The sequence below is a fragment of the Triturus cristatus genome, chromosome 6 (assembly GCF_964204655.1).
Source record: "Triturus cristatus chromosome 6, aTriCri1.1, whole genome shotgun sequence".
In the NCBI taxonomy this organism is placed as follows: Eukaryota; Metazoa; Chordata; class Amphibia; order Caudata; family Salamandridae; genus Triturus; species Triturus cristatus.
This window is the reverse complement of record NC_140589.1, coordinates 1,204,248,214-1,205,401,646: the sequence shown is the minus strand read 5'-3', so window position 1 is coordinate 1,205,401,646 and position 1,153,433 is coordinate 1,204,248,214.

The following is a 1,153,433-nucleotide window of genomic DNA, read 5'->3' as shown; positions in this document are numbered from 1 at the left end:
TCCAAAAAATCAATTTTCTGATGAAAAACGATGACCCGTGACCTGTCGAACTTTCTCCAGATGGTCAGAAATTGTAATTTTTTAATGTTACATTTTTTTACTGTAAATGACTATTGCATGTGAATTATCACTTTTGGAATTAAAATAAGTGAGTTTAGAGTCAGTTTAATGACAGAAATTGGTCAAAATAGAAGCTTCTGAGTAGCAGAAAAAGTCTGTAAAAATGGCAATTTTGGTCACATTGAGGCTTTAAAAAGTAGTTGTTCAACATGAGGCACAATCCAAATGACATTTTGAATCAATTTTTCTACAGTCCACAAAATCAATTTTCTGATGAAAAACGATGACCCGTGACCTGTCGAAATTTATCCAGATGGTCAGAAATGGTTATTTTTTAATGTTAGATTTGTGGACTGTAAATGACTATTGCATGTGAATTATCACTTTTGGAACTAAAATAAGTGTGTTTAGAGGCATTTTAATGCCTGAAATTGGTCGAAGTAGAAGCTTCTGCGTAGCAGTAAAAGTCTGTAAAAATTGCAATTTTGGTCACATTGAGGCTTTAAAAAGTAGTTATTCAACATGAGGCACAATCCAAATGACATTTTGAATCAATTTTTCTACAGTCCAAAAAATCTATTTTCTGATGAGAAACGATGCCCCGTGACCTGTCGAACTTTCTCCAGATGGTCAGAAATGGTCATTTTTTAATGTTTAATTTTTTTACTGTAAATGACTATTGCATGTGAATTTTCACTTATGGAACTAAAATAGGTGTGTTTAGGGCGGTTTAATGCCTGAAATTGGTCGAAATACAAGCTTCAGAGAAGGAGAAAAAGTCTGTAAAAGTGGCAATTTAGGTCACATTGAGGGTTTAAAAATTAGTTATTCAACATGAGGCACAATCCAAATGACATTTTGAATAAATTTTTCTACAGTCCAAAAAATCAATTTTCTGATGAAAAACGATGACCCGTGACCTGTCGAAATTTCTCCAGATGGTCAGAAATGGTACTTTTTTAATGTGTTGTCTTTTGACTGTAAAAGACTATTGCATGTGAATTAGAATTCTTGGAACTAAAATAAGTGTGTTTAGAGGCATTTTAATGCCTGAAATTGGTCGAAATAGAAGCTTCTGAGTAGCAGAAAAAGTCTGTAAAAATGGCAATTTTGGTCACATTGAGGCTTTAAAAAGTAGTTATTCAACATGAGGCACAATCCAAATGACATTTTGAATCTATTTTTCTACAGTCCAAAAAAATCAATTTTCTGATGAAAAACGATGACCCGTGACCTGTCGAACTTTCTCCAGATGGTCAGAAATTGTAATTTTATAATGTTACATTTTTTTACCCTAAATGACTATTGCATGTGAATTATCACTTTTGGAACTAAAATAAGTTTGTTTATAGTCATTTTCATGCCTAAAATTGGTCGAAATAGAAGCTTCTGAGTAGCAGAAAAAGTCTGTAAAAATGGCAATTTTGGTCACATTGAGGCTTTAAAAAGTAGTTATTCAACATGAGGCACAATCCAAATGACATTTTGAATCAATTTTTCTACAGTCCCAAAAAATCAATATTCTGATGAAAAACGATGACCTGTCGAACTTTCTCCAGATGGTCAGAAATTGTAATTTTTTTGATGTTACATTTTTTTACTGTAAATGACTATTGCATGTGAATTATCACTTTTGGAACTAAAATAGGTGTGTTTAAAGTCAGTTTAATGACAGAAATTGGTCAAAATAGAAGCTTCTGAGTAGCAGAAAAAGTCTGTAAAAATGGCAATTTTGGTCACATTGAGGCTTTAAAAAGTAGTTGTTCAACATGAGGCACAATCCAAATGACATTTTGAATCAATTTTTCTACAGTCCACAAAATCAATTTTCTGATGAAAAACGATGACCCGTGACCTGTCGAAATTTATCCAGATGGTCAGAAATGGTTATTTTTTAATGTTAGATTTGAGGACTGTAAATGACTATTGCATGTGAATTATCACTTTTGGAACTAAAATAAGTGTGTTTAGAGGCATTTTAATGCCTGAAATTGGTCGAAGTAGAAGCTTCTGCGTAGCAGTAAAAGTCTGTAAAAATTGCAATTTTGGTCACATTGAGGCTTTAAAAAGTAGTTATTCAACATGAGGCACAATCCAAATGACATTTTGAATCAATTTTTCTACAGTCCAAAAAATCTATTTTCTGATGAGAAACGATGCCCCGTGACCTGTCGAACTTTCTCCAGATGGTCAGAAATGGTCATTTTTTAATGTTTAATTTTTTTACTGTAAATGACTATTGCATGTGAATTTTCACTTATGGAACTAAAATAGGTGTGTTTAGGGCGGTTTAATGCCTGAAATTGGTCGAAATACAAGCTTCAGAGAAGGAGAAAAAGTCTGTAAAAGTGGCAATTTAGGTCACATTGAGGGTTTAAAAATTAGTTATTCAACATGAGGCACAATCCAAATGACATTTTGAATAAATTTTTCTACAGTCCAAAAAATCAATTTTCTGATGAAAAACGATGACCTGTCGAACTTTCTCCAGATGGTCAGAAATTGTAATTTTTTTGATGTTACATTTTTTTACTGTAAATGACTATTGCATGTGAATTATCACTTTTGGAACTAAAATAGGTGTGTTTAAAGTCAGTTTAATGCCTGAAATTGGTCAAAATAGAAGCTTCTGAGTAGCAGAAAAAGTCTGTAAAAATGGCAATTTTGGTCCCATTGAGGATTTAAGAAGTAGTTATTCAACATGAGGCACAATCCAAATGACATTTTGAATCAATTTTTCTACAGTCCAAAAAATGGATTTTTTGATGAACAACGATGACCCGTGACCTGTCGAACTTTCTCGAGATGGTCAGAGATGGTAAATTTTGAATGTTTAAGTTTTTTAACTGTAAATGACTATTGCATGTGAATTATCACTTTTGGAACTAAAATAAGTGTGTTTATAGTCATTTTATTGCCTAAAATTGGTTGAAATAGAAGCTTCTGAGTAGCAGAAAAAGTCTGTAAAAATGGCAATTTTGGTCACATTGAGGCTTTAAAAAGTAGTTGTTCAACATGAGACACAATCCAAATGACATTTTGAATCAATTTTTCTACAGTCCACAAAATCAATTTTCTGATGAAAAACGATGACCCGTGACCTGTCGAAATTTCTCCAGATGGTCAGAAATGGTTATTTTTTTAATGTTAGATTTGTGGACTGTAAATGACTATTGCATGTGAATTATCACTTTTGGAACTAAAATAAGTGTGTTTAGAGGCATTTTAATGCCTGAAATTGGTCGAAGTAGAAGCTTCTGCGTAGCAGTAAAAGTCTGTAAAAATTGCAATTTTGGTCACATTGAGGCTTTAAAAAGTAGTTATTCAACATGAGGCACAATCCAAATGACATTTTGAATCAATTTTTCTACAGTCCAAAAAATCTATTTTCTGATGAGAAACGATGCCCCGTGACCTGTCGAACTTTCTCCAGATGGTCAGAAATGGTCATTTATTAATGTTGAATTTTTTTACTGTAAATGACTATTGCATGTGAATTTTCACTTTTGGAATTAAAATAAGTGTGTTTAGGTCGGTTTAATGCCTGAAATTGGTCGAAATACAAGCTTCAGAGAAGGAGAAAAAGTCTGTAAAAGTGGCAATTTAGGTCACATTGAGGGTTTAAAAATTAGTTATTCAACATGAGGCACAATCCAAATGACATTTTGAATCAATTTTTCTACAGTCCAAAAAATCAATTTTCTGATGAAAAACGATGACCCGTGACCTGTCGAAATTTCTCCAGATGGTCAGAAATGGTACTTTTTTAATGTGTTGTCTTTTGACTGTAAAAGACTATTGCATGTGAATTAGAATTCTTGGAACTAAAATAAGTGTGTTTAGAGGCATTTTAATGCCTGAAATTGGTTGAAATAGAAGCTTCTGGGTAGCAGAAAATGTCTGTAAAAATGGCAATTTTGGTCACATTGAGGCTTTAAAAAGTAGTTATTCAACATGAGGCACAATCCAAATGACATTTTGAATCAATTTTTCTACAGTCCAAAAAAATCAATTTTCTGATGAAAAACGATGACCCGTGACCTGTCAAACTTTCTCCAGATGGTCAGAAACTGCAATTTTTTAATGTTACATTTTTTTACTGTAAATGACTATTGCATGTGAATTATCACTTTTGGAACTGAAATAAGTGTGTTTAGAGTCAGTTTAATGCCTGAAATTGGTCAAAATAGAAGCTTCTGAGTAGCAGAAAAAGTCTGTAAAAATGGCAATTTTGGTCACATTGAGGATTTAAGAAGTAGTTATTCAACATGAGGCACAATCCAAATGACATTTTGAATCAATTTTTCTACAGTCGAAAAAATCAATTTTTTGATGAAAAACGATGACTCGTGACCTGTTGAACTTTCTCCAGATGGTCAGAAATTGTCATTTTTTAATGTTTAATTTTTTGACTGTAAAATACTATTGCATGTGAATTATCACTTTTGGAACTAAAATAAGTGTGTTTATAGTCATTTTAATGCCTAAAATTGGTTGAAAGAAAAGCTTCAGAGTAGCAGAAAAAGTCTGTAAAAATGGCAATTTTGGTCACATTGAGGCTTTAAAAAGTAGTTATTCAATATTAGGCACAATCCAAATGACATTTTGAATCTATTTTTCTACAGTCCAAAAAATCAATTTTCTGATGAAAAACGATGACCCGTGACCTGTCGAACTTTCTCCAGATGGTCAGAAATTGTAATTTTTTAATGTTACATTTTTTTACTGTAAATGACTATTGCATGTGAATTATCACTTTTGGAATTAAAATAAGTGAGTTTAGAGTCAGTTTAATGACTGAAATTGGTCAAAATAGAAGCTTCTGAGTAGCAGAAAAAGTCTGTAAAAATGGCAATTTTGGTCACATTGAGGCTTTAAAAAGTAGTTGTTCAACATGAGGCACAATCCAAATGACATTTTGAATCAATTTTTCTACAGTCCACAAAATCAATTTTCTGATGAAAAACGATGACCCGTGACCTGTCGAAATTTATCCAGATGGTCAGAAATGGTTATTTTTTAATGTTAGATTTGTGGACTGTAAATGACTATTGCATGTGAATTATCACTTTTGGAACTAAAATAAGTGTGTTTAGAGGCATTTTAATGCCTGAAATTGGTCGAAGTAGAAGCTTCTGCGTAGCAGTAAAAGTCTGTAAAAATTGCAATTTTGGTCACATTGAGGCTTTAAAAAGTAGTTATTCAACATGAGGCACAATCCAAATGACATTTTGAATCAATTTTTCTACAGTCCAAAAAATCTATTTTCTGATGAGAAACGATGCCCCGTGACCTGTCGAACTTTCTCCAGATGGTCAGAAATGGTCATTTTTTAATGTTTAATTTTTTTACTGTAAATGACTATTGCATGTGAATTTTCACTTTTGGAACTAAAATAGGTGTGTTTAGGGCGGTTTAATGCCTGAAATTGGTCGAAATACAAGCTTCAGAGAAGGAGAAAAAGTCTGTAAAAGTGGCAATTTAGGTCACATTGAGGGTTTAAAAATTAGTTATTCAACATGAGGCACAATCCAAATGACATTTTGAATCAATTTTTCTACAGTCCAAAAAATCAATTTTCTGATGAAAAACGATGACCCGTGACCTGTCGAAATTTCTCCAGATGGTCAGAAATGGTACTTTTTTAATGTGTTGTCTTTTGACTGTAAAAGACTATTGCATGTGAATTAGAATTCTTGGAACTAAAATAAGTGTGTTTAGAGGCATTTTAATGCCTGAAATTGGTCGAAATAGAAGCTTCTGAGTAGCAGAAAAAGTCTGTAAAAATGGCAATTTTGGTCACATTGAGGCTTTAAAAAGTAGTTATTCAACATGAGGCACAATCCAAATGACATTTTGAATCTATTTTTCTACAGTCCAAAAAAATCAATTTTCTGATGAAAAACGATGACCCGTGACCTGTCGAACTTTCTCCAGATGGTCAGAAATTGTAATTTTATAATGTTACATTTTTTTACCCTAAATGACTATTGCATGTGAATTATCACTTTTGGAACTAAAATAAGTTTGTTTATAGTCATTTTCATGCCTAAAATTGGTCGAAATAGAAGCTTCTGAGTAGCAGAAAAAGTCTGTAAAAATGGCAATTTTGGTCACATTGAGGCTTTAAAAAGTAGTTATTCAACATGAGGCACAATCCAAATGACATTTTGAATCAATTTTTCTACAGTCCCAAAAAATCAATATTCTGATGAAAAACGATGACCTGTCGAACTTTCTCCAGATGGTCAGAAATTGTAATTTTTTTGATGTTACATTTTTTTACTGTAAATGACTATTGCATGTGAATTATCACTTTTGGAACTAAAATAAGTGTGTTTAAAGTCAGTTTAATGCCTGAAATTGGTCAAAATAGAAGCTTCTGAGTAGCAGAAAAAGTCTGTAAAAATGGCAATTTTGGTCCCATTGAGGATTTAAGAAGTAGTTATTCAACATGAGGCACAATCCAAATGACATTTTGAATCAATTTTTCTACAGTCCAAAAAATGGATTTTTTGATGAACAACGATGACCCGTGACCTGTCGAACTTTCTCGAGATGGTCAGAGATGGTAAATTTTGAATGTTTAAGTTTTTTAACTGTAAATGACTATTGCATGTGAATTATCACTTTTGGAACTAAAATAAGTGTGTTTATAGTCATTTTATTGCCTAAAATTGGTTGAAATAGAAGCTTCTGAGTAGCAGAAAAAGTCTGTAAAAATGGCAATTTTGGTCACATTGAGGCTTTAAAAAGTAGTTGTTCAACATGAGACACAATCCAAATGACATTTTGAATCAATTTTTCTACAGTCCACAAAATCAATTTTCTGATGAAAAACGATGACCCGTGACCTGTCGAAATTTCTCCAGATGGTCAGAAATGGTTATTTTTTAATGTTAGATTTGTGGACTGTAAATGACTATTGCATGTGAATTATCACTTTTGGAACTAAAATAAGTGTGTTTAGAGGCATTTTAATGCCTGAAATTGGTCGAAGTAGAAGCTTCTGCGTAGCAGTAAAAGTCTGTAAAAATTGCAATTTTGGTCACATTGAGGCTTTAAAAAGTAGTTATTCAACATGAGGCACAATCCAAATGACATTTTGAATCAATTTTTCTACAGTCCAAAAAATCTATTTTCTGATGAGAAACGATGCCCCGTGACCTGTCGAACTTTCTCCAGATGGTCAGAAATGGTCATTTTTTAATGTTTAATTTTTTTACTGTAAATGACTATTGCATCTGAATTTTCACTTATGGAACTAAAATAGGTGTGTTTAGGGCGGTTTAATGCCTGAAATTGGTCGAAATACAAGCTTCAGAGAAGGAGAAAAAGTCTGTAAAAGTGGCAATTTAGGTCACATTGAGGGTTTAAAAATTAGTTATTCAACATGAGGCACAATCCAAATGACATTTTGAATAAATTTTTCTACAGTCCAAAAAATCAATTTTCTGATGAAAAACGATGACCCGTGACCTGTCGAAATTTCTCCAGATGGTCAGAAATGGTACTTTTTTAATGTGTTGTCTTTTGACTGTAAAAGACTATTGCATGTGAATTAGAATTCTTGGAACTAAAATAAGTGTATTTAGAGGCATTTTAATGCCTGAAATTGGTCGAAATAGAAGCTTCTGAGTAGCAGAAAAAGTCTGTAAAAATGGCAATTTTGGTCACATTGAGGCTTTAAAAAGTAGTTATTCAACATGAGGCACAATCCAAATGACATTTTGAATCTATTTTTCTACAGTCCAAAAAAATCAATTTTCTGATGAAAAACGATGACCCGTGACCTGTCGAACTTTCTCCAGATGGTCAGAAATTGTAATTTTATAATGTTACATTTTTTTACCCTAAATGACTATTGCATGTGAATTATCACTTTTGGAACTAAAATAAGTTTGTTTATAGTCATTTTCATGCCTAAAATTGGTCGAAATAGAAGCTTCTGAGTAGCAGAAAAAGTCTGTAAAAATGGCAATTTTGGTCACATTGAGGCTTTAAAAAGTAGTTATTCAACATGAGGCACAATCCAAATGACATTTTGAATCAATTTTTCTACAGTCCCAAAAAATCAATATTCTGATGAAAAACGATGACCTGTCGAACTTTCTCCAGATGGTCAGAAATTGTAATTTTTTTGATGTTACATTTTTTTACTGTAAATGACTATTGCATGTGAATTATCACTTTTGGAACTAAAATAGGTGTGTTTAAAGTCAGTTTAATGACAGAAATTGGTCAAAATAGAAGCTTCTGAGTAGCAGAAAAAGTCTGTAAAAATGGCAATTTTGGTCACATTGAGGCTTTAAAAAGTAGTTGTTCAACATGAGGCACAATCCAAATGACATTTTGAATCAATTTTTCTACAGTCCACAAAATCAATTTTCTGATGAAAAACGATGACCCGTGACCTGTCGAAATTTATCCAGATGGTCAGAAATGGTTATTTTTTAATGTTAGATTTGAGGACTGTAAATGACTATTGCATGTGAATTATCACTTTTGGAACTAAAATAAGTGTGTTTAGAGGCATTTTAATGCCTGAAATTGGTCGAAGTAGAAGCTTCTGCGTAGCAGTAAAAGTCTGTAAAAATTGCAATTTTGGTCACATTGAGGCTTTAAAAAGTAGTTATTCAACATGAGGCACAATCCAAATGACATTTTGAATCAATTTTTCTACAGTCCAAAAAATCTATTTTCTGATGAGAAACGATGCCCCGTGACCTGTCGAACTTTCTCCAGATGGTCAGAAATGGTCATTTTTTAATGTTTAATTTTTTTAATGTAAATGACTATTGCATGTGAATTTTCACTTATGGAACTAAAATAGGTGTGTTTAGGGCGGTTTAATGCCTGAAATTGGTCGAAATACAAGCTTCAGAGAAGGAGAAAAAGTCTGTAAAAGTGGCAATTTAGGTCACATTGAGGGTTTAAAAATTAGTTATTCAACATGAGGCACAATCCAAATGACATTTTGAATAAATTTTTCTACAGTCCAAAAAATCAATTTTCTGATGAAAAACGATGACCTGTCGAACTTTCTCCAGATGGTCAGAAATTGTAATTTTTTTGATGTTACATTTTTTTACTGTAAATGACTATTGCATGTGAATTATCACTTTTGGAACTAAAATAGGTGTGTTTAAAGTCAGTTTAATGCCTGAAATTGGTCAAAATAGAAGCTTCTGAGTAGCAGAAAAAGTCTGTAAAAATGGCAATTTTGGTCCCATTGAGGATTTAAGAAGTAGTTATTCAACATGAGGCACAATCCAAATGACATTTTGAATCAATTTTTCTACAGTCCAAAAAATGGATTTTTTGATGAACAACGATGACCCGTGACCTGTCGAACTTTCTCGAGATGGTCAGAGATGGTAAATTTTGAATGTTTAAGTTTTTTAACTGTAAATGACTATTGCATGTGAATTATCACTTTTGGAACTAAAATAAGTGTGTTTATAGTCATTTTATTGCCTAAAATTGGTTGAAATAGAAGCTTCTGAGTAGCAGAAAAAGTCTGTAAAAATGGCAATTTTGGTCACATTGAGGCTTTAAAAAGTAGTTGTTCAACATGAGACACAATCCAAATGACATTTTGAATCAATTTTTCTACAGTCCACAAAATCAATTTTCTGATGAAAAACGATGACCCGTGACCTGTCGAAATTTCTCCAGATGGTCAGAAATGGTTATTTTTTAATGTTAGATTTGTGGACTGTAAATGACTATTGCATGTGAATTATCACTTTTGGAACTAAAATAAGTGTGTTTAGAGGCATTTTAATGCCTGAAATTGGTCGAAGTAGAAGCTTCTGCGTAGCAGTAAAAGTCTGTAAAAATTGCAATTTTGGTCACATTGAGGCTTTAAAAAGTAGTTATTCAACATGAGGCACAATCCAAATGACATTTTGAATCAATTTTTCTACAGTCCAAAAAATCTATTTTCTGATGAGAAACGATGCCCCGTGACCTGTCGAACTTTCTCCAGATGGTCAGAAATGGTCATTTTTTAATGTTTAATTTTTTTACTGTAAATGACTATTGCATGTGAATTTTCACTTTTGGAACTAAAATAGGTGTGTTTAGGTCGGTTTAATGCCTGAAATTGGTCGAAATACAAGCTTCAGAGAAGGAGAAAAAGTCTGTAAAAGTGGCAATTTAGGTCACATTGAGGGTTAAAAAATTAGTTATTCAACATGAGGCACAATCCAAATGACATTTTGAATCAATTTTTCTAAAGTCCAAAAAATCAATTTTCTGATGAAAAACGATGACCCGTGACCTGTCGAAATTTCTCCAGATGGTCAGAAATGGTACTTTTTTAATGTGTTGTCTTTTGACTGTAAAAGACTATTGCATGTGAATTAGAATTCTTGGAACTAAAATAAGTGTGTTTAGAGGCATTTTAATGCCTGAAATTGGTCGAAATAGAAGCTTCTGGGTAGCAGAAAATGTCTGTAAAAATGGCAATTTTGGTCACATTGAGGCTTTAAAAAGTAGTTATTCAACATGAGGCACAATCCAAATGACATTTTGAATCAATTTTTCTACAGTCCAAAAAAATAAATTTTCTGATGAAAAACGATGACCCGTGACCTGTCAAACTTTCTCCAGATGGTCAGAAACTGCAATTTTTTAATGTTACATTTTTTTACTGTAAATGACTATTGCATGTGAATTATCACTTTTGGAACTAAAATAAGTGTGTTTAAAGTCAGTTTAATGCCTGAAATTGGTCAAAATAGAAGCTTCTGAGTAGCGGAAAAAGTCTGTAAAAATGGCAATTTTGGTCCCATTGAGGATTTAAGAAGTAGTTATTCAACATGAGGCACAATCCAAATGACATTTTGAATCAATTTTTCTACAGTCCAAAAAATGGATTTTTTGATGAACAACGATGACCCGTGACCTGTCGAACTTTCTCGAGATGGTCAGAGATGGTAAATTTTGAATGTTTAAGTTTTTTAACTGTAAATGACTATTGCATGTGAATTATCACTTTTGGAACTAAAATAAGTGTGTTTAGAGGCATTTTAATGCCTGAAATTGGTCGAAATAGAAGCTTCTGAGTAGCAGAAAAAGTCTGTAAAAATGGCAATTTTGGTCACATTGAGGCTTTAAAAAGTAGTTATTCAACATGAGGCACAATCCAAATGACATTTTGAATCAATTTTTCTAAAGTCGAAAAAATCAATTTTTTGATGAAAAACGATGACTCGTGACCTGTCGAACTTTCTCCAGATGGTCAGAAATTGTCATTTTTTAATGTTTCATTTTTTGACTGTAAATTACTATTGCATGTGAATTATCACTTTTGGAACTAAAATAAGTGTGTTTATAGTCATTTTAATGCCTAAAATTGGTTGAAAGAAAAGCTTCAGAGTAGCAGAAAAAGTCTGTAAAAATGGCAATTTTGGTCACATTGAGGCTTTAAAAAGTAGTTATTCAATATTAGGCACAATCCAAATGACATTTTGAATCTATTTTTCTACAGTCCAAAAAATCAATTTTCTGATGAAAAACGATGACCCGTGACCTGTCGAACTTTCTCCAGATGGTCAGAAATTGTAATTTTTTAATGTTACATTTTTTTACTGTAAATGACTATTGCATGTGAATTATCACTTTTGGAATTAAAATAAGTGAGTTTAGAGTCAGTTTAATGACTGAAATTGGTCAAAATAGAAGCTTCTGAGTAGCAGAAAAAGTCTGTAAAAATGGCAATTTTGGTCACATTGAGGCTTTAAAAAGTAGTTGTTCAACATGAGGCACAATCCAAATGACATTTTGAATCAATTTTTCTACAGTCCACAAAATCAATTTTCTGATGAAAAACGATGACCCGTGACCTGTCGAAATTTATCCAGATGGTCAGAAATGGTTATTTTTTAATGTTAGATTTGTGGACTGTAAATGACTATTGCATGTGAATTATCACTTTTGGAACTAAAATAAGTGTGTTTAGAGGCATTTTAATGCCTGAAATTGGTCGAAGTAGAAGCTTCTGCGTAGCAGTAAAAGTCTGTAAAAATTGCAATTTTGGTCACATTGAGGCTTTAAAAAGTAGTTATTCAACATGAGGCACAATCCAAATGACATTTTGAATCAATTTTTCTACAGTCCAAAAAATCTATTTTCTGATGAGAAACGATGCCCCGTGACCTGTCGAACTTTCTCCAGATGGTCAGAAATGGTAATTTTTTAATGTTTAATTTTTTTACTGTAAATGACTATTGCATGTGAATTTTCACTTTTGGAACTAAAATAGGTGTGTTTAGGGCGGTTTAATGCCTGAAATTGGTCAAAATACAAGCTTCAGAGAAGGAGAAAAAGTCTGTAAAAGTGGCAATTTAGGTCACATTGAGGGTTTAAAAATTAGTTATTCAACATGAGGCACAATCCAAATGACATTTTGAATAAATTTTTCTACAGTCCAAAAAATCAATTTTCTGATGAAAAACGATGACCCGTGACCTGTCGAAATTTCTCCAGATGGTCAGAAATGGTACTTTTTTAATGTGTTGTCTTTTGACTGTAAAAGACTATTGCATGTGAATTAGAATTCTTGGAAGTAAAATAAGTGTGTTTAGAGGCATTTTAATGCCTGAAATTGGTCGAAATAGAAGCTTCTGAGTAGCAGAAAAAGTCTGTGAAAATGGCAATTTTGGTCACATTGAGGCTTTAAAAAGTAGTTATTCAACATGAGGCACAATCCAAATGACATTTTGAATCAATTTTTCTACAGTCCCAAAAAATCAATATTCTGATGAAAAACGATGACCTGTCGAACTTTCTCCAGATGGTCAGAAATTGTAATTTTTTTGATGTTACATTTTTTTACTGTAAATGACTATTGCATGTGAATTATCACTTTTGGAACTAAAATAAGTGTGTTTAAAGTCAGTTTAATGCCTGAAATTGGTCAAAATAGAAGCTTCTGAGTAGCAGAAAAAGTCTGTAAAAATGGCAATTTTGGTCCCATTGAGGATTTAAGAAGTAGTTATTCAACATGAGGCACAATCCAAATGACATTTTGAATCAATTTTTCTACAGTCCAAAAAATGGATTTTTTGATGAACAACGATGACCCGTGACCTGTCGAACTTTCTCGAGATGGTCAGAGATGGTAAATTTTGAATGTTTAAGTTTTTTAACTGTAAATGACTATTGCATGTGAATTATCACTTTTGGAACTAAAATAAGTGTGTTTATAGTCATTTTCATGCCTAAAATTGGTCGAAATAGAAGCTTCTGAGTAGCAGAAAAAGTCTGTAAAAATGGCAATTTTGGTCACATTGAGGCTTTAAAAAGTAGTTATTCAACATGAGGCACAATCCAAATGACATTTTGAATCAATTTTTCTACAGTCCAAAAATTCTATTTTCTGATGAAAAACGATGACCCGTGACCTGTCGAACTTTCTTCAGATGGTCAAAAATGGTAATTTTTTAATGTTTAATTTTTTTACTGTAAATGACTATTGCATGTGAATTTTCACTTTTGGAACTAAAATAAGTGTGTTTAGAGGCATTTTAATGCCTGAAATTGGTCGAAATAGAAGCTTCTGAGTAGCAGAAAAAGTCTGTAAAAATGGCAATTTTGGTCACATTGAGGCTTTAAAAAGTAGTTATTCAACATGAGGCACAATCCAAATGACATTTTGAATCAATTTTTCTAAAGTCGAAAAAATCAATTTTTTGATGAAAAACGATGACTCGTGACCTGTCGAACTTTCTCCAGATGGTCAGAAATTGTCATTTTTTAATGTTTCATTTTTTGACTGTAAATTACTATTGCATGTGAATTATCACTTTTGGAACTAAAATAAGTGTGTTTATAGTCATTTTAATGCCTAAAATTGGTTGAAAGAAAAGCTTCAGAGTAGCTGAAAAAGTCTGTAAAAATGGCAATTTTGGTCACATTGAGGCTTTAAAAAGTAGTTATTCAATATTAGGCACAATCCAAATGACATTTTGAATCTATTTTTCTACAGTCCAAAAAATCAATTTTCTGATGAAAAACGATGACCCGTGACCTGTCGAACTTTCTCCAGATGGTCAGAAATTGTAATTTTTTAATGTTACATTTTTTTACTGTAAATGACCATTGCATGTGAATTATCACTTTTGGAACTAAAATAAGTGTGTTTATAGTCATTTTCATGCCTAAAATTGGTCGAAATAGAAGCTTCTGAGTAGCAGAAAAAGTCTGTAAAAATGGCAATTTTGGTCACATTGAGGCTTTAAAAAGTAGTTATTCAACATGAGGCACAATCCAAATGACATTTTGAATCAATTTTTCTACAGTCCCAAAAAATCAATATTCTGATGAAAAACTATGACCTGTCGAACTTTCTCCAGATGGTCAGAAATTGTAATTTTTTTGATGTTACATTTTTTTACTGTAAATGACTATTGCATGTGAATTATCACTTTTGGAACTAAAATAAGTGTGTTTAAAGTCAGTTTAATGCCTGAAATTGGTCAAAATAGAAGCTTCTGAGTAGCAGAAAAAGTCTGTAAAAATGGCAATTTTGGTCCCATTGAGGATTTAAGAAGTAGTTATTCAACATGAGGCACAATCCAAATGACATTTTGAATCAGTTTTTGTACAGTCCAAAAAAATCAATTTTCTGATGAAAAACGATGACCCGTAACCTGTCGAACTTTCTCCAGATGTTCAGAAATTGTAATTTTTTAATGTTACATTTTTTACTGTAAATGACTATTGCATGTGAATTATCACTTTTGGAACTAAAATAAGTGTGTTTAGAGTCAGTTTAATGACTGAAATTGGTCAAAATAGAAGCTTCTGAGTAGCAGAAAAAGTCTGTAAAAATGGCAATTTGGTCACATTGAGGCTTTAAAAAGTAGTTATTCAACATGAGGCACAATCCAAATGACATTTTGAATCAATTTTTCTACAGTCCACAAAATCAATTTTCTGATGAAAAACGATGACCCGTGACCTGTCGAAATTTCTCCAGATGGTCAGAAATGGTATGTTTTTTAATGTGTTGTCTTTTGACTGTAAATGACTATTGCATGTGAATTAGAATTCTTGGAACTAAAATAAGTGTGTTTAGAGGCATTTTAATGCCTGAAATTGGTCGAAATAGAAGCTTCTGAGTAGCAGAAAAAGTCTGTAAAAATGGCAATTTTGGTCACATTGAGGCTTTAAAAAGTAGTTCTGCAACATGAGGCACAATCCAAATGACATTTTGAATCAATTTTTGTACAGTCCAAAAAATCCATTTTCTGATGAAAAACGATGACCCGTGACCTGTCGAAATTTCTCCAGATGGTCAGAAATGGTACGTTTTATAATGTGTTGTCTTTCGACTGTAAATGACTATTGCATGTGAATTATCACTTTTGGAACTAAAATAAGTGTGTTTAGAGTCATTTTAATGATTGAAATTGGCCGAAATAGAAGCTTCTGAGTAGGAGAAAAAGTCTGTAAAAATGGCAATTTTGGTCACATTGAGGCTTTAAAAAGTAGTTATTCAACATGAGGCACAATCCAAATGACATTTTGAATCAATTTTTCTACAGTCCAAAAAATCAATTTTCTGATGAAAAACGATGACCCGTGACCTGTCGAAATTTCTCCAGATGGTCAGAAACGGTAATTTTTTAATGTGTTGTCTTTTGACTGTAAATGACTATTGCATGTGAATTAGAACTCTTGGAACTAAAATAAGTGTGTTTAGAGGCATTTTAATGCCTGAAATTGGTCGAAATAGAAGCTTCTGTGTAGCAGAAAAAGTCTGTAAAAATGGCAATTTTGGTCACATTGAGGCTTTAAAAAGTAGTTATTCAACATGAGGCACAATCCAAATGACATTTTGAATCAATTTTTCTACAGTCCAAAAAATCAATTTTCTGATGAAAAACGATGACCCGTGACCTGTCGAAATTTCTCCAGATGGTCAGAAATGGTACGTTTTATAATGTGTTGTCTTTTGACTGTAAATGACTATTGCATGTGAATTATCACTTTTGGAACTAAAATAAGTGTGTTTAGAGTCATTTTAATGATTGAAATTGGTCGAAATAGAGGCTTCTGAGTAGGAGAAAAAGTCTGTAAAAATGCCAATTTTGGTCACATTGAGGCTTTAAAAAGTAGTTATTCAACATGAGGCACAATCAAAATGACATTTGGAATCAATTTTTCTACAGTCCAAAAATTCTATTTTCTGATGAAAAACGATGACCCGTGACCTGTCGAACTTTCTTCAGATGGTCAAAAATGGTAATTTTTTAATGTTGAATTTTTTGACTGTAAATGACTATTGCATGTGAATTTTCACTTTTGGAACTAAAATAAGTGTGTTTAGAGTCATTTTAATGCCTGAAATAGGTCGCAATACAAGCTTCAGAGAAGGAGAAAAAGTCTGTAAAAGTGGCAATTTGGGTCACATTGAGGGTTTAAAAAGTAGTTATTCAACATGAGGCACAATCCAAATGACATTTTGAATCAATTTTTCTACAGTCCAAAAAATCAATTTTCTGATGAAAAACTATGACCCGTGACCTGTCGAAATTTCTCCAGATGGTCAGAAATGGTAATTTTTGAATGTGTTGTCTTTTGACTGTAAATGACTATTGCATGTGAATTGGAACTCTTGGAACTAATATAAGTGTGTTTAGAGGCATTTCAATGCCTGAAATTGGTTGAAATAGAAGCTTCTGAGTAGCAGAAAAAGTCTGTAAAAATGGCAATTTTGGTCACATTGAGGCTTTAAAAAGTAGTTATTCAACATGAGGCACAATCCAAATGACATTTTGAATCAATTTTTCTACAGTCCAAAAATTCTATTTTCTGATGAAAAACAATGACCCGTGACCTGTCGAACTTTCTCCAAATGATCAGAGATGGTAAATTTTTAAAGTTAAATTTTTTGACTGTAAATGACTATTGCATGTGAATTATCACTTTTGGAACTAAAATAATTGTGTTTAGAGTCAGTTTAATGCCTGAAATTGGTCAAAATAGAAGCTTCTCAGTAGCAGAAAAAGTCTGTAAAAATGGCAATTTTGGTCACATTGAGGCTTTGAAAAGTAGTTATTCAACATGAGGCACAATCCAAATGACATTTTGAATCAATTTTTCTACAGTCCAAAAAATCAATTTTCTGATGAAAAACGATGACCCGTGACCTGTCGAAATTTCTCCAGATGGTCAGAAATGGTAATTTTTTAATGTGTTGTCTTTTGACTGTAAATGACTATTGCATGTGAATTGGAACTCTTGGAACTAATATAAGTGTGTTTAGAGGCATTTCAATGCCTGAAATTGGTTGAAATAGAAGCTTCTGAGTAGCAGAAAAAGTCTGTAAAAATGGCAATTTTGGTCACATTGAGGCTTTAAAAAGTAGTTATTCAACATGAGGCACAATCAAAATGACATTTGGAATCAATTTTTCTACAGTCCAAAAATTCTATTTTCTGATAAAAAACGATGACCCGTGACCTGTCGAACTTTCTTCAGATGGTCAAAAATGGTAATTTTTTAATGTTTAATTTTTTGACTGTAAATGACTATTGCATGTGAATTTTCACTTTTGGAACTAAAATAAGTGTGTTTAGAGGCATTTTAATGCCTGAAATTGGTCGAAATAGAAGCTTCTGAGTAGCAGAAAAAGTCTGTAAAAATGGCAATTTTGGTCACATTGAGGCTTTAAAAAGTAGTTATTCAACATGAGGCACAATCCAAATGACATTTTGAATCAATTTTTCTAAAGTCGAAAAAATCAATTTTTTGATGAAAAACGATGACTCGTGACCTGTCGAACTTTCTCCAGATGGTCAGAAATTGTCATTTTTTAATGTTTAATTTTTTGACTGTAAATTACTATTGCATGTGAATTATCACTTTTGGAACTAAAATAAGTGTGTTTATAGTCATTTTAATGCCTAAAATTGGTTGAAAGAAAAGCTTCAGAGTAGCAGAAAAAGTCTGTACAAATGGCAATTTTGGTCACATTGAGGCTTTAAAAAGTAGTTATTCAATATTAGGCACAATCCAAATGACATTTTGAATCTATTTTTCTACAGTCCAAAAAATCAATTTTCTGATGAAAAACGATGACCCGTGACCTGTCGAACTTTCTCCAGATGGTCAGAAATTTTTATTTTTTTATGTTACATTTTTTTACTGTAAATGACTATTGCATGTGAATTATCACTTTTGGAACTAAAATAAGTGTGTTTATAGTCATTTTCATGCCTAAAATTGGTCGAAATAGAAGCTTCTGAGTAGCAGAAAAAGTCTGTAAAAATGCCAATTTTGGTCACATTGAGGCTTTAAAAAGTAGTTATTCAACATGAGGCACAATCCAAATGACATTTTGAATCAATTTTTCTACAGTCCCAAAAACTCAATATTCTGATGAAAAACTATGACCTGTCGAACTTTCTCCAGATGGTCAGAAATTGTAATTTTTTTGATGTTACATTTTTTTACTGTAAATGACTATTGCATGAGAATTATCACTTTTGGAACTAAAATAAGTGTGTTTAAAGTCAGTTTAATGCCTGAAATTGGTCAAAATAGAAGCTTCTGAGTAGCAGAAAAAGTCTGTAAAAATGGCAATTTTGGTCCCATTGAGGATTTAAGAAGTAGTTATTCAACATGAGGCACAATCCAAATGACATTTTGAATCAATTTTTCTACAGTCTAAAAAATGGATTTTTTGATGAACAACGATGACCCGTGACCTGTCGAACTTTCTCCAGATGGTCAGAGATGGTAAATTTTGAATGTTTAAGTTTTTTAACTGTAAATGACTATTGCATGTGAATTATCACTTTTGGAACTAAAATAAGTGTGTTTATAGTCATTTTATTGCCTAAAATTGGTTGAAATAGAAGCTTCTGAGTAGCAGAAAAAGTCTGTAAAAATGGCAATTTTGGTCACATTGAGGCTTTAAAAAGTAGTTATTCAACATGAGGCACAATCCAAATGACATTTTGAATCAGTTTTTGTACAGTCCAAAAAAATCAATTTTCTGATGAAAAACGATGACCCGTAACCTGTCGAACTTTCTCCAGATGTTCAGAAATTGTAATTTTTTAATGTTACATTTTTTTACTGTAAATGACTATTGCATGTGAATTATCACTTTTGGAACTAAAAAAAGTGTGTTTATAGTCATTTTCATGCCTAAAATTGGTCGAAATAGAAGCTTCTGAGTAGCAGAAAAAGTCTGTAAAAATGGCAATTTTGGTCACATTGAGGCTTTAAAAAGTAGTTATTCAACATGAGGCACAATCCAAATGACATTTTGAATCAATTTTTCTACAGACCACAAAATCAATTTTCTGATGAAAAACGATGACCCGTGACCTGTCGAAATTTCTCCAGATGGTCAGAAATGGTATGTTTTTTAATGTGTTGTCTTTTGACTGTAAATGACTATTGCATGTGAATTAGAATTCTTGGAACTAAAATAAGTGTGTTTAGAGGCATTTTAATGCCTGAAATTGGTCGAAATAGAAGCTTCTGAGTAGCAGAAAAAGTCTGTAAAAATGGCAATTTTGGTCACATTGAGGCTTTAAAAAGTAGTTCTGCAACATGAGGCACAATCCAAATGACATTTTGAATCAATTTTTGTACAGTCCAAAAAATCCATTTTCTGATGAAAAACGATGACCCGTGACCTGTCGAAATTTCTCCAGATGGTCAGAAATGGTACGTTTTATAATGTGTTGTCTTTCGACTGTAAATGACTATTGCATGTGAATTATCACTTTTGGAACTAAAATAAGTGTGTTTAGAGTCATTTTAATGATTGAAATTGGCCGAAATAGAAGCTTCTGAGTAGGAGAAAAAGTCTGTAAAAATGGCAATTTTGGTCACATTGAGGCTTTAAAAAGTAGTTATTCAACATGAGGCACAATCCAAATGACATTTTGAATCAATTTTTCTACAGTCCAAAAAATCAATTTTCTGATGAAAAACGATGACCCGTGACCTGTCGAAATTTCTCCAGATGGTCAGAAACGGTAATTTTTTAATGTGTTGTCTTTTGACTGTAAATGACTATTGCATGTGAATTAGAACTCTTGGAACTAAAATAAGTGTGTTTAGAGGCATTTTAATGCCTGAAATTGGTCGAAATAGAAGCTTCTGTGTAGCAGAAAAAGTCTGTAAAAATGGCAATTTTGGTCACATTGAGGCTTTAAAAAGTAGTTATTCAACATGAGGCACAATCCAAATGACATTTTGAATCAATTTTTCTACAGTCCAAAAAATCAATTTTCTGATGAAAAACGATGACCCGTGACCTGTCGAAATTTCTCCAGATGGTCAGAAATGGTACGTTTTATAATGTGTTGTCTTTTGACTGTAAATGACTATTGCATGTGAATTATCACTTTTGGAACTAAAATAAGTGTGTTTATAGTCATTTTAATGATTGAAATTGGTCGAAATAGAAGCTTCTGAGTAGGAGAAAAAGTCTGTAAAAATGCCAATTTTGGTCACATTGAGGCTTTAAAAAGTAGTTATTCAACAAGAGGCACAATCAAAATGACATTTGGAATCAATTTTTCTACAGTCCAAAAATTCTATTTTCTGATGAAAAACGATGACCCGTGACCTGTCGAACTTTCTTCAGATGGTCAAAAATGGTAATTTTTTAATGTTGAATTTTTTGACTGTAAATGACTATTGCATGTGAATTTTCACTTTTGGAACTAAAATAAGTGTGTTTAGAGTCATTTTAATGCCTGAAATAGGTCGCAATACAAGCTTCAGAGAAGGAGAAAAAGTCTGTAAAAGTGGCAATTTGGGTCACATTGAGGGTTTAAAAAGTAGTTATTCAACATGAGGCACAATCCAAATGACATTTTGAATCAATTTTTCTACAGTCCAAAAAATCAATTTTCTGATGAAAAACTATGACCCGTGACCTGTCGAAATTCTCCAGATGGTCAGAAATGGTAATTTTTGAATGTGTTGTCTTTTGACTGTAAATGACTATTGCATGTGAATTGGAACTCTTGGAACTAATATAAGTGTGTTTAGAGGCATTTCAATGCCTGAAATTGGTTGAAATAGAAGCTTCTGAGTAGCAGAAAAAGTCTGTAAAAATGGCAATTTTGGTCACATTGAGGCTTTAAAAAGTAGTTATTCAACATGAGGCATAATCCAAATGACATTTTGAATCAATTTTTCTACAGTCCAAAAATTCTATTTTCTGATGAAAAACAATGACCCGTGACCTGTCGAACTTTCTCCAAATGATCAGAGATGGTAAATTTTTAAAGTTAAATTTTTTGACTGTAAATGACTATTGCATGTGAATTATCACTTTTGGAACTAAAATAATTGTGTTTAGAGTCAGTTTAATGCCTGAAATTGGTCAAAATAGAAGCTTCTCAGTAGCAGAAAAAGTCTGTAAAAATGGCAATTTTGGTCACATTGAGGCTTTGAAAAGTAGTTATTCAACATGAGGCACAATCCAAATGACATTTTGAATCAATTTTTCTACAGTCCAAAAAATCACTTTTCTGATGAAAAACGATGACCCGTGACCTGTCGAAATTTCTCCAGATGGTCAGAAATGGTAATTTTTTAATGTGTTGTCTTTTGACTGTAAATGACTATTGCATGTGAATTGGAACTCTTGGAACTAATATAAGTGTGTTTAGAGGCATTTCAATGCCTGAAATTGGTTGAAATAGAAGCTTCTGAGTAGCAGAAAAAGTCTGTAAAAATGGCAATTTTGGTCACATTGAGGCTTTAAAAAGTAGTTATTCAACATGAGGCACAATCAAAATGACATTTGGAATCAATTTTTCTACAGTCCAAAAATTCTATTTTCTGATAAAAAACGATGACCCGTGACCTGTCGAACTTTCTTCAGATGGTCAAAAATGGTAATTTTTTAATGTTTAATTTTTTGACTGTAAATGACTATTGCATGTGAATTTTCACTTTTGGAACTAAAATAAGTGTGTTTAGAGGCATTTTAATGCCTGAAATTGGTCGAAATAGAAGCTTCTGAGTAGCAGAAAAAGTCTGTAAAAATGGCAATTTTGGTCACATTGAGGCTTTAAAAAGTAGTTATTCAACATGAGGCACAATCCAAATGACATTTTGAATTAATTTTTCTAAAGTCGAAAAAATCAATTTTTTGATGAAAAACGATGACTCGTGACCTGTCGAACTTTCTCCAGATGGTCAGAAATTGTCATTTTTTAATGTTTAATTTTTTGACTGTAAATTACTATTGCATGTGAATTATCACTTTTGGAACTAAAATAAGTGTGTTTATAGTCATTTTAATGCCTAAAATTGGTTGAAAGAAAAGCTTCAGAGTAGCAGAAAAAGTCTGTACAAATGGCAATTTTGGTCACATTGAGGCTTTAAAAAGTAGTTATTCAATATTAGGCACAATCCAAATGACATTTTGAATCTATTTTTCTACAGTCCAAAAAATCAATTTTCTGATGAAAAACGATGACCCGTGACCTGTCGAACTTTCTCCAGATGGTCAGAAATTTTAATTTTTTTATGTTACATTATTTTACTGTAAATGACTATTGCATGTGAATTATCACTTTTGGAACTAAAATAAGTGTGTTTATAGTCATTTTCATGCCTAAAATTGGTCGAAATAGAAGCTTCTGAGTAGCAGAAAAAGTCTGTAAAAATGGCAATTTTGGTCACATTGAGGCTTTAAAAAGTAGTTATTCAACATGAGGCACAATCCAAATGACATTTTGAATCAATTTTTCTACAGTCCCAAAAAATCAATATTCTGATGAAAAACTATGACCTGTCGAACTTTCTCCAGATGGTCAGAAATTGTAATTTTTTTGATGTTACATTTTTTTACTGTAAATGACTATTGCATGAGAATTATCACTTTTGGAACTAAAATAAGTGTGTTTAAAGTCAGTTTAATGCCTGAAATTGGTCAAAATAGAAGCTTCTGAGTAGCAGAAAAAGTCTGTAAAAATGGCAATTTTGGTCCCATTGAGGATTTAAGAAGTAGTTATTCAACATGAGGCACAATCCAAATGACATTTTGAATCAATTTTTCTACAGTCTAAAAAATGGATTTTTTGATGAACAACGATGACCCGTGACCTGTCGAACTTTCTCCAGATGGTCAGAGATGGTAAATTTTGAATGTTTAAGTTTTTTAACTGTAAATGACTATTGCATGTGAATTATCACTTTTGGAACTAAAATAAGTGTGTTTATAGTCATTTTATTGCCTAAAATTGGTTGAAATAGAAGCTTCTGAGTAGCAGAAAAAGTCTGTAAAAATGGCAATTTTGGTCACATTGAGGCTTTAAAAAGTAGTTATTCAACATGAGGCACAATCCAAATGACATTTTGAATCAGTTTTTGTACAGTCCAAAAAAATCAATTTTCTGATGAAAAATGATGACCCGTAACCTGTCGAACTTTCTCCAGATGTTCAGAAATTGTAATTTTTTAATGTTACATTTTTTTACTGCAAATGACTATTGCATGTGAATTATCACTTTTGGAACTAAAATAAGTGTGTTTAGAGTCAGTTTAATGACTGAAATTGGTCAAAATAGAAGCTTCTGAGTAGCAGAAAAAGTCTGTAAAAATGGCAATTTTGGTCACATTGAGGCTTTAAAAAGTAGTTGTTCAACATGAGGCACAATCCAAATGACATTTTGAATCAATTTTTCTACAGTCCACAAAATCAATTTTCTGATGAAAAACGATGACCCGTGACCTGTCGAAATTTCTCCAGATGGTCAGAAATGGTATGTTTTTTAATGTGTTGTCTTTTGACTGTAAATGACTATTGCATGTGAATTAGAATTCTTGGAACTAAAATAAGTGTGTTTAGAGGCATTTTAATGCCTGAAATTGGTCGAAGTAGAAGCTTCTGCGTAGCAGAAAAAGTCTGTAAAAATTGCAATTTTGGTCACATTGAGGCTTTAAAAAGTAGTTATTCAACATGAGGCACAATCCAAATGACATTTTGAATCAATTTTTCTACAGTCCACAAAATCAATTTTCTGATGAAAAACGATGACCCGTGACCTGTCGAAATTTCTCCAGATGGTCAGAAATGGTATGTTTTTTAATGTGTTGTCTTTTGACTGTAAATGACTATTGCATGTGAATTGGAACTCTTGGAACTAATATAAGTGTGTTTAGAGGCATTTCAATGCCTGAAATTGGTTGAAATAGAAGCTTCTGAGTAGCAGAAAAAGTCTGTAAAAATGGCAATTTTGGTCACATTGAGGCTTTAAAAAGTAGTTATTCAACATGAGGCACAATCCAAATGACATTTTGAATCAATTTTTCTACAGTCCAAAAATTCTATTTTCTGATGAAAAACAATGACCCGTGACCTGTCGAACTTTCTCCAAATGATCAGAGATGGTAAATTTTTAAAGTTACATTTTTTGACTGTAAATGACTATTGCATGTGAATTATCACTTTTGGAACTAAAATAATTGTGTTTAGAGTCAGTTTAATGCCTGAAATTGGTCAAAATAGAAGCTTCTCAGTAGCAGAAAAAGTCTGTAAAAATGGCAATTTTGGTCACATTGAGGCTTTGAAAAGTAGTTATTCAACATGAGGCACAATCCAAATGACATTTTGAATCAATTTTTCTACAGTCCAAAAAATCAATTTTCTGATGAAAAACGATGACCCGTGACCTGTCGAAATTTCTCCAGATGGTCAGAAATGGTAATTTTTGAATGTGTTGTCTTTTGACTGTAAATGACTATTGCATGTGAATTGGAACTCTTGGAACTAATATAATTGTGTTTAGAGGCATTTCAATGCCTGAAATTGGTTGAAATAGAAGCTTCTGAGTAGCAGAAAAAGTCTGTAAAAATGGCAATTTTGGTCACATTGAGGCTTTAAAAAGTAGTTATTCAACATGAGGCACAATCCAAATGACATTTTGAATCAGTTTTTGTACAGTCCAAAAAAATCAATTTTCTGATGAAAAACGATGACCCGTAACCTGTCGAACTTTCTCCAGATGGTCAGAAATTGTAATTTTTTAATGTTACATTTTTTTACTGTAAATGACTATTGCATGTGAATTATCACTTTTGGAATTAAAATAAGTGTGTTTAGAGTCAGTTTAATGACTAAAATTGGTCAAAATAGAAGCTTCTGAGTAGCAGAAAAAGTCTGTAAAAATGGCAATTTTGGTCACATTGAGTCTTTAAAAAGTTGTTATTCAACATGAGGCACAATCAAAATGACATTTGGAATCAATTTTTCTACAGTCCAAAAATTCTATTTTCTGATAAAAAACGATGACCCGTGACCTGTCGAACTTTCTTCAGATGGTCAAAAATGGTAATTTTTTAATGTTTAATTTGTTGACTGTAAATGACTATTGCATGTGAATTTTCACTTTTGGAACTAAAATAAGTGTGTTTAGAGGCATTTTAATGCCTGAAATTGGTCGAAATAGAAGCTTCTGAGTAGCAGAAAAAGTCTGTAAAAATTGCAATTTTGGTCACATTGAGGCTTTAAAAAGTAGTTATTCAACATGAGGCACAATCCAAATGACATTTTGAATCAATTTTTCTACAGTCCAAAAAATCTATTTTCTGATGAGAAACGATGCCCCGTGACCTGTCGAACTTTCTCCAGATGGTCAGAAATGGTAATTTTTTAATGTTTAATTTTTTTACTGTAAATGACTATTGCATGTGAATTTTCACTTTTGGAACTAAAATAAGTGTGTTTAGGTCGGTTTAATGCCTGAAATTCGTCGAAATACAAGCTTCAGAGAAGGAGAAAAAGTCTGTAAAAGTGGCAATTTAGGTCACATTGAGGGTTTAAAAATTAGTTATTCAACATGAGGCACAATCCAAATGACATTTTGAATCAATTTTTCTACAGTCCAAAAAATCAATTTTCTGATGAAAAACGATGACCCGTGACCTGTCGAAATTTCTCCAGATGGTCAGAAATGGTACTTTTTTAATGTGTTGTCTTTTGACTGTAAAAGACTATTGCATGTGAATTAGAATTCTTAGAACTAAAATAAGTGTGTTTAGAGGCATTTTAATGCCTGAAATTGGTCGAAATAGAAGCTTCTGAGTAGCAGAAAAAGTCTGTAAAAATGGCAATTTTGGTCACATTGAGGCTTTAAAAAGTAGTTATTCAACATGAGGCACAATCCAAATGACATTTTGAATCAATTTTTCTACAGTCCAAAAAAATCAATTTTCTGATGAAAAACGATGACTCGTGACCTGTCGAACTTTCTCCAGATGGTCAGAAATTGTCATTTTTTAATGTTTAATTTTTTGACTGTAAAATACTATTGCATGTGAATTATCACTTTTGGAACTAAAATAAGTGTGTTTATAGTCATTTTAATGCCTAAAATTGGTTGAAAGAAAAGCTTCAGAGTAGCAGAAAAAGTCTGTAAAAATGGCAATTTTGGTCACATTGAGGCTTTAAAAAGTAGTTATTCAATATTAGGCACAATCAAAATGACATTTTGAATCTATTTTTCTACAGTCCAAAAAATCAATTTTCTGATGAAAAACGATGACCCGTGACCTGTCGAACTTTCTCCAGATGGTCAGAAATTGTAATTTTTTAATGTTACATTTTTTTACTGTAAATGACTATTGCATGTGAATTATCACTTTTGGAACTAAAATAAGTGTGTTTATAGTCATTTTCATGCCTAAAATTGGTCGAAATAGAAGCTTCTGAGTAGCAGAAAAAGTCTGTAAAAATGGCAATTTTGGTCACATTGAGGCTTTAAAAAGTAGTTATTCAACATGAGGCACAATCCAAATGACATTTTGAATCAATTTTTCTACAGTCCCAAAAAATCAATATTCTGATGAAAAACGATGACCTGTCGAACTTTCTCCAGATGGTCAGGAATTGTAATTTTTTTGATGTTACATTTTTTTACTGTAAATGACTATTGCATGTGAATTATCACTTTTGGAACTAAAATAAGTGTGTTTAAAGTCAGTTTAATGCCTGAAATTGGTCAAAATAGAAGCTTCTGAGTAGCAGAAAAAGTCTGTAAAAATGGCAATTTTGGTCCCATTGAGGATTTAAGAAGTAGTTATTCAACATGAGGCACAATCCAAATGACATTTTGAATCAATTTTTCTACAGTCCAAAAAATGGATTTTTTGATGAACAACGATGACCCGTGACCTGTCGAACTTTCTCGAGATGGTCAGAGATGGTAAATTTTGAATGTTTAAGTTTTTTAACTGTAAATGACTATTGCATGTGAATTATCACTTTTGGAACTAAAATAAGTGTGTTTATAGTCATTTTATTGCCTAAAATTGGTTGAAATAGAAGCTTCTGAGTAGCAGAAAAAGTCTGTAAAAATGGCAATTTTGGTCACATTGAGGCTTTAAAAAGTAGTTATTCAACATGAGGCACAATCCAAATGACATTTTGAATCAATTTTTCTACAGTCCAAAAATTCTATTTTCTGATGAAAAACGATGACCCGTGACCTGTCGAACTTTCTTCAGATGGTCAAAAATGGTAATTTTTTAATGTTTAATTTTTTGACTGTAAATGACTATTGCATGTGAATTTTCACTTTTGGAACTAAAATAAGTGTGTTTAGAGGCATTTTAATGCCTGAAATTGGTCGAAATAGAAGCTTCTGAGTAGCAGAAAAAGTCTGTAAAAATGGCAATTTTGGTCACATTGAGGCTTTAAAAAGTAGTTATTCAACATGAGGCACAATCCAAATGACATTTTGAATCAATTTTTCTAAAGTCGAAAAAATCAATTTTTTGATGAAAAACGATGACTCGTGACCTGTCGAACTTTCTCCAGATGGTCAGAAATTGTCATTTTTTAATGTTTAATTTTTTGACTGTAAATTACTATTGCATGTGAATTATCACTTTTGGAACTAAAATAAGTGTGTTTATAGTCATTTTAATGCCTAAAATTGGTTGAAAGAAAAGCTTCAGAGTAGCAGAAAAAGTCTGTAAAAATGGCAATTTTGGTCACATTGAGGCTTTAAAAAGTAGTTATTCAATATTAGGCACAATCCAAATGACATTTTGAATCAGTTTTTCTACAGTCCAAAAAATCAATTTTCTGATGAAAAACGATGACCCGTGACCTGTCGAACTTTCTTCAGATGGTCAAAAATGGTAATTTTTTAATGTTTAATTTGTTGACTGTAAATGACTATTGCATGTGAATTTTCACTTTTGGAACTAAAATAAGTGTGTTTAGAGGCATTTTAATGCCTGAAATTGGTCGAAATAGAAGCTTCTGAGTAGCAGAAAAAGTCTGTAAAAATTGCAATTTTGGTCACATTGAGGCTTTAAAAAGTAGTTATTCAACATGAGGCACAATCCAAATGACATTTTGAATCAATTTTTCTACAGTCCAAAAAATCTATTTTCTGATGAGAAACGATGCCCCGTGACCTGTCGAACTTTCTCCAGATGGTCAGAAATGGTCATTTTTTAATGTTTAATTTTTTTACTGTAAATGACTATTGCATGTGAATTTTCACTTTTGGAACTAAAATAAGTGTGTTTAGGTCGGTTTAATGCCTGAAATTCGTCGAAATACAAGCTTCAGAGAAGGAGAAAAAGTCTGTAAAAGTGGCAATTTAGGTCACATTGAGGGTTTAAAAATTAGTTATTCAACATGAGGCACAATCCAAATGACATTTTGAATCAATTTTTCTACAGTCCAAAAAATCAATTTTCTGATGAAAAACGATGACCTGTGACCTGTCGAAATTTCTCCAGATGGTCAGAAATGGTACTTTTTTAATGTGTTGTCTTTTGACTGTAAAAGACTATTGCATGTGAATTAGAATTCTTAGAACTAAAATAAGTGTGTTTATAGTAATTTTAATGCCTGAAATTGGTCGAAATAGAAGCTTCTGAGTAGCAGAAAAAGTCTGTAAAAATGGCAATTTTGGTCACATTGAGGCTTTAAAAAGTAGTTATTCAACATGAGGCACAATCCAAATGACATTTTGAATCAGTTTTTGTACAGTCCAAAAAAATCAATTTTCTGATGAAAAACGATGACCCGTAACCTGTCGAACTTTCTCCAGATGTTCAGAAATTGTAATTTTTTAATGTTACATTTTTTACTGTAAATGACTATTGCATGTGAATTATCACTTTTGGAACTAAAATAAGTGTGTTTAGAGTCAGTTTAATGACTGAAATTGGTCAAAATAGAAGCTTCTGAGTAGCAGAAAAAGTCTGTAAAAATGGCAATTTGGTCACATTGAGGCTTTAAAAAGTAGTTATTCAACATGAGGCACAATCCAAATGACATTTTGAATCAATTTTTCTACAGTCCACAAAATCAATTTTCTGATGAAAAACGATGACCCGTGACCTGTCGAAATTTCTCCAGATGGTCAGAAATGGTATGTTTTTTAATGTGTTGTCTTTTGACTGTAAATGACTATTGCATGTGAATTAGAATTCTTGGAACTAAAATAAGTGTGTTTAGAGGCATTTTAATGCCTGAAATTGGTCGAAATAGAAGCTTCTGAGTAGCAGAAAAAGTCTGTAAAAATGGCAATTTTGGTCACATTGAGGCTTTAAAAAGTAGTTCTGCAACATGAGGCACAATCCAAATGACATTTTGAATCAATTTTTGTACAGTCCAAAAAATCCATTTTCTGATGAAAAACGATGACCCGTGACCTGTCGAAATTTCTCCAGATGGTCAGAAATGGTACGTTTTATAATGTGTTGTCTTTCGACTGTAAATGACTATTGCATGTGAATTATCACTTTTGGAACTAAAATAAGTGTGTTTAGAGTCAGTTTAATGACTGAAATTGGTCAAAATAGAAGCTTCTGAGTAGCAGAAAAAGTCTGTAAAAATGGCAATTTTGGTCACATTGAGGCTTTAAAAAGTAGTTGTTCAACATGAGGCACAATCCAAATGACATTTTGAATCAATTTTTCTACAGTCCACAAAATCAATTTTCTGATGAAAAACGATGACCCGTGACCTGTCGAAATTTCTCCAGATGGTCAGAAATGGTATGTTTTTTAATGTGTTGTCTTTTGACTGTAAATGACTATTGCATGTGAATTGGAACTCTTGGAACTAATATAAGTGTGTTTAGAGGCATTTCAATGCCTGAAATTGGTTGAAATAGAAGCTTCTGAGTAGCAGAAAAAGTCTGTAAAAATGGCAATTTTGGTCACATTGAGGCTTTAAAAAGTAGTTATTCAACATGAGGCACAATCCAAATGACATTTTGAATCAATTTTTCTACAGTCCAAAAATTCTATTTTCTGATGAAAAACAATGACCCGTGACCTGTCGAACTTTCTCCAAATGATCAGAGATGGTAAATTTTTAAAGTTACATTTTTTGACTGTAAATGACTATTGCATGTGAATTATCACTTTTGGAACTAAAATAATTGTGTTTAGAGTCAGTTTAATGCCTGAAATTGGTCAAAATAGAAGCTTCTCAGTAGCAGAAAAAGTCTGTAAAAATGGCAATTTTGGTCACATTGAGGCTTTGAAAAGTAGTTATTCAACATGAGGCACAATCCAAATGACATTTTGAATCAATTTTTCTACAGTCCAAAAAATCAATTTTCTGATGAAAAACGATGACCCGTGACCTGTCGAAATTTCTCCAGATGGTCAGAAATGGTAATTTTTGAATGTGTTGTCTTTTGACTGTAAATGACTATTGCATGTGAATTGGAACTCTTGGAACTAATATAATTGTGTTTAGAGGCATTTCAATGCCTGAAATTGGTTGAAATAGAAGCTTCTGAGTAGCAGAAAAAGTCTGTAAAAATGGCAATTTTGGTCACATTGAGGCTTTAAAAAGTAGTTATTCAACATGAGGCACAATCCAAATGACATTTTGAATCAGTTTTTGTACAGTCCAAAAAAATCAATTTTCTGATGAAAAACGATGACCCGTAACCTGTCGAACTTTCTCCAGATGGTCAGAAATTGTAATTTTTTAATGTTACATTTTTTTACTGTAAATGACTATTGCATGTGAATTATCACTTTTGGAATTAAAATAAGTGTGTTTAGAGTCAGTTTAATGACTAAAATTGGTCAAAATAGAAGCTTCTGAGTAGCAGAAAAAGTCTGTAAAAATGGCAATTTTGGTCACATTGAGTCTTTAAAAAGTTGTTATTCAACATGAGGCACAATCAAAATGACATTTGGAATCAATTTTTCTACAGTCCAAAAATTCTATTTTCTGATAAAAAACGATGACCCGTGACCTGTCGAACTTTCTTCAGATGGTCAAAAATGGTAATTTTTTAATGTTTAATTTGTTGACTGTAAATGACTATTGCATGTGAATTTTCACTTTTGGAACTAAAATAAGTGTGTTTAGAGGCATTTTAATGCCTGAAATTGGTCGAAATAGAAGCTTCTGAGTAGCAGAAAAAGTCTGTAAAAATTGCAATTTTGGTCACATTGAGGCTTTAAAAAGTAGTTATTCAACATGAGGCACAATCCAAATGACATTTTGAATCAATTTTTCTACAGTCCAAAAAATCTATTTTCTGATGAGAAACGATGCCCCGTGACCTGTCGAACTTTCTCCAGATGGTCAGAAATGGTAATTTTTTAATGTTTAATTTTTTTACTGTAAATGACTATTGCATGTGAATTTTCACTTTTGGAACTAAAATAAGTGTGTTTAGGTCGGTTTAATGCCTGAAATTCGTCGAAATACAAGCTTCAGAGAAGGAGAAAAAGTCTGTAAAAGTGGCAATTTAGGTCACATTGAGGGTTTAAAAATTAGTTATTCAACATGAGGCACAATCCAAATGACATTTTGAATCAATTTTTCTACAGTCCAAAAAATCAATTTTCTGATGAAAAACGATGACCCGTGACCTGTCGAAATTTCTCCAGATGGTCAGAAATGGTACTTTTTTAATGTGTTGTCTTTTGACTGTAAAAGACTATTGCATGTGAATTAGAATTCTTAGAACTAAAATAAGTGTGTTTAGAGGCATTTTAATGCCTGAAATTGGTCGAAATAGAAGCTTCTGAGTAGCAGAAAAAGTCTGTAAAAATGGCAATTTTGGTCACATTGAGGCTTTAAAAAGTAGTTATTCAACATGAGGCACAATCCAAATGACATTTTGAATCAATTTTTCTACAGTCCAAAAAAATCAATTTTCTGATGAAAAACGATGACTCGTGACCTGTCGAACTTTCTCCAGATGGTCAGAAATTGTCATTTTTTAATGTTTAATTTTTTGACTGTAAAATACTATTGCATGTGAATTATCACTTTTGGAACTAAAATAAGTGTGTTTATAGTCATTTTAATGCCTAAAATTGGTTGAAAGAAAAGCTTCAGAGTAGCAGAAAAAGTCTGTAAAAATGGCAATTTTGGTCACATTGAGGCTTTAAAAAGTAGTTATTCAATATTAGGCACAATCCAAATGACATTTTGAATCTATTTTTCTACAGTCCAAAAAATCAATTTTCTGATGAAAAACGATGACCCGTGACCTGTCGAACTTTCTCCAGATGGTCAGAAATTGTAATTTTTTAATGTTACATTTTTTTACTGTAAATGACTATTGCATGTGAATTATCACTTTTGGAACTAAAATAAGTGTGTTTATAGTCATTTTCATGCCTAAAATTGGTCGAAATAGAAGCTTCTGAGTAGCAGAAAAAGTCTGTAAAAATGGCAATTTTGGTCACATTGAGGCTTTAAAAAGTAGTTATTCAACATGAGGCACAATCCAAATGACATTTTGAATCAATTTTTCTACAGTCCCAAAAAATCAATATTCTGATGAAAAACGATGACCTGTCGAACTTTCTCCAGATGGTCAGGAATTGTAATTTTTTTGATGTTACATTTTTTTACTGTAAATGACTATTGCATGTGAATTATCACTTTTGGAACTAAAATAAGTGTGTTTAAAGTCAGTTTAATGCCTGAAATTGGTCAAAATAGAAGCTTCTGAGTAGCAGAAAAAGTCTGTAAAAATGGCAATTTTGGTCCCATTGAGGATTTAAGAAGTAGTTATTCAACATGAGGCACAATCCAAATGACATTTTGAATCAATTTTTCTACAGTCCAAAAAATGGATTTTTTGATGAACAACGATGACCCGTGACCTGTCGAACTTTCTCGAGATGGTCAGAGATGGTAAATTTTGAATGTTTAAGTTTTTTAACTGTAAATGACTATTGCATGTGAATTATCACTTTTGGAACTAAAATAAGTGTGTTTATAGTCATTTTATTGCCTAAAATTGGTTGAAATAGAAGCTTCTGAGTAGCAGAAAAAGTCTGTAAAAATGGCAATTTTGGTCACATTGAGGCTTTAAAAAGTAGTTATTCAACATGAGGCACAATCCAAATGACATTTTGAATCAATTTTTCTACAGTCCAAAAATTCTATTTTCTGATGAAAAACGATGACCCGTGACCTGTCGAACTTTCTTCAGATGGTCAAAAATGGTAATTTTTTAATGTTTAATTTTTTGACTGTAAATGACTATTGCATGTGAATTTTCACTTTTGGAACTAAAATAAGTGTGTTTAGAGGCATTTTAATGCCTGAAATTGGTCGAAATAGAAGCTTCTGAGTAGCAGAAAAAGTCTGTAAAAATGGCAATTTTGGTCACATTGAGGCTTTAAAAAGTAGTTATTCAACATGAGGCACAATCCAAATGACATTTTGAATCAATTTTTCTAAAGTCGAAAAAATCAATTTTTTGATGAAAAACGATGACTCGTGACCTGTCGAACTTTCTCCAGATGGTCAGAAATTGTCATTTTTTAATGTTTAATTTTTTGACTGTAAATTACTATTGCATGTGAATTATCACTTTTGGAACTAAAATAAGTGTGTTTATAGTCATTTTAATGCCTAAAATTGGTTGAAAGAAAAGCTTCAGAGTAGCAGAAAAAGTCTGTAAAAATGGCAATTTTGGTCACATTGAGGCTTTAAAAAGTAGTTATTCAATATTAGGCACAATCCAAATGACATTTTGAATCTATTTTTCTACAGTCCAAAAAATCAATTTTCTGATGAAAAACGATGACCCGTGACCTGTCGAACTTTCTTCAGATGGTCAAAAATGGTAATTTTTTAATGTTTAATTTGTTGACTGTAAATGACTATTGCATGTGAATTTTCACTTTTGGAACTAAAATAAGTGTGTTTAGAGGCATTTTAATGCCTGAAATTGGTCGAAATAGAAGCTTCTGAGTAGCAGAAAAAGTCTGTAAAAATTGCAATTTTGGTCACATTGAGGCTTTAAAAAGTAGTTATTCAACATGAGGCACAATCCAAATGACATTTTGAATCAATTTTTCTACAGTCCAAAAAATCTATTTTCTGATGAGAAACGATGCCCCGTGACCTGTCGAACTTTCTCCAGATGGTCAGAAATGGTCATTTTTTAATGTTTAATTTTTTTACTGTAAATGACTATTGCATGTGAATTTTCACTTTTGGAACTAAAATAAGTGTGTTTAGGTCGGTTTAATGCCTGAAATTCGTCGAAATACAAGCTTCAGAGAAGGAGAAAAAGTCTGTAAAAGTGGCAATTTAGGTCACATTGAGGGTTTAAAAATTAGTTATTCAACATGAGGCACAATCCAAATGACATTTTGAATCAATTTTTCTACAGTCCAAAAAATCAATTTTCTGATGAAAAACGATGACCCGTGACCTGTCGAAATTTCTCCAGATGGTCAGAAATGGTACTTTTTTAATGTGTTGTCTTTTGACTGTAAAAGACTATTGCATGTGAATTAGAATTCTTAGAACTAAAATAAGTGTGTTTATAGTAATTTTAATGCCTGAAATTGGTCGAAATAGAAGCTTCTGAGTAGCAGAAAAAGTCTGTAAAAATGGCAATTTTGGTCACATTGAGGCTTTAAAAAGTAGTTATTCAACATGAGGCACAATCCAAATGACATTTTGAATCAGTTTTTGTACAGTCCAAAAAAATCAATTTTCTGATGAAAAACGATGACCCGTAACCTGTCGAACTTTCTCCAGATGTTCAGAAATTGTAATTTTTTAATGTTACATTTTTTACTGTAAATGACTATTGCATGTGAATTATCACTTTTGGAACTAAAATAAGTGTGTTTAGAGTCAGTTTAATGACTGAAATTGGTCAAAATAGAAGCTTCTGAGTAGCAGAAAAAGTCTGTAAAAATGGCAATTTTGGTCACATTGAGGCTTTAAAAAGTAGTTATTCAACATGAGGCACAATCCAAATGACATTTTGAATCAATTTTTCTACAGTCCACAAAATCAATTTTCTGATGAAAAACGATGACCCGTGACCTGTCGAAATTTCTCCAGATGGTCAGAAATGGTATGTTTTTTAATGTGTTGTCTTTTGACTGTAAATGACTATTGCATGTGAATTAGAATTCTTGGAACTAAAATAAGTGTGTTTAGAGGCATTTTAATGCCTGAAATTGGTCGAAATAGAAGCTTCTGAGTAGCAGAAAAAGTCTGTAAAAATGGCAATTTTGGTCACATTGAGGCTTTAAAAAGTAGTTCTGCAACATGAGGCACAATCCAAATGACATTTTGAATCAATTTTTGTACAGTCCAAAAAATCCATTTTCTGATGAAAAACGATGACCCGTGACCTGTCGAAATTTCTCCAGATGGTCAGAAATGGTACGTTTTATAATGTGTTGTCTTTCGACTGTAAATGACTATTGCATGTGAATTATCACTTTTGGAACTAAAATAAGTGTGTTTAGAGGCATTTTAATGATTGAAATTGGCCGAAATAGAAGCTTCTGAGTAGGAGAAAAAGTCTGTAAAAATGGCAATTTTGGTCACATTGAGGCTTTAAAAAGTAGTTATTCAACATGAGGCACAATCCAAATGACATTTTGAATCAATTTTTCTACAGTCCAAAAAATCAATTTTCTGATGAAAAACGATGACCCGTGACCTGTCGAAATTTCTCCAGATGGTCAGAAACGGTAATTTTTTAATGTGTTGTCTTTTGACTGTAAATGACTATTGCATGTGAATTAGAACTCTTGGAACTAAAATAAGTGTGTTTAGAGGCATTTTAATGCCTGAAATTGGTCGAAATAGAAGCTTCTGTGTAGCAGAAAAAGTCTGTAAAAATGGCAATTTTGGTCACATTGAGGCTTTAAAAAGTAGTTATTCAACATGAGGCACAATCCAAATGACATTTTGAATCAATTTTTCTACAGTCCAAAAAATCAATTTTCTGATGAAAAACGATGACCCGTGACCTGTCGAACTTTCTTCAGATGGTCAAAAATGGTAATTTTTTAATGTTGAATTTTTTGACTGTAAATGACTATTGCATGTGAATTTTCACTTTTGGAACTAAAATAAGTGTGTTTAGAGTCATTTTAATGCCTGAAATAGGTCGCAATACAAGCTTCAGAGAAGGAGAAAAAGTCTGTAAAAGTGGCAATTTGGGTCACATTGAGGGTTTAAAAAGTAGTTATTCAACATGAGGCACAATCCAAATGATATTTTGAATCAATTTTTCTACAGTCCAAAAAATCAATTTTCTGATGAAAAACGATGACCCGTGACCTGTCGAAATTTCTCCAGATGGTCAGAAATGGTAATTTTTGAATGTGTTGTCTTTTGACTGTAAATGACTATTGCATGTGAATTGGAACTCTTGGAACTAATATAAGTGTGTTTAGAGGCATTTCAATGCCTGAAATTGGTTGAAATAGAAGCTTCTGAGTAGCAGAAAAAGTCTGTAAAAATGGCAATTTTGGTCACATTGAGGCTTTAAAAAGTAGTTATTCAACATGAGGCACAATCCAAATGACATTTTGAATCAATTTTTCTACAGTCCAAAAATTCTATTTTCTGATGAAAAACAATGACCCGTGACCTGTCGAACTTTCTCCAAATGATCAGAGATGGTAAATTTTTAAAGTTACATTTTTTGACTGTAAATGACTATTGCATGTGAATTATCACTTTTGGAACTAAAATAATTGTGTTTAGAGTCAGTTTAATGCCTGAAATTGGTCAAAATAGAAGCTTCTCAGTAGCAGAAAAAGTCTGTAAAAATGGCAATTTTGGTCACATTGAGGCTTTGAAAAGTAGTTATTCAACATGAGGCACAATCCAAATGACATTTTGAATCAATTTTTCTACAGTCCAAAAAATCAATTTTCTGATGAAAAACGATGACCCGTGACCTGTCGAAATTTCTCCAGATGGTCAGAAATGGTAATTTTTTAATGTGTTGTCTTTTGACTGTAAATGACTATTGCATGTGAATTGGAACTCTTGGAAATAATATAAGTGTGTTTAGAGGCATTTCAATGCCTGAAATTGGTTGAAATAGAAGCTTCTGAGTAGCAGAAAAAGTCTGTAAAAATGGCAATTTTGGTCACATTGAGGCTTTAAAAAGTAGTTATTCAACATGAGGCACAATCAAAATGACATTTGGAATCAATTTTTCTACAGTCCAAAAATTCTATTTTCTGATAAAAAACGATGACCCGTGACCTGTCGAACTTTCTTCAGATGGTCAAAAATGGTAATTTTTTAATGTTTAATTTTTTGACTGTAAATGACTATTGCATGTGAATTTTCACTTTTGGAACTAAAATAAGTGTGTTTAGAGGCATTTTAATGCCTGAAATTGGTCGAAATAGAAGCTTCTGAGTAGCAGAAAAAGTCTGTAAAAATGGCAATTTTGGTCACATTGAGGCTTTAAAAAGTAGTTATTCAACATGAGGCACAATCCAAATGACATTTTGAATCAATTTTTCTACAGTCCCAAAAAATCAATATTCTGATGAAAAACTATGACCTGTCGAACTTTCTCCAGATGGTCAGAAATTGTAATTTTTTTGATGTTACATTTTTTTACTGTAAATGACTATTGCATGAGAATTATCACTTTTGGAACTAAAATAAGTGTGTTTAAAGTCAGTTTAATGCCTGAAATTGGTCAAAATAGAAGCTTCTGAGTAGCAGAAAAAGTCTGTAAAAATGGCAATTTTGGTCCCATTGAGGATTTAAGAAGTAGTTATTCAACATGAGGCACAATCCAAATGACATTTTGAATCAATTTTTCTACAGTCTAAAAAATGGATTTTTTGATGAACAACGATGACCCGTGACCTGTCGAACTTTCTCCAGATGGTCAGAGATGGTAAATTTTGAATGTTTAAGTTTTTTAACTGTAAATGACTATTGCATGTGAATTATCACTTTTGGAACTAAAATAAGTGTGTTTATAGTCATTTTATTGCCTAAAATTGGTTGAAATAGAAGCTTCTGAGTAGCAGAAAAAGTCTGTAAAAATGGCAATTTTGGTCACATTGAGGCTTTAAAAAGTAGTTATTCAACATGAGGCACAATCCAAATGACATTTTGAATCAGTTTTTGTACAGTCCAAAAAAATCAATTTTCTGATTAAAAACGATGACCCGTAACCTGTCGAACTTTCTCCAGATGTTCAGAAATTGTAATTTTTTAATGTTACATTTTTTTACTGTAAATGACTATTGCATGTGAATTATCACTTTTGGAACTAAAATAAGTGTGTTTAGAGTCAGTTTAATGACTGAAATTGGTCAAAATAGAAGCTTCTGAGTAGCAGAAAAAGTCTGTAAAAATGGCAATTTTGGTCACATTGAGGCTTTAAAAAGTAGTTGTTCAACATGAGGCACAATCCAAATGACATTATGAATCAATTTTTCTACAGTCCACAAAATCAATTTTCTGATGAAAAACGATGACCCGTGACCTGTCGAAATTTCTCCAGATGGTCAGAAATGGTATGTTTTTTAATGTGTTGTCTTTTGACTGTAAATGACTATTGCATGTGAATTAGAATTCTTGGAACTAAAATAAGTGTGTTTAGAGGCATTTTAGTGCCTGAAATTGGTCGAAGTAGAAGCTTCTGCGTAGCAGTAAAAGTCTGTAAAAATTGCAATTTTGGTCAGATTGAGGCTTTAAAAAGTAGTTATTCAACATGAGGCACAATCCAAATGACATTTTGAATCAATTTTTCTACAGTCCAAAAAATCAATTTTCTGATGAAAAACGATGACCCGTGACCTGTCGAAATTTCTCCAGATGGTCAGAAATGGTACTTTTTTAATGTGTTGTCTTTTGACTGTAAATGACTATTGCATGTGAATTTTCACTTTTGGAACTAAAATAAGTGTGTTTAGAGGCATTTTAATGCCTGAAATTGGTCGAAATAGAAGCTTCTGAGTAGCAGAAAAAGTCTATAAAAATGGCAATTTTGGACACATTGAGGCTTTAAAAAGTAGTTCTGCAACATGAGGCACAATCCAAATGACATTTTGAATCAATTTTTGTACAGTCCAAAAAATCCATTTTCTGATGAAAAACGATGACCCGTGACCTGTCGAAATTTCTCCAGATGGTCAGAAATGGTACGTTTTATAATGTGTTGTCTTTTGACTGTAAATGACTATTGCATGTTAATTATCACTTTTGGAACTAAAATAAGTGTGTTTAGAGACATTTTAATGATTGAAATTGGTCGAAATAGAAGCTTCTGAGTAGGAGAAAAAGTCTGTAAAAGTGGCAATTTGGGTCACATTGAGGGTTTAAAAAGTAGTTATTCAACATGAGGCACAATCCAAATGACATTTTGAATCAATTTTTCTACAGTCCAAAAAATCAATTTTCTGATGAAAAACTATGACCCGTGACCTGTCGAAATTTCTCCAGATGGTCAGAAATGGTAATTTTTGAATGTGTTGTCTTTTGACTGTAAATGACTATTGCATGTGAATTGGAACTCTTGGAACTAATATAAGTGTGTTTAGAGGCATTTCAATGCCTGAAATTGGTTGAAATAGAAGCTTCTGAGTAGCAGAAAAAGTCTGTAAAAATGGCAATTTTGGTCACATTGAGGCTTTAAAAAGTAGTTATTCAACATGAGGCACAATCCAAATGACATTTTGAATCAATTTTTCTACAGTCCAAAAAATCTATTTTCTGATGAGAAACGATGCCCCGTGACCTGTCGAACTTTCTCCAGATGGTCAGAAATGGTCATTTTTTAATGTTTAATTTTTTTACTGTAAATGACTATTGCATGTGAATTTTCACTTTTGGAACTAAAATAAGTGTGTTTAGGTCGGTTTAATGCCTGAAATTCGTCGAAATACAAGCTTCAGAGAAGGAGAAAAAGTCTGTAAAAGTGGCAATTTAGGTCACATTGAGGGTTTAAAAATTAGTTATTCAACATGAGGCACAATCCAAATGACATTTTGAATCAATTTTTCTACAGTCCAAAAAATCAATTTTCTGATGAAAAACGATGACCCGTGACCTGTCGAAATTTCTCCAGATGGTCAGAAATGGTACTTTTTTAATGTGTTGTCTTTTGACTGTAAAAGACTATTGCATGTGAATTAGAATTCTTAGAACTAAAATAAGTGTGTTTAGAGGCATTTTAATGCCTGAAATTGGTTGAAAGAAAAGCTTCAGAGTAGCAGAAAAAGTCTGTAAAAATGGCAATTTTGGTCACATTGAGGCTTTAAAAAGTAGTTATTCAATATTAGGCACAATCCAAATGACATTTTGAATCTATTTTTCTACAGTCCAAAAAATCAATTTTCTGATGAAAAACGATGACCCGTGACCTGTCGAACTTTCTCCAGATGGTCAGAAATTGTAATTTTTTAATGTTACATTTTTTTACTGTAAATGACTATTGCATGTGAATTATCACTTTTGGAACTAAAATAAGTGTGTTTATAGTCATTTTCATGCCTAAAATTGGTCGAAATAGAAGCTTCTGAGTTGCAGAAAAAGTCTGTAAAAATGGCAATTTTGGTCACATTGAGGCTTTAAAAAGTAGTTATTCAACATGAGGCACAATCCAAATGACATTTTGAATCAATTTTTCTACAGTCCCAAAAAATCAATATTCTGATGAAAAACGATGACCTGTCGAACTTTCTCCAGATGGTCAGGAATTGTAATTTTTTTGATGTTACATTTTTTTACTGTAAATGACTATTGCATGTGAATTATCACTTTTGGAACTAAAATAAGTGTGTTTAAAGTCAGTTTAATGCCTGAAATTGGTCAAAATAGAAGCTTCTGAGTAGCAGAAAAAGTCTGTAAAAATGGCAATTTTGGTCCCATTGAGGATTTAAGAAGTAGTTATTCAACATGAGGCACAATCCAAATGACATTTTGAATCAATTTTTCTACAGTCCAAAAAATGGATTTTTTGATGAACAACGATGACCCGTGACCTGTCGAACTTTCTCGAGATGGTCAGAGATGGTAAATTTTGAATGTTTAAGTTTTTTAACTGTAAATGACTATTGCATGTGAATTATCACTTTTGGAACTAAAATAAGTGTGTTTATAGTCATTTTATTGCCTAAAATTGGTTGAAATAGAAGCTTCTGAGTAGCAGAAAAAGTCTGTAAAAATGGCAATTTTGGTCACATTGAGGCTTTAAAAAGTAGTTATTCAACATGAGGCACAATCCAAATGACATTTTGAATCAATTTTTCTACAGTCCAAAAATTCTATTTTCTGATGAAAAACGATGACCCGTGACCTGTCGAACTTTCTTCAGATGGTCAAAAATGGTAATTTTTTAATGTTTAATTTTTTGACTGTAAATGACTATTGCATGTGAATTTTCACTTTTGGAACTAAAATAAGTGTGTTTAGAGGCATTTTAATGCCTGAAATTGGTCGAAATAGAAGCTTCTGAGTAGCAGAAAAAGTCTGTAAAAATGGCAATTTTGGTCACATTGAGGCTTTAAAAAATAGTTATTCAACATGAGGCACAATCCAAATGACATTTTGAATCAATTTTTCTAAAGTCGAAAAAATCAATTTTTTGATGAAAAACGATGACTCGTGACCTGTCGAACTTTCTCCAGATGGTCAGAAATTGTCATTTTTTAATGTTTAATTTTTTGACTGTAAATTACTATTGCATGTGAATTTTCACTTTTGGAACTAAAATAAGTGTGTTTATAGTCATTTTAATGCCTAAAATTGGTTGAAAGAAAAGCTTCAGAGTAGCAGAAAAAGTCTGTAAAAATGGCAATTTTGGTCACATTGAGGCTTTAAAAAGTAGTTATTCAATATTAGGCACAATCCAAATGACATTTTGAATCTATTTTTCTACAGTCCAAAAAATCAATTTTCTGATGAAAAACGATGACCCGTGACCTGTCGAACTTTCTCCAGATGGTCAGAAATTGTAATTTTTTAATGTTACATTTTTTTACTGTAAATGACTATTGCATGTGAATTATCACTTTTGGAACTAAAATAAGTGTGTTTATAGTCATTTTCATGCCTAAAATTGGTCGAAATAGAAGCTTCTGAGTAGCAGAAAAAGTCTGTAAAAATGGCAATTTTGGTCACATTGAGGCTTTAAAAAGTAGTTATTCAACATGAGGCACAATCCAAATGACATTTTGAATCAATTTTTCTACAGTCCCAAAAAATCAATATTCTGATGAAAAACTATGACCTGTCGAACTTTCTCCAGATGGTCAGAAATTGTAATTTTTTTGATGTTACATTTTTTTACTGTAAATGACTATTGCATGTGAATTATCACTTTTGGAACTAAAATAAGTGTGTTTAAAGTCAGTTTAATGCCTGAAATTGGTCAAAATAGAAGCTTCTGAGTAGCAGAAAAAGTCTGTAAAAATGGCTATTTTGGTCCCATTGAGGATTTAAGAAGTAGTTATTCAACATGAGGCACAATCCAAATGACATTTTGAATCAATTTTTCTACAGTCCAAAAAATGGATTTTTTGATGAACAACGATGACCCGTGACCTGTCGAACTTTCTCCAGATGGTCAGAGATGGTAAATTTTGAATGTTTAAGTTTTTTAACTGTAAATGACTATTGCATGTGAATTATCACTTTTGGAACTAAAATAAGTGTGTTTATAGTCATTTTATTGCCTAAAATTGGTTGAAATAGAAGCTTCTGAGTAGCAGAAAAAGTCTGTAAAAATGGCAATTTTGGTCACATTGAGGCTTTAAAAAGTAGTTATTCAACATGAGGCACAATCCAAATGACATTTTGAATCAGTTTTTGTACAGTCCAAAAAAATCAATTTTCTGATGAAAAACGATGACCCGTAACCTGTCGAACTTTCTCCAGATGTTCAGAAATTGTAATTTTTTAATGTTACATTTTTTACTGTAAATGACTATTGCATGTGAATTATCACTTTTGGAACTAAAATAAGTGTGTTTAGAGTCAGTTTAATGACTGAAATTGGTCAAAATAGAAGCTTCTGAGTAGCAGAAAAAGTCTGTAAAAATGGCAATTTGGTCACATTGAGGCTTTAAAAAGTAGTTATTCAACATGAGGCACAATCCAAATGACATTTTGAATCAATTTTTCTACAGTCCACAAAATCAATTTTCTGATGAAAAACGATGACCCGTGACCTGTCGAAATTTCTCCAGATGGTCAGAAATGGTATGTTTTTTAATGTGTTGTCTTTTGACTGTAAATGACTATTGCATGTGAATTAGAATTCTTGGAACTAAAATAAGTGTGTTTAGAGGCATTTTAATGCCTGAAATTGGTCGAAATAGAAGCTTCTGAGTAGCAGAAAAAGTCTGTAAAAATGGCAATTTTGGTCACATTGAGGCTTTAAAAAGTAGTTCTGCAACATGAGGCACAATCCAAATGACATTTTGAATCAATTTTTGTACAGTCCAAAAAATCCATTTTCTGATGAAAAACGATGACCCGTGACCTGTCGAAATTTCTCCAGATGGTCAGAAATGGTACGTTTTATAATGTGTTGTCTTTCGACTGTAAATGACTATTGCATGTGAATTATCACTTTTGGAACTAAAATAAGTGTGTTTAGAGTCATTTTAATGATTGAAATTGGCCGAAATAGAAGCTTCTGAGTAGGAGAAAAAGTCTGTAAAAATGGCAATTTTGGTCACATTGAGGCTTTAAAAAGTAGTTATTCAACATGAGGCACAATCCAAATGACATTTTGAATCAATTTTTCTACAGTCCAAAAAATCAATTTTCTGATGAAAAACGATGACCCGTGACCTGTCGAAATTTCTCCAGATGTTCAGAAACGGTAATTTTTTAATGTGTTGTCTTTTGACTGTAAATGACTATTGCATGTGAATTAGAACTCTTGGAACTAAAATAAGTGTGTTTAGAGGCATTTTAATGCCTGAAATTGGTCGAAATAGAAGCTTCTGTGTAGCAGAAAAAGTCTGTAAAAATGGCAATTTTGGTCACATTGAGGCTTTAAAAAGTAGTTATTCAACATGAGGCACAATCCAAATGACATTTTGAATCAATTTTTCTACAGTCCAAAAAATCAATTTTCTGATGAAAAACGATGACCCGTGACCTGTCGAAATTTCTCCAGATGGTCAGAAATGGTACGTTTTATAATGTGTTGTCTTTTGACTGTAAATGACTATTGCATGTGAATTATCACTTTTGGAACTAAAATAAGTGTGTTTAGAGTCATTTTAATGATTGAAATTGGTCGAAATAGAAGCTTCTGAGTAGGAGAAAAAGTCTGTAAAAATGCCAATTTTGGTCACATTGAGGCTTTAAAAAGTAGTTATTCAACATGAGGCACAATCAAAATGACATTTGGAATCAATTTTTCTACAGTCCAAAAATTCTATTTTCTGATGAAAAACGATGACCCGTGACCTGTCGAACTTTCTTCAGATGGTCAAAAATGGTAATTTTTTAATGTTGAATTTTTTGACTGTAAATGACTATTGCATGTGAATTTTCACTTTTGGAACTAAAATAAGTGTGTTTAGAGTCATTTTAATGCCTGAAATAGGTCGCAATACAAGCTTCAGAGAAGGAGAAAAAGTCTGTAAAAGTGGCAATTTGGGTCACATTGAGGGTTTAAAAAGTAGTTATTCAACATGAGGCACAATCCAAATGACATTTTGAATCAATTTTTCTACAGTCCAAAAAATCAATTTTCTGATGAAAAACTATGACCCGTGACCTGTCGAAATTTCTCCAGATGGTCAGAAATGGTAATTTTTGAATGTGTTGTCTTTTGACTGTAAATGACTATTGCATGTGAATTGGAACTCTTGGAACTAATATAAGTGTGTTTAGAGGCATTTCAATGCCTGAAATTGGTTGAAATAGAAGCTTCTGAGTAGCAGAAAAAGTCTGTAAAAATGGCAATTTTGGTCACATTGAGGCTTTAAAAAGTAGTTATTCAACATGAGGCACAATCCAAATGACATTTTGAATCAATTTTTCTACAGTCCAAAAATTCTATTTTCTGATGAAAAACAATGACCCGTGACCTGTCGAACTTTCTCCAAATGATCAGAGATGGTAAATTTTTAAAGTTAAATTTTTTGACTGTAAATGACTATTGCATGTGAATTATCACTTTTGGAACTAAAATAATTGTGTTTAGAGTCAGTTTAATGCCTGAAATTGGTCAAAATAGAAGCTTCTCAGTAGCAGAAAAAGTCTGTAAAAATGGCAATTTTGGTCACATTGAGGCTTTGAAAAGTAGTTATTCAACATGAGGCACAATCCAAATGACATTTTGAATCAATTTTTCTACAGTCCAAAAATTCTATTTTCTGATAAAAAACGATGACCCGTGACCTGTCGAACTTTCTTCAGATGGTCAAAAATGGTAATTTTTTAATGTTTAATTTTTTGACTGTAAATGACTATTGCATGTGAATTTTCACTTTTGGAACTAAAATAAGTGTGTTTAGAGGCATTTTAATGCCTGAAATTGGTCGAAATAGAAGCTTCTGAGTAGCAGAAAAAGTCTGTAAAAATGGCAATTTTGGTCACATTGAGGCTTTAAAAAGTAGTTATTCAACATGAGGCACAATCCAAATGACATTTTGAATCAATTTTTCTAAAGTCGAAAAAATCAATTTTTTGATGAAAAACGATGACTCGTGACCTGTCGAACTTTCTCCAGATGGTCAGAAATTGTCATTTTTTAATGTTTAATTTTTTGACTGTAAATTACTATTGCATGTGAATTATCACTTTTGGAACTAAAATAAGTGTGTTTATAGTCATTTTAATGCCTAAAATTGGTTGAAAGAAAAGCTTCAGAGTAGCAGAAAAAGTCTGTACAAATGGCAATTTTGGTCACATTGAGGCTTTAAAAAGTAGTTATTCAATATTAGGCACAATCCAAATGACATTTTGAATCTATTTTTCTACAGTCCAAAAAATCAATTTTCTGATGAAAAACGATGACCCGTGACCTGTCGAACTTTCTCCAGATGGTCAGAAATTGTAATTTTTTAATGTTACATTTTTTTACTGTAAATGACTATTGCATGTGAATTATCACTTTTGGAACTAAAATAAGTGTGTTTATAGTCATTTTCATGCCTAAAATTGGTCGAAATAGAAGCTTCTGAGTAGCAGAAAAAGTCTGTAAAAATGGCAATTTTGGTCACATTGAGGCTTTAAAAAGTAGTTATTCAACATGAGGCACAATCCAAATGACATTTTGAATCAATTTTTCTACAGTCCCAAAAAATCAATATTCTGATGAAAAACTATGACCTGTCGAACTTTCTCCAGATGGTCAGAAATTGTAATTTTTTTGATGTTACATTTTTTTACTGTAAATGACTATTGCATGAGAATTATCACTTTTGGAACTAAAATAAGTGTGTTTATAGTCATTTTATTGCCTAAAATTGGTTGAAATAGAAGCTTCTGAGTAACAGAAAAAGTCTGTAAAAATGGCAATTTTGGTCACATTGAGGCTTTAAAAAGTAGTTGTTCAACATGAGACACAATCCAAATGACATTTTGAATCAATTTTTCTACAGTCCACAAAATCAATTTTCTGATGAAAAACGATGACCCGTGACCTGTCGAAATTTCTCCAGATGGTCAGAAATGGTATGTTTTTTAATGTGTTGTCTTTTGACTGTAAATGACTATTGCATGTGAATTAGAATTCTTGGAACTAAAATAAGTGTGTTTAGAGGCATTTTAATGCCTGAAATTGGTCGAAATAGAAGCTTCTGAGTAGCAGAAAAAGTCTATAAAAATGGCAATTTTGGACACATTGAGGCTTTAAAAAGTAGTTCTGCAACATGAGGCACAATCCAAATGACATTTTGAATCAATTTTTGTACAGTCCAAAAAATCCATTTTCTGATGAAAAACGATGACCCGTGACCTGTCGAAATTTCTCCAGATGGTCAGAAATGGTACGTTTTATAATGTGTTGTCTTTTGACTGTAAATGACTATTGCATGTTAATTATCACTTTTGGAACTAAAATAAGTGTGTTTAGAGACATTTTAATGATTGAAATTGGTCGAAATAGAAGCTTCTGAGTAGGAGAAAAAGTCTGTAAAAATGGCAATTTTGGTCACATTGAGGCTTTAAAAAGTAGTTATTCAACATGAGGCACAATCCAAATGACATTTTGAATCAATTTTTCTACAGTCCAAAAAATCAATTTTCTGATGAAAAACGATGACCCGTGACCTGTCGAAATTTCTCCAGATGGTCAGAAATGGTAATTTTTTAATGTGTTGTCTTTTGACTGTAAATGACTATTGCATGTGAATTAGAACTCTTGGAACTAAAATAAGTGTGTTTAGAGGCATTTTAATGCCTGAAATTGGTCGAAATAGAAGCTTCTGTGTAGCAGAAAAAGTCTGTAAAAATGGCAATTTTGGTCACATTGAGGCTTTAAAAAGTAGTTATTCAACATGAGGCACAATCCAAATGACATTTTGAATCAATTTTTCTACAGTCCAAAAAATCAATTTTCTGATGAAAAACGATGACCCGTGACCTGTCGAAATTTCTCCAGATGGTCAGAAATGGTACGTTTTATAATGTATTGTCTTTTGACTGTAAATGACTATTGCATGTGAATTATCACTTTTGGAACTAAAATAAGTGTGTTTAGAGTCATTTTAATGATTGAAATTGGTCGAAATAGAAGCTTCTGAGTAGGAGAAAAAGTCTGTAAAAATGGCAATTTTGGTCACATTGAGGCTTTAAAAAGTAGTTATTCAACATGAGGCACAATCAAAATGACATTTGGAATCAATTTTTCTACAGTCCAAAAATTCTATTTTCTGATGAAAAACGATGACCCGTGACCTGTCGAACCTTCTTCAGATGATCAAAAATGGTAATTTTTTAATGTTTAATTTTTAGACTGTAAATGACTATTGCATGTGAATTTTCACTTTTGGAACTAAAATAAGTGTGTTTAGAGTCATTTTAATGCCTGAAATAGGTCGCAATACAAGCTTCAGAGAAGGAGAAAAAGTCTGTAAAAGTGGCAATTTGGGTCACATTGAGGGTTTAAAAAGTAGTTATTCAACATGAGGCACAATCCAAATGACATTTTGAATCAATTTTTCTACAGTCCAAAAAATCAATTTTCTGATGAAAAACTATGACCCGTGACCTGTCGAAATTTCTCCAGATGGTCAGAAATGGTAATTTTTGAATGTGTTGTCTTTTGACTGTAAATGACTATTGCATGTGAATTGGAACTCTTGGAACTAATATAAGTGTGTTTAGAGGCATTTCAATGCCTGAAATTGGTTGAAATAGAAGCTTCTGAGTAGCAGAAAAAGTCTGTAAAAATGGCAATTTTGGTCACATTGAGGCTTTAAAAAGTAGTTATTCAACATGAGGCACAATCCAAATGACATTTTGAATCAATTTTTCTACAGTCCAAAAAATCTATTTTCTGATGAGAAACGATGCCCCGTGACCTGTCGAACTTTCTCCAGATGGTCAGAAATGGTCATTTTTTAATGTTTCATTTTTTTACTGTAAATGACTATTGCATGTGAATTTTCACTTTTGGAACTAAAATAAGTGTGTTTAGGTCGGTTTAATGCCTGAAATTCGTCGAAATACAAGCTTCAGAGAAGGAGAAAAAGTCTGTAAAAGTGGCAATTTAGGTCACATTGAGGGTTTAAAAATTAGTTATTCAACATGAGGCACAATCCAAATGACATTTTGAATCAATTTTTCTACAGTCCAAAAAATCAATTTTCTGATGAAAAACGATGACCCGTGACCTGTCGAAATTTCTCCAGATGGTCAGAAATGGTACTTTTTTAATGTGTTGTCTTTTGACTGTAAAAGACTATTGCATGTGAATTAGAATTCTTAGAACTAAAATAAGTGTGTTTAGAGGCATTTTAATGCCTGAAATTGGTTGAAAGAAAAGCTTCAGAGTAGCAGAAAAAGTCTGTAAAAATGGCAATTTTGGTCACATTGAGGCTTTAAAAAGTAGTTATTCAATATTAGGCACAATCCAAATGACATTTTGAATCTATTTTTCTACAGTCCAAAAAATCAATTTTCTGATGAAAAACGATGACCCGTGACCTGTCGAACTTTCTCCAGATGGTCAGAAATTGTAATTTTTTAATGTTACATTTTTTTACTGTAAATGACTATTGCATGTGAATTATCACTTTTGGAACTAAAATAAGTGTGTTTATAGTCATTTTCATGCCTAAAATTGGTCGAAATAGAAGCTTCTGAGTTGCAGAAAAAGTCTGTAAAAATGGCAATTTTGGTCACATTGAGGCTTTAAAAAGTAGTTATTCAACATGAGGCACAATCCAAATGACATTTTGAATCAATTTTTCTACAGTCCCAAAAAATCAATATTCTGATGAAAAACGATGACCTGTCGAACTTTCTCCAGATGGTCAGGAATTGTAATTTTTTTGATGTTACATTTTTTTACTGTAAATGACTATTGCATGTGAATTATCACTTTTGGAACTAAAATAAGTGTGTTTAAAGTCAGTTTAATGCCTGAAATTGGTCAAAATAGAAGCTTCTGAGTAGCAGAAAAAGTCTGTAAAAATGGCAATTTTGGTCCCATTGAGGATTTAAGAAGTAGTTATTCAACATGAGGCACAATCCAAATGACATTTTGAATCAATTTTTCTACAGTCCAAAAAATGGATTTTTTGATGAACAACGATGACCCGTGACCTGTCGAACTTTCTCGAGATGGTCAGAGATGGTAAATTTTGAATGTTTAAGTTTTTTAACTGTAAATGACTATTGCATGTGAATTATCACTTTTGGAACTAAAATAAGTGTGTTTATAGTCATTTTATTGCCTAAAATTGGTTGAAATAGAAGCTTCTGAGTAGCAGAAAAAGTCTGTAAAAATGGCAATTTTGGTCACATTGAGGCTTTAAAAAGTAGTTATTCAACATGAGGCACAATCCAAATGACATTTTGAATCAATTTTTCTACAGTCCAAAAATTCTATTTTCTGATGAAAAACGATGACCCGTGACCTGTCGAACTTTCTTCAGATGGTCAAAAATGGTAATTTTTTAATGTTTAATTTTTTGACTGTAAATGACTATTGCATGTGAATTTTCACTTTTGGAACTAAAATAAGTGTGTTTAGAGGCATTTTAATGCCTGAAATTGGTCGAAATAGAAGCTTCTGAGTAGCAGAAAAAGTCTGTAAAAATGGCAATTTTGGTCACATTGAGGCTTTAAAAAATAGTTATTCAACATGAGGCACAATCCAAATGACATTTTGAATCAATTTTTCTAAAGTCGAAAAAATCAATTTTTTGATGAAAAACGATGACTCGTGACCTGTCGAACTTTCTCCAGATGGTCAGAAATTGTCATTTTTTAATGTTTAATTTTTTGACTGTAAATTACTATTGCATGTGAATTTTCACTTTTGGAACTAAAATAAGTGTGTTTATAGTCATTTTAATGCCTAAAATTGGTTGAAAGAAAAGCTTCAGAGTAGCAGAAAAAGTCTGTAAAAATGGCAATTTTGGTCACATTGAGGCTTTAAAAAGTAGTTATTCAATATTAGGCACAATCCAAATGACATTTTGAATCTATTTTTCTACAGTCCAAAAAATCAATTTTCTGATGAAAAACGATGACCCGTGACCTGTCGAACTTTCTCCAGATGGTCAGAAATTGTAATTTTTTAATGTTACATTTTTTTACTGTAAATGACTATTGCATGTGAATTATCACTTTTGGAACTAAAATAAGTGTGTTTATAGTCATTTTCATGCCTAAAATTGGTCGAAATAGAAGCTTCTGAGTAGCAGAAAAAGTCTGTAAAAATGGCAATTTTGGTCACATTGAGGCTTTAAAAAGTAGTTATTCAACATGAGGCACAATCCAAATGACATTTTGAATCAATTTTTCTACAGTCCCAAAAAATCAATATTCTGATGAAAAACTATGACCTGTCGAACTTTCTCCAGATGGTCAGAAATTGTAATTTTTTTGATGTTACATTTTTTTACTGTAAATGACTATTGCATGTGAATTATCACTTTTGGAACTAAAATAAGTGTGTTTAAAGTCAGTTTAATGCCTGAAATTGGTCAAAATAGAAGCTTCTGAGTAGCAGAAAAAGTCTGTAAAAATGGCTATTTTGGTCCCATTGAGGATTTAAGAAGTAGTTATTCAACATGAGGCACAATCCAAATGACATTTTGAATCAATTTTTCTACAGTCCAAAAAATGGATTTTTTGATGAACAACGATGACCCGTGACCTGTCGAACTTTCTCCAGATGGTCAGAGATGGTAAATTTTGAATGTTTAAGTTTTTTAACTGTAAATGACTATTGCATGTGAATTATCACTTTTGGAACTAAAATAAGTGTGTTTATAGTCATTTTATTGCCTAAAATTGGTTGAAATAGAAGCTTCTGAGTAGCAGAAAAAGTCTGTAAAAATGGCAATTTTGGTCACATTGAGGCTTTAAAAAGTAGTTATTCAACATGAGGCACAATCCAAATGACATTTTGAATCAGTTTTTGTACAGTCCAAAAAAATCAATTTTCTGATGAAAAACGATGACCCGTAACCTGTCGAACTTTCTCCAGATGTTCAGAAATTGTAATTTTTTAATGTTACATTTTTTACTGTAAATGACTATTGCATGTGAATTATCACTTTTGGAACTAAAATAAGTGTGTTTAGAGTCAGTTTAATGACTGAAATTGGTCAAAATAGAAGCTTCTGAGTAGCAGAAAAAGTCTGTAAAAATGGCAATTTGGTCACATTGAGGCTTTAAAAAGTAGTTATTCAACATGAGGCACAATCCAAATGACATTTTGAATCAATTTTTCTACAGTCCACAAAATCAATTTTCTGATGAAAAACGATGACCCGTGACCTGTCGAAATTTCTCCAGATGGTCAGAAATGGTATGTTTTTTAATGTGTTGTCTTTTGACTGTAAATGACTATTGCATGTGAATTAGAATTCTTGGAACTAAAATAAGTGTGTTTAGAGGCATTTTAATGCCTGAAATTGGTCGAAATAGAAGCTTCTGAGTAGCAGAAAAAGTCTGTAAAAATGGCAATTTTGGTCACATTGAGGCTTTAAAAAGTAGTTCTGCAACATGAGGCACAATCCAAATGACATTTTGAATCAATTTTTGTACAGTCCAAAAAATCCATTTTCTGATGAAAAACGATGACCCGTGACCTGTCGAAATTTCTCCAGATGGTCAGAAATGGTACGTTTTATAATGTGTTGTCTTTCGACTGTAAATGACTATTGCATGTGAATTATCACTTTTGGAACTAAAATAAGTGTGTTTAGAGTCATTTTAATGATTGAAATTGGCCGAAATAGAAGCTTCTGAGTAGGAGAAAAAGTCTGTAAAAATGGCAATTTTGGTCACATTGAGGCTTTAAAAAGTAGTTATTCAACATGAGGCACAATCCAAATGACATTTTGAATCAATTTTTCTACAGTCCAAAAAATCAATTTTCTGATGAAAAACGATGACCCGTGACCTGTCGAAATTTCTCCAGATGGTCAGAAACGGTAATTTTTTAATGTGTTGTCTTTTGACTGTAAATGACTATTGCATGTGAATTAGAACTCTTGGAACTAAAATAAGTGTGTTTAGAGGCATTTTAATGCCTGAAATTGGTCGAAATAGAAGCTTCTGTGTAGCAGAAAAAGTCTGTAAAAATGGCAATTTTGGTCACATTGAGGCTTTAAAAAGTAGTTATTCAACATGAGGCACAATCCAAATGACATTTTGAATCAATTTTTCTACAGTCCAAAAAATCAATTTTCTGATGAAAAACGATGACCCGTGACCTGTCGAAATTTCTCCAGATGGTCAGAAATGGTACGTTTTATAATGTGTTGTCTTTTGACTGTAAATGACTATTGCATGTGAATTATCACTTTTGGAACTAAAATAAGTGTGTTTAGAGTCATTTTAATGATTGAAATTGGTCGAAATAGAAGCTTCTGAGTAGGAGAAAAAGTCTGTAAAAATGCCAATTTTGGTCACATTGAGGCTTTAAAAAGTAGTTATTCAACATGAGGCACAATCCAAATGACATTTTGAATCAATTTTTCTACAGTCCAAAAAATCAATTTTCTGATGAAAAACTATGACCCGTGACCTGTCGAAATTTCTCCAGATGGTCAGAAATGGTAATTTTTGAATGTGTTGTCTTTTGACTGTAAATGACTATTGCATGTGAATTGGAACTCTTGGAACTAATATAAGTGTGTTTAGAGGCATTTCAATGCCTGAAATTGGTTGAAATAGAAGCTTCTGAGTAGCAGAAAAAGTCTGTAAAAATGGCAATTTTGGTCACATTGAGGCTTTAAAAAGTAGTTATTCAACATGAGGCACAATCCAAATGACATTTTGAATCAATTTTTCTACAGTCCAAAAATTCTATTTTCTGATGAAAAACAATGACCCGTGACCTGTCGAACTTTCTCCAAATGATCAGAGATGGTAAATTTTTAAAGTTAAATTTTTTGACTGTAAATGACTATTGCATGTGAATTATCACTTTTGGAACTAAAATAATTGTGTTTAGAGTCAGTTTAATGCCTGAAATTGGTCAAAATAGAAGCTTCTCAGTAGCAGAAAAAGTCTGTAAAAATGGCAATTTTGGTCACATTGAGGCTTTGAAAAGTAGTTATTCAACATGAGGCACAATCCAAATGACATTTTGAATCAATTTTTCTACAGTCCAAAAATTCTATTTTCTGATAAAAAACGATGACCCGTGACCTGTCGAACTTTCTTCAGATGGTCAAAAATGGTAATTTTTTAATGTTTAATTTTTTGACTGTAAATGACAATTGCATGTGAATTTTCACTTTTGGAACTAAAATAAGTGTGTTTAGAGGCATTTTAATGCCTGAAATTGGTCGAAATAGAAGCTTCTGAGTAGCAGCAAAAGTCTGTAAAAATGGCAATTTTGGTCACATTGAGGCTTTAAAAAGTAGTTATTCAACATGAGGCACAATCCAAATGACATTTTGAATCAATTTTTCTAAAGTCGAAAAAATCAATTTTTTGATGAAAAACGATGACTCGTGACCTGTCGAACTTTCTCCAGATGGTCAGAAATTGTCATTTTTTAATGTTTAATTTTTTGACTGTAAATTACTATTGCATGTGAATTATCACTTTTGGAACTAAAATAAGTGTGTTTATAGTCATTTTAATGCCTAAAATTGGTTGAAAGAAAAGCTTCAGAGTAGCAGAAAAAGTCTGTACAAATGGCAATTTTGGTCACATTGAGGCTTTAAAAAGTAGTTATTCAATATTAGGCACAATCCAAATGACATTTTGAATCTATTTTTCTACAGTCCAAAAAATCAATTTTCTGATGAAAAACGATGACCCGTGACCTGTCGAACTTTCTCCAGATGGTCAGAAATTGTAATTTTTTAATGTTACATTTTTTTACTGTAAATGACTATTGCATGTGAATTATCACTTTTGGAACTAAAATAAGTGTGTTTATAGTCATTTTCATGCCTAAAATTGGTCGAAATAGAAGCTTCTGAGTAGCAGAAAAAGTCTGTAAAAATGGCAATTTTGGTCACATTGAGGCTTTAAAAAGTAGTTATTCAACATGAGGCACAATCCAAATGACATTTTGAATCAATTTTTCTACAGTCCCAAAAAATCAATATTCTGATGAAAAACTATGACCTGTCGAACTTTCTCCAGATGGTCAGAAATTGTAATTTTTTTGATGTTACATTTTTTTACTGTAAATGACTATTGCATGAGAATTATCACTTTTGGAACTAAAATAAGTGTGTTTAAAGTCAGTTTAATGCCTGAAATTGGTCAAAATAGAAGCTTCTGAGTAGCAGAAAAAGTCTGTAAAAATGGCAATTTTGGTCCCATTGAGGATTTAAGAAGTAGTTATTCAACATGAGGCACAATCCAAATGACATTTTGAATCAATTTTTCTACAGTCTAAAAAATGGATTTTTTGATGAACAACGATGACCCGTAACCTGTCGAACTTTCTCCAGATGTTCAGAAATTGTAATTTTTTAATGTTACATTTTTTTACTGTAAATGACTATTGCATGTGAATTATCACTTTTGGAACTAAAATAAGTGTGTTTAGAGTCAGTTTAATGACTGAAATTGGTCAAAATAGAAGCTTCTGAGTAGCAGAAAAAGTCTGTAAAAATGGCAATTTTGGTCACATTGAGGCTTTAAAAAGTAGTTGTTCAACATGAGGCACAATCCAAATGACATTTTGAATCAATTTTTCTACAGTCCACAAAATCAATTTTCTGATGAAAAACGATGACCTGTGACCTGTCGAAATTTCTCCAGATGGTCAGAAATGGTATGTTTTTTAATGTGTTGTCTTTTGACTGTAAATGACTATTGCATGTGATTAGAATTCTTGGAACTAAAATAAGTGTGTTTAGAGGCATTTTAGTGCCTGAAATTGGTCGAAGTAGAAGCTTCTGCGTAGCAGTAAAAGTCTGTAAAAATTGCAATTTTGGTCAGATTGAGGCTTTAAAAAGTAGTTATTCAACATGAGGCACAATCCAAATGACATTTTGAATCAATTTTTCTACAGTCCAAAAAATCAATTTTCTGATGAAAAACGATGACCCGTGACCTGTCGAAATTTCTCCAGATGGTCAGAAATGGTACTTTTTTAATGTGTTGTCTTTTGACTGTAAATGACTATTGCATGTGAATTTTCACTTTTGGAACTAAAATAAGTGTGTTTAGAGGCATTTTAATGCCTGAAATTGGTCGAAATAGAAGCTTCTGAGTAGCAGAAAAAGTCTATAAAAATGGCAATTTTGGACACATTGAGGCTTTAAAAAGTAGTTCTGCAACATGAGGCACAATCCAAATGACATTTTGAATCAATTTTTGTACAGTCCAAAAAATCCATTTTCTGATGAAAAACGATGACCCGTGACCTGTCGAAATTTCTCCAGATGGTCAGAAATGGTACGTTTTATAATGTGTTGTCTTTTGACTGTAAATGACTATTGCATGTTAATTATCACTTTTGGAACTAAAATAAGTGTGTTTAGAGACATTTTAATGATTGAAATTGGTCGAAATAGAAGCTTCTGAGTAGGAGAAAAAGTCTGTAAAAATGGCAATTTTGGTCACATTGAGGCTTTAAAAAGTAGTTATTCAACATGAGGCACAATCCAAATGACATTTTGAATCAATTTTTCTACAGTCCAAAAAATCAATTTTCTGATGAAAAACGATGACCCGTGACCTGTCGAAATTTCTCCAGATGGTCAGAAATGGTAATTTTTTAATGTGTTGTCTTTTGACTGTAAATGACTATTGCATGTGAATTAGAACTCTTGGAACTAAAATAAGTGTGTTTAGAGGCATTTTAATGCCTGAAATTGGTCGAAATAGAAGCTTCTGTGTAGCAGAAAAAGTCTGTAAAAATGGCAATTTTGGTCACATTGAGGCTTTAAAAAGTAGTTATTCAACATGAGGCACAATCCAAATGACATTCTGAATCAATTTTTCTACAGTCCAAAAAATCAATTTTCTGATGAAAAACGATGACCCGTGACCTGTCGAAATTTCTCCAGATGGTCAGAAATGGTACGTTTTATAATGTATTGTCTTTTGACTGTAAATGACTATTGCATGTGAATTATCACTTTTGGAACTAAAATAAGTGTGTTTAGAGTCATTTTAATGATTGAAATTGGTCGAAATAGAAGCTTCTGAGTAGGAGAAAAAGTCTGTAAAAATGGCAATTTTGGTCACATTGAGGCTTTAAAAAGTAGTTCTGCAACATGAGGCACAATCCAAATGACATTTTGAATCAATTTTTGTACAGTCCACAAAATCAATTTTCTGATGAAAAACGATGACCCGTGACCTGTCGAAATTTCTCCAGATGGTCAGAAATGGTATGTTTTTTAATGTGTTGTCTTTTGACTGTAAATGACTATTGCATGTGAATTAGAATTCTTGGAACTAAAATAAGTGTGTTTAGAGGCATTTTAGTGCCTGAAATTGGTCGAAGTAGAAGCTTCTGCGTAGCAGTAAAAGTCTGTAAAAATTGCAATTTTGGTCAGATTGAGGCTTTAAAAAGTAGTTATTCAACATGAGGCACAATCCAAATGACATTTTGAATCAATTTTTCTACAGTCCAAAAAATCAATTTTCTGATGAAAAACGATGACCCGTGACCTGTCGAAATTTCTCCAGATGGTCAGAAATGGTACTTTTTTAATGTGTTGTCTTTTGAGTGTAAATAACTATTGCATGTGAATTTTCACTTTTGGAACTAAAATAAGTGTGTTTAGAGGCATTTTAATGCCTGAAATTGGTCGAAATAGAAGCTTCTGAGTAGCAGAAAAAGTCTATAAAAATGGCAATTTTGGACACATTGAGGCTTTAAAAAGTAGTTCTGCAACATGAGGCACAATCCAAATGACATTTTGAATCAATTTTTGTACAGTCCAAAAAATCCATTTTCTGATGAAAAACGATGACCCGTGACCTGTCGAAATTTCTCCAGATGGTCAGAAATGGTACGTTTTATAATGTGTTGTCTTTTGACTGTAAATGACTATTGCATGTTAATTATCACTTTTGGAACTAAAATAAGTGTGTTTAGAGACATTTTAATGATTGATATTGGTCGAAATAGAAGCTTCTGAGTAGGAGAAAAAGTCTGTAAAAATGGCAATTTTGGTCACATTGAGGCTTTAAAAAGTAGTTATTCAACATGAGGCACAATCCAAATGACATTTTGAATCAATTTTTCTACAGTCCAAAAAATCAATTTTCTGATGAAAAACGATGACCCGTGACCTGTCGAAATTTCTCCAGATGGTCAGAAATGGTAATTTTTTTATGTGTTGTCTTTTGACTGTAAATGACTATTGCATGTGAATTAGAACTCTTGGAACTAAAATAAGTGTGTTTAGAGGCATTTTAATGCCTGAAATTGGTCGAAATAGAAGCTTCTGTGTAGCAGAAAAAGTCTGTAAAAATGGCAATTTTGGTCACATTGAGGCTTTAAAAAGTAGTTATTCAACATGAGGCACAATCCAAATGACATTTTGAATCAATTTTTCTACAGTCCAAAAAATCAATTTTCTGATGAAAAACGATGACCCGTGACCTGTCGAAATTTCTCCAGATGGTCAGAAATGGTACGTTTTATAATGTATTGTCTTTTGACTGTAAATGACTATTGCATGTGAATTATCACTTTTGGAACTAAAATAAGTGTGTTTAGAGTCATTTTAATGATTGAAATTGGTCGAAATAGAAGCTTCTGAGTAGGAGAAAAAGTCTGTAAAAATGGCAATTTTGGTCACATTGAGGCTTTAAAAAGTAGTTATTCAACATGAGGCACAATCAAAATGACATTTGGAATCAATTTTTCTACAGTCCAAAAATTCTATTTTCTGATGAAAAACGATGACCCGTGACCTGTCCAACTTTCTTCAGATGGTCAAAAATGGTAATTTTTTAATGTTTAATTTTTTGACTGTAAATGACTATTGCATGTGAATTTTCACTTTTGGAACTAAAATAAGTGTGTTTAGAGTCATTTTAATGCCTATAATAGGTCGCAATACAAGCTTCAGAGAAGGAGAAAAAGTCTGTAAAAGTGGCAATTTGGGTCACATTGAGGGTTTAAAAAGTAGTTATTCAACATGAGGCACAATCCAAATGACATTTTGAATCAATTTTTCTACAGTCCAAAAAATCAATTTTCTGATGAAAAACGATGACCCGTGACCTGTCGAAATTTCTCCAGATGGTCAGAAATGGTACTTTTTTAATGTGTTGTCTTTTGACTGTAAATGACTATTGCATATGAATTAGAATTCTTGGAACTAAAATAAGTGTGTTTAGATGCATTTTAATGCCTGAAATTGGTCGAAATAGAAGCTTCTGAGTAGCAGAAAAAGTCTGTAAAAATGGCAATTTTGGTCACATTGAGGATTTAAGAAGTAGTTATTCAACATGAGGCACAATCCAAATGACATTTTGAATCAATTTTTCTACAGTCCAAAAATTCTATTTTCTGATGAAAAACAATGATCCGTGACCTGTCGAACTTTCTCCAAATGGTCAGAGATGGTAAATTTTTAAAGTTTAATTTTTTGACTGTAAATGACTATTGCATGTGAATTATCACTTTTGGAAGTAAAATAATTGTGTTTAGAGTCAGTTTAATGCCTGAAATTGGTCAAAATAGAAGCTTCTCAGTAGCAGAAAAAGTCTGTAAAAATGGCAATTTTGGTCACATTGAGGCTTTAAAAAGTAGTTATTCAACATGAGGCACAATCCAAATGACATTTTGAATCAATTTTTCTACAGTCCAAAAAATCAATTTTCTGATGAAAAACGCTGACCCGTGACCTGTCGAAATTTCTCCAGATGGTCAGAAATGGTAATTTTTGAATGTGTTGTCTTTTGACTGTAAATGACTATTGCATGTGAATTGGAACTCTTGGAACTAATATAAGTGTGTTTAGAGGCATTTCAATGCCTGAAATTGGTTGAAATAGAAGCTTCTGAGTAGCAGAAAAAGTCTGTAAAAATGGCAATTTTGGTCACATTGAGGCTTTAAAAAGTAGTTATTCAACATGAGGCACAATCCAAATGACATTTTGAATCAATTTTTCTACAGTCCAAAAATTCTATTTTCTGATGAAAAACAATGACCCGTGACCTTTCGAACTTTCTCCAAATGATCAGAGATGGTAAATTTTTAAAGTTAAATTTTTTGACTGTAAATTACTATTGCATGTGAATTATCACTTTTGGAACTAAAATAATTGTGTTTAGAGTCAGTTTAATGCCTGAAATTGGTCAAAATAGAAGCTTCTCAGTAGCAGAAAAAGTCTGTAAAAATGGCAATTTTGGTCACATTGAGGCTTTGAAAAGTAGTTATTCAACATGAGGCACAATCCAAATGACATTTTGAATCAATTTTTCTACAGTCCAAAAAATCAATTTTCTGATGAAAAACGATGACCCGTGACCTGTCGAAATTTCTCCAGATGGTCAGAAATGGTAATTTTTGAATGTGTTGTCTTTTGACTGTAAATGACTATTGCATGTGAATTGGAACTCTTGGAACTAATATAAGTGTGTTTACAGGCATTTCAATGCCTGAAATTGGTTGAAATAGAAGCTTCTGAGTAGCAGAAAAAGTCTGTAAAAATGGCAATTTTGGTCACATTGAGGCTTTAAAAAGTAGTTATTCAACATGAGGCACAATCCAAATGACATTTTGAATCAGTTTTTGTACAGTCCAAAAAAATCAATTTTCTGATGAAAAACGGTGACCCGTAACCTGTCGAACTTTCTCCAGATGGTCAGAAATTGTAATTTTTTAATGTTACATTTTTTTACTGTAAATGACTATTGCATGTGAATTATCACTTTTGGAACTAAAATAATTGTGTTTAGAGTCAGTTTAATGCCTGAAATTGGTCAAAATAGAAGCTTCTCAGTAGCAGAATAAGTCTGTAAAAATGGCAATTTTGGTCACATTGAGGCTTTGAAAAGTAGTTATTCAACATGAGGCACAATCCAAATGACATTTTGAATCAATTTTTCTACAGTCCAAAAAGTCAATTTTCTGATGAAAAACGATGACCCGTGACCTGTCGAAATTTCTCCAGATGGTCAGAAATGGTAATTTTTGAATGTGTTGTCTTTTGACTGTAAATGACTATTGCATGTGAATTGGAACTCTTGGAACTAATATAAGTGTGTTTAGAGGCATTTCAATGCCTGAAATTGGTTGAAATAGAAGCTTCTGAGTAGCAGAAAAAGTCTGTAAAAATGGCAATTTTGGTCACATTGAGGCTTTAAAAAGTAGTTATTCAACATGAGGCACAATCCAAATGACATTTTGAATCAGTTTTTGTACAGTCCAAAAAAATCAATTTTCTGATGAAAAACGATGACCCGTAACCTGTCGAACTTTCTCCAGATGGTCAGAAATTGTAATTTTTTAATGTTACATTTTTTTACTGTAAATGACTATTGCATGTGAATTATCACTTTTGGAATTAAAATAAGTGTGTTTAGAGTCAGTTTAATGACTGAAATTGGTCAAAATAGAAGCTTCTGAGTAGCAGAAAAAGTCTGTAAAAATGGCAATTTTGGTCACATTGAGGCTTCAAAAAGTAGTTGTTCGACATGAGGCACAATCCAAATGACATTTTGAATCAATTTTTCTACAGTCCACAAAATCAATTTTCTGATGAAAAACGATGACCCGTGACCTGTCGAAATTTCTCCAGATGGTCAGAAATGGTTATTTTTTAATGTTAGATTTGTGGACTGTAAATGACTATTGCATGTGAATTATCACTTTTGGAACTACAATAAGTGTGTTTAGAGGCATTTTAATGCCTGAAATTGGTCGAAGTAGAAGCTTCTGCGTAGCAGTAAAAGTCTGTAAAAATTGCAATTTTGGTCACATTGAGGCTTTAAAAAGTAGTTATTCAACATGAGGCACAATCCAAATGACATTTTGAATCAATTTTTCTACAGTCCAAAAAATCTATTTTCTGATGAGAAACGATGCCCCGTGACCTGTCAAACTTTCTCCAGATGGTCAGAAATGGTCATTTTTTAATGTTTAATTTTTTTACTGTAAATGACTATTGCATGTGAATTTTCACTTTTGGAACTAAAATAAGTGTGTTTAGGTCGGTTTAATGCCTGAAATTGGTAGAAATACAAGCTTCAGAGAAGGAGAAAAAGTCTGTAAAAGTGGCAATTTAGGTCACATTGAGGGTTTAAAAATTAGTTATTCAACATGAGGCACAATCCAAATGACATTTTGAATCAATTTTTCTACAGTCCAAAAAATCAATTTTCTGATGAAAAACGCTGACCCGTGACCTGTCGAAATTTCTCCAGATGGTCAGAAATGGTAATTTTTGAATGTGTTGTCTTTTGACTGTAAATGACTATTGCATGTGAATTATCACTTTTGGAACTAAAATAATTGTGTTTAGAGTCAGTTTAATGCCTGAAATTGGTTTAAATAGAAGCTTCTCAGTAGCAGAAAAAGTCTGTAAAAATGGCAATTTTGGTCACATTGAGGCTTTGAAAAGTAGTTATTCAACATGAGGCACAATCCAAATGAAATTTTGAATCAATTTTTCTACAGTCCAAAAAATCAATTTTCTGATGAAAAACGATGACCCGTGACCTGTCGAAATTTCTCCAGATGGTCAGAAATGGTAATTTTTGAATGTGTTGTCTTTTGACTGTAAATGACTATTGCATGTGAATTGGAACTCTTGGAACTAATATAAGTGTGTTTAGAGGCATTTCAATGCCTGAAATTGGTTGAAATAGAAGCTTCTGAGTAGCAGAAAAAGTCTGTAAAAATGGCAATTTTGGTCACATTGAGGCTTTAAAAAGTAGTTATTCAACATGAGGCACAATCCAAATGACATTTTGAATCAGTTTTTGTACAGTCCAAAAAAATCAATTTTCTGATGAAAAACGATGACCCGTAACCTGTCGAACTTTCTCCAGATGGTCAGAAATTGTAATTTTTTAATGTTACATTTTTTTACGTCGGTTTAATGCCTGAAATTGGTCGAAATTCAAGCTTCAGAGAAGGAGAAAAAGTCTGTAAAAGTGGCAATTTAGGTCACATTGAGGGTTTAAAAATTAGTTATTCAACATGAGGCACAATCCAAATGACATTTTGAATCAATTTTTCTACAGTCCAAAAAATCAATTTTCTGATGAAAAACGCTGACATGTGAATTGGAACTCTTGGAACTAATATAAGTGTGTTTTAAAGGCATTTCAATGCCTGAAATTGGTTGAAATAGAAGCTTCTGAGTAGCAGAAAAAGTCTGTAAAAATGGCAATTTTGGTGACATTGAGGCTTTAAAAAGTAGTTATTCAACATGAGGCACAATCCAAATGACATTTTGAATCAATTTTTCTACAGTCCAAAAATTCTATTTTCTGATGAAAAACAATGACCCGTGACCTGTCGAACTTTCTCCAAATGATCAGAGATGGTAAATTTTTAAAGTTAAATTTTTTGACTGTAAATGACTATTGCATGTGAATTATCACTTTTGGAACTAAAATAATTGTGTTTAGAGTCAGTTTAATGCCTGAAATTGGTCAAAATAGAAGCTTCTCAGTAGCAGAAAAAGTCTGTAAAAATGGCAATTTTGGTCACATTGAGGCTTTGAAAAGTAGTTATTCAACATGAGGCACAATCCAAATAACATTTTGAATCAATTTTTCTACAGTCCAAAAAGTCAATTTTCTGATGAAAAACGATGACCCGTGACCTGTCGAAATTTCTCCAGATGGTCAGAAATGGTAATTTTTTAATGTTACATTTTTTTACTGTAAATGACTATTGCATGTGAATTATCACTTTTGGAATTAAAATAAGTGTGTTTAGAGTCAGTTTAATGACTGAAATTGGTCAAAATAGAAGCTTCTGAGTAGCAGAAAAAGTCTGTAAAAATGGCAATTTTGGTCACATTGAGGCTTTAAAAAGTAGTTGTTCAACATGAGGCACAATCCAAATGACATTTTGAATCAATTTTTCTACAGTCCAAAAAATCAATTTTCTGATGAAAAACGATGACCCGTGACCTGTCGAAATTTCTCCAGATGGTCAGAAATGGTACTTTTTTAATGTGTTGTCTTTTGACTGTAAAAGACTATTGCATGTGAATTAGAATTCTTGGAACTAAAATAAGTGTGTTTAGAGGCATTTTAATGCCTGAAATTGGTCGAAATAGAAGCTTCTGAGTTGCAGAAAAAGTCTGTAAAAATGGCAATTTTGGTCACATTGAGGCTTTAAAAAGTAGTTATTCAACATGAGGCACAATCCAAATGACATTTTGAATCAATTTTTCTACAGTCCCAAAAAATCAATATTCTGATGAAAAACTATGACCTGTCGAACTTTCTCCAGATGGTCAGAAATTGTAATTTTTTTGATGTTACATTTTTTTACTGTAAATGACTATTGCATGTGAATTATCACTTTTGGAACTAAAATAAGTGTGTTTAAAGTAAGTTTAATGCCTGAAATTGGTCAAAATAGAAGCTTCTGAGTAGCAGAAAAAGTCTGTAAAAATGGCAATTTTGGTCCCATTGAGGATTTAAGAAGTAGTTATTCAACATGAGGCACAATCCAAATGACATTTTGAATCAATTTTTCTACAGTCCAAAAAATGGATTTTTTGATGAACAACGATGACCCGTGACCTGTCGAACTTTCTCCAGATGGTCAGAAATGGTATGTTTTTTAATGTGTTGTCTTTTGACTGTAAATGACTATTGCATGTGAATTTTCACTTTTGGAACTAAAATAAGTGTGTTTAGAGGCATTTTAATGCCTGAAATTGGTCGAAATAGAAGCTTCTGAGTAGCAGAAAAAGTCTGTAAAAATGGCAATTTTGGTCACATTGAGGCTTTAAAAAGTAGTTCTGCAACATGAGGCACAATCCAAATGGCATTTTGAATCAATTTTTCTACAGTCCAAAAAATCTATTTTCTGATGAGAAACGATGCCCCGTGACCTGTCAAACTTTCTCCAGATGGTCAGAAATGGTCATTTTTTAATGTTTAATTTTTTTACTGTAAATGACTATTGCATGTGAATTTTCACTTTTGGAACTAAAATAAGTGTGTTTAGGTCGGTTTAATGCCTGAAATTGGTCGAAATACAAGCTTCAGAGAAGGAGAAAAAGTCTGTAAAAGTGGCAATTTAGGTCACATTGAGGGTTTAAAAATTAGTTATTCAACATGAGGCACAATCCAAATGACATTTTGAATCAATTTTTCTACAGTCCAAAAAATCAATTTTCTGATGAAAAACAATGACCCGTGACCTGTCGAAATTTCTCCAGATGGTCAGAAATGGTACTTTTTTAATGTGTTGTCTTTTGACTGTAAAAGACTATTGCATGTGAATTAGAATTCTTGGAACTAAAATAAGTGTGTTTAGAGGCATTTTAATGCCTGAAATTGGTCGAAATAGAAGCTTCTGAGTTGCAGAAAAAGTCTGTAAAAATGGCAATTTTGGTCACATTGAGGCTTTAAAAAGTAGTTATTCAACATGAGGCACAATCCAAATGACATTTTGAATCAATTTTTCTACAGTCCCAAAAAATCAATATTCTGATGAAAAACTATGACCTGTCGAACTTTCTCCAGATGGTCAGAAATTGTAATTTTTTTGATGTTACATTTTTTTACTGTAAATGACTATTGCATGTGAATTATCACTTTTGGAACTAAAATAAGTGTGTTTGAAGTAAGTTTAATGCCTGAAATTGGTCAAAATAGAAGCTTCTGAGTAGCAGAAAAAGTCTGTAAAAATGGCAATTTTGGTCCCATTGAGGATTTAAGAAGTAGTTATTCAACATGAGGCACAATCCAAATGACATTTTGAATCAATTTTTCTACAGTCCAAAAAATGGATTTTTTGATGAACAACGATGACCCGTGACCTGTCGAACTTTCTCGAGATGGTCAGAGATGGTAAATTTTGAATGTTTAAGTTTTTTAACTGTAAATGACTATTGCATGTGAATTATCACTTTTGGACCTAAAATAAGTGTGTTTAGAGTCATTTTATTGCCTAAAATTGGTTGAAATAGAAGCTTCTGAGTAGCAGAAAAAGTCTGTAAAAATGGCAATTTTGGTCACATTGAGGCTTTAAAAAGTAGTTATTCAACATGAGGCACAATCCAAATGACATTTTGAATCAATTTTTCTACAGTCCAAAAATTCTATTTTCTGATGAAAAACGATGACCCGTGACCTGTCGAACTTTCTTCAGATGGTCAAAAATGGTAATTTTTTAATGTTTAATTTTTTGACTGTAAATGACTATTGCATGTGAATTTTCACTTTTGGAACTAAAATAAGTGTGTTTAGAGGCATTTTAATGCCTGAAATTGGTCGAAATAGAAGCTTCTGAGTAGCAGAAAAAGTCTGTAAAAATGGCAATTTTGGTCACATTGAGGCTTTAAAAAGTAGTTATTCAACATGAGGCACAATCCAAATGACATTTTGAATCAATTTTTCTAAAGTCGAAAAAATCAATTTTTTGATGAAAAACGATGACTCGTGACCTGTTGAACTTTCTCCAGATGGTCAGAAATTGTCATTTTTTAATGTTTAATTTTTTGACTGTAAATTACTATTGCATGTGAATTATCACTTTTGGAACTAAAATAAGTGTGTTTATAGTCATTTTAATGCCTAAAATTAGTTGAAAGAAAAGCTTCAGAGTAGCAGAAAAAGTCTGTAAAAATGGCAATTTTGGTCACATTGAGGCTTTAAAAAGTAGTTATTCAATATTAGGCCCAATCCAAATGACATTTTGAATCTATTTTTCTACAGTCCAAAAAATCAATTTTCTGATGAAAAACGATGACCCGTGACCTGTCGAACTTTCTCCAGATGGTCAGAAATTGTAATTTTTTAATGTTACATTTTTTTACTGTAAATGACTATTGCATGTGAATTATCACTTTTGGAACTAAAATAAGTGTGTTTATAGTCATTTTCATGCCTAAAATTGATCGAAATAGAAGCTTCTGAGTAGCAGAAAAAGTCTGTAAAAATGGCAATTTTGGTCACATTGAGGCTTTAAAAAGTAGTTATTCAACATGAGGCACAATCCAAATGACATTTTGAATCAATTTTTCTACAGTCCCAAAAAATCAATATTCTGATGAAAAACTATGACCTGTCGAACTTTCTCCAGATGGTCAGAAATTGTAATTTTTTTGATGTTACATTTTTTTACTGTAAATGACTATTGCATGTGAATTATCACTTTTGGAACTAAAATAAGTGTGTTTAAAGTCAGTTTAATGCCTGAAATTGGTCAAAATAGAAGCTTCTGAGTAGCAGAAAAAGTCTGTAAAAATGGCAATTTTGGTCCCATTGAGGATTTAAGAAGTAGTTATTCAACATGAGGCACAATCCAAATGACATTTTGAATCAATTTTTCTACAGTCCAAAAAATGGATTTTTTGATGAACAACGATGACCCGTGACCTGTCGAACTTTCTCCAGATGGTCAGAGATGGTAAATTTTGAATGTTTAAGTTTTTTAACTGTAAATGACTATTGCATGTGAATTATCACTTTTGGAACTAAAATAAGTGTGTTTATAGTCATTTTATTGCCTAAAATTGGTTGAAATTGAATCTTCTGAGTAGCAGAAAAAGTCTGTAAAAATGGCAATTTTGGTCACATTGAGGCTTTAAAAAGTAGTTATTCAACATGAGGCACAATCCAAATGACATTTTGAATCAGTTTTTGTACAGTCCAAAAAAATCAATTTTCTGATGAAAAACGATGACCCGTAACCTGTCGAACTTTCTCCAGATGTTCAGAAATTGTAATTTTTGAATGTTACATTTTTTACTGTAAATGACTATTGCATGTGAATTATCACTTTTGGAACTAAAATAAGTGTGTTTAGAGTCAGTTTAATGACTGAAATTGGTCAAAATAGAAGCTTCTGAGTAGCAGAAAAAGTCTGTTAAAATGGCAATTTGGTCACATTGAGGCTTTAAAAAGTAGTGATTCAACATGAGGCACAATCCAAATGACATTTTGAATCAATTTTACTACAGTCCACAAAATCAATATTCTGATGAAAAACGATGACCCGTGACCTGTCGAAATTTCTCCAGATGGTCAGAAATGGTATGTTTTTTAATGTGTTGTCTTTTGACTGTAAATGACTATTGCATGTGAATTAGAATTCTTGGAACTAAAATAAGTGTGTTTAGAGGCATTTTAATGCCTGAAATTGGTCGAAATAGAAGCTTCTGAGTTGCAGAAAAAGTCTGTAAAAATGGCAATTTTGGTCACATTGAGGCTTTAAAAAGTAGTTATTCAACATGAGGCACAATCCAAATGACATTTTGAATCAATTTTTCTACAGTCCCAAAAAATCAATATTCTGATGAAAAACTATGACCTGTCGAACTTTCTCCAGATGGTCAGAAATTGTAATTTTTTTGATGTTACATTTTTTTACTGTAAATGACTATTGCATGTGAATTATCACTTTTGGAACTAAAATAAGTGTGTTTAAAGTAAGTTTAATGCCTGAAATTGGTCAAAATAGAAGCTTCTGAGTAGCAGAAAAAGTCTGTAAAAATGGCAATTTTGGTCCCATTGAGGATTTAAGAAGTAGTTATTCAACATGAGGCACAATCCAAATGACATTTTGAATCAATTTTTCTACAGTCCAAAAAATGGATTTTTTGATGAACAACGATGACCCGTGACCTGTCGAACTTTCTCGAGATGGTCAGAGATGGTAAATTTTGAATGTTTAAGTTTTTTAACTGTAAATGACTATTGCATGTGAATTATCACTTTTGGACCTAAAATAAGTGTGTTTAGAGTCATTTTATTGCCTAAAATTGGTTGAAATAGAAGCTTCTGAGTAGCAGAAAAAGTCTGTAAAAATGGCAATTTTGGTCACATTGAGGCTTTAAAAAGTAGTTATTCAACATGAGGCACAATCCAAATGACATTTTGAATCAATTTTTCTACAGTCCAAAAATTCTATTTTCTGATGAAAAACGATGACCCGTGACCTGTCGAACTTTCTTCAGATGGTCAAAAATGGTAATTTTTTAATGTTTAATTTTTTGACTGTAAATGACTATTGCATGTGAATTTTCACTTTTGGAACTAAAATAAGTGTGTTTAGAGGCATTTTAATGCCTGAAATTGGTCGAAATAGAAGCTTCTGAGTAGCAGAAAAAGTCTGTAAAAATGGCAATTTTGGTCACATTGAGGCTTTAAAAAGTAGTTATTCAACATGAGGCACAATCCAAATGACATTTTGAATCAATTTTTCTAAAGTCGAAAAAATCAATTTTTTGATGAAAAACGATGACTCGTGACCTGTTGAACTTTCTCCAGATGGTCAGAAATTGTCATTTTTTAATGTTTAATTTTTTGACTGTAAATTACTATTGCATGTGAATTATCACTTTTGGAACTAAAATAAGTGTGTTTATAGTCATTTTAATGCCTAAAATTAGTTGAAAGAAAAGCTTCAGAGTAGCAGAAAAAGTCTGTAAAAATGGCAATTTTGGTCACATTGAGGCTTTAAAAAGTAGTTATTCAATATTAGGCCCAATCCAAATGACATTTTGAATCTATTTTTCTACAGTCCAAAAAATCAATTTTCTGATGAAAAACGATGACCCGTGACCTGTCGAACTTTCTCCAGATGGTCAGAAATTGTAATTTTTTAATGTTACATTTTTTTACTGTAAATGACTATTGCATGTGAATTATCACTTTTGGAACTAAAATAAGTGTGTTTATAGTCATTTTCATGCCTAAAATTGATCGAAATAGAAGCTTCTGAGTAGCAGAAAAAGTCTGTAAAAATGGCAATTTTGGTCACATTGAGGCTTTAAAAAGTAGTTATTCAACATGAGGCACAATCCAAATGACATTTTGAATCAATTTTTCTACAGTCCCAAAAAATCAATATTCTGATGAAAAACTATGACCTGTCGAACTTTCTCCAGATGGTCAGAAATTGTAATTTTTTTGATGTTACATTTTTTTACTGTAAATGACTATTGCATGTGAATTATCACTTTTGGAACTAAAATAAGTGTGTTTAAAGTCAGTTTAATGCCTGAAATTGGTCAAAATAGAAGCTTCTGAGTAGCAGAAAAAGTCTGTAAAAATGGCAATTTTGGTCCCATTGAGGATTTAAGAAGTAGTTATTCAACATGAGGCACAATCCAAATGACATTTTGAATCAATTTTTCTACAGTCCAAAAAATGGATTTTTTGATGAACAACGATGACCCGTGACCTGTCGAACTTTCTCCAGATGGTCAGAGATGGTAAATTTTGAATGTTTAAGTTTTTTAACTGTAAATGACTATTGCATGTGAATTATCACTTTTGGAACTAAAATAAGTGTGTTTATAGTCATTTTATTGCCTAAAATTGGTTGAAATTGAATCTTCTGAGTAGCAGAAAAAGTCTGTAAAAATGGCAATTTTGGTCACATTGAGGCTTTAAAAAGTAGTTATTCAACATGAGGCACAATCCAAATGACATTTTGAATCAGTTTTTGTACAGTCCAAAAAAATCAATTTTCTGATGAAAAACGATGACCCGTAACCTGTCGAACTTTCTCCAGATGTTCAGAAATTGTAATATTTGAATGTTACATTTTTTACTGTAAATGACTATTGCATGTGAATTATCACTTTTGGAACTAAAATAAGTGTGTTTAGAGTCAGTTTAATGACTGAAATTGGTCAAAATAGAAGCTTCTGAGTAGCAGAAAAAGTCTGTTAAAATGGCAATTTGGTCACATTGAGGCTTTAAAAAGTAGTGATTCAACATGAGGCACAATCCAAATGACATTTTGAATCAATTTTACTACAGTCCACAAAATCAATATTCTGATGAAAAACGATGACCCGTGACCTGTCGAAATTTCTCCAGATGGTCAGAAATGGTATGTTTTTTAATGTGTTGTCTTTTGACTGTAAATGACTATTGCATGTGAATTAGAATTCTTGGAACTAAAATAAGTGTGTTTAGAGGCATTTTAATGCCTGAAATTGGTCGAAGTAGAAGCTTCTGCGTAGCAGTAAAAGTCTGTAAAAATTGCAATTTTGGTCACATTGAGGCTTTAAAAAGTAGTTATTCAACATGAGGCACAATCCAAATGACATTTTGAATCAATTTTTCTACAGTCCAAAAAATCAATTTTCTGATGAAAAACGATGACCCGTGACCTGTCGAAATTTCTCCAGATGGTCAGAAATGGTACTTTTTTAATGTGTTGTCTTTGGACTGTAAATGACTATTGCATGTGAATTTTCACTTTTGGAACTAAAATAAGTGTGTTTAGAGTCATTTTAATGATTGAAATTGGCCGAAATAGAAGATTCTGAGTAGGAGAAAAAGTCTGTAAAAATGGCAATTTTGGTCACATTGAGGCTTTAAAAAGTAGTTATTCAACATGAGGCACAATCCAAATGACATTTTGAATCAATTTTTCTACAGTCCCAAAAAATCAATATTCTGATGAAAAACTATGACCTGTCGAACTTTCTCCAGATGGTCAGAAATTGTATTTTTTTTGATGTTACATTTTTTTACTGTAAATGACTATTGCATGTGAATTATCACTTTTGGAACTAAAATAAGTGTGTTTAAAGTCAGTTTAATGCCTGAAATTGGTCAAAATAGAAGCTTCTGAGTAGCAGAAAAAGTCTGTAAAAATGGCAATTTTGGTCCCATTGAGGATTTAAGAAGTAGTTATTCAACATGAGGCACAATCCAAATGACATTTTGAATCAATTTTTCTACAGTCCAAAAAATGGATTTTTTGATGAACAACGATGACCCGTGACCTGTCGAACTTTCTCCAGATGGTCAGAGATGGTAAATTTTGAATGTTTAAGTTTTTTAACTGTAAATGACTATTGCATGTGAATTATCACTTTTGGAACTAAAATAAGTGTGTTTATAGTCATTTTATTGCCTAAAATTGGTTGAAATTGAATCTTCTGAGTAGCAGAAAAAGTCTGTAAAAATGGCAATTTTGGTCACATTGAGGCTTTAAAAAGTAGTTATTCAACATGAGGCACAATCCAAATGACATTTTGAATCAGTTTTTGTACAGTCCAAAAAAATCAATTTTCTGATGAAAAACGATGACCCGTAACCTGTCGAACTTTCTCCAGATGTTCAGAAATTGTAATTTTTTAATGTTACATTTTTTACTGTAAATGACTATTGCATGTGAATTATCACTTTTGGAACTAAAATAAGTGTGTTTAGAGTCAGTTTAATGACTGAAATTGGTCAAAATAGAAGCTTCTGAGTAGCAGAAAAAGTCTGTTAAAATGGCAATTTGGTCACATTGAGGCTTTAAAAAGTAGTGATTCAACATGAGGCACAATCCAAATGACATTTTGAATCAATTTTACTACAGTCCACAAAATCAATATTCTGATGAAAAACGATGACCCGTGACCTGTCGAAATTTCTCCAGATGGTCAGAAATGGTATGTTTTTTAATGTGTTGTCTTTTGACTGTAAATGACTATTGCATGTGAATTAGAATTCTTGGAACTAAAATAAGTGTGTTTAGAGGCATTTTAATGCCTGAAATTGGTCGAAGTAGAAGCTTCTGCGTAGCAGTAAAAGTCTGTAAAAATTGCAATTTTGGTCACATTGAGGCTTTAAAAAGTAGTTATTCAACATGAGGCACAATCCAAATGACATTTTGAATCAATTTTTCTACAGTCCAAAAAATCAATTTTCTGATGAAAAACGATGACCCGTGACCTGTCGAAATTTCTCCAGATGGTCAGAAATGGTACTTTTTTAATGTGTTGTCTTTGGACTGTAAATGACTATTGCATGTGAATTTTCACTTTTGGAACTAAAATAAGTGTGTTTAGAGTCATTTTAATGATTGAAATTGGCCGAAATAGAAGATTCTGAGTAGGAGAAAAAGTCTGTAAAAATGGCAATTTTGGTCACATTGAGGCTTTAAAAAGTAGTTATTCAACATGAGGCACAATCCAAATGACATTTTGAATCAATTTTTCTACAGTCCAAAAAATCAATTTTCTGATGAAAAACGATGACCCATGACCTGTCGAAATTTCTCCAGATGGTCAGAAATGGTAATTTTTTAATGTGTTGTCTTTTGACTGTAAATGACTATTGCATGTGAATTAGAACTCTTGGAACTAAAATAAGTGTGTTTAGAGGCATTTTAATGCCTGAAATTGGTCGAAATAGAAGCTTCTGTGTAGCAGAAAAAGTCTGTAAAAATGGCAATTTTGGTCACATTGAGGCTTTAAAAAGTAGTTATTCAACATGAGGCACAATCCAAATGACATTTTGAATCAATTTTTCTACAGTCCAAAAAATCAATTTTCTGATGAAAAACGATGACCCGTGACCTGTCGAAATTTCTCCAGATGGTCAGAAATGGTACGTTTTATAATGTGTTGTCTTTTGACTGTAAATGACTATTGCATGTGAATTATCACTTTTGGAACTAAAATAAGTGTGTTTAGAGTCATTTTAATGATTGAAATTGGTCGAAATAGAAGCTTCTGAGTAGGAGAAAAAGTCTGTAAAAATGCCAATTTTGGTCACATTGAGGCTTTAAAAAGTAGTTATTCAACATGAGGCACAATCAAAATGACATTTGGAATCAATTTTTCTACAGTCCAAAAATTCTATTTTCTGATGAAAAACGATGACCCGTGACCTGTCGAACTTTCTTCAGATGGTCAAAAATGGTAATTTTTTAATGTTTAAGTTTTTTGACTGTAAATGACTATTGCATGTTAATTTTCACTTTTGGAACTAAAATAAGTGTGTTTAGAGTCATTTTAATGCCTGAAATAGGTCGCAATACAAGCTTCAGAGAAGGAGAAAAAGTCTGTAAAAGTGGCAATTTGGGTCACATTGAGGGTTTAAAAAGTAGTTATTCAACATGAGGCACAATCCAAATAACATTTTGAATCAATTTTTCTACAGTCCAAAAAATCAATTTTCTGATGAAAAACGATGACCCCGTGACCTGTCGAAATTTCTCCAGATGGTCAGAAATGGTAATTTTTGAATGTGTTGTCTTTTGACTGTAAATGACTATTGCATGTGAATTGGAACTCTTGGAACTAATATAAGTGTGTTTAGAGGCATTTCAATGCCTGAAATTGGTTGAAATAGAAGCTTCTGAGTAGCAGAAAAAGTCTGTAAAAATGGCAATTTTGGTCACATTGAGGCTTTAAAAAGTAGTTATTCAACATGAGGCACAATCCAAATGACATTTTGAATCAATTTTTCTACAGTCCAAAAATTCTATTTTCTGATGAAAAACAATGACCCGTGACCTGTCGAACTTTTTCCAAATGATCAGAGATGGTAAATTTTTAAAGTTAAATTTTTTGACTGTAAATGACTATTGCATGTGAATTATCACTTTTGGAACTAAAATAATTGTGTTTAGAGTCAGTTTAATGCCTGAAATTGGTCAAAATAGAAGCTTCTCAGTAGCAGAAAAAGTCTGTAAAAATGGCAATTTTGGTCACATTGAGGCTTTGAAAAGTAGTTATTCAACATGAGGCACAATCCAAATGACATTTTGAATCAATTTTTCTACAGTCCAAAAAATCAATTTTCTGATGAAAAACGATGACCCGTGACCTGTCGAAATTTCTCCAGATGGTCAGAAATGGTAATTTTTGAATGTGTTGTCTTTTGACTGTAAATGACTATTGCATGTGAATTGGAACTCTTGGAACTAATATAAGTGTGTTTAGAGGCATTTCAATGCCTGAAATTGGTTGAAATAGAAGCTTCTGAGTAGCAGAAAAAGTCTGTAAAAATGGCAATTTTGGTCACATTGAGGCTTTAAAAAGTAGTTATTCAACATGAGGCACAATCCAAATGACATTTTGAATCAGTTTTTGTACAGTCCAAAAAAATCAATTTTCTGATGAAAAACGATGACCCGTAACCTGTCGAACTTTCTCCAGATGGTCAGAAATTGTAATTTTTTAATGTTACATTTTTTTACTGTAAATGACTATTGCATGTGAATTATCACTTTTGGAATTAAAATAAGTGTGTTTAGAGTCAGTTTAATGACTGAAATTGGTCAAAATAGAAGCTTCTGAGTAGCAGAAAAAGTCTGTAAAAATGGCAATTTTGGTCACATTGAGGCTTTAAAAAGTAGTTATTCAACATGAGGCACAATCAAAATGACATTTGGAATCAATTTTTCTACAGTCCAAAAATTCTATTTTCTGATAAAAAACGATGACCCGTGACCTGTCGAACTTTCTTCAGATGGTCAAAAATGGTAATTTTTTAATGTTTAATTTGTTGACTGTAAATGACTATTGCATGTGAATTTTCACTTTTGGAACTAAAATAAGTGTGTTTAGAGGCATTTTAATGCCTGAAATTGGTCGAAATAGAAGCTTCTGAGTAGCAGAAAAAGTCTGTAAAAATTGCAATTTTGGTCACATTGAGGCTTTAAAAAGTAGTTATTCAACATGAGGCACAATCCAAATGACATTTTGAATCAATTTTTCTACAGTCCAAAAAATCTATTTTCTGATGAGAAACGATGCCCCGTGACCTGTCGAACTTTCTCCAGATGGTCAGAAATGGTCATTTTTTAATGTTTAAATTTTTTACTGTAAATGACTATTGCATGTGAATTTTCACTTTTGGAACTAAAATAAGTGTGTTTAGGTCGGTTTAATGCCTGAAATTGGTCGAAATACAAGCTTCAGAGAAGGAGAAAAAGTCTGTAAAAGTGGCAATTTAGGTCACATTGAGGGTTTAAAAATTAGTTATTCAATATGAGGCACAATCCAAATGACATTTTGAATCAATTTTTCTACAGTCCAAAAAATCAATTTTCTGATGAAAAACGATGACCCGTGACCTGTCGAAATTTCTCCAGATGGTCAGAAATGGTACTTTTTTAATGTGTTGTCTTTTGACTGTAAAAGACTATTGCATGTGAATTAGAATTCTTGGAACTAAAATAAGTGTGTTTAGAGGCATTTTAATGCCTGAAATTGGTCGAAATAGAAGCTTCTGAGTAGCAGAAAAAGTCTGTAAAAATGGCAATTTTGGTCACATTGAGGCTTTAAAAAGTAGTTATTCAACATGAGGCACAATCCAAATGACATTTTGAATCAATTTTTCTACAGTCCAAAAAAATCAATTTTCTGATGAAAAACGATGACTCGTGACCTGTCGAACTTTCTCCAGATGGTCAGAAATTGTCATTTTTTAATGTTTAATTTTTTGACTGTAAAATACTATTGCATGTGAATTATCACTTTTGGAACTAAAATAAGTGTGTTTATAGTCATTTTAATGCCTAAAATTGGTTGAAAGAAAAGCTTCAGAGTAGCAGAAAAAGTCTGTAAAAATGGCAATTTTGGTCACATTGAGGCTTTAAAAAGTAGTTATTCAATATTAGGCACAATCCAAATGACATTTTGAATCTATTTTTCTACAGTCCAAAAAATCAATTTTCTGATGAAAAACGATGACCCGTGACCTGTCGAACTTTCTCCAGATGGTCAGAAATTGTAATTTTTTAATGTTACATTTTTTTACTGTAAATGACTATTGCATGTGAATTATCACTTTTGGAATTAAAATAAGTGAGTTTAGAGTCAGTTTAATGACTGAAATTGGTCAAAATAGAAGCTTCTGAGTAGCAGAAAAAGTCTGTAAAAATGGCAATTTTGGTCACATTGAGGCTTTAAAAAGTAGTTGTTCAACATGAGGCACAATCCAAATGACATTTTGAATCAATTTTTCTACAGTCCACAAAATCAATTTTCTGATGAAAAACGATGACCCGTGACCTGTCGAAATTTATCCAGATGGTCAGAAATGGTTATTTTTTAATGTTAGATTTGTGGACTGTAAAAGACTATTGCATGTGAATTAGAATTCTTGGAACTAAAATAAGTGTGTTTAGAGGCATTTTAATGCCTGAAATTGGTCGAAATAGAAGCTTCTGAGTAGCAGAAAAAGTCTGTAAAAATGGCAATTTTGGTCACATTGAGGCTTTAAAAAGTAGTTATTCAACATGAGGCACAATCCAAATGACATTTTGAATCAATTTTTCTACAGTCCAAAAAAATCAATTTTCTGATGAAAAACGATGACTCGTGACCTGTCGAACTTTCTCCAGATGGTCAGAAATTGTCATTTTTTAATGTTACATTTTTTTACTGTAAATGACTATTGCATGTGAATTATCACTTTTGGAATTAAAATAAGTGAGTTTAGAGTCAGTTTAATGACTGAAATTGGTCAAAATAGAAGCTTCTGAGTAGCAGAAAAAGTCTGTAAAAATGGCAATTTTGGTCACATTGAGGCTTTAAAAAGTAGTTATTCAACATGAGGCACAATCCAAATGACATTTTGAATCAATTTTTCTACAGTCCAAAAAAATCAATTTTCTGATGAAAAACGATGACTCGTGACCTGTCGAACTTTCTCCAGATGGTCAGAAATTGTCATTTTTTAATGTTTAATTTTTTGACTGTAAAATACTATTGCATGTGAATTATCACTTTTGGAACTAAAATAAGTGTGTTTATAGTCATTTTAATGCCTAAAATTGGTTGAAAGAAAAGCTTCAGAGTAGCAGAAAAAGTCTGTAAAAATGGCAATTTTGGTCACATTGAGGCTTTAAAAAGTAGTTATTCAATATTAGGCACAATCCAAATGACATTTTGAATCTATTTTTCTACAGTCCAAAAAATCAATTTTCTGATGAAAAACGATGACCCGTGACCTGTCGAACTTTCTCCAGATGGTCAGAAATTGTAATTTTTTAATGTTACATTTTTTTACTGTAAATGACTATTGCATGTGAATTATCACTTTTGGAACTAAAATAAGTGTGTTTATAGTCATTTTCATGCCTAAAATTGGTCGAAATAGAAGCTTCTGAGAGCAGAAAAAGTCTGTAAAAATGGCAATTTTGGTCACATTGAGGCTTTAAAAAGTAGTTATTCAACATGAGGCACAATCCAAATGACATTTTGAATCAATTTTTCTACAGTCCCAAAAAATCAATATTCTGATGAAAAACGATGACCTGTCGAACTTTCTCCAGATGGTCAGGAATTGTAATTTTTTTGATGTTACATTTTTTTACTGTAAATGACTATTGCATGTGAATTATCACTTTTGGAACTAAAATAAGTGTGTTTAAAGTCAGTTTAATGCCTGAAATTGGTCAAAATAGAAGCTTCTGAGTAGCAGAAAAAGTCTGTAAAAATGGCAATTTTGGTCCCATTGAGGATTTAAGAAGTAGTTATTCAACATGAGGCACAATCCAAATGACATTTTGAATCAATTTTTCTACAGTCCAAAAAATGGATTTTTTGATGAACAACGATGACCCGTGACCTGTCGAACTTTCTCGAGATGGTCAGAGATGGTAAATTTTGAATGTTTAAGTTTTTTAACTGTAAATGACTATTGCATGTGAATTATCACTTTTGGAACTAAAATAAGTGTGTTTATAGTCATTTTATTGCCTAAAATTGGTTGAAATAGAAGCTTCTGAGTAGCAGAAAAAGTCTGTAAAAATGGCAATTTTGGTCACATTGAGGCTTTAAAAAGTAGTTATTCAACATGAGGCACAATCCAAATGACATTTTGAATCAATTTTTCTACAGTCCAAAAAATCTATTTTTTGATGAAAAACGATGACTCGTGACCTGTCGAACTTTCTCCAGATGGTCAGAAATTGTCATTTTTTAATGTTTAATTTTTTGACTGTAAATTACTATTGCATGTGAATTATCACTTTTGGAACTACAATAAGTGTGTTTATAGTCATTTTAATGCCTAAAATTGGTTGAAAGAAAAGCTTCAGAGTAGCAGAAAAAGTCTGTAAAAATGGCAATTTTGGTCACATTGAGGCTTTAAAAAGTAGTTATTCAATATTAGGCACAATCCAAATGACATTTTGAATCTATTTTTCTACAGTCCAAAAAATCAATTTTCTGATGAAAAACGATGACCCGTGACCTGTCGAACTTTCTCCAGATGGTCAGAAATTGTAATTTTTTAATGTTACATTTTTTTACTGTAAATGACTATTGCATGTGAATTATCACTTTTGGAACTAAAATAAGTGTGTTTGTAGTCATTTTCATGCCTAAAATTGGTCGAAATAGAAGCTTCTGAGTAGCAGAAAAAGTCTGTAAAAATGGCAATTTTGGTCACATTGAGGCTTTAAAAAGTAGTTATTCAACATGAGGCACAATCCAAATGACATTTTGAATCAATTTTTCTACAGTCCCAAAAAATCAATATTCTGATGAAAAACTATGACCTGTCGAACTTTCTCCAGATGGTCAGAAATTGTAATTTTTTTGATGTTACATTTTTTTACTGTAAATGACTATTGCATGTGAATTATCACTTTTGGAACTAAAATAAGTGTGTTTAAAGTCAGTTTAATGCCTGAAATTGGTCAAAATAGAAGCTTCTGAGTAGCAGAAACAGTCTGTAAAAATGGCAATTTTGGTCCCATTGAGGATTTAAGAAGTAGTTATTCAACATGAGGCACAATCCAAATGACATTTTGAATCAATTTTTCTACAGTCCAAAAAATTGATTTTTTGATGAACAACGATGACCCGTGACCTGTCGAACTTTCTCCAGATGGTCAGAGATGGTAAATTTTGAATGTTTAAGTTTTTTAACTGTAAATGACTATTGCATGTGAATTATCACTTTTGGAACTAAAATAAGTGTGTTTATTGTCATTTTATTGCCTAAAATTGGTTGAAATTGAATCTTCTGAGTAGCAGAAAAAGTCTGTAAAAATGGCAATTTTGGTCACATTGAGGCTTTAAAAAGTAGTTATTCAACATGAGGCACAATCCAAATGACATTTTGAATCAGTTTTTGTACAGTCCAAAAAAATCAATTTTCTGATGAAAAACGATGACCCGTAACCTGTCGAACTTTCTCCAGATGTTCAGAAATTGTAATTTTTTAATGTTACATTTTTTACTGTAAATGACTCTTGCATGTGAATTATCACTTTTGGAACTAAAATAAGTGTGTTTAGAGTCAGTTTAATGCCTGAAATTGGTCAAAATAGAAGCTTCTGAGTAGCAGACAAAGTCTGTAAAAATGGCAATTTTGGTCCCATTGAGGCTTTAAAAAGTAGTTATTCAACATGAGGCACAATCCAAATGACATTTTGAATCAATTTTTCTAAAGTCGAAAAAATCAATTTTTTGATGAAAAACGATGACTCGTGACCTGTCGAACTTTCTCCAGATGGTCAGAAATTGTCATTTTTTAATGTTTAATTTTTTGACTGTAAATTACTATTGCATGTGAATTATCACTTTTGGAACTAAAATAAGTGTGTTTATAGTCATTTTAATGCCTAAAATTGGTTGAAAGAAAAGCTTCAGAGTAGCAGAAAAAGTCTGTAAAAATGGCAATTTTGGTCACATTGAGGCTTTAAAAAGTAGTTATTCAATATTAGGCACAATCCAAATGACAATTTGAATCTATTTTTCTACAGTCCAAAAAATCTATTTTCTGATGAAAAACGATGACCCGTGACCTGTCGAACTGTCTCCAGATGGTCAGAAATTGTAATTTTTTAATGTTACATTTTTTTACTGTAAATGACTATTGCATGTGAATTATCACTTTTGGAACTAAAATAAGTGTGTTTATAGTCATTTTCATGCCTAAAATTGGTCGAAATAGAAGCTTCTGAGTAGCAGAAAAAGTCTGTAAAAATGGCAATTTTGGTCACATTGAGGCTTTAAAAAGTAGTTATTCAACATGAGGCACAATCCAAATGACATTTTGAATCAATTTTTCTACAGTCCCAAAAAATCAATATTCTGATGAAAAACTATGACCTGTCGAACTTTCTCCAGATGGTCAGAAATTGTAATTTTTTTGATGTTACATTTTTTTACTGTAAATGACTATTGCATGTGAATTATCACTTTTGGAACTAAAATAAGTGTGTTTAAAGTCAGTTTAATGCCTGAAATTGGTCAAAATAGAAGCTTCTGAGTAGCAGAAAAAGTCTGTAAAAATGGCAATTTTGGTCCCATTGAGGATTTAAGAAGTAGTTATTCAACATGAGGCATAATCCAAATGACATTTTGAATCAATTTTTCTACAGTCCAAAAAATTGATTTTTTGATGAACAACGATGACCCGTGACCTGTCGAACTTTCTCCAGATGGTCAGAGATGGTAAATTTTGAATGTTTAAGTTTTTTAACTGTAAATGACTATTGCATGTGAATTATCACTTTTGGAACTAAAATAAGTGTGTTTATAGTCATTTTATTGCCTAAAATTGGTTGAAATTGAATCTTCTGAGTAGCAGAAAAAGTCTGTAAAAATGGCAATTTTGGTCACATTGAGGCTTTAAAAAGTAGTTATTCAACATGAGGCACAATCCAAATGACATTTTGAATCAGTTGTTGTACAGTCCAAAAAAATCAATTTTCTGATGAAAAACGATGACCCGTAACCTGTCGAACTTTCTCCAGATGTTCAGAAATTGTAATTTTTTAATGTTACATTTTTTACTGTAAATGACTCTTGCATGTGAATTATCACTTTTGGAACTAAAATAAGTGTGTTTAGAGTCAGTTTAATGCCAGAAATTGGTCAAAATAGAAGCTTCTGAGTAGCAGACAAAGTCTGTAAAAATGGCAATTTTGGTCCCATTGAGGCTTTAAAAAGTAGTTATTCAACATGAGGCACAATCCAAATGACATTTTGAATCAATTTTTCTAAAGTCGAAAAAATCAATTTTTTGATGAAAAACGATGACTCGTGACCTGTCGAACTTTCTCCAGATGGTCAGAAATTGTCATTTTTTAATGTTTAATTTTTTGACTGTAAATTACTATTGCATGTGAATTATCACTTTTGGAACTAAAATAAGTGTGTTTATAGTCATTTTAATGCCTAAAATTGGTTGAAAGAAAAGCTTCAGAGTAGCAGAAAAAGTCTGTAAAAATGGCAATTTTGGTCACATTGAGGCTTTAAAAAGTAGTTATTCAATATTAGGCACAATCCAAATGACATTTTGAATCTATTTTTCTACAGTCCAAAAAATCAATTTTCTGATGAAAAACGATGACCCGTGACCTGTCGAACTTTCTCCAGATGGTCAGAAATTGTAATTTTTTAATGTTACATTTTTTTACTGTAAATGACTATTGCATGTGAATTATCACTTTTGGAACTAAAATAAGTGTGTTTATAGTCATTTTCATGCCTAAAATTGGTCGAAATAGAAGCTTCTGAGTAGCAGAAAAAGTCTGTAAAAATGGCAATTTTGGTCACATTGAGGCTTTAAAAAGTAGTTATTCAACATGAGGCACAATCCAAATGACATTTTGAATCAATTTTTCTACAGTCCCAAAAAATCAATATTCTGATGAAAAACTCTGACCTGTCGAACTTTCTCCAGATGGTCAGAAATTGTAATTTTTTTGATGTTACATTTTTTTACTGTAAATGACTATTGCATGTGAATTATCACTTTTGGAACTAAAATAAGTGTGTTTAAAGTCAGTTTAATGCCTGAAATTGGTCAAAATAGAAGCTTCTGAGTAGCAGAAAAAGTCTGTAAAAATGGCAATTTTGGTCCCATTGAGGATTTAAGAAGTAGTTATTCAACATGAGGCACAATCCAAATGACATTTTGAATCAATTTTTCTACAGTCCACAAAATCAATTTTCTGATGAAAAACGATGACCCGTGACCTGTCGAAATTTCTCCAGATGGTCAGAAATGGTATGTTTTTTAATGTGTTGTCTTTTGACTGTAAATGACTATTGCATGTGAATTAGAATTCTTGGAACTAAAATAAGTGTGTTTAGAGGCATTTTAATGCCTGAAATTGGTCGAAGTAGAAGCTTCTGCGTAGCAGTAAAAGTCTGTAAAAATTGCAATTTTGGTCACATTGAGGCTTTAAAAAGTAGTTATTCAACATGAGGCACAATCCAAATGACATTTTGAATCAATTTTTCTACAGTCCAAAAAATCAATTTTCTGATGAAAAACGATGACCCGTGACCTGTCGAAATTTCTCCAGATGGTCAGAAATGGTACTTTTTTAATGTGTTGTCTTTTGACTGTAAATGACTATTGCATGTGAATTTTCACTTTTGGAACTAAAATAAGTGTGTTTAGAGGCATTTTAATGCCTGAAATTGGTCGAAATAGAAGCTTCTGAGTAGCAGAAAAAGTCTGTAAAAATGGCAATTTTGGTCACATTGAGGCTTTAAAAAGTAGTTCTGCAACATGAGGCACAATCCAAATGACATTTTGAATCAATTTTTGTACAGTCCAAAAAATCCATTTTCTGATGAAAAACGATGACCCGTGACCTGTCGAAATTTCTCCAGATGGTCAGAAATGGTACGTTTTATAATGTGTTGTCTTTTGACTTTAAATGACTATTGCATGTGAATTATCACTTTTGGAACTAAAATAAGTGTGTTTAGAGTCATTTTAATGATTGAAATTGGCCGAAATAGAAGCTTCTGAGTAGGAGAAAAAGTCTGTAAAAATGGCAATTTTGGTCACATTGAGGCTTTAAAAAGTAGTTATTCAACATGAGGCACAATCCAAATGACATTTTGAATCAATTTTTCTACAGTCCAAAAAATCAATTTTCTGATGAAAAACGATGACCCGTGACCTGTCGAAATTTCTCCAGATGGTCAGAAATGGTAATTTTTTAATGTGTTGTCTTTTGACTGTAAATGACTATTGCATGTGAATTAGAACTCTTGGAACTAAAATAAGTGTGTTTAGAGGCATTTTAATGCCTGAAATTGGTCGAAATAGAAGCTTCTGTGTAGCAGAAAAAGTCTGTAAAAATGGCAATTTTGGTCACTTTGAGGCTTTAAAAAGTAGTTATTCAACATGAGGCACAATCCAAATGACATTTTGAATCAATTTTTCTACAGTCCAAAAAATCAATTTTCTGATGAAAAACGATGACCCGTGACCTGTCGAAATTTCTCCAGATGGTCAGAAATGGTACGTTTTATAATGTGTTGTCTTTTGACTGTAAATGACTATTGCATGTGAATTATCACTTTTGGAACTAAAATAAGTGTGTTTAGAGTCATTTTAATGATTGAAATTGGTCGAAATAGAAGCTTCTGAGTAGGAGAAAAAGTCTGTAAAAATGCCAATTTTGGTCACATTGAGGCTTTAAAAAGTAGTTATTCAACATGAGGCACAATCAAAATGACATTTGGAATCAATTTTTCTACAGTCCAAAAATTCTATTTTCTGATGAAAAACGATGACCCGTGACCTGTCGAACTTTCTTCAGATGGTCAAAAATGGTAATTTTTTAATGTTTAATTTTTTGACTGTAAATGACTTTTGCATGTTAATTTTCACTTTTGGAACTAAAATAAGTGTGTTTAGAGTCATTTTAATGCCAGAAATAGGTCGCAATACAAGCTTCAGAGAAGGAGAAAAAGTCTGTAAAAGTGGCAATTTGGGTCACATTGAGGGTTTAAAAAGTAGTTATTCAACATGAGGCACAATCCAAATGACATTTTGAATCAATTTTTCTACAGTCCAAAAAATCAATTTTCTGATGAAAAACGATGACCCGTGACCTGTAGAAATTTCTCCAGATGGTCAGAAATGGTAATTTTTGAATGTGTTGTCTTTTGACTGTAAATGACTATTGCATGTGAATTGGAACTCTTGGAACTAATATAAGTGTGTTTAGAGGCATTTCAATGCCTGAAATTGGTTGAAATAGAAGCTTCTGAGTAGCAGAAAAAGTCTGTAAAAATGGCAATTTTGGTCACATTGAGGCTTTAAAAAGTAGTTATTCAACATGAGGCACAATCCAAATGACATTTTGAATCAATTTTTCTACAGTCCAAAAATTCTATTTTCTGATGAAAAACAATGACCCGTGACCTGTCGAACTTTCTCCAAATGATCAGAGATGGTAAATTTTTAAAGTTACATTTTTTGACTGTAAATGACTATTGCATGTGAATTATCACTTTTGGAACTAAAATAATTGTGTTTAGAGTCAGTTTAATGCCTGAAATTGGTCAAAATAGAAGCTTCTCAGTAGCAGAAAAAGTCTGTAAAAATGGCAATTTTGGTCACATTGAGGCTTTGAAAAGTAGTTATTCAACATGAGGCACAATCCAAATGACATTTTGAATCAATTTTTCTACAGTCCAAAAAATCAATTTTCTGATGAAAAACGATGACTCGTGACCTGTCGAACTTTCTCCAGATGGTCAGAAATTGTCATTTTTTAATGTTTAATTTTTTGACTGTAAATTACTATTGCATGTGAATTATCACTTTTGGAACTAAAATAAGTGTGTTTATAGTCATTTTAATGCCTAAAATTGGTTGAAAGAAAAGCTTCAGAGTAGCAGAAAAAGTCTGTACAAATGGCAATTTTGGTCACATTGAGGCTTTAAAAAGTAGTTATTCAATATTAGGCACAATCCAAATGACATTTTGAATCTATTTTTCTACAGTCCAAAAAATCAATTTTCTGATGAAAAACGATGACCCGTGACCTGTCGAACTTTCTCCAGATGGTCAGAAATTGTAATTTTTTTATGTTACATTTTTTTACTGTAAATGACTATTGCATGTGAATTATCACTTTTGGAACTAAAATAAGTGTGTTTATAGTCATTTTCATGCCTAAAATTGGTCGAAATAGAAGCTTCTGAGTAGCAGAAAAAGTCTGTAAAAATGGCAATTTTGGTCACATTGAGGCTTTAAAAAGTAGTTATTCAACATAAGGCACAATCCAAATGACATTTTGAATCAATTTTTCTACAGTCCCAAAAAATCAATATTCTGATGAAAAACTATGACCTGTCGAACTTTCTCCAGATGGTCAGAAATTGTAATTTTTTTGATGTTACATTTTTTTACTGTAAATGACTATTGCATGTGAATTATCACTTTTGGAACTAAAATAAGTGTGTTTAAAGTCAGTTTAATGCCTGAAATTGGTCAAAATAGAAGCTTCTGAGTAGCAGAAAAAGTCTGTAAAAATGGCAATTTTGGTCCCATTGAGGATTTAAGAAGTAGTTATTCAACATGAGGCACAATCCAAATGACATTTTGAATCAATTTTTCTACAGTCCAAAAAATGGATTTTTTGATGAACAACGATGACCCGTGACCTGTCGAACTTTCTCCAGATGGTCAGAGATGGTAAATTTTGAATGTTTAAGTTTTTTAACTGTAAATGACTATTGCATGTGAATTATCACTTTTGGAACTAAAATAAGTGTGTTTATAGTTATTTTATTGCCTAAAATTGGTTGAAATAGAAGCTTCTGAGTAGCAGAAAAAGTCTGTAAAAATGGCAATTTTGGTCACATTGAGGCTTTAAAAAGTAGTTATTCAACATGAGGCACAATCCAAATGACATTTTGAATCAGTTTTTGTACAGTCCAAAAAAATCAATTTTCTGATGAAAAACGATGACCCGTAACCTGTCGAACTTTCTCCAGATGTTCAGAAATTGTAATTTTTTTATGTTACATTTTTTTACTGTAAATGACTATTGCATGTGAATTATCACTTTTGGAACTAAAATAAGTGTGTTTAGAGTCAGTTTAATGACTGAAATTGGTCAAAATAGAAGCTTCTGAGAAGCAGAAAAAGTCTGTAAAAATGGCAATTTTGGTCACATTGAGGCTTTAAAAAGTAGTTGTTCAACATGAGGCACAATCCAAATGACATTTTGAATCAATTTTTCTACAGTCCAAAAAATAAATTTTCTGATGAAAATCGATGACCCGTGACCTGTCGAAATTTCTCCAGATGGTCAGAACTGGTACTTTTTTAATGTGTTGTCTTTTGACTGTAAATGACTATTGCATGTGAATTAGAATTCTTGGAACTAAAATAAGTGTGTTTAGAGGCATTTTAATGCCTGAAATTGGTCAAAATAGAAGCTTCTGAGTAGCAGTAAAAGTCTGTAAAAATTGCAATTTTGGTCACATTGAGGCTTTAAAAGGTAGTTATTCAACATGAGGCACAATCCAAATGACATTTTGAATCAATTTTTCTACAGTCCCAAAAAATCAATATTCTGATGAAAAACGATGACCCGTGACCTGTCGAACTTTCTCCAGATGGTCAGAAATTGTAATTTTTTTATGTTACATTTTTTTACTGTAAATGACTATTGCATGTGAATTATCACTTTTGGAACTAAAATAAGTGTGTTTATAGTCATTTTCATGCCTAAAATTGGTCGAAATAGAAGCTTCTGAGTAGCAGAAAAAGTCTGTAAAAATGGCAATTTTGGTCACATTGAGGCTTTAAAAAGTAGTTATTCAACATGAGGCACAATCCAAATGACATTTTGAATCAATTTTTCTACAGTCCCAAAAAATCAATATTCTGATGAAAAACTATGACCTGTCGAACTTTCTCCAGATGGTCAGAAATTGTAATTTTTTTGATGTTACATTTTTTTACTGTAAATGACTATTGCATGTGAATTATCACTTTTGGAACTAAAATAAGTGTGTTTAAAGTCAGTTTAATGCCTGAAATTGGTCAAAATAGAAGCTTCTGAGTAGCAGAAAAAGTCTGTAAAAATGGCAATTTTGGTCCCATTGAGGATTTAAGAAGTAGTTATTCAACATGAGGCACAATCCAAATGACATTTTGAATCAATTTTTCTACAGTCCAAAAAATTGATTTTTTGATGAACAACGATGACCCGTGACCTGTCGAACTTTCTCCAGATGGTCAGAGATGGTAAATTTTGAATGTTTAAGTTTTTTAACTGTAAATGACTATTGCATGTGAATTATCACTTTTGGAACTAAAATAAGTGTGTTTATAGTCATTTTATTGCCTAAAATTGGTTGAAATTGAATCTTCTGAGTAGCAGAAAAAGTCTGTAAAAATGGCAATTTGGTCACATTGAGGCTTTAAAAAGTAGTTATTCAACATGAGGCACAATCCAAATGACATTTTGAATCAATTTTTCTACAGTCCACAAAATCAATTTTCTGATGAAAAACGATGACCCGTGACCTGTCGAAATTTCTCCAGATGGTCAGAAATGGTATGTTTTTTAATGTGTTGTCTTTTGACTGTAAATGACTATTGCATGTGAATTAGAATTCTTGGAACTAAAATAAGTGTGTTTAGAGGCATTTTAATGCCTGAAATTGGTCGAAGTAGAAGCTTCTGCGTAGCAGTAAAAGTCTGTAAAAATTGCAATTTTGGTCACATTGAGGCTTTAAAAAGTAGTTATTCAACATGAGGCACAATCCAAATGACATTTTGAATCAATTTTTCTACAGTCCAAAAAATCAATTTTCTGATGAAAAACGATGACCCGTGACCTGTCGAAATTTCTCCAGATGGTCAGAAATGGTACTTTTTTAATGTGTTGTCTTTTGACTTTAAATGACTATTGCATGTGAATTATCACTTTTGGAACTAAAATAAGTGTGTTTAGAGTCATTTTAATGATTGAAATTGGCCGAAATAGAAGCTTCTGAGTAGGAGAAAAAGTCTGTAAAAATGGCAATTTTGGTCACATTGAGGCTTTAAAAAGTAGTTATTCAACATGAGGCACAATCCAAATGACATTTTGAATCAATTTTTCTACAGTCCAAAAAATCAATTTTCTGATGAAAAACGATGACCCGTGACCTGTCGAAATTTCTCCAGATGGTCAGAAATGGTAATTTTTTAATGTGTTGTCTTTTGACTGTAAATGACTATTGCATGTGAATTAGAACTCTTGGAACTAAAATAAGTGTGTTTAGAGGCATTTTAATGCCTGAAATTGGTCGAAATAGAAGCTTCTGTGTAGCAGAAAAAGTCTGTAAAAATGGCAATTTTGGTCACTTTGAGGCTTTAAAAAGTAGTTATTCAACATGAGGCACAATCCAAATGACATTTTGAATCAATTTTTCTACAGTCCAAAAAATCAATTTTCTGATGAAAAACGATGACCCGTGACCTGTCGAAATTTCTCCAGATGGTCAGAAATGGTACGTTTTATAATGTGTTGTCTTTTGACTGTAAATGACTATTGCATGTGAATTATCACTTTTGGAACTAAAATAAGTGTGTTTAGAGTCATTTTAATGATTGAAATTGGTCGAAATAGAAGCTTCTGAGTAGGAGAAAAAGTCTGTAAAAATGCCAATTTTGGTCACATTGAGGCTTTAAAAAGTAGTTATTCAACATGAGGCACAATCAAAATGACATTTGGAATCAATTTTTCTACAGTCCAAAAATTCTATTTTCTGATGAAAAACGATGACCCGTGACCTGTCGAACTTTCTTCAGATGGTCAAAAATGGTAATTTTTAATGTTTAATTTTTTGACTGTAAATGACTTTTGCATGTTAATTTTCACTTTTGGAACTAAAATAAGTGTGTTTAGAGTCATTTTAATGCCAGAAATAGGTCGCAATACAAGCTTCAGAGAAGGAGAAAAAGTCTGTAAAAGTGGCAATTTGGGTCACATTGAGGGTTTAAAAAGTAGTTATTCAACATGAGGCACAATCCAAATGACATTTTGAATCAATTTTTCTACAGTCCAAAAAATCAATTTTCTGATGAAAAACGATGACCCGTGACCTGTAGAAATTTCTCCAGATGGTCAGAAATGGTAATTTTTGAATGTGTTGTCTTTTGACTGTAAATGACTATTGCATGTGAATTGGAACTCTTGGAACTAATATAAGTGTGTTTAGAGGCATTTCAATGCCTGAAATTGGTTGAAATAGAAGCTTCTGAGTAGCAGAAAAAGTCTGTAAAAATGGCAATTTTGGTCACATTGAGGCTTTAAAAAGTAGTTATTCAACATGAGGCACAATCCAAATGACATTTTGAATCAATTTTTCTACAGTCCAAAAATTCTATTTTCTGATGAAAAACAATGACCCGTGACCTGTCGAACTTTCTCCAAATGATCAGAGATGGTAAATTTTTAAAGTTAAATTTTTTGACTGTAAATGACTATTGCATGTGAATTATCACTTTTGGAACTAAAATAATTGTGTTTAGAGTCAGTTTAATGCCTGAAATTGGTCAAAATAGAAGCTTCTCAGTAGCAGAAAAAGTCTGTAAAAATGGCAATTTTGGTCACATTGAGGCTTTGAAAAGTAGTTATTCAACATGAGGCACAATCCAAATGACATTTTGAATCAATTTTTCTACAGTCCAAAAAATCAATTTTCTGATGAAAAACGATGACTCGTGACCTGTCGAACTTTCTCCAGATGGTCAGAAATTGTCATTTTTTAATGTTTAATTTTTTGACTGTAAATTACTATTGCATGTGAATTATCACTTTTGGAACTAAAATAAGTGTGTTTATAGTCATTTTAATGCCTAAAATTGGTTGAAAGAAAAGCTTCAGAGTAGCAGAAAAAGTCTGTACAAATGGCAATTTTGGTCACATTGAGGCTTTAAAAAGTAGTTATTCAATATTAGGCACAATCCAAATGACATTTTGAATCTATTTTTCTACAGTCCAAAAAATCAATTTTCTGATGAAAAACGATGACCCGTGACCTGTCGAACTTTCTCCAGATGGTCAGAAATTGTAATTTTTTTATGTTACATTTTTTTACTGTAAATGACTATTGCATGTGAATTATCACTTTTGGAACTAAAATAAGTGTGTTTATAGTCATTTTCATGCCTAAAATTGGTCGAAATAGAAGCTTCTGAGTAGCAGAAAAAGTCTGTAAAAATGGCAATTTTGGTCACATTGAGGCTTTAAAAAGTAGTTATTCAACATAAGGCACAATCCAAATGACATTTTGAATCAATTTTTCTACAGTCCCAAAAAATCAATATTCTGATGAAAAACTATGACCTGTCGAACTTTCTCCAGATGGTCAGAAATTGTAATTTTTTTGATGTTACATTTTTTTACTGTAAATGACTATTGCATGTGAATTATCACTTTTGGAACTAAAATAAGTGTGTTTAAAGTCAGTTTAATGCCTGAAATTGGTCAAAATAGAAGCTTCTGAGTAGCAGAAAAAGTCTGTAAAAATGGCAATTTTGGTCCCATTGAGGATTTAAGAAGTAGTTATTCAACATGAGGCACAATCCAAATGACATTTTGAATCAATTTTTCTACAGTCCAAAAAATGGATTTTTTGATGAACAACGATGACCCGTGACCTGTCGAACTTTCTCCAGATGGTCAGAGATGGTAAATTTTGAATGTTTAAGTTTTTTAACTGTAAATGACTATTGCATGTGAATTATCACTTTTGGAACTAAAATAAGTGTGTTTATAGTTATTTTATTGCCTAAAATTGGTTGAAATAGAAGCTTCTGAGTAGCAGAAAAAGTCTGTAAAAATGGCAATTTTGGTCACATTGAGGCTTTAAAAAGTAGTTATTCAACATGAGGCACAATCCAAATGACATTTTGAATCAGTTTTTGTACAGTCCAAAAAAATCAATTTTCTGATGAAAAACGATGACCCGTAACCTGTCGAACTTTCTCCAGATGTTCAGAAATTGTAATTTTTTTATGTTACATTTTTTTACTGTAAATGACTATTGCATGTGAATTATCACTTTTGGAACTAAAATAAGTGTGTTTAGAGTCAGTTTAATGACTGAAATTGGTCAAAATAGAAGCTTCTGAGTAGCAGAAAAAGTCTGTAAAAATGGCAATTTTGGTCACATTGAGGCTTTAAAAAGTAGTTGTTCAACATGAGGCACAATCCAAATGACATTTTGAATCAATTTTTCTACAGTCCACAAAATCAATTTTCTGATGAAAAACGATGACCCGTGACCTGTCGAAATTTCTCCAGATGGTCAGAAATGGTATGTTTTTTAATGTGTTGTCTTTTGACTGTAAATGACTATTGCATGTGAATTAGAATTCTTGGAACTAAAATAAGTGTGTTTAGAGGCATTTTAATGCCTGAAATTGGTCGAAGTAGAAGCTTCTGCGTAGCAGTAAAAGTCTGTAAAAATTGCAATTTTGGTCACATTGAGGCTTTAAAAGGTAGTTATTCAACATGAGGCACAATCCAAATGACATTTTGAATCAATTTTTCTACAGTCCCAAAAAATCAATATTCTGATGAAAAACGATGACCCGTGACCTGTCGAACTTTCTCCAGATGGTCAGAAATTGTAATTTTTTAATGTTACATTTTTTTACTGTAAATGACTATTGCATGTGAATTATCACTTTTGGAACTAAAATAAGTGTGTTTATAGTCATTTTCATGCCTAAAATTGGTCGAAATAGAAGCTTCTGAGTAGCAGAAAAAGTCTGTAAAAATGGCAATTTTTGTCACATTGAGGCTTTAAAAAGTAGTTATTCAACATGAGGCACAATCCAAATGACATTTTGAATCAATTTTTCTACAGTCCCAAAAAATCAATATTCTGATGAAAAACGATGACCTGTCGAACTTTCTCCAGATGGTCAGGAATTGTAATTTTTTTGATGTTACATTTTTTTACTGTAAATGACTATTGCATGTGAATTATCACTTTTGGAACTAAAATAAGTGTGTTTAAAGTCAGTTTAATGCCTGAAATTGGTCAAAATAGAAGCTTCTGAGTAGCAGAAAAAGTCTGTAAAAATGGCAATTTTGGTCCCATTGAGGATTTAAGAAGTAGTTATTCAACATGAGGCACAATCCAAATGACATTTTGAATCAATTTTTCTACAGTCCAAAAAATGGATTTTTTGATGAACAACGATGACCCGTGACCTGTCGAACTTTCTCGAGATGGTCAGAGATGGTAAATTTTGAATGTTTAAGTTTTTTAACTGTAAATGACTATTGCATGTGAATTTTCACTTTTGGAACTAAAATAAGTGTGTTTAGAGGCATTTTAATGCCTGAAATTGGTCGAAATAGAAGCTTCTGAGTAGCAGAAAAAGTCTGTAAAAATGGCAATTTTGGTCACATTGAGGCTTTAAAAAGTAGTTATTCAACATGAGGCACAATCCAAATGACATTTTGAATCAATTTTTCTAAAGTCGAAAAAATCAATTTTTTGATGAAAAACGATGACTCGTGACCTGTCGAACTTTCTCCAGATGGTCAGAAATTGTCATTTTTTAATGTTTAATTTTTTGACTGTAAATTACTATTGCATGTGAATTATCACTTTTGGAACTAAAATAAGTGTGTTTATAGTCATTTTAATGCCTAAAATTGGTTGAAAGAAAAGCTTCAGAGTAGCAGAAAAAGTCTGTAAAAATGGCAATTTTGGTCACATTGAGGCTTTAAAAAGTAGTTATTCAATATTAGGCACAATCCAAATGACATTTTGAATCTATTTTTCTACAGTCCAAAAAATCAATTTTCTGATGAAAAACGATGACCCGTGACCTGTCGAACTTTCTCCAGATGGTCAGAAATTGTAATTTTTTAATGTTACATTTTTTTACTGTAAATGACTATTGCATGTGAATTATCACTTTTGGAACTAAAATAAGTGTGTTTATAGTCATTTTCATGCCTAAAATTGGTCGAAATAGAAGCTTCTGAGTAGCAGAAAAAGTCTGTAAAAATGGCAATTTTGGTCACATTGAGGCTTTAAAAAGTAGTTATTCAACATGAGGCACAATCCAAATGACATTTTGAATCAATTTTTCTACAGTCCCAAAAAATCAATATTCTGATGAAAAACTATGACCTGTCGAACTTTCTCCAGATGGTCAGAAATTGTAATTTTTTTGATGTTACATTTTTTTACTGTAAATGACTATTGCATGTGAATTATCACTTTTGGAACTAAAATAAGTGTGTTTAAAGTCAGTTTAATGCCTGAAATTGGTCAAAATAGAAGCTTCTGAGTAGCAGAAAAAGTCTGTAAAAATGGCAATTTTGGTCCCATTGAGGATTTAAGAAGTAGTTATTCAACATGAGGCACAATCCAAATGACATTTTGAATCAATTTTTCTACAGTCCAAAAAATTGATTTTTTGATGAACAACGATGACCCGTGACCTGTCGAACTTTCTCCAGATGGTCAGAGATGGTAAATTTTGAATGTTTAAGTTTTTTAACTGTAAATGACTATTGCATGTGAATTATCACTTTTGGAACTAAAATAAGTGTGTTTATAGTCATTTTGTTGCCTAAAATTGGTTGAAATTGAATCTTCTGAGTAGCAGAAAAAGTCTGTAAAAATGGCAATTTTGGTCACATTGAGGCTTTAAAAAGTAGTTATTCAACATGAGGCACAATCCAAATGACATTTTGAATCAGTTTTTGTACAGTCCAAAAAAATCAATTTTCTGATGAAAAACGATGACCCGTAACCTGTCGAACTTTCTCCAGATGTTCAGAAATTGTAATTTTTTAATGTTACATTTTTTACTGTAAATGACTATTGCATGTGAATTATCACTTTTGGAACTAAAATAAGTGTGTTTAGAGTCAGTTTAATGACTGAAATTGGTCAAAATAGAAGCTTCTGAGTAGCAGAAAAAGTCTGTAAAAATGGCAATTTGGTCACATTGAGGCTTTAAAAAGTAGTTATTCAACATGAGGCACAATCCAAATGACATTTTGAATCAATTTTTCTACAGTCCACAAAATCAATTTTCTGATGAAAAACGATGACCCGTGACCTGTCGAAATTTCTCCAGATGGTCAGAAATGGTACGTTTTTTAATGTGTTGTCTTTTGACTGTAAATGACTATTGCATGTGAATTAGAATTCTTGGAACTAAAATAAGTGTGTTTAGAGGCATTTTAATGCCTGAAATTGGTCGAAGTAGAAGCTTCTGCGTAGCAGTAAAAGTCTGTAAAAATTGCAATTTTGGTCACATTGAGGCTTTAAAAAGTAGTTATTCAACATGAGGCACAATCCAAATGACATTTTGAATCAATTTTTCTACAGTCCAAAAAATCAATTTTCTGATGAAAAACGATGACCCGTGACCTGTCGAAATTTCTCCAGATGGTCAGAAATGGTACTTTTTTAATGTGTTGTCTTTTGACTGTAAATGACTATTGCATGTGAATTTTCACTTTTGGAACTAAAGTAAGTGTGTTTAGAGGCATTTTAATGCCTGAAATTGGTCGAAATAGAAGCTTCTGAGTAGCAGAAAAAGTCTGTAAAAATGGCAATTTTGGTCACATTGAGGCTTTAAAAAGTAGTTCTGCAACATGAGGCACAATCCAAATGACATTTTGAATCAATTTTTGTACAGTCCAAAAAATCCATTTTCTGATGAAAAACGATGACCCGTGACCTGTCGAAATTTCTCCAGATGGTCAGAAATGGTACGTTTTATAATGTGTTGTCTTTTGACTGTAAATGACTATTGCATGTGAATTATCACTTTTGGAACTAAAATAAGTGTGTTTAGAGTCATTTTAATGATTGAAATTGGCCGAAATAGAAGCTTCTGAGTAGGAGAAAAAGTCTGTAAAAATGGCAATTTTGGTCACATTGAGGCTTTAAAAAGTAGTTATTCAACATGAGGCACAATCCAAATGACATTTTGAATCAATTTTTCTACAGTCCAAAAAATCAATTTTCTGATGAAAAACGATGACCCGTGACCTGTCGAAATTTCTCCAGATGGTCAGAAATGGTAATTTTTTAATGTGTTGTCTTTTGACTGTAAATGACTATTGCATGTGAATTAGAACTCTTGGAACTAAAATAAGTGTGTTTAGAGGCATTTTAATGCCTGAAATTGGTCGAAATAGAAGCTTCTGTGTAGCAGAAAAAGTCTGTAAAAATGGCAATTTTGGTCACTTTGAGGCTTTAAAAAGTAGTTATTCAACATGAGGCACAATCCAAATGACATTTTGAATCAATTTTTCTACAGTCCAAAAAATCAATTTTCTGATGAAAAACGATGACCCGTGAACTGTCGAAATTTCTCCAGATGGTCAGAAATGGTACGTTTTATAATGTGTTGTCTTTTGACTGTAAATGACTATTGCATGTGAATTATCACTTTTGGAACTAAAATAAGTGTGTTTAGAGTCATTTTAATGATTGAAATTGGTCGAAATAGAAGCTTCTGAGTAGGAGAAAAAGTCTGTAAAAATGCCAATTTTGGTCACATTGAGGCTTTAAAAAGTAGTTATTCAACATGAGGCACAATCAAAATGACATTTGGAATCAATTTTTCTACAGTCCAAAAATTCTATTTTCTGATGAAAAACGATGACCCGTGACCTGTCGAACTTTCTTCAGATGGTCAAAAATTGTAATTTTTTAATGTTTAATTTTTTGACTGTAAATGACTATTGCATGTTAATTTTCACTTTTGGAACTAAAATAAGTGTGTTTAGAGTCATTTTAATGCCTGAAATAGGTCGCAATACAAGCTTCAGAGAAGGAGAAAAAGTCTGTAAAAGTGGCAATTTGGGTCACATTGAGGGTTTAAAAAGTAGTTATTCAACATGAGGCACAATCCAAATGACATTTTGAATCAATTTTTCTACAGTCCAAAAAATCAATTTTCTGATGAAAAACGATGACCCGTGACCTGTCGAAATTTCTCCAGATGGTCAGAAATGGTAATTTTTGAATGTGTTGTCTTTTGACTGTAAATGACTATTGCATGTGAATTGGAACTCTTGGAACTAATATAAGTGTGTTTAGAGGCATTTCAATGCCTGAAATTGGTTGAAATAGAAGCTTCTGAGTAGCAGAAAAAGTCTGTAAAAATGGCAATTTTGGTCACATTGAGGCTTTAAAAAGTAGTTATTCAACATGAGGCACAATCCAAATGACATTTTGAATCAATTTTTCTACAGTCCAAAAATTCTATTTTCTGATGAAAAACAATGACCCGTGACCTGTCGAACTTTCTCCAAATGATCAGAGATGGTAAATTTTTAAAGTTAAATTTTTTGACTGTAAATGACTATTGCATGTGAATTATCACTTTTGGAACTAAAATAATTGTGTTTAGAGTCAGTTTAATGCCTGAAATTGGTCAAAATAGAAGCTTCTCAGTAGCAGAAAAAGTCTGTAAAAATGGCAATTTTGGTCACATTGAGGCTTTGAAAAGTAGTTATTCAACATGAGGCACAATCCAAATGACATTTTGAATCTATTTTTCTACAGTCCAAAAAATCAATTTTCTGATGAAAAACGATGACCCGTGACCTGTCGAACTTTCTCCAGATGGTCAGAAATTGTAATTTTTTTATGTTACATTTTTTTACTGTAAATGACTATTGCATGTGAATTATCACTTTTGGAACTAAAATAAGTGTGTTTATAGTCATTTTCATGCCTAAAATTGGTCGAAATAGAAGCTTCTGAGTAGCAGAAAAAGTCTGTAAAAATGGCAATTTTGGTCACATTGAGGCTTTAAAAAGTAGTTATTCAACATGAGGCACAATCCAAATGACATTTTGAATCAATTTTTCTACAGTCCCAAAAAATCAATATTCTGATGAAAAACTATGACCTGTCGAACTTTCTCCAGATGGTCAGAAATTGTAATTTTTTTGATGTTACATTTTTTTACTGTAAATGACTATTGCATGTGAATTATCACTTTTGGAACTAAAATAAGTGTGTTTAAAGTCAGTTTAATGCCTGAAATTGGTCAAAATAGAAGCTTCTGAGTAGCAGAAAAAGTCTGTAAAAATGGCAATTTTGGTCCCATTGAGGATTTAAGAAGTAGTTATTCAACATGAGGCACAATCCAAATGACATTTTGAATCAATTTTTCTACAGTCCAAAAAATGGATTTTTTGATGAACAACGATGACCCGTGACCTGTCGAACTTTCTCCAGATGGTCAGAGATGGTAAATTTTGAATGTTTAAGTTTTTTAACTGTAAATGACTATTGCATGTGAATTATCACTTTTGGAACTAAAATAAGTGTGTTTATAGTTATTTTATTGCCTAAAATTGGTTGAAATAGAAGCTTCTGAGTAGCAGAAAAAGTCTGTAAAAATGGCAATTTTGGTCACATTGAGGCTTTAAAAAGTAGTTATTCAACATGAGGCACAATCCAAATGACATTTTGAATCAGTTTTTGTACAGTCCAAAAAAATAAATTTTCTGATGAAAAACGATGACCCGTCCCCTGTCGAACTTTCTCCAGATGTTCAGAAATTGTAATTTTTTTATGTTACATTTTTTTACTGTAAATGACTATTGCATGTGAATTATCACTTTTGGAACTAAAATAAGTGTGTTTAGAGTCATTAATGACTGAAATTGGTCAAAATAGAAGCTTCTGAGTAGCAGAAAAAGTCTGTAAAAATTGCAATTTTGGTCACATTGAGGCTTTAAAAAGTAGTTGTTCAACATGAGGCACAATCCAAATGACATTTTGAATCAATTTTTCTACAGTCCACAAAATCAATTTTCTGATGAAAAACGATGACCCGTGACCTGTCGAAATTTCTCCAGATGGTCAGAAATGGTATGTTTTTTAATGTGTTGTCTTTTGACTGTAAATGACTATTGCATGTGAATTAGAATTCTTGGAACTAAAATAAGTGTGTTTAGAGGCATTTTAATGCCTGAAATTGGTCGAAGTAGAAGCTTCTGCGTAGCAGTAAAAGTCTGTAAAAATTGCAATTTTGGTCACATTGAGGCTTTAAAAAGTAGTTATTCAACATGAGGCACAATCCAAATGACATTTTGAATCAATTTTTCTACAGTCCAAAAAATCAATTTTCTGATGAAAAACGATGACCCGTGACCTGTCGAAATTTCTCCAGATGGTCAGAAATGGTACTTTTTTAATGTGTTGTCTTTTGACTGTAAATGACTATTGCATGTGAATTTTCACTTTTGGAACTAAAATAAGTGTGTTTAGAGGCATTTTAATGCCTGAAATTGGTCGAAATAGAAGCTTCTGAGTAGCAGAAAAAGTCTATAAAAATGGCAATTTTGGACACATTGAGGCTTTAAAAAGTAGTTCTGCAACATGAGGCACAATCCAAATGACATTTTGAATCAATTTTTGTACAGTCCAAAAAATCCATTTTCTGATGAAAAACGATGACCCGTGACCTGTCGAAATTTCTCCAGATGGTCAGAAATGGTACGTTTTATAATGTGTTGTCTTTTGACTGTAAATGACTATTGCATGTTAATTATCACTTTTGGAACTAAAATAAGTGTGTTTAGAGACATTTTAATGATTGAAATTGGTCGAAATAGAAGCTTCTGAGTAGGAGAAAAAGTCTGTAAAAATGGCAATTTTGGTCACATTGAGGCTTTAAAAAGTAGTTATTCAACATGAGGCACAATCCAAATGACATTTTGAATCAATTTTTCTACAGTCCAAAAAATCAATTTTCTGATGAAAAACGATGACCCGTGACCTGTCGAAATTTCTCCAGATGGTCAGAAATGGTAATTTTTTAATGTGTTGTCTTTTGACTGTAAATGACTATTGCATGTGAATTAGAACTCTTGGAACTAAAATAAGTGTGTTTAGAGGCATTTTAATGCCTGAAATTGGTCGAAATAGAAGCTTCTGTGTAGCAGAAAAAGTCTGTAAAAATGGCAATTTTGGTCACATTGAGGCTTTAAAAAGTAGTTATTCAACATGAGGCACAATCCAAATGACATTTTGAATCAATTTTTCTACAGTCCAAAAAATCAATTTTCTGATGAAAAACGATGACCCGTGACCTGTCGAAATTTCTCCAGATGGTCAGAAATGGTACGTTTTATAATGTGTTGTCTTTTGACTGTAAATGACTATTGCATGTGAATTATCACTTTTGGAACTAAAATAAGTGTGTTTAGAGTCATTTTAATGATTGAAATTGGTCGAAATAGAAGCTTCTGAGTAGGAGAAAAAGTCTGTAAAAATGGCAATTTTGGTCACATTGAGGTTTAAAAAGTAGTTATTCAACATGAGGCACAATCAAAATGACATTTGGAATCAATTTTTCTACAGTCCAAAAATTCTATTTTCTGATGAAAAACGATGACCCGTGACCTGTCGAACTTTCTTCAGATGGTCAAAAATGGTAATTTTTTAATGTTTAATTTTTTGACTGTAAATGACTATTGCATGTGAATTTTCACTTTTGGAACTAAAATAAGTGTGTTTAGAGTCATTTTAATGCCTGAAATAGGTCGCAATACAAGCTTCAGAGAAGGAGAAAAAGTCTGTAAAAGTGGCAATTTGGGTCACATTGAGGGTTTAAAAAGTAGTTATTCAACATGAGGCACAATCCAAATGACATTTTGAATCAATTTTTCTACAGTCCAAAAAATCCATTTTCTGATGAAAAACGATGACCCGTGACCTGTCGAAATTTCTCCAGATGGTCAGAAATGGTACTTTTTTAATGTGTTGTCTTTTGACTGTAAATGACTATTGCATATGAATTAGAATTCTTGGAACTAAAATAAGTGTGTTTAGATGCATTTTAATGCCTGAAATTGGTCGAAATAGAAGCTTCTGAGTAGCAGAAAAAGTCTGTAAAAATGGCAATTTTGGTCACATTGAGGATTTAAGAAGTAGTTATTCAACATGAGGCACAATCCAAATGACATTTTGAATCAATTTTTCTACAGTCCAAAAATTCTATTTTCTGATGAAAAACAATGATCCGTGACCTGTCGAACTTTCTCCAAATGGTCAGAGATGGTAAATTTTTAAAGTTTAATTTTTTGACTGTAAATGACTATTGCATGTGAATTATCACTTTTGGAACTAAAATAATTGTGTTTAGAGTCAGTTTAATGCCTGAAATTGGTCAAAATAGAAGCTTCTCAGTAGCAGAAAAAGTCTGTAAAAATGGCAATTTTGGTCACATTGAGGCTTTAAAAAGTAGTTATTCAACATGAGGCACAATCCAAATGACATTTTGAATCAATTTTTCTACAGTCCAAAAAATCAATTTTCTGATGAAAAACGCTGACCCGTGACCTGTCGAAATTTCTCCAGATGGTCAGAAATGGTAATTTTTGAATGTGTTGTCTTTTGACTGTAAATGACTATTGCATGTGAATTGGAACTCTTGGAACTAATATAAGTGTGTTTAGAGGCATTTCAATGCCTGAAATTGGTTGAAATAGAAGCTTCTGAGTAGCAGAAAAAGTCTGTAAAAATGGCAATTTTGGTCACATTGAGGCTTTAAAAAGTAGTTATTCAACATGAGGCACAATCCAAATGACATTTTGAATCAATTTTTCTACAGTCCAAAAATTCTATTTTCTGATGAAAAACAATGACCCGTGACCTGTCGAACTTTCTCCAAATGATCAGAGATGGTAAATTTTTAAAGTTAAATTTTTTGACTGTAAATGACTATTGCATGTGAATTATCACTTTTGGAACTAACATAATTGTGTTTAGAGTCAGTTTAATGCCTGAAATTGGTCAAAATAGAAGCTTCTCAGTAGCAGAAAAAGTCTGTAAAAATGGCAATTTTGGTCACATTGAGGCTTTGAAAAGTAGTTATTCAACATGAGGCACAATCCAAATGACATTTTGAATCAATTTTTCTACAGTCCAAAAAATCAATTTTCTGATGAAAAACGATGACCCGTGACCTGTCGAAATTTCTCCAGATGGTCAGAAATGGTAATTTTTGAATGTGTTGTCTTTTGACTGTAAATGAATATTGCATGTGAATTGGAACTCTTGGAACTAATATAAGTGTGTTTAGAGGCATTTCAATGCCTGAAATTGGTTGAAATAGAAGCTTCTGAGTAGCAGAAAAAGTCTGTAAAAATGGCAATTTTGGTCACATTGAGGCTTTAAAAAGTAGTTATTCAACATGAGGCACAATCCAAATGACATTTTGAATCAATTTTTCTACAGTCCCAAAAAATCAATATTCTGATGAAAAACTATGACCTGTCGAACTTTCTCCAGATGGTCAGAAATTGTAATTTTTTTGATGTTACATTTTTTTACTGTAAATGACTATTGCATGTGAATTATCACTTTTGGAACTAAAATAAGTGTGTTTAAAGTCAGTTTAATGCCTGAAATTGGTCAAAATAGAAGCTTCTGAGTAGCAGAAAAAGTCTGTAAAAATGGCAATTTTGGTCCCATTGAGGATTTAAGAAGTAGTTATTCAACATGAGGCACAATCCAAATGACATTTTGAATCAATTTTTCTACAGTCCAAAAAATGGATTTTTTGATGAACAACGATGACCCGTGACCTGTCGAACTTTCTCCAGATGGTCAGAAATGGTATGTTTTTTAATGTGTTGTCTTTTGACTGTAAATGACTATTGCATGTGAATTAGAATTCTTGGAACTAAAATAAGTGTGTTTAGAGGCATTTTAATGCCTGAAATTGGTCGAAGTAGAAGCTTCTGCGTAGCAGTAAAAGTCTGTAAAAATTGCAATTTTGGTCACATTGAGGCTTTAAAAAGTAGTTATTCAACATGAGGCACAATCCAAATGATATTTTGAATCAATTTTTCTACAGTCCAAAAAATCAATTTTCTGATGAAAAACGATGACCCGTGACCTGTCGAAATTTCTCCAGATGGTCAGAAATGGTACTTTTTTAATGTGTTGTCTTTTGACTGTAAATGACTATTGCATGTGAATTTTCACTTTTGGAACTAAAATAAGTGTGTTTAGAGGCATTTTAATGCCTGAAATTGGTCGAAATAGAAGCTTCTGAGTAGCAGAAAAAGTCTGTAAAAATGGCAATTTTGGTCACATTGAGGCTTTAAAAAGTAGTTCTGCAACATGAGGCACAATCCAAATGGCATTTTGAATCAATTTTTGTACAGTCCAAAAAATCCATTTTCTGATGAAAAACGATGACCCGTGACCTGTCGAAATTTCTCCAGATGGTCAGAAATGGTACGTTTTATAATGTGTTGTCTTTTGACTGTAAATGACTATTGCATGTGAATTATCACTTTTGGAACTAAAATAAGTGTGTTTAGAGTCATTTTAATGATTGAAATTGGCCGAAATAGAAGCTTCTGAGTAGGAGAAAAAGTCTGTAAAAATGGCAATTTTGGTCACATTGAGGCTTTAAAAAGTAGTTATTCAACATGAGGCACAATCCAAATGACATTTTGAATCAATTTTTCTACAGTCCAAAAAATCAATTTTCTGATGAAAAACGATGACCCGTGACCTGTCGAAATTTCTCCAGATGGTCAGAAATGGTAATTTTTTAATGTGTTGTCTTTTGACTGTAAATGACTATTGCATGTGAATTAGAACTCTTGGAACTAAAATAAGTGTGTTTAGAGGCATTTTAATGCCTGAAATTGGTCGAAATAGAAGCTTCTGTGTAGCAGAAAAAGTCTGTAAAAATGGCAATTTTGGTCACTTTGAGGCTTTAAAAAGTAGTTATTCAACATGAGGCACAATCCAAATGACATTTTGAATCAATTTTTCTACAGTCCAAAAAATCAATTTTCTGATGAAAAACGATGACCCGTGAACTGTCGAAATTTCTCCAGATGGTCAGAAATGGTACGTTTTATAATGTGTTGTCTTTTGACTGTAAATGACTATTGCATGTGAATTATCACTTTTGGAACTAAAATAAGTGTGTTTAGAGTCATTTTAATGATTGAAATTGGTCGAAATAGAAGCTTCTGAGTAGGAGAAAAAGTCTGTAAAAATGCCAATTTTGGTCACATTGAGGCTTTAAAAAGTAGTTATTCAACATGAGGCACAATCAAAATGACATTTGGAATCAATTTTTCTACAGTCCAAAAATTCTATTTTCTGATGAAAAACGATGACCCGTGACCTGTCGAACTTTCTTCAGATGGTCAAAAATTGTAATTTTTTAATGTTTAATTTTTTGACTGTAAATGACTATTGCATGTTAATTTTCAATTTTGGAACTAAAATAAGTGTGTTTAGAGTCATTTTAATGCCTGAAATAGGTCGCAATACAAGCTTCAGAGAAGGAGAAAAAGTCTGTAAAAGTGGCAATTTGGGTCACATTGAGGGTTTAAAAAGTAGTTATTCAACATGAGGCACAATCCAAATGACATTTTGAATCAATTTTTCTACAGTCCAAAAAATCAATTTTCTGATGAAAAACGATGACCCGTGACCTGTCGAAATTTCTCCAGATGGTCAGAAATGGTAATTTTTGAATGTGTTGTCTTTTGACTGTAAATGACTATTGCATGTGAATTGGAACTCTTGGAACTAATATAAGTGTGTTTAGAGGCATTTCAATGCCTGAAATTGGTTGAAATAGAAGCTTCTGAGTAGCAGAAAAAGTCTGTAAAAATGGCAATTTTGGTCACATTGAGGCTTTAAAAAGTAGTTATTCAACATGAGGCACAATCCAAATGACATTTTGAATCAATTTTTCTACAGTCCAAAAATTCTATTTTCTGATGAAAAACAATGACCCGTGACCTGTCGAACTTTCTCCAAATGATCAGAGATGGTAAATTTTTAAAGTTAAATTTTTTGACTGTAAATGACTATTGCATGTGAATTATCACTTTTGGAACTAAAATAATTGTGTTTAGAGTCAGTTTAATGCCTGAAATTGGTCAAAATAGAAGCTTCTCAGTAGCAGAAAAAGTCTGTAAAAATGGCAATTTTGGTCACATTGAGGCTTTGAAAAGTAGTTATTCAACATGAGGCACAATCCAAATGACATTTTGAATCTATTTTTCTACAGTCCAAAAAATCAATTTTCTGATGAAAAACGATGACCCGTGACCTGTCGAACTTTCTCCAGATGGTCAGAAATTGTAATTTTTTTATGTTACATTTTTTTACTGTAAATGACTATTGCATGTGAATTATCACTTTTGGAACTAAAATAAGTGTGTTTATAGTCATTTTCATGCCTAAAATTGGTCGAAATAGAAGCTTCTGAGTAGCAGAAAAAGTCTGTAAAAATGGCAATTTTGGTCACATTGAGGCTTTAAAAAGTAGTTATTCAACATGAGGCACAATCCAAATGACATTTTGAATCAATTTTTCTACAGTCCCAAAAAATCAATATTCTGATGAAAAACTATGACCTGTCGAACTTTCTCCAGATGGTCAGAAATTGTAATTTTTTTGATGTTACATTTTTTTACTGTAAATGACTATTGCATGTGAATTATCACTTTTGGAACTAAAATAAGTGTGTTTAAAGTCAGTTTAATGCCTGAAATTGGTCAAAATAGAAGCTTCTGAGTAGCAGAAAAAGTCTGTAAAAATGGCAATTTTGGTCCCATTGAGGATTTAAGAAGTAGTTATTCAACATGAGGCACAATCCAAATGACATTTTGAATCAATTTTTCTACAGTCCAAAAAATGGATTTTTTGATGAACAACGATGACCCGTGACCTGTCGAACTTTCTCCAGATGGTCAGAGATGGTAAATTTTGAATGTTTAAGTTTTTTAACTGTAAATGACTATTGCATGTGAATTATCACTTTTGGAACTAAAATAAGTGTGTTTATAGTTATTTTATTGCCTAAAATTGGTTGAAATAGAAGCTTCTGAGTAGCAGAAAAAGTCTGTAAAAATGGCAATTTTGGTCACATTGAGGCTTTAAAAAGTAGTTATTCAACATGAGGCACAATCCAAATGACATTTTGAATCAGTTTTTGTACAGTCCAAAAAAATAAATTTTCTGATGAAAAACGATGACCCGTCCCCTGTCGAACTTTCTCCAGATGTTCAGAAATTGTAATTTTTTTATGTTACATTTTTTTACTGTAAATGACTATTGCATGTGAATTATCACTTTTGGAACTAAAATAAGTGTGTTTAGAGTCATTAATGACTGAAATTGGTCAAAATAGAAGCTTCTGAGTAGCAGAAAAAGTCTGTAAAAATTGCAATTTTGGTCACATTGAGGCTTTAAAAAGTAGTTGTTCAACATGAGGCACAATCCAAATGACATTTTGAATCAATTTTTCTACAGTCCACAAAATCAATTTTCTGATGAAAAACGATGACCCGTGACCTGTCGAAATTTCTCCAGATGGTCAGAAATGGTATGTTTTTTAATGTGTTGTCTTTTGACTGTAAATGACTATTGCATGTGAATTAGAATTCTTGGAACTAAAATAAGTGTGTTTAGAGGCATTTTAATGCCTGAAATTGGTCGAAGTAGAAGCTTCTGCGTAGCAGTAAAAGTCTGTAAAAATTGCAATTTTGGTCACATTGAGGCTTTAAAAAGTAGTTATTCAACATGAGGCACAATCCAAATGACATTTTGAATCAATTTTTCTACAGTCCAAAAAATCAATTTTCTGATGAAAAACGATGACCCGTGACCTGTCGAAATTTCTCCAGATGGTCAGAAATGGTACTTTTTTAATGTGTTGTCTTTTGACTGTAAATGACTATTGCATGTGAATTTTCACTTTTGGAACTAAAATAAGTGTGTTTAGAGGCATTTTAATGCCTGAAATTGGTCGAAATAGAAGCTTCTGAGTAGCAGAAAAAGTCTATAAAAATGGCAATTTTGGACACATTGAGGCTTTAAAAAGTAGTTCTGCAACATGAGGCACAATCCAAATGACATTTTGAATCAATTTTTGTACAGTCCAAAAAATCCATTTTCTGATGAAAAACGATGACCCGTGACCTGTCGAAATTTCTCCAGATGGTCAGAAATGGTACGTTTTATAATGTGTTGTCTTTTGACTGTAAATGACTATTGCATGTTAATTATCACTTTTGGAACTAAAATAAGTGTGTTTAGAGACATTTTAATGATTGAAATTGGTCGAAATAGAAGCTTCTGAGTAGGAGAAAAAGTCTGTAAAAATGGCAATTTTGGTCACATTGAGGCTTTAAAAAGTAGTTATTCAACATGAGGCACAATCCAAATGACATTTTGAATCAATTTTTCTACAGTCCAAAAAATCAATTTTCTGATGAAAAACGATGACCCGTGACCTGTCGAAATTTCTCCAGATGGTCAGAAATGGTAATTTTTTAATGTGTTGTCTTTTGACTGTAAATGACTATTGCATGTGAATTAGAACTCTTGGAACTAAAATAAGTGTGTTTAGAGGCATTTTAATGCCTGAAATTGGTCGAAATAGAAGCTTCTGTGTAGCAGAAAAAGTCTGTAAAAATGGCAATTTTGGTCACATTGAGGCTTTAAAAAGTAGTTATTCAACATGAGGCACAATCCAAATGACATTTTGAATCAATTTTTCTACAGTAAAAAAAATCAATTTTCTGATGAAAAACGATGACCCGTGACCTGTCGAAATTTCTCCAGATGGTCAGAAATGGTACGTTTTATAATGTGTTGTCTTTTGACTGTAAATGACTATTGCATGTGAATTATCACTTTTGGAACTAAAATAAGTGTGTTTAGAGTCATTTTAATGATTGAAATTGGTCGAAATAGAAGCTTCTGAGTAGGAGAAAAAGTCTGTAAAAATGGCAATTTTGGTCACATTGAGGTTTAAAAAGTAGTTATTCAACATGAGGCACAATCAAAATGACATTTGGAATCAATTTTTCTACAGTCCAAAAATTCTATTTTCTGATGAAAAACGATGACCCGTGACCTGTCGAACTTTCTTCAGATGGTCAAAAATGATAATTTTTTAATGTTTAATTTTTTGACTGTAAATGACTATTGCATGTGAATTTTCACTTTTGGAACTAAAATAAGTGTGTTTAGAGTCATTTTAATGCCTGAAATAGGTCGCAATACAAGCTTCAGAGAAGGAGAAAAAGTCTGTAAAAGTGGCAATTTGGGTCACATTGAGGGTTTAAAAAGTAGTTATTCAACATGAGGCACAATCCAAATGACATTTTGAATCAATTTTTCTACAGTCCAAAAAATCAATTTTCTGATGAAAAACGATGACCCGTGACCTGTCGAAATTTCTCCAGATGGTCAGAAATGGTACTTTTTTAATGTGTTGTCTTTTGACTGTAAATGACTATTGCATATGAATTAGAATTCTTGGAACTAAAATAAGTGTGTTTAGATGCATTTTAATGCCTGAAATTGGTCGAAATAGAAGCTTCTGAGTAGCAGAAAAAGTCTGTAAAAATGGCAATTTTGGTCACATTGAGGATTTAAGAAGTAGTTATTCAACATGAGGCACAATCCAAATGACATTTTGAATCAATTTTTCTACAGTCCAAAAATTCTATTTTCTGATGAAAAACAATGATCCGTGACCTGTCGAACTTTCTCCAAATGGTCAGAGATGGTAAATTTTTAAAGTTTAATTTTTTGACTGTAAATGACTATTGCATGTGAATTATCACTTTTGGAACTAAAATAATTGTGTTTAGAGTCAGTTTAATGCCTGAAATTGGTCAAAATAGAAGCTTCTCAGTAGCAGAAAAAGTCTGTAAAAATGGCAATTTTGGTCACATTGAGGCTTTAAAAAGTAGTTATTCAACATGAGGCACAATCCAAATGACATTTTGAATCAATTTTTCTACAGTCCAAAAAATCAATTTTCTGATGAAAAACGCTGACCCGTGACCTGTCGAAATTTCTCCAGATGGTCAGAAATGGTAATTTTTGAATGTGTTGTCTTTTGACTGTAAATGACTATTGCATGTGAATTGGAACTCTTGGAACTAATATAAGTGTGTTTAGAGGCATTTCAATGCCTGAAATTGGTTGAAATAGAAGCTTCTGAGTAGCAGAAAAAGTCTGTAAAAATGGCAATTTTGGTCACATTGAGGCTTTAAAAAGTAGTTATTCAACATGAGGCACAATCCAAATGACATTTTGAATCAATTTTTCTACAGTCCAAAAATTCTATTTTCTGATGAAAAACAATGACCCGTGACCTGTCGAACTTTCTCCAAATGATCAGAGATGGTAAATTTTTAAAGTTAAATTTTTTGACTGTAAATGACTATTGCATGTGAATTATCACTTTTGGAACTAACATAATTGTGTTTAGAGTCAGTTTAATGCCTGAAATTGGTCAAAATAGAAGCTTCTCAGTAGCAGAAAAAGTCTGTAAAAATGGCAATTTTGGTCACATTGAGGCTTTGAAAAGTAGTTATTCAACATGAGGCACAATCCAAATGACATTTTGAATCAATTTTTCTACAGTCCAAAAAATCAATTTTCTGATGAAAAACGATGACCCGTGACCTGTCGAAATTTCTCCAGATGGTCAGAAATGGTAATTTTTGAATGTGTTGTCTTTTGACTGTAAATGAATATTGCATGTGAATTGGAACTCTTGGAACTAATATAAGTGTGTTTAGAGGCATTTCAATGCCTGAAATTGGTTGAAATAGAAGCTTCTGAGTAGCAGAAAAAGTCTGTAAAAATGGCAATTTTGGTCACATTGAGGCTTTAAAAAGTAGTTATTCAACATGAGGCACAATCCAAATGACATTTTGAATCAATTTTTCTACAGTCCCAAAAAATCAATATTCTGATGAAAAACTATGACCTGTCGAACTTTCTCCAGATGGTCAGAAATTGTAATTTTTTTGATGTTACATTTTTTTACTGTAAATGACTATTGCATGTGAATTATCACTTTTGGAACTAAAATAAGTGTGTTTAAAGTCAGTTTAATGCCTGAAATTGGTCAAAATAGAAGCTTCTGAGTAGCAGAAAAAGTCTGTAAAAATGGCAATTTTGGTCCCATTGAGGATTTAAGAAGTAGTTATTCAACATGAGGCACAATCCAAATGACATTTTGAATCAATTTTTCTACAGTCCAAAAAATGGATTTTTTGATGAACAACGATGACCCGTGACCTGTCGAACTTTCTCCAGATGGTCAGAAATGGTATGTTTTTTAATGTGTTGTCTTTTGACTGTAAATGACTATTGCATGTGAATTAGAATTCTTGGAACTAAAATAAGTGTGTTTAGAGGCATTTTAATGCCTGAAATTGGTCGAAGTAGAAGCTTCTGCGTAGCAGTAAAAGTCTGTAAAAATTGCAATTTTGGTCACATTGAGGCTTTAAAAAGTAGTTATTCAACATGAGGCACAATCCAAATGATATTTTGAATCAATTTTTCTACAGTCCAAAAAATCAATTTTCTGATGAAAAACGATGACCCGTGACCTGTCGAAATTTCTCCAGATGGTCAGAAATGGTACTTTTTTAATGTGTTGTCTTTTGACTGTAAATGACTATTGCATGTGAATTTTCACTTTTGGAACTAAAATAAGTGTGTTTAGAGGCATTTTAATGCCTGAAATTGGTCGAAATAGAAGCTTCTGAGTAGCAGAAAAAGTCTGTAAAAATGGCAATTTTGGTCACATTGAGGCTTTAAAAAGTAGTTCTGCAACATGAGGCACAATCCAAATGGCATTTTGAATCAATTTTTGTACAGTCCAAAAAATCCATTTTCTGATGAAAAACGATGACCCGTGACCTGTCGAAATTTCTCCAGATGGTCAGAAATGGTACGTTTTATAATGTGTTGTCTTTTGACTGTCAATGACTATTGCATGTGAATTATCACTTTTAGAACTAAAATAAGTGTGTTTAGAGTCATTTTAATGATTGAAATTTGTCGAAATAGAAGCTTCTGAGTAGGAGAAAAAGTCTGTAAAAATGGCAATTTTGGTCACATTGAGGCTTTAAAAAGTAGTTATTCAACATGAGGCACAATCCAAATGACATTTTGAATCAATTTTTCTACAGTCCAAAAAATCAATTTTCTGATGAAAAACGATGACCCGTGACCTGTCGAAATTTCTCCAGTTGGTCAGAAATGGTAATTTTTTAATGTGTTGTCTTTTGACTGTAAATGACTATTGCATGTGAATTAGAACTCTTGGAACTAAAATAAGTGTGTTTAGAGGCATTTTAATGCCTGAAATTGGTCGAAATGGAAGCTTCTGTGTAGCAGAAAAAGTCTGTAAAAATGGCAATTTTGGTCACATTGAGGCTTTAAAAAGTAGTTATTCAACATGAGGCACAATCCAAATGACATTTTGAATCAATTTTTCTACAGTCCAAAAAATCAATTTTCTGATGAAAAACGATGACCCGTGACCTATCGAAATTTCTCCAGATGGTCAGAAATGGTACGTTTTATAATGTGTTGTCTTTTGACTGTAAATGACTATTGCATGTGAATTATCACTTTTGGAACTAAAATAAGTGTGTTTAGAGTCATTTTAATGATTGAAATTGGTCGAAATAGAAGCTTCTGAGTAGGAGAAAAAGTCTGTAAAAATGGCAATTTTGGTCACATTGAGGCTTTAAAAAGTAGTTATTCAACATGAGGCACAATCAAAATGACATTTGGAATCAATTTTTCTACAGTCCAAAAATTCTATTTTCTGATGAAAAACGATGACCCGTGACCTGTCGAAATTTCTCCAGATGGTCAGAAATGGTACTTTTTTAATGTGTTGTCTTTTGCCTGTAAATGACTATTGCATGTGAATTAGAATTCTTGGAACTAAAATAAGTGTGTTTAGATGCATTTTAATGCCTGAAATTGGTCGAAATAGAAGCTTCTGAGTAGCAGAAAAAGTCTGTAAAAATGGCAATTTTGGTCACATTGAGGATTTAAGAAGTAGTTATTCAACATGAGGCACAATCCAAATGACATTTTGATTCAATTTTTCTACAGTCCAAAAATTCTATTTTCTGATGAAAAACAATGATCCGTGACCTGTCGAACTTTCTCCAAATGGTCAGAGATGGTAAATTTTTAAAGTTTAATTTTTTGACTGTAAATGACTATTGCATGTGAATTATCACTTTTGGAACTAAAATAATTGTGTTTAGAGTCAGTTTAATGCCTGAAATTGGTCAAAATAGAAGCTTCTCAGTAGCAGAAAAAGTCTGTAAAAATGGCAATTTTGGTCACATTGAGGCTTTAAAAAGTAGTTATTCAACATGAGGCACAATCCAAATGACATTTTGAATCAATTTTTCTACAGTCCAAAAAATCAATTTTCTGATGAAAAACGATGACCCGTGACCTGTCGAAATTTCTCCAGATGGTCAGAAATGGTAATTTTTGAATGTGTTGTCTTTTGACTGTAAATGACTATTGCATGTGAATTGGAACTCTTGGAACTAATATAAGTGTGTTTAGAGGCATTTCAATGCCTGAAATTGGTTGAAATAGAAGCTTCTGAGTAGCAGAAAAAGTCTGTAAAAATGGCAATTTTGGTCACATTGAGGCTTTAAAAAGTAGTTATTCAACATGAGGCACAATCCAAATGACATTTTGAATCAATTTTTCTACAGTCCAAAAATTCTATTGTCTGATGAAAAACAATGACCCGTGACCTGTCGATCTTTCTCCAAATGATCAGAGATGGTAAATTTTTAAAGTTAAATTTTTTGACTGTAAATGACTATTGCATGTGAATTATCACTTTTGGAACTAAAATAATTGTGTTTAGAGTCAGTTTAATGCCTGAAATTGGTCAAAATAGAAGCTTCTCAGTAGCAGAAAAAGTCTGTAAAAATGGCAATTTTGGTCACATTGAGGCTTTGAAAAGTAGTTATTCAACATGAGGCACAATCCAAATGACATTTTGAATCAATTTTTCTACAGTCCAAAAAATCAATTTTCTGATGAAAAACGATGACCTGTGACCTGTCGAAATTTCTCCAGATGGTCAGAAATGGTAATTTTTGAATGTGTTGTCTTTTGACTGTAAATGACTATTGCATGTGAATTGGAACTCTTGGAACTAATATAAGTGTGTTTAGAGGCCTTTCAATGCCTGAAATTGGTTGAAATAGAAGCTTCTGAGTAGCAGAAAAAGTCTGTAAAAATGGCAATTTTGGTCACATTGAGGCTTTAAAAAGTAGTTATTCAACATGAGGCACAATCCAAATGACATTTTGAATCAGTTTTTGTACAGTCCAAAAAAATCAATTTTCTGATGAAAAACGATGACCCGTAACCTGTCGAACTTTCTCCAGATGGTCAGAAATTGTAATTTTTTAATGTTACATTTTTTTACTGTAAATGACTATTGCATGTGAATTATCACTTTTGGAATTAAAATAAGTGTGTTTAGAGTCAGTTTAATGACTGAAATTGGTCAAAATAGAAGCTTCTGAGTAGCAGAAAAAGTCTGTAAAAATGGCAATTTTGGTCACATTGAGGCTTTAAAAAGTAGTTGTTCAACATGAGGCACAATCCAAATGACATTTTGAATCAATTTTTCTACAGTCCACAAAATCAATTTTCTGATGAAAAACGATGACCCGTGACCTGTCGAAATTTCTCCAGATGGTCAGAAATGGTTATTTTTTAATGTTAGATTTGTGGACTGTAAATGACTATTGCATGTGAATTATCACTTTTGGAACTAAAATAAGTGTGTTTAGAGGCATTTTAATGCCTGAAATTGGTCGAAGTAGAAGCTTCTGCGTAGCAGTAAAAGTCTGTAAAAATTGCAATTTTGGTCACATTGAGGCTTTAAAAAGTAGTTATTCAACATGAGGCACAATCCAAATGACATTTTGAATCAATTTTTCTACAGTCCAAAAAATCTATTTTCTGATGAGAAACGATGCCCCGTGACCTGTCGAACTTTCTCCAGATGGTCAGAAATGGTCATTTTTTATTGTTTAATTTTTTTACTGTAAATGACTATTGCATGTGAATTTTCACTTTTGGAACTAAAATAAGTGTGTTTAGGTCGGTTTAATGCCTGAAATGGGTCGAAATACAAGCTTCAGAGAAGGAGAAAAAGTCTGTAAAAGTGGCAATTTAGGTCACATTGAGGGTTTAAAAATTAGTTATTCAACATGAGGCACAATCCAAATGACATTTTGAATCAATTTTTCTACAGTCCAAAAAATCAATTTTCTGATGAAAAACAATGACCCGTGACCTGTCGAAATTTCTCCAGATGGTCAGAAATGGTACTTTTTTAATGTGTTGTCTTTTGACTGTAAAAGACTATTGCATGTGAATTAGAATTCTTGGAACTAAAATAAGTGTGTTTAGAGGCATTTTAATGCCTGAAATTGGTCGAAATAGAAGCTTCTGAGTTGCAGAAAAAGTCTGTAAAAATGGCAATTTTGGTCACATTGAGGCTTTAAAAAGTAGTTATTCAACATGAGGCACAATCCAAATGACATTTTGAATCAATTTTTCTACAGTCCCAAAAAATCAATATTCTGATGAAAAACTATGACCTGTCGAACTGTCTCCAGATGGTCAGAAATTGTAATTTTTTTGATGTTACATTTTTTTACTGTAAATGACTATTGCATGTGAATTATCACTTTTGGAACTAAAATAAGTGTGTTTAAAGTCAGTTTAATGCCTGAAATTGGTCAAAATAGAAGCTTCTGAGTAGCAGAAAAAGTCTGTAAAAATGGCAATTTTGGTCCCATTGAGGATTTAAGAAGTAGTTATTCAACATGAGGCACAATCCAAATGACATTTTGAATCAATTTTTCTACAGTCCAAAAAATGGATTTTTTGATGAACAACGATGACCCGTGACCTGTCGAACTTTCTCCAGATGGTCAGAAATGGTATGTTTTTTAATGTGTTGTCTTTTGACTGTAAATGACTATTGCATGTGAATTAGAATTCTTGGAACTAAAATAAGTGTGTTTAGAGGCATTTTAATGCCTGAAATTGGTCGAAGTAGAAGCTTCTGCGTAGCAGTAAAAGTCTGTAAAAATTGCAATTTTGGTCACATTGAGGCTTTAAAAAGTAGTTATTCAACATGAGGCACAATCCAAATGATATTTTGAATCAATTTTTCTACAGTCCAAAAAATCAATTTTCTGATGAAAAACGATGACCCGTGACCTGTCGAAATTTCTCCAGATGGTCAGAAATGGTACTTTTTTAATGTGTTGTCTTTTGACTGTAAATGACTATTGCATGTGAATTTTCACTTTTGGAACTAAAATAAGTGTGTTTAGAGGCATTTTAATGCCTGAAATTGGTCGAAATAGAAGCTTCTGAGTAGCAGAAAAAGTCTGTAAAAATGGCAATTTTGGTCACATTGAGGCTTTAAAAAGTAGTTCTGCAACATGAGGCACAATCCAAATGGCATTTTGAATCAATTTTTGTACAGTCCAAAAAATCCATTTTCTGATGAAAAACGATGACCCGTGACCTGTCGAAATTTCTCCAGTTGGTCAGAAATGGTAATTTTTTAATGTGTTGTCTTTTGACTGTAAATGACTATTGCATGTGAATTAGAACTCTTGGAACTAAAATAAGTGTGTTTAGAGGCATTTTAATGCCTGAAATTGGTCGAAATAGAAGCTTCTGTGTAGCAGAAAAAGTCTGTAAAAATGGCAATTTTGGTCACATTGAGGCTTTAAAAAGTAGTTATTCAACATGAGGCACAATCCAAATGACATTTTGAATCAATTTTTCTACAGTCCAAAAAATCAATTTTCTGATGAAAAACGATGACCCGTGACCTATCGAAATTTCTCCAGATGGTCAGAAATGGTACGTTTTATAATGTGTTGTCTTTTGACTGTAAATGACTATTGCATGTGAATTATCACTTTTGGAACTAAAATAAGTGTGTTTAGAGTCATTTTAATGATTGAAATTGGTCGAAATAGAAGCTTCTGAGTAGGAGAAAAAGTCTGTAAAAATGGCAATTTTGGTCACATTGAGGCTTTAAAAAGTAGTTATTCAACATGAGGCACAATCAAAATGACATTTGGAATCAATTTTTCTACAGTCCAAAAATTCTATTTTCTGATGAAAAACGATGACCCGTGACCTGTCGAAATTTCTCCAGATGGTCAGAAATGGTACTTTTTTAATGTGTTGTCTTTTGCCTGTAAATGACTATTGCATGTGAATTAGAATTCTTGGAACTAAAATAAGTGTGTTTAGATGCATTTTAATGCCTGAAATTGGTCGAAATAGAAGCTTCTGAGTAGCAGAAAAAGTCTGTAAAAATGGCAATTTTGGTCACATTGAGGATTTAAGAAGTAGTTATTCAACATGAGGCACAATCCAAATGACATTTTGAATCAATTTTTCTACAGTCCAAAAATTCTATTTTCTGATGAAAAACAATGATCCGTGACCTGTCGAACTTTCTCCAAATGGTCAGAGATGGTAAATTTTTAAAGTTTAATTTTTTGACTGTAAATGACTATTGCATGTGAATTATCACTTTTGGAACTAAAATAATTGTGTTTAGAGTCAGTTTAATGCCTGAAATTGGTCAAAATAGAAGCTTCTCAGTAGCAGAAAAAGTCTGTAAAAATGGCAATTTTGGTCACATTGAGGCTTTAAAAAGTAGTTATTCAACATGAGGCACAATCCAAATGACATTTTGAATCAATTTTTCTACAGTCCAAAAAATCAATTTTCTGATGAAAAACGATGACCCGTGACCTGTCGAAATTTCTCCAGATGGTCAGAAATGGTAATTTTTGAATGTGTTGTCTTTTGACTGTAAATGACTATTGCATGTGAATTGGAACTCTTGGAACTAATATAAGTGTGTTTAGAGGCATTTCAATGCCTGAAATTGGTTGAAATAGAAGCTTCTGAGTAGCAGAAAAAGTCTGTAAAAATGGCAATTTTGGTCACATTGAGGCTTTAAAAAGTAGTTATTCAACATGAGGCACAATCCAAATGACATTTTGAATCAATTTTTCTACAGTCCAAAAATTCTATTGTCTGATGAAAAACAATGATCCGTGACCTGTCGAACTTTCTCCAAATGGTCAGAGATGGTAAATTTTTAAAGTTTAATTTTTTGACTGTAAATGACTATTGCATGTGAATTATCACTTTTGGAACTAAAATAATTGTGTTTAGAGTCAGTTTAATGCCTGAAATTGGTCAAAATAGAAGCTTCTCAGTAGCAGAAAAAGTCTGTAAAAATGGCAATTTTGGTCACATTGAGGCTTTAAAAAGTAGTTATTCAACATGAGGCACAATCCAAATGACATTTTGAATCAATTTTTCTACAGTCCAAAAAATCAATTTTCTGATGAAAAACGATGACCCGTGACCTGTCGAAATTTCTCCAGATGGTCAGAAATGGTAATTTTTGAATGTGTTGTCTTTTGACTGTAAATGACTATTGCATGTGAATTGGAACTCTTGGAACTAATATAAGTGTGTTTAGAGGCATTTCAATGCCTGAAATTGGTTGAAATAGAAGCTTCTGAGTAGCAGAAAAGTCTGTAAAAATGGCAATTTTGGTCACATTGAGGCTTTAAAAAGTAGTTATTCAACATGAGGCACAATCCAAATGACATTTTGAATCAATTTTTCTACAGTCCAAAAATTCTATTGTCTGATGAAAAACAATGACCCGTGACCTGTCGATCTTTCTCCAAATGATCAGAGATGGTAAATTTTTAAAGTTAAATTTTTTGACTGTAAATGACTATTGCATGTGAATTATCACTTTTGGAACTAAAATAATTGTGTTTAGAGTCAGTTTAATGCCTGAAATTGGTCAAAATAGAAGCTTCTCAGTAGCAGAAAAAGTCTGTAAAAATGGCAATTTTGGTCACATTGAGGCTTTGAAAAGTAGTTATTCAACATGAGGCACAATCCAAATGACATTTTGAATCAATTTTTCTACAGTCCAAAAAATCAATTTTCTGATGAAAAACGATGACCTGTGACCTGTTGAAATTTCTCCAGATGGTCAGAAATGGTAATTTTTGAATGTGTTGTCTTTTGACTGTAAATGACTATTGCATGTGAATTGGAACTCTTGGAACTAATATAAGTGTGTTTAGAGGCCTTTCAATGCCTGAAATTGGTTGAAATAGAAGCTTCTGAGTAGCAGAAAAAGTCTGTAAAAATGGCAATTTTGGTCACATTGAGGCTTTAAAAAGTAGTTATTCAACATGAGGCACAATCCAAATGACATTTTGAATCAGTTTTTGTACAGTCCAAAAAAATCAATTTTCTGATGAAAAACGATGACCCGTAACCTGTCGAACTTTCTCCAGATGGTCAGAAATTGTAATTTTTTAATGTTACATTTTTTTACTGTAAATGACTATTGCATGTGAATTATCACTTTTGGAATTAAAATAAGTGTGTTTAGAGTCAGTTTAATGACTGAAATTGGTCAAAATAGAAGCTTCTGAGTAGCAGAAAAAGTCTGTAAAAATGGCAATTTTGGTCACATTGAGGCTTTAAAAAGTAGTTGTTCAACATGAGGCACAATCCAAATGACATTTTGAATCAATTTTTCTACAGTCCACAAAATCAATTTTCTGATGAAAAACGATGACCCGTGACCTGTCGAAATTTCTCCAGATGGTCAGAAATGGTTATTTTTTAATGTTAGATTTGTGGACTGTAAATGACTATTGCATGTGAATTATCACTTTTGGAACTAAAATAAGTGTGTTTAGAGGCATTTTAATGCCTGAAATTGGTCGAAGTAGAAGCTTCTGCGTAGCAGTAAAAGTCTGTAAAAATTGCAATTTTGGTCACATTGAGGCTTTAAAAAGTAGTTATTCAACATGAGGCACAATCCAAATGACATTTTGAATCAATTTTTCTACAGTCCAAAAAATCTATTTTCTGATGAGAAACGATGCCCCGTGACCTGTCGAACTTTCTCCAGATGGTCAGAAATGGTCATTTTTTATTGTTTAATTTTTTTACTGTAAATGACTATTGCATGTGAATTTTCACTTTTGGAACTAAAATAAGTGTGTTTAGGTCGGTTTAATGCCTGAAATGGGTCGAAATACAAGCTTCAGAGAAGGAGAAAAAGTCTGTAAAAGTGGCAATTTAGGTCACATTGAGGGTTTAAAAATTAGTTATTCAACATGAGGCACAATCCAAATGACATTTTGAATCAATTTTTCTACAGTCCAAAAAATCAATTTTCTGATGAAAAACAATGACCCGTGACCTGTCGAAATTTCTCCAGATGGTCAGAAATGGTACTTTTTTAATGTGTTGTCTTTTGACTGTAAAAGACTATTGCATGTGAATTAGAATTCTTGGAACTAAAATAAGTGTGTTTAGAGGCATTTTAATGCCTGAAATTGGTCGAAATAGAAGCTTCTGAGTTGCAGAAAAAGTCTGTAAAAATGGCAATTTTGGTCACATTGAGGCTTTAAAAAGTAGTTATTCAACATGAGGCACAATCCAAATGACATTTTGAATCAATTTTTCTACAGTCCCAAAAAATCAATATTCTGATGAAAAACTATGACCTGTCGAACTTTCTCCAGATGGTCAGAAATTGTAATTTTTTTGATGTTACATTTTTTTACTGTAAATGACTATTGCATGTGAATTATCACTTTTGGAACTAAAATAATTGTGTTTAGAGTCAGTTTAATGCCTGAAATTGGTCAAAATAGAAGCTTCTCAGTAGCAGAAAAAGTCTGTAAAAATGGCAATTTTGGTCACAATGAGGCTTTGAAAAGTAGTTATTCAACATGAGGCACAATCCAAATGACATTTTGAATCAATTTTTCTACAGTCCAAAAAATCAATTTTCTGATGAAAAACGATGACCTGTGACCTGTCGAAATTTCTCCAGATGGTCAGAAATGGTAATTTTTGAATGTGTTGTCTTTTGACTGTAAATGACTATTGCATGTGAATTGGAACTCTTGGAACTAATATAAGTGTGTTTAGAGGCATTTCAATGCCTGAAATTGGTTGAAATAGAAGCTTCTGAGTAGCAGAAAAAGTCTGTAAAAATGGCAATTTTGGTCACATTAAGGCTTTAAAAAGTAGTTATTCAACATGAGGCACAATCCAAATGACATTTTGAATCAATTTTTCTACACTCCAAAAAAATCAATTTTCTGATGAAAAACGATGACCCGTGACCTGTCGAACTTTCTCCAGATGGTCAGAAACTGCAATTTTTTAATGTTACATTTTTTTACTGTAAATGACTATTGCATGTGAATTATCACTTTTGGAACTAAAATAAGTGTGTTTATAGTCAGTTTAATGCCTGAAATTGGTCAAAATAGAAGCTTCTGAGTAGCAGAAAAAGTCTGTAAAAATGGCAATTTTGGTCACATTGAGGCTTTAAAAAGTAGTTATTCAACATGAGGCACAATCCAAATGACATTTTGAATCAATTTTTCTACAGTCCCAAAAAATCAATATTCTGATGAAAAACGATGACCTATCGAACTTTCTCCAGATGGTCAGAAATTGTAATTTTTTTGATGTTACATTTTTTTACTGTAAATGACTATTGCATGTGAATTATCACTTTTGGAACTAAAATAAGTGTGTTTAAAGTCAGTTTAATGCCTGAAATTGGTCAAAATAGAAGCTTCTGAGTAGCAGAAAAAGTCTGTAAAAATGGCAATTTTGGTCCCATTGAGGATTTAAGAAGTAGTTATTCAACATGAGGCACAATCCAAATGACATTTTGAATCAATTTTTCTACAGTCCAAAAAATGGATTTTTTGATGAACAACGATGACCCGTGACCTGTCGAACTTTCTCGAGATGGTCAGAGATGGTAAATTTTGAATGTTTAAGTTTTTTAACTGTAAATGACTATTGCATGTGAATTATCACTTTTGGAACTAAAATAAGTGTGTTTATAGTCATTTTATTGCCTAAAATTGGTTGAAATAGAAGCTTCTGAGTAGCAGAAAAAGTCTGTAAAAATGGCAATTTTGGTCACATTGAGGCTTTAAAAAGTAGTTATTCAACATGAGGCACAATCCAAATGACATTTTGAATCAATTTTTCTACAGTCCAAAAAAATCAATTTTCTGATGAAAAACGATGACCCGTGACCTGTCAAACTTTCTCCAGATGGTCAGAAACTGCAATTTTTTAATTTTACATTTTTTTACTGTAAATGACTATTGCATGTGAATTATCACTTTTGGAACTGAAATAAGTGTGTTTAGAGTCAGTTTAATGCCTGAAATTGGTCAAAATAGAAGCTTCTGAGTAGCAGAAAAAGTCTGTAAAAATGGCAATTTTGGTCACATTGAGGATTTAAGAAGTAGTTATTCAACATGAGGCACAATCCAAATGACATTTTGAATCAATTTTTCTACAGTCGAAAAAATCAATTTTTTGATGAAAAACGATGACTCTTGACCTGTCGAACTTTCTCCAGATGGTCAGAAATTGTCATTTTTTAATGTTTAATTTTTTGACTGTAAATTACTATTGCATGTGAATTATCACTTTTGGAACTAAAATAAGTGTGTTTATAGTCATTTTAATGCCTAAAATTGGTTGAAAGAAAAGCTTCAGAGTAGCAGAAAAAGTCTGTAAAAATGGCAATTTTGGTCACATTGAGGCTTTAAAAAGTAGTTATTCAATATTAGGCACAATCCTAATGACATTTTGAATCTATTTTTCTATAGTCCAAAAAATCAATTTTCTGATGAAAAACGATGACCCGTGACCTGTCGAACTTTCTCCAGATGGTCAGAAATTGTAATTTTTTAATGTTACATTTTTTTACTGTAAATGACTATTGCATGTCAATTATCACTTTTGGAACTAAAATAAGTGTGTTTATAGTCATTTTCATGCCTAAAATTGGTCGAAATAGAAGCTTCTGAGTAGCAGAAAAAGTCTGTAAAAATTGCAATTTTGGTCACATTGAGGCTTTAAAAAGTAGTTATTCAACATGAGGCACAATCCAAATGACATTTTGAATCAATTTTTCTACAGTCCCAAAAAATCAATATTCTGATGAAAAACGATGACCTGTCGAACTTTCTCCAGATGGTCAGAAATTGTAATTTTTTTGATGTTACATTTTTTTACTGTAAATGACTATTGCATGTGAATTATCACTTTTGGAACTAAAATAAGTGTGTTTAAAGTCAGTTTAATGCCTGAAATTGGTCAAAATAGAAGCTTCTGAGTAGCAGAAAAAGTCTGTAAAAATGGCAATTTTGGTCCCATTGAGGATTTAAGAAGTAGTTATTCAACATGAGGCACAATCCAAATGACATTTTGAATCAATTTTTCTACAGTCCAAAAAATGGATTTTTTGATGAACAACGATGACCCGTGACCTGTCGAACTTTCTCGAGATGGTCAGAGATGGTAAATTTTGAATGTTTAAGTTTTTTAACTGTAAATGACTATTGCATGTGAATTATCACTTTTGGAACTAAAATAAGTGTGTTTATAGTCATTTTATTGCCTAAAATTGGTTGAAATAGAAGCTTCTGAGTAGCAGAAAAAGTCTGTAAAAATGGCAATTTTGGTCACATTGAGGCTTTAAAAAGTAGTTATTCAACATGAGGCACAATCCAAATGACATTTTGAATCAATTTTTCTACAGTCCAAAAAATCAATTTTCTGATGAAAAACGATGACCCGTGACCTGTCGAAATTTCTCCAGATGGTCAGAAATGGTACGTTTTATAATGTGTTGTCTTTTGACTGTAAATGACTATTGCATGTGAATTATCACTTTTGGAACTAAAATAAGTGTGTTTAGAGTCATTTTAATGATTGAAATTGGTCGAAATAGAAGCTTCTGAGTAGGAGAAAAAGTCTGTAAAAATGGCAATTTTGGTCACATTGAGGCTTTAAAAAGTAGTTATTCAACATGAGGCACAATCAAAATGACATTTGGAATCAATTTTTCTACAGTCCAAAAATTCTATTTTCTGATGAAAAACGATGACCCGTGACCTGTCGAACTTTCTTCAGATGGTCAAAAATGGTAATTTTTTAATGTTTAATTTTTTGACTGTAAATGACTATTGCATGTGAATTTTCACTTTTGGAACTAAAATAAGTGTGTTTAGAGGCATTTTAATGCCTGAAATTGGTCGAAATAGAAGCTTCTGAGTAGCAGAAAAAGTCTGTAAAAATGGCAATTTTGGTCACATTGAGGCTTTAAAAAGTAGTTATTCAACATGAGGCACAATCCAAATGACATTTTGAATCAATTTTTCTACAGTCCAAAAAAATCAATTTTCTGATGAAAAACGATGACCCGTGACCTGTCAAACTTTCTCCAGATGGTCAGAAACTGCAATTTTTTAATGTTACATTTTTTTACTGTAAATGACTATTGCATGTGAATTATCACTTTTGGAACTAAAATAAGTGTGTTTATAGTCATTTTAATGCCTAAAATTGGTTGAAAGAAAAGCTTCAGAGTAGCAGAAAAAGTCTGTAAAAATGGCAATTTTGGTCACATTGAGGCTTTAAAAAGTAGTTATTCAATATTAGGCACAATCCAAATGACATTTTGAATCTATTTTTCTACAGTCCAAAAAATCAATTTTCTGATGAAAAACGATGACCCGTGACCTGTCGAAATTTCTCCAGATGGTCAGAAATGGTAATTTTTGAATGTGTTGTCTTTTGACTGTAAAAGACTATTGCATGTGAATTAGAATTCTTGGAACTAAAATAAGTGTGTTTAGAGGCATTTTAATGCCTGAAATTGGTCGAAGTAGAAGCTTCTGCGTAGCAGTAAAAGTCTGTAAAAATTGCAATTTTGGTCACATTGAGGCTTTAAAAAGTAGTTATTCAACACGAGGCACAATCCAAATGACATTTTGAATCAATTTTTCTACAGTCCAAAAAATAAATTTTCTGATGAGAAACGATGCCCCGTGACCTGTCGAACTTTCTCCAGATGGTCAGAAATGGTCATTTTTTAATGTTTAATTTTTTTACTGTAAATGACTATTGCATGTGAATTTTCACTTTTCGAACTAAAATAAGTGTGTTTAGGTCGGTTTAATGCCTGAAATTGGTCGAAATACAAGCTTCAGAGAAGGAGAAAAAGTCTGTAAAAGTGGCAATTTTGGTCACATTGAGGGTTTAAAAATTAGTTATTCAACATGAGGCACAATCCAAATGACATTTTGAATCAATTTTTCTACAGTCCAAAAAATCAATTTTCTGATGAAAAACGATGACCCGTGACCTGTCGAAATTTCTCCAGATGGTCAGAAATGGTACTTTTTTAATGTGTTGTCTTTTGACTGTAAATGACTATTGCATGTGAATTTTCACTTTTGGAACTAAAATAAGTGTGTTTAGAGGCATTTTAATGCCTGAAATTGGTCGAAATAGAAGCTTCTGAGTAGCAGAAAAAGTCTGTAAAAATGGCAATTTTGGTCACATTGAGGCTTTAAAAAGTAGTTATTCAACATGAGGCACAATCCAAATGACATTTTGAATCAATTTTTCTACAGTCCAAAAAAATCAATTTTCTGATGAAAAACGATGACCCGTGACCTGTCAAACTTTCTCCAGATGGTCAGAAACTGCAATTTTTTAATGTTACATTTTTTTACTGTAAATGACTATTGCATGTGAATTATCACTTTTGGAACTAAAATAAGTGTGTTTATAGTCATCTTAATGCCTAAAATTGGTTGAAAGAAAAGCTTCAGAGTAGCAGAAAAAGTCTGTAAAAATGGCAATTTTGGTCACATTGAGGCTTTAAAAAGTAGTTATTCAATATTAGGCATAATCCAAATGACATTTTGAATCTATTTTTCTACAGTCCAAAAAATCAATTTTCTGATGAAAAACGATGACCCGTGACCTGTCGAACTTTCTCCAGAAGGTCAGAAATTGTAATTTTTTAATGTTACATTTTTTTACTGTAAATGACTATTGCATGTGAATTATCACTTTTGGAACTAAAATAAGTGTGTTTATAGTCATTTTCATGCCTAAAATTGGTCGAAATAGAAGCTTCTGAGTAGCAGAAAAAGTCTGTAAAAATGGCAATTTTGGTCACATTGAGGCTTTAAAAAGTAGTTATTCAACATGAGGCACAATCCAAATGACATTTTGAATCAATTTTTCTACAGTCCCAAAAAATCAATATTCTGATGAAAAACGATGACCTGTCGAACTTTCTCCAGATGGTCAGAAATTGTAATTTTTTTGATGTTACATTTTTTTACTGTAAATGACTATTGCATGTGAATTATCACTTTTGGAACTAAAATAAGTGTGTTTAAAGTCAGTTTAATGCCTGAAATTGGTCAAAATAGAAGCTTCTGAGTAGCAGAAAAAGTCTGTAAAAATGGCAATTTTGGTCCCATTGAGGATTTAAGAAGTAGTTATTCAACATGAGGCACAATCCAAATGACATTTTGAATCAATTTTTCTACAGTCCAAAAAATTGATTTTTTGATGAACAACGATGACCCGTGACCTGTCGAACTTTCTCGAGATGGTCAGAGATGGTCAATTTTGAATGTTTAAGTTTTTTAACTGTAAATGACTATTGCATGTGAATTATCACTTTTGGAACTAAAATAAGTGTGTTTATAGTCATTTTATTGCCTAAAATTGGTTGAAATAGAAGCTTCTGAGTAGCAGAAAAAGTCTGTAAAAATGGCAATTTTGGTCACATTGAGGCTTTAAAAAGTAGTTATTCTACATGAGGCACAATCCAAATGACATTTTGAATCAGTTTTTGTACAGTCGAAAAAAATCAATTTTCTGATGAAAAACGATGACCCGTAACCTGTCGAACTTTCTCCAGATGTTCAGAAATTGTAATTTTTTAATGTTACATTTTTTTACTGTAAATGACTATTGCATGTGAATTATCACTTTTGGAACTAAAATAAGTGTGTTTAGAGTCAGTTTAATGACTGAAATTGGTCAAAATAAAAGCTTCTGAGTAGCAGAAAAAGTCTGTAAAAATGGCAATTTTGGTCACATTGAGGCTTTAAAAAGTAGTTGTTCAACATGAGGCACAATCCAAATGACATTTTGAATCAATTTTTCTACAGTCCACAAAATCAATTTTCTGATGAAAAACGATGACCCGTGACCTGTCGAAATTTCTCCAGATGGTCAGAAATGGTATGTTTTTTAATGTGTTGTCTTTTGACTGTAAATGACTATTGCATGTGAATTAGAATTCTTGGAACTAAAATAAGTGTGTTTAGAGGCATTTCAATGCCTGAAATTGGTTGAGTAGAAGCTTCTGCGTAGCAGTAAAAGTCTGTAAAAATTGCAATTTTGGTCACATTGAGGCTTTAAAAAGTAGTTATTCAACATGAGGCACAATCCAAATGACATTTTGAATCAATTTTTCTACAGTCCAAAAAAATCAATTTTCTGATGAGAAACGATGCCCCGTGACCTGTCGAACTTTCTCCAGATGGTCAGAAATGGTCATTTTTTAATGTTTAATTTTTTTACTGTAAATGACTATTGCATGTGAATTTTCACTTTTGGAACTAAAATAAGTGTGTTTAGGTCGGTTTAATGCCTGAAATTGGTCGAAATACAAGCTTCAGAGAAGGAGAAAAAGTCTGTAAAAGTGGCAATTTTGGTCACATTGAGGGTTTAAAAATTAGTTATTCAACATGAGGCACAATCCAAATGACATTTTGAATCAATTTTTCTACAGTCCAAAAAATCAATTTTCTGATGAAAAACGATGACCCGTGACCTGTCGAAATTTCTCCAGATGGTCAGAAATGGTACTTTTTTAATGTGTTGTCTTTTGACTGTAAAAGACTATTGCATGTGAATTAGAATTCTTGGAACTAAAATAAGTGTGTTTAGAGGCATTTTAATGCCTGAAATTGGTCGAAATAGAAGCTTCTGAGTAGCAGAAAAAGTCTGTAAAAATGGCAATTTTGGTCACATTGAGGCTTTAAAAAGTAGTTATTCAACATGAGGCACACTCCAAATGACATTTTGAATCAATTTTTCTACAGTCCAAAAAAATCAATTTTCTGATGAAAAACGATGACCCGTGACCTGTCAAACTTTCTCCAGATGGTCAGAAACTGCAATTTTTTAATGTTACATTTTTTTACTGTAAATGACTATTGCATGTGAATTATCACTTTTGGAACTAAAATAAGTGTGTTTATAGTCAGTTTAATGCCTGAAATTGGTCAAAATAGAAGCTTCTGAGTAGCAGAAAAAGTCTGTAAAAATGGCAATTTTGGTCACATTGAGGCTTTAAAAAGTAGTTATTCAACATGAGGCACAATCCAAATGACATTTTGAATCAATTTTTCTACAGTCCCAAAAAATCTATATTCTGATGAAAAACGATGACCTATCGAACTTTCTCCAGATGGTCAGAAATTGTAATTTTTTTGATGTTACATTTTTTTACTGTAAATGACTATTGCATGTGAATTATCACTTTTGGAACTAAAATAAGTGTGTTTATAGTCATTTTATTGCCTAAAATTGGTTGAAATAGAAGCTTCTGAGTAGCAGAAAAAGTCTGTAAAAATGGCAATTTTGGTCCCATTGAGGATTTAAGAAGTAGTTATTCAACATGAGGCACAATCCAAATGACATTTTGAATCAATTTTTCTACAGTCCAAAAATGGATTTTTTGATGAACAACGATGACCCGTGACCTGTCGAACTTTCTCGAGATGGTCAGAGATGGTAAATTTTGAATGTTTAAGTTTTTTAACTGTAAATGACTATTGCATGTGAATTATCACTTTTGGAACTAAAATAAGTGTGTTTATAGTCATTTTATTGCCTAAAATTGGTTGAAATAGAAGCTTCTGAGTAGCAGAAAAAGTCTGTAAAAATGGCAATTTTGGTCACATTGAGGCTTTAAAAAGTAGTTATTCAACATGAGGCACAATCCAAATGACATTTTGAATCAATTTTTCTACAGTCCAAAAAAATCAATTTTCTGATGAAAAACGATGACCCGTGACCTGTCAAACTTTCTCCAGATGGTCAGAAATTGTCATTTTTTAATGTTTAATTTTTTGACTGTAAATTACTATTGCATGTGAATTATCACTTTTGGAACTAAAATAAGTGTGTTTATAGTCATTTTAATGCCTAAAATTGGATGAAAGAAAAGCTTCAGAGTAGCAGAAAAAGTCTGTAAAAATGGCAATTTTGGTCACATTGAGGCTTTAAAAAGTAGTTATTCAATATTAGGCACAATCCTAATGACATTTTGAATCTATTTTTCTATAGTCCAAAAAATCAATTTTCTGATGAAAAACGATGACCCGTGACCTGTCGAACTTTCTCCAGATGGTCAGAAATTGTAATTTTTTAATGTTACATTTTTTTACTGTAAATGACTATTGCATGTGAATTATCACTTTTGGAACTAAAATAAGTGTGTTTATAGTCATTTTCATGCCTAAAATTGGTCGAAATAGAAGCTTCTGAGTAGCAGAAAAAGTCTGTAAAAATGGCAATTTTGGTCACATTGAGGCTTTAAAAAGTAGTTATTCAACATGAGGCACAATCCAAATGACATTTTGAATCAATTTTTCTACAGTCCAAAAAATGGATTTTTTGATGAACAACGATGACCCGTGACCTGTCGAACTTTCTCGAGATGGTCAGAGATGGTAAATTTTGAATGTTTAAGTTTTTTAACTGTAAATGACTATTGCATGTGAATTATCACTTTTGGAACTAAAATAAGTGTGTTTATAGTCATTTTATTGCCTAAAATTGGTTGAAATAGAAGCTTCTGAGTAGCAGAAAAAGTCTGTAAAAATGGCAATTTTGGTCACATTGAGGCTTTAAAAAGTAGTTATTCAACATGAGGCACAATCCAAATGACATTTTGAATCAATTTTTCTACAGTCCAAAAAATCAATTTTCTGATGAAAAACGATGACCCGTGACCTGTCGAAATTTCTCCAGATGGTCAGAAATGGTACGTTTTATAATGTGTTGTCTTTTGACTGTAAATGACTATTGCATGTGAATTATCACTTTTGGAACTAAAATAAGTGTGTTTAGAGTCATTTTAATGGTTGAAATTGGTCGAAATAGAAGCTTCTGAGTAGGAGAAAAAGTCTGTAAAAATGGCAATTTTGGTCACATTGAGGCTTTAAAAAGTAGTTATTCAACATGAGGCACAATCCAAATGACATTTTGAATCAATTTTTCTACAGTCCAAAAAAATCAATTTTCTGATGAAAAACGATGACCCGTGACCTGTCAAACTTTCTCCAGATGGTCAGAAACTGCAATTTTTTAATGTTACATTTTTTTACTGTAAATGACTATTGCATGTGAATTATCACTTTTGGAACTAAAATAAGTGTGTTTATAGTCATTTTAATGCCTAAAATTGGTTGAAAGAAAAGCTTCAGAGTAGCAGAAAAAGTCTGTAAAAATGGCAATTTTGGTCACATTGAGGCTTTAAAAAGTAGTTATTCAATATTAGGCACAATCCAAATGACATTTTGAATCTATTTTTCTACAGTCCAAAAAATCAATTTTCTGATGAAAAACGATGACCCGTGACCTGTCAAACTTTCTCCAGATGGTCAGAAACTGCAATTTTATAATGTTAAATTATTTTTACTGTAAATGACTATTGCATGTGAATTATCACTTTTGGAACTGAAATAAGTGTGTTTAGAGTCAGTTTAATGCCTGAAATTGGTCAAAATAGAAGCTTCTGAGTAGCAGAAAAAGTCTGTAAAAATGGCAATTTTGGTCACATTGAGGCTTTAAAAAGTAGTTATTCAACATGAGGCACAATCCAAATGACATTTTGAATCAATTTTTCTACAGTCCAAAAAAATCAATTTTCTGATGAAAAACGATGCCCCGTGACCTGTCGAAATTTCTCCAGATGGTCAGAAATGGTACTTTTTTAATGTGTTGTCTTTTGACTGTAAATGACTATTGCATGTGAATTATCACTTTTGGAACTAAAATAAGTGTGTTTATAGTCATTTTAATGCCTAAAATTGGTTGAAAGAAAAGCTTCAGAGTAGCAGAAAAAGTCTGTAAAAATGGCAATTTTGGTCACATTGAGGCTTTAAAAAGTAGTTATTCAATATTAGGCACAATCCAAATGACATTTTGAATCTATTTTTCTACAGTCCAAAAAATCAATTTTCTGATGAAAAACGATGACCCGTGACCTGTCGAACTTTCTCCAGATGGTCAGAAATTGTAATTTTTTAATGTTACATTTTTTTACTGTAAATGACTATTGCATGTGAATTATCACTTTTGGAACTAAAATAAGTGTGTTTATAGTCATTTTCATGCCTACAATTGGTCGAAATAGAAGCTTCTGAGTAGCAGAAAAAGTCTGTAAAAATGGCAATTTTGGTCACATTGAGGCTTTAAAAAGTAGTTATTCAACATGAGGCACAATCCAAATGACATTTTGAATCAATTTTTCTACAATCCCAAAAAATCAATATTCTGATGAAAAACGATGACCTGTCGAACTTTCTCCAGATGGTCAGAAATTGTAATTTTTTTGATGTTACATTTTTTTACTGTAAATGACTATTGCATGTGAATTATCACTTTTGGAACTAAAATAAGTGTGTTTAAAGTCAGTTTAATGCCTGAAATTGGTCAAAATAGAAGCTTCTGAGTAGCAGAAAAAGTCTGTATAAATGGCAATTTTGGTCCCATTGAGGATTTAAGAAGTAGTTATTCAACATGAGGCACAATCCAAATGACATTTTGAATCAATTTTTCTACAGTCCAAAAAATGGATTTTTTGAAGAACAACGATGACCCGTGACCTGTCGAACTTTCTCGAGATGGTCAGAGATGGTAAATTTTGAATGTTTAAGTTTTTTAACTGTAAATGACTATTGCATGTGAATTATCACTTTTGGAACTAAAATAAGTGTGTTTATAGTCATTTTATTGCCTAAAATTGGTTGAAATAGAAGCTTCTGAGTAGCAGAAAAAGTCTGTAAAAATGGCAATTTTGGTCACATTGAGGCTTTAAAAAGTAGTTATTCTACATGAGGCACAATCCAAATGACATTTTGAATCAGTTTTTGTACAGTCGAAAAAAATCAATTTTCTGATGAAAAACGATGACCCGTAACCTGTCGAACTTTCTCCAGATGTTCAGAAATTGTAATTTTTTAATGTTACATTTTTTTACTGTAAATGACTATTGCATGTGAATTATCACTTTTGGAACTCAAATAAGTGTGTTTAGAGTCAGTTTAATGACTGAAATTGGTCAAAATAAAAGCTTCTGAGTAGCAGAAAAAGTCTGTAAAAATGGCAATTTTGGTCACATTGAGGCTTTAAAAAGTAGTTGTTCAACATGAGGCACAATCCAAATGACATTTTGAATCAATTTTTCTACAGTCCACAAAATCAATTTTCTGATGAAAAACGATGACCCGTGACCTGTCGAAATTTCTCCAGATGGTCAGAAATGGTATGTTTTTTAATGTGTTGTCTTTTGACTGTAAATGACTATTGCATGTGAATTAGAATTCTTGGAACTAAAATAAGTGTGTTTAGAGGCATTTTAATGCCTGAAATTGGTCGAAGTAGAAGCTTCTGCGTAGCAGTAAAAGTCTGTAAAAATTGCAATTTTGGTCACATTGAGGCTTTAAAAAGTAGTTATTCAACATGAGGCACAATCCAAATGACATTTTGAATCAATTTTTCTACAGTCCAAAAAATCAATTTTCTGATGAGAAACGATGCCCCGTGACCTTTCGAACTTTCTCCAGATGGTCAGAAATGGTCATTTTTTAATGTTTAATTTTTTTTACTGTAAATGACTATTGCATGTGAATTTTCACTTTTGGAACTAAAATAAGTGTGTTTAGGTCGGTTTAATGCCTGAAATTGGTCGAAATACAAGCTTCAGAGAAGGAGAAAAAGTCTGTAAAAGTGGCAATTTTGGTCACATTGAGGGTTTAAAAATTAGTTATTCAACATGAGGCACAATCCAAATGACATTTTGAATCAATTTTTCTGCAGTCCAAAAAATCAATTTTCTGATGAAAAACGATGACCCGTGACCTGTCGAAATTTCTCCAGATGGTCAGAAATGGTACTTTTTTAATGTGTTGTCTTTTGACTGTAAAAGACTATTGCATGTGAATTAGAATTCTTGGAACTAAAATAAGTGTGTTTAGAGGCATTTTAATGCCTGAAATTGGTCGAAATAGAAGCTTCTGAGTAGCAGAAAAAGTCTGTAAAAATGGCAATTTTGGTCACATTGAGGCTTTAAAAAGTAGTTATTCAACATGAGGCACACTCCAAATGACATTTTGAATCAATTTTTCTACAGTCCAAAAAAATCAATTTTCTGATGAAAAACGATGACCCGTGACCTGTCAAACTTTCTCCAGATGGTCAGAAACTGCAATTTTTTAATGTTACATTTTTTTACTGTAAATGACTATTGCATGTGAATTATCACTTTTGGAACTAAAATAAGTGTGTTTATAGTCAGTTTAATGCCTGAAATTGGTCAAAATAGAAGCTTCTGAGTAGCAGAAAAAGTCTGTAAAAATGGCAATTTTGGTCACATTGAGGCTTTAAAAAGTAGTTATTCAACATGAGGCACAATCCAAATGACATTTTGAATCAATTTTTCTACAGTCCCAAAAAATCAATATTCTGATGAAAAACGATGACCTATCGAACTTTCTCCAGATGGTCAGAAATTGTAATTTTTTTGATGTTACATTTTTTTACTGTAAATGACTATTGCATGTGAATTATCACTTTTGGAACTAAAACAAGTGTGTTTAAAGTCAGTTTAATGCCTGAAATTGGTCAAAATAGAAGCTTCTGAGTAGCAGAAAAAGTCTGTAAAAATGGCAATTTTGGTCCCATTGAGGATTTAAGAAGTAGTTATTCAACATGAGGCACAATCCAAATGACATTTTGAATCAATTTTTCTACAGTCCAAAAAATTGATTTTTTGATGAACAACGATGACCCGTGACCTGTCGAACTTTCTCGAGATGGTCAGGGATGGTAAATTTTGAATGTTTAAGTTTTTTAACTGTAAATGACTATTGCATGTGAATTATCACTTTTGGAACTAAAATAAGTGTGTTTATAGTCATTTTATTGCCTAAAATTGGTTGAAATAGAAGCTTCTCAGTAGCAGAAAAAGTCTGTAAAAATGGCAATTTTGGTCACATTGAGGCTATAAAAAGTAGTTATTCAACATGAGGCACAATCCAAATGACATTTTGAATCAGTTTTTGTACAGTCCAAAAAAATCAATTTTCTGATGAAAAACGATGACCCGTAACCTGTCGAACTTTCTCCAGATGTTCAGAAATTGTAATTTTTTATTGTTACATTTTTTTACTGTAAATGACTATTGCATGTGAATTATCACTTTTGGAACTAAAATAAGTGTGTTTAGAGTCAGTTTAATGACTGAAATTGGTCAAAATAGAAGCTTCTGAGTAGCAGAAAAAGTCTGTAAAAATGGCAATTTTGGTCACATTGAGGCTTTAAAAAGTAGTTGTTCAACATGAGGCACAATCCAAATGACATTTTGAATCAATTTTTCTACAGTCCACAAAATCAATTTTCTGATGAAAAACGATGACCCGTGACCTGTCGAAATTTCTCCAGATAGTCAGAAATGGTATGTTTTTTAATGTGTTGTCTTTTGACTGTAAATGACTATTGCATGTGAATTAGAATTCTTGGAACTAAAATAAGTGTGTTTAGAGGCATTTTAATGCCTGAAATTGGTCGAAGTAGAAGCTTCTGCGTAGCAGTAAAAGTCTGTAAAAATTGCAATTTTGGTCACATTGAGGCTTTAAAAAGTAGTTATTCAACACGAGGCACAATCCAAATGACATTTTGAATCAATTTTTCTACAGTCCAAAAAATCAATTTTCTGATGAGAAACGATGCCCCGTGACCTGTCGAACTTTCTCCAGATGGTCAGAAATGGTCATTTTTTAATGTTTAATTTTTTTACTGTAAATGACTATTGCATGTGAATTTTCACTTTTGGAACTAAAATAAGTGTGTTTAGGTCGGTTTAATGCCTGAAATTGGTGGAAATACAAGCTTCAGAGAAGGAGAAAAAGTCTGTAAAAGTGGCAATTTTGGTCACATTGAGGGTTGAAAAATTAGTTATTCAACATGAGGCACAATCCAAATGACATTTTGAATCAATTTTTCTACAGTCCAAAAAATCAATTTTCTGATGAAAAACGATGACCCGTGACCTGTCGAAATTTCTCCAGATGGTCAGAAATGGTACTTTTTTAATGTGTTGTCTTTTGACTGTAAATGACTATTGCATGTGAATTATCACTTTTGGAACTAAAATAAGTGTGTTTATAGTCATTTTCATGCCTAAAATTGGTCGAAATAGAAGCTTCTGAGTAGCAGAAAAAGTCTGTAAAAATGGCAATTTTGGTCACATTGAGGCTTTAAAAAGTAGTTATTCAACATGAGGCACAATCCAAATGACATTTTGAATCAATTTTTCTACAGTCCCAAAAAATCAATATTCTGATGAAAAACGATGACCTGTCGAACTTTCTCCAGATGGTCAGAAATTGTAATTTTTTTGATGTTACATTTTTTTACTGTAAATGACTATTGCATGTGAATTATCACTTTTGGAACTAAAATAAGTGTGTTTAAAGTCAGTTTAATGCCTGAAATTGGTCAAAATAGAAGCTTCTGAGTAGCAGAAAAAGTCTGTAAAAATGGCAATTTTGGTCCCATTGAGGATTTAAGAAGTAGTTATTCAACATGAGGCACAATCCAAATGACATTTTGAATCAATTTTTCTACAGTCCAAAAAATGGATTTTTTGATGAACAACGATGACCCGTGACCTGTCGAACTTTCTCGAGATGGTCAGAGATGGTAAATTTTGAATGTTTAAGTTTTTTAACTGTAAATGACTATTGCATGTGAATTATCACTTTTGGAACTAAAATAAGTGTGTTTATAGTCATTTTATTGCCTAAAATTGGTTGAAATAGAAGCTTCTGAGTAGCAGAAAAAGATTTTGAATCAATTTTTCTACAGTCGAAAAAATCAATTTTTTGATGAAAAACGATGACTCGTGACCTGTCGAACTTTCTCCAGATGTTCAGAGATGGTAAATTTTGAATGTTTAAGTTTTTTAACTGTAAATGACTATTGCATGTGAATTATCACTTTTGGAACTAAAATAAGTGTGTTTATAGTCATTTTATTGCCTAAAATTGGTTGAAATAGAAGCTTCTGAGTAGCAGAAAAAGTCTGTAAAAATGGCAATTTTGGTCACATTGAGGCTTTAAAAAGTAGTTATTCTACATGAGGCACAATCCAAATGACATTTTGAATCAGTTTTTGTACAGTCGAAAAAAATCATGAATGATTGAAAAACGATGACCCGTAACCTGTCGAACTTTCTCCAGATGTTCAGAAATTGTAATTTTTTAATGTTACATTTTTTTACTGTAAATGACTATTGCATGTGAATTATCACTTTTGGAACTAAAATAAGTGTGTTTAGAGTCAGTTTAATGACTGAAATTGGTCAAAATAAAAGCTTCTGAGTAGCAGAAAAAGTCTGTAAAAATGGCAATTTTGGTCACATTGAGGCTTTAAAAAGTAGTTGTTCAACATGAGGCACAATCCAAATGACATTTTGAATCAATTTTTCTACAGTCCACAAAATCAATTTTCTGATGAAAAACGATGACCCGTGACCTGTCGAAATTTCTCCAGATGGTCAGAAATGGTATGTTTTTTAATGTGTTGTCTTTTGACTGTAACTGACTATTGCATGTGAATTTGAATTCTTGGAACTAAAATAAGTGTGTTTAGAGGCATTTTAATGCCTGAAATTGGTCGAAGTAGAAGCTTCTGCGTAGCAGTAAAAGTCTGTAAAAATTGCAATTTTGGTCACATTGAGGCTTTAAAAAGTAGTTATTCAACATGAGGCACAATCCAAATGACATTTTGAATCAATTTTTCTACAGTCCAAAAAATCAATTTTCTGATGAGAAACGATGCCCCGTGACCTGTCGAACTTTCTCCAGATGGTCAGAAATGGTCATTTTTTAATGTTTAATTTTTTTACTGTAAATGACTATTGCATGTGAATTTTCACTTTTGGAACTAAAATAAGTGTGTTTAGGTCGGTTTAATGCCTGAAATTGGTCGAAATACAAGCTTCAGAGAAGGAGAAAAAGTCTGTAAAAGTGGCAATTTTGGTCACATTGAGGGTTTAAAAATTAGTTATTCAACATGAGGCACAATCCAAATGACATTTTGAATCAATTTTTCTACAGTCCAAAAAATCAATTTTCTGATGAAAAACGATGACCCGTGACCTGTCGAAATTTCTCCAGATGGTCAGAAATGGTACTTTTTTAATGTGTTGTCTTTTGACTGTAAAAGACTATTGCATGTGAATTAGAATTCTTGGAACTAAAATAAGTGTGTTTAGAGGCATTTTAATGCCTGAAATTGGTCGAAATAGAAGCTTCTGAGTAGCAGAAAAAGTCTGTAAAAATGGCAATTTTGGTCACATTGAGGCTTTAAAAAGTAGTTATTCAACATGAGGCACAATCCAAATGACATTTTGAATCAATTTTTCTACAGTCCAAAAAAATCAATTTTCTGATGAAAAACGATGACCCGTAACCTGTCGAACTTTCTCCAGATGGTCAGAAACTGCAATTTTTTAATGTTACATTTTTTTACTGTAAATGACTATTGCATGTGAATTATCACTTTTGGAACTAAAATAAGTGTGTTTAGAGTCAGTTTAATGCCTGAAATTGGTCAAAATAGAAGCTTTTGAGTAGCAGAAAAAGTCTGTAAAAATGGCAATTTTGGTCACATTGAGGATTTAAGAAGTAGTTATTCAACATGAGGCACAATCCAAATGACATTTTGAATCAATTTTTCTACAGTCGAAAAAATCAATTTTTTGATGAAAAACGATGACCTATCGAACTTTCTCCAGATGGTCAGAAATTGTAATTTTTTTGATGTTACATTTTTTTACTGTAAATGACTATTGCATGTGAATTATCACTTTTGGAACTAAAATAAGTGTGTTTAAAGTCAGTTTAATGCCTGAAATTGGTCAAAATAGAAGCTTCTGAGTAGCAGAAAAAGTCTGTAAAAATGGCAATTTTGGTCCCATTGAGGATTTAAGAAGTAGTTATTCAACATGAGGCACAATCCAAATGACATTTTGAATACATTTTTCTACAGTCCAAAAAATGGATTTTTTGATGAACAACGATGACCCGTGACCTGTCGAACTTTCTCGAGATGGTCAGAGATGGTAAATTTTGAATGTTTAAGTTTTTTAACTGTAAATGACTATTGCATGTGAATTATCACTTTTGGAACTAAAATAAGTGTGTTTATAGTCATTTTATTGCCTAAAATTGGTTGAAATAGAAGCTTCTGAGTAGCAGAAAAAGTCTGTAAAAATGGCAATTTTGGTCACATTGAGGCTTTAAAAAGTAGTTATTCAACATGAGGCACAATCCAAATGACATTTTGAATCAATTTTTCTACAGTCCAAAAAAATCAATTTTCTGATGAAAAACGATGACCCGTGACCTGTCAAACTTTCTCCAGATGGTCAGAAACTGCAATTTTTTAATGTTACATTTTTTTACTGTAAATGACTATTGCATGTGAATTATCACTTTTGGAACTAAAATAAGTGTGTTTATAGTCAGTTTAATGCCTGAAATTGGTCAAAATAGAAGCTTCTGAGTAGCAGAAAAAGTCTGTAAAAATGGCAATTTTGGTCACATTGAGGCTTTAAAAAGTAGTTATTCAACATGAGGCACAATCCAAATGACATTTTGAATCAATTTTTCTACAGTCCCAAAAAATCAATATTCTGATGAAAAACGATGACCTATCGAACTTTCTCCAGATGGTCAGAAATTGTAATTTTTTTGATGTTACATTTTTTTACTGTAAATGACTATTGCATGTGAATTATCACTTTTGGAACTAAAATAAGTGTGTTTAAAGTCAGTTTAATGCCTGAAATTGGTCAAAATAGAAGCTTCTGAGTAGCAGAAAAAGTCTGTAAAAATGGCAATTTTGGTCCCATTGAGGATTTAAGAAGTAGTTATTCAACATGAGGCACAATCCAAATGACATTTTGAATCAATTTTTCTACAGTCCAAAAAATGGATTTTTTGATGAACAACGATGACCCGTGACCTGTCGAACTTTCTCGAGATGGTCAGAGATGGTAAATTTTGAATGTTTAAGTTTTTTAACTGTAAATGACTATTGCATGTGAATTATCACTTTTGGAACTAAAATAAGTGTGTTTATAGTCATTTTATTGCCTAAAATTGGTTGAAATAGAAGCTTCTGAGTAGCAGAAAAAGTCTGTAAAAATGGCAATTTTGGTCACATTGAGGCTTTAAAAAGTAGTTATTCAACATGAGGCACAATCCAAATGACATTTTGAATCAATTTTTCTACAGTCCAAAAAAATCAATTTTCTGATGAAAAACGATGACCCGTGACCTGTCAAACTTTCTCCAGATGGTCAGAAACTGCAATTTTTTAATTTTACATTTTTTTACTGTAAATGACTATTGTATGTGAATTATCACTTTTGGAACTGAAATAAGTGTGTTTAGAGTCAGTTTAATGCCTGAAATTGGTCAAAATAGAAGCTTCTGAGTAGCAGAAAAAGTCTGTAAAAATGGCAATTTTGGTCACATTGAGGATTTAAGAAGTAGTTATTCAACATGAGGCACAATCCAAATGACATTTTGAATAAATTTTTCTACAGTCCAAAAAATGGATTTTTTGATGAACAACGATGACCCGTGACCTGTCGAACTTTCTCGAGATGGTCAGAGATGGTAAATTTTGAATGTTTAAGTTTTTTAACTGTAAATGACTATTGCATGTGAATTATCACTTTTGGAACTAAAATAAGTGTGTTTATAGTCATTTTATTGCCTAAAATTGGTTGAAATAGAAGCTTCTGAGTAGCAGAAAAAGTCTGTAAAAATGGCAATTTTGGTCACATTGAGGCTTTAAAAAGTAGTTGTTCAACATGAGGCACAATCCAAATGACATTTTGAATCAATTTTTCTACAGTCCACAAAATCAATTTTCTGATGAAAAACGATGACCCGTGACCTGTCGAAATTTCTCCAGATGGTCAGAAATGGTATGTTTTTTAATGTGTTGTCTTTTGACTGTAAATGACTATTGCATGTGAATTAGAATTCTTGGAACTAAAATAAGTGTGTTTAGAGGCATTTTAATGCCTGAAATTGGTCGAAGTAGAAGCTTCTGCGTAGCAGTAAAAGTCTGTAAAAATTGCAATTTTGGTCACATTGAGGCTTTAAAAAGTAGTTATTCAACATGAGGCACAATCCAAATGACATTTTGAATCAATTTTTCTACAGTCCAAAAAATCAATTTTCTGATGAGAAACGATGCCCCGTGACCTGTCGAACTTTCTCCAGATGGACAGAAATGGTCATTTTTTAATGTTTAATTTTTTTTACTGTAAATGACTATTGCATGTGAATTTTCACTTTTGGAACTAAAATAAGTGTGTTTAGGTCGGTTTAATGCCTGAAATTGGTCGAAATACAAGCTTCAGAGAAGGAGAAAAAGTCTGTAAAAGTGGCAATTTTGGTCACATTGAGGGTTGAAAAATTAGTTATTCAACATGAGGCACAATCCAAATGACATTTTGAATCAATTTTTCTACAGTCCAAAAAATCAATTTTCTGATGAAAAACGATGACCCGTGACCTGTCGAAATTTCTCCAGATGGTCAGAAATGGTACTTCTTTAATGTGTTGTCTTTTGACTGTAAAAGACTATTGCATGTGAATTAGAATTCTTGGAACTAAAATAAGTGTGTTTAGAGGCATTTTAATGCCTGAAATTGGTCGAAATAGAAGCTTCTGAGTAGCAGAAAAAGTCTGTAAAAATGGCAATTTTGGTCACATTGAGGCTTTAAAAAGTAGTTATTCAACATGAGGCACACTCCAAATGACATTTTGAATCAATTTTTCTACAGTCCAAAAAAATCAATTTACTGATGAAAAACGATGACCCGTGACCTGTCAAACTTTCTCCAGATGGTCAGAAACTGCAATTTTTTAATGTTACATTTGTTTACTGTAAATGACTATTGCATGTGAATTATCACTTTTGGAACTAAAATAAGTGTGTTTATAGTCAGTTTAATGCCTGAAATTGGTCAAAATAGAAGCTTCTGAGTAGCAGAAAAAGTCTGTAAAAATGGCAATTTTGGTCACATTGAGGCTTTAAAAAGTAGTTATTCAACATGAGGCACAATCCAAATGACATTTTGAATCAATTTTTCTACAGTCCCAAAAAATCAATATTCTGATGAAAAACGATGACCTATCGAACTTTCTCCAGATGGTCAGAAATTGTAATTTTTTTGATGTTACATTTTTTTACTGTAAATGACTATTGCATGTGAATTATCACTTTTGGAACTAAAATAAGTGTGTTTAAAGTCAGTTTAATGCCTGAAATTGGTCAAAATAGAAGCTTCTGAGTAGCAGAAAAAGTCTGTAAAAATGGCAATTTTGGTCCCATTGAGGATTTAAGAAGTAGTTATTCAACATGAGGCACAATCCAAATGACATTTTGAATCAATTTTTCTACAGTCCAAAAAATTGATTTTTTGATGAACAACGATGACCCGTGACCTGTCGAACTTTCTCGAGATGGTCAGGGATGGTCAATTTTGAATGTTTAAGTTTTTTAACTGTAAATGACTATTGCATGTGAATTATCACTTTTGGAACTAAAATAAGTGTGTTTATAGTCATTTTATTGCCTAAAATTGGTTGAAATAGAAGCTTCTCAGTAGCAGAAAAAGTCTGTAAAAATGGCAATTTTGGTCACATTGAGGCTATAAAAAGTAGTTATTCAACATGAGGCACAATCCAAATGACATTTTGAATCAGTTTTTGTACAGTCCAAAAAAATCAATTTTCTGATGAAAAACGATGACCCGTAACCTGTCGAACTTTCTCCAGATGTTCAGAAATTGTAACTTTTTAATGTTACATTTTTTTACTGTAAATGACTATTGCATGTGAATTATCACTTTTGGAACTAAAATAAGTGTGTTTAGAGTCAGTTTAATGACTGAAATTGGTCAAAATAGAAGCTTTTGAGTAGCAGAAAAAGTCTGTAAAAATGGCAATTTTGGTCACATTGAGGATTTAAGAAGTAGTTATTCAACATGAGGCACAATCCAAATGACATTTTGAATCAATTTTTCTACAGTCGAAAAAATCAATTTTTTGATGAAAAACGATGACCTATCGAACTTTCTCCAGATGGTCAGAAATTGTAATTTTTTTGATGTTACATTTTTTTACTGTAAATGACTATTGCATGTGAATTATCACTTTTGGAACTAAAATAAGTGTGTTTAAAGTCAGTTTAATGCCTGAAATTGGTCAAAATAGAAGCTTCTGAGTAGCAGAAAAAGTCTGTAAAAATGGCAATTTTGGTCCCATTGAGGATTTAAGAAGTAGTTATTCAACATGAGGCACAATCCAAATGACATTTTGAATAAATTTTTCTACAGTCCAAAAAATGGATTTTTTGATGAACAACGATGACCCGTGACCTGTCGAACTTTCTCGAGATGGTCAGAGATGGTAAATTTTGAATGTTTAAGTTTTTTAACTGTAAATGACTATTGCATGTGAATTATCACTTTTGGAACTAAAATAAGTGTGTTTATAGTCATTTTATTGCCTAAAATTGGTTGAAATAGAAGCTTCTGAGTAGCAGAAAAAGTCTGTAAAAATGGCAATTTTGGTCACATTGAGGCTTTAAAAAGTAGTTATTCAACATGAGGCACAATCCAAATGACATTTTGAATCAATTTTTCTACAGTCCAAAAAAATCAATTTTCTGATGAAAAACGATGACCCGTGACCTGTCAAACTTTCTCCAGATGGTCAGAAACTGCAATTTTTTAATGTTACATTTTTTTACTGTAAATGACTATTGCATGTGAATTATCACTTTTGGAACTAAAATAAGTGTGTTTATAGTCAGTTTAATGCCTGAAATTGGTCAAAATAGAAGCTTCTGAGTAGCAGAAAAAGTCTGTAAAAATGGCAATTTTGGTCACATTGAGGCTTTAAAAAGTAGTTATTCAACATGAGGCACAATCCAAATGACATTTTGAATCAATTTTTCTACAGTCCCAAAAAATCAATATTCTGATGAAAAACGATGACCTATCGAACTTTCTCCAGATGGTCAGAAATTGTAATTTTTTTGATGTTACATTTTTTTACTGTAAATGACTATTGCATGTGAATTATCACTTTTGGAACTAAAATAAGTGTGTTTAAAGTCAGTTTAATGCCTGAAATTGGTCAAAATAGAAGCTTCTGAGTAGCAGAAAAAGTCTGTAAAAATGGCAATTTTGGTCCCATTGAGGATTTAAGAAGTAGTTATTCAACATGAGGCACAATCCAAATGACATTTTGAATCAATTTTTCTACAGTCCAAAAAATGGATTTTTTGATGAACAACGATGACCCGTGACCTGTCGAACTTTCTCGAGATGGTCAGAGATGGTAAATTTTGAATGTTTAAGTTTTTTAACTGTAAATGACTATTGCATGTGAATTATCACTTTTGGAACTAAAATAAGTGTGTTTATAGTCATTTTATTGCCTAAAATTGGTTGAAATAGAAGCTTCTGAGTAGCAGAAAAAGTCTGTAAAAATGGCAATTTTGGTCACATTGAGGCTTTAAAAAGTAGTTATTCAACATGAGGCACAATCCAAATGACATTTTGAATCAATTTTTCTACAGTCCAAAAAAATCAATTTTCTGATGAAAAACGATGACCCGTGACCTGTCAAACTTTCTCCAGATGGTCAGAAACTGCAATTTTTTAATTTTACATTTTTTTACTGTAAATGACTATTGTATGTGAATTATCACTTTTGGAACTGAAATAAGTGTGTTTAGAGTCAGTTTAATGCCTGAAATTGGTCAAAATAGAAGCTTCTGAGTAGCAGAAAAAGTCTGTAAAAATGGCAATTTTGGTCACATTGAGGATTTAAGAAGTAGTTATTCAACATGAGGCACAATCCAAATGACATTTTGAATACATTTTTCTACAGTCCAAAAAATGGATTTTTTGATGAACAACGATGACCCGTGACCTGTCGAACTTTCTCGAGATGGTCAGAGATGGTAAATTTTGAATGTTTAAGTTTTTTAACTGTAAATGACTATTGCATGTGAATTATCACTTTTGGAACTAAAATAAGTGTGTTTATAGTCATTTTATTGCCTAAAATTGGTTGAAATAGAAGCTTCTGAGTAGCAGAAAAAGTCTGTAAAAATGGCAATTTTGGTCACATTGAGGCTTTAAAAAGTAGTTATTCTACATGAGGCACAATCCAAATGACATTTTGAATCAGTTTTTGTACAGTCGAAAAAAATCAATTTTCTGATGAAAAACGATGACCCGTAACCTGTCGAGCTTTCTCCAGATGTTCAGAAATTGTAATTTTTTAATGTTACATTTTTTTACTGTAAATGACTATTGCATGTGAATTATCACTTTTGGAACTCAAATAAGTGTGTTTAGAGTCATTTTATTGCCTAAAATTGGTCGAAGTAGAAGCTTCTGCGTAGCAGTAAAAGTCTGTAAAAATTGCAATTTTGGTCACATTGAGGCTTTAAAAAGTAGTTATTCAACATGAGGCACAATCCAAATGACATTTTGAATCAATTTTTCTACAGTCCAAAAAATCAATTTTCTGATGAGAAACGATGCCCCGTGACCTGTCGAACTTTCTCCAGATGGTCAGAAATGGTCATTTTTTAATGTTTAATTTTTTTTACTGTAAATGACTATTGCATGTGAATTTTCACTTTTGGAACTAAAATAAGTGTGTTTAGGTCGGTTTAATGCCTGAAATTGGTCGAAATACAAGCTTCAGAGAAGGAGAAAAAGTCTGTAAAAGTGGCAATTTTGGTCACATTGAGGGTTGAAAAATTAGTTATTCAACATGAGGCACAATCCAAATGACATTTTGAATCAATTTTTCTACAGTCCAAAAAATCAATTTTCTGATGAAAAACGATGACCCGTGACCTGTCGAAATTTCTCCAGATGGTCAGAAATGGTACTTTTTTAATGTGTTGTCTTTTGACTGTAAAAGACTATTGCATGTGAATTAGAATTCTTGGAACTAAAATAAGTGTGTTTAGAGGCATTTTAATGCCTGAAATTGGTCGAAATAGAAGCTTCTGAGTAGCAGAAAAAGTCTGTAAAAATGGCAATTTTGGTCACATTGAGGCTTTAAAAAGTAGTTATTCAACATGAGGCACACTCCAAATGACATTTTGAATCAATTTTTCTACAGTCCAAAAAAATCAATTTACTGATGAAAAACGATGACCCGTGACCTGTCAAACTTTCTCCAGATGGTCAGAAACTGCAATTTTTTAATGTTACATTTGTTTACTGTAAATGACTATTGCATGTGAATTATCACTTTTGGAACTAAAATAAGTGTGTTTATAGTCAGTTTAATGCCTGAAATTGGTCAAAATAGAAGCTTCTGAGTAGCAGAAAAAGTCTGTAAAAATGGCAATTTTGGTCACATTGAGGCTTTAAAAAGTAGTTATTCAACATGAGGCACAATCCAAATGACATTTTGAATCAATTTTTCTACAGTCCCAAAAAATCAATATTCTGATGAAAAACGATGACCTATCGAACTTTCTCCAGATGGTCAGAAATTGTAATTTTTTTGATGTTACATTTTTTTACTGTAAATGACTATTGCATGTGAATTATCACTTTTGGAACTAAAATAAGTGTGTTTAAAGTCAGTTTAATGCCTGAAATTGGTCAAAATAGAAGCTTCTGAGTAGCAGAAAAAGTCTGTAAAAATGGCAATTTTGGTCCCATTGAGGATTTAAGAAGTAGTTATTCAACATGAGGCACAATCCAAATGACATTTTGAATCAATTTTTCTACAGTCCAAAAAATTGATTTTTTGATGAACAACGATGACCCGTGACCTGTCGAACTTTCTCGAGATGGTCAGGGATGGTAAATTTTGAATGTTTAAGTTTTTTAACTGTAAATGACTATTGCATGTGAATTATCACTTTTCGAACTAAAATAAGTGTGTTTATAGTCATTTTATTGCCTAAAATTGGTTGAAATAGAAGCTTCTCAGTAGCAGAAAAAGTCTGTAAAAATGGCAATTTTGGTCACATTGAGGCTATAAAAAGTAGTTATTCAACATGAGGCACAATCCAAATGACATTTTGAATCAGTTTTTGTACAGTCCAAAAAAATCAATTTTCTGATGAAAAACGATGACCCGTAACCTGTCGAACTTTCTCCAGATGTTCAGAAATTGTAACTTTTTAATGTTACATTTTTTTACTGTAAATGACTATTGCATGTGAATTATCACTTTTGGAACTAAAATAAGTGTGTTTAGAGTCAGTTTAATGACTGAAATTGGTCAAAATAGAAGCTTCTGAGTAGCAGAAAAAGTCTGTAAAAATGGCAATTTTGGTCACATTGAGGCTTTAAAAAGTAGTTGTTCAACATGAGGCACAATCCAATTGACATTTTGAATCAATTTTTCTACAGTCCACAAAATCAATTTTCTGATGAAAAACGATGACCCGTGACCTGTCGAAATTTCTCCAGATAGTCAGAAATGGTATGTTTTTTAATGTGTTGTCTTTTGACTGTAAATGACTATTGCATGTGAATTAGAATTCTTGGAACTAAAATAAGTGTGTTTAGAGGCATTTTAATGCCTGAAATTGGTCGAAGTAGAAGCTTCTGCGTAGCAGTAAAAGTCTGTAAAAATTGCAATTTTGGTCACATTGAGGCTTTAAAAAGTAGTTATTCAACACGAGGCACAATCCAAATGACATTTTGAATCAATTTTTCTACAGTCCAAAAAATCAATTTTCTGATGAGAAACGATGCCCCGTGACCTGTCGAACTTTCTCCAGATGGTCAGAAATGGTCATTTTTTAATGTTTAATTTTTTTACTGTAAATGACTATTGCATGTGAATTATCACTTTTGGAACTAAAATAAGTGTGTTTATAGTCATTTTAATGCCTAAAATTGGTTGAAAGAAAAGCTTCAGAGTAGCAGAAAAAGTCTGTAAAAATGGCAATTTTGGTCACATTGAGGCTTTAAAAAGTAGTTATTCAATATTAGGCACAATCCAAATGACATTTTGAATCTATTTTTCTACAGTCCAAAAAATCAATTTTCTGATGAAAAACGATGACCCGTGACCTGTCGAACTTTCTCCAGATGGTCAGAAATTGTAATTTTTTAATGTTACATTTTTTTACTGTAAATGACTATTGCATGTGAATTATCACTTTTGGAACTAAAATAAGTGTGTTTATAGTCATTTTCATGCCTAAAATTGGTCGAAATAGAAGCTTCTGAGTAGCAGAAAAAGTCTGTAAAAATGGCAATTTTGGTCACATTGAGGCTTTAAAAAGTAGTTATTCAACATGAGGCACAATCCAAATGACATTTTGAATCAATTTTTCTACAGTCCCAAAAAATCAATATTCTGATGAAAAACGATGACCTGTCGAACTTTCTCCAGATGGTCAGAAATTGTAATTTTTTTGATGTTACATTTTTTTACTGTAAATGACTATTGCATGTGAATTATCACTTTTGGAACTAAAATAAGTGTGTTTAAAGTCAGTTTAATGCCTGAAATTGGTCAAAATAGAAGCTTCTGAGTAGCAGAAAAAGTCTGTAAAAATGGCAATTTTGGTCCCATTGAGGATTTAAGAAGTAGTTATTCAACATGAGGCACAATCCAAATGACATTTTGAATCAATTTTTCTACAGTCCAAAAAATGGATTTTTTGATGAACAACGATGACCCGTGACCTGTCGAACTTTCTCGAGATGGTCAGAGATGGTAAATTTTGAATGTTTAAGTTTTTTAACTGTAAATGACTATTGCATGTGAATTATCACTTTTGGAACTAAAATAAGTGTGTTTATAGTCATTTTATTGCCTAAAATTGGTTGAAATAGAAGCTTCTGAGTAGCAGAAAAAGATTTTGAATCAATTTTTCTACAGTCGAAAAAATCAATTTTTTGATGAAAAACGATGACTCGTGACCTGTCGAACTTTCTCCAGATGTTCAGAGATGGTAAATTTTGAATGTTTAAGTTTTTTAACTGTAAATGACTATTGCATGTGAATTATCACTTTTGGAACTAAAATAAGTGTGTTTATAGTCATTTTATTGCCTAAAATTGGTTGAAATAGAAGCTTCTGAGTAGCAGAAAAAGTCTGTAAAAATGGCAATTTTGGTCACATTGAGGCTTTAAAAAGTAGTTATTCTACATGAGGCACAATCCAAATGACATTTTGAATCAGTTTTTGTACAGTCGAAAAAAATCATGAATGATTGAAAAACGATGACCCGTAACCTGTCGAACTTTCTCCAGATGTTCAGAAATTGTAATTTTTTAATGTTACATTTTTTTACTGTAAATGACTATTGCATGTGAATTATCACTTTTGGAACTAAAATAAGTGTGTTTAGAGTCAGTTTAATGACTGAAATTGGTCAAAATAAAAGCTTCTGAGTAGCAGAAAAAGTCTGTAAAAATGGCAATTTTGGTCACATTGAGGCTTTAAAAAGTAGTTGTTCAACATGAGGCACAATCCAAATGACATTTTGAATCAATTTTTCTACAGTCCACAAAATCAATTTTCTGATGAAAAACGATGACCCGTGACCTGTCGAAATTTCTCCAGATGGTCAGAAATGGTATGTTTTTTAATGTGTTGTCTTTTGACTGTAAATGACTATTGCATGTGAATTAGAATTCTTGGAACTAAAATAAGTGTGTTTAGAGGCATTTTAATGCCTGAAATTGGTCGAAGTAGAAGCTTCTGCGTAGCAGTAAAAGTCTGTAAAAATTGCAATTTTGGTCACATTGAGGCTTTAAAAAGTAGTTATTCAACATGAGGCACAATCCAAATGACATTTTGAATCAATTTTTCTACAGTCCAAAAAATCAATTTTCTGATGAGAAACGATGCCCCGTGACCTGTCGAACTTTCTCCAGATGGTCAGAAATGGTCATTTTTTAATGTTTAATTTTTTTACTGTAAATGACTATTGCATGTGAATTTTCACTTTTGGAACTAAAATAAGTGTGTTTAGGTTGGTTTAATGCCTGAAATTGGTCGAAATACAAGCTTCAGAGAAGGAGAAAAAGTCTGTAAAAGTGGCAATTTTGGTCACATTGAGGGTTTAAAAATTAGTTATTCAACATGAGGCACAATCCAAATGACATTTTGAATCAATTTTTCTACAGTCCAAAAAATCAATTTTCTGATGAAAAACGATGACCCGTGACCTGTCGAAATTTCTCCAGATGGTCAGAAATGGTACTTTTTTAATGTGTTGTCTTTTGACTGTAAAAGACTATTGCATGTGAATTAGAATTCTTGGAACTAAAATAAGTGTGTTTAGAGGCATTTTAATGCCTGAAATTGGTCGAAATAGTAGCTTCTGAGTAGCAGAAAAAGTCTGTAAAAATGGCAATTTTGGTCACATTGAGGCTTTAAAAAGTAGTTATTCAACATGAGGCACACTCCAAATGACATTTTGAATCAATTTTTCTACAGTCCAAAAAAATCAATTTTCTGATGAAAAACGATGACCCGTGACCTGTCAAACTTTCTCCAGATGGTCAGAAACTGCAATTTTTTAATGTTACATTTGTTTACTGTAAATGACTATTGCATGTGAATTATCACTTTTGGAACTAAAATAAGTGTGTTTAAAGTCAGTTTAATGCCTGAAATTGGTCAAAATAGAAGCTTCTGAGTAGCAGAAAAAGTCTGTAAAAATGGCAATTTTGGTCCCATTGAGGATTTAAGAAGTAGTTATTCAACATGAGGCACAATCCAAATGACATTTTGAATCAATTTTTCTACAGTCCAAAAATGGATTTTTTGATGAACAACGATGACCCGTGACCTGTCGAACTTTCTCGAGATGGTCAGAGATGGTAAATTTTGAATGTTTAAGTTTTTTAACTGTAAATGACTATTGCATGTGAATTATCACTTTTGGAACTAAAATAAGTGTGTTTATAGTCATTTTATTGCCTAAAATTGGTTGAAATAGAAGCTTCTGAGTAGCAGAAAAAGTCTGTAAAAATGGCAATTTTGGTCACATTGAGGCTTTAAAAAGTAGTTATTCAACATGAGGCACAATCCAAATGACATTTTGAATCAATTTTTCTACAGTCCAAAAAAATCAATTTTCTGATGAAAAACGATGACCCGTGACCTGTCAAACTTTCTCCAGATGGTCAGAAATTGTCATTTTTTAATGTTTAATTTTTTGACTGTAAATTACTATTGCATGTGAATTATCACTTTTGGAACTAAAATAAGTGTGTTTATAGTCATTTTAATGCCTAAAATTGGTTGAAAGAAAAGCTTCAGAGTAGCAGAAAAAGTCTGTAAAAATGGCAATTTTGGTCACATTGAGGCTTTAAAAAGTAGTTATTCAATATTAGGCACAATCCTAATGACATTTTGAATCTATTTTTCTATAGTCCAAAAAATCAATTTTCTGATGAAAAACGATGACCCGTGACCTGTCGAACTTTCTCCAGATGGTCAGAAATTGTAATTTTTTAATGTTACATTTTTTTACTGTAAATGACTATTGCATGTGAATTATCACTTTTGGAACTAAAATAAGTGTGTTTATAGTCATTTTCATGCCTAAAATTGGTCGAAATAGAAGCTTCTGATTAGCAGAAAAAGTCTGTAAAAATGGCAATTTTGGTCACATTGAGGCTTTAAAAAGTAGTTATTCAACATGAGGCACAATCCAAATGACATTTTGAATCAATTTTTCTACAGTCCCAAAAAATCAATATTCTGATGAAAAACGATGACCTGTCGAACTTTCTCCAGATGGTCAGAAATTGTAATTTTTTTGATGTTACATTTTTTTACTGTAAATGACTATTGCATGTGAATTATCACTTTTGGAACTAAAATAAGTGTGTTTAAAGTCAGTTTAATGCCTGAAATTGGTCAAAATAGAAGCTTCTGAGTAGCAGAAAAAGTCTGTAAAAATGGCAATTTTGATCCCATTGAGGATTTAAGAAGTAGTTATTCAACATGAGGCACAATCCAAATGACATTTTGAATCAATTTTTCCACAGTCCAAAAAATGGATTTTTTGATGAACAACGATGACCCGTGACCTGTCGAACTTTCTCGAGATGGTCAGAGATGGTAAATTTTGAATGTTTAAGTTTTTTAACTGTAAATGACTATTGCATGTGAATTATCACTTTTGGAACTAAAATAAGTGTGTTTATAGTCATTTTATTGCCTAAAATTGGTTGAAATAGAAGCTTCTGAGTAGCAGAAAAAGTCTGTAAAAATGGCAATTTTGGTCACATTGAGGCTTTAAAAAGTAGTTATTCAACATGAGGCACAATCCAAATGACATTTTGAATCAATTTTTCTACAGTCCAAAAAATCAATTTTCTGATGAAAAACGATGACCCGTGACCTGTCGAAATTTCTCCAGATGGTCAGAAATGGTACGTTTTATAATGTGTTGTCTTTTGACTGTAAATGACTATTGCATGTGAATTATCACTTTTGGAACTAAAATAAGTGTGTTTAGAGTCATTTTAATGATTGAAATTGGTCGAAATAGAAGCTTCTGAGTAGGAGAAAAAGTCTGTAAAAATGGCAATTTTGGTCACATTGAGGCTTTAAAAAGTAGTTATTCTACATGAGGCACAATCCAAATGACATTTTGAATCAGTTTTTGTACAGTCGAAAAAAATCAATTTTCTGATGAAAAACGATGACCCGTAACCTGTCGAACTTTCTCCAGATGTTCAGAAATTGTAATTTTTTAATGTTACATTTTTTTACTGTAAATGACTATTGCATGTGAATTATCACTTTTGGAACTAAAATAAGTGTGTTTAGAGTCAGTTTAATGACTGAAATTGGTCAAAATAAAAGCTTCTGAGTAGCAGAAAAAGTCTGTAAAAATGGCAATTTTGGTCACATTGAGGCTTTAAAAAGTAGTTGTTCAACATGAGGCACAATCCAAATGACATTTTGAATCAATTTTTCTACAGTCCACAAAATCAATTTTCTGATGAAAAACGATGACCCGTGACCTGTCGAAATTTCTCCAGATGGTCAGAAATGGTATGTTTTTTAATGTGTTGTCTTTTGACTGTAAATGACTATTGCATGTGAATTAGAATTCTTGGAACTAAAATAAGTGTGTTTAGAGGCATTTTAATGCCTGAAATTGGTCGAAGTAGAAGCTTCTGCGTAGCAGTAAAAGTCTGTAAAAATGGCAATTTTGGTCACATTGAGGCTTTAAAAAGTAGTTATTCAACATGAGGCACAAACCAAATGACATTTTGAATCAATTTTTCTACAGTCCAAAAAATCAATTTTCTGATGAGAAACGATGCCCCGTGACCTGTCGAACTTTCTCCAGATGGTCAGAAATGGTCATTTTTTAATGTTTAATTTTTTTACTGTAAATGACTATTGCATGTGAATTTTCACTTTTGGAACTAAAATAAGTGTGTTTAGGTCGGTTTAATGCCTGAAATTGGTCGAAATACAAGCTTCAGAGAAGGAGAAAAAGTCTGTAAAAGTGGCAATTTTGGTCACATTGAGGGTTTAAAAATTAGTTATTCAACATGAGGCACAATCCAAATGACATTTTGAATCAATTTTTCTACAGTCCAAAAAATCAATTTTCTGATGAAAAACGATGACCCGTGACCTGTCGAAATTTCTCCAGATGGTCAGAAATGGTACTTTTTTAATGTGTTGTCTTTTGACTGTAAAAGACTATTGCATGTGAATTAGAATTCTTGGAACTAAAATAAGTGTGTTTAGAGGCATTTTAATGCCTGAAATTGGTCGAAATAGAAGCTTCTGAGTAGCAGAAAAAGTCTGTAAAAATGGCAATTTTGGTCACATTGAGGCTTTAAAAAGTAGTTATTCAACATGAGGCACACTCCAAATGACATTTTGAATCAATTTTTCTACAGTCCAAAAAAATCAATTTTCTGATGAAAAACGATGACCCGTGACCTGTCAAACTTTCTCCAGATGGTCAGAAATTGTCATTTTTTAATGTTTAATTTTTTGACTGTAAATTACTATTGCATGTGAATTATCACTTTTGGAACTAAAATAAGTGTGTTTATAGTCATTTTAATGCCTAAAATTGGTTGAAAGAAAAGCTTCAGAGTAGCAGAAAAAGTCAGTAAAAATGGCAATTTTGGTCGCATTGAGGATTTAAGAAGTAGTTATTCAACATGAGGCACAATCCAAATGACATTTTGAATCAATTTTTCTACAGTCGAAAAAATCAATTTTTTGATGAAAAACGATGACTCGTGACCTGTCGAACTTTCTCCAGATGGTCAGAAATTGTCATTTTTTAATGTTTAATTTTTTGACTGTAAATTACTATTGCATGTGAATTATCACTTTTGAAACTAAAATAAGTGTGTTTATAGTCATTTTAATGCCTAAAATTGGTTGAAAGAAAAGCTTCAGAGTAGCAGAAAAAGTCTGTAAAAATGGCAATTTTGGTCACATTGAGGCTTTAAAAAGTAGTTATTCAATATTAGGCACAATCCAAATGACATTTTGAATCTATTTTTCTACAGTCCAAAAAATCAATTTTCTGATGAAAAACGATGACCCGTGACCTGTCAAACTTTCTCCAGATGGTCAGAAATTGTAATTTTTTAATGTTACATTTTTTTACTGTAAATGACTATTGCATGTGAATTATCACTTTTGGAACTAAAATTAGTGTGTTAATAGTCATTTTCATGCCTAAAATTGGTCGAAATAGAAGCTTCTGAGTAGCAGAAAAAGTCTGTAAAAATGGCAATTTTGGTCACATTGAGGCTTTAAAAAGTAGTTATTCAACATGAGGCACAATCCAAATGACATTTTGAATCAATTTTTCTACAGTCCCAAAAAATCAATATTCTGATGAAAAACGATGACCTGTCGAACTTTCTCCAGATGGTCAGAAATTGTAATTTTTTTGATGTTACATTTTTTTACTGTAAATGACTATTGCATGTGAATTATCACTTTTGGAACTAAAATAAGTGTGTTTAGAGTCAGTTTAATGCCTGAAATTGGTCAAAATAGAAGCTTCTGAGTAGCAGAAAAAGTCTGTAAAAATGGCAATTTTGGTCACATTGAGGATTTAAGAAGTAGTTATTCAAAATGAGGCACAATCCAAATGACATTTAGAATCAATTTTTCTACAGTCGAAAAAATCAATTTTTTGAAGAAAAACGATGACTCGTGACCTGTCGAACTTTCTCCAGATGGTCAGAAATTGTCATTTTTTAATGTTTAATTTTTTGACTGTAAATTACTATTGCATGTGAATTATCACTTTTGGAACTAAAATAAGTGTGTTTATAGTCATTTTAATGCCTAAAATTGGTTGAAAGAAAAGCTTCAGAGTAGCAGAAAAAGTCAGTAAAAATGGCAATTTTGGTCGCATTGAGGATTTAAGAAGTAGTTATTCAACATGAGGCACAATCCAAATGACATTTTGAATCAATTTTTCTACAGTCGAAAAAATCAATTTTTTGATGAAAAACGATGACTCGTGACCTGTCGAACTTTCTCCAGATGGTCAGAAATTGTCATTTTTTAATGTTTAATTTTTTGACTGTAAATTACTATTGCATGTGAATTATCACTTTTGAAACTAAAATAAGTGTGTTTATAGTCATTTTAATGCCTAAAATTGGTTGAAAGAAAAGCTTCAGAGTAGCAGAAAAAGTCTGTAAAAATGGCAATTTTGGTCACATTGAGGCTTTAAAAAGTAGTTATTCAATATTAGGCACAATCCAAATGACATTTTGAATCTATTTTTCTACAGTCCAAAAAATCAATTTTCTGATGAAAAACGATGACCCGTGACCTGTCAAACTTTCTCCAGATGGTCAGAAATTGTAATTTTTTAATGTTACATTTTTTTACTGTAAATGACTATTGCATGTGAATTATCACTTTTGGAACTAAAATTAGTGTGTTAATAGTCATTTTCATGCCTAAAATTGGTCGAAATAGAAGCTTCTGAGTAGCAGAAAAAGTCTGTAAAAATGGCAATTTTGGTCACATTGAGGCTTTAAAAAGTAGTTATTCAACATGAGGCACAATCCAAATGACATTTTGAATCAATTTTTCTACAGTCCCAAAAAATCAATATTCTGATGAAAAACGATGACCTGTCGAACTTTCTCCAGATGGTCAGAAATTGTAATTTTTTTGATGTTACATTTTTTTACTGTAAATGACTATTGCATGTGAATTATCACTTTTGGAACTAAAATAAGTGTGTTTAAAGTCACTTTAATGCCTGAAATTGGTCAAAATAGAAGCTTCTGAGTAGCAGAAAAAGTCTGTAAAAATGGCAATTTTGGTCCCATTGAGGATTTAAGAAGTAGTTATTCAACATGAGGCACAATCCAAATGACATTTTGAATCAATTTTTCTACAGTCCAAAAAATGAATTTTTTGATGAACAACGATGACCCGTGACCTGTCGAACTTTCTCCAGATGTTCAGAGATGGTAAATTTTGAATGTTTAAGTTTTTTAACTGTAAATGACTATTGCATGTGAATTATCACTTTTGGAACTAAAAAAAGTGTGTTTATAGTCATTTTATTGCCTAAAATTGGTTGAAATAGAAGCTTCTGAGTAGCAGAAAAAGTCTGTAAAAATGGCAATTTTGGTCACAGTGAGGCTTTAAAAAGTAGTTATTCAACATGAGGCACAATCCAAATGACATTTTGAATCAATTTTTCTACAGTCCAAAAAATCAATTTTCTGATGAGAAACGATGCCCCGTGACCTGTCGAACTTTCTCCAGATGGTCAGAAATGGTCATTTTTTAATGTTTAAGTTTTTTTACTGTAAATGACTATTGTATGTGAATTTTCACTTTTGGAACTAAAATAAGTGTGTTTAGGTCGGTTTAATGCCTGAAATTGGTCGAAATACAAGCTTCAGAGAAGGAGAAAAAGTCTGTAAAAGTGGCAATTTTGGTCACATTGAGGGTTTAAAAATTAGTTATTCAACATGAGGCACAATCCAAATGACATTTTGAATCAATTTTTCTACAGTCCCAAAAATTAATTTTCTGATGAAAAACGATGACCCGTGACCTGTCGAAATTTCTCCAGATGGTCAGAAATGGTACTTTTTTAATGTGTTGTCTTTTGACTGTAAAAGACTATTGCATGTGAATTAGAATTCTTGGAACTAAAATAAGTGTGTTTAGAGGCATTTTAATGCCTGAAATTGGTCGAAATAGAAGCTTCTGAGTAGCAGAAAAAGTCTGTAAAAATGGCAATTTTGGTCACATTGAGGCTTTAAAAAGTAGTTATTCAACATGAGGCACACTCCAAATGACATTTTGAATCAATTTTTCTACAGTCCAAAAAAATCAATTTTCTGATGAAAAACGATGACCCGTGACCTGTCAAACTTTCTCCAGATGGTCAGAAACTGCAATTTTTTAATGTTACATTTTTTTACTGTAAATGACTATTGCATGTGAATTATCACTTTTGGAACTTAAATAAGTGTGTTTAGAGTCAGTTTAATGCCTGAAATTGGTTGAAAGAAAAGCTTCAGAGTAGCAGAAAAAGTCAGTAAAAATGGCAATTTTGGTCACATTGAGGCTTTAAAAAGTAGTTATTCAATATTAGGCACAATCCAAATGACATTTTGAATCTATTTTTCTACAGTCCAAAAAATCAATTTTCTGATGAAAAACGATGACCCGTGACCTGTCAAACTTTCTCCAGATGGTCAGAAATTGTAATTTTTTAATGTTACATTTTTTTACTGTAAATGACTATTGCATGTGAATTATCACTTTTGGAACTAAAATAAGTGTGTTTATAGTCATTTTCATGCCTAAAATTGGTCGAAATAGAAGCTTCTGAGTAGCAGAAAAAGTCTGTAAAAATGGCAATTTTGATCACATTGAGGCTTTAAAAAGTAGTTATTCAACATGAGGCACAATCCAAATGACATTTTGAATCAATTTTTCTACAGTCCCAAAAAATCAATATTCTGATGAAAAACGATGACCTGTCGAACTTTCTCCAGATGGTCAGAAATTGTAATTTTTTTGATGTTACATTTTTTTACTGTAAATGACTATTGCATGTGAATTATCACTTTTGGAACTAAAATAAGTGTGTTTAAAGTCAGTTTAATGCCTGAAATTGGTCAAAATAGAAGCTTCTGAGTAGCAGAAAAAGTCTGTAAAAATGGCAATTTTGGTCCCATTGAGGATTTAAGAAGTAGTTATTCAACATGAGGCACAATCCAAATGACATTTTGAATCAATTTTTCTACAGTCCAAAAAATGGATTTTTTGATGAACAACGATGACCCGTGACCTGTCGAACTTTCTCCAGATGTTCAGAGATGGTAAATTTTGAATGTTTAAGTTTTTTAACTGTAAATGACTATTGCATGTGAATTATCACTTTTGGAACTAAAAAAAGTGTGTTTATAATCATTTTATTGCCTAAAATTGGTTGAAATAGAAGCTTCTGAGTAGCAGAAAAAGTCTGTAAAAATGGCAATTTTGGTCACATTGAGGCTTTAAAAAGTAGTTATTCAACATGAGGCACAATCCAAATGACATTTTGAATCAATTTTTCTACAGACCAAAAAATCAATTTTCTGATGAGAAACGATGCCCCATGACCTGTCGAACTTTCTCCAGATGGTCAGAAATGGTCATTTTTTAATGTTTAATTTTTTTACTGTAAATGACTATTGCATGTGAATTTTCACTTTTGGAACTAAAATAAGTGTGTTTAGGTCGGTTTAATGCCTGAAATTGGTCGAAATACAAGCTTCAGAGAAGGAGAAAAAGTCTGTAAAAGTGGCAATTTTGGTCACATTGAGGGTTTAAAAATTAGTTATTCAACATGAGGCACAATCCAAATGACATTTTGAATCAATTTTTCTACAGTCCAAAAAATAAATTTTCTGATGAAAAACGATGACCCGTGACCTGTCGAAATTTCTCCAGATGGTCAGAAATGGTACTTTTTTAATGTGTTGTCTTTTGACTGTAAAAGACTATTGCATGTGAATTAGAATTCTTGGAACTAAAATAAGTGTGTTTAGAGGCATTTTAATGCCTGAAATTGGTCGAAATAGAAGCTTCTGAGTAGCAGAAAAAGTCTGTAAAAATGGCAATTTTGGTCACATTGAGGCTTTAAAAAGTAGTTATTCAACATGAGGCACACTCCAAATGACATTTTAAATCAATTTTTCTACAGTCCAAAAATTCTATTTTCTGATGAAAAACAATGACCCGTGACCTGTCGAACTTTCTCCAGATTGTCAGAGATGGTACATTTTTAATGTTTAATTTTTTTTACTGTAAATGACTATTGCATGTGAATTATCACTTTTGAAATTAAAACAAGTGTGTGTTTTAATGCCTGAAATAGGTCGCAATACAAGCTTCAGAGAAGGAGAAAAAGTCTGTAAAAGTGGCAATTTTGGTCACATTGAGGGTTTAAAAAGTAGTTATTCAACATGAGGCACAATCCAAATGACATTTTGAATCAATTTTTCTACAGTCCAAAAAATCAATTTTCTGATGAAAAACGATGACCCGTGACCTGTCGAAATTTCTCCAGATGGTCAGAAATGGTACTTTTTTAATGTGTTGTCTTTTGACTGTAAATGACAATTGCATGTGAATTAGAATTCTTGGAACTAAAATAAGTGTGTTTAGATGCATTTTAATGCCTGAAATTGGTCGAAATAGAAGCTTCTGAGTAGCAGAAAAAGTCTGTAAAAATGGCAATTTTGGTCACATTGAGGATTTAAGAAGTAGTTATTCAACATGAGGCACAATCCAAATGACATTTTGAATCAATTTTTCTACAGTCTAAAAATTCAATTTTCTGATGAGAAACGATGACCCGTGACATGTCGAAATTTCTCCAGATGATCAGAAATGGTAATTTTTTTATGTGTTGTCTTTTGACTGTAAATGACTATTGCATGTGAATAAGAACTCTTGGAACTAAAATAAGTGTGTTTAGAGGCATTTTAATGCCTGAAATTGGTCGAAATAGAAGCTTCTGAGTAGCAGAAAAAGTCTGTAAAAATGGCAATTTTGGTCACATTGAGGCTTTAAAAAGTAGTTATTCAACATGAGGCACAATCCAAATGACATTTTAAATCAATTTTTCTACAGTCCAAAAATTCTATTTTCTGATGAAAAACAATGACCCGTGACCTGTCGACCTTTCTCCAGATTGTCAGAGATGGTACATTTTTAATGTTTAATTTTTTTTACTGTAAATGACTATTGCATGTGAATTATCACTTTTGAAATTAAAACAAGTGTGTGTTTTAATGCCTGAAATATGTCGCAATACAAGCTTCAGAGAAGGAGAAAAAGTCTGTAAAAGTGGCAATTTTGGTCACATTGAGGGTTTAAAAAGTAGTTATTCAACATGAGGCACAATCCAAATGACATTTTGAATCAATTTTTCTACAGTCCAAAAAATCAATTTTCTGATGAAAAACGATGACCCGTGACCTGTCGAAATTTCTCCAGATGGTCAGAAATGGTACTTTTTTAATGTGTTGTCTTTTGACTGTAAATGACTATTGCATGTGAATTAGAATTCTTGGAACTAAAATAAGTGTGTTTAGATGCATTTTAATGCCTGAAATTGGTCGAAATAGAAGCTTCTGAGTAGCAGAAAAAGTCTGTAAAAATGGCAATTTTGGTCACATTGAGGATTTAAGAAGTAGTTATTCAACATGAGGCACAATCCAAATGACATTTTGAATCAATTTTTCTACAGTCCAAAAATTCTATTTTCTGATGAAAAACAATGACCCGTGACCTGTCGAACTTTCTCCAAATGGTCAGAGATGGTAAATTTTTAAAGTTTAATTTTTTTTACTGTAAATGACAATTGCATGTGAATTATCACTTTTGGAACTAAAATAATTGTGTTTAGAGTCAGTTTAATGCCTGAAATTGGTCAAAATAGAAGCTTCTCAGTAGCAGAAAAAGTCTGTAAAAAAGGCAATTTTGGTCACATTGAGGCTTTAAAAAGTAGTTATTCAACATGAGGCACAATCCAAATGACATTTTGAATCAATCTTTCTACAGTCCAAAAAATCAATTTTCTGATGAAAAACGATGACCTGTGACCTGTCGAAATTTCTCCAGATGGTCAGAAATGTTAATTTTTGAATGTGTTGTCTTTTGACTGTAAATGACTATTGCATGTGAATTGGAACTCTTGGAACTAATATAAGTGTGTTTAGAGGCATTTCAATGCCTGAAATTGGTTGAAATAGAAGCTTCTCAGTAGCAGAAAAAGTCTGTAAAAATGGCAATTTTGTTCACATTGAGGCTTTAAAAAGTAGTTATTCAACATGAGGCACAATCCAAATGACATTTTGAATCAGTTTTTGTACAGTCCAAAAAAATCAATTTTCTGATGAAAAATGATGACCCGTGACCTGTCAAACTTTCTCCAGATGGTCAGAAACTGCAATTTTTTAATGTTACATTTTTTTACTGTAAATGACTATTGCATGTGAATTATCACTTTTGGAACTGAAATAGGTGTGTTTAGAGTCAGTTTAATGCCTGAAATTGGTCAAAATAGAAGCTTCTGAGTAGCAGAAAAAGTCTGTAAAAATGGCAATTTTGGTCACATTGAGGATTTAAGAAGTAGTTATTCAACATGAGGCACAATCCAAATGACATTTTGAATCAATTTTTCTACAGTCGAAAAAATCAATTTTTTGATGAAAAACGATGACTCGTGACCTGTCGAACTTTCTCCAGATGGTAAGAAATTGTCATTTTTTAATGTTGAATTTTTTGACTGTAAATTACTATTGCATGTGAATTATCACTTTTGGAACTAAAATAAGTGTGTTTATAGTCATTTTAATGCCTAAAATTGGTTGAAAGAAAAGCTTCAGAGTAGCAGAAAAAGTCTGTAAAAATGGCAATTTTGGTCACATTGAGGCTTTAAAAAGTAGTTATTCAATATTAGGCACAATCCAAATGACATTTTGAATCTATTTTTCTACAGTCCAAAAAATCAATTTTCTGATGAAAAACGATGACCCCGTGACCTGTCGAACTTTCTCCAGATGGTCAGAAATTGTAATTTTTTAATGTTACATTTTTTTACTGTAAATGACTATTGCATGTGAATTATCACTTTTGGAACTAAAATAAGTGTGTTTAGAGTCAGTTTAATGCCTGAAATTGGTCAAAATAGAAGCTTCTGAGTAGCAGACAAAGTCTGTAAAAATGGCAATTTTGGTCCCATTGAGGCTTTAAAAAGTAGATATTCAACATGAGGCACAATCCAAATGACATTTTGAATCAATTTTTCTACAGTCGAAAAAATCAATTTTTTGATGAAAAACGATGACCCGTGACCTGTCGAACTTTCCCCGGATGGTCAGAAATGGTCATTTTTTAATGTTTAATTTTTTTACTGTAAATTACTATTGCATGTGAATTATCACTTTTGGAACTAAAATAAGTGTGTTTATAGTCATTTTAATGCCTAAAATTGGTTGAAAGAGAAGCTTCAGAGTAGCAGAAAAAGTCTGTAAAAATGGCAATTTTGGTCACATTGAGGCTTTAAAAAGTAGTTATTCAACATTAGGCACAATCCAAATGACATTTTGAATCAATTTTTCTACAGTCCAAAAAATCAATTTTCTGATGAAAAACGATGACCCGTGACCTGTCGAATTTTCTCCAGATGGTCAGAAATTGCAATTTCTTAATGTTACATTTTTTTACTGTAAATGACTATTGCATGTGAATTATCACTTCTGGAACTAAAATAAGCGTGTTTAGAGTCATTTTAATGCCTGAAATTGGTCAAAATAGAAGCTTCTGAGTAGCAGAAAAAGTCTGTAAAAATGGCAATTTTGGTCACATTGAGGCTTTAAAAAGTAGTTATTCAACATGAGGCACAATCCAAATGACATTTTGAATCAATTTTTCTACAGTCCAAAAAATCAATTTTCTGATGAAAAACGATGACCCGTGACCTGTCGAAATTTCTCCAGATGGTCAGAAATGGTACTTTTTTAATGTGTTGTCTTTTGACTGTAAATGACTATTGCATGTGAATTAGAATTCTTGGAAGTAAAGTAAGTGTGTTTAGAGGCATTTTAATGCCTGAAATTGGTCGAAATAGAAGCTTCTGAGTAGCAGAAAAAATCTGATATGTAAAAATGGCAATTTTGGTCACATTGAGGTTTTAAGAAGTAGTTATTCAACATGAGGCACAATCCAAATGACATTTTGAATCAATTTTTCTACAGTCCAAAAAAATCAATTTTCTGATGAGAAACGATGCCCCGTGACCTGTCGAACTTTCTCCAGATGGTCAGAAATTGTAATTTTTTAATGTTACATTTTTTTACTGTAAATGACTATTGCACGTGAATTATCACTTTTGGAACTAAAATAAGTGTGTTTAGAGTCAGTTTAATGCCTGAAATTGGTCAAAATAGAAGCTTCTGAGTAGCAGAAAACGTCTGTAAAAATGGCAGTTTTGGTCACATTGAGGATTTAAGAAGTAGTTATTCAACATGAGGCACAATCCAAATGACATTTTGAATCAATTTTTCTACAGTCCAAAAAAATCAATATTCTGATGAAAAACTATGACCCGTGACCTGTCGAACTTTCTCCAGATGGTCAGAAATTGTAATTTTTTAATGTTTCATGTTTTTTACTGTAAATGACTATTGCATGTGAATTATCACTTTTGGAACTAAAATAAGTGTGTTTAGAGTCAGTTTAATGCCTGAAATTGGTCAAAATAGAAGCTTCTGAGTAACAGAAAAAGTCTGTAAAAACGGCAATTTTGGTCACATTGAGGCTTTAAAAAGTAGTTATTCAACATGAGGCACAATCCAAATGACATTTTGAATCAATTTTTCTACAGTCCAAAAAATCAATTTTCTGATGAAAAACGATGACCCGTGACCTGTCGAAATTTCTCCAGATGGTCAGAAATGGTACTTTTTTAATGTGTTGTCTTTTGACTGTAAAAGACTATTGCATGCGAATTAGAATTCTTGGAACTAAAATAAGTGTGTTTAGAGGCATTTTAATGCCTGAAATTGGTCGAAATAGAAGCTTCTGAGTAGCAGAAAAAGTCTGTAAAAATGGCAATTTTGGTCACATTGAGGCTTTAAAAAGTAGTTATTCAACATGAGGCACACTCCAAATGACATTTTGAATCAATTTTTCTACAGTCCAAAAAAATCAATTTTCTGATGAAAAACGATGACCCGTGACCTGTCAAACTTTCTCCAGATGGTCAGAAACTGCAATTTTTTAATGTTACATTTTTTTACTGTAAATGACTATTGCATGTGAATTATCACTTTTGGAACTGAAATAAGTGTGTTTAGAGTCAGTTTAATGCCTGAAATTGGTCAAAATAGAAGCTTCTGAGTAGCAGAAAAAGTCTGTAAAAATGGCAATTTTGGTCACATTGAGGATTTAAGAAGTAGTTATTCAACATGAGGCACAATCCAAATGACATTTTGAATCGATTTTTCTACAGTCGAAAAAATCAATTTTTTGAAGAAAAACGATGACTCGTGACCTGTTGAACTTTCTCCAGATGGTCAGAAATTGTCATTTTTTAATGTTTAATTTTTTGACTGTAAATTACTATTGCATGTGAATTATCACTTTTGGAACTAAAATAAGTGTGTTTATAGTCATTTTAATGCCTAAAATTGGTTGAAAGAAAAGCTTCAGAGTAGCAGAAAAAGTCTGTAAAAATGGCAATTTTGGTCACATTGAGGCTTTAAAAAGTAGTTATTCAATATTAGGCACAATCCAAATGACCTTTTGAATCTATTTTTCTACAGTCCAAAAAATCAATTTTCTGATGAAAAACGATGACCCATGACCTGTCGAATTTTCTCCAGATGGTCATAAATTGTAATTTTTTAATGTTCCATTTTTTTACTGTAAATGACTATTGCATGTGAATTATCACTTTTGGAACTAAAATAAGTGTGTTTATAGTCATTTTCATGCCTAAAATTGATCGAAATAGAAGCTTCTGAGTAGCAGAAAAAGTCTGTAAAAATGGCAATTTTGGTCACATTGAGGCTTTAAAAAGTAGTTATTCAACATGAAGCACAATCCAAATGACATTTTGAATCAATTTTTCTACAGTCCCAAAAAATCAATATTCTGATGAAAAACGATGACCTGTCGAAATTTCTCCAGATGGTCAGAAATTGTAATTTTTTTGATGTTACATTTTTTTACTGTAAATGACTATTGCATGTGAATTATCACTTTTGGAACTAAAATAAGTGTGTTTAAAGTTAGTTTAATGCCTGAAATTGGTCAAAATAGAAGCTTCTGAGTAGCAGAAAAAGTCTGTAAAAATGGCAATTTTGGTCCCATTGAGGATTTAAGAAGTAGTTATTCAACATGAGGCACAATCCAAATGACATTTTGAATCAATTTTTCTACAGTCCAAAAAATTGATTTTTTGATGAACAACGATGACCCGTGACCTGTCGAACTTTCTCCAGATGGTCAGAGATGGTAAATTTTGAATGTTTAAGTTTTTTAACTGTAAATGACTATTGCATGTGAATTATCACTTTTGGAACTAAAATAAGTGTGTTTAGAGTCAGTTTAATGACTGAAATTGGTCAAAATAAAAGCTTCTGAGTAGCAGAAAAAGTCTGTAAAAATGGCAATTTTGGTCACATTGAGGCTTTAAAAAGTAGTTGTTCAACATGAGGCACAATCCAAATGACATTTTGAATCAATTTTTCTACAGTCCACAAAATCAATTTTCTGATGAAAAACGATGACCCGTGACCTGTCGAAATTTCTCCAGATGGTCAGAAATGGTATGTTTTTTAATGTGTTGTCTTTTGACTGTAAATGACTATTGCATGTGAATTAGAATTCTTGGAACTAAAATAAGTGTGTTTAGAGGCATTTTAATGCCTGAAATTGGTCGAAGTAGAAGCTTCTGCGTAGCAGTAAAAGTCTGTAAAAATGGCAATTTTGGTCACATTGAGGCTTTAAAAAGTAGTTATTCAACATGAGGCACAATCCAAATGACATTTTGAATCAATTTTTCTACAGTCCAAAAAATCAATTTTCTGATGAGAAACGATGCCCCGTGACCTGTCGAACTTTCTCCAGATGGTCAGAAATGGTCATTTTTTAATGTTTAATTTTTTTACTGTAAATGACTATTGCATGTGAATTTTCACTTTTGGAACTAAAAAAAGTGTGTTTAGGTCGGTTTAATGCCTGAAATTGGTCGAAATACAAGCTTCAGAGAAGGAGAAAAAGTCTGTAAAAGTGGCAATTTTGGTCACATTGAGGGTTTAAAAATTAGTTATTCAACATGAGGCACACTCCAAATGACATTTTGAATCAATTTTTCTACAGTCCAAAAAAATCAATTTTCTGATGAAAAACGATGACCCGTGACCTGTCAAACTTTCTCCAGATGGTCAGAAACTGCAATTTTTTAATGTTACATTTTTTTACTGTAAATGACTATTGCATGTGAATTATCACTTTTGGAACTGAAATAAGTGTGTTTAGAGTCAGTTTAATGCCTGAAATTGGTCAAAATAGAAGCTTCTGAGTAGCAGAAAAAGTCTGTAAAAATGGCAATTTTGGTCACATTGAGGATTTAAGAAGTAGTTATTCAACATGAGGCACAATCCAAATGACATTTTGAATCGATTTTTCTACAGTCGAAAAAATCAATTTTTTGAAGAAAAACGATGACTCGTGACCTGTTGAACTTTCTCCAGATGGTCAGAAATTGTCATTTTTTAATGTTTAATTTTTTGACTGTAAATTACTATTGCATGTGAATTATCACTTTTGGAACTAAAATAAGTGTGTTTATAGTCATTTTAATGCCTAAAATTGGTTGAAAGAAAAGCTTCAGAGTAGCAGAAAAAGTCTGTAAAAATGGCAATTTTGGTCACATTGAGGCTTTAAAAAGTAGTTATTCAATATTAGGCACAATCCAAATGACCTTTTGAATCTATTTTTCTACAGTCCAAAAAATCAATTTTCTGATGAAAAACGATGACCCATGACCTGTCGAATTTTCTCCAGATGGTCATAAATTGTAATTTTTTAATGTTCCATTTTTTTACTGTAAATGACTATTGCATGTGAATTATCACTTTTGGAACTAAAATAAGTGTGTTTATAGTCATTTTCATGCCTAAAATTGATCGAAATAGAAGCTTCTGAGTAGCAGAAAAAGTCTGTAAAAATGGCAATTTTGGTCACATTGAGGCTTTAAAAAGTAGTTATTCAACATGAAGCACAATCCAAATGACATTTTGAATCAATTTTTCTACAGTCCAAAAAAATCAATATTCTGATGAAAAACTATGACCCGTGACCTGTCGAACTTTCTCCAGATGGTCAGAAATTGTAATTTTTTAATGTTTCATGTTTTTTACTGTAAATGACTATTGCATGTGAATTATCACTTTTGGAACTAAAATAAGTGTGTTTAGAGTCAGTTTAATGCCTGAAATTGGTCAAAATAGAAGCTTCTGAGTAACAGAAAAAGTCTGTAAAAACGGCAATTTTGGTCACATTGAGGCTTTAAAAAGTAGTTATTCAACATGAGGCACAATCCAAATGACATTTTGAATCAATTTTTCTACAGTCCAAAAAATCAATTTTCTGATGAAAAACGATGACCCGTGACCTGTCGAAATTTCTCCAGATGGTCAGAAATGGTACTTTTTTAATGTGTTGTCTTTTGACTGTAAAAGACTATTGCATGCGAATTAGAATTCTTGGAACTAAAATAAGTGTGTTTAGAGGCATTTTAATGCCTGAAATTGGTCGAAATAGAAGCTTCTGAGTAGCAGAAAAAGTCTGTAAAAATGGCAATTTTGGTCACATTGAGGCTTTAAAAAGTAGTTATTCAACATGAGGCACACTCCAAATGACATTTTGAATCAATTTTTCTACAGTCCAAAAAAATCAATTTTCTGATGAAAAACGATGACCCGTGACCTGTCAAACTTTCTCCAGATGGTCAGAAACTGCAATTTTTTAATGTTACATTTTTTTACTGTAAATGACTATTGCATGTGAATTATCACTTTTGGAACTGAAATAAGTGTGTTTAGAGTCAGTTTAATGCCTGAAATTGGTCAAAATAGAAGCTTCTGAGTAGCAGAAAAAGTCTGTAAAAATGGCAATTTTGGTCACATTGAGGATTTAAGAAGTAGTTATTCAACATGAGGCACAATCCAAATGACATTTTGAATCGATTTTTCTACAGTCGAAAAAATCAATTTTTTGAAGAAAAACGATGACTCGTGACCTGTTGAACTTTCTCCAGATGGTCAGAAATTGTCATTTTTTAATGTTTAATTTTTTGACTGTAAATTACTATTGCATGTGAATTATCACTTTTGGAACTAAAATAAGTGTGTTTATAGTCATTTTAATGCCTAAAATTGGTTGAAAGAAAAGCTTCAGAGTAGCAGAAAAAGTCTGTAAAAATGGCAATTTTGGTCACATTGAGGCTTTAAAAAGTAGTTATTCAATATTAGGCACAATCCAAATGACCTTTTGAATCTATTTTTCTACAGTCCAAAAAATCAATTTTCTGATGAAAAACGATGACCCATGACCTGTCGAATTTTCTCCAGATGGTCATAAATTGTAATTTTTTAATGTTCCATTTTTTTACTGTAAATGACTATTGCATGTGAATTATCACTTTTGGAACTAAAATAAGTGTGTTTATAGTCATTTTCATGCCTAAAATTGATCGAAATAGAAGCTTCTGAGTAGCAGAAAAAGTCTGTAAAAATGGCAATTTTGGTCACATTGAGGCTTTAAAAAGTAGTTATTCAACATGAAGCACAATCCAAATGACATTTTGAATCAATTTTTCTACAGTCCCAAAAAATCAATATTCTGATGAAAAACGATGACCTGTCGAAATTTCTCCAGATGGTCAGAAATTGTAATTTTTTTGATGTTACATTTTTTTACTGTAAATGACTATTGCATGTGAATTATCACTTTTGGAACTAAAATAAGTGTGTTTAAAGTTAGTTTAATGCCTGAAATTGGTCAAAATAGAAGCTTCTGAGTAGCAGAAAAAGTCTGTAAAAATGGCAATTTTGGTCCCATTGAGGATTTAAGAAGTAGTTATTCAACATGAGGCACAATCCAAATGACATTTTGAATCAATTTTTCTACAGTCCAAAAAATTGATTTTTTGATGAACAACGATGACCCGTGACCTGTCGAACTTTCTCCAGATGGTCAGAGATGGTAAATTTTGAATGTTTAAGTTTTTTAACTGTAAATGACTATTGCATGTGAATTATCACTTTTGGAACTAAAATAAGTGTGTTTAGAGTCAGTTTAATGACTGAAATTGGTCAAAATAAAAGCTTCTGAGTAGCAGAAAAAGTCTGTAAAAATGGCAATTTTGGTCACATTGAGGCTTTAAAAAGTAGTTGTTCAACATGAGGCACAATCCAAATGACATTTTGAATCAATTTTTCTACAGTCCACAAAATCAATTTTCTGATGAAAAACGATGACCCGTGACCTGTCGAAATTTCTCCAGATGGTCAGAAATGGTATGTTTTTTAATGTGTTGTCTTTTGACTGTAAATGACTATTGCATGTGAATTAGAATTCTTGGAACTAAAATAAGTGTGTTTAGAGGCATTTTAATGCCTGAAATTGGTCGAAGTAGAAGCTTCTGCGTAGCAGTAAAAGTCTGTAAAAATGGCAATTTTGGTCACATTGAGGCTTTAAAAAGTAGTTATTCAACATGAGGCACAATCCAAATGACATTTTGAATCAATTTTTCTACAGTCCAAAAAATCAATTTTCTGATGAAAAACGATGACCCGTGACCTGTCGAAATTTCTCCAGATGGTCAGAAATGGTACTTTTTTAATGTGTTGTCTTTTGACTGTAAAAGACTATTGCATGTGAATTAGAATTCTTGGAACTAAAATAAGTGTGTTTAGAGGCATTTTAATGCCTGAAATTGGTCGAAATAGAAGCTTCTGAGTAGCAGAAAAAGTATGTAAAAATGGCAATTTTGGTCACATTGAGGCTTTAAAAAGTAGTTATTCAACATGAGGCACACTCCAAATGACATTTTGAATCAATTTTTCTACAGTCCAAAAAAATCAATTTTCTGATGAAAAACGATGACCCGTGACCTGTCAAACTTTCTCCAGATGGTCAGAAACTGCAATTTTTTAATGTTACATTTTTTTACTGTAAATGACTATTGCATGTGAATTATCACTTTTGGAACTGAAATAAGTGTGTTTAGAGTCAGTTTAATGCCTGAAATTGGTCAAAATAGAAGCTTCTGAGTAGCAGAAAAAGTCTGTAAAAATGGCAATTTTGGTCACATTGAGGATTTAAGAAGTAGTTATTCAAAATGAGGCACAATCCAAATGACATTTAGAATCAATTTTTCTACAGTCGAAAAAATCAATTTTTTGAAGAAAAACGATGACTCGTGACCTGTCGAACTTTCTCCAGATGGTCAGAAATTGTCATTTTTTAATGTTTAATTTTTTGACTGTAAATTACTATTGCATGTGAATTATCACTTTTGGAACTAAAATAAGTGTGTTTATAGTCATTTTAATGCCTAAAATTGGTTGAAAGAAAAGCTTCAGAGTAGCAGAAAAAGTCAGTAAAAATGGCAATTTTGGTCGCATTGAGGATTTAAGAAGTAGTTATTCAACATGAGGCACAATCCAAATGACATTTTGAATCAATTTTTCTACAGTCGAAAAAATCAATTTTTTGATGAAAAACGATGACTCGTGACCTGTCGAACTTTCTCCAGATGGTCAGAAATTGTCATTTTTTAATGTTTAATTTTTTGACTGTAAATTACTATTGCATGTGAATTATCACTTTTGAAACTAAAATAAGTGTGTTTATAGTCATTTTAATGCCTAAAATTGGTTGAAAGAAAAGCTTCAGAGTAGCAGAAAAAGTCTGTAAAAATGGCAATTTTGGTCACATTGAGGCTTTAAAAAGTAGTTATTCAATATTAGGCACAATCCAAATGACATTTTGAATCTATTTTTCTACAGTCCAAAAAATCAATTTTCTGATGAAAAACGATGACCCGTGACCTGTCAAACTTTCTCCAGATGGTCAGAAATTGTAATTTTTTAATGTTACATTTTTTTACTGTAAATGACTATTGCATGTGAATTATCACTTTTGGAACTAAAATTAGTGTGTTAATAGTCATTTTCATGCCTAAAATTGGTCGAAATAGAAGCTTCTGAGTAGCAGAAAAAGTCTGTAAAAATGGCAATTTTGGTCACATTGAGGCTTTAAAAAGTAGTTATTCAACATGAGGCACAATCCAAATGACATTTTGAATCAATTTTTCTACAGTCCCAAAAAATCAATATTCTGATGAAAAACGATGACCTGTCGAACTTTCTCCAGATGGTCAGAAATTGTAATTTTTTTGATGTTACATTTTTTTACTGTAAATGACTATTGCATGTGAATTATCACTTTTGGAACTAAAATAAGTGTGTTTAAAGTCACTTTAATGCCTGAAATTGGTCAAAATAGAAGCTTCTGAGTAGCAGAAAAAGTCTGTAAAAATGGCAATTTTGGTCCCATTGAGGATTTAAGAAGTAGTTATTCAACATGAGGCACAATCCAAATGACATTTTGAATCAATTTTTCTACAGTCCAAAAAATGGATTTTTTGATGAACAACGATGACCCGTGACCTGTCGAACTTTCTCCAGATGTTCAGAGATGGTAAATTTTGAATGTTTAAGTTTTTTAACTGTAAATGACTATTGCATGTGAATTATCACTTTTGGAACTAAAAAAAGTGTGTTTATAGTCATTTTATTGCCTAAAATTGGTTGAAATAGAAGCTTCTGAGTAGCAGAAAAAGTCTGTAAAAATGGCAATTTTGGTCACAGTGAGGCTTTAAAAAGTAGTTATTCAACATGAGGCACAATCCAAATGACATTTTGAATCAATTTTTCTACAGTCCAAAAAATCAATTTTCTGATGAGAAACGATGCCCCGTGACCTGTCGAACTTTCTCCAGATGGTCAGAAATGGTCATTTTTTAATGTTTAAGTTTTTTTACTGTAAATGACTATTGTATGTGAATTTTCACTTTTGGAACTAAAATAAGTGTGTTTAGGTCGGTTTAATGCCTGAAATTGGTCGAAATACAAGCTTCAGAGAAGGAGAAAAAGTCTGTAAAAGTGGCAATTTTGGTCACATTGAGGGTTTAAAAATTAGTTATTCAACATGAGGCACAATCCAAATGACATTTTGAATCAATTTTTCTACAGTCCCAAAAATTAATTTTCTGATGAAAAACGATGACCCGTGACCTGTCGAAATTTCTCCAGATGGTCAGAAATGGTACTTTTTTAATGTGTTGTCTTTTGACTGTAAAAGACTATTGCATGTGAATTAGAATTCTTGGAACTAAAATAAGTGTGTTTAGAGGCATTTTAATGCCTGAAATTGGTCGAAATAGAAGCTTCTGAGTAGCAGAAAAAGTCTGTAAAAATGGCAATTTTGGTCACATTGAGGCTTTAAAAAGTAGTTATTCAACATGAGGCACACTCCAAATGACATTTTGAATCAATTTTTCTACAGTCCAAAAAAATCAATTTTCTGATGAAAAACGATGACCCGTGACCTGTCAAACTTTCTCCAGATGGTCAGAAACTGCAATTTTTTAATGTTACATTTTTTTACTGTAAATGACTATTGCATGTGAATTATCACTTTTGGAACTGAAATAAGTGTGTTTAGAGTCAGTTTAATGCCTGAAATTGGTTGAAAGAAAAGCTTCAGAGTAGCAGAAAAAGTCAGTAAAAATGGCAATTTTGGTCACATTGAGGCTTTAAAAAGTAGTTATTCAATATTAGGCACAATCCAAATGACATTTTGAATCTATTTTTCTACAGTCCAAAAAATCAATTTTCTGATGAAAAACGATGACCCGTGACCTGTCAAACTTTCTCCAGATGGTCAGAAATTGTAATTTTTTAATGTTACATTTTTTTACTGTAAATGACTATTGCATGTGAATTATCACTTTTGGAACTAAAATAAGTGTGTTTATAGTCATTTTCATGCCTAAAATTGGTCGAAATAGAAGCTTCTGAGTAGCAGAAAAAGTCTGTAAAAATGGCAATTTTGATCACATTGAGGCTTTAAAAAGTAGTTATTCAACATGAGGCACAATCCAAATGACATTTTGAATCAATTTTTCTACAGTCCCAAAAAATCAATATTCTGATGAAAAACGATGACCTGTCGAACTTTCTCCAGATGGTCAGAAATTGTAATTTTTTTGATGTTACATTTTTTTACTGTAAATGACTATTGCATGTGAATTATCACTTTTGGAACTAAAATAAGTGTGTTTAAAGTCAGTTTAATGCCTGAAATTGGTCAAAATAGAAGCTTCTGAGTAGCAGAAAAAGTCTGTAAAAATGGCAATTTTGGTCCCATTGAGGATTTAAGAAGTAGTTATTCAACATGAGGCACAATCTAAATGACATTTTGAATCAATTTTTCTACAGTCCAAAAAATGGATTTTTTGATGAACAACGATGACCCGTGACCTGTCGAACTTTCTCCAGATGTTCAGAGATGGTAAATTTTGAATGTTTAAGTTTTTTAACTGTAAATGACTATTGCATGTGAATTATCACTTTTGGAACTAAAAAAAGTGTGTTTATAGTCATTTTATTGCCTAAAATTGGTTGAAATAGAAGCTTCTGAGTAGCAGAAAAAGTCTGTAAAAATGGCAATTTTGGTCACATTGAGGCTTTAAAAAGTAGTTATTCAACATGAGGCACAATCCAAATGACATTTTGAATCAATTTTTCTACAGACCAAAAAATCAATTTTCTGATGAGAAACGATGCCCCATGACCTGTCGAACTTTCTCCAGATGGTCAGAAATGGTCATTTTTTAATGTTTAATTTTTTTACTGTAAATGACTATTGCATGTGAATTTTCACTTTTGGAACTAAAATAAGTGTGTTTAGGTCGGTTTAATGCCTGAAATTGGTCGAAATACAAGCTTCAGAGAAGGAGAAAAAGTCTGTAAAAGTGGCAATTTTGGTCACATTGAGGGTTTAAAAATTAGTTATTCAACATGAGGCACAATCCAAATGACATTTTGAATCAATTTTTCTACAGTCCAAAAAATAAATTTTCTGATGAAAAACGATGACCCGTGACCTGTCGAAATTTCTCCAGATGGTCAGAAATGGTACTTTTTTAATGTGTTGTCTTTTGACTGTAAAAGACTATTGCATGTGAATTAGAATTCTTGGAACTAAAATAAGTGTGTTTAGAGGCATTTTAATGCCTGAAATTGGTCGAAATAGAAGCTTCTGAGTAGCAGAAAAAGTCTGTAAAAATGGCAATTTTGGTCACATTGAGGCTTTAAAAAGTAGTTATTCAACATGAGGCACACTCCAAATGACATTTTGAATCAATTTTTCTACAGTCCAAAAAAATCAATTTTCTGATGAAAAACGATGACCCGTGACCTGTCAAACTTTCTCCAGATGGTCAGAAACTGCAATTTTTTAATGTTACATTTTTTTACTGTAAATGACTATTGCATGTGAATTATCACTTTTGGATCTAAAATAAGTGTGTTTATAGTCATTTTCATGCCTAAAATTGGTCGAAATAGAAGCTTCTGAGTAGCAGAAAAAGTCTGTAAAAATGGCAATTTTGGTCACATTGAGGCTTTAAAAAGTAGTTATTCAACATGAGGCACAATCCAAATGACATTTTGAATCATTTTTTCTACAGTCCCAAAAAATCAATATTCTGATGAAAAAAGATGACCTGTCGAACTTTCTCCAGATGGTCAGAAATTGTAATTTTTTTGATGTTACATTTTTTTACTGTAAATGACTATTGCATGTGAATTATCACTTTTGGAACTAAAATAAGTATGTTTAAAGTCAGTTTAATGCCTGAAATTGGTCAAAATAGAAGCTTCTGAGTAGCAGAAAAAGTCTGTAAAAATGGCAATTTTGGTCCCATTGAGGATTTAAGAAGTAGTTATTCACCATGAGGCACAATCCAAATGACATTTTGAATCAATTTTTCTACAGTCCAAAAAATGGATTTTTTGATGAACAACGATGACCCGTGACCTGTCGAACTTTCTCCAGATGTTCAGAGATGGTAAATTTTGAATGTTTAAGTTTTTTAACTGTAAATGACTATTGCATGTGAATTATCACTTTTGGAACTAAAATAAGTGTGTTTATAGTCATTTTATTGCCTAAAATTGGTTGAAATAGAAGCTTCTGAGTAGCAGAAAAAGTCTGTAAAAATGGCAATTTTGGTCACATTGAGGCTTTAAAAAGAAGTTATTCAACATGAGGCACAATCCAAATGACATTTTGAATCAATTTTTCTACAGTCCAAAAAATCAATTTTCTGATGAAAAACGATGACCCGTGACCTGTCGAAATTTCTCCAGATGGTCGGAAATGGTACGTTTTATAATGTGTTGTCTTTTGACTGTAAATGACTATTGCATGTGAATTATCACTTTTGGAGCTAAAATAAGTGTGTTTAGAGTCATTTTAATGATTGAAAATGGTCGAAATAGAAGCTTCTGAGTAGGAGAAAAGTCTGTAAAAATGGCAATTTTGGTCACATTGAGGCTTTAAAAAGTAGTTATTCAACATGAGGCACAATCCAAATGACATTTTGAATCAATTTTTCTACAGTCTAAAAAATCAATTTTCTGATGAGAAACGATGACCCGTGACATGTCGAAATTTCTCCAGATGATCAGAAATGGTAATTTTTTTATGTGTTGTCTTTTGACTGTAAATGACTATTGCATGTGAATTAGAACTCTTGGAACTAAAATAAGTGTGTTTAGAGGCATTTTAATGCCTGAAATTGGTCGAAATAGAAGCTTCTGAGTAGCAGAAAAAGTCTGTAAAAATGGCGATTTTGGTCACATTGAGGCTTTAAAAAGTAGTTATTCAACATGAGGCACAATCCAAATGACATTTTAAATCAATTTTTCTACAGTCCAAAAATTCTATTTTCTGATGAAAAACAATGACCCGTGACCTGTCGAACTTTCTCCAGATTGTCAGAGATGGTACATTTTTAATGTTTAATTTTTTTTACTGTAAATGACTATTGCATGTGAATTATCACTTTTGAAATTAAAACAAGTGTGTGTTTTAATGCCTGAAATAGGTCGCAATACAAGCTTCAGAGAAGGAGAAAAAGTCTGTAAAAGTGGCAATTTTGGTCACATTGAGGGTTTAAAAAGTAGTTATTCAACATGAGGCACAATCCAAATGACATTTTGAATCAATTTTTCTACAGTCCAAAAAATCAATTTTCTGATGAAAAACGATGACCCGTGACCTGTCGAAATTTCTCCAGATGGTCAGAAATGGTACTTTTTTAATGTGTTGTCTTTTGACTGTAAATGACAATTGCATGTGAATTAGAATTCTTGGAACTAAAATAAGTGTGTTTAGATGCATTTTAATGCCTGAAATTGGTCGAAATAGAAGCTTCTGAGTAGCAGAAAAAGTCTGTAAAAATGGCAATTTTGGTCACATTGAGGATTTAAGAAGTAGTTATTCAACATGAGGCACAATCCAAATGACATTTTGAATCAATTTTTCTACAGTCTAAAAAATCAATTTTCTGATGAGAAACGATGACCCGTGACATGTCGAAATTTCTCCAGATGATCAGAAATGGTAATTTTTTTATGTGTTGTCTTTTGACTGTAAATGACTATTGCATGTGAATAAGAACTCTTGGAACTAAAATAAGTGTGTTTAGAGGCATTTTAATGCCTGAAATTGGTCGAAATAGAAGCTTCTGAGTAGCAGAAAAAGTCTGTAAAAATGGCAATTTTGGTCACATTGAGGCTTTAAAAAGTAGTTATTCAACATGAGGCACAATCCAAATGACATTTTAAATCAATTTTTCTACAGTCCAAAAATTCTATTTTCTGATGAAAAACAATGACCCGTGACCTGTCGACCTTTCTCCAGATTGTCAGAGATGGTACATTTTTAATGTTTAATTTTTTTTACTGTAAATGACTATTGCATGTGAATTATCACTTTTGAAATTAAAACAAGTGTGTGTTTTAATGCCTGAAATAGGTCGCAATACAAGCTTCAGAGAAGGAGAAAAAGTCTGTAAAAGTGGCAATTTTGGTCACATTGAGGGTTTAAAAAGTAGTTATTCAACATGAGGCACAATCCAAATGACATTTTGAATCAATTTTTCTACAGTCCAAAAAATCAATTTTCTGATGAAAAACGATGACCCGTGACCTGTCGAAATTTCTCCAGATGGTCAGAAATGGTACTTTTTTAATGTGTTGTCTTTTGACTGTAAATGACTATTGCATGTGAATTAGAATTCTTGGAACTAAAATAAGTGTGTTTAGATGCATTTTAATGCCTGAAATTGGTCGAAATAGAAGCTTCTGAGTAGCAGAAAAAGTCTGTAAAAATGGCAATTTTGGTCACATTGAGGATTTAAGAAGTAGTTATTCAACATGAGGCACAATCCAAATGACATTTTGAATCAATTTTTCTACAGTCCAAAAATTCTATTTTCTGATGAAAAACAATGACCCATGACCTGTCGAACTTTCTCCAAATGGTCAGAGATGGTAAATTTTTAAAGTTTAATTTTTTTTACTGTAAATGACAATTGCATGTGAATTATCACTTTTGGAACTAAAATAATTGTGTTTAGAGTCAGTTTAATGCCTGAAATTGGTCAAAATAGAAGCTTCTCAGTAGCAGAAAAAGTCTGTAAAAAAGGCAATTTTGGTCACATTGAGGCTTTAAAAAGTAGTTATTCAACATGAGGCACAATCCAAATGACATTTTGAATCAATATTTCTACAGTCCAAAAAATCAATTTTCTGATGAAAAACGATGACCTGTGACCTGTCGAAATTTCTCCAGATGGTCAGAAATGTTAATTTTTGAATGTGTTGTCTTTTGACTGTAAATGACTATTGCATGTGAATTGGAACTCTTGGAACTAATATAAGTGTGTTTAGAGGCATTTCAATGCCTGAAATTGGTCGAAATAGAAGCTTCTGAGTAGCAGAAAAAGTCTGTAAAAATGGCAATTTTGGTCACATTGAGGATTTAAGAAGTAGTTATTCAACATGAGGCACAATCCAAATGACATTTTGAATCAATTTTTCTACAGTCCAAAAATTCTATTTTCTGATGAAAAACAATGACCCGTGACCTGTCGAACTTTCTCCAAATGGTCAGAGATGGTAAATTTTTAAAGTTTAATTTTTTTTACTGTAAATGACAATTGCATGTGAATTATCACTTTTGGAACTAAAATAATTGTGTTTAGAGTCAGTTTAATGCCTGAAATTGGTCAAAATAGAAGCTTCTCAGTAGCAGAAAAAGTCTGTAAAAAAGGCAATTTTGGTCACATTGAGGCTTTAAAAAGTAGTTATTCAACATGAGGCACAATCCAAATGACATTTTGAATCAATCTTTCTACAGTCCAAAAAATCAATTTTCTGATGAAAAACGATGACCTGTGACCTGTCGAAATTTCTCCAGATGGTCAGAAATGTTAATTTTTGAATGTGTTGTCTTTTGACTGTAAATGACTATTGCATGTGAATTGGAACTCTTGGAACTAATATAAGTGTGTTTAGAGGCATTTCAATGCCTGAAATTGGTTGAAATAGAAGCTTCTCAGTAGCAGAAAAAGTCTGTAAAAATGGCAATTTTGTTCACATTGAGGCTTTAAAAAGTAGTTATTCAACATGAGGCACAATCCAAATGACATTTTGAATCAGTTTTTGTACAGTCCAAAAAAATCAATTTTCTGATGAAAAACGATGACCCGTGACCTGTCAAACTTTCTCCAGATGGTCAGAAACTGCAATTTTTTAATGTTACATTTTTTTACTGTAAATGACTATTGCATGTGAATTATCACTTTTGGAACTGAAATAGGTGTGTTTAGAGTCAGTTTAATGCCTGAAATTGGTCAAAATAGAAGCTTCTGAGTAGCAGAAAAAGTCTGTAAAAATGGCAATTTTGGTCACATTGAGGATTTAAGAAGTAGTTATTCAACATGAGGCACAATCCAAATGACATTTTGAATCAATTTTTCTACAGTCGAAAAAATCAATTTTTTGATGAAAAACGATGACTCGTGACCTGTCGAACTTTCTCCAGATGGTAAGAAATTGTCATTTTTTAATGTTGAATTTTTTGACTGTAAATTACTATTGCATGTGAATTATCACTTTTGGAACTAAAATAAGTGTGTTTATAGTCATTTTAATGCCTAAAATTGGTTGAAAGAAAAGCTTCAGAGTAGCAGAAAAAGTCTGTAAAAATGGCAATTTTGGTCACATTGAGGCTTTAAAAAGTAGTTATTCAATATTAGGCACAATCCAAATGACATTTTGAATCTATTTTTCTACAGTCCAAAAAATCAATTTTCTGATGAAAAACGATGACCCGTGACCTGTCGAACTTTCTCCAGATGGTCAGAAATTGTAATTTTTTAATGTTACATTTTTTTACTGTAAATGACTATTGCATGTGAATTATCACTTTTGGAACTAAAATAAGTGTGTTTAGAGTCAGTTTAATGCCTGAAATTGGTCAAAATAGAAGCTTCTGAGTAGCAGACAAAGTCTGTAAAAATGGCAATTTTGGTCCCATTGAGGCTTTAAAAAGTAGATATTCAACATGAGGCACAATCCAAATGACATTTTGAATCAATTTTTCTACAGTCGAAAAAATCAATTTTTTGATGAAAAACGATGACCCGTGACCTGTCGAACTTTCCCCGGATGGTCAGAAATGGTCATTTTTTAATGTTTAATTTTTTTACTGTAAATTACTATTGCATGTGAATTATCACTTTTGGAACTAAAATAAGTGTGTTTATAGTCATTTTAATGCCTAAAATTGGTTGAAAGAGAAGCTTCAGAGTAGCAGAAAAAGTCTGTAAAAATGGCAATTTTGGTCACATTGAGGCTTTAAAAAGTAGTTATTCAACATTAGGCACAATCCAAATGACATTTTGAATCAATTTTTCTACAGTCCAAAAAATCAATTTTCTGATGAAAAACGATGACCCGTGACCTGTCGAATTTTCTCCAGATGGTCAGAAATTGCAATTTCTTAATGTTACATTTTTTTACTGTAAATGACTATTGCATGTGAATTATCACTTCTGGAACTAAAATAAGCGTGTTTAGAGTCATTTTAATGCCTGAAATTGGTCAAAATAGAAGCTTCTGAGTAGCAGAAAAAGTCTGTAAAAATGGCAATTTTGGTCACATTGAGGCTTTAAAAAGTAGTTATTCAACATGAGGCACAATCCAAATGACATTTTGAATCAATTTTTCTACAGTCCAAAAAATCAATTTTCTGATGAAAAACGATGACCCGTGACCTGTCGAAATTTCTCCAGATGGTCAGAAATGGTACTTTTTTAATGTGTTGTCTTTTGACTGTAAATGACTATTGCATGTGAATTAGAATTCTTGGAAGTAAAGTAAGTGTGTTTAGAGGCATTTTAATGCCTGAAATTGGTCGAAATAGAAGCTTCTGAGTAGCAGAAAAAATCTGATATGTAAAAATGGCAATTTTGGTCACATTGAGGTTTTAAGAAGTAGTTATTCAACATGAGGCACAATCCAAATGACATTTTGAATCAATTTTTCTACAGTCCAAAAAAATCAATTTTCTGATGAGAAACGATGCCCCGTGACCTGTCGAACTTTCTCCAGATGGTCAGAAATTGTAATTTTTTAATGTTACATTTTTTTACTGTAAATGACTATTGCACGTGAATTATCACTTTTGGAACTAAAATAAGTGTGTTTAGAGTCAGTTTAATGCCTGAAATTGGTCAAAATAGAAGCTTCTGAGTAGCAGAAAACGTCTGTAAAAATGGCAGTTTTGGTCACATTGAGGATTTAAGAAGTAGTTATTCAACATGAGGCACAATCCAAATGACATTTTGAATCAATTTTTCTACAGTCCAAAAAAATCAATATTCTGATGAAAAACTATGACCCGTGACCTGTCGAACTTTCTCCAGATGGTCAGAAATTGTAATTTTTTAATGTTTCATGTTTTTTACTGTAAATGACTATTGCATGTGAATTATCACTTTTGGAACTAAAATAAGTGTGTTTAGAGTCAGTTTAATGCCTGAAATTGGTCAAAATAGAAGCTTCTGAGTAACAGAAAAAGTCTGTAAAAACGGCAATTTTGGTCACATTGAGGCTTTAAAAAGTAGTTATTCAACATGAGGCACAATCCAAATGACATTTTGAATCAATTTTTCTACAGTCCAAAAAATCAATTTTCTGATGAAAAACGATGACCCGTGACCTGTCGAAATTTCTCCAGATGGTCAGAAATGGTACTTTTTTAATGTGTTGTCTTTTGACTGTAAAAGACTATTGCATGCGAATTAGAATTCTTGGAACTAAAATAAGTGTGTTTAGAGGCATTTTAATGCCTGAAATTGGTCGAAATAGAAGCTTCTGAGTAGCAGAAAAAGTCTGTAAAAATGGCAATTTTGGTCACATTGAGGCTTTAAAAAGTAGTTATTCAACATGAGGCACACTCCAAATGACATTTTGAATCAATTTTTCTACAGTCCAAAAAAATCAATTTTCTGATGAAAAACGATGACCCGTGACCTGTCAAACTTTCTCCAGATGGTCAGAAACTGCAATTTTTTAATGTTACATTTTTTTACTGTAAATGACTATTGCATGTGAATTATCACTTTTGGAACTGAAATAAGTGTGTTTAGAGTCAGTTTAATGCCTGAAATTGGTCAAAATAGAAGCTTCTGAGTAGCAGAAAAAGTCTGTAAAAATGGCAATTTTGGTCACATTGAGGATTTAAGAAGTAGTTATTCAACATGAGGCACAATCCAAATGACATTTTGAATCGATTTTTCTACAGTCGAAAAAATCAATTTTTTGAAGAAAAACGATGACTCGTGACCTGTTGAACTTTCTCCAGATGGTCAGAAATTGTCATTTTTTAATGTTTAATTTTTTGACTGTAAATTACTATTGCATGTGAATTATCACTTTTGGAACTAAAATAAGTGTGTTTATAGTCATTTTAATGCCTAAAATTGGTTGAAAGAAAAGCTTCAGAGTAGCAGAAAAAGTCTGTAAAAATGGCAATTTTGGTCACATTGAGGCTTTAAAAAGTAGTTATTCAATATTAGGCACAATCCAAATGACATTTTGAATCTATTTTTCTACAGTCCAAAAAATCAATTTTCTGATGAAAAACGATGACCCATGACCTGTCGAATTTTCTCCAGATGGTCATAAATTGTAATTTTTTAATGTTCCATTTTTTTACTGTAAATGACTATTGCATGTGAATTATCACTTTTGGAACTAAAATAAGTGTGTTTATAGTCATTTTCATGCCTAAAATTGATCGAAATAGAAGCTTCTGAGTAGCAGAAAAAGTCTGTAAAAATGGCAATTTTGGTCACATTGAGGCTTTAAAAAGTAGTTATTCAACATGAAGCACAATCCAAATGACATTTTGAATCAATTTTTCTACAGTCCCAAACAATCAATATTCTGATGAAAAACGATGACCTGTCGAAATTTCTCCAGATGGTCAGAAATTGTAATTTTTTTGATGTTACATTTTTTTACTGTAAATGACTATTGCATGTGAATTATCACTTTTGGAACTAAAATAAGTGTGTTTAAAGTTAGTTTAATGCCTGAAATTGGTCAAAATAGAAGCTTCTGAGTAGCAGAAAAAGTCTGTAAAAATGGCAATTTTGGTCCCATTGAGGATTTAAGAAGTAGTTATTCAACATGAGGCACAATCCAAATGACATTTTGAATCAATTTTTCTACAGTCCAAAAAATTGATTTTTTGATGAACAACGATGACCCGTGACCTGTCGAACTTTCTCCAGATGGTCAGAGATGGTAAATTTTGAATGTTTAAGTTTTTTAACTGTAAATGACTATTGCATGTGAATTATCACTTTTGGAACTAAAATAAGTGTGTTTATAGTCATTTTATTGCCTAAAATTGGTTGAAATAGAAGCTTCTGAGTAGCAGAAAAAGTCTGTAAAAATGGCAATTTTGGTCACATTGAGGCTTTAAAAAGTAGTTATTCAACATGAGGCACAATCCAAATGACATTTTGAATCAATTTTTCTACAGTCCCAAAAATCAATTTTCTGATGAAAAACGATGACCCGTGAACTGTCGAAATTTCTCCAGATGGTCAGAAATGGTACGTTTTATAATGTGTTGTCTTTTGACTGTAAATGACTATTGCATGTGAATTATCACTTTTGGAGCTAAAATAAGTGTGTTTAGAGTCATTTTAATGATTGAAATTGGTCGAAATAGAAGCTTCTGAGTAGGAGAAAAAGTCTGTAAAAATGGCAATTTTGGTCACATTGAGGCTCTAAAAAGTAGTTATTCAACATGAGGCACAATCAAAATGACATTTGGAATCAATTTTTCTACAGTCCAAAAATTATATTTTCTGATGAAAAACGATGACCCATGACCTGTCGAACTTTCTTCAGATGGTCAAAAATGGAAATTTTTTAATGTTTAATTTTTTGACTGTAAATGACTATTGCATGTGAATTAGAACTCTTGGAACTAATATAAGTGTGTTTAGCATTTCAATGCCTGAAATTGGTTGAGATAGAAGCTTCTGAGTAGCAGAAAAAGTCTGTAAAAATGGCAATTTTGGTCACATTGAGGATTTAAGAAGTAGTTATTCAACATGAGGCACAATCCAAATGACATTTTGAATCAATTTTTCTACAGTCGAAAAAATCAATTTTTTGATGAAAAACGATGACTCGTGACCTGTCGAACTTTCTCCAGATGGTCAGAAATTGTCATTTTTTAATGTTTAATTTTTTGACTGTAAATTACTATTGCATGTGAATTATCACTTTTGGAACTAAATTAAGTGTGTTTATAGTCATTTTAATGCCTAAAATTGGTTGAAAGAAAAGCTTCAGAGTAGCAGAAAAGTCTGTAAAAATGGCAATTTTGGTCACATTGAGGCTTTAAAAAGTAGTTATTCAATATTAGGCACAATCCAAATGACATTTTGAATCTATTTTTCTACAGTCCAAAAAATCAATTTTCTGATGAAAAACGATGACCCGTGACCTGTCGAACTTTCTCCAGATGGTCAGAAATTGTAATTTTTTAATGTTACATTTTTTTACTGTAAATGACTATTGCATGTGAATTATCACTTTTGGAACTAAAATAAGTGTGTTTAGAGTCAGTTTAATGCCTGAAATTGGTCAAAATAGAAGCTTCTGAGTAGCAGACAAAGTCTGTAAAAATGGCAATTTTGGTCCCATTGAGGCTTTAAAAAGTAGATATTCAACATGAGGCACAATCCAAATGACATTTTGAATCAATTTTTCTACAGTCGAAAAAATCAATTTTTTGATGAAAAACGATGACCCGTGACCTGTCGAACTTTCCCCGGATGGTCAGAAATGGTCATTTTTTAATGTTTAATTTTTTTACTGTAAATTACTATTGCATGTGAATTATCACTTTTGGAACTAAAATAAGTGTGTTTATAGTCATTTTAATGCCTAAAATTGGTTGAAAGAGAAGCTTCAGAGTAGCAGAAAAAGTCTGTAAAAATGGCAATTTTGGTCACATTGAGGCTTTAAAAAGTAGTTATTCAACATTAGGCACAATCCAAATGACATTTTGAATCAATTTTTCTACAGTCCAAAAAATCAATTTTCTGATGAAAAACGATGACCCGTGACCTGTCGAATTTTCTCCAGATGGTCAGAAATTGCAATTTCTTAATGTTACATTTTTTTACTGTAAATGACTATTGCATGTGAATTATCACTTCTGGAACTAAAATAAGCGTGTTTAGAGTCATTTTAATGCCTGAAATTGGTCAAAATAGAAGCTTCTGAGTAGCAGAAAAAGTCTGTAAAAATGGCAATTTTGGTCACATTGAGGCTTTAAAAAGTAGTTATTCAACATGAGGCACAATCCAAATGACATTTTGAATCAATTTTTCTACAGTCCAAAAAATCAATTTTCTGATGAAAAACGATGACCCGTGACCTGTCGAAATTTCTCCAGATGGTCAGAAATGGTACTTTTTTAATGTGTTGTCTTTTGACTGTAAATGACTATTGCATGTGAATTAGAATTCTTGGAAGTAAAGTAAGTGTGTTTAGAGGCATTTTAATGCCTGAAATTGGTCGAAATAGAAGCTTCTGAGTAGCAGAAAAAATCTGATATGTAAAAATGGCAATTTTGGTCACATTGAGGTTTTAAGAAGTAGTTATTCAACATGAGGCACAATCCAAATGACATTTTGAATCAATTTTTCTACAGTCCAAAAAAATCAATTTTCTGATGAGAAACGATGCCCCGTGACCTGTCGAACTTTCTCCAGATGGTCAGAAATTGTAATTTTTTAATGTTACATTTTTTTACTGTAAATGACTATTGCACGTGAATTATCACTTTTGGAACTAAAATAAGTGTGTTTAGAGTCAGTTTAATGCCTGAAATTGGTCAAAATAGAAGCTTCTGAGTAGCAGAAAACGTCTGTAAAAATGGCAGTTTTGGTCACATTGAGGATTTAAGAAGTAGTTATTCAACATGAGGCACAATCCAAATGACATTTTGAATCAATTTTTCTACAGTCCAAAAAAATCAATATTCTGATGAAAAACTATGACCCGTGACCTGTCGAACTTTCTCCAGATGGTCAGAAATTGTAATTTTTTAATGTTTCATGTTTTTTACTGTAAATGACTATTGCATGTGAATTATCACTTTTGGAACTAAAATAAGTGTGTTTAGAGTCAGTTTAATGCCTGAAATTGGTCAAAATAGAAGCTTCTGAGTAACAGAAAAAGTCTGTAAAAACGGCAATTTTGGTCACATTGAGGCTTTAAAAAGTAGTTATTCAACATGAGGCACAATCCAAATGACATTTTGAATCAATTTTTCTACAGTCCAAAAAAATCTATTTTCTGATGAGAAACGATGCCCCGTGACCTGTCGAACTTTCTACAGATGGTCAGAAATGGTCATTTTTTAATGTTTAATTTTTTTACTGTAAATGACTATTGCATGTGAATTTTCACTTTTGGAACTAAAATAAGTGTGTTTAGGTCGGTTTAATGCCTGAAATTGGTCGAAATACAAGCTTCAGAGAAGGAGAAAAAGTCTGTAAAAGTGGCAATTTTGGTCACATTGAGGGTTTAAAAATTAGTTATTCAACATGAGGCACAATCCAAATGACATTTTGAATCAATTTTTCTACAGTCCAAAAAATCAATTTTCTGATGAAAAACGATGACCCGTGACCTGTCGAAATTTCTCCAGATGGTCAGAAATGGTACTTTTTTAATGTGTTGTCTTTTGACTGTAAAAGACTATTGCATGCGAATTAGAATTCTTGGAACTAAAATAAGTGTGTTTAGAGGCATTTTAATGCCTGAAATTGGTCGAAATAGAAGCTTCTGAGTAGCAGAAAAAGTCTGTAAAAATGGCAATTTTGGTCACATTGAGGATTTAAAAAGTAGTTATTCAACATGAGGCACACTCCAAATGACATTTTGAATCAATTTTTCTACAGTCCAAAAAAATCAATTTTCTGATGAAAAACGATGACCCGTGACCTGTCAAACTTTCTCCAGATGGTCAGAAACTGCAATTTTTTAATGTTACATTTTTTTACTGTAAATGACTATTGCATGTGAATTATCACTTTTGGAACTGAAATAAGTGTGTTTAGAGTCAGTTTAATGCCTGAAATTGGTCAAAATAGAAGCTTCTGAGTAGCAGAAAAAGTCTGTAAAAATGGCAATTTTGGTCACATTGAGGATTTAAGAAGTAGTTATTCAACATGAGGCACAATCCAAATGACATTTTGAATCGATTTTTCTACAGTCGAAAAAATCAATTTTTTGAAGAAAAACGATGACTCGTGACCTGTTGAACTTTCTCCAGATGGTCAGAAATTGCAATTTCTTAATGTTACATTTTTTTACTGTAAATGACTATTGCATGTGAATTATCACTTCTGGAACTAAAATAAGCGTGTTTAGAGTCATTTTAATGCCTGAAATTGGTCAAAATAGAAGCTTCTGAGTAGCAGAAAAAGTCTGTAAAAATGGCAATTTTGGTCACATTGAGGCTTTAAAAAGTAGTTATTCAACATGAGGCACAATCCAAATGACATTTTGAATCAATTTTTCTACAGTCCAAAAAATCAATTTTCTGATGAAAAACGATGACCCGTGACCTGTCGAAATTTCTCCAGATGGTCAGAAATGGTACTTTTTTAATGTGTTGTCTTTTGACTGTAAATGACTATTGCATGTGAATTAGAATTCTTGGAAGTAAAGTAAGTGTGTTTAGAGGCATTTTAATGCCTGAAATTGGTCGAAATAGAAGCTTCTGAGTAGCAGAAAAAATCTGATATGTAAAAATGGCAATTTTGGTCACATTGAGGTTTTAAGAAGTAGTTATTCAACATGAGGCACAATCCAAATGACATTTTGAATCAATTTTTCTACAGTCCAAAAAAATCAATTTTCTGATGAGAAACGATGCCCCGTGACCTGTCGAACTTTCTCCAGATGGTCAGAAATTGTAATTTTTTAATGTTACATTTTTTTACTGTAAATGACTATTGCACGTGAATTATCACTTTTGGAACTAAAATAAGTGTGTTTAGAGTCAGTTTAATGCCTGAAATTGGTCAAAATAGAAGCTTCTGAGTAGCAGAAAACGTCTGTAAAAATGGCAGTTTTGGTCACATTGAGGATTTAAGAAGTAGTTGTTCAACATGAGGCACAATCCAAATGACATTTTGAATCAATTTTTCTACAGTCCAAAAAAATCAATATTCTGATGAAAAACTATGACCCGTGACCTGTCGAACTTTCTCCAGATGGTCAGAAATTGTAATTTTTTAATGTTTCATGTTTTTTACTGTAAATGACTATTGCATGTGAATTATCACTTTTGGAACTAAAATAAGTGTGTTTAGAGTCAGTTTAATGCCTGAAATTGGTCAAAATAGAAGCTTCTGAGTAACAGAAAAAGTCTGTAAAAACGGCAATTTTGGTCACATTGAGGCTTTAAAAAGTAGTTATTCAACATGAGGCACAATCCAAATGACATTTTGAATCAATTTTTCTACAGTCCAAAAAAATCTATTTTCTGATGAGAAACAATGCCCCGTGACCTGTCGAACTTTCTACAGATGGTCAGAAATGGTCATTTTTTAATGTTTAATTTTTTTACTGTAAATGACTATTGCATGTGAATTTTCACTTTTGGAACTAAAATAAGTGTGTTTCGGTCGGTTTAATGCCTGAAATTGGTCGAAATACAAGCTTCAGAGAAGGAGAAAAAGTCTGTAAAAGTGGCAATTTTGGTCACATTGAGGGTTTAAAAATTAGTTATTCAACATGAGGCACAATCCAAATGACATTTTGAATCAATTTTTCTACAGTCCAAAAAATCAATTTTCTGATGAAAAACGATGACCCGTGACCTGTCGAAATATCTCCAGATGGTCAGAAATGGTACTTTTTTAATGTGTTGTCTTTTGACTGTAAAAGACTATTGCATGCGAATTAGAATTCTTGGAACTAAAATAAGTGTGTTTAGAGGCATTTTAATGCCTGAAATTGGTCGAAATAGAAGCTTCTGAGTAGCAGAAAAAGTCTGTAAAAATGGCAATTTTGGTCACATTGAGGCTTTAAAAAGTAGTTATTCAACATGAGGCACCCTCCAAATGACATTTTGAATCAATTTTTCTACAGTCCAAAAAAATCAATTTTCTGATGAAAAACGATGACCCGTGACCTGTCAAACTTTCTCCAGATGGTCAGAAACTGCAATTTTTTAATGTTACATTTTTTTACTGTAAATGACTATTGCATGTGAATTATCACTTTTGGAACTGAAATAAGTGTGTTTAGAGTCATTTTAATGCCTGAAATTGGTCAAAATAGAAGCTTCTGAGTAGCAGAAAAAGTCTGTAAAAATGGCAATTTTGGTCACATTGAGGATTTAAGAAGTAGTTATTCAACATGAGGCACAATCCAAATGACATTTTGAATCGATTTTTCTACAGTCGAAAAAATCAATTTTTTGAAGAAAAACGATGACTCGTGACCTGTTGAACTTTCTCCAGATGGTCAGAAATTGTCATTTTTTAATGTTTAATTTTTTGACTGTAAATTACTATTGCATGTGAATTATCACTTTTGGAACTAAAATAAGTGTGTTTATAGTCATTTTAATGCCTAAAATTGGTTGAAAGAAAAGCTTCAGAGTAGCAGAAAAAGTCTGTAAAAATGGCAATTTTGGTCACATTGAGGCTTTAAAAAGTAGTTATTCAATATTAGGCACAATCCAAATGACATTTTGAATCAATTTTTCTACAGTCCCAAAAAATCAATATTCTGATGAAAAACGATGACCTGTCGAAATTTCTCCAGATGGTCAGAAATTGTAATTTTTTTGATGTTACATTTTTTTACTGTAAATGACTATTGCATGTGAATTATCACTTTTGGAACTAAAATAAGTGTGTTTAAAGTTAGTTTAATGCCTGAAATTGGTCAAAATAGAAGCTTCTGAGTAGCAGAAAAAGTCTGTAAAAATGGCAATTTTGGTCCCATTGAGGATTTAAGAAGTAGTTATTCAACATGAGGCACAATCCAAATGACATTTTGAATCAATTTTTCTACAGTCCAAAAAATTGATTTTTTGATGAACAACGATGACCCGTGACCTGTCGAACTTTCTCCAGATGGTCAGAGATGGTAAATTTTGAATGTTTAAGTTTTTTAACTGTAAATGACTATTGCATGTGAATTATCACTTTTGGAACTAAAATAAGTGTGTTTATAGTCATTTTATTGCCTAAAATTGGTTGAAATAGAAGCTTCTGAGTAGCAGAAAAAGTCTGTAAAAATGGCAATTTTGGTCACATTGAGGCTTTAAAAAGTAGTTATTCAACATGAGACACAATCCAAATGACATTTTGAATCAATTTTTCTACAGTCCCAAAAATCAATTTTCTGATGAAAAACGATGACCCGTGAACTGTCGAAATTTCTCCAGATGGTCAGAAATGGTACGTTTTATAATGTGTTGTCTTTTGACTGTAAATGACTATTGCATGTGAATTATCACTTTTGGAGCTAAAATAAGTGTGTTTAGAGTCATTTTAATGATTGAAATTGGTCGAAATAGAAGCTTCTGAGTAGGAGAAAAAGTCTGTAAAAATGGCAATTTTGGTCACATTGAGGCTCTAAAAAGTAGTTATTCAACATGAGGCACAATCAAAATGACATTTGGAATCAATTTTTCTACAGTCCAAAAATTATATTTTCTGATGAAAAACGATGACCCGTGACCTGTCGAACTTTCTTCAGATGGTCAAAAATGGAAATTTTTTAATGTTTAATTTTTTGACTGTAAATGACCATTGCATGTGAATTAGAACTCTTGGAACTAATATAAGTGTGTTTAGAGGCATTTCAATGCCTGAAATTGGTTGAGATAGAAGCTTCTGAGTAGCAGAAAAAGTCTGTAAAAATGGCAATTTTGGTCACATTGAGGATTTAAGAAGTAGTTATTCAACATGAGGCACAATCCAAATGACATTTTGAATCAATTTTTCTACAGTCGAAAAAATCAATTTTTTGATGAAAAACGATGACTCGTGACCTGTCGAACTTTCTCCAGATGGTCAGAAATTGTCATTTTTTAATGTTTAATTTTTTGACTGTAAATTACTATTGCATGTGAATTATCACTTTTGGAACTAAAATAAGTGTGTTTATAGTCATTTTAATAACTAAAATTGGTTGAAAGAAAAGCTTCAGAGTAGCAGAAAAAGTCTGTAAAAATGGCAATTTTGGTCACATTGAGGCTTTAAAAAGTAGTTATTCAATATTAGGCACAATCCAAATGACATTTTGAATCTATTTTTCTACAGTCCAAAAAATCAATTTTCTGATGAAAAACGATGACCCGTGACCTGTCGAACTTTCTCCAGATGGTCAGAAATTGTAATTTTTTAATGTTACATTTTTTTACTGTAAATGACTATTGCATGTGAATTATCACTTTTGGAACTAAAATAAGTGTGTTTAGAGTCAGTTTAATGCCTGAAATTGGTCAAAATAGAAGCTTCTGAGTAGCAGACAAAGTCTGTAAAAATGGCAATTTTGGTCCCATTGAGGCTTTAAAAAGTAGATATTCAACATGAGGCACAATCCAAATGACATTTTGAATCAATTTTTCTACAGTCGAAAAAATCAATTTTTTGATGAAAAACGATGACCCGTGACCTGTCGAACTTTCCCCGGATGGTCAGAAATGGTCATTTTTTAATGTTTAATTTTTTTACTGTAAATTACTATTGCATGTGAATTATCACTTTTGGAACTAAAATAAGTGTGTTTATAGTCATTTTAATGCCTAAAATTGGTTGAAAGAGAAGCTTCAGAGTAGCAGAAAAAGTCTGTAAAAATGGCAATTTTGGTCACATTGAGGCTTTAAAAAGTAGTTATTCAACATTAGGCACAATCCAAATGACATTTTGAATCAATTTTTCTACAGTCCAAAAAATCAATTTTCTGATGAAAAACGATGACCCGTGACCTGTCGAATTTTCTCCAGATGGTCAGAAATTGCAATTTCTTAATGTTACATTTTTTTACTGTAAATGACTATTGCATGTGAATTATCACTTCTGGAACTAAAATAAGCGTGTTTAGAGTCATTTTAATGCCTGAAATTGGTCAAAATAGAAGCTTCTGAGTAGCAGAAAAAGTCTGTAAAAATGGCAATTTTGGTCACATTGAGGCTTTAAAAAGTAGTTATTCAACATGAGGCACAATCCAAATGACATTTTGAATCAATTTTTCTACAGTCCAAAAAATCAATTTTCTGATGAAAAACGATGACCCGTGACCTGTCGAAATTTCTCCAGATGGTCAGAAATGGTACTTTTTTAATGTGTTGTCTTTTGACTGTAAATGACTATTGCATGTGAATTAGAATTCTTGGAAGTAAAGTAAGTGTGTTTAGAGGCATTTTAATGCCTGAAATTGGTCGAAATAGAAGCTTCTGAGTAGCAGAAAAAATCTGATATGTAAAAATGGCAATTTTGGTCACATTGAGGTTTTAAGAAGTAGTTATTCAACATGAGGCACAATCCAAATGACATTTTGAATCAATTTTTCTACAGTCCAAAATTCAATTTTCTGATGAGAAACGATGCCCCGTGACCTGTCGAACTTTCTCCAGATGGTCAGAAATTGTAATTTTTTAATGTTACATTTTTTTACTGTAAATGACTATTGCACGTGAATTATCACTTTTGGAACTAAAATAAGTGTGTTTAGAGTCAGTTTAATGCCTGAAATTGGTCAAAATTGAAGCTTCTGAGTAGCAGAAAACGTCTGTAAAAATGGCAATTTTGGTCACATTGAGGATTTAAGAAGTAGTTATTCAACCTGAGGCACAATCCAAATGACATTTTGAATCAATGTTTCTACAGTCCAAAAAATTCAATTTTCTGATGAAAAACGATGACCCGTGACCTGTCGAGATTTCTCCAGATGGTCAGAAATGGTACTTTTTTAATGTGTTTTCTTTTGACTGTAAATGACTATTGCATGTGAATTAGAATTCTTGGAACTAAAATAAGTGTGTTTAGAGGCATTTTAATGCCTGAAATTGGTCAAAATAGAAGCTTCTGAGTAGCAGAAAACGTCTGTAAAAATGGCAGTTTTGGTCACATTGAGGATTCAAGAAGTAGTTATTCAACATGAGGCACAATCCAAATGACATTTTGAATCAATTTTTCTACAGTCCAAAAAAATCAATATTCTGATGAAAAACTATGACCCGTGACCTGTCGAACTTTCTCCAGATGGTCAGAAATTGTAATTTTTTAATGTTTCATGTTTTTTACTGTAAATGACTATTGCATGTGAATTATCACTTTTGGAACTAAAATAAGTGTGTTTAGAGTCAGTTTAATGCCTGAAATTGGTCAAACTAGAAGCTTCTGAGTAACAGAAAAAGTCTGTAAAAATGGCAATTTTGGTCACATTGAGGCTTTAAAAAGTAGTTATTCAACATGAGGCACAATCCAAATGACATTTTGAATCAATTTTTCTACAGTCCAAAAAAATCTATTTTCTGATGAGAAACGATGCCCCGTGACCTGTCGAACTTTCTACAGATGGTCAGAAATGGTCATTTTTTAATGTTTAATTTTTTTACTGTAAATGACTATTGCATGTGAATTTTCACTTTTGGAACTAAAATAAGTGTGTTTAGGTCGGTTTAATGCCTGAAATTGGTCGAAATACAAGCTTCAGAGAAGGAGAAAAAGTCTGTAAAAGTGGCAATTTTGGTCACATTGAGGGTTTAAAAATTAGTTATTCAACATGAGGCACAATCCAAATGACATTTTGAATCAATTTTTCTACAGTCCAAAAAATCAATTTTCTGATGAAAAACGATGACCCGTGACCTGTCGAAATTTCTCCAGATGGTCAGAAATGGTACTTTTTTAATGTGTTGTCTTTTGACTGTAAAAGACTATTGCATGCGAATTAGAATTCTTGGAACTAAAATAAGTGTGTTTAGAGGCATTTTAATGCCTGAAATTGGTCGAAATAGAAGCTTCTGAGTAGCAGAAAAAGTCTGTAAAAATGGCAATTTTGGTCACATTGAGGCTTTAAAAAGTAGTTATTCAACATGAGGCACACTCCAAATGACATTTTGAATCAATTTTTCTACAGTCCAAAAAAATCAAATTTCTGATGAAAAACGATGACCCGTGACCTGTCAAACTTTCTCCAGATGGTCAGAAACTGCAATTTTTTAATGTTACATTTTTTTACTGTAAATGACTATTGCATGTGAATTATCACTTTTGGAACTGAAATAAGTGTGTTTAGAGTCAGTTTAATGCCTGAAATTGGTCAAAATAGAAGCTTCTGAGTAGCAGAAAAAGTCTGTAAAAATGGCAATTTTGGTCACATTGAGGATTTAAGAAGTAGTTATTCAACATGAGGCACAATCCAAATGACATTTTGAATCAATTTTTCTACAGTCGAAAAAATCAATTTTTTGAAGAAAAACGATGACTCGTGACCTGTCGAACTTTCTCCAGATGGTCAGAAATTGACATTTTTTAATGTTTAATTTTTTGACTGTAAATTACTATTGCATGTGAATTATCACTTATGGAACTAAAATAAGTGTGTTTATAGTCATTTTAATGCCTAAAATTGGTTGAAAGAAAAGCTTCAGAGTAGCAGAAAAAGTCTGTAAAAATGGCAATTTTGGTCACATTGAGGCTTTAAAAAGTAGTTATTCAATATTAGGCACAATCCAAATGACATTTTGAATCTATTTTTCTACAGTCCAAAAAATCAATTTTCTGATGAAAAACGATGACCCGTGACCTGTCGAATTTTCTCCAGATGGTCATAAATTGTAATTTTTTAATGTTACATTTTTTTACTGTAAATGACTATTGCATGTGAATTATCACTTTTGGAACTAAAATAAGTGTGTTTATAGTCATTTTCATGCCTAAAATTGGTCGAAATAGAAGCTTCTGAGTAGCAGAAAAAGTCTGTAAAAATGGCAATTTTGGTCACATTGAGGCTTTAAAAAGTAGTTATTCAACATGAGGCACAATCCAAATGACATTTTGAATCAATTTTTCTACAGTCCCAAAAAATCAATATTCTGATGAAAAACGATGACCTGTCGAAATTCCTCCAGATGGTCAGAAATTGTAATTTTTTTGATGTTACATTTTTTTACTGTAAATTACTATTGCATGTGAATTATCACTTTTGGAACTAAAATAAGTGTGTTTAAAGTTAGTTTAATGCCTGAAATTGGTCAAAATAGAAGCTTATGAGTAGCAGAAAAAGTCTGTAAAAATGGCAATTTTGGTCACATTGAGGCTTTAAAAAGTAGTTATTCAACATGAGGCACAATCCAAATGACATTTTGAATCAATTTTTCTTCAGTCCAAAAAATCAATTTTCTGATGAAAAACGATGACCCGTGACCTGTCGAAATTTCTCCAGATGGTCAGAAATGGTACTTTTTTAATGTGTTGTCTTTTGACTGTAAATGACTATTGCATGTGAATTAGAATTCTTGGAAGTAAAGTAAGTGTGTTTAGAGGCATTTTAATGCCTGAAATTGGTCGAAATAGAAGCTTCTGAGTAGCAGAAAAAATCTGATATGTAAAAATGGCAATTTTGGTCACATTGAGGTTTTAAGAAGTAGTTATTCAACATGAGGCACAATCCAAATGACATTTTGAATCAATTTTTCTACAGTCCAAAAAAATCAATTTTCTGATGAGAAACGATGCCCCGTGACCTGTCGAACTTTCTCCAGATGGTCAGAAATTGTAATTTTTTAATGTTACATTTTTTTACTGTAAATGACTATTGCACGTGAATTATCACTTTTGGAACTAAAATAAGTGTGTTTAGAGTCAGTTTAATGCCTGAAATTGGTCAAAATAGAAGCTTCTGAGTAGCAGAAAACGTCTGTAAAAATGGCAATTTTGGTCACATTGAGGATTTAAGAAGTAGTTATTCAACCTGAGGCACAATCCAAATGACATTTTGAATCAATTTTTCTACAGTCCAAAAAATTCAATTTTCTGATGAAAAACGATGACCCGTGACCTGTCGAGATTTCTCCAGATGGTCAGAAATGGTACTTTTTTAATGTGTTTTCTTTTGACTGTAAATGACTATTGCATGTGAATTAGAATTCTTGGAACTAAAATAAGTGTGTTTAGAGGCATTTTAATGCCTGAAATTGGTCAAAATAGAAGCTTCTGAGTAGCAGAAAACGTCTGTAAAAATGGCAGTTTTGGTCACATTGAGGATTCAAGAAGTAGTTATTCAACATGAGGCACAATCCAAATGACATTTTGAATCAATTTTTCTACAGTCCAAAAAAATCAATATTCTGATGAAAAACTATGACCCGTGACCTGTCGAACTTTCTCCAGATGGTCAGAAATTGTAATTTTTTAATGTTTCATGTTTTTTACTGTAAATGACTATTGCATGTGAATTATCACTTTTGGAACTAAAATAAGTGTGTTTAGAGTCAGTTTAATGCCTGAAATTGGTCAAAATAGAAGCTTCTGAGTAACAGAAAAAGTCTGTAAAAATGGCAATTTTGGTCACATTGAGGCTTTAAAAAGTAGTTATTCAACATGAGGCACAATCCAAATGACATTTTGAATCAATTTTTCTACAGTCCAAAAAAATCTATTTTCTGATGAGCAACGATGCCCCGTGACCTGTCGAACTTTCTACAGATGGTCAGAAATGGTCATTTTTTAATGTTTAATTTTTTTACTGTAAATGACTATTGCATGTGAATTTTCACTTTTGGAACTAAAATAAGTGTGTTAGGTCGGTTTAATGCCTGAAATTGGTCGAAATACAAGCTTCAGAGAAGGAGAAAAAGTCTGTAAAAGTGGCAATTTTGGTCACATTGAGGGTTTAAAAATTAGTTATTCAACATGAGGCACAATCCAAATGACATTTTGAATCAATTTTTCTACAGTCCAAAAAAATCAATTTTCTGATGAGAAACGATGCCCCGTGACCTGTCGAACTTTCTCCAGATGGTCAGAAATTGTAATTTTTTAATGTTACATTTTTTTACTGTAAATGACTATTGCACGTGAATTATCACTTTTGGAACTAAAATAAGTGTGTTTAGAGTCAGTTTAATGCCTGAAATTGGTCAAAATAGAAGCTTCTGAGTAGCAGAAAACGTCTGTAAAAATGGCAATTTTGGTCACATTGAGGATTTAAGAAGTAGTTATTCAACCTGAGGCACAATCCAAATGACATTTTGAATCAATTTTTCTACAGTCCAAAAAATTCAATTTTCTGATGAAAAACGATGACCCGTGACCTGTCGAGATTTCTCCAGATGGTCAGAAATGGTACTTTTTTAATGTGTTTTCTTTTGACTGTAAATGACTATTGCATGTGAATTAGAATTCTTGGAACTAAAATAAGTGTGTTTAGAGGCATTTTAATGCCTGAAATTGGTCAAAATAGAAGCTTCTGAGTAGCAGAAAACGTCTGTAAAAATGGCAGTTTTGGTCACATTGAGGATTCAAGAAGTAGTTATTCAACATGAGGCACAATCCAAATGACATTTTGAATCAATTTTTCTACAGTCCAAAAAAATCAATATTCTGATGAAAAACTATGACCCGTGACCTGTCGAACTTTCTCCAGATGGTCAGAAATTGTAATTTTTTAATGTTTCATGTTTTTTACTGTAAATGACTAATGCATGTGAATTATCACTTTTGGAACTAAAATAAGTGTGTTTAGAGTCAGTTTAATGCCTGAAATTGGTCAAAATAGAAGCTTCTGAGTAACAGAAAAAGTCTGTAAAAATGGCAATTTTGGTCACATTGAGGCTTTAAAAAGTAGTTATTCAACATGAGGCACAATCCAAATGACATTTTGAATCAATTTTTCTACAGTCCAAAAAAATCTATTTTCTGATGAGCAACGATGCCCCGTGACCTGTCGAACTTTCTACAGATGGTCAGAAATGGTCATTTTTTAATGTTTAATTTTTTTACTGTAAATGACTATTGCATGTGAATTTTCACTTTTGGAACTAAAATAAGTGTGTTTAGGTCGGTTTAATGCCTGAAATTGGTCGAAATACAAGCTTCAGAGAAGGAGAAAAAGTCTGTAAAAGTGGCAATTTTGGTCACATTGAGGGTTTAAAAATTAGTTATTCAACATGAGGCACAATCCAAATGACATTTTGAATCAATTTTTCTACAGTCCAAAAAATCAATTTTCTGATGAAAAACGATGACCCGTGACCTGTCGAAATTTCTCCAGATGGTCAGAAATGGTACTTTTTTAATGTGTTGTCTTTTGACTGTAAAAGACTATTGCATGCGAATTAGAATTCTTGGAACTAAAATAAGTGTGTTTAGAGGCATTTTAATGCCTGAAATTGGTCGAAATAGAAGCTTCTGAGTAGCAGAAAAAGTCTGTAAAAATGGCAATTTTGGTCACATTGAGGCTTTAAAAAGTAGTTATTCAACATGAGGCACACTCCAAATGACATTTTGAATCAATTTTTCTACAGTCCAAAAAAATCAATTTTCTGATGAAAAACGATGACCCGTGACCTGTCAAACTTTCTCCAGATGGTCAGAAACTGCAATTTTTTAATGTTACATTTTTTTACTGTAAATGACTATTGCATGTGAATTATCACTTTTGGAACTGAAATAAGTGTGTTTAGAGTCAGTTTAATGCCTGAAATTGGTCAAAATAGAAGCTTCTGAGTAGCAGAAAAAGTCTGTACAAATGGCAATTTTGGTCACATTGAGGATTTAAGAAGTAGTTATTCAACATGAGGCACAATCCAAATGACATTTTGAATCAATTTTTCTACAGTCGAAAAAATCAATTTTTTGAAGAAAAACGATGACTCGTGACCTGTCGAACTTTCTCCAGATGGTCAGAAATTGACATTTTTTAATGTTTAATTTTTTGACTGTAAATTACTATTGCATGTGAATTATCACTTATGGAACTAAAATAAGTGTGTTTATAGTCATTTTAATGCCTAAAATTGGTTGAAAGAAAAGCTTCAGAGTAGCAGAAAAAGTCTGTAAAAATGGCAATTTTGGTCACATTGAGGCTTTAAAAAGTAGTTATTCAATATTAGGCACAATCCAAATGACATTTTGAATCTATTTTTCTACAGTCCAAAAAATCAATTTTCTGATGAAAAACGATGACCCGTGACCTGTCGAATTTTCTCCAGATGGTCATAAATTGTAATTTTTTAATGTTACATTTTTTTACTGTAAATGACTATTGCATGTGAATTATCACTTTTGGAACTAAAATAAGTGTGTTTATAGTCATTTTCATGCCTAAAATTGGTCGAAATAGAAGCTTCTGAGTAGCAGAAAAAGTCTGTAAAAATGGCAATTTTGGTCACATTGAGGCTTTAAAAAGTAGTTATTCAACATGAGGCACAATCCAAATGACATTTTGAATCAATTTTTCTACAGTCCCAAAAAATCAATATTCTGATGAAAAACGATGACCTGTCGAAATTCCTCCAGATGGTCAGAAATTGTAATTTTTTTGATGTTACATTTTTTTACTGTAAATGACTATTGCATGTGAATTATCACTTTTGGAACTAAAATAAGTGTGTTTAAAGTTAGTTTAATGCCTGAAATTGGTCAAAATAGAAGCTTCTGAGTAGCAGAAAAAGTCTGTAAAAATGGCAATTTTGGTCCCATTGAGGATTTAAGAAGTAGTTATTCAACATGAGGCACAATCCAAATGACATTTTGAATCAATTTTTCTACAGTCCAAAAAATCAATTTTCTGATGAAAAACGATGACCCGTGAACTGTCGAAATTTCTCCAGATGGTCAGAAATGGTACGTTTTATAATGTGTTGTCTTTTGACTGTAAATGACTATTGCATGTGAATTATCACTTTTGGAGCTAAAATAAGTGTGTTTAGAGTCATTTTAATGATTGAAATTGGTCGAAATAGAAGCTTCTGAGTAGGAGAAAAAGTCTGTAAAAATGGCAATTTTGGTCACATTGAGGCTTTAAAAAGTAGTTATTCAACATGAGGCACAATCAAAATGACATTTGGAATCAATTTTTCTACAGTCCAAAAATTCTATTTTCTGATGAAAAACGATGACCCGTGACCTGTCGAACTTTCTTCAGATGGTCAAAAATGGAAATTTTTTAATGTTTAATTTTTTGACTGTAAATGACTATTGCATGTGAATTAGAACTCTTGGAACTAATATAAGTGTGTTTAGAGGCATTTCAATGCCTGAAATTTGTTGAGATAGAAGCTTCTGAGTAGCAGAAAAAGTCTGTAAAAATGGCAATTTTGGTCACATTGAGGATTTAAGAAGTAGTTATTCAACATGAGGCACAATCCAAATGACATTTTGAATCAATTTTTCTACAGTCCAAAAAATCAATTTTCTGATGAAAAACGATGACCCGTGAACTGTCGAAATTTCTCCAGATGGTCAGAAATGGTACGTTTTATAATGTGTTGTCTTTTGACTGTAAATGACTATTGCATGTGAATTATCACTTTTGGAGCTAAAATAAGTGTGTTTAGAGTCATTTTAATGATTGAAATTGGTCGAAATAGAAGCTTCTGAGTAGGAGAAAAAGTCTGTAAAAATGGCAATTTTGGTCACATTGAGGCTTTAAAAAGTAGTTATTCAACATGAGGCACAATCAAAATGACATTTGGAATCAATTTTTCTACAGTCCAAAAATTCTATTTTCTGATGAAAAACGATGACCCGTGACCTGTCGAACTTTCTTCAGATGGTCAAAAATGGAAATTTTTTAATGTTTATTTTTTTGACTGTAAATGACTATTGCATGTGAATTAGAACTCTTGGAACTAATATAAGTGTGTTTAGAGGCATTTCAATGCCTGAAATTTGTTGAGATAGAAGCTTCTGAGTAGCAGAAAAAGTCTGTAAAAATGGCAATTTTGGTCACATTGAGGATTTAAGAAGTAGTTATTCAACATGAGGCACAATCCAAATGACATTTTGAATCAATTTTTCTACAGTCGAAAAAATCAATTTTTTGATGAAAAACGATGACTCGTGACCTGTCGAACTTTCTCCAGATGGTCAGAAATTGTCATTTTTTAATGTTTAATTTTTTGACTGTAAATTACTATTGCATGTGAATTATCACTTTTGGAACTAAAATAAGTGTGTTTATAGTCATTTTAATGCCTAAAATTGGTTGAAAGAAAAGCTTCAGAGTAGCAGAAAAAGTCTGTAAAAATGGCAATTTTGGTCACATTGAGGCTTTAAAAAGTAGTTATTCAATATTAGGCACAATCCAAATGACATTTTGAATCTATTTTTCTACAGTCCAAAAAATCAATTTTCTGATGAAAAACGATGACCCGTGACCTGTCGAATTTTCTCCAGATGGTCATAAATTGTAATTTTTTAATGTTACATTTTTTTACTGTAAATGACTATTGCATGTGAATTATCACTTTTGGAACTAAAATAAGTGTGTTTATAGTCATTTTCATGCCTAAAATTGGTCGAAATAGAAGCTTCTGAGTAGCAGAAAAAGTCTGTAAAAATGGCAATTTTGGTCACATTGAGGCTTTAAAAAGTAGTTATTCAACATGAGGCACAATCCAAATGACATTTTGAATCAATTTTTCTACAGTCCCAAAAAATCAATATTCTGATGAAAAACGATGACCTGTCGAAATTCCTCCAGATGGTCAGAAATTGTAATTTTTTTGATGTTACATTTTTTTACTGTAAATGACTATTGCATGTGAATTATCACTTTTGGAACTAAAATAAGTGTGTTTAAAGTTAGTTTAATGCCTGAAATTGGTCAAAATAGAAGCTTCTGAGTAGCAGAAAAAGTCTGTAAAAATGGCAATTTTGGTCACATTGAGGCTTTAAAAAGTAGTTATTCAACATGAGGCACAATCCAAATGACATTTTGAATCAATTTTTCTTCAGTCCAAAAAATCAATTTTCTGATGAAAAACGATGACCCGTGACCTGTCGAAATTTCTCCAGATGGTCAGAAATGGTACTTTTTTAATGTGTTGTCTTTTGACTGTAAATGACTATTGCATGTGAATTAGAATTCTTGGAAGTAAAGTAAGTGTGTTTAGAGGCATTTTAATGCCTGAAATTGGTCGAAATAGAAGCTTCTGAGTAGCAGAAAAAATCTGATATGTAAAAATGGCAATTTTGGTCACATTGAGGTTTTAAGAAGTAGTTATTCAACATGAGGCACAATCCAAATGACATTTTGAATCAATTTTTCTACAGTCCAAAAAAATCAATTTTCTGATGAGAAACGATGCCCCGTGACCTGTCGAACTTTCTCCAGATGGTCAGAAATTGTAATTTTTTAATGTTACATTTTTTTACTGTAAATGACTATTGCACGTGAATTATCACTTTTGGAACTAAAATAAGTGTGTTTAGAGTCAGTTTAATGCCTGAAATTGGTCAAAATAGAAGCTTCTGAGTTACAGAAAACGTCTGTAAAAATGGCAGTTTTGGTCACATTGAGGATTTAAGAAGTAGTTATTCAACATGAGGCACAATCCAAATGACATTTTGAATCGATTTTTTTACAGTCGAAAAAATCAATTTTTTGAAGAAAAACGATGACTCGTGACCTGTTGAACTTTCTCCAGATGGTCAGAAATTGTCATTTTTTAATGTTTAATTTTTTGACTGTAAATTACTATTGCATGTGAATTATCACTTTTGGAACTAAAATAAGTGTGTTTATAGTCATTTTAATGCCTAAAATTGGTTGAAAGAGAAGCTTCAGAGTAGCAGAAAAAGTCTGTAAAAATGGCAATTTTGGTCACATTGAGGCTTTAAAAAGTAGTTATTCAATATTAGGCACAATCCAAATGACATTTTGAATCTAGTTTTCTACAGTCCAAAAAATCAATTTTCTGATGAAAAACGATGACCCGTGACCTGTCGAACTTTCTCCAGATGGTCAGAAATTGTAATTTTTTAATGTTACATTTTTTTACTGTAAATGACTATTGCATGTGAATTATCACTTCTGGAACTAAAATAAGCGTGTTTAGAGTCATTTTAATGCCTGAAATTGGGCAAAATAGAAGCTTCTGAGTAGCAGAAAAAGTCTGTAAAAATGGCAATTTTGGTCACATTGAGGCTTTAAAAAGTAGTTATTCAACATGAGGCACAATCCAAATGACATTTTGAATCAATTTTGTTCCAGTGGTAAAAATCTATTTTTTGATGAAAAACGATGACCCGTGACCTGTCGAACTTTCCCCGGATGGTCAGAAATGGTCATTTTTTAATGTTTAATTTTTTTACTGTAAATTACTATTGCATGTGAATTATCACTTTTGGAACTAAAATAAGTGTGTTTATAGTCATTTTAATGCCTAAAATTGGTTGAAAGAGAAGCTTCAGAGTAGCAGAAAAAGTCTGTAAAAATGGCAATTTTGGTCACATTGAGGCTTTAAAAAGTAGTTATTCAACATTAGGCACAATCCAAATGACATTTTGAATCAATTTTTCTACAGTCCAAAAAATCAATTTTCTGATGAAAAACGATGACCCGTGACCTGTCGAATTTTCTCCAGATGGTCAGAAATTGCAATTTCTTAATGTTACATTTTTTTACTGTAAATGACTATTGCATGTGAATTATCACTTCTGGAACTAAAATAAGCGTGTTTAGAGTCATTTTAATGCCTGAAATTGGTCAAAATAGAAGCTTCTGAGTAGCAGAAAAAGTCTGTAAAAATGGCAATTTTGGTCACATTGAGGCTTTAAAAAGTAGTTATTCAACATGAGGCACAATCCAAATGACATTTTGAATCAATTTTTCTACAGTCCAAAAAATCAATTTTCTGATGAAAAACGATGACCCGTGACCTGTCGAAATTTCTCCAGATGGTCAGAAATGGTACTTTTTTAATGTGTTGTCTTTTGACTGTAAATGACTATTGCATGTGAATTAGAATTCTTGGAAGTAAAGTAAGTGTGTTTAGAGGCATTTTAATGCCTGAAATTGGTCGAAATAGAAGCTTCTGAGTAGCAGAAAAAATCTGATATGTAAAAATGGCAATTTTGGTCACATTGAGGTTTTAAGAAGTAGTTATTCAACATGAGGCACAATCCAAATGACATTTTGAATCAATTTTTCTACAGTCCAAAAAAATCAATTTTCTGATGAGAAACGATGCCCCGTGACCTGTCGAACTTTCTCCAGATGGTCAGAAATTGTAATTTTTTAATGTTACATTTTTTTACTGTAAATGACTATTGCACGTGAATTATCACTTTTGGAACTAAAATAAGTGTGTTTAGAGTCAGTTTAATGCCTGAAATTGGTCAAAATAGAAGCTTCTGAGTAGCAGAAAACGTCTGTAAAAATGGCAATTTTGGTCACATTGAGGATTTAAGAAGTAGTTATTCAACCTGAGGCACAATCCAAATGACATTTTGAATCAATTTTTCTACAGTCCAAAAAATTCAATTTTCTTATGAAAAACGATGACCCGTGACCTGTCGAGATTTCTCCAGATGGTCAGAAATGGTACTTTTTTAATGTGTTTTCTTGTGACTGTAAAAGACTATTGCATGTGAATTAGAATTCTTGGAACTAAAATAAGTGTGTTTAGAGGCATTTTAATGCCTGAAATTGGTGGAAATAGAAGCTTCTGAGTAGCAGAAAAAGTCTGTAAAAATGGCAATTTTGGTCACATTGAGGCTTTAAAAAGTAGTTATTCAACATGAGGCACACTCCAAATGACATTTTGAATCAATTTTTCTACAGTCCAAAAAAATCAATTTTCTGATGAAAAACGATGACCCGTGACCTGTCAAACTTTCTCCAGATGGTCAGAAACTGCAATTTTTTAATGTTACATTTTTTTACTGTAAATGACTATTGCATGTGAATTATCACTTTTGGAACTGAAATAAGTGTGTTTAGAGTCAGTTTAATGCCTGAAATTGGTCAAAATAGAAGCTTCTGAGTAGCAGAAAAAGTCTGTAAAAATGGCAATTTTGGTCACATTGAGGATTTAAGAAGTAGTTATTCAACATGAGGCACAATCCAAATGACATTTTGAATCGATTTTTCTACAGTCGAAAAAATCAATTTTTTGAAGAAAAACGATGACTCGTGACCTGTTGAACTTTCTCCAGATGGTCAGAAATTGTCATTTTTTAATGTTTAATTTTTTGACTGTAAATTACTATTGCATGTGAATTATCACTTTTGGAACTAAAATAAGTGTGTTTATAGTCATTTTAATGCCTAAAATTGGTTGAAAGAAAAGCTTCAGAGTAGCAGAAAAAGTCTGTAAAAATGGCAATTTTGGTCACATTGAGGCTTTAAAAAGTAGTTATTCAATATTAGGCACAATCCAAATGACATTTTGAATCTATTTTTCTACAGTCCAAAAAATCAATTTTCTGATGAAAAACGATGACCCATGACCTGTCGAATTTTCTCCAGATGGTCATAAATTGTAATTTTTTAATGTTCCATTTTTTTAATGTAAATGACTATTGCATGTGAATTATCACTTTTGGAACTAAAATAAGTGTGTTTATAGTCATTTTCATGCCTAAAATTGGTCGAAATAGAAGCTTCTGAGTAGCAGAAAAAGTCTGTAAAAATGGCAATTTTGGTCACATTGAGGCTTTAAAAAGTAGTTATTCAACATGAAGCACAATCCAAATGACATTTTGAATCAATTTTTCTACAGTCCAAAAAATCAATTTTCTGATGAAAAACGATGACCCGTGACCTGTCGAATTTTCTCCAGATGGTCAGAAATTGCAATTTCTTAATGTTACATTTTTTTACTGTAAATGACTATTGCATGTGAATTATCACTTCTGGAACTAAAATAAGCGTGTTTAGAGTCATTTTAATGCCTGAAATTGGTCAAAATAGAAGCTTCTGAGTAGCAGAAAAAGTCTGTAAAAATGGCAATTTTGGTCACATTGAGGCTTTAAAAAGTAGTTATTCAACATGAGGCACAATCCAAATGACATTTTGAATCAATTTTTCTACAGTCCAAAAAATCAATTTTCTGATGAAAAACGATGACCCGTGACCTGTCGAAATTTCTCCAGATGGTCAGAAATGGTACTTTTTTAATGTGTTGTCTTTTGACTGTAAATGACTATTGCATGTGAATTAGAATTCTTGGAAGTAAAGTAAGTGTGTTTAGAGGCATTTTAATGCCTGAAATTGGTCGAAATAGAAGCTTCTGAGTAGCAGAAAAAATCTGATATGTAAAAATGGCAATTTTGGTCACATTGAGGTTTTAAGAAGTAGTTATTCAACATGAGGCACAATCCAAATGACATTTTGAATCAATTTTTCTACAGTCCAAAAAAATCAATTTTCTGATGAGAAACGATGCCCCGTGACCTGTCGAACTTTCTCCAGATGGTCAGAAATTGTAATTTTTTAATGTTACATTTTTTTACTGTAAATGACTATTGCACGTGAATTATCACTTTTGGAACTAAAATAAGTGTGTTTAGAGTCAGTTTAATGCCTGAAATTGGTCAAAATAGAAGCTTCTGAGTAGCAGAAAACGTCTGTAAAAATGGCAATTTTGGTCACATTGAGGATTTAAGAAGTAGTTATTCAACCTGAGGCACAATCCAAATGACATTTTGAATCAATTTTTCTACAGTCCAAAAAATTCAATTTTCTTATGAAAAACGATGACCCGTGACCTGTCGAGATTTCTCCAGATGGTCAGAAATGGTACTTTTTTAATGTGTTTTCTTGTGACTGTAAAAGACTATTGCATGTGAATTAGAATTCTTGGAACTAAAATAAGTGTGTTTAGAGGCATTTTAATGCCTGAAATTGGTCGAAATAGAAGCTTCTGAGTAGCAGAAAAAGTCTGTAAAAATGGCAATTTTGGTCACATTGAGGCTTTAAAAAGTAGTTATTCAACATGAGGCACACTCCAAATGACATTTTGAATCAATTTTTCTACAGTCCAAAAAAATCAATTTTCTGATGAAAAACGATGACCTGTCAAACTTTCTCCAGATGGTCAGAAACTGCAATTTTTTAATGTTACATTTTTTTACTGTAAATGACTATTGCATGTGAATTATCACTTTTGGAACTGAAATAAGTGTGTTTAGAGTCAGTTTAATGCCTGAAATTGGTCAAAATAGAAGCTTCTGAGTAGCAGAAAAAGTCTGTAAAAATGGCAATTTTGGTCACATTGAGGATTTAAGAAGTAGTTATTCAACATGAGGCACAATCCAAATGACATTTTGAATCGATTTTTCTACAGTCGAAAAAATCAATTTTTTGAAGAAAAACGATGACTCGTGACCTGTTGAACTTTCTCCAGATGGTCAGAAATTGTCATTTTTTAATGTTTAATTTTTTGACTGTAAATTACTATTGCATGTGAATTATCACTTTTGGAACTAAAATAAGTGTGTTTATAGTCATTTTAATGCCTAAAATTGGTTGAAAGAAAAGCTTCAGAGTAGCAGAAAAAGTCTGTAAAAATGGCAATTTTGGTCACATTGAGGCTTTAAAAAGTAGTTATTCAATATTAGGCACAATCCAAATGACATTTTGAATCTATTTTTCTACAGTCCAAAAAATCAATTTTCTGATGAAAAACGATGACCCATGACCTGTCGAATTTTCTCCAGATGGTCATAAATTGTAATTTTTTAATGTTCCATTTTTTTAATGTAAATGACTATTGCATGTGAATTATCACTTTTGGAACTAAAATAAGTGTGTTTATAGTCATTTTCATGCCTAAAATTGGTCGAAATAGAAGCTTCTGAGTAGCAGAAAAAGTCTGTAAAAATGGCAATTTTGGTCACATTGAGGCTTTAAAAAGTAGTTATTCAACATGAAGCACAATCCAAATGACATTTTGAATCAATTTTTCTACAGTCCCAAAAAATCAATATTCTGATGTAAAACGATGACCTGTCGAAATTTCTCCAGATGGTCAGAAATTGTAATTTTTTAATGTGTTTTCTTTTGACTGTAAATGACTATTGCATGTGAATTAGAATTCTTGGAACTAAAATAAGTGTGTTTAGAGGCATTTTAATGCCTGAAATTGGTCAAAATAGAAGCTTCTGAGTAGCAGAAAACGTCTGTAAAAATGGCAGTTTTGGTCACATTGAGGATTCAAGAAGTAGTTATTCACCATGAGGCACAATCCAAATGACATTTTGAATCAATTTTTCTACAGTCCAAAAAAATCAATATTCTGATGAAAAACTATGACCCGTGACCTGTCGAACTTTCTCCAGATGGTCAGAAATTGTAATTTTTTAATGTTTCATGTTTTTTACTGTGAATGACTATTGCATGTGAATTATCACTTTTGGAACTAAAATAAGTGTGTTTAGAGTCAGTTTAATGCCTGAAATTGGTCAAAATAGAAGCTTCTGAGTAACAGAAAAAGTCTGTAAAAATGGCAATTTTGGTCACATTGAGGCTTTAAAAAGTAGTTATTCAACATGAGGCACAATCCAAATGACATTTTGAATCAATTTTTCTACAGTCCAAAAAAATCTATTTTCTGATGAGCAACGATGCCCCGTGACCTGTCGAACTTTCTACAGATGGTCAGAAATGGTCATTTTTTAATGTTTAATTTTTTTACTGTAAATGACTATTGCATGTGAATTTTCACTTTTGGAACTAAAATAAGTGTGTTTAGGTCGGTTTAATGCCTGAAATTGGTCGAAATACAAGCTTCAGAGAAGGAGAAAAAGTCTGTAAAAGTGGCAATTTTGGTCACATTGAGGGTTTAAAAATTAGTTATTCAACATGAGGCACAATCCAAATGACATTTTGAATCAATTTTTCTACAGTCCAAAAAATCAATTTTCTGATGAAAAACGATGACCCGTGACCTGTCGAAATTTCTCCAGATGGTCAGAAATGGTACTTTTTTAATGTGTTGTCTTTTGACTGTAAAAGACTATTGCATGCGAATTAGAATTCTTGGAACTAAAATAAGTGTGTTTAGAGGCATTTTAATGCCTGAAATTGGTCGAAATAGAAGCTTCTGAGTAGCAGAAAAAGTCTGTAAAAATGGCAATTTTGGTCACATTGAGGCTTTAAAAAGTAGTTATTCAACATGAGGCACACTCCAAATGACATTTTGAATCAATTTTTCTACAGTCCAAAAAAATCAAATTTCTGATGAAAAACGATGACCCGTGACCTGTCAAACTTTCTCCAGATGGTCAGAAACTGCAATTTTTTAATGTTACATTTTTTTACTGTAAATGACTATTGCATGTGAATTATCACTTTTGGAACTGAAATAAGTGTGTTTAGAGTCAGTTTAATGCCTGAAATTGGTCAAAATAGAAGCTTCTGAGTAGCAGAAAAAGTCTGTAAAAATGGCAATTTTGGTCACATTGAGGATTTAAGAAGTAGTTATTCAACATGAGGCACAATCCAAATGACATTTTGAATCAATTTTTCTACAGTCGAAAAAATCAATTTTTTGAAGAAAAACGATGACTCGTGACCTGTCGAACTTTCTCCAGATGGTCAGAAATTGACATTTTTTAATGTTTAATTTTTTGACTGTAAATTACTATTGCATGTGAATTATCACTTATGGAACTAAAATAAGTGTGTTTATAGTCATTTTAATGCCTAAAATTGGTTGAAAGAAAAGCTTCAGAGTAGCAGAAAAAGTCTGTAAAAATGGCAATTTTGGTCACATTGAGGCTTTAAAAAGTAGTTATTCAATATTAGGCACAATCCAAATGACATTTTGAATCTATTTTTCTACAGTCCAAAAAATCAATTTTCTGATGAAAAACGATGACCCGTGACCTGTCGAATTTTCTCCAGATGGTCATAAATTGTAATTTTTTAATGTTACATTTTTTTACTGTAAATGACTATTGCATGTGAATTATCACTTTTGGAACTAAAATAAGTGTGTTTATAGTCATTTTCATGCCTAAAATTGGTCGAAATAGAAGCTTCTGAGTAGCAGAAAAAGTCTGTAAAAATGGCAATTTTGGTCACATTGAGGCTTTAAAAAGTAGTTATTCAACATGAGGCACAATCCAAATGACATTTTGAATCAATTTTTCTACAGTCCCAAAAAATCAATATTCTGATGAAAAACGATGACCTGTCGAAATTCCTCCAGATGGTCAGAAATTGTAATTTTTTTGATGTTACATTTTTTTACTGTAAATGACTATTGCATGTGAATTATCACTTTTGGAACTAAAATAAGTGTGTTTAAAGTTAGTTTAATGCCTGAAATTGGTCAAAATAGAAGCTTATGAGTAGCAGAAAAAGTCTGTAAAAATGGCAATTTTGGTCACATTGAGGCTTTAAAAAGTAGTTATTCAACATGAGGCACAATCCAAATGACATTTTGAATCAATTTTTCTTCAGTCCAAAAAATCAATTTTCTGATGAAAAACGATGACCCGTGACCTGTCGAAATTTCTCCAGATGGTCAGAAATGGTACTTTTTTAATGTGTTGTCTTTTGACTGTAAATGACTATTGCATGTGAATTAGAATTCTTGGAAGTAAAGTAAGTGTGTTTAGAGGCATTTTAATGCCTGAAATTGGTCGAAATAGAAGCTTCTGAGTAGCAGAAAAAATCTGATATGTAAAAATGGCAATTTTGGTCACATTGAGGTTTTAAGAAGTAGTTATTCAACATGAGGCACAATCCAAATGACATTTTGAATCAATTTTTCTACAGTCCAAAAAAATCAATTTTCTGATGAGAAACGATGCCCCGTGACCTGTCGAACTTTCTCCAGATGGTCAGAAATTGTAATTTTTTAATGTTACATTTTTTTACTGTAAATGACTATTGCACGTGAATTATCACTTTTGGAACTAAAATAAGTGTGTTTAGAGTCAGTTTAATGCCTGAAATTGGTCAAAATAGAAGCTTCTGAGTAGCAGAAAACGTCTGTAAAAATGGCAATTTTGGTCACATTGAGGATTTAAGAAGTAGTTATTCAACCTGAGGCACAATCCAAATGACATTTTGAATCAATTTTTCTACAGTCCAAAAAATTCAATTTTCTGATGAAAAACGATGACCCGTGACCTGTCGAGATTTCTCCAGATGGTCAGAAATGGTACTTTTTTAATGTGTTTTCTTTTGACTGTAAATGACTATTGCATGTGAATTAGAATTCTTGGAACTAAAATAAGTGTGTTTAGAGGCATTTTAATGCCTGAAATTGGTCAAAATAGAAGCTTCTGAGTAGCAGAAAACGTCTGTAAAAATGGCAGTTTTGGTCACATTGAGGATTCAAGAAGTAGTTATTCAACATGAGGCACAATCCAAATGACATTTTGAATCAATTTTTCTACAGTCCAAAAAAATCAATATTCTGATGAAAAACTATGACCCGTGACCTGTCGAACTTTCTCCAGATGGTCAGAAATTGTAATTTTTTAATGTTTCATGTTTTTTACTGTAAATGACTATTGCATGTGAATTATCACTTTTGGAACTAAAATAAGTGTGTTTAGAGTCAGTTTAATGCCTGAAATTGGTCAAAATAGAAGCTTCTGAGTAACAGAAAAAGTCTGTAAAAATGGCAATTTTGGTCACATTGAGGCTTTAAAAAGTAGTTATTCAACATGAGGCACAATCCAAATGACATTTTGAATCAATTTTTCTACAGTCCAAAAAAATCTATTTTCTGATGAGCAACGATGCCCCGTGACCTGTCGAACTTTCTACAGATGGTCAGAAATGGTCATTTTTTAATGTTTAATTTTTTTACTGTAAATGACTATTGCATGTGAATTTTCACTTTTGGAACTAAAATAAGTGTGTTAGGTCGGTTTAATGCCTGAAATTGGTCGAAATACAAGCTTCAGAGAAGGAGAAAAAGTCTGTAAAAGTGGCAATTTTGGTCACATTGAGGGTTTAAAAATTAGTTATTCAACATGAGGCACAATCCAAATGACATTTTGAATCAATTTTTCTACAGTCCAAAAAAATCAATTTTCTGATGAGAAACGATGCCCCGTGACCTGTCGAACTTTCTCCAGATGGTCAGAAATTGTAATTTTTTAATGTTACATTTTTTTACTGTAAATGACTATTGCACGTGAATTATCACTTTTGGAACTAAAATAAGTGTGTTTAGAGTCAGTTTAATGCCTGAAATTGGTCAAAATAGAAGCTTCTGAGTAGCAGAAAACGTCTGTAAAAATGGCAATTTTGGTCACATTGAGGATTTAAGAAGTAGTTATTCAACCTGAGGCACAATCCAAATGACATTTTGAATCAATTTTTCTACAGTCCAAAAAATTCAATTTTCTGATGAAAAACGATGACCCGTGACCTGTCGAGATTTCTCCAGATGGTCAGAAATGGTACTTTTTTAATGTGTTTTCTTTTGACTGTAAATGACTATTGCATGTGAATTAGAATTCTTGGAACTAAAATAAGTGTGTTTAGAGGCATTTTAATGCCTGAAATTGGTCAAAATAGAAGCTTCTGAGTAGCAGAAAACGTCTGTAAAAATGGCAGTTTTGGTCACATTGAGGATTCAAGAAGTAGTTATTCAACATGAGGCACAATCCAAATGACATTTTGAATCAATTTTTCTACAGTCCAAAAAAATCAATATTCTGATGAAAAACTATGACCCGTGACCTGTCGAACTTTCTCCAGATGGTCAGAAATTGTAATTTTTTAATGTTTCATGTTTTTTACTGTAAATGACTAATGCATGTGAATTATCACTTTTGGAACTAAAATAAGTGTGTTTAGAGTCAGTTTAATGCCTGAAATTGGTCAAAATAGAAGCTTCTGAGTAACAGAAAAAGTCTGTAAAAATGGCAATTTTGGTCACATTGAGGCTTTAAAAAGTAGTTATTCAACATGAGGCACAATCCAAATGACATTTTGAATCAATTTTTCTACAGTCCAAAAAAATCTATTTTCTGATGAGCAACGATGCCCCGTGACCTGTCGAACTTTCTACAGATGGTCAGAAATGGTCATTTTTTAATGTTTAATTTTTTTACTGTAAATGACTATTGCATGTGAATTTTCACTTTTGGAACTAAAATAAGTGTGTTTAGGTCGGTTTAATGCCTGAAATTGGTCGAAATACAAGCTTCAGAGAAGGAGAAAAAGTCTGTAAAAGTGGCAATTTTGGTCACATTGAGGGTTTAAAAATTAGTTATTCAACATGAGGCACAATCCAAATGACATTTTGAATCAATTTTTCTACAGTCCAAAAAATCAATTTTCTGATGAAAAACGATGACCCGTGACCTGTCGAAATTTCTCCAGATGGTCAGAAATGGTACTTTTTTAATGTGTTGTCTTTTGACTGTAAAAGACTATTGCATGCGAATTAGAATTCTTGGAACTAAAATAAGTGTGTTTAGAGGCATTTTAATGCCTGAAATTGGTCGAAATAGAAGCTTCTGAGTAGCAGAAAAAGTCTGTAAAAATGGCAATTTTGGTCACATTGAGGCTTTAAAAAGTAGTTATTCAACATGAGGCACACTCCAAATGACATTTTGAATCAATTTTTCTACAGTCCAAAAAAATCAATTTTCTGATGAAAAACGATGACCCGTGACCTGTCAAACTTTCTCCAGATGGTCAGAAACTGCAATTTTTTAATGTTACATTTTTTTACTGTAAATGACTATTGCATGTGAATTATCACTTTTGGAACTGAAATAAGTGTGTTTAGAGTCAGTTTAATGCCTGAAATTGGTCAAAATAGAAGCTTCTGAGTAGCAGAAAAAGTCTGTACAAATGGCAATTTTGGTCACATTGAGGATTTAAGAAGTAGTTATTCAACATGAGGCACAATCCAAATGACATTTTGAATCAATTTTTCTACAGTCGAAAAAATCAATTTTTTGAAGAAAAACGATGACTCGTGACCTGTCGAACTTTCTCCAGATGGTCAGAAATTGACATTTTTTAATGTTTAATTTTTTGACTGTAAATTACTATTGCATGTGAATTATCACTTATGGAACTAAAATAAGTGTGTTTATAGTCATTTTAATGCCTAAAATTGGTTGAAAGAAAAGCTTCAGAGTAGCAGAAAAAGTCTGTAAAAATGGCAATTTTGGTCACATTGAGGCTTTAAAAAGTAGTTATTCAATATTAGGCACAATCCAAATGACATTTTGAATCTATTTTTCTACAGTCCAAAAAATCAATTTTCTGATGAAAAACGATGACCCGTGACCTGTCGAATTTTCTCCAGATGGTCATAAATTGTAATTTTTTAATGTTACATTTTTTTACTGTAAATGACTATTGCATGTGAATTATCACTTTTGGAACTAAAATAAGTGTGTTTATAGTCATTTTCATGCCTAAAATTGGTCGAAATAGAAGCTTCTGAGTAGCAGAAAAAGTCTGTAAAAATGGCAATTTTGGTCACATTGAGGCTTTAAAAAGTAGTTATTCAACATGAGGCACAATCCAAATGACATTTTGAATCAATTTTTCTACAGTCCCAAAAAATCAATATTCTGATGAAAAACGATGACCTGTCGAAATTCCTCCAGATGGTCAGAAATTGTAATTTTTTTGATGTTACATTTTTTTACTGTAAATGACTATTGCATGTGAATTATCACTTTTGGAACTAAAATAAGTGTGTTTAAAGTTAGTTTAATGCCTGAAATTGGTCAAAATAGAAGCTTCTGAGTAGCAGAAAAAGTCTGTAAAAATGGCAATTTTGGTCCCATTGAGGATTTAAGAAGTAGTTATTCAACATGAGGCACAATCCAAATGACATTTTGAATCAATTTTTCTACAGTCCAAAAAATCAATTTTCTGATGAAAAACGATGACCCGTGAACTGTCGAAATTTCTCCAGATGGTCAGAAATGGTACGTTTTATAATGTGTTGTCTTTTGACTGTAAATGACTATTGCATGTGAATTATCACTTTTGGAGCTAAAATAAGTGTGTTTAGAGTCATTTTAATGATTGAAATTGGTCGAAATAGAAGCTTCTGAGTAGGAGAAAAAGTCTGTAAAAATGGCAATTTTGGTCACATTGAGGCTTTAAAAAGTAGTTATTCAACATGAGGCACAATCAAAATGACATTTGGAATCAATTTTTCTACAGTCCAAAAATTCTATTTTCTGATGAAAAACGATGACCCGTGACCTGTCGAACTTTCTTCAGATGGTCAAAAATGGAAATTTTTTAATGTTTAATTTTTTGACTGTAAATGACTATTGCATGTGAATTAGAACTCTTGGAACTAATATAAGTGTGTTTAGAGGCATTTCAATGCCTGAAATTTGTTGAGATAGAAGCTTCTGAGTAGCAGAAAAAGTCTGTAAAAATGGCAATTTTGGTCACATTGAGGATTTAAGAAGTAGTTATTCAACATGAGGCACAATCCAAATGACATTTTGAATCAATTTTTCTACAGTCCAAAAAAATCAATTTTCTGATGAGAAACGATGCCCCGTGACCTGTCGAACTTTCTCCAGATGGTCAGAAATTGTAATTTTTTAATGTTACATTTTTTTACTGTAAATGACTATTGCACGTGAATTATCACTTTTGGAACTAAAATAAGTGTGTTTAGAGTCAGTTTAATGCCTGAAATTGGTCAAAATAGAAGCTTCTGAGTAGCAGAAAACGTCTGTAAAAATGGCAATTTTGGTCACATTGAGGATTTAAGAAGTAGTTATTCAACCTGAGGCACAATCCAAATGACATTTTGAATCAATTTTTCTACAGTCCAAAAAATTCAATTTTCTTATGAAAAACGATGACCCGTGACCTGTCGAGATTTCTCCAGATGGTCAGAAATGGTACTTTTTTAATGTGTTTTCTTGTGACTGTAAAAGACTATTGCATGTGAATTAGAATTCTTGGAACTAAAATAAGTGTGTTTAGAGGCATTTTAATGCCTGAAATTGGTCGAAATAGAAGCTTCTGAGTAGCAGAAAAAGTCTGTAAAAATGGCAATTTTGGTCACATTGAGGCTTTAAAAAGTAGTTATTCAACATGAGGCACACTCCAAATGACATTTTGAATCAATTTTTCTACAGTCCAAAAAAATCAATTTTCTGATGAAAAACGATGACCCGTGACCTGTCAAACTTTCTCCAGATGGTCAGAAACTGCAATTTTTTAATGTTACATTTTTTTACTGTAAATGACTATTGCATGTGAATTATCACTTTTGGAACTGAAATAAGTGTGTTTAGAGTCAGTTTAATGCCTGAAATTGGTCAAAATAGAAGCTTCTGAGTAGCAGAAAAAGTCTGTAAAAATGGCAATTTTGGTCACATTGAGGATTTAAGAAGTAGTTATTCAACATGAGGCACAATCCAAATGACATTTTGAATCGATTTTTCTACAGTCGAAAAAATCAATTTTTTGAAGAAAAACGATGACTCGTGACCTGTTGAACTTTCTCCAGATGGTCAGAAATTGTCATTTTTTAATGTTTAATTTTTTGACTGTAAATTACTATTGCATGTGAATTATCACTTTTGGAACTAAAATAAGTGTGTTTATAGTCATTTTAATGCCTAAAATTGGTTGAAAGAAAAGCTTCAGAGTAGCAGAAAAAGTCTGTAAAAATGGCAATTTTGGTCACATTGAGGCTTTAAAAAGTAGTTATTCAATATTAGGCACAATCCAAATGACATTTTGAATCTATTTTTCTACAGTCCAAAAAATCAATTTTCTGATGAAAAACGATGACCCATGACCTGTCGAATTTTCTCCAGATGGTCATAAATTGTAATTTTTTAATGTTCCATTTTTTTAATGTAAATGACTATTGCATGTGAATTATCACTTTTGGAACTAAAATAAGTGTGTTTATAGTCATTTTCATGCCTAAAATTGGTCGAAATAGAAGCTTCTGAGTAGCAGAAAAAGTCTGTAAAAATGGCAATTTTGGTCACATTGAGGCTTTAAAAAGTAGTTATTCAACATGAAGCACAATCCAAATGACATTTTGAATCAATTTTTCTACAGTCCCAAAAAATCAATATTCTGATGTAAAACGATGACCTGTCGAAATTTCTCCAGATGGTCAGAAATTGTAATTTTTTAATGTGTTTTCTTTTGACTGTAAATGACTATTGCATGTGAATTAGAATTCTTGGAACTAAAATAAGTGTGTTTAGAGGCATTTTAATGCCTGAAATTGGTCAAAATAGAAGCTTCTGAGTAGCAGAAAACGTCTGTAAAAATGGCAGTTTTGGTCACATTGAGGATTCAAGAAGTAGTTATTCACCATGAGGCACAATCCAAATGACATTTTGAATCAATTTTTCTACAGTCCAAAAAAATCAATATTCTGATGAAAAACTATGACCCGTGACCTGTCGAACTTTCTCCAGATGGTCAGAAATTGTAATTTTTTAATGTTTCATGTTTTTTACTGTGAATGACTATTGCATGTGAATTATCACTTTTGGAACTAAAATAAGTGTGTTTAGAGTCAGTTTAATGCCTGAAATTGGTCAAAATAGAAGCTTCTGAGTAACAGAAAAAGTCTGTAAAAATGGCAATTTTGGTCACATTGAGGCTTTAAAAAGTAGTTATTCAACATGAGGCACAATCCAAATGACATTTTGAATCAATTTTTCTACAGTCCAAAAAAATCTATTTTCTGATGAGCAACGATGCCCCGTGACCTGTCGAACTTTCTACAGATGGTCAGAAATGGTCATTTTTTAATGTTTAATTTTTTTACTGTAAATGACTATTGCATGTGAATTTTCACTTTTGGAACTAAAATAAGTGTGTTTAGGTCGGTTTAATGCCTGAAATTGGTCGAAATACAAGCTTCAGAGAAGGAGAAAAAGTCTGTAAAAGTGGCAATTTTGGTCACATTGAGGGTTTAAAAATTAGTTATTCAACATGAGGCACAATCCAAATGACATTTTGAATCAATTTTTCTACAGTCCAAAAAATCAATTTTCTGATGAAAAACGATGACCCGTGACCTGTCGAAATTTCTCCAGATGGTCAGAAATGGTACTTTTTTAATGTGTTGTCTTTTGACTGTAAAAGACTATTGCATGCGAATTAGAATTCTTGGAACTAAAATAAGTGTGTTTAGAGGCATTTTAATGCCTGAAATTGGTCGAAATAGAAGCTTCTGAGTAGCAGAAAAAGTCTGTAAAAATGGCAATTTTGGTCACATTGAGGCTTTAAAAAGTAGTTATTCAACATGAGGCACACTCCAAATGACATTTTGAATCAATTTTTCTACAGTCCAAAAAAATCAAATTTCTGATGAAAAACGATGACCCGTGACCTGTCAAACTTTCTCCAGATGGTCAGAAACTGCAATTTTTTAATGTTACATTTTTTTACTGTAAATGACTATTGCATGTGAATTATCACTTTTGGAACTGAAATAAGTGTGTTTAGAGTCAGTTTAATGCCTGAAATTGGTCAAAATAGAAGCTTCTGAGTAGCAGAAAAAGTCTGTACAAATGGCAATTTTGGTCACATTGAGGATTTAAGAAGTAGTTATTCAACATGAGGCACAATCCAAATGACATTTTGAATCAATTTTTCTACAGTCGAAAAAATCAATTTTTTGAAGAAAAACGATGACTCGTGACCTGTCGAACTTTCTCCAGATGGTCAGAAATTGACATTTTTTAATGTTTAATTTTTTGACTGTAAATTACTATTGCATGTGAATTATCACTTATGGAACTAAAATAAGTGTGTTTATAGTCATTTTAATGCCTAAAATTGGTTGAAAGAAAAGCTTCAGAGTAGCAGAAAAAGTCTGTAAAAATGGCAATTTTGGTCACATTGAGGCTTTAAAAAGTAGTTATTCAATATTAGGCACAATCCAAATGACATTTTGAATCTATTTTTCTACAGTCCAAAAAATCAATTTTCTGATGAAAAACGATGACCCGTGACCTGTCGAATTTTCTCCAGATGGTCATAAATTGTAATTTTTTAATGTTACATTTTTTTACTGTAAATGACTATTGCATGTGAATTATCACTTTTGGAACTAAAATAAGTGTGTTTATAGTCATTTTCATGCCTAAAATTGGTCGAAATAGAAGCTTCTGAGTAGCAGAAAAAGTCTGTAAAAATGGCAATTTTGGTCACATTGAGGCTTTAAAAAGTAGTTATTCAACATGAGGCACAATCCAAATGACATTTTGAATCAATTTTTCTACAGTCCCAAAAAATCAATATTCTGATGAAAAACGATGACCTGTCGAAATTCCTCCAGATGGTCAGAAATTGTAATTTTTTTGATGTTACATTTTTTTACTGTAAATGACTATTGCATGTGAATTATCACTTTTGGAACTAAAATAAGTGTGTTTAAAGTTAGTTTAATGCCTGAAATTGGTCAAAATAGAAGCTTATGAGTAGCAGAAAAAGTCTGTAAAAATGGCAATTTTGGTCACATTGAGGCTTTAAAAAGTAGTTATTCAACATGAGGCACAATCCAAATGACATTTTGAATCAATTTTTCTTCAGTCCAAAAAATCAATTTTCTGATGAAAAACGATGACCCGTGACCTGTCGAAATTTCTCCAGATGGTCAGAAATGGTACTTTTTTAATGTGTTGTCTTTTGACTGTAAATGACTATTGCATGTGAATTAGAATTCTTGGAAGTAAAGTAAGTGTGTTTAGAGGCATTTTAATGCCTGAAATTGGTCGAAATAGAAGCTTCTGAGTAGCAGAAAAAATCTGATATGTAAAAATGGCAATTTTGGTCACATTGAGGTTTTAAGAAGTAGTTATTCAACATGAGGCACAATCCAAATGACATTTTGAATCAATTTTTCTACAGTCCAAAAAAATCAATTTTCTGATGAGAAACGATGCCCCGTGACCTGTCGAACTTTCTCCAGATGGTCAGAAATTGTAATTTTTTAATGTTACATTTTTTTACTGTAAATGACTATTGCACGTGAATTATCACTTTTGGAACTAAAATAAGTGTGTTTAGAGTCAGTTTAATGCCTGAAATTGGTCAAAATAGAAGCTTCTGAGTAGCAGAAAACGTCTGTAAAAATGGCAATTTTGGTCACATTGAGGATTTAAGAAGTAGTTATTCAACCTGAGGCACAATCCAAATGACATTTTGAATCAATTTTTCTACAGTCCAAAAAATTCAATTTTCTGATGAAAAACGATGACCCGTGACCTGTCGAGATTTCTCCAGATGGTCAGAAATGGTACTTTTTTAATGTGTTTTCTTTTGACTGTAAATGACTATTGCATGTGAATTAGAATTCTTGGAACTAAAATAAGTGTGTTTAGAGGCATTTTAATGCCTGAAATTGGTCAAAATAGAAGCTTCTGAGTAGCAGAAAACGTCTGTAAAAATGGCAGTTTTGGTCACATTGAGGATTCAAGAAGTAGTTATTCAACATGAGGCACAATCCAAATGACATTTTGAATCAATTTTTCTACAGTCCAAAAAAATCAATATTCTGATGAAAAACTATGACCCGTGACCTGTCGAACTTTCTCCAGATGGTCAGAAATTGTAATTTTTTAATGTTTCATGTTTTTTACTGTAAATGACTATTGCATGTGAATTATCACTTTTGGAACTAAAATAAGTGTGTTTAGAGTCAGTTTAATGCCTGAAATTGGTCAAAATAGAAGCTTCTGAGTAACAGAAAAAGTCTGTAAAAATGGCAATTTTGGTCACATTGAGGCTTTAAAAAGTAGTTATTCAACATGAGGCACAATCCAAATGACATTTTGAATCAATTTTTCTACAGTCCAAAAAAATCTATTTTCTGATGAGCAACGATGCCCCGTGACCTGTCGAACTTTCTACAGATGGTCAGAAATGGTCATTTTTTAATGTTTAATTTTTTTACTGTAAATGACTATTGCATGTGAATTTTCACTTTTGGAACTAAAATAAGTGTGTTAGGTCGGTTTAATGCCTGAAATTGGTCGAAATACAAGCTTCAGAGAAGGAGAAAAAGTCTGTAAAAGTGGCAATTTTGGTCACATTGAGGGTTTAAAAATTAGTTATTCAACATGAGGCACAATCCAAATGACATTTTGAATCAATTTTTCTACAGTCCAAAAAAATCAATTTTCTGATGAGAAACGATGCCCCGTGACCTGTCGAACTTTCTCCAGATGGTCAGAAATTGTAATTTTTTAATGTTACATTTTTTTACTGTAAATGACTATTGCACGTGAATTATCACTTTTGGAACTAAAATAAGTGTGTTTAGAGTCAGTTTAATGCCTGAAATTGGTCAAAATAGAAGCTTCTGAGTAGCAGAAAACGTCTGTAAAAATGGCAATTTTGGTCACATTGAGGATTTAAGAAGTAGTTATTCAACCTGAGGCACAATCCAAATGACATTTTGAATCAATTTTTCTACAGTCCAAAAAATTCAATTTTCTGATGAAAAACGATGACCCGTGACCTGTCGAGATTTCTCCAGATGGTCAGAAATGGTACTTTTTTAATGTGTTTTCTTTTGACTGTAAATGACTATTGCATGTGAATTAGAATTCTTGGAACTAAAATAAGTGTGTTTAGAGGCATTTTAATGCCTGAAATTGGTCAAAATAGAAGCTTCTGAGTAGCAGAAAACGTCTGTAAAAATGGCAGTTTTGGTCACATTGAGGATTCAAGAAGTAGTTATTCAACATGAGGCACAATCCAAATGACATTTTGAATCAATTTTTCTACAGTCCAAAAAAATCAATATTCTGATGAAAAACTATGACCCGTGACCTGTCGAACTTTCTCCAGATGGTCAGAAATTGTAATTTTTTAATGTTTCATGTTTTTTACTGTAAATGACTAATGCATGTGAATTATCACTTTTGGAACTAAAATAAGTGTGTTTAGAGTCAGTTTAATGCCTGAAATTGGTCAAAATAGAAGCTTCTGAGTAACAGAAAAAGTCTGTAAAAATGGCAATTTTGGTCACATTGAGGCTTTAAAAAGTAGTTATTCAACATGAGGCACAATCCAAATGACATTTTGAATCAATTTTTCTACAGTCCAAAAAAATCTATTTTCTGATGAGCAACGATGCCCCGTGACCTGTCGAACTTTCTACAGATGGTCAGAAATGGTCATTTTTTAATGTTTAATTTTTTTACTGTAAATGACTATTGCATGTGAATTTTCACTTTTGGAACTAAAATAAGTGTGTTTAGGTCGGTTTAATGCCTGAAATTGGTCGAAATACAAGCTTCAGAGAAGGAGAAAAAGTCTGTAAAAGTGGCAATTTTGGTCACATTGAGGGTTTAAAAATTAGTTATTCAACATGAGGCACAATCCAAATGACATTTTGAATCAATTTTTCTACAGTCCAAAAAATCAATTTTCTGATGAAAAACGATGACCCGTGACCTGTCGAAATTTCTCCAGATGGTCAGAAATGGTACTTTTTTAATGTGTTGTCTTTTGACTGTAAAAGACTATTGCATGCGAATTAGAATTCTTGGAACTAAAATAAGTGTGTTTAGAGGCATTTTAATGCCTGAAATTGGTCGAAATAGAAGCTTCTGAGTAGCAGAAAAAGTCTGTAAAAATGGCAATTTTGGTCACATTGAGGCTTTAAAAAGTAGTTATTCAACATGAGGCACACTCCAAATGACATTTTGAATCAATTTTTCTACAGTCCAAAAAAATCAATTTTCTGATGAAAAACGATGACCCGTGACCTGTCAAACTTTCTCCAGATGGTCAGAAACTGCAATTTTTTAATGTTACATTTTTTTACTGTAAATGACTATTGCATGTGAATTATCACTTTTGGAACTGAAATAAGTGTGTTTAGAGTCAGTTTAATGCCTGAAATTGGTCAAAATAGAAGCTTCTGAGTAGCAGAAAAAGTCTGTACAAATGGCAATTTTGGTCACATTGAGGATTTAAGAAGTAGTTATTCAACATGAGGCACAATCCAAATGACATTTTGAATCAATTTTTCTACAGTCGAAAAAATCAATTTTTTGAAGAAAAACGATGACTCGTGACCTGTCGAACTTTCTCCAGATGGTCAGAAATTGACATTTTTTAATGTTTAATTTTTTGACTGTAAATTACTATTGCATGTGAATTATCACTTATGGAACTAAAATAAGTGTGTTTATAGTCATTTTAATGCCTAAAATTGGTTGAAAGAAAAGCTTCAGAGTAGCAGAAAAAGTCTGTAAAAATGGCAATTTTGGTCACATTGAGGCTTTAAAAAGTAGTTATTCAATATTAGGCACAATCCAAATGACATTTTGAATCTATTTTTCTACAGTCCAAAAAATCAATTTTCTGATGAAAAACGATGACCCGTGACCTGTCGAATTTTCTCCAGATGGTCATAAATTGTAATTTTTTAATGTTACATTTTTTTACTGTAAATGACTATTGCATGTGAATTATCACTTTTGGAACTAAAATAAGTGTGTTTATAGTCATTTTCATGCCTAAAATTGGTCGAAATAGAAGCTTCTGAGTAGCAGAAAAAGTCTGTAAAAATGGCAATTTTGGTCACATTGAGGCTTTAAAAAGTAGTTATTCAACATGAGGCACAATCCAAATGACATTTTGAATCAATTTTTCTACAGTCCCAAAAAATCAATATTCTGATGAAAAACGATGACCTGTCGAAATTCCTCCAGATGGTCAGAAATTGTAATTTTTTTGATGTTACATTTTTTTACTGTAAATGACTATTGCATGTGAATTATCACTTTTGGAACTAAAATAAGTGTGTTTAAAGTTAGTTTAATGCCTGAAATTGGTCAAAATAGAAGCTTCTGAGTAGCAGAAAAAGTCTGTAAAAATGGCAATTTTGGTCCCATTGAGGATTTAAGAAGTAGTTATTCAACATGAGGCACAATCCAAATGACATTTTGAATCAATTTTTCTACAGTCCAAAAAATCAATTTTCTGATGAAAAACGATGACCCGTGAACTGTCGAAATTTCTCCAGATGGTCAGAAATGGTACGTTTTATAATGTGTTGTCTTTTGACTGTAAATGACTATTGCATGTGAATTATCACTTTTGGAGCTAAAATAAGTGTGTTTAGAGTCATTTTAATGATTGAAATTGGTCGAAATAGAAGCTTCTGAGTAGGAGAAAAAGTCTGTAAAAATGGCAATTTTGGTCACATTGAGGCTTTAAAAAGTAGTTATTCAACATGAGGCACAATCAAAATGACATTTGGAATCAATTTTTCTACAGTCCAAAAATTCTATTTTCTGATGAAAAACGATGACCCGTGACCTGTCGAACTTTCTTCAGATGGTCAAAAATGGAAATTTTTTAATGTTTAATTTTTTGACTGTAAATGACTATTGCATGTGAATTAGAACTCTTGGAACTAATATAAGTGTGTTTAGAGGCATTTCAATGCCTGAAATTTGTTGAGATAGAAGCTTCTGAGTAGCAGAAAAAGTCTGTAAAAATGGCAATTTTGGTCACATTGAGGATTTAAGAAGTAGTTATTCAACATGAGGCACAATCCAAATGACATTTTGAATCAATTTTTCTACAGTCCAAAAAATCAATTTTCTGATGAAAAACGATGACCCGTGAACTGTCGAAATTTCTCCAGATGGTCAGAAATGGTACGTTTTATAATGTGTTGTCTTTTGACTGTAAATGACTATTGCATGTGAATTATCACTTTTGGAGCTAAAATAAGTGTGTTTAGAGTCATTTTAATGATTGAAATTGGTCGAAATAGAAGCTTCTGAGTAGGAGAAAAAGTCTGTAAAAATGGCAATTTTGGTCACATTGAGGCTTTAAAAAGTAGTTATTCAACATGAGGCACAATCAAAATGACATTTGGAATCAATTTTTCTACAGTCCAAAAATTCTATTTTCTGATGAAAAACGATGACCCGTGACCTGTCGAACTTTCTTCAGATGGTCAAAAATGGAAATTTTTTAATGTTTATTTTTTTGACTGTAAATGACTATTGCATGTGAATTAGAACTCTTGGAACTAATATAAGTGTGTTTAGAGGCATTTCAATGCCTGAAATTTGTTGAGATAGAAGCTTCTGAGTAGCAGAAAAAGTCTGTAAAAATGGCAATTTTGGTCACATTGAGGATTTAAGAAGTAGTTATTCAACATGAAGCACAATCCAAATGACATTTTGAATCAATTTTTCTACAGTCCAAAAAATCAATTTTCTGATGAAAAACGATGACCCGTGACCTGTCGAATTTTCTCCAGATGGTCAGAAATTGCAATTTCTTAATGTTACATTTTTTTACTGTAAATGACTATTGCATGTGAATTATCACTTCTGGAACTAAAATAAGCGTGTTTAGAGTCATTTTAATGCCTGAAATTGGTCAAAATAGAAGCTTCTGAGTAGCAGAAAAAGTCTGTAAAAATGGCAATTTTGGTCACATTGAGGCTTTAAAAAGTAGTTATTCAACATGAGGCACAATCCAAATGACATTTTGAATCAATTTTTCTACAGTCCAAAAAATCAATTTTCTGATGAAAAACGATGACCCGTGACCTGTCGAAATTTCTCCAGATGGTCAGAAATGGTACTTTTTTAATGTGTTGTCTTTTGACTGTAAATGACTATTGCATGTGAATTAGAATTCTTGGAAGTAAAGTAAGTGTGTTTAGAGGCATTTTAATGCCTGAAATTGGTCGAAATAGAAGCTTCTGAGTAGCAGAAAAAATCTGATATGTAAAAATGGCAATTTTGGTCACATTGAGGTTTTAAGAAGTAGTTATTCAACATGAGGCACAATCCAAATGACATTTTGAATCAATTTTTCTACAGTCCAAAAAAATCAATTTTCTGATGAGAAACGATGCCCCGTGACCTGTCGAACTTTCTCCAGATGGTCAGAAATTGTAATTTTTTAATGTTACATTTTTTTACTGTAAATGACTATTGCACGTGAATTATCACTTTTGGAACTAAAATAAGTGTGTTTAGAGTCAGTTTAATGCCTGAAATTGGTCAAAATAGAAGCTTCTGAGTAGCAGAAAACGTCTGTAAAAATGGCAATTTTGGTCACATTGAGGATTTAAGAAGTAGTTATTCAACCTGAGGCACAATCCAAATGACATTTTGAATCAATTTTTCTACAGTCCAAAAAATTCAATTTTCTTATGAAAAACGATGACCCGTGACCTGTCGAGATTTCTCCAGATGGTCAGAAATGGTACTTTTTTAATGTGTTTTCTTGTGACTGTAAAAGACTATTGCATGTGAATTAGAATTCTTGGAACTAAAATAAGTGTGTTTAGAGGCATTTTAATGCCTGAAATTGGTCGAAATAGAAGCTTCTGAGTAGCAGAAAAAGTCTGTAAAAATGGCAATTTTGGTCACATTGAGGCTTTAAAAAGTAGTTATTCAACATGAGGCACACTCCAAATGACATTTTGAATCAATTTTTCTACAGTCCAAAAAAATCAATTTTCTGATGAAAAACGATGACCCGTGACCTGTCAAACTTTCTCCAGATGGTCAGAAACTGCAATTTTTTAATGTTACATTTTTTTACTGTAAATGACTATTGCATGTGAATTATCACTTTTGGAACTGAAATAAGTGTGTTTAGAGTCAGTTTAATGCCTGAAATTGGTCAAAATAGAAGCTTCTGAGTAGCAGAAAAAGTCTGTAAAAATGGCAATTTTGGTCACATTGAGGATTTAAGAAGTAGTTATTCAACATGAGGCACAATCCAAATGACATTTTGAATCGATTTTTCTACAGTCGAAAAAATCAATTTTTTGAAGAAAAACGATGACTCGTGACCTGTTGAACTTTCTCCAGATGGTCAGAAATTGTCATTTTTTAATGTTTAATTTTTTGACTGTAAATTACTATTGCATGTGAATTATCACTTTTGGAACTAAAATAAGTGTGTTTATAGTCATTTTAATGCCTAAAATTGGTTGAAAGAAAAGCTTCAGAGTAGCAGAAAAAGTCTGTAAAAATGGCAATTTTGGTCACATTGAGGCTTTAAAAAGTAGTTATTCAATATTAGGCACAATCCAAATGACATTTTGAATCTATTTTTCTACAGTCCAAAAAATCAATTTTCTGATGAAAAACGATGACCCATGACCTGTCGAATTTTCTCCAGATGGTCATAAATTGTAATTTTTTAATGTTCCATTTTTTTAATGTAAATGACTATTGCATGTGAATTATCACTTTTGGAACTAAAATAAGTGTGTTTATAGTCATTTTCATGCCTAAAATTGGTCGAAATAGAAGCTTCTGAGTAGCAGAAAAAGTCTGTAAAAATGGCAATTTTGGTCACATTGAGGCTTTAAAAAGTAGTTATTCAACATGAAGCACAATCCAAATGACATTTTGAATCAATTTTTCTACAGTCCCAAAAAATCAATATTCTGATGTAAAACGATGACCTGTCGAAATTTCTCCAGATGGTCAGAAATTGTAATTTTTTAATGTGTTTTCTTTTGACTGTAAATGACTATTGCATGTGAATTAGAATTCTTGGAACTAAAATAAGTGTGTTTAGAGGCATTTTAATGCCTGAAATTGGTCAAAATAGAAGCTTCTGAGTAGCAGAAAACGTCTGTAAAAATGGCAGTTTTGGTCACATTGAGGATTCAAGAAGTAGTTATTCACCATGAGGCACAATCCAAATGACATTTTGAATCAATTTTTCTACAGTCCAAAAAAATCAATATTCTGATGAAAAACTATGACCCGTGACCTGTCGAACTTTCTCCAGATGGTCAGAAATTGTAATTTTTTAATGTTTCATGTTTTTTACTGTGAATGACTATTGCATGTGAATTATCACTTTTGGAACTAAAATAAGTGTGTTTAGAGTCAGTTTAATGCCTGAAATTGGTCAAAATAGAAGCTTCTGAGTAACAGAAAAAGTCTGTAAAAATGGCAATTTTGGTCACATTGAGGCTTTAAAAAGTAGTTATTCAACATGAGGCACAATCCAAATGACATTTTGAATCAATTTTTCTACAGTCCAAAAAAATCTATTTTCTGATGAGCAACGATGCCCCGTGACCTGTCGAACTTTCTACAGATGGTCAGAAATGGTCATTTTTTAATGTTTAATTTTTTTACTGTAAATGACTATTGCATGTGAATTTTCACTTTTGGAACTAAAATAAGTGTGTTTAGGTCGGTTTAATGCCTGAAATTGGTCGAAATACAAGCTTCAGAGAAGGAGAAAAAGTCTGTAAAAGTGGCAATTTTGGTCACATTGAGGGTTTAAAAATTAGTTATTCAACATGAGGCACAATCCAAATGACATTTTGAATCAATTTTTCTACAGTCCAAAAAATCAATTTTCTGATGAAAAACGATGACCCGTGACCTGTCGAAATTTCTCCAGATGGTCAGAAATGGTACTTTTTTAATGTGTTGTCTTTTGACTGTAAAAGACTATTGCATGCGAATTAGAATTCTTGGAACTAAAATAAGTGTGTTTAGAGGCATTTTAATGCCTGAAATTGGTCGAAATAGAAGCTTCTGAGTAGCAGAAAAAGTCTGTAAAAATGGCAATTTTGGTCACATTGAGGCTTTAAAAAGTAGTTATTCAACATGAGGCACACTCCAAATGACATTTTGAATCAATTTTTCTACAGTCCAAAAAAATCAAATTTCTGATGAAAAACGATGACCCGTGACCTGTCAAACTTTCTCCAGATGGTCAGAAACTGCAATTTTTTAATGTTACATTTTTTTACTGTAAATGACTATTGCATGTGAATTATCACTTTTGGAACTGAAATAAGTGTGTTTAGAGTCAGTTTAATGCCTGAAATTGGTCAAAATAGAAGCTTCTGAGTAGCAGAAAAAGTCTGTAAAAATGGCAATTTTGGTCACATTGAGGATTTAAGAAGTAGTTATTCAACATGAGGCACAATCCAAATGACATTTTGAATCAATTTTTCTACAGTCGAAAAAATCAATTTTTTGAAGAAAAACGATGACTCGTGACCTGTCGAACTTTCTCCAGATGGTCAGAAATTGACATTTTTTAATGTTTAATTTTTTGACTGTAAATTACTATTGCATGTGAATTATCACTTATGGAACTAAAATAAGTGTGTTTATAGTCATTTTAATGCCTAAAATTGGTTGAAAGAAAAGCTTCAGAGTAGCAGAAAAAGTCTGTAAAAATGGCAATTTTGGTCACATTGAGGCTTTAAAAAGTAGTTATTCAATATTAGGCACAATCCAAATGACATTTTGAATCTATTTTTCTACAGTCCAAAAAATCAATTTTCTGATGAAAAACGATGACCCGTGACCTGTCGAATTTTCTCCAGATGGTCATAAATTGTAATTTTTTAATGTTACATTTTTTTACTGTAAATGACTATTGCATGTGAATTATCACTTTTGGAACTAAAATAAGTGTGTTTATAGTCATTTTCATGCCTAAAATTGGTCGAAATAGAAGCTTCTGAGTAGCAGAAAAAGTCTGTAAAAATGGCAATTTTGGTCACATTGAGGCTTTAAAAAGTAGTTATTCAACATGAGGCACAATCCAAATGACATTTTGAATCAATTTTTCTACAGTCCCAAAAAATCAATATTCTGATGAAAAACGATGACCTGTCGAAATTCCTCCAGATGGTCAGAAATTGTAATTTTTTTGATGTTACATTTTTTTACTGTAAATGACTATTGCATGTGAATTATCACTTTTGGAACTAAAATAAGTGTGTTTAAAGTTAGTTTAATGCCTGAAATTGGTCAAAATAGAAGCTTATGAGTAGCAGAAAAAGTCTGTAAAAATGGCAATTTTGGTCACATTGAGGCTTTAAAAAGTAGTTATTCAACATGAGGCACAATCCAAATGACATTTTGAATCAATTTTTCTTCAGTCCAAAAAATCAATTTTCTGATGAAAAACGATGACCCGTGACCTGTCGAAATTTCTCCAGATGGTCAGAAATGGTACTTTTTTAATGTGTTGTCTTTTGACTGTAAATGACTATTGCATGTGAATTAGAATTCTTGGAAGTAAAGTAAGTGTGTTTAGAGGCATTTTAATGCCTGAAATTGGTCGAAATAGAAGCTTCTGAGTAGCAGAAAAAATCTGATATGTAAAAATGGCAATTTTGGTCACATTGAGGTTTTAAGAAGTAGTTATTCAACATGAGGCACAATCCAAATGACATTTTGAATCAATTTTTCTACAGTCCAAAAAAATCAATTTTCTGATGAGAAACGATGCCCCGTGACCTGTCGAACTTTCTCCAGATGGTCAGAAATTGTAATTTTTTAATGTTACATTTTTTTACTGTAAATGACTATTGCACGTGAATTATCACTTTTGGAACTAAAATAAGTGTGTTTAGAGTCAGTTTAATGCCTGAAATTGGTCAAAATAGAAGCTTCTGAGTAGCAGAAAACGTCTGTAAAAATGGCAATTTTGGTCACATTGAGGATTTAAGAAGTAGTTATTCAACCTGAGGCACAATCCAAATGACATTTTGAATCAATTTTTCTACAGTCCAAAAAATTCAATTTTCTGATGAAAAACGATGACCCGTGACCTGTCGAGATTTCTCCAGATGGTCAGAAATGGTACTTTTTTAATGTGTTTTCTTTTGACTGTAAATGACTATTGCATGTGAATTAGAATTCTTGGAACTAAAATAAGTGTGTTTAGAGGCATTTTAATGCCTGAAATTGGTCAAAATAGAAGCTTCTGAGTAGCAGAAAACGTCTGTAAAAATGGCAGTTTTGGTCACATTGAGGATTCAAGAAGTAGTTATTCAACATGAGGCACAATCCAAATGACATTTTGAATCAATTTTTCTACAGTCCAAAAAAATCAATATTCTGATGAAAAACTATGACCCGTGACCTGTCGAACTTTCTCCAGATGGTCAGAAATTGTAATTTTTTAATGTTTCATGTTTTTTACTGTAAATGACTATTGCATGTGAATTATCACTTTTGGAACTAAAATAAGTGTGTTTAGAGTCAGTTTAATGCCTGAAATTGGTCAAAATAGAAGCTTCTGAGTAACAGAAAAAGTCTGTAAAAATGGCAATTTTGGTCACATTGAGGCTTTAAAAAGTAGTTATTCAACATGAGGCACAATCCAAATGACATTTTGAATCAATTTTTCTACAGTCCAAAAAAATCTATTTTCTGATGAGCAACGATGCCCCGTGACCTGTCGAACTTTCTACAGATGGTCAGAAATGGTCATTTTTTAATGTTTAATTTTTTTACTGTAAATGACTATTGCATGTGAATTTTCACTTTTGGAACTAAAATAAGTGTGTTAGGTCGGTTTAATGCCTGAAATTGGTCGAAATACAAGCTTCAGAGAAGGAGAAAAAGTCTGTAAAAGTGGCAATTTTGGTCACATTGAGGGTTTAAAAATTAGTTATTCAACATGAGGCACAATCCAAATGACATTTTGAATCAATTTTTCTACAGTCCAAAAAAATCAATTTTCTGATGAGAAACGATGCCCCGTGACCTGTCGAACTTTCTCCAGATGGTCAGAAATTGTAATTTTTTAATGTTACATTTTTTTACTGTAAATGACTATTGCACGTGAATTATCACTTTTGGAACTAAAATAAGTGTGTTTAGAGTCAGTTTAATGCCTGAAATTGGTCAAAATAGAAGCTTCTGAGTAGCAGAAAACGTCTGTAAAAATGGCAATTTTGGTCACATTGAGGATTTAAGAAGTAGTTATTCAACCTGAGGCACAATCCAAATGACATTTTGAATCAATTTTTCTACAGTCCAAAAAATTCAATTTTCTGATGAAAAACGATGACCCGTGACCTGTCGAGATTTCTCCAGATGGTCAGAAATGGTACTTTTTTAATGTGTTTTCTTTTGACTGTAAATGACTATTGCATGTGAATTAGAATTCTTGGAACTAAAATAAGTGTGTTTAGAGGCATTTTAATGCCTGAAATTGGTCAAAATAGAAGCTTCTGAGTAGCAGAAAACGTCTGTAAAAATGGCAGTTTTGGTCACATTGAGGATTCAAGAAGTAGTTATTCAACATGAGGCACAATCCAAATGACATTTTGAATCAATTTTTCTACAGTCCAAAAAAATCAATATTCTGATGAAAAACTATGACCCGTGACCTGTCGAACTTTCTCCAGATGGTCAGAAATTGTAATTTTTTAATGTTTCATGTTTTTTACTGTAAATGACTAATGCATGTGAATTATCACTTTTGGAACTAAAATAAGTGTGTTTAGAGTCAGTTTAATGCCTGAAATTGGTCAAAATAGAAGCTTCTGAGTAACAGAAAAAGTCTGTAAAAATGGCAATTTTGGTCACATTGAGGCTTTAAAAAGTAGTTATTCAACATGAGGCACAATCCAAATGACATTTTGAATCAATTTTTCTACAGTCCAAAAAAATCTATTTTCTGATGAGCAACGATGCCCCGTGACCTGTCGAACTTTCTACAGATGGTCAGAAATGGTCATTTTTTAATGTTTAATTTTTTTACTGTAAATGACTATTGCATGTGAATTTTCACTTTTGGAACTAAAATAAGTGTGTTTAGGTCGGTTTAATGCCTGAAATTGGTCGAAATACAAGCTTCAGAGAAGGAGAAAAAGTCTGTAAAAGTGGCAATTTTGGTCACATTGAGGGTTTAAAAATTAGTTATTCAACATGAGGCACAATCCAAATGACATTTTGAATCAATTTTTCTACAGTCCAAAAAATCAATTTTCTGATGAAAAACGATGACCCGTGACCTGTCGAAATTTCTCCAGATGGTCAGAAATGGTACTTTTTTAATGTGTTGTCTTTTGACTGTAAAAGACTATTGCATGCGAATTAGAATTCTTGGAACTAAAATAAGTGTGTTTAGAGGCATTTTAATGCCTGAAATTGGTCGAAATAGAAGCTTCTGAGTAGCAGAAAAAGTCTGTAAAAATGGCAATTTTGGTCACATTGAGGCTTTAAAAAGTAGTTATTCAACATGAGGCACACTCCAAATGACATTTTGAATCAATTTTTCTACAGTCCAAAAAAATCAATTTTCTGATGAAAAACGATGACCCGTGACCTGTCAAACTTTCTCCAGATGGTCAGAAACTGCAATTTTTTAATGTTACATTTTTTTACTGTAAATGACTATTGCATGTGAATTATCACTTTTGGAACTGAAATAAGTGTGTTTAGAGTCAGTTTAATGCCTGAAATTGGTCAAAATAGAAGCTTCTGAGTAGCAGAAAAAGTCTGTACAAATGGCAATTTTGGTCACATTGAGGATTTAAGAAGTAGTTATTCAACATGAGGCACAATCCAAATGACATTTTGAATCAATTTTTCTACAGTCGAAAAAATCAATTTTTTGAAGAAAAACGATGACTCGTGACCTGTCGAACTTTCTCCAGATGGTCAGAAATTGACATTTTTTAATGTTTAATTTTTTGACTGTAAATTACTATTGCATGTGAATTATCACTTATGGAACTAAAATAAGTGTGTTTATAGTCATTTTAATGCCTAAAATTGGTTGAAAGAAAAGCTTCAGAGTAGCAGAAAAAGTCTGTAAAAATGGCAATTTTGGTCACATTGAGGCTTTAAAAAGTAGTTATTCAATATTAGGCACAATCCAAATGACATTTTGAATCTATTTTTCTACAGTCCAAAAAATCAATTTTCTGATGAAAAACGATGACCCGTGACCTGTCGAATTTTCTCCAGATGGTCATAAATTGTAATTTTTTAATGTTACATTTTTTTACTGTAAATGACTATTGCATGTGAATTATCACTTTTGGAACTAAAATAAGTGTGTTTATAGTCATTTTCATGCCTAAAATTGGTCGAAATAGAAGCTTCTGAGTAGCAGAAAAAGTCTGTAAAAATGGCAATTTTGGTCACATTGAGGCTTTAAAAAGTAGTTATTCAACATGAGGCACAATCCAAATGACATTTTGAATCAATTTTTCTACAGTCCCAAAAAATCAATATTCTGATGAAAAACGATGACCTGTCGAAATTCCTCCAGATGGTCAGAAATTGTAATTTTTTTGATGTTACATTTTTTTACTGTAAATGACTATTGCATGTGAATTATCACTTTTGGAACTAAAATAAGTGTGTTTAAAGTTAGTTTAATGCCTGAAATTGGTCAAAATAGAAGCTTCTGAGTAGCAGAAAAAGTCTGTAAAAATGGCAATTTTGGTCCCATTGAGGATTTAAGAAGTAGTTATTCAACATGAGGCACAATCCAAATGACATTTTGAATCAATTTTTCTACAGTCCAAAAAATCAATTTTCTGATGAAAAACGATGACCCGTGAACTGTCGAAATTTCTCCAGATGGTCAGAAATGGTACGTTTTATAATGTGTTGTCTTTTGACTGTAAATGACTATTGCATGTGAATTATCACTTTTGGAGCTAAAATAAGTGTGTTTAGAGTCATTTTAATGATTGAAATTGGTCGAAATAGAAGCTTCTGAGTAGGAGAAAAAGTCTGTAAAAATGGCAATTTTGGTCACATTGAGGCTTTAAAAAGTAGTTATTCAACATGAGGCACAATCAAAATGACATTTGGAATCAATTTTTCTACAGTCCAAAAATTCTATTTTCTGATGAAAAACGATGACCCGTGACCTGTCGAACTTTCTTCAGATGGTCAAAAATGGAAATTTTTTAATGTTTAATTTTTTGACTGTAAATGACTATTGCATGTGAATTAGAACTCTTGGAACTAATATAAGTGTGTTTAGAGGCATTTCAATGCCTGAAATTTGTTGAGATAGAAGCTTCTGAGTAGCAGAAAAAGTCTGTAAAAATGGCAATTTTGGTCACATTGAGGATTTAAGAAGTAGTTATTCAACATGAGGCACAATCCAAATGACATTTTGAATCAATTTTTCTACAGTCCAAAAAATCAATTTTCTGATGAAAAACGATGACCCGTGAACTGTCGAAATTTCTCCAGATGGTCAGAAATGGTACGTTTTATAATGTGTTGTCTTTTGACTGTAAATGACTATTGCATGTGAATTATCACTTTTGGAGCTAAAATAAGTGTGTTTAGAGTCATTTTAATGATTGAAATTGGTCGAAATAGAAGCTTCTGAGTAGGAGAAAAAGTCTGTAAAAATGGCAATTTTGGTCACATTGAGGCTTTAAAAAGTAGTTATTCAACATGAGGCACAATCAAAATGACATTTGGAATCAATTTTTCTACAGTCCAAAAATTCTATTTTCTGATGAAAAACGATGACCCGTGACCTGTCGAACTTTCTTCAGATGGTCAAAAATGGAAATTTTTTAATGTTTATTTTTTTGACTGTAAATGACTATTGCATGTGAATTAGAACTCTTGGAACTAATATAAGTGTGTTTAGAGGCATTTCAATGCCTGAAATTTGTTGAGATAGAAGCTTCTGAGTAGCAGAAAAAGTCTGTAAAAATGGCAATTTTGGTCACATTGAGGATTTAAGAAGTAGTTATTCAACATGAAGCACAATCCAAATGACATTTTGAATCAATTTTTCTACAGTCCAAAAAATCAATTTTCTGATGAAAAACGATGACCCGTGACCTGTCGAATTTTCTCCAGATGGTCAGAAATTGCAATTTCTTAATGTTACATTTTTTTACTGTAAATGACTATTGCATGTGAATTATCACTTCTGGAACTAAAATAAGCGTGTTTAGAGTCATTTTAATGCCTGAAATTGGTCAAAATAGAAGCTTCTGAGTAGCAGAAAAAGTCTGTAAAAATGGCAATTTTGGTCACATTGAGGCTTTAAAAAGTAGTTATTCAACATGAGGCACAATCCAAATGACATTTTGAATCAATTTTTCTACAGTCCAAAAAATCAATTTTCTGATGAAAAACGATGACCCGTGACCTGTCGAAATTTCTCCAGATGGTCAGAAATGGTACTTTTTTAATGTGTTGTCTTTTGACTGTAAATGACTATTGCATGTGAATTAGAATTCTTGGAAGTAAAGTAAGTGTGTTTAGAGGCATTTTAATGCCTGAAATTGGTCGAAATAGAAGCTTCTGAGTAGCAGAAAAAATCTGATATGTAAAAATGGCAATTTTGGTCACATTGAGGTTTTAAGAAGTAGTTATTCAACATGAGGCACAATCCAAATGACATTTTGAATCAATTTTTCTACAGTCCAAAAAAATCAATTTTCTGATGAGAAACGATGCCCCGTGACCTGTCGAACTTTCTCCAGATGGTCAGAAATTGTAATTTTTTAATGTTACATTTTTTTACTGTAAATGACTATTGCACGTGAATTATCACTTTTGGAACTAAAATAAGTGTGTTTAGAGTCAGTTTAATGCCTGAAATTGGTCAAAATAGAAGCTTCTGAGTAGCAGAAAACGTCTGTAAAAATGGCAATTTTGGTCACATTGAGGATTTAAGAAGTAGTTATTCAACCTGAGGCACAATCCAAATGACATTTTGAATCAATTTTTCTACAGTCCAAAAAATTCAATTTTCTTATGAAAAACGATGACCCGTGACCTGTCGAGATTTCTCCAGATGGTCAGAAATGGTACTTTTTTAATGTGTTTTCTTGTGACTGTAAAAGACTATTGCATGTGAATTAGAATTCTTGGAACTAAAATAAGTGTGTTTAGAGGCATTTTAATGCCTGAAATTGGTCGAAATAGAAGCTTCTGAGTAGCAGAAAAAGTCTGTAAAAATGGCAATTTTGGTCACATTGAGGCTTTAAAAAGTAGTTATTCAACATGAGGCACACTCCAAATGACATTTTGAATCAATTTTTCTACAGTCCAAAAAAATCAATTTTCTGATGAAAAACGATGACCCGTGACCTGTCGAGATTTCTCCAGATGGTCAGAAATGGTACGTTTTATAATGTGTTGTCTTTTGACTGTAAATGACTATTGCATGTGAATTATCACTTTTGGAGCTAAAATAAGTGTGTTTAGAGTCATTTTAATGATTGAAATTGGTCGAAATAGAAGCTTCTGAGTAGGAGAAAAAGTCTGTAAAAATGGCAATTTTGGTCACATTGAGGCTTTAAAAAGTAGTTATTCAACATGAGGCACAATCAAAATGACATTTGGAATCAATTTTTCTACAGTCCAAAAATTCTATTTTCTGATGAAAAACGATGACCCGTGACCTGTCGAACTTTCTTCAGATGGTCAAAAATGGAAATTTTTTAATGTTTATTTTTTTGACTGTAAATGACTATTGCATGTGAATTAGAACTCTTGGAACTAATATAAGTGTGTTTAGAGGCATTTCAATGCCTGAAATTTGTTGAGATAGAAGCTTCTGAGTAGCAGAAAAAGTCTGTAAAAATGGCAATTTTGGTCACATTGAGGATTTAAGAAGTAGTTATTCAACATGAGGCACAATCCAAATGACATTTTGAATCAATTTTTCTACAGTCGAAAAAATCAATTTTTTGATGAAAAACGATGACTCGTGACCTGTCGAACTTTCTCCAGATGGTCAGAAATTGTCATTTTTTAATGTTTAATTTTTTGACTGTAAATTACTATTGCATGTGAATTATCACTTTTGGAACTAAAATAAGTGTGTTTATAGTCATTTTAATGCCTAAAATTGGTTGAAAGAAAAGCTTCAGAGTAGCAGAAAAAGTCTGTAAAAATGGCAATTTTGGTCACATTGAGGCTTTAAAAAGTAGTTATTCAATATTAGGCACAATCCAAATGACATTTTGAATCTATTTTTCTACAGTCCAAAAAATCAATTTTCTGATGAAAAACGATGACCCGTGACCTGTCGAATTTTCTCCAGATGGTCATAAATTGTAATTTTTTAATGTTACATTTTTTTACTGTAAATGACTATTGCATGTGAATTATCACTTTTGGAACTAAAATAAGTGTGTTTATAGTCATTTTCATGCCTAAAATTGGTCGAAATAGAAGCTTCTGAGTAGCAGAAAAAGTCTGTAAAAATGGCAATTTTGGTCACATTGAGGCTTTAAAAAGTAGTTATTCAACATGAGGCACAATCCAAATGACATTTTGAATCAATTTTTCTACAGTCCCAAAAAATCAATATTCTGATGAAAAACGATGACCTGTCGAAATTCCTCCAGATGGTCAGAAATTGTAATTTTTTTGATGTTACATTTTTTTACTGTAAATGACTATTGCATGTGAATTATCACTTTTGGAACTAAAATAAGTGTGTTTAAAGTTAGTTTAATGCCTGAAATTGGTCAAAATAGAAGCTTCTGAGTAGCAGAAAAAGTCTGTAAAAATGGCAATTTTGGTCACATTGAGGCTTTAAAAAGTAGTTATTCAACATGAGGCACAATCCAAATGACATTTTGAATCAATTTTTCTTCAGTCCAAAAAATCAATTTTCTGATGAAAAACGATGACCCGTGACCTGTCGAAATTTCTCCAGATGGTCAGAAATGGTACTTTTTTAATGTGTTGTCTTTTGACTGTAAATGACTATTGCATGTGAATTAGAATTCTTGGAAGTAAAGTAAGTGTGTTTAGAGGCATTTTAATGCCTGAAATTGGTCGAAATAGAAGCTTCTGAGTAGCAGAAAAAATCTGATATGTAAAAATGGCAATTTTGGTCACATTGAGGTTTTAAGAAGTAGTTATTCAACATGAGGCACAATCCAAATGACATTTTGAATCAATTTTTCTACAGTCCAAAAAAATCAATTTTCTGATGAGAAACGATGCCCCGTGACCTGTCGAACTTTCTCCAGATGGTCAGAAATTGTAATTTTTTAATGTTACATTTTTTTACTGTAAATGACTATTGCACGTGAATTATCACTTTTGGAACTAAAATAAGTGTGTTTAGAGTCAGTTTAATGCCTGAAATTGGTCAAAATAGAAGCTTCTGAGTTACAGAAAACGTCTGTAAAAATGGCAGTTTTGGTCACATTGAGGATTTAAGAAGTAGTTATTCAACATGAGGCACAATCCAAATGACATTTTGAATCGATTTTTCTACAGTCGAAAAAATCAATTTTTTGAAGAAAAACGATGACTCGTGACCTGTTGAACTTTCTCCAGATGGTCAGAAATTGTCATTTTTTAATGTTTAATTTTTTGACTGTAAATTACTATTGCATGTGAATTATCACTTTTGGAACTAAAATAAGTGTGTTTATAGTCATTTTAATGCCTAAAATTGGTTGAAAGAGAAGCTTCAGAGTAGCAGAAAAAGTCTGTAAAAATGGCAATTTTGGTCACATTGAGGCTTTAAAAAGTAGTTATTCAATATTAGGCACAATCCAAATGACATTTTGAATCTAGTTTTCTACAGTCCAAAAAATCAATTTTCTGATGAAAAACGATGACCCGTGACCTGTCGAACTTTCTCCAGATGGTCAGAAATTGTAATTTTTTAATGTTACATTTTTTTACTGTAAATGACTATTGCATGTGAATTATCACTTCTGGAACTAAAATAAGCGTGTTTAGAGTCATTTTAATGCCTGAAATTGGGCAAAATAGAAGCTTCTGAGTAGCAGAAAAAGTCTGTAAAAATGGCAATTTTGGTCACATTGAGGCTTTAAAAAGTAGTTATTCAACATGAGGCACAATCCAAATGACATTTTGAATCAATTTTGTTCCAGTGGTAAAAATCTATTTTTTGATGAAAAACGATGACCCGTGACCTGTCGAACTTTCCCCGGATGGTCAGAAATGGTCATTTTTTAATGTTTAATTTTTTTACTGTAAATTACTATTGCATGTGAATTATCACTTTTGGAACTAAAATAAGTGTGTTTATAGTCATTTTAATGCCTAAAATTGGTTGAAAGAGAAGCTTCAGAGTAGCAGAAAAAGTCTGTAAAAATGGCAATTTTGGTCACATTGAGGCTTTAAAAAGTAGTTATTCAACATTAGGCACAATCCAAATGACATTTTGAATCAATTTTTCTACAGTCCAAAAAATCAATTTTCTGATGAAAAACGATGACCCGTGACCTGTCGAATTTTCTCCAGATGGTCAGAAATTGCAATTTCTTAATGTTACATTTTTTTACTGTAAATGACTATTGCATGTGAATTATCACTTCTGGAACTAAAATAAGCGTGTTTAGAGTCATTTTAATGCCTGAAATTGGTCAAAATAGAAGCTTCTGAGTAGCAGAAAAAGTCTGTAAAAATGGCAATTTTGGTCACATTGAGGCTTTAAAAAGTAGTTATTCAACATGAGGCACAATCCAAATGACATTTTGAATCAATTTTTCTACAGTCCAAAAAATCAATTTTCTGATGAAAAACGATGACCCGTGACCTGTCGAAATTTCTCCAGATGGTCAGAAATGGTACTTTTTTAATGTGTTGTCTTTTGACTGTAAATGACTATTGCATGTGAATTAGAATTCTTGGAAGTAAAGTAAGTGTGTTTAGAGGCATTTTAATGCCTGAAATTGGTCGAAATAGAAGCTTCTGAGTAGCAGAAAAAATCTGATATGTAAAAATGGCAATTTTGGTCACATTGAGGTTTTAAGAAGTAGTTATTCAACATGAGGCACAATCCAAATGACATTTTGAATCAATTTTTCTACAGTCCAAAAAAATCAATTTTCTGATGAGAAACGATGCCCCGTGACCTGTCGAACTTTCTCCAGATGGTCAGAAATTGTAATTTTTTAATGTTACATTTTTTTACTGTAAATGACTATTGCACGTGAATTATCACTTTTGGAACTAAAATAAGTGTGTTTAGAGTCAGTTTAATGCCTGAAATTGGTCAAAATAGAAGCTTCTGAGTAGCAGAAAACGTCTGTAAAAATGGCAATTTTGGTCACATTGAGGATTTAAGAAGTAGTTATTCAACCTGAGGCACAATCCAAATGACATTTTGAATCAATTTTTCTACAGTCCAAAAAATTCAATTTTCTTATGAAAAACGATGACCCGTGACCTGTCGAGATTTCTCCAGATGGTCAGAAATGGTACTTTTTTAATGTGTTTTCTTTTGACTGTAAAAGACTATTGCATGTGAATTAGAATTCTTGGAACTAAAATAAGTGTGTTTAGAGGCATTTTAATGCCTGAAATTGGTCGAAATAGAAGCTTCTGAGTAGCAGAAAAAGTCTGTAAAAATGGCAATTTTGGTCACATTGAGGCTTTAAAAAGTAGTTATTCAACATGAGGCACACTCCAAATGACATTTTGAATCAATTTTTCTACAGTCCAAAAAAATCAATTTTCTGATGAAAAACGATGACCTGTCAAACTTTCTCCAGATGGTCAGAAACTGCAATTTTTTAATGTTACATTTTTTTACTGTAAATGACTATTGCATGTGAATTATCACTTTTGGAACTGAAATAAGTGTGTTTAGAGTCAGTTTAATGCCTGAAATTGGTCAAAATAGAAGCTTCTGAGTAGCAGAAAAAGTCTGTAAAAATGGCAATTTTGGTCACATTGAGGATTTAAGAAGTAGTTATTCAACATGAGGCACAATCCAAATGACATTTTGAATCGATTTTTCTACAGTCGAAAAAATCAATTTTTTGAAGAAAAACGATGACTCGTGACCTGTTGAACTTTCTCCAGATGGTCAGAAATTGTCATTTTTTAATGTTTAATTTTTTGACTGTAAATTACTATTGCATGTGAATTATCACTTTTGGAACTAAAATAAGTGTGTTTATAGTCATTTTAATGCCTAAAATTTGTTGAAAGAAAAGCTTCAGAGTAGCAGAAAAAGTCTGTAAAAATGGCAATTTTGGTCACATTGAGGCTTTAAAAAGTAGTTATTCAATATTAGGCACAATCCAAATGACATTTTGAATCTATTTTTCTACAGTCCAAAAAATCAATTTTCTGATGAAAAACGATGACCCATGACCTGTCGAATTTTCTCCAGATGGTCATAAATTGTAATTTTTTAATGTTCCATTTTTTTACTGTAAATGACTATTGCATGTGAATTATCACTTTTGGAACTAAAATAAGTGTGTTTATAGTCATTTTCATGCCTAAAATTGGTCGAAATAGAAGCTTCTGAGTAGCAGAAAAAGTCTGTAAAAATGGCAATTTTGGTCACATTGAGGCTTTAAAAAGTAGTTATTCAACATGAAGCACAATCCAAATGACATTTTGAATCAATTTTTCTACAGTCCCAAAAAATCAATATTCTGATGAAAAACGATGACCTGTCGAAATTTCTCCAGATGGTCAGAAATTGTAATTTTTTAATGTGTTTTCTTTTGACTGTAAATGACTATTGCATGTGAATTAGAATTCTTGGAACTAAAATAAGTGTGTTTAGAGGCATTTTAATGCCTGAAATTGGTCAAAATAGAAGCTTCTGAGTAGCAGAAAACGTCTGTAAAAATGGCAGTTTTGGTCACATTGAGGATTCAAGAAGTAGTTATTCAACATGAGGCACAATCCAAATGACATTTTGAATCAATTTTTCTACAGTCCAAAAAAATCAATATTCTGATGAAAAACTATGACCCGTGACCTGTCGAACTTTCTCCAGATGGTCAGAAATTGTAATTTTTTAATGTTTCATGTTTTTTACTGTAAATGACTATTGCATGTGAATTATCACTTTTGGAACTAAAATAAGTGTGTTTAGAGTCAGTTTAATGCCTGAAATTGGTCAAAATAGAAGCTTCTGAGTAACAGAAAAAGTCTGTAAAAATGGCAATTTTGGTCACATTGAGGCTTTAAAAAGTAGTTATTCAACATGAGGCACAATCCAAATGACATTTTGAATCAATTTTTCTACAGTCCAAAAAAATCTATTTTCTGATGAGCAACGATGCCCCGTGACCTGTCGAACTTTCTACAGATGGTCAGAAATGGTCATTTTTTAATGTTTAATTTTTTTACTGTAAATGACTATTGCATGTGAATTTTCACTTTTGGAACTAAAATAAGTGTGTTTAGGTCGGTTTAATGCCTGAAATTGGTCGAAATACAAGCTTCAGAGAAGGAGAAAAAGTCTGTAAAAGTGGCAATTTTGGTCACATTGAGGGTTTAAAAATTAGTTATTCAACATGAGGCACAATCCAAATGACATTTTGAATCAATTTTGTTCCAGTTGTAAAAATCTATTTTTTGATGAAAAACGATGACCCGTGACCTGTCGAACTTTCCCCGGATGGTCAGAAATGGTCATTTTTTAATGTTTAATTTTTTTACTGTAAATTACTATTGCATGTGAATTATCACTTTTGGAACTAAAATAAGTGTGTTTATAGTCATTTTAATGCCTAAAATTGGTTGAAAGAGAAGCTTCAGAGTAGCAGAAAAAGTCTGTAAAAATGGCAATTTTGGTCACATTGAGGCTTTAAAAAGTAGTTATTCAACATTAGGCACAATCCAAATGACATTTTGAATCAATTTTTCTACAGTCCAAAAAATCAATTTTCTGATGAAAAACGATGACCCGTGACCTGTCGAATTTTCTCCAGATGGTCAGAAATTGCAATTTCTTAATGTTACATTTTTTTACTGTAAATGACTATTGCATGTGAATTATCACTTCTGGAACTAAAATAAGCGTGTTTAGAGTCATTTTAATGCCTGAAATTGGTCAAAATAGAAGCTTCTGAGTAGCAGAAAAAGTCTGTAAAAATGGCAATTTTGGTCACATTGAGGCTTTAAAAAGTAGTTATTCAACATGAGGCACAATCCAAATGACATTTTGAATCAATTTTTCTACAGTCCAAAAAATCAATTTTCTGATGAAAAACGATGACCCGTGACCTGTCGAAATTTCTCCAGATGGTCAGAAATGGTACTTTTTTAATGTGTTGTCTTTTGACTGTAAATGACTATTGCATGTGAATTAGAATTCTTGGAAGTAAAGTAAGTGTGTTTAGAGGCATTTTAATGCCTGAAATTGGTCGAAATAGAAGCTTCTGAGTAGCAGAAAAAATCTGATATGTAAAAATGGCAATTTTGGTCACATTGAGGTTTTAAGAAGTAGTTATTCAACATGAGGCACAATCCAAATGACATTTTGAATCAATTTTTCTACAGTCCAAAAAAATCAATTTTCTGATGAGAAACGATGCCCCGTGACCTGTCGAACTTTCTCCAGATGGTCAGAAATTGTAATTTTTTAATGTTACATTTTTTTACTGTAAATGACTATTGCACGTGAATTATCACTTTTGGAACTAAAATAAGTGTGTTTAGAGTCAGTTTAATGCCTGAAATTGGTCAAAATAGAAGCTTCTGAGTAGCAGAAAACGTCTGTAAAAATGGCAATTTTGGTCACATTGAGGATTTAAGAAGTAGTTATTCAACCTGAGGCACAATCCAAATGACATTTTGAATCAATTTTTCTACAGTCCAAAAAATTCAATTTTCTTATGAAAAACGATGACCCGTGACCTGTCGAGATTTCTCCAGATGGTCAGAAATGGTACTTTTTTAATGTGTTTTCTTGTGACTGTAAAAGACTATTGCATGTGAATTAGAATTCTTGGAACTAAAATAAGTGTGTTTAGAGGCATTTTAATGCCTGAAATTGGTGGAAATAGAAGCTTCTGAGTAGCAGAAAAAGTCTGTAAAAATGGCAATTTTGGTCACATTGAGGCTTTAAAAAGTAGTTATTCAACATGAGGCACACTCCAAATGACATTTTGAATCAATTTTTCTACAGTCCAAAAAAATCAATTTTCTGATGAAAAACGATGACCCGTGACCTGTCAAACTTTCTCCAGATGGTCAGAAACTGCAATTTTTTAATGTTACATTTTTTTACTGTAAATGACTATTGCATGTGAATTATCACTTTTGGAACTGAAATAAGTGTGTTTAGAGTCAGTTTAATGCCTGAAATTGGTCAAAATAGAAGCTTCTGAGTAGCAGAAAAAGTCTGTAAAAATGGCAATTTTGGTCACATTGAGGATTTAAGAAGTAGTTATTCAACATGAGGCACAATCCAAATGACATTTTGAATCGATTTTTCTACAGTCGAAAAAATCAATTTTTTGAAGAAAAACGATGACTCGTGACCTGTTGAACTTTCTCCAGATGGTCAGAAATTGTCATTTTTTAATGTTTAATTTTTTGACTGTAAATTACTATTGCATGTGAATTATCACTTTTGGAACTAAAATAAGTGTGTTTATAGTCATTTTAATGCCTAAAATTGGTTGAAAGAAAAGCTTCAGAGTAGCAGAAAAAGTCTGTAAAAATGGCAATTTTGGTCACATTGAGGCTTTAAAAAGTAGTTATTCAATATTAGGCACAATCCAAATGACATTTTGAATCTATTTTTCTACAGTCCAAAAAATCAATTTTCTGATGAAAAACGATGACCCATGACCTGTCGAATTTTCTCCAGATGGTCATAAATTGTAATTTTTTAATGTTCCATTTTTTTAATGTAAATGACTATTGCATGTGAATTATCACTTTTGGAACTAAAATAAGTGTGTTTATAGTCATTTTCATGCCTAAAATTGGTCGAAATAGAAGCTTCTGAGTAGCAGAAAAAGTCTGTAAAAATGGCAATTTTGGTCACATTGAGGCTTTAAAAAGTAGTTATTCAACATGAAGCACAATCCAAATGACATTTTGAATCAATTTTTCTACAGTCCAAAAAATCAATTTTCTGATGAAAAACGATGACCCGTGACCTGTCGAATTTTCTCCAGATGGTCAGAAATTGCAATTTCTTAATGTTACATTTTTTTACTGTAAATGACTATTGCATGTGAATTATCACTTCTGGAACTAAAATAAGCGTGTTTAGAGTCATTTTAATGCCTGAAATTGGTCAAAATAGAAGCTTCTGAGTAGCAGAAAAAGTCTGTAAAAATGGCAATTTTGGTCACATTGAGGCTTTAAAAAGTAGTTATTCAACATGAGGCACAATCCAAATGACATTTTGAATCAATTTTTCTACAGTCCAAAAAATCAATTTTCTGATGAAAAACGATGACCCGTGACCTGTCGAAATTTCTCCAGATGGTCAGAAATGGTACTTTTTTAATGTGTTGTCTTTTGACTGTAAATGACTATTGCATGTGAATTAGAATTCTTGGAAGTAAAGTAAGTGTGTTTAGAGGCATTTTAATGCCTGAAATTGGTCGAAATAGAAGCTTCTGAGTAGCAGAAAAAATCTGATATGTAAAAATGGCAATTTTGGTCACATTGAGGTTTTAAGAAGTAGTTATTCAACATGAGGCACAATCCAAATGACATTTTGAATCAATTTTTCTACAGTCCAAAAAAATCAATTTTCTGATGAGAAACGATGCCCCGTGACCTGTCGAACTTTCTCCAGATGGTCAGAAATTGTAATTTTTTAATGTTACATTTTTTTACTGTAAATGACTATTGCACGTGAATTATCACTTTTGGAACTAAAATAAGTGTGTTTAGAGTCAGTTTAATGCCTGAAATTGGTCAAAATAGAAGCTTCTGAGTAGCAGAAAACGTCTGTAAAAATGGCAATTTTGGTCACATTGAGGATTTAAGAAGTAGTTATTCAACCTGAGGCACAATCCAAATGACATTTTGAATCAATTTTTCTACAGTCCAAAAAATTCAATTTTCTTATGAAAAACGATGACCCGTGACCTGTCGAGATTTCTCCAGATGGTCAGAAATGGTACTTTTTTAATGTGTTTTCTTGTGACTGTAAAAGACTATTGCATGTGAATTAGAATTCTTGGAACTAAAATAAGTGTGTTTAGAGGCATTTTAATGCCTGAAATTGGTCGAAATAGAAGCTTCTGAGTAGCAGAAAAAGTCTGTAAAAATGGCAATTTTGGTCACATTGAGGCTTTAAAAAGTAGTTATTCAACATGAGGCACACTCCAAATGACATTTTGAATCAATTTTTCTACAGTCCAAAAAAATCAATTTTCTGATGAAAAACGATGACCCGTGACCTGTCAAACTTTCTCCAGATGGTCAGAAACTGCAATTTTTTAATGTTACATTTTTTTACTGTAAATGACTATTGCATGTGAATTATCACTTTTGGAACTGAAATAAGTGTGTTTAGAGTCAGTTTAATGCCTGAAATTGGTCAAAATAGAAGCTTCTGAGTAGCAGAAAAAGTCTGTAAAAATGGCAATTTTGGTCACATTGAGGATTTAAGAAGTAGTTATTCAACATGAGGCACAATCCAAATGACATTTTGAATCGATTTTTCTACAGTCGAAAAAATCAATTTTTTGAAGAAAAACGATGACTCGTGACCTGTTGAACTTTCTCCAGATGGTCAGAAATTGTCATTTTTTAATGTTTAATTTTTTGACTGTAAATTACTATTGCATGTGAATTATCACTTTTGGAACTAAAATAAGTGTGTTTATAGTCATTTTAATGCCTAAAATTGGTTGAAAGAAAAGCTTCAGAGTAGCAGAAAAAGTCTGTAAAAATGGCAATTTTGGTCACATTGAGGCTTTAAAAAGTAGTTATTCAATATTAGGCACAATCCAAATGACATTTTGAATCTATTTTTCTACAGTCCAAAAAATCAATTTTCTGATGAAAAACGATGACCCATGACCTGTCGAATTTTCTCCAGATGGTCATAAATTGTAATTTTTTAATGTTCCATTTTTTTAATGTAAATGACTATTGCATGTGAATTATCACTTTTGGAACTAAAATAAGTGTGTTTATAGTCATTTTCATGCCTAAAATTGGTCGAAATAGAAGCTTCTGAGTAGCAGAAAAAGTCTGTAAAAATGGCAATTTTGGTCACATTGAGGCTTTAAAAAGTAGTTATTCAACATGAAGCACAATCCAAATGACATTTTGAATCAATTTTTCTACAGTCCCAAAAAATCAATATTCTGATGTAAAACGATGACCTGTCGAAATTTCTCCAGATGGTCAGAAATTGTAATTTTTTAATGTGTTTTCTTTTGACTGTAAATGACTATTGCATGTGAATTAGAATTCTTGGAACTAAAATAAGTGTGTTTAGAGGCATTTTAATGCCTGAAATTGGTCAAAATAGAAGCTTCTGAGTAGCAGAAAACGTCTGTAAAAATGGCAGTTTTGGTCACATTGAGGATTCAAGAAGTAGTTATTCACCATGAGGCACAATCCAAATGACATTTTGAATCAATTTTTCTACAGTCCAAAAAAATCAATATTCTGATGAAAAACTATGACCCGTGACCTGTCGAACTTTCTCCAGATGGTCAGAAATTGTAATTTTTTAATGTTTCATGTTTTTTACTGTGAATGACTATTGCATGTGAATTATCACTTTTGGAACTAAAATAAGTGTGTTTAGAGTCAGTTTAATGCCTGAAATTGGTCAAAATAGAAGCTTCTGAGTAACAGAAAAAGTCTGTAAAAATGGCAATTTTGGTCACATTGAGGCTTTAAAAAGTAGTTATTCAACATGAGGCACAATCCAAATGACATTTTGAATCAATTTTTCTACAGTCCAAAAAAATCTATTTTCTGATGAGCAACGATGCCCCGTGACCTGTCGAACTTTCTACAGATGGTCAGAAATGGTCATTTTTTAATGTTTAATTTTTTTACTGTAAATGACTATTGCATGTGAATTTTCACTTTTGGAACTAAAATAAGTGTGTTTAGGTCGGTTTAATGCCTGAAATTGGTCGAAATACAAGCTTCAGAGAAGGAGAAAAAGTCTGTAAAAGTGGCAATTTTGGTCACATTGAGGGTTTAAAAATTAGTTATTCAACATGAGGCACAATCCAAATGACATTTTGAATCAATTTTTCTACAGTCCAAAAAATCAATTTTCTGATGAAAAACGATGACCCGTGACCTGTCGAAATTTCTCCAGATGGTCAGAAATGGTACTTTTTTAATGTGTTGTCTTTTGACTGTAAAAGACTATTGCATGCGAATTAGAATTCTTGGAACTAAAATAAGTGTGTTTAGAGGCATTTTAATGCCTGAAATTGGTCGAAATAGAAGCTTCTGAGTAGCAGAAAAAGTCTGTAAAAATGGCAATTTTGGTCACATTGAGGCTTTAAAAAGTAGTTATTCAACATGAGGCACACTCCAAATGACATTTTGAATCAATTTTTCTACAGTCCAAAAAAATCAATTTTCTGATGAAAAACGATGACCCGTGACCTGTCAAACTTTCTCCAGATGGTCAGAAACTGCAATTTTTTAATGTTACATTTTTTTACTGTAAATGACTATTGCATGTGAATTATCACTTTTGGAACTGAAATAAGTGTGTTTAGAGTCAGTTTAATGCCTGAAATTGGTCAAAATAGAAGCTTCTGAGTAGCAGAAAAAGTCTGTACAAATGGCAATTTTGGTCACATTGAGGATTTAAGAAGTAGTTATTCAACATGAGGCACAATCCAAATGACATTTTGAATCAATTTTTCTACAGTCGAAAAAATCAATTTTTTGAAGAAAAACGATGACTCGTGACCTGTCGAACTTTCTCCAGATGGTCAGAAATTGACATTTTTTAATGTTTAATTTTTTGACTGTAAATTACTATTGCATGTGAATTATCACTTATGGAACTAAAATAAGTGTGTTTATAGTCATTTTAATGCCTAAAATTGGTTGAAAGAAAAGCTTCAGAGTAGCAGAAAAAGTCTGTAAAAATGGCAATTTTGGTCACATTGAGGCTTTAAAAAGTAGTTATTCAATATTAGGCACAATCCAAATGACATTTTGAATCTATTTTTCTACAGTCCAAAAAATCAATTTTCTGATGAAAAACGATGACCCGTGACCTGTAGAATTTTCTCCAGATGGTCATAAATTGTAATTTTTTAATGTTACATTTTTTTACTGTAAATGACTATTGCATGTGAATTATCACTTTTGGAACTAAAATAAGTGTGTTTATAGTCATTTTCATGCCTAAAATTGGTCGAAATAGAAGCTTCTGAGTAGCAGAAAAAGTCTGTAAAAATGGCAATTTTGGTCACATTGAGGCTTTAAAAAGTAGTTATTCAACATGAGGCACAATCCAAATGACATTTTGAATCAATTTTTCTACAGTCCCAAAAAATCAATATTCTGATGAAAAACGATGACCTGTCGAAATTCCTCCAGATGGTCAGAAATTGTAATTTTTTTGATGTTATATTTTTTTACTGTAAATGACTATTGCATGTGAATTATCACTTTTGGAACTAAAATAAGTGTGTTTAAAGTTAGTTTAATGCCTGAAATTGGTCAAAATAGAAGCTTCTGAGTAGCAGAAAAAGTCTGTAAAAATGGCAATTTTGGTCCCATTGAGGATTTAAGAAGTAGTTATTCAACATGAGGCACAATCCAAATGACATTTTGAATCAATTTTTCTACAGTCCAAAAAATCAATTTTCTGATGAAAAACGATGACCCGTGAACTGTCGAAATTTCTCCAGATGGTCAGAAATGGTACGTTTTATAATGTGTTGTCTTTTGACTGTAAATGACTATTGCATGTGAATTATCACTTTTGGAGCTAAAATAAGTGTGTTTAGAGTCATTTTAATGATTGAAATTGGTCGAAATAGAAGCTTCTGAGTAGGAGAAAAAGTCTGTAAAAATGGCAATTTTGGTCACATTGAGGCTTTAAAAAGTAGTTATTCAACATGAGGCACAATCAAAATGACATTTGGAATCAATTTTTCTACAGTCCAAAAATTCTATTTTCTGATGAAAAACGATGACCCGTGACCTGTCGAACTTTCTTCAGATGGTCAAAAATGGAAATTTTTTAATGTTTAATTTTTTGACTGTAAATGACTATTGCATGTGAATTAGAACTCTTGGAACTAATATAAGTGTGTTTAGAGGCATTTCAATGCCTGAAATTTGTTGAGATAGAAGCTTCTGAGTAGCAGAAAAAGTCTGTAAAAATGGCAATTTTGGTCACATTGAGGATTTAAGAAGTAGTTATTCAACATGAGGCACAATCCAAATGACATTTTGAATCAATTTTTCTACAGTCCAAAAAATCAATTTTCTGATGAAAAACGATGACCCGTGAACTGTCGAAATTTCTCCAGATGGTCAGAAATGGTACGTTTTATAATGTGTTGTCTTTTGACTGTAAATGACTATTGCATGTGAATTATCACTTTTGGAGCTAAAATAAGTGTGTTTAGAGTCATTTTAATGATTGAAATTGGTCGAAATAGAAGCTTCTGAGTAGGAGAAAAAGTCTGTAAAAATGGCAATTTTGGTCACATTGAGGCTTTAAAAAGTAGTTATTCAACATGAGGCACAATCAAAATGACATTTGGAATCAATTTTTCTACAGTCCAAAAATTCTATTTTCTGATGAAAAACGATGACCCGTGACCTGTCGAACTTTCTTCAGATGGTCAAAAATGGAAATTTTTTAATGTTTAATTTTTTGACTGTAAATGACTATTGCATGTGAATTAGAACTCTTGGAACTAATATAAGTGTGTTTAGAGGCATTTCAATGCCTGAAATTTGTTGAGATAGAAGCTTCTGAGTAGCAGAAAAAGTCTGTAAAAATGGCAATTTTGGTCACATTGAGGATTTAAGAAGTAGTTATTCAACATGAGGCACAATCCAAATGACATTTTGAATCAATTTTTCTACAGTCGAAAAAATCAATTTTTTGATGAAAAACGATGACTCGTGACCTGTTGAACTTTCTCCAGATGGTCAGAAATTGTCATTTTTTAATGTTTAATTTTTTGACTGTAAATTACTATTGCATGTGAATTATCACTTTTGGAACTAAAATAAGTGTGTTTATAGTCATTTTAATGCCTAAAATTGGTTGAAAGAAAAGCTTCAGAGTAGCAGAAAAAGTCTGTAAAAATGGCAATTTTGGTCACATTGAGGATTTAAAAAGTAGTTATTCAATATTAGGCACAATCCAAATGACATTTTGAATCTAGTTTTCTACAGTCCAAAAAATCAATTTTCTGATGAAAAACGATGACCCGTGACCTGTCGAACTTTCTCCAGATGGTCAGAAATTGTAATTTTTTAATGTTACATTTTTTTACTGTAAATGACTATTGCATGTGAATTATCACTTCTGGAACTAAAATAAGCGTGTTTAGAGTCATTTTAATGCCTGAAATTGGTCAAAATAGAAGCTTCTGAGTAGCAGAAAAAGTCTGTAAAAATGGCAATTTTGGTCACATTGAGGCTTTAAAAAGTAGTTATTCAACATGAGGCACAATCCAAATGACATTTTGAATCAATTTTGTTCCAGTGGTAAAAATCTATTTTTTGATGAAAAACGATGACCCGTGACCTGTCGAACTTTCCCCGGATGGTCAGAAATGGTCATTTTTTAATGTTTAATTTTTTTACTGTAAATTACTATTGCATGTGAATTATCACTTTTGGAACTAAAATAAGTGTGTTTATAGTCATTTTAATGCCTAAAATTGGTTGAAAGAGAAGCTTCAGAGTAGCAGGAAAAGTCTGTAAAAATGGCAATTTTGGTCACATTGAGGCTTTAAAAAGTAGTTATTCAACATTAGGCACAATCCAAATGACATTTTGAATCAATTTTTCTACAGTCCAAAAAATCAATTTTCTGATGAAAAACGATGACCCGTGACCTGTCGAATTTTCTCCAGATGGTCAGAAATTGCAATTTCTTAATGTTACATTTTTTTACTGTAAATGACTATTGCATGTGAATTATCACTTCTGGAACTAAAATAAGCGTGTTTAGAGTCATTTTAATGCCTGAAATTGGTCAAAATAGAAGCTTCTGAGTAGCAGAAAAAGTCTGTAAAAATGGCAATTTTGGTCACATTGAGGCTTTAAAAAGTAGTTATTCAACATGAGGCACAATCCAAATGACATTTTGAATCAATTTTTCTACAGTCCAAAAAATCAATTTTCTGATGAAAAACGATGACCCGTGACCTGTCGAAATTTCTCCAGATGGTCAGAAATGGTACTTTTTTAATGTGTTGTCTTTTGACTGTAAATGACTATTGCATGTGAATTAGAATTCTTGGAAGTAAAGTAAGTGTGTTTAGAGGCATTTTAATGCCTGAAATTGGTCGAAATAGAAGCTTCTGAGTAGCAGAAAAAATCTGATATGTAAAAATGGCAATTTTGGTCACATTGAGGTTTTAAGAAGTAGTTATTCAACATGAGGCACAATCCAAATGACATTTTGAATCAATTTTTCTACAGTCCAAAAAAATCAATTTTCTGATGAGAAACGATGCCCCGTGACCTGTCGAACTTTCTCCAGATGGTCAGAAATTGTAATTTTTTAATGTTACATTTTTTTACTGTAAATGACTATTGCACGTGAATTATCACTTTTGGAACTAAAATAAGTGTGTTTAGAGTCAGTTTAATGCCTGAAATTGGTCAAAATAGAAGCTTCTGAGTAGCAGAAAACGTCTGTAAAAATGGCAATTTTGGTCACATTGAGGATTTAAGAAGTAGTTATTCAACCTGAGGCACAATCCAAATGACATTTTGAATCAATTTTTCTACAGTCCATAAAATTCAATTTTCTTATGAAAAACGATGACCCGTGACCTGTCGAGATTTCTCCAGATGGTCAGAAATGGTACTTTTTTAATGTGTTTTCTTTTGACTGTAAAAGACTATTGCATGTGAATTAGAATTCTTGGAACTAAAATAAGTGTGTTTAGAGGCATTTTAATGCCTGAAATTGGTCGAAATAGAAGCTTCTGAGTAGCAGAAAAAGTCTGTAAAAATGGCAATTTTGGTCACATTGAGGCTTTAAAAAGTAGTTATTCAACATGAGGCACACTCCAAATGACATTTTGAATCAATTTTTCTACAGTCCAAAAAAATCAATTTTCTGATGAAAAACGATGACCCGTGACCTGTCAAACTTTCTCCAGATGGTCAGAAACTGCAATTTTTTAATGTTACATTTTTTTACTGTAAATGACTATTGCATGTGAATTATCACTTTTGGAACTGAAATAAGTGTGTTTAGAGTCAGTTTAATGCCTGAAATTGGTCAAAATAGAAGCTTCTGAGTAGCAGAAAAAGTCTGTAAAAATGGCAATTTTGGTCACATTGAGGATTTAAGAAGTAGTTATTCAACATGAGGCACAATCCAAATGACATTTTGAATCGATTTTTCTACAGTCGAAAAAATCAATTTTTTGAAGAAAAACGATGACTCGTGACCTGTTGAACTTTCTCCAGATGGTCAGAAATTGTCATTTTTTAATGTTTAATTTTTTGACTGTAAATTACTATTGCATGTGAATTATCACTTTTGGAACTAAAATAAGTGTGTTTATAGTCATTTTAATGCCTAAAATTGGTTGAAAGAAAAGCTTCAGAGTAGCAGAAAAAGTCTGTAAAAATGGCAATTTTGGTCACATTGAGGCTTTAAAAAGTAGTTATTCAATATTAGGCACAATCCAAATGACATTTTGAATCTATTTTTCTACAGTCCAAAAAATCAATTTTCTGATGAAAAACGATGACCCATGACCTGTCGAATTTTCTCCAGATGGTCATAAATTGTAATTTTTTAATGTTCCATTTTTTTACTGTAAATGACTATTGCATGTGAATTATCACTTTTGGAACTAAAATAAGTGTGTTTATAGTCATTTTCATGCCTAAAATTGGTCGAAATAGAAGCTTCTGAGTAGCAGAAAAAGTCTGTAAAAATGGCAATTTTGGTCACATTGAGGCTTTAAAAAGTAGTTATTCAACATGAAGCACAATCCAAATGACATTTTGAATCAATTTTTCTACAGTCCCAAAAAATCAATATTCTGATGAAAAACGATGACCTGTCGAAATTTCTCCAGATGGTCAGAAATTGTAATTTTTTTGATGTTACATTTTTTTACTGTAAATGACTATTGCATGTGAATTATCACTTTTGGAACTAAAATAAGTGTGTTTAAAGTTAGTTTAATGCCTGAAATTGGTCAAAATAGAAGCTTCTGAGTAGCAGAAAAAGTCTGTAAAAATGGCAATTTTGGTCCCATTGAGGATTTAAGAAGTAGTTATTCAACATGAGGCACAATCCAAATGACATTTTGAATCAATTTTTCTACAGTCCAAAAAAATCAATATTCTGATGAAAAACTATGACCCGTGACCTGTCGAACTTTCTCCAGATGGTCAGAAATTGTAATTTTTTAATGTTTCATGTTTTTTACTGTAAATGACTATTGCATGTGAATTATCACTTTTGGAACTAAAATAAGTGTGTTTAGAGTCAGTTTAATGCCTGAAATTGGTCAAAATAGAAGCTTCTGAGTAACAGAAAAAGTCTGTAAAAATGGCAATTTTGGTCACATTGAGGCTTTAAAAAGTAGTTATTCAACATGAGGCACAATCCAAATGACATTTTGAATCAATTTTTCTACAGTCCAAAAAAATCTATTTTCTGATGAGAAACGATGCCCCGTGACCTGTCGAACTTTCTACAGATGGTCAGAAATTGTAATTTTTTAATGTTTCATGTTTTTTACTGTAAATGACTATTGCATGTGAATTATCACTTTTGGAACTAAAATAAGTGTGTTTAGAGTCAGTTTAATGCCTGAAATTGGTCAAAATAGAAGCTTCTGAGTAACAGAAAAAGTCTGTAAAAGTGGCAATTTTGGTCACATTGAGGGTTTAAAAATTAGTTATTCAACATGAGGCACAATCCAAATGACATTTTGAATCAATTTTTCTACAGTCCAAAAAATCAATTTTCTGATGAAAAACGATGACCCGTGACCTGTCGAAATTTCTCCAGATGGTCAGAAATGGTACTTTTTTAATGTGTTGTCTTTTGACTGTAAAAGACTATTGCATGCGAAATAGAATTCTTGGAACTAAAATAAGTGTGTTTAGAGGCATTTTAAATGCCTGAAATTGGTCGAAATAGAAGCTTCTGAGTAGCAGAAAAAGTCTGTAAAAATGGCAATTTTGGTCACATTGAGGCTTTAAAAAGTAGTTATTCAACATGAGGCACAATCCAAATGACATTTTGAATCAATTTTTCTACAGTCCAAAAAATCAATTTTCTGATGAAAAACGATGACCCGTGACCTGTCGAATTTTCTCCAGATGGTCATAAATTTTAATTTTTTAATGTTACATTTTTTTACTGTAAATGACTATTGCATGTGAATTATCACTTTTGGAACTAAAATAAGTGTGTTTATAGTCATTTTCATGCCTAAAATTGGTCAAAATAGAAGCTTCTGAGTAGCAGAAAAAGTCTGTAAAAATGGCAATTTTGGTCACATTGAGGCTTTAAAAAGTAGTTATTCAACATGAGACACAATCCAAATGACATTTTGAATCAATTTTTCTACAGTCCCAAAAAATCAATATTCTGATGAAAAACGATGACCTGTCGAAATTTCTCCAGATGGTCAGAAATTGTAATTTTTTAATGTTACATTTTTTTACTGTAAATGGCTATTGCACGTGAATTATCACTTTTGGAACTAAAATAAGTGTGTTTAGAGTCAGTTTAATGCCTGAAATTGGTCAAAATAGAAGCTTCTGAGTAGCAGACAAAGTCTGTAAAAATGGCAATTTTGGTCCCATTGAGGCTTTAAAAAGTAGATATTCAACATGAGGCACAATCCAAATGACATTTTGAATCAATTTTTCTACAGTCGAAAAAATCAATTTTTTGATGAAAAACGATGACCCGTGACCTGTCGAACTTTCCCCGGATGGTCAGAAATGGTCATTTTTTAATGTTTAATTTTTTTACTGTAAATTACTATTGCATGTGAATTATCACTTTTGGAACTAAAATAAGTGTGTTTATAGTCATTTTAATGCCTAAAATTGGTTGAAAGAGAAGCTTCAGAGTAGCAGAAAAAGTCTGTAAAAATGGCAATTTTGGTCACATTGAGGCTTTAAAAAGTAGTTATTCAACATTAGGCACAATCCAAATGACATTTTGAATCAATTTTTCTACAGTCCAAAAAATCAATTTTCTGATGAAAAACGATGACCCGTGACCTGTCGAATTTTCTCCAGATGGTCAGAAATTGCAATTTCTTAATGTTACATTTTTTTACTGTAAATGACTATTGCATGTGAATTATCACTTCTGGAACTAAAATAAGCGTGTTTAGAGTCATTTTAATGCCTGAAATTGGTCAAAATAGAAGCTTCTGAGTAGCAGAAAAAGTCTGTAAAAATGGCAATTTTGGTCACATTGAGGCTTTAAAAAGTAGTTATTCAACATGAGGCACAATCCAAATGACATTTTGAATCAATTTTTCTACAGTCCAAAAAATCAATTTTCTGATGAAAAACGATGACCCGTGACCTGTCGAAATTTCTCCAGATGGTCAGAAATGGTACTTTTTTAATGTGTTGTCTTTTGACTGTAAATGACTATTGCATGTGAATTAGAATTCTTGGAAGTAAAGTAAGTGTGTTTAGAGGCATTTTAATGCCTGAAATTGGTCGAAATAGAAGCTTCTGAGTAGCAGAAAAAATCTGATATGTAAAAATGGCAATTTAGGTCACATTGAGGTTTTAAGAAGTAGTTATTCAACATGAGGCACAATCCAAATGACATTTTGAATCAATTTTTCTACAGTCCAAAAAAATCAATTTTCTGATGAGAAACGATGCCCCGTGACCTGTCGAACTTTCTCCAGATGGTCAGAAATTGTAATTTTTTAATGTTACATTTTTTTACTGTAAATGACTATTGCACGTGAATTATCACTTTTGGAACTAAAATAAGTGTGTTTAGAGTCAGTTTAATGCCTGAAATTGGTCAAAATAGAAGCTTCTGAGTAGCAGAAAACGTCTGTAAAAATGGCAGTTTTGGTCACATTGAGGATTTAAGAAGTAGTTATTCAACATGAGGCACAATCCAAATGACATTTTGAATCAATTTTTCTACAGTCCAAAAAAATCAATATTCTGATGAAAAACTATGACCCGTGACCTGTCGAACTTTCTCCAGATGGTCAGAAATTGTAATTTTTTAATGTTTCATGTTTTTTACTGTAAATGACTATTGCATGTGAATTATCACTTTTGGAACTAAAATAAGTGTGTTTAGAGTCAGTTTAATGCCTGAAATTGGTCAAAATAGAAGCTTCTGAGTAACAGAAAAAGTCTGTAAAAACGGCAATTTTGGTCACATTGAGGCTTTAAAAAGTAGTTATTCAACATGAGGCACAATCCAAATGACATTTTGAATCAATTTTTCTACAGTCCAAAAAAATCTATTTTCTGATGAGAAACAATGCCCCGTGACCTGTCGAACTTTCTACAGATGGTCAGAAATGGTCATTTTTTAATGTTTAATTTTTTTACTGTAAATGACTATTGCATGTGAATTTTCACTTTTGGAACTAAAATAAGTGTGTTTAGGTCGGTTTAATGCCTGAAATTGGTCGAAATACAAGCTTCAGAGAAGGAGAAAAAGTCTGTAAAAGTGGCAATTTTGGTCACATTGAGGGTTTAAAAATTAGTTATTCAACATGAGGCACAATCCAAATGACATTTTGAATCAATTTTTCTACAGTCCAAAAAATCAATTTTCTGATGAAAAACGATGACCCGTGACCTGTCGAAATTTCTCCAGATGGTCAGAAATGGTACTTTTTGAATGTGTTGTCTTTTGACTGTAAAAGACTATTGCATGTGAATTAGAATTCTTAGAACTAAAATAAGTGTGTTTAGAGGCATTTTAATGCCTGAAATTGGTCGAAATAGAAGCTTCTGAGTAGCAGAAAAAGTCTGTAAAAATGGCAATTTTGGTCACATTGAGGCTTTAAAAAGTAGTTATTCAACATGAGGCACAATCCAAATGACATTTTGAATCAATTTTTCTACAGTCCCAAAAAATCAATATTCTGATGAAAAACGATGACCTGTCGAAATTTCTCCAGATAGTCAGAAATTGTAATTTTTTTGATGTTACATTTTTTTACTGTAAATGACTATTGCATGAGAATTATCACTTTTGGAACTAAAATAGGTGTGTTTAAAGTTAGTTTAATGCCTGAAATAGGTCAAAATAGAAGCTTCTGAGTAGCAGAAAAAGTCTGTAAAAATGGCAATTTTGGTCCCATTGAGGATTTAAGAAGTAGTTATTCAACATGAGGCACAATCCAAATGACATTTTGAATCAATTTTTCTACAGTCCAAAAAATGGATTTTTTGATGAACAACGATGACCCGTGACCTGTCGAACTTTCTCCAGATGGTCAGAGATGGTAAATTTTGAATGTTTAAGTTTTTTAACTGTAAATGACTATTGCATGTGAATTATCACTTTTGGAACTAAAATAAGTGTGTTTATAGTCATTTTATTGCCTAAAATTGGTTGAAATAGAAGCTTCTGAGTAGCAGAAAAAGTCTGTAAAAATGGCAATTTTGGTCACATTGAGTCTTTAAAAAGTAGTTATTCAACATGAGGCACAATCCAAATGACATTTTGAATCAATTTTTCTACAGTCCAAAAAATCAATTTTCTGATGAAAAACGATGACCCGTGAACTGTCGAAATTTCTCCAGATGGTCGGAAATGGTACGTTTTATAATGTGTTGTCTTTTGACTGTAAATGACTATTGCATGTGAATTATCACTTTTGGAGCTAAAATAAGTGTGTTTAGAGTCATTTTAATGATTGAAATTGGTCGAAATAGAAGCTTCTGAGTAGGAGAAAAAGTCTGTAAAAATGGCAATTTTGGTCACATTGAGGCTTTAAAAAGTAGTTATTCAACATGAGGCACAATCAAAATGACATTTGGAATCAATTTTTCTACAGTCCAAAAATTCTATTTTCTGATGAAAAACGATGACCCGTGACCTGTCGAACTTTCTTCAGATGGTCAAAAATGGAAATTTTTTAATGTTTAATTTTTTGACTGTAAATGACTATTGCATGTGAATTAGAACTCTTGGAACTAATATAAGTGTGTTTAGAGGCATTTCAATGCCTGAAATTGGTTGAGATAGAAGCTTCTGAGTAGCAGAAAAAGTCTGTAAAAATGGCAATTTTGGTCACATTGAGGCTTTAAAAAGTAGTTATTCAACATGAGGCACAATCCAAATGACATTTTGAATCAATTTTTCTACAGTCTAAAAAATCAATATTCTGATGAAAAACGATGACCTGTCGAAATTTCTCCAGATGGTCAGAAATTGTAATTTTTTTGATGTTACATTTTTTTACTGTAAATGACTATTGCATGTGAATTATCACTTTTGGAACTAAAATAAGTGTGTTTAAAGTTAGTTTAATGCCTGAAATAGGTCAAAATAGAAGCTTCTGAGTAGCAGAAAAAGTCTGTAAAAATGGCAATTTTGGTCCCATTGAGGATTTAAGAAGTAGTTATTCAACATGAGGCACAATCCAAATGACATTTTGAATCAATTTTTCTACAGTCCAAAAAATGGATTTTTTGATGAACAACGATGACCCGTGACCTGTCGAACTTTCTCCAGATGGTCAGAGATGGTAAATTTTGAATGTTTAAGTTTTTTAACTGTAAATGACTATTGCATGTGAATTATCACTTTTGGAACTAAAATAAGTGTGTTTATAGTCATTTTATTGCCTAAAATTGGTTGAAATAGAAGCTTCTGAGTAGCAGAAAAAGTCTGTAAAAATGGCAATTTTGGTCACATTGAGGCTTTAAAAAGTAGTTATTCAACATGAGGCACAATCCAAATGACATTTTGAATCAATTTTTCTACAGTCCAAAAAATCAATTTTCTGATGAAAAACGATGACCCGTGAACTGTCGAAATTTCTCCAGATGGTCAGAAATGGTACGTTTTATAATGTGTTGTCTTTTGACTGTAAATGACTATTGCATGTGAATTATCACTTTTGGAGCTAAAATAAGTGTGTTTAGAGTCATTTTAATGATTGAAATTGGTCGAAATAGAAGCTTCTGAGTAGGAGAAAAAGTCTGTAAAAATGGCAATTTTGGTCACATTGAGGCTTTAAAAAGTAGTTATTCAACATGAGGCACAATCAAAATGACATTTGGAATCAATTTTTCTACAGTCCAAAAATTCTATTTTCTGATGAAAAACGATGACCCGTGACCTGTCGAACTTTCTTCAGATGGTCAAAAATGGAAATTTTTTAATGTTTAATTTTTTGACTGTAAATGACTATTGCATGTGAATTAGAACTCTTGGAACTAATATAAGTGTGTTTAGAGGCATTTCAATGCCTGAAATTGGTTGAGATAGAAGCTTCTGAGTAGCAGAAAAAGTCTGTAAAAATGGCAATTTTGGTCACATTGAGGCTTTAAAAAGTAGTTATTCAACATGAGGCACAATCCAAATGACATTTTGAATCAATTTTTCTACAGTCTAAAAAATCAATTTTCTGATGAGAAACGATGACCCGTGACATGTCGAAATTTCTCCAGATGATCAGAAATGGTAATTTTTTTATGTGTTGTCTTTTGACTGTAAATGACTATTGCATGTGAATTAGAACTCTTGGAACTAAAATAAGTGTGTTTAGAGGCATTTTAATGCCTGAAATTGGTCGAAATAGAAGCTTCTGAGTAGCAGAAAAAGTCTGTAAAAATGGCAATTTTGGTCACATTGAGGCTTTAAAAAGTAGTTATTCAACATGAGGCACAATCCAAATGACATTTTGAATCAATTTTTCTACAGTCCAAAAAAATCAATTTTCTGATGAGAAACGATGCCCCGTGACCTGTCGAACTTTCTCCAGATGGTCAGAAATTGTAATTTTTTAATGTTACATTTTTTTACTGTAAATGACTATTGCACGTGAATTATCACTTTTGGAACTAAAATAAGTGTGTTTAGAGTCAGTTTAATGCCTGAAATTGGTCAAAATAGAAGCTTCTGAGTAGCAGAAAACGTCTGTAAAAATGGCAATTTTGGTCACATTGAGGATTTAAGAAGTAGTTATTCAACATGAGGCACAATCCAAATGACATTTTGAATCAGTTTTTCTACAGTCGAAAAAATCAATTTTTTTATGAAAAACGATGACCCATGACCTGTCGAACTTTCTCCAGATGGTCAGAAATGGTCATTTTTTAATGTTTAATTTTTTTACTGTAAATTACTATTGCATGTGAATTATCACTTTTGGAACTAAAATAAGTGTGTTTATAGTCATTTTAATGCCTAAAATTGGTTGAAAGTAAAGCTTCAGAGTAGCAGAAAAAGTCTGTAAAAATGGCAATTTTGGTCACATTGAGGCTTTAAAAAGTAGTTATTCAATATTAGGCACAATCCAAATGACATTTTGAATCTATTTTTCTACAGTCCAAAAAATCAATTTTCTGATGAAAAACGATGACCCGTGACCTGTCGAACTTTCTCCAGATGGTCAGAAATTGTAATTTTTTAATGTTACATTTTTTCACTGTAAATGACTATTGCATGTGAATTATCACTTCTGGAACTAAAATAAGCGTGTTTAGAGTCATTTTAATGCCTGAAATTGGTCAAAATAGAAGCTTCTGAGTAGCAGAAAAAGTCTGTAAAAATGGCAATTTTGGTCACATTGAGGCTTTAAAAAGTAGTTATTCAACATGAGGCACAATCCAAATGACATTTTGAATCAATTTTGTTCCAGTGGTAAAAATCTATTTTTTGATGAAAAACGATGACCCGTGACCTGTCGAACTTTCCCCGGATGGTCAGAAATGGTCATTTTTTAATGTTTAATTTTTTTACTGTAAATTACTATTGCATGTGAATTATCACTTTTGGAACTAAAATAAGTGTGTTTATAGTCATTTTAATGCCTAAAATTGGTTGAAAGAGAAGCTTCAGAGTAGCAGAAAAAGTCTGTAAAAATGGCAATTTTGGTCACATTGAGGCTTTAAAAAGTAGTTATTCAACATTAGGCACAATCCAAATGACATTTTGAATCAATTTTTCTACAGTCCAAAAAATCAATTTTCTGATGAAAAACGATGACCCGTGACCTGTCGAATTTTCTCCAGATGGTCAGAAATTGCAATTTCTTAATGTTACATTTTTTTACTGTAAATGACTATTGCATGTGAATTATCACTTCTGGAACTAAAATAAGCGTGTTTAGAGTCATTTTAATGCCTGAAATTGGTCAAAATAGAAGCTTCTGAGTAGCAGAAAAAGTCTGTAAAAATGGCAATTTTGGTCACATTGAGGCTTTAAAAAGTAGTTATTCAACATGAGGCACAATCCAAATGACATTTTGAATCAATTTTTCTACAGTCCAAAAAATCAATTTTCTGATGAAAAACGATGACCCGTGACCTGTCGAAATTTCTCCAGATGGTCAGAAATGGTACTTTTTTAATGTGTTGTCTTTTGACTGTAAATGACTATTGCATGTGAATTAGAATTCTTGGAAGTAAAGTAAGTGTGTTTAGAGGCATTTTAATGCCTGAAATTGGTCGAAATAGAAGCTTCTGAGTAGCAGAAAAAATCTGATATGTAAAAATGGCAATTTTGTTCACATTGAGGTTTTAAGAAGTAGTTATTCAACATGAGGCACAATCCAAATGACATTTTGAATCAATTTTTCTACAGTCCAAAAAAATCAATTTTCTGATGAGAAACGATGCCCCGTGACCTGTCGAACTTTCTCCAGATGGTCAGAAATTGTAATTTTTTAATGTTACATTTTTTTACTGTAAATGACTATTGCACGTGAATTATCACTTTTGGAACTAAAATAAGTGTGTTTAGAGTCAGTTTAATGCCTGAAATTGTTCAAAATAGAAGCTTCTGAGTAGCAGAAAACGTCTGTAAAAATGGCAATTTTGGTCAAATTGAGGCTTTAAAAAGTAGTTATTCAACATTAGGCACAATCCAAATGACATTTTGAATCAATTTTTTTACAGTCCAAAAAATCAATTTTCTGATGAAAAACGATGACCCGTGACCTGTCGAATTTTCTCCAGATGGTCAGAAATTGCAATTTCTTAATGTTACATTTTTTTACTGTAAATGACTATTGCATGTGAATTATCACTTCTGGAACTAAAATAAGCGTGTTTAGAGTCATTTTAATGCCTGAAATTGGTCAAAATAGAAGCTTCTGAGTAGCAGAAAAAGTCTGTAAAAATGGCAATTTTGGTCACATTGAGGCTTTAAAAAGTAGTTATTCAACATGAGGCACAATCCAAATGACATTTTGAATCAATTTTTCTACAGTCCAAAAAATCAATTTTCTGATGAAAAACGATGACCCGTGACCTGTCGAAATTTCTCCAGATGGTCAGAAATGGTACTTTTTTAATGTGTTGTCTTTTGACTGTAAATGACTATTGCATGTGAATTAGAATTCTTGGAAGTAAAGTAAGTGTGTTTAGAGGCATTTTAATGCCTGAAATTGGTCGAAATAGAAGCTTCTGAGTAGCAGAAAAAATCTGATATGTAAAAATGGCAATTTTGGTCACATTGAGGTTTTAAGAAGTAGTTATTCAACATGAGGCACAATCCAAATGACATTTTGAATCAATTTTTCTACAGTCCAAAAAAATCAATTTTCTGATGAGAAACGATGCCCCGTGACCTGTCGAACTTTCTCCAGATGGTCAGAAATTGTAATTTTTTAATGTTACATTTTTTTACTGTAAATGACTATTGCACGTGAATTATCACTTTTGGAACTAAAATAAGTGTGTTTAGAGTCAGTTTAATGCCTGAAATTGGTCAAAATAGAAGCTTCTGAGTAGCAGAAAACGTCTGTAAAAATGGCAATTTTGGTCACATTGAGGATTTAAGAAGTAGTTATTCAACCTGAGGCACAATCCAAATGACATTTTGAATCAATTTTTCTACAGTCCAAAAAATTCAATTTTCTGATGAAAAACGATGACCCGTGACCTGTCGAGAGTTCTCCAGATGGTCAGAAATGGTACTTTTTTAATGTGTTTTCTTTTGACTGTAAATGACTATTGCATGTGAATTAGAATTCTTGGAACTAAAATAAGTGTGTTTAGAGGCATTTTAATGCCTGAAATTGGTCAAAATAGAAGCTTCTGAGTAGCAGAAAACGTCTGTAAAAATGGCAGTTTTGGTCACATTGAGGATTTAAGAAGTAGTTATTCAACATGAGGCACAATCCAAATGACATTTTGAATCAATTTTTCTACAGTCCAAAAAAATCAATATTCTGATGAAAAACTATGACCCGTGACCTGTCGAACTTTCTCCAGATGGTCAGAAATTGTAATTTTTTAATGTTTCATGTTTTTTACTGTAAATGACTATTGCATGTGAATTATCACTTTTGGAACTAAAATAAGTGTGTTTAGAGTCAGTTTAATGCCTGAAATTGGTCAAAATAGAAGCTTCTGAGTAACAGAAAAAGTCTGTAAAAATGGCAATTTTGGTCACATTGAGGCTTTAAAAAGTAGTTATTCAACATGAGGCACAATCCAAATGACATTTTGAATCAATTTTTCTACAGTCCAAAAAAATCTATTTTCTGATGAGAAACGATGCCCCGTGACCTGTCGAACTTTCTACAGATGGTCAGAAATTGTAATTTTTTAATGTTTCATGTTTTTTACTGTAAATGACTATTGCATGTGAATTATCACTTTTGGAACTAAAATAAGTGTGTTTAGAGTCAGTTTAATGCCTGAAATTGGTCAAAATAGAAGCTTCTGAGTAACAGAAAAAGTCTGTAAAAGTGGCAATTTTGGTCACATTGAGGGTTTAAAAATTAGTTATTCAACATGAGGCACAATCCAAATGACATTTTGAATCAATTTTTCTACAGTCCAAAAAATCAATTTTCTGATGAAAAACGATGACCCGTGACCTGTCGAAATTTCTCCAGATGGTCAGAAATTGCAATTTCTTAATGTTACATTTTTTTACTGTAAATGACTATTGCATGTGAATTATCACTTCTGGAACTAAAATAAGCGTGTTTAGAGTCATTTTAATGCCTGAAATTGGTCAAAATAGAAGCTTCTGAGTAGCAGAAAAAGTCTGTAAAAATGGCAATTTTGGTCACATTGAGGCTTTAAAAAGTAGTTATTCAACATGAGGCACAATCCAAATGACATTTTGAATCAATTTTTCTACAGTCCAAAAAATCAATTTTCTGATGAAAAACGATGACCCGTGACCTGTCGAAATTTCTCCAGATGGTCAGAAATGGTACTTTTTTAATGTGTTGTCTTTTGACTGTAAATGACTATTGCATGTGAATTAGAATTCTTGGAAGTAAAGTAAGTGTGTTTAGAGGCATTTTAATGCCTGAAATTGGTCGAAATAGAAGCTTCTGAGTAGCAGAAAAAATCTGATATGTAAAAATGGCAATTTTGGTCACATTGAGGTTTTAAGAAGTAGTTATTCAACATGAGGCACAATCCAAATGACATTTTGAATCAATTTTTCTACAGTCCAAAAAAATCAATTTTCTGATGAGAAACGATGCCCCGTGACCTGTCGAACTTTCTCCAGATGGTCAGAAATTGTAATTTTTTAATGTTACATTTTTTTACTGTAAATGACTATTGCACGTGAATTATCACTTTTGGAACTAAAATAAGTGTGTTTAGAGTCAGTTTAATGCCTGAAATTGGTCAAAATAGAAGCTTCTGAGTTACAGAAAACGTCTGTAAAAATGGCAGTTTTGGTCACATTGAGGATTTAAGAAGTAGTTATTCAACATGAGGCACAATCCAAATGACATTTTGAATCGATTTTTCTACAGTCGAAAAAATCAATTTTTTGAAGAAAAACGATGACTCGTGACCTGTTGAACTTTCTCCAGATGGTCAGAAATTGTCATTTTTTAATGTTTAATTTTTTGACTGTAAATTACTATTGCATGTGAATTATCACTTTTGGAACTAAAATAAGTGTGTTTATAGTCATTTTAATGCCTAAAATTGGTTGAAAGAGAAGCTTCAGAGTAGCAGAAAAAGTCTGTAAAAATGGCAATTTTGGTCACATTGAGGTTTAAAAAGTAGTTATTCAACATTAGGCACAATCCAAATGACATTTTGAATCAATTTTTCTACAGTCCAAAAAATCAATTTTCTGATGAAAAACGATGACCAGTGACCTGTCGAATTTTCTCCCGATGGTCAGAAATTGCAATTTCTTAATGTTACATTTTTTTACTGTAAATGACTATTGCATGTGAATTATCACTTCTGGAACTAAAATAAGCGTGTTTAGAGTCATTTTAATGCCTGAAATTGGTCAAAATAGAAGCTTCTGAGTAGCAGAAAAAGTCTGTAAAAATGGCAATTTTGGTCACATTGAGGCTTTAAAAAGTAGTTATTCAACATGAGGCACAATCCAAATGACATTTTGAATCAATTTTTCTACAGTCCAAAAAATCAATTTTCTGATGAAAAACGATGACCCGTGACCTGTCGAAATTTCTCCAGATGGTCAGAAATGGTACTTTTTTAATGTGTTGTCTTTTGACTGTAAATGACTATTGCATGTGAATTAGAATTCTTGGAAGTAAAGTAAGTGTGTTTAGAGGCATTTTAATGCCTGAAATTGGTCGAAATAGAAGCTTCTGAGTAGCAGAAAAAATCTGATATGTAAAAATGGCAATTTTGGTCACATTGAGGTTTTAAGAAGTAGTTATTCAACATGAGGCACAATCCAAATGACATTTTGAATCAATTTTTCTACAGTCCAAAAAAATCAATTTTCTGATGAGAAACGATGCCCCGTGACCTGTCGAACTTTCTCCAGATGGTCAGAAATTGTAATTTTTTAATGTTACATTTTTTTACTGTAAATGACTATTGCACGTGAATTATCACTTTTGGAACTAAAATAAGTGTGTTTAGAGTCAGTTTAATGCCTGAAATTGGTCAAAATAGAAGCTTCTGAGTTACAGAAAACGTCTGTAAAAATGGCAGTTTTGGTCACATTGAGGATTTAAGAAGTAGTTATTCAACATGAGGCACAATCCAAATGACATTTTGAATCGATTTTTCTACAGTCGAAAAAATCAATTTTTTGAAGAAAAACGATGACTCGTGACCTGTTGAACTTTCTCCAGATGGTCAGAAATTGTCATTTTTTAATGTTTAATTTTTTGACTGTAAATTACTATTGCATGTGAATTATCACTTTTGGAACTAAAATAAGTGTGTTTATAGTCATTTTAATGCCTAAAATTGGTTGAAAGAGAAGCTTCAGAGTAGCAGAAAAAGTCTGTAAAAATGGCAATTTTGGTCACATTGAGGCTTTAAAAAGTAGTTATTCAACATTAGGCACAATCCAAATGACATTTTGAATCAATTTTTCTACAGTCCAAAAAATCAATTTTCTGATGAAAAACGATGACCAGTGACCTGTCGAATTTTCTCCCGATGGTCAGAAATTGCAATTTCTTAATGTTACATTTTTTTACTGTAAATGACTATTGCATGTGAATTATCACTTCTGGAACTAAAATAAGCGTGTTTAGAGTCATTTTAATGCCTGAAATTGGTCAAAATAGAAGCTTCTGAGTAGCAGAAAAAGTCTGTAAAAATGGCAATTTTGGTCACATTGAGGCTTTAAAAAGTAGTTATTCAACATGAGGCACAATCCAAATGACATTTTGAATCAATTTTTCTACAGTCCAAAAAATCAATTTTCTGATGAAAAACGATGACCCGTGACCTGTCGAAATTTCTCCAGATGGTCAGAAATGGTACTTTTTTAATGTGTTGTCTTTTGACTGTAAATGACTATTGCATGTGAATTAGAATTCTTGGAAGTAAAGTAAGTGTGTTTAGAGGCATTTTAATGCCTGAAATTGGTCGAAATAGAAGCTTCTGAGTAGCAGAAAAAATCTGATATGTAAAAATGGCAATTTTGGTCACATTGAGGTTTTAAGAAGTAGTTATTCAACATGAGGCACAATCCAAATGACATTTTGAATCAATTTTTCTACAGTCCAAAAAAATCAATTTTCTGATGAGAAACGATGCCCCGTGACCTGTCGAACTTTCTCCAGATGGTCAGAAATTGTAATTTTTTAATGTTACATTTTTTTACTGTAAATGACTATTGCACGTGAATTATCACTTTTGGAACTAAAATAAGTGTGTTTAGAGTCAGTTTAATACCTGAAATTGGTCAAAATAGAAGCTTCTGAGTAGCAGAAAACGTCTGTAAAAATGGCAGTTTTGGTCACATTGAGGATTTAAGAAGTAGTTATTCAACATGAGGCACAATCCAAATGACATTTTGAATCAATTTTTCTACAGTCCAAAAAAATCAATATTCTGATGAAAAACTATGACCCGTGACCTGTCGAACTTTCTCCAGATGGTCAGAAATTGTAATTTTTTAATGTTTCATGTTTTTTACTGTAAATGACTATTGCATGTGAATTATCACTTTTGGAACTAAAATAAGTGTGTTTAGAGTCAGTTTAATGCCTGAAATTGGTCAAAATAGAAGCTTCTGAGTAACAGAAAAAGTCTGTAAAAACGGCAATTTTGGTCACATTGAGGCTTTAAAAAGTAGTTATTCAACATGAGGCACAATCCAAATGACATTTTGAATCAATTTTTCTACAGTCCAAAAAAATCTATTTTCTGATGAGAAACAATGCCCCGTGACCTGTCGAACTTTCTACAGATGGTCAGAAATGGTCATTTTTTAATGTTTAATTTTTTTAGTGTAAATGACTATTGCATGTGAATTTTCACTTTTGGAACTAAAATAAGTGTGTTTAGGTCGGTTTAATGCCTGAAATTGGTCGAAATACAAGCTTCAGAGAAGGAGAAAAAGTCTGTAAAAGTGGCAATTTTGGTCACATTGAGGGTTTAAAAATTAGTTATTCAACATGAGGCACAATCCAAATGACATTTTGAATCAATTTTTCTACAGTCCAAAAAATCAATTTTCTGATGAAAAACGATGACCCGTGACCTGTCGAAATTTCTCCAGATGGTCAGAAATGGTACTTTTTGAATGTGTTGTCTTTTGACTGTAAAAGACTATTGCATGCGAATTAGAATTCTTGGAACTAAAATAAGTGTGTTTAGAGGCATTTTAATGCCTGAAATTGGTCGAAATAGAAGCTTCTGAGTAGCAGAAAAAGTCTGTAAAAATGGCAATTTTGGTCACATTGAGGCTTTAAAAAGTAGTTATTCAACATGAGGCACACTCCGAATGACATTTTGAATCAATTTTTCTACAGTCCAAAAAAATCAATTTTCTGATGAAAAACGATGACCCGTGACCTGTCAAACTTTCTCCAGATGGTCAGAAACTGCAATTTTTGAATGTTACATTTTTTTACTGTAAATGACTATTGCATGTGAATTATCACTTTTGGAACTGAAATAAGTGTGTTTAGAGTCAGTTTAATGCCTGAAATTGGTCAAAATAGAAGCTTCTGAGTAGCAGAAAAAGTCTGTAAAAATGGCAATTTTGGTCACATTGAGGATTTAAGAAGTAGTTATTCAACATGAGGCACAATCCAAATGACATTTTGAATCAATTTTTCTACAGTCGAAAAAATCAATTTTTTGAAAAAAAACGATGACTCGTGACCTGTCGAACTTTCTCCAGATGGTCAGAAATTGTCATTTTTTAATGTTTAATTTTTTGACTGTAAATTACTATTGCATGTGAATTATCACTTTTGGAACTAAAATAAGTGTGTTTATAGTCATTTTAATGCCTAAAATTGGTTGAAAGAAAAGCTTCAGAGTAGCAGAAAAAGTCTGTAAAAATGGCAATTTTGGTCACATTGAGGCTTTAAAAAGTAGTTATTCAACATGAGGCACAATCCAAATGACATTTTGAATCAATTTTTCTACAGTCCCAAAAAATCAATATTCTGATGAAAAACGATGACCTGTCGAAATTTCTCCAGATAGTCAGAAATTGTAATTTTTTTGATGTTACATTTTTTTACTGTAAATGACTATTGCATGTGAATTATCACTTTTGGAACTAAAATAAGTGTGTTTAAAGTTAGTTTAATGCCTGAAATAGGTAAAAATAGAAGCTTCTGAGTAGCAGAAAAAGTCTGTAAAAATGGCAATTTTGGTCCCATTGAGGATTTAAGAAGTAGTTATTCAACATGAGGCACAATCCAAATGACATTTTGAATCAATTTTTCTACAGTCCAAAAAATGGATTTTTTGATGAACAACGATGACCCGTGACCTGTCGAACTTTCTCCAGATGGTCAGAGATGGTAAATTTTGAATGTTTAAGTTTTTTAACTGTAAATGACTATTGCATGTGAATTATCACTTTTGGAACTAAAATAAGTGTGTTTATAGTCATTTTATTGCCTAAAATTGGTTGAAATAGAAGCTTCTGAGTAGCAGAAAAAGTCTGTAAAAATGGCAATTTTGGTCACATTGAGTCTTTAAAAAGTAGTTATTCAACATGAGGCACAATCCAAATGACATTTTGAATCAATTTTTCTACAGTCCAAAAAATCAATTTTCTGATGAAAAACGATGACCCGTGAACTGTCGAAATTTCTCCAGATGGTCAGAAATGGTACGTTTTATAATGTGTTGTCTTTTGACTGTAAATGACTATTGCATGTGAATTATCACTTTTGGAGCTAAAATAAGTGTGTTTAGAGTCATTTTAATGATTGAAATTGGTCGAAATAGAAGCTTCTGAGTAGGAGAAAAAGTCTGTAAAAATGGCAATTTTGGTCACATTGAGGCTTTAAAAAGTAGTTATTCAACATGAGGCACAATCAAAATGACATTTGGAATCAATTTTTCTACAGTCCAAAAATTCTATTTTCTGATGAAAAACGATGACCCGTGACCTGTCGAACTTTCTTCAGATGGTCAAAAATGGAAATTTTTTAATGTTTAATTTTTTGACTGTAAATGACTATTGCATGTGAATTAGAACTCTTGGAACTAATATAAGTGTGTTTAGAGGCATTTCAATGCCTGAAATTGGTTGAGATAGAAGCTTCTGAGTAGCAGAAAAAGTCTGTAAAAATGGCAATTTTGGTCACATTGAGGCTTTAAAAAGTAGTTATTCAACATGAGGCACAATCCAAATGACATTTTGAATCAATTTTTCTACAGTCTAAAAAATCAATTTTCTGATGAGAAACGATGACCCGTGACATGTCGAAATTTCTCCAGATGATCAGAAATGGTAATTTTTTTATGTGTTGTCTTTTGACTGTAAATGACTATTGCATGTGAATTAGAACTCTTGGAACTAAAATAAGTGTGTTTAGAGGCATTTTAATGCCTGAAATTGGTCGAAATAGAAGCTTCTGAGTAGCAGAAAAAGTCTGTAAAAATGGCAATTTTGGTCACATTGAGGCTTTAAAAAGTAGTTATTCAACATGAGGCACAATCCAAATGACATTTTGAATCAATTTTTCTACAGTCCAAAAAAATCAATTTTCTGATGAGAAACGATGCCCCGTGACCTGTCGAACTTTCTCCAGATGGTCAGAAATTGTAATTTTTTAATGTTACATTTTTTTACTGTAAATGACTATTGCACGTGAATTATCACTTTTGGAACTAAAATAAGTGTGTTTAGAGTCAGTTTAATGCCTGAAATTGGTCAAAATAGAAGCTTCTGAGTAGCAGAAAACGTCTGTAAAAATGGCAATTTTGGTCACATTGAGGATTTAAGAAGTAGTTATTCAACATGAGGCACAATCCAAATGACATTTTGAATCAGTTTTTCTACAGTCGAAAAAATCAATTTTTTTATGAAAAACGATGACCCATGACCTGTCGAACTTTCTCCAGATGGTCAGAAATGGTCATTTTTTAATGTTTAATTTTTTTACTGTAAATTACTATTGCATGTGAATTATCACTTTTGGAACTAAAATAAGTGTGTTTATAGTCATTTTAATGCCTAAAATTGGTTGAAAGTAAAGCTTCAGAGTAGCAGAAAAAGTCTGTAAAAATGGCAATTTTGGTCACATTGAGGCTTTAAAAAGTAGTTATTCAATATTAGGCACAATCCAAATGACATTTTGAATCTATTTTTCTACAGTCCAAAAAATCAATTTTCTGATGAAAAACGATGACCCGTGACCTGTCGAACTTTCTCCAGATGGTCAGAAATTGTAATTTTTTAATGTTACATTTTTTCACTGTAAATGACTATTGCATGTGAATTATCACTTCTGGAACTAAAATAAGCGTGTTTAGAGTCATTTTAATGCCTGAAATTGGTCAAAATAGAAGCTTCTGAGTAGCAGAAAAAGTCTGTAAAAATGGCAATTTTGGTCACATTGAGGCTTTAAAAAGTAGTTATTCAACATGAGGCACAATCCAAATGACATTTTGAATCAATTTTTCTACAGTCTAAAAAATCAATTTTCTGATGAGAAACGATGACCCGTGACATGTCGAAATTTCTCCAGATGATCAGAAATGGTAATTTTTTTATGTGTTGTCTTTTGACTGTAAATGACTATTGCATGTGAATTAGAACTCTTGGAACTAAAATAAGTGTGTTTAGAGGCATTTTAATGCCTGAAATTGGTCGAAATAGAAGCTTCTGAGTAGCAGAAAAAGTCTGTAAAAATGGCAATTTTGGTCACATTGAGGCTTTAAAAAGTAGTTATTCAACATGAGGCACAATCCAAATGACATTTTGAATCAGTTTTTCTACAGTCGAAAAAATCAATTTTTTTATGAAAAACGATGACCCATGACCTGTCGAACTTTCTCCAGATGGTCAGAAATGGTCATTTTTTAATGTTTAATTTTTTTACTGTAAATTACTATTGCATGTGAATTATCACTTTTGGAACTAAAATAAGTGTGTTTATAGTCATTTTAATGCCTAAAATTGGTTGAAAGTAAAGCTTCAGAGTAGCAGAAAAAGTCTGTAAAAATGGCAATTTTGGTCACATTGAGGCTTTAAAAAGTAGTTATTCAATATTAGGCACAATCCAAATGACATTTTGAATCTATTTTTCTACAGTCCAAAAAATCAATTTTCTGATGAAAAACGATGACCCGTGATCTGTCGAACTTTCTCCAGATGGTCAGAAATTGTAATTTTTTAATGTTACATTTTTTTACTATAAATGACTATTGCATGTGAATTATCAATTTTGGAACTAAAATAAGTGTGTTTATAGTCATTTTCATGCCTAAAATTGGTCGAAATAGAAGCTTCTGAGTAGCAGAAAAAGTCTGTAAAAATGGCAATTTTGGTCACATTGAGGCTTTAAAAAGTAGTTATTCAACATGAGGCACAATCCAAATGACATTTTGAATAAATTTTTCTACAGTCCAAAAAAATCAATATTCTGATGAAAAACGATGACCTGTCGAACTTTCTCCAGATGGTCAGAAATTTTAATTTTTTTGATGTTACATTTTTTTACTGTAAATTACTATTGCATGTGAATTATCACTTTTGGAACTAAAATAAGTGTGTTTAAAGTCAGTTTAATGCCTGAAATTGGTCAAAATAGAAGCTTCTGAGTAGCAGAAAAAGTCTGTAAAAATGGCAATTTTGGTCCCATTGAGGATTTAAGAAGTAGTTATTCAACATGAGGCACAATCCAAATGACATTTTGAATCAATTTTTCTACAGTCGAAAAAATCAATTTTTTGATGAAAAACGATGACCCGTGACCTGTCGAACTTTCTCCGGATGGTCAGAAATGGTCATTTTTTAATGATTAATTTTTTGACTGTAAATTACTATTGCATGTGAATTATCACTTTTGGAACTCAAATAAGTGTGTTTATAGTCATTTTAATGCCTAAAATTGGTTGAAAGAGAAGCTTCAGAGTAGCAGAAAAAGTCTGTAAAAATGGCAATTTTGGTCACATTGAGGCTTTAATAAGTAGTTATTCAACATGAGGCACAATCCAAATGACATTTTGAATCAATTTTTCTACAGTCCAAAAAATCAATTTTCTGATGAAAAACGATGACCCGTGACCTGTCGAAATTTCTCCAGATGGTCAGAAATGGTACTTTTTTAATGTGTTGTCTTTTGACTGTAAATGACTATTGCATGTGAATTAGAATTCTTGGAAGTAAAATAAGTGTGTTTAGAGGCATTTTAATGCCTGAAATTGGTCGAAATAGAAGCTTCTGAGTAGCAGAAAAAATCTGATCTGTAAAAATGGCAATTTTGGTCACATTGAGGTTTTAAGAAGTAGTTATTCAACATGAGGCACAATCCAAATGACATTTTGAATCAATTTTTCTACAGTCCAAAAAAATCAATTTTCTGATGAGAAACGATGCCCCGTGACCTGTCGAACTTTCTCCAGATGGTCAGAAATTGTAATTTTTTAATGTTACATTTTTTTACTGTAAATGACTATTGCACGTGAATTATTACTTTTGGAACTAAAATAAGTGTGTTTAGAGTCAGTTTAATGCCTGAAATTGGTCAAAATAGAAGCTTCTGAGTAGCAGAAAACGTCTGTAAAAATGGCAATTTTGGTCACATTGAGGATTTAAGAAGTAGTTATTCAACATGAGGCACAATCCAAATGACATTTTGAATCAGTTTTTATACAGTCGAAAAAATCAATATTCTGATGAAAAACGATGACCCATGACCTGTCGAACTTTCTCCAGATGGTCAGAAATTGTAATTTTTTAATGTTTCATTTTTTTTACTGTAAATGACTATTGCATGTGAATTATCACTTTTGGAACTAAAATAAGTGTGTTTAGAGTCAGTTTAATGCCTGAAATTGGTCAAAATAGAAGCTTCTGAGTAGCAGAAAAAGTCTGTAAAAATGGCAATTTTTGTCACATTGAGGATTTAAGAAGTAGTTATTCAACATGAGGCACAATCCAAATGACATTTTGAATCAATTTTTCTACAGTCGAAAAAATCAATTTTTTTATGAAAAACGATGACCCGTGACCTGTCGAACTTTCTCCAGATGGTCAGAAATGGTCATTTTTTAATGTTTAATTTTTTGACTGTAAATTACTATTGCATGTGAATTATCACTTTTGGAACTAAAATAAGTGTGTTTATAGTCATTTTAATGCCTAAAATTGGTTGAAAGTAAAGCTTCAGAGTAGCAGAAAAAGTCTGTAAAAATGGCAATTTTGGTCACATTGAGGCTTTAAAAAGTAGTTATTCAATATTAGGCACAATCCAAATGACATTTTGAATCTATTTTTCTACAGTCCAAAAAATCAATTTTCTGATGAAAAACGATGACCCGTGACCTGTCGAACTTTCTCCAGATGGTCAGAAATTGTAATTTTTTAATGTTACATTTTTTTACTATAAATGACTATTGCATGTGAATTATCAATTTTGGAACTAAAATAAGTGTGTTTATAGTCATTTTCATGCCTAAAATTGGTCGAAATAGAAGCTTCTGAGTAGCAGAAAAAGTCTGTAAAAATGGCAATTTTGGTCACATTGAAGCTTTAAAAAGTAGTTATTCAACATGAGGCACAATCCAAATGACATTTTGAATAAATTTTTCTACAGTCCAAAAAAATCAATATTCTGATGAAAAACGACGACCTGTCGAACTTTCTCCAGATGGTCAGAAATTTTTATTTTTTTGATGTTACATTTTTTTACTGTAAATTACTATTGCATGTGAATTATCACTTTTGGAACTAAAATAAGTGTGTTTAAAGTCAGTTTAATGCCTGAAATTGGTCAAAATAGAAGCTTCTGAGTAGCAGAAAAAGTCTGTAAAAATGGCAATTTTGGTCCCATTGAGGATTTAAGAAGTAGTTATTCAACATGAGGCACAATCCAAATGACATTTTGAATCAATTTTTCTACAGTCGAAAAAATCAATTTTTTGATGAAAAACGATGACCCGTGACCTGTCGAACTTTCTCCGGATGGTCAGAAATGGTCATTTTTTAATGATTAATTTTTTGACTGTAAATTACTATTGCATGTGAATTATCACTTTTGGAACTCAAATAAGTGTGTTTATAGTCATTTTAATGCCTAAAATTGGTTGAAAGAGAAGCTTCAGAGTAGCAGAAAAAGTCTGTAAAAACTGGCAATTTTGGTCACATTGAGGCTTTAAAAAGTAGTTATTCAACATTAGGCACAATCCAAATGACATTCTGAATCTATTTTTCTACAGTCCAAAAAATCAATTTTCTGATGAAAAACGATGACCCGTGACCTGTCGAATTTTCTCCAGATGGTCAGAAATTGCAATTTCTTAATGTTACATGTTTTTTACTGTAAATGACTATTGCATGTGAATTATCACTTCTGGAACTAAAATAAGTGTGTTTAGAGTCAGTTTAATGCCTGAAATTGGTCAAAATAGAAGCTTCTGAGTAGCAGAAAAAGTCTGTAAAAATGTCAATTTTGGTCACATTGAGGCTTTAAAAAGTAGTTATTCAACGTGAGGCACAATCCAAATGACATTTTGAATCAATTTTTCTACAGTCCAAAAAATCAATTTTCTGATGAAAAACGATGACCCGTGACCTGTCGAAATTTCTCCAGATGTTCAGAAATGGTACTTTTTTAATGTGTTGTCTTTTGACTGTAAATGACTATTGCATGTGAATTAGAATTCTTGGAAGTAAAATAAGTGTGTTTAGAGGCATTTTAATGCCTGAAATTGGTCGAAATAGAAGCTTCTGAGTAGCATAAAAAATCTGATCTGTAAAAATGGCAATTTTGGTCACATTGAGGTTTTAAGAAGTAGTTATTCAACATGAGGCACAATCCAAATGACATTTTGAATCAATTTTTCTACAGTCCAAAAAAATCAATTTTCTGATGAGAAACGATGCCCCGTGACCTGTCGAACTTTCTCCAGATGGTCAGAAATTGTAAGTTTTTAATGTTACATTTTTTTACTGTAAATGACTATTGCACGTGAATTATCACTTTTGGAACTAAAATAAGTGTGTTTAGAGTCAGTTTAATGCCTGAAATTGGTCAAAATAGAAGCTTCTGAGTAGCAGAAAACGTCTGTAAAAATGGCAATTTTGGTCACATTGAGGATTTAAGAAGTAGTTATTCAACATGAGGCACAATCCAAATGACATTTTGAATCAGTTTTTCTACAGTCGAAAAAATCAATATTCTGATGAAAAACGATGACCCATGACCTGTCGAACTTTCTCCAGATGGTCAGAAATTGTAATTTTTTAATGTTTCATTTTTTTTACTGTAAATGACTATTGCATGTGAATTATCACTTTTGGAACTAAATTAAGTGTGTTTAGAGTCAGTTTAATGCCTGAAATTGGTCAAAATAGAAGCTTCTGAGTAGCGGAAAAAGTCTGTAAAAATGGCAATTTTTGTCACATTGAGGATTTAAGAAGTAGTTATTCAACATGAGGCACAATCCAAATGACATTTTGAATCAATTTTTCTACAGTCGAAAAAATCAATTTTTTAATGAAAAACGATGACCCGTGACCTGTCGAACTTTCTCCAGATGGTCAGAAATGGTCATTTTTTAATGTTTAATTTTTTGACTGTCAATTACTATTGCATGTGAATTATCACTTTTGGAACTAAAATAAGTGTGTTTATAGTCATTTTAATGCCTAAAATTGGTTGAAAGTAAAGCTTCAGAGTAGCAGAAAAAGTCTGTAAAAATGGCAATTTTGGTCACATTGAGGCTTTAAAAAGTAGTTATTCAATATTAGGCACAATCCAAATTACATTTTGAATCTATTTTTCTACAGTCCAAAAAATCAATTTTCTGATGAAAAACGATGACCCGTGACCTGTCGAACTTTCTCCAGATGGTCAGAAATTGTAATTTTTTAATGTTACATTTTTTTACTATAAATGACTATTGCATTTGAATTATCAATTTTGGAACTAAAATAAGTGTGTTTATAGTCATTTTCATGCCTAAAATTGGTCGAAATAGAAGCTTCTGAGTAGCAGAAAAAGTCTGTAAAAATGGCAATTTTGGTCACATTGAGGCTTTAAAAAGTAGTTATTCAACATGAGGCACAATCCAAATGACATTTTGAATAAATTTTTCTACAGTCCAAAAAAATCAATATTCTGATGAAAAACGACGACCTGTCGAACTTTCTCCAGATGGTCAGAAATGTTTATTTTTTTGATGTTACATTTTTTTACTGTAAATTACTATTGCATGTGAATTATCACTTTTGGAACTAAAATAAGTGTGTTTAAAGTCAGTTTAATGCCTGAAATTGGTCAAAATAGAAGCTTCTGAGTAGCAGAAAAAGTCTGTAAAAATGGCAATTTTTGTCCCATTGAGGATTTAAGAAGTAGTTATTCAACATGAGGCACAATCCAAATGACATTTTGAATCAATTTTTCTACAGTCGAAAAAATCAATTTTTTGATGAAAAACGATGACCCGTGACCTGTCGAACTTTCTCCGGATGGTCAGAAATGGTCATTTTTTAATGATTAATTTTTTGACTGTAAATTACTATTGCATGTGAATTATCACTTTTGGAACTAAAATAAGTGTGTTTATAGTCATTTTAATGCCTAAAATTGGTTGAAAGAGAAGCTTCAGAGTAGCAGAAAAAGTCTGTAAAAATGGCAATTTTGGTCACATTGAGGCTTTAAAAAGTAGTTATTCAACATGAGGCACAATCCAAATGACATTTTGAATCAATTTTTCTACAGTCCAAAAAATCAATTTTCTGATGAAAAACGATGACCCGTGACCTGTCGAAATTTCTCCAGATGGTCAGAAATGGTACTTTTTTAATGTGTTGTTTTTTGACTGTAAATGACTATTGCATGTGAATTAGAATTCTTGGAAGTAAAATAAGTGTGTTTAGAGGCATTTTAATGCCTGAAATTGGTCGAAATAGAAGCTTCTGAGTAGCAGAAAAAATCTGATCTGTAAAAATGGCAATTTTGGTCACATTGAGGTTTTAAGAAGTAGTTATTCAACATGAGGCACAATCCAAATGACATTTTGAATAAATTTTTCTACAATCCAAAAAAATCAATTTTATGATGAGAAACGATGCCCCGTGACCTGTCGAACTTTCTCCATATGGTCAGAAATTGTAATTTTTTAATGTTACATTTTTTTACTGTAAATGACTATTGCACGTGAATTATCACTTTTGGAACTAAAATAAGTGTGTTTAGAGTCAGTTTAATGCCTGAAATTGGTCAAAATAGAAGCTTCTGAGTAGCAGAAAACGTCTGTAAAAATGGCAATTTTTGTCACATTGAGGATTTAAGAAGTAGTTATTCAACATGAGGCACAATCCAAATGACATTTTGAATCAATTTTTCTACAGTCGAAAAAATCAATTTTTTTATGAAAAACGATGACCCGTGACCTGTCGAACTTTCTCCAGATGGTCAGAAATGGTCATTTTTTAATGTTTAATTTTTTGACTGTAAATTACTATTGTATGTGAATTATCACTTTTGGAACTAAAATAAGTGTGTTTATAGTCATTTTAATGCCTAAAATTGGTTGAAAGTAAAGCTTCAGAGTAGCAGAAAAAGTCTGTAAAAATGGCAATTTTGGTCACATTGAGGCTTTAAAAAGTAGTTATTCAATATTAGGCACAATCCAAATGACATTTTGAATCTATTTTTCTACAGTCCAAAAAATCAATTTTCTGATGAAAAACGATGACCCGTGACCTGTCGAACTTTCTCCAGATGGTCAGAAATTGTAATTTTTTAATGTTACATTTTTTTACTATAAATGACTATTGCATGTGAATTATCACTTTTGGAACTAAAATAAGTGTGTTTATAGTCATTTTCATTCCTAAAATTGGTCGAAATAGAAGCTTCTGAGTAGCAGAAAAAGTCTGTAAAAATGGCAATTTTGGTCACATTGAGGCTTTTAAAAGTAGTTATTCAACATGAGGCACAATCCAAATGATATTTTGAATCAATTTTTCTACAGTCCAAAAAAATCAATATTCTGATGAAAAACGATGACCTGTCGAACTTTCTCCAGATGGTCAGAAATTGTAATTTTTTTGATGTTACATTTTTTTACTGTAAATGACTATTGCATGTGAATTATCACTTTTGGAACTAAAATAAGTGTGTTTAAAGTCAGTTTAATGCCTGAAATTGGTCAAAATAGAAGCTTCTGAGTAGCAGAAAAAGTCTGTAAAAATGGCAATTTTGGTCCCATTGAGGATTTAAGAAGTAGTTATTCAACATGATGCACAATCCAAATGACATTTTGAATCAATTTTTCTACAGTCGAAAAAATCAATTTTTTGATGAAAAACGATGACCCGCGTGACCTGTCGAACTTTCTCCGGATGGTCAGAAATGGTCATTTTTTAATGATTAATTTTTTGACTGTAAATTACTATTGCATGTGAATTATCACTTTTGGAACTAAAATAAGTGTGTTTATAGTCATTTTAATGCCTAAAATTGGTTGAAAGAGAAGCTTCAGAGTAGCAGAAAAAGTCTGTAAAAATGGCAATTTTGGTCACATTGAGGCTTTAAAAAGTAGTTATTCAACATTAGGCACAATCCAAATGACATTCTGAATCCATTTTTCTACAGTCCAAAAAATCAATTTTCTGATGAAAAACGATGACCCGTGACCTGTCGAAATTTCTCCAGATGGTCAGAAATGGTACTTTTTTAACGTGTTGTCTTTTGACTGTAAATGACTATTGCATGTGAATTAGAATTCTTGGAAGTAAAATAAGTGTGTTTAGAGGCATTTTAATGCCTGAAATTGGTCGAAATAGAAGCTTCTGAGTAGCAGAAAAAATCTGATCTGTAAAAATGGCAATTTTGGTCACATTGAGGTTTTAAGAAGTAGTTATTCAACATGAGGCACAATCCAAATGACATTTTGAAACAATTTTTCTACAGTCCAAAAAAATCAATTTTCTGATGAGAAACGATGCCCCGTGACCTGTCGAACTTTCTCCAGATGGTCAGAAATTGTAATTTTTTAATGTTACATTTTTTTACTGTAAATGACTATTGCACGTGAATTATCACTTTTGGAACTAAAATAAGTGTGTTTAGACTCAGTTTAATGCCTGAAATTGGTCAAAATAGAAGCTTCTGAGTAGCAGAAAAAGTCTGTAAAAATGGCAATTTTTGTCACATTGAGTATTTAAGAAGTAGTTATTCAACATGAGGCACAATCCAAATGACATTTTGAATCAATTTTTCTACAGTCGAAAAAAATCAATTTTTTTATGAAAAACGATGACCCGTGACCTGTCGAACTTTCTCCAGATGGTCAGAAATGGTCATTTTTTAATGTTTAATTTTTTGACTGTAAATTACTATTGCATGTGAATTATCACTTTTGGAACTAAAATAAGTGTGTTTATAGTCATTTTAATGCCTGAAATTGGTTGAAAGAGAAGATTCAGAGTAGCAGAAAAAGTCTTTAAAAATGGCGATTTTGGTCACATTAAGGCTTTAAAAAGTAGTTATTCAACATGAGGCACAATCCAAATGACATTCTGAATCTATTTTTCTACAGTCCAAAAAATCAATTTTCTGATGAAAAACGATGACCCGTGACCTGTCGAAATTTCTCCAGATGGTCAGAAATGGTACTTTTTTAATGTGTTGTCTTTTGACTGTAAATGACTATTGCATGTGAATTAGAATTCTTGGAAGTAAAATAAGTGTGTTTAGAGGCATTTTAATGCCTGAAATTGGTCGAAATAGAAGCTTCTGAGTAGCAGAAAAAATCTGATCTGTAAAAATGGCAATTTTGGTCACATTGAGGTTTTAAGAAGTAGTTATTCAACATGAGGCACAATCCAAATGACATTTTGAATCAATTTTTCTACAGTCCAAAAAAATCAATTTTCTGATGAGAAACGATGCCCCGTGACCTGTCGAACTTTCTCCAGATGGTCAGAAATTGTAATTTTTTAATGTTTCATTTTTTTACTGTAAATGACTATTGCATGTGAATTATCACTTTTGGAACTAATATAAGTGTGTTTATAGTCATTTTCATGCCTAAAATTGGTCGAAATAGAAGCTTCTGAGTAGCAGCAAAAGTCTGTAAAAATGGCAATTTTGGTCACATTGAGGCTTTAAAAAGTAGTTATTCAACATGAGGCACAATCCAAATGACATTTTGAATAAATTTTTCTACAGTCCAAAAAAATCAATATTCTGATGAAAATCGATGACCTGTCGAACTTTCTCCAGATGGTCAGAAATTTTAATTTTTTTGATGTTACATTTTTTTACTGTAAATTACTATTGCATGTGAATTATCACTTTTGGAACTAAAATAAGTGTGTTTAGAGTCAGTTTAATGCCTGAAATTGGTCAAAATAGAAGCTTCTGAGTAGCAGAAAAAGTCTGTAAAAATGGCAATTTTGGTCACATTGAGGATTTAAGAAGTAGTTATTCAACATGAGGCACAATCCAAATGACATTTTGAATCTCTTTTTCTACAGTCCAAAAAATTAATTTTCTGATGAATAACGATGACCCGTGACCTGTCGAACTTTCTCCAGATGGTCAGAAATTGTAATTTTTTAATGTTACATTTTTTTACTATAAATGACTATAGCATGTGAATTATCAATTTTGGAACTGAAATAAGTGTGTTTATAGTCATTTTCATGCCTAAAATTGGTCGAAATAGAAGCTTCTGAGTAGCAGAAAAAGTCTGTAAAAATGGCAATTTTGGTCACATTGAGGCTTTAAAAAGTAGTTATTCAACATGAGGCACAATCCAAATGAAATTTTGAATAAATTTTTCTACAGTACAAAAAAATCAATATTCTGATGAAAAACGATGACCTGTCGAACTTTCTCCAGATGGTCAGAAATTTTAATTTTTTTGATGTTACATTTTTTTACTGTAAATTACTATTGCATGTGAATTATCACTTTTGGAACTAAAATAAGTGTGTTTAAAGTCAGTTTAATGCCTGAAATTGGTCAAAATAGAAGCTTCTGAGTAGCAGAAAAAGTCTGTAAAAATGGCAATTTTGGTCCCATTGAGGATTTAAGAAGTAGTTATTCAACATGAGGCACAATCCAAATGACATTTTGAATCAATTTTTCTACAGTCGAAAAAATCAATTTTTTGATGAAAAACGATGACCCGTGACCTGTCGAACTTTCTCCGGATGGTCAGAAATGGTCATTTTTTAATGATTAATTTTTTGACTGTAAATTACTATTGCATGTGAATTATCACTTTTGGAACTAAAATAAGTGTGTTTATAGTCATTTTAATGCCTAAAATTGGTTGAAAGAGAAGCTTCAGAGTAGCAGAAAAAGTCTTCAAAAATGGCAATTTTGGTCACATTGAGGCTTTAAAAAGTAGTTATTCAACATTAGGCACAATCCAAATGACATTCTGAATCTATTTTTCTACAGTCCAAAAAATCAATTTTCTGATGAAAAACGATGACCCGTGACCTGTCGAATTTTCTCCAGATGGTCAGAAATTGCAATTTCTTAATGTTACATTTTTTTTTACTGTAAATGACTATTGCATGTGAATTATCACTTCTGGAAATAAAATAAGTGTGTTTAGAGTCAGTTTAATGCCTGAAATTGGTCAAAATAGAAGCTTCTGAGTAGCAGAAAAAGTCTGTAAAAATGTCAATTTTGGTCACATTGAGGCTTTAAAAAGTAGTTATTCAACATGAGGCACAATCCAAATGACATTTTGAATCAATTTTTCTACAGTCCAAAAAATCAATTTTCTGATGAAAAACGATGACCCGTGACCTGTCGAAATTTCTCCAGATGTTCAGAAATGGTACTTTTTTAATGTGTTGTCTTTTGACTGTAAATGACTATTGCATGTGAATTAGAATTCTTGGAAGTAAAATAAGTGTGTTTAGAGGCATTTTAATGCCTGAAATTGGTCGAAATAGAAGCTTCTGAGTAGCATAAAAAATCTGATCTGTAAAAATGGCAATTTTGGTCACATTGAGGTTTTAAGAAGTAGTTATTAAACATGAGGCACAATCCAAATGACATTTTGAATCAATTTTTCTACAGTCCAAAAAAATCAATTTTCTGATGAGAAACGATGCCCCGTGACCTGTCGAACTTTCTCCAGATGGTCAGAAATTGTAATTTTTTAATGTTACATTTTTTTACTGTAAATGACTATTGCACGTGAATTATCACTTTTGGAACTAAAATAAGTGTGTTTAGAGTCAGTTTAATGCCTGAAATTGGTCAAAATAGAAGCTTCTGAGTAGCAGAAAACGTCTGTAAAAATGGCAATTTTGGTCACATTGAGGATTTAAGAAGTAGTTATTCAACATGAGGCACAATCCAAATGACATTTTGAATCAGTTTTTCTACAGTCGAAAAAATCAATATTCTGATGAAAAACGATGACCCATGACCTGTCGAACTTTCTCCAGATGGTCAGAAATTGTAATTTTTTAATGTTTCATTTTTTTTACTGTAAATGACTATTGCATGTGAATTATCACTTTTGGAACTAAAATAAGTGTGTTTAGAGTCAGTTTAATGCCTGAAATTGGTCAAAATAGAAGCTTCTGAGTAGCGGAAAAAGTCTGTAAAAATGGCAATTTTTGTCACATTGAGGATTTAAGAAGTAGTTATTCAACATGAGGCACAATCCAAATGACATGTTGAATCAATTTTTCTACAGTCGAAAAAATCAATTTTTTAATGAAAAACGATGACCCGTGACCTGTCGAACTTTCTCCAGATGGTCAGAAATGGTCATTTTTTAATGTTTAATTTTTTGACTGTCAATTACTATTGCATGTGAATTATCACTTTTGGAACTAAAATAAGTGTGTTTATAGTCATTTTAATGCCTAAAATTGGTTGAAAGTAAAGCTTCAGAGTAGCAGAAAAAGTCTGTAAAAATGGCAATTTTGGTCACATTGAGGCTTTAAAAAGTAGTTATTCAATATTAGGCACAATCCAAATTACATTTTGAATCTATTTTTCTACAGTCCAAAAAATCAATTTTCTGATGAAAAACGATGACCCGTGACCTGTCGAACTTTCTCCAGATGGTCAGAAATTGTAATTTTTTAATGTTACATTTTTTTACTATAAATGACTATTGCATTTGAATTATCAATTTTGGAACTAAAATAAGTGTGTTTATAGTCATTTTCATGCCTAAAATTGGTCGAAATAGAAGCTTCTGAGTAGCAGAAAAAGTCTGTAAAAATGGCAATTTTGGTCACATTGAGGCTTTAAAAAGTAGTTATTCAACATGAGGCACAATCCAAATGACATTTTGAATAAATTTTTCTACAGTCCAAAAAAATCAATATTCTGATGAAAAACGACGACCTGTCGAACTTTCTCCAGATGGTCAGAAATGTTTATTTTTTTGATGTTACATTTTTTTACTGTAAATTACTATTGCATGTGAATTATCACTTTTGGAACTAAAATAAGTGTGTTTAAAGTCAGTTTAATGCCTGAAATTGGTCAAAATAGAAGCTTCTGAGTAGCAGAAAAAGTCTGTAAAAATGGCAATTTTTGTCCCATTGAGGATTTAAGAAGTAGTTATTCAACATGAGGCACAATCCAAATGACATTTTGAATCAATTTTTCTACAGTCGAAAAAATCAATTTTTTGATGAAAAACGATGACCCGTGACCTGTCGAACTTTCTCCGGATGGTCAGAAATGGTCATTTTTTAATGATTAATTTTTTGACTGTAAATTACTATTGCATGTGAATTATCACTTTTGGAACTAAAATAAGTGTGTTTATAGTCATTTTAATGCCTAAAATTGGTTGAAAGAGAAGCTTCAGAGTAGCAGAAAAAGTCTGTAAAAATGGCAATTTTGGTCACATTGAGGCTTTAAAAAGTAGTTATTCAACATGAGGCACAATCCAAATGACATTTTGAATCAATTTTTCTACAGTCCAAAAAATCAATTTTCTGATGAAAAACGATGACCCGTGACCTGTCGAAATTTCTCCAGATGGTCAGAAATGGTACTTTTTTAATGTGTTGTTTTTTGACTGTAAATGACTATTGCATGTGAATTAGAATTCTTGGAAGTAAAATAAGTGTGTTTAGAGGCATTTTAATGCCTGAAATTGGTCGAAATAGAAGCTTCTGAGTAGCAGAAAAAATCTGATCTGTAAAAATGGCAATTTTGGTCACATTGAGGTTTTAAGAAGTAGTTATTCAACATGAGGCACAATCCAAATGACATTTTGAATCAATTTTTCTACAATCCAAAAAAATCAATTTTCTGATGAGAAACGATGCCCCGTGACCTGTCGAAATTTCTCCATATGGTCAGAAATTGTAATTTTTTAATGTTACATTTTTTTACTGTAAATGACTATTGCACGTGAATTATCATTTTTGGAACTAAAATAAGTGTGTTTAGAGTCAGTTTAATGCCTGAAATTGGTCAAAATAGAAGCTTCTGAGTAGCAGAAAACGTCTGTAAAAATGGCAATTTTTGTCACATTGAGGATTTAAGAAGTAGTTATTCAACATGAGGCACAATCCAAATGACATTTTGAATCAATTTTACTACAGTCGAAAAAATCAATTTTTTTATGAAAAACGATGACCCGTGACCTGTCGAACTTTCTCCAGATGGTCAGAAATGGTCATTTTTTAATGTTTAATTTTTTGACTGTAAATTACTATTGTATGTGAATTATCACTTTTGGAACTAAAATAAGTGTGTTTATAGTCATTTTAATGCCTAAAATTGGTTGAAAGTAAAGCTTCAGAGTAGCAGAAAAAGTCTGTAAAAATGGCAATTTTGGTCACATTGAGGCTTTAAAAAGTAGTTATTCAATATTAGGCACAATCCAAATTACATTTTGAATCTATTTTTCTACAGTCCAAAAAATCAATTTTCTGATGAAAAACGATGACCCGTGACCTGTCGAACTTTCTCCAGATGGTCAGAAATTGTAATTTTTTAATGTTACATTTTTTTACTATAAATGACTATTGCATTTGAATTATCAATTTTGGAACTAAAATAAGTGTGTTTATAGTCATTTTCATGCCTAAAATTGGTCGAAATAGAAGCTTCTGAGTAGCAGAAAAAGTCTGTAAAAATTGCAATTTTGGTCACATTGAGGCTTTAAAAAGTAGTTATTCAACATGAGGCACAATCCAAATGACATTTTGAATAAATTTTTCTACAGTCCAAAAAAATCTATATTCTGATGAAAAACGACGACCTGTCGAACTTTCTCCAGATGGTCAGAAATTGTAAGTTTTTAATGTTACATTTTTTTACTGTAAATGACTATTGCACGTGAATTATCACTTTTGGAACTAAAATAAGTGTGTTTAGAGTCAGTTTAATGCCTGAAATTGGTCAAAATAGAAGCTTCTGAGTAGCAGAAAACGTCTGTAAAAATGGCAATTTTGGTCACATTGAGGATTTAAGAAGTAGTTATTCAACATGAGGCACAATCCAAATGACATTTTGAATCAGTTTTTCTACAGTCGAAAAAATCAATATTCTGATGAAAAACGATGACCCATGACCTGTCGAACTTTCTCCAGATGGTCAGAAATTGTAATTTTTTAATGTTTCATTTTTTTTACTGTAAATGACTATTGCATGTGAATTATCACTTTTGGAACTAAAATAAGTGTGTTTAGAGTCAGTTTAATGCCTGAAATTGGTCAAAATAGAAGCTTCTGAGTAGCGGAAAAAGTCTGTAAAAATGGCAATTTTTGTCACATTGAGGATTTAAGAAGTAGTTATTCAACATGAGGCACAATCCAAATGACATTTTGAATCAATTTTTCTACAGTCGAAAAAATCAATTTTTTAATGAAAAACGATGACCCGTGACCTGTCGAACTTTCTCCAGATGGTCAGAAATGGTCATTTTTTAATGTTTAATTTTTTGACTGTCAATTACTATTGCATGTGAATTATCACTTTTGGAACTAAAATAAGTGTGTTTATAGTCATTTTAATGCCTAAAATTGGTTGAAAGTAAAGCTTCAGAGTAGCAGAAAAAGTCTGTAAAAATGGCAATTTTGGTCACATTGAGGCTTTAAAAAGTAGTTATTCAATATTAGGCACAATCCAAATTACATTTTGAATCTATTTTTCTACAGTCCAAAAAATCAATTTTCTGATGAAAAACGATGACCCGTGACCTGTCGAACTTTCTCCAGATGGTCAGAAATTGTAATTTTTTAATGTTACATTTTTTTACTATAAATGACTATTGCATTTGAATTATCAATTTTGGAACTAAAATAAGTGTGTTTATAGTCATTTTCATGCCTAAAATTGGTCGAAATAGAAGCTTCTGAGTAGCAGAAAAAGTCTGTAAAAATGGCAATTTTGGTCACATTGAGGCTTTAAAAAGTAGTTATTCAACATGAGGCACAATCCAAATGAAATTTTGAATAAATTTTTCTACAGTACAAAAAAATCAATATTCTGATGAAAAACGATGACCTGTCGAACTTTCTCCAGATGGTCAGAAATTTTAATTTTTTTGATGTTACATTTTTTTACTGTAAATTACTATTGCATGTGAATTATCACTTTTGGAACTAAAATAAGTGTGTTTAAAGTCAGTTTAATGCCTGAAATTGGTCAAAATAGAAGCTTCTGAGTAGCAGAAAAAGTCTGTAAAAATGGCAATTTTGGTCCCATTGAGGATTTAAGAAGTAGTTATTCAACATGAGGCACAATCCAAATGACATTTTGAATCAATTTTTCTACAGTCGAAAAAATAAATTTTTTGATGAAAAACAATGACCCGTGACCTGTCGAACTTTCTCCGGATGGTCAGAAATGGTCATTTTTTAATGATTAATTTTTTGACTGTAAATTACTATTGCATGTGAATTATCACTTTTGGAACTAAAATATGTGTGTTTATAGTCATTTTAATGCCTAAAATTGGTTGAAAGAGAAGCTTCAGAGTAGCAGAAAAAGTCTGTAAAAATGGCAATTTTGGTCACATTGAGGCTTTAAAAAGTAGTTATTCACCATGAGGCACAATCCAAATGACATTTTGAATCAATTTTTCTACAGTCCAAAAAATCAATTTTCTGATGAAAAACGATGACCCGTGACCTGTCGAAATTTCTCCAGATGGTCAGAAATGGTACTTTTTTAATGTGTTGTTTTTTGACTGTAAATGACTATTGCATGTGAATTAGAATTCTTGGAAGTAAAATAAGTGTGTTTAGAGGCATTTTAATGCCTGAAATTGGTCGAAATAGAAGCTTCTGAGTAGCAGAAAAAATCTGATCTGTAAAAATGGCAATTTTGGTCACATTGAGGTTTTAAGAAGTAGTTATTCAACATGAGGCACAATCCAAATGACATTTTGAATAAATTTTTCTACAATCCAAAAAAATCAATTTTATGATGAGAAACGATGCCCCGTGACCTGTCGAACTTTCTCCATATGGTCAGAAATTGTAATTTTTTAATGTTACATTTTTTTACTGTAAATGACTATTGCACGTGAATTATCACTTTTGGAACTAAAATAAGTGTGTTTAGAGTCAGTTTAATGCCTGAAATTGGTCAAAATAGAAGCTTCTGAGTAGCAGAAAACGTCTGTAAAAATGGCAATTTTTGTCACATTGAGGATTTAAGAAGTAGTTATTCAACATGAGGCACAATCCAAATGACATTTTGAATCAATTTTTCTACAGTCGAAAAAATCAATTTTTTTATGAAAAACGATGACCCGTGACCTGTCGAACTTTCTCCAGATGGTCAGAAATGGTCATTTTTTAATGTTTAATTTTTTGACTGTAAATTACTATTGTATGTGAATTATCACTTTTGGAACTAAAATAAGTGTGTTTATAGTCATTTTAATGCCTAAAATTGGTTGAAAGTAAAGCTTCAGAGTAGCAGAAAAAGTCTGTAAAAATGGCAATTTTGGTCACATTGAGGCTTTAAAAAGTAGTTATTCAATATTAGGCACAATCCAAATGACATTTTGAATCTATTTTTCTACAGTCCAAAAAATCAATTTTCTGATGAAAAACGATGACCCGTGACCTGTCGAACTTTCTCCAGATGGTCAGAAATTGTAATTTTTTAATGTTACATTTTTTTACTATAAATGACTATTGCATGTGAATTATCACTTTTGGAACTAAAATAAGTGTGTTTATAGTCATTTTCATTCCTAAAATTGGTCGAAATAGAAGCTTCTGAGTAGCAGAAAAAGTCTGTAAAAATGGCAATTTTGGTCACATTGAGGCTTTTAAAAGTAGTTATTCAACATGAGGCACAATCCAAATGATATTTTGAATCAATTTTTCTACAGTCCAAAAAAATCAATATTCTGATGAAAAACGATGACCTGTCGAACTTTCTCCAGATGGTCAGAAATTGTAATTTTTTTGATGTTACATTTTTTTACTGTAAATGACTATTGCATGTGAATTATCACTTTTGGAACTAAAATAAGTGTGTTTAAAGTCAGTTTAATGCCTGAAATTGGTCAAAATAGAAGCTTCTGAGTAGCAGAAAAAGTCTGTAAAAATGGCAATTTTGGTCCCATTGAGGATTTAAGAAGTAGTTATTCAACATGATGCACAATCCAAATGACATTTTGAATCAATTTTTCTACAGTCGAAAAAATCAATTTTTTGATGAAAAACGATGACCCGCGTGACCTGTCGAACTTTCTCCGGATGGTCAGAAATGGTCATTTTTTAATGATTAATTTTTTGACTGTAAATTACTATTGCATGTGAATTATCACTTTTGGAACTAAAATAAGTGTGTTTATAGTCATTTTAATGCCTAAAATTGGTTGAAAGAGAAGCTTCAGAGTAGCAGAAAAAGTCTGTAAAAATGGCAATTTTGGTCACATTGAGGCTTTAAAAAGTAGTTATTCAACATTAGGCACAATCCAAATGACATTCTGAATCCATTTTTCTACAGTCCAAAAAATCAATTTTCTGATGAAAAACGATGACCCGTGACCTGTCGAAATTTCTCCAGATGGTCAGAAATGGTACTTTTTTAATGTGTTGTCTTTTGACTGTAAATGACTATTGCATGTGAATTAGAATTCTTGGAAGTAAAATAAGTGTGTTTAGAGGCATTTTAATGCCTGAAATTGGTCGAAATAGAAGCTTCTGAGTAGCAGAAAAAATCTGATCTGTAAAAATGGCAATTTTGGTCACATTGAGGTTTTAAGAAGTAGTTATTCAACATGAGGCACAATCCAAATGACATTTTGAAACAATTTTTCTACAGTCCAAAAAAATCAATTTTCTGATGAGAAACGATGCCCCGTGACCTGTCGAACTTTCTCCAGATGGTCAGAAATTGTAATTTTTTAATGTTACATTTTTTTACTGTAAATGACTATTGCACGTGAATTATCACTTTTGGAACTAAAATAAGTGTGTTTAGACTCAGTTTAATGCCTGAAATTGGTCAAAATAGAAGCTTCTGAGTAGCAGAAAAAGTCTGTAAAAATGGCAATTTTTGTCACATTGAGTATTTAAGAAGTAGTTATTCAACATGAGGCACAATCCAAATGACATTTTGAATCAATTTTTCTACAGTCGAAAAAAATCAATTTTTTTATGAAAAACGATGACCCGTGACCTGTCGAACTTTCTCCAGATGGTCAGAAATGGTCATTTTTTAATGTTTAATTTTTTGACTGTAAATTACTATTGCATGTGAATTATCACTTTTGGAACTAAAATAAGTGTGTTTATAGTCATTTTAATGCCTGAAATTGGTTGAAAGAGAAGATTCAGAGTAGCAGAAAAAGTCTTTAAAAATGGCGATTTTGGTCACATTAAGGCTTTAAAAAGTAGTTATTCAACATGAGGCACAATCCAAATGACATTCTGAATCTATTTTTCTACAGTCCAAAAAATCAATTTTCTGATGAAAAACGATGACCCGTGACCTGTCGAAATTTCTCCAGATGGTCAGAAATGGTACTTTTTTAATGTGTTGTCTTTTGACTGTAAATGACTATTGCATGTGAATTAGAATTCTTGGAAGTAAAATAAGTGTGTTTAGAGGCATTTTAATGCCTGAAATTGGTCGAAATAGAAGCTTCTGAGTAGCAGAAAAAATCTGATCTGTAAAAATGGCAATTTTGGTCACATTGAGGTTTTAAGAAGTAGTTATTCAACATGAGGCACAATCCAAATGACATTTTGAATCAATTTTTCTACAGTCCAAAAAAATCAATTTTCTGATGAGAAACGATGCCCCGTGACCTGTCGAACTTTCTCCAGATGGTCAGAAATTGTAATTTTTTAATGTTTCATTTTTTTACTGTAAATGACTATTGCATGTGAATTATCACTTTTGGAACTAATATAAGTGTGTTTATAGTCATTTTCATGCCTAAAATTGGTCGAAATAGAAGCTTCTGAGTAGCAGCAAAAGTCTGTAAAAATGGCAATTTTGGTCACATTGAGGCTTTAAAAAGTAGTTATTCAACATGAGGCACAATCCAAATGACATTTTGAATAAATTTTTCTACAGTCCAAAAAAATCAATATTCTGATGAAAATCGATGACCTGTCGAACTTTCTCCAGATGGTCAGAAATTTTAATTTTTTTGATGTTACATTTTTTTACTGTAAATTACTATTGCATGTGAATTATCACTTTTGGAACTAAAATAAGTGTGTTTAGAGTCAGTTTAATGCCTGAAATTGGTCAAAATAGAAGCTTCTGAGTAGCAGAAAAAGTCTGTAAAAATGGCAATTTTGGTCACATTGAGGATTTAAGAAGTAGTTATTCAACATGAGGCACAATCCAAATGACATTTTGAATCTCTTTTTCTACAGTCCAAAAAATTAATTTTCTGATGAATAACGATGACCCGTGACCTGTCGAACTTTCTCCAGATGGTCAGAAATTGTAATTTTTTAATGTTACATTTTTTTACTATAAATGACTATAGCATGTGAATTATCAATTTTGGAACTGAAATAAGTGTGTTTATAGTCATTTTCATGCCTAAAATTGGTCGAAATAGAAGCTTCTGAGTAGCAGAAAAAGTCTGTAAAAATGGCAATTTTGGTCACATTGAGGCTTTAAAAAGTAGTTATTCAACATGAGGCACAATCCAAATGAAATTTTGAATAAATTTTTCTACAGTACAAAAAAATCAATATTCTGATGAAAAACGATGACCTGTCGAACTTTCTCCAGATGGTCAGAAATTTTAATTTTTTTGATGTTACATTTTTTTACTGTAAATTACTATTGCATGTGAATTATCACTTTTGGAACTAAAATAAGTGTGTTTAAAGTCAGTTTAATGCCTGAAATTGGTCAAAATTAGAAGCTTCTGAGTAGCAGAAAAAGTCTGTAAAAATGGCAATTTTGGTCCCATTGAGGATTTAAGAAGTAGTTATTCAACATGAGGCACAATCCAAATGACATTTTGAATCAATTTTTCTACAGTCGAAAAAATCAATTTTTTGATGAAAAACGATGACCCGTGACCTGTCGAACTTTCTCCGGATGGTCAGAAATGGTCATTTTTTAATGATTAATTTTTTGACTGTAAATTACTATTGCATGTGAATTATCACTTTTGGAACTAAAATAAGTGTGTTTATAGTCATTTTAATGCCTAAAATTGGTTGAAAGAGAAGCTTCAGAGTAGCAGAAAAAGTCTTCAAAAATGGCAATTTTGGTCACATTGAGGCTTTAAAAAGTAGTTATTCAACATTAGGCACAATCCAAATGACATTCTGAATCTATTTTTCTACAGTCCAAAAAATCAATTTTCTGATGAAAAACGATGACCCGTGACCTGTCGAATTTTCTCCAGATGGTCAGAAATTGCAATTTCTTAATGTTACATTTTTTTTTACTGTAAATGACTATTGCATGTGAATTATCACTTCTGGAAATAAAATAAGTGTGTTTAGAGTCAGTTTAATGCCTGAAATTGGTCAAAATAGAAGCTTCTGAGTAGCAGAAAAAGTCTGTAAAAATGTCAATTTTGGTCACATTGAGGCTTTAAAAAGTAGTTATTCAACATGAGGCACAATCCAAATGACATTTTGAATCAATTTTTCTACAGTCCAAAAAATCAATTTTCTGATGAAAAACGATGACCCGTGACCTGTCGAAATTTCTCCAGATGTTCAGAAATGGTACTTTTTTAATGTGTTGTCTTTTGACTGTAAATGACTATTGCATGTGAATTAGAATTCTTGGAAGTAAAATAAGTGTGTTTAGAGGCATTTTAATGCCTGAAATTGGTCGAAATAGAAGCTTCTGAGTAGCATAAAAAATCTGATCTGTAAAAATGGCAATTTTGGTCACATTGAGGTTTTAAGAAGTAGTTATTAAACATGAGGCACAATCCAAATGACATTTTGAATCAATTTTTCTACAGTCCAAAAAAATCAATTTTCTGATGAGAAACGATGCCCCGTGACCTGTCGAACTTTCTCCAGATGGTCAGAAATTGTAATTTTTTAATGTTACATTTTTTTACTGTAAATGACTATTGCACGTGAATTATCACTTTTGGAACTAAAATAAGTGTGTTTAGAGTCAGTTTAATGCCTGAAATTGGTCAAAATAGAAGCTTCTGAGTAGCAGAAAACGTCTGTAAAAATGGCAATTTTGGTCACATTGAGGATTTAAGAAGTAGTTATTCAACATGAGGCACAATCCAAATGACATTTTGAATCAGTTTTTCTACAGTCGAAAAAATCAATATTCTGATGAAAAACGATGACCCATGACCTGTCGAACTTTCTCCAGATGGTCAGAAATTGTAATTTTTTAATGTTTCATTTTTTTTACTGTAAATGACTATTGCATGTGAATTATCACTTTTGGAACTAAAATAAGTGTGTTTAGAGTCAGTTTAATGCCTGAAATTGGTCAAAATAGAAGCTTCTGAGTAGCGGAAAAAGTCTGTAAAAATGGCAATTTTTGTCACATTGAGGATTTAAGAAGTAGTTATTCAACATGAGGCACAATCCAAATGACATGTTGAATCAATTTTTCTACAGTCGAAAAAATCAATTTTTTAATGAAAAACGATGACCCGTGACCTGTCGAACTTTCTCCAGATGGTCAGAAATGGTCATTTTTTAATGTTTAATTTTTTGACTGTCAATTACTATTGCATGTGAATTATCACTTTTGGAACTAAAATAAGTGTGTTTATAGTCATTTTAATGCCTAAAATTGGTTGAAAGTAAAGCTTCAGAGTAGCAGAAAAAGTCTGTAAAAATGGCAATTTTGGTCACATTGAGGCTTTAAAAAGTAGTTATTCAATATTAGGCACAATCCAAATTACATTTTGAATCTATTTTTCTACAGTCCAAAAAATCAATTTTCTGATGAAAAACGATGACCCGTGACCTGTCGAACTTTCTCCAGATGGTCAGAAATTGTAATTTTTTAATGTTACATTTTTTTACTATAAATGACTATTGCATTTGAATTATCAATTTTGGAACTAAAATAAGTGTGTTTATAGTCATTTTCATGCCTAAAATTGGTCGAAATAGAAGCTTCTGAGTAGCAGAAAAAGTCTGTAAAAATGGCAATTTTGGTCACATTGAGGCTTTAAAAAGTAGTTATTCAACATGAGGCACAATCCAAATGACATTTTGAATAAATTTTTCTACAGTCCAAAAAAATCAATATTCTGATGAAAAACGACGACCTGTCGAACTTTCTCCAGATGGTCAGAAATGTTTATTTTTTTGATGTTACATTTTTTTACTGTAAATTACTATTGCATGTGAATTATCACTTTTGGAACTAAAATAAGTGTGTTTAAAGTCAGTTTAATGCCTGAAATTGGTCAAAATAGAAGCTTCTGAGTAGCAGAAAAAGTCTGTAAAAATGGCAATTTTTGTCCCATTGAGGATTTAAGAAGTAGTTATTCAACATGAGGCACAATCCAAATGACATTTTGAATCAATTTTTCTACAGTCGAAAAAATCAATTTTTTGATGAAAAACGATGACCCGTGACCTGTCGAACTTTCTCCGGATGGTCAGAAATGGTCATTTTTTAATGATTAATTTTTTGACTGTAAATTACTATTGCATGTGAATTATCACTTTTGGAACTAAAATAAGTGTGTTTATAGTCATTTTAATGCCTAAAATTGGTTGAAAGAGAAGCTTCAGAGTAGCAGAAAAAGTCTGTAAAAATGGCAATTTTGGTCACATTGAGGCTTTAAAAAGTAGTTATTCAACATGAGGCACAATCCAAATGACATTTTGAATCAATTTTTCTACAGTCCAAAAAATCAATTTTCTGATGAAAAACGATGACCCGTGACCTGTCGAAATTTCTCCAGATGGTCAGAAATGGTACTTTTTTAATGTGTTGTTTTTTGACTGTAAATGACTATTGCATGTGAATTAGAATTCTTGGAAGTAAAATAAGTGTGTTTAGAGGCATTTTAATGCCTGAAATTGGTCGAAATAGAAGCTTCTGAGTAGCAGAAAAAATCTGATCTGTAAAAATGGCAATTTTGGTCACATTGAGGTTTTAAGAAGTAGTTATTCAACATGAGGCACAATCCAAATGACATTTTGAATCAATTTTTCTACAATCCAAAAAAATCAATTTTCTGATGAGAAACGATGCCCCGTGACCTGTCGAACTTTCTCCATATGGTCAGAAATTGTAATTTTTTAATGTTACATTTTTTTACTGTAAATGACTATTGCACGTGAATTATCATTTTTGGAACTAAAATAAGTGTGTTTAGAGTCAGTTTAATGCCTGAAATTGGTCAAAATAGAAGCTTCTGAGTAGCAGAAAACGTCTGTAAAAATGGCAATTTTTGTCACATTGAGGATTTAAGAAGTAGTTATTCAACATGAGGCACAATCCAAATGACATTTTGAATCAATTTTACTACAGTCGAAAAAATCAATTTTTTTATGAAAAACGATGACCCGTGACCTGTCGAACTTTCTCCAGATGGTCAGAAATGGTCATTTTTTAATGTTTAATTTTTTGACTGTAAATTACTATTGTATGTGAATTATCACTTTTGGAACTAAAATAAGTGTGTTTATAGTCATTTTAATGCCTAAAATTGGTTGAAAGTAAAGCTTCAGAGTAGCAGAAAAAGTCTGTAAAAATGGCAATTTTGGTCACATTGAGGCTTTAAAAAGTAGTTATTCAATATTAGGCACAATCCAAATTACATTTTGAATCTATTTTTCTACAGTCCAAAAAATCAATTTTCTGATGAAAAACGATGACCCGTGACCTGTCGAACTTTCTCCAGATGGTCAGAAATTGTAATTTTTTAATGTTACATTTTTTTACTATAAATGACTATTGCATTTGAATTATCAATTTTGGAACTAAAATAAGTGTGTTTATAGTCATTTTCATGCCTAAAATTGGTCGAAATAGAAGCTTCTGAGTAGCAGAAAAAGTCTGTAAAAATTGCAATTTTGGTCACATTGAGGCTTTAAAAAGTAGTTATTCAACATGAGGCACAATCCAAATGACATTTTGAATAAATTTTTCTACAGTCCAAAAAAATCTATATTCTGATGAAAAACGACGACCTGTCGAACTTTCTCCAGATGGTCAGAAATTGTAAGTTTTTAATGTTACATTTTTTTACTGTAAATGACTATTGCACGTGAATTATCACTTTTGGAACTAAAATAAGTGTGTTTAGAGTCAGTTTAATGCCTGAAATTGGTCAAAATAGAAGCTTCTGAGTAGCAGAAAACGTCTGTAAAAATGGCAATTTTGGTCACATTGAGGATTTAAGAAGTAGTTATTCAACATGAGGCACAATCCAAATGACATTTTGAATCAGTTTTTCTACAGTCGAAAAAATCAATATTCTGATGAAAAACGATGACCCATGACCTGTCGAACTTTCTCCAGATGGTCAGAAATTGTAATTTTTTAATGTTTCATTTTTTTTACTGTAAATGACTATTGCATGTGAATTATCACTTTTGGAACTAAAATAAGTGTGTTTAGAGTCAGTTTAATGCCTGAAATTGGTCAAAATAGAAGCTTCTGAGTAGCGGAAAAAGTCTGTAAAAATGGCAATTTTTGTCACATTGAGGATTTAAGAAGTAGTTATTCAACATGAGGCACAATCCAAATGACATTTTGAATCAATTTTTCTACAGTCGAAAAAATCAATTTTTTAATGAAAAACGATGACCCGTGACCTGTCGAACTTTCTCCAGATGGTCAGAAATGGTCATTTTTTAATGTTTAATTTTTTGACTGTCAATTACTATTGCATGTGAATTATCACTTTTGGAACTAAAATAAGTGTGTTTATAGTCATTTTAATGCCTAAAATTGGTTGAAAGTAAAGCTTCAGAGTAGCAGAAAAAGTCTGTAAAAATGGCAATTTTGGTCACATTGAGGCTTTAAAAAGTAGTTATTCAATATTAGGCACAATCCAAATTACATTTTGAATCTATTTTTCTACAGTCCAAAAAATCAATTTTCTGATGAAAAACGATGACCCGTGACCTGTCGAACTTTCTCCAGATGGTCAGAAATTGTAATTTTTTAATGTTACATTTTTTTACTATAAATGACTATTGCATTTGAATTATCAATTTTGGAACTAAAATAAGTGTGTTTATAGTCATTTTCATGCCTAAAATTGGTCGAAATAGAAGCTTCTGAGTAGCAGAAAAAGTCTGTAAAAATGGCAATTTTGGTCACATTGAGGCTTTAAAAAGTAGTTATTCAACATGAGGCACAATCCAAATGACATTTTGAATAAATTTTTCTACAGTCCAAAAAAATCAATATTCTGATGAAAAACGACGACCTGTCGAACTTTCTCCAGATGGTCAGAAATGTTTATTTTTTTGATGTTACATTTTTTTACTGTAAATTACTATTGCATGTGAATTATCACTTTTGGAACTAAAATAAGTGTGTTTAAAGTCAGTTTAATGCCTGAAATTGGTCAAAATAGAAGCTTCTGAGTAGCAGAAAAAGTCTGTAAAAATGGCAATTTTTGTCCCATTGAGGATTTAAGAAGTAGTTATTCAACATGAGGCACAATCCAAATGACATTTTGAATCAATTTTTCTACAGTCGAAAAAATCAATTTTTTGATGAAAAACGATGACCCGTGACCTGTCGAACTTTCTCCGGATGGTCAGAAATGGTCATTTTTTCATGATTAATTTTTTGACTGTAAATTACTATTGCATGTGAATTATCACTTTTGGAACTAAAATAAGTGTGTTTATAGTCATTTTAATGCCTAAAATTGGTTGAAAGAGAAGCTTCAGAGTAGCAGAAAAAGTCTGTAAAAATGGCAATTTTGGTCACATTGAGGCTTTAAAAAGTAGTTATTCAACATGAGGCACAATCCAAATGACATTTTGAATCAATTTTTCTACAGTCCAAAAAATCAATTTTCTGATGAAAAACGATGACCCGTGACCTGTCGAAATTTCTCCAGATGGTCAGAAATGGTACTTTTTTAATGTGTTGTTTTTTGACTGTAAATGACTATTGCATGTGAATTAGAATTCTTGGAAGTAAAATAAGTGTGTTTAGAGGCATTTTAATGCCTGAAATTGGTCGAAATAGAAGCTTCTGAGTAGCAGAAAAAATCTGATCTGTAAAAATGGCAATTTTGGTCACATTGAGGTTTTAAGAAGTAGTTATTCAACATGAGGCACAATCCAAATGACATTTTGAATCAATTTTTCTACAATCCAAAAAAATCAATTTTCTGATGAGAAACGATGCCCCGTGACCTGTCGAACTTTCTCCATATGGTCAGAAATTGTAATTTTTTAATGTTACATTTTTTTACTGTAAATGACTATTGCACGTGAATTATCATTTTTGGAACTAAAATAAGTGTGTTTAGAGTCAGTTTAATGCCTGAAATTGGTCAAAATAGAAGCTTCTGAGTAGCAGAAGACGTCTGTAAAAATGGCAATTTTTGTCACATTGAGGATTTAAGAAGTAGTTATTCAACATGAGGCACAATCCAAATGACATTTTGAATCAATTTTACTACAGTCGAAAAAATCAATTTTTTTATGAAAAACGATGACCCGTGACCTGTCGAACTTTCTCCAGATGGTCAGAAATGGTCATTTTTTAATGTTTAATTTTTTGACTGTAAATTACTATTGTATGTGAATTATCACTTTTGGAACTAAAATAAGTGTGTTTATAGTCATTTTAATGCCTAAAATTGGTTGAAAGTAAAGCTTCAGAGTAGCAGAAAAAGTCTGTAAAAATGGCAATTTTGGTCACATTGAGGCTTTAAAAAGTAGTTATTCAATATTAGGCACAATCCAAATTACATTTTGAATCTATTTTTCTACAGTCCAAAAAATCAATTTTCTGATGAAAAACGATGACCCGTGACCTGTCGAACTTTCTCCAGATGGTCAGAAATTGTAATTTTTTAATGTTACATTTTTTTACTATAAATGACTATTGCATTTGAATTATCAATTTTGGAACTAAAATAAGTGTGTTTATAGTCATTTTCATGCCTAAAATTGGTCGAAATAGAAGCTTCTGAGTAGCAGAAAAAGTCTGTAAAAATTGCAATTTTGGTCACATTGAGGCTTTAAAAAGTAGTTATTCAACATGAGGCACAATCCAAATGACATTTTGAATAAATTTTTCTACAGTCCAAAAAAATCTATATTCTGATGAAAAACGACGACCTGTCGAACTTTCTCCAGATGGTCAGAAATGTTTATTTTTTTGATGTTACATTTTTTTACTGTAAATTACTATTGCATGTGAATTATCACTTTTGGAACTAAAATAAGTGTGTTTATAGTCATTTTAATGCCTGAAATTGGTTGAAAGAGAAGATTCAGAGTAGCAGAAAAAGTCTTTAAAAATGGCGATTTTGGTCACATTAAGGCTTTAAAAAGTAGTTATTCAACATGAGGCACAATCCAAATGACATTTTGAATCAATTTTTCTACAGTCCAAAAAATCAATTTTCTGATGAAAAACGATGACCCGTGACCTGTCGAACTTTCTCCAGATGGTCAGAAATTATAAGTTTTTTAATGTTACATGTTTTTTACTGTAAATGACTATTGCATGTGAATTATCACTTTTGGAACTAAAATAAGTGTGTTTAGAGTCAGTTTAATGCCTGAAATTGGTCAAAATAGAAGCTTCTGAGTAGCAGAAAACGTCTGTAAAAATGGCAATTTTGGTCACATTGAGGATTTAAGAAGTAGTTATTCAACATGAGGCACAATCCAAATGACATTTTGAATCAATTTTTCTACAGTCCAAAAAATCAATTTTCTGATGAAAAACGATGACCCGTGACCTGTCGAACTTTCTCCAGATGGTCAGAAATTGTAATTTTTTAATGTTACATGTTTTTTACTGTAAATGACTATTGCATGTGAATTATCACTTTTGGAACTAAAATAAGTGTGTTTAGAGTCAGTTTAATGCCTGAAATTGGTCAAAATAGAAGCTTCTGAGCAGCAGAAAACGCCTGTAAAAATGGCAATTTTGGTCACATTGAGGATTTAAGAAGTAGTTATTCAACATGAGGCACAATCCAAATGACATTTTGAATCAATTTTTCTACAGTCTAAAAAATACATTTTCTGATGAAAAACGATGACCCGTGACCTGTCGAACTTTCTCCAGATGGTCAGAAATTGTAATTTTTTAATGTTACATTTTTTTACTGTAAATTACTATTGCATGTGAATTATCACTTTTGGAACTAAAATAAGTGTGTTTAGAGTCAGTTTAATGCCTGAAATTGGTCAAAGTAGAAGCTTCTGAGTAGCAGAAAAAGTCTGTAAAAATGGCAATTTTGGTCACATTGAGGCTTTAAAAAGTAGTTATTTAACATTAGGCACAATCCAAATGACATTCTGAATCTATTTTTCTACAGTCCAAAAAATCAATTTTCTGATGAAAAACGATGACCCGTGACCTGTCGAAATTTCTCCAGATGGTCAGAAATGGTACTTTTTTAATGTGTTGTCTTTTGACTGTAAATGACTATTGCATGTGAATTAGAATTCTTGGAAGTAAAATAAGTGTGTTTAGAGGCATTTTAATGCCTGAAATTGGTCGAAATAGAAGCTTCTGAGTAGCAGAAAAAATCTGATCTGTAAAAATGGCAATTTTGGTCACATTGAGGTTTTAAGAAGTAGTTATTCAACATGAGGCACAATCCAAATGACATTTTGAATCAATTTTTCTACAGTCCAAAAAAATCAATTTTCTGATGAGAAACGATGCCCCGTGACCTGTCGAACTTTCTCCAGATGGTCAGAAATTGTAATTTTTTAATGTTTCATTTTTTTACTGTAAATGACTATTGCATGTGAATTATCACTTTTGGAACTAATATAAGTGTGTTTATAGTCATTTTCATGCCTAAAATTGGTCGAAATAGAAGCTTCTGAGTAGCAGAAAAAGTCTGTAAAAATGGCAATTTTGGTCACATTGAGGCTTTAAAAAGTAGTTATTCAACATGAGGCACAATCCAAATGACATTTTGAATAAATTTTTCTACAGTCCAAAAAAATCAATATTCTGATGAAAATCGATGACCTGTCGAACTTTCTCCAGATGGTCAGAAATTTTAATTTTTTTGATGTTACATTTTTTTACTGTAAATTACTATTGCATGTGAATTATCACTTTTGGAACTAAAATAAGTGTGTTTAGAGTCAGTTTAATGCCTGAAATTGGTCAAAATAGAAGCTTCTGAGTAGCAGAAAAAGTCTGTAAAAATGGCAATTTTGGTCACATTGAGGATTTAAGAAGTAGTTATTCAACATGAGGCACAATCCAAATGACATTTTGAATCTCTTTTTCTACAGTCCAAAAAATCAATTTTCTGATGAAAAACGATGACCCGTGACCTGTCGAACTTTCTCCAGATGGTCAGAAATTGTAATTTTTTAATGTTACATTTTTTTACTATAAATGACTATAGCATGTGAATTATCAATTTTGGAACTGAAATAAGTGTGTTTATAGTCATTTTCATGCCTAAAATTGGTCGAAATAGAAGCTTCTGAGTAGCAGAAAAAGTCTGTAAAAATGGCAATTTTGGTCACATTGAGGCTTTAAAAAGTAGTTATTCAACATGAGGCACAATCCAAATGAAATTTTGAATACATTTTTCTACAGTACAAAAAAATCAATATTCTGATGAAAAACGATGACCTGTCGAACTTTCTCCAGATGGTCAGAAATTTTAATTTTTTTGATGTTACATTTTTTTACTGTAAATTACTATTGCATGTGAATTATCACTTTTGGAACTAAAATAAGTGTGTTTAAAGTCAGTTTAATGCCTGAAATTGGTCAAAATAGAAGCTTCTGAGTAGCAGAAAAAGTCTGTAAAAATGGCAATTTTGGTCCCATTGAGGATTTAAGAAGTAGTTATTCAACATGAGGCACAATCCAAATGACATTTTGAATCAATTTTTCTACAGTCGAAAAAATCAATTTTTTGATGAAAAACGATGACCCGTGACCTGTCGAACTTTCTCCGGATGGTCAGAAATGGTCATTTTTTAATGATTAATTTTTTGACTGTAAATTACTATTGCATGTGAATTATCACTTTTGGAACTAAAATAAGTGTGTTTATAGTCATTTTAAAATTTTTAATGCCTAAAATTGGTTGAAAGAGAAGCTTCAGAGTAGCAGAAAAAGTCTTCAAAAATGGCAATTTTGGTCACATTGAGGCTTTAAAAAGTAGTTATTCAACATTAGGCACAATCCAAATGACATTCTGAATCTATTTTTCTACAGTCCAAAAAATCAATTTTCTGATGAAAAACGATGACCCGTGACCTGTCGAATTTTCTCCAGATGGTCAGAAATTGCAATTTCTTAATGTTACATTTTTTTTTACTGTAAATGACTATTGCATGTGAATTATCACTTCTGGAAATAAAATAAGTGCGTTTAGAGTCAGTTTAATGCCTGAAATTGGTCAAAATAGAAGCTTCTGAGTAGCAGAAAAAGTCTGTAAAAATGTCAATTTTGGTCACATTGAGGCTTTAAAAAGTAGTTATTCAACATGAGGCACAATCCAAATGACATTTTGAATCAATTTTTCTACAGTCCAAAAAATCAATTTTCTGATGAAAAACGATGACCCGTGACCTGTCGAAATTTCTCCAGATGGTCAGAAATGGTACTTTTTTAATGTGTTGTCTTTTGACTGTAAATGACTATTGCATGTGAATTAGAATTCTTGGAAGTAAAATAAGTGTGTTTAGAGGCATTTCAATGCCTGAAATTGGTCGAAATAGAAGCTTCTGAGTAGCAGAAAAAATCTGATCTGTAAAAATGGCAATTTTGGTCACATTGAGGTTTTAAGAAGTAGTTATTCAACATGAGGCACAATCCAAATGACATTTTGAATCAATTTTTCTACAGTCCAAAAAAATCAATTTTCTGATGAGAAACGATGCCCCGTGACCTGTCGAACTTTCTCCAGATGGTCAGAAATTGTAATTTTTTAATGTTTCATTTTTTTACTGTAAATGACTATTGCATGTGAATTATCACTTTTGGAACTAATATAAGTGTGTTTATAGTCATTTTCATGCCTAAAATTGGTCGAAATAGAAGCTTCTGAGTAGCAGAAAAAGTCTGTAAAAATGGCAATTTTGGTCACATTGAGGCTTTAAAAAGTAGTTATTCAACATGAGGCACAATCCAAATGACATTTTGAATAAATTTTTCTACAGTCCAAAAAAATCAATATTCTGATGAAAATCGATGACCTGTCGAACTTTCTCCAGATGGTCAGAAATTTTAATTTTTTTGATGTTACATTTTTTTACTGTAAATTACTATTGCATGTGAATTATCACTTTTGGAACTAAAATAAGTGTGTTTAGAGTCAGTTTAATGCCTGAAATTGGTCAAAATAGAAGCTTCTGAGAAGCAGAAAAAGTCTGTAAAAATGGCAATTTTGGTCACATTGAGGATTTAAGAAGTAGTTATTCAACATGAGGCACAATCCAAATGACATTTTGAATCTCTTTTTCTACAGTCCAAAAAATCAATTTTCTGATGAAAAACGATGACCCGTGACCTGTCGAACTTTCTCCAGATGGTCAGAAATTGTAATTTTTTAATGTTACATTTTTTTACTATAAATGACTATAGCATGTGAATTATCAATTTTGGAACTGAAATAAGTGTGTTTATAGTCATTTTCATGCCTAAAATTGGTCGAAATAGAAGCTTCTGAGTAGCAGAAAAGTCTGTAAAAATGGCAATTTTGGTCACATTGAGGCTTTAAAAAGTAGTTATTCAACATGAGGCACAATCCAAATGAAATTTTAAATACATTTTTCTACAGTACAAAAAAATCAATATTCTGATGAAAAACGATGACCTGTCGAACTTTCTCCAGATGGTCAGAAATTTTAATTTTTTTGATGTTACATTTTTTTACTGTAAATTACTATTGCATGTGAATTATCACTTTTGGAACTAAAATAAGTGTGTTTAAAGTCAGTTTAATGCCTGAAATTGGTCAAAATAGAAGCTTCTGAGTAGCAGAAAAAGTCTGTAAAAATGGCAATTTTGGTCCCATTGAGGATTTAAGAAGTAGTTATTCAACATGAGGCACAATCCAAATGACAATTTGAATCAATTTTTCTACAGTCGAAAAAATCAATTTTTTGATGAAAAACGATGACCCGTGACCTGTCGAACTTTCTCCGGATGGTCAGAAATGGTCATTTTTTAATGATTAATTTTTTGACTGTAAATTACTATTGCATGTGAATTATCACTTTTGGAACTAAAATAAGTGTGTTTATAGTCATTTTAATGTCTAAAATTGGTTGAAAGAGAAGCTTCAGAGAAGCAGAAAAAGTCTTCAAAAATGGCAATTTTGGTCACATTGAGGCTTTAAAAAGTAGTTATTCAACATTAGGCACAATCCAAATGACATTCTGAATCTATTTTTCTACAGTCCAAAAAATCAATTTTCTGATGAAAAACGATGACCCGTGACCTGTCGAATTTTCTCCAGATGGTCAGAAATTGCAATTTCTTAATGTTACATTTTTTTTTACTGTAAATGACTATTGCATGTGAATTATCACTTCTGGAAATAAAATAAGTGTGTTTAGAGTCAGTTTAATGCCTGAAATTGGTCAAAATAGAAGCTTCTGAGTAGCAGAAAAAGTCTGTAAAAATGTCAATTTTGGTCACATTGAGGCTTTAAAAAGTAGTTATTCAACATGAGGCACAATCCAAATGACATTTTGAATCAATTTTTCTACAGTCCAAAAAAATCAATTTTCTGATGAGAAACGATGCCCCGTGACCTGTCGAACTTTCTCCAGATGGTCAGAAATTGTAATTTTTTAATGTTACATTTTTTTACTGTAAATGACTATTGCACGTGAATTATCACTTTTGGAACTAAAATAAGTGTGTTTAGAGTCAGTTTAATGCCTGAAATTGGTCAAAATAGAAACTTCTGAGTAGCAGAAAACGTCTGTAAAAATGGCAATTTTGGTCACATTGAGGATTTAAGAAGTAGTTATTCAACATGAGGCACAATCCAAATGACATTTTGAATCAGTTTTTCTACAGTCGAAAAAATCAATATTCTGATGAAAAACGATGACCCATAACCTGTCGAACTTTCTCCAGATGGTCAGAAATTGTAATTTTTTAATGTTTCATTTTTTTACTGTAAATGACTATTGCATGTGAATTATCACTTTTGGAACTAAAATAAGTGTGTTTAGAGTCAGTTTAATGCCTGAAATTGGTCAAAATAGAAGCTTCTGAGTAGCAGAAAAAGTCTTTAAAAATGGCAATTTTTGTCACATTGAGGATTTAAGAAGTAGTTATTCAACATGAGGCACAATCCAAATGACATTTTGAATCAATTTTTCTACAGTCGAAAAAATCAATTTTTTTATGAAAAACGATGACCCGTGACCTGTCGAACTTTCTCCAGATGGTCAGAAATGGTCATTTTTTAATGTTTAATTTTTTGACTGTAAATTACTATTGCATGTGAATTATCACTTTTGGAACTAAAATAAGTGTGTTTATAGTCATTTTAATGCCTAAAATTGGTTGAAAGTAAAGCTTCAGAGTAGCAGAAAAAGTCTGTAAAAATGGCAATTTTGGTCACATTGAGGCTTTAAAAAGTAGTTATTCAATATTAGGCACAATCCAAATGACATTTTGAATCTATTTTTCTACAGTCCAAAAAATCAATTTTCTGATGAAAAACGATGACCCGTGACCTGTCGAACTTTCTCCAGATGGTCAGAAATTGTAATTTTTTAATGTTAAATTTTTTTACTATAAATGACTATTGCATGTGAATTATCACTTTTGGAACTAAAATAAGTGTGTTTATAGTCATTTTCATGCCTAAAATTGGTCGAAATAGAACCTTCTGAGTAGCAGAAAAAGTCTGTAAAAATGGCAATTTTGGTCACATTGAGGCTTTAAAAAGTAGTTATTCAACATGAGGCACAATCCAAATGACATTTTGAATCAATTTTTCTACAGTCCAAAAAAATCAATTTTCTAGTGAAAAACGATGACCCGTGACCTGTCGAACTTTCTCCAGATGGTCAGAAATTGTAATTTTTTAATGTTACATTTTTTTACTGTAAATGACCATTGCATGTGAATTATCACTTTTGGAACTAAAATAAGTGTGTTTAAAGTCAGTTTAATGCCTGAAATTGGTCAAAATAGAAGCTTCTGAGTAGCAGAAAAAGTCTGTAAAAATGGCAATTTTGGTCCCATTGAGGATTTAAGAAGTAGTTATTCAACATGAGGCCCAATCCAAATGACATTTTGAATCAATTTTTCTACAGTCGAAAAAAATCAATTTTTTGATGAAAAACGATGACCCGTGACCTGTCGAACTTTCTCCAGATGGTCAGAAATGGTCATTTTATAATGTTTAATTTTTTGACTGTAAATTACTATTGCGTGTGAATTATCACTTTTGGAACTAAAATAAGTGTGTTTAGAGTCAGTTTAATGCCTGAAATTGGTCAAAATAGAAGCTTCTGAGTAGCAGAAAAAGTCTTTAAAAATGGCAATTTTTGTCACATTGAGGATTTAAGAAGTAGTTATTCAACATGAGGCACAATCCAAATGACATTTTGAATCAATTTTTCTACAGTCGAAAAAATCAATTTTTTTATGAAAAACGATGACCCGTGACCTGTCGAACTTTCTCCAGATGGTCAGAAATTGTAATTTTTTTGATGTTACATTTTTTTACTGTAAATGACTATTGCATGTGAATTATCACTTTTGGAACTAAAATAAGTGTGTTTAAAGTCAGTTTAATGCCTGAAATTGGTCAAAATAGAAGCTTCTGACTAGCAGAAAAAGTCTGTAAAAATGGCAATTTTGGTCACATTGAGGCTTTAAAAAGTAGATATTCAACATTAGGCACAATCCAAATGACATTCTGAATCTATTTTTCTACAGTCCAAAAAATCAATTTTCTAATGAAAAACGATGACCCGTGACCTGTCGAATTTTCTCCAGATGGTCAGAAATTGCAATTTCTTAATGTTACATTTTTTTACTGTAAATGACTATTGCATGTGAATTATCACTTCTGGAACTAAAATAAGTGTGTTTAGAGTCAGTTTAGTGCCTGAAATTGGTCAAAATAGAAGCTTCTGAGTAGCAGAAAAAGTCTGTAAAAATGTCAATTTTGGTCACATTGAGGCTTTAAAAAGTAGTTATTCAACATGAGGCACAATCCAAATGACATTTTGAATCAATTTTTCTACAGTCCAAAAAATCAATTTTCTGATGAAAAACGATGACCCGTGACCTGTCGAAATTTCTCCAGATCGTCAGAAATGGTACTTTTTTAATGTGTTGTCTTTTGACTGTAAATGACTATTGCATGTGAATTAGAATTCTTGGAAGTAAAATAAGTGTGTTTAGAGGCATTTTAATGCCTGAAATTGGTCGAAATAGAAGCTTCTGAGTAGCAGAAAAAATCGGATCTGTAAAAATGGCAATTTTGGTCACTTTGAGGTTTTAAGAAGTAGTTATTCAACATGAGGCACAATCCAAATGACATTTTGAATCAATTTTTCTACAGTCCAAAAAAATCAATTTTCTGATGAGAAACGATGCCCCGTGACCTGTCGAACTTTCTCCATATGTTCAGAAATTGTAATTTTTTAATGTTACATTTTTTTACTGTAAATGACTATTGCACGTGAATTATCACTTTTGGAACTAAAATAAGTGTGTTTAGAGTCAGTTTAATGCCTGAAATTGGTCAAAATAGAAGCTTCTGAGTAGCAGAAAACGTCTGTAAAAATGGCAATTTTGGTCACATTGAGGATTTAAGAAGTAGTTATTCAACATGAGGCACAATACAAATGACATTTTGAATCAGTTTTTCTACAGTCGAAAAAATTCAATATTCTGATGAAAAACGATGATCCATGACCTGTCGAACTTTCTCCAGATGGTCAGAAATTGTAATTTTTTAATGTTTCATTTTTTTACTGTAAATGACTATTGCATGTGAATTATCACTTTTGGAACTAAAATAAGTGTGTTTAGAGTCAGTTTAATGCCTGAAATTGGTCAAAATAGAAGCTTCTGAGTAGCAGACAAAGTCTGTAAAAATGGCAATTTTTGTCACATTGAGGATTTAAGAAGTAGTTATTCAACATGAGGCACAATCCAAATGACATTTTGAATCAATTTTTCTACAGTCGAAAAAATCAATTTTTTTATGAAAAACGATGACCCGTGACCTGTCGAACTTTCTCCAGATGGTCAGAAATGGTCATTTTTTAATGTTTAATTTTTTGACTGTAAATTACTATTGCATGTGAATTATCACTTTTGGAACTAAAATAAGTGTGTTTATAGTCATTTTAATGCCTAAAATTGGTTGAAAGTAAAGCTTCAGAGTAGCAGAAAAAGTCTGTAAAAATGGCAATTTTGGTCACATTGAGGCTTTAAAAAGTAGTTATTCAACATGAGGCACAATCCAAATGACATTCTGAATACATTTTTCTACAGTCCAAAAAAATCAATATTCTGATGAAAAACGATGACCTGTCGAACTTTCTCCAGATGGTCAGAAATTTTAATTTTTTTGATGTTACATTTTTTTACTGTAAATTACTATTGCATGTGAATTATCAGTTTTGGAACTAAAATAAGTGTGTTTAAAGTCAGTTTAATGCCTGAAATTGGTCAAAAACGAAGCTTCTGAGTAGCAGAAAAAGTCTGTAAAAATGGCAATTTTGGTCCCATTGAGGATTTAAAAAGTAGTTATTCAACATGAGGCACAATCCAAATGACATTTTGAATCAATTTTTCTACAGTCGAAAAAATCAATTTTTTGATGAAAAACGATGACCCGTGACCTGTCGAACTTTCTCCGGATGGTCAGAAATGGTCATTTTTTAATGATTAATTTTTTGACTGTAAATTACTATTGCATGTGAATTATCACTTTTGGAACTAAAATAAGTGTGTTTATAGTCATTTTAATGCCTAAAATTGGTTGAAAGAGAAGCTTCTGAGTAGCAGAAAAAGTCTGTAAAAATGTCAATTTTGGTCACATTGAGGCTTTAAAAAGTAGTTATTCAACATGAGGCACAATCCAAATGACATTTTGAATCAATTTTTCTACAGTCGAAAAAATCAATTTTTTGATGAAAAACGATGACCCGTAACCTGTCGAACTTTCTCCGGATGGTCAGAAATGGTCATTTTTTAATGATTAATTTTTTGACTGTAAATTACTATTGCATGTGAATTATCACTTTTGGAACTAAAATAAGTGTGTTTATAGTCATTTTAATGCCTAAAATTGGTTGAAAGAGAAGCTTCTGAGTAGCAGAAAAAGTCTGTAAAAATGTCAATTTTGGTCACATTGAGGCTTTAAAAAGTAGTTATTCAACATGAGGCACAATCCAAATGACATTTTGAATCAATTTTTCTACAGTCCAAAAAATCAATTTTCTGATGAAAAACGATGACCCGTGACCTGTCGAATTTTCTCCAGATGGTCAGAAATTGCAATTTCTTAATGTTACATGTTTTTTACTGTAAATGACTATTGCATGTGAATTATCACTTTCGGAACTAAAATAAGTGTGTTTAGAGTCAGTTTAATGCCTGAAATTGGTCAAAATAGAAGCTTCTGAGCAGCAGAAAACGCCTGTAAAAATGGCAATTTTGGTCACATTGAGGATTTAAGAAGTAGTTATTCAACATGAGGCACAATCCAAATGACATTTTGAATCAATTTTTCTACAGTCTAAAAAATACATTTTCTGATGAAAAACGATGACCCGTGACCTGTCGAACTTTCTCCAGATGGTCAGAAATTGTAATTTTTTAATGTTACATTTTTTTACTGTAAATTACTATTGCATGTGAATTATCACTTTTGGAACTAAAATAAGTGTGTTTAGAGTCAGTTTAATGCCTGAAATTGGTCAAAGTAGAAGCTTCTGAGTAGCAGAAAAAGTCTGTAAAAATGGCAATTTTGGTCACATTGAGGCTTTAAAAAGTAGTTATTTAACATTAGGCACAATCCAAATGACATTCTGAATCTATTTTTCTACAGTCCAAAAAATCAATTTTCTGATGAAAAACGATGACCCGTGACCTGTCGAAATTTCTCCAGATGGTCAGAAATGGTACTTTTTTAATGTGTTGTCTTTTGACTGTAAATGACTATTGCATGTGAATTAGAATTCTTGGAAGTAAAATAAGTGTGTTTAGAGGCATTTTAATGCCTGAAATTGGTCGAAATAGAAGCTTCTGAGTAGCAGAAAAAATCTAATCTGTAAAAATGGCAATTTTGGTCACATTGAGGTTTTAAGAAGTAGTTATTCAACATGAGGCACAATCCAAATGACATTTTGAATCAATTTTTCTACAGTCCAAAAAAATCAATTTTCTGATGAGAAACGATGCCCCGTGACCTGTCGAACGTTCTCCAGATGGTCAGAAATTGTAATTTTTTAATGTTTCATTTTTTTACTGTAAATGACTATTGCATGTGAATTATCACTTTTGGAACTAATATAAGTGTGTTTATAGTCATTTTCATGCCTAAAATTGGTCGAAATAGAAGCTTCTGAGTAGCAGAAAAAGTCTGTAAAAATGGCAATTTTGGTCACATTGAGGCTTTAAAAAGTAGTTATTCAACATGAGGCACAATCCAAATGACATTTTGAATAAATTTTTCTACAGTCCAAAAAAATCAATATTCTGATGAAAATCGATGACCTGTCGAACTTTCTCCAGATGGTCAGAAATTTTAATTTTTTTGATGTTACATTTTTTTACTGTAAATTACTATTGCATGTGAATTATCACTTTTGGAACTAAAATAAGTGTGTTTAGAGTCAGTTTAATGCCTGAAATTGGTCAAAATAGAAGCTTCTGAGTAGCAGAAAAAGTCTGTAAAAATGGCAATTTTGGTCACATTGAGGATTTAAGAAGTAGTTATTCAACATGAGGCACAATCCAAATGACATTTTGAATCTCTTTTTCTACAGTCCAAAAAATCAATTTTCTGATGAAAAACGATGACCCGTGACCTGTCGAACTTTCTCCAGATGGTCAGAAATTGTAATTTTTTAATGTTACATTTTTTTACTATAAATGACTATAGCATGTGAATTATCAATTTTGGAACTGAAATAAGTGTGTTTATAGTCATTTTCATGCCTAAAATTGGTCGAAATAGAAGCTTCTGAGTAGCAGAAAAAGTCTGTAAAAATGGCAATTTTGGTCACATTGAGGCTTTAAAAAGTAGTTATTCAACATGAGGCACAATCCAAATGAAATTTTGAATAAATTTTTCTACAGTACAAAAAAATCAATATTCTGATGAAAAACGATGACCTGTCGAACTTTCTCCAGATGGTCAGAAATTTTAATTTTTTTGATGTTACATTTTTTTACTGTAAATTACTATTGCATGTGAATTATCACTTTTGGAACTAAAATAAGTGTGTTTAAAGTCAGTTTAATGCCTGAAATTGGTCAAAATAGAAGCTTCTGAGTAGCAGAAAAAGTCTGTAAAAATGGCAATTTTGGTCCCATTGAGGATTTAAGAAGTAGTTATTCAACATGAGGCACAATCCAAATGACATTTTGAATCAATTTTTCTACAGTCGAAAAAATCAATTTTTTGATGAAAAACGATGACCCGTGACCTGTCGAACTTTCTCCGGATGGTCAGAAATGGTCATTTTTTAATGATTAATTTTTTGACTGTAAATTACTATTGCATGTGAATTATCACTTTTGGAACTAAAATAAGTGTGTTTATAGTCATTTTAAAATTTTTAATGCCTAAAATTGGTTGAAAGAGAAGCTTCAGAGTAGCAGAAAAAGTCTTCAAAAATGGCAATTTTGGTCACATTGAGGCTTTAAAAAGTAGTTATTCAACATTAGGCACAATCCAAATGACATTCTGAATCTATTTTTCTACAGTCCAAAAAATCAATTTTCTGATGAAAAACGATGACCCGTGACCTGTCGAATTTTCTCCAGATGGTCAGAAATTGCAATTTCTTAATGTTACATTTTTTTTTACTGTAAATGACTATTGCATGTGAATTATCACTTCTGGAAATAAAATAAGTGTGTTTAGAGTCAGTTTAATGCCTGAAATTGGTCAAAATAGAAGCTTCTGAGTAGCAGAAAAAGTCTGTAAAAATGTCAATTTTGGTCACATTGAGGCTTTAAAAAGTAGTTATTCAACATGAGGCACAATCCAAATGACATTTTGAATCAATTTTTCTACAGTCCAAAAAATCAATTTTCTGATGAAAAACGATGACCCGTGACCTGTCGAAATTTCTCCAGATGGTCAGAAATGGTACTTTTTTAATGTTTTGTCTTTTGACTGTAAATGACTATTGCATGTGAATTAGAATTCTTGGAAGTAAAATAAGTGTGTTTAGAGGCATTTCAATGCCTGAAATTGGTCGAAATAGAAGCTTCTGAGTAGCAGAAAAAATCTGATCTGTAAAAATGGCAATTTTGGTCACATTGAGGTTTTAAGAAGTAGTTATTCAACATGAGGCACAATCCAAATGACATTTTGAATCAATTTTTCTACAGTCCAAAAAAATCAATTTTCTGATGAGAAACGATGCCCCGTGACCTGTCGAACTTTCTCCAGATGGTCAGAAATTGTAATTTTTTAATGTTTCATTTTTTTACTGTAAATGACTATTGCATGTGAATTATCACTTTTGGAACTAATATAAGTGTGTTTATAGTCATTTTCATGCCTAAAATTGGTCGAAATAGAAGCTTCTGAGTAGCAGAAAAAGTCTGTAAAAATGGCAATTTTGGTCACATTGAGGCTTTAAAAAGTAGTTATTCAACATGAGGCACAATCCAAATGACATTTTGAATAAATTTTTCTACAGTCCAAAAAAATCAATATTCTGATGAAAATCGATGACCTGTCGAACTTTCTCCAGATGGTCAGAAATTTTAATTTTTTTGATGTTACATTTTTTTACTGTAAATTACTATTGCATGTGAATTATCACTTTTGGAACTAAAATAAGTGTGTTTAGAGTCAGTTTAATGCCTGAAATTGGTCAAAATAGAAGCTTCTGAGTAGCAGAAAAAGTCTGTAAAAATGGCAATTTTGGTCACATTGAGGATTTAAGAAGTAGTTATTCAACATGAGGCACAATCCAAATGACATTTGAATCTCTTTTTCTACAGTCCAAAAAATCAATTTTCTGATGAAAAACGATGACCCGTGACCTGTCGAACTTTCTCCAGATGGTCAGAAATTGTAATTTTTTAATGTTACATTTTTTTACTATAAATGACTATAGCATGTGAATTATCAATTTTGGAACTGAAATAAGTGTGTTTATAGTCATTTTCATGCCTAAAATTGGTCGAAATAGAAGCTTCTGAGTAGCAGAAAAGTCTGTAAAAATGGCAATTTTGGTCACATTGAGGCTTTAAAAAGTAGTTATTCAACATGAGGCACAATCCAAATGAAATTTTGAATAAATTTTTCTACAGTACAAAAAAATCAATATTCTGATGAAAAACGATGACCTGTCGAACTTTCTCCAGATGGTCAGAAATTTTAATTTTTTTGATGTTACATTTTTTTACTGTAAATTACTATTGCATGTGAATTATCACTTTTGGAACTAAAATAAGTGTGTTTAAAGTCAGTTTAATGCCTGAAATTGGTCAAAATAGAAGCTTCTGAGTAGCAGAAAAAGTCTGTAAAAATGGCAATTTTGGTCCCATTGAGGATTTAAGAAGTAGTTATTCAACATGAGGCACAATCCAAATGACAATTTGAATCAATTTTTCTACAGTCGAAAAAATCAATTTTTTGATGAAAAACGATGACCCGTGACCTGTCGAACTTTCTCCGGATGGTCAGAAATGGTCATTTTTTAATGATTAATTTTTTGACTGTAAATTACTATTGCATGTGAATTATCACTTTTGGAACTAAAATAAGTGTGTTTATAGTCATTTTAATGCCTAAAATTGGTTGAAAGAGAAGCTTCAGAGTAGCAGAAAAAGTCTTCAAAAATGGCAATTTTGGTCACATTGAGGCTTTAAAAAGTAGTTATTCAACATTAGGCACAATCCAAATGACATTCTGAATCTATTTTTCTACAGTCCAAAAAATCAATTTTCTGATGAAAAACGATGACCCGTGACCTGTCGAATTTTCTCCAGATGGTCAGAAATTGCAATTTCTTAATGTTACATTTTTTTTTACTGTAAATGACTATTGCATGTGAATTATCACTTCTGGAAATAAAATAAGTGTGTTTAGAGTCAGTTTAATGCCTGAAATTGGTCAAAATAGAAGCTTCTGAGTAGCAGAAAAAGTCTGTAAAAATGTCAATTTTGGTCACATTGAGGCTTTAAAAAGTAGTTATTCAACATGAGGCACAATCCAAATGACATTTTGAATCAATTTTTCTACAGTCCAAAAAATCAATTTTCTGATGAAAAACGATGCCCCGTGACCTGTCGAACTTTCTCCAGATGGTCAGAAATTGTAATTTTTTAATGTTACATTTTTTTACTGTAAATGACTATTGCACGTGAATTATCACTTTTGGAACTAAAATAAGTGTGTTTAGAGTCAGTTTAATGCCTGAAATTGGTCAAAATAGAAACTTCTGAGTAGCAGAAAACGTCTGTAAAAATGGCAATTTTGGTCACATTGAGGATTTAAGAAGTAGTTATTCAACATGAGGCACAATCCAAATGACATTTTGAATCAGTTTTTCTACAGTCGAAAAAATCAATATTCTGATGAAAAACGATGACCCATAACCTGTCGAACTTTCTCCAGATGGTCAGAAATTGTAATTTTTTAATGTTTCATTTTTTTACTGTAAATGACTATTGCATGTGAATTATCACTTTTGGAACTAAAATAAGTGTGTTTAGAGTCAGTTTAATGCCTGAAATTGGTCAAAATAGAAGCTTCTGAGTAGCAGAAAAAGTCTTTAAAAATGGCAATTTTTGTCACATTGAGGATTTAAGAAGTAGTTATTCAACATGAGGCACAATCCAAATGACATTTTGAATCAATTTTTCTACAGTCGAAAAAATCAATTTTTTTATGAAAAACGATGACCCGTGACCTGTCGAACTTTCTCCAGATGGTCAGAAATGGTCATTTTTTAATGTTTAATTTTTTGACTGTAAATTACTATTGCGTGTGAATTATCACTTTTGGAACTAAAATAAGTGTGTTTATAGTCATTTTAATGCCTAAAATTGGTTGAAAGTAAAGCTTCAGAGTAGCAGAAAAAGTCTGTAAAAATGGCAATTTTGGTCACATTGAGGCTTTAAAAAGTAGTTATTCAATATTAGGCACAATCCAAATGACATTTTGAATCTATTTTTCTACAGTCCAAAAAATCAATTTTCTGATGAAAAACGATGACCCGTGACCTGTCGAACTTTCTCCAGATGGTCAGAAATTGTAATTTTTTAATGTTAAATTTTTTTACTATAAATGACTACTGCATGTGAATTATCACTTTTGGAACTAAAATAAGTGTGTTTATAGTCATTTTCATGCCTAAAATTGGTCGAAATAGAAGCTTCTGAGTAGCAGAAAAAGTCTGTAAAAATGGCAATTTTGGTCACATTGAGGCTTTAAAAAGTAGTTATTCAACATGAGGCACAATCCAAATGACATTTTGAATCAATTTTTCTACAGTCCAAAAAAATCTATTTTCTAGTGAAAAACGATGACCCGTGACCTGTCGAACTTTCTCCAGATGGTCAGAAATTGTAATTTTTTAATGTTACATTTTTTTACTGTAAATGACCATTGCATGTGAATTATCACTTTTGGAACTAAAATAAGTGTGTTTAAAGTCAGTTTAATGCCTGAAATTGGTCAAAATAGAAGCTTCTGAGTAGCAGAAAAAGTCTGTAAAAATGGCAATTTTGGTCACATTGAGGCTTTAAAAAGTAGTTATTCAACATTAGGCACAATCCAAATGACATTCTGAATCTATTTTTCTACAGTCCAAAAAATCAATTTTCTAATGAAAAACGATGACCCGTGACCTGTCGAATTTTCTCCAGATGGTCAGAAATTGCAATTTCTTAATGTTACATTTTTTTACTGTAAATGACTATTGCATGTGAATTATCACTTCTGGAACTAAAATAAGTGTGTTTAGAGTCAGTTTAGTGCCTGAAATTGGTCAAAATAGAAGCTTCTGAGTAGCAGAAAAAGTCTGTAAAAATGTCAATTTTGGTCACATTGAGGCTTTAAAAAGTAGTTATTCAACATGAGGCACAATCCAAATGACATTTTGAATCAATTTTTCTACAGTCCAAAAAATCAATTTTCTGATGAAAAACGATGACCCGTGACCTGTCGAAATTTCTCCAGATCGTCAGAAATGGTACTTTTTTAATGTGTTGTCTTTTGACTGTAAATGACTATTGCATGTGAATTAGAATTCTTGGAAGTAAAATAAGTGTGTTTAGAGGCATTTTAATGCCTGAAATTGGTCGAAATAGAAGCTTCTGAGTAGCAGAAAAAATCGGATCTGTAAAAATGGCAATTTTGGTCACTTTGAGGTTTTAAGAAGTAGTTATTCAACATGAGGCACAATCCAAATGACATTTTGAATCAATTTTTCTACAGTCCAAAAAAATCAATTTTCTGATGAGAAACGATGCCCCGTGACCTGTCGAACTTTCTCCATATGTTCAGAAATTGTAATTTTTTAATGTTACATTTTTTTACTGTAAATGACTATTGCACGTGAATTATCACTTTTGGAACTAAAATAAGTGTGTTTAGAGTCAGTTTAATGCCTGAAATTGGTCAAAATAGAAGCTTCTGAGAAGCAGAAAACGTCTGTAAAAATGGCAATTTTGGTCACATTGAGGATTTAAGAAGTAGTTATTCAACATGAGGCACAATACAAATGACATTTTGAATCAGTTTTTCTACAGTCGAAAAAATTCAATATTCTGATGAAAAACGATGATCCATGACCTGTCGAACTTTCTCCAGATGGTCAGAAATTGTAATTTTTTAATGTTTCATTTTTTTACTGTAAATGACTATTGCATGTGAATTATCACTTTTGGAACTAAAATAAGTGTGTTTAGAGTCAGTTTAATGCCTGAAATTGGTCAAAATAGAAGCTTCTGAGTAGCAGAAAAAGTCTGTAAAAATGGCAATTTTTGTCACATTGAGGATTTAAGAAGTAGTTATTCAACATGAGGCACAATCCAAATGACATTTTGAATCAATTTTTCTACAGTCGAAAAAATCAATTTTTTTATGAAAAACGATGACCCGTGACCTGTCGAACTTTCTCCAGATGGTCAGAAATGGTCATTTTTTAATGTTTAATTTTTTGACTGTAAATTACTATTGCATGTGAATTATCACTTTTGGAACTAAAATAAGTGTGTTTATAGTCATTTTAATGCCTAAAATTGGTTGAAAGTAAAGCTTCAGAGTAGCAGAAAAAGTCTGTAAAAATGGCAATTTTGGTCACATTGAGGCTTTAAAAAGTAGTTATTCAACATGAGGCACAATCCAAATGACATTTTGAATACATTTTTCTACAGTCCAAAAAAATCAATATTCTGATGAAAAACGATGACCTGTCGAACTTTCTCCAGATGGTCAGAAATTTTAATTTTTTTGATGTTACATTTTTTTACTGTAAATTACTATTGCATGTGAATTATCAGTTTTGGAACTAAAATAAGTGTGTTTAAAGTCAGTTTAATGCCTGAAATTGGTCAAAAACGAAGCTTCTGAGTAGCAGAAAAAGTCTGTAAAAATGGCAATTTTGGTCCCATTGAGGATTTAAAAAGTAGTTATTCAACATGAGGCACAATCCAAATGACATTTTGAATCAATTTTTCTACAGTCGAAAAAATCAATTTTTTGATGAAAAACGATGACCCGTGACCTGTCGAACTTTCTCCGGATGGTCAGAAATGGTCATTTTTTAATGATTAATTTTTTGACTGTAAATTACTATTGCATGTGAATTATCACTTTTGGAACTAAAATAAGTGTGTTTATAGTCATTTTAATGCCTAAAATTGGTTGAAAGAGAAGCTTCTGAGTAGCAGAAAAAGTCTGTAAAAATGTCAATTTTGGTCACATTGAGGCTTTAAAAAGTAGTTATTCAACATGAGGCACAATCCAAATGACATTTTGAATCAATTTTTCTACAGTCGAAAAAATCAATTTTTTGATGAAAAACGATGACCCGTGACCTGTCGAACTTTCTCCGGATGGTCAGAAATGGTCATTTTTTAATGATTAATTTTTTGACTGTAAATTACTATTGCATGTGAATTATCACTTTTGGAACTAAAATAAGTGTGTTTATAGTCATTTTAATGCCTAAAATTGGTTGAAAGAGAAGCTTCTGAGTAGCAGAAAAAGTCTGTAAAAATGTCAATTTTGGTCACATTGAGGCTTTAAAAAGTAGTTATTCAACATGAGGCACAATCCAAATGACATTTTGAATCAATTTTTCTACAGTCCAAAAAATCAATTTTCTGATGAAAAACGATGACCCGTGACCTGTCGAATTTTCTCCAGATGGTCAGAAATTGCAATTTCTTAATGTTACATGTTTTTTACTGTAAATGACTATTGCATGTGAATTATCACTTTCGGAACTAAAATAAGTGTGTTTAAAGTCAGTTTAATGCCTGAAATCGGTCAAAATAGAAGCTTCTGAGTAGCAGAAAAAGTCTGTAAAAATGGCAATTTTGGTCACATTGAGGCTTTAAAAAGTAGTTATTCAACATTAGGCACAATCCAAATGACATTCTGAATCTATTTTTCTACAGTCCAAAAAATCAATTTTCTAATGAAAAACGATGACCCGTGACCTGTCGAATTTTCTCCAGATGGTCAGAAATTGCAATTTCTTAATGTTAAATTTTTTTACTGTAAATGACTATTGCATGTGAATTATCACTTCTGGAACTAAAATAAGTGTGTTTAGAGTCAGTTTAGTGCCTGAAATTGGTCAAAATAGAAGCTTCTGAGTAGCAGAAAAAGTCTGTAAAAATGTCAATTTTGGTCACATTGAGGCTTTAAAAAGTAGTTATTCAACATGAGGCACAATCCAAATGACATTTTGAATCAATTTTTCTACAGTCCAAAAAATCAATTTTCTGATGAAAAACGATGACCCGTGACCTGTCGAAATTTCTCCAGATCGTCAGAAATGGTACTTTTTTAATGTGTTGTCTTTTGACTGTAAATGACTATTGCATGTGAATTAGAATTCTTGGAAGTAAAATAGGTGTGTTTAGAGGCATTTTAATGCCTGAAATTGGTCGAAATAGAAGCTTCTGAGTAGCAGAAAAAATCGGATCTGTAAAAATGGCAATTTTGGTCACATTGAGGTTTTAAGAAGTAGTTATTCAACATGAGGCACAATCCAAATGACATTTTGAATCAATTTTTCTACAGTCCAAAAAAATCAATTTTCTGATGAGAAACGATGCCCCGTGACCTGTCGAACTTTCTCCATATGTTCAGAAATTGTAATTTTTTAATGTTACATTTTTTTACTGTAAATGACTATTGCACGTGAATTATCACTTTTGGAACTAAAATAAGTGTGTTTAGAGTCAGTTTAATGCCTGAAATTGGTCAAAATAGAAGCTTCTGAGTAGCAGAAAACGTCTGTAAAAATGGCAATTTTGGTCACATTGAGGATTTAAGAAGTAGTTATTCAACATGAGGCACAATCCAAATGACAATTTGAATCAATTTTTCTACAGTCGAAAAAATCAATTTTTTTATGAAAAACGATGACCCGTGACCTGTCGAACTTTCTCCAGATGGTCAGAAATGGTCATTTTTTAATGTTTAATTTTTTGACTGTAAATTACTATTGCATGTGAATTATCACTTTTGAAACTAAAATAAGTGTGTTTATAGTCATTTTAATGCCTAAAATTGGTTGAAAGTAAAGCTTCAGAGTAGCAGAAAAAGTCTGTAAAAATGGCAATTTTGGTCACATTGAGGCTTTAAAAAGTAGTTATTCAACATGAGGCACAATCCAAATGACATTTTGAATACATTTTTCTACAGTCCAAAAAAATCAATATTCTGATGAAAAACGATGACCTGTCGAACTTTCTCCAGATGGTCAGAAATTTTAATTTTTTTGATGTTACATTTTTTTACTGTAAATTACTATTGCATGTGAATTATCAGTTTTGGAAATAAAATAAGTGTGTTTAAAGTCAGTTTAATGCCTGAAATTGGTCAAAAACGAAGCTTCTGAGTAGCAGAAAAAGTCTGTAAAAATGGCAATTTTGGTCCCATTGAGGATTTAAGAAGTAGTTATTCAACATGAGGCACAATCCAAATGACATTTTGAATCAATTTTTCTACAGTCGAAAAAATCAATTTTTTGATGAAAAACGATGACCCGTGACCTGTCGAACTTTCTCCGGATGGTCAGAAATGGTCATTTTTTAATGATTAATTTTTTGACTGTAAATTACTATTGCATGTGAATTATCACTTTTGGAACTAAAATAAGTGTGTTTATAGTCATTTTAATGCCTAAAATTGGTTGAAAGAGAAGCTTCAGAGTAGCAGAAAAAGTCTGTAAAAATGGCAATTTTGATCACATTGAGGCTTTAAAAAGTAGTTATTCAACATTAGGCACAGTCCAAATGACATTCTGAATCTATTTTTCTACAGTCCAAAAAATCAATTTTCTGATGAAAAACGATGACCCGTGACCTGTCGAATTTTCTCCAGATGGTCAGAAATTGCAATTTCTTAATGTTACATGTTTTTTACTGTAAATGACTATTGCATGTGAATTATCACTTCTGGAACTAAAATAAGTGTGTTTAGAGTCCGTTTAATGCCTGAAATTGGTCAAAATAGAAGCTTCTGAGTAGCAGAAAAAGTCTGTAAAAATGTCAATTTTGGTCACATTGAGGCTTTAAAAAGTAGTTATTCAACATGAGGCACAATCCAAATGACATTTTGAATCAATTTTTCTACAGTCCAAAAAATCAATTTTCTGATGAAAAACGATGACCCGTGACCTGTCGAACTTTCTCCAGATGGTCAGAAATGGTACTTTTTTAATGTGTTGTCTTTTGACTGTAAATGACTATTGCATGTGAATTAGAATTCTTGGAAGTAAAATAAGTGTGTTTAGAGGCATTTTAATGCCTGAAATTGGTCGAAATAGAAGCTTCTGAGTAGCAGAAAAAATCTGATCTGTAAAAATGGCAATTTTGGTCACATTGAGGTTTTAAGAAGTAGTTATTCAACATGAGGCACAATCCAAATGACATTTTGAATCAATTTTTCTACAGTCCAAAAAAATCAATTTTCTGATGAGAAACGATGCCCCGTGACCTGTCGAACTTTCTCCAGATGGTCAGAAATTGTAATTTTTTAATGTTACATTTTTTTACTGTAAATGACTATTGCACGTGAATTATCACTTTTGGAACTAAAATAAGTGTGTTTAGAGTCAGTTTAATGCCTGAAATTGGTCAAAATAGAAGCTTCTGTGCAGCAGAAAACGCCTGTAAAAATGGCAATTTTGGTCACATTGAGGATTTAAGAAGTAGTTATTCAACATGAGGCACAATCCAAATGACATTTTGAATCAATTGTTCTACAGTCCAAAAAATCTATTTTCTGATGAGAAACGATGCCCCGTGACCTGTCGAACTTTCTCCAGATGGTCAGAAATGGTCATTTTTTAATGTTTAATTTTTTGACTGTAAATGACTATTGCATGTGAATTATCACTTTTGGAACTAAAATAAGTGTGTTTAGAGTCAGTTTAATGCCTGAAATTGGTCAAAATAGAATCTTCTGAGTAGCAGAAAAAGTCTGTAAAAATGGCAATTTTGGTCACATTGAGGCTTTAAAAAGTAGTTGTTCAACATGAGGCACAATCCAAATGACGTTTTGAATCAATTTTTCTACAGTCCAAAAAATCTATTTTCTGATGAGAAACGATGACCCGTGACCTGTCGAAATTTCTCCAGATGGTCAGAAATGGTACGTTTTTTAATTTGTTGTCTTTTGACTGTAAATGACTATTGCATGTGAATTAGAATTCTTGGAACTAAAATAAGTGTGTTTAGAGGCATTTTAATGCCTGAAATTGGTCGAAGTAGAAGCTTCTGCGTAGCAGTAAAAGTCTGTAAAAATTGCAATTTTGGTCACATTGAGGCTTTAAAAAGTAGTTATTCAACATGAGGCACAATCCAAATGACATTTTGAATCAATTTTTCTACAGTCCAAAAAATCTATTTTCTGATGAGAAACGATGCCCCGTAACCTGTCGAACTTTCTCCAGATGGTCAGAAATGGTCATTTTTTAATGTTTAATTTGTTTACTGTAAATGACTATTGCATGTGAATTTTCACTTTTGGAACTAAAATAAGTGTGTTTAGGTCGGTTTAATGCCTGAAATTGGTCGAAATACAAGCTTCAGAGAAGGAGAAAAAGTCTGTAAAAGTGGCAATTTTGGTCACATTGAGGGTTTAAAAAGTAGTTATTCAACATGAGGCACAATCCAAATGACATTTTGAATCAATTTTTCTACAGTCCAAAAAAGCAATTTTCTGATGAAAAATGATGACCTGTGACCTGTCGAAATTTCTGCAGATGGTCATAAATGGTACTTTTTTAATGTGTTGTCTTTTGACTGTAAATGACTATTGCATGTGAATTAGAATTCTTGGAAGTAAAATAAGTGTGTTTAGAGGCATTTTAATAGCAGAAAAAATCTGATCTGTAAAAATGGCAATTTTGGTCACATTGAGGTTTTAAGAAGTAGTTATTCAACATGAGGCACAATCCAAATGACATTTTGAATCAATTTTTCTACAGTCCAAAAAAATCAATTTTCTGATGAGAAACGATGCCCCGTGACCTGTTGAAATTTCTCCAGATGGTCAGAAATTGTAATTTTTTTGATGTTACATTTTTTGACTGTAAATTACTATTGCATGTGAATTATCACTTTTGGAACTAAAATAAGTGTGTTTAAAGTCAGTTTAATTCCTGAAATTGGTCAAAATAGAAGCTTCTGAGTAGCAGAAAAAGTCTGTAAAAATGGCAATTTTGGTCCCATTGAGGATTTAAGAAGTAGTTATTCAACATGAGGCACAATCCAAATGACATTTTGAATCAATTTTTCTACAGTCGAAAAAATCAATTTTTTGATGAAAAACGATGACCCGTGACCTGTCGAACTTTCTCCAGATGGTCAGAAATGGTCATTTTTTAATGATTAATTTTTTGACTGTAAATTACTATTGCATGTGAATTATCACTTTTGGAACTAAAATAAGTGTGTTTATAGTCATTTTAATGCCTAAAATTGGTTGAAAGAGAAGCTTCAGAGTAGCAGAAAAAGTCTGTAAAAATGGCAATTTTGGTCACATTGAGGCTTTAAAAAGTAGTTATTCAACATTAGGCACAATCCAAATGACATTCTGAATCTATTTTTCTACAGTCCAAAAAATAAATTTTCTGATGAAAAACGATGACCCGTGACCTGTCGAAATTTCTCCAGATGGTCAGAAATGGTACTTTTTTAATGTGTTGTCTTTTGACTGTAAATGACTATTGCATGTGAATTAGAATTCTTGGAAGTAAAATAAGTGTGTTTAGAGGCATTTTAATGCCTGAAATTGGTCGAAATAGAAGCTTCTGAGTAGCAGAAAAAATCTGATCTGTAAAAATGGCAATTTTGGTCACATTGAGGTTTTAAGAAGTAGTTATTCAACACGAGGCACAATCGAAATGACATTTTGAATCAATTTTTCTACAGTCCAAAAAAATCAATTTTCTGATGAGAAACGATGCCCCGTGACCTGTCGAACTTTCTCCAGATGGTCAGAAATTGTAATTTTTTAATGTTACATTTTTTTACTGTAAATGACTATTGCACGTGAATTATCACTTTTGGAACTGAAATAAGTGTGTTTAGAGTCAGTTTAATGCCTGAAATTGGTCAAAATAGAAGCTTCTGAGTAGCAGAAAACGTCTGTAAAAATGGCAATTTTGGTCACATTGACGATTTAAGAAGTAGTTATTCAACATGAGGCACAATCCAAATGACATTTTGAATCAGTTTTTCTACAGTCGAAAAAATCAATATTCTGATGAAAAACGATGACCCATGACCTGTCGAACTTTCTCCAGATGGTCAGAAATTGTAATTTTTTAATGTTTCATTTTTTTTACTGTAAATGACTATTGCATGTGAATTATCACTTTTGGAACTAAAATAAGTGTGTTTAGAGTCAGTTTATTGCCTGAAATTGGTCAAAATAGAAACTTCTGAGTAGCAGAAAAAGTCTGTAAAAATGGCAATTTTTGTCACATTGAGGATTTAAGAAGTAGTTATTCAACATGAGGCACAATCCAAATGACATTTTAAATCAATTTTTCTACAGTCGAAAAAATCTATTTTTTTATGAAAAACGATGACCCGTGACCTGTCGAACTTTCTCCAGATGGTCAGAAATGGTCATTTTTTAATGTTTAATTTTTTGACTGTAAATTACTATTGCATGTGAATTATCACTTTTGGAACTAAAATAAGTGTGTTTATAGTCATTTTAATGCCTAAAATTGGTTGAAAGTAAAGCTTCAGAGTAGCAGAAAAAGTCTGTAAAAATGGCAATTTTGGTCACATTGAGGCTTTAAAAAGTAGTTATTCAACATGAGGCACAATCCAAATGACATTTTGAATGACTTTTTCTACAGTCCAAAAAATCCATTTTCTGATGAAAAACGATGACCCGTGACCTGTCGAACTTTCTCGAGACGGTCAGCAATGGTAGATTTTTAATGTTAAATTTTTTGACTGTAAATGACTATTGCATGTGAATTTTCACTTTTGGAACTAAAATAAGTGTGTTTAGAGTCCGTTAAATGCCTGAAATTGGTCGAAATGGAAACTTCTGAGTAGGAGAAAAAATCTGTAAAAATGGCTATTTTGGTCACATTGAGGCTTTAAAAAGTAGTTATTCATCATGAGGCACAATCCAAATTACATTTTGAATCAATTTTTCTACAGTCCAAAAAATCTATTTTCTGATGAGAAACGATGCCCCGTGACCTGTCGAACTTTCTCCAGATGGTCAGAAATGGTCATTTTTTAATGTTTAATTTTTTGACTGTAAATGACTATTGCATGTGAATTATCACTTTTGGAACTAAAATAAGTGTGTTTAGAGTCAGTTTAATGCCTGAAATTGGTCAAAATAGAAGCTTCTGCGTAGCAGTAAAAGTCTGTAAAAATTGCAATTTTGGTCACATTGAGGCTTTAAAAAGTAGTTATTCAACATGAGGCACAATCCAATTGACATTTTGAATCAATTTTTCTACAGTTCAAAAAATCTATTTTCTGATGAGAAACGATGCCCCGTAACCTGTCGAACTTTCTCCAGATGGTCAGAAATGGTCATTGTTTAATGTTTAATTTGTTTACTGTAAATGACTATTGCATGTGAATTTTCACTTTTGGAACTAAAATAAGTGTGTTTATGGTCATTTTAATGCATAAAATTGGTTGAAAGAGAAGCTTCAGAGTAGCAGAAAAAGTCTGTAAAAATTGCAATTTTGGTCACATTGAGGCTTTAAAAAGTAGTTATTCAACATGAGGCACAATCCAAATGACATTTTGAATCAATTTTTCTACAGTCCAAAAAATCTATTTTCTGATGAAAAACGATGACCCGTGACCTGTCGAAATTTCTCCAGATGGTCAGAAATGGTACTTTTTTAATGTGTTGTCTTTGGACTGTAAATGACTATTGCATGTGAATTAGAATTCTTGGAACTAAAATAAGTGTGTTTAGAGGCATTTTAATGCCTGAAATTGGTCGAAATAGAAGCTTCTGAGTAGCAGAAAAAGTCTGTAAAAATGGCAATTTTTGTCACATTGAGACTTTAAAAAGTAGTTATTCAATATTAGGCACAATCCAAATGACATTTTGAATCTATTTTTCTACAGTCCAAAAAATCAATTTTCTGATGAAAAACGATGACCCGTGACCTGTCAAACTTTCTCCAGATGGTCAGAAATTGTAATTTTTTAATGTTACATTTTTTTTACTATAAATGACTATTGCATGTGAATTATCACTTTTGGAACTAAAATAAGTGTGTTTATAGTCATTTTCATGCCTAAAATTGGTCGAAATAGAAGCTTCTGAGTAGCAGAAAAAGTCTGTAAAAATGGCAATTTTGGTCACATTGAGGCTTTAAAAAGTAGTTATTCAACATGAGGCACAATCCAAATGACATTTTGAATACATTTTTCTACAGTCCAAAAAAATCAATATTCTGATGAAAAACGATGACCTGTCGAACTTTCCCCAGATGGTCAGAAATTGTAATTTTTTTGATGTTACATTTTTTTACTGTAAATTACTATTGCATGTGAATTATCACTTTTGGAACTAAAATAAGTGTGTTTAAAGTCAGTTTAATGCCTGAAATTGGTCAAAAATGAAGCTTCTGAGTAGCAGAAAAAGTCTGTAAAAATGGCAATTTTGGTCACATTGAGGATTTAAGAAGTAGTTATTCAACATGAGGCACAATCCAAATGACATTTTGAATCAATTTTTCTACAGTCCAAAAAAAATCAATATTCTGATGAAAAACGATGACCTGTCGAACTTTCTCCAGATGGTCAGAAATTGTAGTTTTTTTAATGTTACATTTTTTTACTGTAAATGACTATTGCACGTGAATTATCACTTTTGGAACTAAAATAAGTGTGTTTAGAGTCAGTTTAATGCCTGAAATTGGTCAAAATAGAAGCTTCTGAGCAGCAGAAAACACCTGTAAAAATGGCAATTTTGGTCACATTGAGGCTTTAAAAAGTAGTTATTCAACATGAGGCACAATCCAAATTACATTTTGAATCAATTTTTCTACAGTCCAAAAAATCTATTTTCTGATGAGAAACGATGCCCCGTGACCTGTCGAACTTTCTCCAGATGGTCAGAAATGGTTATTTTTTAATGTTTAATTTTTTGACTGTAAATGACTATTGCATGTGAATTATCACTTTTGGAACTAAAATAAGTGTGTTTAGAGTCAGTTTAATGCCTGAAATTGGTCAAAATAGAAGCTTCTGCGTAGCAGTAAAAGTCTGTAAAAATTGCAATTTTGGTCACATTGAGGCTTTAAAAAGTAGTTATTCAACATGAGGCACAATCCAATTGACATTTTGAATCAATTTTTCTACAGTTCAAAAAATCTATTTTCTGATGAGAAACGATGCCCCGTAACCTGTCGAACTTTCTCCAGATGGTCAGAAATGGTAATTGTTTAATGTTTAATTTGTTTACTGTAAATGACTATTGCATGTGAATTTTCACTTTTGGAACTAAAATAAGTGTGTTTATGGTCATTTTAATGCATAAAATTGGTTGAAAGAGAAGCTTCAGAGTAGCAGAAAAAGTCTGTAAAAATTGCAATTTTGGTCACATTGAGGCTTTAAAAAGTAGTTATTCAACATGAGGCACAATCCAAATGACATTTTGAATCAATTTTTCTACAGTCCAAAAAATCTATTTTCTGATGAAAAACGATGACCCGTGACCTGTCGAAATTTCTCCAGATGGTCAGAAATGGTACTTTTTTAATGTGTTGTCTTTGGACTGTAAATGACTATTGCATGTGAATTAGAATTCTTGGAACTAAAATAAGTGTGTTTAGAGGCATTTTAATGCCTGAAATTGGTCGAAATAGAAGCTTCTGAGTAGCAGAAAAAGTCTGTAAAAATGGCAATTTTTGTCACATTGAGGCTTTAAAAAGTAGTTATTCAATATTAGGCACAATCCAAATGACATTTTGAATCTATTTTTCTACAGTCCAAAAAATCAATTTTCTGATGAAAAACGATGACCCGTGACCTGTCGAACTTTCTCCAGATGGTCAGAAATTGTAATTTTTTAATGTTACATTTTTTTTTACTATAAATGACTATTGCATGTGAATTATCACTTTTGGAACTAAAATAAGTGTGTTTATAGTCATTTTCATGCCTAAAATTGGTCGAAATAGAAGCTTCTGAGTAGCAGAAAAAGTCTGTAAAAATGGCAATTTTGGTCACATTGAGGATTTAAGAAGTAGTTATTCAACATGAGGCACAATCCAAATGACATTTTGAATCAATTTTTCTACAGTCCAAAAAAAATCAATATTCTGATGAAAAACGATGACCTGTCGAACTTTCTCCAGATGGTCAGAAATTGTAGTTTTTTTAATGTTACATTTTTTTACTGTAAATGACTATTGCACGTGAATTATCACTTTTGGAACTAAAATAAGTGTGTTTAGAGTCAGTTTAATGCCTGAAATTGGTCAAAATAGAAGCTTCTGAGCAGCAGAAAACACCTGTAAAAATGGCAATTTTGGTCACATTGAGGCTTTAAAAAGTAGTTATTCAACATGAGGCACAATCCAAATTACATTTTGAATCAATTTTTCTACAGTCCAAAAAATCTATTTTCTGATGAGAAACGATGCCCCGTGACCTGTCGAACTTTCTCCAGATGGTCAGAAATGGTTATTTTTTAATGTTTAATTTTTTGACTGTAAATGACTATTGCATGTGAATTATCACTTTTGGAACTAAAATAAGTGTGTTTAGAGTCAGTTTAATGCCTGAAATTGGTCAAAATAGAAGCTTCTGCGTAGCAGTAAAAGTCTGTAAAAATTGCAATTTTGGTCACATTGAGGCTTTAAAAAGTAGTTATTCAACATGAGGCACAATCCAATTGACATTTTGAATCAATTTTTCTACAGTTCAAAAAATCTATTTTCTGATGAGAAACGATGCCCCGTAACCTGTCGAACTTTCTCCAGATGGTCAGAAATGGTAATTGTTTAATGTTTAATTTGTTTACTGTAAATGACTATTGCATGTGAATTTTCACTTTTGGAACTAAAATAAGTGTGTTTATGGTCATTTTAATGCATAAAATTGGTTGAAAGAGAAGCTTCAGAGTAGCAGAAAAAGTCTGTAAAAATTGCAATTTTGGTCACATTGAGGCTTTAAAAAGTAGTTATTCAACATGAGGCACAATCCAAATGACATTTTGAATCAATTTTTCTACAGTCCAAAAAATCTATTTTCTGATGAAAAACGATGACCCGTGACCTGTCGAAATTTCTCCAGATGGTCAGAAATGGTACTTTTTTAATGTGTTGTCTTTGGACTGTAAATGACTATTGCATGTGAATTAGAATTCTTGGAACTAAAATAAGTGTGTTTAGAGGCATTTTAATGCCTGAAATTGGTCGAAATAGAAGCTTCTGAGTAGCAGAAAAAGTCTGTAAAAATGGCAATTTTTGTCACATTGAGGCTTTAAAAAGTAGTTATTCAATATTAGGCACAATCCAAATGACATTTTGAATCTATTTTTCTACAGTCCAAAAAATCAATTTTCTGATGAAAAACGATGACCCGTGACCTGTCGAACTTTCTCCAGATGGTCAGAAATTGTAATTTTTTAATGTTACATTTTTTTTTACTATAAATGACTATTGCATGTGAATTATCACTTTTGGAACTAAAATAAGTGTGTTTATAGTCATTTTCATGCCTAAAATTGGTCGAAATAGAAGCTTCTGAGTAGCAGAAAAAGTCTGTAAAAATGGCAATTTTGGTCACATTGAGGCTTTAAAAAGTAGTTATTCAACATGAGGCACAATCCAAATGACATTTTGAATATATTTTTCTACAGTCCAAAAAAATCAATATTCTGATGAAAAACGATGACCTGTCGAACTTTCTCCAGATGGTCAGAAATTGTAATTTTTTTGATGTTACATTTTTTTACTGTAAATTACTATTGCATGTGAATTATCACTTTTGGAACTAAAATAAGTGTGTTTAAAGTCAGTTTAATGCCTGAAATTGGTCAAAATAGAAGCTTCTGAGTAGCAGAAAAAGTCTGTAAAAATGGCAATTTTGGTCCCATTGAGGATTTAAGAAGTAGTTATTCAACATGAGGCACAATCCAAATGACATTTTGAATCAATTTTTCTACAGTCGAAAAAATCAATTTTTTGATGAAAAACGATGACCCGTGACCTGTCGAATTTTCTCCGGATGGTCAGAAATGGTCATTTTTTAATGATAAATTTTTTGATTGTAAATTACTATTGCATGTGAATTATCACTTTTGGAACTAAAATAAGTGTGTTTATAGTCATTTTAATGCCTAAAATTGGTTGAAAGAGAAGCTTCAGAGTAGCAGAAAAAGTCTGTAAAAATGGCAATTTTGCTCACATTGAGGCTTTAAAAAGTAGTTATTCAACATTAGGCACAATCCAAATGACATTCTGAATCTATTTTTCTACAGTCCAAAAAATCAATTTTCTGATGAAAAACGATGACCCGTGACCTGTCGAATTTTCTCCAGATGGTCAGAAATAGCAATTTCTTAATGTTACATTTTTTTTACTGTAAATGACTATTGCATGTGAATTATCACTTCTGGAACTAAAATAAGTGTGTTTAGAGTCAGTTTATTGCCTGAAATTGGTCAAAATAGAAACTTCTGAGTAGCAGAAAAAGTCTGTAAAAATGGCAATTTTTGTCACCTTGAGGATTTAAGAAGTAGTTATTCAACATGAGGCACAATCCAAATGACATTTTAAATCAATTTTTCTAAAGTCGAAAAAATCAATTTTTTGATGAAAAAGGATGACCCGTGACCTGTCGAACTTTCTCCGGATGGTCAGAAATGGTCATTTTTTAATGTTTAATTTTTTGACTGTAAATTACTATTGCATGTGAATTATCACTTTTGGAACTAAAATAAGTGTGTTTATTGTCATTTTAATGCCTAAAATTGGTTGAAAGTAAAGCTTCAGAGTAGCAGAAAAAGTCTGTAAAAATGGCAATTTTGGTCACATTGAGGCTTTAAAAAGTAGTTATTCAATATTAGGCACAATCCAAATGACATTTTGAATCTATTTTTCTACAGTCCAAAAAATCTATTTTCTGATGAAAAACGATGACCCGTGACCTGTCGAACTTTCTCCAGATGGTCAGAAATTGTAATTTTTTAATGTTACATTTTTTTACTATAAATGACTATTGCATGTGAATTATCACTTTTGGAACTAAAATAAGTGTGTTTATAGTCATTTTCATGCCTAAAATTGGTCGAAATAGAAGCTTCTGAGTAGCAGAAAAAGTCTGTAAAAATGGCAATTTTGGTCACATTGAGGATTTAAGAAGTAGTTATTCAACATGAGGCACAATCCAAATGACATTTTGAATCAATTTTTCTACAGTCCAAAAAAAATCAATATTCTGATGAAAAACGATGACCTGTCGAACTTTCTCCAGATGGTCAGAAATTGTAGTTTTTTTAATGTTACATTTTTTTACTGTAAATGACTATTGCACGTGAATTATCACTTTTGGAACTAAAATAAGTGTGTTTAGAGTCAGTTTAATGCCTGAAATTGGTCAAAATAGAAGCTTCTGAGCAGCAGAAAACACCTGTAAAAATGGCAATTTTGGTCACATTGAGGATTTAAGAAGTAATTATTCAACATGAGGCACAATCCAAATGACATTTTGAATCAATTTTTCTACAGTCTAAAAAATACATTTTCTGATGAAAAACGATGACCCGTGACCTGTCGAACTTTCTCCAGATGGTCAGAAATTGTCATTTTTTAATGTTAAATTTTTTGACTGTAAATTACTATTGCATGTGAATTATCACTTTTGGAACTAAAATAAGTGTGTTTATAGTCATTTTAATGCCTAAAATTGGTTGAAAGAGAAGCTTCAGAGTAGCAGAAAAAGTCTGTAAAAATGGCAATTTTGGTCACATTGAGGCTTTAAAAAGTAGTTATTCAACATGAGGCACAATCCAAATGACATTTTGAATCCATTTTTCTGCAGTCTAAAAAATCAATTTTCTGATGAAAAACGATGACCTGTGACCTGTCGAAATTTCTCCAGATGGTCAGAAATGGTACTTTTTTAATGTGTTGTCTTTTGACTGTAAATGACTATTGCATGTGAATTATCACTTCTGGAACTAAAATAAGTGTGTTTAGAGTCAGTTTATTGCCGGAAATTGGTCAAAATAGAAACTTCTGAGTAGCAGAAAAAGTCTGTAAAAATGGCAATTTTTGTCACATTGAGGATTTAAGAAGTAGTTATTCAACATGAGGCACAATCCAAATGACATTTTAAATCAATTTTTCTACAGTCGAAAAAATCAATTTTTTGATGAAAAAGGATGACCCGTGACCTGTCAAACTTTCTCCGGATGGTCAGAAATGGTCATTTTTTAATGTTTAATTTTTTGACTGTAAATTACTATTGCATGTGAATTATCACTTTTGGAACTAAAATAAGTGTGTTTATTGTCATTTTAATGCCTAAAATTGGTTGAAAGTAAAGCTTCAGAGTAGCAGAAAAAGTCTGTAAAAATGGCAATTTTGGTCACATTGAGGCTTTAAAAAGTAGTTATTCAATATTAGGCACAATCCAAATGACATTTTGAATCTATTTTTCTACAGTCCAAAAAATCAATTTTCTGATGAAAAACGATGACCCGTGACCTGTCGAACTTTCTCCAGATGGTCAGAAATTGTAATTTTTTAATGTTACATTTTTTTACTATAAATGACTATTGCATGTGAATTATCACTTTTGGAACTAAAATAAGTGTGTTTATAGTCATTTTCATGCCTAAAATTGGTCGAAATAGAAGCTTCTGAGTAGCAGAAAAAGTCTGTAAAAATGGCAATTTTGGTCACATTGAGGATTTAAGAAGTAGTTATTCAACATGAGGCACAATCCAAATGACATTTTGAATCAATTTTTCTACAGTCCAAAAAAAATCAATATTCTGATGAAAAACGATGACCTGTCGAACTTTCTCCAGATGGTCAGAAATTGTAATTTTTTTAATGTTACATTTTTTTTACTGTAAATGACTATTGCACGTGAATTATCACTTTTGGAACTAAAATAAGTGTGTTTAGAGTCAGTTTAATGCCTGAAATTGGTCAAAATAGAAGCTTCTGAGTAGCAGAAAACGTCTGTAAAAATGGCAATTTTGGTCACATTGAGGATTTAAGAAGTAGTTATTCAACATGAGGCACAATCCAAATGACATTTTGAATCAGTTTTTCTACAGTCGAAAAGATCAATTTTTTGATGAAAAACGATGACCCGTGACCTGTCGAACTTTCTCCAGATGGTCAGAAATTGTCATTTTTTAATGTTACATTTTTTGACTGTAAATTACTATTGCATGTGAATTATCACTTTTGGAACTAAAATAAGTGTGTTTATAGTCATTTTAATGCCTAAAATTGGTTGAAAGAGAAGCTTCAGAGTAGCAGAAAAAGTCTGTAAAAATGGCAGTTTTGGTCACATTGAGGCTTTAAAAAGTAGTTATTCAACATGAGGCACAATCCAAATGACATTTTGAATCCATTTTTCTGCAGTCTAAAAAATCAATTTTCTGATGAAAAACGATGACCTGTGACCTGTCGAAATTTCTCCAGATGGTCAGAAATGGTACTTTTTTAATGTGTTGTCTTTTGACTGTAAATGACTATTGCATGTGAATTAGAATTCCTGGAACTAAAATAAGTGTGTTTAGAGGCATTTAAATGCCTGAAATTGGTCGAAATAGAAGCTTCTGAGTAGCAGAAAAAGTATGTAAAAATGGCAATTTTGGTAACATTGAGGCTTTAAAAAGTAGTTATTCAACATGAGGCACAATCCAAATGACATTTTGAATCAATTTTTCTACAGTCCAAAAAAATCAATATTCTGATGAAAAACGATGACCCATGACCTGTCGAACTTTCTCCAGATGGTCAGAAATTGTAATTTTTTAATGTTTCATTTTTTTACTGTAAATGACTATTGCATGTGAATTATCACTTTTGGAACTAAAATAAGTGTGTTTAGAGTCAGTTTAATGCCTGAAATTGGTCAAAATAGAAGCTTCTGAGTAGCAGAAAACGTCTGTAAAAATGGCAATTTTGGTCACATTGAGGATTTAAGAAGTAGTTATTAAACATGAGGCACAATCCAAATGACATTTTGAATCAATTTTTCTACAGTCCAAAAAATGAATATTCTGATGAAAAATGATGACCCGTGACCTGTCGAGATTTCTCCAGATGGTCAGAAATGGTACTTTTTTAATGTGTTTTCTTTTGACTGTAAATGACTATTGCATGTGAATTAGAATTCTTGGAACTAAAATAAGTGTGTTTAGAGGCATTTTAATGCCTGAAATTGGTCGAAATAGAAGCTTCTGAGTAGCAGAAAAAGTCTGTAAAAATGGCAATTTTGGTCACATTGAGGCTTTAAAAAGTAGTTATTCAACATGAGGCACAATCCAAATGACATTTTGAATCAGTTTTTCTACAGTCCAAAAAAAATCAATTTTCTGATGAAAAACGATGACCCGTGACCTGTCGAACTTTCTCCAGATGGTCAGAAATTGTAATTTTTGAATGTTACATTTTTTTACTGTAAATGACTATTGCATGTGAATTATCACTTTTGGAACTAAAATAAGTGTGTTTAGAGTCAGTTTAATGCCTGAAATTGGTCAAAATAGAAGCTTCTGAGCAGCAGAAAACGCCTGTAAAAATGGCAATTTTGGTCACATTGAGGATTTAAGAAGTAGTTATTAAACATGAGGCACAATCCAAATGACATTTTGAATCAATTTTTCTACAGTCCAAAAAAATCAATATTCTGATGAAAAACGATGACCCATGACCTGTCGAACTTTCTCCAGATGGTCAGAAATTGTCATTTTTTAATGTTAAATTTTTTGACTGTAAATTACTATTGCATGTGAATTATCACTTTTGGAACTAAAATAAGTGTGTTTATAGTCATTTTAATGCCTAAAATTGGTTGAAAGAGAAGCTTCAGAGTAGCAGAAAAAGTCTGTAAAAATGGCAATTTTGGTCACATTGAGGCTTTAAAAAGTAGTTATTCAACATGAGGCACAATCCAAATGACATTTTGAATCCATTTTTCTGCAGTCTAAAAAATCAATTTTCTGATGAAAAACGATGACCTGTGACCTGTCGAAATTTCTCCAGATGGTCAGAAATGGTACTTTTTTAATGTGTTGTCTTTTGACTGTAAATGACTATTGCATGTGAATTATCACTTCTGGAACTAAAATAAGTGTGTTTAGAGTCAGTTTATTGCCGGAAATTGGTCAAAATAGAAACTTCTGAGTAGCAGAAAAAGTCTGTAAAAATGGCAATTTTTGTCACATTGAGGATTTAAGAAGTAGTTATTCAACATGAGGCACAATCCAAATGACATTTTAAATCAATTTTTCTACAGTCGAAAAAATCAATTTTTTGATGAAAAAGGATGACCCGTGACCTGTCAAACTTTCTCCGGATGGTCAGAAATGGTCATTTTTTAATGTTTAATTTTTTGACTGTAAATTACTATTGCATGTGAATTATCACTTTTGGAACTAAAATAAGTGTGTTTATTGTCATTTTAATGCCTAAAATTGGTTGAAAGTAAAGCTTCAGAGTAGCAGAAAAAGTCTGTAAAAATGGCAATTTTGGTCACATTGAGGCTTTAAAAAGTAGTTATTCAATATTAGGCACAATCCAAATGACATTTTGAATCTATTTTTCTACAGTCCAAAAAATCAATTTTCTGATGAAAAACGATGACCCGTGACCTGTCGAACTTTCTCCAGATGGTCAGAAATTGTAATTTTTTAATGTTACATTTTTTTACTATAAATGACTATTGCATGTGAATTATCACTTTTGGAACTAAAATAAGTGTGTTTATAGTCATTTTCATGCCTAAAATTGGTCGAAATAGAAGCTTCTGAGTAGCAGAAAAAGTCTGTAAAAATGGCAATTTTGGTCACATTGAGGATTTAAGAAGTAGTTATTCAACATGAGGCACAATCCAAATGACATTTTGAATCAATTTTTCTACAGTCCAAAAAAAATCAATATTCTGATGAAAAACGATGACCTGTCGAACTTTCTCCAGATGGTCAGAAATTGTAATTTTTTTAATGTTACATTTTTTTTACTGTAAATGACTATTGCACGTGAATTATCACTTTTGGAACTAAAATAAGTGTGTTTAGAGTCAGTTTAATGCCTGAAATTGGTCAAAATAGAAGCTTCTGAGTAGCAGAAAACGTCTGTAAAAATGGCAATTTTGGTCACATTGAGGATTTAAGAAGTAGTTATTCAACATGAGGCACAATCCAAATGACATTTTGAATCAGTTTTTCTACAGTCGAAAAGATCAATTTTTTGATGAAAAACGATGACCCGTGACCTGTCGAACTTTCTCCAGATGGTCAGAAATTGTCATTTTTTAATGTTACATTTTTTGACTGTAAATTACTATTGCATGTGAATTATCACTTTTGGAACTAAAATAAGTGTGTTTATAGTCATTTTAATGCCTAAAATTGGTTGAAAGAGAAGCTTCAGAGTAGCAGAAAAAGTCTGTAAAAATGGCAGTTTTGGTCACATTGAGGCTTTAAAAAGTAGTTATTCAACATGAGGCACAATCCAAATGACATTTTGAATCCATTTTTCTGCAGTCTAAAAAATCAATTTTCTGATGAAAAACGATGACCTGTGACCTGTCGAAATTTCTCCAGATGGTCAGAAATGGTACTTTTTTAATGTGTTGTCTTTTGACTGTAAATGACTATTGCATGTGAATTAGAATTCCTGGAACTAAAATAAGTGTGTTTAGAGGCATTTAAATGCCTGAAATTGGTCGAAATAGAAGCTTCTGAGTAGCAGAAAAAGTATGTAAAAATGGCAATTTTGGTAACATTGAGGCTTTAAAAAGTAGTTATTCAACATGAGGCACAATCCAAATGACATTTTGAATCAATTTTTCTACAGTCCAAAAAAATCAATATTCTGATGAAAAACGATGACCCATGACCTGTCGAACTTTCTCCAGATGGTCAGAAATTGTAATTTTTTAATGTTTCATTTTTTTACTGTAAATGACTATTGCATGTGAATTATCACTTTTGGAACTAAAATAAGTGTGTTTAGAGTCAGTTTAATGCCTGAAATTGGTCAAAATAGAAGCTTCTGAGTAGCAGAAAACGTCTGTAAAAATGGCAATTTTGGTCACATTGAGGATTTAAGAAGTAGTTATTAAACATGAGGCACAATCCAAATGACATTTTGAATCAATTTTTCTACAGTCCAAAAAATGAATATTCTGATGAAAAATGATGACCCGTGACCTGTCGAGATTTCTCCAGATGGTCAGAAATGGTACTTTTTTAATGTGTTTTCTTTTGACTGTAAATGACTATTGCATGTGAATTAGAATTCTTGGAACTAAAATAAGTGTGTTTAGAGGCATTTTAATGCCTGAAATTGGTCGAAATAGAAGCTTCTGAGTAGCAGAAAAAGTCTGTAAAAATGGCAATTTTGGTCACATTGAGGCTTTAAAAAGTAGTTATTCAACATGAGGCACAATCCAAATGACATTTTGAATCAGTTTTTCTACAGTCCAAAAAAAATCAATTTTCTGATGAAAAACGATGACCCGTGACCTGTCGAACTTTCTCCAGATGGTCAGAAATTGTAATTTTTGAATGTTACATTTTTTTACTGTAAATGACTATTGCATGTGAATTATCACTTTTGGAACTAAAATAAGTGTGTTTAGAGTCAGTTTAATGCCTGAAATTGGTCAAAATAGAAGCTTCTGAGCAGCAGAAAACGCCTGTAAAAATGGCAATTTTGGTCACATTGAGGATTTAAGAAGTAATTATTCAACATGAGGCACAATCCAAATGACATTTTGAATCAATTTTTCTACAGTCTAAAAAATACATTTTCTGATGAAAAACGATGACCCGTGACCTGTCGAAATTTCTCCTGATGGTCAGAAATTGTAATTTTTTAATGTTACATTTTTTTACTGTAAATGACTATTGCATGTGAATTATCACTTTTGGAACTAAAATAAGTGTGTTTAGAGTCAGTTTAATGCCTGAAATTGGTCAAAATAGAAGCTTCTGAGTAGCAGAAAAAGTCTGTAAAAATGGCAATTTTGGTCACATTGAGGCTTTAAAAAGTAGTTATTCAACATGAGGCACAATCCAAATTACATTTTGAATCAATTTTTCTACAGTCCAAAAAATCTATTTTCTGATGAGAAACGATGCCCCGTGACCTGTCGAACTTTCTCCAGATGGTCAGAAATGGTCATTTTTTAATGTTTAATTTTTTGACTGTAAATGACTATTGCATGTGAATTATCACTTTTGGAACTAAAATAAGTGTGTTTAGAGTCAGTTTAATGCCTGAAATTGGTCAAAATAGAAGCTTCTGCGTAGCAGTAAAAGTCTGTAAAAATTGCAATTTTGGTCACATTGAGGCTTTAAAAAGTAGTTATTCAACATGAGGCACAATCCAAATGACATTTTGAATCAATTTTTCTACAGTTCAAAAAATCTATTTTCTGATGAGAAACGATGCCCCGTAACCTGTCGAACTTTCTCCAGATGGTCAGAAATGGTCATTTTTTAATGTTTAATTTGTTTACTGTAAATGACTATTGCATGTGAATTTTCACTTTTGGAACTAAAATAAGTGTGTTTATGGTCATTTTAATGCATAAAATTGGTTGAAGGAGAAGCTTCAGAGTAGCAGAAAAAGTCTGTAAAAATTGCAATTTTGGTCACATTGAGGCTTTAAAAAGTAGTTATTCAACATGAGGCACAATCCAAATGACATTTTGAATCAATTTTTCTACAGTCCAAAAAATCTATTTTCTGATGAAAAACGATGACCCGTGACCTGTCGAAATTTCTCCAGATGGTCAGAAATGGTACTTTTTTAATGTGTTGTCTTTGGACTGTAAATGACTATTGCATGTGAATTAGAATTCTTGGAACTAAAATAAGTGTGTTTAGAGGCATTTTAATGCCTGAAATTGGTCGAAATAGAAGCTTCTGAGTAGCAGAAAAAGTCTGTAAAAATGGCAATTTTTGTCACATTGAGGCTTTAAAAAGTAGTTATTCAATATTAGGCACAATCCAAATGACATTTTGAATCTATTTTTCTACAGTCCAAAAAATCAATTTTCTGATGAAAAACGATGACCCGTGACCTGTCGAACTTTCTCCAGATGGTCAGAAATTGTAATTTTTTAATGTTACATTTTTTTTACTATAAATGACTATTGCATGTGAATTATCACTTTTGGAACTAAAATAAGTGTGTTTATAGTCATTTTCATGCCTAAAATTGGTCGAAATAGAAGCTTCTGAGTAGCAGAAAAAGTCTGTAAAAATGGCAATTTTGGTCACATTGAGGCTTTAAGAAGTAGTTATTCAACATGAGGCACAATCCAAATGACATTTTGAATACATTTTTCTACAGTCCAAAAAAATCAATATTCTGATGAAAAACGATGACCTGTCGAACTTTCTCCAGATGGTCAGAAATTGTAATTTTTTTAATGATAAATTTTTTGATTGTAAATTACTATTGCATGTGAATTATCACTTTTGGAACTAAAATAAGTGTGTTTATAGTCATTTTAATGCCTAAAATTGGTTGAAAGAGAAGCTTCAGAGTAGCAGAAAAAGTCTGTAAAAATGGCAATTTTGGTCACATTGAGGCTTTAAAAAGTAGTTATTCAACATTAGGCACAATCCAAATGACATTCTGAATCTATTTTTCTACAGTCCAAAAAATCAATTTTCTGATGAAAAACGATGACCCGTGACCTGTCGAATTTTCTCCAGATGGTCAGAAATTGCAATTTCTTAATGTTACATTTTTTTTACTGTAAATGACTATTGCATGTGAATTATCACTTCTGGAACTAAAATAAGTGTGTTTAGAGTCAGTTTATTGCCTGAAATTGGTCAAAATAGAAACTTCTGAGTAGCAGAAAAAGTCTGTAAAAAAGGCAATTTTTGTCACCTTGAGGATTTAAGAAGTAGTTATTCAACATGAGGCACAATCCAAATGACATTTTAAATCAATTTTTCTACAGTCGAAAAAATCAATTTTTTGATGAAAAAGGATGACCCGTGACCTGTCGAACTTTCTCCGGATGGTCAGAAATGGTCATTTTTTAATGTTTAATTTTTTGACTGTAAATTACTATTGCATGTGAATTATCACTTTTGGAACTAAAATAAGTGTGTTTATTGTCATTTTAATGCCTAAAATTGGTTGAAAGTAAAGCTTCAGAGTAGCAGAAAAAGTCTGTAAAAATGGCAATTTTGGTCACATTGAGGCTTTAAAAAGTAGTTATTCAATATTAGGCACAATCCAAATGACATTTTGAATCTATTTTTCTACAGTCCAAAAAATCAATTTTCTGATGAAAAACGATGACCCGTGACCTGTCGAACTTTCTCCAGATGGTCAGAAATTGTAATTTTTTAATGTTACATTTTTTTACTATAAATGACTATTGCATGTGAATTATCACTTTTGGAACTAAAATAAGTGTGTTTATAGTCATTTTCATGCCTAAAATTGGTCGAAATAGAAGCTTCTGAGTAGCAGAAAAAGTCTGTAAAAATGGCAATTTTGGTCACATTGAGGATTTAAGAAGTAGTTATTCAACATGAGGCACAATCCAAATGACATTTTGAATCAATTTTTCTACAGTCCAAAAAAAATCAATATTCTGATGAAAAACGATGACCTGTCGAACTTTCTCCAGATGGTCAGAAATTGTAGTTTTTTTAATGTTACATTTTTTTACTGTAAATGACTATTGCACGTGAATTATCACTTTTGGAACTAAAATAAGTGTGTTTAGAGTCAGTTTAATGCCTGAAATTGGTCAAAATAGAAGCTTCTGAGCAGCAGAAAACACCTGTAAAAATGGCAATTTTGGTCACATTGAGGCTTTAAAAAGTAGTTATTCAACATGAGGCACAATCCAAATTACATTTTGAATCAATTTTTCTACAGTCCAAAAAATCTATTTTCTGATGAGAAACGATGCCCCGTGACCTGTCGAACTTTCTCCAGATGGTCAGAAATGGTTATTTTTTAATGTTTAATTTTTTGACTGTAAATGACTATTGCATGTGAATTATCACTTTTGGAACTAAAATAAGTGTGTTTAGAGTCAGTTTAATGCCTGAAATTGGTCAAAATAGAAGCTTCTGCGTAGCAGTAAAAGTCTGTAAAAATTGCAATTTTGGTCACATTGAGGCTTTAAAAAGTAGTTATTCAACATGAGGCACAATCCAATTGACATTTTGAATCAATTTTTCTACAGTTCAAAAAATCTATTTTCTGATGAGAAACGATGCCCCGTAACCTGTCGAACTTTCTCCAGATGGTCAGAAATGGTAATTGTTTAATGTTTAATTTGTTTACTGTAAATGACTATTGCATGTGAATTTTCACTTTTGGAACTAAAATAAGTGTGTTTATGGTCATTTTAATGCATAAAATTGGTTGAAAGAGAAGCTTCAGAGTAGCAGAAAAAGTCTGTAAAAATTGCAATTTTGGTCACATTGAGGCTTTAAAAAGTAGTTATTCAACATGAGGCACAATCCAAATGACATTTTGAATCAATTTTTCTACAGTCCAAAAAATCTATTTTCTGATGAAAAACGATGACCCGTGACCTGTCGAAATTTCTCCAGATGGTCAGAAATGGTACTTTTTTAATGTGTTGTCTTTGGACTGTAAATGACTATTGCATGTGAATTAGAATTCTTGGAACTAAAATAAGTGTGTTTAGAGGCATTTTAATGCCTGAAATTGGTCGAAATAGAAGCTTCTGAGTAGCAGAAAAAGTCTGTAAAAATGGCAATTTTTGTCACATTGAGGCTTTAAAAAGTAGTTATTCAATATTAGGCACAATCCAAATGACATTTTGAATCTATTTTTCTACAGTCCAAAAAATCAATTTTCTGATGAAAAACGATGACCCGTGACCTGTCGAACTTTCTCCAGATGGTCAGAAATTGTAATTTTTTAATGTTACATTTTTTTTTACTATAAATGACTATTGCATGTGAATTATCACTTTTGGAACTAAAATAAGTGTGTTTATAGTCATTTTCATGCCTAAAATTGGTCGAAATAGAAGCTTCTGAGTAGCAGAAAAAGTCTGTAAAAATGGCAATTTTGGTCACATTGAGGCTTTAAAAAGTAGTTATTCAACATGAGGCACAATCCAAATGACATTTTGAATATATTTTTCTACAGTCCAAAAAAATCAATATTCTGATGAAAAACGATGACCTGTCGAACTTTCTCCAGATGGTCAGAAATTGTAATTTTTTTGATGTTACATTTTTTTACTGTAAATTACTATTGCATGTGAATTATCACTTTTGGAACTAAAATAAGTGTGTTTAAAGTCAGTTTAATGCCTGAAATTGGTCAAAATAGAAGCTTCTGAGTAGCAGAAAAAGTCTGTAAAAATGGCAATTTTGGTCCCATTGAGGATTTAAGAAGTAGTTATTCAACATGAGGCACAATCCAAATGACATTTTGAATCAATTTTTCTACAGTCGAAAAAATCAATTTTTTGATGAAAAACGATGACCCGTGACCTGTCGAATTTTCTCCGGATGGTCAGAAATGGTCATTTTTTAATGATAAATTTTTTGATTGTAAATTACTATTGCATGTGAATTATCACTTTTGGAACTAAAATAAGTGTGTTTATAGTCATTTTAATGCCTAAAATTGGTTGAAAGAGAAGCTTCAGAGTAGCAGAAAAAGTCTGTAAAAATGGCAATTTTGCTCACATTGAGGCTTTAAAAAGTAGTTATTCAACATTAGGCACAATCCAAATGACATTCTGAATCTATTTTTCTACAGTCCAAAAAATCAATTTTCTGATGAAAAACGATGACCCGTGACCTGTCGAATTTTCTCCAGATGGTCAGAAATTGCAATTTCTTAATGTTACATTTTTTTTACTGTAAATGACTATTGCATGTGAATTATCACTTCTGGAACTAAAATAAGTGTGTTTAGAGTCAGTTTATTGCCTGAAATTGGTCAAAATAGAAACTTCTGAGTAGCAGAAAAAGTCTGTAAAAATGGCAATTTTTGTCACCTTGAGGATTTAAGAAGTAGTTATTCAACATGAGGCACAATCCAAATGACATTTTAAATCAATTTTTCTACAGTCGAAAAAATCAATTTTTTGATGAAAAAGGATGACCCGTGACCTGTCGAACTTTCTCCGGATGGTCAGAAATGGTCATTTTTTAATGTTTAATTTTTTGACTGTAAATTACTATTGCATGTGAATTATCACTTTTGGAACTAAAATAAGTGTGTTTATTGTCATTTTAATGCCTAAAATTGGTTGAAAGTAAAGCTTCAGAGTAGCAGAAAAAGTCTGTAAAAATGGCAATTTTGGTCACATTGAGGCTTTAAAAAGTAGTTATTCAATATTAGGCACAATCCAAATGACATTTTGAATCTATTTTTCTACAGTCCAAAAAATCTATTTTCTGATGAAAAACGATGACCCGTGACCTGTCGAACTTTCTCCAGATGGTCAGAAATTGTAATTTTTTAATGTTACATTTTTTTACTATAAATGACTATTGCATGTGAATTATCACTTTTGGAACTAAAATAAGTGTGTTCATAGTCATTTTCATGCCTAAAATTGGTCGAAATAGAAGCTTCTGAGTAGCAGAAAAAGTCTGTAAAAATGGCAATTTTGGTCACATTGAGGATTTAAGAAGTAGTTATTCAACATGAGGCACAATCCAAATGACATTTTGAATCAATTTTTCTACAGTCCAAAAAAAATCAATATTCTGATGAAAAACGATGACCTGTCGAACTTTCTCCAGATGGTCAGAAATTGTAGTTTTTTTAATGTTACATTTTTTTACTGTAAATGACTATTGCACGTGAATTATCACTTTTGGAACTAAAATAAGTGTGTTTAGAGTCAGTTTAATGCCTGAAATTGGTCAAAATAGAAGCTTCTGAGCAGCAGAAAACACCTGTAAAAATGGCAATTTTGGTCACATTGAGGATTTAAGAAGTAATTATTCAACATGAGGCACAATCCAAATGACATTTTGAATCAATTTTTCTACAGTCTAAAAAATACATTTTCTGATGAAAAACGATGACCCGTGACCTGTCGAACTTTCTCCAGATGGTCAGAAATTGTCATTTTTTAATGTTAAATTTTTTGACTGTAAATTACTATTGCATGTGAATTATCACTTTTGGAACTAAAATAAGTGTGTTTATAGTCATTTTAATGCCTAAAATTGGTTGAAAGAGAAGCTTCAGAGTAGCAGAAAAAGTCTGTAAAAATGGCAATTTTGGTCACATTGAGGCTTTAAAAAGTAGTTATTCAACATGAGGCACAATCCAAATGACATTTTGAATCCATTTTTCTGCAGTCTAAAAAATCAATTTTCTGATGAAAAACGATGACCTGTGACCTGTCGAAATTTCTCCAGATGGTCAGAAATGGTACTTTTTTAATGTGTTGTCTTTTGACTGTAAATGACTATTGCATGTGAATTATCACTTCTGGAACTAAAATAAGTGTGTTTAGAGTCAGTTTATTGCCTGAAATTGGTCAAAATAGAAACTTCTGAGTAGCAGAAAAAGTCTGTAAAAATGGCAATTTTTGTCACATTGAGGATTTAAGAAGTAGTTATTCAACATGAGGCACAATCCAAATGACATTTTAAATCAATTTTTCTACAGTCGAAAAAATCAATTTTTTGATGAAAAAGGATGACCCGTGACCTGTCAAACTTTCTCCGGATGGTCAGAAATGGTCATTTTTTAATGTTTAATTTTTTGACTGTAAATTACTATTGCATGTGAATTATCACTTTTGGAACTAAAATAAGTGTGTTTATTGTCATTTTAATGCCTAAAATTGGTTGAAAGTAAAGCTTCAGAGTAGCAGAAAAAGTCTGTAAAAATGGCAATTTTGGTCACATTGAGGCTTTAAAAAGTAGTTATTCAATATTAGGCACAATCCAAATGACATTTTGAATCTATTTTTCTACAGTCCAAAAAATCAATTTTCTGATGAAAAACGATGACCCGTGACCTGTCGAACTTTCTCCAGATGGTCAGAAATTGTAATTTTTTAATGTTACATTTTTTTACTATAAATGACTATTGCATGTGAATTATCACTTTTGGAACTAAAATAAGTGTGTTTATAGTCATTTTCATGCCTAAAATTGGTCGAAATAGAAGCTTCTGAGTAGCAGAAAAAGTCTGTAAAAATGGCAATTTTGGTCACATTGAGGATTTAAGAAGTAGTTATTCAACATGAGGCACAATCCAAATGACATTTTGAATCAATTTTTCTACAGTCCAAAAAAAATCAATATTCTGATGAAAAACGATGACCTGTCGAACTTTCTCCAGATGGTCAGAAATTGTAATTTTTTTAATGTTACATTTTTTTACTGTAAATGACTATTGCACGTGAATTATCACTTTTGGAACTAAAATAAGTGTGTTTAGAGTCAGTTTAATGCCTGAAATTGGTCAAAATAGAAGCTTCTGAGTAGCAGAAAACGTCTGTAAAAATGGCAATTTTGGTCACATTGAGGATTTAAGAAGTAGTTATTCAACATGAGGCACAATCCAAATGACATTTTGAATCAGTTTTTCTACAGTCGAAAAGATCAATTTTTTGATGAAAAACGATGACCCGTGACCTGTCGAACTTTCTCCAGATGGTCAGAAATTGTCATTTTTTAATGTTACATTTTTTGACTGTAAATTACTATTGCATGTGAATTATCACTTTTGGAACTAAAATAAGTGTGTTTATAGTCATTTTAATGCCTAAAATTGGTTGTAAGAGAAGCTTCAGAGTAGCAGAAAAAGTCTGTAAAAATGGCAGTTTTGGTCACATTGAGGCTTTAAAAAGTAGTTATTCAACATGAGGCACAATCCAAATGACATTTTGAATCCATTTTTCTGCAGTCTAAAAAATCAATTTTCTGATGAAAAACGATGACCTGTGACCTGTCGAAATTTCTCCAGATGGTCAGAAATGGTACTTTTTTAATGTGTTGTCTTTTGACTGTAAATGACTATTGCATGTGAATTAGAATTCCTGGAACTAAAATAAGTGTGTTTAGAGGCATTTAAATGCCTGAAATTGGTCGAAATAGAAGCTTCTGAGTAGCAGAAAAAGTATGTAAAAATGGCAATTTTGGTAACATTGAGGCTTTAAAAAGTAGTTATTCAACATGAGGCACAATCCAAATGACATTTTGAATCAATTTTTCTACAGTCCAAAAAAATCAATATTCTGATGAAAAACGATGACCCATGACCTGTCGAACTTTCTCCAGATGGTCAGAAATTGTAATTTTTTAATGTTTCATTTTTTTACTGTAAATGACTATTGCATGTGAATTATCACTTTTGGAACTAAAATAAGTGTGTTTAGAGTCAGTTTAATGCCTGAAATTGGTCAAAATAGAAGCTTCTGAGTAGCAGAAAACGTCTGTAAAAATGGCAATTTTGGTCACATTGAGGATTTAAGAAGTAGTTATTAAACATGAGGCACAATCCAAATGACATTTTGAATCAATTTTTCTACAGTCCAAAAAATGAATATTCTGATGAAAAATGATGACCCGTGACCTGTCGAGATTTCTCCAGATGGTCAGAAATGGTACTTTTTTAATGTGTTTTCTTTTGACTGTAAATGACTATTGCATGTGAATTAGAATTCTTGGAACTAAAATAAGTGTGTTTAGAGGCATTTTAATGCCTGAAATTGGTCGAAATAGAAGCTTCTGAGTAGCAGAAAAAGTCTGTAAAAATGGCAATTTTGGTCACATTGAGGCTTTAAAAAGTAGTTATTCAACATGAGGCACAATCCAAATGACATTTTGAATCAGTTTTTCTACAGTCCAAAAAAAATAAATTTTCTGATGAAAAACGATGACCCGTGACCTGTCGAACTTTCTCCAGATGGTCAGAAATTGTAATTTTTGAATGTTACATTTTTTTACTGTAAATGACTATTGCATGTGAATTATCACTTTTGGAACTAAAATAAGTGTGTTTAGAGTCAGTTTAATGCCTGAAATTGGTCAAAATAGAAGCTTCTGAGCAGCAGAAAACGCCTGTAAAAATGGCAATTTTGGTCACATTGAGGATTTAAGAAGTAATTATTCAACATGAGGCACAATCCAAATGACATTTTGAATCAATTTTTCTACAGTCTAAAAAATACATTTTCTGATGAAAAACGATGACCCGTGACCTGTCGAAATTTCTCCAGATGGTCAGAAATTGTAATTTTTTAATGTTACATTTTTTTACTGTAAATGACTATTGCATGTGAATTATCACTTTTGGAACTAAAATAAGTGTGTTTAGAGTCAGTTTAATGCCTGAAATTGGTCAAAATAGAAGCTTCTGAGTAGCAGAAAAAGTCTGTAAAAATGGCAATTTTGGTCACATTGAGGCTTTAAAAAGTAGTTATTCAACATGAGGCACAATCCAAATTACATTTTGAATCAATTTTTCTACAGTCCAAAAAATCTATTTTCTGATGAGAAACGATGCCCCGTGACCTGTCGAACTTTCTCCAGATGGTCAGAAATGGTCATTTTTTAATGTTTAATTTTTTGACTGTAAATGACTATTGCATGTGAATTATCACTTTTGGAACTAAAATAAGTGTGTTTAGAGTCAGTTTAATGCCTGAAATTGGTCAAAATAGAAGCTTCTGCGTAGCAGTAAAAGTCTGTAAAAATTGCAATTTTGGTCACCTTGAGGCTTTAAAAAGTAGTTATTCAACATGAGGCACAATCCAAATGACATTTTGAATCAATTTTTCTACAGTTCAAAAAATCTATTTTCTGATGAGAAACGATGCCCCGTAACCTGTCGAACTTTCTCCAGATGGTCAGAAATGGTCATTTTTTAATGTTTAATTTGTTTACTGTAAATGACTATTGCATGTGAATTTTCACTTTTGGAACTAAAATAAGTGTGTTTATGGTCATTTTAATGCATAAAATTGGTTGAAGGAGAAGCTTCAGAGTAGCAGAAAAAGTCTGTAAAAATTGCAATTTTGGTCACATTGAGGCTTTAAAAAGTAGTTATTCAACATGAGGCACAATCCAAATGACATTTTGAATCAATTTTTCTACAGTCCAAAAAATCTATTTTCTGATGAAAAACGATGACCCGTGACCTGTTGAAATTTCTCCAGATGGTCAGAAATGGTACTTTTTTAATGTGTTGTCTTTGGACTGTAAATGACTATTGCATGTGAATTAGAATTCTTGGAACTAAAATAAGTGTGTTTAGAGGCATTTTAATGCCTGAAATTGGTCGAAATAGAAGCTTCTGAGTAGCAGAAAAAGTCTGTAAAAATGGCAATTTTTGTCACATTGAGGCTTTAAAAAGTAGTTATTCAATATTAGGCACAATCCAAATGACATTTTGAATCTATTTTTCTACAGTCCAAAAAATCAATTTTCTGATGAAAAACGATGACCCGTGACCTGTCGAACTTTCTCCAGATGGTCAGAAATTGTAATTTTTTAATGTTACATTTTTTTTTACTATAAATGACTATTGCATGTGAATTATCACTTTTGGAACTAAAATAAGTGTGTTTATAGTCATTTTCATGCCTAAAATTGGTCGAAATAGAAGCTTCTGAGTAGCAGAAAAAGTCTGTAAAAATGGCAATTTTGGTCACATTGAGGCTTTAAAAAGTAGTTATTCAACATGAGGCACAATCCAAATGACATTTTGAATATATTTTTCTACAGTCCAAAAAAATCAATATTCTGATGAAAAACGATGACCTGTCGAACTTTCTCCAGATGGTCAGAAATTGTAATTTTTTTGATGTTACATTTTTTTACTGTAAATTACTATTGCATGTGAATTATCACTTTTGGAACTAAAATAAGTGTGTTTAAAGTCAGTTTAATGCCTGAAATTGGTCAAAATAGAAGCTTCTGAGTAGCAGAAAAAGTCTGTAAAAATGGCAATTTTGGTCCCATTGAGGATTTAAGAAGTAGTTATTCAACATGAGGCACAATCCAAATGACATTTTGAATCAATTTTTCTACAGTCGAAAAAATCAATTTTTTGATGAAAAACGATGACCCGTGACCTGTCGAATTTTCTCCGGATGGTCAGAAATGGTCATTTTTTAATGATAAATTTTTTGATTGTAAATTACTATTGCATGTGAATTATCACTTTTGGAACTAAAATAAGTGTGTTTATAGTCATTTTAATGCCTAAAATTGGTTGAAAGAGAAGCTTCAGAGTAGCAGAAAAAGTCTGTAAAAATGGCAATTTTGCTCACATTGAGGCTTTAAAAAGTAGTTATTCAACATTAGGCACAATCCAAATGACATTCTGAATCTATTTTTCTACAGTCCAAAAAATCAATTTTCTGATGAAAAACGATGACCCGTGACCTGTCGAATTTTCTCCAGATGGTCAGAAATTGCAATTTCTTAATGTTACATTTTTTTTACTGTAAATGACTATTGCATGTGAATTATCACTTCTGGAACTAAAATAAGTGTGTTTAGAGTCAGTTTATTGCCTGAAATTGGTCAAAATAGAAACTTCTGAGTAGCAGAAAAAGTCTGTAAAAATGGCAATTTTTGTCACCTTGAGGATTTAAGAAGTAGTTATTCAACATGAGGCACAATCCAAATGACATTTTAAATCAATTTTTCTACAGTCGAAAAAATCAATTTTTTGATGAAAAAGGATGACCCGTGACCTGTCGAACTTTCTCCGGATGGTCAGAAATGGTCATTTTTTAATGTTTAATTTTTTGACTGTAAATTACTATTGCATGTGAATTATCACTTTTGGAACTAAAATAAGTGTGTTTATTGTCATTTTAATGCCTAAAATTGGTTGAAAGTAAAGCTTCAGAGTAGCAGAAAAAGTCTGTAAAAATGGCAATTTTGGTCACATTGAGGCTTTAAAAAGTAGTTATTCAATATTAGGCACAATCCAAATGACATTTTGAATCTATTTTTCTACAGTCCAAAAAATCTATTTTCTGATGAAAAACGATGACCCGTGACCTGTCGAACTTTCTCCAGATGGTCAGAAATTGTAATTTTTTAATGTTACATTTTTTTACTATAAATGACTATTGCATGTGAATTATCACTTTTGGAACTAAAATAAGTGTGTTTATAGTCATTTTCATGCCTAAAATTGGTCGAAATAGAAGCTTCTGAGTAGCAGAAAAAGTCTGTAAAAATGGCAATTTTGGTCACATTGAGGATTTAAGAAGTAGTTATTCAACATGAGGCACAATCCAAATGACATTTTGAATCAATTTTTCTACAGTCCAAAAAAAATCAATATTCTGATGAAAAACGATGACCTGTCGAACTTTCTCCAGATGGTCAGAAATTGTAGTTTTTTTAATGTTACATTTTTTTACTGTAAATGACTATTGCACGTGAATTATCACTTTTGGAACTAAAATAAGTGTGTTTAGAGTCAGTTTAATGCCTGAAATTGGTCAAAATAGAAGCTTCTGAGCAGCAGAAAACACCTGTAAAAATGGCAATTTTGGTCACATTGAGGATTTAAGAAGTAATTATTCAACATGAGGCACAATCCAAATGACATTTTGAATCAATTTTTCTACAGTCTAAAAAATACATTTTCTGATGAAAAACGATGACCCGTGACCTGTCGAACTTTCTCCAGATGGTCAGAAATTGTCATTTTTTAATGTTAAATTTTTTGACTGTAAATTACTATTGCATGTGAATTATCACTTTTGGAACTAAAATAATTGTGTTTATAGTCATTTTAATGCCTAAAATTGGTTGAAAGAGAAGCTTCAGAGTAGCAGAAAAAGTCTGTAAAAATGGCAATTTTGGTCACATTGAGGCTTTAAAAAGTAGTTATTCAACATGAGGCACAATCCAAATGACATTTTGAATCCATTTTTCTGCAGTCTAAAAAATCAATTTTCTGATGAAAAACGATGACCTGTGACCTGTCGAAATTTCTCCAGATGGTCAGAAATGGTACTTTTTTAATGTGTTGTCTTTTGACTGTAAATGACTATTGCATGTGAATTATCACTTCTGGAACTAAAATAAGTGTGTTTAGAGTCAGTTTATTGCCTGAAATTGGTCAAAATAGAAACTTCTGAGTAGCAGAAAGTCTGTAAAAATGGCAATTTTTGTCACATTGAGGATTTAAGAAGTAGTTATTCAACATGAGGCACAATCCAAATGACATTTTAAATCAATTTTTCTACAGTCGAAAAAATCAATTTTTTGATGAAAAAGGATGACCCGTGACCTGTCAAACTTTCTCCGGATGGTCAGAAATGGTCATTTTTTAATGTTTAATTTTTTGACTGTAAATTACTATTGCATGTGAATTATCACTTTTGGAACTAAAATAAGTGTGTTTATTGTCATTTTAATGCCTAAAATTGGTTGAAAGTAAAGCTTCAGAGTAGCAGAAAAAGTCTGTAAAAATGGCAATTTTGGTCACATTGAGGCTTTAAAAAGTAGTTATTCAATATTAGGCACAATCCAAATGACATTTTGAATCTATTTTTCTACGGTCCAAAAAATCAATTTTCTGATGAAAAACGATGACCCGTGACCTGTCGAACTTTCTCCAGATGGTCAGAAATTGTAATTTTTTAATGTTACATTTTTTTACTATAAATGACTATTGCATGTGAATTATCACTTTTGGAACTAAAATAAGTGTGTTTATAGTCATTTTCATGCCTAAAATTGGTCGAAATAGAAGCTTCTGAGTAGCAGAAAAAGTCTGTAAAAATGGCAATTTTGGTCACATTGAGGATTTAAGAAGTAGTTATTCAACATGAGGCACAATCCAAATGACATTTTGAATCAATTTTTCTACAGTCCAAAAAAAATCAATATTCTGATGAAAAACGATGACCTGTCGAACTTTCTCCAGATGGTCAGAAATTGTAATTTTTTTAATGTTACATTTTTTTACTGTAAATGACTATTGCACGTGAATTATCACTTTTGGAACTAAAATAAGTGTGTTTAGAGTCAGTTTAATGCCTGAAATTGGTCAAAATAGAAGCTTCTGAGTAGCAGAAAACGTCTGTAAAAATGGCAATTTTGGTCACATTGAGGATTTAAGAAGTAGTTATTCAACATGAGGCACAATCCAAATGACATTTTGAATCAGTTTTTCTACAGTCGAAAAGATCAATTTTTTGATGAAAAACGATGACCCGTGACCTGTCGAACTTTCTCCAGATGGTCAGAAATTGTCATTTTTTAATGTTACATTTTTTGACTGTAAATTACTATTGCATGTGAATTATCACTTTTGGAACTAAAATAAGTGTGTTTATAGTCATTTTAATGCCTAAAATTGGTTGAAAGAGAAGCTTCAGAGTAGCAGAAAAAGTCTGTAAAAATGGCAGTTTTGGTCACATTGAGGCTTTAAAAAGTAGTTATTCAACATGAGGCACAATCCAAATGACATTTTGAATCCATTTTTCTGCAGTCTAAAAAATCAATTTTCTGATGAAAAACGATGACCTGTGACCTGTCGAAATTTCTCCAGATGGTCAGAAATGGTACTTTTTTAATGTGTTGTCTTTTGACTGTAAATGACTATTGCATGTGAATTAGAATTCCTGGAACTAAAATAAGTGTGTTTAGAGGCATTTAAATGCCTGAAATTGGTCGAAATAGAAGCTTCTGAGTAGCAGAAAAAGTATGTAAAAATGGCAATTTTGGTAACATTGAGGCTTTAAAAAGTAGTTATTCAACATGAGGCACAATCCAAATGACATTTTGAATCAATTTTTCTACAGTCCAAAAAAATCAATATTCTGATGAAAAACGATGACCCATGACCTGTCGAACTTTCTCCAGATGGTCAGAAATTGTAATTTTTTAATGTTTCATTTTTTTACTGTAAATGACTATTGCATGTGAATTATCACTTTTGGAACTAAAATAAGTGTGTTTAGAGTCAGTTTAATGCCTGAAATTGGTCAAAATAGAAGCTTCTGAGTAGCAGAAAACGTCTGTAAAAATGGCAATTTTGGTCACATTGAGGATTTAAGAAGTAGTTATTAAACATGAGGCACAATCCAAATGACATTTTGAATCAATTTTTCTACAGTCCAAAAAATGAATATTCTGATGAAAAATGATGACCCGTGACCTGTCGAGATTTCTCCAGATGGTCAGAAATGGTACTTTTTTAATGTGTTTTCTTTTGACTGTAAATGACTATTGCATGTGAATTAGAATTCTTGGAACTAAAATAAGTGTGTTTAGAGGCATTTTAATGCCTGAAATTGGTCGAAATAGAAGCTTCTGAGTAGCAGAAAAAGTCTGTAAAAATGGCAATTTTGGTCACATTGAGGCTTTAAAAAGTAGTTATTCAACATGAGGCACAATCCAAATGACATTTTGAATCAGTTTTTCTACAGTCCAAAAAAAATCAATTTTCTGATGAAAAACGATGACCCGTGACCTGTCGAACTTTCTCCAGATGGTCAGAAATTGTAATTTTTGAATGTTACATTTTTTTACTGTAAATGACTATTGCATGTGAATTATCACTTTTGGAACTAAAATAAGTGTGTTTAGAGTCAGTTTAATGCCTGAAATTGGTCAAAATAGAAGCTTCTGAGCAGCAGAAAACGCCTGTAAAAATGGCAATTTTGGTCACATTGAGGATTTAAGAAGTAATTATTCAACATGAGGCACAATCCAAATGACATTTTGAATCAATTTTTCTACAGTCTAAAAAATACATTTTCTGATGAAAAACGATGACCCGTGACCTGTCGAAATTTCTCCAGATGGTCAGAAATTGTAATTTTTTAATGTTACATTTTTTTACTGTAAATGACTATTGCATGTGAATTATCACTTTTGGAACTAAAATAAGTGTGTTTAGAGTCAGTTTAATGCCTGAAATTGGTCAAAATAGAAGCTTCTGAGTAGCAGAAAAAGTCTGTAAAAATGGCAATTTTGGTCACATTGAGGCTTTAAAAAGTAGTTATTCAACATGAGGCACAATCCAAATTACATTTTGAATCAATTTTTCTACAGTCCAAAAAATCTATTTTCTGATGAGAAACGATGCCCCGTGACCTGTCGAACTTTCTCCAGATGGTCAGAAATGGTCATTTTTTAATGTTTAATTTTTTGACTGTAAATGACTATTGCATGTGAATTATCACTTTTGGAACTAAAATAAGTGTGTTTAGAGTCAGTTTAATGCCTGAAATTGGTCAAAATAGAAGCTTCTGCGTAGCAGTAAAAGTCTGTAAAAATTGCAATTTTGGTCACATTGAGGCTTTAAAAAGTAGTTATTCAACATGAGGCACAATCCAAATGACATTTTGAATCAATTTTTCTACAGTTCAAAAAATCTATTTTCTGATGAGAAACGATGCCCCGTAACCTGTCGAACTTTCTCCAGATGGTCAGAAATGGTCATTTTTTAATGTTTAATTTGTTTACTGTAAATGACTATTGCATGTGAATTTTCACTTTTGGAACTAAAATAAGTGTGTTTATGGTCATTTTAATGCATAAAATTGGTTGAAGGAGAAGCTTCAGAGTAGCAGAAAAAGTCTGTAAAAATTGCAATTTTGGTCACATTGAGGCTTTAAAAAGTAGTTATTCAACATGAGGCACAATCCAAATGACATTTTGAATCAATTTTTCTACAGTCCAAAAAATCTATTTTCTGATGAAAAACGATGACCCGTGACCTGTCGAAATTTCTCCAGATGGTCAGAAATGGTACTTTTTTAATGTGTTGTCTTTGGACTGTAAATGACTATTGCATGTGAATTAGAATTCTTGGAACTAAAATAAGTGTGTTTAGAGGCATTTTAATGCCTGAAATTGGTCGAAATAGAAGCTTCTGAGTAGCAGAAAAAGTCTGTAAAAATGGCAATTTTTGTCACATTGAGGCTTTAAAAAGTAGTTATTCAATATTAGGCACAATGCAAATGACATTTTGAATCTATTTTTCTACAGTCCAAAAAATCAATTTTCTGATGAAAAACGATGACCCGTGACCTGTCGAACTTTCTCCAGATGGTCAGAAATTGTAATTTTTTAATGTTAAATTTTTTTTACTATAAATGACTATTGCATGTGAATTATCACTTTTGGAACTAAAATAAGTGTGTTTATAGTCATTTTCATGCCTAAAATTGGTCGAAATAGAAGCTTCTGAGTAGCAGAAAAAGTCTGTAAAAATGGCAATTTTGGTCACATTGAGGCTTTAAAAAGTAGTTATTCAACATGAGGCACAATCCAAATGACATTTTGAATACATTTTTCTAGTCCAAAAAAATCAATATTCTGATGAAAAACGATGACCTGTCGAACTTTCTCCAGATGGTCAGAAATTGTAATTTTTTTGATGTTACATTTTTTTACTGTAAATTACTATTGCATGTGAATTATCACTTTTGGAACTAAAATAAGTGTGTTTAAAGTCAGTTTAATGCCTAAAATTGGTCGAAATAGAAGCTTCTGAGTAGCAGAAAAAGTCTGTAAAAATGGCAATTTTGGTCCCATTGAGGATTTAAGAAGTAGTTATTCAACATGAGGCACAATCCAAATGACATTTTGAATCAATTTTTCTACAGTCGAAAAAATCAATTTTTTGATAAAAAAGGATGACCCGTGACCTGTCGAACTTTCTCCGGATGGTCAGAAATGGTCATTTTTTAATGTTTAATTTTTTGACTGTAAATTACTATTGCACGTGAATTATCACTTTTGGAACTAAAATAAGTGTGTTTATAGTCATTTTAATGCCTAAAATTGGTTGAAAGAGAAGCTTCAGAGTAGCAGAAAAAGTCTGTAAAAATGGCAATTTTGGTCACATTGAGGCTTTAAAAAGTAGTTATTCAACATTAGGCACAATCCAAATGACATTCCGAATCTATTTTTCTACAGTCCAAAAAATCAATTTTCTGATGAAAAACGATGACCCGTGACCTGTCGAAATTTCTCCAGATGGTCAGAAATGGTACTTTTTTAATGTGTTGTCTTTTGACTGTAAATGACTATTGCATGTGAATTAGAATTCTTGGAAGTAAAATAAGTGTGTTTAGAGGCATTTTAATGCCTGAAATTGGTCGAAATAGAAGCTTCTGAGTAGCAGAAAAAATCTGATCTGTAAAAATGGGAATTTTGGTCACATTGAGGTTTTAAGAAGTAGTTATTCAACATGAGGCACAATGCAAAAGACATTTTGAATCAATTTTTCTAGAGTCCAAAAAAATCAATTTTCTGATGAGAAACGATGACCCGTGACCTGTCAAACTTTCTCCAGATGGTCAGAAATTGTAATTTTTTAATGTTACATTTTTTTACTGTAAATGACTATTGCATGTGAATTATCACTTTTGGAACTAAAATAAGTGTGATTATAGTCATTTTAATGCCTAAAATTGGTCAAAATAGAAGCTTCTGAGTAGCAGAAAAAGTCTGTAAAAATGGCAATTTTGGTCACATTGAGGCTTTAAAAAGTAGTTATTCAACATGAGGCACAATCCAAATGACATTTTGAATCAATTTTTCTACAGTCCAAAAAAATCAATTTTCTGATGAAAAACGATGACCCGTGACCTGTCAAACTTTCTCCAGATGGTCAGAAATTGTAATTTTTTAATGTTACATTTTTTTACTGTAAATGACTATTGCATGTGAATTATCACTTTTGGAACTAAAATAAGTGTGTTTAAAGTCAGTTTAATGCCTGAAATTGGTCAAAATAGAAGCTTCTGAGTAGCAGAAAAAGTCTGTAAAAATGGCAATTTTGGTCCCATTGAGGATTTAAGAAGTAGTTATTCAACATGAGGCACAATCCAAATGACATTTTGAATACATTTTTCTACAGGCGAAAAAATCAATTTTTTGATGAAAAACGATGACCCGTGACCTGTCGAACTTTCTCCGGATGGTCAGAAATGGTCATTTTTTAATGTTTAATTTTTTTACTGTAAATTACTATTGCATGTGAATTATCACTTTTGGAACTAAAATAAGTGTGTTTATAGTCATTTTAATGCCTAAAATTGGTTGAAAGAGAAGCTTCAGAGTAGCAGAAAAAGTCTGTAAAAATGGCAATTTTGGTCACATTGAGGCTTTAAAAAGTAGTTATTCAACATTAGGCACAATCCAAATGACATTTTGAATCAATTTTTCTACAGTCCAAAAATCAATTTTCTGATGAAAAACGATGACTCGTGACCTGTTGAACTTTCTCCAGATGGTCAGAAATTGTAATTTTTTAATGTTACATGTTTTTTACTGTAAATGACTATTGCATGTGAATTATCACTTTTGGAACTAAAATAAGTGTGTTTAGAGTCAGTTTAATGCCTGAAATTGGTCAAAATAGAAGATTCTGAGTAGCAGAAAAAGTCTGTAAAAATGGCAATTTTGGTCACATTGAGGATTTAAGAAGCAGTTATTCAACATGAGGCACAATCCAAATGACATTTTGAATCAATTTTTCTACAGTCAAAAAAATCAATTTTTTGACGAAAAACGATGACCCGTGACCTGTCAAACTTTCTACAGATGGTCAGAAATGGTACATTTTTAATGTGTTGTCTTTTGACTGTAAAAGACTATTGCATGTGAATTCGAATTCTTGGAACTAAAATAAGTGTGTTTAGAGGCATTTTAATGCCTGAAATTGGTCGAAATAGAAGCTTCTGAGTAGCAGAAAAAGTCTGTAAAAATGGCAATTTTGGTCACATTGAGGCTTTAAAAAGTAGTTATTCAACATGAGGCACAATCCAAATGAAATTTTGAATCAATTTTTCTACAGTCCAAAAAATCAATTTTCTGCTGAAAAACGATGACCCGTGACCTCTCGAAATTTCTCCAGATGGTCAGAAATGGTACTTTTTTAATGTGTTGTCTTTTGACTGTAAATGACTATTGCATGTGAATTAGAATTCTTGGAAGTAAAATAAGTGTGTTTAGAGGCATTTTAATGCCTGAAATTGGTCGAAATAGAAGCTTCTGAGTAGCAGAAAAAATCTGATCTGTAAAAATGGCAATTTTGGTCACATTGAGGTTTTAAGAAGTAGTTATTCAACATGAGGCACAATCCAAATGACATTTTGAATCAATTTTTCTACAGTCAAAAAAATCAATTTTTTGACGAAAAACGATGACCCGTGACCTGTCAAACTTTCTACAGATGGTCAGAAATGGTACATTTTTAATGTGTTGTCTTTTGACTGTAAAAGACTATTGCATGTGAATTAGAATTCTTGGAACTAAAATAAGTGTGTTTAGAGGCATTTTAATGCCTGAAATTGGTCGAAATAGAAGCTTCTGAGTAGCAGAAAAAGTCTGTAAAAATGGCAATTTTGGTCACATTGAGCCTTTAAAAAGTAGTTATTCAACATGAGGCACAATCCAAATGACATTTTGAATCAATTTTTCTACAGTCCAAAAAAATCAATTTTCTAATGAAAAACGATGACCCGTGACCTGTGAAACTTTCTCCAGATGGTCAGAAATTGCAATTTTTTAATGTTACATTTTTTTACTGTAAATGACTATTGCATGTGAATTATCACTTTTGGAACTGAAATAAGTGTGTTTAGAGTCAGTTTAATGCCTGAAATTGGTCAAAATAGAAGCTTCTGAGTAGCAGAAAAAGTCTGTAAAAATGGCAATTTTGGTCCCATTGAGGATTAAGGAAGTAGTTATTCAACATGAGGCACAATCCAAATGACATTTTGAATCAATTTTTCTACAGTCGAAAAAATCAATTTTTTGATGAAAAACGATGACCCGTGACTTGTCGAACTGTCTCCGGATGGTCAGAAATGGTCATTTTTTAATGTTTAATTTTTTGACTGTAAATTACTATTGCATGTGAATTATCACTTTTGGAACTAAAATAAGTGTGTTTATAGTCATTTTCATGCCTAAGATTGGTCGAAATAGAAGCTTCTGAGTAGCAGAAAAAGTCTGTAAAAATGGCAATTTTGGTCACATTGAGGATTTAAGAAGTAGTTATTCAACATGAGGCACAATCCAAATGACATTTTGAATCAATTTTTCTACAGTCCAAAAAAAATCAAAATTCTGATGAAAAACGATGACCTGTCGAACTTTCTCCAGATGGTCAGAAATTGTAATTTTTTTAATGTTACATTTTTTTACTGTAAATGACTATTGCATGTGAATGATCACTTTTGGAACTAAAATAAGTGTGTTTAGAGTCAGTTTAATGCCTGGAATTGGTCAAAATAGAAGCTTCTGAGTAGCAGAAAAAGTCTGTAAAAATGGCAATTTTGGTCACATTGAGGATTTAAGAAGCAGTTATTCAACATGAGGCACAATCCAAATGACATTTTGAATCAATTTTTCTACAGTCCAAAAAAAATCAATATTCTGATGAAAAACGATGACCTGTCGAACTTTCTCCAGATGGTCAGAAATTGTAGTTTTTTTAATGTTACATTTTTTTACTGTAAATGACTATTGCACGTGAATTATCACTTTTGGAACTAAAATAAGTGTGTTTAGAGTCAGTTTAATGCCTGAAATTGGTCAAAATAGAAGCTTCTGAGCAGCAGAAAACACCTGTAAAAATGGCAATTTTGGTCACATTGAGGATTTAAGAAGTAATTATTCAACATGAGGCACAATCCAAATGACATTTTGAATCAATTTTTCTACAGTCTAAAAAATACATTTTCTGATGAAAAACGATGACCCGTGACCTGTCGAACTTTCTCCAGATGGTCAGAAATTGTCATTTTTTAATGTTAAATTTTTTGACTGTAAATTACTATTGCATGTGAATTATCACTTTTGGAACTAAAATAAGTGTGTTTATAGTCATTTTAATGCCTAAAATTGGTTGAAAGAGAAGCTTCAGAGTAGCAGAAAAAGTCTGTAAAAATGGCAATTTTGGTCACATTGAGGCTTTAAAAAGTAGTTATTCAACATGAGGCACAATCCAAATGACATTTTGAATCCATTTTTCTGCAGTCTAAAAAATCAATTTTCTGATGAAAAACGATGACCCGTGACCTGTCGAACTTTCTCCAGATGGTCAGAAATTGTCATTTTTTAATGTTAAATTTTTTGACTGTAAATTACTATTGCATGTGAATTATCACTTTTGGAACTAAAATAAGTGTGTTTATAGTCATGTTCATGCCTAAAATTGGTTGAAAGAGAAGCTTCAGAGTAAGAAAAAGTCTGTAAAAATGGCAATTTTAGTCACATTGAGGCTTTAAAAAGTAGTTATTCAACATTAGGCACAATCCCAATGACATTTTGAATCAATTTTTCTACAGTCCAAAAATCAATTTTCTGATGAAAAACGATGACCCGTGACCTGTCGAACTTTCTCCAGATGGTCAGAAATAGTAATTTTTTAATGTTACATGTTTTTTACTGTAAATGACTATTGCATGTCAATTATCACTTTTGTAACTAAAATAAGTGTGTTTAGAGTCAGTTTAATGCCTGAAATTGGTCAAAATAGAAGCTTCTGAGTAGCAGAAAAAGTCTGTAAAAATGGCAATTTTGGTCACATTGAGGCTTTAAAAAGTAGTTATTCAACATGAGGCACAATCCAAATGACATTTTGAATCAATTTTTCTACAGTCCAAAAAAATCAATATTCTGATGAAAAACGATGACCCGTGACCTGTCGAACTTTCTCCAGATGGTCAGAAATTGTAATTTTTTAATGTTTAATTTTTTACTGTAAATGACTATTGCATGTGAATTTTCACTTTTGGAACTAAAATAAGTGTGTTTAGGTCGGTTTAATGCCTGAAATTGGTCGAAATACAAGCTTCAGAGAAGGAGAAAAAGTCTGTAAAAGTGGCAATTTTGGTCCCATTGAGGGTTTAAAAAGCAGTTATTCAACATGAGGCACAATCCAAATGACATTTTGAATCAATTTTTCTACAGTCCAAAAAATCAAGTTTCTGATGAAAAACGATGACCCATGACCTGTCGAAATTTCTCCAGATGGTCAGAAATAGTACTTTTTTAATGTGTTGTCTTTTGACTGTAAAAGACTATTGCATGTGAATTAGAATTCTTGGAACTAAAATAAGTGTGTTTAGAGGCATTTTAATGCCTGAAATTGGTCGAAATAGAAGCCTCTGAGTAGCAGAAAAAGTCTGTAAAAATGGCAATTTTGGTCACATTGAGGCTTTAAAAAGTAGTTATTCAACATGAGGCACAATCCAAATGACATTTTGAATCAATTTTTCTACAGTCGAAAAAATCAATTTTTTGATGAAAAACGATGACCCGTGACCTGTCGAACTTTCTCCAGATGGTCAGAAATTGTCATTTTTTAATGTTTAATTTTTTGACTGTAAATTACTATTGCATGTGAATTATCACTTTTGGAACTAAAATATGTGTGTTTATAGTCATTTTAATGCCTAAAATTGGTTGAAAGAAAAGCTTCAGAGTAGCAGAAAAAGTCTGTAAAAATGGCAATTTTGGTCACATTGAGGCTTTAAAAAGTAGTTATTCAATATTAGGCACAATCCAAATGACATTTTGAATCTATTTTTCTACAGTCCAAAAAATCAATTTTCTGATGAAAAACGATGACTTGTGACCTGTCGAACTTTCTCCAGATGGTCAGAAATTGTAATTTTTTAATGTTACATTTTTTTACTATAAATGACTATTGCATGTGAATTATCACTTTTGGAACTAAAATAAGTGTGTTTATAGTCATTTTCATGCATAAAATTGGTCGAAATAGAAGCTTCTGAGTAGCAGAAAAAGTCTGTAAAAATGGCAATTTTTGTCACATTGAGGATTTAAGAAGTAGTTATTCAACATGAGGCACAATCCAAATGACATTTTGAATCAATTTTTCTACAGTCGAAAAAATCAATTTTTTTATCAAAAATGATGACCCGTGACCTGTCGAACTTTCTCCAGATGGTCAGAAATGGTCATTTTTTAATGTTTAATTTTTTGACTGTAAATTACTATTGCATGTGAATTATCACTTTTGGAACTGAAATAAGTGTGTTTAGATTCAGTTTAATGCCTGAAATTGGTCAAAATAGAAGCTTCTGAGTAGCAGAAAAAGTCTGTAAAAATGGCAATTTTGGTCACATTGAGGCTTTAAAAAGTAGTTATTCAATATTAGGCACAATCCAAATGACATTTTGAATCTATTTTTCTACAGTCCAAAAAAACAATTTTCTGATGAAAAACGATGACCCGTGACCTGTCGAACTTTCTCCAGATGGTCAGAAATTGTAATTTTTTAATGTGTTTTCTTTTGACTGTAAATGACTATTGCATGTGAATTATCACTTTTGGAACTAAAATAAGTGTGTTTAGAGTCATTTTAATGCCTGAAATTGGTCAAAATAGAAGCTTCGGAGTAGCAGAAAACATCTGTAAAAATGGCAATTTTGGTCACATTGAGGATTTAAGAAGTAGTTATTCAACATGAGGCACAATCCAAATGACATTTTGAATCAATTTTTCTACAGTCTAAAAAATACATTTTCTGATGAAAAACGATGACCCGTGACCTGTCGAACTTTCTCCAGATGGTCAGAGATGGTACATTTTTAATGTTTAATTTTTTAACTGCAAATGACTATTGCATGTGAATTATCACTTTTGGAACTAAAATAAGTGTGTTTATAGTCATTTTATTGCCAAAAATTGGTTGAAATAGAAGATTCTGAGTAGCAGAAAAAGTCTGTAAAAATGGCAATTTTGGTCACATTGAGGCTTTAAAAAGTAGTTATTCAACATGAGGCACAATCCAAATGACATTTTGAATCAGTTTTTCTACAGTCCAAAAAAATCAATTTTCTGATGAAAAACGATGACCCGTGACCTGTCGAACTTTCTCCAGATGGTCAGAAATTGCAATTTTTTAATGTTACATTTTTTTACTGTAAATGACTATTGCATGTGAATGATCACTTTTGGAACTAAAATAAGTGTTTTTAGAGTCAGTTTAATGCCTGAAATTGGTCAAAATAGAAGCTTCTGAGTAGCAGAAAAAGTCTGTAAAAATGGCAATTTTGGTCACATTGAGGCTTTAAAAAGCAGTTATTCAACATGAGGCACAATCCAAATGACATTTTGAATCAATTTTTCTACAGTCCAAAAAATCAATTTTTTGATGTAAAGCGATGACCCGTGACCTGTCGACCTTTCTCCAGATGGTCAGAGATGGTTAATTTTTAATGTTTAATTTTTGTACTGTAAATGACTATTGCATGTGAATTATCACTTTTGGAACTAAAATAAGTGTGTTTATAGTCATTTTCATGCCTAAAATTGGTCGAAATAGAAGCTTCTGAGTAGCAGAAAAAGTCTGTAAAAATGGCAATTTTGGTCACATTGAGGCTTTAAAAAGTAGTTATTCAACATGAGGCACAATCCAAATGACATTTTGAATCAATTTTTCTACAGTCCAAAAAAATCAATATTCTGATGAAAAACGATGACCTGTCGAACTTTCTCCAGATGGTCAGAAATTGTAATTTTTTTGATGTTACATTTTTTACTGTAAATGACTATTGCATGTGAATTATCACTTTTGGAACTAAAATAAGTGTGTTTAGAGTCAGTTTAATGCCTGAAATTGGTCAAAATAGAAGCTTCTGAGTAGCAGAAAAAGTCTGTAAAAATGGCAATTTTGGTCCCATTGAGGATTTAAGAAGTAGTTATTCAACATGAGGCACAATCCAAATGACATTTTGAATCAATTTTTCTACAGTCCCAAAAATCCATTTTCTGATGAAAAACGATGACCCGTGACCTGTCGAAATTTCTCCAGATGGTCAGAAATGGTAACTTTTCAATGTGTTGTCTTTTGACTGTAAATGACTATTGCATGTGAATTAGAACTCTTGGAACTAAAATAAGTGTGTTTAGAGTCAGTTTAATGCCTGAAATTGGTCAAAATAGAAGCTTCTGAGTAGCAGAAAAAGTCTGTAAAAATGGCAATTTTGGTCACATTGAGGCTTTAAAAAGCAGTTATTCAACATGAGGCACAATCCAAATGACATTTTGAATCAATTTTTCTACAGTCCAAAAAATCAATTTTTTGATGTAAAGCGATGACCCGTGACCTGTCGACCTTTCTCCAGATGGTCAGAGATTGTAAATTTTTAATGTTTAATTTTTGTACTGTAAATGACTATTGCATGTGAATTATCACTTTTGAAATTAAAATAAGTGTGTTTAGAGTCATTTTAATGCCTGAAATAGGTCGCAATACAAGCTTCAGAGAAGGAGAAAAAGTCTGCAAAAGTGGCAATTTCGGTCACATTGAGGCTTTAAAAAGTAGTTATTCAACATGAGGCACAATCCAAATGACATTTTGAATCAATTTTTCTACAGTCCAAAAAATCAATTTTCTGATGAAAAACGATGACCCGTGACCTGTCGAACTTTCTCCAGATGGTCAGAAATTGTAATTTTTTTGATGTTACATTATTTTTACTGTAAATGACTATTGCATGTGAATTATCACTTTTGGAACTAAAATAAGTGTGTTTAGAGTCAGTTTAATGCCTGAAATTGGTCAAAATAGAAGCTTCTGAGTAGCAGAAAAAGTCTGTAAAAATGGCAATTTTGGTCCCATTGAGGATATAAGAAGTAGTTATTCAACATGAGGCACAATCCAAATGACATTTTGAATCAATTTTTCTACAGTCCAAAAATCAATTTTCTGATGAAAAACGATGACCCGTGACCTGTCGAACTTTCTCCAGATGGTCAGAAATTGTAATTTTTTAATGTTACATGTTTTTTACTGTAAATGACTATTGCATGTGAATTATCACTTTTGGAACTAAAATAAGTGTGTTTAGAGTCAGTTTATTGCCTGAAATTGGTCAAAAAAGAAGCTTCTGAGTAGCAGAAAAAGTCTGTAAAAATTGCAATTTTGGTCACATTGAGGATTTAAGAAGCAGTTATTCAACATGAGGCACAATCCAAATGACATTTTGAATCAATTTTTCTACAGTCAAAAAAATCAATTTTTTGATGAAAAACGATGACCCGTGACCTGTCGAACTTTCTCCAGATGGTCAGAAATTGTAATTTTTTTGATGTTACATTTTTTTACTGTAAATGACTATTGCATGTGAATTATCACTTTTGGAACTAAAATAAGTGTGTTTAGAGTCAGTTTAATGCCTGAAATTGGTCAAAATAGAAGCTTCTGAGTAGCAGAAAAAGTCTGTAAAAATGGCAATTTTGGTCCCATTGAGGATTTAAGAAGTAGTTATTCAACATGAGGCACAATCCAAATGACATTTTGAATCAATTTTTCTACAGTCCAAAAATCAATTTTCTGATGAAAAACGATGACCCGTGACCTGTCGAACTTTCTCCAGATGGTCAGAGATGGTAAATTTTTAATGTTTAATTTTTTAACTGTAAATGACTATTGCATGTGAATTATCACTTTTGGAACTAAAATAAGTGTGTTTATAGTCATTTTATTGCCAAAAATTGGTTGAAATAGAAGCTTCTGAGTAGCAGAAAAAGTCTGTAAAAATGGCAATTTTGGTCACATTGAGGCTTTAAAAAGTAGTTATTCAACATGAGGCACAATCCAAATGACTTTTTGAATCAATTTTTCTACAGTCCAAAAAATCAATTTTCTGATGAAAAACGATGACCCGTGACCTGTCGAACTTTCTCCAGATGGTCAGAAATTGTAATTTTTTTGATGTTACATTTTTTTACTGTAAATGACTATTGCATGTGAATTATCACTTTTGGAACTAAAATAAGTGTGTTTAGAGTCAGTTTAATGCCTGAAATTGGTCAAAATAGAAGCTTCTGAGTAGCAGAAAAAGTCTGTAAAAATGGCAATTTTGGTCCCATTGAGGATTTAAGAAGTAGTTATTCAACATGAGGCACAATCCAAATGACATTTTGAATCAATTTTTCTACAGTCCAAAAATCTATTTTCTGATGAAAAACGATGACCCGTGACCTGTCGAACTTTCTCCAGATGGTCAGAAATTGTAATTTTTTAATGTTACATGTTTTTTACTGTAAATTACTATTGCATGTGAATTATCACTTTTGGAACTAAAATAAGTGTGTTTAGAGTCAGTTTATTGCCTGAAATTGGTCAAAAAAGAAGCTTCTGAGTAGCAGAAAAAGTCTGTAAAAATGGCAATTTTGGTCACATTGAGGATTTAAGAAGCAGTTATTCAACATGAGGCACAATCCAAATGACATTTTGAATCAATTTTTCTACAGTCAAAAAAATCAATTTTTTGATGAAAAACGATGACCCGTGACCTGTCAAACTTTCTCCAGATGGTCAGAAATGGTACTTTTTTAATGTGTTGTCTTTTGACTGTAAAAGACTATTGCATGTGAATTAGAATTCTTGGAACTAAAATAAGTGTGTTTAGAGGCATTTTAATGCCTGAAATTGGTCGAAATAGAAGCTTCTGAGTAACAGAAAAAGTCTGTAAAAATGGCAATTTTGGTCACATTGAGCCTTTAAAAAGTAGTTATTCAACATGAGGCACAATCCAAATGACATTTTGAATCAATTTTTCTACAGTCCAAAAAAATCAATTTTCTGATGAAAAACGATGACCCGTGACCTGTCAAACTTTCTCCAGATGGTCAGAAATTGCAATTTTTTAATGTTACATTTTTTTACTGTAAATGACTATTGCATGTGAATTATCACTTTTGGAACTGAAATAAGTGTGTTTAGAGTCAGTTTAATGCCTGAAATTGGTCAAAATAGAAGCTTCTGAGTAGCAGAAAAAGTCTGTAAAAATGGCAATTTTGGTCCCATTGAGGATTTAAGAAGTAGTTATTCAACATGAGGCACAATCCAAATGACATTTTGAATCAATTTTTCTACAGTCCAAAAATCAATTTTCTGATGAAAAACGATGACCCGTGACCTGTCGAACTTTCTCCAGATGGTCAGAAATTGTAATTTTTTAATGTTACATGTTTTTTACTGTAAATGACTATTGCATGTGAATTATCACTTTTGGAACTAAAATAACTGTGTTTAGAGTCAGTTTATTGCCTGAAATTGGTCAAAAAAGAAGCTTCTGAGTAGCAGAAAAAGTCTGTAAAAATGGCAATTTTGGTCACATTGAGGATTTAAGAAGCAGTTATTCAACATGAGGCACAATCCAAATGACATTTTGAATCAATTTTTCTACAGTCAAAAAAATCAATTTTTTGATGAAAAACGATGACCCGTGACCTGTCGAACTTTCTCCAGATGGTCAGAAATTGTAATTTTTTTGATGTTACATTTTTTTACTGTAAATGACTATTGCATGTGAATTATCATTTTTGGAACTAAAATAAGTGTGTTTAGAGTCAGTTTAATGCCTGAAATTGGTCAAAATAGAAGCTTCTGAGTAGCAGAAAAAGTCTGTAAAAATGGCAATTTTGGTCCCATTGAGGATTTAAGAAGTAGTTATTCAACATGAGGCACAATCCAAATGACATTTTGAATCAATTTTTCTACAGTCCAAAAATAAATTTTCTGATGAAAAACGATGACCCGTGACCTGTCGAACTTTCTCCAGATGGTCAGAGATGGTAAATTTTTAATGTTTAATTTTTTAACTATAAATGACTATTGCATGTGATTTATCACTTTTGGAACTAAAATAAGTGTGTTTATAGTCATTTTATTGCCAAAAATTGGTTGAAATAGAAGCTTCTGAGTAGCAGAAAATGTCTGTAAAAATGGCAATTTTGGTCACATTGAGGCTTTAAAAAGTAGTTATTCAACATGAGGCACAATCCAAATGACATTTTGAATCAATTTTTCTACAGTCCAAAAAATCAATTTTCTGATGAAAAACGATGACCCGTGACCTGTCGAACTTTCTCCAGATGGTCAGAAATTGTAATTTTTTTGATGTTACATTTTTTTACTGTAAATGACTATTGCATGTGAATTATCACTTTTGGAACTAAAACAAGTGTGTTTAGAGTCAGTTTAATGCCTGAAATTGGTCAAAATAGAAGCTTCTGAGTAGCAGAAAAAGTCTGTAAAAATGGCAATTTTGGTCCCATTGAGGATTTAAGAAGTAGTTATTCAACATGAGGCACAATCCAAATGACATTTTGAATCAATTTTTCTACAGTCCAAAAATCAATTTTCTGATGAAAAACGATGACCCGTGACCTGTCGAACTTTCTCCAGATGGTCAGAAATTGTAATTTTTTAATGTTACATGTTTTGTACTGTAAATGACTATTGCATATGAATTATCACTTTTGGAACTAAAATAAGTGTGTTTATAGTCATTTTCATGCCTAAAATTGGTCGAAATAGAAGCTTCTGAATAGCAGAAAAAGTCTGTAAAAATGGCAATTTTGGTCACATTGAGGCTTTAAAAAGTAGTTATTCAACATGAGGCACAATTCAAATGACATTTTGAATCAATTTTTCTACAGTCCAAAAAAATCAATATTCTGATGAAAAACGATGACCCGTGACCTGTCAAACTTTCTCCAGATGGTCAGAAATGGTACTTTTTTAATGTGTTGTCTTTTGACTGTAAATGACTATTGCATGTGAATTAGAACTCTTGGAACTAAAATAAGTGTGTTTAGAGTCAGTTTAATGCGTGAAATTGGTCAAAATAGAAGCTTCTGAGTAGCAGAAAAAGTCTGTAAAAATGGCAATTTTGGTCACATTGAGGCTTTAAAAAGCAGTTATTCAACATGAGGCACAATCCAAATGACATTTTGAATCAATTTTTCTACAGTCCAAAAATATCAATATTCTGATGAAAAACGATGACCTGTCGAACTTTCTCCAGATGGTCAGAAATTGTAATTTTTTTGATGTTACATTTTTTTACTGTAAATGACTATTGCATGTGAATTATCACTTTTGGAACTAAAATAAGTGTGTTTAGAGTCAGTTTAATGCCTGAAATTGGTCAAAATAGAAGCTTCTGAGTAGCAGAAAAAGTCTGTAAAAATGGCAATTTTGGTCCCATTGAGGATTTAAGAAGTAGTTATTCAACATGAGGCACAATCCAAATGACATTTTGAATCAATTTTTCTACAGTCCAAAAATCAATTTTCTGATGAAAAACGATGACCCGTGACCTGTCGAACTTTCTCCAGATGGTCAGAGATGGTAAATTTTTAATGTTTAATTTTTTAACTGTAAATGACTATTGCATGTGAATTATCACTTTTGGAACTAAAATAAGTGTGTTTATAGTCATTTTATTGCCAAAAATTGGTTGAAATAGAAGCTTCTGAGTAGCAGAAAAAGTCTGTAAAAATGGCAATTTTGGTCACATTGAGGCTTTAAAAAGTAGTTATTCAACATGAGGCACTATCCAAATGACATTTTGAATCAATTTTTCTACAGTCCAAAAAATCAATTTTCTGATGAAAAACGATGACCCGTGACCTGTCGAACTTTCTCCAGATGGTCAGAAATTGTAATTTTTTTGATGTTACATTTTTTTACTGTAAATGACTATTGCATGTGAATTATCACTTTTGGAACTAAAATAAGTGTGTTTAGAGTCAGTTTAATGCCTGAAATTGGTCAAAATAGAAGCTTCTGAGTAGCAGAAAAAGTCTGTAAAAATGGCAATTTTGGTCCCATTGAGGATTTAAGAAGTAGTTATTCAACATGAGGCACAATCCAAATGACATTTTGAATCAATTTTTCTACAGTCCAAAAATCAATTTTCTGATGAAAAACGATGACCCGTCACCTATCGAACTTTCTCCAGATGGTCAGAAATTGTAATTTTTTAATGTTACATGTTGTTTACTGTAAATGACTATTGCATGTGAATTATCACTTTTGGAACTAAAATAAGTGTGTTTAGAGTCAGTTTATTGCCTGAAATTGGTCAAAAAAGAAGCTTCTGAGTAGCAGAAAAAGTCTGTTAAAATGGCAATTTTGGTCACATTGAGGATTTAAGAAGCAGTTATTCAACATGAGGCACAATCCAAATGACATTTTGAATCAATTTTTCTACAGTCAAAAAAATCAATTTTTTGATGAAAAACGATGATCCGTTACCTGTCAAACTTTCTCCAGATGGTCAGAAATGGTACTTTTTTAATGTGTTGTCTTTTGACTGTAAAAGACTATTGCATGTGAATTAGAATTCTTGGAACTAAAATAAGTGTGTTTAGAGGCATTTTAATGCCTGAAATTGGTCGAAATAGAAGCTTCTGAGTAGCAGAAAAAGTCTGTAAAAATGGCAATTTTGGTCACATTGAGCCTTTAAAAAGTAGTTATTCAACATGAGGCACAATCCAAATTACATTTTGAATCAATTTTTCTACAGTCCAAAAAAATCAATTTTCTGATGAAAAACGATGACCCGTGACCTGTCAAACTTTCTCCAGATGGTCAGAAATTGCAATTTTTTAATGTTACATTTTTTTACTGTAAATGACTATTGCATGTGAATTATCACTTTTGGAACTGAAATAAGTGTGTTTAGAGTCAGTTTAATGCCTGAAATTGGTCAAAATAGAAGCTTCTGAGTAGCAGAAAAAGTCTGTAAAAATGGCAATTTTGGTCACATTGAGGATTTAAGAAGTAGTTATTCAACATGAGGCACAATCCAAATGACATTTTGAATACATTTTTCTACAGTCGAAAAAATCAATTTTTTGATGAAAAACGATGACCCGTGACCTGTCGAACTTTCTCCAGATGGTCAGAAATTGTCATTTTTTAATGTTTAATTTTTTGACTGTAAATTACTATTGCATGTGAATTATCACTTTTGGAACTAAAATAAGTGTGTTTATAGTCATTTTAATGCCTAAAATTGGTTGAAAGAAAAGCTTCAGAGTAGCAGAAAAAGTCTGTAAAAATGGCAATTTTGGTCACATTGAGGCTTTAAAAAGTAGTTATTCAATATTAGGAACAATCCAAATGACATTTTTAATCTATTTTTCTACAGTCCAAAAAATCAATTTTCTGATGAAAAACGATGACCCGTGACCTGTCGAACTTTCTCCAGATGGTCAGAAATTGTAATTTTTTAATGTAACATTTTTTTACTGTAAATGACTATTGCATGTGAATTATCACTTTTGGAACTAAAATAAGTGTGTTTATAGTCATTTTCATGCCTAAAATTGGTCGAAATAGAAGCTTCTGAATAGCGGAAAAAGTCTGTAAAAATGGCAATTTTGGTCACATTGAGGCTTTAAAAAGTAGTTATTCAACATGAGGCACAATTCAAATGACATTTTGAATCAATTTTTCTACAGTCCAAAAAAATCAATATTCTGATGAAAAACGATGACCCGTGACCTGTCAAACTTTCTCCAGATGGTCAGAAATTGTACTTTTTTAATGTGTTGTCTTTTGACTGTAAATGACTATTGCATGTGAATTAGAACTCTTGGAACTAAAATAAGTGTGTTTAGAGTCAGTTTAATGCCTGAAATTGGTCAAAATAGAAGCTTCTGAGTAGCAGAAAAAGTCTGTAAAAATGGCAATTTTGGTCACATTGAGGCTTTAAAAAGCAGTTATTCAACATGAGGCACAATCCAAATGACATTTTGAATCAATTTTTCTACAGTCCAAAAATATCAATATTCTGATGAAAAACGATGACCTGTCGAACTTTCTCCAGATGGTCAGAAATTGTAATTTTTTTGATGTTACATTTTTTTACTGTAAATGACTATTGCATGTGAATTATCACTTTTGGAACTAAAATAAGTGTGTTTAGAGTCAGTTTAATGCCTGAAATTAGTCAAAATAGAAGCTTCTGAGTAGCAGAAAAAGTCTGTAAAAATGGCAATTTTGGTCCCATTGAGGATTTAAGAAGTAGTTATTCAACATGAGGCACAATCCAAATGACATTTTGAATCAATTATTCTACAGTCCAAAAATAAATTTTCTGATGAAAAACGATGACCCGTGACCTGTCGAACTTTCTCCAGATGGTCAGAGATGGTAAATTTTTAATGTTTAATTTTTTAACTGTAAATGACTATTGCATGTGATTTATCACTTTTGGAACTAAAATAAGTGTGTTTATAGTCATTTTATTGCCAAAAATTGGTTGAAATAGAAGCTTCTGAGTAGCAGAAAAAGTCTGTAAAAATGGCAATTTTGGTCACATTGAGGCTTTAAAAAGTAGTTATTCAACATGAGGCACAATCCAAATGACATTTTGAATCAATTTTTCTACAGTCCAAAAAATCAATTTTCTGATGAAAAACGATGACCCGTGACCTGTCGAACTTTCTCCAGATGGTCAGAAATTGTAATTTTTTTGATGTTACAGTTTTTTACTGTAAATGACTATTGCATGTGAATTATCACTTTTGGAACTAAAATAAGTGTGTTTAGAGTCAGTTTAATGCCTGAAATTGGTCAAAATAGAAGCTTCTGAGTAGCAGAAAAAGTCTGTAAAAATGGCAATTTTGGTCCCATTGAGGATTTAAGAAGTAGTTATTCAACATGAGGCACAATCCAAATGACATTTTGAATCAATTTTTCTACAGTCCAAAAATCAATTTTCTGATGAAAAACGATGACCCGTGACCTGTCAAACTTTCTCCAGATGGTCAGAAATTGTAATTTTTTAATGTTACATGTTTTTTACTGTAAATGACTATTGCATGTGAATTATCACTTTTGGAACTAAAATAAGTTTGTTTAGAGTCAGTTTATTGCCTGAAATTGGTCAAAAAAGAAGCTTCTGAGTAGCAGAAAAAGTCTGTTAAAATGGCAATTTTGGTCACATTGAGGATTTAAGAAGCAGTTATTCAACATGAGGCACAATCCAAATGACATTTTGAATCAATTTATCTACAGTCAAAAAAATCAATTTTTTGATGAAAAACGATGACCCGTGACCTGTCAAACTTTCTCCAGATGGTCAGAAATGGTACTTTTTTAATGTGTTGTCTTTTGACTGTAAAAGACTATTGCATGTGAATTAGAATTCTTGGAACTAAAATAAGTGTGTTTAGAGTCAGTTTAATGCCTGAAATTGGTCAAAATAGAAGCTTCTGAGTAGCAGAAAAAGTCTGTAAAAATGGCAATTTTGGTCACATTGAGGCTTTAAAAAGCAGTTATTCAACATGAGGCACAATCCAAATGACATTTTGAATCAATTTTTCTACAGTCCAAAAATCAATTTTCTGATGAAAAACGATGACCCGTGACCTGTCGAACTTTCTCCAGATGGTCAGAGATGGTAAATTTTTAATGTTTAATTTTTTAACTGTAAATGACTATTGCATGTGAATTATCACTTTTGGAACTAAAATAAGTGTGTTTATAGTCATTTTATTGCCAAAAATTGGTTGAAATAGAAGCTTCTGAGTAGCAGAAAAAGTCTGTAAAAATGGCAATTTTGGTCACATTGAGGCTTTAAAAAGTAGTTATTCAACATGAGGCACAATCCAAATGACATTTTGAATCAATTTTTCTACAGTCCAAAAAAATCTATATTCTGATGAAAAACCATGACTTGTCGAACTTTCTCCAGATGGTCAGAAATTGTAATTTTTTTGATGTTACATATTTTTACTGTAAATGACTATTGCATGTGAATTATCACTTTTGGAACTAAAATAAGTGTGTTTAGAGTCAGTTTAATGCCTGAAATTGGTCAAAATAGAAGCTTCTGAGTAGCAGAAAAAGTCTGTAAAAATGGCAATTTTGGTCCCATTGAGGATTTAAGAAGTAGTTATTCAACATGAGGCACAATCCAAATGACATTTTGAATCAATTTTTCTACAGTCCCAAAAATCCATTTTCTGATGAAAAACGATGACCCGTGACCTGTCGAAATTTCTCCAGATGGTCAGAAATGGTAATTTTTCAATGTGTTGTCTTTTGACTGTAAATGACTATTGCATGTGAATTAGAACTCTTGGAACTAAAATAAGTGTGTTTAGAGTCAGTTTAATGCCTGAAATTGGTCAAAATAGAAGCTTCTGAGTAGCAGAAAAAGTCTGTAAAAATGGCAATTTTGGTCACATTGAGGCTTTAAAAAGCAGTTATTCAACATGAAGCACAATCCAAATGACATTTTGAATCAATTTTTCTACAGTCCAAAAAATCCATTTTTTGATGTAAAGCGATGACCCGTGACCTGTCGACCTTTCTCCAGATGGTCAGAGATTGTAAATTTTTAATGTTTAATTTTTGTACTGTAAATGACTATTGCATGTGAATTATCACTTTTGAAATTAAAATAAGTGTGTTTAGAGTCATTTTAATGCCTGAAATAGGTCGCAATACAAGCTTCAGAGAAGGAGAAAAAGTCTGCAAAAGTGGCAATTTCGGTCACATTGAGGCTTTAAAAAGTAGTTATTCAACATGAGGCACAATCCAAATGACATTTTGAATCAATTTTTCTACAGTCCAAAAAATCAATTTTCTGATGAAAAACGATGACCCGTGACCTGTCGAACTTTCTCCAGATGGTCAGAAATTGTAATTTTTTTGATGTTACATTTTTTTACTGTAAATGACTATTGCATGAGAATTATCACTTTTGGAACTAAAATAAGTGTGTTTAGAGTCAGTTTAATGCCTGAAATTGGTCAAAATAGAAGCTTCTGAGTAGCAGAAAAAGTCTGTAAAAATGGCAATTTTGGTCCCATTGAGGATTTAAGAAGTAGTTATTCAACATGAGGCACAATCCAAATGACATTTTGAATCAATTTTTCTACAGTCCAAAAATCAATTTTCTGATGAAAAACGATGACCCGTGACCTGTCGAACTTTCTCCAGATGGTCAGAAATTGTAATTTTTTAATGTTACATGTTTTTTACTGTAAATGACTATTGCATGTGAATTATCACTTTTGGAACTAAAATAAGTGTGTTTAGAGTCAGTTTATTGCCTGAAATTGGTCAAAAAAAGAGGCTTCTGAGTAGCAGAAAAAGTCTGTAAAAATTGCAATTTTGGTCACATTGAGGATTTAAGAAGCAGTTATTCAACATGAGGCACAATCCAAATGACATTTTGAATCAATTTTTCTACAGTCAAAAAAATCAATTTTTTGATGAAAAACGATGACCCGTGACCTGTCGAACTTTCTCCAGATGGTCAGAAATTGTAATTTTTTTGATGTTACATTTTTTTACTGTAAATGACTATTGCATGTGAATTATCACTTTTGGAACTAAAATAAGTGTGTTTAGAGTCAGTTTAATGCCTGAAATTGGTCAAAATAGAAGCTTCTGAGTAGCAGAAAAAGTCTGTAAAAATGGCAATTTTGGTCCCATTGAGGATTTAAGAAGTAGTTATTCAACATGAGGCACAATCCAAATGACATTTTGAATCAATTTTTCTACAGTCCAAAAATCAATTTTCTGATGAAAAACGATGACCCGTGACCTGTCGAACTTTCTCCAGATGGTCAGAGATGGTAAATTTTTAATGTTTAATTTTTTAACTGTAAATGACTATTGCATGTGAATTATCACTTTTGGAACTAAAATAAGTGTGTTTATAGTCATTTTATTGCCAAAAATTGGTTGAAATAGAAGCTTCTGAGTAGCAGAAAAAGTCTGTAAAAATGGCAATTTTGGTCACATTGAGGCTTTAAAAAGTAGTTATTCAACATGAGGCACAATCCAAATGACTTTTTGAATCAATTTTTCTACAGTCCAAAAAATCAATTTTCTGATGAAAAACGATGACCCGTGACCTGTCGAACTTTCTCCAGATGGTCAGAAATTGTAATTTTTTTGATGTTACATTTTTTTACTGTAAATGACTATTGCATGTGAATTATCACTTTTGGAACTAAAATAAGTGTGTTTAGAGTCAGTTTAATGCCTGAAATTGGTCAAAATAGAAGCTTCTGAGTAGCAGAAAAAGTCTGTAAAAATGGCAATTTTGGTCCCATTGAGGATTTAAGAAGTAGTTATTCAACATGAGGCACAGTCCAAATGACATTTTGAATCAATTTTTCTACAGTCCAAAAATCAATTTTCTGATGAAAAACGATGACCCGTGACCTGTCGAACTTTCTCCAGATGGTCAGAAATTGTAATTTTTTAATGTTACATGTTTTTTACTGTAAATTACTATTGCATGTGAATTATCACTTTTGGAACTAAAATAAGTGTGTTTAGAGTCAGTTTATTGCCTGAAATTGGTCAAAAAAGAAGCTTCTGAGTAGCAGAAATAGTCTGTAAAAATGGCAATTTTGGTCACATTGAGGATTTAAGAAGCAGTTATTCAACATGAGGCACAATCCAAATGTCATTTTGAATCAATTTTTCTACAGTCAAAAAAATCAATTTTTTGATGAAAAACGATGACCCGTGACCTGTCAAACTTTCTCCAGATGGTCAGAAATGGTACTTTTTTAATGTGTTGTCTTTTGACTGTAAAAGACTATTGCATGTGAATTAGAATTCTTGGAACTAAAATAAGTGTGTTTAGAGGCATTTTAATGCCTGAAATTGGTCGAAATAGAAGCTTCTGAGTAACAGAAAAAGTCTGTAAAAATGGCAATTTTGGTCACATTGAGCCTTTAAAAAGTAGTTATTCAACATGAGGCACAATCCAAATGACATTTTGAATCAATTTTTCTACAGTCCAAAAAAATCAATTTTCTGATGAAAAACGATGACCCGTGACCTGTCAAACTTTCTCCAGATGGTCAGAAATTGCAATTTTTTAATGTTACATTTTTTTACTGTAAATGACTATTGCATGTTAATTATCACTTTTGGAACTGAAATAAGTGTGTTTAGAGTCAGTTTAATGCCTGAAATTGGTCAAAATAGAAGCTTCTGAGTAGCAGAAAAAGTCTGTAAAAATGGCAATTTTGGTCCCATTGAGGATTTAAGAAGTAGTTATTCAACATGAGGCACAGTCCAAATGACATTTTGAATCAATTTTTCTACAGTCCAAAAATCAATTTTCTGATGAAAAACGATGACCCGTGACCTGTCGAACTTTCTCCAGATGGTCAGAAATTGTAATTTTTTAATGTTACATGTTTTTTACTGTAAATTACTATTGCATGTGAATTATCACTTTTGGAACTAAAATAAGTGTGTTTAGAGTCAGTTTATTGCCTGAAATTGGTCAAAAAAGAAGCTTCTGAGTAGCAGAAAAAGTCTGTAAAAATGGCAATTTTGGTCACATTGAGGATTTAAGAAGCAGTTATTCAACATGAGGCACAATCCAAATGACATTTTGAATCAATTTTTCTACAGTCAAAAAAATCAATTTTTTGATGAAAAACGATGACCCGTGACCTGTCAAACTTTCTCCAGATGGTCAGAAATGGTACTTTTTTAATGTGTTGTCTTTTGACTGTAAAAGACTATTGCATGTGAATTAGAATTCTTGGAACTAAAATAAGTGTGTTTAGAGGCATTTTAATGCCTGAAATTGGTCGAAATAGAAGCTTCTGAGTAACAGAAAAAGTCTGTAAAAATGGCAATTTTGGTCACATTGAGCCTTTAAAAAGCAGTTATTCAACATGAGGCACAATCCAAATGACATTTTGAATCAATTTTTCTACAGTCCAAAAAATCCATTTTTTGATGTAAAGCGATGACCCGTGACCTGTCGACCTTTCTCCAGATGGTCAGAGATTGTAAATTTTTAATGTTTAATTTTTGTACTGTAAATGACTATTGCATGTGAATTATCACTTTTGAAATTAAAATAAGTGTGTTTAGAGTCATTTTAATGCCTGAAATAGGTCGCAATACAAGCTTCAGAGAAGGAGAAAAAGTCTGCAAAAGTGGCAATTTCGGTCACATTGAGGCTTTAAAAAGTAGTTATTCAACATGAGGCACAGTCCAAATGACATTTTGAATCAATTTTTCTACAGTCCAAAAATCAATTTTCTGATGAAAAACGATGACCCGTGACCTGTCGAACTTTCTCCAGATGGTCAGAAATTGTAATTTTTTAATGTTACATGTTTTTTACTGTAAATTACTATTGCATGTGAATTATCACTTTTGGAACTAAAATAAGTGTGTTTAGAGTCAGTTTATTGCCTGAAATTGGTCAAAAAAGAAGCTTCTGAGTAGCAGAAAAAGTCTGTAAAAATGGCAATTTTGGTCACATTGAGGATTTAAGAAGCAGTTATTCAACATGAGGCACAATCCAAATGACATTTTGAATCAATTTTTCTACAGTCAAAAAAATCAATTTTTTGATGAAAAACGATGACCCGTGACCTGTCAAACTTTCTCCAGATGGTCAGAAATGGTACTTTTTTAATGTGTTGTCTTTTGACTGTAAAAGACTATTGCATGTGAATTAGAATTCTTGGAACTAAAATAAGTGTGTTTAGAGGCATTTTAATGCCTGAAATTGGTCGAAATAGAAGCTTCTGAGTAACAGAAAAAGTCTGTAAAAATGGCAATTTTGGTCACATTGAGCCTTTAAAAAGCAGTTATTCAACATGAGGCACAATCCAAATGACATTTTGAATCAATTTTTCTACAGTCCAAAAAATCCATTTTTTGATGTAAAGCGATGACCCGTGACCTGTCGACCTTTCTCCAGATGGTCAGAGATTGTAAATTTTTAATGTTTAATTTTTGTACTGTAAATGACTATTGCATGTGAATTATCACTTTTGAAATTAAAATAAGTGTGTTTAGAGTCATTTTAATGCCTGAAATAGGTCGCAATACAAGCTTCAGAGAAGGAGAAAAAGTCTGCAAAAGTGGCAATTTCGGTCACATTGAGGCTTTAAAAAGTAGTTATTCAACATGAGGCACAATCCAAATGACATTTTGAATCAATTTTTCTACAGTCCAAAAAATCAATTTTCTGATGAAAAACGATGACCCGTGACCTGTCGAACTTTCTCCAGATGGTCAGAAATTGTAATTTTTTTGATGTTACATTTTTTTACTGTAAATGACTATTGCATGTGAATTATCACTTTTGGAACTAAAATAAGTGTGTTTAGAGTCAGTTTAATGCCTGAAATTGGTCAAAATAGAAGCTTCTGAGTAGCAGAAAAAGTCTGTAAAAATGGCAATTTTGGTCCCATTGAGGATTTAAGAAGTAGTTATTCAACATGAGGCACAGTCCAAATGACATTTTGAATCAATTTTTCTACAGTCCAAAAATCAATTTTCTGATGAAAAACGATGACCCGTGACCTGTCGAACTTTCTCCAGATGGTCAGAAATTGTAATTTTTTAATGTTACATGTTTTTTACTGTAAATTACTATTGCATGTGAATTATCACTTTTGGAACTAAAATAAGTGTGTTTAGAGTCAGTTTATTGCCTGAAATTGGTCAAAAAAGAAGCTTCTGAGTAGCAGAAAAAGTCTGTAAAAATGGCAATTTTGGTCACATTGAGGATTTAAGAAGCAGTTATTCAACATGAGGCACAATCCAAATGACATTTTGAATCAATTTTTCTATTGTCAAAAAAATCAATTTTTTGATGAAAAACGATGACCCGTGACCTGTCAAACTTTCTCCAGATGGTCAGAAATGGTACTTTTTTAATGTGTTGTCTTTTGACTGTAAAAGACTATTGCATGTGAATTAGAATTCTTGGAACTAAAGTAAGTGTGTTTAGAGGCATTTTAATGCCTGAAATTGGTCGAAATAGAAGCTTCTGAGTAACAGAAAAAGTCTGTAAAAATGGCAATTTTGGTCACATTGAGCCTTTAAAAAGTAGTTATTCAACATGAGGCACAATCCAAATGACATTTTGAATCAATTTTTCTACAGTCCAAAAAAATCAATTTTCTGATGAAAAACGATGACCCGTGACCTGTCAAACTTTCTCCAGATGGTCAGAAATTGCAATTTTTTAATGTTACATTTTTTTACTGTAAATGACTATTGCATGTTAATTATCACTTTTGGAACTGAAATAAGTGTGTTTAGAGTCAGTTTAATGCCTGAAATTGGTCAAAATAGAAGCTTCTGAGTAGCAGAAAAAGTCTGTAAAAATGGCAATTTTGGTCCCATTGAGGATTTAAGAAGTAGTTATTCAACATGAGGCACAGTCCAAATGACATTTTGAATCAATTTTTCTACAGTCCAAAAATCAATTTTCTGATGAAAAACGATGACCCGTGACCTGTCGAACTTTCTCCAGATGGTCAGAAATTGTAATTTTTTAATGTTACATGTTTTTTACTGTAAATTACTATTGCATGTGAATTATCACTTTTGGAACTAAAATAAGTGTGTTTAGAGTCAGTTTATTGCCTGAAATTGGTCAAAAAAGAAGCTTCTGAGTAGCAGAAAAAGTCTGTAAAAATGGCAATTTTGGTCACATTGAGGATTTAAGAAGCAGTTATTCAACATGAGGCACAATCCAAATGACATTTTGGATCAATTTTTCTACAGTCAAAAAAATCAATTTTTTGATGAAAAACGATGACCCGTGACCTGTCAAACTTTCTCCAGATGGTCAGAAATGGTACTTTTTTAATGTGTTGTCTTTTGACTGTAAAAGACTATTGCATGTGAATTAGAATTCTTGGAACTAAAATAAGTGTGTTTAGAGGCATTTTAATGCCTGAAATTGGTCGAAATAGAAGCTTCTGAGTAACAGAAAAAGTCTGTAAAAATGGCAATTTTGGTCACATTGAGCCTTTAAAAAGTAGTTATTCAACATGAGGCACAATCCAAATGACATTTTGAATCAATTTTTCTACAGTCCAAAAAAATCAATTTTCTGATGAAAAACGATGACCCGTGACCTGTCAAACTTTCTCCAGATGGTCAGAAATTGCAATTTTTTAATGTTACATTTTTTTACTGTAAATGACTATTGCATGTTAATTATCACTTTTGGAACTGAAATAAGTGTGTTTAGAGTCAGTTTAATGCCTGAAATTGGTCAAAATAGAAGCTTCTGAGTAGCAGAAAAAGTCTGTAAAAATGGCAATTTTGGTCCCATTGAGGATTTAAGAAGTAGTTATTCAACATGAGGCACAATCCAAATGACATTTTGAATCAATTTTTCTACAGTCCAAAAATAAATTTTCTGATGAAAAACGATGACCCGTGACCTGTCGAACTTTCTCCAGATGGTCAGAGATGGTAAATTTTTAATGTTTAATTTTTTAACTGTAAATGACTATTGCATGTGATTTATCACTTTTGGAACTAAAATAAGTGTGTTTATAGTCATTTTATTGCCAAAAATTGGTTGAAAGAAAAGCTTCAGAGTAGCAGAAAAAGTCTGTAAAAATGGCAATTTTGGTCACATTGAGGCTTTAAAAAGTAGTTATTCAATATTAGGAACAATCCAAATGACATTTTTAATCTATTTTTCTACAGTCCAAAAAATCAATTTTCTGATGAAAAACGATGACCCGTGACCTGTCGAACTTTCTCCAGATGGTCAGAAATTGTAATTTTTTAATGTAACATTTTTTTACCGTAAATGACTATTGCATGTGAATTATCACTTTTGGAACTAAAATAAGTGTGTTTATAGTCATTTTCATGCCTAAAATTGGTCGAAATAGAAGCTTCTGAATAGCAGAAAAAGTCTGTAAAAATGGCAATTTTGGTCACATTGAGGCTTTAAAAAGTAGTTATTCAACATGAGGCACAATTCAAATGACATTTTGAATCAATTTTTCTACAGTCCAAAAAAATCAATATTCTGATGAAAAACGATGACCCGTGACCTGTCAAACTTTCTCCAGATGGTCAGAAATTGTACTTTTTTAATGTGTTGTCTTTTGACTGTAAATGACTATTGCATGTGAATTAGAACTCTTGGAACTAAAATAAGTGTGTTTAGAGTCAGTTTAATGCCTGAAATTGGTCAAAATAGAAGCTTCTGAGTAGCAGAAAAAGTCTGTAAAAATGGCAATTTTGGTCACATTGATGCTTTAAAAAGCAGTTATTCAACATGAGGCACAATCCAAATGACATTTTGAATCAATTTTTCTACAGTCCAAAAATATCAATATTCTGATGAAAAACGATGACCTGTCGAACTTTCTCCAGATGGTCAGAAATTGTAATTTTTTTGATGTTACATTTTTTTACTGTAAATGACTATTGCATGTGAATTATCACTTTTGGAACTAAAATAAGTGTGTTTAGAGTCAGTTTAATGCCTGAAATTGGTCAAAATAGAAGCTTCTGAGTAGCAGAAAAAGTCTGTAAACATGGCAATTTTGGTCCCATTGAGGATTTAAGAAGTAGTTATTCAACATGAGGCACAATCCAAATGACATTTTGAATCAATTTTTCTACAGTCCAAAAATAAATTTTCTGATGAAAAACGATGACCCGTGACCTGTCGAACTTTCTCCAGATGGTCAGAGATGGTAAATTTTTAATGTTTAATTTTTTAACTGTAAATGACTATTGCATGTGATTTATCACTTTTGGAACTAAAATAAGTGTGTTTATAGTCATTTTATTGCCAAAAATTGGTTGAAATAGAAGCTTCTGAGTAGCAGAAAAAGTCTGTAAAAATGGCAATTTTGGTCACATTGAGGCTTTAAAAAGTAGTTATTCAACATGAGGCACAATCCAAATGACATTTTGAATCAATTTTTCTACAGTCCAAAAAATCAATTTTGTGATGAAAAACGATGACCCGTGACCTGTCGAACTTTCTCCAGATGGTCAGAAATTGTAATTTTTTTGATGTTACAGTTTTTTACTGTAAATGACTATTGCATGTGAATTATCACTTTTGGAACTAAAATAAGTGTGTTTAGAGTCAGTTTAATGCCTGAAATTGGTCAAAATAGAAGCTTCTGAGTAGCAGAAAAAGTCTGTAAAAATTGGCAATTTTGGTCCCATTGAGGATTTAAGAAGTAGTTATTCAACATGAGGCACAATCCAAATGACATTTTGAATCAATTTTTCTACAGTCCAAAAATCAATTTTCTGATGAAAAACGATGACCCGTGACCTGTCGAACTTTCTCCAGATGGTCAGAAATTGTAATTTTTTAATGTTACATGTTTTTTACTGTAAATGACTATTGCATGTGAATTATCACTTTTGGAACTAAAATAAGTTTGTTTAGAGTCAGTTTATTGCCTGAAATTGGTCAAAAAAGAAGCTTCTGAGTAGCAGAAAAAGTCTGTTAAAATGGCAATTTTGGTCACATTGAGGATTTAAGAAGCAGTTATTCAACATGAGGCACAATCCAAATGACATTTTGAATCAATTTATCTACAGTCAAAAAAATCAATTTTTTGATGAAAAACGACCCGTGACCTGTCAAACTTTCTCCAGATGGTCAGAAATGGTACTTTTTTAATGTGTTGTCTTTTGACTGTAAAAGACTATTGCATGTGAATTAGAATTCTTGGAACTAAAATAAGTGTGTTTAGAGGCATTTTAATGCCTGAAATTGGTCGAAATAGAAGCTTCTGAGTAGCAGAAAAAGTCTGTAAAAATGGCAATTTTGGTCACATTGAGCCTTTAAAAAGTAGTTATTCAACATGAGGCACAATCCAAATGACATTTTGAATCAATTTTTCTACAGTCCAAAAAACATCAATATTCTGATGAAAAACGATGACCTGTCGAACTTTCTCCAGATGGTCAGAAATTGTAATTTTTTTGATGTTACATTTTTTTACTGTAAATGACTATTGCATGTGAATTATAACTTTTGGAACTAAAATAAGTGTGTTTAGAGTCAGTTTAATGCCTGAAATTGGTCAAAATAGAAGCTTCTGAGTAGCAGAAAAGTTTGTAAAAATGGCAATTTTGGTCCCATTGAGGATTTAAGAAGTAGTTATTCAACATGAGGCACAATCCAAATGACATTTTGAATCAATTTTTCTACAGTCCCAAAAATCCATTTTCTGATGAAAAACGATGACCCGTGACCTGTCGAAATTTCTCCAGATGGTCAAAAATGGTAATTTTTCAATGTGTTGTCTTTTGACTGTAAATGACTATTGCATGTGAATTAGAACTCTTGGAACTAAAATAAGTGTGTTTAGAGTCAGTTTAATGCCTGAAATTGGTCAAAATAGAAGCTTCTGAGTAGCAGAAAAAGTCTGTAAAAATGGCAATTTTGGTCACATTGAGGCTTTAAAAAGCAGTTATTCAACATGAGGCACAATCCAAATGACATTTTGAATCAATTTTTCTACAGTCCAAAAAATCAATTTTTTGATGTAAAGCGATGACCCGTGACCTGTCGACCTTTCTCCAGATGGTCAGAGATTGTAAATTTTTAATGTTTAATTTTTGTACTGTAAATGACTATTGCATGTGAATTATCACTTTTGAAATTAAAATAAGTGTGTTTAGAGTCATTTTAATGCCTGAAATAGGTCGCAATACAAGCTTCAGAGAAGGAGAAAAAGTCTGCAAAAGTGGCAATTTCGGTCACATTGAGGCTTTAAAAAGTAGTTATTCAACATGAGGCACAATCCAAATGACATTTTGAATCAATTTTTCTACAGTCCAAAAAATCAATTTTCTGATGAAAAACGATGACCCGTGACCTGTCGAACTTTCTCCAGATGGTCAGAAATTGTAATTTTTTTGATGTTACATTTTTTTTACTGTAAATGACTATTGCATGTGAATTATCACTTTTGGAACTAAAATAAGTGTGTTTAGAGTCAGTTTAATGCCTGAAATTGGTCAAAATAGAAGCTTCTGAGTAGCAGAAAAAGTCTGTAAAAATGGCAATTTTGGTCCCATTGAGGATTTAAGAAGTAGTTATTTAACATGAGGCACTATCCAAATGACATTTTGAATCAATTTTTCTACAGTCCAAAAATATCAATTTTCTGATGAAAAACGATGACCTGTCGAACTTTCTCCAGATGGTCAGAAATTGTAATTTTTTTGATGTTACATTTTTTTACTGTAAATGACTATTGCATGTGAATTATCACTTTTGGAACTAAAATAAGTGTGTTTAGAGTCAGTTTAATGCCTGAAATTGGTCAAAATAGAAGCTTCTGAGTAGCAGAAAAAGTCTGTAAAAATGGCAATTTTGGTCCCATTGAGGATTTAAGAAGTAGTTATTCAACATGAGGCACAATCCAAATGACATTTTGAATCAATTTTTCTACAGTCCCAAAAATCCATTTTCTGATGAAAAACGATGACCCGTGACCTGTCGAAATTTCTCCAGATGGTCAGAAATGGTAATTTTTCAATGTGTTGTCTTTTGACTGTAAATGACTATTGCATGTGAATTAGAACTCTTGGAACTAAAATAAGTGTGTTTAGAGTCAGTTTAATGCCTGAAATTGGTCAAAATAGAAGCTTCTGAGTAGCAGAAAAAGTCTGTAAAAATGGCAATTTTGGTCACATTGAGGCTTTAAAAAGCAGTTATTCAACATGAGGCACAATCCAAATGACATTTTGAATCAATTTTTCTACAGTCCAAAAAATCAATTTTTTGATGTAAAGCGATGACCCGTGACCTGTCGACCTTTCTCCAGATGGTCAGAGATTGTAAATTTTTAATGTTTAATTTTTGTACTGTAAATGACTATTGCATGTGAATTATCACTTTTGAAATTAAAATAAGTGTGTTTAGAGTCATTTTAATGCCTGAAATAGGTCGCAATACAAGCTTCAGAGAAGGAGAAAAAGTCTGCAAAAGTGGCAATTTCGGTCACATTGAGGCTTTAAAAAGTAGTTATTCAACATGAGGCACAATCCAAATGACATTTTGAATCAATTTTTCTACAGTCCAAAAAATCAATTTTCTGATGAAAAACGATGACCCGTGACCTGTCGAACTTTCTCCAGATGGTCAGAAATTGTAATTTTTTTGATGTTACATTTTTTTTACTGTAAATGACTATTGCATGTGAATTATCACTTTTGGAACTAAAATAAGTGTGTTTAGAGTCAGTTTAATGCCTGAAATTGGTCAAAATAGAAGCTTCTGAGTAGCAGAAAAAGTCTGTAAAAATGGCAATTTTGGTCCCATTGAGGATTTAAGAAGTAGTTATTTAACATGAGGCACTATCCAAATGACATTTTGAATCAATTTTTCTACAGTCCAAAAATATCAATTTTCTGATGAAAAACGATGACCTGTCGAACTTTCTCCAGATGGTCAGAAATTGTAATTTTTTTGATGTTACATTTTTTTACTGTAAATGACTATTGCATGTGAATTATCACTTTTGGAACTAAAATAAGTGTGTTTAGAGTCAGTTTAATGCCTGAAATTGGTCAAAATAGAAGCTTCTGAGTAGCAGAAAAAGTCTGTAAAAATGGCAATTTTGGTCCCATTGAGGATTTAAGAAGTAGTTATTCAACATGAGGCACAATCCAAATGACATTTTGAATCAATTTTTCTACAGTCCCAAAAATCCATTTTCTGATGAAAAACGATGACCCGTGACCTGTCGAAATTTCTCCAGATGGTCAGAAATGGTAATTTTTCAATGTGTTGTCTTTTGACTGTAAATGACTATTGCATGTGAATTAGAACTCTTGGAACTAAAATAAGTGTGTTTAGAGTCAGTTTAATGCCTGAAATTGGTCAAAATAGAAGCTTCTGAGTAGCAGAAAAAGTCTGTAAAAATGGCAATTTTGGTCACATTGAGGCTTTAAAAAGCAGTTATTCAACATGAGGCACAATCCAAATGACATTTTGAATCAATTTTTCTACAGTCCAAAAATCAATTTTCTGATGAAAAACGATGACCCGTGACCTGTCGAACTTTCTCCAGATGGTCAGAGATGGTAAATTTTTAATGTTTAATTTTTTAACTGTAAATGACTATTGCATGTGAATTATCACTTTTGGAACTAAAATAAGTGTGTTTATAGTCATTTTATTGCCAAAAATTGGTTGAAATAGAAGCTTCTGAGTAGCAGAAAAAGTCTGTAAAAATGGCAATTTTGGTCACATTGAGGCTTTAAAAAGTAGTTATTCAACATGAGGCACAATCCAAATGACATTTTGAATCAATTTTTCTACAGTCCAAAAAATCAATTTTCTGATGAAAAACAATGACCCGTGACCTGTCGAACTTTCTCCAGATGGTCAGAAATTGTAATTTTTTTGATGTTACATTTTTTTACTGTAAATGACTATTGCATGTGAATTATCACTTTTGGAACTAAAATAAGTGTGTTTAGAGTCAGTTTAATGCCTGAAATTGGTCAAAATAGAAGCTTCTGAGTAGCAGAAAAAGTCTGTAAAAATGGCAATTTTGGTCCCATTGAGGATTTAGGAAGTAGTTATTCAACATGAGGCACTGTCCAAATGACATTTTGAATCAATTTTTCTACAGTCCAAAAATATCAATATTCTGATGAAAAACGATGACCTGTCGAACTTTCTCCAGATGGTCAGAAATTGTAATTTTTTTGATGTTACATTTTTTTACTGTAAATGACTATTGCATGTGAATTATCACTTTTGGAACTAAAATAAGTGTGTTTAGAGTCAGTTTAATGCCTGAAATTGGTCAAAATAGAAGCTTCTGAGTAGCAGAAAAAGTCTGTAAAAATGGCAATTTTGGTCCCATTGAGGATTTAAGAAGTAGTTATTCAACATGAGGCACAATCCAAATGACATTTTGAATCAATTTTTCTACAGTCCAAAAATCAATTTTCTGATGAAAAACGATGACCCGTGACCTGTCGAACTTTCTCCAGATGGTCAGAGATGGTAAATTTTTAATGTTTAATTTTTTAACTGTAAATGACTATTGCATGTGAATTATCACTTTTGGAACTAAAATAAGTGTGTTTATAGTCATTTTATTGCCAAAAATTGGTTGAAATAAAAGCTTCTGAATTGCAGAAAAAGTCTGTAAAAATGGCAATTTTGGTCACATTGAGGCTTTAAAAAGTAGCTATTAAACATGAGGCACAATCCAAATGACATTTTGAATCAATTTTTCTACAGTCCAAAAAATCAATTTTCTGATGAAAAACGATGACCCGTGACCTGTCGAACTTTCTCCAGATGGTCAGAAATTGTAATTTTTTTGATGTTACATTTTTTTACTGTAAATGACTATTGCATGTGAATTATCACTTTTGTAACTAAAATAAGTGTGTTTAGAGTCAGTTTAATGCCTGAAATTGGTCAAAATAGAAGCTTCTGAGTAGCAGAAAAAGTCTGTAAAAATGGCAATTTTGGTCCCATTGAGGATTTAAGAAGTAGTTATTCAACATGAGGCACAATCCAAATGACATTTTGAATCAATTTTTCTACAGTCCAAAAATCAATTTTCTGATGAAAAACGATGACCCATGACCTGTCGAACTTTCTCCAGATGGTCAGAAATTGTAATTTTTTAATGTTACATGTTTTTTACTGTAAATGACTATTGCATGTGAATTATCACTTTTGGAACTAAAATAAGTGTGTTTAGAGTCAGTGTATTGCCTGAAATTGGTCAAAAAAGAAGCTTCTGAGTAGCAGAAAAAGTCTGTTAAAATGGCAATTTTGGTCACATTGAGGATTTAAGAGGCAGTTATTCAACATGAGGCACAATCCAAATGACATTTTGAATCAATTTTTCTACAGTCAAAAAAATCAATTTTTTGATGAAAAACGATGACCCGTGACCTGTCAAACTTTCTCCAGATGGTCAGAAATTGCAATTTTTTAATGTTACATTTTTTTACTGTAAATGACTATTGCATGTGAATTATCACTTTTGGAACTGAAATAAGTGTGTTTAGAGTCAGTTTAATGCCTGAAATTGGTCAAAATAGAAGCTTCTGAGTAGCAGAAAAAGTCTGTAAAAATGGCAATTTTGGTCACATTGAGGATTTAAGAAGTAGTTATTCAACATGAGGCACAATCCAAATGACATTTTGAATACATTTTTCTACAGTCGAAAAAATCATTTTTTTGATGAAAAACGATGACCCGTGACCTGTCGAACTTTCTCCAGAATGTCAGAAATTGTCATTTTTTAATGTTTAATTTTTTGACTGTAAATTACTATTGCATGTGAATTATCACTTTTGGAACTAAAATAAGTGTGTTTATAGTCATTTTAATGCCTAAAATTGGTCGAAATAGAAGCTTCTGAATAGCAGAAAAAGTCTGTAAAAATGGCAATTTTGGTCACATTGAGGCTTTAAAAAGTAGTTATTCAACATGAGGCACAATTCAAATGACATTTTGAATCAATTTTTCTACAGTCCAAAAAAATCAATATTCTGATGAAAAATGATGACCCGTGACCTGTCAAACTTTCTCCAGATGGTCAGAAATGGTACTTTTTTAATGTGTTGTCTTTTGACTGTAAATGACTATTGCATGTGAATTAGAACTCTTGGAACTAAAATAAGTGTGTTTAGAGTCAGTTTAATGCCTGAAATTGGTCAAAATAGAAGCTTCTGAGTAGCAGAAAAAGTCTGTAAAAATGGCAATTTTGGTCACATTGAGGCTTTAAAAAGCAGTTATTCAACATGAGGCACAATCCAAATGACATTTTGAATCAATTTTTCTACAGTCCAAAAAATCAATTTTTTGATGTAAAGCGATGACCCGTGACCTGTCGACCTTTCTCCAGATGGTCAGAGATTGTAAATTTTTAATGTTTAATTTTTGTACTGTAAATGACTATTGCATGTGAATTATCACTTTTGAAATTAAAATAAGTGTGTTTAGAGTCATTTTAATGCCTGAAATAGGTCGCAATACAAGCTTCAGAGAAGGAGAAAAAGTCTGCAAAAGTGGCAATTTCGGTCACATTGAGGCTTTAAAAAGTAGTTATTCAACATGAGGCACAATCCAAATGACATTTTGAATCAATTTTTCTACAGTCCAAAAATATCAATATTCTGATGAAAAACGATGACCTGTCGAACTTTCTCCAGATGGTCAGAAATTGTAATTTTTTTGATGCTACATTTTTTTACTGTAAATGACTATTGCATGTGAATTATCACTTTTGGAACTAAAATAAGTGTGTTTAGAGTCAGTTTAATGCCTGAAATTGGTCAAAATAGAAGCTTCTGAGTAGCAGAAAAAGTCTGTAAAAATGGCAATTTTGGTCCCATTGAGGATTTAAGAAGTAGTTATTCAACATGAGGCACAATCCAAATGACATTTTGAATCAATTTTTCTACAGTCCCAAAAATCCATTTTCTGATGAAAAACGATGACCTGTGACCTGTCGAAATTTCTCCAGATGGTCAGAAATGGTAATTTTTCAATGTGTTGTTTTTTGACTGTAAATGACTATTGCATGTGAATTAGAATTCTTGGAACTAAAATAAGTGTGTTTAGAGTCAGTTTAATGCCTGAAATTGGTCAAAATAGAAGCTTCTGAGTAGCAGAAAAAGTCTGTAAAAATGGCAATTTTGGTCACATTGAGGCTTTAAAAAGCAGTTATTCAACATGAGGCACAATCCAAATGACATTTTGAATCAATTTTTCTACAGTCCAAAAAATCAATTTGTTGATGTAAAGCGATGACCCGTGACCTGTCGACCTTTCTCCAGATGGTCAGAGATTGTAAATTTTTAATGTTTAATTTTTGTACTGTAAATGACTATTGCATGTGAATTATCACTTTTGAAATTAAAATAAGTGTGTTTAGAGTCATTTTAATGCCTGAAATAGGTCGCAATACAAGCTTCAGAGAAGGAGAAAAAGTCTGCAAAAGTGGCAATTTCGGTCACATTGAGGCTTTAAAAAGTAGTTATTCAACATGAGGCACAATCCAAATGACATTTTGAATCAATTTTTCTACAGTCCAAAAAATCAATTTTCTGATGAAAAACGATGACCCGTGACCTGTCGAACTTTCTCCAGATGGTCAGAAATTGTAATTTTTTTGATGTTACATTTTTTTACTGTAAATGACTATTGCATGTGAATTATCACTTTTGGAACTAAAATAAGTGTGTTTAGAGTCAGTTTAATGCCTGAAATTGGTCAAAATAGAAGCTTCTGAGTAGCAGAAAAAGTCTGTAAAAATGGCAATTTTGGTCCCATTGAGGATTTAAGAAGTAGTTATTCTACATGAGGCACTATCCAAATGACATTTTGAATCAATTTTTCTACAGTTCAAAAATCAATTTTCTGATGAAAAACGATGACCCGTGACCTGTCGAACTTTCTCCAGATGGTCAGAAATTGTAATTTTTTAATGTTACATGTTTTTTACTGTAAATGACTATTGCATGTGAATTATCACTTTTGGAACTAAAATAAGTGTGTTTAGAGTCAGTTTATTGCCTGAAATTGGTCAAAAAAGAAGCTTCTGAGTAGCAGAAAAAGTCTGTAAAAATGGCAATTTTGGTCACATTGAGGATTTAAGAAGCAGTTATTCAACATGAGGCACAATCCAAATGACATTTTGAATCAATTTTTCTACAGTCAAAAAAATCAATTTTTTGATGAAAAACGATGACCCGTGACCTGTCGAACTTTCTCCAGATGGTCAGAAATTGTAATTTTTTTGATGCTACATTTTTTTACTGTAAATGACTATTGCATGTGAATTATCACTTTTGGAACTAAAATAAGTGTGTTTAGAGTCAGTTTAATGCCTGAAATTGGTCAAAATAGAAGCTTCTGAGTAGCAGAAAAAGTCTGTAAAAATGGCAATTTTGGTCCCATTGAGGATTTAAGAAGTAGTTATTCAACATGAGGCACAATCCAAATGACATTTTGAATCAATTTTTCTACAGTCCAAAAATCAATTTTCTGATGAAAAACGATGACCCGTGACCTGTCGAACTTTCTCCAGATGGTCAGAGATGGTAAATTTTTAATGTTTAATTTTTTAACTGTAAATGACTATTGCATGTGAATTATCACTTTTGGAACTAAAATAAGTGTGTTTATAGTCATTTTATTGCCAAAAATTGGTTGAAATAGAAGCTTCTGAGTAGCAGAAAAAGTCTGTAAAAATGGCAATTTTGGTCACATTGAGGCTTTAAAAAGTAGTTATTCAACATGAGGCACAATCCAAATGACATTTTGAATCAATTTTTCTACAGTCCAAAAAATCAATTTTCTGATGAAAAACGATGACCCGTGACCTGTCGAACTTTCTCCAGATGGTCAGAAATTGTAATTTTTTTGATGTTACATTTTTTTACTGTAAATGACTATTGCATGTGAATTATCACTTTTGGAACTAAAATAAGTGTGTTTAGAGTCAGTTTAATGCCTGAAATTGGTCAAAATAGAAGCTTCTGAGTAGCAGAAAAAGTCTGTAAAAATGGCAATTTTGGTCCCATTGAGGATTTAAGAAGTAGTTATTCAACATGAGGCACAATCCAAATGACATTTTGAATCAATTTTTCTACAGTCCAAAAATCAATTTTCTGATGAAAAACGATGACCCGTGACCTGTCGAACTTTCTCCAGATGGTCAGAAATTGTAATTTTTTAATGTTACATGTTTTTTACTGTAAATGACTATTGCATGTGAATTATCACTTTTGGAACTAAAATAAGTGTGTTTAGAGTCAGTTTATTGCCTGAAATTGGTCAAAAAAGAAGCTTCTGAGTAGCAGAAAAAGTCTGTAAAAATGGCAATTTTGGTCACATTGAGGATTTAAGAAGCAGTTATTCAACATGAGGCACAATCCAAATGACATTTTGAATCAATTTTTCTACAGTCAAAAAAATCAATTTTTTGATGAAAAACGATGACCCGTGACCTGTCAAACTTTCTCCAGATGGTCAGAAATGGTACTTTTTTAATGTGTTGTCTTTTGACTGTAAAAGACTATTGCATGTGAATTAGAATTCTTGGAACTAAAATAAGTGTGTTTAGAGGCATTTTAATGCCTGAAATTGGTCGAAATAGAAGCTTTTGAGTAGCAGAAAAAGTCTGTAAAAATGGCAATTTTGGTCACATTGAGGCTTTAAAAAGTAGTTATTCAACATGAGGCACAATTCAAATGACATTTTGAATCAATTTTTCTACAGTCCAAAAAAATCAATATTCTGATGAAAAACGATGACCTGTCGAACTTTCTCCAGATGGTCAGAAATTGTAATTTTTTTGATGTTACATTTTTTTACTGTAAATGACTATTGCATGTCAATTATCACTTTTGGAACTAAAATAAGTGTGTTTAGAGTCAGTTTAATGCCTGAAATTGGTCAAAATAGAAGCTTCTGAGTAGCAGAAAAAGTCTGTAAAAATGGCAATTTTGGTCCCATTGAGGATTTAAGAAGTAGTTATTCATCATGAGGCACAATCCAAATGACATTTTGAATAAATTTTTCTACAGTCGAAAAAATCAATTTTTTGATGAAAAACGATGACCCGTGACCTGTCGAACTTTCTCCGGATGGTCAGAAATGGTCATTTTTTAATGTTTAATTTTTTGACTGTAAATTACTATTGCATGTGAATTATCACTTTTGGAACTAAAATAAGTGTGTTTATAGTCATTTTAATGCCTAAAATTGGTTGAAAGAGAAGCTTCAGAGTAGCAGAAAAAGTCTGTAAAAATGGCAATTTTGGTCACATTGAGGCTTTAAAAAGTAGTTATTCAACATTAGGCACAATCCAAATGACATTTTGAATCTATTTTTCTACAGTCCAAAAAATCAATTTTCTAGTGAAAAACGATGACCCGTGACCTGTCGAATTTTCTCCAGATGGTCAGAAATTGCAATTTCTTAATGTTACATTTTTTTACTGTAAATGACTATTGCATGTGAATTATCACTTCTGGAACTAAAATAAGTGTGTTTAGAGTCAGTTTAATGCCTGAAATTGGTCAAAATAGAAGCTTCTGAGTAGCAGAAAAAGTCTGTAAAAATGGCAATTTTGGTCACATTGAGGCTTTAAAAAGTAGTTATTCAACATGAGGCACAATCCAAATGACATTTTGAATAAATTTTTCTACAGTCCAAAAAAATCAATATTCTGATGAAAAACGATGACCCGTGACCTGTCGAACTTTCTCCAGATGGTCAGAAATTGTAATTTTTTAATGTTTAATTTTTTTACTGTAAATGACTATTGCATGTGAATTATCACTTTTGGAACTAAAATAAGTGTGTTTAGAGTCAGTTTAATGGCTGAAATTGGTCAAAATAGAAGCTTCTGAGTAGCAGAAAAAGTCTGTAAAAATGGCAATTTTTGTCACATTGAGGATTTAAGAAATAGTTATTCAACATGAGGCACAATCCAAATGACATTTTGAATCAATTTTTGTACCGTCGAAAAAATCAATTTTTTTATGAAAAATGATGACCCGTGACCTGTCGAACTTTCTCCAGATGGTCAGAAATGGTCATTTTTTAATGTTTAATTTTTTGACTGTAAATTACTATTGCATGTGAATTATCACTTTTGGAACTAAAATAAGTGTGTTTATAGTCATTTTAATGCCTGAAATTGGTTGAAAGAGAAGCTTCAGAGTAGCAGAAAAAGTCTGTAAAAATGGCAATTTTGGTCACATTAAGGCTTTAAAAAGTAGTTATTCAACATGAGGCACAATCCAAATGACATTTTGAATCAATTTTTCTACAGTCCAAAAAATCAATTTTCTGATGAAAAACCATGACCCGTGACCTGTCGAACTTTCTCCAGATGGTCAGAAATAGTAATTTTTTAATGTGATTTCTTTTGACTGTAAATGACTATTGCATGTGAATTATCACTTTTGGAACTAAAATAAGTGTGTTTAGAGTCAGTTTAATGCCTGAAATTGGTCAAAATAGAAGCTTCGGAGTAGGAGAAAACATCTGTAAAAATGGCAATTTTGGTCACATTGAGGATTTAAGAAGTATTCAACATGAGGCACAATCCAAATGACATTTTGAATCAATTTTTCTACAGTCGAAAAAATCAATTTTTTTATGAAAAACCATGACCCGTGACCTGTCGAACTTTCTCCAGATGGTCAGAGATGGTAAATTTTTAATGTTTAATTTTTTAACTGTAAATGACTATTGCATGTGAATTATCACTTTTGGAACTAAAATAAGTGTGTTTATAGTCATTTTATTGCCTGAAATTGGTCAAAATAGAAGCTTCTGAGTAGCAGAAAAAGTCTGTAAAAATGGCAATTTTGGTCACATTGAGGCTTTAAAAAGCAGTTATTCAACATGAGGCACAATCCAAATGACATTTTGAATCAATTTTTCTACAGTCCAAAAAATCAATTTTCTGATGAAAAACGATGACCCGTGACCTGTCGAACTTTCTCCAGATGGTCAGAAATTGTAATTTTTTTGATGCTACATTTTTTTACTGTAAATGACTATTGCATGTGAATTATCACTTTTGGAACTAAAATAAGTGTGTTTAGAGTCAGTTTAATGCCTGAAATTGGTCAAAATAGAAGCTTCTGAGTAGCAGAAAAAGTCTGTAAAAATGGCAATTTTGGTCCCATTGAGGATTTAACAAGTAGTTATTCAACATGAGGCACAATCCAAATGACATTTTGAATCAATTTTTCTACAGTCCAAAAATCAATTTTCTGATGAAAAACGATGACCCGTGACCTGTCGAACTTTCTCCAGATGGTCAGAGATGGTAAATTTTTAATGTTTACTTTTTTAACTGTAAATGACTATTGCATGTGAATTATCACTTTTGGAACTAAAATAAGTGTGTTTATAGTCATTTTATTGCCAAAAATTGGTTGAAATAGAAGCTTCTGAGTAGCAGAAAAAGTCTGTAAAAATGGCAATTTTGGTCACATTGAGGCTTTAAAAAGTAGTTATTCAACATGAGGCACAATCCAAATGACATTTTGAATCAATTTTTCTACAGTCCAAAAAATCAATTTTCTGATGAAAAACGATGACCCGTGACCTGTCGAACTTTCTCCAGATGGTCAGAAATTGTAATTTTTTTGATGTTACATTTTTTTACTGTAAATGACTATTGCATGTGAATTATCACTTTTGGAACTAAAATAAGTGTGTTTAGAGTCAGTTTAATGCCTGAAATTGGTCAAAATAGAAGCTTCTGAGTAGCAGAAAAAGTCTGTAAAAATGGCAATTTTGGTCCCATTGAGGATTTAAGAAGTAGTTATTCAACATGAGGCACAATCCAAATGACATTTTGAATCAATTTTTCTACAGTCCAAAAATCAATTTTCTGATGAAAAACGATGACCCGTGACCTGTCGAACTTTCTCCAGATGGTCAGAAATTGTAATTTTTTAATGTTACATGTTTTTTACTGTAAATGACTATTGCATGTGAATTATCACTTTTGGAACTAAAATAAGTGTGTTTAGAGTCAGTGTATTGCCTGAAATTGGTCAAAAAAGAAGCTTCTGAGTAGCAGAAAAAGTCTGTTAAAATGGCAATTTTGGTCACATTGAGGATTTAAGAGGCAGTTATTCAACATGAGGCACAATCCAAATGACATTTTGAATCAATTTTTCTACAGTCAAAAAAATCAATTTTTTGATGAAAAACGATGACCCGTGACCTGTCAAACTTTCTCCAGATGGTCAGAAATTGCAATTTTTTAATGTTACATTTTTTTACTGTAAATGACTATTGCATGTGAATTATCACTTTTGGAACTGAAATAAGTGTGTTTAGAGTCAGTTTAATGCCTGAAATTGGTCAAAATAGAAGCTTCTGAGTAGCAGAAAAAGTCTGTAAAAATGGCAATTTTGGTCACATTGAGGATTTAAGAAGTAGTTATTCAACATGAGGCACAATCCAAATGACATTTTGAATACATTTTTCTACAGTCGAAAAAATCATTTTTTTGATGAAAAACGATGACCCGTGACCTGTCGAACTTTCTCCAGAATGTCAGAAATTGTCATTTTTTAATGTTTAATTTTTTGACTGTAAATTACTATTGCATGTGAATTATCACTTTTGGAACTAAAATAAGTGTGTTTATAGTCATTTTAATGCCTAAAATTGGTCGAAATAGAAGCTTCTGAATAGCAGAAAAAGTCTGTAAAAATGGCAATTTTGGTCACATTGAGGCTTTAAAAAGTAGTTATTCAACATGAGGCACAATTCAAATGACATTTTGAATCAATTTTTCTACAGTCCAAAAAAATCAATATTCTGATGAAAAATGATGACCCGTGACCTGTCAAACTTTCTCCAGATGGTCAGAAATGGTACTTTTTTAATGTGTTGTCTTTTGACTGTAAATGACTATTGCATGTGAATTAGAACTCTTGGAACTAAAATAAGTGTGTTTAGAGTCAGTTTAATGCCTGAAATTGGTCAAAATAGAAGCTTCTGAGTAGCAGAAAAAGTCTGTAAAAATGGCAATTTTGGTCACATTGAGGCTTTAAAAAGCAGTTATTCAACATGAGGCACAATCCAAATGACATTTTGAATCAATTTTTCTACAGTCCAAAAAATCAATTTTTTGATGTAAAGCGATGACCCGTGACCTGTCGACCTTTCTCCAGATGGTCAGAGATTGTAAATTTTTAATGTTTAATTTTTGTACTGTAAATGACTATTGCATGTGAATTATCACTTTTGAAATTAAAATAAGTGTGTTTAGAGTCATTTTAATGCCTGAAATAGGTCGCAATACAAGCTTCAGAGAAGGAGAAAAAGTCTGCAAAAGTGGCAATTTCGGTCACATTGAGGCTTTAAAAAGTAGTTATTCAACATGAGGCACAATCCAAATGACATTTTGAATCAATTTTTCTACAGTCCAAAAATATCAATATTCTGATGAAAAACGATGACCTGTCGAACTTTCTCCAGATGGTCAGAAATTGTAATTTTTTTGATGCTACATTTTTTTACTGTAAATGACTATTGCATGTGAATTATCACTTTTGGAACTAAAATAAGTGTGTTTAGAGTCAGTTTAATGCCTGAAATTGGTCAAAATAGAAGCTTCTGAGTAGCAGAAAAAGTCTGTAAAAATGGCAATTTTGGTCCCATTGAGGATTTAAGAAGTAGTTATTCAACATGAGGCACAATCCAAATGACATTTTGAATCAATTTTTCTACAGTCCCAAAAATCCATTTTCTGATGAAAAACGATGACCTGTGACCTGTCGAAATTTCTCCAGATGGTCAGAAATGGTAATTTTTCAATGTGTTGTTTTTTGACTGTAAATGACTATTGCATGTGAATTAGAATTCTTGGAACTAAAATAAGTGTGTTTAGAGTCAGTTTAATGCCTGAAATTGGTCAAAATAGAAGCTTCTGAGTAGCAGAAAAAGTCTGTAAAAATGGCAATTTTGGTCACATTGAGGCTTTAAAAAGCAGTTATTCAACATGAGGCACAATCCAAATGACATTTTGAATCAATTTTTCTACAGTCCAAAAAATCAATTTGTTGATGTAAAGCGATGACCCGTGACCTGTCGACCTTTCTCCAGATGGTCAGAGATTGTAAATTTTTAATGTTTAATTTTTGTACTGTAAATGACTATTGCATGTGAATTATCACTTTTGAAATTAAAATAAGTGTGTTTAGAGTCATTTTAATGCCTGAAATAGGTCGCAATACAAGCTTCAGAGAAGGAGAAAAAGTCTGCAAAAGTGGCAATTTCGGTCACATTGAGGCTTTAAAAAGTAGTTATTCAACATGAGGCACAATCCAAATGACATTTTGAATCAATTTTTCTACAGTCCAAAAAATCAATTTTCTGATGAAAAACGATGACCCGTGACCTGTCGAACTTTCTCCAGATGGTCAGAAATTGTAATTTTTTTGATGTTACATTTTTTTACTGTAAATGACTATTGCATGTGAATTATCACTTTTGGAACTAAAATAAGTGTGTTTAGAGTCAGTTTAATGCCTGAAATTGGTCAAAATAGAAGCTTCTGAGTAGCAGAAAAAGTCTGTAAAAATGGCAATTTTGGTCCCATTGAGGATTTAAGAAGTAGTTATTCTACATGAGGCACTATCCAAATGACATTTTGAATCAATTTTTCTACAGTTCAAAAATCAATTTTCTGATGAAAAACGATGACCCGTGACCTGTCGAACTTTCTCCAGATGGTCAGAAATTGTAATTTTTTAATGTTACATGTTTTTTACTGTAAATGACTATTGCATGTGAATTATCACTTTTGGAACTAAAATAAGTGTGTTTAGAGTCAGTTTATTGCCTGAAATTGGTCAAAAAAGAAGCTTCTGAGTAGCAGAAAAAGTCTGTAAAAATGGCAATTTTGGTCACATTGAGGATTTAAGAAGCAGTTATTCAACATGAGGCACAATCCAAATGACATTTTGAATCAATTTTTCTACAGTCAAAAAAATCAATTTTTTGATGAAAAACGATGACCCGTGACCTGTCGAACTTTCTCCAGATGGTCAGAAATTGTAATTTTTTTGATGCTACATTTTTTTACTGTAAATGACTATTGCATGTGAATTATCACTTTTGGAACTAAAATAAGTGTGTTTAGAGTCAGTTTAATGCCTGAAATTGGTCAAAATAGAAGCTTCTGAGTAGCAGAAAAAGTCTGTAAAAATGGCAATTTTGGTCCCATTGAGGATTTAAGAAGTAGTTATTCAACATGAGGCACAATCCAAATGACATTTTGAATCAATTTTTCTACAGTCCAAAAATCAATTTTCTGATGAAAAACGATGACCCGTGACCTGTCGAACTTTCTCCAGATGGTCAGAGATGGTAAATTTTTAATGTTTAATTTTTTAACTGTAAATGACTATTGCATGTGAATTATCACTTTTGGAACTAAAATAAGTGTGTTTATAGTCATTTTATTGCCAAAAATTGGTTGAAATAGAAGCTTCTGAGTAGCAGAAAAAGTCTGTAAAAATGGCAATTTTGGTCACATTGAGGCTTTAAAAAGTAGTTATTCAACATGAGGCACAATCCAAATGACATTTTGAATCAATTTTTCTACAGTCCAAAAAATCAATTTTCTGATGAAAAACGATGACCCGTGACCTGTCGAACTTTCTCCAGATGGTCAGAAATTGTAATTTTTTTGATGTTACATTTTTTTACTGTAAATGACTATTGCATGTGAATTATCACTTTTGGAACTAAAATAAGTGTGTTTAGAGTCAGTTTAATGCCTGAAATTGGTCAAAATAGAAGCTTCTGAGTAGCAGAAAAAGTCTGTAAAAATGGCAATTTTGGTCCCATTGAGGATTTAAGAAGTAGTTATTCAACATGAGGCACAATCCAAATGACATTTTGAATCAATTTTTCTACAGTCCAAAAATCAATTTTCTGATGAAAAACGATGACCCGTGACCTGTCGAACTTTCTCCAGATGGTCAGAAATTGTAATTTTTTAATGTTACATGTTTTTTACTGTAAATGACTATTGCATGTGAATTATCACTTTTGGAACTAAAATAAGTGTGTTTAGAGTCAGTTTATTGCCTGAAATTGGTCAAAAAAGAAGCTTCTGAGTAGCAGAAAAAGTCTGTAAAAATGGCAATTTTGGTCACATTGAGGATTTAAGAAGCAGTTATTCAACATGAGGCACAATCCAAATGACATTTTGAATCAATTTTTCTACAGTCAAAAAAATTAATTTTTTGATGAAAAACGATGACCCGTGACCTGTCAAACTTTCTCCAGATGGTCAGAAATGGTACTTTTTTAATGTGTTGTCTTTTGACTGTAAAAGACTATTGCATGTGAATTAGAATTCTTGGAACTAAAATAAGTGTGTTTAGAGGCATTTTAATGCCTGAAATTGGTCGAAATAGAAGCTTTTGAGTAGCAGAAAAAGTCTGTAAAAATGGCAATTTTGGTCACATTGAGGCTTTAAAAAGTAGTTATTCAACATGAGGCACAATTCAAATGACATTTTGAATCAATTTTTCTACAGTCCAAAAAAATCAATATTCTGATGAAAAACGATGACCTGTCGAACTTTCTCCAGATGGTCAGAAATTGTAATTTTTTTGATGTTACATTTTTTTACTGTAAATGACTATTGCATGTGAATTATCACTTTTGGAACTAAAATAAGTGTGTTTAGAGTCAGTTTAATGCCTGAAATTGGTCAAAATAGAAGCTTCTGAGTAGCAGAAAAAGTCTGTAAAAATGGCAATTTTGGTCCCATTGAGGATTTAAGAAGTAGTTATTCATCATGAGGCACAATCCAAATGACATTTTGAATAAATTTTTCTACAGTCGAAAAAATCAATTTTTTGATGAAAAACGATGACCCGTGACCTGTCGAACTTTCTCCGGATGGTCAGAAATGGTCATTTTTTAATGTTTAATTTTTTGACTGTAAATTACTATTGCATGTGAATTATCACTTTTGGAACTAAAATAAGTGTGTTTATAGTCATTTTAATGCCTAAAATTGGTTGAAAGAGAAGCTTCAGAGTAGCAGAAAAAGTCTGTAAAAATGGCAATTTTGGTCACATTGAGGCTTTAAAAAGTAGTTATTCAACATTAGGCACAATCCAAATGACATTTTGAATCTATTTTTCTACAGTCCAAAAAATCAATTTTCTAGTGAAAAACGATGACCCGTGACCTGTCGAATTTTCTCCAGATGGTCAGAAATTGCAATTTCTTAATGTTACATTTTTTTACTGTAAATGACTATTGCATGTGAATTATCACTTCTGGAACTAAAATAAGTGTGTTTAGAGTCAGTTTAATGCCTGAAATTGGTCAAAATAGAAGCTTCTGAGTAGCAGAAAAAGTCTGTAAAAATGGCAATTTTGGTCACATTGAGGCTTTAAAAAGTAGTTATTCAACATGAGGCACAATCCAAATGACATTTTGAATAAATTTTTCTACAGTCCAAAAAAATCAATATTCTGATGAAAAACGATGACCCGTGACCTGTCGAACTTTCTCCAGATGGTCAGAAATTGTAATTTTTTAATGTTTAATTTTTTTACTGTAAATGACTATTGCATGTGAATTATCACTTTTGGAACTAAAATAAGTGTGTTTAGAGTCAGTTTAATGGCTGAAATTGGTCAAAATAGAAGCTTCTGAGTAGCAGAAAAAGTCTGTAAAAATGGCAATTTTTGTCACATTGAGGATTTAAGAAATAGTTATTCAACATGAGGCACAATCCAAATGACATTTTGAATCAATTTTTCTACCGTCGAAAAAATCAATTTTTTTATGAAAAATGATGACCCGTGACCTGTCGAACTTTCTCCAGATGGTCAGAAATGGTCATTTTTTAATGTTTAATTTTTTGACTGTAAATTACTATTGCATGTGAATTATCACTTTTGGAACTAAAATAAGTGTGTTTATAGTCATTTTAATGCCTGAAATTGGTTGAAAGAGAAGCTTCAGAGTAGCAGAAAAAGTCTGTAAAAATGGCAATTTTGGTCACATTAAGGCTTTAAAAAGTAGTTATTCAACATGAGGCACAATCCAAATGACATTTTGAATCAATTTTTCTACAGTCCAAAAAATCAATTTTCTGATGAAAAACCATGACCCGTGACCTGTCGAACTTTCTCCAGATGGTCAGAAATAGTAATTTTTTAATGTGATTTCTTTTGACTGTAAATGACTATTGCATGTGAATTATCACTTTTGGAACTAAAATAAGTGTGTTTAGAGTCAGTTTAATGCCTGAAATTGGTCAAAATAGAAGCTTCGGAGTAGGAGAAAACATCTGTAAAAATGGCAATTTTGGTCACATTGAGGATTTAAGAAGTATTCAACATGAGGCACAATCCAAATGACATTTTGAATCAATTTTTCTACAGTCGAAAAAATCAATTTTTTTATGAAAAACCATGACCCGTGACCTGTCGAACTTTCTCCAGATGGTCAGAGATGGTAAATTTTTAATGTTTAATTTTTTAACTGTAAATGACTATTGCATGTGAATTATCACTTTTGGAACTAAAATAAGTGTGTTTATAGTCATTTTATTGCCTGAAATTGGTCAAAATAGAAGCTTCTGAGTAGCAGAAAAAGTCTGTAAAAATGGCAATTTTGGTCACATTGAGGCTTTAAAAAGCAGTTATTCAACATGAGGCACAATCCAAATGACATTTTGAATCAATTTTTCTACAGTCCAAAAAATCAATTTTCTGATGAAAAACGATGACCCGTGACCTGTCGAACTTTCTCCAGATGGTCAGAAATTGTAATTTTTTTGATGCTACATTTTTTTACTGTAAATGACTATTGCATGTGAATTATCACTTTTGGAACTAAAATAAGTGTGTTTAGAGTCAGTTTAATGCCTGAAATTGGTCAAAATAGAAGCTTCTGAGTAGCAGAAAAAGTCTGTAAAAATGGCAATTTTGGTCCCATTGAGGATTTAACAAGTAGTTATTCAACATGAGGCACAATCCAAATGACATTTTGAATCAATTTTTCTACAGTCCAAAAATCAATTTTCTGATGAAAAACGATGACCCGTGACCTGTCGAACTTTCTCCAGATGGTCAGAGATGGTAAATTTTTAATGTTTACTTTTTTAACTGTAAATGACTATTGCATGTGAATTATCACTTTTGGAACTAAAATAAGTGTGTTTATAGTCATTTTATTGCCAAAAATTGGTTGAAATAGAAGCTTCTGAGTAGCAGAAAAAGTCTGTAAAAATGGCAATTTTGGTCACATTGAGGCTTTAAAAAGTAGTTATTCAACATGAGGCACAATCCAAATGACATTTTGAATCAATTTTTCTACAGTCCAAAAAATCAATTTTCTGATGAAAAACGATGACCCGTGACCTGTCGAACTTTCTCCAGATGGTCAGAAATTGTAATTTTTTTGATGTTACATTTTTTTACTGTAAATGACTATTGCATGTGAATTATCACTTTTGGAACTAAAATAAGTGTGTTTAGAGTCAGTTTAATGCCTGAAATTGGTCAAAATAGAAGCTTCTGAGTAGCAGAAAAAGTCTGTAAAAATGGCAATTTTGGTCCCATTGAGGATTTAAGAAGTAGTTATTCAACATGAGGCACAATCCAAATGACATTTTGAATCAATTTTTCTACAGTCCAAAAATCAATTTTCTGATGAAAAACGATGACCCGTGACCTGTCGAACTTTCTCCAGATGGTCAGAAATTGTAATTTTTTAATGTTACATGTTTTTTACTGTAAATGACTATTGCATGTGAATTATCACTTTTGGAACTAAAATAAGTGTGTTTAGAGTCAGTTTATTGCCTGAAATTGGTCAAAAAAGAAGCTTCTGAGTAGCAGAAAAAGTCTGTAAAAATGGCAATTTTGGTCACATTGAGGATTTAAGAAGCAGTTATTCAACATGAGGCACAATCCAAATGACATTTTGAATCAATTTTTCTACAGTCAAAAAAATCAATTTTTTGATGAAAAACGATGACCCGTGACCTGTCAAACTTTCTCCAGATGGTCAGAAATGGTACTTTTTTAATGTGTTGTCTTTTGACTGTAAAAGACTATTGCATGTGAATTAGAATTCTTGGAACTAAAATAAGTGTGTTTAGAGGCATTTTAATGCCTGAAATTGGTCGAAATAGAAGCTTTTGAGTAGCAGAAAAAGTCTGTAAAAATGGCAATTTTGGTCACATTGAGGCTTTAAAAAGTAGTTATTCAACATGAGGCACAATTCAAATGACATTTTGAATCAATTTTTCTACAGTCCAAAAAAATCAATATTCTGATGAAAAACGATGACCTGTCGAACTTTCTCCAGATGGTCAGAAATTGTAATTTTTTTGATGTTACATTTTTTTACTGTAAATGACTATTGCATGTGAATTATCACTTTTGGAACTAAAATAAGTGTGTTTAGAGTCAGTTTAATGCCTGAAATTGGTCAAAATAGAAGCTTCTGAGTAGCAGAAAAAGTCTGTAAAAATGGCAATTTTGGTCCCATTGAGGATTTAAGAAGTAGTTATTCATCATGAGGCACAATCCAAATGACATTTTGAATAAATTTTTCTACAGTCGAAAAAATCAATTTTTTGATGAAAAACGATGACCCGTGACCTGTCGAACTTTCTCCGGATGGTCAGAAATGGTCATTTTTTAATGTTTAATTTTTTGACTGTAAATTACTATTGCATGTGAATTATCACTTTTGGAACTAAAATAAGTGTGTTTATAGTCATTTTAATGCCTAAAATTGGTTGAAAGAGAAGCTTCAGAGTAGCAGAAAAAGTCTGTAAAAATGGCAATTTTGGTCACATTGAGGCTTTAAAAAGTAGTTATTCAACATTAGGCACAATCCAAATGACATTTTGAATCTATTTTTCTACAGTCCAAAAAATCAATTTTCTAGTGAAAAACGATGACCCGTGACCTGTCGAATTTTCTCCAGATGGTCAGAAATTGCAATTTCTTAATGTTACATTTTTTTACTGTAAATGACTATTGCATGTGAATTATCACTTCTGGAACTAAAATAAGTGTGTTTAGAGTCAGTTTAATGCCTGAAATTGGTCAAAATAGAAGCTTCTGAGTAGCAGAAAAAGTCTGTAAAAATGGCAATTTTGGTCACATTGAGGCTTTAAAAAGTAGTTATTCAACATGAGGCACAATCCAAATGACATTTTGAATAAATTTTTCTACAGTCCAAAAAAATCAATATTCTGATGAAAAACGATGACCCGTGACCTGTCGAACTTTCTCCAGATGGTCAGAAATTGTAATTTTTTAATGTTTAATTTTTTTACTGTAAATGACTATTGCATGTGAATTATCACTTTTGGAACTAAAATAAGTGTGTTTAGAGTCAGTTTAATGGCTGAAATTGGTCAAAATAGAAGCTTCTGAGTAGCAGAAAAAGTCTGTAAAAATGGCAATTTTTGTCACATTGAGGATTTAAGAAATAGTTATTCAACATGAGGCACAATCCAAATGACATTTTGAATCAATTTTTCTACCGTCGAAAAAATCAATTTTTTTATGAAAAATGATGACCCGTGACCTGTCGAACTTTCTCCAGATGGTCAGAAATGGTCATTTTTTAATGTTTAATTTTTTGACTGTAAATTACTATTGCATGTGAATTATCACTTTTGGAACTAAAATAAGTGTGTTTATAGTCATTTTAATGCCTGAAATTGGTTGAAAGAGAAGCTTCAGAGTAGCAGAAAAAGTCTGTAAAAATGGCAATTTTGGTCACATTAAGGCTTTAAAAAGTAGTTATTCAACATGAGGCACAATCCAAATGACATTTTGAATCAATTTTTCTACAGTCCAAAAAATCAATTTTCTGATGAAAAACCATGACCCGTGACCTGTCGAACTTTCTCCAGATGGTCAGAAATAGTAATTTTTTAATGTGATTTCTTTTGACTGTAAATGACTATTGCATGTGAATTATCACTTTTGGAACTAAAATAAGTGTGTTTAGAGTCAGTTTAATGCCTGAAATTGGTCAAAATAGAAGCTTCTGAGTAGCAGAAAAAGTCTGTAAAAATGGCAATTTTGGTCCCATTGAGGATTTAAGAAGTAGTTATTCATCATGAGGCACAATCCAAATGACATTTTGAATAAATTTTTCTACAGTCGAAAAAATCAATTTTTTGATGAAAAACGATGACCCGTGACCTGTCGAACTTTCTCCGGATGGTCAGAAATGGTCATTTTTTAATGTTTAATTTTTTGACTGTAAATTACTATTGCATGTGAATTATCACTTTTGGAACTAAAATAAGTGTGTTTATAGTCATTTTAATGCCTAAAATTGGTTGAAAGAGAAGCTTCAGAGTAGCAGAAAAAGTCTGTAAAAATGGCAATTTTGGTCACATTGAGGCTTTAAAAAGTAGTTATTCAACATTAGGCACAATCCAAATGACATTTTGAATCTATTTTTCTACAGTCCAAAAAATCAATTTTCTAGTGAAAAACGATGACCCGTGACCTGTCGAATTTTCTCCAGATGGTCAGAAATTGCAATTTCTTAATGTTACATTTTTTTACTGTAAATGACTATTGCATGTGAATTATCACTTCTGGAACTAAAATAAGTGTGTTTAGAGTCAGTTTAATGCCTGAAATTGGTCAAAATAGAAGCTTCTGAGTAGCAGAAAAAGTCTGTAAAAATGGCAATTTTGGTCACATTGAGGCTTTAAAAAGTAGTTATTCAACATGAGGCACAATCCAAATGACATTTTGAATAAATTTTTCTACAGTCCAAAAAAATCAATATTCTGATGAAAAACGATGACCCGTGACCTGTCGAACTTTCTCCAGATGGTCAGAAATTGTAATTTTTTAATGTTTAATTTTTTTACTGTAAATGACTATTGCATGTGAATTATCACTTTTGGAACTAAAATAAGTGTGTTTAGAGTCAGTTTAATGGCTGAAATTGGTCAAAATAGAAGCTTCTGAGTAGCAGAAAAAGTCTGTAAAAATGGCAATTTTTGTCACATTGAGGATTTAAGAAATAGTTATTCAACATGAGGCACAATCCAAATGACATTTTGAATCAATTTTTCTACCGTCGAAAAAATCAATTTTTTTATGAAAAATGATGACCCGTGACCTGTCGAACTTTCTCCAGATGGTCAGAAATGGTCATTTTTTAATGTTTAATTTTTTGACTGTAAATTACTATTGCATGTGAATTATCACTTTTGGAACTAAAATAAGTGTGTTTATAGTCATTTTAATGCCTGAAATTGGTTGAAAGAGAAGCTTCAGAGTAGCAGAAAAAGTCTGTAAAAATGGCAATTTTGGTCACATTAAGGCTTTAAAAAGTAGTTATTCAACATGAGGCACAATCCAAATGACATTTTGAATCAATTTTTCTACAGTCCAAAAAATCAATTTTCTGATGAAAAACGATGACCCGTGACCTGTCGAACTTTCTCCAGATGGTCAGAAATTGTAATTTTTTTGATGTTACATTTTTTTACTATAAATGACTATTGCATGTGAATTATCACTTTTGGAACTAAAATAAGTGTGTTTAGAGTCAGTTTAATGCCTGAAATTGGTCAAAATAGAAGCTTCTGAGTAGCAGAAAAAGTCTGTAAAAATGGCAATTTTGGTCCCATTGAGGATTTAAGAAGTAGTTATTCAACATGAGGCACAATCCAAATGACATTTTGAATCAATTTTTCTACAGTCCAAAAATCAATTTTCTGATGAAAAACGATGACCCGTGACCTGTCGAACTTTCTCCAGATGGTCAGAAATTGTAATTTTTTAATGTTACATGTTTTTTACTGTAAATGACTATTGCATGTGAATTATCACTTTTGGAACTAAAATAAGTGTGTTTAGAGTCAGTTTATTGCCTGAAATTGGTCAAAAAATAAGCTTCTGAGTAGCAGAAAAAGTCTGTAAAAATGGCAATTTTGGTCACATTGAGGATTTAAGAAGCAGTTATTCAACATGAGGCACAATCCAAATGACATTTTGAATCAATTTTTCTACAGTCGAAAAAATCAATTTTTTGATGAAAAACGATGACCCGTGACCTGTCGAACTTTCTCCGGATGGTCAGAAATGGTCATTTTTTAATGTTTAATTTTTTGACTGTAAATTACTATTGCATGTGAATTATCACTTTTGGAACTAAAATAAGTGTGTTTATAGTCATTTTAATGCCTAAAATTGGTTGAAAGAGAAGCTTCAGAGTAGCAGAAAAAGTCTGTAAAAATGGCAATTTTGGTCACATTGAGGCTTTAAAAAGTAGTTATTCAACATTAGGCACAATCCAAATGACATTTTGAATCTATTTTTCTACAGTCCAAAAAATCAATTTTCTAGTGAAAAACGATGACCCGTGACCTGTCGAATTTTCTCCAGATGGTCAGAAATTGCAATTTCTTAATGTTACATTTTTTTACTGTAAATGACTATTGCATGTGAATTATCACTTCTGGAACTAAAATAAGTGTGTTTAGAGTCAGTTTAATGCCTGAAATTGGTCAAAATAGAAGCTTCTGAGTAGCAGAAAAAGTCTGTAAAAATGGCAATTTTGGTCACATTGAGGCTTTAAAAAGTAGTTATTCAACATGAGGCACAATCCAAATGACATTTTGAATAAATTTTTCTACAGTCCAAAAAAATCAATATTCTGATGAAAAACGATGACCCGTGACCTGTCGAACTTTCTCCAGATGGTCAGAAATTGTAATTTTTTAATGTTTAATTTTTTTACTGTAAATGACTATTGCATGTGAATTATCACTTTTGGAACTAAAATAAGTGTGTTTAGAGTCAGTTTAATGGCTGAAATTGGTCAAAATAGAAGCTTCTGAGTAGCAGAAAAAGTCTGTAAAAATGGCAATTTTTGTCACATTGAGGATTTAAGAAATAGTTATTCAACATGAGGCACAATCCAAATGACATTTTGAATCAATTTTTCTACCGTCGAAAAAATCAATTTTTTTATGAAAAATGATGACCCGTGACCTGTCGAACTTTCTCCAGATGGTCAGAAATGGTCATTTTTTAATGTTTAATTTTTTGACTGTAAATTACTATTGCATGTGAATTATCACTTTTGGAACTAAAATAAGTGTGTTTATAGTCATTTTAATGCCTGAAATTGGTTGAAAGAGAAGCTTCAGAGTAGCAGAAAAAGTCTGTAAAAATGGCAATTTTGGTCACATTAAGGCTTTAAAAAGTAGTTATTCAACATGAGGCACAATCCAAATGACATTTTGAATCAATTTTTCTACAGTCCAAAAAATCAATTTTCTGATGAAAAACCATGACCCGTGACCTGTCGAACTTTCTCCAGATGGTCAGAAATAGTAATTTTTTAATGTGATTTCTTTTGACTGTAAATGACTATTGCATGTGAATTATCACTTTTGGAACTAAAATAAGTGTGTTTAGAGTCAGTTTAATGCCTGAAATTGGTCAAAATAGAAGCTTCGGAGTAGGAGAAAACATCTGTAAAAATGGCAATTTTGGTCACATTGAGGATTTAAGAAGTATTCAACATGAGGCACAATCCAAATGACATTTTGAATCAATTTTTCTACAGTCGAAAAAATCAATTTTTTTATGAAAAACCATGACCCGTGACCTGTCGAACTTTCTCCAGATGGTCAGAGATGGTAAATTTTTAATGTTTAATTTTTTAACTGTAAATGACTATTGCATGTGAATTATCACTTTTGGAACTAAAATAAGTGTGTTTATAGTCATTTTATTGCCTGAAATTGGTCAAAATAGAAGCTTCTGAGTAGCAGAAAAAGTCTGTAAAAATGGCAATTTTGGTCACATTGAGGCTTTAAAAAGCAGTTATTCAACATGAGGCACAATCCAAATGACATTTTGAATCAATTTTTCTACAGTCCAAAAAATAAATTTTCTGATGAAAAACGATGACCCGTGACCTGTCGAACTTTCTCCAGATGGTCAGAAATTGCAATTTTTTAATGTTACATTTTTTTACTGTAAATGACTATTGCATGTGAATTATCACTTTTGAAATTAAATTAATTGTGTTTAGAGTCATTTTAATGCCTGAAATAGGTCTCAATACAAGCTTCAGAGAAGGAGAAAAAGTCTGCAAAAGTGGCAATTTCGGTCACATTGAGGCTTTAAAAAGTAGTTATTCAACATGAGGCACAATCCAAATGACATTTTGAATCAATTTTTCTACAGTCCAAAAAATCAATTTTCTGATGAAAAACGATGACCCGTGACCTGTCGAACTTTCTCCAGATGGTCAGAAATTGTAATTTTTTTGATGTTACATTTTTTTACTGTAAATGACTATTGCATGTGAATTATCACTTTTGGAACTAAAATAAGTGTGTTTAGAGTCAGTTTAATGCCTGAGATTGGTCAAAATAGAAGCTTCTGAGTAGCAGAAAAAGTCTGTAAAAATGACAATTTTGGTCCCATTGAGGATTTAAGAAGTAGTTATTCAACATGAGGCACAATCCAAATGACATTTTGAATACATTTTTCTACAGTCGAAAAAATCAATTTTTTGATGAAAAACGATGACCCGTGACCTGTCGAACTTTCTCCGGATGGTCAGAAATGGTCATTTTTTAATGTTTAATTTTTTGACTGTAAATTACTATTGCATGTGAATTATCACTTTTGGAACTAAAATAAGTGTATTTATAGTCATTTTAATGCCTAAAATTGGTTTAAAGAGCAGCTTCAGAGTAGCAGAAAAAGTCTGTAAAAATGGCAATTTTGGTCACATTGAGGCTTTAAGAAGTAGTTATTCAACATGAGGCGCAATCCAAATGACATTTTGAATCAATTTTTCTACAGTACAAAAATTCTATTTTCTGATGAAAAACAATGACCTGTCGAACTTTCTCCAAATGGTCAGAGATGGTAAATTTTTGAAAGTTTAATTTTTTGACTGTAAATGACTATTGCATGTGAATTATCACTTTTGGAACTAAAATAAGTGTGCTTATAGTCATTTTAATACCTAAAATTGTTAGAAATAGAAGCTTCTGAGTAGCAGAAAAAGTCTGTAAAAATGGCAATTTTGGTCACATTGAGGCTTTAAAAAGTAGTTATTCAACATTAGGAACAATCCAAATGTCATTTTGAATCAATTTTTCTACAGTCCAAAAATCAATTTTCTGATGAAAAACGATGACCCGTGACCTGTCGAACTTTCTCCAGATGGTCAGAAATTGTAATTTTTTGATGTTACATGTTTTTTACTGTAAATGACTATTGCATGTGAATTATCACTTTTGGAACTAAAATAAGTGTGTTTAGAGTCAGTTTATTGCCTGAAATTGGTCAAAAAAGAAGCTTCTGAGTAGCAGAAAAAGTCTGTAAAAATGGCAATTTTGGTCCCATTGAGGATTTAAGAAGCAGTTATTCAACATGAGGCACAATCCAAATGACATTTTGAATCAATTTTTCTACAGTCAAAAAAATCAATTTTTTGATGAAAAACGATACCCGTGACCTGTCAAACTTTCTCCAGATGGTCAGAAATGGTACTTTTTTAATGTGTTGTCTTTTGACTGTAAAAGACTATTGCATGTGAATTAGAATTCTTGGAACTAAAATAAGTGTGTTTAGAGGCATTTTAATGCCTGAAATTGGCCGAAATAGAAGCTTCTGAGTAGCAGAAAAAGTCTGTAAAAATGGCAATTTTGGTCCCATTGAGGATTTAAGAAGTAGTTATTCAACATGAGGCACAATCCAAATGACATTTTGAATCAATTTTTCTACAGTCCCAAAAATCCATTTTCTGATGAAAAACGATGACCTGTGACCTGTCGAAATTTCTCCAGATGGTCAGAAATGGTAATTTTTCAATGTGTTGTTTTTTGACTGTAAATGACTATTGCATGTGAATTAGAATTCTTGGAACTAAAATAAGTGTGTTTAGAGTCAGTTTAATGCCTGAAATTGGTCAAAATAGAAGCTTCTGAGTAGCAGAAAAAGTCTGTAAAAATGGCAATTTTGGTCACATTGAGGCTTTAAAAAGCAGTTATTCAACATGAGGCACAATCCAAATGACATTTTGAATCAATTTTTCTACAGTCCAAAAAATCAATTTGTTGATGTAAAGCGATGACCCGTGACCTGTCGACCTTTCTCCAGATGGTCAGAGATTGTAAATTTTTAATGTTTAATTTTTGTACTGTAAATGACTATTGCATGTGAATTATCACTTTTGAAATTAAAATAAGTGTGTTTAGAGTCATTTTAATGCCTGAAATAGGTCGCAATACAAGCTTCAGAGAAAGAGAAAAAGTCTGCAAAAGTGGCAATTTCGGTCACATTGAGGCTTTAAAAAGTAGTTATTCAACATGAGGCACAATCCAAATGACATTTTGAATCAATTTTTCTACAGTCCAAAAAATCAATTTTCTGATGAAAAACGATGACCCGTGACCTGTCGAACTTTCTCCAGATGGTCAGAAATTGTAATTTTTTTGATGTTACATTTTTTTACTGTAAATGACTATTGCATGTGAATTATCACTTTTGGAACTAAAATAAGTGTGTTTAGAGTCAGTTTAATGCCTGAAATTGGTCAAAATAGAAGCTTCTGAGTAGCAGAAAAAGTCTGTAAAAATGGCAATTTTGGTCCCATTGAGGATTTAAGAAGTAGTTATTCTACATGAGGCACTATCCAAATGACATTTTGAATCAATTTTTCTACAGTTCAAAAATCAATTTTCTGATGAAAAACGATGACCCGTGACCTGTCGAACTTTCTCCAGATGGTCAGAAATTGTAATTTTTTAATGTTACATGTTTTTTACTGTAAATGACTATTGCATGTGAATTATCACTTTTGGAACTAAAATAAGTGTGTTTAGAGTCAGTTTATTGCCTGAAATTGGTCAAAAAAGAAGCTTCTGAGTAGCAGAAAAAGTCTGTAAAAATGGCAATTTTGGTCACATTGAGGATTTAAGAAGCAGTTATTCAACATGAGGCACAATCCAAATGACATTTTGAATCAATTTTTCTACAGTCAAAAAAATCAATTTTTTGATGAAAAACGATGACCCGTGACCTGTCGAACTTTCTCCAGATGGTCAGAAATTGTAATTTTTTTGATGCTACATTTTTTTACTGTAAATGACTATTGCATGTGAATTATCACTTTTGGAACTAAAATAAGTGTGTTTAGAGTCAGTTTAATGCCTGAAATTGGTCAAAATAGAAGCTTCTGAGTAGCAGAAAAAGTCTGTAAAAATGGCAATTTTGGTCCCATTGAGGATTTAAGAAGTAGTTATTCAACATGAGGCACAATCCAAATGACATTTTGAATCAATTTTTCTACAGTCCAAAAATCAATTTTCTGATGAAAAACGATGACCCGTGACCTGTCGAACTTTCTCCAGATGGTCAGAGATGGTAAATTTTTAATGTTTAATTTTTTAACTGTAAATGACTATTGCATGTGAATTATCACTTTTGGAACTAAAATAAGTGTGTTTATAGTCATTTTATTGCCAAAAATTGGTTGAAATAGAAGCTTCTGAGTAGCAGAAAAAGTCTGTAAAAATGGCAATTTTGGTCACATTGAGGCTTTAAAAAGTAGTTATTCAACATGAGGCACAATCCAAATGACATTTTGAATCAATTTTTCTACAGTCCAAAAAATCAATTTTCTGATGAAAAACGATGACCCGTGACCTGTCGAACTTTCTCCAGATGGTCAGAAATTGTAATTTTTTTGATGTTACATTTTTTTACTGTAAATGACTATTGCATGTGAATTATCACTTTTGGAACTAAAATAAGTGTGTTTAGAGTCAGTTTAATGCCTGAAATTGGTCAAAATAGAAGCTTCTGAGTAGCAGAAAAAGTCTGTAAAAATGGCAATTTTGGTCCCATTGAGGATTTAAGAAGTAGTTATTCAACATGAGGCACAATCCAAATGACATTTTGAATCAATTTTTCTACAGTCCAAAAATCAATTTTCTGATGAAAAACGATGACCCGTGACCTGTCGAACTTTCTCCAGATGGTCAGAAATTGTAATTTTTTAATGTTACATGTTTTTTACTGTAAATGACTATTGCATGTGAATTATCACTTTTGGAACTAAAATAAGTGTGTTTAGAGTCAGTTTATTGCCTGAAATTGGTCAAAAAATAAGCTTCTGAGTAGCAGAAAAAGTCTGTAAAAATGGCAATTTTGGTCACATTGAGGATTTAAGAAGCAGTTATTCAACATGAGGCACAATCCAAATGACATTTTGAATCAATTTTTCTACAGTCGAAAAAATCAATTTTTTGATGAAAAACGATGACCCGTGACCTGTCGAACTTTCTCCGGATGGTCAGAAATGGTCATTTTTTAATGTTTAATTTTTTGACTGTAAATTACTATTGCATGTGAATTATCACTTTTGGAACTAAAATAAGTGTGTTTATAGTCATTTTAATGCCTAAAATTGGTTGAAAGAGAAGCTTCAGAGTAGCAGAAAAAGTCTGTAAAAATGGCAATTTTGGTCACATTGAGGCTTTAAAAAGTAGTTATTCAACATTAGGCACAATCCAAATGACATTTTGAATCTATTTTTCTACAGTCCAAAAAATCAATTTTCTAGTGAAAAACGATGACCCGTGACCTGTCGAATTTTCTCCAGATGGTCAGAAATTGCAATTTCTTAATGTTACATTTTTTTACTGTAAATGACTATTGCATGTGAATTATCACTTCTGGAACTAAAATAAGTGTGTTTAGAGTCAGTTTAATGCCTGAAATTGGTCAAAATAGAAGCTTCTGAGTAGCAGAAAAAGTCTGTAAAAATGGCAATTTTGGTCACATTGAGGCTTTAAAAAGTAGTTATTCAACATGAGGCACAATCCAAATGACATTTTGAATAAATTTTTCTACAGTCCAAAAAAATCAATATTCTGATGAAAAACGATGACCCGTGACCTGTCGAACTTTCTCCAGATGGTCAGAAATTCTAATTTTTTAATGTTTAATTTTTTTACTGTAAATGACTATTGCATGTGAATTATCACTTTTGGAACTAAAATAAGTGTGTTTAGAGTCAGTTTAATGGCTGAAATTGGTCAAAATAGAAGCTTCTGAGTAGCAGAAAAAGTCTGTAAAAATGGCAATTTTTGTCACATTGAGGATTTAAGAAATAGTTATTCAACATGAGGCACAATCCTAATGACATTTTGAATCAATTTTTCTACCGTCGAAAAAATCAATTTTTTTATGAAAAATGATGACCCGTGACCTGTCGAACTTTCTCCAGATGGTCAGAAATGGTCATTTTTTAATGTTTAATTTTTTGACTGTAAATTACTATTGCATGTGAATTATCACTTTTGGAACTAAAATAAGTGTGTTTATAGTCATTTTAATGCCTGAAATTGGTTGAAAGAGAAGCTTCAGAGTAGCAGAAAAAGTCTGTAAAAATGGCAATTTTGGTCACATTAAGGCTTTAAAAAGTAGTTATTCAACATGAGGCACAATCCAAATGACATTTTGAATCAATTTTTCTACAGTCCAAAAAATCAATTTTCTGATGAAAAACCATGACCCGTGACCTGTCGAACTTTCTCCAGATGGTCAGAAATAGTAATTTTTTAATGTGATTTCTTTTGACTGTAAATGACTATTGCATGTGAATTATCACTTTTGGAACTAAAATAAGTGTGTTTAGAGTCAGTTTAATGCCTGAAATTGGTCAAAATAGAAGCTTCGGAGTAGGAGAAAACATCTGTAAAAATGGCAATTTTGGTCACATTGAGGATTTAAGAAGTATTCAACATGAGGCACAATCCAAATGACATTTTGAATCAATTTTTCTACAGTCGAAAAAATCAATTTTTTTATGAAAAACGATGACCCGTGACCTGTCGAACTTTCTCCAGATGGTCAGAGATGGTAAATTTTTAATGTTTAATTTTTTAACTGTAAATGACTATTGCATGTGAATTATCACTTTTGGAACTAAAATAAGTGTGTTTATAGTCATTTTATTGCCTGAAATTGGTCAAAATAGAAGCTTCTGAGTAGCAGAAAAAGTCTGTAAAAATGGCAATTTTGGTCACATTGAGGCTTTAAAAAGCAGTTATTCAACATGAGGCACAATCCAAATGACATTTTGAATCAATTTTTCTACAGTCCAAAAAATCAATTTTCTGATGAAAAACGATGACCCGTGACCTGTCGAACTTTCTCCAGATGGTCAGAAATTGCAATTTTTTAATGTTACATTTTTTTACTGTAAATGACTATTGCATGTGAATTATCACTTTTGAAATTAAATTAATTGTGTTTAGAGTCATTTTAATGCCTGAAATAGGTCGCAATACAAGCTTCAGAGAAGGAGAAAAAGTCTGCAAAAGTGGCAATTTCGGTCACATTGAGGCTTTAAAAAGTAGTTATTCAACATGAGGCACAATCCAAATGACATTTTGAATCAATTTTTCTACAGTCAAAAAAATAAATTTTTTGATGAAAAACGATGACCCGTGACCTGTCGAACTTTCTCCAGATGGTCAGAAATTGTAATTTTTTTGATGCTACATTTTTTTACTGTAAATGACTATTGCATGTGAATTATCACTTTTGGAACTAAAATAAGTGTGTTTAGAGTCAGTTTAATGCCTGAAATTGGTCAAAATAGAAGCTTCTGAGTAGCAGAAAAAGTCTGTAAAAATGGCAATTTTGGTCCCATTGAGGATTTAAGAAGTAGTTATTCAACATGAGGCACAATCCAAATGACATTTTGAATCAATTTTTCTACAGTCCAAAAATCAATTTTCTGATGAAAAACGATGACCCGTGACCTGTCGAACTTTCTCCAGATGGTCAGAGATGGTAAATTTTTAATGTTTAATTTTTTAACTGTAAATGACTATTGCATGTGAATTATCACTTTTGGAACTAAAATAAGTGTGTTTATAGTCATTTTATTGCCAAAAATTGGTTGAAATAGAAGCTTCTGAGTAGCAGAAAAAGTCTGTAAAAATGGCAATTTTGGTCACATTGAGGCTTTAAAAAGTAGTTATTCAACATGAGGCACAATCCAAATGACATTTTGAATCAATTTTTCTACAGTCCAAAAAATCAATTTTCTGATGAAAAACGATGACCCGTGACCTGTCGAACTTTCTCCAGATGGTCAGAAATTGTAATTTTTTTGATGTTACATTTTTTTACTGTAAATTACTATTGCATGTGAATTATCACTTTTGGAACTAAAATAAGTGTGTTTAGAGTCAGTTTAATGCCTGAAATTGGTCAAAATAGAAGCTTCTGAGTAGCAGAAAAAGTCTGTAAAAATGGCAATTTTGGTCCCATTGAGGATTTAAGAAGTAGTTATTCAACATGAGGCACAATCCAAATGACATTTTGAATCAATTTTTCTACAGTCCAAAAATCAATTTTCTGATGAAAAACGATGACCCGTGACCTGTTGAACTTTCTCCAGATGGTCAGAAATTGTAATTTTTTAATGTTACATGTTTTTTACTGTAAATGACTATTGCATGTGAATTATCACTTTTGGAACTAAAATAAGTGTGTTTAGAGTCAGTTTATTGCCTGAAATTGGTCAAAAAAGAAGCTTCTGAGTAGCAGAAAAAGTCTGTAAAAATGGCAATTTTGGTCACATTGAGGATTTAAGAAGCAGTTATTCAACATGAGGCACAATCCAAATGACATTTTGAATCAATTTTTCTACAGTCAAAAAAATCAATTTTTTGATGAAAAACGATGACCCGTGACCTGTCAAACTTTCTCCAGATGGTCAGAAATGGTACTTTTTTAATGTGTTGTCTTTTGACTGTAAAAGACTATTGCATGTGAATTAGAATTCTTGGAACTAAAATAAGTGTGTTTAGAGGCATTTTAATGCCTGAAATTGGTCGAAATAGAAGCTTTTGAGTAGCAGAAAAAGTCTGTAAAAATGGCAATTTTGGTCACATTGAGGCTTTAAAAAGTAGTTATTCAACATGAGGCACAATTCAAATGACATTTTGAATCAATTTTTCTACAGTCCAAAAAAATCAATATTCTGATGAAAAACGATGACCTGTCGAACTTTCTCCAGATGGTCAGAAATTGTAATTTTTTTGATGTTACATTTTTTTACTGTAAATGACTATTGCATGTGAATTATCACTTTTGGAACTAAAATAAGTGTGTTTAGAGTCAGTTTAATGCCTGAAATTGGTCAAAATAGAAGCTTCTGAGTAGCAGAAAAAGTCTGTAAAAATGGCAATTTTGGTCCCATTGAGGATTTAAGAAGTAGTTATTCATCATGAGGCACAATCCAAATGACATTTTGAATAAATTTTTCTACAGTCGAAAAAATCAATTTTTTGATGAAAAACGATGACCCGTGACCTGTCGAACTTTCTCCGGATGGTCAGAAATGGTCATTTTTTAATGTTTAATTTTTTGACTGTAAATTACTATTGCATGTGAATTATCACTTTTGGAACTAAAATAAGTGTGTTTATAGTCATTTTAATGCCTAAAATTGGTTGAAAGAGAAGCTTCAGAGTAGCAGAAAAAGTCTGTAAAAATGGCAATTTTGGTCACATTGAGGCTTTAAAAAGTAGTTATTCAACATTAGGCACAATCCAAATGACATTTTGAATCTATTTTTCTACAGTCCAAAAAATCAATTTTCTAGTGAAAAACGATGACCCGTGACCTGTCGAATTTTCTCCAGATGGTCAGAAATTGCAATTTCTTAATGTTACATTTTTTTACTGTAAATGACTATTGCATGTGAATTATCACTTCTGGAACTAAAATAAGTGTGTTTAGAGTCAGTTTAATGCCTGAAATTGGTCAAAATAGAAGCTTCTGAGTAGCAGAAAAAGTCTGTAAAAATGGCAATTTTGGTCACATTGAGGCTTTAAAAAGTAGTTATTCAACATGAGGCACAATCCAAATGACATTTTGAATAAATTTTTCTACAGTCCAAAAAAATCAATATTCTGATGAAAAACGATGACCCGTGACCTGTCGAACTTTCTCCAGATGGTCAGAAATTGTAATTTTTTAATGTTTAATTTTTTTACTGTAAATGACTATTGCATGTGAATTATCACTTTTGGAACTAAAATAAGTGTGTTTAGAGTCAGTTTAATGGCTGAAATTGGTCAAAATAGAAGCTTCTGAGTAGCTGAAAAAGTCTGTAAAAATGGCAATTTTTGTCACATTGAGGATTTAAGAAATAGTTATTCAACATGAGGCACAATCCTAATGACATTTTGAATCAATTTTTCTACCGTCGAAAAAATCAATTTTTTTATGAAAAATGATGACCCGTGACCTGTCGAACTTTCTCCAGATGGTCAGAAATGGTCATTTTTTAATGTTTAATTTTTTGACTGTAAATTACTATTGCATGTGAATTATCACTTTTGGAACTAAAATAAGTGTGTTTATAGTCATTTTAATGCCTGAAATTGGTTGAAAGAGAAGCTTCAGAGTAGCAGAAAAAGTCTGTAAAAATGGCAATTTTGGTCACATTAAGGCTTTAAAAAGTAGTTATTCAACATGAGGCACAATCCAAATGACATTTTGAATCAATTTTTCTACAGTCCAAAAAATCAATTTTCTGATGAAAAAACCATGACCCGTGACCTGTCGAACTTTCTCCAGATGGTCAGAAATAGTAATTTTTTAATGTGATTTCTTTTGACTGTAAATGACTATTGCATGTGAATTATCACTTTTGGAACTAAAATAAGTGTGTTTAGAGTCAGTTTAATGCCTGAAATTGGTCAAAATAGAAGCTTCGGAGTAGGAGAAAACATCTGTAAAAATGGCAATTTTGGTCACATTGAGGATTTAAGAAGTATTCAACATGAGGCACAATCCAATTTTTCTACAGTCGAAAAAATCAATTTTTTTATGAAAAACAATGACCCGTGACCTGTCGAACTTTCTCCAGATGGTCAGAGATGGTAAATTTTTAATGTTTAATTTTTTAACTGTAAATGACTATTGCATGTGAATTATCACTTTTGGAACTAAAATAAGTGTGTTTATAGTCATTTTATTGCCTGAAATTGGTCAAAATAGAAGCTTCTGAGTAGCAGAAAAAGTCTGTAAAAATGGCAATTTTGGTCACATTGAGGCTTTAAAAAGCAGTTATTCAACATGAGGCACAATCCAAATGACATTTTGAATCAATTTTTCTACAGTCCAAAAAATCAATTTTCTGATGAAAAACGATGACCCGTGACCTGTCGAACTTTCTCCAGATGGTCAGAAATTGCAATTTTTTAATGTTACATTTTTTTACTGTAAATGACTATTGCATGTGAATTATCACTTTTGAAATTAAATTAATTGTGTTTAGAGTCATTTTAATGCCTGAAATAGGTCGCAATACAAGCTTCAGAGAAGGAGAAAAAGTCTGCAAAAGTGGCAATTTCGGTCACATTGAGGCTTTAAAAAGTAGTTATTCAACATGAGGCACAATCCAAATGACATTTTGAATCAATTTTTCTACAGTCCAAAAAATCAATTTTCTGATGAAAAACGATGACCCGTGACCTGTCGAACTTTCTCCAGATGGTCAGAAATTGTAATTTTTTTGATGTTACATTTTTTTACTGTAAATGACTATTGCATGTGAATTATCACTTTTGGAACTAAAATAAGTGTGTTTAGAGTCAGTTTAATGCCTGAAATTGGTCAAAATAGAAGCTTCTGAGTAGCAGAAAAAGTCTGTAAAAATGACAATTTTGGTCCCATTGAGGATTTAAGAAGTAGTTATTCAACATGAGGCACAATCCAAATGACATTTTGAATACATTTTTCTACAGTCCAAAAATCAATTTTCTGATGAAAAACGATGACCCGTGACCTGTCGAACTTTCTCCAGATGGTCAGAAATTGTAATTTTTTGATGTTACATGTTTTTTACTGTAAATGACTGTTGCATGTGAATTATCACTTTTGGAACTAAAATAAGTGTGTTTAGAGTCAGTTTATTGCCTGAAATTGGTCAAAAAAGAAGCTTCTGAGTAGCAGAAAAAGTCTGTAAAAATGGCAAATTTGGTCCCATTGAGGATTTAAGAAGCAGTTATTCAACATGAGGCACAATCCAAATGACATTTTGAATCAATTTTTCTACAGTCAAAAAAATCAATTTTTTGATGAAAAACGATACCCGTGACCTGTCAAACTTTCTCCAGATGGTCAGAAATGGTACTTTTTTAATGTGTTGTCTTTTGACTGTAAAAGACTATTGCATGTGAATTAGAATTCTTGGAACTAAAATAAGTGGTTTTTGGATTCGAACCTGTCGAATGAGTGTACCCTTGCATTCTACCCGAAGGCGTCAGTTTCTTGGTATTCACCAGTAATTCGAACACAGTCTGCCGAAAGGAATCCAGAAGGGGAGGCGTAACCTTTAGCCTCCACGGAGAAGCGAGGCGTGGCAGCGTTTCAGCCGTCTCCTTCAGCCGCCGCCGGGAACTCTGTCCGGGCGCTCCATTCGGACACACCAGTGCCTGAAGAAAAGAGTGCGCCCAACCCTTTGCAGTTACGGCGCTCCAAGGAACGACGTGGGACTAACCAGTTGACTTTCTTGCCTTTCCCGGCCCAACAACTCGCCGGACCCGCTGCGCGGGTCCCGCAGCGTCCAGTGAACACCGTAAGAGCGCCTGGACGGGGTTGCCTTCACCGGGGTGAGCGCATCTGTACAGGGCTGCGAGCAGCAGGGGACTCCATTGCCCAGGAGTCCCTGCGAGCCCCATTGCCTACACCTGGGCTGCTCTCCCTGCACGACACGCCCCCCTCACCTACCTAATTTCCAAACTTAAGCAGCCACTCATCCGCAGCGCGGGAGCGCGCGGGAGCGCCCGGGGCTAAGCCCGGGCAAAGGGCGGGCCGTCTAAGGCCGTCCAAGGACGTACAGGGACGGGCCGGGCCCTTTCTCTTACTCTCGGGATTCGAGGACTCAAAGTATGTTTTAGTTATCAATGTGATAAGATGTTGAATGTAGTTATAATGTGTAATTGAAGTTTTAAACTTTTATCTAATTTATATTTTAAATTGTACACATTATTCCTTATTTTTAGTCTTATGATGTCCTCATCACTAAGAAAGGGTAGGCGGGTTACAGTAAAGTCAAGTAGTGTTAAAGCCACTGGAACCTTAGATGATTTTATCACCCGTGCCACGGGGATATTAGATAAGGAAATTGCTCTTACTGAAAAGCGTTTGTCTCTGGACTTAGTTACGGGGAAGCGTTCATCTTTGGGTCGGTTTGCATCTGTGGTCACTCCTGAAAAGAGCATAATAAACGACTTGGAAGCCAGCCCAGACTTAGCCGTTACTTCAGATAATCAAGAAATATCTATGGGCGATGTAGTGAACGGTCCAATAGAAGATTGTTCTGTATTGAGCAATATTGAGGATGGGATCCAACACCCTAATTTGACCCTGTCGGGCCCCATTTCCCTACAATCCAAAGCTTCGGCCTCTGTTCCAGAAGTCACAAAAACTAGTAAACGTAAAAGAGGGGGAGGTCACTTGAAGGGAAGGGTCATACGTATGGGAGACCCTGGTGATCTGACTCATTGCTGCCAAAACAACAACAAAGCTTTGTTAACACATATTGAGAAGCTGGTAAAAAATCTCTTGTTACCCCTTATTGAGAGAACACAAATAGTTAACCTAAAATTGGACCAATTAGAGCACTTAATATCAGTTAACACACATTCGCTGGAAATTTTGGCTAACAACAGCAAATTTCCACAGGCCCAGGGGAATTGTATTGAAATAAAGAAGGGGGCTCATAAAACCTCTATTCAAAAACCAAGTAATCCGCCCCAGCCTATTGCATCTGTTGATTCCCAGCGAACCCCTGTACGATCAGTCCCAACTAGACCTGCACTGGTGGCTGATGGGGACTCTCAGTCAATACCGATTATGGCTATAGCAGCAGCACCGAGCTCAATTACATCTAAGCCAGTAGCCTCATCTCAAGTTAAACAAACTCCACTGAGCGGCCCATTAGTTCTGGATGAAATGGCACCTCCAAGTAAACCAATATGTGTGAATATACCCCCCGAATCTGCACCTTTTATGGCCATCCTGACAGGTGTCCCGGTGGTCGCACCAAATAAACATGAATCAAATCAGGACCTATCAAATAAAGTCATATTCTGGCTCAACAACAATAGACCACTCCCCCCAGCCTCTAGTACAAAAATATTAAACGTACGAAGGGTCCCTTGGGTTGGCCCAAGCAAGAAGGATTTAGAGGGGGATTGTATCCTAATTAATTTTAGGGACAGGTGGGTCAAGGACTTAATCTGTAACAAAGCAAGGTTTGCTAGAATGGGGGATATTCAATGTATAGGTCTTGAATATTTTTATCCCAACTTGCATCATCTTCCCCCTAACCCTCGCTTTCCTGGGTCGAGAGTGCAGGGTAATAATTACTCTGGATGGACTCAGATTAATACTATATCTCGACCCCCTCAAAATCATCCTGGTTTGTGGTTCCAGGGTGATGGATCTTTCATGGGGCCAACAAGTTTCAAAAATTTTGGGCAAACCCCCTATGACCAATCAAGAAGGAGATTCCAGGGGGAGGAATACCTAGGGTGGATGCCAAATAACAATATTCCATTAAGAAACCGATTTGACCCACTGGTGGGAATGGAGGGTTTAGATTGACCATTAGACAAGAAAAAGGAAAGCATTTTATCTACCACAGATTTGGTCATGGGGGAAAACGGGGGGATAAGGCAGGAGGATAACCAGGTGGTGGACGCTTTCGACCACAATGCTCAACCTAATATGCGTTCGGATAGTCAAACTGTTAGCAACTTAGCCTGTGAGCTAAACCCACCAATTACTGGGCCTGACCTGGAAACTCCAATAAAGTTTGTGGACAATAGCCTAGGGGAACCTGGGCTGTGTCTAATCTCATGGAATATTGCAGGTCTTGCGGGTAGAATGGAGGATGAAGCTTGGCTGGAGCATGTGGGTGGTCAGGATATCCTGTGCTTTCAGGAGACATGGAGCAGAGTGGGTGGGGAAATTGATGGTTTTCAATCTTTTAATGTTTTGGCGGTCCCATCACTAGCTGGGAGGGCAAGGGGTGGGTTAATGACAGCTCTATCCATCAAACTAAAGAACCTGATAACCTCAAAAATAGTGGATACTCCTTGGTACCAGTTGCTCTTGTTGGAAAATTTGTTCCCAGAGCCCGTGTTGTTAATTAATTGGTACCATAATGTCTTTGATAGAAATGATGTATCTACAATCCAGAGTTTGGAGGAAGCAATATGTAAGGCTCGTAGTGATCGAGCTTTATTAGTAGTTATTTGGGTTGGTGATTTTAATTGTACACTGTGCAAATTTGGTGGCTGCAATGTCTGTGGTATCAATGATCTAAATGAACAGCCCTTGATGCATTTTAAACACACGCCCCAGGGGGACGCTTTAAATAATATCATTATTCTAAATGACTTATGTATGGTAGAGCCCTGGGCTGCCCCAAATATATCGCCAATACCAACCTTTCAGGGAACAAGAGGTGCAATGAGTACTATTGATTTTGTATTTGTGTCTAGTAACTTTCTTCATTATGTTAATAGGCTTGAGGTAATCGCAAGTGCCGTAAGCGATCATAATCCTTTAATGCTATCCTTGAGTGCCCCTGCTAGTAGAAAACATTTGGTTTGGGAGCAACCCATAACATATAATAAAAATCAGGGAGTTACCATGAAGTGGGGGAAAATAAATGCTGAAGGCCTTGAGGTAGAGATTCTGAATGTTTGTAAAACTGAGATCGAATCATGCCTGTCTCTGACGTCTGATCCAGACAAGGTCATTGGGAGTTTTGAAAAATTATGTGGGCACGTGGCTGAGCACCTTAGAAAACCAGTGGGGAAAAAGAATTTAAGGTGTTTTAAATGGTTTGACTCTGCATGCTCTGCCTCACATAAATCCTTAAAAGCTGCCCTTACACAAAAACCAAGAAATAAGGAACTGATAAGATCGACCAGAAGGGCTTATAAAGAGGCCATCACAAAGAGGAAGCAGGAATTGAAAAATCGAGCCTGGGACGATCTAGAGAAGGCCTCTGAGCTAAAAGATAGTAGGCTCTTCTGGGAAGTAGTAAATCGTCCCTTGTTTAAAAATGACACCAAAGAAAGTATACTGACGCAGATTACTGGTGAATCTTGGGAAGTTCACTTTGGTAAAATCTTTAATCCCAAAGCATTATTACTTTCGGATTTGTTGGATGATGTAGGGGATTTGGTGGTACCATCTTCAGCTTTGCTTCTTAGCTCTTCACTTACACTGGAAGAGGTTGAAGTAGCTTTGAGGAAGGGCATATCATTAAAAGCCCCGGGCCCTGATGCCGTCCCTTTAGACTTTTTTAAACATAATATTGAAGCTTGGGCACCTTTATTACTGAATGTTTTTAGGGCTGTTGTTCTTGGTCGCATCCCTGTATCGTGGAAGGTGGCAGTGGTGGTGCCGATTTTCAAGAAGGGCGATAGGTGTGATCCCCGATGCTATCGCCCTATATCCTTGATCGATGCATCATGTAAACTATTGGGGAGGGTTATTTTGGCCAGATTAGAAACATGGGCTGACTCTGTTGGTCTAATTGTGAACTCCCAGTATGGATTCAGAAGTGGGAAGGGGACAGTTGAGCAGTGCCTGAATTTGGCGCTAATTATTGGCAAGTACATGAAGGCAAGGAGTTCTGCAATTTACCTTGCCTTCATGGACTTGTCAAGCGCCTTTGACACTGTTTGTAGAAGCAGGCTGTGGCAGATGATGGACGATATGGGCTTCGAAGAACCCCTGGTGACACTTCTCCGCAGACTACACGCAGCAACGTCCGTGGCTATAAGATTTGGACCTGGGGGGGAAACAACTAAACCTATTCCCTCAACTGAGGGGGTGCGTCAAGGTTGCATTTTGGCGCCTTTCTTGTTCCTAGTATACACAAATGGACTAGAAAAGTACTTGTTGGACCACTGTTGTGATTTTCCTAAGGTAAACGGTAGGAGTATTCCTATACTCTCATATGCAGACGATACTGTTTTAATGACCCTCACTGGAAACAGTTTGCAGTTGTGCCTAGATGCCTTTAACACCTTCATGCTGGATCTTGACCTGAAGGTAAATTTTGGAAAATCTTTTGCAATGGTCTGTGGTCCTAAAGGAACAAAACCTAGAAAATTTGTGGTGAATCACTCTACTATTGAAAGGGTGGAGAATTTTAATTACCTTGGAAATCTTTTCAATAGCAAACTAAGTTGGGCTCCTTTAATGAAGGCTCGAGCCCAGAGTGCTACCCGCTCCATAGAAGGTCTTTTTCGCTTCTGTGGTAAGTTGGGTCAAAAACCTGTTGCGCACCTTAAAACTCTTTATATATCTAAATGTTTATCTGTGGCTACCTACGGGGCAGGAGTATGGGGGACCGAAAACCCCTCAGTGGTACAAGTGATGGAAAATAAATTCCTAAAACGGGTATTACTGATTCCATCGGGTTCATCGAATAGCTTCTGTCATAATGAAATGGGAATGACCAAAGTGACTGACATCATTCGTCTGTCACCCCTATTATTATGGGGCAAAATATGGTTATCTGACGATTTGCAGCTCTCGAGAGAAATTCTCTCAGACTGCTTGAGCCTGGATAATGCAAACAAGATCCCCTGGTTGTCATACGTCAGGGACATGTTGAATAAGATAGGTTTGGGTCATGTTTATGAAAATCCTGCAAACATCCAGGGAAACATAAAAACCCAAATTAAGTCAAATTACTGGAAGTTTTTAGGCTCACGGTGTCTGGGAGGCCTTATTGGCTATGTACCTAAGTTACAGCATCAATTTTATTTAACTTTTACAACTAATGTCCAATGGCGGTTTTATCTCACGAGGTTTAGGCTAAATACCCTCCATTTTCTTTTCGCCTTTCCTAAACAAGGGGGTTGGTGTGAGCAGCTACCCCCTTGTCCCTGTAATGACAGAGTTAGCCAAAGTACTATACATGTTGTCCTGTTTTGCTCCTTATATCAAGATCCTAGGATTAGATTTATTAAACCTGTCCTGAAGGGGCGGCAACCATGCACTTATAAAGAAGGCTATGATTATTTGCTGTCATTATCTTCTGTTGATACTTGCTGTGCCATGTTAAATTTTATAAGAGTTTCACTTCAGATTAGGAAACGCTATGGATAAATTAGCTGTAGAACTGTGCTTTGCCATTGGATTTGTATTTATGCTGTATGATGGATTTTTTTGAATTGTAATTTTTATTTTATGGATGGATCACCTTATTTGTGTATTATGTTTTTTAACTTTGTGCTTTTATGATTCATTGTATGAATCGAATAAAGATTTTTGAACCGAAAATAAGTGTGTTTAGAGGCATTTTAATGCCTGAAATTGGCCGAAATAGAAGCTTCTGAGTAGCAGAAAAAGTCTGTAAAAATGGCAATTTTGGTCACATTGAGCCTTTAAAAAGTAGTTATTCAACATGAGGCACAATCCAAATGACATTTTGAATACATTTTTCTACAGTCGAAAAAATCAATTTTTTGATGAAAAACGATGACCCGTGACCTGTCGAACTTTCTCCGGATGGTCAGAAATGGTCATTTTTTAATGTTTAATTTTTTGACTGTAAATTACTATTGCATGTGAATTATCACTTTTGGAACTGAAATAAGTGTGTTTAGAGTCAGTTTAATGCCTGAAATTGGTCAAAATAGAAGCTTCTGAGTAGCAGAAAAAGTCTGTAAAAATTGCAATTTTGGTCACATTGAGGATTTAAGAAGTAGTTATTCAACGTGAGGCACAATCCAAATGACATTTTGAATCACTTTTTCTAGAGTCGAAAAAATCAATTTTTTGATGAAAAACGATGACCCGTGACCTGTCGAACTTTCTCCAGATGGTCAGAAATTGTCATTTTTTAATGTTTAATTTTTTGACTGTAAATTACTATTGCATGTGAATTATCACTTTTGGAACTAAAATAAGTGTGTTTATAGTCATTTTAATGCCTAAAATTGGTTGAAAGAAAAGCTTCAGAGTAGCAGAAAAAGTCTGTAAAAATGGAAATTTTGGTCACATTGAGGCTTTAAAAAGTAGTTATTCAATATTAGGCACAATCCAAATGACATTTTGAATCTATTTTTCTACAGTCCAAAAAATCAATTTTCTGATGAAAAACGATGACCCGTGACCTGTCGAACTTTCTCCAGATGGTCAGAAATTGTAATTTTTTAATGTTACATTTTTTTACTGTAAATGACTATTGCATGTGAATTATCACTTTTGGAACTAAAATAAGTGTGTTTATAGTCATTTTCATGCCTAAAATTGGTCGAAATAGAAGCTTCTGAGTAGCAGAAAAAGTCTGTAAAAATGGCAATTTTGGTCACATTGAGGCTTTAAAAAGTAGTTATTCAACATGAGGCACAATCCAAATGACATTTTGAATCAATTTTTCTACAGTCCAAAAACATCAATATTCTGATGAAAAACGATGACCTGTCGAACTTTCTCCAGATGGTCAGAAATTGTAATTTTTTTGATGTTACATTTTTTTACTGTAAATGACTATTGCATGTGAATTATCACTTTTGGAACTAAAATAAGTGTGTTTAGAGTCATTTTAATGCCTAAAATTGGTTGAAAGAGAAGCTTCAGAGTAGCAGAAAAAGTCTGTAAAAATGGCAATTTTGGTCACATTGAGGCTTTAAAAAGTAGTTATTCAACATTAGGCACAATCCAAATGACATTTTGAATTTATTTTTCTACAGACCAAAAAATCAATTTTCTAGTGAAAAACGATGACCCGTGACCTGTCGAACTTTCTCCAGATGGTCAGAAATTGCAATTTCTTAATGTTACATTTTTTTACTGTAAATGACTATTGCATGTGAATTATCACTTCTAGAACTAAAATAAGTGTGTTTAGAGTCAGTTTAATGCCTGAAATTGGTCAAAATAGAAGCTTCTGAGTAGCAGAAAAAGTCTGTAAAAATGGCAATTTTGGTCACATTGAGGATTTAAAAAGTAGTTATTCAACATGAGGCACAATCCAAATGACATTTTGAATCAATTTTTCTACAGTCCAAAAAATCTATTTTCTGATGAAAAACGATGACCTGTGACCTGTCAAAATTTCTCCAGATGGTCAGAAATGGTACTTTTTTAATGTGTTGTCTTTTGACTGTAAATGACTATTGCATGTGAATTAGAATTCTTGGAACTGAAATAAGTGTGTTTAGAGGCATTTTAATGCCTGAAATTGGTCGAAATAGAAGCTTCTGAGTAGCAGAAAAAGTCTGTAAAAATGGCAATTTTGGTCACATTGAGGCTTTAAAAAGTAGTTATTCAACATGAGGCACAATCCAAATGACATTTTGAATCAATTTTTCTACAGTCCAAAAAAATCAATATTCTGATGAAAAACGATGACCCGTGACCTGTCGAACTTTCTCCAGATGGTCAGAAATTGTAATGTTTTAATGTTTCATTTTTTTTACTGTAAATGACTATTGCATGTGAATTATCACTTTTGGAACTAAAATAAGTGTGTTTAGAGTCAGTTTAATGGCTGAAATTGGTCAAAATAGAAGCTTCTGAGTAGCAGAAAAAGTCTGTAAAAATGGCAATTTTTGTCACATTGAGGATTTAAGAAGTAGTTATTCAACATGAGGCACAATCCAAATGACATTTTGAATCAATTTTTCTACAGTCGAAAAAAATAAAAAAATTTATGAAAAATAATGACCCGTGACCTGTCGAACTTTCTCCAGATGGTCAGAAATGGTCATTTTTTAATGTTTAATTTTTTGACTGTAAATTACTATTGCATGTGAATTATCACTTTTGGAACTAAAATAAGTGTGTTTATAGTCATTTTAATGCCTGAAATTGGTTGAAAAAGAAGCTTCAGAGTAGCAGAAAAAGTCTGTAAAAATGGCAATTTTGGTCACATTAAGGCTTTAAAAAGTAGTTATTCAACATGAGGCACAATCCAAATGACATTTTGAATCAATTTTTCTACAGTCCAAAAAATCAATTATCTGATTTAAAACGATGACCCGTGCGTGACCTGTCGAACTTTCTCCAGATGGTCAGAAATTGTAATTTTTTAATGTGTTTTCTTTTGACTGTAAATGACTATTGCATGTGAATTATCACTTTTGGAACTAAAATAAGTGTGTTTAGAGTCAGTTTAATGCCTGAAATTGGTCAAAATAGAAGCTTCGGAGTAGCAGAAAACATCTGTAAAAATGGCAATTTTGGTCACATTGAGGATTTAAGAAGTAGTTATTCAACATGAGGCACAATCCAAATGACATTTTGAATCAATTTTTCCACAGTCTAAAAAATACATTTTCTGATGAAAAACGATGACCCGTGACCTGTCGAACTTTCTCCAGATGGTCAGAGATGGTAAATTTTTAATGTTTAATTTTTTAACTGTAAATGACTATTGCATGTGAATTATCACTTTTGGAACTAAAATAGGTGTGTTTATAGTCATTTTATTGCCAAAAATTGGTTGAAATAGAAGCTTCTGAGTAGCAGAAAAAGTCTGTAAAAATGGCAATTTTGGTCACATTGAGGCTTTAAAAAGTAGTTATTCAACATGAGGCACAATCCAAATGACATTTTGAATCAGTTTTTCTACAGTCCAAAAAAATCAATTTTCTGATGAAAAACGATGACCCGTGACCTGTCGAACTTTCTCCAGATGGTCAGAATTTGCAATTTTTTAATGTTACATTTTTTTACTGTAAATGACTATTGCATGTGAATTATCACTTTTAGAACTAAAATAAGTGTGTTTATAGTCATTTTAATGCCTAAAATTGGTTGAAAGCAAAGCTTCAGAGTAGCAGAAAAAGTCTGTAAAAATGGCAATTTTGGTCACATTGAGGCTTTAAAAAGTAGTTATTCAATATGAGGCACAATCCAAATGACATTTTGAATCTTCTTTTTCTACAGTCCAAAAAATCAATTTTCTGATGAAAAACGATGACCCGTGACCTGTCGAATTTTCTCCAGATGGTCAGAAATTGTACTTATTTAATGTGTTGTCTTTTGACTGTAAATGACTATTGCATGTGAATTAGAATTATTGGAACTAAAATAAGTGTGTTTAGAGGCATTTTAATGCCTGAAATTGGTCGAAATAGAAGCTTCTGAGTAGCAGAAAAAGTCTGTAAAAATGGCAATTTTGGTCACATTGAGGCTTTAAAAAATAGTTATTCAACATGAGGCACAATCCAAATGACATTTTGAATCAATTTTTCTACAGTCCAAAAAAATCAATTTTCCGATGAAAAACGATGACCCGTGACCTGTCGAACTTTCTCCAGATGGTCAGAAATTGTAATTTTTTAATGTTACATTTTTTTACTGTAAATGACTATTGCATGTGAATTATCACTTTTGGAACTAAAATAAGTGTGTTTAGAGTCAGTTTAATGCCTGAAATTGGTCAAATTAGAAGCTTCTGAGTAGCAGAAAAAGTCTGTAAAAATGACAATTTTGGTCCCATTGAGGATTTAAGAAGTAGTTATTCAACATGAGGCACAATCCAAATGACATTTTGAATACATTTTTCTACAGTCGAAAAAATCAATTTTTTGATGAAAAACGATGACCCGTGACCTGTCGAACTTTCTCCGGATGGTCAGAAATGGTCATTTTTTAATGTTTAATTTTTTGACTGTAAATTACTATTGCATGTGAATTATCACTTTTGGAACTAAAATAAGTGTATTTATAGTCATTTTAATGCCTAAAATTGGTTTAAAGAGCAGCTTCAGAGTAGCAGAAAAAGTCTGTAAAAATGGCAATTTTGGTCACATTGAGGCTTTAAGAAGTAGTTATTCAACATGAGGCGCAATCCAAATGACATTTTGAATCAATTTTTCTACAGTACAAATATTCTATTTTCTGATGAAAAACAATGACCTGTCGAACTTTCTCCAAATGGTCAGAGATGGTAAATTTTTGAAAGTTTAATTTTTTGACTGTAAATGACTATTGCATGTGAATTATCACTTTTGGAACTAAAATAAGTGTGCTTATAGTCATTTTAATACCTAAAATTGGCCGAAATAGAAGCTTCTGAGTAGCAGAAAAAGTCTGTAAAAATGGCAATTTTGGTCACATTGAGCCTTTAAAAAGTAGTTATTCAACATGAGGCACAATCCAAATGACATTTTGAATACATTTTTCTACAGTCCAAAAAATCAATTTTCTGATGAAAAACCATGACCCGTGACCTGTCGAACTTTCTCCAGATGGTCAGAAATAGTAATTTTTTAATGTGATTTCTTTTGACTGTAAATGACTATTGCATGTGAATTATCACTTTTGGAACTAAAATAAGTGTGTTTAGAGTCAGTTTAATGCCTGAAATTGGTCAAAATAGAAGCTTCTGAGTAGCAGAAAAAGTCTGTAAAAATGGCAATTTTGGTCCCATTGAGGATTTAAGAAGTAGTTATTCATCATGAGGCACAATCCAAATGACATTTTGAATAAATTTTTCTACAGTCGAAAAAATCAATTTTTTGATGAAAAACGATGACCCGTGACCTGTCGAACTTTCTCCGGATGGTCAGAAATGGTCATTTTTTAATGTTTAATTTTTTGACTGTAAATTACTATTGCATGTGAATTATCACTTTTGGAACTAAAATAAGTGTGTTTATAGTCATTTTAATGCCTAAAATTGGTTGAAAGAGAAGCTTCAGAGTAGCAGAAAAAGTCTGTAAAAATGGCAATTTTGGTCACATTGAGGCTTTAAAAAGTAGTTATTCAACATTAGGCACAATCCAAATGACATTTTGAATCTATTTTTCTACAGTCCAAAAAATCAATTTTCTAGTGAAAAACGATGACCCGTGACCTGTCGAATTTTCTCCAGATGGTCAGAAATTGCAATTTCTTAATGTTACATTTTTTTACTGTAAATGACTATTGCATGTGAATTATCACTTCTGGAACTAAAATAAGTGTGTTTAGAGTCAGTTTAATGCCTGAAATTGGTCAAAATAGAAGCTTCTGAGTAGCAGAAAAAGTCTGTAAAAATGGCAATTTTGGTCACATTGAGGCTTTAAAAAGTAGTTATTCAACATGAGGCACAATCCAAATGACATTTTGAATAAATTTTTCTACAGTCCAAAAAAATCAATATTCTGATGAAAAACGATGACCCGTGACCTGTCGAACTTTCTCCAGATGGTCAGAAATTCTAATTTTTTAATGTTTAATTTTTTTACTGTAAATGACTATTGCATGTGAATTATCACTTTTGGAACTAAAATAAGTGTGTTTAGAGTCAGTTTAATGGCTGAAATTGGTCAAAATAGAAGCTTCTGAGTAGCAGAAAAAGTCTGTAAAAATGGCAATTTTTGTCACATTGAGGATTTAAGAAATAGTTATTCAACATGAGGCACAATCCTAATGACATTTTGAATCAATTTTTCTACCGTCGAAAAAATCAATTTTTTTATGAAAAATGATGACCCGTGACCTGTCGAACTTTCTCCAGATGGTCAGAAATGGTCATTTTTTAATGTTTAATTTTTTGACTGTAAATTACTATTGCATGTGAATTATCACTTTTGGAACTAAAATAAGTGTGTTTATAGTCATTTTAATGCCTGAAATTGGTTGAAAGAGAAGCTTCAGAGTAGCAGAAAAAGTCTGTAAAAATGGCAATTTTGGTCACATTAAGGCTTTAAAAAGTAGTTATTCAACATGAGGCACAATCCAAATGACATTTTGAATCAATTTTTCTACAGTCCAAAAAATCAATTTTCTGATGAAAAACCATGACCCGTGACCTGTCGAACTTTCTCCAGATGGTCAGAAATAGTAATTTTTTAATGTGATTTCTTTTGACTGTAAATGACTATTGCATGTGAATTATCACTTTTGGAACTAAAATAAGTGTGTTTAGAGTCAGTTTAATGCCTGAAATTGGTCAAAATAGAAGCTTCGGAGTAGGAGAAAACATCTGTAAAAATGGCAATTTTGGTCACATTGAGGATTTAAGAAGTATTCAACATGAGGCACAATCCAAATGACATTTTGAATCAATTTTTCTACAGTCGAAAAAATCAATTTTTTTATGAAAAACGATGACCCGTGACCTGTCGAACTTTCTCCAGATGGTCAGAGATGGTAAATTTTTAATGTTTAATTTTTTAACTGTAAATGACTATTGCATGTGAATTATCACTTTTGGAACTAAAATAAGTGTGTTTATAGTCATTTTATTGCCTGAAATTGGTCAAAATAGAAGCTTCTGAGTAGCAGAAAAAGTCTGTAAAAATGGCAATTTTGGTCACATTGAGGCTTTAAAAAGCAGTTATTCAACATGAGGCACAATCCAAATGACATTTTGAATCAATTTTTCTACAGTCCAAAAAATCAATTTTCTGATGAAAAACGATGACCCGTGACCTGTCGAACTTTCTCCAGATGGTCAGAAATTGCAATTTTTTAATGTTACATTTTTTTACTGTAAATGACTATTGCATGTGAATTATCACTTTTGAAATTAAATTAATTGTGTTTAGAGTCATTTTAATGCCTGAAATAGGTCGCAATACAAGCTTCAGAGAAGGAGAAAAAGTCTGCAAAAGTGGCAATTTCGGTCACATTGAGGCTTTAAAAAGTAGTTATTCAACATGAGGCACAATCCAAATGACATTTTGAATCAATTTTTCTACAGTCCAAAAAATCAATTTTCTGATGAAAAACGATGACCCGTGACCTGTCGAACTTTCTCCAGATGGTCAGAAATTGTAATTTTTTTGATGTTACATTTTTTTACTGTAAATGACTATTGCATGTGAATTATCACTTTTGGAACTAAAATAAGTGTGTTTAGAGTCAGTTTAATGCCTGAAATTGGTCAAAATAGAAGCTTCTGAGTAGCAGAAAAAGTCTGTAAAAATGACAATTTTGGTCCCATTGAGGATTTAAGAAGTAGTTACTCAACATGAGGCACAATCCAAATGACATTTTGAATACATTTTTCTACAGTCGAAAAAATCAATTTTTTGATGAAAAACGATGACCCGTGACCTGTCGAACTTTCTCCGGATGGTCAGAAATGGTCATTTTTTAATGTTTAATTTTTTGACTGTAAATTACTATTGCATGTGAATTATCACTTTTGGAACTAAAATAAGTGTATTTATAGTCATTTTAATGCCTAAAATTGGTTTAAAGAGCAGCTTCAGAGTAGCAGAAAAAGTCTGTAAAAATGGCAATTTTGGTCACATTGAGGCTTTAAGAAGTAGTTATTCAACATGAGGCGCAATCCAAATGACATTTTGAATCAATTTTTCTACAGTACAAAAATTCTATTTTCTGATGAAAAACAATGACCTGTCGAACTTTCTCCAAATGGTCAGAGATGGTAAATTTTTGAAAGTTTAATTTTTTGACTGTAAATGACTATTGCATGTGAATTATCACTTTTGGAACTAAAATAAGTGTGCTTATAGTCATTTTAATACCTAAAATTGTTAGAAATAGAAGCTTCTGAGTAGCAGAAAAAGTCTGTAAAAATGGCAATTTTGGTCACATTGAGGCTTTAAAAAGTAGTTATTCAACATTAGGAACAATCCAAATGTCATTTTGAATCAATTTTTCTACAGTCCAAAAATCAATTTTCTGATGAAAAACGATGACCCGTGACCTGTCGAACTTTCTCCAGATGGTCAGAAATTGTAATTTTTTGATGTTACATGTTTTTTACTGTAAATGACTATTGCATGTGAATTATCACTTTTGGAACTAAAATAAGTGTGTTTAGAGTCAGTTTATTGCCTGAAATTGGTCAAAAAAGAAGCTTCTGAGTAGCAGAAAAAGTCTGTAAAAATGGCAATTTTGGTCCCATTGAGGATTTAAGAAGCAGTTATTCAACATGAGGCACAATCCAAATGACATTTTGAATAAATTTTTCTACAGTCAAAAAAATCAATTTTTTGATGAAAAACGATACCCGTGACCTGTCAAACTTTCTCCAGATGGTCAGAAATGGTACTTTTTTAATGTGTTGTCTTTTGACTGTAAAAGACTATTGCATGTGAATTAGAATTCTTGGAACTAAAATAAGTGTGTTTAGAGGCATTTTAATGCCTGAAATTGGCCGAAATAGAAGCTTCTGAGTAGCAGAAAAAGTCTGTAAAAATGGCAATTTTGGTCACATTGAGCCTTTAAAAAGTAGTTATTCAACATGAGGCACAATCCAAATGACATTTTGAATACATTTTTCTACAGTCGAAAAAATCAATTTTTTGATGAAAAACGATGACCCGTGACCTGTCGAACTTTCTCCGGATGGTCAGAAATGGTCATTTTTTAATGTTTAATTTTTTGACTGTAAATTACTATTGCATGTGAATTATCACTTTTGGAACTGAAATAAGTGTGTTTAGAGTCAGTTTAATGCCTGAAATTGGTCAAAATAGAAGCTTCTGAGTAGCAGAAAAAGTCTGTAAAATTTGCAATTTTGGTCACATTGAGGATTTAAGAAGTAGTTATTCAACGTGAGGCACAATCCAAATGACATTTTGAATCAATTTTTCTACAGTCCAAAAAATCAATTTTCTGATGAAAAACGATGACCCGTGACCTGTCGAACTTTCTCCAGATGGTCAGAAATTGTAATTTTTTTGATGTTACATTTTTTTACTGTAAATGACTATTGCATGTGAATTATCACTTTTGGAACTAAAATAAGTGTGTTTAGAGTCAGTTTAATGCCTGAAATTGGTCAAAATAGAAGCTTCTGAGTAGCAGAAAAAGTCTGTAAAAATGGCAATTTTGGTCCCATTGAGGATTTAAGAAGTAGTTATTCTACATGAGGCACTATCCAAATGACATTTTGAATCAATTTTTCTACAGTTCAAAAATCAATTTTCTGATGAAAAACGATGACCCGTGACCTGTCGAACTTTCTCCAGATGGTCAGAAATTGTAATTTTTTAATGTTACATGTTTTTTACTGTAAATGACTATTCCATGTGAATTATCACTTTTGGAACTAAAATAAGTGTGTTTAGAGTCAGTTTATTGCCTGAAATTGGTCAAAAAAGAAGCTTCTGAGTAGCAGAAAAAGTCTGTAAAAATGGCAATTTTGGTCACATTGAGGATTTAAGAAGCAGTTATTCAACATGAGGCACAATCCAAATGACATTTTGAATCAATTTTTCTACAGTCAAAAAAATCAATTTTTTGATGAAAAACGATGACCCGTGACCTGTCGAACTTTCTCCAGATGGTCAGAAATTGTAATTTTTTTGATGCTACATTTTTTTACTGTAAATGACTATTGCATGTGAATTATCACTTTTGGAACTAAAATAAGTGTGTTTAGAGTCAGTTTAATGCCTGAAATTGGTCAAAATAGAAGCTTCTGAGTAGCAGAAAAAGTCTGTAAAAATGGCAATTTTGGTCCCATTGAGGATTTAAGAAGTAGTTATTCAACATGAGGCACAATCCAAATGACATTTTGAATCAATTTTTCTACAGTCCAAAAATCAATTTTCTGATGAAAAACGATGACCCGTGACCTGTCGAACTTTCTCCAGATGGTCAGAGATGGTAAATTTTTAATGTTTAATTTTTTAACTGTAAATGACTATTGCATGTGAATTATCACTTTTGGAACTAAAATAAGTGTGTTTATAGTCATTTTATTGCCAAAAATTGGTTGAAATAGAAGCTTCTGAGTAGCAGAAAAAGTCTGTAAAAATGGCAATTTTGGTCACATTGAGGCTTTAAAAAGTAGTTATTCAACATGAGGCACAATCCAAATGACATTTTGAATCAATTTTTCTACAGTCCAAAAAATCAATTTTCTGATGAAAAACGATGACCCGTGACCTGTCGAACTTTCTCCAGATGGTCAGAAATTGTAATTTTTTTGATGTTACATTTTTTTACTGTAAATGACTATTGCATGTGAATTATCACTTTTGGAACTAAAATAAGTGTGTTTAGAGTCAGTTTAATGCCTGAAATTGGTCAAAATAGAAGCTTCTGAGTAGCAGAAAAAGTCTGTAAAAATGGCAATTTTGGTCCCATTGAGGATTTAAGAAGTAGTTATTCAACATGAGGCACAATCCAAATGACATTTTGAATCAATTTTTCTACAGTCCAAAAATCAATTTTCTGATGAAAAACGATGACCCGTGACCTGTCGAACTTTCTCCAGATGGTCAGAAATTGTAATTTTTTAATGTTACATGTTTTTTACTGTAAATGACTATTGCATGTGAATTATCACTTTTGGAACTAAAATAAGTGTGTTTAGAGTCAGTTTATTGCCTGAAATTGGTCAAAAAAGAAGCTTCTGAGTAGCAGAAAAAGTCTGTAAAAATGGCAATTTTGGTCACATTGAGGATTTAAGAAGCAGTTATTCAACATGAGGCACAATCCAAATGACATTTTGAATCAATTTTTCTACAGTCAAAAAAATCAATTTTTTGATGAAAAACGATGACCCGTGACCTGTCAAACTTTCTCCAGATGGTCAGAAATGGTACTTTTTTAATGTGTTGTCTTTTGACTGTAAAAGACTATTGCATGTGAATTAGAATTCTTGGAACTAAAATAAGTGTGTTTAGAGGCATTTTAATGCCTGAAATTGGTCGAAATAGAAGCTTTTGAGTAGCAGAAAAAGTCTGTAAAAATGGCAATTTTGGTCACATTGAGGCTTTAAAAAGTAGTTATTCAACATGAGGCACAATTCAAATGACATTTTGAATCAATTTTTCTACAGTCCAAAAAAATCAATATTCTGATGAAAAACGATGACCTGTCGAACTTTCTCCAGATGGTCAGAAATTGTAATTTTTTTGATGTTACATTTTTTTACTGTAAATGACTATTGCATGTGAATTATCACTTTTGGAACTAAAATAAGTGTGTTTAGAGTCAGTTTAATGCCTGAAATTGGTCAAAATAGAAGCTTCTGAGTAGCAGAAAAAGTCTGTAAAAATGGCAATTTTGGTCCCATTGAGGATTTAAGAAGTAGTTATTCATCATGAGGCACAATCCAAATGACATTTTGAATAAATTTTTCCTCAGTCGAAAAAATCAATTTTTTGATGAAAAACGATGACCCGTGACCTGTCGAACTTTCTCCGGATGGTCAGAAATGGTCATTTTTTAATGTTTAATTTTTTGACTGTAAATTACTATTGCATGTGAATTATCACTTTTGGAACTAAAATAAGTGTGTTTATAGTCATTTTAATGCCTAAAATTGGTTGAAAGAGAAGCTTCAGAGTAGCAGAAAAAGTCTGTAAAAATGGCAATTTTGGTCACATTGAGGCTTTAAAAAGTAGTTATTCAACATTAGGCACAATCCAAATGACATTTTGAATCTATTTTTCTACAGTCCAAAAAATCAATTTTCTAGTGAAAAACGATGACCCGTGACCTGTCGAATTTTCTCCAGATGGTCAGAAATTGCAATTTCTTAATGTTACATTTTTTTACTGTAAATGACTATTGCATGTGAATTATCACTTCTGGAACTAAAATAAGTGTGTTTAGAGTCAGTTTAATGCCTGAAATTGGTCAAAATAGAAGCTTCTGAGTAGCAGAAAAAGTCTGTAAAAATGGCAATTTTGGTCACATTGAGGCTTTAAAAAGTAGTTATTCAACATGAGGCACAATCCAAATGACATTTTGAATAAATTTTTCTACAGTCCAAAAAAATCAATATTCTGATGAAAAACGATGACCCGTGACCTGTCGAACTTTCTCCAGATGGTCAGAAATTGTAATTTTTTAATGTTTAATTTTTTTACTGTAAATGACTATTGCATGTGAATTATCACTTTTGGAACTAAAATAAGTGTGTTTAGAGTCAGTTTAATGGCTGAAATTGGTCAAAATAGAAGCTTCTGAGTAGCTGAAAAAGTCTGTAAAAATGGCAATTTTTGTCACATTGAGGATTTAAGAAATAGTTATTCAACATGAGGCACAATCCTAATGACATTTTGAATCAATTTTTCTACCGTCGAAAAAATCAATTTTTTTATGAAAAATGATGACCCGTGACCTGTCGAACTTTCTCCAGATGGTCAGAAATGGTCATTTTTTAATGTTTAATTTTTTGACTGTAAATTACTATTGCATGTGAATTATCACTTTTGGAACTAAAATAAGTGTGTTTATAGTCATTTTAATGCCTGAAATTGGTTGAAAGAGAAGCTTCAGAGTAGCAGAAAAAGTCTGTAAAAATGGCAATTTTGGTCACATTAAGGCTTTAAAAAGTAGTTATTCAACATGAGGCACAATCCAAATGACATTTTGAATCAATTTTTCTACAGTCCAAAAAATCAATTTTCTGATGAAAAACCATGACCCGTGACCTGTCGAACTTTCTCCAGATGGTCAGAAATAGTAATTTTTTAATGTGATTTCTTTTGACTGTAAATGACTATTGCATGTGAATTATCACTTTTGGAACTAAAATAAGTGTGTTTAGAGTCAGTTTAATGCCTGAAATTGGTCAAAATAGAAGCTTCGGAGTAGGAGAAAACATCTGTAAAAATGGCAATTTTGGTCACATTGAGGATTTAAGAAGTATTCAACATGAGGCACAATCCAAATGACATTTTGAATCAATTTTTCTACAGTCGAAAAAATCAATTTTTTTATGAAAAACGATGACCCGTGACCTGTCGAACTTTCTCCAGATGGTCAGAGATGGTAAATTTTTAATGTTTAATTTTTTAACTGTAAATGACTATTGCATGTGAATTATCACTTTTGGAACTAAAATAAGTGTGTTTATAGTCATTTTATTGCCTGAAATTGGTCAAAATAGAAGCTTCTGAGTAGCAGAAAAAGTCTGTAAAAATGGCAATTTTGGTCACATTGAGGCTTTAAAAAGCAGTTATTCAACATGAGGCACAATCCAAATGACATTTTGAATCAATTTTTCTACAGTCCAAAAAATCAATTTTCTGATGAAAAACGATGACCCGTGACCTGTCGAACTTTCTCCAGATGGTCAGAAATTGCAATTTTTTAATGTTACATTTTTTTACTGTAAATGACTATTGCATGTGAATTATCACTTTTGAAATTAAATTAATTGTGTTTAGAGTCATTTTAATGCCTGAAATAGGTCGCAATACAAGCTTCAGAGAAGGAGAAAAAGTCTGCAAAAGTGGCAATTTCGGTCACATTGAGGCTTTAAAAAGTAGTTATTCAACATGAGGCACAATCCAAATGACATTTTGAATCAATTTTTCAACAGTCCAAAAAATCAATTTTCTGATGAAAAACGATGACCCGTGACCTGTCGAACTTTCTCCAGATGGTCAGAAATTGTAATTTTTTTGATGTTACATTTTTTTACTGTAAATGACTATTGCATGTGAATTATCACTTTTGGAACTAAAATAAGTGTGTTTAGAGTCAGTTTAATGCCTGAAATTGGTCAAAATAGAAGCTTCTGAGTAGCAGAAAAAGTCTGTAAAAATGACAATTTTGGTCCCATTGAGGATTTAAGAAGTAGTTATTCAACATGAGGCACAATCCAAATGACATTTCGAATACATTTTTCTACAGTCGAAAAAATCAATTTTTTGATGAAAAACGATGACCCGTGACCTGTCGAACTTTCTCCGGATGGTCAGAAATGGTCATTTTTTAATGTTTAATTTTTTGACTGTAAATTACTATTGCATGTGAATTATCACTTTTGGAACTAAAATAAGTGTATTTATAGTCATTTTAATGCCTAAAATTGGTTTAAAGAGCAGCTTCAGAGTAGCAGAAAAAGTCTGTAAAAATGGCAATTTTGGTCACATTGAGGCTTTAAGAAGTAGTTATTCAACATGAGGCGCAATCCAAATGACATTTTGAATCAATTTTTCTACAGTACAAAAATTCTATTTTCTGATGAAAAACAATGACCTGTCGAACTTTCTCCAAATGGTCAGAGATGGTAAATTTTTGAAAGTTTAATTTTTTGACTGTAAATGACTATTGCATGTGAATTATCACTTTTGGAACTAAAATAAGTGTGCTTATAGTCATTTTAATACCTAAAATTGTTAGAAATAGAAGCTTCTGAGTAGCAGAAAAAGTCTGTAAAAATGGCAATTTTGGTCACATTGAGGCTTTAAAAAGTAGTTATTCAACATTAGGAACAATCCAAATGTCATTTTGAATCAATTTTTCTACAGTCCAAAAATCAATTTTCTGATGAAAAACGATGACCCGTGACCTGTCGAACTTTCTCCAGATGGTCAGAAATTGTAATTTTTTGATGTTACATGTTTTTTACTGTAAATGACTGTTGCATGTGAATTATCACTTTTGGAACTAAAATAAGTGTGTTTAGAGTCAGTTTATTGCGTGAAATTGGTCAAAAAAGAAGCTTCTGAGTAGCAGAAAAAGTCTGTAAAAATGGCAATTTTGGTCCCATTGAGGATTTAAGAAGAAGTTATTCAACATGAGGCACAATCCAAATGACATTTTGAATCAATTTTTCTACAGTCAAAAAAATCAATTTTTTGATGAAAAACGATACCCGTGACCTGTCAAACTTTCTCCAGATGGTCAGAAATGGTACTTTTTTAATGTGTTGTCTTTTGACTGTAAAAGACTATTGCATGTGAATTAGAATTCTTGGAACTAAAATAAGTGTGTTTAGAGGCATTTTAATGCCTGAAATTGGCCGAAATAGAAGCTTCTGAGTAGCAGAAAAAGTCTGTAAAAATGGCAATTTTGGTCACATTGAGCCTTTAAAAAGTAGTTATTCAACATGAGGCACAATCCAAATGACATTTTGAATACATTTTTCTACAGTCGAAAAAATCAATTTTTTGATGAAAAACGATGACCCGTGACCTGTCGAACTTTCTCCGGATGGTCAGAAATGGTCATTTTTTAATGTTTAATTTTTTGACTGTAAATTACTATTGCATGTGAATTATCACTTTTGGAACTGAAATAAGTGTGTTTAGAGTCAGTTTAATGCCTGAAATTGGTCAAAATAGAAGCTTCTGAGTAGCAGAAAAAGTCTGTAAAAATTGCAATTTTGGTCACATTGAGGATTTAAGAAGTAGTTATTCAACGTGAGGCACAATCCAAATGACATTTTGAATCACTTTTTCTAGAGTCGAAAAAATCAATTTTTTGATGAAAAACGATGACCCGTGACCTGTCGAACTTTCTCCAGATGGTCAGAAATTGTCATTTTTTAATGTTTAATTTTTTGACTGTAAATTACTATTGCATGTGAATTATCACTTTTGGAACTAAAATAAGTGTGTTTATAGTCATTTTAATGCCTAAAATTGGTTGAAAGAAAAGCTTCAGAGTAGCAGAAAAAGTCTGTAAAAATGGAAATTTTGGTCACATTGAGGCTTTAAAAAGTAGTTATTCAATATTAGGCACAATCCAAATGACATTTTGAATCTATTTTTCTACAGTCCAAAAAATCAATTTTCTGATGAAAAACGATGACCCGTGACCTGTCGAACTTTCTCCAGATGGTCAGAAATTGTAATTTTTTAATGTTACATTTTTTTACTGTAAATGACTATTGCATGTGAATTATCACTTTTGGAACTAAAATAAGTGTGTTTATAGTCATTTTCATGCCTAAAATTGGTCGAAATAGAAGCTTCTGAGTAGCAGAAAAAGTCTGTAAAAATGGCAATTTTGGTCACATTGAGGCTTTAAAAAGTAGTTATTCAACATGAGGCACAATCCAAATGACATTTTGAATCAATTTTTCTACAGTCCAAAAAAATCAATATTCTGATGAAAAACGATGACCTGTCGAACTTTCTCCAGATGGTCAGAAATTGTAATTTTTTTGATGTTACATTTTTTTACTGTAAATGACTATTGCATGTGAATTATCACTTTTGGAACTAAAATAAGTGTGTTTAGAGTCAGTTTAATGCCTGAAATTGGTCAAAATAGAAGCTTCTGAGTAGCAGAAAAAGTCTGTAAAAATGGCAATTTTGGTCCCATTGAGGATTTAAGAAGTAGTTATTCAACATGAGGCACAATCCAAATGACATTTTGAATAAATTTTTCTACAGTCGAAAAAATCAATTTTTTGATGAAAAACGATGACCCGTGACCTGTCGAACTTTCTCCGGATGGTCAGAAATGGTCATTTTTTAATGTTTAATTTTTTGACTGTAAATTACTATTGCATGTGAATTATCACTTTTGGAACTAAAATAAGTGTGTTTATAGTCATTTTAATGCCTAAAATTGGTTGAAAGAGAAGCTTCAGAGTAGCAGAAAAAGTCTGTAAAAATGGCAATTTTGGTCACATTGAGGCTTTAAAAAGTAGTTATTCAACATTAGGCACAATCCAAATGACATTTTGAATTTATTTTTCTACAGACCAAAAAATCAATTTTCTAGTGAAAAACGATGACCCGTGACCTGTCGAACTTTCTCCAGATGGTCAGAAATTGCAATTTCTTAATGTTACATTTTTTTACTGTAAATGACTATTGCATGTGAATTATCACTTCTAGAACTAAAATAAGTGTGTTTAGAGTCAGTTTAATGCCTGAAATTGGTCAAAATAGAAGCTTCTGAGTAGCAGAAAAAGTCTGTAAAAATGGCAATTTTGGTCACATTGAGGATTTAAAAAGTAGTTATTCAACATGAGGCACAATCCAAATGACATTTTGAATCAATTTTTCTACAGTCCAAAAAATCTATTTTCTGATGAAAAACGATGACCAGTGACCTGTCAAAATTTCTCCAGATGGTCAGAAATGGTACTTTTTTAATGTGTTGTCTTTTGACTGTAAATGACTATTGCATGTGAATTAGAATTCTTGGAACTAAAATAAGTGTGTTTAGAGTCAGTTTAATGGCAGAAATTGGTCAAAATAGAAGCTTCTGAGTAGCAGAAAAAGTCTGTAAAAATGGCAATTTTTGTCACATTGAGGATTTAAGAAGTAGTTATTCAACATGAGGCACAATCCAAATGACATTTTGAATCAATTTTTCTACAGTCGAAAAAAATAAAAAAATTTATGAAAAATAATGACCCGTGACCTGTCGAACTTTCTCCAGATGGTCAGAAATGGTCATTTTTTAATGTTTAATTTTTTGACTGTAAATTACTATTGCATGTGAATTATCACTTTTGGAACTAAAATAAGTGTGTTTATAGTCATTTTAATGCCTGAAATTGGTTGAAAGAGAAGCTTCAGAGTAGCAGAAAAAGTCTGTAAAAATGGCAATTTTGGTCACATTAAGGCTTTAAAAAGTAGTTATTCAACATGAGGCACAATCCAAATGACATTTTGAATCAATTTTTCTACAGTCCAAAAAATCAATTATCTGATTTAAAACGATGACCCGTGCGTGACCTGTCGAACTTTCTCCAGATGGTCAGAAATTGTAATTTTTTAATGTGTTTTCTTTTGACTGTAAATGACTATTGCATGTGAATTATCACTTTTGGAACTAAAATAAGTGTGTTTAGAGTCAGTTTAATGCCTGAAATTGGTCAAAATAGAAGCTTCGGAGTAGCAGAAAACATCTGTAAAAATGGCAATTTTGGTCACATTGAGGATTTAAGAAGTAGTTATTCAACATGAGGCACAATCCAAATGACATTTTGAATCAATTTTTCCACAGTCTAAAAAATACATTTTCTGATGAAAAACGATGACCCGTGACCTGTCGAACTTTCTCCAGATGGTCAGAGATGGTAAATTTTTAATGTTTAATTTTTTAACTGTAAATGACTATTGCATGTGAATTATCACTTTTGGAACTAAAATAGGTGTGTTTATAGTCATTTTATTGCCAAAAATTGGTTGAAATAGAAGCTTCTGAGTAGCAGAAAAAGTCTGTAAAAATGGCAATTTTGGTCACATTGAGCCTTTAAAAAGTAGTTATTCAACATGAGGCACAATCCAAATGACATTTTGAATCAATTTTTCTACAGTCGAAAAAATCAATTTTTTGATGAAAAACGATGACCCGTGACCTGTCGAACTTTCTCCAGATGGTCAGAAATTGTCATTTTTTAATGTTTAAGTTTTTTGACTGTAAATTACTATTGCATGTGAATTATCACTTTTGGAACTAAAATAAGTGTGTTTATAGTCATTTTAATGCCTAAAATTGGTTGAAAGAAAAGCTTCAGAGTAGCAGAAAAAGTCTGTAAAAATGGCAATTTTGGTCACATTGAGGCTTTAAAAAGTAGTTATTCAATATTAGGCACAATCCAAATGACATTTTGAATCTATTTTTCTACAGTCCAAAAAATCAATTTTCTGATGAAAAACGATGACCCGTGACCTGTCGAACTTTCTCCAGATGGTCAGAAATTGTAATTTTTTAATGTTACATTTTTTTACTGTAAATGACTATTGCATGTGAATTATCACTTTTGGAACTAAAATAAGTGTGTTTATAGTCATTTTCATGCCTAAAATTGGTCGAAATAGAAGCTTCTGAGTAGCAGAAAAAGTCTGTAAAAATTGCAATTTTGGTCACATTGAGGCTTTAAAAAGTAGTTATTCAACATGAGGCACAATCCAAATGACATTTTGAATCAATTTTTCTACAGTCCAAAAATATCAATATTCTGATGAAAAACGATGACCTGTCGAACTTTCTCCAGATGGTCAGAAATTGTAAATTTTTTGATGTTACATTTTTTTACTGTAAATGACTATTGCATGTGAATTATCACTTTTGAAACTAAAATAAGTGTGTTTAGAGTCAGTTTAATGCCTGAAATTGGTCAAAATAGAAGCTTCTGAGTAGCAGAAAAAGTCTGTAAAAATGGCAATTTTGGTCCCATTGAGGATTTAAGAAGTAGTTATTCAACATGAGGCACAATCCAAATGACATTTTGAATACATTTTTCTACAGTCGAAAAAATCAATTTTTTGATGAAAAACGATGACCCGTGACCTGTCCAACTTTCTCCGGATGGTCAGAAATGGTCATTTTGTAATGTTTAATTTTTTTACTGTAAATTACTATTGCATGTGAATTATCACTTTTGGAACAAAAATAAGTGTGTTTATAGTCATTTTAATGCCTAAAATTGGTTGAAAGAGAAGCTTCAGAGTTGCAGAAAAAGTCTGTAAAAATGGCAATTTTGGTCACATTGAGGCTTTAAAAAGCAGTTATTCAACATGAGGCACAATCCAAATGACATTTTGAATCAATTTTTCTACAGTCCAAAAAATCAATTTTCTGATGAAAAACGATGACCCTTGACCTGTCGAACTTTCTCCAGATGGTCAGAAATTGCAATTTTTTAATGTTACATTTTTTTACTGTAAATGACTATTGCATGTGAATTATCACTTTTGAAATTAAAATAAGTGTGTTTAGAGTCATTTTAATGCCTGAAATAGGTCGCAATACAAGCTTCAGAGAAGGAGAAAAAGTCTGCAAAAGTGGCAATTTCGGTCACATTGAGGCTTTAAAAAGTAGTTATTCAACATGAGGCACAATCCAAATGACATTTTGAATCAATTTTTCTACAGTCCAAAAAATCAATTTTCTGATGAAAAACGATGACCCGTGACCTGTCGAACTTTCTCCAGATGGTCAGAAATTGTAATTTTTTTGATGTTACATTTTTTTACTGTAAATGACTATTGCATGTGAATTATCACTTTTGGAACTAAAATAAGTGTGTTTAGAGTCAGTTTAATGCCTGAAATTGGTCAAAATAGAAGCTTCTGAGTAGCAGAAAAAGTCTGTAAAAATGACAATTTTGGTCCCATTTAGGATTTAAGAAGTAGTTATTCAACATGAGGCACAATCCAAATGACATTTTGAATACATTTTTCTACAGTCGAAAAAATCAATTTTTTGATGAAAAACGATGACCCGTGACCTGTCGAACTTTCTCCGGATGGTCAGAAATGGTCATTTTTTAATGTTTAATTTTTTGACTGTAAATTACTATTGCATGTGAATTATCACTTTTGGAACTAAAATAAGTGTGTTTATAGTCATTTTAATGCCTAAAATTGGTTGAAAGAGAAGCTTCAGAGTAGCAGAAAAAGTCTGTAAAAATGGCAATTTTGGTCACATTGAGGCTTTAAGAAGTAGTTATTCAACATGAGGCGCAATCCAAATGACATTTTGAATCAATTTTTCTACAGTACATAAATTCTATTTTCTGATGAAAAACAATGACCCGTGACCTGTCGAACTTTCTCCAAATGGTCAGAGATGGTAAATTTTTAAAGTTTAATTTTTTGACTGTAAATGACTATTGCATGTGAATTATCACTTTTGGAACTAAAATAAGTGTGCTTATAGTCATTTTAATGCCTAAAATTGTTAGAAATAGAAGCTTCTGAGTAGCAGAAAAAGTCTGTAAAAATGGCAATTTTGGTCACATTGAGGCTTTAAAAAGTAGTTATTCAACATGAGGCACAATCCAAATGACATTTTGAATCAATTTTTCTACAGTCCAAAAAATCAATTTTCTGATGAAAAATGATGACCCGTGACCTGTCGAATTTTCTCCAGATGGTCAGAAATTGCAATTTCTTAATGTTACATTTTTTTACTGTAAATGACTATTGCATGTGAATTATCACCTTTGGAACTAAAATAAGTGTGTTTATAGTCATTTTCATGCCTAAAATTGGTTGAAAGAGAAGCTTCAGAGTAAGAAAAAGTCTGTAAAAATGGCAATTTTGGTCACATTGAGGCTTTAAAAAGTAGTTATTCAACATTAGGAACAATCCAAATGTCATTTTGAATCAATTTTTCTACAGTCCAAAAATCAATTTTCTGATGAAAAACGATGACCCGTGACCTGTCGAACTTTCTCCAGATGGTCAGAAATTGTAATTTTTTAATGTTACATGTTTTTTACTGTAAATGACTATTGCATGTGAATTATCACTTTTGGAACTAAAATAAGTGTGTTTAGAGTCAGTTTATTGCCTGAAATTGGTCAAAAAAGAAGCTTCTGAGTAGCAGAAAAAGTCTGTAAAAATGGCAATTTTGGTCCCATTGAGGATTTAAGAAGCAGTTATTCAACATGAGGCACAATCCAAATGACATTTTGAATCAATTTTTCTACAGTCAAAAAAATCAATTTTTTGATGAAAAACGATGACCCGTGACCTGTCAAACTTTCTCCAGATGGTCAGAAATGGTACTTTTTTAATGTGTTGTCTTTTGACTGTAAAAGACTATTGCATGTGAATTAGAATTCATGGAACTCAAATAAGTGTGTTTAGAGGCATTTTAATGCCTGAAATTGGCCGAAATAGAAGCTTCTGAGTAGCAGAAAAAGTCTGTAAAAATGGCAATTTTGGTCACATTGAGGCTTTAAAAAGTAGTTATTCAACATTAGGCACAATCCAAATGACATTTTGAATCTATTTTTCTACAGTCCAAAAAATCAATTTTCTGATGAAAAACGATGACCCGTGACCTGTCGAATTTTCTCCAGATGGTCAGAAATTGCAATTTCTTAATGTTACATTTTTTTACTGTAAATAACTATTGCATGTGAATTATCACTTTTGGAACTAAAATAAGTGTGTTTATAGTCATGTTCATGCCTAAAATTGGTTGAAAGAGAAGCTTCAGAGTAAGAAAAAGTCTGTAAAAATGGCAATTTTGGTCACATTGAGGCTTTAAGAAGCAGTTATTCAACATGAGGCACAATCCAAATGACATTTTGAATACATTTTTCTACAGTCCAAAAAATCAATTTTCTGATGAAAAACGATGACCCGTGACCTGTCGAACTTTCTCCAGATGGTCAGAAATTGTAATTTTTTTGATGTTACATTTTTTTACTGTAAATGACTATTGCATGTGAATTATCACTTTTGGAACTAAAATAAGTGTGTTTAGAGTCAGTTTAATGCCTAAAATTGGTTGAAAGAGCAGCTTCAGAGTAGCAGAAAAAGTCTGTAAAAATGGCAATTTTGGTCACATTGAGGCTTTAAAAAGCAGTTATTCAACATGAGGCACAATCCAAATGACATTTTGAATCAATTTTTCTACAGTCCAAAAAATCAATTTTCTGATGAAAAACGATGACACTTGACCTGTCGAACTTTCTCCAGATGGTCAGAAATTGCAATTTTTTAATGTTACATTTTTTTACTGTAAATGACTATTGCATGTGAATTATCACTTTTGAAATTAAAATAAGTGTGTTTAGAGTCATTTTAATGCCTGAAATAGGTCGCAATACAAGCTTCAGAGAAGGAGAAAAAGTCTGCAAAAGTGTCAATTTCGGTCACATTGCGGCTTTAAAAAGTAGTTATTCAACATGAGGCACAATCCAAATGACATTTTGAATCAATTTTTCTACAGTCCAAAAAATCAATTTTCTGATGAAAAACGATGACCCGTGACCTGTCGAACTTTCTCCAGATGGTCAGAAATTGTAATTTTTTTGATGTTACATTTTTTACTGTAAATGACTATTGCATGTGAATTATCACTTTTGGAACTAAAATAAGTGTGTTTATAGTCATTTTAATGCCTGAAATTGGTCAAAATAGAAGCTTCTGAGTAGCAGAAAAAGTCTGTAAAAATGACAATTTTGGTCCCATTGAGGATTTAAGAAGTAGTTATTCAACATGAGGCACAATCCAAATGACATTTTGAATACATTTTTCTACAGTCGAAAAAATCAATTTTTTGATGAAAAACGATGACCCGTGACCTGTCGGACTTTCTCCGGATGGTCAGAAATGGTCATTTTTTAATGTTTAATTTTTTGACTGTAAATTACTATTGCATGTGAATTATCACTTTTGGAACTAAAATAAGTGTGTTTATAGTCATTTTAATGCCTAAAATTGGTTGAAAGAGAAGCTTCAAAGTAGCAGAAAAAGTCTGTAAAAATGGCAATTTTGGTCACATTGAGGCTTTAAGAAGTTGTTATTCAACATGAGGCGAAATCCAAATGACATTTTGAATCAATTTTTCTACAGTACAAAAATTCTATTTTCTGATGAAAAACAATGACCCGTGACCTGTCGAACTTTCTCCAAATGGTCAGAGATGGTAAATTTTTAAAGTTTAATTTTTTGACTGTAAATGACTATTGCATGTGAATTATCACTTTTGGAACTAAAATAAGTGTGCTTATAGTCATTTTAATGCCTAAAATTGTTAGAAATAGAAGCTTCTGAGTAGCAGAAAAAGTCTGTAAAAATGGCAATTTTGGTCCCATTGAGGATTTAAGAAGCAGTTATTCAACATGAGGCACAATCCAAATGACATTTTGAATCAATTTTTCTACAGTCAAAAAAATCAATTTTTTGATGAAAAACGATGACCCGTGACCTGTCAAACTTTCTCCAGATGGTCAGAAATGGTACTTTTTTAATGTGTTGTCTTTTGACTGTAAAAGACTATTGCATGTGAATTAGAATTCTTGGAACTAAAATAAGTGTGTTTAGAGGCATTTTAATGCCTGAAATTGGCCGAAATAGAAGCTTCTGAGTAGCAGAAAAAGTCTGTAAAAATGGCAATTTTGGTCACATTGAGCCTTTAAAAAGTAGTTATTCAACATGAGGCACAATCCAAATGACATTTTGAATACATTTTTCTACAGTCGAAAAAATCAATTTTTTGATGAAAAACGATGACCCGTGACCTGTCGAACTTTCTCCGGATGGTCAGAAATTGTCATTTTTTAATGTTTAATTTTTTGACTGTAAATTACTATTGCATGTGAATTATCACTTTTGGAACTAAAATAAGTGTGTTTATAGTCATTTTAATGCCTAAAATTGGTTGAAAGAGAAGCTTCAGAGTAGCAGAAAAAGTCTGTAAAAATGGCAATTTTGGTCACATTGAGGCTTTAAAAAGTAGTTATTCAACATGAGGCACAATCCAAATGACATTTTGAATCAATTTTTCTACAGTCCAAAAAATCAATTTTCTGATGAAAAACGATGACCCGTGACCTGTCGAACTTTCTCCAGATGGTCAGAAATTGTAATTTTTTTGATGTTACATTTTTTTACTGTAAATGACTATTGCATGTGAATTATCACTTTTGGAACTAAAATAAGTGTGTTTAGAGTCAGTTTAATGCCTAAAATTGGTTGAAAGAGCAGCTTCAGAGTAGCAGAAAAAGTCTGTAAAAATGGCAATTTTGGTCACATTGAGGCTTTAAGAAGTAGTTATTCAACATGAGGCGCAATCCAAATGACATTTGTAATCAATTTTTCTACAGTACAAAAATTCTAATTTCTGATGAAAAACAATGACCCGTGACCTGTCGAACTTTCTCCAAATGGTCAGAGATGGTAAATTTTTAAAGTTTAATTTTTTGACTGTAAATGACTATTGCATGTGAATTATCACTTTTGGAACTAAAATAAGTGTGCTTATAGTCATTTTAATGCCTAAAATTGTTAGAAATAGAAGCTTCTGAGTAGCAGAAAAAGTCTGTAAAAATGGCAATTTTGGTCACATTGAGGCTTTAAAAAGTAGTTATTCAACATGAGGCACAATCCAAATGTCATTTTGAATCAATTTTTCTACAGTCCAAAAATCAATTTTCTGATGAAAAACGATGACCCGTGACCTGTCGAACTTTCTCCAGATGGTCAGAAATTGTAATTTTTTAATGTTACATGTTTTTTACTGTAAATGACTATTGCATGTGAATTATCACTTTTGGATCTAAAATAAGTGTGTTTAGAGTCAGTTTATTGCCTGAAATTGGTCAAAAAAGAAGCTTCTGAGTAGCAGAAAAAGTCTGTAAAAATGGCAATTTTGGTCCCATTGAGGATTTAAGAAGCAGTTATTCAACATGAGGCACAATCCAAATGACATTTTGAATCAATTTTTCTACAGTCAAAAAAATCAATTTTTTGATGAAAAACGATGACCCGTGACCTGTCAAACTTTCTCCAGATGGTCAGAAATGGTACTTTTTTAATGTGTTGTCTTTTGACTGTAAAAGACTATTGCATGTGAATTAGAATTCTTGGAACTAAAATAAGTGTGTTTAGAGGCATTTTAATGCCTGAAATTGGCCGAAATAGAAGCTTCTGAGTAGCAGAAAAAGTCTGTAAAAATGGCAATTATGGTCACATTGAGCCTTTAAAAAGTAGTTATTCAACATGAGGCACAATCCAAATGACATTTTGAATACATTTTTCTACAGTCGAAAAAATCAATTTTTTGATGAAAAACGATGACCCGTGACCTGTCGAACTTTCTCCGGATGGTCAGAAATGGTCATTTTTTAATGTTTAATTTTTTGACTGTAAATTACTATTGCATGTGAATTATCACTTTTGGAACTAAAATAAGTGTGTTTATAGTCATTTTAATGCCTAAAATTGGTTGAAAGAGAAGCTTCAGAGTAGCAGAAAAAGTCTGTAAAAATGGCAATTTTGGTCACATTGAGGCTTTAAAAAGTAGTTATTCAACATTAGGCACAATCCAAATGACATTTTGAATCTATTTTTCTACAGTCCAAAAAATCAATTTTCTGATGAAAAACGATGACCCGTGACCTGCCGAATTTTCTCCAGATGGTCAGAAATTGCAATTTCTTAATGTTACATTTGTTTACTGTAAATGACTATTGCATGTGAATTATCACTTTTGGAACTAAAATAAGTGTGTTTATAGTCATGTTCATGCCTGAAATTGGTCAAAAAAGAAGCTTCTGAGTAGCAGAAAAAGTCTGTAAAAATGGCAATTTTGGTCACATTGAGGATTTAAGAAGCAGTTATTCAACATGAGGCACAATCCAAATGACATTTTGAATAAATTTTTCTACAGTCGAAAAAATCAATTTTTTGATGAAAAACGATGACCCGTGACCTGTCGAACTTTCTCCAGATGGTCAGAAATTGTCATTTTTTAATGTTTAATTTTTTGACTGTAAATTACTATTGCATGTGAATTATCACTTTTGGAACTAAAATAAGTGTGTTTATAGTCATTTTAATGCCTAAAATTGGTTGAAAGAAAAGCTTCAGAGTAGCAGAAAAAGTCTGTAAAAATGGCAATTTTGGTCACATTGAGGCTTTAAAAAGTAGTTATTCAATATTAGGCACAATCCAAATGACATTTTGAATCTATTTTTCTACAGTCCAAAAAATCAATTTTCTGATGAAAAACGATGACCCGTGACCTGTCGAACTTTCTCCAGATGGTCAGAAATTGTAATTGTTTAATGTTACATTTTTTTACTGTAAATGACTATTGCATGTGAATTATCACTTTTGGAACTAAAATAAGTGTGTTTATAGTCATTTTCATGCCTAAAATTGGTCGAAATAGAAGCTTCTGAGTAGCAGAAAAAGTCTGTAAAAATGGCAATTTTGGTCACATTGAGGCTTTAAAAAGTAGTTATTCAACATGAGGCACAATCCAAATGACATTTTGAATCAATTTTTCTACAGTCCCAAAAAATCTATATTCTGATGAAAAACCATGACCTGTCGAACTTTCTCCAGATGGTCAGAAATTGTAATTTTTTTGATGTTACATATTTTTACTGTAAATGACTATTGCATGTGAATTATCACTTTTGGAACTAAAATAAGTGTGTTTAGAGTCAGTTTAATGCCTGAAATTGGTCAAAATAGAAGCTTCTGAGTAGCAGAAAAAGTCTGTAAAAATGGCAATTTTGGTCCCATTGAGGATTTAAGAAGTAGTTATTCAACATGAGGCACAATCCAAATGACATTTTGAATAAATTTTTCTGCAGTCGAAAAAATCAATTTTTTGATGAAAAACGATGACCCTTGACCTGTCGAACTTTCTCCGGATGGTCAGAAATGGTCATTTTTTAATGTTTAATTTTTTGACTGTAAATTACTATTGCATGTGAATTATCACTTTTGGAACTAAAATAAGTGTGTTTATAGTCATTTTAATGCCTAAAATTGGTTGAAAGAGAAGCTTCAGAGTAGCAGAAAAAGTCTGTAAAAAAGGCAATTTTGGTCACAATGAGGCTTTAAAAAGTAGTTATTCAACATTAGGCACAATCCAAATGACATTTTGAATTTATTTTTCTACAGACCAAAAAATCAATTTTCTAGTGAAAAACGATGACCCGTGACCTGTCGAACTTTCTCCAGATGGTCAGAAATTGCAATTTCTTAATGTTACATTTTTTTACTGTAAATGACTATTGCATGTGAATTAGAACTCTTGGAACTAATATAAGTGTGTTTAGAGGCATTTCAATGCCTGAAATTGGTTGAAATAGAAGCTTCTGAGTAGCAGAAAAAGTCTGTAAAAATGGCAATTTTGGTCACATTGAGGCTTTAAAAAGTAGTTATTCAACATGAGGCACAATCCAAATGAAATTTTGAATCAATTTTTCTACAGTCTAAAAAATCAATTTTCTGATGAAAAACGATGACCCGTGACATGTCGAAATTTCTCCAGATGATCAGAAATTGCAATTTCTTAATGTTACATCTTTTTTACTGTAAATGACTATTGCATGTGAATTATCACTTTTGGAACTAAAATAAGTGTGTTTATAGTCATTTTCATGCCTAAAATTGGTTGAAAGAGAAGCTTCAGAGTAGCAGAAAAAGTCTGTAAAAATGGCAATTTTGGTCACATTGAGGCTTTAAAAAGCAGTTATTCAACATGAGGCACAATCCAAATGACATTTTGAATCAATTTTTGTACAGTCCAAAAAATCAATTTTCTGATGAAAAACGATGACACTTGACCTGTCGAACTTTCTCCAGATGGTCAGAAATTGCAATTTTTTAATGTTACATTTTTTTACTGTAAATGACTATTGCATGTGAATTATCACTTTTGAAATTAAAATAAGTGTGTTTAGAGTCATTTTAATGCCTGAAATAGGTCGCAATACAAGCTTCAGAGAAGGAGAAAAAGTCTGCAAAAGTGGCAATTTCGGTCACATTGAGGCTTTAAAAAGTCGTTATTCAACATGAGGCACAATCCAAATGACATTTTGAATCAATTTTTCTACAGTCCAAAAAAATCAATTTTCTGATGAAAAACGATGACCCGTGACCTGTCGAACTTTCTCCAGATGGTCAGAAATTGTAATTTTTTTGATGTTACATTTTTTTACTGTAAATGACTATTGCATGTGAATTATCACTTTTGGAACTAAAATAAGTGTGTTTATAGTCATTTTAATGCCTGTAATTGGTCAAAATAGAAGCTTCTGAGTAGCAGAAAAAGTCTGTAAAAATGACAATTATGGTCCCATTGAGGATTTAAGAAGTAGTTATTCAACATGAGGCACAATCCAAATGACATTTTGAATCAATTTTTCTACAGTCCAAAAAATCAATTTTCTGATGAAAAACGATGACCCGTGACCTGTCGAACTTTCTCCGGATGGTCAGAAATGGTCATTTTTTAATGTTTAATTTTTTGACTGTAAATTACTATTGCATGTGAATTATCACTTTTGGAACTAAAATAAGTGTGCTTATAGTCATTTTAATGCCTAAAATTGTTAGAAATAGAAGCTTCTGAGTAGCAGAAAAAGTCTGTAAAAATGGCAATTTTGGTCACATTGAGGCTTTAAAAAGTAGTTATTCAACATGAGGCACAATCCAAATGACATTTTGAATCAATTTTTCTACAGTCCAAAAAATCAATTTTCTGATGAAAAATGATGACCCGTGACCTGTCGAATTTTCTCCAGATGGTCAGAAATTGCAATTTCTTAATGTTACATTTTTTTACTGTAAATGACTATTGCATGTGAATTATCACTTTTGGAACTAAAATAAGTGTGTTTATAGTCATTTTCTTGCCTAAAATTGGTTGAAAGAGAAGCTTCAGAGTAAGAAAAAGTCTGTAAAAATGGCAATTTTGGTCACATTGAGGCTTTAAAAAGTAGTTATTCAACATTAGGAACAATCCAAATGTCATTTTGAATCAATTTTTCTACAGTCCAAAAATCAATTTTCTGATAAAAAACGATGACCCGTGACCTGTCGAACTTTCTCCAGATGGTCAGAAATTGTAATTTTTTAATGTTACATGTTTTTTACTGTAAATGACTATTGCATGTGAATTATCACTTTTGGAACTAAAATAAGTGTGTTTAGAGTCAGTTTAATGCCTAAAATTGGTTGAAAGAGCAGCTTCAGAGTAGCAGAAAAAGTCTGTAAAAATGGCAATTTTGGTCACATTGAGGCTTTAAGAAGTAGTTATTCAACATGAGGCGCAATCCAAATGACATTTGTAATCAATTTTTCTACAGTACAAAAATTCTATTTTCTGATGAAAAACAATGACCCGTGACCTGTCGAACTTTCTCCAAATGGTCAGAGATGGTAAATTTTTAAAGTTTAATTTTTTGACTGTAAATGACTATTGCATGTGAATTAACACTTTTGGAACTAAAATAAGTGTGCTTATAGTCATTTTAATGCCTAAAATTGTTAGAAATAGAAGCTTCTGAGTAGCAGAAAAAGTCTGTAAAAATGGCAATTTTGGTCACATTGAGGCTTTAAAAAGTAGTTATTCAACATGAGGCACAATCCAAATGTCATTTTGAATCAATTTTTCTACAGTCCAAAAATCAATTTTCTGATGAAAAACGATGACCCGTGACCTGTCGAACTTTCTCCAGATGGTCAGAAATTGTAATTTTTTAATGTTACATGTTTTTTACTGTAAATGACTATTGCATGTGAATTATCACTTTTGGATCTAAAATAAGTGTGTTTAGAGTCAGTTTATTGCCTGAAATTGGTCAAAAAAGAAGCTTCTGAGTAGCAGAAAAAGTCTGTAAAAATGGCAATTTTGGTCCCATTGAGGATTTAAGAAGCAGTTATTCAACATGAGGCACAATCCAAATGACATTTTTAATCAATTTTTCTACAGTCAAAAAAATCAATTTTTTGATGAAAAACGATGACCCGTGACCTGTCAAACTTTCTCCAGATGGTCAGAAATGGTACTTTTTTAATGTGTTGTCTTTTGACTGTAAAAGACTATTGCATGTGAATTAGAATTCTTGGAACTAAAATAAGTGTGTTTAGAGGCATTTTAATGCCTGAAATTGGCCGAAATAGAAGCTTCTGAGTAGCAGAAAAAGTCTGTAAAAATGGCAATTATGGTCACATTGAGCCTTTAAAAAGTAGTTATTCAACATGAGGCACAATCCAAATGACATTTTGAATACATTTTTCTACAATCGAAAAAATCAATTTTTTGATGAAAAACGATGACCCGTGACCTGTCGAACTTTCTCCGGATGGTCAGAAATGGTCATTTTTTAATGTTTAATTTTTTGACTGTAAATTACTATTGCATGTGAATTATCACTTTTGGAACTAAAATAAGTGTGTTTATAGTCATTTTAATGCCTAAAATTGGTTGAAAGAGAAGCTTCAGAGTAGCAGAAAAAGTCTGTAAAAATGGCAATTTTGGTCACATTGAGGCTTTAAAAAGTAGTTATTCAACATTAGGCACAATCCAAATGACATTTTGAATCTATTTTTCTACAGTCCAAAAAATCAATTTTCTGATGAAAAACGATGACGCGTGACCTGTCGAATTTTCTCCAGATGGTCAGAAATTGCAATTTCTTAATGTTACATTTGTTTACTGTAAATGACTATTGCATGTGAATTATCACTTTTGGAACTAAAATAAGTGTGTTTATAGTCATGTTCATGCCTGAAATTGGTCAAAAAAGAAGCTTCTGAGTAGCAGAAAAAGTCTGTAAAAATGGCAATTTTGGTCACATTGAGGATTTAAGAAGCAGTTATTCAACATGAGGCACAATCCAAATGACATTTTGAATAAATTTTTCTACAGTCGAAAATATCAATTTTTTGATGAAAAACGATGACCCGTGACCTGTCGAACTTTCTCCAGATGGTCAGAAATTGTCATTTTTTAATGTTTAATTTTTTGACTGTAAATTACTATTGCATGTGAATTATCACTTTTGGAACTAAAATAAGTGTGTTTATAGTCATTTTAATGCCTAAAATTGGTTGAAAGAAAAGCTTCAGAGTAGCAGAAAAAGTCTGTAAAAATGGCAATTTTGGTCACATTGAGGCTTTAAAAAGTAGTTATTCAATATTAGGCACAATCCAAATGACATTTTGAATCTATTTTTCTACAGTCCAAAAAATCAATTTTCTGATGAAAAACGATGACCCGTGACCTGTCGAACTTTCTCCAGATGGTCAGAAATTGTAATTTTTTAATGTTACATTTTTTTACTGTAAATGACTATTGCATGTGAATTATCACTTTTGGAACTAAAATAAGTGTGTTTATAGTCATTTTCATGCCTAAAATTGGTCGAAATAGAAGCTTCTGAGTAGCAGAAAAAGTCTGTAAAAATGGCAATTTTGGTCACATTGAGGCTTTAAAAAGTAGTTATTCAACATGAGGCACAATCCAAATGACATTTTGAATCAATTTTTCTACAGTCCCAAAAAATCTATATTCTGATGAAAAACCATGACCTGTCGAACTTTCTCCAGATGGTCAGAAATTGTAATTTTTTTGATGTTACATATTTTTACTGTAAATGACTATTGCATGTGAATTATCACTTTTGGAACTAAAATAAGTGTGTTTAGAGTCAGTTTAATGCCTGAAATTGGTCAAAATAGAAGCTTCTGAGTAGCAGAAAAAGTCTGTAAAAATGGCAATTTTGGTCCCATTGAGGATTTAAGAAGTAGTTATTCAACATGAGGCACAATCCAAATGACATTTTGAATAAATTTTTCTGCAGTCGAAAAAATCAATTTTTTGATGAAAAACGATGACCCGTGACCTGTCGAACTTTCTCCGGATGGTCAGAAATGGTCATTTTTTAATGTTTAATTTTTTGACTGTAAATTACTATTGCATGTGAATTATCACTTTTGGAACTAAAATAAGTGTGTTTATAGTCATTTTAATGCCTAAAATTGGTTGAAAGAGAAGCTTCAGAGTAGCAGAAAAAGTCTGTAAAAAAGGCAATTTTGGTCACAATGAGGCTTTAAAAAGTAGTTATTCAACATTAGGCACAATCCAAATGACATTTTGAATTTATTTTTCTACAGACCAAAAAATCAATTTTCTAGTGAAAAACGATGACCCGTGACCTGTCGAACTTTCTCCAGATGGTCAGAAATTGCAATTTCTTAATGTTACATTTTTTTACTGTAAATGACTATTGCATGTGAATTAGAACTCTTGGAACTAATATAAGTGTGTTTAGAGGCATTTCAATGCCTGAAATTGGTTGAAATAGAAGCTTCTGAGTAGCAGAAAAAGTCTGTAAAAATGGCAATTTTGGTCACATTGAGGCTTTAAAAAGTAGTTATTCAACATGAGGCACAATCCAAATGAAATTTTGAATCAATTTTTCTACAGTCTAAAAAATCAATTTTCTGATGAAAAACGATGACCCGTGACATGTCGAAATTTCTCCAGATGGTCAGAAATTGCAATTTTTTAATGTTACATTTTTTTACTGTAAATGACTATTGCATGTGAATTATCACTTTTGAAATTAAAATAAGTGTGTTTAGAGTCATTTTAATGCCTGAAATAGGTCGCAATACAAGCTTCAGAGAAGGAGAAAAAGTCTGCAAAAGTGGCAATTTCGGTCACGTTGAGGCTTTAAAAAGTAGTTATTCAACATGAGGCACAATCCAAATGACATTTTGAATCAATTTTTCTACAGTCCAAAAAATCAATTTTCTGTTGAAAAACGATGACCCGTGACCTGTCGAACTTTCTCCAGATGGTCAGAAATTGTAATTTTTTTGATGTTACATTTTCTTACTGTAAATGACTATTGCATGTGAATTATCACTTTTGGAACTAAAATAAGTGTGTTTATAGTCATTTTAATGCCTAAAATTGGTTGAAAGAAAAGCTTCAGAGTAGCAGAAAAAGTCTGTAAAAATGGCAATTTTGGTCACATTGAGGCTTTAAAAAGTAGTTATTCAATATTAGGCACAATCCAAATGACATTTTGAATCTATTTTTCTACAGTCCAAAAAATCAATTTTCTGATGAAAAACGATGACCCGTGACCTGTCGAACTTTCTCCAGATGGTCAGAAATTGTAATTTTTTAATGTTACATTTTTTTACTGTAAATGACTATTGCATGTGAATTATCACTTTTGGAACTAAAATAAGTGTGTTTATAGTCATTTTCATGCCTAAAATTGGTCGAAATAGAAGCTTCTGAGTAGCAGAAAAAGTCTGTAAAAATGGCAATTTTGGTCACATTGAGGCTTTAAAAAGTAGTTATTCAACATGAGGCACAATCCAAATGACATTTTGAATCAATTTTTCTACAGTCCCAAAAAATCTATATTCTGATGAAAAACCATGACCTGTCGAACTTTCTCCAGATGGTCAGAAATTGTAATTTTTTTGATGTTACATATTTTTACTGTAAATGACTATTGCATGTGAATTATCACTTTTGGAACTAAAATAAGTGTGTTTAGAGTCAGTTTAATGCCTGAAATTGGTCAAAATAGAAGCTTCTGAGTAGCAGAAAAAGTCTGTAAAAATGGCAATTTTGGTCCCATTGAGGATTTAAGAAGTAGTTATTCAACATGAGGCACAATCCAAATGACATTTTGAATAAATTTTTCTACAGTCGAAAAAATCAATTTTTTGATGAAAAACGATGACCCGTGACCTGTCGAACTTTCTCCGGATGGTCAGAAATGGTCATTTTTTAATGTTTAATTTTTTGACTGTAAATTACTATTGCATGTGAATTATCACTTTTGGAACTAAAATAAGTGTGTTTATAGTCATTTTAATGCCTAAAATTGGTTGAAAGAGAAGCTTCAGAGTAGCAGAAAAAGTCTGTAAAAAAGGCAATTTTGGTCACAATGAGGCTTTAAAAAGTAGTTATTCAACATTAGGCACAATCCAAATGACATTTTGAATTTATTTTTCTACAGACCAAAAAATCAATTTTCTAGTGAAAAACGATGACCCGTGACCTGTCGAACTTTCTCCAGATGGTCAGAAATTGCAATTTCTTAATGTTACATTTTTTTACTGTAAATGACTATTGCATGTGAATTATCACGTTTGGAACTAAAATAAGTGTGTTTAGAGTCAGTTTAATGGCTGAAATTGGTCAAAATAGAAGCCTCTGAGTAGCAGAAAAAGTCTGTAAAAATGGCAATTTTTGTCACATTAAGGCTTTAAAAATTAGTTATTCAACATGAGGCACAATCCAAATGACATTTTGAATCAATTTTTCTCCAGTCCCAAAAATCCATTTTCTGATGAAAAACGATGACCCGTGACCTGTCGAAATTTCTCCAGATGGTCAGAAATGGTAATTTTTCAATGTGTTGTCTTTTGACTGTAAATGACTATTGCATGTGAATTAGAACTCTTGGAACTAATATAAGTGTGTTTAGAGGCATTTCAATGCCTGAAATTGGTTGAAATAGAAGCTTCTGAGTAGCAGAAAAAGTCTGTAAAAATGGCAATTTTGGTCACATTGAGGCTTTAAAAAGTAGTTATTCAACATGAGGCACAATCCAAATGAAATTTTGAATCAATTTTTCTACAGTCTAAAAAATCAATTTTCTGATGAAAAACGATGACCCGTGACATGTCGAAATTTCTCCAGATGATCAGAAATTGCAATTTCTTAATGTTACATCTTTTTTACTGTAAATGACTATTGCATGTGAATTATCACTTTTGGAACTAAAATAAGTGTGTTTATAGTCATTTTCATGCCTAAAATTGGTTGAAAGAGAAGCTTCAGAGTAGCAGAAAAAGTCTGTAAAAATGGCAATTTTGGTCACATTGAGGCTTTAAAAAGCAGTTATTCAACATGAGGCACAATCCAAATGACATTTAGAATCAATTTTTGTACAGTCCAAAAAATCAATTTTCTGATGAAAAACGATGACACTTGACCTGTCGAACTTTCTCCAGATGGTCAGAAATTGCAATTTTTTAATGTTACATTTTTTTACTGTAAATGACTATTGCATGTGAATTATCATTTTTGAAATTAAAATAAGTGTGTTTAGAGTCATTTTAATGCCTGAAATAGGTCGCAATACAAGCTTCAGAGAAGGAGAAAAAGTCTGCAAAAGTGGCAATTTCGGTCACATTGAGGCTTTAAAAAGTCGTTATTCAACATGAGGCACAATCCAAATGACATTTTGAATCAATTTTTCTACAGTCCAAAAAAATCAATTTTCTGATGAAAAACGATGACCCGTGACCTGTCGAACTTTCTCCAGATGGTCAGAAATTGTAATTTTTTTGATGTTACATTTTTTTACTGTAAATGACTATTGCATGTGAATTATCACTTTTGGAACTAAAATAAGTGTGTTTATAGTCATTTTAATGCCTGAAATTGGTCAAAATAGAAGCTTCTGAGTAGCAGAAAAAGTCTGTAAAAATGACAATTTTGGTCCCATTGAGGATTTAAGAAGTAGTTATTCAACATGAGGCACAATCCAAATGACATTTTGAATCAATTTTTCTACAGTCCAAAAAATCAATTTTCTGATGAAAAACGATGACCCGTGACCTGTCGAACTTTCTCCGGATGGTCAGAAATGGTCATTTTTTAATGTTTAATTTTTTGACTGTAAATTACTATTGCATGTGAATTATCACTTTTGGAACTAAAATAAGTGTGTTTATAGTCATTTTAATGCCTAAAATTGGTTGAAAGAGAAGCTTCAGAGTAGCAGAAAAAGTCTGTAAAAATGGCAATTTTGGTCACATTGAGGCTTTAAGAAGTAGTTATTCAACATGAGGTGCAATCCAAATGACATTTTGAATCAATTTTTCTACAGTACAAAAATTCTATTTTCTGATGAAAAACAATGACCCGTGACCTGTCGAACTTTCTCCAAATGGTCAGAGATGGTAAATTTTCAAAGTTTAATTTTTTGACTGTAAATGACTATTGCATGTGAATTATCACTTTTGGAACTAAAATAAGTGTGCTTATAGTCATTTTAATGCCTAAAATTGTTAGAAATAGAAGCTTCTGAGTAGCAGAAAAAGTCTGTAAAAATGGCAATTTTGGTCACATTGAGGCTTTAAAAAGTAGTTATTCAACATGAGGCACAATCCAAATGACATTTTGAATCAATTTTTCTACAGTCCAAAAAATCAATTTTCTGATGAAAAATGATGACCCGTGACCTGTCGAATTTTCTCCAGATGGTCAGAAATTGCAATTTCTTAATGTTACATTTTTTTACTGTAAATGACTATTGCATGTGAATTATCACTTTTGGAACTAAAATAAGTGTGTTTATAGTCATTTTCTTGCCTAAAATTGGTTGAAAGAGAAGCTTCAGAGTAAGAAAAAGTCTGTAAAAATGGCAATTTTGGTCACATTGAGGCTTTAAAAAGTAGTTATTCAACATTAGGAACAATCCAAATGTCATTTTGAATCAATTTTTCTACAGTCCAAAAATCAATTTTCTGATAAAAAACGATGACCCGTGACCTGTCGAACTTTCTCCAGATGGTCAGAAATTGTAATTTTTTAATGTTACATGTTTTTTACTGTAAATGACTATTGCATGTGAATTATCACTTTTGGAACTAAAATAAGTGTGTTTAGAGTCAGTTTATTGCCTGAAATTGGTCAAAAAAGAAGCTTCTGAGTAGTAGAAAAAGTCTGTAAAAATGGCAATTTTGGTCCCATTGAGGATTTAAGAAGCAGTTATTCAACATGAGGCACAATCCAAATGACATTTTGAATCAATTTTTCTACAGTCAAAAAAATCAATTTTTTGATGAAAAACGATGACCCGTGACCTGTCAAACTTTCTCCAGATGGTCAGAAATGGTACTTTTTTAATGTGTTGTCTTTTGACTGTAAAAGACTATTGCATGTGAATTAGAATTCTTGGAACTAAAATAAGTGTGTTTAGAGGCATTTTAATGCCTGAAATTGGCCGAAATAGAAGCTTCTGAGTAGCAGAAAAAGTCTGTAAAAATGGCAATTTTGGTCACATTGAGCCTTTAAAAAGTAGTTATTCAACATGAGGCACAATCCAAATGACATTTTGAATACATTTTTCTACAGTCGAAAAAATCAATTTTTTGATGAAAAACGATGACCCGTGACCTGTCGAACTTTCTCCGGATGGTCAGAAATGGTCATTTTTTAATGTTTAATTTTTTGACTGTAAATTACTATTGCATGTGAATTATCACTTTTGGAACTAAAATAAGTGTGTTTATAGTCATTTTAATGCCTAAAATTGGTTGAAAGAGAAGCTTCAGAGTAGCAGAAAAAGTCTGTAAAAATGGCAATTTTGGTCACATTGAGGCTTTAAAAAGTAGTTATTCAACATTAGGCACAATCCAAATGACATTTTGAATCTATTTTTCTACAGTCCAAAAAATCAATTTTCTGATGAAAAACGATGACCCGTGACCTGTCGAATTTTCTCCAGATGGTCAGAAATTGCAATTTCTTAATGTTACATTTTTTTACTGTAAATGACTATTGCATGTGAATTATCACTTTTGGAACTAAAATAAGTGTGTTTATAGTCATGTTCATGCCTAAAATTGGTTGAAAGAGAAGCTTCAGAGTAAGAAAAAGTCTGTAAAAATGGCAATTTTAGTCACATTGAGGCTTTAAAAAGTAGTTATTCAACATTAGGCACAATCCCAATGACATTTTGAATCAATTTTTCTACAGTCCAAAAATCAATTTTCTGATGAAAAACGATGACCCGTGACCTGTCGAACTTTCTCCAGATGGTCAGAAATAGTAATTTTTTAATGTTACATGTTTTTTACTGTAAATGACTATTGCATGTCAATTATCACTTTTGGAACTAAAATAAGTGTGTTTAGAGTCAGTTTATTGCCTGAAATTGGTCAAAAAAGAAGCTTCTGAGAAGCAGAAAAAGTCTGTAAAAATGGCAATTTTGGTCACATTGAGGATTTAAGAAGCAGTTATTCAACATGAGGCACAATCCAAATGACATTTTGAATCAATTTTTCTACAGTCAAAAAAATCAATTTTTTGATGAAAAACGATGACCCGTGACCTGTCAAACTTTCTCCAGATGGTCAGAAATGGTACTTTTTTAATGTGTTGTCTTTTGACTGTAAAAGACTATTGCATGTGAATTAGAATTCTTGGAACTAAAATAAGTGTGTTTAGAGGCATTTTAATGCCTGAAATTGGTTGAAATAGAAGCTTCTGAGTAGCAGAAAAAGTCTGTAAAAATGGCAATTTTGGTCACATTGAGGCTTTAAAAAGTAGTTATTCAACATGAGGCACAATCCAAATGACATTTTGAATCAATTTTTCTACAGTCTAAAAAAATCAATATTCTGATGAAAAACGATGACCCGTGACCTGTCGAACTTTCTCCAGATGGTCAGAAATTGTAATTTTTTAATGTTTCATTTTTTTACTGTAAATGACTATTGCATGTGAATTATCACTTTTGGAACTAAAATAAGTGTGTTTAGAGTCAGTTTAATGGCTGAAATTGGTCAAAATAGAAGCCTCTGAGTAGCAGAAAAAGTCTGTAAAAATGGCAATTTTTGTCACATTGAGGATTTAAGAAGTAGTTATTCAACATGAGGCACAATCCAAATGACATTTTGAATCAATTTTTCTACAGTCAAAAAAATCAATTTTCTGATGAAAAACGATGACCCGTGACCTGTCGAAATTTCTCCAGATGGTCAGAAATGGTACTTTTTTAATGTGTTGTCTTTTGACTGTAAAAGACTATTGCATGTGAATTAGAATTCTTGGAACTAATATAAGTGTGTTTAGAGGCATTTCAATGCCTGAAATTGGTTGAAATAGAAGCTTCTGAGTAGCAGAAAAAGTCTGTAAAAATGGCAATTTTGGTCACATTGAGGCTTTAAAAAGTAGTTATTCAACATGAGGCACAATCCAAATGACATTTTGAATCAATTTTTCTACAGTCGAAAAAATAATTTTTTTTATGAAAAATGATGACCCGTGACCTGTCGAACTTTCTGCAGATGGTCAGAAATGGTCATTTTTTAATGTTTAATTTTTTGACTGTAAATTACTATTGCATGTGAATTATCACTTTTGGAACTAAAATAGGTGTGTTTATAGTCATTTTCATGCTTAAAATTGGTCGAAATAGAAGCTTCTGAGTAGCAGAAAAAGTCTGTAAAAATGGCAATTTTGTTCACATTTAGGCTTTAAAAAGTAGTTATTCAACCCGAGGCACAATCCAAATGACATTTTGAATCAATTTTTCTACAGTCCAAAAAAATCAATATTCTGATGAAAAACGATGACCTGTCGAACTTTCTCCAGATGGTCAGAAATTGTAATTTTTTTGATGTTACATGTTTTTTACTGTAAATGACTATTGCATGTGAATTATCACTTTTGGAACTAAAATAAGTGTGTTTAGAGTCAGTTTAATGCCTGAAATTGGTCAAAATAGAAGCTTCTGAGTAGCAGAAAAAGTCTGTAAAAATGGCAATTTTGGTCCCATTGAGGATTTAAGAAGTAGTTATTCAACATGAGGCACAATCCAAATGACATTTTGAATCAATTTTTCTACAGTCGAAAAAATCAATTTTTTGACGAAAAACGATGACCCGTGACCTGTCAAACTTTCTCCAGATGGTCAGAAATGGTACTTTTTTAATGTGTTGTCTTTTGACTGTAAAAGACTATTGCATGTGAATTAGAATTCTTGGAACTAAAATAAGTGTGTTTAGAGGCATTTTAATGCCTGAAATTGGTCGAAATAGAAGCCTCTGAGTAGCAGAAAAAGTCTGTAAAAATGGCAATTTTGGTCACATTGAGCCTTTAAAAAGTAGTTATTCAACATGAGGCACAATCCAAATGACATTTTGAATCAATTTTTCTACAGTCCAAAAAAATCAATATTCTGATGAAAAACGATGACCCGTGACCTGTCGAACTTTCTCCAGATGGTCAGAAATTGTAATTTTTTAATGTTTCATTTTTTTACTGTAAATGACTATTGCATGTGAATTATCACGTTTGGAACTAAAATAAGTGTGTTTAGAGTCAGTTTAATGGCTGAAATTGGTCAAAATAGAAGCCTCTGAGTAGCAGAAAAAGTCTGTAAAAATGGCAATTTTTGTCACATTAAGGCTTTAAAAAGTAGTTATTCAACATGAGGCACAATCCAAATGACATTTTGAATCAATTTTTCTCCAGTCCCAAAAATCCATTTTCTGATGAAAAACGATGACCCGTGACCTGTCGAAATTTCTCCAGATGGTCAGAAATGGTAATTTTTCAATGTGTTGTCTTTTGACTGTAAATGACTATTGCATGTGAATTAGAACTCTTGGAACTAATATAAGTGTGTTTAGAGGCATTTCAATGCCTGAAATTGGTTGAAATAGAAGCTTCTGAGTAGCAGAAAAAGTCTGTAAAAATGGCAATTTTGGTCACATTGAGGCTTTAAAAAGTAGTTATTCAACATGAGGCACAATCCAAATGACATTTTGAATCAATTTTTCTACAGTCGAAAAAATCAATTTTTTGATGAAAAACGATGACCCGTGACCTGTCGAACTTTCTCCAGATGGTCAGAAATTGTCATTTTTTAATGTTTAATTTTTTGACTGTAAATTACTATTGCATGTGAATTATCACATTTGGAACTAAAATAAGTGTGTTTATAGTCATTTTCATGCCTAAAATTGGTCGAAATAGAAGCTTCTGAGTAGCAGAAAAAGTCTGTAAAAATGGCAATTTTGGTCACATTGAGGCTTTAAAAAGTAGTTATTCAATATTAGGCACAATCCAAATGACATTTTGAATCTATTTTTCAACAGTCCAAAAAAATCAATATTCTGATGAAAAACGATGACCCGTGACCTGTCGAACTTTCTCCAGATGGTCAGAAATTGTAATTTTTTTGATGTTACATTTTTTTACTGTAAATGACTATTGCATGTGAATTATCACTTTTGGAACTAAAATAAGTGTGTTTAGAGTCAGTTTAATGCCTGAAATTGGTCAAAATAGAAGCTTCTGAGTAGCAGAAAAAGTCTGTAAAAATGGCAATTTTGGTCCCATTAAGGCTTTAAAAAGTTGTTATTCAACATGAGGCACAATCCAAATGACATTTTGAATCAATTTTTCTCCAGTCCCAAAAATCCATTTTCTGATGAAAAACGATGACCCGTGACCTGTCGAAATTTCTCCAGATGGTCAGAAATGGTAATTTTTCAATGTGTTGTCTTTTAACTGTAAATGACTATTACATGTGAATTAGAACTCTTGGAACTAATATAAGTGTGTTTAGAGGCATTTCAATGCCTGAAATTGGTTGAAATAGAAGCTTCTGAGTAGCAGAAAAAGTCTGTCAAAATGGCAATTTTGGTCACATTGAGGCTTTAAAAAGTAGTTATTCAACATGAGGCACAATCCAAATGACATTTTGAATCAATTTTTCAACAGTCTAAAAAAACAATTTTCTGATGAAAAACGATGACCCGTGACATGTCGAAATGTCTCCAGATGATCAGAAATTGCAATTCCTTAATGTTACATCTTTTTTACTGTAAATGACTATTGCATGTGAATTATCACTTTTGGAACTAAAATAAGTGTGTTTATAGTCATTTTAATGCCTAAAATTGGTTGAAAGAAAAGCTTCAGAGTAGCAGAAAAAGTCTGTAAAAATGGCAATTTTGGTCACATTGAGGCTTTAAAAAGTAGTTATTCAATATTAGGCACAATCCAAATGACATTTTGAATCTATTTTTCTACAGTCCAAAAAATCAATTTTCTGATGAAAAACGATGACCCGTGACCTGTCGAACTTTCTCCAGATGGTCAGAAATTGTAATTTTTTAATGTTACATTTTTTTACTGTAAATGACTATTGCATGTGAATTATCACTTTTGGAACTAAAATAAGTGTGTTTATAGTCATTTTCATGCCTAAAATTGGTCGAAATAGAAGCTTCTGAGTAGCAGAAAAAGTCTGTAAAAATGGCAATTTTGGTCACATTGAGGCTTTAAAAAGTAGTTATTCAACATGAGGCACAATCCAAATGACATTTTGAATCAATTTTTCTACAGTCCCAAAAAATCTATATTCTGATGAAAAACCATGACCTGTCGAACTTTCTCCAGATGGTCAGAAATTGTAATTTTTTTGATGTTACATATTTTTACTGTAAATGACTATTGCATGTGAATTATCACTTTTGGAACTAAAATAAGTGTGTTTAGAGTCAGTTTAATGCCTGAAATTGGTCAAAATAGAAGCTTCAGAGTAGCAGAAAAAGTCTGTAAAAAAGGCAATTTTGGTCACAATGAGGCTTTAAAAAGTAGTTATTCAACATTAGGCACAATCCAAATGACATTTTGAATTTATTTTTCTACAGACCAAAAAATCAATTTTCTAGTGAAAAACGATGACCCGTGACCTGTCGAACTTTCTCCAGATGGTCAGAAATTGCAATTTCTTAATGTTACATCTTTTTTACTGTACATGACTATTGCATGTGAATTATCACTTTTGGAACTAAAATAAGTGTGTTTATAGTCATTTTCATGCCTAAAATTGGTTGAAAGAGAAGCTTCAGAGTAGCAGAAAAAGTCTGTAAAAATGGCAATTTTGGTCACATTGGGGCTTTAAAAAGTAGTTATTCAACATTAGGCACAATCCAAATGACATTTTGAATCTATTTTTCTACAGTCCAAAAAATCAATTTTCTAGTGAAAAACGATGACCCGTGACCTGTCGAACTTTCTCCAGATGGTCAGAAATTGTAATTTTTTAATGTTTCATTTTTTTACTGTAAATGACTATTGCATGTGAATTATCACTTTTGGAACTAAAATAAGTGTGTTTAGAGTCAGTTTAATGGCTGAAATTGGTCAAAATAGAAGCCTCTGAGTAGCAGAACAAGTCTGTAAAAATGGCAATTTTTGTCACATTGAGGATTTAAGAAGTAGTTATTCAACATGAGGCACAATCCAAATGACATTTTGAATCAATTTTTCTACAGTCGAAAAAATAAATTTTTTAATGAAAAATGATGACCCGTGACCTGTCGAACTTTCTGCAGATGGTCAGAAATGGTCATTTTTTAATGTTTAATTTTTTGACTGTAAATTACTATTGCATGTGAATTATCATTTTTGGAACTAAAATAGGTGTGTTTATAGTCATTTTAATGCCTGAAATTGGTTGAAAGAGAAGCTTCAGAGTAGCAGAAAAAGGCTGTAAAAATGGCAATTTTGGTCACATTGAGGCTTTAAAAAGTAGTTATTCAACATGAGGCACAATCCAAATGACATTTTGAATCAGTTTTTCTACAGTCCAAAAAAATCAATTTTCTGATGAAAAACGATGACCCGTGACCTGTCAACCTTTCTCCAGATGGTCAGAAATTGCAATTTTTTAATGTTACATTTTTTTACTGTAAATGACTATTGCATGTGAATTATCACTTTTGGAACTAAAATAAGTGTGTTTATAGTCATTTTCATGCTTAAAATTGGTCGAAATAGAAGCTTCTGAGTAGCAGAAAAAGTCTGTAAAAATGGCAATTTTGTTCACATTGAGGCTTTAAAAAGTAGTTATTCAACCCGAGGCACAATCCAAATGACATTTTGAATCAATTTTTCTACAGTCCAAAAAAATCAATATTCTGATGAAAAACGATGACCTGTCGAACTTTCTCCAGATGGTCAGAAATTGTAATTTTTTTGATGTTACATGTTTTTTACTGTAAATGACTATTGCATGTGAATTATCACTTTTGGAACTAAAATAAGTGTGTTTAGAGTCAGTTTAATGCCTGAAATTGGTCAAAATAGAAGCTTCTGAGTAGCAGAAAAAGTCTGTAAAAATGGCAATTTTGGTCCCATTGAGGATTTAAGAAGTAGTTATTCAACATGAGGCACAATCCAAATGACATTTTGAATAACTTTTTCTACAGTCGAAAAAATCAATTTTTTGACGAAAAACGATGACCCGTGACCTGTCAAACTTTCTCCAGATGGTCAGAAATGGTACTTTTTTAATGTGTTGTCTTTTGACTGTAAAAGACTATTGCATGTGAATTAGAATTCTTGGAACTAAAATAAGTGTGTTTAGAGGCATTTTAATGCCTGAAATTGGTCGAAATAGAAGCTTCTGAGTAGCAGAAAAAGTCTGTAAAAATGGCAATTTTGGTCACATTGAGCCTTTAAAAAGTAGTTATTCAACATGAGGCACAATCCAAATGACATTTTGAATCAATTTTTCTACAGTCCAAAAAAATCAATTTTCTGATGAAAAACGATGACCCGTGACCTGTCAAACTTTCTCCAGATGGTCAGAAATTGCAATTTTTTAATGTTACATGTTTTTTACTGTAAATGACTATTGCATGTGAATTATCACTTTTGGAACTGAAATAAGTGTGTTTAGAGTCAGTTTAATGCCTGAAATTGGTCAAAATAGAAGCTTCTGAGTAGCAGAAAAAGTCTGTAAAAATGGCAATTTTGGTCACATTGAGGATTTAAGAAGTAGTTATTCAACATGAGGCACAATCCAAATGACATTTTGAATCAATTTTTCTACAGTCGAAAAAATCAATTTTTTGATGAAAAACGATGACCCGTGACCTGTCGAAATTTCTCCAGATGGTCAGAAATGGTACTTTTTTAATGTGTTGTCATTTGACTGTAAATGACTATTACATGTGAATTAGAATTCTTGGAACTAAAATAAGTGTGTTTAGAGGCATTTTAATGCCTGAAATTGGTCGAAATAGAAGCTCCTGAGTAGCAGAAAAAGTCTGTAAAAATGGCAATTTTGGTCACATTGAGGCTATAAAAAGTAGTTATTCAACATGAGGCACAATCCAAATGACATTTTGAATCAATTTTTCTACAGTCCAAAAAAATCAATATTCTGATGAAAAACGATGACCCGTGACCTGTCGAACTTTCTCCAGATGGTCAGAAATTGTAATTTTTTTGATGTTACATTTTTTTACTGTAAATGACTATTGCATGTGAATTATCACTTTTGGAACTAAAATAAGTGTGTTTATAGTCATTTTCTTGCCTAAAATTGGTTGAAAGAGAAGCTTCTGAGTAGCAGAAAAAGTCTGTAAAAATGGCAATTTTGGTCACATTGAGCCTTTAAAAAGTAGTTATTCAACATGAGGCACAATCCAAATGACATTTTGAATCAATTTTTCTACAGTCGAAAAAATCAATTTTTTGATGAAAAATGATGACCCGTGACCTGTCGAATTTTCTCCAGATGGTCAGAAATTGCAATTTCTTAATGTTACATTTTTTTACTGTAAATGACTATTGCATGTGAATTATCACTTTTGGAACTAAAATAAGTGTGTTTATAGTCATTTTCTTGCCTAAAATTGGTTGAAAGAGAAGCTTCAGAGTAAGAAAAAGTCTGTAAAAATGGCAATTTTGGTCACATTGAGGCTTTAAAAAGTAGTTATTCAACATTAGGAACAATCCAAATGTCATTTTGAATCAATTTTTCTACTGTCCAAAAATCAATTTTCTGATAAAAAACGATGACCCGTGACCTGTCGAACTTTCTCCAGATGGTCAGAAATTGTAATTTTTTAATGTTACATGTTTTTTACTGTAAATGACTATTGCATGTGAATTATCACTTTTGGAACTAAAATAAGTGTGTTTAGAGTCAGTTTATTGCCTGAAATTGGTCAAAAAAGAAGCTTCTGAGTAGTAGAAAAAGTCTGTAAAAATGGCAATTTTGGTCCCATTGAGGATTTAAGAAGCAGTTATTCAACATGAGGCACAATCCAAATGACATTTTGAATCAATTTTTCTACAGTCAAAAAAATCAATTTTTTGATGAAAAACGATGACCCGTGACCTGTCAAACTTTCTCCAGATGGTCAGAAATGGTACTTTTTTAATGTGTTGTCTTTTGACTGTAAAAGACTATTGCATGTGAATTAGAATTCTTGGAACTAAAATAAGTGTGTTTAGAGGCATTTTAATGCCTGAAATTGGCCGAAATAGAAGCTTCTGAGTAGCAGAAAAAGTCTGTAAAAATGGCAATTTTGGTCACATTGAGCCTTTAAAAAGTAGTTATTCAACATGAGGCACAATCCAAATGACATTTTGAATACATTTTTCTACAGTCGAAAAAATCAATTTTTTGATGAAAAACGATGACCCGTGACCTGTCGAACTTTCTCCGGATGGTCAGAAATGGTCATTTTTTTATGTTTAATTTTTTGACTGTAAATTACTATTGCATGTGAATTATCACTTTTGGAACTAAAATAAGTGTGTTTATAGTCATTTTAATGCCTAACATTGGTTGAAAGAGAAGCTTCAGAGTAGCAGAAAAAGTCTGTAAAAATGGCAATTTTGGTCACATTGAGGCTTTAAAAAGTAGTTATTCAACATTAGGCACAATCCAAATGACATTTTGAATCTATTTTTCTACAGTCCAAAAAATCAATTTTCTGATGAAAAACGATGACCCGTGACCTGTCGAATTTTCTCCAGATGGTCAGAAATTGCAATTTCTTAATGTTACATTTTTTTACTGTAAATGACTATTGCATGTGAATTATCACTTTTGGAACTAAAATAAGTGTGTTTATAGTCATGTTCATGCCTAAAATTGGTTGAAAGAGAAGCTTCAGAGTAAGAAAAAGTCTGTAAAAATGGCAATTTTAGTCACATTGAGGCTTTAAAAAGTAGTTATTCAACATTAGGCACAATCCCAATGACATTTTGAATCAATTTTTCTACAGTCCAAAAATCAATTTTCTGATGAAAAACGATGACCCGTGACCTGTCGAACTTTCTCCAGATGGTCAGAAATAGTAATTTTTTAATGTTACATGTTTTTTACTGTAAATGACTATTGCATGTCAATTATCACTTTTGGAACTAAAATAAGTGTGTTTAGAGTCAGTTTATTGCCTGAAATTGGTCAAAAAAGAAGCTTCTGAGTAGCAGAAAAAGTCTGTAAAAATGGCAATTTTGGTCACATTGAGGATTTAAGAAGCAGTTATTCAACATGAGGCACAATCCAAATGACATTTTGAATCAATTTTTCTACAGTCAAAAAAATCAATTTTTTGATGAAAAACTATGACCCGTGACCTGTCAAACTTTCTCCAGATGGTCAGAAATGGTACTTTTTTAATGTGTTGTCTTTTGACTGTAAAAGACTATTGCATGTGAATTAGAATTCTTGGAACTAAAATAAGTGTGTTTAGAGGCATTTTAATGCCTGAAATTGGTCAAAATAGAAGCTTCTGAGTAGCAGAAAAAGTCTGTAAAAATGGCAATTTTGGTCACATTGAGCCTTTAAAAAGTAGTTATTCAACATGAGGCACAATCCAAATGACATTTTGAATACATTTTTCTACAGTCGAAAAAATCAATTTTTTGATGAAAAACGATGACCCGTGACCTGTCGAACTTTCTCCGGATGGTCAGAAATGGTCATTTTTTAATGTTTAATTTTTTGACTGTAAATTACTATTGCATGTGAATTATCACTTTTGGAACTAAAATAAGTGTGTTTATAGTCATTTTAATGCCTAAAATTGGTTGAAAGAGAAGCTTCAGAGTAGCAGAAAAAGTCTGTAAAAATGGCAATTTTGGTCACATTGGGGCTTTAAAAAGTAGTTATTCAACATTAGGCACAATCCAAATGACATTTTGAATCTATTTTTCTACAGTCCAAAAAATCAATTTTCTAGTGAAAAACGATGACCCGTGACCTGTCGAAATTTCTCCAGATGGTCAGAAATGGTACTTTTTTAATGTGTTGTCTTTTGACTGTAAATGACTATTGCATGTGAATTAGAATTCTTGGAACTAAAATAAGTGTGTTTAGAGGCATTTTAATGCCTGAAATTGGTTGAAATAGAAGCTTCTGAGTAGCAGAAAAAGTCTGTAAAAATGGCAATTTTGGTCACATTGAGGCTTTAAAAAGTAGTTATTCAACATGAGGCACAATCCAAATGACATTTTGAATCAATTTTTCTACAGTCTAAAAAAATCAATATTCTGATGAAAAACGATGACCCGTGACCTGTCGAACTTTCTCCAGATGGTCAGAAATTGTAATTTTTTAATGTTTCATTTTTTTACTGTAAATGACTATTGCATGTGAATTATCACTTTTGGAACTAAAATAAGTATGTTTAGAGTCAGTTTAATGGCTGAAATTGGTCAAAATAGAAGCCTCTGAGTAGCAGAAAAAGTCTGTAAAAATGGCAATTTTTGTCACATTGAGGATTTAAGAAGTAGTTATTCAACATGAGGCACAATCCAAATGACATTTTGAATCAATTTTTCTACAGTCGAAAAAATAATTTTTTTGATGAAAAATGATGACCCGTGACCTGTCGAACTTTCTGCAGATGGTCAGAAATGGTCATTTTTTAATGTTTAATTTTTTGACTGTAAATTACTATTGCATGTGAATTATCACTTTTGGAACTAAAATAGGTGTGTTTATAGTCATTTTCATGCTTAAAATTGGTCGAAATAGAAGCTTCTGAGTAGCAGAAAAAGTCTGTAAAAATGGCAATTTTGTTCACATTGAGGCTTTAAAAAGTAGTTATTCAACCCGAGGCACAATCCAAATGACATTTTGAATCCATTTTTCTACAGTCCAAAAAAATCAATATTCTGATGAAAAACGATGACCTGTCGAACTTTCTCCAGATGGTCAGAAATTGTAATTTTTTTGATGTTACATGTTTTTTACTGTAAATGACTATTGCATGTGAATTATCACTTTTGGAACTAAAATAAGTGTGTTTAGAGTCAGTTTAATGCCTGAAATTGGTCAAAATAGAAGCTTCTGAGTAGCAGAAAAAGTCTGTAAAAATGGCAATTTTGGTCCCATTGAGGATTTAAGAAGTAGTTATTCAACATGAGGCACAATCCAAATGACATTTTGAATCAATTTTTCTACAGTCGAAAAAATCAATTTTTTGACGAAAAACGATGACCCGTGACCTGTCAAACTTTCTCCAGATGGTCAGAAATGGTACTTTTTTAATGTGTTGTCTTTTGACTGTAAAAGACTATTGCATGTGAATTAGAATTCTTGGAACTAAAATAAGTGTGTTTAGAGGCATTTTAATGCCTGAAATTGGTCGAAATAGAAGCCTCTGAGTAGCAGAAAAAGTCTGTAAAAATGGCAATTTTGGTCACATTGAGCCTTTAAAAAGTAGTTATTCAACATGAGGCACAATCAAAATGACATTTTGAATCAATTTTTCTACAGTCCAAAAAAATCAATATTCTGATGAAAAACGATGACCCGTGACCTGTCGAACTTTCTCCAGATGGTCAGAAATTGTAATTTTTTAATGTTTCATTTTTTTACTGTAAATGACTATTGCATGTGAATTATCACGTTTGGAACTAAAATAAGTGTGTTTAGAGTCAGTTTAATGGCTGAAATTGGTCAAAATAGAAGCCTCTGAGTAGCAGAAAAAGTCTGTAAAAATGGCAATTTTTGTCACATTAAGGCTTTAAAAAGTAGTTATTCAACATGAGGCACAATCCAAATGACATTTTGAATCAATTTTTCTCCAGTCCCAAAAATCCATTTTCTGATGAAAAACGATGACCCGTGACCTGTCGAAATTTCTCCAGATGGTCAGAAATGGTAATTTTTCAATGTGTTGTCTTTTGACTGTAAATGACTATTGCATGTGAATTAGAACTCTTGGAACTAATATAAGTGTGTTTAGAGGCATTTCAATGCCTGAAATTGGTTGAAATAGAAGCTTCTGAGTAGCAGAAAAAGTCTGTAAAAATGGCAATTTTGGTCACATTGAGGCTTTAAAAAGTAGTTATTCAACATGAGGCACAATCCAAATGACATTTTGAATCAATTTTTCTACAGTCGAAAAAATCAATTTTTTGATGAAAAACGATGACCCGTGACCTGTCGAACTTTCTCCAGATGGTCAGAAATTGTCATTTTTTAATGTTTAATTTTTTGACTGTAAATTACTATTGCATGTGAATTATCACATTTGGAACTAAAATAAGTGTGTTTATAGTCATTTTCATGCCTAAAATTGGTCGAAATAGAAGCTTCTGAGTAGCAGAAAAAGTCTGTAAAAATGGCAATTTTGGTCACATTGAGGCTTTAAAAAGTAGTTATTCAATATTAGGCACAATCCAAATGACATTTTGAATCTATTTTTCAACAGTCCAAAAAAATCAATATTCTGATGAAAAACGATGACCCGTGACCTGTCGAACTTTCTCCAGATGGTCAGAAATTGTAATTTTTTTGATGTTACATTTTTTTACTGTAAATGACTATTGCATGTGAATTATCACTTTTGGAACTAAAATAAGTGTGTTTAGAGTCAGTTTAATGCCTGAAATTGGTCAAAATAGAAGCTTCTGAGTAGCAGAAAAAGTCTGTAAAAATGGCAATTTTGGTCCCATTAAGGCTTTAAAAAGTTGTTATTCAACATGAGGCACAATCCAAATGACATTTTGAATCAATTTTTCTCCAGTCCCAAAAATCCATTTTCTGATGAAAAACGATGACCCGTGACCTGTCGAAATTTCTCCAGATGGTCAGAAATGGTAATTTTTCAATGTGTTGTCTTTTAACTGTAAATGACTATTACATGTGAATTAGAACTCTTGGAACTAATATAAGTGTGTTTAGAGGCATTTCAATGCCTGAAATTGGTTGAAATAGAAGCTTCTGAGTAGCAGAAAAAGTCTGTCAAAATGGCAATTTTGGTCACATTGAGGCTTTAAAAAGTAGTTATTCAACATGAGGCACAATCCAAATGACATTTTGAATCAATTTTTCGACAGTCTAAAAAACCAATTTTCTGATGAAAAACGATGACCCGTGACATGTCGAAATGTCTCCAGATGATCAGAAATTGCAATTCCTTAATGTTACATCTTTTTTACTGTAAATGACTATTGCATGTGAATTATCACTTTTGGAACTAAAATAAGTGTGTTTATAGTCATTTTCATGCCTAAAATTGGTTGAAAGAGAAGCTTCAGAGTAAGAAAAAGTCTGTAAAAATGGCAATTTTGGTCACATTGAGGCTTTAAAAAGTAGTTATTCAACATTAGGCACAATCCAAATGACATTTTGAATCAATTTTTCTACAGTCCAAAAAATCAATTTTCTGATGAAAAACGATGACCCGTGACCTGTCGAACTTTCTCCAGATGGTCAGAAATTGTAATTTTTTTGATGTTACATTTTTTTACTGTAAATGACTATTGCATGTGAATTATCACTTTTGGAACTAAAATAAGTGTGTTTATAGTCATTTTAATGCCTAAAATTGGTTGAAAGAAAAGCTTCAGAGTAGCAGAAAAAGTCTGTAAAAATGGCAATTTTGGTCACATTGAGGCTTTAAAAAGTAGTTATTCAATATTAGGCACAATCCAAATGACATTTTGAATCTATTTTTCTACAGTCCAAAAAATCAATTTTCTGATGAAAAACGATGACCCGTGACCTGTCGAACTTTCTCCAGATGGTCAGAAATTGTAATTTTTTAATGTTACATTTTTTTACTGTAAATGACTATTGCATGTGAATTATCACTTTTGGAACTAAAATAAGTGTGTTTATAGTCATTTTCATGCCTAAAATTGGTCGAAATAGAAGCTTCTGAGTAGCAGAAAAAGTCTGTAAAAATGGCAATTTTGGTCACATTGAGGCTTTAAAAAGTAGTTATTCAACATGAGGCACAATCCAAATGACATTTTGAATCAATTTTTCTACAGTCCCAAAAAATCTATATTCTGATGAAAAACCATGACCTGTCGAACTTTCTCCAGATGGTCAGAAATTGTAATTTTTTTGATGTTACATATTTTTACTGTAAATGACTATTGCATGTGAATTATCACTTTTGGAACTAAAATAAGTGTGTTTAGAGTCAGTTTAATGCCTGAAATTGGTCAAAATAGAAGCTTCAGAGTAGCAGAAAAAGTCTGTAAAAAAGGCAATTTTGGTCACAATGAGGCTTTAAAAAGTAGTTATTCAACATTAGGCACAATCCAAATGACATTTTGAATTTATTTTTCTACAGACCAAAAAATCAATTTTCTAGTGAAAAACGATGACCCGTGACCTGTCGAACTTTCTCCAGATGGTCAGAAATTGCAATTTCTTAATGTTACATCTTTTTTACTGTAAATGACTATTGCATGTGAATTATCACTTTTGGAACTAAAATAAGTGTGTTTATAGTCATTTTCATGCCTAAAATTGGTTGAAAGAGAAGCTTCAGAGTAGCAGAAAAAGTCTGTAAAAATGGCAATTTTGGTCACATTGGGGCTTTAAAAAGTAGTTATTCAACATTAGGCACAATCCAAATGACATTTTGAATCTATTTTTCTATAGTCCAAAAAATCAATTTTCTAGTGAAAAACGATGACCCGTGACCTGTCGAACTTTCTCCAGATGGTCAGAAATTGTAATTTTTTAATGTTTCATTTTTTTACTGTAAATGACTATTGCATGTGAATTATCACTTTTGGAACTAAAATAAGTGTGTTTAGAGTCAGTTTAATGGCTGAAATTGGTCAAAATAGAAGCCTCTGAGTAGCAGAACAAGTCTGTAAAAATGGCAATTTTTGTCACATTGAGGATTTAAGAAGTAGTTATTCAACATGAGGCACAATCCAAATGACATTTTGAATCAATTTTTCTAAAGTCGAAAAAATAAATTTTTTTATGAAAAATGATGACCCGTGACCTGTCGAACTTTCTGCAGATGGTCAGAAATGGTCATTTTTTAATGTTTAATTTTTTGACTGTAAATTACTATTGCATGTGAATTATCACTTTTGGAACTAAAATAGGTGTGTTTATAGTCATTTTAATGCCTGAAATTGGTTGAAAGAGAAGCTTCAGAGTAGCAGAAAAAGGCTGTAAAAATGGCAATTTTGGTCACATTGAGGCTTTAAAAAGTAGTTATTCAACATGAGGCACAATCCAAATGACATTTTGAATCAGTTTTTCTACAGTCCAAAAAAATCAATTTTCTGATGAAAAACGATGACCCGTGACCTGTCAACCTTTCTCCAGATGGTCAGAAATTGCAATTTTTTAATGTTACATTTTTTTACTGTAAATGACTATTGCATGTGAATTATCACTTTTGGAACTAAAATAAGTGTGTTTATAGTCATTTTCATGCTTAAAATTGGTCGAAATAGAAGCTTCTGAGTAGCAGAAAAAGTCTGTAAAAATGGCAATTTTGTTCACATTGAGGCTTTAAAAAGTAGTTATTCAACCCGAGGCACAATCCAAATGACATTTTGAATCAATTTTTCTACAGTCCAAAAAAATCAATATTCTGATGAAAAACGATGACCTGTCGAACTTTCTCCAGATGGTCAGAAATTGTAATTTTTTTGATGTTACATGTTTTTTACTGTAAATGACTATTGCATGTGAATTATCACTTTTGGAACTGAAATAAGTGTGTTTAGAGTCAGTTTAATGCCTGAAATTGGTCAAAATAGAAGCTTCTGAGTAGCAGAAAAAGTCTGTAAAAATGGCAATTTTGGTCACATTGAGGATTTAAGAAGTAGTTATTCAACATGAGGCACAATCCAAATGACATTTTGAATAACTTTTTCTACAGTCGAAAAAATCAATTTTTTGACGAAAAACGATGACCCGTGACCTGTCAAACTTTCTCCAGATGGTAAGAAATGGTACTTTTTTAATGTGTTGTCTTTTGACTGTAAAAGACTATTGCATGTGAATTAGAATTCTTGGAACTAAAATAAGTGTGTTTAGAGGCATTTTAATGCCTGAAATTGGTCGAAATAGAAGCTTCTGAGTAGCAGAAAAAGTCTGTAAAAATGGCAATTTTGGTCACATTGAGCCTTTAAAAAGTAGTTATTCAACATGAGGCACAATCCAAATGACATTTTGAATCAATTTTTCTACAGTCCAAAAAAATCAATTTTCTGATGAAAAACGATGACCCGTGACCTGTCAAACTTTCTCCAGATGGTCAGAAATTGCAATTTTTTAATGTTACATGTTTTTTACTGTAAATGACTATTGCATGTGAATTATCACTTTTGGAACTGAAATAAGTGTGTTTAGAGTCAGTTTAATGCCTGAAATTGGTCAAAATAGAAGCTTCTGAGTAGCAGAAAAAGTCTGTAAAAATGGCAATTTTGGTCACATTGAGGATTTAAGAAGTAGTTATTCAACATGAGGCACAATCCAAATGACATTTTGAATCAATTTTTCTACAGTTGAAAAAATCAATTTTTTGATGAAAAACGATGACCCGTGACCTGTCGAAATTTCTCCAGATGGTCAGAAATGGTACTTTTTTAATGTGTTGTCATTTGACTGTAAATGACTATTACATGTGAATTAGAATTCTTGGAACTAAAATAAGTGTGTTTAGAGGCATTTTAATGCCTGAAATTGGTCGAAATAGAAGCTCCTGAGTAGCAGAAAAAGTCTGTAAAAATGGCAATTTTGGTCACATTGAGGCTATAAAAAGTAGTTATTCAACATGAGGCACAATCCAAATGACATTTTGAATCAATTTTTCTACAGTCCAAAAAAATCAATATTCTGATGAAAAACGATGACCCGTGACCTGTCGAACTTTCTCCAGATGGTCAGAAATTGTAATTTTTTAATGTTTCATTTTTTTACTGTAAATGACTATTGCATGTGAATTATCACGTTTGGAACTAAAATAAGTGTGTTTAGAGTCAGTTTAATGGCTGAAATTGGTCAAAATAGAAGCCTCTGAGTAGCAGAAAAAGTCTGTAAAAATGGCAATTTTTGTCACATTAAGGCTTTAAAAAGTAGTTATTCAACATGAGGCACAATCCAAATGACATTTTGAATCAATTTTTCTCCAGTCCCAAAAATCCATTTTCTGATGAAAAACGATGACCCGTGACCTGTCGAAATTTCTCCAGATGGTCAGAAATGGTAATTTTTCAATGTGTTGTCTTTTGACTGTAAATGACTATTGCATGTGAATTAGAACTCTTGGAACTAATATAAGTGTGTTTAGAGGCATTTCAATGCCTGAAATTGGTTGAAATAGAAGCTTCTGAGTAGCAGAAAAAGTCTGTAAAAATGGCAATTTTGGTCACATTGAGGCTTTAAAAAGTAGTTATTCAACATGAGGCACAATCCAAATGACATTTTGAATCAATTTTCCTACAGTCGAAAAAATCAATTTTTTGATGAAAAACGATGACCCGTGACCTGTCGAACTTTCTCCAGATGGTCAGAAATTGTCATTTTTTAATGTTTAATTTTTTGACTGTAAATTACTATTGCATGTGAATTATCACATTTGGAACTAAAATAAGTGTGTTTATAGTCATTTTCATGCCTAAAATTGGTCGAAATAGAAGCTTCTGAGTAGCAGAAAAAGTCTGTAAAAATGGCAATTTTGGTCACATTGAGGCTTTAAAAAGTAGTTATTCAATATTAGGCACAATCCAAATGACATTTTGAATCTATTTTTCAACAGTCCAAAAAAATCAATATTCTGATGAAAAACGATGACCCGTGACCTGTCGAACTTTCTTCAGATGGTCAGAAATTGTAATTTTTTTGATGTTACATTTTTTTACTGTAAATGACTATTGCATGTGAATTATCACTTTTGGAACTAAAATAAGTGTGTTTAGAGTCAGTTTAATGCCTGAAATTGGTCAAAATAGAAGCTTCTGAGTAGCAGAAAAAGTCTGTAAAAATGGCAATTTTGGTCCCATTAAGGCTTTAAAAAGTTGTTATTCAACATGAGGCACAATCCAAATGACATTTTGAATCAATTTTTCTCCAGTCCCAAAAATCCATTTTCTGATGAAAAACGATGACCCGTGACCTGTCGAAATTTCTCCAGATGGTCAGAAATGGTAATTTTTCAATGTGTTGTCTTTTAACTGTAAATGACTATTACATGTGAATTAGAACTCTTGGAACTAATATAAGTGTGTTTAGAGGCATTTCAATGCCTGAAATTGGTTGAAATAGAAGCTTCTGAGTAGCAGAAAAAGTCTGTCAAAATGGCAATTTTGGTCACATTGAGGCTTTAAAAAGTAGTTATTCAACATGAGGCACAATCCAAATGACATTTTGAATCAATTTTTCGACAGTCTAAAAAACCAATTTTCTGATGAAAAACGATGACCCGTGACATGTCGAAATGTCTCTAGATGATCAGAAATTGCAATTTCTTAATGTTACATCTTTTTTACTGTAAATGACTATTGCATGTGAATTATCACTTTTGGAACTAAAATAAGTGTGTTTATAGTCATTTTCATGCCTAAAATTGGTTGAAAGAGAAGCTTCAGAGTAAGAAAAAGTCTGTAAAAATGGCAATTTTGGTCACATTGAGGCTTTAAAAAGTAGTTATTCAACATTAGGCACAATCCAAATGACATTTTGAATCAATTTTTCTACAGTCAAAAAAATCAATTTTTTGATGAAAAACGATGACCCGTGACCTGTCAAACTTTCTCCAGATGGTCAGAAATGGTACTTTTTTAATGTGTTGTCTTTTGACTGTAAAAGACTATTGCATGTGAATTAGAATTCTTGGAACTAAAATAAGTGTGTTTAGAGGCATTTTAATGCCTGAAATTGGTCGAAATAGTAAGCTTCTGAGTAGCAGAAAAAGTCTGTAAAAATGGCAATTTTGGTCACATTGAGCCTTTAAAAAGTAGTTATTCAACATGAGGCACAATCCAAATGACATTTTGAATCAATTTTTCTACAGTCGAAAAAATCAATTTTTTGATGAAAAACGATGACCCGTGACCTGTCGAACTTTCTCCAGATGGTCAGAAATTGTCATTTTTTAATGTTTAAGTTTTTTGACTGTAAATTACTATTGCATGTGAATTATCACTTTTGGAACTAAAATAAGTGTGTTTATAGTCATTTTAATGCCTAAAATTGGTTGAAAGAAAAGCTTCAGAGTAGCAGAAAAAGTCTGTAAAAATGGCAATTTTGGTCACATTGAGGCTTTAAAAAGTAGTTATTCAATATTAGGCACAATCCAAATGACATTTTGAATCTATTTTTCTACAGTCCAAAAAATCAATTTTCTGATGAAAAACGATGACCCGTGACCTGTCGAACTTTCTCCAGATGGTCAGAAATTGTAATTTTTTAATGTTATATTTTTTAACTGTAAATGACTATTGCATGTGAATTATCACTTTTGGAACTAAAATAAGTGTGTTTATAGTCATTTTCATGCCTAAAATTGGTCGAAATAGAAGCTTCTGAGTAGCAGAAAAAGTCTGTAAAAATTGCAATTTTGGTCACATTGAGGCTTTAAAAAGTAGTTATTCAACATGAGGCACAATCCAAATGACATTTTGAATCAATTTTTCTACAGTCCAAAAATATCAATATTCTGATGAAAAACGATGACCTGTCGAACTTTCTCCAGATGGTCAGAAATTGTAAATTTTTTGATGTTACATTTTTTTACTGTAAATGACTATTGCATGTGAATTATCACTTTTGAAACTAAAATAAGTGTGTTTAGAGTCAGTTTAATGCCTGAAATTGGTCAAAATAGAAGCTTCTGAGTAGCAGAAAAAGTCTGTAAAAATGGCAATTTTGGTCCCATTGAGGATTTAAGAAGTAGTTATTCAACATGAGGCACAATCCAAATGACATTTTGAATAAATTTTTCTACAGTCGAAAAAATCAATTTTTTGATGAAAAACGATGACCCGTGACCTGTCCAACTTTCTCCGGATGGTCAGAAATGGTCATTTTGTAATGTTTAATTTTTTTACTGTAAATTACTATTGCATGTGAATTATCACTTTTGGAACAAAAATAAGTGTGTTTATAGTCATTTTAATGCCTAAAATTGGTTGAAAGAGAAGCTTCAGAGTTGCAGAAAAAGTCTGTAAAAATGGCAATTTTGGTCACATTGAGGCTTTAAAAAGTAGTTATTCAACATTAGGCACAATCCAAATGACATTTTGAATTTATTTTTCTACAGACCAAAAAATCAATTTTCTAGTGAAAAACGATGACCCGTGACCTGTCGAACTTTCTCCAGATGGTCAGAAATTGCAATTTCTTAATGTTACATTTTTTTACTGTAAATGACTATTGCATGTGAATTATCACTTCTGGAACTACAATAAGTGTGTTTAGAGTCAGTTTAATGCCTGAAATTGGTCAAAATAGAAGCTTCTGAGTAGTAGAAAAAGTCTGTAAAAATGGCAATTTTGGTCACATTGAGGATTTAAAAAGTAGTTATTCAACATGAGGCACAATCCAAATGACATTTTGAATCAATTTTTCTACAGTCCAAAAAATCAATTTTCTGATGAAAAACGATGACCCGTGACCTGTCGAAATTTCTCCAGATGGTCAGAAATGGTACTTTTTTAATGTGTTGTCTTTTGACTGTAAATGACTATTGCATGTGAATTAGAATTCTTGGAACTGAAATAAGTGTGTTTAGAGGCATTTTAATGCCTGAAATTGGTCGAAATAGAAGCTTCTGAGTAGCAGAAAAAGTCTGTAAAAATGGCAATTTTGGTCACATTGAGGCTTTAAAAAGTAGTTATTCAACATGAGGCACAATCCAAATGACATTTTGAATCTATTTTTCTACAGTCCAAAAATCAATTTTCTGATGAAAAACGATGACCCGTGACCTGTCGAACTTTCTCCAGATGGTCAGAAATTGTAATTTTTTAATGTTACATTTTTTTACTGTAAATGAATATTGCATGTGAATTATCACTTTTGGAACTAAAATAAGTGTGTTTATAGTCATTTTCATGCCTAAAATTGGTCGAAATAGAAGCTTCTGAGTAGCAGAAAAAGTCTGTAAAAATGGCAATTTTGGTCACATTGAGGCTTTAAAAAGTAGTTATTCAACATGAGGCACAATCCAAATGACATTTTGAATCAATTTTTCTACAGTCCAAAAAATCAATTTTCTAGTGAAAAACGATGAGCCGTGACCTGTCGAAATTTCTCCAGATGGTCAGAAATGCTACTTTTTTAATGTGTTGTCTTTTGACTGTAAATGATTATTGCATGTGAACTAGAATTCTTGGAACTAAAATAAGTGTGTTTAGAGGCATTTTAATGCCTGAAATTGGTTGAAATAGAAGCTTCTGAGTAGCAGAAAAAGTCTGTAAAAATGGCAATTTTGGTCACATTGAGGCTTTAAAAAGTAGTTATTCAACATGAGGCACAATCCAAATGACATTTTGAATCAATTTTTCTACAGTCCAAAAAAATCAATATTCTGATGAAAAACGATGACCCGTGACCTGTCGAACTTTCTCCAGATGGTCAGAAATTGTAATTTTTTAATGTTTCATTTTTTTACTGTAAATGACTATTGCATGTGAATTATCACTTTTGGAACTAAAATAAGTGTGTTTAGAGTCAGTTTAATGCCTGAAATTGGTCAAAATAGAAGCTTCTGAGTAGCAGAAAAAGTCTGTAAAAATGGCAATTTTGGTCACATTGAGGCTTTAAAAAGTAGTTATTCAACATGAGGCACAATCCAAATGACATTTTGAATCAGTTTTTCTACAGTCCAAAAAAATCAATTTTCTGATGAAAAACGATGACCCGTGACCTGTCGAACTTTCTCCAGATGGTCAGAAATTGCAATTTTTTAATGTTACATTTTTTTACTGTAAATGACTATTGCATGTGAATTATCACTTTTGGAACTAAAATAAGTGTGTTTAGAGTCAGTTTAATGCCTGAAATTGGTCAAAATAGAAGCTTCTGAGTAGCAGAAAAAGTCTGTAAAAATGGCAATTTTGGTCACATTGAGGCTTTAACCCCTTCCATGCTCATGACGGAACGATTCCGTCATGAGCATCGGTTGAGCTGTGCTCATGACGGAACCGTTCCGTCATGGCCCCGCCCGCGCTCGAACCCTTCAGCACCGCGGGGGAATCCGCGCAGCGCTGAAGGGGTTAAAAAGCAGTTATTCAACATGAGGCACAATCCAAATGACATTTTGAATCAATTTTTCTACAGTCCAAAAAATCAATTTTTTGATGTAAAGCGATGACCCGTGACCTGGCGACCTTTCTCCAGATGGTCAGAGATGGTAAATTTTTAATGTTTAATTTTTGTACTGTAAATGACTATTGCATGTGAATTATCACTTTTGAAATTAAAATAAGTGTGTTTAGAGTCATTTTCATGCCTGAAATAGGTCGAAATACAAGCTTCAGAGAAGGAGAAAAAGTCTGCAAAAGTGGCAATTTCGGTCAGATTGAGGCTTTAAAAAGTAGTTATTCAACATGAGGCACAATCCAAATGACATTTTGAATCAATTTTTCTACAGTCCAAAAAACTCAATTTTCTGATGAAAAACGATGACCTGTCGAACTTTCTCCAGATGGTCAGAAATTGTAATTTTTTAATGTTACATTTTTTACTGTAAATGACTATTGCATGTGAATTATCACTTTTGGAACTAAAATAAGTGTGTTTGGAGTCAGTTTAATGCCTGAAATTGGTCAAAATAGAAGCTTCTGAGTAGCAGAAAAAGTCTGTAAAAATGGCAATTTTGGTCACATTGAGGCTTTAAAAAGCAGTTATTCAACATGAGGCACAATCCAAATGACATTTTGAATCAATTTTTCTACAGTCCAAAAAATCAATTTTTTGATGTAAAGCGATGACCCGGGACCTGTCGACCTTTCTCCAGATGATCAGAGATGGTAAATTTTTAATGTTTAATTTTTGTACTGTAAATGACTATTGCATGTGAATTATCACTTTTGAAATTAAAATAAGTGTGTTTAGAGTCATTTTAATGCCTGAAATAGGTCGCAATACAAGCTTCAGAGAAGGAGAAAAAGTCTGCAAAAGTGGCAATTTCGGTCACATTGAGGCTTTAAAAAGTAGTTATTCAACATGAGGCACAATCCAAATGACATTTTGAATCAATTTTTCTACAGTCCAAAAAAATCAATTTTCTGATGAAAAACGATGACCCGTGACCTGTCGAACTTTCTCCAGATGGTCAGAAATTGCAATTTTTTAATGTTACATTTTTTTACTGTAAATGACTATTGCATGTGAATTATCACTTTTGGAACTAAAATAAGTGTGTTTAGAGTCAGTTTAATGCCTGAAATTGGTCAAAATAGAAGCTTCTGAGTAGCAGAAAAAGTCTGTAAAAATGGCAATTTTGGTCACATTGAGGCTTTAACCACTTCCATGCTCATGACGGAACGATTCCGTCATGAGCATCGGTTGAGCTGTGCTCATGACGGAACCGTTCCGTTATGGCCCCGCCCGCGCTCGAACCCTTCAGCACCGCGGGGGAATCCGCGCAGCGCTGAAGGGGTTAAAAAGCAGTTATTCAACATGAGGCACAATCCAAATGACATTTTGAATCAATTTTTCTACAGTCCAAAAAATCAATTTTTTGATGTAAAGCGATGACCCGTGACCTGTCGACCTTTCTCCAGATGGTCAGAAATTGTAATTTTTTAATGTTTAATTTTTGTACTGTAAATGACTATTGCATGTGAATTATCACTTTTGAAATTAAAATAAGTGTGTTTAGAGTCATTTTCATGCCTGAAATAGGTCGCAATACAAGCTTCAAAGAAGGAGAAAAAGTCTGCAAAAGTGGCAATTTCGGTCACATTGAGGCTTTAAAAAGTGGTTATTCAACATGAGGCACAATCCAAATGACATTTTGAATCAATTTTTCTACAGTCCAAAAAACTCAATTTTCTGATGAAAAACGATGACCCGTGACCTGTCGAACTTTCTCCGGATGGTCAGAAATGGTCATGTTTTAATGTTTAATTTTTTGACTGTAAATTACTATTGCATGTGAATTATCACTTTTGGAACTAAAATAAGTGTGTTTATAGTGATTTTAATGCCTAAAATTGGTTGAAAGAGAAGCTTCAGAGTAGCAGAAAAAGTCTGTAAAAATGGCAATTTTGGTCACATTGAGGCTTTAAAAAGTAGTTATTCAACATTAGGCACAATCCAAATGACATTTTGAATCTATTTTTCTACAGTCCAAAAAATCAATTTTCTAGTGAAAAACGATGACCCGTGACCTGTCGAATTTTCTCCAGATGGTCAGAAATGGTACTTTTTTAATGTGTTGTCTTTTGACTGTAAAAGACTATTGCATGTGAATTAGAATTCTTGGAACTAAAATAAGTGTGTTTAGAGTCAGTTTAATGCCTGAAATTGGTCAAAATAGAAGCTTCGGAGTAGCAGAAAACATATGTAAAAATGGCAATGTTGGTCACATTGAGGATTTAAGAAGTAGTTATTCAACATGAGGCACAATCAAAATGACATTTTGAATCAATTTTTCTACAGTCGAAAAAATAAATTTTTTTATGAAAAATTATGACCCGTGACCTGTCGAACTTTCTCCAGATGGTCAGAAATGGTCATTTTTTAATGTTTAATTTTTTGACTGTAAATTACTATTGCATGTGAATTATCACTTTTGGAACTAAAATACGTGTGTTTATAGTCATTTTAATGCCTGAAATTGGTTGAAAGAGAAGCTTCAGAGTAGCAGAAAAAGTCTGTAAAAATGGCAATTTTGGTCACATTAAGGCTTTAAAAAGTAGTTATTCAACATGAGGCACAATCCAAATGACATTTTGAATCAATTTTTCTACAGTCCAAAAAATCAATTTTCTGATTTAAAACGATGACCCGTGACCTGTCGAACTTTCTCCAGATGGTCAGAAATTGAAATTTTTTAATGTGTTTTCTTTTGACTGTAAATGACTATTGCATGTGAATTATCACTTTTGGAACTAAAATAAGTGTGTTTAGAGTCAGTTTAATGCCTGAAATTGGTTGAAAGAGAAGCTTCAGAGTAGCAGAAAAAGTCTGTAAAAATGGCAATTTTGGTCACATTAAGGCTTTAAAAAGTAGTTATTCAACATGAGGCACAATCCAAATGACATTTTGAATCAGTTTTTCTACAGTCCAAAAAAATCAATTTTCTGATGAAAAACGATGACCCGTGACCTGTCAAACTTTCTCCAGATGGTCAGAAATTGCAATTTTTTAATGTTACATTTTTTTACTGTAAATGACTATTGCATGTGAATTATCACTTTTGGAACTAAAATAAGTGTGTTTATAGTCATTTTCATGCTTAAAATTGGTCGAAATAGAAGCTTCTGAGTAGCAGAAAAAGTCTGTAAAAATGGCAATTTTGTTCACATTGAGGCTTTAAAAAGTAGTTATTCAACCTGAGGCACAATCCAAATGACATTTTGAATCAATTTTTCTACAGTCCAAAAAAATCAATATTCTGATGAAAAACGATGACCTGTCGAACTTTCTCCAGATGGTCAGAAATTGTAATTTTTTTGATGTTACATGTTTTTTACTGTAAATGACTATTGCATGTGAATTATCACTTTTGGAACTAAAATAAGTGTGTTTAGAGTCAGTTTAATGCCTGAAATTGGTCAAAATAGAAGCTTCTGAGTAGCAGAAAAAGTCTGTAAAAATGGCAATTTTGGTCCCATTGAGGATTTAAGAAGTAGTTATTCAACATGAGGCACAATCCAAATGACATTTTGAATAAATTTTTCTACAGTCGAAAAAATCAATTTTTTGACGAAAAACGATGACCCGTGACCTGTCAAACTTTCTCCAGATGGTCAGAAATGGTACTTTTTTAATGTGTTGTCTTTTGATTGTAAAAGACTATTGCATGTGAATTAGAATTCTTGGAACTAAAATAAGTGTGTTTAGAGGCATTTTAATGCCTGAAATTGGTCGAAATAGAAGCTTCTGAGTAGCAGGAAAAGTCTGTAAAAATGGCAATTTTGGTCACATTGAGCCTTTAAAAAGTAGTTATTCAACATGAGGCACAATCCAAATGACATTTTGAATCAATTTTTCTACAGTCCAAAAAAAATCAATTTTCTGATGAAAAACGATGACCCGTAACCTGTCAAACTTTCTCCAGATGGTCAGTAATTGCAAATTTTTAATGTTACATTTTTTTACTGTAAATGACTATTGCATGTGAATTATCACTTTTGGAACTGAAATAAGTGTGTTTAGAGTCAGTTTAATGACTGAAATTGGTCAAAATAGAAGCTTCTGAGTAGCAGAAAAAGTCTGTAAAAATGGCAATTTTGGTCACATTGAGGATTTAAGAAGTAGTTATTCAACATGAGGCACAATCCAAATGACATTTTGAATCAATTTTTCTACAGTCGAAAAAATCAATTTTTTGATGAAAAACGATGACCCGTGACCTGTCGAACTTTCTCCAGATGGTCAGAAATTGTCATTTTTTAATGTTTAATTTTTTGACTGTAAATTACTATTGCATGTGAATTATCACTTTTGGAACTAAAATAAGTGTGTGTATAGTCATTTTAATGCCTAAAATTGGTTGAAAGAAAAGCTTCAGAGTAGCAGAAAAAGTCTGTAAAAATGGCAATTTTGGTCACATTGAGGCTTTAAAAAGTAGTTATTCAATATTAGGCACAATCCAAATGACATTTTGAATCAATTTTTCTACAGTCCAAAAAAATCAATATTCTGATGAAAAACGATGACCCGTGACCTGTCGAACTTTCTCCAGATGGTCAGAAATTGTAATTTTTTAATGTTTCATTTTTTTACTGTAAATGACTATTGCATGTGAATTATCACTTTTGGAACTAAAATAAGTGTGTTTAGAGTCAGTTTAATGGCTGAAATTGGTAAAATAGCAGCCTCTGAGTAGCAGAAAAAGTCTGTAAAAATGGCAATTTTTGTCACATTGAGGATTTAAGAAGTAGTTATTCAACATGAGGCACAATCGAAATGACATTTTGAATCAATTTTTCTACAGTCGAAAAAATAATTTTTTTTATGAAAAATGATGACCCGTGACCTGTCGAACTTTCTGCAGATGGTCAGAAATGGTCATTTTTTAATGTTTAATTTTTTGACTGTAAATTACTATTGCATGTGAATTATCACTTTTGGAACTAAAATAAGTGTGTTTATAGTCATTTTAATGCCTGAAATTGGTTGAAAGAGAAGCTTCAGAGTAGCAGAAAAAGTCTGTAAAAATGGCAATTTTGGTCACATTAAGGCTTTAAAAAGTAGTTATTCAACATGAGGCACAATCCAAATGACATTTTGAATCAATTTTTCTACAGTCCAAAAAATCAATTTTCTGATTTAAAACGATGACCCGTGACCTGTCGAACTTTCTCCAGATGGTCAGAAATTGTAATTTTTTAATGTGTTTTCTTTTGACTGTAAATGACTATTGCATGTGAATTATCACTTTTGGAACTAAAATAAGTGTGTTTAGAGTCAGTTTAATGCCTGAAAATGGTCAAAATAGAAGCTTCTGAGTAGCAGAAAAAGTCTGTAAAAATGGCAATTTTGGTCACATTGAGGCTTTAAAAAGTAGTTATTCAACATGAGGCACAATCCAAATGACATTTTGAATCAGTTTTTCTACAGTCCAAAAAAATCAATTTTCTGATGAAAAACGATGACCCGTGACCTGTCGAACTTTCTCCAGATGGTCAGAAATTGCAATTTTTTAAGGTTACATTTTTTTACTGTAAATGACTATTGCATGTGAATTATCACTTTTGGAACTAAAATAAGTGTGTTTAGAGTCAGTTTAATGCCTGAAATTGGTCAAAATAGAAGCTTCGGAGTAGCAGAAAACATCTGTAAAAATGGCAATTTTGGTCACATTGAGGATTTAAGAAGTAGTTATTCAACATGAGGCACCATCCAAATGACATTTTGAATCAATTTTTCTACAGTCTAAAAAATACATTTTCTGATGAAAAACGATGACCCGTGACCTGTCGAACTTTCTCCAGATGGTCAGAAATTGCAATTTTTTAATGTTACATTTTTTTACTGTAAATGACTATTGCATGTGAATTATCACTTTTGGAACTAAAATAAGTGTTTAGAGTCAGTTTAATGCCTGAAATTGGTCAAAATAGAAGCTTCTGAGTAGCAGAAAAAGTCTGTAAAAATGGCAATTTTGGTCACATTGAGGCTTTAAAAAGCAGTTATTCAACATGAGGCACAATCCAAATGACATTTTGAATCAATTTTTCTACAGTCCAAAAAATCAATTTTTTGATGAAAAACGATGACCCGTGACCTGTCGAACTTTCTCCAGATGGTCAGAAATTGTCATTTTTTAATGTTTCATTTTTTGACTGTAAATTACTATTGCATGTGAATTATCACTTTTGGAACTAAAATAAGTGTGTTTATAGTCATTTTAATGCCTAAAATTGGTTGAAAGAAAAGCTTCAGAGTAGCAGAAAAAGTCTGTAAAAATGGCAATTTTGGTCACATTGAGGCTTTAAAAAGTAGTTATTCAATATTAGGCACAATCTAAATGACATTTTGAATCTATTTTTCTACAGTCCAAAAAATCAATTTTCTGATGAAAAACGTGACCTGTCGAACTTTCTCCAGATGGTCAGAAATTGTAATTTTTTAATGTTACATTTTTTTACTGTAAACGACTATTGCATGTGAATTATCACTTTTGGAACTAAAATACGTGTGTTTATAGTCATTTTCATGCCTAAAATTGGTTGAAATAGAAGCTTCTGAGTAGCAGAAAAAGTCTGTAAAAATGGCAATTTTGGTCACATTGAGGCTTTAAAAAGTAGTTATTCAACATGAGGCACAATCCAAATGACATTTTGAATCTATTTTTCTACAGTCCAAAAATCAATTTTCTGATGAAAAACGATGACCCGTGACCTGTCGAACTTTCTCCAGATGGTCAGAAATTGTAATTTTTTAATGTTACATTTTTTTACTGTAAATGAATATTGCATGTGAATTATCACTTTTGGAACTAAAATAAGTGTGTTTATAGTCATTTTCATGCCTAAAATTGGTCGAAATAGAAGCTTCTGAGTAGCAGAAAAAGTCTGTAAAAATGGCAATTTTGGTCACATTGAGGCTTTAAAAAGTAGTTATTCAACATGAGGCACAATCCAAATGACATTTTGAATCAATTTTTCTACAGTCCAAAAAAATCAATATTCTGATGAAAAACGATGACCTGTCGAACTTTCTCTAGATGGTCAGAAATTGTAATTTTTTTGATGTTACATTTTTTTACTGTAAATGACTATTGCATGTGAATTATCACTTTTGGAACTAAAATAAGTGTGTTTAGAGTCAGTTTAATGCCTGAAAGTGGTCAAAATAGAAGCTTCTGAGTAGCAGAAAAAGTCTGTAAAAATGGCAATTTTGGTCCCATTGAGGATTTAAGAAGTAGTTATTCAACATGAGGCACAATCCAAATGACATTTTGAATCAATTTTTCTACAGTCGAAAAAATCAATTTTTTGATGAAAAACGATGACCCGTGACCTGTCGAACTTTCTCCGGATGGTCAGAAATTGTCATTTTTTAATGTTTAATTTTTTGACTGTAAATTACTATTGCATGTGAATTATCACTTTTAGAACTAAAATAAGTGTGTTTATAGTCATTTTCATGCCTAAAATTGGTCGAAATAGAAGCTTCTGAGTAGCAGAAAAAGTCTGTAAAAATGGCAATTTTGGTCACATTGAGGCTTTAAAAAGTAGTTATTCAACATGAGGCACAATCCAAATGACATTTTGAATCAATTTTTCTACAGTCCAAAAAAATCAATATTCTGATGAAAAACGATGACCTGTCGAACTTTCTCTAGATGGTCAGAAATTGTAATTTTTTTGATGTTACATTTTTTTACTGTAAATGACTATTGCATGTGAATTATCACTTTTGGAACTAAAATAAGTGTGTTTAGAGTCAGTTTAATGCCTGAAAGTGGTCAAAATAGAAGCTTCTGAGTAGCAGAAAAAGTCTATAAAAATGGCAATTTTGGTCCCATTGAGGATTTAAGAAGTAGTTATTCAACATTAGGCACAATCCAAATGACATTTTGAATCTATTTTTCTACAGTCCAAAAAATCAATTTTCTAGTGAAAAACGATGAGCCGTGACCTGTCGAAATTTCTCCAGATGGTCAGAAATGCTACTTTTTTAATGTGTTGTCTTTTGACTGTAAATGATTATTGCATGTGAACTAGAATTCTTGGAACTTAAATAAGTGTGTTTAGAGGCATTTTAATGCCTGAAATTGGTTGAAATAGAAGCTTTTGAGTAGCAGAAAAAGTCTGTAAAAATGGCAATTTTGGTCACATTGAGGCTTTAAAAAGTAGTTATTCAACATGAGGCACAATCCAAATGACATTTTGAATAAATTTTTCTACAGTCCAAAAAAATCAATATTCTGATGAAAAACGATGACCCGTGACCTGTCGAACTTTCTCCAGATGGTCAGAAATTGTAATTTTTTAATGTTTCATTTTTTTACTGTAAATGACTATTGCATGTGAATTATCACTTTTGGAACTAAAATAAGTGTGTTTAGAGTCAGTTTAATGCCTGAAATTGGTCAAAATAGAAGCTTCTGAGTAGCAGAAAAAGTCTGTAAAAATGGCAATTTCGGTCACATTGAGGCTTTAAAAAGTGGTTATTTAACATGAGGCACAATCCAAATGACATTTTGAATCAATTTTTCTACAGTCCAAAAAACTCAATTTTCTGATGAAAAACGATGACCCGTGACCTGTCGAACTTTCTCCGGATGGTCAGAAATGGTCATGTTTTAATGTTTAATTTTTTGACTGTAAATTACTATTGCATGTGAATTATCACTTTTGGAACTAAAATAAGTGTGTTTATAGTGATTTTAATGCCTAAAATTGGTTGAAAGAGAAGCTTCAGAGTAGCAGAAAAAGTCTGTAAAAATGGCAATTTTGGTCACATTGAGGCTTTAAAAAGTAGTTATTCAACATTAGGCACAATCCAAATGACATTTTGAATCTATTTTTCTACAGTCCAAAAAATCAATTTTCTAGTGAAAAACGATGACCCGTGACCTGTCGAATTTTCTCCAGATGGTCAGAAATGGTACTTTTTTAATGTGTTGTCTTTTGACTGTAAAAGACTATTGCATGTGAATTAGAATTCTTGGAACTAAAATAAGTGTGTTTAGAGTCAGTTTAATGCCTGAAATTGGTCAAAATAGAAGCTTCGGAGTAGCAGAAAACATATGTAAAAATGGCAATTTTGGTCACATTGAGGATTTAAGAAGTAGTTATTCAACATGAGGCACAATCAAAATGACATTTTGAATCAATTTTTCTACAGTCGAAAAAATAAATTTTTTTATGAAAAATTATGACCCGTGACCTGTCGAACTTTCTCCAGATGGTCAGAAATGGTCATTTTTTAATGTTTAATTTTTTGACTGTAAATTACTATTGCATGTGAATTATCACTTTTGGAACTAAAATACGTGTGTTTATAGTCATTTTAATGCCTGAAATTGGTTGAAAGAGAAGCTTCAGAGTAGCAGAAAAAGTCTGTAAAAATGGCAATTTTGGTCACATTAAGGCTTTAAAAAGTAGTTATTCAACATGAGGCACAATCCAAATGACATTTTGAATCAATTTTTCTACAGTCCAAAAAATCAATTTTCTGATTTAAAACGATGACCCGTGACCTGTCGAACTTTCTCCAGAGGGTCAGAAATTGTAATTTTTTAATGTGTTTTCTTTTGACTGTAAATGACTATTGCATGTGAATTATCACTTTTGGAACTAAAATAAGTGTGTTTAGAGTCAGTTTAATGCCTGAAATTGGTTGAAAGAGAAGCTTCAGAGTAGCAGAAAAAGTCTGTAAAAATGGCAATTTTGGTCACATTAAGGCTTTAAAAAGTAGTTATTCAACATGAGGCACAATCCAAATGACATTTTGAATCTGTTTTTCTACAGTCCAAAAAAATCAATTTTCTGATGAAAAACGATGACCCGTGACCTGTCAAACTTTCTCCAGATGGTCAGAAATTGCAATTTTTTAATGTTACATTTTTTTACTGTAAATGACTATTGCATGTGAATTATCACTTTTGGAACTAAAATAAGTGTGTTTATAGTCATTTTCATGCTTAAAATTGGTCGAAATAGAAGCTTCTGAGTAGCAGAAAAAGTCTGTAAAAATGGCAATTTTGTTCACATTGAGGCTTTAAAAAGTAGTTATTCAACCTGAGGCACAATCCAAATGACATTTTGAATCAATTTTTCTACAGTCCAAAAAAATCAATATTCTGATGAAAAACGATGACCTGTCGAACTTTCTCCAGATGGTCAGAAATTGTAATTTTTTTGATGTTACATGTTTTTTACTGTAAATGACTATTGCATGTGAATTATCACTTTTGGAACTAAAATAAGTGTGTTTAGAGTCAGTTTAATGCCTGAAATTGGTCAAAATAGAAGCTTCTGAGTAGCAGAAAAAGTCTGTAAAAATGGCAATTTTGGTCCCATTGAGGATTTAAGAAGTAGTTATTCAACATGAGGCACAATCCAAATGACATTTTGAATAAATTTTTCTACAGTCGAAAAAATCAATTTTTTGACGAAAAACGATGACCCGTGACCTGTCAAACTTTCTCCAGATGGTCAGAAATGGTACTTTTTTAATGTGTTGTCTTTTGATTGTAAAAGACTATTGCATGTGAATTAGAATTCTTGGAACTAAAATAAGTGTGTTTAGAGGCATTTTAATGCCTGAAATTGGTCGAAATAGAAGCTTCTGAGTAGCAGGAAAAGTCTGTAAAAATGGCAATTTTGGTCACATTGAGCCTTTAAAAAGTAGTTATTCAACATGAGGCACAATCCAAATGACATTTTGAATCAATTTTTCTACAGTCCAAAAAAAATCAATTTTCTGATGAAAAACGATGACCCGTAACCTGTCAAACTTTCTCCAGATGGTCAGTAATTGCAAATTTTTAATGTTACATTTTTTTACTGTAAATGACTATTGCATGTGAATTATCACTTTTGGAACTGAAATAAGTGTGTTTAGAGTCAGTTTAATGACTGAAATTGGTCAAAATAGAAGCTTCTGAGTAGCAGAAAAAGTCTGTAAAAATGGCAATTTTGGTCACATTGAGGATTTAAGAAGTAGTTATTCAACATGAGGCACAATCCAAATGACATTTTGAATCAATTTTTCTACAGTCGAAAAAATCAATTTTTTGATGAAAAACGATGACCCGTGACCTGTCGAACTTTCTCCAGATGGTCAGAAATTGTCATTTTTTAATGTTTAATTTTTTGACTGTAAATTACTATTGCATGTGAATTATCACTTTTGGAACTAAAATAAGTGTGTGTATAGTCATTTTAATGCCTAAAATTGGTTGAAAGAAAAGCTTCAGAGTAGCAGAAAAAGTCTGTAAAAATGGCAATTTTGGTCACATTGAGGCTTTAAAAAGTAGTTATTCAATATTAGGCACAATCCAAATGACATTTTGAATCAATTTTTCTACAGTCCAAAAAAATCAATATTCTGATGAAAAACGATGACCCGTGACCTGTCGAACTTTCTCCAGATGGTCAGAAATTGTAATTTTTTAATGTTTCATTTTTTTACTGTAAATGACTATTGCATGTGAATTATCACTTTTGGAACTAAAATAAGTGTGTTTAGAGTCAGTTTAATGGCTGAAATTGGTAAAATAGCAGCCTCTGAGTAGCAGAAAAAGTCTGTAAAAATGGCAATTTTTGTCACATTGAGGATTTAAGAAGTAGTTATTCAACATGAGGCACAATCGAAATGACATTTTGAATCAATTTTTCTACAGTCGAAAAAATAATTTTTTTTATGAAAAATGATGACCCGTGACCTGTCGAACTTTCTGCAGATGGTCAGAAATGGTCATTTTTTAATGTTTAATTTTTTGACTGTAAATTACTATTGCATGTGAATTATCACTTTTGGAACTAAAATAAGTGTGTTTATAGTCATTTTAATGCCTGAAATTGGTTGAAAGAGAAGCTTCAGAGTAGCAGAAAAAGTCTGTAAAAATGGCAATTTTGGTCACATTAAGGCTTTAAAAAGTAGTTATTCAACATGAGGCACAATCCAAATGACATTTTGAATCAATTTTTCTACAGTCCAAAAAATCAATTTTCTGATTTAAAACGATGACCCGTGACCTGTCGAACTTTCTCCAGATGGTCAGAAATTGTAATTTTTTAATGTGTTTTCTTTTGACTGTAAATGACTATTGCATGTGAATTATCACTTTTGGAACTAAAATAAGTGTGTTTAGAGTCAGTTTAATGCCTGAAAATGGTCAAAATAGAAGCTTCTGAGTAGCAGAAAAAGTCTGTAAAAATGGCAATTTTGGTCACATTGAGGCTTTAAAAAGTAGTTATTCAACATGAGGCACAATCCAAATGACATTTTGAATCAGTTTTTCTACAGTCCAAAAAAATCAATTTTCTGATGAAAAACGATGACCCGTGACCTGTCGAACTTTCTCCAGATGGTCAGAAATTGCAATTTTTTAAGGTTACATTTTTTTACTGTAAATGACTATTGCATGTGAATTATCACTTTTGGAACTAAAATAAGTGTGTTTAGAGTCAGTTTAATGCCTGAAATTGGTCAAAATAGAAGCTTCGGAGTCGCAGAAAACATCTGTAAAAATGGCAATTTTGGTCACATTGAGGATTTAAGAAGTAGTTATTCAACATGAGGCACCATCCAAATGACATTTTGAATCAATTTTTCTACAGTCTAAAAAATACATTTTCTGATGAAAAACGATGACCCGTGACCTGTCGAACTTTCTCCAGATGGTCAGAAATTGCAATTTTTTAATGTTACATTTTTTTACTGTAAATGACTATTGCATGTGAATTATCACTTTTGGAACTAAAATAAGTGTTTAGAGTCAGTTTAATGCCTGAAATTGGTCAAAATAGAAGCTTCTGAGTAGCAGAAAAAGTCTGTAAAAATGGCAATTTTGGTCACATTGAGGCTTTAAAAAGCAGTTATTCAACATGAGGCACAATCCAAATGACATTTTGAATCAATTTTTCTACAGTCAAAAAAAATCAATTTTCTAGTGAAAAACGATGAGCCGTGACCTGTCGAAATTTCTCCAGATGGTCAGAAATGCTACTTTTTTAATGTGTTGTCTTTTGACTGTAAATGATTATTGCATGTGAACTAGAATTCTTGGAACTTAAATAAGTGTGTTTAGAGGCATTTTAATGCCTGAAATTGGTTGAAATAGAAGCTTTTGAGTAGCAGAAAAAGTCTGTAAAAATGGCAATTTTGGTCACATTGAGGCTTTAAAAAGTAGTTATTCAACATGAGGCACAATCCAAATGACATTTTGAATAAATTTTTCTACAGTCCAAAAAAATCAATATTCTGATGAAAAACGATGACCCGTGACCTGTCGAACTTTCTCCAGATGGTCAGAAATTGTAATTTTTTAATGTTTCATTTTTTTACTGTAAATGACTATTGCATGTGAATTATCACTTTTGGAACTAAAATAAGTGTGTTTAGAGTCAGTTTAATGCCTGAAATTGGTCAAAATAGAAGCTTCTGAGTAGCAGAAAAAGTCTGTAAAAATGGCAATTTCGGTCACATTGAGGCTTTAAAAAGTGGTTATTTAACATTAGGCACAATCCAAATGACATTTTGAATCAATTTTTCTACAGTCCAAAAAACTCAATTTTCTGATGAAAAACGATGACCCGTGACCTGTCGAACTTTCTCCGGATGGTCAGAAATGGTCATGTTTTAATGTTTAATTTTTTGACTGTAAATTACTATTGCATGTGAATTATCACTTTTGGAACTAAAATAAGTGTGTTTATAGTGATTTTAATGCCTAAAATTGGTTGAAAGAGAAGCTTCAGAGTAGCAGAAAAAGTCTGTAAAAATGGCAATTTTGGTCACATTGAGGCTTTAAAAAGTAGTTATTCAACATTAGGCACAATCCAAATGACATTTTGAATCTATTTTTCTACAGTCCAAAAAATCAATTTTCTAGTGAAAAACGATGACCCGTGACCTGTCGAATTTTCTCCAGATGGTCAGAAATGGTACTTTTTTAATGTGTTGTCTTTTGACTGTAAAAGACTATTGCATGTGAATTAGAATTCTTGGAACTAAAATAAGTGTGTTTAGAGTCAGTTTAATGCCTGAAATTGGTCAAAATAGAAGCTTCGGAGTAGCAGAAAACATATGTAAAAATGGCAATTTTGGTCACATTGAGGATTTAAGAAGTAGTTATTCAACATGAGGCACAATCAAAATGACATTTTGAATCAATTTTTCTACAGTCGAAAAAATAAATTTTTTTATGAAAAATTATGACCCGTGACCTGTCGAACTTTCTCCAGATGGTCAGAAATGGTCATTTTTTAATGTTTAATTTTTTGACTGTAAATTACTATTGCATGTGAATTATCACTTTTGGAACTAAAATACGTGTGTTTATAGTCATTTTAATGCCTGAAATTGGTTGAAAGAGAAGCTTCAGAGTAGCAGAAAAAGTCTGTAAAAATGGCAATTTTGGTCACATTAGGGCTTTAAAAAGTAGTTATTCAACATGAGGCACAATCCAAATGACATTTTGAATCAATTTTTCTACAGTCCAAAAAATCAATTTTCTGATTTAAAACGATGACCCGTGACCTGTCGAACTTTCTCCAGATGGTCAGAAATTGTAATTTTTTAATGTGTTTTCTTTTGACTGTAAATGACTATTGCATGTGAATTATCACTTTTGGAACTAAAATAAGTGTGTTTAGAGTCAGTTTAATGCCTGAAATTGGTTGAAAGAGAAGCTTCAGAGTAGCAGAAAAAGTCTGTAAAAATGGCAATTTTGGTCACATTAAGGCTTTAAAAAGTAGTTATTCAACATGAGGCACAATCCAAATGACATTTTGAATCTGTTTTTCTACAGTCCAAAAAAATCAATTTTCTGATGAAAAACGATGACCCGTGACCTGTCAAACTTTCTCCAGATGGTCAGAAATTGCAATTTTTTAATGTTACATTTTTTTACTGTAAATGACTATTGCATGTGAATTATCACTTTTGGAACTAAAATAAGTGTGTTTATAGTCATTTTCATGCTTAAAATTGGTCGAAATAGAAGCTTCTGAGTAGCAGAAAAAGTCTGTAAAAATGGCAATTTTGTTCACATTGAGGCTTTAAAAAGTAGTTATTCAACCTGAGGCACAATCCAAATGACATTTTGAATCAATTTTTCTACAGTCCAAAAAAATCAATATTCTGATGAAAAACGATGACCTGTCGAACTTTCTCCAGATGGTCAGAAATTGTAATTTTTTTGATGTTACATGTTTTTTACTGTAAATGACTATTGCATGTGAATTATCACTTTTGGAACTAAAATAAGTGTGTTTAGAGTCAGTTTAATGCCTGAAATTGGTCAAAATAGAAGCTTCTGAGTAGCAGAAAAAGTCTGTAAAAATGGCAATTTTGGTCCCATTGAGGATTTAAGAAGTAGTTATTCAACATGAGGCACAATCCAAATGACATTTTGAATAAATTTTTCTACAGTCGAAAAAATCAATTTTTTGACGAAAAACGATGACCCGTGACCTGTCAAACTTTCTCCAGATGGTCAGAAATGGTACTTTTTTAATGTGTTGTCTTTTGATTGTAAAAGACTATTGCATGTGAATTAGAATTCTTGGAACTAAAATAAGTGTGTTTAGAGGCATTTTAATGCCTGAAATTGGTCGAAATAGAAGCTTCTGAGTAGCAGGAAAAGTCTGTAAAAATGGCAATTTTGGTCACATTGAGCCTTTAAAAAGTAGTTATTCAACATGAGGCACAATCCAAATGACATTTTGAATCAATTTTTCTACAGTCCAAAAAAAATCAATTTTCTGATGAAAAACGATGACCCGTAACCTGTCAAACTTTCTCCAGATGGTCAGTAATTGCAAATTTTTAATGTTACATTTTTTTACTGTAAATGACTATTGCATGTGAATTATCACTTTTGGAACTGAAATAAGTGTGTTTAGAGTCAGTTTAATGACTGAAATTGGTCAAAATAGAAGCTTCTGAGTAGCAGAAAAAGTCTGTAAAAATGGCAATTTTGGTCACATTGAGGATTTAGGAAGTAGTTATTCAACATGAGGCACAATCCAAATGACATTTTGAATCAATTTTTCTACAGTCGAAAAAATCAATTTTTTGATGAAAAACGATGACCCGTGACCTGTCGAACTTTCTCCAGATGGTCAGAAATTGTCATTTTTTAATGTTTAATTTTTTGACTGTAAATTACTATTGCATGTGAATTATCACTTTTGGAACTAAAATAAGTGTGTGTATAGTCATTTTAATGCCTAAAATTGGTTGAAAGAAAAGCTTCAGAGTAGCAGAAAAAGTCTGTAAAAATGGCAATTTTGGTCACATTGAGGCTTTAAAAAGTAGTTATTCAATATTAGGCACAATCCAAATGACATTTTGAATCAATTTTTCTACAGTCCAAAAAAATCAATATTCTGATGAAAAACGATGACCCGTGACCTGTCGAACTTTCTCCAGATGGTCAGAAATTGTAATTTTTTAATGTTTCATTTTTTTACTGTAAATGACTATTGCATGTGAATTATCACTTTTGGAACTAAAATAAGTGTGTTTAGAGTCAGTTTAATGGCTGAAATTGGTAAAATAGCAGCCTCTGAGTAGCAGAAAAAGTCTGTAAAAATGGCAATTTTTGTCACATTGAGGATTTAAGAAGTAGTTATTCAACATGAGGCACAATCGAAATGACATTTTGAATCAATTTTTCTACAGTCGAAAAAATAATTTTTTTTATGAAAAATGATGACCCGTGACCTGTCGAACTTTCTGCAGATGGTCAGAAATGGTCATTTTTTAATGTTTAATTTTTTGACTGTAAATTACTATTGCATGTGAATTATCACTTTTGGAACTAAAATAAGTGTGTTTATAGTCATTTTAATGCCTGAAATTGGTTGAAAGAGAAGCTTCAGAGTAGCAGAAAAAGTCTGTAAAAATGGCAATTTTGGTCACATTAAGGCTTTAAAAAGTAGTTATTCAACATGAGGCACAATCCAAATGACATTTTGAATCAATTTTTCTACAGTCCAAAAAATCAATTTTCTGATTTAAAACGATGACCCGTGACCTGTCGAACTTTCTCCAGATGGTCAGAAATTGTAATTTTTTAATGTGTTTTCTTTTGACTGTAAATGACTATTGCATGTGAATTATCACTTTTGGAACTAAAATAAGTGTGTTTAGAGTCAGTTTAATGCCTGAAAATGGTCAAAATAGAAGCTTCTGAGTAGCAGAAAAAGTCTGTAAAAATGGCAATTTTGGTCACATTGAGGCTTTAAAAAGTAGTTATTCAACATGAGGCACAATCCAAATGACATTTTGAATCAGTTTTTCTACAGTCCAAAAAAATCAATTTTCTGATGAAAAACGATGACCCGTGACCTGTCGAACTTTCTCCAGATGGTCAGAAATTGCAATTTTTTAAGGTTACATTTTTTTACTGTAAATGACTATTGCATGTGAATTATCACTTTTGGAACTAAAATAAGTGTGTTTAGAGTCAGTTTAATGCCTGAAATTGGTCAAAATAGAAGCTTCGGAGTCGCAGAAAACATCTGTAAAAATGGCAATTTTGGTCACATTGAGGATTTAAGAAGTAGTTATTCAACATGAGGCACCATCCAAATGACATTTTGAATCAATTTTTCTACAGTCTAAAAAATACATTTTCTGATGAAAAACGATGACCCGTGACCTGTCGAACTTTCTCCAGATGGTCAGAAATTGCAATTTTTTAATGTTACATTTTTTTACTGTAAATGACTATTGCATGTGAATTATCACTTTTGGAACTAAAATAAGTGTTTAGAGTCAGTTTAATGCCTGAAATTGGTCAAAATAGAAGCTTCTGAGTAGCAGAAAAAGTCTGTAAAAATGGCAATTTTGGTCACATTGAGGCTTTAAAAAGCAGTTATTCAACATGAGGCACAATCCAAATGACATTTTGAATCAATTTTTCTACAGTCCAAAAAATCAATTTTTTGATGAAAAACGATGACCCGTGACCTGTCGAACTTTCTCCAGATGGTCAGAAATTGTCATTTTTTAATGTTTCATTTTTTGACTGTAAATTACTATTGCATGTGAATTATCACTTTTGGAACTAAAATAAGTGTGTTTATAGTCATTTTAATGCCTAAAATTGGTTGAAAGAAAAGCTTCAGAGTAGCAGAAAAAGTCTGTAAAAATGGCAATTTTGGTCACATTGAGGCTTTAAAAAGTAGTTATTCAATATTAGGCACAATCTAAATGACATTTTGAATCTATTTTTCTACAGTCCAAAAAATCAATTTTCTGATGAAAAACGTGACCTGTCGAACTTTCTCCAGATGGTCAGAAATTGTAATTTTTTAATGTTACATTTTTTTACTGTAAACGACTATTGCATGTGAATTATCACTTTTGGAACTAAAATACGTGTGTTTATAGTCATTTTCATGCCTAAAATTGGTTGAAATAGAAGCTTCTGAGTAGCAGAAAAAGTCTGTAAAAATGGCAATTTTGGTCACATTGAGGCTTTAAAAGTAGTTATTCAACATGAGGCACAATCCAAATGACATTTTGAATCTATTTTTCTACAGTCCAAAAATCAATTTTCTGATAAAAAACGATGACCCGTGACCTGTCGAACTTTCTCCAGATGGTCAGAAATTGTAATTTTTTAATGTTACATTTTTTTACTGTAAATGAATATTGCATGTGAATTATCACTTTTGGAACTAAAATAAGTGTGTTTATAGTCATTTTCATGCCTAAAATTGGTCGAAATAGAAGCTTCTGAGTAGCAGAAAAAGTCTGTAAAAATGGCAATTTTGGTCACATTGAGGCTTTAAAAAGTAGTTATTCAACATGAGGCACAATCCAAATGACATTTTGAATCAATTTTTCTACAGTCCAAAAAAATCAATATTCTGATGAAAAACGATGACCTGTTGAACTTTCTCTAGATGGTCAGAAATTGTAATTTTTTTGATGTTACATTTTTTTACTGTAAATGACTATTGCATGTGAATTATCACTTTTGGAACTAAAATAAGTGTGTTTAGAGTCAGTTTAATGCCTGAAAGTGGTCAAAATAGAAGCTTCTGAGTAGCAGAAAAAGTCTGTAAAAATGGCAATTTTGGTCCCATTGAGGATTTAAGAAGTAGTTATTCAACATGAGGCACAATCCAAATGACATTTTGAATCAATTTTTCTACAGTCGAAAAAATCAATTTTTTGATGAAAAACGATGACCCGTGACCTGTCGAACTTTCTCCGGATGGTCAGAAATTGTCATTTTTTAATGTTTAATTTTTTGACTGTAAATTACTATTGCATGTGAATTATCACTTTTAGAACTAAAATAAGTGTGTTTATAGTCATTTTCATGCCTAAAATTGGTCGAAATAGAAGCTTCTGAGTAGCAGAAAAAGTCTGTAAAAATGGCAATTTTGGTCACATTGAGGCTTTAAAAAGTAGTTATTCAACATGAGGCACAATCCAAATGACGTTTTGAATCAATTTTTCTACAGTCCAAAAAAATCAATATTCTGATGAAAAACGATGACCTGTCGAACTTTCTCTAGATGGTCAGAAATTGTAATTTTTTTGATGTTACATTTTTTTACTGTAAATGACTATTGCATGTGAATTATCACTTTTGGAACTAAAATAAGTGTGTTTAGAGTCAGTTTAATGCCTGAAAGTGGTCAAAATAGAAGCTTCTGAGTAGCAGAAAAAGTCTGTAAAAATGGCAATTTTGGTCCCATTGAGGATTTAAGAAGTAGTTATTCAACATTAGGCACAATCCAAATGACATTTTGAATCTATTTTTCTACAGTCCAAAAAATCAATTTTCTAGTGAAAAACGATGAGCCGTGACCTGTCGAAATTTCTCCAGATGGTCAGAAATGCTACTTTTTTAATGTGTTGTCTTTTGACTGTAAATGATTATTGCATGTGAACTAGAATTCTTGGAACTTAAATAAGTGTGTTTAGAGGCATTTTAATGCCTGAAATTGGTTGAAATAGAAGCTTCTGAGTAGCAGAAAAAGTCTGTAAAAATGGCAATTTTGGTCACATTGAGGCTTTAAAAAGTAGTTATTCAACATGAGGCACAATCCAAATGACATTTTGAATAAATTTTTCTACAGTCCAAAAAAATCAATATTCTGATGAAAAACGATGACCCGTGACCTGTCGAACTTTCTCCAGATGGTCAGAAATTGTAATTTTTTAATGTTTCATTTTTTTACTGTAAATGACTATTGCATGTGAATTATCACTTTTGGAACTAAAATAAGTGTGTTTAGAGTCAGTTTAATGCCTGAAATTGGTCAAAATAGAAGCTTCTGAGTAGCAGAAAAAGTCTGTAAAAATGGCAATTTTGGTCACATTGAGGCTTTAAAAAGTAGTTATTCAACATGAGGCACAATCCAAATGACATTTTGAATCAGTTTTTCTACAGTCCAAAAAAATCAATTTTCTGATGAAAAACGATGACCCGTGACCTGTCGAACTTTCTCCAGATGGTCAGAAATTGCAATTTTTTAATGTTACATTTTTTTACTGTAAATGACTATTGCATGTGAATTATCACTTTTGGAACTAAAATAAGTGTGTTTAGAGTCAGTTTAATGCCTGAAATTGGTCAAAATAGAAGCTTCTGAGTAGCAGAAAAAGTCTGTAAAAATGGCAATTTTGGTCACATTGAGGCTTTAACCCCTTCCATGTTCATGACGGAACGATTCTGTCATGAGCATCGGTTGAGCTGTGCTCATGACGGAACCGTTCCGTCATGGCCCCGCCCGCGCTCGAACCCTTCAGCACCGCGGGGGAATCCGCGCAGCGCTGAAGGGGTTAAAAAGCAGTTATTCAACATGAGGCACAATCCAAATGACATTTTGAATCAATTTTTCTACAGTCCAAAAAATCAATTTTTTGATGTAAAGCGATGACCCGTGACCTGGCGACCTTTCTCCAGATGGTCAGAGATGGTAAATTTTTAATGTTTAATTTTTGTACTGTAAATGACTATTGCATGTGAATTATCACTTTTGAAATTAAAATAAGTGTGTTTAGAGTCATTTTCATGCCTGAAATAGGTCGCAATACAAGCTTCAGAGAAGGAGAAAAAGTCTGCAAAAGTGGCAATTTCGGTCACATTGAGGCTTTAAAAAGTAGTTATTCAACATGAGGCACAATCCAAATGACATTTTGAATCAATTTTTCTACAGTCCAAAAAACTCAATTTTCTGATTAAAAACGATGACCCGTGACCTGTCGAACTTTCTCCAGATGGTCAGAAATTGTAATTTTTTAATGTTACATTTTTTAACTGTAAATGACTATTGCATGTGAATTATCACTTTTGGAACTAAAATAAGTGTGTTTGGAGTCAGTTTAATGCCTGAAATTGGTCAAAATAGAAGCTTCTGAGTAGCAGAAAAAGTCTGTAAAAATGGCAATTTTGGTCCCATAGAGGATTTAAGAAGTAGTTATTCAACATGAGGCACAATCCAAATGACATTTTGAATCTATTTTTCTACAGTCCAAAAAATCAATTTTCTAGTGAAAAACGATGACCCGTGACCTGTCGAATTTTCTCCAGATGGTCAGAAATGGTACTTTTTTAATGTGTTGTCTTTTGAGCGTAAAAGACTTTTGCATGTGAATTAGAATTCTTGGAACTAAAATAAGTGTGTTTAGAGTCAGTTTAATGCCTGAAATTGGTCAAAATAGAAGCTTCGGAGTAGCAGAAAACATATGTAAAAATGGCAATTTTGGTCACATTGAGGATTTAAGAAGTAGTTATTCAACATGAGGCACAATCCAAATGACATTTTGAATCAATTTTTCTACAGTCTAAAAAATACATTTTCTGATGAAAAACGATGACCCGTGACCTGTCGAACTTTCTCCAGATGGTCAGAGATGGTAAATTTTTAATGTTTAATTTTTTAACTGTAAATGACTATTGCATGTGAATTATCACTTTTGGAACTAAAATAAGTGTGTTTATAGTCATTTTATTGCCAAAAATTGGTTGAAATAGAAGCTTCTGAGTAGCAGAAAAAGTCTGTAAAAATGGCAATTTTGGTCACATTGAGGCTTTAAAAAGTAGTTATTCAACATGAGGCACAATCCAAATGACATTTTGAATCAGTTTTTCTACAGTCCAAAAAAATCAATTTTCTGATGAAAAACGATGACCCGTGACCTGGCGAACTTTCTCCAGATGGTCAGAAATTGCAATTTTTTAATGTTACATTTTTTTACTGTAAATGACTATTGCATGTGAATTATCACTTTTGGAACTAAAATAAGTGTGTTTAGAGTCAGTTTAATGCCTGAAATTGGTCAAAATAGAAGCTTCTGAGTACCAGAAAAAGTCTGTAAAAATGGCAATTTTGGTCACATTGAGGCTTTAAAAAGCAGTTATTCAACATGAGGCACAATCCAAATGACATTTTGAATCAATTTTTCTACAGTCCAAAAAATCAATTTTTTGATGTAAAGCGATGACCCGTGACCTGTCGACCTTTCTCCAGATGGTCAGAGATGGTAAATTTTTAATGTTTAATTTTTGTACTGTAAATGACTATTGCATGTGAATTATCACTTTTGAAATTAAAATAAGTGTGTTTAGAGTCATTTTAATGCCTGAAATAGGTCGCAATACAAGCTTCAGAGAAGGAGAAAAAGTCTGCAAAAGCGGCAATTTCGGTCACATTGAGGCTTTAAAAAGTAGTTATTCAACATGAGGCACAATCCAAATGACATTTTGAATCAATTTTTCTACAGTCCAAAAAAATCAATTTTCTGATGAAAAACGATGACCCGTGACCTGTCGAACTTTCTCCAGATGGTCAGAAATTGCAATTTTTTAATGTTACATTTTTTTACTGTAAATGACTATTGCATGTGAATTATCACTTTTGGAACTAAAATAAGTGTGTTTAGAGTCAGTTTAATGCCTGAAATTGGTCAAAATAGAAGCTTCTGAGTAGCAGAAAAAGTCTGTAAAAATGGCAATTTTGGTCACATTGAGGCTTTAACCCCTTCCATGCTCATGACGGAACGATTCCGTCATGAGTATCGGTTGAGCTGTGCTCATGACGGAACCGTTCCGTCATGGCCCCGCCCACGCTCGAACCCTTCAGCACCGCGGGGGAATCCGCGCAGCGCTGAAGGGGTTAAAAAGCAGTTATTCAACATGAGGCACAATCCAAATGACATTTTGAATCAATTTTTCTACAGTCCAAAAAATCAATTTTTTGATGTAAAGCGATGACCCGTGACCTGTCGACCTTTCTCCAGATGGTCAGAGATGGTAAATTTTTAATGTTTAATTTTTGTACTGTAAATGACTATTGCATGTGAATTATCACTTTTGAAATTAAAATAAGTGTGTTTAGAGTCATTTTCATGCCTGAAATAGGTCGCAATACAAGCTTCAGAGAAGGAGAAAAAGTCTGCAAAAGTGGCAATTTCGGTCACATTGAGGCTTTAAAAAGTAGTTATTCAACATGAGGCACAATCCAAATGACATTTTGAATCAATTTTTCTACAGTCCAAAAAACTCAATTTTCTGATGAAAAACGATGACCCGTGACCTGTCGAACTTTCTCCAGATGGTCAGAAATTGTAATTTTTTAATGTTACATTTTTTTACTGTAAATGACTATTGCATGTGAATTATCACTTTTGGAACTAAAATAAGTGTGTTTGGAGTCAGTTTAATGCCTGAAATTGGTCAAAATAGAAGCTTCTGAGTAGCAGAAAAAGTCTGTAAAAATGGCAATTTTGGTCCCATAGAGGATTTAAGAAGTAGTTATTCAACATGAGGCACAATCCAAATGACATTTTGAATCAATTTTTCTACAGTCCAAAAAATCAATTTTTTGATGAAAAACGATGACCCGTGACCTGTCGAACTTTCTCCGGATGGTCAGAAATGGTCATGTTTTAATGTTTAATTTTTTGACTGTAAATTACTATTGCATGTGAATTATCACTTTTGGAACTAAAATAAGTGTGTTTATAGTGATTTTAATGCCTAAAATTGGTTGAAAGAGAAGCTTCAGAGTAGCAGAAAAAGTCTGTAAAAATGGCAATTTTGGTCACATTGAGGCTTTAAAAAGTAGTTATTCAACATTAGGCACAATCCAAATGACATTTTGAATCTATTTTTCTACAGTCCAAAAAATCAATTTTCTAGTGAAAAACGATGACCCGTGACCTGTCGAATTTTCTCCAGATGGTCAGAAATGGTACTTTTTTAATGTGTTGTCTTTTGACTGTAAAAGACTATTGCATGTGAATTAGAATTCTTGGAACTAAAATAAGTGTGTTTAGAGTCAGTTTAATGCCTGAAATTGGTCAAAATAGAAGCTTCGGAGTAGCAGAAAACATATGTAAAAATGGCAATTTTGGTCACATTGAGGATTTAAGAAGTAGTTATTCAACATGAGGCACAATCCAAATGACATTTTGAATCAATTTTTCTACAGTCTAAAAAATACATTTTCTGATGAAAAACGATGACCCGTGACCTGTCGAACTTTCTCCAGATGGTCAGAGATGGTAAATTTTTAATGTTTAATTTTTTAACTGTAAATGACTATTGCATGTGAATTATCACTTTTGGAACTAAAATAAGTGTGTTTATAGTCATTTTATTGCCAAAAATTGGTTGAAATAGAAGCTTCTGAGTAGCAGAAAAAGTCTGTAAAAATTGCAATTTTGGTCACATTGAGGCTTTAAAAAGTAGTTATTCAACATGAGGCACAATCCAAATGACATTTTGAATCAGTTTTTCTACAGTCCAAAAAAATCAATTTTCTGATGAAAAACGATGACCCGTGACCTGGCGAACTTTCTCCAGATGGTCAGAAATTGCAATTTTTTAATGTTACATTTTTTTACTGTAAATGACTATTGCATGTGAATTATCACTTTTGGAACTAAAATAAGTGTGTTTAGAGTCAGTTTAATGCCTGAAATTGGTCAAAATAGAAGCTTCTGAGTAGCAGAAAAAGTCTGTAAAAATGGCAATTTTGGTCACATTGAGGCTTTAAAAAGCAGTTATTCAACATGAGGCACAATCCAAATGACATTTTGAATCAATTTTTCTACAGTCCAAAAAATCAATTTTTTGATGTAAAGCGATGACCCGTGACCTGTCGACCTTTCTCCAGATGGTCAGAGATGGTAAATTTTTAATGTTTAATTTTTTTACTGTAAATGACTATTGCATGTGAATTATCACTTTTGAAATTAAAATAAGTGTGTTTAGAGTCATTTTAATGCCTGAAATAGGTCGCAATACAAGCTTCAGAGAAGGATAAAAAGTCTGCAAAAGTGGCAATTTTGGTCACATTGAGGCTTTAAAAAGTAGTTATTCAACATGAGGCACAATCCAAATGACATTTTGAATCAATTTTTCTACAGTCCAAAAAAATCAATATTCTGATGAAAAACGATGACCTGTCGAACTTTCTCCAGATGGTCAGAAATTGTAATTTTTTTGATGTTACATCTTTTTACTGTAAATGACTATTGCATGTGAATTATCACTTTTGGAACTAAAATAAGTGTGTTTAGAGTCAGTTTAATGCCTGAAATTGGTCAAAATAGAAGCTTCTGAGTAGCAGAAAAAGTCTGTAAAAATGGCAATTTTGGTCCCATTGAGGATTTAAGAAGTAGTTATTCAACATGAAGCACAATCCAAATGAGATTTTGAATAAATTTTTCTACAGTCGAAAAAATCAATTTTTTGATGAAAAACGATGACCCGTGACCTGTCGAACTTTCTCCGAATGGTCAGAAATGGTCATTTTTTAATGTTTAATTTTTTGACTGTAAATTACTATTGCATGTGAATTATCACTTTTGGAACTAAAATAAGTGTGTTTATAGTCATTTTAATGCCTAAAATTGGTTGAAAGAGAAGCTTCAGAGTAGCAGAAAAAGTCTGTAAAAATGGCAATTTTGGTCACATTGAGGCTTTAAAAAGTAGTTATTCAACATTAGGCACAATCCAAATGACATTTTGAATCAATATTTCTACAGTCCAAAAATCAATTTTCTGATGAAAAACGATGACCCGTGACCTGTCGAACTTTCTCCAGATGGTCAGAAATTGTAATTTTTTAATGTTACATGTTTTTTACTGTAAATGACTATTGCATGTGAATTATCACTTTTGGAACTAAAATAGGTGTGTTTAGAGTTAGTTTAATGCCTGAAATTGGTCAAAAAAGAAGCTTCTGAGTAGCAGAAAAAGTCTGTAAAAATGGCAATTTTGGTCACATTGAGGATTTAAGAAGCAGTTATTCAACATGAGGCACAATCCAAATGACATTTTGAATCAATTTTTCTACAGTCAAAAAAATCAATTTTTTGATGAAAAACGATGACCCGTGACCTGTCGAACTTTCTCCGAATGGTCAGAAATGGTCATTTTTTAATGTTTAATTTTTTGACTGTAAATTACTATTGCATGTGAATTATCACTTTTGGAACTAAAATAAGTGTGTGTATAGTCATTTTAATGCCTAAAATTGGTTGAAAGAAAAGCTTCAGAGTAGCAGAAAAAGTCTGTAAAAATGGCAATTTTGGTCACATTGAGGCTTTAAAAAGTAGTTATTCAATATTAGGCACAATCCAAATGACATTTTGAATCAATTTTTCTACAGTCCAAAAAAATCAATATTCTGATGAAAAACGATGACCCGTGACCTGTCGAACTTTCTCCAGATGGTCAGAAATTGTAATTTTTTAATGTTTCATTTTTTTACTGTAAATGACTATTGCATGTGAATTATCACTTTTGGAACTAAAATAAGTGTGTTTAGAGTCAGTTTAATGGCTGAAATTGGTAAAATAGCAGCCTCTGAGTAGCAGAAAAAGTCTGTAAAAATGGCAATTTTTGTCACATTGAGGATTTAAGAAGTAGTTATTCAACATGAGGCACAATCGAAATGACATTTTGAATCAATTTTTCTACAGTCGAAAAAATAATTTTTTTTATGAAAAATGATGACCCGTGACCTGTCGAACTTTCTGCAGATGGTCAGAAATGGTCATTTTTTAATGTTTAATTTTTTGACTGTAAATTACTATTGCATGTGAATTATCACTTTTGGAACTAAAATAAGTGTGTTTATAGTCATTTTAATGCCTGAAATTGGTTGAAAGAGAAGCTTCAGAGTAGCAGAAAAAGTCTGTAAAAATGGCAATTTTGGTCACATTAAGGCTTTAAAAAGTAGTTATTCAACATGAGGCACAATCCAAATGACATTTTGAATCAATTTTTCTACAGTCCAAAAAATCAATTTTCTGATTTAAAACGATGACCCGTGACCTGTCGAACTTTCTCCAGATGGTCAGAAATTGTAATTTTTTAATGTGTTTTCTTTTGACTGTAAATGACTATTGCATGTGAATTATCACTTTTGGAACTAAAATAAGTGTGTTTAGAGTCAGTTTAATGCCTGAAAATGGTCAAAATAGAAGCTTCTGAGTAGCAGAAAAAGTCTGTAAAAATGGCAATTTTGGTCACATTGAGGCTTTAAAAAGTAGTTATTCAACATGAGGCACAATCCAAATGACATTTTGAATCAGTTTTTCTACAGTCCAAAAAAATCAATTTTCTGATGAAAAACGATGACCCGTGACCTGTCGAACTTTCTCCAGATGGTCAGAAATTGCAATTTTTTAAGGTTACATTTTTTTACTGTAAATGACTATTGCATGTGAATTATCACTTTTGGAACTAAAATAAGTGTGTTTAGAGTCAGTTTAATGCCTGAAATTGGTCAAAATAGAAGCTTCGGAGTAGCAGAAAACATCTGTAAAAATGGCAATTTTGGTCACATTGAGGATTTAAGAAGTAGTTATTCAACATGAGGCACCATCCAAATGACATTTTGAATCAATTTTTCTACAGTCTAAAAAATACATTTTCTGATGAAAAACGATGACCCGTGACCTGTCGAACTTTCTCCAGATGGTCAGAAATTGCAATTTTTTAATGTTACATTTTTTTACTGTAAATGACTATTGCATGTGAATTATCACTTTTGGAACTAAAATAAGTGTTTAGAGTCAGTTTAATGCCTGAAATTGGTCAAAATAGAAGCTTCTGAGTAGCAGAAAAAGTCTGTAAAAATGGCAATTTTGGTCACATTGAGGCTTTAAAAAGCAGTTATTCAACATGAGGCACAATCCAAATGACATTTTGAATCAATTTTTCTACAGTCCAAAAAATCAATTTTTTGATGAAAAACGATGACCCGTGACCTGTCGAACTTTCTCCAGATGGTCAGAAATTGTCATTTTTTAATGTTACATTTTTTTACTGTAAACGACTATTGCATGTGAATTATCACTTTTGGAACTAAAATACGTGTGTTTATAGTCATTTTCATGCCTAAAATTGGTTGAAATAGAAGCTTCTGAGTAGCAGAAAAAGTCTGTAAAAATGGCAATTTTGGTCACATTGAGGCTTTAAAAAGTAGTTATTCAACATGAGGCACAATCCAAATGACATTTTGAATCTATTTTTCTACAGTCCAAAAATCAATTTTCTGATGAAAAACGATGACCCGTGACCTGTCGAACTTTCTCCAGATGGTCAGAAATTGTAATTTTTTAATGTTACATTTTTTTACTGTAAATGAATATTGCATGTGAATTATCACTTTTGGAACTAAAATAAGTGTGTTTATAGTCATTTTCATGCCTAAAATTGGTCGAAATAGAAGCTTCTGAGTAGCAGAAAAAGTCTGTAAAAATGGCAATTTTGGTCACATTGAGGCTTTAAAAAATAGTTATTCAACATGAGGCACAATCCAAATGACATTTTGAATCAATTTTTCTACAGTCCAAAAAAATCAATATTCTGATGAAAAACGATGACCTGTCGAACTTTCTCTAGATGGTCAGAAATTGTAATTTTTTTGATGTTACATTTTTTTACTGTAAATGACTATTGCATGTGAATTATCACTTTTGGAACTAAAATAAGTGTGTTTAGAGTCAGTTTAATGCCTGAAAGTGGTCAAAATAGAAGCTTCTGAGTAGCAGAAAAAGTCTGTAAAAATGGCAATTTTGGTCCCATTGAGGATTTAAGAAGTAGTTATTCAACATGAGGCACAATCCAAATGACATTTTGAATCAATTTTTCTACAGTCGAAAAAATCAATTTTTTGATGAAAAACGATGACCCGTGACCTGTCGAACTTTCTCCGGATGGTCAGAAATTGTCATTTTTTAATGTTTAATTTTTTGACTGTAAATTACTATTGCATGTGAATTATCACTTTTAGAACTAAAATAAGTGTGTTTATAGTCATTTTAATGCCTAAAATTGGTTGAAAGAGAAGCTTCAGAGATGCAGAAAAAGTCTGTAAAAATGGCAATTTTGGTCACATTGAGGCTTTAAAAAGTAGTTATTCAACATGAGGCACAATCCAAATGACATTTTGAATCTATTTTTCTACAGTCCAAAAAATCAATTTTCTAGTGAAAAACGATGAGCCGTGACCTGTCGAAATTTCTCCAGATGGTCAGAAATGGTACTTTTTTAATGTGTTGTCTTTTGACTGTAAATGACTATTGCATGTGAATTAGAATTCTTGGAACTAAAATAAGTGTGTTTAGAGGCATTTTAATGCCTGAAATTGGTCGAAATAGAAGCTTCTGAGTAGCAGAAAAAGTCTGTAAAAATGGCAATTTTGGTCACATTGAGGCTTTAAAAAGTAGTTATTCAACATGAGGCACAATCCAAATGACATTTTGAATCTATTTTTCTACAGTCCAAAAAAAATCAATATTCTGATGAAAAACGATGACCCGTGACCTGTCGAAATTTCTCCAGATGGTCAGAAATGGTACTTTTTTAATGTGTTGTCTTTTGACTGTAAATGACTATTGCATGTGAATTAGAATTCTTGGAACTAAAATAGGTGCGTTTAGAGTTAGTTTAATGCCTGAAATTGGTCAAAAAAGAAGCTTCTGAGTAGCAGAAAAAGTCTGTAAAAATGGCAATTTTGGTCACATTGAGGATTTAAGAAGCAGTTATTCAACATGAGGCACAATCCAAATGACATTTTGAATCAATTTTTCTACAGTCAAAAAAATCAATTTTTTGATGAAAAACGATGACCAGTGACCTGTCAAACTTTCTCCAGATGGTCAGAAATGGTACTTTTTTAATGTGTTGTCTTTTGACTGTAAAAGACTATTGCATGTGAATTAGAATTCTTGGAACTAAAATAAGTGTGTTTAGAGGCATTTTAATGCCTGAAATTGGTCGAAACAGAAGCTTCTGTGTAGCAGAAAAAGTCTGTAAAAATGGCAATTTTGGTCACATTGAGCCTTTAAAAAGAAGTTTTTCAACATGAGGCACAATCCAAATGACATTTTGAATCAATTTTTCTACAGTCCAAAAAAATCAATTTTCTGATGAAAAACGATGACCCGTGACCTGTCAAACTTTCTCCAGATGGTCAGAAATTGCAATTTTTTAATGTTACATTTTTTTACTGTAAATGACTATTGCATGTGAATTATCACTTTTGGAACTAAAATAAGTGTGTTTATAGTCATTTTTATGCCTAAAATTGGTCGAAATAGAAGCTTCTGAGTAGCAGAAAAAGTCTGTAAAAATGGCAATTTTGGTCACATTGAGGCTTTAAAAAGTAGTTATTCAACATGAGGCACAATCCAAATGACATTTTGAATCAATTTTTCTACAGTCCAAAAAAATCAATATTCTGATGAAAAACGATGACCTGTCGAACTTTCTCCAGATGGTCAGAAATTGTAATTTTTTTGATGTTACATCTTTTTACTGTAAATGACTATTGCATGTGAATTATCACTTTTGGAACTAAAATAAGTGTGTTTAGAGTCAGTTTAATGCCTGAAATTGGTCAAAATAGAAGCTTCTGAGTAGCAGAAAAAGTCTGTAAAAATGGCAATTTTGGTCCCATTGAGGATTTAAGAAGTAGTTATTCAACATGAGGCACAATCCAAATGAGATTTTGAATACATTTTTATACAGTCAAAAAAATCAATTTTTTGATGAAAAACGATGACCCGTGACCTGTCGAACTTTCTCCGAATGGTCAGAAATGGTCATTTTTTAATGTTTAATTTTTTGACTGTAAATTACTATTGCATGTGAATTATCACTTTTGGAACTAAAATAAGTGTGTTTATAGTCATTTTAATGCCTAAAATTGGTTGAAAGAGAAGCTTCAGAGTAGCAGAAAAAGTCTGTAAAAATGGCAATTTTGGTCACATTGAGGCTTTAAAAAGTAGTTATTCAACATTAGGCACAATCCAAATGACATTTTGAATCTATTTTTCTACAGTCCAAAAAATCAATTTTCTGATGAAAAACGATGACCCGTGACCTGTCGAATTTTCTCTAGATGGTCAGAAATTGCAATTACTTAATGTTACATTTTTTTACTGTAAATGACTATTGCATGTGAATTATCACTTTTGGAACTAAAATAAGTGTGTTTATAGTCATTTTCATGCCTAAAATTGGTTGAAAGAGAAGCTTCAGAGTAAGAAAAAGTCTGTAAAAATGGCAATTTTGGTCACATTGAGGCTTTAAAAAGTAGTTATTCAACATTAGGCATAATCCAAATGACATTTTGAATCAATATTTCTACAGTCCCAAAATCAATTTTCTGATGAAAAACGATGACCCGTGACCTGTCGAACTTTCTCCAGATGGTCAGAAATTGTAATTTTTTAATGTTACATGTTTTTTACTGTAAATCACTATTGCATGTGAATTATCACTTTTGGAACTAAAATAGGTGTGTTTAGAGTTAGTTTAATGCCTGAAATTGGTCAAAAAAGAAGCTTCTGAGTAGCAGAAAAAGTCTGTAAAAATGGCAATTTTGGTCACATTGAGGATTTAAGAAGCAGTTATTCAACATGAGGCACAATCCAAATGACATTTTGAATCAATTTTTCTACAGTCAAAAAAATCAATTTTTTGATGAAAAACGATGACCCGTGACCTGTCAAACTTTCTCCAGATGGTCAGAAATGGTACTTTTTTAATGTGTTGTCTTTTGACTGTAAAAGACTATTGCATGTGAATTAGAATTCTTGGAACTAAAATAAGTGTGTTTAGAGGCATTTTAATGCCTGAAATTGGTCGAAATAGAAGCTTCTGTGTAGCAGAAAAAGTCTGTAAAAATGGCAATTTTGGTCACATTGAGCCTTTAAAAAGAAGTTATTCAACATGAGGCACAATCCAAATTACATTTTGAATCAATTTTTCTACAGTCCAAAAAATCAATTTTCTGATGAAAAACGATGACCCGTGACCTGTCGAACTTTCTCCAGATGGTCAGAAATTGTAATTTTTTTGATGTTACATCTTTTTACTGTAAATGACTATTGCATGTGAATTATCACTTTTGGAACTAAAATAAGTGTGTTTAGAGTCAGTTTAATGCCTGAAATTGGTCAAAATAGAAGCTTCTGAGTAGCAGAAAAAGTCTGTAAAAATGGCAATTTTGGTCCCATTGAGGATTTAAGAAGTAGTTATTCAACATGAGGCACAATCCAAATGAGATTTTGAATACATTTTTATACAGTCAAAAAAATCAATTTTTTGATGAAAAACGATGACCCGTGACCTGTCGAACTTTCTCCGAATGGTCAGAAATGGTCATTTTTTAATGTTTAATTTTTTGACTGTAAATTACTATTGCATGTGAATTATCACTTTTGGAACTAAAATAAGTGTGTTTATAGTCATTTTAATGCCTAAAATTGGTTGAAAGAGAAGCTTCAGAGTAGCAGAAAAAGTCTGTAAAAATGGCAATTTTGGTCACATTGAGGCTTTAAAAAGTAGTTATTCAACATTAGGCACAATCCAAATGACATTTTGAATCTATTTTTCTACAGTCCAAAAAATCAATTTTCTGATGAAAAACGATGACCCGTGACCTGTCGAATTTTCTCTAGATGGTCAGAAATTGCAATTACTTAATGTTACATTTTTTTACTGTAAATGACTATTGCATGTGAATTATCACTTTTGGAACTAAAATAAGTGTGTTTATAGTCATTTTCATGCCTAAAATTGGTTGAAAGAGAAGCTTCAGAGTAAGAAAAAGTCTGTAAAAATGGCAATTTTGGTCACATTGAGGCTTTAAAAAGTAGTTATTCAACATTAGGCACAATCCAAATGACATTTTGAATCAATATTTCTACAGTCCAAAAATCAATTTTCTGATGAAAAACGATGACCCGTGACCTGTCGAACTTTCTCCAGATGGTCAGAAATTGTAATTTTTTAATGTTACATGTTTTTTACTGTAAATCACTATTGCATGTGAATTATCACTTTTGGAACTAAAATAGGTGTGTTTAGAGTTAGTTTAATGCCTGAAATTGGTCAAAAAAGAAGCTTCTGAGTAGCAGAAAAAGTCTGTAAAAATGGCAATTTTGGTCACATTGAGGATTTAAGAAGCAGTTATTCAACATGAGGCACAATCCAAATGACATTTTGAATCAATTTTTCTACAGTCAAAAAAATCAATTTTTTGATGAAAAACGATGACCCGTGACCTGTCAAACTTTCTCCAGATGGTCAGAAATGGTACTTTTTTAATGTGTTGTCTTTTGACTGTAAAAGACTATTGCATGTTGTTAGAAATGGGATTTCTGGTTGGCTAGGGCTTGCGCCAAAGCCAGACAGAAACCACCACTCTAGTCAGGGCTGGGGAGTTACACGCCAAAGATAACCCCTGCTCACCCCCTTGGTAGCTTGGCACGAGCAGACAGGCTTATCCCTGAGGCGATGTGTAAAGCGTTTGCGCGCGCACCCAGCAACAACACCCAAGGCCCACCACAAAGGAAACTCCACACAAGGTATCATATAAAAATAACCTTTGTATTATACACAACACATTAGATAAAAACACACACTTTACAATGTGCCAACAGGCACGGGCAGAATTTACAAGGGATTATATATACAGGGGACAGGGCCACATGGACCACTGTCAGGAATTAGCACTTTGTAGAAATAGCACTTAGAACGTAGGAATAATATTTGAGAACATAGCACATACAATCACTGTAGCACTAAAAATAGAACATGTAGCACACAACCAGTAACTACTGGTATCAGAACGTACCACCTACGCAACCCTAACCACCTTTAGGAATACCACGCAGGGAACTAGGACCTCACTAGTACCACCTGTACTAAGGAGAAAACAACCACCTAAGTATCACTCTACCTGTAGGGGTCTAAGCACATAAACACAGGATGCATAAAATACATTTAGAGGTGTAAAGCACATGACGCATAAACACATTCAGAGGTGCAGGAAAGGAACAATGGCGCAAAAACTCACAATAGCCACTATTGTGGCAGTCCCTGGGCCAACTGGCCTAGTAGGGGCAAGGACGCCCTGCGTCCAGAAAAGTCAGGGCGCGCCGGCGCAGGCTGCGCAAGCCAGAACACCGAGGCCAACCTAAACGTTGCAGCTGCCCACGAAGTGCTGGGCAGCTGGAGAAGTGAGCGAGGGCACCACTGTGCCTTTTAAAACAAATGCGGCATGCCTTGGAGCCTATCTGGGCTCTGCCAACAAGAATGCCCCCAAACGTTGGAGCCTGGGTGGCTCTGTAAACAAATGTGCCTCGTTGGAGTCCCTCTGGACTCTGAATACGATACTGGCCGTTGCTGGAGTCCCTCTGGACTCTAAATACGATAGGAAGGAACTGCCACAATGTTGCAGCGGCCCGCAACTGCGGCACCGCTGTGAAACTAAAGCAAGGAGGGGGACATTAGGCCTCAAGGATCTCTGCCCTAGTGCGGGACGCGCTGGCGCTAGAGATCACTCTTCGGAAGGGAGGCGCGGCCAGCCACAGCCCATCTGGACACCCCGCTCCCCCCCACCTCCCAAGACCAGTACCTTCTGTTGCGTGGGGCAGGGGAGGCCTCCACTCGTCTTCGATTCCGGGCGACGCAGCCGGACGCAGCCTCACCTCTGGGAAGCTCCCCGGGCTCGAGGTGCAGGGTCGGTGGCCAGCCAATGGCAGCGCGGCCCTTGTGACGAGCCTCCAGGCTCAGGGGGTGCCTAGCCAATGGCAGCGCGGCCCTGGTAACGAGCCTCCAGGCTCAGGGGGCGCTTCAACCAATGGCAGCGCGCCACTCTCAGGGAAGCCCCCGGGCCGGCAGCGGTGATTCTTCCGGGACCCAGGCTTCCGTTACCACTGCATAAAGTCCCTGGCGGGGTGGGCACCCGCTAGGGATTTGAAAACGGCACGAAGTCCCCGGCAGGGTGGGCACCTGCGAGGGATATGACAACGAAAGCGGCAAAGTCCCTGGCGGGGTGGGCACCCGCTAGGGATAGTAATTCCTTAATAACGCGGGGTAGGCACCCGCGATGGTACCAGTACGCGGGGTGGGCTCCCGCCTTTAAACCACGGCAAATAAACAGGGTGGGCACCTGCGACAGCACCAGTATGCGGGGTAGGCACCCGCTATCAGAAATAAAGCGCTCCTGGCGCTGAGGGCAGAGTTGGAAGCGCCTTCTGCGCTAAAGGAGAGTCCAGCGCTCCCAGGCGCTGGAGGCTTCAGCAAAAGTCCCAAATCAAGTGCTCCTAGCGCTGAAAATCAAAATGAAAGCGCTTCCAGGCGCTTTGGGGGGAATAAAAGAAAAAGAGAAGGTCCAGCAAAGTTTTAGGAAGGGGGCAAGGCTGGGCCAGGGGCCAGCTCACTGGGCCCTCCAGGGCAGGGAGGCAGTCCCAAGTGGCGGTTCCTCCTAGCCTCCAGCAGCAGCAGCCCCCTCCTGTCAGGATCCAAAAAGCAGAACAGTTTCTGTGGGGACACAGCCCCATTTTTATACAGGCAAACCCTTTGTTCTGGGTTCAGGGTGAGGGGGAAAACCAGTCGCAGCTGGTTGGGGAGCACCCTTGATGTGCTCAGCCCCTCACTCTATTCACTGGAAGGGCTAGGGTCGTCAGTCACACCACAGGGGGCGGGGCCAGCATTGTGTTTGGAAAACCCTGTCCTATTCAGGACCCAGGTGGACTCCTCCCACCCATCTAGCTGCAGATCTCCCCATTCACCACTGGGTGACTCATCCTGACACTGGGGAATCCCTAGCCCGTCACATGACACGACCAGCCAATCACGCGACAGACACACTGCACACCGAAGTGCCCACTTCTAGAAGTGGCACTTCCACACTAGGTACATGCACGCCGCACACATCATCGCGCAGCATTCACTCCCACGAGTCCGCACATACCAAACTCGGGCCTGCACACCCCACGCATCAGGAACTACTAGGGACACATACATTCCCCATGCATTCCTATGGGAGGGCAGGCCTATCTCACCACATGCACTCAGAGCACGCACGCACTTTACCCTGGGACACAGGGAAAGTGCGCAGAAACCAAACAATCACCACACCAAGTCACCAGTAAAAATCAAAAAAGTTCAGGGGTGAACCTGCCAGGAGGGCCAAGTCCAACACAACCCCCTTCCAGCCAAAACGCAGGGCAGCCCAATCACCACCGTGATGGACTTCCCTGCTTGGGGCGATAGAACACGGACGCGGGCCCGCAACTGCAGGGACACCCTCCGGTTCTACGCCACGGTGAACCCATGGAATTCTTTCTAACACCACTGTCTGGACCAACTGGGCTACCCCACTGGTACTCCCAAGCTGTCCGCGGCCAAGACCAGGCCCTAGGCCACCCAGGTGCCACTGGTCTTTGCCTAACCACAGAGTGGGGGGTAGTAACCCCTGGCACATAGCGGCCATTCTCCACTCTTCCTCTCTGAAAGACAGGACTACACTGCCACTGGTTCTCCAGCCTAGGGTCTACACCCTCAGGCGGACCAGGAGTCTCAGGGAAGGCTCTCCTCCCCCTACCTCTTCTCCTAGGGTTCCTCCTCCTCTGGCGAGGGGTACACCTAGAACGCCATTCCAACCCAGGGTTTAACCCCTCAGGTTGTACCGGGGGCAGAGGTGGGCTCTCCCACCCTCTGCACCCCCTTCCAGAACCCTGCTCCCTACCAACTGGGGCGGTACCTCTGGAAGAAGAACTGGTCGGGACGCTGATTACAGACGTCCCACCCTTCAGGTCAGGCTGATCCCGAACCTGGCCTTCCAACCTCCGGCCTAGAACCTTTGGTGGAATAATTGCCTGGCACTCCAGGACTTCTGGGGATCTCCACTCCATCCCCCTGAGGCTATCAAATGACACGTATGTCGAGCGACTGTCTGTCTGGCGCTGATCTCCCGTCCCCTGTCCACCTGACAGTGCGCGGAGATCCCCCAGAACAGAAGTGGTGTCACCCTGGTCACTACACGGGAACCTAGCCCAACTGGGAAGTCCCTGACCCACCGGCTCTTCCACTGGGGAACTCATCCCCCAATCACTCACGCTGGACTCCTGTACCCTCCCTACCGGAGCGGTACCGCCAGACTCCAGAACCACAGGAGCCCTGGTTACAGGTGCCCCAGGTCCTCCACTCACTAAGAGATCTTCCTCAAGTGGACTAACAGGACAGCCTAGGTCCCCAACTTGGTGTTCCCTCATGAAACCATCCAAGTCCTGAGGCAGGGTTTCGGGCGTCTGGGGACCCTCGGTCACCCCCTCACTCCTGCTCCACTGAGCCAGGCAGCGAGCCCCTACACCCTCCTCGCTATCCTGGGACCTAGCTGGGCTACACTGAGCCTCCTCCACCACGCTGGGCTGGAGGATCTCTGACCCACTATTGTTGGAATCACTCACTAATGACACTAGAGAACCTCTGGCCCTTTCCCAGCGCTCTGCTTCCTCTGCAAGTTTCCATGGACAAAAAGAGTTATACCTCAACAGGTGTTGGCGCAACCCTGGAGAACAACTACTGAGCATCTGCTCCTTGATAATCATATTTAGTACTCCATCCAAATCCTGCTCCGGGTTAAACACCAACCAGTCCACCAGTGCATCATGACATTCCTCCACAGCCTCCTCCCAAGACTGGTGAGACAGCTTCTTACTGCCCCTGAACTTCAACCTACATTCCTCCTCTCGGGAACAAGGTACCACACTCGGGGGACTGGGACTCTCTGTACTGCACTTTATATCGCTGCCCCCCCTGGACTCCACCCTCACTGGGGAATCCAGAAAACTACCACTATACTCAGGGGACAAGGAAAGGGATGAGGCGCTATCTCCTACGCTGGACCCAGCAAGGGACTCCCTACCTACGGGGTCCTCACTCTCTACTGGAGTCCAGGTACTGTCATCTTCTAAATCTTCAGGGCTCCCCACGGACCCACCACCCTCCAGGTGTGAGGCCCGGGCCCTTTCTTCCTCACTGCGCTCACGTTCCCATTCATCTGCTTGCCATCCAATCATGTAGTTCCTCAATTCGTACACCGTGTCTGACTCGCTCACCCCTATGTTTCTCTCTCTACAGAACCTTTCCAACTCCTGCATACTGTAATAAACTAGATCACTGAGATCAAAAGCAGGCTCCATTCTGGCAGACGTTCTAGAGAAAAGATCACACAGGGAACCTAGGGGTCTGAGCTTAACAGGAGTACACACTTCACAAAAAGATTCAGCAAGCTCTCTAACCCAGAGAACTCACACTCACTTGCCTAGTGCCACTCACCACTCATCCACACACAACCCTCCCCTCGGACTGGTAAGGCAGTTTCTACCACCCCTGATTCCTCAACCTGACCACCACGTGACACAGGTACCAACTCTGGGCGCAGGGCGGGGGACAAATGTACAGGACACTATTACGCTGCCACCACTGGATCCCACCCTCTGGTGAATCCAGAAAACACAATGCACTAAGGGGAATGATCTACCCTCCCGAGCTAGGGACACCTAACTCACAGTGCACAAAAACACATTTCCAAAGAAATGACAATTAAAAACAAACTTAGAACAATAATCCCTATACCATGTGATTTATCTAAATGCAGAGTTTTGTAGTGCGGCCAGTTGCCGCTGCGGTACAGCGCAAACGCAAGTCCAAATCCCACCGCTGATCACCAATGTTAGAAATGGGATTTCTGGTTGGCTAGGGCTTGCGCCAAAGCCAGACAGAAACCACCACTCTAGTCAGGGCTGGGGAGTTACACGCCAAAGATAACCCCTGCTCACCCCCTTGGTAGCTTGGCACGAGCAGACAGGCTTATCCCTGAGGCGATGTGTAAAGCGTTTGCGCGCGCACCCAGCAACAACACCCAAGGCCCACCACAAAGGAAACTCCACACAAGGTATCATATAAAAATAACCTTTGTATTATACACAACACATTAGATAAAAACACACACTTTACAATGTGCCAACAGGCACGGGCAGAATTTACAAGGGATTATATATACAGGGGACAGGGCCACATGGACCACTGTCAGGAATTAGCACTTTGTAGAAATAGCACTTAGAACGTAGGAATAATATTTGAGAACATAGCACATACAATCACTGTAGCACTAAAAATAGAACATGTAGCACACAACCAGTAACTACTGGTATCAGAACGTACCACCTACGCAACCCTAACCACCTTTAGGAATACCACGCAGGGAACTAGGACCTCACTAGTACCACCTGTACTAAGGAGAAAACAACCACCTAAGTATCACTCTACCTGTAGGGGTCTAAGCACATAAACACAGGATGCATAAAATACATTTAGAGGTGTAAAGCACATGACGCATAAACACATTCAGAGGTGCAGGAAAGGAACAATGGCGCAAAAACTCACAATAGCCACTATTGTGGCAGTCCCTGGGCCAACTGGCCTAGTAGGGGCAAGGACACCCTGCGTCCAGAAAAGTCAGGGCGCGCCGGCGCAGGCTGCGCAAGCCAGAACACCGAGGCCAACCTAAACGTTGCAGCTGCCCACGAAGTGCTGGGCAGCTGGAGAAGTGAGCGAGGGCACCACTGTGCCTTTTAAAACAAATGCGGCATGCCTTGGAGCCTCTCTGGGCTCTGCCAACAAGAATGCCCCCAAACGTTGGAGCCTGGGTGGCTCTGTAAACAAATGTGCCTCGTTGGAGTCCCTCTGGACTCTGAATACGATACTGGCCGTTGCTGGAGTCCCTCTGGACTCTAAATACGATAGGAAGGAACTGCCACAATGTTGCAGCGGCCCGCAACTGCGGCACCGCTGTGAAACTAAAGCAAGGAGGGGGACATTAGGCCTCAAGGATCTCTGCCCTAGTGCGGGACGCGCTGGCGCTAGAGATCACTCTTCGGAAGGGAGGCGCGGCCAGCCACAGCCCATCTGGACACCCCGCTCCCCCCCACCTCCCAAGACCAGTACCTTCTGTTGCGTGGGGCAGGGGAGGCCTCCACTCGTCTTCGATTCTGGGCGACGCAGCCGGACGCAGCCTCACCTCTGGGAAGCTCCCCGGGCTCGAGGTGCAGGGTCGGTGGCCAGCCAATGGCAGCGCGGCCCTTGTGACGAGCCTCCAGGCTCAGGGGGTGCCTAGCCAATGGCAGCGCGGCCCTGGTAACGAGCCTCCAGGCTCAGGGGGCGCTTCAACCAATGGCAGCGCGCCACTCTCAGGGAAGCCCCCGGGCCGGCAGCGGTGATTCTTCCGGGACCCAGGCTTCCGTTACCACTGCATAAAGTCCCTGGCGGGGTGGGCACCCGCTAGGGATTTGAAAACGGCACGAAGTCCCCGGCAGGGTGGGCACCTGCGAGGGATATGACAACGAAAGCGGCAAAGTCCCTGGCGGGGTGGGCACCCGCTAGGGATAGTAATTCCTTAATAACGCGGGGTAGGCACCCGCGATGGTACCAGTACGCGGGGTGGGCTCCCGCCTTTAAACCACGGCAAATAAACAGGGTGGGCACCTGCGACAGCACCAGTATGCGGGGTAGGCACCCGCTATCAGAAATAAAGCGCTCCTGGCGCTGAGGGCAGAGTTGGAAGCGCCTTCTGCGCTAAAGGAGAGTCCAGCGCTCCCAGGCGCTGGAGGCTTCAGCAAAAGTCCCAAATCAAGTGCTCCTAGCGCTGAAAGTCAAAATGAAAGCGCTTCCAGGCGCTTTGGGGGGAATAAAAGAAAAAGAGAAGGTCCAGCAAAGTTTTAGGAAGGGGGCAAGGCTGGGCCAGGGGCCAGCTCACTGGGCCCTCCAGGGCAGGGAGGCAGTCCCAAGTGGCGGTTCCTCCTAGCCTCCAGCAGCAGCAGCCCCCTCCTGTCAGGATCCAAAAAGCAGAACAGTTTCTGTGGGGACACAGCCCCATTTTTATACAGGCAAACCCTTTGTTCTGGGTTCAGGGTGAGGGGGAAAACCAGTCGCAGCTGGTTGGGGAGCACCCTTGATGTGCTCAGCCCCTCACTCTATTCACTGGAAGGGCTAGGGTCGTCAGTCGCACCACAGGGGGCGGGGCCAGCATTGTGTTTGGAAAACCCTGTCCTATTCAGGACCCAGGTGGACTCCTCCCACCCATCTAGCTGCTGATCTCCCCATTCACCACTGGGTGACTCATCCTGACACTGGGGAATCCCTAGCCCGTCACATGACACGACCAGCCAATCACGCGACAGACACACTGCACACCGAAGTGCCCACTTCTAGAAGTGGCACTTCCACACTAGGTACATGCACGCCGCACACATCATCGCGCAGCATTCACTCCCACGAGTCCGCACATACCAAACTCGGGCCTGCACACCCCACGCATCAGGAACTACTAGGGACACATACATTCCCCATGCATTCCTATGGGAGGGCAGGCCTATCTCACCACATGCACTCAGAGCACGCACGCACTTTACCCTGGGACACAGGGAAAGTGCGCAGAAACCAAACAATCACCACACCAAGTCACCAGTAAAAATCAAAAAAGTTCAGGGGTGAACCTGCCAGAAGGGCCAAGTCCAACACATGTGAATTAGAATTCTTGGAACTAAAATAAGTGTGTTTAGAGGCATTTTAATGCCTGAAATTGGTCGAAATAGAAGCTTCTGTGTAGCAGAAAAAGTCTGTAAAAATGGCAATTTTGGTCACATTGAGCCTTTAAAAAGAAGTTATTCAACATGAGGCACAATCCAAATTACATTTTGAATCAATTTTTCTACAGTCCAAAAAATCAATTTTCTGATGAAAAACGATGACCCGTGACCTGTCGAAATTTCTCCAGATGGTCAGAAATAGTACTTTTTTAATGTGTTGTCTTTTGACTGTAAATGACTATTGCATGTGAATTAGAATTCTTGGAACTCAAATAAGTGTGTTTAGAAGCATTTTAATGCCTGAAATTGGTCGAAATAGAAGCTTCTGAGTAGCAGAAAAAGTCTGTAAAAATGGCAATTCTGGTCACATTGAGGCTTTAAAAAGTAGTTATTCAACATGAGGCACAATCCAAATGACATTTTGAATCAATTTTTCTACAGTCCAAAAAAATCAATATTCTGATGAAAAACGAAGACCCTTGACCTGTCGAACTTTCTCCAGATGGTCAGAAATTGTAATTTTTTAATGTTTCATTTTTTTACTGTAAATGACTATTGCATGTGAAATATCACTTTTGGAACTAAAATAAGTGTGTTTAGAGTCAGTTTAATGCCTGAAATTGGTCAAAATAGAAGCTTCTGAGTAGCAGAAAAAGTCTGTAAAAATGGCAATTTTTGTCACACTTAAGGATTTAAGAAGTAGTTATTCAACATGAGGCACAATCCAAATGACATTTTGAATCAATTTTTCTACTTTCGAAAAAATCAATGTTTTTATGAAAAACGATGACCCGTGACCTGTCGAACTTTCTCCAGATGGTCAGAAATGGTCATTTTTTAATGTTTCATTTTTTGACTGTAAATGACTATTGCATGTGAATTATCACTTTTGGAACTAAAATAAGTGTGTTTAGAGTCAGTTTAATGCCTGAAACTGGTCAAAATAGAAGCTTCTGAGTAGCAGAAAAAGTCTGTAAAAATGGCAATTTTTGTCACATTGAGGATTTAAGAAGTAGTTATTCAACATGAGGCACAATCCAAATGACATTTTGAATCAATTTTTCTACAGTTGAAAAAATCAATTTTTTTATGAAAAACGATGACCCGTGACCTGTCGAACTTTCTCCAGATGGCCAGAAATGGTCATTTTTTAATGTTTAATTTTTTGACTGTAAATTACTATTGCATGTGAATTATCACTTTTGGAACTAAAATAAGTGTGTTTATAGTCATTTTAATGCCTGAAATTGGTTGAAAGAGAAGCTTCAGAGTAGCAGAAAAAGTCTGTAAAAATGGCAATTTTGGTCACATTAAGGCTTTAAAAAGTAGTTATTCAACATGAGGCACAATCCAAATGACATTTTGAATCAATTTTTCTACAGTCCAAAAAATCAATTTTCTGATGAAAAACGATGACCCGTGACCTGTCGAACTTTCTCCAAATGGTGAGAAATTATAATTTTTTAATGGGTTTTCTTTTGACTGTAAATGACTATAGCATGTGAATTATCACTTTTGGAACTAAAATAAGTTTGTTTAGAGTCAGTTTAATGCCTAAAATTGGTCAAAATAGAAGCTTCTGAGTAGCAGAAAAAGTCTGTAAAAATGGCAATTTTGGTCACATTGAGGCTTTAAAAAGCAGTTACTCAACATGAGGCACAATCTAAATGACATTTTGAATCAATTTTTCTACAGTCCAAAAAATCAATTTTTTGATGTAAAGCGATGACCCGTGACTGTCGACCTTTCTCCAGATGGTCAGAGATGGTAAATTTTTAATGTTTAATTTTTGTACTGTAAATGACTATTGCATGTGAATTATCACTTTTGAAATTAAAATAAGTGTGTTTAGAGTCATTTTAATGCCTGAAATAGGTCGCAATACAAGCTTCAGAGAAGGAGAAAAAGTCTGCAAAAGTGGCAATTTCGGTCACATTGAGGCTTTAAAAAGTAGTTATTCAACATGAGGCACAATCCAAATGACATTTTGAATCAATTTTTCTACAGTCCAAAAAATCAATTTTCTGATGAAAAACGATGACCCGTGACCTGTCGAACTTTCTCCGGATGGTCAGAAATGGTCATTTTTTAATGTTTAATTTTTTGACTGTAAATTACTATTGCATGTGAATTATCACTTTTGGAACTAAAATAAGTGTGTTTATAGTCATTTTCATGCCTAAAATTGGTTGAAAGAGAAGCTTCAGAGTAAGAAAAAGTCTGTAAAAATGGCAATTTTGGTCACATTGAGGCTTTAAAAAGTAGTTATTCAACATGAGGCACAATCCAAATGACATTTTGAATCAATTTTTCTACAGTCGAAAAAATCAATTTTTTGATGAAAAATGATGACCCGTGAACTGTCGACCTTTCTCCAGATGGTCAGAGATGGTAAATTTTGAATGTTTAATTTTTGTACTGTAAATGACTATTGCATGTGAATTATCACTTTTGAAATTAAAATAAGTGTGTTTAGAGTCATTTTAATGCCTGAAATAGGTCGCATTAGAAGCTTCAGAGAAGGAGAAAAAGTCTGTAAAAGTGGCAATTTTGGTCACATTGAGGGTTTAAAAAGTAGTTATTCAACATGAGGCACAATCCAAATGACATTTTGAATCAATTTTTCTACAGTCCAAAAAATCAATTTTCTGATGAAAAACGATGACCCGTGACCAGTCGATATTTCTCCAGATGGTCAGAAATGGTACTTTTTTAATGTGTTGTCTTTTGACTGTAAATGACTATTGCATGTGAATTCGAATTCTTGGAACTAAAATAAGTGTGTTTAGAGGCATTTTAATGCCTGAAATTGGTCGGAATAGAAGCTTCTGAGTAGCAGAAAAAGTCTGTAAAAATGGCAATTTTGGTCACATTGAGGCTTTAAAAAGTAGTTATTCAACATGAGGCACAATCCAAATGACATTTTGAATCAATTTTTCTACAGTCCAAAAAAATCAATATTCTGATGAAAAACGATGACCTGTCGAACTTTCTCCAGATGGTCAGAAATTGTAATTTTTTTGATGTTACATTTTTTTACTGTAAATGACTATTGCATGTGAATTATCACTTTTGGAACTAAAATAGGTGTGTTTAGAGTCAGTTTAATGCCTGAAATTGGTCAAAATAGAAGCTTCTGAGTAGCAGAAAAAGTCTGTAAAAATGGCAATTTTGGTCCCATTGAGGATTTAAGAAGTAGTTATTCAACATGAGGCACAATCCAAATGACATTTTGAATACATTTTTCTACAGTCGAAAAAATCAATTTTTTGATGAAAAACGATGACCCGTGACCTGTCGAACTTTCTCCGGATGGTCAGAAATGGTCATTTTTTATTGTTTAATTTTTTGACTGTAAATTACTATTGCATGTGAATTATCACTTTTGGAACTAAAATAAGTGTGTTTATAGTCATTTTAAAGCCTAAAATTGGTTGAAAGAGAAGCTTCAGAGTAGCAGAAAAAGTCTGTAAAAATGGCAATTTTGGTCACATTGAGGCTGTAAAAAGTAGTTATTCAACATGAGGCACAATCCAAATGACATTTTGAATCAATTTTTCTACAGTCCAAAAAATCAATTTTCTGATGAAAAACGATGACCCGTGACCTGTCGATATTTCTCCAGATGGTCAGAAATGGTACTTTTTTAATGTGTTGTCTTTTGACTGTAAATGACTATTGCATGTGAATTAGAATTCTTGGAACTAAAATAGGTGTGTTTAGAGGCATTTTAATGCCTGAAATTGGTCGAAATAGAAGCTTCTGAGTAGCAGAAAAAGTCTGTAAAAATGGCAATTTTGGTCACATTGAGGCTTTAAAAAGTAGTTATTCAACATGAGGCACAATCCAAATGACATTTTGAATCAATTTTTCTACAGTCCAAAAAAATTAATATTCTGATGAAAAACGATGACCCGTGACCTGTCGAACTTTCTACAGATGGTCAGAAATTGTAATTTTTTAATGTTTCATTTTTTTACTGTAAATGACTATTGCATGTGAATTATCACTTTTGGAACTAAAATAAGTGTGTTTAGAGTCAGTTTAATGCCTGAAATTGGTCAAAATAGAAGCTTCTGAGTAGCAGACAAAGTCTGTAAAAATTGCAATTTTGGTCCCATTGAGGATTTAAGAAGTAGTTATTCAACATGAGGCACAATCCAAATGACATTTTCAATACATTTTTCTACAGTCGAAAAAATCAATTTTTTGATGAAAAACGATGACCCGTGACCTGTCGAACTTTCTCCGGATGGTCAGAAATGGTCATTTTTTAATGTTTAATTTTTTGACTGTAAATTACTATTGCATGTGAATTATCACTTTTGGAACTAAAATAAGTGTGTTTATAGTCATTTTAATGCCTAAAATTGGTTGAAAGAGAAGCTTCAGAGTAGCAGAAAAAGTCTGTAAAAATGGCAATTTTGGTCACATTGAGGCTTTAAAAAGTAGTTATTCAACATTAGGCACAATCCAAATGACATTTTGAATCTATTTTTCTACAGTCCAAAAAATCAATTTTCTAGTGAAAAACGATGACCCGTGACCTGTCGAATTTTCTCCAGATGGTCAGAAATTGCAATTTCTTAATGTTACATGTTTTTACTGTAATTGACTATTGCATGTGAATTAGAATTCTTGGAAATAAAATAAGTGTGTTTAGAGGCATTTTAATGCCTGAAATTGGTCGAAATAGAAGCTTCTGAGTAGCAGAAAAAGTCTGTAAAAATGGCAATTTTGGTCACATTGAGGCTTTAAAAAGTAGTTATTCAACATGAGGCACAATCCAAATGACATTTTGAATCAATTTTTCTACAGTCCAAAAAAAACAATTTTCTGATGAAAAACGATGACCCGTGACCTGTCGAACTTTCTCCAGATTGTAAGAAATTGCAATTTTTTAATGTTACATTTTTTTACTGTAAATGACTATTGCATGTGAATTATCTCTTTTGGAACTAAAATAATTGTGTTTAGAGTCAGTTTGATGCCTGAAATTGGTCAAAATAGAAGCTTCTGAGAAGCAGAAAAAGTCTGTAAAAATGGCAATTTTGGTCACATTGAGGATTTAAGAAGTAGTTATTCAACATGAGGCACAATCCAAATGACATTTTGAATCAATTTTTCTACAGTCGAAAAAATCAATTTTTTGATCAAAATCGATGACCCGTGACCTGTCGAATTTTCTCCAGATGGTCAGAAATGGTCATTTTTTAATGTTTCATTTTTTGACTGTAAATTACTATTGCATGTGAATTATCACTTTTGGAACTAAAATAAGTGTGTTTATAGTCATTTTAATGCCTAAAATTGGTTGAAAGAGAAGCTTCAGAGTAGCAGAAAAAGTCTGTAAAAATGGCAATTTTGGTCACATTGAGGCTTTAAAAAGTAGTTATTCAACATGAGGCACAATCCAAATGACATTTTGAATCAATTTTTCTACAGTCCAAAAATTCTATTTTCTGATGCAAAACGATTACCCATGACCTGTCGAACTTTCTGCAGATGGTCAGAGATGGTAAATTTTTAATGTTTAATTTTTTATCTGTAAATGACTATTGCATGTGAATTATCAATTTTGGAACTAAAATAAGTGTGTTTATAGTCATTTTATTGCCAAAAATTGGTTGTAATAGAAGCTTCTGAGTAGCAGAAAAAGTCTGTAAAAATGGCAATTTTTGTCACATTGAGGCTTTAAAAAGTAGTTATTCAACATGAGGCACAATCCAAATGACATTTTGAATCTATTTTTCTACAGTCCAAAAAAATCAATTTTCTGATGAAAAACGATGACCCGTGACCTGTCGAAATTTCTCCAGATGGTCAGAAATTGTACTTATTTAATGTGTTGTCTTTTGACTGTAAATGACTATTGCATGTGAATTAGAATTATTGGAACTAAAATAAGTGTGTTTAGAGGCATTTTAATGCCTGAAATTGGTCGAAATAGAAGCTTCTGAGTAGCAGAAAAAGTCTGTAAAAATGGCAATTTTGGTCACATTGAGGCTTTAAAAAATAGTTATTCAACATGAGGCACAATCCAAATGACATTTTGAATCAATTTTTCTACAGTCCAAAAAAATCAATTTTCCGATGAAAAACGATGACCCGTGACCTGTCGAACTTTCTCCAGATGGTCAGAAATTGTAATTTTTTAATGTTACATTTTTTTACTGTAAATGACTATTGCATGTGAATTATCACTTTTGGAACTAAAATAAGTGTGTTTAGAGTCAGTTTAATGCCTGAAATTGGTCAAATTAGAAGCTTCTGAGTAGCAGAAAAAGTCTGTAAAAATGGCAATTTTGGTCACATTGAGGATTTAAGAAGTAGTTATTCAACATGAGGCACAATCCAAATGACATTTTGAATAATTTTTCTACAGTCGAAAAAATCAATTTTTTGATGAAAAACGATGACCCATGACCTGTCGAACTTTCTCCAGATGGTCAGAAATGGTCATTTTTTAATGTTTAATTTTTTGACTGTAAATTACTATTGCATGTGAATTATCACTTTTGGAACTAAAATACGTGTGTTTATAGTCATTTTAATGCCTAAAATTGGTTGAAGATAAGCTTCAGAGTAGCAGAAAAAGTCTGTAAAAATGGCAATTTTGGTCACATTGAGGCTTTTAAAAGTAGTTATTCAACATGACGCACAATCCAAATGACATTTTGAATCTATTTTTCTACAGTCCAAAAAATCAATTTTCTGATGAAAAACGATGACCCGTGACCTGTCGAACTTTCTCCAGATGGTCAGAAATGGTACTTTTTTAATGTGTTGTTTTTTGACTGTAAATGACTATTGCATGTGAATTAGAATTCTTGGAACTAAAATAAGTGTGTTTAGAGGCATTTTAATGCCTGAAATTGGTCGAAATAGAAGCTTCTGAGTAGCAGAAAAAGTCTGTAAAAATGGCAATTGTGGTCACATTGAGGCTTTAAAAAGTAGTTATTCAACATGAGGCACAATCCAAATGACATTTTGAATCAATTTTTCTACAGTCCAAAAAATAAATTTTTTGATCAAAAACGATGACCCGTGACCTGTTGAATTTTCTCCAGATGGCCAGAAATGGTCATTTTTTAATGTTTAATTTTTTGACTGTAAATTACTATTGCATGTGAATTATCACTTTTGGAACTAAAATAAGTGTGTTTATAGTCATTTTAATGCCTAAAATTGGTTGAAAGAGAAGCTTCAGAGTAGCAGAAAAAGTCTGTAAAAATGGCAATTTTGGTCACATTGAGGCTTTAAAAAGTAGTTATTCAACATGAGGCACAATCCAAATGACATTTTGAATCAATTTTTCTACAGTCCAAAAATTCTATTTTCTGATGAAAAACGATGACCCATGACCTGTCGAACTTTCTGCAGATGGTCAGAGATTGTAAATTTTTAATGTGTTGTCTTTTGACTGTAAATGACTATTGCATGTGAATTAGAATTCTTGGAACTAAAATAAGTGTGTTTAGAGGCATTTTAATGCCTGAAATTGGTCAAAATAGAAGCTTCTGCGTAGCAGAAAAAGTCTGTAAAAATGGCAATTTTGGTCACATTGAGGCTTTAAAAAGTAGTTATTCAACATGAGGCACAATCCAAATGACATTTTGAATCAATTTTTCTACAGTCCCAAAAAATCAATATTATGATGAAAAACGATGACCCGTGACCTGTCGAACTTTCTCCGGATGGTCAGAAATGGTCATTTTTTAATGTTTAATTTTTTTACTGTAAATGACTATTACATGTGAATTTTCACTTTTGGAACTAAAATAAGTGTGTTTAGGTCGGTTTAATGCCTGAAATTAGTCGAAATACAAGCTTCAGAGAAGGAGAAAAAGTCTGTAAAAGTGGCAATTTTGGTCACATTGAGGGTTGAAAAAGTAGTTATTCAACATGAGGCACAATCAATATGAAATTTTGAATCAATTTTTCTACAGTCCAAAAAATCAATTTTCTGATAAGAAACGATGACCCGTGACCTGTCGAACTTTCTCCAGATGGTCAGAAATGGTAATTTTTTAATGTTTAATTTTTAGACTGTAAATGACTATTGCATGTGAATTTTCACTTTTGGAACTAAAATAAGTGTGTTTAGGTCGGTTTAATGCCTGAAATTGGTCGAAATACAAGCTTCAGAGAAGGAGAAAAAGTCTGTAAAAGTGGCAATTTTGGTCACATTGAGGGTTTAAAAAGTAGTTATTTAACATGAGGCACAATCCAAATGACATTTTGAATCAATTTTTCTACAGTCCAAAAAATCAATTTTCTGATGAAAAACGATGACCCGTGACCTGTCGAACTTTCTCCAGATGGTCAGAAATTGCTATTTTTTAATGTTGCATTTTTTTTACTGTAAATGACTATTGTATGTGAATTATCACTTTTGGAACTAAAATAAGTGTGTTTATAGTCATTTTAATGCCTAAAATTGGTTGAAAGAGAAGCTTCAGAGTAGCAGAAAAAGTCTGTAAAAATGGCAATTTTGGTCACATTGAGGCTTTAAAAAGTAGTTATTCAACATGAGGCACAATCCAAATGACATTTTGAATCAATTTTTCTAAAGTCCAAAAAAATCAATTTTCTGATGAAAAACGATGACCCGTGACCTGTCGAACTTTCTCCAGATGGTCAGAAATTGTAATTTTTTAATGTTACATTTTTTAACTGTAAATGACTATTGCATGTGAATTATCACTTTTGGAACTGAATTACGTGTGTTTAGAGTCAGTTTAATGCCTGATATTGGTCAAAATAGAAGCTTCTGAGTAGCAGAAAAAGTCTGTAAAAATGGCAATTTTTGTCACATTGAGGCTTTAAAAAGTAGTTATTCAACATGAGGCACAATCCAAATGACATTTTGAATCTATTTTTCTACAGTCCAAAAAAATCAATTTTCTGATGAAAAACGATGACCCGTGACCTGTCGAAATTTCTCCAGATGGTCAGAAATTGTACTTATTTAATGTGTTGTCTTTTGACTGTAAATGACTATTGCATGTGAATTAGAATTATTGGAACTAAAATAAGTGTGTTTAGAGGCATTTTAATGCCTGAAATTGGTCGAAATAGAAGCTTCTGAGTAGCAGAAAAAGTCTGTAAAAATGGCAATTTTGGTCACATTGAGGCTTTAAAAAATAGTTATTCAACATGAGGCACAATCCAAATGACATTTTGAATCAATTTTTCTACAGTCCAAAAAAATCAATTTTCCGATGAAAAACGATGACCCGTGACCTGTCGAACTTTCTCCAGATGGTCAGAAATTGTAATTTTTTAATGTTACATTTTTTTACTGTAAATGACTATTGCATGTGAATTATCACTTTTGGAACTAAAATAAGTGTGTTTAGAGTCAGTTTAATGCCTGAAATTGGTCAAATTAGAAGCTTCTGAGTAGCAGAAAAAGTCTGTAAAAATGGCAATTTTGGTCACATTGAGGATTTAAGAAGTAGTTATTCAACATGAGGCACAATCCAAATGACATTTTGAATCAATTTTTCTACAGTCGAAAAAATCAATTTTTTGATGAAAAACGATGACCCATGACCTGTCGAACTTTCTCCAGATGGTCAGAAATGGTCATTTTTTAATGTTTAATTTTTTGACTGTAAATTACTATTGCATGTGAATTATCACTTTTGGAACTAAAATACGTGTGTTTATAGTCATTTTAATGCCTAAAATTGGTTGAAGATTAGCTTCAGAGTAGCAGAAAAAGTCTGTAAAAATGGCAATTTTGGTCACATTGAGGCTTTTAAAAGTAGTTATTCAACATGACGCACAATCCAAATGACATTTTGAATCTATTTTTCTACAGTCCAAAAAATCAATTTTCTGATGAAAAACGATGACCCGTGACCTGTCGAACTTTCTCCAGATGGTCAGAAATGGTACTTTTTTAATGTGTTGTTTTTTGACTGTAAATGACTATTGCATGTGAATTAGAATTCTTGGAACTAAAATAAGTGTGTTTAGAGGCATTTTAATGCCTGAAATTGGTCAAAATAGAAGCTTCTGCGTAGCAGAAAAAGTCTGTAAAAATGGCAATTTTGGTCACATTGAGGCTTTAAAAAGTAGTTATTCAACATGAGGCACAATCCAAATGACATTTTGAATCAATTTTTCTACAGTCGAAAAAATCAATTTTTTGATGAAAAACGATGACCCATGACCTGTCGAACTTTCTCCAGATGGTCAGAAATGGTCATTTTTTAATGTTTAATTTTTTGACTGTAAATTACTATTGCATGTGAATTATCACTTTTGGAACTAAAATACGTGTGTTTATAGTCATTTTAATGCCTAAAATTGGTTGAAGATAAGCTTCAGAGTAGCAGAAAAAGTCTGTAAAAATGGCAATTTTGGTCACATTGAGGCTTTTAAAAGTAGTTATTCAACATGACGCACAATCCAAATGACATTTTGAATCTATTTTTCTACAGTCCAAAAAATCAATTTTCTGATGAAAAACGATGACCCGTGACCTGTCGAACTTTCTCCAGATGGTCAGAAATGGTACTTTTTTAATGTGTTGTTTTTTGACTGTAAATGACTATTGCATGTGAATTAGAATTCTTGGAACTAAAATAAGTGTGTTTAGAGGCATTTTAATGCCTGAAATTGGTCGAAATAGAAGCTTCTGAGTAGCAGAAAAAGTCTGTAAAAATGGCAATTGTGGTCACATTGAGGCTTTAAAAAGTAGTTATTCAACATGAGGCACAATCCAAATGACATTTTGAATCAATTTTTCTACAGTCCAAAAAATAAATTTTTTGATCAAAAACGATGACCCGTGACCTGTTGAATTTTCTCCAGATGGTCAGAAATGGTCATTTTTTAATGTTTAATTTTTTGACTGTAAATTACTATTGCATGTGAATTATCACTTTTGGAACTAAAATAAGTGTGTTTATAGTCATTTTAATGCCTAAAATTGGTTGAAAGAGAAGCTTCAGAGTAGCAGAAAAAGTCTGTAAAAATGGCAATTTTGGTCACATTGAGGCTTTAAAAAGTAGTTATTCAACATGAGGCACAATCCAAATGACATTTTGAATCAATTTTTCTACAGTCCAAAAATTCTATTTTCTGATGAAAAACGATGACCCATGACCTGTCGAACTTTCTGCAGATGGTCAGAGATTGTAAATTTTTAATGTGTTGTCTTTTGACTGTAAATGACTATTGCATGTGAATTAGAATTCTTGGAACTAAAATAAGTGTGTTTAGAGGCATTTTAATGCCTGAAATTGGTCAAAATAGAAGCTTCTGCGTAGCAGAAAAAGTCTGTAAAAATGGCAATTTTGGTCACATTGAGGCTTTAAAAAGTAGTTATTCAACATGAGGCACAATCCAAATGACATTTTGAATCAATTTTTCTACAGTCCCAAAAAATCAATATTCTGATGAAAAACGATGACCCGTGACCTGTCGAACTTTCTCCGGATGGTCAGAAATGGTCATTTTTTAATGTTTAATTTTTTTACTGTAAATGACTATTACATGTGAATTTTCACTTTTGGAACTAAAATAAGTGTGTTTAGGTCGGTTTAATGCCTGAAATTAGTCGAAATACAAGCTTCAGAGAAGGAGAAAAAGTCTGTAAAAGTGGCAATTTTGGTCACATTGAGGGTTGAAAAAGAAGTTATTCAACATGAGGCACAATCAATATGAAATTTTGAATCAATTTTTCTACAGTCCAAAAAATCAATTTTCTGATAAGAAACGATGACCCGTGACCTGTCGAACTTTCTCCAGATGGTCAGAAATGGTAATTTTTTAATGTTTAATTTTTAGACTGTAAATGACTATTGCATGTGAATTTTCACTTTTGGAACTAAAATAAGTGTGTTTAGGTCGGTTTAATGCCTGAAATTGGTCGAAATACAAGCTTCAGAGAAGGAGAAAAAGTCTGTAAAAGTGGCAATTTTGGTCACATTGAGGGTTTAAAAAGTAGTTATTTAACATGAGGCACAATCCAAATGACATTTTGAATCAATTTTTCTACAGTCCAAAAAATCAATTTTCTGATGAAAAACGATGACCCGTGACCTGTCGAACTTTCTCCAGATGGTCAGAAATTGCTATTTTTTAATGTTGCATTTTTGTTACTGTAAATGACTATTGTATGTGAATTATCACTTTTGGAACTAAAATAAGTGTGTTTATAGTCATTTTAATGCCTAAAATTGGTTGAAAGAGAAGCTTCAGAGTAGCAGAAAAAGTCTGTAAAAATGGCAATTTTGGTCACATTGAGGCTTTAAAAAGTAGTTATTCAACATGAGGCACAATCCAAATGACATTTTGAATCAATTTTTCTAAAGTCCAAAAAAATCAATTTTCTGATGAAAAACGATGACCCGTGACCTGTCGAACTTTCTCCAGATGGTCAGAAATTGTAATTTTTTAATGTTACATTTTTTAACTGTAAATGACTATTGCATGTGAATTATCACTTTTGGAACTGAATTACGTGTGTTTAGAGTCAGTTTAATGCCTGATATTGGTCAAAATAGAAGCTTCTGAGTAGCAGAAAAAGTCTGTAAAAATGGCAATTTTGGTCACATTGAGGCTTTAAAAAGTAGTTATTCAACATGAGGCACAATCTAAATGACATTTTGAATCAATTTTTTCTAAAGTCCAAAATTATCAATTTTCTGATGAAAAACGATGACCCGTGATCTGTCGAACTTTCTCCAGATGGTCAGAAATTGTAATTTTTTAATGTTGCATTTTTTTACTGTAAATGACTACTGCATGTGAATTATCACTTTTGTAACTAAAATGAGTGTGTTTAGAGTCAGTTTAATGCCTGAAATTGGTCAAAATAGAAGCTTCTGAGTAGCAGAAAAAGTCTGTAAAAATGGCAATTTTGGTCAAATTGAGGCTTTAAAAAGTAGTTATTCAACATGAGGCACAATCCAAATGACATTTTGAATCAATTTTTCTACAGTCCAAAAAAATCAATTTTCTGATGAAAATCGATGACCCGTGACCTGTCGAAATTTCTCCAGATGGTCAGAAATGGTACTTTTTTAATGTGTTGTCTTTTGACTGTAAATGACTATTGCATGTGAATTAGAATTCTTGGAACTAAAATAAGTGTGTTTAGAGGCATTTTAATGCCTGAAATTGGTCGAAATAGAAGCTTCTGAGTAGCAGAAAAAGTCTGTAAAAATGGCAATTTTGGTCACATTGAGGCTTTAAAAAGTAGTTATTCAACATGAGGCACAATCCAAATGACATTTTGAATCTATTTTTCTACAGTCCAAAAAATCAATTTTCTGATGAAAAAGGATGACCCGTGACCTGTCGAACTTTCTGCAGATGGTCAGAGATTGTAAATTTTTAATGTGTTGTCTTTTGACTGTAAATGACTATTGCATGTGAATTAGAATTCTTGGAACTAAAATAAGTGTGTTTAGAGGCATTTTAATGCCTGAAATTGGTCAAAATAGAAGCTTCTGAGTAGCAGAAAAAGTCTGTAAAAATGGCAATTTTGGTCACATTGAGGCTTTAAAAAGTAGTTATTCAACATGAGGCACTATCCAAATGACATTTTGAATCAATTTTTCTACAGTCCAAAAAAATCAATATTCTGATGAAAAACGATGACCCGTGACCTGTCGAACTTTCTCCGGATGGTCAGAAATGGTCATTTTTTAATGTTTAATTTTTTTACTGTAAATGACTATTGCATGTGAATTTTCACTTTTGGAACTAAAATAAGTGTGTTTAGGTCGGTTTAATGCCTGAAATTGGTCGAAATACAAGCTTCAGAGAAGGAGAAAAAGTCTGTAAAAGTGGCAATTTTGGTCACATTGAGGGTTGAAAAAGTAGTTATTCAACATGAGGCACAATCAATATGAAATTTTGAATCAATTTTTCTACAGTCCAAAAAATCAATTTTCTGATAAGAAACGATGACCCGTGACCTGTCGAACTTTCTCCAGATGGTCAGAAATGGTAATTTTTTAATGTTTAATTTTTAGACTGTAAATGACTATTGCATGTGAATTTTCACTTTTGGAACTAAAATAAGTGTGTTTAGGTCGGTTTAATGCCTGAAATTGGTCGAAATACAAGCTTCAGAGAAGGAGAAAAAGTCTGTAAAAGTGGCAATTTTGGTCACATTGAGGGTTTAAAAAGTAGTTATTTAACATGAGGCACAATCCAAATGACATTTTGAATCAATTTTTCTACAGTCCAAAAAATCAATTTTCTGATGAAAAACGATGACCCGTGACCTGTCGAACTTTCTCCAGATGGTCAGAAATTGCTATTTTTTAATGTTGCATTTTTTTACTGTAAATGACTATTGTATGTGAATTATCACTTTTGGAACTAAAATAAGTGTGTTTATAGTCATTTTAATGCCTAAAATTGGTTGAAAGAGAAGCTTCAGAGTAGCAGAAAAAGTCTGTAAAAATGGCAATTTTGGTCACATTGAGGCTTTAAAAAGTAATTATTCAACATGAGGCACAATCCAAATGACATTTTGAATCAATTTTTCTACAGTCCAAAAAAATCAATATTCTGATGAAAAACGATGACCCGTGACCTGTCGAACTTTCTCCGGATGGTCAGAAATGGTCATTTTTTAATGTTTAATTTTTTTACTGTAAATGACTATTGCATGTGAATTTTCACTTTTGGAACTAAAATAAGTGTGTTTAGGTCGGTTTAATGCCTGAAATTGGTCGAAATACAAGCTTCAGAGAAGGAGAAAAAGTCTGTAAAAGTGGCAATTTTGGTCACATTGAGGGTTGAAAAAGTAGTTATTCAACATGAGGCACAATCAATATGAAATTTTGAATCAATTTTTCTACAGTCCAAAAAATCAATTTTCTGATAAGAAACGATGACCCGTGACCTGTCGAACTTTCTCCAGATGGTCAGAAATGGTAATTTTTTAATGTTTAATTTTTAGACTGTAAATGACTATTGCATGTGAATTTTCACTTTTGGAACTAAAATAAGTGTGTTTAGGTCGGTTTAATGCCTGAAATTGGTCGAAATACAAGCTTCAGAGAAGGAGAAAAAGTCTGTAAAAGTGGCAATTTTGGTCACATTGAGGGTTTAAAAAGTAGTTATTTAACATGAGGCACAATCCAAATGACATTTTGAATCAATTTTTCTACAGTCCAAAAAATCAATTTTCTGATGAAAAACGATGACCCGTGACCTGTCGAACTTTCTCCAGATGGTCAGAAATTGCTATTTTTTAATGTTGCATTTTTTTACTGTAAATGACTATTGTATGTGAATTATCACTTTTGGAACTAAAATAAGTGTGTTTATAGTCATTTTAATGCCTAAAATTGGTTGAAAGAGAAGCTTCAGAGTAGCAGAAAAAGTCTGTAAAAATGGCAATTTTGGTCACATTGAGGCTTTAAAAAGTAGTTATTCAACATGAGGCACAATCCAAATGACATTTTGAATCAATTTTTCTAAAGTCCAAAAAAATCAATTTTCTGATGAAAAACGATGACCCGTGACCTGTCGAACTTTCTCCAGATGGTCAGAAATTGTAATTTTTTAATGTTACATTTTTTTACTGTACATGACTATTGCATGTGAATGATCACTTTTGGAACTAAAATAAGTGTGTTTAGAGTCAGTTTGATGCCTGAAATTGGTCAAAATAGAAGCTTCTGAGTAGCAGAAAAAGTCTGTAAAAATGGCAATGTTGGTCACATTGAGGATTTAAGAAGTAGTTATTCAACATGAGGCACAATCCAAATGACATTTTGAATCAATTTTTCTACAGTCGAAAAAATCAATTTTTTGATCAAAAACGATGACCCGTGACCTGTCGAATTTTCTCCAGATGGTCAGAAATGGTCATTTTTTAATGTTGAATTTTTTGACTGTAAATTACTATTGCATGTGAATTATCACTTTTGGAACTAAAATAAGTGTGTTTATAGTCATTTTAATGCCTAAAATTGGTTGAAAGAGAAGCTTCAGAGTAGCAGAAAAAGTCTGTAAATGGCAATTTTGGTCACATTGAGGCTTTAAAAAGTAGTTATTCAACATGAGGCACAATCCAAATGACATTTTGAATCAATTTTTCTACAGTCCCAAAAAATCAATATTCTGATGAAAAACGATGACCCGTGACCTGTCGAACTTTCTCCGGATGGTCAGAAATGGTCATTTTTTAATGTTTAATTTTTTTTACTGTAAATGACTATTGCATGTGAATTTTCACTTTTGGAACTAAAATAAGTGTGTTTAGGTCGGTTTAATGCCTGAAATTGGTCGAAATACAAGCTTCAGAGAAGGAGAAAAAGTCTGTAAAAGTGGCAATTTTGGTCACATTGAGGGTTGAAAAAGTAGTTATTCAACATGAGGCACAATCAATATGAAATTTTGAATCAATTTTTCTACAGTCCAAAAAATCAATTTTCTGATAAGAAACGATGACCCGTGACCTGTCGAACTTTCTCCAGATGGTCAGAAATGGTAATTTTTTAATGTTTAATTTTTAGACTGTAAATGACTATTGCATGTGAATTTTCACTTTTGGAACTAAAATAAGTGTGTTTAGGTCGGTTTAATGCCTGAAATTGGTCGAAATACAAGCTTCAGAGAAGGAGAAAAAGTCTGTAAAAGTGGCAATTTTGGTCACATTGAGGGTTTAAAAAGTAGTTATTTAACATGAGGCACAATCCAAATGACATTTTGAATCAATTTTTCTACAGTCCAAAAAATCAATTTTCTGATGAAAAACGATGACCCGTGACCTGTCGAACTTTCTCCAGATGGTCAGAAATTGTAATTTTTTAATGTTACATTTTTTAACTGTAAATGACTATTGCATGTGAATTATCACTTTTGGAACTGAAATACATGTGTTTAGAGTCAGTTTAATGCCTGAAATTGGTCAAAATAGAAGCTTCCGAGTAGCAGAAAAAGTCTGTAAAAATGGCAATTTTGGTCCCATTGAGGATTTAAGAAGTAGTTTTTCAACATGAGGCTCAATCCAAATGACATTTTGAATAAATTTTTCTACAGTCGAAAAAATCAATTTTTTGATGAAAAACGATGACCCGTGACCTGTCGAACTTTCTCCGGATGGTCAGAAATGGTCATTTTTTAATGTTTAATTTTTTGACTGTAAATTACTATTGCATGTGAATTATCATTTTTGGAACTAAAATAAGTGTGTTTATAGTCATTTTAATGCCTAAAATTGGTTGAAAGAGAAGCTTCAGAGTAGCAGAAAAAGTCTGTAAAAATGGCAATTTTGGTCACATTGAGGCTTTAAAAAGTAGTTATTCAACATTAGGCACAATCCAAATGACATTTTGAATCTATTTTTCTACAGTCCAAAAAATCAATTTTCTAGTGAAAAACGATGACCCGTGACCTGTCGAATTTTCTCCAGATGGTCAGAAATTGCAATTTCTTAATGTTACATTTTTTTTACTGTAAATGACTATTAGATGTGAATTATCACTTCTGGAACTAAAATAAGTGTGTTTAGAGTCAGTTTAATGCCTAAAATTGGTTGAAAGAGAAGCTTCAGAGTAGCAGAAAAAGTCTGTAAAAATGGCAATTTTGGTCACATTGAGGCTTTAAAAAGTAGTTATTCAACATGAGGCACAATCCAAATGACATTTTGAATCAATTTTTCTACAGTCCAAAAAATCAATTTTCTGATGAAAAACGATGACCCGTGACCTGTCGAAATTTCTCCAGATGGTCAGAAATGGTACTTTTTTAATGGTTGTCTTTTGACTGTAAATGACTATTGCATGTGAATTAGAATTCTTGGAACTAAAATAAGTGTGTTTAGAGGCATTTTAATGCCTGAAATTGGTTGAAATAGAAGCTTCTGAGTAGCAGAAAAAGTCTGTAAAAATGGCAATTTTGGTCACATTGAGGCTTTAAAAAGTAGTTATTCAACATGAGGCACAATCCAAATGACATTTTGAATCAATTTTTCTACAGTCCAAAAAAATCAATATTCTGATGAAAAACGATGACCCGTGACCTGTCGAACTTTCTCCAGATGGTCAGAAATTGTAATTTTTTAATGTTTCATTTTTTTACTGTAAATGACTATTGCATGTGAATTATCACTTTTGAAATTAAAATAAGTGTGTTTAGAGTCATTTTAATGCCTGAAATAGGTCGCAATACAAGCTTCAGAGAAGGAGAAAAAGTCTGCAAAAGTGGCAATTTCGGTCACATTGAGGCTTTAAAAAGTAGTTATTCAACATGAGGCACAATCCAAATGACATTTTGAATCAATTTTTCTACAGTCCAAAAAATCAATTTTCTGATGAAAACGATGACCCGTGACCTGTCGAACTTTCTCCAGATGGTCAGAAATTGTAATTTTTTAATGTTACATTTTTTTACTGTAAATGACTATTGCATGTGAATTATCACTTTTGGAACTAAAATAAGTGTGTTTGGAGTCAGTTTAATGCCTGAAATTGGTCAAAATAGAAGCTTCTGAGTAGCAGAAAAAGTCTGTAAAAATGGCAATTTTGGTCCCATAGAGGATTTAAGAAGTAGTTATTCAACATGAGGCACAATCCAAATGACATTTTGAATAAATTTTTCTACAGTCCAAAAAATCAATTTTTTGATGAAAAACGATGACCCGTGACCTGTCGAACTTTCTCCGGATGGTCAGAAATGGTCATGTTTTAATGTTTAATTTTTTGACTGTAAATTACTATTGCATGTGAATTATCACTTTTGGAACTAAAATAAGTGTGTTTATAGTCATTTTAATGCCTAAAATCGGTTGAAAGAGAAGCTTCAGAGTAGCAGAAAAAGTCTGTAAAAATGGCAATTTTGGTCACATTGAGGCTTTAAAAAGTAGTTATTCAACATTAGGCACAATCCAAATGACATTTTGAATCAATTTTTCTACAGTTCAAAAAAATCAATATTCTGATGAAAAACGATGACCCGTGACCTGTCGAACTTTCTCCGGATGGTCAGAAATGGTCATTTTTTAATGTTTAATTTTTTTACAGTAAATGACTATTGCATGTGAATTTTCACTTTTGGAACTAAAATAAGTGTGTTTAGGTCGGTTTAATGCCTGAAATTGGTCGAAATACAAGCTTCAGAGAAGGAGAAAAAGTCTGTAAAAGTGGCAATTTTGGTCACATTGAGGGTTGAAAAAGTAGTTATTCAACATGAGGCACAATCAATATGAAATTTTGAATCAATTTTTCTACAGTCCAAAAAATCAATTTTCTGATAAGAAACGATGACCCGTGAGCTGTCGAACTTTCTCCAGATGGTCAGAAATGGTAATTTTTTAATGTTTAATTTTTAGACTGTAAATGACTATTGCATGTGAATTTTCACTTTTGGAACTAAAATAAGTGTGTTTAGGTCGGTTTAATGCCTGAAATTGGTCGAAATACAAGCTTCAGAGAAGGAGAAAAAGTCTGTAAAAGTGGCAATTTTGGTCACATTGAGGGTTTAAAAAGTAGTTATTTAACATGAGGCACAATCCAAATGACATTTTGAATCAATTTTTCTACAGTCCAAAAAATCAATTTTCTGATGAAAAACGATGACCCGTGACCTGTCGAACTTTCTCCAGATGGTCAGAAATTGCTATTTTTTAATGTTGCATTTTTTTACTGTAAATGACTATTGTATGTGAATTATCACTTTTGGAACTAAAATAAGTGTGTTTATAGTCATTTTAATGCCTAAAATTGGTTGAAAGAGAAGCTTCAGAGTAGCAGAAAAAGTCTGTAAAAATGGCAATTTTGGTCACATTGAGGCTTTAAAAAGTAGTTATTCAACATGAGGCACAATCCAAATGACATTTTGAATCAATTTTTCTAAAGTCCAAAAAAATCAATTTTCTGATGAAAAACGATGACCCGTGACCTGTCGAACTTTCTCCAGATGGTCAGAAATTGTAATTTTTTAATGTTACATTTTTTAACTGTAAATGACTATTGCATGTGAATTATCACTTTTGGAACTGAATTACGTGTGTTTAGAGTCAGTTTAATGCCTGAAATTGGTCAAAATAGAAGCTTCTGAGTAGCAGAAAAAGTCTGTAAAAATGGCAATTTTGGTCCCATTGAGGATTTAAGAAGTAGTTATTCAACATGAGGCACAATCCAAATGACATTTTGAATCAATTTTTCTAAAGTCCAAAAAAATCAATTTTCTGATGAAAAACGTTGACCCGTGACCTGTCGAACTTTCTCCAGATGGTCAGAAATTGTAATTTTTTAATGTTGCATTTTTTTACTGTAAATGACTACTGCATGTGAATTATCACTTTTGTAACTATAATGAGTGTGTTTAGAGTCAGTTTAATGCCTGAAATTGGTCAAAATAGAAGCTTCTGAGTAGCAGAAAAAGTCTGTAAAAATGGCAATTTTGGTCAAATTGAGGCTTTAAAAAGTAGTTATTCAACATGAGGCACAATCCAAATGACATTTTGAATCAATTTTTCTACAGTCCAAAAAAATCAATTTTCTGATGAAAATCGATGACCCGTGACCTGTCGAAATTTCTCCAGATGGTCAGAAATGGTACTTTTTTAATGTGTTGTCTTTTGACTGTAAATGACTATTGCATGTGAATTAGAATTCTTGGAACTAAAATAAGTGTGTTTAGAGGCATTTTAATGCCTGAAATTGGTCGAAATAGAAGCTTCTGAGTAGCAGAAAAAGTCTGTAAAAATGGCAATTTTGGTCACATTGAGGCTTTAAAAAGTAGTTATTCAACATGAGGCACAATCCAAATGACATTTTGAATCTATTTTTCTACAGTCCAAAAAATCAATTTTCTGATGAAAAACGATGACCCGTGACCTGTCGAAATTTCTCCACATGGTCAGAAATGGTACATTTTTAATGTGTTGTCTTTTGACTGTAAATGACTATTGCATGTGAATTAGAATTCTTGGAACTAAAATAAGTGTGTTTAGAGGCATTTTAATGCCTGAAATTGGTCGAAATAGAAGCTTCTGAGTAGCAGAAAAAGTCTGTAAAAATGGCAATTTTGGTCACATTGAGGCTTTAAAAAGTAGTTATTCAACATGAGGCACAATCCAAATGACATTTTGAATCAATTTTTCTACAGTCCAAAAAAATCAATATTCTGATGAAAAACGATGACCTGTCGAACTTTCTCCAAATTGTAAGAAATTGCAATTTTTTAATGTTACATTTTTTTACTGTAAATGACTATTGCATGTGAATGATCACTTTTGGAACTAAAATAAGTGTGTTTAGAGTCAGTTTGATGCCTGAAATTGGTCAAAATAGAAGCTTCTGAGTAGCAGAAAAAGTCTGTAAAAATGGCAATGTTGGTCACATTGAGGATTTAAGAAGTAGTTATTCAACATGAGGCACAATCCAAATGACATTTTGAATCAATTTTTCTACAGTCGAAAAAATCAATTTTTTGATCAAAAACGATGACCCGTGACCTGTCGAATTTTCTCCAGATGGTCAGAAATGGTCATTTTTTAATGTTGAATTTTTTGACTGTAAATTACTATTGCATGTGAATTATCACTTTTGGAACTAAAATAAGTGTGTTTATAGTCATTTTAATGCCTAAAATTGGTTGAAAGAGAAGCTTCAGAGTAGCAGAAAAAGTCTGTAAATGGCAATTTTGGTCACATTGAGGCTTTAAAAAGTAGTTATTCAACATGAGGCACAATCCAAATGACATTTTGAATCAATTTTTCTACAGTCCAAAAATTCTATTTTCTGATGAAAAACGATGACCCATGACCTGTCGAACTTTCTGCAGATGGTCAGAGATTGTAAATTTTTAATGTGTTGTCTTTTGACTGTAAATGACTATTGCATGTGAATTAGAATTCTTGGAACTAAAATAAGTGTGTTTAGAGGCATTTTAATGCCTGAAATTGGTCAAAATAGAAGCTTCTGAGTAGCAGAAAAAGTCTGTAAAAATGGCAATTTTGGTCACATTGAGGCTTTAAAAAGTAGTTATTCAACATGAGGCACAATCCAAATGACATTTTGAATCAATTTTTCTACAGTCCAAAAAAATCAATATTCTGATGAAAAACGATGACCCGTGACCTGTCGAACTTTCTCCGGATGGTCAGAAATGGTCATTTTTTAATGTTTAATTTTTTTACTGTAAATGACTATTGCATGTGAATTTTCACTTTTGGAACTAAAATAAGTGTGTTTAGGTCGGTTTAATGCCTGAAATTGGTCGAAATACAAGCTTCAGAGAAGGAGAAAAAGTCTGTAAAAGTGGCAATTTTGGTCACATTGAGGGTTGAAAAAGTAGTTATTCAACATGAGGCACAATCAATATGAAATTTTGAATCAATTTTTCTACAGTCCAAAAAATCAATTTTCTGATAAGAAACGATGACCCGTGACCTGTCGAACTTTCTCCAGATGGTCAGAAATGGTAATTTTTTAATGTTTAATTTTTAGACTGTAAATGACTATTGCATGTGAATTTTCACTTTTGGAACTAAAATAAGTGTGTTTAGGTCGGTTTAATGCCTGAAATTGGTCGAAATACAAGCTTCAGAGAAGGAGAAAAAGTCTGTAAAAGTGGCAATTTTGGTCACATTGAGGGTTTAAAAAGTAGTTATTTAACATGAGGCACAATCCAAATGACATTTTGAATCAATTTTTCTACAGTCCAAAAAATCAATTTTCTGATGAAAAACGATGACCCGTGACCTGTCGAACTTTCTCCAGATGGTCAGAAATTGCTATTTTTTAATGTTGCATTTTTTTACTGTAAATGACTATTGTATCTGAATTATCACTTTTGGAACTAAAATAAGTGTGTTTATAGTCATTTTAATGCCTAAAATTGGTTGAAAGAGAAGCTTCAGAGTAGCAGAAAAAGTCTGTAAAAATGGCAATTTTGGTCACATTGAGGCTTTAAAAAGTAGTTATTCAACATGAGGCACAATCCAAATGACATTTTGAATCAATTTTTCTAAAGTCCAAAAAAATCAATTTTCTGATGAAAAACGATGACCCGTGACCTGTCGAACTTTCTCCAGATGGTCAGAAATTGTAATTTTTTAATGTTACATTTTTTAACTGTAAATGACTATTGCATGTGAATTATCACTTTTGGAACTGAAATACATGTGTTTAGAGTCAGTTTAATGCCTGAAATTGGTCAAAATAGAAGCTTCCGAGTAGCAGAAAAAGTCTGTAAAAATGGCAATTTTGGTCCCATTGAGGATTTAAGAAGTAGTTTTTCAACATGAGGCACAATCCAAATGACATTTTGAATAAATTTTTCTACAGTCGAAAAAATCAATTTTTTGATGAAAAACGATGACCTGTGACCTGTCGAACTTTCTCCGGATGGTCAGAAATGGTCATTTTTTAATGTTTAATTTTTTGACTGTAAATTACTATTGCATGTGAATTATCATTTTTGGAACTAAAATAAGTTTGTTTATAGTCATTTTAATGCCTAAAATTGGTTGAAAGAGAAGCTTCAGAGTAGCAGAAAAAGTCTGTAAAAATGGCAATTTTGGTCACATTGAGGCTTTAAAAAGTAGTTATTCAACATTAGGCACAATCCAAATGACATTTTGAATCTATTTTTCTACAGTCCAAAAAATCAATTTTCTAGTGAAAAACGATGACCGGTGACCTGTCGAATTTTCTCCAGATGGTCAGAAATTGCAATTTCTTAATGTTACATTTTTTTACTGTAAATGACTATTAGATGTGAATTATCACTTCTGGAACTAAAATAAGTGTATTTAGAGTCAGTTTAATGCCTAAAATTTGTTGAAAGAGAAGCTTTAGAGTAGCAGAAAAAGTCTGTAAAAATGGCAATTTTGGTCACATTGAGGCTTTAAAAAGTAGTTATTCAACATGAGGCACAATCCAAATGACATTTTGAATCAATTTTTCTACAGTCCAAAAAATCAATTTTCTGATGAAAAACGATGACCCGTGACCTGTCGAAATTTCTCCAGATGGTCAGAAATGGTACTTTTTTAATGGTTGTCTTTTGACTGTAAATGACTATTGCATGTGAATTAGAATTCTTGGAACTAAAATAAGTGTGTTTAGAGGCATTTTAATGCCTGAAATTGGTTGAAATAGAAGCTTCTGAGTAGCAGAAAAAGTCTGTAAAAATGGCAATTTTGGTCACATTGAGGCTTTAAAAAGTAGTTATTCAACATGAGGCACAATCCAAATGACATTTTGAATCAATTTTTCTACAGTCCAAAAAAATCAATATTCTGATGAAAAACGATGACCTGTCGAACTTTCTCCAGATGGTCAGAAATTGTAATTTTTTTGATGTTACATCTTTTAACTGTAAATGACTATTGCATGTGAATTATCACTTTTGGAACTAAAATAAGTGTGTTTAGAGTCAGTTTAATGCCTGAAATTGGTCAAAATAGAAGCTTCTGAGTAGCAGAAAAAGTCTGTAAAAATGGCAATTTTGGTCACATTGAGGCTTTAAAAAGCAGTTATTCAACATGAGGCACAATCCAAATGACATTTTGAATCAATTTTTCTACAGTCCAAAAAATCAATTTTTTGATGTAAAGCGATGACCCGTGACCTGTCGACCTTTCTCCAGATGGTCAGAGATGGTAAATTTTTAATGTTTAATTTTTGTACTGTAAATGACTATTGCATGTGAATTATCACTTTTGAAATTAAAATAAGTGTGTTTAGAGTCATTTTAATGCCTGAAATAGGTCGCAATACAAGCTTCAGAGAAGGAGAAAAAGTCTGCAAAAGTGGCAATTTCGGTCACATTGAGGCTTTAAAAAGTAGTTATTCAACATGAGGCACAATCCAAATGACATTTTGAATCAATTTTTCTACAGTCCAAAAAATAGATTTTCTGATGAAAAACGATGACCCGTGACCTGTCGAACTTTCTCCAGATGGTCAGAAATTGTAATTTTTTAATGTTACATTTTTTTACTGTAAATGACTATTGCATGTGAATTATCACTTTTGGAACTAAAATAAGTGTTTTTATAGTCCTTTTCATGCCTAAAATTGGTCGAAATAGAAGCTTCTGAGTAGCAGAAAAAGTCTGTAAAAATGGCAATTTTGGTCACATTGAGGCTTTAAAAAGTAGTTATTCAACATGAGGCACAATCCAAATGACATTTTGAATCAATTTTTCTACAGTCCAAAAAAATCAATATTCTGATGAAAAACGATGACCTGTCGAACTTTCTCCAGATGGTCAGAAATTGTAATTTTTTTGATGTTACATCTTTTTACTGTAAATGACTATTGCATGTGAATTATCACTTTTGGAACTAAAATAAGTGTGTTTAGAGTCAGTTTAATGCCTGAAATTGGTCAAAATAGAAGCTTCTGAGTAGCAGAAAAAGTCTGTAAAAATGGCAATTTTGGTCCCATTGAGGATTTAAGAAGTAGTTATTCAACATGAGGCACAATCCAAATGAGATTTTGAATAAATTTTTCTACAGTCGAAAAAATCAATTTTTTGATGAAAAACGATGACCCGTGACCTGTCGAACTTTCTCCGAATGGTCAGAAATTGTCATTTTTTAATGTTTAATTTTTTGACTGTAAATTACTATTGCATGTGAATTATCACTTTTGGAACTAAAATAAGTGTGTTTATAGTCATTTTAATGCCTAAAATTGGTTGAAAGAGAAGCTTCAGAGTAGCAGAAAAAGTCTGTAAAAATGGCAATTTTGGTCACATTGAGGCTTTAAAAAGTAGTTATTCAACATTAGGCACAATCCAAATGACATTTTGAATCTATTTTTCTACAGTCCAAAAAATCAATTTTTGATGAAAAACGATGACCCGTGACCTGTCGAATTTTCTCTAGATGGTCAGAAATTGCAATTACTTAATGTTACATTTTTTTACTGTAAATGACTATTGCATGTGAATTATCACTTTTGGAACTAAAATAAGTGTGTTTATCGTCATTTTCATGCCTAAAATTGGTTGAAAGAGAAGCTTCAGAGTAAGAAAAAGTCTTTAAAAATGGCAATTTTGGTCACATTGAGGCTTTAAAAAGTAGTTATTCAACATTAGGCACAATCCAAATGACATTTTGAATCAATATTTCTACAGTCCAAAAATCAATTTTCTGATGAAAAACGATGACCCGTGACCTGTCGAACTTTCTCCAGATGGTCAGAAATTGTAATTTTTTAATGTTACATGTTTTTTACTGTAAATGACTATTGCATGTGAATTATCACTTTTGGAACTAAAATAGGTGTGTTTAGAGTTAGTTTAATGCCTGAAATTGGTCAAAAAAGAAGCTTCTGAGTAGCAGAAAAAGTCTGTAAAAATGGCAATTTTGGTCACATTGAGGATTTAAGAAGCAGTTATTCAACATGAGGCACAATCCAAATGACATTTTGAATCAATTTTTCTTCAGTCAAAAAAATCAATTTTTTGATGAAAAACGATGACCCGTGACCTGTCAAACTTTCTCCAGATGGTCAGAAATGGTACTTTTTTAATGTGTTGTCTTTTGACTGTAAAAGACTATTGCATGTGAATTAGAATTCTTGGAACTAAAATAAGTGTGTTTAGAGGCATTTTAATGCCTGAAATTGGTCGAAATAGAAGCTTCTGTGTAGCAGAAAAAGTCTGTAAAAATGGCAATTTTGGTCACATTGAGCCTTTAAAAAGAAGTTATTCAACATGAGGCACAATCCAAATGACATTTTGAATCAATTTTTCTACAGTCCAAAAAAATCAATTTTCTGATGAAAAACGATGACCCGTGACCTGTCAAACTTTCTCCAGATGGTCAGAAATTGCAATTTTTTAATGTTACATTTTTTTACTGTAAATGACTATTGCATGTGAATTATCACTTTTGGAACTAAAATAAGTGTGTTTATAGTCATTTTTATGCCTAAAATTGGTCGAAATAGAAGCTTCTGAGTAGCAGAAAAAGTCTGTAAAAATGGCAATTTTGGTCACATTGAGGCTTTAAAAAGTAGTTATTCAACATGAGGCACAATCCAAATGACATTTTGAATCAATTTTTCTACAGTCCAAAAAAATCAATATTCTGATGAAAAACGATGACCTGTCGAACTTTCTCCAGATGGTCAGAAATTGTAATTTTTTTGATGTTACATCTTTTTACTGTAAATGACTATTGCATGTGAATTATCACTTTTGGAACTAAAATAAGTGTGTTTAGAGTCAGTTTAATGCCCGAAATTGGTCAAAATAGAAGCTTCTGAGTAGCAGAAAAAGTCTGTAAAAATGGCAATTTTGGTCCCATTGAGGATTTAAGAAGTAGTTATTCAACATGAGGCACAATCCAAATGAGATTTTGAATAAATTTTTCTACAGTCGAAAAAATCAATTTTTTGATGAAAAACGATGACCCGTGACCTGTCGAACTTTCTCCGAATGGTCAGAAATGGTCATTTTTTAATGTTTAATTTTTTGACTGTAAATTACTATTGCATGTGAATTATCACTTTTGGAACTAAAATAAGTGTGTTTATAGTCATTTTAATGCCTAAAATTGGTTGAAAGAGAAGCTTCAGAGTAGCAGAAAAAGTCTGTAAAAATGGCAATTTTGGTCACATTGAGGCTTTAAAAAGTAGTTATTCAACATTAGGCACAATCCAAATGACATTTTGAATCTATTTTTCTACAGTCCAAAAAATCAATTTTCTGATGAAAAACGATGACCCGTGACCTGTCAAACTTTCTCCAGATGGTCAGAAATGGTACTTTTTTAATGTGTTGTCTTTTGACTGTAAAAGACTATTGCATGTGAATTAGAATTCTTGGAACTAAAATAAGTGTGTTTAGAGGCATTTTAATGCCTGAAATTGGTCGAAATAGAAGCTTCTGTGTAGCAGAAAAAGTCTGTAAAAATGGCAATTTTGGTCACATTGAGCCTTTAAAAAGAAGTTATTCAACATGAGGCACAATCCAAATGACATTTTGAATCAATTTTTCTACAGTCCAAAAAAATCAATTTTCTGATGAAAAACGATGACCCGTGACCTGTCAAACTTTCTCCAGATGGTCAGAAATTGCAATTTTTTAATGTTACATTTTTTTACTGTAAATGACTATTGCATGTGAATTATCACTTTTGGAACTAAAATAAGTGTGTTTATAGTCATTTTTATGCCTAAAATTGGTCGAAATAGAAGCTTCTGAGTAGCAGAAAAAGTCTGTAAAAATGGCAATTTTGGTCACATTGAGGCTTTAAAAAGTAGTTATTCAACATGAGGCACAATCCAAATGAGATTTTGAATAAATTTTTCTACAGTCGAAAAAATCAATTTTTTGATGAAAAACGATGACCCGTGACCTGTCGAACTTTCTCCGAATGGTCAGAAATTGTCATTTTTTAATGTTTAATTTTTTGACTGTAAATTACTATTGCATGTGAATTATCACTTTTGGAACTAAAATAAGTGTGTTTATAGTCATTTTAATGCCTAAAATTGGTTGAAAGAGAAGCTTCAGAGTAGCAGAAAAAGTCTGTAAAAATGGCAATTTTGATCACATTGAGGCTTTAAAAAGTAGTTATTCAACATTAGGCACAATCCAAATGACATTTTGAATCTATTTTTCTACAGTCCAAAAAATCAATTTTTGATGAAAAACGATGACCCGTGACCTGTCGAATTTTCTCTAGATGGTCAGAAATTGCAATTACTTAATGTTACATTTTTTTACTGTAAATGACTATTGCATGTGAATTATCACTTTTGGAACTAAAATAAGTGTGTTTATCGTCATTTTCATGCCTAAAATTGGTTGAAAGAGAAGCTTCAGAGTAAGAAAAAGTCTTTAAAAATGGCAATTTTGGTCACATTGAGGCTTTAAAAAGTAGTTATTCAACATTAGGCACAATCCAAATGACATTTTGAAACAATATTTCTACAGTCCAAAAATCAATTTTCTGATGAAAAACGATGACCCGTGACCTGTCGAACTTTCTCCAGATGGTCAGAAATTGTAATTTTTTAATGTTACATGTTTTTTACTGTAAATGACTATTGCATGTGAATTATCACTTTTGGAACTAAAATAGGTGTGTTTAGAGTTAGTTTAATGCCTGAAATTGGTCAAAAAAGAAGCTTCTGAGTAGCAGAAAAAGTCTGTAAAAATGGCAATTTTGGTCACATTGAGGATTTAAGAAGCAGTTATTCAACATGAGGCACAATCCAAATGACATTTTGAATCAATTTTTCTTCAGTCAAAAAAATCAATTTTTTGATGAAAAACGATGACCCGTGACCTGTCAAACTTTCTCCAGATGGTCAGAAATGGTACTTTTTTAATGTGTTGTCTTTTGACTGTAAAAGACTATTGCATGTGAATTAGAATTCTTGGAACTAAAATAAGTGTGTTTAGAGGCATTTTAATGCCTGAAATTGGTCGAAATAGAAGCTTCTGTGTAGCAGAAAAAGTCTGTAAAAATGGCAATTTTGGTCACATTGAGCCTTTAAAAAGAAGTTATTCAACATGAGGCACAATCCAAATGACATTTTGAATCAATTTTTCTACAGTCCAAAAAAATCAATTTTCTGATGAAAAACGATGACCCGTGACCTGTCAAACTTTCTCCAGATGGTCAGAAATTGCAATTTTTTAATGTTACATTTTTTTACTGTAAATGACTATTGCATGTGAATTATCACTTTTGGAACTAAAATAAGTGTGTTTATAGTCATTTTTATGCCTAAAATTGGTCGAAATAGAAGCTTCTGAGTAGCAGAAAAAGTCTGTAAAAATGGCAATTTTGGTCACATTGAGGCTTTAAAAAGTAGTTATTCAACATGAGGCACAATCCAAATGACATTTTGAATCAATTTTTCTACAGTCCAAAAAAATCAATATTCTGATGAAAAACGATGACCTGTCGAACTTTCTCCAGATGGTCAGAAATTGTAATTTTTTTGATGTTACATCTTTTTACTGTAAATGACTATTGCATGTGAATTATCACTTTTGGAACTAAAATAAGTGTGTTTAGAGTCAGTTTAATGCCCGAAATTGGTCAAAATAGAAGCTTCTGAGTAGCAGAAAAAGTCTGTAAAAATGGCAATTTTGGTCCCATTGAGGATTTAAGAAGTAGTTATTCAACATGAGGCACAATCCAAATGAGATTTTGAATAAATTTTTCTACAGTCGAAAAAATCAATTTTTTGATGAAAAACGATGACCCGTGACCTGTCGAACTTTCTCCGAATGGTCAGAAATGGTCATTTTTTAATGTTTAATTTTTTGACTGTAAATTACTATTGCATGTGAATTATCACTTTTGGAACTAAAATAAGTGTGTTTATAGTCATTTTAATGCCTAAAATTGGTTGAAAGAGAAGCTTCAGAGTAGCAGAAAAAGTCTGTAAAAATGGCAATTTTGGTCACATTGAGGCTTTAAAAAGTAGTTATTCAACATTAGGCACAATCCAAATGACATTTTGAATCTATTTTTCTACAGTCCAAAAAATCAATTTTCTGATGAAAAACGATGACCCGTGACCTGTCAAACTTTCTCCAGATGGTCAGAAATGGTACTTTTTTAATGTGTTGTCTTTTGACTGTAAAAGACTATTGCATGTGAATTAGAATTCTTGGAACTAAAATAAGTGTGTTTAGAGGCATTTTAATGCCTGAAATTGGTCGAAATAGAAGCTTCTGTGTAGCAGAAAAAGTCTGTAAAAATGGCAATTTTGGTCACATTGAGCCTTTAAAAAGAAGTTATTCAACATGAGGCACAATCCAAATGACATTTTGAATCAATTTTTCTACAGTCCAAAAAAATCAATTTTCTGATGAAAAACGATGACCCGTGACCTGTCAAACTTTCTCCAGATGGTCAGAAATTGCAATTTTTTAATGTTACATTTTTTTACTGTAAATGACTATTGCATGTGAATTATCACTTTTGGAACTAAAATAAGTGTGTTTATAGTCATTTTTATGCCTAAAATTGGTCGAAATAGAAGCTTCTGAGTAGCAGAAAAAGTCTGTAAAAATGGCAATTTTGGTCACATTGAGGCTTTAAAAAGTAGTTATTCAACATGAGGCACAATCCAAATGACATTTTGAATCAATTTTTCTACAGTCCAAAAAAATCAATATTCTGATGAAAAACGATGACCTGTCGAACTTTCTCCAGATGGTCAGAAATTGTAATTTTTTTGATGTTACATCTTTTTACTGTAAATGACTATTGCATGTGAATTATCACTTTTGGAACTAAAATAAGTGTGTTTAGAGTCAGTTTAATGCCTGAAATTGGTCAAAATAGAAGCTTCTGAGTAGCAGAAAAAGTCTGTAAAAATGGCAATTTTGGTCCCATTGAGGATTTAAGAAGTAGTTATTCAACATGAGGCACAATCCAAATGAGATTTTGAATAAATTTTTCTACAGTCGAAAAAATCAATTTTTTGATGAAAAACGATGACCCGTGACCTGTCGAACTTTCTCCGAATGGTCAGAAATGGTCATTTTTTAATGTTTAATTTTTTTACTGTAAATTACTATTGCATGTGAATTATCACTTTTGGAACTAAAATAAGTGTGTTTATAGTCATTTTAATGCCTAAAATTGGTTGAAAGAGAAGCTTCAGAGTAGCAGAAAAAGTCTGTAAAAATGGCAATTTTGGTCACATTGAGGCTTTAAAAAGTAGTTATTCAACATTAGGCACAATCCAAATGACATTTTGAATCTATTTTTCTACAGTCCAAAAAATCAATTTTCTGATGAAAAACGATGACCCGTGACCTGTCAAACTTTCTCCAGATGGTCAGAAATGGTACTTTTTTAATGTGTTGTCTTTTGACTGTAAAAGACTATTGCATGTGAATTAGAATTCTTGGAACTAAAATAAGTGTGTTTAGAGGCATTTTAATGCCTGAAATTGGTCGAAATAGAAGCTTCTGTGTAGCAGAAAAAGTCTGTAAAAATGGCAATTTTGGTCACATTGAGCCTTTAAAAAGAAGTTATTCAACATGAGGCACAATCCAAATGACATTTTGAATCAATTTTTCTACAGTCCAAAAAAATCAATTTTCTGATGAAAAACGATGACCCGTGACCTGTCAAACTTTCTCCAGATGGTCAGAAATTGCAATTTTTTAATGTTACATTTTTTTACTGTAAATGACTATTGCATGTGAATTATCACTTTTGGAACTAAAATAAGTGTGTTTATAGTCATTTTTATGCCTAAAATTGGTCGAAATAGAAGCTTCTGAGTAGCAGAAAAAGTCTGTAAAAATGGCAATTTTGGTCACATTGAGGCTTTAAAAAGTAGTTATTCAACATGAGGCACAATCCAAATGACATTTTGAATCAATTTTTCTACAGTCCAAAAAAATCAATATTCTGATGAAAAACGATGACCTGTCAAACTTTCTCCAGATGGTCAGAAATTGTAATTTTTTTGATGTTACATCTTTTTACTGTAAATGACTATTGCATGTGAATTATCACTTTTGGAACTAAAATAAGTGTGTTTAGAGTCAGTTTAATGCCTGAAATTGGTCAAAATAGAAGCTTCTGAGTAGCAGAAAAAGTCTGTAAAAATGGCAATTTTGGTCCCATTGAGGATTTAAGAAGTAGTTATTCAACATGAGGCACAATCCAAATGAGATTTTGAATAAATTTTTCTACAGTCGAAAAAATCAATTTTTTGATGAAAAACGATGACCCGTGACCTGTCGAACTTTCTCCGAATGGTCAGAAATGGTCATTTTTTAATGTTTAATTTTTTTACTGTAAATTACTATTGCATGTGAATTATCACTTTTGGAACTAAAATAAGTGTGTTTATAGTCATTTTAATGCCTAAAATTGGTTGAAAGAGAAGCTTCAGAGTAGCAGAAAAAGTCTGTAAAAATGGCAATTTTGGTCACATTGAGGCTTTAAAAAGTAGTTATTCAACATTAGGCACTATCCAAATGACATTTTGAATCTATTTTTCTACAGTCCAAAAAATCAATTTTCTGATGAAAAACGATGACCCGTGACCTGTCGAACTTTATCCAGATGGTCAGAAATTGTAATTTTTTAATGTTACATTTTTTTACTGTAAATGACTATTGCATGTGAATTATCACTTTTGGAACTAAAATAGGTGTGTTTAGAGTTAGTTTAATGCCTGAAATTGGTCAAAATACAAGCTTCTGAGTAGCAGAAAAAGTCTGTAAAAATGGCAATTTTGGTCACATTGAGGATTTAAGAAGCAGTTATTCAACATGAGGCACAATCCAAATGACATTTTGAATCAATTTTTCTACAGTCAAAAAAATCAATTTTTTGATGGAAAACGATGACCCGTGACCTGTCAAACTTTCTCCAGATGGTCAGAAATGGTACTTTTTTAATGTGTTGTCTTTTGACTGTAAAAGACTATTGCATGTGAATTAGAATTCTTGGAACTAAAATAAGTGTGTTTAGAGGCATTTTAATGCCTGAAATTGGTCGAAATAGAAGCTTCTGTGTAGCAGAAAAAGTCTGTAAAAATGGCAATTTTGGTCACATTGAGCCTTTAAAAAGAAGGTTTTCAACATGAGGCACAATCCAAATGACATTTTGAATCAATTTTTCTACAGTCCAAAAAATCAATTTTCTGATGAAAAACGATGACCCGTGACCTGTCGAAATTTCTCCAGATGGTCAGAAATGGTACTTTTTTAATGTGTTGTCTTTTGACTGTAAATGACTATTGCATGTGAATTAGAATTCTTGGAACTAAAATAAGTGTGTTTAGAGGCATTTTAATGCCTGAAATTGGTCGAAATAGAAGCTTCTGAGTAGCAGAAAAAGTCTGTAAAAATGGCAATTCTGGTCACATTGAGGCTTTAAAAAGTAGTTATTCAACATGAGGCACAATCCAAATGACATTTTGAATCAATTTTTCTACAGTCCAAAAAAATCAATATTCTGATGAAAAACGAAGACCCTTGACCTGTCGAACTTTCTCCAGATGGTCAGAAATTGTAATTTTTTAATGTTTCATTTTTTTACTGTAAATGACTATTGCATGTGAATTATCACTTTTGGAACTAAAATAAGTGTGTTTAGAGTCAGTTTAATGCCTGAAATTGGTCAAAATAGAAGCTTCTGAGTAGCAGAAAAAGTCTGTAAAAATGGCAATTTTGGTCACATTGAGGCTATAAAAAGTAGTTATTCAACATGAGGCACAATCCAAATGACATTTTGAATCAATTTTTCTACAGTCCAAAAAATCAATTTTTTGATGAAAAACGATGACCCGTGACCTGTCGAACTTTCTCCGGATGGTCAGAAATGGTCATGTTTTAATGTTTAATTTTTTGACTGTAAATTACTATAGCATGTGAATTATCACTTTTGGAACTAAAATAAGTGTGTTTATAGTCATTTTAATGCCTAAAATTGGTTGAAAGAGAAGCTTCAGAGTAGCAGAAAAAGTCTGTAAAAATGGCAATTTTGGTCACATTGAGGCTTTAAAAAGTAGTTATTCAACATTAGGCACAATCCAAATGACATTTTGAATCTATTTTTCTACAGTACAAAAAATCAATTTTCTAGTGAAAAACGATGACCCGTGACCTGTCGAAATTTCTCCAGATGGTCAGAAATGGTACTTTTTTAATGTGTTGTCTTTTGACTGTAAATGACTATTGCATGTGAATTAGAATTCTTGGAACTAAAATAAGTGTGTTTAGAGGCATTTTAATGCCTGAAATTGGTCGAAATAGAAGCTTCTGAGTAGCAGAAAAAGTCTGTAAAAATGGCAATTCTGGTCACATTGAGGCTTTAAAAAGTAGTTATTCAACATGAGGCACAATCCAAATGACATTTTGAATCAATTTTTCTACAGTCCAAAAAAATCAATATTCTGATGAAAAACGAAGACCCTTGACCTGTCGAACTTTCTCCAGATGGTCAGAAATTGTAATTTTTTAATGTTTCATTTTTTTACTGTAAATGACTATTGCATGTGAATTATCACTTTTGGAACTAAAATAAGTGTGTTTAGAGTCAGTTTAATGCCTGAAATTGGTCAAAATAGAAGCTTCTGAGTAGCAGAAAAAGTCTGTAAAAATGGCAATTTTGGTCACATTGAGGCTATAAAAAGTAGTTATTCAACATGAGGCACAATCCAAATGACATTTTGAATCAATTTTTCTACAGTCCAAAAAATCAATTTTTTGATGAAAAACGATGACCCGTGACCTGTCGAACTTTCTCCGGATGGTCAGAAATGGTCATGTTTTAATGTTTAATTTTTTGACTGTAAATTACTATAGCATGTGAATTATCACTTTTGGAACTAAAATAAGTGTGTTTATAGTCATTTTAATGCCTAAAATTGGTTGAAAGAGAAGCTTCAGAGTAGCAGAAAAAGTCTGTAAAAATGGCAATTTTGGTCACATTGAGGCTTTAAAAAGTAGTTATTCAACATTAGGCACAATCCAAATGACATTTTGAATCTATTTTTCTACAGTACAAAAAATCAATTTTCTAGTGAAAAACGATGACCCGTGACCTGTCGAATTTTCTCCAGATGGTCAGAAATGGTACTTTTTTAATGTGTTGTCTTTTGACTGTAAATGACTATTGCATGTGAATTAGAATTCTTGGAACTAAAATAAGTGTGTTTAGAGGCATTTTAATGCCTGAAATTGCTTGAAATAGAAGCTTCTGAGTAGCAGAAAAAGTCCGTAAAAATGGCAATTTTGGTCACATTGAGGCTTTAAAAAGTAGTTATTCAACATGAGGCACAATCCAAATGACATTTTGAATCAATTTTTCTACAGTCCAAAAAAATCAATATTCTGATGAAAAACGATGACCCGTGACCTGTCGAACTTTCTCCAGATGGTCAGAAATTGTAATTTTTTAATGTTAGATTTTTTTACTGTAAATGACTATTGCATGTGAATTATCACTTTTGGAACTAAAATAAGTGTGTTTAGAGTCAGTTTAATGGCTGAAATTGGTCAAAATAGAAGCCTCTGAGTAGCAGAAAAAGTCTGTAAAAATGGCAATTTTGGTCACATTGAGGATTTAAGAAGTAGTTATTCAACATGAGGCACAATCCAAATGACATTTTGAATCAATTTTTCTACAGTCTAAAAAATACATTTTCTGATGAAAAACGATGACCCGTGACCTGTCGAACTTTCTCCAGATGGTCAGAGATGGTAAATTTTTAATGTTTAATTTTTTAACTGTAAATGACTATTGCATGTGAATTATCACTTTTGAAATTAAAATAAGTGTGTTTAGAGTCATTTTAATGCCTGAAATAGGTCGCAATACAAGCTTCAGAGAAGGAGAAAAAGTCTGCAAAAGTGGCAATTTCGGTCACATTGAGGCTTTAAAAAGTAGTTATTCAACATGAGGCACAATCCAAATGACATTTTGAATCAATTTTTCTACAGTCCAAAAAATAGATTTTCTGATGAAAAACGATGACCCGTGACCTGTCGAACTTTCTCCAGATGGTCAGAAATTGTAATTTTTTAATGTTACATTTTTTTACTGTAAATGACTATTGCATGTGAATTATCACTTTTGGAACTAAAATAAGTGTTTTTATAGTCCTTTTCATGCCTAAAATTGGTCGAAATAGAAGCTTCTGAGTAGCAGAAAAAGTCTGTAAAAATGGCAATTTTGGTCACATTGAGGCTTTAAAAAGTAGTTATTCAACATGAGGCACAATCCAAATGACATTTTGAATCAATTTTTCTACAGTCCAAAAAAATCAATATTCTGATGAAAAACGATGACCTGTCGAACTTTCTCCAGATGGTCAGAAATTGTAATTTTTTTGATGTTACATCTTTTTACTGTAAATGACTATTGCATGTGAATTATCACTTTTGGAACTAAAATAAGTGTGTTTAGAGTCAGTTTAATGCCTGAAATTGGTCAAAATAGAAGCTTCTGAGTAGCAGAAAAAGTCTGTAAAAATGGCAATTTTGGTCCCATTGAGGATTTAAGAAGTAGTTATTCAACATGAGGCACAATCCAAATGAGATTTTGAATAAATTTTTCTACAGTCGAAAAAATCAATTTTTTGATGAAAAACGATGACCCGTGACCTGTCGAATTTTCTCTAGATGGTCAGAAATTGCAATTACTTAATGTTACATTTTTTTACTGTAAATGACTATTGCATGTGAATTATCACTTTTGGAACTAAAATAAGTGTGTTTATCGTCATTTTCATGCCTAAAATTGGTTGAAAGAGAAGCTTCAGAGTAAGAAAAAGTCTGTAAAAATGGCAATTTTGGTCACATTGAGGCTTTAAAAAGTAGTTATTCAACATTAGGCACAATCCAAATGACATTCTGAATCAATATTTCTACAGTCCAAAAATCAATTTTCTGATGAAAAACGATGACCCGTGACCTGTCGAACTTTCTCCAGATGGTCAGAAATTGTAATTTTTTAATGTTACATGTTTTTTACTGTAAATGACTATTGCATGTGAATTATCACTTTTGGAACTAAAATAGGTGTGTTTAGAGTTAGTTTAATGCCTGAAATTGGTCAAAAAAGAAGCTTCTGAGTAGCAGAAAAAGTCTGTAAAAATGGCAATTTTGGTCACATTGAGGATTTAAGAAGCAGTTATTCAACATGAGGCACAATCCAAATGACATTTTGAATCAATTTTTCTTCAGTCAAAAAAATCAATTTTTTGATGAAAAACGATGACCCGTGACCTGTCAAACTTTCTCCAGATGGTCAGAAATGGTACTTTTTTAATGTGTTGTCTTTTGACTGTAAAAGACTATTGCATGTGAATTAGAATTCTTGGAACTAAAATAAGTGTGTTTAGAGGCATTTTAATGCCTGAAATTGGTCGAAATAGAAGCTTCTGTGTAGCAGAAAAAGTCTGTAAAAATGGCAATTTTGGTCACATTGAGCCTTTAAAAAGAAGTTATTCAACATGAGGCACAATCCAAATGACATTTTGAATCAATTTTTCTACAGTCCAAAAAAATCAATTTTCTGATGAAAAACGATGACCCGTGACCTGTCAAACTTTCTCCAGATGGTCAGAAATTGCAATTTTTTAATGTTACTTTTTTTACTGTAAATGACTATTGCATGTGAATTATCACTTTTGGAACTAAAATAAGTGTGTTTATAGTCATTTTTATGCCTAAAATTGGTCGAAATAGAAGCTTCTGAGTAGCAGAAAAAGTCTGTAAAAATGGCAATTTTGGTCACATTGAGGCTTTAAAAAGTAGTTATTCAACATGAGGCACAATCCAAATGACATTTTGAATCAATTTTTCTACAGTCCAAAAAAATCAATATTCTGATGAAAAACGATGACCTGTCGAACTTTCTCCAGATGGTCAGAAATTGTAATTTTTTTGATGTTACATCTTTTTACTGTAAATGACTATTGCATGTGAATTATCACTTTTGGAACTAAAATAAGTGTGTTTAGAGTCAGTTTAATGCCCGAAATTGGTCAAAATAGAAGCTTCTGAGTAGCAGAAAAAGTCTGTAAAAATGGCAATTTTGGTCCCATTGAGGATTTAAGAAGTAGTTATTCAACATGAGGCACAATCCAGATGAGATTTTGAATAAATTTTTCTACAGTCGAAAAAATCAATTTTTTGATGAAAAACGATGACCCGTGACCTGTCAAACTTTCTCCAGATGGTCAGAAATGGTACTTTTTTAATGTGTTGTCTTTTGACTGTAAAAGACTATTGCATGTGAATTAGAATTCTTGGAACTAAAATAAGTGTGTTTAGAGGCATTTTAATGCCTGAAATTGGTCGAAATAGAAGCTTCTGTGTAGCAGAAAAAGTCTGTAAAAATGGCAATTTTGGTCACATTGAGCCTTTAAAAAGAAGTTATTCAACATGAGGCACAATCCAAATGACATTTTGAATCAATTTTTCTACAGTCCAAAAAATCAATTTTCTGATGAAAAACGATGACCCGTGACCTGTCAAACTTTCTCCAGATGGTCAGAAATTGTAATTTTTTAATGTTACATTTTTTGACTGTAAAAGACTATTGCATGTGAATTATCACTTTTGGAACTAAAATAAGTGTGTTTAGAGTCAGTTTAATGCCTGAAATTGGTCAAAATAGAAGCTTCTGAGTAGCAGAAAAAGTCTGTAAAAATGGCAATTTTTGTCACACTTAAGGATTTAAGAAGTAGTTATTCAACATGAGGCACAATCCAAATGACATTTTGAATCAATTTTTCTACTTTCGAAAAAATCAATGTTTTTATGAAAAATGATGACCCGTGACCTGTCGAACTTTCTCCAGATGGTCAGAAATGGTCATTTTTTAATGTTTAATTTTTTGACTGTAAATTACTATTGCATGTGAATTTTCACTTTTGGAACTAAAATAAGTGTGTTTATAGTCATTTTAATGCCTGAAATTGGTTGAAAGAGAAGCTTCAGAGTAGCAGAAAAAGTCTGTAAAAATGGCAATTTTGGTCACATTAAGGCTTTAAAAAGTAGTTATTCAACATGAGGCACAATCCAAATGACATTTTGAATCAATTTTTCTACAGTCCAAAAAATCAATTTTCTGATGAAAAACGATGACCCCGTGACCTGTCGAACTTTCTCCAGATGGTCAGAAATTGTAATTTTTTAATGTGTTTTCTTTTGACTGTAAATGACTATTGCATGTGAATTATCACTTTTGGAACTAAAATAAGTGTATTTAGAGTCAGTTTAATGCCTGAAATTGGTCAAAATAGAAGCTTCTGAGTAGCAGAAAAAGTCTGTAAAAATGGCAATTTTGGTCACATTGAGGCTTTAAAAAGCAGTTACTCAACATGAGGCACAATCCAAATGACATTTTGAATCAATTTTTCTACAGTCCAAAAAATCAATTTTTTGATGTAAAGCGATGACCCGTGACCTGTCGACCTTTCTCCAGATGGTCAGAGATGGTAAATTTTTAATGTTTAATTTTTGTACTGTAAATGACTATTGCATGTGAATTATCACTTTTGAAATTAAAATAAGTGTGTTTAGAGTCATTTTAATGCCTGAAATAGGTCGCAATACAAACTTCAGAGAAGGAGAAAAGGTCTGCAAAAGTGGCAATTTCGGTCACATTGAGGCTTTAAAAAGTAGTTATTCAACATGAGGCACAATCCAAATGACATTTTGAATCAATTTTTCTACAGTCCAAAAAATCAATTTTCTGATGAAAAACGATGACCCGTGACCTGTCGAAATTTCTCCAGATGGTCAGAAATGGTACTTTTTTAATGTGTTGTTTTTTGACTGTAAATGACTATTACATGTGAATTAGAATTCTTGGAACTAAAATAAGTGTGTTTAGAGGCATTTTAATGCCTGAAATTGGTCGAAATAGAAGCTCCTGAGTAGCAGAAAAAGTCTGTAAAAATGGCAATTTTGGTCACATTGAGGCTATAAAAAGTAGTTATTCAACATGAGGCACAATCCAAATGACATTTTGAATCAATTTTTCTACAGTCCAAAAAATCAATTTTTTGATGAAAAACGATGACCCGTGACCTGTCGAACTTTCTCCGGATGGTCAGAAATGGTCATGTTTTAATGTTTAATTTTTTGACTGTAAATTACTATAGCATGTGAATTATCACTTTTGGAACTAAAATAAGTGTGTTTATAGTCATTTTAATGCCTAAAATTGGTTGAAAGAGAAGCTTCAGAGTAGCAGAAAAAGTCTGTAAAAATGGCAATTTTGGTCACATTGAGGCTTTAAAAAGTAGTTATTCAACATTAGGCACAATCCAAATGACATTTTGAATCTATTTTTCTACAGTACAAAAAATCAATTTTCTAGTGAAAAACGATGACCCGTGACCTGTCGAATTTTCTCCAGATGGTCAGAAATGGTACTTTTTTAATGTGTTGTCTTTTGACTGTAAATGACTATTGCATGTGAATTAGAATTCTTGGAACTAAAATAAGTGTGTTTAGAGGCATTTTAATGCCTGAAATTGCTTGAAATAGAAGCTTCTGAGTAGCAGAAAAAGTCTGTAAAAATGGCAATTTTGGTCACATTGAGGCTTTAAAAAATAGTTATTCAACATGAGGCACAATCCAAATGACATTTTGAATCAATTTTTCTACAGTCCAAAAAAATCAATTTTCCGATGAAAAACGATGACCCGTGACCTGTCGAACTTTCTCCAGATGGTCAGAAATTGTAATTTTTTAATGTTACATTTTTTTACTGTAAATGACTATTGCATGTGAATTATCACTTTTGGAACTAAAATAAGTGTGTTTAGAGTCAGTTTAATGCCTGAAATTGGTCAAATTAGAAGCTTCTGAGTAGCAGAAAAAGTCTGTAAAAATGGCAATTTTGGTCACATTGAGGATTTAAGAAGTAGTTATTCAACATGAGGCACAATCCAAATGACATTTTGAATCAATTTTTCTACAGTCGAAAAAATCAATTTTTTGATGAAAAACGATGACCCATGACCTGTCGAACTTTCTCCAGATGGTCAGAAATGGTCATTTTTTAATGTTTAATTTTTTGACTGTAAATTACTATTGCATGTGAATTATCACTTTTGGAACTAAAATACGTGTGTTTATAGTCATTTTAATGCCTAAAATTGGTTGAAGATAAGCTTCAGAGTAGCAGAAAAAGTCTGTAAAAATGGCAATTTTGGTCACATTGAGGCTTTTAAAAGTAGTTATTCAACATGACGCACAATCCAAATGACATTTTGAATCTATTTTTCTACAGTCCAAAAAATCAATTTTCTGATGAAAAACGATGACCCGTGACCTGTCAAACTTTCTCCAGATGGTCAGAAATGGTACTTTTTTAATGTGTTGTCTTTTGACTGTAAAAGACTATTGCATGTGAATTAGAATTCTTGGAACTAAAATAAGTGTGTTTAGAGGCATTTTAATGCCTGAAATTGGTCGAAATAGAAGCTTCTGTGTAGCAGAAAAAGTCTGTAAAAATGGCAATTTTGGTCACATTGAGCCTTTAAAAAGAAGTTATTCAACATGAGGCACAATCCAAATGACATTTTGAATCAATTTTTCTACAGTCCAAAAAAATCAATTTTCTGATGAAAAACGATGACCCGTGACCTGTCAAACTTTCTCCAGATGGTCAGAAATTGCAATTTTTTAATGTTACATTTTTTTACTGTAAATGACTATTGCATGTGAATTATCACTTTTGGAACTAAAATAAGTGTGTTTATAGTCATTTTTATGCCTAAAATTGGTCGAAATAGAAGCTTCTGAGTAGCAGAAAAAGTCTGTAAAAATGGCAATTTTGGTCACATTGAGGCTTTAAAAAGTAGTTATTCAACATGAGGCACAATCCAAATGACATTTTGAATCAATTTTTCTACAGTCCAAAAAAATCAATATTCTGATGAAAAACGATGACCTGTCGAACTTTCTCCAGATGGTCAGAAATTGTAATTTTTTTGATGTTACATCTTTTTACTGTAAATGACTATTGCATGTGAATTATCACTTTTGGAACTAAAATAAGTGTGTTTAGAGTCAGTTTAATGCCTGAAATTGGTCAAAATAGAAGCTTCTGAGTAGCAGAAAAAGTCTGTAAAAATGGCAATTTTGGTCCCATTGAGGATTTAAGAAGTAGTTATTCAACATGAGGCACAATCCAAATGAGATTTTGAATAAATTTTTCTACAGTCGAAAAAATCAATTTTTTGATGAAAAACGATGACCCGTGACCTGTCGAACTTTCTCCGAATGGTCAGAAATGGTCATTTTTTAATGTTTAATTTTTTTACTGTAAATTACTATTGCATGTGAATTATCACTTTTGGAACTAAAATAAGTGTGTTTATAGTCATTTTAATGCCTAAAATTGGTTGAAAGAGAAGCTTCAGAGTAGCAGAAAAAGTCTGTAAAAATGGCAATTTTGGTCACATTGAGGCTTTAAAAAGTAGTTATTCAACATTAGGCACTATCCAAATGACATTTTGAATCTATTTTTCTACAGTCCAAAAAATCAATTTTCTGATGAAAAACGATGACCCGTGACCTGTCGAACTTTATCCAGATGGTCAGAAATTGTAATTTTTTAATGTTACATTTTTTTACTGTAAATGACTATTGCATGTGAATTATCACTTTTGGAACTAAAATAGGTGTGTTTAGAGTTAGTTTAATGCCTGAAATTGGTCAAAATACAAGCTTCTGAGTAGCAGAAAAAGTCTGTAAAAATGGCAATTTTGGTCACATTGAGGATTTAAGAAGCAGTTATTCAACATGAGGCACAATCCAAATGACATTTTGAATCAATTTTTCTACAGTCAAAAAAATCAATTTTTTGATGGAAAACGATGACCCGTGACCTGTCAAACTTTCTCCAGATGGTCAGAAATGGTACTTTTTTAATGTGTTGTCTTTTGACTGTAAAAGACTATTGCATGTGAATTAGAATTCTTGGAACTAAAATAAGTGTGTTTAGAGGCATTTTAATGCCTGAAATTGGTCGAAATAGAAGCTTCTGTGTAGCAGAAAAAGTCTGTAAAAATGGCAATTTTGGTCACATTGAGCCTTTAAAAAGAAGGTTTTCAACATGAGGCACAATCCAAATGACATTTTGAATCAATTTTTCTACAGTCCAAAAAATCAATTTTCTGATGAAAAACGATGACCCGTGACCTGTCGAAATTTCTCCAGATGGTCAGAAATGGTACTTTTTTAATGTGTTGTCTTTTGACTGTAAATGACTATTGCATGTGAATTAGAATTCTTGGAACTAAAATAAGTGTGTTTAGAGGCATTTTAATGCCTGAAATTGGTCGAAATAGAAGCTTCTGAGTAGCAGAAAAAGTCTGTAAAAATGGCAATTCTGGTCACATTGAGGCTTTAAAAAGTAGTTATTCAACATGAGGCACAATCCAAATGACATTTTGAATCAATTTTTCTACAGTCCAAAAAAATCAATATTCTGATGAAAAACGAAGACCCTTGACCTGTCGAACTTTCTCCAGATGGTCAGAAATTGTAATTTTTTAATGTTTCATTTTTTTACTGTAAATGACTATTGCATGTGAATTATCACTTTTGGAACTAAAATAAGTGTGTTTAGAGTCAGTTTAATGCCTGAAATTGGTCAAAATAGAAGCTTCTGAGTAGCAGAAAAAGTCTGTAAAAATGGCAATTTTGGTCACATTGAGGCTATAAAAAGTAGTTATTCAACATGAGGCACAATCCAAATGACATTTTGAATCAATTTTTCTACAGTCCAAAAAATCAATTTTTTGATGAAAAACGATGACCCGTGACCTGTCGAACTTTCTCCGGATGGTCAGAAATGGTCATGTTTTAATGTTTAATTTTTTGACTGTAAATTACTATAGCATGTGAATTATCACTTTTGGAACTAAAATAAGTGTGTTTATAGTCATTTTAATGCCTAAAATTGGTTGAAAGAGAAGCTTCAGAGTAGCAGAAAAAGTCTGTAAAAATGGCAATTTTGGTCACATTGAGGCTTTAAAAAGTAGTTATTCAACATTAGGCACAATCCAAATGACATTTTGAATCTATTTTTCTACAGTACAAAAAATCAATTTTCTAGTGAAAAACGATGACCCGTGACCTGTCGAAATTTCTCCAGATGGTCAGAAATGGTACTTTTTTAATGTGTTGTCTTTTGACTGTAAATGACTATTGCATGTGAATTAGAATTCTTGGAACTAAAATAAGTGTGTTTAGAGGCATTTTAATGCCTGAAATTGGTCGAAATAGAAGCTTCTGAGTAGCAGAAAAAGTCTGTAAAAATGGCAATTCTGGTCACATTGAGGCTTTAAAAAGTAGTTATTCAACATGAGGCACAATCCAAATGACATTTTGAATCAATTTTTCTACAGTCCAAAAAAATCAATATTCTGATGAAAAACGAAGACCCTTGACCTGTCGAACTTTCTCCAGATGGTCAGAAATTGTAATTTTTTAATGTTTCATTTTTTTACTGTAAATGACTATTGCATGTGAATTATCACTTTTGGAACTAAAATAAGTGTGTTTAGAGTCAGTTTAATGCCTGAAATTGGTCAAAATAGAAGCTTCTGAGTAGCAGAAAAAGTCTGTAAAAATGGCAATTTTGGTCACATTGAGGCTATAAAAAGTAGTTATTCAACATGAGGCACAATCCAAATGACATTTTGAATCAATTTTTCTACAGTCCAAAAAATCAATTTTTTGATGAAAAACGATGACCCGTGACCTGTCGAACTTTCTCCGGATGGTCAGAAATGGTCATGTTTTAATGTTTAATTTTTTGACTGTAAATTACTATAGCATGTGAATTATCACTTTTGGAACTAAAATAAGTGTGTTTATAGTCATTTTAATGCCTAAAATTGGTTGAAAGAGAAGCTTCAGAGTAGCAGAAAAAGTCTGTAAAAATGGCAATTTTGGTCACATTGAGGCTTTAAAAAGTAGTTATTCAACATTAGGCACAATCCAAATGACATTTTGAATCTATTTTTCTACAGTACAAAAAATCAATTTTCTAGTGAAAAACGATGACCCGTGACCTGTCGAATTTTCTCCAGATGGTCAGAAATGGTACTTTTTTAATGTGTTGTCTTTTGACTGTAAATGACTATTGCATGTGAATTAGAATTCTTGGAACTAAAATAAGTGTGTTTAGAGGCATTTTAATGCCTGAAATTGCTTGAAATAGAAGCTTCTGAGTAGCAGAAAAAGTCCGTAAAAATGGCAATTTTGGTCACATTGAGGCTTTAAAAAGTAGTTATTCAACATGAGGCACAATCCAAATGACATTTTGAATCAATTTTTCTACAGTCCAAAAAAATCAATATTCTGATGAAAAACGATGACCCGTGACCTGTCGAACTTTCTCCAGATGGTCAGAAATTGTAATTTTTTAATGTTAGATTTTTTTACTGTAAATGACTATTGCATGTGAATTATCACTTTTGGAACTAAAATAAGTGTGTTTAGAGTCAGTTTAATGGCTGAAATTGGTCAAAATAGAAGCCTCTGAGTAGCAGAAAAAGTCTGTAAAAATGGCAATTTTGGTCACATTGAGGATTTAAGAAGTAGTTATTCAACATGAGGCACAATCCAAATGACATTTTGAATCAATTTTTCTACAGTCTAAAAAATACATTTTCTGATGAAAAACGATGACCCGTGACCTGTCGAACTTTCTCCAGATGGTCAGAGATGGTAAATTTTTAATGTTTAATTTTTTAACTGTAAATGACTATTGCATGTGAATTATCACTTTTGAAATTAAAATAAGTGTGTTTAGAGTCATTTTAATGCCTGAAATAGGTCGCAATACAAGCTTCAGAGAAGGAGAAAAAGTCTGCAAAAGTGGCAATTTCGGTCACATTGAGGCTTTAAAAAGTAGTTATTCAACATGAGGCACAATCCAAATGACATTTTGAATCAATTTTTCTACAGTCCAAAAAATAGATTTTCTGATGAAAAACGATGACCCGTGACCTGTCGAACTTTCTCCAGATGGTCAGAAATTGTAATTTTTTAATGTTACATTTTTTTACTGTAAATGACTATTGCATGTGAATTATCACTTTTGGAACTAAAATAAGTGTTTTTATAGTCCTTTTCATGCCTAAAATTGGTCGAAATAGAAGCTTCTGAGTAGCAGAAAAAGTCTGTAAAAATGGCAATTTTGGTCACATTGAGGCTTTAAAAAGTAGTTATTCAACATGAGGCACAATCCAAATGACATTTTGAATCAATTTTTCTACAGTCCAAAAAAATCAATATTCTGATGAAAAACGATGACCTGTCGAACTTTCTCCAGATGGTCAGAAATTGTAATTTTTTTGATGTTACATCTTTTTACTGTAAATGACTATTGCATGTGAATTATCACTTTTGGAACTAAAATAAGTGTGTTTAGAGTCAGTTTAATGCCTGAAATTGGTCAAAATAGAAGCTTCTGAGTAGCAGAAAAAGTCTGTAAAAATGGCAATTTTGGTCCCATTGAGGATTTAAGAAGTAGTTATTCAACATGAGGCACAATCCAAATGAGATTTTGAATAAATTTTTCTACAGTCGAAAAAATCAATTTTTTGATGAAAAACGATGACCCGTGACCTGTCGAATTTTCTCTAGATGGTCAGAAATTGCAATTACTTAATGTTACATTTTTTTACTGTAAATGACTATTGCATGTGAATTATCACTTTTGGAACTAAAATAAGTGTGTTTATCGTCATTTTCATGCCTAAAATTGGTTGAAAGAGAAGCTTCAGAGTAAGAAAAAGTCTGTAAAAATGGCAATTTTGGTCACATTGAGGCTTTAAAAAGTAGTTATTCAACATTAGGCACAATCCAAATGACATTCTGAATCAATATTTCTACAGTCCAAAAATCAATTTTCTGATGAAAAACGATGACCCGTGACCTGTCGAACTTTCTCCAGATGGTCAGAAATTGTAATTTTTTAATGTTACATGTTTTTTACTGTAAATGACTATTGCATGTGAATTATCACTTTTGGAACTAAAATAGGTGTGTTTAGAGTTAGTTTAATGCCTGAAATTGGTCAAAAAAGAAGCTTCTGAGTAGCAGAAAAAGTCTGTAAAAATGGCAATTTTGGTCACATTGAGGATTTAAGAAGCAGTTATTCAACATGAGGCACAATCCAAATGACATTTTGAATCAATTTTTCTTCAGTCAAAAAAATCAATTTTTTGATGAAAAACGATGACCCGTGACCTGTCAAACTTTCTCCAGATGGTCAGAAATGGTACTTTTTTAATGTGTTATCTTTTGACTGTAAAAGACTATTGCATGTGAATTAGAATTCTTGGAACTAAAATAAGTGTGTTTAGAGGCATTTTAATGCCTGAAATTGGTCGAAATAGAAGCTTCTGTGTAGCAGAAAAAGTCTGTAAAAATGGCAATTTTGGTCACATTGAGCCTTTAAAAAGAAGTTATTCAACATGAGGCACAATCCAAATGACATTTTGAATCAATTTTTCTACAGTCCAAAAAAATCAATTTTCTGATGAAAAACGATGACCCGTGACCTGTCAAACTTTCTCCAGATGGTCAGAAATTGCAATTTTTTAATGTTACTTTTTTTACTGTAAATGACTATTGCATGTGAATTATCACTTTTGGAACTAAAATAAGTGTGTTTATAGTCATTTTTATGCCTAAAATTGGTCGAAATAGAAGCTTCTGAGTAGCAGAAAAAGTCTGTAAAAATGGCAATTTTGGTCACATTGAGGCTTTAAAAAGTAGTTATTCAACATGAGGCACAATCCAAATGACATTTTGAATCAATTTTTCTACAGTCCAAAAAAATCAATATTCTGATGAAAAACGATGACCTGTCGAACTTTCTCCAGATGGTCAGAAATTGTAATTTTTTTGATGTTACATCTTTTTACTGTAAATGACTATTGCATGTGAATTATCACTTTTGGAACTAAAATAAGTGTGTTTAGAGTCAGTTTAATGCCCGAAATTGGTCAAAATAGAAGCTTCTGAGTAGCAGAAAAAGTCTGTAAAAATGGCAATTTTGGTCCCATTGAGGATTTAAGAAGTAGTTATTCAACATGAGGCACAATCCAGATGAGATTTTGAATAAATTTTTCTACAGTCGAAAAAATCAATTTTTTGATGAAAAACGATGACCCGTGACCTGTCAAACTTTCTCCAGATGGTCAGAAATGGTACTTTTTTAATGTGTTGTCTTTTGACTGTAAAAGACTATTGCATGTGAATTAGAATTCTTGGAACTAAAATAAGTGTGTTTAGAGGCATTTTAATGCCTGAAATTGGTCGAAATAGAAGCTTCTGTGTAGCAGAAAAAGTCTGTAAAAATGGCAATTTTGGTCACATTGAGCCTTTAAAAAGAAGTTATTCAACATGAGGCACAATCCAAATGACATTTTGAATCAATTTTTCTACAGTCCAAAAAATCAATTTTCTGATGAAAAACGATGACCCGTGACCTGTCAAACTTTCTCCAGATGGTCAGAAATTGTAATTTTTTAATGTTACATTTTTTGACTGTAAAAGACTATTGCATGTGAATTATCACTTTTGGAACTAAAATAAGTGTGTTTAGAGTCAGTTTAATGCCTGAAATTGGTCAAAATAGAAGCTTCTGAGTAGCAGAAAAAGTCTGTAAAAATGGCAATTTTTGTCACACTTAAGGATTTAAGAAGTAGTTATTCAACATGAGGCACAATCCAAATGACATTTTGAATCAATTTTTCTACTTTCGAAAAAATCAATGTTTTTATGAAAAATGATGACCCGTGACCTGTCGAACTTTCTCCAGATGGTCAGAAATGGTCATTTTTTAATGTTTAATTTTTTGACTGTAAATTACTATTGCATGTGAATTTTCACTTTTGGAACTAAAATAAGTGTGTTTATAGTCATTTTAATGCCTGAAATTGGTTGAAAGAGAAGCTTCAGAGTAGCAGAAAAAGTCTGTAAAAATGGCAATTTTGGTCACATTAAGGCTTTAAAAAGTAGTTATTCAACATGAGGCACAATCCAAATGACATTTTGAATCAATTTTTCTACAGTCCAAAAAATCAATTTTCTGATGAAAAACGATGACCCCGTGACCTGTCGAACTTTCTCCAGATGGTCAGAAATTGTAATTTTTTAATGTGTTTTCTTTTGACTGTAAATGACTATTGCATGTGAATTATCACTTTTGGAACTAAAATAAGTGTATTTAGAGTCAGTTTAATGCCTGAAATTGGTCAAAATAGAAGCTTCTGAGTAGCAGAAAAAGTCTGTAAAAATGGCAATTTTGGTCACATTGAGGCTTTAAAAAGCAGTTACTCAACATGAGGCACAATCCAAATGACATTTTGAATCAATTTTTCTACAGTCCAAAAAATCAATTTTTTGATGTAAAGCGATGACCCGTGACCTGTCGACCTTTCTCCAGATGGTCAGAGATGGTAAATTTTTAATGTTTAATTTTTGTACTGTAAATGACTATTGCATGTGAATTATCACTTTTGAAATTAAAATAAGTGTGTTTAGAGTCATTTTAATGCCTGAAATAGGTCGCAATACAAACTTCAGAGAAGGAGAAAAGGTCTGCAAAAGTGGCAATTTCGGTCACATTGAGGCTTTAAAAAGTAGTTATTCAACATGAGGCACAATCCAAATGACATTTTGAATCAATTTTTCTACAGTCCAAAAAATCAATTTTCTGATGAAAAACGATGACCCGTGACCTGTCGAAATTTCTCCAGATGGTCAGAAATGGTACTTTTTTAATGTGTTGTTTTTTGACTGTAAATGACTATTACATGTGAATTAGAATTCTTGGAACTAAAATAAGTGTGTTTAGAGGCATTTTAATGCCTGAAATTGGTCGAAATAGAAGCTCCTGAGTAGCAGAAAAAGTCTGTAAAAATGGCAATTTTGGTCACATTGAGGCTATAAAAAGTAGTTATTCAACATGAGGCACAATCCAAATGACATTTTGAATCAATTTTTCTACAGTCCAAAAAATCAATTTTTTGATGAAAAACGATGACCCGTGACCTGTCGAACTTTCTCCGGATGGTCAGAAATGGTCATGTTTTAATGTTTAATTTTTTGACTGTAAATTACTATAGCATGTGAATTATCACTTTTGGAACTAAAATAAGTGTGTTTATAGTCATTTTAATGCCTAAAATTGGTTGAAAGAGAAGCTTCAGAGTAGCAGAAAAAGTCTGTAAAAATGGCAATTTTGGTCACATTGAGGCTTTAAAAAGTAGTTATTCAACATTAGGCACAATCCAAATGACATTTTGAATCTATTTTTCTACAGTACAAAAAATCAATTTTCTAGTGAAAAACGATGACCCGTGACCTGTCGAATTTTCTCCAGATGGTCAGAAATGGTACTTTTTTAATGTGTTGTCTTTTGACTGTAAATGACTATTGCATGTGAATTAGAATTCTTGGAACTAAAATAAGTGTGTTTAGAGGCATTTTAATGCCTGAAATTGCTTGAAATAGAAGCTTCTGAGTAGCAGAAAAAGTCTGTAAAAATGGCAATTTTGGTCACATTGAGGCTTTAAAAAATAGTTATTCAACATGAGGCACAATCCAAATGACATTTTGAATCAATTTTTCTACAGTCCAAAAAAATCAATTTTCCGATGAAAAACGATGACCCGTGACCTGTCGAACTTTCTCCAGATGGTCAGAAATTGTAATTTTTTAATGTTACATTTTTTTACTGTAAATGACTATTGCATGTGAATTATCACTTTTGGAACTAAAATAAGTGTGTTTAGAGTCAGTTTAATGCCTGAAATTGGTCAAATTAGAAGCTTCTGAGTAGCAGAAAAAGTCTGTAAAAATGGCAATTTTGGTCACATTGAGGATTTAAGAAGTAGTTATTCAACATGAGGCACAATCCAAATGACATTTTGAATCAATTTTTCTACAGTCGAAAAAATCAATTTTTTGATGAAAAACGATGACCCATGACCTGTCGAACTTTCTCCAGATGGTCAGAAATGGTCATTTTTTAATGTTTAATTTTTTGACTGTAAATTACTATTGCATGTGAATTATCACTTTTGGAACTAAAATACGTGTGTTTATAGTCATTTTAATGCCTAAAATTGGTTGAAGATAAGCTTCAGAGTAGCAGAAAAAGTCTGTAAAAATGGCAATTTTGGTCACATTGAGGCTTTTAAAAGTAGTTATTCAACATGACGCACAATCCAAATGACATTTTGAATCTATTTTTCTACAGTCCAAAAAATCAATTTTCTGATGAAAAACGATGACCCGTGACCTGTCGAACTTTCTCCAGATGGTCAGAAATGGTACTTTTTTAATGTGTTGTTTTTTGACTGTAAATGACTATTGCATGTGAATTAGAATTCTTGGAACTAAAATAAGTGTGTTTAGAGGCATTTTAATGCCTGAAATTGGTCGAAATAGAAGCTTCTGAGTAGCAGAAAAAGTCTGTAAAAATGGCAATTGTGGTCACATTGAGGCTTTAAAAAGTAGTTATTCAACATGAGGCACAATCCAAATGACATTTTGAATCAATTTTTCTACAGTCCAAAAAATAAATTTTTTGATCAAAAACGATGACCCGTGACCTGTTGAATTTTCTCCAGATGGTCAGAAATGGTCATTTTTTAATGTTTAATTTTTTGACTGTAAATTACTATTGCATGTGAATTATCACTTTTGGAACTAAAATAAGTGTGTTTATAGTCATTTTAATGCCTAAAATTGGTTGAAAGAGAAGCTTCAGAGTAGCAGAAAAAGTCTGTAAAAATGGCAATTTTGGTCACATTGAGGCTTTAAAAAGTAGTTATTTAACATGAGGCACAATCCAAATGACATTTTGAATCAATTTTTCTACAGTCCAAAAATTCTATTTTCTGATGAAAAACGATGACCCATGACCTGTCGAACTTTCTGCATATGGTCAGAGATTGTAAATTTTTAATGTGTTGTCTTTTGACTGTAAATGACTATTGCATGTGAATTAGAATTCTTGGAACTAAAATAAGTGTGTTTAGAGGCATTTTAATGCCTGAAATTGGTCAAAATAGAAGCTTCTGCGTAGCAGAAAAAGTCTGTAAAAATGGCAATTTTGGTCACATTGAGGCTTTAAAAAGTAGTTATTCAACATGAGGCACAATCCAAATGACATTTTGAATCAATTTTTCTACAGTCCCAAAAAATCAATATTCTGATGAAAAACGATGACCCGTGACCTGTCGAACTTTCTCCGGATGGTCAGAAATGGTCATTTTTTAATGTTTAATTTTTTTACTGTAAATGACTATTGCATGTGAATTTTCACTTTTGGAACTAAAATAAGTGTGTTTAGGTCGGTTTAATGCCTGAAATTAGTCGAAATACAAGCTTCAGAGAAGGAGAAAAAGTCTGTAAAAGTGGCAATTTTGGTCACATTGAGGGTTGAAAAAGTAGTTATTCAACATGAGGCACAATCAATATGAAATTTTGAATCAATTTTTCTACAGTCCAAAAAATCAATTTTCTGATAAGAAACGATGACCCGTGACCTGTCGAACTTTCTCCAGATGGTCAGAAATGGTAATTTTTTAATGTTTAATTTTTAGACTGTAAATGACTATTGCATGTGAATTTTCACTTTTGGAACTAAAATAAGTGTGTTTAGGTCGGTTTAATGCCTGAAATTGGTCGAAATACAAGCTTCAGAGAAGGAGAAAAAGTCTGTAAAAGTGGCAATTTTGGTCACATTGAGGGTTTAAAAAGTAGTTATTTAACATGAGGCACAATCCAAATGACATTTTGAATCAATTTTTCTACAGTCCAAAAAATCAATTTTCTGATGAAAAACGATGACCCGTGACCTGTCGAACTTTCTCCAGATGGTCAGAAATTGCTATTTTTTAATGTTGCATTTTATTTACTGTAAATGACTATTGTATGTGAATTATCACTTTTGGAACTAAAATAAGTGTGTTTATAGTCATTTTAATGCCTAAAATTGGTTGAAAGAGAAGCTTCAGAGTAGCAGAAAAAGTCTGTAAAAATGGCAATTTTGGTCACATTGAGGCTTTAAAAAGTAGTTATTCAACATGAGGCACAATCCAAATGACATTTTGAATCAATTTTTCTAAAGTCCAAAAAAATCAATTTTCTGATGAAAAACGATGACCCGTGACCTGTCGAACTTTCTCCAGATGGTCAGAAATTGTAATTTTTTAATGTTACATTTTTTAACTGTAAATGACTATTGCATGTGAATTATCACTTTTGGAACTGAATTACGTGTGTTTAGAGTCAGTTTAATGCCTGATATTGGTCAAAATAGAAGCTTCTGAGTAGCAGAAAAAGTCTGTAAAAATGGCAATTTTGGTCACATTGAGGCTTTAAAAAGTAGTTATTCAACATGAGGCACAATCTAAATGACATTTTGAATCAATTTTTTCTAAAGTCCAAAATAATCAATTTTCTGATGAAAAACGATGACCCGTGATCTGTCGAACTTTCTCCAGATGGTCAGAAATTGTAATTTTTTAATGTTGCATTTTTTTTACTGTAAATGACTACTGCATGTGAATTATCACTTTTGCAACTAAAATGAGTGTGTTTAGAGTCAGTTTAATGCCTGAAATTGGTCAAAATAGAAGCTTCTGAGTAGCAGAAAAAGTCTGTAAAAATGGCAATTTTGGTCAAATTGAGGCTTTAAAAAGTAGTTATTCAACATGAGGCACAATCCAAATGACATTTTGAATCAATTTTTCTACAGTCCAAAAAAATCAATTTTCTGATGAAAATCGATGACCCGTGACCTGTCGAAATTTCTCCAGATGGTCAGAAATGGTACTTTTTTAATGTGTTGTCTTTTGACTGTAAATGACTATTGCATGTGAATTAGAATTCTTGGAACTAAAATAAGTGTGTTTAGAGGCATTTTAATGCCTGAAATTGGTCGAAATAGAAGCTTCTGAGTAGCAGAAAAAGTCTGTAAAAATGGCAATTTTGGTCACATTGAGGCTTTAAAAAGTAGTTATTCAACATGAGGCACAATCCAAATGACATTTTGAATCTATTTTTCTACAGTCCAAAAAATCAATTTTCTGATGAAAAACGATGACCCGTGACCTGTCGAAATTTCTCCACATGGTCAGAAATGGTACATTTTTAATGTGTTGTCTTTTGACTGTAAATGACTATTGCATGTGAATTAGAATTCTTGGAACTAAAATAAGTGTGTTTAGAGGCATTTTAATGCCTGAAATTGGTCGAAATAGAAGCTTCTGAGTAGCAGAAAAAGTCTGTAAAAATGGCAATTTTGGTCACATTGAGGCTTTAAAAAGTAGTTATTCAACATGAGGCACAATCCAAATGACATTTTGAATCAATTTTTCTACAGTCCAAAAAAAACAATTTTCTGATGAAAAACGATGACCCGTGACCTGTCGAACTTTCTCCAGATTGTAAGAAATTGCAATTTTTTAATGTTACATTTTTTTACTGTAAATGACTATTGCATGTGAATTATCACTTTTGGAACTAAAATAAGTGTGTTTAGAGTCAGTTTGATGCCTGAAATTGGTCAAAATAGAAGCTTCTGAGTAGCAGAAAAAGTCTGTAAAAATGGCAATGTTGGTCACATTGAGGATTTAAGAAGTAGTTATTCAACATGAGGCACAATCCAAATGACATTTTGAATCAATTTTTCTACAGTCGAAAAAATCAATTTTTTGATCAAAAACGATGACCCGTGACTTGTCGAATTTTCTCCAGATGGTCAGAAATGGTCATTTTTTAATGTTGAATTTTTTGACTGTAAATTACTATTGCATGTGAATTATCACTTTTGGAACTAAAATAAGTGTGTTTATAGTCATTTTAATGCCTAAAATTGGTTGAAAGAGAAGCTTCAGAGTAGCAGAAAAAGTCTGTAAAAATGGCAATTTTGGTCACATTGAGGCTTTAAAAAGTAGTTATTCAACATGAGGCACAATCCAAATGACATTTTGAATCAATTTTTCTACAGTCCAAAAATTCTATTTTCTGATGAAAAACGATGACCCATGACCTGTCGAACTTTCTGCAGATGGTCAGAGATTGTAAATTTTTAATGTGTTGTCTTTTGACTGTAAATGACTATTGCATGTGAATTAGAATTCTTGGAACTAAAATAAGTGTGTTTAGAGGCATTTTAATGCCTGAAATTGCTTGAAATAGAAGCTTCTGAGTAGCAGAAAAAGTCTGTAAAAATGGCAATTTTGGTCACATTGAGGCTTTAAAAAATAGTTATTCAACATGAGGCACAATCCAAATGACATTTTGAATCAATTTTTCTACAGTCCAAAAAAATCAATTTTCCGATGAAAAACGATGACCCGTGACCTGTCGAACTTTCTCCAGATGGTCAGAAATTGTAATTTTTTAATGTTACATTTTTTTACTGTAAATGACTATTGCATGTGAATTATCACTTTTGGAACTAAAATAAGTGTGTTTAGAGTCAGTTTAATGCCTGAAATTGGTCAAATTAGAAGCTTCTGAGTAGCAGAAAAAGTCTGTAAAAATGGCAATTTTGGTCACATTGAGGATTTAAGAAGTAGTTATTCAACATGAGGCACAATCCAAATGACATTTTGAATCAATTTTTCTACAGTCGAAAAAATCAATTTTTTGATGAAAAACGATGACCCATGACCTGTCGAACTTTCTCCAGATGGTCAGAAATGGTCATTTTTTAATGTTTAATTTTTTGACTGTAAATTACTATTGCATGTGAATTATCACTTTTGGAACTAAAATACGTGTGTTTATAGTCATTTTAATGCCTAAAATTGGTTGAAGATAAGCTTCAGAGTAGCAGAAAAAGTCTGTAAAAATGGCAATTTTGGTCACATTGAGGCTTTTAAAAGTAGTTATTCAACATGACGCACAATCCAAATGACATTTTGAATCTATTTTTCTACAGTCCAAAAAATCAATTTTCTGATGAAAAACGATGACCCGTGACCTGTCGAACTTTCTCCAGATGGTCAGAAATGGTACTTTTTTAATGTGTTGTTTTTTGACTGTAAATGACTATTGCATGTGAATTAGAATTCTTGGAACTAAAATAAGTGTGTTTAGAGGCATTTTAATGCCTGAAATTGGTCGAAATAGAAGCTTCTGAGTAGCAGAAAAAGTCTGTAAAAATGGCAATTGTGGTCACATTGAGGCTTTAAAAAGTAGTTATTCAACATGAGGCACAATCCAAATGACATTTTGAATCAATTTTTCTACAGTCCAAAAAATAAATTTTTTGATCAAAAACGATGACCCGTGACCTGTTGAATTTTCTCCAGATGGTCAGAAATGGTCATTTTTTAATGTTTAATTTTTTGACTGTAAATTACTATTGCATGTGAATTATCACTTTTGGAACTAAAATAAGTGTGTTTATAGTCATTTTAATGCCTAAAATTGGTTGAAAGAGAAGCTTCAGAGTAGCAGAAAAAGTCTGTAAAAATGGCAATTTTGGTCACATTGAGGCTTTAAAAAGTAGTTATTTAACATGAGGCACAATCCAAATGACATTTTGAATCAATTTTTCTACAGTCCAAAAATTCTATTTTCTGATGAAAAACGATGACCCATGACCTGTCGAACTTTCTGCATATGGTCAGAGATTGTAAATTTTTAATGTGTTGTCTTTTGACTGTAAATGACTATTGCATGTGAATTAGAATTCTTGGAACTAAAATAAGTGTGTTTAGAGGCATTTTAATGCCTGAAATTGGTCAAAATAGAAGCTTCTGCGTAGCAGAAAAAGTCTGTAAAAATGGCAATTTTGGTCACATTGAGGCTTTAAAAAGTAGTTATTCAACATGAGGCACAATCCAAATGACATTTTGAATCAATTTTTCTACAGTCCCAAAAAATCAATATTCTGATGAAAAACGATGACCCGTGACCTGTCGAACTTTCTCCGGATGGTCAGAAATGGTCATTTTTTAATGTTTAATTTTTTTACTGTAAATGACTATTGCATGTGAATTTTCACTTTTGGAACTAAAATAAGTGTGTTTAGGTCGGTTTAATGCCTGAAATTAGTCGAAATACAAGCTTCAGAGAAGGAGAAAAAGTCTGTAAAAGTGGCAATTTTGGTCACATTGACGGTTGAAAAAGTAGTTATTCAACATGAGGCACAATCAATATGAAATTTTGAATCAATTTTTCTACAGTCCAAAAAATCAATTTTCTGATAAGAAACGATGACCCGTGACCTGTCGAACTTTCTCCAGATGGTCAGAAATGGTAATTTTTTAATGTTTAATTTTTAGACTGTAAATGACTATTGCATGTGAATTTTCACTTTTGGAACTAAAATAAGTGTGTTTAGGTCGGTTTAATGCCTGAAATTGGTCGAAATACAAGCTTCAGAGAAGGAGAAAAAGTCTGTAAAAGTGGCAATTTTGGTCACATTGAGGGTTTAAAAAGTAGTTATTTAACATGAGGCACAATCCAAATGACATTTTGAATCAATTTTTCTACAGTCCAAAAAATCAATTTTCTGATGAAAAACGATGACCCGTGACCTGTCGAACTTTCTCCAGATGGTCAGAAATTGCTATTTTTTAATGTTGCATTTTATTTACTGTAAATGACTATTGTATGTGAATTATCACTTTTGGAACTAAAATAAGTGTGTTTATAGTCATTTTAATGCCTAAAATTGGTTGAAAGAGAAGCTTCAGAGTAGCTGAAAAAGTCTGTAAAAATGGCAATTTTGGTCACATTGAGGCTTTAAAAAGTAGTTATTCAACATGAGGCACAATCCAAATGACATTTTGAATCAATTTTTCTAAAGTCCAAAAAAATCAATTTTCTGATGAAAAACGATGACCCGTGACCTGTCGAACTTTCTCCAGATGGTCAGAAATTGTAATTTTTTAATGTTACATTTTTTAACTGTAAATGACTATTGCATGTGAATTATCACTTTTGGAACTGAATTACGTGTGTTTAGAGTCAGTTTAATGCCTGATATTGGTCAAAATAGAAGCTTCTGAGTAGCAGAAAAAGTCTGTAAAAATGGCAATTTTGGTCACATTGAGGCTTTAAAAAGTAGTTATTCAACATGAGGCACAATCTAAATGACATTTTGAATCAATTTTTTCTAAAGTCCAAAATAATCAATTTTCTGATGAAAAACGATGACCCGTGATCTGTCGAACTTTCTCCAGATGGTCAGAAATTGTAATTTTTTAATGTTGCATTTTTTTTACTGTAAATGACTACTGCATGTGAATTATCACTTTTGCAACTAAAATGAGTGTGTTTAGAGTCAGTTTAATGCCTGAAATTGGTCAAAATAGAAGCTTCTGAGTAGCAGAAAAAGTCTGTAAAAATGGCAATTTTGGTCAAATTGAGGCTTTAAAAAGTAGTTATTCAACATGAGGCACAATCCAAATGACATTTTGAATCAATTTTTCTACAGTCCAAAAAAATCAATTTTCTGATGAAAATCGATGACCCGTGACCTGTCGAAATTTCTCCAGATGGTCAGAAATGGTACTTTTTTAATGTGTTGTCTTTTGACTGTAAATGACTATTGCATGTGAATTAGAATTCTTGGAACTAAAATAAGTGTGTTTAGAGGCATTTTAATGCCTGAAATTGGTCGAAATAGAAGCTTCTGAGTAGCAGAAAAAGTCTGTAAAAATGGCAATTTTGGTCACATTGAGGCTTTAAAAAGTAGTTATTCAACATGAGGCACAATCCAAATGACATTTTGAATCTATTTTTCTACAGTCCAAAAAATCAATTTTCTGATGAAAAACGATGACCCGTGACCTGTCGAAATTTCTCCACATGGTCAGAAATGGTACATTTTTAATGTGTTGTCTTTTGACTGTAAATGACTATTGCATGTGAATTAGAATTCTTGGAACTAAAATAAGTGTGTTTAGAGGCATTTTAATGCCTGAAATTGGTCGAAATAGAAGCTTCTGAGTAGCAGAAAAAGTCTGTAAAAATGGCAATTTTGGTCACATTGAGGCTTTAAAAAGTAGTTATTCAACATGAGGCACAATCCAAATGACATTTTGAATCAATTTTTCTACAGTCCAAAAAAAACAATTTTCTGATGAAAAACGATGACCCGTGACCTGTCGAACTTTCTCCAGATTGTAAGAAATTGCAATTTTTTAATGTTACATTTTTTTACTGTAAATGACTATTGCATGTGAATTATCACTTTTGGAACTAAAATAAGTGTGTTTAGAGTCAGTTTGATGCCTGAAATTGGTCAAAATAGAAGCTTCTGAGTAGCAGAAAAAGTCTGTAAAAATGGCAATGTTGGTCACATTGAGGATTTAAGAAGTAGTTATTCAACATGAGGCACAATCCAAATGACATTTTGAATCAATTTTTCTACAGTCGAAAAAATCAATTTTTTGATCAAAAACGATGACCCGTGACTTGTCGAATTTTCTCCAGATGGTCAGAAATGGTCATTTTTTAATGTTGAATTTTTTGACTGTAAATTACTATTGCATGTGAATTATCACTTTTGGAACTAAAATAAGTGTGTTTATAGTCATTTTAATGCCTAAAATTGGTTGAAAGAGAAGCTTCAGAGTAGCAGAAAAAGTCTGTAAAAATGGCAATTTTGGTCACATTGAGGCTTTAAAAAGTAGTTATTCAACATTAGGCACAATCCAAATGACATTTTGAATCTATTTTTCTACAGTCCAAAAAATCAATTTTTGATGAAAAACGATGACCCGTGACCTGTCGAATTTTCTCTAGATGGTCAGAAATTGCAATTACTTAATGTTACATTTTTTTACTGTAAATGACTATTGCATGTGAATTATCACTTTTGGAACTAAAATAAGTGTGTTTATCGTCATTTTCATGCCTAAAATTGGTTGAAAGAGAAGCTTCAGAGTAAGAAAAAGTCTGTAAAAATGGCAATTTTGGTCACATTGAGGCTTTAAAAAGTAGTTATTCAACATTAGGCACAATCCAAATGACATTCTGAATCAATATTTCTACAGTCCAAAAATCAATTTTCTGATGAAAAACGATGACCCGTGACCTGTCGAACTTTCTCCAGATGGTCAGAAATTGTAATTTTTTAATGTTACATGTTTTTTACTGTAAATGACTATTGCATGTGAATTATCACTTTTGGAACTAAAATAGGTGTGTTTAGAGTTAGTTTAATGCCTGAAATTGGTCAAAAAAGAAGCTTCTGAGTAGCAGAAAAAGTCTGTAAAAATGGCAATTTTGGTCACATTGAGGATTTAAGAAGCAGTTATTCAACATGAGGCACAATCCAAATGACATTTTGAATCAATTTTTCTTCAGTCAAAAAAATCAATTTTTTGATGAAAAACGATGACCCGTGACCTGTCAAACTTTCTCCAGATGGTCAGAAATGGTACTTTTTTAATGTGTTGTCTTTTGACTGTAAAAGACTATTGCATGTGAATTAGAATTCTTGGAACTAAAATAAGTGTGTTTAGAGGCATTTTAATGCCTGAAAATGGTCGAAATAGAAGCTTCTGTGTAGCAGAAAAAGTCTGTAAAAATGGCAATTTTGGTCACATTGAGCCTTTAAAAAGAAGTTATTCAACATGAGGCACAATCCAAATGACATTTTGAATCAATTTTTCTACAGTCCAAAAAAATCAATTTTCTGATGAAAAACGATGACCCGTGACCTGTCAAACTTTCTCCAGATGGTCAGAAATTGCAATTTTTTAATGTTACTTTTTTTACTGTAAATGACTATTGCATGTGAATTATCACTTTTGGAACTAAAATAAGTGTGTTTATAGTCATTTTTATGCCTAAAATTGGTCGAAATAGAAGCTTCTGAGTAGCAGAAAAAGTCTGTAAAAATGGCAATTTTGGTCACATTGAGGCTTTAAAAAGTAGTTATTCAACATGAGGCACAATCCAAATGACATTTTGAATCAATTTTTCTACAGTCCAAAAAAATCAATATTCTGATGAAAAACGATGACCTGTCGAACTTTCTCCAGATGGTCAGAAATTGTAATTTTTTTGATGTTACATCTTTTTACTGTAAATGACTATTGCATGTGAATTATCACTTTTGGAACTAAAATAAGTGTGTTTAGAGTCAGTTTAATGCCCGAAATTGGTCAAAATAGAAGCTTCTGAGTAGCAGAAAAAGTCTGTAAAAATGGCAATTTTGGTCCCATTGAGGATTTAAGAAGTAGTTATTCAACATGAGGCACAATCCAGATGAGATTTTGAATAAATTTTTCTACAGTCGAAAAAATCAATTTTTTGATGAAAAACGATGACCCGTGACCTGTCAAACTTCTCCAGATGGTCAGAAATGGTACTTTTTTAATGTGTTGTCTTTTGACTGTAAAAGACTATTGCATGTGAATTAGAATTCTTGGAACTAAAATAAGTGTGTTTAGAGGCATTTTAATGCCTGAAATTGGTCGAAATAGAAGCTTCTGTGTAGCAGAAAAAGTCTGTAAAAATGGCAATTTTGGTCACATTGAGCCTTTAAAAAGAAGTTATTCAACATGAGGCACAATCCAAATGACATTTTGAATCAATTTTTCTACAGTCCAAAAAATCAATTTTCTGATGAAAAACGATGACCCGTGACCTGTCAAACTTTCTCCAGATGGTCAGAAATTGTAATTTTTTAATGTTACATTTTTTGACTGTAAAAGACTATTGCATGTGAATTATCACTTTTGGAACTAAAATAAGTGTGTTTAGAGTCAGTTTAATGCCTGAAATTGGTCAAAATAGAAGCTTCTGAGTAGCAGAAAAAGTCTGTAAAAATGGCAATTTTTGTCACACTTAAGGATTTAAGAAGTAGTTATTCAACATGAGGCACAATCCAAATGACATTTTGAATCAATTTTTCTACTTTCGAAAAAATCAATGTTTTTATGAAAAATGATGACCCGTGACCTGTCGAACTTTCTCCAGATGGTCAGAAATGGTCATTTTTTAATGTTTAATTTTTTGACTGTAAATTACTATTGCATGTGAATTATCACTTTTGGAACTTACATAAGTGTGTTTATAGTCATTTTAATGCCTGAAATTGGTTGAAAGAGAAGCTTCAGAGTAGCAGAAAAAGTCTGTAAAAATGGCAATTTTGGTCACATTAAGGCTTTAAAAAGTAGTTATTCAACATGAGGCACAATCCAAATGACATTTTGAATCAATTTTTCTACAGTCCAAAAAATCAATTTTCTGATGAAAAACGATGACCCGTGACCTGTCGAACTTTCTCCAGATGGTCAGAAATTGTAATTTTTTAATGTGTTTTCTTTTGACTGTAAATGACTATTGCATGTGAATTATCACTTTTGGAACTAAAATAAGTGTATTTAGAGTCAGTTTAATGCCTGAAATTGGTCAAAATAGAAGCTTCTGAGTAGCAGAAAAAGTCTGTAAAAATGGCAATTTTGGTCACATTGAGGCTTTAAAAAGCAGTTACTCAACATGAGGCACAATCCAAATGACATTTTGAATCAATTTTTCTACAGTCCAAAAAATCAATTTTTTGATGTAAAGCGATGACCCGTGACCTGTCGACCTTTCTCCAGATGGTCAGAGATGGTAAATTTTTAATGTTTAATTTTTGTACTGTAAATGACTATTGCATGTGAATTATCACTTTTGAAATTAAAATAAGTGTGTTTAGAGTCATTTTAATGCCTGAAATAGGTCGCAATACAAACTTCAGAGAAGGAGAAAAGGTCTGCAAAAGTGGCAATTTCGGTCACATTGAGGCTTTAAAAAGTAGTTATTCAACATGAGGCACAATCCAAATGACATTTTGAATCAATTTTTCTACAGTCCAAAAAATCAATTTTCTGATGAAAAACGATGACCCGTGACCTGTCGAAATTTCTCCAGATGGTCAGAAATGGTACTTTTTTAATGTGTTGTTTTTTGACTGTAAATGACTATTACATGTGAATTAGAATTCTTGGAACTAAAATAAGTGTGTTTAGAGGCATTTTAATGCCTGAAATTGGTCGAAATAGAAGCTCCTGAGTAGCAGAAAAAGTCTGTAAAAATGGCAATTTTGGTCACATTGAGGCTATAAAAAGTAGTTATTCAACATGAGGCACAATCCAAATGACATTTTGAATCAATTTTTCTACAGTCCAAAAAATCAATTTTTTGATGAAAAACGATGACCCGTGACCTGTCGAACTTTCTCCGGATGGTCAGAAATGGTCATGTTTTAATGTTTAATTTTTTGACTGTAAATTACTATAGCATGTGAATTATCACTTTTGGAACTAAAATAAGTGTGTTTATAGTCATTTTAATGCCTAAAATTGGTTGAAAGAGAAGCTTCAGAGTAGCAGAAAAAGTCTGTAAAAATGGCAATTTTGGTCACATTGAGGCTTTAAAAAGTAGTTATTCAACATTAGGCACAATCCAAATGACATTTTGAATCTATTTTTCTACAGTACAAAAAATCAATTTTCTAGTGAAAAACGATGACCCGTGACCTGTCGAATTTTCTCCAGATGGTCAGAAATGGTACTTTTTTAATGTGTTGTCTTTTGACTGTAAATGACTATTGCATGTGAATTAGAATTCTTGGAACTAAAATAAGTGTGTTTAGAGGCATTTTAATGCCTGAAATTGCTTGAAATAGAAGCTTCTGAGTAGCAGAAAAAGTCTGTAAAAATGGCAATTTTGGTCACATTGAGGCTTTAAAAAATAGTTATTCAACATGAGGCACAATCCAAATGACATTTTGAATCAATTTTTCTACAGTCCAAAAAAATCAATTTTCCGATGAAAAACGATGACCCGTGACCTGTCGAACTTTCTCCAGATGGTCAGAAATTGTAATTTTTTAATGTTACATTTTTTTACTGTAAATGACTATTGCATGTGAATTATCACTTTTGGAACTAAAATAAGTGTGTTTAGAGTCAGTTTAATGCCTGAAATTGGTCAAATTAGAAGCTTCTGAGTAGCAGAAAAAGTCTGTAAAAATGGCAATTTTGGTCACATTGAGGATTTAAGAAGTAGTTATTCAACATGAGGCACAATCCAAATTACATTTTGAATCAATTTTTCTACAGTCGAAAAAATCAATTTTTTGATGAAAAACGATGACCCATGACCTGTCGAACTTTCTCCAGATGGTCAGAAATGGTCATTTTTTAATGTTTAATTTTTTGACTGTAAATTACTATTGCATGTGAATTATCACTTTTGGAACTAAAATACGTGTGTTTATAGTCATTTTAATGCCTAAAATTGGTTGAAGATAAGCTTCAGAGTAGCAGAAAAAGTCTGTAAAAATGGCAATTTTGGTCACATTGAGGCTTTTAAAAGTAGTTATTCAACATGACGCACAATCCAAATGACATTTTGAATCTATTTTTCTACAGTCCAAAAAATCAATTTTCTGATGAAAAACGATGACCCGTGACCTGTCGAACTTTCTCCAGATGGTCAGAAATGGTACTTTTTTAATGTGTTGTTTTTTGACTGTAAATGACTATTGCATGTGAATTAGAATTCTTGGAACTAAAATAAGTGTGTTTAGAGGCATTTTAATGCCTGAAATTGGTCGAAATAGAAGCTTCTGAGTAGCAGAAAAAGTCTGTAAAAATGGCAATTGTGGTCACATTGAGGCTTTAAAAAGTAGTTATTCAACATGAGGCACAATCCAAATGACATTTTGAATCAATTTTTCTACAGTCCAAAAAATAAATTTTTTGATCAAAAACGATGACCCGTGACCTGTTGAATTTTCTCCAGATGGTCAGAAATGGTCATTTTTTAATGTTTAATTTTTTGACTGTAAATTACTATTGCATGTGAATTATCACTTTTGGAACTAAAATAAGTGTGTTTATAGTCATTTTAATGCCTAAAATTGGTTGAAAGAGAAGCTTCAGAGTAGCAGAAAAAGTCTGTAAAAATGGCAATTTTGGTCACATTGAGGCTTTAAAAAGTAGTTATTTAACATGAGGCACAATCCAAATGACATTTTGAATCAATTTTTCTACAGTCCAAAAATTCTATTTTCTGATGAAAAACGATGACCCATGACCTGTCGAACTTTCTGCATATGGTCAGAGATTGTAAATTTTTAATGTGTTGTCTTTTGACTGTAAATGACTATTGCATGTGAATTAGAATTCTTGGAACTAAAATAAGTGTGTTTAGAGGCATTTTAATGCCTGAAATTGGTCAAAATAGAAGCTTCTGCGTAGCAGAAAAAGTCTGTAAAAATGGCAATTTTGGTCACATTGAGGCTTTAAAAAGTAGTTATTCAACATGAGGCACAATCCAAATGACATTTTGAATCAATTTTTCTACAGTCCCAAAAAATCAATATTCTGATGAAAAACGATGACCCGTGACCTGTCGAACTTTCTCCGGATGGTCAGAAATGGTCATTTTTTAATGTTTAATTTTTTTACTGTAAATGACTATTGCATGTGAATTTTCACTTTTGGAACTAAAATAAGTGTGTTTAGGTCGGTTTAATGCCTGAAATTAGTCGAAATACAAGCTTCAGAGAAGGAGAAAAAGTCTGTAAAAGTGGCAATTTTGGTCACATTGAGGGTTGAAAAAGTAGTTATTCAACATGAGGCACAATCAATATGAAATTTTGAATCAATTTTTCTACAGTCCAAAAAATCAATTTTCTGATAAGAAACGATGACCCGTGACCTGTCGAACTTTCTCCAGATGGTCAGAAATGGTAATTTTTTAATGTTTAATTTTTAGACTGTAAATGACTATTGCATGTGAATTTTCACTTTTGGAACTAAAATAAGTGTGTTTAGGTCGGTTTAATGCCTGAAATTGGTCGAAATACAAGCTTCAGAGAAGGAGAAAAAGTCTGTAAAAGTGGCAATTTTGGTCACATTGAGGGTTTAAAAAGTAGTTATTTAACATGAGGCACAATCCAAATGACATTTTGAATCAATTTTTCTACAGTCCAAAAAATCAATTTTCTGATGAAAAACGATGACCCGTGACCTGTCGAACTTTCTCCAGATGGTCAGAAATTGCTATTTTTTAATGTTGCATTTTATTTACTGTAAATGACTATTGTATGTGAATTATCACTTTTGGAACTAAAATAAGTGTGTTTATAGTCATTTTAATGCCTAAAATTGGTTGAAAGAGAAGCTTCAGAGTAGCAGAAAAAGTCTGTAAAAATGGCAATTTTGGTCACATTGAGGCTTTAAAAAGTAGTTATTCAACATGAGGCACAATCCAAATGACATTTTGAATCAATTTTTCTAAAGTCCAAAAAAATCAATTTTCTGATGAAAAACGATGACCCGTGACCTGTCGAACTTTCTCCAGATGGTCAGAAATTGTAATTTTTTAATGTTACATTTTTTAACTGTAAATGACTATTGCATGTGAATTATCACTTTTGGAACTGAATTACGTGTGTTTAGAGTCAGTTTAATGCCTGATATTGGTCAAAATAGAAGCTTCTGAGTAGCAGAAAAAGTCTGTAAAAATGGCAATTTTGGTCACATTGAGGCTTTAAAAAGTAGTTATTCAACATGAGGCACAATCTAAATGACATTTTGAATCAATTTTTTCTAAAGTCCAAAATAATCAATTTTCTGATGAAAAACGATGACCCGTGATCTGTCGAACTTTCTCCAGATGGTCAGAAATTGTAATTTTTTAATGTTGCATTTTTTTTACTGTAAATGACTACTGCATGTGAATTATCACTTTTGCAACTAAAATGAGTGTGTTTAGAGTCAGTTTAATGCCTGAAATTGGTCAAAATAGAAGCTTCTGAGTAGCAGAAAAAGTCTGTAAAAATGGCAATTTTGGTCAAATTGAGGCTTTAAAAAGTAGTTATTCAACATGAGGCACAATCCAAATGACATTTTGAATCAATTTTTCTACAGTCCAAAAAAATCAATTTTCTGATGAAAATCGATGACCCGTGACCTGTCGAAATTTCTCCAGATGGTCAGAAATGGTACTTTTTTAATGTGTTGTCTTTTGACTGTAAATGACTATTGCATGTGAATTAGAATTCTTGGAACTAAAATAAGTGTGTTTAGAGGCATTTTAATGCCTGAAATTGGTCGAAATAGAAGCTTCTGAGTAGCAGAAAAAGTCTGTAAAAATGGCAATTTTGGTCACATTGAGGCTTTAAAAAGTAGTTATTCAACATGAGGCACAATCCAAATGACATTTTGAATCTATTTTTCTACAGTCCAAAAAATCAATTTTCTGATGAAAAACGATGACCCGTGACCTGTCGAAATTTCTCCACATGGTCAGAAATGGTACATTTTTAATGTGTTGTCTTTTGACTGTAAATGACTATTGCATGTGAATTAGAATTCTTGGAACTAAAATAAGTGTGTTTAGAGGCATTTTAATGCCTGAAATTGGTCGAAATAGAAGCTTCTGAGTAGCAGAAAAAGTCTGTAAAAATGGCAATTTTGGTCACATTGAGGCTTTAAAAAGTAGTTATTCAACATGAGGCACAATCCAAATGACATTTTGAATCAATTTTTCTACAGTCCAAAAAAAACAATTTTCTGATGAAAAACGATGACCCGTGACCTGTCGAACTTTCTCCAGATTGTAAGAAATTGCAATTTTTTAATGTTACATTTTTTTACTGTAAATGACTATTGCATGTGAATTATCACTTTTGGAACTAAAATAAGTGTGTTTAGAGTCAGTTTGATGCCTGAAATTGGTCAAAATAGAAGCTTCTGAGTAGCAGAAAAAGTCTGTAAAAATGGCAATGTTGGTCACATTGAGGATTTAAGAAGTAGTTATTCAACATGAGGCACAATCCAAATGACATTTTGAATCAATTTTTCTACAGTCGAAAAAATCAATTTTTTGATCAAAAACGATGACCCGTGACTTGTCGAATTTTCTCCAGATGGTCAGAAATGGTCATTTTTTAATGTTGAATTTTTTGACTGTAAATTACTATTGCATGTGAATTATCACTTTTGGAACTAAAATAAGTGTGTTTATAGTCATTTTAATGCCTAAAATTGGTTGAAAGAGAAGCTTCAGAGTAGCAGAAAAAGTCTGTAAAAATGGCAATTTTGGTCACATTGAGGCTTTAAAAAGTAGTTATTCAACATGAGGCACAATCCAAATGACATTTTGAATCAATTTTTCTACAGTCCAAAAATTCTATTTTCTGATGAAAAACGATGACCCATGACCTGTCGAACTTTCTGCAGATGGTCAGAGATTGTAAATTTTTAATGTGTTGTCTTTTGACTGTAAATGACTATTGCATGTGAATTAGAATTCTTGGAACTAAAATAAGTGTGTTTAGAGGCATTTTAATGCCTGAAATTGGTCAAAATAGAAGCTTCTGAGTAGCAGAAAAAGTCTGTAAAAATGGCAATTTTGGTCACATTGAGGCTTTAAAAAGTAGTTATTCAACATGAGGCACAATCCAAATGACATTTTGAATCAATTTTTCTACAGTCCAAAAAAATCAATATTCTGATGAAAAACGATGACCCGTGACCTGTCGAACTTTCTCCGGATGGTCAGAAATGGTCATTTTTTAATGTTTAATTTTTTTACTGTAAATGACTATTGCATGTGAATTTTCACTTTTGGAACTAAAATAAGTGTGTTTAGGTCGGTTTAATGCCTGAAATTGGTCGAAATACAAGCTTCAGAGAAGGAGAAAAAGTCTGTAAAAGTGGCAATTTTGGTCACATTGAGGGTTGAAAAAGTAGTTATTCAACATGAGGCACAATCAATATGAAATTTTGAATCAATTTTTCTACAGTCCAAAAAATCAATTTTCTGATAAGAAACGATGACCCGTGACATGTCGAACTTTCTCCAGATGGTCAGAAATGGTAATTTTTTAATGTTTAATTTTTAGACTGTAAATGACTATTGCATGTGAATTTTCACTTTTGGAACTAAAATAAGTGTGTTTAGGTCGGTTTAATGCCTGAAATTGGTCGAAATACAAGCTTCAGAGAAGGAGAAAAAGTCTGTAAAAGTGGCAATTTTGGTCACATTGAGGGTTTAAAAAGTAGTTATTTAACATGAGGCACAATCCAAATGACATTTTGAATCAATTTTTCTACAGTCCAAAAAATCAATTTTCTGATGAAAAACGATGACCCGTGACCTGTCGAACTTTCTCCAGATGGTCAGAAATTGCTATTTTTTAATGTTGCATTTTTTTACTGTAAATGACTATTGTATGTGAATTATCACTTTTGGAACTAAAATAAGTGTGTTTATAGTCATTTTAATGCCTAAAATTGGTTGAAAGAGAATCTTCAGAGTAGCAGAAAAAGTCTGTAAAAATGGCAATTTTGGTCACATTGAGGCTTTAAAAAGTAGTTATTCAACATGAGGCACAATCCAAATGACATTTTGAATCAATTTTTCTAAAGTCCAAAAAAATCAATTTTCTGATGAAAAACGATGACCCGTGACCTGTCGAACTTTCTCCAGATGGTCAGAAATTGTAATTTTTTAATGTTACATTTTTTTACTGTACATGACTATTGCATGTGAATGATCACTTTTGGAACTAAAATAAGTGTGTTTAGAGTCAGTTTGATGCCTGAAATTGGTCAAAATAGAAGCTTCTGAGTAGCAGAAAAAGTCTGTAAAAATGGCAATGTTGGTCACATTGAGGATTTAAGAAGTAGTTATTCAACATGAGGCACTATCCAAATGACATTTTGAATCAATTTTTCTACAGTCGAAAAAATCAATTTTTTGATCAAAAACGATGACCCGTGACCTGTCGAATTTTCTCCAGATGGTCAGAAATGGTCATTTTTTAATGTTGAATTTTTTGACTGTAAATTACTATTGCATGTGAATTATCACTTTTGGAACTAAAATAAGTGTGTTTATAGTCATTTTAATGCCTAAAATTGGTTGAAAGAGAAGCTTCAGAGTAGCAGAAAAAGTCTGTAAATGGCAATTTTGGTCACATTGAGGCTTTAAAAAGTAGTTATTCAACATGAGGCACAATCCAAATGACATTTTGAATCAATTTTTCTACAGTCCAAAAATTCTATTTTCTGATGAAAAACGATGACCCATGACCTGTCGAACTTTCTGCAGATGGTCAGAGATTGTAAATTTTTAATGTGTTGTCTTTTGACTGTAAATGACTATTGCATGTGAATTAGAATTCTTGGAACTAAAATAAGTGTGTTTAGAGGCATTTTAATGCCTGAAATTGGTCAAAATAGAAGCTTCTGAGTAGCAGAAAAAGTCTGTAAAAATGGCAATTTTGGTCACATTGAGGCTTTAAAAAGTAGTTATTCTACATGAGGCACAATCCAAATGACATTTTGAATCAATTTTTCTACAGTCCAAAAAAATCAATATTCTGATGAAAAACGATGACCCGTGACCTGTCGAACTTTCTCCGGATGGTCAGAAATGGTCATTTTTTAATGTTGAATTTTTTGACTGTAAATTACTATTGCATGTGAATTATCACTTTTGGAACTAAAATAAGTGTGTTTATAATCATTTTAATGCCTAAAATTGGTTGAAAGAGAAGCTTCAGAGTAGCAGAAAAAGTCTGTAAATGGCAATTTTGGTCACATTGAGGCTTTAAAAAGTAGTTATTCAACATGAGGCACAATCAATATGAAATTTTGAATCAATTTTTCTACAGTCCAAAAAATCAATTTTCTGATAAGAAACGATGACCCGTGACCTGTCGAACTTTCTCCAGATGGTCAGAAATGGTAATTTTTTAATGTTTAATTTTTAGACTGTAAATGACTATTGCATGTGAATTTTCACTTTTGGAACTAAAATAAGTGTGTTTAGGTCGGTTTAATGCCTGAAATTGGTCGAAATACAAGCTTCAGAGTAGCAGAAAAAGTCTGTAAAAATGGCAATTTTGGTCACATTGAGGCTTTAAAAAGTAGTTATTCAACATGAGGCACAATCCAAATGACATTTTGAATCAATTTTTCTAAAGTCCAAAGAAATCAATTTTCTGATGAAAAACGATGACCCGTGACCTGTCAAACTTTCTCCAGATGGTCAGAAATTGTAATTTTTTAATGTTACATTTTTTAACTGTAAATGACTATTGCATGTGAATTATCACTTTTGGAACTGAAATACATGTGTTTAGAGTCAGTTTAATGCCTGAAATTGGTCAAAATAGAAGCTTCCGAGTAGCAGAAAAAGTCTGTAAAAATGGCAATTTTGGTCCCATTGAGGATTTAAGAAGTAGTTATTCAACATGAGGCACAATCAATATGAAATTTTGAATCAATTTTTCTACAGTCCAAAAAATCAATTTTCTGATAAGAAACGATGACCCGTGACCTGTCGAACTTTCTCCAGATGGTCAGAAATGGTAATTTTTTAATGTTTAATTTTTAGACTGTAAATGACTATTGCATGTGAATTTTCACTTTTGGAACTAAAATAAGTGTGTTTAGGTCGGTTTAATGCCTGAAATTGGTCGAAATACAAGCTTCAGAGTAGCAGAAAAAGTCTGTAAAAATGGCAATTTTGGTCACATTGAGGCTTTAAAAAGTAGTTATTCAACATGAGGCACAATCCAAATGACATTTTGAATCAATTTTTCTAAAGTCCAAAGAAATCAATTTTCTGATGAAAAACGATGACCCGTGACCTGTCAAACTTTCTCCAGATGGTCAGAAATTGTAATTTTTTAATGTTACATTTTTTAACTGTAAATGACTATTGCATGTGAATTATCACTTTTGGAACTGAAATACATGTGTTTAGAGTCAGTTTAATGCCTGAAATTGGTCAAAATAGAAGCTTCCGAGTAGCAGAAAAAGTCTGTAAAAATGGCAATTTTGGTCCCATTGAGGATTTAAGAAGTAGTTATTCAACATTAGGCACAATCCAAATGACATTTTGAATCTATTTTTCTACAGTCCAAAAAATCAATTTTCTAGTGAAAAACGATGACCCGTGACCTGTCGAATTTTCTCCAGATGGTCAGAAATTGCAATTTCTTAATGTTACATTTTTTTACTGTAAATGACTATTAGATGTGAATTATCACTTCTGGAACTAAAATAAGTGTGTTTAGAGTCAGTTTAATGCCTAAAATTGGTTGAAAGAGAAGCTTCAGAGTAGCAGAAAAAGTCTGTAAAAATGGCAATTTTGGTCACATTGAGGCTTTAAAAAGTAGTTATTCAACATGAGGCACAATCCAAATGACATTTTGAATCAATTTTTCTACAGTCCAAAAAATCAATTTTCTGATGAAAAACGATGACCCGTGACCTGTCGAAATTTCTCCAGATGGTCAGAAATGGTACTTTTTTAATGGTTGTCTTTTGACTGTAAATGACTATTGCATGTGAATTAGAATTCTTGGAACTAAAATAAGTGTGTTTAGAGGCATTTTAATGCCTGAAATTGGTTGAAATAGAAGCTTCTGAGTAGCAGAAAAAGTCTGTAAAAATGGCAATTTTGGTCACATTGAGGCTTTAAAAAGTAGTTATTCAACATGAGGCACAATCCAAATGACATTTTGAATCAATTTTTCTACAGTCCAAAAAAATCAATATTCTGATGAAAAACGATGACCCGTGACCTGTCGAACTTTCTCCAGATGGTCAGAAATTGTAATTTTTTAATGTTTCATTTTTTTACTGTAAATGACTATTGCATGTGAATTATCACTTTTGAAATTAAAATAAGTGTGTTTAGAGTCATTTTAATGCCTGAAATAGGTCGCAATACAAGCTTCAGAGAAGGAGAAAAAGTCTGCAAAAGTGGCAATTTCGGTCACATTGAGGCTTTAAAAAGTAGTTATTCAACATGAGGCACAATCCAAATGACATTTTGAATCAATTTTTCTACAGTCCAAAAAATCAATTTTCTGATGAAAACGATGACCCGTGACCTGTCGAACTTTCTCCAGATGGTCAGAAATTGTAATTTTTTAATGTTACATTTTTTTACTGTAAATGACTATTGCATGTGAATTATCACTTTTGGAACTAAAATAAGTGTGTTTGGAGTCAGTTTAATGCCTGAAATTGGTCAAAATAGAAGCTTCTGAGTAGCAGAAAAAGTCTGTAAAAATGGCAATTTTGGTCCCATAGAGGATTTAAGAAGTAGTTATTCAACATGAGGCACAATCCAAATGACATTTTGAATCAATTTTTCTACAGTCCAAAAAATCAATTTTTTGATGAAAAACGATGACCCGTGACCTGTCGAACTTTCTCCGGATGGTCAGAAATGGTCATGTTTTAATGTTTAATTTTTTGACTGTAAATTACTATTGCATGTGAATTATCACTTTTGGAACTAAAATAAGTGTGTTTATAGTCATTTTAATGCCTAAAATTGGTTGAAAGAGAAGCTTCAGAGTAGCAGAAAAAGTCTGTAAAAATGGCAATTTTGGTCACATTGAGGCTTTAAAAAGTAGTTATTCAACATGAGGCACAATCCAAATGACATTTTGAATCAATTTTTCTACAGTCCAAAAAAATCAATATTCTGATGAAAAACGATGACCCGTGACCTGTCGAACTTTCTCCGGATGGTCAGAAATGGTCATTTTTTAATGTTTAATTTTTTTACTGTAAATGACTATTGCATGTGAATTTTCACTTTTGGAACTAAAATAAGTGTGTTTAGGTCGGTTTAATGCCTGAAATTGGTCGAAATACAAGCTTCAGAGAAGGAGAAAAAGTCTGTAAAAGTGGCAATTTTGGTCACATTGAGGGTTGAAAAAGTAGTTATTCAACATGAGGCACAATCAATATGAAATTTTGAATCAATTTTTCTACAGTCCAAAAAATCAATTTTCTGATAAGAAACGATGACCCGTGACCTGTCGAACTTTCTCCAGATGGTCAGAAATGGTAATTTTTTAATGTTTAATTTTTAGACTGTAAATGACTATTGCATGTGAATTTTCACTTTTGGAACTAAAATAAGTGTGTTTAGGTCGGTTTAATGCCTGAAATTGGTCGAAATACAAGCTTCAGAGAAGGAGAAAAAGTCTGTAAAAATGGCAATTTTGGTCACATTGAGGCTTTAAAAAGTAGTTATTCAACATGAGGCACAATCCAAATGACATTTTGAATCAATTTTTCTAAAGTCCAAAAAAATCAATTTTCTGATGAAAAACGATGACCCGTGACCTGTCGAACTTTCTCCAGATGGTCAGAAATTGTAATTTTTTAATGTTACATTTTTTAACTGTAAATGACTATTGCATGTGAATTATCACTTTTGGAACTGAATTACGTGTGTTTAGAGTCAGTTTAATGCCTGAAATTGGTCAAAATAGAAGCTTCTGAGTAGCAGAAAAAGTCTGTAAAAATGGCAATTTTGGTCCCATTGAGGATTTAAGAAGTAGTTATTCAACATGAGGCACAATCCAAATGACATTTTGAATCAATTTTTCTAAAGTCCAAAAAAATCAATTTTCTGATGAAAAACGTTGACCCGTGACCTGTCGAACTTTCTCCAGATGGTCAGAAATTGTAATTTTTTAATGTTGCATTTTTTTACTGTAAATGACTACTGCATGTGAATTATCACTTTTGTAACTAAAATGAGTGTGTTTAGAGTCAGTTTAATGCCTGAAATTGGTCAAAATAGAAGCTTCTGAGTAGCAGAAAAAGTCTGTAAAAATGGCAATTTAGGTCAAATTGAGGCTTTAAAAAGTAGTTATTCAACATGAGGCACAATCCAAATGACATTTTGAATCAATTTTTCTACAGTCCAAAAAAATCAATTTTCTGATGAAAATCGATGACCCGTGACCTGTCGAAATTTTTCCAGATGGTCAGAAATGGTACTTTTTTAATGTGTTGTCTTTTGACTGTAAATGACTATTGCATGTGAATTAGAATTCTTGGAACTAAAATAAGTGTGTTTAGAGGCATTTTAATGCCTGAAATTGGTCGAAATAGAAGCTTCTGAGTAGCAGAAAAAGTCTGTAAAAATGGCAATTTTGGTCACATTGAGGCTTTAAAAAGTAGTTATTCAACATGAGGCACAATCCAAATGACATTTTGAATCAATTTTTCTACAGTCGAAAAAATCAATTTTTTGATCAAAAACGATGACCCGTGACCTGTCGAATTTTCTCCAGATGGTCAGAAATGGTCATTTTTTAATGTTGAATTTTTTGACTGTAAATTACTATTGCATGTGAATTATCACTTTTGGAACTAAAATAAGTGTGTTTATAGTCATTTTAATGCCTAAAATTGGTTGAAAGAGAAGCTTCAGAGTAGCAGAAAAAGTCTGTAAATGGCAATTTTGGTCACATTGAGGCTTTAAAAAGTAGTTATTCAACATGAGGCACAATCCAAATGACATTTTGAATCAATTTTTCTACAGTCCAAAAATTCTATTTTCTGATGAAAAACGATGACCCATGACCTGTCGAACTTTCTGCAGATGGTCAGAGATTGTAAATTTTTAATGTGTTGTCTTTTGACTGTAAATGACTATTGCATGTGAATTAGAATTCTTGGAACTAAAATAAGTGTGTTTAGAGGCATTTTAATGCCTGAAATTGGTCAAAATAGAAGCTTCTGAGTAGCAGAAAAAGTCTGTAAAAATGGCAATTTTGGTCACATTGAGGCTTTAAAAAGTAGTTATTCTACATGAGGCACAATCCAAATGACATTTTGAATCAATTTTTCTACAGTCCAAAAAAATCAATATTCTGATGAAAAACGATGACCCGTGACCTGTCGAACTTTCTCCGGATGGTCAGAAATGGTCATTTTTTAATGTTGAATTTTTTGACTGTAAATTACTATTGCATGTGAATTATCACTTTTGGAACTAAAATAAGTGTGTTTATAGTCATTTTAATGCCTAAAATTGGTTGAAAGAGAAGCTTCAGAGTAGCAGAAAAAGTCTGTAAATGGCAATTTTGGTCACATTGAGGCTTTAAAAAGTAGTTATTCAACATGAGGCACAATCCAAATGACATTTTGAATCAATTTTTCTACAGTCCAAAAAAATCAATATTCTGATGAAAAACGATGACCCGTGACCTGTCGAACTTTCTCCGGATGGTCAGAAATGGTCATTTTTTAATGTTTAATTTTTTTACTGTAAATGACTATTGCATGTGAATTTTCACTTTTGGAACTAAAATAAGTGTGTTTAGGTCGGTTTAATGCCTGAAATTGGTCGAAATACAAGCTTCAGAGAAGGAGAAAAAGTCTGTAAAAGTGGCAATTTTGGTCACATTGAGGGTTGAAAAAGTAGTTATTCAACATGAGGCACAATCAATATGAAATTTTGAATCAATTTTTCTACAGTCCAAAAAATCAATTTTCTGATAAGAAACGATGACCCGTGACCTGTCGAACTTTCTCCAGATGGTCAGAAATGATAATTTTTTAATGTTTAATTTTTAGACTGTAAATGACTATTGCATGTGAATTTTCACTTTTGGAACTAAAATAAGTGTGTTTAGGTCGGTTTAATGCCTGAAATTGGTCGAAATACAAGCTTCAGAGTAGCAGAAAAAGTCTGTAAAAATGGCAATTTTGGTCACATTGAGGCTTTAAAAAGTAGTTATTCAACATGAGGCACAATCCAAATGACATTTTGAATAAATTTTTCTAAAGTCCAAAGAAATCAATTTTCTGATGAAAAACGATGACCCGTGACCTGTCGAACTTTCTCCAGATGGTCAGAAATTGTAATTTTTTAATGTTACATTTTTTAACTGTAAATGACTATTGCATGTGAATTATCACTTTTGGAACTGAAATACATGTGTTTAGAGTCAGTTTAATGCCTGAAATTGGTCAAAATAGAAGCTTCCGAGTAGCAGAAAAAGTCTGTAAAAATGGCAATTTTGGTCCCATTGAGGATTTAAGAAGTAGTTATTCAACATTAGGCACAATCCAAATGACATTTTGAATCTATTTTTCTACAGTCCAAAAAATCAATTTTCTAGTGAAAAACGATGACCCGTGACCTGTCGAATTTTCTCCAGATGGTCAGAAATTGCAATTTCTTAATGTTACATTTTTTTACTGTAAATGACTATTAGATGTGAATTATCACTTCTGGAACTAAAATAAGTGTGTTTAGAGTCAGTTTAATGCCTAAAATTGGTTGAAAGAGAAGCTTCAGAGTAGCAGAAAAAGTCTGTAAAAATGGCAATTTTGGTCACATTGAGGCTTTAAAAAGTAGTTATTCAACATGAGGCACAATCCAAATGACATTTTGAATCAATTTTTCTACAGTCCAAAAAATCAATTTTCTGATGAAAAACGATGACCCGTGACCTGTCGAAATTTCTCCAGATGGTCAGAAATGGTACTTTTTTAATGGTTGTCTTTTGACTGTAAATGACTATTGCATGTGAATTAGAATTCTTGGAACTAAAATAAGTGTGTTTAGAGGCATTTTAATGCCTGAAATTGGTTGAAATAGAAGCTTCTGAGTAGCAGAAAAAGTCTGTAAAAATGGCAATTTTGGTCACATTGAGGCTTTAAAAAGTAGTTATTCAACATGAGGCACAATCCAAATGACATTTTGAATCAATTTTTCTACAGTCCAAAAAAATCAATATTCTGATGAAAAACGATGACCCGTGACCTGTCGAACTTTCTCCAGATGGTCAGAAATTGTAATTTTTTAATGTTTCATTTTTTTACTGTAAATGACTATTGCATGTGAATTATCACTTTTGAAATGAAAATAAGTGTGTTTAGAGTCATTTTAATGCCTGAAATAGGTCGCAATACAAGCTTCAGAGAAGGAGAAAAAGTCTGCAAAAGTGGCAATTTCGGTCACATTGAGGCTTTAAAAAGTAGTTATTCAACATGAGGCACAATCCAAATGACATTTTGAATCAATTTTTCTACAGTCCAAAAAATCAATTTTCTGATGAAAACGATGACCCGTGACCTGTCAAACTTTCTCCAGATGGTCAGAAATTGTAATTTTTTAATGTTACATTTTTTTACTGTAAATGATTATTGCATGTGAATTATCACTTTTGGAACTAAAATAAGTGTGTTTGGAGTCAGTTTAATGCCTGAAATTGGTCAAAATAGAAGCTTCTGAGTAGCAGAAAAAGTCTGTAAAAATGGCAATTTTGGTCCCATAGAGGATTTAAGAAGTAGTTATTCAACATGAGGCACAATCCAAATGACATTTTGAATCAATTTTTCTACAGTCCAAAAAATCAATTTTTTGATGAAAAACGATGACCCGTGACCTGTCGAACTTTCTCCGGATGGTCAGAAATGGTCATGTTTTAATGTTTAATTTTTTGACTGTAAATTACTATTGCATGTGAATTATCACTTTTGGAACTAAAATAAGTGTGTTTATAGTCATTTTAATGCCTAAAATTGGTTGAAAGAGAAGCTTCAGAGTAGCAGAAAAAGTCTGTAAAAATGGCAATTTTGGTCACATTGAGGCTTTAAAAAGTAGTTATTCAACATGAGGCACAATCCAAATGACATTTTGAATCAATTTTTCTACAGTCCAAAAAAATCAATATTCTGATGAAAAACGATGACCCGTGACCTGTCGAACTTTCTCCGGATGGTCAGAAATGGTCATTTTTTAATGTTTAATTTTTTTACTGTAAATGACTATTGCATGTGAATTTTCACTTTTGGAACTAAAATAAGTGTGTTTAGGTCGGTTTAATGCCTGAAATTGGTCGAAATACAAGCTTCAGAGAAGGAGAAAAAGTCTGTAAAAGTGGCAATTTTGGTCACATTGAGGGTTGAAAAAGTAGTTATTCAACATGAGGCACAATCAATATGAAATTTTGAATCAATTTTTCTACAGTCCAAAAAATCAATTTTCTGATAAGAAACGATGACCCGTGACCTGTCGAACTTTCTCCAGATGGTCAGAAATTGTAATTTTTTAATGTTACATTTTTTAACTGTAAATGACTATTGCATGTGAATTATCACTTTTGGAACTGAATTACGTGTGTTTAGAGTCAGTTTAATGCCTGAAATTGGTCAAAATAGAAGCTTCTGAGTAGCAGAAAAAGTCTGTAAAAATGGCAATTTTGGTCCCATTGAGGATTTAAGAAGTAGTTATTCAACATGAGGCACAATCCAAATGACATTTTGAATCAATTTTTCTAAAGTCCAAAAAAATCAATTTTCTGATGAAAAACGTTGACCCGTGACCTGTCGAACTTTCTCCAGATGGTCAGAAATTGTAATTTTTTAATGTTGCATTTTTTTACTGTAAATGACTACTGCATGTGAATTATCACTTTTGTAACTAAAATGAGTGTGTTTAGAGTCAGTTTAATGCCTGAAATTGGTCAAAATAGAAGCTTCTGAGTAGCAGAAAAAGTCTGTAAAAATGGCAATTTTGGTCAAATTGAGGCTTTAAAAAGTAGTTATTCAACATAAGGCACAATCCAAATGACATTTTGAATCAATTTTTCTACAGTCCAAAAAAATCAATTTTCTGATGAAAATCGATGACCCGTGACCTGTCAAAATTTTTCCAGATGGTCAGAAATGGTACTTTTTTAATGTGTTGTCTTTTGACTGTAAATGACTATTGCATGTGAATTAGAATTCTTGGAACTAAAATAAGTGTGTTTAGAGGCATTTTAATGCCTGAAATTGGTCGAAATAGAAGCTTCTGAGTAGCAGAAAAAGTCTGTAAAAATGGCAATTTTGGTCACATTGAGGCTTTAAAAAGTAGTTATTCAACATGAGGCACAATCCAAATGACATTTTGAATCTATTTTTCTACAGTCCAAAAAATCAATTTTCTGATGAAAAACGATGACCCGTGACCTGTCGAAATTTCTCCACATGGTCAGAAATGGTACATTTTTAATGTGTTGTCTTTTGACTGTAAATGACTATTGCATGTGAATTAGAATTCTTGGAACTAAAATAAGTGTGTTTAGAGGCATTTTAATGCCTGAAATTGGTCGAAATAGAAGCTTCTGAGTAGCAGAAAAAGTCTGTAAAAATGGCAATTTTGGTCACATTGAGGCTTTAAAAAGTAGTTATTCAACATGAGGCACAATCCAAATGACATTTTGAATCAATTTTTCTACAGTCCCAAAAAAACAATTTTCTGATGAAAAACGATGACCCGTGACCTGTCGAACTTTCTCCAGATTGTAAGAAATTGCAATTTTTTAATGTTACATTTTTTTACTGTAAATGACTATTGCATGTGAATGATCACTTTTGGAACTAAAATAAGTGTGTTTAGAGTCAGTTTGATGCCTGAAATTGGTCAAAATAGAAGCTTCTGAGTAGCAGAAAAAGTCTGTAAAAATGGCAATGTTGGTCACATTGAGGATTTAAGAAGTAGTTATTCAACATGAGGCACAATCCAAATGACATTTTGAATCAATTTTTCTACAGTCGAAAAAATCAATTTTTTGATCAAAAACGATGACCCGTGACCTGTCGAATTTTCTCCAGATGGTCAGAAATGGTCATTTTTTAATGTTGAATTTTTTGACTGTAAATTACTATTGCATGTGAATTATCACTTTTGGAACTAAAATAAGTGTGTTTATAGTCATTTTAATGCCTAAAATTGGTTGAAAGAGAAGCTTCAGAGTAGCAGAAAAAGTCTGTAAATGGCAATTTTGGTCACATTGAGGCTTTAAAAAGTAGTTATTCAACATGAGGCACAATCCAAATGACATTTTGAATCAATTTTTCTACAGTCCAAAAATTCTATTTTCTGATGAAAAACGATGACCCATGACCTGTCGAACTTTCTGCAGATGGTCAGAGATTGTAAATTTTTAATGTGTTGTCTTTTGACTGTAAATGACTATTGCATGTGAATTAGAATTCTTGGAACTAAAATAAGTGTGTTTAGAGGCATTTTAATGCCTGAAATTGGTCAAAATAGAAGCTTCTGAGTAGCAGAAAAAGTCTGTAAAAATGGCAATTTTGGTCACATTGAGGCTTTAAAAAGTAGTTATTCAACATGAGGCACAATCCAAATGACATTTTGAATCAATTTTTCTACAGTCCAAAAAAATCAATATTCTGATGAAAAACAATGACCCGTGACCTGTCGAACTTTCTCCGGATGGTCAGAAATGGTCATTTTTTAATGTTTAATTTTTTTACTGTAAATGACTATTGCATGTGAATTTTCACTTTTGGAACTAAAATAAGTGTGTTTAGGTCGGTTTAATGCCTGAAATTGGTCGAAATACAAGCTTCAGAGAAGGAGAAAAAGTCTGTAAAAGTGGCAATTTTGGTCACATTGAGGGTTGAAAAAGTAGTTATTCAACATGAGGCACAATCAATATGAAATTTTGAATCAATTTTTCTACAGTCCAAAAAATCAATTTTCTGATAAGAAACGATGACCCGTGACCTGTCGAACTTTCTCCAGATGGTCAGAAATGGTAATTTTTTAATGTTTAATTTTTAGACTGTAAATGACTATTGCATGTGAATTTTCACTTTTGGAACTAAAATAAGTGTGTTTAGGTCGGTTTAATGCCTGAAATTGGTCGAAATACAAGCTTCAGAGAAGGAGAAAAAGTCTGTAAAAGTGGCAATTTTGGTCACATTGAGGGTTTAAAAAGTAGTTATTTAACATGAGGCACAATCCAAATGACATTTTGAATCAATTTTTCTACAGTCCAAAAAATCAATTTTCTGATGAAAAACGATGACCCGTGACCTGTCGAACTTTCTCCAGATGGTCAGAAATTGCTATTTTTTAATGTTGCATTTTTTTACTGTAAATGACTATTGTATGTGAATTATCACTTTTGGAACTAAAATAAGTGTGTTTATAGTCATTTTAATGCCTAAAATTGGTTGAAAGAGAAGCTTCAGAGTAGCAGAAAAAGTCTGTAAAAATGGCAATTTTGGTCACATTGAGGCTTTAAAAAGTAGTTATTCAACATGAGGCACAATCCAAATGACATTTTGAATCAATTTTTCTAAAGTCCAAAAAAATCAATTTTCTGATGAAAAACGATGACCCGTGACCTGTCGAACTTTCTCCAGATGGTCAGAAATTGTAATTTTTTAATGTTACATTTTTTAACTGTAAATGACTATTGCATGTGAATTATCACTTTTGGAACTGAAATACATGTGTTTAGAGTCAGTTTAATGCCTGAAATTGGTCAAAATAGAAGCTTCCGAGTAGCAGAAAAAGTCTGTAAAAATGGCAATTTTGGTCCCATTGAGGATTTAAGAAGTAGTTTTTCAACATGAGGCACAATCCAAATGACATTTTGAATAAATTTTTCTACAGTCGAAAAAATCAATTTTTTGATGAAAAACGATGACCCGTGACCTGTCGAACTTTCTCCGGATGGTCAGAAATGGTCATTTTTTAATGTTTAATTTTTTGACTGTAAATTACTATTGCATGTGAATTATCATTTTTGGAACTAAAATAAGTGTGTTTATAGTCATTTTAATGCCTAAAATTGGTTGAAAGAGAAGCTTCAGAGTAGCAGAAAAAGTCTGTAAAAATGGCAATTTTGGTCACATTGAGGCTTTAAAAAGTAGTTATTCAACATTAGGCACAATCCAAATGACATTTTGAATCTATTTTTCTACAGTCCAAAAAATCAATTTTCTAGTGAAAAACGATGACCCGTGACCTGTCGAATTTTCTCCAGATGGTCAGAAATTGCAATTTCTTAATGTTACATTTTTTTACTGTAAATGACTATTAGATGTGAATTATCACTTCTGGAACTAAAATAAGTGTATTTAGAGTCAGTTTAATGCCTAAAATTTGTTGAAAGAGAAGCTTCAGAGTAGCAGAAAAAGTCTGTAAAAATGGCAATTTTGGTCACATTGAGGCTTTAAAAAGTAGTTATTCAACATGAGGCACAATCCAAATGACATTTTGAATCAATTTTTCTACAGTCCAAAAAATCAATTTTCTGATGAAAAACGATGACCCGTGACCTGTCGAAATTTCTCCAGATGGTCAGAAATGGTACTTTTTTAATGGTTGTCTTTTGACTGTAAATGACTATTGCATGTGAATTAGAATTCTTGGAACTAAAATAAGTGTGTTTAGAGGCATTTTAATGCCTGAAATTGGTTGAAATAGAAGCTTCTGAGTAGCAGAAAAAGTCTGTAAAAATGGCAATTTTGGTCACATTGAGGCTTTAAAAAGTAGTTATTCAACATGAGGCACAATCCAAATGACATTTTGAATCAATTTTTCTACAGTCCAAAAAAATCAATATTCTGATGAAAAACGATGACCCGTGACCTGTCGAACTTTCTCCAGATGGTCAGAAATTGTAATTTTTTAATGTTTCATTTTTTTACTGTAAATGACTATTGCATGTGAATTATCACTTTTGGAACTAAAATAAGTGTGTTTAGAGTCAGTTTAATGCCTGAAATTGGTCAAAATAGAAGCTTCTGAGTAGCAGAAAAAGTCTGTAAAAATGGCAATTTTGGTCACATTGAGGCTTTAAAAAGCAGTTATTCAACATGAGGCACAATCCAAATGACATTTTGAATCAATTTTTCTACAGTCCAAAAAATCAATTTTTTGATTTAAAGCGATGACCCGTGACCTGTCGACCTTTCTCCAGATGGTCAGAGATGGTAAATTTTTAATGTTTAATTTTTGTACTGTAAATGACTATTGCATGTGAATTATCACTTTTGAAATTAAAATAAGTGTGTTTAGAGTCATTTTAATGCCTGAAATAGGTCGCAATACAAGCTTCAGAGAAGGAGAAAAAGTCTGCAAAAGTGGCAATTTCGGTCACATTGAGGCTTTAAAAAGTAGTTATTCAACATGAGGCACAATCCAAATGACATTTTGAATCAATTTTTCTACAGTCCAAAAAATCAATTTTTTGATGAAAAACGATGACCCGTGACCTGTCGAACTTTCTCCGGATGGTCAGAAATGGTCATGTTTTAATGTTTAATTTTTTGACTGTAAATTACTATTGCATGTGAATTATCACTTTTGGAACTAAAATAAGTGTGTTTATAGTCATTTTAATGCCTAAAATTGGTTGAAAGAGAAGCTTCAGAGTAGCAGAAAAAGTCTGTAAAAATGGCAATTTTGGTCACATTGAGGCTTTAAAAAGTAGTTATTCAACATGAGGCACAATCCAAATGACATTTTGAATACATTTTTCTACAGTCGAAAAAATCAATTTTTTGATGAAAAACGATGACCCGTGACCTGTCGAACTTTCTCCAGATGGTCAGCAATGGTCATTTTTTAATGTTTAATTTTATGACTGTAAATTACTATTGCATGTGAATTATCACTTTTGGAACTAAAATAAGTGTGTTTATAGTCATTTTAATGCCTAAAATTGGTTGAAAGAGAAGCTTCAGAGTAGCAGAAAAAGTCTGTAAAAATGGCAATTTTGGTCACATTGAGGCTTTAAAAAGTAGTTATTCAACATGAGGCACAATCCAAATGACATTTTGAATCAATTTTTCTAAAGTCCAAAAAAATCAATTTTCTGATGAAAAACGATGACCCATGACCTGTCGAACTTTCTCCAGATGGTCAGAAATTGTAATTTTTTAATGTTACATTTTTTAACTGTAAATGACTATTGCATGTGAATTATCACTTTTGGAACTGAATAAGTGTGTTTAGAGTCAGTTTAATGCCTGAAATTGGTCAAAATAGAAGCTTCTGAGTAGCAGAAAAAGTCTGTAAAAATGGCAATTTTGGTCACATTGAGGCTTTAAAAAGTAGTTATTCAACATGAGGCACAATCGAAATGACATTTTGAATCTATTTTTCTACAGTCCAAAAAATCAATTTTCTGATGAAAAACGATGACCCGTGACCTGTCGAAATTTCTCCACATGGTCAGAAATGGTACATTTTTAATGTGTTGTCTTTTGACTGTAAATGACTATTGCATGTGAATTAGAATTCTTGGAACTAAAATAAGTGTGTTTAGAGGCATTTTAATGCCTGAAATTGGTCAAAATAGAAGCTTCTGAGTAGCAGAAAAAGTCTGTAAAAATGGCAATTTTGGTCACATTGAGGCTTTAAAAAATAGTTATTCAACATGAGGCACAATCCAAATGACATTTTGAATCAATTTTTCTACAGTCGAAAAAAATCAATTTTTTGATGAAAAACGATGACCCGTGACCTGTCGAACTTTCTCCAGATGGTCAGCAATGGTCATTTTTTAATGTTTAATTTTATGACTGTAAATTACTATTGCATGTGAATTATCACTTTTGGAACTAAAATAAGTGTGTTTATAGTCATTTTAATGCCTAAAATTGGTTGAAAGAGAAGCTTCAGAGTAGCAGAAAAAGTCTGTAAAAATGGCAATTTTGGTCACATTGAGGCTTTAAAAAGTAGTTATTCAACATGAGGCACAATCCAAATGACATTTTGAATCTATTTTTCTACAGTCCAAAAAATCAATTTTCTGATGAAAAACGATGAACCGTGACCTGTCGAAATTTCTCCAGATGGTCAGAAATGGTACTTTTTTAATGTGTTGTCTTTTGACTGTAAATGACTATTGCATGTGAATTAGAATTCTTGGAACTAAAATAAGTGTGTTTAGAGGCATTTTAATGCCTGAAATTGGTCGACATAGAAGCTTCTGAGTAGCGGAAAAAATCTGTAAAAATGGCAATTTTGGTCACATTGAGGCTTTAAAAAGTAGTTATTCAACACGAGGCACAATCCAAATGACATTTTGAATCAATTTTTCTAAAGTCCAAAAAAATCAATTTTCTGATGAAAAACGATGACCTGTGACCTGTCGAACTTTCTCCAGATGGTCAGAAATTGTAATTTTTTAATGTAACATTTTTTAACTGTAAATGACTATTGCATGTGAATTATCACTTTTGGAACTGAAATAAGTGTGTTTAGAGTCAGTATAATGCCTGAAATTGGTCAAAATAGAAGCTTCTGAGTAGCAGAAAAAGTCTGTAAAAATGGCAATTTTGGTCACATTGAGGCTTTAAAAAGTAGTTATTCAACATGAGGCACAATCCAAATCACATTTTGAATCAATTTTTCTAAAGTCCAAAAAATCAATTTTCTGATGAAAAACGATGACCTGTGACCTGTCGAACTTTCTCCAGATGGTCAGAAATTGTAATTTTTTAATGTTGCATTTTTTTACTGTAAATGACTATTGCACTTTTGTAACTAAAATAGGTGTGTTTGGAGTCAGTTTAATGCCTGAAATTGGTCAAAATAGAAGCTTCTGAGTAGCAGAAAAAGTCTGGAAAAATGGCAATTTTGGTCACATTGAGGCTTTAAAAAGTAGTTATTCAACATGAGGCACAATCCAAATGACATTTTGAATCTATTTTTCTACAGTCCAAAAAATCAATTTTCTGATGAAAAACGATGACCCGTGACCTGTCGAAATTTCTCCACATGGTCAGAAATGGTACTTTTTTAATGTGTTGTCTTTTGACTGTAAATGACTATTGCATGTGAATTAGAATTCTTGGAACTAAAATAAATGTGTTTAGAGGCATTTTAATGCCTGAAATTGGTCGAAATAGAAGCTTCTGAGTAGCAGAAAAAGTCTGTAAAAATGGCAATTTTGGTCACATTGAGGCTTTAAAAAGTAGTTATTCAACATGAGGCACAATCCAAATGACATTTTGAATCAATTTTTCTACAGTCCAAAAAAATCAAATTTCTGATGAAAATCGATGACCCGTGACCTGTCGAAATTTCTCCAGATGGTCAGAAATGGTACGTTTTTAATGTGTTGTCTTTTGACTGTAAATGACTATTGCATGTGAATTAGAATTCTTGGAACTAAAATAAGTGTGTTTAGAGGCATTTTAATGCCTGAAATTGGTCAAAATAGAAGCTTCTGAGTAGCAGAAAAAGTCTGTAAAAATGGCAATTTTGGTCACATTGAGGCTTTAAAAAGTAGTTATTCAACATGGGGCACAATCCAAATGACATTTTGAATCAATTTTTCTACAGTCCAAAAAATCAATTTTCTGATGAAAATCGATGACCCGTGACCTGTCGAAATTTCTCCAGATGGTCAGAAATGGTACTTTTTTAATGTGTTGTCTTTTGACTGTAAATGACTATTGCATGTGAATTAGAATTCTTGGAACTAAAATAAGTGTGTTTAGAGGCATTTTAATGCCTGAAATTGGTCGAAATAGAAGCTTCTGAGTAGCAGAAAAAGTCTGTAAAAATGGCAATTTTGGTCACATTGAGGCTTTAAAAAGTAGTTATTCAACATGAGGCACAATCCAAATGACATTTTGAATCAATTTTTCTAAAGTCCAAAAAAATCAATTTTCTGATGAAAAACGATGACCCATGACCTGTCGAACTTTCTCCAGATGGTCAGAAATTGTAATTTTTTAATGTTACATTTTTTAACTGTAAATGACTATTGCATGTGAATTATCACTTTTGGAACTGAAATAAGTGTGTTTAGAGTCAGTTTAATGCCTGAAATTGGTCAAAATAGAAGCTTCTGAGTAGCAGAAAAAGTCTGTAAAAATGGCAATTTTGGTCACATTGAGGCTTTAAAAAGTAGTTATTCAACATGAGGCACAATCCAAATGACATTTTGAATCTATTTTTCTACAGTCCAAAAAAATCAATTTTCTGATGAAAAACGATGACCCGTGACCTGTCGAAATTTCTCCACATGGTCAGAAATGGTACATTTTTAATGTGTTGTCTTTTGACTGTAAATGACTATTGCATGTGAATTAGAATTCTTGGAACTAAAATAAGTGTGTTTAGAGGCATTTTAATGCCTGAAATTGGTCGAAATAGAAGCTTCTGAGTAGCAGAAAAAGTCTGTAAAAATGGCAATTTTGGTCACATTGAGGCTTTAAAAAGTAGTTATTCAACATGAGGCACAATCCAAATGACATTTTGAATCAATTTTTCTACAGTCCAAAAAAATCAAATTTCTGATGAAAATCGATGACCCGTGACCTGTCGAAATTTCTCCAGATGGTCAGAAATGGTACGTTTTTAATGTGTTGTCTTTTGACTGTAAATGACTATTGCATGTGAATTAGAATTCTTGGAACTAAAATAAGTGTGTTTAGAGGCATTTTAATGCCTGAAATTGGTCAAAATAGAAGCTTCTGAGTAGCAGAAAAAGTCTGTAAAAATGGCAATTTTGGTCACATTGAGGCTTTAAAAAGTAGTTATTCAACATGAGGCACAATCCAAATGACATTTTGAATCAATTTTTCTACAGTCCAAAAAATCAATTTTCTGATGAAAATCGATGACCCGTGACCTGTCGAAATTTCTCCAGATGGTCAGAAATGGTACTTTTTTAATGTGTTGTCTTTTGACTGTAAATGACTATTGCATGTGAATTAGAATTCTTGGAACTAAAATAAGTGTGTTTAGAGGCATTTTAATGCCTGAAATTGGTCGAAATAGAAGCTTCTGAGTAGCAGAAAAAGTCTGTAAAAATGGCAATTTTGGTCACATTGAGGCTTTAAAAAGTAGTTATTCAACATGAGGCACAATCCAAATGACATTTTGAATCAATTTTTCTAAAGTCCAAAAAAATCAATTTTCTGATGAAAAACGATGACCCATGACCTGTCGAACTTTCTCCAGATGGTCAGAAATTGTAATTTTTTAATGTTACATTTTTTAACTGTAAATGACTATTGCATGTGAATTATCACTTTTGGAACTGAAATAAGTGTGTTTAGAGTCAGTTTAATGCCTGAAATTGGTCAAAATAGAAGCTTCTGAGTAGCAGAAAAAGTCTGTAAAAATGGCAATTTTGGTCACATTGAGGCTTTAAAAAGTAGTTATTCAACATGAGGCACAATCCAAATGACATTTTGAATCTATTTTTCTACAGTCCAAAAAAATCAATTTTCTGATGAAAAACGATGACCCGTGACCTGTCGAAATTTCTCCACATGGTCAGAAATGGTACATTTTTAATGTGTTGTCTTTTGACTGTAAATGACTATTGCATGTGAATTAGAATTCTTGGAACTAAAATAAGTGTGTTTAGAGGCATTTTAATGCCTGAAATTGGTCAAAATAGAAGCTTCTGAGTAGCAGAAAAAGTCTGTAAAAATGGCAATTTTGGTTACATTGAGGATTTAAGAAGTAGTTATTCAACATGAGGCACAATCCAAATGACATTTTGAATACATTTTTCTACAGTCGAAAAAAATCAATTTTTTGATGAAAAACGATGACCCGTGACCTGTCGAACTTTCTCCAGATGGTCAGCAATCGTCATTTTTTAATGTTTAATTTTATGACTGTAAATTACTATTGCATGTGAATTATCACTTTTGGAACTAAAATAAGTGTGTTTATAGTCATTTTAATGCCTAAAATTGGTTGAAAGAGAAGCTTCAGAGTAGCAGAAAAAGTCTGTAAAAATGGCAATTTTGGTCACATTGAGGCTTTAAAAAGTAGTTATTCAACATGAGGCACAATCCAAATGACATTTTGAATCTATTTTTCTACAGTCCAAAAAATCAATTTTCTGATGAAAAACGATGAACCGTGACCTGTCGAAATTTCTCCAGATGGTCAGAAATGGTACTTTTTTAATGTGTTGTCTTTTGACTGTAAATGACTATTGCATGTGAATTAGAATTCTTGGAACTAAAATAAGTGTGTTTAGAGGCATTTTAATGCCTGAAATTGGTCGACATAGAAGCTTCTGAGTAGCGGAAAAAATCTGTAAAAATGGCAATTTTGGTCACATTGAGGCTTTAAAAAGTAGTTATTCAACACGAGGCACAATCCAAATGACATTTTGAATCAATTTTTCTAAAGTCCAAAAAAATCAATTTTCTGATGAAAAACGATGACCTGTGACCTGTCGAACTTTCTCCAGATGGTCAGAAATTGTAATTTTTTAATGTAACATTTTTTAACTGTAAATGACTATTGCATGTGAATTATCACTTTTGGAACTGAAATAAGTGTGTTTAGAGTCAGAATAATGCCTGAAATTGGTCAAAATAGAAGCTTCTGAGTAGCAGAAAAAGTCTGTAAAAATGGCAATTTTGGTCACATTGAGGCTTTAAAAAGTAGTTATTCAACATGAGGCACAATCCAAATCACATTTTGAATCAATTTTTCTAAAGTCCCCAAAAAATCAATTTTCTGATGAAAAACGATGACCCGTGACCTGTCGAACTTTCTCCAGATGGTCAGAAATTGTAATTTTTTAATGTTGCATTTTTTTACTGTAAATGACTATTGCACTTTTGTAACTAAAATAAGTGTGTTTGGAGTCAGTTTAATGCCTGAAATTGGTCAAAATAGAAGCTTCTGAGTAGCAGAAAAAGTCTGGAAAAATGGCAATTTTGGTCACATTGAGGCTTTAAAAAGTAGTTATTCAACATGAGGCACAATCCAAATGACATTTTGAATCTATTTTTCTACAGTCCAAAAAATCAATTTTCTGATGAAAAACGATGACCCGTGACCTGTCGAAATTTCTCCACATGGTCAGAAATGGTACTTTTTTAATGTGTTGTCTTTTGACTGTAAATGACTATTGCATGTGAATTAGAATTCTTGGAACTAAAATAAATGTGTTTAGAGGCATTTTAATGCCTGAAATTGGTCGAAATAGAAGCTTCTGAGTAGCAGAAAAAGTCTGTAAAAATGGCAATTTTGGTCACATTGAGGCTTTAAAAAGTAGTTATTCAACATGAGGCACAATCCAAATGACATTTTGAATCAATTTTTCTACAGTCCAAAAAAATCAAATTTCTGATGAAAATCGATGACCCGTGACCTGTCGAAATTTCTCCAGATGGTCAGAAATGGTACGTTTTTAATGTGTTGTCTTTTGACTGTAAATGACTATTGCATGTGAATTAGAATTCTTGGAACTAAAATAAGTGTGTTTAGAGGCATTTTAATGCCTGAAATTGGTCAAAATAGAAGCTTCTGAGTAGCAGAAAAAGTCTGTAAAAATGGCAATTTTGGTCACATTGAGGCTTTAAAAAGTAGTTATTCAGCATGGGGCACAATCCAAATGACATTTTGAATCAATTTTTCTACAGTCCAAAAAATCAATTTTCTGATGAAAATCGATGACCCGTAACCTGTCGAAATTTCTCCAGATGGTCAGAAATGGTACTTTTTTAATGTGTTGTCTTTTGACTGTAAATGACTATTGCATGTGAATTAGAATTCTTGGAACTAAAATAAGTGTGTTTAGAGGCATTTTAATGCCTGAAATTGGTCGAAATAGAAGCTTCTGAGTAGCAGAAAAAGTCTGTAAAAATGGCAATTTTGGTCACATTGAGGCTTTAAAAAGTAGTTATTCAACATGAGGCACAATCCAAATGACATTTTGAATCAATTTTTCTAAAGTCCAAAAAAATCAATTTTCTGATGAAAAACGATGACCCATGACCTGTCGAACTTTCTCCAGATGGTCAGAAATTGTAATTTTTTAATGTTACATTTTTTAACTGTAAATGACTATTGCATGTGAATTATCACTTTTGGAACTGAAATAAGTGTGTTTAGAGTCAGTTTAATGCCTGAAATTGGTCAAAATAGAAGCTTCTGAGTAGCAGAAAAAGTCTGTAAAAATGGCAATTTTGGTCACATTGAGGCTTTAAAAAGTAGTTATTCAACATGAGGCACAATCCAAATGACATTTTGAATCTATTTTTCTACAGTCCAAAAAAATCAATTTTCTGATGAAAAACGATGACCCGTGACCTGTCGAAATTTCTCCACATGGTCAGAAATGGTACATTTTTAATGTGTTGTCTTTTGACTGTAAATGACTATTGCATGTGAATTAGAATTCTTGGAACTAAAATAAGTGTGTTTAGAGGCATTTTAATGCCTGAAATTGGTCGAAATAGAAGCTTCTGAGTAGCAGAAAAAGTCTGTAAAAATGGCAATTTTGGTCACATTGAGGCTTTAAAAAGTAGTTATTCAACATGAGGCACAATCCAAATGACATTTTGAATCAATTTTTCTACAGTCCAAAAAAATCAAATTTCTGATGAAAATCGATGACCCGTGACCTGTCGAAATTTCTCCAGATGGTCAGAAAAGGTACGTTTTTAATGTGTTGTCTTTTGACTGTAAATGACTATTGCATGTGAATTAGAATTCTTGGAACTAAAATAAGTGTGTTTAGAGGCATTTTAATGCCTGAAATTGGTCAAAATAGAAGCTTCTGAGTAGCAGAAAAAGTCTGTAAAAATGGCAATTTTGGTCACATTGAGGCTTTAAAAAGTAGTTATTCAACATGAGGCACAATCCAAATGACATTTTGAATCAATTTTTCTACAGTCCAAAAAATCAATTTTCTGATGAAAATCGATGACCCGTGACCTGTCGAAATTTCTCCAGATGGTCAGAAATGGTACTTTTTTAATGTGTTGTCTTTTGACTGTAAATGACTATTGCATGTGAATTAGAATTCTTGGAACTAAAATAAGTGTGTTTAGAGGCATTTTAATGCCTGAAATTGGTCGAAATAGAAGCTTCTGAGTAGCAGAAAAAGTCTGTAAAAATGGCAATTTTGGTCACATTGAGGCTTTAAAAAGTAGTTATTCAACATGAGGCACAATCCAAATGACATTTTGAATCAATTTTTCTAAAGTCCAAAAAAATCAATTTTCTGATGAAAAACGATGACCCATGACCTGTCGAACTTTCTCCAGATGGTCAGAAATTGTAATTTTTTAATGTTACATTTTTTAACTGTAAATGACTATTGCATGTGAATTATCACTTTTGGAACTGAAATAAGTGTGTTTAGAGTCAGTTTAATGCCTGAAATTGGTCAAAATAGAAGCTTCTGAGTAGCAGAAAAAGTCTGTAAAAATGGCAATTTTGGTCACATTGAGGCTTTAAAAAGTAGTTATTCAACATGAGGCACAATCCAAATGACATTTTGAATCTATTTTTCTACAGTCCAAAAAAATCAATTTTCTGATGAAAAACGATGACCCGTGACCTGTCGAAATTTCTCCACATGGTCAGAAATGGTACATTTTTAATGTGTTGTCTTTTGACTGTAAATGACTATTGCATGTGAATTAGAATTCTTGGAACTAAAATAAGTGTGTTTAGAGGCATTTTAATGCCTGAAATTGGTCAAAATAGAAGCTTCTGAGTAGCAGAAAAAGTCTGTAAAAATGGCAATTTTGGTCACATTGAGGCTTTAAAAAATAGTTATTCAACATGAGGCACAATCCAAATGACATTTTGAATCAATTTTTCTACAGTCAAAAAAAATTAATTTTTTGATGAAAAACGATGACCCGTGACCTGTCGAACTTTCTCCAGATAGTCAGCAATGGTCATTTTTTAATGTTTAATTTTATGACTGTAAATTACTATTGCATGTGAATTATCACTTTTGGAACTAAAATAAGTGTGTTTATAGTCATTTTAATGCCTAAAATTGGTTGAAAGAGAAGCTTCAGAGTAGCAGAAAAAGTCTGTAAAAATGGCAATTTTGGTCACATTGAGGCTTTAAAAAGTAGTTATTCAACATGAGGCACAATCCAAATGACATTTTGAATCTATTTTTCTACAGTCCAAAAAATCAATTTTCTGATGAAAAACGATGAACCGTGACCTGTCGAAATTTCTCCAGATGGTCAGAAATGGTACTTTTTTAATGTGTTGTCTTTTGACTGTAAATGACTATTGCATGTGAATTAGAATTCTTGGAACTAAAATAAGTGTGTTTAGAGGCATTTTAATGCCTGAAATTGGTCGACATAGAAGCTTCTGAGTAGCGGAAAAAATCTGTAAAAATGGCAATTTTGGTCACATTGAGGCTTTAAAAAGTAGTTATTCAACACGAGGCACAATCCAAATGACATTTTGAATCAATTTTTCTAAAGTCCAAAAAAATCAATTTTCTGATGAAAAACGATGACCTGTGACCTGTCGAACTTTCTCCAGATGGTCAGAAATTGTAATTTTTTAATGTTGCATTTTTTTACTGTAAATGACTATTGCATGTGAATTATCACTTTTGTAACTAAAATAAGTGTGTTTAGAGTCAGTTTAATGCCTGAAATTGGTCAAAATAGAAGCTTCTGAGTAGCAGAAAAAGTCTGGAAAAATGGCAATTTTGGTCACATTGAGGCTTTAAAAAGGAGTTATTCAACATGAGGCACAATCCAAATGACATTTTGAATCTATTTTTCTACAGTCCAAAAAATCAATTTTCTGATGAAAAACGATGACCCGTGACCTGTCGAAATTTCTCCACATGGTCAGAAATGGTACTTTTTTAATGTGTTGTCTTTTGACTGTAAATGACTATTGCATGTGAATTAGAATTCTTGGAACTAAAATAAATGTGTTTAGAGGCATTTTAATGCCTGAAATTGGTCGAAATAGAAGCTTCTGAGTAGCAGAAAAAGTCTGTAAAAATGTCAATTTTGGTCACATTGAGGCTTTAAAAAGTAGTTATTCAACATGAGGCACAATCCAAATGACATTTTGAATCAATTTTTCTACAGTCCAAAAAAATCAAATTTCTGATGAAAATCGATGACCCGTGACCTGTCGAAATTTCTCCAGATGGTCAGAAATGGTACGTTTTTAATGTGTTGTCTTTTGACTGTAAATGACTATTGCATGTGAATTAGAATTCTTGGAACTAAAATAAGTGTGTTTAGAGGCATTTTAATGCCTGAAATTGGTCGAAATAGAAGCTTCTGAGTAGCAGAAAAAGTCTGTAAAAATGGCAATTTTGGTCACATTGAGGCTTTAAAAAGTAGTTATTCAACATGAGGCACAATCCAAATGACATTTTGAATCAATTTTTCTACAGTCCAAAAAATCAATTTTCTGATGAAAATCGATGACCCGTGACCTGTCGAAATTTCTCCAGATGGTCAGAAATGGTACTTTTTTAATGTGTTGTCTTTTGACTGTAAATGACTATTGCATGTGAATTAGAATTCTTGGAACTAAAATAAGTGTGTTTAGAGGCATTTTAATGCCTGAAATTGGTCGAAATAGAAGCTTCTGAGTAGCAGAAAAAGTCTGTAAAAATGGCAATTTTGGTCACATTGAGGCTTTAAAAAGTAGTTATTCAACATGAGGCACAATCCAAATGACATTTTGAATCAATTTTTCTAAAGTCCAAAAAAATCAATTTTCTGATGAAAAACGATGACCCATGACCTGTCGAACTTTCTCCAGATGGTCAGAAATTGTAATTTTTTAATGTTACATTTTTTAACTGTAAATGACTATTGCATGTGAATTATCACTTTTGGAACTGAAATAAGTGTGTTTAGAGTCAGTTTAATGCCTGAAATTGGTCAAAATAGAAGCTTCTGAGTAGCAGAAAAAGTCTGTAAAAATGGCAATTTTGGTCACATTGAGGCTTTAAAAAGTAGTTATTCAACATGAGGCACAATCCAAATGACATTTTGAATCTATTTTTCTACAGTCCAAAAAAATCAATTTTCTGATGAAAAACGATGACCCGTGACCTGTCGAAATTTCTCCACATGGTCAGAAATGGTACATTTTTAATGTGTTGTCTTTTGACTGTAAATGACTATTGCATGTGAATTAGAATTCTTGGAACTAAAATAAGTGTGTTTAGAGGCATTTTAATGCCTGAAATTGGTCGAAATAGAAGCTTCGGAGTAGCAGAAAAAGTCTGTAAAAATGGCAATTTTGGTCACATTGAGGCTTTAAAAAGTAGTTATTCAACATGAGGCACAATCCAAATGACATTTTGAATCAATTTTTCTACAGTCCAAAAAAATCAAATTTCTGATGAAAATCGATGACCCGTGACCTGTCGAAATTTCTCCAGATGGTCAGAAATGGTACGTTTTTAATGTGTTGTCTTTTGACTGTAAATGACTATTGCATGTGAATTAGAATTCTTGGAACTAAAATAAGTGTGTTTAGAGGCATTTTAATGCCTGAAATTGGTCAAAATAGAAGCTTCTGAGTAGCAGAAAAAGTCTGTAAAAATGGCAATTTTGGTCACATTGAGGCTTTAAAAAGTAGTTATTCAACATGAGGCACAATCCAAATGACATTTTGAATCAATTTTTCTACAGTCCAAAAAATCAATTTTCTGATGAAAATCGTTGACCCGTGACCTGTCGAAATTTCTCCAGATGGTCAGAAATGGTACTTTTTTAATGTGTTGTCTTTTGACTGTAAATGACTATTGCATGTGAATTAGAATTCTTGGAACTAAAATAAGTGTGTTTAGAGGCATTTTAATGCCTGAAATTGGTCGAAATAGAAGCTTTTGAGTAGCAGAAAAAGTCTGTAAAAATGGCAATTTTGGTCACATTGAGGCTTTAAAAAGTAGTTATTCAACATGAGGCACAATCCAAATGACATTTTGAATCAATTTTTCTAAAGTCCAAAAAAATCAATTTTCTGATGAAAAACGATGACCCATGACCTGTCGAACTTTCTCCAGATGGTCAGAAATTGTAATTTTTTAATGTTACATTTTTTAACTGTAAATGACTATTGCATGTGAATTATCACTTTTGGAACTGAAATAAGTGTGTTTAGAGTCAGTTTAATGCCTGAAATTGGTCAAAATAGAAGCTTCTGAGTAGCAGAAAAAGTCTGTAAAAATGGCAATTTTGGTCACATTGAGGCTTTAAAAAGTAGTTATTCAACATGAGGCACAATCCAAATGACATTTTGAATCTATTTTTCTACAGTCCAAAAAAATCAATTTTCTGATGAAAAACGATGACCCGTGACCTGTCGAAATTTCTCCACATGGTCAGAAATGGTACATTTTTAATGTGTTGTCTTTTGACTGTAAATGACTATTGCATGTGAATTAGAATTCTTGGAACTAAAATAAGTGTGTTTAGAGGCATTTTAATGCCTGAAATTGGTCAAAATAGAAGCTTCTGAGTAGCAGAAAAAGTCTGTAAAAATGGCAATTTTGGTCACATTGAGGCTTTAAAAAATAGTTATTCAACATGAGGCACAATCCAAATGACATTTTGAATCAATTTTTCTACAGTCAAAAAAAATTAATTTTTTGATGAAAAACGATGACCCGTGACCTGTCGAACTTTCTCCAGATAGTCAGCAATGGTCATTTTTTAATGTTTAATTTTATGACTGTAAATTACTATTGCATGTGAATTATCACTTTTGGAACTAAAATAAGTGTGTTTATAGTCATTTTAATGCCTAAAATTGGTTGAAAGAGAAGCTTCAGAGTAGCAGAAAAAGTCTGTAAAAATGGCAATTTTGGTCACATTGAGGCTTTAAAAAGTAGTTATTCAACATGAGGCACAATCCAAATGACATTTTGAATCTATTTTTCTACAGTCCAAAAAATCAATTTTCTGATGAAAAACGATGAACCGTGACCTGTCGAAATTTCTCCAGATGGTCAGAAATGGTACTTTTTTAATGTGTTGTCTTTTGACTGTAAATGACTATTGCATGTGAATTAGAATTCTTGGAACTAAAATAAGTGTGTTTAGAGGCATTTTAATGCCTGAAATTGGTCGACATAGAAGCTTCTGAGTAGCGGAAAAAATCTGTAAAAATGGCAATTTTGGTCACATTGAGGCTTTAAAAAGTAGTTATTCAACACGAGGCACAATCCAAATGACATTTTGAATCAATTTTTCTAAAGTCCAAAAAAATCAATTTTCTGATGAAAAACGATGACCTGTGACCTGTCGAACTTTCTCCAGATGGTCAGAAATTGTAATTTTTTAATGTTGCATTTTTTTACTGTAAATGACTATTGCATGTGAATTATCACTTTTGTAACTAAAATAAGTGTGTTTAGAGTCAGTTTAATGCCTGAAATTGGTCAAAATAGAAGCTTCTGAGTAGCAGAAAAAGTCTGGAAAAATGGCAATTTTGGTCACATTGAGGCTTTAAAAAGGAGTTATTCAACATGAGGCACAATCCAAATGACATTTTGAATCTATTTTTCTACAGTCCAAAAAATCAATTTTCTGATGAAAAACGATGACCCGTGACCTGTCGAAATTTCTCCACATGGTCAGAAATGGTACTTTTTTAATGTGTTGTCTTTTGACTGTAAATGACTATTGCATGTGAATTAGAATTCTTGGAACTAAAATAAATGTGTTTAGAGGCATTTTAATGCCTGAAATTGGTCGAAATAGAAGCTTCTGAGTAGCAGAAAAAGTCTGTAAAAATGTCAATTTTGGTCACATTGAGGCTTTAAAAAGTAGTTATTCAACATGAGGCACAATCCAAATGACATTTTGAATCAATTTTTCTACAGTCCAAAAAAATCAAATTTCTGATGAAAATCGATGACCCGTGACCTGTCGAAATTTCTCCAGATGGTCAGAAATGGTACGTTTTTAATGTGTTGTCTTTTGACTGTAAATGACTATTGCATGTGAATTAGAATTCTTGGAACTAAAATAAGTGTGTTTAGAGGCATTTTAATGCCTGAAATTGGTCGAAATAGAAGCTTCTGAGTAGCAGAAAAAGTCTGTAAAAATGGCAATTTTGGTCACATTGAGGCTTTAAAAAGTAGTTATTCAACATGAGGCACAATCCAAATGACATTTTGAATCAATTTTTCTACAGTCCAAAAAATCAATTTTCTGATGAAAATCGATGACCCGTGACCTGTCGAAATTTCTCCAGATGGTCAGAAATGGTACTTTTTTAATGTGTTGTCTTTTGACTGTAAATGACTATTGCATGTGAATTAGAATTCTTGGAACTAAAATAAGTGTGTTTAGAGGCATTTTAATGCCTGAAATTGGTCAAAATAGAAGCTTCTGAGTAGCAGAAAAAGTCTGTAAAAATGGCAATTTTGGTCACATTGAGGCTTTAAAAAGTAGTTATTCAACATGAGGCACAATCCAAATGACATTTTGAATCAATTTTTCTACAGTCCAAAAAATCAATTTTCTGATGAAAATCGATGACCCGTGACCTGTCGAAATTTCTCCAGATGGTCAGAAATGGTACTTTTTTAATGTGTTGTCTTTTGACTGTAAATGACTATTGCATGTGAATTAGAATTCTTGGAACTAAAATAAGTGTGTTTAGAGGCATTTTAATGCCTGAAATTGGTCGAAATAGAAGCTTCTGAGTAGCAGAAAAAGTCTGTAAAAATGGCAATTTTGGTCACATTGAGGCTTTAAAAAGTAGTTATTCAACATGAGGCACAATCCAAATGACATTTTGAATCAATTTTTCTAAAGTCCAAAAAAATCAATTTTCTGATGAAAAACGATGACCCATGACCTGTCGAACTTTCTCCAGATGGTCAGAAATTGTAATTTTTTAATGTTACATTTTTTAACTGTAAATGACTATTGCATGTGAATTATCACTTTTGGAACTGAAATAAGTGTGTTTAGAGTCAGTTTAATGCCTGAAATTGGTCAAAATAGAAGCTTCTGAGTAGCAGAAAAAGTCTGTAAAAATGGCAATTTTGGTCACATTGAGGCTTTAAAAAGTAGTTATTCAACATGAGGCACAATCCAAATGACATTTTGAATCTATTTTTCTACAGTCCAAAAAAATCAATTTTCTGATGAAAAACGATGACCCGTGACCTGTCGAAATTTCTCCACATGGTCAGAAATGGTACATTTTTAATGTGTTGTCTTTTGACTGTAAATGACTATTGCATGTGAATTAGAATTCTTGGAACTAAAATAAGTGTGTTTAGAGGCATTTTAATGCCTGAAATTGGTCAAAATAGAAGCTTCTGAGTAGCAGAAAAAGTCTGTAAAAATGGCAATTTTGGTCACATTGAGGCTTTAAAAAATAGTTATTCAACATGAGGCACAATCCAAATGACATTTTGAATCAATTTTTCTACAGTCAAAAAAAATTAATTTTTTGATGAGAAACGATGACCCGTGACCTGTCGAACTTTCTCCAGATAGTCAGCAATGGTCATTTTTTAATGTTTAATTTTATGACTGTAAATTACTATTGCATGTGAATTATCACTTTTGGAACTAAAATAAGTGTGTTTATAGTCATTTTAATGCCTAAAATTGGTTGAAAGAGAAGCTTCAGAGTAGCAGAAAAAGTCTGTAAAAATGGCAATTTTGGTCACATTGAGGCTTTAAAAAGTAGTTATTCAACATGAGGCACAATCCAAATGACATTTTGAATCTATTTTTCTACAGTCCAAAAAATCAATTTTCTGATGAAAAACGATGAACCGTGACCTGTCGAAATTTCTCCATATGGTCAGAAATGGTACTTTTTTAATGTGTTGTCTTTTGACTGTAAATGACTATTGCATGTGAATTAGAATTCTTGGAACTAAAATAAGTGTGTTTAGAGGGATTTTAATGCCTGAAATTGGTCGACATAGAAGCTTCTGAGTAGCGGAAAAAATCTGTAAAAATGGCAATTTTGGTCACATTGAGGCTTTAAAAAGTAGTTATTCAACACGAGGCACAATCCAAATGACATTTTGAATCAATTTTTCTAAAGTCCAAAAAAATCAATTTTCTGATGAAAAACGATGACCTGTGACCTGTCGAACTTTCTCCAGATGGTCAGAAATTGTAATTTTTTAATGTTGCATTTTTTTACTGTAAATGACTATTGCATGTGAATTATCACTTTTGTAACTAAAATAAGTGTGTTTAGAGTCAGTTTAATGCCTGAAATTGGTCAAAATAGAAGCTTCTGAGTAGCAGAAAAAGTCTGGAAAAATGGCAATTTTGGTCACATTGAGGCTTTAAAAAGGAGTTATTCAACATGAGGCACAATCCAAATGACATTTTGAATCTATTTTTCTACAGTCCAAAAAATCAATTTTCTGATGAAAAACGATGACCCGTGACCTGTCGAAATTTCTCCACATGGTCAGAAATGGTACTTTTTTAATGTGTTGTCTTTTGACTGTAAATGACTATTGCATGTGAATTAGAATTCTTGGAACTAAAATAAATGTGTTTAGAGGCATTTTAATGCCTGAAATTGGTCGAAATAGAAGCTTCTGAGTAGCAGAAAAAGTCTGTAAAAATGTCAATTTTGGTCACATTGAGGCTTTAAAAAGTAGTTATTCAACATGAGGCACAATCCAAATGACATTTTGAATCAATTTTTCTACAGTCCAAAAAAATCAAATTTCTGATGAAAATCGATGACCCGTGACCTGTCGAAATTTCTCCAGATGGTCAGAAATGGTACGTTTTTAATGTGTTGTCTTTTGACTGTAAATGACTATTGCATGTGAATTAGAATTCTTGGAACTAAAATAAGTGTGTTTAGAGGCATTTTAATGCCTGAAATTGGTCGAAATAGAAGCTTCTGAGTAGCAGAAAAAGTCTGTAAAAATGGCAATTTTGGTCACATTGAGGCTTTAAAAAGTAGTTATTCAACATGAGGCACAATCCAAATGACATTTTGAATCAATTTTTCTACAGTCCAAAAAATCAATTTTCTGATGAAAATCGATGACCCGTGACCTGTCGAAATTTCTCCAGATGGTCAGAAATGGTACTTTTTTAATGTGTTGTCTTTTGACTGTAAATGACTATTGCATGTGAATTAGAATTCTTGGAACTAAAATAAGTGTGTTTAGAGGCATTTTAATGCCTGAAATTGGTCGACATAGAAGCTTCTGAGTAGCGGAAAAAATCTGTAAAAATGGCAATTTTGGTCACATTGAGGCTTTAAAAAGTAGTTATTCAACACGAGGCACAATCCAAATGACATTTTGAATCAATTTTTCTAAAGTCCAAAAAAATCAATTTTCTGATGAAAAACGATGACCTGTGACCTGTCGAACTTTCTCCAGATGGTCAGAAATTGTAATTTTTTAATGTAACATTTTTTAACTGTAAATGACTATTGCTTGTGAATTATCACTTTTGGAACTGAAATAAGTGTGTTTAGAGTCAGTTTAATGCCTGAAATTGGTCAAAATAGAAGCTTCTGAGTAGCAGAAAAAGTCTGTAAAAATGGCAATTTTGGTCACATTGAGGCTTTAAAAAGTAGTTATTCAACATGAGGCACAATCCAAATCACATTTTGAATCAATTTTTCTAAAGTCCCAAAAAAATCAATTTTCTGATGAAAAACGATGACCCGTGACCTGTCGAACTTTCTCCAGATGGTCAGAAATTGTAATTTTTTAATGTTGCATTTTTTTACTGTAAATGACTATTGCATGTGAATTATCACTTTTGTAACTAAAATAAGTGTGTTTAGAGTCAGTTTAATGCCTGAAATTGGTCAAAATAGAAGCTTCTGAGTAGCAGAAAAAGTCTGGAAAAATGGCAATTTTGGTCACATTGAGGCTTTAAAAAGTAGTTATTCAACATGAGGCACAATCCAAATGACATTTTGAATCAATTTTTCTACAGTCCAAAAAAATCAAATTTCTGATGAAAATCGATGACCCGTGACCTGTCGAAATTTCTCCAGATGGTCAGAAATGGTACGTTTTTAATGTGTTGTCTTTTGACTGTAAATGACTATTGCATGTGAATTAGAATTCTTGGAACTAAAATAAGTGTGTTTAGAGGCATTTTAATGCCTGAAATTGGTCGAAATAGAAGCTTCTGAGTAGCAGAAAAAGTCTGTAAAAATGGCAATTTTGGTCACATTGAGGCTTTAAAAAGTAGTTATTCAACATGAGGCACAATCCAAATGACATTTTGAATCAATTTTTCTACAGTCCAAAAAATCAATTTTCTGATGAAAATCGATGACCCGTGACCTGTCGAAATTTCTCCAGATGGTCAGAAATGGTACATTTTTAATGTGTTGTCTTTTGACTGTAAATGACTATTGCATGTGAATTAGAATTCTTGGAACTAAAATAAGTGTGTTTAGAGGCATTTTAATGCCTGAAATTGGTCAAAATAGAAGCTTCTGAGTAGCAGAAAAAGTCTGTAAAAATGGCAATTTTGGTCACATTGAGGTTTTAAAAAGTAGTTATTCAACATGAGGCACAATCCAAATGACATTTTGAATCAATTTTTCTACAGTCCAAAAAATAAATTTTCTGATGAAAAACGATGACCCTTGACCTGTCGAACTTTCTCCAGATGGTCAGAAATTGTAATTTTTTAATGTTTCATTTTTTAACTGTAAATGACTATTGCATGTGAATTTTCACTTTTGGAACTAAAATAAGTGTGTTTAGGTCGGTTTAATGCCTGAAATTGGTCGAAATACAAGCTTCAGAGAAGGAGAAAAAGTCTGTAAAAGTGGCAATTTTGGTCACATTGAGGGTTTAAAAAGTAGTTATTTAACATGAGGCACAATCCAAATGACATTTTGAATCTATTTTTCTACAGTCCAAAAAATCAATTTTCTGATGAAAAACGATGACCCGTGACCTGTCGAAATTTCTCCACATGGTCAGAAATGGTACTTTTTTAATGTGTTGTCTTTTGACTGTAAATGACTATTGCATGTGAATTAGAATTCTTGGAACTAAAATAAATGTGTTTAGAGGCATTTTAATGCCTGAAATTGGTCGAAATAGAAGCTTCTGAGTAGCAGAAAAAGTCTGTAAAAATGTCAATTTTGGTCACATTGAGGCTTTAAAAAGTAGTTATTCAACATGAGGCACAATCCAAATGACATTTTGAATCAATTTTTCTACAGTCCAAAAAAATCAAATTTCTGATGAAAATCGATGACCCGTGACCTGTCGAAATTTCTCCAGATGGTCAGAAATGGTACGTTTTTAATGTGTTGTCTTTTGACTGTAAATGACTATTGCATGTGAATTAGAATTCTTGGAACTAAAATAAGTGTGTTTAGAGGCATTTTAATGCCTGAAATTGGTCGAAATAGAAGCTTCTGAGTAGCAGAAAAAGTCTGTAAAAATGGCAATTTTGGTCACATTGAGGCTTTAAAAAGTAGTTATTCAACATGAGGCACAATCCAAATGACATTTTGAATCAATTTTTCTACAGTCCAAAAAATCAATTTTCTGATGAAAATCGATGACCCGTGACCTGTCGAAATTTCTCCAGATGGTCAGAAATGGTACTTTTTTAATGTGTTGTCTTTTGACTGTAAATGACTATTGCATGTGAATTAGAATTCTTGGAACTAAAATAAGTGTGTTTAGAGGCATTTTAATGCCTGAAATTGGTCAAAATAGAAGCTTCTGAGTAGCAGAAAAAGTCTGTAAAAATGGCAATTTTGGTCACATTGAGGCTTTAAAAAGTAGTTATTCAACATGAGGCACAATCCAAATGACATTTTGAATCAATTTTTCTACAGTCCAAAAAATCAATTTTCTGATGAAAATCGATGACCCGTGACCTGTCGAAATTTCTCCAGATGGTCAGAAATGGTACTTTTTTAATGTGTTGTCTTTTGACTGTAAATGACTATTGCATGTGAATTAGAATTCTTGGAACTAAAATAAGTGTGTTTAGAGGCATTTTAATGCCTGAAATTGGTCGAAATAGAAGCTTCTGAGTAGCAGAAAAAGTCTGTAAAAATGGCAATTTTGGTCACATTGAGGCTTTAAAAAGTAGTTATTCAACATGAGGCACAATCCAAATGACATTTTGAATCAATTTTTCTAAAGTCCAAAAAAATCAATTTTCTGATGAAAAACGATGACCCATGACCTGTCGAACTTTCTCCAGATGGTCAGAAATTGTAATTTTTTAATGTTACATTTTTTAACTGTAAATGACTATTGCATGTGAATTATCACTTTTGGAACTGAAATAAGTGTGTTTAGAGTCAGTTTAATGCCTGAAATTGGTCAAAATAGAAGCTTCTGAGTAGCAGAAAAAGTCTGTAAAAATGGCAATTTTGGTCACATTGAGGCTTTAAAAAGTAGTTATTCAACATGAGGCACAATCCAAATGACATTTTGAATCTATTTTTCTACAGTCCAAAAAAATCAATTTTCTGATGAAAAACGATGACCCGTGACCTGTCGAAATTTCTCCACATGGTCAGAAATGGTACATTTTTAATGTGTTGTCTTTTGACTGTAAATGACTATTGCATGTGAATTAGAATTCTTGGAACTAAAATAAGTGTGTTTAGAGGCATTTTAATGCCTGAAATTGGTCGAAATAGAAGCTTCGGAGTAGCAGAAAAAGTCTGTAAAAATGGCAATTTTGGTCACATTGAGGCTTTAAAAAGTAGTTATTCAACATGAGGCACAATCCAAATGACATTTTGAATCAATTTTTCTACAGTCCAAAAAAATCAAATTTCTGATGAAAATCGATGACCCGTGACCTGTCGAAATTTCTCCAGATGGTCAGAAATGGTACGTTTTTAATGTGTTGTCTTTTGACTGTAAATGACTATTGCATGTGAATTAGAATTCTTGGAACTAAAATAAGTGTGTTTAGAGGCATTTTAATGCCTGAAATTGGTCAAAATAGAAGCTTCTGAGTAGCAGAAAAAGTCTGTAAAAATGGCAATTTTGGTCACATTGAGGCTTTAAAAAGTAGTTATTCAACATGAGGCACAATCCAAATGACATTTTGAATCAATTTTTCTACAGTCCAAAAAATCAATTTTCTGATGAAAATCGTTGACCCGTGACCTGTCGAAATTTCTCCAGATGGTCAGAAATGGTACTTTTTTAATGTGTTGTCTTTTGACTGTAAATGACTATTGCATGTGAATTAGAATTCTTGGAACTAAAATAAGTGTGTTTAGAGGCATTTTAATGCCTGAAATTGGTCGAAATAGAAGCTTCTGAGTAGCAGAAAAAGTCTGTAAAAATGGCAATTTTGGTCACATTGAGGCTTTAAAAAGTAGTTATTCAACATGAGGCACAATCCAAATGACATTTTGAATCAATTTTTCTAAAGTCCAAAAAAATCAATTTTCTGATGAAAAACGATGACCCATGACCTGTCGAACTTTCTCCAGATGGTCAGAAATTGTAATTTTTTAATGTTACATTTTTTAACTGTAAATGACTATTGCATGTGAATTATCACTTTTGGAACTGAAATAAGTGTGTTTAGAGTCAGTTTAATGCCTGAAATTGGTCAAAATAGAAGCTTCTGAGTAGCAGAAAAAGTCTGTAAAAATGGCAATTTTGGTCACATTGAGGCTTTAAAAAGTAGTTATTCAACATGAGGCACAATCCAAATGACATTTTGAATCTATTTTTCTACAGTCCAAAAAAATCAATTTTCTGATGAAAAACGATGACCCGTGACCTGTCGAAATTTCTCCACATGGTCAGAAATGGTACATTTTTAATGTGTTGTCTTTTGACTGTAAATGACTATTGCATGTGAATTAGAATTCTTGGAACTAAAATAAGTGTGTTTAGAGGCATTTTAATGCCTGAAATTGGTCAAAATAGAAGCTTCTGAGTAGCAGAAAAAGTCTGTAAAAATGGCAATTTTGGTCACATTGAGGCTTTAAAAAATAGTTATTCAACATGAGGCACAATCCAAATGACATTTTGAATCAATTTTTCTACAGTCAAAAAAAATTAATTTTTTGATGAAAAACGATGACCCGTGACCTGTCGAACTTTCTCCAGATAGTCAGCAATGGTCATTTTTTAATGTTTAATTTTATGACTGTAAATTACTATTGCATGTGAATTATCACTTTTGGAACTAAAATAAGTGTGTTTATAGTCATTTTAATGCCTAAAATTGGTTGAAAGAGAAGCTTCAGAGTAGCAGAAAAAGTCTGTAAAAATGGCAATTTTGGTCACATTGAGGCTTTAAAAAGTAGTTATTCAACATGAGGCACAATCCAAATGACATTTTGAATCTATTTTTCTACAGTCCAAAAAATCAATTTTCTGATGAAAAACGATGAACCGTGACCTGTCGAAATTTCTCCAGATGGTCAGAAATGGTACTTTTTTAATGTGTTGTCTTTTGACTGTAAATGACTATTGCATGTGAATTAGAATTCTTGGAACTAAAATAAGTGTGTTTAGAGGCATTTTAATGCCTGAAATTGGTCGACATAGAAGCTTCTGAGTAGCGGAAAAAATCTGTAAAAATGGCAATTTTGGTCACATTGAGGCTTTAAAAAGTAGTTATTCAACACGAGGCACAATCCAAATGACATTTTGAATCAATTTTTCTAAAGTCCAAAAAAATCAATTTTCTGATGAAAAACGATGACCTGTGACCTGTCGAACTTTCTCCAGATGGTCAGAAATTGTAATTTTTTAATGTTGCATTTTTTTACTGTAAATGACTATTGCATGTGAATTATCACTTTTGTAACTAAAATAAGTGTGTTTAGAGTCAGTTTAATGCCTGAAATTGGTCAAAATAGAAGCTTCTGAGTAGCAGAAAAAGTCTGGAAAAATGGCAATTTTGGTCACATTGAGGCTTTAAAAAGGAGTTATTCAACATGAGGCACAATCCAAATGACATTTTGAATCTATTTTTCTACAGTCCAAAAAATCAATTTTCTGATGAAAAACGATGACCCGTGACCTGTCGAAATTTCTCCACATGGTCAGAAATGGTACTTTTTTAATGTGTTGTCTTTTGACTGTAAATGACTATTGCATGTGAATTAGAATTCTTGGAACTAAAATAAATGTGTTTAGAGGCATTTTAATGCCTGAAATTGGTCGAAATAGAAGCTTCTGAGTAGCAGAAAAAGTCTGTAAAAATGTCAATTTTGGTCACATTGAGGCTTTAAAAAGTAGTTATTCAACATGAGGCACAATCCAAATGACATTTTGAATCAATTTTTCTACAGTCCAAAAAAATCAAATTTCTGATGAAAATCGATGACCCGTGACCTGTCGAAATTTCTCCAGATGGTCAGAAATGGTACGTTTTTAATGTGTTGTCTTTTGACTGTAAATGACTATTGCATGTGAATTAGAATTCTTGGAACTAAAATAAGTGTGTTTAGAGGCATTTTAATGCCTGAAATTGGTCGAAATAGAAGCTTCTGAGTAGCAGAAAAAGTCTGTAAAAATGGCAATTTTGGTCACATTGAGGCTTTAAAAAGTAGTTATTCAACATGAGGCACAATCCAAATGACATTTTGAATCAATTTTTCTACAGTCCAAAAAATCAATTTTCTGATGAAAATCGATGACCCGTGACCTGTCGAAATTTCTCCAGATGGTCAGAAATGGTACTTTTTTTAATGTGTTGTCTTTTGACTGTAAATGACTATTGCATGTGAATTAGAATTCTTGGAACTAAAATAAGTGTGTTTAGAGGCATTTTAATGCCTGAAATTGGTCAAAATAGAAGCTTCTGAGTAGCAGAAAAAGTCTGTAAAAATGGCAATTTTGGTCACATTGAGGCTTTAAAAAGTAGTTATTCAACATGAGGCACAATCCAAATGACATTTTGAATCAATTTTTCTACAGTCCAAAAAATCAATTTTCTGATGAAAATCGATGACCCGTGACCTGTCGAAATTTCTCCAGATGGTCAGAAATGGTACTTTTTTAATGTGTTGTCTTTTGACTGTAAATGACTATTGCATGTGAATTAGAATTCTTGGAACTAAAATAAGTGTGTTTAGAGGCATTTTAATGCCTGAAATTGGTCGAAATAGAAGCTTCTGAGTAGCAGAAAAAGTCTGTAAAAATGGCAATTTTGGTCACATTGAGGCTTTAAAAAGTAGTTATTCAACATGAGGCACAATCCAAATGACATTTTGAATCAATTTTTCTAAAGTCCAAAAAAATCAATTTTCTGATGAAAAACGATGACCCATGACCTGTCGAACTTTCTCCAGATGGTCAGAAATTGTAATTTTTTAATGTTACATTTTTTAACTGTAAATGACTATTGCATGTGAATTATCACTTTTGGAACTGAGATAAGTGTGTTTAGAGTCAGTTTAATGCCTGAAATTGGTCAAAATAGAAGCTTCTGAGTAGCAGAAAAAGTCTGTAAAAATGGCAATTTTGGTCACATTGAGGCTTTAAAAAGTAGTTATTCAACATGAGGCACAATCCAAATGACATTTTGAATCTATTTTTCTACAGTCCAAAAAAATCAATTTTCTGATGAAAAACGATGACCCGTGACCTGTCGAAATTTCTCCACATGGTCAGAAATGGTACATTTTTAATGTGTTGTCTTTTGACTGTAAATGACTATTGCATGTGAATTAGAATTCTTGGAACTAAAATAAGTGTGTTTAGAGGCATTTTAATGCCTGAAATTGGTCAAAATAGAAGCTTCTGAGTAGCAGAAAAAGTCTGTAAAAATGGCAATTTTGGTCACATTGAGGCTTTAAAAAATAGTTATTCAACATGAGGCACAATCCAAATGACATTTTGAATCAATTTTTCTACAGTCAAAAAAAATTAATTTTTTGATGAAAAACGATGACCCGTGACCTGTCGAACTTTCTCCAGATAGTCAGCAATGGTCATTTTTTAATGTTTAATTTTATGACTGTAAATTACTATTGCATGTGAATTATCACTTTTGGAACTAAAATAAGTGTGTTTATAGTCATTTTAATGCCTAAAATTGGTTGAAAGAGAAGCTTCAGAGTAGCAGAAAAAGTCTGTAAAAATGGCAATTTTGGTCACATTGAGGCTTTAAAAAGTAGTTATTCAACATGAGGCACAATCCAAATGACATTTTGAATCTATTTTTCTACAGTCCAAAAAATCAATTTTCTGATGAAAAACGATGAACCGTGACCTGTCGAAATTTCTCCATATGGTCAGAAATGGTACTTTTTTAATGTGTTGTCTTTTGACTGTAAATGACTATTGCATGTGAATTAGAATTCTTGGAACTAAAATAAGTGTGTTTAGAGGGATTTTAATGCCTGAAATTGGTCGACATAGAAGCTTCTGAGTAGCGGAAAAAATCTGTAAAAATGGCAATTTTGGTCACATTGAGGCTTTAAAAAGTAGTTATTCAACACGAGGCACAATCCAAATGACATTTTGAATCAATTTTTCTAAAGTCCAAAAAAATCAATTTTCTGATGAAAAACGATGACCTGTGACCTGTCGAACTTTCTCCAGATGGTCAGAAATTGTAATTTTTTAATGTTGCATTTTTTTACTGTAAATGACTATTGCATGTGAATTATCACTTTTGTAACTAAAATAAGTGTGTTTAGAGTCAGTTTAATGCCTGAAATTGGTCAAAATAGAAGCTTCTGAGTAGCAGAAAAAGTCTGGAAAAATGGCAATTTTGGTCACATTGAGGCTTTAAAAAGGAGTTATTCAACATGAGGCACAATCCAAATGACATTTTGAATCTATTTTTCTACAGTCCAAAAAATCAATTTTCTGATGAAAAACGATGACCCGTGACCTGTCGAAATTTCTCCACATGGTCAGAAATGGTACTTTTTTAATGTGTTGTCTTTTGACTGTAAATGACTATTGCATGTGAATTAGAATTCTTGGAACTAAAATAAATGTGTTTAGAGGCATTTTAATGCCTGAAATTGGTCGAAATAGAAGCTTCTGAGTAGCAGAAAAAGTCTGTAAAAATGTCAATTTTGGTCACATTGAGGCTTTAAAAAGTAGTTATTCAACATGAGGCACAATCCAAATGACATTTTGAATCAATTTTTCTACAGTCCAAAAAAATCAAATTTCTGATGAAAATCGATGACCCGTGACCTGTCGAAATTTCTCCAGATGGTCAGAAATGGTACGTTTTTAATGTGTTGTCTTTTGACTGTAAATGACTATTGCATGTGAATTAGAATTCTTGGAACTAAAATAAGTGTGTTTAGAGGCATTTTAATGCCTGAAATTGGTCGAAATAGAAGCTTCTGAGTAGCAGAAAAAGTCTGTAAAAATGGCAATTTTGGTCACATTGAGGCTTTAAAAAGTAGTTATTCAACATGAGGCACAATCCAAATGACATTTTGAATCAATTTTTCTACAGTCCAAAAAATCAATTTTCTGATGAAAATCGATGACCCGTGACCTGTCGAAATTTCTCCAGATGGTCAGAAATGGTACTTTTTTAATGTGTTGTCTTTTGACTGTAAATGACTATTGCATGTGAATTAGAATTCTTGGAACTAAAATAAGTGTGTTTAGAGGCATTTTAATGCCTGAAATTGGTCAAAATAGAAGCTTCTGAGTAGCAGAAAAAGTCTGTAAAAATGGCAATTTTGGTCACATTGAGGCTTTAAAAAATAGTTATTCAACACGAGGCACAATCCAAATGACATTTTGAATCAATTTTTCTAAAGTCCAAAAAAATCAATTTTCTGATGAAAAACGATGACCTGTGACCTGTCGAACTTTCTCCAGATGGTCAGAAATTGTAATTTTTTAATGTAACATTTTTTAACTGTAAATGACTATTGCATGTGAATTATCACTTTTGGAACTGAAATAAGTGTGTTTAGAGTCAGTTTAATGCCTGAAATTGGTCAAAATAGAAGCTTCTGAGTAGCAGAAAAAGTCTGTAAAAATGGCAATTTTGGTCACATTGAGGCTTTAAAAAGTAGTTATTCAACATGAGGCACAATCCAAATCACATTTTGAATCAATTTTTCTAAAGTCCCAAAAAAATCAATTTTCTGATGAAAAACGATGACCCGTGACCTGTCGAACTTTCTCCAGATGGTCAGAAATTGTAATTTTTTAATGTTGCATTTTTTTACTGTAAATGACTATTGCATGTGAATTATCACTTTTGTAACTAAAATAAGTGTGTTTAGAGTCAGTTTAATGCCTGAAATTGGTCAAAATAGAAGCTTCTGAGTAGCAGAAAAAGTCTGGAAAAATGGCAATTTTGGTCACATTGAGGCTTTAAAAAGTAGTTATTCAACATGAGGCACAATCCAAATGACATTTTGAATCAATTTTTCTACAGTCCAAAAAAATCAAATTTCTGATGAAAATCGATGACCCGTGACCTGTCGAAATTTCTCCAGATGGTCAGAAATGGTACGTTTTTAATGTGTTGTCTTTTGACTGTAAATGACTATTGCATGTGAATTAGAATTCTTGGAACTAAAATAAGTGTGTTTAGAGGCATTTTAATGCCTGAAATTGGTCGAAATAGAAGCTTCTGAGTAGCAGAAAAAGTCTGTAAAAATGGCAATTTTGGTCACATTGAGGCTTTAAAAAGTAGTTATTCAACATGAGGCACAATCCAAATGACATTTTGAATCAATTTTTCTACAGTCCAAAAAATCAATTTTCTGATGAAAATCGATGACCCGTGACCTGTCGAAATTTCTCCAGATGGTCAGAAATGGTACATTTTTAATGTGTTGTCTTTTGACTGTAAATGACTATTGCATGTGAATTAGAATTCTTGGAACTAAAATAAGTGTGTTTAGAGGCATTTTAATGCCTGAAATTGGTCAAAATAGAAGCTTCTGAGTAGCAGAAAAAGTCTGTAAAAATGGCAATTTTGGTCACATTGAGGTTTTAAAAAGTAGTTATTCAACATGAGGCACAATCCAAATGACATTTTGAATCAATTTTTCTACAGTCCAAAAAATAAATTTTCTGATGAAAAACGATGACCCTTGACCTGTCGAACTTTCTCCAGATGGTCAGAAATTGTAATTTTTTAATGTTTCATTTTTTAACTGTAAATGACTATTGCATGTGAATTTTCACTTTTGGAACTAAAATAAGTGTGTTTAGGTCGGTTTAATGCCTGAAATTGGTCGAAATACAAGCTTCAGAGAAGGAGAAAAAGTCTGTAAAAGTGGCAATTTTGGTCACATTGAGGGTTTAAAAAGTAGTTATTTAACATGAGGCACAATCCAAATGACATTTTGAATCAATTTTTCTACAGTCCAAAAAATCAATTTTCTGATGAAAAACGATGACCCGTGACCTGTCGAACTTTCTCCAGATGGTCAGAAATTGCTATTTTTTAATGTTGCATTTTTTTTACTGTAAATGACTATTGCATGTGAATTATCACTTTTGGAACTAAAATAAGTGTGTTTATAGTCATTTTAATGCCTAAAATTGGTTGAAAGAGAAGCTTCAGAGTAGCAGAAAAAGTCTGTAAAAATGGCAATTTTGGTCACATTGAGGCTTTAAAAAGTAGTTATTCAACATGAGGCACAATCCAAATGACATTTTGAATCAATTTTTCTAAAGTCCAAAAAAATCAATTTTCTGATGAAAAACGATGACCCGTGACCTGTCGAACTTTCTCCAGATGGTCAGAAATTGTAATTTTTTAATGTTACATTTTTTAACTGTAAATGACTGTTGCATGTGAATTATCACTTTTGGAACTGAAATACGTGTATTTAGAGTCAGTTTAATGCCTGAAATTGGTCAAAATAGAAGCTTCTGCGTAGCAGAAAAAGTCTGTAAAAATGGCAATTTTGGTCACATTGAGGCTTTAAAAAATAGTTATTCAACATGAGGCACAATCCAAATGACATTTTGAATCAATTTTTTTACAGTCGAAAAAAATCAATTTTTTGATGAAAAACGATGACCCGTGACCTGTCGAACTTTCTCCAGATAGTCAGCAATGGTCATTTTTTAATGTTTAATTTTATGACTGTAAATTACTATTGCATGTGAATTATCACTTTTGGAACTAAAATAAGTGTGTTTATAGTCATTTTAATGCCTAAAATTGGTTGAAAGAGAAGCTTCAGAGTAGCAGAAAAAGTCTGTAAAAATGGCAATTTTGGTCACATTGAGGCTTTAAAAAGTAGTTATTCAACATGAGGCACAATCCAAATGACATTTTGAATCTATTTTTCTACAGTCCAAAAAATCAATTTTCTGATGAAAAACGATGAACCGTGACCTGTCGAAATTTCTCCAGATGGTCAGAAATGGTACTTTTTTAATGTGTTGTCTTTTGACTGTAAATGACTATTGCATGTGAATTAGAATTCTTGGAACTAAAATAAGTGTGTTTAGAGGCATTTTAATGCCTGAAATTGGTCGACATAGAAGCTTCTGAGTAGCGGAAAAAATCTGTAAAAATGGCAATTTTGGTCACATTGAGGCTTTAAAAAGTAGTTATTCAACACGAGGCACAATCCAAATGACATTTTGAATCAATTTTTCTAAAGTCCAAAAAAATCAATTTTCTGATGAAAAACGATGACCTGTGACCTGTCCAACTTTCTCCAGATGGTCAGAAATTGTAATTTTTTAATGTAACATTTTTTAACTGTAAATGACTATTGCATGTGAATTATCACTTTTGGAACTGAAATAAGTGTGTTTAGAGTCAGTTTAATGCCTGAAATTGGTCAAAATAGAAGCTTCTGAGTAGCAGAAAAAGTCTGTAAAAATGGCAATTTTGGTCACATTGAGGCTTTAAAAAGTAGTTATTCAACATGAGGCACAATCCAAATCACATTTTGAATCAATTTTTCTAAAGTCCCAAAAAAATCAATTTTCTGATGAAAAACGATGACCCGTGACCTGTCGAACTTTCTCCAGATGGTCAGAAATTGTAATTTTTTAATGTTGCATTTTTTTACTGTAAATGACTATTGCATGTGAATTATCACTTTTGTAACTAAAATAAGTGTGTTTAGAGTCAGTTTAATGCCTGAAATTGGTCAAAATAGAAGCTTCTGAGTAGCAGAAAAAGTCTGGAAAAATGGCAATTTTGGTCACATTGAGGCTTTAAAAAGGAGTTATTCAACATGAGGCACAATCCAAATGACATTTTGAATCTATTTTTCTACAGTCCAAAAAATCAATTTTCTGATGAAAAACGATGACCCGTGACCTGTCGAAATTTCTCCACATGGTCAGAAATGGTACTTTTTTAATGTGTTGTCTTTTGACTGTAAATGACTATTGCATGTGAATTAGAATTCTTGGAACTAAAATAAATGTGTTTAGAGGCATTTTAATGCCTGAAATTGGTCGAAATAGAAGCTTCTGAGTAGCAGAAAAAGTCTGTAAAAATGTCAATTTTGGTCACATTGAGGCTTTAAAAAGTAGTTATTCAACATGAGGCACAATCCAAATGACATTTTGAATCAATTTTTCTACAGTCCAAAAAAATCAAATTTCTGATGAAAATCGATGACCCGTGACCTGTCGAAATTTCTCCAGATGGTCAGAAATGGTACGTTTTTAATGTGTTGTCTTTTGACTGTAAATGACTATTGCATGTGAATTAGAATTCTTGGAACTAAAATAAGTGTGTTTAGAGGCATTTTAATGCCTGAAATTGGTCGAAAAAGAAGCTTCTGAGTAGCAGAAAAAGTCTGTAAAAATGGCAATTTTGGTCACATTGAGGCTTTAAAAAGTAGTTATTCAACATGAGGCACAATCCAAATGACATTTTGAATCAATTTTTCTACAGTCCAAAAAATCAATTTTCTGATGAAAATCGATGACCCGTGACCTGTCGAAATTTCTCCAGATGGTCAGAAATGGTACGTTTTTAATGTGTTGTCTTTTGACTGTAAATGACTATTGCATGTGAATTAGAATTCTTGGAACTAAAATAAGTGTGTTTAGAGGCATTTTAATGCCTGAAATTGGTCGAAATAGAAGCTTCAGAGTAGCAGAAAAAGTCTGTAAAAATGGCAATTTTGGTCACATTGAGGTTTTAAAAAGTAGTTATTCAACATGAGGCACAATCCAAATGACATTTTGAATCAATTTTTCTACAGTCCAAAAAATAAATTTTCTGATGAAAAAGGATGACCCGTGACCTGTCGAACTTTCTCCAGATGGTCAGAAATTGCAATTTTTTAATGTTGCATTTTTTATTACTGTAAATGACTATTGCATGTGAATTATCACTTTTGTAACTAAAATAAGTGTGTTTAGAGTCAGTTTAATGCCTGAAATTGGTCAAAATAGAAGCTTCTGAGTAGCAGAAAAAGTCTGTAAAAATTGCAATTTTGGTCATATTGAGGCTTTAAAAAGTAGTTATTCAACATGAGGCACAATCCAAATGACATTTTGAATCTATTTTTCTACAGTCCAAAAAATCAATTTTCTGATGAAAAACGATGACCCGTGACCTGTCGAAATTTCTCCACATGGTCAGAAATGGTACTTTTTTAATGTGTTGTCTTTTGACTGTAAATGACTATTGCATGTGAATTAGAATTCTTGGAACTAAAATAAGTGTGTTTAGAGGCATTTTAATGCCTGAAATTGGTCAAAATAGAAGCTTCTGAGTAGCAGAAAAAGTCTGTAAAAATGGCAATTTTGGTCACATTGAGGCTTTAAAAAGTAGTTATTCAACATGAGGCACAATCCAAATAACATTTTGAATCAATTTTTCTAAAGTCCAAAAAAATCAATTTTCTGATGAAAAACGATGACCTGTGACCTGTCGAACTTTCTCCAGATGGTCAGAAATTGTAATTTTTTAATGTAACATTTTTTAACTGTAAATGACTATTGCATGTGAATTATCACTTTTGGAACTGAAATAAGTGTGTTTAGAGTCAGTTTAATGCGTGAAATTGGTCAAAATAGAAGCTTCTGAGTAGCAGAAAAAGTCTGTAAAAATGGCAATTTTGGTCACATTGAGGCTTTAAAAAGTAGTTATTCAACATGAGGCACAATCCAAATGACATTTTGAATCAATTTTTCTACAGTCCAAAAAAATCAAATTTCTGATGAAAATCGATGACCCGTGACCTGTCGAAATTTCTCCAGATGGTCAGAAATGGTACGTTTTTAATGTGTTGTCTTTTGACTGTAAATGACTATTGCATGTGAATTAGAATTCTTGGAACTAAAATAAGTGTGTTTAGAGGCATTTTAATGCCTGAAATTGGTCGAAATAGAAGCTTCTGAGTAGCAGAAAAAGTCTGTAAAAATGGCAATTTTGGTCACATTGAGGCTTTAAAAAGTAGTTATTCAACATGAGGCACAATCCAAATGACATTTTGAATCTATTTTTCTACAGTCCAAAAAATCAATTTTCTGATGAAAAACGATGACCCGTGACCTGTCGAAATTTCTCCACATGGTCAGAAATGGTACTTTTTTAATGTGTTGTCTTTTGACTGTAAATGACTATTGCATGTGAATTAGAATTCTTGGAACTAAAATAAATGTGTTTAGAGGCATTTTAATGCCTGAAATTGGTCGAAATAGAAGCTTCTGAGTAGCAGAAAAAGTCTGTAAAAATGGCAATTTTGGTCACATTGAGGCTTTAAAAAGTAGTTATTCAACATGAGGCACAATCCAAATGACATTTTGAATCAATTTTTCTACAGTCCAAAAAAATCAAATTTCTGATGAAAATCGATGACCCGTGACCTGTCGAAATTTCTCCAGATGGTCAGAAATGGTACGTTTTTAATGTGTTGTCTTTTGACTGTAAATGACTATTGCATGTGAATTAGAATTCTTGGAACTAAAATAAGTGTGTTTAGAGGCATTTTAATGCCTGAAATTGGTCGAAATAGAAGCTTCTGAGTAGCAGAAAAAGTCTGTAAAAATGGCAATTTTGGTCACATTGAGGCTTTAAAAAGTAGTTATTCAACATGAGGCACAATCCAAATGACATTTTGAATCAATTTTTCTACAGTCCAAAAAATAAATTTTCTGATGAAAATCGATGACCCGTGACCTGTCGAAATTTCTCCAGATGGTCAGAAATGGTACTTTTTTAATGTGTTGTCTTTTGACTGTAAATGACTATTGCATGTGAATTAGAATTCTTGGAACTAAAATAAGTGTGTTTAGAGGCATTTTAATGCCTGAAATTGGTCAAAATAGAAGCTTCTGAGTAGCAGAAAAAGTCTGTAAAAATGGCAATTTTGGTCACATTGAGGCTTTAAAAAGTAGTTATTCAACATGAGGCACAATCCAAATGACATTTTGAATCAATTTTTCTACAGTCGAAAAAATAAATTTTTTGATGAAAAACGATGACCCGTGACCTGTCGAACTTTCTCCAGATGGTCAGCAATGGTCATTTTTTAATGTTTAATTTTATGACTGTAAATTACTATTGCATGTGAATTATCACTTTTGAAACTAAAATAAGTGTGTTTATAGTCATTTTAATGCCTAAAATTGGTTGAAAGAGAAGCTTCAGAGTAGCAGAAAAAGTCTGTAAAAATGGCAATTTTGGTCACATTAAGGCTTTAAAAAGTAGTTATTCAACATGAGGCACAATCCAAATGACATTTTGAATCAATTTTTCTAAAGTCCAAAAAAATCAATTTTCTGATGAAAAACGATGACCCGTGACCTGTCGAACTTTCTCCAGATGGTCAGAAATTGCAATTTTTTAATGTTGCATTTTTTTTTACTGTAAATGACTATTGCATGTGAATTATCACTTTTGTAACTAAAATAAGTGTGTTTAGAGTCAGTTTAATGCCTGAAATTGGTCAAAATAGAAGCTTCTGAGTAGCAGAAAAAGTCTGTAAAAATGGCAATTTTGGTCATATTGAGGCTTTAAAAAGTAGTTATTCAACATGAGGCACAATCCAAATGACATTTTGAATCTATTTTTCTACAGTCCAAAAAATCTATTTTCTGATGAAAAACGATGACCCGTGACCTGTCAAAATTTCTCCACATGGTCAGAAATGGTACTTTTTTAATGTGTTGTCTTTTGACTGTAAATGACTATTGCATGTGAATTAGAATTCTTGGAACTAAAATAAATGTGTTTAGAGGCATTTTAATGCCTGAAATTGGTCGAAATAGAAGCTTCTGAGTAGCAGAAAAAGTCTGTAAAAATGTCAATTTTGGTCACATTGAGGCTTTAAAAAGTAGTTATTCAACATGAGGCACAATCCAAATGACATTTTGAATCAATTTTTCTACAGTCCAAAAAAATCAAATTTCTGATGAAAATCGATGACCCGTGACCTGTCGAAATTTCTCCAGATGGTCAGAAATGGTACGTTTTTAATGTGTTGTCTTTTGACTGTAAATGACTATTGCATGTGAATTTGAATTCTTGGAACTAAAATAAGTGTGTTTAGAGGCATTTTAATGCCTGAAATTGGTCGAAATAGAAGCTTCTGAGTAGCAGAAAAAGTCTGTAAAAATGGCAATTTTGGTCACATTGAGGCTTTAAAAAGTAGTTATTCAACATGAGGCACAATCCAAATGACATTTTGAATCAATTTTTCTACAGTCCAAAAAATAAATTTTCTGATGAAAATCGATGACCCGTGACCTGTCGAAATTTCTCCAGATGGTCAGAAATGGTACTTTTTTAATGTGTTGTCTTTTGACTGTAAATGACTATTGCATGTGAATTAGAATTCTTGGAACTAAAATAAGTGTGTTTAGAGGCATTTTAATGCCTGAAATTGGTCGAAATAGAAGCTTCTGAGTAGCAGAAAAAGTCTGTAAAAATGGCAATTTTGGTCACATTGAGGCTTTAAAAAGTAGTTATTCAACATGAGGCACAATCCAAATGACATTTTGAATCAATTTTTCTAAAGTCCAAAAAAATCAATTTTCTGATGAAAAACGATGACCCGTGACCTGTCGAACTTTCTCCAGATGGTCAGAAATTGCAATTTTTTAATGTTGCATTTTTTTTTACTGTAAATGACTATTGCATGTGAATTATCACTTTTGTAACTAAAATAAGTGTGTTTAGAGTCAGTTTAATGCCTGAAATTGGTCAAAATAGAAGCTTCTGAGTAGCAGAAAAAGTCTGTAAAAATGGCAATTTTGGTCATATTGAGGCTTTAAAAAGTAGTTATTCAACATGAGGCACAATCCAAATGACATTTTAAATCTATTTTTCTACAGTCCAAAAAATCAATTTTCTGATGAAAAACGATGACCCGTGACCTGTCGAAATTTCTCCACATGGTCAGAAATGGTACTTTTTTAATGTGTTGTCTTTTGACTGTAAATGACTATTGCATGTGAATTAGAATTCTTGGAACTAAAATAAGTGTGTTTAGAGGCATTTTAATGCCTGAAATTGGTCAAAATAGAAGCTTCTGAGTAGCAGAAAAAGTCTGTAAAAATGGCAATTTTGGTCACATTGAGGCTTTAACCCCTTCGCTGCTGCGGACATTCCGCTGCAGCGCTGGGGGGGGGCAGGGGGGCAGCGCGGTGGGCCTGTGCTCATGACGGAGCCGCTCCGTCATGAGCCACAGTTGAGCTGTGCTCATGACGGAACGGTTCCGTCATGACTCCGCCCATTTGCGTTGTCCCCCCGCACAGGCGGGGAAACAGCGCCGCGCAGGCGGAGCGGCCGCCAACAGGATTGTCATGACGGAACCGTTCCGTCATGAGCACACGCCAACCGTGGCTCATGACGGAACGGTTCCGTCATGAGCAGGGAAGCAGTTAAAAAGTAGTTATTCAACATGAGGCACAATCCAAATGACATTTTGAATCAATTTTTCTACAGTCGAAAAAATCAATTTTTTGATGAAAAACGATGACCCGTGACCTGTCGAACTTTCTCCAGATGGTCAGCAATGGTCATTTTTTAATGTTTAATTTTATGACTGTAAATTACTATTGCATGTGAATTATCACTTTTGGAACTAAAATAAGTGTGTTTATAGTCATTTTAATGCCTAAAATTGGTTGAAAGAGAAGCTTCAGAGTAGCAGAAAAAGTCTGTAAAAATGGCAATTTTGGTCACATTAAGGCTTTAAAAAGTAGTTATTTAACATGAGGCACAATCCAAATGACATTTTGAATCAATTTTTCTACAGTCCAAAAAATCAATTTTCTGATGAAAAACGATGACCCGTGACCTGTCGAAATTTCTCCAGATGGTCAGAAATGGTATTTTTTGAATGTGTTGTCTTTTGACTGTAAATGACTATTGAATTCGAATTCTTGGAACTAAAATAGGTGTGTTTAGAGGCATTTTAATGCCTGAAATTGGTCGAAATAGAAGCTTCTGAGTAGCAGAAAAAGTCTGTAAAAACTGGCAATTTTGGTCACATTGAGGCTTTAAAAAGTAGTTATTCAACATGAGGCACAATCCAAATGACATTTTGAATCAATTTTTCTACAGTCCAAAAAATCAATTTTCTGATGAAAAACGATGACCCGTGACCTGTCGAACTTTCTCCAGATGGTCAGAAATTGCTATTTTTTAATGTTGCATTTTTTTACTGTAAATGACTATTGCATGTGAATTATCACTTTTGGAACTAAAATAAGTGTGTTTATAGTCATTTTAATGCCTAAAATTGGTTGAAAGAGAAGCTTCAGAGTAGCAGAAAAAGTCTGTAAAAATGGCAATTTTGGTCACATTGAGGCTTTAAAAAGTAGTTATTCAACATGAGCACAATCCAAATGACATTTTGAATCAATTTTTCTAAAGTCCAAAAAAATCAATTTTCTGATGAAAAACGATGACCCGTGACCTGTCGAACTTTCTCCAGATGGTCAGAAATTGTAATTTTTTAATGTTACATTTTTTAACTGTAAATGACTGTTGCATGTGAATTATCACTTTTGGAACTGAAATACGTGTATTTAGAGTCAGTTTAATGCCTGAAATTGGTCAAAATAGAAGCTTCTGAGTAGCAGAAAAAGTCTGTAAAAATGGCAATTTTGGTCACATTGAGGCTTTAAAAAATAGTTATTCAACATGAGGCACAATCCAAATGACATTTTGAATCAATTTTTCTACAGACGAAAAAAATCAATTTTTTGATGAAAAACGATGACCCGTGACCTGTCGAACTTTCTCCAGATAGTCAGCAATGGTCATTTTTTAATGTTTAATTTTATGACTGTAAATTACTATTGCATGTGAATTATCACTTTTGGAACTAAAATAAGTGTGTTTATAGTCATTTTAATGCCTAAAATTGGTTGAAAGAGAAGCTTCAGAGTAGCAGAAAAAGTCTGTAAAAATGGCAATTTTGGTCACATTGAGGCTTTAAAAAGTAGTTATTCAACATGAGGCACAATCCAAATGACATTTTGAATCTATTTTTCTACAGTCCAAAAAATCAATTTTCTGATGAAAAACGATAAACCGTGACGTGTCGAAATTTCTCCAGATGGTCAGAAATGGTACTTTTTTAATGTGTTGTCTTTTGACTGTAAATGACTATTGCATGTGAATTAGAATTCTTGGAACTAAAATAAGTGTGTTTAGAGGCATTTTAATGCCTGAAATTGGTCGACATAGAAGCTTCTGAGTAGCGGAAAAAATCTGTAAAAATGGCAATTTTGGTCACATTGAGGCTTTAAAAAGTAGTTATTCAACACGAGGCACAATCCAAATGACATTTTGAATCAATTTTTCTAAAGTCCAAAAAAATCAATTTTCTGATGAAAAACGATGACCTGTGACCTGTCGAACTTTCTCCAGATGGTCAGAAATTGTAATTTTTTAATGTAACATTTTTTAACTGTAAATGACTATTGCATGTGAATTATCACTTTTGGAACTGAAATAAGTGTGTTTAGAGTCAGTTTAATGCCTGAAATTGGTCAAAATAGAAGCTTCTGAGTAGCAGAAAAAGTCTGTAAAAATGGCAATTTTGGTCACATTGAGGCTTTAAAAAGTAGTTATTCAACATGAGGCACAATCCAAATCACATTTTGAATCAATTTTTCTAAAGTCCCAAAAAAATCAATTTTCTGATGAAAAACGATGACCCGTGACCTGTCGAACTTTCTCCAGATGGTCAGAAATTGTAATTTTTTAATGTTGCATTTTTTTACTGTAAATGACTATTGCATGTGAATGATCACTTTTGTAACTAAAATAAGTGTGTTTAGAGTCAGTTTAATGCCTGAAATTGGTCAAAATAGAAGCTTCTGAGTAGCAGAAAAAGTCTGGAAAAATGGCAATTTTGGTCACATTGAGGCTTTAAAAAGTAGTTATTCAACATGAGGCACAATCCAAATGACATTTTGAATCTATTTTTCTACAGTCCAAAAAATCAATTTTCTGATGAAAAACGATGACCCGTGACCTGTCGAAATTTCTCCACATGGTCAGAAATGGTACTTTTTTAATGTGTTGTCTTTTGACTGTAAATGACTATTGCATGTGAATTAGAATTCTTGGAACTAAAATAAATGTGTTTAGAGGCATTTTAATGCCTGAAATTGGTCGAAATAGAAGCTTCTGAGTAGCAGAAAAAGTCTGTAAAAATGGCAATTTTGGTCACATTGAGGCTTTAAAAAGTAGTTATTCAACATGAGGCACAATCCAAATGACATTTTGAATCAATTTTTCTACAGTCCAAAAAAATCAAATTTCTGATGAAAATCGATGACCCGTGACCTGTCGAAATTTCTCCAGATGGTCAGAAATGGTACGTTTTTAATGTGTTGTCTTTTGACTGTAAATGACTATTGCATGTGAATTAGAATTCTTGGAACTAAAATAAGTGTGTTTAGAGGCATTTTAATGCCTGAAATTGGTCAAAATAGAAGCTTCTGAGTAGCAGAAAAAGTCTGTAAAAATGGCAATTTTGGTCACATTGAGGCTTTAAAAAGTAGTTATTCAACATGAGGCACAATCCAAATGACATTTTGAATCAATTTTTCTACAGTCCAAAAAATAAATTTTCTGATGAAAATCGATGACCCGTGACCTGTCGAAATTTCTCCAGATGGTCAGAACTGGTACTTTTTTAATGTGTTGTCTTTTGACTGTAAATGACTATTGCATGTGAATTAGAATTCTTGGAACTAAAATAAGTGTGTTTAGAGGCATTTTAATGCCTGAAATTGGTCAAAATAGAAGCTTCTGAGTAGCAGAAAAAGTCTGTAAAAATGGCAATTTTGGTCACATTGAGGCTTTAAAAAGTAGTTATTCAACATGAGGCACAATCCAAATGACATTTTGAATCAATTTTTCTACAGTCGAAAAAATAAATTTTTTGATGAAAAACGATGACCCGTGACCTGTCGAACTTTCTCCAGATGGTCAGCAATGGTCATTTTTTAATGTTTAATTTTATGACTGTAAATTACTATTGCATGTGAATTATCACTTTTGGAACTAAAATAAGTGTGTTTATAGTCATTTTAATGCCTAAAATTGGTTGAAAGAGAAGCTTCAGAGTAGCAGAAAAAGTCTGTAAAAATGGCAATTTTGGTCACATTAAGGCTTTAAAAAGTAGTTATTCAACATGAGGCACAATCCAAATGACATTTTGAATCTATTTTTCTACAGTCCAAAAAATCAATTTTCTGATGAAAAACGATGACCCGTGACCTGTCGAAATTTCTCCAGATGGTCAGAAATGGTACTTTTTTAATGTGTTGTCTTTTGACTGTAAATGACTATTGCATGTGAATTAGAATTCTTGGAACTAAAATAGGTGTGTTTAGAGGCATTTTAATGCCTGAAATTGGTCGAAATAGAAGCTTCTGAGTAGCAGAAAAAGTCTGTAAAAATGGCAATTTTGGTCACATTGAGGCTTTAAAAAGTAGTTATTCAACATGAGGCACAATCCAAATGACATTTTGAATCAATTTTTCTAAAGTCCAAAAAAATCAATTTTCTGATGAAAAACGATGACCCGTGACCTGTCGAACTTTCTCCAGATGGTCAGAAATTGCAATTTTTTAATGTTGCATTTTTTTTTACTGTAAATGACTATTGCATGTGAATTATCACTTTTGTAACTAAAATAAGTGTGTTTAGAGTCAGTTTAATGCCTGAAATTGGTCAAAATAGAAGCTTCTGAGTAGCAGAAAAAGTCTGTAAAAATGGCAATTTTGGTCATATTGAGGCTTTAAAAAGTAGTTATTCAACATGAGGCACAATCCAAATGACATTTTGAATCTATTTTTCTACAGTCCAAAAAATCTATTTTCTGATGAAAAACGATGACCCGTGACCTGTCAAAATTTCTCCACATGGTCAGAAATGGTACTTTTTTAATGTGTTGTCTTTTGACTGTAAATGACTATTGCATGTGAATTAGAATTCTTGGAACTAAAATAAATGTGTTTAGAGGCATTTTAATGCCTGAAATTGGTCGAAATAGAAGCTTCTGAGTAGCAGAAAAAGTCTGTAAAAATGTCAATTTTGGTCACATTGAGGCTTTAAAAAGTAGTTATTCAACATGAGGCACAATCCAAATGACATTTTGAATCAATTTTTCTACAGTCCAAAAAAATCAAATTTCTGATGAAAATCGATGACCCGTGACCTGTCGAAATTTCTCCAGATGGTCAGAAATGGTACGTTTTTAATGTGTTGTCTTTTGACTGTAAATGACTATTGCATGTGAATTAGAATTCTTGGAACTAAAATAAGTGTGTTTAGAGGCATTTTAATGCCTGAAATTGGTCGAAATAGAAGCTTCTGAGTAGCAGAAAAAGTCTGTAAAAATGGCAATTTTGGTCACATTGAGGCTTTAAAAAGTAGATATTCAACATGAGGCACAATCCAAATGACATTTTGAATCACTTTTTCTAAAGTCCAAAAAAATCAATTTTCTGATGAAAAACGATGACCCGTGACCTGTCGAACTTTCTCCAGATGGTCAGAAATTGCAATTTTTTAATGTTGCATTTTTTTTTACTGTAAATGACTATTGCATGTGAATTATCACTTTTGTAACTAAAATAAGTGTGTTTAGAGTCAGTTTAATGTCTGAAATTGGTCAAAATAGAAGCTTCTGAGTAGCAGAAAAAGTCTGTAAAAATGGCAATTTTGGTCATATTGAGGCTTTAAAAAGTAGTTATTCAACATGAGGCACAATCCAAATGACATTTTAAATCTATTTTTCTACAGTCCAAAAAATCAATTTTCTGATGAAAAACGATGACCCGTGACCTGTCGAAATTTCTCCACATGGTCAGAAATGGTACTTTTTTAATGTGTTGTCTTTTGACTGTAAATGACTATTGCATGTGAATTAGAATTCTTGGAACTAAAATAAGTGTGTTTAGAGGCATTTTAATGCCTGAAATTGGTCAAAATAGAAGCTTCTGAGTAGCAGAAAAAGTCTGTAAAAATGGCAATTTTGGTCACATTGAGGCTTTAACCCCTTCGCTGCTGCGGACATTCCGCTGCAGCGCTGGGGGGGGCAGGGGGGCAGCGCGGTGGGCCTGTGCTCATGACGGAGCCGCTCCGTCATGAGCCACAGTTGAGCTGTGCTCATGACGGAACGGTTCCGTCATGACTCCGCCCAATTGCGTTGTCCCCCCGCACAAGCGGGGAAACAGCGCCGCGCAGGCGGAGCGGCCGCCAACAGGATTGTCATGACGGAACCGTTCCGTCATGAGCACACGCCAACCGTGGCTCATGACGGAACGGTTCCGTCATGAGCAGGGAAGCAGTTAAAAAGTAGTTATTCAACATGAGGCACAATCCAAATGACATTTTGAATCAATTTTTCTACAGTCGAAAAAATCAATTTTTTGATGAAAAACGATGACCCGTGACCTGTCGAACTTTCTCCAGATGGTCAGCAATGGTCATTTTTTAATGTTTAATTTTATGACTGTAAATTACTATTGCATGTGAATTATCACTTTTGGAACTAAAATAAGTGTGTTTATAGTCATTTTAATGCCTAAAATTGGTTGAAAGAGAAGCTTCAGAGTAGCAGAAAAAGTCTGTAAAAATGGCAATTTTGGTCACATTAAGGCTTTAAAAAGTAGTTATTTAACATGAGGCACAATCCAAATGACATTTTGAATCAATTTTTCTACAGTCCAAAAAATCAATTTTCTGATGAAAAACGATGACCCGTGACCTGTCGAAATTTCTCCAGATGGTCAGAAATGGTATTTTTTGAATGTGTTGTCTTTTGACTGTAAATGACTATTGCATGTGAATTCGAATTCTTGGAACTAAAATAGGTGTGTTTAGAGGCATTTTAATGCCTGAAATTGGTCGAAATAGAAGCTTCTGAGTAGCAGAAAAAGTCTGTAAAAACTGGCAATTTTGGTCACATTGAGGCTTTAAAAAGTAGTTATTCAACATGAGGCACAATCCAAATGACATTTTGAATCAATTTTTCTACAGTCCAAAAAATCAATTTTCTGATGAAAAACGATGACCCGTGACCTGTCGAACTTTCTCCAGATGGTCAGAAATTGCTATTTTTTAATGTTGCATTTTTTTACTGTAAATGACTATTGCATGTGAATTATCACTTTTGGAACTAAAATAAGTGTGTTTATAGTCATTTTAATGCCTAAAATTGGTTGAAAGAGAAGCTTCAGAGTAGCAGAAAAAGTCTGTAAAAATGGCAATTTTGGTCACATTGAGGCTTTAAAAAGTAGTTATTCAACATGAGCACAATCCAAATGACATTTTGAATCAATTTTTCTAAAGTCCAAAAAAATCAATTTTCTGATGAAAAACGATGACCCGTGACCTGTCGAACTTTCTCCAGATGGTCAGAAATTGTAATTTTTTAATGTTACATTTTTTAACTGTAAATGACTGTTGCATGTGAATTATCACTTTTGGAACTGAAATACATGTATTTAGAGTCAGTTTAATGCCTGAAATTGGTCAAAATAGAAGCTTCTGAGTAGCAGAAAAAGTCTGTAAAAATGGCAATTTTGGTCACATTGAGGCTTTAAAAAGTAGTTATTCAACATGAGGCACAATCCAAATGACATTTTGAATCAATTTTTCTACAGTCCAAAAAATAAATTTTCTGATGAAAAAGGATGACCCGTGACCTGTCGAACTTTCTCCAGATGGTCAGAAATTGCAATTTTTTAATGTTGCATTTTTTTTTACTGTAAATGACTATTGCATGTGAATTATCACTTTTGTAACTAAAATAAGTGTGTTTAGAGTCAGTTTAATGCCTGAAATTGGTCAAAATAGAAGCTTCTGAGTAGCAGAAAAAGTCTGTAAAAATGGCAATTTTGGTCATATTGAGGCTTTAAAAAGTAGTTATTCAACATGAGGCACAATCCAAATGACATTTTGAATCTATTTTTCTACAGTCCAAAAAATCAATTTTCTGATGAAAATCGATGACCCGTGACCTGTCGAAATTTCTCCAGATGGTCAGAAATGGTACGTTTTTAATGTGTTGTCTTTTGACTGTAAATGACTATTGCATGTGAATTAGAATTCTTGGAACTAAAATAAGTGTGTTTAGAGGCATTTTAATGCCTGAAATTGGTCGAAATAGAAGCTTCAGAGTAGCAGAAAAAGTCTGTAAAAATGGCAATTTTGGTCACATTGAGGTTTTAAAAAGTAGTTATTCAACATGAGGCACAATCCAAATGACATTTTGAATCAATTTTTCTACAGTCCAAAAAATAAATTTTCTGATGAAAAAGGATGACCCGTGACCTGTCGAACTTTCTCCAGATGGTCAGAAATTGCAATTTTTTAATGTTGCATTTTTTTTTACTGTAAATGACTATTGCATGTGAATTATCACTTTTGTAACTAAAATAAGTGTGTTTAGAGTCAGTTTAATGCCTGAAATTGGTCAAAATAGAAGCTTCTGAGTAGCAGAAAAAGTCTGTAAAAATGGCAATTTTGGTCATATTGAGGCTTTAAAAAGTAGTTATTCAACATGAGGCACAATCCAAATGACATTTTGAATCTATTTTTCTACAGTCCAAAAAATCAATTTTCTGATGAAAAACGATGACCCGTGACCTGTCGAAATTTCTCCACATGGTCAGAAATGGTACTTTTTTAATGTGTTGTCTTTTGACTGTAAATGACTATTGCATGTGAATTAGAATTCTTGGAACTAAAATAAGTGTGTTTAGAGGCATTTTAATGCCTGAAATTGGTCAAAATAGAAGCTTCTGAGTAGCAGAAAAAGTCTGTAAAAATGGCAATTTTGGTCACATTGAGGCTTTAAAAAGTAGTTATTCAACATGAGGCACAATCCAAATAACATTTTGAATCAATTTTTCTAAAGTCCAAAAAAATCAATTTTCTGATGAAAAACGATGACCTGTGACCTGTCGAACTTTCTCCAGATGGTCAGAAATTGTAATTTTTTAATGTAACATTTTTTAACTGTAAATGACTATTGCATGTGAATTATCACTTTTGGAACTGAAATAAGTGTGTTTAGAGTCAGTTTAATGCGTGAAATTGGTCAAAATAGAAGCTTCTGAGTAGCAGAAAAAGTCTGTAAAAATGGCAATTTTGGTCACATTGAGGCTTTAAAAAGTAGTTATTCAACATGAGGCACAATCCAAATGACATTTTGAATCAATTTTTCTACAGTCCAAAAAAATCAAATTTCTGATGAAAATCGATGACCCGTGACCTGTCGAAATTTCTCCAGATGGTCAGAAATGGTACGTTTTTAATGTGTTGTCTTTTGACTGTAAATGACTATTGCATGTGAATTAGAATTCTTGGAACTAAAATAAGTGTGTTTAGAGGCATTTTAATGCCTGAAATTGGTCGAAATAGAAGCTTCTGAGTAGCAGAAAAAGTCTGTAAAAATGGCAATTTTGGTCACATTGAGGCTTTAAAAAGTAGTTATTCAACATGAGGCACAATCCAAATGACATTTTGAATCAATTTTTCTACAGTCCAAAAAATAAATTTTCTGATGAAAATCGATGACCCGTGACCTGTCGAAATTTCTCCAGATGGTCAGAAATGGTACTTTTTTAATGTGTTGTCTTTTGACTGTAAATGACTATTGCATGTGAATTAGAATTCTTGGAACTAAAATAAGTGTGTTTAGAGGCATTTTAATGCCTGAAATTGGTCAAAATAGAAGCTTCTGAGTAGCAGAAAAAGTCTGTAAAAATGGCAATTTTGGTCACATTGAGGCTTTAAAAAGTAGTTATTCAACATGAGGCACAATCCAAATGACATTTTGAATCAATTTTTCTACAGTCGAAAAAATAAATTTTTTGATGAAAAACGATGACCCGTGACCTGTCGAACTTTCTCCAGATGGTCAGCAATGGTCATTTTTTAATGTTTAATTTTATGACTGTAAATTACTATTGCATGTGAATTATCACTTTTGAAACTAAAATAAGTGTGTTTATAGTCATTTTAATGCCTAAAATTGGTTGAAAGAGAAGCTTCAGAGTAGCAGAAAAAGTCTGTAAAAATGGCAATTTTGGTCACATTAAGGCTTTAAAAAGTAGTTATTCAACATGAGGCACAATCCAAATGACATTTTGAATCAATTTTTCTAAAGTCCAAAAAAATCAATTTTCTGATGAAAAACGATGACCCGTGACCTGTCGAACTTTCTCCAGATGGTCAGAAATTGCAATTTTTTAATGTTGCATTTTTTTTTACTGTAAATGACTATTGCATGTGAATTATCACTTTTGTAACTAAAATAAGTGTGTTTAGAGTCAGTTTAATGCCTGAAATTGGTCAAAATAGAAGCTTCTGAGTAGCAGAAAAAGTCTGTAAAAATGGCAATTTTGGTCATATTGAGGCTTTAAAAAGTAGTTATTCAACATGAGGCACAATCCAAATGACATTTTGAATCTATTTTTCTACAGTCCAAAAAATCTATTTTCTGATGAAAAACGATGACCCGTGACCTGTCAAAATTTCTCCACATGGTCAGAAATGGTACTTTTTTAATGTGTTGTCTTTTGACTGTAAATGACTATTGCATGTGAATTAGAATTCTTGGAACTAAAATAAATGTGTTTAGAGGCATTTTAATGCCTGAAATTGGTCGAAATAGAAGCTTCTGAGTAGCAGAAAAAGTCTGTAAAAATGTCAATTTTGGTCACATTGAGGCTTTAAAAAGTAGTTATTCAACATGAGGCACAATCCAAATGACATTTTGAATCAATTTTTCTACAGTCCAAAAAAATCAAATTTCTGATGAAAATCGATGACCCGTGACCTGTCGAAATTTCTCCAGATGGTCAGAAATGGTACGTTTTTAATGTGTTGTCTTTTGACTGTAAATGACTATTGCATGTGAATTTGAATTCTTGGAACTAAAATAAGTGTGTTTAGAGGCATTTTAATGCCTGAAATTGGTCGAAATAGAAGCTTCTGAGTAGCAGAAAAAGTCTGTAAAAATGGCAATTTTGGTCACATTGAGGCTTTAAAAAGTAGTTATTCAACATGAGGCACAATCCAAATGACATTTTGAATCAATTTTTCTACAGTCCAAAAAATAAATTTTCTGATGAAAATCGATGACCCGTGACCTGTCGAAATTTCTCCAGATGGTCAGAAATGGTACTTTTTTAATGTGTTGTCTTTTGACTGTAAATGACTATTGCATGTGAATTAGAATTCTTGGAACTAAAATAAGTGTGTTTAGAGGCATTTTAATGCCTGAAATTGGTCGAAATAGAAGCTTCTGAGTAGCAGAAAAAGTCTGTAAAAATGGCAATTTTGGTCACATTGAGGCTTTAAAAAGTAGTTATTCAACATGAGGCACAATCCAAATGACATTTTGAATCAATTTTTCTAAAGTCCAAAAAAATCAATTTTCTGATGAAAAACGATGACCCGTGACCTGTCGAACTTTCTCCAGATGGTCAGAAATTGCAATTTTTTAATGTTGCATTTTTTTTTACTGTAAATGACTATTGCATGTGAATTATCACTTTTGTAACTAAAATAAGTGTGTTTAGAGTCAGTTTAATGCCTGAAATTGGTCAAAATAGAAGCTTCTGAGTAGCAGAAAAAGTCTGTAAAAATGGCAATTTTGGTCATATTGAGGCTTTAAAAAGTAGTTATTCAACATGAGGCACAATCCAAATGACATTTTAAATCTATTTTTCTACAGTCCAAAAAATCAATTTTCTGATGAAAAACGATGACCCGTGACCTGTCGAAATTTCTCCACATGGTCAGAAATGGTACTTTTTTAATGTGTTGTCTTTTGACTGTAAATGACTATTGCATGTGAATTAGAATTCTTGGAACTAAAATAAGTGTGTTTAGAGGCATTTTAATGCCTGAAATTGGTCAAAATAGAAGCTTCTGAGTAGCAGAAAAAGTCTGTAAAAATGGCAATTTTGGTCACATTGAGGCTTTAACCCCTTCGCTGCTGCGGACATTCCGCTGCAGCGCTGGGGGGGGGCAGGGGGGCAGCGCGGTGGGCCTGTGCTCATGACGGAGCCGCTCCGTCATGAGCCACAGTTGAGCTGTGCTCATGACGGAACGGTTCCGTCATGACTCCGCCCATTTGCGTTGTCCCCCCGCACAGGCGGGGAAACAGCGCCGCGCAGGCGGAGCGGCCGCCAACAGGATTGTCATGACGGAACCGTTCCGTCATGAGCACACGCCAACCGTGGCTCATGACGGAACGGTTCCGTCATGAGCAGGGAAGCAGTTAAAAAGTAGTTATTCAACATGAGGCACAATCCAAATGACATTTTGAATCAATTTTTCTACAGTCGAAAAAATCAATTTTTTGATGAAAAACGATGACCCGTGACCTGTCGAACTTTCTCCAGATGGTCAGCAATGGTCATTTTTTAATGTTTAATTTTATGACTGTAAATTACTATTGCATGTGAATTATCACTTTTGGAACTAAAATAAGTGTGTTTATAGTCATTTTAATGCCTAAAATTGGTTGAAAGAGAAGCTTCAGAGTAGCAGAAAAAGTCTGTAAAAATGGCAATTTTGGTCACATTAAGGCTTTAAAAAGTAGTTATTTAACATGAGGCACAATCCAAATGACATTTTGAATCAATTTTTCTACAGTCCAAAAAATCAATTTTCTGATGAAAAACGATGACCCGTGACCTGTCGAAATTTCTCCAGATGGTCAGAAATGGTATTTTTTGAATGTGTTGTCTTTTGACTGTAAATGACTATTGCATGTGAATTCGAATTCTTGGAACTAAAATAGGTGTGTTTAGAGGCATTTTAATGCCTGAAATTGGTCGAAATAGAAGCTTCTGAGTAGCAGAAAAAGTCTGTAAAAACTGGCAATTTTGGTCACATTGAGGCTTTAAAAAGTAGTTATTCAACATGAGGCACAATCCAAATGACATTTTGAATCAATTTTTCTAAAGTCCAAAAAAATCAATTTTCTGATGAAAAACGATGACCCGTGACCTGTCGAACTTTCTCCAGATGGTCAGAAATTGTAATTTTTTAATGTTACATTTTTTAACTGTAAATGACTATTGCATGTGAATTTTCACTTTTGGAACTAAAATAAGTGTGTTTAGGTCGGTTTAATGCCTGAAATTGGTCGAAATACAAGCTTCAGAGAAGGAGAAAAAGTCTGTAAAAGTGGCAATTTTGGTCACATTGAGGGTTTAAAAAGTAGTTATTTAACATGAGGCACAATCCAAATGACATTTTGAATCAATTTTTCTACAGTCCAAAAAATCAATTTTCTGATGAAAAACGATGACCCGTGACCTGTCGAACTTTCTCCAGATGGTCAGAAATTGCTATTTTTTAATGTTGCATTTTTTTACTGTAAATGACTATTGCATGTGAATTATCACTTTTGGAACTAAAATAAGTGTGTTTATAGTCATTTTAATGCCTAAAATTGGTTGAAAGAGAAGCTTCAGAGTAGCAGAAAAAGTCTGTAAAAATGGCAATTTTGGTCACATTGAGGCTTTAAAAAGTAGTTATTCAACATGAGCACAATCCAAATGACATTTTGAATCAATTTTTCTAAAGTCCAAAAAAATCAATTTTCTGATGAAAAACGATGACCCGTGACCTGTCGAACTTTCTCCAGATGGTCAGAAATTGTAATTTTTTAATGTTACATTTTTTAACTGTAAATGACTGTTGCATGTGAATTATCACTTTTGGAACTGAAATACGTGTATTTAGAGTCAGTTTAATGCCTGAAATTGGTCAAAATAGAAGCTTCTGAGTAGCAGAAAAAGTCTGTAAAAATGGCAATTTTGGTCACATTGAGGCTTTAAAAAATAGTTATTCAACATGAGGCACAATCCAAATGACATTTTGAATCAATTTTTCTACAGACGAAAAAAATCAATTTTTTGATGAAAAACGATGACCCGTGACCTGTCGAACTTTCTCCAGATAGTCAGCAATGGTCATTTTTTAATGTTTAATTTTATGACTGTAAATTACTATTGCATGTGAATTATCACTTTTGGAACTAAAATAAGTGTGTTTATAGTCATTTTAATGCCTAAAATTGGTTGAAAGAGAAGCTTCAGAGTAGCAGAAAAAGTCTGTAAAAATGGCAATTTTGGTCACATTGAGGCTTTAAAAAGTAGTTATTCAACATGAGGCACAATCCAAATGACATTTTGAATCTATTTTTCTACAGTCCAAAAAATCAATTTTCTGATGAAAAACGATAGACCGTGACGTGTCGAAATTTCTCCAGATGGTCAGAAATGGTACTTTTTTAATGTGTTGTCTTTTGACTGTAAATGACTATTGCATGTGAATTAGAATTCTTGGAACTAAAATAAGTGTGTTTAGAGGCATTTTAATGCCTGAAATTGGTCGACATAGAAGCTTCTGAGTAGCGGAAAAAATCTGTAAAAATGGCAATTTTGGTCACATTGAGGCTTTAAAAAGTAGTTATTCAACACGAGGCACAATCCAAATGACATTTTGAATCAATTTTTCTAAAGTCCAAAAAAATCAATTTTCTGATGAAAAACGATGACCTGTGACCTGTCGAACTTTCTCCAGATGGTCAGAAATTGTAATTTTTTAATGTAACATTTTTTAACTGTAAATGACTATTGCATGTGAATTATCACTTTTGGAACTGAAATAAGTGTGTTTAGAGTCAGTTTAATGCCTGAAATTGGTCAAAATAGAAGCTTCTGAGTAGCAGAAAAAGTCTGTAAAAATGGCAATTTTGGTCACATTGAGGCTTTAAAAAGTAGTTATTCAACATGAGGCACAATCCAAATCACATTTTGAATCAATTTTTCTAAAGTCCCAAAAAAATCAATTTTCTGATGAAAAACGATGACCCGTGACCTGTCGAACTTTCTCCAGATGGTCAGAAATTGTAATTTTTTAATGTTGCATTTTTTTACTGTAAATGACTATTGCATGTGAATGATCACTTTTGTAACTAAAATAAGTGTGTTTAGAGTCAGTTTAATGCCTGAAATTGGTCAAAATAGAAGCTTCTGAGTAGCAGAAAAAGTCTGGAAAAATGGCAATTTTGGTCACATTGAGGCTTTAAAAAGTAGTTATTCAACATGAGGCACAATCCAAATGACATTTTGAATCTATTTTTCTACAGTCCAAAAAATCAATTTTCTGATGAAAAACGATGACCCGTGACCTGTCGAAATTTCTCCACATGGTCAGAAATGGTACTTTTTTAATGTGTTGTCTTTTGACTGTAAATGACTATTGCATGTGAATTAGAATTCTTGGAACTAAAATAAATGTGTTTAGAGGCATTTTAATGCCTGAAATTGGTCGAAATAGAAGCTTCTGAGTAGCAGAAAAAGTCTGTAAAAATGGCAATTTTGGTCACATTGAGGCTTTAAAAAGTAGTTATTCAACATGAGGCACAATCCAAATGACATTTTGAATCAATTTTTCTACAGTCCAAAAAAATCAAATTTCTGATGAAAATCGATGACCCGTGACCTGTTGAAATTTCTCCAGATGGTCAGAAATGGTACGTTTTTAATGTGTTGTCTTTTGACTGTAAATGACTATTGCATGTGAATTAGAATTCTTGGAACTAAAATAAGTGTGTTTAGAGGCATTTTAATGCCTGAAATTGGTCAAAATAGAAGCTTCTGAGTAGCAGAAAAAGTCTGTAAAAATGGCAATTTTGGTCACATTGAGGCTTTAAAAAGTAGTTATTCAACATGAGGCACAATCCAAATGACATTTTGAATCAATTTTTCTACAGTCCAAAAAATAAATTTTCTGATGAAAATCGATGACCCGTGACCTGTCGAAATTTCTCCAGATGGTCAGAACTGGTACTTTTTTAATGTGTTGTCTTTTGACTGTAAATGACTATTGCATGTGAATTAGAATTCTTGGAACTAAAATAAGTGTGTTTAGAGGCATTTTAATGCCTGAAATTGGTCAAAATAGAAGCTTCTGAGTAGCAGAAAAAGTCTGTAAAAATGGCAATTTTGGTCACATTGAGGCTTTAAAAAGTAGTTATTCAACATGAGGCACAATCCAAATGACATTTTGAATCAATTTTTCTACAGTCGAAAAAATAAATTTTTTGATGAAAAACGATGACCCGTGACCTGTCGAACTTTCTCCAGATGGTCAGCAATGGTCATTTTTTAATGTTTAATTTTATGACTGTAAATTACTATTGCATGTGAATTATCACTTTTGGAACTAAAATAAGTGTGTTTATAGTCATTTTAATGCCTAAAATTGGTTGAAAGAGAAGCTTCAGAGAAGCAGAAAAAGTCTGTAAAAATGGCAATTTTGGTCACATTAAGGCTTTAAAAAGTAGTTATTCAACATGAGGCACAATCCAAATGACATTTTGAATCTATTTTTCTACAGTCCAAAAAATCAGATTTCTGATGAAAAACGATGACCCGTGACCTGTCGAAATTTCTCCAGATGGTCAGAAATGGTACTTTTTTAATGTGTTGTCTTTTGACTGTAAATGACTATTGCATGTGAATTAGAATTCTTGGAACTAAAATAGGTGTGTTTAGAGGCATTTTAATGCCTGAAATTGGTCGAAATAGAAGCTTCTGAGTAGCAGAAAAAGTCTGTAAAAATGGCAATTTTGGTCACATTGAGGCTTTCAAAAGTAGTTATTCAACATGAGGCACAATCCAAATGACATTTTGAATCAATTTTTCTAAAGTCCAAAAAAATCAATTTTCTGATGAAAATCGATGACCCGTGACCTGTCGAAATTTCTCCAGATGTTCAGAAATGGTACGTTTTTAATGTGTTGTCTTTTGACTGTAAATGACTATTGCATGTGAATTAGAATTCTTGGAACTAAAATAAGTGTGTTTAGAGGCATTTTAATGCCTGAAATTGGTCGAAATAGAAGCTTCTGAGTAGCAGAAAAAGTCTGTAAAAATGGCAATTTTGGTCACATTGAGGCTTTAAAAAGTAGTTATTCAACATGAGGCACAATCCAAATGACATTTTGAATCAATTTTTCTACAGTCCAAAAAATAAATTTTCTGATGAAAATCGATGACCCGTGACCTGTCGAAATTTCTCCAGATGGTCAGAAATGGTACTTTTTTAATGTGTTGTCTTTTGACTGTAAATGACTATTGCATGTGAATTAGAATTCTTGGAACTAAAATAAGTGTGTTTAGAGGCATTTTAATGCCTGAAATTGGTCAAAATAGAAGCTTCTGAGTAGCAGAAAAAGTCTGTAAAAATGGCAATTTTGGTCACATTGAGGCTTTAAAAAGTAGTTATTCAACATGAGGCACAATCCAAATGACATTTTGAATCAATTTTTCTACAGTCGAAAAAATAAATTTTTTGATGAAAAACGATGACCCGTGACCTGTCGAACTTTCTCCAGATGGTCAGCAATGGTCATTTTTTAATGTTTAATTTTATGACTGTAAATTACTATTGCATGTGAATTATCACTTTTGAAACTAAAATAAGTGTGTTTATAGTCATTTTAATGCCTAAAATTGGTTGAAAGAGAAGCTTCAGAGTAGCAGAAAAAGTCTGTAAAAATGGCAATTTTGGTCACATTAAGGCTTTAAAAAGTAGTTATTCAACATGAGGCACAATCCAAATGACATTTTGAATCTATTTTTCTACAGTCCAAAAAATCAATTTTCTGATGAAAAACGATGACCCGTGACCTGTCGAAATTTCTCCAGATGGTCAGAAATGGTACTTTTTTAATGTGTTGTCTTTTGACTGTAAATGACTATTGCATGTGAATTAGAATTCTTGGAACTAAAATAGGTGTGTTTAGAGGCATTTTAATGCCTGAAATTGGTCGAAATAGAAGCTTCTGAGTAGCAGAAAAAGTCTGTAAAAATGGCAATTTTGGTCACATTGAGACTTTAAAAGTAGTTATTCAACATGAGGCACAATCCAAATGACATTTTGAATCAATTTTTCCAAAGTCCAAAAAAATCAATTTTCTGATGAAAAACGATGACCCGTGACCTGTCGAACTTTCTCCAGATGGTCAGAAATTGCAATTTTTTAATGTTGCATTTTTTTTTACTGTAAATGACTATTGCATGTGAATTATCACTTTTGTAACTAAAATAAGTGTGTTTAGAGTCAGTTTAATGCCTGAAATTGGTCAAAATAGAAGCTTCTGAGTAGCAGAAAAAGTCTGTAAAAATGGCAATTTTGGTCATATTGAGGCTTTAAAAAGTAGTTATTCAACATGAGGCACAATCCAAATGACATTTTGAATCTATTTTTCTACAGTCCAAAAAATCTATTTTCTGATGAAAAACGATGACCCGTGACCTGTCAAAATTTCTCCACATGGTCAGAAATGGTACTTTTTTAATGTGTTGTCTTTTGACTGTAAATGACTATTGCATGTGAATTAGAATTCTTGGAACTAAAATAAATGTGTTTAGAGGCATTTTAATGCCTGAAATTGGTCGAAATAGAAGCTTCTGAGTAGCAGAAAAAGTCTGTAAAAATGTCAATTTTGGTCACATTGAGGCTTTAAAAAGTAGTTATTCAACATGAGGCACAATCCAAATGACATTTTGAATCAATTTTTCTACAGTCCAAAAAATCAAATTTCTGATGAAAATCGATGACCCGTGACCTGTCGAAATTTCTCCAGATGGTCAGAAATGGTACGTTTTGAATGTGTTGTCTTTTGACTGTAAATGACTATTGCATGTGAATTAGAATTCTTGGAACTAAAATAAGTGTGTTTAGAGGCATTTTAATGCCTGAAATTGGTCGAAATAGAAGCTTCTGAGTAGCAGAAAAAGTCTGTAAAAATGGCAATTTTGGTCACATTGAGGCTTTAAAAAGTAGTTATTCAACATGAGGCACAATCCAAATGACATTTTGAATCAATTTTTCTACAGTCCAAAAAATAAATTTTCTGATGAAAATCGATGACCCGTGACCTGTCGAAATTTCTCCAGATGGTCAGAAATGGTACTTTTTTAATGTGTTGTCTTTTGACTGTAAATGACTATTGCATGTGAATTAGAATTCTTGGAACTAAAATAGGTGTGTTTAGAGGCATTTTAATGCCTGAAATTGGTCGAAATAGAAGCTTCTGAGTAGCAGAAAAAGTCTGTAAAAATGGCAATTTTGGTCACATTGAGGCTTTAAAAAGTAGTTATTCAACATGAGGCACAATCCAAATGACATTTTGAATCAATTTTTCTAAAGTCCAAAAAAATCAATTTTCTGATGAAAAACGATGACCCGTGACCTGTCGAACTTTCTCCAGATGGTCAGAAATTGCAATTTTTTAATGTTGCATTTTTTTTTACTGTAAATGACTATTGCATGTGAATTATCACTTTTGTAACTAAAATAAGTGTGTTTAGAGTCAGTTTAATGCCTGAAATTGGTCAAAATAGAAGCTTCTGAGTAGCAGAAAAAGTCTGTAAAAATGGCAATTTTGGTCATATTGAGGCTTTAAAAAGTAGTTATTCAACATGAGGCACAATCCAAATGACATTTTAAATCTATTTTTCTACAGTCCAAAAAATCAATTTTCTGATGAAAAACGATGACCCGTGACCTGTCGAAATTTCTCCACATGGTCAGAAATGGTACTTTTTTAATGTGTTGTCTTTTGACTGTAAATGACTATTGCATCTGAATTAGAATTCTTGGAACTAAAATAAGTGTGTTTAGAGGCATTTTAATGCCTGAAATTGGTCAAAATAGAAGCTTCTGAGTAGCAGAAAAAGTCTGTAAAAATGGCAATTTTGGTCACATTGAGGCTTTAACCCCTTCGCTGCTGCGGACATTCCGCTGCAGTGCTGGGGGGGGCAGGGGGGCAGCGCGGTGGGCCTGTGCTCATGACGGAGCCGCTCCGTCATGAGCCACAGTTGAGCTGTGCTCATGACGGAACGGTTCCGTCATGACTCCGCCCATTTGCGTTGTCCCCCCGCACAGGCGGGGAAACAGCGCCACGCAGGCGGAGCGGCCGCCAACAGGATTGTCATGACGGAACCGTTCCGTCATGAGCACACGCCAACCGTGGCTCATGACGGAACGGTTCCGTCATGAGCAGGGAAGCAGTTAAAAAGTAGTTATTCAACATGAGGCACAATCCAAATGACATTTTGAATCAATTTTTCTACAGTCGAAAAAATCAATTTTTTGATGAAAAACGATGACCCGTGACCTGTCGAACTTTCTCCAGATGGTCAGCAATGGTCATTTTTTAATGTTTAATTTTATGACTGTAAATTACTATTGCATGTGAATTATCACTTTTGGAACTAAAATAAGTGTGTTTATAGTCATTTTAATGCCTAAAATTGGTTGAAAGAGAAGCTTCAGAGTAGCAGAAAAAGTCTGTAAAAATGGCAATTTTGGTCACATTAAGGCTTTAAAAAGTAGTTATTCAACATGAGTCACAATCCAAATGACATTTTGAATCTATTTTTCTACAGTCCAAAAAATCAATTTTCTGATGAAAAACGATGACCCGTGACCTGTCGAAATTTCTCCAGATGGTCAGAAATGGTACTTTTTTAATGTGTTGTCTTTTGTCTGTAAATGACTATTGCATGTGAATTCGAATTCTTGGAACTAAAATAGGTGTGTTTAGAGGCATTTTAATGCCTGAAATTGGTCGAAATAGAAGCTTCTGAGTAGCAGAAAAAGTCTGTAAAAACTGGCAATTTTGGTCACATTGAGGCTTTAAAAAGTAGTTATTCAACATGAGGCACAATCCAAATGACATTTTGAATCAATTTTTCTAAAGTCCAAAAAAATCAATTTTCTGATGAAAAACGATGACCCGTGACCTGTCGAACTTTCTCCAGATGGTCAGAAATTGTAATTTTTTAATGTTACATTTTTTAACTGTAAATGACTGTTGCATGTGAATTATCACTTTTGGAACTGAAATACGTGTATTTAGAGTCAGTTTAATGCCTGAAATTGGTCAAAATAGAAGCTTCTGAGTAGCAGAAAAAGTCTGTAAAAATGGCAATTTTGGTCACATTGAGGCTTTAAAAAATAGTTATTCAACATGAGGCACAATCCAAATGACATTTTGAATCAATTTTTCTACAGACGAAAAAAATCAATTTTTTGATGAAAAACGATGACCCGTGACCTGTCGAACTTTCTCCAGATAGTCAGCAATGGTCATTTTTTAATGTTTAATTTTATGACTGTAAATTACTATTGCATGTGAATTATCACTTTTGGAACTAAAATAAGTGTGTTTATAGTCATTTTAATGCCTAAAATTGGTTGAAAGAGAAGCTTCAGAGTAGCAGAAAAAGTCTGTAAAAATGGCAATTTTGGTCACATTGAGGCTTTAAAAAGTAGTTATTCAACATGAGGCACAATCCAAATGACATTTTGAATCTATTTTTCTACAGTCCAAAAAATCAATTTTCTGATGAAAAACGATAAACCGTGACGTGTCGAAATTTCTCCAGATGGTCAGAAATGGTACTTTTTTAATGTGTTGTCTTTTGACTGTAAATGACTATTGCATGTGAATTAGAATTCTTGGAACTAAAATGAGTGTGTTTAGAGGCATTTTAATGCCTGAAATTGGTCGACATAGAAGCTTCTGAGTAGCGGAAAAAATCTGTAAAAATGGCAATTTTTGTGATATTGAGGCTTTAAAAAGTAGTTATTCAACACGAGGCACAATCCAAATGACATTTTGAATCAATTTTTCTAAAGTCGAAAAAAATCAATTTTCTGATGAAAAACGATGACCTGTGACCTGTCGAACTTTCTCCAGATGGTCAGAAATTGTAATTTTTTAATGTAACATTTTTTAACTGTATATGACTATTGCATGTGAATTATCACTTTTGGAACTGAAATAAGTGTGTTTAGAGTCAGTTTAATGCCTGAAATTGGTCAAAATAGAAGCTTCTGAGTAGCAGAAAAAGTCTGTAAAAATGGCAATTTTGGTCACATTGAGGCTTTAAAAAGTAGTTATTCAACATGAGGCACAATCCAAATCACATTTTGAATCAATTTTTCTAAAGTCCCAAAAAAATCAATTTTCTGATGAAAAACGATGACCCGTGACCTGTCGAACTGGTCAGAAATTGTAATTTTTTAATGTTGCATTTTTTTACTGTAAATGACTATTGCATGTGAATTATCACTTTTGTAACTAAAATAAGTGTGTTTAGAGTCAGTTTAATGCCTGAAATTGGTCAAAATAGAAGCTTCTGAGTAGCAGAAAAAGTCTGTAAAAATGGCAATTTTGGTCACATTGAGGCTTTAAAAAGTAGTTATTCAACATGAGGCACAATCCAAATCACATTTTGAATCAATTTTTCTAAAGTCCCAAAAAAATCAATTTTCTGATGAAAAACGATGACCCGTGACCTGTCGAACTGGTCAGAAATTGTAATTTTTTAATGTTGCATTTTTTTACTGTAAATGACTATTGCATGTGAATTATCACTTTTGTAACTAAAATAAGTGTGTTTAGAGTCAGTTTAATGCCTGAAATTGGTCAAAATAGAAGCTTCTGAGTAGCAGAAAAAGTCTGTAAAAATGGCAATTTTGGTCACATTGAGGCTTTAAAAAGTAGTTATTCAACATGAGGCACAATCCAAATCACATTTTGCATCAATTTTTCTAAAGTCCCAAAAAAATCAATTTTCTGATGAAAAACGATGACCCGTGACCTGTCGAACTTTCTCCAGATGGTCAGAAATTGTAATTTTTTAATGTTGCATTTTTTTACTGTAAATGACTATTGCATGTGAATTATCACTTTTGTAACTAAAATAAGTGTGTTTAGAGTCAGTTTAATGCCTGAAATTGGTCAAAATAGAAGCTTCTGAGTAGCAGAAAAAGTCTGTAAAAATGGCAATTTTGGTCACATTGAGGCTTTAACCCCTTCGCTGCTGCGGACATTCCGCTGCAGCGCTGGGGGGGGCAGGGGGGCAGCGCGGTGGGCCTGTGCTCATGACGGAGCCGCTCCGTCATGAGCCACAGTTGAGCTGTGCTCATGACGGAACGATTCCGTCATGACTCCGCCCATTTGCGTTGTCCCCCCGCACAGGCGGGGAAACAGCGCCGCGCAGGCGGAGCGGCCGCCAACAGGATTGTCATGACGGAACCGTTCCGTCATGAGCACACGCCAACCGTGGCTCATGACGGAACGGTTCCGTCATGAGCAGGGAAGCAGTTAAAAAGTAGTTATTCAACATGAGGCACAATCCAAATGACATTTTGAATCAATTTTTCTACAGTCGAAAAAATCAATTTTTTGATGAAAAACGATGACCCGTGACCTGTCGAACTTTCTCCAGATGGTCAGCAATGGTCATTTTTTAATGTTTAATTTTATGACTGTAAATTACTATTGCATGTGAATTATCACTTTTGGAACTAAAATAAGTGTGTTTATAGTCATTTTAATGCCTAAAATTGGTTGAAAGAGAAGCTTCAGAGTAGCAGAAAAAGTCTGTAAAAATGGCAATTTTGGTCACATTAAGGCTTTAAAAAGTAGTTATTCAACATGAGGCACAATCCAAATGACATTTTGAATCTATTTTTCTACAGTCCAAAAAATCAATTTTCTGATGAAAAACGATGACCCGTGACCTGTCGAAATTTCTCCAGATGGTCAGAAATGGTACTTTTTTAATGTGTTGTCTTTTGACTGTAAATGACTATTGCATGTGAATTCGAATTCTTGGAACTAAAATAGGTGTGTTTAGAGGCATTTTAATGCCTGAAATTGGTCGAAATAGAAGCTTCTGAGTAGCAGAAAAAGTCTGTAAAAACTGGCAATTTTGGTCACATTGAGGCTTTAAAAAGTAGTTATTCAACATGAGGCACAATCCAAATGACATTTTGAATCAATTTTTCTAAAGTCCAAAAAAATCAATTTTCTGATGAAAAACGATGACCCGTGACCTGTCGAACTTTCTCCAGATGGTCAGAAATTGTAATTTTTTAATGTTACATTTTTTAACTGTAAATGACTATTGCATGTGAATTTTCACTTTTGGAACTAAAATAAGTGTGTTTAGGTCGGTTTAATGCCTGAAATTGGTCGAAATACAAGCTTCAGAGAAGGAGAAAAAGTCTGTAAAAGTGGCAATTTTGGTCACATTGAGGGTTTAAAAAGTAGTTATTTAACATGAGGCACAATCCAAATGACATTTTGAATCAATTTTTCTACAGTCCAAAAAATCAATTTTCTGATGAAAAACGATGACCCGTGACCTGTCGAACTTTCTCCAGATGGTCAGAAATTGCTATTTTTTAATGTTGCATTTTTTTACTGTAAATGACTATTGCATGTGAATTATCACTTTTGGAACTAAAATAAGTGTGTTTATAGTCATTTTAATGCCTAAAATTGGTTGAAAGAGAAGCTTCAGAGTAGCAGAAAAAGTCTGTAAAAATGGCAATTTTGGTCACATTGAGGCTTTAAAAAGTAGTTATTCAACATGAGGCACAATCCAAATGACATTTTGAATCAATTTTTCTAAAGTCCAAAAAAATCAATTTTCTGATGAAAAACGATGACCCGTGACCTGTCGAACTTTCTCCAGATGGTCAGAAATTGTAATTTTTTAATGTTACATTTTTTAACTGTAAATGACTGTTGCATGTGAATTATCACTTTTGGAACTGAAATACGTGTATTTAGAGTCAGTTTAATGCCTGAAATTGGTCAAAATAGAAGCTTCTGAGTAGCAGAAAAAGTCTGTAAAAATGGCAATTTTGGTCACATTGAGGCTTTAAAAAATAGTTATTCAACATGAGGCACAATCCAAATGACATTTTGAATCAATTTTTCTACAGACGAAAAAAATCAATTTTTTGATGAAAAACGATGACCCGTGACCTGTCGAACTTTCTCCAGATAGTCAGCAATGGTCATTTTTTAATGTTTAATTTTATGACTGTAAATTACTATTGCATGTGAATTATCACTTTTGGAACTAAAATAAGTGTGTTTATAGTCATTTTAATGCCTAAAATTGGTTGAAAGAGAAGCTTCAGAGTAGCAGAAAAAGTCTGTAAAAATGGCAATTTTGGTCACATTGAGGCTTTAAAAAGTAGTTATTCAACATGAGGCACAATCCAAATCACATTTTGAATCAATTTTTCTAAAGTCCCAAAAAAATCAATTTTCTGATGAAAAACGATGACCCGTGACCTGTCGAACTGGTCAGAAATTGTAATTTTTTAATGTTGCATTTTTTTACTGTAAATGACTATTGCATGTGAATTATCACTTTTGTAACTAAAATAAGTGTGTTTAGAGTCAGTTTAATGCCTGAAATTGGTCAAAATAGAAGCTTCTGAGTAGCAGAAAAAGTCTGTAAAAATGGCAATTTTGGTCACATTGAGGCTTTAAAAAGTAGTTATTCAACATGAGGCACAATCCAAATCACATTTTGCATCAATTTTTCTAAAGTCCCAAAAAAATCAATTTTCTGATGAAAAACGATGACCCGTGACCTGTCGAACTTTCTCCAGATGGTCAGAAATTGTAATTTTTTAATGTTGCATTTTGTTACTGTAAATGACTATTGCATGTGAATTATCACTTTTGTAACTAAAATAAGTGTGTTTAGAGTCAGTTTAATGCCTGAAATTGGTCAAAATAGAAGCTTCTGAGTAGCAGAAAAAGTCTGTAAAAATGGCAATTTTGGTCACATTGAGGCTTTAACCCCTTCGCTGCTGCGGACATTCCGCTGCAGCGCTGGGGGGGGCAGGGGGGCAGCGCGGTGGGCCTGTGTTCATGACGGAGCCGCTCCGTCATGAGCCACAGTTGAGCTGTGCTCATGACGGAACGGTTCCGTCATGACTCCGCCCATTTGCGTTGTCCCCCCGCACAGGCGGGGAAACAGCGCCGCGCAGGCGGAGCGGCCGCCAACAGGATTGTCATGACGGAACCGTTCCGTCATGAGCACACGCCAACCGTGGCTCATGACGGAACGGTTCCGTCATGAGCAGGGAAGCAGTTAAAAAGTAGTTATTCAACATGAGGCACAATCCAAATGACATTTTGAATCAATTTTTCTACAGTCGAAAAAATCAATTTTTTGATGAAAAACGATGACCCGTGACCTGTCGAACTTTCTCCAGATGGTCAGCAATGGTCATTTTTTAATGTTTAATTTTATGACTGTAAATTACTATTGCATGTGAATTATCACTTTTGGAACTAAAATAAGTGTGTTTATAGTCATTTTAATGCCTAAAATTGGTTGAAAGAGAAGCTTCAGAGTAGCAGAAAAAGTCTGTAAAAATGGCAATTTTGGTCACATTGAGGCTTTAAAAAGTAGTTATTCAACATGAGGCACAATCCAAATGACATTTTGAATCTATTTTTCTACAGTCCAAAAAATCAATTTTCTGATGAAAAACGATAAACCGTGACGTGTCGAAATTTCTCCAGATGGTCAGAAATGGTACTTTTTTAATGTGTTGTCTTTTGACTGTAAATGACTATTGCATGTGAATTAGAATTCTTGGAACTAAAATAAGTGTGTTTAGAGGCATTTTAATGCCTGAAATTGGTCGACATAGAAGCTTCTGAGTAGCGGAAAAAATCTGTAAAAATGGCAATTTTGGTCACATTGAGGCTTTAAAAAGTAGTTATTCAACACGAGGCACAATCCAAATGACATTTTGAATCAATTTTTCTAAAGTCCAAAAAAATCAATTTTCTGATGAAAAACGATGACCTGTGACCTGTCGAACTTTCTCCAGATGGTCAGAAATTGTAATTTTTTAATGTAACATTTTTTAACTGTAAATGACTATTGCATGTGAATTATCACTTTTGGAACTGAAATAAGTGTGTTTAGAGTCAGTTTAATGCCTGAAATTGGTCAAAATAGAAGCTTCTGAGTAGCAGAAAAAGTCTGTAAAAATGGCAATGTTGGTCACATTGAGGCTTTAAAAAGTAGTTATTCAACATGAGGCACAATCCAAATCACATTTTGAATCAATTTTTCTAAAGTCCCAAAAAAATCAATTTTCTGATGAAAAACGATGACCCGTGACCTGTCGAACTGGTCAGAAATTGTAATTTTTTAATGTTGCATTTTTTTTACTGTAAATGACTATTGCATGTGAATTATCACTTTTGTAACTAAAATAAGTGTGTTTAGAGTCAGTTTAATGCCTGAAATTGGTCAAAATAGAAGCTTCTGAGTAGCAGAAAAAGTCGGTAAAAATGGCAATTTTGGTCACATTGAGGCTTTAAAAAGTAGTTATTCAACATGAGGCACAATCCAAATCACATTTTGAATCAATTTTTCTAAAGTCCCAAAAAAATCAATTTTCTGATGAAAAACGATGACCCGTGACCTGTCGAACTGGTCAGAAATTGTAATTTTTTAATGTTGCATTTTTTTACTGTAAATGACTATTGCATGTGAATTATCACTTTTGTAACTAAAATAAGTGTGTTTAGAGTCAGTTTAATGCCTGAAATTGGTCAAAATAGAAGCTTCTGAGTAGCAGAAAAAGTCTGGAAAAATGGCAATTTTGGTCACATTGAGGCTTTAAAAAGTAGTTATTCAACATGAGGCACAATCCAAATGACATTTTGAATCTATTTTTCTACAGTCCAAAAAATCAATTTTCTGATGAAAAACGATGACCCGTGACCTGTCGAAATTTCTCCACATGGTCAGAAATTGTACTTTTTTAATGTGTTGTCTTTTGACTGTAAATGACTATTGCATGTGAATTAGAATTCTTGGAACTAAAATAAATGTGTTTAGAGGCATTTTAATGCCTGAAATTGGTCGAAATAGAAGCTTCTGAGTAGCAGAAAAAGTCTGTAAAAATGTCAATTTTGGTCACATTGAGGCTTTAAAAAGTAGTTATTCAACATGAGGCACAATCCAAATGACATTTTGAATCAATTTTTCTACAGTCCAAAAAAATCAAATTTCTGATGAAAATCGATGACCCGTGACCTGTCGAAATTTCTCCAGATGGTCAGAAATGGTACGTTTTTAATGTGTTGTCTTTTGACTGTAAATGACTATTGCATGTGAATTAGAATTCTTGGAACTAAAATAAGTGTGTTTAGAGGCATTTTAATGCCTGAAATTGGTCGAAATAGAAGCTTCTGAGTAGCAGAAAAAGTCTGTAAAAATGGCAATTTTGGTCACATTGAGGCTTTAAAAAGTAGTTATTCAACATGAGGCACAATCCAAATGACATTTTGAATCAATTTCTCTACAGTCCAAAAAATCAATTTTCTGATGAAAATCGATGACCCGTGACCTGTCGAAATTTCTCCAGATGGTCAGAAATGGTACTTTTTTAATGTGTTGTCTTTTGACTGTAAATGACTATTGCATGTGAATTAGAATTCTTGGAACTAAAATAAGTGTGTTTAGAGGCATTTTAATGCCTGAAATTGGTCGACATAGAAGCTTCTGAGTAGCGGAAAAAATCTGTAAAAATGGCAATTTTGGTCACATTGAGGCTTTAAAAAGTAGTTATTCAACACGAGGCACAATCCAAATGACATTTTGAATCAATTTTTCTAAAGTCCAAAAAAATCAATTTTCTGATGAAAAACGATGACCTGTGACCTGTCGAACTTTCTCCAGATGGTCAGAAATTGTAATTTTTTAATGTAACATTTTTTAACTGTAAATGACTATTGCATGTGAATTATCACTTTTGGAACTGAAATAAGTGTGTTTAGAGTCAGTTTAATGCCTGAAATTGGTCAAAATAGAAGCTTCTGAGTAGCAGAAAAAGTCTGTAAAAATGGCAATTTTGGTCACATTGAGGCTTTAAAAAGTAGTTATTCAACATGAGGCACAATCCAAATCACATTTTGCATCAATTTTTCTAAAGTCCCAAAAAAATCAATTTTCTGATGAAAAACGATGACCCGTGACCTGTCGAACTTTCTCCAGATGGTCAGAAATTGTAATTTTTTAATGTTGCATTTTTTTACTGTAAATGACTATTGCATGTGAATTATCACTTTTGTAACTAAAATAAGTGTGTTTAGAGTCAGTTTAATGCCTGAAATTGGTCAAAATAGAAGCTTCTGAGTAGCAGAAAAAGTCTGGAAAAATGGCAATTTTGGTCACATTGAGGCTTTAAAAAGTAGTTATTCAACATGAGGCACAATCCAAATGACATTTTGAATCTATTTTTCTACAGTCCAAAAAATCTATTTTCTGATGAAAAACGATGACCCGTGACCTGTCGAAATTTCTCCACATGGTCAGAAATGGTACTTTTTTAATGTGTTGTCTTTTGACTGTAAATGACTATTGCATGTGAATTAGAATTCTTGGAACTAAAATAAATGTGTTTAGAGGCATTTTAATGCCTGAAATTGGTCGAAATAGAAGCTTCTGAGTAGCAGAAAAAGTCTGTAAAAATGTCAATTTTGGTCACATTGAGGCTTTAAAAAGTAGTTATTCAACATGAGGCACAATCCAAATGACATTTTGAATCAATTTTTCTACAGTCCAAAAAAATCAAATTTCTGATGAAAATCGATGACCCGTGACCTGTCGAAATTTCTCCAGATGGTCAGAAATGGTACGTTTTTAATGTGTTGTCTTTTGACTGTAAATGACTATTGCATGTGAATTAGAATTCTTGGAACTAAAATAAGTGTGTTTAGAGGCATTTTAATGCCTGAAATTGGTCGAAATAGAAGCTACTGAGTAGCAGAAAAAGTCTGTAAAAATGGCAATTTTGGTCACATTGAGGCTTTAAAAAGTAGTTATTCAACATGAGGCACAATCCAAATGACATTTTGAATCAATTTTTCTACAGTCCAAAAAATCAAATTTCTGATGAAAATCGATGACCCGTGACCTGTCGAAATTTCTCCAGATGGTCAGAAATGGTACATTTTTAATGTGTTGTCTTTTGACTGTAAATGACTATTGCATGTGAATTAGAATTCTTGGAACTAAAATAAGTGTGTTTAGAGGCATTTTAATGCCTGAAATTGGTCAAAATAGAAGCTTCTGAGTAGCAGAAAAAGTCTGTAAAAATGGCAATTTTGGTCACATTGAGGTTTTAAAAAGTAGTTATTCAACATGAGGCACAATCCAAATGACATTTTGAATCAATTTTTCTACAGTCCAAAAAATAAATTTTCTGATGAAAAAGGATGACCCGTGACCTGTCGAACTTTCTCCAGATGGTCAGAAATTGCAATTTTTTAATGTTGCATTTTTTTTTACTGTAAATGACTATTGCATGTGAATTATCACTTTTGTAACTAAAATAAGTGTGTTTAGAGCCAGTTTAATGCCTGAAATTGGTCAAAATAGAAGCTTCTGAGTAGCAGAAAAAGTCTGTAAAAATGGCAATTTTGGTCATATTGAGGCTTTAAAAAGTAGTTATTCAACATGACGCACAATCCAAATGACATTTTGAATCAATTTTTTCTAAAGTTCAAAAAAATCAATTTTCTGATGAAAAACGATGACCCTTGACCTGTCGAACTTTCTCCAGATGGTCAGAAATTGTAATTTTTTAATGTTACATTTTTTAACTGTAAATGACTATTGCATGTGAATTTTCACTTTTGGAACTAAAATAAGTGTGTTTAGGTCGGTTTAATGCCTGAAATTGGTCGAAATACAAGCTTCAGAGAAGGAGAAAAAGTCTGTAAAAGTGGCAATTTTGGTCACATTGAGGGTTTAAAAAGTAGTTATTTAACATGAGGCACAATCCAAATGACATTTTGAATCAATTTTTCTACAGTCCAAAAAATCAATTTTCTGATGAAAAACGATGACCCGTGACCTGTCGAACTTTCTCCAGATGGTCAGAAATTGCTATTTTTTAATGTTGCATTTTTTTTACTGTAAATGACTATTGCATGTGAATTATCACTTTTGGAACTAAAATAAGTGTGTTTATAGTCATTTTAATGCCTAAAATTGGTTGAAAGAGAAGCTTCAGAGTAGCAGAAAAAGTCTGTAAAAATGGCAATTTTGGTCACATTGAGGCTTTAAAAAGTAGTTATTCAACATGAGGCACAATCCAAATGACATTTTGAATCAATTTTTCTAAAGTCCAAAAAAATCAATTTTCTGATGAAAAACGATGACCCGTGACCTGTCGAACTTTCTCCAGATGGTCAGAAATTGTAATTTTTTAATGTTACATTTTTTAACTGTAAATGACTGTTGCATGTGAATTATCACTTTTGGAACTGAAATACGTGTATTTAGAGTCAGTTTAATGCCTGAAATTGGTCAAAATAGAAGCTTCTGAGTAGCAGAAAAAGTCTGTAAAAATGGCAATTTTGGTCACATTGAGGCTTTAAAAAATAGTTATTCAACATGAGGCACAATCCAAATGACATTTTGAATCAATTTTTCTACAGTCGAAAAAAATCAATTTTTTGATGAAAAACGATGACCCGTGACCTGTCGAACTTTCTCCAGATAGTCAGCAATGGTCATTTTTTAATGTTTAATTTTATGACTGTAAATTACTATTGCATGTGAATTATCACTTTTGGAACTAAAATAAGTGTGTTTATAGTCATTTTAATGCCTAAAATTGGTTGAAAGAGAAGCTTCAGAGTAGCAGAAAAAGTCTGTAAAAATGGCAATTTTGGTCACATTGAGGCTTTAAAAAGTAGTTATTCAACATGAGGCACAATCCAAATGACATTTTGAATCTATTTTTCTACAGTCCAAAAAATCAATTTTCTGATGAAAAACGATGAACCGTGACCTGTCGAAATTTCTCCAGATGGTCAGAAATGGTACTTTTTTAATGTGTTGTCTTTTGACTGTAAATGACTATTGCGTGTGAATTAGAATTCTTGGAACTAAAATAAGTGTGTTTAGAGGCATTTTAATGCCTGAAATTGGTCGACATAGAAGCTTCTGAGTAGCGGAAAAAATCTGTAAAAATGGCAATTTTGGTCACATTGAGGCTTTAAAAAGTAGTTATTCAACACGAGGCACAATCCAAATGACATTTTGAATCAATTTTTCTAAAGTCCAAAAAAATCAATTTTCTGATGAAAAACGATGACCTGTGACCTGTCCAACTTTCTCCAGATGGTCAGAAATTGTAATTTTTTAATGTAACATTTTTTAACTGTAAATGACTATTGCATGTGAATTATCACTTTTGGAACTGAAATAAGTGTGTTTAGAGTCAGTTTAATGCCTGAAATTGGTCAAAATAGAAGCTTCTGAGTAGCAGAAAAAGTCTGTAAAAATGGCAATTTTGGTCACATTGAGGCTTTAAAAAGTAGTTATTCAACATGAGGCACAATCCAAATCACATTTTGAATCAATTTTTCTAAAGTCCCAAAAAAATCAATTTTCTGATGAAAAACGATGACCCGTGACCTGTCGAAATTTCTCCACATGGTCAGAAATGGTACTTTTTTAATGTGTTGTCTTTTGACTGTAAATGACTATTGCATCTGAATTAGAATTCTTGGAACTAAAATAAGTGTGTTTAGAGGCATTTTAATGCCTGAAATTGGTCAAAATAGAAGCTTCTGAGTAGCAGAAAAAGTCTGTAAAAATGGCAATTTTGGTCACATTGAGGCTTTAACCCCTTCGCTGCTGCGGACATTCCGCTGCAGTGCTGGGGGGGGCAGGGGGGCAGCGCGGTGGGCCTGTGCTCATGACGGAGCCGCTCCGTCATGAGCCACAGTTGAGCTGTGCTCATGACGGAACGGTTCCGTCATGACTCCGCCCATTTGCGTTGTCCCCCCGCACAGGCGGGGAAACAGCGCCGCGCAGGCGGAGCGGCCGCCAACAGGATTGTCATGACGGAACCGTTCCGTCATGAGCACACGCCAACCGTGGCTCATGACGGAACGGTTCCGTCATGAGCAGGGAAGCAGTTAAAAAGTAGTTATTCAACATGAGGCACAATCCAAATGACATTTTGAATCAATTTTTCTACAGTCGAAAAAATCAATTTTTTGATGAAAAACGATGACCCGTGACCTGTCGAACTTTCTCCAGATGGTCAGCAATGGTCATTTTTTAATGTTTAATTTTATGACTGTAAATTACTATTGCATGTGAATTATCACTTTTGGAACTAAAATAAGTGTGTTTATAGTCATTTTAATGCCTAAAATTGGTTGAAAGAGAAGCTTCAGAGTAGCAGAAAAAGTCTGTAAAAATGGCAATTTTGGTCACATTAAGGCTTTAAAAAGTAGTTATTCAACATGAGTCACAATCCAAATGACATTTTGAATCTATTTTTCTACAGTCCAAAAAATCAATTTTCTGATGAAAAACGATGACCCGTGACCTGTCGAAATTTCTCCAGATGGTCAGAAATGGTACTTTTTTAATGTGTTGTCTTTTGTCTGTAAATGACTATTGCATGTGAATTCGAATTCTTGGAACTAAAATAGGTGTGTTTAGAGGCATTTTAATGCCTGAAATTGGTCGAAATAGAAGCTTCTGAGTAGCAGAAAAAGTCTGTAAAAACTGGCAATTTTGGTCACATTGAGGCTTTAAAAAGTAGTTATTCAACATGAGGCACAATCCAAATGACATTTTGAATCAATTTTTCTAAAGTCCAAAAAAATCAATTTTCTGATGAAAAACGATGACCCGTGACCTGTCGAACTTTCTCCAGATGGTCAGAAATTGTAATTTTTTAATGTTACATTTTTTAACTGTAAATGACTGTTGCATGTGAATTATCACTTTTGGAACTGAAATACGTGTATTTAGAGTCAGTTTAATGCCTGAAATTGGTCAAAATAGAAGCTTCTGAGTAGCAGAAAAAGTCTGTAAAAATGGCAATTTTGGTCACATTGAGGCTTTAAAAAATAGTTATTCAACATGAGGCACAATCCAAATGACATTTTGAATCAATTTTTCTACAGACGAAAAAAATCAATTTTTTGATGAAAAACGATGACCCGTGACCTGTCGAACTTTCTCCAGATAGTCAGCAATGGTCATTTTTTAATGTTTAATTTTATGACTGTAAATTACTATTGCATGTGAATTATCACTTTTGGAACTAAAATAAGTGTGTTTATAGTCATTTTAATGCCTAAAATTGGTTGAAAGAGAAGCTTCAGAGTAGCAGAAAAAGTCTGTAAAAATGGCAATTTTGGTCACATTGAGGCTTTAAAAAGTAGTTATTCAACATGAGGCACAATCCAAATGACATTTTGAATCTATTTTTCTACAGTCCAAAAAATCAATTTTCTGATGAAAAACGATAAACCGTGACGTGTCGAAATTTCTCCAGATGGTCAGAAATGGTACTTTTTTAATGTGTTGTCTTTTGACTGTAAATGACTATTGCATGTGAATTAGAATTCTTGGAACTAAAATAAGTGTGTTTAGAGGCATTTTAATGCCTGAAATTGGTCGACATAGAAGCTTCTGAGTAGCGGAAAAAATCTGTAAAAATGGCAATTTTTGTGATATTGAGGCTTTAAAAAGTAGTTATTCAACACGAGGCACAATCCAAATGACATTTTGAATCAATTTTTCTAAAGTCGAAAAAAATCAATTTTCTGATGAAAAACGATGACCTGTGACCTGTCGAACTTTCTCCAGATGGTCAGAAATTGTAATTTTTTAATGTAACATTTTTTAACTGTAAATGACTATTGCATGTGAATTATCACTTTTGGAACTGAAATAAGTGTGTTTAGAGTCAGTTTAATGCCTGAAATTGGTCAAAATAGAAGCTTCTGAGTAGCAGAAAAAGTCTGTAAAAATGGCAATTTTGGTCACATTGAGGCTTTAAAAAGTAGTTATTCAACATGAGGCACAATCCAAATCACATTTTGAATCAATTTTTCTAAAGTCCCAAAAAAATCAATTTTCTGATGAAAAACGATGACCCGTGACCTGTCGAACTGGTCAGAAATTGTAATTTTTTAATGTTGCATTTTTTTACTGTAAATGACTATTGCATGTGAATTATCACTTTTGTAACTAAAATAAGTGTGTTTAGAGTCAGTTTAATGCCTGAAATTGGTCAAAATAGAAGCTTCTGAGTAGCAGAAAAAGTCTGTAAAAATGGCAATTTTGGTCACATTGAGGCTTTAAAAAGTAGTTATTCAACATGAGGCACAATCCAAATCACATTTTGAATCAATTTTTCTAAAGTCCCAAAAAAATCAATTTTCTGATGAAAAACGATGACCCGTGACCTGTCGAACTGGTCAGAAATTGTAATTTTTTAATGTTGCATTTTTTTACTGTAAATGACTATTGCATGTGAATTATCACTTTTGTAACTAAAATAAGTGTGTTTAGAGTCAGTTTAATGCCTGAAATTGGTCAAAATAGAAGCTTCTGAGTAGCAGAAAAAGTCTGTAAAAATGGCAATTTTGGTCACATTGAGGCTTTAAAAAGTAGTTATTCAACATGAGGCACAATCCAAATCACATTTTGCATCAATTTTTCTAAAGTCCCAAAAAAATCAATTTTCTGATGAAAAACGATGACCCGTGACCTGTCGAACTTTCTCCAGATGGTCAGAAATTGTAATTTTTTAATGTTGCATTTTTTTACTGTAAATGACTATTGCATGTGAATTATCACTTTTGTAACTAAAATAAGTGTGTTTAGAGTCAGTTTAATGCCTGAAATTGGTCAAAATAGAAGCTTCTGAGTAGCAGAAAAAGTCTGTAAAAATGGCAATTTTGGTCACATTGAGGCTTTAACCCCTTCGCTGCTGCGGACATTCCGCTGCAGCGCTGGGGGGGCAGGGGGGCAGCGCGGTGGGCCTGTGCTCATGACGGAGCCGCTCCGTCATGAGCCACAGTTGAGCTGTGCTCATGACGGAACGATTCCGTCGTGACTCCGCCCATTTGCGTTGTCCCCCCGCACAGGCGGGGAAACAGCGCCGCGCAGGCGGAGCGGCCGCCAACAGGATTGTCATGACGGAACCGTTCCGTCATGAGCACACGCCAACCGTGGCTCATGACGGAACGGTTCCGTCATGAGCAGGGAAGCAGTTAAAAAGTAGTTATTCATCATGAGGCACAATCCAAATGACATTTTGAATCAATTTTTCTACAGTCGAAAAAATCGATTTTTTGATGAAAAACGATGACCCGTGACCTGTCGAACTTTCTCCAGATGGTCAGCAATGGTCATTTTTTAATGTTTAATTTTATGACTGTAAATTACTATTGCATGTGAATTATCACTTTTGGAACTAAAATAAGTGTGTTTATAGTCATTTTAATGCCTAAAATTGGTTGAAAGAGAAGCTTCAGAGTAGCAGAAAAAGTCTGTAAAAATGGCAATTTTGGTCACATTAAGGCTTTAAAAAGTAGTTATTCAACATGAGGCACAATCCAAATGACATTTTGAATCTATTTTTCTACAGTCCAAAAAATCAATTTTCTGATGAAAAACGATGACCCGTGACCTGTCGAAATTTCTCCAGATGGTCAGAAATGGTACTTTTTTAATGTGTTGTCTTTTGACTGTAAATGACTATTGCATGTGAATTCGAATTCTTGGAACTAAAATAGGTGTGTTTAGAGGCATTTTAATGCCTGAAATTGGTCGAAATAGAAGCTTCTGAGTAGCAGAAAAAGTCTGTAAAAACTGGCAATTTTGGTCACATTGAGGCTTTAAAAAGTAGTTATTCAACATGAGGCACAATCCAAATGACATTTTGAATCAATTTTTCTAAAGTCCAAAAAAATCAATTTTCTGATGAAAAACGATGACCCGTGACCTGTCGAACTTTCTCCAGATGGTCAGAAATTGTAATTTTTTAATGTTACATTTTTTAACTGTAAATGACTATTGCATGTGAATTTTCACTTTTGGAACTAAAATAAGTGTGTTTAGGTCGGTTTAATGCCTGAAATTGGTCGAAATACAAGCTTCAGAGAAGGAGAAAAAGTCTGTAAAAGTGGCAATTTTGGTCACATTGAGGGTTTAAAAAGTAGTTATTTAACATGAGGCACAATCCAAATGACATTTTGAATCAATTTTTCTACAGTCCAAAAAATCAATTTTCTGATGAAAAACGATGACCCGTGACCTGTCGAACTTTCTCCAGATGGTCAGAAATTGCTATTTTTTAATGTTGCATTTTTTTACTGTAAATGACTATTGCATGTGAATTATCACTTTTGGAACTAAAATAAGTGTGTTTATAGTCATTTTAATGCCTAAAATTGGTTGAAAGAGAAGCTTCAGAGTAGCAGAAAAAGTCTGTAAAAATGGCAATTTTGGTCACATTGAGGCTTTAAAAAGTAGTTATTCAACATGAGGCACAATCCAAATGACATTTTGAATCAATTTTTCTAAAGTCCAAAAAAATCAATTTTCTGATGAAAAACGATGACCCGTGACCTGTCGAACTTTCTCCAGATGGTCAGAAATTGTAATTTTTTAATGTTACATTTTTTAACTGTAAATGACTGTTGCATGTGAATTATCACTTTTGGAACTGAAATACGTGTATTTAGAGTCAGTTTAATGCCTGAAATTGGTCAAAATAGAAGCTTCTGAGTAGCAGAAAAAGTCTGTAAAAATGGCAATTTTGGTCACATTGAGGCTTTAAAAAATAGTTATTCAACATGAGGCACAATCCAAATGACATTTTGAATCAATTTTTCTACAGACGAAAAAAATCAATTTTTTGATGAAAAACGATGACCCGTGACCTGTCGAACTTTCTCCAGATAGTCAGCAATGGTCATTTTTTAATGTTTAATTTTATGACTGTAAATTACTATTGCATGTGAATTATCACTTTTGGAACTAAAATAAGTGTGTTTATAGTCATTTTAATGCCTAAAATTGGTTGAAAGAGAAGCTTCAGAGTAGCAGAAAAAGTCTGTAAAAATGGCAATTTTGGTCACATTGAGGCTTTAAAAAGTAGTTATTCAACATGAGGCACAATCCAAATCACATTTTGAATCAATTTTTCTAAAGTCCCAAAAAAATCAATTTTCTGATGAAAAACGATGACCCGTGACCTGTCGAACTGGTCAGAAATTGTAATTTTTTAATGTTGCATTTTTTTACTGTAAATGACTATTGCATGTGAATTATCACTTTTGTAACTAAAATAAGTGTGTTTAGAGTCAGTTTAATGCCTGAAATTGGTCAAAATAGAAGCTTCTGAGTAGCAGAAAAAGTCTGTAAAAATGGCAATTTTGGTCACATTGAGGCTTTAAAAAGTAGTTATTCAACATGAGGCACAATCCAAATCACATTTTGCATCAATTTTTCTAAAGTCCCAAAAAAATCAATTTTCTGATGAAAAACGATGACCCGTGACCTGTCGAACTTTCTCCAGATGGTCAGAAATTGTAATTTTTTAATGTTGCATTTTTTTACTGTAAATGACTATTGCATGTGAATTATCACTTTTGTAACTAAAATAAGTGTGTTTAGAGTCAGTTTAATGCCTGAAATTGGTCAAAATAGAAGCTTCTGAGTAGCAGAAAAAGTCTGTAAAAATGGCAATTTTGGTCACATTGAGGCTTTAACCCCTTCGCTGCTGCGGACATTCCGCTGCAGCGCTGGGGGGGGCAGGGGGGCAGCGCGGTGGGCCTGTGTTCATGACGGAGCCGCTCCGTCATGAGCCACAGTTGAGCTGTGCTCATGACGGAACGGTTCCGTCATGACTCCGCCCATTTGCGTTGTCCCCCCGCACAGGCGGGGAAACAGCGCCGCGCAGGCGGAGCGGCCGCCAACAGGATTGTCATGACGGAACCGTTCCGTCATGAGCACACGCCAACCGTGGCTCATGACGGAACGGTTCCGTCATGAGCAGGGAAGCAGTTAAAAAGTAGTTATTCAACATGAGGCACAATCCAAATGACATTTTGAATCAATTTTTCTACAGTCGAAAAAATCAATTTTTTGATGAAAAACGATGACCCGTGACCTGTCGAACTTTCTCCAGATGGTCAGCAATGGTCATTTTTTAATGTTTAATTTTATGACTGTAAATTACTATTGCATGTGAATTATCACTTTTGGAACTAAAATAAGTGTGTTTATAGTCATTTTAATGCCTAAAATTGGTTGAAAGAGAAGCTTCAGAGTAGCAGAAAAAGTCTGTAAAAATGGCAATTTTGGTCACATTGAGGCTTTAAAAAGTAGTTATTCAACATGAGGCACAATCCAAATGACATTTTGAATCTATTTTTCTACAGTCCAAAAAATCAATTTTCTGATGAAAAACGATAAACCGTGACGTGTCGAAATTTCTCCAGATGGTCAGAAATGGTACTTTTTTAATGTGTTGTCTTTTGACTGTAAATGACTATTGCATGTGAATTAGAATTCTTGGAACTAAAATAAGTGTGTTTAGAGGCATTTTAATGCCTGAAATTGGTCGACATAGAAGCTTCTGAGTAGCGGAAAAAATCTGTAAAAATGGCAATTTTGGTCACATTGAGGCTTTAAAAAGTAGTTATTCAACACGAGGCACAATCCAAATGACATTTTGAATCAATTTTTCTAAAGTCCAAAAAAATCAATTTTCTGATGAAAAACGATGACCTGTGACCTGTCGAACTTTCTCCAGATGGTCAGAAATTGTAATTTTTTAATGTAACATTTTTTAACTGTAAATGACTATTGCATGTGAATTATCACTTTTGGAACTGAAATAAGTGTGTTTAGAGTCAGTTTAATGCCTGAAATTGGTCAAAATAGAAGCTTCTGAGTAGCAGAAAAAGTCTGTAAAAATGGCAATGTTGGTCACATTGAGGCTTTAAAAAGTAGTTATTCAACATGAGGCACAATCCAAATCACATTTTGAATCAATTTTTCTAAAGTCCCAAAAAAATCAATTTTCTGATGAAAAACGATGACCCGTGACCTGTCGAACTGGTCAGAAATTGTAATTTTTTAATGTTGCATTTTTTTTACTGTAAATGACTATTGCATGTGAATTATCACTTTTGTAACTAAAATAAGTGTGTTTAGAGTCAGTTTAATGCCTGAAATTGGTCAAAATAGAAGCTTCTGAGTAGCAGAAAAAGTCGGTAAAAATGGCAATTTTGGTCACATTGAGGCTTTAAAAAGTAGTTATTCAACATGAGGCACAATCCAAATCACATTTTGAATCAATTTTTCTAAAGTCCCAAAAAAATCAATTTTCTGATGAAAAACGATGACCCGTGACCTGTCGAACTGGTCAGAAATTGTAATTTTTTAATGTTGCATTTTTTTACTGTAAATGACTATTGCATGTGAATTATCACTTTTGTAACTAAAATAAGTGTGTTTAGAGTCAGTTTAATGCCTGAAATTGGTCAAAATAGAAGCTTCTGAGTAGCAGAAAAAGTCTGGAAAAATGGCAATTTTGGTCACATTGAGGCTTTAAAAAGTAGTTATTCAACATGAGGCACAATCCAAATGACATTTTGAATCTATTTTTCTACAGTCCAAAAAATCAATTTTCTGATGAAAAACGATGACCCGTGACCTGTCGAAATTTCTCCACATGGTCAGAAATTGTACTTTTTTAATGTGTTGTCTTTTGACTGTAAATGACTATTGCATGTGAATTAGAATTCTTGGAACTAAAATAAATGTGTTTAGAGGCATTTTAATGCCTGAAATTGGTCGAAATAGAAGCTTCTGAGTAGCAGAAAAAGTCTGTAAAAATGTCAATTTTGGTCACATTGAGGCTTTAAAAAGTAGTTATTCAACATGAGGCACAATCCAAATGACATTTTGAATCAATTTTTCTACAGTCCAAAAAAATCAAATTTCTGATGAAAATCGATGACCCGTGACCTGTCGAAATTTCTCCAGATGGTCAGAAATGGTACGTTTTTAATGTGTTGTCTTTTGACTGTAAATGACTATTGCATGTGAATTAGAATTCTTGGAACTAAAATAAGTGTGTTTAGAGGCATTTTAATGCCTGAAATTGGTCGAAATAGAAGCTTCTGAGTAGCAGAAAAAGTCTGTAAAAATGGCAATTTTGGTCACATTGAGGCTTTAAAAAGTAGTTATTCAACATGAGGCACAATCCAAATGACATTTTGAATCAATTTCTCTACAGTCCAAAAAATCAATTTTCTGATGAAAATCGATGACCCGTGACCTGTCGAAATTTCTCCAGATGGTCAGAAATGGTACTTTTTTAATGTGTTGTCTTTTGACTGTAAATGACTATTGCATGTGAATTAGAATTCTTGGAACTAAAATAAGTGTGTTTAGAGGCATTTTAATGCCTGAAATTGGTCGACATAGAAGCTTCTGAGTAGCGGAAAAAATCTGTAAAAATGGCAATTTTGGTCACATTGAGGCTTTAAAAAGTAGTTATTCAACACGAGGCACAATCCAAATGACATTTTGAATCAATTTTTCTAAAGTCCAAAAAAATCAATTTTCTGATGAAAAACGATGACCTGTGACCTGTCGAACTTTCTCCAGATGGTCAGAAATTGTAATTTTTTAATGTAACATTTTTTAACTGTAAATGACTATTGCATGTGAATTATCACTTTTGGAACTGAAATAAGTGTGTTTAGAGTCAGTTTAATGCCTGAAATTGGTCAAAATAGAAGCTTCTGAGTAGCAGAAAAAGTCTGTAAAAATGGCAATTTTGGTCACATTGAGGCTTTAAAAAGTAGTTATTCAACATGAGGCACAATCCAAATCACATTTTGCATCAATTTTTCTAAAGTCCCAAAAAAATCAATTTTCTGATGAAAAACGATGACCCGTGACCTGTCGAACTTTCTCCAGATGGTCAGAAATTGTAATTTTTTAATGTTGCATTTTTTTACTGTAAATGACTATTGCATGTGAATTATCACTTTTGTAACTAAAATAAGTGTGTTTAGAGTCAGTTTAATGCCTGAAATTGGTCAAAATAGAAGCTTCTGAGTAGCAGAAAAAGTCTGGAAAAATGGCAATTTTGGTCACATTGAGGCTTTAAAAAGTAGTTATTCAACATGAGGCACAATCCAAATGACATTTTGAATCTATTTTTCTACAGTCCAAAAAATCTATTTTCTGATGAAAAACGATGACCCGTGACCTGTCGAAATTTCTCCACATGGTCAGAAATGGTACTTTTTTAATGTGTTGTCTTTTGACTGTAAATGACTATTGCATGTGAATTAGAATTCTTGGAACTAAAATAAATGTGTTTAGAGGCATTTTAATGCCTGAAATTGGTCGAAATAGAAGCTTCTGAGTAGCAGAAAAAGTCTGTAAAAATGTCAATTTTGGTCACATTGAGGCTTTAAAAAGTAGTTATTCAACATGAGGCACAATCCAAATGACATTTTGAATCAATTTTTCTACAGTCCAAAAAAATCAAATTTCTGATGAAAATCGATGACCCGTGACCTGTCGAAATTTCTCCAGATGGTCAGAAATGGTACGTTTTTAATGTGTTGTCTTTTGACTGTAAATGACTATTGCATGTGAATTAGAATTCTTGGAACTAAAATAAGTGTGTTTAGAGGCATTTTAATGCCTGAAATTGGTCGAAATAGAAGCTTCTGAGTAGCAGAAAAAGTCTGTAAAAATGGCAATTTTGGTCACATTGAGGCTTTAAAAAGTAGTTATTCAACATGAGGCACAATCCAAATGACATTTTGAATCAATTTCTCTACAGTCCAAAAAATCAATTTTCTGATGAAAATCGATGACCCGTGACCTGTCGAAATTTCTCCAGATGGTCAGAAATGGTACTTTTTTAATGTGTTGTCTTTTGACTGTAAATGACTATTGCATGTGAATTAGAATTCTTGGAACTAAAATAAGTGTGTTTAGAGGCATTTTAATGCCTGAAATTGGTCGACATAGAAGCTTCTGAGTAGCGGAAAAAATCTGTAAAAATGGCAATTTTGGTCACATTGAGGCTTTAAAAAGTAGTTATTCAACACGAGGCACAATCCAAATGACATTTTTAATCAATTTTTCTAAAGTCCAAAAAAATCAATTTTCTGATGAAAAACGATGACCTGTGACCTGTCGAACTTTCTCCAGATGGTCAGAAATTGTAATTTTTTAATGTAACATTTTTTAACTGTAAATGACTATTGCATGTGAATTATCACTTTTGGAACTGAAATAAGTGTGTTTAGAGTCAGTTTAATGCCTGAAATTGGTCAAAATAGAAGCTTCTGAGTAGCAGAAAAAGTCTGTAAAAATGGCAATTTTGGTCACATTGAGGCTTTAAAAAGTAGTTATTCAACATGAGGCACAATCCAAATCACATTTTGCATCAATTTTTCTAAAGTCCCAAAAAAATCAATTTTCTGATGAAAAACGATGACCCGTGACCTGTCGAACTTTCTCCAGATGGTCAGAAATTGTAATTTTTTAATGTTGCATTTTTTTACTGTAAATGACTATTGCATGTGAATTATCACTTTTGTAACTAAAATAAGTGTGTTTAGAGTCAGTTTAATGCCTGAAATTGGTCAAAATAGAAGCTTCTGAGTAGCAGAAAAAGTCTGGAAAAATGGCAATTTTGGTCACATTGAGGCTTTAAAAAGTAGTTATTCAACATGAGGCACAATCCAAATGACATTTTGAATCTATTTTTCTACAGTCCAAAAAATCTATTTTCTGATGAAAAACGATGACCCGTGACCTGTCGAAATTTCTCCACATGGTCAGAAATGGTACTTTTTTAATGTGTTGTCTTTTGACTGTAAATGACTATTGCATGTGAATTAGAATTCTTGGAACTAAAATAAATGTGTTTAGAGGCATTTTAATGCCTGAAATTGGTCGAAATAGAAGCTTCTGAGTAGCAGAAAAAGTCTGTAAAAATGTCAATTTTGGTCACATTGAGGCTTTAAAAAGTAGTTATTCAACATGAGGCACAATCCAAATGACATTTTGAATCAATTTTTCTACAGTCCAAAAAAATCAAATTTCTGATGAAAATCGATGACCCGTGACCTGTCGAAATTTCTCCAGATGGTCAGAAATGGTACGTTTTTAATGTGTTGTCTTTTGACTGTAAATGACTATTGCATGTGAATTAGAATTCTTGGAACTAAAATAAGTGTGTTTAGAGGCATTTTAATGCCTGAAATTGGTCGAAATAGAAGCTTCTGAGTAGCAGAAAAAGTCTGTAAAAATGGCAATTTTGGTCACATTGAGGCTTTAAAAAGTAGTTATTCAACATGAGGCACAATCCAAATGACATTTTGAATCAATTTTTCTACAGTCCAAAAAATCAAATTTCTGATGAAAATCGATGACCCGTGACCTGTCGAAATTTCTCCAGATGGTCAGAAATGGTACATTTTTAATGTGTTGTCTTTTGACTGTAAATGACTATTGCATGTGAATTAGAATTCTTGGAACTAAAATAAGTGTGTTTAGAGGCATTTTAATGCCTGAAATTGGTCAAAATAGAAGCTTCTGAGTAGCAGAAAAAGTCTGTAAAAATGGCAATTTTGGTCACATTGAGGTTTTAAAAAGTAGTTATTCAACATGAGGCACAATCCAAATGACATTTTGAATCAATTTTTCTACAGTCCAAAAAATAAATTTTCTGATGAAAAAGGATGACCCGTGACCTGTCGAACTTTCTCCAGATGGTCAGAAATTGCAATTTTTTAATGTTGCATTTTTTTTTACTGTAAATGACTATTGCATGTGAATTATCACTTTTGTAACTAAAATAAGTGTGTTTAGAGTCAGTTTAATGCCTGAAATTGGTCAAAATAGAAGCTTCTGAGTAGCAGAAAAAGTCTGTAAAAATGGCAATTTTGGTCATATTGAGGCTTTAAAAAGTAGTTATTCAACATGACGCACAATCCAAATGACATTTTGAATCAATTTTTTCTAAAGTTCAAAAAAATCAATTTTCTGATCAAAAACGATGACCCTTGACCTGTCGAACTTTCTCCAGATGGTCAGAAATTGTAATTTTTTAATGTTACATTTTTTAACTGTAAATGACTATTGCATGTGAATTTTCACTTTTGGAACTAAAATAAGTGTGTTTAGGTCGGTTTAATGCCTGAAATTGGTCGAAATACAAGCTTCAGAGAAGGAGAAAAAGTCTGTAAAAGTGGCAATTTTGGTCACATTGAGGGTTTAAAAAGTAGTTATTTAACATGAGGCACAATCCAAATGACATTTTGAATCAATTTTTCTACAGTCCAAAAAATCAATTTTCTGATGAAAAACGATGACCCGTGACCTGTCGAACTTTCTCCAGATGGTCAGAAATTGCTATTTTTTAATGTTGCATTTTTTTTACTGTAAATGACTATTGCATGTGAATTATCACTTTTGGAACTAAAATAAGTGTGTTTATAGTCATTTTAATGCCTAAAATTGGTTGAAAGAGAAGCTTCAGAGTAGCAGAAAAAGTCTGTAAAAATGGCAATTTTGGTCACATTGAGGCTTTAAAAAGTAGTTATTCAACATGAGGCACAATCCAAATGACATTTTGAATCAATTTTTCTAAAGTCCAAAAAAATCAATTTTCTGATGAAAAACGATGACCCGTGACCTGTCGAACTTTCTCCAGATGGTCAGAAATTGTAATTTTTTAATGTTACATTTTTTAACTGTAAATGACTGTTGCATGTGAATTATCACTTTTGGAACTGAAATACGTGTATTTAGAGTCAGTTTAATGCCTGAAATTGGTCAAAATAGAAGCTTCTGAGTAGCAGAAAAAGTCTGTAAAAATGGCAATTTTGGTCACATTGAGGCTTTAAAAAATAGTTATTCAACATGAGGCACAATCCAAATGACATTTTGAATCAATTTTTCTACAGTCGAAAAAAATCAATTTTTTGATGAAAAACGATGACCCGTGACCTGTCGAACTTTCTCCAGATAGTCAGCAATGGTCATTTTTTAATGTTTAATTTTATGACTGTAAATTACTATTGCATGTGAATTATCACTTTTGGAACTAAAATAGGTGTGTTTATAGTCATTTTAATGCCTAAAATTGGTTGAAAGAGAAGCTTCAGAGTAGCAGAAAAAGTCTGTAAAAATGGCAATTTTGGTCACATTGAGGCTTTAAAAAGTAGTTATTCAACATGAGGCACAATCCAAATGACATTTTGAATCTATTTTTCTACAGTCCAAAAAATCAATTTTCTGATGAAAAACGATGAACCGTGACCTGTCGAAATTTCTCCAGATGGTCAGAAATGGTACTTTTTTAATGTGTTGTCTTTTGACTGTAAATGACTATTGCGTGTGAATTAGAATTCTTGGAACTAAAATAAGTGTGTTTAGAGGCATTTTAATGCCTGAAATTGGTCGACATAGAAGCTTCTGAGTAGCGGAAAAAATCTGTAAAAATGGCAATTTTGGTCACATTGAGGCTTTAAAAAGTAGTTATTCAACACGAGGCACAATCCAAATGACATTTTGAATCAATTTTTCTAAAGTCCAAAAACATCAATTTTCTGATGAAAAACGATGACCTGTGACCTGTCCAACTTTCTCCAGATGGTCAGAAATTGTAATTTTTTAATGTAACATTTTTTAACTGTAAATGACTATTGCATGTGAATTATCACTTTTGGAACTGAAATAAGTGTGTTTAGAGTCAGTTTAATGCCTGAAATTGGTCAAAATAGAAGCTTCTGAGTAGCAGAAAAAGTCTGTAAAAATGGCAATTTTGGTCACATTGAGGCTTTAAAAAGTAGTTATTCAACATGAGGCACAATCCAAATCACATTTTGAATCAATTTTTCTAAAGTCCCAAAAAAATCAATTTTCTGATGAAAAACGATGACCCGTGACCTGTCGAACTTTCTCCAGATGGTCAGAAATTGTAATTTTTTAATGTTGCATTTTTTTACTGTAAATGACTATTGCATGTGAATTATCACTTTTGTAACTAAAATAAGTGTGTTTAGAGTCAGTTTAATGCCTGAAATTGGTCAAAATAGAAGCTTCTGAGTAGCAGAAAAAGTCTGGAAAAATGGCAATTTTGGTCACATTGAGGCTTTAAAAAGTAGTTATTCAACATGAGGCACAATCCAAATGACATTTTGAATCTATTTTTCTACAGTCCAAAAAATCAATTTTCTGATGAAAAACGATGAACCGTGACCTGTCGAAATTTCTCCAGATGGTCAGAAATGGTACTTTTTTAATGTGTTGTCTTTTGACTGTAAATGACTATTGCGTGTGAATTAGAATTCTTGGAACTAAAATAAGTGTGTTTAGAGGCATTTTATTGCCTGAAATTGGTCGACATAGAAGCTTCTGAGTAGCGGAAAAAATCTGTAAAAATGGCAATTTTGGTCACATTGAGGCTTTAAAAAGTAGTTATTCAACACGAGGCACAATCCAAATGACATTTTGAATCAATTTTTCTAAAGTCCAAAAAAATCAATTTTCTGATGAAAAACGATGACCTGTGACCTGTCCAACTTTCTCCAGATGGTCAGAAATTGTAATTTTTTAATGTAACATTTTTTAACTGTAAATGACTATTGCATGTGAATTATCACTTTTGGAACTGAAATAAGTGTGTTTAGAGTCAGTTTAATGCCTGAAATTGGTCAAAATAGAAGCTTCTGAGTAGCAGAAAAAGTCTGTAAAAATGGCAATTTTGGTCACATTGAGGCTTTAAAAAGTAGTTATTCAACATGAGGCACAATCCAAATCACATTTTGAATCAATTTTTCTAAAGTCCCAAAAAAATCAATTTTCTGATGAAAAACGATGACCCGTGACCTGTCGAACTTTCTCCAGATGGTCAGAAATTGTAATTTTTTAATGTTGCATTTTTTTACTGTAAATGACTATTGCATGTGAATTATCACTTTTGTAACTAAAATAAGTGTGTTTAGAGTCAGTTTAATGCCTGAAATTGGTCAAAATAGAAGCTTCTGAGTAGCAGAAAAAGTCTGGAAAAATGGCAATTTTGGTCACATTGAGGCTTTAAAAAGTAGTTATTCAACATGAGGCACAATCCAAATGACATTTTGAATCTATTTTTCTACAGTCCAAAAAATCAATTTTCTGATGAAAAACGATGACCCGTGACCTGTCGAAATTTCTCCACATGGTCAGAAATGGTACTTTTTTAATGTGTTGTCTTTTGACTGTAAATGACTATTGCATGTGAATTAGAATTCTTGGAACTAAAATAAATGTGTTTAGAGGCATTTTAATGCCTGAAATTGGTCGAAATAGAAGCTTCTGAGTAGCAGAAAAAGTCTGTAAAAATGTCAATTTTGGTCACATTGAGGCTTTAAAAAGTAGTTATTCAACATGAGGCACAATCCAAATGACATTTTGAATCAATTTTTCTACAGTCCAAAAAAATCAAATTTCTGATGAAAATCGATGACCCGTGACCTGTCGAAATTTCTCCAGATGGTCAGAAATGGTACGTTTTTAATGTGTTGTCTTTTGACTGTAAATGACTATTGCATGTGAATTAGAATTCTTGGAACTAAAATAAGTGTGTTTAGAGGCATTTTAATGCCTGAAATTGGTCGGAAAAGAAGCTTCTGAGTAGCAGAAAAAGTCTGTAAAAATGGCAATTTTGGTCACATTGAGGCTTTAAAAAGTAGTTATTCAACATGAGGCACAATCCAAATGACATTTTGAATCAATTTTTCTACAGTCCAAAAAATCAATTTTCTGATGAAAATCGATGACCCGTGACCTGTCGAAATTTCTCCAGATGGTCAGAAATGGTACTTTTTTAATGTGTTGTCTTTTGACTGTAAATGACTATTGCATGTGAATTAGAATTCTTGGAACTAAAATAAGTGTGTTTAGAGGCATTTTAATGCCTGAAATTGGTCGACATAGAAGCTTCTGAGTAGCGGAAAAAATCTGTAAAAATGGCAATTTTGGTCACATTGAGGCTTTAAAAAGTAGTTATTCAACACGAGGCACAATCCAAATGACATTTTGAATCAATTTTTCTAAAGTCCAAAAAAATCAATTTTCTGATGAAAAACGATGACCTGTGACCTGTCGAACTTTCTCCAGATGGTCAGAAATTGTAATTTTTTAATGTAACATTTTTTAACTGTAAATGACTATTGCATGTGAATTATCACTTTTGGAACTGAAATAAGTGTGTTTAGAGTCAGTTTAATGCCTGAAATTGGTCAAAATAGAAGCTTCTGAGTAGCAGAAAAAGTCTGTAAAAATGGCAATTTTGGTCACATTGAGGCTTTAAAAAGTAGTTATTCAACATGAGGCACAATCCAAATGACATTTTGAATCAATTTTTCTACAGTCCAAAAAATAAATTTTCTGATGAAAAAGGATGACCCGTGACCTGTCGAACTTTCTCCAGATGGTCAGAAATTGCAATTTTTTAATGTTGCATTTTTTTTTACTGTAAATGACTATTGCATGTGAATTATCACTTTTGTAACTAAAATAAGTGTGTTTAGAGTCAGTTTAATGCCTGAAATTGGTCAAAATAGAAGCTTCTGAGTAGCAGAAAAAGTCTGTAAAAATGGCAATTTTGGTCATATTGAGGCTTTAAAAAGTAGTTATTCAACATGACGCACAATCCAAATGACATTTTGAATCAATTTTTTCTAAAGTTCAAAAAAATCAATTTTCTGATGAAAAACGATGACCCTTGACCTGTCGAACTTTCTCCAGATGGTCAGAAATTGTAATTTTTTAATGTTACATTTTTTAACTGTAAATGACTATTGCATGTGAATTTTCACTTTTGGAACTAAAATAAGTGTGTTTAGGTCGGTTTAATGCCTGAAATTGGTCGAAATACAAGCTTCAGAGAAGGAGAAAAAGTCTGTAAAAGTGGCAATTTTGGTCACATTGAGGGTTTAAAAAGTAGTTATTTAACATGAGGCACAATCCAAATGACATTTTGAATCAATTTTTCTACAGTCCAAAAAATCAATTTTCTGATGAAAAACGATGACCCGTGACCTGTCGAACTTTCTCCAGATGGTCAGAAATTGCTATTTTTTAATGTTGCATTTTTTTTACTGTAAATGACTATTGCATGTGAATTATCACTTTTGGAACTAAAATAAGTGTGTTTATAGTCATTTTAATGCCTAAAATTGGTTGAAAGAGAAGCTTCAGAGTAGCAGAAAAAGTCTGTAAAAATGGCAATTTTGGTCACATTGAGGCTTTAAAAAGTAGTTATTCAACATGAGGCACAATCCAAATGACATTTTGAATCAATTTTTCTAAAGTCCAAAAAAATCAATTTTCTGATGAAAAACGATGACCCGTGACCTGTCGAACTTTCTCCAGATGGTCAGAAATTGTAATTTTTTAATGTTACATTTTTTAACTGTAAATGACTGTTGCATGTGAATTATCACTTTTGGAACTGAAATACGTGTATTTAGAGTCAGTTTAATGCCTGAAATTGGTCAAAATAGAAGCTTCTGAGTAGCAGAAAAAGTCTGTAAAAATGGCAATTTTGGTCACATTGAGGCTTTAAAAAATAGTTATTCAACATGAGGCACAATCCAAATGACATTTTGAATCAATTTTTCTACAGTCGAAAAAAATCAATTTTTTGATGAAAAACGATGACCCGTGACCTGTCGAACTTTCTCCAGATAGTCAGCAATGGTCATTTTTTAATGTTTAATTTTATGACTGTAAATTACTATTGCATGTGAATTATCACTTTTGGAACTAAAATAAGTGTGTTTATAGTCATTTTAATGCCTAAAATTGGTTGAAAGAGAAGCTTCAGAGTAGCAGAAAAAGTCTGTAAAAATGGCAATTTTGGTCACATTGAGGCTTTAAAAAGTAGTTATTCAACATGAGGCACAATCCAAATGACATTTTGAATCTATTTTTCTACAGTCCAAAAAATCAATTTTCTGATGAAAAACGATGAACCGTGACCTGTCGAAATTTCTCCAGATGGTCAGAAATGGTACTTTTTTAATGTGTTGTCTTTTGACTGTAAATGACTATTGCGTGTGAATTAGAATTCTTGGAACTAAAATAAGTGTGTTTAGAGGCATTTTAATGCCTGAAATTGGTCGACATAGAAGCTTCTGAGTAGCGGAAAAAATCTGTAAAAATGGCAATTTTGGTCACATTGAGGCTTTAAAAAGTAGTTATTCAACACGAGGCACAATCCAAATGACATTTTGAATCAATTTTTCTAAAGTCCAAAAAAATCAATTTTCTGATGAAAAACGATGACCTGTGACCTGTCCAACTTTCTCCAGATGGTCAGAAATTGTAATTTTTTAATGTAACATTTTTTAACTGTAAATGACTATTGCATGTGAATTATCACTTTTGGAACTGAAATAAGTGTGTTTAGAGTCAGTTTAATGCCTGAAATTGGTCAAAATAGAAGCTTCTGAGTAGCAGAAAAAGTCTGTAAAAATGGCAATTTTGGTCACATTGAGGCTTTAAAAAGTAGTTATTCAACATGAGGCACAATCCAAATCACATTTTGAATCAATTTTTCTAAAGTCCCAAAAAAATCAATTTTCAGATGAAAAACGATGACCCGTGACCTGTCGAACTTTCTCCAGATGGTCAGAAATTGTAATTTTTTAATGTTGCATTTTTTTACTGTAAATGACTATTGCATGTGAATTATCACTTTTTTAACTAAAATAAGTGTGTTTAGAGTCAGTTTAATGCCTGAAATTGGTCAAAATAGAAGCTTCTGAGTAGCAGAAAAAGTCTGGAAAAATGGCAATTTTGGTCACATTGAGGCTTTAAAAAGTAGTTATTCAACATGAGGCACAATCCAAATGACATTTTGAATCTATTTTTCTACAGTCCAAAAAATCAATTTTCTGATGAAAAACGATGACCCGTGACCTGTCGAAATTTCTCCACATGGTCAGAAATGGTACTTTTTTAATGTGTTGTCTTTTGACTGTAAATGACTATTGCATGTGAATTAGAATTCTTGGAACTAAAATAAATGTGTTTAGAGGCATTTTAATGCCTGAAATTGGTCGAAATAGAAGCTTCTGAGTAGCAGAAAAAGTCTGTAAAAATGTCAATTTTGGTCACATTGAGGCTTTAAAAAGTAGTTATTCAACATGAGGCACAATCCAAATGACATTTTGAATCAATTTTTCTACAGTCCAAAAAAATCAAATTTCTGATGAAAATCGATGACCCGTGACCTGTCGAAATTTCTCCAGATGGTCAGAAATGGTACGTTTTTAATGTGTTGTCTTTTGACTGTAAATGACTATTGCATGTGAATTAGAATTCTTGGAACTAAAATAAGTGTGTTTAGAGGCATTTTAATGCCTGAAATTGGTCGAAATAGAAGCTTCTGAGTAGCAGAAAAAGTCTGTAAAAATGGCAATTTTGGTCACATTGAGGCTTTAAAAAGTAGTTATTCAACATGAGGCACAATCCAAATGACATTTTGAATCAATTTTTCTACAGTCCAAAAAATAAATTTTCTGATGAAAATCGATGACCCGTGACCTGTCGAAATTTCTCCAGATGGTCAGAAATGGTACTTTTTTAATGTGTTGTCTTTTGACTGTAAATGACTATTGCATGTGAATTAGAATTCTTGGAACTAAAATAAGTGTGTTTAGAGGCATTTTAATGCCTGAAATTGGTCAAAATAGAAGCTTCTGAGTAGCAGAAAAAGTCTGTAAAAATGGCAATTTTGGTCACATTGAGGCTTTAAAAAGTAGTTATTCAACATGAGGCACAATCCAAATGACATTTTGAATCAATTTTTCTACAGTCGAAAAAATAAATTTTTTGATGAAAAACGATGACCCGTGACCTGTCGAACTTTCTCCAGATGGTCAGAAATGGTACTTTTTTAATGTGTTGTTTTTTGACTGTAAATGACTATTGCATGTGAATTAGAATTCTTGGAATTAAATAGGTGTGTTTAGAGGCATTTTAATGCCTGAAATTGGTCGAAATAGAAGCTTCTGAGTAGCAGAAAAAGTCTGTAAAAATGGCAATTTTGGTCACATTGAGGCTTTAAAAAGCAGTTATTCAACATGAGGCACAATCCAAATGACATTTTGAATCTATTTTTCTACAGTCCAAAAAATCAATTTTCTGATGAAAAACGATGACCCGTGACCTGTCGAACTTTCTCCAGATGGTCAGAAATTGCAATTTTTTAATGTTGCATTTTTTTTTACTGTAAATGACTATTGCATGTGAATTATCACTTTTGTAACTAAAATAAGTGTGTTTATAGTCATTTTAATGCCTAAAATTGGTTGAAAGAGAAGCTTCAGAGTAGCAGAAAAAGTCTGTAAAAATGGCAATTTTGGTCACATTAAGGCTTTAAAAAGTAGTTATTCAACATGAGGCACAATCCAAATGACATTTTGAATCTATTTTTCTACAGTCCAAAAAATCAATTTTCTGATGAAAAACGATGACCCGTGACCTGTCGAAATTTCTCCAGATGGTCAGAAATGGTACTTTTTTAATGTGTTGTCTTTTGACTGTAAATGACTATTGCATGTGAATTAGAATTCTTGGAACTAAAATAAGTGTGTTTAGAGGCATTTTAATGCCTGAAATTGGTCAAAATAGAAGCTTCTGAGTAGCAGAAAAAGTCTGTAAAAATGGCAATTTTGGTCACATTGAGGCTTTAAAAAGTAGTTATTCAACATGAGGCACAATCCAAATGACATTTTGAATCAATTTTTCTACAGTCGAAAAAATAAATTTTTTGATGAAAAACGATGACCCGTGACCTGTCGAACTTTCTCCAGATGGTCAGCAATGGTCATTTTTTAATGTTTAATTTTATGACTGTAAATTACTATTGCATGTGAATTATCACTTTTGAAACTAAAATAAGTGTGTTTATAGTCCTTTTAATGCCTAAAATTGGTTGAAAGAGAAGCTTCAGAGTAGCAGAAAAAGTCTGTAAAAATGGCAATTTTGGTCACATTAAGGCTTTAAAAAGTAGTTATTCAACATGAGGCACAATCCAAATGACATTTTGAATCTATTTTTCTACAGTCCAAAAAATCAATTTTCTGATGAAAAACGATGACCCGTGACCTGTCGAAATTTCTCCAGATGGTCAGAAAAGGTACTTTTTTAATGTGTTGTCTTTTGACTGTAAATGACTATTGCATGTGAATTAGAATTCTTGGAACTAAAATAGGTGTGTTTAGAGGCATTTTAATGCCTGAAATTGGTCGAAATAGAAGCTTCTGAGTAGCAGAAAAAGTCTGTAAAAATGGCAATTTTGGTCACATTGAGGCTTTAAAAAGTAGTTATTCAACATGAGGCACAATCCAAATGACATTTTGAATCAATTTTTCTAAAGTCCAAAAAAATCAATTTTCTGATGAAAAACGATGACCCGTGACCTGTCGAACTTTCTCCAGATGGTCAGAAATTGCAATTTTTTAATGTTGCATTTTTTTTTACTGTAAATGACTATTGCATGTGAATTATCACTTTTGTAACTAAAATAAGTGTGTTTAGAGTCAGTTTAATGCCTGAAATTGGTCAAAATAGAAGCTTCTGAGTAGCAGAAAAAGTCTGTAAAAATGGCAATTTTGGTCATATTGAGGCTTTAAAAAGTAGTTATTCAACATGAGGCACAATCCAAATGACATTTTGAATCTATTTTTCTACAGTCCAAAAAATCAATTTTCTGATGAAAAACGATGACCCGTGACCTGTCGAACTTTCTCCAGATGGTCAGAAATGGTAATTTTTTAATGTTACATTTTTTGACTGTAAATGACTATCGCATGTGAATTATCACTTTTGGAACTAACATAAGTGTATTTATAGTCATTTTAATGCCTAAAATTGGTTGAAATAAAAGCTTCTAAGCAGCAGAAAAAGTCTGTAAAAATGGCAATTTTGGTCACATTGAGGCTTTAAAAAGTAGTTATTCAACATGAGGCACAATCCAAATGACATTTTGAATCAATTTTTCTACAGTCCAAAAAATCAATTTTTGGATGAAAAACAATGACCCGTGACCTGTCGAACTTTCTCCAGATGGTCAGAAATGGTCATTTTTTACTGTTTAATTTTTTGACTGTAAATGACTATTGCATGTGAATTATCACTTTTGTAACTAAAATAAGTGTGTTTAGAGTCAGTTTAATGCCTGAAATTGGTCAAAATAGAAGCTTCTGAGTAGCAGAAAAAGTCTGGAAAAATGGCAATTTTGGTCACATTGAGGCTTTAAAAAGTAGTTATTCAACATGAGGCACAATCCAAATGACATTTTGAATCTATTTTTCTACAGTCCAAAAAATCAATTTTCTGATGAAAAACGATGACCCGTGACCTGTCAAAATTTCTCCACATGGTCAGAAATGGTACTTTTTTAATGTGTTGTCTTTTGACTGTAAATGACTATTGCATGTGAATTAGAATTCTTGGAACTAAAATAAATGTGTTTAGAGGCATTTTAATGCCTGAAATTGGTCGAAATAGAAGCTTCTGAGTAGCAGAAAAAGTCTGTAAAAATGTCAATTTTGGTCACATTGAGGCTTTAAAAAGTAGTTATTCAACATGAGGCACAATCCAAATGACATTTTGAATCAATTTTTCTACAGTCCAAAAAAATCAAATTTCTGATGAAAATCGATGACCCGTGACCTGTCGAAATTTCTCCAGATGGTCAGAAATGGTACGTTTTTAATGTGTTGTCTTTTGACTGTAAATGACTATTGCATGTGAATTAGAATTCTTGGAACTAAAATAAGTGTGTTTAGAGGCATTTTAATGCCTGAAATTGGTCGAAATAGAAGCTTCTGAGTAGCAGAAAAAGTCTGTAAAAATGGCAATTTTGGTCACATTGAGGCTTTAAAAAGTAGTTATTCAACATGAGGCACAATCCAAATGACATTTTGAATCAATTTTTCTACAGTCCAAAAAATAAATTTTCTGATGAAAATCGATGACCCGTGACCTGTCGAAATTTCTCCAGATGGTCAGAAATGGTACTTTTTTAATGTGTTGTCTTTTGACTGTAAATGACTATTGCATGTGAATTAGAATTCTTGGAACTAAAATAAGTGTGTTTAGAGGCATTTTAATGCCTGAAATTGGTCGAAATAGAAGCTTCTGAGTAGCAGAAAAAGTCTGTAAAAATGGCAATTTTGGTCACATTGAGGCTTTAAAAAGTAGTTATTCAACATGAGGCACAATCCAAATGACATTTGGAATCAATTTTTCTACAGTCCAAAAATTCTATTTTCTGATGAAAAACGATGACCCGTGACCTGTCGAACTTTCTCCAGATGGTCAAAAATGGTAATTTTTTAATGTTTAATTTTTTGACTGTAAATTACAATTGCATGTGAATTTTCACTTTTGGAACTAAATTAAGTGTGTTTAGAGTCGGTTCAATGCCTGAAATTGGTCGAAATAGAAGCTTCTGAGTAGGAGAAAAAGTCTGTAAAAATGGCAATTTTGGTCACATTGAGGCTTTAAAAAGTCGTTATACAACATGAGGCACAATCCAAATGACATTTTGAATCAATTTTTCTACAGTCCAAAAAATCAATTTTCTGATGAAAAACGATGACCCGTGACCTGTCGAACTTTCTCCAGATGGTCAGAAATTGCTATTTTTTAATGTTGCATTTTTTTTACTGTAAATGACTATTGCATGTGAATTATCACTTTTGGAACTAAAATAAGTGTGTTTATAGTCATTTTAATGCCTAAAATTGGTTGAAAGAGAAGCTTCAGAGTAGCAGAAAAAGTCTGTAAAAATGGCAATTTTGGTCACATTGAGGCTTTAAAAAGTAGTTATTCAACATGAGGCACAATCCAAATGACATTTTGAATCAATTTTTCTAAAGTCCAAAAAAATCAATTTTCTGATGAAAAACGATGACCCGTGACCTGTCGAACTTTCTCCAGATGGTCAGAAATTGTAATTTTTTAATGTTACATTTTTTAACTGTAAATGACTGTTGCATGTGAATTATCACTTTTGGAACTGAAATACGTGTATTTAGAGTCAGTTTAATGCCTGAAATTGGTCAAAATAGAAGCTTCTGAGTAGCAGAAAAAGTCTGTAAAAATGGCAATTTTGGTCACATTGAGGCTTTAAAAAATAGTTATTCAACATGAGGCACAATCCAAATGACATTTTGAATCAATTTTTCTACAGTCGAAAAAAATCAATTTTTTGATGAAAAACGATGACCCGTGACCTGTCGAACTTTCTCCAGATAGTCAGCAATGGTCATTTTTTAATGTTTAATTTTATGGCTGTAAATTACTATTGCATGTGAATTATCACTTTTGGAACTAAAATAAGTGTGTTTATAGTCATTTTAATGCCTAAAATTGGTTGAAAGAGAAGCTTCAGAGTAGCAGAAAAAGTCTGTAAAAATGGCAATTTTGGTCACATTGAGGCTTTAAAAAGTAGTTATTCAACATGAGGCACAATCCAAATGACATTTTGAATCTATTTTTCTACAGTCCAAAAAATCAATTTTCTGATGAAAAACGATGAACCGTGACCTGTCGAAATTTCTCCAGATGGTCAGAAATGGTACTTTTTTAATGTGTTGTCTTTTGACTGTAAATGACTATTGCGTGTGAATTAGAATTCTTGGAACTAAAATAAGTGTGTTTAGAGGCATTTTAATGCCTGAAATTGGTCGACATAGAAGCTTCTGAGTAGCGGAAAAAATCTGTAAAAATGGCAATTTTGGTCACATTGAGGCTTTAAAAAGTAGTTATTCAACACGAGGCACAATCCAAATGACATTTTGAATCAATTTTTCTAAAGTCCAAAAAAATCAATTTTCTGATGAAAAACGATGACCTGTGACCTGTCCAACTTTCTCCAGATGGTCAGAAATTGTAATTTTTTAATGTAACATTTTTTAACTGTAAATGACTATTGCATGTGAATTATCACTTTTGGAACTGAAATAAGTGTGTTTAGAGTCAGTTTAATGCCTGAAATTGGTCAAAATAGAAGCTTCTGAGTAGCAGAAAAAGTCTGTAAAAATGGCAATTTTGGTCACATTGAGGCTTTAAAAAGTAGTTATTCAACATGAGGCACAATCCAAATCACATTTTGAATCAATTTTTCTAAAGTCCCAAAAAAATCAATTTTCAGATGAAAAACGATGACCCGTGACCTGTCGAACTTTCTCCAGATGGTCAGAAATTGTAATTTTTTAATGTTGCATTTTTTTACTGTAAATGACTATTGCATGTGAATTATCACTTTTTTAACTAAAATAAGTGTGTTTAGAGTCAGTTTAATGCCTGAAATTGGTCAAAATAGAAGCTTCTGAGTAGCAGAAAAAGTCTGGAAAAATGGCAATTTTGGTCACATTGAGGCTTTAAAAAGTAGTTATTCAACATGAGGCACAATCCAAATGACATTTTGAATCTATTTTTCTACAGTCCAAAAAATCAATTTTCTGATGAAAAACGATGACCCGTGACCTGTCGAACTTTCTCCAGATGGTCAGAAATGGTACTTTTTTAATGTGTTGTTTTTTGACTGTAAATGACTATTGCATGTGAATTAGAATTCTTGGAACTAAAATAAGTGTGTTTAGAGGCATTTTAATGCCTGAAATTGGTCGAAATAGAAGCTTCTGAGTAGCAGAAAAAGTCTGTAAAAATGGCAATTGTGGTCACATTGAGGCTTTAAAAAGTAGTTATTCAACATGAGGCACAATCCAAATGACATTTTGAATCAATTTTTCTACAGTCCAAAAAAATCAAATTTCTGATGAAAATCGATGAGCCGTGACCTGTCGAAATTTCTCCAGATGGTCAGAAATGGTACGTTTTTAATGTGTTGTCTTTTGACTGTAAATGACTATTGCATGTGAATTAGAATTCTTGGAACTAAAATAAGTGTGTTTAGAGGCATTTTAATGCCTGAAATTGGTCGAAATAGAAGCTTCTGAGTAGCAGAAAAAGTCTGTAAAAATGGCAATTTTGGTCACATTGAGGCTTTAAAAAGTAGTTATTCAACATGAGGCACAATCCAAATGACATTTTGAATCAATTTTTCTACAGTCCAAAAAATAAATTTTCTGATGAAAATCGATGACCCGTGACCTGTCGAAATTTCTCCAGATGGTCAGAAATGGTACTTTTTTAATGTGTTGTCTTTTGACTGTAAATGACTATTGCATGTGAATTAGAATTCTTGGAACTAAAATAAGTGTGTTTAGAGGCATTTTAATGCCTGAAATTGGTCAAAATAGAAGCTTCTGAGTAGCAGAAAAAGTCTGTAAAAATGGCAATTTTGGTCACATTGAGGCTTTAAAAAGTAGTTATTCAACATGAGGCACAATCCAAATGACATTTTGAATCAATTTTTCTACAGTCGAAAAAATAAATTTTTTGATGAAAAACGATGACCCGTGACCTGTCGAACTTTCTCCAGATGGTCAGAAATGGTACTTTTTTAATGTGTTGTTTTTTGACTGTAAATGACTATTGCATGTGAATTAGAATTCTTGGAACTAAAATAGGTGTGTTTAGAGGCATTTTAATGCCTGAAATTGGTCGAAATAGAAGCTTCTGAGTAGCAGAAAAAGTCTGTAAAAATGGCAATTTTGGTCACATTGAGGCTTTAAAAAGCAGTTATTCAACATGAGGCACAATCCAAATGACATTTTGAATCTATTTTTCTACAGTCCAAAAAATCAATTTTCTGATGAAAAACGATGACCCGTGACCTGTCGAACTTTCTCCAGATGGTCAGAAATTGCAATTTTTTAATGTTGCATTTTTTTTTACTGTAAATGACTATTGCATGTGAATTATCACTTTTGTAACTAAAATAAGTGTGTTTATAGTCATTTTAATGCCTAAAATTGGTTGAAAGAGAAGCTTCAGAGTAGCAGAAAAAGTCTGTAAAAATGGCAATTTTGGTCACATTAAGGCTTTAAAAAGTAGTTATTCAACATGAGGCACAATCCAAATGACATTTTGAATCTATTTTTCTACAGTCCAAAAAATCAATTTTCTGATGAAAAACGATGACCCGTGACCTGTCGAAATTTCTCCAGATGGTCAGAAATGGTACTTTTTTAATGTGTTGTCTTTTGACTGTAAATGACTATTGCATGTGAATTAGAATTCTTGGAACTAAAATAGGTGTGTTTAGAGGCATTTTAATGCCTGAAATTGGTCGAAATAGAAGCTTCTGAGTAGCAGAAAAAGTCTGTAAAAATGGCAATTTTGGTCACATTGAGGCTTTAAAAAGTAGTTATTCAACATGAGGCACAATCCAAATGACATTTTGAATCAATTTTTCTAAAGTCCAAAAAAATCAATTTTCTGATGAAAAACGATGACCCGTGACCTGTCGAACTTTCTCCAGATGGTCAGAAATTGCAATTTTTTAATGTTGCATTTTTTTTTACTGTAAATGACTATTGCATGTGAATTATCACTTTTGTAACTAAAATAAGTGTGTTTAGAGTCAGTTTAATGCCTGAAATTGGTCAAAATAGAAGCTTCTGAGTAGCAGAAAAAGTCTGTAAAAATGGCAATTTTGGTCATATTGAGGCTTTAAAAAGTAGTTATTCAACATGAGGCACAATCCAAATGACATTTTGAATCTATTTTTCTACAGTCCAAAAAATCAATTTTCTGATGAAAAACGATGACCCGTGACCTGTCGAACTTTCTCCAGATGGTCAGAAATGGTAATTTTTTAATGTTACATTTTTTGACTGTAAATGACTATCGCATGTGAATTATCACTTTTGGAACTAACATAATTGTATTTATAGTCATTTTAATGCCTAAAATTGGTTGAAATAAAAGCTTCTAAGCAGCAGAAAAAGTCTGTAAAAATGGCAATTTTGGTCACATTGAGGCTTTAAAAAGTAGTTATTCAACATGAGGCACAATCCAAATGACATTTTGAATCAATTTTTCAACAGTCCAAAAAATCAATTTTTGGATGAAAAACAATGACCCGTGACCTGTCGAACTTTCTCCAGATGGTCAGAAATGGTAATTTTTTAATGTTTAATTTTTTGACTGTAAATGACTATTGCATGTGAATTATCACTTTTGTAACTAAAATAAGTGTGTTTAGAGTCAGTTTAATGCCTGAAATTGGTCAAAATAGAAGCTTCTGAGTAGCAGAAAAAGTCTGGAAAAATGGCAATTTTGGTCACATTGAGGCTTTAAAAAGTAGTTATTCAACATGAGGCACAATCCAAATGACATTTTGAATCTATTTTTCTACAGTCCAAAAAATCAATTTTCTGATGAAAAACGATGACCCGTGACCTGTCGAAATTTCTCCACATGGTCAGAAATGGTACTTTTTTAATGTGTTGTCTTTTGACTGTAAATGACTATTGCATGTGAATTAGAATTCTTGGAACTAAAATAAATGTGTTTAGAGGCATTTTAATGCCTGAAATTGGTCGAAATAGAAGCTTCTGAGTAGCAGAAAAAGTCTGTAAAAATGTCAATTTTGGTCACATTGAGGCTTTAAAAAGTAGTTATTCAACATGAGGCACAATCCAAATGACATTTTGAATCAATTTTTCTACAGTCCAAAAAAATCAAATTTCTGATGAAAATCGATGACCCGTGACCTGTCGAAATTTCTCCAGATGGTCAGAAATGGTACGTTTTTAATGTGTTGTCTTTTGACTGTAAATGACTATTGCATGTGAATTAGAATTCTTGGAACTAAAATAAGTGTGTTTAGAGGCATTTTAATGCCTGAAATTGGTCGAAATAGAAGCTTCTGAGTAGCAGAAAAAGTCTGTAAAAATGGCAATTTTGGTCACATTGAGGCTTTAAAAAGTAGTTATTCAACATGAGGCACAATCCAAATGACATTTTGAATCAATTTTTCTACAGTCCAAAAAATAAATTTTCTGATGAAAATCGATGACCCGTGACCTGTCGAAATTTCTCCAGATGGTCAGAAATGGTACTTTTTTAATGTGTTGTCTTTTGACTGTAAATGACTATTGCATGTGAATTAGAATTCTTGGAACTAAAATAAGTGTGTTTAGAGGCATTTTAATGCCTGAAATTGGTCAAAATAGAAGCTTCTGAGTAGCAGAAAAAGTCTGTAAAAATGGCAATTTTGGTCACATTGAGGCTTTAAAAAGTAGTTATTCAACATGAGGCACAATCCAAATGACATTTTGAATCAATTTTTCTACAGTCGAAAAAATAAATTTTTTGATGAAAAACGATGACCCGTGACCTGTCGAACTTTCTCCAGATGGTCAGAAATGGTACTTTTTTAATGTGTTGTTTTTTGACTGTAAATGACTATTGCATGTGAATTAGAATTCTTGGAATTAAATAGGTGTGTTTAGAGGCATTTTAATGCCTGAAATTGGTCGAAATAGAAGCTTCTGAGTAGCAGAAAAAGTCTGTAAAAATGGCAATTTTGGTCACATTGAGGCTTTAAAAAGCAGTTATTCAACATGAGGCACAATCCAAATGACATTTTGAATCTATTTTTCTACAGTCCAAAAAATCAATTTTCTGATGAAAAACGATGACCCGTGACCTGTCGAACTTTCTCCAGATGGTCAGAAATTGCAATTTTTTAATGTTGCATTTTTTTTTACTGTAAATGACTATTGCATGTGAATTATCACTTTTGTAACTAAAATAAGTGTGTTTATAGTCATTTTAATGCCTAAAATTGGTTGAAAGAGAAGCTTCAGAGTAGCAGAAAAAGTCTGTAAAAATGGCAATTTTGGTCACATTAAGGCTTTAAAAAGTAGTTATTCAACATGAGGCACAATCCAAATGACATTTTGAATCTATTTTTCTACAGTCCAAAAAATCAATTTTCTGATGAAAAACGATGACCCGTGACCTGTCGAAATTTCTCCAGATGGTCAGAAATGGTACTTTTTTAATGTGTTGTCTTTTGACTGTAAATGACTATTGCATGTGAATTAGAATTCTTGGAACTAAAATAAGTGTGTTTAGAGGCATTTTAATGCCTGAAATTGGTCAAAATAGAAGCTTCTGAGTAGCAGAAAAAGTCTGTAAAAATGGCAATTTTGGTCACATTGAGGCTTTAAAAAGTAGTTATTCAACATGAGGCACAATCCAAATGACATTTTGAATCAATTTTTCTACAGTCGAAAAAATAAATTTTTTGATGAAAAACGATGACCCGTGACCTGTCGAACTTTCTCCAGATGGTCAGCAATGGTCATTTTTTAATGTTTAATTTTATGACTGTAAATTACTATTGCATGTGAATTATCACTTTTGAAACTAAAATAAGTGTGTTTATAGTCCTTTTAATGCCTAAAATTGGTTGAAAGAGAAGCTTCAGAGTAGCAGAAAAAGTCTGTAAAAATGGCAATTTTGGTCACATTAAGGCTTTAAAAAGTAGTTATTCAACATGAGGCACAATCCAAATGACATTTTGAATCTATTTTTCTACAGTCCAAAAAATCAATTTTCTGATGAAAAACGATGACCCGTGACCTGTCGAAATTTCTCCAGATGGTCAGAAATGGTACTTTTTTAATGTGTTGTCTTTTGACTGTAAATGACTATTGCATGTGAATTAGAATTCTTGGAACTAAAATAGGTGTGTTTAGAGGCATTTTAATGCCTGAAATTGGTCGAAATAGAAGCTTCTGAGTAGCAGAAAAAGTCTGTAAAAATGGCAATTTTGGTCACATTGAGGCTTTAAAAAGTAGTTATTCAACATGAGGCACAATCCAAATGACATTTTGAATCAATTTTTCTAAAGTCCAAAAAAATCAATTTTCTGATGAAAAACGATGACCCGTGACCTGTCGAACTTTCTCCAGATGGTCAGAAATTGCAATTTTTTAATGTTGCATTTTTTTTTACTGTAAATGACTATTGCATGTGAATTATCACTTTTGTAACTAAAATAAGTGTGTTTAGAGTCAGTTTAATGCCTGAAATTGGTCAAAATAGAAGCTTCTGAGTAGCAGAAAAAGTCTGTAAAAATGGCAATTTTGGTCATATTGAGGCTTTAAAAAGTAGTTATTCAACATGAGGCACAATCCAAATGACATTTTGAATCTATTTTTCTACAGTCCAAAAAATCAATTTTCTGATGAAAAACGATGACCCGTGACCTGTCGAACTTTCTCCAGATGGTCAGAAATGGTAATTTTTTAATGTTACATTTTTTGACTGTAAATGACTATCGCATGTGAATTATCACTTTTGGAACTAACATAAGTGTATTTATAGTCATTTTAATGCCTAAAATTGGTTGAAATAAAAGCTTCTAAGCAGCAGAAAAAGTCTGTAAAAATGGCAATTTTGGTCACATTGAGGCTTTAAAAAGTAGTTATTCAACATGAGGCACAATCCAAATGACATTTTGAATCAATTTTTCTACAGTCCAAAAAATCAATTTTTGGATGAAAAACAATGACCCGTGACCTGTCGAACTTTCTCCAGATGGTCAGAAATGGTCATTTTTTACTGTTTAATTTTTTGACTGTAAATGACTATTGCATGTGAATTATCACTTTTGTAACTAAAATAAGTGTGTTTAGAGTCAGTTTAATGCCTGAAATTGGTCAAAATAGAAGCTTCTGAGTAGCAGAAAAAGTCTGTAAAAATGGCAATTTTGGTCACATTGAGGCTTTAAAAAGTAGTTATTCAACATGAGGCACAATCCAAATGACATTTTGAATCTATTTTTCTACAGTCCAAAAAATCAATTTTCTGATGAAAAACGATGACCCGTGACCTGTCAAAATTTCTCCACATGGTCAGAAATGGTACTTTTTTAATGTGTTGTCTTTTGACTGTAAATGACTATTGCATGTGAATTAGAATTCTTGGAACTAAAATAAATGTGTTTAGAGGCATTTTAATGCCTGAAATTGGTCGAAATAGAAGCTTCTGAGTAGCAGAAAAAGTCTGTAAAAATGTCAATTTTGGTCACATTGAGGCTTTAAAAAGTAGTTATTCAACATGAGGCACAATCCAAATGACATTTTGAATCAATTTTTCTACAGTCCAAAAAAATCAAATTTCTGATGAAAATCGATGACCCGTGACCTGTCGAAATTTCTCCAGATGGTCAGAAATGGTACGTTTTTAATGTGTTGTCTTTTGACTGTAAATGACTATTGCATGTGAATTAGAATTCTTGGAACTAAAATAAGTGTGTTTAGAGGCATTTTAATGCCTGAAATTGGTCGAAATAGAAGCTTCTGAGTAGCAGAAAAAGTCTGTAAAAATGGCAATTTTGGTCACATTGAGGCTTTAAAAAGTAGTTATTCAACATGAGGCACAATCCAAATGACATTTTGAATCAATTTTTCTACAGTCCAAAAAATAAATTTTCTGATGAAAATCGATGACCCGTGACCTGTCGAAATTTCTCCAGATGGTCAGAAATGGTACTTTTTTAATGTGTTGTCTTTTGACTGTAAATGACTATTGCATGTGAATTAGAATTCTTGGAACTAAAATAAGTGTGTTTAGAGGCATTTTAATGCCTGAAATTGGTCGAAATAGAAGCTTCTGAGTAGCAGAAAAAGTCTGTAAAAATGGCAATTTTGGTCACATTGAGGCTTTAAAAAGTAGTTATTCAACATGAGGCACAATCCAAATGACATTTGGAATCAATTTTTCTACAGTCCAAAAATTCTATTTTCTGATGAAAAACGATGACCCGTGACCTGTCGAACTTTCTCCAGATGGTCAAAAATGGTAATTTTTTAATGTTTAATTTTTTGACTGTAAATTACAATTGCATGTGAATTTTCACTTTTGGAACTAAATTAAGTGTGTTTAGAGTCGGTTCAATGCCTGAAATTGGTCGAAATAGAAGCTTCTGAGTAGGAGAAAAAGTCTGTAAAAATGGCAATTTTGGTCACATTGAGGCTTTAAAAAGTCGTTATACAACATGAGGCACAATCCAAATGACATTTTGAATCAATTTTTCTACAGTCCAAAAAATCAATTTTCTGATGAAAAACGATGACCCGTGACCTGTCGAACTTTCTCCAGATGGTCAGAAATTGCTATTTTTTAATGTTGCATTTTTTTTACTGTAAATGACTATTGCATGTGAATTATCACTTTTGGAACTAAAATAAGTGTGTTTATAGTCATTTTAATGCCTAAAATTGGTTGAAAGAGAAGCTTCAGAGTAGCAGAAAAAGTCTGTAAAAATGGCAATTTTGGTCACATTGAGGCTTTAAAAAGTAGTTATTCAACATGAGGCACAATCCAAATGACATTTTGAATCAATTTTTCTAAAGTCCAAAAAAATCAATTTTCTGATGAAAAACGATGACCCGTGACCTGTCGAACTTTCTCCAGATGGTCAGAAATTGTAATTTTTTAATGTTACATTTTTTAACTGTAAATGACTGTTGCATGTGAATTATCACTTTTGGAACTGAAATACGTGTATTTAGAGTCAGTTTAATGCCTGAAATTGGTCAAAATAGAAGCTTCTGAGTAGCAGAAAAAGTCTGTAAAAATGGCAATTTTGGTCACATTGAGGCTTTAAAAAATAGTTATTCAACATGAGGCACAATCCAAATGACATTTTGAATCAATTTTTCTACAGTCGAAAAAAATCAATTTTTTGATGAAAAACGATGACCCGTGACCTGTCGAACTTTCTCCAGATAGTCAGCAATGGTCATTTTTTAATGTTTAATTTTATGACTGTAAATTACTATTGCATGTGAATTATCACTTTTGGAACTAAAATAAGTGTGTTTATAGTCATTTTAATGCCTAAAATTGGTTGAAAGAGAAGCTTCAGAGTAGCAGAAAAAGTCTGTAAAAATGGCAATTTTGGTCACATTGAGGCTTTAAAAAGTAGTTATTCAACATGAGGCACAATCCAAATGACATTTTGAATCTATTTTTCTACAGTCCAAAAAATCAATTTTCTGATGAAAAACGATGAACCGTGACCTGTCGAAATTTCTCCAGATGGTCAGAAATGGTACTTTTTTAATGTGTTGTCTTTTGACTGTAAATGACTATTGCGTGTGAATTAGAATTCTTGGAACTAAAATAAGTGTGTTTAGAGGCATTTTAATGCCTGAAATTGGTCGACATAGAAGCTTCTGAGTAGCGGAAAAAATCTGTAAAAATGGCAATTTTGGTCACATTGAGGCTTTAAAAAGTAGTTATTCAACACGAGGCACAATCCAAATGACATTTTGAATCAATTTTTCTAAAGTCCAAAAAAATCAATTTTCTGATGAAAAACGATGACCTGTGACCTGTCCAACTTTCTCCAGATGGTCAGAAATTGTAATTTTTTAATGTAACATTTTTTAACTGTAAATGACTATTGCATGTGAATTATCACTTTTGGAACTGAAATAAGTGTGTTTAGAGTCAGTTTAATGCCTGAAATTGGTCAAAATAGAAGCTTCTGAGTAGCAGAAAAAGTCTGTAAAAATGGCAATTTTGGTCACATTGAGGCTTTAAAAAGTAGTTATTCAACATGAGGCACAATCCAAATCACATTTTGAATCAATTTTTCTAAAGTCCCAAAAAAATCAATTTTCAGATGAAAAACGATGACCCGTGACCTGTCGAACTTTCTCCAGATGGTCAGAAATTGTAATTTTTTAATGTTGCATTTTTTTACTGTAAATGACTATTGCATGTGAATTATCACTTTTTTAACTAAAATAAGTGTGTTTAGAGTCAGTTTAATGCCTGAAATTGGTCAAAATAGAAGCTTCTGAGTAGCAGAAAAAGTCTGGAAAAATGGCAATTTTGGTCACATTGAGGCTTTAAAAAGTAGTTATTCAACATGAGGCACAATCCAAATGACATTTTGAATCTATTTTTCTACAGTCCAAAAAATCAATTTTCTGATGAAAAACGATGACCCGTGACCTGTCGAAATTTTTCCACATGGTCAGAAATGGTACTTTTTTAATGTGTTGTCTTTTGACTGTAAATGACTATTGCATGTGAATTAGAATTCTTGGAACTAAAATAAATGTGTTTAGAGGCATTTTAATGCCTGAAATTGGTCGAAATAGAAGCTTCTGAGTAGCAGAAAAAGTCTGTAAAAATGTCAATTTTGGTCACATTGAGGCTTTAAAAAGTAGTTATTCAACATGAGGCACAATCCAAATGACATTTTGAATCAATTTTTCTACAGTCCAAAAAAATCAAATTTCTGATGAAAATCGATGACCCGTGACCTGTCGAAATTTCTCCAGATGGTCAGAAATGGTACGTTTTTAATGTGTTGTCTTTTGACTGTAAATGACTATTGCATGTGAATTAGAATTCTTGGAACTAAAATAAGTGTGTTTAGAGGCATTTTAATGCCTGAAATTGGTCGAAATAGAAGCTTCTGAGTAGCAGAAAAAGTCTGTAAAAATGGCAATTTTGGTCACATTGAGGCTTTAAAAAGTAGTTATTCAACATGAGGCACAATCCAAATGACATTTTGAATCAATTTTTCTACAGTCCAAAAAATAAATTTTCTGATGAAAATCGATGACCCGTGACCTGTCGAAATTTCTCCAGATGGTCAGAAATGGTACTTTTTTAATGTGTTGTCTTTTGACTGTAAATGACTATTGCATGTGAATTAGAATTCTTGGAACTAAAATAAGTGTGTTTAGAGGCATTTTAATGCCTGAAATTGGTCAAAATAGAAGCTTCTGAGTAGCAGAAAAAGTCTGTAAAAATGGCAATTTTGGTCACATTGAGGCTTTAAAAAGTAGTTATTCAACATGAGGCACAATCCAAATGACATTTTGAATCAATTTTTCTACAGTCGAAAAAATAAATTTTTTGATGAAAAACGATGACCCGTGACCTGTCGAACTTTCTCCAGATGGTCAGAAATGGTACTTTTTTAATGTGTTGTTTTTTGACTGTAAATGACTATTGCATGTGAATTAGAATTCTTGGAACTAAAATAGGTGTGTTTAGAGGCATTTTAATGCCTGAAATTGGTCGAAATAGAAGCTTCTGAGTAGCAGAAAAAGTCTGTAAAAATGGCAATTTTGGTCACATTGAGGCTTTAAAAAGCAGTTATTCAACATGAGGCACAATCCAAATGACATTTTGAATCTATTTTTCTACAGTCCCAAAAATCAATTTTCTGATGAAAAACGATGACCCGTGACCTGTCGAACTTTCTCCAGATGGTCAGAAATTGCAATTTTTTAATGTTGCATTTTTTTTTACTGTAAATGACTATTGCATGTGAATTATCACTTTTGTAACTAAAATAAGTGTGTTTATAGTCATTTTAATGCCTAAAATTGGTTGAAAGAGAAGCTTCAGAGTAGCAGAAAAAGTCTGTAAAAATGGCAATTTTGGTCACATTAAGGCTTTAAAAAGTAGTTATTCAACATGAGGCACAATCCAAATGACATTTTGAATCTATTTTTCTACAGTCCAAAAAATCAATTTTCTGATGAAAAACGATGACCCGTGACCTGTCGAAATTTCTCCAGATGGTCAGAAATGGTACTTTTTTAATGTGTTGTCTTTTGACTGTAAATGACTATTGCATGTGAATTAGAATTCTTGGAACTAAAATAGGTGTGTTTAGAGGCATTTTAATGCCTGAAATTGGTCGAAATAGAAGCTTCTGAGTAGCAGAAAAAGTCTGTAAAAATGGCAATTTTGGTCACATTGAGGCTTTAAAAAGTAGTTATTCAACATGAGGCACAATCCAAATGACATTTTGAATCAATTTTTCTAAAGTCCAAAAAAATCAATTTTCTGATGAAAAACGATGACCCGTGACCTGTCGAACTTTCTCCAGATGGTCAGAAATTGCAATTTTTTAATGTTGCATTTTTTTTTACTGTAAATGACTATTGCATGTGAATTATCACTTTTGTAACTAAAATAAGTGTGTTTAGAGTCAGTTTAATGCCTGAAATTGGTCAAAATAGAAGCTTCTGAGTAGCAGAAAAAGTCTGTAAAAATGGCAATTTTGGTCATATTGAGGCTTTAAAAAGTAGTTATTCAACATGAGGCACAATCCAAATGACATTTTGAATCTATTTTTCTACAGTCCAAAAAATCAATTTTCTGATGAAAAACGATGACCCGTGACCTGTCGAACTTTCTCCAGATGGTCAGAAATGGTAATTTTTTAATGTTACATTTTTTGACTGTAAATGACTATCGCATGTGAATTATCACTTTTGGAACTAACATAAGTGTATTTATAGTCATTTTAATGCCTAAAATTGGTTGAAATAAAAGCTTCTAAGCAGCAGAAAAAGTCTGTAAAAATGGCAATTTTGGTCACATTGAGGCTTTAAAAAGTAGTTATTCAACATGAGGCACAATCCAAATGACATTTTGAATCAATTTTTCAACAGTCCAAAAAATCAATTTTTGGATGAAAAACAATGACCCGTGACCTGTCGAACTTTCTCCAGATGGTCAGAAATGGTAATTTTTTAATGTTTAATTTTTTGACTGTAAATGACTATTGCATGTGAATTATCACTTTTGTAACTAAAATAAGTGTGTTTAGAGTCAGTTTAATGCCTGAAATTGGTCAAAATAGAAGCTTCTGAGTAGCAGAAAAAGTCTGGAAAAATGGCAATTTTGGTCACATTGAGGCTTTAAAAAGTAGTTATTCAACATGAGGCACAATCCAAATGACATTTTGAATCTATTTTTCTACAGTCCAAAAAATCAATTTTCTGATGAAAAACGATGACCCGTGACCTGTCGAAATTTCTCCACATGGTCAGAAATGGTACTTTTTTAATGTGTTGTCTTTTGACTGTAAATGACTATTGCATGTGAATTAGAATTCTTGGAACTAAAATAAATGTGTTTAGAGGCATTTTAATGCCTGAAATTGGTCGAAATAGAAGCTTCTGAGTAGCAGAAAAAGTCTGTAAAAATGTCAATTTTGGTCACATTGAGGCTTTAAAAAGTAGTTATTCAACATGAGGCACAATCCAAATGACATTTTGAATCAATTTTTCTACAGTCCAAAAAAATCAAATTTCTGATGAAAATCGATGACCCGTGACCTGTCGAAATTTCTCCAGATGGTCAGAAATGGTACGTTTTTAATGTGTTGTCTTTTGACTGTAAATGACTATTGCATGTGAATTAGAATTCTTGGAACTAAAATAAGTGTGTTTAGAGGCATTTTAATGCCTGAAATTGGTCGAAATAGAAGCTTCTGAGTAGCAGAAAAAGTCTGTAAAAATGGCAATTTTGGTCACATTGAGGCTTTAAAAAGTAGTTATTCAACATGAGGCACAATCCAAATGACATTTTGAATCAATTTTTCTACAGTCCAAAAAATAAATTTTCTGATGAAAATCGATGACCCGTGACCTGTCGAAATTTCTCCAGATGGTCAGAAATGGTACTTTTTTAATGTGTTGTCTTTTGACTGTAAATGACTATTGCATGTGAATTAGAATTCTTGGAACTAAAATAAGTGTGTTTAGAGGCATTTTAATGCCTGAAATTGGTCAAAATAGAAGCTTCTGAGTAGCAGAAAAAGTCTGTAAAAATGGCAATTTTGGTCACATTGAGGCTTTAAAAAGTAGTTATTCAACATGAGGCACAATCCAAATGACATTTTGAATCAATTTTTCTACAGTCGAAAAAATAAATTTTTTGATGAAAAACGATGACCCGTGACCTGTCGAACTTTCTCCAGATGGTCAGCAATGGTCATTTTTTAATGTTTAATTTTATGACTGTAAATTACTATTGCATGTGAATTATCACTTTTGAAACTAAAATAAGTGTGTTTATAGTCCTTTTAATGCCTAAAATTGGTTGAAAGAGAAGCTTCAGAGTAGCAGAAAAAGTCTGTAAAAATGGCAATTTTGGTCACATTAAGGCTTTAAAAAGTAGTTATTCAACATGAGGCACAATCCAAATGACATTTTGAATCTATTTTTCTACAGTCCAAAAAATCAATTTTCTGATGAAAAACGATGACCCGTGACCTGTCGAAATTTCTCCAGATGGTCAGAAATGGTACTTTTTTAATGTGTTGTCTTTTGACTGTAAATGACTTTTGCATGTGAATTAGAATTCTTGGAACTAAAATAGGTGTGTTTAGAGGCATTTTAATGCCTGAAATTGGTCGAAATAGAAGCTTCTGAGTAGCAGAAAAAGTCTGTAAAAATGGCAATTTTGGTCACATTGAGGCTTTAAAAAGTAGTTATTCAACATGAGGCACAATCCAAATGACATTTTGAATCAATTTTTCTAAAGTCCAAAAAAATCAATTTTCTGATGAAAAACGATGACCCGTGACCTGTCGAACTTTCTCCAGATGGTCAGAAATTGCAATTTTTTAATGTTGCATTTTTTTTTACTGTAAATGACTATTGCATGTGAATTATCACTTTTGTAACTAAAATAAGTGTGTTTAGAGTCAGTTTAATGCCTGAAATTGGTCAAAATAGAAGCTTCTGAGTAGCAGAAAAAGTCTGTAAAAATGGCAATTTTGGTCATATTGAGGCTTTAAAAAGTAGTTATTCAACATGAGGCACAATCCAAATGACATTTTGAATCTATTTTTCTACAGTCCAAAAAATCAATTTTCTGATGAAAAACGATGACCCGTGACCTGTCGAACTTTCTCCAGATGGTCAGAAATGGTAATTTTTTAATGTTACATTTTTTGACTGTAAATGACTATCGCATGTGAATTATCACTTTTGGAACTAACATAAGTGTATTTATAGTCATTTTAATGCCTAAAATTGGTTGAAATAAAAGCTTCTAAGCAGCAGAAAAAGTCTGTAAAAATGGCAATTTTGGTCACATTGAGGCTTTAAAAAGTAGTTATTCAACATGAGGCACAATCCAAATGACATTTTGAATCAATTTTTCTACAGTCCAAAAAATCAATTTTTGGATGAAAAACAATGACCCGTGACCTGTCGAACTTTCTCCAGATGGTCAGAAATGGTCATTTTTTACTGTTTAATTTTTTGACTGTAAATGACTATTGCATGTGAATTATCACTTTTGTAACTAAAATAAGTGTGTTTAGAGTCAGTTTAATGCCTGAAATTGGTCAAAATAGAAGCTTCTGAGTAGCAGAAAAAGTCTGGAAAAATGGCAATTTTGGTCACATTGAGGCTTTAAAAAGTAGTTATTCAACATGAGGCACAATCCAAATGACATTTTGAATCTATTTTTCTACAGTCCAAAAAATCAATTTTCTGATGAAAAACGATGACCCGTGACCTGTCAAAATTTCTCCACATGGTCAGAAATGGTACTTTTTTAATGTGTTGTCTTTTGACTGTAAATGACTATTGCATGTGAATTAGAATTCTTGGAACTAAAATAAATGTGTTTAGAGGCATTTTAATGCCTGAAATTGGTCGAAATAGAAGCTTCTGAGTAGCAGAAAAAGTCTGTAAAAATGTCAATTTTGGTCACATTGAGGCTTTAAAAAGTAGTTATTCAACATGAGGCACAATCCAAATGACATTTTGAATCAATTTTTCTACAGTCCAAAAAAATCAAATTTCTGATGAAAATCGATGACCCGTGACCTGTCGAAATTTCTCCAGATGGTCAGAAATGGTACGTTTTTAATGTGTTGTCTTTTGACTGTAAATGACTATTGCATGTGAATTAGAATTCTTGGAACTAAAATAAGTGTGTTTAGAGGCATTTTAATGCCTGAAATTGGTCGAAATAGAAGCTTCTGAGTAGCAGAAAAAGTCTGTAAAAATGGCAATTTTGGTCACATTGAGGCTTTAAAAAGTAGTTATTCAACATGAGGCACAATCCAAATGACATTTTGAATCAATTTTTCTACAGTCCAAAAAATAAATTTTCTGATGAAAATCGATGACCCGTGACCTGTCGAAATTTCTCCAGATGGTCAGAAATGGTACTTTTTTAATGTGTTGTCTTTTGACTGTAAATGACTATTGCATGTGAATTAGAATTCTTGGAACTAAAATAAGTGTGTTTAGAGGCATTTTAATGCCTGAAATTGGTCGAAATAGAAGCTTCTGAGTAGCAGAAAAAGTCTGTAAAAATGGCAATTTTGGTCACATTGAGGCTTTAAAAAGTAGTTATTCAACATGAGGCACAATCCAAATGACATTTTGAATCAATTTTTCTACAGTCGAAAAAATAAATTTTTTGATGAAAAACGATGACCCGTGACCTGTCGAACTTTCTCCAGATGGTCAGCAATGGTCATTTTTTAATGTTTAATTTTATGACTGTAAATTACTATTGCATGTGAATTATCACTTTTGGAACTAAAATAAGTGTGTTTATAGTCATTTTAATGCCTAAAATTGGTTGAAAGAGAAGCTTCAGAGTAGCAGAAAAAGTCTGTAAAAATGGCAATTTTGGTCACATTAAGGCTTTAAAAAGTAGTTATTCAACATGAGGCACAATCCAAATGACATTTTGAATCTATTTTTCTACAGTCCAAAAAATCAATTTTCTGATGAAAAACGATGACCCGTGACCTGTCGAAATTTCTCCAGATGGTCAGAAATGGTACTTTTTTAATGTGTTGTCTTTTGACTGTAAATGACTATTGCATGTGAATTAGAATTCTTGGAACTAAAATAGGTGTGTTTAGAGGCATTTTAATGCCTGAAATTGGTCGAAATAGAAGCTTCTGAGTAGCAGAAAAAGTCTGTAAAAATGGCAATTTTGGTCACATTGAGGCTTTAAAAAGTAGTTATTCAACATGAGGCACAATCCAAATGACATTTTGAATCAATTTTTCTAAAGTCCAAAAAAATCAATTTTCTGATGAAAAACGATGACCCGTGACCTGTCGAACTTTCTCCAGATGGTCAGAAATTGCAATTTTTTAATGTTGCATTTTTTTTTTACTGTAAATGACTATTGCATGTGAATTATCACTTTTGTAACTAAAATAAGTGTGTTTAGAGTCAGTTTAATGCCTGAAATTGGTCAAAATAGAAGCTTCTGAGTAGCAGAAAAAGTCTGTAAAAATGGCAATTTTGGTCATATTGAGGCTTTAAAAAGTAGTTATTCAACATGAGGCACAATCCAAATGACATTTTGAATCTATTTTTCTACAGTCCAAAAAATCAATTTTCTGATGAAAAACGATGACCCGTGACCTGTCGAAATTTCTCCACATGGTCAGAAATGGTACTTTTTTAATGTGTTGTCTTTTGACTGTAAATGACTATTGCATGTGAATTAGAATTCTTGGAACTAAAATAAGTGTGTTTAGAGGCATTTTAATGCCTGAAATTGGTCAAAATAGAAGCTTCTGAGTAGCAGAAAAAGTCTGTAAAAATGGCAATTTTGGTCACATTGAGGCTTTAACCCCTTCGCTGCTGCGGACATTCCGCTGCAGCGCTGGGGGGGCAGGGGGGCAGCGCGGTGGGCCTGTGCTCATGACGGAGCCGCTCCGTCATGAGCCACAGTTGAGCTGTGCTCATGACGGAACGGTTCCGTCATGACTCCGCCCATTTGCGTTGTCCCCCCGCACAGGCGGGGAAACAGCGCCGCGCAGGCGGAGCGGCCGCCAACAGGATTGTCATGACGGAACCGTTCCGTCATGAGCACACGCCAACCGTGGCTCATGACGGAACGGTTCCGTCATGAGCAGGGAAGCAGTTAAAAAGTAGTTATTCAACATGAGGCACAATCCAAATGACATTTTGAATCAATTTTTCTACAGTCGAAAAAATCAATTTTTTGATGAAAAACGATGACCCGTGACCTGTCGAACTTTCTCCAGATGGTCAGCAATGGTCATTTTTTAATGTTTAATTTTATGACTGTAAATTACTATTGCATGTGAATTATCACTTTTGGAACTAAAATAAGTGTGTTTATAGTCATTTTAATGCCTAAAATTGGTTGAAAGAGAAGCTTCAGAGTAGCAGAAAAAGTCTGTAAAAATGGCAATTTTGGTCACATTAGGGCTTTAAAAAGTAGTTATTCAACATGAGGCACAATCCAAATGACATTTTGAATCTATTTTTCTACAGTCCAAAAAATCAATTTTCTGATGAAAAACGATGACCCGTGACCTGTCGAAATTTCTCCAGATGGTCAGAAATGGTACTTTTTTAATGTGTTGTCTTTTGACTGTAAATGACTATTGCATGTGAATTAGAATTCTTGGAACTAAAATAGGTGTGTTTAGAGGCATTTTAATGCCTGAAATTGGTCGAAATAGAAGCTTCTGAGTAGCAGAAAAAGTCTGTAAAAATGGCAATTTTGGTCACATTGAGGCTTTAAAAAGTAGTTATTCAACATGAGGCACAATCCAAATGACATTTTGAATCAATTTTTCTAAAGTCCAAAAAAATCAATTTTCTGATGAAAAACGATGACCCGTGACCTGTCGAACTTTCTCCAGATGGTCAGAAATTGTAATTTTTTAATGTTACATTTTTTAACTGTAAATGACTATTGCATGTGAATTTTCACTTTTGGAACTAAAATAAGTGTGTTTAGGTCGGTTTAATGCCTGAAATTGGTCGAAATACAAGCTTCAGAGAAGGAGAAAAAGTCTGTAAAAGTGGCAATTTTGGTCACATTGAGGGTTTAAAAAGTAGTTATTTAACATGAGGCACAATCCAAATGACATTTTGAATCAATTTTTCTACAGTCCAAAAAATCAATTTTCTGATGAAAAACGATGACCCGTGACCTGTCGAACTTTCTCCAGATGGTCAGAAATTGCTATTTTTTAATGTTGCATTTTTTTACTGTAAATGACTATTGCATGTGAATTATCACTTTTGGAACTAAAATAAGTGTGTTTATAGTCATTTTAATGCCTAAAATTGGTTGAAAGAGAAGCTTCAGAGTAGCAGAAAAAGTCTGTAAAAATGGCAATTTTGGTCACATTGAGGCTTTAAAAAGTAGTTATTCAACATGAGGCACAATCCAAATGACATTTTGAATCAATTTTTCTAAAGTCCAAAAAAATCAATTTTCTGATGAAAAACGATGACCCGTGACCTGTCGAACTTTCTCCAGATGGTCAGAAATTGTAATTTTTTAATGTTACATTTTTTAACTGTAAATGACTATTGCATGTGAATTTTCACTTTTGGAACTAAAATAAGTGTGTTTAGGTCGGTTTAATGCCTGAAATTGGTCGAAATACAAGCTTCAGAGAAGGAGAAAAAGTCTGTAAAAGTGGCAATTTTGGTCACATTGAGGGTTTAAAAAGTAGTTATTTAACATGAGGCACAATCCAAATGACATTTTGAATCAATTTTTCTACAGTCCAAAAAATCAATTTTCTGATGAAAAACGATGACCCGTGACCTGTCGAACTTTCTCCAGATGGTCAGAAATTGCTATTTTTTAATGTTGCATTTTTTTTACTGTAAATGACTATTGCATGTGAATTATCACTTTTGGAACTAAAATAAGTGTGTTTATAGTCATTTTAATGCCTAAAATTGGTTGAAAGAGAAGCTTCAGAGTAGCAGAAAAAGTCTGTAAAAATGGCAATTTTGGTCACATTGAGGCTTTAAAAAGTAGTTATTCAACATGAGGCACAATCCAAATGACATTTTGAATCAATTTTTCTAAAGTCCAAAAAAATCAATTTTCTGATGAAAAACGATGACCCGTGACCTGTTGAACTTTCTCCAGATGGTCAGAAATTGTAATTTTTTAATGTTACATTTTTTAACTGTAAATGACTGTTGCATGTGAATTATCACTTTTGGAACTGAAATACGTGTATTTAGAGTCAGTTTAATGCCTGAAATTGGTCAAAATAGAAGCTTCTGAGTAGCAGAAAAAGTCTGTAAAAATGGCAATTTTGGTCACATTGAGGCTTTAAAAAATAGTTATTCAACATGAGGCACAATCCAAATGACATTTTGAATCAATTTTTCTACAGTCGAAAAAAATCAATTTTTTGATGAAAAACGATGACCCGTGACCTGTCGAACTTTCTCCAGATAGTCAGCAATGGTCATTTTTTAATGTTTAATTTTATGACTGTAAATTACTATTGCATGTGAATTATCACTTTTGGAACTAAAATAAGTGTGTTTATAGTCATTTTAATGCCTAAAATTGGTTGAAAGAGAAGCTTCAGAGTAGCAGAAAAAGTCTGTAAAAATGGCAATTTTGGTCACATTGAGGCTTTAAAAAGTAGTTATTCAACATGAGGCACAATCCAAATGACATTTTGAATCTATTTTTCTACAGTCCAAAAAATCAATTTTCTGATGAAAAACGATGAACCGTGACCTGTCGAAATTTCTCCAGATGGTCAGAAATGGTACTTTTTTAATGTGTTGTCTTTTGACTGTAAATGACTATTGCATGTGAATTAGAATTCTTGGAACTAAAATAAGTGTGTTTAGAGGCATTTTAATGCCTGAAATTGGTCGACATAGAAGCTTCTGAGTAGCGGAAAAAATCTGTAAAAATGGCAATTTTGGTCACATTGAGGCTTTAAAAAGTAGTTATTCAACACGAGGCACAATCCAAATGACATTTTGAATCAATTTTTCTAAAGTCCAAAAAAATCAATTTTCTGATGAAAAACGATGACCTGTGACCTGTCGAACTTTCTCCAGATGGTCAGAAATTGTAATTTTTTAATGTAACATTTTTTAACTGTAAATGACTATTGCATGTGAATTATCACTTTTGGAACTGAAATAAGTGTGTTTAGAGTCAGTTTAATGCCTGAAATTGGTCAAAATAGAAGCTTCTGAGTAGCAGAAAAAGTCTGTAAAAATGGCAATTTTGGTCACATTGAGGCTTTAAAAAGTAGTTATTCAACATGAGGCACAATCCAAATCACATTTTGAATCAATTTTTCTAAAGTCCCAAAAAAATCAATTTTCTGATGAAAAACGATGACCCGTGACCTGTCGAACTTTCTCCAGATGGTCAGAAATTGTAATTTTTTAATGTTGCATTTTTTTACTGTAAATGACTATTGCATGTGAATTATCACTTTTGTAACTAAAATAAGTGTGTTTAGAGTCAGTTTAATGCCTGAAATTGGTCAAAATAGAAGCTTCTGAGTAGCAGAAAAAGTCTGGAAAAATGGCAATTTTGGTCACATTGAGGCTTTAAAAAGTAGTTATTCAACATGAGGCACAATCCAAATGACATTTTGAATCTATTTTTCTACAGTCCAAAAAATCAATTTTCTGATGAAAAACGATGACCCGTGACCTGTCGAAATTTCTCCAGATGGTCAGAAATGGTACTTTTTTAATGTGTTGTCTTTTGACTGTAAATGACTATTGCATGTGAATTAGAATTCTTGGAACTAAAATAGGTGTGTTTAGAGGCATTTTAATGCCTGAAATTGGTCGAAATAGAAGCTTCTGAGTAGCAGAAAAAGTCTGTAAAAATGGCAATTTTGGTCACATTGAGGCTTTAAAAAGTAGTTATTCAACATGAGGCACAATCCAAATGACATTTTGAATCAATTTTTCTAAAGTCCAAAAAAATCAATTTTCTGATGAAAAACGATGACCCGTGACCTGTCGAACTTTCTCCAGATGGTCAGAAATTGTAATTTTTTAATGTTACATTTTTTAACTGTAAATGACTATTGCATGTGAATTTTCACTTTTGGAACTAAAATAAGTGTGTTTAGGTCGGTTTAATGCCTGAAATTGGTCGAAATACAAGCTTCAGAGAAGGAGAAAAAGTCTGTAAAAGTGGCAATTTTGGTCACATTGAGGGTTTAAAAAGTAGTTATTTAACATGAGGCACAATCCAAATGACATTTTGAATCAATTTTTCTACAGTCCAAAAAATCAATTTTCTGATGAAAAACGATGACCCGTGACCTGTCGAACTTTCTCCAGATGGTCAGAAATTGCTATTTTTTAATGTTGCATTTTTTTACTGTAAATGACTATTGCATGTGAATTATCACTTTTGGAACTAAAATAAGTGTGTTTATAGTCATTTTAATGCCTAAAATTGGTTGAAAGAGAAGCTTCAGAGTAGCAGAAAAAGTCTGTAAAAATGGCAATTTTGGTCACATTGAGGCTTTAAAAAGTAGTTATTCAACATGAGGCACAATCCAAATGACATTTTGAATCAATTTTTCTAAAGTCCAAAAAAATCAATTTTCTGATGAAAAACGATGACCCGTGACCTGTCGAACTTTCTCCAGATGGTCAGAAATTGTAATTTTTTAATGTTACATTTTTTAACTGTAAATGACTATTGCATGTGAATTTTCACTTTTGGAACTAAAATAAGTGTGTTTAGGTCGGTTTAATGCCTGAAATTGGTCGAAATACAAGCTTCAGAGAAGGAGAAAAAGTCTGTAAAAGTGGCAATTTTGGTCACATTGAGGGTTTAAAAAGTAGTTATTTAACATGAGGCACAATCCAAATGACATTTTGAATCAATTTTTCTACAGTCCAAAAAATCAATTTTCTGATGAAAAACGATGACCCGTGACCTGTCGAACTTTCTCCAGATGGTCAGAAATTGCTATTTTTTAATGTTGCATTTTTTTTACTGTAAATGACTATTGCATGTGAATTATCACTTTTGGAACTAAAATAAGTGTGTTTATAGTCATTTTAATGCCTAAAATTGGTTGAAAGAGAAGCTTCAGAGTAGCAGAAAAAGTCTGTAAAAATGGCAATTTTGGTCACATTGAGGCTTTAAAAAGTAGTTATTCAACATGAGGCACAATCCAAATGACATTTTGAATCAATTTTTCTAAAGTCCAAAAAAATCAATTTTCTGATGAAAAACGATGACCCGTGACCTGTTGAACTTTCTCCAGATGGTCAGAAATTGTAATTTTTTAATGTTACATTTTTTAACTGTAAATGACTGTTGCATGTGAATTATCACTTTTGGAACTGAAATACGTGTATTTAGAGTCAGTTTAATGCCTGAAATTGGTCAAAATAGAAGCTTCTGAGTAGCAGAAAAAGTCTGTAAAAATGGCAATTTTGGTCACATTGAGGCTTTAAAAAATAGTTATTCAACATGAGGCACAATCCAAATGACATTTTGAATCAATTTTTCTACAGTCGAAAAAAATCAATTTTTTGATGAAAAACGATGACCCGTGACCTGTCGAACTTTCTCCAGATAGTCAGCAATGGTCATTTTTTAATGTTTAATTTTATGACTGTAAATTACTATTGCATGTGAATTATCACTTTTGGAACTAAAATAAGTGTGTTTATAGTCATTTTAATGCCTAAAATTGGTTGAAAGAGAAGCTTCAGAGTAGCAGAAAAAGTCTGTAAAAATGGCAATTTTGGTCACATTGAGGCTTTAAAAAGTAGTTATTCAACATGAGGCACAATCCAAATGACATTTTGAATCTATTTTTCTACAGTCCAAAAAATCAATTTTCTGATGAAAAACGATGAACCGTGACCTGTCGAAATTTCTCCAGATGGTCAGAAATGGTACTTTTTTAATGTGTTGTCTTTTGACTGTAAATGACTATTGCATGTGAATTAGAATTCTTGGAACTAAAATAAGTGTGTTTAGAGGCATTTTAATGCCTGAAATTGGTCGACATAGAAGCTTCTGAGTAGCGGAAAAAATCTGTAAAAATGGCAATTTTGGTCACATTGAGGCTTTAAAAAGTAGTTATTCAACACGAGGCACAATCCAAATGACATTTTGAATCAATTTTTCTAAAGTCCAAAAAAATCAATTTTCTGATGAAAAACGATGACCTGTGACCTGTCGAACTTTCTCCAGATGGTCAGAAATTGTAATTTTTTAATGTAACATTTTTTAACTGTAAATGACTATTGCATGTGAATTATCACTTTTGGAACTGAAATAAGTGTGTTTAGAGTCAGTTTAATGCCTGAAATTGGTCAAAATAGAAGCTTCTGAGTAGCAGAAAAAGTCTGTAAAAATGGCAATTTTGGTCACATTGAGGCTTTAAAAAGTAGTTATTCAACATGAGGCACAATCCAAATCACATTTTGAATCAATTTTTCTAAAGTCCCAAAAAAATCAATTTTCTGATGAAAAACGATGACCCGTGACCTGTCGAACTTTCTCCAGATGGTCAGAAATTGTAATTTTTTAATGTTGCATTTTTTTACTGTAAATGACTATTGCATGTGAATTATCACTTTTGTAACTAAAATAAGTGTGTTTAGAGTCAGTTTAATGCCTGAAATTGGTCAAAATAGAAGCTTCTGAGTAGCAGAAAAAGTCTGGAAAAATGGCAATTTTGGTCACATTGAGGCTTTAAAAAGTAGTTATTCAACATGAGGCACAATCCAAATGACATTTTGAATCTATTTTTCTACAGTCCAAAAAATCAATTTTCTGATGAAAAACGATGACCCATGACCTGTCGAAATTTCTCCACATGGTCAGAAATGGTACTTTTTTAATGTGTTGTCTTTTGACTGTAAATGACTATTGCATGTGAATTAGAATTCTTGGAACTAAAATAAATGTGTTTAGAGGCATTTTAATGCCTGAAATTGGTCGAAATAGAAGCTTCTGAGTAGCAGAAAAAGTCTGTAAAAATGTCAATTTTGGTCACATTGAGGCTTTAAAAAGTAGTTATTCAACATGAGGCACAATCCAAATGACATTTTGAATCAATTTTTCTACAGTCCAAAAAAATCAAATTTCTGATGAAAATCGATGACCCGTGACCTGTCGAAATTTCTCCAGATGGTCAGAAATGGTACGTTTTTAATGTGTTGTCTTTTGACTGTAAATGACTATTGCATGTGAATTAGAATTCTTGGAACTAAAATAAGTGTGTTTAGAGGCATTTTAATGCCTGAAATTGGTCGAAATAGAAGCTTCTGAGTAGCAGAAAAAGTCTGTAAAAATGGCAATTTTGGTCACATTGAGGCTTTAAAAAGTAGTTATTCAACATGAGGCACAATCCAAATGACATTTTGAATCAATTTTTCTACAGTCCAAAAAATCAATTTTCTGATGAAAAACGATGACCCGTGACCTGTCGAAATTTCTCCAGATGGTCAGAAATGGTACTTTTTTAATGTGTTGTCTTTTGACTGTAAATGACTATTGCATGTGAATTAGAATTCTTGGAACTAAAATAAGTGTGTTTAGAGGCATTTTAATGCCTGAAATTGGTCGACATAGAAGCTTCTGAGTAGCGGAAAAAATCTGTAAAAATGGCAATTTTGGTCACATTGAGGCTTTAAAAAGTAGTTATTCAACACGAGGCACAATCCAAATGACATTTTGAATCAATTTTTCTAAAGTCCAAAAAAATCAATTTTCTGATGAAAAACGATGACCTGTGACCTGTCGAACTTTCTCCAGATGGTCAGAAATTGTAATTTTTTAATGTAACATTTTTTAACTGTAAATGACTATTGCATGTGAATTATCACTTTTGGAACTGAAATAAGTGTGTTTAGAGTCAGTTTAATGCCTGAAATTGGTCAAAATAGAAGCTTCTGAGTAGCAGAAAAAGTCTGTAAAAATGGCAATTTTGGTCACATTGAGGCTTTAAAAAGTAGTTATTCAACATGAGGCACAATCCAAATCACATTTTGGATCAATTTTTCTAAAGTCCCAAAAAAATCAATTTTCTGATGATAAACGATGACCCGTGACCTGTCGAACTTTCTCCAGATGGTCAGAAATTGTAACTTTTTAATGTTGCATTTTTTTACTGTAAATGACTATTGCATGTGAATTATCACTTTTGTAACTAAAATAAGTGTGTTTAGAGTCAGTTTAATGCCTGAAATTGGTCAAAATAGAAGCTTCTGAGTAGCAGAAAAAGTCTGGAAAAATGGCAATTTTGGTCACATTGAGGCTTTAAAAAGTAGTTATTCAACATGAGGCACAATCCAAATGACATTTTGAATCAATTTTTCTACAGTCCAAAAAATCAATTTTCTGATGAAAAACGATGACCCGTGACCTGTCGAAATTTCTCCACATGGTCAGAAATTGTAATTTTTTAATGTTTAATTTTATGACTGTAAATTACTATTGCATGTGAATTATCACTTTTGGAACTAAAATAAGTGTGTTTATAGTCATTTTAATGCCTAAAATTGGTTGAAAGAGAAGCTTCAGAGTAGCAGAAAAAGTCTGTAAAAATGGCAATTTTGGTCACATTGAGGCTTTAAAAAGTAGTTATTCAACATGAGGCACAATCCAAATGACATTTTGAATCTATTTTTCTACAGTCCAAAAAATCAATTTTCTGATGAAAAACGATGAACCGTGACCTGTCGAAATTTCTCCAGATGGTCAGAAATGGTACTTTTTTAATGTGTTGTCTTTTGACCGTAAATGACTATTGCATGTGAATTAGAATTCTTGGAACTAAAATAAGTGTGTTTAGAGGCATTTTAATGCCTGAAATTGGTCGACATAGAAGCTTCTGAGAAGCGGAAAAAATCTGTAAAAATGGCAATTTTGGTCACATTGAGGCTTTAAAAAGTAGTTATTCAACACGAGGCACAATCCAAATGACATTTTGAATAAATTTTTCTAAAGTCCAAAAAAATCAATTTTCTGATGAAAAACGATGACCTGTGACCTGTCGAACTTTCTCCAGATGGTCAGAAATTGTAATTTTTTAATGTAACATTTTTTAACTGTAAATGACTATTGCATGTGAATTATCACTTTTGGAACTGAAATAAGTGTGTTTAGAGTCAGTTTAATGCCTGAAATTGGTCAAAATAGAAGCTTCTGAGTAGCAGAAAAAGTCTGTAAAAATGGCAATTTTGGTCACATTGAGGCTTTAAAAAGTAGTTATTCAACATGAGGCACAATCCAAATCATATTTTGAATCAATTTTTCTAAAGTCCCAAAAAAATCAATTTTCTGATGAAAAACGATGACCCGTGACCTGTCGAACTTTCTCCAGATGGTCAGAAATTGTAATTTTTTAATGTTGCATTTTTTTACTGTAAATGACTATTGCATGTGAATTATCACTTTTGTAACTAAAATAAGTGTGTTTAGAGTCAGTTTAATGCCTGAAATTGGTCAAAATAGAAGCTTCTGAGTAGCAGAAAAAGTCTGGAAAAATTGCAATTTTGGTCACATTGAGGCTTTAAAAAGTAGTTATTCAACATGAGGCACAATCCAAATGACAATTTGAATCTATTTTTCTACAGTCCAAAAAATCAATTTTCTGATGAAAAACGATGACCCGTGACCTGTCGAAATTTCTCCACATGGTCAGAAATGGTACTTTTTTAATGTGTTGTCTTTTGACTGTAAATGACTATTGCATGTGAATTAGAATTCTTGGAACTAAAATAAATGTGTTTAGAGGCATTTTAATGCCTGAAATTGGTCGAAATAGAAGCTTCTGAGTAGCAGAAAAAGTCTGTAAAAATAGCAATTTTGGTCACATTGATGCTTTAAAAAGTAGTTATTCAACATGAGGCACAATCCAAATGATATTTTGAATCAATTTTTCTACAGTCCAAAAAAATCAAATTTCTGATGAAAAACGATGACCCGTGACCTGTCGAACTTTCTCCAGATGGTCAGCAATGGTCATTTTTTAATGTTTAATTTTATGACTGTAAATTACTATTGCATGTGAATTATCACTTTTGGAACTAAAATAAGTGTGTTTATAGTCATTTTAATGCCTAAAATTGGTTGAAAGAGAAGCTTCAGAGTAGCAGAAAAAGTCTGTAAAAATGGCAATTTTGGTCACATTAAGGCTTTAAAAAGTAGTTATTCAACATGAGGCACAATCCAAATGACATTTTGAATCTATTTTTCTACAGTCCAAAAAATCAATTTTCTGATGAAAAACGATGACCCGTGACCTGTCGAAATTTCTCCAGATGGTCAGAAATGGTACTTTTTTAATGTGTTGTCTTTTGACTGTAAATGACTATTGCATGTGAATTAGAATTCTTGGAACTAAAATAAGTGTGTTTAGAGGCATTTTAATGCCTGAAATTGGTCAAAATAGAAGCTTCTGAGTAGCAGAAAAAGTCTGTAAAAATGGCAATTTTGGTCACATTGAGGCTTTAAAAAGTAGTTATTCAACATGAGGCACAATCCAAATGACATTTTGAATCAATTTTTCTACAGTCCAAAAAATAAATTTTCTGATGAAAAAGGATGACCTGTGACCTGTCGAACTTTCTCCAGATGGTCAGAAATTGTAATTTTTTAATGTAACATTTTTTAACTGTAAATGACTATTGCATGTGAATTATCACTTTTGGAACTGAAATAAGTGTGTTTAGAGTCAGTTTAATGCCTGAAATTGGTCAAAATAGAAGCTTCTGAGTAGCAGAAAAAGTCTGTAAAAATGGCAATTTTGGTCACATTGAGGCTTTAAAAAGTAGTTATTCAACATGAGGCACAATCCAAATCATATTTTGAATCAATTTTTCTAAAGTCCCAAAAAAATCAATTTTCTGATGAAAAACGATGACCCGTGACCTGTCGAACTTTCTCCAGATGGTCAGAAATTGTAATTTTTTAATGTTGCATTTTTTTACTGTAAATGACTATTGCATGTGAATTATCACTTTTGTAACTAAAATAAGTGTGTTTAGAGTCAGTTTAATGCCTGAAATTGGTCAAAATAGAAGCTTCTGAGTAGCAGAAAAAGTCTGGAAAAATTGCAATTTTGGTCACATTGAGGCTTTAAAAAGTAGTTATTCAACATGAGGCACAATCCAAATGACAATTTGAATCTATTTTTCTACAGTCCAAAAAATCAATTTTCTGATGAAAAACGATGACCCGTGACCTGTCGAAATTTCTCCACATGGTCAGAAATGGTACTTTTTTAATGTGTTGTCTTTTGACTGTAAATGACTATTGCATGTGAATTAGAATTCTTGGAACTAAAATAAATGTGTTTAGAGGCATTTTAATGCCTGAAATTGGTCGAAATAGAAGCTTCTGAGTAGCAGAAAAAGTCTGTAAAAATGGCAATTTTGGTCACATTGAGGCTTTAAAAAGTAGTTATTCAACATGAGGCACAATCCAAATGACATTTTGAATCAATTTTTCTACAGTCCAAAAAATCAATTTTCTGATGAAAATCGATGACCCGTGACCTGTCGAAATTTCTCCAGATGGTCAGAAATGGTACTTTTTTAATGTGCTGTCTTTTGACTGTAAATGACTATTGCATGTGAATTAGAATTCTTGGAACTAAAATAAGTGTGTTTAGAGGCATTTTAATGCCTGAAATTGGTCGAAATAGAAGCTTCTGAGTAGCAGAAAAAGTCTGTAAAAATGGCAATTTTGGTCACATTGAGGTTTTAAAAAGTAGTTATTCAACATGAGGCACAATCCAAATGACATTTTGAATCAATTTTTCTACAGTCCAAAAAATAAATTTTCTGATGAAAAAGGATGACCCGTGACCTGTCGAACTTTCTCCAGATGGTCAGAAATTGCAATTTTTTAATGTTGCATTTTTTTTTACTGTAAGTGACTATTGCATGTGAATTATCACTTTTGTAACTAAAATAAGTGTGTTTAGAGTCAGTTTAATGCCTGAAATTGGTCAAAATAGAAGCTTCTGAGTAGCAGAAAAAGTCTGTAAAAATGGCAATTTTGGTCATATTGAGGCTTTAAAAAGTAGTTATACAACATGAGGCACAATCCAAATGACATTTTGAATATATTTTTCTACAGTCCTAAAAATCAATTTTCTGATGAAAAACGATGACCCGTGACCTGTCGAAATTTCTCCACATGGTCAGAAATGGTACTTTTTTAATGTGTTGTCTTTTGACTGTAAATGACTATTGCATGTGAATTAGAATTCTTGGAACTAAAATAAGTGTGTTTAGAGGCATTTTAATGCCTGAAATTGGTCAAAATAGAAGCTTCTGAGTAGCAGAAAAAGTCTGTAAAAATGGCAATTTTGGTCACATTGAGGCTTTAAAAAGTAGTTATTCAACATGAGGCACAATCCAAATGACATTTTGAATCAATTTTTCTACAGTCGAAAAAATCAATTTTTTGATGAAAAACGATGACCCGTGACCTGTCGAACTTTCTCCAGATGGTCAGCAATGGTCATTTTTTAATGTTTAATTTTATGACTGTAAATTACTATTGCATGTGAATTATCACTTTTGGAACTAAAATAAGTGTGTTTATAGTCATTTTAATGCCTAAAATTGGTTGAAAGAGAAGCTTCAGAGTAGCATAAAAAGTCTGTAAAAATGGCAATTTTGGTCACATTAAGGCTTTAAAAAGTAGTTATTCAACATGAGGCACAATCCAAATGACATTTTGAATCTATTTTTCTACAGTCCAAAAAATCAATTTTCTGATGAAAAACGATGACCCGTGACCTGTCGAAATTTCTCCAGATGGTCAGAAATGGTACTTTTTTAATGTGTTGTCTTTTGACTGTAAATGACTATTGCATGTGAATTAGAATTCTTGGAACTAAAATAAGTGTGTTTAGAGGCATTTTAATGCCTGAAATTGGTCGAAATAGAAGCTTCTGAGTAGCAGAAAAAGTCTGTAAAAATGGCAATTTTGGTCACATTGAGGCTTTAAAAAGTAGTTATTCAACATGAGGCACAATCCAAATGACATTTTGAATCAATTTTTCTACAGTCCAAAAAATAAATTTTCTGATGAAAAAGGATGACCCGTGACCTGTAGAACTTTCTCCAGATGGTCAGAAATTGCAATTTTTTAATGTTGCATTTTTTTTTATTGTAAATGACTATTGCATGTGAATTATCACTTTTGTAACTAAAATAAGTGTGTTTAGAGTCAGTTTAATGCCTGAAATTGGTCAAAATAGAAGCTTCTGAGTAGCAGAAAAAGTCTGTAAAAATGGCAATTTTGGTCATATTGAGGCTTTAAAAAGTAGTTATTCAACATGAGGCAAAATCCAAATGACATTTTGAATCTATTTTTCTACAGTCCAAAAAATCAATTTTCTGATGAAAAACGATGACCCGTGACCTGTCGAAATTTCTCCACATGGTCAGAAATGGTACTTTTTTAATGTGTTGTCTTTTGACTGTAAATGACTATTGCATGTGAATTAGAATTCTTGGAACTAAAATAAGTGTGTTTAGAGTCAGTTTAATGCCTGAAATTGGTCAAAATAGAAGCTTCTGAGTAGCAGAAAAAGTCTGTAAAAATGGCAATTTTGGTCACATTGAGGCTTTAAAAAGTAGTTATTCAACATGAGGCACAATCCAAATGACATTTTGAATCAATTTTTCTAAAGTCCGAAAAAATCAATTTTCTGATGAAAAACGATGACCCGTGACCTGTCGAACTTTCTCCAGATGGTCAGAAATTGTAATTTTTTAATGTTACATTTTTTAACTGTAAATGACTATTGCATGTGAATTATCACTTTTGGAACTGAAATACGTGTATTTAGAGTCAGTTTAATGCCTGAAATTGGTCAAAATAGAAGCTTCTGAGTAGCAGAAAAAGTCTGTAAAAATGGCAATTTTGGTCACATTGAGGCTTTAAAAGGTAGTTATTCAACATGAGGCACAATCTAAATGACATTTTGAATCAATTTTTCTAAAGTCCAAAAAAATCAATTTTCTGATGAAAAACGATGACCCGTGACCTGTCGAACTTTCTCCAGATGGTCAGAAATTATAATTTTTTAATGTTGCATTTTTTTACTGTAAATGACTACTGCATGTGAATTATCACTTTTGTAAATAAAATGAGTGTGTTTAGAGTCAGTTTAATGCCTGAAATTGGTCAAAATAGAAGCTTCTGAGTAGCAGAAAAAGTCTGTAAAAATGGCAATTTTGGTCACATTGAGGCTTTAAAAAGTAGTTATTCAACATGAGGCACAATCCAAATGACATTTTGAATCTATTTTTCTACAGTCCAAAAAATCAATTTTCTGATGAAAAACGATGACCCGTGACCTGTCGAAATTTCTCCACATGGTCAGAAATGGTACATTTTTAATGTGTTGTCTTTTGACTGTAAATGACTATTGCATGTGAATTAGAATTCTTGGAACTAAAATAAGTGTGTTTAGAGGCATTTTAATGCCTGAAATTGGTCAAAATAGAAGCTTCTGAGTAGCAGAAAAAGTCTGTTAAAATGGCAATTTTGGTCACATTGAGGCTTTAAAAAATAGTTATTCAACATGAGGCACAATCCAAATGACATTTTGAATCAATTTTTCTACAGTCGAAAAAAATCAATTTTTTGATGAAAAACGATGACCCGTGACCTGTCGAACTTTCTCCAGATGGTCAGCAATGGTCATTTTTTAATGTTTAATTTTTTGACTGTAAATTACTATTGCATGTGAATTATCACTTTTGGAACTAAAATAAGTGTGTTTATAGTCATTTTAATGCCTAAAATTGGTTGAAAGAGAAGCTTCAGAGTAGCAGAAAAAGTCTGTAAAAATGGCAACTTTGGTCACATTGAGGCTTTAAAAAGTAGTTATTCAACATGAGGCACAATCCAAATGACATTTTGAATCTATTTTTCTACAGTCCAAAAAATCAATTTTCTGATGAAAAACGATGAACCGTGACCTGTCGAAATTTCTCCAGATGGTCAGAAATGGTACTTTTTTAATGTGTTGTCTTTTGACCGTAAATGACTATTGCATGTGAATTAGAATTCTTGGAACTAAAATAAGTGTGTTTAGAGGCATTTTAATGCCTGAAATTGGTCGACATAGAAGCTTCTGAGTAGCGGAAAAAATCTGTAAAAATGGCAATTTTGGTCACATTGAGGCTTTAAAAAGTAGTTATTCAACACGAGGCACAATCCAAATGACATTTTGAATAAATTTTTCTAAAGTCCAAAAAAATCAATTTTCTGATGAAAAACGATGACCTGTGACCTGTCGAACTTTCTCCAGATGGTCAGAAATTGTAATTTTTTAATGTAACATTTTTTAACTGTAAATGACTATTGCATGTGAATTATCACTTTTGGAACTGAAATAAGTGTGTTTAGAGTCAGTTTAATGCCTGAAATTGGTCAAAATAGAAGCTTCTGAGTAGCAGAAAAAGTCTGTAAAAATGGCAATTTTTGTCACATTGAGGATTTAAGAAGTAGTTATTCAACATGAGGCACAATCCAAATGACATTTTGAATCAATTTTTCTACAGTCGAAAAAATCTATTTTTTTATGAAACACGATGACCCGTGACCTGTCGAACTTTCTCCAGATGGTCAGCAATGGTCATTTTTTAATGTTTAATTTTATGACTGTAAATTACTATTGCATGTGAATTATCACTTTTGGAACTAAAATAAGTGTGTTTATAGTCATTTTAATGCCTAAAATTGGTTGAAAGAGAAGCTTCAGAGTAGCAGAAAAAGTCTGTAAAATTGGCAATTTTGGTCACATTAAGGCTTTAAAAAGTAGTTATTCAACATGAGGCACAATCCAAATGACATTTTGAATCTATTTTTCTACAGTCCAAAAAATCAATTTTCTGATGAAAAACGATGACCCGTGACCTGTCGAAATTTCTCCAGATGGTCAGAAATGGTACTTTTTTAATGTGTTGTCTTTTGACTGTAAATGACTATTGCATGTGAATTAGAATTCTTGGAACTAAAATAAGTGTGTTTAGAGGCATTTTAATGCCTGAAATTGGTCGAAATAGAAGCTTCTGAGTAGCAGAAAAAGTCTGTAAAAATGGCAATTTTGGTCACATTGAGGCTTTAAAAAGTAGTTATTCAACATGAGGCACAATCCAAATGACATTTTGAATCAATTTTTCTACAGTCCAAAAAATAAATTTTCTGATGAAAAAGGATGACCTGTGACCTGTCGAACTTTCTCCAGATGGTCAGAAATTGTAATTTTTTAATGTAACATTTTTTAACTGTAAATGACTATTGCATGTGAATTATCACTTTTGGAACTGAAATAAGTGTGTTTAGAGTCAGTTTAATGCCTGAAATTGGTCAAAATAGAAGCTTCTGAGTAGCAGAAAAAGTCTGTAAAAATGGCAATTTTGGTCACATTGAGGCTTTAAAAAGTAGTTATTCAACATGAGGCACAATCCAAATCATATTTTGAATCAATTTTTCTAAAGTCCCAAAAAAATCAATTTTCTGATGAAAAACGATGACCCGTGACCTGTCGAACTTTCTCCAGATGGTCAGAAATTGTAATTTTTTAATGTTGCATTTTTTTACTGTAAATGACTATTGCATGTGAATTATCACTTTTGTAACTAAAATAAGTGTGTTTAGAGTCAGTTTAATGCCTGAAATTGGTCAAAATAGAAGCTTCTGAGTAGCAGAAAAAGTCTGGAAAAATTGCAATTTTGGTCACATTGAGGCTTTAAAAAGTAGTTATTCAACATGAGGCACAATCCAAATGACAATTTGAATCTATTTTTCTACAGTCCAAAAAATCAATTTTCTGATGAAAAACGATGACCCGTGACCTGTCGAAATTTCTCCACATGGTCAGAAATGGTACTTTTTTAATGTGTTGTCTTTTGACTGTAAATGACTATTGCATGTGAATTAGAATTCTTGGAACTAAAATAAATGTGTTTAGAGGCATTTTAATGCCTGAAATTGGTCGAAATAGAAGCTTCTGAGTAGCAGAAAAAGTCTGTAAAAATGGCAATTTTGGTCACATTGAGGCTTTAAAAAGTAGTTATTCAACATGAGGCACAATCCAAATGACATTTTGAATCAATTTTTCTACAGTCCAAAAAATCAATTTTCTGATGAAAATCGATGACCCGTGACCTGTCGAAATTTCTCCAGATGGTCAGAAATGGTACTTTTTTAATGTGCTGTCTTTTGACTGTAAATGACTATTGCATGTGAATTAGAATTCTTGGAACTAAAATAAGTGTGTTTAGAGGCATTTTAATGCCTGAAATTGGTCGAAATAGAAGCTTCTGAGTAGCAGAAAAAGTCTGTAAAAATGGCAATTTTGGTCACATTGAGGTTTTAAAAAGTAGTTATTCAACATGAGGCACAATCCAAATGACATTTTGAATCAATTTTTCTAAAGTCCCAAAAAAATCAATTTTCTGATGAAAAACGATGACCCGTGACCTGTCGAACTTTCTCCAGATGGTCAGAAATTGTAATTTTTTAATGTTGCATTTTTTTACTGTAAATGACTATTGCATGTGAATTATCACTTTTGTAACTAAAATAAGTGTGTTTAGAGTCAGTTTAATGCCTGAAATTGGTCAAAATAGAAGCTTCTGAGTAGCAGAAAAAGTCTGGAAAAATTGCAATTTTGGTCACATTGAGGCTTTAAAAAGTAGTTATTCAACATGAGGCACAATCCAAATGACAATTTGAATCTATTTTTCTACAGTCCAAAACATCAATTTTCTGATGAAAAACGATGACCCGTGACCTGTCGAAATTTCTCCACATGGTCAGAAATGGTACTTTTTTAATGTGTTGTCTTTTGACTGTAAATGACTATTGCATGTGAATTAGAATTCTTGGAACTAAAATAAATGTGTTTAGAGGCATTTTAATGCCTGAAATTGGTCGAAATAGAAGCTTCTGAGTAGCAGAAAAAGTCTGTAAAAATAGCAATTTTGGTCACATTGATGCTTTAAAAAGTAGTTATTCAACATGAGGCACAATCCAAATGACATTTTGAATCTATTTTTCTACAGTCCAAAAAATCAATTTTCTGATGAAAAACGATGACCCGTGACCTGTCGAAATTTCTCCAGATGGTCAGAAATGGTACTTTTTTAATGTGTTGTCTTTTGACTGTAAATGACTATTGCATGTGAATTAGAATTCTTGGAACTAAAATAAGTGTGTTTAGAGGCATTTTAATGCCTGAAATTGGTCAAAATAGAAGCTTCTGAGTAGCAGAAAAAGTCTGTAAAAATGGCAATTTTGGTCACATTGAGGCTTTAAAAAGTAGTTATTCAACATGAGGCACAATCCAAATGACATTTTGAATCAATTTTTCTACAGTCCAAAAAATAAATTTTCTGATGAAAAAGGATGACCTGTGACCTGTCGAACTTTCTCCAGATGGTCAGAAATTGTAATTTTTTAATGTAACATTTTTTAACTGTAAATGACTATTGCATGTGAATTATCACTTTTGGAACTGAAATAAGTGTGTTTAGAGTCAGTTTAATGCCTGAAATTGGTCAAAATAGAAGCTTCTGAGTAGCAGAAAAAGTCTGTAAAAATGGCAATTTTGGTCACATTGAGGCTTTAAAAAGTAGTTATTCAACATGAGGCACAATCCAAATCATATTTTGAATCAATTTTTCTAAAGTCCCAAAAAAATCAATTTTCTGATGAAAAACGATGACCCGTGACCTGTCGAACTTTCTCCAGATGGTCAGAAATTGTAATTTTTTAATGTTGCATTTTTTTACTGTAAATGACTATTGCATGTGAATTATCACTTTTGTAACTAAAATAAGTGTGTTTAGAGTCAGTTTAATGCCTGAAATTGGTCAAAATAGAAGCTTCTGAGTAGCAGAAAAAGTCTGGAAAAATTGCAATTTTGGTCACATTGAGGCTTTAAAAAGTAGTTATTCAACATGAGGCACAATCCAAATGACAATTTGAATCTATTTTTCTACAGTCCAAAAAATCAATTTTCTGATGAAAAACGATGACCCGTGACCTGTCGAAATTTCTCCACATGGTCAGAAATGGTACTTTTTTAATGTGTTGTCTTTTGACTGTAAATGACTATTGCATGTGAATTAGAATTCTTGGAACTAAAATAAATGTGTTTAGAGGCATTTTAATGCCTGAAATTGGTCGAAATGGAAGCTTCTGAGTAGCAGAAAAAGTCTGTAAAAATGGCAATTTTGGTCACATTGAGGCTTTAAAAAGTAGTTATTCAACATGAGGCACAATCCAAATGACATTTTGAATCAATTTTTCTACAGTCCAAAAAATCAATTTTCTGATGAAAATCGATGACCCGTGACCTGTCGAAATTTCTCCAGATGGTCAGAAATGGTACTTTTTTAATGTGCTGTCTTTTGACTGTAAATGACTATTGCATGTGAATTAGAATTCTTGGAACTAAAATAAGTGTGTTTAGAGGCATTTTAATGCCTGAAATTGGTCGAAATAGAAGCTTCTGAGTAGCAGAAAAAGTCTGTAAAAATGGCAATTTTGGTCACATTGAGGTTTTAAAAAGTAGTTATTCAACATGAGGCACAATCCAAATGACATTTTGAATCAATTTTTCTACAGTCCAAAAAATAAATTTTCTGATGAAAAAGGATGACCCGTGACCTGTCGAACTTTCTCCAGATGGTCAGAAATTGCAATTTTTTAATGTTGCATTTTTTTTTACTGTAAGTGACTATTGCATGTGAATTATCACTTTTGTAACTAAAATAAGTGTGTTTAGAGTCAGTTTAATGCCTGAAATTGGTCAAAATAGAAGCTTCTGAGTAGCAGAAAAAGTCTGTAAAAATGGCAATTTTGGTCATATTGAGGCTTTAAAAAGTAGTTATACAACATGAGGCACAATCCAAATGACATTTTGAATATATTTTTCTACAGTCCTAAAAATCAATTTTCTGATGAAAAACGATGACCCGTGACCTGTCGAAATTTCTCCACATGGTCAGAAATGGTACTTTTTTAATGTGTTGTCTTTTGACTGTAAATGACTATTGCATGTGAATTAGAATTCTTGGAACTAAAATAAGTGTGTTTAGAGGCATTTTAATGCCTGAAATTGGTCAAAATAGAAGCTTCTGAGTAGCAGAAAAAGTCTGTAAAAATGGCAATTTTGGTCACATTGAGGCTTTAAAAAGTAGTTATTCAACATGAGGCACAATCCAAATGACATTTTGAATCAATTTTTCTACAGTCGAAAAAATCAATTTTTTGATGAAAAACGATGACCCGTGACCTGTCGAACTTTCTCCAGATGGTCAGCAATGGTCATTTTTTAATGTTTAATTTTATGACTGTAAATTACTATTGCATGTGAATTATCACTTTTGGAACTAAAATAAGTGTGTTTATAGTCATTTTAATGCCTAAAATTGGTTGAAAGAGAAGCTTCAGAGTAGCATAAAAAGTCTGTAAAAATGGCAATTTTGGTCACATTAAGGCTTTAAAAAGTAGTTATTCAACATGAGGCACAATCCAAATGACATTTTGAATCTATTTTTCTACAGTCCAAAAAATCAATTTTCTGATGAAAAACGATGACCCGTGACCTGTCGAAATTTCTCCAGATGGTCAGAAATGGTACTTTTTTAATGTGTTGTCTTTTGACTGTAAATGACTATTGCATGTGAATTAGAATTCTTGGAACTAAAATAAGTGTGTTTAGAGGCATTTTAATGCCTGAAATTGGTCGAAATAGAAGCTTCTGAGTAGCAGAAAAAGTCTGTAAAAATGGCAATTTTGGTCACATTGAGGCTTTAAAAAGTAGTTATTCAACATGAGGCACAATCCAAATGACATTTTGAATCAATTTTTCTACAGTCCAAAAAATAAATTTTCTGATGAAAAAGGATGACCCGTGACCTGTAGAACTTTCTCCAGATGGTCAGAAATTGCAATTTTTTAATGTTGCATTTTTTTTTATTGTAAATGACTATTGCATGTGAATTATCACTTTTGTAACTAAAATAAGTGTGTTTAGAGTCAGTTTAATGCCTGAAATTGGTCAAAATAGAAGCTTCTGAGTAGCAGAAAAAGTCTGTAAAAATGGCAATTTTGGTCATATTGAGGCTTTAAAAAGTAGTTATTCAACATGAGGCAAAATCCAAATGACATTTTGAATCTATTTTTCTACAGTCCAAAAAATCAATTTTCTGATGAAAAACGATGACCCGTGACCTGTCGAAATTTCTCCACATGGTCAGAAATGGTACTTTTTTAATGTGTTGTCTTTTGACTGTAAATGACTATTGCATGTGAATTAGAATTCTTGGAACTAAAATAAGTGTGTTTAGAGTCAGTTTAATGCCTGAAATTGGTCAAAATAGAAGCTTCTGAGTAGCAGAAAAAGTCTGTAAAAATGGCAATTTTGGTCACATTGAGGCTTTAAAAAGTAGTTATTCAACATGAGGCACAATCCAAATGACATTTTGAATCAATTTTTCTAAAGTCCGAAAAAATCAATTTTCTGATGAAAAACGATGACCCGTGACCTGTCGAACTTTCTCCAGATGGTCAGAAATTGTAATTTTTTAATGTTACATTTTTTAACTGTAAATGACTATTGCATGTGAATTATCACTTTTGGAACTGAAATACGTGTATTTAGAGTCAGTTTAATGCCTGAAATTGGTCAAAATAGAAGCTTCTGAGTAGCAGAAAAAGTCTGTAAAAATGGCAATTTTGGTCACATTGAGGCTTTAAAAGGTAGTTATTCAACATGAGGCACAATCTAAATGACATTTTGAATCAATTTTTCTAAAGTCCAAAAAAATCAATTTTCTGATGAAAAACGATGACCCGTGACCTGTCGAACTTTCTCCAGATGGTCAGAAATTATAATTTTTTAATGTTGCATTTTTTTACTGTAAATGACTACTGCATGTGAATTATCACTTTTGTAAATAAAATGAGTGTGTTTAGAGTCAGTTTAATGCCTGAAATTGGTCAAAATAGAAGCTTCTGAGTAGCAGAAAAAGTCTGTAAAAATGGCAATTTTGGTCACATTGAGGCTTTAAAAAGTAGTTATTCAACATGAGGCACAATCCAAATGACATTTTGAATCTATTTTTCTACAGTCCAAAAAATCAATTTTCTGATGAAAAACGATGACCCGTGACCTGTCGAAATTTCTCCACATGGTCAGAAATGGTACATTTTTAATGTGTTGTCTTTTGACTGTAAATGACTATTGCATGTGAATTAGAATTCTTGGAACTAAAATAAGTGTGTTTAGAGGCATTTTAATGCCTGAAATTGGTCAAAATAGAAGCTTCTGAGTAGCAGAAAAAGTCTGTAAAAATGGCAATTTTGGTCACATTGAGGCTTTAAAAAATAGTTATTCAACATGAGGCACAATCCAAATGACATTTTGAATCAATTTTTCTACAGTCGAAAAAAATCAATTTTTTGATGAAAAACGATGACCCGTGACCTGTCGAACTTTCTCCAGATGGTCAGCAATGGTCATTTTTTAATGTTTAATTTTTTGACTGTAAATTACTATTGCATGTGAATTATCACTATTGGAACTAAAATAAGTGTGTTTATAGTCATTTTAATGCCTAAAATTGGTTGAAAGAGAAGCTTCAGAGTAGCAGAAAAAGTCTGTAAAAATGGCAACTTTGGTCACATTGAGGCTTTAAAAAGTAGTTATTCAACATGAGGCACAATCCAAATGACATTTTGAATCTATTTTTCTACAGTCCAAAAAATCAATTTTCTGATGAAAAACGATGAACCGTGACCTGTCGAAATTTCTCCAGATGGTCAGAAATGGTACTTTTTTAATGTGTTGTCTTTTGACCGTAAATGACTATTGCATGTGAATTAGAATTCTTGGAACTAAAATAAGTGTGTTTAGAGGCATTTTAATGCCTGAAATTGGTCGACATAGAAGCTTCTGAGTAGCGGAAAAAATCTGTAAAAATGGCAATTTTGGTCACATTGAGGCTTTAAAAAGTAGTTATTCAACACGAGGCACAATCCAAATGACATTTTGAATAAATTTTTCTAAAGTCCAAAAAAATCAATTTTCTGATGAAAAACGATGACCTGTGACCTGTCGAACTTTCTCCAGATGGTCAGAAATTGTAATTTTTTAATGTAACATTTTTTAACTGTAAATGACTATTGCATGTGAATTATCACTTTTGGAACTGAAATAAGTGTGTTTAGAGTCAGTTTAATGCCTGAAATTGGTCAAAATAGAAGCTTCTGAGTAGCAGAAAAAGTCTGTAAAAATGGCAATTTTTGTCACATTGAGGATTTAAGAAGTAGTTATTCAACATGAGGCACAATCCAAATGACATTTTGAATCAATTTTTCTACAGTCGAAAAAATCTATTTTTTTATGAAACACGATGACCCGTGACCTGTCGAACTTTCTCCAGATGGTCAGCAATGGTCATTTTTTAATGTTTAATTTTATGACTGTAAATTACTATTGCATGTGAATTATCACTTTTGGAACTAAAATAAGTGTGTTTATAGTCATTTTAATGCCTAAAATTGGTTGAAAGAGAAGCTTCAGAGTAGCAGAAAAAGTCTGTAAAAATGGCAATTTTGGTCACATTAAGGCTTTAAAAAGTAGTTATTCAACATGAGGCACAATCCAAATGACATTTTGAATCTATTTTTCTACAGTCCAAAAAATCAATTTTCTGATGAAAAACGATGACCCGTGACCTGTCGAAATTTCTCCAGATGGTCAGAAATGGTACTTTTTTAATGTGTTGTCTTTTGACTGTAAATGACTATTGCATGTGAATTAGAATTCTTGGAACTAAAATAAGTGTGTTTAGAGGCATTTTAATGCCTGAAATTGGTCAAAATAGAAGCTTCTGAGTAGCAGAAAAAGTCTGTAAAAATGGCAATTTTGGTCACATTGAGGCTTTAAAAAGTAGTTATTCAACATGAGGCACAATCCAAATGACATTTTGAATCAATTTTTCTACAGTCCAAAAAATAAATTTTCTGATGAAAAAGGATGACCTGTGACCTGTCGAACTTTCTCCAGATGGTCAGAAATTGTAATTTTTTAATGTAACATTTTTTAACTGTAAATGACTATTGCATGTGAATTATCACTTTTGGAACTGAAATAAGTGTGTTTAGAGTCAGTTTAATGCCTGAAATTGGTCAAAATAGAAGCTTCTGAGTAGCAGAAAAAGTCTGTAAAAATGGCAATTTTGGTCACATTGAGGCTTTAAAAAGTAGTTATTCAACATGAGGCACAATCCAAATCATATTTTGAATCAATTTTTCTAAAGTCCCAAAAAAATCAATTTTCTGATGAAAAACGATGACCCGTGACCTGTCGAACTTTCTCCAGATGGTCAGAAATTGTAATTTTTTAATGTTGCATTTTTTTACTGTAAATGACTATTGCATGTGAATTATCACTTTTGTAACTAAAATAAGTGTGTTTAGAGTCAGTTTAATGCCTGAAATTGGTCAAAATAGAAGCTTCTGAGTAGCAGAAAAAGTCTGGAAAAATTGCAATTTTGGTCACATTGAGGCTTTAAAAAGTAGTTATTCAACATGAGGCACAATCCAAATGACAATTTGAATCTATTTTTCTACAGTCCAAAAAATCAATTTTCTGATGAAAAACGATGACCCGTGACCTGTCGAAATTTCTCCACATGGTCAGAAATGGTACTTTTTTAATGTGTTGTCTTTTGACTGTAAATGACTATTGCATGTGAATTAGAATTCTTGGAACTAAAACAAATGTGTTTAGAGGCATTTTAATGCCTGAAATTGGTCGAAATAGAAGCTTCTGAGTAGCAGAAAAAGTCTGTAAAAATGGCAATTTTGGTCACATTGAGGCTTTAAAAAGTAGTTATTCAACATGAGGCACAATCCAAATGACATTTTGAATCAATTTTTCTACAGTCCAAAAAATCAATTTTCTGATGAAAATCGATGACCCGTGACCTGTCGAAATTTCTCCAGATGGTCAGAAATGGTACTTTTTTAATGTGCTGTCTTTTGACTGTAAATGACTATTGCATGTGAATTAGAATTCTTGGAACTAAAATAAGTGTGTTTAGAGGCATTTTAATGCCTGAAATTGGTCGAAATAGAAGCTTCTGAGTAGCAGAAAAAGTCTGTAAAAATGGCAATTTTGGTCACATTGAGGCTTTAAAAAGTAGTTATTCAACATGAGGCACAATCCAAATGACATTTTGAATCAATTTTTCTACAGTCCAAAAAATAAATTTTCTGATGAAAAAGGATGACCCGTGACCTGTAGAACTTTCTCCAGATGGTCAGAAATTGCAATTTTTTAATGTTGCATTTTTTTTTACTGTAAATGACTATTGCATGTGAATTATCACTTTTGTAACTAAAATAAGTGTGTTTAGAGTCAGTTTAATGCCTGAAATTGGTCAAAATAGAAGCTTCTGAGTAGCAGAAAAAGTCTGTAAAAATGGCAATTTTGGTCATATTGAGGCTTTAAAAAGTAGTTATTCAACATGAGGCAAAATCCAAATGACATTTTGAATCTATTTTTCTACAGTCCAAAAAATCAATTTTCTGATGAAAAACGATGACCCGTGACCTGTCGAAATTTCTCCACATGGTCAGAAATGGTACTTTTTTAATGTGTTGTCTTTTGACTGTAAATGACTATTGCATGTGAATTAGAATTCTTGGAACTAAAATAAGTGTGTTTAGAGTCAGTTTAATGCCTGAAATTGGTCAAAATAGAAGCTTCTGAGTAGCAGAAAAAGTCTGGAAAAATTGCAATTTTGGTCACATTGAGGCTTTAAAAAGTAGTTATTCAACATGAGGCACAATCCAAATGACATTTTGAATCTATTTTTCTACAGTCCAAAAAATCAATTTTCTGATGAAAAACGATGACCCGTGACCTGTCGAAATTTCTCCACATGGTCAGAAATGGTACTTTTTTAATGTGTTGTCTTTTGACTGTAAATGACTATTGCATGTGAATTAGAATTCTTGGAACTAAAATAAATGTGTTTAGAGGCATTTTAATGCCTGAAATTGGTCGAAATAGAAGCTTCTGAGTAGCAGAAAAAGTCTGTAAAAATGGCAATTTTGGTCACATTGAGGCTTTAAAAAGTAGTTATTCAACATGAGGCACAATCCAAATGACATTTTGAATCAATTTTTCTACAGTCCAAAAAATCAATTTTCTGATGAAAATCGATGACCCGTGACCTGTCGAAATTTCTCCAGATGGTCAGAAATGGTACTTTTTTAATGTGCTGTCTTTTGACTGTAAATGACTATTGCATGTGAATTAGAATTCTTGGAACTAAAATAAGTGTGTTTAGAGGCATTTTAATGCCTGAAATTGGTCGAAATAGAAGCTTCTGAGTAGCAGAAAAAGTCTGTAAAAATGGCAATTTTGGTCACATTGAGGTTTTAAAAAGTAGTTATTCAACATGAGGCACAATCCAAATGACATTTTGAATCAATTTTTCTACAGTCCAAAAAATAAATTTTCTGATGAAAAAGGATGACCCGTGACCTGTCGAACTTTCTCCAGATGGTCAGAAATTGCAATTTTTTAATGTTGCATTTTTTTTTACTGTAAGTGACTATTGCATGTGAATTATCACTTTTGTAACTAAAATAAGTGTGTTTAGAGTCAGTTTAATGCCTGAAATTGGTCAAAATAGAAGCTTCTGAGTAGCAGAAAAAGTCTGTAAAAATGGCAATTTTGGTCATATTGAGGCTTTAAAAAGTAGTTATACAACATGAGGCACAATCCAAATGACATTTTGAATATATTTTTCTACAGTCCTAAAAATCAATTTTCTGATGAAAAACGATGACCCGTGACCTGTCGAAATTTCTCCACATGGTCAGAAATGGTACTTTTTTAATGTGTTGTCTTTTGACTGTAAATGACTATTGCATGTGAATTAGAATTCTTGGAACTAAAATAAGTGTGTTTAGAGGCATTTTAATGCCTGAAATTGGTCAAAATAGAAGCTTCTGAGTAGCAGAAAAAGTCTGTAAAAATGGCAATTTTGGTCACATTGAGGCTTTAAAAAGTAGTTATTCAACATGAGGCACAATCCAAATGACATTTTGAATCAATTTTTCTACAGTCGAAAAAATCAATTTTTTGATGAAAAACGATGACCCGTGACCTGTCGAACTTTCTCCAGATGGTCAGCAATGGTCATTTTTTAATGTTTAATTTTATGACTGTAAATTACTATTGCATGTGAATTATCACTTTTGGAACTAAAATAAGTGTGTTTATAGTCATTTTAATGCCTAAAATTGGTTGAAAGAGAAGCTTCAGAGTAGCATAAAAAGTCTGTAAAAATGGCAATTTTGGTCACATTAAGGCTTTAAAAAGTAGTTATTCAACATGAGGCACAATCCAAATGACATTTTGAATCTATTTTTCTACAGTCCAAAAAATCAATTTTCTGATGAAAAACGATGACCCGTGACCTGTCGAAATTTCTCCAGATGGTCAGAAATGGTACTTTTTTAATGTGTTGTCTTTTGACTGTAAATGACTATTGCATGTGAATTAGAATTCTTGGAACTAAAATAAGTGTGTTTAGAGGCATTTTAATGCCTGAAATTGGTCGAAATAGAAGCTTCTGAGTAGCAGAAAAAGTCTGTAAAAATGGCAATTTTGGTCACATTGAGGCTTTAAAAAGTAGTTATTCAACATGAGGCACAATCCAAATGACATTTTGAATCAATTTTTCTACAGTCCAAAAAATAAATTTTCTGATGAAAAAGGATGACCCGTGACCTGTAGAACTTTCTCCAGATGGTCAGAAATTGCAATTTTTTAATGTTGCATTTTTTTTTACTGTAAATGACTATTGCATGTGAATTATCACTTTTGTAACTAAAATAAGTGTGTTTAGAGTCAGTTTAATGCCTGAAATTGGTCAAAATAGAAGCTTCTGAGTAGCAGAAAAAGTCTGTAAAAATGGCAATTTTGGTCATATTGAGGCTTTAAAAAGTAGTTATTCAACATGAGGCAAAATCCAAATGACATTTTGAATCTATTTTTCTACAGTCCAAAAAATCAATTTTCTGATGAAAAACGATGACCCGTGACCTGTCGAAATTTCTCCACATGGTCAGAAATGGTACTTTTTTAATGTGTTGTCTTTTGACTGTAAATGACTATTGCATGTGAATTAGAATTCTTGGAACTAAAATAAGTGTGTTTAGAGTCAGTTTAATGCCTGAAATTGGTCAAAATAGAAGCTTCTGAGTAGCAGAAAAAGTCTGGAAAAATTGCAATTTTGGTCACATTGAGGCTTTAAAAAGTAGTTATTCAACATGAGGCACAATCCAAATGACATTTTGAATCTATTTTTCTACAGTCCAAAAAATCAATTTTCTGATGAAAAACGATGACCCGTGACCTGTCGAAATTTCTCCACATGGTCAGAAATGGTACTTTTTTAATGTGTTGTCTTTTGACTGTAAATGACTATTGCATGTGAATTAGAATTCTTGGAACTAAAATAAATGTGTTTAGAGGCATTTTAATGCCTGAAATTGGTCGAAATAGAAGCTTCTGAGTAGCAGAAAAAGTCTGTAAAAATGGCAATTTTGGTCACATTGAGGCTTTAAAAAGTAGTTATTCAACATGAGGCACAATCCAAATGACATTTTGAATCAATTTTTCTACAGTCCAAAAAATCAATTTTCTGATGAAAATCGATGACCCGTGACCTGTCGAAATTTCTCCAGATGGTCAGAAATGGTACTTTTTTAATGTGCTGTCTTTTGACTGTAAATGACTATTGCATGTGAATTAGAATTCTTGGAACTAAAATAAGTGTGTTTAGAGGCATTTTAATGCCTGAAATTGGTCGAAATAGAAGTTTCTGAGTAGCAGAAAAAGTCTGTAAAAATGGCAATTTTGGTCACATTGAGGTTTTAAAAAGTAGTTATTCAACATGAGGCACAATCCAAATGACATTTTGAATCAATTTTTCTACAGTCCAAAAAATAAATTTTCTGATGAAAAAGGATGACCCGTGACCTGTCGAACTTTCTCCAGATGGTCAGAAATTGCAATTTTTTAATGTTGCATTTTTTTTTACTGTAAGTGACTATTGCATGTGAATTATCACTTTTGTAACTAAAATAAGTGTGTTTAGAGTCAGTTTAATGCCTGAAATTGGTCAAAATAGAAGCTTCTGAGTAGCAGAAAAAGTCTGTAAAAATGGCAATTTTGGTCATATTGAGGCTTTAAAAAGTAGTTATTCAACATGAGGCACAATCCAAATGACATTTTGAATCTATTTTTCTACAGTCCAAAAAATCAATTTTCTGATGAAAAACGATGACCCGTGACCTGTCGAAATTTCTCCACATGGTCAGAAATGGTACTTTTTTAATGTGTTGTCTTTTGACTGTAAATGACTATTGCATGTGAATTAGAATTCTTGGAACTAAAATAAGTGTGTTTAGAGGCATTTTAATGCCTGAAATTGGTCAAAATAGAAGCTTCTGAGTAGCAGAAAAAGTCTGTAAAAATGGCAATTTTGGTCACATTGAGGCTTTAAAAAGTAGTTATTCAACATGAGGCACAATCCAAATGACATTTTGAATCAATTTTTCTACAGTCGAAAAAATCAATTTTTTGATGAAAAACGATGACCCGTGACCTGTCGAACTTTCTCCAGATGGTCAGCAATGGTCATTGTTTAATGTTTAATTTTATGACTGTAAATTACTATTGCATGTGAATTATCACTTTTGGAACTAAAATAAGTGTGTTTATAGTCATTTTAATGCCTAAAATTGGTTGAAAGAGAAGCTTCAGAGTAGCATAAAAAGTCTGTAAAAATGGCAATTTTGGTCACATTAAGGCTTTAAAAAGTAGTTATTCAACATGAGGCACAATCCAAATGACATTTTGAATCTATTTTTCTACAGTCCAAAAAATCAATTTTCTGATGAAAAACGATGACCCGTGACCTGTCGAAATTTCTCCAGATGGTCAGAAATGGTACTTTTTTAATGTGTTGTCTTTTGACTGTAAATGACTATTGCATGTGAATTAGAATTCTTGGAACTAAAATAAGTGTGTTTAGAGGCATTTTAATGCCTGAAATTGGTCGAAATAGAAGCTTCTGAGTAGCAGAAAAAGTCTGTAAAAATGGCAATTTTGGTCACATTGAGGCTTTAAAAAGTAGTTATTCAACATGAGGCACAATCCAAATGACATTTTGAATCAATTTTTCTACAGTCCAAAAAATAAATTTTCTGATGAAAAAGGATGACCCGTGACCTGTAGAACTTTCTCCAGATGGTCAGAAATTGCAATTTTTTAATGTTGCATTTTTTTTTACTGTAAATGACTATTGCATGTGAATTATCACTTTTGTAACTAAAATAAGTGTGTTTAGAGTCAGTTTAATGCCTGAAATTGGTCAAAATAGAAGCTTCTGAGTAGCAGAAAAAGTCTGTAAAAATGGCAATTTTGGTCACATTGAGGCTTTAAAAAGTAGTTATTCAACATGAGGCACAATCCAAATGACATTTTGAATCAATTTTTCTAAAGTCCGAAAAAATCAATTTTCTGATGAAAAACGATGACCCGTGACCTGTCGAACTTTCTCCAGATGGTCAGAAATTGTAATTTTTTAATGTTACATTTTTTAACTGTAAATGACTATTGCATGTGAATTATCACTTTTGGAACTGAAATACGTGTATTTAGAGTCAGTTTAATGCCTGAAATTGGTCAAAATAGAAGCTTCTGAGTAGCAGAAAAAGTCTGTAAAAATGGCAATTTTGGTCACATTGAGGCTTTAAAAAGTAGTTATTCAACATGAGGCACAATCTAAATGACATTTTGAATCAATTTTTCTAAAGTCCAAAAAAATCAATTTTCTGATGAAAAACGATGACCCGTGACCTGTCGAACTTTCTCCAGATGGTCAGAAATTATAATTTTTTAATGTTGCATTTTTTTACTGTAAATGACTACTGCATGTGAATTATCACTTTTGTAAATAAAATGAGTGTGTTTAGAGTCAGTTTAATGCCTGAAATTGGTCAAAATAGAAGCTTCTGAGTAGCAGAAAAAGTCTGTAAAAATGGCAATTTTGGTCACATTGAGGCTTTAAAAAGTAGTTATTCAACATGAGGCACAATCCAAATGACATTTTGAATCTATTTTTCTACAGTCCAAAAAATCAATTTTCTGATGAAAAACGATGACCCGTGACCTGTCGAAATTTCTCCACATGGTCAGAAATGGTACATTTTTAATGTGTTGTCTTTTGACTGTAAATGACTATTGCATGTGAATTAGAATTCTTGGAACTAAAATAAGTGTGTTTAGAGGCATTTTAATGCCTGAAATTGGTCAAAATAGAAGCTTCTGAGTAGCAGAAAAAGTCTGTAAAAATGGCAATTTTGGTCACATTGAGGCTTTAAAAAATAGTTATTCAACATGAGGCACAATCCAAATGACATTTTGAATCAATTTTTCTACAGTCGAAAAAAATAAATTTTTTGATGAAAAACGATGACCCGTGACCTGTCGAACTTTCTCCAGATGGTCAGCAATGGTCATTTTTTAATGTTTAATTTTTTGACTGTAAATTACTATTGCATGTGAATTATCACTTTTGGAACTAAAATAAGTGTGTTTATAGTCATTTTAATGCCTAAAATTGGTTGAAAGAGAAGCTTCAGAGTAGCAGAAAAAGTCTGTAAAAATGGCAACTTTGGTCACATTGAGGCTTTAAAAAGTAGTTATTCAACATGAGGCACAATCCAAATGACATTTTGAATCTATTTTTCTACAGTCCAAAAAATCAATTTTCTGATGAAAAACGATGAACCGTGACCTGTCGAAATTTCTCCAGATGGTCAGAAATGGTACTTTTTTAATGTGTTGTCTTTTGACCGTAAATGACTATTGCATGTGAATTAGAATTCTTGGAACTAAAATAAGTGTGTTTAGAGGCATTTTAATGCCTGAAATTGGTCGACATAGAAGCTTCTGAGTAGCGGAAAAAATCTGTAAAAATGGCAATTTTGGTCACATTGAGGCTTTAAAAAGTAGTTATTCAACACGAGGCACAATCCAAATGACATTTTGAATAAATTTTTCTAAAGTCCAAAAAAATCAATTTTCTGATGAAAAACGATGACCTGTGACCTGTCGAACTTTCTCCAGATGGTCAGAAATTGTAATTTTTTAATGTAACATTTTTTAACTGTAAATGACTATTGCATGTGAATTATCACTTTTGGAACTGAAATAAGTGTGTTTAGAGTCAGTTTAATGCCTGAAATTGGTCAAAATAGAAGCTTCTGAGTAGCAGAAAAAGTCTGGAAAAATTGCAATTTTGGTCACATTGAGGCTTTAAAAAGTAGTTATTCAACATGAGGCACAATCCAAATGACAATTTGAATCTATTTTTCTACAGTCCAAAAAATCAATTTTCTGATGAAAAACGATGACCCGTGACCTGTCGAAATTTCTCCACATGGTCAGAAATGGTACTTTTTTAATGTGTTGTCTTTTGACTGTAAATGACTATTGCATGTGAATTAGAATTCTTGGAACTAAAATAAATGTGTTTAGAGGCATTTTAATGCCTGAAATTGGTCGAAATAGAAGCTTCTGAGTAGCAGAAAAAGTCTGTAAAAATAGCAATTTTGGTCACATTGATGCTTTAAAAAGTAGTTATTCAACATGAGGCACAATCCAAATGATATTTTGAATCAATTTTTCTACAGTCCAAAAAAATCAAATTTCTGATGAAAATCGATGACCCGTGACCTGTCGAAATTTCTCCAGATGGTCAGAAATGGTACGTTTTTAATGTGTTGTCTTTTGACTGTAAATGACTATTGCATGTGAATTAGAATTCTTGGAACTAAAATAAGTGTGTTTAGAGGCATTTTAATGCCTGAAATTGGTCGAAATAGAAGCTTCTGAGTAGCAGAAAAAGTCTGTAAAAATGGCAATTTTGGTCACATTGAGGCTTTAAAAAGTAGTTATTCAACATGAGGCACAATCCAAATGACATTTTGAATCAATTTTTCTACAGTCCAAAAAATCAATTTTCTGATGAAAATCGATGACCCGTGACCTGTCGAAATTTCTCCAGATGGTCAGAAATGGTACTTTTTTAATGTGCTGTCTTTTGACTGTAAATGACTATTGCATGTGAATTAGAATTCTTGGAACTAAAATAAGTGTGTTTAGAGGCATTTTAATGCCTGAAATTGGTCGAAATAGAAGCTTCTGAGTAGCAGAAAAAGTCTGTAAAAATGGCAATTTTGGTCACATTGAGGCTTTAAAAAGTAGTTATTCAACATGAGGCACAATCCAAATGACATTTTGAATCAATTTTTCTACAGTCCAAAAAATAAATTTTCTGATGAAAAAGGATGACCTGTGACCTGTCGAACTTTCTCCAGATGGTCAGAAATTGTAATTTTTTAATGTAACATTTTTTAACTGTAAATGACTATTGCATGTGAATTATCACTTTTGGAACTGAAATAAGTGTGTTTAGAGTCAGTTTAATGCCTGAAATTGGTCAAAATAGAAGCTTCTGAGTAGCAGAAAAAGTCTGTAAAAATGGCAATTTTGGTCACATTGAGGCTTTAAAAAGTAGTTATTCAACATGAGGCACAATCCAAATCATATTTTGAATCAATTTTTCTAAAGTCCCAAAAAAATCAATTTTCTGATGAAAAACGATGACCCGTGACCTGTCGAACTTTCTCCAGATGGTCAGAAATTGTAATTTTTTAATGTTGCATTTTTTTACTGTAAATGACTATTGCATGTGAATTATCACTTTTGTAACTAAAATAAGTGTGTTTAGAGTCAGTTTAATGCCTGAAATTGGTCAAAATAGAAGCTTCTGAGTAGCAGAAAAAGTCTGGAAAAATTGCAATTTTGGTCACATTGAGGCTTTAAAAAGTAGTTATTCAACATGAGGCACAATCCAAATGACAATTTGAATCTATTTTTCTACAGTCCAAAAAATCAATTTTCTGATGAAAAACGATGACCCTTGACCTGTCGAAATTTCTCCACATGGTCAGAAATGGTACTTTTTTAATGTGTTGTCTTTTGACTGTAAATGACTATTGCATGTGAATTAGAATTCTTGGAACTAAAATAAATGTGTTTAGAGGCATTTTAATGCCTGAAATTGGTCGAAATAGAAGCTTCTGAGTAGCAGAAAAAGTCTGTAAAAATGGCAATTTTGGTCACATTGAGGCTTTAAAAAGTAGTTATTCAACATGAGGCACAATCCAAATGACATTTTGAATCAATTTTTCTACAGTCCAAAAAATCAATTTTCTGATGAAAATCGATGACCCGTGACCTGTCGAAATTTCTCCAGATGGTCAGAAATGGTACTTTTTTAATGTGCTGTCTTTTGACTGTAAATGACTATTGCATGTGAATTAGAATTCTTGGAACTAAAATAAGTGTGTTTAGAGGCATTTTAATGCCTGAAATTGGTCGAAATAGAAGCTTCTGAGTAGCAGAAAAAGTCTGTAAAAATGGCAATTTTGGTCACATTGAGGTTTTAAAAAGTAGTTATTCAACATGAGGCACAATCCAAATGACATTTTGAATCAATTTTTCTACAGTCCAAAAAATAAATTTTCTGATGAAAAAGGATGACCCGTGACCTGTCGAACTTTCTCCAGATGGTCAGAAATTGGAATTTTTTAATGTTCCATTTTTTTTTACTGTAAGTGACTATTGCATGTGAATTATCACTTTTGTAACTAAAATAAGTGTGTTTAGAGTCAGTTTAATGCCTGAAATTGGTCAAAATAGAAGCTTCTGAGTAGCAGAAAAAGTCTGTAAAAATGGCAATTTTGGTCATATTGAGGCTTTAAAAAGTAGTTATTCAACATGAGGCACAATCCAAATGACATTTTGAATCTATTTTTCTACAGTCCAAAAAATCAATTTTCTGATGAAAAACGATGACCCGTGACCTGTCGAAATTTCTCCACATGGTCAGAAATGGTACTTTTTTAATGTGTTGTCTTTTGACTGTAAATGACTATTGCATGTGAATTAGAATTCTTGGAACTAAAATAAGTGTGTTTAGAGGCATTTTAATGCCTGAAATTGGTCGAAATAGAAGCTTCTGAGTAGCAGAAAAAGTCTGTAAAAATGGCAATTTTGGTCACATTGAGGCTTTAAAAAGTAGTTATTCAACATGAGGCACAATCCAAATGACATTTTGAATCAATTTTTCTACAGTCCAAAAAATAAATTTTCTGATGAAAAAGGATGACCCGTGACCTGTAGAACTTTCTCCAGATGGTCAGAAATTGCAATTTTTTAATGTTGCATTTTTTTTTACTGTAAATGACTATTGCATGTGAATTATCACTTTTGTAACTAAAATAAGTGTGTTTAGAGTCAGTTTAATGCCTGAAATTGGTCAAAATAGAAGCTTCTGAGTAGCAGAAAAAGTCTGTAAAAATGGCAATTTTGGTCACATTGAGGCTTTAAAAAGTAGTTATTCAACATGAGGCACAATCCAAATGACATTTTGAATCAATTTTTCTAAAGTCCGAAAAAATCAATTTTCTGATGAAAAACGATGACCCGTGACCTGTCGAACTTTCTCCAGATGGTCAGAAATTGTAATTTTTTAATGTTACATTTTTTAACTGTAAATGACTATTGCATGTGAATTATCACTTTTGGAACTGAAATACGTGTATTTAGAGTCAGTTTAATGCCTGAAATTGGTCAAAATAGAAGCTTCTGAGTAGCAGAAAAAGTCTGTAAAAATGGCAATTTTGGTCACATTGAGGCTTTAAAAAGTAGTTATTCAACATGAGGCACAATCTAAATGACATTTTGAATCAATTTTTCTAAAGTCCAAAAAAATCAATTTTCTGATGAAAAACGATGACCCGTGACCTGTCGAACTTTCTCCAGATGGTCTGAAATTATAATTTTTTAATGTTGCATTTTTTTACTGTAAATGACTACTGCATGTGAATTATCACTTTTGTAAATAAAATGAGTGTGTTTAGAGTCAGTTTAATGCCTGAAATTGGTCAAAATAGAAGCTTCTGAGTAGCAGAAAAAGTCTGTAAAAATGGCAATTTTGGTCACATTGAGGCTTTAAAAAGTAGTTATTCAACATGAGGCACAATCCAAATGACATTTTGAATCTATTTTTCTACAGTCCAAAAAATCAATTTTCTGATGAAAAACGATGACCCGTGACCTGTCGAAATTTCTCCAGATGGTCAGAAATGGTACTTTTTTAATGTGTTGTCTTTTGACTGTAAATGACTATTGCATGTGAATTAGAATTCTTGGAACTAAAATAAGTGTGTTTAGAGGCATTTTAATGCCTGAAATTGGTCGAAATAGAAGCTTCTGAGTAGCAGAAAAAGTCTGTAAAAATGGCAATTTTGGTCACATTGAGGCTTTAAAAAGTAGTTATTCAACATGAGGCACAATCCAAATGACATTTTGAATCAATTTTTCTACAGTCCAAAAAATAAATTTTCTGATGAAAAAGGATGACCCGTGACCTGTAGAACTTTCTCCAGATGGTCAGAAATTGCAATTTTTTAATGTTGCATTTTTTTTTACTGTAAATGACTACTGCATGTGAATTATCACTTTTGTAACTAAAATAAGTGTGTTTAGAGTCAGTTTAATGCCTGAAATTGGTCAAAATAGAAGCTTCTGAGTAGCAGAAAAAGTCTGTAAAAATGGCAATTTTGGTCACATTGAGGCTTTAAAAAGTAGTTATTCAACATGAGGCACAATCCAAATGACATTTTGAATCAATTTTTCTAAAGTCCGAAAAAATCAATTTTCTGATGAAAAACGATGACCCGTGACCTGTCGAACTTTCTCCAGATGGTCAGAAATTGTAATTTTTTAATGTTACATTTTTTAACTGTAAATGACTATTGCATGTGAATTATCACTTTTGGAACTGAAATACGTGTATTTAGAGTCAGTTTAATGCCTGAAATTGGTCAAAATAGAAGCTTCTGAGTAGCAGAAAAAGTCTGTAAAAATGGCAATTTTGGTCACATTGAGGCTTTAAAAAGTAGTTATTCAACATGAGGCACAATCTAAATGACATTTTGAATCAATTTTTCTAAAGTCCAAAAAAATCAATTTTCTGATGAAAAACGATGACCCGTGACCTGTCGAACTTTCTCCAGATGGTCTGAAATTATAATTTTTTAATGTTGCATTTTTTTACTGTAAATGACTACTGCATGTGAATTATCACTTTTGTAAATAAAATGAGTGTGTTTAGAGTCAGTTTAATGCCTGAAATTGGTCAAAATAGAAGCTTCTGAGTAGCAGAAAAAGTCTGTAAAAATGGCAATTTTGGTCACATTGAGGCTTTAAAAAGTAGTTATTCAACATGAGGCACAATCCAAATGACATTTTGAATCTATTTTTCTACAGTCCAAAAAATCAATTTTCTGATGAAAAACGATGACCCGTGACCTGTCGAAATTTCTCCACATGGTCAGAAATGGTACATTTTTAATGTGTTGTCTTTTGACTGTAAATGACTATTGCATGTGAATTAGAATTCTTGGAACAAAAATAAGTGTGTTTAGAGGCATTTTAATGCCTGAAATTGGTCAAAATAGAAGCTTCTGAGTAGCAGAAAAAGTCTGTAAAAATGGCAATTTTGGTCACATTGAGGCTTTAAAAAATAGTTATTCAACATGAGGCACAATCCAAATGACATTTTGAATCAATTTTTCTACAGTCGAAAAAAATAAATTTTTTGATGAAAAACGATGACCCGTGACCTGTCGAACTTTCTCCAGATGGTCAGCAATGGTCATTTTTTAATGTTTAATTTTTTGACTGTAAATTACTATTGCATGTGAATTATCACTTTTGGAACTAAAATAAGTGTGTTTATAGTCATTTTAATGCCTAAAATTGGTTGAAAGAGAAGCTTCAGAGTAGCAGAAAAAGTCTGTAAAAATGGCAACTTTGGTCACATTGAGGCTTTAAAAAGTAGTTATTCAACATGAGGCACAATCCAAATGACATTTTGAATCTATTTTTCTACAGTCCAAAAAATCAATTTTCTGATGAAAAACGATGAACCGTGACCTGTCGAAATTTCTCCAGATGGTCAGAAATGGTACTTTTTTAATGTGTTGTCTTTTGACTGTAAATGACTATTGCATGTGAATTAGAATTCTTGGAACTAAAATAAGTGTGTTTAGAGGCATTTTAATGCCTGAAATTGGTCAAAATAGAAGCTTCTGAGTAGCAGAAAAAGTCTGTAAAAATGGCAATTTTGGTCACATTGAGGCTTTAAAAAATAGTTATTCAACATGAGGCACAATCCAAATGACATTTTGAATCAATTTTTCTACAGTCGAAAAAAATAAATTTTTTGATGAAAAACGATGACCCGTGACCTGTCGAACTTTCTCCAGATGGTCAGCAATGGTCATTTTTTAATGTTTAATTTTTTGACTGTAAATTACTATTGCATGTGAATTATCACTTTTGGAACTAAAATAAGTGTGTTTATAGTCATTTTAATGCCTAAAATTGGTTGAAAGAGAAGCTTCAGAGTAGCAGAAAAAGTCTGTAAAAATGGCAACTTTGGTCACATTGAGGCTTTAAAAAGTAGTTATTCAACATGAGGCACAATCCAAATGACATTTTGAATCTATTTTTCTACAGTCCAAAAAATCAATTTTCTGATGAAAAACGATGAACCGTGACCTGTCGAAATTTCTCCAGATGGTCAGAAATGGTACTTTTTTAATGTGTTGTCTTTTGACTGTAAATGACTATTGCATGTGAATTAGAATTCTTGGAACTAAAATAAGTGTGTTTAGAGGCATTTTAATGCCTGAAATTGGTCAAAATAGAAGCTTCTGAGTAGCAGAAAAAGTCTGTAAAAATGGCAATTTTGGTCACATTGAGGCTTTAAAAAATAGTTATTCAACATGAGGCACAATCCAAATGACATTTTGAATCAATTTTTCTACAGTCGAAAAAAATTAATTTTTTGATGAAAAACGATGACCCGTGACCTGTCGAACTTTCTCCAGATGGTCAGCAATGGTCATTTTTTAATGTTTAATTTTTTGACTGTAAATTACTATTGCATGTGAATTATCACTTTTGGAACTAAAATAAGTGTGTTTATAGTCATTTTAATGCCTAAAATTGGTTGAAAGAGAAGCTTCAGAGTAGCAGAAAAAGTCTGTAAAAATGGCAACTTTGGTCACATTGAGGCTTTAAAAAGTAGTTATTCAACATGAGGCACAATCCAAATGACATTTTGAATCTATTTTTCTACAGTCCAAAAAATCAATTTTCTGATGAAAAACGATGAACCGTGACCTGTCGAAATTTCTCCAGATGGTCAGAAATGGTACTTTTTTAATGTGTTGTCTTTTGACCGTAAATGACTATTGCATGTGAATTAGAATTCTTGGAACTAAAATAAGTGTGTTTAGAGGCATTTTAATGCCTGAAATTGGTCGACATAGAAGCTTCTGAGTAGCGGAAAAAATCTGTAAAAATGGCTATTTTGGTCACATTGAGGCTTTAAAAAGTAGTTATTCAACACGAGGCACAATCCAAATGACATTTTGAATAAATTTTGCTAAAGTCCAAAAAAATCAATTTTCTGATGAAAAACGATGACCTGTGACCTGTCGAACTTTCTCCAGATGGTCAGAAATTGTAATTTTTTAATGTAACATTTTTTAACTGTAAATGACTATTGCATGTGAATTATCACTTTTGGAACTGAAATAAGTGTGTTTAGAGTCAGTTTAATGCCTGAAATTGGTCAAAATAGAAGCTTCTGAGTAGCAGAAAAAGTCTGTAAAAATGGCAATTTTGGTCACATTGAGGCTTTAAAAAGTAGTTATTCAACATGAGGCACAATCCAAATCATATTTTGAATCAATTTTTCTAAAGTCCCAAAAAAATCAATTTTCTGATGAAAAACGATGACCCGTGACCTGTCGAACTTTCTCCAGATGGTCAGAAATTGTAATTTTTTAATGTTGCATTTTTTCACTGTAAATGACTATTGCATGTGATTTATCACTTTTGTAACTAAAATAAGTGTGTTTAGAGTCAGTTTAATGCCTGAAATTGGTCAAAATAGAAGCTTCTGAGTAGCAGAAAAAGTCTGGAAAAATTGCAATTTTGGTCACATTGAGGCTTTAAAAAGTAGTTATTCAACATGAGGCACAATCCAAATGACAATTTGAATCTATTTTTCTACAGTCCAAAAAATCAATTTTCTGATGAAAAACGATGACCCGTGACCTGTCGAAATTTCTCCACATGGTCAGAAATGGTACTTTTTTAATGTGTTGTCTTTTGACTGTAAATGACTATTGCATGTGAATTAGAATTCTTGGAACTAAAATAAATGTGTTTAGAGGCATTTTAATGCCTGAAATTGGTCGAAATAGAAGCTTCTGAGTAGCAGAAAAAGTCTGTAAAAATAGCAATTTTGGTCACATTGATGCTTTAAAAAGTAGTTATTCAACATGAGGCACAATCCAAATGATATTTTGAATCAATTTTTCTACAGTCCAAAAAAATCAAATTTCTGATGAAAATCGATGACCCGTGACCTGTCGAAATTTCTCCAGATGGTCAGAAATGGTACGTTTTTAATGTGTTGTCTTTTGACTGTAAATGACTATTGCATGTGAATTAGAATTCTTGGAACTAAAATAAGTGTGTTTAGAGGCATTTTAATGCCTGAAATTGGTCGAAATAGAAGCTTCTGAGTAGCAGAAAAAGTCTGTAAAAATGGCAATTTTGGTCACATTGAGGCTTTAAAAAGTAGTTATTCAACATGAGGCACAATCCAAATGACATTTTGAATCAATTTTTCTACAGTCCAAAAAATCAATTTTCTGATGAAAATCGATGACCCGTGACCTGTCGAAATTTCTCCAGATGGTCAGAAATGGTACTTTTTTAATGTGCTGTCTTTTGACTGTAAATGACTATTGCATGTGAATTAGAATTCTTGGAACTAAAATAAGTGTGTTTAGAGGCATTTTAATGCCTGAAATTGGTCGAAATAGAAGCTTCTGAGTAGCAGAAAAAGTCTGTAAAAATGGCAATTTTGGTCACATTGAGGTTTTAAAAAGTAGTTATTCAACATGAGGCACAATCCAAATGACATTTTGAATCAATTTTTCTACAGTCCAAAAAATAAATTTTCTGATGAAAAAGGATGACCCGTGACCTGTCGAACTTTCTCCAGATGGTCAGAAATTGCAATTTTTTAATGTTGCATTTTTTTTTACTGTAAGTGACTATTGCATGTGAATTATCACTTTTGTAACTAAAATAAGTGTGTTTAGAGTCAGTTTAATGCCTGAAATTGGTCAAAATAGAAGCTTCTGAGAAGCAGAAAAAGTCTGTAAAAATGGCAATTTTGGTCATATTGAGGCTTTAAAAAGTAGTTATTCAACATGAGGCACAATCCAAATGACATTTTGAATCTATTTTTCTACAGTCCAAAAAATCAATTTGCTGATGAAAAACGATGACCCGTGACCTGTCGAAATTTCTCCACATGGTCAGAAATGGTACTTTTTTAATGTGTTGTCTTTTGACTGTAAATGACTATTGCATGTGAATTAGAATTCTTGGAACTAAAATAAGTGTGTTTAGAGGCATTTTAATGCCTGAAATTGGTCAAAATAGAAGCTTCTGAGTAGCAGAAAAAGTCTGTAAAAATGGCAATTTTGGTCACATTGAGGCTTTAAAAAGTAGTTATTCAACATGAGGCACAATCCAAATGACATTTTGAATCAATTTTTCTACAGTCGAAAAAATCAATTTTTTGATGAAAAACGATGACCCGTGACCTGTCGAACTTTCTCCAGATGGTCAGCAATGGTCATTTTTTAATGTTTAATTTTATGACTGTAAATTACTATTGCATGTGAATTATCACTTTTGGAACTAAAATAAGTGTGTTTATAGTCATTTTAATGCCTAAAATTGGTTGAAAGAGAAGCTTCAGAGTAGCAGAAAAAGTCTGTAAAAATGGCAATTTTGGTCACATTAAGGCTTTAAAAAGTAGTTATTCAACATGAGGCACAATCCAAATGACATTTTGAATCTATTTTTCTACAGTCCAAAAAATCAATTTTCTGATGAAAAACGATGACCCGTGACCTGTCGAAATTTCTCCAGATGGTCAGAAATGGTACTTTTTTAATGTGTTGTCTTTTGACTGTAAATGACTATTGCATGTGAATTAGAATTCTTGGAACTAAAATAAGTGTGTTTAGAGGCATTTTAATGCCTGAAATTGGTCGAAATAGAAGCTTCTGAGTAGCAGAAAAAGTCTGTAAAAATGGCAATTTTGGTCACATTGAGGCTTTAAAAAGTAGTTATTCAACATGAGGCACAATCCAAATGACATTTTGAATCAATTTTTCTACAGTCCAAAAAATCAATTTTCTGATGAAAATCGATGACCCGTGACCTGTCGAAATTTCTCCAGATGGTCAGAAATGGTACTTTTTTAATGTGCTGTCTTTTGACTGTAAATGACTATTGCATGTGAATTAGAATTCTTGGAACTAAAATAAGTGTGTTTAGAGGCATTTTAATGCCTGAAATTGGTCGAAATAGAAGCTTCTGAGTAGCAGAAAAAGTCTGTAAAAATGGCAATTTTGGTCACATTGAGGCTTTAAAAAATAGTTATTCAACATGAGGCACAATCCAAATGACATTTTGAATCAATTTTTCTACAGTCGAAAAAAATTAATTTTTTGATGAAAAACGATGACCCGTGACCTGTCGAACTTTCTCCAGATGGTCAGCAATGGTCATTTTTTAATGTTTAATTTTTTGACTGTAAATTACTATTGCATGTGAATTATCACTTTTGGAACTAAAATAAGTGTGTTTATAGTCATTTTAATGCCTAAAATTGGTTGAAAGAGAAGCTTCAGAGTAGCAGAAAAAGTCTGTAAAAATGGCAACTTTGGTCACATTGAGGCTTTAAAAAGTAGTTATTCAACATGAGGCACAATCCAAATGACATTTTGAATCTATTTTTCTACAGTCCAAAAAATCAATTTTCTGATGAAAAACGATGAACCGTGACCTGTCGAAATTTCTCCAGATGGTCAGAAATGGTACTTTTTTAATGTGTTGTCTTTTGACCGTAAATGACTATTGCATGTGAATTAGAATTCTTGGAACTAAAATAAGTGTGTTTAGAGGCATTTTAATGCCTGAAATTGGTCGACATAGAAGCTTCTGAGTAGCGGAAAAAATCTGTAAAAATGGCTATTTTGGTCACATTGAGGCTTTAAAAAGTAGTTATTCAACACGAGGCACAATCCAAATGACATTTTGAATAAATTTTGCTAAAGTCCAAAAAAATCAATTTTCTGATGAAAAACGATGACCTGTGACCTGTCGAACTTTCTCCAGATGGTCAGAAATTGTAATTTTTTAATGTAACATTTTTTAACTGTAAATGACTATTGCATGTGAATTATCACTTTTGGAACTGAAATAAGTGTGTTTAGAGTCAGTTTAATGCCTGAAATTGGTCAAAATAGAAGCTTCTGAGTAGCAGAAAAAGTCTGTAAAAATGGCAATTTTGGTCACATTGAGGCTTTAAAAAGTAGTTATTCAACATGAGGCACAATCCAAATCATATTTTGAATCAATTTTTCTAAAGTCCCAAAAAAATCAATTTTCTGATGAAAAACGATGACCCGTGACCTGTCGAACTTTCTCCAGATGGTCAGAAATTGTAATTTTTTAATGTTGCATTTTTTCACTGTAAATGACTATTGCATGTGATTTATCACTTTTGTAACTAAAATAAGTGTGTTTAGAGTCAGTTTAATGCCTGAAATTGGTCAAAATAGAAGCTTCTGAGTAGCAGAAAAAGTCTGGAAAAATTGCAATTTTGGTCACATTGAGGCTTTAAAAAGTAGTTATTCAACATGAGGCACAATCCAAATGACAATTTGAATCTATTTTTCTACAGTCCAAAAAATCAATTTTCTGATGAAAAACGATGACCCGTGACCTGTCGAAATTTCTCCACATGGTCAGAAATGGTACTTTTTTAATGTGTTGTCTTTTGACTGTAAATGACTATTGCATGTGAATTAGAATTCTTGGAACTAAAATAAATGTGTTTAGAGGCATTTTAATGCCTGAAATTGGTCGAAATAGAAGCTTCTGAGTAGCAGAAAAAGTCTGTAAAAATAGCAATTTTGGTCACATTGATGCTTTAAAAAGTAGTTATTCAACATGAGGCACAATCCAAATGATATTTTGAATCAATTTTTCTACAGTCCAAAAAAATCAAATTTCTGATGAAAATCGATGACCCGTGACCTGTCGAAATTTCTCCAGATGGTCAGAAATGGTACGTTTTTAATGTGTTGTCTTTTGACTGTAAATGACTATTGCATGTGAATTAGAATTCTTGGAACTAAAATAAGTGTGTTTAGAGGCATTTTAATGCCTGAAATTGGTCGAAATAGAAGCTTCTGAGTAGCAGAAAAAGTCTGTAAAAATGGCAATTTTGGTCACATTGAGGCTTTAAAAAGTAGTTATTCAACATGAGGCACAATCCAAATGACATTTTGAATCAATTTTTCTACAGTCCAAAAAATCAATTTTCTGATGAAAATCGATGACCCGTGACCTGTCGAAATTTCTCCAGATGGTCAGAAATGGTACTTTTTTAATGTGCTGTCTTTTGACTGTAAATGACTATTGCATGTGAATTAGAATTCTTGGAACTAAAATAAGTGTGTTTAGAGGCATTTTAATGCCTGAAATTGGTCGAAATAGAAGCTTCTGAGTAGCAGAAAAAGTCTGTAAAAATGGCAATTTTGGTCACATTGAGGTTTTAAAAAGTAGTTATTCAACATGAGGCACAATCCAAATGACATTTTGAATCAATTTTTCTACAGTCCAAAAAATAAATTTTCTGATGAAAAAGGATGACCCGTGACCTGTCGAACTTTCTCCAGATGGTCAGAAATTGCAATTTTTTAATGTTGCATTTTTTTTTACTGTAAGTGACTATTGCATGTGAATTATCACTTTTGTAACTAAAATAAGTGTGTTTAGAGTCAGTTTAATGCCTGAAATTGGTCAAAATAGAAGCTTCTGAGAAGCAGAAAAAGTCTGTAAAAATGGCAATTTTGGTCATATTGAGGCTTTAAAAAGTAGTTATTCAACATGAGGCACAATCCAAATGACATTTTGAATCTATTTTTCTACAGTCCAAAAAATCAATTTGCTGATGAAAAACGATGACCCGTGACCTGTCGAAATTTCTCCACATGGTCAGAAATGGTACTTTTTTAATGTGTTGTCTTTTGACTGTAAATGACTATTGCATGTGAATTAGAATTCTTGGAACTAAAATAAGTGTGTTTAGAGGCATTTTAATGCCTGAAATTGGTCAAAATAGAAGCTTCTGAGTAGCAGAAAAAGTCTGTAAAAATGGCAATTTTGGTCACATTGAGGCTTTAAAAAGTAGTTATTCAACATGAGGCACAATCCAAATGACATTTTGAATCAATTTTTCTACAGTCGAAAAAATCAATTTTTTGATGAAAAACGATGACCCGTGACCTGTCGAACTTTCTCCAGATGGTCAGCAATGGTCATTTTTTAATGTTTAATTTTATGACTGTAAATTACTATTGCATGTGAATTATCACTTTTGGAACTAAAATAAGTGTGTTTATAGTCATTTTAATGCCTAAAATTGGTTGAAAGAGAAGCTTCAGAGTAGCAGAAAAAGTCTGTAAAAATGGCAATTTTGGTCACATTAAGGCTTTAAAAAGTAGTTATTCAACATGAGGCACAATCCAAATGACATTTTGAATCTATTTTTCTACAGTCCAAAAAATCAATTTTCTGATGAAAAACGATGACCCGTGACCTGTCGAAATTTCTCCAGATGGTCAGAAATGGTACTTTTTTAATGTGTTGTCTTTTGACTGTAAATGACTATTGCATGTGAATTAGAATTCTTGGAACTAAAATAAGTGTGTTTAGAGGCATTTTAATGCCTGAAATTGGTCGAAATAGAAGCTTCTGAGTAGCAGAAAAAGTCTGTAAAAATGGCAATTTTGGTCACATTGAGGCTTTAAAAAGTAGTTATTCAACATGAGGCACAATCCAAATGACATTTTGAATCAATTTTTCTACAGTCCAAAAAATCAATTTTCTGATGAAAATCGATGACCCGTGACCTGTCGAAATTTCTCCAGATGGTCAGAAATGGTACTTTTTTAATGTGCTGTCTTTTGACTGTAAATGACTATTGCATGTGAATTAGAATTCTTGGAACTAAAATAAGTGTGTTTAGAGGCATTTTAATGCCTGAAATTGGTCGAAATAGAAGCTTCTGAGTAGCAGAAAAAGTCTGTAAAAATGGCAATTTTGGTCACATTGAGGTTTTAAAAAGTAGTTATTCAACATGAGGCACAATCCAAATGACATTTTGAATCAATTTTTCTACAGTCCAAAAAATAAATTTTCTGATGAAAAAGGATGACCCGTGACCTGTCGAACTTTCTCCAGATGGTCAGAAATTGCAATTTTTTAATGTTGCATTTTTTTTTACTGTAAGTGACTATTGCATGTGAATTATCACTTTTGTAACTAAAATAAGTGTGTTTAGAGTCAGTTTAATGCCTGAAATTGGTCAAAATAGAAGCTTCTGAGTAGCAGAAAAAGTCTGTAAAAATGGCAATTTTGGTCATATTGAGGCTTTAAAAAGTAGTTATTCAACATGAGGCACAATCCAAATGACATTTTGAATCTATTTTTCTACAGTCCAAAAAATCAATTTTCTGATGAAAAACGATGACCCGTGACCTGTCGAAATTTCTCCACATGGTCAGAAATGGTACTTTTTTAATGTGTTGTCTTTTGACTGTAAATGACTATTGCATGTGAATTAGAATTCTTGGAACTAAAATAAGTGTGTTTAGAGGCATTTTAATGCCTGAAATTGGTCAAAATAGAAGCTTCTGAGTAGCAGAAAAAGTCTGTAAAAATGGCAATTTTGGTCACATTGAGGCTTTAAAAAGTAGTTATTCAACATGAGGCACAATCCAAATGACATTTTGAATCAATTTTTCTACAGTCGAAAAAATCAATTTTTTGATGAAAAACGATGACCCGTGACCTGTCGAACTTTCTCCAGATGGTCAGCAATGGTCATTTTTTAATGTTTAATTTTATGACTGTAAATTACTATTGCATGTGAATTATCACTTTTGGAACTAAAATAAGTGTGTTTATAGTCATTTTAATGCCTAAAATTGGTTGAAAGAGAAGCTTCAGAGTAGCAGAAAAAGTCTGTAAAAATGGCAATTTTGGTCACATTAAGGCTTTAAAAAGTAGTTATTCAACATGAGGCACAATCCAAATGACATTTTGAATCTATTGTTCTACAGTCCAAAAAATCAATTTTCTGATGAAAAACGATGACCCGTGACCTGTCGAAATTTCTCCAGATGGTCAGAAATGGTACTTTTTTAATGTGTTGTCTTTTGACTGTAAATGACTATTGCATGTGAATTAGAATTCTTGGAACTAAAATAAGTGTGTTTAGAGGCATTTTAATGCCTGAAATTGGTCGAAATAGAAGCTTCTGAGTAGCAGAAAAAGTCTGTAAAAATGGCAATTTTGGTCACATTGAGGCTTTAAAAAGTAGTTATTCAACATGAGGCACAATCCAAATGACATTTTGAATCAATTTTTCTACAGTCCAAAAAATAAATTTTCTGATGAAAAAGGATGACCTGTGACCTGTCGAACTTTCTCCAGATGGTCAGAAATTGTAATTTTTTAATGTAACATTTTTTAACTGTAAATGACTATTGCATGTGAATTATCACTTTTGGAACTGAAATAAGTGTGTTTAGAGTCAGTTTAATGCCTGAAATTGGTCAAAATAGAAGCTTCTGAGTAGCAGAAAAAGTCTGTAAAAATGGCAATTTTGGTCACATTGAGGCTTTAAAAAGTAGTTATTCAACATGAGGCACAATCCAAATCATATTTTGAATCAATTTTTCTAAAGTCCCAAAAAAATCAATTTTCTGATGAAAAACGATGACCCGTGACCTGTCGAACTTTCTCCAGATGGTCAGAAATTGTAATTTTTTAATGTTGCATTTTTTTACTGTAAATGACTATTGCATGTGAATTATCACTTTTGTAACTAAAATAAGTGTGTTTAGAGTCAGTTTAATGCCTGAAATTGGTCAAAATAGAAGCTTCTGAGTAGCAGAAAAAGTCTGGAAAAATTGCAATTTTGGTCACATTGAGGCTTTAAAAAGTAGTTATTCAACATGAGGCACAATCCAAATGACAATTTGAATCTATTTTCATACAGTCCAAAAAATCAATTTTCTGATGAAAAACGATGACCCGTGACCTGTCGAAATTTCTCCACATGGTCAGAAATGGTACTTTTTTAATGTGTTGTCTTTTGACTGTAAATGACTATTGCATGTGAATTAGAATTCTTGGAACTAAAATAAATGTGTTTAGAGGCATTTTAATGCCTGAAATTGGTCGAAATAGAAGCTTCTGAGTAGCAGAAAAAGTCTGTAAAAATGGCAATTTTGGTCACATTGAGGCTTTAAAAAGTAGTTATTCAACATGAGGCACAATCCAAATGACATTTTGAATCAATTTTTCTACAGTCCAAAAAATCAATTTTCTGATGAAAATCGATGACCCGTGACCTGTCGAAATTTCTCCAGATGGTCAGAAATGGTACTTTTTTAATGTGCTGTCTTTTGACTGTAAATGACTATTGCATGTGAATTAGAATTCTTGGAACTAAAATAAGTGTGTTTAGAGGCATTTTAATGCCTGAAATTGGTCGAAATAGAAGCTTCTGAGTAGCAGAAAAAGTCTGTAAAAATGGCAATTTTGGTCACATTGAGGTTTTAAAAAGTAGTTATTCAACATGAGGCACAATCCAAATGACATTTTGAATCAATTTTTCTACAGTCCAAAAAATAAATTTTCTGATGAAAAAGGATGACCCGTGACCTGTCGAACTTTCTCCAGATGGTCAGAAATTGCAATTTTTTAATGTTGCATTTTTTTTTTACTGTAAGTGACTATTGCATGTGAATTATCACTTTTGTAACTAAAATAAGTGTGTTTAGAGTCAGTTTAATGCCTGAAATTGGTCAAAATAGAAGCTTCTGAGTAGCAGAAAAAGTCTGTAAAAATGGCAATTTTGGTCATATTGAGGCTTTAAAAAGTAGTTATTCAACATGAGGCACAATCCAAATGACATTTTGAATCTATTTTTCTACAGTCCAAAAAATCAATTTTCTGATGAAAAACGATGACCCGTGACCTGTCGAAATTTCTCCACATGGTCAGAAATGGTACGTTTTTAATGTGTTGTCTTTTGACTGTAAATGACTATTGCATGTGAATTAGAATTCTTGGAACTAAAATAAGTGTGTTTAGAGGCATTTTAATGCCTGAAATTGGTCAAAATAGAAGCTTCTGAGTAGCAGAAAAAGTCTGTAAAAATGGCAATTTTGGTCACATTGAGGCTTTAAAAAGTAGTTATTCAACATGAGGCACAATCCAAATGACATTTTGAATCAATTTTTCTACAGTCGAAAAAATCAATTTTTTGATGAAAAACGATGACCCGTGACCTGTCGAACTTTCTCCAGATGGTCAGCAATGGTCATTTTTTAATGTTTAATTTTATGACTGTAAATTACTATTGCATGTGAATTATCACTTTTGGAACTAAAATAAGTGTGTTTATAGTCATTTTAATGCCTAAAATTGGTTGAAAGAGAAGCTTCAGAGTAGCAGAAAAAGTCTGTAAAAATGGCAATTTTGGTCACATTAAGGCTTTAAAAAGTAGTTATTCAACATGAGGCACAATCCAAATGACATTTTGAATCTATTTTTCTACAGTCCAAAAAATCAATTTTCTGATGAAAAACGATGACCCGTGACCTGTCGAAATTTCTCCAGATGGTCAGAAATGGTACTTTTTTAATGTGTTGTCTTTTGACTGTAAATGACTATTGCATGTGAATTAGAATTCTTGGAACTAAAATAAGTGTGTTTAGAGGCATTTTAATGCCTGAAATTGGTCGAAATAGAAGCTTCTGAGTAGCAGAAAAAGTCTGTAAAAATGGCAATTTTGGTCACATTGAGGCTTTAAAAAGTAGTTATTCAACATGAGGCACAATCCAAATGACATTTTGAATCAATTTTTCTACAGTCCAAAAAATAAATTTTCTGATGAAAAAGGATGACCCGTGACCTGTAGAACTTTCTCCAGATGGTCAGAAATTGCAATTTTTTAATGTTGCATTTTTTTTTACTGTAAATGACTATTGCATGTGAATTATCACTTTTGTAACTAAAATAAGTGTGTTTAGAGTCAGTTTAATGCCTGAAATTGGTCAAAATAGAAGCTTCTGAGTAGCAGAAAAAGTCTGTAAAAATGGCAATTTTGGTCATATTGAGGCTTTAAAAAGTAGTTATTCAACATGAGGCACAATCCAAATGACATTTTGAATCTATTTTTCTACAGTCCAAAAAATCAATTTTCTGATGAAAAACGATGACCGACCTGTCGAAATTTCTCCACATGGTCAGAAATGGTACTTTTTTAATGTGTTGTCTTTTGACTGTAAATGACTATTGCATGTGAATTAGAATTCTTGGAACTAAAATAAGTGTGTTTAGAGTCAGTTTAATGCCTGAAATTGGTCAAAATAGAAGCTTCTGAGTAGCAGAAAAAGTCTGTAAAAATGGCAATTTTGGTCACATTGAGGCTTTAAAAAGTAGTTATTCAACATGAGGCACAATCCAAATGACATTTTGAATCAATTTTTCTAAAGTCCGAAAAAATCAATTTTCTGATGAAAAACGATGACCCGTGACCTGTCGAACTTTCTCCAGATGGTCAGAAATTGTAATTTTTTAATGTTACATTTTTTAACTGTAAATGACTATTGCATGTGAATTATCACTTTTGGAACTGAAATACGTGCATTTAGAGTCAGTTTAATGCCTGAAATTGGTCAAAATAGAAGCTTCTGAGTAGCAGAAAAAGTCTGTTAAAATGGCAATTTTGGTCACATTGAGGCTTTAAAAAGTAGTTATTCAACATGAGGCACAATCTAAATGACATTTTGAATCAATTTTTCTAAAGTCCAAAAAAATCAATTTTCTGATGAAAAACGATGACCCGTGACCTGTCGAACTTTCTCCAGATGGTCAGAAATTATAATTTTTTAATGTTGCATTTTTTTACTGTAAATAACTACTGCATGTGAATTATCACTTTTGTAAATAAAATGAGTGTGTTTAGAGTCAGTTTAATGCCTGAAATTGGTCAAAATAGAAGCTTCTGAGTAGCAGAAAAAGTCTGTAAAAATGGCAATTTTGGTCACATTGAGGCTTTAAAAAGTAGTTATTCAACATGAGGCACAATCCAAATGACATTTTGAATCTATTTTTCTACAGTCCAAAAAATCAATTTTCTGATGAAAAACGATGACCCGTGACCTGTCGAAATTTCTCCACATGGTCAGAAATGGTACATTTTTAATGTGTTGTCTTTTGACTGTAAATGACTATTGCATGTGAATTAGAATTCTTGGAACTAAAATAAGTGTGTTTAGAGGCATTTTAATGCCTGAAATTGGTCAAAATAGAAGCTTCTGAGTAGCAGAAAAAGTCTGTAAAAATGGCAATTTTGGTCACATTGAGGCTTTAAAAAATAGTTATTCAACATGAGGCACAATCCAAATGACATTTTGAATCAATTTTTCTACAGTCGAAAAAAATCAATTTTTGGATGAAAAACGATGACCCGTGACCTGTCGAACTTTCTCCAGATGGTCAGCAATGGTCATTTTTTAATGTTTAATTTTATGACTGTAAATTACTATTGCATGTGAATTATCACTTTTGGAACTAAAATAAGTGTGTTTATAGTCATTTTAATGCCTAAAATTGGTTGAAAGAGAAGCTTCAGAGTAGCAGAAAAAGTCTGTAAAAATGGCAACTTTGGTCACATTGAGGCTTTAAAAAGTAGTTATTCAACATGAGGCACAATCCAAATGACATTTTGAATCTATTTTTCTACAGTCCAAAAAATCAATTTTCTGATGAAAAACGATGAACCGTGACCTGTCGAAATTTCTCCAGATGGTCAGAAATGGTACTTTTTTAATGTGTTGTCTTTTGACCGTAAATGACTATTGCATGTGAATTAGAATTCTTGGAACTAAAATAAGTGTGTTTAGAGGCATTTTAATGCCTGAAATTGGTCGACATAGAAGCTTCTGAGTAGCGGAAAAAATCTGTAAAAATGGCAATTTTGGTCACATTGAGGCTTTAAAAAGTAGTTATTCAACACGAGGCACAATCCAAATGACATTTTGAATAAATTTTTCTAAAGTCCAAAAAAATCAATTTTCTGATGAAAAACGATGACCTGTGACCTGTCGAACTTTCTCCAGATGGTCAGAAATTGTAATTTTTTAATGTAACATTTTTTAACTGTAAATGACTATTGCATGTGAATTATCACTTTTGGAACTGAAATAAGTGTGTTTAGAGTCAGTTTAATGCCTGAAATTGGTCAAAATAGAAGCTTCTGAGTAGCAGAAAAAGTCTGTAAAAATGGCAATTTTGGTCACATTGAGGCTTTAAAAAGTAGTTATTCAACATGAGGCACAATCCAAATCATATTTTGAATCAATTTTTCTAAAGTCCCAAAAAAATCAATTTTCTGATGAAAAACGATGACCCGTGACCTGTCGAACTTTCTCCAGATGGTCAGAAATTGTAATTTTTTAATGTTGCATTTTTTTACTGTAAATGACTATTGCATGTGAATTATCACTTTTGTAACTAAAATAAGTGTGTTTAGAGTCAGTTTAATGCCTGAAATTGGTCAAAATAGAAGCTTCTGAGTAGCAGAAAAAGTCTGGAAAAATTGCAATTTTGGTCACATTGAGGCTTTAAAAAGTAGTTATTCAACATGAGGCACAATCCAAATGACAATTTGAATCTATTTTTCTACAGTCCAAAAAATCAATTTTCTGATGAAAAACGATGACCCGTGACCTGTCGAAATTTCTCCACATGGTCAGAAATGGTACTTTTTTAATGTGTTGTCTTTTGACTGTAAATGACTATTGCATGTGAATTAGAATTCTTGGAACTAAAATAAATGTGTTTAGAGGCATTTTAATGCCTGAAATTGGTCGAAATAGAAGCTTCTGAGTAGCAGAAAAAGTCTGTAAAAATAGCAATTTTGGTCACATTGATGCTTTAAAAAGTAGTTATTCAACATGAGGCACAATCCAAATGATATTTTGAATCAATTTTTCTACAGTCCAAAAAAATCAAATTTCTGATGAAAATCGATGACCCGTGACCTGTCGAAATTTCTCCAGATGGTCAGAAATGGTACGTTTTTAATGTGTTGTCTTTTGACTGTAACTGACTATTGCATGTGAATTAGAATTCTTGGAACTAAAATAAGTGTGTTTAGAGGCATTTTAATGCCTGAAATTGGTCGAAATAGAAGCTTCTGAGTAGCAGAAAAAGTCTGTAAAAATGGCAATTTTGGTCACATTGAGGCTTTAAAAAGTAGTTATTCAACATGAGGCACAATCCAAATGACATTTTGAATCAATTTTTCTACAGTCCAAAAAATCAATTTTCTGATGAAAATCGATGACCCGTGACCTGTCGAAATTTCTCCAGATGGTCAGAAATGGTACTTTTTTAATGTGCTGTCTTTTGACTGTAAATGACTATTGCATGTGAATTAGAATTCTTGGAACTAAAATAAGTGTGTTTAGAGGCATTTTAATGCCTGAAATTGGTCGAAATAGAAGCTTCTGAGTAGCAGAAAAAGTCTGTAAAAATGGCAATTTTGGTCACATTGAGGTTTTAAAAAGTAGTTATTCAACATGAGGCACAATCCAAATGACATTTTGAATCAATTTTTCTACAGTCCAAAAAATAAATTTTCTGATGAAAAAGGATGACCCGTGACCTGTCGAACTTTCTCCAGATGGTCAGAAATTGCAATTTTTTAATGTTGCATTTTTTTTTACTGTAAGTGACTATTGCATGTGAATTATCACTTTTGTAACTAAAATAAGTGTGTTTAGAGTCAGTTTAATGCCTGAAATTGGTCAAAATAGAAGCTTCTGAGTAGCAGAAAAAGTCTGTAAAAATGGCAATTTTGGTCATATTGAGGCTTTAAAAAGTAGTTATTCAACATGAGGCACAATCCAAATGACATTTTGAATCTATTTTTCTACAGTCCAAAAAATCAATTTGCTGATGAAAAACGATGACCAGTGACCTGTCGAAATTTCTCCACATGGTCAGAAATGGTACTTTTTTAATGTGTTGTCTTTTGACTGTAAATGACTATTGCATGTGAATTAGAATTCTTGGAACTAAAATAAGTGTGTTTAGAGGCATTTTAATGCCTGAAATTGGTCAAAATAGAAGCTTCTGAGTAGCAGAAAAAGTCTGTAAAAATGGCAATTTTGGTCACATTGAGGCTTTAAAAAGTAGTTATTCAACATGAGGCACAATCCAAATGACATTTTGAATCAATTTTTCTACAGTCGAAAAAATCAATTTTTTGATGAAAAACGATGACCCGTGACCTGTCGAACTTTCTCCAGATGGTCAGCAATGGTCATTTTTTAATGTTTAATTTTATGACTGTAAATTACTATTGCATGTGAATTATCACTTTTGGAACTAAAATAAGTGTGTTTATAGTCATTTTAATGCCTAAAATTGGTTGAAAGAGAAGCTTCAGAGTAGCAGAAAAAGTCTGTAAAAATGGCAATTTTGGTCACATTAAGGCTTTAAAAAGTAGTTATTCAACATGAGGCACAATCCAAATGACATTTTGAATCTATTTTTCTACAGTCCAAAAAATCAATTTTCTGATGAAAAACGATGACCCGTGACCTGTCGAAATTTCTCCAGATGGTCAGAAATGGTACTTTTTTAATGTGTTGTCTTTTGACTGTAAATGACTATTGCATGTGAATTAGAATTCTTGGAACTAAAATAAGTGTGTTTAGAGGCATTTTAATGCCTGAAATTGGTCGAAATAGAAGCTTCTGAGTAGCAGAAAAAGTCTGTAAAAATGGCAATTTTGGTCACATTGAGGCTTTAAAAAGTAGTTATTCAACATGAGGCACAATCCAAATGACATTTTGAATCAATTTTTCTACAGTCCAAAAAATCAATTTTCTGATGAAAATCGATGACCCGTGACCTGTCGAAATTTCTCCAGATGGTCAGAAATGGTACTTTTTTAATGTGCTGTCTTTTGACTGTAAATGACTATTGCATGTGAATTAGAATTCTTGGAACTAAAATAAGTGTGTTTAGAGGCATTTTAATGCCTGAAATTGGTCGAAATAGAAGCTTCTGAGTAGCAGAAAAAGTCTGTAAAAATGGCAATTTTGGTCACATTGAGGTTTTAAAAAGTAGTTATTCAACATGAGGCACAATCCAAATGACATTTTGAATCAATTTTTCTACAGTCCAAAAAATAAATTTTCTGATGAAAAAGGATGACCCGTGACCTGTCGAACTTTCTCCAGATGGTCAGAAATTGCAATTTTTTAATGTTGCATTTTTTTTTACTGTAAGTGACTATTGCATGTGAATTATCACTTTTGTAACTAAAATAAGTGTGTTTAGAGTCAGTTTAATGCCTGAAATTGGTCAAAATAGAAGCTTCTGAGTAGCAGAAAAAGTCTGTAAAAATGGCAATTTTGGTCATATTGAGGCTTTAAAAAGTAGTTATTCAACATGAGGCACAATCCAAATGACATTTTGAATCTATTTTTCTACAGTCCAAAAAATCAATTTTCTGATGAAAAACGATGACCCGTGACCTGTCGAAATTTCTCCACATGGTCAGAAATGGTACTTTTTTAATGTGTTGTCTTTTGACTGTAAATGACTATTGCATGTGAATTAGAATTCTTGGAACTAAAATAAGTGTGTTTAGAGGCATTTTAATGCCTGAAATTGGTCAAAATAGAAGCTTCTGAGTAGCAGAAAAAGTCTGTAAAAATGGCAATTTTGGTCACATTGAGGCTTTAAAAAGTAGTTATTCAACATGAGGCACAATCCAAATGACATTTTGAATCAATTTTTCTACAGTCGAAAAAATCAATTTTTTGATGAAAAACGATGACCCGTGACCTGTCGAACTTTCTCCAGATGGTCAGCAATGGTCATTTTTTAATGTTTAATTTTATGACTGTAAATTACTATTGCATGTGAATTATCACTTTTGGAACTAAAATAAGTGTGTTTATAGTCATTTTAATGCCTAAAATTGGTTGAAAGAGAAGCTTCAGAGTAGCAGAAAAAGTCTGTAAAAATGGCAATTTTGGTCACATTAAGGCTTTAAAAAGTAGTTATTCAACATGAGGCACAATCCAAATGACATTTTGAATCTATTGTTCTACAGTCCAAAAAATCAATTTTCTGATGAAAAACGATGACCCGTGACCTGTCGAAATTTCTCCAGATGGTCAGAAATGGTACTTTTTTAATGTGTTGTCTTTTGACTGTAAATGACTATTGCATGTGAATTAGAATTCTTGGAACTAAAATAAGTGTGTTTAGAGGCATTTTAATGCCTGAAATTGGTCGAAATAGAAGCTTCTGAGTAGCAGAAAAAGTCTGTAAAAATGGCAATTTTGGTCACATTGAGGCTTTAAAAAGTAGTTATTCAACATGAGGCACAATCCAAATGACATTTTGAATCAATTTTTCTACAGTCCAAAAAATAAATTTTCTGATGAAAAAGGATGACCTGTGACCTGTCGAACTTTCTCCAGATGGTCAGAAATTGTAATTTTTTAATGTAACATTTTTTAACTGTAAATGACTATTGCATGTGAATTATCACTTTTGGAACTGAAATAAGTGTGTTTAGAGTCAGTTTAATGCCCGAAATTGGTCAAAATAGAAGCTTCTGAGTAGCAGAAAAAGTCTGTAAAAATGGCAATTTTGGTCACATTGAGGCTTTAAAAAGTAGTTATTCAACATGAGGCACAATCCAAATCATATTTTGAATCAATTTTTCTAAAGTCCCAAAAAAATCAATTTTCTGATGAAAAACGATGACCCGTGACCTGTCGAACTTTCTCCAGATGGTCAGAAATTGTAATTTTTTAATGTTGCATTTTTTTACTGTAAATGACTATTGCATGTGAATTATCACTTTTGTAACTAAAATAAGTGTGTTTAGAGTCAGTTTAATGCCTGAAATTGGTCAAAATAGAAGCTTCTGAGTAGCAGAAAAAGTCTGTAAAAATGGCAATTTTGGTCACATTGAGGTTTTAAAAAGTAGTTATTCAACATGAGGCACAATCCAAATGACATTTTGAATCAATTTTTCTACAGTCCAAAAAATAAATTTTCTGATGAAAAAGGATGACCCGTGACCTGTCGAACTTTCTCCAGATGGTCAGAAATTGCAATTTTTTAATGTTGCATTTTTTTTTACTGTAAGTGACTATTGCATGTGAATTATCACTTTTGTAACTAAAATAAGTGTGTTTAGAGTCAGTTTAATGCCTGAAATTGGTCAAAATAGAAGCTTCTGAGTAGCAGAAAAAGTCTGTAAAAATGGCAATTTTGGTCATATTGAGGCTTTAAAAAGTAGTTATTCAACATGAGGCACAATCCAAATGACATTTTGAATCTATTTTTCTACAGTCCAAAAAATCAATTTTCTGATGAAAAACGATGACCCGTGACCTGTCGAAATTTCTCCACATGGTCAGAAATGGTACTTTTTTAATGTGTTGTCTTTTGACTGTAAATGACTATTGCATGTGAATTAGAATTCTTGGAACTAAAATAAGTGTGTTTAGAGGCATTTTAATGCCTGAAATTGGTCAAAATAGAAGCTTCTGAGTAGCAGAAAAAGTCTGTAAAAATGGCAATTTTGGTCACATTGAGGCTTTAAAAAGTAGTTATTCAACATGAGGCACAATCCAAATGACATTTTGAATCAATTTTTCTACAGTCGAAAAAATCAATTTTTTGATGAAAAACGATGACCCGTGACCTGTCGAACTTTCTCCAGATGGTCAGCAATGGTCATTTTTTAATGTTTAATTTTATGACTGTAAATTACTATTGCATGTGAATTATCACTTTTGGAACTAAAATAAGTGTGTTTATAGTCATTTTAATGCCTAAAATTGGTTGAAAGAGAAGCTTCAGAGTAGCAGAAAAAGTCTGTAAAAATGGCAATTTTGGTCACATTAAGGCTTTAAAAAGTAGTTATTCAACATGAGGCACAATCCAAATGACATTTTGAATCTATTGTTCTACAGTCCAAAAAATCAATTTTCTGATGAAAAACGATGACCCGTGACCTGTCGAAATTTCTCCAGATGGTCAGAAATGGTACTTTTTTAATGTGTTGTCTTTTGACTGTAAATGACTATTGCATGTGAATTAGAATTCTTGGAACTAAAATAAGTGTGTTTAGAGGCATTTTAATGCCTGAAATTGGTCGAAATAGAAGCTTCTGAGTAGCAGAAAAAGTCTGTAAAAATGGCAATTTTGGTCACATTGAGGCTTTAAAAAGTAGTTATTCAACATGAGGCACAATCCAAATGACATTTTGAATCAATTTTTCTACAGTCCAAAAAATAAATTTTCTGATGAAAAAGGATGACCTGTGACCTGTCGAACTTTCTCCAGATGGTCAGAAATTGTAATTTTTTAATGTAACATTTTTTAACTGTAAATGACTATTGCATGTGAATTATCACTTTTGGAACTGAAATAAGTGTGTTTAGAGTCAGTTTAATGCCCGAAATTGGTCAAAATAGAAGCTTCTGAGTAGCAGAAAAAGTCTGTAAAAATGGCAATTTTGGTCACATTGAGGCTTTAAAAAGTAGTTATTCAACATGAGGCACAATCCAAATCATATTTTGAATCAATTTTTCTAAAGTCCCAAAAAAATCAATTTTCTGATGAAAAACGATGACCCGTGACCTGTCGAACTTTCTCCAGATGGTCAGAAATTGTAATTTTTTAATGTTGCATTTTTTTACTGTAAATGACTATTGCATGTGAATTATCACTTTTGTAACTAAAATAAGTGTGTTTAGAGTCAGTTTAATGCCTGAAATTGGTCAAAATAGAAGCTTCTGAGTAGCAGAAAAAGTCTGGAAAAATTGCAATTTTGGTCACATTGAGGCTTTAAAAAGTAGTTATTCAACATGAGGCACAATCCAAATGACAATTTGAATCTATTTTCATACAGTCCAAAAAATCAATTTTCTGATGAAAAACGATGACCCGTGACCTGTCGAAATTTCTCCACATGGTCAGAAATGGTACTTTTTTAATGTGTTGTCTTTTGACTGTAAATGACTATTGCATGTGAATTAGAATTCTTGGAACTAAAATAAATGTGTTTAGAGGCATTTTAATGCCTGAAATTGGTCGAAATAGAAGCTTCTGAGTAGCAGAAAAAGTCTGTAAAAATGGCAATTTTGGTCACATTGAGGCTTTAAAAAGTAGTTATTCAACATGAGGCACAATCCAAATGACATTTTGAATCAATTTTTCTACAGTCCAAAAAATCAATTTTCTGATGAAAATCGATGACCCGTGACCTGTCGAAATTTCTCCAGATGGTCAGAAATGGTACTTTTTTAATGTGCTGTCTTTTGACTGTAAATGACTATTGCATGTGAATTAGAATTCTTGGAACTAAAATAAGTGTGTTTAGAGGCATTTTAATGCCTGAAATTGGTCGAAATAGAAGCTTCTGAGTAGCAGAAAAAGTCTGTAAAAATGGCAATTTTGGTCACATTGAGGTTTTAAAAAGTAGTTATTCAACATGAGGCACAATCCAAATGACATTTTGAATCAATTTTTCTACAGTCCAAAAAATAAATTTTCTGATGAAAAAGGATGACCCGTGACCTGTCGAACTTTCTCCAGATGGTCAGAAATTGCAATTTTTTAATGTTGCATTTTTTTTTTACTGTAAGTGACTATTGCATGTGAATTATCACTTTTGTAACTAAAATAAGTGTGTTTAGAGTCAGTTTAATGCCTGAAATTGGTCAAAATAGAAGCTTCTGAGTAGCAGAAAAAGTCTGTAAAAATGGCAATTTTGGTCATATTGAGGCTTTAAAAAGTAGTTATTCAACATGAGGCACAATCCAAATGACATTTTGAATCTATTTTTCTACAGTCCAAAAAATCAATTTTCTGATGAAAAACGATGACCCGTGACCTGTCGAAATTTCTCCACATGGTCAGAAATGGTACGTTTTTAATGTGTTGTCTTTTGACTGTAAATGACTATTGCATGTGAATTAGAATTCTTGGAACTAAAATAAGTGTGTTTAGAGGCATTTTAATGCCTGAAATTGGTCAAAATAGAAGCTTCTGAGTAGCAGAAAAAGTCTGTAAAAATGGCAATTTTGGTCACATTGAGGCTTTAAAAAGTAGTTATTCAACATGAGGCACAATCCAAATGACATTTTGAATCAATTTTTCTACAGTCGAAAAAATCAATTTTTTGATGAAAAACGATGACCCGTGACCTGTCGAACTTTCTCCAGATGGTCAGCAATGGTCATTTTTTAATGTTTAATTTTATGACTGTAAATTACTATTGCATGTGAATTATCACTTTTGGAACTAAAATAAGTGTGTTTATAGTCATTTTAATGCCTAAAATTGGTTGAAAGAGAAGCTTCAGAGTAGCAGAAAAAGTCTGTAAAAATGGCAATTTTGGTCACATTAAGGCTTTAAAAAGTAGTTATTCAACATGAGGCACAATCCAAATGACATTTTGAATCTATTTTTCTACAGTCCAAAAAATCAATTTTCTGATGAAAAACGATGACCCGTGACCTGTCGAAATTTCTCCAGATGGTCAGAAATGGTACTTTTTTAATGTGTTGTCTTTTGACTGTAAATGACTATTGCATGTGAATTAGAATTCTTGGAACTAAAATAAGTGTGTTTAGAGGCATTTTAATGCCTGAAATTGGTCGAAATAGAAGCTTCTGAGTAGCAGAAAAAGTCTGTAAAAATGGCAATTTTGGTCACATTGAGGCTTTAAAAAGTAGTTATTCAACATGAGGCACAATCCAAATGACATTTTGAATCAATTTTTCTACAGTCCAAAAAATAAATTTTCTGATGAAAAAGGATGACCCGTGACCTGTAGAACTTTCTCCAGATGGTCAGAAATTGCAATTTTTTAATGTTGCATTTTTTTTTACTGTAAATGACTATTGCATGTGAATTATCACTTTTGTAACTAAAATAAGTGTGTTTAGAGTCAGTTTAATGCCTGAAATTGGTCAAAATAGAAGCTTCTGAGTAGCAGAAAAAGTCTGTAAAAATGGCAATTTTGGTCATATTGAGGCTTTAAAAAGTAGTTATTCAACATGAGGCACAATCCAAATGACATTTTGAATCTATTTTTCTACAGTCCAAAAAATCAATTTTCTGATGAAAAACGATGACCCGTGACCTGTCGAAATTTCTCCACATGGTCAGAAATGGTACTTTTTTAATGTGTTGTCTTTTGACTGTAAATGACTATTGCATGTGAATTAGAATTCTTGGAACTAAAATAAGTGTGTTTAGAGTCAGTTTAATGCCTGAAATTGGTCAAAATAGAAGCTTCTGAGTAGCAGAAAAAGTCTGTAAAAATGGCAATTTTGGTCACATTGAGGCTTTAAAAAGTAGTTATTCAACATGAGGCACAATCCAAATGACATTTTGAATCAATTTTTCTAAAGTCCGAAAAAATCAATTTTCTGATGAAAAACGATGACCCGTGACCTGTCGAACTTTCTCCAGATGGTCAGAAATTGTAATTTTTTAATGTTACATTTTTTAACTGTAAATGACTATTGCATGTGAATTATCACTTTTGGAACTGAAATACGTGCATTTAGAGTCAGTTTAATGCCTGAAATTGGTCAAAATAGAAGCTTCTGAGTAGCAGAAAAAGTCTGTTAAAATGGCAATTTTGGTCACATTGAGGCTTTAAAAAGTAGTTATTCAACATGAGGCACAATCTAAATGACATTTTGAATCAATTTTTCTAAAGTCCAAAAAAATCAATTTTCTGATGAAAAACGATGACCCGTGACCTGTCGAACTTTCTCCAGATGGTCAGAAATTATAATTTTTTAATGTTGCATTTTTTTACTGTAAATAACTACTGCATGTGAATTATCACTTTTGTAAATAAAATGAGTGTGTTTAGAGTCAGTTTAATGCCTGAAATTGGTCAAAATAGAAGCTTCTGAGTAGCAGAAAAAGTCTGTAAAAATGGCAATTTTGGTCACATTGAGGCTTTAAAAAGTAGTTATTCAACATGAGGCACAATCCAAATGACATTTTGAATCTATTTTTCTACAGTCCAAAAAATCAATTTTCTGATGAAAAACGATGACCCGTGACCTGTCGAAATTTCTCCACATGGTCAGAAATGGTACATTTTTAATGTGTTGTCTTTTGACTGTAAATGACTATTGCATGTGAATTAGAATTCTTGGAACTAAAATAAGTGTGTTTAGAGGCATTTTAATGCCTGAAATTGGTCAAAATAGAAGCTTCTGAGTAGCAGAAAAAGTCTGTAAAAATGGCAATTTTGGTCACATTGAGGCTTTAAAAAATAGTTATTCAACATGAGGCACAATCCAAATGACATTTTGAATCAATTTTTCTACAGTCGAAAAAAATCAATTTTTTGATGAAAAACGATGACCCGTGACCTGTCGAACTTTCTCCAGATGGTCAGCAATGGTCATTTTTTAATGTTTAATTTTATGACTGTAAATTACTATTGCATGTGAATTATCACTTTTGGAACTAAAATAAGTGTGTTTATAGTCATTTTAATGCCTAAAATTGGTTGAAAGAGAAGCTTCAGAGTAGCAGAAAAAGTCTGTAAAAATGGCAACTTTGGTCACATTGAGGCTTTAAAAAGTAGTTATTCAACATGAGGCACAATCCAAATGACATTTTGAATCTATTTTTCTACAGTCCAAAAAATCAATTTTCTGATGAAAAACGATGAACCGTGACCTGTCGAAATTTCTCCAGATGGTCAGAAATGGTACTTTTTTAATGTGTTGTCTTTTGACCGTAAATGACTATTGCATGTGAATTAGAATTCTTGGAACTAAAATAAGTGTGTTTAGAGGCATTTTAATGCCTGAAATTGGTCGACATAGAAGCTTCTGAGTAGCGGAAAAAATCTGTAAAAATGGCAATTTTGGTCACATTGAGGCTTTAAAAAGTAGTTATTCAACACGAGGCACAATCCAAATGACATTTTGAATAAATTTTTCTAAAGTCCAAAAAAATCAATTTTCTGATGAAAAACGATGACCTGTGACCTGTCGAACTTTCTCCAGATGGTCAGAAATTGTAATTTTTTAATGTAACATTTTTTAACTGTAAATGACTATTGCATGTGAATTATCACTTTTGGAACTGAAATAAGTGTGTTTAGAGTCAGTTTAATGCCTGAAATTGGTCAAAATAGAAGCTTCTGAGTAGCAGAAAAAGTCTGTAAAAATGGCAATTTTGGTCACATTGAGGCTTTAAAAAGTAGTTATTCAACATGAGGCACAATCCAAATCATATTTTGAATCAATTTTTCTAAAGTCCCAAAAAAATCAATTTTCTGATGAAAAACGATGACCCGTGACCTGTCGAACTTTCTCCAGATGGTCAGAAATTGTAATTTTTTAATGTTGCATTTTTTTACTGTAAATGACTATTGCATGTGAATTATCACTTTTGTAACTAAAATAAGTGTGTTTAGAGTCAGTTTAATGCCTGAAATTGGTCAAAATAGAAGCTTCTGAGTAGCAGAAAAAGTCTGGAAAAATTGCAATTTTGGTCACATTGAGGCTTTAAAAAGTAGTTATTCAACATGAGGCACAATCCAAATGACAATTTGAATCTATTTTTCTACAGTCCAAAAAATCAATTTTCTGATGAAAAACGATGACCCGTGACCTGTCGAAATTTCTCCACATGGTCAGAAATGGTACTTTTTTAATGTGTTGTCTTTTGACTGTAAATGACTATTGCATGTGAATTAGAATTCTTGGAACTAAAATAAATGTGTTTAGAGGCATTTTAATGCCTGAAATTGGTCGAAATAGAAGCTTCTGAGTAGCAGAAAAAGTCTGTAAAAATAGCAATTTTGGTCACATTGATGCTTTAAAAAGTAGTTATTCAACATGAGGCACAATCCAAATGATATTTTGAATCAATTTTTCTACAGTCCAAAAAAATCAAATTTCTGATGAAAATCGATGACCCGTGACCTGTCGAAATTTCTCCAGATGGTCAGAAATGGTACGTTTTTAATGTGTTGTCTTTTGACTGTAAATGACTATTGCATGTGAATTAGAATTCTTGGAACTAAAATAAGTGTGTTTAGAGGCATTTTAATGCCTGAAATTGGTCGAAATAGAAGCTTCTGAGTAGCAGAAAAAGTCTGTAAAAATGGCAATTTTGGTCACATTGAGGCTTTAAAAAGTAGTTATTCAACATGAGGCACAATCCAAATGACATTTTGAATCAATTTTTCTACAGTCCAAAAAATCAATTTTCTGATGAAAATCGATGACCCGTGACCTGTCGAAATTTCTCCAGATGGTCAGAAATGGTACTTTTTTAATGTGCTGTCTTTTGACTGTAAATGACTATTGCATGTGAATTAGAATTCTTGGAACTAAAATAAGTGTGTTTAGAGGCATTTTAATGCCTGAAATTGGTCGAAATAGAAGCTTCTGAGTAGCAGAAAAAGTCTGTAAAAATGGCAATTTTGGTCACATTGAGGTTTTAAAAAGTAGTTATTCAACATGAGGCACAATCCAAATGACATTTTGAATCAATTTTTCTACAGTCCAAAAAATAAATTTTCTGATGAAAAAGGATGACCCGTGACCTGTCGAACTTTCTCCAGATGGTCAGAAATTGCAATTTTTTAATGTTGCATTTTTTTTTACTGTAAGTGACTATTGCATGTGAATTATCACTTTTGTAACTAAAATAAGTGTGTTTAGAGTCAGTTTAATGCCTGAAATTGGTCAAAATAGAAGCTTCTGAGTAGCAGAAAAAGTCTGTAAAAATGGCAATTTTGGTCATATTGAGGCTTTAAAAAGTAGTTATTCAACATGAGGCACAATCCAAATGACATTTTGAATCTATTTTTCTACAGTCCAAAAAATAAATTTTCTGATGAAAAACGATGACCAGTGACCTGTCGAAATTTCTCCACATGGTCAGAAATGGTACTTTTTTAATGTGTTGTCTTTTGACTGTAAATGACTATTGCATGTGAATTAGAATTCTTGGAACTAAAATAAGTGTGTTTAGAGGCATTTTAATGCCTGAAATTGGTCAAAATAGAAGCTTCTGAGTAGCAGAAAAAGTCTGTAAAAATGGCAATTTTGGTCACATTGAGGCTTTAAAAAGTAGTTATTCAACATGAGGCACAATCCAAATGACATTTTGAATCAATTTTTCTACAGTCGAAAAAATCAATTTTTTGATGAAAAACGATGACCCGTGACCTGTCGAACTTTCTCCAGATGGTCAGCAATGGTCATTTTTTAATGTTTAATTTTATGACTGTAAATTACTATTGCATGTGAATTATCACTTTTGGAACTAAAATAAGTGTGTTTATAGTCATTTTAATGCCTAAAATTGGTTGAAAGAGAAGCTTCAGAGTAGCAGAAAAAGTCTGTAAAAATGGCAATTTTGGTCACATTAAGGCTTTAAAAAGTAGTTATTCAACATGAGGCACAATCCAAATGACATTTTGAATCTATTTTTCTACAGTCCAAAAAATCAATTTTCTGATGAAAAACGATGACCCGTGACCTGTCGAAATTTCTCCAGATGGTCAGAAATGGTACTTTTTTAATGTGTTGTCTTTTGACTGTAAATGACTATTGCATGTGAATTAGAATTCTTGGAACTAAAATAAGTGTGTTTAGAGGCATTTTAATGCCTGAAATTGGTCGAAATAGAAGCTTCTGAGTAGCAGAAAAAGTCTGTAAAAATGGCAATTTTGGTCACATTGAGGCTTTAAAAAGTAGTTATTCAACATGAGGCACAATCCAAATGACATTTTGAATCAATTTTTCTACAGTCCAAAAAATCAATTTTCTGATGAAAATCGATGACCCGTGACCTGTCGAAATTTCTCCAGATGGTCAGAAATGGTACTTTTTTAATGTGCTGTCTTTTGACTGTAAATGACTATTGCATGTGAATTAGAATTCTTGGAACTAAAATAAGTGTGTTTAGAGGCATTTTAATGCCTGAAATTGGTCGAAATAGAAGCTTCTGAGTAGCAGAAAAAGTCTGTAAAAATGGCAATTTTGGTCACATTGATGCTTTAAAAAGTAGTTATTCAACATGAGGCACAATCCAAATGATATTTTGAATCAATTTTTCTACAGTCCAAAAAAATCAAATTTCTGATGAAAATCGATGACCCGTGACCTGTCGAAATTTCTCCAGATGGTCAGAAATGGTACGTTTTTAATGTGTTGTCTTTTGACTGTAAATGACTATTGCATGTGAATTAGAATTCTTGGAACTAAAATAAGTGTGTTTAGAGGCATTTTAATGCCTGAAATTGGTCGAAATAGAAGCTTCTGAGTAGCAGAAAAAGTCTGTAAAAATGGCAATTTTGGTCACATTGAGGCTTTAAAAAGTAGTTATTCAACATGAGGCACAATCCAAATGACATTTTGAATCAATTTTTCTACAGTTGAAAAAATCAATTTTTTGATGAAAAACGATGACCCGTGACCTGTCGAACTTTCTCCAGATGGTCAGCAATGGTCATTTTTTAATGTTTAATTTTATGACTGTAAATTACTATTGCATGTGAATTATCACTTTTGGAACTAAAATAAGTGTGTTTATAGTCATTTTAATGCCTAAAATTGGTTGAAAGAGAAGCTTCAGAGTAGCAGAAAAAGTCTGTAAAAATGGCAATTTTGGTCACATTAAGGCTTTAAAAAGTAGTTATTCAACATGAGGCACAATCCAAATGACATTTTGAATCTATTTTTCTACAGTCCAAAAAATCAATTTTCTGATGAAAAACGATGACCCGTGACCTGTCGAAATTTCTCCAGATGGTCAGAAATGGTACTTTTTTAATGTGTTGTCTTTTGACTGTAAATGACTATTGCATGTGAATTAGAATTCTTGGAACTAAAATAAGTGTGTTTAGAGGCATTTTAATGCCTGAAATTGGTCGAAATAGAAGCTTCTGAGTAGCAGAAAAAGTCTGTAAAAATGGCAATTTTGGTCACATTGAGGCTTTAAAAAGTAGTTATTCAACATGAGGCACAATCCAAATGACATTTTGAATCAATTTTTCTACAGTCCAAAAAATAAATTTTCTGATGAAAAAGGATGACCTGTGACCTGTCGAACTTTCTCCAGATGGTCAGAAATTGTAATTTTTTAATGTAACATTTTTTAACTGTAAATGACTATTGCATGTGAATTATCACTTTTGGAACTGAAATAAGTGTGTTTAGAGTGAGTTTAATGCCTGAAATTGGTCAAAATAGAAGCTTCTGAGTAGCAGAAAAAGTCTGTAAAAATGGCAATTTTGGTCACATTGAGGCTTTAAAAAGTAGTTATTCAACATGAGGCACAATCCAAATGACAATTTGAATCTATTTTTCTACAGTCCAAAAAATCAATTTTCTGATGAAAAACGATGACCCGTGACCTGTCAAAATTTCTCCACATGGTCAGAAATGGTACTTTTTTAATGTGTTGTCTTTTGACTGTAAATGACTATTGCATGTGAATTAGAATTCTTGGAACTAAAATAAATGTGTTTAGAGGCATTTTAATGCCTGAAATTGGTCGAAATAGAAGCTTCTGAGTAGCAGAAAAAGTCTGTAAATATAGCAATTTTGGTCACATTGATGCTTTAAAAAGTAGTTATTCAACATGAGGCACAATCCAAATGATATTTTGAATCAATTTTTCTACAGTCCAAAAAAATCAAATTTCTGATGAAAATCGATGACCCGTGACCTGTCGAAATTTCTCCAGATGGTCAGAAATGGTACGTTTTTAATGTGTTGTCTTTTGACTGTAAATGACTATTGCATGTGAATTAGAATTCTTGGAACTAAAATAAGTGTGTTTAGAGGCATTTTAATGCCTGAAATTGGTCGAAATAGAAGCTTCTGAGTAGCAGAAAAAGTCTGTAAAAATGGCAATTTTGGTCACATTGAGGCTTTAAAAAGTAGTTATTCAACATGAGGCACAATCCAAATGACATTTTGAATCAATTTTTCTACAGTCCAAAAAATCAATTTTCTGATGAAAATCGATGACCCGTGACCTGTCGAAATTTCTCCAGATGGTCAGAAATGGTACTTTTTTAATGTGCTGTCTTTTGACTGTAAATGACTATTGCATGTGAATTAGAATTCTTGGAACTAAAATAAGTGTGTTTAGAGGCATTTTAATGCCTGAAATTGGTCGAAATAGAAGCTTCTGAGTAGCAGAAAAAGTCTGTAAAAATGGCAATTTTGGTCACATTGAGGTTTTAAAAAGTAGTTATTCAACATGAGGCACAATCCAAATGACATTTTGAATCAATTTTTCTACAGTCCAAAAAATAAATTTTCTGATGAAAAAGGATGACCCGTGACCTGTCGAACTTTCTCCAGATGGTCAGAAATTGCAATTTTTTAATGTTGCATTTTTTTTTACTGTAAGTGACTATTGCATGTGAATTATCACTTTTGTAACTAAAATAAGTGTGTTTAGAGTCAGTTTAATGCCTGAAATTGGTCAAAATAGAAGCTTCTGAGTAGCAGAAAAAGTCTGTAAAAATGGCAATTTTGGTCATATTGAGGCTTTAAAAAGTAGTTATTCAACATGAGGCACAATCCAAATGACATTTTGAATCAATTTTTCTACAGTCCAAAAAATCAATTTTCTGATGAAAATCGATGACCCGTGACCTGTCGAAATTTCTCCAGATGGTCAGAAATGGTACTTTTTTAATGTGCTGTCTTTTGACTGTAAATGACTATTGCATGTGAATTAGAATTCTTGGAACTAAAATAAGTGTGTTTAGAGGCATTTTAATGCCTGAAATTGGTCGAAATAGAAGCTTCTGAGTAGCAGAAAAAGTCTGTAAAAATGGCAATTTTGGTCACATTGATGCTTTAAAAAGTAGTTATTCAACATGAGGCACAATCCAAATGATATTTTGAATCAATTTTTCTACAGTCCAAAAAAATCAAATTTCTGATGAAAATCGATGACCCGTGACCTGTCGAAATTTCTCCAGATGGTCAGAAATGGTACGTTTTTAATGTGTTGTCTTTTGACTGTAAATGACTATTGCATGTGAATTAGAATTCTTGGAACTAAAATAAGTGTGTTTAGAGGCATTTTAATGCCTGAAATTGGTCGAAATAGAAGCTTCTGAGTAGCAGAAAAAGTCTGTAAAAATGGCAATTTTGGTCACATTGAGGCTTTAAAAAGTAGTTATTCAACATGAGGCACAATCCAAATGACATTTTGAATCAATTTTTCTACAGTCCAAAAAATAAATTTTCTGATGAAAAAGGATGACCTGTGACCTGTCGAACTTTCTCCAGATGGTCAGAAATTGTAATTTTTTAATGTAACATTTTTTAACTGTAAATGACTATTGCATGTGAATTATCACTTTTGGAACTGAAATAAGTGTGTTTAGAGTGAGTTTAATGCCTGAAATTGGTCAAAATAGAAGCTTCTGAGTAGCAGAAAAAGTCTGTAAAAATGGCAATTTTGGTCACATTGAGGCTTTAAAAAGTAGTTATTCAACATGAGGCACAATCCAAATGACAATTTGAATCTATTTTTCTACAGTCCAAAAAATCAATTTTCTGATGAAAAACGATGACCCGTGACCTGTCAAAATTTCTCCACATGGTCAGAAATGGTACTTTTTTAATGTGTTGTCTTTTGACTGTAAATGACTATTGCATGTGAATTAGAATTCTTGGAACTAAAATAAATGTGTTTAGAGGCATTTTAATGCCTGAAATTGGTCGAAATAGAAGCTTCTGAGTAGCAGAAAAAGTCTGTAAATATAGCAATTTTGGTCACATTGATGCTTTAAAAAGTAGTTATTCAACATGAGGCACAATCCAAATGATATTTTGAATCAATTTTTCTACAGTCCAAAAAAATCAAATTTCTGATGAAAATCGATGACCCGTGACCTGTCGAAATTTCTCCAGATGGTCAGAAATGGTACGTTTTTAATGTGTTGTCTTTTGACTGTAAATGACTATTGCATGTGAATTAGAATTCTTGGAACTAAAATAAGTGTGTTTAGAGGCATTTTAATGCCTGAAATTGGTCGAAATAGAAGCTTCTGAGTAGCAGAAAAAGTCTGTAAAAATGGCAATTTTGGTCACATTGAGGCTTTAAAAAGTAGTTATTCAACATGAGGCACAATCCAAATGACATTTTGAATCAATTTTTCTACAGTCCAAAAAATCAATTTTCTGATGAAAATCGATGACCCGTGACCTGTCGAAATTTCTCCAGATGGTCAGAAATGGTACTTTTTTAATGTGCTGTCTTTTGACTGTAAATGACTATTGCATGTGAATTAGAATTCTTGGAACTAAAATAAGTGTGTTTAGAGGCATTTTAATGCCTGAAATTGGTCGAAATAGAAGCTTCTGAGTAGCAGAAAAAGTCTGTAAAAATGGCAATTTTGGTCACATTGAGGTTTTAAAAAGTAGTTATTCAACATGAGGCACAATCCAAATGACATTTTGAATCAATTTTTCTACAGTCCAAAAAATAAATTTTCTGATGAAAAAGGATGACCCGTGACCTGTCGAACTTTCTCCAGATGGTCAGAAATTGCAATTTTTTAATGTTGCATTTTTTTTTACTGTAAGTGACTATTGCATGTGAATTATCACTTTTGTAACTAAAATAAGTGTGTTTAGAGTCAGTTTAATGCCTGAAATTGGTCAAAATAGAAGCTTCTGAGTAGCAGAAAAAGTCTGTAAAAATGGCAATTTTGGTCATATTGAGGCTTTAAAAAGTAGTTATTCAACATGAGGCACAATCCAAATGACATTTTGAATCTATTTTTCTACAGTCCAAAAAATAAATTTTCTGATGAAAAACGATGACCCGTGACCTGTCGAAATTTCTCCACATGGTCAGAAATGGTACTTTTTTAATGTGTTGTCTTTTGACTGTAAATGACTATTGCATGTGAATTAGAATTCTTGGAACTAAAATAAGTGTGTTTAGAGGCATTTTAATGCCTGAAATTGGTCAAAATAGAAGCTTCTGAGTAGCAGAAAAAGTCTGTAAAAATGGCAATTTTGGTCACATTGAGGCTTTAAAAAGTAGTTATTCAACATGAGGCACAATCCAAATGACATTTTGAATCAATTTTTCTACAGTCGAAAAAATCAATTTTTTGATGAAAAACGATGACCCGTGACCTGTCGAACTTTCTCCAGATGGTCAGCAATGGTCATTTTTTAATGTTTAATTTTATGACTGTAAATTACTATTGCATGTGAATTATCACTTTTGGAACTAAAATAAGTGTGTTTATAGTCATTTTAATGCCTAAAATTGGTTGAAAGAGAAGCTTCAGAGTAGCAGAAAAAGTCTGTAAAAATGGCAATTTTGGTCACATTAAGGCTTTAAAAAGTAGTTATTCAACATGAGGCACAATCCAAATGACATTTTGAATCTATTTTTCTACAGTCCAAAAAATCAATTTTCTGATGAAAAACGATGACCCGTGACCTGTCGAAATTTCTCCAGATGGTCAGAAATGGTACTTTTTTAATGTGTTGTCTTTTGACTGTAAATGACTATTGCATGTGAATTAGAATTATTGGAACTAAAATAAGTGTGTTTAGAGGCATTTTAATGCCTGAAATTGGTCGAAATAGAAGCTTCTGAGTAGCAGAAAAAGTCTGTAAAAATGGCAATTTTGGTCACATTGAGGCTTTAAAAAGTAGTTATTCAACATGAGGCACAATCCAAATGACATTTTGAATCTATTTTTCTACAGTCCAAAAAATCAATTTTCTGATGAAAAACGATGACCCGTGACCTGTCGAAATTTCTCCAGATGGTCAGAAATGGTACTTTTTTAATGTGTTGTCTTTTGACTGTAAATGACTATTGCATGTGAATTAGAATTCTTGGAACTAAAATAAGTGTGTTTAGAGGCATTTTAATGCCTGAAATTGGTCGAAATAGAAGCTTCTGAGTAGCAGAAAAAGTCTGTAAAAATGGCAATTTTGGTCACATTGAGGCTTTAAAAAGTAGTTATTCAACATGAGGCACAATCCAAATGACATTTTGAATCAATTTTTCTACAGTCCAAAAAATAAATTTTCTGATGAAAAAGGATGACCTGTGACCTGTCGAACTTTCTCCAGATGGTCAGAAATTGTAATTTTTTAATGTAACATTTTTTAACTGTAAATGACTATTGCATGTGAATTATCACTTTTGGAACTGAAATAAGTGTGTTTAGAGTGAGTTTAATGCCTGAAATTGGTCAAAATAGAAGCTTCTGAGTAGCAGAAAAAGTCTGTAAAAATGGCAATTTTGGTCACATTGAGGCTTTAAAAAGTAGTTATTCAACATGAGGCACAATCCAAATGACAATTTGAATCTATTTTTCTACAGTCCAAAAAATCAATTTTCTGATGAAAAACGATGACCCGTGACCTGTCAAAATTTCTCCACATGGTCAGAAATGGTACTTTTTTAATGTGTTGTCTTTTGACTGTAAATGACTATTGCATGTGAATTAGAATTCTTGGAACTAAAATAAATGTGTTTAGAGGCATTTTAATGCCTGAAATTGGTCGAAATAGAAGCTTCTGAGTAGCAGAAAAAGTCTGTAAATATAGCAATTTTGGTCACATTGATGCTTTAAAAAGTAGTTATTCAACATGAGGCACAATCCAAATGATATTTTGAATCAATTTTTCTACAGTCCAAAAAAATCAAATTTCTGATGAAAATCGATGACCCGTGACCTGTCGAAATTTCTCCAGATGGTCAGAAATGGTACGTTTTTAATGTGTTGTCTTTTGACTGTAAATGACTATTGCATGTGAATTAGAATTCTTGGAACTAAAATAAGTGTGTTTAGAGGCATTTTAATGCCTGAAATTGGTCGAAATAGAAGCTTCTGAGTAGCAGAAAAAGTCTGTAAAAATGGCAATTTTGGTCACATTGAGGCTTTAAAAAGTAGTTATTCAACATGAGGCACAATCCAAATGACATTTTGAATCAATTTTTCTACAGTCCAAAAAATCAATTTTCTGATGAAAATCGATGACCCGTGACCTGTCGAAATTTCTCCAGATGGTCAGAAATGGTACTTTTTTAATGTGCTGTCTTTTGACTGTAAATGACTATTGCATGTGAATTAGAATTCTTGGAACTAAAATAAGTGTGTTTAGAGGCATTTTAATGCCTGAAATTGGTCGAAATAGAAGCTTCTGAGTAGCAGAAAAAGTCTGTAAAAATGGCAATTTTGGTCACATTGAGGTTTTAAAAAGTAGTTATTCAACATGAGGCACAATCCAAATGACATTTTGAATCAATTTTTCTACAGTCCAAAAAATAAATTTTCTGATGAAAAAGGATGACCCGTGACCTGTCGAACTTTCTCCAGATGGTCAGAAATTGCAATTTTTTAATGTTGCATTTTTTTTTACTGTAAGTGACTATTGCATGTGAATTATCACTTTTGTAACTAAAATAAGTGTGTTTAGAGTCAGTTTAATGCCTGAAATTGGTCAAAATAGAAGCTTCTGAGTAGCAGAAAAAGTCTGTAAAAATGGCAATTTTGGTCATATTGAGGCTTTAAAAAGTAGTTATTCAACATGAGGCACAATCCAAATGACATTTTGAATCTATTTTTCTACAGTCCAAAAAATAAATTTTCTGATGAAAAACGATGACCCGTGACCTGTCGAAATTTCTCCACATGGTCAGAAATGGTACTTTTTTAATGTGTTGTCTTTTGACTGTAAATGACTATTGCATGTGAATTAGAATTCTTGGAACTAAAATAAGTGTGTTTAGAGGCATTTTAATGCCTGAAATTGGTCAAAATAGAAGCTTCTGAGTAGCAGAAAAAGTCTGTAAAAATGGCAATTTTGGTCACATTGAGGCTTTAAAAAGTAGTTATTCAACATGAGGCACAATCCAAATGACATTTTGAATCAATTTTTCTACAGTCGAAAAAATCAATTTTTTGATGAAAAACGATGACCCGTGACCTGTCGAACTTTCTCCAGATGGTCAGCAATGGTCATTTTTTAATGTTTAATTTTATGACTGTAAATTACTATTGCATGTGAATTATCACTTTTGGAACTAAAATAAGTGTGTTTATAGTCATTTTAATGCCTAAAATTGGTTGAAAGAGAAGCTTCAGAGTAGCAGAAAAAGTCTGTAAAAATGGCAATTTTGGTCACATTAAGGCTTTAAAAAGTAGTTATTCAACATGAGGCACAATCCAAATGACATTTTGAATCTATTTTTCTACAGTCCAAAAAATCAATTTTCTGATGAAAAACGATGACCCGTGACCTGTCGAAATTTCTCCAGATGGTCAGAAATGGTACTTTTTTAATGTGTTGTCTTTTGACTGTAAATGACTATTGCATGTGAATTAGAATTATTGGAACTAAAATAAGTGTGTTTAGAGGCATTTTAATGCCTGAAATTGGTCGAAATAGAAGCTTCTGAGTAGCAGAAAAAGTCTGTAAAAATGGCAATTTTGGTCACATTGAGGCTTTAAAAAGTAGTTATTCAACATGAGGCACAATCCAAATGACATTTTGAATCAATTTTTCTACAGTCCAAAAAATCAATTTTCTGATGAAAATCGATGACCCGTGACCTGTCGAAATTTCTCCAGATGGTCAGAAATGGTACTTTTTTAATGTGCTGTCTTTTGACTGTAAATGACTATTGCATGTGAATTAGAATTCTTGGAACTAAAATAAGTGTGTTTAGAGGCATTTTAATGCCTGAAATTGGTCGAAATAGAAGCTTCTGAGTAGCAGAAAAAGTCTGTAAAAATGGCAATTTTGGTCACATTGATGCTTTAAAAAGTAGTTATTCAACATGAGGCACAATCCAAATGATATTTTGAATCAATTTTTCTACAGTCCAAAAAAATCAAATTTCTGATGAAAATCGATGACCCGTGACCTGTCGAAATTTCTCCAGATGGTCAGAAATGGTACGTTTTTAATGTGTTGTCTTTTGACTGTAAATGACTATTGCATGTGAATTAGAATTCTTGGAACTAAAATAAGTGTGTTTAGAGGCATTTTAATGCCTGAAATTGGTCGAAATAGAAGCTTCTGAGTAGCAGAAAAAGTCTGTAAAAATGGCAATTTTGGTCACATTGAGGCTTTAAAAAGTAGTTATTCAACATGAGGCACAATCCAAATGACATTTTGAATCAATTTTTCTACAGTCGAAAAAATCAATTTTTTGATGAAAAACGATGACCCGTGACCTGTCGAACTTTCTCCAGATGGTCAGCAATGGTCATTTTTTAATGTTTAATTTTATGACTGTAAATTACTATTGCATGTGAATTATCACTTTTGGAACTAAAATAAGTGTGTTTATAGTCATTTTAATGCCTAAAATTGGTTGAAAGAGAAGCTTCAGAGTAGCAGAAAAAGTCTGTAAAAATGGCAATTTTGGTCACATTAAGGCTTTAAAAAGTAGTTATTCAACATGAGGCACAATCCAAATGACATTTTGAATCTATTTTTCTACAGTCCAAAAAATCAATTTTCTGATGAAAAACGATGACCCGTGACCTGTCGAAATTTCTCCAGATGGTCAGAAATGGTACTTTTTTAATGTGTTGTCTTTTGACTGTAAATGACTATTGCATGTGAATTAGAATTCTTGGAACTAAAATAAGTGTGTTTAGAGGCATTTTAATGCCTGAAATTGGTCGAAATAGAAGCTTCTGAGTAGCAGAAAAAGTCTGTAAAAATGGCAATTTTGGTCACATTGAGGCTTTAAAAAGTAGTTATTCAACATGAGGCACAATCCAAATGACATTTTGAATCAATTTTTCTACAGTCCAAAAAATAAATTTTCTGATGAAAAAGGATGACCTGTGACCTGTCGAACTTTCTCCAGATGGTCAGAAATTGTAATTTTTTAATGTAACATTTTTTAACTGTAAATGACTATTGCATGTGAATTATCACTTTTGGAACTGAAATAAGTGTGTTTAGAGTGAGTTTAATGCCTGAAATTGGTCAAAATAGAAGCTTCTGAGTAGCAGAAAAAGTCTGTAAAAATGGCAATTTTGGTCACATTGAGGCTTTAAAAAGTAGTTATTCAACATGAGGCACAATCCAAATGACAATTTGAATCTATTTTTCTACAGTCCAAAAAATCAATTTTCTGATGAAAAACGATGACCCGTGACCTGTCGAAATTTCTCCACATGGTCAGAAATGGTACTTTTTTAATGTGTTGTCTTTTGACTGTAAATGACTATTGCATGTGAATTAGAATTCTTGGAACTAAAATAAATGTGTTTAGAGGCATTTTAATGCCTGAAATTGGTCGAAATAGAAGCTTCTGAGTAGCAGAAAAAGTCTGTAAAAATAGCAATTTTGGTCACATTGATGCTTTAAAAAGTAGTTATTCAACATGAGGCACAATCCAAATGATATTTTGAATCAATTTTTCTACAGTCTAAAAAAATCAAATTTCTGATGAAAATCGATGACCCGTGACCTGTCGAAATTTCTCCAGATGGTCAGAAATGGTACGTTTTTAATGTGTTGTCTTTTGACTGTAAATGACTATTGCATGTGAATTAGAATTCTTGGAACTAAAATAAGTGTGTTTAGAGGCATTTTAATGCCTGAAATTGGTCGAAATAGAAGCTTCTGAGTAGCAGAAAAAGTCTGTAAAAATGGCAATTTTGGTCACATTGAGGCTTTAAAAAGTAGTTATTCAACATGAGGCACAATCCAAATGACATTTTGAATCAATTTTTCTACAGTCCAAAAAATCAATTTTCTGATGAAAATCGATGACCCGTGACCTGTCGAAATTTCTCCAGATGGTCAGAAATGGTACTTTTTTAATGTGCTGTCTTTTGACTGTAAATGACTATTGCATGTGAATTAGAATTCTTGGAACTAAAATAAGTGTGTTTAGAGGCATTTTAATGCCTGAAATTGGTCGAAATAGAAGCTTCTGAGTAGCAGAAAAAGTCTGTAAAAATGGCAATTTTGGTCACATTGAGGTTTTAAAAAGTAGTTATTCAACATGAGGCACAATCCAAATGACATTTTGAATCAATTTTTCTACAGTCCAAAAAATAAATTTTCTGATGAAAAAGGATGACCCGTGACCTGTCGAACTTTCTCCAGATGGTCAGAAATTGCAATTTTTTAATGTTGCATTTTTTTTTACTGTAAGTGACTATTGCATGTGAATTATCACTTTTGTAACTAAAATAAGTGTGTTTAGAGTCAGTTTAATGCCTGAAATTGGTCAAAATAGAAGCTTCTGAGTAGCAGAAAAAGTCTGTAAAAATGGCAATTTTGGTCATATTGAGGCTTTAAAAAGTAGTTATTCAACATGAGGCACAATCCAAATGACATTTTGAATCTATTTTTCTACAGTCCAAAAAATCAATTTTCTGATGAAAAACGATGACCCGTGACCTGTCGAAATTTCTCCACATGGTCAGAAATGGTACTTTTTTAATGTGTTGTCTTTTGACTGTAAATGACTATTGCATGTGAATTAGAATTCTTGGAACTAAAATAAGTGTGTTTAGAGGCATTTTAATGCCTGAAATTGGTCAAAATAGAAGCTTCTGAGTAGCAGAAAAAGTCTGTAAAAATGGCAATTTTGGTCACATTGAGGCTTTAAAAAGTAGTTATTCAACATGAGGCACAATCCAAATGACATTTTGAATCAATTTTTCTACAGTCGAAAAAATCAATTTTTTGATGAAAAACGATGACCCGTGACCTGTCGAACTTTCTCCAGATGGTCAGCAATGGTCATTTTTTAATGTTTAATTTTATGACTGTAAATTACTATTGCATGTGAATTATCACTTTTGGAACTAAAATAAGTGTGTTTATAGTCATTTTAATGCCTAAAATTGGTTGAAAGAGAAGCTTCAGAGTAGCAGAAAAAGTCTGTAAAAATGGCAATTTTGGTCACATTAAGGCTTTAAAAAGTAGTTATTCAACATGAGGCACAATCCAAATGACATTTTGAATCAATTTTTCTACAGTCCAAAAAATCAATTTTCTGATGAAAATCGATGACCCGTGACCTGTCGAAATTTCTCCAGATGGTCAGAAATGGTACTTTTTTAATGTGCTGTCTTTTGACTGTAAATGACTATTGCATGTGAATTAGAATTCTTGGAACTAAAATAAGTGTGTTTAGAGGCATTTTAATGCCTGAAATTGGTCGAAATAGAAGCTTCTGAGTAGCAGAAAAAGTCTGTAAAAATGGCAATTTTGGTCACATTGATGCTTTAAAAAGTAGTTATTCAACATGAGGCACAATCCAAATGATATTTTGAATCAATTTTTCTACAGTCCAAAAAAATCAAATTTCTGATGAAAATCGATGACCCGTGACCTGTCGAAATTTCTCCAGATGGTCAGAAATGGTACGTTTTTAATGTGTTGTCTTTTGACTGTAAATGACTATTGCATGTGAATTAGAATTCTTGGAACTAAAATAAGTGTGTTTAGAGGCATTTTAATGCCTGAAATTGGTCGAAATAGAAGCTTCTGAGTAGCAGAAAAAGTCTGTAAAAATGGCAATTTTGGTCACATTGAGGCTTTAAAAAGTAGTTATTCAACATGAGGCACAATCCAAATGACATTTTGAATCAATTTTTCTACAGTCCAAAAAATCAATTTTCTGATGAAAATCGATGACCCGTGACCTGTCGAAATTTCTCCAGATGGTCAGAAATGGTACTTTTTTAATGTGCTGTCTTTTGACTGTAAATGACTATTGCATGTGAATTAGAATTCTTGGAACTAAAATAAGTGTGTTTAGAGGCATTTTAATGCCTGAAATTGGTCGAAATAGAAGCTTCTGAGTAGCAGAAAAAGTCTGTAAAAATGGCAATTTTGGTCACATTGATGCTTTAAAAAGTAGTTATTCAACATGAGGCACAATCCAAATGATATTTTGAATCAATTTTTCTACAGTCCAAAAAAATCAAATTTCTGATGAAAATCGATGACCCGTGACCTGTCGAAATTTCTCCAGATGGTCAGAAATGGTACGTTTTTAATGTGTTGTCTTTTGACTGTAAATGACTATTGCATGTGAATTAGAATTCTTGGAACTAAAATAAGTGTGTTTAGAGGCATTTTAATGCCTGAAATTGGTCGAAATAGAAGCTTCTGAGTAGCAGAAAAAGTCTGTAAAAATGGCAATTTTGGTCACATTGAGGCTTTAAAAAGTAGTTATTCAACATGAGGCACAATCCAAATGACATTTTGAATCAATTTTTCTACAGTCCAAAAAATCAATTTTCTGATGAAAATCGATGACCCGTGACCTGTCGAAATTTCTCCAGATGGTCAGAAATGGTACTTTTTTAATGTGCTGTCTTTTGACTGTAAATGACTATTGCATGTGAATTAGAATTCTTGGAACTAAAATAAGTGTGTTTAGAGGCATTTTAATGCCTGAAATTGGTCGAAATAGAAGTTTCTGAGTAGCAGAAAAAGTCTGTAAAAATGGCAATTTTGGTCACATTGAGGTTTTAAAAAGTAGTTATTCAACATGAGGCACAATCCAAATGACATTTTGAATCAATTTTTCTACAGTCCAAAAAATAAATTTTCTGATGAAAAAGGATGACCCGTGACCTGTCGAACTTTCTCCAGATGGTCAGAAATTGCAATTTTTTAATGTTGCATTTTTTTTTACTGTAAGTGACTATTGCATGTGAATTATCACTTTTGTAACTAAAATAAGTGTGTTTAGAGTCAGTTTAATGCCTGAAATTGGTCAAAATAGAAGCTTCTGAGTAGCAGAAAAAGTCTGTAAAAATGGCAATTTTGGTCATATTGAGGCTTTAAAAAGTAGTTATTCAACATGAGGCACAATCCAAATGACATTTTGAATCTATTTTTCTACAGTCCAAAAAATCAATTTTCTGATGAAAAACGATGACCCGTGACCTGTCGAAATTTCTCCACATGGTCAGAAATGGTACTTTTTTAATGTGTTGTCTTTTGACTGTAAATGACTATTGCATGTGAATTAGAATTCTTGGAACTAAAATAAGTGTGTTTAGAGGCATTTTAATGCCTGAAATTGGTCAAAATAGAAGCTTCTGAGTAGCAGAAAAAGTCTGTAAAAATGGCAATTTTGGTCACATTGAGGCTTTAAAAAGTAGTTATTCAACATGAGGCACAATCCAAATGACATTTTGAATCAATTTTTCTACAGTCGAAAAAATCAATTTTTTGATGAAAAACGATGACCCGTGACCTGTCGAACTTTCTCCAGATGGTCAGCAATGGTCATTTTTTAATGTTTAATTTTATGACTGTAAATTACTATTGCATGTGAATTATCACTTTTGGAACTAAAATAAGTGTGTTTATAGTCATTTTAATGCCTAAAATTGGTTGAAAGAGAAGCTTCAGAGTAGCAGAAAAAGTCTGTAAAAATGGCAATTTTGGTCACATTAAGGCTTTAAAAAGTAGTTATTCAACATGAGGCACAATCCAAATGACATTTTGAATCTATTTTTCTACAGTCCAAAAAATCAATTTTCTGATGAAAAACGATGACCCGTGACCTGTCGAAATTTCTCCAGATGGTCAGAAATGGTACTTTTTTAATGTGTTGTCTTTTGACTGTAAATGACTATTGCATGTGAATTAGAATTCTTGGAACTAAAATAAGTGTGTTTAGAGGCATTTTAATGCCTGAAATTGGTCGAAATAGAAGCTTCTGAGTAGCAGAAAAAGTCTGTAAAAATGGCAATTTTGGTCACATTGAGGCTTTAAAAAGTAGTTATTCAACATGAGGCACAATCCAAATGACATTTTGAATCAATTTTTCTACAGTCCAAAAAATCAATTTTCTGATGAAAATCGATGACCCGTGACCTGTCGAAATTTCTCCAGATGGTCAGAAATGGTACTTTTTTAATGTGCTGTCTTTTGACTGTAAATGACTATTGCATGTGAATTAGAATTCTTGGAACTAAAATAAGTGTGTTTAGAGGCATTTTAATGCCTGAAATTGGTCGAAATAGAAGCTTCTGAGTAGCAGAAAAAGTCTGTAAAAATGGCAATTTTGGTCACATTGATGCTTTAAAAAGTAGTTATTCAACATGAGGCACAATCCAAATGATATTTTGAATCAATTTTTCTACAGTCCAAAAAAATCAAATTTCTGATGAAAATCGATGACCCGTGACCTGTCGAAATTTCTCCAGATGGTCAGAAATGGTACGTTTTTAATGTGTTGTCTTTTGACTGTAAATGACTATTGCATGTGAATTAGAATTCTTGGAACTAAAATAAGTGTGTTTAGAGGCATTTTAATGCCTGAAATTGGTCGAAATAGAAGCTTCTGAGTAGCAGAAAAAGTCTGTAAAAATGGCAATTTTGGTCACATTGAGGCTTTAAAAAGTAGTTATTCAACATGAGGCACAATCCAAATGACATTTTGAATCAATTTTTCTACAGTCCAAAAAATCAATTTTCTGATGAAAATCGATGACCCGTGACCTGTCGAAATTTCTCCAGATGGTCAGAAATGGTACTTTTTTAATGTGCTGTCTTTTGACTGTAAATGACTATTGCATGTGAATTAGAATTCTTGGAACTAAAATAAGTGTGTTTAGAGGCATTTTAATGCCTGAAATTGGTCGAAATAGAAGCTTCTGAGTAGCAGAAAAAGTCTGTAAAAATGGCAATTTTGGTCACATTGATGCTTTAAAAAGTAGTTATTCAACATGAGGCACAATCCAAATGATATTTTGAATCAATTTTTCTACAGTCCAAAAAAATCAAATTTCTGATGAAAATCGATGACCCGTGACCTGTCGAAATTTCTCCAGATGGTCAGAAATGGTACTTTTTTAATGTGCTGTCTTTTGACTGTAAATGACTATTGCATGTGAATTAGAATTCTTGGAACTAAAATAAGTGTGTTTAGAGGCATTTTAATGCCTGAAATTGGTCGAAATAGAAGCTTCTGAGTAGCAGAAAAAGTCTGTAAAAATGGCAATTTTGGTCACATTGATGCTTTAAAAAGTAGTTATTCAACATGAGGCACAATCCAAATGACATTTTGAATCAATTTTTCTACAGTCCAAAAAATAAATTTTCTGATGAAAAAGGATGACCCGTGACCTGTCGAACTTTCTCCAGATGGTCAGAAATTGCAATTTTTTAATGTTGCATTTTTTTTTACTGTAAGTGACTATTGCATGTGAATTATCACTTTTGTAACTAAAATAAGTGTGTTTAGAGTCAGTTTAATGCCTGAAATTGGTCAAAATAGAAGCTTCTGAGTAGCAGAAAAAGTCTGTAAAAATGGCAATTTTGGTCATATTGAGGCTTTAAAAAGTAGTTATTCAACATGAGGCACAATCCAAATGACATTTTGAATCTATTTTTCTACAGTCCAAAAAATCAATTTTCTGATGAAAAACGATGACCCGTGACCTGTCGAAATTTCTCCACATGGTCAGAAATGGTACTTTTTTAATGTGTTGTCTTTTGACTGTAAATGACTATTGCATGTGAATTAGAATTCTTGGAACTAAAATAAGTGTGTTTAGAGGCATTTTAATGCCTGAAATTGGTCAAAATAGAAGCTTCTGAGTAGCAGAAAAAGTCTGTAAAAATGGCAATTTTGGTCACATTGAGGCTTTAAAAAGTAGTTATTCAACATGAGGCACAATCCAAATGACATTTTGAATCAATTTTTCTACAGTCGAAAAAATCAATTTTTTGATGAAAAACGATGACCCGTGACCTGTCGAACTTTCTCCAGATGGTCAGCAATGGTCATTTTTTAATGTTTAATTTTATGACTGTAAATTACTATTGCATGTGAATTATCACTTTTGGAACTAAAATAAGTGTGTTTATAGTCATTTTAATGCCTAAAATTGGTTGAAAGAGAAGCTTCAGAGTAGCAGAAAAAGTCTGTAAAAATGGCAATTTTGGTCACATTAAGGCTTTAAAAAGTAGTTATTCAACATGAGGCACAATCCAAATGACATTTTGAATCTATTTTTCTACAGTCCAAAAAATCAATTTTCTGATGAAAAACGATGACCCGTGACCTGTCGAAATTTCTCCAGATGGTCAGAAATGGTACTTTTTTAATGTGTTGTCTTTTGACTGTAAATGACTATTGCATGTGAATTAGAATTCTTGGAACTAAAATAAGTGTGTTTAGAGGCATTTTAATGCCTGAAATTGGTCGAAATAGAAGCTTCTGAGTAGCAGAAAAAGTCTGTAAAAATGGCAATTTTGGTCACATTGAGGCTTTAAAAAGTAGTTATTCAACATGAGGCACAATCCAAATGACATTTTGAATCAATTTTTCTACAGTCCAAAAAATCAATTTTCTGATGAAAATCGATGACCCGTGACCTGTCGAAATTTCTCCAGATGGTCAGAAATGGTACTTTTTTAATGTGCTGTCTTTTGACTGTAAATGACTATTGCATGTGAATTAGAATTCTTGGAACTAAAATAAGTGTGTTTAGAGGCATTTTAATGCCTGAAATTGGTCGAAATAGAAGCTTCTGAGTAGCAGAAAAAGTCTGTAAAAATGGCAATTTTGGTCACATTGAGGTTTTAAAAAGTAGTTATTCAACATGAGGCACAATCCAAATGACATTTTGAATCAATTTTTCTACAGTCCAAAAAATAAATTTTCGGATGAAAAAGGATGACCCGTGACCTGTCGAACTTTCTCCAGATGGTCAGAAATTGCAATTTTTTAATGTTGCATTTTTTTTTACTGTAAGTGACTATTGCATGTGAATTATCACTTTTGTAACTAAAATAAGTGTGTTTAGAGTCAGTTTAATGCCTGAAATTGGTCAAAATAGAAGCTTCTGAGTAGCAGAAAAAGTCTGTAAAAATGGCAATTTTGGTCATATTGAGGCTTTAAAAAGTAGTTATTCAACATGAGGCACAATCCAAATGACATTTTGAATCTATTTTTCTACAGTCCAAAAAATCAATTTTCTGATGAAAAACGATGACCCGTGACCTGTCGAAATTTCTCCACATGGTCAGAAATGGTACTTTTTTAATGTGTTGTCTTTTGACTGTAAATGACTATTGCATGTGAATTAGAATTCTTGGAACTAAAATAAGTGTGTTTAGAGGCATTTTAATGCCTGAAATTGGTCAAAATAGAAGCTTCTGAGTAGCAGAAAAAGTCTGTAAAAATGGCAATTTTGGTCACATTGAGGCTTTAAAAAGTAGTTATTCAACATGAGGCACAATCCAAATGACATTTTGAATCAATTTTTCTACAGTCGAAAAAATCAATTTTTTGATGAAAAACGATGACCCGTGACCTGTCGAACTTTCTCCAGATGGTCAGCAATGGTCATTTTTTAATGTTTAATTTTATGACTGTAAATTACTATTGCATGTGAATTATCACTTTTGGAACTAAAATAAGTGTGTTTATAGTCATTTTAATGCCTAAAATTGGTTGAAAGAGAAGCTTCAGAGTAGCAGAAAAAGTCTGTAAAAATGGCAATTTTGGTCACATTAAGGCTTTAAAAAGTAGTTATTCAACATGAGGCACAATCCAAATGACATTTTGAATCTATTTTTCTACAGTCCAAAAAAATCAATTTTCTGATGAAAATCGATGACCCGTGACCTGTCGAAATTTCTCCAGATGGTCAGAAATGGTACTTTTTTAATGTGTTGTCTTTTGACTGTAAATGACTATTGCATGTGAATTAGAATTCTTGGAACTAAAATAAGTGTGTTTAGAGGCATTTTAATGCCTGAAATTGGTCGAAATAGAAGCTTCTGAGTAGCAGAAAAAGTCTGTAAAAATGGCAATTTTGGTCACATTGAGGCTTTAAAAAGTAGTTATTCAACATGAGGCACAATCCAAATGACATTTTGAATCAATTTTTCTACAGTCCAAAAAATAAATTTTCTGATGAAAAAGGATGACCCGTGACCTGTAGAACTTTCTCCAGATGGTCAGAAATTGCAATTTTTTAATGTAACATTTTTTAACTGTAAATGACTATTGCATGTGAATTATCACTTTTGGAACTGAAATAAGTGTGTTTAGAGTCAGTTTAATGCCTGAAATTGGTCAAAATAGAAGCTTCTGAGTAGCAGAAAAAGTCTGTAAAAATGGCAATTTTGGTCACATTGAGGCTTTAAAAAGTAGTTATTCAACATGAGGCACAATCCAAATCATATTTTGAATCAATTTTTCTAAAGTCCCAAAAAAATCAATTTTCTGATGAAAAACGATGACCCGTGACCTGTCGAACTTTCTCCAGATGGTCAGATATTGTAATTTTTTAATGTTGCATTTTTTTACTGTAAATGACTATTGCATGTGAATTATCACTTTTGTAACTAAAATAAGTGTGTTTAGAGTCAGTTTAATGCCTGAAATTGGTCAAAATAGAAGCTTCTGAGTAGCAGAAAAAGTCTGGAAAAATGGCAATTTTGGTCACATTGAGGCTTTAAAAAGTAGTTATTCAACATGAGGCACAATCCAAATGACAATTTGAATCTATTTTTCTACAGTCCAAAAAATCAATTTTCTGATGAAAAACGATGACCCGTGACCTGTCGAAATTTCTCCACATGGTCAGAAATGGTACTTTTTTAATGTGTTGTCTTTTGACTGTAAATGACTATTGCATGTGAATTAGAATTCTTGGAACTAAAATAAATGTGTTTCGAGGCATTTTAATGCCTGAAATTGGTCGAAATAGAAGCTTCTGAGTAGCAGAAAAAGTCTGTAAAAATAGCAATTTTGGTCACATTGAGGCTTTAAAAAGTAGTTATTCAACATGAGGCACAATCCAAATGACATTTTGAATCAATTTTTCTACAGTCCAAAAAATCAATTTTCTGATGAAAAACGATGACCCGTGACCTGTCGAAATTTCTCCACATGGTCAGAAATGGTACTTTTTTAATGTGTTGTCTTTTGACTGTAAATGACTATTGCATGTGAATTAGAATTCTTGGAACTAAAATAAGTGTGTTTAGAGGCATTTTAATGCCTGAAATTGGTCAAAATAGAAGCTTCTGAGTAGCAGAAAAAGTCTGTAAAAATGGCAATTTTGGTCACATTGAGGCTTTAAAAAGTAGTTATTCAACATGAGGCACAATCCAAATGACATTTTGAATCAATTTTTCTACAGTCGAAAAAATCAATTTTTTGATGAAAAACGATGACCCGTGACCTGTCGAACTTTCTCCAGATGGTCAGCAATGGTCATTTTTTAATGTTTAATTTTATGACTGTAAATTACTATTGCATGTGAATTATCACTTTTGGAACTAAAATAAGTGTGTTTAGAGTCAGTTTAATGCCTGAAATTGGTCAAAATAGAAGCTTCTGAGTAGCAGAAAAAGTCTGTAAAAATGGCAATTTTGGTCATATTGAGGCTTTAAAAAGTAGTTATTCAACATGAGGCACAATCCAAATGACATTTTGAATCTATTTTTCTACAGTCCAAAAAATCAATTTTCTGATGAAAAAGGATGACCCGTGACCTGTAGAACTTTCTCCAGATGGTCAGAAATTGCAATTTTTTAATGTTGCATTTTTTTTTACTGTAAATGACTATTGCATGTGAATTATCACTTTTGTAACTAAAATAAGTGTGTTTAGAGTCAGTTTAATGCCTGAAATTGGTCAAAATAGAAGCTTCTGAGTAGCAGAAAAAGTCTGTAAAAATGGCAATTTTGGTCATATTGAGGCTTTAAAAAGTAGTTATTCAACATGAGGCACAATCCAAATGACATTTTGAATCTATTTTTCTACAGTCCAAAAAATCAATTTTCTGATGAAAAACGATGACCCGTGACCTGTCGAAATTTCTCCACATGGTCAGAAATGGTACTTTTTTAATGTGTTGTCTTTTGACTGTAAATGACTATTGCATGTGAATTAGAATTCTTGGAACTAAAATAAGTGTGTTTAGAGTCAGTTTAATGCCTGAAATTGGTCAAAATAGAAGCTTCTGAGTAGCAGAAAAAGTCTGTAAAAATGGCAATTTTGGTCACATTGAGGCTTTAAAAAGTAGTTATTCAACATGAGGCACAATCCAAATGACATTTTGAATCAATTTTTCTAAAGTCCGAAAAAATCAATTTTCTGATGAAAAACGATGACCCGTGACCTGTCGAACTTTCTCCAGATGGTTAGAAATTGTAATTTTTTAATGTTACATTTTTTAACTGTAAATGACTATTGCATGTGAATTATCACTTTTGGAACTGAAATACGTGTATTTAGAGTCAGTTTAATGCCTGAAATTGGTCAAAATAGAAGCTTCTGAGTAGCAGAAAAAGTCTGTAAAAATGGCAATTTTGGTCACATTGAGGCTTTAAAAAGTAGTTATTCAACATGAGGCACAATCTAAATGACATTTTGAATCAATTTTTCTAAAGTCCAAAAAAATCAATTTTCTGATGAAAAACGATGACCCGTGACCTGTCGAACTTTCTCCAGATGGTCAGAAATTATAATTTTTTAATGTTGCATTTTTTTACTGTAAATGACTACTGCATGTGAATTATCACTTTTGTAAATAAAATGAGTGTGTTTAGAGTCAGTTTAATGCCTGAAATTGGTCAAAATAGAAGCTTCTGAGTAGCAGAAAAAGTCTGTAAAAATGGCAATTTTGGTCACATTGAGGCTTTAAAAAGTAGTTATTCAACATGAGGCACAATCCAAATGACATTTTGAATCTATTTTTCTACAGTCCAAAAAATCAATTTTCTGATGAAAAACGATGACCCGTGACCTGTCGAAATTTCTCCACATGGTCAGAAATGGTACATTTTTAATGTGTTGTCTTTTGACTGTAAATGACTATTGCATGTGAATTAGAATTCTTGGAACTAAAATAAGTGTGTTTAGAGGCATTTTAATGCCTGAAATTGGTCAAAATAGAAGCTTCTGAGTAGCAGAAAAAGTCTGTAAAAATGGCAATTTTGGTCACATTGAGGCTTTAAAAAATAGTTATTCAACATGAGGCACAATCCAAATGACATTTTGAATCAATTTTTCTACAGTCGAAAAAAATCAATTTTTTGATGAAAAATGATGACCCGTGACCTGTCGAACTTTCTGCAGATGGTCAGCAATGGTCATTTTTTAATGTTTAATTTTATGACTGTAAATTACTATTGCATGTGAATTATCACTTTTGGAACTAAAATAAGTGTGTTTATAGTCATTTTAATGCCTAAAATTGGTTGAAAGAGAAGCTTCAGAGTAGCAGAAAAAGTCTGTAAAAATGGCAACTTTGGTCACATTGAGGCTTTAAAAAGTAGTTATTCAACATGAGGCACAATCCAAATGACATTTTGAATCTATTTTTCTACAGTCCAAAAAATCAATTTTCTGATGAAAAACGATGAACCGTGACCTGTCGAAATTTCTCCAGATGGTCAGAAATGGTACTTTTTTAATGTGTTGTCTTTTGACCGTAAATGACTATAGCATGTGAATTAGAATTCTTGGAACTAAAATAAGTGTGTTTAGAGGCATTTTAATGCCTGAAATTGGTCGACATAGAAGCTTCTGAGTAGCGGAAAAAATCTGTGAAAATGGCAATTTTGGTCACATTGAGGCTTTAAAAAGTAGTTATTCAACACGAGGCACAATCCAAATGACATTTTGAATAAATTTTTCTAAAGTCCAAAAAAATCAATTTTCTGATGAAAAACGATGACCTGTGACCTGTCGAACTTTCTCCAGATGGTCAGAAATTGTAATTTTTTAATGTAACATTTTTTAACTGTAAATGACTATTGCATGTGAATTATCACTTTTGGAACTGAAATAAGTGTGTTTAGAGTCAGTTTAATGCCTGAAATTGGTCAAAATAGAAGCTTCTGAGTAGCAGAAAAAGTCTGTAAAAATGGCAATTTTGGTCACATTGAGGCTTTAAAAAGTAGTTATTCAACATGAGGCACAATCCAAATGACATTTTGAATCTATTTTTCTACAGTCCAAAAAATCAATTTTCTGATGAAAAACGATGACCCGTGACCTGTCGAAATTTCTCCACATGGTCAGAAATGGTACATTTTTAATGTGTTGTCTTTTGACTGTAAATGACTATTGCATGTGAATTAGAATTCTTGGAACTAAAATAAGTGTGTTTAGAGGCATTTTAATGCCTGAAATTGGTCAAAATAGAAGCTTCTGAGTAGCAGAAAAAGTCTGTAAAAATGGCAATTTTGGTCACATTGAGGCTTTAAAAAATAGTTATTCAACATGAGGCACAATCCAAATGACATTTTGAATCAATTTTTCTAAAGTCCAAAAAAATCAATTTTCTGATGAAAAACGATGACCCGTGACCTGTCGAACTTTCTCCAGATGGTCAGAAATTATAATTTTTTAATGTTGCATTTTTTTACTGTAAATGACTACTGCATGTGAATTATCACTTTTGTAAATAAAATGAGTGTGTTTAGAGTCAGTTTAATGCCTGAAATTGGTCAAAATAGAAGCTTCTGAGTAGCAGAAAAAGTCTGTAAAAATGGCAATTTTGGTCACATTGAGGCTTTAAAAAGTAGTTATTCAACATGAGGCACAATCCAAATGACATTTTGAATCTATTTTTCTACAGTCCAAAAAATCAATTTTCTGATGAAAAACGATGACCCGTGACCTGTCGAAATTTCTCCACATGGTCAGAAATGGTACATTTTTAATGTGTTGTCTTTTGACTGTAAATGACTATTGCATGTGAATTAGAATTCTTGGAACTAAAATAAGTGTGTTTAGAGGCATTTTAATGCCTGAAATTGGTCAAAATAGAAGCTTCTGAGTAGCAGAAAAAGTCTGTAAAAATGGCAATTTTGGTCACATTGAGGCTTTAAAAAATAGTTATTCAACATGAGGCACAATCCAAATGACATTTTGAATCAATTTTTCTACAGTCGAAAAAAATCAATTTTTTGATGAAAAACGATGACCCGTGACCTGTCGAACTTTCTCCAGATGGTCAGAAATTGTAATTTTTTAATGTTGCATTTTTTTACTGTAAATGACTATTGCATGTGAATTATCACTTTTGTAACTAAAATAAGTGTGTTTAGAGTCAGTTTAATGCCTGAAATTGGTCAAAATAGAAGCTTCTGAGTAGCAGAAAAAGTCTGTAAAAATGGCAATTTTGGTTACATTGAGGCTTTAAAAAGTAGTTATTCAACATGAGGCACAATCCAAATCATATTTTGAATCAATTTTTCTAAAGTCCCAAAAAAATCAATTTTCTGATGAAAAACGATGACCCGTGACCTGTCGAACTTTCTCCAGATGGTCAGAAATTGTAATTTTTTAATGTTGCATTTTTTTACTGTAAATGACTATTGCATGTGAATTATCACTTTTGTAACTAAAATAAGTGTGTTTAGAGTCAGTTTAATGCCTGAAATTGGTCAAAATAGAAGCTTCTGAGTAGCAGAAAAAGTCTGGAAAAATGGCAATTTTGGTCACATTGAGGCTTTAAAAAGTAGTTATTCAACATGAGGCACAATCCAAATGACAATTTGAATCTATTTTTCTACAGTCCAAAAAATCAATTTTCTGATGAAAAACGATGACCCGTGACCTGTCGAAATTTCTCCACATGGTCAGAAATGGTACTTTTTTAATGTGTTGTCTTTTGACTGTAAATGACTATTGCATGTGAATTAGAATTCTTGGAACTAAAATAAGTGTGTTTAGAGTCAGTTTAATGCCTGAAATTGGTCAAAATAGAAGCTTCTGAGTAGCAGAAAAAGTCTGTAAAAATGGCAATTTTGGTCACATTGAGGCTTTAAAAAGTAGTTATTCAACATGAGGCACAATCCAAATGACATTTTGAATCAATTTTTCTAAAGTCCGAAAAAATCAATTTTCTGATGAAAAACGATGACCCGTGACCTGTCGAACTTTCTCCAGATGGTTAGAAATTGTAATTTTTTAATGTTACATTTTTTAACTGTAAATGACTATTGCATGTGAATTATCACTTTTGGAACTGAAATACGTGTATTTAGAGTCAGTTTAATGCCTGAAATTGGTCAAAATAGAAGCTTCTGAGTAGCAGAAAAAGTCTGTAAAAATGGCAATTTTGGTCACATTGAGGCTTTAAAAAGTAGTTATTCAACATGAGGCACAATCTAAATGACATTTTGAATCAATTTTTCTAAAGTCCAAAAAAATCAATTTTCTGATGAAAAACGATGACCCGTGACCTGTCGAACTTTCTCCAGATGGTCAGAAATTATAATTTTTTAATGTTGCATTTTTTTACTGTAAATGACTACTGCATGTGAATTATCACTTTTGTAAATAAAATGAGTGTGTTTAGAGTCAGTTTAATGCCTGAAATTGGTCAAAATAGAAGCTTCTGAGTAGCAGAAAAAGTCTGTAAAAATGGCAATTTTGGTCACATTGAGGCTTTAAAAAGTAGTTATTCAACATGAGGCACAATCCAAATGACATTTTGAATCTATTTTTCTACAGTCCAAAAAATCAATTTTCTGATGAAAAACGATGACCCGTGACCTGTCGAAATTTCTCCACATGGTCAGAAATGGTACATTTTTAATGTGTTGTCTTTTGACTGTAAATGACTATTGCATGTGAATTAGAATTCTTGGAACTAAAATAAGTGTGTTTAGAGGCATTTTAATGCCTGAAATTGGTCAAAATAGAAGCTTCTGAGTAGCAGAAAAAGTCTGTAAAAATGGCAATTTTGGTCACATTGAGGCTTTAAAAAATAGTTATTCAACATGAGGCACAATCCAAATGACATTTTGAATCAATTTTTCTACAGTCGAAAAAAATCAATTTTTTGATGAAAAATGATGACCCGTGACCTGTCGAACTTTCTGCAGATGGTCAGCAATGGTCATTTTTTAATGTTTAATTTTATGACTGTAAATTACTATTGCATGTGAATTATCACTTTTGGAACTAAAATAAGTGTGTTTATAGTCATTTTAATGCCTAAAATTGGTTGAAAGAGAAGCTTCAGAGTAGCAGAAAAAGTCTGTAAAAATGGCAACTTTGGTCACATTGAGGCTTTAAAAAGTAGTTATTCAACATGAGGCACAATCCAAATGACATTTTGAATCTATTTTTCTACAGTCCAAAAAATCAATTTTCTGATGAAAAACGATGAACCGTGACCTGTCGAAATTTCTCCAGATGGTCAGAAATGGTACTTTTTTAATGTGTTGTCTTTTGACCGTAAATGACTATAGCATGTGAATTAGAATTCTTGGAACTAAAATAAGTGTGTTTAGAGGCATTTTAATGCCTGAAATTGGTCGACATAGAAGCTTCTGAGTAGCGGAAAAAATCTGTGAAAATGGCAATTTTGGTCACATTGAGGCTTTAAAAAGTAGTTATTCAACACGAGGCACAATCCAAATGACATTTTGAATAAATTTTTCTAAAGTCCAAAAAAATCAATTTTCTGATGAAAAACGATGACCTGTGACCTGTCGAACTTTCTCCAGATGGTCAGAAATTGTAATTTTTTAATGTAACATTTTTTAACTGTAAATGACTATTGCATGTGAATTATCACTTTTGGAACTGAAATAAGTGTGTTTAGAGTCAGTTTAATGCCTGAAATTGGTCAAAATAGAAGCTTCTGAGTAGCAGAAAAAGTCTGTAAAAATGGCAATTTTGGTCACATTGAGGCTTTAAAAAGTAGTTATTCAACATGAGGCACAATCCAAATGACATTTTGAATCTATTTTTCTACAGTCCAAAAAATCAATTTTCTGATGAAAAACGATGACCCGTGACCTGTCGAAATTTCTCCACATGGTCAGAAATGGTACATTTTTAATGTGTTGTCTTTTGACTGTAAATGACTATTGCATGTGAATTAGAATTCTTGGAACTAAAATAAGTGTGTTTAGAGGCATTTTAATGCCTGAAATTGGTCAAAATAGAAGCTTCTGAGTAGCAGAAAAAGTCTGTAAAAATGGCAATTTTGGTCACATTGAGGCTTTAAAAAATAGTTATTCAACATGAGGCACAATCCAAATGACATTTTGAATCAATTTTTCTACAGTCGAAAAAAATCAATTTTTTGATGAAAAACGATGACCCGTGACCTGTCGAACTTTCTCCAGATGGTCAGAAATTGTAATTTTTTAATGTTGCATTTTTTTACTGTAAATGACTATTGCATGTGAATTATCACTTTTGTAACTAAAATAAGTGTGTTTAGAGTCAGTTTAATGCCTGAAATTGGTCAAAATAGAAGCTTCTGAGTAGCAGAAAAAGTCTGTAAAAATGGCAATTTTGGTTACATTGAGGCTTTAAAAAGTAGTTATTCAACATGAGGCACAATCCAAATCATATTTTGAATCAATTTTTCTAAAGTCCCAAAAAAATCAATTTTCTGATGAAAAACGATGACCCGTGACCTGTCGAACTTTCTCCAGATGGTCAGAAATTGTAATTTTTTAATGTTGCATTTTTTTACTGTAAATGACTATTGCATGTGAATTATCACTTTTGTAACTAAAATAAGTGTGTTTAGAGTCAGTTTAATGCCTGAAATTGGTCAAAATAGAAGCTTCTGAGTAGCAGAAAAAGTCTGGAAAAATGGCAATTTTGGTCACATTGAGGCTTTAAAAAGTAGTTATTCAACATGAGGCACAATCCAAATGACAATTTGAATCTATTTTTCTACAGTCCAAAAAATCAATTTTCTGATGAAAAACGATGACCCGTGACCTGTCGAAATTTCTCCATATGGTCAGAAATGGTACTTTTTTAATGTGTTGTCTTTTGACTGTAAATGACTATTGCATGTGAATTAGAATTCTTGGAACTAAAATAAATGTGTTTAGAGGCATTTTAATGCCTGAAATTGGTCGAAATAGAAGCTTCTGAGTAGCAGAAAAAGTCTGTAAAAATAGCAATTTTGGTCACATTGAGGCTTTAAAAAGTAGTTATTCAACATGAGGCACAATCCAAATGACATTTTGAATCAATTTTTCTACAGTCCAAAAAAATCAAATTTCTGATGAAAATCGATGACCCGTGACCTGTCGAAATTTCTCCAGATGGTCAGAAATGGTACTTTTTTAATGTGCTGTCTTTTGACTGTAAATGACTATTGCATGTGAATTAGAATTCTTGGAACTAAAATAAGTGTGTTTAGAGGCATTTTAATGCCTGAAATTGGTCGAAATAGAAGCTTCTGAGTAGCAGAAAAAGTCTGTAAAAATGGCAATTTTGGTCACATTGAGGTTTTAAAAAGTAGTTATTCAACATGAGGCACAATCCAAATGACATTTTGAATCAATTTTTCTACAGTCCAAAAAATAAATTTTCTGATGAAAAAGGATGACCCGTGACCTGTCGAACTTTCTCCAGATGGTCAGAAATTGCAATTTTTTAATGTTGCACTTTTTTTTACTGTAAATGACTATTGCATGTGAATTATCACTTTTGTAACTAAAATAAGTGTGTTTAGAGTCAGTTTAATGCCTGAAATTGGTCAAAATAGAAGCTTCTGAGTAGCAGAAAAAGTCTGTAAAAATGGCAATTTTGGTCATATTGAGGCTTTAAAAAGTAGTTATTCAACATGAGGCACAATCCAAATGACATTTTGAATCTATTTTTCTACAGTCCAAAAAATCAATTTTCTGATGAAAAACGATGACCCGTGACCTGTCGAAATTTCTCCACATGGTCAGAAATGGTACATTTTTAATGTGTTGTCTTTTGACTGTAAATGACTATTGCATGTGAATTAGAATTCTTGGAACTAAAATAAGTGTGTTTAGAGGCATTTTAATGCCTGAAATTGGTCAAAATAGAAGCTTCTGAGTAGCAGAAAAAGTCTGTAAAAATGGCAATTTTGGTCACATTGAGGCTTTAAAAAATAGTTATTCAACATGAGGCACAATCCAAATGACATTTTGAATCAATTTTTCTACAGTCGAAAAAAATCAATTTTTTGATGAAAAACGATGACCCGTGACCTGTCGAACTTTCTCCAGATGGTCAGCAATGGTCATTTTTTAATGTTTAATTTTATGACTGTAAATTACTATTGCATGTGAATTATCACTTTTGGAACTAAAATAAGTGTGTTTATAGTCATTTTAATGCCTAAAATTGGTTGAAAGAGAAGCTTCAGAGTAGCAGAAAAAGTCTGTAAAAATGGCAATTTTGGTCACATTGAGGCTTTAAAAAGTAGTTATTCAACATGAGGCACAATCCAAATGACATTTTGAATCTATTTTTCTACAGTCCAAAAAATCAATTTTCTGATGAAAAACGATGAACCGTGACCTGTCGAAATTTCTCCAGATGGTCAGAAATGGTACTTTTTTAATGTGTTGTCTTTTGACCGTAAATGACTATTGCATGTGAATTAGAATTCTTGGAACTAAAATAAGTGTGTTTAGAGGCATTTTAATGCCTGAAATTGGTCGACATAGAAGCTTCTGAGTAGCGGAAAAAATCTGTAAAAATGGCAATTTTGGTCACATTGAGGCTTTAAAAAGTAGTTATTCAACACGAGGCACAATCCAAATGACATTTTGAATAAATTTTTCTAAAGTCCAAAAAAAACAATTTTCTGATGAAAAACGATGACCTGTGACCTGTCGAACTTTCTCCAGATGGTCAGAAATTGTAATTTTTTAATGTAACATTTTTTAACTGTAAATGACTATTGCATGTGAATTATCACTTTTGGAACTGAAATAAGTGTGTTTAGAGTCAGTTTAATGCCTGAAATTGGTCAAAATAGAAGCTTCTGAGTAGCAGAAAAAGTCTGTAAAAATGGCAATTTTGGTCACATTGAGGCTTTAAAAAGTAGTTATTCAACATGAGGCACAATCCAAATCACATTTTGAATCAATTTTTCTAAAGTCCCAAAAAAATCAATTTTCTGATGAAAAACGATGACCCGTGACCTGTCGAACTTTCTCCAGATGGTCAGAAATTGTAATTTTTTAATGTTGCATTTTTTTACTGTAAATGACTATTGCATGTGAATTATCACTTTTGTAACTAAAATAAGTGTGTTTAGAGTCAGTTTAATGCCTGAAATTGGTCAAAATAGAAGCTTCTGAGTAGCAGAAAAAGTCTGGAAAAATGGCAATTTTGGTCACATTGAGGCTTTAAAAAGTAGTTATTCAACATGAGGCACAATCCAAATGACAATTTGAATCTATTTTTCTACAGTCCAAAAAATCAATTTTCTGATGAAAAACGATGACCCGTGACCTGTCGAAATTTCTCCACATGGTCAGAAATGGTACTTTTTTAATGTGTTGTCTTTTGACTGTAAATGACTATTGCATGTGAATTAGAATTCTTGGAACTAAAATAAGTGTGTTTAGAGGCATTTTAATGCCTGAAATTGGTCGAAATAAAAGCTTCTGAGTAGCAGAAAAAGTCTGTAAAAATGGCAATTTTGGTCACATTGAGGCTTTAAAAAGTAGTTATTCAACATGAGGCACAATCCAAATGACATTTTGAATCAATTTTTCTACAGTCCAAAAAAATCAATTTTCTGATGAAAATCGATGACCCGTGACCTGTCGAAATTTCTCCAGATGGTCAGAAATGGTACTTTTTTAATGTGTTGTCTTTTGACTGTAAATGACTATTGCATGTGAATTAGAATTCTTGGAACTAAAATAAGTGTGTTTAGAGGCATTTTAATGCCTGAAATTGGTCGAAATAGAAGCTTCTGAGTAGCAGAAAAAGTCTGTAAAAATGGCAATTTTGGTCACATTGAGGCTTTAAAAAGTAGTTATTCAACATGAGGCACAATCCAAATGACATTTTGAATCTATTTTTCTACAGTCCAAAAAATCAATTTTCTGATGAAAAACGATGACCCGTGACCTGTCGAAATTTCTCCACATGGTCAGAAATGGTACTTTTTTAATGTGTTGTCTTTTGACTGTAAATGACTATTGCATGTGAATTAGAATTCTTGGAACTAAAATAAGTGTGTTAAGAGGCATTTTAATGCCTGAAATTGGTCAAAATAGAAGCTTCTGAGTAGCAGAAAAAGTCTGTAAAAATGGCAATTTTGGTCACATTGAGGCTTTAAAAAGTAGTTATTCAACATGAGGCATAATCCAAATGACATTTTGAATCATTTTTTCTACAGTCGAAAAAATCAATTTTTTGATGAAAAACGATGACCCGTGACCTGTCGAACTTTCTCCAGATGGTCAGCAATGGTCATTTTTTAATGTTTAATTTTATGACTGTAAATTACTATTGCATGTGAATTATCACTTTTGGAACTAAAATAAGTGTGTTTATAGTCATTTTAATGCCTAAAATTGGTTGAAAGAGAAGCTTCAGAGTAGCAGAAAAAGTCTGTAAAAATGGCAATTTTGGTCACATTAAGGCTTTAAAAAGTAGTTATTCAACATGAGGCACAATCCAAATGACATTTTGAAACTATTTTTCTACAGTCCAAAAAATCAATTTTCTGATGAAAAACGATGACCCGTGACCTGTCGAAATTTCTCCAGATGGTCAGAAATGGTACTTTTTTAATGTGTTGTCTTTTGACTGTAAATGACTATTGCATGTGAATTAGAATTCTTGGAACTAAAATAAATGTGTTTAGAGGCATTTTAATGCCTGAAATTGGTCGAAATAGAAGCTTCTGAGTAGCAGAAAAAGTCTGTAAAAATGGCAATTTTGGTCACATTGAGGCTTTAAAAAGTAGTTATTCAACATGAGGCACAATCCAAATGACATTTTGAATCAATTTTTCTAAAGTCCAAAAAAATCAATTTTCTGATGAAAAACGATGACCCATGACCTGTCGAACTTTCTCCAGATGGTCAGAAATTGTAATTTTTTAATGTTACATTTTTTAACTGTAAATTACTATTGCATGTGAATTATCACTTTTGGAACTGAAATAAGTGTGTTTAGAGTCAGTTTAATGCCTGAAATTGGTCAAAATAGAAGCTTCTGAGTAGCAGAAAAAGTCTGTAAAAATGGCAATTTTGGTCACATTGAGGCTTTAAAAAGTAGTTATTCAACATGAGGCACAATCCAAATGACATTTTGAATCAATTTTTCTACAGTCCAAAAAAGCTATTTTCTGATGAGAAACGATGACCCGTGACCTGTCGAACTTTCTCCAGATGGTCAGAAATGGTCATTTTTTTAATGTTTAATTTTTTTACTGTAAAAGACTATTGCATGTGAATTTTCACTTTTGGAACTAAAATAAGTGTGTTTAGGTCGGTTTAATGCCTGAAATTGGTCGAAATACAAGCTTCAGAGAAGGAGAAAAAGTCTGTAAAAGTGGCAATTTTGGTCACATTGAGGGTTTAAAAAGTAGTTATTCAACATGAGGCACAATCCAAATCACATTTTGAATCAATTTTTCTACAGTCCAAAAAAATCAATTTTTTGATGTAAAGCGATGACCCGTGACCTGTCGACCTTTCTCCAGATGGTCAGAGATGGTAAATTTTTAATGTTTAATTTTTGTACTGTAAATGACTATTGCATGTGAATTATCACTTTTGAAATTAAAATGAGTGTGTTTAGAGTCATTGTAATGCCTGAAATAGGACGCAATACAAGCTTCAGAGAAGGAGAAAAAGTCTGTAAAAGTGGCATTTTTGGTCACATTGAGGGTTTAAAAAGTAGTTATTCAACATGAGGCACAATCCAAATGACATTTTGAATCAATTTTTCTACAGTCCAAAAAATCAATTTTCTGATGAAAAACAATGACCCGTGACCTGTCGAAATTTCTCAAGATGGTCAGAAATGGTACTTTTTTAATGTGTTGTCTTTTGACTGTAAATGAGTATTGGATGTGAATTAGAATTATTGGAACTAAAATAAGTGTGTTTAGAGGCATTTTAATGCCTGAAATTGGTCGAAATAGAAGCTTCTGAGTAGCAGAAAAAGTCTGTAAAAATGGCAATTTTGGGCACATTGAGGCTTTAAAAAGTAGTTATTCAACATGAGGCACAATCCAAATGACATTTTGAATCAATTTTTCTACAGACCAAAAAAATCAATTTTCTGTTGAAAAACGATGACCCGTGACCTGTCGAACTTTCTCCAGATGGTCAGAAATGGTAATTTTTTAATGTGTTGTCTTTTGACTGTAAATGACTATTGCAGTGAATTAGAACACTTGGAACTAAAATAAGTGTGTTTAGAGGCATTTTAATGCCTGAAATTGGTCGAAATAGAAGCTGCTGTGTAGCAGAAAAAGTGTGTAAAAATGGCAATTTTGGTCACATTGAGGCTTTAAAAAGTAGTTATTCAACATGAGGCACAATCCAAATGACATTTTGAATCAATTTTTCTACAGTCCAAAAAATCTATTTTCTGATGAGAAACGATGACCCGAGACCTGTCGAACTTTCTCCAGATGGTCAGAAATGGTCATTTTTTAATGTTTAATTTTTTTACTGTAAATGACTATTGCATGTGAATTTTCGCTTTTGGAACTAAAATAAGTGTGTTTAGGTCGGTTTAATGCCTGAAATTGGTCGAAATACAAGCTTCAGAGAAGGAGAAATAGTCTGTAAAAGTGGCAATTTTGGTCACATTGAGGGTTTAAAAAGTAGTTATTCAACATGAAGCACAATCCAAATGACATTTTGAATCCATTTTTCTACAGTCCAAAAAATCAATTTTCTGATGAAAAACGATGACCCTTGACCTGTCGAACTTTCTCCAGATGGTCAGAAATGGTCATTTTTTAATGTTTAATTTTTTTACTGTAAATTACTATTGCATGTGAATTATCACTTTTGGAACTAAAATAAGTGTGTTTATAGTCATTTTAATGCCTAAAATTGGTTGAAAGAGAAGCTTCAGAGTAGCAGAAAAAGTCTGTAAAAATGGCAATTTTGGTCACATTGAGGCTTTAAAAAGTAGTTATTCAACATGAGGCACAATCCATATGAAATTTTGAATCAATTTTTCTACAGTCCAAAAAATCTATTTTCTGATGAGAAACGATGACCCGTGACCTGTCGAACTTTCTCCAGATGGTCAGAAATGATCATTTTTTAATGTTTAAGTTTTTTTACTGTAAATGACTATTGCATGTGAATTTTCACTTTTGGAACTAAAATAAGTGTGTTTAGGTCGGTTTAATGCCTGAAATTGGTCGAAATACAAGCTTCAGAGAAGGAGAAAAAGTCTGTAAAAGTGGCAATGTTGGTCACATTGAGGGTTTAAAAAGTAGTTATTCAACATGAAGCACAATCCAAATGACATTTTGAATCCATTTTTCTACAGTCCAAAAAATCAATTTTCTGATGAAAAACGATGACCCTTGACCTGTCGAACTTTCTCCAGATGGTCAGAAATGGTCATTTTTTAATGTTTAATTTTTTTACTGTAAATTACTATTGCATGTGAATTATCACTTTTGGAACTAAAATAAGTGTGTTTATAGTCATTTTAATGCCTAAAATTGGTTGAAAGAGAAGCTTCAGAGTAGCAGAAAAAGTCTGTAAAAATGGCAATTTTGGTCACATTGAGGCTTTAAAAAGTAGTTATTCAACATGAGGCACAATCCATATGAAATTTTGAATCAATTTTTCTACAGTCCAAAAAATCTATTTTCTGATGAGAAACGATGACCCGTGACCTGTCGAACTTTCTCCAGATGGTCAGAAATGATCATTTTTTAATGTTTAAGTTTTTTTACTGTAAATGACTATTGCATGTGAATTTTCACTTTTGGAACTAAAATAAGTGTGTTTAGGTCGGTTTAATGCCTGAAATTGGTCGAAATACAAGCTTCAGAGAAGGAGAAAAAGTCTGTAAAAGTGGCAATGTTGGTCACATTGAGGGTTTAAAAAGTAGTTATTCAACATGAAGCACAATCCAAATGACATTTTGAATCCATTTTTCTACAGTCCAAAAAATCTATTTTCTGATGAGAAACGATGACCCGTGACCTGTCGAACTTTCTCCAGATGGTCAGAAATGGTCATTTTTTAATGTTTAATTTTTTGACTGTAAATTACTATTGCATGTGAATTATCACTTTTGGAACTAAAATAAGTGTGTTTATAGTCATTTTAATGCCTAAAATTGGTTGAAAGAGAAGCTTCAGAGTAGCAGAAAAAGTCTGTAAAAATGGCAATTTTGGTCACATTGAGGCTTTAAAAAGTAGTTATTCAACATGAGGCACAATCCAAATGACATTTTGAATCAATTTTTCTACAGTCCAAAAAAATCAATTTTCTGATGAAAAACGATGACCCATGACCTGTCGAACTTTCTCCAGATGGTCAGAAATTGTAATTTTTTAATGTTACATTTTTTAACTGTAAATGACTATTGCATGTGAATTATCACTTTTGGAACTGAAATAAGTGTGTTTAGAGTCAGTTTAATGCCTGAAATTGGTCAAAATAGAAGCTTCTGAGTAGCAGAAAAAGTCTGTAAAAATGGCAATTTTGGTCACATTGAGGCTTTAAAAAGTAGTTATTCAACATGAGGCACAATCCAAATGACATTTTGAATCAATTTTTCTACAGTCCAAAAAAGCTATTTTCTGATGAGAAACGATGACCCGTGACCTGTCGAACTTTCTCCAGATGGTCAGAAATGGTCATTTTTTTAATGTTTAATTTTTTTACTGTAAAAGACTATTGCATGTGAATTTTCACTTTTGGAACTAAAATAAGTGTGTTTAGGTCGGTTTAATGCCTGAAATTGGTCGAAATAGAAGCTTCAGAGAAGGAGAAAAAGTCTGTAAAAGTGGCAATTTTGGTCACATTGAGGGTTTAAAAAGTAGTTATTCAACATGAGGCACAATCCAAATCACATTTTGAATCAATTTTTCTACAGTCCAAAAAAATCAATTTTTTGATGTAAAGCGATGACCCGTGACCTGTCGACCTTTCTCCAGATGGTCAGAGATGGTAAATTTTTAATGTTTAATTTTTGTACTGTAAATGACTATTGCATGTGAATTATCACTTTTGAAATTAAAATGAGTGTGTTTAGAGTCATTGTAATGCCTGAAATAGGACGCAATACAAGCTTCAGAGAAGGAGAAAAAGTCTGTAAAAGTGGCATTTTTGGTCACATTGAGGGTTTAAAAAGTAGTTATTCAACATGAGGCACAATCCAAATGACATTTTGAATCAATTTTTCTACAGTCCAAAAAATCAATTTTCTGATGAAAAACAATGACCCGTGACCTGTCGAAATTTCTCAAGATGGTCAGAAATGGTACTTTTTTAATGTGTTGTCTTTTGACTGTAAATGAGTATTGGATGTGAATTAGAATTATTGGAACTAAAATAAGTGTGTTTAGAGGCATTTTAATGCCTGAAATTGGTCGAAATAGAAGCTTCTGAGTAGCAGAAAAAGTCTGTAAAAATGGCAATTTTGGGCACATTGAGGCTTTAAAAAGTAGTTATTCAACATGAGGCACAATCCAAATGACATTTTGAATCAATTTTTCTACAGACCAAAAAAATCAATTTTCTGTTGAAAAACGATGACCCGTGACCTGTCGAACTTTCTCCAGATGGTCAGAAATGGTAATTTTTTAATGTGTTGTCTTTTGACTGTAAATGACTATTGCAGTGAATTAGAACACTTGGAACTAAAATAAGTGTGTTTAGAGGCATTTTAATGCCTGAAATTGGTCGAAATAGAAGCTGCTGTGTAGCAGAAAAAGTGTGTAAAAATGGCAATTTTGGTCACATTGAGGCTTTAAAAAGTAGTTATTCAACATGAGGCACAATCCAAATGACATTTTGAATCAATTTTTCTACAGTCCAAAAAATCTATTTTCTGATGAGAAACGATGACCCGTGACCTGTCGAACTTTCTCCAGATGGTCAGAAATGGTCATTTTTTAATGTTTAATTTTTTTACTGTAAATGACTATTGCATGTGAATTTTCGCTTTTGGAACTAAAATAAGTGTGTTTAGGTCGGTTTAATGCCTGAAATCGGTCGAAATACAAGCTTCAGAGAAGGAGAAATAGTCTGTAAAAGTGGCAATTTTGGTTTTATTGAGGGTTTAAAAAGTAGTTATTCAACATGAAGCTCAATCCAAATGACATTTTGAATCCATTTTTCTACAGTCCAAAAAATCAATTTTCTGATGAAAAACGATGACCCTTGACCTGTCGAACTTTCTCCAGATGGTCAGAAATGGTCATTTTTTAATGTTTAATTTTTTTACTGTAAATTACTATTGCATGTGAATTATCACTTTTGGAACTAAAATAAGTGTGTTTATAGTCATTTTAATGCCTAAAATTGGTTGAAAGAGAAGCTTCAGAGTAGCAGAAAAAGTCTGTAAAAATGGCAATTTTGGTCACATTGAGGCTTTAAAAAGTAGTTATTCAACATGAGGCACAATCCATATGAAATTTTGAATCAATTTTTCTACAGTCCAAAAAATCTATTTTCTGATGAGAAACGATGACCCGTGACCTGTCGAACTTTCTCCAGATGGTCAGAAATGATCATTTTTTAATGTTTAAGTTTTTTTACTGTAAATGACTATTGTATGTGAATTTTCACTTTTGGAACTAAAATAAGTGTGTTTAGGTCGGTTTAATGCCTGAAATTGGTCGAAAAACAAGCTTCAGAGAAGGAGAAAAAGTCTGTAAAAGTGGCAATGTTGATCACATTGAGGGTTTAAAAAGTAGTTATTCAACATGAAGCACAATCCAAATGACATTTTGAATCCATTTTTCTACAGTCCAAAAAATCTATTTTCTGATGAGAAACGATGACCCGTGACCTGTCGAACTTTCTCCAGATGGTCAGAAATGGTCATTTTTTAATGTTTAATTTTTTGACTGTAAATTACTATTGCATGTGAATTATCACTTTTGGAACTAAAATAAGTGTGTTTATAGTCATTTTAATGCCTAAAATTGGTTGAAAGAGAAGCTTCAGAGTAGCAGAAAAAGTCTGTAAAAATGGCAATTTTGGTCACATTGAGGCTTTAAAAAGTAGTTATTCAACATGAGGCACAATCCAAATGACATTTTGAATCAATTTTTCTACAGTCCAAAAATTCTATTTTCTGATGAAAAATGATGACCCGTGACCTGTCGAACTTTCTCAAGATGGTCAGAGATGGTAAATTTGTAATGTTTAATTTTTTAACTGTAAATGACTATTGCATGTGAATTATCACTTTTGGAACTAAAATAAGTGTGTTTATAGTCATTTTATTGCCTAAAATTGGTTGAAATAGAAGCTTCTGAGTAGCAGAAAAAGTCTGTAAAAATGGCAATTTTGGTCACATTGAGGCTTTAAAAAGTAGTTATTCAACATTAGGCACAATCCAAATGACATTTTGAATCTATTTTTCTACAGTCCAAAAAATCAATTTTCTGATGAAAAACGATGACTCGTGACCTGTCGAACTTTCTCCAGATGGTCAGAAATTGCAAGTTTTTTTATGTTACATTGTTTTACTGTAAATGACTATTGCATGTGAATTATCACTTTTGGAACTAAAATAAGTGTGTTTAGAGTCAGTTTAATGCCTGAAATTGGTCAAAATAGAAGCTTCTGAGTAGCAGAAATAGTCTGTAAAAATGGCAATTTTGGTCACATTGAGGCTTTAAAAAGCTGTTATTCAACATGAGGCACAATCCAAATGACATTTTGAATCAATTTTTCTACAGTCCAAAAAAATCAGTTTTTTGATGAAAGCGATGACCCGCGACCTGTCGACCTTTCTCCAGATGGTCAGAGATGGTACATTTTTTTAATGTGTTGTCTTTTGACTGTAAATGACTATTGCATGTGAATTATCACTTTTGGAACTAAAATAAGTGTGTTTAGAGTCAGTTTAATGCCTGAAATTGGTCAAAATAGAAGCTTCTGAGTAGCAGAAAAAGTCTGTAAAAATGGCAATTTTGGTCACATTGAGGCTTTAAAAAGGAGTTATTCAACATGAGGCACAATCCAAATGACATTTTGAATCAATTTTTCTACAGTCCAAAAAATCAATTTTCTGATGAAAAACGATGACCCGTGACCTGTCGAAATTTCTCCACATGGTCAGAAATGGTACATTTTTAATGTGTTGTCTTTTGACTGTAAATGACTATTGCATGTGAATTAGAATTCTTGGAACTAAAATAAGTGTGTTTAGAGGCATTTTAATGCCTGAAATTGGTCAAAATAGAAGCTTCTGAGTAGCAGAAAAAGTCTGTAAAAATGGCAATTTTGGTCACATTGAGGCTTTAAAAAATAGTTATTCAACATGAGGCACAATCCAAATGACATTTTGAATCAATTTTTCTACAGTCGAAAAAAATCAATTTTTTGATGAAAAATGATGACCCGTGACCTGTCGAACTTTCTGCAGATGGTCAGCAATGGTCATTTTTTAATGTTTAATTTTATGACTGTAAATTACTATTGCATGTGAATTATCACTTTTGGAACTAAAATAAGTGTGTTTATAGTCATTTTAATGCCTAAAATTGGTTGAAAGAGAAGCTTCAGAGTAGCAGAAAAAGTCTGTAAAAATGGCAACTTTGGTCACATTGAGGCTTTAAAAAGTAGTTATTCAACATGAGGCACAATCCAAATGACATTTTGAATCTATTTTTCTACAGTCCAAAAAATCAATTTTCTGATGAAAAACGATGAACCGTGACCTGTCGAAATTTCTCCAGATGGTCAGAAATGGTACTTTTTTAATGTGTTGTCTTTTGACCGTAAATGACTATAGCATGTGAATTAGAATTCTTGGAACTAAAATAAGTGTGTTTAGAGGCATTTTAATGCCTGAAATTGGTCGACATAGAAGCTTCTGAGTAGCGGAAAAAATCTGTGAAAATGGCAATTTTGGTCACATTGAGGCTTTAAAAAGTAGTTATTCAACACGAGGCACAATCCAAATGACATTTTGAATAAATTTTTCTAAAGTCCAAAAAAATCAATTTTCTGATGAAAAACGATGACCTGTGACCTGTCGAACTTTCTCCAGATGGTCAGAAATTGTAATTTTTTAATGTAACATTTTTTAACTGTAAATGACTATTGCATGTGAATTATCACTTTTGGAACTGAAATAAGTGTGTTTAGAGTCAGTTTAATGCCTGAAATTGGTCAAAATAGAAGCTTCTGAGTAGCAGAAAAAGTCTGTAAAAATGGCAATTTTGGTCACATTGAGGCTTTAAAAAGTAGTTATTCAACATGAGGCACAATCCAAATGACATTTTGAATCTATTTTTCTACAGTCCAAAAAATCAATTTTCTGATGAAAAACGATGACCCGTGACCTGTCGAAATTTCTCCACATGGTCAGAAATGGTACATTTTTAATGTGTTGTCTTTTGACTGTAAATGACTATTGCATGTGAATTAGAATTCTTGGAACTAAAATAAGTGTGTTTAGAGGCATTTTAATGCCTGAAATTGGTCAAAATAGAAGCTTCTGAGTAGCAGAAAAAGTCTGTAAAAATGGCAATTTTGGTCACATTGAGGCTTTAAAAAATAGTTATTCAACATGAGGCACAATCCAAATGACATTTTGAATCAATTTTTCTACAGTCGAAAAAAATCAATTTTTTGATGAAAAACGATGACCCGTGACCTGTCGAACTTTCTCCAGATGGTCAGAAATTGTAATTTTTTAATGTTGCATTTTTTTACTGTAAATGACTATTGCATGTGAATTATCACTTTTGTAACTAAAATAAGTGTGTTTAGAGTCAGTTTAATGCCTGAAATTGGTCAAAATAGAAGCTTCTCAGTAGCAGAAAAAGTCTGTAAAAATGGCAATTTTGGTTACATTGAGGCTTTAAAAAGTAGTTATTCAACATGAGGCACAATCCAAATCATATTTTGAATCAATTTTTCTAAAGTCCCAAAAAAATCAATTTTCTGATGAAAAACGATGACCCGTGACCTGTCGAACTTTCTCCAGATGGTCAGAAATTGTAATTTTTTAATGTTGCATTTTTTTACTGTAAATGACTATTGCATGTGAATTATCACTCTTGTAACTAAAATAAGTGTGTTTAGAGTCAGTTTAATGCCTGAAATTGGTCAAAATAGAAGCTTCTGAGTAGCAGAAAAAGTCTGGAAAAATGGCAATTTTGGTCACATTGAGGCTTTAAAAAGTAGTTATTCAACATGAGGCACAATCCAAATGACAATTTGAATCTATTTTTCTACAGTCCAAAAAATCAATTTTCTGATGAAAAACGATGACCCGTGACCTGTCGAAATTTCTCCACATGGTCAGAAATGGTACTTTTTTAATGTGTTGTCTTTTGACTGTAAATGACTATTGCATGTGAATTAGAATTCTTGGAACTAAAATAAATGTGTTTAGAGGCATTTTAATGCCTGAAATTGGTCGAAATAGAAGCTTCTGAGTAGCAGAAAAAGTCTGTAAAAATAGCAATTTTGGTCACATTGAGGCTTTAAAAAGTAGTTATTCAACATGAGGCACAATCCAAATGACATTTTGAATCAATTTTTCTACAGTCCAAAAAAATCAAATTTCTGATGAAAATCGATGACCCGTGACCTGTCGAAATTTCTCCAGATGGTCAGAAATGGTACTTTTTTAATGTGCTGTCTTTTGACTGTAAATGACTATTGCATGTGAATTAGAATTCTTGGAACTAAAATAAGTGTGTTTAGAGGCATTTTAATGCCTGAAATTGGTCGAAATAGAAGCTTCTGAGTAGCAGAAAAAGTCTGTAAAAATGGCAATTTTGGTCACATTGAGGTTTTAAAAAGTAGTTATTCAACATGAGGCACAATCCAAATGACATTTTGAATCAATTTTTCTACAGTCCAAAAAATAAATTTTCTGATGAAAAAGGATGACCCGTGACCTGTCGAACTTTCTCCAGATGGTCAGAAATTGCAATTTTTTAATGTTGCACTTTTTTTTACTGTAAATGACTATTGCATGTGAATTATCACTTTTGTAACTAAAATAAGTGTGTTTAGAGTCAGTTTAATGCCTGAAATTGGTCAAAATAGAAGCTTCTGAGTAGCAGAAAAAGTCTGTAAAAATGGCAATTTTGGTCATATTGAGGCTTTAAAAAGTAGTTATTCAACATGAGGCACAATCCAAATGACATTTTGAATCTATTTTTCTACAGTCCAAAAAATCAATTTTCTGATGAAAAACGATGACCCGTGACCTGTCGAAATTTCTCCACATGGTCAGAAATGGTACATTTTTAATGTGTTGTCTTTTGACTGTAAATGACTATTGCATGTGAATTAGAATTCTTGGAACTAAAATAAGTGTGTTTAGAGGCATTTTAATGCCTGAAATTGGTCAAAATAGAAGCTTCTGAGTAGCAGAAAAAGTCTGTAAAAATGGCAATTTTGGTCACATTGAGGCTTTAAAAAATAGTTATTCAACATGAGGCACAATCCAAATGACATTTTGAATCAATTTTTCTACAGTCGAAAAAAATCAATTTTTTGATGAAAAACGATGACCCGTGACCTGTCGAACTTTCTCCAGATGGTCAGCAATGGTCATTTTTTAATGTTTAATTTTATGACTGTAAATTACTATTGCATGTGAATTATCACTTTTGGAACTAAAATAAGTGTGTTTATAGTCATTTTAATGCCTAAAATTGGTTGAAAGAGAAGCTTCAGAGTAGCAGAAAAAGTCTGTAAAAATGGCAATTTTGGTCACATTGAGGCTTTAAAAAGTAGTTATTCAACATGAGGCACAATCCAAATGACATTTTGAATCTATTTTTCTACAGTCCAAAAAATCAATTTTCTGATGAAAAACGATGAACCGTGACCTGTCGAAATTTCTCCAGATGGTCAGAAATGGTACTTTTTTAATGTGTTGTCTTTTGACCGTAAATGACTATTGCATGTGAATTAGAATTCTTGGAACTAAAATAAGTGTGTTTAGAGGCATTTTAATGCCTGAAATTGGTCGACATAGAAGCTTCTGAGTAGCGGAAAAAATCTGTAAAAATGGCAATTTTGGTCACATTGAGGCTTTAAAAAGTAGTTATTCAACACGAGGCACAATCCAAATGACATTTTGAATAAATTTTTCTAAAGTCCAAAAAAAACAATTTTCTGATGAAAAACGATGACCTGTGACCTGTCGAACTTTCTCCAGATGGTCAGAAATTGTAATTTTTTAATGTAACATTTTTTAACTGTAAATGACTATTGCATGTGAATTATCACTTTTGGAACTGAAATAAGTGTGTTTAGAGTCAGTTTAATGCCTGAAATTGGTCAAAATAGAAGCTTCTGAGTAGCAGAAAAAGTCTGTAAAAATGGCAATTTTGGTCACATTGAGGCTTTAAAAAGTAGTTATTCAACATGAGGCACAATCCAAATCACATTTTGAATCAATTTTTCTAAAGTCCCAAAAAAATCAATTTTCTGATGAAAAACGATGACCCGTGACCTGTCGAACTTTCTCCAGATGGTCAGAAATTGTAATTTTTTAATGTTGCATTTTTTTACTGTAAATGACTATTGCATGTGAATTATCACTTTTGTAACTAAAATAAGTGTGTTTAGAGTCAGTTTAATGCCTGAAATTGGTCAAAATAGAAGCTTCTGAGTAGCAGAAAAAGTCTGGAAAAATGGCAATTTTGGTCACATTGAGGCTTTAAAAAGTAGTTATTCAACATGAGGCACAATCCAAATGACAATTTGAATCTATTTTTCTACAGTCCAAAAAATCAATTTTCTGATGAAAAACGATGACCCGTGACCTGTCGAAATTTCTCCACATGGTCAGAAATGGTACTTTTTTAATGTGTTGTCTTTTGACTGTAAATGACTATTGCATGTGAATTAGAATTCTTGGAACTAAAATAAGTGTGTTTAGAGGCATTTTAATGCCTGAAATTGGTCGAAATAAAAGCTTCTGAGTAGCAGAAAAAGTCTGTAAAAATGGCAATTTTGGTCACATTGAGGCTTTAAAAAGTAGTTATTCAACATGAGGCACAATCCAAATGACATTTTGAATCAATTTTTCTACAGTCCAAAAAAATCAATTTTCTGATGAAAATCGATGACCCGTGACCTGTCGAAATTTCTCCAGATGGTCAGAAATGGTACTTTTTTAATGTGTTGTCTTTTGACTGTAAATGACTATTGCATGTGAATTAGAATTCTTGGAACTAAAATAAGTGTGTTTAGAGGCATTTTAATGCCTGAAATTGGTCGAAATAGAAGCTTCTGAGTAGCAGAAAAAGTCTGTAAAAATGGCAATTTTGGTCACATTGAGGCTTTAAAAAGTAGTTATTCAACATGAGGCACAATCCAAATGACATTTTGAATCTATTTTTCTACAGTCCAAAAAATCAATTTTCTGATGAAAAACGATGACCCGTGACCTGTCGAAATTTCTCCACATGGTCAGAAATGGTACTTTTTTAATGTGTTGTCTTTTGACTGTAAATGACTATTGCATGTGAATTAGAATTCTTGGAACTAAAATAAGTGTGTTAAGAGGCATTTTAATGCCTGAAATTGGTCAAAATAGAAGCTTCTGAGTAGCAGAAAAAGTCTGTAAAAATGGCAATTTTGGTCACATTGAGGCTTTAAAAAGTAGTTATTCAACATGAGGCATAATCCAAATGACATTTTGAATCATTTTTTCTACAGTCGAAAAAATCAATTTTTTGATGAAAAACGATGACCCGTGACCTGTCGAACTTTCTCCAGATGGTCAGCAATGGTCATTTTTTAATGTTTAATTTTATGACTGTAAATTACTATTGCATGTGAATTATCACTTTTGGAACTAAAATAAGTGTGTTTATAGTCATTTTAATGCCTAAAATTGGTTGAAAGAGAAGCTTCAGAGTAGCAGAAAAAGTCTGTAAAAATGGCAATTTTGGTCACATTAAGGCTTTAAAAAGTAGTTATTCAACATGAGGCACAATCCAAATGACATTTTGAAACTATTTTTCTACAGTCCAAAAAATCAATTTTCTGATGAAAAACGATGACCCGTGACCTGTCGAAATTTCTCCAGATGGTCAGAAATGGTACTTTTTTAATGTGTTGTCTTTTGACTGTAAATGACTATTGCATGTGAATTAGAATTCTTGGAACTAAAATAAATGTGTTTAGAGGCATTTTAATGCCTGAAATTGGTCGAAATAGAAGCTTCTGAGTAGCAGAAAAAGTCTGTAAAAATGGCAATTTTGGTCACATTGAGGCTTTAAAAAGTAGTTATTCAACATGAGGCACAATCCAAATGACATTTTGAATCAATTTTTCTAAAGTCCAAAAAAATCAATTTTCTGATGAAAAACGATGACCCATGACCTGTCGAACTTTCTCCAGATGGTCAGAAATTGTAATTTTTTAATGTTACATTTTTTAACTGTAAATTACTATTGCATGTGAATTATCACTTTTGGAACTGAAATAAGTGTGTTTAGAGTCAGTTTAATGCCTGAAATTGGTCAAAATAGAAGCTTCTGAGTAGCAGAAAAAGTCTGTAAAAATGGCAATTTTGGTCACATTGAGGCTTTAAAAAGTAGTTATTCAACATGAGGCACAATCCAAATGACATTTTGAATCAATTTTTCTACAGTCCAAAAAAGCTATTTTCTGATGAGAAACGATGACCCGTGACCTGTCGAACTTTCTCCAGATGGTCAGAAATGGTCATTTTTTTAATGTTTAATTTTTTTACTGTAAAAGACTATTGCATGTGAATTTTCACTTTTGGAACTAAAATAAGTGTGTTTAGGTCGGTTTAATGCCTGAAATTGGTCGAAATACAAGCTTCAGAGAAGGAGAAAAAGTCTGTAAAAGTGGCAATTTTGGTCACATTGAGGGTTTAAAAAGTAGTTATTCAACATGAGGCACAATCCAAATCACATTTTGAATCAATTTTTCTACAGTCCAAAAAAATCAATTTTTTGATGTAAAGCGATGACCCGTGACCTGTCGACCTTTCTCCAGATGGTCAGAGATGGTAAATTTTTAATGTTTAATTTTTGTACTGTAAATGACTATTGCATGTGAATTATCACTTTTGAAATTAAAATGAGTGTGTTTAGAGTCATTGTAATGCCTGAAATAGGACGCAATACAAGCTTCAGAGAAGGAGAAAAAGTCTGTAAAAGTGGCATTTTTGGTCACATTGAGGGTTTTAAAAAGTAGTTATTCAACATGAGGCACAATCCAAATGACATTTTGAATCAATTTTTCACAGTCCAAAAAATCAATTTTCTGATGAAAAACAATGACCCGTGACCTGTCGAAATTTCTCAAGATGGTCAGAAATGGTACTTTTTTAATGTGTTGTCTTTTGACTGTAAATGAGTATTGGATGTGAATTAGAATTATTGGAACTAAAATAAGTGTGTTTAGAGGCATTTTAATGCCTGAAATTGGTCGAAATAGAAGCTTCTGAGTAGCAGAAAAAGTCTGTAAAAATGGCAATTTTGGGCACATTGAGGCTTTAAAAAGTAGTTATTCAACATGAGGCACAATCCAAATGACATTTTGAATCAATTTTTCTACAGACCAAAAAAATCAATTTTCTGTTGAAAAACGATGACCCGTGACCTGTCGAACTTTCTCCAGATGGTCAGAAATGGTAATTTTTTAATGTGTTGTCTTTTGACTGTAAATGACTATTGCAGTGAATTAGAACACTTGGAACTAAAATAAGTGTGTTTAGAGGCATTTTAATGCCTGAAATTGGTCGAAATAGAAGCTGCTGTGTAGCAGAAAAAGTGTGTAAAAATGGCAATTTTGGTCACATTGAGGCTTTAAAAAGTAGTTATTCAACATGAGGCACAATCCAAATGACATTTTGAATCAATTTTTCTACAGTCCAAAAAATCTATTTTCTGATGAGAAACGATGACCCGAGACCTGTCGAACTTTCTCCAGATGGTCAGAAATGGTCATTTTTTAATGTTTAATTTTTTTACTGTAAATGACTATTGCATGTGAATTTTCGCTTTTGGAACTAAAATAAGTGTGTTTAGGTCGGTTTAATGCCTGAAATTGGTCGAAATACAAGCTTCAGAGAAGGAGAAATAGTCTGTAAAAGTGGCAATTTTGGTCACATTGAGGGTTTAAAAAGTAGTTATTCAACATGAAGCACAATCCAAATGACATTTTGAATCCATTTTTCTACAGTCCAAAAAATCAATTTTCTGATGAAAAACGATGACCCTTGACCTGTCGAACTTTCTCCAGATGGTCAGAAATGGTCATTTTTTAATGTTTAATTTTTTTACTGTAAATTACTATTGCATGTGAATTATCACTTTTGGAACTAAAATAAGTGTGTTTATAGTCATTTTAATGCCTAAAATTGGTTGAAAGAGAAGCTTCAGAGTAGCAGAAAAAGTCTGTAAAAATGGCAATTTTGGTCACATTGAGGCTTTAAAAAGTAGTTATTCAACATGAGGCACAATCCATATGAAATTTTGAATCAATTTTTCTACAGTCCAAAAAATCTATTTTCTGATGAGAAACGATGACCCGTGACCTGTCGAACTTTCTCCAGATGGTCAGAAATGATCATTTTTTAATGTTTAAGTTTTTTTACTGTAAATGACTATTGCATGTGAATTTTCACTTTTGGAACTAAAATAAGTGTGTTTAGGTCGGTTTAATGCCTGAAATTGGTCGAAATACAAGCTTCAGAGAAGGAGAAAAAGTCTGTAAAAGTGGCAATGTTGGTCACATTGAGGGTTTAAAAAGTAGTTATTCAACATGAAGCACAATCCAAATGACATTTTGAATCCATTTTTCTACAGTCCAAAAAATCAATTTTCTGATGAAAAACGATGACCCTTGACCTGTCGAACTTTCTCCAGATGGTCAGAAATGGTCATTTTTTAATGTTTAATTTTTTTACTGTAAATTACTATTGCATGTGAATTATCACTTTTGGAACTAAAATAAGTGTGTTTATAGTCATTTTAATGCCTAAAATTGGTTGAAAGAGAAGCTTCAGAGTAGCAGAAAAAGTCTGTAAAAATGGCAATTTTGGTCACATTGAGGCTTTAAAAAGTAGTTATTCAACATGAGGCACAATCCATATGAAATTTTGAATCAATTTTTCTACAGTCCAAAAAATCTATTTTCTGATGAGAAACGATGACCCGTGACCTGTCGAACTTTCTCCAGATGGTCAGAAATGATCATTTTTTAATGTTTAAGTTTTTTTACTGTAAATGACTATTGCATGTGAATTTTCACTTTTGGAACTAAAATAAGTGTGTTTAGGTCGGTTTAATGCCTGAAATTGGTCGAAATACAAGCTTCAGAGAAGGAGAAAAAGTCTGTAAAAGTGGCAATGTTGGTCACATTGAGGGTTTAAAAAGTAGTTATTCAACATGAAGCACAATCCAAATGACATTTTGAATCCATTTTTCTACAGTCCAAAAAATCTATTTTCTGATGAGAAACGATGACCCGTGACCTGTCGAACTTTCTCCAGATGGTCAGAAATGGTCATTTTTTAATGTTTAATTTTTTGACTGTAAATTACTATTGCATGTGAATTATCACTTTTGGAACTAAAATAAGTGTGTTTATAGTCATTTTAATGCCTAAAATTGGTTGAAAGAGAAGCTTCAGAGTAGCAGAAAAAGTCTGTAAAAATGGCAATTTTGGTCACATTGAGGCTTTAAAAAGTAGTTATTCAACATGAGGCACAATCCAAATGACATTTTGAATCAATTTTTCTACAGTCCAAAAAAATCAATTTTCTGATGAAAAACGATGACCCATGACCTGTCGAACTTTCTCCAGATGGTCAGAAATTGTAATTTTTTAATGTTACATTTTTTAACTGTAAATGACTATTGCATGTGAATTATCACTTTTGGAACTGAAATAAGTGTGTTTAGAGTCAGTTTAATGCCTGAAATTGGTCAAAATAGAAGCTTCTGAGTAGCAGAAAAAGTCTGTAAAAATGGCAATTTTGGTCACATTGAGGCTTTAAAAAGTAGTTATTCAACATGAGGCACAATCCAAATGACATTTTGAATCAATTTTTCTACAGTCCAAAAAAGCTATTTTCTGATGAGAAACGATGACCCGTGACCTGTCGAACTTTCTCCAGATGGTCAGAAATGGTCATTTTTTTAATGTTTAATTTTTTTACTGTAAAAGACTATTGCATGTGAATTTTCACTTTTGGAACTAAAATAAGTGTGTTTAGGTCGGTTTAATGCCTGAAATTGGTCGAAATAGAAGCTTCAGAGAAGGAGAAAAAGTCTGTAAAAGTGGCAATTTTGGTCACATTGAGGGTTTAAAAAGTAGTTATTCAACATGAGGCACAATCCAAATCACATTTTGAATCAATTTTTCTACAGTCCAAAAAAATCAATTTTTTGATGTAAAGCGATGACCCGTGACCTGTCGACCTTTCTCCAGATGGTCAGAGATGGTAAATTTTTAATGTTTAATTTTTGTACTGTAAATGACTATTGCATGTGAATTATCACTTTTGAAATTAAAATGAGTGTGTTTAGAGTCATTGTAATGCCTGAAATAGGACGCAATACAAGCTTCAGAGAAGGAGAAAAAGTCTGTAAAAGTGGCATTTTTGGTCACATTGAGGGTTTAAAAAGTAGTTATTCAACATGAGGCACAATCCAAATGACATTTTGAATCAATTTTTCTACAGTCCAAAAAATCAATTTTCTGATGAAAAACAATGACCCGTGACCTGTCGAAATTTCTCAAGATGGTCAGAAATGGTACTTTTTTAATGTGTTGTCTTTTGACTGTAAATGAGTATTGGATGTGAATTAGAATTATTGGAACTAAAATAAGTGTGTTTAGAGGCATTTTAATGCCTGAAATTGGTCGAAATAGAAGCTTCTGAGTAGCAGAAAAAGTCTGTAAAAATGGCAATTTTGGGCACATTGAGGCTTTAAAAAGTAGTTATTCAACATGAGGCACAATCCAAATGACATTTTGAATCAATTTTTCTACAGACCAAAAAAATCAATTTTCTGTTGAAAAACGATGACCCGTGACCTGTCGAACTTTCTCCAGATGGTCAGAAATGGTAATTTTTTAATGTGTTGTCTTTTGACTGTAAATGACTATTGCAGTGAATTAGAACACTTGGAACTAAAATAAGTGTGTTTAGAGGCATTTTAATGCCTGAAATTGGTCGAAATAGAAGCTGCTGTGTAGCAGAAAAAGTGTGTAAAAATGGCAATTTTGGTCACATTGAGGCTTTAAAAAGTAGTTATTCAACATGAGGCACAATCCAAATGACATTTTGAATCAATTTTTCTACAGTCCAAAAAATCTATTTTCTGATGAGAAACGATGACCCGTGACCTGTCGAACTTTCTCCAGATGGTCAGAAATGGTCATTTTTTAATGTTTAATTTTTTTACTGTAAATGACTATTGCATGTGAATTTTCGCTTTTGGAACTAAAATAAGTGTGTTTAGGTCGGTTTAATGCCTGAAATCGGTCGAAATACAAGCTTCAGAGAAGGAGAAATAGTCTGTAAAAGTGGCAATTTTGGTTTTATTGAGGGTTTAAAAAGTAGTTATTCAACATGAAGCTCAATCCAAATGACATTTTGAATCCATTTTTCTACAGTCCAAAAAATCAATTTTCTGATGAAAAACGATGACCCTTGACCTGTCGAACTTTCTCCAGATGGTCAGAAATGGTCATTTTTTAATGTTTAATTTTTTTACTGTAAATTACTATTGCATGTGAATTATCACTTTTGGAACTAAAATAAGTGTGTTTATAGTCATTTTAATGCCTAAAATTGGTTGAAAGAGAAGCTTCAGAGTAGCAGAAAAAGTCTGTAAAAATGGCAATTTTGGTCACATTGAGGCTTTAAAAAGTAGTTATTCAACATGAGGCACAATCCATATGAAATTTTGAATCAATTTTTCTACAGTCCAAAAAATCTATTTTCTGATGAGAAACGATGACCCGTGACCTGTCGAACTTTCTCCAGATGGTCAGAAATGATCATTTTTTAATGTTTAAGTTTTTTTACTGTAAATGACTATTGTATGTGAATTTTCACTTTTGGAACTAAAATAAGTGTGTTTAGGTCGGTTTAATGCCTGAAATTGGTCGAAAAACAAGCTTCAGAGAAGGAGAAAAAGTCTGTAAAAGTGGCAATGTTGATCACATTGAGGGTTTAAAAAGTAGTTATTCAACATGAAGCACAATCCAAATGACATTTTGAATCCATTTTTCTACAGTCCAAAAAATCTATTTTCTGATGAGAAACGATGACCCGTGACCTGTCGAACTTTCTCCAGATGGTCAGAAATGGTCATTTTTTAATGTTTAATTTTTTGACTGTAAATTACTATTGCATGTGAATTATCACTTTTGGAACTAAAATAAGTGTGTTTATAGTCATTTTAATGCCTAAAATTGGTTGAAAGAGAAGCTTCAGAGTAGCAGAAAAAGTCTGTAAAAATGGCAATTTTGGTCACATTGAGGCTTTAAAAAGTAGTTATTCAACATGAGGCACAATCCAAATGACATTTTGAATCAATTTTTCTACAGTCCAAAAATTCTATTTTCTGATGAAAAATGATGACCCGTGACCTGTCGAACTTTCTCAAGATGGTCAGAGATGGTAAATTTGTAATGTTTAATTTTTTAACTGTAAATGACTATTGCATGTGAATTATCACTTTTGGAACTAAAATAAGTGTGTTTATAGTCATTTTATTGCCTAAAATTGGTTGAAATAGAAGCTTCTGAGTAGCAGAAAAAGTCTGTAAAAATGGCAATTTTGGTCACATTGAGGCTTTAAAAAGTAGTTATTCAACATTAGGCACAATCCAAATGACATTTTGAATCTATTTTTCTACAGTCCAAAAAATCAATTTTCTGATGAAAAACGATGACTCGTGACCTGTCGAACTTTCTCCAGATGGTCAGAAATTGCAAGTTTTTTTATGTTACATTGTTTTACTGTAAATGACTATTGCATGTGAATTATCACTTTTGGAACTAAAATAAGTGTGTTTAGAGTCAGTTTAATGCCTGAAATTGGTCAAAATAGAAGCTTCTGAGTAGCAGAAATAGTCTGTAAAAATGGCAATTTTGGTCACATTGAGGCTTTAAAAAGCTGTTATTCAACATGAGGCACAATCCAAATGACATTTTGAATCAATTTTTCTACAGTCCAAAAAAATCAGTTTTTTGATGAAAGCGATGACCCGCGACCTGTCGACCTTTCTCCAGATGGTCAGAGATGGTACATTTTTTTAATGTGTTGTCTTTTGACTGTAAATGACTATTGCATGTGAATTATCACTTTTGGAACTAAAATAAGTGTGTTTAGAGTCAGTTTAATGCCTGAAATTGGTCAAAATAGAAGCTTCTGAGTAGCAGAAAAAGTCTGTAAAAATGGCAATTTTGGTCACATTGAGGCTTTAAAAAGGAGTTATTCAACATGAGGCACAATCCAAATGACATTTTGAATCAATTTTTCTACAGTCCAAAAAATCAATTTTCTGATGAAAAACGATGACCCGTGACCTGTCGAACTTTCTCCAGATGGTCAGAAATGGTAATTTTTTAATGTGTTGTCTTTTGGCTGTAAATGACTATTGCATGTGAATTAGAATTCTTGGAACTAAAATAAGTGTGTTTAGAGGCATTTTAATGCCTGAAATTGGTCGAAATAGAAGCTTCTGAGTAGCAGAAAAAGTCTGTAAAAATGGCAATTTTGGTCACATTGAGGCTTTAAAAAGTAGTTATTCAACATGAGGCACAATCCAAATGACATTTTGAATCAATTTTTCTACAGTCTAAAAAATCAATTTTCTGATGAAAAACGATGACCCGTGACCTGTCGAAATTTCTCCAGATGGTCAGAAATGGTACGTTTTTTTAATGTGTTGTCTTTTGACTGTAAATGACTATTGCATGTGAATTATCACTTTTGGAACTAAAATAAGTGTGTTTAGAGTCAGTTTAATGCCTGAAATTGGTCAAAATAGAAGCTTCTGAGTAGCAGAAAAAGTCTGTAAAAATGGCAATTTTGGTCACATTGAGGCTTTAAAAAGTAGTTATTCAACATGAGGCACAATCCAAATGACATTTTGAATCAATTTTTCTACAGTCCAAAAAATAAATTTTCTGATGAAAAAGGATGACCTGTGACCTGTCGAACTTTCTCCAGATGGTCAGAAATTGTAATTTTTTAATGTAACATTTTTTAACTGTAAATGACTATTGCATGTGAATTATCACTTTTGGAACTGAAATAAGTGTGTTTAGAGTCAGTTTAATGCCTGAAATTGGTCAAAATAGAAGCTTCTGAGTAGCAGAAAAAGTCTGTAAAAATGGCAATTTTGGTCACATTGAGGCTTTAAAAAGTAGTTATTCAACATGAGGCACAATCCAAATCATATTTTGAATCAATTTTTCTAAAGTCCCCAAAAAATCAATTTTCTGATGAAAAACGATGACCCGTGACCTGTCGAACTTTCTCCAGATGGTCAGAAATTGTAATTTTTTAATGTTGCATTTTTTTACTGTAAATGACTATTGCATGTGAATTATCACTTTTGTAACTAAAATAAGTGTGTTTAGAGTCAGTTTAATGCCTGAAATTGGTCAAAATAGAAGCTTCTGAGTAGCAGAAAAAGTCTGGAAAAATTGCAATTTTGGTCACATTGAGGCTTTAAAAAGTAGTTATTCAACATGAGGCACAATCCAAATGACAATTTGAATCTATTTTCATACAGTCCAAAAAATCAATTTTCTGATGAAAAACGATGACCCGTGACCTGTCGAAATTTCTCCACATGGTCAGAAATGGTACTTTTTTAATGTGTTGTCTTTTGACTGTAAATGACTATTGCATGTGAATTAGAATTCTTGGAACTAAAATAAATGTGTTTAGAGGCATTTTAATGCCTGAAATTGGTCGAAATAGAAGCTTCTGAGTAGCAGAAAAAGTCTGTAAAAATGGCAATTTTGGTCACATTGAGGCTTTAAAAAGTAGTTATTCAACATGAGGCACAATCCAAATGACATTTTGAATCAATTTTTCTACAGTCCAAAAAATCAATTTTCTGATGAAAATCGATGACCCGTGACCTGTCGAAATTTCTCCAGATGGTCAGAAATGGTACTTTTTTAATGTGCTGTCTTTTGACTGTAAATGACTATTGCATGTGAATTAGAATTCTTGGAACTAAAATAAGTGTGTTTAGAGGCATTTTAATGCCTGAAATTGGTCGAAATAGAAGCTTCTGAGTAGCAGAAAAAGTCTGTAAAAATGGCAATTTTGGTCACATTGAGGCTTTAAAAAGTAGTTATTCAACATGAGGCACAATCCAAATGACATTTTGAATCAATTTTTCTACAGTCCAAAAAATAAATTTTCTGATGAAAAAGGATGACCCGTGACCTGTAGAACTTTCTCCAGATGGTCAGAAATTGCAATTTTTTAATGTTGCATTTTTTTTTACTGTAAATGACTATTGCATGTGAATTATCACTTTTGTAACTAAAATAAGTGTGTTTAGAGTCAGTTTAATGCCTGAAATTGGTCAAAATAGAAGCTTCTGAGTAGCAGAAAAAGTCTGTAAAAATGGCAATTTTGGTCATATTGAGGCTTTAAAAAGTAGTTATTCAACATGAGGCACAATCCAAATGACATTTTGAATCTATTTTTCTACAGTCCAAAAAATCAATTTTCTGATGAAAAACGATGACCCGTGACCTGTCGAAATTTCTCCACATGGTCAGAAATGGTACTTTTTTAATGTGTTGTCTTTTGACTGTAAATGACTATTGCATGTGAATTAGAATTCTTGGAACTAAAATAAGTGTGTTTAGAGTCAGTTTAATGCCTGAAATTGGTCAAAATAGAAGCTTCTGAGTAGCAGAAAAAGTCTGTAAAAATGGCAATTTTGGTCACATTGAGGCTTTAAAAAGTAGTTATTCAACATGAGGCACAATCCAAATGACATTTTGAATCAATTTTTCTAAAGTCCGAAAAAATCAATTTTCTGATGAAAAACGATGACCCGTGACCTGTCGAACTTTCTCCAGATGGTTAGAAATTGTAATTTTTTAATGTTACATTTTTTAACTGTAAATGACTATTGCATGTGAATTATCACTTTTGGAACTGAAATACGTGTATTTAGAGTCAGTTTAATGCCTGAAATTGGTCAAAATAGAAGCTTCTGAGTAGCAGAAAAAGTCTGTAAAAATGGCAATTTTGGTCACATTGAGGCTTTAAAAAGTAGTTATTCAACATGAGGCACAATCTAAATGACATTTTGAATCAATTTTTCTAAAGTCCATAAAAATCAATTTTCTGATGAAAAACGATGACCCGTGACCTGTCGAACTTTCTCCAGATGGTCAGAAATTATAATTTTTTAATGTTGCATTTTTTTACTGTAAATGACTACTGCATGTGAATTATCACTTTTGTAAATAAAATGAGTGTGTTTAGAGTCAGTTTAATGCCTGAAATTGGTCAAAATAGAAGCTTCTGAGTAGCAGAAAAAGTCTGTAAAAATGGCAATTTTGGTCACATTGAGGCTTTAAAAAGTAGTTATTCAACATGAGGCACAATCCAAATGACATTTTGAATCTATTTTTCTACAGTCCAAAAAATCAATTTTCTGATGAAAAACGATGACCCGTGACCTGTCGAAATTTCTCCACATGGTCAGAAATGGTACATTTTTAATGTGTTGTCTTTTGACTGTAAATGACTATTGCATGTGAATTAGAATTCTTGGAACTAAAATAAGTGTGTTTAGAGGCATTTTAATGCCTGAAATTGGTCAAAATAGAAGCTTCTGAGTAGCAGAAAAAGTCTGTAAACATGGCAATTTTGGTCACATTGAGGCTTTAAAAAATAGTTATTCAACATGAGGCACAATCCAAATGACATTTTGAATCAATTTTTCTACAGTCGAAAAAAATCAATTTTTTGATGAAAAACGATGACCCGTGACCTGTCGAACTTTCTCCAGATGGTCAGCAATGGTCATTTTTTAATGTTTAATTTTATGACTGTAAATTACTATTGCATGTGAATTATCACTTTTAGAACTAAAATAAGTGTGTTTATAGTCATTTTAATGCCTAAAATTGGTTGAAAGAGAAGCTTCAGAGTAGCAGAAAAAGTCTGTAAAAATGGCAACTTTGGTCACATTGAGGCTTTAAAAAGTAGTTATTCAACATGAGGCACAATCCAAATGACATTTTGAATCTATTTTTCTACAGTCCAAAAAATCAATTTTCTGATGAAAAACGATGAACCGTGACCTGTCGAAATTTCTCCAGATGGTCAGAAATGGTACTTTTTTAATGTGTTGTCTTTTGACCGTAAATGACTATTGCATGTGAATTAGAATTCTTGGAACTAAAATAAGTGTGTTTAGAGGCATTTTAATGCCTGAAATTGGTCGACATAGAAGCTTCTGAGTAGCGGAAAAAATCTGTAAAAATGGCAATTTTGGTCACATTGAGGCTTTAAAAAGTAGTTATTCAACACGAGGCACAATCCAAATGACATTTTGAATAAATTTTTCTAAAGTCCAAAAAAATCAATTTTCTGATGAAAAACGATGACCTGTGACCTGTCGAACTTTCTCCAGATGGTCAGAAATTGTAATTTTTTAATGTAACATTTTTTAACTGTAAATGACTATTGCATGTGAATTATCACTTTTGGAACTGAAATAAGTGTGTTTAGAGTCAGTTTAATGCCTGAAATTGGTCAAAATAGAAGCTTCTGAGTAGCAGAAAAAGTCTGTAAAAATGGCAATTTTGGTCACATTGAGGCTTTAAAAAGTAGTTATTCAACATGAGGCACAATCCAAATCATATTTTGAATCAATTTTTCTAAAGTCCCAAAAAAATCAATTTTCTGATGAAAAACGATGACCCGTGACCTGTCGAACTTTCTCCAGATGGTCAGAAATTGTAATTTTTTAATGTTGCATTTTTTTACTGTAAATGACTATTGCATGTGAATTATCACTTTTGTAACTAAAATAAGTGTGTTTAGAGTCAGTTTAATGCCTGAAATTGGTCAAAATAGAAGCTTCTGAGTAGCAGAAAAAGTCTGGAAAAATGGCAATTTTGGTCACATTGAGGCTTTAAAAAGTAGTTATTCAACATGAGGCACAATCCAAATGACAATTTGAATCTATTTTTCTACAGTCCAAAAAATCAATTTTCTGATGAAAAACGATGACCCGTGACCTGTCGAAATTTCTCCACATGGTCAGAAATGGTACTTTTTTAATGTGTTGTCTTTTGACTGTAAATGACTATTGCATGTGAATTAGAATTCTTGGAACTAAAATAAATGTGTTTAGAGGCATTTTAATGCCTGAAATTGGTCGAAATAGAAGCTTCTGAGTAGCAGAAAAAGTCTGTAAAAATAGCAATTTTGGTCACATTGAGGCTTTAAAAAGTAGTTATTCAACATGAGGCACAATCCAAATGACATTTTGAATCAATTTTTCTACAGTCCAAAAAAATCAAATTTCTGATGAAAATCGATGACCCGTGACCTGTCGAAATTTCTCCAGATGGTCAGAAATGGTACTTTTTTAATGTGCTGTCTTTTGACTGTAAATGACTATTGCATGTGAATTAGAATTCTTGGAACTAAAATAAGTGTGTTTAGAGGCATTTTAATGCCTGAAATTGGTCGAAATAGAAGCTTCTGAGTAGCAGAAAAAGTCTGTAAAAATGGCAATTTTGGTCACATTGAGGTTTTAAAAAGTAGTTATTCAACATGAGGCACAATCCAAATGACATTTTGAATCAATTTTTCTACAGTCCAAAAAATAAATTTTCTGATGAAAAAGGATGACCCGTGACCTGTCGAACTTTCTCCAGATGGTCAGAAATTGCAATTTTTTAATGTTGCACTTTTTTTTACTGTAAATGACTATTGCATGTGAATTATCACTTTTGTAACTAAAATAAGTGTGTTTAGAGTCAGTTTAATGCCTGAAATTGGTCAAAATAGAAGCTTCTGAGTAGCAGAAAAAGTCTGTAAAAATGGCAATTTTGGTCATATTGAGGCTTTAAAAAGTAGTTATTCAACATGAGGCACAATCCAAATGACATTTTGAATCTATTTTTCTACAGTCCAAAAAATCAATTTTCTGATGAAAAACGATGACCCGTGACCTGTCGAAATTTCTCCACATGGTCAGAAATGGTACATTTTTAATGTGTTGTCTTTTGACTGTAAATGACTATTGCATGTGAATTAGAATTCTTGGAACTAAAATAAGTGTGTTTAGAGGCATTTTAATGCCTGAAATTGGTCAAAATAGAAGCTTCTGAGTAGCAGAAAAAGTCTGTAAAAATGGCAATTTTGGTCACATTGAGGCTTTAAAAAATAGTTATTCAACATGAGGCACAATCCAAATGACATTTTGAATCAATTTTTCTACAGTCGAAAAAAATCAATTTTTTGATGAAAAACGATGACCCGTGACCTGTCGAACTTTCTCCAGATGGTCAGCAATGGTCATTTTTTAATGTTTAATTTTATGACTGTAAATTACTATTGCATGTGAATTATCACTTTTGGAACTAAAATAAGTGTGTTTATAGTGATTTTAATGCCTAAAATTGGTTGAAAGAGAAGCTTCAGAGTAGCAGAAAAAGTCTGTAAAAATGGCAATTTTGGTCACATTGAGGCTTTAAAAAGTAGTTATTCAACATGAGGCACAATCCAAATGACATTTTGAATCTATTTTTCTACAGTCCAAAAAATCAATTTTCTGATGAAAAACGATGAACCGTGACCTGTCGAACTTTCTCCAGATGGTCAGAAATTGTAATTTTTTAATGTAACATTTTTTAACTGTAAATGACTATTGCATGTGAATTATCACTTTTGGAACTGAAATAAGTGTGTTTAGAGTCAGTTTAATGCCTGAAATTGGTCAAAATAGAAGCTTCTGAGTAGCAGAAAAAGTCTGTAAAAATGGCAATTTTGGTCACATTGAGGCTTTAAAAAGTAGTTATTCAACATGAGGCACAATCCAAATCACATTTTGAATCAATTTTTCTAAAGTCCCAAAAAAATCAATTTTCTGATGAAAAACGATGACCCGTGACCTGTCGAACTTTCTCCAGATGGTCAGAAATTGTAATTTTTTAATGTTGCATTTTTTTACTGTAAATGACTATTGCATGTGAATTATCACTTTTGTAACTAAAATAAGTGTGTTTAGAGTCAGTTTAATGCCTGAAATTGGTCAAAATAGAAGCTTCTGAGTAGCAGAAAAAGTCTGGAAAAATGGCAATTTTGGTCACATTGAGGCTTTAAAAAGTAGTTATTCAACATGAGGCACAATCCAAATGACAATTTGAATCTATTTTTCTACAGTCCAAAAAATCAATTTTCTGATGAAAAACGATGACCCGTGACCTGTCGAAATTTCTCCACATGGTCAGAAATGGTACTTTTTTAATGTGTTGTCTTTTGACTGTAAATGACTATTGCATGTGAATTAGAATTCTTGGAACTAAAATAAGTGTGTTTAGAGGCATTTTAATGCCTGAAATTGGTCGAAATAAAAGCTTCTGAGTAGCAGAAAAAGTCTGTAAAAATGGCAATTTTGGTCACATTGAGGCTTTAAAAAGTAGTTATTCAACATGAGGCACAATCCAAATGACATTTTGAATCAATTTTTCTACAGTCCAAAAAAATCAATTTTCTGATGAAAATCGATGACCCGTGACCTGTCGAAATTTCTCCAGATGGTCAGAAATGGTACTTTTTTAATGTGTTGTCTTTTGACTGTAAATGACTATTGCATGTGAATTAGAATTCTTGGAACTAAAATAAGTGTGTTTAGAGGCATTTTAATGCCTGAAATTGGTCGAAATAGAAGCTTCTGAGTAGCAGAAAAAGTCTGTAAAAATGGCAATTTTGGTCACATTGAGGCTTTAAAAAGTAGTTATTCAACATGAGGCACAATCCAAATGACATTTTGAATCAATTTTTCTAAAGTCCAAAAAAATCAATTTTCTGATGAAAAACGATGACCCATGACCTGTCGAACTTTCTCCAGATGGTCAGAAATTGTAATTTTTTAATGTTACATTTTTTAACTGTAAATTACTATTGCATGTGAATTATCACTTTTGGAACTGAAATAAGTGTGTTTAGAGTCAGTTTAATGCCTGAAATTGGTCAAAATAGAAGCTTCTGAGTAGCAGAAAAAGTCTGTAAAAATGGCAATTTTGGTCACATTGAGGCTTTAAAAAGTAGTTATTCAACATGAGGCACAATCCAAATGACATTTTGAATCAATTTTTCTACAGTCCAAAAAAGCTATTTTCTGATGAGAAACGATGACCCGTGACCTGTCGAACTTTCTCCAGATGGTCAGAAATGGTCATTTTTTTAATGTTTAATTTTTTTACTGTAAAAGACTATTGCATGTGAATTTTCACTTTTGGAACTAAAATAAGTGTGTTTAGGTCGGTTTAATGCCTGAAATTGGTCGAAATACAAGCTTCAGAGAAGGAGAAAAAGTCTGTAAAAGTGGCAATTTTGGTCACATTGAGGGTTTAAAAAGTAGTTATTCAACATGAGGCACAATCCAAATCACATTTTGAATCAATTTTTCTACAGTCCAAAAAAATCAATTTTTTGATGTAAAGCGATGACCCGTGACCTGTCGACCTTTCTCCAGATGGTCAGAGATGGTAAATTTTTAATGTTTAATTTTTGTACTGTAAATGACTATTGCATGTGAATTATCACTTTTGAAATTAAAATGAGTGTGTTTAGAGTCATTGTAATGCCTGAAATAGGACGCAATAAAAGCTTCAGAGAAGGAGAAAAAGTCTGTAAAAGTGGCATTTTTGGTCACATTGAGGGTTTAAAAAGTAGTTATTCAACATGAGGCACAATCCAAATGACATTTTGAATCAATTTTTCTACAGTCCAAAAAATCAATTTTCTGATGAAAAACAATGACCCGTGACCTGTCGAAATTTCTCAAGATGGTCAGAAATGGTACTTTTTTAATGTGTTGTCTTTTGACTGTAAATGAGTATTGGATGTGAATTAGAATTATTGGAACTAAAATAAGTGTGTTTAGAGGCATTTTAATGCCTGAAATTGGTCGAAATAGAAGCTTCTGAGTAGCAGAAAAAGTCTGTAAAAATGGCAATTTTGGGCACATTGAGGCTTTAAAAAGTAGTTATTCAACATGAGGCACAATCCAAATGACATTTTGAATCAATTTTTCTACAGACCAAAAAATCAATTTTCTGATGAAAAACGATGACCCGTGACCTGTCGAAATTTCTCCAGATGGTCAGAAATGGAAATTTGTTAATGTTTAATGTTTTTTACTGTAAATGACTATTCCATGTGGATTATCACTTTTGGAACTAAAATAACTGTGTTTAGAGTCACTTTAATGCCTTAAATTGGTCGAAATAGAAGCTTCTGAATAGGAGAAAAAGTCTGTAATAATGGCAATTTTAGTCACATCGAGGCTTTAAAAAGTAGTTATTCAACATGAGGCACGTTCCAAATGACATTTTGAATCAATTTTTCTACTGTACAAAAAATCAATTTTCTTATGAAAAACGATGACCCGTAACCTGTCGAAATTTCTCCAGATGGTCAGAAATTGTAATTTTTTAATGTAACATTTTTTAACTGTAAATGACTATTGCATGTGAATTATCACTTTTGGAACTGAAATAAGTGTGTTTAGAGTCAGTTTAATGCCTGAAATTGGTCAAAATAGAAGCTTCTGAGTAGCAGAAAAAGTCTGTAAAAATGGCAATTTTGGTCACATTGAGGCTTTAAAAAGTAGTTATTCAACATGAGGCACAATCCAAATCATATTTTGAATCAATTTTTCTAAAGTCCCAAAAAAATCAATTTTCTGATGAAAAACGATGACCCGTGACCTGTCGAACTTTCTCCAGATGGTCAGAAATTGTAATTTTTTAATGTTGCATTTTTTTACTGTAAATGACTATTGCATGTGAATTATCACTTTTGTAACTAAAATAAGTGTGTTTAGAGTCAGTTTAATGCCTGAAATTGGTCAAAATAGAAGCTTCTGAGTAGCAGAAAAAGTCTGGAAAAATGGCAATTTTGGTCACATTGAGGCTTTAAAAAGTAGTTATTCAACATGAGGCACAATCCAAATGACAATTTGAATCTATTTTTCTACAGTCCAAAAAATCAATTTTCTGATGAAAAACGATGACCCGTGACCTGTCGAAATTTCTCCACATGGTCAGAAATGGTACTTTTTTAATGTGTTGTCTTTTGACTGTAAATGACTATTGCATGTGAATTAGAATTCTTGGAACTAAAATAAATGTGTTTAGAGGCATTTTAATGCCTGAAATTGGTCGAAATAGAAGCTTCTGAGTAGCAGAAAAAGTCTGTAAAAATAGCAATTTTGGTCACATTGAGGCTTTAAAAAGTAGTTATTCAACATGAGGCACAATCCAAATGACATTTTGAATCAATTTTTCTACAGTCCAAAAAAATCAAATTTCTGATGAAAATCGATGACCCGTGACCTGTCGAAATTTCTCCAAATGGTCAGAAATGGTACTTTTTTAATGTGCTGTCTTTTGACTGTAAATGACTATTGCATGTGAATTAGAATTCTTGGAACTAAAATAAGTGTGTTTAGAGGCATTTTAATGCCTGAAATTGGTCGAAATAGAAGCTTCTGAGTAGCAGAAAAAGTCTGTAAAAATGGCAATTTTGGTCACATTGAGGTTTTAAAAAGTAGTTATTCAACATGAGGCACAATCCAAATGACATTTTGAATCAATTTTTCTACAGTCGAAAAAATAAATTTTCTGATGAAAAAGGATGACCCGTGACCTGTCGAACTTTCTCCAGATGGTCAGAAATTGCAATTTTTTAATGTTGCACTTTTTTTTACTGTAAATGACTATTGCATGTGAATTATCACTTTTGTAACTAAAATAAGTGTGTTTAGAGTCAGTTTAATGCCTGAAATTGGTCAAAATAGAAGCTTCTGAGTAGCAGAAAAAGTCTGTAAAAATGGCAATTTTGGTCATATTGAGGCTTTAAAAAGTAGTTATTCAACATGAGGCACAATCCAAATGACATTTTGAATCTATTTTTCTACAGTCCAAAAAATCAATTTTCTGATGAAAAACGATGACCCGTGACCTGTCGAAATTTCTCCACATGGTCAGAAATGGTACATTTTTAATGTGTTGTCTTTTGACTGTAAATGACTATTGCATGTGAATTAGAATTCTTGGAACTAAAATAAGTGTGTTTAGAGGCATTTTAATGCCTGAAATTGGTCAAAATAGAAGCTTCTGAGTAGCAGAAAAAGTCTGTAAAAATGGCAATTTTGGTCACATTGAGGCTTTAAAAAATAGTTATTCAACATGAGGCACAATCCAAATGACATTTTGAATCAATTTTTCTACAGTCGAAAAAAATCAATTTTTTGATGAAAAACGATGACCCATGACCTGTCGAACTTTCTCCAGATGGTCAGCAATGGTCATTTTTTAATGTTTAATTTTATGACTGTAAATTACTATTGCATGTGAATTATCACTTTTGGAACTAAAATAAGTGTGTTTATAGTCATTTTAATGCCTAAAATTGGTTGAAAGAGAAGCTTCAGAGTAGCAGAAAAAGTCTGTAAAAATGGCAATTTTGGTCACATTGAGGCTTTAAAAAGTAGTTATTCAACATGAGGCACAATCCAAATGACATTTTGAATCTATTTTTCTACAGTCCAAAAAATCAATTTTCTGATGAAAAACGATGAACCGTGACCTGTCGAAATTTCTCCAGATGGTCAGAAATGGTACTTTTTTAATGTGTTGTCTTTTGACCGTAAATGACTATTGCATGTGAATTAGAATTCTTGGAACTAAAATAAGTGTGTTTAGAGGCATTTTAATGCCTGAAATTGGTCGACATAGAAGCTTCTGAGTAGCGGAAAAAATCTGTAAAAATGGCAATTTTGGTCACATTGAGGCTTTAAAAAGTAGTTATTCAACACGAGGCACAATCCAAATGACATTTTGAATAAATTTTTCTAAAGTCCAAAAAAAACAATTTTCTGATGAAAAACGATGACCTGTGACCTGTCGAACTTTCTCCAGATGGTCAGAAATTGTAATTTTTTAATGTAACATTTTTTAACTGTAAATGACTATTGCATGTGAATTATCACTTTTGGAACTGAAATAAGTGTGTTTAGAGTCAGTTTAATGCCTGAAATTGGTCAAAATAGAAGCTTCTGAGTAGCAGAAAAAGTCTGTAAAAATGGCAATTTTGGTCACATTGAGGCTTTAAAAAGTAGTTATTCAACATGAGGCACAATCCAAATCACATTTTGAATCAATTTTTCTAAAGTCCCAAAAAAATCAATTTTCTGTTGAAAAACGATGACCCGTGACCTGTCGAACTTTCTCCAGATGGTCAGAAATTGTAATTTTTTAATGTTGCATTTTTTTACTGTAAATGACTATTGCATGTGAATTATCACTTTTGTAACTAAAATAAGTGTGTTTAGAGTCAGTTTAATGCCTGAAATTGGTCAAAATAGAAGCTTCTGAGTAGCAGAAAAAGTCTGGAAAAATGGCAATTTTGGTCACATTGAGGCTTTAAAAAGTAGTTATTCAACATGAGGCACAATCCAAATGACAATTTGAATCTATTTTTCTACAGTCCAAAAAATCAATTTTCTGATGAAAAACGATGACCCGTGACCTGTCGAAATTTCTCCACATGGTCAGAAATGGTACTTTTTTAATGTGTTGTCTTTTGACTGTAAATGACTATTGCATGTGAATTAGAATTCTTGGAACTAAAATAAGTGTGTTTAGAGGCATTTTAATGCCTGAAATTGGTCGAAAAAAAAGCTTCTGAGTAGCAGAAAAAGTCTGTAAAAATGGCAATTTTGGTCACATTGAGGCTTTAAAAAGTAGTTATTCAACATGAGGCACAATCCAAATGACATTTTGAATCAATTTTTCTACAGTCCAAAAAAATCAATTTTCTGATGAAAATCGATGACCCGTGACCTGTCGAAATTTCTCCAGATGGTCAGAAATGGTACTTTTTTAATGTGTTGTCTTTTGACTGTAAATGACTATTGCATGTGAATTAGAATTCTTGGAACTAAAATAAGTGTGTTTAGAGGCATTTTAATGCCTGAAATTGGTCGAAATAGAAGCTTCTGAGTAGCAGAAAAAGTCTGTAAAAATGGCAATTTTGGTCACATTGAGGCTTTAAAAAGTAGTTATTCAACATGAGGCACAATCCAAATGACATTTTGAATCTATTTTTCTACAGTCCAAAAAATCAATTTTCTGATGAAAAACGATGACCCGTGACCTGTCGAAATTTCTCCACATGGTCAGAAATGGTACTTTTTTAATGTGTTGTCTTTTGACTGTAAATGACTATTGCATGTGAATTAGAATTCTTGGAACTAAAATAAGTGTGTTAAGAGGCATTTTAATGCCTGAAATTGGTCAAAATAGAAGCTTCTGAGTAGCAGAAAAAGTCTGTAAAAATGGCAATTTTGGTCACATTGAGGCTTTAAAAAGTAGTTATTCAACATGAGGCACAATCCAAATGACATTTTGAATCATTTTTTCTACAGTCGAAAAAATCAATTTTTTGATGAAAAACGATGACCCGTGACCTGTCGAACTTTCTCCAGATGGTCAGCAATGGTCATTTTTTAATGTTTAATTTTATGACTGTAAATTACTATTGCATGTGAATTATCACTTTTGGAACTAAAATAAGTGTGTTTATAGTCATTTTAATGCCTAAAATTGGTTGAAAGAGAAGCTTCAGAGTAGCAGAAAAAGTCTGTAAAAATGGCAATTTTGGTCACATTAAGGCTTTAAAAAGTAGTTATTCAACATGAGGCACAATCCAAATGACATTTTGAAACTATTTTTCTACAGTCCAAAAAAGCTATTTTCTGATGAGAAACGATGACCCGTGACCTGTCGAACTTTCTCCAGATGGTCAGAAATGGTCATTTTTTTAATGTTTAATTTTTTTACTGTAAAAGACTATTGCATGTGAATTTTCACTTTTGGAACTAAAATAAGTGTGTTTAGGTCGGTTTAATGCCTGAAATTGGTCGAAATACAAGCTTCAGAGAAGGAGAAAAAGTCTGTAAAAGTGGCAATTTTGGTCACATTGAGGGTTTAAAAAGTAGTTATTCAACATGAGGCACAATCCAAATCACATTTTGAATCAATTTTTCTACAGTCCAAAAAAATCAATTTTTTGATGTAAAGCGATGACCCGTGACCTGTCGACCTTTCTCCAGATGGTCAGAGATGGTAAATTTTTAATGTTTAATTTTTGTACTGTAAATGACTATTGCATGTGAATTATCACTTTTGAAATTAAAATGAGTGTGTTTAGAGTCATTGTAATGCCTGAAATAGGACGCAATAAAAGCTTCAGAGAAGGAGAAAAAGTCTGTAAAAGTGGCATTTTTGGTCACATTGAGGGTTTAAAAAGTAGTTATTCAACATGAGGCACAATCCAAATGACATTTTGAATCAATTTTTCTACAGTCCAAAAAATCAATTTTCTGATGAAAAACAATGACCCGTGACCTGTCGAAATTTCTCAAGATGGTCAGAAATGGTACTTTTTTAATGTGTTGTCTTTTGACTGTAAATGAGTATTGGATGTGAATTAGAATTATTGGAACTAAAATAAGTGTGTTTAGAGGCATTTTAATGCCTGAAATTGGTCGAAATAGAAGCTTCTGAGTAGCAGAAAAAGTCTGTAAAAATGGCAATTTTGGGCACATTGAGGCTTTAAAAAGTAGTTATTCAACATGAGGCACAATCCAAATGACATTTTGAATCAATTTTTCTACAGACCAAAAAAATCAATTTTCTGTTGAAAAACGATGACCCGTGACCTGTCGAACTTTCTCCAGATGGTCAGAAATGGTAATTTTTTAATGTGTTGTCTTTTGACTGTAAATGACTATTGCAGTGAATTAGAACACTTGGAACTAAAATAAGTGTGTTTAGAGGCATTTTAATGCCTGAAATTGGTCGAAATAGAAGCTGCTGTGTAGCAGAAAAAGTGTGTAAAAATGGCAATTTTGGTCACATTGAGGCTTTAAAAAGTAGTTATTCAACATGAGGCACAATCCAAATGACATTTTGAATCAATTTTTCTACAGTCCAAAAAATCTATTTTCTGATGAGAAACGATGACCCGTGACCTGTCGAACTTTCTCCAGATGGTCAGAAATGGTCATTTTTTAATGTTTAATTTTTTTACTGTAAATGACTATTGCATGTGAATTTTCGCTTTTGGAACTAAAATAAGTGTGTTTAGGTCGGTTTAATGCCTGAAATTGGTCGAAATACAAGCTTCAGAGAAGGAGAAATAGTCTGTAAAAGTGGCAATTTTGGTCACATTGAGGGTTTAAAAAGTAGTTATTCAACATGAAGCACAATCCAAATGACATTTTGAATCCATTTTTCTACAGTCCAAAAAATCAATTTTCTGATGAAAAACGATGACCCTTGACCTGTCGAACTTTCTCCAGATGGTCAGAAATGGTCATTTTTTAATGTTTAATTTTTTTACTGTAAATTACTATTGCATGTGAATTATCACTTTTGGAACTAAAATAAGTGTGTTTATAGTCATTTTAATGCCTAAAATTGGTTGAAAGAGAAGCTTCAGAGTAGCAGAAAAAGTCTGTAAAAATGGCAATTTTGGTCACATTGAGGCTTTAAAAAGTAGTTATTCAACATGAGGCACAATCCATATGAAATTTTGAATCAATTTTTCTACAGTCCAAAAAATCTATTTTCTGATGAGAAACGATGACCCGTGACCTGTCGAACTTTCTCCAGATGGTCAGAAATGATCATTTTTTAATGTTTAAGTTTTTTTACTGTAAATGACTATTGCATGTGAATTTTCACTTTTGGAACTAAAATAAGTGTGTTTAGGTCGGTTTAATGCCTGAAATTGGTCGAAATACAAGCTTCAGAGAAGGAGAAAAAGTCTGTAAAAGTGGCAATGTTGGTCACATTGAGGGTTTAAAAAGTAGTTATTCAACATGAAGCACAATCCAAATGACATTTTGAATCCATTTTTCTACAGTCCAAAAAATCTATTTTCTGATGAGAAACGATGACCCGTGACCTGTCGAACTTTCTCCAGATGGTCAGAAATGGTCATTTTTTAATGTTTAATTTTTTGACTGTAAATTACTATTGCATGTGAATTATCACTTTTGGAACTAAAATAAGTGTGTTTATAGTCATTTTAATGCCTAAAATTGGTTGAAAGAGAAGCTTCAGAGTAGCAGAAAAAGTCTGTAAAAATGGCAATTTTGGTCACATTAAGGCTTTAAAAAGTAGTTATTCAACATGAGGCACAATCCAAATGACATTTTGAATCAATTTTCCTACAGTCCAAAAAAAAAAAATTCTGATGAAAAACGATGACCCGTGACCTGTCGAACTTTCTCCAGATGGTCAGAAATTGTAATTTTTTAATGTTACATTTTTTAACTGTAAATGACCATTGCATGTGAATTATCACTTTTGGAACTGAAATAAGTGTGTTTAGAATCAGTTTAATGCCTGAAATTGGTCAAAATAGAAGCTTCTGAGTAGCAGAAAAAGTCTGTAAAAATGGCAATTTTGGTCACATTGAGGGTTTAAAAAGTAGTTATTCAACATGAGGCACAATCCAAATGACATTTTGAATCAATTTTTCTACAGTCCAAAAAATCAATTTTCTGATGAAAAACAATGACCCGTGACCTGTCGAAATTTCTCAAGATGGTCAGAAATGGTACTTTTTTAATGTATTGTCTTTTGACTGTAAATGAGTATTGGATGTGAATTAGAATTCTTGGAACTAAAATAAGTGTGTTTAGAGGCATTTTAATGCCTGAAATTGGTCGAAATAGAAGCTTCTGAGTAGCAGAAAAAGTCTGTAAAAATGGCAATTTTGGGCACATTGAGGCTTTAAAAAGTAGTTATTCAACATGAGGCACAATCCAAATGACATTTTGAATCAATTTTTCTACAGTCCCAAAAAATCAATTTTCTGTTGAAAAACAATGACCCGTGACCTGTCGAACTTTCTCCAGATGGTCAGAAATGGTAATTTTTTAATGTGTTGTCTTTTGACTGTAAATGACTATTGCATGTGAATTAGAACACTTAGAACTCAAATAAGTGTGTTTAGAGGCATTTTAATGCCTGAAATTGGTCGAAATAGAAGCTGCTGTGTAGCAGAAAAAGTGTGTAAAAATGGCAATTTTGGTCACAATGAGGCTTTAAAAAGTAGTTATTCAACATGAGGCACAATTCAAATGACATTTTGAATCAATTTTTCTACAGTCCAAAAAATCTATTTTCTGATGAGAAACGATGACCTGTGACCTGTCGAACTTTCTCCAGATGGTCAGAAATGGTCATTTTTTAATGTTTAATTTTTTTACTGTAAATGACTATTGCATGTGAATTTTCACTTTTGGAACTAAAATAAGTGTGTTTAGAGTCAGTTTAATGCCTGAAATTGGTCAAAATAGAAGCTTCTGAGTAGCAGAAAAAGTCTGTAAAAATGGCAATTTTGGTCACATTGAGGCTTTTAAAAGCAGTTATTCAACATGAGGCACAATCCAAATGACATTTTGAATCAATTTTTCTACAGTCCAAAAAATCTATTTTCTGATGAGAAACGATGACCCGTGACCTGTCGAACTTTCTCCAGATGGTCAGAAATGGTCATTTTTTAATGTTTAATTTTTTGACTTTAAATGACTATTGCATGTGAATTATCACTTTTGGAACTAAAATAAGTGTGTTTAGGTCGGTTTAATGCCTGAAATTGGTCAAAATACAAGCTTCAGAGAAGGAGAAAAGGTCTGTAAAAGTGGCAATTTTGGTCACATTGAGGGTTTAAAAAGTAGTTATTCAACATGAAGCACAATCCAAATGACATTTTGAATCAATTTTTCTACAGTCCAAAAAATCAATTTTCTGATGAAAAACAATGACCCGTGACCTGTCGAAATTTCTCAAGATGGTCAGAAATGGTACTTTTTTAATGTATTGTCTTTTGACTGTAAATGAGTATTGGATGTGAATTAGAATTCTTGGAACTAAAATAAGTGTGTTTAGAGGCATTTTAATGCCTGAAATTGGTCGAAATAGAAGCTTCTGAGTAGCAGAAAAAGTCTGTAAAAATGGCAATTTTGGGCACATTGAGGCTTTAAAAAGTAGTTATTCAACATGAGGCACAATCCAAATGACATTTTGAATCAATTTTTCTACAGTCCAAAAAAATCAATTTTCTGTTGAAAAACAATGACCCGTGACCTGTCGAACTTTCTCCAGATGGTCAGAAATGGTAATTTTTTAATGTGTTGTCTTTTGACTGTAAATGACTATTGCATGTGAATTAGAACACTTAGAACTCAAATAAGTGTGTTTAGAGGCATTTTAATGCCTGAAATTGGTCGAAATAGAAGCTGCTGTGTAGCAGAAAAAGTGTGTAAAAATGGCAATTTTGGTCACAATGAGGCTTTAAAAAGTAGTTATTCAACATGAGGCACAATTCAAATGACATTTTGAATCAATTTTTCTACAGTCCAAAAAATCTATTTTCTGATGAGAAACGATGACCCGTGACCTGTCGAACTTTCTCCAGATGGTCAGAAATGGTCATTTTTTAATGTTTAATTTTTTTACTGTAAATGACTATTGCATGTGAATTTTCACTTTTGGAACTAAAATAAGTGTGTTTAGAGTCAGTTTAATGCCTGAAATTGGTCAAAATAGAAGCTTCTGAGTAGCAGAAAAAGTCTGTAAAAATGGCAATTTTGGTCACATTGAGGCTTTTAAAAGCAGTTATTCAACATGAGGCACAATCCAAATGACATTTTGAATCAATTTTTCTACAGTCCAAAAAATCTATTTTCTGATGAGAAACGATGACCCGTGACCTGTCGAACTTTCTCCAGATGGTCAGAAATGGTCATTTTTTAATGTTTAATTTTTTGACTGTAAATGACTATTGCATGTGAATTATCACTTTTGGAACTAAAATAAGTGTGTTTAGGTCGGTTTAATGCCTGAAATTGGTCGAAATACAAGCTTCAGAGTAGCAGAAAAAGTCTGTAAAAATGGCAATTTTGGTCACATTGAGGCTTTAAAAAGTAGTTATTCAACATGAGGCACAATCCAAATGACATTTTGAATCAATTTTTCTACAGTCCAAAAATTCTATTTTCTGATGAAAAATGATGACCCGTGACCTGTCGAACTTTCTCCAGATGGTCAGAGATGGTAAATTTTTAATGTTTACATTTTTTAACTGTAAATGACTATTGCATGTGATTTATCACTTTTGGAACTAAAATAAGTGTGTTTATAGTCCTTTTATTGCCTAAAATTGGTTGAAATAGAAGCTTCTGAGTAGCAGAAAAAGTCTGTAAAAATGGCAATTTTGATCACATTGAGGCTTTAAAAAGTAGTTATTCAACATTAGGCACAATCCAAATGACATTTTGAATCAATTTTTCTACAGTCCAAAAAATCTATTTTCTGATGAGAAACGATGACCCGTGACCTGTCAAAATTTCTACAGATGGTCAGAAATGGTACTTTTTTAATGTGTTGTCTTTTGACTGTAAATGACTATTGCATGTGAATTAGAATTCTTGGAACTAAAATACGTGTGCTTAGAGGCATTTTAATGCCTGAAATTGGTCGAAATAGAAGCTTCTGAGTAGCAGAAAAAGTCTGTAAAAATGGCAATTTTGGTCACATTGAGGCTTTAAAAAGTAGTTATTCAACATGAGGCACAATCCAAATGACATTTTGAATCAATTTTTCTACAGTCCAAAAAAATCAATTTTCTGTTGAAAAACAATGACCCGTGACCTGTCGAACTTTCTCCAGATGGTCAGAAATGGTAATTTTTTAATGTGTTGTCTTTTGACTGTAAATGACTATTGCATGTGAATTAGAACACTTAGAACTCAAATAAGTGTGTTTAGAGGCATTTTAATGCCTGAAATTGGTCGAAATAGAAGCTGCTGTGTAGCAGAAAAAGTGTGTAAAAATGGCAATTTTGGTCACAATGAGGCTTTAAAAAGTAGTTATTCAACATGAGGCACAATTCAAATGACATTTTGAATCAATTTTTCTACAGTCCAAAAAATCTATTTTCTGATGAGAAACGATGACCCGTGACCTGTCGAACTTTCTCCAGATGGTCAGAAATGGTCATTTTTTAATGTTTAATTTTTTTACTGTAAATGACTATTGCATGTGAATTTTCACTTTTGGAACTAAAATAAGTGTGTTTAGAGTCAGTTTAATGCCTGAAATTGGTCAAAATAGAAGCTTCTGAGTAGCAGAAAAAGTCTGTAAAAATGGCAATTTTGGTCACATTGAGGCTTTTAAAAGCAGTTATTCAACATGAGGCACAATCCAAATGACATTTTGAATCAATTTTTCTACAGTCCAAAAAATCTATTTTCTGATGAGAAACGATGACCCGTGACCTGTCGAACTTTCTCCAGATGGTCAGAAATGGTCATTTTTTAATGTTTAATTTTTTGACTGTAAATGACTATTGCATGTGAATTATCACTTTTGGAACTAAAATAAGTGTGTTTAGGTCGGTTTAATGCCTGAAATTGGTCGAAATACAAGCTTCAGAGTAGCAGAAAAAGTCTGTAAAAATGGCAATTTTGGTCACATTGAGGCTTTAAAAAGTAGTTATTCAACATGAGGCACAATCCAAATGACATTTTGAATCAATTTTTCTACAGTCCAAAAATTCTATTTTCTGATGAAAAATGATGACCCGTGACCTGTCGAACTTTCTCCAGATGGTCAGAGATGGTAAATTTTTAATGTTTACATTTTTTAACTGTAAATGACTATTGCATGTGATTTATCACTTTTGGAACTAAAATAAGTGTGTTTATAGTCCTTTTATTGCCTAAAATTGGTTGAAATAGAAGCTTCTGAGTAGCAGAAAAAGTCTGTAAAAATGGCAATTTTGATCACATTGAGGCTTTAAAAAGTAGTTATTCAACATTAGGCACAATCCAAATGACATTTTGAATCAATTTTTCTACAGTCCAAAAAATCTATTTTCTGATGAGAAACGATGACCCGTGACCTGTCAAAATTTCTACAGATGGTCAGAAATGGTACTTTTTTAATGTGTTGTCTTTTGACTGTAAATGACTATTGCATGTGAATTAGAATTCTTGGAACTAAAATACGTGTGCTTAGAGGCATTTTAATGCCTGAAATTGGTCGAAATAGAAGCTTCTGAGTAGCAGAAAAAGTCTGTAAAAATGGCAATTTTGGTCACATTGAGGCTTTAAAAAGTAGTTATTCAACATGAGGCACAATCCAAAAGACATTTTGAATCAATTTTTCTACAGTCCAAAAAATAAATTTTCTGATGAAAAAGGATGACCCGTGACCTGTCGAACTTTCTCCAGATGGTCAGAAATTGCAATTTTTTAATGTTGCATTTTTTTACTGTAAATGACTATTGCATGTGAATTATCACTTTTGTAACTAAAATAAGTGTGTTTAGAGTCAGTTTAATGCCTGAAATTGGTCAAAATAGAAGCTTCTGAGTAGCAGAAAAAGTCTGTAAAAATGGCAATTTTGGTCACATTGAGGCTTTAAAAAGTAGTTATTCAACATGAGGCACAATCTAAATGACATTTTGAATCTATTTTTCTACAGTCCAAAAAAATCAATTTTCTGATGAAAAACGATGACCCGTGACCTGTCGAAATTTCTCCACATGGTCAGAAATGGTACTTTTTTAATGTGTTGTCTTTTGACTGTAAATGACTATTGCATGTGAATTAGAATTCTTGGAACTAAAATAAGTGTGTTTAGAGGCATTTTAATGCCTGAAATTGGTCAAAATAGAAGCTTCTGAGTAGCAGAAAAAGTCTGTAAAAATGGCAATTTTGGTCACATTGAGGCTTTAAAAAGTAGTTATTCAACATGAGGCACAATCCAAATGACATTTTGAATCAATTTTTCTACAGTCGAAAAAATCAATTTTTTGATGAAAAACGATGACCCGTGACCTGTCGAACTTTCTCCAGATGGTCAGCAATGGTCATTTTTTAATGTTTAATTTTATGACTGTAAATTACTATTGCATGTGAATTATCACTTTTGGAACTAAAATAAGTGTGTTTATAGTCATTTTAATGCCTAAAATTGGTTGAAAGAGAAGCTTCAGAGTAGCAGAAAAAGTCTGTAAAAATGGCAATTTTGGTCACATTGAGGCTTTAAAAAGTAGTTATTCAACATGAGGCACAATCCAAATGACATTTTGAATCAATTTTTCTAAAGTCCAAAAAAATCAATTTTCTGATGAAAAACGATGACCCGTGACCTGTCGAACTTTCTCCAGATGGTCAGAAATTGTAATTTTTTAATGTTACATTTTTTAACTGTAAATTACTATTGCATGTGAATTATCACTTTTGGAACTGAAATAAGTGTGTTTAGAGTCAGTTTAATGCCTGAAATTGGTCAAAATAGAAGCTTCTGAGTAGCAGAAAAAGTCTGTAAAAATGGCAATTTTGGTCACATTGAGGCTTTTAAAAGCAGTTATTCAACATGAGGCACAATCCAAATGACATTTTGAATCAATTTTTCTACAGTCCAAAAAATCTATTTTCTGATGAGAAACGATGACCCGTGACCTGTCGAACTTTCTCCAGATGGTCAGAAATGGTCATTTTTTAATGTTTAATTTTTTGACTGTAAATGACTATTGCATGTGAATTATCACTTTTGGAACTAAAATAAGTGTGTTTAGGTCGGTTTAATGCCTGAAATTGGTCGAAATACAAGCTTCAGAGAAGGAGAAAAAGTCTGTAAAAGTGGCAATTTTGGTCACATTGAGGGTTTAAAAAGTAGTTATTCAACATGAAGCACAATCCAAATGACATTTTGAATCCATTTTTCTACAGTCCAAAAAATCAATTTTCTGATGAAAAACGATGACCCTTAACCTGTCGAACTTTCTCCAGATGGTCAGAAATGGTCATTTTTTAATGTTTAATTTTTTGACTGTAAATTACTATTGCATGTGAATTATCACTTTTGGAACTAAAATAAGTGTGTTTATAGTCAGTTTAATGCCTAAAATTGGTTGAAAGAGAAGCTTCAGAGTAGCAGAAAAAGTCTGTAAAAATGGCAATTTTGGTCACATTGAGGCTTTAAAAAGTAGTTATTCAACATGAGGCACAATCCAAATGACATTTTGAATCAATTTTTCTACAGTCCAAAAATTCTATTTTCTGATGAAAAATGATGACCCGTGACCTGTCGAACTTTCTCCAGATGGTCAGAGATGGTAAATTTTTAATGTTTACATTTTTTAACTGTAAATGACTATTGCATGTGATTTATCACTTTTGGAACTAAAATAAGTGTGTTTATAGTCCTTTTATTGCCTAAAATTGGTTGAAATAGAAGCTTCTGAGTAGCAGAAAAAGTCTGTAAAAATGGCAATTTTGATCACATTGAGGCTTTAAAAAGTAGTTATTCAACATTAGGCACAATCCAAATGACATTTTGAATCAATTTTTCTACAGTCCAAAAAATCTATTTTCTGATGAGAAACGATGACCCGTGACCTGTCGAAATTTCTCCAGATGGTCAGAAATGGTACTTTTTTAATGTGTTGTCTTTTGACTGTAAATGACTATTGCATGTGAATTAGAATTCTTGGAACTAAAATACGTGTGCTTAGAGGCATTTTAATGCCTGAAATTGGTCGAAATAGAAGCTTCTGAGTAGCAGAAAAAGTCTGTAAAAATGGCAATTTTGGTCACATTGAGGCTTTAAAAAGTAGTTATTCAACATGAGGCACAATCCAAAAGACATTTTGAATCAATTTTTCTACAGTCCAAAAAATAAATTTTCTGATGAAAAAGGATGACCCGTGACCTGTCGAACTTTCTCCAGATGGTCAGAAATTGCAATTTTTTAATGTTGCATTTTTTTACTGTAAATGACTATTGCATGTGAATTATCACTTTTGTAACTAAAATAAGTGTGTTTAGAGTCAGTTTAATGCCTGAAATTGGTCAAAATAGAAGCTTCTGAGTAGCAGAAAAAGTCTGTAAAAATGGCAATTTTGGTCACATTGAGGCTTTAAAAAGTAGTTATTCAACATGAGGCACAATCTAAATGACATTTTGAATCTATTTTTCTACAGTCCAAAAAAATCAATTTTCTGATGAAAAACGATGACCCGTGACCTGTCGAAATTTCTCCACATGGTCAGAAATGGTACTTTTTTAATGTGTTGTCTTTTGACTGTAAATGACTATTGCATGTGAATTAGAATTCTTGGAACTAAAATAAGTGTGTTTAGAGGCATTTTAATGCCTGAAATTGGTCAAAATAGAAGCTTCTGAGTAGCAGAAAAAGTCTGTAAAAATGGCAATTTTGGTCACATTGAGGCTTTAAAAAGTAGTTATTCAACATGAGGCACAATCCAAATGACATTTTGAATCAATTTTTCTACAGTCGAAAAAATCAATTTTTTGATGAAAAACGATGACCCGTGACCTGTCGAACTTTCTCCAGATGGTCAGCAATGGTCATTTTTTAATGTTTAATTTTATGACTGTAAATTACTATTGCATGTGAATTATCACTTTTGGAACTAAAATAAGTGTGTTTATAGTCATTTTAATGCCTAAAATTGGTTGAAAGAGAAGCTTCAGAGTAGCAGAAAAAGTCTGTAAAAATGGCAATTTTGGTCACATTGAGGCTTTAAAAAGTAGTTATTCAACATGAGGCACAATCCAAATGACATTTTGAATCAATTTTTCTAAAGTCCAAAAAAATCAATTTTCTGATGAAAAACGATGACCCGTGACCTGTCGAACTTTCTCCAGATGGTCAGAAATTGTAATTTTTTAATGTTACATTTTTTAACTGTAAATTACTATTGCATGTGAATTATCACTTTTGGAACTGTTTAGAGTCAGTTTAATGCCTGAAATTGGTCAAAATAGAAGCTTCTGAGTAGCAGAAAAAGTCTGTAAAAATGGCAATTTTGGTCACATTGAGGCTTTAAAAAGTAGTTATTCAACATGAGGCACAATCCAAATGACATTTTGAATCAATTTTTCTAAAGTCCAAAAAAATCAATTTTCTGATGAAAAACGATGACCCGTGACCTGTCGAACTTTCTCCAGATGGTCAGAAATTGTAATTTTTCAATGTTACATTTTTTAACTGTAAATGACTATTGCATGTGAATTATCACTTTTGGAACTGAAATAAGTGTGTTTAGAGTCAGTTTAATGCCTGAAATTGGTCAAAATAGAAGCTTCTGAGTAGCAGAAAAAGTCTGTAAAAATGGCAATTTTGGTCACATTGAGGCTTTTAAAAGCAGTTATTCAACATGAGGCACAATCCAAATGACATTTTGAATCAATTTTTCTACAGTCCAAAAAATCTATTTTCTGATGAGAAACGATGACCCGTGACCTGTCGAACTTTCTCCAGATGGTCAGAAATGGTCATTTTTTAATGTTTAATTTTTTGACTGTAAATGACTATTGCATGTGAATTATCACTTTTGGAACTAAAATAAGTGTGTTTAGGTCGGTTTAATGCCTGAAATTGGTCGAAATACAAGCTTCAGAGAAGGAGAAAAAGTCTGTAAAAGTGGCAATTTTGGTCACATTGAGGGTTTAAAAAGTAGTTATTCAACATGAAGCACAATCCAAATGACATTTTGAATCCATTTTTCTACAGTCCAAAAAATCAATTTTCTGATGAAAAACGATGACCCTTAACCTGTCGAACTTTCTCCAGATGGTCAGAAATGGTCATTTTTTAATGTTTAATTTTTTGACTGTAAATTACTATTGCATGTGAATTATCACTTTTGGAACTAAAATAAGTGTGTTTATAGTCAGTTTAATGCCTAAAATTGGTTGAAAGAGAAGCTTCAGAGTAGCAGAAAAAGTCTGTAAAAATGGCAATTTTGGTCACATTGAGGCTTTAAAAAGTAGTTATTCAACATGAGGCACAATCCAAATGACATTTTGAATCAATTTTTCTACAGTCCAAAAATTCTATTTTCTGATGAAAAATGATGACCCGTGACCTGTCGAACTTTCTCCAGATGGTCAGAGATGGTAAATTTTTAATGTTTACATTTTTTAACTGTAAATGACTATTGCATGTGATTTATCACTTTTGGAACTAAAATAAGTGTGTTTATAGTCCTTTTATTGCCTAAAATTGGTTGAAATAGAAGCTTCTGAGTAGCAGAAAAAGTCTGTAAAAATGGCAATTTTGATCACATTGAGGCTTTAAAAAGTAGTTATTCAACATTAGGCACAATCCAAATGACATTTTGAATCAATTTTTCTACAGTCCAAAAAATCTATTTTCTGATGAGAAACGATGACCCGTGACCTGTCGAAATTTCTCCAGATGGTCAGAAATGGTACTTTTTTAATGTGTTGTCTTTTGACTGTAAATGACTATTGCATGTGAATTAGAATTCTTGGAACTAAAATACGTGTGCTTAGAGGCATTTTAATGCCTGAAATTGGTCGAAATAGAAGCTTCTGAGTAGCAGAAAAAGTCTGTAAAAATGGCAATTTTGGTCACATTGAGGCTTTAAAAAGTAGTTATTCAACATGAGGCACAATCCAAAAGACATTTTGAATCAATTTTTCTACAGTCCAAAAAATAAATTTTCTGATGAAAAAGGATGACCCGTGACCTGTCGAACTTTCTCCAGATGGTCAGAAATTGCAATTTTTTAATGTTGCATTTTTTTACTGTAAATGACTATTGTATGTGAATTATCACTTTTGTAACTAAAATAAGTGTGTTTAGAGTCAGTTTAATGCCTGAAATTGGTCAAAATAGAAGCTTCTGAGTAGCAGAAAAAGTCTGTAAAAATGGCAATTTTGGTCACATTGAGGCTTTAAAAAGTAGTTATTCAACATGAGGCACAATCTAAATGACATTTTGAATCTATTTTTCTACAGTCCAAAAAAATCAATTTTCTGATGAAAAACGATGACCCGTGACCTGTCGAAATTTCTCCACATGGTCAGAAATGGTACTTTTTTAATGTGTTGTCTTTTGACTGTAAATGACTATTGCATGTGAATTAGAATTCTTGGAACTAAAATAAGTGTGTTTAGAGGCATTTTAATGCCTGAAATTGGTCAAAATAGAAGCTTCTGAGTAGCAGAAAAAGTCTGTAAAAATGGCAATTTTGGTCACATTGAGGCTTTAAAAAGTAGTTATTCAACATGAGGCACAATCCAAATGACATTTTGAATCAATTTTTCTACAGTCGAAAAAATCAATTTTTTGATGAAAAACGATGACCCGTGACCTGTCGAACTTTCTCCAGATGGTCAGCAATGGTCATTTTTTAATGTTTAATTTTATGACTGTAAATTACTATTGCATGTGAATTATCACTTTTGGAACTAAAATAGGTGTGTTTATAGTCATTTTAATGCCTAAAATTGGTTGAAAGAGAAGCTTCAGAGTAGCAGAAAAAGTCTGTAAAAATGGCAATTTTGGTCACATTGAGGCTTTAAAAAGTAGTTATTCAACATGAGGCACAATCCAAATGACATTTTGAATCAATTTTTCTAAAGTCCAAAAAAATCAATTTTCTGATGAAAAACGATGACCCGTGACCTGTCGAACTTTCTCCAGATGGTCAGAAATTGTAATTTTTTAATGTTACATTTTTTAACTGTAAATTACTATTGCATGTGAATTATCACTTTTGGAACTGAAATAAGTGTGTTTAGAGTCAGTTTAATGCCTGAAATTGGTCAAAATAGAAGCTTCTGAGTAGCAGAAAAAGTCTGTAAAAATGGCAATTTTGGTCACATTGAGGCTTTAAAAAGTAGTTATTCAACATGAGGCACAATCCAAATGACATTTTGAATCAATTTTTCTAAAGTCCAAAAAAATCAATTTTCTGATGAAAAACGATGACCCGTGACCTGTCGAACTTTCTCCAGATGGTCAGAAATTGTAATTTTTCAATGTTACATTTTTTAACTGTAAATGACTATTGCATGTGAATTATCACTTTTGGAACTGAAATAAGTGTGTTTAGAGTCAGTTTAATGCCTGAAATTGGTCAAAATAGAAGCTTCTGAGTAGCAGAAAAAGTCTGTAAAAATGGCAATTTTGGTCACATTGAGGCTTTTAAAAGCAGTTATTCAACATGAGGCACAATCCAAATGACATTTTGAATCAATTTTTCTACAGTCCAAAAAATCTATTTTCTGATGAGAAACGATGACCCGTGACCTGTCGAACTTTCTCCAGATGGTCAGAAATGGTCATTTTTTAATGTTTAATTTTTTGACTGTAAATGACTATTGCATGTGAATTATCACTTTTGGAACTAAAATAAGTGTGTTTAGGTCGGTTTAATGCCTGAAATTGGTCGAAATACAAGCTTCAGAGAAGGAGAAAAAGTCTGTAAAAGTGGCAATTTTGGTCACATTGAGGGTTTAAAAAGTAGTTATTCAACATGAAGCACAATCCAAATGACATTTTGAATCCATTTTTCTACAGTCCAAAAAATCAATTTTCTGATGAAAAACGATGACCCTTAACCTGTCGAACTTTCTCCAGATGGTCAGAAATGGTCATTTTTTAATGTTTAATTTTTTGACTGTAAATTACTATTGCATGTGAATTATCACTTTTGGAACTAAAATAAGTGTGTTTAGAGTCAGTTTAATGCCTGAAATTGGTCAAAATAGAAGCTTCTGAGTAGCAGAAAAAGTCTGTAAAAATGGCAATTTTGGTCACATTGAGGCTTTAAAAAGTAGTTATTCAACATGAGGCACAATCTAAATGACATTTTGAATCTATTTTTCTACAGTCCAAAAAAATCAATTTTCTGATGAAAAACGATGACCCGTGACCTGTCGAAATTTCTCCACATGGTCAGAAATGGTACTTTTTTAATGTGTTGTCTTTTGACTGTAAATGACTATTGCATGTGAATTAGAATTCTTGGAACTAAAATAAGTGTGTTTAGAGGCATTTTAATGCCTGAAATTGGTCAAAATAGAAGCTTCTGAGTAGCAGAAAAAGTCTGTAAAAATGGCAATTTTGGTCACATTGAGGGTTTAAAAAGTAGTTATTCAACATGAAGCACAATCCAAATGACATTTTGAATCCATTTTTCTACAGTCCAAAAAATCAATTTTCTGATGAAAAACGATGACCCTTAACCTGTCGAACTTTCTCCAGATGGTCAGAAATGGTCATTTTTTAATGTTTAATTTTATGACTGTAAATTACTATTGCATGTGAATTATCACTTTTGGAACTAAAATAGGTGTGTTTATAGTCATTTTAATGCCTAAAATTGGTTGAAAGAGAAGCTTCAGAGTAGCAGAAAAAGTCTGTAAAAATGGCAATTTTGGTCACATTGAGGCTTTAAAAAGTAGTTATTCAACATGAGGCACAATCCAAATGACATTTTGAATCAATTTTTCTAAAGTCCAAAAAAATCAATTTTCTGATGAAAAACGATGACCCGTGACCTGTCGAACTTTCTCCAGATGGTCAGAAATTGTAATTTTTTAATGTTACATTTTTTAACTGTAAATTACTATTGCATGTGAATTATCACTTTTGGAACTGAAATAAGTGTGTTTAGAGTCAGTTTAATGCCTGAAATTGGTCAAAATAGAAGCTTCTGAGTAGCAGAAAAAGTCTGTAAAAATGGCAATTTTGGTCACATTGAGGCTTTAAAAAGTAGTTATTCAACATGAGGCACAATCCAAATGACATTTTGAATCAATTTTTCTAAAGTCCAAAAAAATCAATTTTCTGATGAAAAAAGGATGACCCGTGACCTGTCGAACTTTCTCCAGATGGTCAGAAATTGTAATTTTTCAATGTTACATTTTTTAACTGTAAATGACTATTGCATGTGAATTATCACTTTTGGAACTGAAATAAGTGTGTTTAGAGTCAGTTTAATGCCTGAAATTGGTCAAAATAGAAGCTTCTGAGTAGCAGAAAAAGTCTGTAAAAATGGCAATTTTGGTCACATTGAGGCTTTTAAAAGCAGTTATTCAACATGAGGCACAATCCAAATGACATTTTGAATCAATTTTTCTACAGTCCAAAAAATCTATTTTCTGATGAGAAACGATGACCCGTGACCTGTCGAACTTTCTCCAGATGGTCAGAAATGGTCATTTTTTAATGTTTAATTTTTTGACTGTAAATGACTATTGCATGTGAATTATCACTTTTGGAACTAAAATAAGTGTGTTTAGGTCGGTTTAATGCCTGAAATTGGTCGAAATACAAGCTTCAGAGAAGGAGAAAAAGTCTGTAAAAGTGGCAATTTTGGTCACATTGAGGGTTTAAAAAGTAGTTATTCAACATGAAGCACAATCCAAATGACATTTTGAATCCATTTTTCTACAGTCCAAAAAATCAATTTTCTGATGAAAAACGATGACACTTAACCTGTCGAACTTTCTCCAGATGGTCAGAAATGGTCATTTTTTAATGTTTAATTTTTTGACTGTAAATTACTATTGCATGTGAATTATCACTTTTGGAACTAAAATAAGTGTGTTTATAGTCAGTTTAATGCCTAAAATTGGTTGAAAGAGAAGCTTCAGAGTAGCAGAAAAAGTCTGTAAAAATGGCAATTTTGGTCACATTGAGGCTTTAAAAAGTAGTTATTCAACATGAGGCACAATCCAAATGACATTTTGAATCAATTTTTCTACAGTCCAAAAATTCTATTTTCTGATGAAAAATGATGACCCGTGACCTGTCGAACTTTCTCCAGATGGTCAGAGATGGTAAATTTTTAATGTTTACATTTTTTAACTGTAAATGACTATTGCATGTGATTTATCACTTTTGGAACTAAAATAAGTGTGTTTATAGTCCTTTTATTGCCTAAAATTGGTTGAAATAGAAGCTTCTGAGTAGCAGAAAAAGTCTGTAAAAATGGCAATTTTGATCACATTGAGGCTTTAAAAAGTAGTTATTCAACATTAGGCACAATCCAAATGACATTTTGAATCAATTTTTCTACAGTCCAAAAAATCTATTTTCTGATGAGAAACGATGACCCGTGACCTGTCGAAATTTCTCCAGATGGTCAGAAATGGTACTTTTTTAATGTGTTGTCTTTTGACTGTAAATGACTATTGCATGTGAATTAGAATTCTTGGAACTAAAATACGTGTGCTTAGAGGCATTTTAATGCCTGAAATTGGTCGAAATAGAAGCTTCTGAGTAGCAGAAAAAGTCTGTAAAAATGGCAATTTTGGTCACATTGAGGCTTTAAAAAGTAGTTATTCAACATGAGGCACAATCCAAAAGACATTTTGAATCAATTTTTCTACAGTCCAAAAAATAAATTTTCTGATGAAAAAGGATGACCCGTGACCTGTCGAACTTTCTCCAGATGGTCAGAAATTGCAATTTTTTAATGTTGCATTTTTTTACTGTAAATGACTATTGCATGTGAATTATCACTTTTGTAACTAAAATAAGTGTGTTTAGAGTCAGTTTAATGCCTGAAATTGGTCAAAATAGAAGCTTCTGAGTAGCAGAAAAAGTCTGTAAAAATGGCAATTTTGGTCACATTGAGGCTTTAAAAAGTAGTTATTCAACATGAGGCACAATCTAAATGACATTTTGAATCTATTTTTCTACAGTCCAAAAAAATCAATTTTCTGATGAAAAACGATGACCCGTGACCTGTCGAAATTTCTCCACATGGTCAGAAATGGTACTTTTTTAATGTGTTGTCTTTTGACTGTAAATGACTATTGCATGTGAATTAGAATTCTTGGAACTAAAATAAGTGTGTTTAGAGGCATTTTAATGCCTGAAATTGGTCAAAATAGAAGCTTCTGAGTAGCAGAAAAAGTCTGTAAAAATGGCAATTTTGGTCACATTGAGGCTTTAAAAAGTAGTTATTCAACATGAGGCACAATCCAAATGACATTTTGAATCAATTTTTCTAAAGTCCAAAAAAATCAATTTTCTGATGAAAAACGATGACCCGTGACCTGTCGAACTTTCTCCAGATGGTCAGAAATTGTAATTTTTTAATGTTACATTTTTTAACTGTAAATTACTATTGCATGTGAATTATCACTTTTTGAACTGAAATAAGTGTGTTTAGAGTCAGTTTAATGCCTGAAATTGGTCAAAATAGAAGCTTCTGAGTAGCAGAAAAAGTCTGTAAAAATGGCAATTTTGGTCACATTGAGGCTTTAAAAAGTAGTTATTCAACATGAGGCACAATCCAAATGACATTTTGAATCAATTTTTCTAAAGTCCAAAAAAATCAATTTTCTGATGAAAAACGATGACCCGTGACCTGTCGAACTTTCTCCAGATGGTCAGAAATTGTAATTTTTCAATGTTACATTTTTTAACTGTAAATGACTATTGCATGTGAATTATCACTTTTGGAACTGAAATAAGTGTGTTTAGAGTCAGTTTAATGCCTGAAATTGGTCAAAATAGAAGCTTCTGAGTAGCAGAAAAAGTCTGTAAAAATGGCAATTTTGGTCACATTGAGGCTTTAAAAAGTAGTTATTCAACATGAGGCACAATCCAAATGACATTTTGAATCAATTTTTCTACAGTCCAAAAAATCTATTTTCTGATGAGAAACGATGACCCGTGACCTGTCGAACTTTCTCCAGATGGTCAGAAATGGTCATTTTTTTAATGTTTAATTTTTTTACTGTAAAAGACTATTGCATGTGAATTTTCACTTTTGGAACTAAAATAAGTGTGTTTAGGTCGGTTTAATGCCTGAAATAGGATGCAATAAAAGCTTCAGAGAAGGAGAAAAAGTCTGTAAAAGTGGCATTTTTGGTCACATTGAGGGTTTAAAAAGTAGTTATTCAACATGAGGCACAATCCAAATGACATTTTGAATCAATTTTTCTACAGTCCAAAAAATCAATTTTCTGATGAAAAACAATGACCCGTGACCTGTCGAAATTTCTCAAGATGGTCAGAAATGGTACTTTTTTAATGTGTTGTCTTTTGACTGTAAATGAATATTGGATGTGAATTAGAATTCTTGGAACTAAAATAAGTGTGTTTAGAGGCATTTTAATGCCTGAAATTGGTCGAAATAGAAGCTTCTGAGTAGCAGAAAAAGTCTGTAAAAATGGCAATTTTGGGCACATTGAGGCTTTAAAAAGTAGTTATTCAACATGAGGCACAATCCAAATGACATTTTGAATCAATTTTTCTACAGTCCAAAAAAATCAATTTTCTGTTGAAAAACGATGACCCGTGACCTGTCGAACTTTCTCCAGATGGTCAGAAATGGTAATTTTTTAATGTGTTGTCTTTTGACTGTAAATGACTATTGCATGTGAATTAGAACACTTGGAACTAAAATAAGTGTGTTTAGAGGCATTTTAATGCCTGATATTGGTCGAAATCGAAGCTGCTGTGTAGCAGAAAAAGTGTGTAAAAATGGCAATTTTGGTCACATTGAGGCTTTAAAAAGTAGTTATTCAACATGAGGCACAATCCAAATGACATTTTGAATCAATTTTTCTACAGTCCAAAAAATCTATTTTCTGATTAGAAACGATGACCCGTGACCTGTCGAACTTTCTCCAGATGGTCAGAAATGGTCATTTTTTAATGTTTAATTTTTTTACTGTAAATGACTATTGCATGTGAATTTTCACTTTTGGAACTAAAATAAGTGTGTTTAGGTCGGTTTAATGCCTGAAATTGGTCGAAATACAAGCTTCAGAGAAGGAGAAAAAGTCTGTAAAAGTGGCAATTTTGGTCACATTGAGGGTTTAAAAAGTAGTTATTCAACATGAAGCACAATCCAAATGACATTTTGAATCCATTTGTCTACAGTCCAAAAAATCAATTTTCTGATGAAAAACGATGACCCTTGACCTGTCGAACTTTCTCCAGATGGTCAGAAATGGTCATTTTTTAATGTTTAATTTTTTTACTGTAAATTACTATTGCATGTGAATTATCACTTTTGGAACTAAAATAAGTGTGTTTATAGTCATTTTAATGCCTAAAATTGGTTGAAAGAGAAGCTTCAGAGTAGCAGAAAAAGTCTGTAAAAATGGCAATTTTGGTCACATTGAGGCTTTAAAAAGTAGTTATTCAACATGAGGCACAATCCAAATGACATTTTGAATCAATTTTTCTACAGTCCAAAAATTCTATTTTCTGATGAAAAATGATGACCCGTGACCTGTCGAACTTTCTCCAGATGGTCAGAGATGGTAAATTTTTAATGTTTAAATTTTTTAACTGTAAATGACTATTGCATGTGATTTATCACTTTTGGAACTAAAATAAGTGTGTTTATAGTCCTTTTATTGCCTAAAATTGGTTGAAATAGAAGCTTCTGAGTAGCAGAAAAAGTCTGTAAAAATGGCAATTTTGATCACATTGAGGCTTTAAAAAGTAGTTATTCAACATTAGGCACAATCCAAATGACATTTTGAATCAATTTTTCTACAGTCCAAAAAATCTATTTTCTGATGAGAAACGATGACCCGTGACCTGTCGAAATTTCTCCAGATGGTCAGAAATGGTACTTTTTTAATGTGTTGTCTTTTGACTGTAAATGACTATTGCATGTGAATTAGAATTCTTGGAACTAAAATACGTGTGTTTAGAGGCATTTTAATGCCTGAAATTGGTTGAAATAGAAGCTTCTGAGTAGCAGAAAAAGTCTGTAAAAATGGCAATTTTGGTCACATTGAGGCTTTAAAAGTAGTTATTCAACATGAGGCACAATCCAAATGACATTTTGAATCAATTTTTCTACAGTCCAAAAAAAAAAAATTCTGATGAAAAACGATGACCCGTGACCTGTCGAACTTTCTCCAGATGGTCAGAAATTGTAATTTTTTAATGTTACATTTTTTAATTGTAAATGACCATTGCATGTGAATTATCACTTTTGGAACTGAAATAAGTGTGTTTAGAGTCAGTTTAATGCCTGAAATTGGTCAAAATAGAAGCTTCTGAGTAGCAGAAAAAGTCTGTAAAAATGGCAATTTTGGTCACATTGAGGGTTTAAAAAGTAGTTATTCAACATGAGGCACAATCCAAATGACATTTTGAATCAATTTTTCTACAGTCCAAAAAATCAATTTTCTGATGAAAAACAATGACCCGTGACCTGTCGAAATTTCTCAAGATGGTCAGAAATGGTACTTTTTTAATGTATTGTCTTTTGACTGTAAATGAGTATTGGATGTGAATTAGAATTCTTGGAACTAAAATAAGTGTGTTTAGAGGCATTTTAATGCCTGAAATTGGTCAAAATAGAAGCTTCTGAGTAGCAGAAAAAGTCTGTAAAAATGGCAATTTTGGGCACATTGAGGCTTTAAAAAGTAGTTATTCAACATGAGGCACAATCCAAATGACATTTTGAATCAATTTTTCTACAGTCCAAAAAAATCAATTTTCTGTTGAAAAACAGTGACCCGTGACCTGTCGAACTTTCTCGAGATGGTCAGAAATGGTAATTTTTTAATGTGTTGTCTTTTGACTGTAAATGACTATTGCATGTGAATTAGAACACTTAGAACTCAAATAAGTGTGTTTAGAGGCATTTTAATGCCTGAAATTGGTCGAAATAGAAGCTCCTGTGTAGCAGAAAAAGTGTGTAAAAATGGCAATTTTGGTCACAATGAGGCTTTAAAAAGTAGTTATTCAACATGAGGCACAATTCAAATGACATTTTGAATCAATTTTTCTACAGTCCAAAAAATCTATTTTCTGATGAGAAACGATGACCCGTGACCTGTCGAACTTTCTCCAGATGGTCAGAAATGGTCATTTTTTAATGTTTAATTTTTTTACTGTAAATGACTATTGCATGTGAATTTTCACTTTTGGAACTAAAATAAGTGTGTTTAGAGTCAGTTTAATGCCTGAAATTGGTCAAAATAGAAGCTTCTGAGTAGCAGAAAAAGTCTGTAAAAATAGCAATTTTGGTCACATTGAGGCTTTTAAAAGCAGTTATTCAACATGAGGCACAATCCAAATGACATTTTGAATCAATTTTTCTACAGTCCAAAAAATCTATTTTCTGATGAGAAACGATGACCCGTGACCTGTCGAACTTTCTCCAGATGGTCAGAAATGGTCATTTTTTAATGTTTAATTTTTTGACTGTAAATGAATATTGCATGTGAATTATCACTTTTGGAACTAAAATAAGTGTGTTTAGGTCAGTTTAATGCCTGAAATTGGTCGAAATACAAGCTTCAGAGAAGGAGAAAAAGTCTGTAAAAGTGGCAATTTTGGTCACATTGAGGGTTTAAAAAGTAGTTATTCAACATGAAGCACAATCCAAATGACATTTTGAATCCATTTTTCTACAGTCCAAAAAATCAATTTTCTGATGAAAAACGATGACCCTTAACCTGTCGAACTTTCTCCAGATGGTCAGAAATGGTCATTTTTTAATGTTTAATTTTTTGACTGTAAATTACTATTGCATGTGAATTATCACTTTTGGAACTAAAATAAGTGTGTTTATAGTCAGTTTAATGCCTAAAATTGGTTGAAAGAGAAGCTTCAGAGTAGCAGAAAAAGTCTGTAAAAATGGCAATTTTGGTCACATTGAGGCTTTAAAAAGTAGTTATTCAACATGAGGCACAATCCAAATGACATTTTGAATCAATTTTTCTACAGTCCAAAAATTCTATTTTCTGATGAGAAACGATGACCCGTGACCTGTCGAACTTTCTCCAGATGGTCAGAAATGGTCATTTTTTTAATGTTTAATTTTTTTACTGTAAAAGACTATTGCATGTGAATTTTCACTTTTGGAACTAAAATAAGTGTGTTTATAGTCCTTTTATTGCCTAAAATTGGTTGAAATAGAAGCTTCTGAGTAGCAGAAAAAGTCTGTAAAAATGGCAATTTTGATCACATTGAGGCTTTAAAAAGTAGTTATTCAACATTAGGCACAATCCAAATGACATTTTGAATCAATTTTTCTACAGTCCAAAAAATCTATTTTCTGATGAGAAACGATGACCCGTGACCTGTCGAAATTTCTCCAGATGGTCAGAAATGGTACTTTTTGAATGTGTTGTCTTTTGACTGTAAATGAGTATTGGATGTGAATTAGAATTCTTGGAACTAAAATAAGTGTGTTTAGAGGCATTTTAATGCCTGAAATTGGTCGAAATAGAAGCTTCTGAGTAGCAGAAAAAGTCTGTAAAAATGGCAATTTTGGGCACATTGAGGCTTTAAAAAGTAGTTATTCAACATGAGGCACAATCCAAATGACATTTTGAATCAATTTTTCTACAGTCCCAAAAAATCAATTTTCTGTTGAAAAACAATGACCCGTGACCTGTCGAACTTTCTCCAGATGGTCAGAAATGGTAATTTTTTAATGTGTTGTCTTTTGACTGTAAATGACTATTGCATGTGAATTAGAACACTTAGAACTCAAATAAGTGTGTTTAGAGGCATTTTAATGCCTGAAATTGGTCGAAATAGAAGCTGCTGTGTAGCAGAAAAAGTGTGTAAAAATGGCAATTTTGGTCACAATGAGGCTTTAAAAAGTAGTTATTCAACATGAGGCACAATCCAAATGACATTTTGAATCAATTTTTCTACAGTCCACAAAATCAATTTTCTGATGAAAAACTATGACCCGTGACCTGTCGAAATTTCTCCAGATGGTCAGAAATGTTACTTTTTTAATGTGTTGTCTTTTGACTGTAAATGACTACTGCATTTGAATTAGAATTCTTGGAACTAAAATAGGTGTGTTTAGAGGCATTTTAATGCCTGAAATTGGTCGAAGTAGAAGCTTCTGCGTAGCAGTAAAAGTCTTTAAAAATGGCAATTTTGGTCACATTGAGGCTTTAAAAAGTAGTTATTCAACATGAGGCACAATCCAAATGACATTTTGAATCAATTTTTCTACAGTCCAAAAAATCTATTTTCTGATGAGAAACGATGACCCGTGACCTGTCGAACTTTCTCCAGATGGTCAGCAATGGTCATTTTTTAATGTTTAATTTTATGACTGTAAATTACTATTGCATGTGAATTATCACTTTTGGAACTAAAATAAGTGTGTTTATAGTCATTTTAATGCCTAAAATTGGTTGAAAGAGAAGCTTCAGAGTAGCAGAAAAAGTCTGTAAAAATGGCAATTTTGGTCACATTGAGGCTTTAAAAAGTAGTTATTCAACATGAGGCACAATCCAAATGACATTTTGAATCAATTTTTCTAAAGTCCAAAAAATCTATTTTCTGATGAGAAACGATGACCCGTGACCTGTCGAAATTTCTCCAGATGGTCAGAAATGGTACTTTTTGAATGTGTTGTCTTTTGACTGTAAATGAGTATTGGATGTGAATTAGAATTCTTGGAACTAAAATAAGTGTGTTTAGAGGCATTTTAATGCCTGAAATTGGTCGAAATAGAAGCTTCTGAGTAGCAGAAAAAGTCTGTAAAAATGGCAATTTTGGGCACATTGAGGCTTTAAAAAGTAGTTATTCAACATGAGGCACAATCCAAATGACATTTTGAATCAATTTTTCTACAGTCCCAAAAAATCAATTTTCTGTTGAAAAACAATGACCCGTGACCTGTCGAACTTTCTCCAGATGGTCAGAAATGGTAATTTTTTAATGTGTTGTCTTTTGACTGTAAATGACTATTGCATGTGAATTAGAACACTTAGAACTCAAATAAGTGTGTTTAGAGGCATTTTAATGCCTGAAATTGGTCGAAATAGAAGCTGCTGTGTAGCAGAAAAAGTGTGTAAAAATGGCAATTTTGGTCACAATGAGGCTTTAAAAAGTAGTTATTCAACATGAGGCACAATCCAAATGACATTTTGAATCAATTTTTCTACAGTCCACAAAATCAATTTTCTGATGAAAAACTATGACCCGTGACCTGTCGAAATTTCTCCAGATGGTCAGAAATGTTACTTTTTTAATGTGTTGTCTTTTGACTGTAAATGACTACTGCATTTGAATTAGAATTCTTGGAACTAAAATAGGTGTGTTTAGAGGCATTTTAATGCCTGAAATTGGTCGAAGTAGAAGCTTCTGCGTAGCAGTAAAAGTCTTTAAAAATGGCAATTTTGGTCACATTGAGGCTTTAAAAAGTAGTTATTCAACATGAGGCACAATCCAAATGACATTTTGAATCAATTTTTCTACAGTCCAAAAAATCTATTTTCTGATGAGAAACGATGACCCGTGACCTGTCGAACTTTCTCCAGATGGTCAGCAATGGTCATTTTTTAATGTTTAATTTTATGACTGTAAATTACTATTGCATGTGAATTATCACTTTTGGAACTAAAATAAGTGTGTTTATAGTCATTTTAATGCCTAAAATTGGTTGAAAGAGAAGCTTCAGAGTAGCAGAAAAAGTCTGTAAAAATGGCAATTTTGGTCACATTGAGGCTTTAAAAAGTAGTTATTCAACATGAGGCACAATCCAAATGACATTTTGAATCAATTTTTCTAAAGTCCAAAAAAATCAATTTTCTGATGAAAAAGGATGACCCGTGACCTGTCGAACTTTCTCCAGATGGTCAGAAATTGTAATTTTTTAATGTTACATTTTTTAACTGTAAATGACTATTGCATGTGAATTATCACTTTTGGAACTGAAATAAGTGTGTTTAGAGTCAGTTTAATGCCTGAAATTGGTCAAAATAGAAGCTTCTGAGTAGCAGAAAAAGTCTGTAAAAATGGCAATTTTGGTCACATTGAGGCTTTAAAAAGTAGTTATTCAACATGAGGCACAATCCAAATGACATTTTGAATAAATTTTTCTACAGTCCAAAAAATCTATTTTCTGATGAGAAACGATGACCCGTGACCTGTCGAACTTTCTCCAGATGGTCAGAAATGGTCATTTTTTTAATGTTTAATTTTTTTACTGTAAAAGACTATTGCATGTGAATTTTCACTTTTGGAACTAAAATAAGTGTGTTTAGGTCGGTTTAATGCCTGAAATTGGTCGAAATACAAGCTTCAGAGAAGGAGAAAATGTCTGTAAAAGTGGCAATTTTGGTCACATTGAGGGTTTAAAAAGTAGTTATTCAATATGAGGCACAATCCAAATGACATTTTGAATCAATTTTTCTACAGTCCAAAAAAATCAATTTTTTGATGTAAAGCGATGACCCGTGACCTGTCGACCTTTCTCCAGATGGTCAGAGATGGTAAATTTTTAATGTTTAATTTTTGTACTGTAAATGACTATTGCATGTGAATTATCACTTTTGAAATTAAAATGAGTGTGTTTAGAGTCATTGTAATGCCTGAAATAGGACGCAATAAAAGCTTCAGAGAAGGAGAAAAAGTCTGTAAAAGTGGCATTTTTGGTCACATTGAGGGTTTAAAAAGTAGTTATTCAACATGAGGCACAATCCAAATGACATTTTGAATCAATTTTTCTACAGTCCAAAAAATCAATTTTCTGATGAAAAACAATGACCCGTGACCTGTCGAAATTTCTCAAGATGGTAAGAAATGGTACTTTTTTAATGTGTTGTCTTTTGACTGTAAATGAGTATTGGATGTGAATTAGAATTCTTGGAACTAAAATAAGTGTGTTTAGAGGCATTTTAATGCCTGAAATTGGTCGAAATAGAAGCTTCTGAGTAGCAGAAAAAGTCTGTAAAAATGGCGATTTTGGTCACATTGAGGCTTTAAAAAGTAGTTATTCAACATGAGGCACAATCCATATGAAATTTTGAATCAATTTTTCTACAGTCCAAAAAATCTATTTTCTGATGAGAAACGATGACCCGTGACCTGTCGAACTTTCTCCAGATGGTCAGAAATGATCATTTTTTAATGTTTAAGTTTTTTTACTGTAAATGACTATTGCATGTGAATTTTCACTTTTGGAACTAAAATAAGTGTGTTTAGGTCGGTTTAATGCTTGAAATTGGTCGGAATACAAGCTTCAGAGAAGGAGAAAAAGTCTGTAAAAGTGGCAATGTTGGTCACATTGAGGGTTTAAAAAGTAGTTATTCAACATGAAGCACAATCCAAATGACATTTTGAATCCATTTTTCTACAGTCCAAAAAATCTATTTTCTGATGAGAAACGATGACCCGTGACCTGTCGAACTTTCTCCAGATGGTCAGAAATGGTCATTTTTTAATGTTTAATTTTTTGACTGTAAATTACTATTGCATGTGAATTATCACTTTTGGAACTAAAATAGGTGTGTTTATAGTCATTTTAATGCCTAAAATTGGTTGAAAGAGAAGCTTCAGAGTAGCAGAAAAAGTCTGTAAAAATGGCAATTTTGGTCACATTGAGGCTTTAAAAAGTAGTTATTCAACATTAGGCACAATCCAAATGACGTTTTGAATCTATTTTTCTACAGTCCAAAAAATCAATTTTCTGATGAAAAACGATGACTCGTGACCTGTCGAACTTTCTCCAGATGGTCAGAAATTGCAAGTTTTTCTATGTTACATTTTTTTACTGTAAATGACTATTGCATGTGAATTATCACTTTTTGAACTAAAATAAGTGTGTTTAGAGTCAGTTTAATGCCTGAAATTGGTCAAAATAGAAGCTTCTGAGTAGCAGAAATAGTCTGTAAAAATGGCAATTTTGGTCACATTGAGGCTTTAAAAAGCAGTTATTCAACATGAGGCACAATCCAAATGACATTTTGAATCCATTTTTCTACAGTCCAAAAAAATCAGTTTTTTGATGAAAGCGATGACCCGTGACCTGTCGACCTTTCTTCAGATGGTCAGAGATGGTACATTCTTAATGTTTAATTTTTGTACTGTAAATGACTATTGCATGTGAATTATCACTTTTGAAATTAAAATAAGTGTGTTTAGAGTCATTTTATTGCCTAAAATTGGTTGAAATAGAAGCTTCTGCGTAGCAGAAAAAGTCTGTAAAAATGGCAATTTTGATCACATTGAGGCTTTAAAAAGTAGTTATTCAACATTAGGCACAATCCAAATGACATTTTGAATCAATTTTCCTACAGTCCAAAAAATCTATTTTCTGATGAGAAACGATGACCCGTGACATATCGAACTTTCTCCAGATGGTCAGAAATGGTACTTTTTTAATGTGTTGTCTTTTAACTGTAAATGACTATTGCATGTGAATTAGAATTCTTGGAACTAAAATACGTGTGTTTAGAGGCATTTTAATGCCTGAAATTGGTCGAAATAGAAGCTTCTGAGTAGCAGAAAAAGTCTGTAAAAATGGCAATTTTGGTCACATTGAGTCTTTAAAAAGTAGTTATTCAACATGAGGCACAATCCATATGAAATTTTGAATCAATTTTTCTACAGTCCAAAAAATCTATTTTCTGATGAGAAACGATGACCCGTGACATATCGAACTTTCTCCAGATGGTCAGAAATGGTACTTTTTTAATGTGTTGTCTTTTGACTGTAAATGACTATTGCATGTGAATTAGAATTCTTGGAACTAAAATACGTGTGTTTAGAGGCATTTTAATGCCTGAAATTGGTTGAAATAGAAGCTTCTGAGTAGCAGAAATAGTCTGTAAAAATGGCAATTTTGGTCACATTGAGGCTTTAAAAAGCAGTTATTCAACATGAGGCACAATCCAAATGACATTTTGAATCAATTTTTCTACAGTCCAAAAAATCAATTTTCTGATGAAAAACGATGACCCGTGACCTGTCGAAATTTCTCCAGATGGTCAGAAATGGTACTTTTTTAATGTGTTGTCTTTTGACTGTAAATGACTATTGCATGTGAATTAGAATTCTTGGAACTAAAATAAGTGTGCTTAGAGGCATTTTAATGCCTGAAATTGGTCGAAATAGAAGCTTCTGAGTAGCAGAAAAAGTCTGTAAAAATGGCAATTTTGGTCACATTGAGGCTTTAAAAAGTAGTTATTCAACATGAGGCACAATCCAAATGACATTTTGAATCAATTTTTCTACAGTCCAAAAACTCTATTTTCTGATGAAAAATGATGACCCGTGACCTGTCGAACTTTCTCCTGATGGTCAGAGATGGTAAATTTTTAATGTTTAATTTTTTAACTGTAAATGACTATTGCGTGTGAATTATCACTTTTGGAACTAAAATAAGTGTGTTTATAGTCATTTTACTGCCTAAAATTGGTTGAAATAGAAGCTTCTGAGTAGCAGAAAAAGTCTGTAAAAATGGCAATTTTGGTCACATTGAGGCTTTAAAAAGTAGTTATTCAACATTAGGCACAATCGAAATGACATTTTGAATCTATTTTTCTACAGTCCAAAAAATCAATTTTCTGATGAAAAACGATGACTCGTGACCTGTCGAACTTTCTCCAGATGGTCAGAAATTGCAATTTTTTTATGTTACATTTTTTTACTGTAAACGACTATTGCATGTGAATTATCACTTTTGAAATTAAAATAAGTGTGTTCAGAGTCATTGTAATGCCTGTAATAGGACGCAATACAAGCTTCAGAGAAGGAGAAAAAGTCTGTAAAAGTGGCATTTTTGGTCACATTGAGGGTTTAAAAAGTAGTTATTCAACATGAGGCACAATCCAAATGACATTTTGAATCAATTTTTCTACAGTCCAAAAAATCAATTTTCTGATGAAAAACAATGACCCGTGACCTGTCGAAATTTCTCAAGATGGTCAGAAATGGTACTTTTTTAATGTGTTGTCTTTTGACTGTAAATGAGTATTGGATGTGAATTAGAATTCTTGGAACTAAAATAAGTGTGTTTAGAGGCATTTTAATGCCTGAAATTGGTCGAAATAGAAGCTTCTGAGTAGCAGAAAAAGTCTGTAAAAATTGCAATTTTGGGCACATTGAGGCTTTAAAAATTAGTTATTCAACATGAGGCACAATCCAAATGACATTTTGAATCAATTTTTCTACAGTCCAAAAAAATCAATTTTCTGTTGAAAAACGAGGACCCGTGACCTGTCGAACTTTCTCCAGATGGTCAGAAATGGTAATTTTTTAATGTGTTGTCTTTTGACTGTAAATGACTATTGCATGTGAATTAGAACACTTGGAACTAAAATAAGTGTGTTTAGAGGCATTTTAATGCCTGAAATTGGTCGAAATAGAAGCTGCTGTGTAGCAGAAAAAGTGTGTAAAAATGGCAATTTAGGTCACATTGATGCTTTAAAAAGTAGTTATTCAACATGAGGCACAATCCAAATGACATTTTGAATCAATTTTTCTACAGTCCACAAAATCAATTTTCTGATGAAAAACAATGACCCGTGACCTGTCGAAATTTCTCCAGATGGTCAGAAATGTTACTTTTTTAATGTGTTGTCTTTTGACTGTAAATGACTATTGCATGTGAATTAGAATTCTTGGAACTAAAATAAGTGTGTTTAGAGGCATTTTAATGCCTGAAATTGGTCGAAGTAAAAGCTTCTGCGTAGCAGTAAAAGTCTGTAAAAATGGCAATTTTGGTCACAATGAGGCTTTAAAAAGTAGTTATTCAACATGAGGCACAATCCAAATGACATTTTGAATCAATTTTTCTACAGTCCAAAAAATCTATTTTCTGATGAGAAACGATGACCCGTGACCTGTCGAACTTTCTCCAGATGGTCAGAAATGGTCATTTTTTAATGTTTAATTTTTTTACTGTAAATGACTATTGCATGTGAATTTTCACTTTTGGAACTAAAATAAGTGTGTTTAGGTCGGTTTAATGCCTGAAATTGGTCGAAATACAAGCTTCAGAGAAGGAGAAAAAGTCTGTAAAAGTGGCAATTTTGGTCACATTGAGGGTTTAAAAAGTAGTTATTCAACATGAAGCACAATCCAAATGACATTTTGAATCAATTTTTCTACAGTCGAAAAATTCTATTTTCTGATGAAAAATGATGACCCGTGACCTGTCGAACTTTCTCCAGATGGTCAGAAATGGTACATTTTTTAATGTGTTGTCTTTTGACTGTAAATGACTATTGCATGTGAATTAGAACTCTTGGAACTAAAATAAGTGTGTTTAGAGGCATTTAATGCCTGAAATTGGTCGAAATAGAACCTTCTGAGTAGCAGAAAAAGTCTATAAAAATGGCAATTTTGGTCACATTGAGGCTTTAAAAAGTAGTTATTCAACATGAGGCACAATCCAAATAACATTTTGAATCAAGTTTTCTACAGTCCAAAAAATCAATTTTCTGATGAAAAACGATGACCCGTGACCTGTCGAAATTTCTCCAGATGGTCAGAAATGGTAAGTTTTTTTAATGTGTTGTCTTTTGACTGTAAATGACTATTGCATGTAAATTATCACTTTTGGAACTAAAATAAGTGTGTTTAGAGTCATTTTAATGATTGAAGTTGGTCGAAATAGAAGCTTCTGAGTAGGAGAAAAAGTCTGTAAAAATGGCAGTTTTGGTCACATTGAGGCTTTAAAAAGTAGTTATTCAAAATGAGGCACAATCCAAATGACATTTGGAATCAATTTTTCTACAGTCCAAAAATTCTATTTTCTGTTGAAAAACGATGACCCGTGACCTGTCGAACTATCTTCAGATGGTCAAAAATGGTAATTTTTTAATGTTTAATTTTTTGACTGTAAATGACTATTGCATGTGAATTTCTACTTTTGGAACTAAAATAAGTGTGTTTAGAGTCAGTTTAATGCCTGAAATTGGTCGAAATAGAAGCTTCTGAGTAGGAAAAAAAGTCTGTAAAAATGGCAATTTTGGTCACATTGAGGCTTTAAAAAGTAGTTATTCAACATGAGGCACAATCCAAATGACATTTTGAATTAATTTTTCTACAGTCCAAAAAATCCATTTTCTGATGAAAAACGATGACCCGTGACCTGTCGAAATTTCTCCAGATGGTCAGAAATGGTAATTTTTGAATGTGTTGCCTTTTGACTGTAAATGACTATTGCATGTGAATTAGAACTCTTGGAACTAATATAAGTGTGTTTAGAGGCATTTCAATGCCTGAAATTGGTCGAAATAGAAGCTTCTGAGTAGCAAAAAAAGTCTGTAAAAATGGCAATTTTGGTCACATTGAGGCTTTAAAAAGTAGTTATTCAACATGAGGCACAATCCAAATGACATTTTGAATCAATTTTTCTACAGTCCAAAAATTCTATTTTCTGATGAAAAACAATGACCCGTGACCTGTCGAACTTTCTCCAGATGGTCAGAAATTGCAATTTTTTAATGTTACATTTTTTTACTGTAAATGACTATTGCATGTGAATTATCACTTTTGGAACTAAAATAAGTGTGTTTAGAGTCAGTTTAATGCCTGAAATTAGTCAAAATAGAAGCTTCTGAGTAGCAGAAAAAGTCTGTAAAAATGGCAATTTTGGTCACATTGAGGCTTTAAGAAGTAGTTATTCAACATGAGGCACAATCCAAATGACATTTTGAATACATTTTTCTACAGTTCAAAAATTCTATTTTCTGATGAAAAACGATGACCCGTGACCTGTCGAACTTTCTCCAAATGGTCAGAGATGGTACATTTTTAAAGTTTAATTTTTTGACTGTAAATGACTATTGCATGTGAATTATCACTTTTGGAACTAAAATAAGTGTGTTTATAGTCATTTTATTGCCTAAAATTGGTTGAAATAGAAGCTTCTGAGTAGCAGAAAAAGTCTGTAAAAATGGCAATTTTGGTCACATTGAGGCTTTAAAAAGTAGTTATTCAACATGAGGCACAATCCAAATGACATTTTGAATCAATTTTTCTACAGTCCAAAAAATCAATTTTTTGATGAAAAATGATGACCCGTGACCTGTCGAAATTTCTCCAGATGGTCAGAAATGGTACGTTTTTTAATGTGTTGTCTTTTGACTGTAAATGACTATTTCATGTGAATTATCACTTTTGGAACTAAAATAAGTGTGTTTAGAGTCATTTTATTGATTGAAAATGGTCGAAATAGAATCTTCTGAATAGGAGAAAAAGTCTGTAAAAATGGCAATTTTGGTCACATTGAGGCTTTAAAAAGTAGTTATTCAACATGAGGCACAATCCAAATGACATTTGGAATCAATTTTTCTACAGTCCAAAAATTCTATTTTCTGATGAAAAACGATGACCCGTGACCTGTCGAACTTTCTCCAGATGGTCAGAAATGGTCATTTTTTAATGTTTAATTTTTTGACTGTAAATTACTATTGCATGTGAATTATCACTTTTGGAACTAAAATAAGTGTGTTTATCGTCATTTTAATGCCTAAAATTGGTTGAAAGAGAAGCTTCAGAGTAGCAGAAAAAGTCTGTAAAAATGGCAATTTTGGTCACATTGAGGCTTTAAAAAGTAGTTATTCAACATGAGGCACAATCCAAATGACATTTTGAATCAATTTTTCTACAGTCCAAAAAATCAATTTTTTGATGAAAAACGATGACCCGTGACCTGTCGAAATTTCTCCAGATGGTCAGAAATGGTCATTTTTTAATGTTTAATTTTTTGACTGTAAATGACTATTGCATGTGAATTTCTACTTTTGGAACTAAAATAAGTGTGTTTAGAGTCAGTTTAATGCCTGAAATTGGTCGAAATAGAAGCTTCTGAGTAGGAAAAAAAGTCTGTAAAAATGGCAATTTTGGTCACATTGAGGCTTTAAAAAGTAGTTATTCAACATGAGGCACAATCCAAATGACATTTTGAATTAATTTTTCTACAGTCCAAAAAATCCATTTTCTGATGAAAAACGATGACCCGTGACCTGTCGAAATTTCTCCAGATGGTCAGAAATGGTAATTTTTGAATGTGTTGTCTTTTGACTGTAAATGACTATTGCATGTGAATTAGAACTCTTGCAACTAATATAAGTGTGTTTAGAGGAATTTCAATGCCTGAAATTGGTCGAAATAGAAGCTTCTGAGTAGCAAAAAAAGTCTGTAAAAATGGCAATTTTGGTCACATTGAGGCTTTAAAAAGTAGTTATTCAACATGAGGCACAATCCAAATGACATTTTGAATCAATTTTTCTACAGTCCAAAAATTCTATTTTCTGATGAAAAACAATGACCCGTGACCTGTCGAACTTTCTCCAGATGGTCAGAAATTGCAATTTTTTAATGTTACATTTTTTTACTGTAAATGACTATTGCATGTGAATTATCACTTTTGGAACTAAAATAAGTGTGTTTAGAGTAAGTTTAATGCCTGAAATTAGTCAAAATAGAAGCTTCAGAGTAGCAGAAAAAGTCTGTAAAAATGGCAATTTTGGTCACATTGAGGCTTTAAAAAGTAGTTATTCAACATGAGGCACAATCCAAATGACATTTTGAATCAATTTTTCTACAGTCCAAAAAATCAATTTTTTGATGAAAAACGATGACCCGTGACCTGTCGAACTTTCTCCAGATGGTCAGAAATGGTCATTTTTTAATGTTTAATTTTTTGACTGTAAATTACTATTGCATGTGAATTATCACTTTTGGAACTAAAATAAGTGTGTTTATCGTCATTTTAATGCCTAAAATTGGTTGAAAGAGAAGCTTCAGAGTAGCAGAAAAAGTCTGTAAAAATGGCAATTTTGGTCACATTGAGGCTTTAAAAAGTAGTTATTCAACATGAAGCACAATCCAAATGACATTTGGAATCAATTTTTCTACAGTCCAAAAATTCTATTTTCTGATGAAAAACGATGACCCGTGACCTGTCGAACTTTCTCCAGATGGTCAGAAATGGTACGTTTTTTAATGTGTTGTCTTTTGACTGTAAATGACTATTGCATGTGAATTAGAACTCTTGGAACTAAAATAAGTGTGTTTAGAGGCATTTAATGCCTGAAATTGGTCGAAATAGAACCTTCTGAGTAGCAGAAAAAGTCTATAAAAATGGCAATTTTGGTCACATTGAGGCTTTAAAAAGTAGTTATTCAACATGAGGCACAATCCAAATAACATTTTGAATCAAGTTTTCTACAGTCCAAAAAACCAATTTTCTGATGAAAAACGATGACCCGTGACCTGTCGAAATTTCTCCAGATGGTCAGAAATGGTACGTTTTTTTAATGTGTTGTCTTTTGACTGTAAATGACTATTGCATGCATGTGAATTATCACTTTTGGAACTAAAATAAGTGTGTTTAGAGTCATTTTAATGATTGAAGTTGGTCGAAATAGAAGCTTCTGAGTAGGAGAAAAAGTCTGTAAAAATGGCAATTTTGGTCACATTGAGGCTTTAAAAAGTAGTTATTCAACATGAGGCACAATCCAAATGACATTTGGAATCAATTTTTCTACAGTCCAAAAATACTATTTTCTGTTGAAAAACGATGACCCGTGACCTGTCGAACTATCTTCAGATAGTCAAAAATGGTAATTTTTTAATGTTTAATTTTTTGACTGTAAATGACTATTGCATGTGAATTTCTACTTTTGGAACTAAAATAAGTGTGTTTAGAGTCAGTTTAATGCCTGAAATTGGTCGAAATAGAAGCTTCTGAGTAGGAAAAAAAGTCTGTAAAAATGGCAATTTTGGTCACATTGAGGCTTTAAAAAGTAGTTATTCAAAATGAGGCACAATCCAAATGACATTTTGAATTAATTTTTCTACAGTCCAAAAAATCCATTTTCTGATGAAAAACGATGACCCGTGACCTGTCGAAATTTCTCCAGATGGTCAGAAATGGTAATTTTTGAATGTGTTGTCTTTTGACTGTAAATGACTATTGCATGTGAATTAGAACTCTTGGAACTAATATAAGTGTGTTTAGAGGCATTTCAATGCCTGAAATTGGTCGAAATAGAAGCTTCTGAGTAGCAAAAAAAGTCTGTAAAAATGGCAATTTTGGTCACATTGAGGCTTTAAAAAGTAGTTATTCAACATGAGGCACAATCCAAATGACATTTTGAATCAATTTTTCTACAGTCCAAAAATTCTATTTTCTGATGAAAAACAATGACCCGTGACCTGTCGAACTTTCTCCAGATGGTCAGAAATTGCAATTTTTTAATGTTACATTTTTTTACTGTAAATGACTATTGCATGTGAATTATCACTTTTGGAACTAAAATAAGTGTGTTTAGAGTCAGTTTAATGCCTGAAATTGGTCAAAATAGAAGCTTCTGAGTAGCAGAAAAAGTCTGTAAAAATGGCAATTTTGGTCACATTGAGGCTTTAAGAAGTAGTTATTCAACATGAGGCACAATCCAAATGACATTTTGAATACATTTTTCTACAGTTCAAAAATTCTATTTTCTGATGAAAAACGATGACCCGTGACCTGTCGAACTTTCTCCAAATGGTCAGAGATGGTACATTTTTAAAGTTTAATTTTTTGACTGTAAATGACTATTGCATGTGAATTATCACTTTTGGAACTAAAATAAGTGTGTTTATAGTCATTTTATTGCCTAAAATTGGTTGAAATAGAAGCTTCTGAGTAGCAGAAAAAGTCTGTAAAAATGGCAATTTTGGTCACATTGAGGCTTTAAAAAGTAGTTATTCAACATGAGGCACAATCCAAATGACATTTTGAATCAATTTTTCTACAGTCCAAAAAATCAATTTTCTGATAAAAAACGATGACCCGTGACCTGTCGAACTTTCTCCAGATGGTCAGAAATGGAACGTTTTTTAATGTGTTGTCTTTTGACTGTAAATGACTATTGCATGTGAATTAGAACTCTTGGAACTAAAATGAGTGTGTTTAGAGGCATTTAATGCCTGAAATTGGTCGAAATAGAACCTTCTGAGTAGCAGAAAAAGTCTGTAAAAATGGCAATTTTGGTCACATTGAGGATTTAGGAAGTAGTTATTCAATATGAGGCACAATCCAAATGACATTTTGAATCAATTTTTCTACAGTCGAAAAAATCAATTTTTTGATGAAAAACGATGACCCGTGACCTGTCGAACTTTCTCCAGATGGTCAGAAATGGTCATTTTTTAATGTTTAATTTTATGACTGTAAATTACTATTGCATGTGAAATATCACTTTTGGAACTAAAGTAAGTGTGTTTATCGTCATTTTAATGCCTAAAATTGGTTGAAAGAGAAGCTTCATAGTAGCAGAAAAAGTCTGTAAAAATGGCAATTTTGGTCACATTGAGGCTTTAAAAAGTAGTTATTCAACATGAGGCACAATCCAAATGACATTTTGAATCTATTTTTCTACAGTCCAAAAAATCAATTTTCTGATGAAAAACGATGACCCGTGACCGGTCGAAATTTCTCCAGATGGTCAGTAATGGTACTTTTTTAATGTGTTGTCAAATGAGTATTGCATGTGAATTAGAATTCTTGGAACTAAAATAAGTGTGTTTAGAGGCATTTTAATGCCTGAAATTGGTCGAAATAGAAGCTTCTGAGTAGCAGAAAAAGTCTGTAAAAATGGCAATTTTGGTCACATTGAGGCTTTAAAAAGTAGTTATTCAACATGAGGCACAATCCAAATGACATTTTGAATCAATTTTTCTACAGTCCAAAAAATCAATTTCCTGATAAAAAACGATGACCCGTGACCTGTCGAACTTTCTCCAGATGGTCAGAAATGGTACGTTTTTTAATGTGTTGTCTTTTGACTGTAAATGACTATTGCATGTGAATTAGAACTCTTGGAACTAAAATAGGTGTGTTTAGAGGCATTTAATGCCTGAAATTGGTCGAAATAGAACCTTCTGAGTAGCAGAAAAAGTCTATAAAAATGGCAATTTTGGTCACATTGAGGCTTTAAAAAGTAGTTATTCAACATGAGGCACAATCCAAATAACATTTTGAATCAAGTTTTCTACAGTCCAAAAAAATCAATTTTCTGATGAAAAACGATGACCCGTGACCTGTCGAAATTTCTCCAGATGGTCAGAAATGGTACGTTTTTTTAATGTGTTGTCTTTTGACTGTAAATGACTATTGCATGTGAATTATCACTTTTGGAACTAAAATAAGTGTGTTTAGAGGCATTTAATGCATGAAATTGGTCGAAATAGAAGCTTCTGAGTAGCAGAAAAAGTCTGTAAAAATGGCAATTTTGGTCACATTGAGGCTTTAAAAAGTAGTTATTCAACATGAGGCACAATCCAAATGACATTTTGAATTAATTTTTCTACAGTCCAAAAAATCCATTTTCTGATGAAAAACGATGACCCGTGACCTGTCGAAATTTCTCCAGATGGTCAGAAATGGTAATTTTTTAATGTGTTGTCTTTTGACTGTAAATGACTATTGCATGTGAATTAGAACTCTTGGAACTAATATAAGTGTGTTTAGAGGCATTTCAATGCCTGAAACTGGTCGAAATAGAAGCTTCTGAGTAGCAAAAAAAGTCTGTAAAAATGGCAATTTTGGTCACATTGAGGCTTTAAAAAGTAGTTATTCAACATGAGGCACAATCCAAATGACATTTTGAATCAATTTTTCTACAGTCCAAAAATTCTATTTTCTGATGAAAAACAATGACCCGTGACCTGTCGAACTTTCTCCAGATGGTCAGAAATTGCAATTTTTTAATGTTACATTTTTTTACTGTAAATGACTATTGCATGTGAATTATCACTTTTGGAACTAAAATAAGTGTGTTTAGAGTCAGTTTAATGCCTGAAATTAGTCAAAATAGAAGCTTCTGAGTAGCAGAAAAAGTCTGTAAAAATGGCAATTTTGGTCACATTGAGGCTTTAAGAAGTTGTTATTCAACATGAGGCACAATCCAAATGACATTTTGAATACATTTTTCTACAGTTCAAAAATTCTATTTTCTGATGAAAAACGATGACCCGTGACCTGTCGAACTTTCTCCAAATGGTCAGAGATGGTACATTTTTAAATTTTAATTTTTTGACTGTAAATGACTATTGCATGTGAATTATCACTTTTGGAACTAAAATAAGTGTGTTTATAGTCATTTTATTGCCTAAAATTGGTTGAAATAGAAGCTTCTGAGTAGCAGAAAAAGTCTGTAAAAATGGCAATTTTGGTCACATTGAGGCTTTAAAAAGTAGTTATTCAACATGAGGCACAATCCAAATGACATTTTGAATCAATTTTTCTACAGTCCAAAAAATCAATTTTTTGATGAAAAATGATGACCCGTGACCTGTCGAACTTTGTCCAGATGGTCAGAAATGGTAATTTTTTAATGTTTAATTTTTTGACTGTAAATGACTATTGCATGTGAATTTCTACTTTTGGAACTAAAATAAGTGTGTTTAGAGTCAGTTTAATGCCTGAAATTGGTCGAAATAGAAGCTTCTGAGTAGGAAAAAAAGTCTGTAAAAATGGCAATTTTGGTCACATTGAGGCTTTAAAAAGTAGTTATTCAACATGAGGCACAATCCAAATGACATTTCGAATCAATTTTTCTACAGTCCAAAAATTCTATTTTCTGATGAAAAACAATGACCCGTGACCTGTCGAACTTTCCCCAGATGGTCAGAAATTGCAATTTTTTAATGTTACATTTTTTTACTGTAAATGACTATTGCATGTGAATTATCACTTTTGGAACTAAAATAAGTGTGTTTAGAGTCAGTTTAATGCCTGAAATTGGTCAAAATAGAAGCTTCTGAGTAGCAGAAAAAGTCTGTAAAAATGGCAATTTTGGTCACATTGAGGATTTAAGAAGTAGTTATTCAACATGAGGCACAATCCAAATGACATTTTGAATCAATTTTTCTACAGTCCAAAAAATCAATTTTCTGATAAAAAACGATGACCCGTGACCTGTCGAACTTTCTCCAGATGGTCAGAAATGGTACATTTTTTAATGTGTTGTCTTTTGACTGTAAATGACTATTGCATGTGAATTAGAACTCTTGGAACTAAAATAAGTGTGTTTAGAGGCATTTAATGCCTGAAATTGGTCGAAATAGAACCTTCTGAGTAGCAGAAAAAGTCTATAAAAATGGCAATTTTGGTCACATTGAGGCTTTAAAAAGTAGTTATTCAACATGAGGCACAATCCAAATAACATTTTGAATCAAGTTTTCTACAGTCCAAAAAATCAATTTTCTGATGAAAAACGATGACCCGTGACCTGTCGAAATTTCTCCAGATGGTCAGAAATGGTAAGTTTTTTTAATGTGTTGTCTTTTGACTGTAAATGACTATTGCATGTAAATTATCACTTTTGGAACTAAAATAAGTGTGTTTAGAGTCATTTTAATGATTGAAGTTGGTCGAAATAGAAGCTTCTGAGTAGGAGAAAAAGTCTGTAAAAATGGCAGTTTTGGTCACATTGAGGCTTTAAAAAGTAGTTATTCAAAATGAGGCACAATCCAAATGACATTTGGAATCAATTTTTCTACAGTCCAAAAATTCTATTTTCTGTTGAAAAACGATGACCCGTGACCTGTCGAACTATCTTCAGATGGTCAAAAATGGTAATTTTTTAATGTTTAATTTTTTGACTGTTAATGACTATTGCATGTGAATTTCTACTTTTGGAACTAAAATAAGTGTGTTTAGAGTCAGTTTAATGCCTGAAATTGGTCGAAATAGAAGCTTCTGAGTAGGAAAAAAAGTCTGTAAAAATGGCAATTTTGGTCACATTGAGGCTTTAAAAAGTAGTTATTCAACATGAGGCACAATCCAAATGACATTTTGAATTAATTTTTCTACAGTCCAAAAAATCCATTTTCTGATGAAAAACGATGACCCGTGACCTGTCGAAATTTCTCCAGATGGTCAGAAATGGTTATTTTTGAATGTGTTGCCTTTTGACTGTAAATGACTATTGCATGTGAATTAGAACTCTTGGAACTAATATAAGTGTGTTTAGAGGCATTTCAATGCCTGAAATTGGTCGAAATAGAAGCTTCTGAGTAGCAAAAAAAGTCTGTAAAAATGGCAATTTTGGTCACATTGAGGCTTTAAAAAGTAGTTATTCAACATGAGGCACAATCCAAATGACATTTTGAATCAATTTTTCTACAGTCCAAAAATTCTATTTTCTGATGAAAAACAATGACCCGTGACCTGTCGAACTTTCTCCAGATGGTCAGAAATTGCAATTTTTTAATGTTACATTTTTTTACTGTAAATGACTATTGCATGTGAATTATCACTTTTGGAACTAAAATAAGTGTGTTTAGAGTCAGTTTAATGCCTGAAATTAGTCAAAATAGAAGCTTCTGAGTAGCAGAAAAAGTCTGTAAAAATGGCAATTTTGGTCACATTGAGGCTTTAAGAAGTAGTTATTCAACATGAGGCACAATCCAAATGACATTTTGAATACATTTTTCTACAGTTCAAAAATTCTATTTTCTGATGAAAAACGATGACCCGTGACCTGTCGAACTTTCTCCAAATGGTCAGAGATGGTACATTTTTAAAGTTTAATTTTTTGACTGTAAATGACTATTGCATGTGAATTATCACTTTTGGAACTAAAATAAGTGTGTTTATAGTCATTTTATTGCCTAAAATTGGTTGAAATAGAAGCTTCTGAGTAGCAGAAAAAGTCTGTAAAAATGGCAATTTTGGTCACATTGAGGCTTTAAAAAGTAGTTATTCAACATGAGGCACAATCCAAATGACATTTTGAATCAATTTTTCTACAGTCCAAAAAATCAATTTTTTGATGAAAAATGATGACCCGTGACCTGTCGAAATTTCTCCAGATGGTCAGAAATGGTACGTTTTTTAATGTGTTGTCTTTTGACTGTAAATGACTATTTCATGTGAATTATCACTTTTGGAACTAAAATAAGTGTGTTTAGAGTCATTTTATTGATTGAAAATGGTCGAAATAGAATCTTCTGAATAGGAGAAAAAGTCTGTAAAAATGGCAATTTTGGTCACATTGAGGCTTTAAAAAGTAGTTATTCAACATGAGGCACAATCCAAATGACATTTGGAATCAATTTTTCTACAGTCCAAAAATTCTATTTTCTGATGAAAAACGATGACCCGTGACCTGTCGAACTTTCTCCAGATGGTCAGAAATGGTCATTTTTTAATGTTTAATTTTTTGACTGTAAATTACTATTGCATGTGAATTATCACTTTTGGAACTAAAATAAGTGTGTTTATCGTCATTTTAATGCCTAAAATTGGTTGAAAGAGAAGCTTCAGAGTAGCAGAAAAAGTCTGTAAAAATGGCAATTTTGGTCACATTGAGGCTTTAAAAAGTAGTTATTCAACATGAGGCACAATCCAAATTACATTTTGAATCAATTTTTCTACAGTCCAAAAAATCAATTTTTTGATGAAAAACGATGACCCGTGACCTGTCGAAATTTCTCCAGATGGTCAGAAATGGTCATTTTTTAATGTTTAATTTTTTGACTGTAAATGACTATTGCATGTGAATTTCTACTTTTGGAACTAAAATAAGTGTGTTTAGAGTCAGTTTAATGCCTGAAATTGGTCGAAATAGAAGCTTCTGAGTAGGAAAAAAAGTCTGTAAAAATGGCAATTTTGGTCACATTGAGGCTTTAAAAAGTAGTTATTCAACATGAGGCACAATCCAAATGACATTTTGAATTAATTTTTCTACAGTCCAAAAAATCCATTTTCTGATGAAAAACGATGACCCGTGACCTGTCGAAATTTCTCCAGATGGTCAGAAATGGTAATTTTTGAATGTGTTGTCTTTTGACTGTAAATGACTATTGCATGTGAATTAGAACTCTTGCAACTAATATAAGTGTGTTTAGAGGAATTTCAATGCCTGAAATTGGTCGAAATAGAAGCTTCTGAGTAGCAAAAAAAGTCTGTAAAAATGGCAATTTTGGTCACATTGAGGCTTTAAAAAGTAGTTATTCAACATGAGGCACAATCCAAATGACATTTTGAATCAATTTTTCTACAGTCCAAAAATTCTATTTTCTGATGAAAAACAATGACCCGTGACCTGTCGAACTTTCTCCAGATGGTCAGAAATTGCAATTTTTTAATGTTACATTTTTTTACTGTAAATGACTATTGCATGTGAATTATCACTTTTGGAACTAAAATAAGTGTGTTTAGAGTAAGTTTAATGCCTGAAATTGGTCAAAATAGAAGCTTCAGAGTAGCAGAAAAAGTCTGTAAAAATGGCAATTTTGGTCACATTGAGGCTTTAAAAAGTAGTTATTCAACATGAGGCACAATCCAAATGACATTTTGAATCAATTTTTCTACAGTCCAAAAAATCAATTTTTTGATGAAAAACGATGACCCGTGACCTGTCGAACTTTCTCCAGATGGTCAGAAATGGTCATTTTTTAATGTTTAATTTTTTGACTGTAAATTACTATTGCATGTGAATTATCACTTTTGGAACTAAAATAAGTGTGTTTATCGTCATTTTAATGCCTAAAATTGGTTGAAAGAGAAGCTTCAGAGTAGCAGAAAAAGTCTGTAAAAATGGCAATTTTGGTCACATTGAGGCTTTAAAAAGTAGTTATTCAACATGAGGCACAATCCAAATGACATTTGGAATCAATTTTTCTACAGTCCAAAAATTCTATTTTCTGATGAAAAACGATGACCCGTGACCTGTCGAACTTTCTCCAGATGGTCAGAAATGGTACTTTTTTTAATGTGTTGTCTTTTGACTGTAAATGACTATTGCATGTGAATTAGAACTCTTGGAACTAAAATAAGTGTGTTTAGAGGCATTTAATGCCTGAAATTGGTCGAAATAGAACCTTCTGAGTAGCAGAAAAAGTCTATAAAAATGGCAATTTTGGTCACATTGAGGCTTTAAAAAGTAGTTATTCAACATGAGGCACAATCCAAATAACATTTTGAATCAAGTTTTCTACAGTCCAAAAAACCAATTTTCTGATGAAAAACGATGACCCGTGACCTGTCGAAATTTCTCCAGATGGTCAGAAATGGTACGTTTTTTTAATGTGTTGTCTTTTGACTGTAAATGACTATTGCATGCATGTGAATTATCACTTTTGGAACTAAAATAAGTGTGTTTAGAGTCATTTTAATGATTGAAGTTGGTCGAAATAGAAGCTTCTGAGTAGGAGAAAAAGTCTGTAAAAATGGCAATTTTGGTCACATTGAGGCTTTAAAAAGTAGTTATTCAACATGAGGCACAATCCAAATGACATTTGGAATCAATTTTTCTACAGTCCAAAAATACTATTTTCTGTTGAAAAACGATGACCCGTGACCTGTCGAACTATCTTCAGATAGTCAAAAATGGTAATTTTTTAATGTTTAATTTTTTGACTGTAAATTACTATTGCATGTGAATTTCTACTTTTGGAACTAAAATAAGTGTGTTTAGAGTCAGTTTAATGCCTGAAATTGGTCGAAATAGAAGCTTCTGAGTAGGAAAAAAAGTCTGTAAAAATGGCAATTTTGGTCACATTGAGGCTTTAAAAAGTAGTTATTCAAAATGAGGCACAATCCAAATGACATTTTGAATTAATTTTTCTACAGTCCAAAAAATCCATTTTCTGATGAAAAACGATGACCCGTGACCTGTCGAAATTTCTCCAGATGGTCAGAAATGGTAATTTTTGAATGTGTTGTCTTTTGACTGTAAATGACTATTGCATGTGAATTAGAACTCTTGGAACTAATATAAGTGTGTTTAGAGGCATTTCAATGCCTGAAATTGGTCGAAATAGAAGCTTCTGAGTAGCAAAAAAAGTCTGTAAAAATGGCAATTTTGGTCACATTGAGGCTTTAAAAAGTAGTTATTCAACATGAGGCACAATCCAAATGACATTTTGAATCAATTTTTCTACAGTCCAAAAATTCTATTTTCTGATGAAAAACAATGACCCGTGACCTGTCGAACTTTCTCCAGATGGTCAGAAATTGCAATTTTTTAATGTTACATTTTTTTACTGTAAATGACTATTGCATGTGAATTATCACTTTTGGAACTAAAATAAGTGTGTTTAGAGTCAGTTTAATGCCTGAAATTGGTCAAAATAGAAGCTTCTGAGTAGCAGAAAAAGTCTGTAAAAATGGCAATTTTGGTCACATTGAGGCTTTAAGAAGTAGTTATTCAACATGAGGCACAATCCAAATGACATTTTGAATACATTTTTCTACAGTTCAAAAATTCTATTTTCTGATGAAAAACGATGACCCGTGACCTGTCGAACTTTCTCCAAATGGTCAGAGATGGTACATTTTTAAAGTTTAATTTTTTGACTGTAAATGACTATTGCATGTGAATTATCACTTTTGGAACTAAAATAAGTGTGTTTATAGTCATTTTATTGCCTAAAATTGGTTGAAATAGAAGCTTCTGAGTAGCAGAAAAAGTCTGTAAAAATGGCAATTTTGGTCACATTGAGGCTTTAAAAAGTAGTTATTCAACATGAGGCACAATCCAAATGACATTTTGAATCAATTTTTCTACAGTCCAAAAAATCAATTTTCTGATAAAAAACGATGACCCGTGACCTGTCGAACTTTCTCCAGATGGTCAGAAATGGAACGTTTTTTAATGTGTTGTCTTTTGACTGTAAATGACTATTGCATGTGAATTAGAACTCTTGGAACTAAAATGAGTGTGTTTAGAGGCATTTAATGCCTGAAATTGGTCGAAATAGAACCTTCTGAGTAGCAGAAAAAGTCTGTAAAAATGGCAATTTTGGTCACATTGAGGATTTAGGAAGTAGTTATTCAATATGAGGCACAATCCAAATGACATTTTGAATCAATTTTTCTACAGTCGAAAAAATCAATTTTTTGATGAAAAACGATGACCCGTGACCTGTCGAACTTTCTCCAGATGGTCAGAAATGGTCATTTTTTAATGTTTAATTTTATGACTGTAAATTACTATTGCATGTGAAATATCACTTTTGGAACTAAAGTAAGTGTGTTTATCGTCATTTTAATGCCTAAAATTGGTTGAAAGAGAAGCTTCATAGTAGCAGAAAAAGTCTGTAAAAATGGCAATTTTGGTCACATTGAGGCTTTAAAAAGTAGTTATTCAACATGAGGCACAATCCAAATGACATTTTGAATCTATTTTTCTACAGTCCAAAAAATCAATTTTCTGATGAAAAACGATGACCCGTGACCGGTCGAAATTTCTCCAGATGGTCAGTAATGGTACTTTTTTAATGTGTTGTCAAATGAGTATTGCATGTGAATTAGAATTCTTGGAACTAAAATAAGTGTGTTTAGAGGCATTTTAATGCCTGAAATTGGTCGAAATAGAAGCTTCTGAGTAGCAGAAAAAGTCTGTAAAAATGGCAATTTTGGTCACATTGAGGCTTTAAAAAGTAGTTATTCAACATGAGGCACAATCCAAATGACATTTTGAATCAATTTTTCTACAGTCCAAAAAATCAATTTCCTGATAAAAAACGATGACCCGTGACCTGTCGAACTTTCTCCAGATGGTCAGAAATGGTACGTTTTTTAATGTGTTGTCTTTTGACTGTAAATGACTATTGCATGTGAATTAGAACTCTTGGAACTAAAATAGGTGTGTTTAGAGGCATTTAATGCCTGAAATTGGTCGAAATAGAACCTTCTGAGTAGCAGAAAAAGTCTATAAAAATGGCAATTTTGGTCACATTGAGGCTTTAAAAAGTAGTTATTCAACATGAGGCACAATCCAAATAACATTTTGAATCAAGTTTTCTACAGTCCAAAAAAATCAATTTTCTGATGAAAAACGATGACCCGTGACCTGTCGAAATTTCTCCAGATGGTCAGAAATGGTACGTTTTTTTAATGTGTTGTCTTTTGACTGTAAATGACTATTGCATGTGAATTATCACTTTTGGAACTAAAATAAGTGTGTTTAGAGTCATTTTAATGATTGAAGTTGGTCGAAATAGAAGCTTCTGAGTAAGAGAAAAAGTCTGTAAAAATGGCAATTTTGGTCACATTGAGGCTTTAAAAAGTAGTTATTCAACATGAGGCACAATCCAAATGACATTTGGAATCAATTTTTCTACAGTCCAAAAATTCTATTTTCTGTTGAAAAACGATGACCCGTGACCTGTCGAAATTTCTCCAGATGGTCAGAAATGGTAATTTTTTAATGTGTTGTCTTTTGACTGTAAATGACTATTGCATGTGAATTAGAACTCTTGGAACTAATATAAGTGTGTTTAGAGGCATTTCAATGCCTGAAACTGGTCGAAATAGAAGCTTCTGAGTAGCAAAAAAAGTCTGTAAAAATGGCAATTTTGGTCACATTGAGGCTTTAAAAAGTAGTTATTCAACATGAGGCACAATCCAAATGACATTTTGAATCAATTTTTCTACAGTCCAAAAATTCTATTTTCTGATGAAAAACAATGACCCGTGACCTGTCGAACTTTCTCCAGATGGTCAGAAATTGCAATTTTTTAATGTTACATTGTTTTACTGTAAATGACTATTGCATGTGAATTATCACTTTTGGAACTAAAATAAGTGTGTTTAGAGTCAGTTTAATGCCTTAAATTGGTCAAAATAGAAGCTTCTGAGTAGCAGAAAAAGTCTGTAAAAATGGCAATTTTGGTCACATTGAGGATTTAAGAAGTAGTTATTCAACATGAGGCACAATCCAAATGACATTTTGAATCAATTTTTCTACAGTCCAAAAAATCAATTTTCTGATAAAAAACGATGACCCGTGACCTGTCGACTTTTCTCCAGGTGGTCAGAAATGGTACGTTTTTTAATGTGTTGTCTTTTGACTGTAAATGACTATTGCATGTGAATTAGAACTCTTGGAACTAAAATAAGTGTGTTTAGAGGCATTTAATGCCTGAAATTGGTCGAAATAGAACCTTCTGAGTAGCAGAAAAAGTCTATAAAAATGGCAATTTTGGTCACATTGAGGCTTTAAAAAGTAGTTATTCAACATGAGGCACAATCCAAATAACATTTTGAATCAAGTTTTCTACAGTCCAAAAAATCAATTTTCTGATGAAAAACGATGACCCGTGACCTGTCGAAATTTCTCCAGATGGTCAGAAATGGTACGTTTTTTTAATGTGTTGTCTTTTGACTGTAAATGACTATTGCATGTGAATTATCACTTTTGGAACTAAAATAAGTGTGTTTAGAGTCATTTTAATGATTGAAGTTGGTCGAAATAGAAGCTTCTGAGTAGGAGAAAAAGTCTGTAAAAATGGCAATTTTGGTCACATTGAGGCTTTAAAAAGTAGTTATTCAACATGAGGCACAATCCAAATGACATTTTGAATTAATTTTTCTACAGTCCAAAAAATCAATTTTCTGATGAAAAACGATGACCTGTCGAAATTTCTCCAGATGGTCAGAAATGGTAATTTTTGAATGTGTTGTCTTTTGACTGTAAATGACTATTGCATGTGAATTAGAACTCTTGGAACTAATATAAGTGTGTTTAGAGGCATTTCAATGCCTGAAATTGGTCGAAATAGAAGCTTCTGAGTAGCAAAAAAAGTCTGTAAAAATGGCAATTTTGGTCACATTGAGGCTTTAAAAAGTAGTTATTCAACATGAGGCACAATCCAAATGACATTTTGAATCAATTTTTCTACAGTCCAAAAAATCAATTTTCTGATAAAAAACGATGACCCGTGACCTGTCGAACTTTCTCCAGATGGTCAGAAATGGTACGTTTTTTAATGTGTTGTCTTTTGACTGTAAATGAGTATTGCATGTGAATTAGAATTCTTGGAACTAAAATAAGTGTGTTTAGAGGCATTTTAATGCCTGAAATTGGTCGAAATAGAAGCTTCGGAGTAGCAGAAAAAGTCTGTAAAAATGGCAATTTTGGTCACATTGAGGCTTTAAAAAGTAGTTATTCAACATGAGGCACAATCCAAATGACATTTTGAATCAATTTTTCTACAGTCCAAAAAATCAATTTTCTGATAAAAAACGATGACCCGTGACCTGTCGAACTTTCTCCAGATGGTCAGAAATGGTACGTTTTTTAATGTGTTGTCTTTTGACTGTAAATGACTATTGCATGTGAATTAGAACTCTTGGAACTAAAATGAGTGTGTTTAGAGGCATTTAATGCCTGAAATTGGTCGAAATAGAACCTTCTGAGTAGCAGAAAAAGTCTGTAAAAATGGCAATTTTGGTCACATTGAGGATTTAGGAAGTAGTTATTCAATATGAGGCACAATCCAAATGACATTTTGAATCAATTTTTCTACAGTCGAAAAAATCTATTTTTTGATGATAAACGATGACCCGTGACCTGTCGAACTTTCTCCAGATGGTCAGAAATGGTCATTTTTTAATGTGTAATTTTATGACTTTAAATTACTATTGCATGTGAATTATCACTTTTGGAACTAAAGTAAGTGTGTTTATAGTCATTTTAATGCCTAAAATTGGTTGAAATAGAAGCTTCTGAGTAGCAGAAAAAGTCTGTAAAAATGGCAATTTTGGTCACATTGAGGCTTTAAAAAGTAGTTATTCAACATGAGGCACAATCCAAATGACATTTTGAATCAATTTTTCTACAGTCCAAAAAATCAATTTTCTGATGAAAAACGATGACCCGTGACCTGTCGAAATTTCTCCAGATGGTCAGAAATGGTACGTTTTTTTAATGTGTTGTCTTTTGACTGTAAATGACTATTGCATGTGAATTATCACTTTTGGAACTGAAATAAGTGTGTTTAGAGTCATTTTAATGATTTAAGTTGGTCGAAATAGAAGCTTCTGAGTAGGAGAAAAAGTCTGTAAAAATGGCAATTTTGGTCACATTGAGGCTTTAAAAAGTAGTTATTCAACATGAGGCACAATCCAAATGACATTTGGAATCAATTTTTCTACACTCCAAAAATTCTATTTTCTGTTGAAAAACGATGACCCGTGACCTGTCGAACTATCTTCAGATGGTCAAAAATGGTAATTTTCTAATGTTTAATTTTTTGACTGTAAATGACTATTGCATGTGAATTTCTACTTTTGGAACTAAAATAAGTGTGTTTAGAGTCAGTTTAATGCCTGAAATTGGTCGAAATAGAAGCTTCTGAGTAGGAAAAAAAAGTCTGTAAAAATGGCAATTTTGGTCACATTGAGGATTTAAAAAGTAGTTATTCAACATGAGGCACAATCCAAATGACATTTTGAATTAATTTTTCTACAGTCCAAAAAATCCATTTTCTGATAAAAAACGATGACCCGTGACCTGTCGAACTTTCTCCAGATGGTCAGAAATGGTACGTTTTTTAATGTGTTGTCTTTTGACTGTAAATGACTATTGCATGTGAATTAGAACTCTTGGAACTAAAATGAGTGTGTTTAGAGGCATTTAATGCCTGAAATTGGTCGAAATAGAACCTTCTGAGTAGCAGAAAAAGTCTGTAAAAATGGCAATTTTGGTCACATTGAGGATTTAGGAAGTAGTTATTCAATATGAGGCACAATCCAAATGACATTTTGAATCAATTTTTCTACAGTCGAAAAAATCAATTTTTTGATGAAAAACGATGACCCGTGACCTGTCGAACTTTCTCCAGATGGTCAGAAATGGTCATTTTTTAATGTTTAATTTTATGACTGTAAATTACTATTGCATGTGAAATATCACTTTTGGAACTAAAGTAAGTGTGTTTATCGTCATTTTAATGCCTAAAATTGGTTGAAAGAGAAGCTTCAGAGTAGCAGAAAAAGTCTGTAAAAATGGCAATTTTGGTCACATTGAGGCTTTAAAAAGTAGTTATTCAACATGAGGCACAATCCAAATGACATTTTGAATCTATTTTTCTACAGTCCAAAAAATCAATTTTCTGATGAAAAACGATGACCCGTGACCGGTCGAAATTTCTCCAGATGGTCAGTAATGGTACTTTTTTAATGTGTTGTCTTTTGACTGTAAATGAGTATTGCATGTGAATTAGAATTCTTGGAACTAAAATAAGTGTGTTTAGAGGCATTTTAATGCCTGAAATTGGTCGAAATAGAAGCTTCTGAGTAGCAGAAAAAGTCTGTAAAAATGGCAATTTTGGTCACATTGAGGCTTTAAAAAGTAGTTATTCAACATGAGGCACAATCCAAATGACATTTTGAATCAATTTTTCTACAGTCCAAAAAATCAATTTCCTGATAAAAAACGATGACCCGTGACCTGTCGAACTTTCTCCAGATGGTCAGAAATGGTACGTTTTTTAATGTGTTGTCTTTTGACTGTAAATGACTATTGCATGTGAATTAGAACTCTTGGAACTAAAATAGGTGTGTTTAGAGGCATTTAATGCCTGAAATTGGTCGAAATAGAACCTTCTGAGTAGCAGAAAAAGTCTATAAAAATGGCAATTTTGGTCACATTGAGGCTTTAAAAAGTAGTTATTCAACATGAGGCACAATCCAAATAACATTTTGAATCAAGTTTTCTACAGTCCAAAAAAATCAATTTTCTGATGAAAAACGATGACCCGTGACCTGTCGAAATTTCTCCAGATGGTCAGAAATGGTACGTTTTTTTAATGTGTTGTCTTTTGACTGTAAATGACTATTGCATGTGAATTATCACTTTTGGAACTAAAATAAGTGTGTTTAGAGTCATTTTAATGATTGAAGTTGGTCGAAATAGAAGCTTCTGAGTAAGAGAAAAAGTCTGTAAAAATGGCAATTTTGGTCACATTGAGGCTTTAAAAAGTAGTTATTCAACATGAGGCACAATCCAAATGACATTTGGAATCAATTTTTCTACAGTCCAAAAATTCTATTTTCTGTTGAAAAACGATGACCCGTGACCTGTCGAACTATCTTCAGATGGTCAAAAATGGTAATTTTTTAATGTTTAATTTTTTGACTGTAAATGACTATTGCATGTGAATTTCTACTTTTGGAACTAAAATAAGTGTGTTTAGAGTCAGTTTAATGCCTGAAATTGGTCGAAATAGAAGCTTCTGAGTAGGAAAAAAAGTCTGTAAAAATGGCAATTTTGGTCACATTGAGGCTTTAAAAAGTAGTTATTCAACATGAGGCACAATCCAAATGACATTTTGAATTAATTTTTCTACAGTCCAAAAAATCCATTTTCTGATGAAAAACGATGACCCGTGACCTGTCGAAATTTCTCCAGATGGTCAGAAATGGTAATTTTTTAATGTGTTGTCTTTTGACTGTAAATGACTATTGCATGTGAATTAGAACTCTTGGAACTAATATAAGTGTGTTTAGAGGCATTTCAATGCCTGAAACTGGTCGAAATAGAAGCTTCTGAGTAGCAAAAAAAGTCTGTAAAAATGGCAATTTTGGTCACATTGAGGCTTTAAAAAGTAGTTATTCAACATGAGGCACAATCCAAATGACATTTTGAATCAATTTTTCTACAGTCCAAAAATTCTATTTTCTGATGAAAAACAATGACCCGTGACCTGTCGAACTTTCTCCAGATGGTCAGAAATTGCAATTTTTTAATGTTACATTGTTTTACTGTAAATGACTATTGCATGTGAATTATCACTTTTGGAACTAAAATAAGTGTGTTTAGAGTCAGTTTAATGCCTTAAATTGGTCAAAATAGAAGCTTCTGAGTAGCAGAAAAAGTCTGTAAAAATGGCAATTTTGGTCACATTGAGGATTTAAGAAGTAGTTATTCAACATGAGGCACAATCCAAATGACATTTTGAATCAATTTTTCTACAGTCCAAAAAATCAATTTTCTGATAAAAAACGATGACCCGTGACCTGTCGAACTTTCTCCAGATGGTCAGAAATGGTACGTTTTTTAATGTGTTGTCTTTTGACTGTAAATGACTATTGCATGTGAATTAGAACTCTTGGAACTAAAATAGGTGTGTTTAGAGGCATTTAATGCCTGAAATTGGTCGAAATAGAACCTTCTGAGTAGCAGAAAAAGTCTATAAAAATGGCAATTTTGGTCACATTGAGGCTTTAAAAAGTAGTTATTCAACATGAGGCACAATCCAAATAACATTTTGAATCAAGTTTTCTACAGTCCAAAAAAATCAATTTTCTGATGAAAAACGATGACCCGTGACCTGTCGAAATTTCTCCAGATGGTCAGAAATGGTACGTTTTTTTAATGTGTTGTCTTTTGACTGTAAATGACTATTGCATGTGAATTATCACTTTTGGAACTAAAATAAGTGTGTTTAGAGGCATTTAATGCATGAAATTGGTCGAAATAGAAGCTTCTGAGTAGCAGAAAAAGTCTGTAAAAATGGCAATTTTGGTCACATTGAGGCTTTAAAAAGTAGTTATTCAACATGAGGCACAATCCAAATGACATTTTGAATTAATTTTTCTACAGTCCAAAAAATCCATTTTCTGATGAAAAACGATGACCCGTGACCTGTCGAAATTTCTCCAGATGGTCAGAAATGGTAATTTTTTAATGTGTTGTCTTTTGACTGTAAATGACTATTGCATGTGAATTAGAACTCTTGGAACTAATATAAGTGTGTTTAGAGGCATTTCAATGCCTGAAACTGGTCGAAATAGAAGCTTCTGAGTAGCAAAAAAAGTCTGTAAAAATGGCAATTTTGGTCACATTGAGGCTTTAAAAAGTAGTTATTCAACATGAGGCACAATCCAAATGACATTTTGAATCAATTTTTCTACAGTCCAAAAATTCTATTTTCTGATGAAAAACAATGACCCGTGACCTGTCGAACTTTCTCCAGATGGTCAGAAATTGCAATTTTTTAATGTTACATTTTTTTACTGTAAATGACTATTGCATGTGAATTATCACTTTTGGAACTAAAATAAGTGTGTTTAGAGTCAGTTTAATGCCTGAAATTAGTCAAAATAGAAGCTTCTGAGTAGCAGAAAAAGTCTGTAAAAATGGCAATTTTGGTCACATTGAGGCTTTAAGAAGTTGTTATTCAACATGAGGCACAATCCAAATGACATTTTGAATACATTTTTCTACAGTTCAAAAATTCTATTTTCTGATGAAAAACGATGACCCGTGACCTGTCGAACTTTCTCCAAATGGTCAGAGATGGTACATTTTTAAATTTTAATTTTTTGACTGTAAATGACTATTGCATGTGAATTATCACTTTTGGAACTAAAATAAGTGTGTTTATAGTCATTTTATTGCCTAAAATTGGTTGAAATAGAAGCTTCTGAGTAGCAGAAAAAGTCTGTAAAAATGGCAATTTTGGTCACATTGAGGCTTTAAAAAGTAGTTATTCAACATGAGGCACAATCCAAATGACATTTTGAATCAATTTTTCTACAGTCCAAAAAATCAATTTTTTGATGAAAAATGATGACCCGTGACCTGTCGAACTTTGTCCAGATGGTCAGAAATGGTAATTTTTTAATGTTTAATTTTTTGACTGTAAATGACTATTGCATGTGAATTTCTACTTTTGGAACTAAAATAAGTGTGTTTAGAGTCAGTTTAATGCCTGAAATTGGTCGAAATAGAAGCTTCTGAGTAGGAAAAAAAGTCTGTAAAAATGGCAATTTTGGTCACATTGAGGCTTTAAAAAGTAGTTATTCAACATGAGGCACAATCCAAATGACATTTCGAATCAATTTTTCTACAGTCCAAAAATTCTATTTTCTGATGAAAAACAATGACCCGTGACCTGTCGAACTTTCCCCAGATGGTCAGAAATTGCAATTTTTTAATGTTACATTTTTTTACTGTAAATGACTATTGCATGTGAATTATCACTTTTGGAACTAAAATAAGTGTGTTTAGAGTCAGTTTAATGCCTGAAATTGGTCAAAATAGAAGCTTCTGAGTAGCAGAAAAAGTCTGTAAAAATGGCAATTTTGGTCACATTGAGGATTTAAGAAGTAGTTATTCAACATGAGGCACAATCCAAATGACATTTTGAATCAATTTTTCTACAGTCCAAAAAATCAATTTTCTGATAAAAAACGATGACCCGTGACCTGTCGAACTTTCTCCAGATGGTCAGAAATGGTACATTTTTTAATGTGTTGTCTTTTGACTGTAAATGACTATTGCATGTGAATTAGAACTCTTGGAACTAAAATAAGTGTGTTTAGAGGCATTTAATGCCTGAAATTGGTCGAAATAGAACCTTCTGAGTAGCAGAAAAAGTCTATAAAAATGGCAATTTTGGTCACATTGAGGCTTTAAAAAGTAGTTATTCAACATGAGGCACAATCCAAATAACATTTTGAATCAAGTTTTCTACAGTCCAAAAAATCAATTTTCTGATGAAAAACGATGACCCGTGACCTGTCGAAATTTCTCCAGATGGTCAGAAATGGTAAGTTTTTTTAATGTGTTGTCTTTTGACTGTAAATGACTATTGCATGTAAATTATCACTTTTGGAACTAAAATAAGTGTGTTTAGAGTCATTTTAATGATTGAAGTTGGTCGAAATAGAAGCTTCTGAGTAGGAGAAAAAGTCTGTAAAAATGGCAGTTTTGGTCACATTGAGGCTTTAAAAAGTAGTTATTCAAAATGAGGCACAATCCAAATGACATTTGGAATCAATTTTTCTACAGTCCAAAAATTCTATTTTCTGTTGAAAAACGATGACCCGTGACCTGTCGAACTATCTTCAGATGGTCAAAAATGGTAATTTTTTAATGTTTAATTTTTTGACTGTTAATGACTATTGCATGTGAATTTCTACTTTTGGAACTAAAATAAGTGTGTTTAGAGTCAGTTTAATGCCTGAAATTGGTCGAAATAGAAGCTTCTGAGTAGGAAAAAAAGTCTGTAAAAATGGCAATTTTGGTCACATTGAGGCTTTAAAAAGTAGTTATTCAACATGAGGCACAATCCAAATGACATTTTGAATTAATTTTTCTACAGTCCAAAAAATCCATTTTCTGATGAAAAACGATGACCCGTGACCTGTCGAAATTTCTCCAGATGGTCAGAAATGGTTATTTTTGAATGTGTTGCCTTTTGACTGTAAATGACTATTGCATGTGAATTAGAACTCTTGGAACTAATATAAGTGTGTTTAGAGGCATTTCAATGCCTGAAATTGGTCGAAATAGAAGCTTCTGAGTAGCAAAAAAAGTCTGTAAAAATGGCAATTTTGGTCACATTGAGGCTTTAAAAAGTAGTTATTCAACATGAGGCACAATCCAAATGACATTTTGAATCAATTTTTCTACAGTCCAAAAATTCTATTTTCTGATGAAAAACAATGACCCGTGACCTGTCGAACTTTCTCCAGATGGTCAGAAATTGCAATTTTTTAATGTTACATTTTTTTACTGTAAATGACTATTGCATGTGAATTATCACTTTTGGAACTAAAATAAGTGTGTTTAGAGTCAGTTTAATGCCTGAAATTAGTCAAAATAGAAGCTTCTGAGTAGCAGAAAAAGTCTGTAAAAATGGCAATTTTGGTCACATTGAGGCTTTAAGAAGTAGTTATTCAACATGAGGCACAATCCAAATGACATTTTGAATACATTTTTCTACAGTTCAAAAATTCTATTTTCTGATGAAAAACGATGACCCGTGACCTGTCGAACTTTCTCCAAATGGTCAGAGATGGTACATTTTTAAAGTTTAATTTTTTGACTGTAAATGACTATTGCATGTGAATTATCACTTTTGGAACTAAAATAAGTGTGTTTATAGTCATTTTATTGCCTAAAATTGGTTGAAATAGAAGCTTCTGAGTAGCAGAAAAAGTCTGTAAAAATGGCAATTTTGGTCACATTGAGGCTTTAAAAAGTAGTTATTCAACATGAGGCACAATCCAAATGACATTTTGAATCAATTTTTCTACAGTCCAAAAAATCAATTTTTTGATGAAAAATGATGACCCGTGACCTGTCGAAATTTCTCCAGATGGTCAGAAATGGTACGTTTTTTAATGTGTTGTCTTTTGACTGTAAATGACTATTTCATGTGAATTATCACTTTTGGAACTAAAATAAGTGTGTTTAGAGTCATTTTATTGATTGAAAATGGTCGAAATAGAATCTTCTGAATAGGAGAAAAAGTCTGTAAAAATGGCAATTTTGGTCACATTGAGGCTTTAAAAAGTAGTTATTCAACATGAGGCACAATCCAAATGACATTTGGAATCAATTTTTCTACAGTCCAAAAATTCTATTTTCTGATGAAAAACGATGACCCGTGACCTGTCGAACTTTCTCCAGATGGTCAGAAATGGTCATTTTTTAATGTTTAATTTTTTGACTGTAAATTACTATTGCATGTGAATTATCACTTTTGGAACTAAAATAAGTGTGTTTATCGTCATTTTAATGCCTAAAATTGGTTGAAAGAGAAGCTTCAGAGTAGCAGAAAAAGTCTGTAAAAATGGCAATTTTGGTCACATTGAGGCTTTAAAAAGTAGTTATTCAACATGAGGCACAATCCAAATTACATTTTGAATCAATTTTTCTACAGTCCAAAAAATCAATTTTTTGATGAAAAACGATGACCCGTGACCTGTCGAAATTTCTCCAGATGGTCAGAAATGGTCATTTTTTAATGTTTAATTTTTTGACTGTAAATGACTATTGCATGTGAATTTCTACTTTTGGAACTAAAATAAGTGTGTTTAGAGTCAGTTTAATGCCTGAAATTGGTCGAAATAGAAGCTTCTGAGTAGGAAAAAAAGTCTGTAAAAATGGCAATTTTGGTCACATTGAGGCTTTAAAAAGTAGTTATTCAACATGAGGCACAATCCAAATGACATTTTGAATTAATTTTTCTACAGTCCAAAAAATCCATTTTCTGATGAAAAACGATGACCCGTGACCTGTCGAAATTTCTCCAGATGGTCAGAAATGGTAATTTTTGAATGTGTTGTCTTTTGACTGTAAATGACTATTGCATGTGAATTAGAACTCTTGCAACTAATATAAGTGTGTTTAGAGGAATTTCAATGCCTGAAATTGGTCGAAATAGAAGCTTCTGAGTAGCAAAAAAAGTCTGTAAAAATGGCAATTTTGGTCACATTGAGGCTTTAAAAAGTAGTTATTCAACATGAGGCACAATCCAAATGACATTTTGAATCAATTTTTCTACAGTCCAAAAATTCTATTTTCTGATGAAAAACAATGACCCGTGACCTGTCGAACTTTCTCCAGATGGTCAGAAATTGCAATTTTTTAATGTTACATTTTTTTACTGTAAATGACTATTGCATGTGAATTATCACTTTTGGAACTAAAATAAGTGTGTTTAGAGTAAGTTTAATGCCTGAAATTGGTCAAAATAGAAGCTTCAGAGTAGCAGAAAAAGTCTGTAAAAATGGCAATTTTGGTCACATTGAGGCTTTAAAAAGTAGTTATTCAACATGAGGCACAATCCAAATGACATTTTGAATCAATTTTTCTACAGTCCAAAAAATCAATTTTTTGATGAAAAACGATGACCCGTGACCTGTCGAACTTTCTCCAGATGGTCAGAAATGGTCATTTTTTAATGTTTAATTTTTTGACTGTAAATTACTATTGCATGTGAATTATCACTTTTGGAACTAAAATAAGTGTGTTTATCGTCATTTTAATGCCTAAAATTGGTTGAAAGAGAAGCTTCAGAGTAGCAGAAAAAGTCTGTAAAAATGGCAATTTTGGTCACATTGAGGCTTTAAAAAGTAGTTATTCAACATGAGGCACAATCCAAATGACATTTGGAATCAATTTTTCTACAGTCCAAAAATTCTATTTTCTGATGAAAAACGATGACCCGTGACCTGTCGAACTTTCTCCAGATGGTCAGAAATGGTACGTTTTTTAATGTGTTGTCTTTTGACTGTAAATGACTATTGCATGTGAATTAGAACTCTTGGAACTAAAATAAGTGTGTTTAGAGGCATTTAATGCCTGAAATTGGTCGAAATAGAACCTTCTGAGTAGCAGAAAAAGTCTATAAAAATGGCAATTTTGGTCACATTGAGGCTTTAAAAAGTAGTTATTCAACATGAGGCACAATCCAAATAACATTTTGAATCAAGTTTTCTACAGTCCAAAAAACCAATTTTCTGATGAAAAACGATGACCCGTGACCTGTCGAAATTTCTCCAGATGGTCAGAAATGGTACGTTTTTTTAATGTGTTGTCTTTTGACTGTAAATGACTATTGCATGCATGTGAATTATCACTTTTGGAACTAAAATAAGTGTGTTTAGAGTCATTTTAATGATTGAAGTTGGTCGAAATAGAAGCTTCTGAGTAGGAGAAAAAGTCTGTAAAAATGGCAATTTTGGTCACATTGAGGCTTTAAAAAGTAGTTATTCAACATGAGGCACAATCCAAATGACATTTGGAATCAATTTTTCTACAGTCCAAAAATACTATTTTCTGTTGAAAAACGATGACCCGTGACCTGTCGAACTATCTTCAGATAGTCAAAAATGGTAATTTTTTAATGTTTAATTTTTTGACTGTAAATTACTATTGCATGTGAATTTCTACTTTTGGAACTAAAATAAGTGTGTTTAGAGTCAGTTTAATGCCTGAAATTGGTCGAAATAGAAGCTTCTGAGTAGGAAAAAAAGTCTGTAAAAATGGCAATTTTGGTCACATTGAGGCTTTAAAAAGTAGTTATTCAAAATGAGGCACAATCCAAATGACATTTTGAATTAATTTTTCTACAGTCCAAAAAATCCATTTTCTGATGAAAAACGATGACCCGTGACCTGTCGAAATTTCTCCAGATGGTCAGAAATGGTAATTTTTGAATGTGTTGTCTTTTGACTGTAAATGACTATTGCATGTGAATTAGAACTCTTGGAACTAATATAAGTGTGTTTAGAGGCATTTCAATGCCTGAAATTGGTCGAAATAGAAGCTTCTGAGTAGCAAAAAAAGTCTGTAAAAATGGCAATTTTGGTCACATTGAGGCTTTAAAAAGTAGTTATTCAACATGAGGCACAATCCAAATGACATTTTGAATCAATTTTTCTACAGTCCAAAAATTCTATTTTCTGATGAAAAACAATGACCCGTGACCTGTCGAACTTTCTCCAGATGGTCAGAAATTGCAATTTTTTAATGTTACATTTTTTTACTGTAAATGACTATTGCATGTGAATTATCACTTTTGGAACTAAAATAAGTGTGTTTAGAGTCAGTTTAATGCCTGAAATTGGTCAAAATAGAAGCTTCTGAGTAGCAGAAAAAGTCTGTAAAAATGGCAATTTTGGTCACATTGAGGCTTTAAGAAGTAGTTATTCAACATGAGGCACAATCCAAATGACATTTTGAATACATTTTTCTACAGTTCAAAAATTCTATTTTCTGATGAAAAACGATGACCCGTGACCTGTCGAACTTTCTCCAAATGGTCAGAGATGGTACATTTTTAAAGTTTAATTTTTTGACTGTAAATGACTATTGCATGTGAATTATCACTTTTGGAACTAAAATAAGTGTGTTTATAGTCATTTTATTGCCTAAAATTGGTTGAAATAGAAGCTTCTGAGTAGCAGAAAAAGTCTGTAAAAATGGCAATTTTGGTCACATTGAGGCTTTAAAAAGTAGTTATTCAACATGAGGCACAATCCAAATGACATTTTGAATCAATTTTTCTACAGTCCAAAAAATCAATTTTCTGATAAAAAACGATGACCCGTGACCTGTCGAACTTTCTCCAGATGGTCAGAAATGGAACGTTTTTTAATGTGTTGTCTTTTGACTGTAAATGACTATTGCATGTGAATTAGAACTCTTGGAACTAAAATGAGTGTGTTTAGAGGCATTTAATGCCTGAAATTGGTCGAAATAGAACCTTCTGAGTAGCAGAAAAAGTCTGTAAAAATGGCAATTTTGGTCACATTGAGGATTTAGGAAGTAGTTATTCAATATGAGGCACAATCCAAATGACATTTTGAATCAATTTTTCTACAGTCGAAAAAATCAATTTTTTGATGAAAAACGATGACCCGTGACCTGTCGAACTTTCTCCAGATGGTCAGAAATGGTCATTTTTTAATGTTTAATTTTATGACTGTAAATTACTATTGCATGTGAAATATCACTTTTGGAACTAAAGTAAGTGTGTTTATCGTCATTTTAATGCCTAAAATTGGTTGAAAGAGAAGCTTCATAGTAGCAGAAAAAGTCTGTAAAAATGGCAATTTTGGTCACATTGAGGCTTTAAAAAGTAGTTATTCAACATGAGGCACAATCCAAATGACATTTTGAATCTATTTTTCTACAGTCCAAAAAATCAATTTTCTGATGAAAAACGATGACCCGTGACCGGTCGAAATTTCTCCAGATGGTCAGTAATGGTACTTTTTTAATGTGTTGTCAAATGAGTATTGCATGTGAATTAGAATTCTTGGAACTAAAATAAGTGTGTTTAGAGGCATTTTAATGCCTGAAATTGGTCGAAATAGAAGCTTCTGAGTAGCAGAAAAAGTCTGTAAAAATGGCAATTTTGGTCACATTGAGGCTTTAAAAAGTAGTTATTCAACATGAGGCACAATCCAAATGACATTTTGAATCAATTTTTCTACAGTCCAAAAAATCAATTTCCTGATAAAAAACGATGACCCGTGACCTGTCGAACTTTCTCCAGATGGTCAGAAATGGTACGTTTTTTAATGTGTTGTCTTTTGACTGTAAATGACTATTGCATGTGAATTAGAACTCTTGGAACTAAAATAGGTGTGTTTAGAGGCATTTAATGCCTGAAATTGGTCGAAATAGAACCTTCTGAGTAGCAGAAAAAGTCTATAAAAATGGCAATTTTGGTCACATTGAGGCTTTAAAAAGTAGTTATTCAACATGAGGCACAATCCAAATAACATTTTGAATCAAGTTTTCTACAGTCCAAAAAAATCAATTTTCTGATGAAAAACGATGACCCGTGACCTGTCGAAATTTCTCCAGATGGTCAGAAATGGTACGTTTTTTTAATGTGTTGTCTTTTGACTGTAAATGACTATTGCATGTGAATTATCACTTTTGGAACTAAAATAAGTGTGTTTAGAGTCATTTTAATGATTGAAGTTGGTCGAAATAGAAGCTTCTGAGTAAGAGAAAAAGTCTGTAAAAATGGCAATTTTGGTCACATTGAGGCTTTAAAAAGTAGTTATTCAACATGAGGCACAATCCAAATGACATTTGGAATCAATTTTTCTACAGTCCAAAAATTCTATTTTCTGTTGAAAAACGATGACCCGTGACCTGTCGAAATTTCTCCAGATGGTCAGAAATGGTAATTTTTTAATGTGTTGTCTTTTGACTGTAAATGACTATTGCATGTGAATTAGAACTCTTGGAACTAATATAAGTGTGTTTAGAGGCATTTCAATGCCTGAAACTGGTCGAAATAGAAGCTTCTGAGTAGCAAAAAAAGTCTGTAAAAATGGCAATTTTGGTCACATTGAGGCTTTAAAAAGTAGTTATTCAACATGAGGCACAATCCAAATGACATTTTGAATCAATTTTTCTACAGTCCAAAAATTCTATTTTCTGATGAAAAACAATGACCCGTGACCTGTCGAACTTTCTCCAGATGGTCAGAAATTGCAATTTTTTAATGTTACATTGTTTTACTGTAAATGACTATTGCATGTGAATTATCACTTTTGGAACTAAAATAAGTGTGTTTAGAGTCAGTTTAATGCCTTAAATTGGTCAAAATAGAAGCTTCTGAGTAGCAGAAAAAGTCTGTAAAAATGGCAATTTTGGTCACATTGAGGATTTAAGAAGTAGTTATTCAACATGAGGCACAATCCAAATGACATTTTGAATCAATTTTTCTACAGTCCAAAAAATCAATTTTCTGATAAAAAACGATGACCCGTGACCTGTCGACTTTTCTCCAGGTGGTCAGAAATGGTACGTTTTTTAATGTGTTGTCTTTTGACTGTAAATGACTATTGCATGTGAATTAGAACTCTTGGAACTAAAATAAGTGTGTTTAGAGGCATTTAATGCCTGAAATTGGTCGAAATAGAACCTTCTGAGTAGCAGAAAAAGTCTATAAAAATGGCAATTTTGGTCACATTGAGGCTTTAAAAAGTAGTTATTCAACATGAGGCACAATCCAAATAACATTTTGAATCAAGTTTTCTACAGTCCAAAAAATCAATTTTCTGATGAAAAACGATGACCCGTGACCTGTCGAAATTTCTCCAGATGGTCAGAAATGGTACGTTTTTTTAATGTGTTGTCTTTTGACTGTAAATGACTATTGCATGTGAATTATCACTTTTGGAACTAAAATAAGTGTGTTTAGAGTCATTTTAATGATTGAAGTTGGTCGAAATAGAAGCTTCTGAGTAGGAGAAAAAGTCTGTAAAAATGGCAATTTTGGTCACATTGAGGCTTTAAAAAGTAGTTATTCAACATGAGGCACAATCCAAATGACATTTTGAATTAATTTTTCTACAGTCCAAAAAATCAATTTTCTGATGAAAAACGATGACCTGTCGAAATTTCTCCAGATGGTCAGAAATGGTAATTTTTGAATGTGTTGTCTTTTGACTGTAAATGACTATTGCATGTGAATTAGAACTCTTGGAACTAATATAAGTGTGTTTAGAGGCATTTCAATGCCTGAAATTGGTCGAAATAGAAGCTTCTGAGTAGCAAAAAAAGTCTGTAAAAATGGCAATTTTGGTCACATTGAGGCTTTAAAAAGTAGTTATTCAACATGAGGCACAATCCAAATGACATTTTGAATCAATTTTTCTACAGTCCAAAAAATCAATTTTCTGATAAAAAACGATGACCCGTGACCTGTCGAACTTTCTCCAGATGGTCAGAAATGGTACGTTTTTTAATGTGTTGTCTTTTGACTGTAAATGAGTATTGCATGTGAATTAGAATTCTTGGAACTAAAATAAGTGTGTTTAGAGGCATTTTAATGCCTGAAATTGGTCGAAATAGAAGCTTCGGAGTAGCAGAAAAAGTCTGTAAAAATGGCAATTTTGGTCACATTGAGGCTTTAAAAAGTAGTTATTCAACATGAGGCACAATCCAAATGACATTTTGAATCAATTTTTCTACAGTCCAAAAAATCAATTTTCTGATAAAAAACGATGACCCGTGACCTGTCGAACTTTCTCCAGATGGTCAGAAATGGTACGTTTTTTAATGTGTTGTCTTTTGACTGTAAATGACTATTGCATGTGAATTAGAACTCTTGGAACTAAAATGAGTGTGTTTAGAGGCATTTAATGCCTGAAATTGGTCGAAATAGAACCTTCTGAGTAGCAGAAAAAGTCTGTAAAAATGGCAATTTTGGTCACATTGAGGATTTAGGAAGTAGTTATTCAATATGAGGCACAATCCAAATGACATTTTGAATCAATTTTTCTACAGTCGAAAAAATCTATTTTTTGATGATAAACGATGACCCGTGACCTGTCGAACTTTCTCCAGATGGTCAGAAATGGTCATTTTTTAATGTGTAATTTTATGACTTTAAATTACTATTGCATGTGAATTATCACTTTTGGAACTAAAGTAAGTGTGTTTATAGTCATTTTAATGCCTAAAATTGGTTGAAATAGAAGCTTCTGAGTAGCAGAAAAAGTCTGTAAAAATGGCAATTTTGGTCACATTGAGGCTTTAAAAAGTAGTTATTCAACATGAGGCACAATCCAAATGACATTTTGAATCAATTTTTCTACAGTCCAAAAAATCAATTTTCTGATGAAAAACGATGACCCGTGACCTGTCGAAATTTCTCCAGATGGTCAGAAATGGTACGTTTTTTTAATGTGTTGTCTTTTGACTGTAAATGACTATTGCATGTGAATTATCACTTTTGGAACTAAAATAAGTGTGTTTAGAGTCATTTTAATGATTTAAGTTGGTCGAAATAGAAGCTTCTGAGTAGGAGAAAAAGTCTGTAAAAATGGCAATTTTGGTCACATTGAGGCTTTAAAAAGTAGTTATTCAACATGAGGCACAATCCAAATGACATTTGGAATCAATTTTTCTACACTCCAAAAATTCTATTTTCTGTTGAAAAACGATGACCCGTGACCTGTCGAACTATCTTCAGATGGTCAAAAATGGTAATTTTCTAATGTTTAATTTTTTGACTGTAAATGACTATTGCATGTGAATTTCTACTTTTGGAACTAAAATAAGTGTGTTTAGAGTCAGTTTAATGCCTGAAATTGGTCGAAATAGAAGCTTCTGAGTAGGAAAAAAAAGTCTGTAAAAATGGCAATTTTGGTCACATTGAGGATTTAAAAAGTAGTTATTCAACATGAGGCACAATCCAAATGACATTTTGAATTAATTTTTCTACAGTCCAAAAAATCCATTTTCTGATAAAAAACGATGACCCGTGACCTGTCGAACTTTCTCCAGATGGTCAGAAATGGTACGTTTTTTAATGTGTTGTCTTTTGACTGTAAATGACTATTGCATGTGAATTAGAACTCTTGGAACTAAAATGAGTGTGTTTAGAGGCATTTAATGCCTGAAATTGGTCGAAATAGAACCTTCTGAGTAGCAGAAAAAGTCTGTAAAAATGGCAATTTTGGTCACATTGAGGATTTAGGAAGTAGTTATTCAATATGAGGCACAATCCAAATGACATTTTGAATCAATTTTTCTACAGTCGAAAAAATCAATTTTTTGATGAAAAACGATGACCCGTGACCTGTCGAACTTTCTCCAGATGGTCAGAAATGGTCATTTTTTAATGTTTAATTTTATGACTGTAAATTACTATTGCATGTGAAATATCACTTTTGGAACTAAAGTAAGTGTGTTTATCGTCATTTTAATGCCTAAAATTGGTTGAAAGAGAAGCTTCAGAGTAGCAGAAAAAGTCTGTAAAAATGGCAATTTTGGTCACATTGAGGCTTTAAAAAGTAGTTATTCAACATGAGGCACAATCCAAATGACATTTTGAATCTATTTTTCTACAGTCCAAAAAATCAATTTTCTGATGAAAAACGATGACCCGTGACCGGTCGAAATTTCTCCAGATGGTCAGTAATGGTACTTTTTTAATGTGTTGTCTTTTGACTGTAAATGAGTATTGCATGTGAATTAGAATTCTTGGAACTAAAATAAGTGTGTTTAGAGGCATTTTAATGCCTGAAATTGGTCGAAATAGAAGCTTCTGAGTAGCAGAAAAAGTCTGTAAAAATGGCAATTTTGGTCACATTGAGGCTTTAAAAAGTAGTTATTCAACATGAGGCACAATCCAAATGACATTTTGAATCAATTTTTCTACAGTCCAAAAAATCAATTTCCTGATAAAAAACGATGACCCGTGACCTGTCGAACTTTCTCCAGATGGTCAGAAATGGTACGTTTTTTAATGTGTTGTCTTTTGACTGTAAATGACTATTGCATGTGAATTAGAACTCTTGGAACTAAAATAGGTGTGTTTAGAGGCATTTAATGCCTGAAATTGGTCGAAATAGAACCTTCTGAGTAGCAGAAAAAGTCTATAAAAATGGCAATTTTGGTCACATTGAGGCTTTAAAAAGTAGTTATTCAACATGAGGCACAATCCAAATAACATTTTGAATCAAGTTTTCTACAGTCCAAAAAAATCAATTTTCTGATGAAAAACGATGACCCGTGACCTGTCGAAATTTCTCCAGATGGTCAGAAATGGTACGTTTTTTTAATGTGTTGTCTTTTGACTGTAAATGACTATTGCATGTGAATTATCACTTTTGGAACTAAAATAAGTGTGTTTAGAGTCATTTTAATGATTGAAGTTGGTCGAAATAGAAGCTTCTGAGTAAGAGAAAAAGTCTGTAAAAATGGCAATTTTGGTCACATTGAGGCTTTAAAAAGTAGTTATTCAACATGAGGCACAATCCAAATGACATTTGGAATCAATTTTTCTACAGTCCAAAAATTCTATTTTCTGTTGAAAAACGATGACCCGTGACCTGTCGAACTATCTTCAGATGGTCAAAAATGGTAATTTTTTAATGTTTAATTTTTTGACTGTAAATGACTATTGCATGTGAATTTCTACTTTTGGAACTAAAATAAGTGTGTTTAGAGTCAGTTTAATGCCTGAAATTGGTCGAAATAGAAGCTTCTGAGTAGGAAAAAAAGTCTGTAAAAATGGCAATTTTGGTCACATTGAGGCTTTAAAAAGTAGTTATTCAACATGAGGCACAATCCAAATGACATTTTGAATTAATTTTTCTACAGTCCAAAAAATCCATTTTCTGATGAAAAACGATGACCCGTGACCTGTCGAAATTTCTCCAGATGGTCAGAAATGGTAATTTTTTAATGTGTTGTCTTTTGACTGTAAATGACTATTGCATGTGAATTAGAACTCTTGGAACTAATATAAGTGTGTTTAGAGGCATTTCAATGCCTGAAACTGGTCGAAATAGAAGCTTCTGAGTAGCAAAAAAAGTCTGTAAAAATGGCAATTTTGGTCACATTGAGGCTTTAAAAAGTAGTTATTCAACATGAGGCACAATCCAAATGACATTTTGAATCAATTTTTCTACAGTCCAAAAATTCTATTTTCTGATGAAAAACAATGACCCGTGACCTGTCGAACTTTCTCCAGATGGTCAGAAATTGCAATTTTTTAATGTTACATTGTTTTACTGTAAATGACTATTGCATGTGAATTATCACTTTTGGAACTAAAATAAGTGTGTTTAGAGTCAGTTTAATGCCTTAAATTGGTCAAAATAGAAGCTTCTGAGTAGCAGAAAAAGTCTGTAAAAATGGCAATTTTGGTCACATTGAGGATTTAAGAAGTAGTTATTCAACATGAGGCACAATCCAAATGACATTTTGAATCAATTTTTCTACAGTCCAAAAAATCAATTTTCTGATAAAAAACGATGACCCGTGACCTGTCGAACTTTCTCCAGATGGTCAGAAATGGTACGTTTTTTAATGTGTTGTCTTTTGACTGTAAATGACTATTGCATGTGAATTAGAACTCTTGGAACTAAAATAAGTGTGTTTAGAGGCATTTAATGCCTGAAATTGGTCGAAATAGAACCTTCTGAGTAGCAGAAAAAGTCTATAAAAATGGCAATTTTGGTCACATTGAGGCTTTAAAAAGTAGTTATTCAACATGAGGCACAATCCAAATAACATTTTGAATCAAGTTTTCTACAGTCCAAAAAATCAATTTTCTGATGAAAAATGATGACCCGTGACCTGTTGAAATTTCTCCAGATGGTCAGAAATGGTACGTTTTTTTAATGTGTTGTCTTTTGACTGTAAATGACTATTGCATGTGAATTATCACTTTTGGAACTAAAATAAGTGTGTTTAGAGTCATTTTAATGATTGAAGTTGGTCGAAATAGAAGCTTCTGAGTAGGAGAAAAAGTCTGTAAAAATGGCAATTTTGGTCACATTGAGGCTTTAAAAAGTAGTTATTCAACATGAGGCACAATCCAAATGACATTTGGAATCAATTTTTCTACAGTCCAAAAATTCTATTTTGTGTTGAAAAACGATGACCCGTGACCTGTCGAACTATCTTCAGATGGTCAAAAATGGTAATTTTTTAATGTTTAATTTTTTGACTGTAAATGACTATTGCATGTGAATTTCTACTTTTGGAACTAAAATAAGTGTGTTTAGAGTCAGTTTAATGCCTGAAATTGGTCGAAATAGAAGCTTCTGAGTAGGAAAAAAAGTCTGTAAAAATGGCAATTTTGGTCACATTGAGGCTTTAAAAAGTAGTTATTCAACATGAGGCACAATCCAAATGACATTTTGAATTAATTTTTCTACAGTCCAAAAAATCCATTTTCTGATGAAAAACGAAGACCCGTGACCTGTCGAAATTTCTCCAGATGGTCAGAAATGGTAATTTTTGAATGTGTTGTCTTTTGACTGTAAATGACTATTGCATGTGAATTAGAACTCTTGGAACTAATATAAGTGTGTTTAGAGGCATTTCAATGCCTGAAATTGGTCGAAATAGAAGCTTCTGAGTAGCAAAAAAAGTCTGTAAAAATGGCAATTTTGGTCACATTGAGGCTTTAAAAAGTAGTTATTCAACATGAGGCACAATCCAAATGACATTTTGAATCAATTTTTCTACAGTCCAAAAATTCTATTTTCTGATGAAAAACAATGACCCGTGACCTGTCGAACTTTCTCCAGATGGTCAGAAATTGCAATTTTTTAATGTTACATTTTTTTACTGTAAATGACTATTGCATGTGAATTATCACTTTTGGAACTAAAATAAGTGTGTTTAGAGTCAGTTTAATGCCTGAAATTGGTCAAAATAGAAGCTTCTGAGTAGCAGAAAAAGTCTGTAAAAATGGCAATTTTGGTCACATTGAGGATTTAAGAAGTAGTTATTCAACATGAGGCACAATCCAAATGACATTTTGAATCAATTTTTCTACAGTCCAAAAAATCAATTTTCTGATAAAAAACGATGACCCGTGACCTGTCGAACTTTCTCCAGATGGTCAGAAATGGTACGTTTTTTAATGTGTTGTCTTTTGACTGTAAATGACTATTGCATGTGAATTAGAACTCTTGGAACTAAAATAAGTGTGTTTAGAGGCATTTAATGCCTGAAATTGGTCGAAATAGAACCTTCTGAGTAGCAGAAAAAGTCTATAAAAATGGCAATTTTGGTCACATTGAGGCTTTAAAAAGTAGTTATTCAACATGAGGCACAATCCAAATAACATTTTGAATCAAGTTTTCTACAGTCCAAAAAATCAATTTTCTGATGAAAAACGATGACCCGTGACCTGTCGAAATTTCTCCAGATGGTCAGAAATGGTACGTTTTTTTAATGTGTTGTCTTTTGACTGTAAATGACTATTGCATGTGAATTATCACTTTTGGAACTAAAATAAGTGTGTTTAGAGTCATTTTAATGATTGAAGTTGGTCGAAATAGAAGCTTCTGAGTAGGAGAAAAAGTCTGTAAAAATGGCAATTTTGGTCACATTGAGGCTTTAAAAAGTAGTTATTCAACATGAGGCACAATCCAAATGACATTTTGAATTAATTTTTCTACAGTCCAAAAAATCAATTTTCTGATGAAAAACGATGACCCGTGACCTGTCGAAATTTCTCCAGATGGTCAGAAATGGTAATTTTTGAATGTGTTGTCTTTTGACTGTAAATGACTATTGCATGTGAATTAGAACTCTTGGAACTAAAATAAGTGTGTTTAGAGGCATTTAATGCCTGAAATTGGTCGAAATAGAACCTTCTGAGTAGCAGAAAAAGTCTATAAAAATGGCAATTTTGGTCACATTGAGGCTTTAAAAAGTAGTTATTCAACATGAGGCACAATCCAAATAACATTTTGAATCAAGTTTTCTACAGTCCAAAAAATCAATTTTCTGATGAAAAACGATGACCCGTGACCTGTCGAAATTTCTCCAGATGGTCAGAAATGGTACGTTTTTTTAATGTGTTGTCTTTTGACTGTAAATGACTATTGCATGCATGTGAATTATCACTTTTGGAACTAAAATAAGTGTGTTTAGAGTCATTTTAATGATTGAAGTTGGTCGAAATAGAAGCTTCTGAGTAGGAGAAAAAGTCTGTAAAAATGGCAATTTTGGTCACATTGAGGCTTTAAAAAGTAGTTATTCAACATGAGGCACAATCCAAATGACATTTGGAATCAATTTTTCTACAGTCCAAAAATTCTATTTTCTGTTGAAAAACGATGACCCGTGACCTGTCGAACTATCTTCAGATAGTCAAAAATGGTAATTTTTTAATGTTTAATTTTTTGACTGTAAATGACTATTGCATGTGAATTTCTACTTTTGGAACTAAAATAAGTGTGTTTAGAGTCAGTTTAATGCCTGAAATTGGTCGAAATAGAAGCTTCTGAGTAGGAAAAAAAGTCTGTAAAAATGGCAATTTTGGTCACATTGAGGCTTTAAAAAGTAGTTATTCAAAATGAGGCACAATCCAAATGACATTTTGAATTAATTTTTCTACAGTCCAAAAAATCCATTTTCTGATGAAAAACGATGACCCGTGACCTGTCGAAATTTCTCCAGATGGTCAGAAATGGTAATTTTTGAATGTGTTGTCTTTTGACTGTAAATGACTATTGCATGTGAATTAGAACTCTTGGAACTAATATAAGTGTGTTTAGAGGCATTTCAATGCCTGAAATTGGTCGAAATAGAAGCTTCTGAGTAGCAAAAAAAGTCTGTAAAAATGGCAATTTTGGTCACATTGAGGCTTTAAAAAGTAGTTATTCAACATGAGGCACAATCCAAATGACATTTTGAATCAATTTTTCTACAGTCCAAAAATTCTATTTTCTGATGAAAAACAATGACCCGTGACCTGTCGAACTTTCTCCAGATGGTCAGAAATTGCAATTTTTTAATGTTACATTTTTTTACTGTAAATGACTATTGCATGTGAATTATCACTTTTGGAACTAAAATAAGTGTGTTTAGAGTCAGTTTAATGCCTGAAATTGGTCAAAATAGAAGCTTCTGAGTAGCAGAAAAAGTCTGTAAAAATGGCAATTTTGGTCACATTGAGGCTTTAAGAAGTAGTTATTCAACATGAGGCACAATCCAAATGACATTTTGAATACATTTTTCTACAGTTCAAAAATTCTATTTTCTGATGAAAAACGATGACCCGTGACCTGTCGAACTTTCTCCAAATGGTCAGAGATGGTACATTTTTAAAGTTTAATTTTTTGACTGTAAATGACTATTGCATGTGAATTATCACTTTTGGAACTAAAATAAGTGTGTTTATAGTCATTTTATTGCCTAAAATTGGTTGAAATAGAAGCTTCTGAGTAGCAGAAAAAGTCTGTAAAAATGGCAATTTTGGTCACATTGAGGCTTTAAAAAGTAGTTATTCAACATGAGGCACAATCCAAATGACATTTTGAATCAATTTTTCTACAGTCCAAAAAATCAATTTTCTGATAAAAAACGATGACCCGTGACCTGTCGAACTTTCTCCAGATGGTCAGAAATGGAACGTTTTTTAATGTGTTGTCTTTTGACTGTAAATGACTATTGCATGTGAATTAGAACTCTTGGAACTAAAATGAGTGTGTTTAGAGGCATTTAATGCCTGAAATTGGTCGAAATAGAACCTTCTGAGTAGCAGAAAAAGTCTGTAAAAATGGCAATTTTGGTCACATTGAGGATTTAGGAAGTAGTTATTCAATATGAGGCACAATCCAAATGACATTTTGAATCAATTTTTCTACAGTCGAAAAAATCAATTTTTTGATGAAAAACGATGACCCGTGACCTGTCGAACTTTCTCCAGATGGTCAGAAATGGTCATTTTTTAATGTTTAATTTTATGACTGTAAATTACTATTGCATGTGAAATATCACTTTTGGAACTAAAGTAAGTGTGTTTATCGTCATTTTAATGCCTAAAATTGGTTGAAAGAGAAGCTTCATAGTAGCAGAAAAAGTCTGTAAAAATGGCAATTTTGGTCACATTGAGGCTTTAAAAAGTAGTTATTCAACATGAGGCACAATCCAAATGACATTTTGAATCTATTTTTCTACAGTCCAAAAAATCAATTTTCTGATGAAAAACGATGACCCGTGACCGGTCGAAATTTCTCCAGATGGTCAGTAATGGTACTTTTTTATTGTGTTGTCTTTTGACCGTAAATGAGTATTGCATGTGAATTAGAATTCTTGGAACTAAAATAAGTGTGTTTAGAGGCATTTTAATGCCTGAAATTGGTCGAAATAGAAGCTTCTGAGTAGCAGAAAAAGTCTGTAAAAATGGCAATTTTGGTCACATTGAGGCTTTAAAAAGTAGTTATTCAACATGAGGCACAATCCAAATGACATTTTGAATCAATTTTTCTACAGTCCAAAAAATCAATTTCCTGATAAAAAACGATGACCCGTGACCTGTCGAACTTTCTCCAGATGGTCAGAAATGGTACGTTTTTTAATGTGTTGTCTTTTGACTGTAAATGACTATTGCATGTGAATTAGAACTCTTGGAACTAAAATAGGTGTGTTTAGAGGCATTTAATGCCTGAAATTGGTCGAAATAGAACCTTCTGAGTAGCAGAAAAAGTCTATAAAAATGGCAATTTTGGTCACATTGAGGCTTTAAAAAGTAGTTATTCAACATGAGGCACAATCCAAATAACATTTTGAATCAAGTTTTCTACAGTCCAAAGAAATCAATTTTCTGATGAAAAACGATGACCCGTGACCTGTCGAAATTTCTCCAGATGGTCAGAAATGGTACGTTTTTTTAATGTGTTGTCTTTTGACTGTAAATGACTATTGCATGTGAATTATCACTTTTGGAACTAAAATAAGTGTGTTTAGAGTCATTTTAATGATTGAAGTTGGTCGAAATAGAAGCTTCTGAGTAAGAGAAAAAGTCTGTAAAAATGGCAATTTTGGTCACATTGAGGCTTTAAAAAGTAGTTATTCAACATGAGGCACAATCCAAATGACATTTGGAATCAATTTTTCTACAGTCCAAAAATTCTATTTTCTGTTGAAAAACGATGACCCGTGACCTGTCGAACTATCTTCAGATGGTCAAAAATGGTAATTTTTTAATGTTTAATTTTTTGACTGTAAATGACTATTGCATGTGAATTTCTACTTTTGGAACTAAAATAAGTGTGTTTAGAGTCAGTTTAATGCCTGAAATTGGTCGAAATAGAAGCTTCTGAGTAGGAAAAAAAGTCTGTAAAAATGGCAATTTTGGTCACATTGAGGCTTTAAAAAGTAGTTATTCAACATGAGGCACAATCCAAATGACATTTTGAATTAATTTTTCTACAGTCCAAAAAATCCATTTTCTGATGAAAAACGATGACCCGTGACCTGTCGAAATTTCTCCAGATGGTCAGAAATGGTAATTTTTTAATGTGTTGTCTTTTGACTGTAAATGACTATTGCATGTGAATTAGAACTCTTGGAACTAATATAAGTGTGTTTAGAGGCATTTCAATGCCTGAAACTGGTCGAAATAGAAGCTTCTGAGTAGCAAAAAAAGTCTGTAAAAATGGCAATTTTGGTCACATTGAGGCTTTAAAAAGTAGTTATTCAACATGAGGCACAATCCAAATGACATTTTGAATCAATTTTTCTACAGTCCAAAAATTCTATTTTCTGATGAAAAACAATGACCCGTGACCTGTCGAACTTTCTCCAGATGGTCAGAAATTGCAATTTTTTAATGTTACATTGTTTTACTGTAAATGACTATTGCATGTGAATTATCACTTTTGGAACTAAAATAAGTGTGTTTAGAGTCAGTTTAATGCCTTAAATTGGTCAAAATAGAAGCTTCTGAGTAGCAGAAAAAGTCTGTAAAAATGGCAATTTTGGTCACATTGAGGATTTAAGAAGTAGTTATTCAACATGAGGCACAATCGAAATGACATTTTGAATCAATTTTTCTACAGTCCAAAAAATCAATTTTCTGATAAAAAACGATGACCCGTGACCTGTCGACTTTTCTCCAGATGGTCAGAAATGGTACGTTTTTTAATGTGTTGTCTTTTGACTGTAAATGACTATTGCATGTGAATTAGAACTCTTGGAACTAAAATAAGTGTGTTTAGAGGCATTTAATGCCTGAAATTGGTCGAAATAGAACCTTCTGAGTAGCAGAAAAAGTCTATAAAAATGGCAATTTTGGTCACATTGAGGCTTTAAAAAGTAGTTATTCAACATGAGGCACAATCCAAATAACATTTTGAATCAAGTTTTCTACAGTCCAAAAAATCAATTTTCTGATGAAAAACGATGACCCGTGACCTGTCGAAATTTCTCCAGATGGTCAGAAATGGTACGTTTTTTTAATGTGTTGTCTTTTGACTGTAAATGACTATTGCATGTGAATTATCACTTTTGGAACTAAAATAAGTGTGTTTAGAGGCATTTAATGCCTGAAATTGGTCGAAATAGAAGCTTCTGAGTAGGAAAAAAAGTCTGTAAAAATGGCAATTTTGGTCACATTGAGGCTTTAAAAAGTAGTTATTCAACATGAGGCACAATCCAAATGACATTTTGAATTAATTTTTCTACAGTCCAAAAATTCTATTTTCTGTTGAAAAACGATGACCCGTGACCTGTCGAACTATCTTCAGATGGTCAAAAATGGTAATTTTTTAATGTTTAATTTTTTGACTGTAAATGACTATTGCATGTGAATTTCTACTTTTGGAACTAAAATAAGTGTGTTTAGAGTCAGTTTAATGCCTGAAATTGGTCGAAATAGAAGCTTCTGAGTAGGAAAAAAAGTCTGTAAAAATGGCAATTTTGGTCACATTGAGGCTTTAAAAAGTAGTTATTCAACATGAGGCACAATCCAAATGACATTTTGAATTAATTTTTCTACAGTCCAAAAAATCCATTTTCTGATGAAAAACGATGACCCGTGACCTGTCGAAATTTCTCCAGATGGTCAGAAATGGTAATTTTTTAATGTGTTGTCTTTTGACTGTAAATGACTATTGCATGTGAATTAGAACTCTTGGAACTAATATAAGTGTGTTTAGAGGCATTTCAATGCCTGAAACTGGTCGAAATAGAAGCTTCTGAGTAGCAAAAAAAGTCTGTAAAAATGGCAATTTTGGTCACATTGAGGCTTTAAAAAGTAGTTATTCAACATGAGGCACAATCCAAATGACATTTTGAATCAATTTTTCTACAGTCCAAAAATTCTATTTTCTGATGAAAAACAATGACCCGTGACCTGTCGAACTTTCTCCAGATGGTCAGAAATTGCAATTTTTTAATGTTACATTGTTTTACTGTAAATGACTATTGCATGTGAATTATCACTTTTGGAACTAAAATAAGTGTGTTTAGAGTCAGTTTAATGCCTTAAATTGGTCAAAATAGAAGCTTCTGAGTAGCAGAAAAAGTCTGTAAAAATGGCAATTTTGGTCACATTGAGGATTTAAGAAGTAGTTATTCAACATGAGGCACAATCGAAATGACATTTTGAATCAATTTTTCTACAGTCCAAAAAATCAATTTTCTGATAAAAAACGATGACCCGTGACCTGTCGACTTTTCTCCAGATGGTCAGAAATGGTACGTTTTTTAATGTGTTGTCTTTTGACTGTAAATGACTATTGCATGTGAATTAGAACTCTTGGAACTAAAATAAGTGTGTTTAGAGGCATTTAATGCCTGAAATTGGTCGAAATAGAACCTTCTGAGTAGCAGAAAAAGTCTATAAAAATGGCAATTTTGGTCACATTGAGGCTTTAAAAAGTAGTTATTCAACATGAGGCACAATCCAAATAACATTTTGAATCAAGTTTTCTACAGTCCAAAAAATCAATTTTCTGATGAAAAACGATGACCCGTGACCTGTCGAAATTTCTCCAGATGGTCAGAAATGGTACGTTTTTTTAATGTGTTGTCTTTTGACTGTAAATGACTATTGCATGTGAATTATCACTTTTGGAACTAAAATAAGTGTGTTTAGAGGCATTTAATGCCTGAAATTGGTCGAAATAGAAGCTTCTGAGTAGGAAAAAAAGTCTGTAAAAATGGCAATTTTGGTCACATTGAGGCTTTAAAAAGTAGTTATTCAACATGAGGCACAATCCAAATGACATTTTGAATTAATTTTTCTACAGTCCAAAAAATCCATTTTCTGATGAAAAACGAAGACCCGTGACCTGTCGAAATTTCTCCAGATGGTCAGAAATGGTAATTTTTGAATGTGTTGTCTTTTGACTGTAAATGACTATTGCATGTGAATTAGAACTCTTGGAACTAATATAAGTGTGTTTAGAGGCATTTCAATGCCTGAAATTGGTCGAAATAGAAGCTTCTGAGTAGCAAAAAAAGTCTGTAAAAATGGCAATTTTGGTCACATTGAGGCTTTAAAAAGTAGTTATTCAACATGAGGCACAATCCAAATGACATTTTGAATCAATTTTTCTACAGTCCAAAAATTCTATTTTCTGATGAAAAACAATGACCCGTGACCTGTCGAACTTTCTCCAGACGGTCAGAAATTGCAATTTTTTAATGTTACATTTTTTTACTGTAAATGACTATTGCATGTGAATTATCACTTTTGGAACTAAAATAAGTGTGTTTAGAGTCAGTTTAATGCCTGAAATTGGTCAAAATAGAAGCTTCTGAGTAGCAGAAAAAGTCTGTAAAAATGGCAATTTTGGTCACATTGAGGATTTAAGAAGTAGTTATTCAACATGAGGCACAATCCAAATGACATTTTGAATCAATTTTTCTACAGTCCAAAAAATCAATTTTCTGATAAAAAACGATGACCCGTGATCTGTCGAACTTTCTCCAGATGGTCAGAAATGGTACGTTTTTTAATGTGTTGTCTTTTGACTGTAAATGACTATTGCATGTGAATTAGAACTCTTGGAACTAAAATAAGTGTGTTTAGAGGCATTTAATGCCTGAAATTGGTCGAAATAGAACCTTCTGAGTAGCAGAAAAAGTCTATAAAAATGGCAATTTTGGTCACATTGAGGCTTTAAAAAGTAGTTATTCAACATGAGGCACAATCCAAATAACATTTTGAATCAAGTTTTCTACAGTCCAAAAAATCAATTTTCTGATGAAAAACGATGACCCGTGACCTGTCGAAATTTCTCCAGATGGTCAGAAATGGTACGTTTTTTTAATGTGTTGTCTTTTGACTGTAAATGACTATTGCATGTGAATTATCACTTTTGGAACTAAAATAAGTGTGTTTAGAGTCATTTTAATGATTGAAGTTGGTCGAAATAGAAGCTTCTGAGTAGGAGAAAAAGTCTGTAAAAATGGCAATTTTGGTCACATTGAGGCTTTAAAAAGTAGTTATTCAACATGAGGCACAATCCAAATGACATTTTGAATTAATTTTTCTACAGTCCAAAAAATCAATTTTCTGATGAAAAACGATGACCTGTCGAAATTTCTCCAGATGGTCAGAAATGGTAATTTTTGAATGTGTTGTCTTTTGACTGTAAATGACTATTGCATGTGAATTAGAACTCTTGGAACTAATATAAGTGTGTTTAGAGGCATTTCAATGCCTGAAATTGGTCGAAATAGAAGCTTCTGAGTAGCAAAAAAAGTCTGTAAAAATGGCAATTTTGGTCACATTGAGGCTTTAAAAAGTAGTTATTCAACATGAGGCACAATCCAAATGACATTTTGAATCAATTTTTCTACAGTCCAAAAAATCAATTTTCTGATAAAAAACGATGACCCGTGACCTGTCGAACTTTCTCCAGATGGTCAGAAATGGTACGTTTTTTAATGTGTTGTCTTTTGACTGTAAATGAGTATTGCATGTGAATTAGAATTCTTGGAACTAAAATAAGTGTGTTTAGAGGCATTTTAATGCCTGAAATTGGTCGAAATAGAAGCTTCGGAGTAGCAGAAAAAGTCTGTAAAAATGGCAATTTTGGTCACATTGAGGCTTTAAAAAGTAGTTATTCAACATGAGGCACAATCCAAATGACATTTTGAATCAATTTTTCTACAGTCCAAAAAATCAGTTTTCTGATAAAAAACGATGACCCGTGACCTGTCGAACTTTCTCCAGATGGTCAGAAATGGTACGTTTTTTAATGTGTTGTCTTTTGACTGTAAATGACTATTGCATGTGAATTAGAACTCTTGGAACTAAAATGAGTGTGTTTAGAGGCATTTAATGCCTGAAATTGGTCGAAATAGAACCTTCTGAGTAGCAGAAAAAGTCTATAAAAATGGCAATTTTGGTCACATTGAGGCTTTAAAAAGTAGTTATTCAACATGAGGCACAATCCAAATAACATTTTGAATCAAGTTTTCTACAGTCCAAAAAATCAATTTTCTGATGAAAAACGATGACCCGTGACCTGTCGAAATTTCTCCAGATGGTCAGAAATGGTACGTTTTTTTAATGTGTTGTCTTTTGACTGTAAATGACTATTGCATGTGAATTATCACTTTTGGAACTAAAATAAGTGTGTTTAGAGTCATTTTAATGATTGAAGTTGGTCGAAATAGAAGCTTCTGAGTAGGAGAAAAAGTCTGTAAAAATGGCAATTTTGGTCACATTGAGGCTTTAAAAAGTAGTTATTCAACATGAGGCACAATCCAAATGACATTTTGAATTAATTTTTCTACAGTCCAAAAAATCAATTTTCTGATGAAAAACGATGACCTGTCGAAATTTCTCCAGATGGTCAGAAATGGTAATTTTTGAATGTGTTGTCTTTTGACTGTAAATGACTATTGCATGTGAATTAGAACTCTTGGAACTAATATAAGTGTGTTTAGAGGCATTTCAATGCCTGAAATTGGTCGAAATAGAAGCTTCTGAGTAGCAAAAAAAGTATGTAAAAATGGCAATTTTGGTCACATTGAGGCTTTAAAAAGTAGTTATTCAACATGAGGCACAATCCAAATGACATTTTGAATCAATTTTTCTACAGTCCAAAAAATCAATTTTCTGATAAAAATTGATGACCCGTGACCTGTCGAACTTTCTCCAGATGGTCAGAAATGGTACGTTTTTTAATGTGTTGTCTTTTGACTGTAAATGAGTATTGCATGTGAATTAGAATTCTTGGAACTAAAATAAGTGTGTTTAGAGGCATTTTAATGCCTGAAATTGGTCGAAATAGAAGCTTCGGAGTAGCAGAAAAAGTCTGTAAAAATGGCAATTTTGGTCACATTGAGGCTTTAAAAAGTAGTTATTCAACATGAGGCACAATCCAAATGACATTTTGAATCAATTTTTCTACAGTCCAAAAAATCAGTTTTCTGATAAAAAACGATGACCCGTGACCTGTCGAACTTTCTCCAGATGGTCAGAAATGGTACGTTTTTTAATGTGTTGTCTTTTGACTGTAAATGACTATTGCATGTGAATTAGAACTCTTGGAACTAAAATGAGTGTGTTTAGAGGCATTTAATGCCTGAAATTGGTCGAAATAGAACCTTCTGAGTAGCAGAAAAAGTCTGTAAAAATGGCAATTTTGGTCACATTGAGGATTTAGGAAGTAGTTATTCAATATGAGGCACAATCCAAATGACATTTTGAATCAATTTTTCTACAGTCGAAAAAATCTATTTTTTGATGATAAACGATGACCCGTGACCTGTCGAACTTTCTCCAGATGGTCAGAAATGGTCATTTTTTAATGTGTAATTTTATGACTTTAAATTACTATTGCATGTGAATTATCACTTTTGGAACTAAAGTAAGTGTGTTTATAGTCATTTTAATGCCTAAAATTGGTTGAAATAGAAGCTTCTGAGTAGCAGAAAAAGTCTGTAAAAATGGCAATTTTGGTCACATTGAGGCTTTAAAAAGTAGTTATTCAACATGAGGCACAATCCAAATGACATTTTGAATCAATTTTTCTACAGTCCAAAAAATCAATTTTCTGATGAAAAACGATGACCCGTGACCTGTCGAAATTTCTCCAGATGGTCAGAAATGGTACGTTTTTTTAATGTGTTGTCTTTTGACTGTAAATGACTATTGCATGTGAATTATCACTTTTGGAACTAAAATAAGTGTGTTTAGAGTCATTTTAATGATTTAAGTTGGTCGAAATAGAAGCTTCTGAGTAGGAGAAAAAGTCTGTAAAAATGGCAATTTTGGTCACATTGAGGCTTTAAAAAGTAGTTATTCAACATGAGGCACAATCCAAATGACATTTGGAATCAATTTTTCTACACTCCAAAAATTCTATTTTCTGTTGAAAAACGATGACCCGTGACCTGTCGAACTATCTTCAGATGGTCAAAAATGGTAATTTTCTAATGTTTAATTTTTTGACTGTAAATGACTATTGCATGTGAATTTCTACTTTTGGAACTAAAATAAGTGTGTTTAGAGTCAGTTTAATGCCTGAAATTGGTCGAAATAGAAGCTTCTGAGTAGGAAAAAAAAGTCTGTAAAAATGGCAATTTTGGTCACATTGAGGATTTAAAAAGTAGTTATTCAACATGAGGCACAATCCAAATGACATTTTGAATTAATTTTTCTACAGTCCAAAAAATCCATTTTCTGATAAAAAACGATGACCCGTGACCTGTCGAACTTTCTCCAGATGGTCAGAAATGGTACGTTTTTTAATGTGTTGTCTTTTGACTGTAAATGACTATTGCATGTGAATTAGAACTCTTGGAACTAAAATGAGTGTGTTTAGAGGCATTTAATGCCTGAAATTGGTCGAAATAGAACCTTCTGAGTAGCAGAAAAAGTCTGTAAAAATGGCAATTTTGGTCACATTGAGGATTTAGGAAGTAGTTATTCAATATGAGGCACAATCCAAATGACATTTTGAATCAATTTTTCTACAGTCGAAAAAATCAATTTTTTGATGAAAAACGATGACCCGTGACCTGTCGAACTTTCTCCAGATGGTCAGAAATGGTCATTTTTTAATGTTTAATTTTATGACTGTAAATTACTATTGCATGTGAAATATCACTTTTGGAACTAAAGTAAGTGTGTTTATCGTCATTTTAATGCCTAAAATTGGTTGAAAGAGAAGCTTCAGAGTAGCAGAAAAAGTCTGTAAAAATGGCAATTTTGGTCACATTGAGGCTTTAAAAAGTAGTTATTCAACATGAGGCACAATCCAAATGACATTTTGAATCTATTTTTCTACAGTCCAAAAAATCAATTTTCTGATGAAAAACGATGACCCGTGACCGGTCGAAATTTCTCCAGATGGTCAGTAATGGTACTTTTTTAATGTGTTGTCTTTTGACTGTAAATGAGTATTGCATGTGAATTAGAATTCTTGGAACTAAAATAAGTGTGTTTAGAGGCATTTTAATGCCTGAAATTGGTCGAAATAGAAGCTTCTGAGTAGCAGAAAAAGTCTGTAAAAATGGCAATTTTGGTCACATTGAGGCTTTAAAAAGTAGTTATTCAACATGAGGCACAATCCAAATGACATTTTGAATCAATTTTTCTACAGTCCAAAAAATCAATTTCCTGATAAAAAACGATGACCCGTGACCTGTCGAACTTTCTCCAGATGGTCAGAAATGGTACGTTTTTTAATGTGTTGTCTTTTGACTGTAAATGACTATTGCATGTGAATTAGAACTCTTGGAACTAAAATAGGTGTGTTTAGAGGCATTTAATGCCTGAAATTGGTCGAAATAGAACCTTCTGAGTAGCAGAAAAAGTCTATAAAAATGGCAATTTTGGTCACATTGAGGCTTTAAAAAGTAGTTATTCAACATGAGGCACAATCCAAATAACATTTTGAATCAAGTTTTCTACAGTCCAAAAAAATCAATTTTCTGATGAAAAACGATGACCCGTGACCTGTCGAAATTTCTCCAGATGGTCAGAAATGGTACGTTTTTTTAATGTGTTGTCTTTTGACTGTAAATGACTATTGCATGTGAATTATCACTTTTGGAACTAAAATAAGTGTGTTTAGAGTCATTTTAATGATTGAAGTTGGTCGAAATAGAAGCTTCTGAGTAAGAGAAAAAGTCTGTAAAAATGGCAATTTTGGTCACATTGAGGCTTTAAAAAGTAGTTATTCAACATGAGGCACAATCCAAATGACATTTGGAATCAATTTTTCTACAGTCCAAAAATTCTATTTTCTGTTGAAAAACGATGACCCGTGACCTGTCGAACTATCTTCAGATGGTCAAAAATGGTAATTTTTTAATGTTTAATTTTTTGACTGTAAATGACTATTGCATGTGAATTTCTACTTTTGGAACTAAAATAAGTGTGTTTAGAGTCAGTTTAATGCCTGAAATTGGTCGAAATAGAAGCTTCTGAGTAGGAAAAAAAGTCTGTAAAAATGGCAATTTTGGTCACATTGAGGCTTTAAAAAGTAGTTATTCAACATGAGGCACAATCCAAATGACATTTTGAATTAATTTTTCTACAGTCCAAAAAATCCATTTTCTGATGAAAAACGATGACCCGTGACCTGTCGAAATTTCTCCAGATGGTCAGAAATGGTAATTTTTTAATGTGTTGTCTTTTGACTGTAAATGACTATTGCATGTGAATTAGAACTCTTGGAACTAATATAAGTGTGTTTAGAGGCATTTCAATGCCTGAAACTGGTCGAAATAGAAGCTTCTGAGTAGCAAAAAAAGTCTGTAAAAATGGCAATTTTGGTCACATTGAGGCTTTAAAATGTAGTTATTCAACATGAGGCACAATCCAAATGACATTTTGAATCAATTTTTCTACAGTCCAAAAATTCTATTTTCTGATGAAAAACAATGACCCGTGACCTGTCGAACTTTCTCCAGATGGTCAGAAATTGCAATTTTTTAATGTTACATTGTTTTACTGTAAATGACTATTGCATGTGAATTATCACTTTTGGAACTAAAATAAGTGTGTTTAGAGTCAGTTTAATGCCTTAAATTGGTCAAAATAGAAGCTTCTGAGTAGCAGAAAAAGTCTGTAAAAATGGCAATTTTGGTCACATTGAGGATTTAAGAAGTAGTTATTCAACATGAGGCACAATCCAAATGACATTTTGAATCAATTTTTCTACAGTCCAAAAAATCAATTTTCTGATAAAAAACGATGACCCGTGACCTGTCGACTTTTCTCCAGATGGTCAGAAATGGTACGTTTTTTAATGTGTTGTCTTTTGACTGTAAATGACTATTGCATGTGAATTAGAACTCTTGGAACTAAAATAAGTGTGTTTAGAGGCATTTAATGCCTGAAATTGGTCGAAATAGAACCTTCTGAGTAGCAGAAAAAGTCTATAAAAATGGCAATTTTGGTCACATTGAGGCTTTAAAAAGTAGTTATTCAACATGAGGCACAATCCAAATAACATTTTGAATCAAGTTTTCTACAGTCCAAAAAATCAATTTTCTGATGAAAAACGATGACCCGTGACCTGTCGAAATTTCTCCAGATGGTCAGAAATGGTACGTTTTTTTAATGTGTTGTCTTTTGACTGTAAATGACTATTGCATGTGAATTATCACTTTTGGAACTAAAATAAGTGTGTTTAGAGTCATTTTAATGATTGAAGTTGGTCGAAATAGAAGCTTCTGAGTAGGAGAAAAAGTCTGTAAAAATGGCAATTTTGGTCACATTGAGGCTTTAAAAAGTAGTTATTCAACATGAGGCACAATCCAAATGACATTTGGAATCAATTTTTCTACAGTCCAAAAATTCTATTTTGTGTTGAAAAACGATGACCCGTGACCTGTCGAACTATCTTCAGATGGTCAAAAATGGTAATTTTTTAATGTTTAATTTTTTGACTGTAAATGACTATTGCATGTGAATTTCTACTTTTGGAACTAAAATAAGTGTGTTTAGAGTCAGTTTAATGCCTGAAATTGGTCGAAATAGAAGCTTCTGAGTAGGAAAAAAAGTCTGTAAAAATGGCAATTTTGGTCACATTGAGGCTTTAAAAAGTAGTTATTCAACATGAGGCACAATCCAAATGACATTTTGAATTAATTTTTCTACAGTCCAAAAAATCCATTTTCTGATGAAAAACGAAGACCCGTGACCTGTCGAAATTTCTCCAGATGGTCAGAAATGGTAATTTTTGAATGTGTTGTCTTTTGACTGTAAATGACTATTGCATGTGAATTAGAACTCTTGGAACTAATATAAGTGTGTTTAGAGGCATTTCAATGCCTGAAATTGGTCGAAATAGAAGCTTCTGAGTAGCAAAAAAAGTCTGTAAAAATGGCAATTTTGGTCACATTGAGGCTTTAAAAATAGTTATTCAACATGAGGCACAATCCAAATGACATTTTGAATCAATTTTTCTACAGTCCAAAAATTCTATTTTCTGATGAAAAACAATGACCCGTGACCTGTCGAACTTTCTCCAGATGGTCAGAAATTGCAATTTTTTAATGTTACATTTTTTTACTGTAAATGACTATTGCATGTGAATTATCACTTTTGGAACTAAAATAAGTGTGTTTAGAGTCAGTTTAATGCCTGAAATTGGTCAAAATAGAAGCTTCTGAGTAGCAGAAAAAGTCTGTAAAAATGGCAATTTTGGTCACATTGAGGCTTTAAAAAGTAGTTATTCAACATGAGGCACAATCCAAATGACATTTTGAATCAATTTTTCTACAGTCCAAAAAATCAATTTTCTGATAAAAAACGATGACCCGTGACCTGTCGAACTTTCTCCAGATGGTCAGAAATGGTACGTTTTTTAATGTGTTGTCTTTTGACTGTAAATGAGTATTGCATGTGAATTAGAATTCTTGGAACTAAAATAAGTGTGTTTAGAGGCATTTTAATGCCTGAAATTGGTCGAAATAGAAGCTTCGGAGTAGCAGAAAAAGTCTGTAAAAATGGCAATTTTGGTCACATTGAGGCTTTAAAAAGTAGTTATTCAACATGAGGCACAATCCAAATGACATTTTGAATCAATTTTTCTACCGTCCAAAAAATCAATTTTCTGATAAAAAACGATGACCCGTGACCTGTCGAACTTTCTCCAGATGGTCAGAAATGGTACGTTTTTTAATGTGTTGCCTTTTGACTGTAAATGACTATTGCATGTGAATTAGAACTCTTGGAACTATAATGAGTGTGTTTAGAGGCATTTAATGCCTGAAATTGGTCGAAATAGAACCTTCTGAGTAGCAGAAAAAGTCTGTAAAAATGGCAATTTTGGTCACATTGAGGATTTAGGAAGTAGTTATTCAATATGAGGCACAATCCAAATTACATTTTGAATCAATTTTTCTACAGTCGAAAAAATCAATTTTTTGATGAAAAACGATGACCCGTGACCTGTCGAACTTTCTCCAGATGGTCAGAAATGGTCATTTTTTAATGTGTTGTCTTTTGACTGTAAATGAGTATTGCATGTGAATTAGAATTCTTGGAACTAAAATAAGTGTGTTTAGAGGCATTTTAATGCCTGAAATTGGTCGAAATAGAAGCTTCTGAGTAGCAGAAAAAGTCTGTAAAAATGGCAATATTGGTCACATTGAGGCTTTAAAAAGTAGTTATTCAACATGAGGCACAATCCAAATGACATTTTGAATCAATTTTTCTACAGTCCAAAAAATCAATTTCCTGATAAAAAACGATGACCCGTGACCTGTCGAACTTTCTCCAGATGGTCAGAAATGGTACGTTTTTTAATGTGTTGTCTTTTGACTGTAAATGACTATTGCATGTGAATTAGAACTCTTGGAACTAAAATAGGTGTGTTTAGAGGCATTTAATGCCTGAAATTGGTCGAAATAGAACCTTCTGAGTAGCAGAAAAAGTCTATAAAAATGGCAATTTTGGTCACATTGAGGCTTTAAAAAGTAGTTATTCAACATGAGGCACAATCCAAATAACATTTTGAATCAAGTTTTCTACAGTCCAAAAAATCAATTTTCTGATGAAAAACGATGACCCGTGACCTGTCGAAATTTCTCCAGATGGTCAGAAATGGTACGTTTTTTTAATGTGTTGTCTTTTGACTGTAAATGACTATTGCATGTGAATTATCACTTTTGGAACTAAAATAAGTGTGTTTAGAGTCATTTTAATGATTGAAGTTGGTCGAAATAGAAGCTTCTGAGTAAGAGAAAAAGTCTGTAAAAATGGCAATTTTGGTCACATTGAGGCTTTAAAAAGTAGTTATTCAACATGAGGCACAATCCAAATGACATTTGGAATCAATTTTTCTACAGTCCAAAAATTCTATTTTCTGTTGAAAAACGATGACCCGTGACCTGTCGAACTATCTTCAGATGGTCAAAAATGGTAATTTTTTAATGTTTAATTTTTTGACTGTAAATGACTATTGCATGTGAATTTCTACTTTTGGAACTAAAATAAGTGTGTTTAGAGTCAGTTTAATGCCTGAAATTGGTCGAAATAGAAGCTTCTGAGTAGGAAAAAAAGTCTGTAAAAATGGCAATTTTGGTCACATTGAGGCTTTAAAAAGTAGTTATTCAACATGAGGCACAATCCAAATGACATTTTGAATTAATTTTTCTACAGTCCAAAAAATCCATTTTCTGATGAAAAACGATGACCCGTGACCTGTCGAAATTTCTCCAGATGGTCAGAAATGGTAATTTTTGAATGTGTTGTCTTTTGACTGTAAATGACTATTGCATGTGAATTAGAACTCTTGGAACTAATATAAGTGTGTTTAGAGGCATTTCAATGCCTGAAATTGGTCGAAATAGAAGCTTCTGAGTAGCAAAAAAAGTCTGTAAAAATGGCAATTTTGGTCACATTGAGGCTTTAAAAAGTAGTTATTCAACATGAGGCACAATCCAAATGACATTTTGAATCAATTTTTCTACAGTCCAAAAATTCTATTTTCTGATGAAAAACAATGACCCGTGACCTGTCGAACTTTCTCCAGATGGTCAGAAATTGCAATTTTTTAATGTTACATTGTTTGACTGTAAATGACTATTGCATGTGAATTATCACTTTTGGAACTTAAGTAAGTGTGCTTAGAGTCAGTTTAATGCCTGAAATTGGTCAAAATAGAAGCTTCTGAGTAGCAGAAAAAGTCTGTAAAAATGGCAATTTTGGTCACATTGAGGATTTAAGAAGTAGTTATTCAACATGAGGCACAATCCAAATGACATTTTGAATCAATTTTTCTACAGTCCAAAAAATCAATTTTCTGATAAAAAACGATGACCCGTGACCTGTCGAACTTTCTCCAGATGGTCAGAAATGGTACGTTTTTTAATGTGTTGTCTTTTGACTGTAAATGACTATTGCATGTGAATTAGAACTCTTGGAACTAAAATAAGTGTGTTTAGAGGCATTTAATGCCTGAAATTGGTCGAAATAGAACCTTCTGAGTAGCAGAAAAAGTCTATAAAAATGGCAATTTTGGTCACATTGAGGCTTTAAAAAGTAGTTATTCAACATGAGGCACAATCCAAATAACATTTTGAATCAAGTTTTCTACAGTCCAAAAAATCAATTTTCTGATGAAAAACGATGACCCGTGACCTGTCGAAATTTCTCCAGATGGTCAGAAATGGTACGTTTTTTTAATGTGTTGTCTTTTGACTGTAAATGACTATTGCATGTGAATTATCACTTTTGGAACTAAAATAAGTGTGTTTAGAGTCATTTTAATTATTGAAGTTGGTCGAAATAGAAGCTTCTGAGTAGGAGAAAAAGTCTGTAAAAATGGCAATTTTGGTCACATTGAGGCTTTAAAAAGTAGTTATTCAACATGAGGCACAATCCAAATGACATTTTGAATTAATTTTTCTACAGTCTAAAAATTCTATTTTGTGTTGAAAAACGATGACCCGTGACCTGTCGAACTATCTTCAGATGGTCAAAAATGGTAATTTTTTAATGTTTAATTTTTTGACTGTAAATGACTATTGCATGTGAATTTCTACTTTTGGAACTAAAATAAGTGTGTTTAGAGTCAGTTTAATGCCTGAAATTGGTCGAAATAGAAGCTTCTGAGTAGGAAAAAAAGTCTGTAAAAATGGCAATTTTGGTCACATTGAGGCTTTAAAAAGTAGTTATTCAACATGAGGCACAATCCAAATGACATTTTGAATTAATTTTTCTACAGTCCAAAAAATCCATTTTCTGATGAAAAACGATGACCCGTGACCTGTCGAAATTTCTCCAGATGGTCAGAAATGGTAATTTTTGAATGTGTTGTCTTTTGACTGTAAATGACTATTGCATGTGAATTAGAACTCTTGGAACTAATATAAGTGTGTTTAGAGGCATTTCAATGCCTGAAATTGGTCGAAATAGAAGCTTCTGAGTAGCAAAAAAAGTCTGTAAAAATGGCAATTTTGGTCACATTGAGGCTTTAAAAAGTAGTTATTCAACATGAGGCACAATCCAAATGACATTTTGAATCAATTTTTCTACAGTCCAAAAATTCTATTTTCTGATGAAAAACAATGACCCGTGACCTGTCGAACTTTCTCCAGATGGTCAGAAATTGCAATTTTTTAATGTTACATTGTTTGACTGTAAATGACTATTGCATGTGAATTATCACTTTTGGAACTAAAATAAGTGTGCTTAGAGTCAGTTTAATGCCTGAAATTGGTCAAAATAGAAGCTTCTGAGTAGCAGAAAAAGTCTGTAAAAATGGCAATTTTGGTCACATTGAGGATTTAAGAAGTAGTTATTCAACATGAGGCACAATCCAAATGACATTTTGAATCAATTTTTCTACAGTCCAAAAAATCAATTTTCTGATAAAAAACGATGACCCGTGACCTGTCGAACTTTCTCCAGATGGTCAGAAATGGTACGTTTTTTAATGTGTTGTCTTTTGACTGTAAATGACTATTGCATGTGAATTAGAACTCTTGGAACTAAAATAAGTGTGTTTAGAGGCATTTAATGCCTGAAATTGGTCGAAATAGAACCTTCTGAGTAGCAGAAAAAGTCTATAAAAATGGCAATTTTGGTCACTTTGAGGCTTTAAAAAGTAGTTATTCAACATGAGGCACAATCCAAATGACATTTTGAATCTATTTTTCTACAGTCCAAAAAATCAATTTTCTGATGAAAAACGATGACCCGTGACCAGTCGAAATTTCTCCAGATGGTCAGTAATGGTACTTTTTTAATGTGTTGTCTTTTGACTGTAAATGAGTATTGCATGTGAATTAGAATTCTTGGAACTAAAATAAGTGTGTTTAGAGGCATTTTAATGCCTGAAATTGGTCGAAATAGAAGCTTCTGAGTAGCAGAAAAAGTCTGTAAAAATGGCAATTTTGGTCACATTGAGGCTTTAAAAAGTAGTTATTCAACATGAGGCACAATCCAAATGACATTTTGAATTAATTTTTCTACAGTCCACAAAATCCATTTTCTGATGAAAAACGATGACCCGTGACCTGTCGAAATTTCTCCAGATGGTCAGAAATGGTAATTTTTGAATGTGTTGTCTTTTGACTGTAAATGACTATTGCATGTGAATTAGAACTCTTGGAACTAATATAAGTGTGTTTAGAGGCATTTCAATGCCTGAAATTGGTCGAAATAGAAGCTTCTGAGTAGCAAAGAAAGTCTGTAAAAATGGCAATTTTGGTCACATTGAGGCTTTAAAAAGTAGTTATTCAACATGAGGCACAATCCAAATGACATTTTGAATCAATTTTTCTACAGTCCAAAAATTCTATTTTCTGATGAAAAACAATGACCCGTGACCTGTCGAACTTTCTCCAGATGGTCAGAAATTGCAATTTTTTAATGTTACATTTTTTTACTGTAAATGACTATTGCATGTGAATTATCACTTTTGGAACTAAAATAAGTGTGTTTAGAGTCAGTTTAATGCCTGAAATTGGTCAAAATAGAAGCTTCTGAGTAGCAGAAAAAGTCTGTAAAAATGGCAATTTTGGTCACATTGAGGCTTTAAAAAGTAGTTATTCAACATGAGGCACAATCCAAATGACATTTTGAATCAATTTTTCTACAGTCCAAAAAATCAATTTTCTGATAAAAAACGATGACCCGTGACCTGTCGAACTTTCTCCAGATGGTCAGAAATGGTACGTTTTTTAATGTGTTGTCTTTTGACTGTAAATGAGTATTGCATGTGAATTAGAATTCTTGGAACTAAAATAAGTGTGTTTAGAGGCATTTTAATGCCTGAAATTGGTCGAAATAGAAGCTTCGGAGTAGCAGAAAAAGTCTGTAAAAAGGGCAATTTTGGTCACATTGAGGCTTTAAAAAGTAGTTATTCAACATGAGGCACAATCCAAATGACATTTTGAATCAATTTTTCTACAGTCCAAAAAATCAATTTTCTGATAAAAAACGATGACCCGTGACCTGTCGAACTTTCTCCAGATGGTCAGAAATGGTACGTTTTTTAATGTGTTGTCTTTTGACTGTAAATGACTATTGCATGTGAATTAGAACTCTTGGAACTATAATGAGTGTGTTTAGAGGCATTTAATGCCTGAAATTGGTCGAAATAGAACCTTCTGAGTAGCAGAAAAAGTCTGTAAAAATGGCAATTTTGGTCACATTGAGGATTTAGGAAGTAGTTATTCAATATGAGGCACAATCCAAATGACATTTTGAATCAATTTTTCTACAGTCGAAAAAATCAATTTTTTGATGAAAAACGATGACCCGTGACCTGTCGAACTTTCTCCAGATGGTCAGAAATGGTCATTTTTTAATGTGTTGTCTTTTGACTGTAAATGAGTATTGCATGTGAATTAGAATTCTTGGAACTAAAATAAGGGTGTTTAGAGGCATTTTAATGCCTGAAATTGGTTGAAATAGAAGCTTCTGAGTAGCAGAAAAAGTCTGTAAAAATGGCAATTTTGGTCACATTGAGGCTTTAAAAAGTAGTTATTCAACATGAGGCACAATCCAAATGACATTTTGAATCAATTTTTCTACAGTCCAAAAAATCAATTTCCTGATAAAAAACGATGACCCGTGACCTGTCGAACTTTCTCCAGATGGTCAGAAATGGTACGTTTTTTAATGTGTTGTCTTTTGACTGTAAATGACTATTGCATGTGAATTAGAACTCTTGGAACTAAAATAGGTGTGTTTAGAGGCATTTAATGCCTGAAATTGGTCGAAATAGAACCTTCTGAGTAGCAGAAAAAGTCTATAAAAATGGCAATTTTGGTCACATTGAGGCTTTAAAAAGTAGTTATTCAACATGAGGCACAATCCAAATAACATTTTGAATCAAGTTTTCTACAGTCCAAAAAATCAATTTTCTGATGAAAAACGATGACCCGTGACCTGTCGAAATTTCTCCAGATGGTCAGAAATGGTACGTTTTTTTAATGTGTTGTCTTTTGACTGTAAATGACTATTGCATGTGAATTATCACTTTTGGAACTAAAATAAGTGTGTTTAGAGTCATTTTAATGATTGAAGTTGGTCGAAATAGAAGCTTCTGAGTAAGAGAAAAAGTCTGTAAAAATGGCAATTTTGGTCACATTGAGGCTTTAAAAAGTAGTTATTCAACATGAGGCACAATCCAAATGACATTTGGAATCAATTTTTCTACAGTCCAAAAATTCTATTTTCTGTTCAAAAACGATGACCCGTGACCTGTCGAACTATCTTCAGATGGTCAAAAATGGTAATTTTTTAATGTTTAATTTTTTGACTGTAAATGACTATTGCATGTGAATTTCTACTTTTGGAACTAAAATAAGTGTGTTTAGAGTCAGTTTAATGCCTGAAATTGGTCGAAATAGAAGCTTCTGAGTAGGAAAAAAAGTCTGTAAAAATGGCAATTTTGGTCACATTGAGGCTTTAAAAAGTAGTTATTCAACATGAGGCACAATCCAAATGACATTTTGAATTAATTTTTCTACAGTCCAAAAAATCCATTTTCTGATGAAAAACGATGACCCGTGACCTGTCGAAATTTCTCCAGATGGTCAGAAATGGTAATTTTTGAATGTGTTATCTTTTGACTGTAAATGACTATTGCATGTGAATTAGAACTCTTGGAACTAATATAAGTGTGTTTAGAGGCATTTCAATGCCTGAAATTGGTCGAAATAGAAGCTTCTGAGTAGCAAAAAAAGTCTGTAAAAATGGCAATTTTGGTCACATTGAGGCTTTAAAAAGTAGTTATTCAACATGAGGCACAATCCAAATGACATTTTGAATCAATTTTTCTACAGTCCAAAAATTCTATTTTCTGATGAAAAACAATGACCCGTGACCTGTCGAACTTTCTCCAGATGGTCAGAAATTGCAATTTTTTAATGTTACATTGTTTGACTGTAAATGACTATTGCATGTGAATTATCACTTTTGGAACTTAAATAAGTGTGCTTAGAGTCAGTTTAATGCCTGAAATTGGTCAAAATAGAAGCTTCTGAGTAGCAGAAAAAGTCTGTAAAAATGGCAATTTTGGTCACATTGAGGATTTAAGAAGTAGTTATTCAACATGAGGCACAATCCAAATGACATTTTGAATCAATTTTTCTACAGTCCAAAAAATCAATTTTCTGATAAAAAACGATGACCCGTGACCTGTCGAACTTTCTCCAGATGGTCAGAAATGGTACGTTTTTTAATGTGTTGTCTTTTGACTGTAAATGACTATTGCATGTGAATTAGAACTCTTGGAACTAAAATAAGTGTGTTTAGAGGCATTTAATGCCTGAAATTGGTCGAAATAGAACTTTCTGAGTAGCAGAAAAAGTCTATAAAAATGGCAATTTTGGTCACATTGAGGCTTTAAAAAGTAGTTATTCAACATGAGGCACAATCCAAATAACATTTTGAATCAAGTTTTCTACAGTCCAAAAAATCTATTTTGTGTTGAAAAACGATGACCCGTGACCTGTCGAACTATCTTCAGATGGTCAAAAATGGTAATTTTTTAATGTTTAATTTTTTGACTGTAAATGACTATTGCATGTGAATTTCTACTTTTGGAACTAAAATAAGTGTGTTTAGAGTAGGGGTGGGCGGAATTTGCGTAATCGCGTTTCGCAAATCTCCGCGAAACGGTAAAAAATCTCCGCGAACACGCAGAAATTCCGCGAACACGCGGAATTGCTTGTTCGCGATACTTTTTTCCTGTTCGCGATCGCAGTTTGCGTGCTCGGGGTGAAATATCTCGCGAACACGCATATTGAGAACGCGAACAAGCACAAAATTTCGCGAAGTCGCGGAACGCAGATTTTTGGGCAATTTCGCGTTCTCCGCGGAACGCGAAATTACCCAAATTCCGCAAATTCCGCGAGCGGAACGGAATTTACCGCCCAGGCCTAGTTTAGAGTCAGTTTAATGCCTGAAATTGGTCGAAATAGAAGCTTCTGAGTAGGAAAAAAAGTCTGTAAAAATGGCAATTTTGGTCACATTGAGGCTTTAAAAAGTAGTTATTCAACATGAGGCACAATCCAAATGACATTTTGAATTAATTTTTCTACAGTCCAAAAAATCCATTTTCTGATGAAAAACGATGACCCGTGACCTGTCGAAATTTCTCCAGATGGTCAGAAATGGTAATTTTTGAATGTGTTGTCTTTTGACTGTAAATGACTATTGCATGTGAATTAGAACTCTTGGAACTAATATAAGTGTGTTTAGAGGCATTTCAATGCCTGAAATTGGTCGAAATAGAAGCTTCTGAGTAGCAAAAAAAGTCTGTAAAAATGGCAATTTTGGTCACATTGAGGCTTTAAAAAGTAGTTATTCAACATGAGGCACAATCCAAATGACATTTTGAATCAATTTTTCTACAGTCCAAAAATTCTATTCTCTGATGAAAAACAATGACCCGTGACCTGTCGAACTTTCTCCAGATGGTCAGAAATTGCAATTTTTTAATGTTACATTGTTTGACTGTAAATGACTATTGCATGTGAATTATCACTTTTGGAACTAAAATAAGTGTGCTTAGAGTCAGTTTAATGCCTGAAATTGGTCAAAATAGAAGCTTCTGAGTAGCAGAAAAAGTCTGTAAAAATGGCAATTTTGGTCACATTGAGGATTTAAGAAGTAGTTATTCAACATGAGGCACAATCCAAATGACATTTTGAATCAATTTTTCTACAGTCCAAAAAATCAATTTTCTGATAAAAAACGATGACCCGTGACCTGTCGAAATTTCTCCAGATGGTCAGAAATGGTACGTTTTTTTAATGTGTTGTCTTTTGACTGTAAATGACTATTGCATGTGAATTATCACTTTTGGAACTAAAATAAGTGTGTTTAGAGTCATTTTAATGATTGAAGTTGGTCGAAATAGAAGCTTCTGAGTAAGAGAAAAAGTCTGTAAAAATGGCAATTTTGGTCACATTGAGGCTTTAAAAAGTAGTTATTCAACATGAGGCACAATCCAAATGACATTTGGAATCAATTTTTCTACAGTCCAAAAATTCTATTTTCTGTTCAAAAACGATGACCCGTGACCTGTCGAACTATCTTCAGATGGTCAAAAATGGTAATTTTTTAATGTTTAATTTTTTGACTGTAAATGACTATTGCATGTGAATTTCTACTTTTGGAACTAAAATAAGTGTGTTTAGAGTCAGTTTAATGCCTGAAATTGGTCGAAATAGAAGCTTCTGAGTAGGAAAAAAAGTCTGTAAAAATGGCAATTTTGGTCACATTGAGGCTTTAAAAAGTAGTTATTCAACATGAGGCACAATCCAAATGACATTTTGAATTAATTTTTCTACAGTCCAAAAAATCCATTTTCTGATGAAAAACGATGACCCGTGACCTGTCGAAATTTCTCCAGATGGTCAGAAATGGTAATTTTTGAATGTGTTATCTTTTGACTGTAAATGACTATTGCATGTGAATTAGAACTCTTGGAACTAATATAAGTGTGTTTAGAGGCATTTCAATGCCTGAAATTGGTCGAAATAGAAGCTTCTGAGTAGCAAAAAAAGTCTGTAAAAATGGCAATTTTGGTCACATTGAGGCTTTAAAAAGTAGTTATTCAACATGAGGCACAATCCAAATGACATTTTGAATCAATTTTTCTACAGTCCAAAAATTCTATTTTCTGATGAAAAACAATGACCCGTGACCTGTCGAACTTTCTCCAGATGGTCAGAAATTGCAATTTTTTAATGTTACATTGTTTGACTGTAAATGACTATTGCATGTGAATTATCACTTTTGGAACTTAAATAAGTGTGCTTAGAGTCAGTTTAATGCCTGAAATTGGTCAAAATAGAAGCTTCTGAGTAGCAGAAAAAGTCTGTAAAAATGGCAATTTTGGTCACATTGAGGATTTAAGAAGTAGTTATTCAACATGAGGCACAATCCAAATGACATTTTGAATCAATTTTTCTACAGTCCAAAAAATCAATTTTCTGATAAAAAACGATGACCCGTGACCTGTCGAACTTTCTCCAGATGGTCAGAAATGGTACGTTTTTTAATGTGTTGTCTTTTGACTGTAAATGACTATTGCATGTGAATTAGAACTCTTGGAACTAAAATAAGTGTGTTTAGAGGCATTTAATGCCTGAAATTGGTCGAAATAGAACTTTCTGAGTAGCAGAAAAAGTCTATAAAAATGGCAATTTTGGTCACATTGAGGCTTTAAAAAGTAGTTATTCAACATGAGGCACAATCCAAATAACATTTTGAATCAAGTTTTCTACAGTCCAAAAAATCTATTTTGTGTTGAAAAACGATGACCCGTGACCTGTCGAACTATCTTCAGATGGTCAAAAATGGTAATTTTTTAATGTTTAATTTTTTGACTGTAAATGACTATTGCATGTGAATTTCTACTTTTGGAACTAAAATAAGTGTGTTTAGAGTCAGTTTAATGCCTGAAATTGGTCGAAATAGAAGCTTCTGAGTAGGAAAAAAAGTCTGTAAAAATGGCAATTTTGGTCACATTGAGGCTTTAAAAAGTAGTTATTCAACATGAGGCACAATCCAAATGACATTTTGAATTAATTTTTCTACAGTCCAAAAAATCCATTTTCTGATGAAAAACGATGACCCGTGACCTGTCGAAATTTCTCCAGATGGTCAGAAATGGTAATTTTTGAATGTGTTGTCTTTTGACTGTAAATGACTATTGCATGTGAATTAGAACTCTTGGAACTAATATAAGTGTGTTTAGAGGCATTTCAATGCCTGAAATTGGTCGAAATAGAAGCTTCTGAGTAGCAAAAAAAGTCTGTAAAAATGGCAATTTTGGTCACATTGAGGCTTTAAAAAGTAGTTATTCAACATGAGGCACAATCCAAATGACATTTTGAATCAATTTTTCTACAGTCCAAAAATTCTATTCTCTGATGAAAAACAATGACCCGTGACCTGTCGAACTTTCTCCAGATGGTCAGAAATTGCAATTTTTTAATGTTACATTGTTTGACTGTAAATGACTATTGCATGTGAATTATCACTTTTGGAACTAAAATAAGTGTGCTTAGAGTCAGTTTAATGCCTGAAATTGGTCAAAATAGAAGCTTCTGAGTAGCAGAAAAAGTCTGTAAAAATGGCAATTTTGGTCACATTGAGGATTTAAGAAGTAGTTATTCAACATGAGGCACAATCCAAATGACATTTTGAATCAATTTTTCTACAGTCCAAAAAATCAATTTTCTGATAAAAAACGATGACCCGTGACCTGTCGAACTTTCTCCAGATGGTCAGAAATGGTACGTTTTTTAATGTGTTGTCTTTTGACTGTAAATGACTATTGCATGTGAATTAGAACTCTTGGAACTAAAATAAGTGTGTTTAGAGGCATTTAATGCCTGAAATTGGTCGAAATAGAACCTTCTGAGTAGCAGAAAAAGTCTATAAAAATGGCAATTTTGGTCACATTGAGGCTTTAAAAAGTAGTTATTCAACATGAGGCACAATCCAAATAACATTTTGAATCAAGTTTTCTACAGTCCAAAAAATCAATTTTCTGATGAAAAACGATGACCCGTGACCTGTCGAAATTTCTCCAGATGGTCAGAAATGGTACGTTTTTTTAATGTGTTGTCTTTTGACTGTAAATGACTATTGCATGTGAATTATCACTTTTGGAACTAAAATAAGTGTGTTTAGAGTCATTTTAATGATTGAAGTTGGTCGAAATAGAAGCTTCTGAGTAGGAGAAAAAGTCTGTAAAAATGGCAATTTTGGTCACATTGAGGCTTTAAAAAGTAGTTATTCAACATGAGGCACAATCCAAATGACATTTGGAATCAATTTTTCTACAGTCCAAAAATTCTATTTTGTGTTGAAAAACGATGACCCGTGACCTGTCGAACTATCTTCAGATGGTCAAAAATGGTAATTTTTTAATGTTTAATTTTTTGACTGTAAATGACTATTGCATGTGAATTTCTACTTTTGGAACTAAAATAAGTGTGTTTAGAGTCAGTTTAATGCCTGAAATTGGTCGAAATAGAAGCTTCTGAGTAGGAAAAAAAGTCTGTAAAAATGGCAATTTTGGTCACATTGAGGCTTTAAAAAGTAGTTATTCAACATGAGGCACAATCCAAATGACATTTTGAATTAATTTTTCTACAGTCCAAAAAATCCATTTTCTGATGAAAAACGATGACCCGTGACCTGTCGAAATTTCTCCAGATGGTCAGAAATGGTAATTTTTGAATGTGTTGTCTTTTGACTGTAAATGACTATTGCATGTGAATTAGAACTCTTGGAACTAATATAAGTGTGTTTAGAGGCATTTCAATGCCTGAAATTGGTCGAAATAGAAGCTTCTGAGTAGCAAAAAAAGTCTGTAAAAATGGCAATTTTGGTCACATTGAGGCTTTAAAAAGTAGTTATTCAACATGAGGCACAATCCAAATGACATTTTGAATCAATTTTTCTACAGTCCAAAAATTCTATTTTCTGATGAAAAACAATGACCCGTGACCTGTCGAACTTTCTCCAGATGGTCAGAAATTGCAATTTTTTAATGTTACATTTTTTTACTGTAAATGACTATTGCATGTGAATTATCACTTTTGGAACTAAAATAAGTGTGTTTATAGTCAGTTTAATGCCTGAAATTGGTCAAAATAGAAGCTTCTGAGTAGCAGAAAAAGTCTGTAAAAATGGCAATTTTGGTCACATTGAGGCTTTAGGAAGTAGTTATTCAACATGAGGCACAATCCAAATGACATTTTGAATACATTTTTCTACAGTTCAAAAATTCTATTTTCTGATGAAAAACGATGACCCGTGACCTGTCGAACTTTCTCCAAATGGTCAGAGATGGTACATTTTTAAAGTTTAATTTTTTGACTGTAAATGACTATTGCATGTGAATTATCAATTTTGGAACTAAAATAAGTGTGTTTATAGTCATTTTATTGCCTAAAATTGGTTGAAATAGAAGCTTCTGAGTAGCAGAAAAAGTCTGTAAAAATGGCAATTTTGGTCACATTGAGGCTTTAAAAAGTAGTTATTCAACATGAGGCACAATCCAAATGACATTTTGAATCAATTTTTCTACAGTCCAAAAAATCAATTTTCTGATAAAAAAACGATGACCCGTGACCTGTCGAACTTTCTCCAGATGGTCAGAAATGGTACTTTTTTAATGTGTTGTCTTTTGACTGTAAATGAGTATTGCATGTGAATTAGAATTCTTGGAACTAAAATAAGTGTGTTTAGAGGCATTTTAATGCCTGAAATTGGTCGAAATAGAAGCTTCTGAGTAGCAGAAAAAGTCTGTAAAAATGGCAATTTTGGTCACATTGAGGCTTTAAAAAGTAGTTATTCAACATGAGGCACAATCCAAATGACATTTGGAATCAATTTTTCTACAGTCCAAAAATTCTATTTTCTGATGAAAAACGATGACCCGTGACCTGTCGAACTTTCTCCAGATGGTCAAAAATGGTAATTTTTTAATGTTTAATTTTTTGACTGTAAATTACAATTGCATGTGAATTTTCACTTTTGGAACTAAATTAAGTGTGTTTAGAGTCGGTTCAATGCCTGAAATTGGTCGAAATAGAAGCTTCTGAGTAGGAGAAAAAGTCTGTAAAAATGGCAATTTTGGTCACATTGAGGCTTTAAAAAGTCGTTATACAACATGAGGCACAATCCAAATGACATTTTGAATTAATTTTTCTACAGTCCAAAAAATCCATTTTCTGATGAAAAACGATGACCCGTGACCTGTTGAAATTTCTCCAGATGGTCAGAAATGGTAATTTTTGAATGTGTTGTCTTTTGACTGTAAATGACTATTGCATGTGAATTAGAACTCTTGGAACTAATATAAGTGTGTTTAGAGGCATTTCAATGCCTGAAATTGGTCGAAATAGAAGCTTCTGAGTAGCAAAAAAAGTCTGTAAAAATGGCAATTTTGGTCACATTGAGGATTTAAGAAGTAGTTATTCAACATGAGGCACAATCCAAATGACATTTTGAATCAATTTTTCTACAGTCCAAAAAATCAATTTTCTGATAAAAAACGATGACCCGTGACCTGTCGAACTTTCTCCAGATGGTCAGAAATGGTACGTTTTTTAATGTGTTGTCTTTTGACTGTAAATGACTATTGCATGTGAATTAGAACTCTTGGAACTAAAATAAGTGTGTTTAGAGGCATTTAATGCCTGAAATTGGTCGAAATAGAACTTTCTGAGTAGCAGAAAAAGTCTATAAAAATGGCAATTTTGGTCACATTGAGGCTTTAAAAAGTAGTTATTCAACATGAGGCACAATCCAAATAACATTTTGAATCAAGTTTTCTACAGTCCAAAAAATCAATTTTCTGATGAAAAACGATGACCCGTGACCTGTCGAAATTTCTCCAGATGGTCAGAAATGGTACGTTTTTTTAATGTGTTGTCTTTTGACTGTAAATGACTATTGCATGTGAATTATCACTTTTGGAACTAAAATAAGTGTGTTTAGAGTCATTTTAATGATTGAAGTTGGTCGAAATAGAAGCTTCTGAGTAGGAGAAAAAGTCTGTAAAAATGGCAATTTTGGTCACATTGAGGCTTTAAAAAGTAGTTATTCAACATGAGGCACAATCCAAATGACATTTGGAATCAATTTTTCTACAGTCCAAAAATTCTATTTTGTGTTGAAAAACGATGACCCGTGACCTGTCGAACTATCTTCAGATGGTCAAAAATGGTAATTTTTTAATGTTTAATTTTTTGACTGTAAATGACTATTGCATGTGAATTTCTACTTTTGGAACTAAAATAAGTGTGTTTAGAGTCAGTTTAATGCCTGAAATTGGTCGAAATAGAAGCTTCTGAGTAGGAAAAAAAGTCTGTAAAAATGGCAATTTTGGTCACATTGAGGCTTTAAAAAGTAGTTATTCAACATGAGGCACAATCCAAATGACATTTTGAATTAATTTTTCTACAGTCCAAAAAATCCATTTTCTGATGAAAAATGATGACCCGTGACCTGTCGAAATTTCTCCAGATGGTCAGAAATGGTAATTTTTGAATGTGTTGTCTTTTGACTGTAAATGACTATTGCATGTGAATTAGAACTCTTGGAACTAATATAAGTGTGTTTAGAGGCATTTCAATGCCTGAAATTGGTCGAAATAGAAGCTTCTGAGTAGCAAAAAAAGTCTGTAAAAATGGCAATTTTGGTCACATTGAGGCTTTAAAAAGTAGTTATTCAACATGAGGCACAATCCAAATGACATTTTGAATCAATTTTTCTACAGTCCAAAAATTCTATTCTCTGATGAAAAACAATGACCCGTGACCTGTCGAACTTTCTCCAGATGGTCAGAAATTGCAATTTTTTAATGTTACATTGTTTGACTGTAAATGACTATTGCATGTGAATTATCACTTTTGGAACTAAAATAAGTGTGCTTAGAGTCAGTTTAATGCCTGAAATTGGTCAAAATAGAAGCTTCTGAGTAGCAGAAAAAGTCTGTAAAAATGGCAATTTTGGTCACATTGAGGATTTAAGAAGTAGTTATTCAACATGAGGCACAATCCAAATGACATTTTGAATCAATTTTTCTACAGTCCAAAAAATCAATTTTCTGATAAAAAACGATGACCCGTGACCTGTCGAACTTTCTCCAGATGGTCAGAAATGGTACGTTTTTTAATGTGTTGTCTTTTGACTGTAAATGACTATTGCATGTGAATTAGAACTCTTGGAACTAAAATAAGTGTGTTTAGAGGCATTTAATGCCTGAAATTGGTCGAAATAGAACCTTCTGAGTAGCAGAAAAAGTCTATAAAAATGGCAATTTTGGTCACATTGAGGCTTTAAAAAGTAGTTATTCAACATGAGGCACAATCCAAATAACATTTTGAATCAAGTTTTCTACAGTCCAAAAAATCAATTTTCTGATGAAAAACGATGACCCGTGACCTGTCGAAATTTCTCCAGATGGTCAGAAATGGTACGTTTTTTTAATGTGTTGTCTTTTGACTGTAAATGACTATTGCATGTGAATTATCACTTTTGGAACTAAAATAAGTGTGTTTAGAGTCATTTTAATGATTGAAGTTGGTCGAAATAGAAGCTTCTGAGTAGGAGAAAAAGTCTGTAAAAATGGCAATTTTGGTCACATTGAGGCTTTAAAAAGTAGTTATTCAACATGAGGCACAATCCAAATGACATTTGGAATCAATTTTTCTACAGTCCAAAAATTCTATTTTGTGTTGAAAAACGATGACCCGTGACCTGTCGAACTATCTTCAGATGGTCAAAAATGGTAATTTTTTAATGTTTAATTTTTTGACTGTAAATGACTATTGCATGTGAATTTCTACTTTTGGAACTAAAATAAGTGTGTTTAGAGTCAGTTTAATGCCTGAAATTGGTCGAAATAGAAGCTTCTGAGAAGGAAAAAAAGTCTGTAAAAATGGCAATTTTGGTCACATTGAGGCTTTAAAAAGTAGTTATTCAACATGAGGCACAATCCAAATGACATTTTGAAATAATTTTTCTACAGTCCAAAAAATCCATTTTCTGATGAAAAACGATGACCCGTGACCTGTCGAAATTTCTCCAGATGGTCAGAAATGGTAATTTTTGAATGTGTTGTCTTTTGACTGTAAATGACTATTGCATGTGAATTAGAACTCTTGGAACTAATATAAGTGTGTTTAGAGGCATTTCAATGCCTGAAATTGGTCGAAATAGAAGCTTCTGAGTAGCAAAAAAAGTCTGTAAAAATGGCAATTTTGGTCACATTGAGGCTTTAAAAAGTAGTTATTCAACATGAGGCACAATCCAAATGACATTTTGAATCAATTTTTCTACAGTCCAAAAATTCTATTTTCTGATGAAAAACAATGACCCGTGACCTGTCGAACTTTCTCCAGATGGTCAGAAATTGCAATTTTTTAATGTTACATTTTTTTACTGTAAATGACTATTGCATGTGAATTATCACTTTTGGAACTAAAATAAGTGTGTTTATAGTCAGTTTAATGCCTGAAATTGGTCAAAATAGAAGCTTCTGAGTAGCAGAAAAAGTCTGTAAAAATGGCAATTTTGGTCACATTGAGGCTTTAAGAAGTAGTTATTCAACATGAGGCACAATCCAAATGACATTTTGAATACATTTTTCTACAGTTCAAAAATTCTATTTTCTGATGAAAAACGATGACCCGTGACCTGTCGAACTTTCTCCAAATGGTCAGAGATGGTACATTTTTAAAGTTTAATTTTTTGACTGTAAATGACAATTGCATGTGAATTATCAATTTTGGAACTAAAATAAGTGTGTTTATAGTCATTTTATTGCCTAAAATTGGTTGAAATAGAAGCTTCTGAGTAGCAGAAAAAGTCTGTAAAAATGGCAATTTTGGTCACATTGAGGCTTTAAAAAGTAGTTATTCAACATGAGGCACAATCCAAATGACATTTTGAATCAATTTTTCTACAGTCCAAAAAATCAATTTTCTGATAAAAAAACGATGACCCGTGACCTGTCAAACTTTCTCCAGATGGTCAGAAATGGTACTTTTTTAATGTGTTGTCTTTTGACTGTAAATGAGTATTGCATGTGAATTAGAATTCTTGGAACTAAAATAAGTGTGTTTAGAGGCATTTTAATGCCTGAAATTGGTCGAAATAGAAGCTTCTGAGTAGCAGAAAAAGTCTGTAAAAATGGCAATTTTGGTCACATTGAGGCTTTAAAAAGTAGTTATTCAACATGAGGCACAATCCAAATGACATTTGGAATCAATTTTTCTACAGTCCAAAAATTCTATTTTCTGATGAAAAACGATGACCCGTGACCTGTCGAACTTTCTCCAGATGGTCAAAAATGGTAATTTTTTAATGTTTAATTTTTTGACTGTAAATTACAATTGCATGTGAATTTTCACTTTTGGAACTAAATTAAGTGTGTTTAGAGTCGGTTCAATGCCTGAAATTGGTCGAAATAGAAGCTTCTGAGTAGGAGAAAAAGTCTGTAAAAATGGCAATTTTGGTCACATTGAGGCTTTAAAAAGTCGTTATACAACATGAGGCACAATCCAAATGACATTTTGAATTAATTTTTCTACAGTCCAAAAAATCCATTTTCTGATGAAAAACGATGACCCGTGACCTGTTGAAATTTCTCCAGATGGTCAGAAATGGTAATTTTTGAATGTGTTGTCTTTTGACTGTAAATGACTATTGCATGTGAATTAGAACTCTTGGAACTAATATAAGTGTGTTTAGAGGCATTTCAATGCCTGAAATTGGTCGAAATAGAAGCTTCTGAGTAGCAAAAAAAGTCTGTAAAAATGGCAATTTTGGTCACATTGAGGCTTTAAAAAGTAGTTATTCAACATGAGGCACAATCCAAATGACATTTTGAATCAATTTTTCTACAGTCCAAAAATTCTATTTTCTGATGAAAAACAATGACCCGTGACCTGTCGAACTTTCTCCAGATGGTCAGAAATTGCAATTTTTTAATGTTACATTTTTTTACTGTAAATGACTATTGCATGTGAATTATCACTTTTGGAACTAAAATAAGTGTGTTTAGAGTCAGTTTAATGCCTGAAATTGGTCAAAATAGAAGCTTCTGAGTAGCAGAAAAAGTCTGTAAAAATGGCAATTTTGGTCACATTGAGGCTTTAAGAAGTAGTTATTCAACATGAGGCACAATCCAAATGACATTTTGAATACATTTTTCTACAGTTCAAAAATTCTATTTTCTGATGAAAAACGATGATCCGTGACCTGTCGAACTTTCTCCAAATGGTCAGAGATGGTACATTTTTAAAGTTTAATTTTTTGACTGTAAATGACTATTGCATGTGAATTATCACTTTTGGAACTAAAATAAGTGTGTTTATAGTCATTTTATTGCCTAAAATTGGTTGAAATAGAAGCTTCTGAGTAGCAGAAAAAGTCTGTAAAAATGGCAATTTTGGTCACATTGAGGCTTTAAAAAGTAGTTATTCAACATGAGGCACAATCCAAATGACATTTTGAATCAATTTTTCTACAGTCCAAAAATTCTATTTTCTGATGAAAAACAATGACCCGTGACCTGTCGAACTTTCTCCAGATGGTCAGAAATTGCAATTTTTTAATGTTACATTTTTTTACTGTAAATGACTATTGCATGTGAATTATCACTTTTGGAACTAAAATAAGTGTGTTTAGAGTCAGTTTAATGCCTGAAATTGGTCGAAATACAAGCTTCAGAGAAGGAGAAAAAGTCTGTAAAAATGGCAATTTCGGTCACATTGAGACTTTAAAAAGTAGTTATTCAACATGAGGCACAATCCAAATGACATTTTGAATCAATTTTTCTACAGTCCACAAAATCAATTTTCTGATGAAAAACGATGACCCGTGACCTGTCGAAATTTCTCCAGATGGTCAGAAATGGTACTTTTTTAATGTGTTGTCTTTTGACTGTAAATGACTATTGCATGTGAATTAGAATTCTTGGAACTAAAATAAGTGTGTTTAGAGGCATTTTAATGCCTGAAATTGGTCGAAATAGAAGCTTCTGAGTAGCAGAAAAAGTCTGTAAAAATGGCAATTTTGGTCACATTGAGGCTTTAAAAAGTAGTTATTCAACATGAGGCACAATCCAAATGCCATTTTGAATCAATTTTTCTACAGTCCAAAAAATCAATTTCCTGGTAAAAAATGATGACCCGTGACCTGTCGAACTTTCTCCAGATGGTCAGAAATGGTACGTTTTTTAATGTGTTGTCTTTTGACTGTAAATGACTATTGCATGTGAATTAGAACTCTTGGAACTAAAATAAGTGTGTTTAGAGGCATTTAATGCATGAAATTGGTCGAAATAGAACCTTCTGAGTAGCAGAAAAAGTCTGTAAAAATGGCAATTTTGGTCACATTGAGGATTTAAGAAGTAGTTATTCAATATGAGGCACAATCCAAATGACATTTTGAATCAATTTTTCTACAGTCGAAAAAATCAATTTTTTGATGAAAAACGATGACCCGTGACCTGTCGAACTTTCTCCAGATGGTCAGAAATGGTCATTTTTTAATGTTTAATTTTATGACTGTAAATTACTATTGCATGTGAATTATCACTTTTGGAACTAAAATAAGTGTGTTTATAGTCATTTTAATGCCTAAAATTGGTTGAAAGAGAAGCTTCAGAGTAGCAGAAAAAGTCTGTAAAAATGGCAATTTTGGTCACATTGAGGCTTTAAAAAGTAGTTATTCAACATGAGGCACAATCCAAATGACATTTTGAATCTATTTTTCTACAGTCCAAAAAATCAATTTTCTGATGAAAAACGATGACCCGTGACCTGTCGAAATTTCTCCAGATGGTCAGAAATGGTACTTTTTTAATGTGTTGTCTTTTGACTGTAAATGAGTATTGCATGTGAATTAGAATTCTTGGAACTAAAATAAGTGTGTTTAGAGGCATTTTAATACCTGAAATTGGTCGAAATAGAAGCTTCTGAGTAGCAGAAAAAGTCTGTAAAAATGGCAATTTTGGTCACATTGAGGCTTTAAAAAGTAGTTATTCAACATGAGGCACAATCCAAATGACATTTTGAATCAATTTTTCTACAGTCCAAAAAATCAATTTCCTGATAAAAAATGATGACCCGTGACCTGTCGAACTTTCTCCAGATGGTCAGAAATGGTACGTTTTTTAATGTGTTGTCTTTTGACTGTAAATGACTATTACATGTGAATTAGAACTCTTGGAACTAAAATAAGTGTGTTTAGAGGCATTTAAAGCCTGAAATTGGTCGAAATAGAACCTTCTGAGTAGCAGAAAAAGTCTATAAAAATGGCAATTTTGGTCACATTGAGGCTTTAAAAAGTAGTTATTCAACATGAGGCACAATCCAAATACCATTTTGAATCAAGTTTTCTACAGTCCAAAAAATCAATTTTCTGATGAAAAACGATGACCCGTGACCTGTCGAAATTTCTCCAGATGGTCAGAAATGGTACGTTTTTTTAATGTGTTGTCTTTTGACTGTAAATGACTATTGCATGTGAATTATCACTTTTGGAACTAAAATAAGTGTGTTTAGAGTCATTTTAATGATTGAAGTTGGTCGAAATAGAAGCTTCTGAATAGGAGAAAAAGTCTGTAAAAATGGCAATTTTGGTCACATTGAGGCTTTAAAAAGTAGTTATTCAACATGAGGCACAATCCAAATGACATTTGGAATCAATTTTTCTACAGTCCAAAAATTCTATTTTCTGTTGAAAAACGATGACCCGTGACCTGTCGAACTATCTTCAGATGGTCAAAAATGGTAATTTTTTAATGTTTAATTTTTTGACTGTAAATGACTATTGCATGTGAATTTCTACTTTTGGAACTAAAATAAGTGTGTTTAGAGTCAGTTTAATGCCTGAAATTGGTCGAAATAGAAGCTTCTGAGTAGCAGAAAAAGTCTGTAAAAATGGCAATTTTGGTCACATTGAGGATTTAAGAAGTAGTTATTCAACATGAGGCACAATCCAAATGACATTTTGAATCAATTTTTCTACAGTCCAAAAAATCAATTTTCTGATAAAAAACGATGACCCGTGACCGGTCGAACTTTCTCCAGATGGTCAGAAACGGTACGTTTTTTAATGTGTTGTCTTTTGACTGTAAATGACTATTGCATGTGAATTATCACTTTTGGAACTAAAATAAGTGTGTTTATAGTCATTTTATTGCCTAAAATTGGTTGAAATAGAAGCTTCTGAGTAGCAGAAAAAGTCTGTAAAAATGGCAATTTTGGTCACATTGAGGCTTTAAAAAGTAGTTATTCAACATGAGGCACAATCCAAATGACATTTTGAATCAATTTTTCTACAGTCCAAAAAATCAATTTTCTGATAAAAAACGATGACCCGTGACCGGTCGAACTTTCTCCAGATGGTCAGAAATGGTACTTTTTTAATGTGTTGTCTTTTGACTGTAAATGAGTATTGCATGTGAATTAGAATTCTTGGAACTAAAATAAGTGTGTTTAGAGGCATTTTAATGCCTGAAATTGGTCGAAATAGAAGCTTCTGAGTAGCAGAAAAAGTCTGTAAAAATGGCAATTTTGGTCACATTGAGGCTTTAAAAATTAGTTATTCAACATGAGACACAATCCAAATGACATTTTGAATCAATTTTTCTACAGTCCAAAAAATCAATTTTCTGATAAAAAACGATGACCTGTGACCTGTCGAACTTTCTCCAGATGGTCAGAAATGGTACGTTTTTTAATGTGTTGTCTTTTGACTGTAAATGACTATTGCATGTGAATTAGAACTCTTGGAACTAAAAATAGTGTGTTTAGAGGCATTTAATGCCTGAAATTGGTCGAAATAGAACCTTCTGAGTAGCAGAAAAAGTCTATAAAAATGGAAATTTTGATCACATTGAGGCTTTAAAAAGTAGTTATTCAACATGAGGCACAATCCAAATAACATTTTGAATCAAGTTTTCTACAGTCCAAAAAATCAATTTTCTGATGAAAAACGATGACCCGTGACCTGTTGAAATTTCTCCTGATGGTCAGAAATGGTAATTTTTGAATGTGTTGTCTTTTGACTGTAAATGACTATTGCATGTGAATTATCACTTTTGGAACTAAAATAAGTGTGTTTAGAGTCATTTTAATGATTGAAGTTGGTCGAAATAGAAGCTTCTGAGTAGGAGAAAAAGTCTGTAAAAATGGCAATTTTGGTCACATTGAGGCTTTAAAAAGTAGTTATTCAACATGAGGCACAATCCAAATGACATTTGGAATCAATTTTTCTACAGTCCAAAAATTCTATTTTCTGTTGAAAAACGATGACCCGTGACCTGTCGAACTATCTTCAGATGGTCAAAAATGGTAATTTTTTAATGTTTAATTTTTTGACTGTAAATGACTATTGCATGTGAATTTCTACTTTTGGAACTAAAATAAGTGTGTTTAGAGTCAGTTTAATGCCTGAAATTGGTCGAAATAGAAGCTTCTGAGTAGCAGAAAAAGTCTGTAAAAATGGCAATTTTGGTCACATTGAGGATTTAAGAAGTAGTTATTCAACATGAGGCACAATCCAAATGACATTTTGAATCAATTTTTCTACAGTCCAAAAAATCAATTTTCTGATAAAAAACGATGACCCGTGACCGGTCGAACTTTCTCCAGATGGTCAGAAACGGTACGTTTTTTAATGTGTTGTCTTTTGACTGTAAATGACTATTGCATGTGAATTATCACTTTTGGAACTAAAATAAGTGTGTTTATAGTCATTTTATTGCCTAAAATTGGTTGAAATAGAAGCTTCTGAGTAGCAGAAAAAGTCTGTAAAAATGGCAATTTTGGTCACATTGAGGCTTTAAAAAGTAGTTATTCAACATGAGGCACAATCCAAATGACATTTTGAATCAATTTTTCTACAGTCCAAAAAATCAATTTTCTGATAAAAAACGATGAGCCGTGACCGGTCGAACTTTCTCCAGATGGTCAGAAATGGTACTTTTTTAATGTGTTGTCTTTTGACTGTAAATGAGTATTGCATGTGAATTAGAATTCTTGGAACTAAAATAAGTGTGTTTAGAGGCATTTTAATGCCTGAAATTGGTCGAAATAGAAGCTTCTGAGTAGCAGAAAAAGTCTGTAAAAATGGCAATTTTGGTCACATTGAGGCTTTAAAAATTAGTTATTCAACATGAGACACAATCCAAATGACATTTTGAATCAATTTTTCTACAGTCCAAAAAATCAATTTTCTGATAAAAAACGATGACCTGTGACCTGTCGAACTTTCTCCAGATGGTCAGAAATGGTACGTTTTTTAATGTGTTGTCTTTTGACTGTAAATGACTATTGCATGTGAATTAGAACTCTTGGAACTAAAAATAGTGTGTTTAGAGGCATTTAATGCCTGAAATTGGTCGAAATAGAACCTTCTGAGTAGCAGAAAAAGTCTATAAAAATGGAAATTTTGATCACATTGAGGCTTTAAAAAGTAGTTATTCAACATGAGGCACAATCCAAATAACATTTTGAATCAAGTTTTCTACAGTCCAAAAAATCAATTTTCTGATGAAAAACGATGACCCGTGACCTGTCGAAATTTCTCCTGATGGTCAGAAATGGTAATTTTTGAATGTGTTGTCTTTTGACTGTAAATGACTATTGCATGTGAATTAGAACTCTTGGAACTAATATAAGTGTGTTTAGAGGCATTTCAATGCCTGAAATTGGTCGAAATAGAAGCTTCTGTGTAGCAAAAAAAGTCTGTAAAAATGGCAATTTTGGTCACATTGAGGCTTTAAAAAGTAGTTATTCAACATGAGGCACAATCCAAATGACATTTTGAATCAATTTTTCCACAGTCCAAAAATTCTATTTTCTGATGAAAAACAATGACCCGTGACCTGTCGAACTTTCTCCAGATGGTCAGAAATTGCAATTTTTTAATGTTACATTTTTTTACTGTAAATGACTATTGCATGTGAATTATCACTTTTGGAACTAAAATAAGTGTGTTTAGAGTCAGTTTAATGCCTGAAATTGGTCAAAATAGAAGCTTCTGAGTAGCAGAAAAAGTCTGTAAAAATGGCCATTTTGGTCACATTGAGGCTTTAAGAAGTAGTTATTCAACATGAGGCACAATCCAAATGACATTTTGAATATATTTTTCTACAGTTCAAAAATTCTATTTTCTGATGAAAAACGATGACCCGTGACCTGTCGAACTTTCTCCAAATGGTCAGAGATGGTACATTTTTAAAGTTTAATTTTTTGACTGTAAATGACTATTGCATGTGAATTATCACTTTTGGAACTAAAATAAGTGTGTTTATAGTCATTTTATTGCCTAAAATTGGTTGAAATAGAAGCTTCTGAGTAGCAGAAAAAGTCTGTAAAAATGGCAATTTTGGTCACATTGAGGCTTTAAAAAGTAGTTATTCAACATGAGGCACAATCCAAATGACATTTTGAATCAATTTTTCTACAGTCCAAAAAATCAATTTTTTGATGAAAAATGATGACCCGTGACCTGTCGAAATTTCTCCAGATGGTCAGAAATGGTACGTTTTTTAATGTGTTGTCTTTTGACTGTAAATTACTATTTCATGTGAATTATCACTTTTGGAACTAAAATAAGTGTGTTTAGAGTCATTTTAATGATTGAAAATGGTCGAAATAGAATCTTCTGAATAGGAGAAAAAGTCTGTAAAAATGGCAATTTTGGTCACATTGAGGCTTTAAAAAGTAGTTATTCAACATGAGGCACAATCCAAATGACATTTGGAATCAATTTTTCTACAGTCCAAAAATTCTATTTTCTGATGAAAAACGATGACCCGTGACCTGTCGAACTTTCTCCAGATGGTCAAAAATGGTAATTTTTTAATGTTTAATTTTTTGACTGTAAATGACAATTGCATGTGAATTTTCACTTTTGGAACTAAATTAAGTGTGTTTAGAGTCGGTTCAATGCCTGAAATTGGTCGAAATAGAAGCTTCTGAGTAGGAGAAAAAGTCTGTAAAAATGGCAAATTTGGTCACATTGAGGCTTTAAAAAGTAGTTATTCAACATGAGGCACAATCCAAATGACATTTTGAATCAATTTTTCTACAGTTCAAAAAATCTATTTTCTGATGAGAAACGATGACCCGTGACCTGCCGAACTTTCTCCAGATGGTCAGAAATGGTCATTTTTTAATGTTTAACTTTTTTTTACTGTAAATGACTATTGCATGTGAATTATCACTTTTGGAACTAAAATAAGTGTGTTTATAGTCATTTTAATGGCTAAAATTGGTTGAAAGAGAAGCTTCAGAGTAGCAGAAAAAGTCTGTAAAAATGGCAATTTTGGTCACATTGAGGCTTTAAAAAGTAGTTATTCAACATGAGGCACAATCCAAATGACATTTTGAATCAATTTTTCTACAGTCTAAAAAATCAATTTTCTGATGAAAAACGATGACCCGTGACCTGTCGAAATTTCTCCAGATGGTCAGAAATGGTAATTTTTTAATGTGTTGTCTTTTGACTGTAAATGACTATTGCATGTGAATTAGAATTCTTGGAACTAAAATAAGTGTGTTTAGAGTCAGTTTAATGCCTGAAATTGGTCGAAATAGAAGCTTCTGAGTAGCAGAAAAAGTCTGTAAAAATGGCAATTTTGGTCACATTAAGGCTTTAAAAAGTAGTTATTCAACATGAGGCACAATCCAAATGACATTTTGAATCAATTTTTCTACAGTCCAAAAAAATCAATTTTCTGATGAAAAACGGATGACCCGTGACCTGTCGAACTTTCTCCAGATGGTCAGAAATATTAATTTTTTAATGTTACATTTTTTTACTGTAAATTACTATTGCATGTGAATGATCACTTTTGGAACTAAAATAAGTGTGTTTAGAGTCAGTTTAATGCCTGAAATTGATCAAAATAGAAGCTTCTGAGTAGCAGAAAAAGTCTGTAAAAATGGCAATTTTGGTCACATTGAGGATTTAAGAAGTAGTTATTCAACATGAGGCACAATCCAAATGACATTTTGAATCTATTTTTCTACAGTCCAAAAAATCAATTTTCTGATGAAAAACGATGACCCGTGACCTGTCAAACTTTCTCCAGATGGTCAGAAATTGCAATTTTTTAATGTTACATGTTTTTTGCTGTAAATGACTATTGCATGTGAATTATCACTTTTGGAACTGAAATAAGTGTGTTTAGAGTCAGTTTAATGCCTGAAATTGGTCAAAATAGAAGCTTCTGAGTAGCAGAAAAAGTCTGTAAAAATGGCAATTTTGGTCACATTGAGGATTTAAGAAGTAGTTATTCAACATGAGGCACAATCCAAATGACATTTTGAATCTATTTTTCTACAGTCCAAAAATTCTATTTTCTGATGAAAAACAATGACCCGTGACCTGTCGAACTTTCTCCAGATGGTCAGAAATTGCAAGTTTTTTAATGTTACATTTTTTTACTGTAAATGACTATTGCATGTGAATTATCACTTTTGGAACTAAAATAAGTGTGTTTAGAGTCAGTTTAATGCCTGAAATTGGTCAAAATAGAAGCTTCTCAGTAGCAGAAAAAGTCTGTAAAAATGGCAATTTTGGTCACATTGAGGCTTTAAGAAGTAGTTATTCAACATGAGGCACAATCCAAATGACATTTTGAATACATTTTTCTACAGTTCAAAAATTCTATCTTCTGATGAAAAACGATGACCAGTGACCTGTCGAACTTTCTCCAAATGGTCAGAGATGGTACATTTTTAAAGTTTAATTTTTTGACTGTAAATGACTATTGCATGTGAATTATCACTTTTGGAACTAAAATAAGTGTGTTTATAGTCATTTTATTGCCTAAAATTGGTTGAAATAGAAGCTTCTGAGTAGCAGAAAAAGTCTGTAAAAATGGCAATTTTGGTCACATTGAGGCTTTAAAAAGTAGTTATTCAACATGAGGCACAATCCAAATGACATTTTGAATCAATTTTTCTACAGTCCAAAAAATCAATTTTTTGATGAAAAATGATGACCCGTGAACTGTCGAAATTTCTCCAGATGGTCAGAAATGGTACGTTTTTTAATGTGTTGTCTTTTGACTGTAAATGACTATTTCATGTGAATTATCACTTTTGGAACTAAAATAAGTGTGTTTAGAGTCATTTTAATGATTGAAAATGGTCGAAATAGAATCTTCTGAATAGGAGAAAAAGTCTGTAAAAATGGCAATTTTGGTCACATTGAGGCTTTAAAAAGTAGTTATTCAACATGAGGCACAATCCAAATGACATTTGGAATCAATTTTTCTACAGTCCGAAAATTCTATTTTCTGATGAAAAACGATGACCCGTGACCTGTCGAACTTTCTCCAGATGGTCAAAAATGGTAATTTTTTAATGTTTAATTTTTTGACTGTAAATGACAATTGCATGTGAATTTTCACTTTTGGAACTAAATTAAGTGTGTTTAGAGTCGGTTCAATGCCTGAAATTGGTCGAAATAGAAGCTTCTGAGTACGAGAAAAAGTCTGTAAAAATGGCAAATTTGGTCACATTGAGGCTTTAAAAAGTAGTTATTCAACATGAGGCACAATCCAAATGACATTTTGAAACAATTTTTCTACAGTCCAAAAAATCTATTTTCTGATGAGAAACGATGACCCGTGACCTGCCGAACTTTCTCCAGATGGTCAGAAATGGTCATTTTTTAATGTTTAACTTTTTTTTACTGTAAATGACTATTGCATGTGAATTATCACTTTTGGAACTAAAATAAGTGTGTTTATAGTCATTTTAATGGCTAAAATTGGTTGAAAGAGAAGCTTCAGAGTAGCAGAAAAAGTCTGTAAAAATGGCAATTTTGGTCACATTGAGGCTTTAAAAAGTAGTTATTCAACATGAGGCACAATCCAAATGACATTTTGAATCAATTTTTCTACAGTCTAAAAAATCAATTTTCTGATGAAAAAAGATTACCCGTGACCTGTCGAAATTTCTCCAGATGGTCAGAAATGGTACGTTTTTTTAATGTGTTGTCTTTTGACTGTAAATGACTATTGCATGTGAATTATCACTTTTGGAACTAAAATAAGTGTGTTTAGAGTCAGTTTAATGCCTGAAATTGGTCAAAATAGAAGCTTCTGAGTAGCAGAAAAAGTCTGTAAAAATGGCAATTTTGGTCACATTGAGGCTTTAAAAAGGAGTTATTCAACATGAGGCACAATCCAAATGACATTTTGAATCAATTTTTCTACAGTCTAAAAAATCAATTTTCTGATGAAAAACGATGACCCGTGACCTGTCGAAATTTCTCCAGATGGTCAGAAATGGTAATTTTTTAATGTGTTGTCTTTTGACTGTAAATGACTATTGCATGTGAATTAGAATTCTTGGAACTAAAATAAGTGTGTTTAGAGTCAGTTTAATGCCTGAAATTGGTCGAAATAGAAGCTTCTGAGTAGCAGAAAAAGTCTGTAAAAATGGCAATTTTGGTCACATTAAGGCTTTAAAAAGTAGTTATTCAACATGAGGCACAATCCAAATGACATTTTGAATCAATTTTTCTACAGTCCAAAAAAATCAATTTTCTGATGAAAAACGGATGACCCGTGACCTGTCGAACTTTCTCCAGATGGTCAGAAATATTAATTTTTTAATGTTACATTTTTTTACTGTAAATTACTATTGCATGTGAATTATCACTTTTGGAACTAAAATAAGTGTGTTTAGAGTCAGTTTAATGCCTGAAATTGATCAAAATAGAAGCTTCTGAGTAGCAGAAAAAGTCTGTAAAAATGGCAATTTTGGTCACATTGAGGATTTAAGAAGTAGTTATTCAACATGAGGCACAATCCAAATGACATTTTGAATCTATTTTTCTACAGTCCAAAAAATCAATTTTCTGATGAAAAACGATGACCCGTGACCTGTCAAACTTTCTCCAGATGGTCAGAAATTGCAATTTTTTAATGTTACATGTTTTTTGCTGTAAATGACTATTGCATGTGAATTATCACTTTTGGAACTAAAATAAGTGTGTTTAGAGTCAGTTTAATGCCTGAAATTGGTCAAAATAGAAGCTTCTGAGTAGCAGAAAAAGTCTCTAAAAATGGCAATTTTGGTCACATTGAGGCTTTAAAAAGGAGTTATTCAACATGAGGCACAATCCAAATGACATTTTGAATCAATTTTTCTACAGTCCAAAAAATCAATTTTCTGATGAAAAACGATGACCCGTGACCTGTCGAAATTTCTCCAGATGGTCAGAAATGGTACTTTTTTAATGTGTTGTCTTTTGACTGTAAATGACTATTGCATGTGAATTAGAATTCTTGGAACTAAAATAAGTGTGTTTAGAGTCAGTTTAATGCCTGAAATTGGTCGAAATAGAAGCTTCTGAGTAGCAGAAAAAGTCTGTAAAAATGGCAAATTTGGTCACATTGAGGCTTTAAAAAGTAGTTATTCAACATGAGGCACAATCCAAATGACATTTTGAATCAATTTTTCTACAGTCCAAAAAATCTATTTTCTGATGAGAAACGATGACCCGTGACCTGCCGAACTTTCTCCAGATGGTCAGAAATCGTCATTTTTTAATGTTTAACTTTTTTTTACTGTAAATGACTATTGCATGTGAATTATCACTTTTGGAACTAAAATAAGTGTGTTAATAGTCATTTTAATGGCTAAAATTGGTTGAAAGAGAAGCTTCAGAGTAGCAGAAAAAGTCTGTAAAAATGGCAATTTTGGTCACATTGAGGCTTTAAAAAATAGTTATTCAACATGAGGCACAATCCAAATGACATTTTGAATCAATTTTTCTACAGTCCAAAAATTCTATTTTCTGTTGAAAAACGATGACCCGTGATCTGTCGAACTATCTTCAGATGGTCAAAAATGGTAATTTTTTAATGTTTAATTTTTTGACTGTAAATGACTATTGAATGTGAATTTCTACTTTTGGAACTAAAATAAGTGTGTTTAGAGTCAGTTTAATGCCTGAAATTGGTCGAAATAGAAGCTTTTGAGTAGGAAAAAAAGTCTGTAAAAATGGCAATTTTGGTCACATTGAGGCTTTAAAAAGTAGTTATTCAACATGAGGCACAATCCAAATGACATTTTGAATTAATTTTTCTACAGTCCAAAAAATCCATTTTCTGATGAAAAACGATGACCCGTGACATGTCGAAATTTCTCCAGATGGTCAGAAACGGTATTTTTTGAATGTGTTGTCTTTTGACTGTAAATGACTATTGCATGTGAATTAGAACTCTTGGAACTAATATAAGTGTGTTTAGAGGCATTTCAATGCCTGAAATTGGTCGAAATAGAAGCTTTTGAGTAGCAAAAAAAGTCTGTAAAAATGGCAATTTTGGTCACATTGAGGCTTTAAAAAGTAGTTATTCAACATGAGGCACAATCCAAATGACATTTTGAATCAATTTTTCTACAGTCCAAAAATTCTATTTTCTGATGAAAAACAATGACCCGTGACCTGTCGAACTTTCTCCAGATGGTCAGAAATTGCAAGTTTTTTAATGTTACATTTTTTTACTGTAAATGACTATTGCATGTGAATTATCACTTTTGGAACTAAAATAAGTGTGTTTAGAGTCAGTTTAATGCCTGAAATTGGTCAAAATAGAAGCTTCTCAGTAGCAGAAAAAGTCTGTAAAAATGGCAATTTTGCTCACATTGAGGCTTTAAGAAGTAGTTATTCAACATGAGGCACAATCCAAATGACATTTTGAATACATTTTTCTACAGTTCAAAAATTCTATCTTCTGATGAAAAACGATGACCCGTGACCTGTCGAACTTTCTACAGATGGTCAGGGATGGTAAATTTTTAATGTTTAATTTTTTAACTGTAAATGACTATTGCATGTGAATTATCACTTTTGGAACTAAAATAAGTGTGTTTAGAGTCAGTTTAATGCCTGAAATTGGTCAAAATAGAAGCTTCTGAGTAGCAGAAAAAGTCTGTAAAAATGGCAATTTTGGTCACATCGAGTCTTTAAAAAGCAGTTATTCAACATGAGGCACAATCCAAATGACATTTTGAATCAATTTTTCTACAGTCCAAAAAAATCAATTTTTTGATGTAAAGCGATGACCCGTGACCTGTCGACCTTTCTCCAGATGGTCAGAGATGGTAAATTTTTAATGTTTAATTTTTGTACTGTAAATGACTATTGCATGTGAATTATCACTTTTGAAATTAAAATAAGTGTGTTTAGAGTCATTTTAACGCCTGAAATAGGTGGCAATACAAGCTTCAGAGAAGGAGAAAAAGTCTGTAAAAGTGGCAATTTTGGTCACATTGAGGGTTTAAAAAGTAGTTATTCAACATGAGGCACAATCCAAATGACATTTTGAATCAATTTTTCTACAGTCCAAAAAATCAATTTTCTGATGAAAAACGATGACCCGTGACCTGTCGAAATTTCTCCAGATGGTCAGAAATGGTACTTTTTTAATGTGTTGTCTTTTGACTGTAAATGAGTACTGCATGTGAATTAGAATTCTTGGAACTAAAATAAGTGTGTTTAGAGGCATTTTAATGCCTGAAATTGGTCGAAATAGAAGCTTCTGAGTAGCAGAAAAAGTCTGTAAAAATGGCAATTTTGGTCACATTGAGGCTTTAAAAAGTAGTTATTCAATATGAGGCACAATCCAAATGACATTTTGAATCAATTTTTCTACAGTCCAAGAAAATCAATTTTCTGATGAAAAACGATGACCCGTGACCTGTCGAACTTTCTCCAGATGTTCAGAAAAGGTAATTTTTTAATGTGTTGTCTTTTGACTGTAAATGACTATTGCATGTGAATTAGAACACTTGGAACTAAAATAAGTGTGTTTAGAGGCATTTTAATGCCTGAAATTGGTCGAAATAGAAGCTTCCGAGTAGCAGAAAAAGTGTGTAAAAATGGCAATTTTGGTCACATTGAGGCTTTAAAAAGTAGTTATTCAACATGAGGCACAATCCAAATGACATTTTGAATCAATTTTTCTACAGTCCACAAAATCAATTTTCTGATGAAAAACGATGACCCGTGACCTGTCGAAATTTCTCCAGATGGTCAGAAATGGTAATTTTTGAATGTGTTGTCTTTTGACTGTAAATGACTATTGCATGTGAATTAGAACTCTTGGAACTAATATTAGTGTGTTTAGAGGCATTTCAATGCCTGAAATTGGTCGAAATAGAAGCTTCTGAGTAGCAAAAAAAGTCTGTAAAAATGGCAATTTTGGTCACATTGAGGCTTTAAAAAGTAGTTATTCAACATGAGGCACAATCCAAATGACATTTTGAATCAATTTTTCTACAGTCCAAAAATTCTATTTTCTGATGAAAAACAATGACCCGTGACCTGTCGAACTTTCTCCAGATGGTCAGAAATTGCAAGTTTTTTAATGTTACATTTTTTTACTGTAAATGACTATTGCATGTGAATTATCACTTTTGGAACTAAAATAAGTGTGTTTAGAGTCATTTTATTGCCTAAAATTGGTTGAAATAGAAGCTTCTGAGTAGCAGAAAAAGTCTGTAAAAATGGCAATTTTGGTCACATTGAGGCTTTAAAAAGTAGTTATTCAACATGAGGCACAATCCAAATGACATTTTGAATCAATTTTTCTACAGTCCAAAAAATCAATTTTTTGATGAAAAATGATGACCCGTGAACTGTCGAAATTTCTCCAGATGGTCAGAAATGGTACGTTTTTTAATGTGTTGTCTTTTGACTGTAAATGACTATTTCATGTGAATTATCACTTTTGGAACTAAAATAAGTGTGTTTAGAGTCATTTTAATGATTGAAAATGGTCGAAATAGAATCTTCTGAATAGGAGAAAAAGTCTGTAAAAATGGCAATTTTGGTCACATTGAGGCTTTAAAAAGTAGTTATTCAACATGAGGCACAATCCAAATGACATTTGGAATCAATTTTTCTACAGTCCGAAAATTCTATTTTCTGATGAAAAACGATGACCCGTGACCTGTCGAACTTTCTCCAGATGGTCAAAAATGGTAATTTTTTAATGTTTAATTTTTTGACTGTAAATGACAATTGCATGTGAATTTTCACTTTTGGAACTAAATTAAGTGTGTTTAGAGTCGGTTCAATGCCTGAAATTGGTCGAAATAGAAGCTTCTGAGTACGAGAAAAAGTCTGTAAAAATGGCAAATTTGGTCACATTGAGGCTTTAAAAAGTAGTTATTCAACATGAGGCACAATCCAAATGACATTTTGAATCAATTTTTCTACAGTCCAAAAAATCTATTTTCTGATGAGAAACGATGACCCGTGACCTGCCGAACTTTCTCCAGATGGTCAGAAATGGTCATTTTTTAATGTTTAACTTTTTTTTTACTGTAAATGACTATTGCATGTGAATTATCACTTTTGGAACTAAAATAAGTGTGTTTATAGTCATTTTAATGGCTAAAATTGGTTGAAAGAGAAGCTTCAGAGTAGCAGAAAAAGTCTGTAAAAATGGCAATTTTGGTCACATTGAGGCTTTAAAAAGTAGTTATTCAACATGAGGCACAATCCAAATGACATTTTGAAACTATTTTTCTACAGTCTAAAAAATCAATTTTTTTGATGAAAAACGATGACCCGTGACCTGTCGAAATTTCTCCAGATGGTCAGAAATGGTACGTTTTTTTAATGTGTTGTCTTTTGACTGTAAATGACTATTGCATATGAATTATCACTTTTGGAACTAAAATAAGTGTGTTTAGAGTCAGTTTAATGCCTGAAATTGGTCAAAATAGAAGCTTCTGAGTAGCAGAAAAAGTCTGTAAAAATGGCAATTTTGGTCACATTGAGGCTTTAAAAAGTAGTTATTCAACATGAGGCACAATCCAAATGACATTTTGAATCAATTTTTCTACAGTCCAAAAAATCAATTTTCTGATGAAAAACGATGACCCGTGACCTGTCGAAATTTCTCCAGATGGTCAGAAATGGTACTTTTTTAATGTGTTGTCTTTTGACTGTAAATGACTATTGCATGTGAATTAGAATTCTTGGAACTAAAATAAGTGAGTTTAGAGGCATTTTAATGCCTGAAATTGGTCGAAATAGAAGCTTCTGAGTAGCAGAAAAAGTCTGTAAAAATGGCAATTTTGGTCACATTGAGGCTTTAAAAAGTAGTTATTCAACATGAGGCACAATCCAAATGACATTTTGAATCAATTTTTCTACAGTCCAAAAAATCTATTTTCTGATGAGAAACGATGACCCGTGACCTGCCGAACTTTCTCCAGATGGTCAGAAATCGTCATTTTTTAATGTTTAACTTTTTTTTACTGTAAATGACTATTGCATGTGAATTATCACTTTTGGAACTAAAATAAGTGTGTTAATAGTCATTTTAATGGCTAAAATTGGTTGAAAGAGAAGCTTCAGAGTAGCAGAAAAAGTCTGTAAAAATGGCAATTTTGGTCACATTGAGGCTTTAAAAAATAGTTATTCAACATGAGGCACAATCCAAATGACATTTTGAATCAATTTTTCTACAGTCCAAAAATTCTATTTTCTGTTGAAAAACGATGACCCGTGATCTGTCGAACTATCTTCAGATGGTCAAAAATGGTAATTTTTTAATGTTTAATTTTTTGACTGTAAATGACTATTGAATGTGAATTTCTACTTTTGGAACTAAAATAAGTGTGTTTAGAGTCAGTTTAATGCCTGAAATTGGTCGAAATAGAAGCTTTTGAGTAGGAAAAAAAGTCTGTAAAAATGGCAATTTTGGTCACATTGAGGCTTTAAAAAGTAGTTATTCAACATGAGGCACAATCCAAATGACATTTTGAATTAATTTTTCTACAGTCCAAAAAATCCATTTTCTGATGAAAAACGATGACCCGTGACATGTCGAAATTTCTCCAGATGGTCAGAAACGGTATTTTTTGAATGTGTTGTCTTTTGACTGTAAATGACTATTGCATGTGAATTAGAACTCTTGGAACTAATATAAGTGTGTTTAGAGGCATTTCAATGCCTGAAATTGGTCGAAATAGAAGCTTTTGAGTAGCAAAAAAAGTCTGTAAAAATGGCAATTTTGGTCACATTGAGGCTTTAAAAAGTAGTTATTCAACATGAGGCACAATCCAAATGACATTTTGAATCAATTTTTCTACAGTCCAAAAATTCTATTTTCTGATGAAAAACAATGACCCGTGACCTGTCGAACTTTCTCCAGATGGTCAGAAATTGCAAGTTTTTTAATGTTACATTTTTTTACTGTAAATGACTATTGCATGTGAATTATCACTTTTGGAACTAAAATAAGTGTGTTTAGAGTCAGTTTAATGCCTGAAATTGGTCAAAATAGAAGCTTCTCAGTAGCAGAAAAAGTCTGTAAAAATGGCAATTTTGCTCACATTGAGGCTTTAAGAAGTAGTTATTCAACATGAGGCACAATCCAAATGACATTTTGAATACATTTTTCTACAGTTCAAAAATTCTATCTTCTGATGAAAAACGATGACCCGTGACCTGTCGAACTTTCTACAGATGGTCAGGGATGGTAAATTTTTAATGTTTAATTTTTTAACTGTAAATGACTATTGCATGTGAATTATCACTTTTGGAACTAAAATAAGTGTGTTTAGAGTCAGTTTAATGCCTGAAATTGGTCAAAATAGAAGCTTCTGAGTAGCAGAAAAAGTCTGTAAAAATGGCAATTTTGGTCACATCGAGTCTTTAAAAAGCAGTTATTCAACATGAGGCACAATCCAAATGACATTTTGAATCAATTTTTCTACAGTCCAAAAAAATCAATTTTTTGATGTAAAGCGATGACCCGTGACCTGTCGACCTTTCTCCAGATGGTCAGAGATGGTAAATTTTTAATGTTTAATTTTTGTACTGTAAATGACTATTGCATGTGAATTATCACTTTTGAAATTAAAATAAGTGTGTTTAGAGTCATTTTAACGCCTGAAATAGGTGGCAATACAAGCTTCAGAGAAGGAGAAAAAGTCTGTAAAAGTGGCAATTTTGGTCACATTGAGGGTTTAAAAAGTAGTTATTCAACATGAGGCACAATCCAAATGACATTTTGAATCAATTTTTCTACAGTCCAAAAAATCAATTTTCTGATGAAAAACGATGACCCGTGACCTGTCGAAATTTCTCCAGATGGTCAGAAATGGTACTTTTTTAATGTGTTGTCTTTTGACTGTAAATGAGTACTGCATGTGAATTAGAATTCTTGGAACTAAAATAAGTGTGTTTAGAGGCATTTTAATGCCTGAAATTGGTCGAAATAGAAGCTTCTGAGTAGCAGAAAAAGTCTGTAAAAATGGCAATTTTGGTCACATTGAGGCTTTAAAAAGTAGTTATTCAATATGAGGCACAATCCAAATGACATTTTGAATCAATTTTTCTACAGTCCAAGAAAATCAATTTTCTGATGAAAAACGATGACCCGTGACCTGTCGAACTTTCTCCAGATGTTCAGAAAAGGTAATTTTTTAATGTGTTGTCTTTTGACTGTAAATGACTATTGCATGTGAATTAGAACACTTGGAACTAAAATAAGTGTGTTTAGAGGCATTTTAATGCCTGAAATTGGTCGAAATAGAAGCTTCCGAGTAGCAGAAAAAGTGTGTAAAAATGGCAATTTTGGTCACATTGAGGCTTTAAAAAGTAGTTATTCAACATGAGGCACAATCCAAATGACATTTTGAATCAATTTTTCTACAGTCCACAAAATCAATTTTCTGATGAAAAACGATGACCCGTGACCTGTCGAAATTTCTCCAGATGGTCAGAAATGGTAATTTTTGAATGTGTTGTCTTTTGACTGTAAATGACTATTGCATGTGAATTAGAACTCTTGGAACTAATATTAGTGTGTTTAGAGGCATTTCAATGCCTGAAATTGGTCGAAATAGAAGCTTCTGAGTAGCAAAAAAAGTCTGTAAAAATGGCAATTTTGGTCACATTGAGGCTTTAAAAAGTAGTTATTCAACATGAGGCACAATCCAAATGACATTTTGAATCAATTTTTCTACAGTCCAAAAATTCTATTTTCTGATGAAAAACAATGACCCGTGACCTGTCGAACTTTCTCCAGATGGTCAGAAATTGCAAGTTTTTTAATGTTACATTTTTTTACTGTAAATGACTATTGCATGTGAATTATCACTTTTGGAACTAAAATAAGTGTGTTTAGAGTCAGTTTAATGCCTGAAATTGGTCAAAATAGAAGCTTCTCAGTAGCAGAAAAAGTCTGTAAAAATGGCAATTTTGGTCACATTGAGGCTTTAAGAAGTAGTTATTCAACATGAGGCACAATCCAAATGACATTTTGAATACATTTTTCTACAGTTCAAAAATTCTATCTTCTGATGAAAAACGATGACCAGTGACCTGTCGAACTTTCTCCAAATGGTCAGAGAGGGTACATTTTTAAAGTTTAATTTTTTGACTGTAAATGACTATTGCATGTGAATTATCACTTTTGGAACTAAAATAAGTGTGTTTATAGTCATTTTATTGCCTAAAATTGGTTGAAATAGAAGCTTCTGAGTAGCAGAAAAAGTCTGTAAAAATGGCAATTTTGGTCACATTGAGGCTTTAAAAAGTAGTTATTCAACATGAGGCACAATCCAAATGACATTTTGAATCAATTTTTCTACAGTCCAAAAAATCAATTTTTTGATGAAAAATGATGACCCGTGAACTGTCGAAATTTCTCCAGATGGTCAGAAATGGTACGTTTTTTAATGTGTTGTCTTTTGACTGTAAATGACTATTTCATGTGAATTATCACTTTTGGAACTAAAATAAGTGTGTTTAGAGTCATTTTAATGATTGAAAATGGTCGAAATAGAATCTTCTGAATAGGAGAAAAAGTCTGTAAAAATGGCAATTTTGGTCACATTGAGGCTTTAAAAAGTAGTTATTCAACATGAGGCACAATCCAAATGACATTTGGAATCAATTTTTCTACAGTCCGAAAATTCTATTTTCTGATGAAAAACGATGACCCGTGACCTGTCGAACTTTCTCCAGATGGTCAAAAATGGTAATTTTTTAATGTTTAATTTTTTGACTGTAAATGACAATTGCATGTGAATTTTCACTTTTGGAACTAAATTAAGTGTGTTTAGAGTCGGTTCAATGCCTGAAATTGGTCGAAATAGAAGCTTCTGAGTACGAGAAAAAGTCTGTAAAAATGGCAAATTTGGTCACATTGAGGCTTTAAAAAGTAGTTATTCAACATGAGGCACAATCCAAATGACATTTTGAATCAATTTTTCTACAGTCCAAAAAATCTATTTTCTGATGAGAAACGATGACCCGTGACCTGCCGAACTTTCTCCAGATGGTCAGAAATGGTCATTTTTTAATGTTTAACTTTTTTTTACTGTAAATGACTATTGCATGTGAATTATCACTTTTGGAACTAAAATAAGTGTGTTTATAGTCATTTTAATGGCTAAAATTGGTTGAAAGAGAAGCTTCAGAGTAGCAGAAAAAGTCTGTAAAAATGGCAATTTTGGTCACATTGAGGCTTTAAAAAGTAGTTATTCAACATGAGGCACAATCCAAATGACATTTTGAAACTATTTTTCTACAGTCTAAAAAATCAATTTTCTGATGAAAAACGATGACCCGTGACCTGTCGAAATTTCTCCAGATGGTCAGAAATGGTACGTTTTTTTAATGTGTTGTCTTTTGACTGTAAATGACTATTGCATATGAATTATCACTTTTGGAACTAAAATAAGTGTGTTTAGAGTCAGTTTAATGCCTGAAATTGGTCAAAATAGAAGCTTCTGAGTAGCAGAAAAAGTCTGTAAAAATGGCAATTTTGGTCACATTGAGGCTTTAAAAAGTAGTTATTCAACATGAGGCACAATCCAAATGACATTTTGAATCAATTTTTCTACAGTCCAAAAAATCAATTTTCTGATGAAAAACGATGACCCGTGACCTGTCGAAATTTCTCCAGATGGTCAGAAATGGTACTTTTTTAATGTGTTGTCTTTTGACTGTAAATGACTATTGCATGTGAATTAGAATTCTTGGAACTAAAATAAGTGAGTTTAGAGGCATTTTAATGCCTGAAATTGGTCGAAATAGAAGCTTCTGAGTAGCAGAAAAAGTCTGTAAAAATGGCAATTTTGGTCACATTGAGGCTTTAAAAAGTAGTTATTCAACATGAGGCACAATCCAAATGACATTTTGAATCTATTTTTCTACAGTCCAAAAAAATCAATTTTCTGATGAAAAACGATGACCCGTGACCTGTCGAACTTTCTCCAGATGGTCAGAAATTGTAATTTTTTAATGTTACATTTTTTTACTGTAAATGACTATTGCATGTGAATTATCACTTTTGGAACTAAAATAAGTGTTAGAGTCAGTTTAATGCCTGAAATTGGTAAAAATAGAAGCTTCTGAGTAGCAGAAAAAGTCTGTAAAAATGGCAATTTTGGTCACATTGAGGATTTAAGAAGTAGTTATTCAACATGAGGCACAATCCAAATGACACTTTGAATCAATTTTTCTACAGTCGAAAAAATCAATTTTTTGATGAAAAACGATGACCTGTGACCTGTCGAACTTTCTCCAGATGGTCAGAAATGGTCATTTTTTAATGTTTAATTTTATGACTGTAAATTACTATTGCATGTGAATTATCACTTTTGGAACTAAAATAGGTGTGTTTAGAGTCAGTTCAATGCCTGAAATTGGTCAAAATAGAAGCTTCTGTGTAGCAGAAAAAGTCTGTAAAAATGGCAATTTTGGTCACATTGAGGATTTAAGAAGTAGTTATTCAATATGAGGCACAATCCAAATGACATTTTGAATCAATTTTTCTACAGTCGAAAAAATCAATTTTTTGATGAAAAACGATGACCCGTGACCTGTCGAACTTTCTCCAGATGGTCAGAAATGGTCATTTTTTAATGTTTAATTTTATGACTGTAAATTACTATTGCATGTGAATGATCACTTTTGGAACTAAAATAAGTGTGTTTATAGTCATTTTAATGCCTAAAATTGGTTGAAAGAGAAGCTTCAGAGTAGCAGAAAAAGTCTGTAAAAATGGCAATTTTGGTCACATTGAGGCTTTAAAAAGTAGTTATTCAACATGAGGCACAATCCAAATGACATTTTGAATCTATTTTTCTACAGTCCAAAAAATCAATTTTCTGATGAAAAACGATGACCCGTGACCTGTCGAAATTTCTCCAGATGGTCAGAAATGGTACTTTTTTAATGTGTTGTCTTTTGACTGTAAATGACTATTGCATGTGAATTAGAATTCTTGGAACTAAAATAAGTGTGTTTAGAGGCATTTTAATGCCTGAAATTGGTCGAAATAGAAGCTTCTGAGTAGCAGAAAAAGTCTGTAAAAATGGCAATTTTGGTCACATTGAGGCTTTAAAAAGTAGTTATTCAACATTAGGCACAATCCAAATGATATTTTGAATCTATTTTTCTACAGTCCAAAAAATCAATTTTCTGATGAAAAACGATGACCCGTGACCTGTCGACCTTTCTCCAGATGGTCAGAAATGGTCATTTTTTAATGTTTAATTTTATGACTGTAAATTACTATTGCATGTGAATTATCACTTTTGAAATTAAAATAAGTGTGTTTAGAGTCATTTTAATGCCTGAAATAGGTCGCAATACAAGCTTCAGAGAAGGAGAAAAAGTCTGTAAAAGTGGCAATTTTGGTCACATTGAGGGTTTAAAAAGTAGTTATTCAACATGAGGCACAATCCAAATGACATTTTTAATCAATTTTTCTACAGTCCAAAAAATACATTTTCTGATGAAAAACGATGACCCGTGACCTGTCGAAATTTCTCCAGATGGTCAGAAATGGTACTTTTTTTAATGAGTTGTCTTTTGACTGTAAATGAGTATTGCATGTGAATTAGAATTCTTGGAACTAAAATAAGTGTGTTTAGAGGCATTTTAATGCCTGAAATTGGTCTAAATAGAAGCTTCTGAGTAGCAGAAAAAGTCTGTAAAAATGGCAATTTTGGTCACATTGAGGCTTTAAAAAGTAGTTATTCAACATGAGGCACAATCCAAATGACATTTTGAATCTATTTTTCTACAGTCCAAAAAAATCAATTTTCTGATGAAAAACGATGACCCGTGACCTGTCGAACTTTCTCCAGACGGTCAGAAATTGTAATTTTTTAATGTTACATTTTTTTACTGTAAATGACTATTGCATGTGAATTATCACTTTTGGAACTAAAATAAGTGTTAGAGTCAGTTTAATGCCTGAAATTGGTAAAAATAGAAGCTTCTGAGTAGCAGAAAAAGTCTGTAAAAATGGCAATTTTGGTCACATTGAGGATTTAAGAAGTAGTTATTCAACATGAGGCACAATCCAAATGACACTTTGAATCAATTTTTCTACAGTCGAAAAAATCAATTTTCTGATGAAAAACGATGACCCGTGACTTGTCGAACTTTCTCCAGATGGTCAGAAATGGTACTTTTTTAATGTGTTGTCTTTTGACTGTAAATGACTATTGCATGTGAATTAGAACACTTGGAACTAAAATAAGTGTGTTTAGAGGCATTTTAATGCCTGAAATTGGTCGAAATAGAAGCTTCTGAGTAGCAGAAAAAGTGTGTAAAAATGGCAATTTTGGTCACATTGAGGCTTTAAGAAGTAGTTATTCAACATGAGGCACAATCCAAATGACATTTTGAATCAATTTTTCTACAGTCCAAAAAATCTATTTTCTGATGAGAAACGATGACCCGTGACCTGTCGAACTTTCTCCAGATGGTCAGAAATGGTAATTTTTTAATGTTTAAGTTTTTTTTTACTGTAAATGACTATTGCATGTGAATTTTCACTTTTGGAACTAAAATAAGTGTGTTTAGGTCGGTTTAATGCCTGAAATTGGTCGAAATACAAGCTTCAGAGAAGGAGAAAAAGTCTGTAAAAGTGGCAATTTTGGTCACATTGAGGGTTTAAAAAGTAGTTATTCAACATGAGGCACAATCCAAATGACATTTTGAATCAATTGTTCTACAGTCCAAAAAATAAATTTTCTGATAAAAAACGATGACCCGTGACCTGTCGAAATTTCTCCAGATGGTCAGAAATTGTACTTTTTTAATGTGTTGTCTTTTGACTGTAAATGACTATTGCATGTGAATTAGAATTCTTGGAACTAAAATAAGTGTGTTTAGAGGCATTTTAATGCCTGAAATTGGTCTAAATAGAACATTCTGAGTAGCATAAAAAGTTTGTAAAAATGGCAATTTTGGTCACATTGAGGCTTTAAAAAGTAGTTATTCAAAATGAGGCACAATCCAAATGACATTTTGAATCAATTTTTCTACAGTCCAAAAAATAAATTTTCTGATGAAAAACGATGACCCGTGACCTGTCGAACTTTCTCCAGATGGTCAGAAATTGCAATTTTTTAATGTTACATTTTTTTTTACTGTAAATGACTATTGCATGTGAATTATCAATTTTGGAACTAAAATAAGTGTGTTTAGAGTCAGTTTAATGCCTGAAATTGGTCAAAATAGAAGGTTCTGAGTAGCAGAAAAAGTCTGTAAAAATGGCAATTTTGGTCACATTGAGGCTTTAAAAAGTAGTTATTCAACATGAGGCACAATCCAAATGACATTTTGAATCAATTTTTCTACAGTCCAAAAAAATCAATTTTCTGATGAAAAACGATGACCCGTGACCTGTCGAAATTTCTCCAGATGGTCAGAAATGGTACTTTTTTAATGTGTTGTCTTTTGACTGTAAATGAGTATTGCATGTGAATTAGAATTCTTGGAACTAAAATAAGTGTGTTTAGAGGCATTTTAATGCCTGAAATTGGGCGAAATAGAAGCTTCTGAGTAGCAGAAAAAGTCTGTAAAAATGGCAATTTTGGAGACATTGAGGCTTTAAAAAGTAGTTATTCAACATGAGGCACAATCCAAATGACATTTTGAATCAATTTTTCTACAGTCCAAAAAAATCAATTTTCTGAAGAAAAACGATGACCCGTGACCTTTCGAAATTTCTCCAGATGGTCAGAAATTGCAATTTTTTAATGTTATATTTTTTTTACTGTAAATGACTATTGCATGTGAATTATCAATTTTGGAACTAAAATAAGTGTGTTTAGAGTCAGTATAATGCCTGAAATTGGTCAAAATAGAAGCTTCTGAGTAGCAGAAAAAGTCTGTAAAAATGGCAATTTTGGTCACATTGAGGATTTAAGAAGTAGTTATTCAACATGAGGCACAATCCAAATGACATTTTGAATCAATTTTTCTACAGTCGAAAAAATCAATTTTTTGATGAAAAACGATGACCCGTGACCTATCGAACTTTCTCCAGATGGTCAGAAATGGTCATTTTTTAATATTTACTTTTTTGACTGTAAATTACTATTGCATGTAATTTATCACTTTTGAAACCAAAGTACGTGTGTCTATAGTCATTTTAATGCCTAAAATTGGTTGAAAGAGAAGCTTCAGTGTAGCAGAAAAAGTCTGTAAAAATGGCAATTTTGGTCACATTGAGGCTTTAAAAAGTAGTTATTCAACATGAGGCACAATCCAAATGACATTTTGAATCAATTTTTCTACAGTCCAAAAAATCAATTTTCTGATGAAAAACGATGACCCGTGACCTGTCGAAATTTCTCCAGATGGTCAGAAATGGTACTTTTTTAATGTGTTGTCTTTTGACTGTAAATGACTATTGCATGTGAATTAGAATTCTTGGAACTAAAATAAGTGTGTTTAGAGGCATTTTAATGCCTGAAATTGGTCGAAATAGAAGCTTCTGAGTAGCAGAAAAAGTCTGTAAAAATGGCAATTTTGGTCACATTGAGGCTTTAAAAAGTAGTTATTCAACATGAGGCACAATCCAAATGACATTTTGAATCTATTTTTCTACAGTCCAAAAAAATCAATTTTCTGATGAAAAACGATGACCCGTGACCTGTCGAACTTTCTCCAGATGGTCAGAAATTGTAATTTTTTAATGTTACATTTTTTTACTGTAAATGACTATTGCATGTGAATTATCACTTTTGGAACTAAAATAAGTGTTAGAGTCAGTTTAATGCCTGAAATTGGTAAAAATAGAAGCTTCTGAGTAGCAGAAAAAGTCTGTAAAAATGGCAATTTTGGTCACATTGAGGATTTAAGAAGTAGTTATTCAACATGAGGCACAATCCAAATGACACTTTGAATCAATTTTTCTACAGTCGAAAAAATCAATTTTTTGATGAAAAACGATGACCTGTGACCTGTCGAACTTTCTCCAGATGGTCAGAAATGGTCATTTTTTAATGTTTAATTTTATGACTGTAAATTACTATTGCATGTGAATTATCACTTTTGGAACTAAAATAGGTGTGTTTAGAGTCAGTTTAATGCCTGAAATTGGTCAAAATAGAAGCTTCTGTGTAGCAGAAAAAGTCTGTAAAAATGGCAATTTTGGTCACATTGAGGATTTAAGAAGTAGTTATTCAATATGAGGCACAATCCAAATGACATTTTGAATCAATTTTTCTACAGTCGAAAAAATCAATTTTTTGATGAAAAACGATGACCCGTGACCTGTCGAACTTTCTCCAGATGGTCAGAAATGGTCATTTTTTAATGTTTAATTTTATGACTGTAAATTACTATTGCATGTGAATGATCACTTTTGGAACTAAAATAAGTGTGTTTATAGTCATTTTAATGCCTAAAATTGGTTGAAAGAGAAGCTTCAGAGTAGCAGAAAAAGTCTGTAAAAATGGCAATTTTGGTCACATTGAGGCTTTAAAAAGTAGTTATTCAACATGAGGCACAATCCAAATGACATTTTGAATCTATTTTTCTACAGTCCAAAAAATCAATTTTCTGATGAAAAACGATGACCCGTGACCTGTCGAAATTTCTCCAGATGGTCAGAAATGGTACTTTTTTAATGTGTTGTCTTTTGACTGTAAATGACTATTGCATGTGAATTAGAATTCTTGGAACTAAAATAAGTGTGTTTAGAGGCATTTTAATGCCTGAAATTGGTCGAAATAGAAGCTTCTGAGTAGCAGAAAAAGTCTGTAAAAATGGCAATTTTGGTCACATTGAGGCTTTAAAAAGTAGTTATTCAACATTAGGCACAATCCAAATGATATTTTGAATCTATTTTTCTACAGTCCAAAAAATCAATTTTCTGATGAAAAACGATGACCCGTGACCTGTCGACCTTTCTCCAGATGGTCAGAAATGGTCATTTTTTAATGTTTAATTTTATGACTGTAAATTACTATTGCATGTGAATTATCACTTTTGAAATTAAAATAAGTGTGTTTAGAGTCATTTTAATGCCTGAAATAGGTCGCAATACAAGCTTCAGAGAAGGAGAAAAAGTCTGTAAAAGTGGCAATTTTGGTCACATTGAGGGTTTAAAAAGTAGTTATTCAACATGAGGCACAATCCAAATGACATTTTTAATCAATTTTTCTACAGTCCAAAAAATACATTTTCTGATGAAAAACGATGACCCGTGACCTGTCGAAATTTCTCCAGATGGTCAGAAATGGTACTTTTTTTAATGAGTTGTCTTTTGACTGTAAATGAGTATTGCATGTGAATTAGAATTCTTGGAACTAAAATAAGTGTGTTTAGAGGCATTTTAATGCCTGAAATTGGTCTAAATAGAAGCTTCTGAGTAGCAGAAAAAGTCTGTAAAAATGGCAATTTTGGTCACATTGAGGCTTTAAAAAGTAGTTATTCAACATGAGGCACAATCCAAATGACATTTTGAATCTATTTTTCTACAGTCCAAAAAAATCAATTTTCTGATGAAAAACGATGACCCGTGACCTGTCGAACTTTCTCCAGATGGTCAGAAATTGTAATTTTTTAATGTTACATTTTTTTACTGTAAATGACTATTGCATGTGAATTATCACTTTTGGAACTAAAATAAGTGTTAGAGTCAGTTTAATGCCTGAAATTGGTAAAAATAGAAGCTTCTGAGTAGCAGAAAAAGTCTGTAAAAATGGCAATTTTGGTCACATTGAGGATTTAAGAAGTAGTTATTCAACATGAGGCACAATCCAAATGACACTTTGAATCAATTTTTCTACAGTCGAAAAAATCAATTTTCTGATGAAAAACGATGACCCGTGACCTGTCGAACTTTCTCCAGATGGTCAGAAATGGTACTTTTTTAATGTGTTGTCTTTTGACTGTAAATGACTATTGCATGTGAATTAGAACACTTGGAACTAAAATAAGTGTGTTTAGAGGCATTTTAATGCCTGAAATTGGTCGAAATAGAAGCTTCTGAGTAGCAGAAAAAGTGTGTAAAAATGGCAATTTTGGTCACATTGAGGCTTTAAGAAGTAGTTATTCAACATGAGGCACAATCCAAATGACATTTTGAATCAATTTTTCTACAGTCCAAAAAATCTATTTTCTGATGAGAAACGATGACCCGTGACCTGTCGAACTTTCTCCAGATGGTCAGAAATGGTAATTTTTTAATGTTTAAGTTTTTTTTTACTGTAAATGACTATTGCATGTGAATTTTCACTTTTGGAACTAAAATAAGTGTGTTTAGGTCGGTTTAATGCCTGAAATTGGTCGAAATACAAGCTTCAGAGAAGGAGAAAAAGTCTGTAAAAGTGGCAATTTTGGTCACATTGAGGGTTTAAAAAGTAGTTATTCAACATGAGGCACAATCCAAATGACATTTTGAATCAATTGTTCTACAGTCCAAAAAATAAATTTTCTGATAAAAAACGATGACCCGTGACCTGTCGAAATTTCTCCAGATGGTCAGAAATTGTACTTTTTTAATGTGTTGTCTTTTGACTGTAAATGACTATTGCATGTGAATTAGAATTCTTGGAACTAAAATAAGTGTGTTTAGAGGCATTTTAATGCCTGAAATTGGTCTAAATAGAACATTCTGAGTAGCATAAAAAGTTTGTAAAAATGGCAATTTTGGTCACATTGAGGCTTTAAAAAGTAGTTATTCAAAATGAGGCACAATCCAAATGACATTTTGAATCAATTTTTCTACAGTCCAAAAAATAAATTTTCTGATGAAAAACGATGACCCGTGACCTGTCGAACTTTCTCCAGATGGTCAGAAATTGCAATTTTTTAATGTTGCATTTTTTTACTGTAAATGACTATTGCATGTGAATTATAACTTTTGGAACTAAAATAAGTGTGTTTAGAGTCATTTTAATGCCTGAAATTGGTCAAAATAGAAGCTTCTGAGTAGCAGAAAAAGTCTGTAAAAATGGCAATTTTGGTCACATTGAGGCTTTAAAAAGCAGTTATTCAACATGAGGCATAATCCAAATGACATTTTGAATCAATTTTTCTACAGTCCAAAAAATCAATTTTCTGATGAAAAACGATGACCCGTGACCTGTCGAAATTTCTCCAGATGGTCAGAAATTGTACTTTTTTAATGTGTTGTCTTTTGACTGTAAATGACTATTGCATGTGAATTAGATTTCTTGGAACTAAAATAAGTGTGTTTAGAGGCATTTTAATGCCTGAAATTGGTCGAAATAGAAGCTTCTGAGTAGCAGAAAAAGTCTGTAAAAATGGCAATTTTGGTCACATTGAGGCTTTAAAAAGTAGTTATTCAACATGAGGCACAATCCAAATGACATTTTGAATCAATTTTTCTACAGTCCAAAAAAATCAATTTTCTGATGAAAAACGATGACCCGTGACCTCTCAAACTTTCTCCAGATGGTCAGAAATTGCAATTTTTTAATGTTAAATTTTTTTTTACTGTAAATGACTATTGCATGTGAATTATCAATTTTGGAACTAAAATAAGTGTGTTTAGAGTCAGTTTAATGCCTGAAATTGGTCAAAATAGAAGGTTCTGAGTAGCAGAAAAAGTCTGTAAAAATGGCAATTTTGGTCACATTGAGGCTTTAAAAAGTAGTTATTCAACATGAGGCACAATCCAAATGACATTTTGAATCAATTGTTCTACAGTCCAAAAAATCAATTTTCTGATGAAAAACAATGACCCTTGACCTGTCGAACTTTCTCCAGATGGTCAGAAATGGTCATTTTTTAATGTTACATTTTTTACTGTAAATGACTATTGCATGTGAATTATCACTTTTAGAACTAAAATAAGTGTTAGAGTCAGTTTAATGCCTGAAATTGGTCAAAATAGAAGCTTCTGAGTAGCAGAAAAAGTCTGTAAAAATGGCAATTTTGGTCACATTGAGGCTTTAAAAAGTAGTTATTCAACATGAGGCACAATCCAAATGACATTTTGAATCTATTTTTCTACAGTCCAAAAAATCAATTTTCTGATGAAAAACGATGACCCGTGACCTGTCGAAATTTCTCCAGATGGTCTGAAATGGTACTTTTTTTAATGTGTTGTCTTTTGACTGTAAATAACTATTGCATGTGAATTAGAATTCTTGGAACTAAAATAAGTGTGTTTAGAGGCATTTTAATGCCTGAAATTGGTCAAAATAGAAGCTTCTGAGTAGCAGAAAAAGTCTGTAAAAATGGCAATTTTGGTCACATTCAGGGTTTAAAAAGTTGTTATTCAACATGAGGCACAATCCAAATGACATTTTGAATCAATTTTTCTACAGTCCAAAAAATCAATTTTCTGATGAAAAACAATGACCCTTGACCTGTCGAACTTTCTCCAGATGGTCAGAAATGGTCATTTTTTAATGTTTAATTTTTTGACTGTAAATTACTATTGTATGTGAATTATCACTTTTGGAACTAAAATAAGTGTGTTTATAGTCATTTTAATGCCTAAAATTGGTTGAAAGAGAAGCTTCAGAGTAGCAGAAAAAGTCTTTAAAATTGCAATTTTGGTCACATTGAGGATTTAAAAAGTAGTTATTCAACATGAGGCACAATCCAAATGACATTTTGAATCAATTTTTCTACAGTCCAAAAATTCTATTTTCTGATGAAAAATGATGACCCGTGACCTGTCGAACTTTCTCCAGATGGGCAGAGATGGTAAATTTTTAATGTTTAATTTTTTAACTGTAAATGACTATTGCATGTGATTTATCACGTTTGGAACTAAAATAAGTGTGTTTATAGTCATTTTATTGCCTAAAATTGGTTGAAATAGAAGCTTATGAGTAGCAGAAAAAGTCTGTAAAAATGGCAATTTTGTTCACATTGAGGCTTTAAAAAGAAGTTATTCAACATTAGGCACAATCCAAATGACATTTTGAATCTCTTTTTCTACAGTCCAAAAAATCAATATTCTGATGAAAAACGATGACCCGTGACCTGTCGAAATTTCTCCAGATGGTCAGAAATGGTAATTTTTTAATGTGTTGTCTTTTGACTGTAAATGACTATTGCATGTGAATGAAAACACTTGGAACTAAAATAAGTGTGTTTAGAGGCATTTTAATGCCTGAAATTGGTCGAAATAAAAGCTTCTGAGTAGCAGAAAAAGTGTGTAAAAATGGCTATTTTGGTGACATTGAGGCTTTAAAAAGTAGTTATTCAACATGAGGCACAATCCAAATGACATTTTGAATCAATTTTTCTACAGTCCACAAAATCAATTTTCTGATTAAAAACGATGACCCGTGACCTGTCGAAATTTCTCCAGATGGTCAGAAATGGTACGTTTTTTAATGTGTTGTCTTTTGACTATAAATGACTATTGCATGTGAATTAGACTTCATGGAACTAAAATAAGTGTGTTTAGAGGCATATTAATGCCTGAAATTGGTCGAAGTAGAAGCTTCTGCTTAGCAGTAAAAGTCTGTAAAAATGGCAATTTTGGTCACATTGAGGCTTTAAAAAGTAGTTATTCAACATGAGGCACAATCCAAATGACATTTTGAATCAATTTTTCTACAGTCCAAAAAAATCTATTTTCTGATGAGAAACGATGACCCGTGACCTGTCGAACTTTCTCCAGATGGTCAGAAATGGTCATTTTTTAATGTTTAAGTTTTTTAACTGTAAATGACTATTGCATGTGAATTTTCACTTTTGGAACTAAAATAAGTGTGTTTATAGTCATTTTAATGCCTGAAATAGGTCGCAATACAAGCTTCAGAGGAGAAAAAGTCTGTAAAAGTGGCAATTTTGGTCACATTGAGGCTTTAAAAAGTCGTTATTCAACATTAGGCACAATCCAAATGACATTTTGAATCTATTTTTCTACAGTCCAAAAAAATCAATTTTCTGATGAAAAACGATGACCCGTGACCTGTCGAACTTTCTCCAGATTGTCAGAAATGGTAATTTTTTAATGTGTTGTCTTTTGACTGTAAATGACTATTGCATGTGAATTAGAACTCTTGAAACTAAAATAAGTGTGTTTATAGTCATTTTATTGCCTAAAATTGGTTGAAATAGAAGCTTCTGCGTAGCAGTAAAAGTCTGTAAAAATGGCAATTTTGGTCACATTGAGGCTTTAAAAAGTCGTTATTCAACATTAGGCACAATCCAAATGACATTTTGAATCTATTTTTCTACAGTCCAAAAAATCAATTTTCTGATGAAAAATGATGACCCGTGACCTGTCGAACTTTCTCCAGATGGTCAGAAATGGTCATTTTTTAATGTTTAATTTTTTTACTGTAAATGACTATTGCATGTGAATTTTCACTTTTGGAACTAAAATAAGTGTGTTTAGGTCGGTTTAATGCCTGAAATTGGTCGAAATACAAGCTTTAGAGGAGAAAAAGTCTGTAAAATTGGCAGTTTTGGTCACATTGAGGCTTTAAAAAGTAGTTATTCAACATGAGGCACAATCCAAATGACATTTTGAATCTATTTTTCTACAGTCCAAAAAATCAATATTCTGATGAAAAATGATGACCCGTGACCTGTCGAAATTTCTCAAGATGGTCAGAAATGGTAATTTTTTAATGTGTTGTCTTTTGACTGTAAATGACTATTGCATGTGAATTAGAACACTTGGAACTAAAATAAGTGTGTTTAGAGGCATTTTAATGCCTGAAATTGGTCGAAATAGAAGCTTCTGAGTAGCAGAAAAAGTGTGTAAAAATGGCAATTTTGGTCACATTGAGGCTTTAAAAAGTAGTTATTCAACATTAGGCACAATCCAAATGACATTTTGAATCAATTTTTCTACAGTCCAAAAAATCTATTTTCTGATGAAAAACGATGACCCGTGACCTGTCGAACTTTCTCCAGATGGTCAGAAATGGTCATTTTTTAATGTTTAATTTTTTTACTGTAAATGACTATTGCATGTGAATTTTCACTTTTGGAACTAAAATAAGTGTGTTTAGGTCGGTTTAATGCCTGAAATTGGTCGAAATACAAGCTTTAGAGGAGAAAAAGTCTGTAAAATTGGCAATTTTGGTCACATTGAGGCTTTAAAAAGTAGTTATTCAACATGAGGCACAATCCAAATGACATTTTGAATCTATTTTTCTACAGTCCAAAAAATCAATTTTCTGATGAAAAACGATGACCCGTGACCTGTCGAAATTTCTCCAGATGGTCAGAAATGGTAATTTTTTAATGTGTTGTCTTTTGACTGTAAATGACTATTGCATGTGAATTAGAACTCTTGGAACTAATATAAGTGTGTTTAGAGGCATTTTAATGCCTGAAATTGGTCAAACTAGAAGCTTCTGAGTAGCAGAAAAAGTCTGTAAAAATGGCAATTTTGGTCACATTGAGGCTTTAAAAAGTAGTTATTCAAAATGAGGCACAATCCAAATGACATTTTGAATCAATATTTCTACAGTCCAAAAAATCAATTTTCTGATGAAAAACGATGACCCGTGACCTGTCGAACTTTCTCCAGATTGTTAGAAATGGTAATTTTTTAATGTGTTGTCTTTTGACTGTAAATGACTATTGCATGTGAATTAGAACTCTTGGAACTAAAATAAGTGTGTTTATAGTCATTTTAATGCCTAAAATTGGTTGAAATAGAAGCTTCAGAGTAGCAAAAAAAGCCTGTAAAAATGGCAATTTTGGTCACATTGAGGCTTTAAAAAGTAGTTATTCAAAATGAGGCACAATCCAAATGACATTTTGAATCAATATTTCTACAGTCCAAAAAATCAATTTTCTGATGAAAAACGATGACCCGTGACCTGTCGAACTTTCTCCAGATTGTTAGAAATGGTAATTTTTTAATGTGTTGTCTTTTGACTGTAAATGACTATTGCATGTGAATTAGAACTCTTGGAACTAAAATAAGTGTGTTTATAGTCATTTTAATGCCTAAAATTGGTTGAAATAGAAGCTTCAGAGTAGCAAAAAAAGCCTGTAAAAATGGCAATTTTGGTCACATTGAGGCTTTAAAAAGTAGTTATTCAACATGAGGCACAATCCAAATGACATTTTGAATCAATTTTTCTACAGTCCAAAAAAATCAATTTTCTGATGAAAAACGATGACCCGTGACCTGTCGAACTTTCTCCAGATGGTCAGAAATAATAATTTTTAAATGTTACATTTTTTTACTGTAAATGACTATTGCATGTGAATTATCACTTTTGGAACTAAAATAAGTGTGTTTAGAGTCAGTTTAATGGCTGAAATTGGTCAAAATAGAAGCTTCTGAGTAGCAGAAAAAGTCTGTAAAAATGGCAATTTTGGTCACATTGAGGCTTTAAAAAGTAGTTTTTCAACATGAGGCACAATCCAAATGACATTTTGAATCAATATTTCTACAGTCCAAAAAAATCAATTTTCTGATGAAAAACGATGACCCGTGACCTGTCGAACTTTCTCCAGATTGTCAGAAATGGTAATTTTTTAATGTGTTGTCTTTTGACTGTAAATGACTATTGCATGTGAATTAGAACTCTTGGAACTAAAATAAGTGTGTTTATAGTCATTTTATTGCCTAAAATTGGTTGAAATAGAAGCTTTTGCGTAGCAGTAAAAGTCTGTAAAAATGGCAATTTTGGTCACATTGAGGCTTTAAAAAGTCGTTATTCAACATTAGGCACAATCCAAATGACATTTTGAATCTATTTTTCTACAGTCCAAAAAATCAATTTTCTGATGAAAAATGATGACCCGTGACCTGTCGAACTTTCTCCAGATGGTCAGAAATGGTCATTTTTTAATGTTTATTTTTTTACTGTAAATGACTATTGCATGTGAATTTTCACTTTTGGAACTAAAATAAATGTGTTTAGGTCGGTTTAATGCCTGAAATTGGTCGAAATACAAGCTTTAGAGGAGAGAAAGTCTGTAAAATTGGCAATTTTGGTCACATTGAGGCTTTAAAAAGTAGTTATTCAACATGAGGCACAATCCAAATGACATTTTGAATCTGTTTTTCTACAGTCCAAAAAATCAATATTCTGATGAAAAATGATGACCCGTGACCTGTCGAAATTTCTCTAGATGGTCAGAAATGGTAATTTTTTAATGTGTTGTCTTTTGACTGTAAATGACTATTGCATGTGAATTAGAACACTTGGAACTAAAATAAGTGTGTTTAGAGGCATTTTAATGCCTGAAATTGGTCGAAATAGAAGCTTCTGAGAAGCAGAAAAAGTGTGTAAAAATGGCAATTTTGGTCACATTGAGCCTTTAAAAAGTAGTTATTCAACATTAGGCACAATCCAAATGACATTTTGAATCAATTTTTCTACAGTCCAAAAAATCTATTTTCTGATGAAAAACGATGACCCGTGACCTGTCGAACTTTCTCCAGATGGTCAGAAATGGTCATTTTTTAATGTTTAATTTTTTTACTGTAAATGACTATTGCATGTGAATTTTCACTTTTGGAACTAAAATAAGTGTGTTTAGGTCGGTTTAATGCCTGAAATTAGTCGAAATACAAGCTTTAGAGGAGAAAAAGTCTGTAAAATTGGCAATTTTGGTCACATTGAGGCTTTAAAAAGTAGTTATTCAACATGAGGCACAATCCAAATGACATTTTGAATCTATTTTTCTACAGTCCAAAAAATCAATTTTCTGATGAAAAACGATGACCCGTGACCTGTCGAAATTTCTCCAGATGGTCAGAAATGGTAATTTTTTAATGTGTTGTCTTTTGCCTATAAATGACTATTGCATGTGAATTAGAACTCTTGGAACTAAAATAAGTGTGTTTAGAGGCATTTTAATGCCTGAAATTGGTCAAACTAGAAGCTTCTGAGTAGCAGAAAAAGTCTGTAAAAATGGCAATTTTGGTCACATTGAGGCTTTAAAAAGTAGTTATTCAAAATGAGGCACAATCCAAATGACATTTTGAATCAATATTTCTACAGTCCAAAAAATCAATTTTCTGATGAAAAACGATGACCCGTGACCTGTCGAACTTTCTCCAGATTGTTAGAAATGGTAATTTTTTAATGTGTTGTCTTTTGACTGTAAATGACTATTGCATGTGAATTAGAACACTTGGAACTAAAATAAGTGTGTTTAGAGGCATTTTAATGCCTGAAATTGGTCGAAATAGAAGCTTCTGAGTAGCAGAAAAAGTGTGTAAAAATGGCAATTTTGGTCACATTGAGCCTTTAAAAAGTAGTTATTCAACATTAGGCACAATCCAAATGACATTTTGAATCAATTTTTCTACAGTCCAAAAAATCTATTTTCTGATGAAAAACGATGACCCGTGACCTGTCGAACTTTCTCCAGATGGTCAGAAATGGTCATTTTTTAATGTTTAATTTTTTTACTGTAAATGACTATTGCATGTGAATTTTCACTTTTGGAACTAAAATAAGTGTGTTTAGGTCGGTTTAATGCCTGAAATTAGTCGAAATACAAGCTTTAGAGGAGAAAAAGTCTGTAAAATTGGCAATTTTGGTCACATTGAGGCTTTAAAAAGTAGTTATTCAACATGAGGCACAATCCAAATGACATTTTGAATCTATTTTTCTACAGTCCAAAAAATCAATTTTCTGATGAAAAACGATGACCCGTGACCTGTCGAAATTTCTCCAGATGGTCAGAAATGGTAATTTTTTAATGTGTTGTCTTTTGCCTATAAATGACTATTGCATGTGAATTAGAACTCTTGGAACTAAAATAAGTGTGTTTAGAGGCATTTTAATGCCTGAAATTGGTCAAACTAGAAGCTTCTGAGTAGCAGAAAAAGTCTGTAAAAATGGCAATTTTGGTCACATTGAGGCTTTAAAAAGTAGTTATTCAAAATGAGGCACAATCCAAATGACATTTTGAATCAATATTTCTACAGTCCAAAAAATCAATTTTCTGATGAAAAACGATGACCCGTGACCTGTCGAACTTTCTCCAGATTGTTAGAAATGGTAATTTTTTAATGTGTTGTCTTTTGACTGTAAATGACTATTGCATGTGAATTAGAACTCTTGGAACTAAAATAAGTGTGTTTATAGTCATTTTAATGCCTAAAATTGGTTGAAATAGAAGCTTCAGAGTAGCAGAAAAAGCCTGTAAAAATGGCAATTTTGGTCACATTGAGGCTTTAAAAAGTAGTTATTCAACATGAGGCACAATCCAAATGACATTTTGAATCAATTTTTCTACAGTCCAAAAAAATCAATTTTCTGATGAAAAACGATGACCCGTGACCTGTCGAACTTTCTCCAGATGGTCAGAAATAATAATTTTTTAATGTTACATTTTTTTACTGTAAATGACTATTGCATGTGAATTATCACTTTTGGAACTAAAATAAGTGTGTTTAGAGTCAGTTTAATGGCTGAAATTGGTCAAAATAGAAGCTTCTGAGTAGCAGAAAAAGTCTGTAAAAATGGCAATTTTGGTCACATTGAGGCTTTAAAAAGTAGTTATTCAACATGAGGCACAATCCAAATGACATTTTAAAACAATTTTTCTACAGTCCAAAAAAATCAATTTTCTGATGAAAAACGATGACCCGTGACCTGTCGAACTTTCTCCAGATGGTCAGAAATTGTCATTTTTTAATGTTTAATTTTATGACTGTAAATTACTATTGCATGTGAATTATCAATTTTGGAACTAAAATAAGTGTGTTTATAGTCATTTTAATGCCTAAAATTGGTTGAAAGAGAAGCTTCAGAGTAGCAGAAAAAGTCTGTAAAAATGGCAATTTTGGTCACATTGAGGCTTTAAAAAGTAGTTATTCAACATGAGGCACAATCCAAATGACATTTTGAATCTATTTTTCTACAGTCCAAAAAATCAATTTTCTGATGAAAAACGATGACCCGTGACCTGTCGAACTTTCTCCAGATGGTCAGAAATTGTAATTTTTTAATGTTACATTTTTTTACTGTAAATGACTATTGCATGTGAATTATCACTTTTGGAACTAAAATAAGTGTGTTTAGAGTCAGTTTAATGCCTGAAATTGGTCAAAATAGAAGCTTCTGTGTAGCAGAAAAAGTCTGTAAAAATGGCAATTTTGGTCACATTGAGGCTTTAAAAAGTAGTTATTCAACATGAGGCACAATCCAAATGACATTTTGAATCAATTTTTCTACAGTCCAAAAAAATCAATTTTCTGATGAAAAACGATGACCCGTGACCTGTCGAACTTTCTCCAGATGGTCAGAAATTGTAAGTTTTTTAACGTTAATTTTTTTTACTGTAAATGACTATTGCATGTGAATTATCACTTTTGGAACTAAAATAAGTGTGTTTAGAGTCAGTTTAATGCCTAAAATTGGTGAAAATAGAAGCTTCTGAGAAGCAGAAAAAGTCTGTAAAAATGGCAATTGTGGTCACATTGAGGCTTTAAAAAGTAGTTATTCAACATGAGGCACAATCCAAATGACATTTTGAATCCATTTTTCTACAGTCTAAAAAATCAATTTTCTGATGAAAAACGATGACCCGTGACCTGTCGAAATTTCTCCAGATGGTCAGAAATGGTACTTTTTTAATGTGTTGTCTTTTGACTGTAAATCACTATTGCATGTGAATTATCACTTTTGGAACTAAAATAAGTGTGTTTAGAGTCAGTTTAATGCCTGAAATTGGTCAAAATAGAAGCTTCTGAGTAGCAGAAAAAGTCTGTAAAAATGGCAATTTTGGTCACATTGAGGCTTTAAAAAGTAGTTATTCAACATGAGGCACAATCCAAATGACATTTTAAAACAATTTTTCTACAGTCCAAAAAAATCAATTTTCTGATGAAAAACGATGACCCGTGACCTGTCGAACTTTCTCCAGATGGTCAGCAATGGTCATTTTTTAATGTTTAATTTTATGACTGTAAATTACTATTGCATGTGAATTATCACTTTTGGAACTAAAATAAGTGTGTTTATAGTCATTTTAATGCCTAAAATTGGTTGAAAGAGAAGCTTCAGAGTAGCAGAAAAAGTCTGTAAAAATGGCAATTTTGGTCACATTGAGGCTTTAAAAAGTAGTTATTCAACATGAGGCACAATCCAAATGACATTTTGAATCAATTTTTCTACAGTCCAAAAATTCTGTTTTCTGAAGAAAAATGATGACCCGTGACCTGTCGAACTTTCTCCAGATGGTCAGAGATGGTAAATTTTTTATGTTTAATTTTTTAACTGTAAATGACTATTGCATGTGATTTATCACTTTTGGAACTAAAATAAGTGTGTTTATAGTCATTTTATTGCCTAAAATTGGTTGAAATAGAAGCTTCTGAGTAGCAGAAAAAGTGTGTAAAAATGGCAATTTTGGTCACATTGAGTCTTTAAAAAGTAGTTATTCAACTTTAGGCACAATCCAAATGACATTTTGAGTCTATTTTTCTACAGTCCAAAAAATCAATTTTCTGATGAAAAACGATGACCCGTGACCTGCCGAACTTTCTCCAGATGTTCAGAAATGGTCATTTTTTAATGTTTAATTTTTTTACTGTAAATGACTATTGCATGTGAATTATCACTTTTGGAACTAAAATAAGTGTGTTTATAGTCATTTTAATGGCTAAAATTGGTTGAAAGAGAAGCTTCAGAGTAGCAGAAAAAGTCTGTAAAAATGGCAATTTTGGTCACATTGAGGCTTTAAAAAGTAGTTATTCAACATGAGGCACAATCCAAATCACATTTTGAATCAATTTTTCTACAGTCCAAAAATTCTATTTTCTGATGAAAAACGATGACCCGTGACGTGTCGAACTTTCTCCAGATGGTCAGGGATGGTAAATTTTTAATGTTTCATTTTTTAACTGTAAATGACTATTGCATGTGAATTAGAACTCTTGGAACTAAAATAAGTGTGTTTATAGTCATTTTAATGCCTAAAATTGGTTGAAATAGAAGCTTCAGTGTAGCAGAAAAAGCCTGTAAAAATGGCAATTTTGGTCACATTGAGGCTTTTAAAAGTAGTTATTCAACATGAGGCACAATACAAATGACATTTTGAATAAATTTTTCTACAGTCCAAAAAATCAATTTTCTGATGAAAAACGATGACCCGTGACCTGTCGAACTTTCTCCAGATGGTCAGAGATGGTAAATTTGTAATGTTTAAGTTTTTTAACTATAAATGACTATCGCATGTGAATTATCACTTTTGGAACTAAAATAAGTGTGTTTAGAGTCATTTTAATGCCTGAAATAGGTCGCAATACAAGCTTCAGAGAAGGAGAAAAAGTCTGTAAAAGTGGCAATTTTGGTCACATTGAGGGTTTAAAAAGTAGTTATTCAACATGAGGCACAATCCAAATGACATTTTGAATCTGTTTTTCTACAGTCCAAAAAATCAATTTTCTGATGAAAAACGATGACCCGTGACCTGTCGAAATTTCTCCAGATGGTCAGAAATGGTACTTTTTTAATGTGTTGTGTTTTGACTGTAAATGACTATTGCATGTGAATTAGAATTCTTGGAACTAAAATAAGTGTGTTTAGAGGCGTTTTAATGCCTGAAATTGGTCGAAATAGAAGCTTCTGAGTAGCAGAAAAAGTCCGTAAAAATGGCAATTTTGGTCACATTGAGGCTTTAAAAAGTAGTTATTCAACATGAGGCACAATCCAAATGACATTTTGAATCAATTTTTCTACAGTCCAAAAAAATCAATTTTCTGATGAAAAACGATGACCAGTAACCTGTCGAACTTTCTCCAGATGGTCAGAAATTGTAATTTTTTAATGTTACATTTTTTTACTGTAAATGACTATTGCATGTGAATTATCACTTTTGGAACTAAAATAAGTGTGTTTAGAGTCAGTTTAATGCCTGAAATTGGTCAAAATAGAAGCTTCTGTGTAGCAGAAAAAGTCTGTAAAAATGGCAATTTTGGTCACATTGAGGCTTTAAAAAGTAGTTATTCAACATGAGGCACAATCCAAATGACATTTTGAATCAATTTTTCTACAGTCCAAAAAAATCAATTTTCTGATGAAAAACGATGACCCGTGACCTGTCGAACTTTCTCCAGATGGTCAGAAAGAATAATTTTTTAATGTGTTGTCTTTTGACTGTAAATGACTATTGCATGTGAATTAGAATTCTTGGAACTAAAATAAGTGTGTTTACAGGCATTTTAATGCCTGAAATTGGTCGAAATAGAAGCTTCAGAGTAGCAGAAAAAGTCCGTAAAAATGGCAATTTTGGTCACATTGAGGCTTTAAAAAGTAGTTATTCAACATGAGGCACAATCCAAATGACATTTTGAATCAATTTTTCTACAGTCCAAAAAAATCAATTTTCTGATGAAAAACGATGACCCGTGACCTGTCAAACTTTCTCCAGATGGTCAGAAATTGTAATTTTTTAATGTTACATTTTTTTACTCTAAATGACTATTGCATGTGAATTATCACTTTTGGAACTAAAATAAGTGTGTTTAGAGGCATTTTAATGCCTGAAATTGGTCGAAATAGAAGCTTCTGAGTAGCAGAAAAAGTCCGTAAAAATGGCAATTTTGGTCATATTGAGGCTTTAAAAAGCAGTTATTCAACATGAGGCACAATCCAAATGACATTTTGAATCAATTTTTCTACAGTCCAAAAAAATCAATTTTCTGATGAAAAACGATGACCCGTGACGTGTCGAACTTTCTCCAGATGGTCAGGGATGGTAAATTTTTAATGTTTAAGTTTTTTAACTGTAAATGACTATTGTATGTGAATTATCACTTTTGGAACTAAAATAAGTGTGTTTAGAGTCAGTTTAATGCCTGAAATTGGTCAAAATAGAAGCTTCTGAGTAGCAGAAAAAGTCCGTAAAAATGGCAATTTTGGTCATATTGAGGCTTTAAAAAGCAGTTATTCAACATGAGGCACAATCCAAATGACATTTTGAATCAATTTTTCTACAGTCAAAAAAAATCAATTTTTTGATGTAAAGCGATGACCCGTGACCTGTCGACCTTTCTCCAGATGGTCAGAGATGGTAAATTTTTAATGTTTAATTTTTGTACTGTAAATGACTTGCATGTGAATTATCACTTTTGAAATTAAAATAAGTGTGTTTAGAGTCATTTTAATGCCTGAAATAGGTCGCAATACAAGCTTCAGAGAAGGAGAAAAAGTCTGTAAAAGTGGCAATTTTGGTCACATTGAGGGTTTAAAAAGTAGTTATTCAACATGAGGCACAATCCAAATGACATTTTGAATCTATTTTTCTACAGTCCAAAAAATACATTTTCTGATGAAAAACGATGACCCGTGACCTGTCGAAATTTCTCCAGATGGTCAGAAATGGTACTTTTTAAATGTGTTGTCTTTTGACTGTAAATGAGTATTGCATGTGAATTAGAATTCTTGGAACTAAAATACGTGTGTTTAGAGGCATTTTAATGCCTGAAATTGGTCGAAATAGAAGCTTCTGTGTAGCAGAAAAAGTCTGTAAAAATGGCAATTTTGGTCACATTGAGGCTTTCAAAAGTAGTTATTCAACATGAGGCACAATCCAAATGACATTTTGAATCAATTTTTCTACAGTCCAAGAAAATCAATTTTCTGATGAAAAACGATGACCCGTGACCTGTCGAACTTTCTTCAGATGGCCAGAAATGGTAATTTTTTAATGTGTTTTCTTTTGACTGTAAATGACTATTGCATGTGAATTAGAACACTTGGAACTAAAATAAGTGTGTTTAGAGGCATTTTAATGCCTGAAATTGGTCGAAATAGAAGCTTCTGAGTAGCAGAAAAAGTGTGTAAAAATGGCAATTTTGGTCACATTGAGGCTTTAAAAAGTAGTTATTTAACATGAGGCACAATCCAAATGACATTTTGAATCAATTTTTCTACAGTCCACAAAATCAATTTTCTGATGAAAAACGATGACCCGTGACCTGTCGAAATTTCTCTAGATGGTCAGAAATGGTACGTTTTTTAATGTGTTGTCTTTTGACTGTAAATGACTATTGCATGTGAATTAGAATTCTTGGAACTAAAATAAGTGTGTTTAGAGGCATTTTAATGCCTGAAATTGGTTGAAGTAGAAGCTTCTGCTTAGCAGTAAAAGTCTGTAAAAATGGCAATTTTGGTCACATTGAGGCTTTAAAAAGTAGTTATTCTACATGAGGCACAATCCAAATGACATTTTGAATCAATTTTTCTACAGTCCAAAAAAATCTATTTTCTGATGAGAAACGATGACCCGTGACCTGTCGAACTTTCTCCAGATGGTCAGAAATGGTCATTTTTTAATGTTTAACTTTTTTTACTGTAAATGACTATTGCATGTGAATTTTCACTTTTGGAACTAAAATAAGTGTGTTTAGGTCGGTTTAATGCCTGAAATTGGTAGAAATACAAGCTTCAGAGAAGGAGAAAAAGTCTGTAAAAGTGGCAATTTTGGTCACATTGAGGGTTTAAAAAGTAGTTATTCAACATGAGGCACAATCCAAATGACATTTTGAATCAATTTTTCTACAGTCCAAAAAATCAATTTTCTGATGAAAAACGATGACCCTTGACCTGTCGAACTTTCTCCAGATGGTCAGAAATGGTCATTTTTTAATGTTTAATTTTTTGACTGTAAATTACTATTGCATGTGAATTATCACTTTTGGAACTAAAATAAGTGTGTTTATAGTCATTTTAATGCCTAAAATTGGTTGAAAGAGAAGCTTCAGAGTATCAGAAAAAGTCTGTAAAAATGGCAATTTTGGTCACATTGAGGCTTTAAAAAGTAGTTATTCAACATAAGGCACAATCCAAATGACATTTTGAATCTGTTTTTCTACAGTCCAAAAAATCAATTTTCTGATGAAAAACGATGACCCGTGACCTGTCGAAATTTCTCCAGATGGTCAGAAATGGTACTTTTTTAATGTGTTGTGTTTTGACTGTAAATGACTATTGCAAGTGAATTAGAATTCTTGGAACTAAAATAAGTGTGTTTAGAGGCATTTTAATGCCTGAAATTGGTCGAAATAGAAGCTTCTGAGTAGCAGAAAAAGTCCATAAAAATGGCAATTTTGGTCACATTGAGGCTTTAAAAAGTAGTTATTCAACATGAGGCACAATCCAAATGACATTTTGAATCAATTTTTCTACAGTCCAAAAAAATCAATTTTCTGATGAAAAACGATGACCAGTAACCTGTCGAACTTTCTCCAGATGGTCAGAAATTGTAATTTTTTAATGTTACATTTTTTTACTGTAAATTACTATTGCATGTGAATTATCACTTTTGGAACTAAAATAAGTGTGTTTAGAGTCAGTTTAATGCCTGAAATTGGTCAAAATAGAAGCTTCTGTGTAGCAGAAAAAGTCTGTAAAAATGGCAATTTTGGTCACATTGAGGCTTTAAAAAGTAGTTATTCAACATGAGGCACAATCCAAATGACATTTTGAATCAATTTTTCTACAGTCCAAAAAAATCAATTTTCTGATGAAAAACGATGACCCGTGACCTGTCGAACTTTCTCCAGATGGTCAGAAATAATAATTTTTTAATGCTACATTTTTTTACTGTAAATGACTATTGCATGTGAATTATCACTTTTGGAACTAAAATAAGTGTGTTTAGAGGCATTTTAATGCCTGAAATTGGTCGAAATAGAAGCTTCTGAGTAGCAGAAAAAGTCCGTAAAAATGGCAATTTTGGTCATATTGAGGCTTTAAAAAGTAGTTATTCAACATGAGGCACAATCCAAATGACTTTTGAATCAATTTTTCTACAGTCCAAAAAAAACAATTTTCTGATGAAAAACGATGACCCGTGACGTGTCGAACTTTCTCCAGATGGTCAGGGATGGTAAATTTTTAATGTTTAAGTTTTTTAACTGTAAATGACTATTGTATGTGAATTATCACTTTTGGAACTAAAATAAGTGTGTTTAGAGTCAGTTTAATGCCTGAAATTGGTCAAAATAGAAGCTTCTGAGTAGCAGAAAAAGTCTGTAAAAATGGCAATTTTGGTCACATTGAGGCTTTGAAAAGCAGTTATTCAACATGAGGCACAATCCAAATGACATTTTGAATCAATTTTTCCACAGTCAAAAAAAATCAATTTTTTGATGTAAAGCGATGACCCGTGACCTGTCGACCTTTCTCCAGATGGTCAGAGATGGTAAATTTTTAATGTTTAATTTTTGTACTGTAAATGACTATTGCATGTGAATTATCACTTTTGAAATTAAAATAAGTGTGTTTAGAGTCATTTTAATGCCTGAAATAGGTCGCAATACAAGCTTCAGAGAAGGAGAAAAAGTCTGTAAAAGTGGCAATTTTGGTCACATTGAGGGTTTAAAAAGTAGTTATTCAACATGAGGCACAATCCAAATGACATTTTGAATCAATTTTTCTACAGTCCAAAAAAATCAATTTTCTGATGAAAAACGATGACCCGTGACCTGTCAAACTTTCTCCAGATGGTCAGAAATTGTAATTTTTTAATGTTACATTTTTTTACTGTAAATGACTATTGCATGTGAATTATCACTTTTGGAACTAAAATAAGTGTGTTTAGAGTCAGTTTAATGCCTGAAATTGGTCAAAATAGAAGCTTCTGTGTAGCAGAAAAAGTCTGTAAAAATGGCAATTTTGGTCACATTGAGGCTTTAAAAAGTAGTTATTCAACATGAGGCACAATCCAAATGACATTTTGAATCAATTTTTCTACAGTCCAAAAAAATCAATTTTCTGATGAAAAACGATGACCCGTGACCTGTCGAACTTTCTCCAGATGGTCAGAAATAATAATTTTTTAATGCTACATTTTTTTACTGTAAATGACTATTGCATGTGAATTATCACTTTTGGAACTAAAATAAGTGTGTTTAGAGTCAGTTTAATGCCTGAAATTGGTCAAAATAGAAGCTTCTGAGTAGCAGAAAAAGTCTGTAAAAATGGCAATTTTGGTCACATTGAGGATTTAAGAAGTAGTTATTCAACATGAGGCACAATCCAAATGACATTTTGAATCAATTTTTCTACAGTCCAAAAAATCAATTTTCTGATGAAAAACGATGACCCGTGACCTGTCGAAATTTCTCCAGATGGTCAGAAATGGTACTTTTTTAATGTGTTGTCTTTTGACTGTAAATGACTATTGCATGTGAATTAGAATTCTTGGAACTAAAATAAGTGTGTTTACAGGCATTTTAATGCCTGAAATTGGTCGAAATAGAAGCTTCAGAGTAGCAGAAAAAGTCCGTAAAAATGGCAATTTTGGTCACATTGAGGCTTTAAAAAGTAGTTATTCAACATGAGGCACAATCCAAATGACATTTTGAATCAATTTTTCTACAGTCCAAAAAAATCAATTTTCTGATGAAAAACGATGACCCGTGACCTGTCAAACTTTCTCCAGATGGTCAGAAATTGTAATTTTTTAATGTTACATTTTTTTACTCTAAATGACTATTGCATGTGAATTATCACTTTTGGAACTAAAATAAGTGTGTTTAGAGGCATTTTAATGCCTGAAATTGGTCGAAATAGAATCTTCTGAGTAGCAGAAAAAGTCCGTAAAAATGGCAATTTTGGTCATATTGAGGCTTTAAAAAGTAGTTATTCAACATGAGGCACAATCCAAATGACATTTTGAATCAATTTTTCTACAGTCCAAAAAAATCAATTTTTTGATGTAAAGCGATGACCCGTGACCTGTCGACCTTTCTCCAGATGGTCAGAGATGGTAAATTTTTAATGTTTAATTTTTGTACTGTAAATGACTATTGCATGTGAATTATCACTTTTGAAATTAAAACAAGTGTGTTTAGAGTCATTTTAATGCCTGAAATAGGTCGCAATACAAGCTTCAGAGAAGGAGAAAAAGTCTGTAAAAGTGGCAATTTTGGTCACATTGAGGGTTTAAAAAGTAGTTATTCAACATGAGGCACAATCTAAATGACATTTTGAATCTATTTTTCTACAGTCCAAAAAATCAATTTTCTGATGAAAAACGATGACCTGTGACCTGTTGAAATTTCTCCAGATGGTCAGAAATGGTACTTTTTAAATGTGTTGTCTTTTGACTGTAAATGAGTATTGCATGTGAATTAGAATTCTTGGAACTAAAATACGTGTGTTTAGAGGCATTTTAATGCCTGAAATTGGTCGAAATAGAAGCTTCTGAGTAGCAGAAAAAGTCTGTAAAAATGGCAATTTTGGTCACATTGAGGCTTTCAAAAGGCGTTATTCAACATGAGGCACAATCCAAATGACATTTTGAATCAATTTTTCTACAGTCCAAGAAAATCAATTTTCTGATGAAAAACGATGACCCGTGACCTGTCGAACTTTCTCCAGATGGCCAGAAATGGTAATTTTTTAATGTGTTTTCTTTTGACTGTAAATGACTATTGCATGTGAATTAGAACACTTGGAACTAAAATAAGTGTGTTTAGAGGCATTTTAATGCCTGAAATTGGTCGAAATAGAAGCTTCTGAGTAGCAGAAAAAGTGTGTAAAAATGGCAATTTTGGTCACATTGAGGCTTTAAAAAGTAGTTATTTAACATGAGGCACAATCCAAATGACATTTTGAATCAATTTTTCTACAGTCCACAAAATCAATTTTCTGATGAAAAACGATGACCCGTGACCTGTCGAAATTTCTCTAGATGGTCAGAAATGGTACGTTTTTTAATGTGTTGTCTTTTGACTGTAAATGACTATTGCATTTGAATTAGAATTCTTGGAACTAAAATAAGTGTGTTTAGAGGCATTTTAATGCCTGAAATTGGTTGAAGTAGAAGCTTCTGCTTAGCAGTAAAAGTCTGTAAAAATGGCAATTTTGGTCACATTGAGGCTTTAAAAAGTAGTTATTCTACATGAGGCACAATCCAAATGACATTTTGAATCAATTTTTCTACAGTCCAAAAAAATCTATTTTCTGATGAGAAACGATGACCCGTGACCTGTCGAACTTTCTCCAGATGGTCAGAAATGGTCATTTTTTAATGTTTAATTTTTTTACTGTAAATGACTATTGCATGTGAATTTTCACTTTTGGAACTAAAATAAGTGTGTTTAGGTCGGTTTAATGCCTGAAATTGGTAGAAATACAAGCTTCAGAGAAGGAGAAAAAGTCTGTAAAAGTGGCAATTTTGGTCACATTGAGGGTTTAAAAAGTAGTTATTCAACATGAGGCACAATCCAAATGACATTTTGAATCAATTTTTCTACAGTCCAAAAAATCAATTTTCTGATGAAAAACGATGACCCTTGACCTGTCGAACTTTCTCCAGATGGTCAGAAATGGTCATTTTTTAATGTTTAATTTTTTGACTGTAAATTACTATTGCATGTGAATTATCACTTTTGGAACTAAAATAAGTGTGTTTATAGTCATTTTAATGCCTAAAATTGGTTGAAAGAGAAGCTTCAGAGTAGCAGAAAAAGTCTGTAAAAATGGCAATTTTGGTCACATTGAGGCTTTAAAAAGCAGTTATTCAACATGAGGCACAATCCAAATGACATATTGAATCAATTTTTCTACAGTAAAAAAAAATCAATTTTTTGATGTAAAGCGATGACCCGTGACCTGTCGACCTTTCTCCAGATGGTCAGAGATGGTAAATTTTTAATGTTTAATTTTTGTACTGTAAATGACTATTGCATGTGAATTATCACTTTTGAAATTAAAATAAGTGTGTTTAGAGTCATTTTAATGCCTGAAATAGGTCGCAATACAAGCTTCAGAGAAGGAGAAAAAGTCTGTAAAAGTGGCAATTTTGGTCACATTGAGGGTTTAAAAAGTAGTTATTCAACATGAGGCACAATCCAAATGACATTTTGAATCTATTTTTCTACAGTCCAAAAAATCAATTTTCTGATGAAAAACGATGACCTGTGACCTGTTGAAATTTCTCCAGATGGTCAGAAATGGTACTTTTTAAATGTGTTGTCTTTTGACTGTAAATGAGTATTGCATGTGAATTAGAATTCTTGGAACTAAAATACGTGTGTTTAGAGGCATTTTAATGCCTGAAATTGGTCGAAATAGAAGCTTCTGAGTAGCAGAAAAAGTGTGTAAAAATGGCAATTTTGGTCACATTGAGGCTTTAAAAAGTAGTTATTCAACATGAGGCACAATCCAAATGACATTTTGAATCAATTTTTCTACAGTCCACAAAATCAATTTTCTGATGAAAAACGATGACCCGTGACCTGTCGAAATTTCTCTAGATGGTCAGAAATGGTACGTTTTTTAATGTGTTGTCTTTTGACTGTAAATGACTATTGCATGTGAATTAGAATTCTTGGAACTAAAATAAGTGTGTTTAGAGGCATTTTAATGCCTGAAATTGGTCGAAGTAGAAGCTTCTGCTTAGCAGTAAAAGTCTGTAAAAATGGCAATTTTGGTCACATTGAGGCTTTAAAAAGTAGTTATTCTACATGAGGCACAATCCAAATGACATTTTGAATCAATTTTTCTACAGTCCAAAAAAATCTATTTTCTGATGAGAAACGATGACCCGTGACCTGTCGAACTTTCTACAGATGGTCAGAAATGGTCATTTTTTAATGTTTAATTTTTTTACTGTAAATGACTATTGCATGTGAATTTTCACTTTTGGAACTAAAATAAGTGTGTTTAGGTCGGTTTAATGCCTGAAATTGGTAGAAATACAAGCTTCAGAGAAGGAGAAAAAGTCTGTAAAAGTGGCAATTTTGGTCACATTGAGGGTTTAAAAAGTAGTTATTCAACATGAGGCACAATCCAAATGACATTTTGAATCAATTTTTCTACAGTCCAAAAAATCAATTTTCTGATGAAAAACGATGACCCTTGACCTGTCGAACTTTCTCCAGATGGTCAGAAATGGTCATTTTTTAATGTTTAATGTTTTGACTGTCAATTACTATTGCATGTGAATTATCACTTTTGGAACTAAAATAAGTGTGTTTAGGTCGGTTTAATGCCTGAAATTGGTCGAAATACAAGCTTCAGAGAAGGAGAAAAAGTCTGTAAAAGTGGCAATTTTGGTCACATTGAGGGTTTAAAAAGTAGTTATTCAACATGAGGCACAATCCAAATGACATTTTGAATCAATTTTTCTACAGTCCAAAAAAATCAATTTTCTGATGAAAAACGATGACCCGTGACCTGTCGAACTTTCTCCAGATGGTCAGAAATGGTACTTTTTTATTGTGTTGTCTTTTGACTGTAAATGACTATTGCATGTGAATTAGAATTCTTGGAACTAAAATAAGTGTGTTTAGAGGCATTTTAATGCCTGAAATTGGTCTAAATAGAAGCTTCTGAGTAGCAGAAAAAGTCTGTAAAAATGGCAATTTTGGTCACATTGAGGCTTTAAAAAGTAGTTATTCAACATGAGGCACAATCCAAATGACATTTTGAATCAATTTTTCTACAGTCCAAAAAATCAATTTTCTGATGAAAAACGATGACCCTTGACCTGTCGAACTTTCTCCAGATGGTCAGAAATGGTCATTTTTTAATGTGTTGTCTTTTGACTGTAAATGACTATTGCATGTGAATTAGAACACTTGGAACTAAAATACGTGTGTTTAGAGGAATTTTAATGCCTGAAATTGGTCGAAGTAGAAGCTTCTGCGTAGCAGTAAAAGTCTGTAAAAATGGCAATTTTGGTCACATTGAGGCTTTAAAAAGTAGTTATTCAACATGAGGCACAATCCAAATGACATTTTGAATCAATTTTTCTACAGTCCAAAAAATCTATTTTCTGATGAAAAACGATGACCCGTGACCTGTCGAACTTTCTCCAGATGGTTAGAAATGGTAATTTTTTAATGTTTAATTTTTTTACTGTAAATGACTATTGCATGTGAATTTTCACTTTTGGAACTAAAATAAGTGTGTTTAGGTCGGTTTAATGCCTGAAATTGGTCGAAATACAAGCTTTAGAGGAGAAAAAGTCTGAAAAATTGGCAATTTTGGTCACATTGAGGCTTTAAAAAGTAGTTATTCAACATGAGGCACAATCCAAATGACATTTTGAATCTATTTTTCTACAGTCCAAAAAATCAATTTTCTGATGAAAAACGATGACCCGTGACCTGTCGAAATTTCTCCAGATGGTCAGAAATGGTAATTTTTTAATGTGTTGTCTTTTGACTGTAAATGACTATTGCATGTGAATTAGAACTCTTGGAACTAAAATAAGTGTGTTTAGAGGCATTTTAATGCCTGAAATTGGTCAAACTAGAAGCTTCTAAGTAGCAGAAAAAGTCTGTAAAAATGGCAATTTTGGTCACATTGAGGCTTTAAAAAGTAGTTATTCAAAATGAGGCACAATCCAAATGACATTTTGAATCAATATTTCTACAGTCCAAAAAATCAATTTTCTGATGAAAAACGATGACCCGTGACCTGTCGAACTTTCTCCAGATTGTTAGAAATGGTAATTTTTTAATGTGTTGTCTTTTGACTGTAAATGACTATTGCATGTGAATTAGAACTCTTGGAACTAAAATAAGTGTGTTTATAGTCATTTTAATGCCTAAAATTGGTTGAAATAGAAGCTTCAGAGTAGCAGAAAAAGCCTGTAAAAATGGCAATTTTGGTCACATTGAGGCTTTAAAAAGTAGTTATTCAACATGAGGCACAATCCAAATGACATTTTAAAACAATTTTTCTACAGTCCAAAAAAATCAATTTTCTGATGAAAAACGATGACCCGTGACCTGTCAAACTTTCTCCAGATGGTCAGAAATAATAATTTTTTAATGTTACATTTTTTTACTGTAAATGACTATTGCATGTGAATTATCACTTTTGGAACTAAAATAAGTGTGTTTAGAGTCAGTTTAATGGCTGAAATTGGTCAAAATAGAAGCTTCTGAGTAGCAGAAAAAGTCTGTAAAAATGGCAATTTTGGTCACATTGAGGATTTAAGAAGTAGTTATTCAACATGAGGCACAATCCAAATGACATTTTGAATCAATTTTTCTACAGTCTAAAAAATAAATTTTCTGATGAAAAACGATGACCCGTGACCTGTCGAAATTTCTCCAGATGGTCAGAAATGGTACTTTTTTAATGTGTTGTCTTTTGACTGTAAATGACTATTGCATGTGAATTAGAATTCTTGGAACTAAAATAAGTGTGTTTAGAGGCATTTTAATGCCTGAAATTGGTCGAAATAGAAGCTTCAGAGTAGCAGAAAAAGTCCGTAAAAATGGCAATTTTGGTCACATTGAGGCTTTAAAAAGTAGTTATTCAACATGAGGCACAATCCAAATGATATTTTGAATCAATTTTTCTACAGTCCAAAAAAATCAATTTTCTGATGAAAAACGATGACCCGTGACCTGTCGAACTTTCTCCAGATGGTCAGAAATTGTAAGTTTTTTAACGTTAAATTTTACTGTAAATGACTATTGCATGTGAATTATCACTTTTGGAACTAAAATAAGTGTGTTTAGGTCGGTTTAATGCCTGAAATTGGTAGAAATACAAGCTTCAGAGAAGGAGAAAAAGTCTGTAAAAGTGGCAATTTTGGTCACATTGAGGGTTTAAAAAGTAGTTATTCAACATGAGGCACAATCCAAATGACATTTTGAATCAATTTTTCTACAGTCCAAGAAAATCAATTTTCTGATGAAAAACGATGACCCGTGACCTGTCGAACTTTCTCCAGATGGCCAGAAATGGTAATTTTTTAATGTGTTTTCTTTTGACTGTAAATGACTATTGCATGTGAATTAGAACACTTGGAACTAAAATAAGTGTGTTTAGAGGCATTTTAATGCCTGAAATTGGTCGAAATAGAAGCTTCTGAGTAGCAGAAAAAGTGTGTAAAAATGGCAATTTTGGTCACATTGAGGCTTTAAAAAGTAGTTATTTAACATGAGGCACAATCCAAATGACATTTTGAATCAATTTTTCTACAGTCCACAAAATCAATTTTCTGATGAAAAACGATGACCCGTGACCTGTCGAAATTTCTCTAGATGGTCAGAAATGGTACGTTTTTTAATATGTTGTCTTTTGACTGTAAATGACTATTGCATTTGAATTAGAATTCTTGGAACTAAAATAAGTGTGTTTAGAGGCATTTTAATGCCTGAAATTGGTTGAAGTAGAAGCTTCTGCTTAGCAGTAAAAGTCTGTAAAAATGGCAATTTTGGTCACATTGAGGCTTTAAAAAGTAGTTATTCTACATGAGGCACAATCCAAATGACATTTTGAATCAATTTTTCTACAGTCCAAAAAAATCTATTTTCTGATGAGAAACGATGACCCGTGACCTGTCGAACTTTCTACAGATGGTCAGAAATGGTCATTTTTTAATGTTTAATTTTTTTACTGTAAATGACTATTGCATGTGAATTTTCACTTTTGGAACTAAAATAAGTGTGTTTAGGTCGGTTTAATGCCTGAAATTGGTAGAAATACAAGCTTCAGAGAAGGAGAAAAAGTCTGTAAAAGTGGCAATTTTGGTCACATTGAGGGTTTAAAAAGTAGTTATTCAACATGAGGCACAATCCAAATGACATTTTGAATCAATTTTTCTACAGTCCAAAAAATCAATTTTCTGATGAAAAACGATGACCCTTGACCTGTCGAACTTTCTCCAGATGGTCAGAAATGGTCATTTTTTAATGTTTAATGTTTTGACTGTCAATTACTATTGCATGTGAATTATCACTTTTGGAACTAAAATAAGTGTGTTTAGGTCGGTTTAATGCCTGAAATTGGTCGAAATACAAGCTTCAGAGAAGGAGAAAAAGTCTGTAAAAGTGGCAATTTTGGTCACATTGAGGGTTTAAAAAGTAGTTATTCAACATGAGGCACAATCCAAATGACATTTTGAATCAATTTTTCTACAGTCCAAAAAAATCAATTTTCTGATGAAAAACGATGACCCGTGACCTGTCGAACTTTCTCCAGATGGTCAGAAATGGTACTTTTTTATTGTGTTGTCTTTTGACTGTAAATGACTATTGCATGTGAATTAGAATTCTTGGAACTAAAATAAGTGTGTTTAGAGGCATTTTAATGCCTGAATTTGGTCTAAATAGAAGCTTCTGAGTAGCAGAAAAAGTCTGTAAAAATGGCAATTTTGGTCACATTGAGGCTCTAAAAAGTAGTTATTCAACATGAGGCACAATCCAAATGACATTTTGAATCAATTTTTCTACAGTCCAAAAAATCAATTTTCTGATGAAAAACGATGACCCTTGACCTGTCGAACTTTCTCCAGATGGTCAGAAATGGTCATTTTTTAATGTTTCATTTTTTGACTGTAAATTACTATTGTATGTGAATTATCACTTTTGGAACTAAAATAAGTGTGTTTATAGTCATTTTAATGCCTAAAATTGGTTGAAAGAGAAGCTTCAGAGTAGCAGAAAAAGTCTTTAAAATTGCAATTTTGGTCACATTGAGGATTTAAAAAGTAGTTATTCAACATGAGGCACAATCCAAATGACATTTTGAATCAATTTTTCTACAGTCCAAAAAATCAATTTTCTGATGAAAAATGATGACCCGTGACCTGTCGAACTTTCTCCAGATGGGCAGAGATGGTAAATTTTTAATGTTTAATTTTTTAACTGTAAATGACTATTGCATGTGATTTATCACGTTTGGAACTAAAATAAGTGTGTTTATAGTCATTTTATTGCCTAAAATTGGTTGAAATAGAAGCTTCTGAGTAGCAGAAAAAGTCTGTAAAAATGGCAATTTTGTTCACATTGAGGCTTTAAAAAGAAGTTATTCAACATTAGGCACAATCCAAATGACATTTTGAATCTCTTTTTCTACAGTCCAAAAAATCAATTTTCTGATGAAAAACGATGACCCGTGACATGTCGAAATTTCTCCAGATGGTCAGAAATGGTAATTTTTTAATGTGTTGTCTTTTGACTGTAAATGACTATTGCATGTGAATTAAAACACTTGGAACTAAAATAAGTGTGTTTAGAGGCATTTTAATGCCTGAAATTGGTCGAAATAGAAGCTTCTGAGTAGCAGAAAAAGTGTGTAAAAATGGCTATTTTGGTCACATTGAGGCTTTAAAAAGTAGTTATTCAACATGAGGCACAATCCAAATGACATTTTGAATCAATTTTTCTACAGTCCACAAAATCAATTTTCTGATTAAAAACGATGACCCGTGACCTGTCGAAATTTCTCCAGATGGTCAGAAATGGTACGTTTTTTAATGTGTTGTCTTTTGACTATAAATGACTATTGCATGTGAATTAGACTTCTTGGAACTAAAATAAGTGTGTTTAGAGGCATATTAATGCCTGAAATTGGTCGAAGTAGAAGCTTCTGCTTAGCAGTAAAAGTCTGTAAAAATGGCAATTTTGGCCACATTGAGGCTTTAAAAAGTAGTTATTCAACATGAGGCACAATCCAAATGACATTTTGAATCAATTTTTCTACAGTCCAAAAAAATCTATTTTCTGATGCGAAACGATGACCCGTGACCTGTCGAACTTTCTCCAGATGGTCAGAAATAGTCATTTTTTAATGTTTAAGTTTTTTAACTGTAAATGACTATTGCATGTGAATTTTCACTTTTGGAACTAAAATAAGTGTGTTTATAGTCATTTTAATGCCTGAAATAGGTCGCAATACAAGCTTCAGAGGAGAAAAAGTCTGTAAAAGTGGCAATTTTGGTCACATTGAGGCTTTAAAAAGTCGTTATTCAACATGAGGCACAATCCAAATGACATTTTGAATCAATTTTTCTACAGTCCAAAAAATCTATTTTCTGATGAGAAGCTATGACCCGTGACCTGTCGAACTTTCTCCAGATGGTCAGAAATGGTCATTATTTAATGTTTAATTTTTTTACTGTAAATGACTATTGCATGTGAATTTTCACTTTTGGAACTAAAATAAGTGTGTTTAGGTGGGTTTAATGCCTGAAATTGGTCGAAATACAAGCTTTAGAGGAGAAAAAGTCTGTAAAATTGGCAATTTTGGTCACATTGAGGCTTTAAAAAGTAGTTATTCAACATGAGGCCCAATCCAAATGACATTTTGAATCTATTTTTCTACAGTTCAAAAAATCAATATTCTGATGAAAAATGATGACCCGTGACCTGTCGAAATTTCTCTAGATGGTCAGAAATGATAATTTTTTAATGTGTTGTCTTTTGACTGTAAATGACTATTGCATGTGAATTAGAACACTTGGAACTAAAATAAGTGTGTTTAGAGGCATTTTAATGCCTGAAATTGGTCGAAATAGAAGCTTCTGAGTAGCAGAAAAAGTGTGTAAAAATGGCAATTTTGGTCACATTGAGGCTTTAAAAAGTAGTTATTCAACATTAGGCACAATCCAAATGACATTTTGAATCAATTTTTCTACAGTCCAAAAAATCAATTTTCTGATGAAAAATGATGACCCGTGACCTGTCGAAATTTCTCCAGATGGTCAGAAATGGTAATTTTTTAATGTGTTGTCTTTTGACTGTAAATGACTATTGCATGTGAATTAGAACACTTGGAACTAAAATACGTGTGTTTAGAGGAATTTTAATGCCTGAAATTGGTCGAAGTAGAAGCTTCTGCGTAGCAGTAAAAGTCTGTAAAAATGGCAATTTTGGTCACATTGAGGCTTTAAAAAGTAGTTATTCAACATGAGGCACAATCCAAATGACATTTTGAATCAATTTTTCTACAGTCCAAAAAATCTATTTTCTGATGAAAAACGATGACCCGTGACCTGTCGAACTTTCTCCAGATGGTTAGAAATGGTAATTTTTTAATGTTTAATTTTTTTACTGTAAATGACTATTGCATGTGAATTTTCACTTTTGGAACTAAAATAAGTGTGTTTAGGTCGGTTTAATGCCTGAAATTGGTCGAAATACAAGCTTTAGAGGAGAAAAAGTCTGAAAAATTGGCAATTTTGGTCACATTGAGGCTTTAAAAAGTAGTTATTCAACATGAGGCACAATCCAAATGACATTTTGAATCTATTTTTCTACAGTCCAAAAAATCAATTTTCTGATGAAAAACGATGACCCGTGACCTGTCGAAATTTCTCCAGATGGTCAGAAATGGTAATTTTTTAATGTGTTGTCTTTTGACTGTAAATGACTATTGCATGTGAATTAGAACTCTTGGAACTAAAATAAGTGTGTTTAGAGGCATTTTAATGCCTGAAATTGGTCAAACTAGAAGCTTCTAAGTAGCAGAAAAAGTCTGTAAAAATGGCAATTTTGGTCACATTGAGGCTTTAAAAAGTAGTTATTCAAAATGAGGCACAATCCAAATGACATTTTGAATCAATATTTCTACAGTCCAAAAAATCAATTTTCTGATGAAAAACGATGACCCGTGACCTGTCGAACTTTCTCCAGATTGTTAGAAATGGTAATTTTTTAATGTGTTGTCTTTTGACTGTAAATGACTATTGCATGTGAATTAGAACTCTTGGAACTAAAATAAGTGTGTTTATAGTCATTTTAATGCCTAAAATTGGTTGAAATAGAAGCTTCAGAGTAGCAGAAAAAGCCTGTAAAAATGGCAATTTTGGTCACATTGAGGCTTTAAAAAGTAGTTATTCAACATGAGGCACAATCCAAATGACATTTTAAAACAATTTTTCTACAGTCCAAAAAAATCAATTTTCTGATGAAAAACGATGACCCGTGACCTGTCAAACTTTCTCCAGATGGTCAGAAATAATAATTTTTTAATGTTACATTTTTTTACTGTAAATGACTATTGCATGTGAATTATCACTTTTGGAACTAAAATAAGTGTGTTTAGAGTCAGTTTAATGGCTGAAATTGGTCAAAATAGAAGCTTCTGAGTAGCAGAAAAAGTCTGTAAAAATGGCAATTTTGGTCACATTGAGGATTTAAGAAGTAGTTATTCAACATGAGGCACAATCCAAATGACATTTTGAATCTATTTTTCTACAGTCCAAAAAATCAATTTTCTGATGAAAAACGATGACCCGTGACCTGTCGAAATTTCTCCAGATGGTCAGAAATGGTACTTTTTTAATGTGTTGTCTTTTGACTGTAAATGAGTACTGCATGTGAATTAGAATTCTTGGAACTAAAATAAGTGTGTTTAGAGGCATTTTAATGCCTGAAATTGGTCGAAATAGAAGCTTCTGAGTAGCAGAAAAAGTCTGTAAAAATGGCAATTTTGGTCACATTGAGGCTTTAAAAAGTAGTTATTCAATATGAGGCACAATCCAAATGACATTTTGAATCTATTTTTCTACAGTCCAAAAAATCAATTTTCTGATGAAAAACGATGACCCGTGACCTGTCGAAATTTCTCCAGATGGTCAGAAATGGTAATTTTTTAATGTGTTGTCTTTTGACTGTAAATGACTATTGCATGTGAATTAGAACTCTTGGAACTAAAATAAGTGTGTTTAGAGGCATTTTAATGCCTGAAATTGGTCAAACTAGAAGCTTCTAAGTAGCAGAAAAAGTCTGTAAAAATGGCAATTTTGGTCACATTGAGGCTTTAAAAAGTAGTTATTCAAAATGAGGCACAATCCAAATGACATTTTGAATCAATATTTCTACAGTCCAAAAAATCAATTTTCTGATGAAAAACGATGACCCGTGACCTGTCGAACTTTCTCCAGATTGTTAGAAATGGTAATTTTTTAATGTGTTGTCTTTTGACTGTAAATGACTATTGCATGTGAATTAGAACTCTTGGAACTAAAATAAGTGTGTTTATAGTCATTTTAATGCCTAAAATTGGTTGAAATAGAAGCTTCAGAGTAGCAGAAAAAGCCTGTAAAAATGGCAATTTTGGTCACATTGAGGCTTTAAAAAGTAGTTATTCAACATGAGGCACAATCCAAATGACATTTTAAAACAATTTTTCTACAGTCCAAAAAAATCAATTTTCTGATGAAAAACGATGACCCGTGACCTGTCAAACTTTCTCCAGATGGTCAGAAATAATAATTTTTTAATGTTACATTTTTTTACTGTAAATGACTATTGCATGTGAATTATCACTTTTGGAACTAAAATAAGTGTGTTTAGAGTCAGTTTAATGGCTGAAATTGGTCAAAATAGAAGCTTCTGAGTAGCAGAAAAAGTCTGTAAAAATGGCAATTTTGGTCACATTGAGGATTTAAGAAGTAGTTATTCAACATGAGGCACAATCCAAATGACATTTTGAATCAATTTTTCTACAGTCTAAAAAATAAATTTTCTGATGAAAAACGATGACCCGTGACCTGTCGAAATTTCTCCAGATGGTCAGAAATGGTACTTTTTTAATGTGTTGTCTTTTGACTGTAAATGACTATTGCATGTGAATTAGAATTCTTGGAACTAAAATAAGTGTGTTTAGAGGCATTTTAATGCCTGAAATTGGTCGAAATAGAAGCTTCAGAGTAGCAGAAAAAGTCCGTAAAAATGGCAATTTTGGTCACATTGAGGCTTTAAAAAGTAGTTATTCAACATGAGGCACAATCCAAATGACATTTTGAATCAATTTTTCTACAGTCCAAAAAAATCAATTTTCTGATGAAAAACGATGACCCGTGACCTGTCAAACTTTCTCCAGATGGTCAGAAATTGTAATTTTTTAATGTTACATTTTTTTACTGTAAATGACTATTGCATGTGAATTATCACTTTTCGAACTAAAATAAGTGTGTTTAGAGTCAGTTTAATGCCTGAAATTGGTCAAAATAGAAGCTTCTGTGTAGCAGAAAAAGTCTGTAAAAATGGCAATTTTGGTCACATTGAGGCTTTAAAAAGTAGTTATTCAACATGAGGCACAATCCAAATGACATTTTGAATCAATTTTTCTACAGTCCAAAAAAATCAATTTTCTGATGAAAAACGATGACCCGTGACCTGTCGAACTTTCTCCAGATGGTCAGAAATTGTAAGTTTTTTAACGTTAAATTTTACTGTAAATGACTATTGCATGTGAATTATCACTTTTGGAACTAAAATAAGTGTGTTTAGAGTCAGTTTAATGCCTGAAATTGGTGAAAATAGAAGCTTCTGAGAAGCAGAAAAAGTCTGTAAAAATGGCAATTGTGGTCACATTGAGGCTTTAATAAGTAGTTATTCAACATGAGGCACAATCCAAATGACATTTTGAATCCATTTTTCTACAGTCTAAAAAATCAATTTTCTGATGAAAAACGATGACCCGTGACCTGTCGAAATTTCTCCAGATGGTCAGAAATGGTACTTTTTTAATGTGTTGTCTTTTGACTGTAAATGACTATTGCATGTGAATTATCACTTTTGGAACTAAAATAAGTGTGTTTAGAGTCAGTTTAATGCCTGAAATTGGTCAAAATAGAAGCTTCTGAGTAGCAGAAAAAGTCTGTAAAAATGGCAATTTTGGTCACATTGAGGCTTTAAAAAGTATTCATTCAACATGAGACACAATCCAAATGACATTTTGAATCAATTTTTCTACAGTCCAAAAATTCTATTTTCTGAAGAAAAATGATGACCCTTGACCTGTCGAACTTTCTCCATATGGTCAGAAATGGTCATTTTTTAATGTTTAATTTTTTGACTGTAAATTACTATTGCATGTGAATTATCACTTTTGGAACTAAAATAAGTGTGTTTATAGTCATTTTAATGTCTAAAATTGGTTGAAAGAGAAGCTTCAGAGTAGCAGAAAAAGTCTGTAAAAATGGCAATTTTGGTCACATTGAGGCTTTAAAAAGCAGTTATTCAACATGAGGCACGATCCAAATGACATTTTGAATCACTTTTTCTACAGTCAAAAAAAATCAATTTTTTGATGTAAAGCGATGACCCGTGACCTGTCGGACTTTCTCCAGATGGTTAGAAATGGTCATTTTTTAATGTTTAATTTTTTGACTGTAAATTACTATTGCATGTGAATTTTCACTTTTAGAACTAAAATAAGTGTGTTTAGGTCGGTTTAATGCCTGAAATTGGTCGAAATACAAGCTTCAGAGAAGGAGAAAAAGTCTGTAAAAGTGGCAATTTTGGTCACATTGAGGGTTTAAAAAGTAGTTATTCAACATGAGGCACAATCCAAATGACATTTTGAATCAATTTTTCTACAGTCCAAAAAAATCAATTTTCTGATGAAAAACGATGACCCGTGACCTGTCGAACTTTCTCCAGATGGTCAGAAATGGTACTTTTTTATTGTGTTGTCTTTTGACTGTAAATGACTATTGCATGTGAATTAGAATTCTTGGAACTAAAATAAGTGTGTTTAGAGGCATTTTAATGCCTGAAATTGGTCTAAATAGAAGCTTCTGAGTAGCAGAAAAAGTCTGTAAAAATGGCAATTTTGGTCACATTGAGGCTTTAAAAAGTAGTTATTCAACATGAGGCACAATCCAAATGACATTTTGAATCAATTTTTCTACAGTCCACAAAATCAATTTTCTGATGAAAAACGATGACCCGTGACCTGTCGAAATTTCTCTAGATGGTCAGAAATGGTACGTTTTTTAATGTGTTGTCTTTTGACTGTAAATGACTATTGCATGTGAATTAGAATTCTTGGAACTAAAATAAGTGTGTTTAGAGGCATTTTAATGCCTGAAATTGGTCGAAGTAGAAGCTTCTGCTTAGCAGAAAAAGTCTGTAAAAATGGCAATTTTGGTCACATTGAGGCTTTAAAAAGTAGTTATTCAACATGAGGCACAATCCAAATGACATTTTGAATCAATTTTTCTACAGTCCAAAAATTCTATTTTCTGATGAAAAATGATGACCCGTGACCTGTCGAACTTTCTCCAGATGGTCAGAGATGGTAAATTTTTAATGTTTAATTTTTTTACTGTAAATGACTATTGCATGTGATTTATCACTTTTGGAACTAAAATAAGTGTGTTTATAGTCATTTTATTGCCTAAAATTGGTTGAAATAGAAGCTTCTGAGTAGCAGAAAAAGTCTGTAAAAATGGCAATTTTGGTCACATTGAGGCTTTAAAAAGTAGTTATTCAACATTAGGCACAATCCAAATGACATTTTGAATCTATTTTTCTACAGTCCAAAAAATCAATTTTCTGATGAAAAACGATGACCCGTGACCTGTCGAAATTTCTCCAGATGGTCAGAAATGGTACGTTTTTTAATGTGTTGTCTTTTGACTGTAAATGACTATTGCATGTGAATTAGAATTCTTGGAACTAAAATAGGTGTGTTTAGAGGCATTTTAATGCCTGAAATTGGTCGAAGTAGAAGCTTCTGTGTAGCAGTAAAAGTCTGTAAAAATGGCAATTTTGGTCACATTGAGGCTTTAAAAAGTAGTTATTCAACATGAGGCACAATCCAAATGACATTTTGAATCAATTTTTCTACAGTCCAAAAAATCTATTTTCTGATGAGAAACGATGACCCGTGACCTGTCGAACTTTCTCCAGATGGTCAGAAATGGTCATTTTTTAATGTTTAATTTTTTTACTGTAAATGACTATTGCATGTGAATTTTCACTTTTGGAACTAAAATAAGTGTGTTTAGGTCGGTTTAATGCCTGAAATTGGTCGAAATACAAGCTTCAGAGAAGGAGAAAAAGTCTGTAAAAGTGGCAATTTTGGTCACATTGAGGGTTTAAAAAGTAGTTATTCAACATGAGGCACAATCCAAATGACATTTTGAATCCATTTTTCTACAGCCCAAAAAATCAATTTTCTGATGAAAAACGATGACCCTTGACCTGTCGGACTTTCTCCAGATGGTTAGAAATGGTCATTTTTTAATGTTTAATTTTTTGACTGTAAATTACTATTGCATGTGAATTTTCACTTTTGGAACTAAAATAAGTGTGTTTAGGTCGGTTTAATGCCTGAAATTGGTCGAAATACAAGCTTCAGAGAAGGAGAAAAAGTCTGTAAAAGTGGCAATTTTGGTCACATTGAGGGTTTAAAAAGTAGTTATTCAACATGAGGCACAATCCAAATGACATTTTGAATCCATTTTTCTACAGTCCAAAAAATCAATTTTCTGATGAAAAACGATGACCCGTGACCTGTCGAAATTTCTCCAGATGGTCAGAAATGGTAATTTTTTAATGTGTTGTCTTTTGACTGTAAATGACTATTGCATGTGAATTAGAACTCTTGGAACTAAAATAAGTGTGTTTAGAGGCATTTTAATGCCTGAAATTGGTCAAACTAGAAGCTTCTAAGTAGCAGAAAAAGTCTGTAAAAATGGCAATTTTGGTCACATTGAGGCTTTAAAAAGTAGTTATTCAAAATGAGGCACAATCCAAATGACATTTTGAATCAATATTTCTACAGTCCAAAAAATCAATTTTCTGATGAAAAACGATGACCCGTGACCTGTCGAACTTTCTCCAGATTGTTAGAAATGGTAATTTTTTAATGTGTTGTCTTTTGACTGTAAATGACTATTGCATGTGAATTAGAACTCTTGGAACTAAAATAAGTGTGTTTATAGTCATTTTAATGCCTAAAATTGGTTGAAATAGAAGCTTCAGAGTAGCAGAAAAAGCCTGTAAAAATGGCAATTTTGGTCACATTGAGGCTTTAAAAAGTAGTTATTCAACATGAGGCACAATCCAAATGACATTTTAAAACAATTTTTCTACAGTGCAAAAAAATCAATTTTCTGATGAAAAACGATGACCCGTGACCTGTCAAACTTTCTCCAGATGGTCAGAAATAATAATTTTTTAATGTTACATTTTTTTACTGTAAATGACTATTGCATGTGAATTATCACTTTTGGAACTAAAATAAGTGTGTTTAGAGTCAGTTTAATGGCTGAAATTGGTCAAAATAGAAGCTTCTGAGTAGCAGAAAAAGTCTGTAAAAATGGCAATTTTGGTCACATTGAGGATTTAAGAAGTAGTTATTCAACATGAGGCACAATCCAAATGACATTTTGAATCAATTTTTCTACAGTCTAAAAAATAAATTTTCTGATGAAAAACGATGACCCGTGACCTGTCGAAATTTCTCCAGATGGTCAGAAATGGTACTTTTTTAATGTGTTGTCTTTTGACTGTAAATGACTATTGCATGTGAATTAGAATTCTTGGAACTAAAATAAGTGTGTTTAGAGGCATTTTAATGCCTGAAATTGGTCGAAATAGAAGCTTCAGAGTAGCAGAAAAAGTCCGTAAAAATGGCAATTTTGGTCACATTGAGGCTTTAAAAAGTAGTTATTCAACATGAGGCACAATCCAAATGACATTTTGAATCAATTTTTCTACAGTCCAAAAAAATCAATTTTCTGATGAAAAACGATGACCCGTGACCTGTCAAACTTTCTCCAGATGGTCAGAAATTGTAATTTTTTAATGTTACATGTTTTTTACTGTAAATGACTATTGCATGTGAATTATCACTTTTCGAACTAAAATAAGTGTGTTTAGAGTCAGTTTAATGCCTGAAATTGGTCAAAATAGAAGCTTCTGTGTAGCAGAAAAAGTCTGTAAAAATGGCAATTTTGGTCACATTGAGGCTTTAAAAAGTAGTTATTCAACATGAGGCACAATCCAAATGACATTTTGAATCCATTTTTCTACAGTCTAAAAAATCAATTTTCTGATGAAAAACGATGACCCGTGACCTGTCGAAATTTCTCCAGATGGTCAGAAATGGTACTTTTTTAATGTGTTGTCTTTTGACTGTAAATGACTATTGCATGTGAATTATCACTTTTGGAACTAAAATAAGTGTGTTTAGAGTCAGTTTAATGCCTGAAATTGGTCAAAATAGAAGCTTCTGAGTAGCAGAAAAAGTCTGTAAAAATGGCAATTTTGGTCACATTGAGGCTTTAAAAAGTGTTCATTCAACATGAGACACAATCCAAATGACATTTTGAATCAATTTTTCTACAGTCCAAAAATTCTATTTTCTGAAGAAAAATGATGACCCGTGACCTGTCAAACTTTCTCCAGATGGTCAGAGATGGTAAATTTTTTATGTTTAATTTTTTAACTGTAAATGACTATTGCATGTGATTTATCACTTTTGGAACTAAAATAAGTGTGTTTATAGTCATTTTATTGCCTAAAATTGGTTGAAATAGAAGCTTCTGAGTAGCAGAAAAAGTGTGTAAAAATGGCAATTTTGGTCACATTGAGTCTTTAAAAAGTAGGTATTCAACATTAGGCACAATCCAAATGACATTTTGAGTCTATTTTTCTACAGTCCAAAAAATCAATTTTCTGATGAAAAACGATGACCCGTGACCTGTCGAAATTTCTCCAGATGGTCAGAAATGGTAATTTTTTAATGTTTAATTTTTTTACTGTAAATGACTATTGCATGTGAATTATCACTTTTGGAACTAAAATAAGTGTGTTTAGAGGCATTTTAATGCCTGTAATTGGTCGAAATAGAAGCTTCTGAGTAGCAGAAAAAGTCTGTAAAAATGGCAATTTTGGTCACATTGAGGCTTTAAAAAGTAGTTTTTCAACATGAGGCACAATCCAAATGACATTTTGAATCAATTTTTCTACAGTCCAAAAAATCTATTTTCTGATGAGAAACGATGACCCGTGACCTGCCAAACTTTCTCCAGATGTTCAGAAATGGTCATTTTTTAATGTTTAATTTTTTTACTGTAAATGACTATTGCATGTGAATTATCACTTTTGGAACTAAAATAAGTGTGTTTATAGTCATTTTAATGGCTAAAATTGGTTGAAAGAGAAGCTTCAGAGTAGCAGAAAAAGTCTGTAAAAATGGCAATTTTGGTCACATTGAGGCTTTAAAAAGTAGTTATTCAACATGAGGCACAATCCAAATTACATTTTGAATCAATTTTTCTACAGTCCAAAAATTCTATTTTCTGATGAAAAACGATGACCCGTGACGTGTCGAACTTTCTCCAGATGGTCAGGGATGGTAAATTTTTAATGTTTAATTTTTTAACTGTAAATGACTATTGCATGTGAATTATCACTTTTGGAACTAAAATAAGTGTGTTTAGAGTCAGTTTAATGCCTGAAATTGGTCAAAATAGAAGCTTCTGAGTAGCAGAAAAAGTCTGTAAAAGTGGCAATTTTGGTCACATTGAGGTTTTAAAAAGTAGTTATTCAACATGAGGCACAATCCAAATGACATTTTGAATCAATATTTCTACAGTCCAAAAAATCAATTTTCTGATGAAAAACGATGACCCGTGACCTGTCGAACTTTCTCCAGATTGTCAGAAATGGTAATTTTTTAATATGTTGTCTTTTGACTGTAAATGACTATTGCATGTGAATTAGAACTCTTGAAACTAAAATAAGTGTGTTTATAGTCATTTTAATGCCTAAAATTGGTTGAAATAGAAGCTTCAGTGTAGCAGAAAAAGTCTGTAAAAATGGCAATTTTGGTCACATTGAGGCTTTAAAAAGTAGTTATTCAAGATGAGGCACAATCCAAATGACATTTTGACTCAATTTTTCTACAGTCCAAAAAATCTATTTTTTGGATGAAAAACGATGACCCGTGATCTGTCGAACTTTTTCCAGATGGTCATAAATGGTCATTTTTTAATGTTTAATTTTATGAGTGTAAATTACTATTGCATGTGAATTATCACTTTTGGAACTAAAATAAGTGTGTTTATAGTCATTTTAATGCCTAAAATTGGTTGAAAGAGAAGCTTCAGAGTATCAGAAAAAGTCTGTAAAAATGGCAATTTTGGTCACATTGAGGCTTTAAAAAGTAGTTATTCAACATAAGGCACAATCCAAATGACATTTTGAATCTGTTTTTCTACAGTCCAAAAAATCAATTTTCTGATGAAAAACGATGACCCGTGACCTGTCGAAATTTCTCCAGATGGTCAGAAATGGTACTTTTTTGATGTGTTGTGTTTTGACTGTAAATGACTATTGCATGTGAATTAGAATTCTTGGAACTAAAATAAGTGTGTTTAGAGGCATTTTAATGCCTGAAATTGGTCGAAATAGAAGCTTCTGAGTAGCAGAAAAAGTCCGTAAAAATGGCAATTTTGGTCACATTGAGGCTTTAAAAAGTAGTTATTCAACATGAGGCACAATCCAAATGACATTTTGAATCAATTTTTCTACAGTCCAAAAAAATCAATTTTCTGATGAAAAACGATGACCAGTAACCTGTCGAACTTTCTCCAGATGGTCAGAAATTGTTAATTTTTTAATGTTACATTTTTTTACTGTAAATGACTATTGCATGTGAATTATCACTTTTGGAACTAAAATAAGTGTGTTTAGAGTCAGTTTAATGCCTGAAATTGGTCAAAATAGAAGCTTCTGTGTAGCAGAAAAAGTCTGTAAAAATGGCAATTTTGGTCACATTGAGGCTTTAAAAAGTAGTTATTCAACATGAGGCACAATCCAAATGACATTTTGAATCAATTTTTCTACAGTCCACAAAATCAATTTTCTGATGAAAAACGATGACCCGTGACCTGTCGAAATTTCTCTAGATGGTCAGAAATGGTACGTTTTTTAATGTGTTGTCTTTTGACTGTAAATGACTATTGCATGTGAATTAGAATTCTTGGAACTAAAATAAGTGTGTTTAGAGGCATTTTAATGCCTGAAATTGGTCGAAGTAGAAGCTTCTGCTTAGCAGTAAAAGTCTGTAAAAATGGCAATTTTGGTCACATTGAGGCTTTAAAAAGTAGTTATTCTACATGAGGCACAATCCAAATGACATTTTGAATCAATTTTTCTACAGTCTAAAAAAATCTATTTTCTGATGAGAAACGATGACCCGTGACCTGTCGAACTTTCTCCAGATGGTCAGAAATGGTAATTTTTTAATGTTTAATTTTTTTACTGTAAATGACTATTGCATGTGAATTTTCACTTTTGGAACTAAAATAAGTGTGTTTAGGTCGGTTTAATGCCTGAAATTGGTAGAAATACAAGCTTCAGAGAAGGAGAAAAAGTCTGTAAAAGTGGCAATTTTGGTCACATTGAGGGTTTAAAAAGTAGTTATTCAACATGAGGCACAATCCAAATGACATTTTGAATCAATTTTTCTACAGTCCAAAAAATCAATTTTCTGATGAAAAACGATGACCCTTGACCTGTCGAACTTTCTCCATATGGTCAGAAATGGTCATTTTTTAATGTTTAATTTTTTGACTGTAAATTACTATTGCATGTGAATTATCACTTTTGGAACTAAAATAAGTGTGTTTATAGTCATTTTAATGCCTAAAATTGGTTGAAAGAGAAGCTTCAGAGTAGCAGAAAAAGTCTGTAAAAATGGCAATTTTGGTCACATTGAGGCTTTAAAAAGCAGTTATTCAACATGAGGCACGATCCAAATGACATTTTGAATCAATTTTTCTACAGTCAAAAAAAATCCATTTTTTGATGTAAAGCGATGACCCGTGACCTGTCGGACTTTCTCCAGATGGTTAGAAATGGTCATTTTTTAATGTTTAATTTTTTGACTGTAAATTACTATTGCATGTGAATTTTCACTTTTAGAACTAAAATAAGTGTGTTTAGGTCGGTTTAATGCCTGAAATTGGTCGAAATACAAGCTTCAGAGAAGGAGAAAAAGTCTGTAAAAGTGGCAATTTTGGTCACATTGAGGGTTTAAAAAGTAGTTATTCAACATGAGGCACAATCCAAATGACATTTTGAATCAATTTTTCTACAGTCCAAAAAAATCAATTTTCTGATGAAAAACGATGACCCGTGACCTGTCGAACTTTCTCCAGATGGTCAGAAATGGTACTTTTTTATTGTGTTGTCTTTTGACTGTAAATGACTATTGCATGTGAATTAGAATTCTTGGAACTAAAATAAGTGTGTTTAGAGGCATTTTAATGCCTGAAATTGGTCTAAATAGAAGCTTCTGAGTAGCAGAAAAAGTCTGTAAAAATGGCAATTTTGGTCACATTGAGGCTTTAAAAAGTAGTTATTCAACATGAGGCACAATCCAAATGACATTTTGAATCAATTTTTCTACAGTCCACAAAATCAATTTTCTGATGAAAAACGATGACCCGTGACCTGTCGAAATTTCTCTAGATGGTCAGAAATGGTACGTTTTTTAATGTGTTGTCTTTTGACTGTAAATGACTATTGCATGTGAATTAGAATTCTTGGAACTAAAATAAGTGTGTTTAGAGGCATTTTAATGCCTGAAATTGGTCGAAGTAGAAGCTTCTGCTTAGCAGAAAAAGTCTGTAAAAATGGCAATTTTGGTCACATTGAGGCTTTAAAAAGTAGTTATTCAACATGAGGCACAATCCAAATGACATTTTGAATCAATTTTTCTACAGTCCAAAAATTCAATTTTCTGATGAAAAATGATGACCCGTGACCTGTCGAACTTTCTCCAGATGGTCAGAGATGGTAAATTTTTAATGTTTAATTTTTTAACTGTAAATGACTATTGCATGTGATTTATCACTTTTGGAACTAAAATAAGTGTGTTTATAGTCATTTTATTGCCTAAAATTGGTTGAAATAGAAGCTTCTGAGTAGCAGAAAAAGTCTGTAAAAATGGCAATTTTGGTCACATTGAGGCTTTAAAAAGTAGTTATTCAACATTAGGCACAATCCAAATGACATTTTGAATCTATTTTTCTACAGTCCAAAAAATCAATTTTCTGATGAAAAACGATGACCCGTGACCTGTCGAAATTTCTCCAGATGGTCAGAAATGGTACGTTTTTTAATGTGTTGTCTTTTGACTGTAAATGACTATTGCATGTGAATTAGAATTCTTGGAACTAAAATAAGTGTGTTTAGAGGCATTTTAATGCCTGAAATTGGTCGAAGTAGAAGCTTCTGCTTAGCAGAAAAAGTCTGTAAAAATGGCAATTTTGGTCACATTGAGGCTTTAAAAAGTAGTTATTCAACATGAGGCACAATCCAAATGACATTTTGAATCAATTTTTCTACAGTCCAAAAATTCAATTTTCTGATGAAAAATGATGACCCGTGACCTGTCGAACTTTCTCCAGATGGTCAGAGATGGTAAATTTTTAATGTTTAATTTTTTAACTGTAAATGACTATTGCATGTGATTTATCACTTTTGGAACTAAAATAAGTGTGTTTATAGTCATTTTATTGCCTAAAATTGGTTGAAATAGAAGCTTCTGAGTAGCAGAAAAAGTCTGTAAAAATGGCAATTTTGGTCACATTGAGGCTTTAAAAAGTAGTTATTCAACATTAGGCACAATCCAAATGACATTTTGAATCTATTTTTCTACAGTCCAAAAAATCAATTTTCTGATGAAAAACGATGACCCGTGACCTGTCGAAATTTCTCCAGATGGTCAGAAATGGTACGTTTTTTAATGTGTTGTCTTTTGACTGTAAATGACTATTGCATGTGAATTAGAATTCTTGGAACTAAAATAGGTGTGTTTAGAGGCATTTTAATGCCTGAAATTGGTCGAAGTAGAAGCTTCTGTGTAGCAGTAAAAGTCTGTAAAAATGGCAATTTTGGTCACATTGAGGCTTTAAAAAGTAGTTATTCAACATGAGGCACAATCCAAATGACATTTTGAATCAATTTTTCTACAGTCCAAAAAATCTATTTTCTGATGAGAAACGATGACCCGTGACCTGTCGAACTTTCTCCAGATGGTCAGAAATGGTCATTTTTTAATGTTTAATTTTTTTACTGTAAATGACTATTGCATGTGAATTTTCACTTTTGGAACTAAAATAAGTGTGTTTAGGTCGGTTTAATGCCTGAAATTGGTCGAAATACAAGCTTCAGAGAAGGAGAAAAAGTCTGTAAAAGTGGCAATTTTGGTCACATTGAGGGTTTAAAAAGTAGTTATTCAACATGAGGCACAATCCAAATGACATTTTGAATCCATTTTTCTACAGCCCAAAAAATCAATTTTCTGATGAAAAACGATGACCCTTGACCTGTCGGACTTTCTCCAGATGGTTAGAAATGGTCATTTTTTAATGTTTAATTTTTTGACTGTAAATTACTATTGCATGTGAATTTTCACTTTTGGAACTAAAATAAGTGTGTTTAGGTCGGTTTAATGCCTGAAATTGGTCGAAATACAAGCTTCAGAGAAGGAGAAAAAGTCTGTAAAAGTGGCAATTTTGGTCACATTGAGGCTTTAAAAAGTAGCTATTCAACATGAGGCACAATCCAAATGACATTTTGAATCAATTTTTCTACAGTCCAAAAAAATCAATTTTCTGATGAAAAACGATGACCCGTGACCTGTCGAACTTTCTCCAGATGGTCAGAAATGGTACTTTTTTATTGTGTTGTCTTTTGACTGTAAATGACTATTGCATGTGAATTAGAATTCTTGGAACTAAATAAGTGTGTTTAGAGGCATTTTAATGCCTGAAATTGGTCTAAATAGAAGCTTCTGAGTAGCAGAAAAAGTCTGTAAAAATGGCAATTTTGGTCACATTGAGGCTTTAAAAAGTAGTTATTCAACATGAGGCACAATCCAAATGACATTTTGAATCAATTTTTCTACAGTCCAAAAAATAAATTTTCTGATGAAAAACGATGACCCGTGACCTGTCCAACTTTCTCCAGATGGTCAGAAATTGCAATTTTTTAATGTTGCATTTTTTTACTGTAAATGACTATTGCATGTGAATTATCACTTTTGGAACTAAAATAAGTGTGTTTAGAGTCAGTTTAATGCCTGAAATTGGTCAAAATAGAAGATTCTGAGTAGCAGATAAAGTCTGTAAAAATGGCAATTTTTGTCACATTGAGGCTTTAAAAAGTAGTTATTCAACATGAGGCACAATCCAAATGACATTTTGAATCAATTTTTCTACAGTCCAAAAAAATCAATTTTCTGATGAAAAACGATGACCCGTGACCTGTCGAACTTTCTCCAGATGGTCAGAAATGGTCATTTTTTAATGTTTAATTTTTTTACTGTAAATGACTATTGCATGTGAATTATCACTTTTGGAACTAAAATAAGTGTGTTTAGAGTCAGTTTAATGCCTGAAATTGGTCAATATAGAAGATTCTGAGTAGCAGATAAAGTCTGTAAAAATGGCAATTTTGGTCACATTGAGGGTTTAAAAAGTAGTTATTCAACATGAGGCACAATCCAAATGACATTTTGAATCCATTTTTCTACAGCCCAAAAAATCAATTTTCTGATGAAAAACGATGACCCTTGACCTGTCGAACTTTCTCCAGATGGTTAGAAATGGTCATTTTTTAATGTTTAATTTTTTGACTGTAAATTACTATTGCATGTGAATTTTCACTTTTGGAACTAAAATAAGTGTGTTTAGGTCGGTTTAATGCCTGAAATTGGTCGAAATACAAGCTTCAGAGAAGGAGAAAAAGTCTGTAAAAGTGGCAATTTTGGTCACATTGAGGGTTTAAAAAGTAGTTATTCAACATGAGGCACAATCCAAATGACATTTTGAATCAATTTTTCTACAGTCCAAAAAAATCAATTTTCTGATGAAAAACGATGACCCGTGACCTGTCGAACTTTCTCCAGATGGTCAGAAATGGTACTTTTTTATTGTGTTGTCTTTTGACTGTAAATGACTATTGCATGTGAATTAGAATTCTTGGAACTAAAATAAGTGTGTTTAGAGGCATTTTAATGCCTGAAATTGGTCTAAATAGAAGCTTCTGAGTAGCAGAAAAAGTCTGTAAAAATGGCAATTTTGGTCACATTGAGGCTTTAAAAAGTAGTTATTCAACATGAGGCACAAACCAAATGACATTTTGAATCAATTTTTCTACAGTCCAAAAAATACATTTTCTGATGAAAAACGATGACCCGTGACCTGTCCAACTTTCTCCAGATGGTCAGAAATTGCAATTTTTTAATGTTGCATTTTTTTACTGTAAATGACTATTGCATGTGAATTATCACTTTTGGAACTAAAATAAGTGTGTTTAGAGTCAGTTTAATGCCTGAAATTGGTCAAAATAGAAGATTCTGAGTAGCAGATAAAGTCTGTAAAAATGGCAATTTTTGTCACATTGAGGCTTTAAAAAGTAGTTATTCAACATGAGGCACAATCCAAATGACATTTTGAATCTATTTTTCTACAGTCCAAAAAATAATTTTTCTGATGAAAAACGATGACCCGTGACCTGTCGAAATTTCTCCAGATGGTCAGAAATTGTACTTTTTTAATGTGTTGTCTTTTGACTGTAAATGACTATTGCATGTGAATTAGAATTCTTGGATCTAAAATAAGTGTGTTTAGAGGCATTTTAATGCCTGAAATTGGTCTAAATAGAAGCTTCTGAGTAGCAGAAAAAGTCTGTAAAAATGGCAATTTTGGTCACATTGAGGCTTTAAAAAGTAGTTATTCAACATGAGGCACAATCCAAATGACATTTTGAATCAATTTTTCTACAGTCCAAAAAATCAATTTTCTGATTTAAAACGATGACCCGTGACCTGTCGAACTTTCTCCAGATGGTCAGAAATGGTACTTTTTTATTGTGTTGTCTTTTGACTGTAAATGACTATTGCATGTGAATTAGAATTCTTGGAACTAAAATAAGTGTGTTTAGAGGCATTTTAATGCCTGAAATTGGTCTAAATAGAAGCTTCTGAGTAGCAGAAAAAGTCTGTAAAAATGGCAATTTTGGTCACATTGAGGCTTTAAAAAGTAGTTATTCAACATGAGGCACAATCCAAATGACATTTTGAATCAATTTTTCTACAGTCCAAAAAATCTATTTTCTGATGAGAAACGATGACCCGTGACCTGTCGAACTTTCTCCAGATGGTCAGAAATGGTCATTTTTTAATGTTTAATTTTTTTACTGTAAATGACTATTGCATGTGAATTTTCACTTTTGGAACTAAAATAAGTGTGTTTAGGTCGGTTTAATGCCTGAAATTGGTCGAAATACAAGCTTCAGAGAAGGAGAAAAAGTCTGTAAAAGTGGCAATTTTGGTCACATTGAGGGTTTAAAAAGTAGTTATTCAACATGAGGCACAATCCAAATGACATTTTGAATCCATTTTTCTACAGCCCAAAAAATCAATTTTCTGATGAAAAACGATGACCCTTGACCTGTCGAACTTTCTCCAGATGGTTAGAAATGGTCATTTTTTAATGTTTAATTTTTTGACTGTAAATTACTATTGCATGTGAATTTTCACTTTTGGAACTAAAATAAGTGTGTTTAGGTCGGTTTAATGCCTGAAATTGGTCGAAATACAAGCTTCAGAGAAGGAGAAAAAGTCTGTAAAAGTGGCAATTTTGGTCACATTGAGGGTTTAAAAAGTAGTTATTCAACATGAGGCACAATCCAAATGACATTTTGAATCAATTTTTCTACAGTCCAAAAAAATCAATTTTCTGATGAAAAACGATGACCCGTGACCTGTCGAACTTTCTCCAGATGGTCAGAAATGGTACTTTTTTATTGTGTTGTCTTTTGACTGTAAATGACTATTGCATGTGAATTAGAATTCTTGGAACTAAAATAAGTGTGTTTAGAGGCATTTTAATGCCTGAAATTGGTCTAAATAGAAGCTTCTGAGTAGCAGAAAAAGTCTGTAAAAATGGCAATTTTGGTCACATTGAGGCTTTAAAAAGTAGTTATTCAACATGAGGCACAAACCAAATGACATTTTGAATCAATTTTTCTACAGTCCAAAAAATACATTTTCTGATGAAAAACGATGACCCGTGACCTGTCCAACTTTCTCCAGATGGTCAGAAATTGCAATTTTTTAATGTTGCATTTTTTTACTGTAAATGACTATTGCATGTGAATTATCACTTTTGGAACTAAAATAAGTGTGTTTAGAGTCAGTTTAATGCCTGAAATTGGTCAAAATAGAAGATTCTGAGTAGCAGAAAAAGTCTGTAAAAATGGCAATTTTTGTCACATTGAGGCTTTAAAAAGTAGTTATTCAACATGAGGCACAATCCAAATGACATTTTGAATCTATTTTTCTACAGTCCAAAAAATCAATTTTCTGATGAAAAACGATGACCCGTGACCTGTCGAAATTTCTCCAGATGGTCAGAAATGGTACGTTTTTTAATGTGTTGTCTTTTGACTGGAAATGACTATTGCATGTGAATTAGAATTCTTGGAACTAAAATAGGTGTGTTTAGAGGCATTTTAATGCCTGAAATTGGTCGAAGTAGAAGCTTCTGTGTAGCAGTAAAAGTCTGTAAAAATGGCAATTTTGGTCACATTGAGGCTTTAAAAAGTAGTTATTCAACATGAGGCACAATCCAAATGACATTTTGAATCAATTTTTCTACAGTCCAAAAAATCTATTTTCTGATGAGAAACGATGACCCGTGACCTGTCGAACTTTCTCCAGATGATCAGAAATGGTCATTTTTTAATGTTTAATTTTTTTACTGTAAATGACTATTGCATGTGAATTTTCACTTTTGGAACTAAAATAAGTGTGTTTAGGTCGGTTTAATGCCTGAAATTGGTCGAAATACAAGCTTCAGAGAAGGAGAAAAAGTCTGTAAAAGTGGCAATTTTGGTCACATTGAGGGTTTAAAAAGTAGTTATTCAACATGAGGCACAATCCAAATGACATTTTGAATCCATTTTTCTACAGCCCAAAAAAACAATTTTCTGATGAAAAACGATGACCCTTGACCTGTCGAACTTTCTCCAGATGGTTAGAAATGGTAATTTTTTAATGTTTAATTTTTTGACTGTAAATTACTATTGCATGTGAATATTCACTTTTGGAACTAAAATAAGTGTGTTTAGGTCGGTTTAATGCCTGAAATTGGTCGAAATACAAGCTTCAGAGAAGGAGAAAAAGTCTGTAAAAGTGGCAATTTTGGTCACATTGAGGGTTTAAAAAGTAGTTATTCAACATGAGGCACAATCCAAATGACATTTTGAATCAATTTTTCTACAGTCCAAAAAAATCAATTTTCTGATGAAAAACGATGACCCGTGACCTGTCGAACTTTCTCCAGATGGTCAGAAATGGTACTTTTTTATTGTGTTGTCTTTTGACTGTAAATGACTATTGCATGTGAATTAGAATTCTTGGATCTAAAATAAGTGTGTTTAGAGGCATTTTAATGCCTGAAATTGGTCTAAATAGAAGCTTCTGAGTAGCAGAAAAAGTCTGTAAAAATGGCAATTTTGGTCACATTGAGGCTTTAAAAAGTAGTTATTCAACATGAGGCACAATCCAAATGACATTTTGAATCAATTTTTCTACAGTCCAAAAAATCAATTTTCTGATTTAAAACGATGACCCGTGACCTGTCGAACTTTCTCCAGATGGTCAGAAATGGTACTTTTTTATTGTGTTGTCTTTTGACTGTAAATGACTATTGCATGTGAATTAGAATTCTTGGAACTAAAATAAGTGTGTTTAGAGGCATTTTAATGCCTGAAATTGGTCTAAATAGAAGCTTCTGAGTAGCAGAAAAAGTCTGTAAAAATGGCAATTTTGGTCACATTGAGGCTTTAAAAAGTAGTTATTCAACATGAGGCACAATCCAAATGACATTTTGAATCAATTTTTCTACAGTCCAAAAAATCTATTTTCTGATGAGAAACGATGACCCGTGACCTGTCGAACTTTCTCCAGATGGTCAGAAATGGTCATTTTTTATTGTTTAATTTTTTTACTGTAAATGACTATTGCATGTGAATTTTCACTTTTGGAACTAAAATAAGTGTGTTTAGGTCGGTTTAATGCCTGAAATTGGTCGAAATACAAGCTTCAGAGAAGGAGAAAAAGTCTGTAAAAGTGGCAATTTTGGTCACATTGAGGGTTTAAAAAGTAGTTATTCAACATGAGGCACAATCCAAATGACATTTTGAATCCATTTTTCTACAGCCCAAAAAATCAATTTTCTGATGAAAAACGATGACCCTTGACCTGTCGAACTTTCTCCAGATGGTTAGAAATGGTCATTTTTTAATGTTTAATTTTTTGACTGTAAATTACTATTGCATGTGAATTTTCACTTTTGGAACTAAAATAAGTGTGTTTAGGTCGGTTTAATGCCTGAAATTGGTCGAAATACAAGCTTCAGAGAAGGAGAAAAAGTCTGTAAAAGTGGCAATTTTGGTCACATTGAGGGTTTAAAAAGTAGTTATTCAACATGAGGCACAATCCAAATGACATTTTGAATCAATTTTTCTACAGTCCAAAAAAATCAATTTTCTGATGAAAAACGATGACCCGTGACCTGTCGAACTTTCTCCAGATGGTCAGAAATGGTACTTTTTTATTGTGTTGTCTTTTGACTGTAAATGACTATTGCATGTGAATTAGAATTCTTGGAACTAAAATAAGTGTGTTTAGAGGCATTTTAATGCCTGAAATTGGTCTAAATAGAAGCTTCTGAGTAGCAGAAAAAGTCTGTAAAAATGGCAATTTTGGTCACATTGAGGCTTTAAAAAGTAGTTATTCAACATGAGGCACAAACCAAATGACATTTTGAATCAATTTTTCTACAGTCCAAAAAATACATTTTCTGATGAAAAACGATGACCCGTGACCTGTCCAACTTTCTCCAGATGGTCAGAAATTGCAATTTTTTAATGTTGCATTTTTTTACTGTAAATGACTATTGCATGTGAATTATCACTTTTGGAACTAAAATAAGTGTGTTTAGAGTCAGTTTAATGCCTGAAATTGGTCAAAATAGAAGATTCTGAGTAGCAGATAAAGTCTGTAAAAATGGCAATTTTTGTCACATTGAGGCTTTAAAAAGTAGTTATTCAACATGAGGCACAATCCAAATGACATTTTGAATCTATTTTTCTACAGTCCAAAAAATAATTTTTCTGATGAAAAACGATGACCCGTGACCTGTCGAAATTTCTCCAGATGGTCAGAAATTGTACTTTTTTAATGTGTTGTCTTTTGACTGTAAATGACTATTGCATGTGAATTAGAATTCTTGGATCTAAAATAAGTGTGTTTAGAGGCATTTTAATGCCTGAAATTGGTCTAAATAGAAGCTTCTGAGTAGCAGAAAAAGTCTGTAAAAATGGCAATTTTGGTCACATTGAGGCTTTAAAAAGTAGTTATTCAACATGAGGCACAATCCAAATGACATTTTGAATCAATTTTTCTACAGTCCAAAAAATCAATTTTCTGATTTAAAACGATGACCTGTGACCTGTCGAACTTTCTCCAGATGGTCAGAAATGGTACTTTTTTATTGTGTTGTCTTTTGACTGTAAATGACTATTGCATGTGAATTAGAATTCTTGGAACTAAAATAAGTGTGTTTAGAGGCATTTTAATGCCTGAAATTGGTCTAAATAGAAGCTTCTGAGTAGCAGAAAAAGTCTGTAAAAATGGCAATTTTGGTCACATTGAGGCTTTAAAAAGTAGTTATTCAACATGAGGCACAATCCAAATGACATTTTGAATCAATTTTTCTACAGTCCAAAAAATCTATTTTCTGATGAGAAACGATGACCCGTGACCTGTCGAACTTTCTCCAGATGGTCAGAAATGGTCATTTTTTATTGTTTAATTTTTTTACTGTAAATGACTATTGCATGTGAATTTTCACTTTTGGAACTAAAATAAGTGTGTTTAGGTCGGTTTAATGCCTGAAATTGGTCGAAATACAAGCTTCAGAGAAGGAGAAAAAGTCTGTAAAAGTGGCAATTTTGGTCACATTGAGGGTTTAAAAAGTAGTTATTCAACATGAGGCACAATCCAAATGACATTTTGAATCCATTTTTCTACAGCCCAAAAAATCAATTTTCTGATGAAAAACGATGACCCTTGACCTGTCGAACTTTCTCCAGATGGTTAGAAATGGTCATTTTTTAATGTTTAATTTTTTGACTGTAAATTACTATTGCATGTGAATTTTCACTTTTGGAACTAAAATAAGTGTGTTTAGGTCGGTTTAATGCCTGAAATTGGTCGAAATACAAGCTTCAGAGAAGGAGAAAAAGTCTGTAAAAGTGGCAATTTTGGTCACATTGAGGGTTTAAAAAGTAGTTATTCAACATGAGGCACAATCCAAATGACATTTTGAATCAATTTTTCTACAGTCCAAAAAAATAAATTTTCTGATGAAAAACGATGACCCGTGACCTGTCGAACTTTCTCCAGATGGTCAGAAATGGTACTTTTTTATTGTGTTGTCTTTTGACTGTAAATGACTATTGCATGTGAATTAGAATTCTTGGAACTAAAATAAGTGTGTTTAGAGGCATTTTAATGCCTGAAATTGGTCTAAATAGAAGCTTCTGAGTAGCAGAAAAAGTCTGTAAAAATGGCAATTTTGGTCACATTGAGGCTTTAAAAAGTAGTTATTCAACATGAGGCACAAACCAAATGACATTTTGAATCAATTTTTCTACAGTCCAAAAAATACATTTTCTGATGAAAAACGATGACCCGTGACCTGTCCAACTTTCTCCAGATGGTCAAAAATTGCAATTTTTTATTGTTGCATTTTTTTACTGTAAATGACTATTGCATGTGAATTATCACTTTTGGAACTAAAATAAGTGTGTTTAGAGTCAGTTTAATGCCTGAAATTGGTCAAAATAGAAGATTCTGAGTAGCAGATAAAGTCTGTAAAAATGGCAATTTTTGTCACATTGAGGCTTTAAAAAGTAGTTATTCAACATGAGGCACAATCCAAATGACATTTTGAATCTATTTTTCTACAGTCCAAAAAATAATTTTTCTGATGAAAAACGATGACCCGTGACCTGTCGAAATTTCTCCAGATGGTCAGAAATTGTACTTTTTTAATGTGTTGTCTTTTGACTGTAAATGACTATTGCATGTGAATTAGAATTCTTGGAACTAAAATAAGTGTATTTAGAGGCATTTTAATGTCTGAAATTGGTCGAAATAGAAGCTTCTGAGTAGCAGAAAAAGTCTGTAAAAATGGCAATTTTGGTCACATTGAGGCTTTAAAAAGTAGTTATTCAACATGAGGCACAATCCAAATGACATTTTGAATCAATTTTTCTACAGTCCAAAAAAATCAATTTTCTGATGAAAAACGATGACCCGTGGCCTGTCAAACTTTCTCCAGATGGTCAGAAATTGCAATTTTTTAATGTTACATTTTTTTTACTGTAAATGACTATTGCATGTGAATTATCAATTTTGGAACTAAAATAAGTGTGTTTAGAGTCAGTTTAATGCCTGAAATTGGTCAAAATAGAAGCTTCTGAGTAGCAGAAAAAGTCTGTAAAAATAGCAATTTTGGTCACATTGAGGATTTAAGAAGTAGTTATTCAACATGAGGCACAATCCAAATGACATTTTGAATCAATTTTTCTACAGTCGAAAAAATCTATTTTTTGATGAAAAACGATGACCCGTGACCTGTCGAAATTTCTCCAGATGGTCAGAAATGGTACTTTTTTAATGTGTTGTCTTTTGACTGTAAATGACTATTGCATGTGAATTAGAATTCTTGGAACTAAAATAAGTGTGTTTAGAGGCATTTTAATGCCTGAAATTGGTCGAAATAGAAGCTTCTGAGTAGCAGAAAAAGTCTGTAAAAATGGCAATTTTGGTCACATTGAGGCTTTAAAAAGTAGTTATTCAACATGAGGCACAATCCAAATGACATTTTGAATCAATTTTTCTACAGTCCAAAAAAATCAATTTTCTGATGAAAAACGATGACCCGTGACCTGTCGAACTTTCTCCAGATGGTCAGAAATGGTACTTTTTGATTGTGTTGTCTTTTGACTGTAAATGACTATTGCATGTGAATTAGAACACTTGGAACTAAAATAAGTGTGTTTAGAGGCATTTTAATGCCTGAAATTGGTCGAAATAGAAGCTTCTGAGTAGCAGAAAAAGTGCGTAAAAATGGCAATTTTGGTCACATTGAGGCTTTAAAAAGTAGTTATTCAACATGAGGCACAATCCAAATGACATTTTGAATCAATTTTTCTACAGTCCAAAAAATCTATTTTCTGACGAGAAACGATGACCCGTGACCTGTCGAACTTTCTCCAGATGGTCAGAAATGGTCATTTTTTAATGTTTAATTTTTTTACTGTAAATGACTATTGCATGTGAATTTTCACTTTTGGAACTAAAATAAGTGTGTTTAGGTCGGTTTAATGCCTGAAATTGGTCGAAATACAAGCTTCAGAGAAGGAGAAAAAGTCTGTAAAAGTGGCAATTTTGGTCACATTGAGGGTTTAAAAAGTAGTTATTCAACATGAGGCACAATCCAAATGACATTTTGAATCAATTTTTCTACAGTCCAAAAAAATCAATTTTCTGATGAAAAACGATGACCCGTGACCTGTCGAACTTTCTCCAGATGGTCAGAAATGGTACTTTTTTATTGTGTTGTCTTTTGACTGTAAATGACTATTGCATGTGAATTACAATTCTTGGAACTAAAATAAGTGTGTTTAGAGGCATTTTAATGCCTGAAATTGGTCTAAATAGAAGCATCTGAGTAGCAGAAAAAGTCTGTAAAAATGGCAATTTTGGTCACATTGAGGCTTTAAAAAGTAGTTATTCAACATGAGGCACAATCCAAATGACATTTTGAATCAATTTTTCTACAGTCCAAAAAATAAATTTTCTTATGAAAAACGATGACCTGTGACCTGTCCAACTTTCTCCAGATGGTCAGAAATTGCAATTTTTTAATGTTGCATTTTTTTACTGTAAATGACTATTGCATGTGAATTATCACTTTTGGAACTAAAATAAGTGTGTTTAGAGTCAGTTTAATGCCTGAAATTGGTCAAAATAGAAGATTCTGAGTAGCAGATAAAGTCTGTAAAAATGGAAATTTTTGTCACATTGAGGCTTTAAAAAGTAGTTATTCAACATGAGGCACAATCCAAATGACATTTTGAATCTATTTTTCTACAGTCCAAAAAATAATTTTTCTGATGAAAAACGATGACCCGTGACCTGTCGAAATTTCTCCAGATGGTCAGAAATGGTACTTTTTTAATGTGTTGTCTTTTGACTGTAAATGACTATTGCATGTGAATTAGAATTCTTGGAACTAAAATAAGTGTGTTTAGAGGCATTTTAAAGCCTGAAATTCGTCGAAATAGAAGCTTCTGAGTAGCAGAAAAAGTCTGTAAAAATGGCAATTTTGGTCACATTGAGGCTTTAAAAAGTAGTTATTCAACATGAGGCACAATCCAAATGACATTTTGAATCAATTTTTCTACAGTCCAAAAAAATCAATTTTCTGATGAAAAACGATGACCCATGACCTGTCGAACTTTCTCCAGATGGTCAGAAATGGTACTTTTTTATTGTGTTGTCTTTTGACTGTAAATGACTATTGAATGTGAATTAGAATTCTTGGAACTAAAATAAGTGTGTTTAGAGGCATTTTAATGCCTGAAATTGGTCTAAATAGAAGCTTCTGAGTAGCAGAAAAAGTCTGTAAAAATGGCAATTTTGGTCACATTGAGGCTTTAAAAAGTAGTTATTCAACATGAGGCACAATCCAAATGACATTTTGAATCAATTTTTCTACAGTCCAAAAAATAAATTTTCTGATGAAAAACGATGACCCGTGACCTGTCCAACTTTCTCCAGATGGTCAGAAATTGCAATTTTTTAATGTTGCATTTTTTTACTGTAAATGACTATTGCATGTGAATTATCACTTTTGGAACTAAAATAAGTGTGTTTAGAGTCAGTTTAATGCCTGAAATTGGTCAAAATAGAAGATTCCGAGTAGCAGATAAAGTCTGTAAAAATGGCAATTTTTGTCACATTGAGGCTTTAAAAAGTAGTTATTCAACATGAGGCACAATCCAAATGACATTTTGAATCTATTTTTCTACAGTCCAAAAAATAATTTTTCTGATGAAAAACGATGACCCGTGACCTGTCGAAATTTCTCCAGATGGTCAGAAATTGTACTTTTTTAATGTGTTGTCTTTTGACTGTAAATGACTATTGCATGTGAATTAAAATTCTTGGAACTAAAATAAGTGTATTTATAGTCATTTTAATGCCTAAAATTGGTTGAAAGAGAAGCTTCAGAGTAGCAGAAAAAGTCTGTAAAAATGGCAATTTTGGTCACATTGAGGCTTTAACAAGTAGTTATTCAACATGAGGCACAATCCAAATGACATTTTGAATCAATTTTTCTACAGTCCAAAAATTCTATTTTCTGATGAAAAATGATGACCCGTGACCTGTTGAACTTTCTCCAGATGGTCAGAGATGGTAAATTTTTAATGTTTAATTTTTTAACTGTAAATGACTATTGCATGTGATTTATCACTTTTGGAACTAAAATAAGTGTGTTTATAGTCATTTTATTGCCTAAAATTGGTTGAAATAGAAGCTTCTGAGTAGCAGAAAAAGTCTGTAAAAATGGCAATTTTGGTCACATTGAGGCTTTAAAAAGTAGTTATTCAACATTAGGCACAATCCAAATGACATTTTGAATCTATTTTTCTACAGTCCAAAAAAATCAATTTTCTGATGAAAAACAATGACCCGTGGCCTGTCAAACTTTCTCCAGATGGTCAGAAATTGCAATTTTTTAATGTTACATTTTTTTACTGTAACTGACTGTTGCATGTGAATTATCAATTTTGGAACTAAAATAAGTGTGTTTAGAGTCAGATTAATGCCTGAAATTGGTCAAAATAGAAGCTTCTGAGTAGCAGAAAAAGTCTGTAAAAATGGCAATTTTGGTCACATTGAGGATTTAAGAAGTAGTTATTCAACATGAGGCACAATCCAAATGACATTTTGAATCAATTTTTCTACAGTCGAAAAAATCTATTTTTTGATGAAAAACGATGACCCGTGACCTGTCGAATTTTCTCCAAATGGTCAAAAATGGTCATTTTTTAATGTTTAATTTTATGACTGTAAATTACTATTGCATGTAAATTATCACTTTTGGAACTAAAATAAGTGTGTTTATAGTCATTTTAATGCCTAAAATTGGTTGAAAGAGAAGCTTCAGAGTAGCAGAAAAAGTCTGTAAAAATGGCAATTTTGGTCACATTGAGGCTTTAAAAAGTAGTTATTCAACATGAGGCACAATCCAAATGACATTTTGAATCAATTTTTCTACAGTCCAAAAATTCTATTTTCTGATGAAAAATGATGACCCGTGACCTGTCGAACTTTCTCCAGATGGTCAGAGATGGTAAATTTTTAATGTTTAATTTTTTAACTGTAAATGACTATTGCATGTGATTTATCACTTTTGGAACTAAAATAAGTGTGTTTATAGTCATTTTATTGCCTAAAATTGGTTGAAATAGAAGCTTCTGAGTAGCAGAAAAAGTCTTTAAAAATGGCAATTTTGGTCACATTGAGGCTTTAAAAAGTAGTTATTCAACATGAGGCACAATCCAAATGACATTTTGAATCAATTTTTCTACAGTCCAAAAAATCTATTTTCTGAGGAGAAACGATGACCCGTGACCTGTCGAACTTTCTCCAGATGGTCAGAAATTGTACTTTTTTATTGTGTTGTCTTTTGACTGTAAATGACTATTGCATGTGAATTAGAATTCTTGGAACTAAAATAAGTGTGTTTAGAGGCATTTTAATGCCTGAAATTGGTCTAAATAGAAGCTTCTGAGTAGCAGAAAAAGTCTGTAAAAATGGCAATTTTGGTCACATTGAGGCTTTAAAAAGTAGTTATTCAACATGAGGCACAATCCAAATGACATTTTGAATCAATTTTTCTACAGTCCAAAAAATGACTTTTCTGATGAAAAACGATGACCCGTGACCTGTCCAACTTTCTCCAGATGGTCAGAAATTGCAATTTTTTAATGTTGCATTTTTTTACTGTAAATGACTATTGCATGTGAATTATCACTTTTGGAACTAAAATAAGTGTGTTTAGAGTCAGTTTAATGCCTGAAATTGGTCAAAATAGAAGATTCTGAGTAGCAGATAAAGTCTGTTAAAATGGCAATTTTTGTCACATTGAGGCTTTAAAAAGTAGTTATTCAACATGAGGCACAATCCAAATGACATTTTGAATCTATTTTTCTACAGTCCAAAAAATAATTTTTCTGATGAAACACGATGACCCGTGACCTGTCGAAATTTCTCCAGATGGTCAGAAATTGTACTTTTTTAATGTGTTGTCTTTTGACTGTAAATGACTATTGCATGTGAATTAGAATTCTTGGAACTAAAATAAGTGTATTTAGAGGCATTTTAATGTCTGAAATTGGTCGAAATAGAAGCTTCTGAGTAGCAGAAAAAGTCTGTAAAAATGGCAATTTTGGTCACATTGAGGCTTTAAAAAGTAGTTATTCAACATGAGGCACAATCCAAATGACATTTTGAATCAATTTTTCTACAGTCCAAAAAAATCAATTTTCTGATGAAAAACAATGACCCGTGGCCTGTCAAACTTTCTCCAGATGGTCAGAAATTGCAATTTTTTAATGTTACATTTTTTTACTGTAACTGACTGTTGCATGTGAATTATCAATTTTGGAACTAAAATAAGTGTGTTTAGAGTCAGTTTAATGCCTGAAATTGGTCAAAATAGAAGCTTCTGAGTAGCAGAAAAAGTCTGTAAAAATGGCAATTTTGGTCACATTGAGGATTTAAGAAGTAGTTATTCAACATGAGGCACAATCCAAATGACATTTTGAATCAATTTTTCTACAGTCGAAAAAATCTATTTTTTGATGAAAAACGATGACCCGTGACCTGTCGAATTTTCTCCAGATGGTCAGAAATGGTCATTTTTTAATGTTTAATTTTATGACTGTAAATTACTATTGCATGTAAATTATCACTTTTGGAACTAAAATAAGTGTGTTTATAGTCATTTTAATGCCTAAAATTGGTTGAAAGAGACGCTTCAGAGTAGCAGAAAAAGTCTGTAAAAATGGCAATTTTGGTCACATTGAGGCTTTAAAAAGTAGTTATTCAACATGAGGCACAATCCAAATGACATTTTGAATCAATTTTTCTACAGGCCAAAAATTCTATTTTCTGATGAAAAATGATGACCCGTGACCTGTCGAACTTTCTCCAGATGGTCAGAGATGGTAAATTTTTAATGTTTAATTTTTTAACTGTAAATGACTATTGCATGTGATTTATCACTTTTGGAACTAAAATAAGTGTGTTTATAGTCATTTTATTGCCTAAAATTGGTTGAAATAGAAGCTTCTGAGTAGCAGAAAAAGTCTGTAAAAATGGCAATTTTGGTCACATTGAGGCTTTAAAAAGTAGTTATTCAACATGAGGCACAATCCAAATGACATTTTGAATCAATTTTTCTACAGTCCCAAAAATCTATTTTCTGAGGAGAAACGATGACCCGTGACCTGTCGAACTTTCTCCAGATGGTCAGAAATGGTCATTTTTTAATGTTTAATTTTTTTACTGTAAATGACTATTGCATGTGAATATTCACTTTTGGAACTAAAATAAGTGTGTTTAGGTCGGTTTAATGCCTGAAATAGGTCGAAATACAAGCTTCAGAGAAGGAGAAAAAGTCTGTAAAAGTGGCAATTTTGGTCACATTGAGGGTTTAAAAAGTAGTTATTCAACATGAGGCACAATACAAATGACATTTTGAATCAATTTTTCTACAGTCCAAAAAATCCATTTTCTGATGAAAAACGATGACCCGTGACCTGTCGAACTTTCTCCAGATGGTCAGAGATGGTAAATTTGTAATGTTTAAGTTTTTTAACTATAAATGACTATCGCATGTGAATTATCACTTTTGGAACTAAAATAATTGTGTTTATAGTCATTTTATTGCCTAAAATTGGTTGAAATAGAACCTTCTGAGTAGCAGAAAAAGTCTGTAAAAATGGCAATTTTGGTCACATTGAGGCTTTAAAAAGTAGTTATTCAACATGAGGCACAATCCAAATGACATTTTGAATCAATTTTTCTACAGTCCAAAAAAATCAATTTTCTGATGAAAAACGATGACCCGTGACCTGTCGAACTTTCTCCAGATGGTCAGAAATAATAATTTTTTAATGCTACATTTTTTTACTGTAAATGACTATTGCATGTGAATTATCACTTTTGGAACTAAAATAAGTGTGTTTAGGTAGGTTTAATGCCTGAAATTGGTCGAAATACAAGCTTCAGAGAAGGAGAAAAAGTCTGTAAAAGTGGCAATTTTGGTCACATTGAGGGTTTAAAAAGTAGTTATTCAACATGAGGCACAATCCAAATGACATTTTGAATCCATTTTTCTACAGCCCAAAAAATCAATTTTCTGATGAAAAACGATGACCCTTGGCCTGTCGAACTTTCTCCAGATGGTTAGAAATGGTCATTTTTTAATGTTTAATTTTTTGACTGTAAATTACTATTGCATGTGAATTTTCACTTTTGGAACTAAAATAAGTGTGTTTAGGTCGGTTTAATGCTGAAATTGGTCAAAATACAAGCTTCAGAGAAGGAGAAAAAGTCTGTAAAAGTGGCAATTTTGGTCACATTGAGGGTTTAAAAAGTAGTTATTCAACATGAGGCACAATCCAAATGACATTTTGAATCAATTTTTCTACAGTCCAAAAAAATCAATTTTCTGATGAAAAACGATGACCCGTGACCTGTCGAACTTTCTCCAGATGGTCAGAAATTGTACTTTTTTATTGTGTTGTCTTTTGACTGTAAATGACTATTGCATGTGAATTAGAATTCTTGGAACTAAAATAAGTGTGTTTAGAGGCATTTTAATGCCTGAAATTGGTCTAAATAGAAGCTTCTGAGTAGCAGAAAAAGTCTGTAAAAATGGCAATTTTGGTCACATTGAGGCTTTAAAAAGTAGTTATTCAACATGAGGCACAATCCAAATGACATTTTGAATCAATTTTTCTACAGTCCAAAAAAATCAATTTTCTGATGAAAAACGATGACCCGTGACCTGTCGAACTTTCTCCAGATGGTCAGAAATTGTAGTTTTTTAATGTTACATTTTTTTACTGTAAATGACTATTGCATGTGAATTATCACTTTTGGAACTAAAATAAGTGTGTTTAGAGTCAGTTTAATGCCTGAAATTGGTCAAAATAGAAGCTTCTGAGTAGCAGAAAAAGTCTGTAAAAATGGCAATTTTGGTCACATTGAGGATTTAAGAAGTAGTTATTCAACATGAGGCACAATCCAAATGACATTTTGAATCAATTTTTCTACAGTCCACAAAATCAATTTTCTGATGAAAAACGATGACCCGTGACCTGTCGAAGTTTCTCCAGATGGTCAGAAATGGTACGTTTTTTATTGTGTTGTCTTTTGACTGTAAATGACTATTGCATGTGAATTAGAATTCTTGGAACTAAAATAAGTGTGTTTAGAGGCATTTTAATGCCTGAAATTGGTCGAAATAGAAGCTTCTGAGTAGCAGAAAAAGTCTGTAAAAATGGCAATTTTGGTCACATTGAGGCTTTAAAAATTAGTTATTCAACATGAGGCACAATCCAAATGACATTTTGAATCAATTTTTCTACAGTCCAAAAAAATCAATTTTCCGATGAAAAACGATGACCCGTGACCTGTCGAACTTTCTCCAGATGGTCAGAAATTGTAATTTTTTAATGTTACATTTTTTTTACTGTAAATGACTATTGCATGTGAATTATGACTTTTGGAACTAAAATAAGTGTGTTTAGAGTCAGTTTAATGCCTGAAATTGGTCAAAATAGAAGCTTCTGAGTAGCAGAAAAAGTCTGTAAAAATGGCAATTTTGGTCACATTGAGGATTTAAGAAGTAGTTATTCAACATGAGACACAATCCAAATGACATTTTGAATCAATTTTTCTACAGTCGAAAAAAAACAATTTTTTGATGAAAAACGATGACCCGTGACCTGTCGAACTTTCTTCAGATGGTCAGAAATGGTCATTTTTTAATGTTTAATTTTTTGACTGTAAATTACTATTGCATGTGAATTATCACTTTTGGAACTAAAATAAGTGTGTTTATAGTCATTATAATGCCTAAAATTGGTTGAAAGAGAAGCTTCAGAGTAGCAGAAAAAGTCTGTAAAAATGGCAATTTTGGTCACATTGAGGATTTAAGAAGTAGTTATTCAACATGAGGCACAATCCAAATGACATTTTGAATCAATTTTTCTACAGTCGAGAAAAAAAACAATTTTTTGATGAAAAACGATGACCCGTGACCTGTCGAACTTTCTCCAGATGGTCAGAAATGGTCATTTTTTAATGTTTAATTTTTTGACTGTAAATTACTATTGCATGTGAATTATCACTTTTGGAACTAAAATAAGTGTGTTTATAGTCATTATAATGCCTAAAATTGGTTGAAAGAGAAGCTTCTGAGTAGCAGAAAAAGTCTGTAAAAATGGCAATTTTGGTCACATTGAGGATTTAAGAAGTAGTTATTCAACATGAGGCACAATCCAAATGACATTTTGAATCAATTTTTCTACAGTCGAAAAAAAACAATTTTTTGATGAAAAACGATGACCCGTGACCTGTCGAACTTTCTCCAGATGGTCAGAAATGGTCATTTTTTAATGTTTAATTTTTTGACTGTAAATTACTATTGCATGTGAATTATCACTTTTGGAACTAAAATAAGTGTGTTTATAGTCATTATAATGCCTAAAATTGGTTGAAACAGAAGCTTCAGAGTAGCAGAAAAAGTCTGTAAAAATGGCAATTTTGGTCACATTGAGGCTTTAAAAAGTAGTTATTCAACATGAGGCACAATCCAAATGACATTTTGAATCAATTTTTCTACAGTCCAAAAAAATCAATTTTCTGATGAAAAACGATGACCTGTCGAACTTTCTCCAGATGGTCAGAAATGGTCATTTTTTAATGTTTAATTTTTTTACTGTAAATGACTATTGCATGTGAATTTTCACTTTTGGAACTAAAATAAGTGTGTTTCGGTCGGTTTAATGCCTGAAATTGGTCGAAATACAAGCTTCAGAGAAGGAGAAAAAGTCTGTAAAAGTGGCAATTTTGGTCACATTGAGGGTTTAAAAAGTAGTTATTCAACATGAGGCACAATCCAAATGACATTTTGAATCCATTTTTCTACAGTCCAAAAAATCAATTTTCTGATGAAAAACGATGACCCTTGACCTGACGAAATTTCTCCAGATGGCCAGAAATGGTCATTTTTTAATGTTTAAGTTTTTTGACTGTAAATTACTATTGCATGTGACTTATCACTTTTGGAACTAAAATAAGTGTGTTTATAGTCATTTTAATGCCTAAAATTGGTTGAAAGAGGAGCTTCAGAGTAGCAGAAAAAGTTTGTAAAAATGGCAATTTTGGTCACATTGAGGCTTTAAAAAGTAGTTATTCAACATGAGGCACAATCCAAATGACATTTTGAATGAATTTTTCTACAGTCCAAAAATTCTATTTTCTGATGAAAAATGATGACCCGTGACCTGTTGAACTTTCTCTAGATGGTCAGAGATGGTAAATTTTTAATGTTTAATATTTTAACTGTAAATGACTATTGCATGTGATTTATCACTTTTGGAACTAAAATAAGTGTGTTTATAGTCATTTTATTGCCTAAAATTGGTTGAAATAGAAGCTTCTGAGTAGCAGAAAAAGTCTGTAAAAATGGCAATTTTGGTCACATTGAGGCTTTAAAAAGTAGTTATTCAACATTAGGCACAATCCAAATGACATTTTGAATCTATTTTTCTACAGTCCAAAAAATCAATTTTCTGATGAAAAACGATGACCCGTGACCTGCCGAACTTTCTCGGGATGGTCAGAAATGGTCATTTTTTAATGTTTAATTTTTTTACTGTTAATGACTATTGCATGTGAATTTTCACTTTTGGAACTAAAATAAGTGTGTTTAGGTCGGTTTAATGCCTGAAATTGGTCGAAAAACAAGCTTCAGAGAAGGAGAAAAAGTCTGTAAAAGTGGCAATTTTGGTCACATTGAGGGTTTAAAAAGTAGTTATTCAACATGAGGCACAATCCAAATGACATTTTGAATCAATTTTTCTACAGTCCAAAAAATCAATTTTCTGATGAAAAACGATGACCTGTGACCTGTCGAAATTTCTCCAGATGGTCAGAAATTGTACTTTTTTAGTGTGTTGTCTTTTGACTGTAAATGACTATTGCTTGTGAATTAGAATTCTTGGAACTAAAATAAGTGTGTTTAGAGGCATTTTAATGCCTGAAATTGGTCGAAATAGAAGCTTCTGAGTAGCAAAAAAAGTCTGTAAAAATGGCAATTTTGGTCACATTGAGGCTTTAAAAAGTAGTTATTCAACATGAGGCACAATCCAAATGACATTTTGAATCCATTTTTCTACAGTCGAAAAAATCAATTTTTTGATGAAAAACGATGACCCGTGACCTGTCGAACTTTCTCCAGATGGTCAGAAATGGTCATTTTTTAATGTTTAATTTTTTGACTGTAAATTACTATTGCATGTGAAGTATCACTTTTGGAACTAAAATAAGTGTGTTTATAGTCATTATAATGCCTAAAATTGGTTGAAAGAGAAGCTTCAGAGTAGCAGAAAAAGTCTGTAAAAATGGCAATTTTGGTCACATTGAGGCTTTAAAAAGTAGTTATTCAACATGAGGCACAATCCAAATGACATTTTGAATCAATTTTTCTACAGTCGAAAAAATCAATTTTTTGATGAAAAACGATGACCCGTGACCTGTCGAACTTTCTCCAGATGGTCAGAAATTGTAATTATTTAATGTTACATTTTTTTACTGTAAATGACTATTGCATGTGAATTATCACTTTTGGAACTAAAATACGTGTGTTTAGAGTCAGTTTAATGCCTGAAATTGGTCAAAATAGAAGCTTCTGAGTAGCAGAAAAAGTCTGTAAAAATGGCAATTTTGGTCACATTGAGGATTTAAGAAGTAGTTATTCAACATGAGGCACAATCCAAATGACATTTTGAATCAATTTTTCTACAGTCGAAAAAATCAATTTTTTGATGAAAAACGATGACCCGTGACCTGTCGAACTTTCTCCAGATGGTCAGAAATAGTCATTTTTAAGTTTTTTGACTGTAAATTACTATTGCATGTGAATTATCACTTTTGGAACTAAAATAAGTGTGTTTATAGTCATTTTAATGCCTAACATTGGTTGAAAGAGAAGCTTCAGAGTAGCAGAAAAAGTCTGTAAAAATTGCAATTTTGGTCACATTGAGGCTTTAAAAAGTAGTTATTCAACATTAGGCACAATCCAAATGACATTTTGAATCTATTTTTCTACAGTCCAAAAAATCAATTTTCTGATGAAAAACGATGACCCGTGACTTGTCGAACTTTCTCCAGATGGTCAGAAATTACAATTTTTTAATGTTACATTTTTTTACTGTAAATGACTATTGCATGTGAATTATCACTTTTGGAACTAAAATAAGTGTGTTTAGAGTCAGTTTAATGCCTGAAATTGGTCAAAATAGAAGCTTCTGAGTAGCAGAAAAAGTCTGTAAAAATGGCAATTTTGGTCACATTGAGGCTTTAAAAAGTAGTTATTCAACATGAGGCACAATCCAAATTACATTTCGAATCAATTTTTCCACAGTCCAAAAAATCAATTTTCTGATGAAAAACGATGACCCGTGACCTGTCGAAATTTCTCCAGATGGTCAGAAATGGTACATTTTTAATGTGGTGTCTTTTGACTGTAAATGACTATTGCATGTGAATTTGAATTCTTAAAACTAAAATAAGTGTGTTTAGAGGCATTTTATGCCTGAAATTGGTCGAAATAGAAGCTTCTGAGTAGCAGAAAAAGTCTGTAAAAATGGCAATTTTGGTCACATTGAGTCTTTAAAAAGTAGTTATTCAACATGAGGCACAATCCAAATGACATTTTGAATCAATTTTTCTACAGTCGAAAAAAAACTATTTTATGATGAAAAACGATGACTCGTGACCTGTCGAACTTTCTCCAGATGGTCAGAAATGGTCATTTTTTAATGTTTAATTTTTTGACTGTAAATTACTATTGCATGTGAAGTATCACTTTTGGAACTAAAATAAGTGTGTTTATAGTCATTATAATGCCTAAAATTGGTTGAAAGAGAAGCTTCAGAGTAGCAGAAAAAGTCTGTAAAAATGGCAATTTTGGTCACATTGAGGCTTTAAAAAGTAGTTATTCAACATGAGGCACAATCCAAATGACATTTTGAATCTATTTTTCTACAGTCCAAAAAATCAATTTTCTGATGAAAAACGATGACCCGTGACCTGTCGAAATTTCTCCAGATGGTCAGAAATGGTACTTTTTTAATGTGTTGTCTTTTGACTGTAAATGACTATTGCATGTGAATTAGAATTCTTGGAACTAAAATAGGTGTGTTTAGAGGCATTTTAATGCCTGAAATTGATCGAAATAGAAGCTTCTGAGTAGCAGAAAAAGTCTGTAAAAATGGCAATTTTGGTCACATTCAGGCTTTAAAAAGTAGTTATTCAACATGAGGCACAATCCAAATGATATTTTGAATCAATTTTTCTACAGTCCAAAAAATCAATTTTCTGATGAAAAACGATGACCCGTGACCTGTCGAACTTTCTCCAGATGGTCAGAAATTGTAATTTTTTAATGTTACATTTTTTTACTGTAAATGACTATTGCATGTGAATTATGACTTTTGGAACTAAAATAAGTGTGTTTAGAGTCAGTTTAATGCCTGAAATTGGTCAAAATAGACGCTTCTGAGTAGCAGAAAAAGTCTGTAAAAATGGCAATTTTGGTCACATTGAGGATTTAAGAAGTAGTTATTCAACATGAGGCACAATCCAAATGACATTTTGAATCAATTTTTCTACAGTCCACAAAATCAATTTTCTGATGAAAAACGATGACCCGCGACCTGTCGAACTTTCTCCAGATGGTCAGAAATGGTCATTTTTTAATGTTTAATTTTTTGACTGTAAATTATTATTGCATGTGAATTATCACTTTTGGAACTAAAATAAGTGTGTTTATAGTCATTTTAAAGCCTAAAATTGGTTGAAAGAGAAGCTTCAGAGTAGCAGAAAAAGTCTGTAAAAATGGCAATTTTGGTCACATTGAGGGTTTAAAAAGTATTCAACATGAGGCACAATCCAAATGACATTTTGAATCAATTTTTCTACAGTCCAAAAAATCAATTTTCTGATGAAAAACGATGACCCATGACCTGTCGAAATTTCTCCAGATGGTCAGAAATGGTAATTTTTTAATGTGTTGTCTTTTGACTGTAAATGACTATTGCATGTGAATTAGAACACTTGGAACTAAAATAAGTGTGTTTTGAGGCATTTTAATGCCTGAAATTGGTCGAAATAGAAGCTTCTGAGTAGCAGAAAAAGTCTTTAAAAATGGCAATTTTGGTCACATTGAGGCTTTAAAAAGTAGTTAATCAACATGAGGCACAATCCAAATGACATTTTGAATCAATTTTTCTACAGTCCACAAAATCAATTTTCTGATGAAAAACGATGACCCGTGACCTGTCGAACTTTCTCCAGATGGTCAGAAATGGTCATTTTTTAATATTTAATTTTTTTACTGTAAATGACTATTGCATGTGAAGTTTTCATTTTTGGAACTAAAATAAGTGTGTTTAGGTCGGTTTAATGCCTGAAATTGGTCGAAATACAAGCTTCAGAGAAGGAGAAAAAGTCTGTAAAAGTGGCAATTTTGGTCACATTGAGGGTTTATAAAGTAGTTATTCAACATGAGGCACAATCCAAATGACATTTTGAATCAATTTTTCTACAGTCCAAAAAATCAATTTTCTGATGAAAAACGATGACCCGTGACCTGTCAAAATTTCTCCAGATGGTCAGAAATGGTACTTTTTTAATGTTACATTTTTTTACTGTAAATGACTATTGCATGTGAATTATCACTTTTGGAACTAAAATAAGTGTGTTTAGAGTCAGTTTAATGCCTGAAATTTGTCAAAATAGAAGCTTCTGAGTAGCAGAAAAAGTCTGTAAAAATGGCAATTTTGGTCACATTGAGGATTTAAGAAGTAGTGATTCAACATAAGGCACAATCCAAATGACATTTTGAATCAATTTTTCTACAATCGAAAAAATCAATTTTTTGATGAAAAACGATGACCCGTGACCTGTCGAACTTTCTCCAGATGGTCAGAAATAGTCATTTTTTAATGTTTACGTTTTTTGACTGTAAATTACTATTGCATGTGAATTATCACTTTTGGAACTAAAATAAGTGTGTTTATAGTCATTTTAATGCCTAAAATTGGTTGAAAGAGAAGCTTCAGAGTAGCAGAAAAAGTCTGTAAAAATTGCAATTTTGGTCACATTGAGGCTTTAAAAAGTAGTTATTCAACATTAGGCACAATCCAAATGACATTTTGAATCTATTTTTCTACAGTCCAAAAAATCAATTTTCTGATGAAAAACGATGACCCGTGACTTGTCGAACTTTCTCCAGATGGTCAGAAATTAACATTTTTTAATGTTACATTTTTTTACTGTAAATGACTATTGCATGTGAATTATCACTTTTGGAACTAAAATAGGTGTGTTTAGAGTCAGTTTAATGCCTGAAATTGGTCAAAATAGAAGCTTCTGAGTAGCAGAAAAAGTCTGTAAAAATGGCAATTTTGGTCACATTGAGGCTTCAAAAAGTAGTTATTCAACATGAGGCACAATCCAAATGACATTTTGAATCAATTTTTCTACAGTCCAAAAAATCTATTTTCTGGTGAAAAACGATGACCCGTGACCTGTCGAAATTTCTCCAGATGGTCAGAAATGGTAATTTTTTAATGTGTTGTCTTTTGACTGTAAATGACTATTGCATGTGAATTAGAACACTTGGAACTAAAATAAGTGTGTTTAGAGGAATTTTAATGCCTGAAATTGGTAGAAATAGAAACTTCTGAGTAGCAGAAAAAGTCTGTAAAAATGGCAATTTTGGTCACATTGAGGCTTTAAAAAGTAGTTAATAAACATGAGGCACAATCCAAATGACATTTTGAATCAATTTTTCTACAGTCCAAAAAATCTATTTTCTGATGAGAAACGATGACCCGTGACCTGTCGAACTTTCTCCAGATGGTCAGAAATGGTAAATTTTTAATGTTTAATTTTTGTACTGTAAATTACTATTGCATGTGAATTATCACTTTTGAAATTAAAATAAGTGTGTTTAGAGTCATTTTAATGCCTGAAATAGGTCGCAATACAAGCTTCAGAGAAGGAGAAAAGGTCTGTAAAAGTGGCAATTTTGGTCACATTGAGGGTTTAAAAAGTACTTATTCAACATAAGGCACAATCCAAATGACATTTTGAATCAATATTTCTACAGTCCAAAAAATCTATTTTCTGACGAGAAACGATGACCCGTGACCTGTCGAAATTTCTCCAGATGGTCAGAAATGGTACTTTTTTTAATGTGTTGTCTTTTGACTGTAAATGACTATTGCATGTGAATTAGAATTCATGGAACTAAAATAGGTGTGTTTAGAGGCATTTTAATGCCTGATATTGGTCGAAATAGAAGCTTCTGAGCAGCAGAAAAAGTCTGTAAAAATGGCAATTTTGGTCACATTGAGGCTTTAAATAGTAGTTATTCAACATGAGGCACAATCCAAATGACATTTTGAATCAATTTTTCTACAGTCCAAAAAAATCAATTTTCTGATGAAAAACGATGACCCGTGACCTGTCGAAATTTCTCCAGATGGTCAGAAATGGTACGTTTTTTATTGTGTTGTCTTTTGACTGTAAATGACTTTTGCATGTGAATTAGAATTCTTGGAACTAAAATAAGTGTGTTTAGAGGCATTTTAATGCCTGAAATTGGTCGGAATACAAGCTTCAGAGAAGGAGAAAAAGTCTGTAAAAGTGGCAATTTTGGTCACATTGAGGGTTTATAAAGTAGTTATTCAACATGAGGCACAATCCAAATGACATTTTGAATCAATTTTTCTACAGTCCAAAAAATCAATTTTCTGATGAAAAATGATGACCCGTGACCTGTCAAAATTTCTCCAGATGGTCAGAAATGGTACTTTTTTAATGTTACATTTTTTTACTGTAAATGACTATTGCATGTGAATTATCACTTTTGGAACTAAAATAAGTGTGTTTAGAGTCAGTTTAATGCCTGAAATTTGTCAAAATAGAAGCTTCTGAGTAGCAGAAAAAGTCTGTAAAAATGGCAATTTTGGTCACATTGAGGATTTAAGAAGTAGTGATTCAACATGAGGCACAATCCAAATGACATTTTGAATCAATTTTTCTACAATCGAAAAAATCAATTTTTTGATGAAAAACGATGACCCGTGACCTGTCGAACTTTCTCCAGATGGTCAGAAATAGTCATTTTTTAATGTTTACGTTTTTTGACTGTAAATTACTATTGCATGTGAATTATCACTTCTGGAACTAAAATAAGTGTGTTTATTGTCATTTTAATGCCTAAAATTGGTTGAAAGAGAAGCTTCAGAGTAGCAGAAAAAGTCTGTAAAAATTGCAATTTTGGTCACATTGAGGCTTTAAAAAGTAGTTATTCAACATTAGGCACAATCCAAATGACATTTTGAATCTATTTTTCTACAGTCCAAAAAATCAATTTTCTGATGAAAAACGATGACCCGTGACTTGTCGAACTTTCTCCAGATGGTCAGAAATTAACATTTTTTAATGTTACATTTTTTTACTGTAAATGACTATTGCATGTGAATTATCACTTTTGGAACTAAAATAAGTGTGTTTAGAGTCAGTTTAATGCCTGAAATTGGTCGAAATAGAAGCTTCTGAGTAGCAGAAAAAGTCTGTAAAAATGGCAATTTTGGTCACATTGAGGCTTTAAAAAGTAGTTAATAAACATGAGGCACAATCCAAATGACATTTTGAATCAATTTTTCTACAGTCCAAAAAATCTATTTTCTGGTGAAAAACGATGACCCGTGACCTGTCGAAATTTCTCCAGATGGTCAGAAATGGTAATTTTTTAATGTGTTGTCTTTTGACTGTAAATGACTATTGCATGTGAATTAGAACACTTGGAACTAAAATAAGTGTGTTTAGAGGCATTTTAATGCCTGAAATTGGTCGAAATAGAAGCTTCTGAGTAGCAGAAAAAGTCTGTAAAAATGGCAATTTTGGTCACATTGAGGCTTTAAAAAGTAGTTAATAAACATGAGGCACAATCCAAATGACATTTTGAATCAATTTTTCTACAGTCCAAAAAAATCAATTTTCTGATGAGAAACGATGACCCGTGACCTGTCGAACTTTCTCCAGATGGTCAGAAATGGTAAATTTTTAATGTTTAATTTTTGTACTGTAAATTACTATTGCATGTGAATTATCACTTTTGAAATTAAAATAAGTGTGTTTAGAGTCATTTTAATGCCTGAAATAGGTCGCAATACAAGCTTCAGAGAAGGAGAAAAGGTCTGTAAAAGTGGCAATTTTGGTCACATTGAGGGTTTAAAAAGTACTTATTCAACATGAGGCACAATCCAAATGACATTTTGAATCAATATTTCTACAGTCCAAAAAATCTATTTTCTGACGAGAAACGATGACCCGTGACCTGTCGAAATTTCTCCAGATGGTCAGAAATGGTACTTTTTTAATGTGTTGTCTTTTGACTGTAAATGACTATTGCATGTGAATTAGAATTCATGGAACTAAAATAAGTGTGTTTAGAGGCATTTTAATGCCTTATATTGGTTGAAATAGAAGCTTCTGAGTAGCAGAAAAAGTCTGTAAAAATGGCAATTTTGGTCACATTGAGGCTTCAAATAGTAGTTATTCAACATGAGGCACAATCCAAATGACATTTTGAATCAATTTTTCTACAGTCCAAAAAAATCAATTTTCTGATGAAAAACGGTGACCCGTGACCTGTCGAAATTTCTCCAGATGGTCAGAAATTGTAATTTTTTAATGTTACATATTTTTTACTGTAAATGACTATTGCATGTGAATTATCACTTTTGGAACTAAAATAAGTGTGTTTAGAGTCAGTTTAATGCCTGAAATTGGTCAAAATAGAAGCTTCAGAGTAGCAGAAAAAGTCTGTAAAAATGGCAATTTTGGTCACATTGAGGATTTCAGAAGTAGTTATTCAACATGAGGCCCAATCCAAATGACATTTTGAATCAATTTTTCTACAGTCGAAAAAATAAATTTTTTGATGAAAAACGATGACTCGTGACCTGTCGAACTTTCTCCAGATGGTCAGATATGGTCATTTTTTAATGTTTAATTTTTTGACTGTAAATTACTATTGCATGTGAATTATCACTTTTGGAACTAAAATAAGTGTGTTTATAGTCATTTTAATGCCCAAAATTGGTTGAAATAGAAGCTTCTGAGTAGCAGAAAAAGTCTGTAAAAATGGCAATTTTGGTCACATTGAGGGTTTAAAAAGTAGTTATTCAACATGAGGCACAATCCAAATGACATTTTGAATCAATTTTTCTACAGTCCACAAAATCAATTTTCTGATGAAAAACGATGACCCGTGACCTGTCGAAATTTCTCCAGATGGTCAGAAATGGTACGTTTTTTATTGTGTTGTCTTTTGACTGTAAATGACTATTGCATGTGAATTAGAATTCTTGGAACTAAAATAAGTGTGTTTAGAGGCATTTTAATGCCTGAAATTGGTCGAAGTAGAAGCTTCAGCGTAGCAGTAAAAGTCTTTAAAATGGCAATTTTGGTCACATTGAGGCTTTAAAAAGTAGTTATTCAACATGAGGCACAATCCAAATTACATTTTGAATCAATTTTTCTACAGTCCAAAAAATCTATTTTCTGATGAGAAACGATGACCCGTGACCTGTCGAACTTTCTCGGGATGGTCAGAAATGGTCATTTTTTAATGTTTAATTTTTTTACTGTTAATGACTATTGCATGTGAATTTTCACTTTTGGAACTAAAATAAGTATGTTTAGGTCGGTTTAATGCCTGAAATTGGTCGAAAAACAAGCTTCAGAGAAGGAGAAAAAGTCTGTAAAAGTGGCAATTTTGGTCACATTGAGGGTTTAAAAAGTAGTTATTCAACATGAGGCACAATCCAAATGACATTTTGAATCAATTTTTCTACAGTCCAAAAAAATCAATTTTCTGATGAAAAACGATGACCCGTGACCTGTCGACCTTTCTCCAGATGGTCAGAAATGGTCATTTTTTAATGTTTAATTTTTTGACTGTAAATTACTATTGCATGTGAAGTATCACTTTTGGAACTAAAATAAGTGTGTTTATAGTCATTATAATGCCTAAAATTGGTTGAAAGAGAAGCTTCAGAGTAGCAGAAAAAGTCTGTAAAAATGGCAATTTTGGTCACATTGAGGCTTTAAAAAATAGTTATTCAACATGAGGCACAATCCAAATCACATTTTGAATCTATTTTTCTACAGTCCAAAAAATCAATTTTCTGATGAAAAACGATGACCCGTGACCTGTCGAAATTTCTCCAGATGGTCAGGAATGGTACTTTTTTAATGTGTTGTCTTTTGACTGTAAATGACTATTGCATGTGAATTAGAATTCTTGGAACTAAAATAGGTGTGTTTAGAGGCATTTTAATGCCTGAAATTGGTCGAAATAGAAGCTTCTGAGTAGCAGAAACAGTCTGTAAAAATGGCAATTTTGGTCACATTCAGGCTTTAAAAAGTAGTTATTCAACATGAGGCACAATCCAAATGATATTTTGAATCAATTTTTCTACAGTCCAAAAAAATCAATTTTCTGATGAAAAACGATGACCCGTGACCTGTCGAACTTTCTCCAGATGGTCAGAAATTGTAATTTTTTAATGTTAAATTTTTTTACTGTAAATGACTATTGCATGTGAATTATGACTTTTGGAACTAAAATAAGTGTGTTTAGAGTCAGTTTAATGCCTGAAATTGGTCAAAATAGACGCTTCTGAGTAGCAGAAAAAGTCTTTAAAAATGGCAATTTTGGTCACATTGAGGCTTTAAAAAGTAGTTAATCAACATGAGGCACAATGCAAATGACATTTTGAATCAATTTTTCTACAGTCCACAAAATCAATTTTCTGATGAAAAACGATGACCCGTGACCTGTCGAACTTTCTCCAGATGGTCAGAAATGGTCATTTTTTAATATTTAATTTTTTTACTGTAAATGACTATTGCATGTGAAGTTTTCATTTTTGGAACTAAAATAAGTGTGTTTAGGTCGGTTTAATGCCTGAAATTGGTCGAAATACAAGCTTCAGAGAAGGAGAAAAAGTCTGTAAAAGTGGCAATTTTGGTCACATTGAGGGTTTATAAAGTAGTTATTCAACATGAGGCACAATCCAAATGACATTTTGAATCAATTTTTCTACAGTCCAAAAAATCAATTTTCTGATGAAAAACGATGACCCGTGACCTGTCAAAATTTCTCCAGATGGTCAGAAATGGTACTTTTTTAATGTTACATTTTTTTACTGTAAATGACTATTGCATGTGAATTATCACTTTTGGAACTAAAATAAGTGTGTTTAGAGTCAGTTTAATGCCTGAAATTTGTCAAAATAGAAGCTTCTGAGTAGCAGAAAAAGTCTGTAAAAATGGCAATTTTGGTCACATTGAGGATTTAAGAAGTAGTGATTCAACATAAGGCACAATCCAAATGACATTTTGAATCAATTTTTCTACAATCGAAAAAATCAATTTTTTGATGAAAAACGATGACCCGTGACCTGTCGAACTTTCTCCAGATGGTCAGAAATAGTCATTTTTTAATGTTTACGTTTTTTGACTGTAAATTACTATTGCATGTGAATTATCACTTTTGGAACTAAAATAAGTGTGTTTATAGTCATTTTAATGCCTAAAATTGGTTGAAAGAGAAGCTTCAGAGTAGCAGAAAAAGTCTGTAAAAATTGCAATTTTGGTCACATTGAGGCTTTAAAAAGTAGTTATTCAACATTAGGCACAATCCAAATGACATTTTGAATCTATTTTTCTACAGTCCAAAAAATCAATTTTCTGATGAAAAACGATGACCCGTGACTTGTCGAACTTTCTCCAGATGGTCAGAAATTAACATTTTTTAATGTTACATTTTTTTACTGTAAATGACTATTGCATGTGAATTATCACTTTTGGAACTAAAATAAGTGTTTTTAGAGTCAGTTTAATGCCTGAAATTGGTCAAAATAGAAGCTTCTGAGTAGCAGAAAAAGTCTGTAAAAATGGCAATTTTGGTCACATTGAGGCTTCAAAAAGTAGTTATTCAACATGAGGCACAATCCAAATGACATTTTGAATCAATTTTTCTACAGTCCCAAAAATCTATTTTCTGGTGAAAAACGATGACCTGTCGAAATTTCTCCAGATGGTCAGAAATGGTAATTTTTTAATGTGTTGTCTTTTGACTGTAAATGACTATTGCATGTGAATTAGAACACTTGGAACTAAAATAAGTGTGTTTAGAGGAATTTTAATGCCTGAAATTGGTCGAAATAGAAACTTCTGAGTAGCAGAAAAAGTCTGTAAAAATGGCAATTGTGGTCACATTGAGGCTTTAAAAAGTTGTTAATAAACATGAGGCACAATCCAAATGACATTTTGAATCAATTTTTATACAGTCCAAAAAATCTATTTTCTGATGAGAAACGATGACCCGTGACCTGTCGAACTTTCTCCAGATGGTCAGAAATGGTAAATTTTTAATGTTTAATTTTTGTACTGTAAATTACTATTGCATGTGAATTATCACTTTTGAAATTAAAATAAGTGTGTTTAGAGTCATTTTAATGCCTGAAATAGGTCGCAATACAAGCTTCAGAGAAGGAGAAAAGGTCTGTAAAAGTGGCAATTTTGGTCACATTGAGGGTTTAAAAAGTACTTATTCAACATAAGGCACAATCCAAATGACATTTTGAATCAATATTTCTACAGTCCAAAAAATCTATTTTCTGACGAGAAACGATGACCCGTGACCTGTCGAAATTTCTCCAGATGGTCAGAAATGGTACTTTTTTTAATGTGTTGTCTTTTGACTGTAAATGACTATTGCATGTGAATTAGAATTCATGGAACTAAAATAGGTGTGTTTAGAGGCATTTTAATGCCTGATATTGGTCGAAATAGAAGCTTCTGAGCAGCAGAAAAAGTCTGTAAAAATGGCAATTTTGGTCACATTGAGGCTTTAAATAGTAGTTATTCAACATGAGGCACAATCCAAATGACATTTTGAATCAATTTTTCTACAGTCCAAAAAAATCAATTTTCTGATGAAAAACGATGACCCGTGACCTGTCGAAATTTCTCCAGATGGTCAGAAATGGTACGTTTTTTATTGTGTTGTCTTTTGACTGTAAATGACTATTGCATGTGAATTAGAATTCTTGGAACTAAAATAAGTGTGTTTAGAGGCATTTTAATGCCTGAAATTGGTCGGAATACAAGCTTCAGAGAAGGAGAAAAAGTCTGTAAAAGTGGCAATTTTGGTCACATTGAGGGTTTATAAAGTAGTTATTCAACATGAGGCACAATCCAAATGACATTTTGAATCAATTTTTCTACAGTCCAAAAAATCAATTTTCTGATGAAAAATGATGACCCGTGACCTGTCAAAATTTCTCCAGATGGTCAGAAATGGTACTTTTTTAATGTTACATTTTTTTACTGTAAATGACTATTGCATGTGAATTATCACTTTTGGAACTAAAATAAGTGTGTTTAGAGTCAGTTTAATGCCTGAAATTTGTCAAAATAGAAGCTTCTGAGTAGCAGAAAAAGTCTGTAAAAATGGCAATTTTGGTCACATTGAGGATTTAAGAAGTAGTGATTCAACATGAGGCACAATCCAAATGACATTTTGAATCAATTTTTCTACAATCGAAAAAATCAATTTTTTGATGAAAAACGATGACCCGTGACCTGTCGAACTTTCTCCAGATGGTCAGAAATAGTCATTTTTTAATGTTTACGTTTTTTGACTGTAAATTACTATTGCATGTGAATTATCACTTTTGGAACTAAAATAAGTGTGTTTATTGTCATTTTAATGCCTAAAATTGGTTGAAAGAGAAGCTTCAGAGTAGCAGAAAAAGTCTGTAAAAATTGCAATTTTGGTCACATTGAGGCTTTAAAAAGTAGTTATTCAACATTAGGCACAATCCAAATGACATTTTGAATCTATTTTTCTACAGTCCAAAAAATCAATTTTCTGATGAAAAACGATGACCCGTGACTTGTCGAACTTTCTCCAGATGGTCAGAAATTAACATTTTTTAATGTTACATTTTTTTACTGTAAATGACTATTGCATGTGAATTATCACTTTTGGAACTAAAATAAGTTTGTTTAGAGTCAGTTTAATGCCTGAAATTGGTCGAAATAGAAGCTTCTGAGTAGCAGAAAAAGTCTGTAAAAATGGCAATTTTGGTCACATTGAGGCTTTAAAAAGTAGTTAATAAACATGAGGCACAATCCAAATGACATTTTGAATCAATTTTTCTACAATCGAAAAAATCAATTTTTTGATGAAAAACGATGACCCGTGACCTGTCGAACTTTCTCCAGATGGTCAGAAATGGTAAATTTTTAATGTTTAATTTTTGTACTGTAAATTACTATTGCATGTGAATTATCACTTTTGAAATTAAAATAAGTGTGTTTAGAGTCATTTTAATGCCTGAAATAGGTCGCAATACAAGCTTCAGAGAAGGAGAAAAGGTCTGTAAAAGTGGCAATTTTGGTCACATTGAGGGTTTAAAAAGTACTTATTCAACATGAGGCACAATCCAAATGACATTTTGAATCAATATTTCTACAGTCCAAAAAATCTATTTTCTGACGAGAAACGATGACCCGTGACCTGTCGAAATTTCTCCAGATGGTCAGAAATGGTACTTTTTTAATGTGTTGTCTTTTGACTGTAAATGACTATTGCATGTGAATTAGAATTCATGGAACTAAAATAAGTGTGTTTAGAGGCATTTTAATGCCTTATATTGGTTGAAATAGAAGCTTCTGAGTAGCAGAAAAAGTCTGTAAAAATGGCAATTTTGGTCACATTGAGGCTTCAAATAGTAGTTATTCAACATGAGGCACAATCCAAATGACATTTTGAATCAATTTTTCTACAGTCCAAAAAAATCAATTTTCTGATGAAAAACGGTGACCCGTGACCTGTCGAAATTTCTCCAGATGGTCAGAAATTGTAATTTTTTAATGTTACATATTTTTTACTGTAAATGACTATTGCATGTGAATTATCACTTTTGGAACTAAAATAAGTGTGTTTAGAGTCAGTTTAATGCCTGAAATTGGTCAAAATAGAAGCTTCAGAGTAGCAGAAAAAGTCTGTAAAAATGGCAATTTTGGTCACATTGAGGATTTAAGAAGTAGTTATTCAACATGAGGCCCAATCCAAATGACATTTTGAATCAATTTTTCTACAGTCGAAAAAAAAAATTTTTTGATGAAAAACGATGACTCGTGACCTGTCGAACTTTCTCCAGATGGTCAGATATGGTCATTTTTTAATGTTTAATTTTTTGACTGTAAATTACTATTGCATGTGAATTATCACTTTTGGAACTAAAATAAGTGTGTTTATAGTCATTTTAATGCCCAAAATTGGTTGAAATAGAAGCTTCTGAGTAGCAGAAAAAGTCTGTAAAAATGGCAATTTTGGTCACATTGAGGGTTTAAAAAGTAGTTATTCAACATGAGGCACAATCCAAATGACATTTTGAATCAATTTTTCTACAGTCCACAAAATCAATTTTCTGATGAAAAACGATGACCCGTGACCTGTCGAAATTTCTCCAGATGGTCAGAAATGGTACGTTTTTTATTGTGTTGTCTTTTGACTGTAAATGACTATTGCATGTGAATTAGAATTCTTGGAACTAAAATAAGTGTGTTTAGAGGCATTTTAATGCCTGAAATTGGTCGAAGTAGAAGCTTCAGCGTAGCAGTAAAAGTCTTTAAAATGGCAATTTTGGTCACATTGAGGCTTTAAAAAGTAGTTATTCAACATGAGGCACAATCCAAATTACATTTTGAATCAATTTTTCTACAGTCCAAAAAATCTATTTTCTGATGAGAAACGATGACCCGTGACCTGTCGAACTTTCTCGGGATGGTCAGAAATGGTCATTTTTTAATGTTTAATTTTTTTACTGTTAATGACTATTGCATGTGAATTTTCACTTTTGGAACTAAAATAAGTGTGTTTAGGTCGGTTTAATGCCTGAAATTGGTCGAAAAACAAGCTTCAGAGAAGGAGAAAAAGTCTGTAAAAGTGGCAATTTTGGTCACATTGAGGGTTTAAAAAGTAGTTATTCAACATGAGGCACAATCCAAATGACATTTTGAATCAATTTTTCTACAGTCCAAAAAAATCAATTTTCTGATGAAAAACGATGACCCGTGACCTGTCGACCTTTCTCCAGATGGTCAGAAATGGTCATTTTTTAATGTTTAATTTTTTGACTGTAAATTACTATTGCATGTGAAGTATCACTTTTGGAACTAAAATAAGTGTGTTTATAGTCATTATAATGCCTAAAATTGGTTGAAAGAGAAGCTTCAGAGTAGCAGAAAAAGTCTGTAAAAATGGCAATTTTGGTCACATTGAGGCTTTAAAAAGTAGTTATTCAACATGAGGCACAATCCAAATGACATTTTGAATCTATTTTTCTACAGTCCAAAAAATCAATTTTCTGATGAAAAACGATGACCCGTGACCTGTCGAAATTTCTCCAGATGGTCAGAAATGGTACTTTTTTAATGTGTTGTCTTTTGACTGTAAATGACTATTGCATGTGAATTAGAATTCTTGGAACTAAAATAGGTGTGTTTAGAGGCATTTTAATGCCTGAAATTGGTCGAAATAGAAGCTTCTGAGTAGCAGAAACAGTCTGTAAAAATGGCAATTTTGGTCACATTCAGGCTTTAAAAAGTAGTTATTCAACATGAGGCACAATCCAAATGATATTTTGAATCAATTTTTCTACAGTCCAAAAAAATCAATTTTCTGATGAAAAACGATGACCCGTGACCTGTCGAACTTTCTCCAGATGGTCAGAAATTGTAATTTTTTAATGTTACATTTTTTTACTGTAAATGACTATTGCATGTGAATTATGACTTTTGGAACTAAAATAAGTGTGTTTAGAGTCAGTTTAATGCCTGAAATTGGTCAAAATAGACTCTTCTGAGTAGCAGAAAAAGTCTGTAAAAATGGCCATTTTGGTCACATTGAGGATTTAAGAAGTAGTTATTCAACATGAGGCACAATCCAAATGACATTTTGAATCAATTTTTCTACAGTCCACAAAATCAATTTTCTGATGAAAAACGATGACCCGCGACCTGTCGAACTTTCTCCAGATGGTCAGAAATGGTCATTTTTTAATGTTTAATTTTTTGACTGTAAATTACTATTGCATGTGAATTATCACTTTTGGAACTAAAATAAGTGTGTTTATACTCATTTTAAAGCCTAAAATTGGTTGAAAGAGAAGCTTCAGAGTAGCAGAAAAAGTCTGTAAAAATGGCAATTTTGGTCACATTGAGGGTTTAAAAAGTATTCAACATGAGGCACAATCCAAATGACATTTTGAATCAATTTTTCTACAGTCCAAAAAATCAATTTTCTGATGAAAAACGATGACCCATGACCTGTCGAAATTTCTCCAGATGGTCAGAAATGGTAATTTTTTAATGTGTTGTCTTTTGACTGTAAATGACTATTGCATGTGAATTAGAACACTTGGAACTAAAATAAGTGTGTTTAGAGGCATTTTAATGCCTGAAATTGGTCGAAATAGAAGCTTCTGAGTAGCAGAAAAAGTCTTTAAAAATGGCAATTTTGGTCACATTGAGGCTTTAAAAAGTAGTTAATCAACATGAGGCACAATCCAAATGACATTTTTAATCAATTTTTCTACAGTCCACAAAATCAATTTTCTGATGAAAAACGATGACCCGTGACCTGTCGAACTTTCTCCAGATGGTCAGAAATGGTCATTTTTTAATATTTAATTTTTTTACTGTAAATGACTATTGCATGTGAAGTTTTCATTTTTGGAACTAAAATAAGTGTGTTTAGGTCGGTTTAATGCCTGAAATTGGTCGAAATACAAGCTTCAGAGAAGGAGAAAAAGTCTGTAAAAGTGGCAATTTTGGTCACATTGAGGGTTTATAAAGTAGTTATTCAACATGAGGCACAATCCAAATGACATTTTGAATCAATTTTTCTACAGTCCAAAAAATCAATTTTCTGATGAAAAACGATGACCCGTGACCTGTCAAAATTTCTCCAGATGGTCAGAAATGGTACTTTTTTAATGTTACATTTTTTTACTGTAAATGACTATTGCATGTGAATTATCACTTTTGGAACTAAAATAAGTGTGTTTAGAGTCAGTTTAATGCCTGAAATTTGTCAAAATAGAAGCTTCTGAGTAGCAGAAAAAGTCTGTAAAAATGGCAATTTTGGTCACATTGAGGATTTAAGAAGTAGTGATTCAACATAAGGCACAATCCAAATGACATTTTGAATCAATTTTTCTACAATCGAAAAAATCAATTTTTTGATGAAAAACGATGACCCGTGACCTGTCGAACTTTCTCCAGATGGTCAGAAATAGTCATTTTTTAATGTTTACGTTTTTTGACTGTAAATTACTATTGCATGTGAATTATCACTTTTGGAACTAAAATAAGTGTGTTTATAGTCATTTTAATGCCTAAAATTGGTTGAAAGAGAAGCTTCAGAGTAGCAGAAAAAGTCTGTAAAAATTGCAATTTTGGTCACATTGAGGCTTTAAAAAGTAGTTATTCAACATTAGGCACAATCCAAATGACATTTTGAATCTATTTTTCTACAGTCCAAAAAATCAATTTTCTGATGAAAAACGATGACCCGTGACTTGTCGAACTTTCTCCAGATGGTCAGAAATTAACATTTTTTAATGTTACATTTTTTTACTGTAAATGACTATTGCATGTGAATTATCACTTTTGGAACTAAAATAAGTGTGTTTAGAGTCAGTTTAATGCCTGAAATTGGTCGAAATAGAAGCTTCTGAGTAGCAGAAAAAGTCTGTAAAAATGGCAATTTTGGTCACATTGAGGCTTTAAAAAGTAGTTAATAAACATGAGGCACAATCCAAATGACATTTTGAATCAATTTTTCTACAGTCCAAAAAATCTATTTTCTGATGAGAAACGATGACCCGTGACCTGTCGAACTTTCTCCAGATGGTCAGAAATGGTAAATTTTTAATGTTTAGTTTTTGTACTGTAAATTACTATTGCATGTGAATTATCACTTTTGAAATTAAAATAAGTGTGTTTAGAGTCATTTTAATGCCTGAAATAGGTCGCAATACAAGCTTCAGAGAAGGAGAAAAGGTCTGTAAAAGTGGCAATTTTGGTCACATTGAGGGTTTAAAAAGTACTTATTCAACATGAGGCACAATCCAAATGACATTTTGAATCAATATTTCTACAGTCCAAAAAATCTATTTTCTGACGAGAAACGATGACCCGTGACCTGTCGAAATTTCTCCAGATGGTCAGAAATGGTACTTTTTTAATGTGTTGTCTTTTGACTGTAAATGACTATTGCATGTGAATTAGAATTCATGGAACTAAAATAAGTGTGTTTAGAGGCATTTTAATGCCTTATATTGGTTGAAATAGAAGCTTCTGAGTAGCAGAAAAAGTCTGTAAAAATGGCAATTTTGGTCACATTGAGGCTTCAAATAGTAGTTATTCAACATGAGGCACAATCCAAATGACATTTTGAATCAATTTTTCTACAGTCCAAAAAAATCAATTTTCTGATGAAAAACGGTGACCCGTGACCTGTCGAAATTTCTCCAGATGGTCAGAAATTGTAATTTTTTAATGTTACATATTTTTTACTGTAAATGACTATTGCATGTGAATTATCACTTTTGGAACTAAAATAAGTGTGTTTAGAGTCAGTTTAATGCCTGAAATTGGTCAAAATAGAAGCTTCAGAGTAGCAGAAAAAGTCTGTAAAAATGGCAATTTTGGTCACATTGAGGATTTAAGAAGTAGTTATTCAACATGAGGCCCAATCCAAATGACATTTTGAATCAATTTTTCTACAGTCGAAAAAATAAATTTTTTGATGAAAAACGATGACTCGTGACCTGTCGAACTTTCTCCAGATGGTCAGATATGGTCATTTTTAATGTTTAATTTTTTGACTGTAAATTACTATTGCATGTGAATTATCACTTTTGGAACTAAAATAAGTGTGTTTATAGTCATTTTAATGCCCAAAATTGGTTGAAATAGAAGCTTCTGAGTAGCAGAAAAAGTCTGTAAAAATGGCAATTTTGGTCACATTGAGGGTTTAAAAAGTAGTTATTCAACATGAGGCACAATCCAAATGACATTTTGAATCAATTTTTCTACAGTCCACAAAATCAATTTTCTGATGAAAAACGATGACCCGTGACCTGTCGAAATTTCTCCAGATGGTCAGAAATGGTACGTTTTTTATTGTGTTGTCTTTTGACTGTAAATGACTATTGCATGTGAATTAGAATTCTTGGAACTAAAATAAGTGTGTTTAGAGGCATTTTAATGCCTGAAATTGGTCGAAGTAGAAGCTTCAGCGTAGCAGTAAAAGTCTTTAAAATGGCAATTTTGGTCACATTGAGGCTTTAAAAAGTAGTTATTCAACATGAGGCACAATCCAAATTACATTTTGAATCAATTTTTCTACAGTCCAAAAAATCTATTTTCTGATGAGAAACGATGACCCGTGACCTGTCGAACTTTCTCGGGATGGTCAGAAATGGTCATTTTTTAATGTTACATTTTTTTACTGTAAATGACTATTGCATGTGAATTATGACTTTTGGAACTAAAATAAGTGTGTTTAGAGTCAGTTTAATGCCTGAAATTGGTCAAAATAGACGCTTCTGAGTAGCAGAAAAAGTCTGTAAAAATGGCAATTTTGGTCACATTGAGGATTTAAGAAGTAGTTATTCAACATGAGGCCCAATCCAAATGACATTTTGAATCAATTTTTCTACAGTCCAAAAAAATCCATTTTCTGATGAAAAACGATGACCTGTGACCTGTCGAAATTTCTCCAGATGGTCAGAAATTGTACTTTTTTAGTGTGTTGTCTTTTGACTGTAAATGACTATTGCTTGTGAATTAGAATTCTTGGAACTAAAATAAGTGTGTTTAGAGGCATTTTAATGCCTGAAATTGGTCGAAATAGAAGCTTCTGAGTAGCAAAAAAAGTCTGTAAAAATGGCAATTTTGGTCACATTGAGGCTTTAAAAAGTAGTTATTCAACATGAGGCACAATCCAAATGACATTTTGCATCAATTTTTCTACAGTCCAAAAAAATCAATTTTCTGATGAAAAACGATGACCCGTGACCTGTCGAACTTTCTCCAGATGGTCAGAAATGGTCATTTTTTAATGTTTAATTTTTTGACTGTAAATTACTATTGCATGTGAAGTATCACTTTTGGAACTAAAATAAGTGTGTTTATAGTCATTATAATGCCTAAAATTGGTTGAAAGAGAAGCTTCAGAGTAGCAGAAAAAGTCTGTAAAAATGGCAATTTTGGTCACATTGAGGCTTTAAAAAGTAGTTATTCAACATGAGGCACAATCCAAATGACATTTTGAATCTATTTTTCTACAGTCCAAAAAATCAATTTTCTGATGAAAAACGATGACCCGTGACCTGTCGAAATTTCTCCAGATAGTCAGAAATGGTACTTTTTTAATGTGTTGTCTTTTGACTGTAAATGACTATTGCATGTGAATTAGAATTCTTGGAACTAAAATAGGTGTGTTTAGAGGCATTTTAATGCCTGAAATTGGTCGAAATAGATGCTTCTGAGTAGCAGAAAAAGTCTGTAAAAATGGCAATTTTGGTCACATTCAGGCTTTAAAAAGTAGTTATTCAACATGAGGCACAATCCAAATGATATTTTGAATCAATTTTTCTACAGTCCAAAAAAATCAATTTTCTGATGAAAAACGATGACCCGTGACCTGTCGAACTTTCTCCAGATGGTCAGAAATTGTAATTTTTTAATGTTACATTTTTTTACTGTAAATGACTATTGCATGTGAATTATGACTTTTGGAACTAAAATAAGTGTGTTTAGAGTCAGTTTAATGCCTGAAATTGGTCAAAATAGACGCTTCTGAGTAGCAGAAAAAGTCTGTAAAAATGGCAATTTTGGTCACATTGAGGATTTAAGAAGTAGTTATTCAACATGAGGCACAATCCAAATGACATTTTGAATCAATTTTTCTACAGTCCACAAAATCAATTTTCTGATGAAAAACGATGACCCGCGACCTGTCGAACTTTCTCCAGATGGTCAGAAATGGTCATTTTTTAATGTTTAATTTTTTGACTGTAAATTACTATTGCATGTGAATTATCACTTTTGGAACTAAAATAAGTGTGTTTATACTCATTTTAAAGCCTAAAATTGGTTGAAAGAGAAGCTTCAGAGTAGCAGAAAAAGTCTGTAAAAATGGCAATTTTGGTCACATTGAGGGTTTAAAAAGTATTCAACATGAGGCACAATCCAAATGACATTTTGAATCAATTTTTCTACAGTCCAAAAAATCAATTTTCTGATGAAAAACGATGACCCATGACCTGTCGAAATTTCTCCAGATGGTCAGAAATGGTAATTTTTGAATGTGTTGTCTTTTGACTGTAAATGACTATTGCATGTGAATTAGAACACTTGGAACTAAAATAAGTGTGTTTAGAGGCATTTTAATGCCTGAAATTGGTCGAAATAGAAGCTTCTGAGTAGCAGAAAAAGTCTTTAAAAATGGCAATTTTGGTCACATTGAGGCTTTAAAAAGTAGTTAATCAACATGAGGCACAATCCAAATGACATTTTGAATCAATTTTTCTACAGTCCACAAAATCAATTTTCTGATGAAAAACGATGACCCGTGACCTGTCGAACTTTCTCCAGATGGTCAGAAATGGTCATTTTTTAATATTTAATTTTTTTACTGTAAATGACTATTGCATGTGAAGTTTTCATTTTTGGAACTAAAATAAGTGTGTTTAGGTCGGTTTAATGCCTGAAATTGGTCGAAATACAAGCTTCAGAGAAGGAGAAAAAGTCTGTAAAAGTGGCAATTTTGGTCACATTGAGGGTTTATAAAGTAGTTATTCAACATGAGGCACAATCCAAATGACATTTTGAATCAATTTTTCTACAGTCCAAAAAATCAATTTTCTGATGAAAAACGATGACCCGTGACCTGTCAAAATTTCTCCAGATGGTCAGAAATGGTACTTTTTTAATGTTACATTTTTTTACTGTAAATGACTATTGCATGTGAATTATCACTTTTGGAACTAAAATAAGTGTGTCTAGAGTCAGTTTAATGCCTGAAATTTGTCAAAATAGAAGCTTCTGAGTAGCAGAAAAAGTCTGTAAAAATGGCAATTTTGGTCACATTGAGGATTTAAGAAGTAGTGATTCAACATAAGGCACAATCCAAATGACATTTTGAATCAATTTTTCTACAATCGAAAAAATCAATTTTTTGATGAAAAACGATGACCCGTGACCTGTCGAACTTTCTCCAGATGGTCAGAAATAGTCATTTTTTAATGTTTACGTTTTTTGACTGTAAATTACTATTGCATGTGAATTATCACTTTTGGAACTAAAATAAGTGTGTTTATAGTCATTTTAATGCCTAAAATTGGTTGAAAGAGAAGCTTCAGAGTAGCAGAAAAAGTCTGTAAAAATTGCAATTTTGGTCACATTGAGGCTTTAAAAAGTAGTTATTCAACATTGGGCACAATCCAAATGACATTTTGAATCTATTTTTCTACAGTCCAAAAAATCAATTTTCTGATGAAAAACGATGACCCGTGACTTGTCGAACTTTCTCCAGATGGTCAGAAATTAACATTTTTTAATGTTACATTTTTTTACTGTAAATGACTATTGCATGTGAATTATCACTTTTGGAACTAAAATAAGTGTGTTTAGAGTCAGTTTAATGCCTGAAATTGGTCGAAATAGAAGCTTCTGAGTAGCAGAAAAAGTCTGTAAAAATGGCAATTTTGGTCACATTGAGGCTTTAAAAAGTAGTTAATAAACATGAGGCACAATCCAAATGACATTTTGAATCAATTTTTCTACAGTCCAAAAAATCTATTTTCTGGTGAAAAACGATGACCCGTGACCTGTCGAAATTTCTCCAGATGGTCAGAAATGGTAATTTTTTAATGTGTTGTCTTTTGACTGTAAATGACTATTGCATGTGAATTAGAACACTTGGAACTAAAATAAGTGTGTTTAGAGGAATTTTAATGCCTGAAATTGGTCGAAATAGAAACTTCTGAGTAGCAGAAAAAGTCTGTAAAAATGGCAATTTTGGTCACATTGAGGCTTTAAAAAGTAGTTAATAAACATGAGGCACAATCCAAATGACATTTTGAATCAATTTTTCTACAGTCCAAAAAATCTATTTTCTGATGAGAAACGATGACCCGTGACCTGTCGAACTTTCTCCAGATGGTCAGAAATGGTAAATTTTTAATGTTTAATTTTTGTACTGTAAATTACTATTGCATGTGAATTATCACTTTTGAAATTAAAATAAGTGTGTTTAGAGTCATTTTAATGCCTGAAACAGGTCGCAATACAAGCTTCAGAGAAGGAGAAAAGGTCTGTAAAAGTGGCAATTTTGGTCACATTGAGGGTTTAAAAAGTACTTATTCAACATAAGGCACAATCCAAATGACATTTTGAATCAATATTTCTACAGTCCAAAAAATCTATTTTCTGACGAGAAACGATGACCCGTGACCTGTCGAAATTTCTCCAGATGGTCAGAAATGGTACTTTTTTAATGTGTTGTCTTTTGACTGTAAATGACTATTGCATGTCAATTAGAATTCTTGGAACTAAAATAAGTGTGTTTAGAGGCATTTTAATGCCTGAAATTGGTCGAAGTAGAAGCTTCAGCGTAGCAGTAAAAGTCTTTAAAATGGCAATTTTGGTCACATTGAGGCTTTAAAAAGTAGTTATTCAACATGAGGCACAATCCAAATTACATTTTGAATCAATTTTTCTACAGTCCAAAAAATCTATTTTCTGATGAGAAACGATGACCCGTGACCTGTCGAACTTTCTCAGGATGGTCAGAAATGGTCATTTTTTAATGTTTAATTTTTTTACTGTTAATGACTATTGCATGTGAATTTTCACTTTTGGAACTAAAATAAGTGTGTTTAGGTCGGTTTAATGCCTGAAATTGGTCGAAATACAAGCTTCAGAGAAGGAGAAAAAGTCTGTAAAAGTGGCAATTTTGGTCACATTGAGGGTTTAAAAAGTAGTTATTCAACATGAGGCACAATCCAAATGACATTTTGAATCAATTTTTCTACAGTCCAAAAAATCAATTTTCTGATGAAAAACGATGACCTGTGACCTGTCGAAATTTCTCCAGATGGAAAGAAATGGTACTTTTTTAGTGTGTTGTCTTTTGACTGTAAATGACTATTGCTTGTGAATTAGAATTCTTGGAACTAAAATAAGTGTGTTTAGAGGCATTTTAATGCCTGAAATTGGTCGAAATAGAAGCTTCTGAGTAGCAAAAAAAGTCTGTAAAAATGGCAATTTTGGTCACATTGAGGCTTTAAAAAGTAGTTATTCAACATGAGGCACAATCCAAATGACATTTTGCATCAATTTTTCTACAGTCCAAAAAAATAAATTTTCTGATGAAAAACGATGACCCGTGACCTGTCGAACTTTCTCTAGATGGTCAGAAATTGTAATTTTTTAATGTTACATTTTTTTACTGTAAATGACTATTGCATGTGAATTACCACTTTTGGAACTAAAATAAGTGTGTTTAGAGTCAGTTTAATGCCTGAACTTGGTCAAAATAGAAGCTTCTGAGTAGCAGAAAAAGTCTGTAAAAATGGCAATTTTGGTCACATTGAGGCTTTAAAAAGTAGTTATTCAACATGAGGCACAATCCAAATGACATTTTGAATCTATTTTTCTACAGTCCAAAAAATCAATTTTCTGATGAAAAACGATGACCCGTGACCTGTCGAACTTTCTCCAGATGGTCAGAAATAGTCATTTTTTAATGTTTAAGTTTTTTGACTGTAAATGACTATTGCATGTGAATTATCACTTTTGGAACTAAAATAAGTGTGTTTAGAGTCAGTTTAATGCCTGAAATTGGTCAAAATAGAAGCTTCTGAGTAGCAGAAAAAGTCTGTAAAAATGGCAATTTTGGTCACATTGAGGCTTCAAAAAGTAGTTATTCAACATGAGGCACAATCCAAATGACATTTTGAATCAATTTTTCTACAGTCGAAAAAATCAATTTTTTGATGAAAAACGATGACCCGTGACCTGTCGAACTTTCTCCAGATGGTCAGAAATGGTCATTTTTTAATGTTTAATTTTTTGACTGTAAATTACTATTGCATGTGAATTATCACTTTTGGAACTAAAATAAGTGTGTTTATAGTCATTTTAATGCCCAAAATTGGTTGAAATAGAAGCTTCTGAGTAGCAGAAAAAGTCTGTGAAAATGGCAATTTTGGACACATTGAGGGTTTAAAAAGTAGTTATTCAACATGAGGCACAATCCAAATGACATTTTGAATCAATTTTTCTACAGTCCACAAAATCAATTTTCTGATGAAAAACGATGACCCGTGACCTGTCGAAATTTCTCCAGATGGTCAGAAATGGTACGTTTTTTATTGTGTTGTCTTTTGACTGTAAATGACTATTGCATGTGAATTAGAATTCTTGGAACTAAAATAAGTGTGTTTAGAGGCATTTTAATGCCTGAAATTGGACGAAGTAGAAGCTTCAGCGTAGCAGTAAAAGTCTTTAAAATGGCAATTTTGGTCACATTGAAGCTTTAAAAAGTAGTTATTCAACATGAGGCACAATCCAAATTACATTTTGAATCACTTTTTCTACAGTCCAAAAAATCTATTTTCTGATGAGAAACGATGACCCGTGACCTGTCGAACTTTCTCGGGATGGTCAGAAATGGTCATTTTTTAATGTTTAATTTTTTTACTGTTAATGACTATTGCATGTGAATTTTCACTTTTGGAACTAAAATAAGTGTGTTTAGGTCGGTTTAATGCCTGAAATTGGTCGAAATACAAGCTTCAGAGAAGGAGAAAAAGTCTGTAAAAGTGGCAATTTTGGTCACATTGAGGGTTTAAAAAGTAGTTATTCAACATGAGGCACAATCCAAATGACATTTTGAATCTATTTTTCTACAGTCCAAAAAATCAATTTTCTGATGAAAAACGATGACCCGTGACCTGTTGAAATTTCTCCAGATGGTCAGAAATGGTACTTTTTTAATGTGTTGTCTTTTGACTGTAAATGACTATTGCATGTGAATTAGAATTCTTGGAACTAAAATAGGTGTGTTTAGAGGCATTTTAATGCCTGAAATTGGTCGAAATAGAAGCTTCTGAGTAGCAGAAAAAGTCTGTAAAAATGGCAATTTTGGTCACATTCAGGCTTTAAAAAGTAGTTATTCAACATGAGGCACAATCCAAATGATATTTTGAATCAATTTTTCTACAGTCCAAAAAAATCAATTTTCTGATGAAAAACGATGACCCGTGACCTGTCGAACTTTCTCCAGATGGTCAGAAATTGTAATTTTTTAATGTTACATTTTTTTACTGTAAATGACTATTGCATGTGAATTATCACTTTTGGAACTAAAATAAGTGTGTTTAGAGTCAGTTTAATGCCTGAAATTTGTCAAAATAGAAGCTTCTGAGTAGCAGAAAAAGTCTGTAAAAATGGCAATTTTGGTCACATTGAGGATTTAAGAAGTAGTTATTCAACATGAGGCACAATCCAAATGACATTTTGAATCTATTTTTCTACAGTCCAAAAAATCAATTTTCTGATGAAAAACGATGACCCGTGACCTGTCGAACTTTCTCCAGATGGTCAGAAATTGTATTTTTTTAATGTTACATTTTTTTACTGTAAATGACTATTGCATGTGAATTATCACTTTTGGAACTAAAATAAGTGTGTTTATAGTCATTTTCATGCCTAAAATTGGTCGAAATAGAATCTTCTGAGTAGCAAAAAAAGTCTGTAAAAATGGCAATTTTGGTCACATTGAGGCTTTAAAAAGTAGTTATTCAACATGAGGCACAATCCAAATGACATTTTGAATCAATTTTTCTACAGTCCAAAAAAATCAATATTCTGATGAAAAACGATGACCTGTCGAACTTTCTCCATATGGTCAGAAATTGTAATTTTTTAATGTTACATTTTTTTACTGTAAATGACTATTTCATGTGAATTATCACTTTTGGAACTAAAATAAGTGTGTTTATAGTCATTTTCATGCCTAAAATTGGTCGAAATAGAAGCTTCTGAGTAGCAAAAAAAGTCTGTAAAAATGGCAATTTTGGTCACATTGAGGCTTTAAAAAGTAGTTATTCAACATGAGGCACAATCCAAATGACATTTTGAATCAATTTTTCTACAGTCCAAAAAAATCAATATTCTGATGAAAAACGATGACCTGTCGAACTTTCTCCGGATCGTCAGAAATGGTCATTTTTTAATGTTGAATTTTTTGACTGTAAATTACTATTGCATGTGAATGATCACTTTTGGAATTAAATAAGTGTGTTTAGAGTCAGTTTAATGCCTGAAATTGGTCAAAATAGAAGCTTCAGAGAAGGAGAAAAAGTCTACAAAAGTGGCAATTTCGGTCCCATTGAGGCTTTAAAAAGTAGTTATTCAACATGAGGCACAATCCAAATGACATTTTGAATCTATTATTCTACAGTCCAAAAAATCAATTTTTTGATGAAAAACGATGACCCGTGACCTGTCGAACTTTCTCCAGATGGTCAGAAATGGTCATTTTTTAAAGTTTAATTTTTTGACTGTAAATTACTATTGCATGTGAATTATCACTTTTGGAACTAAAATAAGTGTGTTTATAGTCATTTTAATGCCCAAAATTGGTTTAAATAGAAGCTTCTGAGTAGCAGAAAAAGTCTGTAAAAATGGCAATTTTGGTCACATTGAGGGTTTAAAAAGTAGTTATTCAACATGAGGCACAATCCAAATGACATTTTGAATCAATTTTTCTACAGTCCACAAAATCAATTTTCTGATGAAAAACGATGACCCGTGACCTGTCGAAATTTCTCCAGATGGTCAGAAATGGTACATTTTTTATTTTGTTGTCTTTTGACTGTAAATGACTATTGCATGTGAATTAGAATTCTTGGAACTAAAATAAGTGTGTTTAGAGGCATTTTAATGCCTGAAATTGGTCGAAGTAGAAGCTTCAGCGTAGCAGTAAAAGTCTTTAAAATGGCAATTTTGGTCACATTGAGGCTTTAAAAAGTAGTTATTCAACATGAGGCACAATCCAAATTACATTTTGAATCACTTTTTCTACAGTCCAAAAAATCTATTTTCTGATGAGAAACGATGACCCGTGACCTGTCGAACTTTCTCGGGATGGTCAGAAATGGTCATTTTTTAATGTTTAATTTTTTTACTGTTAATGACTATTGCATGTGAATTTTCACTTTTGGAACTAAAATAAGTGTGTTTAGGTCGGTTTAATGCCTGAAATTGGTCGAAATACAAGCTTCAGAGAAGGAGAAAAAGTCTGTAAAAGTGGCAATTTTGGTCACATTGAGGGTTTAAAAAGTAGTTATTCAACATGAGGCACAATCCAAATGACATTTTGAATCTATTTTTCTACAGTCCAAAAAATCAATTTTCTGATGAAAAACGATGACCCGTGACCTGTCGAAATTTCTCCAGATGGTCAGAAATTGTACTTTTTTAATGTGTTGTCTCTTGACTGTAAATGACTATTGCATGTGAATTAGAATTCTTGGAACTAAAATAAGTGTGTTTAGAGGCATTTTAATGCCTGAAATTGGTCAAAATAGTAGCTTCTGAGTAGCAGAAAAAGTCTGTAAAAATGGCAATTTTGGTCACATTGAGGCTTTAAAAAGTAGTTATTCAACATGAGGCACAATCCAAATGACATTTTGAATCAATTTTATTACAGTCCCAAAAAATCAATGTTCTGATGAAAAACGATGACCCGTGACCTGTCGAACTTTCTCCAGATGGTCAGAAATTGCAATTTTTTAATGTTACATTTTTTTACTGTAAATGACTATTGCATGTGAATTATCACTTTTGAAATTAAAATAAGTGTGTTTAGAGTCATTTTAATGCCTGAAATAGGTCGCAATACAAGCTTCAGAGAAGGAGAAAAAGTCTGTAAAAGTGGCAATTTTGGTCACATTGAGGGTTTAGAAATTAGTTATTCAACATGAGGCACAATCCAAATGGCATTTTGAATCAATTTTTCTACAGTCCAAAAATTCTATTTTCTGATGAAAAACGATGATCCGTGACCTGTCGAACTTTCTCCAGATGGTCAGAGATTGTAAATTTTTAATGTTTAATTTTTTAACTGTAAATGACCATTGCATGTGAATTACCACTTTTGGAACTAAAATAAGTGTGTTTAGAGGCATTTTAATGCCTGAAATTGGTCGAAATACAAGCTTCTGAGTAGCAGAAAAAGTCTGTAAAAATGGCAATTTTGGGCACATTGAGGCTTTAAAAAGTAGTTATTCAACATGAGGCACAATCCAAATGACATTTTGAATCAATTTTTCTACAGTCCAAAAAAATCAATATTCTGATGAAAAACGATGACCCGTGACCTGTCAAACTTTCTCCAGATGGTCAGAAACTGTAATTTTTTAATGTTTTATTTTTTTACTGTAAATGACTATTGCATGTGAGTTATCACTTTTGGAACTAAAATAAGTGTGTTTAGAGTCAGTTTAATGCCTGAAATTGGTCAAAATAGAAGCTTCTGAATAGCAGAAAAAGTCTATAAAAATGGCAATTTTTGTCACATTGAGGATTTAAGAAGTAGTTATTCAACATGAGGCACAATCCAAATGAAATTTTGAATCAATTTTTCTACAGTCCAAAAATTCTATTTTCTGATGAAAAACGATGATCCGTGACCTGTCGAACTTTCTCCAGATGGTCAGAGATGGTAAATTTTTAATGTTTAATTTTTTAACTGTAAATGACCATTGCATGTGAATTATCACTTTTGGAACTAAAATAAGTGTGTTTAGAGTAAGTTTTATGCCTGGAATTGGTCAAAATAGAAGCTTCTGAGTAGCAGAAAACGTCTGTAAAAATGGCAATTTTGGTCACATTGAGGATTTAAGAAGTAGTTATTCAACATGAGGCACAATCCAAATGACATTTTGAATCAATTTTTCTACAGTCCAAAAATTCTATTTTCTGATGAAAAACAATGACCCGTGACCTGTCGAACTTTCTCCAGATGGTCAGCAATGGTCATTTTTTAATGTTTAATTTTTTGACTGTAAATTACTATTGCATGTGAATTATCACTTTTGGAACTAAAATAAGTGTGTTTATAGTCATTTTAATGCCTAAAATTGGTTGAAAGAAAAGCTTCAGAGTAGCAGAAAAAGTCTGTAAAAATGGCAATTTTGGTCACATTGAGGATTTAAGAAGTAGTTATTCAACATGAGGCACAATCCAAATGACATTTTGAATCTATTTTTCTACAGTCCAAAAAAAACAATATTCTGATGAAAAACGATGACCCGTGACCTGTCGAACTTTCTCCAGATGGTCAGAAATTGTAATTTTTTAATGTTTCATTTTTTTACTGGAAATGACTATTGCATGTGAATTATCACTTTTGGAACTAAAATAAGTGTGTTTAGAGTCAGTTTAATGCCTGAAATTGGTCAAAATAGAAGCTTCTGAATATCAGAAACAGTCTGTAAAAATGGCAATTTTTGTCACATTGAGGATTTAAGAAGTAGTTATTCAACATGAGGCACAATCCAAATGACATTTTGAATCTATTTTTCTACAGTCCAAAAAATCAATTTTCTGATAAAAAACGATGACCCGTGACCTGTCGAACTTTCTCCAGATGGTCAGAAATTTTAATTTTTTTATGTTACATTTTTTTACTGTAAATGACTATTGCATGTGAATTATCACTTTTGGAACTAAAATAAGTGTGTTTAGAGGCATGTTAATGCCTGAAATTGGTCGAAATAGAAGCTTCTGAGTAGCAGAAAAAATCTGATCTGTAAAAATGGCAATTTTGGTCACATTGAGGCTTTAAGAAGTAGTTATTCGACATTTTGAATCAATTTTTCTACAGTCCAAAAAAATCAATTTTCTGATGAGAAACGATGCCCCGTGACCTGTTGAACTTTCTCCAGATGGTCAGAAATTGTAATTTTTTAATGTTACATTTTTTTACTGTAAATGACTGTTGCACGTGAATTATCACTTTTGGAACTAAAATAAGTGTGTTTAGAGTCAGTTTAATGCCTGAAATTGGTCAAAATAGAAGCTTCTGAGTAGCAGAAAACGTCTGTAAAAATGGCAATTTTGGTCACATTGAGGATTTAAGAAGTAGTTATTCACCATGAGGCACAATCCAAATGACATTTTGAATCAGTTTTTCTACAGTCGAAAAAATCAATTTTTTGATGAAAAACGATGACCCGTGACCTGTCGAACTTTCTTCAGATGGTCAGAAATGGTCATTTTTTAATGTTAAATTTTTTGACTGTAAATTACTATTGCATGTGAATTATCACTTTTGGAACTAAAATAAGTGTGTTTATAGTCATTTTAATGCCTAAAATTGGTTGAAAGAGAAGCTTCAGAGTAGCAGAAAAAGTCTGTAAAAATGGCAATTTTGGTCACATTGAGGCTTTAAAAAGAAGTTATTCAACATGAGGCACAATCCAAATGACATTTTGAATCCATTTTTCTACAGTCTAAAAAATCAATTTTCTGATGAAATACGATGACCCGTGACCTGTCGAAATTTCTCCAGATTGTCAGAAATGGTACTTTTTTAATGTGTTGTCTTTTGACTGTAAATGACTATTGCATGTGAATTAGAATTCTTGGAACTAAAATAAGTGTGTTTAGAGGCATTTTAATGCCTGAAATTGGTCGAAATAGAAGCTTCTGAGTAGCAGAAAAAGTCTGTAAAAATGGCAATTTTGGTCACATTGAGGCTTTAAAAAGTAGTTATTCAACATGAGGCACAATCCAAATGATATTTTGAATCAATTTTTCTACAGTCCAAAAAAACCAATATTCTGATGAAAAACGATGACCCGTGACCTGTCGAACTTTCTCCAGATGGTCAGAAATTGTAATTTTTTAATGTTTCATTTTTTTACTGGAAATGACTATTGCATGTGAATTATCACTTTTGGAACTAAAATAAGAGTGTTTAGAGTCAGTTTAATGCCTGAAATTGGTCAAAATAGAAGCTTCTGAATAGCAGAAAAAGTCTGTAAAAATGGCAATTTTTGTCACATTGAGGATTTAAGAAGTAGTTATTCAACATGAGGCACAATCCAAATGACATTTTGAATCAATTTTTCTACAGTCGAAAAAATCAATTTTTTTATGAAAAACGATGACCCGTGACCTGTCGAACTTTCTCCAGATGGTCAGAAATGGTCATTTTTTAATGTTTAATTTTTTGACTGTAAATTACTATTGCATGTGAATTATCACTTTTGGAACTAAAATAAGTGTGTTTATAGTCATTTTAATGCCTGAAATTGGTTGAAAGAGAAGCTTCAGAGTAGCAGAAAAAGTCTGTAAAAATGGCAATTTTGGTCACATTAAGGCTTTAAAAAGTAGTTATTCAACATGAGGCACAATCCAAATGACATTTTGAATCAATTTTTCTACAGTCCAAAAAATCAATTTTCTGATAAAAAACGATGACCCGTGACCTGTCGAACTTTCTCCAGATGGTCAGAAATTGTAACTTTTTTATGTTTCATTTTTTTACTGTAAATGAAAATTGCATGTGAATTATCACTTTTGGAACTAAAATAAGTGTGTTTAGAGGCATGTTAATGCCTGAAATTGGTCGAAATAGAAGCTTCTGAGTAGCAGAAAAAGTCTGTAAAAATGGCAATTTTGGTCACATTGAGGCTTTAAAAAGTAGTTATTCAACATGAGGCACAATCCAAATGACATTTTGAATCAATTTTTCTACAGTCGAAAAAATCAATTTTTTTATGAAAAACGATGACCCGTGACCTGTCGAACTTTCTCCAGATGGTCAGAAATGGTCATTTTTTAATGTTTAATTTTTTGACTGTAAATTACTATTGCATGTGAATTATCACTTTTGGAACTAAAATAAGTGTGTTTATAGTCATTTTAATGCCTGAAATTGGTTGAAAGAGAAGCTTCAGAGTAGCAGAAAAAGTCTGTAAAAATGGCAATTTGGTCACATTAAGGCTTTAAAAAGTAGTTATTCAACATGAGGCACAATCCAAATGACATTTTGAATCAGTTTTTCTACAGTCCAAAAAAATCAATTTTCTGATGAAAAACGATGACCCGTGACCTGTCGAACTTTCTCCAGATGGTCAGAAATTGCAATTTTTTAATCTTACATGATTTTACTGTAAATGACTATTGCATGTGAATTATCACTTTTGGAACTAAAATAAGTGTGTTTAGAGTCAGTTTAATGCCTGAAATTGGTCAAAATAGAAGCTTCTGAGTAGCAGAAAAAGTCTGTAAAAATGGGAATTTTGGTCACATTGAGGCTTTAAAAAGTAGTTATTCAACATGAGGCACAATCCAAATGACATTTTGAATCCATTTTTCTACAGTCAAAAAAATCAATTTTTTCAAGAAAAGCGATGACCCGTGACCTGTCGACCTTTCTCCAGATGGTCAGAGATGGTAAATTTTTAATGTTTAATTTTTGTACTGTAAATGACTATTGCATGTGAATTATCACTTTTGAAATTAAAATAAGTGTGTTTAGAGTCATTTTAATGCCTGAAATAGGTCGCAATACAAGCTTCAGAGAAGGAGAAAAAGTCTGTAAAAGTGGCAATTTTGGTCACATTGAGGGTTTAAAAATTAGTTATTCAACATGAGGCACAATCCAAATGACATTTTGAATCAATTTTTCTACAGTCCAAAAAATCAATTTTCTGATGAAAAACGATGACCCGTGACCTGTCGAACTTTCTCCAGATGGTCAGAAATTGTACTTTTTTAATGTGTTGTCTCTTGACTGTAAATGACTATTGCATGTGAATTAGAATTCTTGGAACTAAAATAAGTGTGTTTAGAGGCATTTTAATGCCTGAAATTGGTCAAAATAGTAGCTTCTGAGTAGCAGAAAAAGTCTGTAAAAATGGCAATTTTGGTCACATTGAGGCTTTAAAAAGTAGTTATTCAACATGAGGCACAATCCAAATGACATTTTGAATCAATTTTATTACAGTCCAAAAAAATCAATGTTCTGATGAAAAACGATGACCCGTGACCTGTCGAACTTTCTCCAGATGGTCAGAAATTGCAATTTTTTAATGTTACATTTTTTTACTGTAAATGACTATTGCATGTGAATTATCACTTTTGGAACTAAAATAAGTGTGTTTAGAGTCAGTTTAATGCCTGAAATTGGTCAAAATAGAAGCTTCAGAGTAGCAGAAAAAGTCTGTAAAAATGGCAATTTTTGTCACATTGAGGATTTAAGAAGTAGTTATTCAACATGAGGCACAATCCAAATGACATTTTGAATCAATTTTTCTACAGTCGAAAAAATCAATTTTTTTATGAAAAACGATGACCCGTGACCTGTCAAACTTTCTCCAGATGGTCAGAAATGGTCATTTTTTAATGTTTAATTTTTTGACTGTAAATTACTATTGCATGTGAATTATCACTTTTGGAACCAAAATAAGTGTGTTTATAGTCATTTTAATGCCTGAAATTGGTTGAAAGAGAAGCTTCAGAGTAGCAGAAAAAGTCTGTAAAAATGGCAATTTTGGTCACATTAAGGCTTTAAAAAGTAGTTATTCAACATGAGGCACAATCCAAATGACATTTTGAATCAATTTTTCTACAGTCCAAAAAATCAATTTTCTGATAAAAAACGATGACCCGTGACCTGTCGAACTTTCTCCAGATGGTCAGAAATTGTAACTTTTTTATGTTACATTTTTTTACTGTAAATGAATATTGCATGTGAATTATCACTTTTGGAACTAAAATAAGTGTGTTTAGAGGCATGTTAATGCCTGAAATTGGTCGAAATAGAAGCTTCTGAGTAGCAGAAAAAGTCTGTAAAAATGGCAATTTTGGTCACATTGAGGCTTTAAAAAGTAGTTATTCAACATGAGGCACAATCCAAATGACATTTTGAATCAATTTTTCTACAGTCGAAAAAATCAATTTTTTTATGAAAAACGATGACCCGTGACCTGTCGAACTTTCTCCAGATGGTCAGAAATGGTCATTTTTTAATGTTTAATTTTTTGACTGTAAATTACTATTGCATGTGAATTATCACTTTTGGAACTAAAATAAGTGTGTTTATAGTCATTTTAATGCCTGAAATTGGTTGAAAGAGAAGCTTCAGAGTAGCAGAAAAAGTCTGTAAAAATGGCAATTTTTGTCACATTAAGGCTTTAAAAAGTAGTTATTCAACATGAGGCACAATCCAAATGACATTTTGAATCAGTTTTTCTACAGTCCAAAAAAATCAATTTTCTGATGAAAAACGATGACCCGTGACCTGTCGAACTTTCTCCAGATGGTCAGAAATTGCAATTTTTTAATGTTACATTTTTTTACTGTAAATGACTATTGCATGTGAATTATCACTTTTGAAATTAAAATAAGTGTGTTTAGAGTCATTTTAATGCCTGAAATAGGTCGCAATACAAGCTTCAGAGAAGGAGAAAAAGTCTGTAAAAGTGGCAATTTTGGTCACATTGAGGGTTTAAAAATTAGTTATTCAACATGAGGCACAATCCAAATGACATTTTGAATCAATTTTTCTACAGTCCAAAAAATCAATTTTCTGATGAAAAACGATGACCCGTGACCTGTCGAACTTTCTCCAGATGGTCAGAAATTGTACTTTTTTAATGTGTTGTCTCTTGACTGTAAATGACTATTGCATGTGAATTAGAATTCTTGGAACTAAAATAAGTGTGTTTAGAGGCATTTTAATGCCTGAAATTGGTCAAAATAGTAGCTTCTGAGTAGCAGAAAAAGTCTGTAAAAATGGCAATTTTGGTCACATTGAGGCTTTAAAAAGTAGTTATTCAACATGAGGCACAATCCAAATGACATTTTGAATCAATTTTATTACAGTCCAAAAAAATCAATGTTCTGATGAAAAACGATGACCCGTGACCTGTCGAACTTTCTCCAGATGGTCAGAAATTGCAATTTTTTAATGTTACATTTTTTTACTGTAAATGACTATTGCATGTGAATTATCACTTTTGGAACTAAAATAAGTGTGTTTAGAGTCAGTTTAATGCCTGAAATTGGTCAAAATAGAAGCTTCAGAGTAGCAGAAAAAGTCTGTAAAAATGGCAATTTTTGTCACATTGAGGATTTAAGAAGTAGTTATTCAACATGAGGCACAATCCAAATGACATTTTGAATCAATTTTTCTACAGTCGAAAAAATCAATTTTTTTATGAAAAACGATGACCCGTGACCTGTCAAACTTTCTCCAGATGGTCAGAAATGGTCATTTTTTAATGTTTAATTTTTTGACTGTAAATTACTATTGCATGTGAATTATCACTTTTGGAACCAAAATAAGTGTGTTTATAGTCATTTTAATGCCTGAAATTGGTTGAAAGAGAAGCTTCAGAGTAGCAGAAAAAGTCTGTAAAAATGGCAATTTTGGTCACATTAAGGCTTTAAAAAGTAGTTATTCAACATGAGGCACAATCCAAATGACATTTTGAATCAATTTTTCTACAGTCCAAAAAATCAATTTTCTGATAAAAAACGATGACCCGTGACCTGTCGAACTTTCTCCAGATGGTCAGAAATTGTAACTTTTTTATGTTACATTTTTTTACTGTAAATGAATATTGCATGTGAATTATCACTTTTGGAACTAAAATAAGTGTGTTTAGAGGCATGTTAATGCCTGAAATTGGTCGAAATAGAAGCTTCTGAGTAGCAGAAAAAGTCTGTAAAAATGGCAATTTTGGTCACATTGAGGCTTTAAAAAGTAGTTATTCAACATGAGGCACAATCCAAATGACATTTTGAATCAATTTTTCTACAGTCGAAAAAATCAATTTTTTTATGAAAAACGATGACCCGTGACCTGTCGAACTTTCTCCAGATGGTCAGAAATGGTCATTTTTTAATGTTTAATTTTTTGACTGTAAATTACTATTGCATGTGAATTATCACTTTTGGAACTAAAATAAGTGTGTTTATAGTCATTTTAATGCCTGAAATTGGTTGAAAGAGAAGCTTCAGAGTAGCAGAAAAAGTCTGTAAAAATGGCAATTTTTGTCACATTAAGGCTTTAAAAAGTAGTTATTCAACATGAGGCACAATCCAAATGACATTTTGAATCAGTTTTTCTACAGTCCAAAAAAATCAATTTTCTGATGAAAAACGATGACCCGTGACCTGTCGAACTTTCTCCAGATGGTCAGAAATTGCAATTTTTTAATGTTACATTTTTTTACTGTAAATGACTATTGCATGTGAATTATCACTTTTGGAACTAAAATAAGTGTGTTTAGAGTCAGTTTAATGCCTGAAATTGGTCAAAATAGAAGCTTCTGAGTAGCAGAAAAAGTCTGTAAAAATGGGAATTTTGGTCACATTGAGGCTTTAAAAAGTAGTTATTCAACATGAGGCACAATCCAAATGACATTTTGAATCCATTTTTCTACAGTCAAAAAAATCAATTTTTTCAAGAAAAGCGATGACCCGTGACCTGTCGACCTTTCTCCAGATGGTCAGAGATGGTAAATTTTTAATGTTTAATTTTTGTACTGTAAATGACTATTGCATGTGAATTATCACTTTTGAAATTAAAATAAGTGTGTTTAGAGTCATTTTAATGCCTGAAATAGGTCGCAATACAAGCTTCAGAGAAGGAGAAAAAGTCTGTAAAAGTGGCAATTTTGGTCACATTGAGGGTTTAAAAATTAGTTATTCAACATGAGGCACAATCCAAATGACATTTTGAATCAATTTTTCTACAGTCCAAAAAATCAATTTTCTGATGAAAAACGATGACCCGTGACCTGTCGAAATTTCTCCAGATGGTCAGAAATTGTACTTTTTTAATGTGTTGTCTCTTGACTGTAAATGACTATTGCATGTGAATTAGAATTCTTGGAACTAAAATAAGTGTGTTTAAGGCATTTTAATGCCTGAAATTGGTCAAAATAGTAGCTTCTGAGTAGCAGAAAAAGTCTGTAAAAATGGCAATTTTGGTCACATTGAGGCTTTAAAAAGTAGTTATTCAACATGAGGCACAATCCAAATGACATTTTGAATCAATTTTATTACAGTCCAAAAAAATCAATGTTCTGATGAAAAACGATGACCCGTGACCTGTCGAACTTTCTCCAGATGGTCAGAAATTGCAATTTTTTAATGTTACATTTTTTTACTGTAAATGACTATTGCATGTGAATTAGCACTTTTGGAACTAAAATAAGTGTGTTTAGAGTCAGTTTAATGCCTGAAATTGGTCAAAATAGAAGCTTCAGAGTAGCAGAAAAAGTCTGTAAAAATGGCAATTTTGGTCACATTGAGGATTTAAGAAGTAGTTATTCAACATGTGGCACAATCCAAATGACATTTTGAATCAATTTTTCTACAGTCGAAAAAATCTATTTTTTAATGAAAAACGATGACCTGTGACCTGTCGAACTTTCTCCAGATGGTCAGAAATGGTCATTTTTTAATGTTTAATTTTTTGACTGTAAATTACTATTGCATGTGAATTATCACTTTTGGAACTAAAATTAGTGTGTTTATAGTCATTTTAATGCCTGAAATTGGTTAAAAGAGAAGCTTCAGAGTAGCAGAAAAAGTCTGTAAAAAGGGCAATTTTGGTCACATTAAGGCTTTAAAAAGTAGTTATTCAACATGAGGCACAATCCAAATGACATTTTGAATCAATTTTTCTACAGTACAAAAAATCAATTTTCTGATGAAAAACGATGACCCGTGGTGACCTGTCGAACTTTCTCCAGATGGTCAGAAATTGTAATTTTTTATTGTTACATTTTTTTACTGTAAATGACTATTGCATGTGAATTATCACTTTTGGAACTAAAATAAGTGTGTTTAGAGTCAGTTTAATGCCTGGAATTGGTCAAAATAGAAGCTTCTGAGTAGCAGAAAACGTCTGTAAAAATGGCAATTTTGGTCACATTGAGGATTTAAGAAGTAGTTATTCAACATGAGGCACAATCCAAATGAAATTTTGAATCTATTTTTCTACAGTCCAAAAAATCAATTTTCTGATGAAAAACGATGACCCGTGACCTGTCGAACTTTCTCCAGATGGTCAGAAATTGTAATTTTTTATGATTTTGTCAAATCGAATAAAGACTAATGGTAATTTTTTAATGTTACATTTTTTTACTGTAAATGACTATTGCATGTGAATTATCACTTTTGGAACTTAAATAAGTGTGTTTATAGTCATTTTCATGCCTAAAATTGGTCGAAATAGAAGCTTCTGAGTAGCAGAAAAAGTCTGTAAAAATGACAATTTTGGTCACATTGAGGCTTTAAAAAGTAGTTATTCAACATGAGGCACAATCCAGATGACATTTTGAATCAATTTGTCTACAGTCCCAAAAAATCAATATTCTGATGAAAAACGATGACCTGTCGAACTTTCTCCAGATGGTCAGAAATTGTAATTTTTTTGATGTTACATTTTTTTACTGTAAATGACTATTGCATGTGAATTATCACTTTTGGAACTAAAATAAGTGTGTTTAGAGTCAGTTTAATGCCTGAAATTGGTCAAAATAGAAGCTTCTGAGTAGCAGAAAAAGTCTGTAAAAATGGCAATTTTGGTCCCATTGAGGATTTAAGAAGTAGTTATTCAACATGAGGCACAATCCAAATGACATTTTGAATCTATTTTTCTACAGTCCAAAAAATCAATTTTCTGATGAAAAACGATGACCCGAGACCTGTCGAAATTTCTCCAGATGGTCAGAAATGGTACTTTTTTGATGTGTTGTCTTTTGACTGTAAATGACTATTGCATGTGAATTAGAATTCTTGGAAGTAAAATAAGTGTGTTTAGAGGCATTTTAATGCCTGAAATTGGTCGAAATAGAAGCTTCTGAGTAGCAGAAAAAATCTGATTGTAAAAATGGCAATTTTGGTCACATTGAGGTTTTAAGAAGTAGTTATTCAACATGAGGCACAATCCAAATGACATTTTGAATCAATTTTTCTACAGTCCCAAAAAAATCAATTTTCTGATGAGAAACGATGCCCCGTGACCTGTCGAACTTTCTCCAGATGGTCAGAAATGGTCATTTTTTAATGTTAAATTTTTTGACTGTAAATTACTATTGCATGTGAATTATCACTTTTGGAACTAAAATAAGTGTGTTTATAGTCATTTTATTGCCTAAAATTGTTTGAAATAGAAGCTTCTGAGTAGCAGAAAAAGTCTGTAAAAATGGCAATTTTGGTCACATTGAGGCTTTAAAAAGTAGTTATTCAACATGAGGCACAATCCAAATGACATTTTGAATCAGTTTTTCTACAGTCCAAAAAAATCAATTTTCTGATGAAAAACGATGACCCGTGACCTGTCGAACTTTCTCCAGATGGTCAGAAATTGCAATTTTTTAATGTTACATTTTTTTACTGTAAATGACTATTGCATGTGAATTATCACTTTTTGAACTAAAATAAGTGTGTTTAGAGTCAGTTTAATGCCTGAAATTGGTCAAAATAGAAGCTTCTGAGTAGCAGAAAAAGTCTGTAAAAATGGCAATTTTGGTCACATTGAGGCTTTAAAAAGTAGTTATTCAACATGAGGCACAATCCAAATGACATTTTGAATCCATTTTTCTACAGTCAAAAAAATCAATTTTTTCAAGAAAAGCGATGACCCGTGACCTGTCGACCTTTCTCCAGATGGTCAGAGATGGTAAATTTTTAATGTTTAATTTTTGTACTGTAAATGACTATTGCATGTGAATTATCACTTTTGAAATTAAAATAAGTGTGTTTAGAGTCATTTTAATGCCTGAAATTGGTCGCAATACAAGCTTCAGAGAAGGAGAAAAAGTCTGTAAAAGTGGCAATTTTGGTCACATTGAGGGTTTAAAAATTAGTTATTCAACATGAGGTGCAATCCAAATGACATTTTGAATCAATTTTTCTACAGTCCAAAAAATCAATTTTCTGATGAAAAACGATGACCCGTGACCTGTCGAAATTTCTCCAGATGGTCAGAAATTGTACTTTTTTAATGTGTTGTCTCTTGACTGTAAATGACTATTGCATGTGAATTAGAATTCTTGGAACTAAAATAAGTGTGTTTAGAGGCATTTTAATGCCTGAAATTGGTCAAAATAGTAGCTTCTGAGTAGCAGAAAAAGTCTGTAAAAATGGCAATTTTGGTCACATTGAGGCTTTAAAAAGTAGTTATTCAACATGAGGCACAATCCAAATGACATTTTGAATCAATTTTATTACAGTCCCAAAAAATCAATGTTCTGATGAAAAACGATGACGCGTGACCTGTCGAACTTTCTCCAGATGGTCAGAAATTGCAATTTTTTAATGTTACATTTTTTTACTGTAAATGACTATTGCATGTGAATTATCACTTTTGGAACTAAAATAAGTGTGTTTAGAGTCAGTTTAATGCCTGAAATTGGTCAAAATAGACGCTTCAGAGTAGCAGAAAAAGTCTGTAAAAATGGCAATTTTGGTCACATTGAGGATTTAGGAAGTAGTTATTCAACATGAGGCACAATCCAAATGATATTTTGAATCAATTTTTCTACAGTCCAAAAATTCTATTTTCTGATGAAAAACGATGATCCGTGACCTGTCGAACTTTCTCCAGATGGTCAGAGATGGTAAATTTTTAATGTTTAAGTTTTTTAACTGTAAATGACCATTGCATGTGAATTATCACTTTTGGAACTAAAATAAGTGTGTTTAGAGGCATTTTAATGCCTGAAATTGGTCGAAATAGAAGCTTCTGAGTTGCAGAAAAAGTCTGTAAAAATGGCAATTTTGGGCACATTGAGGCTTTAAAAAGTAGTTATTCAACATGAGGCACAATCCAAATGACATTTTGAATCAATTTTTCTACAGTCCAAAAAAATCAATATTCTGATGAAAAACGATGACCCGTGACCTGTCGAACTTTCTCCAGATGGTCAGAGATGGTAAATTTTTAATGTTTAATTTTTTAACTGTAAATGACCATTGCATGTGAATTATCACTTTTGGAACTAAAATAAGTGTGTTTAGAGTCAGTTTAATGCCTGAAATTGGTCAAAATAGAAGCTTCAGAGTAGCAGAAAAAGTCTGTAAAAATGGCAATTTTGGTCACATTAAGGCTTTAAAAAGTAGTTATTCAACATGAGGCACAATCCAAATGACATTTTGAATCAATTTTTCTACAGTACAAAAAATCAATTTTCTGATGAAAAACGATGACCCGTGACCTGTCGAACTTTCTCCAGATGGTCAGAAATTGTAATTTTTTTGATGTTACATTTTTTTACTGTAAATGACTATTGCATGTGAATTATCACTTTTGGAACTAAAATAAGTGTGTTTAGAGTCAGTTTAATGCCTGAAATTGGTCAAAATAGAAGCTTCTGAGTAGCAGAAAAAGTCTGTAAAAATGGCAATTTTGGTCCCATTGAGGATTTAAGAAGTAGTTATTCAACATGAGGCACAATCCAAATGACATTTTGAATCTATTTTTCTACAGTCCAAAAAATCAATTTTCTGATGAAAAACGATGACCCGAGACCTGTCGAAATTTCTCCAGATGGTCAGAAATGGTACTTTTTTGATGTGTTGTCTTTTGACTGTAAATGACTATTGCATGTGAATTAGAATTCTTGGAAGTAAAATAAGTGTGTTTAGAGGCATTTTAATGCCTGAAATTGGTCGAAATAGAAGCTTCTGAGTAGCAGAAAAAATCTGATTGTAAAAATGGCAATTTTGGTCACATTGAGGTTTTAAGAAGTAGTTATTCAACATGAGGCACAATCCAAATGACATTTTGAATCAATTTTTCTACAGTCCCAAAAAAATCAATTTTCTGATGAGAAACGATGCCCCGTGACCTGTCGAACTTTCTCCAGATGGTCAGAAATGGTCATTTTTTAATGTTAAATTTTTTGACTGTAAATTACTATTGCATGTGAATTATCACTTTTGGAACTAAAATAAGTGTGTTTATAGTCATTTTATTGCCTAAAATTGTTTGAAATAGAAGTTTCTGAGTAGCAGAAAAAGTCTGTAAAAATGGCAATTTTGGTCACATTGAGGCTTTAAAAAGTAGTTATTCAACATGAGGCACAATCCAAATGACATTTTGAATCAGTTTTTCTACAGTCCAAAAAAATCAATTTTCTGATGAAAAACGATGACCCGTGACCTGTCGAACTTTCTCCAGATGGTCAGAAATTGCAATTTTTTAATGTTACATTTTTTTACTGTAAATGACTATTGCATGTGAATTATCACTTTTTGAACTAAAATAAGTGTGTTTAGAGTCAGTTTAATGCCTGAAATTGGTCAAAATAGAAGCTTCTGAGTAGCAGAAAAAGTCTGTAAAAATGGCAATTTTGGTCACATTGAGGCTTTAAAAAGTAGTTATTCAACATGAGGCACAATCCAAATGACATTTTGAATCCATTTTTCTACAGTCAAAAAAATCAATTTTTTCAAGAAAAGCGATGACCCGTGACCTGTCGACCTTTCTCCAGATGGTCAGAGATGGTAAATTTTTAATGTTTAATTTTTGTACTGTAAATGACTATTGCATGTGAATTATCACTTTTGAAATTAAAATAAGTGTGTTTAGAGTCATTTTAATGCCTGAAATTGGTCGCAATACAAGCTTCAGAGAAGGAGAAAAAGTCTGTAAAAGTGGCAATTTTGGTCACATTGAGGGTTTAAAAATTAGTTATTCAACATGAGGCGCAATCCAAATGACATTTTGAATCAATTTTTCTACAGTCCAAAAAATCAATTTTCTGATGAAAAACGATGACCCGTGACCTGTCGAAATTTCTCCAGATGGTCAGAAATTGTACTTTTTTAATGTGTTGTCTCTTGACTGTAAATGACTATTGCATGTGAATTAGAATTCTTGGAACTAAAATAAGTGTGTTTAGAGGCATTTTAATGCCTGAAATTGGTCAAAATAGTAGCTTCTGAGTAGCAGAAAAAGTCTGTAAAAATGGCAATTTTGGTCACATTGAGGCTTTAAAAAGTAGTTATTCAACATGAGGCACAATCCAAATGACATTTTGAATCAATTTTATTACAGTCCCAAAAAATCAATGTTCTGATGAAAAACGATGACGCGTGACCTGTCGAACTTTCTCCAGATGGTCAGAAATTGCAATTTTTTAATGTTACATTTTTTTACTGTAAATGACTATTGCATGTGAATTATCACTTTTGGAACTAAAATAAGTGTGTTTAGAGTCAGTTTAATGCCTGAAATTGGTCAAAATAGACGCTTCAGAGTAGCAGAAAAAGTCTGTAAAAATGGCAATTTTGGTCACATTGAGGATTTAAGAAGTAGTTATTCAACATGAGGCACAATCCAAATGATATTTTGAATCAATTTTTCTACAGTCCAAAAATTCTATTTTCTGATGAAAAACGATGATCCGTGACCTGTCGAACTTTCTCCAGATGGTCAGAGATGGTAAATTTTTAATGTTTAGGTTTTTTAACTGTAAATGACCATTGCATGTGAATTATCACTTTTGGAACTAAAATAAGTGTGTTTAGAGGCATTTTAATGCCTGAAATTGGTCGAAATAGAAGCTTCTGAGTTGCAGAAAAAGTCTGTAAAAATGGCAATTTTGGGCACATTGAGGCTTTAAAAAGTAGTTATTCAACATGAGGCACAATCCAAATGACATTTTGAATCAATTTTTCTACAGTCCAAAAAAATCAATATTCTGATGAAAAACGATGACCCGTGACCTGTCGAACTTTCTCCAGATGGTCAGAGATGGTAAATTTTTAATGTTTAATTTTTTAACTGTAAATGACCATTGCATGTGAATTATCACTTTTGGAACTAAAATAAGTGTGTTTAGAGTCAGTTTAATGCCTGAAATTGGTCAAAATAGAAGCTTCAGAGTAGCAGAAAAAGTCTGTAAAAATGGCAATTTTGGTCACATTAAGGCTTTAAAAAGTAGTTATTCAACATGAGGCACAATCCAAATGACATTTTGAATCAATTTTTCTACAGTACAAAAAATCAATTTTCTGATGAAAAACGATGACCCGTGACCTGTCGAACTTTCTCCAGATGGTCAGAAATTGTAATTTTTTAATGTTACATTTTTTTACTGTAAATGACTATTGCATGTGAATTATCACTTTTGGAACTAAAATAAGTGTGTTTAGAGTCAGTTTAATGCCTGAAATTGGTCAAAATAGAAGCTTCTGAGTAGCAGAAAAAGTCTGTAAAAATGGCAATTTTGGTCACATTGAGGCTTTAAAAAGTAGTTATTCAACATGAGGCACAATCCAAATGACATTTTGAATCCATTTTTCTACAGTCAAAAAAATCAATTTTTTCAAGAAAAGCGATGACCCGTGACCTGTCGACCTTTCTCCAGATGGTCAGAGATGGTCATTTTTTAATGTTTAATTTTTTGACTGTAAATTACTATTGCATGTGAATTATCACTTTTGGAACTAAAATAAGTGTGTTTATAGTCATTTTAATGCCTAAAATTGGTAGAAAGAAAAGCTTCAGAGTAGCAGAAAAAGTCTGTAAAAATGGCAATTTTGGTCACATTGAGGATTTAAGAAGTAGTTATTCAACATGAGGCACAATCCAAATGACATTTTGAATCAATTTTTCTACAGTCGAAAAAATCAATTTTTTGATGAAAAACGATGACCCGTGACCTGTCGAACTTTCTCCGGATGGTCAGAAATGGTCATTTTTTAATGTTAAATTTTTTGACTGTAAATTACTATTGCATGTGAATTATCACTTTTGGAACTAAAATAAGTGTGTTTATAGTCATTTTATTGCCTAAAATTGTTTGAAATAGAAGCTTCTGAGTAGCAGAAAAAGTCTGTAAAAATGGCAATTTTGGTCACATTGAGGCTTTAAAAAGTAGTTATTCAACATGAGGCACAATCCAAATGACATTTTGAATCAGTTTTTCTACAGTCCAAAAAAATCAATTTTCTGATGAAAAACGATGACCCGTGACCTGTCGAACTTTCTCCAGATGGTCAGAAATTGCAATTTTTTAATGTTACATTTTTTTACTGTAAATGACTATTGCATGTGAATTATCACTTTTTGAACTAAAATAAGTGTGTTTAGAGTCAGTTTAATGCCTGAAATTGGTCAAAATAGAAGCTTCTGAGTAGCAGAAAAAGTCTGTAAAAATGGCAATTTTGGTCACATTGAGGCTTTAAAAAGTAGTTATTCAACATGAGGCACAATCCAAATGACATTTTGAATCCATTTTTCTACAGTCAAAAAAATCAATTTTTTCAAGAAAAGCGATGACCCGTGACCTGTCGACCTTTCTCCAGATGGTCAGAGATGGTAAATTTTTAATGTTTAATTTTTGTACTGTAAATGACTATTGCATGTGAATTATCACTTTTGAAATTAAAATAAGTGTGTTTAGAGTCATTTTAATGCCTGAAATTGGTCGCAATACAAGCTTCAGAGAAGGAGAAAAAGTCTGTAAAAGTGGCAATTTTGGTCACATTGAGGGTTTAAAAATTAGTTATTCAACATGAGGCGCAATCCAAATGACATTTTGAATCAATTTTTCTACAGTCCAAAAAATCAATTTTCTGATGAAAAACGATGACCCGTGACCTGTCGAAATTTCTCCAGATGGTCAGAAATTGTACTTTTTTAATGTGTTGTCTCTTGACTGTAAATGACTATTGCATGTGAATTAGAATTCTTGGAACTAAAATAAGTGTGTTTAGAGGCATTTTAATGCCTGAAATTGGTCAAAATAGTAGCTTCTGAGTAGCAGAAAAAGTCTGTAAAAATGGCAATTTTGGTCACATTGAGGCTTTAAAAAGTAGTTATTCAACATGAGGCACAATCCAAATGACATTTTGAATCAATTTTATTACAGTCCCAAAAAATCAATGTTCTGATGAAAAACGATGACGCGTGACCTGTCGAACTTTCTCCAGATGGTCAGAAATTGCAATTTTTTAATGTTACATTTTTTTACTGTAAATGACTATTGCATGTGAATTATCACTTTTGGAACTAAAATAAGTGTGTTTAGAGTCAGTTTAATGCCTGAAATTGGTCAAAATAGACGCTTCAGAGTAGCAGAAAAAGTCTGTAAAAATGGCAATTTTGGTCACATTGAGGATTTAAGAAGTAGTTATTCAACATGAGGCACAATCCAAATGATATTTTGAATCAATTTTTCTACAGTCCAAAAATTCTATTTTCTGATGAAAAACGATGATCCGTGACCTGTCGAACTTTCTCCAGATGGTCAGAGATGGTAAATTTTTAATGTTTAGGTTTTTTAACTGTAAATGACCATTGCATGTGAATTATCACTTTTGGAACTAAAATAAGTGTGTTTAGAGGCATTTTAATGCCTGAAATTGGTCGAAATAGAAGCTTCTGAGTTGCAGAAAAAGTCTGTAAAAATGGCAATTTTGGGCACATTGAGGCTTTAAAAAGTAGTTATTCAACATGAGGCACAATCCAAATGACATTTTGAATCAATTTTTCTACAGTCCAAAAAAATCAATATTCTGATGAAAAACGATGACCCGTGACCTGTCGAACTTTCTCCAGATGGTCAGAGATGGTAAATTTTTAATGTTTAATTTTTTAACTGTAAATGACCATTGCATGTGAATTATCACTTTTGGAACTAAAATAAGTGTGTTTAGAGTCAGTTTAATGCCTGAAATTGGTCAAAATAGAAGCTTCAGAGTAGCAGAAAAAGTCTGTAAAAATGGCAATTTTGGTCACATTAAGGCTTTAAAAAGTAGTTATTCAACATGAGGCACAATCCAAATGACATTTTGAATCAATTTTTCTACAGTACAAAAAATCAATTTTCTGATGAAAAACGATGACCCGTGACCTGTCGAACTTTCTCCAGATGGTCAGAAATTGTAATTTTTTAATGTTACATTTTTTTACTGTAAATGACTATTGCATGTGAATTATCACTTTTGGAACTAAAATAAGTGTGTTTAGAGTCAGTTTAATGCCTGAAATTGGTCAAAATAGAAGCTTCTGAGTAGCAGAAAAAGTCTGTAAAAATGGCAATTTTGGTCACATTGAGGCTTTAAAAAGTAGTTATTCAACATGAGGCACAATCCAAATGACATTTTGAATCCATTTTTCTACAGTCAAAAAAATCAATTTTTTCAAGAAAAGCGATGACCCGTGACCTGTCGACCTTTCTCCAGATGGTCAGAGATGGTCATTTTTTAATGTTTAATTTTTTGACTGTAAATTACTATTGCATGTGAATTATCACTTTTGGAACTAAAATAAGTGTGTTTATAGTCATTTTAATGCCTAAAATTGGTAGAAAGAAAAGCTTCAGAGTAGCAGAAAAAGTCTGTAAAAATGGCAATTTTGGTCACATTGAGGATTTAAGAAGTAGTTATTCAACATGAGGCACAATCCAAATGACATTTTGAATCAATTTTTCTACAGTCGAAAAAATCAATTTTTTGATGAAAAACGATGACCCGTGACCTGTCGAACTTTCTCCGGATGGTCAGAAATGGTCATTTTTTAATGTTTAATTTTTTGACTGTAAATTACTATGGCATGTGAATTATCACTTTTGGAACTAAAATAAGTGTGTTTATAGTCATTTTAATGCCTGAAATTGGTTGAAAGAGAAGCTTCAGAGTAGCAGAAAAAGTCTGTAAAAATGGCAATTTTGGTCACATTGAGGATTTAAGAAGTAGTTATTCAACATTAGGCACAATCCAAATGACATTTTGAATCTATTATTCTACAGTCCAAAAAATCAATTTTCTGATGAAAAACGATGACCCGTGCCTGTCGAATTTTCCTCAGATGGTCAGAAATTGCAATTTCTTAATGTTACATTTTTTTACTGTAAATGACTATTGCATGTGAATTATCACTTCTGGAACTAAAATAAGTGTGTTTAGAGTCAGTTTAATGCCTGAAATTGGTCAAAATAGAAGCTTCTGAGTAGCAGAAAAAGTCTGTAAAAATGGCAATTTTGGTCTCATTGAGGCTTTAAAAAGTAGTTATTCAACATGAGGCACAATCCAAATGACATTTTGAATCCATTTTTCTACAGTCAAAAAAATCAATTTTTTCAAGAAAAGCGATGACCCGTGACCTGTCGACCTTTCTCCAGATGGTCAGAGATGGTAAATTTTTAATGTTTAATTTTTGTACTGTAAATGACTATTGCATGTGAATTATCACTTTTGAAATTAAAATAAGTGTGTTTAGAGTCATTTTAATGCCTGAAATAGGTCGCAATACAAGCTTCAGAGAAGGAGAAAAAGTCTGTAAAAGTGGCAATTTTGGTGACATTGAGGGTTTAAAAATTAGTTATTCAACATGAGGCACAATCCAAATGACATTTTGAATCAATTTTTCTACAGTCCAAAAAATCAATTTTTTGATGAAAAATGATGACCCGTGACCTGTCGAACTTTCTCCAAATGGTCAGAAATGGTCATTTTTTAAAGTTTAAGTTTTTTGACTGTAAATTACTATTGCATGTGAATTATCACTTTTGGAACTAAAATAAGTGTGTTTATAGTCATTTTAATGCCTAAAATTGGTTGTAAGAGAAGCTTGAGAGTAGCAGAAAAAGTCTGTAAAAATGGCAATTTTGGTCACATTGAGGCTTTAAAAAGTAGTTATTCAACATGAGGCACAATCCAAATGATATTTTGAATCAATTTTTCTACAGTCCAAAAAAATCAATATTCTGATGAAAAACGATGACCCGTAACCTGTCGAACTTTCTCCAGATGGTCAGAAATTGTAATTTTTTAATGTTACATTTTTTTACTGTAAATGACTATTGCATGTGAATTATCACTTTTGGAACTAAAATAAGTGTGTTTATAGTCATTTTCATGCCTAAAATTGGTAGAAATAGAAGCTTCTGAGTAGCAGAAAAAGTCTGTAAAAATGACAATTTTGGTCACATTGAGGCTTTAAAAAGTAGTTATTCAACATGAGGCACAATCCAGATGACATTTTGAATCAATTTTTCTACAGTCCCAAAAAATCAATATTCTGATGAAAAACGATGACCTGTCGAACTTTCTCCAGATGGTCAGAAATTGTAATTTTTTTGATGTTACATTTTTTTACTGTAAATGACTATTGTATGTGAATTATCACTTTTGGAACTAAAATAAGTGTGTTTAGAGTCAGTTTAATGCCTGAAATTGGTCAAAATAGAAGCTTCTGAGAAGCAGAAAAAGTCTGTAAAAATGGCAATTTTGGTCCCATTGAGGATTTAAGAAGTAGTTATTCAACATGAGGCACAATCCAAATGACATTTTGAATCTATTTTTCTACAGTCCAAAAAATAAATTTTCTGATGAAAAACGATGACCCGTGACCTGTCGAATTTTCTCCAGATGGTCAGAAATTGCAATTTCTTAATGTTACATTTTTTTTACTGTAAATGACTATTGCATGTGAATTATCACTTCTGGAACTAAAATACGTGTGTTTAGAGTCAGTTTAATGCCTGAAATTGGTCAAAATAGAAGCTTCTGAGTAGCAGAAAAAGTCTGTAAAAATGGTAATTTTGGTCATATTGAGGCTTTAAAACGTAGTTATTCAACATGAGGCACAATCCAAATGACATTTTGAATCAATTTTTCTACAGTCCAAATAATCAATTTTCTGATGAAAAACGATGACCCGAGACCTGTCGAAATTTCTCCAGATGGTCAGAAATGGTACTTTTTTGATGTGTTGTCTTTTGACTGTAAATGACTATTGCATGTGAATTAGAATTCTTGGAAGTAAAATAAGTGTGTTTAGAGGCATTTTAATGCCTGAAATTGGTCGAAATAGAAGCTTCTGAGTAGCAGAAAAAATCTGATTGTAAAAATGGCAATTTTGGTCACATTGAGGTTTTAAGAAGTAGTTATTCAACATGAGGCACAATCCAAATGACATTTTGAATCAATTTTTCTACAGTCCCAAAAAAATCAATTTTCTGATGAGAAACGATGCCCCGTGACCTGTCGAACTTTCTCCAGATGGTCAGAAATGGTAATTTTTTAATGTTAAATTTTTTGACTGTAAATTACTATTGCATGTGAATTATCACTTTTGGAACTAAAATAAGTGTGTTTATAGTCATTTTATTGCCTAAAATTGGTTGAAATAGAAGCTTCTGAGTAGCAGAAAAAGTCTGTAAAAATGGCAATTTTGGTCACATTGAGGCTTTAAAAAGTAGTTATTCAACATGAGGCACAATCCAAATGACATTTTGAATCAGTTTTTCTACAGTCCAAAAAAATCAATTTTCTGATGAAAAACGATGACCCGTGACCTGTCGAACTTTCTCCAGATGGTCAGAAATTGCAATTTTTTAATGTTACATTTTTTTACTGTAAATGACTATTGCATGTGAATTATCACTTTTGGAACTAAAATAAGTGTGTTTAGAGTCAGTTTAATGCCTGAAATTGGTCAAAATAGAAGCTTCTGAGTAGCAGAAAAAGTCTGTAAAAATGGCAATTTTGGTCACATTGAGGCTTTAAAAAGTAGTTATTCAACATGAGGCACAATCCAAATGACATTTTGAATCAATTTTTCTACAGTCGAAAAAAAACAATTTTCTGATGAAAAACGATGACCCGTGACCTGTCGACCTTTCTCCAGATGGTCAGAAATGGTCATTTTTTAATGTTTAATTTTTTGACTGTAAATTACTATTGCATGTGAAGTATCACTTTTGGAACTAAAATAAGTGTGTTTATAGTCATTATAATGCCTAAAATTGGTTGAAAGAGAAGCTTCAGAGTAGCAGAAAAAGTCTGTAAAAATGGCAATTTTGGTCACATTGAGGCTTTAAAAAATAGTTATTCAACATGAGGCACAATCCAAATGACATTTTGAATCAATTTTTCTACAGTCCAAAAAATCAATTTTCTGATGAAAAACGATGACCCGTGACCTGTCGAAATTTCTCCAGATGGTCAGAAATTGTACTTTTTTAATGTGTTGTCTCTTGACTGTAAATGACTATTGCATGTGAATTAGAATTCTTGGAACTAAAATAAGTGTGTTTAGAGGCATTTTAATGCCTGAAATTGGTCAAAATAGTAGCTTCTGAGTAGCAGAAAAAGTCTGTAAAAATGGCAATTTTGGTCACATTGAGGCTTTAAAAAGTAGTTATTCAACATGAGGCACAATCCAAATGACATTTTGAATCAATTTTATTACAGTCCAAAAAAATCAATGTTCTGATGAAAAACGATGACGCGTGACCTGTCGAACTTTCTCCAGATGGTCAGAAATTGCAATTTTTTAATGTTACATTTTTTTACTGTAAATGACTATTGCATGTGAATTATCACTTTTGGAACTAAAATAAGTGTGTTTAGAGTCAGTTTAATGCCTGAAATTGGTCAAAATAGAAGCTTCAGAGTAGCAGAAAAAGTCTGTAAAAATGGCAATTTTGGTCACATTGAGGATTTAAGAAGTAGTTATTCAACATGAGGCACAATCCAAATGATATTTTGAATCAATTTTTCTACAGTCCAAAAATTCTATTTTCTGATGAAAAACGATGATCCGTGACCTGTCGAACTTTCTCCAGATGGTCAGAGATGGTAAATTTTTAATGTTTAATTTTTTAACTGTAAATGACCATTGCATGTGAATTATCACTTTTGGAACTAAAATAAGTGTGTTTAGAGGCATTTTAATGCCTGAAATTGGTCGAAATAGAAGCTTCTGAGTTGCAGAAAAAGTCTGTAAAAATGGCAATTTTGGGCACATTGAGGCTTTAAAAAGTAGTTATTCAACATGAGGCACAATCCAAATGACATTTTGAATCTATTATTCTACAGTCCAAAAAATCAATTTTCTGATGAAAAACGATGACCCGTGCCTGTCGAATTTTCCTCAGATGGTCAGAAATTGCAATTTCTTAATGTTACATTTTTTTACTGTAAATGACTATTGCATGTGAATTATCACTTCTGGAACTAAAATAAGTGTGTTTAGAGTCAGTTTAATGCCTGAAATTGGTCAAAATAGAAGCTTCTGAGTAGCAGAAAAAGTCTGTAAAAATGGCAATTTTGGTCTCATTGAGGCTTTAAAAAGTAGTTATTCAACATGAGGCACAATCCAAATGACATTTTGAATCCATTTTTCTACAGTCAAAAAAATCAATTTTTTCAAGAAAAGCGATGACCCGTGACCTGTCGACCTTTCTCCAGATGGTCAGAGATGGTAAATTTTTAATGTTTAATTTTTGTACTGTAAATGACTATTGCATGTGAATTATCACTTTTGAAATTAAAATAAGTGTGTTTAGAGTCATTTTAATGCCTGAAATAGGTCGCAATACAAGCTTCAGAGAAGGAGAAAAAGTCTGTAAAAGTGGCAATTTTGGTGACATTGAGGGTTTAAAAATTAGTTATTCAACATGAGGCACAATCCAAATGACATTTTGAATCAATTTTTCTACAGTCCAAAAAATCAATTTTTTGATGAAAAATGATGACCCGTGACCTGTCGAACTTTCTCCAAATGGTCAGAAATGGTCATTTTTTAAAGTTTAAGTTTTTTGACTGTAAATTACTATTGCATGTGAATTATCACTTTTGGAACTAAAATAAGTGTGTTTATAGTCATTTTAATGCCTAAAATTGGTTGTAAGAGAAGCTTGAGAGTAGCAGAAAAAGTCTGTAAAAATGGCAATTTTGGTCACATTGAGGCTTTAAAAAGTAGTTATTCAACATGAGGCACAATCCAAATGATATTTTGAATCAATTTTTCTACAGTCCAAAAAAATCAATATTCTGATGAAAAACGATGACCCGTAACCTGTCGAACTTTCTCCAGATGGTCAGAAATTGTAATTTTTTAATGTTACATTTTTTTACTGTAAATGACTATTGCATGTGAATTATCACTTTTGGAACTAAAATAAGTGTGTTTATAGTCATTTTCATGCCTAAAATTGGTAGAAATAGAAGCTTCTGAGTAGCAGAAAAAGTCTGTAAAAATGACAATTTTGGTCACATTGAGGCTTTAAAAAGTAGTTATTCAACATGAGGCACAATCCAGATGACATTTTGAATCAATTTTTCTACAGTCCCAAAAAATCAATATTCTGATGAAAAACGATGACCTGTCGAACTTTCTCCAGATGGTCAGAAATTGTAATTTTTTTGATGTTACATTTTTTTACTGTAAATGACTATTGTATGTGAATTATCACTTTTGGAACTAAAATAAGTGTGTTTAGAGTCAGTTTAATGCCTGAAATTGGTCAAAATAGAAGCTTCTGAGAAGCAGAAAAAGTCTGTAAAAATGGCAATTTTGGTCCCATTGAGGATTTAAGAAGTAGTTATTCAACATGAGGCACAATCCAAATGACATTTTGAATCTATTTTTCTACAGTCCAAAAAATAAATTTTCTGATGAAAAACGATGACCCGTGACCTGTCGAATTTTCTCCAGATGGTCAGAAATTGCAATTTCTTAATGTTACATTTTTTTTACTGTAAATGACTATTGCATGTGAATTATCACTTCTGGAACTAAAATACGTGTGTTTAGAGTCAGTTTAATGCCTGAAATTGGTCAAAATAGAAGCTTCTGAGTAGCAGAAAAAGTCTGTAAAAATGGTAATTTTGGTCATATTGAGGCTTTAAAACGTAGTTATTCAACATGAGGCACAATCCAAATGACATTTTGAATCAATTTTTCTACAGTCCAAATAATCAATTTTCTGATGAAAAACGATGACCCGAGACCTGTCGAAATTTCTCCAGATGGTCAGAAATGGTACTTTTTTGATGTGTTGTCTTTTGACTGTAAATGACTATTGCATGTGAATTAGAATTCTTGGAAGTAAAATAAGTGTGTTTAGAGGCATTTTAATGCCTGAAATTGGTCGAAATAGAAGCTTCTGAGTAGCAGAAAAAATCTGATTGTAAAAATGGCAATTTTGGTCACATTGAGGTTTTAAGAAGTAGTTATTCAACATGAGGCACAATCCAAATGACATTTTGAATCAATTTTTCTACAGTCCCAAAAAAATCAATTTTCTGATGAGAAACGATGCCCCGTGACCTGTCGAACTTTCTCCAGATGGTCAGAAATGGTAATTTTTTAATGTTAAATTTTTTGACTGTAAATTACTATTGCATGTGAATTATCACTTTTGGAACTAAAATAAGTGTGTTTATAGTCATTTTATTGCCTAAAATTGGTTGAAATAGAAGCTTCTGAGTAGCAGAAAAAGTCTGTAAAAATGGCAATTTTGGTCACATTGAGGCTTTAAAAAGTAGTTATTCAACATGAGGCACAATCCAAATGACATTTTGAATCAGTTTTTCTACAGTCCAAAAAAATCAATTTTCTGATGAAAAACGATGACCCGTGACCTGTCGAACTTTCTCCAGATGGTCAGAAATTGCAATTTTTTAATGTTACATTTTTTTACTGTAAATGACTATTGCATGTGAATTATCACTTTTGGAACTAAAATAAGTGTGTTTAGAGTCAGTTTAATGCCTGAAATTGGTCAAAATAGAAGCTTCTGAGTAGCAGAAAAAGTCTGTAAAAATGGCAATTTTGGTCACATTGAGGCTTTAAAAAGTAGTTATTCAACATGAGGCACAATCCAAATGACATTTTGAATCAATTTTTCTACAGTCGAAAAAAAACAATTTTCTGATGAAAAACGATGACCCGTGACCTGTCGACCTTTCTCCAGATGGTCAGAAATGGTCATTTTTTAATGTTTAATTTTTTGACTGTAAATTACTATTGCATGTGAAGTATCACTTTTGGAACTAAAATAAGTGTGTTTATAGTCATTATAATGCCTAAAATTGGTTGAAAGAGAAGCTTCAGAGTAGCAGAAAAAGTCTGTAAAAATGGCAATTTTGGTCACATTGAGGCTTTAAAAAATAGTTATTCAACATGAGGCACAATCCAAATGACATTTTGAATCAATTTTTCTACAGTCCAAAAAATCAATTTTCTGATGAAAAACGATGACCCGTGACCTGTCGAAATTTCTCCAGATGGTCAGAAATTGTACTTTTTTAATGTGTTGTCTCTTGACTGTAAATGACTATTGCATGTGAATTAGAATTCTTGGAACTAAAATAAGTGTGTTTAGAGGCATTTTAATGCCTGAAATTGGTCAAAATAGTAGCTTCTGAGTAGCAGAAAAAGTCTGTAAAAATGGCAATTTTGGTCACATTGAGGCTTTAAAAAGTAGTTATTCAACATGAGGCACAATCCAAATGACATTTTGAATCAATTTTATTACAGTCCAAAAAAATCAATGTTCTGATGAAAAACGATGACGCGTGACCTGTCGAACTTTCTCCAGATGGTCAGAAATTGCAATTTTTTAATGTTACATTTTTTTACTGTAAATGACTATTGCATGTGAATTATCACTTTTGGAACTAAAATAAGTGTGTTTAGAGTCAGTTTAATGCCTGAAATTGGTCAAAATAGAAGCTTCAGAGTAGCAGAAAAAGTCTGTAAAAATGGCAATTTTGGTCACATTGAGGATTTAAGAAGTAGTTATTCAACATGAGGCACAATCCAAATGATATTTTGAATCAATTTTTCTACAGTCCAAAAATTCTATTTTCTGATGAAAAACGATGATCCGTGACCTGTCGAACTTTCTCCAGATGGTCAGAGATGGTAAATTTTTAATGTTTAATTTTTTAACTGTAAATGACCATTGCATGTGAATTATCACTTTTGGAACTAAAATAAGTGTGTTTAGAGGCATTTTAATGCCTGAAATTGGTCGAAATAGAAGCTTCTGAGTTGCAGAAAAAGTCTGTAAAAATGGCAATTTTGGGCACATTGAGGCTTTAAAAAGTAGTTATTCAACATGAGGCACAATCCAAATGACATTTTGAATCAATTTTTCTACAGTCAAAAAAATCAATTTTTTCAAGAAAAGCGATGACCCGTGACCTGTCGACCTTTCTCCAGATGGTCAGAGATGGTAAATTTTTAATGTTTAATTTTTGTACTGTAAATGACTATTGCATGTGAATTATCACTTTTGAAATTAAAATAAGTGTGTTTAGAGTCATTTTAATGCCTGAAATTGGTCGCAATACAAGCTTCAGAGAAGGAGAAAAAGTCTGTAAAAGTGGCAATTTTGGTCACATTGAGGGTTTAAAAATTAGTTATTCAACATGAGGCGCAATCCAAATGACATTTTGAATCAATTTTTCTACAGTCCAAAAAATCAATTTTCTGATGAAAAACGATGACCCGTGACCTGTCGAAATTTCTCCAGATGGTCAGAAATTGTACTTTTTTAATGTGTTGTCTCTTGACTGTAAATGACTATTGCATGTGAATTAGAATTCTTGGAACTAAAATAAGTGTGTTTAGAGGCATTTTAATGCCTGAAATTGGTCAAAATAGTAGCTTCTGAGTAGCAGAAAAAGTCTGTAAAAATGGCAATTTTGGTCACATTGAGGCTTTAAAAAGTAGTTATTCAACATGAGGCACAATCCAAATGACATTTTGAATCAATTTTATTACAGTCCCAAAAAATCAATGTTCTGATGAAAAACGATGACGCGTGACCTGTCGAACTTTCTCCAGATGGTCAGAAATTGCAATTTTTTAATGTTACATTTTTTTACTGTAAATGACTATTGCATGTGAATTATCACTTTTGGAACTAAAATAAGTGTGTTTAGAGTCAGTTTAATGCCTGAAATTGGTCAAAATAGACGCTTCAGAGTAGCAGAAAAAGTCTGTAAAAATGGCAATTTTGGTCACATTGAGGATTTAAGAAGTAGTTATTCAACATGAGGCACAATCCAAATGATATTTTGAATCAATTTTTCTACAGTCCAAAAATTCTATTTTCTGATGAAAAACGATGATCCGTGACCTGTCGAACTTTCTCCAGATGGTCAGAGATGGTAAATTTTTAATGTTTAGGTTTTTTAACTGTAAATGACCATTGCATGTGAATTATCACTTTTGGAACTAAAATAAGTGTGTTTAGAGGCATTTTAATGCCTGAAATTGGTCGAAATAGAAGCTTCTGAGTTGCAGAAAAAGTCTGTAAAAATGGCAATTTTGGGCACATTGAGGCTTTAAAAAGTAGTTATTCAACATGAGGCACAATCCAAATGACATTTTGAATCAATTTTTCTACAGTCCAAAAAAATCAATATTCTGATGAAAAACGATGACCCGTGACCTGTCGAACTTTCTCCAGATGGTCAGAGATGGTAAATTTTTAATGTTTAATTTTTTAACTGTAAATGACCATTGCATGTGAATTATCACTTTTGGAACTAAAATAAGTGTGTTTAGAGTCAGTTTAATGCCTGAAATTGGTCAAAATAGAAGCTTCAGAGTAGCAGAAAAAGTCTGTAAAAATGGCAATTTTGGTCACATTAAGGCTTTAAAAAGTAGTTATTCAACATGAGGCACAATCCAAATGACATTTTGAATCAATTTTTCTACAGTACAAAAAATCAATTTTCTGATGAAAAACGATGACCCGTGACCTGTCGAACTTTCTCCAGATGGTCAGAAATTGTAATTTTTTAATGTTACATTTTTTTACTGTAAATGACTATTGCATGTGAATTATCACTTTTGGAACTAAAATAAGTGTGTTTAGAGTCAGTTTAATGCCTGAAATTGGTCAAAATAGAAGCTTCTGAGTAGCAGAAAAAGTCTGTAAAAATGGCAATTTTGGTCACATTGAGGCTTTAAAAAGTAGTTATTCAACATGAGGCACAATCCAAATGACATTTTGAATCCATTTTTCTACAGTCAAAAAAATCAATTTTTTCAAGAAAAGCGATGACCCGTGACCTGTCGACCTTTCTCCAGATGGTCAGAGATGGTCATTTTTTAATGTTTAATTTTTTGACTGTAAATTACTATTGCATGTGAATTATCACTTTTGGAACTAAAATAAGTGTGTTTATAGTCATTTTAATGCCTAAAATTGGTAGAAAGAAAAGCTTCAGAGTAGCAGAAAAAGTCTGTAAAAATGGCAATTTTGGTCACATTGAGGATTTAAGAAGTAGTTATTCAACATGAGGCACAATCCAAATGACATTTTGAATCAATTTTTCTACAGTCGAAAAAATCAATTTTTTGATGAAAAACGATGACCCGTGACCTGTCGAACTTTCTCCGGATGGTCAGAAATGGTCATTTTTTAATGTTTAATTTTTTGACTGTAAATTACTATGGCATGTGAATTATCACTTTTGGAACTAAAATAAGTGTGTTTATAGTCATTTTAATGCCTGAAATTGGTTGAAAGAGAAGCTTCAGAGTAGCAGAAAAAGTCTGTAAAAATGGCAATTTTGGTCACATTGAGGATTTAAGAAGTAGTTATTCAACATTAGGCACAATCCAAATGACATTTTGAATCTATTATTCTACAGTCCAAAAAATCAATTTTCTGATGAAAAACGATGACCCGTGCCTGTCGAATTTTCCTCAGATGGTCAGAAATTGCAATTTCTTAATGTTACATTTTTTTACTGTAAATGACTATTGCATGTGAATTATCACTTCTGGAACTAAAATAAGTGTGTTTAGAGTCAGTTTAATGCCTGAAATTGGTCAAAATAGAAGCTTCTGAGTAGCAGAAAAAGTCTGTAAAAATGGCAATTTTGGTCTCATTGAGGCTTTAAAAAGTAGTTATTCAACATGAGGCACAATCCAAATGACATTTTGAATCCATTTTTCTACAGTCAAAAAAATCAATTTTTTCAAGAAAAGCGATGACCCGTGACCTGTCGACCTTTCTCCAGATGGTCAGAGATGGTAAATTTTTAATGTTTAATTTTTGTACTGTAAATGACTATTGCATGTGAATTATCACTTTTGAAATTAAAATAAGTGTGTTTAGAGTCATTTTAATGCCTGAAATAGGTCGCAATACAAGCTTCAGAGAAGGAGAAAAAGTCTGTAAAAGTGGCAATTTTGGTGACATTGAGGGTTTAAAAATTAGTTATTCAACATGAGGCACAATCCAAATGACATTTTGAATCAATTTTTCTACAGTCCAAAAAATCAATTTTTTGATGAAAAATGATGACCCGTGACCTGTCGAACTTTCTCCAAATGGTCAGAAATGGTCATTTTTTAAAGTTTAAGTTTTTTGACTGTAAATTACTATTGCATGTGAATTATCACTTTTGGAACTAAAATAAGTGTGTTTATAGTCATTTTAATGCCTAAAATTGGTTGTAAGAGAAGCTTGAGAGTAGCAGAAAAAGTCTGTAAAAATGGCAATTTTGGTCACATTGAGGCTTTAAAAAGTAGTTATTCAACATGAGGCACAATCCAAATGATATTTTGAATCAATTTTTCTACAGTCCAAAAAAATCAATATTCTGATGAAAAACGATGACCCGTAACCTGTCGAACTTTCTCCAGATGGTCAGAAATTGTAATTTTTTAATGTTACATTTTTTTACTGTAAATGACTATTGCATGTGAATTATCACTTTTGGAACTAAAATAAGTGTGTTTATAGTCATTTTCATGCCTAAAATTGGTAGAAATAGAAGCTTCTGAGTAGCAGAAAAAGTCTGTAAAAATGACAATTTTGGTCACATTGAGGCTTTAAAAAGTAGTTATTCAACATGAGGCACAATCCAGATGACATTTTGAATCAATTTTTCTACAGTCCCAAAAAATCAATATTCTGATGAAAAACGATGACCTGTCGAACTTTCTCCAGATGGTCAGAAATTGTAATTTTTTTGATGTTACATTTTTTTACTGTAAATGACTATTGTATGTGAATTATCACTTTTGGAACTAAAATAAGTGTGTTTAGAGTCAGTTTAATGCCTGAAATTGGTCAAAATAGAAGCTTCTGAGAAGCAGAAAAAGTCTGTAAAAATGGCAATTTTGGTCCCATTGAGGATTTAAGAAGTAGTTATTCAACATGAGGCACAATCCAAATGACATTTTGAATCTATTTTTCTACAGTCCAAAAAATAAATTTTCTGATGAAAAACGATGACCCGTGACCTGTCGAATTTTCTCCAGATGGTCAGAAATTGCAATTTCTTAATGTTACATTTTTTTTACTGTAAATGACTATTGCATGTGAATTATCACTTCTGGAACTAAAATAAGTGTGTTTAGAGTCAGTTTAATGCCTGAAATTGGTCAAAATAGAAGCTTCTGAGTAGCAGAAAAAGTCTGTAAAAATGGTAATTTTGGTCATATTGAGGCTTTAAAACGTAGTTATTCAACATGAGGCACAATCCAAATGACATTTTGAATCAATTTTTCTACAGTCCAAATAATCAATTTTCTGATGAAAAACGATGACCCGAGACCTGTCGAAATTTCTCCAGATGGTCAGAAATGGTACTTTTTTGATGTGTTGTCTTTTGACTGTAAATGACTATTGCATGTGAATTAGAATTCTTGGAAGTAAAATAAGTGTGTTTAGAGGCATTTTAATGCCTGAAATTGGTCGAAATAGAAGCTTCTGAGTAGCAGAAAAAATCTGATTGTAAAAATGGCAATTTTGGTCACATTGAGGTTTTAAGAAGTAGTTATTCAACATGAGGCACAATCCAAATGACATTTTGAATCAATTTTTCTACAGTCCCAAAAAAATCAATTTTCTGATGAGAAACGATGCCCCGTGACCTGTCGAACTTTCTCCAGATGGTCAGAAATGGTAATTTTTTAATGTTAAATTTTTTGACTGTAAATTACTATTGCATGTGAATTATCACTTTTGGAACTAAAATAAGTGTGTTTATAGTCATTTTATTGCCTAAAATTGGTTGAAATAGAAGCTTCTGAGTAGCAGAAAAAGTCTGTAAAAATGGCAATTTTGGTCACATTGAGGCTTTAAAAAGTAGTTATTCAACATGAGGCACAATCCAAATGACATTTTGAATCAGTTTTTCTACAGTCCAAAAAAATCAATTTTCTGATGAAAAACGATGACCCGTGACCTGTCGAACTTTCTCCAGATGGTCAGAAATTGCAATTTTTTAATGTTACATTTTTTTACTGTAAATGACTATTGCATGTGAATTATCACTTTTGGAACTAAAATAAGTGTGTTTAGAGTCAGTTTAATGCCTGAAATTGGTCAAAACAGAAGCTTCTGAGTAGCAGAAAAAGTCTGTAAAAATGGCAATTTTGGTCACATTGAGGCTTTAAAAAGTAGTTATTCAACATGAGGCACAATCCAAATGACATTTTGAATCAATTTTTCTACAGTCGAAAAAAAACAATTTTCTGATGAAAAACGATGACCCGTGACCTGTCGACCTTTCTCCAGATGGTCAGAAATGGTCATTTTTTAATGTTTAATTTTTTGACTGTAAATTACTATTGCATGTGAAGTATCACTTTTGGAACTAAAATAAGTGTGTTTATAGTCATTATAATGCCTAAAATTGGTTGAAAGAGAAGCTTCAGAGTAGCAGAAAAAGTCTGTAAAAATGGCAATTTTGGTCACATTGAGGCTTTAAAAAATAGTTATTCAACATGAGGCACAATCCAAATGACATTTTGAATCAATTTTTCTACAGTCCAAAAAATCAATTTTCTGATGAAAAACGATGACCCGTGACCTGTCGAAATTTCTCCAGATGGTCAGAAATTGTACTTTTTTAATGTGTTGTCTCTTGACTGTAAATGACTATTGCATGTGAATTAGAATTCTTGGAACTAAAATAAGTGTGTTTAGAGGCATTTTAATGCCTGAAATTGGTCAAAATAGTAGCTTCTGAGTAGCAGAAAAAGTCTGTAAAAATGGCAATTTTGGTCACATTGAGGATTTAAAAAGTAGTTATTCAACATGAGGCACAATCCAAATGACATTTTGAATCAATTTTATTACAGTCCAAAAAAATCAATGTTCTGATGAAAAACGATGACGCGTGACCTGTCGAACTTTCTCCAGATGGTCAGAAATTGCAATTTTTTAATGTTACATTTTTTTACTGTAAATGACTATTGCATGTGAATTATCACTTTTGGAACTAAAATAAGTGTGTTTAGAGTCAGTTTAATGCCTGAAATTGGTCAAAATAGAAGCTTCAGAGTAGCAGAAAAAGTCTGTAAAAATGGCAATTTTGGTCACATTGAGGATTTAAGAAGTAGTTATTCAACATGAGGCACAATCCAAATGATATTTTGAATCAATTTTTCTACAGTCCAAAAATTCTATTTTCTGATGAAAAACGATGATCCGTGACCTGTCGAACTTTCTCCAGATGGTCAGAGATGGTAAATTTTTAATGTTTAATTTTTTAACTGTAAATGACCATTGCATGTGAATTATCACTTTTGGAACTAAAATAAGTGTGTTTAGAGGCATTTTAATGCCTGAAATTGGTCGAAATAGAAGCTTCTGAGTTGCAGAAAAAGTCTGTAAAAATGGCAATTTTGGGCACATTGAGGCTTTAAAAAGTAGTTATTCAACATGAGGCACAATCCAAATGACATTTTGAATCAATTTTTCTACAGTCCAAAAAAATCAATATTCTGATGAAAAACGATGACCCGTGACCTGTCGAACTTTCTCCAGATGGTCAGAGATGGTAAATTTTTAATGTTTAATTTTTTTACTGTAAATGACCATTGCATGTGAATTATCACTTTTGGAACTAAAATAAGTGTGTTTAGAGTCAGTTTAATGCCTGAAATTGGTCAAAATAGAAGCTTCAGAGTAGCAGAAAAAGTCTGTAAAAATGGCAATTTTGGTCACATTAAGGCTTTAAAAAGTAGTTATTCAACATGAGGCACAATCCAAATGACATTTTGAATCAATTTTTCTACAGTACAAAAAATCAATTTTCTGATGAAAAACGATGACCCGTGACCTGTCGAACTTTCTCCAGATGGTCAGAAATTGTAATTTTTTAATGTTACATTTTTTTACTGTAAATGACTATTGCATGTGAATTATCACTTTTGGAACTAAAATAAGTGTGTTTAGAGTCAGTTTAATGCCTGAAATTGGTCAAAATAGAAGCTTCAGAGTAGCAGAAAAAGTCTGTAAAAATGGCAATTTTGGTCACATTGAGGATTTAAGAAGTAGTTATTCAACATGAGGCACAATCCAAATGATATTTTGAATCAATTTTTCTACAGTCCAAAAATTCTATTTTCTGATGAAAAACGATGATCCGTGACCTGTCGAACTTTCTCCAGATGGTCAGAGATGGTAAATTTTTAATGTTTAAGTTTTTTAACTGTAAATGACCATTGCATGTGAATTATCACTTTTGGAACTAAAATAAGTGTGTTTAGAGTCAGTTTAATGCCTGAAATTGGTCAAAATAGAAGCTTCTGAGTAGCAGAAAAAGTCTGTAAAAATGGCAATTTTTGTCACATTGAGGATTTAAGAAGTAGTTATTCAACATGAGGCACAATCCAAATGACATTTTGAATCAATTTTTCTACAGTCCAAAAAATCTATTTTTTTATGAAACACGATGACCCGTGACCTGTCGAACTTTCTTCAGATGGTCAGAAATGGTCATTTTTTAATGTTTAATTTTTTGACTGTAAATTACTATTGCATGTGAATTATCACTTTTGGAACTAAAATAAGTGTGTTTATAGTCATTTTAATGCCTGAAATTGGTTGAAAGAGAAGCTTCTGAGTAGCAGAAAAAGTCTGTAAAAATGGCAATTTTGGGCACATTGAGGCTTTAAAAAGTAGTTATTCAACATGAGGCACAATCCAAATGACATTTTGAATCCATTTTTCTACAGTCTAAAAAATCAATTTTCTGATGAAATACGATGACCCGTGACCTGTCGAAATTTCTCCAGATTGTCAGAAATGGTACTTTTTTAATGTGTTGTCTTTTGACTGTAAATGACTATTGCATGTGAATTAGAATTCTTGGAACTAAAATAAGTGTGTTTAGAGGCATTTTAATGCCTGAAATTGGTCGAAATAGAAGCTTCTGAGTAGCACAAAAAATCTGTAAAAATGGCAATTTTGGTCACATTGAGGCTTTAAAAAGTAGTTATTCAACATGAGGCACAATCCAAATGATATTTTGAATCAATTTTTCTACAGTCCAAAAAAATCAATATTCTGATGAAAAACGATGACCCGTAACCTGTCGAACTTTCTCCAGATGGTCAGAAATTGTAATTTTTTAATGTTTCATTTTTTTACTGTAAATGACTATTGCATGTGAATTATCACTTTTGGAACTAAAATAGTTGTGTTTAGAGTCAGTTTAATGCCTGAAATTGGTCAAAATAGAAGCTTCTGAGTAGCAGAAAAAGTCTGTAAAAATGGCAATTTTTGTCACATTGAGGATTTAAGAAGTAGTTATTCAACATGAGGCACAATCCAAATGACATTTTGAATCAATTTTTCTACAGTCCAAAAAATCTATTTTTTTATGAAACACGATGACCCGTGACCTGTCGAACTTTCTTCAGATGGTCAGAAATGGTCATTTTTTAATGTTTAATTTTTTGACTGTAAATTACTATTGCATGTGAATTATCACTTTTGGAACTAAAATAAGTGTGTTTATAGTCATTTTAATGCCTGAAATTGGTTGAAAGAGAAGCTTCTGAGTAGCAGAAAAAGTCTGTAAAAATGGCAATTTTGGGCACATTGAGGCTTTAAAAAGTAGTTATTCAACATGAGGCACAATCCAAATGACATTTTGAATCCATTTTTCTACAGTCTAAAAAATCAATTTTCTGATGAAATACGATGACCCGTGACCTGTCGAAATTTCTCCAGATTGTCAGAAATGGTACTTTTTTAATGTGTTGTCTTTTGACTGTAAATGACTATTGCATGTGAATTAGAATTCTTGGAACTAAAATAAGTGTGTTTAGAGGCATTTTAATGCCTGAAATTGGTCGAAATAGAAGCTTCTGAGTAGCAAAAAAAATCTGTAAAAATGGCAATTTTGGTCACATTGAGGCTTTAAAAAGTAGTTATTCAACATGAGGCACAATCCAAATGATATTTTGAATCAATTTTTCTACAGTCCAAAAAAATCAATATTCTGATGAAAAACGATGACCCGTAACCTGTCGAACTTTCTCCAGATGGTCAGAAATTGTAATTTTTTAATGTTTCATTTTTTTACTGTAAATGACTATTGCATGTGAATTATCACTTTTGGAACTAAAATAGGTGTGTTTAGAGTCAGTTTAATGCCTGAAATTGGTCAAAATAGAAGCTTCTGAGTAGCAGAAAAAGTCTGTAAAAATGGCAATTTTTGTCACATTGAGGATTTAAGAAGTAGTTATTCAACATGAGGCACAATCCAAATGACATTTTGAATCAATTTTTCTACAGTCGAAAAAATCAATTTTTTTATGAAACACGATGACCCGTGACCTGTCGAACTTTCTTCAGATGGTCAGAAATGGTCATTTTTTAATGTTTAATTTTTTGACTGTAAATTACTATTGCATGTGAATTATCACTTTTGGAACTAAAATAAGTGTGTTTATAGTCATTTTAATGCCTGAAATTGGTTGAAAGAGAAGCTTCAGAGTAGCAGAAAAAGTCTGTAAAAATGGCAATTTTGGTCACATTAAGGCTTTAAAAAGTAGTTATTCAACATGAGACATAATCCGAATGACATATTGAATCAATTTATCTACAGTCCAAAAAAGCAATTTTCTGATTAAAAACAATAACCGGTGGCCTGTCGAACCTTCTCCAGATGGTCAGAAATGGTTATTTTTTAATGTGTTGTCTTTTGACTGTAAATGACTACTGCATGTGAATTAGAACTCTTGGAACTAATATAAGGGTGTTTAGAGGAATTTTAATGCCTGAAATTGGTCGAAATAGAAGCCTCTGAGTAGCAGAAAAAGTCTGTAAAAATGGCAATTTTGGTCACATTGAGGCTTTAAAAAGTAGTTATTCAACATGAGGCACAATCCAAATGACATTTTGAATCAATTTTTCTACAGTCTAAAAAATACATTTTCTGATGAAAAACGATGACCCGTGACCTGTCGAACTTTCTCCAGATGGTCAGAGATGGTAAATTTTTAATGTTTAATTTTTTAACTGTAAATGACTATTGCATGTGAATTATCACTTTTGGAACTAAAATAAGTGTGTTTAGAGTCAGTTTAATGCCTAAAATTGGTTGAAATAGAAGCTTCTGAGTAGCAGAAAAAGTCTGTAAAAATGGCAATTTTGGTCACATTGAGGCTTTAAAAAGTAGTTATTCAACATGAGGCACAATCCAAATGACATTTTGAATCAGTTTTTCTACAGTCCAAAAAAATCAATTTTCTGATGAAAAACGATGACCCGTGACCTGTCGAACTTTCTCCAGATGGTCAGAAATGGTAATTTTTTAATGTTACATTTTTTTACTGTAAATGACTATTGCATGTGAATTATCACTTTTGGAACTAAAATAAGTGTGTTTAGAGTCATTTTAAGGCCTGAAATTGGTCGAAATAGAAGCTTCTGAGTAGCAGAAAAAGTCTATAAAAATGGCAATTTTGGGCACATTGAGGCTTTAAAAAGTAGTTATTCAACATGAGGCACAATCCAAATGACATTTTGAATCTATTTTTCTACAGTCCAAAAAATCAATTTTCTGATGAAAAACGATGACCGGTGACCTGTCGAACTTTCTCCAGATGGTCAGAAATTGTAATTTTTTAGGATTTTGTCAAATCGAATAAAGACTAATGGTAATTTTTTAATGTTACATTTTTTTACTGTAAATGACTATTGCATGTGAATTATCACTTTTGGAACTAAAATAAGTGTATTTATAGTCATTTTCATGCCTAAAATTGGTCGAAATAGAAGCTTCTGAGTAGCAGAAAAAGTCTGTAAAAATTACAATTTTGGTCACATTGAGGCTTTAAAAAGTAGTTATTCAACATGAGGCACAATCCAAATGACATTTTGAATCAATTTTTCTACAGTCCCAAAAAATCAATATTCTGATGAAAAACGATGACCTGTCGAACTTTCTCCAGATGGTCAGAAATTGTAATTTTTTTGATGTTTCATTTTTTTACTGTAAATGACTATTGCATGTGAATTATCACTTTTGGAACTAAAATAAGTGTGTTTAGAGTCAGTTTAATGCCTGAAATTGGTCAAAATAGAAGCTTCTGAGTAGCAGAAAAAGTCTGTAAAAATGGCAATTTTGGTCACATTGAGGATTTAAGAAGTAGTTATTCAATATGAGGCACAATCCAAATGACATTTTGAATCAATTTTTCTACAGTCGAAAAAATCAATTTTTTGATGAAAAACGATGACCCGTGACCTGTCGAACTTTCTCCAGATGGTCAGAAATGGTCATTTTTTAATGTTTAATTTTATGACTGTAAATTACTATTGCATGTGAATTATCACTTTTGGAACTAAAATTAGTGTGTTTATAGTCATTTTAATGCCTAAAATTGGTTGAAAGGGAAGCTTCAGAGTAGCAGAAAAAGTCTGTAAAAATGGCAATTTTGGTCACATTGAGGCTTTAAAAAGTAGTTATTCAACATGAGGCACAATCCAAATGATATTTTGAATCTATTTTTCTACAGTCCAAAAAATCAATTTTCTGATGAAAAACGATGACCCGTGACCTGTCGAATTTTCTCCAGATGGTCAGAAATTGCAAATTCTTAATGTTACATTTTTTTACTGTAAATGACTATTGCATGTGAATTATCACTTTTGGAACTAAAATTAGTGTGTTTATAGTCATTTTAATGCCTAAAATTGGTTGAAAGGGAAGCTTCAGAGTAGCAGAAAAAGTCTGTAAAAATGGCAATTTTGGTCACATTGAGGCTTTAAAAAGTAGTTATTCAACATGAGGCACAATCCAAATGACATTTTGAATCTATTTTTCTACAGTCCAAAAAATCAATTTTCTGATGAAAAACGATGACCCGTGACCTGTCGAAATTTCTCCAGATTGTCAGAAATGGTACTTTTTTAATGTGTTGTCTTTTGACTGTAAATGACTATTGCATGTGAATTAGAATTCTTGGAACTAAAATAAGTGTGTTTAGAGGCATTTTAATGCCTGAAATTGGTCGAAATAGAAGCTTCTGAGTAGCAGAAAAAGTCTGTAAAAATGGCAATTTTGGGCACATTGAGGCTTTAAAAAGTAGTTATTCAACATGAGGCACAATCCAAATGACATTTTGAATCAATTTTTCTACAGCCCAAAAAAATCAATATTCTGATGAAAAACGATGACCCGTGACCTGTCGAACTTTCTCCAGATGGTCAGAAATTGTAATTTTTTAATGTTACATTTTTTTACTGTAAATGACTATTGCATGTGAATTATCACTTTTGGAACTAAAATAAGTGTGTTTAGAGTCAGTTTAATGCCTGAAATTGGTCAAAATAGAAGCTTCTGAGTAGCAGAAAACGTCTGTAAAAATGGCAATTTTGGTCACATTGAGGCTTTAAAACGTAGTTATTCAACATGAGGCACAATCCAAATGACATTTTGAATCAATTTTTCTACAGTCAAAAAAATCAATTTTTTGATGAAAAACGATGACCCGTGAACTGTCGAACTTTCTCCAGATGGTCAGAAATTGTCATTTTTTAATGTTTAATTTTTTGACTGTAAATTACTATTGCATGTGAATTATCACTTTTGGAACTAAAATAAGTGTGTTTATAGTCATTTTAATGCCTAAAATTGGTTGAAAGAAAAGCTTCTGAGTTGCAGAAAAAATCTGATCTGTAAAAATGGCAATTTTGATCACATTGAGGTTTTAAGAAGTAGTTATTCAACATGAGGCACAATCCAAATGACATTTTGAATCAATTTTTCTACAGTCCAAAAAAATCAATTTTCTGATGAAAAACGATGACCCGTGACCTGTCAAACTTTCCCCAGATGGTCAGAAATTGTAATTTTTTAATGTTACATTTTTTTACTGTAAATGACTATTGCATGTGAATTATCACTTTTGGAACTAAAATAAGTGTGTTTATAGTCATTTTCATGCCTAAAATTGGTCGAAATAGAAGCTTCTGAGTAGCAGAAAAAGTCTGTAAAAATGGCAATTTTGGTCACATTGAGGCTTTAAAAAGTAGTTATTCAACATGAGGCACAATCCAAATGACATTTTGAATCAATTTTTCTACAGTCCCAAAAAATCAATATTCTGATGAAAAACGATGACCTGTCGAACTTTCTCCAGATGGTCAGAAATTGTAATTTTTTTGATGTTTCATTTTTTTACTGTAAATGACTATTGCATGTGAATTATCACTTTTGGAACTAAAATAAGTGTGTTTAGAGTCAGTTTAATGCCTGAAATTGGTCAAAATAGAAGCTTCTGAGTAGCAGAAAAAGTCTGTAAAAATGGCAATTTTGGTCACATTGAGGATTTAAGAAGTAGTTATTCAATATGAGGCACAATCCAAATGACATTTTGAATCAATTTTTCTACAGTCGAAAAAATCATTTTTTTGATGAAAAACGATGACCCGTGACCTGTCGAACTTTCTCCAGATGGTCAGAAATGGTCATTTTTTAATGTTTAATTTTATGACTGTAAATTACTATTGCATGTGAATTATCACTTTTGGAACTAAAATTAGTGTGTTTATAGTCATTTTAATGCCTAAAATTGGTTGAAAGGGAAGCTTCAGAGTAGCAGAAAAAGTCTGTAAAAATGGCAATTTTGGTCACATTGAGGCTTTAAAAAGTAGTTATTCAACATGAGGCACAATCCAAATGACATTTTGAATCTATTTTTCTACAGTCCAAAAAATCAATTTTCTGATGAAAAACGATGACCCGTGACCTGTCGAATTTTCTCCAGATGGTCAGAAATTGCAAATTCTTAATGTTACATTTTTTTACTGTAAATGACTATTGCATGTGAATTATCACTTTTGGAACTAAAATTAGTGTGTTTATAGTCATTTTAATGCCTAAAATTGGTTGAAAGGGAAGCTTCAGAGTAGCAGAAAAAGTCTGTAAAAATGGCAATTTTGGTCACATTGAGGCTTTAAAAAGTAGTTATTCAACATGAGGCACAATCCAAATGACATTTTGAATCTATTTTTCTACAGTCCAAAAAATCAATTTTCTGATGAAAAACGATGACCCGTGACCTGTCGAAATTTCTCCAGATTGTCAGAAATGGTACTTTTTTAATGTGTTGTCTTTTGACTGTAAATGACTATTGCATGTGAATTAGAATTCTTGGAACTAAAATAAGTGTGTTTAGAGGCATTTTAATGCCTGAAATTGGTCGAAATAGAAGCTTCTGAGTAGCAGAAAAAGTCTGTAAAAATGGCAATTTTGGGCACATTGAGGCTTTAAAAAGTAGTTATTCAACATGAGGCACAATCCAAATGACATTTTGAATCAATTTTTCTACAGTCCAAAAAAATCAATATTCTGATGAAAAACGATGACCCGTGACCTGTCGAACTTTCTCCAGATGGTCAGAAATTGTAATTTTTTAATGTTACATTTTTTTACTGTAAATGACTATTGCATGTGAATTATCACTTTTGGAACTAAAATAAGTGTGTTTAGAGTCAGTTTAATGCCTGAAATTGGTCAAAATAGAAGCTTCTGAGTAGCAGAAAACGTCTGTAAAAATGGCAATTTTGGTCACATTGAGGCTTTAAAACGTAGTTATTCAACATGAGGCACAATCCAAATGACATTTTGAATCAATTTTTCTACAGTCAAAAAAATCAATTTTTTGATGAAAAACGATGACCCGTGACCTGTCGAACTTTCTCCAGATGGTCAGAAATTGTCATTTTTTAATGTTTAATTTTTTGACTGTAAATTACTATTGCATGTGAATTATCACTTTTGGAACTAAAATAAGTGTGTTTATAGTCATTTTAATGCCTAAAATTGGTTGAAAGAAAAGCTTCTGAGTAGCAGAAAAAATCTGATCTGTAAAAATGGCAATTTTGATCACATTGAGGTTTTAAGAAGTAGTTATTCAACATGAGGCACAATCCAAATGACATTTTGAATCAATTTTTCTACAGTCCAAAAAAATCAATTTTCTGATGAAAAACGATGACCCGTGACCTGTCGAACTTTCCCCAGATGGTCAGAAATTGTAATTTTTTAATGTTACATTTTTTTACTGTAAATGACTATTGCATGTGAATTATCACTTTTGGAACTAAAATAAGTGTGTTTAGAGTCAGTTTAATGCCTGAAATTGGTCAAAATAGAAGCTTCTGAGTAGCAGAAAAAGTCTGTAAAAATGGCAATTTTGGTCCCATTGAGGATTTAAGAAGTAGTTATTCAACATGAGGCACAATCCAAATGACATTTTGAATCAATTTTTCTACAGTCGAAAAAATCAATTTTTTGATGAAAAACGATGACCCGTGACCTGTCGAACTTTCTCCGGATGGTCAGAAATGGTCATTTTTTAATGTTAATTTTTTGACTGTAAATTACTCTTGCATGTGAATTATCACTTTTGGAACTAAAATAAGTGTGTTTATAGTCATTTTAATGCCTGAAATTGGTTCAAAGAGAAGCTTCTGAGTAGCAGAAAAAGTCTGTAAAAATGGCAATTTTGGGCACATTGAGGATTTAAGAAGTAGTTATTCAACATGAGGCACAATCCAAATGACATTTTGAATCCATTTTTCTACAGTCTAAAAAATCAATTTTCTGATGAAATACGATGACCCGTGACCTGTCGAAATTTCTCCAGATTGTCAGAAATGGTACTTTTTTAATGTGTTGTCTTTTGACTGTAAATGACTATTGCATGTGAATTAGAATTCTTGGAACTAAAATAAGTGTGTTTAGAGGCATTTTAATGCCTGAAATTGGTCGAAATAGAAGCTTCTGAGTAGCAGAAAAAATCTGTAAAAATGGCAATTTTGGTCACATTGAGGCTTTAAAAAGTAGTTATTCAACATGAGGCACAATCCAAATGATATTTTGAATCAATTTTTCTACAGTCCAAAAAAATCAATATTCTGATGAAAAACGATGACCCGTAACCTGTCGAACTTTCTCCAGATGGTCAGAAATTGTAATTTTTTAATGTTTCATTTTTTTACTGTAAATGACTATTGCATGTGAATTATCACTTTTGGAACTAAAATAGGTGTGTTTAGAGTCAGTTTAATGCCTGAAATTGGTCAAAATAGAAGCTTCTGAGTAGCAGAAAAAGTCTGTAAAAATGGCAATTTTTGTCACATTGAGGATTTAAGAAGTAGTTATTCAACATGAGGCACAATCCAAATGACATTTTGAATCAATTTTTCTACAGTCGAAAAAATCTATTTTTTTATGAAACACGATGACCCGTGACCTGTCGAACTTTCTTCAGATGGTCAGAAATGGTCATTTTTTAATGTTTAATTTTTTGACTGTAAATTACTATTGCATGTGAATTATCACTTTTGGAACTAAAATAAGTGTGTTTATAGTCATTTTAATGCCTGAAATTGGTTGAAAGAGAAGCTTCAGAGTAGCAGAAAAAGTCTGTAAAAATGGCAATTTTGGTCACATTAAGGCTTTAAAAAGTAGTTATTCAACATGAGACACAATCCGAATGACATATTGAATCAATTTATCTACAGTCCAAAAAAGCAATTTTCTGATTAAAAACGATAACCGGTGGCCTGTCGAACCTTCTCCACATGGTCAGAAATGGTTATTTTTTAATGTGTTGTCTTTTGACTGTAAATGACTACTGCATGTGAATTAGAACTCTTGGAACTAATATGAGTGTGTTTAGAGGAATTTTAATGCCTGAAATTGGTCGAAATAGAAGCCTCTGAGTAGCAGAAAAAGTCTGTAAAAATGGCAATTTTGGTCACATTGAGGCTTTAAAAAGTAGTTATTCAACATGAGGCACAATCCAAATGACATTTTGAATCAATTTTTCTACAGTCTAAAAAATACATTTTCTGATGAAAAACGATGACCCGTGACCTGTCGAACTTTCTCCAGATGGTCAGAGATGGTAAATTTTTAATGTTTAATTTTTTAACTGTAAATGACTATTGCATGTGAATTATCACTTTTGGAACTAAAATAAGTGTGTTTATAGTCATTTTATTGCCTAAAATTGGTTGAAATAGAAGCTTCTGAGTAGCAGAAAAAGTCTGTAAAAATGGCAATTTTGGTCACATTGAGGCTTTAAAAAGTAGTTATTCAACATGAGGCACAATCCAAATGATATTTTGAATCTATTTTTCTACAGTCCAAAAAAATCAATATTCTGATGAAAAACGATGACCCGTAACCTATCGAACTTTCTCCAGATGGTCAGAAATTGTAATTTTTTAATGTTTCATTTTTTTACTGTAAATGACTATTGCATGTGAATTATCACTTTTGGAACTAAAATAGGTGTGTTTAGAGTCAGTTTAATGCCTGAAATTGGTCAAAATAGAAGCTTCTGAGTAGCAGAAAAAGTCTGTAAAAATGGCAATTTTTGTCACATTGAGGATTTAAGAAGTAGTTATTCAACATGAGGCACAATCCAAATGACATTTTGAATCAATTTTTCTACAGTCCAAAAAATCAATTTTCTGATAAAAAACGATGACCCGTGACCTGTCGAATTTTCTCCAGATGGTCAGAAATTGCAATTTCTTAATGTTACATTTTTTTACTGTAAATGACTATTGCATGTGAATTATCACTTCTGGAACTAAAATAAGTGTGTTTAGAGTCAGTTTAATGCCTGAAATTGGTCAAAATAGAAGCTTCTGAGTAGCAGAAAAAGTCTGTAAAAATGGCAATTTTGGTCACATTGAGGCTTTAAAAAGTAGTTATTCAACATGAGGCACAATCCAAATGACATTTTGAATCCATTTTTCTACAGTCAAAAAAATCAATTTTTTCAAGAAAAGCGATGACCCGTGACCTGTCGACCTTTCTCCAGATGGTCAGAGATGGTAAATTTTTAATGTTTAATTTTTGTACTGTAAATGACTGTTGCATGTGAATTATCACTTTTGAAATTAAAATAAGTGTGTTTAGAGTCATTTTAATGCCTGAAATAGGTCGCAATACAAGCTTCAGAGAAGGAGAAAAAGTCTGTAAAAGTGGCAATTTTGGTGACATTGAGGGTTTAAAAATTAGTTATTCAACATGAGGCACAATCCAAATGACATTTTGAATCAATTTTTCTACAGTCCAAAAAATCAATTTTTTGATGAAAAATGATGACCCGTGACCTGTCGAACTTTCTCCAAATGGTCAGAAATGGTCATTTTTTAAAGTTTAAGTTTTTTGACTGTAAATTACTATTGCATGTGAATTATCACTTTTGGAACTAAAATAAGTGTGTTTATAGTCATTTTAATGCCTAAAATTGGTTGAAAGAGAAGCTTGAGAGTAGCAGAAAAAGTCTGTAAAAATGGCAATTTTGGTCACATTGAGGCTTTAAAAAGTAGTTATTCAACATGAGGCACAATCCAAATGATATTTTGAATCAATTTTTCTACAGTCCAAAAAAATCAATATTCTGATGAAAAACGATGACCCGTAACCTGTCGAACTTTCTCCAGATGGTCAGAAATTGTAATTTTTTAATGTTTCATTTTTTTACTGTAAATGACTATTGCATGTGAATTATCACTTTTGGAACTAAAATAGGTGTGTTTAGAGTCAGTTTAATGCCTGAAATTGGTCAAAATAGAAGCTTCTGAGTAGCAGAAAAAGTCTGTAAAAATGGCAATTTTTGTCACATTGAGGATTTAAGAAGTAGTTATTCAACATGAGGCACAATCCAAATGACATTTTGAATCAATTTTTCTACAGTCCAAAAAATCTATTTTTTTATGAAACACGATGACCCGTGACCTGTCGAACTTTCTTCAGATGGTCAGAAATGGTCATTTTTTAATGTTTAATTTTTTGACTGTAAATTACTATTGCATGTGAATTATCACTTTTGGAACTAAAATAAGTGTGTTTATAGTCATTTTAATGCCTGAAATTGGTTGAAAGAGAAGCTTCTGAGTAGCAGAAAAAGTCTGTAAAAATGGCAATTTTGGGCACATTGAGGCTTTAAAAAGTAGTTATTCAACATGAGGCACAATCCAAATGACATTTTGAATCCATTTTTCTACAGTCTAAAAAATCAATTTTCTGATGAAATACGACGACCCGTGACCTGTCGAAATTTCTCCAGATTGTCAGAAATGGTACTTTTTTAATGTGTTGTCTTTTGACTGTAAATGACTATTGCATGTGAATTAGAATTCTTGGAACTAAAATAAGTGTGTTTAGAGGCATTTTAATGCCTGAAATTGGTCGAAATAGAAGCTTCTGAGTAGCAGAAAAAATCTGTAAAAATGGCAATTTTGGTCACATTGAGGCTTTAAAAAGTAGTTATTCAACATGAGGCACAATCCAAATGATATTTTGAATCAATTTTTCTACAGTCCAAAAAAATCAATATTCTGATGAAAAACGATGACCTGTAACCTGTCGAACTTTCTCCAGATGGTCAGAAATTGTAATTTTTTAATGTTTCATTTTTTTACTGTAAATGACTATTGCATGTGAATTATCACTTTTGGAACTAAAATAGGTGTGTTTAGAGTCAGTTTAATGCCTGAAATTGGTCAAAATAGAAGCTTCTGAGTAGCAGAAAAAGTCTGTAAAATGGCAATTTTTGTCACATTGAGGATTTAAGAAGTAGTTATTCAACATGAGGCACAATCCAAATGACATTTTGAATCAATTTTTCTACAGTCGAAAAAATCTATTTTTTTATGAAACACGATGACCCGTGACCTGTCGAACTTTCTTCAGATGGTCAGAAATGGTCATTTTTTAATGTTTAATTTTTTGACTGTAAATTACTATTGCATGTGAATTATCTCTTTTGGAACTAAAATAAGTGTGTTTATAGCCATTTTATTGCCTAAAATTGGTTGAAATAGAAGCTTCTGAGTAGCAGAAAAAGTCTGTAAAAATGGCAATTTTGGTCACATTGAGGCTTTAAAAAGTAGTTATTCAACATGAGGCACAATCCAAATGACATTTTGAATCAGTTTTTCTACAGTCCAAAAAAATCAATTTTCTGATGAAAAACGATGACCCGTGACCTGTCGAACTTTCTCCAGATGGTCAGAAATTGCAATTTTTTAATGTTACATTTTTTACTGTAAATGACTATTGCATGTGAATTATCACTTTTGGAACTAAAATAAGTGTGTTTAGAGTCATTTTAAGGCCTGAAATTGGTCGAAATAGAAGCTTCTGAGTAGCAGAAAAAGTCTGTAAAAATGGCAATTTTGGGCACATTGAGGCTTTAAAAAGTAGTTATTCAACATGAGGCACAATCCAAATGACTTTTTGAATCTATTTTTCTACAGTCCAAAAAATCAATTTTCTGATGAAAAACGATGACCCGTGACCTGTCGAACTTTCTCCAGATGGTCAGAAATTGTAATTTTTTATGATTTTGTCAAATCGAATAAAGACTAATGGTAATTTTTTAATGTTACATTTTTTTACTGTAAATGACTATTGCATGTGAATTATCACTTTTGGAACTAAAATAAGTGTGTTTATAGTCATTTTCATGCCTAAAATTGGTCGAAATAGAAGCTTCTGAGTAGCAGAAAAAGTCTGTAAAAATTACAATTTTGGTCACATTGAGGCTTTAAAAAGTAGTTATTCAACATGAGGCACAATCCAAATGACATTTTGAATCAATTTTTCTACAGTCCCAAAAATTCAATATTCTGATGAAAAACGATGACCTGTCGAACTTTCTCCAGATGGTCAGAAATTGTAATTTTTTTGATGTTCCATTTTTTTACTGTAAATGACTATTGCATGTGAATTATCACTTTTGGAACTAAAATAAGTGTGTTTAGAGTCAGTTTAATGCCTGAAATTGATCAAAATAGAAGCTTCTGAGTAGCAGAAAAAGTCTGTAAAAATGGCAATTTTGGTCACATTGAGGATTTAAGAAGTAGTTATTCAATATGAGGCACTATCCAAATGACATTTTGAATCAATTTTTCTACAGTCGAAAAAATCAATTTTTTGATGAAAAACGATGACCCGTGACCTGTCGAACTTTCTCCAGATGGTCAGAAATGGTCATTTTTTAATGTTTAATTTTATGACTGTAAATTACTATTGCATGTGAATTATCACTTTTGGAACTAAAATTAGTGTGTTTATAGTCATTTTAATGACTAAAATTGGTTGAAAGGGAAGCTTCAGAGTAGCAGAAAAAGTCTGTAAAAATGGCAATTTTGGTCACATTGAGGCTTTAAAAAGTAGTTATTCAACATGAGGCACAATCCAAATGACATTTTGAATCTATTTTTCTACAGTCCAAAAAATCAATTTTCTGATGAAAAACGATGACCCGTGACCTGTCGAATTTTCTCCAGATGGTCAGAAATTGCAAATTCTTAATGTTACATTTTTTTACTGTAAATGACTATTGCATGTGAATTATCACTTTTGGAACTAAAATTAGTGTGTTTATAGTCATTTTAATGCCTAAAATTGGTTGAAAGGGAAGCTTCAGAGTAGCAGAAAAAGTCTGTAAAAATGGCAATTTTGGTCACATTGAGGCTTTAAAAAGTAGTTATTCAACATGAGGCACAATCCAAATGACATTTTGAATCCATTTTTCTACAGTCCAAAAAATCAATTTTCTGATGAAAAACGATGACCCGTGACCTGTCGAAATTTCTCCAGATTGTCAGAAATGGTACTTTTTTAATATGTTGTCTTTTGACTGTAAATGACTATTGCATGTGAATTAGAATTCTTGGAACTAAAATAAGTGTGTTTAGAGGCATTTTAATGCCTGAAATTGGTCGAAATAGAAGCTTCTGAGTAGCAGAAAAAGTCTGTAAAAATGGCAATTTTGGGCACATTGAGGCTTTAAAAAGTAGTTATTCAACATGAGGCACAATCCAAATGACATTTTGAATCAATTTTTCTACAGTCCAAAAAAATCAATATTCTGATGAAAAACGATGACCCGTGACCTGTCGAACTTTCTCCAGATGGTCAGAAATTGTAATTTTTTAATGTTACATTTTTTTTACTGTAAATGACTATTGCATGTGAATTATCACTTTTGGAACTAAAATAAGTGTGTTTAGAGTCAGTTTAATGCCTGAAATTGGTCAAAATAGAAGCTTCTGAGTAGCAGAAAACGTCTGTAAAAATGGCAATTTTGGTCACATTGAGGCTTTAAAACGTAGTTATTCAACATGAGGCACAATCCAAATGACATTTTGAATCAATTTTTCTACAGAAGAAAAAATCAATTTTTTGATGAAAAACGATGACCCGTGATCTGTCGAACTTTCTCCAGATGGTCAGAAATTGTCATTTTTTAATGTTTAATTTTTTGACTGTAAATTACTATTGCATGTGAATTATCACTTTTGGAACTAAAATAAGTGTGTTTATAGTCATTTTAATGCCTAAAATTGGTTGAAAGAAAAGCTGCAGAGTAGCAGAAAAAGTCTGTAAAAATGGCAATTTTGGTCACATTGAGGATTTAAGAAGTAGTTATTCAACATGAGGCACAATCCAAATGACATTTTGAATCTATTTTTCTACAGTCCAAAAAATCAATTTTCTGATGAAAAACGATGACCCGTGACCTGTCGAACTTTCCCCAGATGGTCAGAAATTGTAATTTATTAATGTTACATTTTTTTTACTGTAAATGACTATTGCATGTGAATTATCACTTTTGGAACTAAAATAAGTGTGTTTATAGTCATTTTCATGCCTAAAATTGGTCGAAATAGAATCTTCTGAGTAGCAGAAAAAGTCTGTAAAAATGGCAATTTTGGTCACATTGAGGCTTTAAAAAGTAGTTATTCAACATGAGGCACAATCCAAATGACATTTTGAATCAATTTTTCTACAGTCCCAAAAAATCAATATTCTGATGAAAAACGATGACCTGTCGAACTTTCTCCAGATGGTCAGAAATTGTAATTTTTTTGATGTTACATTTCTTTACTGTAAATGACTATTGCATGTGAATTATCACTTTTGGAACTAAAATAAGTGTGTTTAGAGTCAGTTTAATGCCTGAAATTGGTCAAAATAGAAGCTTCTGAGTAGCAGAAAAAGTCTGTAAAAATGGCAATTTTGGTCCCATTGAGGATTTAAGAAGTAGTTATTCAACATGAGGCACAATCCAAATGACATTTAGAATCAATTTTTCTACAGTCGAAAAAATCAATTTTTTGATGAAAAACGATGACCCGTGACCTGTCGAACTTTCTCCGGATGGTCAGAAATGGTCATTTTTTAATGTTTAATTTTTTGACTGTAAATTACTATGGCATGTGAATTATCACTTTTGGAACTAAAATAAGTGTGTTTATAGTCATTTTAATGCCTAAAATTGGTTGAAAGAGAAGCTTCAGAGTAGCAGAAAAAGTCTGTAAAAATGTCAATTTTGGTCACATTGAGGCTTTAAAAAGTAGTTATTCAACATTAGGCACAATCCAAATGACATTTTGAATCTATTATTCAACAGTCCAAAAAATCAATTTTCTGATGAAAAACGATGACCCGTGCCTGTCGAATTTTCTCCAGATGGTCAGAAATTGCAATTTCTTAATGTTACATTTTTTTACTGTAAATGACTATTGCATGTGAATTATCACTTCTGGAACTAAAATAAGTGTGTTTAGAGTCAGTTTAATGCCTGAAATTGGTCAAAATAGAAGCTTCTGAGTAGCAGAAAAAGTCTGTAACAATGGCAATTGTGGTCAGATTGAGGCTTTAAAAAGTAGTTATTCAACATGAGGCACAATCCAAATGACATTTTGAATCATTTTTTCTACAATCCAAAAAATCAATTTTCTGATGAAAAACGATGACCCGTGACCTGTCGAAATTTCTCCAGATAGTCAGAAATGGTACTTTTTTAATGTGTTGTCTTTTGACTGTGAATGACTATTGCATGTGAATTAGAATTCTTGGAACTAAAATAAGTGTGTTTAGAGGCATTGTAATGCCTGAAATTGGTCGAAATAGAAGCTTCTGAGTAGAAGAAAAAATCTGTAAAAATGGCAATTTTGGTCACATTGAGGCTTTAAAAAGTAGTTATTCAACATGAGGCACAATCCAAATGATATTTTGAATCAATTTTATTACAGTCCAAAAAAATCAATATTCTGATGAAAAACGATGACCCGTGACCTGTCGAACTTTCTCCAGATGGTCAGAAATTGCAATTTTTTAATGTTACATTTTTTTACTGTAAATGACTATTGCATGTGAATTATCACTTTTGGAACTAAAATAAGTGTGTTTAGAGTCAGTTTAATGCCTGAAATTGGTCAAAATAGAAGCTTCAGAGTAGCGGAAAAAGTCTGTAAAAATTGCAATTTTGGTCACATTGAGGATTTAAGAAGTAGTTATTCAACATGAGGAACAATCCAAATGACATTTTGAATCAATTTTTCTACAGTCGAAAAAATCAATTTTTTGATGAAAAATGATGACCCGTGACCTGTCGAACTTTCTCCAAATGGTCAGAAATGGTCATTTTTTAAAGTTTAAGTTTTTTGACTGTAAATTACTATTGCATGTGAATTATCACTTTTGGAACTAAAATAAGTGTGTTTATAGTCATTTTAATGCCTAAAATTGGTTGAAAGAGAAGCTTGAGAGTAGCAGAAAAAGTCTGTAAAAATGGCAATTTTGGTCACATTGAGGCTTTAAAAAGTAGTTATTCAACATGAGGCACAATCCCAATGACATTTTGAATCAATTTTTCTACAGTCCAAAAATTCTATTTTCTGATGAAAAACGATGATCCGTGACCTGTCGAACTTTCTCCAGATGGTCAGAGATGGTAAATTTTTAATGTTTAATTTTTTAACTGTAAATGACCATTGCATGTGAATTATCACTTTTGGAACTAAAATACGTGTATTTAGAGGCATTTTAATGCCTGAAATTGGTCGAAATAGAAGCTTCTGAGTAGCAGAAAAAATCTGTAAAAATGGCAATTTTGGTCACATTGAGGCTTTAAAAAGTAGTTATTCAACATGAGGCACAATCCAAATGATATTTTGAATCAATTTTTCTACAGTCCAAAAAAATCAATATTCTGATGAAAAACTATGACCCGTAACCTGTCGAACTTTCTCCAGATGGTCAGAAATTGTAATTTTTTAATGTTTCATTTTTTTACTGTAAATGAATATTGCATGTGAATTATCACTTTTGGAACTAAAATAGGTGTGTTTAGAGTCAGTTTAATGCCTGAACTTGGTCAAAATAGAAGCTTCTGAGTAGCAGAAAAAGTCTGTAAAAATGGCAATTTTTGTCACATTGAGGATTTAAGAAGTAGTTATTCAACATGAGGCACAATCCAAATGACATTTTGAATCAATTTTTCTACAGTCGAAAAAATCTATTTTTTTATGAAACACGATGACCCGTGACCTGTCGAACTTTCTTCAGATGGTCAGAAATGGTCATTTTTTAATGTTTAATTTTTTGACTGTAAATTACTATTGCATGTGAATTATCACTTTTGGAACTAAAATAAGTGTGTTTATAGTCATTTTAATGCCTGAAATTGGTTAAAAGAGAAGCTTCAGAGTAGCAGAAAAAGTCTGTAAAAATGGCAATTTTGGTCACATTAAGGCTTTAAAAAGTAGTTATTCAACATGAGGCACAATCCAAATGACATTTTGAATCTCTACAGTACAAAAAATCAATTTTCTGATGAAAAACGATGACCCGTGACCTGTCGAACTTTCTCCAGATGGTCAGAAATTGTAATTTTTTAATCGTACATTTTTTTACTGTAAATGACTATTGCATGTGAATTATCACTTTTGGAACTAAAATAAGTGTGTTTAGAGTCAGTTTAATGCCTGAAATTGGTTGAAAGAGAAGCTTCAGAGTAGCAGAAAAAGTCTGTAAAAATGGCAATTTTGGTCACATTGAGGATTTAAGAAGTAGTTATTCAACATGAGGCACAATCCAAATGACATTTTGAATCAGTTTTTCTACAGTCGAAAAAATCAATTTTTTGATGAAAAACGATGACCCGTGACCTGTCGAACTTTCTCCAGATGGTCAGAAATGGTCATTTTTTAATGTTAAATTTTTTGACTGTAAATTACTATTGCATGTGAATTATCACTTTTGGAACTAAAATAAGTGTGTTTATAGTCATTTTAATGCCTAAAATTGGTTGAAAGAGAAGCTTCAGAGTAGCAGAAAAAGTCTGTAAAAATGGCAATTTTGGTCACATTGAGGCTTTAAAAAGTAGTTATTCAACATGAGGCACAATCCAAATGACATTTTGAATCCATTTTTCTACAGTCTAAAAAATCAATTTTCTGATGAAATACGATGACCCGTGACCTGTCGAAATTTCTCCAGATTGTCAGAAATGGTACTTTTTTAATGTGTTGTCTTTTGACTGTAAATGACGATTGCATGTGAATTAGAATTCTTGGAACTAAAATAAGTGTGTTTAGAGGCATTTTAATGCCTGAAATTGGTCAAAATAGTAGCTTCTGAGTAGCAGAAAAAGTCTGTAAAAATGGCAATTTTGGTCACATTGAGGCTTTAAAAAGTAGTTATTCAACATGAGGCACAATCCAAATGACATTTTGAATCAATTTTTCTACAGTCTAAAAAATACATTTTCTGATGAAAAACGATGACCCGTGACCTGTCGAACTTTCTCCAGATGGTCAGAGATGGTAAATTTTTAATGTTTAATTTTTTAACTGTAAATGACTATTGCATGTGAATTATCACTTTTGGAACTAAAATAAGTGTGTTTAGAGTCATTTTAAGGCCTGAAATAGGTCGCAATACAAGCTTCAGAGAAGGAGAAAAAGTCTGTAAAAGTGGCAATTTTGGTCACATTGAGGGTTTAAAAATTAGTTATTCAACATGAGGCACAATCCAAATGACATTTTGAATCAATTTTTCTACAGTCCAAAAAATCAATTTTCTGATGAAAAACGATGACCCGTGACCTGTCGAAATTTCTCCAGATGGTCAGAAATTGTACTTTTTTAATGTGTTGTCTCTTGACTGTAAATGACTATTGCATGTGGATTAGAATTCTTGGAACTAAAATAAGTGTGTTTAGAGGCATTTTAATGCCTGAAATTGGTCAAAATAGTAGCTTCTGAGTAGCAGAAAAAGTCTGTAAAAATGGCAATTTTGGTCACATTGAGGCTTTAAAAAGTAGTTATTCAACATGAGGCACAATCCAAATGACATTTTGAATCAATTTTATTACAGTCCAAAAAAATCAATGTTCTGATGAAAAACGATGACCCGTGACCTGTCGAACTTTCTCCAGATGGTCAGAAATTGCAATTTTTTAATGTTACATTTTTTTACTGTAAATGACTATTGCATGTGAATTATCACTTTTGGAACTAAAATAAGTGTGTTTAGAGTCAGTTTAATGCCTGAAATTGGTCAAAATAGAAGCTTCAGAGTAGCAGAAAAAGTCTGTAAAAATTGCAATTTTGGTCACATTGAGGATTTAAGAAGTAGTTATTCAACATGAGGAACAATCCAAATGACATTTTGAATCAATTTTTCTACAGTCGAAAAAATCAATTTTTTGATGAAAAATGATGACCCGTGACCTTTCGAACTTTCTCCAAATGGTCAGAAATGGTCATTTTTTAAAGTTTAAGTTTTTTGACTGTAAATTACTATTGCATGTGAATTATCACTTTTGGAACTAAAATAAGTGTGTTTATAGTCATTTTAATGCCTAAAATTGGTTGAAAGAGAAGCTTGAGAGTAGCAGAAAAAGTCTGTACAAATGGCAATTTTGGTCACATTGAGGCTTTAAAAAGTAGTTATTCAACATGAGGCACAATCCCAATGACATTTTGAATCAATTTTTCTACAGTCCAAAAATTCTATTTTCTGATGAAAAACGATGATCCGTGACCTGTCGAACTTTCTCCAGATGGTCAGAGATGGTAAATTTTTAATGTTTAATTTTTTAACTGTAAATGACCATTGCATGTGAATTATCACTTTTGGAACTAAAATACGTGTATTTAGAGGCATTTTAATGCCTGAAATTGGTCGAAATAGAAGCTTCTGAGTAGCAGAAAAAGTCTGTAAAAATGGCAATTTTGGGCACATTGAGGCTTTAAAAAGTAGTTATTCAACATGAGGCACAATCCAAATGACATTTTGAATCCATTTTTCTACAGTCTAAAAAATCAATTTTCTGATGAAATACGATGACCCGTGACCTGTCGAAATTTCTCCAGATTGTCAGAAATGGTACTTTTTTAATGTGTTGTCTTTTGACTGTAAATGACTATTGCATGTGAATTAGAATTCTTGGAACTAAAATAAGTGTGTTTAGAGGCATTTTAATGCCTGAAATTGGTCGAAATAGAAGCTTCTGAGTAGCAGAAAAAATCTGTAAAAATGGCAATTTTGGTCACATTGAGGCTTTAAAAAGTAGTTATTCAACATGAGGCACAATCCAAATGATATTTTGAATCAATTTTTCTACAGTCCAAAAAAATCAATATTCTGATGAAAAACGATGACCCGTAACCTGTCGAACTTTCTCCAGATGGTCAGAAATTGTAATTTTTTAATGTTTCATTTTTTTTACTGTAAATGACTATTGCATGTGAATTATCACTTTTGGAACTAAAATAGGTGTGTTTAGAGTCAGTTTAATGCCTGAAATTGGTCAAAATAGAAGCTTCTGAGTAGCAGAAAAGTCTGTAAAAATGGCAATTTTTGTCACATTGAGGATTTAAGAAGTAGTTATTCAACATGAGGCACAATCCAAATGACATTTTGAATCAATTTTTCTACAGTCGAAAAAATCTATTTTTTTATGAAACACGATGACCCGTGACCTGTCGAACTTTCTTCAGATGGTCAGAAATGGTCATTTTTTAATGTTTAATTTTTTGACTGTAAATTACTATTGCATGTGAATTATCACTTTTGGAACTAAAATAAGTGTGTTTATAGTCATTTTAATGCCTGAAATTGGTCAAAATAGAAGCTTCTGAGTAGCAGAAAAAGTCTGTAAAAATGGCAATTTTGGTCACATTAAGGCTTTAAAAAGTAGTTATTCAACATGAGGCACAATCCAAATGACATTTTGAATCAATTTTTCTACAGTCCAAAAAATCAATTTTCTGATAAAAAACGATGACCCGTGACCTGTCGAACTTTCTCCAGATGGTCAGAAATTGTAATTTTTTTAATGTTACATTTTTTTACTGTAAATGACTATTGCATGTGAATTATCACTTTTGGAACTAAAATAAGTGTGTTTAGAGGAATTTTAATGCCTGAAATTGGTCGAAATAGAAGCCTCTGAGTAGCAGAAAAAGTCTGTAAAAATGGCAATTTTGGTCACATTGAGGCTTTAAAAAGTAGTTATTCAACATGAGGCACAATCCAAATGACATTTTGAATCAATTTTTCTACAGTCGAAAAAATCTATTTTCTGATGAAAAACGATGACCCGTGACCTGTCGAACTTTCTTCAGATGGTCAGAAATGGTCATTTTTTAATGTTTAATTTTTTAACTGTAAATGACTATTGCATGTGTGAAATATCACTTTTGGAACTAAAATAAGTGTGTTTATAGTCATTTTAATGCCTGAAATTGGTTGAAAGAGAAGCTTCAGAGTAGCAGAAAAAGTCTGTAAAAATGGCAATTTTGGTCACATTAAGGCTTTAAAAAGTAGTTATTCAACATGAGGCACAATCCAAATGACATTTTGAATCAATTTTTCTACAGTCCAAAAAATCAATTTTCTGATAAAAAACGATGACCCGTGACCTGTCGAACTTTCTCCAGATGGTCAGAAATTGTAATTTTTTTATGTTACATTTTTTTACTGTAAATGACTATTGCATATGAATTATCACTTTTGGAACTAAAATAGGTGTGTTTAGAGTCAGTTTAATGCCTGAAATTGGTCAAAATAGAAGCTTCTGAGTAGCAGAAAAAGTCTGTAAAAATGGCAATTTTTGTCACATTGAGGATTTAAGAAGCAGTTATTCAACATGAGGCACAATCCAAATGACATTTTGAATCAATTTTTCTACAGTCGAAAAAATCTATTTTTTTATGAAACACGATGACCCTTGACTTGTCGAACTTTCTTCAGATGGTCAGAAATGGTCATTTTTTAATGTTTAATTTTTTGACTGTAAATTACTATTGCATGTGAATTATCACTTTTGGAACTAAAATAAGTGTGTTTATAGTCATTTTAATGCCTGAAATTGGTTGAAAGAGAAGCTTCAGAGTAGCAGAAAAAGTCTGTAAAAATGGCAATTTTGGTCACATTAAGGCTTTAAAAAGTAGTTATTCAACATGAGGCACAATCCAAATGACATTTTGAATCAATTTTTCTACAGTCCAAAAAATCAATTTTCTGATAAAAAACGATGACCCGTGACCTGTCGAACTTTCTCCAGATGGTCAGAAATTGCAATTTTTTAATGTTACATTTTTTTACTGTAAATGACTATTGCATGTGAATTATCACTTTTGGAACTAAAATAAGTGTGTTTAGAGGAATTTTAATGCCTGAAATTGGTCGAAATAGAAGCCTCTGAGTAGCAGAAAAAGTCTGTAAAAATGGCAATTTTGGTCACATTGAGGCTTTAAAAAGTAGTTATTCAACATGAGGCACAATCCAAATGACATTTTGAATCAATTTTTCTACAGTCTAAAAAATACATTTTCTGATGAAAAACGATGACCCGTGACCTGTCGAACTTTCTCCAGATGGTCAGAGATGGTAAATTTTTAATGTTTAATTTTTTAACTGTAAATGACTATTGCATGTGAAATATCACTTTTGGAACTAAAATAAGTGTGTTTATAGTCATTTTATTGCCTAAAATTGGTTGAAATAGAAGCTTCTGAGTAGCAGAAAAAGTCTGTAAAAATGGCAATTTTGGTCACATTGAGGCTTTAAAAAGTAGTTATTCAACATGAGGCACAATCCAAATGACATTTTGAATCAGTTTTTCTACAGTCCAAAAAAATCAATTTTCTGATGAAAAACGATGACCCGTGACCTGTCGAACTTTCTCCAGATGGTCAGAAATTGCAATTTTTTAATGTTACATTTTTTTACTGGAAATGACTATTGCATGTGAATTATCACTTTTGGAACTAAAATAAGTGTGTTTAGAGTCATTTTAAGGCCTGAAATAGGTCGCAATACAAGCTTCAGAGAAGGAGAAAAAGTCTGTAAAAGTGGCAATTTTGGTCACATTGAGGGTTTAAAAATTAGTTATTCAACATGAGGCACAATCCAAATGACATTTTGAATCAATTTTTCTACAGTCCAAAAAATCAATTTTCTGATGAAAAACGATGACCCGTGACCTGTCGAAATTTCTCCAGATGGTCAGAAATTGTACTTTTTTAATGTGTTGTCTCTTGACTGTAAATGACTATTGCATGTGAATTAGAATTCTTGGAACTAAAATAAGTGTGTTTAGAGGCATTTTAATGCCTGAAATTGGTCAAAATAGTAGCTTCTGAGTAGCAGAAAAAGTCTGTAAAAATGGCAATTTTGGTCACATTGAGGCTTTAAAAAGTAGTTATTCAACATGAGGCACAATCCAAATGACATTTTGAATCAATTTTATTACAGTCCAAAAAAATCAATGTTCTGATGAAAAACGATGACCCGTGACCTGTCGAACTTTCTCCAGATGGTCAGAAATTGCAATTTTTTAATGTTACATTTTTTTACTGTAAATGACTATTGCATGTGAATTATCACTTTTGGAACTAAAATAAGTGTGTTTAGAGTCAGTTTAATGCCTGAAATTGGTCAAAATAGAAGCTTCAGGGTAGCAGAAAAAGTCTGTAAAAATTGCAATTTTGGTCACATTGAGAATTTAAGAAGTAGTTATTCAACATGAGGAACAATCCAAATGACATTTTGAATCAATTTTTCTACAGTCGAAAAAATCAATTTTTTGATGAAAAATGATGACCCGTGACCTGTCGAACTTTCTCCAAATGGTCAGAAATGGTCATTTTTTAAAGTTTAAGTTTTTTGACTGTAAATTACTATTGCATGTGAATTATCACTTTTGGAACTAAAATAAGTGTGTTTATAGTCATTTTAATGCCTAAAATTGGTTGAAAGAGAAGCTTGAGAGTAGCAGAAAAAGTCTGTAAAAATGGCAATTTTGGTCACATTGAGGCTTTAAAAAGTAGTTATTCAACATGAGGCACAATCCCAATGACATTTTGAATCAATTTTTCTACAGTCCAAAAATTCTATTTTCTGATGAAAAACGATGATCCGTGACCTGTCGAACTTTCTCCAGATGGTCAGAGATGGTAAATTTTTAATGTTTAATTTTTTAACTGTAAATGACCATTGCATGTGAATTATCACTTTTGGAACTAAAATACGTGTATTTAGAGGCATTTTAATGCCTGAAATTGGTCGAAATAGAAGCTTCTGAGTAGCAGAAAAAGTCTGTAAAAATGGCAATTTTGGGCACATTGAGGCTTTAAAAAGTAGTTATTCAACATGAGGCACAATCCAAATGACATTTTGAATCCATTTTTCTACAGTCTAAAAAATCAATTTTCTGATGAAATACGATGACCCGTGACCTGTCGAAATTTCTCCAGATTGTCAGAAATGGTACTTTTTTAATGTGTTGTCTTTTGACTGTAAATGACTATTGCATGTGAATTAGAATTCTTGGAACTAAAATAAGTGTGTTTAGAGGCATTTTAATGCCTGAAATTGGTCGAAATAGAAGCTTCTGAGTAGCAGAAAAAATCTGTAAAAATGGCAATTTTGGTCACATTGAGGCTTTAAAAAGTAGTTATTCAACATGAGGCACAATCCAAATGATATTTTGAATCAATTTTTCTACAGTCCAAAAAAATCAATATTCTGATGAAAAACGATGACCCGTAACCTGTCGAACTTTCTCCTGATGGTCAGAAATTGTAATTTTTTAATGTTTCATTTTTTTACTGTAAATGACTATTGCATGTGAATTATCACTTTTGGAACTAAAATAGGTGTGTTTAGAGTCAGTTTAATGCCTGAAATTGGTCAAAATAGAAGCTTCTGAGTAGCAGAAAAAGTCTGTAAAAATGGCAATTTTTGTCACATTGAGGATTTAAGAAGTAGTTATTCAACATGAGGCACAATCCAAATGACATTTTGAATCAATTTTTCTGCAGTCGAAAAAATCTATTTTTTTATGAAACACGATGACCCGTGACCTGTCGAACTTTCTTCAGATGGTCAGAAATGGTCATTTTTTAATGTTTAATTTTTTGACTGTAAATTACTATTGCATGTGAATTATCACTTTTGGAACTAAAATAAGTGTGTTTATAGTCATTTTAATGCCTGAAATTGGTTGAAAGAGAAGCTTCAGAGTAGCAGAAAAAGTCTGTAAAAATGGCAATTTTGGTCACATTAAGGCTTTAAAAAGTAGTATTCAACATGAGGCACAATCCAAATGACATTTTGAATGAATTTTTCTACAGTCCAAAAAATCAATTTTCTGATAAAAAACGATGACCCGTGACCTGTCGAACTTTCTCCAGATGGTCAGAAATTGCAATTTTTTAATGTTACATTTTTTTACTGTAAATGACTATTGCATGTGAATTATCACTTTTGGAACTAAAATAGGTGTGTTTAGAGGAATTTTAATGCCTGAAATTGGTCGAAATAGACGCCTCTGAGTAGCAGAAAAAGTCTGTAAAAATGGCAATTTTGGTCACATTGAGGCTTTAAAAAGTAGTTATTCAACATGAGGCACAATCCAAATGACATTTTGAATCAATTTTTCTACAGTCTAAAAAATACATTTTCTGATGAAAAACGATGACCCGTGACCTGTCGAACTTTCTCCAGATGGTCAGAGATGGTAAATTTTTAATGTTTAATTTTTTAACTGTAAATGACTATTGCATGTGAAATATCACTTTTGGAACTAAAATAAGTGTGTTTATAGTCATTTTATTGCCTAAAATTGGTTGAAATAGAAGCTTCTGAGTAGCAGAAAAAGTCTGTAAAAATGGCAATTTTGGTCACATTGAGGCTTTAAAAAGTAGTTATTCAACATGAGGCACAATCCAAATGACATTTTGAATCAGTTTTTCTACAGTCCAAAAAAATCAATTTTCTGATGAAAAACGATGACCCGTGACCTGTCGAACTTTCTCCAGATGGTCAGAAATTGCAATTTTTTAATGTTACATTTTTTTACTGGAAATGACTATTGCATGTGAATTATCACTTTTGGAACTAAAATAAGTGTGTTTAGAGTCATTTTAAGGCCTGAAATAGGTCGCAATACAAGCTTCAGAGAAGGAGAAAAAGTCTGTAAAAGTGGCAATTTTGGTCACATTGAGGGTTTAAAAATTAGTTATTCAACATGAGGCACAATCCAAATGACATTTTGAATCAATTTTTCTACAGTCCAAAAAATCAATTTTCTGATGAAAAACGATGACCCGTGACCTGTCGAAATTTCTCCAGATGGTCAGAAATTGTACTTTTTTAATGTGTTGTCTCTTGACTGTAAATGACTATTGCATGTGAATTAGAATTCTTGGAACTAAAATAAGTGTGTTTAGAGGCATTTTAATGCCTGAAATTGGTCAAAATAGTAGCTTCTGAGTAGCAGAAAAAGTCTGTAAAAATGGCAATTTTGGTCACATTGAGGCTTTAAAAAGTAGTTATTCAACATGAGGCACAATCCAAATGACATTTTGAATCAATTTTATTACAGTCCAAAAAAATCAATGTTCTGATGAAAAACGATGACCCATGACCTGTCGAAGATTCTCCAGATGGTCAGAAATTGCAATTTTTTAATGTTACATTTTTTTACTGTAAATGACTATTGCATGTGAATTATCACTTTTGGAACTAAAATAAGTGTGTTTAGAGTCAGTTTAATGCCTGAAATTGGTCAAAATAGAAGCTTCAGGGTAGCAGAAAAAGTCTGTAAAAATTGCAATTTTGGTCACATTGAGGATTTAAGAAGTAGTTATTCAACATGAGGAACAATCCAAATGACATTTTGAATCAATTTTTCTACAGTCGAAAAAATCAATTTTTTGATGAAAAATGATGACCCGTGACCTGTCGAACTTTCTCCAAATGGTCAGAAATGGTCATTTTTTAAAGTTTAAGTTTTTTGACTGTAAATTACTATTGCATGTGAATTATCACTTTTGGAACTAAAATAAGTGTGTTTATAGTCATTTTAATGCCTAAAATTGGTTGAAAGAGAAGCTTGAGAGTAGCAGAAAAAGTCTGTAAAAATGGCAATTTTGGTCACATTGAGGCTTTAAAAAGTAGTTATTCAACATGAGGCACAATCCCAATGACATTTTGAATCAATTTTTCTACAGTCCAAAAATTCTATTTTCTGATGAAAAACGATGATCCATGACCTGTCGAACTTTCTCCAGATGGTCAGAGATGGTAAATTTTTAATGTTTAATTTTTTAACTGTAAATGACCATTGCATGTGAATTATCACTTTTGGAACTAAAATACGTGTATTTAGAGGCATTTTAATGCCTGAAATTGGTCGAAATAGAAGCTTCTGAGTAGCAGAAAAAGTCTGTAAAAATGGCAATTTTGGGCACACTGAGGCTTTAAAAAGTAGTTATTCAACATGAGGCACAATCCAAATGACATTTTGAATCAATTTTATTACAGTCCAAAAAAATCAATGTTCTGATGAAAAACGATGACCCGTGACCTGTCGAACTTTCTCCAGATGGTCAGAAATTGCAATTTTTTAATGTTACATTTTTTTACTGTAAATGACTATTGCATGTGAATTATCACTTTTGGAACTAAAATAAGTGTGTTTAGAGTCAGTTTAATGCCTGAAATTGGTCAAAATAGAAGCTTCAGAGTAGCAGAAAAAGTCTGTAACAATTGCAATTTTGGTCACATTGAGGATTTAAGAAGTAGTTATTCAACATGAGGCACAATCCAAATGACATTTTGAATCAATTTTTCTACAGTCAAAAAAATCAATTTTTTGATGAAAAATGATGACCCGTGACCTGTCGAACTTTCTCCAGATGGTCAGAAATGGTCATTTTTTAAAGTTTAAGTTTTTTGACTGTAAATTACTATTGCATGTGAATTATCACTTTTGGAACTAAAATAAGTGTGTTTATAGTCATTTTAATGCCTAAAATTGGTTGAAAGAGAAGCTTGAGAGTAGCAGAAAAAGTCTGTAAAAATGGCAATTTTGGTCACATTGAGGCTTTAAAAAGTAGTTATTCAACATGAGGCACAATCCCAATGACATTTTGAATCAATTTTTCTACAGTCCAAAAATTCTATTTTCTGATGAAAAACGATGACCCGTGACCTGTCGAAGATTCTCCAGATGGTCAGAAATTGCAATTTTTTAATGTTACATTTTTTTACTGTAAATGACTATTGCATGTGAATTATCACTTTTGGAACTAAAATAAGTGTGTTTAGAGTCAGTTTATTGCCTGAAATTGGTCAAAATAGAAGCTTCAGAGTAGCAGAAAAAGTCTGTAAAAATTGCAATTTTGGTCACGTTGAGGATTTAAGAAGTAGTTATTCAACATGAGGCACAATCCAAATGACATTTTGAATCAATTTTTCTACAGTCGAAAAAATCAATTTTTTGATGAAAAATGATGACCCGTGACCTGTCGAACTTTCTCCAGATGGTCAGAAATGGTCATTTTTTAAAGTTTAAGTTTTTTGACTGTAAATTAATATTGCATGTGAATTATCACTTTTGGAACTAAAATAAGTGTGTTTATAGTCATTTTAATGCCTAAAATTGGTTGAAAGAGAAGCTTGAGAGTAGCAGAAAAAGTCTGTAAAAATGGCAATTTTGGTCACATTGAGGCTTTAAAAAGTAGTTATTCAACATGAGGCAATATCCCAATGACATTTTGAATCAATTTTTCTACAGTCCAAAAATTCTATTTTCTGATGAAAAACGATGATCCGTGACCTGTCGAACTTTCTCCAGATGGTCAGAGATGGTAAATTTTTAATGTTTAATTTTTTAACTGTAAATGACCATTGCATGTGAATTATCACTTTTGGAACTAAAATACGTGTATTTAGAGGCATTTTAATGCCTGAAATTGGTCGAAATAGAAGCTTCTGAGTAGCAGAAAAAGTCTGTAAAAATGGCAATTTTGGGCACATTGAGGCTTTAAAAAGTAGTTATTCAACATGAGGCACAATCCAAATGACATTTTGAATCAATTTTTCTACAGTCCAAAAAAATCAATATTCTGATGAAAAACGATGACCCGTGACCTGTCGAACTTTCTCCAGATGGTCAGAGATGGTAAATTTTTAATGTTTAATTTTTTAACTGTAAATGACTATTGCATGTGAAATATCACTTTTGGAACTAAAATAAGTGTGTTTATAGTCATTTTATTGCCTAAAATTGGTTGAAATAGAAGCTTCTGAGTAGCAGAAAAAGTCTGTAAAAATGGCAATTTTGGTCACATTGAGGCTTTAAAAAGTAGTTATTCAACATGAGGCACAATCCAAATGACATTTTGAAACAGTTTTTCTACAGTCCAAAAAAATCAATTTTCTGATGAAAAACGATGACCCGTGACCTGTCGAACTTTCTCCAGATGGTCAGAAATTGCAATTTTTTAATGTTACATTTTTTTACTGGAAATGACTATTGCATGTGAATTATCACTTTTGGAACTAAAATAAGTGTGTTTAGAGTCATTTTAAGGCCTGAAATAGGTCGCAATACAAGCTTCAGAGAAGGAGAAAAAGTCTGTAAAAGTGGCAATTTTGGTCACATTGAGGGTTTAAAAATTAGTTATTCAACAGGAGGCACAATCCAAATGACATTTTGAATCAATTTTTCTACAGTCCAAAAAATCAATTTTCTGATGAAAAACGATGACCCGTGACCTGTCGAACTTTCTCCAGATGGTCAGAAATTGCAATTTTTTAATGTTACATTTTTTTACTGTAAATGACTATTGCATGTGAATTATCACTTTTGGAACTAAAATAAGTGTGTTTAGAGTCAGTTTAATGCCTGAAATTGGTCAAAATAGAAGCTTCAGAGTAGCAGAAAAAGTCTGTAAAAATTGCAATTTTGGTCACATTGAGGATTTAAGAAGTAGTTATTCAACATGAGGCACAATCCAAATGACATTTTGAATCAATTTTTCTACAGTCGAAAAAATCAATTTTTTGATGAAAATTGATGACCCGTGACCTGTCGAACTTTCTCCAGATGGTCAGAAATGGTCATTTTTTAAAGTTTAAGTTTTTTGACTGTAAATTACTATTGCATGTGAATTATCACTTTTGGAACTAAAATAAGTGTGTTTATAGTCATTTTAATGCCTAAAATTGGTTGAAAGAGAAGCTGGAGAGTAGCAGAAAAAGTCTGTAAAAATGGCAATTTTGGTCACATTGAGGCTTTAAAAAGTAGTTATTCAACATGAGGCACAATCCCAATGACATTTTGAATCAATTTTTCTACAGTCCAAAAATTCTATTTTCTGATGAAAAACGATGACCCGTGACCTGTCGAACTTTCTCCAGATGGTCAGAAATTGCAATTTTTTAATGTTACATTTTTTTACTGTAAATGACTATTGCATGTGAATTATCACTTTTGGAACTAAAATAAGTGTGTTTAGAGTCAGTTTATTGCCTGAAATTGGTCAAAATAGAAGCTTCAGAGTAGCAGAAAAAGTCTGTAAAAATTGCAATTTTGGTCACGTTGAGGATTTAAGAAGTAGTTATTCAACATGAGGCACAATCCAAATGACATTTTGAATCAATTTTTCTACAGTCGAAAAAATCAATTTTTTGATGAAAAATGATGACCCGTGACCTGTCGAACTTTCTCCAGATGGTCAGAAATGGTCATTTTTTAAAGTTTAAGTTTTTTGACTGTAAATTACTATTGCATGTGAATTATCACTTTTGGAACTAAAATAAGTGTGTTTATAGTCATTTTAATGCCTAAAATTGGTTGAAAGAGAAGCTTGAGAGTAGCAGAAAAAGTCTGTAAAAATGGCAATTTTGGTCACATTGAGGCTTTAAAAAGTAGTTATTCAACATGAGGCACAATCCCAATGACATTTTGAATCAATTTTTCTACAGTCCAAAAATTCTATTTTCTGATGAAAAACGATGATCCGTGACCTGTCGAACTTTCTCCAGATGGTCAGAGATGGTAAATTTTTAATGTTTAATTTTTTAACTGTAAATGACCATTGCATGTGAATTATCACTTTTAGAACTAAAATACGTGTATTTAGAGGCATTTTAATGCCTGAAATTGGTCGAAATAGAAGCTTCTGAGTAGCAGAAAAAGTCTGTAAAAATGGCAATTTTGGGCACATTGAGGCTTTAAAAAGTAGTTATTCAACATGAGGCACAATCCAAATGACATTTTGAATCCATTTTTCTACAGTCTAAAAAATCAATTTTCTGATGAAATACGATGACCCGCGACCTGTCGAAATTTCTCCAGATTGTCAGAAATGGTACTTTTTTAATGTGTTGTCTTTTGACTGTAAATGACTATTGCATGTGAATTAGAATTCTTGGAACTAAAATAAGTGTGTTTAGAGGCATTTTAATGCCTGAAATTGGTCGAAATAGAAGCTTCTGAGTAGCAGAAAAAATCTGTAAAAATGGCAATTTTGGTCACATTGAGGCTTTAAAAAGTAGTTATTCAACATGAGGCACAATCCAAATGATATTTTGAATCAATTTTTCTACAGTCCAAAAAAATCAATATTCTGATGAAAAACGATGACCCGTAACCTGTCGAACTTTCTCCAGATGGTCAGAAATTGTAATTTTTTAATGTTTCATTTTTTTACTGTAAATGACTATTGCATGTGAATTATCACTTTTGGAACTAAAATAGGTGTGTTTAGAGTCAGTTTAATGCCTGAAATTGGTCAAAATAGAAGCTTCTGAGTAGCAGAAAAAGTCTGTAAAAATGGCAATTTTTGTCACATTGAGGATTTAAGAAGTAGTTATTCAACATGAGGCACAATCCAAATGACATTTTGAATCAATTTTTCTACAGTCGAAAAAATCTATTTTTTTATGAAACACGATGACCCGTGACCTGTCGAACTTTCTTCAGATGGTCAGAAATGGTCATTTTTTAATGTTTAATTTTTTGACTTTAAATTACTATTGCATGTGAATTATCACTTTTGGAACTAAAATAAGTGTGTTTATAGTCATTTTAATGCCTGAAATTGGTTGAAAGAGAAGCTTCAGAGTAGCAGAAAAAGTCTGTAAAAATGGCAATTTTGGTCACATTAAGGCTTTAAAAAGTAGTTATTCAACATGAGGCACAATCCAAATGACATTTTGAATGAATTTTTCTACAGTCCAAAAAATCAATTTTCTGATAAAAAACGATGACCCGTGACCTGTCGAACTTTCTCCAGATGGTCAGAAATTGCAATTTTTTAATGTTACATTTTTTTACTGTAAATGACTATTGCATGTGAATTATCACTTTTGGAACTAAAATAGGTGTGTTTAGAGGAATTTTAATGCCTGAAATTGGTCGAAATAGAAGCCTCTGAGTAGCAGAAATAGTCTGTAAAAATGGCAATTTTGGTCACATTGAGGCTTTAAAAAGTAGTTATTCAACATGAGGCACAATCCAAATGACATTTTGAATCAATTTTTCTACAGTCTAAAAAATACATTTTCTGATGAAAAACGATGACCCGTGACCTGTCGAACTTTCTCCAGATGGTCAGAGATGGTAAATTTTTAATGTTTAATTTTTTAACTGTAAATGACTATTGCATGTGAAATATCACTTTTGGAACTAAAATAAGTGTGTTTATAGTCATTTTATTGCCTAAAATTGGTTGAAATAGAAGCTTCTGAGTAGCAGAAAAAGTCTGTAAAAATGGCAATTTTGGTCACATTGAGGCTTTAAAAAGTAGTTATTCAACATGAGGCACAATCCAAATGACATTTTGAATCAGTTTTTCTACAGTCCAAAAAAATCAATTTTCTGATGAAAAACGATGACCCGTGACCTGTCGAACTTTCTCCAGATGGTCAGAAATTGCAATTTTTTAATGTTACATTTTTTTACTGGAAATGACTATTGCATGTGAATTATCACTTTTGGAACTAAAATAAGTGTGTTTAGAGTCATTTTAAGGCCTGAAATAGGTCGCAATACAAGCTTCAGAGAAGGAGAAAAAGTCTGTAAAAGTGGCAATTTTGGTCACATTGAGGGTTTAAAAATTAGTTATTCAACATGAGGCACAATCCAAATGACATTTTGAATCAATTTTTCTACAGTCCAAAAAATCTATTTTCTGATGAAAAACGATGACCCGTGACCTGTCGAAATTTCTCCAGATGGTCAGAAATTGTACTTTTTTAATGTGTTGTCTCTTGACTGTAAATGACTATTGCATGTGAATTAGAATTCTTGGAACTAAAATAAGTGTGTTTAGAGGCATTTTAATGCCTGAAATTGGTCAAAATAGTAGCTTCTGAGTAGCAGAAAAAGTCTGTAAAAATGGCAATTTTGGTCACATTGAGGCTTTAAAAAGTAGTTATTCAACATGAGGCACAATCCAAATGACATTTTGAATCAATTTTATTACAGTCCAAAAAAATCAATGTTCTGATGAAAAACGATGACCCATGACCTGTCGAAGATTCTCCAGATGGTCAGAAATTGCAATTTTTTAATGTTACATTTTTTTACTGTAAATGACTATTGCATGTGAATTATCACTTTTGGAACTAAAATAAGTGTGTTTAGAGTCAGTTTAATGCCTGAAATTGGTCAAAATAGAAGCTTCAGGGTAGCAGAAAAAGTCTGTAAAAATTGCAATTTTGGTCACATTGAGGATTTAAGAAGTAGTTATTCAACATGAGGAACAATCCAAATGACATTTTGAATCAATTTTTCTACAGTCGAAAAAATCAATTTTTTGATGAAAAATGATGACCCGTGACCTGTCGAACTTTCTCCAAATGGTCAGAAATGGTCATTTTTTAAAGTTTAAGTTTTTTGACTGTAAATTACTATTGCATGTGAATTATCACTTTTGGAACTAAAATAAGTGTGTTTATAGTCATTTTAATGCCTAAAATTGGTTGAAAGAGAAGCTTGAGAGTAGCAGAAAAAGTCTGTAAAAATGGCAATTTTGGTCACATTGAGGCTTTAAAAAGTAGTTATTCAACATGAGGCACAATCCCAATGACATTTTGAATCAATTTTTCTACAGTCCAAAAATTCTATTTTCTGATGAAAAACGATGATCCATGACCTGTCGAACTTTCTCCAGATGGTCAGAGATGGTAAATTTTTAATGTTTAATTTTTTAACTGTAAATGACCATTGCATGTGAATTATCACTTTTGGAACTAAAATACGTGTATTTAGAGGCATTTTAATGCCTGAAATTGGTCGAAATAGAAGCTTCTGAGTAGCAGAAAAAGTCTGTAAAAATGGCAATTTTGGGCACATTGAGGCTTTAAAAAGTAGTTATTCAACATGAGGCACAATCCAAATGACATTTTGAATCAATTTTATTACAGTCCAAAAAAATCAATGTTCTGATGAAAAACGATGACCCGTGACCTGTCGAACTTTCTCCAGATGGTCAGAAATTGCAATTTTTTAATGTTACATTTTTTTACTGTAAATGACTATTGCATGTGAATTATCACTTTTGGAACTAAAATAAGTGTGTTTAGAGTCAGTTTAATGCCTGAAATTGGTCAAAATAGAAGCTTCAGAGTAGCAGAAAAAGTCTGTAAAAATTGCAATTTTGGTCACATTGAGGATTTAAG